The sequence below is a fragment of the Natator depressus genome, chromosome 7, assembly GCF_965152275.1.
Source record: "Natator depressus isolate rNatDep1 chromosome 7, rNatDep2.hap1, whole genome shotgun sequence".
NCBI classification, from domain to species: domain Eukaryota; kingdom Metazoa; phylum Chordata; order Testudines; family Cheloniidae; genus Natator; species Natator depressus.
Window position 1 is genome coordinate 46,583,747 of NC_134240.1, and position 1,148,507 is coordinate 47,732,253.

General features: G+C 49.5%; 9 protein-coding genes, 1 long non-coding RNA gene and 1 other non-coding gene across 23 annotated transcripts; 8 read left to right on the forward strand and 3 right to left on the reverse strand.

Moving 5' to 3' along the window:
- Positions 1–12,746: 12,746 nt before the first annotated feature.
- Positions 12,747–90,944, forward strand: LOC141991533 (uncharacterized). The gene is made up of 4 exons (XR_012640384.1): positions 12,747–12,976; positions 18,797–18,919; positions 70,201–70,300; positions 88,020–90,944. It is a non-coding gene; the product is annotated as an uncharacterized LOC141991533 (long non-coding RNA).
- A 1,235-nt stretch (positions 90,945–92,179) lies between these two features.
- On the reverse strand, positions 92,180–110,174 carry GLYCTK (glycerate kinase). Of its 2 annotated transcripts, none has more exons than XM_074958326.1 (5): positions 110,042–110,174; positions 101,621–102,043; positions 101,055–101,206; positions 97,772–97,947; positions 92,180–96,100 (listed from the first exon to the last, which is right to left on the reverse strand). In XM_074958326.1, exons 2-5 carry the CDS (start codon positions 101,992–101,994, stop codon positions 95,198–95,200), a joined length of 1,605 nt encoding a protein of 534 aa, XP_074814427.1. In that variant the 5' UTR covers positions 101,995–102,043; positions 110,042–110,174; the 3' UTR covers positions 92,180–95,197. The 2 variants fall into 2 exon arrangements, with proteins under 2 accessions (XP_074814427.1, XP_074814426.1); XM_074958325.1 differs by lacking the exon at positions 110,042–110,174 and adding an exon at positions 105,047–105,111.
- Positions 110,175–339,623: 229,449 nt separating this feature from the next.
- On the forward strand, positions 339,624–938,469 carry CACNA2D2 (calcium voltage-gated channel auxiliary subunit alpha2delta 2). Of its 2 annotated transcripts, XM_074958327.1 has the most exons (39): positions 339,624–339,879; positions 365,558–365,639; positions 465,812–465,928; positions 687,401–687,460; positions 747,830–747,874; positions 790,751–790,889; positions 813,884–814,015; positions 814,626–814,683; positions 838,956–839,006; positions 839,317–839,416; positions 851,224–851,382; positions 855,549–855,656; positions 860,998–861,076; positions 864,900–864,949; positions 881,440–881,529; positions 882,109–882,180; positions 889,560–889,634; positions 890,873–890,947; positions 896,403–896,474; positions 897,163–897,234; positions 897,476–897,537; positions 900,564–900,640; positions 903,324–903,344; positions 908,285–908,345; positions 917,896–917,993; positions 919,123–919,213; positions 920,206–920,268; positions 920,410–920,513; positions 922,249–922,347; positions 923,226–923,320; positions 923,814–923,861; positions 925,654–925,725; positions 926,399–926,551; positions 927,727–927,779; positions 929,973–930,028; positions 930,419–930,542; positions 932,484–932,593; positions 933,376–933,464; positions 933,794–938,469. In XM_074958327.1, the coding sequence occupies exons 1-39, from the start codon at positions 339,770–339,772 to the stop codon at positions 933,920–933,922; spliced, it is 3,351 nt and encodes a 1,116-aa protein (XP_074814428.1). In that variant the 5' UTR covers positions 339,624–339,769; the 3' UTR covers positions 933,923–938,469. The 2 variants fall into 2 exon arrangements, with proteins under 2 accessions (XP_074814428.1, XP_074814429.1); XM_074958328.1 differs by lacking the exon at positions 903,324–903,344 and having other exon boundaries at positions 339,626–339,879.
- Positions 661,699–661,802, reverse strand: LOC141991765 (U6 spliceosomal RNA). The gene has a single exon (XR_012640454.1). It is a non-coding gene; the product is annotated as a U6 spliceosomal RNA (small nuclear RNA).
- Positions 938,470–949,235: 10,766 nt separating the features above from the next.
- Positions 949,236–964,987, forward strand: TMEM115 (transmembrane protein 115). Its single transcript, XM_074958329.1, has 2 exons — positions 949,236–950,413; positions 963,284–964,987. Exons 1-2 carry the CDS (start codon positions 949,560–949,562, stop codon positions 963,501–963,503), a joined length of 1,074 nt encoding a protein of 357 aa, XP_074814430.1. The 5' UTR covers positions 949,236–949,559; the 3' UTR covers positions 963,504–964,987.
- Positions 964,988–976,341: 11,354 nt separating this feature from the next.
- Positions 976,342–987,815, reverse strand: CYB561D2 (cytochrome b561 family member D2). Of its 2 annotated transcripts, XM_074959858.1 has the most exons (4): positions 987,750–987,815; positions 984,191–984,517; positions 982,110–982,147; positions 976,342–980,038 (listed from the first exon to the last, which is right to left on the reverse strand). In XM_074959858.1, the coding sequence occupies exons 2-4, from the start codon at positions 984,315–984,317 to the stop codon at positions 979,535–979,537; spliced, it is 669 nt and encodes a 222-aa protein (XP_074815959.1). In that variant the 5' UTR covers positions 984,318–984,517; positions 987,750–987,815; the 3' UTR covers positions 976,342–979,534. The 2 variants fall into 2 exon arrangements, with proteins under 2 accessions (XP_074815959.1, XP_074815960.1); XM_074959859.1 differs by lacking the exons at positions 984,191–984,517; positions 987,750–987,815 and adding an exon at positions 983,785–984,128.
- A 173-nt stretch (positions 987,816–987,988) lies between these two features.
- NPRL2 (NPR2 like, GATOR1 complex subunit) lies at positions 987,989–1,003,879 on the forward strand. Of its 5 annotated transcripts, none has more exons than XM_074959861.1 (12): positions 987,989–988,131; positions 989,523–989,608; positions 989,935–990,026; positions 991,088–991,256; positions 993,607–993,715; positions 994,513–994,649; positions 997,051–997,148; positions 997,451–997,487; positions 998,244–998,337; positions 999,993–1,000,110; positions 1,001,630–1,001,772; positions 1,003,181–1,003,878. In XM_074959861.1, exons 1-12 carry the CDS (start codon positions 988,053–988,055, stop codon positions 1,003,246–1,003,248), a joined length of 1,230 nt encoding a protein of 409 aa, XP_074815962.1. In that variant the 5' UTR covers positions 987,989–988,052; the 3' UTR covers positions 1,003,249–1,003,878. The 5 variants fall into 5 exon arrangements, with proteins under 5 accessions (XP_074815962.1, XP_074815963.1, XP_074815966.1 ...); XM_074959862.1 differs by lacking the exon at positions 989,523–989,608 and adding an exon at positions 989,417–989,489 and having other exon boundaries at positions 988,000–988,131; positions 1,003,181–1,003,879; XM_074959865.1 differs by lacking the exon at positions 989,523–989,608 and adding an exon at positions 989,417–989,489 and having other exon boundaries at positions 988,054–988,074; positions 1,003,181–1,003,879.
- Positions 1,003,880–1,005,703: 1,824 nt separating this feature from the next.
- On the forward strand, positions 1,005,704–1,026,872 carry ZMYND10 (zinc finger MYND-type containing 10). Its single transcript, XM_074959866.1, has 12 exons — positions 1,005,704–1,005,832; positions 1,006,426–1,006,534; positions 1,007,781–1,007,897; positions 1,010,514–1,010,567; positions 1,012,529–1,012,681; positions 1,015,495–1,015,583; positions 1,016,167–1,016,267; positions 1,017,469–1,017,641; positions 1,018,667–1,018,792; positions 1,023,030–1,023,151; positions 1,023,529–1,023,654; positions 1,024,516–1,026,872. Exons 1-12 carry the CDS (start codon positions 1,005,738–1,005,740, stop codon positions 1,024,613–1,024,615), a joined length of 1,365 nt encoding a protein of 454 aa, XP_074815967.1. The 5' UTR covers positions 1,005,704–1,005,737; the 3' UTR covers positions 1,024,616–1,026,872.
- Positions 1,026,873–1,042,555: 15,683 nt separating this feature from the next.
- Positions 1,042,556–1,079,678, forward strand: RASSF1 (Ras association domain family member 1). Of its 2 annotated transcripts, XM_074958331.1 has the most exons (7): positions 1,042,556–1,042,892; positions 1,051,038–1,051,162; positions 1,067,041–1,067,145; positions 1,067,462–1,067,756; positions 1,068,257–1,068,372; positions 1,070,017–1,070,232; positions 1,079,595–1,079,678. In XM_074958331.1, the coding sequence occupies exons 1-6, from the start codon at positions 1,042,571–1,042,573 to the stop codon at positions 1,070,161–1,070,163; spliced, it is 1,110 nt and encodes a 369-aa protein (XP_074814432.1). In that variant the 5' UTR covers positions 1,042,556–1,042,570; the 3' UTR covers positions 1,070,164–1,070,232; positions 1,079,595–1,079,678. The 2 variants fall into 2 exon arrangements, with proteins under 2 accessions (XP_074814432.1, XP_074814433.1); XM_074958332.1 differs by lacking the exons at positions 1,042,556–1,042,892; positions 1,051,038–1,051,162 and adding an exon at positions 1,054,342–1,054,771 and having other exon boundaries at positions 1,079,595–1,079,610.
- On the forward strand, positions 1,075,639–1,088,026 carry TUSC2 (tumor suppressor 2, mitochondrial calcium regulator). Of its 2 annotated transcripts, XR_012640252.1 has the most exons (4): positions 1,075,639–1,075,799; positions 1,079,595–1,079,715; positions 1,083,556–1,084,055; positions 1,085,907–1,088,026. XR_012640252.1 is itself a non-coding variant. In XM_074958333.1 (3 exons), the coding sequence occupies exons 1-3, from the start codon at positions 1,075,654–1,075,656 to the stop codon at positions 1,083,619–1,083,621; spliced, it is 333 nt and encodes a 110-aa protein (XP_074814434.1). In that variant the 5' UTR covers positions 1,075,639–1,075,653; the 3' UTR covers positions 1,083,622–1,088,026. The 2 variants fall into 2 exon arrangements, 1 of the variants encoding a protein (XP_074814434.1); XM_074958333.1 differs by having other exon boundaries at positions 1,083,556–1,088,026.
- A 37,424-nt stretch (positions 1,088,027–1,125,450) lies between these two features.
- HYAL2 (hyaluronidase 2) lies at positions 1,125,451–1,143,679 on the forward strand. Of its 4 annotated transcripts, none has more exons than XM_074958337.1 (4): positions 1,125,451–1,125,857; positions 1,134,264–1,135,237; positions 1,141,528–1,141,617; positions 1,142,201–1,143,679. In XM_074958337.1, exons 2-4 carry the CDS (start codon positions 1,134,311–1,134,313, stop codon positions 1,142,600–1,142,602), a joined length of 1,419 nt encoding a protein of 472 aa, XP_074814438.1. In that variant the 5' UTR covers positions 1,125,451–1,125,857; positions 1,134,264–1,134,310; the 3' UTR covers positions 1,142,603–1,143,679. The 4 variants fall into 4 exon arrangements, with proteins under 4 accessions (XP_074814438.1, XP_074814435.1, XP_074814436.1 ...); XM_074958334.1 differs by having other exon boundaries at positions 1,125,451–1,125,853; XM_074958335.1 differs by lacking the exon at positions 1,125,451–1,125,857 and adding an exon at positions 1,132,479–1,132,591.
- The last annotated feature ends 4,828 nt before the right edge of the window (positions 1,143,680–1,148,507 follow it).

A 1,148,507-nucleotide genomic window follows, 5' to 3' on the forward strand; every position in this document is an offset into this window, starting at 1 on the left:
CACCTCCGTGGACAACTGCTCAAGCCCCACCGCTCAGCACCTCGTGTCACCACTGGCCTCCCCAAACATTCCTCCATGCCCCCCAAGGGGATGCAACCCGCTTTTTTTTTTGGCAAAACTGGGCATTTGTTTCATTTGCTCTTGCCAACTGATCAGAGCAACTTGCAACTGGCAAAGGCAAATGGGACAAATGCCCATTTTGGCCAAAAAAGTCAGGACATCAGGGACAGGGCTTAAAAAGGGGGACTGTCCTGGCCAAAATGGGACGTATGGTCACCCTACCACTTTGAAACAGGGAAACAAGAAGCACAAGGCTAAATATCTCCATGACCTGAGCTAGATCCAGTTATGTTCCCTTAGAGCTACATACATGCGCTCTCTCACTGTGCAAGGAATCTAATTTGCTGTAGCTCACAAGGCAAAAGGAGGTGGATGGTCACCGAACTTGGGGGCTTAAATTTACACCTTTCTTGCTCCACTCCTCTCTTTTGGCCCCTTGGTGTATAGGTTATCCCTGCTGGGACTCCCCTCTGAGCTTAGTCTCCGGAGGCCAAATTCAGAGGTGGTAGGTGAGTAAGGGGGGTGGTAAATTACATCCTGGGAGTAAGGGTGGGGTGGTAAATTATGCCAAAGGGAGCCTAAATGAGTACAGAGTGCATGTAAACAGTACCTCAATTGTTGCAGCACTTAGGGGTCAGAAGAAGGCCTACATTATACAGTCCAGATCCTCAGCTGGTGTCAATCGATGTAGGTCCATGAACTTTCAATGCATGTTTAAGCTTCATTCGTTTTGACTAGAGATATACTACCTGAGGATCTGGCTGGAGGACTCCATCTAGACTCAGGGCCTGATGTGCCACTCTCTTCCACCAGTTTTTTACCGGTGTAAATCGACTGATGGCAGAGAAAATTCCCTGCCTGCGCAGCATGAACCTGGCACAACAGAGAGGAGATGCAGGCCTTTAGCCTTTCTGAGCCGGAGTGGCACTGTAGCTACTCACACCCATGCAAAGTGGGCATGCAACTCTGCCACCCGTGCAAAGGGTTGGGAATTCTGCAGGGAAGGGGAGGAGGCTGTAGGAAATCAATTGTCTCTGCTCCAGCAGATGGCACCGTGGTTAATGGTGTGAGAAATGGGGAGGAAGCTTACAGGCCTAGAAAGCAAGAACTTGCAAGAACCCCAGGCTGGAATTCTGGAGCAGCAGTTGTGTGGAAACCACTGGCTCTCAACACCTCCCCAGAAAGTGTTAGAGGAAAGCTGGCTCTGGAGGGAGTGACTGAGAGGGCGGGCGCGGGTGGTGGTGGTGCCGCAGCTGAATAAACACATACAACACAATTAAGTGGAGTAAAGATGCTTTGATTAAAAGGCGAATCCGGGCTCATCTGTTTGTGTTTGAACTGCCTAATCTCCTTCCCCCATTGTGCACAAAATTAAGCGGCTGGGATTTGTGTGTCTAAACAGCGAGCTGAGAGTGGCAGGGTCGCAGAACAATCCCAAGCAGCTCTGGCCAACTGGGCGGAATAATGCCACATTCAAATGGAAATGCGGCACCTCTCCTGCACTGTTGCTGCCTTCCCCTGGGATGCAGCAACCATGCCTCGCTCTTGCAGGCAGGTGTTCCTGGACACCTGCCCAGGCCAATGAGTAGCACCCCAGCCACCTAATAGCCTTCTCTGAGGAGGAAGCAGGCTGCCTAGGGTGGCTGTTGCTTGGCGTGTGGGGCAGGGAAAGAAGCTGTGGAATAGTCTGGCAACCAGTCCCCATCACGCTCAGACTGAGATGGCTTGGGTGGAGGGCCTCACACCCATCCTGCCCTCCTGAGCTCTCACCACATGTCTCCTCAAAGGTTTCTTTTGGGGTGACTTTTGGAGTCCATTCCTCCGCTCTCCCATTTCAAATGGATGTTCAATGGGCCTTCAAACCCTGGAGCTGGGTGAAGAGTTCCAACAGATCACCCCGAGTACTCAAACCTTCACGAGAACTTGGGGAAATGGAGGCAGAGGGAGGGATCCTGCCCAAGGTCACATGACAGATCTTTGGCAGAGCCAGAACTGACTGTCACGCCAGCGTCCCAGCAGCTGGGGCATCTGCCTTTCCAAACAACAAAACCCAGCAGCCGAGGTTTACTCCTGCCAACGTTGGGGGAAAGTGATTTTTTGAAGGCAGTTCAAACGGCACATGCACCAACGACCTAATGATTACTGGGGCGATGCTCAGCCAATCAGGGAGCGGAAACAATACCACGTGACCAAATCGCAACCAGGCAAAGTTTGGCTATCCAGGCGCTCGTAACCAATATTTGTGAAATAATTAGTGGCGTAACAAGAAAACGCGAGGAAAGCACCATCTGCCTGTGCCTGCTCCATGGAGCAAAAAAAAAAAAAAAAAGGCAAAATGACTGAATACATGATACAGTTACAAGTTCTTTGCTCCGCTCTTCCTTGCTGCACAGGTGCAGACTTTCAGCTTTCCCTGGGGATGCTCCACCCCCACTCAGCCCCAAGGCCCCGCCCCTACCCCACCCCTTACCCCAAGGCTCTGCCACACCCCACCTCTTCCTGATCCTGGTCTGTCCCTTCCCCCAAGCACTCCCCCCCCACCTGCCACCAAACAGCTGAACAGTGGGAGGCGGGAGGGCTGGGGGGGATGAGGGAGGAGCTGATCGGCAGGGCCACCGAACAGCTGATCAGCAGCAAGTGGTGCTGAGCACCCACTATTTCTTTTCGGTGGGTGCTCCACACCTGGAGCACCCTCGGAGTCAGTGCCTATGAACACAGGTGTGGGGCAGGCTACAGACAGTTCCACCATACACCTTCAGAAGATGCAGAGATGTCTATCACCATGGAAAGGTGCTCTCTACTCCACAGAGGCTGGGGATGTGAGGCCAGAGGAGGAGAAAGAACAGCCATACAGCAGCCGTCCATGCCTCTTAAGAGTCTTCTCTCTGCTCTCATCCAACCAGCCTAAGGCCAAGGGACTAGCATGCTAACTCTTCCCCCTTCTTGTACCTTCTGCTCTTCACCCCAGGGAGCCAGTGAAGTAACTTGTTGGCCCTCAGGGCAAATGACTGATGTGGCGAAGAAGAAAGGACAGCATTCTTAACCCCTGGCTGGCAACCAAAACAGTCTGAGCCCGTCTACTCCGAGCCCTGAGGTAACTTGGTTATCACTGGAGCTGGGGCAGGGCTGAAACTGTCCCGCTTTGTTCAGAAGAGGCAGGAGGGGCTTAGATAAAGGGGTTTCTCGGAGGAAGGTGGGAGCTGATGGGGATGGTGGAGGTGGAGACAGAGGCTGACAGGAGCCTGTAATATTGGTCACCGGCAGTTCCCATTGCGCAGGAGCTGCTGGCAGCATGCACACAACAAATCTCCTGGCCTGTATTCAGCTGTGGCCTCCTAGGGCAGTAGGAACAATGAACCCTCACAGGTCTGCAGGGCTGTTCTGGGGGCCCACCCCACTAGCAGTGCTGCCTGATGCTGCTCGGTGCTGGTGACTCATGTGGCAGATGCATCCCATGTATCAGAGAGGTGGCCATGGCCCGTCGGCCAGAAGGAACTAGGGGGCCCTGCAGGGAACCCTAGGAGCAGAATTTGGTGCACTCACATAAATGGAGCAAGAGGTGAGTCTCTCTCTGTTACACACACGCGCTGTCCATCCCTCCATCCATCCCTATATCTGTCTGTCTGTCCAGGATCTGACTGCATTTCTAATACCCCCACTGCCACGGCACCTGCAGTGCCAGCTCTCCATGGTACTTGTACACCCACAGGCAGAGGGCACACCCTCAGTGGCTGGCGGGGGGCCAGCGGCAGCTGGGGCCTGGTGCATAGATTTCTTTCCTTCTCCCTGCAGCACTATCCCATGTCTCCCTGTAGCCCAGCAGGCCACGTGCTTGTCCCTGACACGCAGCACCCAGGGAGCACTCTGCCTCCCAGCACTACTCCCCAAGCTGTGGAAACTGCAGACATATGTTGCTTTTTCACACTGTGGAAACAACAAATGTTCCTGTCTGTGCTCAGTCCCGGCAGCCTCGGGAGGGACAGAAGGGGACGAGACTTCCTAGGCATCCGAGCAGGCCGAGTGCTCCCACAGGGGAGGGGGTAGGAAAGGCGCCATGTCCTTATCAGCTTCACGGAGGATGCAGGATTCCTGTCCCACAGGCAACTGTCACTCCCTCCTCAGCCTGGCCCTCTCGTCTCTGCTGTCTGTGCTCTGCCCAGTCACGTCAGTGCTGGTCCTGTCATCGGGCCCTGTCCTGCAACATGGACAAGGCCTCGTGCCGCTCTCCCAGCCCTCTTTCCTATTTGCAGGCCCAGGCCTTGTGCTGCTCCCTGATCCTGCACCATCACCCCGTCTGCCTCTCCCACTGTCAGGCCTCTGCCCCACCCAGCTCTCCCACCCCATCGCTGCCTCCTGTCCCATCCCACCAGCACTGCCCACTATCCTGCCCCCATCGTCCACACTATGCCCATCCCGCGGGTACCACCCAGCTCTCCTACCCCCATCATCCGACCCCCACCCCCTCCTGCCAGCACCGCCCAGCTCTCCTGTCCCCTGCGCTGCCTCCTGCCCCATCCCACAAGCACCGCCCAGCTCTCCCGCTCCATCGCTGCCCCCTGCCCCGTCCCGCCAGCATCACCCAGCTCCCCTGTCCCCATCGTCCGCTCACTGCCCCGTCCTGCGGGTACCGCCCAGCTCTCCTGTCCCCATCGTCCGCTCGCTGCCCCGTCCCGCGGGTACCGCCCAGCTCTCCTGTCCCCATCGTCCGCTCACTGCCCCGTCCCACGGGTACCGCCCAGCTCTCCCGCTCCATCGCTGCCCCCTGCCCCGTCCCGCCAGCACCACCCAGCTCTCCTGTCCCCATCGTCCGCTCACTGCCCCGTCCCGCGGGTACCGCCCAGCTCCCCTGTCCCCATCGTCCGCTCACTGCCCCGTCCCGCGGGTACCGCCCAGCTCCCCTGTCCCCATCGTCCGCTCACTGCCCCGTCCCGCGGGTACCGCCCAGCTCCCCTGTCCCCATCGTCCGCTCACTGCCCCGTCCCACGGGTACCGCCCAGCTCTCCTGTCCCCATCGTCCGCTCACTGCCCCGTCCCGCGGGTACCGCCCAGCTCTCCTGTCCCCATCGTCCACCCTCCCCCATCCCACCAGCACCACCCAGTTCTCCTGCCCCCAACATCCACCACATCCTGCTGTCTGTTTGCATTCCCTTTAGCAGCCATAAAGCCTGAGTGACATCAGCTTCCTTCTGCCAACCAAACACCCCAAACCTGTGAATCACATGCTCTCTCTGATACTGGTGCTGAGGCAAGGTGCTGGGGGAATGGCATCCAGGGTCAGACCTTCAGCTGGCATAACTGGGCGTAGCACCACTGTGGTCAATTTGGCTCTGCCAGTTTACACCTGAAGAAGATGAGCAGCAGAAGACGAGCAGCGGCAGGCCATACACCTCTCAGCCCCCTCCTCCCTGCAATGTGCTTCAGCACTATTCTGGACGCAAGGAGGGGACAACCTCCAGGATCACAAATGGAGCTGCTCAGTTAGGTCTCCGAGCTCATTCCTCGCTCCCCAACTGTCCTCCAGGTGTGGGGAAAGAGGCACGGCACAGCTGAGTAACTTGCCCACAGTCATACAACTCAGTGACAGAGCCATGAATAGAGCCCCAGCATCCTTGGTCCCATTTGTATGTTTCAGCCACTCTCCCTCTCTGTGGTAACCAGTGAAGCATCAGGCCCCCATGGTGATGTCACATTATAAAGGCAATGTATTCAAACGTGCATATGCACTTGGGGAAACTGAGGCAGGAAGGGGCGATCAGTAGCAGAGCAGGGGATTAGAACTTACATATCCTGAATCCAAGCCCAGTGCATTCTCTGCCTGCCCTGAAGCTCAGAGAAGCAAATGGGAATCAATAGGAATCTCTCCACCGACTTCCAAGGGCTCTGGATCAGGCCCGGTATCATTTTGGAGACTGACACTTACGGATGGAAAAATATGATTACCCCACCGGGAACAGCGAGGTTCCCTGCAGATTGGGCGCGGGAGGAAACAGACTCAGGCTGCTCCCAACGATAGTGAGGAGACAAGAAAAATGCGTTGTGAGCTGCAGTGTTTCTGGTCTGATGGTTTTTAATGGGCTAAGCAGCAGCGGGAGCGCTTGGCTAACAGCTTGCGCTGTGCGACACTGGAGAACAGAGACGGGCCTTGGGGGAGCCATTCATATCCCCCCCTAAATATCATGTAAATGCGGCGTCGGAGATCAGCTGCGTCGGAGGAGCCCGAATGATGTGCCCGATGCCTCACAAAAGAGGCAGGCTGGGAAGCAAAGCATGTGCAAATGAGAGGGGAAGCTGCTGAATATTCATGAGCAGAGAGTTCCCTGATCAAAAGGCGCAATCCTGTTTTCTTTTATAATATATCTGGTTAATACGGACTTAATGAACGAATGAATAATAAATTAGTCCAATTTTGTTTTCTTTCTTCTTGGAATCACGGGCTCAAAGGGGGACTTTGGGCAAGTTTGATTGATAGCAGAGGCTTGCTGAGAAATCAGCTACCTAAATGTTTATGAAATAGGAACCAAATAAATGGTGCAATTGTTTTAATCTTTGGGTGGCAGTAAACGCCACTGAAAAGGAGGAGGAAGAGGAACCCTTTCTGATCTCCCCGGGCCAACGTTTTTTCCGAAGTGGGAGGAATGAAAGTGCTAGGCCCCGACACCTTTGCTTTAGATGGCACAGCCAAGACATGCCCACAGAGCAATGTGGGCCAGATGGCTCCAGGGATGGGGGAAATGGTATATGGAGCCTCTCCCCTCTAAGACACGGACTGAGACTTGGCCAAGGTTAGGGTGACTGGAAGCTGGTGTCTGACAGCTGTTTTGGTGGCCCCTCTGTGAGCTGTGAGTTGGTGGGCTCCATCATCTTCCTAGAGAACAGATGTCCATCAAAAAGCAATGCCATCACAACTGCAGCCTTGGCGACCGCCTCAGCTGACTGAATGGGAGAGAAGACTGAACAGCGTTTTACTCTCTAGAGCACGGAATTTCATTCATGTGTCTCACAGCCCACGTGTGAGGCTCAAGCCAGTCATGTCTGTGAAGGACTTGGCCTTGGAAGCGAGAGAAGCACACAGTCCTTTTATTGATTGTTATTAACAACATTGATGTGCAGATAATTCAGAATGAATCCTTTTCCCCCCCATCATTTTTGCCTCTTTGGCCTGTTTCTGTGATATTTGTGAGCAGGTCACGATTATCTCAGATTGACTTCTTGTTGGGCATCACTCGACAGAATTCTTCATGAATCTTGTTCACTCACATTGTCAAACTGAAAGTCCAAGATTCAAGCCACGTCCTTTAGCTGTGAATGGTCACGTAGAGCATATGGTGCTGTTTCTCTTTTTTGATTGAACAGATGAGAGATTTAGAACTGTAAATGCTCCAGGTTCACTTTGAGTGGGTGAGCTTAAAATTCACTCACCATGAACCTCCGTGCTAGTTAAACGTGATTGCACTTATGGAAACACAAAAAGGCATGCAAACATGTGACACTGCATGATGATATTGCATGATCTGGTACATACATGGCATTGTGATGTGAAAAGCAGATGCAGCAGCATCGTGTTGTGTCACTGCAATGTTGCGACTCCTGAAAAGCCTCTGTGTCAATTTACAGCGGCTGGGCCTGGCAAAATCCATCAGGATGGAGAAGAGAGGAAGATGGGCCTGAACTAGAACCCACGAGCTAAACTATGGAGAGGAGGAAGTGATCTCTGGATAAGGAAGCAGCATCACTGCCCAAATTCTCTGCTTCACCCTGGGTACTTGGCACAGTTGAGAATTGGTCCGGAATCTCCACCCAATTCCATCAGATTTATTATGATGTAATGGAAGCCAACAGAGTTACACCAGTATAACCCCAGTGTAATGGAGTGGCAATTCAACCACCTCACTCTAGACACACAGTCCAAAAGAGGGCATTGGCGTAGAAGGTCTTTATGCTCAAGCGGGCTGCATCAGCAATCTCAGCAAGGCAAAGTGCTCCCTTCCTTCTCTTCTTACCCCGAGAGTTACCAGTGCTGATGCTCCCATCCCTCCACATCCACCAAGCCCACAGGCTGGTTCCAGTTCCACGGTTCCCAAAAGCTTTGGGTTCATTCGGCTCACCCGCTGACGCGAAGAGGCCTGCAGCATCAGATGCAGAGATGAAGAGTGGCCTTGCTTGGCCTGTGCTGTTGACATGTGCTCCACCTAGCTGAGCTGGAGGAATTCACACCCCATGTTAAGGACAACATGGACTGTTTGATACCTTCTTTGATGGGGCAAAAGGCCTGAGGTGGACCTGAACCAGGTCCCCAGCTCTAGGTCAGAGCAGCAAGGCCCCCATTGGCCAGATTCTTATTGATCCAATAGACTTTGGATCAGGACCTTAGTGTAAGCCTAGGGTTCTGTAAATGCTAGGTCCCCTAGTGCCAGCGCTAACCCCAGCCCTGCAGTAGGGCTGAATTGTTTGTTGTAAGACCCTCCACAATATCAGAAGTTCTGTGTGTTCCTTCCTGTCTGGTGGGGGTCCCATCAAAGAGTGAGATGAAGGTCCAGTTTGTATGAGGCAAGATCTTCCTATCCACTCCCTGCTGGCTCCTCAGACCTTGACATGGCTCCCAGACCTTGGCGAATAGAGAGTCGCCATCTCAATTGGGTAGCTTGTGTGGGTCCCTCCCAAGAGGGCTGGGGGACTTTTGTACATCAAAAAAGTTGCCAGAAATAACCCAGAACTGAAATTTTAATTGAGTCCAGGTTTGGTGGCCAAATGTCCACTTACCTAAAGTGGCTTGTTCTTGTCTTCCTGGGGTCTTCCCCCTTAGCCGTAGGGAGCGGCATGCTGGCCTCACACCAAGGACTCGACCTTTCTGACTCACTAGCTGATGATTTACCCCAGGATGAGGGGAAATGCCCTCATTTTCCCCAGCCACGTGCTCATTTCCTTCAGGAAAAAGCTCCCCCACATCTCTCAGCTGGGGCAAGATCTCTTCAGCCTCCTCTGGGAACAGCCATAGTATTCTGGAGTTTGGTGTGGAAGCTGCCAATCTCCAGGTTGTCTTTAAGAGCAACTCCCAGCTGAGCCCAGTTTAGCTCTGCTCCAGCTGGCTTGGCCCAGGCAGAGCCGCTGCCTGTGATACTCAAGGTTCCTTGTTTGAGTCCTAGCTGCAGTTATAACATGAATCTAGCCAGAGGAGGGGGAACTCTGGTCAATGGTTATGCCCGTCCAAGTGTAAGCAGGGGAATAGTCCCGCTATTGTGGGGAACTTTCCTGGCTTCTGCACTACCCCAGTGAAGTGGGCTAGCGAAAGGATCTGAGTCCTCGCTCCCACTTCCTTTACCCAGTGGCCTCCCTGCCCTTGAGGACTCCCCTTCCACTCTCCTGTCTGGCAGAGTCCTCGTAACCCCAACAAGGCTGGGCCCAGGATTCCTGGGGGAGCTCGGTCCCCAACCCTGCTGTGGTCACCTAGGACAGGGGCTAGGGTGTCCCCACTCTGGGGTACTCTCTCTGCACTGGGCACTTCTCTGACCCACTGACCATTACATACAAGTTAAAGCAAATACAAGTTATTTAATCAACAATTAATTTTAAAAAGAATAAGGGAAAATGGGAAAGGTTAAAGGAAACACGTCACCCCACTCTGTGGCAGGGAACATCACAAACAGTGTCTCTGGAATGTCAGGGCCGTTCACAGTCTGTTCCTTGTAAGTCCCAGGCCTTCGTCTCAGGCCCTAGCTGTGCTGCAGGGATGCTGTGGGTTGGACACTTGCTCTGGTGGTGGCCACACCCTCTCAGGCTCTAAGTGGTAGGACCCTTCTTTCCAGTGTCGCCCACGCCCTGTCGGGGTTACGATCCAAGCCTGGCCTGCAGAGCCTCTTGGCTGAGGCGTCTCCCGGTGCTGGGCCCGCTGCCCAGGGCCCCCCTCGCTCTACCCAGCTGCTCACCGCACCCAGCTCCGGACTGCTCCAGCCCCAGCTCCACCACTCTGTCTTTGCACTGCTGCTGCTGCTCTGCCTCCAGCTCCCTGGGCTGCTTCTTTGGCCCCTCTGCCTCTGGTTGCTGCAGCTCTGCTCCCAGGACAGGTCTGCTCTGCAGGCTGCTTCTGTGACTCTGCTCCCAGCACTGACCTGCTTCCTGGGCTGCTTTTCTGGCCCCTCTGGCTCTGGTTGCTGCAGCTCTCCTCCCAGGGAAAGTCTGCTCTCTCTGGGCTGGGCCTCTGGCTTTGAGGCTGCAGCTCTGCTCCCAGGACAGGGTCTGCTCTCTCTGGGCTGCTTTTCTGGTCCCTCTGGATCTGGAATGGCTCTGCTCCCCAGCTCAGCTTGGGCACCTGCTTTCTCCTTAGCTCGGCCCCACTCTGTCTGACTCAGGCAATTCCAGCTCACACAGAGGACAGGACTTCCCTGGCCTCCTGACTCCCTGATTAGCCTGCTCGCCCTGTCATTCAGGCTGACCTGGAGCATTGGCTTCTCCCCATTGTTTCTGGGGGCTGTCAGTCTCAGGGTCCTGATTCCCCATCAACCCTTCCCCCTTTTTTAGTACTGGGAGCTAGCAACTAAAACACCCCCCCTGAATGTTAGTAAGGGGGCAACAGTCCCCTTATACAAGTGCCCAGCTAACAGATACATTATGCCCTGTGAATTAACAGCTAACCTCCAAAGCTTCTTACCTACCTAGATTTAACTCGCTGCAGGCTTTGTTGTTGCACCACCACGAACGTTCTTTTTGCATAATGTCCAAATGACTGACAGACCCATGTTGCTCCCAAGCCTTTTATAGTGAAAGCCAGACCTGCCATGGCCAGTGCCCTTCTCAGCAGGCTACTCCCTGTGGGCCTTTCTTTTGGGAAACCCAACTAAGCTCCTGCTTTTTCATTCCTGGTGCTGGGCTTTGGGCTCAGTGTGTGGGGTGAGCTCATAGGCAATCAAGAGAGGGATTTGGGATCTTAAGTGTCTAAATGACAGGTTTCAGAGTAGCAGCTGTGTTAGTCTGTATCCACAAAAAGAAAAGGAGGACTTGTGGCACCTTAGAGACTAACAAATTTATTTGAGCATAAGCTTTTGTGAGCTACAGCAAGTGAGCTGTAGCTCACGAAAGCTTATGCTCAAATAAATTTGTTAGTCTCTAAGGTGCCACAAGTCCTCCTTTTCTTTTTAAGTGTCTAAAGTGTCTTCTGCCTCCTCAGATTAGCCAAATTAAAATGCTTCCAGCTCTCTCACAACGCTTAATTCTGAGCAACAGCATGTCAATGTCCATACTATTAATTAATTAACTAATTAATTATTATTCCTCGTGTTAGTAGTACCCAAAGGCCCCCATTCAGGATCCAGGCCCACAATCTTGAAATATGGCTGACAATTTATTTAAGCTGACCAAGAGAAAGCGGTTGAAAAATAGCTTGATATTTCTGTGTTTCCCTTTGACACTCTCCAGATTATCATTAAATGATCATTAAGTTAAAGGCAGTGGAAGATAGTTTCCTAACAGTATATGAGCATGTTGCCTTGAAAAATGAATAGTAACCAAACTGGAAATATGAGCCCGGATCCTCAGCTGGTATACATTGGTGTAGCTTAATTGACACTATACCAACTGTCAACAGCTACAGTAGGGAAATGTATATATTTTTTCAATTTGTTCCACCCTGGAGCCTTAATATTCTACCTGTGCTGTCAGAGCTGGGGGGAGGGAATCTTCATGCACCAGGAAAGGGCCCTGCTGACCAGGAGGCAGGTGTTTGGTGCGGATGATGCTGGCTGGACCTAGACAAGGAGGAGTTGCACACTGCACCATGCATGGTCTGGCCAGGTGTGTCCACAAACACCCCCCCAGCTGCTTTGGCACCTCCATGAACCGGGAACCAGTCCCTGAGGGGCAGGGACGGCTTGAATTTCACCTGCAGCCATTTTCCAGCATGCAGATCTAATTCGGGGCCCAGGATGGGTGGGTAGGCAAGCAGCTTCCCACCCCTACTAAACCAGGAAGCAAATTACCTCCTTCCCCATACCTCTCCCTCCACAAAAAGCTGGGTTGGGGGCTTTCCCTACAGAGCCTTTTGACATCTTCCCTCAGTTTCAGAGACTGCTGAGCTTTCAGTTAACGAGACCCTCTCCCCAACCCCTGCACTTTCTTCCCCCAGCCTGCGCAGGCCTGGGACTACCAAATCAATCTAAGGAGGGTGCTGGGAGTGGGGAGGGGGGGGTCGGATTCCAGGGCAAGCCCTCAGTTTTGTTCCCCTCCTGGCTGCCTTTGTCCTGGGCTCACTTTCCCCTTTTGTGCAGCCTTCCCTTCCCTTCCCGCCCGGCGGGTTGCCACAGCGATGAGCAAGCACGGCCTAGCTTGCTTGGTTCCCGGCTCACCCTCCCCTGCCGCAAAGGGACAGGAGTGCTGGGCTCCCAAGCGCTGAAAGGGAGGGTATCTTTCCAGTCGCTCCCCCGCCCCCGCCCCGTTGCACGGCTCAGATACTCAGTCTTTTCTGAGGTCTGCTCTACACCTACACATTAGCTGGACCTGGCAATGCCTCTCGGGGCGGCGGCAGGGAAAAGGGATGGAGGCCAGGTGCAGCTCCCGCTCGGGAGAGCCCCATTGGCTGGCCGTGCAGGGGCTTTGTTCTTGGCAGGGAACGTCGCGCAGGCCGCGGCTCTGCAGTCGCAGCCCTCCACGGGCGCGCGGCAGGTTTAGAGCGGGCGAGCATGTGCGGAGTTAGGGGGGAGGCACTGCAGCCTGCTGATGTAAAGCAAAGGGAGGATGGCTGTGCACTAGGAGCCCCCCTCCCACTTCCCCCTGCCCCTCCTCCCCTCAGCAGGGCAGGGGGGCGGTCGAGCGGAGGAAAGCAAAGCCAGAAGCAGCTCGCTATGGCAAGTGCAGCGGAGGCAGGTGCCCTCTGGTCGCCCTCAGCTCACCGGCGAGTGGGAGAAGAGGACGAGGCTGACAACCTCAGGTAGGACCTGGGGTTTGCTGGCTTCCTCCAGCTGCCCTGACTTGCAGCGGTCGCATCCTGGGGAAGATCCAGCGCAGAAGGCTGCGTGCATAGGGCGGGGGGGAGTAGGTAACAGCTTCCCTAAAGGGACTACGAGTTTTTCGGGTTTCTCAAAGTCCTACTGTCCGAGCTATAAATAGAGACATTTGCAGAAAAAACCCCTCCCCCTTCCAGCTGCATTGAAACAGATTGGGAGATTTTTGGGGGGTGGGGGTGGAATGGCTAAAATATGTGTTTGCTAAGCAGGGGCTCTGAACAGCATTGGGGCTGGAAGTGAAAATAAAGTCGGGGGGAGAGGAGCGGGGCTCAGAGCTGCCTTGGGAACCTTTAGCTAGGACAGTGGTTCTCAAACTTTTGTACTGGTGACCCCTTTCACATAGCAAACCTCTGAGTGCAACCCCCCCTTATACATTAAAAACACTTTTTTATAATTTAACACCATTATAAATGCTGGAGGCAAAGAGGGGTTTGGGGTGGAGGCTGACAGCTCGTGACCCCCTCCATGTAATAACCTCGTGCTCCCCTGAGAGGTCCCAACCCCTGGTTTGAGAACCCCTGAGCTAGGGCCATGTGTATGTAGAGCAATGAGACTCAAACGCTCCACTTGGAATGAAATATGGACATCATCTCGGAGCAGCCAGTGCTTGGCTGGAAGCTGTTGAGAGAACATGCGGCCGGATAGGATCAGAGGAAACATTAGTGTAAAACCTGACAGCAGCCTCGCAGATTTCTCTTCAGAGCTCCAGGAAAAGTTTATTTCCACTGTGTTCAGTTCACTGGTTTTGCTCTGACTAAGATGTCTTGGCAAAGGGGGACAACTTAAAACTTTACCTAGGTGTAGGGTGATCAGATAGCAAGTGTGAAAAATCGGGACACTTTTTTTCGGGGGGGGGGGGAGTGTATAATTGCCATAAGACAAAGCCCCTAATAGCAGGAAGGTGCCAATAATATGGGAACATGGTCACCCTACCCAGATGGGCAGGTGCTGCCTTAGTGCTTGGAGTATGGGAGAGCAGTGGGTTTCTTAAATTTTGGAGTGAGAGGTAGATAGAAGCAGCTGGGTGAGGGGAGGTTACTGCCTGGGTTTGCAGACTATGCTTCCCTTTGATTTTGTCTCCAGTTTCTCGTCTTCCTAGCGCAGTCATCTGGAACAGAATCCTAATTGCATTGGACTGAAAACTTAACTCCTCCTGCATTTCAGACCTGAAACACACATTCTCTCTCCCCCTCATCCCTTCCACACTCATGAACAGCTCTTCTGATTGCTTTGTGCCCAGAGACCAGATTCTGATCTTGTTTACACAAGTGTGAACATGGAGTAAACCTGTCGATTTCAACAGAATCAACAGAAACATTCCAATTTACATCAGTGCAACTGAGATCAGAATCTGATCCGGTGTCTTAAATATCCCATTTCCTCCTTCTCCTCGGTGTTCAGGCTTTTGATCTATTATCTGCACCTTTCTGAATATTCCCTGATACTCATATTCTTCTCTTTCTCCATCTTTGTGTTCACATCTCTCTGTTTGTACGTGTGGGATACATAAATACATGAAGAAAACACATTGTCAGTGAAGAGTATCTCCACACACACACACACACTTTCCTTTATTGTAACATCTCTCTTAGCTCCACAACTAAAGATCTGTCAGAGTTTTCTTTAGTAATATTTCTTTTCAATAGGTTTGTAACTCAGCTATTAAAATCTACAGTTGGCTGGGATTTGGTGCACGGAGTTCTAGCCTGAAATTTATCCATTTGTTTTACAGGTGGGGAAAAAATGTGGACGTGTTAAAGTTATATGAGTGTTTCTTAAACAAAGTATTTGGTTTCCTCCACATTTCTTAGAGCAGGGGGAAAAGCTGAATGGTTATAGCTCTGCAATCTGACAGGGACTGGATTTGTAATAATAAATACAATAAAAGGAGCAATAGTGTTGGGGTTTGTGCATGCGCGATCACATCTTCCATTGCATTATTCAGTCTGCATATCTAGATTAACACAGGGCTGGAGCGATACTATGCGCTGATACCACTGGTTAGTGATGTACGCAACATGCTCTAACAAGAATACACGATTTAAGATGCTCTTGACTGGGTATATTTTATGATTGGTGAGATCTGCATTTTCTATCACATTTCCCCCCAATAATGGATCCAAGGGGTATACAGGATCAATGATCCACCTTAAAAACAGTGCTAGGATTTTGCGCTCATTAAAACTAGGGAAGTAACACTGGTTTGTGTCAGTCATAGCGCAGAGAAGCACCAGGCATACACCCCTTCTGCTGGCACTGCCAATGCCCCTCAGTCCTGATCTGCAGCCCCTTGCTGTTCCAGTTCTGGCTCCCACACACAGCCCTGCCAATGACCCTCAGTCCTGATCTGCTGCCGCCCTGCTCTTCCAGACCTGAGCCCCACACAGCCCTGCCAATGCCCCTCAGTCCTGACCTGCACCTGCCACCCCTTATTCTACTGCTGGGACAACCAGCCACACCAAACTTTGGCAAATGAATAAATAACCACTAGTGACAAGGCTGAGACCGTTCACCTCATTGTCACTTGCCCCCTAAACCTGGACTGAAAGCTAGACCTTTGGCATGTCAGTTCAGAAAAATTCGGGGGGGGGGGGAGTTTGTGTCAGCATATAGGACGTTATATGTGATTGCATCATATCCTGCAGTCAGGGAGAGGGGTCTGGACGCCATGTCCCATAGCAAATGACACCTCTGTTACTTAGATAAAAGGCCTTAGTGCATGGGGACTGTGCCCAGCAGCTGTCCAGTCACTGACACAATGAGAACTTCTAGGGCAGTGGTTCTCAAACTTTTTTTTTCACGGACCACTTGAAAATTGCTGAGGGTCTCAGCGGACCACTTAACGGTCTTTCCAAATGTTGTTTGTACCGTTAGCTAACTATTGTAAAGTGCTTTGGATAAAAGCGCTATATAAAAAAACCCTTAATAATAATAAATGTTTTTTTGTTCGACAAATAAAAGCACACAACTCATATTTTAATATCACTAGTCTTACCTTTCTATTGCAATGGATATGCCCTCTCTCCCCCGCCATGGCGGCCCCCAAGCTGGGGCTGGGAAAGAGGGGGGTCTCTCCCTCTCTCCCCTGCCACAGCAGCCATAGAGCAGAGACTGGGAAGGAGGGGGCGGGGGTCTCTCCCCAGCAGCCACAGCCCTGGACCCACTGCCCCCTCCCACCTACCCCCTATTTTCCTCGAGGCCACCACCTCATCTTACATGTGCGTTTTCTCCAGGGTCCAGACCAATGTTCCCTCTAATTTTTGACAGGCCGTGTGCGCAAAAAATTTCTTCTGTGCAAATTTTTGTGCACTCAGTGTTTCGCTGTGTGCACAGGGTTTAGGATCTGTGTGCGCCGCACACATGCACAGCTTAGAGGGAACAGTGGTCCAGACACCTAATTAGTGGAGCCACATCTGTGGCGTGCAACTTACAGGAAACTATCTGCAGACCACCTGAATGGAGCTCACGGACCACTGGTGGTCTGTGGACCACAGTTTGAGAACCTATGTTCTAGGGATATTCAATTGCAGGTTGGGGGAAACGTAGGGAACAATGTTCCCTTCACAGAAACGACTAGTGAAGGGCTTCTAAAATCACAGATGACAGAGATGGAAAAGACCTGTCCATGCCAAGGAGCTAGTACAGGATCAATCCCACCCAGTACATTCTCAATCAGTACTTGATTCAGTATCGTTTTTTATGACCCAAGAGCTGGGGCTCCCTCCCCTGCCTTCCCTTGGGCTCCCTGGCTGTGCTCCCACGAAGGCATTAGGGAGTTTATTCAGAGATCCTTTGGAGGTCGGAGTGAGCTCCTAAGGCTGACACCCTGCCATGGATTCACCCGGTGGGTGGCACAAGGGTATCCCGTCAATGGGTTGTCTGACTGACCACTGTGTGTGTTGTAACATCAAGGCCCAAAGGAGTCAATGGGCAGAGAGTTGACCAGACTCCAGCATTCTCCTCTGTTGGATGGGGGACTAAGTCATTACTGTAGATCCGGACTAATCCTGAAGGGGTCCAGCTGTGGACTCCTACTGAAGTCAACAAAATTGCCATGTGCATAACCAGGATTAGCCCCACCACCACTATATACCATATAAGATATCTCATGGGCATGTGATTTTGTGACTCAGCGCCGGTTCCACAACTGGAGCTCCATGTCCTGGACCCACGGAAGTCATGGCTAAGATGCTCTTGGGCCTCAGGGGAGTGGGGCGTTGAGCTTATATTTGTTCAGTGCAGCTGGACGGTTGGATGTTCAACTACCCAAGCTGCTGGTGCAAGTTTGAGTTTGGGGGCAGGAAAAATGTGGGTGTTGCGTTTGGGGGCAAGGAAACCTACAGCCTAGGTGAGTATAGGATAGATTGTAGCTAGCGTAAACCAGAGTAGCTTATTGACTTCCATGGACCTACGCCGATTTATACCAGCTGAGTACATGGCCAATACTCATTAGCCAGTGAAGCAAGGAAAACTTCCGCTTTATCTCCAGAATGGGATTTCTAGAACAGAGGGGCAGCTCCTCAAAGCAGCTTGAGCCTACACTGTATGTGTGTTCTTAACCATTTCTTCATAAAATCAGTCTTGAGTGTGTTGCCTTAGTTTTGTCTCTGCTCTCGAGGGTCCTTTTTTCATGGTCCCTGGCTTTGCCATCTTTCTGTTTACTCCGTCTACTTAAGGGCTCCTACTGAGACACAGGGCTGGATGCTTGGGGACGGTACTGCTTCTCTTACAAGCCCAATAGGGAGGGGATCAAGCCGCTGATTTTAGAACTGGACCCAGATCCCCAATGCCCTAAAAAGTATTCGGACCTGGGGCCAGCTCTCCTGTGGGATACACCCTTCCATCAGTGTGCATGGCTAACTCCCAATGACACTAATGAGAGCTGTACAGGTACAGAGAGGGGAGAAGATACCAGTCCACCCCACCCTACCTCTAGCGCTGCTGTTGACTCCCGTTAAATGAATGTAAGTTACAGCCTGGCCGTGTCGGACTGGGATCCTCTCGATAGAATACAGCAGAACAGGGACTGCAGTGTACTGGAGAGATGCGGGAGGCATTCTGCTAAGACTCCAATCCTACTCCCGAACTGCTATTGTCCTCCAAGAACCCCAGCCCCTTCGCAGCTCTGAGGAGTCTGATTTTCTGCATATCCGTGAGACAGTGGCTCCTAACTGCTCCTAACGGAGAAGCATAGCTGGCCTTCTCACATCCCACCCCACAGAAAATGCAATTAGGGTCTGATCCAAAGCCACTGAAGTCAAAGGACAGGCTCCTATCGGCTTTGGATCAGGCCCATGGAGGGTAAGCCACGCAGTCCCCAAAGCATTTGCCTTTCAGTATAACAGGGGCTAGTTCTGCCTGTCCACTCCTGGTCTCTCTTTTTCTTTTTGTTCCTCTTTGTCTTTTGTCTCTGTGTCTCTTTCACTTTTCAGCCCCTGCCTTTTTCACTCCTTGTCTTAGTGCCAATTTTTTCAGACCCTCTCTCTCTCTGTTGCTCTCTGTTCTTCTCTCTCTCTCATGAACAGTCTGTCTTTCTTTCTAACCTACTTCTTTGTTTCAGCTGAAAAATTGCTTCCCTTCTAAAGTTCACCCTGATAGTTGCCCTGGCAAATCAATCCTCTAGAGAACAATCCTGCAAAGGTTAGCACAGGAACCAATGACAAACCTCCTCTTTCCCTCCAGTCTGAATTCCTTACCCAGGAGTAACAGTGGGCTTTTCCCAATAAATACCTGTCCCTTTCCAGGGATGGCAGAAGCCAGTGGAGAGAAGACGTCGTTTAGATTTACGGGTCACAGATGCAGCAGTTTAGAAGCACCCGTAAGAGCTATTTCGCTTAGCAAAGACGCAGCATGAACGAAGTGCACAGGTACATTTCTGTACATGTTTTTAGTGTGCATCTGTGGTGCAGTTGTGTGTGTTGCTGTGGTTGTATCAGTGTTTCAGTGTGCTGAAGTCAGAGTTATATGGGTGTTTCAGTGTGTGTTTAGCCATTTGTCTCTCTCTTTGTTAGTTTTGATTGCAGGATATGCTGGGTGTTCGTATTGCTCTGTCAGTGTGTGTGTGCACGCGTGCATCTCCGTATGCTTGTATCAATGTCTTGGTGTGTTCGCACTGAGGTCTCAGTGTGTATTTATTCTTTCCATGTGCTTGTTTTACTGGCTCAGTGTATTAGTACTGATTTTAAGGCGTGTTTGGGTGCAGTGTTTCTGTGCGGCTGCTGAAGTGTCTCAGTCTCTTGGTGGTTTGGGTTGCAGCATCCACCTGTTTGTAGCAGCGTCTGGGTGTCTTGGAATGTCTGGTTGCCGTGTCTCGGTGTCTCAGCATGGCTGCAGCCACCTCTCGGGGTGTTGGTTGCAGTGTCTCAATGTGTTTGATTGCAGTGGCTTGGTATGTCTGTTGCAGTGTTTGGTTGCAGCCCCTCTGAGTTTGTTGCAGTGGTTCTGTGTCTCAGTGTGTCTGCTGCGGTGTCTTAATGCATCTCTGGGTGTTTGATTGCAGTGGCTCGGTGGTTCAGCGTGGTTGGTTGCAGTGGCTTGGCATGGTTGGCTGCAGTGGCTTGGCATGTATTTATCAAGGTCTTGGCGCACTGGTGGCTGGGTGGGTTAATGTGTATTGCGGTCTATCTCCGTGTCCAGGTTTGTGTGTGTCTGTACGTCTTTGGTTTTGTATGTGTGCCTTTGACACTGATGGTGGGTCTTCAGGAGAAATCCCCAGTGAACTTTGGTGGCGAGATGTGTGGCCTCTGCCTTTGCTTTGGGTGTTTTCTCAGGAGCCTTTCAGACTAAAACACATCCCCAGCTAAAGGAAGAAAATGTATTGCATGAACTGATCAGTACTTTCTGTGTCTGTATCACAGGCTGATTTTAGGATGCATGTTCTTATGGTTTTTAAGGAACTGCTTTTGGAGCCAAAACCTGTTGACTCTGAATAAGCCTGGGGGATGCAACCCCACTGAATTTTGAGAGCAGAATCTGACCCTTTGGCTATAATTGGAGAAGGGAATGAGTAGGTTTGTCATTATCTTTCATGTGTTAAGGAGGTTGGATCTGGAATTTCAATAAGTCATTTTGAATTTCATGCCATCACAACAAGACAGAGCTTGCTAGCATTACAGCTTAGATGCTAGTTCAGTAGCCTGGGTGGAAAGGGTGATCCCCCAGCCTTGTCTGTCTCAGATGTCCTCTGTAGAGCTAGCCATACCCATCCCTGAACGGCAGGAGAAGCTGCTGTATGTCCCCGTTGAGGGTCTTCAGTAACTCTGCTAGCTTCTCCCCGACACAGTTTAGAACCTGGTAGGAAACCAGATCCAGTATATGAGAATACCAATAGATCAGGATCTGCTTGGGTCAAATTTTACTACAGATGGCTCTCAGGCTAGAAATAGGTATGTTCTAGCTAGGTAATGAAGCAAGTGTGGGTGTTGGACTGTACCTTCTGCAAGGAGCCTTCTATAAGACATCATTTCATTGTCTGAGGCAGTTAATACCTGGTATCTTCCTCCTTCAGTCTAGGTCTTTCTGTCTCTCTCTTTTACACTCATGAATGGCTCTGAAAGAAATAAAATAAGGAAAATTAGAGGAGAACTGTCCAAGCAGTGGACAGAGCTCAGAATTCCCTGTGGCCACATTCCTTCTTCAGAGCATTATAAAGACTGTGTGTAGATTAGATTACATTTGAGAGAGAGATGATGTGTGAGTGTGTAGGTTTATGTGAGTATGTTTTTATATCTATATCTATCTATCTATCTATATAAACATATGAGTGTGGGCATACATATATGTATCAGTGTGTGTGTGTATGGATAGATAACTACATACAGATATATGTGCAAACACATACAAGTTTTATTTGCTTCTGGTGGCTTCACAGGTTTTAAAATCAAACAACTAAATAAATATAGGCTGTAGTCGGGTGGAGGACAAGTTGGGTGATGAACAGAGCTCCAAGAGACTGAAGCTCCATTTCATCAAGCGAACAAAAAGGGAATGGACTGAGAAAGCTGTGAACTATCAATAGCAGAGAGAATGTGAATAGAAACAGGGTAGTATCAGTGCTTAGAACCAGAGTAATTGATACTGTACACATTCAGATAGACAGACAGAGAGAAAGAAATGATAATAGGGATTGCATAGCTGGATAGATGATTTAAACCCAAGAAACTGATTGCACTCCCAGCAATTCGTTACAACTGTGCCAGTCGGAATAAGAATATGGCATTCAAGCGGACATCCCCAGTGGTATCCAGTGACCGATGTCCCTTACCCAGCCTCCTCCTCCCTTTCCTCCTTCTCCATAAAGAGCTCCTGCCAAATCCTGTTATAGGAGATATAATGCTGTGTTCTTTATTGTGCAGCAACTTCAGTACCAGGGTGGACGCTGCAGTGAGTTAGAGCAGGGGCTGGGAACTGGAGTTTTGGCAAGAAGGTTTGTTTGGACAGGGTTTATGTTTTCTGTTTAGCGAAACTCTGGGTTACTGTTATTTTCACTTGTCATGTGAGCCCTGACTTAGCCCCATTATCATTGGCAACAGTTGCTCTGGCTTTAAAGTCTAATCAGTGCTAAGCCCATGTAGACAACAATGGATGAAGACGATAATTATGATTATTGTGCCCAAAGGTCCCAATTGAGATCCAACATAGCTAGGGACAATCCCTTGCCAGGTGGGTTGACATCTAAAGACACAAACAGATGGAGAGTGGTGGATGCAGATAGAATATGCAAGCCGATGAACCTGGTGAAGAATTGGCCCAGCTTTGTTAGTTACATGGATTGTGGGGGAGGGAGAAAGAGGTTGGTTTGGTTTTGTTTGGGTTGGGGGTGAGATTTTTAGAGTTTGTGAGGAAAGGAGCAGAGGAAGGAAAGAAGGAGGAGAGGAAAAAAGCACAGCTTGTCCCCCGCCTAGCAGGCTGGCTTCCTCAGGCATGATGGCAGAGGTGAACCATAAGGGGTGACCTGAAGGAGGACAAGGGAATGGTTATTTGCTCAGGGAGTTTTCTCCAGGTATAATGGGCAGTGTAGGAAAGGGCACAGAGGTGACAAAGGGAGAAGCTTACTGGTGGGCACTGGAGCCTGGGGATGCTCACAAAGGCATGTGGTACCTTAATTGTGTCTGGCATTCTGTCTTCATCTCTGCTACTTACCCATCCCCCCACACACACCAGGGACCGACCCAATCCACCCCACATCAGCGTCCCCGTGTATTCACGGCCACTGCTGAATGCTGCTCACCTGGCTACATCCCTCTCCTGGCTGGCGGTGCGGGAGGAGATCATCTCCAGTCACGCCACTTGCTGCCTGCATGGGCAGGATTTGCACCTCTCTCTCAAACCATTCCTGACCCACCAGTGGGCTGAGATGGATGTGTGAAGGGACGGGGGAGGCAGCAATCATCCATGGAACCAGTCACTACCCTGGTTGCCCAGAACGCACCATCACAAGCTGCAGACTACCTTGTCTGTGCAAATTTCATCCACTGGAGAGCTGTCTCCCTCCTAGTCTCCAAGACCTTCCGCAGACTAATCCTTGTCTCTTCCTGCTATTCAGCCTCTTACGTACACTTCTCTCTGTGCAAGTTCTCGGTCTTTCCAGCAGATCAATCTCCTGTGCTTCCCCCAACATCTGAAAGGCCTACGTGATCACCTTCACCTCCTCTCAATCTCCTGTGCTGCCCCCAACATCTGAAAGGCTCAGTCACTCCACTGGCCTATGACAGCCTAATCCATCACCTAATAAAACACTCAGATCCTTCTCCTTGAGCTCCCACTTTCCCTCTGCTCAGTCTCTCTCCCTGAAACAAGACCTTCAACCCTGCCCTGCCCTAGCTACAGTCACGCCTTGTAACAAACACATGCATAGTGGGCCCTACACACACACCGTGCTGTTTCCACCAATGGATTGCAATCCCCCACTTATGCTTTGGCACCAAGAGTGCTCCAGCACCACTTCCTGTACTGAGGCCCTTTCCTCACACCACCTGCCCAGGGTGGCTCTCACATTGAACCCATCTCCCAGCAGTAGCCCCCCATGCCCACGCCTAGCCCGGAGAGGGTGGAAAGCAGAACAGAGTTGACCCAGGTTACCTCACACAGGACTCCCACCTAGGACTCTGTGCCCCTCTGGTATCTATTCTCACTTCCATTCCTCTACCTGGAACAGGCTCCTACACTACGATTCTCAGTTATTTCTCCAGCACATGGGGTACAAGAGGCAGGTGAGAGCCTCATGACTCCCTAGAGTCACCACACCCTACGTGAGTCCCCTTAGCTATTGCTGCCCAAGTCCATTTCTTCTGCATCCCTGACCCTGGACTTATGGACCTTGCAGGTGCTACTGTGTCAGGAGGTTCGGTTAAAGGCCCTGTAAAGAACATGTGCCTTGGGGGCTCTCCATGGGAGGATTCAATACAAATAGATGATAGCAGCCCTGGGGTGAATGACACCCGTGGATTTCACCATCCCTTGTTTGTTCATTAAAAGCCTCTCCCTATGCGAACCCAAGCCCAGTGAGGGATGGGCCAAAACTGGAACCATTTGTCCAAGTGCTTCTTTCCTCACACTGGACTAGTGGGACCCAGCTCGGAACAACTCAGGGTTTTGTTTTCCAAAACATGACCAACCACATTCAGCAATACCCAACACCATCTCTGCTTTTGCCTGCCCCTAATACACAAACTCTCCCTAACCTCCATAATACAGTGCCATAACTTTCTTGGAGACACTTCCCTAGTGTCTCCACCTCACCCCCATGGCTCAAGACTAACTCTCAGATCTGCAAGTGCATTCCTAGATCCCTTCTTTTTTGTGGCCGTTTATTTCAGCGTCCCTCTTTCTCCATTCGACCCATTCACACTAAGAGAAGGCATCCATGAACTGGAATGCCTGCTGCGGCACTGGGTTTGGCCTCAGCAGATCTGGGTTGTAATCCTGGCTCTGCCATAGACCCTCTGCCTTGTGATCTCAGGCAAGTCATTTCATCTCTCCGTTCCCCTCCTGCAAAATGGAGATAATAATCTATCTGGTCTATTTGTACAGCAAGCTCTTTGGGGCAGAGACTTTCCCTCCCCATGGGGGCATGAAGCACCCAGTGGAGTCCTCATTTTGGTTGGGTCCTCTAATGCTAACATAAAACAAATTAATGATAATAATGAAAACTGAGGAAATTCAAGGGCCAGACACCTTTCCCATCCCCTCTGAAGGAAACAGCAGGAGATGACCTGTATGGGCAGAGGGAACCTTAACAAGGATATTTGATGCCTTGTCAGAAGGGGAGGGGCATTTTCCAATGAGGTTCTCTCTGTATCTGTAGCTTTATTCTTCCTGGCTTTGCAGTCCTCCTCCCTCATGCTGCTGTCCTTTGGCTGATTACAGCCTCATGTCCCTGCATATTCATTTTCCTTTCATTGCTCCTAGTCTGTTTATTGTGCAGTGACTCTGGGAACCTGAGGTGACCCTAGACATGGAGAATAGAAGATGGCCTGAGAGGCAATAAAAGTTTTATTGCCATGAGTTTAAGATGACTGTCCCCCTCACGAACAGGGGAGGGATTCAGATAAATGGCAGCTAAATCCAGAAAATAATTTAAAAAAAAAAACCAGTTGCAAAATCACAATTTCCCCCTGAGCCCTACCTATCCAGACTCCTTGACCAGCCTCATCATGAAATGGACACTTCTTCCTAATCCCTATCTCCATGAACAAACGTAGGGCTGGACAGAACCTCAAGAGATCATCTAGTCCATCCTTTCCATTCCCAGTTTCTTCCTCCCTTTCTTCTCCCCACCACCTTCACATGTACATCGACTCCATCTTCCTCTCCCAGCCTCTCTACACAGACATTTGGGCCAAAGTTTCCAAAATTGTCCATCAATTTTGGGGGGGCCCAACTGGAGCTGTATGGGATATTACACTGATGTAGAGCCGTAGGTGCTCAGCCCCCTATAATCAGACCCCAGATGTGTCAGATTAGGCACCCAAAAACAGGCCCCCTAAATTAATGGATGTGTGAATATGTTGGCCTTAGTTACTGACTGATTCTTTGCTGTTTCTCCAGCTCCAGAGCCATCAGAACCCCTGGGATCCTCCAAGGATCCTGATCCAATCCACCCCACTCACATGTGATAGGGTCAGGAGTACATTATGCTGTTCTTCCCCAACAAGAAACTATAGAAGTCTTAAACCACATACACACACATGTAATGGACCATGGGGGCACGCTGTATGTACAGACATCCTGGTCATCAATGGGGATCAAACTCAGACCTACCACATGAGCTGAGAGCGACTAGCAGGCTACTAAACTCAGCGGGGCCAGCACTTAGAGAGAGACGGGATTACATATACTATGCCAATGAATTACACACACGTGCACCCTCTACACACACAGCATCGTGCATATTGTTTACATGGCCTGTGTTCCGTCTAAGATTTTGTTACATTCTCTTCACTTTTCATCCTTTTTACCCCCACCTCTTACTGCTTTCCCCCTTGTAAGTGCATTAGTCACTATGGAAACAATGATGTCATTGATGGGGCGGGGTTTAGGAATGTCCACAACTGCAGAATAAAGTCAGCGTTTAATGGCTGGCAATACACAGCAGGGCTTGTGAAATGGATGGCTGCTGTTTATGTGATGGCTATTGCAGACATTTATGCCATAGAAAATTTTATCGTAGAGCAATTTCCCTTTCTGCTTTATGTCCTTTTCCTCCACTGCTCTTTATCCCATTCAGGTTCCCTCAGCATCTGCTCAGATAAAATTCAACGTTCTTGTTTCTCTCCCCTTTGGCCCTAACTACCTAGATAGGATGTGGCCGCTATGGTTTGGATGCCCACAAACTTCACATGTTCCTCTATGTCCTTGGGATCTGTGCCTAGCAGACTACGCACAACTATTGCAATAGCCAGGAACTCGGAAGTTCTACTCCTGCTTTTGGCATTAGACTTGCTGTGTAGTCACTTTGCTTCTCTGTGTTGCATCTTCCCCATTTGTTTAATTTATTTGGGTTATAGGGACACTTAAAGGCCCCAACCGAGATCAGGTCCCTGTTATAGAATCCTAGAAATATATAGCTGGAAGGGACCTTGAGAAGTTATCAAGTCCAGCCTCCTATGCTGAGGCAGGACCAAATATACCTAGACCACCCTGCTTTGTCCAACCTGTTCTTAAAACTTCCAGTGATGGGGATTCCACAACCTCCCTTGTACGCCTGTTCTATAGTTAGAAAGTTTTTCCTAATAACTAACCTAAATCTACCTTGCTGCAGATTAAGCCCATTGCTTCTCATCCTATCTTCAGTGAACATGGAGAACAATTGATCATCATCCTCTATATAACAGCGGCTAATATATTTGCACATTATGCTAGGTAAGAAGAGTTCCTGCCCCAAAGAGAATATAATCTAACCAGACAATGGAAATATTATCATCCTCATGTTACAGATGGGAAAGTGAGGCACAGAGAGATTAAGTGACTGCCGCAAGGTTACAGGAGGAGTCTGGGGCAGAGCAGGGAATCTCCTGCGTCCCAGTCTTAACCACAAGACCCTTGTTCCTCTCTAGACAGGGGATAATCAGTGACGTTCTTTGCCACCCCTCACAGAAGTGTTGTGAGAATGAATGTTTCTGAAGTGTTTTGGAAGACACTGTAACATTAGAGCACACCTTCTTTGTACCATCAACCGTATTGTGCCCCATTTTTAATGACTGGATTTATTTGTTCCATTTGACCTGTCCAAAACTAATAGAAAAAATATACAGTGGAAGGACTGCAGGGCATGGTCTGGGAATCCTGTGCTCCCCACCAGAGAGACACTGAATCATGCTTCTTTGGTGCCCTGGCTCCCCTACACTGTGCATGGCAGTAGCTGTAATACAAAATAAACTAGCGCTGGACCCTCTTCTCCCTCCTCCTCAATCTTCCTCCATTTGCTGCTGCAAACTCTTTGCTAAGCTAAGTGATGGTCTGATTGCTTCTGAGCTTTCCACCTGTTTGATCAGCATTTCTGCCAACATTTCATTCCTCCAAGCCCTGAACAAATCCCATTCTTTCCTCCCTGCTCTCTGGGCTGCTCATTTTACCAGACAATGCCAGTCGATTTTTCACTTCTGCACAACAGCACCTCAGAATGCCTCTTGACTGTGGGGCTCAATAGCACATAAAGTTCACCTCCTTGCCGTTTTCTGCATAGATTGATCCTCTGCACTTTAGTACCTGGGCCTGAATGGAAGATGTTTAACAAAGCAATCTCCCCTTCCCTTTCAGCCTTGTGTTAAGCTCATTCATTCACCTGAACAAGGAGAACTGTCTCACCCCACTTCCCTTTCCACTGGAGCTGTGCTGCTCTTCAGACAGCCTTACCTTCTCCCGTTTGCTAATTTAATCTCTCTCCCCCACTCAGCTTCTTCTGTCCACTCTGCCACTTTCCTTTCTCTTGTTATATTTCTTGTCCTAGCTTAAGGGCAAGGCAAATTCAAACAGGCTGTGGTTTGCCAGTTCTGATCCTGTCATACTGACACCGATTTAACAGCCATGTCATCACATCAGGATTATGATCCAGTTGAGACTGGGATGGCATAGCTGGAGACAATATAGGGACAGTCACATGAATATGTGGAAGGAATTTCTCTCGGATGCTCACCAGTCAGAGGCTCTTCTGGGATGGCATTGTGACCCACATATTGACATATTAGAACTATCAAATTCAGATCCCCGATGCTCAGATTCAGTTAGTAAATCTGAACAGAACTAGGGTGTATTTTTTTTACCATCTGAGCCATTCACCCCAACTAGATTAACACGAGTTATTTCTAACAAACAGTATCTGATGAATTTCACCTTTTTCTGCCCACAAAAAGAGCGTGAAATTCTCAAATGTATTTGTAGAGTTGGCTGGGAAATTTCTATCAAATTGAAATTTTGCTGAAAATGTTTTGACCCTCTTGCTATTTGAAATTACTCACTCATTTCTCCAGCTAGTAATTCTTGGTCTGTAGATTGTTTGCAAACAGTTCATTGTGAATATTCAAGAATCACAGTTCTTACTGTGTTGGTTAGCTATATAAGACACATGGTTTTCTTTCTATTCCCCAGTTGGATACATTGTATAACTATCAGAATCAACAATGGTGCAAAATTGGAAATCCGAGTACAAAAATTCACAACTTACAGTTCACTCCAGGCAAATGGACAAGCCTCTGAGCTTCAAATCCACTTCCCATGGGCATTCATGCTAATAATGCTCACTGTCCAAAATATTCATGGAAAAGCAAACAAAAGAGGAGCCATGAACTCAGCCTATGTGAAAACTAAAAATGAGATTGAAGAGTGGTGGGAATTTTGTGCAGTACTCACCCAGCTTTTCACCCAACCATCTCTGCCTTGGCCTCACCTGCCTATTACTAGTTTCTCTCTCCTTTGGCCCTAACTACCTACATAGGTAGTGCAATTTATGTTGCGTGAAGAAGGTAAAGTCAATAGAGTGACTTTGTAGTATATGTCTCTACCTTACCTCTCTGCTACCTTCACTGTTCTTTATCAGTATACAATAGAAACCTTCTCATAAAAGCTGTAAAACCCTAGCACGTTGTATATTGTGCTTGAGTTGCTATTATACCGGAGAGAAAGAGGAGGATGGACAGATTACCTTGGCCTTTATTTTTCTGTTGGGTGCAAAGAAAGCCCTGAGTGAGCTTGCTCATGGGAGAGGCGTTGCTGGAGAGAGGCGTATGAATGCTCTTTTCTTTCCCTCCCAGTAACCAAACTTGTCAGCTCACAAGCTGCTCCTGAAATCGTCTCCTGGCTCCCCAGGGTGTTTTAACGTCCTTCACACAGCCAGGCCATCCTGGTCGGCACATTCGTTCTTCATATTCGCAGGACATTTTAAAAAAAGAGGGTTTGAGGCCCTTTGAAGGCTGATTCTACAGGATGAACGCTCTTCATTTCAAAAGGGCAGCTTTGCTGGAAGCGGCGCCCTGGTCATTATGTGGGATGGCCTCCTGTGCCAGGCAGTCTCTTGAAAAGAATACAGGAAATATCATTTCCCAGTTCTTTTCAGTACCAATGTAGAGTCAAACTTCCTTAAGGCTGGATAATAGAATGTGTCCAGGTTCATGTGACATCTCCTGAACTCTTCCCTCCCCCAACTTTGCCTGTGGCCATGCCAAATAGGGGATATGCCCTCACCTCATCCTTGTGTCCAGAGCATCAGGTGGTGTTTCCTCACCCCCATCTTTGTCTAGCCCCTCTGCTCGGTCTCCTCCCACCGTGAAGATGTTTGCTCATCCCACCCCAATGATCAAAGCGGGCTCTGGATCCTGTTTGACTCTTCACTGCACCTAGACACCCAGAGAGCAGCAATGAGGGGCGGGGGATATCTTCTGCTACCTTTGGGCAAATGATTATGCCCATTCCAGGCCAGTACAGGCACAGTGACAACAATTCATTGCCTCCAGACTGGGCTACTGCATCTCAGCCGAAGGCTTACCCAGTACAGATAATAGATGGTACAGCAAGTGCTGCATGAGGTTCTAAGTACAGCTAAGCCACGTGACCACATCCCAGAAGCTCTCTGCACTCTGCTCTGTCCCCCAGTGGAATTTCTTGTCTGGTTCGGGTTCCTCATCCAGATGTAAAAGCCCCAGATGGTGACAGCTTCTCTCTCCACTCCCCGTTGTACCTGCCGTCTCAGCCAGGAGGTGCTAGCTGGTGAAGTGCAGCTCTCATCTCAGGACAGTCAAGTGCAGGGTGGTCTCAGGGAAGGGCCCAGGGCTCTGGATAAAACTGCAGGAGTTCCTGCTGAGCTCAGATGCTGCAAGATGCACCTGTGTACGCTAGCAGTTCCTCAAACAACTGTCATAAGGCATATTGGGCAGGCAGAATAAGACCCTGTCAATCTAAGAAGCTGGGCTAGAGAGTGAATGGAGGAGAGCTCAGACTTGTAGGGGTCATTTCAATGTAGGGCACCAATACTCCAGTGAGGAATGTTAGAGAAATGTCTATTCACTCATAAAATAAAGTTTCTCCCCCAATTTCTGGGTCAATTGCATCACCTGGTTTCTGTGTCCATTCACCTAAGTGACAATTGATCCTTGTCCATTCCCGATATTGACAAGTGCTCTATATGTCCAGTCCCTCTCGATGAACATCTCCTGAATTGGGTCCATTCCCTATGCAGCATAGGCACTCCTCATGCAGGCACATGCGGCGTTTATGCAATTTATGCACTCAGCAGAAGCTCCCACCCAGCCATGATCCTTAGCCACCGGTTTACCTCTGAGAGAGAGCATTGGCCGAGACACCCAGGTTGTATCAAACTCCTTTTGTGAAGTGCCTTGTGCACCCTCCATCAGCAGGGAGCTAGGCGGAAAACCCTCGAAAGCATGCACCAACCTTAACTGGGCATTGCAGTATCACTTCTGGGTTTGGCCTCAGGTCCTACAAATCTTCTGGCCCACAGTTGAGACAGCTCCTCACTGGCATGTGGCAATGAAGACAGCAATACAGCAATAACATGTGCAATGTAAAGGCAGTTCATTAATGTTCATCTACTCTCCATATGCTGTGACATGCAGAAAGCACACCATGCTGAGGCATGGCACATCCAGCTCTGGCTCCCAGTACACAGCCAGAGACAGGCGCGCCTTGTTGTGACCAATGGGACCTTAGACAGAAACCCTGTTGTCACTCTCTCTAGTCTCCTTCAGATCACAGTGCATTCTGAGTGCCTGCTTCCAGAATTTCTGGTGTGGGAACTGAATGCGACTTTGGATAGTTAAGCCCACTGAGGGATATGTCTCAATTTTCAGTACTAGGTCTAAGCCCAAAATTAATCTCTCCCAAACCTTCCATTTCTCCTCCTACCCCTCTGGCACTGTTTGTAGCCAGATAATAGATCAGACTTGAGGATTGTCCTTTACTCCAGAAATGTTTCAGAGTAACAGCCCTGTTAGTCTGTATTCGCAAAAAGAAAAGGAGTACTTGTGGCACCTTAGAGACTAACCAATTTATTTGAGCATGAGCTTTCGTGAGCTACAGCTCACTTCATCAGATGCATCCGATGGAGTGAGCTATAGCTCACGAAAGCTCATGCTCAAATAAATTGGTTAGTCTCTAAGGTGCCACAAGTACTCCTTTTCTTTTTACTCCAGAAATGACAGTCTTCAGACCACTGCAGTGATGAGTCGGTGAATGAATATTCCCCATCTCCCTGAGCTCCCTGAATTAAGAGCAGGCCTTTAGGATTCTCAATGGGAACATGCTGAAATTACCTGCGGGACATGACTACAGCAGTTCCTCTATTTGGGGGATTGGAGAGGGAATGCGACCCTACGGCTGCCATCTCGTTAGCCATTTGGTATTTAGCTAGTAGGCAATTAATTAATTAAACAATCACTACCTAGCACTTCACATTTTAAAAGCGCTGCTTGGGCACCTAATTAAATAAACTGTAATTAACTAACAAAACTTGATGGTGCTCCCATTTTATCCTCACCTTTGCCTGTACTGTGTGTATGAATTGCAGCATTTACGTACAGGGACTTGGGGACACAGAGTCATCTCACTTAAAGGCACCAAGGTAAACTTGGATTTGGATCTTTTCTCCCTTGTGTGTACTGACACATAGCAGTGGTGCTTTGTGTCTGTGGATCTGAGCACACTGCACTTAGTGTCTCCTTGGTGCTGGCTACTGCTAATTTGGAAGCTGTCTCTTCAGACCCTATTTTGTTTGATCATTTCACTGCGGATAGCTGGATCTTGGCCTTTTTCACGTCACCCGCAAACATCTGATCACTCCTGCCTGTGCTGGCTCAGGAGACATACCAGGCCCCTATGACTCCGGTGTCAAAGTCACACAGTCTGGCTGCTTGGTTGCTATGGCGACCGCACATTTTGGGTGGGCAGCCTCATTGAGGTCGGTGGTTGTCATTTCACTGAGCGAGCTGGATAGCTGGAGAGGCACGTCCATGCCTCTGCTCTACTTTGGTGGGGCGCGCTGGCTGCACGTGATGGGAGCATGTTCCCAGGAGGAACACGCCTACGGGATCACAGAGATACAGGGCCGCTGTTATGGACCGGGATGTAGGCAGTCTTGCCCAGTGGTCAGAGCAGGAGTCAGGTCTAGAGGGCAGAGCAGGCATCCAGGTTGGGGAACGAAGCTAAGGATCAGCACCAGAGTCAACTGCCAGTTACCAGAGCCAGGGGCAAGCCAGAGTCAGAACCAGGAAATTGGAGCTGAGGGTCAGAGCCGAGGTGAGATGCCAAATGCCAAACCAAGGGTCAAGCCAGAGTCAGAAGTCAGAGGCAAGGGTCAGAGCCAGGACTGGTCACTGGGGACTGGAGGCAAGGTGCAGGGGCAGGAACTGGAGGAGAGACAAGGATCAAGCACGGAGCACGGTGGGAACAGGAGTGAAGGCACGGGTAAGGCAGGAGCCAGGAATCAGGAACAGGGTTAGGTGCAGGAGGCAGACACAAGCAGGGTCCAGCGCAGCCACAACAGGAAACCACCTAGTTGCTCGGACAAACTTCCTGTGCCTCCTTCTGGCTTAAATAGCTTAGCTGGACCAATCAGTGGAGCCAGGTGATCCTACAATCAAGATTCCCGTGGGTGGTGCCTTGATTGGGGCTATAGTCCTAGAAGTTTCTCAGCCCACCAGGGGTACGTCTACACAGCAAAGGCTGGCCCGTGCCAGCTGACTTGGGCTGTGGGGCTGTTTCATTGCTGTGTAGACTTCCAGGACCATCCCACTCCACCAGATCCTTGAGCCCGGGCCCCAGCCCAAGCCCAGAAGTCTAAACAGCAATGAAAGAGCCCCACAGCCTGAGTCCGAGTCGGCTGGCATGGGCCAGTTGCAGGTTTGTCTTTTCTGTGTGGACACAACCCAGGTTTCAATAGACACTGGGTGGAGGTCAGGATGTGGCGGCTGTCTAGGGACTCCCAGGCCTGGATTCAAGACCCGGCACATCACAGCCATGTGCAAAATTCAGCTTTGACTACACTCACAGGCTGGTATGGTTCAGGCTCATCTATGGCGGCCAATTTGTACTTCCATGGGAACTGATCTGCTTCTTCCTTTATGCCAAAGCCCTTGTCAGTCCAAGCCCTATAGATTCCTGCTATGGTTCATTCCTGTGCTGGCCAAGCCCAGGTGAGAGTGACAGTAACCTGCCAACTGGTGACTGCAATGCCTGCCCTGACTGCAGGAGGGCTTCTGATGGAAACCTGCTCTTAGGAGGTTCACGCAGCTCCTGGCCATTCCCCAACGCCGGCTATGTGCACTCCATTATCCTTAGTGTGCAGGATGCCCCAGCTGGTGTGTTTTGCCTCTCTCCATCCAGGAGGCTTTCCGCTTGCATTTCTTTCACATTATTTTCCTCTTCACTACCTCTCCCTGCTTGTGAATGAAGCTGTTTGAGCTGAAGAATATCTGCCCCTAATCTAGGGCCAGCCTTTACCTAGCCGGGCTGTTCATGCAGAGACAGCGGGTAGGTGGACTTGCGCTGATGCGGCCCTAGCCATGTCAGGATTGACAGCATCTGTGTCTCCATTCCCAGGAGCAAGAGGATGATTGTAAAAGGCTACAGGTAGCTCAGGGTATGTGTGCTGCATTTCAAAGAGCATGAGCAATGGTGGGACGTGGATACAGATCAAACAGCAGAAGGACAATTCTGGAGCTAAACAAGCCCCCCCCCCCATGCTGTCAGGATGGTTAAAGCCTGAGCTTGCAGAATATTCTTCCTCTGCAGAAAGCTACCTGTCAAATGAGGGGGAAAGATGAGCGTCATAGTACCCTCCTGGGGCTGGCTCTAACACAACAGGTGCTCCTGCCTCAATTTCCCCTTGGTCTAGCTATGAAAGGAGCCCAGTCTGTCTCACTATCTGATACAAAGTCCTACCTCTGGGAATAGTTTGTTGATGGACACGTGCAATAGTCCATACAGCCTCACGGCAAAATGGTTCTCCCATCTCCCATAATAAAACACAGAAAAGTACAGCGAGGTTCCATGCCCCTCTCCCAGTACAACATTTTTGGGTCACTCAGTTCCCAGTTTCTTTCTGCCCTGGTGCCAGGGCCCCTTTTTCCAGGCCAGGCACTTGAGAGTAGCCAGTCTCACAACTCTTCTACCCAACACAGTCCATGGACTCAGCCCTTGTTAGCTTCCTGCCACTGGCTCTCTAGCTAAGGGAAGTCAGCAGGCTAGCCCCTCTGCTGGTTTGCTAATTCCTCCCTATCCCCAGGTTGGGCTTGCAGAGCTTTCCTCTCTCTGCAGCTTCCCTGTCTCTCCCAGGCAGCTCTCACCTGCTGATCTCTCCATCTAGGGCCCAGGTGCCCTCTTTTAAGCGCAATTGGGGTCAGCTGACCAGTCACAGATGCACTAGCCTCTTCCCTCTTAAAGGGCCAATGTCAATGAGACTTTGAATTCAAATTCATCTGGGAGGAAGGGGGGGGGAACTACTGCACTCAGCACTTCCACCTTATTATATGTATAGCAGTAGTGCTTAGAGGCCTCATTCAAGATAAGGCCCCATCATGCTAGGCGCTAAGATGACACAGTTCCTTCCCTGGAGAGCCTATGATCTCACCTAAACAGTAACATTCTGTGACTGTTTTCTACACATTCATTATGCAAGACAGCTTCCAAGTTCTCTCATTGGGGCAACCCCAGCAGAGGCTAGTGATGTGTGGAATGATTGGCAAAGGGTGCAAGCAATCTGCATCAATCTACAGTAGCACGTAAAGATCTCACACACAGTATCTGCTCCTCTGCCCTGAGCATCCACTGGACAACCAGCCTCAAGTAGACAGTATTGGTAACTAGATTACAGGGCTTGGCTTTTATGGAATGACTGCTTACTCTACCTCTTAGTGGGATGTCCTAGTGAAGTACCTTAGTATTATTTTTGTATTACCAGGACCCCATTGTGCCAGGTGCTGTACAAACACAGAACAAGAAGCTGGTCCCTGCCCCCAAAGAGCTTACAACTTCTACCCTATATTATCTACTGTAAGTTGGGTTTAGTCATTTTCCCCAGCATAACACAAGCAAAAGCACTTCAGTGGCCTACAGTTTTCTATTCCTGGTTGTAATAATAAAATAAATAATTATAAATAATAATAATAATCATCGTCATTATATGCTCCAAACAGCATTGTCCCCAGCGTGGATTGTATACATTGAAGTCTTGTGTCTTAACCAAAATCCCATTTTATCTGCATTAATTTCATTCCTCCCCCCAGCCCAGTTTCATCCAGATAAACAAGGTTTCAGAGTCCTTTGCATTTCCATCCCAGGCTCCATCTCAAAGCCCTTCACAGGCTGAGTGAATGGAGCCTGAGGCCCATACAGTATTGTCCCCACTATACAAATGAGCAAACAGAGGGACAAAGAGGCGAGGTGACTCAGCCAAGAGGCCAGTGACAGAGCTGGGAACAGACCCTAGACTTTCTGATAACCAGTCCAAAGCACGAACCTCTAGACCGTCCTCAAACCCACTGCTCTTAGGATATGTAGCCATCCAATAGGGGGGAAAAATGGGTGAGAAACCAGTTGAGGATCCATCTGGCAAGAATATTTCTCTGATGTTCCCTGTCTTTCACTAGTGCTTTTTGTTTGTTTGTTTCTCCTCTGCCACTTTCTAGTGACTTGAAGCTCTTAAAACATGGGGCTTAAGCCATCATGGGGGAGAGGGGTTAATAATCCAAGTAAGTAGACTGAGGAGCAGAATTGGTTTAAGCCCCATGTGGCCAACATGTGGAACTGTCATCTCCCAGCTGGGCGCTGTCACTGTCTGGACCTTGCCAAACGCAGCTCACTTCAAGGCACTCTTCTGTCTCTGGAGGTTAAAACAGTGGGCGTATCAAACCAGCTGAACTTGCTGGAGGGCTACTCAGACAAAGATGAAGGTAAAGCAAAGGGCCCAGAGGTTAAGGTCCTGCTGACGAGAGAAGTGCTAAGCCAAAGATGTTATTAAAAAGGCAGTTGTGCAGCAGGCTGACTCCTGGAATACCTGTGAAATCACATTAGAGCCAAGAATGGCTGAGTCCGTGGCATGTGTGATAAGGAAACAGCCTCATCTTTTCGGTCCTTGATGGAGGACTGGAGAGAGTGTTAATTCCGAAGCTAGCTGTTAAGATTCAAAGCTAACCATTTGCATTGAGAAGGCTTATAGCATTCCCTGGAGAACACCAACCATGGCAAATGCTCTCCTGCTCCCTTGAGTCTGAACATCTCACAAGCAGACTGGTCTTTTACTTTCTTTGTTTTGTCCATACATTCATGGCCAGTGAATGGTGTCGGACTGAGCACACAGACTCCTTTCCCCATGGAATAGCTACATCCCAGGCAGCAGCAATATCCACCAGTCCCAAGCAGCAGCTTCCCCCATAGCCCCTCACCAGCATGGCCCAACCTTGCCCAGGACATGGAGGTAGGAGGAAGCTCAAGGCCAGTTCCCAGTGAGAACACTGGAGAACCCCTGCCCCAGTGAGAACAATGCTGAGTGCTATACGTCTAGCCACTTCATTGCAGTGCGTTCCTGTGAGCCAAGCTCTCCTGGAAATCTGGCCATTGGCATCCATGGCCCCTCCAGCTCTTTGACTCTGCTGAAGCTGCCAAGAGGGTGCCGATTATGGCACTGGTTTTTGTCATAGATACAATGAAATGGTGATGGTTTCATTTACGGTGTTCAATTGCTGATTTCTGCCACCATTTTACGGTTAGCTAGTGCTGGCTGTGACCCTCCTGTGCCTGGGTCCTATTATGGTAGTTTATGTAGCTCATGGCAGCAGCACACCCCCAGATAGTGTAATTATCAGCTTTCCTCCCTAGCAAAGTGCATTGGCTGGCCTTAATACAATTAATTAGAGCTTAATCAAGTTCTGATAGCTGGGCACAGAACATAGCAATTTCAGCCTATGTAGCAAGATTTATTAAGAGGTTAAAGTAAATGAGGAATAGAAAGAAAAAGAAACGGTCCATCAGTAATAATACAGGAGCGCGTCTGAAATCGAAGATGAGCTTCAGCCGTGAAATGCAAATTTCTCCCAGGGGTTTGGATCCAGTGTTGTTCTTTTGATGCAGAAGGCTCTGAGCTGCTAGGAATGGATCTGAATCCAAACATCCTAACGTCCAAGGGCCTTTGTGTCTGGCATGCTGGTCAAGGTTCATCTCTGTTTAACATATAGCTGTTTCTCTGATTGATTAGCTCTTACTGCTGTTTAGATGGGTCATATCTGTATATAGATTCATAGATATTTAGGTCAGAAGGGACCATTATGATCATCTAGTCTGACCTCCTGCACAAAGCAGGCCACAGAATTTCACCCACCACTCCTGCAAAAAACCTCTCACCTATGTCTGAGCTATTGAAGTCCTCAAATCGTGGTTTAAAGACTTCAAGGAGCAGAGAATCCTCCAGAAAGTGACCCGTGCCCCATGCTACAGAGGAAGGCGAAAAGATGCTTTACGAGCCATGGGATATACAACACCAAACAAACCCCCTGCCCCAAGCAGCTTACCGTCTAAAACAGCAGGTAGGGAGGACATCAGGAGCAGACACTGCTGTTGGCAGGCTGCATGGAGGGCGTAGCCTTGTTTTAAGGGGGGATGGGGATGGCAGGCACTTGGTCTCCATCAGTGGGGTAGCATGGATGATGGCCTGGAATCAGGAGAGTGAGAAGGAGCCAAAGGGAACAAGTAGGGGAAAAGCTCCGGAGGGGGTGCAGGAGAGGAGGGTCAGGGTAAAGGGGCAAGCGCAGTTAAGAAGGAGTATGAGTGTGAGAAGTTTGCGGTCGGTGCAGAAGCCCTGTGGAGAGATCACAGAGGGGGGCATGGTTAACAACCTACAATAAGGACTAGTTCCACTCTGGCGGGGAGACAGAGCAGAGGACCTACAGGGTCTCCCAATCTCCCTGTCTTACGATCCAGGCAGCTGCGCTAGAAGCTGGCAATTCCCCAGTCTGAGGCTGACATCCTTTACTCTTTATCTGTGCAATAAACAATAGATAAGTCTCTCTCTTGCCAGATTCTCACTTAAATCTGTTGCTGGCAGAGAGGTTCCACGGCTATTACACATGTAGCTTTAGCAATAATCTAATCTCTTACAGCTACGACCATCAATAATATCCAAACTTTAGCCACTAACACACACGCGCCCAAGAGGGTTATGGCAATGGGGCTTGACTCCTAGACTAGTTAGATACATATATTTAGGACCAAATTTTACCCACCCATGGAGACACCTGGGCAGGGAAAGATGAGGGAAGAAGGCTAACAAGTAGGCCAGAGGACTTAATGAGAGCCAGTCAAATCCTGGGGGCAAGAGGGGGGTTGAGCAGGTGGTCTCCAAACCCTATGGTCTGTGGGGAAGGGACTGTTCTTCTGTGCTGCTGCCCTGCCCCACCACTCCCCTTCCCCCACCACCCCATCACAGGATACCTGTAGGAACCATGCTGCCAGTGCTGATGGGGATCCAAGCCTGGAGCATTAATGAACATGAGGCTCTTCACTTGGATCCTCACTCGGCAGGGGAGTGGGACTCCACTCCTGCCTTCCCCACCCCAGCCCTGCACCCCCAAGCTCTGCAAGGCTTCCCTGGGGTCTGAGAAAGGAGGGGTGATGCTGTGGAGCTGGCAGTCCACGTATGCCCCAGGTGACGTCCCACCCTAGCAGAGTCCTTGCAGACACGAAAGGGACACAGGCCCTGTCCACATGCAGGACATGCTTCCCAGTGTAACTTCATTGGGGCCAGCCCCTAACATCGACTGGCTACACTGGCACAAAGCAGGGCTTACCCCATTCTGGTTCCTGGGGTGCGTTGCTGGATTAAGGTGCACCACAGCAAGCCCCAATTTACAGCATGCTGCTGTCTGCATTAGCGGATTGCACCAGTGTGAATTTCTTCCACACGGACATGGCCTGAGTCTTTTCCTTGCCCCTAGTTGCCACCTCCCATCCCTGAGCAGGGCCCGCGGCCTCTCACCACGGTCTGCACTGCCGTCTCTCAGTTGCCCTCCCGTTCATTTGGCTCGCTGTCTTGGGATGGCTCTGACTGGATACTTCAGGTTTTGTGGCTGGAACCTTTCCAGCTTCCTTCACCTGAAGTTTTAAAGCACAAACAGTTCAGTAACCTTCTCTGCCCGAGGTAGGCATCTCATCTCAGCCTTCTGCGACTGCACAGCGAGGAGTGGAAGGTGAGTGGGCAGGGCCAGAGGAGAGTGGAATGGATTTAAGAGGGTAAGATCTGAAGGACAGAAGCATTAAAGGAAGGGAGCAAACAGACCCACTAGGTCACAACCCACACAGCACTACAAGAATGATTCTGGCTTCCCGCACTTCCCCAGGGAGATTATTCCACTGGATCTTATTATTGGGAAGTTTTCCTTGCTACTGAGTCTCTTAATTTCATCCCATTACTCCTAGTAATAACCTTCTGCAGCATACTAACATCACCTCCCTCCTTGGCCTTTCTATCCTTCAGATAGTCATATTCTCTCTCTCACTTGAGTCATCACTTAGTCACGCTTTGCCTATTTAGCCCTTTGACTCTTCCCCAGTAAATCAACCTCTCCAGCTGTCTGATCACCTGCATTGCTCTTCTCTGAACTCTCAAGATCTTTCTGGTAACGCGATGCCTAAAACTGAGTTTCACGTTGCAGCTGTGGATGAAGCAGAAAGGGCCTGGTACCTCCTTCCTCAGTCATGTCGTGGCTTGGCCCAAAACGGTATTGGCAGTTTGGGCAACCACATCACACTGCAAATTCCTGTCTCAGTCACTGTCCTCTCTCGCTCCTAGGTCATTATTGCATCTCAGGGCTGTCCCTGGAATGGGAGTAGATGCGTTTCAGATTATTCTTCCACAGCTGTAACAGGAACATACTGTTTGTCTGGGCCATGGCCCACATGATTCTAGCAGTGGCCAGTACCATTTGATTCAGATCAAGAACCCCCTGGTGGACAATTATAGAATAACCTTCCCATACAGGATGTTTCTTGCTAACCTCCATCAGTTAGAGTGGCTTTTGCCTCCTGAAGCGTGACCATTTATAGCCATTCTTTATTAAAATAAAATAAATAAATAAAGAGTTTTCCCACCTCCTGTACTGGTGGATCCTGTCCTCCATATAAATGGCTAAACCTTATTTGAATCTTGCTAAGCTCTTGGCCTCAGTGATTACCTGTAGCAACGTTAGAGTGTTTTCCCAAGCTGAAGCTCAGTTGGGTATTTTCTCACCATGTTTCTAATCTCTCCCAGCTCCTGTGTCTTATTTTTCTGTCCTCACTGGTGTTTGCAACTCCTCCCAAATTAGCATCATCTGGGAATTTCATTAGCATGCTGCTTAATCCCTCTTCCAGATCATTAATGAAGATGTTAAATAAGACCAGCCCCTCCCGCCAATTCCTGCGGTCCCCGCACTAGACACTTCTCTACTAACTAGAAGCTGCCATTTATCATTAGCCTGTGTTTACAGTCTTTTAACTGGTTTTCAGTCCACACGGCAGTGTTCAGATCCAAGCCAATTTGAATTAATTTTTCCAATTAAGGTTTTGTGAGACATCTTCCCTGAGATCTGTGGTTGATTAGAAGCAGGAGGATGAGGATTAGTAGGAGGTATGTGATGCTAGCACAAGAGTTTGAGTGTTGTTGCACGAGACCCATTAGCATCTCATAGTAACAGGGCTCGTAGTCACGAGCAGCAGCATTGCTCAGTGACCCTAAGTGTTTAGTGGGCTTCAGCTCTGCAGCAAACCAAAGCTAGATACAGTCAAGTTCAGATCACTGAATGCATGTTTCTCACAAGGCGGTGCCTTCCCGGAGGGGGCGGTGTGTGTGTCAATGGCTTTCTCTGAGTCAAGGCGATTTAACACACCTGGAGTGACCCCCCCATACCAAAAGGGTTTTGTCATATCAAGAGCTCTCCACTAGGAACTGGCCTGAAACCAACTCATTTCACACCAGTCATTAGCTGGTGTTAACTTCTGGTTCCTACTTCACCTGGTTTGGATTTGATCCAGTGAGCTTCGGAAGCCCATACTGTCAAAGGCATCACACATGAGCCTTGCAAGTTATGGCTCTCTCGATCTCATGTTAGCCAGGCAAGGGCCAGTGCTTAATTTGTAATGAAAGAGGTGTCAGGGCTCATGCAATTAGGTGCCAGGGCTCAAGTAATTTTTTTACATTGATAACTGATGCAGCAAGCCCAGAGGTGCTGGGACTATGAACTGCCAGGCCTAGAGGTGCTGGGACTCAGCCCTGGCACAGATTAAGCCCTGGGAACAGTGCAATGAAGGAGCAGAGGACTTTTATCCTTTCCAGCTCCATGCAGGGATGGCAGCAGCTGTATTTGAAGGAACTGAATTGGCAGGTTCTCTCTCGGGTTTGATATGAATGGCTAGTCAATGGAAGGCCTCTGGGTTTAAACACTGATTTCAGATTTCTTGAGGTGGGGACATGTGGCCATGGGAAGTTTTTGGGAAGGGGAAGTCTGGTCCCAAGAACTGAAGGATGAGCTGGGCCATATGGCTTATATGCTTGTGCTTCACACTAGGTTTGGCAGGGTTAGCTGCTGATGCCGGGCTCATCGAGTAGAAGATGCTGCAGACTTCGCGGCACAATAGGTGGTTCAGCAGGTGGCAGTAATATATATGCCTGCTTTCCAAGCCCATAGGTAAAAAGCAGGATTGTTATATTCTCTCTTTGGCTGCCCTTCCAATGAGTGCCAGCTGTGGCTAGGGAAACATATCTCTCCTCATCTGATGCAGCCTTCGCTACAGGACACACGTCTTATATTCTTCTGTGCAGTTAATTTACTGACTGAGGGATGTGTGAAGCAGAGAAGGCAGCAGGAAGGGCTGAATAGCAATGGTTATTCACCGGGGAAGCATGGTGGAGGGGTAGGAAGGAGCAGGGGACTAGACATCAGAACTGTTGGATCCATATGAGCCTGTGGAGTCAACCACTTGGCCAAAGAGCAACAGCAAGAAGTCTTCGAACAGGCCTATTTTCTCCCCACATCTCTGAGGTGCTGAGGTTATGAAACAAGCAGCACAGGGGTTTTATGCAAATAGAAGAAGCCCAGGATTACCAGCCACTGCTCCTTCACAGGTGGCTGAGGAGCTGCTAGAGTCATCTCTAACTCAAGGGGCGCTGCTTGTAGAGAGGGGCCTGGCTCACTGCTCTGTAGCTGACTGGGCCTCCAGTCTCCCATGCTGCTTCATTATTCCCACCCTGTGCACCTGCCAGAGCGCCAGGCAAGAAATTAACCCCCTGGTGGTCAGGTGGGGCCTAACCACTCTGCAAAAGAGTTTATTCCTGGCTCCCTCCGGATCCTGCCTCTATCCGATGAAGTGAGCTGTAGCTCACGAAAGCTTATGCTCAAATAAAGTGGTTAGTCTCTAAGGTGCCACAAGTACTCCTTTTCTTCTTGCAAATACAGACTAACACGGCTGCTACTCTGAAATAAAACACACATTGACTTCAAGGGTGTTGGATTGGGCCCTAGGTCATGGTGGCAATGTCACCGCTCTGTGCCTCAGTTTACCCATCTGTAATATGGAAAAACAATACCTACCCCATATGGGGTGTCCTGAGACTACACTAAAGCTCTCTCAGATCCTTGGGTAGAGGGGGCTGCAGGAGCTCAAGCGATGTTATACTTTAAAGAATTAAGAGTAAATGAAGAAAAAGAAAGGTGAGGTGAAGGAGCCAGGGGAAAAAGTTAATCGCAGGCCAGCTCCTCAGCCGGTGCAAATCAGTGGCGCTCCATGGAAATTAGTGATTATTATTATTATTTTTATTATAATTATTATTCGTGGAAATTAGCTGATCTACTCCACCGGCAGAGGACCTGGCCGGTACTGTAATTGTGTTCCATCAGGCTGGGGAAGCAGAGAGAGTCCTGTTGTTCGGGAATATTTTATCTACCCCGAACAAAGCACTGGAGAACACACTGCTGACTGGAGCGCTGGGCTAATAGGTCTTAGCCATCTAGGATTCTATTTGCATTGTGTCTGAAAGCATCAGCGCACCGTTCCGCTCTCTGAGGACTGGGGGTGGGAACTGGCGCTTGGCCTCTCAGTTCCAGGCATGCGGAGCTGGGTTGCCGCCAGTATTCTCTCCAGCCGTACAATGGGAAGGCTTTTGAGAACAGGCCCGTGCCCCACAAGGACCATTAGCCCCAAGCCCAGCTTTCTGGCTGGTAGGACTGAGAAGCAGCAACGGGGTTTTGAATACATTTGGCCTTGGAGTGTCTGTTTGTTGCATGGCTCAGCCCCAGAAGAGCGCAGTGTCTCTCTCAGCTGGTATATTGATCATCCTGGAGGGCTTTATGATTATGACTCACCCCGGCCTTTCAGCCCATTGTTATTTAAATTATTTCACATTAGGAGGCAAACAATGGAGGAGGAATGTCAAAGAAAGCATTGATTCATCTGTCACATGGGCTCCCTGCCTGTTCTCTGTCCACCTGTCAGCCTCACTGCAATATCGGTCTGTCTGGTTTATCCAGCCATCAGAAAGACTCCTGCTTTATCTGGACAGCAGTACATGGTCCAGTTCTGGGGCCCGTGTGCTGCTTGCTGGACCCATTAATCAGCCAGACAGCTCCACCATCATCACACAGACATCAGCTAGCTCCGTGCCCGGTGCCATCTAAGCACTGCGCCTGTGCCCCTCTCTACCATTCCAGCTCCCCAGCACATCTCCCCCCCATGCCCTTCATCTTTCGGTTGTAGCATGTGCATTCTATTCGGGGAGAGAGGGAGACTGTGCTGCTTAAAAACCGGTTTAGGCTCCAAGCTGTTTGCAGCAGGGAACTGTTGCTGGTTGGCACAACTCACCTGTTGAGAGAGAGAGAAAGAGTGTCCTACATGAATAACAGTAACAAATAAAAGGCCTGCATCTTCCACCTTCCCTAAAAGGCAGTGTCTGTAGCAAAAGCTTTGGGTGTATGATACAGTTCCAACACTTTAAGGGGGTCACTAAAACTCAGGTCTGGGGCTGAAGTGTCATCTGGTCACTGCTACAGCCTGGTTAAGCTCATGTCTGCTCTGAATACTTCCCCCAGGCTTTTTTGGGGGGGGGGTACGGGGGGGGGGGCTGCAATTTGAGGCCAGATCCAAACTCAGATCAGGGAGCAGCCTGAGAATTTTGCAACTTGCCTCTATTCTGGTTCTTCTGCTGCACCTACCACCATGGTGAATGCCCCTGAATGTAGAGACCAACCCCCCCAGCCTTGAGCTTCCCACTAGTTGAAAAAACAACCAAAGCATCCCTTCCTTTATTACAAACCTTGTGATCCTTCTCCTCCCCCCGCCGCAAATAAAAACGCCTGTCGATCTTTGGCTTTCGTTGGAGCCCTGTCACCCCCTGCTGGAGTCACTTTAAGCGGGATGATTTTTTTTCCCTAATGACGGTATTAAATATTAATAGTTCAGCACACCCACATTTCTAATCCATGCTGTACAGTGTGACTAGCACTGTGTGCAATCAGTGGCACAATGCGTGCCCTGCAGTAATGAGACCAGGGCAGACAAGGCCAGGGCTGGGGTCTGACTCGGAGAGATACAAGGGCCTGCACAGTGTACCTAAAAGGAGGCTTGACAGTTCCCTTACACTCGTAGCCCTTTCTCCTGTGCCGTCCCCACTGCTGCTTCCATCAGGGAGCCACCAACTCCATGCCAGTCCTGCCTCAAGTGCCAGCCTAATTGATGGCACTTGGCTTCCTCCCAGCCTCCTTGCTGGCTCTGCTGCTGGGGCTGGCAAGTAGAAGGGGACTGGGCAAAATGAGCTTTGGTGCTTCCACTTGTATGAAGTGGCTAGTGGGGGTCTGCAGCTATGCTCTGCTGGGTGGAATCTGAACGACTCCTTTCCAGGCACAGAGCCAAAAGCCTCCTTTTGCCACCTGAGCTCGAAGAGATTCGCTGGTAGCAGTATAGGCCCTGACACATACTTGAGCAGTTCTGTTTCTGACCAGTAGGGGGCAATAGGGCACAAGCCCACCAGCCAGTTGGGTGAGAAGAGATGACTGGAGAAGGCTGGCTTGGAACCAGCTGCTATGCTGTTACACACCATGGTAGCACCACTCTGGAGGTAGGAACTTGGACAGCTTTCATCTAACCGCTAGAGCTGGGTTTTTTTAGGAGCACAAAACATCAGAAGTGTGAACCAAGTTTACCAGGTGCACAGGATGTCTGACTGAGCCTGGACCAATAGCTCTGAGTGGTGTGACCTGCCCCATCTAGCTCAGTGAGGGGTTAGCTCAGGCACCCGGTGATGATCAGTGACATGTCAGTCTATTATTTATTACAAAGAGCTCCATGTAAGCTTGTCTCTCGCCAGCAGAGGCTGGTCCAATACAAGATATTACCTCCCCCACTTTGTTTCTCGAATATCTTGGGACTGACCCAGCTACACCACCCTGGCATATTTCATTCATGTCAGAAAGGAGAGGGAGAGTCCCAGATCTGCAGAGTTTCCTGTGAGTGGTCTCTTCATCTGGTACCAAAAGTGGGCGGCATTTGGGAAATGTGCCAGGACTTCCCCCCCCCAGGGAGTCCTGCAGAACCCATGGGCACATTCAGATCCTTCTGAGTGGGAGCCAAAAGCTCAAGGAGCCAGGCGAGCTCAGGGAGCTGCACGATTTACTATGGGCAGTGTCACTTTAGCAACTCCACATGGGTGGAGCTTATTTTATGGGTAGAGCACAGAAGAGTCCCTCCTCCCTTTTTCGCCCGGACCTAAGGACAGGTGTTATGGGCTACACAGGATCAAGTAACTGTGGATACGTCTATATTGCAATCCAAGACCCATGGCACCAAGTCTCAGAGCCTGGGTTGATTGACTTGGGCTCGGGCCACGAGGCTATAAATAGCAGCATAAATATTCCCACGCAGGCTGGGGCCCGGACTCAGAGATCATAGAATATCAGTGTTGGAAGGGACCTCAGGAGGTCATCTAGTCCAACCCCCTGCTCAAAGCAGGACCAATCCCCAATTTTTGCCCCAGATTCCTAAATGGCACCCTCAAGGATTGAACTCACAACCCTAAGTTTAGCAGGCCAATGCTCAAACCACTGAGCTATCCATTCCCCCGCAGATCCTCCTGGCTTGATACGTTTCAGAGCCTGAACCTCTACGTTGCTATTTTTAGCCCTGCAGCCCAAATCAGTTGATCCAGGTTCTGAGTCTAGGTGTGGCAGGTCTTTCATTGCAATGTAGACACATCCTGGCTTATAAATCTGTCCACACCACTGACAAGCTAGGAATCAGTAAGGGCAAATGAGGCGTGGAGATAGCTCTTGCTGACCTGTTAGGCACAGTGGCCACAGGCAGTGTCTATGGTAGCTGGCAATATGGACTCCTGCTTCTTTATTAGACAAGATCATGACTGGGGCATGTCTTGTGGATGCTGATGAGCAGCATGTCTGATAAAGAAAGGATCCTTGCAGCCAGCAGCAGCTGCCTCGCTTTATTCTAGGCCCCCAAACACCGCATCAATAAAAAGGACAGCAGATCTGCTGAACTGGTCCGTCCCACGCTGGCTGGGTGCGAAAGGACCTAGTTGCTGGCTAAAGGCTGCTCTGAGTCCCCTACAAAGCTGATGTGCACAGCCATTCAGAGCAAATCTCTTAAGCATCTCCCCATTCACTGGGGCCACCGCGCCGAAAGCAGCTAGCCCGTTATCCAGCCAGCGATCCGCACTGCCCTGCCCTATCTCCCCCTACCATGGAAGGGTCTGCATTTAACACACAGCAGCAAGTATATACAACTTGATACCCTCTTGGCTGCTGTCTTAGTGCCTAGAAAAAGTCCTCCTTGCCCGGGGAAGAAAAGGCTTAAAACTGGTACAGGTAGAGACCTTGGTGCCATAGATGGCAATGGAAAGATGGGCTTGTGGTTTAAGTAGCAGCACTGGCAGGGAGGTCTCTGGGCTTCTAGTCCTGTTTCTGCTACTGACTCATTGTACCAGCTTGGGCAAGTCATTTAACCTTTGTTGCCTTCTCTGTGAAGTGGTGATTGTGACATGGACCATCTCACAGGGGGCCTTGGGCTTAATTCCAGGGGTCATAGCATGCTTTGAAATCCTGGTGTTGAAGGGGACAGGAGAGGGCAACATGATGTTATTACATCTCTATAGATGATGGTGTCATATTGAAGCCAGTGCCCTAGGACATGATCACATTAAAAGACTGCACTATGGGACATTTTCCTTATTTTGGTCTTCTACCTACTGAAAAGACAGCCTGGATTCATCAACAGATCCAAGCAACTTACAAGGAAATCTGGAGCCAAGTTTTTGCTAACGTGGTCCCATTTGAGGTTTTACGTTGAAAAGAGAGGTGGGCCAGGGAGGGAGGGGTTGGATTGCGCTGTGCCAGGGCTGGGCAGAGTTTCTGTTTTGTAATAAGTGTTTTCCATTGGAAGATGGCCAGTTTTGAAAGTGATTTTTGTTCTGCAACATCCATTTTTGCAAGACTAGCAATGGTGTCAACATCTCTCATGAAGAATTTTGTACCTTCCCCCGCTCCCAACAATATTTTTAAATACTTTTAGTTTAATGATAACCAGGTTTTCAGGGTATGAAAAGTTTTGTAACCACTTTCCATCACATTTTGGATTTGAAAATGAATGAAAAAAATCTTTGAAAAACGGATCGCTTTTGAACATTTACAACTGAAAATATCTTTGAAATTGCAAGAGAAAATTGGGTTTTGATCAGCTCTATTGACAGGTCAAGTTCTGCAGAAGCCAAGCCAGGGCGGGTTCAGATCTGGGATCTGTTGTTATCTGAACCACAAATGTCCAGTACATGTGTGATGGGGAAGCTCCAGATTAAAAGCTCTACTCTGGCCCAATCTACCTCTCTAATGTACTTATATCATCCCAATTATAGTGTCAGCACTTAAAGACAGTGAGGTCCTATATTATCCCCATATTACAGATGGGGAAACTGAGGCAGAGAGACTTGCCCAAGGACATACATGGAGTCTGTGGCAGACCAGAGAGACCTGGGTTTAATTCCCAGGCTATCACCCTGACCAGTGGTGAGTGACCACCAGATCATTTTCCTCCTCTCTGGGGGTGCTGGTGGTAGCAAATGGTTTTGCAGTACCACTCCCAAATCTCTCTTCCCCCCCCCCCCCCCACCACATACACTTTACTATCCTCGCAGCATTTGTACAACTGCAGGCACAGAGAGCACAGCCTGCAAAGGGATGAGAAGAGAGCAGGGCAAGAAGGGCTCAAAAGAGGAAGCAGAGAGGAGTCTGGAGGAGGAGAAGAGAAAGAAGGGGGAGGGAAATGGTGCAAGCAGACAGGAGAGGATCTTTCTTTCCCCTTCTCCATGCCTCAGCAGCCCCCCTCTGCCCCAACCTGGTATTTAAACAGAGCAATAGCCAAGGGCCCGCTCCATCAGGGATCTTTCCCTTGACTTCAAAGGGCTTTGGATCAGACTTTGATCAAAAGGATTGCCCCCCTTTCCTCCCCCGCCCCCCCTCAAGAGCCCACGCTGAAGCTTTCTGCATGGTACTCTGAGCAGAACAGCCACAAGGGGGGGAGGGGTTTTCAGATCCCTGAGCCCCAGTGCTGACGGCAACCCACACTGTGTCAAAGAAACAACAAAAAGGCTCCCTGAATTGAGGACCGCAGCAACCCCTGCTTCCCTTTCAGGCTTGGATGGCACAGCAGGCCCGGGACACATGAAGATTAACTTTTCCTAATGAGTTTTCTCAATTAGCATTTTCGATTCCGAGAGCCAGTGAGAGAGGTTTGCCAGATTTCATATCCCAGGCAAAGGGGAGGCGGGAGAATGGTGTGGAGAACAAAGAGACTGCAACGCCATAGGAAGGAGAAATAGCTCTTCACCCCCTTGTTCTTTCTAAAGGTGCATCTAGACTGCAACAAAACACCCGCAGCTGGCCCAGGTCAGCTGCCTGGGCCCCGCAGCCCAAGCCTCACAAGCCCATAAAATGGCAGTGTAGACCTTTGGGCTAGGGCTGGAGCCCAGGCTGTGAGATCCTGCAAGTGGGGAGGGCCCAGAGCCCAGGCTCCAGCCCGAATGTCTACACTGTAATTTTACAGCCCTGCAGCCCAAGACCCGCCAGCCTGAGTCAACTGACCCTATGGCACCCATTACTGTGGGATCACAAATCTTAGCAATGACTCACGGAGGTTGCATATGGCTATGTTGCTGGTATTACAGTTGCACCTAGAGGTGCCGTGGTGCTCAGTGCTATAAGAGAGGGTAAGAGAGCTCCTGTCCCAAAGAGATGACAGTCTAAGCAGACAAGGCAGAATTATCACCCCTGTTTTACAGAGGGGGACCGGAGGGGCTGAGAGATTAAATCAGTCTGTGGTTGAGCTGGAATTGAAGCCAGACCTCCAGGTGCACAAGACCTGCCTTCCTCGCTCTCTATGGCATAGCACCTTTCATCCCACTGCTGGCTCAGTTCTGCCTCCCCACTCCCACAATCATCCCCATTGGCCTCAATGGGGTAAGAGAACCAGACCCTGTATGATCCTAGCACCACTGAAATACAGCTGCTTCTCAGCTTGGAGGTGGCAGCTAGAGACAGGGGGCCCTACCGTTGGGAGAGGGGGCCATTTTGGCTCAGGGTACAAAGACAGGCCCCTGCAGTGGCTATTTAGCATCCGTGCAGAGCAGACCGGCTGGGTTTTGAAGGACCTTGTCCTAAAAGCCTGCATGGAGCTCAGTAATGAGCAGCTGCATTTGTATGCAGCACGAGAGAGCAAGGAGCCAGCCAGAGAGGGCAGAGGAGTGCTGTGCACCGGTCATGGGGAGGCTGCTGGCATTTCTGAGATGCCTTCACAAAGAACTGAGCACAGGTGTCTCAGATTCTGAGCGCTGCTCAGCCAGCCCTGGTTTCATTAGGAGAGGTTCTTCTAGCCCTGGTGCTCTCAGGCAACACTGACGCATTTGAAAGACAAATAGTCTTTAATTAAAGGAAGGCATCAGCAGCTCGCTTCTACCGATAGAGTCTCTGTGCTCGGCTCTTCTGCCTTTGCCGGCAGGCTCAAGGCGGGGTGGGGGAGGTAGGGGGGATTGCTGCAGGAAACAAAGGCTCAGATCAGGAAAGGGGCTACAAAAGGGTTTGAGTTTGGGAGAGTGATATTCTGAGACTACCCCTGTTCTGTTCATTCCCTCTGGGGCACCTGGCACTGGCCCCTGTCAGGAGACAGGATACTGGGCTAGATGGACCTTTGGTCTGACTCAGTATGGCTGTTCACTTGTACCACTTGGATGACTTAAGCACAGAGCTCTCGTTAATTGTAATCTGATTGGCCAATTCACTTTTCTAGGAAAAGAATCAGCTATATTGCACTATTATATACAGATCCTCCCTCTTGCCCACAAGAAAAAAAAAATCTTTGTTTTGGATGAAGGCTGCACGGTTAAATTCACACAATATCAGGAAACTGCAAAAGTTAACGCTCTGACGGCAGTGCTAATTTGGCCACACTGCACATCGGAGATGTTCTGTGGTATCCCTTTAACAGCATAGTCAATAAGATACTAAGCTAGATACGTAACCAGGAAAACCAGAATAGACAACAGCGCCCAGGTGTAACACAATAGAGTTAACAGCACTGTTGGAACCTTAATGTTTGCATTTCTTGGGCCAGATTCCCAGCTGGTGTAGGTCAGCAAAGTGGGGACTGTCTGTGACTTCAGTAGAGCCACACAACTGTACACCAAGTAAGGATCTGGCCTCTTAACTTTTTGTGATCTTAACAGTCTCCAAGCAATCTGTTGGCATTTTATTACTTTGTTCCTCAAAAGGAAAAAATTGGGGCAAGAACTGTATTGTATGGGTGTACCGCACCTAGCGCAATGGGATGCTTTTGGTAAGCATTATTTGGCTTGTAGCACTTAAAACTCTTTGCTCCAGAGCCAGAGCTGTGATGCTTATAGGCTCTGGCCTAATACATACTTAGTGGATGTGCATGTTACGTAGACACACAGTGCATCTGTAACCTCTAATTAAGCATGCACCATACGTCTAGGCTTCTGGCCTGATTTGCAGAAGTCCTGAGAACTTGCAAACCCTATTTATGTCAGTGGCAGCTAATGAGCAAATTTCACGTAATTTGTCCGTCCATCGACCCCCATTTACCTGACCAAGAAGGATGGCCCAGTGGTTCGGGCGCTGGCTGCAACTCAGGAGACCCCTGGGTCCATTCCCTGCTTTGGCACTCACTTCCTGTGTAACCACAAGCACGGCTCATTAGTCCCACAGCTTCAAGAGGTATTTGGGCACCTGACTCCTGTCGATTTCAGTGAGAGTTAGGCACCTAAAATACCTTTGAGGATCTGGTCCTTATGGTTGGACTATTTGGAGTGAGCCTCCCAGCTCAGATGGACTGACTCCGGCTAGTGGGGCTTGCGCTTGGGCTAGATGGGCTCACACCTGTGCTCTAAAAGAACAGCTGTATAGACAGCGCTCTGAAGTCATGGCTTGGGCTGGAGCTTGGGCTCTGAAGTCCAGGAATGGGGTGGATTTCAGAGCCCGAGCCATGACTTCAGAGCGCTGTCTATACAGCTGTTCTTTTAGAGCACAGGTGTGAGCCCACCTAGCCCAAGTCTGTCAACAGGCCGAGAGGCTCTCTCCAAAACGCTGTTTAGATGGTGCTTAATTTGTGGCAGGGCTGAGCCCCGGCAGCTCTAGGAGTGGCAATTTATAACCCCGACACCTCGGGGGCTTGCTGCATAAGTTACGAAGGTAAAAAATTTGCCTGCGCCCCAGCACCTCTTTCATTGCAAATTAAGCTCTGTGTATGTAGACATACTCTAAATCTCTCTGCACATCACTTTCCCATCTGTGAAACAGCACTGCCCTACCTCCACAAGGACTATGAGGAGAAATGTGTTAAGGATTTTGATGTGCTCTAGTAAAGGAAGATAAATATGTACCTAAAAAGAGAAATATTTATCATGAAATTGGAAAAAAACACACCAAAAAACCCTCAGATCCTGAGCATTTTACCTTTACTTTCAATTTTGTAAAAAACCTCAAAACCAACCTGCTAACTGTCATGAGATTTTAATTCACAATTAGACCCATTGGATCCAACTGAAGATTGGTCTTTTTAAAGCAAAATCCCTGGAATTTTTGAAAATTTGAAACTTCCTTTCGGCGATCGACTTTCACATCCAAACATGAACACATTTTGAAATTTCGCAGGTTTTCCTGAGAAAAACCATTTTTCATGAAATTGTCAAAAAATGGTGGCATGTTAGGGCTAAGACATGGCAAGTGAGTTTGAGAGAGTGTGTGAAAAATATAAATCTGAGTTTCCTTGCAAACCCTAACAACTGTTGTATTTTCATTAGCTAAACATACGCTGGTGCCATGACTCAGGAGTTAAGTAACTGCTATAAATACAGCTAGCATCGCCACATGCTAAAGGGAGATCAGGAGTAGAGGAAGATGGGCAAAATGCCCCCAACCTGTCTCAAAAGCAATGCCAAGGCAGCTGTGCCAGTCTGATAGGCCCACAATTGTACCTGGGTTATCTGATTTCACGCAGAGAAAAGCACCAGGAATTTGAGGTCATTGTCAGACTTTGCTTCCCTGACTCCTCATTTACACACACGTACAAAGATGAGCAGCATGTAATTTATTTTAAATTTGATTAATTTAAGGGCTTCTGAGAAAGAGACCATCTAAAGGCAGACGTAGCGTAGGCAGGTGTTACAGAAACTTCCCACGCATAGCTATGCTAATGCACCTTGTTCCTGAGGCTCCAGCACCTCCTGCTGAGCAAAGCAACTGCCAGTCAGGCCAGACTCTGTTGTGGGTTTGTAATGCAGATAACCATCCACTGAGATTCAGCGTGAGACCACATAACTCATTCTGCTTCTGTCCTAGAACTTACAGGCAGCCCCCAACCTGAAGCAAATACTCACCAGTAACCACACACCACACAACAGAACCACTAACCCAGGAACCTATCCTTGCAACAAAGCCCATTGCCAACTGTGTCCACATATCTATTCAGGGGACACCATTATAGGGCCTAATCACATCAGCCACACCATCAGAGGCTCATTCACCTGCACATCTACCAATATGATATATGCCATCATGTGCCAGCAATGCCCCTTTGCCATGTGCATTGGCCAAACTGGACAGTCTCTACGTAAAAGAATAAATGGACACAAATCAGACGTCAAGAATTATAACATTCAAAAACCAGTTGGAGAACACTTCAATCTCTTTGGTCACTCGATTACAGACCTAAAAGTGGCAATTCTTCAACAAAAAAACTTCAAAACCAGACCCCAACGAGAGACTGCTGAATTGGAATTAATTTGCAAACTGGATACAATTAACTTAGGCTTGAATAAAGACTGGGAGCGGAGGTGTCATTACACAAAGTAAAACTATTTCCCCATGTTTATTCCTCCCCCCGCTGTTCCTCAGACATTCTTGTCAACTGCTGGAAATGGCCCACCTTGATTATCACTACAAAAGGTCCCCCCACCCCCAATCTCCTGCTGGTAATAGCTCACCTTACCTGATCACTCTCATTACAGTGTGTATGTTAACACCCATTGTTTCATGTTCTCTGTGTATATAAATCTTCCCACTGTAATTTCCACTGAATGCATCCAATGAAGTGAGCTGTAACTCACAAAAGCTTACGCTCAAATAAATTTGTTAGTCTCTAAGGTGCCACAAGTCCTCCTTTTCTTTTTGCAGATACAGACTAACACAGCTGCTACTTTGAAACCTGTCCTAGAACTAGTTTCACCTCAGGTCTATAGAGCTTAAGATTAATCCACAGTATCACCAAACACCTACATGGAATTACTTTTAAACCTGTCTCCATCACGCACGTGTGAGGGGCTCCAATGGGCAGAGATCCCAATGCTACTTCAAGACGAGTCATAGACTTCTGACCTGGGGAGTAACCACAACTAGACAATTTCCCTAGACATGCCTTTGCTTAACTCTGAGGGCCACACAAACAGTTATATATCCCAGCATCATTCCTAGGGGAGCTGTCTGCAGACAAAGTCTCTTGAAAGGGATGATAACCAACTCACCGTTGGCTGCACTATTGCTCCCAGAGGTGCCATCTCCAAAGATGGACATCTGGCTGGAACAGAAGCCACAGGTCATCACAAAAACAAGTCTCTTCTTGGCATGCTCCATGAGTATCCATAGCCTGTTATATGCCAGCCATTAAGTGCTGTCAACAGAGGACACGTAGTCACACTGATTTGCACCAGCTGTGGATCTGACCCTTCCATGCGTGCGAGTTAGAAACTTGGAGCTAACCCAGGGAAAGATTAGAACAGCAAGTCTGAAAGCATGCAATCTCCATTAGGAATACAGAAGAAATACAAGCTACCGGGTCCTCTACATTGGTTATAAAATAGGAGCAAGATCCATCCAGGGCTGAATCCTCCAAGGTAGAGCTCATCAGCTTGGGGTGGAAATCCTTGTTTAGGATTCATGGAGACCTGGGTGAAGATCTCTAGAAAACCTGATGGAAGTCCTATTGAAGGAAACAGAGTTGGCCAGTCTTAACTTCAGGGGCTTGATAGTACTTTTGAAAAATGGCAGAGTGTCCTATGAAGCTTTTAGGAACGTTGGAGCACCGCCAGTTTTTTCCAAGACTCATATTCCCCAAAGTACTGCCTGTTTGTAACCTTCCTTCTAGGAATAAGAAATGTCTCAGACCAACAGAACAGCTGCTGGTCAACCAGGGTAACTGAGACAAGCTCTGCAGTTCTTGTTATAAACTATTGGTATGCACCGCTACACAGAGCTCTGTTTGCTTGGAAGAACTGTGACATAGATAAGAGTGACTAGGATAATTAAAGAGGATATGAACAAAGGGGTTTGAGGTGGAGGATGGTCTAGTGGTTAGGGCACTAACTCTGGGTATACCTCAGTCTCCCTGTGTTGACTTGGGCAAGTTACTTAGGGTACGTCCGTAGTATTTCCAAGCTGTGTACTCTTGAGTTAGTCAACTTGCATTAGATAACATGAGTTAAAATAGCAGTGGAGACCCACCAACTCAAGTTCAACCACAGGCTCCAACGGGCGCTACAAAGCTAAGTTGCTGTGTCTTCACTGCCATTTTAACCCAAGTTAAGAGCCTGCCTTTTTTGCCATGTAGACATACTGTATTCTCTCTCACCCAGATCCTCACAGATATTGAGGTGCCCTATTGCCAATGAAGTCTAATACTTCTAACTACCTTTGAGGATCCTGGCCTGTAAGATGGAGAGGATCGCACTTCCCTGCCTCATGGAGATGTCCTGAGGCTACATACATTACAAGTCAGGAGGCACTCAGGTACCATGGTAACAGGGGCCATCTAAGTACCTAAGGACGATAATGGAATGACATGGAAAAGGTTGGCTCACTCTCAGAGGAAATTTCCCAGGGAGTAAATGTATTAGATATGGGACGTTGACCAGTGTAGCTATAGCAGAATAGCTTTTCTAGTATAATTCCTCCTTGTGGGCACTCGATTCTGGAGTCCTGTCACTTCAGACTAGAGAGTCCCCATGGGGAGTTGGAACATCTATAGCAGAATAGTTATGTTGCTATAGCTATGCTAGTCATTTTCCCTATCTAGATTGTGGGGTAATCATTCAGGGAAACTGGCAGATGCTCCCATTACTAGCTGGACAACGCACTATGCAATATACTGATGGGAACCATCCTGTATTGCTCATGGGAGTGGGCAACGTGACCTAATAGGTCATCTCTTTTGATTCTCAGATATGTGGTCCAGCAGAGATCACCTGTATTAGGCCTCAGTTCTGCAAAGAGATAGGAACAATCCCATTCAGAGGAGCTGGGCCATTTTGCTGGTCAGGGTGGAAAATGTTTTCGGTCCCCGTTCCGAGCACTCCCTCCTGCCCCAGCAGCCAGCCATCAGAGCAAAGACAGGCCAGCCAATCACAGTGGAGCTAACAAAGCTAGGCAGTGCAGCAGTACGGAGCCCTCTGGGAGTTAGCACCCAGGGCCACTACCTTGCTTGCCTGCCCCTAGAGCCAGCCTTGCCCATTAGTTTCGAAGTTTAGCTCATGCATAAAAGTCTTCACAGGACTGGGGCTAAGGCCAATCAAAAGTGATGGAAGCAGCATAAGAAATATGGGGTTATATTCCCAGCACTCACAATGGGACATGATGACATGCTTCTGGAGTTCATTTTCCCCCACTTTTTATAATCCTTTCTTCCAAACTGGACAATAAGTTAAACTGTTTCCTACCAATTTTGCTTTTTTGAAAAATTGCAATTCCTCCCCCTCTACCCTACACCCACGCCCCAGTTACACACTCAAATTAACCTGGCTACCATATTTGGTTTGGCTACTTATTTGTCTAACATCCCACCACCACCAATGGATTAGGTGTCAGGAGACTGGAGTTTTGGATTAGGAGTCAGGAGACTAGGGTTCTGTTCCCAACTTCGTCTATAGCCTTGGGCCAGTAATAGGATTTCCATGCCTCAGTTTCCCCCTTTTCTTAATTATTCTTTATGAAAAGTTAACGGTTTATGGCAGGAGAGAAAGCATGAAGAGTCTGCTGCCAGACAATCGCAGACCAGCTAAAGTGATGGGTAGTGTTGTCTGGTGGATAGAGCACTGGGCTGGCACTCAGGAGACCTGGATTCTGGTCTTAGCTCCACCAGGGGCCTGCTGGGTGAACTTGAACCAGTCACTTCACCTCCCTGTGACTGAGGGATAATGATTCTGACCTCCTTTGAAAAGCGTTTTGAGATCTACGGAGGACAAGTGCTAGATAAGACCTCGGTATGATTCCTGCCAGGATTTGGGAGCTCCTTTGCTTCCGCATTGCCCCGCAATGCAACAGGTAGCTTTCCAGCCATATTGTGGTGCTTATTTGCGCAGTCCTCAGCTGAGGAAGTATTTCTCCCCCCACCAATTGGCCTGTGTATCCGACCTCCTCCCCTTAACACTATGGCAGGTGGGGACTTGTGATAGGCCTTAATGTATTTTTAGAAATGGTCTCACTTAGGTCACACGGGGCCCTGAGTGACACACAGGGAACCCCAGAGGAAAGGCTTGGTAGGAGAGCAATGTATTAATAATTGTTTTATTATTATTTATTAAAGATCTGAGCCAGACCTTTGTGGGTAAAGGAGCAGAGGCATGAGGATTGCTGCAAGATTGTAAGGGGCTGCTTAGCAGGGACCCTTGGAGGAGTTGGGCTCCAGCAGGGAGCAGAGCAAATGCAGTGTTGCCAATTCTTGCAATGCTTTGAGTTTCTTAAAGCCCCACTTCCTGGAGTCATGGGACTACAGGAGATTTTCTGCTTTTATTTTTTAAAACTAAGGAAAGATTCAAGACCTCATGACTGCAGAGGAAAGTTGGGAAATGTGACCACCTAATGGCTCAAAAAGAGCCTAATGTTTATCATTAAAAAAAAAACACCTCACATGGTTTTTAAGCCATTCTTGATTTGGGGGCCTGACTGATGATTTTTGTACAGTTGGGGTTGGTGATGCTATGGATCTGTCTGGGAAGCTGAGGCAGCAGGCTCCCCCAGAGCAGATTGAGCCAGGATTATCTGGTTGAAGCTGCTGGGTCTGTGGGCAGGCTCACAGCTGTGATATATGCACAGCCATGGTCACTGGGAAGGTGTGTTATTGGGTTGGGCTCCCTTTTGCTGGCTGGCTCTATGGCAACAGAACAAAAGCAGTGTAGAGTGTTTGAATGAAGAGTGGCAACCATTGTCGTGGGCTCATTTGTTTTTATGCCAACTCATTAATTTTAAAGAGCTAATTAGGATTCAATAGACCTTCTTCACCAGATTATGTTCCTTGTAAGTTAGTGAATATTTGGGGCCTCCAGAAGAGTCCTGTTAAGAGCTGTAGCCCTTGTGTAACCCTTCTGCCTGTCAGAGTTGGCAGCAACAAGGGCCGGGTTCAGTATCTAGGGGTTCCGTTTCAATAACACAATGCAAAACCGGCTTGAGCCCCCACCCAGTGACCTGGGACAATTACATACCACCCCCTGGGCACCTCTAAGAGGCAATACTTCCCCTCTCGCAAGCACAGAGTCTGAGTGTAGCAAAAGCCTTTCAATAAAGGAGGGAAACAATGTGGCATTATGTTGGGGAAACACCACAAACAGGATTCATAACACAAACCATGAGCAAAAGACCCATCCCCAAGTAAGTTTGGCAGTGTCCTTTTCCCCTCAGGATCTTAAGTCCAGCAACCCCCCAGTCACCTCAGCCACGGTTTCCGTCCTTGGTCAGTGCAGCCGCCAGAGTTCAGAAGTTCATCGGCAGAGTTTACTTCCCAGCCCGGGGGGAAGTGAGGGGAGGTATGAGGGCATCTTACACACTCCACTGCTCAGGTCGACGGCCGATTACCACACCTCTCCATAGGGTTCTGTTGCAGTCTTCACCACCAGCTGCACTTCTCCACCAGACATCCTGCTGGTCATTCCTCTCCACTAGCCACCCTGCTAGCCATGCCCCTCTGCTATCCACTCCTTTCACCACCCTGCTAGCCACTCACCAATATCTTCAGCCCCCCCACAACACACACACTTAACACAGCTCTCAGTGATTTCAGCTGTTAGTTAGGAACGGGGGGGGGGGCGGGGCACACTCAGAACCACTAGTCCAAACTAAGTCTAATACTCAGACTTAGGTATCAGTGATTTCAGCTGTGCTATTACACAGTGGAGAGAAGCAGGATCAAAATAACTTTCACAGCCCTCAGAAGGCAACTCACACTACCAAATACACATACCTATCCCCAGCTTCTCTCAGCTCACTAGGCTTTGGGACCCATGTCCCTTGCCTAGCGAGTGCTACTCAGTGGAGGGCAAGTCCCTCCATCATAAAATGCCAAGTACAGTTCCACTGTCCTTGATTCACATAACCAGGATGACAACACTTTATTACTCCTGCCCCAATAACAAAGAGACTGGGCATCCCACAGCAGCCAAAGTGACCATTTGGGCAAGCAGTCCCATCATGCTAGGTGGGGTGGGAGTGCCCATGCAAATGTCCTTTTCCACAACTCACCACCAGATGTCAAGGTAGAGCTCATTCTGACTCTGCTTATGCTTGGAAATCCCAAACCAGGACCGTGTCTTCTTCCTTCAATTCCCAGTTAATCCTCTAGCTTCCCTCCTCCACCCATCAATAAAGCCTCTAGAAGCCCAACAACTAGGAAATGCCATTTGACAATTTCACTCCCCGGGGCCAGGCTTCTCATATTACAGGTTATTAACAAAATGGGAGCAGCGAGAACAGAGGGATGAAGAGGTCTGAGGCGCACAGCTCCAAGCCAAGGCAAGAACTGAGCCAGAATTGGCTGAGGGTATGTACTATCACCCAGATCGGGGTAGGTCTGGTGCCGATACTCCTCAACACTCACCCATGTAGCATCTCAGGTCACACAGATATGCTTGAAGGCTTAGTTCTGAAAGATGGAGCTAGCCCCCCCTTTTGATCCAATCGGCACTGCCTACACATTCATTTAGCTTTCGGGCTCCCATTTACACAGCACTATCTGAACTCCTAGCATTCCAGCACAGTCGGGACTTGATGTAAAAACGTGGCAAAGGTTCCTTGGGGGCCTCTTTTCATCACCTGTTCCCAATTCCTGGTCAGTAATCTGGAGGGGCTCTGGCCAGAATATTATAGCTGTGTTGGGTGAAAACAGATCATTGGGCCAGCCAAGAGAATGGTCTACCCAATCAGAGATTTTCGAGGCCTGGAGCCACCCTCTAAGACATTGCTAACTCAAGAAGGAGCAACTCAAGGTTCAGAAAAGGACAACTAAAATGATTAGGGGTTTGGAACGGGTCCCATATGAGGAGAGATTAAAGAGGCTAGGACTTTTCAGCTTGGAAAAGAGGAGACTAAGCGGGGATATGATAGAGGTATATAAAATCATGAGTGGTGTGGAGAAAGTGAATAAGGAAAAGTTATTTACTTTTTCCCATAATGTAAGAACTAGGGGCCACCAAATGAAATTAATGGACAGCAGGTTTAAAACAAATAAAAGGAAGTTCTTCTTCACTCAGCGCACAGTCAACCTGTGGAACTCCTTGCCTGAGGAGGTTGTGAAGGTTAGGACTATAACAGGGTTTAAAAGAGAACTGGATAAATTCATGGAGGTTAAGTCCATTAATGGCTATTAGCCAGGATGGGTAAGGAATGGTGTCCCTAGCCTCTGTTTGTCAGAGGGTGGAGATGGATGGCAGGAGAGAGATCACTTGATTATTATCTCTTAGGTTCACTCCCTCTGGGGCACCTGGCATTGGCCACTGTCGGTAGACAGGATACTGAGCTGGATGGACCTTTGGTCTGACCCAGTATGGCCATTCTTATGTTCTTATGATCAATGTGACATCATTCTAAGAGTAACACCATAGTATAGCGTATTGCTCTGTCACTTAATGCTGCACTGAATCCTGGTTGCCAAGTCTTGTTTTATGCAATTTTCCCAACTGAATGGCATTTCTAAATGCCATTAATTTAATCAGCTTTCAAAACTGACTAATCCTAGTGATTTCCCAAATCTGAGATCTACAGTAAAATGGAGAGATAATTAGAGCATACCACAGCCAGATGTCTGTGAAACACTAACCCATAAAAACAATGAGGAGATGCATCTGGAGAAGTGGGGATTTTTACCTACGAAAGCTTATGCCCAAATAAATCTGTTAGTCTTTAAGGTGCCACCGGACTCCTTGTTGTTTTTGTGGATACAGACTAACACAGCTACCCCTCTGATACTAACCCATAAGCATTCCCAAATCAGAAACAGCTCTAGATATATTCACTCACATGACATAGGCCAGGCCGCCCTCATTTCAGTCAAGCCTCAAACTCCAAAATGAACTATTGCCCTTGGAGAAATGCATACTCTAGTTCCAGAAACATTACTACTTCTCCTTAGAAATTCTGGCTCAGGTGAGCAAAGACTGATGGTGCATTCACCTCTACATCACCAGGTCAGCACAAGATGAAAGTATATTTCTAGAACTCAGTGGGATACCTTAAGACAAGAGCAGTTACCAAGGAATGATGCTGGCCTGATATGCAGTTGTTATTTTATATAACCACAAAGAAATTCCCTATAGCTACCTAAAGAAGGCTGTCCAGCTCCCAAGAGATGACATTTCCATCCTTTTGCTTCATAGAGAGGCTGTGGACTAATTTTCCAGAGGATGCAATACCAATCCTGCTTCTATCCTTGGAGACTATGAAACCATTCCCAGAGGCGAGGGAACAGACTAAATCCTATTACTCCCTAAAGAGACTATTGCAGAGATTCCTAACGGTTACAGAATAAATCCTATTATCTCTCAAAAGAGATTGTGGAGCAACTCCCTGGAGACTGTATATCCTATTGTTCCCTGTATTTAGTGTGAATGCATTCCCAGGGAATGCAGTGTATAGTTTATTGCTTTCTGGGAACAGCATGGACTTATTCCCAGGAGTATGCATCTTTGTCAGAGAGACTGCAGGTTAATTCCTGAGCTGTACAGCTGTACTGTTGCCCACACAGACTGTGAGCTAATTCACAGGCCTGGCTGACCACAATTTTAAGATGTGCAAGATGGTATAATTGTAGCTTCAGGTTCTCAGACACATGAATAGTTAGAGAGAAAGTATGGTTTTGTGGTTAAGACTCTGGTCCAAGACTTTGAAAAGTGGGGATAATACTGTGTCTATTTGACTAAGCTCTTTGAGGCAGGATCAATCCATTATGAATTTGTCCAGCACCTAGCACAATGAAACCCTGATCTTGAGTGCGGCCTCTGGGTACCACCATAACACAAACACAAAGGAAAATCCCAGTTCATAATTAGTCAAAAATGGTCATGACACCATAGAGGTGGAAGAGGCCTATTGCGTCATGTGATGCATCTGTTTGCAGCCTGATAGGTCAGTGATGCAAAGGTCTGAAAGAATGTTAGCCAAGGAGATCACAACATGCCAAAAATGCAACTTTGCAGGCTGCAACTGAGTTCAGGGAAAACACTGAGTCTTCAGCCAAGTTAGTTAGATGGCCAGCGCTGAATAAATAGCCTTTTCTGCCCCTCTAACTTCCCTTCCCTTCCCTTTTAGTATACAAGTTTACAAGGACAAATTGTGCTAGAAGCTTTGCTGAAAACACCAGCTTCAGCTATCAGCAGACACCAATTCAGTTGTGCCTCAAACTAGACATTTAGATCACGGTCTTGATTTTTCCCCTCCCTGTAATCTGTGGGCCCAGTTCAGAGGTGACCCGTAAGACACTGTGAATCAGACCCCCATACATGCTGGTATTCTCTCTTCCATTCAGTAGGGCCTGATCCAAAGCCCATTAGAATTGGATCTGTCAATTTCAGTGGGTTTGGATCAGAGCCTTAGACTCCCACAGGCCAACTTCCTGGTGTGTGGGAGGAGTGCGACAGAGCCTAGGTTGTTGGGATGTACCTGCAAAGGAGCCAGAAGAAAGTGTAAAATGATGTTAGCTAAAGCAGGTGGTGGCCTTCTCCTGCCCTGCAGCTTTTCTGGCTACAGATGCCTCCTTCTGGCCCCTTGGCATGTAAGCCTTGGCTCCACGACACTAGGCTAGATTGGCTAAGGTCAGGGCTAGATTCTGATCACACCCCAGCATCAGAACTTCAGTGATGGCCCAATTCTGCATCCCCTACTCACATAGAAGTGTACTTTATGGAAGTCTCACGAGAGTAAGTCTTGAGAACTGGACCCCAAGACACATTTTCAGTAATGGCCACTGATTGGGGGGGTGGTCTGGATTTTTTTGGGGTGCCCAGCTTAGGTTATCCACCCAGGGCCTGACTTTCAGAGATGCTGATTAGCTGAGGCTGCCACTGATTTCAACTGGCATTGCAGGTGCTCAGCACCTCTGAAAAAGAGCTCCAAGGTGCCTCAGGAACTGGGACACCCAAAACCAGGGTACACTTTTGAGAATTTTGACCTAAATAATAGAGACTTAGGGGAATCCAGAGAGAACTTAAGCCAGTGAAATCTACTTGTTGAGGGCATCAGGAGAGGTAATGACTGCAGCTTAGACTCCTTGCTGATTTAGGCTCAGTTAAAAACACTTCTGAATTTGGCCCTGCATCTGCCTAAGGCTAGACCATGAACTCCTCAGTCACATTGGTGAGCAACAAGTCTGGTTGAAGGGTTTTTGGAAGAATGTTTTTCCACTGGAAAAATCCCATTTTAATTGGAAAAGGACATTTATTTTATTGCGAAATGCCAGCATGAAAGATTTCAGAGGGAATTTTCAATTTTATTTCTAAGTTGTGGGGAAATATCCACATTCTCATTTCTCTTCCCTCCCACCCCCAAGAAGAGTGGAGGGGAGGAGATGAGTTTAAAAAAGATCACTCTTTTAAAGACCACTTTCTCACTTAGAGAATTAAAAATGGAAAGAGACTAATTATTTTCCAGTGAGAACAGCTTCAAAGTAAGAATCGCTCCCCCCACTCTCCAATAAGGAAATTAAAATTTTTCACCCCCCAAAAAAATGTAGAATGCAAACAAATCTCTGGGTTCCCCCACCCCATTAAAGACATTCGTCCAACTCTAGTGAGCAATTCGTCACACAACTTGTCCCAGGGCAGTTACAAAATTTGACCCTGAATATTTATGCAAGAGCAATAAGCTAAGTGTACATGCAGGTGTGCAGCAAATGGGGCATTCCAGTCACATACGCAGACTAAGGCAAGGAAATATATTGTGTCCACCAACCTCCATCCCCTTTGCTGCTTCACACATCTCCCTATTCGTGCTCTCACTTATACTTTGCAAATGGCTCATGAAAGTTCCTCATGCCAAGCGTTCAATGGTCTATTAAAACTAAATGAACATTAGTAAAGGGCAGAAGGCAATTTTCCATGATGCTCAGGCAGCACTATGAATTACTTTAAAATATTAACGTGTTTTTTCCTTCTGATTCCCTTTATATATGCCACGGAGATGAATCATTTGTTTGCCAAGCCAGTAACTCTGAAATAAATACACTTCTGAAAGACTAACCCTTACCCTTTATTCCCCATTTGCAGGCAAAAACAAAATAAAAATTCTTAAAAAGCCATCGCACCTTTGATTTATTTTCAGTGCAAATGAGAAAACATTGGAGATCCTTGGGATTTAGAGAGACAGATTTGGCAGCCTTTCATATTTACTTGGACTGGGAAATATAATTTGAATATCTCTCTCCAAACACACACCCACACAGGATTATTAGTGTAATATATAGAGAGAAGGGGCTCAAGCCTACCACTCTGTTTGAAGTCCAAGAGGGTCTTGCTGCTGAGGTCGCCGAGTGGAGAAACAGGTCTGTGGCATGTTTTTCTAACTATGTTTAGGGCCTACAGGGGCTCTACTAGGCAAGGAGGTCCAGTGGATAAGACCCTGGCCTGGAGCACAGAAAGAATGGAGTTCTATTCCTAGCTCTGACGCAGCGTGACCTTGGGAAAGTCACTCCATTGCTCAGTTAGATATTTGTACGTTCTTTGGGGGCAGAACCTGTCCCTTACTCTGTGTGTTTGTACACACAGTACAATCTCAACTGCAGTCTGTAGGTGCTACCATAATACAAACAATAAGGCCACCGTGTTTATTTGGTGGCACGCAGGGCTTAAAAACTCCTGCAGAATCTAGCAATCTTGCTGAAGAATGAGATTTTGTGGCAGCTAAATTTAGAAGTGTTGGTTTTCAGCTAATGATATAGAATAATAGAATCAGTATTGCTGCTCCTTGTATTATTTAGTTTGACATTAATTCAATTTATTTTTATTCTCACAACAAAGAACTGACTCTTTGGGGATTTGGGCATTTGAATAAGGGACAGTTGGGGACTTTTAGCACCTAGAGAGTTTAACACAAACATCCAGCTAGTGTGATTTGTTCCAGAGAGATCAGTAGTGAAATAGTCAACAGTATGGGCAGCTAAGCACAAACATACAGAGGGCAGTTAAATAGTTAACTCTCATTATAAGTCAGTGAAGGCTGCTGGGTGCCTAACTTCCCTCTGTGACCTTAAAAATCTCCTCCAAAGTTGACAATGAAGATGTCATCTTTAGGTTTCAGAATCAACACTCGTTGATATGGATAGGGCAGTTCACATCTCTCAGGCCATTATTTCAACTGGCTGCAAGCTAGAAGACATCATTTCATCCATTCGTGCCTTCAACTGTTTCTCCAAAGCTATAGTGGCTAAAAGCATAATTTTATTTTAAATGAAAGCTGAAATTCTGGAGCATAATTCTGCAGGCGGGGGGGATTCTACAGTAAATTGCACAGATTGGGCCCTGACTGTATTAGCTGGCTCTCATTAACATTGAGCTGTATAATCTTACACCATTTCTCCCCACCCCATCCCGCTCCTTCTACATTTACACTGTTGTATGCATTTTGTCATTGTTGGGTGCTCTCTTTGTAGCTGTCTTCTAAACTTTGATACAAAAGAATTTCAAGATTCAGTGATTTGATTTGTAGGAAACAAAGTGACCCAGCCAATGCACTGACCCAACTGGGCACACAACTAGAAACGTTAAGCTAGAGATAGTTTCATGCTTAGAGAAATGCCCAGTTATTTCCATACTTCTATTTAGGGCCTTGATCCTGCAGGCTCCATGGACAGACCCTTGCCTCCATGTAGAGTCCCACTGAAGTCAATGGGGCTTCATGCAGATGCAGGGATCCACCGATACAGATCAGATTGCAGGGATGTGGCACCTAAGTGTGCAGGAATGTCTTTTGCAACTACATGCTACTGCATTGTAACCAATGAATGAACATGTGCTATCAATTATTAAAGGGAACTTTTTGGAGTCCTGAGCTGACTACACCATGCCATTTATAACTACAGCTGCATGGGCATCCTGATACCCACAGAGGGAACATGGACTCATGGAAACTAGAAGCTTCAAGTTGTTCTACGTACCACATGTTGGAACAGCAGGAGATTATTCTGTGATGGGTTGGATCACAGAAACCCTCTTGGAGGCTGCCAACTGATGTGCCAAGACTACTTCTGCTTCTGCTTTCCTGCCCTGTCAGCTTAGGACTTCAGTGCCCTGCCTGGTTTGAGCCAGACCCGCTAGCCTGCTGCAAACCCAGACCCAGGTCTGAACCACGTCCCCTAACAGCTGTAGGCTTAACTGAAAGCAGCTTACAAAATGTTCCTGTCTTTAACACTCAGATGCCCAACTCCCAGTGGGGTCCTAACCCTAAATAAATCCATTTTACCCTGTATAAAGCTTATACAGGGTAAACTCACAAATTGTTCGCCCTCTATAACACTGATAGAGAGGTATGCACAGCTGTTTGCCCCCCCCCCCAGGTATTCATACAAATTCTGGGTTAATTAATAAGTAAAAAGTGATTTTATTAAATACAGAAAGTAGGATTTAAGTGGTTCCAAGTAGTAACAGACAGAACAAAGTGAATTACCAAGCAAAATAAAATAAAACACGCAAATCTAAGTCTAGTACAGTAATAAAACTGAATACAGATAAAATTTCACCCTCAGAGATGTTTCAATAAGTTTCTTTCACAGACTGGACGCCTTCCTAGTCTGGGCACAATCCTTTCCCCTGGTACAGCCCTTGTTCCAAATCCGGTGGGAGCTACAGGATTCCTCATGATGGCTCCACTTTGGTCTGTTCCACCCACTTATATCTTTTGCATAAGGTGGGAATCCTTTGTCCCTCTGGGTTCCCACCCCTCCTTCTCAATGGAGAAACACCAGGCTGAAGATGGATTCCAGTTCAAGTGACATGATCACATGTCCCTGTAAGACTTCATTACCCACTTGCCAGCCCACAGGTTTACAGGAAGCCTTACAAGTAAAACAGAGCCATCTACAGTCACTTGTCCTGGTTAATGGGAGCCATCAAGATTCCAAGACACCATTAATGGCCCACACTTTGCATAACTACAGTAGGACCTCAGAGTTATATTTCATATTTCTAGTTTCAGATACAGAAGTGATACATTTATACAAATAGGATGAGCACACTCAGGTGATTATAAGCTTTGTAATGATACCTTACAAGAGACCTTTTGCATGAAGCGTATTCCAGTTACATTATATTCGCACTCATTAGCATATTTTTATAAAATCATATGGAGTGCAACATATTCTATCCTTGTAAAACTCAACTGCCGGAGCAGATTTACCGTTAAACAAACTGTGCAGTGGCACAGGGCTCCCAACGACAGGGGGGCCCCCAAAATGCAACAGCGCAGCAGGACTCAGGCAGGCAGGCTGCCTGCATGCCGTAGCCGTTGGCCCCGCGCCGCGCCCAGAAGACGCAGGCTGCTGGTATGTTTCTGTGCGCCTCTGGTGGGGGGAGAGGGGGAGGCAGCTCAAGACACTGCCCCCACCCCAGGCAGCGCACGGAGACCCGTGGCCCCCCTCCCCCCAAGGGGCGAGCAGAGACATGCCAGCAGCAAGGCTAAGGTGGCTCCCTGCCCACTTTGCCTCCCTCCCTCTGTGCCGCGCCACTCCTGGAAGCAGCCAGCATGTCCCTGCAGCCCCCGGGTGTGTGTGTGTGTGTGTCTCCGCGTGTTGCCCCCATCCTGGGTGCCGAGTCCGCAGCTCCCATTGGCTGGGAACTGGGATTGCCACTTGGACTGTATGGCCATGCAAAGGAGTAAGAGGGAGTAGAAATGCATCCTACCCTTACACCAGGAGTTTGGGTATGCAAGGGTCTGCCATGCTCTCTGCCCTAGGGAGCAAGCAGGCAGAACCCCCAGGCAGCACAGGGAAAAGAGAGTAGTTTACAGCTGGTACAGGCCACTTCCAGCTTCTCCGAGATCAGCAGGAAGTGGGTCTGCAGGTGTCTTGGACATTCTGTCCCTTTTCGAATCTCTGAACACTCACTACTTAAATCAAACCTTGACGCTGCTTCATCTGTTTAGCACGAGGATGACTGGCACTGACCTGTCCCGAGCACGAGGGATAATCACCCTGGTGAAGGTATGCAGGAAGGGCTTGACATTGCAAAAACCTCTGTTCCTCTCCACTCAGCCATATGCAGACTCACCCTACTCAGATAGGCTGAGTGTTGGGAAGATTGTTTGAGCGGTTGAGAATCGGGGAGTGGCTTCAGACCAGCGTAGAGCTGAGTCCCCATTGAGCTCTGTAGACCAGGGGTGGCCAGCCTGAGCCTGAGAAGGAGCCAGAATTTAGCAATGTACATTGCCAAAGAGCCACAGTAATGTCAGCAGCCCCCCATCCTCTACCCCCTCCAGTCCCCAGCACCTCCCGCCCACCAGCAGCCCCACCAATCAGTGCCTCCACCTCCCACCCACTACAGTCAGCTGTTTTGCAGTGTGCAGGAGGCTCTGGTGGGGAGGGGGGAGGAGCGGGGGCATGGCAGGCTCAGGGGAAGGGACAGGGGCATCAGGGGAAGGGGTGGAGTGGTGGCAGGACCTGGGGCAGAGCAGGGGGTTGAGCAGTGAGCACCTGACAGCACATTGGAAAGTTGGCATCTTTAGCTCTAGCCTCGGAGTCAGTGCCTATGCAAGGAGCAGCATATTAACCTCTGAAGAGCCGCATGCGGCTCCGGAGCCATAGGTTGGCCACCTCTGCTGTAGAGTGGTGGCTGGAGGTGGCCTCTGTTTTCCACACTTGAGTTAGATTAAATCACTCTCTCAACTAAACCATTTTGATGACAGAAAACTCCACCGAAGTCTTAAACAAACCAGTAAAGTTTTAGAAAGGTTCTTGTGAACTGTTTTTTCCATCAGATTCTAGTGGGGACCCTTGCCGAGTTCCCTGCAGAATGTACTTTCCCTCAAGTTTGCTGATGGTACCCATTAGTGGCTTCCTCAAGAGAAGACATACAACCTACTACTGCTACAGGGAATCTCCCCGAGCTCAAGTGGGAGAGATCTGTGAGTTTTGAGCAGGACAGCCAGGCTTCTAGTCTTAACTAACCATATGTTAATGTGCCATTTATCTAGCAACTGTGTTTATGATCAGCAGCACATGGCTTCTTTATACTCCGGGCTCTCTCCTGGGCACTAATATTTCTAATGTATCTTCCAGAGATGAAGCAAGGGCCACAGAGTGTTCACCACAAGCCTTTTATGATCTCCAACCATACTGGGCAAGCACGTTAGCAAAAGTTACCCATGTAAAATAGACAACTATGCTGATAATGTAAGTGTCCTAAATAGGCTTCACAGTCAGCACTCCACTGAGATGAATGGAGGCAGTTATAAGAGCTATGGTTTTAGGCTATCTGTTGGCAGACAATACCACCCCACTCCACACCCCCACCCCCATCAGCGGTAAGGCCTAGAAATTAGAACTAGTCAGAAATTTTCACTTGAAGTTCTCTTTCTAGTGGAGATGAGTAACTTTAACAAAATGGAAAATTTCACACCCAGAAAAGGTTGGTTTGGATTGAATTTTGGGGGTTTTTTTGAAATCAACAAAACTCTGGTTTATAACAAAACACTGAAATCAGCTTTCTGTTGCCAAGTTTCAATTTTTGCTTGCTGAAAAACATTTAGTTTTTCATCGAAACACTGAAAAAAAATCTCAAAGAAAGTTTTGACAAAAAGGAAAAAGGTTAACAGGGGTGGGGGGGGGAGAATGACTTCATGTCTCAATCAACTCTACTAGAAATTCTTTTTAAAAATAAACAAAGGCTTAAATTCTGTACAAACTAAGAGGCCGGTGGGTGGGAACAGGCCGGGCACTGCCGCGTAAATCTTATTGCTTCTTGCTGGAATTATGCACTAATTCCAGGAGTGCAGCATAAATACCGTTGCTTTTTGTAGAAGCTGTATCAGACTGATCAGAGCAGTAGTGCACGGAGAGACTGGACTGCGTCTAGAGGACACGCTGGTTCCTAGACAGGTGGCTGGCTGGCATAATGGGAGCCAAACTCACTGATGGCATAAATGAGCGTCAGTCTATTGGCCTCAATGGCATTGCACCGGCTAATGCCAACGGCGATTTGTCCCCATGCCTCTAGCCCTGCAGGGCTGACACAGACGCCTTCTTGTGTTTAGTAGACTAGCATTTCACAGGCAGGGAGCGGGAGGGCTCCGTTTTATTGGAGGGATTCAGAAGCCAAGAGAGGTCTTGCACAGCGTGGCAGTTCCAAACCAAATTATTTTCTTCCGTGCAGACCCTGCATCTCAGCAGTTGTTCCACGCGACCCCCTCAGAATGCAGCTGCTCATCTCTGTTCACCTGGCTGCTCAGCCTGCAGAGAGACACAAACCCAAGGTAGGGATCCTACTGCTTATCATTTTCCAAGACTAGAAGACCAACCCACAGCTGGTGCTTATTGGCACAGCTCCAGAATATGGCCCATAGATTTTAAGTGGCACAAAACCTAGTGCTTTCTCCTCCCAACTGGCTTTGGGGTTGGAGAGCAGAGTCCTAGCGTTGTTGAAATGCTTTAAAAAACTATAGCCCTTCCCATTCAATTGCTTGGGTTAATTTCAGAGTCATCAAGCCAAGCATCGAATGACAAATACATTGAGGATAACTAGAACTGTGGGATCCCCAGAGCTTTCCGGGGGGGGGACCCTTGCTTCCTTCAGTCCCACTTTGCATCACTGACACCAAGAGCACCCTGCTGGGAAGTATCACTCAGGTGAGAGCACAAAAATGTTCACAGAGCATAGCGATGGGCATGGTATGGACAGACAGACATAACAACCCTAGTCACCACCACAAGATATTCAAGCAAGGATGGTGTGTCTCAACACTGAGCTTTGGAAAAGGCAGCTTTTAAGGTGCAAGTTCATGCTGCAAAAACATTTAGCTAAGGGAGCACGAGCCAGATTTTTAAAGGTGTGTAGGTGCCTAACATGGGAGCTAGGCACCTAAGTACCTTTGGGGAGCTGGGCCCTGTGTTGAATATTTTCAAACTTGGGTGTCACAGCTCACACCAGTGTCAACAGCCGCTGGGGATGCTCAGCAACCAGGCTACAGCTACCGTTCGAGCACTACAGCCACACAGCTACAGTGCCACTGCTGTAAGCCTGCAGCGCAGCTGTTTCCTACATCAGTGAAACGGGGTTTTCCATAGATATCGTTAATCCTTCTCCCCCCGCAAGAGGCAGTAGGTAAGTCGACAGAAGAGTTCTTCCATTAACCTAGCTTCACCTACCTGAGAGGCAGGGGCGGCGGGTATAATAGGCCAGGGGAGGCTAAGCCTCCCCTGACCCAGGCTGTGGCCCTGCCCACACTCTGCCCCGAGGTCCCGCCCTTGCACCCCTCTCTCCCAAAACTGGCAGGGGCTCAGCTCAGGCCAGCGGCCTGGAGTTTGGGGCTTGGCTGGCCGGCGGCTCAGGCCGGCCGGCAGCCTGGGGCTCGGGGCAGCAGGGACAGGTGGGTCGGCCTGGGCTCCTCCGGCCATGGTGGGGTGGGGGGAGGAGGGGGAAGAGCAGGGCCTCAGGCAGAAGGGCTGGGGGGCTAGCCTTCCTGAAGGGGGGTTCACGCACCATCCATGCTGAGGGGTTAGGTTAATCTAACCATGGTGCTCAGGGCACAACATTTTTCACTGCCCTGAGTGACATAAGCAGGTCAATCTAATTTTTAAGTGCAGCCCAGGTCTTATTCAGACACTTTAGACACCCCGATTTGAACATTTATTCCTATATAATTCCTTGAAAATCTGTATAACACCTGGATGCCACTGGTGCCTACATATCAAAGTAAGCACGGCCTTAAAGAAAAACTCCAGTCCATGAAATTTTCTAGTACCCTCCTGGGGAAGGGAAGAGTAGTTTGAACTCAAGTTTAACAGGTGCTGTAAAGATCCAGCGAATGTGGAGTGAGGTTTGTTCATAGCACAATTATTCTTTTTAAACTCATTTCTCTTGAGTGAGGTTTGTTCATAGCAGATTTAAAAAAAAAAAGCAACCCTCATTCCTCTTGAGTGACGTTCTCTCGTTAGTCATTTGGAACATCTGTGGAATAGCAATGCACCCAAGTTATCAGCTATTCTGTCGCACTGTCTGATTTTGAAACCTTGGTGACAGTGGAAGCTAAAGAAAGACATGGTTTTAATGAGGGCAGAGGTGACAGCACTTATAAGACTGCGGAAATCTCTATCTTCCTCCCAGCGAGAAAGGCTGTGTCATTAACATGCAACAGCAGCCCTGGCACTTTCACTCTGTTATGCGAAGGAACTAGATCCCAAGTATTTATACAGCCCTATGGGTAGGCTGGGCCTGATTCTGAGCTAGGTGACAAGGTGTAACAGTGGGAACAACTCCACTGAAGTAAGCGCAGAGACGCCTGCATAGAAGTGCTGTGAGAGCAGACTCAGGCCTGTGCTCATGCCACCTCGAGTACTTCTTACCCACATGTTCCTAGAAATAACATGGCAACAATTGATCTTGGATATTACTGGGGAACCTAGGCTAATACAGTGAGGCTCATTGTCCCCCTCTAGTGGCTGGGTCACATATAACATGTTCGTGTACTGCTGCTGCTCCTGTATTTGATGCTGCAGAGGCATGTGCTTTTAGATCCAGAGGTCCTGGGTTCAGTCCCTGCAAGTGACCTAACCTAGGATGTCATGGCAGGTGGTACCAAGAGCCGCACGGTGTTAGAATGCGTAACAGGGTGATTTTAAATGCTAGAGCCTTGAGAAAGGTTTAAAGCAGGGCATTCAAGAAAACAATACAATTGATCTAAGATGGGGATGGATAAACCACCAGTTTCCTTTTCCCTGGGGCTGGAGCAAATTGCAAGTTGCAATCCCGCCTACGTCTCCTCCAATTCCACATCTCCCCCCATGAGCAGTTTAGAACAAAAAACGTCTTTATCTGAAAATTTTCAATTGAAAAATATCAGTTTTGCCGCGGGAAGTTTAGAACCTACTTGAAACAAAATTTTCGTTTCCGATTGACATTTCAGACAGAAACAAAAATTTGTCATTTCATCTTCAAGTGTTTCATTTCACTGTTTTCTTAAAATCAACATTTCACCTTAAAATGCCATTTTCTATATGGAAGTTTTTTTACACCGCAAACCTGTGATGTAACAACATTTCAAAATGGAGATGAACGTTTCTGCTTCGTTTTGAAATGTCAATTTAAAACTGAAATTTTGTGTTTCAGAATTTCCCATGAGAAAATGTTTGTGTCAGAACTGACATTTTGCTTCAAAACAGTTTGGTTTCAACAAAGTTGTGTTGTACTTTCTGCATGAAGAATTCTGACCAGCTCTAAACTATAATTTCTCCCTGCCTTTTCAGGAGGCCTTTAACAAGCTGTTACCCCTTAGAGGCCACGTCTTGACCCAAACCAATCTCTACTAGGCAGTTTCCCTTCCCTTATCCTACTTAAGGAGTTTAACCCATTCACTGTGCACTCTGGCATTGGGTACAAAACCCCCATCACAACTCTTCCAATGCAGTTCCTGCCCTAGACATGGGCTTGGAATCTGCAAAACTCCAAGGACCGAGCAAATGACCTAGTGATGTACCTACAGTAACACCATTGTTATCAATACTCATGTAGCTACCAGCTGTGCACTATCTCCAGTGTAATAATAATGATCAAACAGTTATATAGCGCCACAATGGGCTTTTCAATATTCCACTGGTTGACTGTTCAAACTATACAGGAAAAACTTCACCCACCTCTGAAATGCATCCACTACCTGTAGATAAATATGACAGCAATATGAGTTAATAATACAGTCAGGTTTTGAAGTTCTCTTCTCCTCTCTCCATTCTATTTTCCCTTCTGGTTTAAAGCCCCCTCCCCATTTTTCTCCTAGTACAACAGCTTGAGCTGCTTTTAGACATTGGTTTAGCCTCTAGTTATCATCTTTGTATTTTTTGGAATAATTACAAATCATGATTCACACAATTATTGAGAATGATTGTTTCAAAATATAGCCCAAATGGTATTTTTAAGTGATTGATAAATGCACCTTTTCTCATAATGCCTCAAACAACAATTCCTTAATTGCCTATGCATATACTTTAAGTAATTTTAAAAATAGCCAAGGAATTAACATAATACATCATATACCACATTTGCAGCCTCCTAAGCTACTCTGTATGTTCCTTCCTCCCTATCTATTTGGTTCTTTTCCCCTCCCCTATTTTGTCTATATGTTGTCACTTAGGGCAAAATTGCTATTGACTTCAGTGGAATCAAGATTGCTCTTTTGGGATAGGGACCTGTCTTATATGTGAGAAGTGCCTAGCACATATCAGGAACTAGCTACCTAATAATTATTATATCAATAAGCAATTGAATCAAAACATAAAAATGTTTAAGAAACTGGCAACAAAATCAGACCTCGTGTTTCTTTTCATTTCATTAGACTAATCAATAGGTTACATGAAGAAGAGGTGTGGTGTATTGTACTATCTGAGCCACAGAAAGTCTGTAGATGCTGCTTGGTGTCCAGCCCTTGGCAAATTTTAATTTTTCATTGAAAAGTTGAATCCTGAACATTTTTGGTGAAAACCCAAAACATTGTGATTTTGGAAATGTTGCTATGGCATCTCCTGGGAGTTGTAGTTCAGGTGCCTAGCACACTCTTTTATCTCTATAGGCTGGGATCCCCTACTGGACCACATCTACCATGATGCACCATGGTCTCCCTCCTTGGAGAGGGTAGCAATGTATTATGGGAGTCCCTGGCTATGCTGCACCATGGAAAATGTAGTCAGGAGGGGGAAAATCAGGATATTTTTTGATCAGTCCCAATATCTGTTAACTTCCACCTACCGGCGGCACTTGAAATTCTTTCTGATTTGCACGCAGCAAATAGAGAGCAACGTGGTCATACATATGGAGAGTCTGAGCAGCTCCTGCTCTGCATCTTTGGTAGCCATTTACACCTGTGCAAAGTGAATGCAAAACCTCCAGTTGTAATCAGCGGGCAAGGACCCCAATCATCCAGAACAGAAATTGTTCATTACAACCTGTTCTCTTCTAATGTAGCCAGCAAGTGAGATTTCCAGGAAACTTAGCTACCTGGAAATGGCCAGCCGCCACACTTTTTTGGCAGAGGGGGCAAATGGAAGACAGTTTAGGTAGAAGTCCAAATTTCAAATCAGAGTAATTTTGAAGTGACCTGTAACTCTCAGCGTTTGATGGATTTTCCCCTCAAACGCTACAGAAACATTCTCTTCTGCCTGCAGAGTAAACCTGGCAATTTTCCAATCAAACCAGTTTTCCAAGCCAAAGTTATAGTAGGGCTTTCTGCTCAAAGCTGATTGCAACACGATGGAGTGGCAACTGCACAATAAATACTTCTCTCTTCCATGGTGTTTTTTGTGCATAGGTCTCTAATCGCTTTACAAATGAGGGCAAGTATTATTATTCTCATTTTACAGATGAGATATAGAAGGTAGGTCTCATGACCCCCATCAAGTGTCTTAGCCATTGGGCAACAAGCCAGATGGTTTCATCAACCCTTTAACTTCTCAGTTTCATCAGCAAATCTCCATGCACAGTATATAATATCAGTGTCAGGAGTGAATGTGTCAGGCACCAATTAGCCATAAGTTGTTACACTTCAGGAACCAAGCCATTCCTGAGAGCATGGGACAGAAGGCACTGAGAGGCAACTCCTATGACCAGCAACCAGCCTGAGAAGCTCAGCAAGGCACGGGGCAGATGCCTAGGAGCCTGGGGCAGGTAGCAATGCCCCAACACAATCCATGCATCCGATGAAGTGAGCTGTAGCTCACGAAAGCTTATGCTCAAATAAATTGGTTATTCTCTAAGGTGCCACAAGTCCTCCTTTTCTTTTTGCGAATACAGACTAACACGGCTGCTACTCTGAAACAATCCATGCAGTGGCTTCAGAGCCGTTCCGTGGAGGCTACTGCAGCCCAAGAGCGGAAATAGTCTACGCAAGCCCCTCACCTGGCATAGGACCAGAGACTCCACATAGTGCAGGATCCCCCAGATCCATCTGTCCTCCAGCCTCCACCCATCCTCTGACATGCAAGATCCACTGCAGCACCAGGCTCCATCCTGCACTGCTCCCCCAAATTCTGCCCCTCCTCCAGGCACACTGCTTCCACTGCAAAGGGGCCTTTGCAGCTGTGGAGGCAGAGGTAGGGTTTGCCCCTGAGTGCAGGGTGATTGGTCTTTAAAAGGATTTGGAATGACATTGCAGTCTATTTAAGAACAGGAAATGTAGCTAGGTCCATCTAGGCTGGTGTCCTGCCAATGCCAGATGCTACAGAGCAAGGCAGAATGCCCCAGTAAAGTAATTAATCTTGCAATGTTGTACCAGGGTGGGAGGGGTCACTCTCTGACCCACTTATGTCCTGGAGCCTGGGGATTGATACCTTTCTCTAACTAGAGTCACTGCAGATGCTAGTCTCTGCCCTGTAAGCATCAAATCCTGCCTTTTGAAACACATGTTAGATCCTCAGCTAGTGTAACTGGGTACTGGCTTCCATGGAGATACACCAAAGTACAGCAACTGAGGATCTGGCCATTAAAATGAGTTTCCATTTGGAAAAGTGACTGTTCAAACAGCATCATAGGGGTCCGTGTTTATTGCCTCTCGCTGTCACAGATTCATTTCATGATTACAAAGATGGTTCTCCTTCAAACTCAGCCTGGGAGCAGAGCGGCAGGGTAGGCTGCTTTTGGCTCACACATCGTCACCAGTAATGAGGAGTGAACAGGCCGAGCTCCACCTGTGCAAACCCATTCTGGTGCTTTGAAGGCAAAATCTGACTGGCAAAATATTTAGCCTAAGCTAAAAGCAAGCCAGAATAGCAGCAGTGTCCAAGCTTAGAAGCAAGCCAGCTCGATTTTCAGATTCCGGGTTACAGGCCAGATGCCTCAAGGGCTGAGTTTGAAAACTATAGGACTCCCTATTGCCCTTCCTTGGTGCAGAGAGGGTGCATAGCCCTCCCATTCCAAGTTAGCCAGTGTGTCATACCCACTTTGCTCTGGTGTAAATGACCACAAAAGATGCAGGGCAGCAGAGGATCAGACTCCCCGTTGCTTCCAGACGTGCCCTGCAGGAGCTCCTGAAGGCAAATGCAAAGTCTCCCAGGGCACAGCGGCTGTAAGGCCTCTGTGCTCCTCCCTGGCTGGGTGCACTCTGCTGCCCCACGAGAAGGGAGGGAGACGGTGACCTGGTCTTGGCTCACATAGCCCACACGCTCTCTCTCTGCCCAGGCTGTGATTGTACCTGGCCCCTGTGGAGACGGCTCACATAGGGAAACGTCCGATTACTGACCAGTGGAGCCAATTGGCTATGGAGTCACTGAGACCCAATAAGCAGAGTCTTGGGGTGGGGCCCATGGGTTAGCGCTCTGTGCTGCTGGGCGCCTCGCTAGCTGGAAAACACAGTATAGTGCTAATCGAATCATGCTTTCTGCCTTTCAGCGTCAAGCCACACAGGAATCCAAATCTGGGGGCGCCAATCCTGTTTCCCAGCCAGAGGGTCATTTATAGGGGTTTGGAAAATTTCACTGACAGACAATATCTGAGGAAGGGTCCCCTCTCCCCAGTGAAACCAAGCCCAGAGTATATAGGAATAGGGTCATAGCCCTTTAACTAGCATGTGAGCTCTCTAGTGGTGATCACCACATTCTACATCTCACAAAAGATGCAGGGCAGCAGAGGATCAGACTCCCCATTGCTTCCAGATGTGGGCAGCAGTGTAGATGCATCTAGGCCTGGCGTGCTGCGCATATTCAGTAACACAGTTTTCAGGACACCGTCCCCTCTCCCCCGATGCCTGTGTGGTTACTTCATATTATGTTTATTATGTAAAAAGCAAAGGACACAACAGGACCATAGCTGGCCACCATCAGTGTCATAACGCAGGTGATTGCTTCTGTCTGGGCACAGGACTGGCTGGCTGATGCAGGCTGGCATGGCTTGGGGCTGGAACCTGCAGCTAACTGCCATGTTCTCAGTGGTGCCTTGTTGGGCCCTTCTCCCATCCTGCCCATGGGCAGTAGATGATACCGTGATTACGGAGCTGTGTAAATCCTGGAATCCTGCCACTCCCCCGCTGGGCTCACGCAGGCTGGATCTGGGACCAGAACTGCCCTGGTGCCCTTGCCACACACAAGGGCCCTCACGTATGCCAGGATTCCTGGAACCCTGACTCCAGGAAAGGGCATGTCACAAAGAGAGAGACACGGGTGCATTGGGAAGGAGAGGAGCTGCCACACAGCTGACATCAAATCAAAGGGGATATTCCTGAGGTCCTGCCAGCATGAGTCTAGCTCCGCCATATCATGGCCCAGCTACAACTGTCCCTTCAGGGTCAACTCCCAGCCATAGAGCCTTAGAGGGATCTGTCGAATAACATGATCTGGCTGAGAGCTCGGGGCTCCCATGGGCTCTCCTCCCACAGCCCTGGGTTGATGATGCTTTGACATAGAAGTGGGGCTGTTTCCTGGCCTGGGATGTGCCCCAGGGTCCTCCTGCCCCTACACTCCACTTCTTCAGCACTGTGTGGCCTCCCTGTAAAAAGGAGAGCCTGAACATGGCATGACGCTGACTCACCCTTGCTGCAGGCGACTTGTGCAGCTGCCACCCCGGCCTTCGATTCCCACCGCTCACACCAGTTTCAGAAAGGGCGGGGGAGCTGCAGGTCCCACTGGGGCAGGGAAGGGCCCAAAGGTGCTGCTCCAGATCCCCCCTCCCAAGGCAGCAGTGAGGTAGGTGGGGAAGAGAGGAGGTTGGCTGCCCAAATCCTTACCAGGCTGAGTTTCCCACCAGCGAGACTGGCCGAGGAAGGGCAGCGGCAGAGGGAGAGTGGGGGCAGAATGGGCTCCTGCAGAGCCCCCATCCCTCGGTGCCATGTTGGGGACCATGCCAGGAAGGGCAAGGAGTGCAAGACAGCACTTAGGAAAGGTAGAGGCAGCAGGTGGGGGCTGGGTGAAGAGGGTCAGTCAGACAATTTAAAATCGTTTCCATCAGTACTTAGCATTCCCGAGCCAGGCAGGTCTCCCACATCTGGGCTGTCATTATTCATAACCCCTGAGAAGAGCTTGGGGATTTCAGATTCACACCAGAGAACAGATATTCTATCCCCAGATTAGCCCCACCCCCACCGCAGGGCATTGTGAGCCCTGAACTGCCATAGGCAGTGGGGTGGGAATCCAGGCCTCAGTCCCCTCTCCTTCCTGTCCTGCTGCTAGAACAGGTGCCCAGAGAGCAAGTCCCCACTTCCGCTTCCACTGCCAGATCAGCCAGTGACTTGGCTCCAGGTCCAGCCTTGCTGCCAGAGTGGGAGACAAAAGCACCCCCTGGGTTGCAGCTCAGCAGGGCCCCAAGGCCAACCAGTCACAGCCGCCAGCCCAAGCAGGTGATAACCTCTCTCCCATCTGCACATGGGAGGGCCACGTGCCGCGGCTCCAGCGCACAGACACTGGAGCTGGGTAGCCAACTGCTTTTCAGTCCCAGTGTGATTTGCTAAGTGCCTGCAGGTTCTGGAAAAACAGTGTCAAGCACTATTCTGTGCGTGTAAAACCCCCGGGCTTCAGGCCCCTTCGGATCTGAAGCCTGCACCTGAGCTGCTAACTCTTTGATGCCTCTTTGAAATGGACGCGGCTGTGATGGAGGCGCCTCTCGAAAGAGAAGCTAGCAAGGCTGGGCTTTTTCCCTCCCGCTCTTTTATTAAATATCTGTTTTTCCTGCTCCATTTCCATAGCGGGCTCCATAAGGAAGCAGAAAAACATTTTCTTTGCTAAATAGCAGCTTCTCTCTTTAAAGAGCAGCCTCAGCCTGAGCTGGGTCATCATCTCCACAGACATCAAAGGCGCAGCCGGTTGGCTTGAAATGAGACCAGTGGCCCGTGTCTTCAGGTTCCCACAGCAAGCAGTGGCTTAGAGACAGTCTGTGTTAATTACAGCGAAGTCCCCAAGCTGCTGACGGTAGAAAGGGCTGCTGTGTCAAAACCGGCGCCTTCCTCCTCAGCAGCTCTGCAGCCCGTAGGCATTAGGGTCAGAGCAGCACAGTGCTAGCCACAGAAGGTAGAGCTCCCGGCCCAGGGAGACAGACTTGCACCAGCAGGGTTCCAGCTAGTGTGCTAAAAATAGTGTGGACGAGTCAGCTGGAGTTCTCAAGCCCACCAAGGCATCCGAGCTGGAGTTGCAGCCCAAGCCGCAATGTCCACACCATGATTTTTAGCGCACTAGCTGGAGCCCAGCGGGCAGAGGCTGGAAAGCTTGCTTCCCGCTGCATTCGAGATACGCCTAGTCCTGTAAGCCTTGCAACATGGCGCAGCTGAGAAGGGGCCAGCCAGCTGAGTTCTCTTCTGCCTCATGAATCATCAGCTAAATCCTGGCCTTGCTGCACCTTATGCTTTGGGAGGGCTCCACATCCAGATTCACACCCAGCCTCATTTAAATGCTTCCTGAAAACCAGCCTGTGCTCTGATTATGTTGCTCAGGCTGGGGACCACCTATGGCTGTCAGGACCACTTCTACAATTGCAACAGGAATCACAGAGCACCTGTCCCTGCAGTCACCCTGTCCTCTTGCCCACCTGCATCTACCCACTGAATATTATCTAAGCCCTAAATTACTACACCCAAGGGCAGGGACTGGCTCTGCGTTATTTGTGCAATAGGGTCCTGATCCCTGGCTGGGCTGGTTAAAGTTCTGCTGTAATAATAATAAAACACATGCCATGCTGATTGTTCTAGGAGACATTCGAACACTACAGGGATAGATGCCAGTACAAGAGAGCGTAGACAGATGAGCCAGTCGTGAATTTGTGGTGAAAATGTTTTTCAATGGAAAATGAATTTTCTGCAAAGTCTTTCCTAAGAAAACTTTGATTTTCACCAACATTTTTTAATTTGCAATCAGGAAAATTGAAATGAGCGGTTTTGTGAAGCTGAAACATTTCCCTTTTTCAAACCAAATCAGAAGGTTTCATTTCAGGTCAATTTGACACTATGATGGGTCCCCCTGAGCTGCCACAACACCTCGGAGAGTTATAATTTGGGTGCCCATGATGTTTCATGGTTTCTCCTCTAGCTGAAGCACGGCATAATGAGAGTCCTGTGACACCAGTGCATCATGGGAAATGTAGTCCAACTGGGGAGCCCAGCACATAGAAGCTAACAGAGGCATTTGACATATAACTCCCATGAGGCTACCCCGTATGTCAGACACAGTTCAATGTTGAACAGATCCGGAATGAAACATTTTGATTCAGGAATGTCAAAATGGTTTTGATTGGGAAAAAAATTGATATTTTGACTTTTCATCCCTATATTCAGGATGGAAACTAATGTCAAACTCTCAGAACTGGCCTCTGGGATAGCAATTCTGATTTTCTCTCAGCTTTAATAGACTGATGAATTGTAGATTTTGGTGGCAACAGACAGCTTTTGAAGGGGACAGTGGCAAGGGACAGATGGGAAAAGGCATCTGATAGATCCCATGAGATCCTTGGGGCATAGGCCAAACTTCTGTTCATTCTGTTGGGTGAGGGCAAGAAAGGGGCAATCTAACCCAAGGAAATTACATACAAAAATCTGCATTGTCACAGCATGAGGCTTGCAGTTAAAAATCACAGTCAGGAGATGCATATGCTAATGTTTCAATGGCAGCATTAACTCAGGCACATTGCAGAGAGAACATCCTGTTTCCTAGTCCTGGTTCTTTGTTACCTGTGTAACTTAATTTAGTACTGTTCATGTCATAACGTGGAGGCAGTAAAAGCACCCAGGATCCAGCTTTGGGTAACCTTCCGCTTTCCTGTCTTTTTGTGATATGAGCCACACAACCCTCAAGTTGCACTAATGTAATTTTTGCATTGAACAGAAAACCATGAGGCTTGCTCCCCGATTTGCTGCCATGTTCTAAATGAAAATACTTCTTTGGGTTCCTTCCTTGACCATCCAACCCTCTTTGTTACTTCCAAGTGCAGTTCTGTTCTGAAAAGTGACTGAGTCAAAAATAGCCATTCCTTGCTCAGTAGATGCATATTTCATCATAGTTGAGCCCTTTAGCAATAGAAATAAGGAGTTGCTGCTTTTTTTACTCCCGTTACCCTACAAAGCCAGCCCAGGTAGAATGGAAGAGGGAGTTGGAATTTAGTGCTGCTCATGCATCATCCATAGAGTTGGTTACAAAGTTCTGGGCAGTGACCCCTGTGCAAACCCATCAATGGTAATAGGGGTACGTAGGTGTCACCAAGGGCTGAAATTTGGTTACAGTGGGGTGACTGAGTGCATCATGGGTGATTACTAGAGCTGGTCAGGAAATGATTTTTCTTCTTGGGGAAGGGAGGAAAAAAACAAAACAAAAAATGGTTTTCCCATTGTCATCCCATTTTTTCTTTGAAATTGTGTGTGCTTTACCCATAAACCTGAAAACCAAAAATGTTCAGTTTCCAGCCACTGAAAAATATTCTATTTCTGGCAACCCAAAACCAAAAACAATTTTAGTTTCTAGTAGCTGGGAAAAAATCCTTGGTTTTTGTTTTTCTGATCTGTTTTTTTATGAAGACCCGAACCTGTAATGCAAACAGGAGACAAAACACAACGTTTAGTCAAAAAGCCGTTTCCACCGAAAAAAACATTTTGACAGAAAATGTTCAGCCAGCTCTGGGGTTGGTGCACGGGAAGGAAAGGCCTGACTTAGATCCAGCGTGAGCTTGTGTGTGGCACTAGCAGTTAGGGGAAAAACCAACTCCCAGGTACGCGTGGCTAAAAGGACAGACTGTATGGCATGGAGTCTTTGGGTGTAGAAAGCCATGCAGCTACATCATAACTTAGCATTGGCTCTCTAATTGGCCTATAATTACATAGACAATACAAGCCCATTTATCCAGCCCCTTTAAATCAAACTCCTCTTTTCATCCAAATTTCAGTAAGATCACTCTGGATAATTATCCACTGGGTCCTGCTTTTGATATGCCTCCTTCCCACACAAAAATTGGATAAATGAGGGTTCAGTCTTATAAAATGGTCAGCAGATCCAGTACATAGTATTGACTTTCCATAATACCACTTATCGTTCCTTGCACCGAGGTGCTACCCCAAGTTTCATCTCGGGCCAGATCATTCTTTCATTGACTAGTAACAAACCTCAGAATTCCCCAGCTCTCCACTGATATGTATTTTAGCACATGTTTCTAACCCTGGAGGTCCACAAAATATTTGACCTTTCCTTGGTTGGTGACAGTGTCTGAAAATCACCCATCCTGTTCCTTAGCTCAGTACAATTTAAAGGGCAAAAATCTCATGTTTTGAAAGAAAGAAAAACATTTTTGTGAAAGCTGTTTGAAGCGGCTCAGAGGTTTGGAATCCTAGAAATAGCTCCAGCAAAGTGCAGGTGAGATGGCCAAAGCAGAATGATAAATGCAGGTGATCACACTGATGGCCGTGACTTCCATATGCGTGTGTGTATCGAGAGCTACCAGTAGCGAAAATCCCACAGTCAGTTGGAAAAGAGATTGTGTTGCAGATCTATGATGTGATCAAAGGACTGCTCTTTGCTGCTGAGCTATCATAACCAAATAATACAAACCTAGTTAAACTGTAGGGAAAAGCCCAAGGTAGATTTAAAGCATTTTATCAAGAGACTGGTATGAACCAAAATCCGGTATCCAAATCACCCTGAACTTTATGGGGTTTGAAATCCCACTCTGAATCTTGCAGCTCATCCCTATATGTGCCCTTAATTAAAGTCAAACAGTTTGGTAGCAAATTAGCAGCCACATACGCTGATCAACTAGGTTACCTCTGATGGCCTAATAAAAATCTTTGGATTGGCTGAATTATCTCTGATGGCCCAATCTCACCACCTGGTGAGGAGTGGTTTCATATGTTCTTGAAATTAAACCTAAAGTATTACGGTGCCAAGGAGTTTTTTCTTCTGGTTTTCTACTGCTTCTTTCACAAGGAAAATCTGACAAGAGGAGGACCAGGACCATGACACTGTAATATGGTTTAGTGTCCTGTTAATTTTTAAAGCTTTCTTTGTGCCCATCCCTCTGAGGACAAGCAAAGCTCACCTTTCCTTGCATACACCAGTGGGGGTGCCAACCGATTCGCTCTCTTTCCATGTCTGAGAGGGCTGTTCCTTAGCCTGCGATCTTGCCACTCAGGGAAAAGCCAAACTGGGATGTGCTGTCACTAAATAACTTACAACGCAATTGTGAACAAGAGCTGGAAGAACGTTTTTGGAACCACTCTGGTACTCACCAGCCACTTCTTTTCCTTAAAGGGGAAGCAAGTGCTTTTCCTTACCTGCCATTTCACCTCTTCTGCGTTACCAGCCCAGGTCATTCCTGGCTCCCCACAGCCAGCAGCAGCGCCTCTGCAACAGGCTCTCAGGCAGGGTTGGGGACCCCAATCTTTTGAGTTTGGGATCACGCTGCTGCATAATAAACGGTCACCCAGGCTTATTTTCACTGCCTCCTGTGTCATCCAAGCTGGGCCCAATCCAGCACGCTGGGACCAGCTCATCCTTGCCTGGGTAACTGGCTGATCCAAATGCTCCTGTGGGAAGCAACAAGGGGATGATTTGAAATGCAGCCTGGCCCCACCTCTTTAGTGCTGTGCACCTAATGGCTATCCCTGCCTGTCAGGTAGGTAGTGTTATCCCCGAGGCAAAGAGCAGTCAAGTGACTAGCCCAAGGTTACAGAAGGAGTCAGTTGCAGAGGAGTTCCTGGTTCCCAGCCATGTGCTTACCCCATTAAGTCCCTCTCAGCCCTACTTATTCTCTCTGTCTTGCCTTAGTGACAAAGTGCCGTCCGGGCCCCTTACTCATATGGCCGAGGCTTTCCCCCCACACTCTCTCCTCCAAAGCCCTCTCCACACTGGCAAAGCTGAGATCCCTCATTCACCCCCTGTGGGAGCTGTACTGTGGACAGAGCTCGGCCGCAGCACCAACCCCACCCACAGTCTGATCCCCGTCTGCACCACAACGTCTGCCATTGGTGGCACAGCAGGGGGTGAGTTACAGGTCCATTTGGCCAGCATAGAAACTGCCCTAGCACACAACCTGAGCAATTCTGCTAAGACCCCATCTCTCTGCACATCCAGGAAGGTGGGTTCTGGGATGGCTCTTGTTATTGTACAGGCAGGGCACGCCACTGAGGGCTGACTAGTCCCCTCTACAGGCCGGGAGTAACAGGAGAGAATTGTGTGACCCACTATTGACACTTACACTAATGAGAAGCCCAAGCTTGGTGCAGAGAGAAAGAGGCCGATACATGTGATTTTCATGTCATGGAGGCAGGAGAAATGCTTGAGAGGAAGCGTTTTTCCATGCTCTGCTCCTCCCGATAGGCAGCTCTGTAAGTATTCATCAAATGGCCTCTAACAGAGTAACAGATCCCAGATTTCATTCCGCCCACGTACACCTTCTTAACAGAATATCTGTGTTTGTTCACTCTGTTGTCTGGCCTCCTGTCAAGATATCCTGCAGCCAGCCTGGAGCTGCTTCTAATGGGCTGCCAGGGGATTTGTTCTCTGACAGGAGTGTGTACCAGGTGCTGACAGCTTGCTGGAAAGACTCGCTGTGCTCGCAGGATTGGAAATTGGTCCCTCATTCTCACCCTGTCAGAGCGGCTAGGTGGCGGACGATGAACCGCGATGCGCTCTTCTGTAGCTTTCCGTTGCCATGTGGGGCCAAGAGATTGTGTCGGGGCTGGCATGTCTGCTGATCGGCGTTTGCACAGTACCCCAGGCCTTGCAGTGTAGTGTGGGCTGCAGCATTCAAAGATGAGCTGCAGTTAACCTTCTGTTCCCCTCGACTTCAAATCAGGGAGTAGCCACAGCCAGTATTAGGACTATGCTACCAAGCACCATGGGGACCCACCAGCACAGCGTCAGGATCAAGCTGAGTGTCTTAAGATGCAAATCTGTTTCTGTGTTTTCCATGATCCTTCCTTTGGGGAGCCATTTATCATGGGGCCAAACTAACATGAGCTCTGGTCCCCTTGAGCTTCTTCCCCCAGGGCCCGAAGGAGCCTGAAAAAGCCAAATCAGTAGGTGTGAAGAAATGGTTGCACAGCTACGTGGGAGCATGCAGCAGGTGTGTGGCATGCTTGTGCTTAGGCATAGGAGAGCAGATGCAGGTGTGTAACACTGTACGGCGGGCTAAGTGTGAGCACAGAGGCAGAGAGAGAGAATCTTTATAAGTTAACACAGCAGTCATACTACAAATATTTCTTCTTCCTTTTCACCAGGGCAGGGAACGTGGCCCCTGCTCCATGAGTCACAGCCTGAGCTAGTGAGGAGGGAGGCAACTTTAGCTTAGTTGTGAGTGAGCAGCTGCCTTCTGCCCTCATGACATGAGCCTGATTATATGCGAGTGCTCTTCTCTAGAGTAAGGCAAAGTCCTGCCCCTCGGGGGTGGGTAGGGCGTGTGCTGGCCATTCACTGGTACCTGAGCCCTCACGCCAACACAGATTAGCCTGTGCAGAGCAGGAGGAAGCAGTGCAGAGTGGAGCAGACTTTGCAAAGGGAAAGGATACACCCGTTTAGCCATGGCTGCAACACCTACCCGAGCTGACTGGGTATCTGGCCACGCCCTGATCCTGGCAATAGAACAAGCCAGCGTAGAAGCTGAAGCCCACACCCCATTGCAACCCATTACTGAGCACTAGGCTGAGATCTTACCCTGCATGTGGGGTGGGGTGGAAGAGGCTCCCTATGCACTATTCTCTCCCATGCAGCCACATGCAGGTCAGGATTTGCCCCTTACTGGGGCAAAAAATAGCCTAATTTTTTTTTAATGTATGGGGCCTGGTGTGCGCCCAGATAGTGTGTAGTGTGTCTACAGTCACTAGCTCAGGAAAACACCCAATCTGTAGTAACTGAGCACACAATCAGGAGCACAACTGCAGAGGCTCAGCTGAAATCGGGCCCTGACGGTTTTGACAAAGCCCTGGCTGGGATGATTTAGTTGGGGATTGGTCCTGCTTTGAGCAGTGGGTTGGGCTAGATGACCTCCTGAGGTCCCTTCCAACCCTGATATTCTATGATTCTATTCTGTCACCCTGCATCAGACACAGTGGTCCAGAGCGTCACAGCTCTCAGGCACGAGGGGTGAATTTGTGGGCCAAGTGCCATCTATGGTAAAACTCCCATTGCATTGGGGAGGCCAGGATTTCACCTGGGATTCCAAGCAGAGGAGCTGATCCTCTGAAGATCTAGGGTTTTATGCTGCTGACAGTCCCCGGGATGGGAGGATGTCCAGCACATGGCAGGATTGGGGCCAGTGTACTCTAGGTAGGCTAAAATAGGAGAGAAGGAAAGTTGCAGGAGCGAGGGGCAGAGGAGAGCAGGATGGAGGAGGGGAGAGGGACGGGAAGGAGAGAGTGCAAGGTTTCTCTGGGCACGCTGCAAATCAGGCAGGGCTGGGTGAACTGGCTAGGATGGAATGAGACCTGAAAGTCTCACCTTTGCCCTGAACCAAACCCCGGGAACCAGACATTTCAGCTAACTCCCCCCCACGTTTCTGTGCACTTAGATTCAGTCAGGGTTGGAATGGAGGCTGCAATCCTACCAGGTAGGCTTAATGGGGCAGTGTCTGCAAATGACTCACCACCAACCAGTGCTAGAAACTGGACTGAGCAGGCAGCTCTGCCAGCATTTCCAGCCCCAGTCCTACACCAAAGAGAGCCAGGCACGTTCAGATCAGTGTCCAACAACCTCAGACCCTTCCAGCCTCACCATCCCCTGTGCCCCAGGCTAAGACCTGTCCAGTGTGCAGTGGAGTCAATGTAAAAGCTGGGATGGATACACGGGGGACAGTTCTCTAGTTGTTCCAAAATCCTGGGCAGGAGCCAGAAGCTGATGCCATAAGGGCATGACACTCATCACTACCTAACGATCTGGAGCGGAGATCTGAGCTCAGGGGCATATGGACAAGCACTCTGCCCCAGAGACTACCCCCCCCTGGAACCAGTCCACCCTAGGTCCCTTCTGCTTGAGTCTCTCTCTCTCTCTCTCTTTTTTTTCTCTTTGTTCCTTTCCTGAAATGTTTTTCTCTTTCCCCAGCATCCTCCACCTGCACAGACCCGATGAAGACCATCAAGACTCCTTCATGCATCATGTTCCAGGGAATGGCTCCCATCTGAGCCTGCCCCAGGGTCAGTTCTGCAGCCAGATGCGCTGTGAGAAGGCATCAGAGCAGCAGCCTCCCCAAGGAAGAGAGAGGGAAGGAGGAGGGGATAGGAGGACATACCTGATGGCATGCCACTCAGAGGCCTGTCTGCTGCCAGCAGAGGAGACGTGTCCTGTGTCCCACTGTCTTTTATGGCTTTTTATTCCTATGTGATTATACTGCTCATTTCATATAGGGATTGAAGCCATGCAATACGCTGGGGCTGGCTACCGGAGAACATCACCAGTTCCTGCGGACCTCGCTTTTAAACGGCCACTATCGCCAAAATGAGCTGCTGGTGCACTGGGTCACTGCCCCCAGCGCTCGAGGGCCTGGAGTAGCCCCTGTAGGAGAGTCCTGGAGTATCAGTAACTGCCTGTGCTCAGCCAGGAGATGCTGCCACCATGCCAGGGTGGGCATCCTAGGTATGTCCACATGGCAATCAGGGGGGTGAGGGGGTGACTGCAGCATGTGCAATCATAGCTGAGCTAGCTAGAGCAACGCTAGCTTGAGTAACACTAGCAGCGACGCCCCAGCAGCGGGGGTGTCAGCACAGGCTGGCCGCTCGAGTTCGTCCCCAGGGTCTCCGGTGGGCTTGTACCATCCATGCTGCAGCGGCTTCCCTGTTACTTGAACTGGCGTTGATCTAGGGAGCTCGGGTACATCTACGCATGCTGCAGTCACACCCCTCTGAGTGCAGTGCAGTCGTCCCCATCCGGAAAAAGTAGGGCCTGTTTAACCTCAGCCCTGCTTTGGATGGTATCCCCACACCTGGCTTCTGCCAGCCCCGCAGAGTCCCTGACCCGGGTAAATGCTGCGAGCCAAACCACCCACTGGGGAATGCACCTGAGAAATGAACAGAGTAGTGGCCACACCCAAAGGCTACCACCACCAGGGGGTTAGGGGAGGGTGGTGACTGGAGTACACTGACACAAACACTGGATCCTGCTCCCAGTGAAGTCAATGGCAAAACTCCCATTGATTTCAATGGAGGCAGATTAGAGTGTTGGCCAGCCTGGTAGGTGTCGGCGCACATGGGAGGGTTGTGAAAAACACGGCTGGAGTGGCTCTGACCAGCTCAGACAAGACTGTCCCAGCAGGGGCCAGTGGAACTGGGCACTCCCTGACTTGTACTCCAGGCTCTGCCACAGACCTACTCTGTGAGTTTGGGCAACTCACTTCACCCTGCATGCCATTTTTTCCCTTCCGCCTCGTCTATTTAGACTGGAAGCTCTCTGGGCCAGGGATGGTCTGTTAAGGGGCACTAGTCTGGATGATTGACACTTGGGTGCGAGCAACCACACTGCAAAGCCCTACCCATTACTCCAACTGTGCTCCTCCATGTGCACCACTAGGACTTCTGGGAGCACCTCCCATGGTCCTTTGTGCTGCAATAAACCGAGTCGGTGGAGAATTCTTTCCCAGTGAATGGTGGGAGAACTCCACTGCCCCTGTGGGCATATGGAGGGAATTGTGGGAGGCACTGGAGAACTGATCTAGTGTGCATTCTCACTGTACAGAGGCAGATTGCCAGCTGGAGTAAAAGCAGAACCTGGGCTCTAACCCACATCCCCAGCCAGGCCAATTAGCCTGGGTTGAAAGCACCACTACCCTCAGGGGAGAGGGTTTTATGTGTGGACAGAAGAGGGAGGTGATGGGTAACACCTGAGTTAACTCAGTAATGAAGAAGCACTCTACTGGTTACATAAAGACAGTTGTACCTGCATTGTAGACAAGGCCTTAAAAAACAGAGTTCCAGCTAATCAAATGTTTCTAGGGCTCCAGAACAAAGGGAAAGAGATCGAGACTATGATGCCTGGGCAGAATTACCTCTAAACAGTGTTTTCCAAAGTTTCTCAAGAGGCTTCTGTGGCTCTTTAAAGGTCTGCGTAATATCTGTCACAGTAGCGAAAATGGGTAAAATTACACAGCTTGTGAAAGAGATTAAAGGCGGACCCCTTCCGCTCACTTCATAAAGGAAGGCCCCCATTAACACCTTGTGAAATATTAGCCATTAAGCAGCCTCCATGCAGAATAAAACCATCAATATGTATCATTATTGGCTCCTTAATGAAGTGAGAATGGGAGTGCTGGGGAGCTGGGATATTAATGTCTCCTAAGAGGCATGAGCAATGCCAAGGCCAGGAGCCAAGATTTTTAATTTACTGCCAAAAGCTTCCCCCGTTAATAATGTGGTTACTTATCCTGAACATTATCACTGTTTGGCCACAAGTGTTCCATTTACAGAAGTGAGCTGGGCCCTCAGAAAGCACGTGACCAGCTGCTGCATCTGCCAATCCTCACCCTTGGCCTCCTTACAAGCAGGAGGGGGCTGTACAGCCACTGAAATCTTCCCAGCAGTCGTACCCACTCCTACCCCTGCTTTGCTTCCCTTCTCACTTGCACTTCAGGACTTTCTTTACGGTTAGGAGTGTTCCTGGCTGCACAGAGCCTGCTCCGCATACACATGCTGTATACGTTTCCCTGGAGTCCCATAAAGTCACTGTCCTCACTCCTCCACCTTCATCTCTCTCCTCAAGACCCACTTCTTCCAGGATCCCAGGGAGGACAGTCTGTTTAGTCTATTGCAAGTGGCTGGTATCCGTTACCTTTTCAGTGCATAGAATGTATATATAATAATGTGTGTCTGTGTATATAAATAGATTGATAGATATATTCGATTGTAAACTTCTCCCCCATTCTGTCACTTGTCTTACACTGTAAGCTCCTTGGGGCAGGGACCGTGTCTTTTTATGTTTGGGGGGGGAATCGAAACCCCTGGGTGTTACTGTAATAATAAATAAAATTAATAATAATAATAATAATAAACAGATTCCGGCCTTTGCAGTTGTCTGACTAGATTGAAGTGGCTCTAATATCACTCCAGGATCACATAGGCAAAGCCCAGCTATAAAAACCCCTCCCCTCAGAGTTCATGGAGACAAATTCATTATACTGCCAAGACAGCAATGATGCCTTCAAGGCTCTGAAGGTCAATCCATCACACCTTTGAGATACCTCCAACCTCTCTTGAATGTGGTGAAGGTAATAACAGTACTTAGCAGTTACATACCACTTTGTGGCTCAAGACATGATCCAAACAATCTTCAGACACAAATCTGTGAGGTACGGCAGTATTATTCCCTTGGTACAAATCAGAAGCTGAGGCAGCAAGAGGTTAAATAACTTACCTCTGATCTTGTTACTGGTAGAGCCAGGATTAGAACTCAGGAACCTGAGTCTCCTTTCCCATGCTGCTTTTCATCACAGGGGAATATTTATCTCCCAGGACAGCAGGGGTGGCCCGATAGCTACACAAATTGCAGTTAGGAAAAGATTCTGCTCTTAGTCATATTTGTGTAAATGCAGAGTAACTCCACCGAATTAAATAGAGCAAGCCAGATTCTCATATCCACTAAGACCCCTTTACACTGTTCTGGCCTTAAAGTGTGGGTGTAACCCCAGACTTAATGAAAATGAGAATCCGGCCCAATGACTCCACATGCATGCTGGTGTGAGTAAAAGCAGGATCTGGCCTGGAGAGCAAGCTACTGTTGGAGTCTTCTGCTGCTGGTGAATGGCTTTAGAGCCATAGGGAGCTTTTTCCATCTTCCGCTTCCAGCTTTTATAATCTGAGTTATAACACAGGTAGCTGCAGTTCTGTGCTAAACAGTTAGGAGGAAGAAATCACATCTCTTTCCAGCTCTATGGCAGCAATGTTTGGAACCCAGGAGTGTGCACTATATTGATATTGATAATTGATATATTGATAATAGCACATGGCATTACAGGGCAGCATGGTGATGAAGCTCTTTCCTAAACTGAGGACATGCAAGCCCCTCACTGAGGTCAGCTCAGAGATGAAGCTTAGACTACACTGCTTGAAGAGTAAAAATGTTAATATAACCTCACCGTCCTTGACCAATGCCCCCCGTCCTACTTTTTCCTCATTAAAGCAAAAGGGAACAGTCGAAAAATCTTGTAGGGGAAAGGAAGCCAAGTGAATGAAGATGTGAAATGTGCTTCAAACAGCTGCATGCTTTCATCAGATCTTTTATCAGCCTTCCACCTCCACAAGATGAGCTCATTTTAATCATTAGTGAAACACTCCTGTTTAAAAAAGCAGGGCCGATGTGAGTGTCTTATTAACAGCTCAGGGACTTCCCTTGAGGAGTGAATGCCAGCCAAAGTTTTCAGAACTCGACTGCGACTGATTTCAGATCAGCATCTCCAAGGGCTCAAGCAATGCTTGGAGTTAAAAAAAAGACATTCTTTTTCCCGGGCTCTGAGTGCAAGGGAGGGAATATGGGGCTAGAGTCTCAGCTGGTGTAAATGAGAATCATTCCATTGATGTCAGAGGAGCTGTGTCAATCTACACCAGATGAGGATCTGGCCTCTAATGTTATTCCTTCCTGCTCTGAGGTTTGCCTCCCCGCTTTTTATTTTGCACAAATCCTCAAACATTTTTCTGTGCCGCTGACCACTCGCGTGATGCCATATGTTTCCGAGATCTCCTCTATAATACATCTGTATGCTGCTAAACGTACTAGCTACATCCGCACTGAACACACAGGCTGCTGAGCATTCCAAGGACCTTCAGGTAGAAATCACCTGGTCAACTGCAGAATGTACCAGGTACCTCCAGGCAGAAAGGCAATTGCGGCCCATAACTCATATACACTGGCTGCAGTGCTGAACATTTCAGATAGATCCGGATGGAGCACACCTACCCTGCTGCTAGATCTACCAGGCACAGCCTCCCTTGCACTGATGTCTATTAAATGATAATGGACAAGAACAGCAGAGCAGGTGCAGTAGAGTGCCAGCAACAAAATGGTTAAGGGCTAAATTTTGCACTCATGGTAGTTAACCCAACAACTCCAGAGTGACTCCAGATTTACACTGGTTGAACAAAGCGCAGGATTAGGTGCTAAGTAACTAACATGGCTGTCCAACCAATCGTCCTGACCCATAAACAAGCTCTTTGAACATATTCATTTTCCCTTTACGTTTATTCATGCTATTTGCACCGCAGTCATGCACAGGGACCCCAATCAGATCAGGGTCCCACTATGGCAGACACCACACACACAGGGAAATTCAAATGGCATTCTCCACTCCACTGAGAAACCTTCAAAAACCACACACACAAGCCAGAACAAACTTCCCTCCACAGTCTGCACCCTGACATTGTATTCATGCCTCCAAATTACCATATGTCATAGGTCTCTAGCACCTTCCAGCAGAGGGTTTCACAGCACTTTGCAACCACTTGCAAATTTAGCCTCACAAAACCCCTGGGATGTAGGTAAAGATGGTCACCCCCACGTTATAGAAGAATTTGAGCCTCAGAATGTTAGTGACTTGCCTAAGCTTATATCTGGGAGTGTTAGCAGAGCTGGGATAGGATCTAGCTTGTCTAGTTCCAAAATCTATGCCTTAACCACAAGATCACACATCAGAACATAGGATCTGCCAGACTGGATCAGACTCAAGATCCATATAGTCCAGGAACTTATCTCCGATAGTTACCAGTGCCCAGATGCCTCAGAGGAAGACACAAGAAACCCCTCAGTAAACATGTAGGTCCAATTCTAATCTCTATTGCATAGGGATTGACTTAAACCCAAAAAGCATGAGGTTTTATATCCCCTCCAAAAGTGTTATTAGCATTAACTATTCTTGTATATTCTTGTTATCCTTATAAATGTCCAGTCCCTCTTTGAATCTTGCTGAGCATGACTGTGCAATGACTTCACTGTTTACGGTATTAATAGGATGGTATACTTACGTTGCAAAGTTAGATCAGCCACACAGCACAGCTACATCTGTCTGCAAACCGTTTGCATCAAATGTGGCCGTTTAAATCAGGGCTGGAATTTCAAGCGAGCTCAGCTCCCATTTAGGCACCGCAATAAGCGGCCAGATCTTCATAAGAGACGAAGACATTGATTACTGAGCTCCTTAGAAAACCTGGCCCCAGATGTCACGCTGGGAACTGAGCTGAATATGACAAGACAGGATCTGAGTTTAATTGATGACAAAGCTGAAGTAGCTGGTGCTCCGCATTGTCCCAGAGGCTGGAGGGACCTGCTGTTTGACAGAGCAATAGCCCCAGCTGCTTTGCCCTTTGATCAGTGCAGCAACAGGGGTCAGGAGAGTTGGATTTACGGATTTTGTGGCCTTTTGTTCTATGGAGTTAGAGGAGTTAATCAGCACAACAGGGACTACTGACTTTACCCAGTAAAAAGGTCAATGACTCAGGCTGGAGGCTGTATTGCTTTCTGACCGGTTTGGTGGTAGCACCCCAAATGCTTGTAGCATACACACACATAATACAGCACGCTACCCCATGAAACATCAACCATGGGGCAGAAATGTCACCACACCAGGGCAGAGGAGGTTACATAGTGGGGGAGAAGCTCTCGTGTTCCGATGGTTTTTGCACCAGTGAATCTGAATCATGGTTCACACCGTTCCTCACTTCACATGATGTTAATGCCACAGCTCGGTGTGTTTTCGCCATGTATCCAAGACCAAAGGTTCAACCTACGCCATGTGCTCATCTCCGCTGAACTTGGAGTGCACTGGATTTAGGGTCCTATGGACTAGTCTAATATACCTTGTTAGCTTTGTATGGAATAAGAGTTACAACGGCAACCTAGAGATTCAGGCTGGGTGTCAGATGTCCAAAACCCCACTTGAACTCAAACTCCCTAAGACACCTTCATAAATCCCAGCCTTATTTGCCTGCCAGTCATCAGCCTTGCATTCCTGAATTCTTTGTAACCATAGCCAAAATGCAGTATGTTAGTGGCTCTTCAGCTGGAAGCCCCAATGCCCATAATGCTGGTGCTATCTTATCTTCCTCTGATCCTAATTAACAGATTGAACATGCTCACGGTCACCCACCCATATGCCTCACTAATGTAGCTTTTACAGCCATGATATTAGTGCCCTTGCCAGCTGTCCCTAATTTAAGCAGTCTGGATTTGTCCAGAACATTGCTACCCTCATTTTTCACCAATGCCTCTAATTAAAAACAACTGAGGAGTTCGTAGAGGTGCTCTCCTTATCTGTCTCTAGCCCTAATTAAAATAGCCTGGATGTCCATGACATTGGTGCCTGTTAAACCAGTCAGCAAAAGGTGATGTCCATTTTGGAACTTACTGAAGAATGTGTGGGAGTCATTGTTGCTCAGAAAGGTCTCCACGTCGAGACCTTCCTGAGCAGCCTTATCCACCAGCTCCTGGCTAGAGAAGGCACCAGCTGCCTCTGTTGGCCCATCTTGCCCATCAGTCCCACCACTGAGGAACAGGACTTCACATCTCCCAAGGAAGTAGCCAGCCCCAGTGGCCTTAGCTCGGTGTAACTCCAATGCCACCTGTAAGGCCAACTCCTGGTTCCTCCCACCCTTCCCATTTCCTCGAAGCTGGACAGTGGTTTCTCCACCAGCCAGCAGGCAAACTGATCTTTCAGACTCCAATCCTTGCAAAGCCTTCAAAGGATCCACAAGGTTCAAACCTGGGATCTCTAGCTCTGCTGCCAGCTTTAGAAGATCTCCTCTCACCTGGTCTCTTAGAGGACCTTCTCTAAGTCCAGCTGTGGTCAAGCAAACAAACTGAATCAGCTGGCTGTAGAGTTTGGCCACTCTACTGACTTCCCCACACACCGCTGCACTCAGAATCAGGGTCCAGTAGCCCAAATCCTCTGCCTGGCATTTGGCCTCCTCTAAAGCTAAACTGTTTGAGCCAATGACAACATTGTAGACGTGGGAATAGTCTTTCGGACCGCTGGGATCTGAGACGGAGCTGGACAGCACTGTTTCCACAGATCTGGGCAAGATGCTCAGCAGGTTGTATTTTGTCAGTATCTGAAGGCAGCCTTGAGCACTGGGGCAACTGTAGACAGTGGGGCCACTCGCAATAATGTCCACTGGGTTGCCAATGACATCAGAGAGGATGAGGCTTAGCACCTAGAAGCAGAAAGGATGACAGATAAATGCAGTGCCTGCAGCAGAGACTCACTGACATGCAAGAGTGATCAGACCAAGTTCTGCATTCAGTTACACTTTTGCAATCCAGCGGATCTCAATGGAGATGCATGGGTGCAAATGACGGCAAATTTGGCCCACTCTGTTTTAAGATAATGTAATAAGAGCTCTCAGGGCTCTAACCCATGGAATCAAAATGATATTTCATGTTGGACTATAATATAGGAAAGAGTAGGATGTTTTTATGTGACTCTTCTCAGGCTCCTAACCTGGTATAGATTGAATTGGAGCTCCACTGATAAAATACAGTGAGAAAGCCCAGAAGTAAAATACGAGGCCAGATCCTCTGCTAGCGTAAATCCACACAGCTCTGTGGACATCAAGGATGCTTTGCTGATTTACTTCAGTTGAGGCTCCAGCCCACTTACTCCAGACAAGTGGCCCCATCAGATAATGGTAATGCAGTAGTGAGGGAAAGGCTGCTATTGAACGAATAAGGAGTCTGAATTTCCTTCACACCACAACGCTGGTCTGTCCAGATTGTGGTGGGGAGTCAGCATTCTGCATGTGCACAGTAACTGGGGGCTGCAGTCATTAACATGGCCAGTGCTCTCATTTGAACCTGTGCACACATTCATTGGACAGTTTAAAGGGGACAACTTTGGCCCCAAATGTAGGTTTTGAAAAGATGAATGAAACCTAAATTCAATAGAAACATTTCCACTATTGTTCTGCTACCAAGTGACAATGGGCTTTTTTTTTAAAACAAAGAAAACTGCCCGGTGCTGCTTTCAACCCAAATATCATTGCAGCATTGTGCTAGAGAGCCAGAAAGTGAAACTGACTAGAAATGAAAAGGAAGCTGACCAGCCAATTTTCATTCCCTAAGCCACAAGAAATGCTGAGAGTGACCAGATTGCACAGTGAAAAAACAAAACACAACACAAACTGTGTTAACAATCTCATGTGCTATTGAAAAAGGTAAGTAATGATTTTTTTTAATTTGTTTTTGTAAATATGGACCAAATTTTTGAACCCTATAGTTGATTCCTAACTGCATATTCAGGCAGCTAAATAGAAGCAGTGTGATTACCACAGATGCTGATTCCCACTGGCTTCACTGGGAGCTGAAATCATCTGAACCAGTGGTTCTCAACCTTTCCAGACCACTGTACCCCTTTCACAAGTCTGACTTTTGTTGCATACCCCCAAGTTTCTCCTCACTTAAAAGCTACTTGCTTACACAATCAGATATAAAAGTGTAACAGCACAGTATTACTGAAAAATTGCAGACTCTCTCATTTTTAATCACATAATTATAAAATAAATTAATTGGAATATAAATATTGTGCTTAGATTTCAGTGTATAGTATATGGAGCAGTACAAACAAGTCATTGTCTGTATGAAATTTTAGTTTGTACTGATTTCACTAGTGCTTTTTATGTAGCCTGTTGTACAGCTAGGCAAATATCTAGATGGGTTGATGTACCCCTTGGAAGACCTCTGCGCACCCCTGGTTGAGAACCACTGATCTAATCATCAGGTCATTTCTAGTGAGGTCTGTTTTGGCCATGACTTTTAATCTTATGGTGTCTCTTTAAAACTGCCTTAGAGCAGAAGCTATGGGCAAGTGAGAAGTCTCCCACACTCACCTGTGCAGGGTATGCAGCACGGGCCAACCCTCCACCCTTCAACAAGGAAAGGGCCTTCCGGATGGTGTTGAGCTCCTGTATGGTAGCTCCTCTGGAAGCCAGAAGCTTGGTGACCTTCTCTTTCTCTTCCAAGAGGATCGGAGGAGTAGGAGCAGGCAGTAGGGCCGATCCGCCTCCTATAATGCAGGAGAAACTGCAGTGAGTGAATGCACGTGTGTAGCAGGGTGGGAGGAACCCCCCCCAGCATTCAAAGGCTGGCCTCCCCCAGACAAGGGGCTAAGCGAAGGCATCCTACAGCTGGAGTTTTCCTTCTTCTCTTCCCTCAGCATTTTGTCGTAAGGGAATTTAGTGCTGGTGAAAGGTGCCAGACTAACAGCCCTGGAGACTGATGTCTTCTCTTTCTCCACAGAGCAGGCTGGATCTCTATGGCAGTCAGTTTCACCTGTGCTCAGTAAGCTCATTCACAATGGTGCCTGCATTTTATACCTACTTTACCTGGCATAAATGAGAATGCAGGGTGCAAGGCGGGACAGAATCAGGCCCAGGTGCTATTGTTCTCACTACACTTCCCTGCGAACGTGCCTCAAATCTGACTTCAGTGACCGCTTGTCTGAGAGAGAGGGGACTGCAGACTCCATGGCTCACTCAGTGTTTAGCTGCAGGGAAAGAGAGACACTTCTGGCTTCATCGTTTCACTGACCTCATTCATAATGAGCAGTGTTTAAAAAAATATAGCAATGTCTAAACCTAAATATAGAACTGCACTACAGCAAAAAGCTTATTGAGAGAGAGAGAAGGAGGGAGAGTCACAGAGGAAACAAAAATCAGGCTGGATACTATAGTGATGGGTGCATTAGTGATCTGATTAATGGGAGTGGCAGAGCACGGCTGACGGCATGACTGGGCCCTTGAAATGCAGTGAAAAAGGAGGGGGAAAGAGAGCTAAATGGGGAAAATAGAGGGTGAGTATGTATAGAAGTGTATCAGAAAACTACCATAGAAGGGCAAAGCCTGCTCTGAGGTTTGAGAAAAAGCACCATCAATAAAATATGACGAACAAGAAAAACAAATGAAACTGCCTGAGTTTCAGGCAATCAGTAGGGATCTGACTGAGAGGCAGAAGCAGCCAGAGGGGCCTGCGTGGAGGTATGCATGCTTTGGGAGCTGCTGCCGACAGCAAATCTTGGGATGGCTGACTTAGGGGCCTAGGAGTCTCTTGAAAATATCAGTAGCCAGAGGACAAGAGGAAACTCAAGGGAATTCCCACCAGACATGATTCAAATCCAATTATATCCGTGTCTGGATAATCCTGCAAAATTCTCTCTGAACCATGGCAGAATAAACTGCAGCCAGCTGAGCATCTCGATTGAGACCTTACTCAGCTGAGGAGCACAATCAAGAACCCCACAAAATCCCTAAAGAGCAGCTCCAAGTGCAAGACTGGAGACACCTACTCACAGGGGCATGTATATAGCTGGATATCCACCCAATTAAATAAACCCCACAAGTGCACTGCCGCATTGCTTATGCACTCAAAGCAGAGCACATTCCTTCATTGTGTGCCCCGCTATCTAGGAATGGGGGAATAAGGCACTAAAGGGGCAATCGCTCCTGGAGAAGCCTGTGAGTTTCAAATGTATGTGCTTAGGGGCTGATCCTACAAGGTGCGGAGCACCTCTTACTTGGCACTGAGTGACTCCTTTTGATTTGGGGGTGGTGTGCGTGAGAATGCAGAGCACCTCAGCCGTGCTATCTGGCCCCTTGCAGGATCAGCCCCTCAGTGACTCCGAGTCTCAGACAGGGCCTCATTTTTCCAACTTGGGTACCTAAGTTAATCCCCCATGACAACCCACACACTGATGCCCAAACACCTGCACCTCCTGTACCTGCTGTTCTGAGCTCTGCTGCCATAGCCCAGTGGCTCAACCTTTCCAGACTACTGTACCCCTTTCAGGAGTCTGATTTGTCTTGCGTACCCCCAAGTTTTACCTCACTTAAAACTACTTGCTTACAAAATCAGACATAAAAATGCAAGTGTCACAGCACAATATTACTGAAAAACTGCAACTCTCATTTTTACCATATAACTATAAAATAAAAATATAAATACTGTACTTACATTTCAGTGTATAGTATATAGAGCAGTATAAACATTGTCTGCATGAAATTTTAGTTTGTACTGACATTGCTAGTGCTTTTAACATAGCTTGTTGTAAAACTAGACAAGTATCTAGATGAGTTGATGTACCCCTGGGAAGACCTGTGTACTCCCCGGGATACACGTACCCCTGGTTGAGAACCCCTGCCCTAGCCTACGTGCCCAGATTTAAGCACGGGGTACCTCCCATTCTGAGGGAAGAAAGCATCTACATGGCTGTGTGGTCAGATGACCCAGGAGAGTCTGTCTTTACAAACACAAACATGGAAATACAAGACACTGGTTACACTGACTTCATGGTGTCAAACCAATGTAACTCAGAGCAGACTCGGGCCCCAGGACCCAGACCTCCATACAGCTCAGGATGCCTCTCCTCAGTGCTTTGCCTTGGGATGGGCTTATATTTGCAGAGCAGCGCTTTCTAATTGCCTGGCACCACCACATGGCAAAATGGTGCCTTGCTGCTTCAAACTGCAAGCACTGTGGATTGATATTGCTGGCAGGACAGCAGCGAACCACAGGGCAAGGCCTGTGGGACGAGGGAGAGAAACAGCAACACAACTGGCTGGCCCAAATACTTGGTGTGCCAACACTCTAATGAATAATATAGCATCTCCCATCCCAGAGCGCATCCGACTCTTCACACACAGTCCTGCTGGAATGCAGCCACCTCTTACGTGGGAGGGCACAAAGCAACAGCCGGTGGAGGAGGGAGATTCTAGACCAAGGAATCAATAGTGTATTCTTGTGACAAGTTCCTCTGAGAGGTCTGACTGGGAGAGAAGTGTGTCTGCCCGGGGCCCAAGCTGCTGCCAACTCACAGCTGCTGCCAGAAGACCAGGTACTGAAATGTGAACGCATGCAGTGAGCTGCCACCGGTGTGGGAGTCACATTAGGAACAGCTCTGACCCACTTTATGCCTCTCCTCATCTTCTTTTGCAACAGGCAACTTGACCTAGTTTGCCAGGCATGATTCTGGATCTGTCTCCTGCATGCACGAGGAAAGGCAGAAGCCAGGCTAGAGAAGAGATAAAGGGAGGAAAGATGGGGCAGGAGAAGGGAGGGCAACAACTGACGGCAGTTCCACAAGAACTCACTCCCCGCTCCTGGGATTCCAGACATTACCTGAGATCAGCACAAGGAGGAGGTCATCAGCTGTCAGCCCTTCAGCTAGCTCCCGAATCACGCTGGCTGCCCTCAAAGCCTCTCTGTCAGGGAGGTTGTGCTTAGCTCCTTCTATGATCTGGATCCTGCTGTGAGGCTTCAGCAGCATCTCCCTGCATGGGTCAGAAAGGTGATCAGGCCACTGAAACTTACACCTATCCACAGCCCACCTGGCAGCCCCACTCCCACAACAGGGATTCGGGGGACAAGGTTCCTTTGCTGATCCTGGTCTCTCCCCCATGGGGCCGGGTACACTATGGGGGCAGCATACACAGCCCCAAGGACAGATCCGATGGCCCACGAAGGGGGATGGAGACCAGTCAAGGCTGAGCTATGAGTCTTGATCCTATGGTCAAGGGTTAAAGTTGGGACAGGTGGAGAGGATCCAAGAGGGATTCAGCAGTGACCCCAAGGGGAAAATATATGGCAGGCAGACATTTCTGCAGGAGCCTAGGTCTTTGTGCTTGCCTGTCCCCAACCCTTCTCTACACCCTCCCACCGGACTATCCGGGCACTAGCAGTCTTACTCCATTCCCGCCTGCTGCAGACATGCCCGGATGCCGTGGGGGACGCTGACAACCCCCTGAATTAGGTGGTCCCCAAGGATCTCCTCTGCAGCAGCTGCCATTCCCAGCACAGCTTTCCCAAAGCCCACCAGATACAGGTTCCTCCTCACAGGGAAAGCCCTGTCCCTCACGACCAGCCTGGGGCATCCGTCTGTTTTGAGCGCCATGGCCCTTCTCAGCATGGGGGCCGGCAGGACGACACCCACGGCGCTGCGGAAGAGGTGCAGCCCGTGCTCCCAGAGGGACATACTGCGCGGGTGAGATGCTTGGCCCTGACAGGCTGGGATCATGCAGGCTCTACGGATGTTGGGCAGGGCCTTGAGAGCTGAGGTCATGTCTGGCCCACGCTGTCTCTTAGCAGTTGGTCAGCCAGCCATATCCAACCTGTAACAAGGGGAAGGAATGGTTAACTACTCAGCCAGCAAGATGTGGGCTTTTGATTGGAAAGTGGCGAGCTAGCAAGCTGTGAACCCAATACAGGACTCAGCCTTGCTCATGCAAAACTCCCACAGAAGCCAATGAGTGTTTGCCTGGAGTAGGAGCTAAGAAAGAAGCTCTGGATTTGGCCCATAGTATGGAAATCTGGCTTCCCAGCACAGTTAAATCCATTATGCTACCCACATCTGCAGTGCACATCCTTCCCCTGTAGTCTGAGACAGCACGATAGCGGTTATATTTCCTTTATTTTCAGACTTCTGCCACTTGGGAGGTTCACAGTCAGACAACCGGATGGCAGCTCCCCTCATCCCCTTGATGTTTCTTACAACCCCATCAAACCCCTGCAAGGGCTGAACATCTGCTGGCTAACTTCAGGTTCATTGTAGATTTCACAGACTGCCCATTACTTTGACTCACTCATTTCTTAATGACTTCCCAACAACAGAGGCTGTTCTCTACCCTTCAGGGGGAAGATTCAGATAGACCATAGCCTCCAGCCCAGCTTTTAGCTAGGGTGAAGCCCCTCATCACTGTGGTATCCCAAAGCTCATCTAAGATCATTCACTGTTAGTTACTCATTTCCCTCCCATAGTTTCTGCTGGAGCCTATGGTAAAATAACAGGCTCAGCATCTTTGTGGCTGTTTGAACTCCTAGATGATGGTTATGTCAGAAGATGCCAGTCATGGGGGTTTTCACAATAAAAAGCAAATCAACTGAAGACAGAAAAATGCTCCAATTTCTTGGCTTTATTAATGGCACATCATTCTTTAAAATCATGTTCAGACACCAGACAGGCTTCTATGCTTACAGAGCCAAATCCTGCGCTCCTCCTCCAGGCAAAACTCCCGGCCGGTTCAGTGTAAAGACGGTAGGCTTTGGTCTACTATAAACATTTGGGTCACATTCAGTAACAGTCAAGTTGGGAAGGAGACTCCATCTCATCAGCACAGGGGTATTAAGCCCAATAACTTGTATGCTTGACTAGAGAAGATCTTCCAGACAGCCAGTCTTGATTTGAAGACATCAGGAGATGGAGAATCCCACAACTTCCCTTGGTAGCTTGTTAACTCACTGTTACAAATGTGTGCCTAATTTTTAATATGAATTTTTCTGGCTTCAGCTTCCTACCATGGGTTCTTCTGTTCTTGTGCCTTTCTCTGCTAGATTAAAGAGCTTTTAGTACCTGGTATTTTCTCCCTGGAAAGGTACTTTGACACCTCTGATAAACTAAACAGACTGATCTACTTAAACTGGCTTTTGTAGGCCTTGCTGGAGCCCAAGGCATAACTAGCAGTGTGAACCAAAGGCTGTAAACCAAAGCAGGCTTGGCCTTGGCAGAATAGTAACACACCAGGTATTGGCTAACCAAGTAAACACATTCCTGACCAGAGAGGATGGTACAAGAACACCCAGAATTCTCAAGTACCTACGTAAACCAATTCCTAAGAGACTTTGCAGGCACACACCAAAACCCCCATAAGATAAGGTGGGGATGACCGGATAACAGAGGAGGAGGTTTTGTTCGAATTAGCAGGTACAAGGTGTAAGGGTGGTAACTAACATCATCTGGAGCGATGTTTGTTTGGATCGAGGTATAAAAGGAGAAGTTATAGGAGGGGCAGCTTTGTGTTGGCCGAGGGGACAGAATCCTGGTGTCCTGACTGAGTCTTTACTTTGTCACAGGCATACATGAGTCAGTGTCCCTGTGACCCGTTAGACAGGGCACAAGTACTGCGCTTTGCTGACAATAAACCTGGCCGAGTGCCTCCGCCACCAAACCAAGCCTGTGGTCTTTCTTTGCAAACATCAAGGTCTGCTGAATGAACACGCTGCACGGTCTGCTAGCGCAGCTGTCATCGGAGCTCGAAGAACAGCACCGAGCAGCCATATCAACTCTCTGCAGCTGCGTGTGTCTGACAAACACCAGAGGGCCCCTGTAACGTCAGTACACTGAGGAAGTTAGAGAGTACCCTGTTTCACGCATAACCTATTTATTTATATGCCACCCCCCTCCCCCATCTTCACAGCAGCTACGCACCTCACACTCATTAATTAATGTAACCTCATAACATCCCCGTGAGGCAAGGAAGTGCTATTATCTCCATTTTACACATGGGAAACTGAGGCAGGGAGTAGCTAAGTGACTTTCCCAGGGTCACAAACGGAGTCTGTGGCAAAGCTGGGAAATAAGCCCAGCTCTGCTGGGTGGGAGCACTCTGAGACTTTCACTGGACTGTGGCAGTGGTCACATGGCAAGTTGCTGCGCAGCACACTCGTGTGCTGTAGAGTCACACCGCAGCTTGCCACGGAAGTAACGTGGTGTGCGAACAAGAGCCCAGAAATAACAATGGCCCACTAAACAGGGAAAGTAACAGGCAGAGTTCTTCCAGACAGCATCAGCCTGACTACACTCAGGGGCAGATCCCACGCAGGAAATGGCCACCCTATTTTGTGAGATGGTCTCTATTTAGGGGGAACAAAAAAAAAAGGACAATTTATTCCCCAACACAATAAAGAGTGGGGCGTGAGCAGCTGGAGGGAAAATTCACGGGCGGCCCAGATAAACAAAACCAGAAAACCCAGCCACATCTCTGGCCAAATTCCCTTCATGCAGTTTAGCAATTAGTAAACCCCAAACAATGGACACATGGCAGTTCTTCTGTCTCAAGCAGGCCCTGTTCTGGGTTCCAGCTGGCAAAACTCTTGTCTCTGCCTCTCGCGAGAGTAGCTCAGCCTTTTGAGGATCTGAGCCCAGCCAGGCTTAGCGACACTTGGCTGCCTCGACATAGGGAGCCTCTCCCTGCAGGGAATTCACCCAGGAAAACCACATCACTGTCTGATTCAGAGCTGGGCCATCACTGGGACGAGAGGTGGCAAGGCTGAGGTACCCTGCTGGAGGCACCGAATGACTTGTACACCCTGTCACAGGGGATGAGGGTTAAAATTACCTTCCAGTTGCGTCTTCCTCCAGAGCATGCACATGTGAATGCTCTTCCAGGAGAGCTCAAGAGTCCAGAGGTCTCTTTATCAAAACACTCCCACAAGGTAGCAAGGGTTTAATAATTAAGAGAATGAGGCCCTCCTAAAGCACCTCTGAGCTCAGATCGGTGCAGGGCCTCTTTCTGCCACTGAGGAGCTCAAACCCAGAGGCCCCATTAAGAGCCTCCAAACCCACAGGCTCTTTGATAGTCGAAGCAGCCTGTCTGTGCATGCTGATCGAACCCCACAGTGGAACAAGGGCTTGAGAGAAATAACAAGGATTTGCTCGTGCTGAGGGCGACAGCATTTCAAAGTGAAATAACAAGGGTGGAGGGAAGAGGGCCTAAAGGAGCTCACTTGGTGGGAAAAGGGGGACTCGACCCAAGGTTGCCCTGACCACTGGGCTACAGGGTCATCCCCACACTCACTCTCCCCAGCCCAATGACTGTTCAAGTTAGTGGCAGAGTTGTGAACCCAAGCCTCTCCAGTCTCATTTAGCCTTAGACTCTCCTGTTCCTAGTGGCACCTGTGACAACCCATTTTCCCCACTACCGTCTGAGTCTGTCGTACGTAGTCTCCATGAAAGCAGCATCCTTTCCGATTGTCCTTCGACAGGTCATTCTTTATCCTCTGTGCCTCCTCATGGAATCCAACCTAAGATCTAGGCTAACACTCGAACCACTGGACCATCCTTCCTCCTTGTCAATGAGCCGTTTTCAGTTACAAGATTAAAACATGCACAGAGTCACATCTTAACACCCTTCATAGAAATGTTCGATTCTTTACTCAACGTCTGAACTCCACTCAACAGCACATCTATTTCAGAGTTAGGCCAGCAAAAAAAGGGAGCTTAAATGCTGCCATTCAGGGCACCATCAGGAACTTTGGGTCTGGAAATGACTTAGCTGCTTGAGCTAGCCAATGCCTAGCATAAGGGAAGTTACGCCATCGCACATCTGGTTTTTCTTCTCTCCACCTGCTGGTTGGGGAAATAAACTCATGCATCTGGGCTGATGGAGAGGATGTTGGAGAAGATGGTGATTTATACTAAAGATGTTATTCTCACATCATTTTAAGAGCGCTCCAATATTAATTTTTCTTGTCCCCTTTTTGGTTCTTTATTCTACATTAGAGCCATGATAGCCTCAGTGGAAATGATCGAGCCACATTCTGCCATGGCCCAGACCTTGCACTCTCCTCAGTCCCCACTGCCTAGCACGGGGGAGGGCAAACTTTTTGGCCCGAGGGCCACATCGGGGTGGGGAAATTGTATGCAGGGCAGGGGATTGGGGTGCGGGAGAACGTGTGGGGTGTGGGCGGGGACTCAGGGCAAGGAGTTGAGGTCCAGGAGGGGGTGCAGAGTATGAGAAGGGGCTCAAGGCAGGGGGCTGGAGTGCAGGATGGGAGCAGAAGGGGTTTTGGGGGTTCAGGGCAGGGGGTTGGGGTGCAGGGTGCACGAGTGGTTCAGGCTCCAGCCCGGCACCGCTTACCTCAAGCGGCTCCGGGGTAGCAGCGATGAGTAAAGGGGCTAAGGCAAGCTCCCTGCCCTCTGCCCCCCGACCCTCCAGAGGCCGCAGGGACATGGTACCAGCCACTTCCAGGAGCGGCGCAGGGCCAGGGCAGGCAAGGAACCTGCCTTAGCCCCGCTGCACCATGGGGCTGGCAATCCCATGGGCCAGACAGAAAACCCTGATGGGCTGGGTCCAGCCCGCAGGCCATAGTTTGCCCTCCCCTGGCCTAGCAGAACGTTTGGTTTGGGATGCATCCTTTCAGAAAGTTGTCCAAGAGTCTATATTAAACTTTGGAGGAAAACAATCCTGAGAACTGCCTGTTCTGAGTGAGGATTGAAGGAGGATTGCGAGGGGTTTAGATTAATCCCCTTTAAATGAAAACTTCCTGAGCTTCCATTAATGAATGATGTCTCCAATCTACATATTAATTTGCATAAGTTAACATTATAAAATCTAGCGCTCGCTCTTAATAAAGCTCCTCAATCTGCAGCTGCCCACCAGCTTCAAGTTCCACAATTAACTCTCTCAACACAAGACACCAAAAACCTCAGCTCCCAACTTTCATCGTCTAGGGAAGGGACTTGGCAATGATAAATGACAGGCAAAAGACGGTTTCTGATAACTTAGGTAACAACTAGGAATTGGAATCAAACCAAACTTTGGGGGGGAGGGAGAGCTTAGTGGTTTGAGCATTGGCCTGCTAAACCCAGGGTTGTGAGTTCAATCCCTGAGGGGGCCATTTAGGGATGTGGGGCAAAAATCGGGGATTGGTCCTGCTTTGAGCAGGGGGTTGGACTAGATGACCTCCTGAGGTCCCTTCCAATCCTGATATTCTGTGATTTGCAAGCAAAGAGCCAGATTCAGGTGAATGGGTCCAGCAGTCAGGTATCAGGGCGAGGAGCATAATCTAAGGGCAGGTCTACACTTAAAACACATTGATGCAGCCACATTGCAGTAGCATTTTAATGAAAATGCTCTAAACCAGGAGTTCTCAACCTGGGGTACACGTACCTCTGGGGGTTCTCAGGGGTCTTCCAGGGGGTATATTAACTCATCTAGATATTTGCCTAGCTTTACAACAGGCTACATGAAAAGCACTAGCAAAGTCAGTAGAAACTAAAATTTCATACAGACAATGACTTGTTTACATTGCTCAATATAGCTTTTGCTACAGTCTCCCACAGTATTCTTGCCAGCAAGTTAAAGAAGTATGGGCTGGATGAATGGACTATAAGGTGGACAGAAAGCTGGCTAGATTGTCGGGCTCAACGGGTAGTGATCAATGGCTCTATGTCTAGTTGGCAGCCAGTATCAAGCAGAGTGCCCCAAGGGTCGGTCCTGGGGCCGGTTTTGTTCAATATCTTTATTAATGATCCGGAGGATGGTGTGGACTGCACCCTCAGCAAGTTTGCAGATGACACTAAACTGGGAAGAGTGGTAGATGCACTAGAGGGTAGCGTTAGGATACAGAGGGACCTAGACAAATTAGAGGATTGGGCCAAAAGAAATCTGATGAGTTCAACAAGGACAAGTGCAGAGTCCTGCACTTAGGACGCAAGAATCCCATGCACTGCTACAGACTAGGGACCGAGTGACTAGGCAGCAGTTCTGCAGAAAAGGACCTAGGGGTTACAGTGGACGAGAAGCTAGATATGAGTCAACAGTGTGCCCTTGTTGCCAAGAAGGCTAACGGCATTTTGGGCTGTATAAGTAGGGGCATTGCCAGCAGATCGAGGGACGTGATCGTCCCCCTCTATTCGGCATTAGTGAGGCCTCATCTGGAGTACTGTGTCCAGTTTCGGGCCCCACACTATAAGAAGGATGTGGAAAAAATTGGAAAGAGTCCAGCGGAGGGCAACAAAAATGATTAGGGGGCTGGAGCACATGATTTATGAGGAGAGGCTGAGGGAACTGGGATTATTTAGTCTGCAGAAGAGAAGAATGAGGGTGGATTTGATAGCTGCTTTCAACTACCTGAAAGGGGGTTCCAAAGAGGATGGGTCTCGACTGTCCTCAGTAGTACCAGATGATAGAACAAGGAGTAACGGTCTCAAGTTGCTGTGGGGGAGGTTTAGGTTGGATATTAGGAAAAACTTTTTCACTAGGAGGCTGGTGAAGCACTGGAATGGGTTACCTAGGGAGGTGGTGGAATCTCCTTCCTTAGAGGTTTTTAAGGTCAGGCTTGACAAAGCCCTGGCTGGGATGATTTAGTTGGGGATTAGGTCCTGCTTTGAGCAGCGGGTTGGGCTAGATGACCTCCTGAGGTCCCTTCCAACCCTGATATTCTATGCTATACACTGAATTGTAAGTGCAATATTTAGATTCCAATTGATTTATTTTATGATTACATGGTAAAAAATGAGAGTCAGCAATTGTTCAGTAACAGTGTGCTGTGACACTTTTGTATTTTTATGTCTGATTTCACAAGCAAGTAGTTTTTAAGTGACGTAAAACTAGGGGGTATACAAAACAAATCGAACTCCTGAAAGAGGTACAGTAGTCTGGAACAGTTGAGAGCCATTGCTCTAAAACGATGAGAGAGAGCACGTCTCCCGTCAATTTAGTTAATCCACCTACACGAGAAACAGTAGCTACATCGGTAGGAGAAGCTCTCACACCAACATAACGCTGTCTACACAGGTGCTTAGATCAGTATAACTACGTCACTCAGAGGTGTGAATAATCCACACCCCTGACTGACGTAGTTATACCGAAGTAATTTGGTAGTGTAGACCAGGACTAAGTATTAGATAGCTAGGTTCACAGACAGTAATCTGAGTCTGAGGGAGTGTGAAGTGGTGTAATTTACATGCTGGGAGACTGGACAGCACTGTAAGAATGCATAAATTAAAGTAGAGGGTGGTCAAATTTAATTTAGAGCTCCCTACGCACTTTTGCTACTCCCCTTTCTTTTTGGGGCATAAAATACACTTCCCGCTGTGACAGGTTTCAGAGGGGTAGCTGTGTTAGTCTGTATCAGCAAAAAAACCCGAGGAGTCCTCGTGGCACCTTAGAGGCCAACAAAAGCGATGAAGTGGGTTCTAGCCCACGAAAGCTTAGGCCCAAATAAATGGGTTCGTCTCTAAAGTGCCACAAGGACTCCTCGGTTTTTTCCTCCTCCCACTGAAGCCATGGGCCAGCCGTGTACCCTTCCTCCCTGGCCAGCACTACCGAGCCGTTCTAAGTGACTTCCCAGGAAGCCGGCAGCACCGGGCCCAGTACCGACACCAGCACCACTGGGACCAGCACTGGAGTCTATACTGGAACCGGCGTCCCCCGCACGGCTCCCTTGTTACGGCGGCCTGGCGGGCCCGGCAGCCTGAGCCTCTGGCCCCCTGCTGGGCCTCAGTCTGTAAGGCCGGGGCGAGGGGGGGCCGGCGGAGACCCGCCCCCGCGGACCAGGGCGACCCGCTTGGCAGAGAGACTAACCCAGTGCCCCGGGCTACTTCCTACCAGCGTCTGGGCGGGGCCCCACAGCGGCCCGGGCTTGGCCAATCGGGCGCCTCCGCGCCCGGGCGGAGCAGGACCCCCAGCGCAGGGAGGCGAAAGCTGGCGGCGGCCGCGCGCGCACCGGAGCAGGCACCTCCCCCCCGCCTGCGGAAGTGAGCGAGGCTCCCCCCTGGTCCCCTCCCTCCAGGCCTGCCATTGGCTGCGGGCGAAAGGGGGCGGAGCTAGCTGGGCCTGGAGGCTGTGTTTAACCTTTCCGGTGCTGGGTGGCTGGCGGCGGTCCCAGGACCTGTCCCGGTAAGATCCCACCATTGGTGACAGTACAGACCCAGTACGGGTCCTAGTACTGGTCCCACTACACCCCAGTACTGGTCCAAAAAGAAACCCCAATAATGGTTCCAGTACTGGTCCCAGCAAGTCCCCACTACTGGTTCAGTATATACCCCAGCACTGGATCCAGTACTGGTCCTAGTAAGACCCCAGTACTTGCCCCATTACTGGAACCAGTATAGACCCCAATACTGCTCCCAGTAAGATCTGAACACTAGCCCAAGGACTGACCCCAATACAGACCCAGTACTGGTCCCAAATAGACACCCCAGAACTCATCCTAATACTCGTCCCAGTGAGGCCATAGTACTGGTCCCTTTATAGACCCCATTACTGTTCCCAGTTCTGGTAGTAAGAGATCAGTACTGGTCCCATAACACCATAGTACTGGTCCCAGAATATATCCCAGTACTGGTCCTAGTAAGACTCTATTACTAGTTCCCATATAGATCCCAGCAGTGGTCCCAAGTACAGATTCCAGTACTGATCTCAGTACTGGTCCCAGAAAGACCATTATACTGGTCCCATTATAGACCCAGTACTTTCCCCAGTACGAGTCTCATTATAGAGCCTAGTACTGGTCCCAGCACAGACACCAATACTGGTTGTAGTACTGGTCCCAGTATAGACTCAAATACTGGTCCAAATATAGACCTCAGTACTGGTCCCGGTGCTGTCCCTAGTACTACCCAACTACTTATTCCAGTATATATGCCACTACTGGTGCCAGTCCTGGTCCTAATAATACCCCAGTACTGGTTCCAGTCCTGGTCCCAGTAAGGACCCAGTACAGGTCCCAGTATAGACCCCAGTACTGGTACCAGGATACAGTCCAGTACTCATACTCATCCCAGTATAGAACCCAATACTTGTCATACTGCTGGTCCCAGAAAACCCCAGTAGTGGTCACAGAAAGACACAAGTGCTGGTCCCAGTATACACCGCAGTGCTTATAGAATCATAGAATATCAGGGTTGGAAGGGAGGTCATCTAGTCCAACCCCCTGCTCAGAGCAGGACCTAATCCCCAACTAAATCATCCCAGCCAGGGCTTTGTCAAGTCTGACCTTAAAAACCTCAAAGGAAGGAGATTCCACCACCTCCCTAGGTAACCCATTCCAGTGCTTCACCAGCCTCCTAGTGAAAAAGTTGTTCCTAATATCCAACCAAAACCTCCCCCACTGCAACTTGAGACCATTGCTCCCTGTTCTATCATCTGGTACCACTGAGAACAGTGGAATTCCCTTTCAGGTAGTTGAAAGCAGCTATCAAATCCCCCCTCATTCTTCTCTTCTGCAGACTAAATAATCCCAGTTTCCTCAGCCTCTCCTCATAAGTCATGTGCTCCAGCTCCCTAATCATTTTTGTTGTCCTCCGCTGGACTCTTTCCAATTTTTCCACATCCTTCTTATAGTGTGGGGCCTAAAACTGGACACAGTACTCTAGATGAGGCCTCACTAATGCCAAATAGAGGGGAATGATCACATCCCTCGAGGTGCTGGCAATGCCCCTACTTATAGAGCTTATCCCAATACTAGTCCCACTAAGACTCCAGTACTGGTCCCAGTAAGACCCCAGTACAGGTCTCAGTACTAGTCCCAGTAACAAATCCAGTACTAGTCCAAGACCCCAATACTGATCTCAGAACTGGTCACAGTATAGACCCCAGTACTGGTCCCAGTAATACTCCAGTACTAGTCCCAGTACAGGTCCCAGTATAGACCCTAAGAGTGGTCCCAGTACTGGTCCCAGTATACAGCACAGTACTCATCTCAGTACTGGTCTGAGTGTAGACCTCAGTACCTGTCATACTACTGGTCCCAGAAAGACCCCAGTGCTGGTACCAGTGTACACCCCAGGTCCCAGAAAGACCCTAGTACTGGTCCCAGTAAGACCCCAGGACTGGTCTCGGTACTGGTCCCAGTATAGACCAAAGTACTGGTCCCAATGTACACTCCAATATTGGTCCCAGTAAGACCAAAGTACTGGTTCCAGTACAGACTGCATTACAAGTCCCAGTACTGATCCGATTATAGACCCCAGTACTGGTCTCAGAAAGACTTCGGTACTGGTCCCAGTACTGGTCCCAATTCTGGTCCCAGTAAGATCCCATAACTGGTAACACTGTACATCCCAGCACTGGTGCCAATAGTGGACCCAGTGAGACCCAAAAACTGGAACCAGTAATGGTCCCAGTAAGACCCCAGTAGTGGTTCCAGTAATACTCCATTACTGATACCAGAACTGGTCACAGTAAGACTCCAGTACTGGTCCAAGTATACACCCCATTACTGGTCATAGTACTGGTCCCAGAAAGACCCCAGTTCTGGTTCCAGTGTAAACTCCAGTATGGGTCCAAGTACTGGTCCTAAACTCCAGTCCCAATAAAGAGACCCCAGTACTGGTCATAGTACTGGTCCCAGTAAGATCCTAGTACTGGTCCCAGTATACACCCTAGGACTGGTCTCAGGGTTCGTCCCAGTGTACACCCCAGTAATGAGCCATAATGGTCTCAGTACTGGTTCAAATAAAACTCAAGTACTGCGCCCAGTATAGACTCCAGTACTGGTCATAGTGCTGGTACCAGAAAGATCCCAGTACTGATCCCAGCAATACCCTCAATTACTTGTCCCAATACTGGTACTGGTCCCAGTATAAAGCCCTATACTGTTCCGAGTACTGGTCCCAGTAAGATCCCAGTACTGGTTCCAGCACTGGTCCCAGTATACACCCCAGTAGTGGTACCAGTACTGGTCCCTGTCAGACCCCAGTACTAATCCCAGTAAGATCCCAATACTGGTCCCAGTATACACTCCAGTTCTGGTCTCAGTACTGATCCCAGTATAGATCCAGTACTGATCCCGGTATAGTTGGTAGTACTAGTTGTAGTACTGTTTGCAGTAAGACCCCAGTACTGTTCCCAGTATAGACCTCACTACTTGTCCCAGCACTGGTCCCAGTATAGACCTCACTACTTGTCCCAGTACTGGTCCCAGTATAGAACTCAGTGCTGGTCACAGGACGAGTTCTGCGGATCTTACTGGGACCAGTAAAGTGACCAGTACTGGGGTTTTTGTGGGACAACTACTGACCTCTATACTGGGACCATAACTGGGACCAGTTGTAGGGTCTATACTGGGACCCATATTAGATCTTACTGGGATCAGTACGGGGACCATTACTGAGGTCTTACTAAGACCAGTACTGGGGTCAATACTGGGACAATTACTATGACTAGCTCTGGGGTCTATACTTGGACCAGTGCTATGACCAGTTCTAGAGTCTTACTGGGACCAGTACTGGGGTCTATATTGGGACCAGTACTAGGGTCTATACAGGCACCTTCCAGACACTTTAGTATCTGAGCGTGGCGGGGCCTGTAGTTTAATAGAACTAAAGCTGCATCTTTGAAAGAAATAACAAAAATAATTAAGAGCCCCAGGAGGGTCTGTATGGGGTCCCCCAGTTGCTGCGAATAAAGGAGGTGGGTACAGAGTGCCTGGTGTGGGGCCAGACATCCCCATCCATTGAGGTTGGGGGTCTCAGATGTAGGACCAGATTCTCTTTTTAGCTAACCCAGAAGAAGAGGCAGAGAGTGGGTGTATCTAAAGTGGCATATATGGAAGGAAGGCAGGCGCAGTGGCACCTCATAAGAGGACACTGACCCAGTCATCCAGAGATGCCCCAACAGGGTGAGGATTTCCCTGAGGAAGTCAGGGTACTTCTGATTTCTGGGGCTCACACTGGACGACAAACCTTCCCCCACCCCTTTCCTGAGGAGACTATTCAGAGGACTACACAGCAAATCTCCTGGGGGTTTCAGCAGGAGTTGTCTCCTTCCTTGGTCTTTGTGGAAAGGGACCATAGACCTCAAAGGCTGGTGCAAATGGAGCAGGTTTGCTTTAGATATAGGCTGGATGGATTCATGCTCCCAGCAAGCACTGTATTCCCATCATGTTGAAGTGCCATTGCTGCGTCCTTCTCTCACGCTGGAGTGGGCAAGCAGCACCACACTCGCTTTCTAAATATTTTAGTATAAGCATTAAAATAGTGACAAGGAAACAGGAGAGAGCCAGGTCAGTTTGAGCAATTGATAAACGGCACCTGGTTTCTTGAGGTCAGGCTGGAGAGCTCGTGAAACTAGGCTGTCTAGAAACAAAGAGTCTGAAGGGAACCCAGTGCAAAGTATGTAGTCCCGGGCAGCACCGTGCTCACTGCAGGCTATGCTGACGGGAAGGTGGCTAATGCAAACTTTGGTTCTCTCCTCAGAATCAGCTTATAACAAACCAATGAACGTTGGGGAAAAATGCTCCCCTCCCCAAGGCAAAGCCAAATCAAATATTCCTCAACCACACATCAAATGTTTAAGGACCTAGAGCTGATTTGGAGAGGCAAGCTCTGGGAGCCGAGAGCTACTTACTAGTACTACATGAGCTGGCTCCCTAGACAGCACGACTCTAGTTCCCCAAATGGACCAAGGACCAGTATAGTCCAAGTCTGAAGTATAACTTTGCAGGATGGTTTGGGGGACCAGACCAACAGTACACACTGCTAGCCTGTCTCCCTAGGCCAGGAAGAGCTATCACCACACTCACAGTTGGCTCAGGCCCTTCCTTCACGCACGGTTTATTCTTCAAACAACTCACAAAGCAACACCCAACCCAAGCAATTCCTCTGGCCAAAGCAGGATGTAAGGACCTACAGAGAACCAGCCACAGAACTCACCCTGCTTCCTACAGCTCCTCCTTCAGACCTTTATAGTAATCACCTGACCCTTTCCCAGCTGCAGCTGCTAATCCCCTCTACCTGGCCCAGATACCTGTTCCGAAAGAGGCTCTGTCTCTGGACAGGGCTGGCTGGCCCCCGACCTGCTGTTCCTTAGTGGGGTAGAGTACCCTCTGACAGAACCTAACAACTGTTTTGCTCTTCTCTCTCTGATCTTCCTTTTCCCTTGAAAAGAGACATCAGAATACCAAATTAATTCCTCCATGGACTCTGCAGAGCAAAGCCTGGGGTACGTTTTCCCCTACTTTTAGATTTGGCTAAAGGACATTGAGAGAGCAAAGGAAGGGGGAAGGACAGCAGAGGGGAAGAATTTGAAGCTTCCCTGTTCCTTTATCCTTGAACAGATCCCTTGATCTACCCTTTGAAGAGTCACCCAGGGCCTGATCCAAAGCCCATGGGAGTCAGGGGTAGTCTTTCCACTGACTTCAGTAGGCGCTGCATCAGGACCTCCATGTGGAAAACACTAAGTGAAGTTCTCCCTTTATCCACATGGTGGGGCCCTCCCACCACATTTTGCAAAGGTGAATTTCACATCTATATGCTGTCAAGATAACACCTGCAAGTGTAAACGTGACCACAGGTCTTCAGAAACATCCCCTGCTGCAAACAGTGACACTGTGAAAGGGGTGCAGCTAGGTGAATCCCAACACAGGCACTAATAGTACAAGTATTAGCTAATTCAGAGCTCTCAGAGGCTAAATGCCAGGAATATTTGAGGTGAAAACCCAGGCCCTCTCCTTAATTTCTCAGAGCTGTCCCCTCAGGCATCTGCCTCCATGTCCTCTTCCTTCATCGCTCTGCCATCTTGACCCCTCCGCTCACACATTTGGCTCCATCACCTCTTTCCCGCCCCAGGCTTCTGGCTCCATCCATCTCCTCAGTCCCCATGACTACCCTGCTCTGATATAGGAACCCACGAGAATAGGTTTAATCTCTGGCAGCAGGTCCTGCAACTCTGCACAGAACCCCAGCACAAGGTTTATCCTCTGGAGCTTCCCCAGAGAGGATTCCCCCCTGGGAACATCAGAAAACTATTGTGTAGACAAAGGCCAAGACAACTCCTCCCACCCCACCACTGGAATTAGCCAAGGTCAAAAGAAGAGGGTGGAGTTAAAGAGAGGGAAGGACAAGGGAAGCTGACGGTAAAGGAGGGATTGGCTAGACAGGACCCCAGCTCTGACACCCCTTTCCACCAGCCTGCCCTGATGGTTGAGTCCCACATGGAATGCTACTGCCATGCCAACCTGGGGAACAACAGCTCCTCATCTCACTCCTTTCATTTCCCATTGTAGCCTGCCCTCATTGCATTAAAGACCTTGTGCTGCAAAAGCCAAAACTGTGCAGGTGGGTCTCCTGGACAGGTCTCTATTAGAATGATGGTGGCTGCAAAGAGGGGGATGAGGGAGCTGGAAATAAAGCATGGGAGCACCGTGGGGCAAGGAGGACACATGGACCATCAGCAGACTTTTGCTGGTCGGAATCTCCCAGTTTTGTCTACCCGTTCTGGGGGGTCAGGCTGGCTGCTAACTGTGAGTGCAAAAGGACTCCAGAAGGCTATAGACCTCAAAGGGATGGTAACACACATGTACTCAGCTCCTCAAAGGCTGATTGATTTAAATGGGAATGAGGTGCCTAAATACCTCTGAGGAAAGATGTTGGCCATAGAGAATAGTGAGGCAGCCCATCTGATTGGCTACGTTCCCTCCACAGTCAAACCTGTGTGGAAATTCAGAGACTGGGACAGGTTTATCCTTAGTGTGACTCCATCAGCTACTAAGGAATCACTTTAAGGAAGGACTTGGGCCCACTCTTCAAGGAACACCCTTGGAAGGGGAATCCATCCCTCAGAGGAGCAACTCTCCAGGGCATGAGACAAATGACGCTAGAGAGACAGCCAGCAAAAGCAAGAGGCATTTCCCATGTACTGAACTGAACTGTGCAGGCACCATAGACACCGACAAAGCCCCTGAACAGCTGTTGGGATCCAGTTCTGCGCTAAAGGGATGAGCTATTCATTCCACTGTAACGGTGAATGCCCCACTGGTTTGGCATTGGAGTGGATGGATCTCACATTCACTCTTGACCTAGCCTGGCAAGGTTCTGCCAATATATTCTGCATGTGGGAGAGGTCTCTGCCTAGCCAGTGGAGTGAGTGGCTCAGATGGATGGGCAGGGAAGGCCCTGAAGAAGCCTTTTCTTTGCATTGGGCTGAGGAGGGCTGGGCAGGCGCGGGGTTTATGTTATAAGGCCTTCACTCTGGAAGGACAGCGATAGCACTGTTGTTCAGTGAGTGGCTGGATGATTGGTGAGGCCTTTCCCCGCAGGAGCTGAGAATGGCTGGTGTGGCTTTTGCAAGAGTGATCACGCCCCGGTTATTATCTCACCACTTAGGCGCCAAGCCAGTGCTGCAGCAAGCGCAGTTAAAAATAGAACCGCAGGAAAAAGTTACAATTAAATAAAATTACCTTTAAACAGCTATTTCGGGGCAACGCCGAAATAAAATGAGAGGCAGCAGCCAACAGAATTGCTGGCTCGCCCTGGGGTGCGCGTTCTCAGGATGAGACCTCAGCAGGCACCTGTGCAGTGGAACTGCAGGAACTCCTCCAGCCCTCATGTTCTTGATACCCCCTGCAAGCATACAGCTGAGCCACCAGGATGCCGGAGGACTGGTTCCACTGACAGGTGCTCTGAAGGAAATGCTTGGACTGGGGGGGATGGGGACAGAGGGCTGGGCACACAGTACCTACAGTTCAGTTAGCTATTTTGCATAAAATGAGAACAGGTCCAAAACGCAAACCAAAGCTTTCTGGAAACTCCAAAAAATGTTGCTGGGGGGGGCAGGGTGCATGCACAAACCCTGCACTCCTGGGGACTGTCTGGAAACAGAATGGGATGTACGAAGGCACTGAGAGAAAGGCTTAGAGGCTAGTGGCCAGCCTGATTGGAAACCTACCAACAAAATCCTGATTTTATGTGCTTTTCCAGACCGGCTGTGTCAGTGCTTCTCAAACTTTTTTACTGGTGACCCCTTTCACATAGCAATCCTCTGCGTGCGACCCCCCTTATAAATTAAAAACACTTTTAAATATATTTAACACCATTATAAGTGCTGGAGGCAAAGCGGGGTTTGGGGTGGAGGCTGACAGTTCACGACCCCCCCCCCATGTAATAACCTCGTGACCCCCTGAGGGGTTCCAACCCCCAGTTTGAGAACCCCTGAGCTATGTAGTCCAAAGAAGTTTAGAGAAGACCCTCTCTGTTTGGAAGGGAATAGGATCTAGTGGTTAAAGCATGAGACTGGCATGTCAGAGAACTGGGTAAGGTTCAAAACCCAGCTCCACCATCAACTTGCTGTCTAATTGTAAGCCACTCACCTAGCCCCTCCAAATGCCCATTTCCCTCTCTTTAAAAGAAGAGAAATTCAACCCATTGGCAGGGGGATGATTAGGTTGCATTAATTATTGTACAGAGATGCAGAGCTACAGAAGGGAAGAGAAATTATCTAGATGGTCTGAGGTTTGTTCATTCACCATGGACTGCAGGTTTTCTGTGGGACCATGCTCCTGAAATATAGGGAGAACCCAGGCACAGATGAACTTTAAACGCTGTGGAGTCACAAAATATGCCAAGTGTAGCAGTTAGGCTCAGGATGAGTGGGCCTGAGCTCACAATATTGGCATAGAAAAAAGGCATCTTGCTTTAGCTGTGAAAAGTCCCAGCTTCAAAGCATTACAGGAGCTGGGGAAATTATAGTACTGTTAACTTTTTTCCAAAAGACTAAGAAAAGCTTGATACCTAATTTACAAATTCCTTTCACTCAGAAGGCTTCAGCAGCACAGTGGCTGGCTCGCTGATGTTCTGTCTATGGCTAACTTTCAGTTCAAGAGGTTGTGGGTTCAATTCCTGACAAGGGCTGGTATGGGCCGGGACTCCAAACGGTTTCTTTCCAATTCTGCATTAATTTAACACATCTTCCCCAAAAGCAGGCACATGATTATGACTGCGGGGTCTGAGCCGGGCCTGGGATTGCACAGCTCTGACTCTGCAGGGGTTGCATTATCAGTAATGATTATTCAATCCCCGGGGGGGATCTTGTCAAATCAAAAATGTTCATAAATGAAATTTTAAAAAAAATTTCTTTAGAAAACAGAAAATGAAAATAAATGTGATAATTGTTTCTGCAGAAAAATCCAACGAATTAAAAGTGGTTCTATTTGGGAAAGTTGTGGACAAAATGCACTCAGTTTTTAAGCCAGCTCTACTGCTAACAGACTCCTTCTGCTCTGGTGGTGGTGGGGGAGCCAATAATTTCTGAGACAAGTTCCGTCTCTGCTGTCATCAGAAGCTGAGTCTCCAAAGTGTGCAGCACAGTGACAACCGTGAAGGCCCTAAGTGCTTACAGATCTGTTACAATAAAAGGAGATTGAAATTAATCGATCATATGATTGGAATGCCTAGTGCCGGCAACAAGGCTGAGTAAAGCAAGATATTTTCCTGCAGACTCCCTTGATTAAGGTTGGGGTGAACAGAGAAGTATGTCAGCCAATGTGATCCTCCACTGCAGTTACCCTGAGCACCAGGAGAACCTCCTCTAGATCTATTAGAAATCCAGTCGTCTCTGGTTCTTCGGCAGAAAGTCTGCTCTGCCTGGTACAGTATTTGCTTTTCTAATAGCAGTAGTTTGAAAGAGATAAGCCAGAAGTCTGAGATTCTGTGGGAAATCTCTCTCACAGTCACCAGGAAATATGGTCTTCTTGTGTAATACAGCCAGGAAGGTGACACAAAGAGGACAGTGCTACAGACAGGTAGCAGGGGGGCCAGATCCCATTTCAAATTCAGAGCCCCACTTCAGAGGGAATCGGGGTTAGAGTGCATCTGCAGGGAGCACGGTGGCTTTTGTCTCTGAGTTCCACACTCCCCTGCTGCTTTATATCAATCCTCTCATCTGTCCTTCATTCCAGATCCAAACTCTTCTCCACCCTGCACAAACCTGCGGCTATCCCATGTTCTGTTTTCCCCCTTACCCATATCCACCTGAGACCCGAATTCCCCTCCGCTGCACACAGCCCTCTTATCCCTCATTACAGCTCTGAAGTTTCAATTGCCCTCCGCAGCCCCCGCTGCTATTATACTCTCAGTGCCAGGGAATGTGAACTCAATCTTCACTTTGCTGATTTTCTATAGTCTGTTTATCAGACAGCCCCTTTGTGAACCCAGCAGTTCACATGGGCCTGTGGTGCCAAGTGTAAAATTAATATTGACTAAAAACTCTGGGCCCTTCTTTGTGGGCTTAGAGAAGCCGTCTTGAGTTAATAGGAATGCTACAGTGCTTCACGCCCACCCTCGCCTCTCTGAAACCACCAAATACACTTGGCTCATTTGTAACAGCCGGCATTAACTCTTTGTGGGCCTGGGCTTTTCAGGGCTGGCAGGTGTCTCCTGCAGATAGCTCCCTGCTCTGGGCTGTTCTTGTGGTTGCTCTCAGGCAAGTGTCCTTGGTGAAATCAGCCAGCAGGAGGTGCTAGTGTTTCAAGTAGCTGAGTTTCTCTCCCCCGGCTCTCCAGTTCCAGCCCATCACAGTGCTCCTCACTCTGTAAAGATGTTGTTGTTTTCCCAATGCAGGTGCCGTCTGACAGCTCTCCTCCCTTGGCACTGGCAATGGCTGTGTGGACTCCCTTCACTGTCTGCCAGACTTGGAGGAACTAGATCCAGGGGTGAGAGAGTAACTGAGTGTCTCTGGCTCAGTTCCAGCCTTGGTTTGTCTGCTGAGACTTCCAGCAATGGGTAGGGGAGCAATTAGCACCAATTGCAGTTGCAGTTGTGACAGGGGTAGCTGTCTGCAGGGTGATGGACTGAGACCACATACCTCTTTCCTAAGGATCAGCAAACAGCCACCAGCTGGTCACCTTAACCTCGGCTACATTCAAAACCAGGACCTACCAGGAGCGGTGAAATCCTTTGTATTCCATTTCCAGTGTCAAGCCAGTCAGTCCCTCCTACTTCTGCCATCCCAGCACAGACCCCAAGTACCAGCAGGAACATTCACATCAAAACGCCAGCTCTCCCCAGAAAGGCTCTGATTTCCAGGCCCATTTTAAGATGTTGTCTTTTCACTGGGATGGGTTGTGGTTTTGCTAGTGCAATTCTCACTGCAGAGCTCTGTCTACACAGTGAAGATGAGGGGCCTGATTCTCTGTTGCCCTGCATCTTGTGTAGTCATTCACACCAGGGCTGACTGGATGTAAAATGCTACCATTGTGGTCGAGCTAAGTGGCTACATGTGGTGCAGGGTAGTGGAGAAGCAGGTCCGTAAATGTTCAGCCCTGTAACACACACATGTTAAGGTCTGATTTCTCTTGGAATTGCTGAACCACACTTTAGGATTGACATCTTACCAGCTGCCTTAGGGCAGGAATTTCCAAACTGTCTGTGGCCTATGTGGTGATGCCTAGAGAGTGGGATGCACAGAGTGGGACACTCAAATAGCACAGCTCCTCCTCAGCACAATCCTCCAAGCAGCCAACTGCAGGCCAATCTGCCCCGAGGTTGGGGGATGTTCACATGTGGCTGGGGGAGGGTGTGCACCTGATTTGATCAAATAGAGAGCGAGGGACTTTTTCCAAGGGTCAGAGATGTGAGATGTTAAGATCCAGGGGGTTTGTCCATGTTCATAGGAAGTCATGACTCAGTAATGAGCGTTTCTCAGTTGGTGGGTCAGAGGGTTACAAAAGTGCTTGGGGGTTGTAAGGCACTGAAAATGTTATTACAATCTAAAGCAGAGGTTCTCAAACTTGGGGAGGGGGGGAGAATGCATTGGGGGAGGGGATTGAGAAGCTTTAGGAAAAAAAACTTACTGTGCATATTTCACCCACAGCTGCTTCCTCCAGATAGATCAGGTCCGCATGTGGCACTGTGCATTCGACTCTAGATGGCGCTGTGCATTTTCACAGATTTGTTAAGCTTGCCTAGCATTATACAAAGTCATGGCCACCTGGACGTGAATCTGTTTGCTATGATGCGGTGTGCTCATTTAATGGTAAGCACGGACGGCAATCGCAGTTTTGCTTTTGCTCTTATTACAATAGATCGCTGGCTCATTCGTGCAGCAGGAAAAGAAAAAACAACTCAAGTGAAAAACAAAGAAGCCGAAACTGATTCAAGTGAAGTGTATTATATTGGTATATGTACTTGGGGGGGAGGGGCATGTAAACTACTACAGACACAAAAGGGGGGCAATCAAAGAAGTTTGAAAGACACTGAAGTAAAGCAAATAAAATCTTGCTCCCCTTCTCCCCACACATCCTGACCCTTCAAGGTCATGTTCTCGGAACACCCGCCTGCCCCCCCCCCCATCAATTACATAGTGTTATCATTGTTATCGAGAGTTTTTTATGCTTACTTTTATAGGATAAGTAAGGGAGCCACAAAATTTTGTGACTTACAATAAAAGGTCACCAGCCTGACACCACACAGCTAGTTTCAGCAACATGCAGGGCACTGAAGCCTTGGAAGTAGCAGACCCTTCAGTTAAGGTTATCTGTGGAATTCCAGGATAACCTTGTACTCAGTTGCCCATAACGCCGTGAAAAATTCTCCTCTGGGGTTTGGTCTCCTGCTCAGCCCATTATGATAATATCAGGGGCTCCCATGAGTCTGTCACAAAGTTTGTTGGAAACCTCACTGGGCAATCTCACAACTGGATGTTTTCCTACCAGATCTGCTCTAGGAATTATTTTCTGGGGTCTTTCTCTGGCCTGTGCCATATAGGAGGTCAGACTAGATGAATATAATGGTCCATCCAGGCCTTGGAATCCCTGACTTTATGAATTTCCAGCAGTAGTGGAAATGGTGAATTTCCAGTGAACTTTTCAGCCCCTCTGGCCACTCTTCACCATTTCATGCCTCAGAGCCCACTACTCATGCTGCGGAAGGATATGGTGTGGTGATTTATCCTTTCCAGATAACCTTTTGCACTCAGGAGAGGCTATGGAAAATGATGGGAGTTACAGAGTTTATTCCAGTGACTGGTCTGGGGACAGGTGTGCCTGCCTTTCCCCTCACTGAGGGCACAGCCCAGATCTCAAAGCACTTCACAAAGGCAGGTGAGCACTAGTGCTATTTTACAGATGGGGAAACCGAGGCACAGAGCAATAATGTGGCTGACAAAGTAACAGAACAAGTCAGGGGCAAAGCCAGGAGCTGAACCCACAGCTCCTGAGAGATAAAACAATCACTTTTGGGTGGTGATTTTTTTTGGTTTGAAAATAAAAGGACATGATGCTTCACCTGGAGATACTTGAAATAATTTGATCTGGACAGACTGAAGGCCAATTGTAGTGGCATGAATGAACACCGAGGATTATATGTGACTATAGAAAATGGCCAAAAGGACTCAATTTCCAGATTATACCAGCTATAAAAAAAATATGGCTTCCAGAACACTGTCAAGAGGAAAAGTGAATGCTTTCCAAATGAGTGTCGCTGGATTAGAGCAGCACAGACACTAATGAAATAAAGCACCTGTAGCGTGATCAAAGACAGGTGTGCAGTACAGCTGTGCACTGCAGGTGTACGTATGTGCCTCATCTGCAAAGGACCAAGCCTTATGAGTGACCTGGGAAGAATGTTTGTAGGTGTACAGCAACCTACTGGAATTTCCTTCCTTCCTCCAAAGCACTCAGCACTGGTCTAACGTTCCTCCCATGGATGTCCATGGTAGAACTCTCACAGCAAGGTTAGGAGGCCCCTATAAAATAGGGTGGCCTAGTGGACAGGGCACTAGACTGAGAGCCAGGAGACCTGCCTGACTGTCCGACAGCCCTTGCCCCCTCGTCTGCCTGTCCTGCCTATGGATGCCTTCCCTGAAAACTTTGGAATTGGGCGGATGCAATGTTTCAAAGTTACTGCGCTGGAGACAGAGAAACACCTTTGAGTTGAGCATAGGACCTTGCTTTGCTCAGACAATTAATTAAAAACCATGTTGTTTAAGAAATATGGGGGTGGGACAGAACAGATGTGGGGGCAGAGTTGATGGCAGGATGAGATGCAGAACTGACTGGGGGTTGGGGTGAAATTAATTGCTAGGCAGGGGGGTGGGCAGATGTGGGGGTGATAACAGACCTCCTCACACACAAACACACACACTTTTCAGACCAAGTTCATGTCTGGCTGGGCATATTCTAAATTTTTTAAAAAGTATGCAGCCGACTCCCAAGTTCTTAATTTATCTTTGTCAGTTGTTTCCCCATAACAGTGTTTGCATCCTACAGATGAAGGAATCGGAAATTTTGAGGAGACCCTGGTCCTGCAAACACTTATACATGGTGCTTAACTTTAAGCAAGTGGGTTAGGACCAGATTCTTAAAAGCGATGTAGTTGCCTAATTCCCATTGGTCTTAGTCTCACTGAAGTCAAGTTAAGAGTTTGCAGGATATTGGGGCCTAAATTTGTGCCACTTGTACAGACACATGACACATGTAAGGGTTATGCTTAATCACCACACTCTCTTTACTGTTCGTGTAAAAGCTGTAATGTCATAATATATGATAAGATCTTGGAATTATTATCATCTAAGCCTAGGTGGTTTGTATATTTAGACACAGTATATCTGCATTTTTCTAATTGATACTTGTATAATTGTGGGTCACAGAATCTTAATGCAAAATGGTCACTGATTGTCATCATTATTAAGCTGTTTGTCTAATCAGAAATGTGAGAGGTGTGCATTATTCAGTGAGTTGTTTAGGACTGCAAAGCAGGTTGGAGTTTCTGAAATAACCACACAGTTAGGACTAAGACATTCCCAGACGAAAAGTAGGGAAATGTGGTCTAGATGAAATTTCTGTGAAGTGGGTACACAATTAGTTGAATGACCATACTCAAAGAGTAGTTATCAATGGTTCGCTGTCAAACTGGGAAGGTGTATCTAGTGGGGTCCTGCAGGGGTCAATCCTGGGTCCCGTACTCTTTAGTATTTTCATAAATGACTTGGATAATGGAGTAGAAAGTATGCTTTTAAAATTTGCAGATAACACGAAGCTGGGAAGTGTTGCAAGCCCTTTGGAGGGCAGAATTAGAATTCAAAACAACCTTGACAAATTGAAAATTGGTCTGAATTGAACAAGATGAACTTCAGTAAAGACAAGTGTAAAGTACTTCGCTTAGGAAGGAAAAATCAAATGCACAGCTACAAAATGGGGACTAACTGGCTAGGTACTTGTGCTGTTGAAAAGGATCTGGGGGTTAGAGTAGATCAAACTGAATATGGGTCAACAACGTGACGCAGTTGCAAAAAAGGCTACTGTCATTCTGGGGGATATGAACAGGAATGTCGCATGGTAAGACACGGGAGGTCATTGTCCTGCTCTACTTGGCATTGGTGAGGCCTCAGCTGGAGTGCTGGGTCCAGTTCTGGGCACCACACTTTAGAAAGATGTGGACAAACTGGAGAGGGTCCAGAGAAAAGGAACAAAAATGACCAAAGGTTTAGAAAACCTGATCTCTGAGCACATGTTAAAAAACCTGGGCATGTTTAGTCCTGAGAAGAAAAGACTGAGGGGGGACCTGATAACAGTCTTCAAATATATTAAGGGCTATTATAAAGAGGATGGTGATCCATTGTTCTCTGTTTCCACTGAATTTAGGACAAGAAGTAATGGGCTTAATCTGCAGCAAGTGAGAGTTAGGTTAGATATTAGGAAAAACTGTCTAACTATAAAGATAGTTCAGAACAGGTTTCCAAGGGAGGTTATGGAATCCCCATCACTGGAGGGTTTTAAGAACAGTTCAGACAAACACCTGTCAGGGCTGGTCTAGGTTTACTTGGTCCTGCCACAGCCCAGGGGGCTGGACTTGATGACTTCTCAAGGTCCCTTTGAGCCCTGCATTTCTGTAGATTCTATGATGCTAGTGTTTTAAGCACCAGATTAGATTATGATGATTTCTAAAGATAGATTAAGTTTTTTTAAAAAATTTTCATAATTGCATCACTGCAGGGCAGAGTGAGGGTTGGCTGGATGCTTTGGCACAACATTTCCATACACCAACGTGGTCAGATTTCTTTTAATCCTTCCTTTGAATCCTAAATCTTCTGGGATTCTAAGGCTTGGTTCTTTGGACAATTAAATGTTCCTGTGATACTTTTTAACCCTTAAATGCCTGGCATGTGCTCTGAACCTTCAATCCAGAATAACATCGTTGTTTTCCGGAATAAAGATGACATGGCATTTAGGCTCCAGTTCTGCAAACACTTCTGCATGCACTCACTCGACTGGACTACTCCCATCTGTAACATGAAGTGTAAACATCACCAAGTGAAGGTTGCTGTGCATGACCTGTGGTGTAGAGTTTCTCCCGCTGTACCTGCACCTTGGGGAGGAGGCCCAGAGGTGACAAGCTCTTAGGTTATGTCTACACTGCCACAGGGAGCGAGCCACCCCTCCTGGGTAAACAGACTTGTGCTAGGGGTGCTCAAGCTAGCACACTGAAAAGAGTGGGGTGGGTGTGTCTGCTCACACCCACGCTAGGCTGGGCTAGGTGCTCAGACCCGGGGCCAAACATGCAGGCTAGCTGCACAATGAAGAGACACCTAAAACTGCCTTAACTTTACATTTCCTTGTATTTGGGTTGGTGCCAGCTCTGTTGTGTGTGAAGCAATGCTAAATGCTTCAAAACAAAGATTTTTTTTGTACCAGTTACAAAGGGCAGAAGCCAAGCAGATTTGGTTTGCCTTGTGCGGGAGTAGGTAGCATTTCTTTTTGCTCCCAGAACTAAGGCAGCTGGTTGCAAGCACCGGACCCCTGTAATAATAAACTTGGTTCCAAAGCTGTAGCTTTAATAAAATTCACTGGAATGCAACATTCATTCTCAAATTGTAGCGAGTAGTTTGAAAAACATTCTTCACCTCCCGGACTCGCTCGTGATGTAGCTGGGAATGCTACAGGTTTTGTTAGCTGATGCAGCCTTTGCAATTTGCATCTATTCCCTGAAAGATTCAAGCCTAAGGAAAGAGGATGCTAATGCAGGAGCCCATGTTTGGATTGGTGAAGCAGATAATCCAAGATTAATTTCAGCTGACAAAAGAAATCTATTATTAAAGTGTCAAACTCTGGTGCAGCACTAGCAGCTCCAAGCGGGGCGGGAGATGCAACTCAGTGCCGTCTGTTCTTGTACGCATATGCTCTTCGGCACTGCCTCTGTTTGTAATGCTTCTGTGAAAGGGGTGGAAATCAGTGTGAACGCAGGACCCCGCTAACCACTTGGCTCTTGGGTAGGAGGGATCAATGAGCCTCTATGTGAACCAGAGTCAGCATCAAGCCTTAAACCCTGCGTTGGACTGATTAATAGGAAGGTTGTTATATAGGTACACAATGGTACACATCTGTTTGCAGCCTTGGGTTGGTGATCTTTATGTAGCAATGCAGGAGAGTCTGGAAGGAAACCCCTGGAGAGATTAAACATGCTGACCCCAATTCACTATTGCCCTGCCTTCCCTTGTGTAGCCATTTAGACCAGCGCATAGTGAATGTGAAACACTAGTGCAGGGGATTGGTGAATTGGATGCCCTGGGCCTAGTTCAGATCTGGTGTGCATGACCTTTGGCAATCTTTGGGCCAAATTCAGCAATGGCAAAGAGCGTCCACCTCCGATACTTTGATTGGGGCCAGGCCATATTGTCTGATCTCAATAGCATCCCAGCAACATTACCTCTTCTGTGCTGGAAAGGACCCAGGTAACCTTCAGCAGCTAGGTTCCTTTCTGTATTTTAAACCCTGATAGAAAACTCACCGGGAAACCACCATACTGATTGGGTGTGGAGGGGATCAGCTGTCCTTATCACACTCACAAAGGGCTGCTAACATAACCTCATTCTATTAAAGCTCCGCTCTTTTTCCACAGGGCTGCTTGGTTTCTAGGGAGCATAAAGAGGTGTCATTGATGCGGTTCACTAAGAGCCTACAGCAGCATTCCACAGTCCCACTCCTGCATGAGCCCACCCTGAGCTTAGTAACCACAGCCGCAAAATGCCTGTGATTTCCAGGGAATTTCTCAGCTTGATCTCTGTACCTTTTGCTCGGTGTGCCAGAGAACAGGACAGAGGGAGGTAAATACCAGCCCTGTTTCTAAACTTGGGGCACAACACAGAGCGCTTGTGTGATTATTATTACAAAATAGGGTTGTGGAGCAGGTGGTACAGGATAATAGCCAGACTAGAGCTACATAAAACCGACACACAGAAGAGAAGGGAAGCCACCTGGCCATGCTTTTGTCTTTTTCCACCAGCTCTGAGCCAAACTGACTGCTATCAGAGCCAGATATTTCCCATCTCTGTCCCTTCCTCACATCCGTACTGACATAAAATCATAGGACTGGAAGGGTGCTCAGCCTGGCCCCTGGCAAGTCAGAAGGGAGGGGAGGGAGAGAAAATAAAATCTTTGGCGTTCCCTGAGAAGTAGATATCAGGCCTCAGGCTTAGCACAAGATAGAGCTTGATCTTTTGCTGTAAATGGCTGTGACTTCACTCAGGTGAACGGAGCTGGGCCCATTTACCCGGCTGACGTGTTTTCTGCTGTCAAGCTGGATCCAAGTTGTAGTTGTATCAGCTCTTTCCGTTACTGAGGGACACTGAGAGCTCCTAACAGTTTACATTGAACTAATGGCTCGTTCCACGTGAGGTCTATTCATTTCTATGGCTCCTTTGTCATGGGAACTTGAGCCTGGAACGGTGAATCAAGGAGGTTTCCAACAACCTGGTTAAGTCATGAAAGGGCTAAAACTCACACCATTATTTTTATATCTTGGAAACCTACTTCCTCCTGCAGTTGCCTGCCAGGACCCAAACTTACAGTGTTTCTTCAGCAGCAACTCCTTGACATTGCTGCACAAGCAATACAGCTGGCTATAGACACATGCTGCAGTCCGTGGGAGTTTTGCTATTGATGTCCATGAAAGCAGAATGGCGGCTAGGTGTTAGGAAGGTCAGATGGCTTCCTAAATTCTTTTATTAATGATATTAGTACTTACCACATACAGCTTCGAAGTGCTTCACAAACACTGATGGCTTTTGTGGTCAGATGTTTGGCTGCATGTGTGCGTTCTTTCTATGTGCTGTACTGACTCTGGCCAGATAGCCCAAACTGCAGGCTCCCATCAACCTGCTCAATAAATCCACAGACTCGGTTCATAGCGAAGGCACCTGGTTAGGTTTATTGTCAATGAAGCACGCTCCTAATGCCCTGGCTCAACCGTTACAGGTACACTAACACATGTATGCCCATTGCAGTGGACTAGCTTAGTTAATGGCAGGACTTTCCATTATCCCCTAGGCCAAAGACACTTCCTCTGAGATATCTTTTTATATACTGATACAAACAAGTCATGTATTGCCCCTCTGACATATCTAGGGGCTGCCCATGACCTTGTACATGTTGGTTCGATCAAAACATCTCTACTCATCGTGCTGTCATCCTGACCTTATATTTAAAATAGGTCAGCATGTCTTTGGGGAATGTGTTTGGTATCGAGGCATAGGCACCGAGTCCATGGGTGCTCTGGGGCTGGAGCACCCACAGAGAAAAATTAGTGGGTGCTCTGCACCCACTGGCAGCCAAGCTCCCCCCCGGCCCACCTCCTCCTCCCCCGGCACCTGAGCGCGCCGCGTCCCTGCTCTTCCACCCACCTCCCAGCATTTCCTGCCCGGCCGCCACCAAACAGCTGTTTGGCAGCATTAGCTCACTCTGGGAGGGGTGGGGGAGGAGCGGGAATGTGGCGTGCTCATGGGAGGAGGTGGGGAGGAGGCGGGGCCGGGATGGGGATTTGGGAAGGAGTTGGAATAGGGGCAGGGAGGGGGCGGAGTTGGGGCTGGGACTTTGGGGAAGGGGTTGGAATGGGGGTGGGGAAGGGGTGGGAAGAGGCGGGGAAGGGGCAGGACCTCATGGAAGGGGTAGAGTGAGGGCGGGGCCAGGGCCGGGGCGGGGGTTGAGCACCGACGGAAAAGAGGGGAAGTCTTTGTATCAAGGTGTTCTGGTACCTTTCTGGAATGTGTTTGCATGTATATTCTTGTGCCTAGCACTACTTAGAAATATGTGTTTCTGCACTATCAGCCCTGTTCTTGCCAGATTTTGTGAGCAGGGTTTACGTCTTGCTCACAACTTAACTTTGCTTTGTATCAGCAAAGTTCTGACTACTACTTTAGCCCAGGCCTCAGGCCTCATACCAGGCCCCTGATACATGGGCTTATGTTTCAGGCCTGCTTCCTACTACAGCTTTTAGCAAATGTATTGCTGGGCCAGCAGCAGTGGTGAGCTGGAGCTGGTTCGCACCGGTTCGTGCGAACCGGTTGTTAAATTTTGAAGCAGTTTTAGAACCGGTTGTTAACCCTCTTCCCTGCAGGGGGCACTGAGGCTTTGATGGGCTCCGGCCGGGAAGTGATGTAATTCCTCCTCCGGCCGCCAGGGGCGCTGCACTGGTGGAGCCATGTGGGCTGCCGCCTGGCCCTGCACCCAAGCCCTGTTGCTGCTGCTGCTCCCCTGGCCCTGGGGCTCCCGCTGCTGCCTGGTGGGTCCCCGGCTGCTCTGCTGGGCCTGGGCTGCGTCCTGCTGCTCGGGCTGCTCCGAGCCGCTCTCCCTGTGAGCACCCACCACCCTGCCCGCAGCCAGCCCCTGCCTCCAGCCACCCCCGCACCCTCTGCCTGCAGCCACCCCCGCACCGCTGCCCTGCCCACATCAGCCCCTTCTGCACCCCCTGCCCTGCCCGCAGCCAGCCCCTGCCGCACCCCCTGCCCTGCCTGCAGCCAGCCCCCATCTCCAGCCACCCCCGCACTCCCTGCCTCCAGCCACCCCCGCACCCCCTGCCCGCAGCCAGCCCCACACCCCCTGCCTGCAGCCAGCCCCTGCCCTGCCCACAGCCAGCCCCTGCCTCCAGCCACCCCCGCACCCGCTGCCCTGCCTCCAGCCAGCCCCTGCCGCACCCCCTGCCCTGCCCGCAGCCAGCCCCTGCCTCCAGCCACCCCCACACCCGCTGCCGGCAGCCAGCCCCTGCTGCACCCGCTGCCCTGCCTCCAGCCAGCCCCTGTCTCCAGCCACCCCCTGCCCTGCCTCCAGCCACCCCCGCACCCCCTGCCCACAGCCAGCCCCTGCCGCACCCACTGCCCTGCCCGCAGCCAGCCCCTGTCTCCAGCCACCCCCTGCCCTGTCTCCAGCCAGCCCTGCACCTCCTGCCTGCAGCCAGCCCGTGCCGCACCCCCTGCCCTGTATCCAGCCAACCCGTGCCGCGCGCACCCCCTGCCCTGCCTGCAGCCAGCCCGTCTCCAGCTACCCCCTCAACCCTGCCCTGCCCGCAGCCAGCCCCTGTCTCCTGCCAGCCCTGAACCCCTCTGCCCTGCCTGCAGCCAGCCCCTACCTCCAGTCAGCCCCTGCCCTGACTCCAGCCAGCCCCACACCCCCTTGCCTCCAGCCAACCCCGCACCCTCCTGTCTCCAGCCAGCTCCGCACCCCCTGCCCTGCCTGCAGCCAGCCCTGCACCCCCTGCCCTGCCCGCAGCCAGCCCCGCACCCCTTTGCCTCCAGCCAACCCTGCACCCTCCTGTCTCCAGCCAGCTCCGCACCCCCTGCCCTGTCTGCAGCCAGCCCTGCACCCCCTGCCTCCAGCTAGCCCTGCCCCACGCCCCTTTCTGCAGCTGGCTCCATGTCCACTGGTGCCCTGCAGTTCCCAGGGCCGTGACCCTTCACACCTGCTTCAATGAGGGGGACAGGGAGCAGGGAGCAGCTGGGACCCACACATGTGCACACCATAGGGTGACCAGACAGCAAGTGTGAAAAATCTGGACAGGGGTAGGGGGTAATAGGAGCCTATATAAAAAAAAGACCCCAAAATCAGGACTGTCCCTATAAATCGGGACATCTGGTCACCCTAGCACACCCCCTGGGAGTGGGGGGGGGACCCACACATGTGAAACGGAGCTCATTTCTAGTTCAGGCCCATCTTTTTAAAAAAGAACTTTAGGCAGGGTTAACATACATCCATATTTTCCCGGACAGGTCAGGCTTTTTGGTTGTTAAATCGCTGTCCGGGAGGAATTTTTAAAATTTAAAAATTTCTCCCGGGAAAATAGGACGTATGGTAACCCTGTTGGTACAAAAAATACATACTGGGGCACATCCCTTAAATCAGAACTTTTTACAGGGAACCGGTTGTAAAGATTTTGGCAGCTCATCACTGGCCAGCAGCCTTAGTACAGGTGCAGCACATGGGGACGCTCCCTCATATTTTCCCAGCCCCCCGCCACTACAATATGTCTCAACTTCATTCAGAAAGGGCTGAGACCTCCATACTGCATATAGCCTTTCAGCCTTTTTGCTGAGATGGCTCAGTTACCCATGCAGTGATTGTTCATTATGTGGACCTCTGGCCATTGGGAACTGGACTTTCATCCCTCATCAAGCAGCAGCAGGGGTAGTGAGTGACTTTCAGTTACTACAGCCCTGAGGCTGAGCTAAACTGAATCTCATTTAGTGTCGGGAGAAACAGCTTTCTGAACTCAAGCCTTAGCAGGCAAACAGTTTTTCAACTCACCTTCAACCGCCCCAAGTGGTCCTTTTGTGACTGACAGAAGAACATTTAGGTGGCTTCTTATTGGTTAAATACTAGCAGTTTTACCCGCTATGGATTTTCTGCTGCATGCACTACAGCAGTTGTGATCCTCCACCGTCCGATACACAAATGAGGACAGAATTCAAATGCGGGGTGAAATCCTGGCCCCTTGATGTCGATGGCAAAATTCCTATTGACTTTAATGGGTTCATGATTCCATTCATGGGACCAGCCTCTGTATAGGGATTTAGGGTCTGTCATGGTCATCAGGGCCTTGGTCCATTAAGCATCCTGACTCTTGTAGCAGTCCATACCTAATGCTTCAGAGGAAGGAAACCCCATAATGCATGTGTTTATGAGGGTGGAGGGGGAATCCTTCCTGACCCCAGCAAGGTGGTCAGCTTATACTGTATGCTGAAGCTTGAGATTTAGTTAGCTCAGAAATAATCCAGCTCTTTTAATACTCTGGTGATGATAGTTGGCTTGATGACCTCCTGGGGTAGTGATTGCCACATGAGGACTCTAGCAAAATAAAGCCATAACTGATCCATGCTCCTGGGGAAGACTAATTCCTCCCTTGCAGAGAGAAGATGAAGGGTGATTATTGATTCAAGAGAATCACATAGGGCTCCTAATTCTTTGCATATGCTCTGAGGCACAAAAGAACCATGTCATGACACCGTCTTCAAGCCATCAAATTGCACCAATCTGTTATGAAGCAACATCTCCTGCTGACACCTCACCCCGACAGAAAGATGCAATGTCACCAACATTGTGATGCTCTGTCGTAAGGCGGAAAATAAATCCAGGCTTCTTTAAGTTGTCCTGGTAGCAAAACGGACCAACGGGAAAAAAAAACCAGGAGTGTCTTATAAACGTGGGAGCAGGTGACAACTCTCAAAGAACAGGCATTGGGCACCGAGGGGGGAAAAACCCAAACAAACATGCACCTTTTAAAGTGACCCTAACAATGAAAAATTAACCACCACAGCCCGATATAGATGCCCCATCCTTCCTGTGTTGTGCTTCAGTGTCACATTAGCTCAGCTCCCAATCAAACCACGTTCTATTTTGCTGCTGTCAGCACAGTGGGCTTAACGTAGCTTAAGAAAACCATCTCACACTATTCTTTATACTTCATATATCATCTCCAACAAGCCAGATAGCAGAAAACAAGCTGCTACTATGCAGATGATTATTGGTGATCATGTTCGCAGGCAGGCCAGACAACGGAAGAATAATGCTTGATTTTTTTAAGATCCATTTTTAGCTGCGTGGAGAGGAGATTAATAATGACACTGGGGCAAGGGGGTTCGGGGCGTGAAATTTACAGAACTCATGTGAATTATGTAAACATGATACAGAATTTCAATGTCAAGGAGAGAATAATCGTGCCGGGAAAAGCACCATTCCAAGAAGCAACTTTTAAATGTTACTCACGTGTTATTAAAGACCTACAGAATCTTTGCAAGTTATTTTCTTATGTAAGTATTGAAAGAGGGTCACAGACATAAAAGAGAAGACAACAGAGGCAAGGTGGAATAGATTATTAAAGTTAGATCAATGGTTTCTCGCTTTTATCAGTTCATCCCATCTGGGATCGTTCCTCAAAAGGCTCATCTGATAATCTAAAGGAGGGAATAAGTGACTCCCCATTTCTTTTCATTTTATTCTGGCCAACCATGTTTCTGTGGATTGTATTTTTTTCCTGCAACCATAGTAATTTAATACAGTCAGTGGCTGCCCTCACAGAATTCTAACCGGGTATCTTTGGTTAACTGCAGCAAACCAAGACATTCTCCAAACATTCATAGTAATAAGAACTTGGGGGTTACATATCTGAAATAACGTGTGTCTATTTTCTAACAGCAGCCTTCAAATTTGGGACAATCCCAAAGGACATGAAGATTGGTAGGAAGAAACAAGGCATCCCTGCCAGCATTTTGCTGTGAACTGTGTGTCTAAGTTGTTTTTTCAAGGCTGTTGTGTGAAAATATCTAATCATAACTTTCCACTGGTATTCGCTCTATGACAGGGAACTTGTATTGCTTATAGTGGCTAGCATTATATCCCTCCAGCCCTCTGGAGAGATTTGATGGTTCATTTCCTTTTCCCAAGCTAACCTCACATTGTCAATACTGCCCGGCAGTTCAATAGAAAAAAGTGCATGCAATCCACCTATTGGTATTTATCCCAGAGATCTGTTTGTCTTTTCATTTCCTTTCACAGCACTCTATTGCAGATAAAACTGGTTTAAACTAAATGTTGGTTTTAAGCACATTTCTCCCCCAGCTCCAAAGTTTCTCTGTTAAATCCCAGGGTCATATATAAAGGTGTCCCTTATGTGAGATGTTCCTCAGGTAACCATGATGCTGGCATCTGAAATTCTATCTAGGGTCACTGCTTGGCACCAGGATTGACACACAAACAAAGAGTGGGTGCAGCTTTCCGTCCTTCCGAAAAAGGAGACAGCAGCAGAGGGATAGCAGAGTGAGCCTTCTGGTGCCCTGCTGCTCCCCCACCCACTGAATTATCCAGGGTTACCTCTGGAGAGAAGAGGATCAGCTGCCTCCTGACCACAAAGATCCCAGGGCTCCTTAAAATTCAATCCCAGCAGACGTCTTCCTGCTTAGAGTCTACTCAGCCCTAAAGCAAACCTCCTCCCACCCCCGAGGACCTTGCCTGGCTTGAAGATCTGAACAGACAATGCAGGGCTGCCCAAGGAAATGCAAGGCCGGAGGAGGCTGGGCTAGTGAATGGTACTTAGGTTGGAGGTCAGTGGGCAGCCAAGGTCACCATCACAGAAGCAGCCCAGCTGAACTGGAGGAAACTACAAGTCATAGATCATAGAGAAGGCCAAATCTCAGCAATCAGTAGCATGGGGCTGTGGAGAGGAACCCACTGGGGTCTGGAAAGAGGGAGAAGGCTTGTAAGTGAGGCCTCAGGGAGTCACCCAGTTGTAAAGGGCAGCAGCTTAAATTGCTGCTGCAAGAGTATCCCAGACTGGAGACCCAGCAGTCTCAGAGGAGGGTCATCATGGCAGGCCCTGGAGGAGGGGCTGTCTCTGTGTGTAATGGGATAGCAGCCTGAAAAGGATTTTCTGTCCTTCAAGGGATTGTTAACTATACATCAGAGCATCTCTCCTGTGAATCTGTGGGACTGCCAGTGTGGCCAGCAGGGCAGGACAACTATGGAGAGGCCCCACTGAGAGGCGAGCATGGTATGCAGCAGGCTGCTTCGGAGAATGATTCCTGTCAGACTCCCTCACCACCCCTCCAGGTTTAGGAATTCTTGTTTTCCCAAACTCTACGCTTATGTTCCTTTGTCCTGTTCAACCTCTTGTTATTTCACATCCTTCCTCCTCTTTCCCCATCTGGGTAATCACTGCTGGACATTTGTCAGTGTCAGTACCATGCCATTGATCACAGGCCCTCGTCACCCGCGCCCCCGTCCACCTGTGACACCCCATGCATCACCTCCCTGTGAAAGGCTGGCATTGAAACTGTTAAACACCACTTTGCCCATTGTCAACCTGCAGAATCCCACTGGGAGGCTGCTGTGCACACTTATCTCTGTGCAACCAGGCTCTGCCCTTGCCCTGGCTCTAAAGAAATGCTAATTTCCCCAGCAGAATTGCCAAGGGGAGTTGGATTCAATTCCATCTCCCACGGAGTATGTACCCTCTCCTTCACCTTTCCTCTCTCTCACTCCATGCCTACATCTCCCCAAGCAAAGCATGCCAGCTCTGCCAATAAACCCAGCACTACGAGAACATTTCTCCCCACTTAGTCCTCTGAGCTACCTTTCCTCTTCCTTACCAGGCCTGGTTACCTTTCAGCTCAGCACAATGCTGACAATCCCTACAAGCCACTGACGTCAATAGCAGGACTCGCATTGACTTCAGCTGGAGCAGGACTACCTCCCACACCCCACCCCACGCTTAAGAGTCTCTAACTGCTAGTAAAGGATTTTCCTCCTCCCAATAGCATAGATAATCCGACCCTCCCAAGTCGCTCCAGATCGAGCAGTGTGTCTAATCTAACCTTGGCATTTACATGGTACTCAATCACTATAGAGTCTAGGCACAAGATGGAAAAGGCAACCAATTTGTAAAGAAGTATGATGTACTTCCTTATGTGTGTGTAGTTCACGGTGTACTTCATTATATGGACCAGCCCAGATATGAATTAGTAACCCAAACCCAAGGACCAGCCCTGAATGGTCTCCCAGACAAGGACGGATTGAATTTAGTTCCTGATAGCACCTTCCATACCCATGGCCTCCCACAGAGCTTTGATGTACATATATTCCCATGGCAGGGACTGCACGGCCAGCAGAGACAGAAGGAAGGAGAGTTCAGCATCTCAGCTCTCCATAATTCAGCCGTGTCAGCATTAGGGTTGACTGTCCATGTTGCAGAGCCTCTTTCTGAAAAGCTGTCCAGGTGAGCAATGTATACCATGAAGGGATGGAGGGAGAGCCAGATGCTGCAGGAAGAGAAAAAAATGGCACTTTCCTACACCTACTGATTCCTATTTTTCATGGTCATTCTTGTCTCCACAGATAGGGGAGGGGAGATTGAGTCAGCCTGCATACATCTGCAGAGACCGGTCACCACGGCTGCTGGTGCTACTTCCACAGAGCAGCCAGCAGAGGGTGTTCTAAGGTTATGTCTACACTGGTGACTCTCCATGTATCCAGGCCAGGGGTGGGCAAACTTTTTGGCCTGAGGGCCACATTGGGTTTCTGAAATTGTATGGAGGGCCTGTTAGGAGAGGCTGTGTCTCCCCAGACAGCCAGGCATGGCCCGGCCCCTGCCCCGTATCCAACCCCCCCTGCTTCTCGCCCCCTGACAGCCCCCCCGGGGACTCCTGCCCCAACCAACCCACCCTGCCCCATCCACCCCCGCTCCCTGTCCCCTGACTGCCCCCGGACTCCCCGCCCCTGACTGCCCCCCCACCGCTCCATCCAATCCCTCCTCTCATTCCTGACTTGTCCCGCTGGGACCCCTGCCCCCCTTCAACCCCCCTCTGATCGCCCCGCCTCCTATCCACACCCCCGCCCCCTGACCACCACCCCAAACTCCCCTGCCCTCTATCCAACCCCGCCCCTGCTCCCTGCCTCCTTACCGCGCTGCCTGGAGCACCGGTGGCTGGCGGCGCTACAGCCATACTGCCCAGAGCACCAGGACAGGCAGCCGTGCCGCCCGGCTGGAGCCAGCCACGCCACCGCGCAGCACAGAGCAGCGGGTCAGGCTGCGGCTCTGCAGCTGCGCTGCCCGGCAAGAGCTCACAGCCCCCAACCCAGAGCATTGTGCTGGTGGCACAGTGAGCTGAGGCTGTGCGGGAGGGGGCTAGCCTCCCGGGCCAGGAACTCAGAGGCCGGGCAGGAGGGTCCCGCGGGCTGGATGTAGCCCACGGGCCGTAGTTTGCCCACCCCTGGTCCAGGCCCTCAGTTGTGCTAAACAAAATCCTGTGGTCCATCCTGAAAGCCATATAGCACATGTCGCAGAGCAAGCAGATGCAGAGCCATCTAGCTTGCCTAAGGGGTGTCAGTAAGGGCTGAGGCTTGGCTCTGTACCCAGCCTGCTTTGCAGTGTGGATGTGGGTAAGCAGCAGGTACTACGTCTCAAGTTTCAATACCTTTCCATTCCCCCAGCATGCAGTTGTTGTCGTGTGCTGCACATCTCGCTAGATTTCTGCTGCAGGCTGCAAAGTTTGCTACTACAGGGGACAATGGCAACAGCTCAGTGAGTAGCTAGCCAGCCCTAAGCGCATACCCGGATTTTAATAAATATCTGGGTGGAGTACAGCAGCCAGCACAACTTCATGAGGAGCAGCAGGAACATGCACCTGTACAGGCAAATATCCAGCAGGCTGGAGGAGTTGGACATTCAGGGTACTGACATTCAGTGAAGGGAGCAAATGCAGCACCCGAAGTATGTGTACAGGAAGGCCTGAGATTCCAACACCCAGTCCGAGAATGCACCTGCCACGTGCCTGTTCTAGGAGGAATCTGACTGTACAAGGCCCCCAATACGGAGCCTACGATCGCTCATGATGTGCTGCCGAACACTGCTGGGCCCGAAGGGACAGCGACAAGGCTGCTGATGCAGCTGGGACCATCAAGGACACCCTTGAATACCAGGAGGAAGGGATTCTGCAATTGTACTCAGAGGACTAGGTTGCAGAAACCCTTGAGGAGGACCCTGAAGATGGACTGGAACCAGAACCCCAGGCTGGTAAGTTAAAATGCCCCCCTCCCCAATACCTCCCTTTGTGTAGAGAAAAACATCCACTTTCCAGATCAACGGCATTTGAATCATAGAATCATAGAATATCAAGGTTGGAAGGGACCTCAGGAGGTCATCTAGTCCAACCCCCTGATCATCCCAGCCAGGGCTTTGTCAAGCCGGGCCTTAAAAACCTCTAAGGATGGAGATTCCACCACCTCCCTAGGTAACCCATTCCAGTGCTTCACCACCCTCCTAGTGAAAAAGCCCATCTCTGCAGAAAGTGGGGCATTTCTGTTGCTCCCATCGCATTTTTTCCACAAGAACGAAAAGCCGTATGACGGAAGTTGGGTGGTCTTATGACAAAGACAGGCCAGGAGGCAGGAGTCCTGCGATCTGTTCCTGACTCTCTTACTCACCCTCTGTATGACCTCCGCCAACCACAGCACCTCTGTGACTCAGTTTCCCCATATATGCAAAAGACAGATACTACTTCCCTTCCTCTCAGGGCCATTGAGGCTTAATTCATTCATGTGTGTCAAGCACTTTGGGATCCTCCAGTGCTAGAGAAGGGCTTTTTTAAACACAGGAGGGAAAACCTTCCCCATAAAAAAGGCAAGCTTCCACCAGGGGGAAAATTGCTGAACATTCACGATATTGGAGGAGGTGAAAGAACAGAAGAATATAGCTATGTACAGAGAAGGGAGAGATATAGGTTTGTCCCACATGCATTTTCCTACATGGAGCAGAAAGACACAGCTTCAGCTCTGCACGGCTGTGGGCCCTGCTGGTATGTCAGCATCCAGAATTCTACATCCTCATTGTCTCCCTGCACCAGCAACTTCCCCTCTCGCTGCATTTTCCACCCAGCAGCATCCCCTTCAGAGAAATGTTTGGTTGCCAACATTTTATTCTCTGCCTTGATCTTAGCCAAGCTTAGCCTGGATCCCAACCTGGTCAGCAGCAAAAAGCAACAGCACAAGCAGTTTGCAAAAGACAGACCCCCAAAATACCTGTGCTGCCAAACAAACAGACCTACTTAGTTTTCTTGCTAGCTACCGATGGTCAGGGTACGCTGGTTCCTTTAATTACTTCTTTAATACAGCAAGGGGGAGAGGGAGGTGGGTGAACGTGCGTTCAGCAAACAAACCACATTGCACTGAGCGTTTCCATTCCCTTTGCTATAAAATCAATTTGAAATTTGGGGGTTTTGGGGGGTTGTTTGTTTGGGTGGGAATACTGGATGAGCTGCTGCCCTTTGCAAAGAGAATATTTTGTGTGCTTCTAGGTGGTGAGGTGAGCATGTTGCTGCAAGGCAGCGGGACGAGAAGAGAAATGGTATTTTTAAAAGCATTTATACACAGAAATTCATTACTGATAGCTCCATGCGCATCCAGCCCAGGGGAGCAGCCATGCTCCCGTTGCGTCTCAGGCACCTTGAAATATTCATGATGGTGGCAGAGCTTTTTCCTGTCCTTACTTCTTTTGTATATATAAATATGTTTTTTTTTTTTATTGCACAGGATTCCAAGCCAGTGCTCCTGCCCAATAGGCTGAAAACAGCTGTCTGCCTTCCCCCGCTGCTGACAGCGGGCTGAGGGGATGTCTTCTCCCGGCAAATGAAGAAGTCAGAGAGCTTTCAACGCGGAGAATTAAAGCAGCCCCCTGTGGCCCGAGGGAAAACAAAAAGCAAATGTAAGCCTGGCACGTTTCCTGGATATGTGTTTATTTGACAGTCCTGCATGGCCTCCTTCACTAGGAAAGGGCTTTTTAGGGTTTTTTATACAAAGGAAAAGGAGAGGGAGGGGGAGCAAAAAGAACCCAGACTCTTACTTTTTATTACAGTATTAGGGTACAGCTGTCCAAAGTGGGGTGGCCACTTGCGTTTAGCCTCAGCTGACAGCTCCTTCCTCAACTACTAGGGCAGTGGTTCTCAGACCCATTTTAATGGGGTCGCCAGGGCTGGCTTTAGACTTGCTGGGGCCCGGGACCGAAGCCTGAGCCCTACTGCGCAGGGCTGAAGCCAAAGCCCAAGCCCCGCCACCCAGGGCCGAAGCCAAAGCCTGAAGGCTTCAGCTCTGGGTGGCAGGGCTCAGGTTTCAGGCCCCCCCACCAGGGTGGCAGGACTCAGGCGGGCTTTAGCTCTAGTCCCCCATCATCGGGTCGTGTAGTAATTTTTGTTGTCAGAAGGGGGGTGCAGTGCAATTAAGTTTGATCCCTACACTAGTGGTTCCTCTTTTGGTCCTGTCTACAATTCCAGACAGGCTGGGACATAGCATGGCTCCCCAACAACAGGGCTCAGCAGGAGGTAGCAGGTTCTAGTGGGAACAGCACTAGACCCAGATCCAGGACAACTAGGTTCTCTTCCCAATTCTGCCAATAACCTCCCCTGTGAAATGGGCAAGTTGCTTCCCCTCTCTGTATTTTGTTTCAATGAGTTTAAGTTCTTTGGAGCAAGAGCTGTCTCCTCCCGTGTTGTGTTTGTACAGCCCCTAGCACAATGGAGTCTCCATTGTGGTTGGGGCCACAGTGCACTACCATGTCACTAACTGTAACTGGCTTTGCCTGTGTAGACTGTTGTAAAGTGATTTGATGCTACGTTAAAGAAACCCTGGTGCAACCGGGAAAAGTCACCGCTGTACAGCTTTGTCCAGTCTCACAGCATCTTCCCGTCCCATCGATGGAGCACCGTTTGGTGCTATCTTCACTGACAAACCCAAATCATGTTCTAATGTAGCTGGGTAGCACAATACACAATAGAACCTTTGCCTCCCCTCCCTTCCTGCAATGATATGGAACCTCCAAAAATCTGGATGGCCAATTGCCCTGCAGATAGGCATTTGGCAAGAACAGAATGTCTTGTGAGATTTCCAGTGCTCCCACTACCAGCCTCAGTTGGGATATTGTGAGAACAGGATCCCGCAATATTTTACTATTCTTGCTTCTGGTGTGGAATGGAAATCAGAAGTGATAACAAGCATCGATCCAACCTTGTTTACAGTTCGGGCTGAGTTAGATTCTAGACATGGACAGAATTTCTGAATGGTTCATTCCACTCAGGACCCTGGGCAGCTGCATGAATCCTCAGGGGCCTTCCCATCCCTGAGCATAAGGTGATCCATAGTATTTGTGCACCTTACCCTCCAGTGAGGTGAAAGCTGAAGTCATACCCTGGTTCTGAGGCCTGGTACAAGGCCTTTTGCACCACTTAATGTTGCACTGGCCGGTCAACCAGCTGAGCAACCGTGCAGCAGTGCCTATGCGTAGAGCTGGTCTCCACAGCAGACTGTCTGGGCCTGGTGTGGAAGGAAAATTTGGAGGCCAAAAAATCAAGCCTGAATGAAAAATCAAATTGCAGAAAAATCACACCTGTTCTATCACCTCCACAAAGTTCCTGTGTCCCCAGCCGGCAGAGTCCAGAACTAGAGTGAGAGACAGGGATCCTGAACTCTAATTCCAGCTCTGCTATGGAGGCCCACATTGTAAAGAGTGTATACATAAAAATGGCCATGCAGGGTGAGACCAAAGGTCCATCTAGCCCCAGTATCCTGTCTTCTGACAGTGGCCAATGCCAGGTGCGTCAGAGGGAATGACAGTACAGGCAATCACTGAGTGATCCATTTCCAGTTGTCCACTTCCAGCTTCTGGCAATTAGAGACTAAGAACACCCAGAACGTAGGGTTGCATCCCTGCCCATCTTGGCTAACAGCCATTGATGGACCTGTCCTCCATTAACTTATCTAATTCTTTCAAAACCCAGTTATAGTTTTGGCCTTAATGACATCCCTGGCAATGAGTGTGTTGTCTGAGGAAATACTTCCTTTTGTTTGTTTTAAACCTGCTGCCTGTTCATTTCATTGGGTGACCTCTGATTCTTGTGTTATGTGAAGGGGTAAATAACACTTTCTCCACACCAGTCACGACTTTATAGACCTCTATCATATCCCATCTGAGTCCTCTCTTTTCCAAGCCGAACTGTCCCTGTCCTTTTAATCTTTCCTCATACAGAAGCTGTTCCATACCCTTAATCATTTTTGTTGCCTGCTCTGTACTTATTACAATTCTAATATATCCTTTCTGAGATGGGGTGACCAGAATTGCACCCAGCACTCCAGGTGTGGGTGTACCATGGATTCATATAGTGGCAGTATGGTATTTTCTGTCTTATTATTGATATACAAGACACTTGATGCGTATATGTGCAAACTGGTGTGGTGGCTCTGCAAAGCAGGGCACTACAACTCCCATCAGCCCCTTCCCCATTCTACATCCAGTTCCTACTGGGTAAACAGGGATTACGTTTCCCTTCAGCCCCCTCCCAATTACACTTCCCAGTCCTTGTGGTCAGGTATGGGGAAAGATCCTGAACCAGGAAGTGCCCAGGGCTCTGTTTGGGAGTGGGGGCCGCATGGCAGCAGGGAGCTGGAGAGACGCCCCAGAACTGTGGCCAAAGCTGCAGGTGGAACAGACTGTGACTGCTGGACACCACAGCTGGGTGCAGCTCTGGGTGGGATTTATGGGGAGCAGCAGCGGTTGGGCTGGGAGCCAGTGCAAAGGGGCCCCAGTGAGAGACACTAACTGAGCCTGGCTTGGAAACTCATAAATGCTTATTTGCTTGAACAAAGACTGGACTAGAGAGAGCACCCCAGGCACTAGGCCTGCAGAACCATGACTCTCCATGGGTCTGTCCTAAGAACCCACACAGGGATGGCTATTGCTCACCTTGAATTGCAACGGTTTAAGCCGCTGTACCTAGCATGTTTGCGACCTTTCCCTTTCCTGCCAGCCTCAATAACACCTTGCCCTGAGCCATGTGTTTGAGTAGTTACTGGGACCCACCAGGGCTAGTGCCTACAAAGCCTAGCTGCTAAAGCACCTGTTACGCTTGCCTCCAAGATGTAGTACACTGGGCATGCTACTGGCACCCTTTGGTCTGGGGTACAGAGTAACCCCAATAATTACACTGGGATTTATGCACACAAATCCTTTTGTGGGTGTGAAGCCCAAACATGCATGTACACGTCAGCTGCTTTGTGTGTGTAATTCCGATGCACCGAAATGTTGCCGGCACCCAGTGCCAGAGGCAAGCAACAGCAGGGGTTCGTTGCCCGGTATACGTCACCCAATAATCAGAACGGGGTGGAGAAGCAGAAAGATTTATTTGGAGCTCCAAATAGGGTGCAGGGAGACTGAGCTGTCTCAAATTCTGCCCCAGTGTAGCAGAGTCCAGTATACATTTTATACCTGTTCCTACTTCACTACACAAGCTTATGCAACCAATTACCTGTTGCCCCGTACAATACCGTAGCCAATCAGCTAAAGCAGCCACTTGTGTTTTTCCTCAGTAGCATTGCCCGAGCCTTGCCTTATTTGGTCCTATTTGTTACTAGTTTTTGCTAAACATTTCTGCCTTATCTATCTGTTTCCCAGGCCGAAGCTGGCCTTGGCTGGCGAGCCGTGTGCAAACCTGTCTGTTTGTGTGCTAGCTTCCTCAGTGTTATGCAGGATCACAGAGGGTTCAAGAAGCAAAGGGACCTTGGTTTATCCGGGCCTAGAGCAGGAGGGCTTCATCGACACTCGTGGTCTTCCACCCTCCCGAGTTATCTAGTGTAGTGCCCAGTGTCCCCAACACAAATGTGCATGCATGCTTGTCTACACATTTTTTTAAAAAACATTTCTCCAATTTTTTGCATGACTGTGACCAAATCACTTAACCTCATTGCTTTAAATTTCCCCATCTGTAAAAGAGGGGAACCATACCTCCCTCCTTGGGAGAGACTTCGATAATGTTTCTAAACTAATGAACAGTGTTGCCTAAATGCTGGATATAACTATTCCTGAATGTAGGTTTCCTGTGACTCAGCCCTCAAACACCTGGACTTGAATTTGTTTCACCACTTAGAACTGCCAGGGCTCATCAAGTCATTAGCACAATGGCTCCGCGTCTGTATCGAATCAGGAGGACAGTGAAGAGATGTTGACCAGAGGCTTGCTTAGTGGCAGGCGCTGCTAGAGACACAGTCTGATGAAGTGGGCCGGTGTTTTCGAGTGCTAACACAAATGCCACTGCCACAGAGTCTGACTATACCCCTGAGCTAGAGCTAGAGTAAATCCAGGCTCTGGTTTGCTCCAGCCAGTTAAAACACTAAGGTCACCTATGGGAACAGCCATGCGCATTTGAAAGTGAAGCTATGTAAGGCATGTCTTCACTGGCAACGTTAAAGCGCTGCCGCGGCCCCGCTTTAACGTGGCTTGTGTAGTCGCGACACAGCACTGAGAGAGAGCTCTCCCAGCGCTCTAAAAAAACCACCTCCATGAGGGGCGTAGCTCCCAGCGCTGAGGCACTGTCTATACCGGCACATTACAGTTCTGAAACTTGCAGCGCTTGGGGGGGTGTTTTTTCACACCCCTGAGCAAGAAAGTTGCAGCTCTGTAAAGTGCCAGTGGAGACAAGCCCTAACTGTGTCTCTCCCTAACTATGCGAGTTACAGCGCATTAAAGGAGCCCCAGGCACACTAGCTCACGACACGTCCACACGGGCAAGGCACGTAGAGCACTCTGACTCCGCGGCTACAGCGCTGCTGGTACTCCACCTCGGCGAGTGGAATAACATTTGATGCGCCCCCGCTGGAGCGCTGTGGCGCCAGTGTGGACACCCTGGTCTGTTAGTGCACTCTGATCGGCCTCCAGAAGTGTCCCACAATGCCTGTTCTAGCCACTCTGGTCACCACTTTGAACTCTACTCCCCCTGCCGCTGTTGGCTCTCCCCAAGCCATAGAAACCCACAGGACAGGACAACCATGAAACAATCAGTCACACTTGACCCTGTGCTTACTCACCATTTCGGGGCTCCCGTGGGTTGTGTGTGCTCGCTTTGGGACGGGCAAATTATGCTATTGTGTAGACTGTGCTTGCCCTTAAATATGGGGGAATCATTGCTCTGTCTGGTGTGAACAATGCTGCCTCTGTTAAGTGTTGCATTTTACCTTTACAGATGCAACCTTGAGATCTCAGCCGTCCATGTTACCACCGGCCGAAAGACTCCTAAAAATCAGAAAGAGGCCAAATAGAAGCAAGGAAGACATGTTGCGTGAAGTAATGCAGCATTCAAGTAATGAAAATCAAAAAGTGCAGGAGTGGCAGGAGAGTGAAAGGAGGATCTGCCAGCAGAATGAGGAGCGCCGGCACAAAAACGTGGTGCTCCGGCAGTAAAGCACGGATCGGCTGATAAGCATAATGGAGCGCCAAGCGGACTCTATCCAGGCGCTCGTAGCCATGCATGCAGAGCACTACCATGCCCGCCTGCCCCCGCAGCCCTTGTCCCAAAACTCTTTCCCTTGTGTCCCCATGTTACCTCCAACCCACTTTCCCCAACATCTGGGCTCTTACCGCCACCAGCTGCCTCCAACACCTGTAGCTTCACCACCCAGCCCTGAAAACTACAACCCTTACCCACTGCACTCAACCCACATCACCATTCAGTATAGCCATGCTGAATTGCAGTGCTCATTGCAGAGCACTCCAGACAGGAAGGCTGAGTATGATAACAGGACATACGCAAACCTGTGATTGTACTGTTCTCCACCCCACCCCCTTGCCCTTTCTTTTTCCCAAGCAGTTGTGTTTCTTTTCAATAAATGAATTTTGTTTTCAATAAATGGATTTTTTGGCTTTGAAAACATTCTTTATTATTGCATAAAATAAAGGATACCTGAGCCCAGGAAAGAAACAGGCACGGCAAGTCAGTGTAGCAAACACAGATTCCTACTAACATTGGAACCACTGCATTTCACTCCCGTGCAGGGCACCAGACATTACTGGTGGCTTTCAGCCTCAAATTGCTCCCTCAAGGCATCCCTAATCCTTGCAGCCCCTCACTGGGCCCCTCTAATAGCCCTGCTCTCTGGCTGTTCAGATTTAGCCTCCAGGTGTTAAACCTCCGAGTTCCATGCTTGAGTGAATCGTTCACCCTTCCCTTCACAAATGTTATGGAGGGTACAGCACATGGATATAACCATGGGGATGCTGTCATTGGCCAGGTCCAGCTTCCCATACGGAGAGCACCAGCAGCCCTTTAAATGGCCAAAAGCACATTCCACAGTCATTCTGCACCAGCTCAGCCTGTTGTCGAACCGCTCCTTGCTGCTGTCAAGGCTCCCTGTGTATGGCTTCATGAGCCACGGCATTAAAGGGTAAGCAGGGTCTCCAAGGATCACAATGGGCATTTCGACTTCCCCTACGGTGATCTTCTGGTCTGGGAAAAGTACAGAGAAGGGCAACAAAAATGATCATGAGTATAGAACAGCTTTCATATGAGGAGAGATGAAAAAGACTGGGAATGTTCAGCTTGGACAAGAGACGACTTGTGGGGGGGGGTGAATATGATAGCGCACAATCATGACTGGTGTGGAGAAAGTGAATAAGGAAATGTTATTTACCCCTTCACATAACACAAGAGCTAGGGGTCACCCAATGAAATTAATAGGCAGCAGCTTTAAAATAGACATAAGGAAGTACTTCTTACACAGTGCACAGTCAACCTGTGGAACTCATTGCCAGGGGAGGTTGTGAAGGGCAAAAATATAACTGGGTTCAGAAAAGAATTAGATAAGTTCATGGAGGACAGGTCCATCAATGGCTATTAGCCAAGATGTCAGGGATGCAACCCCTTGCTCTGGGTGTCCCTAAAACTCCAACTGCCAGAAGCTGGGACTGGACAACAATGGATGGATCACTCAATAATTGTCCTGTTCTGTTCACTTTCTCTGAAGCATCTGGTACCAGCCACTATCAGAAGACAGGATACTGTTCTAGATGGACCATTGGCCCAGAATGGCCATTCTTATGTCCTTATGCCAGTTCACTGCACCCCACATCACACAGCCTACCATAGTCAGAGGCACAATTCACCATGGCAGGCAGGCATGCACCACTCAGGACAGGCCTTATGCAGGGGGTTATGTGAGTCAGGGTGGAGCAGCACTGGCGGGGCTGAATGGCGAGAGCATTGCAGTTCAGTAACTAGAGCAAGCATTGCCTTCTATTCTTGACACTGTGTAGATGCTTGGGCTGGACCCTGTGAGAGTGGAGGGTCCCAGAGCCCAACCCTGAACATCCACACAGTGATTTTTAGCTCTGGAGCCCAAGCCCCACAAGCCCAAGTTAGCTGACTCGGACCAGCCACAGCCTGCCACAGGTCTTTTATCCTGTGTGGACGTCCCCTCAGTTCTTCAGGAAAGAGACCTTCTCTGACTATGTGTGGGTACAGTGCCTAGCACGAGGGCCAAGATCTCACCTGGGGCCTTTAGGCAGCAAAGAAATGCCAATACTAACACCACATTATCCTTGACTCCAGCCTGTGGCCTTGATTTCCAAGATCAGCTCAAAATTAAATCCCTCTGATTTCTTTCCTCATCCCAATCCCACAGCAATCGGAGCGAAGCAGTGACACACGGGCCCAGCGCTGGGAGGAGGAACACTGAGCTGCTTGCTCAGGAACGTCTCTAGCTCAGCCAGACAATGGAGGCAGTTCGAAAGCAAGAGCCTGCCTGTGATATCAGTCTCACTCTATAACCTAGCGCCGTCCCCGTAGGAACCAATTGCTGTAGCAGTGAGACTGGAGGCAGCAGATAAGCCTCAGGTGGCTGATAGACATCAGCTGCCCGGTTATCAAGGGAGTACAGAAATCAAATAGATTTTGATTTGCTAGTTGCAGCTTTTCATATATCCCAGGAAAAGAAAAGGGGAGGGGAAAGGGCATGGAAGAGCCTTTTCCAGGGCTTTATGACATTCAATCTTTTTGGTGACGATTTCTAGGTTAAACAGTTATTCTGGACATGCGGCTGCAGAGAACGACAGCTAGTGGAGGCTTTTGTGGGTGAAACTGAAAGCAGTAGCGGTAGAAAGAGAAGGCAGATCACAGTCCTGCGCTGCAAACACTGCCTGGAGAAGGCAAGCGACAGCACAGCAGTGACTATAATTCCCGATACAGTGGGTAGGCACAGAAACAAATTCTCCGCCAAGCAAACGTCAGTAATGTCACACCACTGCTGGCGCAATCGGGCACAGACCCCAGAGTTCAGAGCGAGAGGAGCACTCCTCCACAGCGCTAAACCAGCTCTTCTCAGTCTCAGCACACACTTCGAACCAGACTGCTGAGTAGGACATTAGCTGGCCACCAGCTGCCTGGCTGTATAACACTCTGGCATTTTCGCAGAAGGCGATCACATATGTTCTGCGAAATGTTACTCTGTTCGTGAGCAGATTCCAGACCCAACCGTAGAAGGAATCTGCCCACCTGGAATGGATGGTGGAGTTATGCAGCTCTTCTGTCAGCTGCTGTGGACAGTACAAAGGACTCTTCAGGTGGTACAACACTCTCTCTTTGGGTAGATGGTAGCTGTGTCCAGCTGCTCCCCAGAGGCATGGGAAGAAATCAAGAGAGCTCCCCATACCCTTTGCTCCTCTGTATAGCCTCTGGCACACAGCAGCCCCCAAAAGGAAAGCCTGGCACACAGCAGTGCTGTCAAGAGACTGGCTTTTATTTCCTGGCTAGACTCATGTGGCAGGGTCAGGGTTAGGAAAGTTGGCACCCCCGTCACAAGGCAGGGGTCAGTATCCATTGAGTCCCCTGGCTATTGAAGAATTGCTCCCTTTTGGAGTGTCAGACACCCCAAAGTGGGCAGGGCAATGGCTCTATGCGCCTTCTGCACTGGCCGGTCACACAGGGATAGCGTGCTGCATCTTGGAGGAGCGTAACCATGGGGATACAAAAAGCCACAAGTGGGATTCTGTTTCCATGAGGCAGAACATTTCCAGAATTCTCCTTGGACAGTACAGCACCATCCTCAGATCAGGGCACAGAAGACACAGTGGAGCCCCATGGCAGGGTCAGCCTCTGCAGCACCCGCTTGTGGCCCACCATGGCATTATTCTGCCTGCCTCAGTTTCCCTCCAGGTCTTCCCACAATATCCCAGTTCCAAAACAAATAGTCAAAACTCTCTGCTCCTGGCAACCCTCACTGAGATCTTCAATCACCCTTGGATCAGGGCTTCCTGCCAAAGCTTCTCTACACATGGCAACTACTCACCACTGCTGCTTTGGTTTGAGACCAGGTCAATTCTGGTCCCATTGGAGGACCATCTGTGGTAACATATTTCCAGGTCTCCAGGGTACCCTTCCATCCCACTCACGTGTAGAGCGATGACCCTTTGGACTTTCTCCCTAGAGGTCCAGGTCCTACCTGGGCTGCTGACACTCAGGGCTTCTTGCCCAGAATCCTTCCCTCACTCTGGTTCTCCATAGGCTGGATCCTTATTCCCAGACCACCTGCCTCAGAACTGGCCTTTGCCCCGGCCTACCACCCTCTCACTTCAGGGCCCATCGCACGGAACAATCATCCCCCTGCCACTCTCCCAAGTGAGTTCAGACAGCCCTTTGCAGGCATCCCATGACCCTTCCCAGCTGGGTCTAACAAACAGGGCCATCTGATCCCCAGCCCATCAGGACCAGCTGGGAGGGTAGCTGTTCATCACAGGTGAGGCTGGGCCCACCTTCCCTTAGAGCGCCAGCAAGCTATGACAATCCCTATCTACACATTTGGCTCAAGCAAGCCCCCACCTAGACATCCTGGCTGAGAAGCATAGTGCTCCAGGGCAATAAAATCAGTCCCCGGCCTCTGTGCTCTATAGGAGGATGAAAGTCTCAGGGAAGGAGAACATCAAGATGGAGCAGAGAGAAACGATCCCATAGTTGCCATGTAGTTCCTTCCAGAGACCCCTCTTTCTTCATAAGAATGGCCATACTGGATCAGACCAATGGTCCATCTAACCCAGCATCCTGTCTTCTGACAGTGGCCACTACCAGATGTTTCAGAGAGAGTGAACAGAACAGGGCAATTTATCCAGTGATCCATACCCTGTTCTCCTGTCCCACCTTTTAGCAGTCAGAGATTTAGGGACACCCAGAGCGTGAGGTTGCATCCCTGACCATCTTGGCTAATAGCTATTGATGGACCTGTCCTCCAGGAACTTATCTCGTTCTTTTTTGAACCCACTTATACTTTTGGCCTTCACAACCTCCTCTGGCAATTAATTCCATGTGCTGACTGCGTGCTGTGTGAAGAAATACTTCCTTTTGTTTCTTTTTAACCTGCTGCCTATTAATTTCTTTGGGTGACTCCTAGTTCTTGTGTTATGAGAAGGGGTAAATGACGCGTCCTTATTCACTTTCTCCCCACCTGTCATGATTGTGTAGTCCTCTGTCACATCCCCCCTTAGTCATGTCTTTTCCAAGCGGAAAAATCCCAGCATTTTTAATCTCTCCTCACGTGGAGCATTGTGAGATCCTTTGTAACTCTTTGCAGTCTGCTTTGAGTACTATCTTGAGCTTTTAGTGAGGGACCTTGTCAAAGGCTTTCTGAAAGTCCAACTACAGTATATAAATTGGATTACCCTTCTCCACATGCTTGTTGACCCCCTCAAAGAATTCTATTAGATTGGTGAGGCATGATTTCCCTTTGCAAAAGCCATGTTGACTCTTCCCCAACAAATAGTGTTCATCTATGTGTCTGATAATTCTGTTCTTTACTATAGTTTCAACCAATTTGCCTCGTACTGAAATTAGGCTTACTGTAATTAACAGATTCACCTCTGGAGCCTTTTTTAAAAATTGGTGTCAGTTTAGCTACCCTCAAGTCATCTGGTATTGGGGCTGATTTAAGTGATAGGTTACATACCAGAGTTAGTAGTTCTGTAATTTCATATTTGAATTCCTTCAGAACTCTTGGATGAATCCCATCTGATCCTGGTGCCTTATTACTGTATAATTTATCAATCTGTTCCAAAACCTCTTCTATTGATACCTCAATCTGGGACAGTTTCTCAGATTTGTCACCTAAAAACAGTGGCTCAGGTGTGTGTATCTCCCTCATATCCTCTGCATTGAAGACCAATGCAAAGAATTCATTTAGCTTCTCTGTAACGGCCTTGTCTTCCTTGAGTGCTCCCTTAGTATCTTGATTATCAAGTGGCCCCACTGATTGTTTGGCAGGCTTCCTGCTTCTGGTGTATTTAAATTTTTTTTTGCTGTTATAGTTTCTGTCTTTTGCTATTTGCTGTTCAAATTGTTTTTTGGCCTGCCTAATTATATTTTTACACTTGACCTGCCAGAGTTTATGCTCCTTTTTATTTTCCTCAGTAGGATTTGACTTCCAATTTTGAAAGGATACCTTTTTGTTCTAACCACCTCTTTTATGCTGTTGTTTAGCCAGGGTTTTTTGGGGCATACATATAGTTTGAGCCTCTATTATGGTGTTTTTAAAAAAGTTTCCATGCAGCTTGCAAGCATTTCACTCTTGTGAATGTTCCTTTTAATTTCCATTTAAGTAGATTCTTCATTTTTTTTTTAGTTCCCCTTCTGGAAGTTAAATAATACTGTGGTGGGTGTCTTTGGTATTTTTCCCTTGTAACAATTTTAAATTTAATTACATTATGGTTGCTATTACTGAGTGGTTCAACTATATTCATCTCTTGGGACCAGATTCTGTGCGCTACTTAGTACTAAATCAAGAATTGCCTCTCGCCTTGGGGGTTCCAGAACTAGCTGCTTCAAGAGGCAGTCATTAACAGTGTCTAGAGGTTTTAGCTCAACATGCCATCCTGAGGTGACATGTTTCCAATCAATATGGGGATAGTTGAAATCTCCCATTATTACTGGGTTTTCTGTTTTTGTAGCCTCTCTAATCTCCCTGAGCATTTCACAGTCACCATCACCATCCTGGTCCTGTGGAGGGTAGTATATTCCTACTGCTATACTCTATTATTTAAGCATGAATTTCTATCCATAGCGAACCTACGTTACTGTTTGATTCATTTATGATTTTTACTATATTTGACCCTGTTTTCTTTCACATATAATGCCACTCCTCCATCCACACAAACTACTATCATTCTTATATATTTTGTACCCTGGTATTACTGTGTCCCATTGATTATAATTATTCCACCAAGTTTCTGTGATGCCTATTATATCAATATCCTCATTTAATACCAGGCACTCAAGTTCACCCATTTTTAGTTTTTAGACTTCTAGCATTTATAGACAAGCATTTATAAAATTTGTCAATATTTAGTTGTCTGCTTTCATATGATGTAATTGAATGGGACTCTTTTTTTGTTTGACAGTTTCTCTTCAGTTCCAACCTGTACTTTATCAATTTCTATCCTCTCCTCTTTAGTAGGATATAGAGTATCCCCTTCAATAAATCCTCCCCTCAGGGATGTGTCTGTCTGCACTGCGTGCTCCTCCACACCTGTCAGCTTTCCCTCACCCCTTAGTTAAAAAACTCCTCTATGACCCATTTAATTGTACATGCCAGCAATCTGGTTCCATTCGGATTTAGTGGAGCCCATCCTTCTGGTACAGGCTCCTCCTTTCCCAAAGGTTCCCCAGTTCCTAATAAACCTAACCTCCTACTCCCTACACCATCATCTTATCCATGCATTGAGACCCTGCCTGTCTAATTGGCCCTGCACCTGGAACTGGAAGCATTTCACAGAACGTTACCATGGATGTCATGGACTTAAATCTCTTACCAAGCGGTCTAAATTTGGCCTCCTGAACCTTTCTCCTATTTTTCCCTATGTCATTGGTACCTACATGTACCACAACAACCGGCTTCTCCCCAGCACTGCACACGTGACAGTGTGACAGAGGACTACACAATCATGACAGGTGGGGAGAAAGTGAATAAGGACGCGTCATTTACCCCTTCTCATAACACAAGAACTAGGAGTCACCCAAAGAAATTAATAGGCAGCAGGTTAAAAAGAAACAAAAGGAAGTATTTCTTCACACAGCACGCAGTCAGCACATGGAATTAATTGCCAGAGGAGGTTGTGAAGGCCAAAAGTATAAGTGGGTTCAAAAAAGAATGAGATAAGTTCCTGGAGGACAGGTCCATCAATAGCTATTAGCCAAGATGGTCAGGGATGCAACCTCACGCTCTGGGTGTCCCTAAATCTCTGACTGCTAAAAGGTGGGACAGGAGAACAGGGTATGGATCACTGGATAAATTGCCCTGTTCTGTTCACTCTCTCTGAAACATCTGGTAGTGGCCACTGTCAGAAGACAGGATGCTGGGTTAGATGGACCATTGGTCTGATCCAGTATGGCCATTCTTATGAAGAAAGAGGGGTCTCTGGAAGGAACTACATGGCATAGAAGGGCAGGGATCTGAAGATGGTGTCAGGGTGCGAAGTGCCAGGTAAAGTTCAGTGAGAGGCAGAAGAGGCAAAACAGGGATATTGGACAGGAGGAGAGGTTGTGCCTCTGGTTTTTGGGAGATTTAATTTAATAATAAGCTAAGGCTCAACATTAATATAAACCCCAGCAGGTTTATGGCATGCCTGTAGACAGAGGCTTGCAAAGCGCTAAGTAATGATCTTGAGGTTATGTCCCAGCATCCTCTGAGTGTCAGGTAAAACCTAGGATGGATTCTTTGGGAATGGTCTGTACTTTGGTTGTTCCAAAGACCCAGTCAAGAGCAGGGAGGGCACTATCCAGGGCATTACAGGAGGGAATCATGGATTGACCCTGAATCATGTTTCATCTTGAATAAACCTGTACTGTATTTGTATGTGATTCACTTCTTGGCTCCATATGCATCCCTGTTGATTATTGTCACTGCAGGAAAGTTTCTGGCATTTCAAAGAATAGAAACCTGCCCCTACTTATCAGGTAGGAAAATAAGAGGGAAGGGCCAGCACCAGTTACGTATACAATGACTGATGTAAAACTCTCCCTCTCCCAGTTTAGGGGCTATCCTTGGAATTACTTTGGCCAAGTCATCAGGGGAAAAAATGGAAACAGGAGATGCTGTAGAGAGTGACGCAGAAATACTAGATGTGGGAATCTCCCAGTGTGATGGGTTGGGTCACAGAAACCCCCTTGGGACTGCCACCTGATGTGTTGGGACTACCTCTTAGCCCGTTTTCCCTGTCAGCCTGGGACTTCAGTACCTTGCCTTGTTGAGCCAGCCACACTAGCCTGCTACAAACACAGGGCCAGGTCCGAACCAGATCCCCCAAAAGCTGCAGGCTTAACTGAAAACAGCTTAAGAAGTGTTCCAGCACCCAGATACCCAGTTCCCAATGGGATCCAAACCCCAAATAAATCTGTTTTACTCTGTATAAAGCTTTTACGGGATAAACTCATAAACTGTTCGCCCTCTATAACACTGATAGAGAGATATGCACATCTGTTTGCTCCCCCAGGAATTAATTACTTGATCTGGGTTAATTAATAAGTAAAAAGTGATTTATTAAATATAAAAAGTAGGATTTAAGTGGTTCCAAGTAATAACAGACAGAACAAAGTAAGTTACCAAGCAAAATAAAATAAAACACGCAAGTCTAAGCCTAATACAGTAAGAAACTAAATGCAGGGAAATCTCACCCTCAGAGATGTTCCAATAAGCTTCTTTTATAGACTAGACTTCCTCCTAGTCTGGGTCCAGCAATCACTCACACCCCTGTAGTTACTGAACTTTGTTCCAGTTTCTTTCAGGCATCTCTTTGGGGTGGAGAGGTTATCTTTTGAGCCAGCTGAAGACAAAACAGAGGGGTTTCCAGGGGCTTATATAGTCTCTCTCTTGTGGGTGGAAACCCCTCTCTTCTCCTGTGTAAAATCCCCTCAACAAGATGGAGTTTTGCAGTCACGTGGGCAAGACACATGTCTATGAATGATTTAGCTTTTTGCAGGCCGACACCATTGTTTACATGTTAGTTTGAATGTTCCCAGGAAAGCTTAGATGTGGATTGGCATCTCCCAAGGTCCATTGTTAGCTAAGTACTCCCAATTACTTGAATAACCCCTTCACACTGTGTTGACCAAATTTGCCTTATGTGTTTCCTACAGTAAACACTTTAAATAAAAGCATAGAGCCAACGCTCATAACTTAAGATATAAAAATGATACATGCATACAAATAGGATGAATACATTCAGTAGAACATAACCATTGCAAAGATATGTTACATGGCATATCTAGCAGAAAACATATTCCAGTTTTGTCATATTTACACTCATAAGCATATTTCTATAAAGCATTATGGGGTACAACTTCACACCTAGTTAATCCAGTCCCAACCTCTCCCAACAGGAGGCACTGTAAAGAATGGGGTAAGAGAACTAGCTGTGCAAGACATGTCCAGCTATTCCAGTCCCACCCTTTCTTAGCAGGGAACACTGTAGAGAGTGGGGCAGGAGTGCTGACTGTGGAGGAGCTCCCAGCTACTCTCAACATAAACTGACACAGGGTAGGTGAAACTGAAACTGCCAGGATATACATCACCACCAACATAAACCAGGTCTCGCATACACTCACTATGAAAATCAATATTGAGTTTGTTCTGATGTTGGGTATATCTTGTACATATCTGGCCTTTGAAATAACTGATCTTTGTTGAGTCAGCTGATCAAGGCCTTGGCTAGCTTGTACAAATAAATCAGCTCTTTTCAGTTAGACCCTGCTGCCTGGCATCCTCTCTGCTGTCACATTTTAAGCACTTTCTATTGAGAAAGTGCCATTTAAGAAGGAAAATAAATACTATTAAGGCAGAGCGCTCTCTGCTGCTGATTGCCTTTGGAAACAGAGGACTGGAGGCTGCTGTCCCAGAAGACTGAGCTCTCCTTATCTGAAACACTCTGTTAAAAGACTTAGGATCACTTATTAATTTAGTGAAAGCGCCTTCATTTGGATCCTTTGTCTGAGTTAATTGATTTGCTATCAATAACTTGCATTGATTAGTCCTCCGGACCTGGCAGCTGCTGAAGATGAAGAGGAAGAGAGACACACACACACTCTTTGGAGCAGGCGTTCAAAGTCTGAGATGATTAAAAAAAGAAGACAGCACTAAAAGGATTGATAAAGAGGAGGGGCTCGTTCTTTTCCCACAGGAGGGGATGAAACCATGCACAGTTAACTCTTTGGGTTCCTGAGAATGAGAATGGGCATGTCCTCCACTAAGGCACTTGGATGGCCTAGGGAACAGTGTTAGATGTATCCCACTGCACCACCTTAACAAAAAATAGTTCTCCGTTCCATAGTAAGATGTGGGTGTGGGACTGAGTGCCAGCGAAGATAAGAGTCAGGGGTCACCCCAGCTAATTCAGAAACCAAGAGAGTTCAGCAGGCAATGGTCAGCATTGAAAACATGTTAAAGTAAGGTACTCAGACTCCAGTCCCTCCCAGCAGATGATGTTCTCAGGCATGGTTTAGGGGGAATAGTGACACAGGGGGGCCCACTGTTCCACTCTTAGACTCTCCAGGAGGAGGCACTGTCCAGAATGATTTAAGAGCACAAGATGTAAGGGAAGATGCCAGTTGCACCTGCCCAGATTCTCCTTCCAGAAGGCATGGTGAGGAGAGCTGTAGGAGAGCTCCCAGCTGCTCTGTGCCCGGTGTCTACCCAGAAGGAGTCATCTCAGAGAATTAAGGTGTATTTACAGTGAGGAAGCTCACCCAACTGCATTCCTAGCTTCTTCCAGTAGGAGACGCTGCAGTGAATGGGACAGATGCTCTGGCTCACAGGGCACACTTAGCTAGTCTCAACTAGGGGCATTATAGGAAGTGGGGTAGGCATGACGGCTGTGGAGGAGCACCCAGCTATGCCTGTCTCAGCCCTCCCAGGAAGAATCACAACAGGGACGTGCCAATCTGACTTTAGGTGAGGCAGATTTTAAATCTGGAGTAATGCTTTTCAATAGCAGACAAGGCCTGGAATTCACTATAACCTACAGCTTGAATAAATTCAGCTAGCCACTGTAGAGCAAAGACATTTAACTGACCTTTGAGACAGCAGGTTTGTGGAACAAGAACAAGCGAAGTGTGCGAGCTCTCTACCTCTGTGCCCTGTAAACAATCCTACACACGCCAGCCTCCAGACCTCCCTCAACACCCATTGTTGCAGCCCTTTCTCCAAGCCCTGCGAGTACTGCACACCCTCTCAGGCCCTGCTTAGCCTGAGAAGCATATTTCATTGTTATTATGTGAACTATGGCAACACCTAGGAACCCCAGGCGAGATGGGGCCCCACTAGGCACTGTACAGACAGAGGCAGACAGCCGCTGAAGAGCAAAATGTAGGTACTGTGGCCCAGGAATAACAAGGGGCAACTCTGCAGATATCCGAGGCAGATGTGCCAAGAGATCCAGCTACCTCTGCTATACAGCAAAGACCTCCACCCACACTAATAGTACAAGCGATCTACCATCAATCAAACGTAGTTCCCACCCTCTGACCCCCCTCCTGCACCGCCCACTTTTCACCCTAGGACCCGCCCCCTGGGGGTACTACTTCCGAGGTCAAGATGGACACATGACTGGAAGCAAAGGGTGTCATGTGACCTCTCTAAAAACCCCTCCCACCAGCCTCTACCAATCAGGATGGATTTCACCCCCTGTAGGACAGCCTGGAGAGTGGATTTGACCAATCGGGGTGGTGGAAATAAACATGGGGAAATAGTTTTACTTTGTGTAATGATACATCCACTCCCAGATCTTGGGAGACAGGCCAGTCCTTGCTTACAGACAGCCCCCTAACCTGAAGCAAATACTCACCAGCAACCACACACCACACAACAAAAACACTAACCCTGGAATCTATCCTTGCAACAAAGCCCATTGCCAACTGTGTCCACATATCTATTCTAGAGACACCATCACAGGGCCTAATCACATCAGCCACACTATCAGAGGCTCTTTCACATGCACATCTACCAGTGTAATATATGCCATCATGTGACAGAAATGCCCCTCTGCCGTGTACATTGGCCAAACTGGACAGTCTCTACATAAAAGAATAAATGGACACAAATCAGACGTCAAGAATTATAACATTCAAAAATAAGTCGGAGAACACTTCAATCTCTTTGGTCACTCAATTACAGACCTAAAAGTGGGAATTCTTCAACAAAAAATCTTCAGAAACAGACTGCAATGAGAGACTGCTGAATCGGAATTAATTTGCAAACTGGACACCATTAACTTAGGCTTGAATAAAGACTGGGAGTGGATGTGTCATTACACAAAGTAAAACTATTTCCCCATGTTTATTCCCCCCCGGCCCACTGTTCCTCACACGTTCTTGTCAACTGCTGGAAATGGCCCACCTTGATTATCACTACAAAAGGTTTTTTTTCTCTCCTACTGGTAATAGCTCACCTTACCTGATCACGCTCATTACAGTGTGTGTGGTAACACCCACTGTTTCATGTTCTCTGTGTATATAAAATCTCCCCACTGTATTTTCCACTGCATGCATCCGATGAAGTGAGCTGTAGCTCACGAAAGCTTATGCTCAAATAAATGTGTTAGTTTCTAAGGTGCCACAAGTACTCCTTTTCTTTTTGCGGATACAGACTAACATGGCTGCTACTCTGAAACTTAACAGGGATAGACATTCTATCCAAATATGCCCGGGCTTTAGGCTTAAAAGACAAGACAGGTGGTGAGGTATCCAAGGCCTTTAAAGCTATTTTCAGCAAAGGTCACATGCCTCAAAAATTACAAACCAATCAGGGGAAAGAATTTTTAAACAAACCTTTAAGCAGATTGTTAAAGCAGCATGGCATTAGCCATTTTGTTACTAATAAGGAAGTCAAAGCAGGGGTTGTGGAGCAGTTTAACAGAACTTTAAAAACTAGGATGTGGAGATATTTTACAGCCTGTGATAAATGAAGGGGAGGGGCGGTAGCTCCCTTTTATGGACACCCAGCCAACCAATTAGCTATAAAATCCCTGTTAGTAGCTGTTCTCAATTTGCTTTACCTGTAACGGGTTAAAAAAGCCCATAGGTAAAAGGAAGGGAGTGGGCACCTGAACAAAAGAGCCAATGGGAGGGCTAGTACTTTTTAAAATTGGAAAAAACTCTTTCCCTTTGTCTGTCTGTTGTTGTTCTCTGGAGAGAGGAGACGCAGAGCAGGAACAGGGCTGAACTATGCTATAGGAAGCTTTAAGCCAGGTAGGAAAAACCATCAGATCATCCTAGAGACTACTTATTTGAAACTCCCAGATATGTAAGTACAGTGGTTCTTAACCTTTACTGCAGCCTGCATCCCTTTGGTTCTCAAAATATGTTCTCGCACCCCTTATCAAAAATAGTTGAAGTAGGTCAGTTCTTTAAACCTAGATATATTTTTTGTTTGTATATTACAGTAATCGTTAAAAAATGAATAATGTTAATAAATACATAGGTTTGATTAAACAAAGTAGTTGTACTTACGTACCTGTGCTTAATTTGTGTTTTCGATGATTTACCTTTTTAAAAAATCTGGCATGTCTCGCACTCCCAGAAAGGGCATCTCGCACCCCCAGGGGGTGCATGCACCCCCGGTTAAGAACCACTGTGTAAGTAGATCAGGGAATGTCTAGGAAGATGCGATTAGGTTTATCTCTTTTTTTTTTCCTTATTGGCTTGTGGTCTCCTCTGTGCTAGCCCGCAAATGCTTTTGTTTTGCTTGTAACTATTAAGCTGGACCTCAAGAAAACCATTCTTGATGCTTAATTATTATATTTGCTCTTTTTAAATCTAGCAATAACCTAAGTTCCAGATGTATTTTCTTTCTTTTTGTTTTTAATAAAATTTACCTTTTTTAAAAACAGGATTGGGTTTTTTTTGTGTCGTAAGAGGTTTGTGCACATGTTGCTTAATTAGCTGGTGGCAACAGCTGATTTCCTTTGTTTTTCTTTCTCAGCTCTTTCCCAGAGGGGGGAGGGGGTGAAAGGGCTTGAGGGTACCCCACAGGGAGGAATTCCCAAGTGCACCTTCCTGGGCTGTCAATGGGGTTCTGCACTTGGGTGGTGGCAGCATCTACCCATCCAAGGTCAGAGAAAAGCTGTAACCTTGGGAGTTTAATACCAGCCTGGAGTGGCCAGTATTAATTTTTAGAGTCCTTGCAAGCCCCCACCTTCCCTACTCAAAGTGACAGAGTGGGGAATCAGCCCGTAACACCTTTTGCTACATTGATGTTTTACCTGACTTTATAAAGAGTTACAACCAGAGCTTTCACAGAACTATACATACCAGACCCACTGATGTTAACCCTTCATATTCTCTGAAGGTATGGAAAACAGTTTATGGACATGGTTTTAAAATAAAACTGGTTGTTGCCCCTTTTAGAAAAGGCGACCACATGACACTATCTAAAACTAAAGGAGCTTTTGAAAAAGGTTAAGAACAAGCGTTTACTGATGATATATTCATAGTGGATGAAGCCTTAACCAGGGGCCAGAGACCTGTATACCATTTAAAAGATTACAAGGGTGAGACACTTACTGAAGAATTACAAAAAGTAAACCCCAAACGAGACAGGACTGAAAAAGTTCTAGTAGAGAAAGGAAAAGGGAGAAAAAAGCAGCTGCAGGTGAAATGGTTGAGGTAGCCCAATAAGTTTAACAGTTGGGTGGAAGCTTTGAAAGAAAACAATTCCTCCTGCAAAGAGAAAGAGAGAGAGAAATGAGCAATGGCAGGTTTTACATCACTTTGCCCAGCAATGCCAGCTCTGGGGTTTTTCCCCGAAACACCAGCTCAAACTTTACAATACGGCTAATTAAGCCCTTGGATCTCCCGGGTGCCTGGGAGGTGGGGTTAGTGGAAATACAAAAACCGCACAGCTGGAACACTATTAACAAAAACACCCCTTTCGAAATCACCTTTGGAGATATGGCGTGGAGTTTCATCCTACAGGACCTGTTTCATCCTACAGGTTATTACTCGTCCATATCCAAATTACTAGATCATATGGACAGTACCATGGCTCGTCAACCCGGACCACCTGAGGTGGTCATGAACTACGACCCCCTGGGTAGAAAAGTTAGACTTAAATCCGCTGATTTTTCTTATATGTTTTCTACTGGCGGGGAGCTAGCTAACATTCTGGATTTGGGCCCCAAGCACAGGGTCCAAAAAATCCCCTTCTCGGCAGACATCACAGGGGGTTTCAGCTCCTTGTAGCTATACGTGGATATCGTAGAACACCAGTTTGTGGGGTTCTTTTCCATTTCCCTGTTACGCTGCATCCCTGTCTGAGGAAGGAACAATGAATTTGTCACCATCATCTATGATAAACCTCATTACATCCCTGTTAGTAAACACCACATCAACACCATCACAACTGAAATAAAGACAGATCAGAATATCAGATCAGAAAACATCTCATTTTGCTTTGGCAAGGTGATCGTCAAGCTGCACCTGCGTTCTCAGAGAGAGTGAGGTTTCTAAAAAGCAAAGCACAATGGTGATCCTAAAAAATGACGGCGACCCCACCATCTACAGCAGCTATTACAAAGCCCATGCTGGATACGCCCTTCCTGGATATCTTGGGGCCCCCGTGATGTATGGGGCCGGCGTGGGCAGAATATTCCATAGCATCTTTCAACAAGGCGTACCGCTTTTGAGGAGGTGGCTAGAGATTCTTAAACCCCACGTAAAAACCGCCACTCAAAACATAGCTAGAGACGTGGTAGGCCACATCCCCCGTGCAGTTCTGGAGAAGGTGGGGAATCCAGCTGCACAGGAGGGATCAGGGCTGATGTACATCAAAAGGAGGAAGAGAAAGAGAAATGCATCATACCCGCAACGCACGGGTCCCCTGAAATCCTTTAAAAGAAGGGCTTTGACGCTCAGGGCTGGCCATAAGTGAAAGTCCAAGAGGAAGCCTGGGCAAAAGAGGAGACACTCTCCACCTGGTAAAAGAGAGCTATTTTAATCAACATGGCTTTTGTTCACGGCGGGTCTGAAGAGTGCACCAAATCCCAACTAGACTTGTTCCAAATAGCCCGTACGCAGACCAGCATTGAGAAAAGCATCTACATCAAGGTGCCGCCTCTCTCAGCCATTACGGAGGCTGCCCCCATCGACCTTTTTATAGCAGGGAATGGCATAGATTATATGGATTTAAACAACACACTGCTGGACCTATGTTGCAAGATTGTAAAAGGAGATGGAACTGAACTCGCCAGGGATGCTGAGGTGGGCCTGGTGAATTACCCTGTGGCCTCTATTTTCAGTCAGTTGGATGTCACACTGGGAGACTGCCTCATAAGCCAAAACAACAACTGTTACCCTTACAGGGCCTTTATAGAATCAGTGTTCAATTACAGTGATGACACCCTCGGCACACAATTTTCCACCAGCCTGTTTTACAAAGACACTCCCGGACAACACAAAGAAACGTAGCTGGATGGCGGGAATCTAGGGTTTGTGAGGCGGCCAAAGCTGACGGCCCAGAGCAGGACGATAAAGCTGTTGGGTCGTCTACACAGCTACCTGTTTTTTCAAGAAAAACTTTTGTTGAACGGAGTGGATGTGAAAATTAAACTGACATGCAGTAAAGATGCCTTCTGTTTAATGGGCAGTGCAACCGAAGGCTTTAAACTGCGCATTCTATCAGCGTCCCTTTTTGTGAAGAAAGTACGGGTAACCCTGGGCATCTGTCTGGGGCATGTGGAGGCCCTGCTTACCACTAATGCGAAATACCCTGTGGACCGTGTGGGAATGAAAGTGTTTAGCATTCCCACGGGCAGCACAGTCAGTAACCAGGAGAACCTGTTCTTTGGACAGTTACCCAAAATGCTTGTCCTAGGGTCTGTGGATAATGATGCCTTTAGTGGAAGATATGCTAATAACCCCTTTCATTTTGAACATTATGATATTAATTTTGTGGCTTTGTATGGGGATGGTGAACAGATACCAACCAAGCCTCTGCAACCAGACTTCGAGGCCGGACGCTGCATGAGAGAATACATGAATCTGGTACAGACGGCTGGCAAACACATGAAAGATCGTTCTCTGTTAATCGACCGTGGTACAGGGTTACACCTTACATAAGAACATAAGAATGGCCCTACTGGGACAGACCAAAAGTCCATCTTGCCCAGTATCCTGTCTTCTGACAGTGGCCAGTGCCAGGTGCCCCAGAGGGAATGAACAGAACAGGCAATCATCAAGTGACCCACCCCCTGTCGCTCATTCCCAGCTTCTGGCAAACAGAGGCTAGGGACACCATTCCTGCCCACCCTGGCTAATAGCCATTGATGGACCAATCCTCCATGAATTTATCTAGCTCTTTTTTTAACCCTGTTATGGTCTTGGCCTTCACAACATCCTCTGGCAAGAAATTCCATAGGTTGACTGTGCGTTGTATGAAGAAATACTTCCTTTTATTTGTTTTAAACCTGCTGCCTATTAATTTCATTTGGTGACCCCTAGTTCTTGTGTTATGAGAAGTAAACAACACTTCCTTATCTACTTTCTCTGTCATGATTTTATAGACCTCAATCATATCTCCCCTTTGCTGTCTCTTTTCCAACCTGAAAAGTCCTAGTCTTATTAATTTCTCCTCATACGGAAACCGTTCCATATCCCTAATAATTTTTGTTGCCCTTTTCGGAACCTTTTCCAATTCCAATATATCTTTTTTGAGATGGGGCAACCACAGCTGCACACAGTATTCAAGATGTGGGCATACCATAGATTTATATAGAGGCCTTGTTTGCCCTTGACCTGCCTTCCGACCAAGAATATGCCAATCACTATTCCCTGATTAAAACTGGGAACCTGAGAGCAGAAATATGTTTTGGGAAGGCTTTGATGGTCACTGTCAATATGATCATGTATGGCGTTTTTGACAACGTCATAGAGATAAATCAGAGGAGAAACGTTCTGTTTGCCTACATGTGAATATGGACACCATGCAGCTCTCACGTGTCTTATCAACGGATGCTTACACAGAAAAGAATTTCTTAGATGTGTTCCCCTGGGATTGGCTCCTTCGCAGCAAGTTGTCTCAGAGACCCCTAGGTTTGGTGGTCAGCATGCATCTGCACAACCAACCGGGTGAACACTGGCTCACCTTGTATCTGGTGGAGCGTAACTGTGGAGAGTTTTTTGACTCATACAGGCATTCCTCTGAACAGCGTGTTTTTTCCTAGAAGCATTATGAAATTTTTAAACAAAAATGCCACCAACATTGCGTGTCACACTAGACAATTACAGGACCCCCGTTCCATCACCTGCAGCTATCACTGCGTGTTTTTCTTATATCACTATAGCAAGGGTTTATCTTTTGACCAGATTTTAAAATTGTATTCTAACAGAGGATGTGGAAAAAGCTAATGTACTCAATGCTTTTTTTGCCTCTGTCTTCATGAACAAGGTCAGCTCCCAGACTACTGCACTGGGCAGCACAGCATGGGGAGGAGGTGACCAGCGCTCTGTGGAGAAAGAAGTGGTTCGGGACTATTTAGAAAGCTGGACGTACACAAGTCCGTGGGGCCGGATGCTTTGCATCCAAGAGTGCTAAAGGAGTTGGCGGATGTGATTGCAGAGCCATTGGCCATTATCTTTGAAAACTCATGGTGATCGGGGGAAGTCCCAGACGACTGGAAAAAGGCTAATGTAGTGTAATGCCCATCTTTAAAAAAGGGGAGAAGGAGGATCCTGGGAACGACAGGCCAGTCAGCCTTACCTCAGTCCCTGGAAAAATCATGGAGCAGGTCCTCAAGGAATCAATTCTGAAGCACTTAGAGGAGAGGAAAGTGATCAGGAACAGTCAGCATGGATTCACCAAGGGCAAGTCATGCCTGACTAATCTAATTGCCTTCTGTGATGAGATAACTGGTTCTGTGGATGAAGGGAAAGCAGTGGACGTGTTATTCCTTGACTTTAGCAAAGCTTTTGACACTGTCTCCCACAGTATTCTTGCCAGCAAGTTAAAGAAGTATGGGCTTCATGAATGGACTATAAGGTGGATAGAAAGCTGGCTAGATTGTCGGGCCCAATGGGTAGTGATCAATGGCTCCATGTCTAGATGGCAGCCGGTATCAAGTGGAGTGCCCCAAGGGTCGGTCCTGGGTCCGGTTTTGTTCAATATCTTCATAAATGATCTGGAGGATGGTGTGGATTGCACTCTCAGCAAGTTTGCAGATGACACTAAACTGGGAGGAGAGGTAGATACGCTGGAGGGTAGGGATAGGATATAGAGGGACCTAGACAAATTGGAGGATTGGGCCAAAAGAAATCTGATGAGGTTCAACAAGGACAAGTGCAGAGTCCTGCACTTAGGACAGAAGAATCCAATGCACCGCTACAGACTAGGGACCGAATGGCTCGGCAGCAGTTCTGCAGAAAAGGACCTAGGGGTTACAGTGGACGAGAAGCTGGATATGAGTCAACAGTGTGCCCTTGTTGCCAAGAAGGCCATTGGCATTTTGGGCTGTATAAGTAGGGGCATTGCCAGCAGATCGAGGGACGTGATCGTTCCCCTCTATTCGACACTGGTGAGGCCTCATCTGGAGTATTGTGTCTAGTTTTGGGCCCCACACTACAAGAAGGATGTGGAAAAATTGGAAAGAGTCCAGCGGAGGGCAACAAAAATGATTAGGGGACTGGAACACATGACTTATGAGGAGAGGCTGAGGGAACTGGGGATGTTTAGTCTACGGAAAAGAAGAATGAGGGGGGATTTGATAGCTACTTTCAACTACCTGAAAGGGGGTTCCAAAGAGGATGGCTCTAGACTGTTCTCAGTGGTAGCAGATGACAGAACAAGGAGTAATGGTCTCAAGTTGCAGTGGGGGAGATTTAGGTTGGATATTAGGAAAAACTTTTTCACTAGGAGGGTGGTGAAACACTGGAATGAGTTACCTAGGGAGGTGGTGGAATCTCCTTCCTTAAAAGTTTTTAAGGTCAGGCTTGACAAAGCCCTGGCTGGGATGATTTAATTGGGATCGGTCCTGCTTTGAGCAGGGGGTTGGACTAGATGACCTCCTGAGGTCCCTTCCAACCCTGATATTCTATGATTCTAACTTAGTGCAAAATGACCGGATGGTGATTAATTTTGTTAAAAAATATTAAATGTAAATTCTCGGGCATGCTTAGCCTAACTCAAAACACGTTTCAACATACCCAGATGTGTGCATCTTGCAACGATTTTCATAGCCATGTTATCCAATAAAGCACCCCAAGTGAGGGGTTTAAATTTCACATCCAATTGATGTTTGGTGGGGTTTTTTTCTTCTTCTTTTTTTTTTTAAACAAATGACCAATTCAGAAAAAGTACAGGTAGATACATTTTTTTAAAGCATAGAAATGTTTCATTTAAAGCAAAACATTACCAGTTTTAAATAATTTTTTTTTTAGAACACGAAAAACATTACACATTAAACATTGCACACTGAGCCATTCGGGTCTTTTAGCCAATTTTTGTTTTTTTAGATGGCAAAAAAGGGGTCAGTGTTTCTTGATCAACCCTGGTGTCAACGGTCAAGGCCTTCAGGCGTTCCAAAAGATCTCTGTTGGCCACATTGCCCATGACGGAAAATGGTATGTTCAGTTCTGCCATGGCATTCAAAAACACATCCCATCCTTTAGGTACATGTCTGCTAGGAACAGAGCGCATCTGGGTGACGGCTCTGACTAAGTTGAGCATATTAGAACTATTAACCACCAAGCCTTTGTACACAAAAGCCCCTTTATCGTTCCACAAAGAGATATTTTTATCCTGGCCCATCTTATTTAGCAATACTAATGCATTTTTCTTATTCTCTTTATCATTTTTCTTATTAACTTTATCCAACACCTCCTGAGCAACAGAGTCTGAGGTCTTTGGTGATTTTGGGAGTTTGGCAGTCACATTCTGTTCCTGTTCCGGTTGAAACAGACTTATTTTCCTTTTATTCACATCTCTCTGCTTCAAGTATTTTACGTACCTGTGACGTTATTGACATAAACGGTGACCGTATAAATCATTGTTGCAACCACTGCTATATATTTGCAGCAAATATTGTGCAGAGGTTGTTGTGTGAGGTGTTTATGAAGAGGTTATGACTTGCTGGTTATAATTATGCTATCTGTATGTGTGTAAAATTTTTGTAGTTGAAGTTATGAGTATTGGCTATGTGCCAATGTGTATCTCAATGTGTTTGATTCTAAATAGCATTAGTAAAGCATTTGGTCAGCTTCTTGAGAAAGAAATTTGCAAATTGAGTGCCCAATCAAGAAACACTTAACTGACAATGGACCTTGGGAGACTCCAATCCACATAAGAAGTCTTCCTGGGAACGTTCAAGATAGCATGTGAGCAATGGCTGCCGCCTGCAAACTGAGTCATGCATGGACATGTGACTTGCCCATGTGACTCCAAACTCCATGTTGCTGCTGGGATTTTCCACAGTAAGAACAAAGGGGTGTCCTTCCACAGGGCAAAGAATATAAAAGGCCCTGGAAACCCCTCCATCTTGTCTTCAATCCTGTTTCTAACCTCTGGAGGAACCTTGCTACAAATTGAAGCTCCGAACAAAGGACTGAATGACCCATCCAAGCTGTGGATGTGCTCCAGAGACTTGATTTGAACCTGCAGTTTATTCCACCACTGCTACAAGCCTGAACCAAGAACTTTGCCATTACTGTATGTAATTGATTCCATTCAACCAATTCTAGCTCTCATCTATATCTTTTTCCTTTTATGAATAAACCTTTAGATTTAAGATTCTAAAGGACTGGCAACAGTGTGATTTGTGGGTAAGATTTGATTTGTATATTGACCTAGGTCTGGGGCTTGGTCCTTTGGGATCAGGAGAACCTTTTTTCTTTTACTGGAGTATTGGTTTTCATAGCCATTCATCCCCATAACAAGTGGCACTGGTAGTGATACTGGGAAACTGGAGTGTCTAAGGGAATTGCTTATATGACTTATGGTTAGCCAGTGGGGTAAAACCAAAGTCCCCTCTGTCTGTCTGGTTTGTTGTGCCTTAGAAGTGGAGAAACCCCAGCCTTGGGCTGTAACTGCCCTGCTCTAAGCAATTTGTCCTGAATTGATACTCTCAGAAGTGTCCCACCAAAGGCAGCATCGTTACAGTACCTTTGAAGCACGGCACTGTAAAGTTTAGTCTTTTGGTATTCGTCTAAGTCAGTCCTTTGAAGAACAGACTTCATTTCAGCATCCAGTAAGCAAGTTGCAGTTGTTCTGATATTTTCGTCCACCGGCGAGGGAGCCCTTAATTGCACCAACTGATGGCTGGGCACCAGGTACTCCATACTTGGAATGTTTCAAGATAGAACATGAGAAATAAATTTAACTTCACTTGCCAGGGACTTTGCACCAGTTCTGAGGAGCGTTTGCTTCTGACTTTCCCACCCTCTCAGAATAAAAGTGGCACCTGGCTAGCAAAGTTCCTGCAGATTCTCTGAATGAGAAATCAGGCATTATGTTCTTAGCTGTACTAGCCCAACAACGCATCTGAAATTTTCTGACTCAGTTCCATGGTGAGAAAACTTGGTCACTCTAATGCTGAAGGCCACTTTCACCCCAAAGCCATGGCTCAATTCTAGCCGCCCTCATCTTTAATACAGAGGTATGGCCCAACATTCTATCTGATCGGAACACATGCACTGTAGAACTGCAAGGGATGCATTTGGGCCTGTTGGCTGCATTTATTGTACCACCCTAGCCTGATAAATGACTGAACACCCAAGAGCTTACATACCAAACTGCTCAATGTCAAAGGAGTTTGGAAGACAAATGGAATCCAGTGCCACTCTTCTTACATAAACACAAGCTTTATTTATATGCTTCTAGACTCTGAAATAGCTAGAACTCCATCCAACCCTGTAGCCCAAATAGTCTTCTGTGAGCTCTTGGAGCAGGGACTGTCTCTTCATTATGTGTGTGTACAGTGCCTTGAACAATGGGGGACCTGATCCTTGATCAGCAGACTCTAGGCACTACTGCCATCCAAATTCATATTAGTAGTAAAACAACACAAGGAGTGAGGTTTAGTGGTTAATGCAGTGTATTGGGAGACAGGAAATGTGTGTTCCATTCTTGGCTGTGGCACTGACCAGTACCTCAGTTTCCCCATCTGTAAAATGACACAGTCACACACAGGGATGTTGTGAGGATTAATTAATATTTGTATAGAGATTTGGGATTTGAGGAGGGGAGCTGTAACAGGGTGATCTGCCCCTTTAATGGCCCCGGGGCGCAGGAAGTGGGAGCAGGGATCAGCTGACCCTGCTGTAGAGCCTGGCCCAGTGGGCAGGTTCTGCGAATCAGCTGATGCAGCTGAATAGTACCTCATGATTGGCCCATGCTCTCAGATGGATTGTAGAACGGTGGGCCCAGCCCCGAGAAGGGGAGAAGAGTGAAATATGCTGTAAATGCTGCTGTAAGCAGAGCAAGAGTCTGCAGGCAAGTGGATCCCCCTCAAAGTTGGGGCAGGCTCTGCTTGGTAGCTGCCAGGGGGTCCCAGTCTGAACCCTTTGCCAGCTGGTTATCTGTGTTACTTTTGCACTTTTTCCTTTCTTTCTTTGTGGAGACAATAAACAGCCCTGAAGAGAAGGACAGAAAATCAGCTGGGTGTGGCTGATTGTCCCCAACTGGTGATTAGGATCACCAGCCTACAGGAGTGCTAGTTTATGCGTCATTATTATTGATAAAATAAAATAAGGTGTATAACTCTCCCACACACACATTCCAAGAAGCACTCACTGCCATATTGGGTTGATCGTGCTAAAATGATTCTGTGCTTGTCCTGCCTCATGTTTTAACTTTCATCTCTCCATCCTGTCTAACAGAGCCTGCAATGGAGAAAGTGCCGAGTGCTTTGCGCAGCCACTGATGCCCTTCACTGAATGCAACAGGGTGTTGTAAAGTAGGAACCTAGCATCTGTGATCTGGAGGGCTGGACAGGGCAAGCAGCAAAGACAGTACTTTGGTGGGATCAGAGATCAGACTCTGTAGAGAAAAAGCTGTATGTCGCATGGTACCTCGCATTTCAATTACTGCTTTATCTCCTGATCCCTGTGCAATTAGCTCATGTCACCAAGTGCTGCAGGTGTCAAACCTGCATGGAATGAGAACATGAAGCATTCTCCTTGCATGGGTACCATAAAGCTCATGGTTCTCTTGTGGCATGTTCTTTAGATTTAAATAAACCTATGATGCAGCCACACTTTCTCCCATTGCTTTTAAACAACATTAGGGTGACCAGACAGCAACTGTGAAAAATCAGGACTGGGTGGGGGGTAATAGGAGCCTATATAAGAAAAAGCCCCAAAAATCAGGACTGTCCCTATAAAATCGGGACATCTGGTCACCCTAAACAGCGTACCACTTTCTGTGTAGTTTTGTCCATTCCTTGGGGTGCGAGGGGAGGGCATTGCTTATGGTAACAGCCTCCAGACTTTGACCAAAAAGAAGCCCTTAAAGCTTCAAAGCAAGGTGGCCACAGGGGATTACCCAAGGCCAGTCACAGACAAGCTTTTGTGAGAGCTCATCCAGCGCCCCTGAAAGTACCTTTAACTAGGAGGGGAATGATTGGGCCGAGAGAGAGGGGACTAACTTGTGACCTGCGATCTGTCTCTTGTTTCTGCTTCTTAAGGTAGGAAAAGCAGGGGCAAGGTTCTCTTTCTTGGGGGGGAAGGGGGGGCTGGGTAGAACTTGGCAAATCTTTTCAAGTAGTTTATTCACCAAAAAACACAGTTTTGACCAACCCCAAGCTTCTCTGCCTGTGTCCGAGGAGGGCTTTGAATCCACATCTCCTATCTCCCAGTTGACTGCCTCAGTCACTTTGGCTCAATGAATCTATAAAATAATACTCCAGGATTGTCACTCTGTGTGTCACTTGGAAGCCTATGATGTCTCGGGGGTCAGTGTGAAGTGACGAAAGCAGCTACCAGTATGTCTGAGAGCTCTTTTAGTTAGAGCATCCCCAGGTTCAATCACTGCTGGAATTCACAATCTGTTACTTTCCAGTTTTTATGTTCTCAGCCATTTTGACTTTATGAATTACACCCATTCAACAGCACGAGCATTCAGCTACTAGTATGTATACAAAGTAGAACAGCTTCAACAGGAGAGACTGAGAGTAACCCACCCCAAAATAACTATAGGATACTTGGGGGAAAAGCTGAGTTCACGTCCCTGCCCTAGAGTGGGGATTCAAACTGGAGCTTCTAACATCCCAGACAAATGCCCTAACCATTAAGCTAAAGGGAGACAGGTGGACACATGTGCTTTGCTACAGATTCCAAACATTTTCCTCTGATTTTTCAGAGTGCTGGTTGAACCAAAAAACCCCAAAACCCCAATAAACAAAAGCAAGAACAAAAAAACTCCAATGACTCGCCCAGCTTTACCCCTGAGAGACTGACACCAATTTAATAATTGATAATGTCCAGTTCCCAGTGTCTTAATTACAAGCAGATTTATTAGGGAAAATGAGAGAAAACCATCCAAATAAAAGACTCCTTACACAGTATTGCCAACTCTCGCAATTTTAGTGCGAATCTCAGAATATCTGATGCTTTCATTAAAGCCCCAGCTCACAGAGTTTTGTAAAGGGGTGAGGATCTCAGCTTTCATTAAAAATCAAGAGTACATTTCTAGCCCTTGTGGTTGCTAAGAAAAGCCTGGAAATGTGACTCGAGTGTCACCCTTCAGCTCAGAAGCCAGAAGGAGAATAAAAAGATCCCAAATTTATTATTTTTGTAAAATGTCATGATTTTTAAGCAAATGTCATGATTTCAGGGGGCCTGACTCACTGGGTTTAGATGCTGGCAATACTGCCTACACGTCAACAAACCTCAGCCTAATATCGCTAAAAGAAACCCAACCTCACGAAGCAGGTGAGATGCAGCTTTCCGTTACCGGTGCAGAATTCTACCTGAAGCATCGCTCAACCTCTGTGGAGGAAATATTCCCGTAACTGAGCACAGTAAAAATTAACCTTTTAATGCTTCTGAGACACTCACACACAGACACAGCAACCAGCTATTTACTCCAGTGAGGTGAAAACTGAAGATGGCATTCAAAGGAACGGCTCAGCCATGCCTTTATAGAGTCTACTTTACACAAGCTTGTTATTTACATCCAAGCTCTTTGGCATTTCTAATATTTCAAGAGTCAGATTTTGCAGCTATAATGCAACTGGGGGACTACCATATAGATTGCTGTTATGAGGTACCAAAACAGCTGCAAAATGTAGCCTTCTCTCTACATCACATTCATAGCCGGGAAATACCTTTTTGTTGCTTGCTGGTACTGAGATTTTTCTTATAGCTAAAGAAACAACAATAATAATGATGCTTTGCACATCTTCAGAACCTTGTGTTTATGGAGCAAACAGCACTTTATATAAACATTAAATTAGTTTAGCCTTGTAACACTTCTGTGAGTCAGAGACACTGTTGTTTTCTCTAGGCTGCAGATGGGGAAAATGAGGCACAGGAAGATCAAGTGGCCTTCCCAAAGTCACACAGCAGTTCTGTGGAAGAACTGGGAATTGAACCTCAAGCTTCTGGCCCCCACTACAGTGACTGAGGCCCCAAGCCTCAAATGTATTTAAGTCCCTAACTCCCATTGATTCCTAAATACCTCTAAATGGCCTTGAAACTCTACACCAGGCTTCCTTTCTCAACATTTGCTGGGGATAGCAGTTGAATAGCTTTACTCTGCGAGTGGAAAAAGGGACTGACATGTATGGCTGGCTGAGGTTCATTCCCACCCTTGGGAGGTCATTTTTTCCCCACATACAAAGGACATTACTTTTCCCTGCAAATGGAAAAGACCAAGCTTTCACAATGCCAGTGTAAAAAAGGACTTCTGCCCTAAATTGGGACAGCTGCAGCTACCCTGAGGCTGTATCAGTTTTAACTCAACCCCTCATCCAGCCGCATGCTCCGGATCATACCACCTTGGATGAATAAACCTTTCCCTCAGTTGAGAGAATTCGTGTCCCTCATATTCACATTAACGCAGGAGCCTGAGGGCTGTGCCAGCCCTAGGAAAGTTGCTTTGTGACCTATGTTGTGTCTAATACAAGCCCAAAAAGCGCCAGAAGAGACGAGAAGTGCCATCTCCCGAGGAATAAGGAGGAGAAAGCATAACAGGGGGCAGTGATGAGCTGCCAAAATCTTAACAACGGGTTCCCTCCTCACCCCACCCCACTCCCACAGGACTCCTGCCCCATCCACACCCCTCCCCTGTCCCGACTGCCCCCAGAACCGGGTAGGAGGGTCTTGTGGGCCACCATAGTGGGCGCCCACCCCTAAGAGCCAGAGGCATCTGCCGGGGGGCGAGGTGGGGAGTCCCGGAGGTGCTTACTTGGGGCAGCTCCCAGGAAGCATCTGGCAGGTCCCTCTAGCTCCTAGGGGTGGGGGAGCATAGCTAGGCGGGATCAGGGGGAGCGGCCATTCCCCCACTGATCATATCAAAAGTGGCGCCTTAGGCACCGACTCCCTGGGTGCTCTGGGGCTGGAGCACCCATGGGGAAAATTTGGTGGGTGCAGAACACCCACCGGCAGCTCCCCACCCCGCGCCTGGCCCCAGATCACCTCACTTCCGCTCCGCCTCCTCCGCTGAACGCACTGCCCCGCTCTGCTTCTCTCCCCCCTCCCCCCCCGGCTTCCCATGAATCAGCTGTTTGGCGGGAAGCTGGGGAGGGCTGAGAAGCAGGCGGCGGGCGGCTTCCCGCTCAGGGTGGAGGTGAGCTGGGGCAGGGAACGGTTCCCCTGCACCTCCCCCACCCCCCGGGTTACCTGCTGTGGTGCAGGCGGCCCTCCTCACACCCCCCACCCCCTCCCTTCCCCCCCCGGCCAGAGCGGGAAGCCGCGGCCTGCTTCTCAGCCCTCCCCGGCTTCCCGCCAAACAGCTGATTCGTGGGAAGCCGGGGCGGGGGAGGAGGGGGCGCGGAGAAGCAGAGCGGGGCGGTGCGTTCAGCAGAGGAGGCGGAGCGGAAGTGAGGTGACCTGGGGCCGGGCGCGGGGTGGGGAGCTGCCGGTGGGTGTTCTGCACCCACCAAATTTTCCCCGTGGCCTAAGGCGCCACTTTTGGCCGGTTAAAGTTCTAAAAGGGCTTCTAAATTTAACAACCGGTTCTAGCGAACCAGCTCCAGCTCACCACTGACTGGCGGTAAGGGCACTTACCAGCTTCAGGAGGCAGATGAAGCAAGCAGCAGCCATTTTAGGGCTGAAGCAGCTTCGCTCTGCTAAATTTAAAGGGCCAGCCACAGAAGAGCATGCAGGGGAAAAAGGTCCTATAGAGAGCAAACTTGCAATATTGCTGGTGGCAGAGGGGAGCAGTAACAAAGGAGGTGCTGTTTTGATGTGTTGCATACTGGCATTACCCCACAATGAGTGCTTCATTTGTGCCAGGGCTTGCCAGGGCTGAGCCCCAGCACCTCTGGACCTGGCAGTTCAGATATTAAAGTAAAAAAATTGTTTGAGCCCTGGCACCTCTTGCGTTACAAACGAAGCACTGCTCATGAAGCTGCACTAAAGGCTCAGTCCAACAGCCATTTTCACACACAAATCTCACTAATATCAAGCATCCTATCTAGACAAACAGCTCGAATTCAGAGGGTTTTAGCCTGATGTGCTGCAGCACCAGCATGACCCCAACATGAGGATGTTCCATTTTATATCACTGGGTGATACTGTAAAGTCTTCTTGTCTGGAGGCCAGATACGGTGACTAGATAAGTCACACACACCTCTGGGGAAGCAAGACTCGGACACTGCTCTGTCACATCTAAAATGTAGGCCTTTGCCATTTGACTTAAAGGAGATCTCTTTCAGCTAAGGTTAGTAGAAGGTCCCTTTCCAGACACTAGAGGATGGTCTGCTGCCTGGCTCTCCTGTAGAAATCACAATCATTATGGTCATGGGATTTTGTCTGAAGCAAAGTCATCTGTCTGTTTAACAGCTTTCAGCACCAAAACCCACTAATGCACTAGGAGGGCAAGAGCATGAAACTACAGGATCTTAAAGTGACAAGGCCCAGGCCCAGGCCCAGCTTCCATTCAGCAACCCACAGATGTAATCATAGAATCATAGAGTATCAGGGTTGGAAGGGACCTCAGGAGGTCATCTAGTCCAACCCCCTGCTCAAAGCAGGACCAATCCCCAACTAAATCATCCCAGTCAGGGCTTTGTCAAGCCTGACCTTAGAAACCTCAAAGGAAGAAGATTCCACCACCTCCCTAGGTAATGCTCTCCAGTGCTTCACCATCCTCCTAGTGAAAAAGTTTTTCATAATATCCAACCTAAACCTCCCCCACTGCAACTTGAGACCATTACTTCTCGTTCTGTCATCTGGTACCACTGAGAACAGTCTAGATCCATCCTCTTTGGAACCCCCTTTCAGGTAGTTGAAAGCAGCTATCAAATCCCCCCTCATTCTTCTCTTACGCAGACTAAACAATCCCAGTTCCCTCAGCTTCTCTTCATAAGTCATGTGTTCCAGTCCCCTAATCATTTTTGTTGTCCTCTGCTGGACTCTTTCCAATTTTTCCACATCCTTCTTATAGTGTGGGGCCCAAAACTGGACACAGTACTCCAGAGGAGGCCTCACCAATGTTGAATAGAGGGGAACGATCACGTCCCTCGATCTCCTGGCAATGCCGCTACTTATACAGCCCAAAATGCCGTTAGCCTTCTTGGCAACAAGGGCACACTGTTGACTCATATCCAGCTTCTCGTCCACTGTAACCCCTAGGTCCTTTTCTGCAGAACTGCTGCCGAGCCATTCGGTCCCTCGTCTGTACCAGTGCATGGGATTCTTCCGTCCTAAGTGCAGGACTCTGCACTTGTCCTTGTTGAACCTCATCAGATTTCTTTTGGCCCAATCCTCTAATTTGTCTAGGTCCCTCTGTATCCTATCCCTACCCTCCAGCATATCTACCACTCCTCCCAGTTTAGCGTCATCTGCAAACTTGCTGAGGATGCAGTCCACGCCATCCTCCAGATCATTAATGAAGATATTGAACAAAACCACCCCAGGACCGACCCTTGGGGCACTCCACTTGATACCGGCTGCCAACTAGACATGGAGCCATTGATCACTACCCGTTAAGCCCGATGATCTAGCCAGCTTTCTATCCATCTTATAGTCCATTCATCCATCCCATACTTCTTTAACTTGCTGGCCAGAATACTCTGGGAGACCGTATCAAAAGCTTTGCTAAAGTCAAGGAGTAACATGTCCACTGCTTTCCCCTCATCCACAGAGCCAGTTATCTCGTCATAGAAGGCAATTAGATTAGTCAGGCATGACTTGCCCTTGGTGAATCCATGCCGACTGTTCCTGATCACTTTCCTCTCTCTAAGTGCTTCTGAACTGATTCCTTGAGGACCTGCTCCATGATTTTTCCAGGGACTGAGGTGAGGCTGACTGGCCTGTCGTTCCCAGGATCCTTCTTCTTCCCTTTTTTAAAGATGGGCACTACATTAGCCTTTTTCCAGCTGTCCAGGACTTCCCCCGACCGCCATGAGTTTTCAAAGATAATAGCCAATGGCTCTGCAATCACATCCGCTAACTCCTTTAGCACTCTTGGATGCAGCGCATCCAGCCCCATGGACTTGTGCTCGTCCAGCTTTTCTAAATAGTCCCGAACCACTTCTTTCTCCACAGAGGGCTGGTACCTCCTCCCCATGCTGTGCTGCCCAGTGCAGTAGTCTGAGAGCTGACCTTGTTCGTGAAGACAGAGGCAATAAAAGCATTGAGTACATTAGCTTTTTCCACATCCTCTGTCACTAGGTTGCCTCCCTCATTCAGTAAGGGGCCCATACCTTCCTTGACTTTCTTCTTGTTGCTAACATACCTGAAGAAACCCTTCTTGTTACTCTAGCTGCAACTCCAAGTGTGATTTGGCCTTCCTGATTTCACTCCTGCATGCCTGAGCAATATTTTTATACTCCTCCCTGGTCATTTGTCCAATCTTCCACTTCTTGTAAGATTCTTTTTTGTGTTTAAGATCAGCAAAGATTTCATTGTTAAGCCAAGCTGGTCGCCTGCCGTAATTGCTCTTCTTTCCACACACCAGGATGGTTTGTTTCTGTAGCCTCAATAAGGATTCTTTAAAATACAACCAGCTCTCCTGGACTCCTTTCCCCCTCATGTTATTCTCCCAGGTGATCCTGCCCATCAGTTCCCTGAGGGAGTCAAAGTCTGCTTTTCTGAAGTCCAGGGTCCGTATTCTGCTGCTCTCCTTTCTTCCTTGTGTCAGGATCCTGAACTCGGTCACTGCCTCTCAGGTTCCCATCCACTTTTGCTTCCCCTACTAATTCTTCCCGGTTTGTGAGCAGCAGGTCAAGAAGAGCTCTGCCCCTAGTTGGTTCCTCCAGCACTTGTACTAGGAAATTGTCCCCTACACTTTCCAAAAACTTCTTGGATTGTCTGTGCACCGCTGTATTGCTCTTCCAGCAGATATCAGGGTGATTGAAGTCTCCCATGAGAACCAGAGCCTGCGATCTAGTAACTTCCATTAGTTGCCGGAAGAAAGCCTCGTCCACCTCATCCCCCTGGTCTGGTGGTCTATAGCAGACTCCCACCACGATATCACCCTTGTTGCTCACACTTCTAAACTCTCAGGTTTTTCTGCAGTTTCATAACGGAGCTTTTAGAAAGTCATACTGCTCTCTTATGTACAATGCCACTCCCCCACCTTTTCTGCCCTGCCTGTCCTTCCTGAACAGTTTATATCCATCCATGACAGTACTCCAGTCATGTGAGTTATCCCACCAAGTCTCTGTTATTCCAATCACATCATAATTCCTTGACTGTGCCAGGACTTCCAGTTCTCCCTGCTTGTTTCCCAGGCTCCTTGCATTTGTGTGTAGGCACTTAAGATAATTCACTGATCATCCCGCTTTCTCAGTATGAGGCAGGAGCCTGCCCCTCTTGCGCTCTCCTGTTCTTGCTTCCTCCCGGTATCCCAATTCCCCACTTACCTCAGGGCTTTGATCTCCTTCCCCCGGTTAACCTAGTTTAAAGCCCTCCTCACTAGGTTAGCCAGCCTAGTGCACACAGCATGAGCGTGTTTTCACTTCTGGGTTATGCAACCCAAGCAAACCCAGCACTCTCCTTGAAAGGCCAATTGCCAGAGCAATGCAGTTCTCATTTTGCCATCATGTGGCAAACAACAGGGGATTACAACAACAACAGGATGCTGAGATTGTGTTATCAGTTGTCGAATACAGCATAGGACTCCAGCAGTGCTCTACCCCTCACCGAAAGATGCCTTCAACAAATGCACTGCTTTTGTTATTTCTCGTTCGGAGGCATGAAAACGGATGAGCAACCTGAATCCAGCAGGCAGTTGGTAGGCATCACAGAGAGGGAGAAAGCAAGATGAATACCCATCTCCCCTGGTACGGAGAGTCACAAGGAAATCTAGCTCTGGATTCTCCTTGCAGCCCACAGGCAGCAGACTATAGCTATGTCCCATAAGCAGCACCTGCAAACGTATATTTTCCAGATGCCGCGTAGTCAGTTACTAGTTTTGCACCAGCTGAGACTCAAAAATGAAATCGCATCCTCAATCTTGGTAAATCTCCCAGTGGTGTGTGTAGGGGGGACTCAGTGCCAGCATCCTGACTGATACGGCCGTCTGCAGCCAGTGACCTCTGCTCAGTTTCAGAAATCACAAGTCAGATACCATTAGCAGGGAAACTGATCAGCAGTCAGCCAAATGTTTAAAGAGAGAGCCTAGCATGGCAACTCTCTCCTGGCTGGGGAGAGGAAAGGCTTCAGAGGAAACACAGCTGAATCTATTGCATTAGAAAACCAGATCCAGTTGCTTGTCTCTTTTAATCCTTTCTACCTATGGTACATTATAAGGCCCCTATTATCATTGTGTCTGAGTACCTCACACCCTTTAATGCAGTTATCCTCACAACACTCCTGTGAGCATAGAAAGTGCTATAATTCCAATTTTACAGACCAGGAATTGAGGCACAGGAGACTAGGGGCAGGTCTATACTTACAATGCCTCACGGTGCAGCTACACTGCTGTAGCGCTTCAGTAAAGACACTACTCTGCTGACGGGAGAGCTTCTCTCTTCATGTAGTTAATCCACCTCCACGGGCAGTGGCAGCTTTGTCAATGGGAGAAGCCCTCTCATCAACACAGAGCTGTCTACACCGGGGACTAGATCATTATAGCTGTGTTGCTTGGGGGGATGGGGGCTTTTTCAAACCCCTGAGCGATGTTGTTATTCCAATGTAAATTGATAGTGTAGACCTGGCCTAAGAGACTAGCGGATTTTCAAAAGGGCCTAGGCACCTATCTGCTGCTATAGGCAGCTAAATACTGTTAAAAATCTGGCTTTAAGGAACCTCCTTCCCTCGAGATCAGTTGACATTTTCCAGGCAAGCATCAGGAGGAGAAAGGATAGAAACTTCTTCTAGTTGCCCAAAGTTAGGGGCCCAAACAGCCTTTGAAACAAACAGAGCACACTGTCTCTGTAGCTTCCCTCCTCCTGACTGCTTTTCTTAGCCTCCCTTTCATATGTTAACGTTCACCTTAACTACGGTAGGGACATGCGTGAACCTCAAAACTTCTAGTCTTTATGTACAGTTTCTCCCCCAATGGGTTCTGATTCTATATTTTATGTGTAACCGTGACTTTGGGTGAGGAGAGGGGCTAGGGCCTTTCTCCATAGCTTCCAGAGGTGGTTGCTTTCAGAAACAAAATGCTAGCCCAGATGGAACACTGGGGCATTGTGACACAGCTGTAGAGCTGGGCAAACAACAGATTTTTTAGGTGCTATCGCTGAACCAAAAATATTTGTTTCAGGACAAACAAAACATTTTGTTTGACTCTCAGTGAAATGGTTCATTTTGAGCTGTTTTAGTTTTTGTGAACTTTTAAAAATGAAATTGAACAAAATTTTAAAACAAAAAGTCATTTTGAGTAAAAATATCAAAACATTTTATTTAAAAAATGTCAAAACAATACATTTTTGTCTGATTTTCCCCACCAAAAAAAAAAAAATTGATGAATTTGACACAAGTTCATGATATGTTTTGGTTGACCCAAATTTTTCAGTGGAAGAATGTTTTGGCTGAAAAGTTTGGCCAAGCTCTACTTAGCAATGCTTCTATTCCAAATATTTCCAGCTGAAGGTACTATGGCATTGAGGAAGCAATTAATACTGGATTTAAATAATTCAGGGAGCTAAATTACCTTCCCCTTCCTGCACTGTGGAATCTGTACAGCTATTCCAGGAGCAGACAATTCTCCCTAAAAAAAACTGATGATTTCTGTGCCCATGAAAATAAAGGACTAATAGTGTGAGTCAGAGGCATGCACACTCCGGGATGTCACACTGAGAACTTCCCACTCACAGCTGCTGAAGTACAAACTCCTGTCCCTGTTCCAGTTCTGGACCCACCTTTGTTCTCCCAATTCTACCAGTGTACCGCCTGGGTGACTTACTAAACCTTCTGTTCCAACTTGGAGCCCACAGACCTTTGCTAACAATCTAGTGAATGATGAGATAGCTCCCAAAGGTTTGGAGGGATGGTTTGGAAAACCTCCCTATAATGCCCTGGAAAGATTTCCTCCAAATTCTGGACCAGGATTTTGAAATAACAGAGACAGCTCCCAAAGAAATCCACCCGTAATTTTATGCAAGACCCAGCTTATTCTGGACCAACATGTTTAATCAGTTCTACCAAGTGGAGAGCAATCAGCCAGTCATCCTGATTCCAGGTTTCTAGTAATCTACGACACAACCTACATTGAAACCTGTATCTCAAGGTTCCCTTTACCTGTGCTCTGCTGTGCTCATGGCCAGTGAAATTCAGCCACCTTGGTTCTTTGCTCTATATTAACTGATACTGCATTTTAAAAGAAGTCGCCCCATATTTCTGGTCTCACTGCGCTGAAGCTGCCATGCTGAAGTACTCAGAATCAGTTTTCTTCTTGAATGTGAAAGCTGAGGCCCAGAACTAAAGCGCTTATGTCCTTATGAGCCAGCTAGCTCTGCAGTAAGTGTGCTCCTGTTACAACAGCCACAGGATGTTAGGATATAGATATTCAGGCCTGTCTGTAAAGGCCTGTACTCTAAGAATTTAGGTGTATTCTTATCACTTGGCTAGTTATTGAGGTATTTTAAGAAAGAATCAAAATCACTGTCTGCCAGTGTAAGGTCCTTCTCTTACTGTGACAGTCTGAGGCCTTGTTCTTAGGCTAAGGCCTTTGGCTAAGCAGCAGAGGCAGCCATAAGCTGAGAAGCGAATGGTCACACTGAAATAAGGTGCTATTGGGCTGTTAGGAATACACTCCTGTCCTGAGAGTGCCTATCGCTTCCAGAGAAAGGGAAGTGCCTAGAAGATGTAAAAGGAAACTTAGTTTGATAGCATCCTGTCTGGCAAGAACTCACTTATCAATAGCTGGGATGTGAAATCCTCACTTCTGTATTGTTTTATCATTATAGTTCCCACTTTGCTATTGTTTGTCTGTATAATCTCTGTCTGGTTCTATAATTGTTCTTGTCTGCTGTATAATTAATTTTGCTGGGTGTAAACTAATTAAGGTGGTGGGATATAATTGGTTACATAATTATGTTACAATATGTTAGGATTGGTTAGTTAAATTTCAGGAAAATGATTGGTTAAGGTATAGCTAAGCAGAACTCAAGTTTTACTATATAGTCTGCAGTCAATCAGGAAGTGGGTGGGTGTGTGGGGGGGAATGGGAACAGGGAATGGGGGTGGGGAAATTGGAATCATGTTTTGCTAAAGGGGGAAATGGGAACAGGGAATGGGGGTGGGGAAATTGGAATCATGTTTGGCTAAGGGCAGGAATGGGAACAGGGACACAGGTGTAAGGCTCTGTGGTGTCAGAGCTGGGAAGGGGGACACTGAGGAAGGAAATTGGAATCATTGCTTGCTGGAAGTTCACCCCAATAAACATCGAATTGTTTGCACCTTTGGACTTCGGGTATTGTTGCTCTCTGTTCATGCGAGAAGGACCAGGGAAGTAAGTGGGTGAAGGAATAAGCCCCCTAACAAAGGACCTCAGGCTTTGATGGAATGTTGAAGTCACCTGCTTGGTGACCTCTGCATCAGCATTAATGAGCCCCAAATCATCCCTGATCTAACTCCACTGAGATCCATGAAGCCACACCAAAGCTGAATGAGGCCCCTGTTCCAGCATCATCATTTTCCTCTACCTCATCATAATGGGAATGTTTCCACTGCTTCAGCTAGAGGGAACCGGAACAGGAATTCCATCACCATGCAGTGCCACCAGCACTGAGTTTTACTCTCTATACGTTCCTCTCAAAGGCATCACTTAGCTTAGACCATGTCCTATGTTTATCCACAGAACCAGTGCAGGGCTCACAGCTCCACGGAGGAAATATGATGAAGCTCTCCAGGCAAAGGCTGGTGCTGCCTTCTCACCTGATGACTGCTAGAGGTGATAGCAACAAGCAACTGGTAGGAACAGACAGTGATAGTGGTGGTGAGATTAAACAGAGAGGTGGGGAAGGGTGAATTCATAGTGTTAAAGATGAAAGGTGGGCTACAACTGCCAGAGGAACTGTAAGCATGTGATGGGGCTTAAGTGGTTAATAGCATTGCCAAAAGCAATCACACCTTGTGTGGGTGAAAGGTGCCAGCTGGACAGGCCTGGAATGTGAAGTCCTCCGGTTATCCACACAACAGTACAACATCCTCCATCACTGCCTCTCTGCTTTCATAGAAGGAACTGACCCAACGGTGTATTATCATTTATACTCAATGTTTGTTTCCAGTTTTTACTGAAAAATGCCCAGGTTTTACAAAAAGCTATTATTTGGGTTTTTTGTTTTTTTTTTTTTTTACTGATTTTCACTTAAATTTTGGACCACTCAACTATGTGCAAATACTGATTAGGTTAAGAAAATCCAATCCATTACGTTAGGTGGATGTGCTTATGTTACTAATAAATTAGGCTAAGTGTAAATGGCAAAGCGATCTGTTAAAGCACAGCAATGCAGTGGAAGATACACACACGTATTAATATGGGCATGCATATGTGTACGAACTGTTAATGTACAATTAATGAAATAAACCGCAGCATTAAACTGCCTTTACTTTCCCTACTCTGACTTTTCTCTATGTATTGCTTTTTTTCTGTCCTCCCATCCCCCATTATTGACCCCAATATTTACCCAGAAAACTGTGAAGTAAATTTTTTGCACTGAGTTTCACCCATTTTTTAAATTTTTGTAATAAACACTGATACATTCCCAGGAAATTTTAAACAAAATTAAAACTGAAAACAAATGGCTTTATAGATACTGTAATAGAGGTCCCAGCCAGGGTTGTGACTCCATCACACTAGATATCATACACACATGGCAAGATGCGACCCCTGCCGCAAATACCTTGCATTCTAAACAGAGTGGCGGGATTATTCTTCCAATTTACAGATGGGGTACTGAGGCACAGAGAGATTAAGTGACATGCCCAGAGTCACTCAACAAGTCTGTGGCAGAGTTGGGCATTACATCTAGTTCTTCTTAGTCTCAGCCCAGTCCCTTAAGCCACAGCAACCCTTGCTCCATGGCACATTCACAAGCCTCGACCTTTGAATTGAGCATGCCAACAAGGGAGCTAATTGTGGCAGTGGTGTATTTTGTGACATGTAGTCGGGACTGAGAGCTCCAAACAGCCAGCAGTCGGTAACAGCTGTTGGTAACTTAAGGCTTTACCCACTGAACTCAGGGTGAAGGGCTTTCTACTTCATTACCAAGCCCTTTAGCTATCCAATCTCCCAACCACTATCTCCCTGCAAAGTCTCACAGAAACTCCAGTTCCAGCACTGACAGATATGCTATACGGCACCCTCAGGGACTCGGCAGGAAGGGTCAGGTAGAGGGTTCCCTTTGAACACCAAGATCTTCTTTAATGTCAGTTTCCTTACAAATTTCTGTAAGAGGGTCACTGACAGATGCCCAAGGACAGAGGGACCCCAGGGCAAAGCCATAAAGGAAAAAGAATGCAAGAAGCTGTCTGTAAAACAAGTACGTTCATTTTCCTTTAGAGCAGGAACTTCTCTAAACTAGCCACAGCTGAAAGCTCTTCTCTCCCATCCTGATAGCTCATGCAGTCCTCATTATTATGCCAGCCAGGATCACCTCCTGTCTGCCTGAGTAAAGAGGTTTAACCCCTTCCCTGCCCCACTATGGATAGTTTCCTTGCTGGGCGGATGGATGATGGTGACAGATTGGCCAATCACACATCCTCTTTTCACGCTAAGCACTGTCTATTAAGTGAAAGTATAAATCCATCAACATGTCATAGATAGCCCAGCAGGTTCTGCCATAATTTCTTCATCTCCCCCTCCAGCAGGATCTAGAGCAATCCAGCTGCCATGTGTACTGGGAGCTTGCTGCCGATCCTGCTCTTTGCCCTGCTTCCATCCCCCTTTAAAAATTATTAGACTTTCTTAACGTAATCAGTATTTGCACCACTGACTGGAGCTGGTTCCCTCCCCTGGTACTGGATTCCATCCCCATAGCCCCATACCGATGCATGTGTTCTTGCTTTTCTTTCCTCCCCCCCACTGTGCTTTTCATGTCCTTCCTCCAGAACTGTTTGCTGTTACTGTGGCTGCCAGGAGCCTTGCTGCATACACTCCCACTCCCCCAGTGGCAGCATAATATTGCTTTGAATGGGTATTTCTCCTTCCAGCACTAATCTTCTAACAGATGCTGCTGTCATGCTAGATGCTGTGTGGGGATCTCTTTTCTCTGTCTCTTTAAGCAGGCAGTTGGGCATGGGATGGATGCTCAGTCACTCAGCGTGCCTGGATTTGTCCGAGTCCCAGTCAGCTCCCTGTTCCCATCACCGAGATCTTGCCTTCTGAATCCGGCTTTCCATTACTTTAACTTTCTGTGGAGGGTTTATCTGAGTCCCTGTCAGATCAATGGGTTTGGTCACAGAGATCTATGGGACTTTGTACCCTGTGGAGAGCTGGTGAGTCAGTGTCTGGAAGATGATTTGGAAGTACTGAACCGTGGTCCCTGTTTGCCCATGGGGTGGGGGCAGGGATGACAATAATAGTGGAAGAGAGACCCAAAGACCATGAAGACTTAACTGCAAAAAGCAGAAACAGAGAGCCCCTTTAATAGTTGCTAGGTCTGTTTACAGGCTACAGCCACACCACCTTGGGCTGTGATGTTACCAGACAGCATTAAGGAAGCAGGCTTTGGCCTGGTCAGTACTGGGATGGGAGAGCTCGAGTTGAGTGGGGAGAAAGAACTGCAGGCATGGGAATTCTGTAGGTGGCGCTCTTCCCTCACAGTTGAGCGAATGCCCCAGCATAGTGTTAGGGGGCCTGGTTCTGGCAGAGGTGATGTCTTTCTGAATGGACATAAATCCAAGTCTCTTACTACTTGCGGCCAGTAAAGATTGCAGGGTTCTTTTGATAGGGGTGTTTGTTGTGGTGTCTTCCAGATCAACCCCCAGTTAAGGTAATTGCTTCCTATCCCCTGTTGATTTCTACTGGAGAAACAAAGCTTCACCTTATATCCTGAGGGTTGTGCTGGGTTTCTGGCATGCCAAGGCTGGCGTGCTCCCCCTATTTCTCACTCCGGGGCAAGTGAGCAACAGCACGAGAAAAGTCCCTCAGGCAGGTTCAGCAGTTCAATCCCTCACGGTGTCTGGAAGCATAATCCAGGAGAGGCCCACAAAAGGCTAAACACATCAGTGAGTTGAGTGCAGGGTGGAAGGTGCTGGAGTGACAGCTCCTCTGTTTGCCCCCAGGACGGGTACAGCATGGGCACTGACAGAGCAATGCCATTCTGCCATTCAGTCCCCAGCCCCTCTGTTCAGCCTCCTAGCAAGGGGACTAACAGGTGCTAACAGATCTGCAGTAACAGCCTCTCTGCGAAGAGCTGGACTGAGCCATCGAGCCAGTTAACGGTCATGTCTCAGACTCTGTTTTGATTTCTTTTTGCAAGGGAAATCCACCCGCCCTTTGCTTCATCAGCAAAGGCTCAGGAACATCTGAGCAGGAGAGAGAGCCATGTACTGTGGGGTTCTGGGGCAGAATCCCTGCAGCGGGGGATGCAGAGGGCAGAGCCTCCCAGCAGGGAGCACAGAGGCATGGCTGCCAGAATTGAACCAAACTGCCTTTCTTTTGCGTTTTTTTTTTGCAGCTCCCCCTGCCCTCCCCACCCTTCACTGGGCCTTTAGCTGAATAAATTAAGGAGGGGCTGTTGATAACAGTATGAAAATAGGATGTTTTGATGTCTCCTCCCCCAGAAAGTTTGGACACTACACATTTCTGCAGTTTTGTGCATTTAGGAGGCTCTAAAACCTGTTGAGAGGAAGGATGGCCTTGTGGTGTAAGTGACACAGGTGACAGTCAGGGGGGTGCAATTCTCAGGTCTTCCACACACTTCCTGTGTGATGGTGTGCAAGTCATTTAGAATACACCTACCCTGTCAGTGGAAGCGTGATTGTGTTAGCAAGACTAACTACGCTGACACTGTAGACGCACTGTCTCTTTCCCTATGTCTCATTTACCCAGCTGTAAAAGGAGTTGAAGATGCTTGTCGATTTGGACCATAAGATTTCTGAAGCAGGGATTCTTTCCCTCTCTGTATATATAGTGCCCCACACACCAGGTCCTGATCCTGAGTGAGGCCTCCAGGAGCTACTGTTACTACATACTAGAAACACAAACAGTTGATGCAAGGCAGGAGCCTGCATTGAATGCAGAAGACACAGCTGTGGTTGGAGCAGCTAGTAAACTTACAAGGCTCACACACCTAAACGACTGTAGCTCCCTTGAGTGAAACTGCCCCAGAACCCTGAGCACTTAAGTGTTGCATACCACATCAAAACATATAACATTACTATTTCGAACTGTATAGAGTTCCAGGTAGCCTGTAATCCCTGGTAAACAAAAGACACTAAGCTGGAACTAAAGCTGTGTGCAAGGTTGTTTGCTTATGGCTGTAGCTTGCTTTAATAAATGCCTTCTGTTTAAACCAGATTGTGATTCCACATATCCCGAGAAAGTGATGAGAACTCAACAAATACCTAAAATAGACAAACAGATGGACTGACAGATAAGAGAGCAAATAATCCTTCTGTACAGTTTGTAAAGCACTTTGGACTATTTCTAGATTGATAAAGTAAAATATGTAAATATAAAATTAAATTATTATATTATTCGCTAACACTTTATGCCAGAACTAATGTGCCCAACTGTTTGGTTTGTATCTATCTGGATGTTATTCCTGTCTTTGAATGTGTCTGTATATCAGCCATATGATAGGTCCTGGATCCTGACTGGGATACTGAGCCCAATCATAATATAAATATTAAAGTATTGGGTGCAGTTGTCAGAAAGCCTGTGGTACCATCACGTTGGATGAGCTATTTTGTACTGTACAACACTGCTTAAGTTGCCCCTTCAACATGGCTGCTACAAACCCTCATTTTCACAGTCCCTTTCTGCATTTTATCTGGTTACAGTCAGACATCAGAGAAGAGTGACAAGGCTGAGCCAGACAAGCGCAGCTAGGAAACAATAAATGATCCATAGCCAGGGTCTGTCTTTTCTGGCACATTTTAATATAATTGCATCCAAGTAATGGTCACCCCATCGTGAAACCTTCAAATATGTTTCCACTACTGGTTTTCACCTGGCTAACAAAGTGAATTACAGCCGAACTGAAGATGGCATTAGTAAGAATGTCCCTTTTGACTTCCCATTCTGCAGCCCTGGGTTCAAAACCTGTCTTTGGTCACAAGTGACAACAACTCTGATTTACTCAATCTACTGTAGTGCAGACTGAGTGTTGGTTCACATCACAGAACCATTACACAATTGTCAGTCTCCTAAGATAAATCCAAGACTAGAAGAGCAAGGGTTGCTCTAGGTCAAAATGAAGGTGCATTGGCAGAGCTTTATGGGGTCCATGCTGGGCCAGGGTGCTGGAGCCCAAGACTGGAGTGTGCTGGCAAAAGCACAAAAACTGGGATAGGAAGGGGTGTCCCAAGCCAGAACCAAGGCAGAGCTGGCTGAAGACTCAGGCCTGGAACAGCAGAGAATATAGCTGATTGGGCTTGAGGGGCATTAACACAATGGTGTGGAAGTCCAGGTTTGGCAAAGCAGAATGTGCTGCAGGTGAGACTGAATTGCATTGGCACAAAGGAGCGAGGGAAGCTTGCACAATGCCTACTTGACCTTAGCAACTGTTGCTCATTCCTCCTGTTTGTGAGCACTAATTCCACATGAAATATGAAAAGCAGAGGGAAAGAAAGAGAGCGCTGCGTCCCCTGAACAATCCTCCCTCAGAAAAAGGGCAAGAGGTCAGCTGTGACTTCTTCAGTATTTTGCAAGCCCAAAAGCACACAACAACAAATTACCATCTCAAAAGCCGAGCAGGACACACTGATCTATTGGCTAAAGCCCGCCTAATCCTGCTGATTACAGTATCCAGCCATGTTTTGCAAGAGTTGGCTAATTAATAGATGTAAGGATTTCCACGACAGCAAGAGACAACCAGAGAATGCTGTAAAAGCCTCAGCAGTGGCTGCATGGCTTAGAGGATTGGAATACCAAATCTTTCAGCCATAGGGGTCCTGGAGTTTAATTCAGCTCAGATCAGCATTATGATAAAGTTGCTGATAGATGCTCATTATGTGAAACTGGCTGATGGTCTCGGTCCTGGTCCTACTGGAAAGGTGCCCCAAGACAAGGTGGGCCCTCCTGGGGCACCCTCCAACACCAGGTGTGGCCTAACAAGTGTGCCTGCCTCAGTTTTGTCTCAGTCTAGCCATAAAAAGAGCATAGTCTCTCACTGCTCAATACAAAAGCCCACCTCTGGCCATGGTTTATTCATTTATAGATGCAATAGTCCATAGGGCCCCCACAGTAATATCATTCCCCCCACTTCCCACTGTAAAACATATACAAGTCCTGCAATTTTCCATCTCCCTCTCCAGGGACATCACTTCTGGGTCACCCCATGAGTTCAGAGCACTGAGTTCCCCGCTCCTTTCTGCCCATGTTCCAGGGCCCCATTCTCCAGGCCACCCGCCTGAGAACAACCAGTCTCATGACTCTTCTACCCAAACACAATCCAATGATTCAGTTCTTTTCAGTCTCCTGCCACTGGCTTTCTAGCGAAGGGAGGTCGGCAGCCTAGCCCTTCCACTGGTCTCCTAGCCAATTCCTCCCTATTCCCAGATCAAACCTGCAGAGTTTCCCTCTCTCTGCAGTTTCCCTGCCTCTTTCCTCGATTCTCCAGGCTGTGCTCTTAGGCAGGTTTCCAGCCCACCCAGACTCTTCCTCACTATGGGCCATGTGCCCTATTTTAAGCCCAGTTGGAGTCAGCTGACCAGTCATAGGTGCATTGGCCTCTTTCATTTTAAAGGGCCAGTGTCACCCCAGGATATCCCCACATCACAGAACAGACAGTAAGCACAAATTTCCACACTTGCTGGCAATGAGGCCAGTAACGTCAATGGACAGTGAATGAACTTTCCTCTCCCCTTTAAAAGTGGCCTGTCCAATTCAGGACTGAGGCACAGTGATATGTGTGTAGGTGAAAGAGGCGCTTATGCTGCTTTGGCTTGTGCTGTACCTGTTCAGTGAATACAGAGAGGGCTTAAATCTCTACAGCTGACAGTCTGGCATCTTTCCCCGGCACAACAATTCTGTAAAAATTAGAATTCTGGAACATTTTCTTTAAATAGCTAGTGACACTGTTGCAAAAGGTCAGGAAGGAGGCTATCCTAGGTGGCAGTCTAGATAACAGCTCATCCAACAACGGGAAGCCACATGGATTTGCTAGGCATGCTAGCACATAACTAGCTCTGTAACTTGGAACCAAATTGTGCAACTGTGACTGCTCCCTGAGCAGCTGGTGGGTCTGCACTTTGCTTTGGAAGTAGTGATAAAATAGACAAAGGTCACCCAATAGTTTCATCTGGATTTGCCTTAAGGAGAACTGAGATGGGAACACCTAAGAAAATTGGCAAGTCAGGAAACTTCAAGATATAGCAAGAAGGTCCAATCCATTCCAACTTGGCACAAAGCAACCAGTTCTAATTAGCCACGTGAGAGCCTCAGACAGCTTAGAAGTTTGGCTTGGATAAAGTGGCTTGGCTGCTTCTCTCAATCTGTTTGATCTGGAAGCTGGGCTAGAAATCTTGCGATATCAGACTCTCTCATGAGATCAGCATGTTTCCTGGTTTGGGCCATGCGAGAAATAAAGTGTTTTCAGGGGTTACGTACAAGCATTTTAAAAAGCATCACTATGAGCGAGCAGTCTGATTGAAGTCAGCCCTCCCCACCCCAAACCTCCAAAAATCCCAACCTCACAGCAAGCCTTGGTCTGCCCAAACTCTCCTCTCGGGCAAAAGCTTGCGCAGAGGCATGAGCCTTTGACTGCACCCTGAATATCAGTAACCTTGGAGTTTCATGGACCAATGATGGGAAGGATGCTCCACCCCAGAATTCCTTGCCAGCAGACCCACTAGGACAAGTGCCCTGGCTGATCTCAACTATCAGGGAGGCAAACTGGGTGAAAGACGGCCCTGTACGGCTTTACACACTAAATCCAATTCCTTGAATTGCCCTCAAAAGCTAATGCCATCTACAGAGCACTGCACTACCAGAGTCTCCTGAGCGGTCTTCAAAGATATCATGTATGCTTCACATGGGGCTGACAATCCCAACTTCAGGTCATAAAGGCCTGGGTAATTGTGGTGAGAGCTGCATTGGAGAAGAAAGGGGCAGTCTCCTTGCCAGGTACAGGTGGAAGAGGACATTCCTGCCCACCTAGTGAAAGTCAAGTATCAAAAAGAACTAATAAATTAATATCCTTGCTAATAAAGCCCCTTATAGGCTATATAGGGGGAACAATACCACCCCCTCCAATGCTTTCCACAAGGATTAGATGCCCTAGGCTCTGTCTTGTCTGGAACGAGCTTCAGTCGGCTTCGAAGAAGCTCCTATTATGGCCACACATTGGGAAAACAACAGACAGCACTGTCCAGGACCAAGTCAGTGGGATTTAGGTACCTGTACCTTTTAGGTGCTTTTGTAAATTTTACCCCTATCAATTAAGTAGCAACTCCACAGTTCATGCTGTGTAACCATCTCCTCCAACAGCCCTGCATACAGGTTAAACAGCAGAGGTGAGCCAGCCTTGGGCAACCTGCAAGAGAACTGTGGGGGCAGATGAGCCATTGCCAAATACTACTTGACGGGAAGGAAGAGGAGAGCCACTGCAATGTGATTCCTTTCATCCCCACTGGTTCTGCAGGCAGGTCAACACCTTGTGGTCAATAGTATCAAAGCTTGCAGAGACCTCTCAGAGCTCTCTTTTGAGATTTTTAGTTTCCCTATGAAATAGAACCCCTTGAGGACATGCAAGTGCATGCAACTGACCAAAGAGTTACCATCATTCCTTTTTAGTCTGAGTGTGTGCTTTTTGCAACACCAAAATCAATTCGTTTTCATGCCCGGCTAGAACAGCACACTTGCAGGGAAATCTCACACTAGCGCTTCTGTCCATGGTAACTACTTGGAGCTTGGCAAGTTGTCTTCTACTGACACTGCACACACAAGGGGTAAGCCATGACACCAGCACTGCGTGTGCTGGAATGAGATTTACACTGAATTGACCAGGACAAACTAGATATGTGTTCCCCTTCCCTTTGGAGTTTATCAGCATACATTTTGGGTAGTTTGGAAGCTGAGTAGCTCTAGTCTCTGGCAAAATGTCTGGTCCCAGTGATAAAGGCAAATCCAGCACAGAAGGATTCCTTCAAGGTTAAATATAATCAGCTAGGGCCAGGTGCTTTTAGAGGCTTAGCCACCCTTTTACTCTCCCCTAAAGTCCACGAGATCACCTGTAAGTCATCAGAAACATTTCGTGAAAGCAGCAATGCTGGAGGTGGCTCAGTTTGAAAGTCAGACTAAGTGCATGCCACTGCAGTCAGAGACTCAGGTGGCAAGTCTGATAAAAATGACAGGATAGAATGACAATTTAAGAGGAATATGTGGGCGGCCAGGAATTAAACTCATCCCAGACACAGACTCAGAGCTATGAGAAGAGGTTGGTGAAACAGCACGAAAATTATCTAATTGTATTAGGAAGGAGAACAACTTATCTAATTCCTGTGTTGTGCTGCCAAAGATCCAAATCAGAGCCCACAGTATCTGAATTCTGGATATGTCAGAGGCAGAACAAAGTGGGAGACAAACTCTTTCTTCTTATTAGTGTATCCAGTATTATGGGAGATTTTTGTGGCTATCACCACGAATAAATGCCGTGGAAGAAAAAGAAGAGAAGTTTGATGCTACCTGCTCCCCACAAATTCCTGTACAGTCAGAAATACAACAACACTCAGTGCTCTGTTATCCCCAGTATCCAACAAGCACAAGGGATTGTCTTCCTCACAAGCATCAGTAGGTCCACAGAAGCATGGAGAGCTTACCATCGTGCTGCCAGACTTCTCTGTCCAGGACCAACTATAGAAGTAATCAAAGAAGCACTGATGGCAGCCAAGGTCTCCACCTGTGATTCTGGCCCCTGCCCTTCCTGTGCTGAGAAAAAGAGAACACCTATGGACCAGAGATCATCAATTCCTCCTTTGACAAGGGAACACTAACCCCAGCCCTATAACATGCACCAGCCCAGCCAGTGCTAAAGAAACCATCACTTAGTGCTAGAGATCTCGCAAACATCCGCTCTATCGCAAATTAACCATTTGTGAGTGAATCAATCAATCAAAAAGCAGTCATCCACAGCACCTGTCAGGATCCTTGATCCCTCTCTCAGGCAGGGCGCAGTACAGAGACAGCACTTACTGCTCTGGTATAGGATCACCTTCTGTTCAGAGACAGAGGAAAGTATATCCAGACTCATCCTACTGGAGCTCTTTGCCCTCGATCACAGGATATGCCTGTCCCACACCCAAGAGGCTGCAGGTTTGAATGGAAATGCTCTGAAATGGCTCAGGTCCTTTTCTCACACCACACCCACAGGGGCATTATGGGCAACTGTTCCCTCCACTCCAAACCTCTCCCTTGAGCCACGGTGGCCAAAAATAGCTACTTCCACCTGTGAATAGCTAGAAGATTCTGCCACATCCTGTGAGGCACTGATCTGGCCAGTGGTCGGTGCATTTGTGCCTTCCAAGCTTGATTGCTGCAGCTCATCGCTAGGAAGGACGACACCTGCCCTGAACCAGTTCCAACTTGGTACGAAATGCGGCAAATGTGTTTCATTTGTGCTACAATCGTGTGGCCCCATTCAAATGCCCCTTGCTGAAATCATCATCACTAATCAACCACTTGTTACCATGACCTCTGATCTAAGTTTCTCAGTGTGTTCTGGGTGACTGAGTTCAAATCACTGTGTGCCAATGCCCTGCACCAAGCAACTGGGGTTTTCCAACCACACCTGGAACAGCTGTGACCGAAAATAAATTCTTTCCAATATCTAAGCAATGGTACCCCATTGTAACTTAAGCCAAGGACTCTTTGCCTTTGCTCTCCCATGTCCAATGTGAAGAATAATGCAGACATACATTTTAGTAATCAAACATCACTGCACATTCAGTTTCCACGTTGCTTTTTTCAGTGCACAATGGGTAAACTGACCAGAAAGGAGTAAAGCATTTCTGGAGATCAGGGATGCTCTGGTAATGGGAGATGAGCTACATACAGCAGCACAGAGGTATCACTGGTCTCCAGGGAGCCAGCATGGAAAGCAGCTGTCAGAGGAAACATTCTTCATTTGTTGGCAGTGGGGTGAAAGGGAGTGACACTATGATAGGCACTGTGACAAACATGTAGAGACAAGTCCCGCAGGCCCAGCAACATTCACTGATCTGTCAAAAGTTAAAAGGAAACCCATTACGCCCCACCAATGGGAAGAAGGGCAAGCGGTCATCCCCAAGCTATATTTATTGCTCTCACCATCACCATATCTGAACACTTCACAAAGACTAATGGGATCATTCGCACAACGCCTCTGTGATGTGGGCCAGTACGGTCAGTCCCAAATGCAAGCAAACAGTTTCATATGGCTAAATGTATACATCTAGGAACAATGAACAATGGGGGCCTCCAGCCTTGGAGGTGGAGACACTGGAAAAGATTGAGGTTGTGGTGGATAATCAGCTGAACATGAGCTCCCGGTGATGTGCTGTGGCCTAAAGGGCTAATGCAGTCCTGAGATGCATAAACAGGGGAATCTTGAGTAGGAGCAGAAAGATTATTTAGCACTAGTGTGACCACTGCTGGAGTTCTGTGTTCAGTTCTGGTGTATACAATTCAAGAAGGACATTGATAAATTGGAGAGGGCTCAGAGAAGAGCCATAAGAATGATCAAAGGATGAGAAAACCTGCCCAATATTGATAGACTCCAGGAGCTCAATCTATTTAGCTTAATAAAGAGAAGGTTAAGGGGTGACTTGATCACAGCATCTATGTACTTACGTGGAGAACCAATATTTAATAATGGGCTCTTCGGTCTAGCGGAGAAAGGTAAAGCATGATCCAGTGGCTGGAAGCTGAAGCTAGACACATTCAGACTGGAAATAAGGCATACATGTTTAACCGTGTAATTAACCATCAGAACAACCTACCACAGGTTGTGGAACAGTCTCCATCACTGACAATTTTTAAATCAAGAAAAAAAAAGGATCTGTCCTAGGAGTTATTTGGGGCAGGTCTCTGGTCTGGGTTACACAGGAGGGCAGATTAGGTGATCATAGTGGTCCCTTCTGGCCTTGGAATCGATTAATCTATTTTCAAGATGGAGAAATGAGGCACAGAGAAACTTCATGATTCACCCAGGGTAAGTTTGGGGTAGAGCTGAGACTAGAAGCTAGAAGTCTTGCATGTCAAACTAGTGTCTTAACTAAAAGACCACCCTTCATCTCCAACGACAGCAGTATTGCTCCTCCACAAATCAGTTGGAATGCGGCACTTTTGATGTGACAATACCCCTTGCATCCATACATTCCTATGAAGAGACTTCTAGCGTGTTTGCTCCAGCTACTCCCAGTGCACAGGCAAATGCAGCCAGGGCACACACCACATAGGTCTTTGTAAGGTAATGTCAACACCTAGAATTGTATCCAGAAACTAGTGAATAGTCCTGGCCCTGGTGAAGTTGTGCTGTAGGCTCCATCCCATTAAGACCAGCTGGCAGGCAGGCAACCACACCCTGCTCCTGATGCACCAGCAACACGTGAGGGATCTTCTAGGACAGTCCATCACAGAAGGCATTGCAGTAATACAATTGTGTGGGGTCACAATGGCATAGGTAACATCATCAGTGGAATTCTTTCAGGAAATGTAGCACCTGTCTGCACCCAGAGCAATGAACCCCACCCCCCGCCCTTGGACCTGTACGAGGAACATCTCCTCAGGGACACAAAGTCCAGCTGATGTTTTGTTTAGATTTATCAGGACTTAGGGTAGTTTTCCCCACATGGAGAACAAGGGAGTGGGTGAAACAAGGCTTTGTGATAGGGACTAGGTTCACCGGCAGCAGCACCTAGATGTTAAGTTAAGTTAAGGGGTCTCCACTTGCCCTGCCTCAAGTGTCTCACTGCTAGTTACTACCCTTGTGATGGTCCACATTTTGGTGGGTGACCCTCAAGGCTCTGCAGGCAGTCTCTTCCGCCCAGTGAGAGGCTTCTGCAGTGCTTTTCTTCAGGAGCTGAGAGCATAGGTCTCTCTTCCTCCCTAGTCTGTCCCCTTCTGAGCAGTCTGGCTCCCCCCTTTCAAGTTCCCCTTCCAGCCAAAGCAGGCTCTGCAGGTGTGGAGGGAGGGAGTCAGCTGGGCCTACAGCTGCTCCTTAACCCCTTCTGTTCTAGGGTGGGGTTTATGTAGCCCATGAGAGGCTCTAACCACTAGTGCCATCAAAGCTGGGGAATGGCTTGTGTAAAATGGAGCCAACACAAAAAACAGCTGGTGAATTGAGCTATAGCCGGTGATTGCACCATTGCACTGTGATTGGTCAGGTATGTAGAAAAGGCATGTAATGGGGGACCGATGTCAGGTACCCCTTTAAAAAGTTGTGTTTCAAATTCCATGTTGCTACAAAAAACGATTGAACTCCTCTCTGGGTCTTACTCATCACTGAGTGCCTAGAAGAAGCTCTTCTTGGTTGGGGATCTCTCTCTCATTCCCTAAAATGCCCATCACTGCAGTAAGCAGGGGCCAGCGCAGAGGTGCACACTACCTAGTGCTGTAAGTGCTCCATAGAGTAAACAAAATAGGAAGTTAAAGCTTCTCTGCACTGCTGTATTGTAATCAGGCGTTGGAAGCATTCAAATAAATAGATCATACAAGGTGGAGCTGTTAAAAAAAAACTCCTAAAAATGCAGAACAAGGCAAAATGGTTTAATCCGGAGTATTAATGGGAAACAGATTGTTCCGTCAATGGCATGTGAAGTGTAATGTACAAGATAGCAACGTTGATATGATGACTTCCCGGAGACTGGCACTAAGAACCTGTCCCCATTAAGTTTAAACATTTGTTTAAAACTCATTGACTTCAACTGGACTTGAGCACATGCTTTGATGCTTTCCTGAATTGGGATCCAAGGGCCTGGCGCAGGGGCAGAGCCTTAGAAGTACCAAGGAGGAGCGGGAGCAGGGAGAATCCAACCCTGCATTAATGAGAGCATTGCTGCACGGCTGCTGAATTACTGCTGTCTAGTTGCAAGAGTGAGGCCAGAGCGGGGAGTCACAGCTCAGTACTGCATTTCCATGATGAACACCACATCTCCTCCGATACGCCCACTCTTCGGCCATACGCCTCCTCTTCTTTGTCATGCACTCTTCAGCATAAGGACGTGTGAAAGCAAAGGGGCTCCAGACTTTCAATCGCCAGACCCCTAGCATTCCTCCTTTCTTCCATCTCCGAGTAGATTCAGCTCATGCTTGTGCTGGTGCTGAGCAACGTTGCACTCCCTGCTGTGCATCACATGCAGAACGGCAGAATTATTATTTGTATTGCAATAGCACTTAGAGACTCCAGTCGGGCATCACAGCCCTGCTGTGCTAGGTGCTGTACACATACACAGCAAAAAGATGATCCTCTCTCCAAAAGCTGGCACTCTAAGTGTATGATGAGGGAGAGAGCAGATGAATACAACAGGTAAGGATCAAGGCCTTTAAGGAGACAAATGGTCGAGAGGCAGACAGAGGAGAGAGACAGGCGGAGTCAGAGAGACAGTGAAAGACAGCATTCCTTCAGTCTGAAACATACCCTTAAAACACAGTGGAAACAATAAATCCAGAGATATGAGTTTGTGCGCACACACACACACACCAGACTCAGCAGGGCCCAAATCCATATTCATTTAATATGGCTGCAAATCCCATTAGCTGGACACTGTGGTGGAAATAATAAAATCATTGCACACAGGACACAACTGACCAGCTCCTCCTGTGTCCGATGCAAATTTGAAATGCTCTCCTGCGCTTTCCAGCATCTGGGTTTTTTACCACCTTGTGGTCCCCTCCTCGTTCTATGTCTGATTAGGTCAAAGCAGCGATAATACCTCTCCCCTCCACACACACTGTACACCTGCCCCCCGTTGTCTCTGCCCCTTCTCCCACAAGCACCAATTTGTGTTGTGTTCTTCCCAGCAAACCTTGGCATGGACCGTGGCACAGTAAAGTGACAGATATCAGCAAGATTGGTATTAGTGAATGGCCAGCTCATTCCATACATGCTTCACTGCCTAAAGCTTAAGAAGCCACACGGGGCAACTAAAGAGAGCAGTGGATTTCTGCTAATTGGCTGAGTCTCTGGAGCCTGGACCTTGTATCCAGCTGTTGCACGGAGGTGGAGGGAAGGCTTGGAGTATGTGTGGGAGGGGAGCGGGACAGGTACTCCATTTTGCCTTCTTAAAGTAAACTAATTCCTTTAAAGTATAGAAGAGGACGGGAGCATCCACCACTGCCATCCCATAGGTCATGGTCATTTCTCCTGGTTACCCCTCCTGGGATGACCTTGGACAATTTCTCTGCCTTCTTGGTGTTTACTCCTTTCAGATTCTTGTGTCTAGTCGATGATGCTAGATCAAAACCAGCTCAGAGGGGGAAAAAAATTCTTCAGCACAGTAGTTACTCTGGTCCATTGCCCCTCACAACACACTCCTCCTTTGTATCCCTTTCTTTCTTGGGGTGGGGGGTGGGGGAGGGGAAATGCAGATGTGGGCTCTATTCCTGATGCTTCTATATGCTACTGCTGTGACTATAGGCGAGTCACTTCCCCTCTGTATCTTGGTTTCTCCTCCAGCTGCCGGATGAGAAGAATGATACTCCCCCATCTCATAGCAGAAGTCATGAGGCTTAAAATCATTCATTCTGGCCAAGTGCTTTGAAACCCTTGGGTGAAAGGTTCTCGAGCAGGGTGAAGTCTGATTGCCTGGCCTCTTCCACATCTAAATGCCTAAATGCCCACCCACAGGGCTGGTGTCAGGACACCATCTATTCAGGCAGATTCAGTGGAGATGAGATGAACACTCATAATGTGCCCACATCCCTGTTTAAGGGGTGCATGCCTCTTGGCTTGTGTTTACCCACATGAGTACACGGTGGTAGACAACAGTGCTAGTTAGAGACATTCAAATATCGCAGGGTTGGTGTCATGGAATAGACACTTTCATTCTCCGGGCACTGGGGCCTGACCAAGGAAGGCGGCAAACATTTACAAGCACAGGTGTTACGTGCAGGTGTTTTTTTGTTTTAGAGGAAGCTGCATTTCTGGCTGCTGCTGCCAGCCCATCTATATGCCACCTCTCCCCTCACCCCCTTCCACATCCTCCCCCTCCAGAGAGGCAGGCCTGTTTACAAACAGCAAACACAGGCAATGAACACATCAGGTTCCGCAAGCCCTTGGGAGATGGCAGAATGAGGCAGTGGGAGACAAACCCCCGGCTCTTGGAGTTATGTGATTACCTGAGAATATGTCTGCATCTGCATCGTAAACCTGAATCTGTTGAACTTGGTGTTTCCAAGCCTGTGTTGAATGTCCGCACTGCACTGTAAATCTGGGTTTACAATTGCTGGACTGGGGTCTCACAGCCATGCTAACATGTCCATACCGCACTACCCTGACCTTTTGACTTGCGTCTGTGGCTTCAGCTGAATCCATACTGCAAATGACAGGGTATGGACCCAAGTCACACCTAAAACCTGGGTCCTGAATGTTTGCTGACCCAAGTCAGGCTGATTTGTGTGTGTGGAGGGAAGGGGGGTTTGGGTTCAAACCTGAGCCAGAGCCCTGGCTTTGTGTGCAGTGTAGACATATCCTGAGTCAATGCTCCAGCCTCCATTTATGCAGATGAGTCTGAGGTGGCCAGCCCGGAGCCAGGGGTGCCACCCCCAGCCCAACCTGCCCATAGGTGGCCAGTCTGGAACTTTTTTTTATGATGATGCCACTTTTATTGAAGTTTTATTATTTTGGAGGAAACTTCCTGGATTTACTCAGCCAGTGGTATCCTTTTACAATGTTCCAGCCCCCCAAAAAATCTGCCACAGACTGATAATTTGAGAGTTGCTTGGAATAGAGGTTTGGATGCACAACTCTCTTTGACCCAGTGGACCGTAATTGGATCTAATGTTAAAAAAAGCAACTATAGACCCACCTTATTCACCAAAGACTTTTTCAAATATACTGGTCCCCACATAAGCTAATGGGAATGGTCCTCAGTAGTTTCAGGGGTAATGGGTCTTTTTGTGGGTAGACAGAGTGTTGATGTTGTGAGCTCATGCTCTCCCCTCCCTCAGCACATATGCTTCCCCCTCTCCCCCACACATACTCCCCTCTCTCTCTCTGCACCTTTGCAGTCTCTTTTTCTTTTCCCAGTCACTTTTCCTCTTCTCTCCCCTTTCTGCCCAGGTCCCTCTTCTCCTTCCTCATGATCTTTCACCAGGCCTGTCTCTGCCCCACTTCTCCCTAAAACACTAGTGCCCCCTCTGCTCCCTGCATCCCCAGCTGCAAGACCCATCTCCTCTTTCCATGCAGGCAGGGACTCTCCTCTCCCCCCCGGGGGGGCTGGATGTTCTCATGGAGACAAAAGAGAGCTGTGCAGCTGGGGCGGGGGGAAAGGGAGGAGCAGTAGGGCAACGATGCTTGGCTGGCTCAATGTCTCTGAGGCAGACACAGGCAGCCCCCCTTGAACTCAACCCAGGAGCTATTCAGAAAAGAGGGCAAGTGGAGGGGTCTGATGTCACCTGCCTAAGAGCTAGAGCATGGGATAGGCCAGGGACATTGCACAGGGTATAACCTAGCTCCTGTCTTGGCAAATATACCTCACATGCAACTAGAGATTCCACCTGAGTTAGCACTAGCTGCTTCCCTGTGTTACACCTCACAGCCAAGGTCTGAGGAAGGAGAGGGTCAAGGACCTGACTAATGGAGTACATATAGTTTACCAAGCTTGTATTGGCTGGCTTGAGAAATCCCCCCTCTGCGAATGATTGCCCTTCATCCCCAAATGCCCCCTTGCAGCTAGGCACCCTAAAGTCTTGGTTACCATCCTATTTTCCCTCTTAAGCCCTGTAACAAATGAAAAGGGGGGCGGGGGTAAGTCTCTTTTATGAACACGCAGACAGCTGTAAAATCCCTCTTGGTAGCTGTTCTCTGCTTGCTTTACCTGTAAAGCGTTAACAAAGTTCCTCAGGTAAAGGAAAAGGAGTGGGCACCTGACCAAAGGAGCCAATGGGAGGGCTAGAACTGTTTAAAATGGGGAAAAAACTTCCCTTTGTGTGTGAGCTCTGTTCTCTGGGCTGCAGGGATACAGAGCAGCAATGCTATAAGCAGAAATGCTGTGTAAGGTTTGAACCAGGTATGAGAAAGTATCTTCCATACCTAGAAGAAATAATTTGGATAGGGAACATTTAGTTAGATGCTATCAGCTTTATTTCTTAAATTGGCTTGTGGATCTCCTCTGTGCTAATCCCTGATGCTTTTGTTTGCTTGTAACATTTAAGCTGAACCCCCAAGAAAGCTATTTTGGGTGCTTAATTTTTGTAATTGTTTCTTTTGAGATCTAGCAAAAAGCCTAAGTTCCAAATGGATTTTTCCCCCTTTTTGTTTTTAAATAAAGTGTACCCTTTTTAAGAACAGGACTGGATTTTTGTTGTCCTAAGAGGTTTGTGCATATTGTTTGATTAGCTGGTAGCCACAGCTAATTTCCTTTGTTTCCTTTCTCAGCTCTTCCGAGGAGGGCGGGGGTGAAAAGGCTTGAGGGTACCCAACAGGGAGGAATTCCCAAGTGCTCCTTCCTAGGTTCAAAGGGGTTTTTTTGCATTTAGGTGGTGGCAGCCGTAACCAAGTCAAGGTCAGAGAAGAGCTGTAACCTTGGGAGTTTAATACAAGCCTGGAGTGGCCAGTGTTAAATTTTAGACTCCTTGCAGGCCCCCACCTTCTGTACTCAAAGTGACAGAGTGGGGATTCAGCCTTGACAGGCCCTTACAGACGCCATGACAGGCTCTCTTGCATCAAGAATACCCTTCCTTGGTGCCCATTAGTTACAAAACATAGCACGGATAATACATAACTGAAGTCCAAAACATTGTCCATTTATCTCACCCAATGTACATAGTCCTGAAAATCCCACAACCGCTAGTGCACTGACATAGCACATACCACACATGGGTGTGCTCCACCACATGCGAGCTCTTCGTCAGACCTCTTCCGTCTTTCTGCCAGGATGGCCTCCCAGGTGGAGGGCAACCCCACTGTTCCCAGCAGGAACAAGCCCCAGCTCCTCTGCAGGGAGCTCACCCTCTGCATCAGACCATCCATCACTCCCTATTCTGTTAAGCTTTTCCTGCTCTCCAACATGGAGATGCCAGCAGGTAAAACCCTAAGCTGCTCCCCTGACGTCAGCCCTCTCCAGCTCAGGCTCTCTGTCTTGGGCGGGCGGGCCAGCTGGCCAGCTAGCCATCTTCTCTTGCTGTTTTTCAGCCTTTGCCAGGAACTTCCTACACCAATCCCCTTGTTCTCCTTGCTCCTTTATAGCCACAGGTCCTTCCCTGTTCTCTTAATTGGACAAACTAGGAGCACCTGTACTGGCACAGGGGTACTGGACTTGCTTCATTTAAAGGGGCCAGCCAACCTGACACATACCATCTCTCTTTTTAACTTAACAGCTGTTGGTGCCCTACACTATTGCAGCTAGGACTGGTCAAAATTTTTCCATATTTTTTTCCATAATATTGGGTTTTTAACTAAAAAAAATATATTTTTTGCAAAAAGTGGCTATTTTCCACAAAAAATTCCATTTTTTTCCCAAAAACCCCAAACACCCTAAAACTGAAATATTTTGAGTCACATATCCACTGCCATGTCTCATGGGTGATATAGGTTTGTTGCCTCATGTCCCATTCACCTCTATGGGCTGGGCTCCTGAACTGAACTACATCTCCCATGATGCATCACCACCCCTCACCAAGAGGGGAGGCCATGTTGCATCATGGGAGATGTAGTCTGTTCAGGGAGCCTGGCCTAGAAGAGAATGAGTGCATGAGGCAACTGAACTACAACTCCCACAAGGCACAGTGGCAATATTTCCAAATCCAAATACTTTGGCTGTTAGGTGATATATTTCAGTTTTTTATTATTTTGCTGAAAAGTCAAATTTTCCACAGAACCACCTTACCCCCACCACCATTTTGTGGCCAGCACCACATGCAACTCTCCCTCCCACAAAAGGGTCCTTCTGAAACCTGCCTTGGGCTGTGACTTTGTTAAGTTTCCTTAGTTAAGCCTGGTCAGCATATGGATGGGAGACCAACTAGAAGGAACACCCCCAAGTCCAGGCTGAGGGGATTGTAGCTGTGACTCATCCTTCCGAGCACTGACCCAATAGGTCAGTGAGGTGTTTGGGGCACTAGCCTGCTGTTCTGATGAGCTATGAAGCCAAGGTTCTGGCCACTTGGAGTCTTTAAAGATCTTTTCATAAGAAGGGGATATTTACCCTGGTCGCTTGGCTAAATTCCCTAATGGGTGATTGCCTTCTGCCTCCTCCTGCTGTTTAAGTGGATACAACATGCCTCTTCCCTTTGTGACTCTGCACTGCCACGTGGTATTGTGAGGACTAATTGACTCCTGGAAGGTATTGAGTACTCTCAACTCCTGGTCACATTGACTGGAATTGCAACTGTGCAGCACATCTCAAGACCAGACTGGTAAGGCCTGCTGCATTCGACTCCAGTGGCACCTGTGGTTCAGCAGGGTTGTGCTCCAAAAATGTGCTTTATAGCTGATGTATTGTATTGGCATAAGCCATTGTCATTCTCCACACTACCCCTTGCAGCTGGCATCCTGAACTCATGAAATATCTTCTTTAAGGAGATGCATGCACAGTGCAGCTAAAGATAAAAATAACAATAATTTTGCTAGATGAAACTTCATGTTAAACACTTAAAAAGCAATAAAAAGTCAATTTTCTTTCTTTCAATTATTTTGCTTATTCCATTTAAAAAAAAGTTTCCCTGTTATGAAGACATATATTTTTCCCATCAGTAGCAACTGGCTTCATCATTATTTACCTGCCCCAACCCCCCCGATTGCCTTGATCCCACTTCTTGCTAGCACACGAATGACCATTACTGCGTGGGGGCTGCGGTTCACGGCACGTACAAAAGAGGGAAACAGTGACAACTTGTGAACACTCGCTGTCTCGCTCAGCACAGAAGCACCTTTTCAGAGAGAGAGAAAGATAAAGGCAGAAATTACTGCTGTAGCACAAAATATGCCAAGTTCATAAGAGCTGCATTTAACACTTAATCAAAATGGTTTGACAATGTAAAAATTAGGTTTTCGAATGTCATTAGTGTTTTATAATAGGTTCAATTTATATCGCTCCCATCCCTGCTTCTTCATCTCGGCTAATTGTTTTTATTCATTCCTTTCATTTTTTACACTGTTGTCTTGTTGGTTTTTAATTTTTAATTATCATGGGATTTTTTTTAACCTTGCTAATTGGTCTTGGTTTCGAAAGGCTGGTTTTGTCATTCTTTTTTCTGCTAATGCCTATGCAGGCATTTGCAGGCAGGCTCTCTACAGTGCTAGCATGGGAACGGAGGTGCTCTCCAACGCTAGCATCGGCATGGAAGCTCTCTCCAGTGCTAACACGGGCATGGAGGTTTTCTTCAGTGACAGCGTGGAAACCCTCTTTATATTACTATTCACATGAAAGTCTTTTTATACGGGCATGCAAATTTCCTTCTGTATGGGCACTGCAGGTTCTCTTTAGTGTTGGCATGGAAATTGGAGCTCTTTTCTACTATTGGCACACAGACTGTCTTCTCTGTTTGGAAGAACATGAAAGCTGTGTTCTACACTGGCATGAAGACTCTCTTCTATTTGAGTGCTCTTTTCTGTTACCCAATATGTATGCACACATACCATTTTTTTCCGTTTCCCTATAAAAGAAATTCCCTTTGCACTTATCACAGAACTACAAGTTGTCATTTGCATGAAGACAGGCATTGGCTTGTTGGCTATATGCCCTCTGCACTTACCGATAGAGCTGGTTGAATTTTTTCCATTGAAATGTTGTTGGGTTTGGGGTTTTTTGGCAGAAAACTGTTGGGGGGGGTAGTTTTACAACGCGGGAATTTGAATAAAATTGCAACTTTTGTCAATTTCAGGGAAGTATAATTGAAAAACCTGAAATTCATTTAATTGTTTTTAGCCAAAAACATATTTTTAGTTTTCAGAATTTCTTGATGAAAACCTGGAAAATGTAGAAGAAAAATTTAGTCAAAAATATTTTCATCAAAACTTTTCTTGAATAAAAAAATAGTTTCCTAACTAGTTCTTGTTCTTAGCCCCTTTGATTGAGGAAACACCCTGGGCACTCACTCATATTGCATTTTGTTTGTAGCAAGAAGCCCAGACTTATGAACATGCACTTACCTGCACCCTATCTGGAACTCATTGCCAGGAGATGTTGTGAAGGCCAAATGTATATGTGGGCTCAAAAAAAAATTAGAGATGTTCCTGGAGGATAGGTCCATCAATGGCTATTCGCCAAGATGGTCATGGACGCAACCCCATGCTCTGGGCTCCCTAACTTCTGACTGCCAGATGCTGGGAATGGAGGACAGAGGATGGATCACTTGATGATTGCCCTGTTCTGTTCATTCCCCTTGAAGCATCTGGCATTGGCCCCTGTTGGAAGACAGGATACTGGGCTAGATGGCCCTTTCGTCTGACCCAGTCTGGCTGTTCTTATGTTTATGTTCTTATCCTATTGCCAGCCGGAGTTAGTATCATAGAGGCCGAGGGGAATAAAAGTATTTATTGCTGTGAGTGTGGGTTCATGGATTTGTACTATACGGTGTTGGGTTTTCGTGCTCTGAATACCTTGTGGACACTCTCTGGCCAGTTTCTGTAGGATGTTTTTTGATGGTGATGCTGCACGTGAAACTCCTCCCTCAGATGTTTTCAAGCTAATGTCTTGATGTCTACACCCATCAACCATGCCACCACCAACCTTTAAGCCATACAGCAGGCTTGGCAAACACAGAACAATCAGGACTGGTCTCCAAGATTCTGCTACCCCATGAGAGACTAGATGATCTCATCTTGTGTAGGTTTCCGAGAGGAGAGAGTTTGCACCCATGGGTGCCTCAGCCTCACTAGTGCCTTATTAGGCCACTTACTGTAAGTGTGAGTTTATGGTGGCTCCTTGAAGATGACCACCACTTTCTTCCACTCCTGTCAGCCTCTGGTGATGGAGCTTCCACTCCCATCTTCACGGGGACCAATCCTCCACCCCCACCCCCTTGTACTGTTGTACATTTTTGGATGCATATGCTGAAGAATATCCTGCAGAAGCAGGGAGGTTAAAGTGCTTCTGTATTTTGCACTGGTAAAACCACTACTGGAATACTGTGTCCAGTTCAGGTGCTCAGACTTCAAGAAGGGCTCGTTGATTTGGCAGATAAAGATATAAGAAGATCAAACAGCTGGGAGCTGAAGTTAGACAGATTCAAGGCTCAAATATTTAAATCAGTGTAATTGACCATTGGAAGAAATTACCAAGGGATGGCAAGGGGTGGATTCTTCATCATTTGAAATCTTTAACTCAAGAATGGATGCCTTTCTAGGAGATACACTACAAGGTACTGGGATTGATTGGGGAATCGCGAAGTGAAGTGCTCTGATCTGTGTTATCCAGGAGGTAAGACTGAAGTCCCTTCTGGCCTTAAAAATCTATGAATCTTCAGCTCCTCAGTGGCCGCAGTGGAACCAGACAGGGCTGCTAGAGAGGCGTGCGAACAGAATCCCTCCTTTCTTTCCTCCACTGGAGACAGAGAGCATCATTTTCATCATTATTCACAACTTCTGGCTGCCCAAGGAGTCCTTGAATCAACATGTCTCACATGACAACCCACAGGACTTCCAAGCAAGCTGTTGGGCCTGCTATGCATGCCAGCTTAAATGGCATGGCCTCTAGTGGCATTTTTAATTCTTCCTCCCACTTTTGTTTCCCACCCTGGAGCCTCCACAGTCTCTCCTCCTTCTTCCCCCTCCAACCCACCCATACTCGCCTGTGTTTTTTCATTCTCTCTCTCTCTCTGCTTGTGGGCACTGCGTCCAAGTGATTTTCTCATCCTGCTTAGCCCTGAGATCACCCTGTAAATAACACACAACAGCTCCCAAATTAAACCTTCAATGGCTTGCAGCATGTTCATCCACAGAGTTCTACCTTGACAAACTGCCAGCTTGCTGACTGGCCCTGGGAGACCTCTCATTCAGTTTAATCTATTGCTGGCTCCAGGCAGCTTTCTGCTCTATGAAGGACAGGCATGGCTTCATCAAAGGTTCTCCAGAGCCTTAAATCAGGAACAATACAACCTGTATCTATGGGATGCCAAGAATCTATACTGATGCCTGATAACAGGAAGGCCTTTTACTCACCCCTCTCTATATTTAGCAGTATTCCCAGGCAGTGTTTCTAAAATTACCAAACACAGTAATACAGGAAGTGTAGTAACATGCAGTACAGAATCATGCACACTACTGCCCAAGTCCAGGCAGTAAGGGTGCTTTTTAAGTGCTTTTGAGTGGAGCTAATGCCATGTATTCTGGGAGAAGCAGATGTCACATCCCAGCCTCGGCCTCTTCCTCCCTGACCCAGCAATGGGTCAGAATGACCCAGGATCGGTAAGCTGATCACCTGCATGGGAGCAGATGGAGAAGTCCTGCCTTGAGTGCAGGGGACTGGACTAGATGACTTCTCAAGGTCCCTTCCAGTTCTATGATTCTAAGTACATCTCTCTCACCTTGCTCTAGAAGCACACTTGTTGGCCAGTCCGGGGGATAGTCAATGGTGACGCAAGATGCTGGTACAGATTGCTCTAATAAGGATGCCTTGCTGCCTGGGTGCTGAATGTCATGATTAGATGAGCAGCCCTGCCCCTGAGGTGGCAACACAGTGAGATATGAGTTTGTTTTGGGTGGGGAAGGGCATTCATGAGAGTTGTCTGTAAGAAAAGAAGAAGAAGGAGGGTCAAGGTATAGAAAACGGAGAGACACTCGTCTGTACTGACGGCTTTGCCCTGTGGATTGATTCAATGGCTTGTGCCATTTTGGAAGGAGCCATGACTGAGGAATGGGTCAAGAGATTGGAGCTGTTACAGGCAATCGGCATCAGTGTCCATGTCTTTTAAGAGAGCCAATATGCATATCTGGAGCCATTATGGGACATCAGGCTAAATATCCATTTGAAAAAATATCCCATGAACAACTACAATATACCAGAGGAACTGCTGGGCTCAGATAAATACTAATTGAAAGCTAAAGTGGAAACCAGAAGCCATATCGCTCTGTGTTGTGAACTTGTCAGATCTCATAAACTAATTAGTATCAGGCCAGGCCAGTTCATGGAGGAGAGACCTGAGGAAAAGGCAACATGCTGCAGGAAGTGGTGTCTGGTATTCTGCCCTCAGAGTCAGCACTGCATCAGTGCCTCGACATAGGAACAGGGCAGTTGTGGTTCTGGCAGTGCTGTCTTTCAAAAGAGATGACATGCTGACATCCTTGATTACTGTCACCACTAAGACCCCCTCCCCCATATTTTCCTCATGACTTGGGGAGTTTATGTTCCTTACCCTGGCTAAATTCCAATTTGATAATCAGATTCCCCTTCCCTGAAATACAAACACCCTTCCCCTGCAGTTTCAATGGAACACAATATTGTCCTTTACCTGCCTCAAATGGTTATGCAGTCTTGGTGGGTGTTTTTAAACAGCATCCACCTCTACCCCAGAAATTGATGCATTTTTTGTGGTCATAAATGGTTTGCAAAGCACCCGTGGATGCTTTGGGATGAAAGGCTCTGTGCCTAATAAGAGAAATCATCACTATTGCTACCTATCCTTATTGGGCCAGGGGATTACATCCTGCATGGGAGGCAAGGTACTCAGCTGCTACTGTTACAAGAGCAGTAAAAAAGACCCAGCTAGACACAGCAGATAGACTGGACAGAGACGTAAAACAATGTAATGCACTTGAGACAACATGTCAGTTGAATCCCTGCTTTGGTAGATGGTTTTGGCTACCAAGGGATTTCCATATCTGTCCACTCCCCACAAGGGCAACATACAGTCTGGAAAATGAAGAAAAGATTCAACTTAAAGTCTATACATCCCGAGTTCAGTGATCCCTATTTCAGACCAAAATCTGCATGGGGCAAAAACTACACAAGTCCCAGTGTTTGGCTGTGGAGATGGGCAACAGTTTTCAAGTCTTCACAGATTTTTACATTTAGAAATTGGAAAAAGAATATTGGGGAAAAATGTCACCTGGTTTTGGAAAACGTCCCAATTTTTTTAAGCAACCATGGAACCGGTTGAAATTTTTTAGATAATCAACATTTCTAATTTACAAAAATGGGGGGATTTGTTAAAGAAAAATGAATGAAATTTCCTCCCTTTTTGACTAACTCTGTGTGGTAAGGTCAAGCTCATGCGCCAGCCCCCTGAACCAGTATTGGTTCTGTACAACCAGTACTGGTGGTGCTCTTTTCTTCTGTCTTGGCTTCTGTGTCTGGTGAAGTCTCTCTGCTGCAGAGGAGCAATATTTTCTCATTTGGGGAGAAGCAAGTGGGTCTTTCTAGCCAACAGCACAGCGCTGTGTTTCCTGTGTGGGCCCCACAGGACGACGTTAACACAAACTAGGCACCTTTTAGTTCATGCCAGCAGCATCCGAACGGAACAGATTGCAAAACATTGGTGCACTGTGCAATTCACAGCCTGTAGTCTACACTGGGGCGCAGTGTAGAAATAGCCAAAGAGACTTCATGGACACAAGTATTCATTATATAGATGGGCATGCTTGTGGGCAGGTTGTATGTTCCTCTAGGGAGGATCCCTGGTTTCCTCTCCAGTTCAACCCTCTCTCCTTCAGAACCATGAGCACAATATCCAGCAGGGGGGTTGAAGCATCATGATAGAATCCTTCTTCATTCTTTCCCAGGGCTAAACATTGGCTGCATTTCCAGCCCCTGCAAACCCCAGAACCAAGAAATCACCCATAAGGCTCAAAGCTCTAATCTCTGAGCCAGCCCATGTTTAGTCATTGTGCTTGAGTCCTGCTATCTGGACACCTGTATTGTCTTTCCCCACTGCAGTACCAGGGGCACTCTGTGGGGAGCAGATGTGGGGCAAGTGGAGAATTTCCACTGCAGGAAACTTGGGGGATCCAGAGAGAGTTATACTTCAATTATGTGGAAGCATATAGTAGACCTCCAGCTTTGTGCTTTACCCCTCAGACTATCTGCGGCTACCCATACAGGAGCTGCCACTCTGTTATAATCAGGTTACACATACATGGAGAACAGGATCTCAGTTCTTGTCAGTATGGGGGAGAGGAAATAGACTTACAAGGGGATCTGTTGCTTTTAAATGTGAGTTGACCCATGCCGCAGAATGGAAACCAATAATACGCACACGCACTCCAAGATTTAGGATGTGTGCACAGCTTCATATGTGACCCTTTCTGTTCAGTCCATATTCAGTGCCTCTGAATCAAGGCCACCCAGTGTTCTGAAAGATCCTTCCCAAAATTAATTCTTTCTCCCCTATCAACCAGGCAGGCAAGGGTCTATTCACACCAATGCTGGGGTAGTTTAGCATCAAAAGAGTTAACAAGTCATTCCCTGGGGTAGGGGGCATAATTTTAAAACCAAAGTGAAATCCAGCTACGAGGTAATTTTATTCTCTATTAACCCAATCAATGAAAGGTTCCCATAAGCCATTAGCCGGGAGTTCAGATGCAGGAGATGTCGTGAGGGGTTAGATGAAGATGGTTCTGTGTTCATTAGTACTGACAGCTTGGGGAAGAAGAGGGAGGGAGGAAAGGGAGTTGGGGAGTGGGACATGAGAAGAAAGGAAAATTACCTAGCAGTGTGAAAATTACCTGTGCTGAAGTGGAGAGATGTATCGAAGCAGTGGATTGTGTCCCACTGCCTGGCTAGGGTTCTGTGTGTGCATAAGGATAGATACTGCTGCCTGCACCAGCTCCGGGAAGTCCAGAACACCATGATCCAGCGGTTGGTGTGGACAAGAGCCATTCCAAACTGCCCTAATGATTATTATTATTTAAGTACTAATTCTGTTATAGTCGCTGCGGGAGGTCCAACTGAGATGGTGGCTACATTGTACACAGTGCTGTACAAACACACAGAGAGAAGCAGTGCGTCTTCTGAAGAGTTTATAGCCTAAATGAAGGGTGGGAGGCGGTAGTAGGAAGAGGACCTGAAACATAAACCCATGTATCAAAGGCCTGGTCTGAGGCCTGGGCTAAAGTAGTCAAAACTTTGCTGATATAAAGCAAAGTTAAGTTGGGAGCAAGAGGCAGAACTTGCTCACCGAATTGGCAAGCATAGGGCTGTGTGGTGAGACTGCTGCCCCACACAGATAGATGAAGGGCTAAAGCAGCCCTCAGAGAGGGTGGGCTGTGCAAAACCCAACCAATGGGAGAAGGGCTTGTAGAGAGTCAATCAGGAGAAGGTTTGTTAGAGCAACCAATCAGGGGCAGGGACGGCCATATAAAGAGGGCTGCTCAACAGAGCAGAGGCAGTCTCTCACTGGATTGTAAGGGAGAAAGACTGGCTGCCTTAGAGGAGTGCCTTAGATAGAGCAGGGTTGGGGAACAATAGGAAGCTCCAGACTGAGGCCCCTGATACAAACGGCCAGGAAGGTGTCAGGGCTATGGGGAAGTGGCCCAGGGAGATAGGCGGTGTGAGTTGGAAGAGCAGTAGCACGTTGCTGCTGGCTATAGGGTCCTTGGGTCAGGGAACGGAGTAGCAGCTGGGCCCACCTCCCTCCACTTACCACAGGGGGGGTGACCAGTATTCTGACTCCTTGAGGTGAGGGGCTAGATCAAAGTCTGCAGTAGGCCACAGTGGCAAGGGGATGGACTAGAGATGGAGGGGAGAAAGTGGAGTGGGGCACAGCCAGGGGGCCATGCCCAGAAGAGGACACTGGGGACTAATGCGGATCTTAGAGGTGGAGCAGAAGTGATAGTGGTGAGACACCACTAGAGGAAGGTGCACTGGCAACCAAGAGCTAATTCCCAGCACGGCCAGCAGGAGGCACCAAGGTGGTGAGTCCTGTCCCATCGCAGGCTGATATTGCAAAAATGTACATTCCTAAGAGGTGCTAGGTACAAGGCCCTAATACATCAGGGGTGATATGTAACTTGTTTGTATTGGTGTATAAAGATGTATCTCAGAGGGAGTGTCTTTGTCCAGCAGAGGGGGCCGTGGAAAGTCCCACCACTGACTGAGCTGTGCCCACTGTCTCGGGCATACATGTGCTAGTGTAACTGTAGACATTGATCCAGGGAGCTAGGAACTTACTTTGCTGACAATAAACCTGACCAAGTGCCTTTGCACCTTAATGGATTTTGTTATCAGTGGGTGGTTTGTTTGGGATCTGCTGTGCCAGCTATCTGTGCAGAACTGGGACAGCACACAGGGAGAAAACACATGCAGCCAAACATCTGATGACACGGGGGAGAAAGTGACTATCCAAAGGTCACACGGCAAGTCAGTGGCAGAGTGGGCAATGAAATCCTGGTCTCCTGAGCAACAGGCCAGTGTCCTGCCCAGTAACCCAGGCTGCCTCAGTGAAGATAGACACTTGAACTGTAAGAGACACTCTCAGGTGCAGCTGTTAATACAGTTATTTGAGGGCAGAGTTTGGTCCCAGATACGTGTATTGTAGAGTGCAGCAGCTCGGGGGGCCTCTGCAGCACAGTGAGCCGTAAAGGAGACGCTGTTAGATTGTGTAGTATGAATAACGTCCTCTGCGACCTCAGGATTTAGCCGCTGAGCCACAGAACTTGCAGGTGAAGAAGTGGGGTGGTTGCTAGCTGGGGGGAGGGAGGAGGAGGCAAATTAAGGTTTAAAAGGAGGGGCATCCTTCAGACTGAGATGCACTTACTACAATAGTTCAGCAATGAACCACATCATTGGGGGTGCATCTCTGCTGCTGATCAACGTGGGACTTAACTCTCGGGGGCTGTCAAGCTGCCAGCAGTCAGGGTACCAGTCAAGGCCATCCCTAGTTATTCTGGGGCTTTACGCAGCCCCACTTTGGGGAGGGCAGGCCTCTGTGGGGGGGCTGGCTTGGGGGACCAGCGCGCTGGGGGGAACCACCCCCCAGCACTCACCGGTGGCACAGCTGGGGCTATGTCGCTGCACTTCCCACTGCCGGTGAGTGCAGGCCCAGCCCTGCTGCACTCCTCAGGGGAGTGGAGGTGGGGCTGGGGCGGAGCAGGGGCGGGAAGGGGTGGGGTGGGGCAGGGGCCATGGGGAAGAGGCGGAGCAGGGACTGGAGCAGCACGCAGCTGCACAGGGACCAGGAAATGTGGTGCCCCAAATTTCCTGGTGCCCTACACAGCTGCGTACTTTGCGTATGGGTAAGGACGGCCCTGGTACCAGTGCGAGCTGACAGTGCTTTGTACTTTGCAGGACCAGCCCCTGAGTCCATTTTAAATAATAAAAATAACTATCACTGACACCCGATCTCAGGTTCCAATGGACAAGTGTCTAGGAATCTCTAGCGAGCAAATGTCTATCAACATGGCAAGTTGGCCAACAGCATAACCTTTCTTGACAGACCACGTCCGTCTCAGAATGGAGCATTGCCAGACAGTCAGTGTGAGGAAATCCTGCACAGCCCACACCTTCCTGTAGGTTGGCCTACCCAGACCTCCCATTTGCGAGTCTGAAAATTCACACCCAAGTGCCGAAACGGCGAACAAAACACAACTCACTTATAAAAAGAAATTCAGTTGCATCATCCGTCTTCAGTAAAAATGCAGTCTTTGCCAGTGCAGGCTGTTTTGGTGTGATGAACGGGAAACCATCCTTTCCACACTGCCTAGCGTCTCTTATTTGTTGGAGTGGATTCCGAGCCACTGGAAGGCAAGCAAGAAACATTAACATAACTGGTGGAAACCCCCAGCTAACATGCCCTGAAGACCAGTAGCACTTGGGCGGGGAGGGAGCAAGGGTTACTAGCTAGTGTATTCCTCTCTATTCTTCCTGCTACTGAGTGGGGGGCCGGAAATATCCTACATAGTTCCCCACTCATATTATGAGGCAAGAACCTGTCTTTTCAGCTAGTGGAGTCTTTGCTCTTCCTGCTTCTGTAGGGGGACCCCAATTCTCAAACAGAAAATGGGGGTACCTTCCACATTGTCACCAAAAAGGGAGGGGGTTGAGCAGCTGGCGAGGGGACTAGAATTGGGAGTCTTGTCACGGGGAGGGGTGTGAGTGTTTGCTAGCTGAGGGGATGGGCAGGAGGGGATGCTTGTTATGGGGAGGAATGGGAGGATTTTGGCAGCAGGGCACGAGTCTGGTTAGGAAGCCTTGTTTGGCAGCTCTGGGGTGGAGTAGGGGAGGTTGTCCTGGGAACGGATGAGGTGATGTTGGTAGCTGGGTGCTATGGAGGGTGAGGGGGCTTCAAAAGAGTTTGCGGGCTCCAATCACCTTACATTGGAGAAATCTAATTCCATGTACACTAGGTGGGGAACAGGGAATGTGGTTGGGTGTAAGTACAGCGGTTCACTGCCAGCTCTGCAGTGTTATCTGGGAGGACTGTGTATGGAGACTTCTGTCCTGTTGGCCCCTTGGGACACTGCAAAGAGGTACCTATACAGAGCCCTGAATTGGAAAGAGCCTTGCTAGGTGCTGTGGGGATGTTCGTCTCTCTCAGAAATGTTCCTGCTCCCTCTTGATTCCCTTATCCTCACTCTAATGCAGCCTGAAGCAGTGCAGAGGTGCCAGCAGCTTTTAAACCGGGGTGGGTAAACTTTCTGGCCCGAGGGCCACATTGGCATTGCGAAACTTTATGGAGGGCTGGGTAGGGAAGGCTGTGCCTCCCCAAACAGCCTGGACCCTACCCCCTATCCGCCCCCTTCCACTTCCCGCCCCCTGACTGCCCCCCTCAGAACCCCCAACCCATCCAACTCCCCCTCCGCTCCTTGCCCCCTGAATGCCCCATCCCAGGACCCCTGCCCCTAGCCACCCCCCGAGATCCCACCCCCTACCAACCCCCCTGCTCCCAGTCCCATGACTGCCCTGACCCAATCCACACCCCTGCCCCTGGGACCCCACCCCCTATCCAACCCCCCTTCCTGTCCCCTGACTGCCCCGACCCCTATCCACACTCCTGCCCCAACCACCCCCTATCCAACCCACTGCTCCCCGTCCCCTGACGGCCCCCACAACCTCCACCCCATCCAACCACCCCCTGCTCCCTGTCCCCTGACTACCCCCCAGAACCTCCTGCCCCTTGTCCAAACCCTCCCCGCCCCCTTACCACGCCGCTCAGAGCAGCAGGAGCTCGCAGCCACGCCACCACCCTGCCTGGCAGAAGCGGCGGGCCAGAGCACCGGTGACACAGCGCGCTGAGGCTGCGGGGAAGGGGGGACAGCAGGGGAGAAGCCAGGGGCTAACCTCCCCGGCCGGGAGCTCAGGGGCCGGGCAAGATGGTCCCACGGGCCGTAGTTTGCCCACCTCTGTTTTAAACCTATGCTGCTCCTTCTTGCTCACTAAGGACATTAATAAAATGCCTGCCACCTGCGCAACCAGGAGCAGAGGGGCTGCTAATGGCATCCTCCCTTTGAAGTGAAATCCCAAAGTTTTCATTTGGTTCATGTTTGTCCCTGATAAAACCTCTCCTGTCTCTGACTCAATATGGGGCGCTCGTATCTAGTTTCATTTGTGGGCAGCAGACGCGCTTAGGTTGATCTGGCAAGCACTCTTCCCACCCCTCAGTGAGGAAGAAAAGTCACAACAGAGGGGAAGCAGATTCCTCAAAGGGGGACACACAGCAGTCATTTTTCAGGAAGCAACAGAGAATGCATAGAAAATACCAGTAAGGTAGGGAAACCACCCACTTTGAAATGCAGGGGATGGTCCCAACATCCCCTGGGATCACGCAGCAAGCCCTGCATTTAGGACAGTGAACTCATCGGAGGCATCACAATGTCGTTCTGGGACGTGATGATATTATGCACAATGTTTTGTGGATCTAAATTACCTTGTTCATTGCTTAGAGGCTGTCATAAATATAAAGGGAAGGGTAACCACCTTTCTGTACACAGTGCTATAAAATCCCTCTTGGCCAGAGGCAAAGTCCTTTTACCTGTCCCAATAAGGGGACAAGATACTTTCAAATCTTGCAGGGTGAGGTGGGGGGGAAGGCTTTTGTTTGTGCTCTTTGTTTAGGTGGTTGATCTCTCTTGGGACTGAGAGAGGCCAGACAGAAATCCATCTTCTCCAACCCATCCTAATCCAAGTCTCCAATATTGCAACCAGTATAGGTAAGCCAGGCAAGGCGGATTAGTTTATCTTTTGTTTTATGTGAATTTTCTCTGTGTTAAGAGGGAGGTTTATTCCTGTTTTCTGTAACTTTAAGGTTTTGCCCAGAGGGGGATCCTCTGTGTTTTGAATCTGAATACCCTGTAAAGTATTTTCCATCCTGATTTTACAGAGATGATTTTTTACCTTTTTTTTTTTTTAAATAAAATCCTTCTTTTAAGAACCTGACTGATTTTTCCATTGTTCCAAGATCCAGGGGTTTGGGTCTTTGATGATTTTGTAACAAATTGGTTAGGATATTATTCTCAAGCCTCCCCAGGAAAGGGGGTGTGTAGGGCTTGGGGGGATATTTTGCGGGAAGACGTCTCCAAGTGGTCTCTTTCCCTGTTCTTTGTTTAAAACGCTTGGTGGTGGCAGCATACTGTTCAAGGACAAGGCAAAGTTTGTACCTTGGGGAAGTTTTTAACCTAAGCTGGTAAGAATAAGCTTAGGGGGTCTTCATGCGGGTCCCCACATCTAGAGTTCAGAGTGGGGGAAGGAACCCTGACAGAGGCTATGGCGAATGGTGGATGGATACTGAACTTTAAAGCAATGTCTGGAGATGGGCCCAACTCAAAAGTCAGACCTACATGCTGGTGTGGCACTATCCACTCTGTGACTGTTATGCCTTTGTTTTCCCTGTACTGCATCTTTAAATCCCTAAGCTCTCTACCGTCTGCAGGGACTGTTTTGTGAGGCCGGGCAGGGGCAGCCGGTTGCAGAGGTGACACGCATGCTGTGCTTCCTCTCCTGGAGCCCTTGATTCTTGCTCTCTCTTGTTTTGTGGTTTCCTTTAATCTGAGAATAAATGGTTCAGTCTAAAAGCCTCTGGATGTCCTTTGTGCAGAGGGAAACATCAGAATGGCACTTGGGATTGGAGCTGGCATTGCTCACCAATAGATGGTGTCATTTTGTCACCTGATGGTAGCACATCACTCTGTGTTAACGCAGTGGCACAATATATGGATACAAACTTGGAGCAGTTGCACTGTCCTGGCCTCACTAAGTGATCCATAGGCTTTGCAGGATCAATTCCAGCAGGTGGGAACCCAGAGTACACACCATATTCCTGTGGCGTTCCAGTCCTGGGACCTGACTAAGCACAAAGGGAGCTGAAGCCTTGCTGGGCAGGGTCTCTCCACTGCTGGGTAAGGCCAAGAAAGGGGCATTCCTGAAAATGTCCATGATGGAGGAAAATGGCTGAGAAACCTGCAGCCAACAGTAACAGAGTCTGACTGTTTGAGAAGAGTCTTACCCTTATCAGTTATTTACACAGCTGTGGAGATGTGCCTGGCCCTTTACAGACAGGGGACGGCTGGCCAAAGTCCGCAGGCTCCTGACCCTCCCCACTCTGTAGTGTGGAAGATGAAGCCCGTCTGGAGCATAGGGGCCTGTTGGGGTGCAGACCCTGCAAAGATTACCGTATCCCACCCATGCCCCTGAGCAGAGGCACCACTCCAGAGCTAGGGCATTTGACCCATAATGAATAGAATGGGATGCTGAGGATGAAGTCCCACTTTCCTATTGGTCACCCTACTGGGATCTGATCCCGCTCTCATTGACATCAAAGAACGTGCTTCCGTCAGTGGGAGCACAGGATCGGGCTCCTGTCTTAAAGAAACAAACTGCAAACCGAACACTGTAGCCATGGCAACAGGCAGTTCAACTTTAAACTCTCCAACACATAAAAAGGCAATTTCCTTTATTTTTTCCTTTATATTTCCAGAGTTTATAATGGCACAAATGGCCTCAGGCCCTTGCCTCCATCAGCCAGTCATTAACAGAGTGGAACTGCCTTCCCCATCAGCTTCTGTTGTCAACAGCAAGTGGCCTGGCAAGGAAACTATAGGGTGGTGCTGCATTAACACCCCCAGAAACCTCAGCAATGCCACAGCCCTTCACATTACTATGACAGAGCTAGCTCCTGCTCCCTGCAAACAACTCGGGTCCCACTGCAAGCATTGCTGTTACCCTCCACTGTGTGCAGAACCTCTCGACCCTAGAGATAACATTGGTCTCACCAACTGACTTTTCTTATCACCCCCCCCCCACCCCCTGGCTAAACAGTTATTTTTATCCCCCCGTGTTTTGAACGGAGCAAATGCATCTATGTCTCCATTTTGTTTGGTTCCTTTCTCATGTGCCGGCATCATTGCCAATGCCATGGGGAAGGGATACAGGTCTGGAAAGAGGCCAGACCAGTGTACAGCTGGCAGGTGGCACCTTCACCTCACTTAAGTGAGCCCCAAAGGGTGGCGCTTCTCTTGGGGAACAAACTGCTGAATTAAAATAACAAATGCACTGTTTAGAATTCTGCAGCCATTCAAGGGAAGAAGGCTGTTGCCGTGATTAAGGTACAGCACTGAGAGCCAGAAGACAGTCGTCCTACTCCCAATGCTGCGACTGACTCTGTGTGACCTTGGGCAAGTGGCTTAATCACGCTGTGCCTCAGTTTCCCTCTTCTATAAACAGGGAAAATAATACTTCTCTCTGTGTCAGGTGGCTGTAAGATTTAACTCATTATTAATGTTTGTAAAATGTGTTGGGAAGTTGGGATGCAAGGTGATAGGTGAAAGTATTATTATATAACCCCTTCGACCTATAACAGTTTCTATGGTAGGTCACATTCTCGGCCACAAATGCTTGACCCGATCCCTTTAAGATCACAAACTATTATGACACTGAATACTCAAATCCTTTCTAGAAGATCATGAATAAATGAACTGGTTATCGCTGCCCAGCCAGGTGGGAGATAGGAATGATACTGTATGTCTGCTACCAAGAGCCATCAGCTCTCCCCTTGCTCATCTCTCAGCTGTCGCAATATGAAAGGTGCTTCTCCCCAACTTTGAACCGAGTGGGGCTAAACAGCAAAAACACTTGGTGACTAAATTTGCCAGAGAAGGTCTGTCACGAATAACTAAAAACAAAATTATAGAGCAATCTCAGCTGACGGAGAATAGAATGAAATGTGATTCATTTTCATCCACCCAGCGGGGACTGCTGCAAAAAGTGACTGGATTAACCCCTTTCCTGCCAGCAATGGTTCTGCTCCCTGGGCCAGCGAAACTGTGTGCTTACCCTCCGATTGCTTGAGGTAACTCACGGCTCTTGTTACTGAGGACAGACAGACAGATCCAAACATACCTGTTTCAAAGACCTGTGCAATTTAACAGGACACACAGCGTATATGCCATGAAGATTCTCAAGGAACTAATGAGGACTCCTATAAAGAGGGTAGAGAGCTGGGCTTTGACCCCGTGGACCCTGGTTTCCCCAGCTCAGGCATATCTATTATGAAACAACAGCTGAATGAGACTGTTTTCCACAGTTTATAATGCACTGGATGAAATTTATTGCCCGTGCTATGCAGCTGATCAGACTGGATGATCTTAATTGTCCCTTCTGGCCTTAAAAATCTATGAACCTATGACTAATACTAAGTACAGTGCAGGGATGGACAAAGCAGCTTGGATAAAACTGTACCAGATTTTATGGAGGTTGGAAATTGTTCATTTGTTTTTATCAACATACTCCAGCAGATCTAGCACAAGACTGCATGCCAGGAACCCATGAATTCTAATCCTGGCACAGCCACTGATGCATTGTGTGGGCCATGGCCAAATCATGTAACCTCTATGAGGTTGTCCAATCCGCAAAGTGGAGATACTAACGCTTCCCTCCCTCACAGACAGACAATCAGGGGTGACGAAAGAACAATCTCAGTCATCAAACGACACATGCAGTCTCATCTGGCCCAGCCAATAAAACACAATGTTAGAAAAGAGAGTAAAATATTGAAAATCAATAATCTCACCGTTAAAATGATGCAAACTGTAGGGATGAAAACGGTATGATGACACTGTGTTAACAAAAAGAAGCAGAAGGATCCATTATTAAATGATGATATGTGGTATGGTGAACAATTGTTCTATACGTTGTTATGCTTGCTATATAAAACAGTTTGCATAGGCTGGGCTTCTTGTTCTTGTAATACAATATCAAATTTCAGAGAGAGTTAAGCTTGTTGGAGTATCACATAATTTTTAACCTCTCTAGTACATCGCAAAGTGAGTTCAAAGTTTCTCCCGAGCCCTGAAACACAATCACCACCCCCGTCCCACACAGGAGAAACATACCTAGAACTGAACAGCCCTATCCCTCCAGAAGCCCTCCTAGCCCTCAAATACAGCAGATTATCTACCCTCCTCCACCGCCTGCTTCCCCTGAGTGATTTCCCACTGAACCTCCCCAGAGGAGAGACTGGAGAATAAGATTATTCTTGGAGCCTGCCTGGAAGGTCACCAACTCTGTACTCTGGAGAGCCAGAGGGGAGTGGGTTCAAGGAACCCCGCAGTGAGAACCTGCTGCTGACAGCACCATCCCAATCTGCGGTGGAGGGAGCTCCAGTGCCCGAATGACTGCAGCCCCCATGGGGAAAGGGAGGATCTCAAGCTCTAGATCAAGAGATGGAGGGAGGGAGGAATGATCCTTTCTGCTGCCGCGGCCCATGTCGGTCCCTCTGACATTGTCCAGGGGCAGTCAAAGTCTCTTTACCAGCTGGGAGAAATTCTCCTGGGACAGACACTGCCTATGGATGCCCCAAGCTAACTTTTGCTGCCCCATGCCTAAAAGCTTCGGTGCAGGGGACGTGTCATGGGTGGGGCTGGGGGAAGCAGGGGAGTCCACGGGGCTCAGTTCTGGGTAGTGGTGAATGGCATCACCCCTGGCAGAGCAGAGGTTGAATTCCCTGTGGGCAGCAGGATTCTGCACTAGGTGCAGTGTCCAGTGGGTACAGGATGTCACCCCATGCAGAGCATAGTATCTGGTGCTGGCTCCTGGGGGGAAGAGTCCAGGGGGCCTGTGCTCCCCCCTGCAGGCCCCTCCCCAGCCAGTCTCATGGGCCTACTCAGGCCTTCCCCATCTCTCTCCCCTCACCCCAAAGTTCTCTCACTGGCCCTCTCAGCTTCCTCCTCTCTCCCCTGCCCCCTTCTCCTGCTCCCTTTAATCTCTCCCTCTCCAGTTTCAGTCTCTGTCTCTGCTTTTGTCCCCCTTTAGTGGGGCAACACAGCAACAATGAGCACTGCCACGTTACTCAACCAGATTGCCGATGGGTCAGTTCAGGAAATCAGTCTTCCTGTCATGCTAGCTTCAAAGGGGCACACACCCGGCCACCAGCAACCCCCACATCTCTGGTCACTCAGCAGATGTATTTCTCATGCAGTCCTTTATATTCCTCAGAGTGGTTATAGTCTGGCGAATGTTTCAGCACCAGCTGCCTTCCTCAACGCTTGGCCAAACCTTATATGAAGCAGGATTCAGCTTCAAGTCAGTGCATTTGGTACACCGCACATCCCATGGCAGTAATACAGCAATGCTTTTCAGTGACGTATCCTGGCTCCAGCATCACACAAAAACAGTCACACTGTTCAGGAGAGTCACAGAAAATGACCCATGTTGACTTCTCTGCCTGGAAAAGCAGCATATCCTCCGCCTAAAGTAGTTTGCTATTGTGATTGGCTCCAAGTTGCTTAGGGCAGAGATGATTACCTTCCTGCCTGGCTTGCTGAGCATCCAGGGTGCTGGTGAGGGGTGAAATAATGGAGTCCTTTGAGAGCCAAAACTCCTAGTGAGCTCAAAAGTTCTGTTACACCTGTACACACCCTCTATTTCAATGGAGACACACTGGTGTAACGGAGAAAAGGGAATGTGGCCTACAGGGCGTTTTGCATGAGAAGTGACTGAGTGCAGGGCTGTGTGGTTTTGCTGATTAGTAGTTATTTTAAGAACTGGGCGCATAAGATCCTGGTGACTCATCATGCTGTCAATGAGCGGCAGCTGCGATCTAGTGGATTGAGGACAAGTCTAGGGTTCTAGCTCTGACTCAACTCTCCCACTGACTCACTGGGTGACCTTAAGAAAGTCGCTTCATTTTGTGGTTCAGCCACTTTCTCCGTGTAAGGGGGTCACTCAGCGATCTTCATCTGAGGAGCTTAAAGCACTTTCTCATGGTGGGAGATGTGCAAAACCCTGCGTCTGGGATTCTCTACCTGGCCTGAGAAGGTAAGGACCAAACAAGCATCTAAAACAAAGGGCTATTGGAGGTGGTTGGTTGAGAGTGGCAGCTGCTTCACATCAGACACAGAATCCTGAACGTGGCATAAGTCAGGCAAATGAAGGGAGAACTGATTTCCCAGGGTTTGGTTTAACATGGAAAGGCATGTGTCATCTCTAAGTGTATTGCACACATTCACTTGGGTTGCAATTGGCTTCATCTGCTTAAAGTAAAGCCAAGGCATGTACATGGGTTTTATGCTGGTGAAGGACCTATGGGTGTTGAGAGGCAAAATCCACGCCCCCACCCTGGCGCTATGGTGCAGGCACTTCCTCGTCTGGATCCCCATAATTATATATCCAATAGTCCTACCACCACAGGTATTTTCCGGGACAGCCTGTAGGGAGAAGGTATGGAGCCCAAGCTCAGCTGCTCTGCACCCAGCCCTAGCACCATGCAGGGCAAATGTGGAACACAAGCCATTGCTTGAACCTTAATTTTAATTTGCAGCTCACCTTTAAACTGAACATTTCTGGTGGCACTCCTGCTTGGAGACCCAGAGAAACTCCATGCCTCTGGAAGTCCCTTCAAGTAGTTCACCATAGTCTCCTGGTGATCATGCCATCCTCAGTAGAGACTGACACAGAGAACACAAGCGCTCAGTGAGGGTTAGTGACATGGATTGAAACTTGCAATCCAAATCCAAGGAAGATGATCAACACATAATCCATCTTTGCGTTTAATTTGCAAACCCGGAGGGAGCCCTGCCAATTAGTCACAAGAAAATATTGCAGCAAAGGCCTAGCAGGAGTAGCCACAGAGGGGCTCTCTCAGGGCAACAGCCCGGTGCTCCGATTCCTGCAACAAATGTGAGCACATCTCTTAGGGTGGGGAGGACAGGGCATCAAAGGAAAGAGTCAGGACAAAACTGCATCCATTCCATTTGATGTTCTCTTAATGCTAGGCCAAGCTTGGTTTCTCTGCAATGCAGACTGATGCTCTTGTTAGAAGCAACCAATGCACGCGGGGGGAGATCAGGCTCCCAGTGTAGGCAGCGCTGCTTGAATGTCCCCCACACATGTGTATCTGGGATAATGCACTTCCAACCCAGATCGTCTCTTGGTGTTCCAGACCTGGGACCTCCTCCCAGCTCTGCCAATGTCCCTCAATTCTGAGGTGTGTTGGATCAAGGGCTGATCAAACAGGAGTGCTGAAGGTCAGGAATAAGGTGAAATGGCAGAGGCGGGGAGGAAGAAGGACTGGAATAGCAAGGGATGTTCTAGAGCAGGATTGAGGGGCACTGGCAGAGCTATGGGGGTGGATGACTGAAATAACATGGGTCAGAAATAAGGAGCACTAGCAGAGCTGCATTGATTGCATAATGCTCCTCCCACTGGATCTGGCTCTCCCCAGGGCTAACAGCCTTCCTCCTTCCTGTGCATGGCCTTCACTCACTGTTGTATATGTGATTAAGAGCCATGTGGAGTACTCGGCCCCCTGAGAAGGCTGGGGCTGACGCACCCATCCTGCGGCGGGGCGTCAGGTATACCCTGGGAAGGAGCGTGTCTGTCGACTTTTTTGCTACCTGCAGTACTTCAATTTCAGACCGTCCAATTTAAAGTGCTTCCAAACCCATGCTCACTGAAGCCCAGGCCCCATTCAGTTCATGGACAATGGAAAACAATTTAGCTCTTTCAACTATGAGAGAATGATGCAGTCGATAAGAGAACGTCAAGGTTAAATCAACCATTCTGTGAGCCGAGGATAGGGAAGGATCTCAAGTGAGCCTAGATGCGAGGTGGGGAAGAGGAGGCTGTATGGATGAGAGCCAAGATACACACATGGATGTATACCTCAGGGACCCCACAGAGATTCGCCTGGGCCAACACAAGCATCAGAGAGCTTATGCACAAAAACCTTATTATTGTAGCTGTTGCTTTTTGTGTATGAAAAAAAAAACCCATGAGATCATTGGCTGGGAAGTGCTATATGAGTGCAAAGTAAATAAAATAATAATAATACTTTGCACTTCTAAAGCACCTTTTAGCCATAGAACTTTTGTTGTCTTTTTCTAGTCTTTCAGCCTCAATGACTTATTTGTAAATTAAGAGAAATGACAAAACAAGAAAGAATAAAAGATCAAGTTTCCATGAGTGAGAGCACATAACTTGTTGGTAACATACTGTATCAGCTCTGCCACACAAAATGACAGTTACCCCTGCAGACAGGGGTAGACTCCTTAGAAATGAAAAGATGCAATAACAGTGACATTACATACTATAGTTACATGCACTACAGATCCCCTAAGGCTTTATAATCATTGATTAGCATTACACCCCACTAATGCTCTGTGAAAAAGGCAGCAATTTTTCCCCATTCCACCAATGGGGAAACTGAGGCACCGAGGGAGTAAGTGACTCGCTTAAGGTCATGCTGCAAAGCAATGGGAATTGCATCTAAGGGTCTGTCTACACTACAATAAAAAATCCCTCGAGATTTAAGATACTCTTAAACAGCTATAAGAGTGTCCACATACAAAGTTGCACTGATTTATCTGAACTGGTTTAAAAAAGAAATCACACCTTTAGTTAAATTGCTTTAACTTGGCATGTAGACCTGCTCCTGTGCTGTGCCTGTTCGGGGGATTATTTCAGGACTTCAGTTTCCAGGACCGTCTGGTACATTTCACTAGCATTAAATCAGCTAATAGAATTATTACTCCATTGCATTATTAATTAATAAATAATAATAGCAGCAGCAATAAATGTGTCCAGAGGGTATTTGTGGTAAGAACAGCAGTTATATTATCCTCAAAAGATTGTGGGAGAATCTAGAGATTGTGGCCTGTCCATAGAAGGGTCTTTCAGCTAATAAGTCTTTGTACTCAATAAATATACGTGTCTATCATTCAAGGACCATCTGACACTTAGAGCCTCCTTCTATATTTAACAAGAAGTGCAGAGGGATGAGGAAACGAGTAAGAGAGAGAGACACGGACAGACTGAGTTTGGGGACTTTCAGCGAGAAAATATATTCAGTTTCCTCTCTTATATTCTGGATGTAACAGCACAACAACAATGGAGCCTGAGACTCCCAGCTTCCTTGAACTACAGCATGCAGATCTCAAAGCATTCAATAAGATGCATCAGTATCATCTGGTGGGGAGAACGATGCACCGAGAGGTGAAGCAACTTGCCCGAGGTCACCCAGAAAGTCAGTGGCAGAGCCTGGAATAAAACTCAGGTTTCCTAATGGTCAGCTCCAAACTCTGTCTGCAAGACCAGACCACGGGCAGGCAACACCTCACCTGTGCAGCGTTAGTGAGCTTTATCATCCAGACTTTCTTGCCACTGTGAAGAAGACAATAAACTAGTCTAGTTGCCTGCCTGCCTTTCTTTTCTTTTCTTTCTTAGGCCAGCTTTGCCGTGTAGCAATCCAGGAGAGTCATAATGCTGTCACTCCTCGGTGGCCTCAGCATGAGTGATTGTGTTCCCTGGTTGTCTAGTATTCTTCCACTGAGGCAGGAACATGTAAACTCCAACAAGACAGAGAGAACTAAATCCATCTCTGTTCTCCCCCTCCCGGAGGAAAGAATGGCCACATAATTTTTCAGCATTGCAGCTCGTCCTCAGCTGCGAGAGGGGATGCAGGGGATGCTGGATGGCAGGCTTCCTTTCAGTTTCTCCGTTTACTCTGAAAAATCATGGCCAGTCTCCGCTTTCAACTTCAAATTGCTTCCTCTCTGGGGATAATTATGATTAATGTGCGTACTTCAGAAAACAAGGGTCTGATAACTCTGCGTAGAGCAGTGCAGGCAGGCAGCGTGCCAGTCCTCCTCACTCCTGACCTGCAGCCCCCCTGCTATTTCAGGCTTGGCTCCCCCACAGCTCCCCCGATGTCCCTCACTCCTCACTTGTAGCCTCTCCTGCTATTCCAGCCCTGGGGTTCCCTCACAGCTCTGACAGGGCTCTTCCCTCCTGACCTGCAACAGCATCTCCTGCTATGCTAGTCTACACAGCTCTGCCAATGTCCCTGACGTGCAGCATGGAATGTTTTGTAATGTTTCTTTGGAAAAACAGTGCTACAATCAACCTTTCCTAGCTCAAACCAGAACGAGGCAACATTCATAGAAAATCCTACTTTCCCATTTAGAATATGGAATATACATAGGTCTATGTTCATCCCTAGTATAAGGCCACTGAAGTCTAGGGTGTTATAGTCAGACAAATTCAGCTCTGGTGTGTTTGATTAGTTCAGCTGAAACTCAAGGACAGAATAAGGCCAAACTTGTACTGAACAGGCTGAAAACTCAGGGCCACCATCCTGGGAAGACTGAGGCCAGAACTAGGTGCCTATAGCATGTTCTTTGGATCAGCCCATCTGTCCAGTCTGCTCTTAATCCATCATTGCATCCATCACAGAGTAGAGAGCAGCGGATGGTGGGAGCATCCACAGTCTCCAGCAGTGAAGGCAGACACACACTTTGGTCACTGGTACCTTGAGAGAAGTGGAGATGCAGAATAGGCTAGACGTGGTTTGCACCTCTAGATCACCTGTCTGAATCCAGGCAAGGTCAGATCATGGTGGTGGTTACTTGGCCTGTACGAGGTGACCAAGACCAGGGGGCAGACTCAGCATTATTCTATGCTCCCTTTGTAGCACTGATGCAGGAGGCCTCCACACCACCCCTGCAGTGGGGGTTGAGGACAGGCTGGAGGATTGAAGGTGGGAGGAGGAGATGTGGCTGGGGTGGTGATTTTCTGCCTTCTGCCACAAGCCCCATGCTGGCTATGGTAGTTGGGATGATACAAGGCAGCCCTGAGGACTTCTCTAGCTGTGCTGGTGGGCCAACTGGCCCCCAGTAGCCCCTGAATGGGGAAGGTACAAGGCACTTCCCCTTACTCTTTACTCCTTACTCCAGCCACAGTGCTGGCACAAGGAGGAACTCAGCTGCAGTTCTGCCCAAGCAGAGAAACTGCATGAATCCACCTCCCTAGAATTCCCTAGAAGAGGGAAAAAATAGTATAATTTGGACACCTGCAGTGTCTCAAGGTGCAAGTGGGATTAGATACTTAACTGCAATGATTCTTGCTGACATGCACGGGCTTAGCCTGAACTCCCCGGAGAAATTCTGGCTCCATGTAAGTCAATGGAAATTTTGTCAGTGGGGCCAGGATTTCACCCCAAATCTGATTTCAGGAGGAATTTTCTCCTGGTTGTTGCTTTTTCTCACTGTCAAGGAGTGGAGGTGGGGATGGGCATGTATGCCCATACACGTACGGTGTGGGGCCCCTCACTGAATGAGGTCGGGAGATGGGTCAATCCTGTGAGAGCAATTCCCTATGACTGCAAGAGGTCCTGGGATACCAGCGGAATCCCAGCAATCTCATTCCTTCCAGTCTGCTGATTCTTCTTGTGCAAGGTGCCCCATGCCAGCCTTGCAACCTAGTGGTCAGGCAAGGGTGTGGTAGGTTGTGCCCTTCCTTGACATCTTCCCTTTCCTCTACAACTCCAGCCCATGGGATCTGTCCCTTCTTTGTGGGTCAGCCCTCCGGCTGGGTTATGCATTCCAGGCCACCCCTTCCAGGGTATATACAAAAAAGAAAAGGGTTCAGGGCTTTCTCTTTATCTCCGGGACTTGGGGTCTGGACCCTTGCATATTCAAAGCCTTTCCCAGCTGGATTCCCCACTGAGGGGTAGACTCCTTTTGTTGTCCCATCTTTAGGGGTTGGCAGGGGAGCCTGGGCCCACCCCCTCTATCAGGCTCCAAACGAGGGTCCAAGGCGGGGCTGTTATGTTCTGCACCTTAGGGTGCTAAATAGCTGCCTCCCTGGATCACTTCCTACCCATGATCCCTTTTTTCCCACACGGTAAATTAACGAACTGGCCCAAAAATAAAGTTTCTGACCCCCTCAAACAGTCCCCAGTCTCTCCTTTGTAGGCTTGGTCAGGTCTTGGGCAACAAGAGCTCCTGAGCTGTTCCTTCCTCAGAGCTCAAAGCAAAGGTCTGCTCCCTTCCACAGCTTACCCCCTTCTGAGCCACCCTGCTTCCCCTTTTAAGCTCCACCTCCTGCTTGTACAGCTTTGCAGGTGCAGCCAGGTGAGGCCACCTGCGCCCAGGTTGCCCCTTAACCCCTTGTTCTTCAGCATGGGGTTTGCATACCCCATCACACTTCTATAGTGCCTTGAATTCATCAGACCTGAAACCCAGATCACAGTTTGCCAGCAGCAGAGGATCAAATGGACTAAAACTTCCTGGAATTTGTTCTTCTATTTGCTTTCTTTCTAAAGCTGTTTCCGGATGTAAACCTTCCTACCAGGCAACAGCACCTGCAGTGAGTCAGTGAGACCCCTATGCCCACATCAGAAGGAAGGGAACAACCCAAAATGATCACTTGGAAGAGTGTCTCTGGCGCTTGTGGTGGTTTTGTTAATTTCTTTTATTCCACTAAGTGTTAATTCATTGACTCTGGAAAAACAGATTGTTCAATTGAATGTCATGAAATTTTACGGGTTGTCGCTTCTCAAAGCCACTGTCTAGGAGGATGAGATTGCTCAAGGGACTGGACATAGGCTAGGAGGCCATTCCCTTTTCGGTCCATGGCTCAAATCTGTCCCCCGCCCAGCAGTGAGCACACCTAATTACTCTCTGATGGCTATTCAGTAGAGCTGGGGAAAAATTTTCGAGCACATAGTTTATTCACAGAAAAAACGCAGTTCTGAGTCAATTGAAACTTCATGAAATTGACACAGAATTTGCCAAATAGTTGTGGCCTAGCTAGAGTCACAAGGACACACCGTTCACAAAGCCACTGGAAGAAGAGGTGCCATTCTCCTTATACTCAGTAGCCTGGTGGTTCAGGCACTCACCTGGTCTGTGGGAGACCCATGTTTAAACCTCTGTCTCTCTGCTCCCATCCTAACTACCAGGCCATTATGGGGTGGGTTGCTCCTGTTGAAACTATTCCATTTTATATCAATAATTAGTCAGCAGAGCAGGGATTGGAACCTCATATGAGCGTGTTATACATCAGGCTACAGAGTCACTCTCATTCTTGCCCAATGAATGCTCGAGTATTTTATTCATAGATTCTGAGGCCAGAAGACACCATTGTGGACTAGACACAGTATTCCAGCAGCAGGCACACCAGTGTCAAATATAAAGGCACAATAACCTCTCTACTCCTATTAGAGATTCCCCTGTTTACACATCCCAGGATTGCATTAGCTCTTATGGCCACAGCATCCCACTGGGAGCTCATGTTCAGTCCATCATCCACCATGACCCCCAAATCTTTTTCAGAGACCGCTTCCCAGGACAGAGTCCCCTCTCCTGTAAGTAGGGCCTACATTCTTTGTTCCTAGATGTATTCATTTACACTGAGCCATATTAAAATGCATGTTGTTTGCTTGCGCCCAGTTTACCAAGCAATCCAGATTGTTCTGAATCAGTGACCTCTCCTCTTCATTATTTACTGCTCCCCCAATTTTTGGGTCATCTGAAAACTTTATCAGTGATGATTTTATGTTTTTTTCCATGTCATTGATAAAAATGTTAAATAGCATAGTGCCAAGAACCGATCCCTGCAGGACCCCACTGGAAATATGCTCAAGGACTATTCCTGGTTTAAAATTAAATTTTGAGGCCTATCTGTTAGTCACTTTTTAACCCACTTAATGTGTGCTATGTTAATTTAAGAGCATTCTAGCTTTTTAATGAAATGTTGTGTGGTATCAAGTCAAACACCTTAAAGAAGCCTAAGTATATTACATCAGCACTATCACCTTTATCAACCAAACTTGCAATCTCATCAAAAAAAGATATCAAGTTAGTTTGACGGGATCTATTTTCCATAAACCCATGTTGATTTGTATTAATTACATTACCCTCCTTTAATTCTTTATTAATCAGGTCCTGTACCAGCCGTTCCATTATCTTGCCTGGGATTGATGTCAAAGTGGAGTAGTTTCAACAAGAGAGCCTGAGAATAGCTCCCTCCCCATCACAAATCCTCCCCTTCCACCACACACACACACTATAGCTTGGTGGTTAGGGCACTCACTTCTGAGGGAAGACCTAGGTTCAAGTCATTGCTCCAAAATGGTTCTCTAAAACCCCACGTGAAAGTCCTAGGCTATTATGTATAAGGGGTGGCACCACCTCCTCTTCCTGTGGTTTTATGAATCTAGCCCTTAAGTTCCTTTTTTTTTTAAATAAAAATAAAAGCAAAGGTTAAATATATCCCAAAATCAAAATGAAATATTTCATTTGGGGTCAAATGAAACATTTCATTTGGCCCAGAACAACGTTTTCCTGACTTTTTCAATTAATCATAAATTCTGTAAAATTTCAGTTGTACCCAAACCAAAATTTATTGTTTAATTTTTCAGACCTGCCAGTGAACCAAAAAAAGTCAGTTATTCTTTTGCTGCTGAGGGGCCTGTATGAAATGAGCAGGTGGTCCCAATCCAGCTCCAAATGGAGGAAAGCCAAGAGCGTGATTAGCCACCACCACAGCTGTCGCTAGTTGGCAGTCTCAGTAGAGAGGACAAGGACTGACTGGACCTGGAGATTGAACTCTCCACTCACACCTACAGGAGGTAACTCCAGACCAGGAGTGATTCACATTGGCAGGGCAGTGTGTGGTGGGGAAGCTTGTCCAAACTGCACCAGTTCTGTCACTAAATAAAGAGAATCATTCCCTGGGGCCCTCTGGGCAGCACTTTTCACCAGCACTAAATTCACTTTTAAAGAAGAGAACCCAACTGGAGATGGAATGTAGCTTTTAAAACACTGCCTTGTCCTTTCAAGTCCTGCTGAAGTGGTCAACACCTCAGGGGAAACATAAAGTCCCAGGCCCAGCAAAGATAAATCACATATGGAAACACCTAGGGCCAACGACTAATAACCTATTGCAAATAAATCTAGGAGCAACCTTCATGCACTTTGGAGGTTTTATTTTTAACAGAAGAGGAAGGGCGAGGGGGAAAAAGCCTGTTTGCCTCATCATGATCAGATTCAACAGCAAATATCATGGTCTTCACCACTGTTTCCTCTAAGCTGTGCGCATGTGTGCGCGCGCATAGATCTTAAACCCCGCGCACACGGCAAAACACCGCGCACACTCCGGCTTCGGCTTTTTTTTTTTCTTTTTGCTTCGGCAGTGGCACAGAAGAAATTTTTTGCGCACACAGCCTGTTAAAAATTAGAGGGAACATTGGTCTTTACTGTATTATTTATACAGCAGAGCCTCCCCCATGCCAATGCTCCAGAAGATGCACAATTATTATTACCTTATAAACCGCATATAAGAATCTCAGACTTCCTATGTCAAGTTGTACAGTTATTATGGCTATTTCAGCTGCAGCCTACGCTCACTCACTCACTCTTTTACCCACATTGCCTCAGGCTGTGATGATAGCAGATCTCACAAGTTGGAAAGGAACAAGTTGGTCAGTATTTGGAAGGTTGACCTCCCAGGAAAGATGGTGTGTCCTAGGAAGTGGTGTTGGAGATTCAGTAGGGGACAATGAACCAGTTTGGCCAACATGATGTGGGGACAAAAGGGGATTGTTGTGGCAGAGGGGATGTTGTCTCATGAACACAATGGAAAACTGAGGCTCTGTCCACTTGTAGTCATTAAAGATCCTGGGGCGTTTTTCATTTTCGGCATTAGTGAGGTTCAGATAAGAGTGGTCATGCTATAGCTGGGACATGGTAGAGCCTATGGGTTTCAAACCAAAACTGCTTAGGTTACACTGCAGCAGTAAGTGGATGATCCTTCGTAACACCGCCTAACATTGGTACTGGCTGATACTTCCCATTATAAGACTCTGTTTTTAGTTGCTTATAACTTTTCCAAACTTTAATGATTTGAGCTGTAATTTTCCATGCTAGGTGTATGCCTCAGGCTGATTATTAAGCCAGTCAAAATGATTCACCCATTTTTAGGAATGAAGCTAGGGGAAGTTTTTGCCCATGTTAAAAAATTCTGGCAACAGTTCTAGTTCCCCTCTGGTGCCCTTTTGCTGTCCTGGTGAAAACTGGCCCAAATTTGGCCAAGTGATAAGCCTTTGAAAAATGGCAGTTCATACATGCTCAGTAGAGACTTCTTTGATTTTAGCAGCAAAAGTCTCCGAAGATTCCATCCTCATGGAGCGTGCTCGGTCCCCTCACAGCTCCTAGCGCTGACAGATTATGCAAGTGCCATCCCCACAGAGTGACAGCACATGTTCCAGCCGACTGTTATGGGGGAGAAGCCAGACTTTCCCTGTACTGGCTGCTTCCAGCTGGTGCTTCAGGGCAGCTGGGGGTGAATTCTGGAACTGCGAGCAGGGAGCTGTTCCTTCTGTGCTATCCCTGACCCCTCTGCCTTGTTGCACCTAGGTAGTGTGGAGGAGGAAGCTACCTGATTTGAATGCAGAGGAGACGAAAGCCAGACCAGAGGGAGGGAAAGGAGTAGATATAGTGTTTATTTACATGGGTACATAAATAGTATGTGATCACATAAATAAAAGTGGCATCACAATGCATAGAACACAAGGGAGCCAAATTAAAGTTGCATTTGCTAACTTTGCATCTGGCATTTCCTGATTTTTGAGTGTTTGACTTTGCAACCTCAATGATGTTCTTTTAACATCATTGTGCGTGTGTAATATAATACACAGCATCTGTACGTTGCTTTCGAAGGAGAAATGCTGTATAATTCCTGTCTAGGATTTGCAGAGGAGGTAGGCTCCAAATCCTGTTGAAACTGAAAGGGAGTTGGGTGCCTACTTCCCTTAGAGAGACAAAGTGGGTGAAGTAATATCTGTCATTGGACCAAATTCTGTTGGGAAGAGAGACAGAAGTTGGTCTATACAAGATCTTACCTTCCCCACCTTGTCTCGCTAATATCTTAGGACTGACACAGCTACACCACCCAGCATATTTCCCTCTGATTCCTTTGACTGTCCCAGCCCATAAGCTATTATTACACTGGGAACGTGCATACAATGGGTGGCTTCACATTTAAACCACAAGAAGCTGCTACAGTCAGGGGAAAACCACTTGCTTCCCTCCTTGCACCCAGCAACACATGCTGCTAAGGCAGATACAAAGTACTGATGGGTCATTTGCTTCAGATGACCCTGAGTGGGTTAAAACAGCCCTGAAGAGGGCTGTAGCTGGGGGAAGCAGCAAATAGGCTGATTGGGGAAGCAGCCACAGCTAGGCCACGTCCCAATCAGGCCTCAGCTGGCCCTATAAAACGGCTGCTAGGCAGGAGCTGGTTCACTCTCTCTCTAGTTTTTGAGAGGGAAGGACTTGGCTGCCTAGGAGCTGAGCAGGGACCTGTGGTATAGCAGCACTGGAAGAGAGGCAAGAGGGGCTGGGGGGTTCCAGCCTGACACCCCCCCAGGCTGCAGGGCCTTGTGCAGGGCCTAAACCAGGTACTGGGGCTGCAAAGGGGCTAGGTAGCGGCAGCAGGTCCTACCCCTGGCTTGCCAATGATGAGTGGCCATTACAGGCTGCAGTTGGCCCCAGTGATCAGGGGCTAAATGATGACAGGCAGTAGGCACTGAGGCAAGGTGGGATTAGGGGTTTGGGAGTTCCCTACGGAGGGGAGACCCAGAGACTGAGGGGATACTGCTGGGGCAGAACCCCCAGACAAAGCGGCACCGGGGTCTGGAAGGGACACGGGCCAGCGGTGGCGATGACAGTGGCCTGCAGAGGGTGCTCCAGAGCTGGAAAACGAGATAATTCCCAGACAGCCAGTAGGAGGTGCCGCAGGGGTGAGTCACGCATTGTTATAGTGCCATAAAGGCACACGCAACAGCAACCATAAAGAAAAGAGGTGGGGTCTCAGGTGAATGCTAAACAAACCTGAGCATCCCTGGGGGAAGGAATAGCAGAAACTGCCTTCCATTTCAGGATGCCTGCCTTTAACAGGTTTTGCCAGCTTCTGTGCTTCCACTCTTCTGCCTCTTGGACATAGATGAAGGAGGGAGTTTAAAGAAATATACCTGCTGACTTCATCAGAGAAGCAAGCAAACAAAAACGTACAACCTAGCAGCTGGGAGGGGGACAGGTAATTGGATATCAGCTTCTGATTAATACATTCTCCTCTATTTATTTCTAGCTCACCTGATCCTGATCAATAACCCATTGGGGAACCTTCCAGTGGGACCAACTTTTTAATTTATCTCCCAATTTCCTCTCTGGAGACCAGGCATCAGATCTAATTACTGTGCCTGTTTGCTGCATTTTCACCTCCTGCATTTTCTCCCTCTCCTGAGCATTGGGAGGATATTATACTTCCTGATGGGGAAGCAAAGTTTTAACAATGCAAAGGAAAGGCTTAATACAGGCCCTGTGGATGCAAGGTGCAAAATAACACTCTGCCCTTCCAGAGCAAGGGGAGAGAGTGTGTGCGTGCATGAGAGAACTATTCATTGGAGAGGCAACAGCATGCTCAGACCAACAAATGTGACAGGGACACAAGGACGGACTAGACAGGTGGCTGGAAGGATGAGCTGACAAATTGGATGCAGAGTCTAATGCATGGGACAACTGGACAAAGAGGAAAGAAAGCAAGAATGAATCACATTAAGTGTGATTCCATAAACTCTGAGAGATCATGAGTCCTGCCTCTGTTTAATAGCCATAGGCTTGGATTTCCAAAAGAGCCTCAGCCACTGAAATTCAAGGGGAATTGGGAACCTAGGCTTCTTTGAATATCCTTTGCTCCCCAGTTTCTGAAATCCAGTGTTTGTGACATTCTCCCCTGTAAATACCAGCCCAAGGACTAACCCACTGAAATGAAATCATCAAACTGAACAGCTGACCAGGTTCTGCTGACTTTTAATGATATAATAGTGCCCAGATATGGCAGTGATTGGTACTTTAGAAATGCAGATATTGGTTACAGGACCTGTTAAATGGCTAAATCAGGGTGTGCCAATTGACAGCAGAGCTAAACAATTACACCTTTTTCTGTGTGGTTAAAGTGAATTCCTTATCAGACGGCTGAAGCTGCCCAGACATCAGATTTACCGGAATGCTGCACCTTGCCCTCATCTTTGTTGTCTGGGGAGGTCTCAGCCAGTAGACTTATAAAGGATGTTTTGTAAAGTATTGCTAACAGGAAAGGCAGCAAAGCAGAGGTGTCCACAGCTCTGACTGAGTCAGCTGCCACGCCAGCTGGGCCACCAACATACCAGGGAGCAGCTACCACTATCTGCAAAGTCAATACCCTGTCGGATGGATTAAAGGAAGGAAAATCAGAGACATCCACAGAATCTTCTTCAACTCAGTGCAAGGTGCTACTCAGCTGAAAACACAATAGCCAGATGCGCTCTTCAAACCACTGGAGGCTGAGAGAGCTGAGGGCTGAGACCAGTCTATACTAGAAACTTTTGCTGGTCTAGCAATGTCAGTTAGGGGGTGGGGTGACTTATAACTATATCAGTAAACCCTTTCTTGTGTAGACTAAGCCTGAGCTGGTGCAGTCTCGGTGAAGGTTCAAAGAAGGACATGCTGGTCATGTCTTGCAGCTGACGGAAGTGTAGTGGTACAGCTTTGGAAAGGGGCCTTTGCCCTCTTGGTTGGAGGTAGAGTGCAGGGGAAGGCAGCTGAAGAAGACCAGACAGGGCAATATGCAGAGCAGCTGACACAGCCAATGACCCACCCACCTCCAATCCCACTCCATACATCACACCCTTCATACAAATGCATCTCCAAAGGCTTATTAAGGGCCTTAATTGGCACACAGCAGCTGCAGAGGAGACAAAGAGCGGTGGGGATGGAGGAGGGGAAGGAAGAGAGATTGATCTTCAGCTTAGATTTGAAATGAGCCAGAGAGTTGATGAGATAGAGACACCATCTGGGAAGGCTAGATGGCAGCAGGGGAAAAGGAGGAGGCTCTCGCACCAAGAGTGACAAGACTGGTGTGACGAGACAGAGGGGGTCAGTGTTAGACAAGCAGAGGGAGCAGAAAGAGGAGAGGGAGAATAGAAAAGGCCATGAAAACAAAGCATCTTCTCTGAAGCCCACTGAGTCTTTCTACTGACTTCAGTGGGCTTTGCAGGGCAATTCTGAACTGTATCCTGAAATCAAGAGGGAGTCAAGTTGCTGGCTGCAGAGTGGGGTGACGTTCATGTTTTTATCTAAGGGAGAATGTGGGTCACAGGCATTCTGGACATGTTGGAGTCAGGAGGGCTGGCTTGGTCTCAGTGCTAGTTATTGGCATAAGGAATCTTGACTAGGTTATAGAAAGCTACAGGACAAAGCAATAAAGAATCCTGGCCCATCTCCTCTTCCTTCCACTTTGGCTGTTTCTGCCATTGTCCCTCACTGCTCATCTGTCCTATATGCTAAGTCCCCATTAATATATTCCCTCCCCATCCCCACTGTGGATGATGGATGAACCAAGACAGTGCTCCTGGTTAAATTCCCAAGATCTCTCTACCTCCTTCAACCTCTTACCCTCCTCATTGTGAAACTCTTTTTTTGATCCACTACTCTTTAAATGAACGGGAAGAGATGCCAGCAGTGCCACACAGAGAAAATACAGAGTGGGGCCAGAAGCATGGGGCAGTGGCTGTGAAAGAGGAGCTATATCAGTGTGGGAGCCCCGAGTGGAATACCACATCACCAAGAGCAGAAGCAGCCATCCTCCCATTAAATGTTGTTCCCATGAATGTTACCCAAAGGCCATGCGGCTGATTGCAAAATTCTGCCTGATATTTATGTGATAATGCAGAATGGAAAAAATCTGGTGCCCTTCCCCTGGAAGGGGAGGGTCTAGAGGTCCTGGTCAGCCCAAACAATTAATGGTTTCTATGAAAATGTATTAACAGAGGCAGTAGGGTTTGCTCAACATTTGCACTCAGGTTGTTTGCATCACTCATTTCTGTAAGTAACTCTCTTGATTTCTAGAGCACTTTGCAACTAAGAATTTTACAAGCACCGATTAATTAAGCCTCACAACCATCCCATGTGAGAGACTCAAGTACTATCATTCCTGTTTCATAGAGGTGGAGTTAGGATTTTCAAAGCACTACAGGGAATTAGGGCACACATCTTCCAGTGATCATAATTAAAATTTCACCTAGAGAAACCAAGGCATGGAGAAGTGAAGGAACTTGCCCAAGTATACCTAGAGTAGAGGGAGGTATAGAACCCAGATCACCTGACTCTCAGGCCTTGTACTTTATCCACAGGATCATCTAGCTTCACAATAAGATACTTAAAGCTGGTTAGGAAATGGGATTTTCCTCCCATAGAAGTTTTAAAATTGCTTTTCATTCCAAATTGGAATGGAGAGTCAAAATTCTGAAATGATTTCAAATTGAAAATGTCAGAATGAAAAGTTGACATTTTTGACCAAAATAATTTGGTTCAATATGTCAGAGACATTTTTTGTTTGAAACAAAAAAATGTCATTTTGTTTTGAAGTCTTCACTCAAACCAAAAAAATTTGTTTAGTTTCTCTGGATCAGAAAATTGAAATTGGCTAAGTTGTCATTTTCCCCATGGAAAATTTTGATTTTAATGAAACCACATTTTCTAATGGGAAAAAAATTGATGCAAAAAATTTTGACCAGCTCTGAAGACACTGATACAGGCTAACTCTTCAAAACTGCTCTATTTTCTGCCAATACAAGGAAGACCAGAAGATGCAAAATTTAAAACACACACAGAAATTTGTGTGTTCTGAATGAGATGGAATTAGAAGCTCCCTGAGCTCAGCTGGAATTTTGACTGGTGCAGAATCCAGAAGTTATCTGAACCATGACTTTCTGAATGGAGCAGAATACTGAAGCTCTGAAGTGGGCAGATCCAAAAATCTGAATGGAGCTGAATTTAGAAGAGCCCTGAACTTAGGACAACATTACTGATGCCCTGGACGCCCAGGAGGACTGTGTGTCCGCAGAACATAAAAGCAGGGACATAGGAATTGCCTAATGGATCAGACCAGTTGCCCATCTTGCCCAGTATCCTGTCTCTGATAGTACCGGCTGCTTCAGAGGACGTTGCAAGAACCCCACAGTGGACAATTATGGGATACCCTGCACAAAAGAGGAATATCTTCCTGGTCTCATACAGTTAAAGTCTGCCTCATGCCCTGAAGCATGGGGGTTTATATCCCTGGTTGGTTGGTTGGTTGTTTTTTAATCCTAGCTAATATAACAATAGATGTTCTCATTATCCATGATAATAGTTCATTTGGGACCCAAAAATATGTAAGAACAGTTCAAATCACTCTCTCCAACACGCTCTAACTTGGATTGGATCTGCCTTGGTGAATTTAATCTCCAGTTGGATTGCCCATTCACCTAGCTTGGCTAGGTCCCTCTAACATCCCTCTCATCTTCTCTGCTCTTGACTCCCCTAAATCAGTGTGTCATTTGGAGATTTTGCCACCTCTCTGCTCAGCCCCTTTCCCAGATCATTAATGAATGCACAAAATCCTGGTCCTCATAAAGAGCCTTATCACCCCCATGCTGCTTGACACTGCTGACATATTAAAAGTGGATCTTTTATTCCAGCTCTTTGTTTCCTGGCCCTAGTTGGTTTCTGATCCATAACAGACACTTTACCTCTCACTCCACAATGAGCTAGTTTCCTTAATGAGCTACTTGTGAGGAAGTTCATCAAATGCAATTTGAAGTAAATAATGTCAGCTTTTTTGCCTCTCTCTCCTATTCTGCTGATAGGGCAACAGAAGTCCAGTCGACTAGAGAGGCATGATTTTCCTTTGTGGATCCATGCTGGTTTGCCCCTGTCCAAACAAGCTCACCTAGCGATCTTATAACAGTTTTTCATTCTCATGTCAGCCAGTTTACTCAGTGCTGCAGTAAGGCATGCCACATTAGTATAAAAGGAATGAAAAAGGCAAAACAATCAACCTGCTCTTGTAGTACACTGCAGTGATTCTAACTGCATCCAGTCTGACCCTTCCCCTTTAGTTCTACATTGCTACTTTTAGCAGTATAGCACCTAGACCTCCTGTGACAGGTCTGCCACTTACTGAGTGGTCCTTTGTGGGCAGGGGTCCCTTTGCAGCAGCCTCCCTTCTTCAGGGCCCCTTAGACTCCCCTCTCTAGTAAATCCTATCACCCTCCAGCTGGGGCTGTTAAATGCACACAAACAGTCCCAGAAAGTCCAACTGTTATAGTCCATCCCTGCAATCCAATGGTTCACACGTATCTCTGGCTCTTTGGCTGTCCACACAGCGCTCTTCCCTGGCCACAGCCTGCTCTTCACTGGGTTGTTTCTCATAGCTGTCTCTTCCTGGCATTTAGCCTCCTGTCTTCCTTCTCTTGACCATGTGCATCTCCCATGTTCTGAGGAAGAAGGCAGTCTATATACTGAAATCCTCCAGAGAGCTCCTCCTGATTGGCTGGAAGAGAGGGGAGCCCACCCCCTACATTATATGGCTCCTGATCCTGTGCTGTTAAAGGAACAGTGTCCTGGGGTTTTCCCCCATCCAACTCCTAATTCTCTGGGACTTCTTCTGCTACAAGGCGATTTCCTGGGCCTTTGTTCATTCCAGCTCCCTAGAACAGGGTCTTCTGGCCCCCCTCTACTCTTAAAGGGCCAGTATAACCTGTTACAGCCCCCCGAGCTAGATCAGGACCCCATTGTGTTGGGTGCAGTGCCTGTCCTGAAGAGACAGACAAAGGGTGGGAGGGGAAACAGAGGCACAGAGAGATGAAGTGTCTTGTCCAAGATCACCCAGCAGATCAGTGGCAAGAGCCAGGAATAGTAGCCTGGTCTCCTAAGGCCAGTGCCCTATCTAGTGGAGCACACTGCTCCCAGTTGCAGCGAGATCACAGTTCTAGTCCATATTCTGCCCACCTATCCTGCACAAACACATACACTCACACATGCTGCCCTGCAGGTTTGAAGGACCACTTGTGTTTTTTTACAGAATCCAGGCAGGCTCCACACTGAATTGCCAAATAGATGGGTACTCAGTGTCACAAGTGAGACCGATGAGCTGATAAAGGCTGGGTGGCTACCCACGCAGCTCAGCCACCAAAAGGACATGTCCCCCATTCAGGGAGGAGCCTTCCCCAAGTCTCTAAGAGCACCACCAACATTCTGTGTCACGCTGCTGAAATGAATCACAGGCTTTAGCACCCTGGTTAGGAAAAAAAAAGTATTCAAGCCCAATAAAACAAGGGGGGAAAGTAAGCCAACCACTGGGGATAGATCATCTGTGGCATCTAAATGAAGACCAGGTGACTCTAGGTGGGCCAGAAATCTGGGCATTTCAGGGCCTGCGCTTTTCTCCAGCAGAGACATAGAAGTGTAAAAACCCTCAAGTGGAAATGCATTCAGTCAGCTAGACATGAGCAATTTCCGTTTGTTACACAACATTCAGACATGGATTGAGACTCTGAAATCCTAACATACAGAGTTCAGGCTGCCACTGGTTGTGTCTCTCCCACATTCAGAGGGATTGGGCCAGGAGTGAATTCTTCATGGCCTTCATCTGCCCCTCTCTCCCTTCCATGTCCCTGAAGTTCCCATACATCCTCTTTAGAAAGCATTTCAGTATGTCCAAGCCATTCCATCAGGAGAGGCAGAGCCCAGGTGACTGGGCCTCTGTTCATTTAAACAGCAAGTGCACACACACACACGTACAATGTAACTGTCTTACACCCAACCTCTTCCTGGGCCCTTTGCCTTTACTGTTAGCTTAAATAACAAGAAAACAAACCCCAGCCTCTTGAACATGGTTTGTTCCTAGGGTTTCCCCCCACAGGACATCTCAGTTCCAACCCCTACTTCTCTCACCTGTTCCCACAAGTTGGCAAAAAAAAAATCCTCTAGATTTTTTAGCAGGGTTCTAGCTACTGGCAAAAGAGTTACTCACCCAAAGAGCCCTGAACCTCACTGCAGGCACACAGATCCTACCTTGCTCATACAATAGTTTAGGCCACACAAGAGTTTCCCTTCTAAGCCCCTGTTTTCAGGTGCAAACCAATCCCCTCCACCCCCCAAGAAAACTTCCAACCTCTTATTTAACAGCTGCTGTGCTGAAATGAAAAGACAAACTTTTTGTCTGACAGAAATAGCCACCACCAAGCAGTCCTGAGTTCCCCTTTGAGTGTTCTGGTGACAATTGGTTTTGATTTGACCAAGTTAAAGTTCTTTAAAAATAAAATCACCTTTTGTTCTAATTTTTATCAATGGTCAGAGACAGGGTAGATGCCACTGATTCAGCCTCAAGCTCTCTGATTCACCAAAGCATGTTAGCACATGCTTAAATACTTTGTGGAAACAGGGCCTTCCCAGCGGTGAATGTGGCTGCTGAGTGAAAAATGTAGTAAGCCTGGGCACAGGCTGAGAAAGGTGCCTTTGCTACATTCACTGTGCATCTGTAAGATAAAATCTGCAAAGCTCCAGAGAAGTGCCAGAGGGCTCCCTCCCTCCTGAATGGCTGATGAAGTGTACAGGAGAAGGTATACCAGTCGCATCTCACCAAATAGTTCCCTATTGCTACATTTTTAAAAAATTTTCCTTGCAAAAACAAAACACAAACAAACAAACCCAAAAACAACTAGGAAATTCCATTTAAAAAATTCTGTTAAGATATAGTTAAGGATGCCTGGCAGAGCACTTAAAAGTCCTCATTTAAGATTTCATGCTCTGTGTTAACTCCAACCCTTGTGTGTATTGTGACAGGGTCAGGCCAGATGGCTACAGGAGAGTGATAGAAGACAGATATATTAGCCCCAGGTTAAGCAGGTCCCTTTTCCCTGGGTAAGGTAACAGGGGCAGATCCAGAACAATCAGGAACTTGCTGGAACCAATTAAGGCAGACAGGCTAATTAGGATACCTGGAGCCAATTAAGACAGGCAGGCTAATCAGGGCATCTGGTTTAAAAAGGACCTCACTTCAGTCAGTGAGGGGCGTGTAAGGAGCTGAGAGTGAGAGGGTGTGCTGCTGGAGGACTGAGAAGTACAAATGCTATCTGGCATCAGGAGGAAGGTCCTGTGGTGAGGATACAGAAGGTGTTGGGAGGAGGCCATGGGAAAGTAGCCCAGGGAGTTGTAGCTGTCACACAGGTGTTACACGAAACACTGTAGACAGCTGTGATCCACAGGGCCCTGGGCTGGAACCTTGAGTAGAGGGCAGGCCCGGGTTCCCCCCATCCCCCCAACTCCCTATTGGATACAGGAGGTGTTGAGCTGGACTGTGCGTCCCACCAGAGGGGAAGGTCCCTGGTCTGTCCCCCGACCCACTAGGTGGACCAGCAGAGACTGCGGGGATTGTTCTCCTTCCTTTTCCCCATGCTGGCCAGTGATGAGGTTAGCTGAGTGAACAGCAAGTTTGAGCCACTAGCAAAAGTGGCCAAACTGAGGGCCACTGTGAATCTCTGAGGTGAGCAAATCCGCCACAGCGCAGGACCCACCAAGGCAGAGGTGGAACTTTGTCACAGTATATCACAGTATAGTCTTTAATTATATGATCACATATTATTTCGAATAGAATAGAATGCCATGTAATTTTCCCTTACAAACACTATTTTGTACAGGCCAGTCAATTAAAGTCATTTATTTGACAAGTACATAGTAAGGCCAGATTTTGCCACCATTACTCACACTGAGTAGAACCTTATTCTGCATGCAGCCTCACTGAAATCAATGGGATTATTGCATGGGTAAGGTATTACTCAGAGCTACGTATTAGGGGCCTGATTTTCCTCTCACTTCTCCTGGTGTAAATCAGGAGTAACTCTGCTAAAGCAGTGGTGTAAAATTGGTGTGAGAGGAGAATCAGAACCTAAGTATGTAGGAAGAGCAATAATGAAAATTGACTAGCATATATAAAATCCCCTTGATGCTTTGCTGCTAGGTTAGTTTTGCCGTTAACCGCCTCATGCCCAGAACAGCACCCAAGAAAAGAAAATATCCAGTGAGTAAACGGCTGCTAAGAAAGGGCTCAATTCTGCAAGATGCCAGATGTTCCTATGAGGTGCTGAGCACCCTCCACTCCCATGGAAGTCATGGGGAGTTCAGGCCACTCAGCACCTCACAGAAAGTGAGTAGCAAATCTGGGAATAGAAGTCAGGCCTTCTGGCTAGCTGGGAGGTGCTTTAAGCACTAGGCAACACTGTGTCCTGGCTGGACAGCATACATCCCCTGTAGTATACTGTAGCATTTATAAGAGAGTGGCAATTTGAGCCTCATCCCCGTTCCCCCATCTACCCACCCACAGCCTTTTCATAGCCATTGCTGGTTGCATCTGGAGTGTTCCTAAATAGCAGAGACACCCAGCACACAGAACATGCTCCCAGAGCCCCTCCTGTCCCACTAGGACAGTGCTGCTACTTCATCTCCTTGCTTTGCCTCATCAAGGCTTTGGGGCAGCAGCTGTCATTTACTCTGGATTTGTACAGCACCTACCACAGTGGGGCCTGGACCTGCCTAAGGCCTCTAGGTGCTACTGCAGTATTATGATTAAATTCCCAGGGTCCACTTGTCCCTCTCAGGATGATGGATTTCTATAGTGCCCATCGTTGTAGTGCCTGGGCACTGTTTAATTCCTACCCATGTTCCTCCAGTCACACATGTGGAGGATGCTCCAAACTGCCCTTCTGCCTGCCCTCACCAACCAGAATCATCTCCTTTTCTCTCTTACATACCTGTCTTTCCTCCCCCTGTCCAACTTTCTTCCACTCCTCAGAAGGTGGGTGGAGGGGAGTGTGTCTTCACCTCTGGAATGTGCAGATTAAAAGGCAAAAAATTGACAGTAAATGGCCAATGGCTCATTTACTATTGACGGTGAGTCAATCAAAACCCTGCTTTCCCACTGCTTCCTGCCTTTCCCATCTGTGTGAATTCATGACCCGATTTCTGATGTGTTCCACACTGTTACTTTTTTCCCTCAGAGTTTAATTGCTTCTGTTTCACATTTGGGTGCTGAAAAATTGACAGAAGCTGCACAATTCCCTCTAGCTACAGCTCCTATTTATATTGCTGGAAACGACATTTGCAGTGATACGATTAATAATAAAGGGGAGAAAATTAAATGGGAATTAGCAGCTTTTTCTGTAAAACCTGGGCGTCTCCCAAGTTTCTCTTCCAGGGTCACAGGAGCCATTAATGTTGGGAAAGCCCCATTGTATTGTCAGCTCTGTCCCCTAGCAGGGGCAGGATCCAGCCATCTGATAGCAGGCTGCTTAGATATCAGACTGATAGCCTACTTGATCTTAGCCCCAAAAAGTGATTAACCATTATCCGTGCCAAATCCGTGTCCCACGGAGTATTCTCTGCTGTAGCAAATAGGAGACTGGAGGAGAGGAAGTCCACCCCAGATGTTCTCAAGGGACACATTTTGGCTCCTCTTTCACAGACGCGAAGGGCCCCAGAAACATAAGTGGTTAATTCTGCCATACATAATGGGTGAGGGCACGCGCAGGGGTTGTACACTCATGGTACCATGTGGAGTTCTGCTCTGTGACAGTTCCCTGAGTACAACTGCAAAGGCAGGACAGAGCTGGGTTTCCAGCTCTAGCAGGTACCCAGGAGTCATGCTACTGAATCAATAACTGTCAATCAGGGAGGGCGCTCCAAGCTACAGGTGGGAGAAAAAGCAGAAAAAGTGATTTCGTGTGAAAGTTCAATTATGTTTCCGTTTCCCAGGGATTTAAATGTAAGTTTTTTGCCTTTCATGCAAGTTTCCATGAGGTTGTAATCAATATTTTTTCATCGGTCTTTTACTGAAATTGTATTTGAACATTTTCATTTACCAAAAACCAATAAACGCAAATTGCATCTGAAACCATCGAACATTTTTTGCTGGCCAAAGGTAAAAGTGTACATTAAAATCGCACTTGGAATTGTTGATGGGAACTTGTTGTCAGCCAATGAAGATGTTTGATAACGAATTAAAATAAAATTTCGATAAATATTTTAATTACAAAATTGACTAAAATGTCACCAAAGCTTCTGCAAACATTTGTAACTTAAAGATGTCAACCATTTTTGGTAAAAAGCTCTTTTTTTTTTTTTTAAACAAAAGCCATTTTTCACAGGGAAAACTTTGCATATGGAAAATGTCAACCCATCTACTCACACCAAATGGCTTCCTCACTAGTTGCCAGACCTTGGAACCATATCTTGCTGTTGGCCCCTGGAGCTGTGGGCCCTTCCCAAAGCCATGCTCCGGACTGGATGTTTTTAATTTTTTATCAGGCTGCTGTAAAATGCTCCTGAGTGGCTATAAAAGCCACCCAAAATTTAGCTACTTGTAGCTCTACAAAGGAAAACCTGTGCTTGGCTGCCCTGCAGGGTTGGAGAGCGGAGCAGAGCCTACGGTGGACATCTTACCTCACCACAACCTGTCTGACCCTCAACCTTCAAGATGCCGCTAGAGTTTGCTGATACCTCCAGGGGCTAATATCTGCCTGCTGAGTAATGTAAATGGCTGAGTTTTTAACAGCCAGGGAATATATTTTTTGAGTTGTGGAGCAATTATTTTTATTTGCATTGCAGCAGTGCCTGAGGGCCCCACTGTGTGAGGTGCTGTGCACACCTACAGACTAATAGAAGGTCCCTGCCCTGAAGGGAGAGTTAGAGAACTCAGAAACCATACAATGTGTCACGAAGGCTGAAAGAGTTGGGGAACTACTAAGAGACGTAAATACCAAAGCAGGGGTAACCCAGAAAGCCCTTTTGCTAGCCCCTGGAACTGAGAGCCTTTCCCCGCCCAGCAGATCCTAATTGACATGATAGGATGTAGGAAGGGAGGTGCTTCCTCAGATAACCAGGTGTCACTTGTCAGGGCTCGGAAGATCATTACCAACACCTGGCCCTGCGACTGGACTGGAACAAGAAGCCAACACCATCCTGAACATCCCAGGGCTACCCAGAAGGCCAGGGCTTTATAAAGCAGTGTGCAAGCGACCAGGGAGCTTTGCGAACAGGGGCCGCTAACAGAGAGTTTCAAGAGGGAGTTTGGAAGGTGAGTGGGAAGGAGGCAAGGTACACTTGCCATTCTTTAAAACCTTTACACTAACCTATAATCAAAACTTCTTGATTTAAACAAAACCCTATCATTAACCTAGGTAACTGTAGGAGAAAATGCAGGCAGAAGCCCAGCAGCAGAGAGGGGGCTATCCTGTTTCTTGCACTCAGTGTAGCAGGTATGATTACCTGCCCTGTGCGCGGGTGGTGTATGTGTGCATTTGGTGCAAGGAGCTCCTGGCCTTCAGAGACCATGTACGGGCTTTGGAGGCCAGGGTGACAGAACTGGAAAAGCTAAGGGAGGCAGAGAGGCATGTTGATGAGGCTTTCCAGGACACTGTAGATTTGTCCCACCTCCAGTCAGACAGCCCCTGCACTGTTAAGGAGGATGAAAGGCTCAGGGAAGGAGAGCAGTCAACGGGAACAGACGGAAACCTTCCCATAGTTGGGACCCTCCTTCCAGATGATGTTGGGGCGTCCTCTCGCACTGAGGTTACCTCTTTGGGGGAGGGAACTCCAGTCATTAGGAAAAGGCAGGTGTTAGTAATGGGAGACTCAATCATTAGAAATATAGATAGCTGGGTTTGTGATGACCAGGAGAACCGTATGGTGACTTCCCTGCCTGGTGCAAAGTTTGCGGATCTCTCGAGGCATCTAGATAGATTTATGTATAGTGCTGGGGAGGAGCCTGTGGTCGTGGTACATGTAGGTACCAATTACGTAGGGAAGAGTAGGAGAAATGTCCTGGAGGCCAAATTTAGGCTGCTAGGAAAGAGACTGAAAACCAGGACCTCTATGGTGGCATTCTCAGAAATGCTTCCAGTTCCAAGTGCAGGGCCAGGTAGGCAGGCAGAGCTTCAGAGTCTCAATGCATGGATGAGACGATGGTGTAGAGAGGAGAGGTTTAGATTTATTAGGAACTGGGGAAACTTTTGGGATGGGGGAGCCTATACAGGAAGGATGGGCTCCACCTAAACCAAGGTGGATCCAGACGGCTGGCACTTAACATTAAAAAGGTTGCAGAGCAGTTTTTAAACTAAGAGATGGGGGAAAGCCGATTGCTGCAGAGGAGCATGTGGATCGGACAGAGACTTCTCTTAGAGGAGAGTCTATTGATAGAGATTCTCTAGGTTTTAGTCAGGAGGATAGGATGGAAGAGAACAAAGTATGGGCCAGATCAGACGAGAAACATTCACATAAAGAATCTGACACATCAGAAAAGGGCACACAAATAAACAGTGACAAGTTTTTAAAGTGCTTGTACACAAATGCTAGAAGTCTAAATAATAAGATGGGTGAACTAGAGTGCCTCATGTTAAAGGAGGATTTTGATATAATAGGCATCACAGAAACCTGGTGGAGTGAGGACAATCAGTGGGACACAGTCATTCCGGGGTACAAAATATATCGGAAGGAGAGAACAGGTCATGCGGTGGGGGGAGTGGCACTATATGTGAAAGAAAATGTAGAATCAAATGAAATAAAAATCTTAAATGAATCCACATGTCCCATAGAATCTCTATGGATAGTAATTCCATGCTCTGATAAGAATATAACAGTAGGGATCTATTATCGACCACCTGACCAGGACAGTGATAGTGATGATGAAATGCTAAGGGAGATTAGAGAGGCTATCAAAATAAAGAACTCAATAATAGTGGGGGATTTCAATTATCCCCATATTGACTGGGTACATGTCACGTCAGCATGAAATGCAGAGACAAAATTTCTCGATACTTTAAATGACTGCTTCTTGGAGCAGCTGGTACAAGAACCCACAAGGGGAGAGGCAACTCTCGATCTAGTCCTGAGTGAAGCGCAGGATCTAGTCCAAGAGATAACTATAACAGGACTGCTTGGAAATAGTGACCATAATATAATAACATTTAACATTCCTGTGGTGGGAAGAACACCTCAACAGCCCAACACTGTGGCATTTAATTTCAGAAAGGGGAACTATGCAAAAATGAGGAGGTTCGTTAAACAGAAATTAAAAGGTACAGTGACTAGAGTGAAATCCCTGCCAGCTGCATGGACACTTTTCAAAGACACCATAATAGAGGCTCAACTTAAATGTATACCCCAAATTAAAAAACTTAGTAAAAGAACTAAAAAAGAGCCACCGTGGCTTAACAACCATGTAAAAGAAGCAGTGAGAGATAAAAAGGCATCTTTTAAAACGTGGAAGTCAAATCCTAGTGAGGTAAATAGAAAGGAGCATAAACACTGCCAAATTAAGTGTAAAAATGTAATAAGAAAAGCGAAAAAGGAGTTTGAAGAACAGCTAGCGAAAAACTCAAAAGGTAATAACAAAACGTTTTTTAAGTACATCAGAAGCAGGAAGCCTGCTAAACAACCAGTGGGGCCCCTGGACAATCGAGATACAAAAGGAGCACTTAAAGACGATAAAGTCATCGCAGAGAAACTAAATGAATTCTTTGCTTCAGTCTTCAAGGCTGAGGATGTTAGGGAGATTTCCAAACCTGAGCTGTCTTTTGTAGGTGATAAATCTGAGGAATTGTCACAGATTACAGTGACACTAGAGAAGGTTTTGGAATTAACTGAGAAACTTAACAGTAACAAGTCACCGGAACCAGATGGCATTCACCCAAGAGTTCTGAAAGAACTCAAATGTGAAATTGTGGAACTATTAACTATGGTTTGTAACCTGTCCTTCAAATCAGCTACTGTACCCAATGACTGGAAGAAAGCTAATGTAACGCCAATATTTAAGAAGGGCTCTAGAGGTGATCCTGGCAATTACAGACCGGTAAGTCTAACATCAGTACCAGGAAAATTAGTTGAAACAATAGTAAAGAATAAAATTGTCAGACACATAGAAGAACATAAATTGTTGCACAAAAGTCAACATGGTTTCTGTAAAGGGAGATCGTGTCTTACTAATCTATTAGAGTTCTTTGAGGGGGTCAACAAACATGTGGACAAGGGGGATCCAGTGGATATCGTGTACTTAGATTTCCAGAAAGCCTTTGACAAGGTCCCTCACCAAAGGCTCTTATGTGAATTAAGTTGTCATGGGATAAGAGGGAAGATCCTTTCATGGACTGAGAACTGGTTAAAAGACAGAGAACAAAGGATAGGAATAAATGGTAAATTTTCAGAATGGAGAGGGGTAACTAGTGGTGTTCCCCAAAGGTCAGTCCTATGACCAATCCTATTCAACCTATTCATAAATGATCTGGAGAAAGGGATAAACAGCGAGGTGGCAAAGTTTGCAGATGATACTAAACTGCTCAAGATAGTTAATACCAAAGCAGACTGTGAAGAACTTAAAAAAGATCTCACAAAACTAAGTGATTGGGCAACAAAATGGCAAATGAAATTTAATGTGGATAAATGTAAAGTAATGCACATTGGAAAAAATAACCCCAATTATACATACAATATGATGGGGGCTAATTTAGCTACATCTAATCAAGAGAAAGATCTTGGAGTCATCATGGATAGTTCTCTGAAGATGTTCACACAGTGTGCAGCAGCAGTCAAAAAAGCAAACGGGATGTTAGGAATCATTAAAAAAGGGATTGAGAATAAGACAGAGAATATCTTACTGCCCTTATATAAATCCATGGTACGCCCACTTCTTGAATACTGCATACAGATGTGGTCCCCTCATCTCAAAAAAGATACACTGGCATTAGAAAAGGTTCAGAAAAGGGCAACTAAAATGATTAGGGGTTTGGAACGGGTCCCATATGAGGAGAGATTAAAGAGGCTAAGACTTTTCAGCTTGGAAAAGAGGAGACTAAGGGGGGATATGATAGAGGTATATAAAATCATGAGTGGTGTGGAGAAAGTGAATAAGGAAAAGTTATTTACTTGTTCCCATAATATAAGAACTAGGGGCCACCAAATGAAATGAATGAGTAGCAGGTTTAAAACAAATAAAAGGAAATTCTTCACTCAGTGCACAGTCAACCTGTGGAACTCCTTGCCTGAGAAGGTTGTGAAGGCTAGGACAATAACAGGGTTTAAAAGAGAACTGGATAAATTCATGGAGGTTAAGTCCATTAATGGCTATTAGCCAGGATGGGTAAGGAATGGTGTCCCTAACCTCTGTTTGTCAGAGGGTGGAGATGGATGGCAGGAGAGAGATCACTAAATCATTACTTGTTAGGTTCACTCCCTCTGGGGCACCTGGCATTGGCCACTGTCGGTAGACAGGATACTGGGCTGGATGGACCTTTGGTCTGACCCAGTATGGCCATTCTTATGTTCTTATGTTAACACAGGTGCCATGTACTGGGGGCAGCGTATACCTCTCAGAAGGTGGACAGCTGCTTTCTGAACTAGCTGGAGCTTCCAGGTGACTCCAAAGGGAACCCATATATATAGGGCCCTACCAATTTCACAGCAGTGAAAAACATGTCATGGACTGTAAAATAAGCCCTTCCCCATGAAATCTGACCTCCCCAAAATCAGCCAGGCTGAGGAAGGATAGGACTTGTCCTTCCCCTGCAGGACTGTTATTGGAGGGAGATCAGACTCACCTCCACAGACAGTGCAGAAGTAAGGGTGTACCAGCTCAAGGCTCCCCCACGTCACCTGTGGCTCCTGCCTGGGCTCTGGGTGCCCGAGCTCGGGGCTGCTGCCCCCCTCAGTGGCTCTCGCCAGGGCTGGGGGCGCCTGGGCTCCAGCCTGGACTCAGGGCTGCCACCTCTTGCATGTCCAGCCCCCTCAGCTCCTGCCAGGCTCAGGGCTGCCCGTCCCCCTTGGCTCCTGCCCAGGCTCGGGGCTTCCCCCCATAGCTCCTGCCTGAGCTCCAGGCTTCCAACCCCTCCCCCCACACCCACCATGGCTCCTGCCCAGGCTTGGGCCGCCCACGGCTGCCGGGGCTCAGGGCACCCAAGCTTGGGGCTTCAGCCCCTGTAGCACCCGCTGGGGCTTGGGGCTTCCACATTGTGGCTCCTGCAAGAGCTGGGGCACCCATTTTTCAAATTGTCCAGGGCCCCTGGGCATAGGCCCCATGGGCCCATGCGTTAATCTAACACTGGCCCTGACTAGTAGCTAGGAACCCCTAGTTGAGGCGCTCCCAGCAGCACTGGGGAGATTGGACCTACCTCCACCTCCACCTCTGGGAGCCTCCTCCAGCTGCAGGAAACTCCACAGCCCAGAAGTGAGTATGGCAATCCTGATGACAACAGCTTTGGGACCCCCTCTCTCCCCTGGCAACAATCCCACTTTGGATGAGGACCCCCAGGGTTACAACATCCTGACATTTCAGATGTAAACATCTGAAATCGTGAAACTGACCAATTTTAAGACCCTGTGGCCATGAAATTGATCAAAGTGAACCATGAATTTGGTAGGACCCTACCTATATAGTCCCTTGCAGTCAAGCCTGGAGGTAACAAAGGCATGAAGGTGAGGTCCATATTAGAGGAACGGCTGTGGTTCCTGAGTATAAATGCAAAGGATTAAAATCAGTATGACTCTGCTGTCTGACAGGCCAGGAGCACTGATGGCTCCAACAGGGCCCTGAAGCCTCAAACAAAAGGCTAGTTGGTTGGTGGTGCTGACATATCTTCTGTCCTTTCCTCTAAATTAGTGGTTCACAACCAGGGGTACGCATACCCCTGAGGGTATGCAGAGATCTTTCAGGGGGTACATCAACTTATCTAGAGATTTGCCTAGTTTTACACTAGGCTACATAAAAGCACTAGCAAAGTCAGTACAAACTAAAATTTCATACAGACAATGATTTGTGTATACTGCTCTATGTACTATACACTGACATGTAAGTACAATATTTATATTCCAATTGATTTATTTTATAATTATATGGTAAAAATGAGAAAGTCAGCAATTTTTCAGTAATATTGTGCTGTGACACTTTTGTATTTTTATGTCTGATTTTGTAAGCAAGTAGTTTTTAAGTGAGGTGAAACTAGGGGGCACACGAGACAAGTCAGACTCCTGAAAGGGGTACAGTAGTCTGGAAAGGTTGAGAGCCACTGCAAACTACTTCCCCTTGTCAGCCAGTATCTCTTACAGGGAGGTCACCTTTATCCAGATCTCTCTCACTCAAGACACTGGGAAAGTGTCACAGGTCACCCTGTTGACTCCCACAAGATTCTGCAGCTGACACGATCTCATGGTCAATGGTATCAAAAGCTTCTGACAGATCAGTGTGGTGAGACTGGGGGAAGGGGGAGGATCTCAGTGTGGCAGAGGCAATGCAATAATACAAGCGTTGAACTTTCATTTGCCGTGCACCAACCACTAGGCTTGGTACCCATCTGGGATACGGGGCTCTTCTGGGAAGTCAGGCTGGGCATGCAGTCTATGTGACTGGCAGTCTTTGTCCGAGTTTGCCATTGGGTTGCTACAAACTTGCAAGTCAGAAGCAGCACAGATTCTGAGCCATCTCAGCAAATGAACAGTGGGGAGGTCAAGCGCTCTCCCCCACTCCCCCACTGCAAAGTCATGATGTATCCAAGTAAAACCATAATGATCCTCCCGTCAAACAAATATCCCTTCTCCTCCAGCCAGCAATTAATGTTCATCCTCATTCAATTTGAATGCGACTCCCTCTCGTTCCTCATCCCCCAGCTGAAGAGTTTCTCTGAGTCGCTTCCTCCTCTGGAAAGGCCTCATGAATTGGAAGCTGTTCAGCAGCCCCTCTGCTTGCAGCATGGGACAGCAGATTATCACTCGAATCAGTTTATTAAGAAACATCATTGGCCAGAATCCCTCTGCTAATAAAGTGCACTGAAATGCTAATATGCTGCTTGATTCTCTCCAGCAGGCAATTGTTCCCAAAGGGGAAGAATAAAGAAATTTACTCCTCCCACCCGCGGCAAATCCCAGCAGGAAGTCAGGATATTGTTATCTCTCTATCATCAGCCTTTGTTAGCTGGTCTCCTTTGTGGGCAAAATTTTGCCATGTCCTGGTGTGTGCACTCGTGTTTGTGCATGTCTGCTGTGTGCATGTGTATGCATGTGCATGTGTATGCATGAACACTTGCACATGTGTCAGCCGTTTTAAATCTTGGCTCCAGATTTGTATGGCTTGTTCCCAAGACTTCTCTAGTGATGTCTATGAGCTTGAATAATCCTCCTCCAAGAGGAAGTGGTGACAGTTTTAAGGCACAGTCCTATCCTTGCTTACCTGCTCTAGTGAGCAGTGAAATCGTTAAGGCAATGATGACATTTTAAGTATAATTGGTGGCATCTGAGACAGCTCGCATGGAAATGAATGGGTCAGGTCACATCTCAAAGCTGCTGTTTCAGATTCTGCACAGACTCAGGCACTGGTTACATGTGCTTCATGCTTTTAAGGTTTTCTTTGCAACCAAAGTGCTGGAACCTTATCCTTTTAAACTGAAAGCTGAGACTCTGGAGAACAACTGAGTGTTGTGTTCTCAACCTCAGGCTCATTCTTTGCACACCTCCCTCTCCCAGCAGGTACGTCCAACATTTTGGGAAACAGAGATTTAATGCACAGAATCCTAGTCTGGGACACAGGGGAGCTAGGTGCAATTCCCAGATCAGTCACAGACTCCCTGCAAGGCCACCACTCAATCTATCCTGTGCTTCTAGTCCCTGATCTGTAAAATGGGGATAATACCTCCCTACCTCACAGGGGAGCGTTGAGAGTAGATAATCCATTAATGATGGTGAGGTGCTCAGTTACTACAGATTAGGGCTACATTAAACACAAAGATATCAATGATCATAGAATCATAGAATATCAGGGTTGGAAGGGACCTCAGGAGGTCATCTAGTCCAACCCCCTGCTCAAAGCAGGACTAATCCCCAACTAAATCATCCCAGCCAGGGCTTTGTCAAGCCTGACCTTAAAAATCTCTAAGGAACGAGATTCCACCACCTCTATATGTGACCCATTCTAGTGCTTCACCACCTTCCTAGTGAAAACGTTTTTCCTAACATCCAACCTAAACCTCCCCCACTGCAACTTGAGACCGTTACTCCTTGTTCTATCATCTGGTACAACTGAGAACAGTCGAGATCCATCCTCTTTGGAACCCCCTTTCAGGTAGTTGAAAGCAGCTATCAAATCCCCCCTCATTCTTCTCTTACGCAGACTAAACAATCCCAGTTCCCTCAGCCTCTCCTCATAAGTCATGTGCTCCAGCCCCCTAATCATTTTTGTTGCCCTCCGCTGGACTCTTTCCAATTTTTCCACATCCTTCTTGTAGTGTGGGGCCCAAAACTGGGCACTGTACTCCAGATGAGGCCTCACCAATGACGAATAGAGGGGAACGATCATGTCCCTCGATCTGCTGGCAATGCCCCTACTTATACAGCCCAAAATGCCGTTAGCCTTCTTGGCAACAAGGGCACACTGTTGACTCATATCCAGCTTCTCGTCCACCGTAACCTCTAGGTCCTTTTCTGCAGACCTGCTGCCTCGCTGCTTGGTCCCTAGTCTGTAGCAGTGCATGGGATTCTTCTGTCCTAAGTGCAGGACTCTGCACTTGTCCTTGTTGAACCTCATCAGATTTATTTTGGCCCAATCCTCTAATTTGTCTAGGTCCCTTTGTATCCTATCCCTACCCTCCAGCGTTGAACCCTCTCCTTTTTGAACCTCATCAGATTTCTTTTGGTCCAATCCTCTAATTTGTCTAGGGCCCTCTGTATCCTATCCCTACCCTCCAGTGCATCTACCACTCCTCTCAGTTTAGTGTCATTTCCAAACTTGCTGAGGGTGCAATCCAAGCCATCCTCCAGATCATTAATGAAGATACTGAACTAACTGGCCCCAGGACCAACCCTTGGGGCACACTGCTTGATACCAGCTGCCAACTAGACATGAAGCCATTGATCACTACCCGTTGAGCCCGATGATCTAGCCAGATTTCTATCCACCTTATAGTCCATTCATCCAGCCCATACTTCTTTAACTTGCTGGCAAGAATACTCTGGGAGACAGTTTCAAAAGCTTTGCTCAAGTCAAGGAATAACACGTCCACTGCTTTTCCCTCATCCACAGAGCCAGTTATCTCGTCATAGAAGGCAATTAGGTTAGTCAGGCATGACTTGCCCTTGGTGAATCCATGCTAACTGTTCCTGATCACTTTCCTCTCCTCAAAATGCTTCAAAATTGATTCCTTGAGGACCTGCTCTGTGATTTTTCCAGGGACTGAGGTGAGGCTGACTGGCCTGTAGTTTCCAGGATCGTCCTTCTTCCCTTTTTTAAAGATGGGCACTACATTAGCCTTTTTCCAGTCACCTGAGACCTCCCCCGATCGCCATGAGTTTTCAAAGATAATGGCCAATGGCTCTGCAATCACATCCGCCAACTCCTTTAGCACCCTCAGATGCAGCACATCCGGTCCCATGGACTTGTGCTCATCCAGTTTTTCTAAATAGTCCTGAACCACTTCTTTCTCCACAGAGGGCTGGTCACCTCCTCCCCATGCTGTGCTGCCCAGTGCAGTAGTCTGGGAGCTGACCTTGTTCGTGAAGACAGAGGCAATAAGAGCATTGAGTACATTAGCTTTTTCCACATCCTCTGTCACTAGGTTGCCTCCCCCCATTCAGTAAGGGGCCCACACTTTCCTTGGCCTTCTTCTTGTTGCTAACATACCTGTAGAAACCCTTCTTGTTACTCTTAACATCCCTTGCTAGCTGTAACTCCAAGTGTGATTCGGCCTTCCTGATTTCACTCCTGCATGCCTGAGCAATATTTTTATACTCCTCCCTGGTCATTTGTCCAATCTTCCACTTCTTGTAAGCTTCTTTTTTGTGTTTAAGATCCACAAGGATTTCACTGTTAAGCCAAGCTGGTCACTTGCCATATTTACTATTCTTTCAGGATGGTTTGTTCCTGCAACCTCAATAAGGATTCTTTAAAAATACAGCTAGTTCTCCTGGATCTCACTAACGCATCTTATTCAGCCCCCCTGCCAATGCACAATTGTTCCCCTACAGTATATGCTGAAGCACTCAATCAGTCCAGTGTAAAATGACCAACAATGACTTTTTAAACATTTAATTATCTAAGGTGGGAGGAAATGTTGATTGCTTGTTAGGGGAGAGAGTAAAAATCAGGTTTCTGGAATCTCTTTCTGGCTCTGCCACTTACTCACTGACCTTACCAAGTCACTTACCCTCCCCGTGCTTCATAGATTCCAAGGCCAGAAGGAACCATTGTGATCAGCTAGCTGGACCTCCTGCATGACACAGGCCACAGAACTTCCCCACAATAATTCCTAGAGCAAGGTCTTTTAGAAAGGCATCCAATCTTGATTTTAAAATTGTCAGTGATTGAGAATCCACCATGCCCCTTCGTAAATTGTTCCAGTGGTTAATTACTCTCACTATTAAAAATGTACACTTTATTTCCAGTCTGAATTTGTCTAGCTTCAATTTACAATTCTTGAACCATACGGTTAGAAGGGGCCACAAGGATCATGTAGTCTAACCCCCCGCCAAGATGCAGGACTTGTTGTGGCTAAACCATCTAAAACAGATGGCTAGCCAGCATCCTTTTGAAAACCTCCAGTGAAGGAGCTTCTACAACCTCCCGAGACAGTCTGTTCCATTGTCCTACTCTTCTTACAGTTAGGAAGTTTTTCCTAAGATTTAATCTAAATCTGCTATGCTGTAGTTTGAACCCATTGCCTCTTGTCCTGCCCTCTGTGACAAGAGAGAACAACTTTTCTGCTTTTTATGGCAGCCTTTCAAGTATTTGAAAACCTCTATCATGTCCTCCTTTAATCTCCTCTTTTCCAAACTAAACATACCCAGTTTGCTCATATGGCTTGCATTCCATCCTTTTGATCATCTTTGTTGTTCACCTTTGGATCCTTTCCAGTTTCTCCACATTCTTTCTGTACGTTGGTGACCAAAACTGGACACAGTACTCCAACTGAGGCCCTCACCAGCACCAAGTAGAACAGTACTATCACCTATTCAAACCCAAGTTAATGGTGTCTAGTTTGCATATTAATTCAAGCTCAGCAGTTTCTCGTTGGAGTCTCATTAGCCACGCCATCAGGGGCTCGTTCACCTGCACATCTACCAATGTGATATATGCCATCATGTGCCAGCAATGCCCCTCTACCATATACATTGGCCAAACCGGACAGCCTCTAAGCAAAAGAATAAATGGACACAAATCTGACATCAGGAATCATAACATTAAAAAACCAGTAGGAGAACACTTCAGCCTCTCTGGCCACTCAGTAATAAGACAGAAGGGTGGCAATTTTGCAACAGAAAAGCTTCAAAAACAGACTCCAACGAGAAACTGCTGAGCTTGAATTAACTAGACACCATTAACTTGGGTTTGAATAGAGACTGGGAGTGGCTGGGTCATTACACATATTGAATCTATTTCCTTAAGTTAAGTATCCTCACACCTTCTTGTCAACTGTCTAAATGGGCCATCTTGATTATCACTACAAAAGTTTTTTTCTCCTGCTGATAATAGCTCATCTTAACTAATTAGCCTCTCACAGTTTGTATGGTAACTTCCAACTTATCTGTATGTATATATATATATATCTTACTATATGTTCCATTCTATGCATCCGATGAAGTGGGCTGTAGCCCACGAAAGTTTATGCTCTAATAAATGTGTTAGTCTCTAAGGTGCCACAAGTACTCCTGTTCTTTTTGCGGATACAGACTAACACGGCTGCTACTCTGAAACCTGTCACCCCTTAAACGTCTATTTGTTAAGCTAAATAGATTGAGCTTCTTAAGTCTACCATACGGCATATTTTCTAATCCTTTAGTCATTCTCATGGCTCTTCTCTGAACCCTTTCCAAGTTATCAACAGTCCAGTTTACCACATAGGGATGTCGCAAGACAATTTTTTTATTACCTCATGTTCCTTGCATGGAAAGCCCTTCAGAACAGTAACAAATTATGATGTAAAAAATAGTAGTTCCTCAGTCTGCTGCCAAGAAAACAAAACTCTGAAGCCTAGACCAGGCACAGGCTGTGGCACTGAGCCGTATTTCTACTTTTATGTGACAAACACCTGAGCACATCAGCTGTGGAAGTAAACATAATCAAAGGTTATTAGCTAATAAGCACTAATCTCCCACAAAGACTCTCAGACTAAAGCAGACTCTCTCCAAACCCCTGCTGCATCCTAAGAAGAGTTTATTATAGCGAAGTTTGTGTTGCTATTTTCTCCTTATTCCCCAATAACTTTAGGTTGGTCTTTGCTAGGAAACCGATCCCAGGGCTTTCTGTTAAATAAATATTGCCTGTGTTTGCCAGTGCTTCATATATATTCAACAGCAATATTGGGTTTTGAACTGCCCAGGTTATGTCATTGGTCCATCTAGTCTGGTATCCAGTGAGGTATGCTGCTTCAGAAGGCATCAAAGCCCTCTCAAAACAGACAGGGTAGGCAGTGCCATGCATGGTGGGGAAGACGGGTTCTATTCCCTGGGCCAAGTCATTTAACTGTTCAGACCTCATTCTACCACCTGTATAATGGGGATAAAAAAATGCTGGCCCTCCTGTGTAACACACCTCGAGTCTATAGATGGAAGTACTGAGTGTTATTTATTATCAAGTTCAAACAGCTACTCCTCATCTTCAGGCCCCTCATAAACTCAGCCTCACTGGGAAGAGCAATTTCCTCTTTATTGTGGCCTTCAAAACATCCACATAAAAAACAGGCTTTGAAGAAGATATTTCCTAGGAAAGTGACGCCAGCCCTTTGTGTGCACATCAGATTGTTGAGTGAGCCCCTCCCTGGGGAAGGCTGGGGTTACTCAAGCAGACTAATTACTTTCTGCTCTGGGAAGTTGTCAAGGTTCCTTCCCCACTCTGAACTCTAGGGTACAGATGTGGTTACCTGTATGAAAGACCCCCTAAGCTTATTCTTACCAGCTTAGGTTAAAAACTTCCACAAGGTACAAACTTTGCCTTGTCCTTGAATAGTATGCTGCCATCACCAAGCATTTTAAACAAAGAACAGGGAAAGAGCCCACTTGGAGACGTCTTCCCCCAAAATATCCCCCCAAGCCCTACACCCCCTTTCCTGGGGAAGGCTTGATAATAATCCTCACCAATTTGTACAGGTGAACACAGACCCAAACCCTTGGATCGTAAGAACAATGAAAAGGCAATCAGGTTCTTAAAAGAAGAATTTTAATTAAAGAAAAGGTAAAAGAATCACCTCTGTAAAATCAGGATGGTAAATACCTTACAGGGTAATCAGATTCAAAACATAGAGAATCCCTCTAGGCAAAACTTTAAGTTACAGAAAGACACAAAAACAGGAATATACATTCCCTCCAGAACAGCTTATTTTACCAGCCATTAAACAAAAGAAAATTAATGCATTTTCTAGCTAGATTACTTACTAACTTAACAGGAGTTGGAAGGCTTGCATTTCTGATCTGTTCCCGGCAAAAGCATCACACAGACAGACAAACCCTTTGTAACCCCCCCCGCTCCAGATTTGAAAGTATCTTGTCTCCTCATTGGTCATTTTGGTTAGGTGCCAGGGAGGTTCTCTTAGCTTCTTAACCCTTTACAGATGAAAGGGTTTTGCCTCTGGCCAGGAGGGATTTTATAGCACTGAATACAGAAAGGTGGTTACCCTTCCCTTTATATTTATGACAGAAGTTAACTGGGGATGTGGATCTGGGGCTGCTCCCTTTATTCTGTGTGGCTTTGACCTGAGTTATTGAAATATTTGCACAGTAAATGCATGTTCATTTAAACACTATTTGACTGCCTGGTACATAAAGGCCTATGCCACGGGTAGCCAATAGGTGGACCGTGGGCCAAATCTGGACTGCCAGTTGCTTTTGAACAGAACCCAAAATATTTTTATTTAGTTATAATAATTATTGTAATCTTTTTATTATTTTCTCTGGAGTCTGGACCTTGACTATACCTTGACCAAGAAATTTGGACCTTGACCTATGCTCTTCAGATTTTCCGCTGGAGGCATGTTACCAAGTGGTGCTGTATATTAAGTGGAGGTCAGAATTTCTCCCAAGTGCAACAGATGGGGGAAGCATTTGCCCTACCTTATGGTCAGGGAATTCTATTCCTGAATTTGAGACAAGCCTGGACACTGCACATGAGGATCTAAGCTGATCCTCATGTGTATATGATCCTCAAGTGTATGTGATCCTCACAGTATAAGGCACCAGGCTGCAAATATGGTGGCTCAAGGAGCAAATCTGAGAAAAGCTGGACTGGAGGCACTAGCTGTGTCTGACATTGAAAAGCAGTGGGAAAGTGGAGTTGGAAACCCTCCACACAAGAGGTTTCTGCTCAGAAGATCATGTCCCTGGCACCTCCATCTGCTCTTTCTATGGTGCCTCAGCAATAGTGACTCAGCAAGCCACCCCTTCATAGTGTCACCACTCCATGCAATGTCTTGCTGATACACCAGATCTGCTTGGTTTGCCTTGGTGCTGGAGAGCCTCCAAGAGTAAGTGCATATTATATAAGACCAGTTGGCATTATTGCCATGCTGAGGTCGAAACTTTGTAGTTACTAAAGATCTCAGGTCATTTTCTGCAACAGGTGTACATTAGACCAAATGTCCAACCAAATTCCAGTTCCACTCTGCCTTCCTAAAATCCTCACACACACTACTGGACCCAGCTTTCTCCATCATTGTGGAGTCGTGTGGCTCTGTGCTGTTATACAGCTACTGGATTCCACCCATTAGCCATTCAGCTTGAAAAGCTGTGTGTGATCCTTTAGGATGTAAGGCACCATACAAAAAAAAACCCCACACCACAATGCACCATCATTACCCAGCCCACCACTAGATCAGCCCCTTCATTCCTTTCCACAAGATCAAAAACACCAAGACAGCTACAGTCATACCCACATGCAGGAGAGGCAGCTAACGGACTGAGCTTGGCTCTGGATGACCTTCAAGAAATCTGAGCTGAGATGTTCAAAGCCACCTAAGAGATTTTGACACACAATGGAATCTCACTCCACAGTTTCTAATACCAGCTCTTCCACTGAGTCCATGTGATCTTGGGGTTGGTCCTGCTTTGAGCAGGGGCTTAGACTAGACGACCTCCTGATATCTCTTCCAATCCTAATCTTCTATGATTCTATGATCTTTGGCAACTCTTTTAAAGTCTGGGGGTAATATTTACACATCTTGGTTACGCACTCTTAAGATCTACATTAAAAATAAGAATCTATGCTTTATGTGGTGGCAGTTCAGGAAGGTATTTAAGCGCATGCCTAAATTTAAGCATGTCTGTAATCCCACTGTAGTCAACTGGTCTCCTGCTTAAAATTAAGTACCTTGCTGAACTGGGGCCTATCATAGGAAATCCTACCATAGCTGAGGAATGTGATAGATAGTGAATCAGCCTTTTATCCCTGGACATCAGATCCAAATGGCGACTTAGGTCACTATTGAAAGTGTTTTGCAAACTGACTCATCATCTCTGTCCTTCCAGTATAGCAGGGTTTCCGTCTCTTTCCAAAAAACACGCTGATGTCACTGAGGAGTGACTCCAGTGCCATTTGCCAGCATTAGCTTGTACCCAAGTGAAAAAACCCCTTCCCACAGATTACAGTAAAGCAGAGATTTGTAATGACTGCAGAGAAGCCGGGCACCCCTGCTTTTGATTTCCGATCACAGGTCTCCATTTCTCCACCAAAACCAAAGAAAATGATTAGCCATGTAGTACATATTGATTTGGTAGGCTTCATTTTAAAAATTATGTTTCCCAGTATTGTTCTTTTTTTATTAATTATTATTATTATTACTGAAGCAAATTGTAACATACTGAATTGGAAATGGGTTAACTCCTTCCTAGCTCTGCTTTTATTGCTCATTTTCTCACTGACGGAGCAGAAGTCATAAACTGAGAACTGTTTTCTCTAAACACAAGAAAATAAAAGAAAGACTTCATAAAAAGGTGCCTAGTTATAATACTCTGGCCATTGGGCACTTTCCTCCTCCCCTCACCCTACCCCCACCATAACTCCTTCCATCCCCAAATGTACACCTATCAGAAGCTTTTTATTTGGAGCATTTATTGACAGGGAATTTACAGTCACTGGGGGGGAAGGGGAGAGGTGAGGTGAGCTAGGCCAGTTGGCATGTGAGACACGCTCTCCAGTCACATGACAGAGATAACATGGCCCAGGTACCCCATCAACTGGTAGTGGTAGCATCCCCAACCACACCATTTGTGGGCATGGTAGGACACCTGCTGTTGCTCTGAAGGGAGCCTCTGGCGGATCTAAAGGTAGTGGGGTAGGCTGCAAAAGGAGGTCCCAGGTGATCCAAAATTGGGGGAGAGGTAAATAATGAAGAGTCTGACTCTGAGCACTCTGGATCACTTGGTAGACTGGAAGCAAGCAAACAATATATATTTAATATGGCTAAATGTAAATGTATACATCAAGGGACAAAGAACGTAGGCCACACTTACAGGATAGGGGACTGTATCCGGGAAGCAGTGACTCTGAAAAAGATTTGGGGGTCATGGTGAATATTCAGCTGAACATGAGCTCCCAGTATGACCCTGTGGCCTAAAGAGCTAATGCAATCCTGGGATGCATCAACAGGAGAATCTTGAATACAAGCAGAGAGGTTATGTTACCTCTGTGTTTGGCACTGGTGTGACCACTGTTGGAATACTGTGTCCAGTTCTGGTGCCCACAATTCAAGAAGGATGTTGATAATTTGGAGAGGGTTCAGAGAAGAGCCTCGAGAATAATTAAGGGATTAGACATCATACCTTATAGTGATAGACTTAAAGAGCTCAATCTATTTAGCTTAACAAAGAGACAGTTATGGGGTGACTTGATCACAGGCTGTAAGTATCTACCTGGGAAACAAATATTTAATAATGGGCTCTTCAGACTAGCAGAGAAAGGTATAACACAATCCAAAGGCTGGAGGCTGAAGCTGGTCAAATTCAGACTGGAAATAAGGTGTTCATTTTTAACAGTGTGGGTCTGGAAGAAGGATGGGGTGCTAACCAGGGGATGATGCAGAGACTCCCCTCAGAGGCCCCCAATCCCCTCAAAAATTAAGAGGCGAGAGGAGTGTTTTATGGCGAAGATCGCTGTGGTGCCACTTTGCTCAAAAACCTTAAACAAGCACCTGGGCAAGAGAACGTGGAGCAGCTGCAGTTTGGATAATGGGCTAATGAATCTGGACAGTGTAATGGGGCGGTCGGGCTGGGAAGGGCTACATGGCGGTGGGACATATGGAGACATATTCAGGGTTCCTCAAGTCGAGATCTTCCAAACCCTCCATACCAAAATGGGAGGCGAAGTCTGAAACAGGCCTGGATTTCCGGGTGGCAGACTCAGAGACCCTAGGTAGAAATGAGGACTCTTCTGTTGAGTCACTCTAGTCTCAGGTGCTAAAACCCTGCATTAAGATGCTGAGTCATGCTGGCAAGTTGGCCTAGCTGGCAGTTTATCTCCAATCAGGCTCTAGAGGTTGGAGACAGTGACTCTCTAGGCCAGAAAGAACTAGGATTGGAGACATCCTGGAGGGAAGCCTGTAGGAACAGCCAAGCCTGGGAGACGACCTGTAAGAGGAACTTTTTGTTCCATTATTGTACTGAGTGACCAGTACAGCCAAACGCCATGAAGGGAGTGAGCAGCACACAAACTCAGGCTCTGTGCACTCTGAGGCAGAGGGGGCAGAGACTCAGCCCAGTCATAGGAGTAAACGGCTACAGCCATTTGTCCTAGAGCTTCGTTCAAAGCTTTGCTAAGCCCTTTCTCTTCTGTTCTTCCTTCAGCCTGTGCCCAGTGGCCTTTACTTAGCACCTTCACGGGAAAGGGTGGGATTTCTAGGCACATTTCTCACTGCTGATCAAGGTAAATACAATGATAGAACTGCTAGGCCTGAATGACATCCACAGTGGGTGTGCTCTAAAGCTATGTGCACTAGCTCAGCCAGAAGTTATGGGCTAGAGGCAGCAGTGACTGGCCTATGTTACGCAGGAGAGCTGACTTAACAATCTAATGGTCCCTTCGGTCCTTAAAAAAAATCTATGAAAAAGGTTATGTGCACTATCCTCTGCTTCTTCTGTATTTCCACTCTCTCTAGGCCATCTATGGTAGTCGTTCACCAAGCTGGGGCTCAAGCTCTACTGATTCTGATGCCTCTGCCATTTTTGGAAGTTTCCTTCCAAAGATTTTTGTGGAAGACCTAGATGGCTCCAAGGTTTGGAGTGAGACAGAGAGTCTAGTTTCAGTTCTAGATATGCAGGTCACCTCAAGAGGTCTCTTATCCCGCGACTCCAAGTCTTTCATCAGTGCAAGGCAGTGCACAAAAACAGCTCCTGAGGTCAACCTGACACCAGGAAACTTCATTAGTAAGAGGAGCTGGATTCTGGTCAATCAGAGCTCACAGCATTACTCTCAGGCTGCAGCTTCTTTCTTTCTTCTTTTAAATATATTTTGTGCTTTAGTTTGCTAATTTAACTATGCTTCCGATTCATCAGTACCTTGGCCACACTCCTGCTATCCACACCCTCCGTCTCCTCCTCTAAGCTCATTTCTATTCCTTGGGCCTGATTCTCCTCTCACTTATACCAGTGTCATTCCAGGGACTTCAGTGAGGTTTTACACCATCATAAAGGAGAGGAGAATCAGACCCCTTTTCTTTTAATCCCTGTTTCACCCTGACAAAGGTTTGTTTGGTTTGGTTTTAAGGTTCTAATTTAACCAAGCTATAGTTTCCGCTTCCTCAAGAATCAATATTTTTCTCTGTCTTTTGACATTTATTTTATTTTATTTTTACATGCGGCCTCCAAAAGGGTATAATTTACAGTTAATACCATGCAATCAAAGACGACGGCAGGATTGCTATGAGCAGAGCAATCCTGGCTCCTAATCGTGGCTCGCAGGCGCTGCAGAAAAATTACAATCCCGTATGTGGAATGGTGAAGACCTGCTCCCACAAATGCACGTGGTTTTTTATTTTAAAGGCGTATTGAACGAGCGAAAACTCTCAGCCTCTCGGGGCTCAGAAGGACACTAATGAAGTGAGCCTAGTACGTGAGAAAAATATGGTGATATTGACTCTGGAGGATGAAATCCTCAATTAGCTACAGAACAGGACACAGATGTTGTGACATCGATGTGCCTCACTTCTGTTCTGAGAGGATCCCCATAGTGGAGTGAGAGAAGAGGTAATTTTCAGAGCCATTCTGTGTTTAGTGATGTGGGAACCTGTCGCACTAGGAATTGATCTGAGACCACCAAACTCATCTCACATCCACCACTGAGCAGCCCAGACCCTCAAAATTATTTAAGTGCCTAACTCCCACTGAAACCAATGGGAAATCAGTGGGGGTTAGACATCTAAATGCCTTTGAGGACCTGGGCCTCAGGAGTTTCAGTTTCTATCTGCCAGTCTAGCGGTGGCACAAAACATTCCTTCCACACTTTCCTCCACTGCTCCCAGGCTCAGGGAATGAGAGCCAAGTGAGGCTTTGGATTTAAAGGATCCAAATGTGGGGTTGTGAGGAGCAGGGCTACTTTGCACTGTGATAACTCTGGAAGAATCACAGAAATGGCTAATTTCAGAGTAGCAGCCGTGTTAGCCTGTATTCGCAAAAAGAAAAGGAGTACTTGTGGCACCTTAGAGACTAACAAATTTATTTGAGCATAAGCTTTCATGAGCTACAGCAACCTTCAGGAAAAGGAATGAGAATCTAGAGAGCAGATCTGCTTTAAGTCCTAGATCAGAAAAGCACATAAGCTCATGCCTAACTTCAAGCTCATGTTTTAATCATCTCTACTCAGCAAAGTTAAAGAGGGTGCTTAAGTGTCTAGCTCAGTGGTTTTCAATCTGTGGTCCATGGACCCCGGGGGTCTGCAGACTATATCTAAGGGGTCCACAAAAGAATGTTGTTATGCTGAAGACTATATCTAAGATTTCCAAAGGGGTCTGGACCTCCACTGGGGTCCACAGATGAAAAAAGGTTGAAAGCCATTGGTCTAGCTGAATTGGTGCCTTAGTGGTGTTGCAGTGAGACTACAGTCCTCTGCTCGGCGGTGTTTAGGTGCATCATGGCCTCAATGCATTTTGTTGTGCAGAGCTCTCTCCCCATTCCCGCCAACTGGTGATGGTTTTGGCTAAGGAAACTCACCTGTGTCAAATAAAAAGCATCAGCAAAGGCTGGCAGAAATGGAGGGGACTAAGAAAGGGCTGAGAGCAAACAACTTCCCCACATTCCACATGGACAAAGCATGTGCTTGACTCCCAATAGTCTGTTAGAGCCCCATTATTTATTCAATTAGCTTTGGAGTCGGAAGAACCAACTACCTCATTCTCTCAAAGGATCAAATCAAATAGAACCATGTCGGGGCCCACTCATGTTGACCCTTGCTCCATGTACGAGTAACACACATAGATCAGGGACAGCTCCCACTGTGGTAGGTTTTTTCTGGATTAAATCAATACTTTTGAATCTGCTTTTCAAACTTTCCAGAGTCAGGAGGGAGACTCCGGATTTTCTTGCCAGGCTCCCATCTTTTGCCCATTCAGGAAGATGCCATACTTATCTGGTTTTCTACTCTCAGCCAAATGTAATAAATCTGAAAAGCAAGCTGTTCCCAGAGAGGTTTCTGTTTTCTTCTCTCTCACAGGTAGTTCCAAAGGCAGATGGTGCAGCCATGCAGAACGTCACATGGTCACATCAGAATACTGAGCTCTCTGGCAACATCACACCAGATGATCTGAGGAAACATGGCTCTGTCATGCCTTGAAAACAGTAGGTAAGTAATGCAGAGGTGCTATCTCTTCTCCATGTGCTTTTGTACCATATGCTGCCCTTATTACAAAATCAGACACATGGGGAAATAAGGCAGCTAAATGGATTGGGAATGGGATATGCAGCCCTTCCAGTCCAGCTCAGCCTGTGTGCCATGAACTGCTGGGTCTCAGTCCAGTTCCTAATGGACAGGTATCTGCATCACAAAACCACTATCGCTGGCCTCACGGCTGCCTCAGCAAGAACTCTGAGAGAGGCCACTCCATGGGCCACGAAGAACGTCACAGAGAGGGGGTCCTTCCAGGTCAGGCTGGAAACACACTGACAAAGCAGCCTGAGGGGAGCTTCACCCGATGTTGCCTGTACTGGGCTCATGCCAGGTTTGCTCTCCAGGGACATACAGTACAGCACCAGCACTGAATTCACCTATGAGGACAAGACACAATTAAATAAAATAAAGGAGAAACAAAGAGGCTGGGAAGATTCAGGGCCATTGACTCTGGGGTGAGTGTAATGGATCACAGTAGTATACCTTTGAGAAACCCAGCAGGAGAGGGTACCGGTTCATACACAGCATGTTTGAGAGGAACTGGAGGGGTACCAATGGCTTATGCCTGCACTGCAGACAGATGATTAGTGTATACACCACCGACACAGCGCCTTGCGGGGCCAGCTGAAGAAGATCTCCACTGGCTGGCGCTAGTCACAAGTCCTTTCTGTGGGCTGGTGACATGATCATACAAAAAGCCAGTGCATCAGGAGGGCACTAAAGGGTGCACAGTTCTGACACACATGAAGAGGGCACTGACACTAGACCCTGGGGCCACACTTAGCCCCCATGGGAGTGGCAGTAACTATACTGACTGGACCCAGCTTGAGGGGGACCATTCTAAAAAGGATGTAGATTAGACAATGGGGAGCCTCTGCCAAAGAAGAGCCTGGGATGGGCTGTTCACAAGAGGTGCCAGCTACATCGCTTAGCAGTACCATGGTTTCAATGCTGGGGATAGTCCTGCACTATTAGTGCAGAGAGACTTTCCAGCCCTAAATCTAGCATGGTCATCGTATACAATAAGTATCTGTTTAACCCTGATGGTCTATAGCCTATCCCTGGGATTCTGTTTAAGGGTTTGATTGCTCATCTTTATTTTGGAATTGCTGACAGACCCTTAGCTATTATGGCTCTTACCAGTGGTTGCCCATTTAGATAGAAAGAAAGAAGGGAACCTAAAGGGCTTGTGCTGTTTGTATTTAATTTACTCGGACAGTATGTACTGCCCTGCCATGCTGCCCAGACCCCTGAGTCTGTCTTTCCATTTCTTGTACATCAATAAACAACAAGGCTGGAAATGCATTATTCTGTCCTGTCTGTGGTGTATGGGGGCGGGGGGCATTGCTGGTTATTTTTGAACGGCAATATTTGGCATTGTTATTGTGTCAGTGATTTAAATGTGCTGACCGAGTCAGTGACAGCTTAAATGGCTCCAGCCCCCAGCCTTCCCCTCCCCCTTCTCCCAGCCTGCAGTTAGTCTCTGTTACGGATGGAAGGCTGACAACTTCTCCTCAGGAACAATAGGAAGTGGGAGAATAGGCGGAGAGCACTGTAATTGTTTAGGTTGGGGTTTCTTTTGGGGGTCACTGGTGGTTGTTGTTTTAAAAGATGAGGAAAATTGAGACACTCCTTCTTTGCTGGTGCCTAGAAGAAGGCCGGTGCCACCTCTGAATCCATGACTATGCATCCAACTGCACCTGACCTCAAGGTGAGAGATACAGAGGGGAAAAGAGAGATAGGCCTTAAAGGCTGCTTTGCATCTCCCCCTACCTGCTCTGCAGTGACAACCTTCTGATAGCAGACAGCCAACGCTCTAAATCACTCCCCATCTGCTCTCTCACTCCCTGCACACTCCCGCCTCCTGCAACCTGACAAAACAGATCTCCCCACACCGGCTTTATTTAAGGTTAGCCAGGTGTGCAGCTTAGCCTGGCTGTCCAGATGCCATTAAGGGGAAAAAGGTGAGGGGGTCATTCTCTGGACCAGATATAAGAGGCTGAAAGGCTACATGGGGCAACTCCAGACACAACTGATGCAAAAGTGATCGTCTCCTCTGCTAAGACATGCACAGTGAAGGCTGTCAAACACACACCAGAGGGGCAAGAATAAGACAAGACAAGGTGGACAAATACAGACACACGCGACACATACATTTGCACAGTATGTAGCATAGTACCCCACTGGGAAATGACCGTCAAAGCATCTTATTATTGCTGCTACCCTACTAATAACTAGGTTTGGCAGAATTCAATTTTTTATTTTTTTATAATTTCAACAGACAATACCAATGTTTATTTGTAAGCATTTTTTTTTATTTTTGTAACAATTTAAATTTTCATGGTTGTGGGAAATTATGGGAGGGTCTGAAAATGGCAGCGGGTCAGGCACTAAATATTTAATGACAGTAGATGTTGAGATTCAAGAAGTTAAATTTTATAACTGTTAAAACACAAACTGTCAACATCACGTGTCAAAATATACAAAGTAAATGTCCTTAACTCAAACATTCTTAAGTTTTCAAGCAGCATTTTTCTTACTTTGCCTTTCTGTATATTTCTATGATCACTCATCAATGGAAATATTTTTTTGCCAGTTTGGGTGTGTATGGTGAAATTGACGTTTACTGATAAAAATCTTACCCGTCCAAGCCTATTAATAACACAAGCAAATCTAGGTACAACCACAGCTGCTCTGGAATGGTCCAAATAAAATGAGTGATGGGTAGCACTGTAATACTCTCCTAATTTACATTTGGTAGAACTGAATGTACAAAACTCACAGAGTAAATATGTGATACTGTCATTCCTTACTGGTGGGAATAAAACTGTGCTCGATCAGCTGCCTTGGCTTTTTCACTCTCTCTCAAGCACTCTGATAGCTACTATGTAACTGAAAAGGGTATGGATTCTGAAAGTGATAGTCGGAGAAAAAGGGAATGTAGTGACACAGGTTAACCATATGTCTCCAGGAGGAGTCAGCTATGGGAGGTGTTTCCTTTGGAAATTAAGGCCTTCCCTCTGTGGTGACTTATGACGGTGCACCTCTAACAGCACATGGATTCAACTAACTCATGTCAGACCCAGATACTGCAGGAAGCTGGAAAGCAAAGGGCCCCCTGCTGGGCAGGTGCTAGGAATTCATGAGTTTGCCCCTGAAGTCACCAGCAAATGAGTTTCCTGGACATCACCCTGGTGAAATCACCCATGTATCAGCACATGGAGAAAGTGAGCTCTCTGTGAACTCAAATCCATGGTGTAGTGGGAGAGCCAGCCATGGAAATACGCTATCTGAAGTGAAAGCCCAGAGCAAGGATGGGGATGGGCACGTCTGCTGCATGGGTCACAACGGAATGCAGCGAGAAAGCCTGGGCAAGGGAGCTTTGATCTGGTGGCATCACTACAGAATGCAGACTGGAGGGAATGGGAGGAGAATAGAAGCCAAGGGAGGAGGCTAGCGATGAGGAGCCCTGTAGTGCCAAGAGAGCAGGGTGCTCACTGGAAGAAGAGGTGACATGAGAGTAGATTACGGTTATTGATACTGATTTCTATTACAGCAGCACCTGGAAGCCTCAGCAAATATCAGGGCCCCCCTTGTACTAGCGGCTGTACAAAAGTGCTCCACAGTGGCCTAACTCCATCAGTGGCAATCTTAGCATTACCTTCAGTGGAGCCCAGTTACGCCAGTGCTGAGCGTCTTTGAAAAGGCCACCCACCCTCCCGGCCCCAAAGGACTTGCAGTCTGAGCAGACAACAGCGACGGAGCACAGTAGGGGATGCGGAGAGGTGAACTGACCTGCCCAGGTCACACCCCAGTCTAGCAAAACAGCTGGGGTTAGAACCCAGGGCCTGCAGGGCCACAGAGGAGAGAGGAATAAATGAGCTCTACCCCTCTTGCAGACCAGGGGGACCCAGAAGGGAGGCTACCCTACAAAGATCAGGAGTGGAGCAACCTAAATGGTGAACAGCAACCTAAATGGTAAACACCATGGGTGCTGGATGAAGGTTGGGAGAGCTGTGGACAGCCCCATGTAGTCCGTGGCTCATCGCCGCACTAGCTACAGCTGGAATTCCTGAAAGGATGGTGGTGCCGAGCACAGATCCATGTGGCAGGAAGGTGCCCAGTCCAGGGGGGACACCTCTCCAAACCCAGCCACTTCAGCTACGCAGTCTGCTCACTTACAGCCCAAAATTTCAAGGTTGCAGGGGGAAGAGGGTAGCAGTTGCACTGGAGATAGTTATCACTGGAAAAGTGTTGAGGCTCCATGTCTCAGTAGTTTTGAGGGTTATGGGAGGGGTTGCGTTGGGTTTCTTATCCCTGGAGGGGGAAGAGGGTTATAAGAGAGGATGGATTGATGTTGCATGTCGCTGGAAGAGAAAGGGATGAGGGTTATGGGAAGGGACATGTCTGGGTAGCATATCCCTGGAAGGGAAGGGAAGGGAAGGGAAGGGAAGGGGGGAGAGAGGGTTAAAGGCAGGGATGGGTCACAGTTGTATTTCCTGAGAGGAGAGGTCAAGGTACAGGAGGGGATGAGTGAGGGATGCAGGTCTCTAGAGGAGGGGGAGAGGATTATGGGAGGGCACGGGCAGGTCAGGGATGCCCATCCTTGGAGGAGTGAGGAGGGTTATGGGAAGGGATGTGTGGGGGTTCCATGTCTGCAGAGGAAGGGTTTGGAAGCTGGGAAGAATTGCCAATCAAGTGGGGGAACATTTGCCACAAGAGGGGCATGTGGGTGATGGGCAGCTGACATTGTATGGGTCAGGGTGGCAAGTTACCGAAAGGATTGATGATATGGCAGCTGGGAGATAGGGCAGAGAAGGACCCTGGCTTTTCCTTGCCCTGGCCCAGTATTGGGATGCGAAGAACTCCACATAGGAGTGTGACGATGTGACGCAGCAGGGAGGGGGGAGTGTTGACCTGGGAATGTGCCCTGGGGACGGGAGACCTGAGAGCCTGTCACCTGAGCCAGGAGGGGGAGGGGGAGGTGACACCTCTGCCCAGGAATGTGGATGGAGGCTGCAGCAGGGAACCTGCTCGGTGGGTTTAGTTTCAGTTTGGGGCTGGGTGGAGGAACACAGGGAACCCCAGGGCTGGGGTCTAAGCTCCCTGCTCCCCCAGAAGGACTTCACTGAGGGGTCCTGGGTGTACCCACAAGCTCTGTTTTGGACTGTGTTCCTGTTGTCCAATAAACCTTCTGTTTTACTGGCTGGCTGAGAGTCTCAGTGAATCCCAGGAAGAGGGGTGCAGGGCCTGGACTCCCCCACACTCCGTGACAAGGAGTTCTGCCAAACCACCTTAATCAAAAGGCTGAAATTAGCGACACTCCCAGCTGCTTATGTGTGAAATGACAATGTGTTTATTAGTGCTGAAATAGAAAGGGAAGGAGAAGGAGTGTTGTGTAAACTGTGCCTGGCCTTTGTGCCTGCTGCTGGGGGTGTGATCAACACCACCAGCTGGCAACTCTCCGGTTAAGAAAAAAATAATACAGTCCTGGAGACTGAAAGTGAACAAGAGCAAGTGGAGCACTCAATGCAGGAAAAACAGCTGGCAAGGGACCCGCGCTCTCAAGGCACAAATTACAGTCAAAGCCAATAAGAAATTCTTCCTAATTCACAGGAAGTTTTCTCTATGACTCTGTATCCAAAATCCAACTCTTCCCCCCGCCACCCCATTCTTCATTCCTTGGTATAAAAGCTCCCATCCTTGGCACCCTGGGTCCAAGGTATTTTGTTGCCAGACACTCCTCACCTAGGGTGGGCAGTACAGATGTGCAATGTGGACACAGCTGCAGGGAACAGAAGGGGAGTCCTGGCAGGCACTGCAAGGTTGCAGGGGTTGGGAGCACATGCAAAATTTTGGGGCATCCTGACAAAGCATTCTTACTGACAGCAGAGTGGGTTAGGCACAGACTGGCTCAGCTAGTGGTCATTCCTTCTTGTGCATCTTCTCTGAATAAAATGCGGGGATGTTATTATTCCTGAATAGGAGAGAGCTATCCTCATGACTCTTGTGAATGCCCCATGTGGCATGGGCAGGGGCAAAGCAAGTTTCCACAACACAGCTCTGCCGATGCACCCCAATCCTGATCTGCAGCCCCCATATCCCAGCCCTGGGTACCCCCAGCACTTTGCCATTGCACCTCAGTCTTGGGCAGCCCCCTGCTATTCCAGTCCCACCCTTCTCCACTTTCTGAATTCTCACCCGCAGGACCTCAGCTATTCCAGACCAGGGTCTCTTAATTTGAGCAATGTCTGTCAATCGTGCCAGAACTGATGGTTTGGGAACATATATCAAAGCATTCATACAACATTTATCACTGTAGCATAGATCCTGAAAGGTCTTGAAATCAATGGGAGTCAGGTGCCTAAATACCTCTCAGGAGCTGGGTTGAGTGCTTTTTCCTGCCCCCCCCCCTTCAGACTGAGGTAGGATTCAAACTCATTTTTCTAGGGATGAAAGACATTAGGGGCCTGATGCAAAGACCATCTTCCAAGCCAGCTCAGTGAGCTAGCAGTGCAAACCAGCAAACATGGCGCTGGCGTGGGAGCAGCAAATGTAATCCCTACCCTGCCACTGACTGTGCATCCTTGGGCACCACACCTCACCACACCACACATGACCCATGCTAGTCAAGTTGCTTAATGCACTACTGGAAGGCCCTCATCTCTACTACAATGACAAGCCTCTATATGGAGTAGACAGGGAGGTTTGGATTTGGATTCAGAGTGCAACTAAACAGCCAGCAGGATCTCTTTACCTAAGGCAATAACTTAGCCTTTAAAAGAAAACAGTGGCTTCTTTGAAGAAAAAGAAAACCAAGTAATAATTGCACAGCCTTTAACTCCAGATAATGTCAGCGTGAGCACAGGGCTAATTAAATGATTGATATGATTTCAGAGAGAAAACACATATGCACGCTCTGGCCATGCACAAGGTTATCTGTGTCATTTAATTAACCTGAGCACCAGAGAGAGATTCTCTGCCGTTATCTGTGATCCCAGTTTTGTGATAGCTGTTGGGCTTTCGGTTTTGTGTGGAGAGTGGTTTTCCCCCAAGAGATCAGCCAGAGCTGAAGGGACTTTAACAAGTTTGATAACATTTTAAAAAAGTGATGCATCGTTTAAAAAAAAGTCTCCTCGCAGAGGGCACTAACTGGGGGGTTGTTCTGGACCCAGGTGTAGGGATATGTAGTGTCTTGGTGTGGTGACTGCCTCAGTTTCCCTCCCCGGCCTGCTGTAACTGGGCAACAAATGACTGCAAGTTCCAAGAGTTCTGGGGTCCACAAGACAGAGTGGCAAGGCCTGCACCATCCCCCTCCGCTCCCTGGCTTGGGTAAGTAGCATTCTCCCACATCTCTCCCCTCCTTGGCCGGTGCAGTGAGAACTCCCCCTCCTGTTTCACTCTGCTTTGACCATTACTGTCTGCTACACCCCTAGTGCATCTCTCACCCTTCCCAATGCGTCCCTTCACGCTTCTGCCCTCCATGACTTCAGCCTTCTTCCTCTCCTGATGGTTCCTCTTGCCCATTGGCCTCTTCTCCCACCAGGCTTTGGTTCAGATCCTCAAAGATATTAAGGCTAGTACTTCCAGTGATGTGCACAGAAAAGTTAGGCACCTAAAAACTCTGGAGGATCTGAGCCTTTGTCCCCCTCTCTCTGTCCACTCTCTGCCCTCCATGTGTAGCTGTTCTTCTCCCTTCCACCTGCTGCTCTTTGAGCTCCCAGCTCCAGTCGCCCCCCCTCCTACCCACCCATCCAGCTGTGCCAGCTCAGCAGGGAGGCTGCCTGCAGGGAGCAGGGGATTCACAGGTCTGGGACACTAACCAAAGCAACCGCAAAACGTGTAAAAATTCAGCATCGCCCTTGCCAAACTGGGACTGGGACTCAACTCCCCTTGGTCCCTCCAAGGCAGGACAGGGGCACATTGAAGTGTGGCTTGCCCTAGTGCTGCCCACACTGCCCTGACCTGTGGCTAGACAGAGACTTCAGCACTGTCACACCAGCCCCTTTCACTGGCGCTGCAGTCGCATTATACAAAAGACACATCACGGAGAGCAGCAGGTGCTAAGGACCACGTCCTGGCGTCCCTTTCTTTATCAGCAGCCGAGCAGTCTAAAAACTACTCCGAGCCATGCAGGTTATGCATCTGCATTTCTATGGACGGTGTCAAGCAACAATATAAATCATGAGAGTGATGAGTCTGTATAAAGCAGACAGGTATGTATGAGGATGGAGGAAAAGAAGGGGAGGAGATAGGCAGATAGATGCAGAGCTGGGGAAATGTTTTTCAGAAGCTTTTGACAGTGCTCCTCTGTCTTTGTCAGGGGAAACAGGAACATGTCTGAACACTCTGCCATAAAAGTCTCCCTCTCCAGCTAAATTTTATCTACATATCCTCCCTCGAGCGCTCTGAACATAAACTATATGATCCAGGCTATTTCTGTACCACATACACCCACCTGGCACATACACAGAAGTGATCCCCCTCTTCACAACACCTTGGGAATCAAAGCAAAGTGTAACTCAGAGAATAGGGATTGGGGGAGAGCCTGGTACAGTGAGGGGTTTGTTTAAAGGTGATCCTGATAATCCAATTTGAATAATGAGGGAATTGTGGGATTATAGGCTAAAAAGCAGTGAGGCAGAGGGCCATTCAACTCAAAGAACAGACCAGGAATGTTATTTTGAGATCCACCCAAAGTCTAGACTTGCTGATGCCTGATTCCATCCCAGCAGGCATCATACAGGGATGTCACAACAAGCCTGAAATCTGACCGAAGCCCATCACGAGGGACTCAGAGAAATGGCACTGACAAAAAAGCTTTTTGTTTTTTAAATACAGTGCAATACACAATCCTTTAGGGCAGGGGTGGGCAATCATTTTGGCCCGAGGGCCACATCTGGATATGGAAATTGTATGGCAGGCCATGAATGCTCATGAAATTGGGGGTTGGAGTGCAGAAGGGGGAGAGAGCTCCGGCTGCGGGTGTGGGCTCTGTGGTGGGTCCAGAAATGAGGAGTTCAGCGTGCGGGAAGGGGCTCCAGGCTGGGGCACAGGGTTGGGGTGTGAGGGGGGGTGAGGGCTCTGGCTGGGAGTGCAGGCTCTGGGGATGAGGGTTTGGGTGCAGGAGGGTTCTCCAGGCTGGGACCAAGGGGATCGGAGGTCAGGAGGGGGATCAGGGCTGGAGCAGGGGGTTGGGGCATGGGAGGGGATGAGGGGTGCAGGCTCCGGGCAGTGCTTACCTCAAGCAGCTCCCAGAAGCAGTGGCATGTCCCCCCTCCGGCTCCTACGCGGAGGTGCGGCCATGGTTCCCAGCCAATGGGAGCTGCGGGGGCTGCGCTTGGGGTGGGGGCAGCGTGCGGAGCCCCTTGGCTGTCCCTAAGTGCAGGAGCCAGACGGGGAACATGTCGCTGCTTCCAGGAGCCGCACAGAGCCATGGTACGCACAGAGCAGGGCAAGCTCCCGACCCCACTCCCCAACTGGAGCGCCAGAGTGGGGCAAGCCCTGGACCTTGCTCCCCGGCTGGTGCTCAAGGGCCAGATTAAAATGTCTGAAGGGCCAGATGTGGCCCCCGGGCCGTAGTTTACCCACCCCTGACTTAGGGAGTGGTCCATTCCTGCCTACAGCCAGCTTCTTCCTTCCTGAGCACCTGCCGGCCGGCTCCAGACTCCCACAGGCCAAGAGCAAGTTGCAATAGCACAATGGAGAAGGAGTCGAAGCGTCGACAGTGGGGTGAGTTAAAATGAAAGGAGAAAGTTTACAAGTGAGCGAGTAACCCTGGGCCCAGACCACAGGAGCAATCCCCACCCCTGCATTTTGGGACAGTTCAGATCAAGGTCCAGCGGCAGAGGCACACCTCTCTTTACAATCAGGCACACGGGTGATGAATGAATGCCCCAGTGCCATGGAGAGACTCAGCCCACGATCCTACAGCTGCTCCGTTACTCAGACAATAGTCACACTTGTTTGCAGTGTTGTTGGTCCTAGGATATGATAGAGATGAGGTGAGTGAGTTAATATCTTTTATTGGGCCAGCTTCTGTTAGTGGAAGGGACAAGTTTTTGAGCTACACAGAGGTCTTCTTCAGGTATGGGGAAGAAATCAGAGCAACTGAGCTAAATACAAGCTGGGACAGATCGTTAAGCAGAGGGGTAAGATGTTGTAGGAGGCCACTTGAAATAAGGGTTAGATTGTTATTCAAAAGGAGTTGGAAGTGGGCCCTTAAGGGTTAGCAGGTAGGTATGTGTTATAAATTGTAATGAGCCATGACACGAGTAGCCCTTTTGAATCCAGGTGTCATGGGATCCACTCACTGCTAGTGGCACCTCCTCCTGGTCACTCTGGGGATTATCTCTGGCCAGGCTTTGCACCCTCCTCTGGTGGTATCTCTCCCATCATTCTCTTGCACCCTCTGCAGCTCCAGCTGCTGCTTTTTTGTGACTTGGCCCTCTGGCCAGGTCACTAGGAGTGTATTGCCTTCCAGGGGGAGGATAATTTCCAGGACAAATTGTCCCAGGCAGTCCACTGTCCTCTGCCTGGTCTGTGCCACATCCCCATTGGCTGGTAGGGGAGCCCAGGCCTGCACTCTTCTCAGGGTCCCTCCAGTCAGTAGCCAAGGCCTGCACTGTTCTACTTTGCTGCTTTCCCTCTGAGCCTTTCCTACCTTCCCGGCTTCCCCCGTCTCTGGGTTCACCAGCCTCCCAATTCCCTCCTCCCAGGGAGTAACTGTGAATGACCCTCTATAGTAACACACATCCCTTCTACCAGGGAGTGACTGCAGGCTGCCTCCCCTGCAGCCCCTTGCTGCTCTCAGCTCTTGGCTTGGGCTTTCTACAGGCCCCACCTGTTGCTGTCCTGATGAGCCTTGTCTAATTAATCCGTGCTCTCTGGCCTCTCTTCCAGGTGAAGTCTGGGAAGCTAATTGGCCCACCTGGTCACCTTAATCCCTTCAGGCCTTGTGTGGGGTTTTAGTGTCTAGCAGCATTATGAATTAAAATTCCCAGGCTCACCTTTTGAATGAGTTGTACAGGTTTCCTTTGAGGATGAGTATTGAAAGATCAGATACAGAGTGATCGCTTTGTGAAATGTGTTGGCTGACAGGTGATTATGGTGTTTTTGGAAAGGGTCATCCAATTACCTTGGGAGAACCTGCTTTGATACAAGGGAAAAAAATCTCCCTAAGGGTATTATCAAACATCTACAACCCATATTTGATGGGGACCACATCCTGAAAGTAATCTTTCCAGAACATCCTCTTCTGGCCTTCAAACAACCAAGAAGTTCATCATCAGAGGCAAGTTTCCAAGTATCCATGGGCCAGAACATACCAATGCAAAGGCACCAGACTCTGTCATAACAACAGATGCAAAACCTGCAGACATATCTCCCCCAGTGATCAATGGCCCCCACAACACACCTTTCAAGATCCATGGGTCCTACACATGCCTATCACAACATGTGGTGTTCCTCATCTAGTGCACCAAATGCCCCAATAACAACTGTGTGGGTGAAACCAGACAATCACTATGCTCTCATGTATGCCACAGAAAAATGATAAAAGACAAAAACACCCTATCACCTGTGAGTGAACACTGTTCACCAAGTGATCACTCCATATCTGATCTTTCAATACTCATCCTCAAAGGAAACCTGTACAGCGCCTTCAAAAGGTGAACGTTGTTGTCAGAAGCTACCTGAGTACATAATACCCAGCTCAGTCAGTGGCGGGACTTTCCACTGCCCCCTAGGCCAGATAAAGACACCACCCCAGGGATGCATTCTTATATACAGGTACAAACAAGTTACATAACGCTCCTGACGTATTGAGGTACAACCCCTTTATGTAACTATGCACCACCCTTCTACGTAGTGAGGTGCTGCCTCTCACCTTGTACATGTTGGTTTGAACAAAACAACTCTATCCATCATACTAGCCTTTTGCCCCTGTCCTTGTTATCTATGTGGACGATATAAGAATGTTCTTGTACCATTTGTATACAGTTCTGGTATCCAATACACTTTAGATATATGTTTATGCAACATCAGCCTTTTCCTTGCCAGCTTCTGCGAGCAGGGCCAGCCTCTGGCTCACAGCTTAACTTTGCTTTATGTTAGCAAAGTCTTGACCATTACTTTAGCTCAGGCCTTAGGTCTCATACCGGGCCTCTGATACCAAGGGTTTATGTTTCAGGGCCTCATCTTACTACAAACATGGGAACTTAAATTCATAACGTTGCTAGACACTAAAACCATGGACTCAACAGGGCCACTGGTTTCATGGTGCATTACAATAATCTGTAACACACACCTGCCTGTTAACCCTTAAGTAGTTTCGTAGCTCACGAAAGTTTATGCTCAAATAAATTGGTTAGTCTCTAAGGTGCCACAAGTACTCCTTTTCTTCCTACAACTTGTGTTATCCCTTATGCTCTAACAATCTGTCCCAACTTGCATTTAGCTCAGACACTCTGATTACCTTCCCCAGACCAGGAGAAGAGCTCCGTGTAAGCTTGAAATCTTGTCCCTTCCACCAGCAGAAGTTGGTTCAATAAAATAGATTACTTCACCTGCTTTGTCTCTCTAATATGAACAGGTGAGATTTTTGAAGATTTTCATTTGTAATGCAGTACTAGCCAGGTGTCCCAAGTGAGATCAGTGCTCCACTGTGCTGGGTGCTGCATGCACACCCTTCCCTGAAAAAGCTTATGATCTAAATACACAAGTAGTACTTACTTTCCCAAGGTCACACAGTGGGTCGGGGCAGAGCTGCCATTAGAACCCAGGTCTTCTGTCTACCAGCCCAGGGGGCCTGTTGATTAGAACACACTGCCTCTCATTCACACAGCATGAAAGTGCCACTAACAGCCTTTTACCACAGGGACATGGAGAAGGAAAGCACAGTCTCATTGTTGCCAACTCTCATGATTTTGTTCTGCATCTCATGATAATTATTGTTTTCGGTAAAGCCCCAGCTCCTGGAGTCAGGTGGACATGATTTCAGCCTTCATTCTTAAAGAAAAAGTAAGTTTCTAGCCCTTATGCTGTGGAGAAAATTTCAAAATGTGATCTTCAGTCCTAAAGGCTCAAAAAGCAAAAGACAAATAAAAAGAACACCAAATCTATTTTTTTAATACTCTCTTGATTTTAAAGCCAATCTTATGATTTTTGGTGAGCTTGACTCATGATGTTTGAATATGTGGGGTTGGCAATACTGCAATCTACTGACATGCTGCTTTGCAGCCAGGAGAAGATTCTGTTGCAGTTTGAAACAAACAAATCAGAAACAGCAGGCTGCCTCACATGCAAAGAGAAAATGGAAAATGAGAGCCAATTGCCATTGTGCCAGCACCATCCATGCAGGAGACAGTTTGCCCTGACTGCCCTTCTGCTGGGTCTCAGAGCCACAGCGCTTGCATGGGAGGCCCAGCACAGTGTCATTTTAGGCACAGAACCGCTGCCAGCACTGCGTACGAATAGGCAAGGAAGAGGCCTCAGGGAGCCTTCCTCCCACCTAATGACCCTGCAGATGGCCAGCTACAGTCCCTGGCTTTCTGGTCCCCAGTTACAGCGAGGAGTTACCAAAGAGGGGTGGGGATCAGGATGTTAGATGGGGTGGGATCTGAGTTACCAACCAGAATTCTTTCCTGGGTGTCTGGCTGGTGAGACTTGCCCACATGATCAGGGTTTAGCTGATCACCATATTTGGGGTTGGGAAGGAATTTTCTTCCAGGGCAGATTGGCAGAGGCCCTGGGGGTTTTTTGCCTTCCTCTGCAGTGTGGGGCACGGGTCACTTGCTGGAGGATTCTCTTCACCTTGAAGTCTTTAAACCATGATCTGAGGACTTCAATAGCTCAGACATAGGTTAGACGTTTATTACAGGCGTGGGTAGATAAGATTCTGTGGCCTGCGTTGTGCAGGAGGTCAAACTAGACCATCATAATGGTCCCTTCTGACCTTCAAGTCTATGAGTCAAGGCCTTTGCATGAAAAGGTTTACACTTTGTCCCTGAAAAATATCCTCAGCAAATGGTACCTACAGTGCTGTGTTCAGCTGCTGCCATTGGAGTTTGGGGAGATTCACTGTGACTGTGACATTGCACTTCATATGCTTTATGAAAATATGCTTATGAATGTGAATAAGATGTAACTGGAATATGCTCTCTGTAAAAGGTCTCTTGTAAGGTATCATTACAAAGCTTATAATCTCCTGAGTGTGTTCATCCCATTTGTATGCATGTATCATTCTTGTATCTGAAGCTAGAAATATGAAGTATAACTCTGAGGTCCTATTGTAATTATCCAAAGTGTGGGCCATTAATGGTGGTTTAGAATCTTGATGGCTCCCATTGACTAGGACAATTGGTTGTAAATGGCTCTGTTTATTTTCAAACCTTCCTGTGTACCTGTGGGCCAGCCCCGGAAGAATGGAGGCTGTGGTCTCATAGGACATGTGATCATGTCACCTGATACTGGAATCCATCTTAAATCTGGTAGTTTTCCATTTAGAAGGAGAGGTGGGGACCCAGAGAGACAAAAGATTCTAGCCTTGTGCCAAAGCTATAAAAAGGGGTGGAGCAGGACAGAGGGGGCGGCCAGTCATGAGAAAGCCCCGGTTTTCCACCTAAGATGTCTGCTGGAACTAATAAGAACTGTACCAGGGGAAAGGATTGGGCCCAGACTAGGAAGGAGTCTAGCCTGTGAAAGAAGCTTATTGGAACCTCTCAGAGGGTGAGATATTACCTGTATTCAGTTTCTTAATGTATTAGGCTTAGACTTGCATGTTTTTGCTTTATTTTGCTTGGTGACTTACTTTGTTCTGTCTGTTATTACTTGAAACCACTTAAATCCTACTTTTTATACTTAATAAAATCACTTTTGTTTATTAATGAACCCTGAGTAAGTGATTAATACCTGGGGGAGCAAACAGCTGTGTATCTCTCTCTCTATCAGTGTTATAGAGGGCAGACAATTTATGAGTTTACCCTGTAGAAGCTTTATACAGAGTAAAAACAGATTTATTTGGGATTTGGATCCCATTGGGAGCTGGGTGTCTGGGTGCTGGAGTCAGGTAACCTGCAGAGCTGTTTTCACTTAAAGCCTGCAGCTTTGGGTTGCAGCAGGCTAGCAAGTTTGGCTCAACAATGGTCTACGTTGCAGCAGGCTAGCATGTCTGGCTCAACAAGGCAGGATTCTGGAAGTCCCAAGCTGCCAGGAAAAACAGGCTCAGAGGTAACTTCAGCACATCAGGCGAATCTCTGTGACTGAACCCGTCACAAATACCATGTGTGAAAGCTGGGGGTCCCCTCTCCTGCAGTCTCTTTGTAAATATTTGCCAGGCACTGGACTCCAGAGACAAACACATTTATTCTTCAGGGATGAGATCCCTAGGTACAAATTATCTCTGACAAGGAGAACAGAGAAAAGGGCTGGGATTTTCACTGGCACCTAAGGGAGCTGGGCACCACATCCTTACTTCAATGAGCTTTTGGTGCCTAACTCCCTTAGGAGTCCCAGCCTAGGGACCCAATTTCCTCTAATTTTGGATCAGAACAACTTTATTTACACAATTGGAGTTGCTCCTGATTTCCACCAGTGAAATACACTCCAGAGAGAAGTTATGCCCCACACAGTTCTGAAGCCAGTGCCTGCATAGTGCAGTGATGGGTGCCTTAGAAATGATGTGGTAGATAAAATTAGCACATCGGGAGCCAATCGGGTGCATGTCAGCAGAAGCGGGGAAGTCATCTTAACCTTTGGCAACAGAACTTTGACACAAGTCTCCCAAGAGCCTTCTCCAGCTCAGCACTGAATGAGGCTTCCATATGAAAAAGGGGCTGGGGTCCAGAAATTTCACAACATAATTCTGCAGAGCCAAGATCCCGCAGACAGAAATGGCAAAGCACTTTGCGCAAAATTGGGAGAAAATAACTGTTCCCCAGTGCCATGTGGCTGTAGCCAATTCTTTCTGTCCTGTGACACACGGATCAGTGCCACTGGCAGGCTGGTATCAAAGAGGCTGAAAAAAAATCACATAGAGGCAACAGTGATGGAAAGCGGCTGCATGAAGCACGTGCAATGGAACTCAATCTGCTGCAATATGATATTTTACAAGAGACAATGATGGAGCATGGCCCCAGCTCTCAGAATATTTCCCACAATCCCTTGCCCGTGACAGCGGTGACAAAGTGTCAGCTTCCATATGTTACATTTAAGCGTCACTTACTGTGCTAAACGCAGACTAGAATTAAAATGAAAATGACATAGATGTGCATTACACTGCCATTAATCTTGATGTCCTGAGTCTCATGCTGACAGAGGGCTTTGGGGGAGGAGAGTGGGGAAGAGGCAAGAGGCTTGTTTTTTTATTCTTGTTATAATAAAAATGAGCATGGCTGTGAGTGTTGACACAACACAAACACACTGCACTTCAGTACAGGCCATTACGGGTCTGATGAAGGAGGCCACCCCACCAAGGGCCTGGTGTTCAAAAATGCTCCCTTGATTGCGTATGCAAACATTCTTTCCCATTTGAAGGCCTAATCTGGATAGCCGTTACCTTGGCTGCATCCACATTGGGGGTATGGATGCTCTCAGAGGACCCGCTGGATGCAGAACTGGCTGTTGCTCATGCAATTATATGGACATCTTAGTAAAAATAGACCCATAAGACCAAATTCTACCTCAGTTACACTCAGCTGACTTTAGTGGGGTTGTACAGGATAGCTGAGGGTGGAGGATGGAAGGTCCAGCTAGAAATGGGGAAACCTCATGAGACTGGTAGGTCCTGCTCTGTACAGATGGAAGCTTGGATGCTTTCCTGAGCCGCTTGGGTCTGCAAAGTTAGAGCTAGAACTTGAGTTAGAACTGGCCCTTGTGAGATTATCAGAGAACCCCTGAGACCAGCCATTGCCAAGATACTTCAGCCAGGCCCAGCAACTGCAGAGACGCATGGAAATGAACAACAATAGAAAAGGACTCACAGTATAAAATTCAGCTCTGGATCTAGAGTCTGAATGCCCAAGAGTTCCAGGCCAAGATTGTCCAAAATGACTAGCAATTTTGGGTGCTGACCACCCACTCACAGAAAGTCAGCTTCACTTATGGTGTCTTCCTGGGGCAAAATTACTCCTTACTTTGGAAAATCTTGCTGTATTTGGATCTGGGATTTCAGTTCAGCCCATTATAAAGATTGGGATCTGTGGCTAGTGCTTAGCCTACTGCAAGTTCACACAGCAGGCCCAACACAGTTGTAGGTTTTAAACTGTTCTTTGTTCCAGATCCCTTCGAAAGATTAACTCACAGCAAACACCCCCTGATTCTCCAGGCAATGCTACAACAGCTTTGTGAATACCCAGAAGATGAAATGCATGGATTCCAAGGCCAGAAGGGTCCACTGCGATCATCTAGTCTGCCCTCCTGTATTGCATAGGTGAGAGAACTTCCCAAAAATAATTCCTAGAGCAGAAATATCCAATCTGGTTTTAAAAATTGTCAGTGATGGAGAATCCACCATGTCCCTTGGCAAATTGTTCCAATGGCTAACTACCCTCACTGTCAAAAATGTACACCATATTTCCAGTCTCAATTTTTTTAGCTTCATCTTCCAACCATTGGATCATGCTATACATTTCTTTGCTAGACCAGAGTGTCCATTATTAAATATTTGTTCCCCAGGTAGATACTTATAGACTGTAATCAAATCACCACTTAATCTTCTCTTTGTTAAAATAAATAGATTGAGCTCCTTGAGTCTATCACTATAACCATGTTTTCTACCCCTGTAATTATTCTTGTGGCTCTTCTCTGAACCCTCTTCAGTTTATCAACATCTTTCTTGAATTATGGGCACCAGAAAAGAACACATTCCAGTATGAGTCACACCAGTTCAAAACACAGAGGTACAATAACCTCTCTGCTCCTACTCGAGATTCCCTGTTTATGCATCCCAGGATCACATTAGCTCTTTTGGCTACACACAGTCATTGTGGGAGATCAGCCAATTATCCACCATGGCCCCCAAATATTTCTCAGGGCATTTGGAATCAGTTCCTGTATATTTAGACCTTGGACCCATGGGCAGGCGCCAGAGACATCATGCTGCTCCCTGGAACCAAGGACCCTTGTAGCCCAGCTGTTCTCTTTTAAAGGCCTGCATCTCTAATAAGACTTAGGCATTAGTCCAGGAAGGGAGCTGACAACCCAAATGCTCCTTTGGGGCAGAGCAGGTATTTAATGGCCTTGTCACAGAGGGGATTAGCTCTTTAAGGGGAGATGAGTCCAGACCAGTCCCTTGTGACACACTCTGCTTCCCTCCCCAGGTGGAGAATATGATCCAAGTCACATGAAAGGCTGGTTTTTGGTTAACTCAGGCCTTTGGGCTGGTCATAAAACAGAAGCCAGTTGAGAACCAAGAGAGACTCCAGCTAGGAAGCCCTGGGATTGGTGCTCAGTAGACAGCAGGGGGTGACCCAAAGGAGCCCAGGAGGGGCTGACAGGAGAGCCTGGGAAGGGGTTGAGAAATGAACCCAGGGGATGGGCTGAAGAGCATTTGAAACTTGCAGAGAAGACAGCCCGTTAGAAAGCAGGAGCTGTGCCCAGCTTGAGCTTGGGTGGAAGGTTTTGGGTTCGTTTTGGACTTGGGTGCTCCAGAAAGGATGGACTTTTTTTTGTAATAACTTTCCTGGAGGGCCACGTCATTGCAGTAACCAAAGCGGGCCAGAAGGCTCACGGGGTGATCCAACCTGAATAAGGGGAAACTGAGGTAGATGCTAGCCTGAAGCCAGGCTGAGTAGGCAGCTCTGCAGCAGTCCCTCAGAAAGAAACTTTGTAATCCCCTTGCTGGAAGTGGAGCAGATACATCGGTTCCAGGGACAAGACCTTCCCAAAATTGGAATGAGGATTTAACCCCCCTGATTCGGGATGGCTCAGTTCTTCAGGGGCAATGCTCCAGGCCTGCCAAGAGCTGACCGAGCATTCTCAGACCTCCCACACAATCATGGTTCATTCAGTCTGGGGATGGGAGAAAGTTCAAGTAGCTTCTGCTTTTCATCAAAACACCGATTCTCCCAATCAATGAATTTTTCACTCCCTGCAAAGCTGAGCCCCAGGGAGACTGCAAGGCACCTTGAGCTGAAATACAAGCAAAACTTAACCCTCCCAGCCCAAACACTGCTCCCCAGCCACAACAGGGAAGAATTTATTCCCCTGACAACACATCAAGCGCACTGCAACATGAGAGGGGAGAACTGAAGCACTGAGGGCTGCATTCTGCCCTCTTCTCCTCTTGCTCAGGTGCACTGCAGAGCAGGCCAGTCCAGGATACAGGTGGCAGGTAGGGTCGTGACCTAAGGAACAGCTGAGCATGAGAGGCAGGGAACTGGCTAATGCCCTGACAGCTCATCTTTGCCTCAGTGGGAAATTGCCCGGCGGTTTAGAGAAGTGAGTCACACCACCACCCACCCTTCCTGCCAACAGAGGCTTAGATTCAGCAAGGTGTTTAGGCACATGCTGTCTAACTTTGCACCTTCCAGCAGTCCCATGGACTTCAATAGAACAATTCATGTGCTTAAGTGAGTTACTGAACCAGGGCTCAACTCCAGAACCTAGTGCATACAGGAGTCAGGAAATTGTCAATTAGCAATTAAGACCAGCCTTAACTCTGCCCCTCATGCTGCTACCCCGCCCTCCTTCACAAAGAAGTATTCTCACCCAGGTGCCACACCTGCTAGATAATTTCCTTTTCTCTTATCCTGTCCCCACCACACCACAGAGCTTGGAAGGAGGAAGAGAAATACCCGTAGTGTCTGGAAAGTTGAAGATAACGTTTAAGCTTTGTTACACCAAGGAGGCTTCGCTAAGCTCCCACGACCTTGAGCGAGAGCTGCAGCTCAGTTTCCTCTCCAAAAGCCGTGAATAAAGTGAAAAATTGTTTCCATACAAAATGTGATATTGGGACATTGTTCGTGAATATATTGAGCTTAAGTCAAATGCTCTGCATCCTCAAATCCGACTGATTAATAATTAGAACCAGAAATTCTGTCTTTACGCTAATGTGTTTAGGAAAACTGATGGATTTAATTTTTTTTATCAGCCAAAAGTAAGAAAATGTAATCTTTCTTAAAGTATCTAATGCAACAATGTGGAATAATTAGTTTCTCTGAAAACAGGCATAATGGGGCAGAATAATAAATCACTTTCTGTTTTGTGTCTGTTCATCTGATGGAGGAGATTTACTATAGTGAACAGTGCATGGTGCTGTAGGAAGTATCAGAGAATAAAAGACATCTATAAGGGGATAACATCTTCCCAGCAGTATGTTCTAAAGGGGCATTTCATCTCGACTGACAGGGATGTGTCCCAGGTATTCTTTACGCCAGTGAGGATTACAACCTGCCAGACACATCATCCCCTAAAGCTCTGGCCCTGCGTCTTCAATAGCAACATTCCCATTGACTTCAGTGGGTGCAGCACAGAGCCCGACTTATATTAACAGTCATACTTTTGTCTTCTCCCAAGTCTTGCATCTGATACACTCAATGTGCCTTACAAATATTAATGAACGGAGCCTGCTCGTACCCCTCTGAGGCGGGCAGCAGTATCCTCTTTTTATAGGTAAGTAAACTAAGGCACAGCGAGACAAAGTGACTTGACTAAGGCCTTGCGCCTGGCAGATCTGGGACTAGAATCGAGAGCACTTGACTCCCAGCCTGGTGATTAGACCTTGCACCATGCTTCTTTGATAGCATTACAGGGACAGACTCAAATCTCAGCAGGAAGCGGGGATTTTTGAACTGCTGCAGTTTGGCTTTAAAAGCAAGTGTGTTTTTCTATGTGTAACCCTTCTGCCCATCAGAGTTGGCAGCAACAAGGGCCGGGTTCAATATCTAGGGGATCCATTCCAATAACACAATGCAAACCGGCTCGAGCCCCCACCCAGTGACCTGGGACAAATATATACCACCCCCACTGGGCGCCTCCAAGAGGCAATACTTCCCCTCTCGCAAGCACATAGTCTGAGTGTAGCAAAAAGCCTTTTAATAACAGAGAGAAACAATGTGGCATTATGTTGGGGAAACACCACCAACAGGATTCATAACACAACCCATGAGCAAAAAAAACCACCCCAAGCAAATTGGGGCATGCCCCTTTCCCTCGGGTTCTTGAGTCCCAGCACCCAAACGTCTCTTGAGTCCAGCAATCCACAAATCACCCAAAGTCCAAAAAGTCCAGCCCCAGAGTTCAAAAGTTCATCTGCATAGTGTTACTCCCCAGTCTGGCTAAAATGTGCCTGTGTGTGGGGGAAAGGGGTAAGGGGCACCTTACGTGTCCTGAAGCTGACTGCCCCACAGGGCTCTGCTCTGCTACGCTGTCTCACGACCCGCTCCGCTCTGCACCGCTCACCGTCTCATGAACAGCTCTGCTCAGCTCACCGTCTCACGAACACACTGCTGTCTCACCAACGGCTCCACTCCACCACGACCGGCTCTGCTCTGCACCGCTCGCTGTCTCAAGAACAGCTCTGCTCAGCTCGCTGTCTCATGAATGGCTCCGCTCTGCTCAGCTCGCCGTCTCACGAACACACCGCTGTCTCACAGACGGCTCCGCTCCACCACGACCGGCTCCACTCCGCACAGCTCGCCGTCTCACGAACACACCGCTGCACTCTAGATCTTCTGGCTCCCCACTACTTGACACAGTGCTCAGTGATTTCAGCTCTTAGTGATTTCAGCTCATAGTAGTGGGGGCCTTAGTGCTGGTGCACCTTAAGGCCAAAGTGAATGCAGCACAGTACCTGTAGCAAGACTCTTAATAGACCCAAAATTAGCTCTGACATTCCACAGTGGAGAGAGACAGAGGTGCAATTGGTGCTTCAGGCCCTCACAAAGGGGCCCACACCACCAGGTACTAATACCTGTCTCAAGTCTCTCTCCATTCACACAGTTTTGGAACCCATGACCCTTGCCTAGCGAGTGCTACTTAGTTGATGGTGAGTCCCTCCATCATAGCAAAAGGCCAAGTACAGTTCCAAGCACAGTTCCCATAATCAGGGTAATAACAATTTATTCTTCCTGCCCCAATAACAGAGACACTGGGGATCCCACAGCAGCCGAAGTGACCATTTGGGCAGCTATGGCCTCAGTCTAGGCGGGGTGGGTGTGCCTATGCAAATGAGATCAGCCCCTAAAGTTTTTTTTTTTTTTCCACAACTTGCCACACCTCACCACCAGATGTCAGGGTGGAGCTCACCCTGACACTGCTTACATCCTCCCCCCAGCCGAGAATTTGTCGTCCCGACAAATCACACGCCCTTTATACCAACTCATTGGTTTCCTCCAAAGGGCCTCAGGAAGCCCACTTTAGCTTCCACAAGCCTGTGTGCTAAATGTATTGGCTCCTCACTAGTCACCCCAGGTGCATCATAAGTTAACCGTTTCACTGGTCTTATCACCCTGTCTCGTCTATTGAGACTCTCTGTTGCCGAGGTAGGGGGAACATCCTCTTGAGTGACGGATGGAGAGGCTTCCCTGGAGGGTCCCTCGGCTACTGGCGTAGGCCCCTGCACTCCTAGTTCTAACGCTGGAGGGTCCAAGGTGCCCAGGGCATCCTCTACCTGTGTGTCTCCATTGTCCAATAACCTGTGTGTGTCATCACAGGGGGGTCTCATCAGCGGCACCGGGGTGTCAGAAAGGGGCCTAAATAATTCCGCCATGGGGTTTAGGGCGGAAGAGGGAAAACTCTCGTTTGGTTCAGCTGATTGAGTCTGAAATCTTGTCTCCATCCCAGGATACACCAGGATTGTGTCTTCCTCCTCAGACTCACTCTCAGATGTGCAGAATAGGGGTAAGTTAGCTGCAGGGGGCCCACTGTCTGTGTTGGATGGCGGCTTTGGTCTAGCACCTCTGTTCTGCCCAGCTGCCCTGTTGTGGCCCGTCTCATAAGGGATGCTTACCAATTCCCCCACAGGGAGCAAAAGGTTTCTATGCACCGTCTTTATTTGCCCTGGGCCGTCTTCAGGTTTGATCTTGTAGATCGGCAGATCTCCCAGCTTTTCCATCACCAGGTAAGGTATTGCCTTCCATCTGTCAGCTATCTTGTGTTTGCCAGCAATACCCAAATTTCGCAGCAGGACTCTGTCCCCCGGCTGGAGCTCCTGCGAACGCACTCTAGCATCATATCGATGTTTGTTGCGGTCTGCGTTCTTCCGAGCCGCAGCGGTAGCTAAGCGATAAGCATCCCGCAGCTTTTCCCTTAGTCGGGATACATATTGCTGGTGAGTTTCATAGCTATCTCCATCCTCTGATACACCAAAGCACAAGTCTATGGGTAATCTTGGTTCTCGCCCAAACATCAAGAGATATGGGGTGACTCCCGTAGCATCGTTCTTTGTGGCATTGTAGGCATGCACCAGAAATGCGACATGCTGGCTCCAGGTTGCCTTCTGCTCTGGTCGCAAAGTTCCCAACATATCTAATAGGGTTCGGTTGAACCTCTCTGGCTGAGGATCACCTTGGGGGTGATAAGGCGTTGTCCTAGACTTTTTGATTCCTGCTATCTTCAGCACCTCCTTCAGAAGGTGACTCTCAAAATCCCGCCCCTGATCAGAGTGTATCCGAGCCGGGAATCCATAGACTGAGAAATATTTGTCCCACAATACTCGAGCGACGGTGGTGGCCCTCTGATCACGTGTGGGATATGCCTGTGCATACCGTGTAAAATGGTCAGTCACTACTAGAATGTTCCCAACCTTCCTCTTGTCTACCTCTACAGACAAGAAATCAATGCATACCAATTCCAAAGGTTTGTTGCTGGTGATGTTCTTGAGATATGCAGCCCTCGTGGGCAGAGTTTTCCTTTGAACACATCGAGCACAAGTCTCACATTTCCTGCGAACATCTTCAGCCATTCGGGGCCAATAGAACCTACTACGAATAAGTTCCAGGGTCCTCTCCATCCCTAAATGCCCAAAGTCATCATGCAGAGCCCTCATGGCCAGGGCTCTGTACTTTTTTGGCAGCACTAGTTGTGCTCGTTGTTTTTGTAAAGAGTCGGTGGTCATTCGGTGTAGCACTCCCTGAATCAGTTTTAGTTTGGTCCATTCTCTCAATAGTAGTTTACCCTCCGGGTTAGGTGGGACAACCGCAGCTGGGCTTCGCCCCTCCCTTTTGGCAAGTAGTGTATCACGAATGTCAATATCTTGCCGCTGGGCTTCTTGCCAGTCAGCTGCATTGAGCATGGGCAAAGGAGATTGGTCCAATGCAATATAGTTCACTGAAGCAGAAGGCATGCATTCAGGGGGCAGGCCCAAAGCTTCTGCAACACATACCTGAAGGCTCTCACGGGCCTCTGGCTCTCGGCGACTCACACTGCAAATAGCTCTCACGCCTTCTGTGGGTATCACAGCAACTTCTGGAGCCTGTGGACGCCTGGACAATGCATCTGCATCTACATTGCTTCTCCCTGATCGGTACTGAATGCTGAACTCATAGCTAGCCAAGGCGGCCACCCATCTCTGCCCTGTAGCATCCAGCTTAGCACTTGTTAACACATAAGTCAGTGGATTGTTGTCTGTCCACACCTGGAACTGAGCACCATACAAGTAGTCTCGAAATTTCTCAGTGATGGCCCATTTCAGGGCCAAAAATTCCAGCTTGTGGGTGGGATAGCGAGTTTCACTATCAGACAAGCCTCGGCTGGCAAAGGCTACAGGTTTATGTTTGCCTTCCACTTCCTGGTACAGGACTGCTCCCAGACCCTCCAAACTGGCATCAGTATGCAGGATAAAGGGTTTGCTTGGGTCAGCAAAAACTAGGACTGGAGCATGAGTTAGGCAAGTAATGATTTCTCGAAAAGCCCTTTCACATCTCTCATCCCACCGTGGCCCAAATGGTTCAAATGGGCCATAGTGTCTCTGCACAGGGGGCTTTGGAGACCTCCCCTTATTCTTGGACTTAGATTTGTTCTTGCTGGACTGATGTCCCCTGGTGAGATCGTTCAGAGGCTTTACAATCGTAGCATAGTTTTTCACAAATCTGCGGTAGTAGCCACTAAATCCGAGAAAGGTCTTGAGTTCTCTGTAGTTACTTGGACGTGGCCATGTAGTGAGTGCTTCTATTTTATCAGGATCAGTACTCACACCCTCTTGGGACACGATGTGACCCACATACTTCACTGAGGTTCTGCAGAACTGGCATTTGTCAATTGAAAGCTTCAGACCATAATCCTCCAACCTATCAAGCACTTTAAGAAGTCTTTCTTCATGCTCCTCTAAGGTTCTTCCAAACACAATCAGGTCATCCAAATAAACTAACACTTGCAGTAAATTCATGTCTCCCACAACTTTCTCCATGAGACGTTGAAAGGTGGCAGGTGCTCCAGAAATCCCTTGGGGCATGCGTTCGAACTGATAAAACCCTAATGGGCAGATGAAGGCTGTCTTCTCCTTATCTTCTTCTCCCAGAGGGATCTGGTAGTATCCACTTCGAAGATCCAACACAGAGAACCACTGGCTTCCCAACAAACAGTCTAAGGCATCTTGCACTCGAGGCATAGTGTACTGGTCGACCACAGTACGGCTGTTTAGGGTGCGGTAGTCAATACACATCCGAATTTTCCCATTCTTTTTACGGACTACCACAATGGGTGAGGCGTATGGGCTGCGGGACTCTGTAATGATGCCATTCGCAGCCAGCTCCTGAAGATGATGTCGCACATCTTCCATCTCAGAGAGAGCAATCTTCCTAGATCTCTCCCTGAAAGGTCGAGAGTCATGGAGTCTGATATTGTGCTCTACTCCTTTTGCACATCCCACATCCCACTCATGCAGTGAGAACACCTTGGATCTTTCACAAAGTTTCTTCCTCAGGCGATCTTTCCAGTCCTCGGACACTGGTGAATCTCCAAAGTCAAACTTTGCTGGGTCTATTGTGGGAACTTGAGTTTCACACTGGGGTTTTACAATCGACTCAGGCTCAAAGAGGTCTGCTATCTTTTGTCCTTGCTTCACAACAACATCACGACTCGTTTCATTAGCAATCAGTATAGTCACCCTTTCCTGGGCTTCAATGGGTAGAGTTATGACTCCACTGGGGACCAGCACTCCTTCAGGGAGCTCTCCTCCCATCGGCTGCTCTATCATTGCTAACGTCCGTTTACTGCCTTTCAGACAGGTACTCATGACAAGCACTTCTTGCTCCGTCCTTGCAGGCACTACTAAGGGGGTCGTGCCCGCGTACTTCAGTGCCCCAAGCGGTAGCTCAGATGTCTCCCTTTTAGCGCTCTCAATTTTCCTATAGGCTTCAGCACAAAGCGTATGGATCATCAGGGTATTCAGGTACTGGTCCCCAGCCCGCCTTCTGCAGTAATCCGCGAGTACCTTGAAGAGACTGGAGTTGGTCCCTATCAGCACAGACATATCAGAGGTCCCTTTAGGGTCAGGGCATATTAAGGCAGCTGTGTCTACCTCTTCTCTTACCCCAGCAACCTCCTCTGGGAATTCCAGGTGCACTATGACATACCCTTGGTAGGGGTATTCATCCATGCTGAGGCCACACAGGCCAAGGCCAGTCAGTGGCTGTATAGGCAGGTGCCTAAGCATCTGCTGGTAGAATGACTGAAATATAATAGTCACTTGAGATCCAGTGTCAAGCACTGCTTTACACTCCACCCCTTCAATCCTCACCGTGACCTCTGCTCGAGGCCCTATCAGTCCCGCGGGGATCCCAGCTGGACAGTCTTTTCTGGGGGAATCTTCAAATCCTGCAGACCTGGGGGGTCCCCGTCCCCAGACCCTCTGGCAGCTACCGGATCTCTCCCAACTGATCCTCAGCTTTCCATACACTAAGGAGGGGTTTTCTTCATTATGGCACTTGGCAGCACTGTGTCCATCCTGACCACATCGGTAGCAGAAGAATTGACATTTCTCCCTTCGCCTGGGTGGGATGGTGGCTTTAAGTGCGGGCTTCTCAATTGCCACCGTTTGAGGCTTCTTATTCCTGGAAGTCTTAACTTGGTCAATGGTACTGTGCAGCTCAGCTATCCGTTCCGTCAGGACCTGCATTTGTTGGGCAAGTTCCTCTCTGGTGCTCACCATCAGTACACTGGCCGCTTGCAGTGGTGTCATGCTGGCTGGATCCGATGTTTGGGCTTCCCAAAACTCACTGGCAGCCTGCCTTTCTTCCTCCTCTCTGACCTCTTTTATCAGCTGGGAGTAACTTGGGGGATGTTCCCGTCGTTCTCTAAGCTGGAGATGAAGTAGAATCGGGTTCTGATACTGAGTTCCTCTTACAATTTGAGCCAGTCTGGTCTGATCCATCTGCTCAGCAGTCACTGCTCCCCTCATGACAGCTCTCTGAAGCAGTCTCTCCAGTCTCTGTATGTAGGCTGAAGCCTTCTCGCCCTTTTGTTGTCGGGAATTAAGGAACTTACAGTAGCTGTCTTCAGGGTCCTCTACGCTCCCAAAGTTGTGTTCAAGGGCCTCTAGGCAGTCCTTCACACTGACCCCAGGGTCAGTGAGCTTCAGGGTGCGAATCACATCTAATGCTGGGCCGCCAAGGCTCTCTATGAGGCATCTTCGCTTTTCTGCATCTGGTACGGCCCACTCTTGCAGCATTTCAGTGGTATGCTCTAACCAGGGTTCAAACTCCTCCTCCCCAGCAAATAATCTTAACTTACGACAAGAGTTTGACGCAGCATGGGACAGCACAACCTTTTCCAATGTTTGCCCCAGAGCTTTTGTCCAATCATCAGCCAAGGCTGCAGCCTCTGAGCTAGAAGCTGCTGAGCCAGGGCCCAACAAACCTGACAAATTAGCCATTATACAACAGTAATTTCCTCAAAATATAAGCACAAACAAAAAAAAAATATATAAATTGTTTTCCAATGTAGTGGATCACTCAACAGGTGCTTGCGAGGGGTACTGACCCAGTACATCCCGGACGAGCCCCCAAAAATGTAACCCTTCTGCCCATCAGAGTTGGCAGCAACAAGGGCCGGGTTCAATATCTAGGGGATCCATTCCAATAACACAATGCAAACCGGCTCGAGCCCCCACCCAGTGACCTGGGACAAATATATACCACCCCCACTGGGCGCCTCCAAGAGGCAATACTTCCCCTCTCGCAAGCACATAGTCTGAGTGTAGCAAAAAGCCTTTTAATAACAGAGAGAAACAATGTGGCATTATGTTGGGGAAACACCACCAACAGGATTCATAACACAACCCATGAGCAAAAAAAACCACCCCAAGCAAATTGGGGCATGCCCCTTTCCCTCGGGTTCTTGAGTCCCAGCACCCAAACGTCTCTTGAGTCCAGCAATCCACAAATCACCCAAAGTCCAAAAAGTCCAGCCCCAGAGTTCAAAAGTTCATCTGCATAGTGTTACTCCCCAGTCTGGCTAAAATGTGCCTGTGTGTGGGGGAAAGGGGTAAGGGGCACCTTACGTGTCCTGAAGCTGACTGCCCCACAGGGCTCTGCTCTGCTACGCTGTCTCACGACCCGCTCCGCTCTGCACCGCTCACCGTCTCATGAACAGCTCTGCTCAGCTCACCGTCTCACGAACACACTGCTGTCTCACCAACGGCTCCACTCCACCACGACCGGCTCTGCTCTGCACCGCTCGCTGTCTCAAGAACAGCTCTGCTCAGCTCGCTGTCTCATGAATGGCTCCGCTCTGCTCAGCTCGCCGTCTCACGAACACACCGCTGTCTCACAGACGGCTCCGCTCCACCACGACCGGCTCCACTCCGCACAGCTCGCCGTCTCACGAACACACCGCTGCACTCTAGATCTTCTGGCTCCCCACTACTTGACACAGTGCTCAGTGATTTCAGCTCATAGTAGTGGGGGCCTTAGTGCTGGTGCACCTTAAGGCCAAAGTGAATGCAGCACAGTACCTGTAGCAAGACTCTTAATAGACCCAAAATTAGCTCTGACATTCCACAGTGGAGAGAGACAGAGGTGCAATTGGTGCTTCAGGCCCTCACAAAGGGGCCCACACCACCAGGTACTAATACCTGTCTCAAGTCTCTCTCCATTCACACAGTTTTGGAACCCATGACCCTTGCCTAGCGAGTGCTACTTAGTTGATGGTGAGTCCCTCCATCATAGCAAAAGGCCAAGTACAGTTCCAAGCACAGTTCCCATAATCAGGGTAATAACAATTTATTCTTCCTGCCCCAATAACAGAGACACTGGGGATCCCACAGCAGCCGAAGTGACCATTTGGGCAGCTATGGCCTCAGTCTAGGCGGGGTGGGTGTGCCTATGCAAATGAGATCAGCCCCTAAAGTTTTTTTTTTTTTTTCCACAACTTGCCACACCTCACCACCAGATGTCAGGGTGGAGCTCACCCTGACATTGCTTACATATGTTATGCTTTTACTGACTTTGTGGGGGGGGGGTGTTACCTCTTTGACAGGATCTTCACTGCAAACAATGAGGTCAATTTCATTCAACTCCTCCAGGTGTCCAGGGCAGGATCCTGCCACCCTCTATTGATGGTGACCATTCTGCTTGTATATCAACCTCAGGGCTGAGCGTACCATTCAATTTTACACTTTTTACCACAGTAGAGTTATTGCTGCTTTGCTCCAGTGAAACTGAGGACAGGATCAGTCCCTTTGTGTTTAGATAGGGCCAATACTTGTACCAAGTTTCAGCATGTTCTTTAATGGGAGAACAGCTTCTGCTCACTTTTTTGGTCTTCGTGCCATGGAGATGATGGGGGAGCAGGCTGGGAGTGAGATCAGGAAAACTACAGTTGATTTGGGTACTCTTGGAGGCATTTCACACCAAACTAGTAACTTGATGTAAGGTTGCATGGAGGCAACTGAGCTGTTAGATTCAAACAGGTTTTTTCCCTTAATCGATTTGACTCTCTTCATATGGAAAGTCCAGGGTCCGTGTAATTCTTGATGATTTCTCAGGAGCACAAGTCGAGGTACATTTATTTTGTGCATGGCAATGGCAAATGCTCTGCAGTTCTCTGTGTGGTAGGGCAGCTTAAATCCATCCCTTCTCACCAGTTGTCAGGCTGCTGATCCAAGCCAGTAACAGTCTCCAGGAAACACGTTATGATGGCTCTGAAAAGGGCCCATTATAATAATACCACCTTGCTTTCAGTTAGTGCTTTCACCCTGTAATGGGATGTCTACCCCCACACAGAACTGGAGGGTTTAAGGTAGCCAGGTAGGCCTATTAACTCCACAAGCTGCACCTAGAGGAAGACCTAAGGAGCAGGGAATTAATTGCAAGCAGGTTCAGTTGTGCAGGAGAAGGCAGGGCCTCTAAAACCAAGAAGCTGGCAACAGGTAGGGACTGCTGCTGGGAAAGGGCAGTCACTCCCTGGGAAAAGGGAGGAGGGTTTGGAGCTGTTATGTCCAGAGAGAGAAGGGGAACCAGTGTGGTAGGAAGCAGTCTAGGGAACAAGCATGAGGGCTGGTTCAGGAAAGCCCAGAACTGCGGAGTTGAGGGTCCCTGCACTGAAACCTGGAGTAGAGGGCGGGTCTGGATTCCCCTACCAGTCTGAAGAAGTGGCACCTAAGGCAGCAAATGGGAAGACTGCCTAGGGCTGCTGCAGGAAAGACCTAGATATACTCCAGAAGGGGGAAAATGCTGAGTGGCCTGGCCGGAGGGCGGAGAAACAAAGGGGACACTGCGGTTCCTGGAATGAGAGAGGAGCTGCAGACCTGAGAGGGAGTTGGTGTGATGGTGTGTCACTCTGGGAACGGGGGAGACCTTGAGAGCTGATCCCCAGAGTGACCAAGAGGCACCAGACAAGTGGTAAGTCGTGCACCCCATGACACACCGCAAAGACTTTTACAGCTTTTTAAAGTCAATATATACACAAGAATTACTTTGCTCAACTCTGATATGCAGCCTACTCTGGGGTGGAACATGACAGCTGTTTAGCAGCACACAGAAATGCTACACCACAAGTTAGGGCACACAATAAAAAAGAACAATGCATCTGACTGAAACTGAAGCAGGAAGTAAAGCAGACAGGGTATCAATATCCACACTGGGATGTGGCTAGGACCCCCTTGCCAAATGAGCATAGGGATTAGAGCTGCTGTTTTACTTCTTATCTGAAAGTCAGCCATTACTCCAATGCAGCATACACAGTTAGCAGCTTTGGCATCCGCCCCATACAGACTCACTCGTTAGAGCACCTAATACTGTGTCATCAGCATCAATTGTCTGGTGCCCAGGGTTTTTCTTAGAGATCTCCAGCCCTGGGTTTGACCCAGTCCAACCCTGTTTCAGCTTGCAAGGTCTGAGGGGATTACATTGATAGGAGGCGCAATCACTGCAAGAACAAAATGTTTCCTTTGCAAGTAAACAGCATAATCTAATAATTAAACCACACCACACACAAATAGTCAAGGCTTTATCCCAGCATACAAAAGAAAGCCAAAAAGGGGAAATGGATGAGCAGTCACTAATGTTACAGAGAAAGAGATATCAGAATCTACTGGCTGGTGCACAACACTGTCCTCTACTGGACAAAATCAAAATTGCTCAACTGTGTGTCATAGGCTCTATACTGCGAACACCTAATTGGAATTCTACTTCAGTTCGCCGGGACCTGTGTTTCTGGAACAGCAGACCAGAGCTTGATCCTCACTGTCACTCCAAGGCCAATGGTGTGCAACATGTTAATAGCTGTGGCTGCAGATTTGGTTCTAGTACGTTAGGTGGTATTAGACATAACTCCTTGCATAATATATTGGTGGGAATAGTTTTCCGCAATGTCTGTTTTTTCAGTTTGCAAGCTACTTGGCCTGGCTGTCCCAATGGGGTGTGTGTCTGGCCCAGCACTGGACTTGTTTACTGTTTAAGTTGTTAACAGCTCTTTGGAACACTTTTCAAGCTGTCATAAATCAGTGTCATGGGGAAATTACCACTTAATGTATGCAACAAGTCACACCTACACTGCACAAAGGCAGAATTATGCCATAATGTGTCAGATGGGTCATATTCATCTATCACCTGACATGTACGGTTCATAAACACTGACGTCTCCACAGCATCCAAGTAACAGCAAATGCAACTTGCGGACAGTCGGGGCTGTCATGCCAGCTACCCGACCCCTAAGACACAAAAGTGTGCCACTTGCCACACTCCCTGAACAAAAAATGTTTGTGTCACAGTCTGGATATGGTGGTAATGGAGAAGGCAAAGCTGGGGAAATATGGGCAGCACTTCAATCCTTGGCCTCTGTTACAAACATCTCTGAGAACATGTCCAAGGCAGCCAGACCTGTAGCTCCTCATTCCTTTCCTCCCATAATGCAAAGGGAATTGTGATCACTTGCTGTGTTCCTCTGAGCCACTCCTCAGCACTGGGTGGAACTGTTAGAAGGGACAGAGATGCAGCTCTCAGGTAGGTTGGTCTGATGGTTAGGGGTCTACATAAGGGCTTAGGAGACCTCGGTTCAATTCCCTACTCTACCACAGATTACTGGTGTGACCTTGCCTAAGTCTCTTAGCCTTCCTGCTCCTCAGGTCCCCATCTGTACAAGGGGGACAACAACCCTGCCTTGTGGGAGTGTTCTGAGGATAAACACACTTAAGATTGTGAGGTACTCAGAAACTAGGGTGATGGGAGCCGTATACATACCCAAGATAGACAGACAGCTCATTCAGAGCCTTACCCAATGCCCACTGAAGTCAATGGAAATACTCCCAATGACTTCAGTGGGCAATGGTTCAGCCTTAGCTGGAGAACTGGTGTTGCATAAGAAACAGTCACTGTTGGACTTTCCCCTTATGGGTCACCCTTCCCTCTGGCAACAGAGAGATCCATCAATAGATGGATCACCCCAACTTTCACTCACAACCAACCAGGGCTGGATTCAAACCAGCAACCTACGAGTGAAGAGTTCTCCCCTATAGCCTGTTGCCAAGCCCCTAACCGTCCAACTTCATAAAATTGTATTTTTAAAGTATTACGTTGGTCAAAGGCCGTGAGAAAATTAACCTTAGGGCTTTATGTTTATAACAAGAAAGCAAAATTAGCAGCTGTAAGCAGCAAGCAGAGGAAGGGTAGCACTGGATTGGGACTTAGGAGGTCTGGGTTCAACTCCCAGCTCTCCTACACACCCTGTGTGTGACCTTGGGCAAATTTCTCTGTGCCTCAGTTTCCCATCTGTAATGACAGGATAATAATCCTGCATTTGTCTGAACTCTCTATTTAGAGTGAAAGCTCTGTGGGGAAGGGGTTGTCTCTTACTACACATGTGTACAATGCCTGGCACCTTTTTGTGCTACTGTAATAAGAATGACATTAACAGAAAGACTCCCCCACTTGGGGCTCAAGCTAGTCTGATGGCTGAGTGTAGAGCCAGACTTCCAGGGGGTGACTGGCACCAGTGGCTGATTTCCTGCTGCCCAACTGGGTAAGGGGAGATACTTGGCCCTTATAAGGAGGGCTGGAGGAAGCAGTTGGGGAGCTGTTTGGCCAGGGATCCCTGAAGGAAGCAGCTTGTGCAGCTGCTAGTGCAGTGACCTAAGGAGTCCAGCAAACCCAGGGTCAAGAAGGGGAGAAGCTGAGCTAATGTTAACCCTTGTTCACCAGAAGGCCGGGGTGGTTCTAAACAACGTGGGATTTGGGAACGTCCAGATGGTGAATTTTCATGTTCAGGAGAGTTAGAAGCTGGCCAGCCTGCAATGCAGCCAGCATGAGCACAAAGCTGATGGTGAGAAACTCAGCCATCAAGGCATTTCTGCTCCGCTGTCACGGCAGATCCGAGAACAAGCAAACGACGCACTTGTGTGAGTTTAGTTTGTGATATAAAAAGATACATCCACATTGATAAACCAGGGAGACAAGAGCCTGGGGCACCCAACTAGATGCCCATGTGGCTCTCACTGCAAATTTCAAAGGCAAGCACCCAAAATGTCCATCGCAGATATCATGCCACTTCCTTGCAACCTGGCACATGAATGGCAAAGGCACTAATAAAGTGACATCATCTTTGTTTCATAGCACCATTCCTCTCCCCACCCGCCCAAAACAGGTTATAAGGCTGTAAAAGGCTGCAGTTTACAGCACTATAAAGCTCCTCCAGCTGTTATAAATATATCATTTAAGCACTCACATTTAAAAAAATAAAACGGATAAATACCCGTGAAAAGTTCAGTGCTTTTTCTCCCCAGCCTTCGACTGCATTAACCTTTTCCCTGCTGGCCTCTCAGGCCCACCACTTTGCTGGCACATTTCCAGGGAACTCAGGGGAACAGTGAGGATGCATATAGGCTGTTTGTCGACTATTTTACCTTGGCACCCACCAGCGACGTTAGAGGTGTGAATGGGTTGACTCACCGCTAGCACCTCCTTGTGGTTGGACATGGCGTGGCAGGTCTCTCCCCACTGGTTGTCTCCCGTTGACAGCTGCTCTGCCTCTGCAGTAGCCTGCCTCTTCCTGTGACCTGGCCCTCCAGGTCAATTCCAAGTCTCCTCCCCCTCCAGCGTAGTCTATGAACAAAAAGCAAGGGGAATTAATGCAAATAAACTGAGTCAGTAAGAGAAAGGGGGGAATGACTCCCTCTCAGGCTGCGTCAGGATCTGGCCCTCCCTTCCCTCAAGGAGGAGCCTTCAGGCCGGGGTCATCAGGGAGGCTCCTACCTGCAGTCTGCCCTTTCCTCTGGTCTGCACACAGGTAAGCTCCTCGGCTCCCCTTTTTACACCTCCTCCAGCCTGGGCATGCCCCACAGGTGTGGCAAGGCGGAGCTACCTGAGCCCAGAGCAGCTCCTTAACTCTTTGTTGTCCCGTGTGGGGTTTGCATACCCACACACAGAGAGGGGTAAGCTTAGGCTAAAAGGATCGATGGGGAGGGATGCCTCCCCTATGCTGCAAGAAAGGTAATAGAGCCACCACAAAGCTGCTGCCTTGGCTCCAGCAGGTGTAGGAGCAGGGGTGTGTTGCCCTGCTCTCTGGCCACCAGCTGTAAAGCCGCCTCCTGCTCCATTAATGTTTCTGTGGAAGCCTCTGCCCCGCTGGGGAATCCCCCTTGAATGGACTTGGGGGGCCTCCACAGGCAGGTGAAGTGGGGTCCCTTGGAGCTGGGGCAGAGGAAGAGGCCCAGGCTATCCAACCGCCAGGCTTCCTATCTCCAGTGGATCCCCTGAGATCTGCACAGACCTCGAGGGATTGGCGGGGCTTGGGGGGGCTCCCTGCCCCCACAGGAGTGTCCTCCCTTGGCCGATTTTGTCAGCACTTCCCAAGTGCTGCGGAGTCAGAGGCGCCCATATGAAGGCAGCTCTTTCCATTCATATCCTTGTGCTGGGGCCAGCATCGCTGATGGGCCCGAGTCCGTTCCAGCAGGAGGAGGCAGGAGTTTTCCCATTGATTTAAATAAGGGGGAAGGAAGGATCAGGGGGCAGTGTGCCAACAGACACACAGGGATTCTTTCCTCTGAAGCTGATCCCAAGGAAATTCCGAGCTGGAGCTGTAAGTTCAGCGCAAACAGATGCTGAGTTTAGTCCTTGATTAACAACACTGGAGTCTCCTCCAATGGCCTATTCTTGCAGTTCCGGAGAGGAGAGGAGGGGAGGAGAGGGGCAAATTCAGCTCTGAAGGATTTCTCGCAACCCTCTCTGCCCCTTGGAAACATCCTACTACAGCCAAAAAAATCTACATTAAAAGAGCATTATGGTTGCAACGTCAAGCACTCAAAAGTTAAGAAATGCCAGAATTAAGATTGCCCGCGCAACATCAGTTTTAGCCTCCCTGGTGCATGTGCATTATGATACAGTCTTTAATTACATGATCATATGCTGTTTGTTCCACAAAAACCCTTGCCTCCTTCAGCTCACAGGATGCGTGTACAATGGAGAGTGTGAGGCAACCTTCATTATGTGTCACTACCTGTGCCACCTATAATACCATTACAGCAGGTAGGCACTGTGATCTAGTCACTAGGGTAGTGGGCCAGGAGTCAGGAGACCTGGATTCTATTCAAGGCGCTTCCTGGTGACGTTGAGCAAGTTATTTCCTCTCTCTGTGCCTCTGTTTTCCCTCCCAACCTTTGTCATTCTTGAGTATTTAGATTGCAAGCTGTTCAGGGAAGGGGACTGTCTCACCATTTGTACAGTGCCTTGCACATCGGGGGCTCTGATCTCAGTTGGGAACTGTAGATGCTACTGGAAGGTTAACTAATAAAAACATTGCAGAAACACCTCAACCCCAGAATCCCATTTCACTGCATTCTACAGCCACCTGACGAGGCTTCTACTTTCTTCCTTTTTCCCCCGAATGGTGTTATTATTTATATCTTTCTTGCTGGTGCTTGAAGCCATCGTGACAGTGTATTGGAAAATGACAGGATAATTGTTTGTTTTATTGATCATTATAAACCTTTACGCATCTCTGTGTGATTTATGACATTTAAAACCCTCTCTCTTCTTCTCTCCCTTCCCCTGCCGTGGGGGCAGCTGAGCAGATCAAAAGCCTGCTGGCTACCAGCAATCCAATTAACAACAGTGACTAGAGAAAAAAAAAGTTTTGGAAATGAATGAGTCCTTGCACTATTTCCTAACAATGCCTCATTGATTCTTTTGGGCCACAGAGCCAGGTGCCCTTCATCAGAAGGAAATGTGAAGCAGTGGAGAGCCCGGTGCTGTCTGCGGGTGGGGTGGGGTTAGGGAGAGCCCCCTTGCAGAAATAAAAACAGGCGGAAAGGAAGGTTGTGGGAGGAGACTTGCACTAGAAGGACAAATTTGCCATCATGGTAGTGCACTGGCACATTGGGATACAAATGTTCCATTGTCACGATAAAACGTGGTTGGAGCATGCTGATGTTTAGGCTGCAGTGCGACAGCCTACGGATGTGACTTCATGAGGGCCTGAGAATTTATCTCATGATCCATCCATGTCCTGCTAGATGGACTTGTTTAGATTTACACACCTGTCCAAAGCTCTAGATGCATGGATCAGTTCAAACAGTCCATGCAAGAATTCTAGTGCACCCAATGGGCACTTACCCAGCTACCCTATCAATACTGTCTTTGTCTTCTTGCTTTCCCCCTGTTCACCCATCCCATCAGTAAAAAAGGCAATGGTTCCTATTAAAAAGGCTACATTGGCACCAACCATTTCCACACAGTGGTACCTGGAATTAGTCAGTTTTCTCTGTACTTAGAATAGGACAGGGATCCTCAACCTCGCAGACATGACAAGGTATCAGCGAGTCACAATCACCCTGCCATTTCCGTCCCAAATAGATCCTGGCTAGATGGGAAGGGGGCATCCCTGTATGGAAAAGGTTGAGAACCTCTAGAATAGGAGATATCTGACTGGCACCTGAAGCAAAATACCTGATAAGAAAATTTATTGTTTCATTTAAATTCTTGAAAAATCCCATAGATTCTAGAGCTATTGTGGGAGCCAATTGGAAACACATTGGGAGCAACTACGGTACCCTATCTCATCTGATGACTTCAGAAAAATGACCATCAGGAGAAAGAACCCATTCTCCGTTCAACGATGCTATGTGAACACTGGGTTTGGGACTTCCCTGAGTTGGTCTCCCTCTCTCAGATATGTCCACTTGGCATCTCTTAGTGAAATCTTTATGCCTCTCCCATGTGCATGATCAGAATCAGTTCAGAACTTATTAACTTCCTCCTTTTTTATTATTACTCAGAAATCAATCCTATGCTTTCAGTGGGTGCCAGTCCTGCCAGAAGATATGGACATTACATAACCAAGAGATACAAACTAACAGGGCCCTACAGAATGCTTGCACTGAAATACAGAACAATTCTACACTAATCAATAGACACCAGAAGTAGGGTGAAGTCAAAATATGAGAGTGTCCACATGCCAAACTTGAGCTCACTAGCACCTCCTCCTGTAGGACACTTTGCAGGACTGCAACATGCACATTAGTGAATCGGCTAACCAAGAGTACCAACACCCATTCTTAATGTCTGTAAAAATTCCAGCCTGCTAAATGTTTCCTGTCTACAATCTGTTTCCCTCTCACTGTTCAGGAATTAAAGGAACACGAAAGATGATAAATGTTTTGGAAATTTTACAGAATTGACATATTTTGCAAAATCTGCCTGTTGAACCGACAACATTTCCCAGCAAATGAGCTGATGTCATAAAACTGGAAGAGGCAGCTGAGAAAAAGGGCCGGAGCGCAAGAAGGCCCCTCCAATTTATTCAGCTGGGTCACTTAGCACAGCACTAGGTGTGTCAGAAAGGAGTCTCCTGAAACAGTGTGAATCAAGCCCTGATGGTCTGCACTCAGCGGAAGGGAAATTTCAGTCCCTTGAACAGTTTCATAATGCATCAGGGCACATCAGAAGCGAAGGAAACAGTCTGGCAGAATTGCATTAATTTTCATGAACCCAGCAGCCCTGGAAAATCATGAAAACTGCAACATAATGAAAGCCTGGAAGGGAAAAACCTGCCCCCTTCCTCATTGCTGGAGAATCTGCATGCAGATTCCATCAAAGGAAAGTATCTGTGGGGCCTCAGTGGGGATAGAATTAACCCCTGGGCTCCTGAGTCTGAGTTCAGTAACTGCCGGGCTGAGGAGTTACCATCCTCCTACTCACCAGTCTGCTGGGAGAGACAGACTCCTGGATGAGGGCAGGGCATCTCCGTTCCCTTTGACCTTCGTGCTATGCGTGACGTGGCCAGCTGCTGCCAGCAGAAATGAAGGAAGAGGCTTACTTCTACCTTTCTCCATGGAGTATTCATTTAATTCGAGGCCATCTTGTGCCCTCAGTTTCCATGGCCTCTTCCCATTGACATCAGTGAGAATGGGGAGGTGGACGATACACTTTAATGACCCTGCAATAGCAAACTAGTTCCAGAGTGACCCTACAAAAACAAATCCATGTGCAAACCCCAGATGTCTTTAACAACCTAGAATAACAAGCCAATCTACCTGAGTAATGGAGGAATGTGAAGGAGCAGAGAGACTGCAGCCAGGCACAGCAGGGGTTAAAGAACAACTGTGGGTTCAGCTGGGGGTGGGAGGGGGGAGGAAAAGAAGGGAGCCTGACTCAGCCAGAGGCTGACTGGGGAAGAGGCAGGAGCTCTCTGTGTGCCTGCCTAAAGGCAGGGACCGGGCAACCTGCCTGCCAACGCAGCCACTGGAGGCAAGTAAGTCTTCCCCTGCCAAGGGGAGCCTGCAGACGAGCCCCAACTGTGGGGAAACTGGACTAGGAGGGCCACGCACCAAACTAAAGGACTTGTATAGGGAGCAGCTCAGACCAACAAGTCCTGAAACACACAACCTCCCCTCCCCCAGTGGCTGGGAGACAGATCCATCTCCCCTGATTAGAGGTTTGAGCGACCCCGGACTCTGGGCCAGGACCTGAAGGAGTAAGAGGGGTCAGGTCCCCCTACAGCCCCTAACCAATGATCTAGGCTACCCGGCCACTGAAGGCCCTATCACAAGGAACAATCTCTCTGATCAAAAACAGTTTAATCAGAAGTTGCTACTATAAACTTGAAGGGGGAAGTTTTCCAGATATTACTATTATTAATAATTGTTATTAAGAAGAAGAAAAAATGAAAATAGTGACAGTGTTCTTTTAACAGCCAAGGATTTAAAGCTCATATTTTAGCTATGTAATGTTGTTGACTTATGATGAGGAAAGTTCTATCTAGAAACGCAATAGAGGATATTTCCGTAGGACCTACAAAAGCACCTGGCCCCATTACCCACCTCTTTGCTGGCTGCAAAGTAGCCAGCAATTAACTAACAGCAGCCACTCTTCCGGGAGCTTTGCTGACATCACCACTGATGCTGGAGAACAAACAAAGCTGTTTTTGCAGGATAAAAGCACCACCATATACATTGAGATTGTTGTTAAACAAAAATAACTAAGCTAATTTCAGCATCATTTAAAAGCATGGGAAATAATGATTGCTCAGTGAAAGCAAAAAGAACAAAATCAGTAGGGAGAGACAGCATTTTCAAGCTTGTGAAAGACTTACAAACAATGAGGAGTTAAACTATTTTTAAAAGTACTTGACGGTGCCCTTTAAAGATCCAGGGTACCTAGTGGAAGACTTTGGAAAGCTTCCTGTTGGGAGACAGTTCTGCCTCTCCCTGTGTCACAGATTTTCTTGTTTTCTCCGTCTCGTCTCTGATTCCTAGGGGCATTTACACTGAAACAGGATCATCATGTTTAAAACCCCACTGGTCATGTTGCTTATCCTCCTCATAAGGGTCACCCTTGGAGACCACTAGGAAACATTAGTACAGCATCCTCCTTCAAGCATGGCAGGTCGACAGGAGAGCATCGTAGTCTGGCTGTCAAGGCACTTTGAGTGCAATTCAGGGTGTTGGGGACAGACTATTATTATTTGTAGTATTAGAAACACATAGACCCCCCCCCCAGGCAAGATCAGTATTCCACTGTGCTAGGTGCTGTAGATATATATATAGCAAAAAGTTGACGATGTAAATAGACAAGATAGACCCAGAAGGATTATTATCTTATTTTACACCTGGGGAGTGAGGGACAGGGAGATGAAGCAACTAGCCCAAATTTTCAAGGGATGTTAATGGCAGAGCTGGGAATTGAACCTAGATGTCCTGGGTCCCACTCCTACATTGTAACTACAAAACCAGCCTCTTTCTGAGATCAAGATCCAGCTTACACTGGTGGAAACCCAGCATTATTCCACTGCTTTCAGTACACCAACGCCAGATATACACAGGTGTAAATGAGATCAGAATCTGACTTTTGATCTTTAAAGTCCTGAACAGACCTGGGGCCAGGTGACAACAACCCCCCCCAAACCACACAGTCTGTCATGGCACCTTCCATCAGCTGGAATGCTCTGGCTCTTGGTTCTTCAAGACTGAACTCCTGGAGCCAGGGCTTCCTCAACGAAGGTACCCTCATCTTGCCCCAGTGTTAAATACCACACCACCACCCACACAGACGTTACTGTAGTCAGTGAGAGGTCTCCCAGCCGGATCGCCAGCTCCCCACCCCTTTCCCTCTCCCCACAGCCAGCCTGGGAATGTGAAGATACTGTCACTGCCCCTCCTTCCTCCACAGAGCTCTGCTCCCAGGCAGCGAGGCCCAGGTCAGGAAATATGAGGCGCCCGTTGGAGGCTGCTGCTCAGCCTCTATCCTGTGCACCTGCCCTTCCCCCACCCCCAGTGCTGCCTCACCCCAGGGGCCCGCTATCATACTGACCTCCACACGCTAGATCCCCTCTCTCCACAGAGTGCCACATGCTCCCTCCACAGGCTTCATGGCCAGCTGCCCCCACCCTACCCACAGAGCGAGTATGCTGGGACCTTCAGGGGAAACAAGGTGTACTTTTCCCCTGCCGGGCAGGGCCAAGCCTCACAACACACAGAGTTCTGCCGGCTCCCACCGTGCCAGCTAGACAAGGTTTCCATACCCTAGTGTCAAACGCACCACGCTGGTAGAGCTCCCAATGGCCTGACATTCACCCGCTTGTCGTGTTTGGGCCCCCCTGCACTCTAAGCCTCCTGCGTCTGCACAGACCCTGGGCCCTGCCCCTGGCTGAGGTGTCTAGGCACACTCTGGGGATCAGATCCACTTCTTTTTGAAGGCTGGGACCCCCCAGGTCCAACCTCCTTGCCCCTGGGACTAGTGCTGGCTCTCACACGCTTTCTCCAAGAACACCCACTATATGAGCACCCTGAGTTAACGGGTCACCTCTTCGGGGGCACATGGCAGGGAAAGCACACAGAGACAGGCTATGCGCGGGACTTGGCGAACAGTTACACTTCACCTAGCACAGTGTTTCTCAGATGTGGCCACCATGGCAAGGCCACCAGGAGCTTTTCTTGCGCCCTTAGCCACCTGGGCTGTTATTGGGGCGGAGGGCAAAGTAACGGCCCTCCCTGTTTCTCCTGGATGCACCGCCTTGGTGTTGGTTGCTGGGTCACCAACAGTGGTTGGGCCCTGCTACCCCTATGGAGACACCTGGGGCACAATGCTGGAGGACCAGGCAGCCCGTGAGTTCCCCACCTTCCCAGTGGCTTTTGGTTTCAGCCCTGGGGTGGCGGGGCAGCAGGCTCTGGCCACAGGACTTCGGGCTCCAGCCCCCCACTGCCTCCCCCCCACTCCTCCCTATTGCCCTTGGCCCCGACTGCCTCCCACAACCCCCCACCACCCATCCAGGGCTTAATTTGTCCCCAGGCTTGATAGGGCTGAGTAAGTCTGCTGTGAAAAGCGATACTTGTATGCTTGTTAATATCACTTTTCACAACAGACTTATTAGCTAGCAATAAATAAATTACAATGATTTGGACATGTATATGTGCATATTTATTTGTTTTTCCTAAAGCTAATAGAGTATTTTAGGAAAAAGTGTGAGAGCGGCCACCAGCAAGAGTTGGTGGCTATACTCTGAGGCCACCAAATAATTTGCCCTGAGAACCCCTGCACAACAGACACACAGATCTAGAGAAAATCGCAAATCACCTGCCACGGTTACCTCACCACCCTAGACATTCTTTGGCCTTAGGCACAGTCTTCTGTGCTGCTCAGGATCCTTTCCCTGCAGCTCATGGCTTTTCTTCAGAAACAGAGCGAGTGGGACAGACACACACAGCTTGTTTCCTTCTTCCTGCTGGTCTGTAGTTAACCAGGCCCACCTGTTGCGAAAGCATGCGCCTCTCTCCTGCCCCAGGGTCATATGAGTCTCTGCTGAGAGACCTTCCACTCGATACATCCCACCAACAATGCCTGGTTCCTTTGTTCTGCTGCTGGGGATTTTCCACTCTCCATCCCCCACCTTACTGTAGAGGCTCCTAGGCTGCAGCCAACCCATTGGGCCAAGGGTGTTTCCAACTGACCATTAAGATTTAAGGACTGACCACTGTCCCTGGTCTGGATGCTACGGCCCTGGCAGCTAGAGTTGTCAGCCCTCTAGGATTGTCCTGGAGTCTCCAGGAATTAAAGATTAAACTTTAATTACAGATTGTATCATGGGATGAAACCTCCAGGAATTTGTCTAACCAAAGTTGGCAACCCCACTGGCAGCAGATGACTGACTCCACCTCCTGTCTTCCATTGAGCTTTTCCAGGTGTAGCCTTCCTACCTCTCGGGGTCAGGAGGATGCCCCCTCTGGTGGGTTGGGGGAGTCGGTATGCCCAGTAGATGTGTTGTCAGGCTGCGCAATTGCCCAAATAGCAGTTCGAATCTCCGAAGGAAGATAAAGCAAACAACCAGTCAGCCTGGCTGGGGTGAACAGCAATAGTCTATGGCTCGGGCCTTCTGCATGTGGGCTGAGCAATTAAACAGTCTATATTTCTGGCCTGAAGGTTAGCTTGCAACCAGCCCCACATAAGGGGCAGAGGGACCAGCCCAGGGCCCTAGAAGTGGCTGGCAATCTCACCACAGGGTCAGCGGGGAAACGTGCAATTGCTGCCTTGCGTCCCAGCAGCACACCCAGGCCAAAGTCTTGTTTCCCTGGGCTACTTCTCACCGGCTCCTGCTGGCGCTGCTCCATCACCGCTGGGCCCTAGAACTCAGTCTCACAGTCTTCCATGTCATGGGCAAACCCCTATCAGCAGCAAAGCCCGCCCTCATGGGGTGGAGCGACTCCACGGGCCAGCTGAGTTCCGCTTCCTGTGGAGTTGGGCTATGCCCCGATGAGCCCTGTGTGCTCTCCCTGGGGGGACCTGAAGCCAGCTGGGGAGCAGGAAGCCACCTGTGGTAATGGGAAGGGGGGTCTGCGGTTGAACGTGACCGGGACAGTGGCACCCTGGGGGAATCAGGGGAGGGGGGCAGCAAATGGAGGAGCACATGGTGCAGAAGTACATTGGGCAGCAGCCATCAACCTCAGGGAGGCTGGGGATTATGGGAACCTCAGCCCCTGACTGGGACCTTAAGTGGTCCTAATAGGGAAGCATGCGTCAGCCCCAGACCCTTTCAGGCTCCTCTTACATGAGTCAGGGGAAAACAGAAGATGCTGGTGATTTGAGCTGGCATAATTGTTATCACTTGCTTCCCTGTAGTTTCACAAAGTGTTCAGTGTTTGTTTTGATCATGGAAATGTGTGTGAAATTGTTTTTGTCACTGAATATATGAAAGAGTACATGTACATATGGCTGTATTGACAGGGGAAAGCTGGGCACCATCACCTCATAAACACCATAAAAGGGAAGGCAATGTTGCCTAGTGGACAGTATACTGAACTAGGGGACTCAGAAAGCCTGAGTTCTATTCTTAGCTCTGCTGCTGGCCTTTTGGGTGACCTTGGGCAAGTCATTTCGTCTCTCCGTGCCTCAGTTTCTCCATCTGTAAAATAGGGGTAATGATACTGATGTCCTTTTGTAAAGTGCTTTGAGATCTACAGCCGAAAAGCACTATATAATTCATTATCATTATTATTATTAATGGTGATCAGGGTTTTAGATTAAAATAAAATGTTAACAATATTTGAAAATCTGGGAAATCATAGGTAAAGCCCCATAGATAACTTGGACCCACTATCTCTTAATATCTCTTACATTTCCAGAATGACTTCTAAAATAAAACATTCTTCTGACACTATTTCTGCAATATATGAATCAGCACCACATTTTCCAGTACAAAGGGTGAGATAGTTACTTTTAATGAATGTGCAGTTCGTTGCTGTTTTTTTGAGGATGGTGTTTGGGTTATTGTCCTGGGGATTCAATCTTAAATTCATTTTCTTCTTCATTGTTATGAATTTCTTCTGCATTTCTCTCTGCTGGGTGGATAGTCTACTTTACAATCAACATCTTGTTTAATACTCCAGACAACAACAACAAAGTCTTCGGTTTTTACAGCTGGTGAATGTTCACTCATTGAAAATACAGTCACAAGAAGCCAAATATCTAGATCAGAGGTTCTCAAGCCTTTTCCATACCAACACCCTTTTTCCATCAAGCTGAGACCCCTCTCTCCCTTTCAGTAGTGTGCGAAGGTGAGGGTCATACCCTCTAATACCTGTTCCCCATGCACCTGACAGCTTTGACCCCCCCGATTGAGAGTCCCTCATAATCATATTTAATCAGGGGAGAGGGACGGTGTCTCTGCCTGGTGTAACTACAGAGACTGGAAATTTCTGACTTACATCTGTGGTATTTCATTGGCAACTGAGGCAGGTGTTAGAATAATTTATTTACTGAACCACAAGCAGGGTTACCAACACTCATGATTTTTGGTGATTTTGGTGTTTTTTTTAAAACTGCACACCCTGGAGTCAGGTGAATACATGAGAATCTCAAGTTTTCATATTTTTAAAAGTAAATTTCTAGCCCTCACAGTTGCAGAGAAAAGCTTGAAAACGTGTTCCAAGTGCAGCCTAAAGGCTCAAAACACAGAAGGCACATAAAAAGATCCCCAGATCATGTCTCTAGACTTTTTTTAAATCTCATGATTTGAAAGCCAATCTCACAATTTTTGGGAGCCTGACTCACGGGTTTTGACCTGCTGGGGTTGTCAATACAGAGCAAGAAATAACTTGCATAGTAAACACAGTACTGATGCTACTGTAATATGGCCTAGCTGAATTCTCTGTCTCAGTCTCTGCTACTAGTGTTTGGCTCTGTGCATGAAAGTCATCAGGAAGCATGGCGTTACACAGCATCCTGCTGGATGTGTGGCCATTTAAATACCTGCTGGAGCTCACCTGTTTTGAAGGCTGTATGAAACTTGTGCTGGCCTTCTGCACTGGTATAATTTTCACCCTAACAGAAATCCCTTTGCAAACACTGTGTTAGTGTCTGAAACGTGCCTTGGATGGGTGAAGAGGCACTGTGTGTATTTAACAGATCTCTGACTTTAACAAGTTTGCGTCATATGACATTTTACTTCCTTTTCCCCCTACTGGTTTGCTCTTTAAACTTTCCCAGGTGTTTTCTGGTTGGAAGGGGCTTTGCTGTGATGTTGCATGTGAACGCTTTGGTTCATTTTGGCACAGAGAAATGCTTCATTTCACAGGTCTGTCCTGTTAGCTGCTTTCTGGTTTTTAAGTATATATATCAGATCCAAAGCTACCCATCTAGATTACAGCTCAGATTATCGTTATTATAATACACAGAGGCAGCTGCGCTCTGATAGATTGTGCTTGGGCTGAGAGCCAGAAACTCCTGAGTTCTAATCCTGGCTTTGCCCCTACTTGCTGTGTGACCTTAGTCAAATCATGCAGGGCTAAATCCTTAGCCCAATGCACTAGGAAGTTCCACAGGGGACAAGAGAGGAGGGACTCAGATCTTGGAGCTGCTTCTGCAGCCTCAGGGCAGATCCCTTAGTGGGGTGAATGTAGAAATGGTCACCATGTTTGCATAGATCCACTGGTGCCGTCCCTTCTCCTGATCTGCACGCAAAAGCCCCTGCACACTAGGATAATAACAGAACACAGACGCAGAGAATCTACGTCCCATAACACATGAGGGACGTAGTTTCTCTGCATCTATCCCCCCGGCTGCAGCAAAACCCTGCTGGCTTCTCTGGGTCATGTTCCTCATTTTCCCTGTTCGTAAATGTGCTTGTAGCTACTCCAGTGTCATGCATACTGGCAGGACCTAGGTGAGGAGGATAATAATGCTTATTCCCTTAGGGTTCATCTACACAGCAAGTGGGTTGACAGAGTCAGGCTCGTGGGACTCACACTACGGGGCTAAAAATAGCTGTGCAGAAGTTTGGGCTCAGGCTGAGACTCTGAAGCCCAGGGAGACGGGTGGGCTCCAGTCCATTGACCTGGGATCTGAGTCTCCGGCTTGGGCTGTGTAGACGTATCTTTACTCACCTCCCAAGGGCGTAAGGAGAATTAATGTTTGCACAGTGCTTTGATGAGTGTAAAAGTGCTTAGCTTTATTATATATTGATTTATGTGCAAAAAACCTGAAATACAACTATAAAACACAGTACAATTGAAAGTGATGGGAGGCAGGAGGAAAGAAGTGTCGTGAATTCTAAGCTTAACAATATGGAGCCATCATCTGAGCGAACTAGAAGCAGCCAGGCTTCCCATTGGACAGTGGGAGAAGGCCCTATATTTGGAAATAGCACAAGGCCCAAAGGGGGCCATGTCTAGATCACAATTCCCAGGCGGAGACAGCGGTACAAATTAAATTAGAATAGATATTAGAAAGCTGGGCCTGATTCTGGTCTCGCTCCCAGCAGGGTGAATTGGAGTAATTCCGTCAAATTTACTCACCTAAAACCAGTATGAGTGAGAAGAGGATCAGTCCCACTGCCAATATAGGACAGCACGAATGGGCACCAAAGTTTGGTCTTATCCTAATTATGAATCATTTAATGACATGTTAAAACTCAAAACAGAATCGCGTGGTATTCCCATCCCCCATGCAACATACTACAGCCGACTCAATAGCACTCTCACTCCTTGGCCGAAGGATCAACGTGAGCGTAAGTACCATGCTAGGGGCTGGCTCCTGCTCAGCGCGGATGCTGCCATTCTGCACTGACTGCGGCTGTTAAACTCAGGTCCTATCTGTGGCTCACCACAGCTTGTCCAGATGGACGTTTAGGATCCCAGGGCACTTCTTGAATAAAGCAGGCCATAACCCCAGTGTCCTGGCCAACAGTCCTTCTCTCAGTGAAAAAGGCTGTGATGCTCTAGGCTGTGTTGGAAGGCAGCAGAGTTGCTGCTGTTTTTACCGACAAGAGCAACATCGAGAGTAACTCAGGATTTTGGGGTGCTGACTCTGGAGTGGGGAAGGTGCTGTGGCTGGAAATAGAGATATAGGCTGTGCTGCACCTGGGAATTTTGGAAATGAGAAAACTAAGGGAAAATGCCATTGTGAAGCTGTTGTTTGTTAATAATTGAATAACGCATACTGTATGTAGTATAACTATAGCAGTGTGCTGCTTAAATATGCTGAGGGAGGGAGAGTGGGCTAGTGAGTAGAGCCAAGGGCATCAGGTCTCCTGTGTTCTAGTCTCAACGCTGCCACTGACTCAGCTCTGTGACTCGGGTAGCTGCTTGACCGCGCCGTGCCTCAGTTTCCTCATGCTCTAAGGTTGGGGTAGCAATACTTGCCTGTGTCTCACCATGGATGTGAAATTTAATTCATCCATGTAAGTAAAATGCCTCGGGATTCTCACAGGAAGGGCATGAGGGGACGGCAAAGTATTTGCACATACACAACTCGTGTGTATCTCCTCTATGGAACAACTCGGCAGGGCATGGGGAGTGAGCAGCTTGTGTTAGCCCTTTTGCAAAACTCATAGCCACTTACGGATCCCAGCCACACCCTATTGCCCGACTTTCTTCCTCACCCCCTGCGACCTTGATCGTTATCTAGTGCTTCAGAGGAAATTGAGGCGGCTTTGTATGGCCCCATTACTGAAGCAGAAATACTAGGTGAGGAAAAGCCAAGAAAGGATTTGGGAACTGAGCCCTCTGAGTGGAGATGGCACTGCTCTCTCAGAGAGGCGATGGCATGCAGCGTGTGTCATGCTGTGAGTCCTGGATGCTATCTTCTTCAAACAAAGAGCCATCAGAGGAAGCTGGATGGGAAAGAGCTATCAAAAGAGCTTTTTAGCACAATATCCCAGAGGGATGTTTGCAGAATGAGGGGTGGAGCTGCTGCCTGGGAAGGCCTTCATGTCTTTTCTGCAGTGGGGAGCTGGGCTCCACAGGTCAGAATATGCTGGCACATAAGGGAATTGTAACTGAGCTGGGTGCCTCTCCTGCATCCCCTCATGGCCGAGGGTCATGCTGCAGGCAGCCTGTCTCGGTTTCCCCTCCTGGACTGTTCAAATAAACTTCACTTCAGGTTTTTTCTTTGTCAAAAAATACCCTAGCTTGGGACTGGGTTTATTAATATAAAATAAACTGTATATAAAACTCAGAAACCCCAGACAAAATCCATTCATAAGTCCACACAACTCAAGGTTTCTTTTCCTCCTCACAGGTCTTTGCAATCTCCCCCAGGCCTTCCTGCCTGGAGAGCTTTCCTCAATCTCTGCAGACTCTGCCCCAGCCCCCTGGGCATTTTTTCTCCCTTTCACTGTAACATTCTGCTCCTTTTATACTCCTGATTCCTCAGGTGGGCCTTATCCTGTGATCAGGGCTAGCTTAGCCCCTGGCTCTCCAGCTAATGTGGCAAGCCACCCTATTCCAAGAATGTTGGGGGAGCATGAGGATACAGGGACCAAGAGAGTGCACATAGGGACACGGAAGGGCATTGGCCAGTACTCTAGCTTGGAGGTAGGTGCTGGTGGGGCCAACAGCGTTCTCCTCATTGCCAAAGCAGGAATTCTGTAAACAGAGCCAATCCCAGCTTGCGTGTCCCCCATATACTGCAGTACAATAGTCTAACTGATAAATAACAGGCAGCGTGATTGGATGTGGGGAGTCACTGGAGTAATTAATAAGATAAGGCCGAGTTGCTTTGTTCTGCATATTCGTTGATGACAAAAGCTTTCCTCCTGAAGGGCCTCGCTGAGAAATCTGGGGGGAAATAATAATAATAATAATTAATAAAACCTTTTTAAAATGCTATTTGTTCCGTATTCCTTTTGGGGAGGAGGGAGATGCAGAGGTGTGATAGCAAAGTATTGTGCTGGTGGCATCTAATGGAAGAGAAAGAAAATATGCCAAAGCTAAGTAGCCGGGAGGAGAGAGGTGGAAGCTGCTTCCTGCATTTCTACTGCCGTCCTGATATGCAGGGTTTTGGATTTAATCTCTTAACAGCCAGAAAGCTCATGATCCTAGATAGGCATTGCAACAGAGGTTACCATTTGGGTCTTCGTGCTGCGGCATGGGTTGTCAGGCATCAGCGGTGCACGGACGCCAATTTCCCAAGGCAAGGCAGTGAGGTGTATTGCATATCCAAAGTGGGCCTGTGGTCTGCCTTTTATGAAGTTGCTCTAGATTTATAGTGAGGGCAGAATTGGGACCAAGAATCCATGGGTCAAATTCAGCCCTGGTGTAACCGGGTGTCATGCCATCGGTTGCAATGGGATTATAAAGACAGGGCAGTCTTTATTCACCTTTTAAACAGGCAAAGTTTCCATTAGCTTCAGTAGGGAATTGTGACTGAATCATGACTGCAGGTTTTGGCTCATACAGAATAAGTGACCCAGTATAAAAAGTGATGTTTAAAAAAGAATAAAAGCATACAAAAGATGCCAATGTGACAGCTGTTCACTTACTGAAAATATTTTATAATATTGCTGGTGCTTTTAAAATAATCTCATTTATATGGAATATTCATCACTAATTGCAGCTGTCTCCTGTTTTATTAAACAGGTTAAAAAAAGTAAATTGACATTTTAGGAGTGATTCCTCGTAGGAGCACTCTGACTGTTATGAATAGGACTTTATATAAGGCAAGTCCCTAATGCCCTATAGGGATGTGGGGAAAACTGCAAATGCTTGTAATTGTAAATATATTAGGCATTACTCTGGGCTGTTGTTTCTCCTTTTTGTAGATCTCTGTATAAAGCTTGAAGGGTTGGTTAGCCCTAAGTGTTCTCATTTATTTCCCCAGCTTTCTGTAAAAGCAAAAGTTTGAAAAATGAAAGTCTTTCAAGAACAATCGCTCTCTAAACACTTAATGCTTCTGTGACAGCACTGTCTATCATTCAAGATTTAACTTTGGAAATCCACGCAACATAGAGGAAAAAAACATTTCCAATTAGCCGAGACTGGAGGAAGATTAGTTCTAGACTGCAAAAGTGAGCGAGGACATGGTGGGTATTAATGGGCCACTGGAGCACGCCTCTGGCAGCATTGGGAGATGCATAAAATGGAAACATCGTCATCTCTATCCCCAAGAGATGCAGAACCAGCTAGTTAATACTAGGCTGGGATACACCCCCCATAGATCACAGAGAGCTACAAAGCTGGGAAAATGTCATTCTCACCATTTTTTTATAGATGGGAAATTGAGTTGTAGAGAGGGGTTAATTGATTTGCCAAAAGGTCATGCACCAAGTCAGTGGCCAACCTGGGAATACAACCCAGGCCTTCTCACTCCAGTTCTCTGCTCTCTCCATTGGATCACGATGCCTAAGTTCAGGCAATAGATACAAAATTTTTTGAGTGTGAACTTCCTATGCTTTGAGATTTGGGTCCTGGATGGCAAGTCTCTTCTGGGCCAGCGTACTAATGGGATGTTATAAAACCTGCATTGGTTTCCATTAGGTTCCTGCTTGAAATCCTGCCTTTGTTAGCCGTTGGCAAAAGTCTTTGCCACCTGAATGCTATTTGGTGGCTTCTATGTGCAAAGAGGGAGGGCATCGGAATCTGGCTCTTAATTAGTTAATGTCTGAGCAGTGCTCTGTAAATGATAAGTTATTGCAGAGGCTGCAGATGGCTGCTCTCCCTAGGAATAAGGCCCAAGACTGGAAACCAAACCTGGGGTCTCCAGAGTGACAGCATAAGTCAGCAGGGCATTGGCAGGCTGATTTTTTAAACATTTTCCGTGTGAACATTATGCTGGTGCAAGGTGCCAGGTGATTGTACTGGAGACTGAAATCCTCAGTTAACCCCCAAGAAAGATATAACCAGGGCTGGCTCCAGGCACCAGCTTTCCAAGCAGGTGCTTGGGGTGGCAATCAGAATGGGGCGGCAGTCCGTGTCCCACGGCGGCAATTCGGCCACAGCTCCGCCGCTGTTGCAGCGGTGGCAATTCGGCGGTGACTGCTTGGGGCGGCAAAATTGGTAGAGCCGCCCCTGGGTATAACACAGTGCAAGCTTCACCCCACCCACAGGCCTTAACGCTGACCTGGAAAGACTGCCTCAAAGAGAGAAGGGATTTGTTCAGTCTCCACACCCTAGTCAATATCTGCTGAGATGCCCATCCAGGTTACCAGTTAAAATGGGATTTGGGGGATGAGGACTCCTGGCTGCTGCAAGCTAGCCTCATAGCACACAGACAACTGCATGGCCATCCCTTGGTAATAACTTCCAGGTGCCACTGAGATCTAGTCCTAGCTAGACTTGGTGACCGTGTGAATTCCTGAGCTACCCATCTCTCCTCCTGTTGCAAAGTAGCTATTTTAAGTACTCAGCAATGTTTATACTGACTTCTAGCTAATATGACCTCCAGCACTACCCCCTCCAAGCATTTTTTTTTCTTTGAGGACCTATTTGAGGATTAATTGGAACAATTAGTTTGCAGCCAAGAGCGCGGAGGCATTTTCAGTTCTAATTAGAGCAAGGAGCAGATTTAGCCCAATTTTCAGGAAAGCACACACAGGTAATAGAGGAGCCCTCCTCGATTAGCAAAGAGAATAAAAGGACAGTGTGTTAGCTGAAAAGAGGAGCCCTTATGAATAGGGAAGAAGTACAACCTGGTGCTTAGAACAGGAGACTGGGGAGGGGAGCCTGGATCTGGGTTCTACTCCCACCTATGTCATAGGCTTCCTCATGTGGCCGTAGCAAATCACTTCCCTCCCTGTGTCTGAGTTTCTGCATATGTAAAATAGGGATACTAATATTTACTTACCCTTGTAAAGTGCACTGAGATCCTTGCAGGAGAGGTCCCAGTTGTTGTAACTGACCCCACAGCTGGGTATTTCTGCAAGGATTGTGGTGCACCCACCCAACTGAGATGTCTAGCAGTGTGCTCTGTGTACCACGGGCTGAGAGACAAATGCTGTTGGCACTCCAAGCATGAGGCTCTGGCTGGGAGTGAGTTCCTATAAACCCACCCAGAGTTTGAGCAAAACCCCTTTACTAGTGCTGCCAAAAACTAAAATGGGCAAATACCCTTGGCACAAGGACATTAAGTTATTAACCCAAGAGTTCCTAGCCCAGTCCCTAGGGGCAGCCCAGCACAGGGGTATGAATGGAAACAGTCTCATTGGGGTCCCTTCTGCACCATCCTGCTGCTGTGCAGGTGCAGTTACCCCACCTATTATGAAGATTTGTGTTTGTTACAGGAGTGACTAAGAGCCAGCCAAAGGTGGGGCTCTACTGTGCTAGGTGTTGTACAAACAGAGGATAGGAAACAGTCCCTGCCCTGAAGCACTTACAGTCTTCCTGAGTGCAGACCACGGTACTATCTACTCCTGCAGGCACTGCCGGCTCCCTGCCCAGCTTTCGATCCAGCTTTTAAGCTGCTGACTGGCCAGCTCCCATGGTGCTGCTCCTGCCACGTGCAGCCTCTGATGCTCTCCTGAGCCTGGCCCCCTCTGATGTCAGGATATTACTGCCTTTTCCTGCACCCTAAGGATTATGGAGCACTTTGCTGGCTAGACATTGAACTGGGTAAAACAATGTCCTCCAGTGGGTAGATCCTTTCCCTCCAGCTCAGGAGAGAAGGTGCCCAGTAATGAGAAGGCCGGTTCATTACAGTATGGGTGAAATCTGGCAGAGCAGTGGGACAGAAGAAATGAGGCTCAGTTCAGTGAATTAACTTGCCCAGCAGTCAATTGTGGTTCACAACATTCTACAATATGGCCTGTGACTGCCCTCATGAATATGGGGATGCGCATCTTAATCTGAGCCGGGCAACTCACCTCAGGATAGAAAATTGCATGCTGGGGCTCGTAGTCTCGGCAGGTCACATTTGTTTCCCATGTGGGCCAAGCCACTCCATTTAGTACAAATCAGCCACAGACTTGATCTCTGGGCAAGATGGCAATATGGCTGTTGGGCAGGGCAAAATATAGATTCTCCTGCTCCCAGGCATGGAAGAAAAGAGTCACCTGAGCACATATGCGAGAGGAGAACACGGTAGCTAAAATTAGTAGGAAGAACAACACATCAATGTGTAAGTGTATCTAAGGGAATCCTTGGGGGAAGGTTACTGTAGGATATCTGCAAAATGAGGCAGGGAAGACCAATATGGAAGATGTGAGAGGGACAAGAATAAAGGCTTTTCAAAAAGGATGATGATGGTGCCAAAATAAAAAAATTGCAAGCGTCCATGGACGATGAAGGCATCAGTGGGCTTTATTATTACTATTTATTTATATTCCAGTAGCACCACTCATGACCAGGGTCCCACTGCGCTCAGCACTGTCCAGGTACATGCAAAGATGGTCCCTGCCCTGAAGAGCTTAAAGGCTGGGAAATCAGCTTGGTGCTAACAGCATTTTAAAAATGTAAATCCAGTAAATCTCCAGGCCTGGATGGTTTGCATTCCAGTGAGTTATGGGAGCACTGAGAGGTTCCGGCTGCTGGCAGCCATATTCACCCTTTTCCTGATGACAGCACTGGGGTCAGAACATGACTGCAGGCAGACATGTGCCCTTGACATCATCCACAGCAAAGCATTGGAATTTCTTGGGGAGCAAGAGATATTGTGTTCCTTGTCATCAGGCCTTTTAATAACACTTCTTCTAGATCTCCCTAACGGCCGCTACTTTGCTAGTGAACATATTGTGTGCAATGGGGCATATCTACCCTGGGATAGTGTAGAGATGCTGCAGGCAGGAGGCAACAGACCAGCCAGTATGAGCATAACAGCATGTTGCTAGCTATCCCTGCTGCACTAGGGAGTGGCTCATGTTAGTCTGTCTTTAAAAAGTGTAGGAAAGGAGGACTTGTGGCACCTTAGAGACTAACAAATTTATTTGAGATAAGCTTTCGTGAGCTACAGCTCACTTCATCGGATGTAGCTCACAAAAGCTTATGCTCAAATAAATTTGTTAGTCTCTAAGGTGCCACAAGTACTCCTTTTCTTTTTGCGGATACAGACTAACACGGCTGCTACTCTGAAACCTTTAAAAAGTGTGATGAAGTCTAGCTTCAGTCCCCAGTAAGATTATGGGGCCTGATTCTGATAACGTTGACACTGGATGGAGTCACTCCTGGTTTACCCCAAAGTGAGAGTGGAATTGAGCCCCATGGAATCTCTTATAAAAAGCAGTTTGATGGAATAGGCTGAAGGGACACGATTTATACATGAAAAAAACCCAAGAGGATGGTATTTAAAATAGATCACTCCAGACCAACATCACCTCTCTCTCCGAGTGTGTCAGGGAGGCTTTTGACAAGGGGAATACAAGTGAGGGTTCTGTCTACTTCGACTTCAGTAAAGCCATTGATAAAATAATTCACCAAAGGGCTGGAGTCTTAGGCTGATCACCCTGAACACAGAGCTCCAGTATATGAAAGCAAATGGGAGCAAGCAGAAGTAATTAAATTACATTGGGTTGCAGTGGACAAAGGTCAATAGTAAAGTCCCCAATGGGTTAGTACTAGGGTCACTGCTTTTCAGCTCACTTATAAGTGACTGCAAGGCAGCATCTGCAGAGCAGCAACCGTTGAATGATACTTGATACTGTTAATTCAAAAGTAACGGATAGATGTCCTTCAGAGAGCTTTAAGTACGCTAGGAGGACTGGGCTGGAAAATGGCTATGGAAGGAAAGGTGGGTAGATGTGAAGGGAAGCACTTGAAATCTAAAGATCAAGCCGCAAATTACACAGTGAGTGCAGGATGAGGAAATCGAGTGTCCTAGCAATGCAAGGGGCTTTCGATGTCATGTAGGTGGTAACTACAGCAGAGCAAAGAGTGTGTGTGTGGGGAGAAATTCTGCAAATGTCCATCCAAAAGGGAAAAAAGAGAGCCCGGGGAACTACAAACCGGTCAGCCTCACCTCAGTTTCTGGAAAAATCATGGAAACCATTTTGAAGCACTTGGAGGAGAGGAAGGTGATCAGGAACATTCAACATGGATTCACCAAGTGCAAGTCATGCCTGACCAACCTGATTGCCTTCCATGATGAGATAATGGGCTCTGTGGATATGGGGAAAGCGGTGGGATGTGATATATCTTGACTTTAGCAAAGCTTTTGATACGGTCTAAAGTATGGATTGGATGAATGGACTATAAGGTGGATAGAAAACTGGCTAGATTGTTGGGCTCAACAAGTAGTGATCAATGGCTCGATGTTTAATTGGCAGCCAGTATCAAGCGGAGTGCCCCAGGGGTCGGTCCTGGGATGATTTAGTGGCTGTTGGTCTTGCTTTGAGTAGGGGCTTGGACTAGATGGCCTGCTGACGTCTTTTCCAACCCTAATCAACTATGATTCTATGAAATGTAAATGCTAATCTTGACCGTATTCACTTCCTGGGAAGATTTGAGGCACTTTACCCCTGTGCAGAGGGGCTGCATTATAAGCCCTTACACCCCACTTAAGTCCAGAGGCTGGATTTTCTAATGCTGAGCACCAAGTTGAAGTCCAGTTTTCCAAAGAGCTCAGCACCCAACATGCACACAACTTGCTGAGCTCTTCTGAAAATCTGGCTCATGCTGCACTCCTGCCTGGGCATGAATATCACCCACAAAGTGAGTTTTATGCTTAAGTCTTCCAATGTGAAAGAGAGGCTCAAACTGTATATTCAGGTATAATCTGTGAATGGGACAGGATGGAGGAGGCAGCAGGGGCTGTAACGAATGAACAAAGGATTAACCTCAGTTCAGCTTTCTCCTCCCTTTGCACAGGTGCTCAGAGAAAGGGCTGTGAATTGGGGACAGAGGGAGAAAGATACTTTTGGGAAGGGAGCTCTCCATACTCAGCATTGTAGGACTGGCCCAAGCCCCACGCTGGGGGATTTCTCTGCTTGTTTGTGGTCATTTCTTTTCTTATTCCAGACACCAGCTCCTGAGGGAAAGATCTTGCTGACTGCACTTGTTTTCTGCAGAGCCATTTCCCCAGTTGACACTGAAATTTGCAATTCACTCTGTATTGGTTGGATGATTTATATAACCAATCAGGAAACAGAAATGACAACACAAGACTTGTTTAACTAACCAGAAGTCAGTTACCTCTGACTGGGGTTAGACTGGAGGACCCTTGCAGTCCCTTCTACCCTTATGAGTCTAGGATCCAAGTGATTCTGAACTCAAATTTCAAAGACCACAGATAAACTGGGCATAAACTTTGGTTTGTTTTTTTTTAGAAAAAAAAAATACCGGGGAATATAATGAAAAATTCTGAGAATTTAGCTAGCCCCTGCAAATATTTCAGGAACAGAAAGGGAGTCAACTTTTGACAAATGCATTATTTGCTCAGCTCTAACAGGAGTGTGAAGTAGGGTGGCCAGGTGCCCAGTTTTCAACTGGAAAGTCTGGTCGAAAGCGGGACTTGACAGCATCCGGTCCGATCTACTGACTGGAAACCCAAAGTCTGGTTACTGTGGGCAGGGGAGGCGCAGAGTCATCACCCGCACCAGCCTCTGCTCAGCCAGGGCCACCTCTTAAATGCATCGAGCGGCTGGAACTCCCAGCCCTGGCTCTGCAGGCGAGTAACTCCTGGTCCTGACCCATTCAGGGAGCACAGGAGAGGGGAAAAGCAGTGAACAATGGAGGGAGAGGGAAATAGGAGTGAATGGGTTGTGGGCCTCAGGAGGATGGGGAAGAGGCGGGGTAGGGGTGAGGCCTGGGGTGAAGGGGTGGGGAAGGCCTGGTCTTCAGGGGGAAGGGGCAAGGAAGGGGAGGTTCTGGCACTTCTGCTGGAGTGTCCAGTTTTTAAATATTACAAAGATGGCACACCTAGTGTGAAGATATGAGTGCATTGCAAGGAAGCAGTGGGTTCAGTGGGTAGAGCACTAGCTTGGGCTACAGGAGACCTGGGTTCTGTTCCTGGCTCTGCCACTCACCTGCTATATGACCTTGGGTAAGTCTTGTCCCTGCTCTGTACCTCAGTTTCCCCACCACCACCTCTTCAGGACAGCAGTTATCTCTCACCATGTCTCTGTATGATTCCTAGCACAGATCTTGATTTGGCCCTCCAGTTGTTACTGTAATCAGGGGTCGGCACCACCATGTTGCACGACGGACACTTGACAAAATTACCATACTTAGTGACGGACATTGGGGTTGGGGGTTATGTCATTCAGTCATTCCACTTTTTGAAAAATTACCACGGACCTCAAAATTTTTACCACGGACACTTGTGTCTGTGTACGGTCTCGTTGCTGACCCTTGACTGTAATATAAATAATAATTCTTCACTTATAGCTAAGAAAGCCAGTAGCATTCTAAGGGCTGGTCTATACTTGTTCCTGAATAACTCCATGTGTAGAGAAGCCAAAAGTCCCTCTAGGGCTTGGGAGCAGTTCAGTCTCCATGATCTATCTTAGCCCCTCTGCAAAGGCTGCCAATCGCAATTTGGATACAATACACCACCCACTCACTTCAAACTGACAATGAAATGGAAATGACTTTCCACTCACAATTAACCTGAGCTGGTTTCAAACCAGAGACCTAAAGATGAAAAGGTCCACTGTTTTTTTTCCCCCCTCCCAATCCATCCTCTGAGTCATCTAGTCCCCCAGTGGTGAGCTTTAGTTCTGTCGCAGCATCTCCCGCACAATGATTACAGTCAGGGCTCTCTGGATGGATTTGGTTACTGAGCGTGCTAGAAAATGGACAGTTACTGCCGTGCTTTTATTTCCAGCTATTTTGAATTTCTATGCAAGAAGCTTATTTGCCTTGTTGTAAGCGGCTGGTTTTCTTGTATGATGTCTCTTTTTTTCCTCGTTCTTCTAATGGGCTGTTTACTAAACTGACATTTCAGCAACATTCCCGTTATTAGTTATGATGCCAGCAAACAGAGGTCTCAGTAGTGGGTGAAATTTAAATTGGGTTTGAAGAGTGTTCAAATAATTCAGCATTTTACTTTCACTCCGTGGTTTCATTTCCATAGTGTATGATTTAGTTATTCACATCTTAGTTACTGCATTGCCATTGTTTAGCAAAGATCTTGTTTTCACAGAGACCTGACTCAGACACTCAGCCAGCTTTATGTTGTCTGCAGTAGCTAGCACCAAACTAGCATTCTGTATTCTGGGTTCCCGTTTGATGTTATAAATCGAGTCACACTAGCTAGTGCTAGAATCATTTTTGCTTTATCCCACTCACAAGGAAATGCTTGCACTAGAAAAGGACCTATTTTTATGTATAAAGCCACCAAATGTGTTCTGCTCTGCTGGAGTTTATAAAGGCAGGGTGTCTTGAATAGGGCTCTACTTTTTCTTCCAAGGACCTACAATGACTAATTAAAACAGGGTGCAAAGGATGAGTCAGTCCAGGCCTATGTTCTAAAGGGGTTCTGCACACTTTACAGCTCTCCCTGGGCCGTATACTGGGCTGAGCGCTGATCCCTTGACAACATCCTGGCAGCACAAAGGAGCCTTAAAACTGTCTTAAGCAGACAGCCGAGGGTGCCCCTGGTGCAGGAGGCATTGGGTGGGAGCTTTATGAGAATATGGAAGGATGAAATATTCTGTGCTCCATTGATCCCCAGCCAGCATAAAAGCACCTGGGGATCTGTTAAAATCTGACATTTTATAAACTGAAATAAATTATGTTGGGGTCAAATCCGCCTCTGGTTGCCCCATGCTCACCATTTAAAACCACCACACTAGGTGCACAAAGCAGAGCTTTGCCAAAGCTGAGGATGTGGGTTAATAGATGCAAGTGGGTTTGTGGCTCTACATTCTTGCTCTAACATTTAACTTGTACATCCTATTGACTGGTGGCATCTCAGCACAGCAAGTGCCAGTCCAGCTAGTCACCCCATTTCACATCTGATCCTGTAGGGTGACTCATCTGAGGTTTAAAAGAGTCACTGTCAAATATTTCCCCCAAAAGAATCAGATTAGCAGTAAATATCAGTGATGGGTTGAGGTTAGAGCAGCGACACCAGGAGTCAGGACAGCTGGAATCTGTCCGCAGCTCTGCCAGAGACTTGCCTTGTGATGTTAGGCAGATCACTTCCCTGTTCTGCAAGTGGGAGCAGAGACACAGGGTGAGGGCCTAGAATGGGAAGCTGAATTCATTAACTCATGCTGATGAGAGGGAAGGAAATTCCAAGCAGCAGCTGGTTTCATCAAATCAACTCTTTTCCAAGTCAGTTTCAAAAAGAACAAAGTGAGGCTACTGACCAGTGGTAGTAGAGCTGTCGCCATTGCACCTTTGTTCGCACTGGGGCAAGACACCACTCTCAGCGTGGTGAAGGTTTGCACCACTGTAAGTGTAACCAACTCTGCTTGGGCTAAGAGTGGGGTCTGAACCTGGGGCATGCATCATTAAAACAAAGAGCTGCTGCCACTGGAGTTAAAGGAGTAACTCTATTCGCTGGTAGCTGTAGTGGGCTCTTATCCTCCAGTCATTTGAGGGGGAACAAAGGCTGCGTTGGGGTGTGTTACACAAGGAAATGTCACTGCATCAGGATGTAATGTGGTTATAGCATATCACACTGTCACCACATGGCTAATTCATCACATCCTGGAGCAGAGGCAACTTAGCCAGTGCAGCATCATCACAGGAGAATGTTACGTTGGCCCCACAGGTCTCTTGGGTGCATCAATCGTCCTGCACCTCCACCGAGACTGAGACTGTCCTGAGGATGGGGGGCAACTCAAAGTCAGTGATGCTGATAAAGGGACCTGTGAAAGAAAGAAAACTGACCAGATCATTTGGATTCTCAGCTTGGCATTCTTCCCCCCAACCAACCCACATCTGTTCTATTATAAATGAATGCTGGAACTGGAAAACGTAAATGTTATGGGCTTCATTCTCCTTTCATTTTACACTGGTGTAAATTAGGAGGAATTCTACTGAAGTCAATGGAGGGGGTAACATCTTTAACAGTAAGACCAAAACCAGGCCCCAATATGCTGATAAAGACCCATGTTTTAACCTTTACATTAACACAAAGGCTATCGCGAGCTATTAATAACATGCATTTCATTTTAACTGGAAATTTCACCCAATAGCCTAATTAAGAGCTAATTCACACTTGAGGAGAAAAGGAAGTGATTTGATTTACAATATCATATGCGATTAAATCACCAGGAGAGAAAAAGGAGGAGCGGGGGAGGAGGGACTTTAAAACCTCACCATTTTGGGAAAAATGAAAGCTTTCTAATTACAAACCCCGCACCCCTGTGTTTTGCAGATTTAAAGGGGACCCTCTGACTTTTATTTATTTGCCTAAAATACTGTTGTTGTTTTTTTCCATCTTGCAATCTGGCTTTGAAATCCAATGTGAACTTTCTAAGGTACCTAATGATCCATTCTATTATCCCCCAGGACAAAGCTAGTTTCAGCGATTTCATGGAGAACTGGTTTAGAAAATACCCTTTTTCTCTCTTGCGGTCGCCTAGGCTGTTGAATCACTTTGATATCTGGAGACCTCTTGTCTTTGCAACACTATGGTGAAGTTAATAGTCAAAGCAAGCAAGAAAGACCTGGGGTGTGTGGAGGGGGGGAGATAGAGTCACACTGTATGTGGCCTATGCAGCTTGTGTATTTAAAGCATCTCTATAGAATAGTTCCATTTAGAGCCAGAGATGAGATTTGATTGTCAGATGCTTTTAAAAGCAGTTACAAATGCATAGGGTTCCTTCTACCCCATCCAAATATAGAGAGATAGATTAGATGCAGAGATATAGAGCGATATGGATGTGGTAGAAGGAACCCTATGCATTCATGTGTGTGTATATATATATATATATATATATATATATATATATATATATATATATATATATATATATATATATGTAGTACTCTTTTCTTTAAAAATCCTCTTTTTCGTATTGATTTTCATTTTTCAATAAATGTAGTTACAAACTTAGACTTGAGAAAGTATTAACCAATACAAACCACAAATATCAAGGGGTTTATAAAACAGATCGTTCACAGATCCTGTGCGTGAACTCAAAAGGATACAGTTCAGAATCTAATAAACCTTTGCAATTTATATTCCTTCGCACTGATAGTCAGGAATGCCTTTCACCTGTAGATCTCAATGCTCTTCAAATATGGGTAAGCATTTTAGAAGACTGGAAAACTGAGGCTCAGATCCTCAAAGGTATTCAGGTTTTGATTTCAGTGGGAGTTAGGTGAGTAACTCTTCGGGGATCTGAGACTAAGGGACTTGTCCCAGGTCACACAGCATCATAGTCAGTACTAGAACGCAGCATGACAGCAAACACAGAGCTGCACGTGTTGTGATTTACTATCGTTTGGCGGGGGTGGTGGGTGCTCCACGCACACTTGCCATGCAGCTTTGTAAACACCTTCTTTATCTGCATGCAGTGCTTAATTTGTAATGAAAGAGGTGCTGGGGCTGAAGCAGATTTTTTGTTACTTTCATAACTGATGCGGCAAGCCCAGAAGTGCCAGGCCTATGAATTGCCAAGCCCAGAGGTGTCGGGACTCAGCCCTGGCAAGCCTTGGCACTGGCTGCATGCTTTTTAATGCCAACTGGGATGACCAGATTACAGGTATTTTTCTGTCATTTGGGAAAAACCTGGGCTCTTGTACTGAGGAGATCAAAATGAGATAGGGACAGAGAAGGGTTTGCAGGAAAGGAGCACTGAGAGATTTGGGGGAGAGAAATGGAGACCTCAGATTTGGGAGAAGAAGGATTTTTGAAGTGGCAGAAAGGATTTGGGGGCAGGACAGGGAGGATTTGAGAGAGGCAGTAGGGCCAGGAGGTTTGTGGGCATAGAGAGGATTTGTGGGAGGAAAGCACAGATTAGATTTTCCCATCGTCTTTGGAGTAGAAGGCTCTCTGGGACAGGTGAGATGGGGTGAAACGAGGGGTGAGGGAATGATGGAGAGAGAATGAGGAGGAACAGAACATATTTTCAGCAAAAGCAACCTGGTCTTATTTGAAGTACCTCAAAATAGCAAAGGATTCACCACGTTCAACCTAGATCTTAAATTCCAGGGGATGATGTCCCCTTTTCCCTCTTGACTAGGTACCCTCAGCACTCCCCCAAACTGGACAAAAGATAAAGGTGCAGCAGCTGCCTGAATGTAATGAGGAAAAAGCCTGCTGGCAGGCTAGACTGGGTGCCAGATGTACTGAATTACTTAATGGTGGGGAGGGAAGGAAGTTGGCTTTTATATGGGAAGCAACAGTGTGCAAATTGGCTTTTTTAATATGATACAGAAACTGCACAAACCTCTGCTTGGGGAACATGAAGAGTCTGACTTTAAACCCACGACCAGAGGAGCACTCTGATTTAGGGCTGCTGCAGCTTGGCTTGACACCTACCACTTGCCCCTTGAGGGGAAAAAACAAGTGCTGGAATGAGTTAATGACAGACTGTCAGTCCATGTTGCTGCAGGCCGCCTTTCTGATTTGTCATGCTCTCATAGGTTTAGCTCTTGTTGCAAGATTGTATGCATGTGTTTGTTTGTGTGTGTGTGTGTGTGTGTGTGTCCGTCCTTCCAAGATAAAAGACACATGAATTCTGTGATTCAAACTGTTGAGAAATTGTCATTTTATTTTTCACACACCAAGTTATTTTGATTTCATTCTATTCAGATTGGGAAGGGTATGGTGGAAGGATGGTCTAGTGGTTAGGGCACAGGCCTGTCACTCACAAGACCTATGTTCAGTTTTCTGCTCTGCTACAAATTTCCTGGGTGACTAGAGTAGCCAACTTTCTAATGGCACAAAACCGAACTCACCTTCCCCTCCCTTGCCCCACCCCTTCTCTGAGGCCCTCCCCCCTGCTCACTTCATCTCCCCTCGCTTCAGCACTTGCTCTCCCCCACAATCACTCACTTTCATTGGGCTGGGGCAGGGGGTTGGGGTGCAGGAGGAGGGTGAGGGTTCCGGATGGGGGTGTGCGCTCTGGGGTGGGGCCAGGAATGAGGGGTTTGGGGTGCCTGAGAGGGCTCCAGCCTGGGGCAGGGGACTGGGTGCAGGGGGGTGAGGACTCCGGCTGGGGGTGCAGGCTCTGGGGTGGGCCAGGGATGATGGGTTTGGGGTACAGGAGGGGGCTCAGAGCTGGGGTAGGAAGTTGGAGTGTGAGGTGGGGTGCGGGCGTGCAGGCTCCAGGAGGATGTTTGGGTGCAGAAGGGGACTCCAGCCTGGGGCAGGGGGTTGGGGTGCGGAGGGGGTTTGCATTATAGGCAGGGGAATACAAAACACAATACCGCCATTTTGATTGGGAAAACATCCTAAAACATTTCTAAGACAGAATGGCTGTAAAATCTGTGGCATTTACAAACTACATGATGTTGTGATGTGGCAGAAAAGATTTTATAACTACTCATAAGTAATGCAGCCACCCCAGACTAATGTCTGTGAAGTGCTTTACACAACTTCATTAGGTGTTTCCGATGTATAATTAGGCTCGTCAGGATTATTATGGGTAAAAGTTGGCAAACGCTGTTTGTTCCCCACACACACACACCAACCAACGAAAAACTATTTCCATCTGTAATATTTGAAATTTACAGATAGGCACAGTAAGAAAAATGCTTCTTGAGAACTTATTACTGTTTGATTTAAGGAGAGTTACTCGGTATATTTTGACGTAATATTGACAGCTTGTGTCTGAATGGTGCTACACTTTAACTTTTTGAAGCTCAAGGTCTATTGTCATTAAATTATTATTGTCTGAACCCTTCCCCCCAGACTTTCCCACAGCTAGGAAAATTTAAATTGATCAAAATAAAAATAAATGCTTAAAACCCATAATTTTGCACAACCGTGAAAATTTAAATCAATATCATTGAAAAATACATAAAAATAAACATTGATATTAGTCAAAATTATGTTTTAAACATTGACTTCTGCCAAGTCTATATATAATTCTTCCAACCAGGTAGCTGTTTGTATTCCATTTGGCATTTGAACATAGCACTGTAATGCTGACAGTGTTGCTGTGGGTATGTAATATCTAGCTGACTCATGGGTGTTTTTGTCCTAGAATTTGGATCCTTGTGAAAAGAACACTTTTTGGGGAGGGGTTTACAACACACGGGGAGTGTTTAAACAATTGCTCTTTGGGTCCAGACTTGAGCCCTCAGTTTTTACAGCGTGCTTTGTTCCATCTTTCCTGCTGTATAATACTGCCCTTAGCCATTTCACAAACTGAAACATACAATAATCACTTATTTTTCATACATTTTAAGGCCAGAAGAGACCATTAGATGACCTAACCTGACCTCTATTTAATAGAGGCCAGAGATTTATCTCTGTATTGAGCTCAATAAAAACTGAACGGCAACACTGCCAGCCGCCACTGAGAGCAGGGGCTCAAGGGGCTCAAGGTGCTGCATGAAGCTAAAAATCACCTGGGGGCTGGACAGAATCATCCTGTGGGCCAGATCCAGCTCATGGCCATCAGTTGGACCACCCTGAGTTCTAAGCGATCATCTACCTAACTGGAAAGAACGTTATTAGGAATGGCAGAAGTTTTGCTGAAAGACCAGGAAACCAGTGGATAACCTGGCTCTTCCCAAGCGTCATACCAGAAATGATATGGCGCATAAGAAGAAATAGGGCAAGCACATATATTCTGAATAAAAGCAAGGAGAGTGGCAGCATTCTGCGTCAAGTGCAGGAGCACGTGTCTGTGAAAACAATTTAAAATGAGCAAGTTCTCTTCATGCCTGGGGCCAAATTCTTCCCTGGTGCCATTCCATTTGAAGTCAGTAAAGCTACACCATGAATGAAGCTGGCCCCTTGGTTTCTAAAGAAGTTATATGTACTGTTTCCTGTTAGTTAAGGAATTTAATGTCATCCAGTGAGTCTCCCAAATCCATGTCCCACCTCAGAATGCTAGATTTTGCATCTAAATGATTATGTAAGGGGACGGTTGTTGACAAATGTCAGCTTTCCCTTGCCTACTACCTTGCATCTCCCTAGGGCTAAAATAACTTTCCCTCAGTATTCAGAGTAGCAGCTGTGTTAGTCTGTATTCGCAAAAAGAAGAGGAGTACTTGTGGCACCTTAGAGACTAACAAATTTATTTGAGCATAAGCTTTCGTGAGCTACAGCTCACTTCATCAGATTCCGATGAAGTGAGCTGTAGCTCACGAAAGCTTATGCTCAAATAAATTTGTTAGTCTCTAAGGTGCCACAAGTACTCCTTTTCTTTTTCCCTCAGTAATTCCCCCCATGCAGAGGGCCAGCAAAGGCCTAGGTGCCACTCAGATCCCAGTTAAGCCCCCTAAATAGCATGCAAGGGATGCCTCGTCATGCGCTGGGCCTCTGCACCAGGGCGAATTTCACCCTGAGTTATCCTGCAGTCTGCCGCTTTGAAATGCAGCATGGATATTTTTTATATTGTATAGCAGATATGGATAGCATACCTCCCATATCCTGCATGTCTGGGGAGGGGGAGGGATGGGGCCACTTTGGGGTCAAAGCAAGCCTTTGATTTGGATTGCCATAAGTTTGGACAAAGAGGCCAGATGGCTCTCATGATATGAGCTCTCCAGCATTCCAGCAGAGGCCCTGAAGCATGTTGCTTCACTTCACAGGACTACATCTTGGGGCATCCTTTGTGTGAGCACCTGGGCTCTGTTTCTCTTGTGCTGTTCATGCTGGTGCCCCACAGGTACCTCTTTGCCTTCTTCACCACTGTTCTTACACTGTCCACTTCAGAAACTCTGCACATCGCTCTGCGGTGGATGTTATTTCCCTCCTGAACTCTGTTCAGACACACACTGGTTCTCCCTGACTTCTGGTAAACACAGCAGTTACTTCTAAGGTGCCACAAGTACTCCTTTTATTTTTGCGAATACAGACTAACACGGCTGCTACTCTGAAACCTGACATTATTATGTTTCTATTAGCACTGAGTGCACTCTTTTTTCCCCTGTTCTGAAACACTAATATCTGGCATGAAACAGTCTCATACATCATCGGCCAAGAAGCTCAGGTTGAAGAACACTGGATAAGAAGAGTAAGCCTCTAAAGTCAGAATGTGTATTAGCTATTATCATCTGTTTACTCTTAATTACCTCCTACCCTTATTTATCTCACTTTAATGGTATGTCAGCCAGCATTTTCCATCCTCTCACTCAGGGGCTGAATCTAAAAGGAAGGTAGGCACCTATGTCAGTTACAGGCATGTTTTAGCCACGCAAAGCCAGATTCTACTTGGATTTACACAGGTATAAATCCAGGCGAACTCCATGGGATGACTTCAGATTTACATTGGTTTAGCTGAGTGCAGAATTATTAGCCCTTTGTGAACCAGGTACCTCTTCCAACCTGCTCCAGAACAAAATCCTTACACTGGGCCATCCAAGGAGATTCTGGTCTCACTTCTGCTTGTGTAAAGCAAGAGTAACTCCATAACAGTGTCAAACCAGTATAACTGAGAAGGAAAAGGCCCATTGTGGCTAATCCGGCCCAGAGTTGTCCACTGTGCCCAGAAGATGCATAATCCACTGGGATGGTGTAGATCACTCTCCCCTACCCATTTGGAGCAGTGGTCCAACTCTGCATGCTGGTACAGACAGGGGACAGGGCCATGGGCCCTTTTGCATGATTTGCTAACCAGAGGCAGGGCCTATCTTGTAAATTTTAGCCTAGCCATTAGAGCACTCACCTGGGATGTGGGAGACCAGGGTTCAATTCCCCCTCTCTTCCAGAGGGTGGGAGGGGATTTGACCAGGGGTTCTCCTAGCTCTCCTGAAAGTGCTCTAACCACAGAGCTATGGGATTTAATATGATGTGGGTCTGCGTCAGTCTTTCCTGTTGAAGCTCTTCCATGGTGGATAACTAATGAAAGTGTGATTGGAGCTGGGAGACTGGACCCAGGATCTCCCACCCTCCAGGCAGGGGCCCTAACCAGAGTCTCACTCTTTCTCTGGCCCAACGACTCCTCCACCGTGAATAAATACTTAACTAGTCATTGGGGACAGAAAGAAGGAGACAGAATGAGAGTGACGGAGGCTACACCAGGCAGCGCTTGTTTGCTCAAGCAGACTATAAAAAGGCTTGAGCATCTCTCACAGAGGCAGATGGAATTAGGGGCTGAGCAGGAGAAAACCCTAGGAACAGGGAAGGGAGGCGATGGCTTTAGGCTGAGATTTACACCAATGAATTCAGTGGTACAAGAGACCTTGAGCGTGTCCGCTTTGTTAGGAGCAGGCTGGGAACACCCTGTTTTCACTTCCTCATCCTCTCACTCCCCTCTCCTGCTAGTCACCTTTCCCTTTCTTCCCCCATCCCTTCTCCTTAGCCTTCCTATACTCACTCCCTTTGGTGTCTTCCATTCCAGAAGCGGAAAGGTTGTAGAAGAGCCTTTTGTGCAGTAAAAAGCCCCTTTTCCTTCCACTACACCACTGTATTTTATAGCTCTGCTGCTGTCAAATACACCTCTTGATGTATTTGATCGCATCCCCACCGCCAGGGATGGGACACTTCCTGTGACAATGGCCTTCTTCTTTGGTCCATATTCTGGCAAAGTGGGGTGGTTTCTCACTAGTTGCTGCCTGCATGGCATGGCTGCTTCTCACGCTGGGTCAATACAGGTATATTGGGAAGCACGTGCATGCATCCTAACAGATCCTAGGTGAGCAAGATATTGCAGAAACCCCGAAGGAAATGGAATTCCATCCCATCCCAATCGGACGGTAGGGAGCTGTGTTGAAAAACTGGCTCCGAGGAAGATCTCTGCTTCACTGACATTGTGTCACAGGGCTGTGGCTATCATGTGGTGAACTGTGCGGGGTCCAGTAAATGTTACAGCGCTGTGCTGCTACCTCCAATTCACGTGGGGAGAAAGTGCTGAGATGTGCTTTGGGAACCAAAACTGACGTTTTGAAAACAGCTGCAGAGACTTTTTTGCTCACTGCAAATGAATTCAACATGGCAGCTGCATCCTAGTTTCGTGGAACTGCGTGGTGCCTGGTGCCGCTGTTCTTTTCAAGTGGCCACATTGTACTTAGGTCCCAGCTGCAGGAAGTGTAAGGAATGTTGTAGCCACAGTGTCTGTTTGGCGGTGCTTAGCGCTTTCCAGGAGGGAGGGGGGAGGAGCGGGGAGCCACGTGCTCAGGGGAGGAGGCGGAGAAGAGGCGGGGCAGTGGCGGGGATTTGGAGAAGGGGTTGGAATAGGGGCAGGGGGGTGGGAAGAGGTGGGGCAGGGGCGGGGCCTTATGGAAGGGGTGGAGTGGGAGCGGGGCTGGGGGCAGCGGGGGTGTCAGTGATGTGGCCCTCAGGTCAATGTACTCGTCCTCATGTGGCCCTCCTGGTGATTCAAGTTTGAGATCCCTGATCTAAGAGATGGACCCAAGTCTCTTAGAATCATAGAAGATTAGGGTTGGAAGAGACCTTAGGAGGTCATCTCGTCCAACCCCCTGCTCAAAGCAGGACCAACACCAACTAATCATCCCAGGCAGGGTTTGTCAAGCCGGGCCTTAAAAACCTCTAAGGATGGAGATTCCACCACCTCCCTAGGTAACCTGTTCCAGTGCTTCACCACCTTCCTAGTGACATAGTTTTTCCTAATATCCAACCTAGACCTCTTAAGGGAGCATTTGCTAGGGTCTAGCTTAAAAGCATTTCTGGATATCGATAATCCAATTTTAATCCAATCCAATATTGCCAACCCCAAGTCTTAAAAAAAAATCTTAACCAGGACCCCCCAAACCATGAGATTTAAAAAAATAATAATTTGAGGGTTCATTTTATTTATCTTCTGATGTTTGAGCCTTTAGCTTGCACTCAGATCATGCTTCCAAACTTTTATTCACAACCCGGAGAGCTAGACAGTCACTTTCTTAAAAATGAAAACAGAGATTCACTTGACTCCAGGAGTTGGGACTTTAAGAAAATCAAGACTCAAGACAGAACCTGCAGTGACAGAGGCTGGACTGCCTTTTGTTACAGAAATTCATAACCTTGGGTGCTGGTGAATCTAGTTAGGTGACATCAGAATTCCTTTGGTCATTCACACCCAGCCAAAATGGTGAAACCATTTCTTTTAGACACGGAGACTGACTGTGATGGGGTGAAACCCCATCATGGGCTAGAGAGGGTTAAAGGCCAGTTTGTCACATGTGCTTCACTTGTGCCATAATTAATTAGTTACTTCTCAGCCAAAGGGGGTGGGACTAAGAAGGGTCAGGTGATAACTTAATGGCCACCTGGGCCTCATAAAAGGCAGAGAGAGGCCAGTCTTTGGGAGGAAGCTGTAGAGAGATGCTTATAAGGAGCTTGGAGCCAGGATCAGCAGGGGAGTATCCTCCAGGAAAATGCAGTCTGAGGGAGCCTGGGCTCAGTACCAGAGATGAGGAGAAGACTCCAGAGTCCCCCCAGAAAGGGGACAGAGAACAGAGCCCTGAAGATGGACTGATTTGTTGGGCTTTTGGGCATTAGCCAAATCTTCTGTTGTGCTGAAAGGCAGCTGAACTAGATGCCTCTCAGCCAGGGGGCTGGACTCTGTGCACTCAGATGTGAGAACCCCTGCACAGGAAGCTCTGATAAGGGGTGCTATGTTGGTGAACCTTAACTGGTCATGCAGGAGCTCTGCCCTAGTGCACCAGACGCTTCCCGTTTCTGTAACATACTCTACATATTGCTCTACTGTAATGCCCATCAAACTGCAGCAAGTGCAGAATGCAGCATCCTGCTGGTTTGGGGGACTCTCTTTTGGGATGCATGTTACATCGCAGCTGCACTAACTTTGTATTTATTTCTGGATGACATTGAAGGTGCAGGGTTTTAAACCCCAAATAAGTCGGGTGCCAGCTACCTCCAAGACCTGTGTGATGTGATGTGACAGTTGAGATTGTCTTAGCATGTAAGATAGCTGCCCCACCTCCACTTTAACTGGGAGGGGGAATGGAGTGAGGGTGTTCTGTGGGGGACAGGTGTCCTCAGCTCTGCAATGTGCTTCCTGCTTTGCTTCTCCAAAGGTAGAATTTGTTGCCCTGTTGCAAGGACCATTTATTTGCCTTGGCTTTTATTGGGGGGAGGGGAGAGGGTGAGTTGGGGTTTTAGAGAGCCCTGTTAGGGCCTCCCCAATCCTCCCAATTTGTTGGACGCTACATTTTTTTTTTTTTTACATTGTAAGTGCAGACGTGCCCCAAGCATGGGACAGATCTATTTAAAAAAAAAAAAAAAAAGTGTACAAACTAAATTACACTTTCCTGTCTACCAGAGGGGGTGTGCTAATCTTAAATTTTGCAGCCCAAATGGAAGGGACTAGAATGAGAGATTATTAGTGAGGGCCCTGGGAAATTGTGCACACATGTCCTGAGACGGTAGGAATGTAGGCCCTTGAGAAGTCAGGAGACCTCACTAGCCTCTGAGGAAATATCTTTGAGCAGATGGGTTTCTGTAGTGGGGTAAAATTAAATCATCTCTATTTCCTCTCTCGGGCAAATAGGGACAGTTCTCCCCACCCCAGCAGGTGTAACTGGCCGCAGAGAGGTGGGTCTGATTTGCATTGGCATAGCAATGGCACAGGCAAGGTGGATGCACCAGCTGGGGAGGAAGTGTGGTTTGCAGAAGGCCCTGGGGCTGGCACAGGCAGGGTGGATGCACTGGTGGGGTTGGTTTCTAGGGGGCCCAGGGCTGGCACAGTCAGGGTGAATGCACCGGGGGTGGGGGATGGTTTGCAAGAGGCACAGGCTAGCCACAGGCAGGGTGGATGGAGCATGGAGATGGTTTACAGGGGCACAGCTGCAGGCTCAGGCAGGGTGGTGGCAGAAGGGGGATGGCAGAGCTGGTTTGTAGGGGGTACAAGGGCTGGCACAGGCAGGGTGAATGCACCAGAGGGGTGGGGGCTGGTTTCCAGAGGGCACAGGGCTGGCACAGGCAGGCTGCATTTGGGGGTGGGGATTGGTTTGCAGGAGGGGTACGGGGGCTGGCACAGGGAGGGTGGATGCACCAGGGGACGGTGAACAAGGGGGAGGCACAGAAGCTGGCACAGGCAGGGTGGATGCACTAGACTACGGGGGGCTGGTTTGCAGGGGGGATGCACCAAGGGATGGGGGCTAGTTTGCAGAGGGGTACAGGAGGGGTGCATGCACCGAGGGATTGGGGGCTTGTTTGCAGGGGGCACTGGCAGGGTGGATGCACTGGAGGATGTGGGGGGCTGGTATACAGGGACGATGGAGGGGCTGATACAGGGGTGCAGGGGGATGGTTTGCAGAGGGCACAGGAGGGGTGGATGCACCGAGGGATTGGGGGGAGGTTGCAGTGGGGGCACGGCTTGGTGCGGTGGGGGGACACAGGTAGAGAGCAGGGACTGGCAGCGCCCCTTCGGGGCCGGGTCGCTCCGGCCGGGCCGGGTCGCGCGGCGGCGGCGGGGCCGGGGGGAGCATGCGCGGCGGCGGGGCTGGGCTGGGCGCGTGCCGCCCGGCGATGGGGGGGCCAGGGGGAGAAGCGGCGAGGGGGGAGGAGGCTGGGCGCCTCGGCAGCCTATTTGAGGGAAAGGCTCCGTTTGGCTGGGCTCAGTGCTGCCGGCCGCCCCGCTGAGAACGGCCCGGCTCAGCGCACCCGCGGCGGGGGAGGAGGGGGCGCTCGGCCGCCCCGGGAGCGGGGGGAAGAGGAGGAGGAGGAGGAGGAGGAGGAGGAAGGGGGCAGAGGTTGCTCGCCGCCGCCGCTCGCCCTTCCCCGCTGCATCTTTCATGGCAACATGGCGATGCCGGCGCAGCCCCGCCGCGCGGCTCCCCTCGGCCCGCTCCTGCTGCTCCTGCTGCTGGCCGCCCCCGCCGCCCACGGCTACAGCTTCCCGCAGCACTACACGTGAGTACCGGCCGGCACCCTGCCCCCGGGCCTGCCCCTCGCACGCTCCGGGCAAGGCGCGGGAGCGGGGGCTGGCGAGCGCCCGGGTCCGGCACCTTCCCCGCGCTGCCCCGTGGAGGAGCGGAGCGGCGCGGGTCGGTGCAGGGTGGCGTGGGCACAGGAGCGCCCCGGGTTTCAAGGAAGATGCTTCCGAAAGTGAGGTGTGGGGAGAGAGGGACTCGTGCTCGGACGGACAGGTGAAACTGAATTAACGTAATGACCTGCAGCTCCTCCCTGGCAAACTCTCTCATACAGGCAGCGTGCGAAGGGATCGGGGGCAGCAGCAGCAGCAGCAGCGATGGGCTTTGAGTATTGCACTGCAAGCCCCTCGGTATTGCAAATGCGTGCCTACTTGGAGCGTGTATGCAGGAGCAAAGATTGCTCTGGATAGGTGATCAGGAGGTGACACTCCAGCAAGTTACTTCTTTTTAGGCAGTTCCTGTAGGCAGCCTTATTTTTATTTTCTTCTAATAATAAGTTTTTGAAATCTTTGGTGTGAAATCCTTCCGTCCCCCTCCCCCCAGTAAGGAAAAGCGAAATAGATGGCAAGTTGCTGGAAAACTCAAACTTCACCAATGCCTGAAGGTTTGGGTTTTTTCTTTAATACAGTTATCTAAATGTTAATTTAGAGAGAGAGAGGAAGAAACAGAGATTGCTTTTCTGGTTTACAGGTGCACAGTACGGCATCTGCAATCCAGGAGTGCCCGGCGGAGTTTAGTACAAACTAATAATAGATAGTTCCACAGGCTATCAATCTGAGGATGTTCTCCCCCCCCAGCCTCCCCTGAACTCAGACAAATTGATTTTAGTCTGGTGAGACAAAATCAGAAAGCATATGATTTTCTGGGTGGAGGGTAAGGTAATAAAGGAAGGATGTAGAATTATATTTACAGTTGGAGTTGGAAATTTTTGCTCTCACTTGTTCATTCCACAATGTGATAGCTGCAACCGTTTTCCCTTCCGCAAATCCACCCCAAACCTTTCTGGAATGTGTTTTGAGATGCCACCATCTACGTTATGAGACGTTAAGGGTTTGTGCCACAAAACGGCAAGAGCCAGGCTGTTCAGAGTAAAGGCTGACACAGTGCCCTTACGTTGTGCTTTTCTGAAGGTGGAGAAAGGTCTCAATGACATGGGTTAATAATCGCAGTCACCCTTAACTTTGTGCTTGCCTCCCCGCATATTTGTTGCTTTGAGTCACAATTTTTGTGGTTTTTAAGCATCAGATTTTTTTATATATATATTTTGATTTTTAGCTCATGCTTTTAAGGAAATATTTGATGAAAGACTTCTTGAAATTAATGTAACTTACTGAAGGGCCAAAATATTTTTGAATGCGTGTTTAGACTCGTGTTTAGGTCTTCTAAAAAGGAAGCTTATTAACAGAATTATTTGAATTATTTATTTGGAATCAATCTGGTCTGTTGTGTTACTATACTGGCACTCCGTTCTAAAAGGCGTAGTTTGCTGTGTTATTTATTTAGCATCATACCCCATCATAGAGATGACTCCAGGGCTGTTATGGAGCTCATTGTAATCATCCTTCTGAGCCCACATGTTATTGACCTCTGATACTGAGCTGTTGGGATCTTTTTTGTCAATCTGGCTGTCAAACATGCACACATGTTCCTCAGAATAAAACCTTGAGAGGTGTCTGTTGCCGGGGTGTGTGGAATATGCCTGCACTGCATAAATAGCACATTTTTAGGGCCAGATCTTGCAACTACAACTCACGTGAGTAATTCTTACTCATGCGAGAAGTCCCATTGAAGTCAATGGGCCTAATTGTGTTGTTAATCCTTCATCACACTAGTAAGGTTTGTAGGATTGGATCCTTACGCTTCAACATCTCAACAGTGTTTTTTGCATTCCCTCTCCCCAGATTCTGACTGTATCAGACCATATTACTTTCCAGATACCAGTTTTTAATTTAGAGTTAGGGGTTTTTTTATTATACAAGTTTAAACAAGGATCTTAAATCAGGAGACATGTTTCTAGAGTAATATAATTTATTAAAAAAACAACAACAACAAAACTTGCTTCCCTCTTCTACCCAAATTGATTAAGTAAGTATTATAAATTTGCTCCTGTCTGCTATGCTAGGTTTTAGCTCACAGCAATTTTTTTCCAGCCGTGTTAAACTGCTGGCAAAACAGTGCTTAGTATAAGGCATGTTTCATTAGCACCTTTGATAGAATGACAGTGTTCCAGAATGGGCCCAATCCTGCATTGAAATCAGTTGGAGTTTGGTGTATGCCAGGAATGCAAAACTGGGCCCAGCAATGACAACATATGGTTCATAAGCTTTTATAAAGTGGAAGGTTTGGCCCTAAAAGGGGGTTGTGTGAGTGTGTGTGCCTTTGCTCACAGAGGGCAGAAAGCAATTCTGGTTTACGCTGCATCTGAAGGAGAAAAGTATTGGAACTGAGACCTCAGCCTGGCCTCTTACTGCTGTTATTTTATTCTCATTATGACCTGTTTTCTGAACCTGGGGAAGAAAAAAGAAGTCATGTGTGGGTATTGGATGATGATGAGGCACGATTGCTGGGCAGTAGGTTAATGCCCTGTAACATGTGGACTGTAATGCCTTATGTACGGTACTCTGGAGCTCTCGGGATTGTAACGTCTGTCACTCAAGGAAAGAAATATTTAACAGAAGAAAACTGTTCCTGATCGTTACTGTTACACTCAGACTAAGCACCTTTTCCTGGCAGTTCCCCTTATTATAAGCCCCCCCCCCCCCCACCTTTACCAGTCCAGCAATTGAAAAGACTTAATTTAAACCTGTAACGCAGGTATAATTTTGGAGGATGCCTTTGGTTGAAACGAAACTGGATACCAAATTCTTCCAATTATAAAACCATTTTTCTCTTCCATATATCAACAAAGAACAATATTGAGTTTTTATTAGAAACCCTGCTTATCTTTAGAGGTTTTCTGTGTGAGTTGCTTAAGTTGTCTCCCTTTATAGGGTCCTCAAGAATGAGGCTGTTTTTGCAGACTCCCTAGAACTGTTTCATTATGACCTAGGGCAGCATGTGCAATGATTAGAATATTTTCCTTTTGTTTTTTGGGGGGGATGGGGGGCATTAATTTTTTTGAAAGTAGGAATCGCATTAATTGTCTCTAGTGGTTCTGGATATTGGTTTCTGGTTTTGTCTGTGGTAAATAGTCAGTGTTCCATATATTCTCTCTCCTCCTGGGTAACATGGTTTTAATCATCTTATGCTGAGCTAAGGAAGGCTCAGCTCAGCAGTTGTCCAAAGGGAAATTTCTCATTGAGATTTAGAAAGCAAAATCCCCAATTGAAACAGACCCATTCAAGCAGGCGTGTTGGGTGGTGTCCACTTGACCAACTGATTTCTTGTTATGGGTGGGCACGTATGTGTACGTCATGAACGAGATTAATAGCTCTGGTGGGGAAAAAAGGGCTGCTGGTTGATGCTGGTATTTTTTTTTCTTCTTTTAAATACTTAGAGGCATCAGCTAGTTGGTGCTGGATTGCAGTGAGATCCCTGCAAAGGTGCAACAACTGCTGTATGCTTCCCTGATGGATTTGTCCTGATCATTGTTGGAATATAAAATGCATAGTCTCTATAAATGTTGACCACTTAGGGGACTGTTCTCCTGTTGGTGCCCACGCCGAACTCCTGTTGTTGGGAATTACAAGTGCATAACTGCTAGAGAATAGCCCATGTATAAATTATCAGTCCCTCACCCTGAAAGCAGAGCAAGCCCCCGCCTCGCTCCGTGAATCTGCCATTTATCACTTGGACTTGAAGGAAAGTTGCCATTGGCTAGAGAGCAGTGACCCATTTTTTTTTTCTTGTAGGACAGCATGTGTGTTCGGAACCATTTTACACCCCCCCACCCCATGGTGAGACGTGGCTGCTAAAGTCTCTTACTGGGATATCTAAACAAATAACAATATGTACTATCAGAAGAGAGGAGGGATGGCCTTTCGGTTGAGGGGCTGGGATTCAGAGAGGTGGGCTCATTTGTTGGCCCTGCCACCGTCGTTTCTCTATGAACTTGGGCAGCAGTCAAAAGTGGGCAGTGATATATATCTATTTTGAGATGTTTAATTTGAGACACCACAGGCCTCGTTATCTGGAGCACTGAAGCTCCATCTGAGGTCAGTGGAAGCTGCAGGTGTTCGAGGTTTTTAGGTTGCCTCAAAACTGGCCATTTTGGTAAGTTTGGGCCTTAACCTCCTCATGTGCTTCAGTTCCCCATTTGGAAAACAGAGGTAATGATCCTCTTGGGGTGTTGTGAGGCACATAACCTCCATTAAGACCTGATTTTGTTGGCCCTTACATTGCGATGCAGGATGGGATGGAGAGGAAAGCCTCTTCTCACCCTTGAGCAGAGCTGTAAGAGCCTCCGGTGCCATTCACTAGAAAGGGAGCGGGGAGGAAATGGGACCATTGCTCTGCTCTTCCTCCGCAACAGCCTGCGGAGCAGGGTCGTCTGCCACCGGTGAATGACTAATGCCCAGCATGTCCACCTGCCCCTGTGAGAAACTGTGCCTGCCTGAGGTACGACCTACTGGGGTCTCCACAGAACTGGCCTTCCTGTTTGTGAGGCTTTCCCGCACTGTGCAGATTGCTGTTGGAGAAGGACCCAGACAGACTGAGTCCTAAACAAGCATTCATTTGCTATATTTCTCTCCAATGTTTGAAATCTCCTTTTCTTTCTCTCCCCCTCCTGGCCTTTCCCCAAACATCCCTTGCTCAGGGCTCATGTTTGAAACAGCTGCATGTGAGCCCTTGTTCCTGACAGTGAAGCCACTATGGGAACTATGTCAGTCGGCATGCGTGTTGTTTCTGACCTGACTCAGTGTTTAAGCTCATTCTGCAGGATCCCTCACTAATAAGGCCCAGTTTTTTCTCTTAATGATCCTCTATGTTCTTCATTTTCTTAGTTCTGTTCCCCCTCTCTACCACTTTAAAACGTTCTTTGCCACAGCCACATTCCCTCTGGCAGAGAGGAAGCCAGGAAGACAGTTCCCTCTGTGCTGCTAAGCATCCCCCAGTATGGGTCACTCATGGGCAATATGATAATGAGGGGCGTTTCTTGTTTATCGCCAATGGGTTAAATGCACCATGTGCCCTGCTTATGTGAACCCCCTTCATCATGGTGCCCCTGGCTTGCTTCTTTCAGCCCTGGAAAGGTTTTTGTTTCGTAGTTGTTTGTTTTAATTGTTAAGGACTTAGTTCTGGTCTTGAGTGTGTGAGGTTCCCACTTAAATCAGCAGGGACCCTCCTGAGCTCTGGAGGGTAGAATTCATCCCTCCGAGTACAAAACTGGGCCTAATCCAGAGGCTCCATTCTGAGGAAACTGTTGTTTCTGTGCAAAACTCCCTTAAAATTCCAATGAAGAAGGTCAGCTGCAGGCTAAATGGGAACCTGGGAGTTTATCCTCAAGCAAGGCTATTGGCTTTGGGGCTTCAAATGTCAGCAGAGTGCCCTTGAGGGTCTAGTGCTGGAGTTTATATTTACAGTATAACACTGTACATGTACGATAAACAACACAACTTGGACAACTGCATTGTGTTTAAGTTGAAGAAATAGCCAAGTAGGATAGAATTTTTTTAAAACTCATTCTCAAGCAAGAAGTACTTGAATTAAATACTCTGCTAGGAAGCACACTTGTCAGAACATTTAAATATGTGCTTTCCTGAGAACCCTGGGAAAGCAAAATGCATTCCCTTAGCAAATTTGTTTCCTCTATTGATGTCTGCAATGGTTTGTTGTTGTAGAGTTGCTCCTGAGTTCTGGGCTATGCACTTTGGTTTGTTGTTGTAGGGCTATATAGCACTGATAACCTGAATGGCATGGATTTCTTTGGGATGGGGTCATGGAGTTGGAAATGCACTAAACTGTTTTGAGGAAAGCACATGGGCAGAATTACTCAACAACTTTGATAACCTCCCTATTGTTCTTTTGGTGAGTCCTTATTTCAACAATCTTTTAATGCTGGTCGATATCATTCGAGACTGGAAGATATTAGTCAGATGATAAATATGCTGAGTGTTTTCCCAGAGTGAAGAATTGGTTCTTTTGTCTGTAATTCAGATGCCTGTTTATGTCCACTTCCAGATACGTGTATCAGTATGTTTAGCCAGAGCAGTTGGAGTGAAGGGCGGGGGCGGGGGGGTTGGGATGCAGGGCAGGAGACCCAGGCATATGAATCTAAATCAGGCCAGAGAAACATTGTGTGGTATGTGGTTTCCATATTCTGTCATGCACTCCATTGCAAACCCTGGATCCTTTCCTGCAATTAGGAGTGTAAGCAGCTTCCTCTAAAGCTGCTTCTCAATGAGCTAATGGGGGCACAAAAGACCAGTGCATGCTGGACTGTCTCCTGTGAGAGACTCTGAAGTTCCCAGCATCAACTGAGCTGGGGATTGAAGGGAGTGAGGGATGAGGCCTGATCCTGGCTCTTCTGCATGGTAATGCCCTATGTCAGCAATCAAATTGTTGGCCTGGGCACTTAATGGGGATATAAAACCTTCAATGAAATGTAGCTGACTATGATAAAGCCTTGGGCACTGCAGCCAAAACAGAGTGGAATTTGTGTATATGTAATGAGCCAAATGCATTTGTAACTCCAGCAAAGTGAATGGAATTAAACCGAGGATGGATGGGGCCCAATGCATTTCTAGTGTGGATGTTTCTCAAGGTCTGTCAGATTTCTCATGAACGAGTTCAGGGGGAGAATTTTGGGGAGCCCTCAGCTTCCGTTGACTTTTATTAACTGGCTGTAATGGAGTTCTACCGTATCTATATCTTTTCAGATAAGGAGTCAAACTCTACTTTCTGTGGGCTAGATTCCTCTCTCACTAGCAGCAGTGCAATCTGTGGTGACACCGCTGAAATCGGTGACTTCAGATTTACATTGGTGCTGTTGAAATCAGGGTCTGTCTTACTGTCCCCTGCCACATGGATGATTTTTTGGGATGGGGGGGGGCGGGGTTGTCCATTGTGAACTACCAGGTTTTGCCAATTAGTGAGTAAAGAACAAGCATGATAGAGAACCAAGGATAATGCATTTCAAAATGCATGTTAATTTACCTGCCGAGGATTGTCTATCTCTAATTTATTTATGAGCCTTCACAGCATGCTAGTGAATGTTCCGCAGTAAATTTTGTAAAAGTAATGAAGTCTTAGCTGTTAAGAGAAGGCTTATATTTCTAAGAAGTGGCGGGAGTGTGTGGGGGGATGAGAATGGGAGACCACTGTTTCCATGTGCAAATGATGAGGTATGCAGCGAAATGAAGTGCAAATTAGTGAGATTACACTGTGCATCAGAGCAAAAATCACTGTGGGGTTAGAAATATAATTGCAATTTATGCTGGGGGGGGGGAAACACAAATCAAATGCCCTAAAGACTTGGAGTTTCTTAGAATCATAGAATATCAGGGTTGGAAGGGACCCCAGAAGGTCATCTAGTCCAACCCCCTGCTCGAAGCAGGACCAATTCCCAGTTAAATCATCCCAGCCAGGGCTTTGTCAAGCCTGACCTTAAAAACCTCTAAGGAAGGAGATTCTACCACCTCCCGAGGTAACGCATTCCAGTGTTTCACCACCCTCTTAGTGAAAAAGTTTTTCCTAATATCCAATCTAAACCTCCCCCATTGCAACTTGAGACCATTACTCCTCGTTCTGTCATCTGCTACCATTGAGAACAGTCTAGAGCCATCCTCTTTGGAACCCCCTTTCAGGTAGTTGAAAGCAGCTATCAAATCCCCCCTCATTCTTCTCTTCCGCAGACTAAACAATCCCAGCTCCCTCAGCCTCTCTTCATAAGTCATGTGCTCTAGACCCCTAATCATTTTTGTTGCCCTTCGCTGGACTCTCTCCAATTTATCCACATCCTTCTTGTAGTGTGGGGCCCAAAACTGGACACAGTACTCCAGATGAGGCCTCACCAGTGTCGAATAGAGGGGAATGATCACATCCCTCGATCTGCTCGCTATGCCCCTACTTATACATCCCAAAATGCCATTGGCCTTCTTGGCAACAAGGGCACACTGTTGACTCATATCCAGCTTCTTGTCCACTGTCACCCCTAGGTCCTTTTCCGCAGAACTGCTGCCTAGCCATTCGGTCCCTAGTCTGTAGCGGTGCATTGGATTCTTCCATCCTAAGTGCAGGACCCTGCACTTATCCTTATTGAACCTCATCAGATTTCTTTTGGCCCAATCCTCCAATTTGTCTAGGTCCTTCTGTATCCTATCCCTCCCCTCCAGCGTATCTACCACTCCTCCCAGTTTAGTATCATCTGCAAATTTGCTGAGAGTGCAATCCACACCATCCTCCAGATCATTTATGAAGATATTGAACAAAACCGGCCCCAGGACCGACCCCTGGGGCACTCCACTTGACACCGGCTGCCAACTAGACATGGAGCCATTGATCACTACCCGTTGAGCCCGACAATCTAGCCAGCTTTCTACCCACCTTATAGTGCATTCATCTAGCCCATACTTCCTTAACTTGCTTATCCATGTGAATAATAGTTACTCATGTGAGTAGTCTTAAAGTCTATGGGATTACTCACTCTAATAAGGGTTATTTCCATGACTAAGGGCTGGAGAATCAAGCCTCGGGGTTGCCTATAAATTGGCTAGATAAAGTTCTCTGTCTGCTTTTCGTGTTTTGTATTGACGGTTGGAGGGCAGGCAGGTGGGACAATGTCAACATATTGCCGAAGAAGCAGGTAAGGTTAGTGGGAAAGGGGTTCTGTTGCATCAGGCAATGTATAATGTTTCAGCTGCGTTGGAGGCTCCTGTTCCAATGAGCTGCACGTGGTTTCAGGCACTAGCATGCTTGGTTGCGCTGGGCTGGTACGTAGAAGGAAGGGCTGTGTGTAGTGCTAAGTGAGGAGACCGTTTGGCTGTACAACGGTGCCTGCTCAAGATTACCCAGGGAATCCAAGCCCTAAGGGGAGAGTGCTGAGTCAGTATTGGCCAGCGATCATCTTGAAGGTCCCCCCAGATGTGAGCTCTGGCAGGAACTAACTGGCCCTCTCGCTCCCCAACATCCCCCAGTTCAGAGCTGACACTCCACAATGCGGCAGGCCTGGCGCAGGTTCGCACTGTGGCTGCCTCCGCCTACCTGACTTGTTGATAAATAGAAGTGTCGTCAGTACTGGCTTCCTTAGTTCCTTGGCCTTCCCGCACACAAACAGATTTACCCCCTAAACTGTTAAATTGGTGGAAAGAATTGGGAGGGAGTGTGAATCCATCTCCACTCAAGTGACAAACGAGGAAATTTATTCTCTTTATAAATATGGACTCATTTCAACACACTGCAGAACTGGCCCCCAGAATACTCCTTCCATAGCAAGACACCGATCTGCTTTGAAATCAGACTTTGTTTCTTACCCGGGGGCATTTTTTATACACCGAAGCCTGGTACAAGGGGTCTAGAGTCTCCATTCCTACTCCTCCGAGCAGCTGGTGTCAGCTGCTATGCTCCAGGTGATTTATAAAGCTGTCTCACTTATAACGCTCCCTCTGAATCGACTCTAGTAGCTAAGTCCTCAGATTCATAAGCTTTGCATAGATCTCTTCAGAATGGTCAGATGGTCACCTTGTTAGGGGCTTGGTGCAGTGACGGAAGAGATAAAGTCCCCTGTTCCTAGTTAGGTGGCTTTTTTTTTGTTTTTTGCAGCTGTAAAACAGAGACTAAGGAGGAATAAAAAAGTGAGGAAGAAGCTAAGCAGAGCACCTAATATACAATTTTATCGCGTGTTGAATGTTCAGCCAAATTCTGGGCTATGTGTGGCTGAGCCTCTTTTACTGCTCTATAATGAACTCAGTAGAGCCAGGAGGAGCCAAAGTACCATTTACTCATATCTGATGTAGCCTTATAAATTAGAGTCATATACTTGAGCATTCACTGCTGATAACATATTTCTTGTGCTTGGTAGGGGGAAAAAACAATTAAATAATGCACCTGCACTTCCACTGGGGAGCATAAGGCCTGTGTTCTGGCAGGGGCTCTGCAGGGGAACAAGAAGCCCTTTCCCAAGGTAATGGTAAACCATTTTGCAGCCCGTCATGCACAGCAGGGAAAAGAAGGTTGGAGGACACTGCATTTAATTATTCAAGGCCTGCAAGCCAAAGAGAGGTCTCTGAGCCTCCAGCCCATTAGAGATGTATCACAGCTTCAGAGAGGGTTCTGTGCTTTCCCTTCCCACTCAGCCCTTGCTGCAAAACTGGGTATAAAAATCAGTGCCTTCCCTCCACATATGTACCTCTCGGTTTTTATTTATTCTCTCTTGGTTTTGCCTGGGAATCTTAATAATTGTAGATCAGTGACCGAGCCGATGACATTGCTCTGCCTGCCATAGAATGACAGCCATTTTGAGAGCACAGGGGGGGAGTGAATCAACACTTAGCCCCAAACAAGCTGCCCCCGCCCCAAACACACCATGCATTAGTGGACGATTTTATTGTTGCAGTTGAACCATCCTGTCTGTGTTGCTGTGTAGCAGAATTCACCATCTTTGGTCTTCCAGGCTGTTTTTTGCTGTAGAAGCATGTTGTGTGCAGGCAGAGGGCCACCCAAGAGCTTTCAAGGTTTGGGGCCAAATTTATTCTTAGTGCAACTCTGCTAAAGGTAGTGGAGTTAGATCTGGGATGAACTTCGGCTTTTGCCTCCATTTTTAAAGAGGATGGAGGATGTAGTTTTTTCTGTCTTGATTTTTATCTTGGTGTGAAGGAAAGAAGCACATCTAATTTTACATACTTTCATGGAGCTTCCATACATCACCACTTATTCCTAGGCAGCCTTATCTATCCCCTCCCCACACATGTGACCTGATGTCAGAGATGCCTTGTAAATGTTTTTGACACAAACACCAACTTTCCTCCCCTTGCCCTAAGACTGAGTGGAGCCCCTCTATGTTGTTCGTTTTTTGCTGTCTCTGTTGGCCTTGGAAATGAGCTGTCTTGACCCAGTTTTTCTTTGGAGAGAAATATAATCCCCTCCGCTTCTTATTTACTGTCTTGATGAGGATTTGGGGCAGCATTCTCACCCCAGTGAAGTAGTGTTTAGGGTTAAGGTGGTCCAAGCTGAGGCAGCATTTCTTTTACCTGCCTTTCCTTGCTCTCTTAACCAGGCATCCTGCAGGGTGAAATGGAGCTGTAATGCCACTCTGTGGCCAGTTGTGAAAGGATGCCTGAGAGCCAAGGTCTGACACAGGGTCTGATTTCACCTCATGCCTGCTTAGATAAATGGTTTCTTTTCCCTCTCCCCTTGCACTGCGCTGTCTTGTACACCGTACCGTTCTGACATCCCTGTTTATGCCTCATTTGCCTCAGAAGGTACAATTTTATTTTGTCTGGGATCAGACTGAATACTCGGGTCAATATGCTGCATGGAGATTTGCCCATAGTGATGCGGGTGTGTGTGAGAATATTTTTTTTCTCTCTTCCTCCTTCCCCATTCCCCCCCCACCCCCTCCTGACATCTTTCCAAGTAGAGTCTTGCACTGGCGGTTCGAGCTGTTTGTGAATGTAATTACATGCACTGAAAGCGGCTTGTTTTTTTGCAAAGAGCCACTTAATAAATGTCACTTGTTTGGTGGCTTTCAGGCAACTGAGTGTGTGGCCTTCTCATCGGGGGTGAGCTTTTTATATTGCGTGGGATCCTAGTTAAATGATGGATGGATGTGCCCATGGCCAGAGTCAATATTTTTTGTATGATAGGTTGTAAAACCCATTGACTTTCTTCCCTCACTGCATTTACCCATTCATGTAGCTATACCACATAGCATTTGTGACTTCTTCTCCTAAGATAAGCAGAGTTAGACATAGGCAATACATGGATGGGAGACCCCCCCCCCCATCCCAAAGACAGCCAAGCCGGAAGTGGTGGTGATGGTTCAGCAAATTGCTTTATTGCTGACTCGGGAGGACAAGTGCGATACCCTAGTGTGGTGTTGGGGAAGGGGAGTTGGTGTGTGCCTGAAGGGGTGCCATCTCAGATGTTATGGAAAGTAAGGTCCTGACTGTACTGAGCCAAGTTCTAATTTGAATAATTTTCATCTGCCTCCTTAAATTCCTGCTCCTGTTTAAGTGGGTGCAGATTGTGTTTTTACTGCCTGGTCCTAAAATTCTTGTATACAGAATGGCAGCTGCATTTTGGGGGTGATATCTATAGGTGTAAAGTTTGAAATTGTCTAAAGCATTTGAAGGTTGCGAGAGGTGCAATATGAATCAATAAATAAATCCAAATTCAGCAGTCAAAACATGGAATATTCTGGCCAAAAATATTTAATACATAATTCAATCTTGTGAATGAAGCCAGCGCTGTCCTCATTTGGGTCACAGCAATGAAACATGTCATTGTCACAGCCTCATTCCTTTTATTCCCACTTTCTCTGCTGTTACTGTACTTGGACTTAGTATTTCAGGATTGATTACTTGTATATAGTGTGGTGATTGGATTAGTGGCCTGGGCTAACCGTTAATTTTGAACTCTGAGCGTGACCCTGAAGAGTGTGTGCAGATCTTAGTTGTTGGTGGGGAAAATGGCTCGACATGTTGTGTAGCCCTATTTGTTGAAAATGCTCAAGTTGCTTGTCCTGGTTATGCTTCTGGAAAATGAGAGCAGTGTGATACCACGGGTTCTGTCAATCCGTGGCTTAGTAGGATGGATGTGCCTGGGAAATGCTTTGCAACTTGACCTTGACTTTGAAAAACCCATGCAAAGACCATTGTGCCAAATTCATCCCTGGCCTTTCTCTACTTGCTTCAGTGGAATCCCCCTGGGGGGATAAACTTGGCCCATTTTGTTCTGTGCTGTCTTGTGGCCATTCCTATTTTCCCACCTACTGTTTTTTCAGTATAGATCTTCGGGGGCTCTTATGATTTGTATGACTTTGGTGAAAGGTGGCTGGTTGTCAGCCCTGCCTGCAGTAGGCTCTGTTAGTGGCATGGCCTGATCCCCAATGGAGCTGCAGCTATTTACACCAGCTAAAGAGTTGATTTCTATGACTGTCCTGCCCTTTTGGGTGTGTGTATAGTTATATTTTCAGGTCCCATTTCATTTTTTCCCTCTCTGCTGAAGTATGAGCACCTAGGTGTCTTTCTCCTCTCATGTGTGCATCCTTGGTTCCCTCCTCATGCCTTTTCCTCCCCTACATAACTCTTCCTTTTAGTATGTGTGTGTTAATAACTTTTGCACTTCAAAATGAACACCAACTAGCTCAGGTGAATCAGAGGCATGAGTTGACATGACAAGGTCAGGCAGTAAGTCAATAGCAGATCTAGGAATAGAACTCAGGTCATATAATTCCCAGATATCTGCTCCTCTCAATGGATGAAGCACCTTCTCTTGGAGTCAGTGCATCTCGTTCTATATACTGATGCTGTGAGAGTAGAGACATGGCCAGGAGAGTGACCTCTAAGGAAGAATCCTTCTTTCCCTGTCTTGGGGTAGATGGGAATTGTCCTTGTGGAATCCAGACTCTGGGGGCCAGACTCTGGCAAGCGCCTTGGCACCAAAGCGAGGAGCTTAATGTATATTTGAACAGGGCTGTTTCTCTGAGGAGTTGAGAGAAGAGTTGGAGGAATTGCTGCCAATTGATCAACGTGCCATAACATCGGGTGTTTGAAGATTAAAGGGGTGCATTCTCCAGCATAATCCATAGTAAGTTTGGCTGCTTGTACTGTGGAAATTACGGCCAGGCAATGGCCCCAAGAAAGCGCTCTTTTAAAATTACATTTTTGTGCTGACAGTGCACCAACTTCTTACTAGGTGCTCGCTTGTGCTCTCTCTGTATAAGGCTTGCGTATCTTGGCTCCTAAAGGCAGAGCTAGCTCTTGGGGGAGCCTCAGCACAACAAATCTCTCATCCCACAAATATTTACCCCTTAGCATGTCTCCCATGATCTCATCTGAACATTTCCAACTGGGGGTGGAAGTGTGTATGTTGGAGAGAGAGAATTCTAGAGTCCATTAGCCTGGGTAATTTACATGCTTCTTGAGCCTGTGCCTAGGGAAATATATTTCACAGGTAATTTCAAATCTCTTGGCGTGTGGAAGAAGTCATTATTCTAAATAGAAAGGGGTTGATGATGTCATAAGACCCATCAAGAGTGCCACATTAAAAACTGGTTTTGTCTTCTAGGGGAAAAAAAAATAAAAAAACCCAACAACTCTGGATATTCTCTGCACAAGCTTTTTGGTTGCCTGCAAACAAGAGTTTTTGATTTCATAAATGACTATTGGCATCGAAAACAAAAATGTGAATTATCTTTGGTTCTCCGGTTTCTAGTGTGTGTGTATGTGAGAGAGTGTTGGTAAGCATGGCAAGTGCCTTGGGGTGTCACTCTCTGTGGGAGCATCCTTCCTTCTGAATTGATTACTGCCTCCTTATGCTGCAAGTAAAGGTATGCCTATTCGTGCTAGATTTAAGCTAGCTAGCATGGATAACAACAGTAGTGTAGATGTAGCAGCATGGGCTTCAGAGCTGCCCAAGTACAAGCACACTGGGTACATTCTCCGGTTGCTAGCTCGTGCTGCAACATCTACGCTATTGTTATTACCTGTGCTTGCTAGATTAAAGTTAGCAGGGGTATGCCTATACAGGCTACAGTCACACCTTCACTTGCAGTGTAAACGTACCCTTTTGAGGCTTGAGCACAGAACTGGGAGTCTGGAATTCCTGGGTTCTAGTCCTGGTTCTGCCTTTGACTGGCTGTGTGGAAATAGAATCATAGAAGATTTGTGTTGGAAGAGACCCCAGGAGGTCATCTAGTCCAATCCCCTACTCAAAGCAGGACCAACACCACCTAAATCATCCCAGCCAGGGCTTTGTCAAGCTGGGCCTTAAAAACCTCTAAGGATGGAGATTCCACCACCTCCCTAGGTAACGCATTCCAGTGCCTCATCACCCTCCTAGTGAAATAGTGTTTCCTAATATCCAACCTAGACCTTCCCCACTGCAACTTCAGACCATTAGTCCTTGTTCTGTCATCTGCCACCACTGAGAACAGCCTAGCTCCATTCTCTCTGGAACCCCCCTTCAGGTAGTTGAAGGCTGCTATCAAATCCCCCCCCCTCACTCTTCTCTTCTGCAGACTAAACAAGCCCAGTTCCCTTAGCCTCTCCTCATAAGTCATGTGCCCCAGCCCCCAATCCTTTTCTTTGCCCTCCACTGGACTCTCCAATTTGTCCACATCTCTTCTGTAGTGGGGGGACCAAAACTAGAGACAGTACTCCAGGTGTGGCCTCACCAGTGCCGAATAGAGGAGAATAATCACTTCCCTCAATCTGCTGGCAATGCTCCTACTAATACGGCCCAATACGCCGTTGGCCTTCTTGGCAACAAGGGCGCACTGCTGATTCATATGCAGCTTCTCATCCACTGTAATCCCCGTGTCCTTTTCTGCAGAACTGCTGCTTAGCCAGTCGGTCCCCAGCCTGTAGTGGTGCATGGGATTCTTCCTTCCTCAGTGCAGGACTCTGCACTTGTCCTTGTTGAACCTCATCAGATTTTTTTGGCCCAATTCGCCAATTTGTCTAGGTCACTTTGGACCCTATCCCTACCCTCCAACGTATCTACCTCTCCCCTCCCTCCCCCCACCCCCCACAGTTTAGTGTCATCTGCAAACTTGCTGAGGATGCAATTCATCCCATCATCCAGATCACTAATAAAGATGTTGAACAAAACCAGCCCCAGGACTGAAGCCTATGGCCCCAGGGGTCAGTCCTGGGGCCGGTTTTGTTCGCTGACTCCTTGGGTGCTCTGGGGCAGGAGCACCAGCGGGGAAAAATTAGTGGGTGCTCTGCACGCACCGGCAGCCAAACTCCCCTCAGCACCTGCCCTGCTCCTTCTCCTCCTCCTCCTCTTCCTGATCTGAGCGCGCCGCGTCCCTGCTCCTCCGCCTACCTCCCAGTGCTTCCCACCCAGCCGCCGCCAAACAGCTGTTTGGCGGCACTTAGCAAGCTCCGGGAGTGGGGGAGGAGCAGGAAAGGGGCCAAATTTTAAGCATTAGCTGGTCACAGACCCCCAACTTCAAGCACATGGCTCACTCCACAGGGCGACAACACAAATGGATACAATCTAGTTTCCCTTCAGTGGCAACACAAAACCCAGCTTAACTTGTGAGGCCTGGGGAAGACCTATATCAGTGCTACAGCTGGCCTTTTATTTAAAGGAGCCACTCTCCTGTATGTTTTTAGAGCTTAGGCACAGTGAAGCCAACGCAGAGGAAGAAGGGAACAAGGCAGGGAGAAAAGGTGAAGTTGTGTCCGCTTCTCCCAAACACCTTAGCAGCATTAAACAGGTGATGCAACCACAGCCCAGCCTCGATTCTGATCTGCCAGACCCCCTCTGGGGCTGCTTAAGGATTCTGGCTGAGTGACATTTACAAAGGAAGAGCCGTTGGACAACCTTGTCACAGAGTTGTTCAGCATTAACTAGGCCATCCCCATAACACACAGGTGATTATTTTCCTTTTTCCAATCATCCAGGACCTCCCTCGACCTGGGCAAGTTACTTAACCCCTGTGCCTCAGTGTTCCCTCTCTGTAAAAACGGGGAGAATATAATGCCCATATTTTAAAAAAAGGGAAGAAAGAGAACCCGGAGAACTAGACTGGTCAGCCTCACTTTGGTCCCCGACAAAATCATGGAGCAGTTCGTCAAGGAAACCGTTTTGAAGCACTTTGGGGTGAGGAAGGTGGTCAGGAACAGTCAACATGGATTTACCAAGGGCAAGTCATGCCTGACCAACCTGATTGCCTTCTATGATGAGATAACTGGCTCTGTGGATATGTGGAAAGTTGTGGATGAGCTATATCTTGACTTTAGCAAAGCTTTTGATACCGTCTCTGACAGTATTCTTGCCAGCAGTTAAAGAAGTATGGGCTGGATGAATAGACTATAAGGTGGATAGAAAGCTGGCTAGATTGTTGGGCTCAACGGGTAGTGATCAACGGCTTGATGTCTAGTTGGCAGTTGAGTGCCCCAGGCATAGGTGCCAACTTCCCCTCTTTCCCCTGGGTGCTTGACCGCCCCCTGCCCCATCCTTCCCACTGCTGCCCTGCCCCCACTCCAACCCCTTCCCCAAAGTTCCCATCCCAACTCCGCCCCCTCCCTGCACCTATTCTAACTCCTTCCCCAAATGCCCGGCCCCACCTCTTCCCTGCCTCCTCCCCTGAGCGCGTCACGTTCCTGCTTCTCCCCCACTCCTGGAGCTTGCTAAGTGCCTCCAAACAGCTGTTTGGCAGTGGCCAGGCGGAAAGCACTGGGAGGTAGGCGGAGGAGCAGGGACGTGGCGCGCTCTGGGGGCGGGGGGAGAGGGAGAAGGAGCGGGGCAGGTGCTGAGGGGAGTTTGGCTGCCGGTGTGTACAGAGCACCCACTAATTTTTTCCTGTTGGTGCTCCTGCCCCAGAGCACCCACGGAGTCAGCAAACAAAACTGGCCCCAGGACTGACCACTGATCAGAACATCGTTAGGAGATAGCCTGGCATCCTTTGTCACCAGTGCCCAGACACAGAGTATCTGAGTTCTTGCCAACTGGCTATGTCGGTCTGATTGCTTTGCTAGTTCTCCAAGCTGTGGAGCATGTGCTTTGGTCCCCAGCTGGGTGCTGGAATCCCATGGGCTGCTTTGTGGAAGCTGGGACTGCTTTCCTTTGGGCAGCTTTGCTTTCCATCTGATGTTCCTTTCCTGGAACAAACGAGAACTGCAATGATCTCCTCCACCCCTCCCTGTCTGCCTCCCAAGAGAGCCATGAATTATACACAATAAACAAATAACCCAGTGTGTCTGTCGTTACATCATAAAGTCAGTTAATAATTCATGCTGCTTGCAAAAGCTTTGCTAGACCTGCTCTCGCCTTACACCGGGGGATGGGATCTCTTCAACCCCTCCATATTCATCATGGCTGAAAGACATTGTAGCAGCTGAGAGAGTGGTGCAACAGCCGAGATAGTGGCGGCACAGAGGGAGGTATTAATGTAAACCATTGTGCACCTAGCTGATTGCATGGTGATGTGTGGACGTTGTCAGTCACGAGGGCTTGATGGGGATTTGTTGGGTGAACTTCCTTCAGGCAATAAATAGGCTTTATAAAACTGACACCTATTCACTTATTTATTAAAGCAGTATCTTGCAGCTCTTCAGTTCTGTTACAGGCTTTAAGAGTTCAAGGGCGTGGTTCCAGTCTCACTGTAAAACATTAGAAACCTGGTGTAACTCCACCAACTTCTGTACAGTTACTCCTCATTTACACTAGTGTAGGTATGATCAAGGATTTTGGAAAGAGGGGGGAGAGAGAGAAGCTTTATCTAGCAGTTAGGCAGCTGGACTTGCTGTTTTGGCATTGGCTTAACTTCTCCGTACCTTGGCTGAGGATGACTGCCTTGCACCTCACCTGCATAGATTCATAGATACTAAGGTCAGAAGGGACCATTATGATCATCTAGTCTGACCTCCTGCACAACGCAGGCCACAGAATGATTCTGCTCTCACTTAAACAGCTGTAACCCAGTGTTGCTACAGCATCAGACTCAGGCTCTGAGAGTCTGTGAGGCTTAGTTCTTTTATGGTTGAAAAGGACTTTGGGATCCTCAGGTGGAAGAGTTCCAAAATAATGTTGCTAAAATTCCAGTGCCCTTCATGTGATGGCTGCATTTTTCCGAATGGTCACGTAATGAAGAAACCCACTCTGAGATGGACAGTGACTGGTTTGGGGAGCCCCATATTGCAATTTCCCTCCCCTCTGCCTCACTGTCTGCAAAAGAGATTTCTTGTGGTGTGCTTTGCTGTTTGGTTTTTATTACCAGGGCAGGGGGAGTGTGTGTGAGTTGATAAAGGGATACATCAATCTTGCGGGGACCCTTCGCAGTACCATTAAGTATGGTATTTACTACATTTGACCAATTAACTTATCCTCTTTCTATTGGCCAGACATCTACAAACAGCATGTGTCATAATCATACAGCTAAGGGTAGCCTAGAATTCCTCCTTACCTGTAAGGGGTTAAGAAGTTCAAATAACCTGGTAGACACCTGACCAAAAGGACCAATGGGGAAAGAAGATACTTTCAAATCTGGGGAGGGGGAGGCTTTGTTTGTGCTTTTTGTTGGGTGTTCTCTCTCCTGGGACTGAGAGGGGCCAGGCCGAAATCCATCTCCTCCAACCAATCCTGAACCAGTCGCTAATATTACAAAAATAGTAAGTAAAGCCAGGCAAGGCTTGTTAGATTATCTTTTGTTTTAGCTTGTGAATTTTCTGTTTGCTAGAGGGAGGTTTATTCCTGTTTTTTGTAACTTTGAACTAAGCCTAGAGGGAGTTCATCTGTGTTTGTGAATCTTTTGTTACCCTGTAAAGTTATCTTCCATCCTGGTTTTACAGAGGTGATTCTTTTACCTTTTCTTTAAATAAAATTCTTCTTTTAAGAACCTGATTGATTTTCAGTATCTAAGACCCGGGGGGGACGGCGGTTGATCTGTGCTCACTTTGTAACCAATTGGTTAGGATATTATTCTCAGGCCTCCCCAGGAAAGGGGGTGTAAGGGCTTGGGGGGATATTTTGGGGGAGATAGGGCTCCAAGTGGCCCTCCCTGAATGTTTGTTTAATTGGTGGTGGCAGCATACCGTCCAAGGACAAAAGGGATTTTAGCCTTGGGGAATTTTTAACCGAAGCTGGTAGAAATAAGCTTAGGGGGTTGTTCATGCGGGTCCCCACATCTGTACCCCAGAGTTCAGAGTGGGGAGGGAACCCTGACAGCATGATTTTTGCAAACCTCTTTAAATTTATTTACTGAATTATCCTTTGGCCTCCAACTTCTCTACAAAAAAGCTGGTTGTGAGTATTTTATATGCAAAGTTTGAAATTCAAGGTATTTTGACGGGACACATTGATCACATGGTATTGTGTCTGTTTGCTGATTGGTGGATTGTAACTCTTAGATGACAAACACTTGGGTTTTCAGGTTCAAAACTCATTTTCCAGGAATATTCTCTGATATTCCCCATAAAATTGGCTATTTCTGTGAACATTCCTGCCAGTTATACTTGTTTACTAGACTATTTGGGTAAACAAATAGAGCACAAATTCAAGTGCGTTTATTACAAAATGTAATCTAGTATTTGCGGCATTTTGTTCACATCGTTTGTCCCGGTCTAGGTTGTAGGCCAATAAAGTCGCCTCCCCAGATTATCCCTCTGATTTTTTATTTACTTATTTATTAATTATTACACCGAGGTCTGGAGGACCCAACTGAGGTCAAGGCCCCTCTGTGCTAGGTACTGTACAAACATGCTTTAAGAGACTGTCTGCTGCAGTGAGCTGACAAGACTGAGTGGGAGGGGAAAACAAAGGCACAGAGAGGGGACGTGACATGGCCGAGGTGACACAGCACGTCAGTGGAAGATCTGGGAATCCCAGTCCAGGGTTCTATCTATCCAACCATTCTATCTTCTTAATAGATCTTTCTTCCATTGGATTTCTGGAATTTCTGTCTCCTTCATCCCCTCCAAGTTGCTTTATTGTGGGGTGATAATGGGTGAGTAACATCTTGAGGGTGTGTGTGTGTGAATTGTCTAGGTATTTTCTCGCCCTTATTCCTGATAAACACCTGTGCACGTACATGAAATTAACAGGGAGTCATGAAAATGACCGTGTAGCAGGTTTGAAAATGACTGGCAGAGTGGCCAGCAATTTCTGTGGCTGTTCTGTTACAAACCAGTACTCTCCAGAAGTCCTGTTCGACAACAACAAAGGTTGGGTCGTATTTTTTTGGGGGGGGGGCCGGTAAATATTGGCTTATATAGGGCTTCCCCTTTCAGATATGTAAGAAATGAATGCACATGTATGTGATGGTAGTTAGAGAATTAAGCATTTTGAAGAATAAGCCAATTAAAAGGGAAAGTTCCTGCATAGCAAAAATTAGACGACACTATAATTAATAACCTTATTAAATAGTGATATTTGGGCATTGAACCAAAACACAGGAATCAGAGTGAAGCATTCTTGGCTGAACACACAGCATTAAGTGTGTACGCTTGTACAGAACGCTTTCTGTATAATCCATTGAGTCCTAGGGGAGCATATCCTCTCAACAAGTTGTTTTCCCCCTTGTCCTTTGACATTCTTGAGACCACTAACAAATGGAATTGACCTGGCTCAGTGGCTTGCTTGTGACTGAGGGCTGCTGTGCAGAAAAGACCAGTGCTAAGGAATGCTGTCTGTTGCATGCAGAAATTGAGGGGGGGGCCCTTGGGCCAAGGAAGGGGTGTTCCCTGACTCCATGGGAATTCTCATTCCCTTCCCAACGAACACCCCCAGGAATGGTGGTGGTGACAGCAGCTCAGACATATTAACCAAAGTCTTCCGTGGAGGTATGGGACCTTGAGAAGGGGGACTGGCTTTTGTAAAACGGGGAACTTGCCCTGGGCCCAAACCAGGTATGTCCAGAATAGGAGAGCAGTCAGAAAAGAGATCCACCCCCTTTCTGCAGGAATGTATGTGCAGGTGCAAACTTCTCTGGCTCCCATATGGCACAGGTTGGACTGCAGCACGGGATGCGTGTGCTAGTAAATATTTTTGAAGTGCAGGGTTTTTTCGGTTTTTTTTAAATGTTTTATCTCCTCTCTAAACAAAAAATCAAATATGCAGATTATGAAATCAATTAACATTTTTAAAGCTTCCTTTGAGGAGAACATGACAAAGGACTTAGTTGCTCTTTTTTAAAAGATTTCTTGATATTCTTTGTTACAAATTGTACAGCAGGTTATAAATTATGCAGATGGAAGGGGAGGGGAACCACCAAATACACAAAATGACCTTTTTCTTTTTTTGAGTGCCAAGGGAACTTGAATTTACACATTGCGGCCACACATGGTCAAGGGTTTGCTTTTAGCGGGGACTGAGGTAAGCTGCGCAAGATAGTCTTTAAAGGGGCAGAGGGTGGGACGATGAGGCAGCCTCACTATGGAATGCTGGAGCCTATCTAGCTGCTTGCTCAGTAGTGACCCAAAACTCCTGTCTTTGGGACATCCTCCTCTCCCATATTAATTCACAAGAGAAGGCTACTTCAGGCTTCTGCAGCTGGAATTAAATTTAGGAAAAGGCTTTAGCGCGTAGGTCGCAAATGGGGCCTTGTGACTGGTAATGCATCTGTGTCAATAGTATCCCAGTAAGTGCAACGGCCTTGCTGTTTGCTTTATATTTTATTTATAAATACCATTTCACAAGAGCGGTAAGACACTCCGGGCTGAGCATTTCGAGGAATTATTGCTCCTCGAGCCCCGTAACGCCACCTGAGGCATGCAATAATGGCCTGGAGACGCAATGACAGTTATGTCTTATTGCTTACAGCTTCCATACCAGAGTTGCTTCAAAGTAAAATCTCTATGTGCATAATGGCATATCGGTTTCTTTGCCCTTTTCATCCTTGCTCTAATCCCTTTTTGTAAAATTTCAAGTGGGACAATCACAGAAACAGGAGGTTAGCTGAGATAGAAGAATAGTAATATATTTTTAAATGGTACCTTCTTACCCAGAACATGGCAAGTGGTGGGTGAAGAGGTGATGCCAAATTCTAGGATGTGCCTGGCCTTGAACATTCCTGGTCACCAGAATCGCTGGTCCCAAATGTTATAGTGATGACTGCATTTAGAAATCCATAGATATAAACCAGGTCTACACTACAAACTTTTGCTGGTGTAGCAATGTCAGGTAGGACTGTGATTATTTTTCTCTGACCATTCAATACTGACAGAAGCCCTAGTATATTCAGTTATACTGGCAAAAAAGTCATTTTGCTGGTGTAGCCTGTTTTGTTCAGAGAACTGACGTAAACACTCTTCCCCCTCGCCCTCCCCAGTAAGCTGCATCCACACTAGGAGAGTTTGTTGCTATAACTATACTGGCAAACCTTCTGTAGTGTAAGCCCAGTGGTTCTCAACCTTCCCAGACTAATGTACCCCTTTCAGGAGTCTGATTTGTCTTGCGTACCCCCATGTTTCACTTCACTTAAACTACTTGCTTACAAAATCAGGCACAAAAATATAACTGTCGCAGTAGAGTATTACTGAAAAATTGCTGACTTTTTTTCATTTTTACCATATAATTATAAAAATAAATCATGACCTCCCAGGTTAAGAAACAGTATAAACAAGTCTTTGTCTGTATGAAATTTTAGTTTTTTACAGACTTCGCTAGTGCTTTTTATGTAGCCTGTTGAAAAACTAGGCAAACATCTAGATGAGTTGCTGTACCCCCCCCCCCCCCCCCCCCCCGGGGGATACACGTACCACTTGACAACCACTGGTGCAGGCTAGGCCAGAGATACTTTTGGTATGGAGATGCCGGTTGTGGCTCCAGAGGTAAGGCTCAGTTGAGTTTTCCACTTAAGAAAAAAAAGGTTGGAATTTTGTTTTATGTATGTCCTCCCCAAAATGACAGCACTTATTGTTTGGGCACAGAATGAATTTTCTATGGATTTAAGTACCTTGGTTAGTTAATTTGAGTTAAAATTAATTTAAAAATTAAAAAAATGAGCACCCCGTGTCAGTTTTGTGTGTGTATGTCTTGAATGATCTTAACAGAATAATGTAGACGCCTCAAACTTTCCATATAGTTAGAACTGTCTGAAATCTTGTGCCTTGATGGCACTTGAAGACTTTTTTTTATTAAGGATTAATGGATACTGGACTAGATGGGCTATAGGTTTCATCTGATATGGCAAATCCAATGTTCCTAGAGAGAGACGGGATGGACAGATGCTGTAGGCAGCTAGAATTCAGTGAAAGATGCCAGCTGTATAAGCTCCTTGGAGGGCTTCTAGAACTTGTGACCCTCCACCTTTAAAACAGCTGTCCAGGTGGCTTTGCTGTCTGCTCTCTGCTTCTCAGAGAAAATGTGTCTGCTGCTTTCTTGCCCATCTGCTCCCCTGCCTGCCTTCTTCTCCTCCTACCAAGCTCCTGAGGGCAAAAATCATAGCGGCACCTGCTTTAGAACATTAGACCAGTTTAATCATAGAGATGGGGTTTTCAGCATGATTAATTCTGTAAGCTTGGATTGCGCAGCTATACCAGCCTTCTGTTGGCAGCCTCCTGTGTAACGTTAACAATTGGCAAGTGCGCCACCTGCATGAATAATATGGGTATCTGCCGGACCAGATTCCTGTCCTCCTTAGGTGCCTCCACTCCAGGTGTTTACAAGTAGTGCTTCTGCTCTAAAAGAGAAGCTGTGTGTGTCGGGGGGGGGCGGGGTTCCCTCGGTGGAATTTGTGCCTAATGGAAATACATACTGGCCCAAGGCTGACAATCATTAGACTGTAAAATACAGTACTACAATCCTCTCATAAGTTGGGTTTCCCCATCTCTTGTCCTTGCGGAGAAGCTAGTTTGGTTCAGTGGCAGCAGGGCTGTAGCATGTGTGCATAAAGCTCTGATCTGGGGGAATTTTCTGGATTTAAAATTAGCCAAGGCCGATAGCTCTGTTGCTTTCTGCCCTCTCCACTTCATGATCCTACTTGCTGTGAGGCTGGCTTCCTGCTTTCCACAACTGGCCTCAGTTTCGTCTACTCGTCTTTGGCTCCTTTTTCCGATGCAGCACTTAGAGATAAAAGGTGCCATGGGAATAGCACTGAAAATAATAATAATTGGGATGTAGACAAGCCAGCAGCACTTTTCCAGGCCAGGTGGGAGACTTGACATTTGCATGGCCAGGAATTAAAGAAGTCAGGGAAGCTCGTTAAAAGCGGAAGAGGATTAAAAGATGTTGATTTGAGGAGGGTTTTTTGTTGTTACAACTAAAAATACATTTTTTTTTTTTGAAGTGGAGGAGGGAGTATGGAGTGTGCTGTGGGCAGATGCAGGCTTGCCAGCAGTGGGAACTCTTGCAGTAAAGTGATCTGTACATAGGAGTGACACTGTATAGTCCATGCTGCAGCTTCCCATCCCATTCTGGTCAAGTAACCCAAGAGGCAGCTTTGCCAATAACATCTCCTCGGACCTGGCAGCACCATTTCTTATGGGAGTGAGAAATATTGGGGCTGCTTATTAGCTGAGCCCTGGGATTCTCCTGATCCAATATTAGGCTCCCAAGTGTGTCAAATGCAGTCTTGTGGCCTTGCAGTCATATAAATTTAATGTTGGGAAAGCCCTGTTATAGCCTCTTGTCCATTCCCTAGCTGGGGCAGGGCATAGTCCTCTGCTGGAGGACATCGCTGATCCTGAACTGGGTGCTCTTGCCAAACAGCCCTGCAGGAGAGAGAAGCTATTCTCCATAGCAAAAAACCAAGCACTGAACAACCCAGGCCTTGAATAGTCCCTTTGGGATTGCACGATTATCTGTCTCTCGTGCTTAGTAAAAGGGCAAAAAGAGGCACTTCGCAATTTCTGTTTTGCCTACCTACCCCTTCCCCTTTCCTCTGTGTGTAAACTTAAAAGTCCTGAAGCTCCAGCCTTAACTCTAAGGGCAGATGTTCTTGGTATTCTGCCCACATCTGGCACTGCAGAAACAGAGTGCAGTAAACTTAGCTGTGGGCACCGATTTCCTCCCTCCCCCTTCAGTTATCCTGCTGATCTACTAAGTGTCAGGGCTCTGACTCTGTCTGTCTCTGTCTCCCTCCCTCCCTCCCTCCCCCCCCCTTGCAGGATGCAGTACTGGGCCAGGAGGCTGGAGCAGGAGATTGATGGAGTGATGAGACTATTCGGTGGTGTCCAGCAGCTCAGAGGGGTAAGCTGTCTCTCTTGCCCTCTGTTTCCTTCCTTGTGGCACTGAGCAGCTCTCCTATTCTAGAGAAGCTGCCTGCGTGAACACTTGTAATAAGTCACCGTCTTTCTGCGCGCAGGGTTACGGCTGCCTGTGCCTCTGGTTGATAGTCAATTTGATGCATTTATCAAGTGTGCATGTGTGTTTTGTATCCATCTACGTGGGTTTCTATATGGCTGCACACGACTGTTATCTCAGCACCTCGTTGTGTTCTTTCCCTGTACTGCACAGCATACACACTAAATCCAGCTGTTTGTGCTGCCAAGGAGAGACAGTGCTCTTATTTGCCTTGTAAGTTGAAATTGTCACTCTTAAAACAGGCTGCATTCAGAGAATAATCTGAGTGTTTGGTTTGCACCTAAATACCATAATGAAACATGGTGATTTTTAGTTGGCAACTAAAAATCTGCTTCCCCGCGCACAGATGTTTACAAATAAAATACCATTGCAGAGGCCCCTGTTTCCTCACCCCTCTGTTTCTCGTTGTCCAGCTAAGCTGAGAAGCCAGGGACTGAATGGTCTGTAGCAGCAGAACTCCCTCCTCGTTCCTGGAAGTGATTCCTCCAAGTCCGAGCTGGGGTAGTGAAAGGGAAGCCTGCCCTATTTCTGCCCATGCTGTACCGGCACCGTGGAGAGAGAGAGGGGGGACTTCAGCCTCCAGTGCCTTCTCTCCCTCCTTTTCCCAACACTTCCAACATCACTTTATTAGTTATTTTAAATGGAATAATCTGAAATAAATATTGAAACACTGGAAGTCTAAGGATCCTAAAGACATCAGGTTTTAAAATCATGCTGTTAGTTAAATTGGGACAGCTTTGCATATAGACAAGCTCTTGGATCAGAACTGGGCTCTTGGTGTTGAGCTCCCAGCACATCCTATATAGGGTTAGACATCTATATGGTTGGTTGCATGTGTGTGGAGACACAATGGACAACATGCTCTTCAGAAGAACACCTGGGAAGGACCACTACTTAGTTCCACATCTGTGACCGCACGTTCATATAATTTTAGTCTCCTTTTGCTTTTCGCTCCCATGCATGTTAAATAGGTGCATCGGAATCCAAAATGAAATAGTCTTCTGTCTAATACAAACATTAAGTTGCATTCTACTTTATCAGTCCTTGTTTCCCATTGACCAGTCAGTAAATTGCAGGTAAGGGTAATCACTTCCTTCGGTTTAATTATTCTTGTGGTATAGGGTTCCCCAAGCTGTAATTGAATAGCACAGGATCAGTTGAAATCAGACAGGTTTAAAGTCCACAGGACTAATAACTTCGGTATCTAGTGAAGTAGAAAAAGCAATTTGTACACTGTTCCTATATTTGGTGACTGTACAAGCAAGCGGTGGGCTACTGACAACTTTTAACACCACCCGACTGAATGTCTTGTTGTAATCGTAAAAGAATAGCCAAGGTTATCTATGGATCAACAAATGGGGGACCTGGTATGGTGCTTGAGGGTTGATTTCATAAGCAGAATTTAAAATGAATGACACCTACTTTAGAGGGCAGATCCCCAGCTGGTGCAAATCAGCAGAGCTTCATTGAATTCAAACCTAGCTGCCTTTCATCCCAAAGAGCTTTACAGACTGTACACACATACAGCACTGTTGTCCACCAGTCAGTCTGGGATGCAGCATGGTGGCTGTTTAACAGCACAGAGCAGTTTAGGACAGGAAGTGAAAAGGGAGTACTGCATCCATTTGGGGATATTTAGGGAGCAGGAGCACATCATTGTTTAAAGTTAGGGGCTGACTAATGCTCCCTCTCTTGCAAAAAGTGCCATCTGGACAGGGCCTTGGGTTTGCATCTCATCTGAAAGACACCACCTCCAGCAAAACACCACTCTAAACATGACAAAGGCACTTTGGTTTGGGACTGACTCAGGCCTGGTCTACACTACGGGGTTAGGTCGAATTTAGCCGTGTTAGGTCAGTTTTTAAAATGAATGCGTCCGCACAACCAACCCCATTCCGTCGACTTAAAGGGCTCTTAAATTCGACTTCTGTACTCCTCCCTGGTGAGGGGAGTAGCGCTAAAATCGACCTTGCTGGGTCGAATTTGGGGTAGTGTGGACGTAAATCGACGGTATTGGCCTCTGGGAGTTATCCCAGAGTGCTCCGTTGTGACTGCTCTGGACAGCACTTTGAACTCCGATGCACTAGCCAGGTACACAGGAAAAGCCCCGGGAACTTTTGAATTTCATTTCCTGTTTGGTCAGTGTGGCGAACTCAGCAGCACAGGTGACCATGCAGTCCCCCCAGAATCGCAAATGAGCTCCAGCATGGACCGAAAGGGAGACACTGGATCTGATTGCTGTATGGGGAGAAGCATCTGTGCAGGCAGAACTCCGATCAAAAAGAAGAAATGCAAATATATTTGCCAAAATCTCACAGGGCATGTTGGAGAGAGGCTACAACAGGGACACACAGCAGTGCCATGTGAAAGTTAAGGAGCTGAGGCAAGCCTACCAAAAGACAAAGGAGGCAAACGGTCACTCCGGGTCAGAGCCCCATACATGCCGCTTCTATGATCAGCTGCATGGCATTCTAGGGGGGGACCCTACCACTACCCCCCCACTGTCTGTGGACACCTGCAAGGGTGGGGAGTCTCATGTAACAGAGGAAGATTTTGTGGATGAGGAGGAGGAGAATGCGCAGCAGGCAAAAGGTGAATCCGTTCTCCCCGGCAGCCAGGACCTTTTCATCACCCTGGAGCCAATACCCTCTGAAGGCGGGATCCTCGACCTTGAAGCTGGACAAGGCACCTCTGGTGAGGCACATTTGTAACTACAGTACAGGGTTTAAAAGCAATGGTGTTTAATGTTTGATTTGCCCTGAAGAATTGGGTTGCATTCGCGGCCAGTACAGCTACTGGAAAAATCTGTTCACATGTCTGGGGATGGAGCAGGAATCCTCCAGGGACATCTCCATGAAGCTCTCCTGGAGGTACTCTAAAAGTATTATGGAATCATTGCAGCACAAAGCATGGCAGTGAATGGTACTGGGTTTTGGTCACATTCAAGCAACATTCGGTCTATATCTTTCTGTGTTATCCCCAGGAGAGAGATATCATTCATGGTCACCTGGTTGAAATAGGGAACAGTAAAAGGACCCCATTCATGCTGGGCTGTTTGTGCTTGGATAAAAGGGATCATCCTGGAGAATAGCCACGGGGTGGGGTGGGGGGAGTTGTGTGATGCATATCCACCCGAAAACTGCAGCTCCTCCTTTTCAAATGTGAAACCCAACCCATTGCTTGCTATGGGAAAGGATGGTGCTGCAATTTGAAACCATTCCCACATGTTATGTGTAAGAAGCCAACCCTGCTTACCCTTTGCCTTACCAAGGCTGCATGGAAACTGAATTCTGTTGCCTCGCCGTGTGTGATGTGTCACCATACCGGCAAGTGCTCAATATAAAAGGCAAAATGCGACCTTGTACCTAAAGCACATGTGCTGTCTACTGTGAATTGCTTGATTCACTGTGAAAGAGTCTCCCTTTGTTCTCAGAAATGTATCATCTTAAATTTTACGCTCCCTTTTTATCTCCCCCCAGGTGCAAATGTTTCTAGGCTCCCCCTATCATCTCTGTCCCTGAGGCTATCGCAGATTAGAAGGCAAAAAAAATGCACTCGCGATGACGACATGTTTTCCGAGCTCATGCAGTCCTCCTGCACTGATAGGGCACAGCTGACTGCATGGAGGCATTCAGTGTTAAAGGCTAGGAAAGCATTAAGTGAGCGTGAAGAGCAGAGGCAGGAGCACGAAGAGCAGAGGCAGGAGGTGATGCTAAGGCTAATGGGGGAGCAAATAGACATGATGAAGCATCTGGTGCAGCTGCAGGAAAGCCAACAAGAGCACAGACCCCCACTGCATCCATTGAAAACCACCTGACCTCCTCCCCAGGTTCCATATTCTCCTCACCCAGATGCCCAAGAACGCGGTGGGGGGAAGGCTCCGGGCACCGAGCCACTCCACTCCAGAGGATGGCCCAAGCAACAGAAGGCTGTCATTCAAACAGTTTGCTTATTCTAGCCACACTACAAATCAATTTGGCCTTGTCCTTCCCTCCTCCCCGCTCACCCTACCCCACCGGGGTTACCTTGTCAGTTATCTCCCTTTTAAAAAAAATAAATTAATAAAGAAAGAATGCATGGTTTCAAAACAATAGTTACTTTATTTAGAAGGGAGCAGGGTGGTTGGCTTACAGGGAATTAAAATCAACAAAGGGGAAGGGTTTGCATCAAGGAGAAATACACACAACTGTCACACCGAAGCCTGGCCAGTCATGAAACTGATTTTCAAAGCCTCTCTGAAGCGCAGCGTGCCTTGCTGTGTGCTTCTAATAGCCCTGGTGTCTGGCTGCTCAAAATCAGACACCAGGCAGTTTGCCTCAACCTCCCACCCAGCCATAAACATCTTCCCCCTTACTCTCACAGACATTATGGAGCACACAGCAAGAAGCAATAACAATGGGGAATGTTGGTTGCGCTGAGGTCTGACCTAGTCAGCAAACAGCGCCAGCGACCTTTTAAATGTCCAAAGTCACATTTTACCACCGTTCTGCACTTGCTCAGCCTATAGTTGAACTGCTCCTTACTACTGTCCAGGCTGCCTGTGTACGGCTTCATGAGCTATGGCATTAAGGGGTAGGCTGGGTCTCCAAAGATAACTATTGGCATTTCAACATCCCCAATGGTAATTTTGTGGTCTGGGAAGTAAGTCCCTTCTTGCAGCTGCTCGAACAGCCTGGAGTTCCTAAAGATGCGAGCGTCATGCACCTTTCCTGGCCATCCCATGTTGATGTCAGTGAAACATCCTTGTGATCCACCAGCGCTTGCAGCACCATTGAGAAGTACCCCTTACGGTTTATGTACTGGTGGGCAAGGTGGTCCAGTGCCAAGATAGGGATATGCGTTTCATCTATTGCCTCACCACAGTTAGGGAGACCCATTGCAGCAGAGCCATCCACTATGACCTGCACGTTTCCCAGAGTCACTCGCCTTGATAACAGAACATCAGTGATTGCATTGGCTACTTGGATCACAGCAGCCCCCACAGTAGATTTGCCCACTCCAAATTGATTCCCGACAAGCAAGCTTCCGCAGAGCTATCGCCACTCGCTTCTCAACTGTCAGGGCAGCTCTCATCTTAGTATTCCTGCGCTTCAGGGTGGGGGAAAGCAACTCACTGAGTTCCAGGAAAGTGGCCTTACGCGTGCAAAAGTTTTGCAGCCACTGTGAATCATCCCATACCCGCAACACTATGCGGTCCCACCAGTCTGTGCTTGTTTGCCGGAATCGGCGTTCCACTGTATCAACCAGCCCCACTGCCACCGGGATGTCCCAATTGCCACAGCCCGTGCTTTCAGGAACATCTGTGTCCATGTCCTCATCAAAATCTTTCTCATGCTGGTGTCTCTTAGCCCGGTCCTGCATATACTCCAGGATAATGCGCGAGGTGTTTACAATGTTCACAACAGCAGCGGTGAGCTGAGCGGGCTCCATGCTTGCTGTGGTATGGCATCTGCAGGAGAGCAGAGTTGCAGTGGAAGCAGTGAATGATGATGGATGCCACGAGAATAGATATTGATACAGAACGACGAGAGGACCTGGGAGGTGGATTCATGGCACCAGGAGAGCAGGGTTGCAGCAGAAGCGGTGGATGAAAACGCCATGGAGAAATTTGCTATTGAGACTGAGCTCATTTACAAGACCAGGAGAGCAGAGTTGCAGCAGAAGTAGTGGATGATGATGGTTAGCAGTCGTACTGCACCGTCTGCTGACGGCAGCACCCAGGACACAACAGCAGTGGTGACGGTGAGCTGAGCGGGCTCCATGCTTGCCGTGGTATGGCGTCTGCACGGAAAAAAGGCATGGAATGATTGCCGTTGCTTTCACGGAAGGAGGGGCGACTGACATGTACCCAAAACCGCCTGTGACAATGTTTTTGCCCCATCAGGCACTGGGAGCTTAACCCAGGGTGGCGGAGACTGCAGGAACTGTGGGATAGCTACCCACAGTGCACCGCTCTGTAAGTCGATGCTAGCCACGGTAGTGAGGACGCACTCCGCCGGCTTAATGCGCTTAGTGTGGACATACGCAATCGACTGTATAAAATTGATTTCTAAAAATTGACATCTGTAAAATCGACCTAATTTCATAGTGTAGACATACCCTCAGACAACAAGAGCACCAGCTGAATCACCGTGAGTGGAGGGGAGAATGGAATAAAATTTTGTGAGAAGCTAAGGGAACTGAAGCTTGCATCTAAATGGAAATGGGGCTTCTAAAAAAGGATTATGAGGCAGATGTCATTCCTTGTGAGACAGGTAGGGGGAAGAATGATGGAATGAGTACTGCTTTCAGTATTAGAGACGAGTTATGCTGTCTTCTGAGTGTGGGAAATCTGTAAACCAAAAGCAGAAAGAGATAAAACGTGGGGTTGGAGGTATTGGGGCTATTTCTGAGTCAGGACCCAGATTTGGATCCGATTGTCGTAGCTGTACAATGGGCTGAACCAAACAGGTGTTTGTCTAACCTGCTCTTAAAAACCTCCAATGGCAGAGGTTCCACAACTTCCCTGGGCAATTTATTCCAGTGCTTAACCACCCTGACAGGAAGTTTTCCCCTAATGTCCAACCTAAACCTCCCTTGCTGCAATTTAAGCCCATTGCTTCTTGTCCTGTCCTGAACAATTTTTCTCCCTCTTCCTTGTAACAAGCTTTTATGTATTGAAAACTGTTATGTCCCCTCTGTCTTCTCTTCTCCAGACTACACAAGCCCAATTTTTTCAATCTATCCTCATAAGTCATGTTTTCTAGACCTTTCATTATTTTTGTTCTCCTCTGGCCTTTCTCCAATTTGTCAACATATTTCCTAAAATATTGTGCCCAGAACTGGACACAATACTCCAGTTGAGGCTGTATCCGCGCGGAATAGAGCAGAAGAATTACTACTTGACTTGTTTACAACACTCCTGCTAATACATCCCAGAATGATCATTTTTTTTTGTTTGTTTTGTTTTTTTGCAACAGTGTTACACATCATATTTAGCATGCTATGACCCCCAGATCCCTTTACACAAAACTCCTTTCTAGGCAGTCATTTCCCATTTTGTATGTGTGCAGCTGATTTGTTCCTTTCTAAGTGGAGTACTTTGCATTTTGTCCTAATTGAATTTCATCCTATTTTCTTCAGATCATTTCTCCAGTTTGTCCAGTTCGTTCTGAATTTTAGTTCTATCTTCCAAAGCACTTGCATCCCCTCCCAGCTTGGTATCGTCCGCAGGCTTTATAAATGTATTCTCTCTATCTCATTATCTAAATCACTGATGAAGATATTGAACAGAATTGGGCCCAGAACTGATCCCTCCGGGACCCCACTTGATATGCCCTTCCAGTTTGACTGTGAACCACAGGTAACTACTCTCTGGGAATGGTTTTTCAACCAGTTATGCACGCACTTTATAGTAGCTCCATCTCAGTTGTATTTCCCTAGTTTGTTTATGAGATGGTCATGCGAGACAGTATCAAAAGCCTTACTAAAGTCAAGATATACCACATCTGCTGCTTCTCCTCCATCCACAAGGCTTGTTACCCTGTCACAGAAAGCTATTCGGTTTATTTGACACAATTTGTTCTTGACAAATCCATGCTGACTGTTGTTTATCACCTTATCTGCTAGGTGTTTGCAGATTATTTGCTCCATTATCTTTCTTCATCTCTTTCCTCAATACACACCTCTTACCATGGCACTTGCAGAACCTGGAATGGGTAGGTTAAGGGACTGTGGCGTATGCATTTTATGCAAATTTATATCTGAATACAACTAGCGCACACGCTGATTGTTCCCCTCTCCCCCAGACTTTGTGTCTTGCTTTTCACTGCAGGGGATTAGGATCTAACAGTGAATGTGCTTGCGGGTTTTAGCTCTGTGCGTATATGTTCTAGCTCTGTCTGCATTTCCCAAATTAGATTACAGACTCATGGAGCCAGGGACTCTTTCTTTGTAAATGTCTGTACAGCACCTAGCACAACAGGAGCCCTGATTAGGCCCTCAAATATTATGTGGATCTAAATTTAGTGATTGATGCCCCTGGCTCCTCATGGGGTATAGGAGAAAACTGCAGTTCAGGCAGAAGCTTCAGTTCAGATCAGTGAACCCCCTGCCAGGATACATTCTGGGTCCTGCTGACATCTCTCACAGGTTTATGGAGAGAGCAAGTGCTGGGGAAGGTGCTGCTCCAGAAATGGATCTTCAATCCAGGCCTGACTATACCCGGTAAATAACAATAATAGAAATTTCTTCCTCAGCTTTGTCAGGTTATTTATTTATATTTTCTTGGTTGCTGTGAAAGGATGTGGGACTGAAACTTCATAACTGTTGTGGCATATGAGGCATGAAATTTATTGTCAGAAAGCTGGTCTCTGGGAACATAATGGTGCTGAATATTTTATTCTGCCCACCCAGGAATGACTTTTTTTTTTTTTTATTTTAACTCTTAAGTCATTTCCTGGAGTTGGCATACTAAATGTCAGATGCCCTGCTTACTCCTCTCCTGAAGCCTGGAGGTATAGTCATCTTGCATGCCTCTCTGATGGACGTTTTTTGAGCTTGCACCACTTCAGATGCATCTTTGTTTTTGTAAATTGTTTTTTCTTTGCAGTCATAAAAGAGCGAGAGAGTCCTGGGGTGCAGTGGGGTGGCATGTCAAAGTGCTTGCTTTTCAGCTCAGAGATATAGGTTCCGCATTCCCCTAAGGCCCTGATCTTGCATGGGACTATATGTGCTTAAGTGTTTTCAGGGTTGGAGCTTCAGATGTGGACTCACCTGCTTAATCCAGGTGCCGGAGATACGAAGGATTAAACCCTCATTGACGTCAGTGGTGCAGGATCAGGCTCTGTATTGGTTTGTCCCAGATGAGACTTCAGCGACAGAACCTGTGATTCTCAGGGGTTTGGTGTGGTTTGTTCCCTCCCATCCATAGCCATGGTCTTGGTCAACCGAGCCAGCTCCTCCATGAATCCTTACAAATTTGACTCTGTCCAGTGTAGTGGAGTGTGGGGTTTTTCAAGTATTCATTCAATATAGTTAACCAGTTTAAAATACACTTTTTCCTGTTTAAAATAAGGTATATTTTGTTCAGAAACACAACTTTAGAATATTTCCCCATGGTCACAGCAGCCCTCTCAGCATTTTGCAGGACAGGTAATGTAATCCTGATATTGTGTGCTGCCGCTTTCCTAAAATTCTAACTCTCTTCTCGTGTTTTAGTGTGGTCATAAACTACCAGCTTTAGTCAGAAAGTGACAGTGAATTTGCGATTTCCTGTTGTAGTCTGTCTTCACATCACAAAAAGCACCATAGAGTTTGGTGCTATGCTCAAGAGACCCAGGACTGGAATAGCAGCGGGTGCTGCAGACAGGATTGCGGTGCATTGGCAGAAGTGTGCATGTGTGTTTGGGTCTGAGGGAGCGCAGGACTTCAGTAGCAGCGAGGCTGTGGGTTGAGATTGAGGGACATTGGGGGAACTGTGTAGGGGGTGGGGCTGAAGATTAGTTGCATTGGCAGAGCTGTGGGGGAGGACTAGAATCACAGAGGGGCTGTGGCTCGGGATCGAGGGGCATTGGCCTGTGTGTGAGTAGGACTTGAACCATGCTGTCTGCTGGTAGTCAGGGTTGATTGAGGTACCTCGGCAAATCTCTGTTTGTCACTATGGTACATTACATAGAGCTTACTTGCACCATGCTTGACTTGTAGTGCTGTTAGTACCCTGGGTTCACAATAAGTAATTCATAAATTTAAATGTAAAAGGCAGAGGAACTCGTATCACAGACTTGAGGCAGGCACAGTGCCCGCAGGTGCTGTGTAAGCTCCCTCTTGCCAATGCAGCTCTGTCCTCACCTGTGGTGCTCTCCTGCAATTCCCGTCATGGGACGTCCTCACAACTCTGGTAATACACCTCAATATTGGCCTGCATTAGTCTTGAATTTGCGCTGCCTGGTCTCGTGAGCAGCTGCAAATTGTGCAGTGTTTTTATTTCTTGTGATACAGATGAGACTGCCAAGCTCTTCTCAATTGTTAACTAAACTGCATGTGAACCCAGGTCTCTGAATATGAAAGGCTGGTGCCTCAAACCACAGTGTCACCTGCCGCTTTTACCTCCTCCCAGCACCTTCACCCTCAGACTGACAGCATTGATCCTCCGCTTCAGTCTTCACAGTTGGGTGAGGAAACACCCAGCTGTAGAGTTGCAACTGATGGGATCCCTGGGCTTGTCTGCCGCCATGGGGCATGCCACAGGGACGGGCACAAAGGCTGACTCCAGCTATGTTGTGCTCTGAAGATCTTCATGTCGGTGTTACTCTGGCAGGTAGAGGTTAGCAGTGAGGCACTGTGGAACAGGCAGAGTAGAGCAGGTGCAGAGTCCCTCCCGCCTCTGCAATCGGCTGAACCAAGCTGACAGTCCCCTCTCGAATCCAGCAGACTGCCTCCGCCACCCTCTCTGGGGAAGTAGGTCGTGGTGACTGGCTCGGCCCTGTGTCCTTTTCATCCAGCACCAGCTTGCTGCCTACAGATTGTGCTGCCCTTTTCATCTCCTAATGGTGATGAGGAAACACCCAGTCCATAAAGGTCCAGATGGCCTGAAAAGCTGAGCCGTCAGCTGGGCGTGAGGAGCAGCTTGTTGGCAGAGCTCGGCAGCCAGCTACCCTGCAGCCCATTGATGCTTGATCCTCCTCTACAGGTGTCACTGCAATGTTGGGGAAAGCACGGAGATTGAATGGGGTCCATGGGGGAGGGGGTGAGTTTAAAGCCAGGGCCACCCACGGTGGGCTTCCTCTATTTGCTGGCAATCCCATGGTAGCGGTGTGCCCTTCTGGATGTAGCATTCCTCCCTCGAAGGCTCTGTTGAACACCGTGGAGGAGAGATGGCTCCAGTGTCTCCTTCTAAACTGACATCTAATTTTTCTTCAGTGGCTTTTTTTGTTTGACTGTATCAGGACTTTCACTTGTTGTTATGGCTCTGCTTTCCCAGCTCTTTACCTTGACTTGACAGTCTGATACCCCCGTGTGCCTGGAAGTTCTTATTTGTTAATGAGCACTGGCTGGGGAGGGGGATAGTGTGGCCAGGTATTGTGCAAGCTTCTCCAGCACCACCTGCTGTTTGAATTCCAGGTGTCCATACACCTCTGCTGGTGCACATCGGCCCTGGCCATTTCATGAGCTGAGACCTACCTTCCCACCAAATTGTGTGGGTTGGATGTGTGCCAGTGAGGATTCAATTTGTTTTAAAGTCTTTTTGTTCTGAGCAAAGATTTGGATTCGGGTCTGCAAAGCTGAAGGGCGAGTGCATGAACCTACTGTAGCTCTTTCTCCTGTCCTTCTCATGTCTCTCTGCAACTTGCTGCTTCTCACCCTGCTCTGTCGTTGTAGCCCCTATACAAACGTTGATAAAGAGCACAAGATTTTTGGTTGGTTGGTTGGTTTTTTTAATGAGATCAGCAGGTGAGAAGCACCTTTGTGAGGGTAGCTGCCAGTGTGTTTCTGTTCAGTCTTCTAATGATAACGATACAGGTAACTGCGAGCATTGCATGTACTGGATGACGCTTTCTATAGCCAGGTATTGTTACCCGTTTGAGCCTGAATTCTGATCTGTCTGGAGAAGGTGGCTGTGGAACGGATCCCTCTTCTGCCTTGGGGATGATGGAGCGTTGCTTTGCTTGCCTTAATTTCCTTTGGGTGAGGAGGACTCTCACTGGGAATTCAGGGGGTAGTGGTGGGGATTTGGACAGTGTCCAGAGTGTTTGTAAAAATGAACTGGTATTACAGTAACAGAGATCAGGGCTCCATTGTGCTAGGATCAGTACAGACACTTAGTGAGACACAGTCCCAGCTCCAGAAAGCTTGCAGTCTAAATAGACAAGACTACAATAGGTGGAAGGGAAAACAGAATGCACATGGGGGACGTGACTTGGCCAGGGTCTTGTATCGGATGAGTGGCAGCGCTGGGAAGAGAACTCAAGTTTCCTGACTCCCAATCGAGTGCTCTATCCACTAGACCATGCTTTAAAACCATCCCCTGGTGATGGGGAGAGGTTGGTCTTGCCCGTCTTAAAAGCCAGAATCTATCCTGAGTGCGCTGCAGTGTGTTTAAGTATGGAGGATTCCCAGGGACTGGATTGCGGCTGGCGCCCATAGGAGGAATTTCTGTTGGAGTCAAAATCCTGAGCAGTAGCTCTGCTGCTATGTAGTGGGTGCATTGTGCCCTATGCTGAGAAAGGAGGCGGGGTTCTGACTAATCCCCACCCCCTTCCTTCCCACTTTCAGACAGCTAGCTTCCCAGGAGGGGCTAGCCGGGAAAAGGGACTATGCATCCTGGTGCGATACAGGCCAGCCAATCATAGAATCTCAGGGTTGGAAGGGACTTCAGGAGGTCATCTAGCCCAACCCCCTGCTCAAAGCAGGACCAATCCCCAACTGAATCATCCCAGTCAGAGCTTTGTCAAGCCTGATCTTAAAAACCTCTAAGGAAGGAGAATCCACCACCTCCCTAGGTAACCCATTCCAGTGCTTCGCCACCCTCCTAGTGAAAAAGTTTTATTTCCTAATATCCAATCTAAACCTCCCCCACTGCAACTTGAGACCATTACTCCTTGTTCTGTCATCTGCTACCACTGAGAACAGTCTAGAGCCGTTCTCTTTGGAACCCCCTTTCAGATAGTTGAAAGCAGCTATCAAATCCCCCCTCATTCTTCTCTTCTGCAGATTAAACAATCCCAGTTCCCTCAGCCTCTCCTTATAACTTATGTGCTCCAGTCCCTAATCATTTTTGTTGCCCTCTGATGGACACTTTCCAATTTTTTCACATCCTTCTTGTAGTGTGGGGCCCAAAACTGGAGACAGTACTCCAGATGAGGCCTCACCAGTGTTGAATAGAGGGGAACGATCACGTCCCTCGATCTGCTGGCAATGCCACTACTTATACAGCCCAAAATGCCGTTAGCCTTCTTGGCAACAAGGGCACACTGCTGACTCATATCCAGCTTCTCGTCCACTGTCACCCCTAGGTCCTTTTCTGCAGAACTGCTGCCGAGCCATTCGGTCCCTAGTCTGTAGCGGTGCATGGGATTCTTTCTTCCTAAGTGCAGGACTCTGCACTTGTCCTTGTTGAACCTTATCAGAGTTCTTTTGGCCCAATCCTCCAATTTGTCTAGGTCCCTCTGTATCCTATCCCTACCCTCCAGCTTATCTACCTTTCCTCCCAGTTCAGTGTCATCTGCAAACTTGCTGAGGGTGCAGTCCACACCATCCTCCAGATCATTAATGAAGATATTGAACAAAACCACCCCAGGACCGACCCTTGGGGCACTCCGCTTGATACCGGCTGCCAACTAGACATGGAGCCATTGATCACTACCTGTTGAGCCCGACAATCTAGCCAACTTTCTATCCACCTTATAGTCCATTCATCCAGCCCATACTTCTTTAACTTGCTGGCAAGAATACTGTGGGAGACCGTATCATAAAGCTTTGCTAAAATCAAGGAATAACATGTCCACTGCTTTCCCCTCATCCACAGATCCAGTTATCTCGTCATAGAAGGCAATTAGATTAGTCAGGCATGACTTGCCCTTGGTGAATCCATGCTGCCTGTTCCTGATCACTTTCCTCTCCTCTAAGTGCTTCAGGATTGATTCCTTGAGGACCTGCTCCATGATTTTTCCAGGGACTGAGGTGAGGCTGACTGGCCTGTAGTTCCCCAGATCCTCCTCCTTCCCTTTTTTTCAGCCCCCTACTTCTGTTCCCCACCTATAGGAAACAAGGTTCATGTGCTGTCTATCTGTTGAGCTTGTACTCACCGTCCTTTCCCCCCATGCACGCACACGCTGCCTCCAAATGCCATTGCTCTGCCCTCTCCTGCTCCTCTTGTTTGGGGAGGTGAAGTGTGCGATGCCAGATAAACACATTCCAGTTCCAAACTGCTCAGGTTTATTTTAATCTGCCCAGGCCGTTCAGCAGCCTCAGCACTCTGCTCAACACTGAGTGCAAAGCTGACTATGTATTACTGAGTGGCAGCATTTTAATGATCTCCTCGCAGTAGCTTGGCTGGGGCGGGGGGGCCTTCTTGTGCCACCCTCTAGAATGGTCTTTGCAAGTGGCTCCTTCTGGCATCTCCCTCCTCTTCACCCTTCCTCTCCACTTAGAGCTGTATTGCATCCATCCTAAGAGCTGTCAGGGAAACATATGCTCCAGCTTTTAAATCATTTGCATAATGAGGCTAATATGTATGAATAATTCATAGGGGTAGCTGCATGTGGATGTTCACTGCATGGCGTTCACACCCCTCGTTAAATCCCTTCCAGTGGGTGGTACAAATCCAGTGAGGAGGTGGGAACAGGAGAGTCTATACTGCAGATAGCAGCCCAGTTGTCTTGGTGGGTACAGGAGCTCTTCTCTGAGAGAGGGAGAAACACCCCTTTTAGCATGGGGGAGCCCAGCCCATTACAACAAAGGAGAGAAACAGCCTAGAAGTCTCAGATGTTAGGCTAGAAACTTGTTTCTTTTAGTGGGAAGCTGTGAATTTAGAATGCTCTGCAATATTTTGAAGTGGGGGGGGGGGGAAGTGAAGGCATGCCCTCTAGCTCTTCAGATTATTATTATTATTTATTATTATTATTTTTGGTAGTGGCCTTGGTAAAACTTGATTTTTGCTCCTGGGTTGATACATTTTCTCCAGTCACCTGCCATTTGCCAAGGGGATTGATCATGGAAACATGAAAATTTGTCCTCCCTGCATTTAAAACAGTAATAGTTTGGGAAAAGTTCCCCAGTTTGCAGGTTCTGAACAGGGCAAAGAACATTCTGGTCTGTTTATGCCATGAGCTGAATGAGTGGAAAGCTGAGAGTCCCTGGAAATGCTTAGTAATAGGAGAATCTGACTGGTTGAACTATAGTGATTTATCTGACACTTTACCTCACTTGCAACCAATGAGATCACAAGCTGATTTCCTCAATTTAAAAAAAACCAAAACACTCTTGGCTTTCTTCTGTGGTTTTTCCAGCCCAGGATCTCAATACACTTTGCAAATATGAATGAATTTTAGCCACACATCTTCCCTGTGGGTCTATTACACATGGGGAAACTGAGGCAGATTGAATTGACAAAGGCCGTGTGATGGGGCTGTGACAAAACCTGGCATCTTCTCTGCCGGTGATGTGCCCTAGCCACTTGGCTGTGGTCCTGCTCATAGTGTTAAAGTGTCTACAGACTGACCTGCCTCCCAGGGCTTGGGCCAGGTTGTGCCTGTTAGACAGCAGCCTCAGTGTGGTTAGGTGTGGAGCCAATTTGCTCCAGGAGGCATCCACGCCTGTGAGAAGGCAGTAGGGTTATGATGGAGGAAGAGGTGTGCCATCCCAGGTAGAGGCCTTGAGGCTCAACCCAGAACCCTTCCTGTGGGAGGCTGCATCCAGCTGTGTGCAAGCCCAGTGCCACTGTCCCTTCTCTAGCTCCTTGGCAATGCAGCACCATTAGAGCCTAGTCCCCAAGGCCTACCCCTGGTTGGGGCCTTCCCCAGGCTGTATCATCATCTTTGAGTAATTTCTGGAGGGCCAGAAAGAGGGCAGCTTACACCCACTTCTTTCCAAGTGCTGGCTGGACAACTCCTCCCTCCAGCAGTCCCCCTCCCCTCACTTGCCCAGAACAGATCCCAGAGGCACTGGTAGGATTCAGGAAAGGGGGAAAATGTGCCACAGAGACTGCTGAGCCCTCCTTCATGAAAGGTTAGGAGGTGCTGACTGTGCATGGCTCTTCAGGCCATGATCCGGGGTGGAAACCTCCCCTAGGGGCTGTGTTTGCATCTCTCAGACCTGGAGTGCAGTGGCAGGGTCTCTTCCTGTCCCTGACCTGGCATAGTTATAATCCCCCAAAGACCTTGTTTGTAACCCCTCTGATTGACAGAACTAGGCTTGAATACTGATGCATTTTCAGCTAATCGTCAAGCTGGCAATATCGTGGTCTGATGACACAGATTCCATTGACTTAACCGATTTACCCCCAGTATTGTTGATGAGGGGACAGGCCCAGTGTTCAGCTGATGTTCGCATGCACACATCTCTCGGATGCACAGCCCTGTTGTCTGGAGTTTCCAGCAAATGTTGAATTTGCAGTCAGAAAGTGGCATCGCATGTGAGATCCTCATGACTGTTAAGCAAAACCATTAGGATCTAGGGTGCTGGCATTGGACAGCCGTGGGAACAACAAGAGCATGGACAGCGTTCTGGTGCCTTTAATTACCCGGGTTCCGTGCCTGTACTATGGAGACACCAAGAAACCACATAACCCTCCATTTTAATACTAGGTTAAACCATTACGTTCAGGCAGTGGTTAAACCAAACCAAAACAAATCCCCTGAATGCAAAATGAATCAATAGGCTGAGATCGTTAAAGTTCGCCTCCTTAAAAACACACATATATTATTCTTTAATGGAAAGTTAATTGTCATCTTATTCTCTCCAGATGGTTCTTTTCCTTTACACTCAGCAGGGGAATTGATGTAGCTTGGGATACAATCTCCTGTGAGCGGAGCTGATAACTGAAGATGCAGCTTTATCGCTGATCAGGAATCAAAACAAGGAGAATTTTTTTTTAAATGTCCAGCGTGGCTTCAGACTTCCAGGATAAATTGAGGCTGGAGGAACTGCATTGCCTTTTCCACCCAGAAATGCTCGGGGGGGTGGGGTGGTGGAGTGGTTGCTTTTCCTGTCCCCACCTGGGTTGTCAAACCAAAACTTGGTCTCAGATGCCACCATGGGGAGAAATCTGCATCGCTGTCCTGTGATCGGAGACTGTTTGCACATTTCAAAACATGAGTATATGCTCCCAAGTATTCTGAAGAGGATGCCCCTCTTTAAATAGCCCATTTTGGTACATGGATGAAATAACAAGATGGCAGCGTTAAAATGCAAGGCGGGGTCTGGGATAGGTGGCCCCTCAAGGGCACGTTTGCTTTTTTAATTTGAGTGAGGCTTCAGCCCTGTAAATTGCAGCTGCAAACTTGCCTGTTAAGTGAGTATATTTATGGGTTCTCATTGAGGTGGAGCACCTCTGACTTCTGACCTGCATAATTCTCTTGTTTCGTAGCACCTTTTGGCTTGCAATAATTCTGCCAGTTTTATAGGGTCCTTATTTCTTTTTAATCATTCAACGTTTAAAAATTACTGAGCCAGCAGCATCTGACATTGATTCAGGTTTTTTCCCTTTTTGAACTTGACGATGATCTGGTTATACAAGAGCACCTTGTTCAAAGACTAAGGGTATGGCTGAAAAGGTTGTGAGTAGAGCTGGTGGGAAACTTTTCATCAAAACAGTTGATCAACAAAAATCCTGTTCTGTAAAAAATCTAAATGTCTAGAAAAACATGTCAATTTTGACTTAATTTTGTTTACATGAGGGTGGGAAGTAACAAAATGCTTTGCTTATATTGACACATCACCTTTTGGTATTCTTAGAGAGGAACATTTTGGTTTCTTGTTTCAAACTGATCTTTCAAAAAAAATTAATTTCTTGTTTTAAAAGGTCTAAATAGGAACAAAATATTGCAATTGACCCCATATGATATCTTTTTGTTGTGTGGGAAATTTTGAGGTGTGTGTGTGTGTGTGTGTGTTTTCATTCCATTTGGAATGGAAAAAACTTCAAAATAGTGGAATATCCATTTCCCGCCCAACTTCAGATGGGAATGTGACTTGGAACAGTGCACTTGCTGAAAATCATAGAATATCAGGGTTGGAAGGGACCTCAGGAGGTCATCTAGTCCAACCCCCCGCTCAAAGCAGGACCGATCCCCAATTAAATCATCCCAGCCAGGACTTTGTCAAGCCTGACCTTAAAAACTTCTAAGGAAGGAGATTCCACCACCTCCCTAGGTAACGCATTCCAGTGTTTCACCACCCTCCTACTGAAAAAGTTTTTCCTAATATCCAACCTAAACCTCTCCCATTGCAACTTGAGACCATTACTCCTTGTTCTGTCATCTGCTACCACTGAGAACAGTCTAGATCCATACTCTTTGGAACCCCCTTTCAGGTAGTTGAAAGCAGCTATCAAATCCCCCCCCTCATTCTTCTCTTCCGCAGACTAAACATCCCCAGTTCCCTCAGCCTCTCCTCATAAGTCATGTGTTCCAGTCCCCTAATCATTTTTGTTGCCCTCCGCTGGACTCTTTCCAATTTTTCCACGTCCTTCTTGTAGTGTGGGGCCCAAAACTGGACACAGTACTCCAGATGAGGCCTCACCAATGTCGAATAGAGGGGAACGATCACGTCCCTCTATCTGCTGGCAATGCCCCTACTTATACATCCCAAAATGCCATTGGCCTTCTTGGCAACAAGGGCACACTGTTGACTCATATCCAGCTTCTCGTCCACTGTCACCCCTAGGTCCTTTTCTGCAGAACTGCTGCCGAGCCATTCAGTCCCTAGTCTGTAGCGGTGCATGGGATTCTTCCGTCCTAAGTGCAGGACTCTGCACTTGTCCTTGTTGAACCTCATCAGATTTCTTTTGGCCCAATCCTCCAATTTGTCTAGGTCCCTCTGTATCCTATCTCTACCCTCCAGTGTATCTACCTCTCCGCCCAGTTTAGGGTCATCTGCAAACTTGCTGAGGGTGCAGTCCACACCATCCTCCAGATCATTTATGAAGATATTGAACAAAACCGGCCCCAGGACTGACCCTTGGGGCACTCCACTTGATACCGGCTGCCAACTAGACATGGAGCCATTGATCACTACCTGTTGAGCCTGACAATCTAGCCAACTTTCTATCCACCTTATAGTCCATTCATCCAGCCCATACTTCTTTAACTTGCTGGCAAGAATACTGTGGGAGACCGTGTCAAAAGCTTTGCTAAAGTCAAGAAACAATACATCCACTGCTTTCCCTTCATCCACAGAACCAGTAATCTCATCATAAAAGGCGATTAGATTAGTCAGGCATGACCTTCCCTTGGTGAATCCATGCTGACTGTTCCTGATCACTTTCCTCTCATGTAAGTGCTTCAGGATTGATTCTTTGAGGACCTGCTCCATGATTTTTCCAGGGACTGAGGTGAAGCTGGCTGGCCTGTAGTTCCCCGGATCCTCCTCCTTCCCTTTTTTAAAGATGGGCACTACATTAGCCTTTTTCCAGTCGTCCGGGACTTCCCCCGATCGCCATGAGTTTTCAAAGGTAATAGCCAATGGCTCTGCAATCACATCCGCCAACTCCTTTAGCACTCTTGGATGCAGCGCATCCAGCCCCATGGAAAAAAGCTCATCCAGCTTTTCTAAATAGTCCCGAACCACTTCTTTCTCCACAGAGGCCTGGTTACCTCCTCCCCATGCTGTGCTGCCCAGTGCAGTAGTCTGGGAGCTGACCTTGTTCGTGAAGACAGAGGCAATAAAAGCATTGAGTACATTAGCTTTTTCCACATCCTCTGTCACTAGGTTGCCTCCCTCATTCAGTAAGGGGCCCATAACTTCCTTGACTTTCTTCTTGTTGCTAACATACCTGAAGAAACCCTTCTTGTTACTCTTAACATCTGTTGCTAGCTGCAACTCCAGGTGTGATTTGGCCTTCCTGATTTCACTCCTGCATGCCCGAGCAATATTTTTATACTCTTCCCTGGTCATTTGTCCAATCTTCCACTTCTTGTAAGCTTCTTTTTTGTATTTAAGATCAGCAAGGATTTCACTGTTAAGCCAAGCTGGTTGCCTGCCATATTTATTATTCTTTCTACACATCGGGATGGTTTGTTCCTGTAACCTCAATAAGGATTCTTTAAGATATAGCCAGCTCTCCTGGACTCCTTTCCCCCTCATGTTATTCTCCCAGGGGATCTTGCCCATCAGTTCCCTGAGGGAATCAAAGTCTGCTTTTCTGAAGTCCAGGGTCCGTATTCTGCTGCTCTCCTTTCTTCCTTGTGTCAGGATCCTGAACTCAACCGTCTCATGGTCACTGCCTCCCAGGTTCCCATCCACTTTCGCTTCCCCTACTAATTCTTCCCGGTTTGTGAGCAGCAGGTGAAGAAGAGCTCTGCCCCTAGTTGGTTCCTCCAGCACTTGCACCAGGAAATTGTCCCCTACACTTTCCAAAAACTTCGTGGATTGTCTGTGCACCGCTGTATTGCTCTCCCAGCAGATATCAGGGTGATTGAAGTCTCCCATTAGAACCAGGGCCTGCAATCTAGTAACTTCTGTGAGTTGCCGGAAGAAAGCCTCGTCCACCTCATCCCCCTGGTCCGGTGGTCTATAGCAGATTCCCACCACGGCATCACCCTTGTTGCTCACACTTCTAAACTTAATCCAGAGACTCTCAGGTTTTTCTGCAGTTTCATACCGGAGCTCTGAGCAGTCATACTGCTCCCTTACATACAGTGCAACTCCCCCACCTTTTCTGCCCTGCCTGTCCTTCCTGAACAGTTTATATCCATCCATGACAGTACTCCAGTCATGTGAGTTATCCCACCAAGTCTCTGTTATTCCAATCACATCATAATTCCTTGACTGTGCCAGGACTTCCAGTTCTCCCTGCTTGTTTCCCAGGCTTCGTGCATTTGTGTATAGGCACTTGAGATAACCCGCTGATCGCTCCTCTTTCTCAGTATGAGGCAGGAGCCCTCCCCTCTCACGCGCTCCTGCTCGTGCTTCCTCCCGGTATCCCACTTCCCCACTTACCTCAGCGCTTTGGTCTCCTTCCCCTGGTGAACCTAGTTTAAAGCCCTCCTTCGCAAGCCGGCTAACCTAGTGAGATGCTCTTCCCTCTCTTGGTTAGATGGAGCCCGTCTCTGCCTAGCACTCCTCCTTCTTGGAACACCATCCCATGGTCAAAGAATCCAAAGCCTTCTCTCCCACACCTCCTGCGTAGCCATTCGTTGACTTCCATGATTCGACGGTCTCTACCCAGGCCTTTTCCTTCCACGGGGAGGATGGACGAGAACACCACTTGCGCCTCAAGCTCCTTTATCCTTCTTCCCAGAGCCACCTAGTCTGCAGCGATCCGCTCAAGGTCATTCTTGGCAGTATCATTGGTGCCCACGTGGAGAAGCAGGAAGGGGTAGTGATCTGAGGGCTTGATGAGTCTCGGCAGTCTCTCCGTCACATCTTGAATCTTAGTTCCTGGCAAGCAGCAGACTTCTCGGTTTTCCCGGTCGGGGCGGCAGATAGATGACTCAGTCCCCCTGAGGAGAGAGTCCCCGACCACCACCACCCGCCTCCTTCTCTTGGGAGAGGTTGTCATGGAACCCCCAACCCTAGGACAGTGCATCTCATGCCTTCCAATCGGCGGAGTCTCCTTCTGCTCCCTTCCCTTAGACGTATTATCTGGTCCACTCTCCGCATTCGTACCTGTGGAGAGAACATGAAAACGGTTAATTACCTGTATCTGCATTGCTGGTACATGGACGCTCCCCTTTTTTCTTCTGGAGGCCACATGCTGCCAAATTTCTTCACCGTCGTCCTGTCCCCGCTGCGCAGCCTGCTCTGAATCTGCAGAATGTCGTGCCTGTAGAGGCATATCCTGACGTCTGTCCAGGAAATCTTCAGTTTCTCTTATGCAACGCAGGGTCGATACCTGTTGCTCCAGACCTTGAACCTTCTCTTCCAATATGGAGACCAGCTTGCACTTTGTACAGACAAAATGCAGTGATTGGCCCTGCTTCTCCTGTGATTTGAAGGCAGGCAAACCAGCGAGCCATCGTTCCTTTTCCCTCAAATTCCTGATAATGGAAAAATCCTCCTCTTGCATGGAGACAAAGCTTCTTACAGAACAATAGCTATCAGCGTTTCATTGGGACGGACAGGGCCCCCTGAAGGAAGCAGTCTGGTTGAGTGGGCAAAGCACTGGACTGGGACTTGGGAGACCTGTGTTCTATTCCTGGGTCTACTGGTGACCATGGGTAAGTCATGTTCCTTCTCTGTGCCTCAGTTTCCCCATCTGTATATAGGGATACTAAACTCCTGTGTAAAGCACTTTGAGATCTATGGAATAGAAGAGCAGGGAATTAGTGGTGGTGGTATTAGAAGACTCCACTCCGAGGAGAAACTGCCTTCACTTGTGTCGTTTACAGCTAGCCTGAGCAAAGCCCTGTAGAATATACGTTAAGGAACACTGCTAGCTGTCCTGTGTGAGGGACTTGACCAAGAACTGGCCTTTTTCTACCTCCAATTTCAGGGATGGTCTTCAGGGAGGAGAGAGGAAATATAGGAGGGGACTAAAGGAGAGCAAAGGAGCAGGAAGGCAACACGACAGTTATCTGTTCTTCTGTCTCCTCTCTTCTGCGGCATTTCTTTCTGAGCTCTGGGTCTGACCCAAAGCCCACTGAAGTCAACAGAGTCCTTAGTCCTCCAAGGGATTTAGGATCTGGGCTGGAGGGCTCCTCTTTGTCCTGTCTCTCATCGCCTTTATTCATTTTAACCCCTGACCTCTGTCTCGTGATTTTTGTTGTTGGTTTAGGGTGGGGATATTTTTGCCTTTTTAAGATTCAGATTTTAAGCATTTTGGGGCAGGGACGGTCACTTATTATATGTTTGTACAACAGCCAGCACAAAGGGAACCAGCCTTCTCGTGGCCTGCGGGCACTTACAGTAATGTAAATACTACATGGTAAGAGTACCAAAAAAAGTCTCCTTATCCAAACACGGTATAAATGTTCACTGAGGACAAGGGAACAACTGGGGGAGGTGACTGCAGTTTCTATGGAGAAAGGCTTCATGTTAGCTGGGAGACTATTGTTCAAACAGGTGGTGGTAGTTGTGTGAAAGAGAGAGAGATTTAGAAGCTTGATCTCAGAGTTGCACTAGTTCTCATCTTGAGGGCCTCGGTGGAAAGACTTGCCTTCCAGCAAAAGAGGAGGAGGAGGGAGATTTGCAGTTCCCCATTGCAGCTATAAAACCAGGTACCTAGAGAGGGAGGAGACAGCATATCCAATGGGTTTATGTGGCTGGGGGAGCTATGTTTCTGTCATAAAGAGGCTTGTATTGGTAAATGCCAGATTACTCTCAAAGGTAAGTAAGCCCATAGAAGAAACTACGGTTGGTGAGCAGAGAGAAAGAAAAGGGGGATTTATTCCTGGGCTGTTTTTGAAAGATTTGTTACACAATACAACTCACTTTGCTGCTCAGTCTGCTGCTGCTCCTTAATTGGCAGAGCTTTGGGGTTGTGTTTCAGTGCAGCCCTCTGCAGGCAGAGTATGGGACTGGGAGTTGGGAGACCTGGACGGGGATCTTCAGAGAAGATTGGTCCCCAGATCCCATTGACCTTTAGGGAGTTGGCTGCTCAGCCCCCTTTGCAATCTCAGCCCTGGCTTCTTTTCCCAGCTCTGCCATTGGCTGACTTTGTGACCTTGGGCAAATTGCTTTAGATGAAATATGCAAACTTGAGTTCCCACAGTTAGGAACCTGAATAAAAGTGGCCTGACCGTCCAAGGGGCTGAGCCCCATAATTCCCACAGAAGCCAACGAGAGCAGCTTGTCCTAGGTATCTCTGGAAAAATCAGTCACTCTTATTTGGGCACCCAAGTTTGAACATTTTGGCTAACTTCTTTGCCTCAGTTTCTTCATCTGTACAATGGGGATAATGAAGTTGATAGAAACTACTGTAAAAGTACTAGGTATCAGAATTCAGTTGCAGGCTGCTTCAACCCAGGGAGGAGTCCTGTGGCAGGTGGCATTTCTCATTGCCCTGCTTTGCAGAAGATATGAGTTGCACGTGGGGATGGATACTTTCCTTCCCCCTCCAATTTACAAAGAGAAAGGGATGACCTATGACTTCACCCAGGTAATAATTACTCTTAGTATTCACTCCAGTATAAATGCTGGTTGTTTAATATTTAAGGTAAATATAAAGAGAATGTTCATCCCATCTAGTCTGTGCCGTAATATCCAGTATATGATGAATCTTTGCTGCTGTGTTATCTATTGGGGGGGAAAAAAAATCCTGACCTAATAATACTGTCCACCCCTCTAGTGCATTTACTCTCTTATCCCAAAGTGATTTACAAATGCTAACTTGCTCTTGCTTCCTGCCACTCTGAAGTAGGTAATGGTTTCTCCCCACATTTTAGAGATGGGTAAACTGAGGCGCAGAGAGAAGTGACTTGCTGTAGGTCATACCGTGGATCGGTGGCAGAGTTGGGAACAGAACCCAGGGATCCTGACCGCAAGTCCTATGTTCTAAATACCAGACAAAACTCCCATGTATCTTTAATATTAACAGGGGCTGCAGTTGTAACTCTTGGCTGACCGTTGCAAGGGCCAGCAACGAGGTCGGGTGCTTGGAAATGCACATGAGAGAAACAACTCCTCAGCTTTGAATTCTCTCCTTGGAAGCGAGCTCATAGGATGCAATGTATGCAGAGACTCCTTAATTCTGTTCACATTGCTTTATTCTGTGATGGTGCCTTTGCTTTGAGCCTATTCTTGTCTCCATCCCCTGCCTGGCTGCTGGGCTCCCATTGTAGTGTCACTCTGTCTGTCAGTGAGTTGGGGTGAGCTCTGCAACCAGAGCTGCGGTTTTTCACTGGCTTCCCTCCTTGGGTGTGTGCTAGCTTTCAAACGACATGTTGAGGAGCCTGCAGCGTTCTGAGGAAGAAAATTAATTGGTTTTGACAAACTACAGCAGTCCCTTGGGTGCCTGTGAGCGCAACATTTATTGAAACCAGGCAGGAAATCAAAAAGCTCTGGTGTTCATTCACCTTTAGTGCCACTGTAAAAATATTCTTAACCTCGCTCAAGACTCTCACCCAGGCATTTGGATTGTCTGCTCACTTTTTAATATAGTCTCCTTTTTCTTTTAAAAAGGGAATTCAGTGGTTGTGAAAGGTGCCAGAATGACAGAGCTGGGAACTGATGGCCTCTATTTATCCACACTGTAGGTACACCAGCAGGTCAAGCTTGTTTTGTGCCTCAACCCCGACCTGCAGCCGTATGCGATTCCCCTTTTGCCCCTGGAGCAGTCTCCAGGAACATTTAGTCCTTAGCCTGTCTGCTGAGACTGCCAAATAAGGGCGCAGACTGGGCCCTGGCTGTGTATCAGCACAGACGTGCTAGCCAGTAAACAGCTCTAGCCCAAGCATGCTCGAGAACTGTTTCTGATCACAGCTAGCGTGGTCTTAGCATCAGCCATTTAGAGAAATGAGACTGCTGGCAGAAACTATCACCTAACCCCGTCCGTCCGTGCAGGATTCTAGCACAACTGTATCACGATTTGTAACCATATTAAGCAGGGGTGCAAAGCATGTTACAGCCATAGGTGTGTTTTAGGAAAATGGTTTCAAACGTGGCCACCAGTCAACGTATGGCATTGGTTGGGATGGGGCACCTGTTTGCTAGGGACTGACCTGAGGCCAGCTGTCATTCTACACTACTTGGCTGGTGGTGGTGAGATTTGAATTGGTGTTTGCCTGCTTTATAATATGGAGTGATGCTCTTCATGTCTGTTTAAATCAGTGGGGTCACTCCTGGCTATATGCCGTCACAGAATGTGATTGTTAATAATGCCATATGGGATTGCCACCTATGGGCCGTTGTAAGAACATTACTTAATGGCATTATCACGTATGTGCAGTCATGGCATCACTATTTTAACGGGGTGCTGTCTGTGGGTGGTCCCAGGAATGTTTCACAGTGGGGTCGCCATCCCTAGGCAGCTCCTGGTTCTTGGAGTGCCCAGGACTTGTTACCCCCCTGCCTCCAGTGAGAGGGAAACTTGATTGCGCTTAGTTGCATGTCAGCTCACTGATGCTGCCAGCCTGCTAGACACCCAGACACTTTCCTCTGGGCCATGCCAGCCCTTGCTATGCCTTGCAAGTTAACAGTAGGTGCATCCCAGTCCAGCGCTCCTTGAAGTGTTCCCTTGGCATGTCCTGCCCCTTCTCCACCGAACACTCACAGTAATACCAGATCTGCGGTCCCCAAGGGAACAGTGTACGCACCAGCTTGACTGATTCAACTCGGGACCTGCTCCTTGTATAATACCGGAGTACTGAGACACATCTATGGTGAAAACAACAATAAGTTTATTATCAAAGATGAAGAGATAGTGAGAAAAAATAATGGAAACAAAAGGTTTCAGAGTAACAGCCGTGTTAGTCTGTATTCGCAAAAAGAAAAGGAGGACTTGTGGCACCTTAGAGACTAACCAATTTATTTGAGCATGAGCTTTCGTGAGCTACAGCTCACTTCATCGGATGCATACTGTGGAAATTGCAGAAGACATTATATACACAGACACCATGAAACAATACATCCTCCCACCCCACTCTCCTGCTGGTAATAGCTTATCTAAAGTGATCATCAAGTTGGGCCATTTCCAGCACAAATCCAGGGTTTTCTCACCCTCCGCCCCCCCACAGACAAACTCACTCTCTTGCTGGTAATAGCCCATCCAAAGTGACCACTCTCTTCACAATGTGTATGATAATCAAGGTGGGCCATTTCCTGCAGAAATCCAGGTTCTCTCACCCCCCTCCAAAAACCACACACACAAACTCACTCTCCTGCTGGTAATAGCCTATCCAAAGTGACCACTCTCCTTACAACCTGCATGAAAATCAAGGTGGGCCATTTCCAGCACAAATCCAGGTTTTCTCACACCCCCCCCAAACTCGCTCTCCTGCTGGCAATAGCTCATCCAAACTGACCACTCTCCCCACAATGTGCACGACAATCAAGGTGGGCCACTTCCAGCATAAATCCAAGTTTAACCAGAACGTCTGGGGGGGGGGGGGGTAGGAAAAAACAAGGGGAAATAGGCTACCTTGCATAATGACTTAGCCACTCCCAGTCTCTATTTAAGCCTAAATTAATAGTATCCAATTTGCAAATGAATTCCAATTCAGCAGTTTCTCGCTGGACTCTGGATTTGAAGTTTTTTTGTTGTAAGATAGCGACCTTCATGTCTTTGATTGCGTGACCAGAGAGATTGAAGTGTTCTCCGACTGGTTTATGAATGTTATAATTCTTGACATCTGATTTGTGTCCATTTATTCTTTTACTTAGAGACTGTCCAGTTTGACCAATGTACATGGCAGAGGGGCATTGCTGGCACATGATGGCATATATCACATTGGTGGATGTGCAAGTGAACGAGCCTCTGATAGTGTGGCTGATGTTATTAGGCCCTACAGACAACCCCCCAACCTGAAGCGAATACTCACCAACAACCACATACCACACAACAGAACCACTAACCCAGGAACCTATCCTTGCAACAAAGCCCGTTGCCAACTGTGCCCACATATCTATTCAGGGGACACCATCACAGGGCCTAATAACATCAGCCACACTATCAGAGGCTCGTTCACCTGCACATCCACCAATGTGATATATGCCATCATGTGCCAGCAATGCCCCTCTGCCATGTACATTGGTCAAACTGGACAGTCTCTACGTAAAAGAATAAATGGACACAAATCAGATGTCAAGAATTATAACATTCATAAGCCAGTCGGAGAACACTTCAATCTCTCTGGTCACGCAATCAAAGACATGAAGGTCGCTATCTTACAACAAAAAAACTTCAAATCCAGAGTCCAGCGAGAAACTGCTGAATTGGAATTCATTTGCAAATTGGATACTATTAATTTAGGCTTAAATAGAGACTGGGAGTGGCTAAGTCATTATGCAAGGTAGCCTATTTCCCCTTGTTTTTTCCTACCCCCCCCCCCCAGATGTTCTGGTTAAACTTGGATTCATGCTGGAAGTGGCCTACCTTGATTGTCATGCACATTGTGGGGAGAGTGGTCAGTTTGGATGAGCTATTGCCAGCAGGAGAGTGAGTTTGTGTGTGTGTGGGGGGGGGTGAGAAAACCTGGATTTGTGCTGGAAATGGCCCACCTTGATTATCATACACATTGTGAAGAGAGTGGTCACTTTGGATAGGCTATTACCAGCAAGAGAGTTCGTTTGTGTGTGTATGGGGGTGGGGGAGTGAGAAAACCCTGGATTTGTGCTGGAAATGGCCCAACTTGATGATCACTTTAGATAAGCTATTACCAGCAGGAGAGTGGGGTGGGAGGAGGTATTATTTCATGGTGTCTGTGTATATAATGTCTTCTGCAATTTCCACAGTATGCATCCGATGAAGTGAGCTGTAGCTCACGAAAGCTCATGCTCAAATAAATTGGTTAGTCTCTAAGGTGCCACAAGTCCTCCTTCTCTTTTTGGGAAACAAAAGGGTTATTATAAAACAAAATCATAACACCATCTTTAGAGACTATACTTAACAGGTTAACCAGTCTAAAGAAGTTTCTCACCCCAAATGTCTTTTGCAGTGTTTCAGCCAAGGCTATTTGTGATCCCGTTTTCATGAACGTAATCTCACAGCCCAGTTACTTCCTAGGTGCAGGATAAAGGGGTGTCTGCCTTGCCTTCTCCTTATATCCCCAAAGTTCATTGTCTGTCCCTAGAATTAGGATAACCCCTTATAGCTTATTCTCCCGTGTGCTGCCTCCTTGTTGATTTCACAACCACCCCTCCTCATTGACTTTGTATATAAATGGGGCTTCCATTCTGTTGGCTTACAACGTTTATTCGCCTGTCACATGCAAATTAAACACCTGTTATCTGACAGTAAACCTCTTTGTTGACTCTGCCTTGGCACAGACTTTAGGAACTTATTTTCCGTATATATATACACAATTCCTTAAATAGTATCTGTACATACATTTCACAACTATGTTAATGACCAGCATGCCTTTGGCTTTGATTTAAGACCTCACGTGATATTCTTTGGTGAACCAGGATCATGGTATTCTTGTAATGCCCCTTGCCAGTTGGCATTGAGGGGTTCTAGGGGTCACACCCTGGGATTGGGATTTGTAACTGGGATCTGGTTCTGGTGCCACCTGAAGCATCGGGATCATGATGGGGTAGCTGCTTAGGGCTTTGAATTGGAAAGGGGTCATTGCCCATTTGCTACTCTTGGACTCTCATTGTACTAGAATGACTGACTGCATGATGATTGATGCAAGACTCTGAGATTTCAGTTCCATTTCTTGTTCTCTTCTTGCGTTTCATTGTATACTTCACACTCCAAGGGGGTGGCAGCAGGACACCCTTTGAGTTTGATGAAAGGTGTATTATGGGGAGCTGGGTTCCAGTAAACAAGGTTCCTAGGTGTGTTCCCACATCTGTAAAGGAAGTGAAGTGGTGGAATGGGAATCCGGGGAACCAAATCCACCAGGCCCAAACTGGTGTTTGTATGGTTTGAAATCCTATGGATACTTTGATGCTGCTGTTCGTTGGTGAGGAGTGGTGGGGGTTGGGAAGAGGACAGAGGGAAGTGATGTGCACTATTGTCTCAAGTCTGAGTGCATTAGTGGTGCAAATTGTTAAGAACCAATGTCTGTCTGTAAATGTGGAGAGTGTGTGTGTGTATGTGCGAGAGAGACACTCGGCTGAGAGAGAGGGATGCCAGCTTCCTCGTAGGATCTTCAGGTAGAGCAAGTGATGCTACTGAGGCACTAAGTGGAGGGGAGAGAGATGCTGATAGCTCTGTGTCAGAGAGAGCTGGGTGAGAACTACTTAAGCAATTAATTAGTGGAGCTGAGACGTCTCTGGCTCGGTGGTGGAGATCATTTACAAATGCACACGCACAGGATAAATATTACTCTGTAGACTGTCTGGCTGCAGTTTGTGCTGTTGGAGGAGCTTTCAAATTAGAAACAAAGAGTTGCTGGGTTTATTTTCCTCCCTTCCCACTGAATCTTTCATCCTTTACTTTGGCACCCAGCCTGTGGGGCTGAGAGCCGACACGCGTGGCTTCCTCTGGCGTGGAGGCGAATGCTGACTTATGGAGCTCATGGTGGGTCATGCCAACTGGCCATCCTGCTGGTTTCCCCATTAGGGCCTTGATCCTGTACACCTTCCACTGCCCCTGAAGTTGAGGGCTCTTGTGCACCTTGAAACTCACTCTTGCCATGATGCCTACGAAGCCCTGCTTGTGGAGAATGGCTAGCTGGGTGCCGTGTGTATGCAACTACTGAGAACTGGTTTGAGCTATTGTTACCTCCTGTTTTCCTGCTCATTGGTTTGTCTCATTCTCCTGTTGCATTTTATTGCTAGCCTGCCCTGGGAGCACTTTGGGGCAGGGACTGTATTTTTTTTGCTACGTCTGTTTAGCAAGTTCCGCCCTCTCCTTCTGCTGCCTCCATCCCTGCTAGAGGCCTCGGGACGCTACTGTAATATGAATAAATAATCAGCACCTTCTGCATGTTCTTTCAGGTCATGCCTAGGCACAAGCTCAAGTTCTTTGTCTCCTTGAGACTTTATCCCCCCCCTCCTTTTTTCCCCCCTTTGGATCTGGAGCTCTCTCCCTTGTTTTTAACAGGAAGGACGGTTACTGTCTTTGTTTATCAGACTAAAGCCTTTTCTGGCTGGAAACTGGCTTTGCTTGTTTATGAATGGATTGGAAGAGCACTTTGGGACATGTTGCTTTAAAGGCCAATGACATGGAAGGCCAAAGTGTGGGCAGTAAGCGCTTTCAGTGCGGCTCTGGCATTGCACTAGACGCTGCAGAAGAAATTTCTCACATATGTGGCTCATGGCAGAGAGGAGCTGTTCTGCAGCACAGTAGCTGGTAGACTGGTTAGTGTGGTTCCATCTGTGTCTGTTGACTTCAGTTAATAGGGACAGAGACCGAAGAGGACACCAGCGCTGAAGAAGGGATATTAGAGTGTATAGTCCCCAAAAGAGAGTTTGGGAATTGGCAAAAAGCCTGCAATAAGAGCAACTAAGCAAAGAGACAGCAGCCCAGAGCACTGCGAGAGCAAAGACAAGAAATTGGCCAGTGATGGGCAGTCCCTGGGGTTGCTCTGTGACCACCTGATTGTTTCCTTGATTAATTTTTTTGCTAATGGTACTGTCTTCCTGTGCAGTCATACCTTACCTTGGATGTTAATATCTGTAGATAACTAGTGCCAGCAATTCTCCTATAGCTACAGTTGTAGAGCAGTTACTTTAGGCGCTTTAGTTCAGGTCTCAGCAGGAGAAGATACTATTCTGTGTCCCTGGCCTGTAGAATGTTAGTGGGTATGTCCCTTTTCAAGGAGAGACTCTCCTATGATCTTCTCCAACAAGCTCCCATGTACTGTTCAGTGCCTAGTGCTGGATTGAGGGACAGGGTGAATTGAAAGTGAGTGTCTCGCATTCATGCCCAAACACAGGCTTTTAGTAGGGCATCCATCATCCGAGAGGTGAAGGTGCTTAGTAGTTTTCCCAAGGGTCAAATCCAGGTCCTGTTGAAACCAGGAACCAAACTTCCCATCACCTGTGTGGGAGCAGGATTGAACCCTCACACTGGGTCAGCCTTCCCAGCTGCTGGTGACATGCTGCTACTGATGCATTATGGAGCAGGGGATGTGGAAGAAGCCTTGACAGAAGAACTTGTCAGAGACTGTCCTCTCCTAGGGACTGGGGGAGCCCCCTGATAGATAGACTGAAGTGCCTGATCCTGCAAGGTGCTAAGACCTCTCAATGCCTCCTCTGGGCTGGGCTTGGAGTTCACAAGCAGTGCTTTGTGAAGGACTGAGGTGTTCAAGTGTGCAGGTCTTAACGTGAGGGAACGAGACTTTCCCCTCTCCCCCGCCCTTCCCCTCCCAAATGCTCTAGTATATCCTCCTTCAGGGAGCACCTGGCTGGGTCGACACCCAGAACTTGCTGGGACACAAAACCTAGGATACCAGGAGAGAGAAGAGGAATCTGTCTGTGGCTTAGTCCAGCGATGACCATTAAAAACGCAATACACGTTGCGGCAGTCGCTGTGGTCTCTTCCTGCACTTGGCAAAGGTGACAGTGGTACAGCAGTCATCACAAAGAAGCTAGTCTTGGGTTTTTCATGCAGCCCACTGTAGCACATCCTGCCTGTTGAGAGCACAGCACATCCTCTTGCTAGTGCTCCCTGTTCTGGCTGTCTTGGGGGTCGAAGGTGAAGTCTTATGTTTGGACCCCATCCACTCAGTTGGCAGCCTGTGCTGTAGCCTGTGCCGCTGAGGAGCCAGGACCTTTGTTCGAGGTTTTATTCACTTGACTCCTCTGTGTGAACAGTTTTGAGGTTCCTGCTGTTTTGCATTAGAACAGCATATCAAGAAATCCCAGCTCCTGGGGTCAAGTGCTAATCACTTGCTCCTTTATCAGATATTTACTTAGGAGGATTTCATTATAGTGAATCTACAGGCTCTGAATAAATTGGAATACAGTAAATTTATTCTTTTTAAAAAGGGCTTCCACGCTGGGGAAAACTTTTTTAAAAAAGAACATTTATACAAAAAGCAATTACTTAGCCAGTAATTTTTTTATGTATTCTCCTAGCTGCTATTTGAATATGAGTTCTCTTCCACTGCCACTGTTGTGCTGGAAGTTAGAAGGCTGAATATGTGATGTCAACAGCCTCAGCTGGGTGACTGCTGGCGGAAAAAAAATTGTGTATATATACACATCTATGTATATTTGCATAGATTAATGTGAATAAAATAAAAATATTTAATTGTACCTCTTTTATTCACATGCTGTGAACATTCACAGACATCAACTTTTGGTTGCAACAATGTTCAGCTGAGGAAGTGGTGTTGCAAATTTGATCTGGAAAGCTCTTTGCAGGTTTGGGAGTTATCCAGTCAAGCGGCAGAAACAATCTCTTGTGATTTAGGAGACCAGTTGCACAGAGAGTTCCTGAGTTGTCCATAAGTCAAAATATGTTGGCATAAACCATTTGTCAATGATCTGGCGTAACAAAGAACTTCATAAAAATTAGTCTGGGTATAATTAGCCCTTCTTCCATATTTGCAGGATTCATTAAATTGCTTGCTGCAGATAGCTGGCCCAGCTGTATCTATGGTATTAAGCAGTGATTCCTGAAATGTAGATGTAAGCCTGCATTTTATGGTATCTTTGTTTGGCACCTCAATCTCAACCCCCTGCAGTTGGAGTTGTTGGCACTTTACATTGATCTGGCCATAAATGAGGAGAAGTGTGAGAGTAAGAACATGGGATTTAGACAGTTTGGCTTAACGGTCCATCAGATTCCATATCCTGCCTCCAAAATTTGCTTATGCCCATGATGCTTCAGAGGAAAGAAAATATCCCCATAGTGCATCTGGTCAGTCATACAATGCCGTACACTGGAAGATCAATTGATTCCTGACTCCTGTCCCAATCAGCTTATGCCCTGAGGCAGAAGGTTTTGATTACCCTAACTGTAGCATGTATAGCTACACATATTATTGGTGGTAAAACAATCCATCCTGTTTTGAAATTTGACCCTAGAATTTCTAGGGCTGGAGCAGGAGAAACATCTGCTTAAAAATCATTTTCAATGTGGGCCAAGTGCGCAAAGGAAATTTTTTATTTTATTTTATTTATTTATTTATTTTTGCATGGGGGAGAGGGGATGGAGAGAACACACGGAAGGTAAACGGTATACAGATGCCCCCGTGACTTACGCAATGGTTCCGTTCCGGAAAGCCTTGCATAACTCGAATTTTGCGTAAGTCGGAAATGTATACCGGTATGTTATGCAACAATTTCCGCAACTCGAAAATCCTATTTCTGGCTTATGGAACTTTTTCCGTAAGTGCGAATTTGCGTAAATCGGGTCTTGCGTAACCTGGGAAGCATCTGTAGATTAAAATTGGGTGTGTTAATGAGGTTATTCCATTTCAGAGAGTGCTGCTGGGAGGCTTTTAAAATCTCCTTTACAGGAATGAGGGCCCCCTCAGAGGGGTGCCTTGTATATTCTATGCAGGGGTTCTTTAATTGGTACTGAAGATGGCTATAAGTAGGGTGACCATATGTCCCGTCTTGGCTGGGACAGTTCCTTTTTTTAAGCCCTGTCCCAGCTGTCCTGACTTTTTTTGACGAACGTGGGTATTTGTCTTGTTTGCTCTTACCAGCTTGATCTGTTGGCAAGAGCAAATGGGCCAAATGCCCACTTTTGTCAAAAAAGTGGGGTGCGGTGTGGAGGAACGTGCAGGGGGGGATAAGGGGCAATGCCAGTCCCATGCAGGGGGGGAGGCAGGCTTGAGCGAGCAACAAGGAGTGACCCCAGCCTTGCGTGGGGGGCAGGCAGGGCTGGGGTAAGCGGCTCGGGCCAGCCCTGCATGGGGAGGGGAGGGAGCACCTCGGGCCAGCCTTGGGGAATGGGGAGAAGAAGGGCTTGGGCCAGTCCCACTTAGTGTCCCATTTTTCTTCTGGGAAATATGATCACCCTAGCTATAAGGCATAAGACCAGATTTCGCGGGAGACAGGGATCTCACTGTTCACTTTCAGGAAGAAAATATGTTCAATCCTTGAATTTAGGAGTCCACGTATTTTTTTCAGGAGCAAATATGTTGTTAATTAGAAACTATTGCATTTGTGTTGAGCATGCAGAATATTTGTTCAGGTCCAACTCTGACCTACACACGAAAGCTCCTGATGTGAACACGCCTGGAAGTTTGCACCTCTAACTGACTTTTGTGGCTAGCCTTTACTTTTATAATGGGCTGGATGGAAAATCCCTTTGTGACCGTCCCATATTGTTACAATGGGCTGGGCTAGAGCCATGAATCTGAACACTCTGTGCTGTAGGAATGAACAGACCTGACTTTGGAGCCAGGTCTTCATGGCTCAGGTCCATGCCTAGTGAAATGTGTCAAAGAATGATATGTCTCAGCTTCTAATTTGTAATGCTGTAAACTTTGGCAAGCAGAAATAGTCTTCTAATCTTGGAGAGGCCAGAAATCCGTAGTAGGGTGAAAGTTGGAAGACTTGGCTCCGTACGGAGATGCATCCCCATTGCCAATCTATCTCCTATTGAAGTCAATGGGAGTCATTCCATAGACTGTCATGGCAGTTGTATTGGACTCTTAGGGCTTATCTGCACTTTGCTGAATCTCTTTAGGCTGGAAGTTGAACTCATTATGCCACTTTCATTATGAAACTGAAAACCAGATATGCTTGGAAGTTACTTAAAATGGTGATGATGATGTTGTAGGGCTATCATTATCACTTTCTAGTTATCTTTTCATAAAGTACTTGCCCATGATGCATACATGTCTCTGCCCTCTCAATTGCACAACATAGACTTTAAGGCCAGAAGGGACCATCGTGATCATCTAGTCTGACCTCCTGCATGTTGCAGGCCACAGAACCTCACGCGCCAGCTCCTGTAATAGACCCCAAACCTCTGTCTGAGTTCCTGATGTCCTCAAATCTTGATTTAAAGACTTCAAGTTGCAGTGAATCTACCATTTACTCTAGTTTAAATCTGCAAGTGCCCCATTCCCCATGCTGCAGAGGAAAGCAAACCCACACCCCAGGGTCTCTGCCAGTCTGACCCAGGGAAAAATTCCTTCCTGACCCCAAATATGGCAGTCAGTCAGATGCTGACTATATGGGCAAGACCCAGCAGCCAGACACCTGGGAAAGAGTTCTCTGTAGTAACTCAGAGCCCTCCTCTCTAATATCCCATCAGCGGCCATTGGAAATATAAGCTGCTAGCAGTAGCAGATTGCCTACAATGGCATGTGACCTGTCTCCTCATTCCGTCCTCTCAAACTTATCGAGCTCAGTCTTGAAGCCAATCAGGTTTTTCGTCCCTTCCCTCCACTCCCCTTGGAAGGCTGTTCCAGAACTTTACTCCTCTGGTGGTTAGAAACCTTTATCTAATTTCAAGCCTAAACTTGTTGATGGCCAGTTTATATCCGTTTGTTCTTGCCATCATTGGCACTTAATTTAAATAACTCCTCTGCCTCCTTGATGTTTATCCCTCTAATCTATTTATAGAGAGCAGTCATATCTCCTCTCATCCTTCATTTGGTTAGGCTAAACGAGCCAAGTTCTTTGGGTCTCCTCTCATGAGGTAGGTTTTCCATTCCTCGGATCATCCTAGTAGCACTTCTCTGCACCTGTTCCAGTTTCAATTCATCTTTCTTAAACATGGGAGACAAGATCTCATCTGGAATACTATGTACAATTCTGATCAGTGCCTTGTATACTGGCAATAACATTTCCCTATCTCTACTGGAAATATCTTTCCTGATGCATCCTAGGATTGCATTAGCTTTTTTCATGGCTGCATCACACTGGCAGCTCATAGTCATCCTATGACCAACCGATACACCAGGTCTTTCTTCTCCTCTGACACTTCTAACTGGTAAGTCCCTGACCTTTTAACAAAAATTCTTGTTAGTCCCTAAGTAGATGACTTTGCACTATTAAATTTCATCCCATTTAAATTACTCCAGTTTTCAAGGTTGTCCAGATCTTGTATGATATTCCAGTCCTCCTCTATATTGGCAATACCTCTCAATTTCGTATCATCTGCAAATTTTATTAGCATATTCCCACTTTTTTGTGCCAAGATTATTAATGAAAACATTAAATAAGATTGGCCCCAAGACGAATCCCTGGGGAACTCCACTAGTAACCTCCCGCCAGCCTGACAGTTCACTTTTTTTAGTATGACCAATGTAACAAGGCCTCCTCGATCTACAAACCACACAGAGACCCTTGTGCTGGTCCAACATCTTGTGCAGTTTGTTTATAAAGGAGTCCCACCACCTTCACAGCATACATTGCTCGTTAAAGATGCTATCTCTCTCTCCCTCTTACTACCTGCTTCCCCACTTTTTACTTCCTTCCTGTGCCTATTTGAGGGCTCTGGCTAATGGCTTAATTAGCCTTTCTGCACTGCTCCACCCACAAATTAGGCACAGCTCTGTTTAGTCACCTCCAATGTGCTTTGCCTGATTGGAGCTTCTGTGAACAGAGTGCTGACTCAGGCTTTCATACCTAGCACTCTGTCGCACCCGTCACAGTCTCCCCTTTAACCAGTTCCTTATCCAACTTTCAGTTCTCATATTAATCCCCATCTTCTCCAGTTTAACTAACCATTTCCCGTGTGGAACTGTATCAAATATCTTGCTTAAATCCAGGTAGATTAGATCTACTGCATTTCCTTTGTCTACAAAATCGGTTATCGTTTCAAAGAAAGAGATCAGGTTGGACTGGCATGATCTACCTTTTGTAAAACCATGTTGTATTTTGTTCCAGTTACTGTTTACCTTTATATCCGTAACTGCTTTCTCTTTCAGAATTTATTTCAAGACCTTGCATATAACTTAGGTCAAACTAACAGGCCTATAGTTTCACGGATCACTTTTTTTCTCCCTTTCTTAAAGATAGGTGCTGTATTAGCAATTCTCCAGTCATAGGGCATGACCGCCAAGTTTACGGATTGATTAAAAATCCTCGCTATTGGGCTTGCAATTTCATGTGCCAGTCCCTTTAATATGCTTGGGTGGAGATTATTCCCCCTCTCCCACCCCCGCCAGATTCGGTTCCATTAAGATGTTTGAGTTCGACTTCCACCTCGGATGTGATAATTTCTTCTTCCATATTCTTGTTTCTATTAGCCACCCTTCCACTACCCCTAAGCTGTTCAGTAGCCATATTGAAAACTGAGGCAAAGTATTTGTTTAGGTGTTGGGGCCATCCCTAGATTATCTTTAAACTGCATCCCATCCTTAGTGCTTAGCAGTCCCACTTCTTTCCTCGTTTTCTTTTTATTTATGTGTCTAAAGAACCTTTTACTGTTGGTTTTTAATTCCTTTGCAAGGACCAACTCTGCTTGGCTCAGGCAGTTTTTGCTTTTTCCCTACACTGTCTGACTTCTAGGAGGTAGCTTTCCTTGCTCATCCATCCCATCTTTCATTCCTTGTAGGCTTTCTGCTTTCTCTTAATAACCTGTTGGAGATGCTTGTAGAACAAACTGGATGAGCAACCCTTCCCTGTGAAGTTTTTCCCCTGGCTTGGGATGCAGGCTTCAGATAACTTATGCAATTTTCAGTTAAAGTAATTCCAACCCTCCTCCACATTCAGCTCCTTGGATTCTTCAGTCCCCACACTTCACTAATTCCTTTAAATTTGCCCTTCTGTAATCAAGGACTCAAGTGTCAGACCTATTTTTATTTATCCTTCCATTTAGTTTAAAGTGAATAAACTTCTGATCACTCAAACCAAGGTTGTCCTTTACAACCAGCTCTTCTGTGAGGTCCTCACTGATACTAAATCTAAAATGGTATCCCCTCTTATTGGTTTGGTGACTATTTGATGAAGAAATCTGTCAGCTATCACATCTGTATTTGACTAACTACAGACTGAGCGCAGGTTCTGTTAAATGGTCTGCCAAATTTTGAATAAACCTGGGCCAGATTGGGAATAAATGTTTAGCCATAGTGCACCTTCTGTGTTTGTCCCTCCTCCTGCTTCTGTCATAGATGCCATGATATGCCTCTATTATAGATCTCTCTCTCCCTCTCTGTCCGTGTACTGTCCCTTCCTGTTTCTCTGTCCTCTTATAACTTATGTGCCCATTTGTCTGTCTGGTACTGAGAATTCCTCTCCGTATGTCCATACCACATGCCTTACACACCGGTGTGTGGAGCTGATTTCAAACCATGATCCTTCTCTGTGTGCAGCATCTCTTATTTTCTCATCTTCCATGTCTGGTGGTAAGCTATATGCAGTATCTCTCTATTGTGGGGCTTCTCAGGGTAACTGCAGCATGTGGAGGGTTAGTACAGCAGAAGGGAGAGCAGCCGCATGACCTTGTTTTCTGTGTAGCTTCTGACTCTCTCTGATGATCCTGGGTTAGCTATATTGTCACCCAACAGACGTCTGGATAATTAAACTCCTCCTCCAACTGCAGTGTCATATAGTTAAAAGCCCCTCGCGTTTGGTCCTGGAATGTTTCATTCTCCCTGGGGGTCCACTGCAGATGTCCAGGGAAGGTTCTTGTTTCCTAGTTTTGTCTTCTATCCTTGGCTGCAGGGTTGGCTTGCTACTCTGTGTTATCAAATGGTGTCTTGCTGGTATTGGAGGGTCTTTTGGCACTGACTTCCACCTCTTCTATGATTTGGATCTTTTGTAGAGAGGGTACTCTTCAAGGATTGACAACCTAGTTGAGGAGACCATTTCATAAGGTTTTACTATGTCTGTTTGGCTAGTCATACTGTTCATTGTTTTATCCTGCTTTATTTCTCCTGAGGATTTCTGAACAGATCCCGTGGGGCAAAATTCTGTTCTGATTTAAGCCACGTTGAGCCAGAATTTCTGTCTTTGAGTACATTAATACTGCTGTCTTTAAAACGCTTCTGATCCATTGTGGTCACAGGCCCTCTACAATTTTACATGCTAAAGTTACATGTTGGATTATTTCAAAGAATAAAGTGAAAGCTGCCTTGTTCTGTTCACATTCTTATATTCTGCCTGTCACCATGGTATCTGATACTACTTTCCTTTCTTGTTTTCTCAAAATTGGCAGAGTTTGTTAAGTCTAGGAGGTTGGTGCTGCACTTGCTATTTCACCCAAACAGCTGGCTTGCATCACAGTGCTCTGCTCATCCTATCCCCTCATCTCTACACCACTGGTGCCGCTGTAGTCTGGTTCTCTATCTAAGGTACCTAGATGGACCCCATTGCTGCAGTGTCTGAGCACCTCACAATCTTGAATGTATTTCTCCACACAACACCCCTGTGAGGTGGGTCAGTGCTATTTATCCCCATTGTACAAATGGGGAACTGAGGCACAGAAAGTCCGAGTGGCCTCCTGAGCCCCATCCCAACACCTTAATTACCAGACTGTCCTTTCTCGTCTGACCTCCAGCATCAGTCTTATTACTATTTATTTTGGGGCTCCCACCGGCTGCTCGGCACCTTACGAGGATAAATAAAGGTATGGTACCTGTCCAGAAGAGCTTGCAGGCTCCACTAAACACCTCTGCTTTCTCCCCTAAGACGTGGCACTGGAAGTCTCCAAGACCAACTGTCCATCAGATCTCTCCCTGGAGCCCAAAAGTCTTCCCTAGTTCTACTACTACTTCCTTTCCCTGTGTCAGAAGCAGGGTGAGAGCTGTTTCTGTGGCTGCAGGGCAGGCACCCTTCGCTGTACAGCTGTGGTCTACTGCACAGAATAGGGCGCTGTGGTTTTTTCCCCCATTTGCTTTTCATTTTCTGCTCCTCTCCAGCTCCACTGTCACTGATGCAATAGCACGAAGTGGATCTGTTTTAAGAAGTGCACAGTTGGAGCATTCTGGATAGGCCTGTGCCCATGCCTGTTAGATGGAGGGGTCAGTATCTGAAAATTAGATCCTGTCTTTGTTGTGGGGTTTTTTTTTTTTTCTGTATTTGCATCTCACAAAGTCAAGGGCCTCCAGCGTTTGCTGTCTGCATCCTGCCAGGCTAGATTGGGTGGCAGGTTTCAGGCTGGAAATGCTGACAGATTGAGATGATCGAGCAGTAGTGAGGTGTAGGCAGGGAATAGCATGAAGGGGACAGAGTGTTTGCTTAGCAGAGTCATGCATGCACAAAGGAGACATCTATTACAGGAGTCAGGGGCTCAGAGGAGTCTGGAAGGAAAATGTAGGAGATGTGAAGGACACTTGGGGCCCAGTTCTGATTGCTGTGGGGCTGGTGTAAATCTGGAGGAACTCACCAGAATTACACAGTATTTATCCCAGTGTAAGTGAGAACAAGATCAGGCTCCTGATATCTGAAATGGTTGCTCGTTCAGCCACAGGTGCAATTTGAGGTCACTCTGTATGGAGCCATGTGCATAATCAGTCTCTTCTTGGTATCTTTGTGAGCTCATATATCTATCGCCACATACAAAAAACTCTTATAACTTGGGGTTAAGATTGCTCAAGTGAATTTCTTCACAATGTATAATTCATGCTGACACAGCGTGGCCATTCCCTCTCTTGTGGTTAAATCCTATATCATGGGTTAGGCATCTGCTCCTGGACCTATAGCTCAAGCAATAGATGCGCATCCTAGAAGTCCTAGGTTCAGTCGGCACAGACACTGACCCATCCAGAAGCATTGTTGTAAATCAGATGCTGGAAAACAAAGAAATAATGAGTTAGGGTACAATCTGCTCCCAGCACAATACCAGAGCAGCTCAAAAGGGTGAGTGTGTCACGCACTTAGAGCATGGGAGTTGGAGTAAGGACTCCTGGGTTCTTACCTGTTTCTGGGAGAAAGTGTGTATGATGGTTGGGGGATATGTCTGTATCCATCTGGTGGATAGTCAATATCTGGGAAGTTGTGACAGAGCAGTTAAGGGCCATCAACCTTGAATGACTCTTTCCTACAGGAACAATGGTTTTTCTCCTGGTAGGGCTGCTGACTTTGAATGACTCTCTCTACACAGAAGCTGATTTTGGGGGGGTGGAAGGAAACTAGACCCTGGACCTCTCCCCAGCTTTTAGGGCATGGAGAAATGGGACATAACTGATTTAAAAAGGGGTGCTTCTCTAAGCAAGAGAGGTCAACCAATGCCAAAAACACGAAGACCAGGTTGAGCAGGCAGAAAGAGCTGTTTGGCCTAAGGACTTGGACCAAACCCAGGATTCGTAGGAGTGGGGAGATCAGACCACAGGAATGGCATTCAGGAGTTTATTTTCCAGAGATCTGTAACTCTTGTGCTCTTTAAGAAGAAAGTGCCTGAGGATAGGAAGTTCCTTTGCTAGACCTGTGCTTCCTTGCATTCCTGCCATGTTGTTCCTGAAGGGTAACAAAAGCCCAGAGCTCCTGCAGCCAGGTAGACTCTGAGTGGGGTTGTGTCTAAGCTGCTGGATACTGGGGAGGGCCAAAGCACTGGTTCTGAGGTCTAGGCAGCCAGACTGTGGGGTCCCACTGGCTCATAAAGGTCTCAGAAACAGGGCTCTGCACCTGGGATTTTGGGTGACAGACCTGGTGTGAGGAATAGTGACCAATTACTCCCCAGACCCAGAAGGCTTAGAAGCACATGGGATTCAGCAGTTGGATCTGTCCAGAAAGTGGGACTGGGCCAGATTGTAACAGTGTTACCTGTAGTGTGTTGAGCAGGGGGGCTGGTTTGGAGGCTCCTGGCTTCTATTCAGAGCTATGGGAGAGAGTGTATCTGGTTGTTAGAGCAGGGGACTGGGAACCAGGACTCTTGAGCTCCGTTCTGAGCTCTGTGATTGAGTCGGAGAGACCTTTTGAAAATAATTTTCCAAGTGGTAATCTTTCAAATGATGAAGATGCTGGTTGCAACTTTATAGTTCAGGCTGAGGTCAGTTTTGCACTTAAAACACTGTTTCAGCCTCTTTGTATGCAAAATGCATTGTATCCTCTTCAAACTTGTCACATAGATGTTTTGAGTAGATATGAATTGTCTGGGAGTGTACAAATAAATCTGTTAATTTGAGTTAAAGTTAATTAATAACTGAATCCTTTCAGAAAAGTAGCATCTTTCACTCTTTTCTAGGTCTTGAATGATCTTAACAATGGAGTAACACAGACACTTCAAACTTTTCAGCTAGTTAAAATGAAGTGAAATCTTGTGCAGAGGCTATATTTGAAGAAATTAGGTAATAATTTAGCTTAATTATTTAAAGATTTTTATATCTAATTAATTGCGAAGCTTCAGCCTGGGTCAGATAACTCTTAAGCAGGGCCATCGTATATCATAGATAACTAAACCAATCACCATTCTTCTACAGCTATTTTCATGAAACAGTTTATGCTGACTGTAATGAATCAATGGTATGGACTCATGTCAAGCATTCTCATTGGTTGATGGTATGGTCAACCTATTATTGCTCCATTAAAGGTTTTGTGGCAGCTTCTGGCTTGGAGATCAGTGCTTGAAAGGTTCCCCATGGCACTGCTGCCTTTGCTCCAGCATGTCCAGAGGCAGTGCTGCCAGGGGAGCTGAGGCCGGGGCGCAGAGGGGGGCTGTTAAAGCACAGACATGTTGGGACGCAGGAACTCCCTGTGCCAGTTCCACTAACACAGCCTGCTAAGCCAATAAATGAATTGCAACTCACCAGTTCACTCCAGCTGCTTTGCTCCATTTTTTAACATGCTTTTTTTATTCAGGAATATAAGACTGGCCAGATTCAGCCCAAGCCGGCCAGCTTCTGTATCATGTCCTTATTCAACTAATTTGTTCTACCCAGCGCTTGCTTGTTTGCATAGCTATAGCATATAGCTAGTTTTCTGCATTCTATAAATAGCATGATGACATCAACAGGATGCAAATACACATATTTATACGGCACCTTTCTGTGTTATACAGCCTTCTCCATAAGTGTGTCATGGTTCCAGGATTCTGTGAAAGCCTCTGCAGATATGCTGGAAGTACAGTGCATCACATGTTGTTCTGTTTTGACTTAGTAGCGTGATTTATACCTTGGCTGGTGTGTAATACCATACCCACCACTGGTAAATTAAAATCTTGATATTCTCCTCCAAAGAGGTGAGGTGTTTTCTCGGCACAATAATAGTGTGTGTATTCATCATACCGTATACACATACATTTGTATAATTAATCAGGATTTAGGGAACCACATTTGCATGTACAGAAATTGGCTTCCAAAACTGTAGAAGGATGGTTGATTCTAAGAAGTCATCCCAGTGCCCTCTGCTCAGCCCAGCAGTTGTGCAGAACAGAATTAGGGAAAGTGTCTGAAAATTAACTAGAGGATAAGTTGTGTGTCTGAGCGTGGTGGCTGCTGGAGTGTGCATGTGTGTGCGCACAGGGGGAGTGTATGTCTGCTTTTGATGATTGCTCCTTTGCTCTCAAGGAGATTAAGCTATTTTTATACCAGACTGTTGGTGTGAAGCCAGAAATCTTTTAGATTTATGAAAGTTGCCAGGCAGATATTAAGCACTTTCTCTGAACTGTATTTATTTGTATTTCCCTAGCCTTTTATTTATTCGAGCACCCCCGATTGCATAAGACCCGTCAGCATTGACAAACCTGGCATGACCCTGGAGTTTGTCAAATAATCTAATTCATTCAATGTTTGGAAATTCCGGGATTAAAAAAGAAAGTAATTTATTTTCTAATTATTCCTTGTCTAGCACAACCGTGCATCGCCAAAGTGTCGCTATTTAAAATATTTCTCTCTCTCTGCTGCGTGATCTGCTTGAAGGCCATGGAGGGGCGATGAAATAAAAGCACTCATTCACATCGCAGGCACATTACTTTGACTAGTCTTGGGCTGTTTTGACGTTTCCCTGTAAATACATTTATTTTTCATTAGGGTGTTTCTGGGCTCATGGCATCCAAGAAAGCCAGAGCCATTATGCTGTTCATCTGTTACCGACGAAATGAAGATAAACAAGCGTAATGAACTCCTGCTGAAGACATTGCTGCATCTCCTTGCTGCAGGAGCGTATGTGTCTCCTTCTCCTGTGCAAGCTCTATTAATCTGAACTGCCATCAGTACCTGGGGGTTGATTTGGGAAGGGGGTTTCAAAGTCAAAACCTGCTGTTGTCCTCCTCCGTTGCCCTGGCATTTGAGGATCTCTAACCACTTTATGTGCATGAAAGCCCCTCTTGGGACCAAGGAGGTGCCATTATCCTCACTCACACAGTGAAGAGAAGTGGCATGCTCAAGCCCATGCAGTGAGCCGGGACTGGATGCTATATTATCTGACCCACAGGCCTTGTGCCTTAACCATGGGACCCTCCTGGCTTCCCTATAGTCCAGGCTCTAGGTGGGAGGAGAATGGTTAGTGTTGGGGCTGGCCTGGGACTCACAGGACCTGGGTTCAAATCCCAGCTCTACACAGCCTTCCTGTTAGACCTTGGGCAAGTCACCTAGCCTTCCTGTCCCTCAGTTCCCCATCTGTGCAATGGAGCTAATAGTGTGTGGGGATACATATATTATGTGAGGCGCCCAGCCATGATGGCTGTTGGGGCCATATAAGTACCTATATAGACAGTGTGGAGAATTGAGAGCCTGAAGTGTTCTGGGGTAGGGGCTATTGGTGCAGGTCCAATGACTTGCTCGAGCAAACTGTATTGAGTTTTCCAGTCCTCAGTTGTATTAGGTTAGGGAATTATCCTTATGTTTGGAAGTGAGGTAGCAAATTCTGATGTGGTATGGAGAAGTAAAACAAAGGATTGGCAGAGGGGAGGGTTGAAGGCAGCTGGAGTTGGGAATTTATTTTATTTTATTTATTTATTGGAGACCAGGATGGGCTTTGGGAAGACAGTAAGTGAGCTCTAAAGGAGCATGAAGAGGCGATTGGAAATGAAAGCACGTATTGGTGTTTCTAGAGTGGCAGATCTACACTTTCTTCTCAGTCTTTCAATTATTTTTCTGTTTATTTGAGCCCTTCCCCCTCCCTCACAAACTGATACTTTCCAATCATTTTTTTTAGCTCATTGAATCTGAGAGTTTTATGCTGAATTTTAAAATAACTTCTCTTTCTCTATCTCTATACTGTTAATCTCCCAAGCTGAGGAATTCTGGGACAAAGAGGAATCCGTAGAGTGGAACTCTGTAAAATTAGCTTTTGCAGCATTAGTGTTTGCACAGTTATAGATTGAAGACTTGCATTCCCCCTGCCTGATGGGCAGCACGCTTCCCTTCGCAGGGAGGGAGGCTGTAATTCATCCCAAAGCGCACTGCCCCTCCTCCTCCGCTGCAGCCATCCGATTGTGTGAGTGAGAAGCAGGGGAAAGTGTTCATGTACATTTAGAAAGGGATTTAATTTGGGTTTGCTGTCAGAATCTGCCATTTCACTGGCTCAGCTGCTGCTGCTGGATCAAGGTCTCTCTTTTTTAAAAAATGGCATCAAAGCGAGAGACTGGGCCAAGTAGCTGGGATGGGGAAGGAGGGGAGGTACTATAGAGGAGGGGGAAGGATGGTCTTGTGGTTGACCCTGGTTCAGTTCCTTGCTCTGCCACATACTCCCTATCTGACCTTGTCAAATTACTTGATCTTTCTTGACTCCAGTGTCCCATCTGCAAAATGAGGATAAGCCTTCACCACCTCACAGGATGTTGTGAGAATAAATTGTGAGAATAAGTTAAGGACTGTGAGGTGCTGGAATACTACTGTGACGATAAATACCATAGATAGCTAGGCAGACTGCAGAGCTGCTTGGTGGAAGTGAGGTCGACCAAGTGGCTGAAGTAGCCTACGCAGGGTCTTTATGTAAACCCACATGGGGAGGAGAAGAGAAGACAGCAGAGTATGTGTGCCCCCACACTCTGTGCCATAAATGGGGCTCTCGCACCCAGGCAGCCCTCCAGATACTGCTGTTCTGCTGCCCTCCCCAGAAGAGAGGCCTAGATTACTCACAAGCGAGCTGCAGGATCTTCGGAAATCCAGTCGCAGCATGCCCTCTGCTCACTGAGCAGCAGCTTCCTCTTTGTATGACCTTGTCACTGTGGGTCCAAGAGTGCATCTCTTCAGCAGGTTCTACCAAGTCCCCTTTATCAGCTCTCCCTCCCTTGGCAAAGCTCTTGTTAAATCCCCTTTCTCCCTCAGCTGCTGTTTATTAACTTGCTCTGTATGGTACTTGGGAGCTCGAGTTTGTGTGAAAGACCAAATAAAGTTGCATTATGGTATAATACACACAGAATACTCTAGCCTTCTGGGCTTAATTTCAGAATTCAGTCCTCGCATCAGAAGATGAACTTCCCCCTCCTTTCCCAAGCCCACCCCATCTGATTGCCTCCTCGACTCTGCGTTATTATAGATATCAGTCTTCTCTGAAAATTACGAGTGTTTCCTGGGAGAGGGCCCCAGTTGCCACGCCCCTGAACTTCTAGACCACACGCCAGCCTAACCAATGCTTTGCATAACTATTTAGTCCTTGCGTTAGCTGCGGTGTCACCAGGGGCTGAGGACTGGGAATAGGATCTGGGGTGACAATGAGTGTCTGATAGCTGACGTGGATAGACAGAGCTGGCAACATGGTGTCTCCCTCATGGTGTTACTTTCTTTGTGGTCCTTTGTGATGAGCCAGCTAGACTGTCCCTGACCAATTCCGCCTCTGGCCAGAGCTTGTCCTAAGAGAGACCCACAGGAGGTGTTGTGCATAGGAGAGTGGTTTATGTTAATCATTGGACCCCATGTTGCTTGCTGGTATCACCAATAGAGGCTCACTTGGCGGTGGCAGCCCTATTGCCACCAGTAGGAGGCTTAAAAGTGCCCATTTCAATTAAATGCCTTAATTTGCAGTGCAATCGGTGGTTCTTGTGCACAGTGCTTTCCACCAGCTGAGCTGCCGGATTGCTGGGTGAGTACAGTGGCTGCAGCTTTCCTTTACAGGGGCAGCAAAATGGCAGTTGAGGGTTAAAGGAGGTAGTGATTGTGGGGCTGAGTGTGAGAAATAAGATATGGTTCTCTTCTCCTCTGGCTCATCTGTTTGAAACCAACTCAGGTCAGTCATGACTAATGGCTGTTTAGTCATCTCTGAACTGAGCAGGTGCCCTCAGTCCCATTCCGAGTGGACACGTCTATGTCTCTAGCACGATCACAACTGGCAGCAGTAGCCGGGGGCCAAGAATAGGCTAACCCCTGTAAACTGGACTCCCTGCTCACTAGAGGTGGTCTGTGCTCCCAGAGACATTCATCCTTCTCCTTGAGCCAGGGCCTGATGGGCCGCATCCTTGATAGCAGAAGGATAGGTTTCCAGTGAAGAAATGCTGGTGGAATCTTTATCTAAACAGTTTCCCATATTTCAGCTAGCTTTCCCTATTAGCAGCTTTGTTCCAGGGCTTCCAGGCTGTGCTTCCTGCCACGTTTTGCTTCATATCCAGTAGAACAATTTTCCCTGTTGCAATTCTTGACAGTGCCACTTCCTCTTAGAGAATCATCATGCTGAGGAATTTCTAGACTGGGAGCTGGGCTTAGATGGATGTGTTGGGCTGGTCTAGTGCATTTGGATGGAAACGATGCCTTTCCCCTCTTAAAGTAGCCCACCTCTCTGGGGAGGTGGGGTCTGGGCAGGAGGAGAGTATGAAGGGATTAGTTCGTTATTTGTACTGACATTTTGAAACTTGTTTCCTGCTTGAGTGGAGGGCTTCTTTTTTTTTTTTTTTTTAAATAACTATTTGAATTTTAAGAGGCACATACAGGTACAATAGGCAGATGCACAAGTAAGTTCAGATGTAAGTTCAGTACCTAAGTCAATAGACACCTACACACAGAGGGACTTCCACAGCTATTTGGCTACAGTTGAATTTTCCCATAATAAGCCTGGAATTTAACCCCCGCACCCTCATATGACTTCTGAAAAAAAGTCTCCCTGAAATTTCTGATGCCATATCTCAGTGCCAGGTTTGATTTTTTTTTTTTTTTCCCCCGGGTGGTTGGGAAAAAATCGAAGTCCAAAAATAAATAAACAAGTCCTGACTCTTGACTTTCTGGGAAATGTCCTGGATGTGTTTTGGCCTATCAGATCTGCATAATGGCTTGTCCTGCACACTCCAAAGCTGTTTACTTTTGCTCACCTTGGTGAGGAGAAGTATTTTGTCTTTTGGAGAGGGTGATTAGTGGCGCGTGTGAGGCAATATGAAAAGCTTGGGCTGGAGTGTACACACCACACACTAACCTCTGCAGGGAAGAGGTTCATTAAAGCAGGGTTATAAAGCAGAAGCAAAGATCTGTTCTCTCTCTTAGCCAGCAAACAGGGTTGGAAATTTCCAGGTTCAGGCCCAGTTAGCCAGAAGAAACTGGGAAATTGATCATCTCGCTGCACTGCTCACGAGAGGCTCTAAAGACTGTTTGGTGTGCCCTTGGCTGAAGCGAGCCTTCTTTTGTTGTTTTGCTGGGACATTATTGGATCAGGATGCAGTAAGCTCAGCTCCCAGCTCTGCGTACGTTGGTCTCATGGAAGAAAAAATACCCCCCGGTGCAATCTAGAGGGGTAGACAGTGGACAGTAGCCTTGCAAAAGGAACAGGGCTTTGGCTCTGAATCAGGAATAAGGGCCTAGAGCAGGCACTGCTCCATCTCCTGATGGCCTAATGAGCAAACCTGGGCTGCGTCAGCTAGGCTGCCTGATGGGATACCCCGCCTGATGGGCGGAGGAAGCTAGGAGGCTGGCTCTTGAGTCCAGCGCAACAGCAGTTCTCTGGCTCCTCAAAGCACTTGCTCACGACTGTGATAGCCCTTGCTTGTTTCCAGCCTTGCACCTACCTGTGTCCAGGCCTGCTCATGCCTTGTTCCTGTCTCGACCCAGCCCTGCTCCTGCCTCCCTGTGGTCTCGGAAACCTGTCTCTGACCTTCAGCTCTGACCCTAGGCTCTGGCCTCTGACTCCGGTTGTGTCCCTCGGCTCTGATTCCTGACTTATGACTCTGCCTCTGACCCTGGGCTTGTATTCTGGGCTATTGACTCCTGCTCCACCTACTAGGCAAGACTGCCCACGTCCTGGTCTCGGGCACTGACCCTTGGCCACATGGCTTCCTTATTCTCCACCCACTCTTGCCCATCATTCAAGCAGATTCTCAGAGGGTGATAAATGTTTGCCTTCTCTTTGTGGAACTTTCGAATAAATACGTGGAGATGACCCTGTTTTATGTTACAAGCCTCTCAAAAAAGGATTGGACAGAAATACAACACTTGACTGCCCTGGCTGTTAATTCTAATACACTGTGAATCTCAAGCTGTTTCTCTTCCCTCCATACTGCTCGTACCCCATGCGGGGGATGGACCCAGTGTGAGACAAAAAGGTTTAATGAGGAATACAGGGAAGAACTGTGTAGGCATCTTATAAAATGTGACTTTTATTTCCTTAAACACAAATCACGTAACCTGGATATAGGGAGGTTCATGGATTCAGCAGGTTGGGTGGACCGTTAACACCAGTAAAAATTAGAACAGTGGGTTAATGTGGCACACGGGTCCTAAAAAAAATTATTTGTATCACTGTCCCAACCCACTGATCTACGTGCTGTACAAACTCTTAGTAAGAAATGCCAGGCCCTGCCCTGAGAAGGTACAGTCTAAACCAGTGACTCAACCTTTTTGGGCTCAGGACCCATTTGCAAATGTTTATGGCTTCCTGTGAGCCAGAAAATAGTTTGGGGTTGGCTTCTACTCCCTAGCGGAGTTGGGTCCTGCCCATCACTCACCCCATAGCGGCAGCTCCTGTGTTGTGGGGCTGGCTGGGCTTGGCTCTCCGCTTTGGTTGTTGCAACCTCCGGGGCTGCAATACTGCTCAGGTTTGGTCCCGCCCCCCTGACAAGACCCAGTTTGTGTGAATGGAGTTGTGACCTGGCTCATGGGGTTGCAGTGCCATTCACTCAAATTTGGCCTACCTGGACTCCTGCTGTCATGACTGCTGGGCCAAACCGAGTGGCACTGGGACTCCAGAACCTGCAGTGTGTGGAGCAGGGAGGCGAGCCCAGCCCGTTCCATAGGACAGGAGTCACAGGAGCTGCCACGCCACCCTTTGAAACATTCTAGCAACCCAGTTTTGGCCCCGACCCACAGATTGAGAAACCCTGGTCTAAATGGACAAGACAAAAGGAACATGAGGGCACAGAGAGGACGTGACTTGCCCAGAGCTTCACATGCCAGGGAAGTGCCCTAACTACAGTTAGTCCCTCTCTCTGACCAGTGAATATTTCATTACTTATACGAAGTGGAACTGCTTCCACAGGTGTGATTGTGTGTGTGATAGAGAGAGAGATGGACTCTCAGGAGGAGCAAAGACTTGAATCTGGGTCTTCCGAATCCCAAGGGAGTGCCCTGGCGGCTAAGCTATTGGACGTTCTGGGCCAGGTCTCTCTCTGTTTTCACAGATCTTATTGGAAAAGTCTATTTTGTCCAATGCAGAACAAAAAGAAAAGACCTTCCAATGTTGTTTTTGCAAGCCACAATTCTTGTTTTCCGGTGAGCCCCACTTATGGTAAGGGAGGGGATATTCTAGCAGGTGAAGGGTGCGGTCAGACCCTCGTTTGCTTCACTTAATTGCCTTTGTGCTGGCTTTCTGGTCAGGAGCATTTGGGAGCTGTGCCCTGTGTTGCGGTGAAGCAGACCCCTTTGTGTTAAACTCAGATTGAGCATTTGTGGTACGACGCATTCTGTAAGGGTCTGCATGCGGAAAGCTTCAGCACTGGAGTGGTTGCAGAAAGGCAAACGCTGGCTGATTGGCTGAGGAAATCAGCCAGTTTAGGTTGATCGATACAGCCCTGCAAATCCACAGATATCTGCTTTATATCCACGGGTATCTGCATCCGTGGATCAATTTTGCAGATTGCAGATCGGATGCAGATACCGATTTTGTATCCGCGCAGGGCTCTACTATCAACCAAAGGCTGTGGCTAAAGTAAGCTCACCTCCTGCTCTGAAGAAACGCTCAGGAAAGGCCTTGCCATGTTCACCCAGCACTGCCTGTGGAGCCTTTCTGCTTCCTGTCTCCTCTATCTTTCTGGATTGAATCTTGCCTGGGGCTGGGAGTCCCAAACAGGTTTCTGACTGCAGGTCTGAGAGCAGCCATTTATTTGTAGGATGAACATTGCCTTTTGTGTTGTGTTTGCGAGTTGGTAGTGAACAACGGTCTGTTCCTGCAACTGGATTGCTGGTGTTTAATTTTAGTCATTGAATTCCCCCTCCACCGTGCATGTTTGCCTAAAGATCACTGTTTCCATGGACATTTGTGCTAGTGAGCTGGCTCGCTAGAATAGCTTGGGCAGACTAACTTTGGGGGTGGGGGAATGGGATGACACAGCCACAGCAAATTTGCAATTAAGTATTTGTCAGTGATGCTCTTGAGGTATTTGCTCAGGTCTAATGGACTATTCAAAGAGAAGAACATGCCAATGGAAGCTCCGCTCTTCATTCACACCCTATAAGCAGTGACTTGATGGTAATGACCAAGCAGAGAACTGCCCCAACCCGTGGCTAGACTCAGTGCAGATCCAGCCATGTTCAGAGGACCGCTCCAATGGAGTGCCAGGTTCCAGCAGCTCCCTGAATTGAGGATTACTGCGTGCTGGGCAAGTCCTCAGCGTAGTGACTAGCTCTAACGCTGGGGAGACATGTGCGGCCAGGGAGTCTGGTCTCTGCTGCAGTAACCTAACCTCTAGGGCTGAATGTATCCTTATCGGGGGGGGGGGGAAGTGGGGGAGAGAGGAGAATCCACCAGCCGCCCAAGCCCTCCCCTCCCAGCCATGCGCTGCCTCTTTCAGTCAATTCCACCGGGAGCTGCAACGCCTACTCTCACCCTTGCCTAGCAGAGCTCTGCTGGCCAGAGACTCTGCGCAGAGGTACGGGGGACGATTTGCCCTGCACTGCGTGTGGGAGCCTGTATGCTCCCATTCCAGACCATCCCAAGCCAAGTATTTCCTTTCCCATGTACTTTTCCCTTATCCTATCTCCGCCCCTCTGCTCGCTCTGTCTTCCAGGGAAGCTATAGGAAAGGCAGGTGCACTTTTACCTACCTCCTCTGTTCAGGTGTTATCCATTTACCGTGCTCAGCTCTCATTCGCTGGTTTCTGAGTGGCTAAATTTCCACGAGAGCCCCTGATTGTGACCACTTGCATAGGCCCTCACACCCAGGCCCTAGAAAATCACGCTCTGCAATCAGCAGCGAGGCAGTTGCTCCCAGGCTCCTTTTCTTCTTTTTGCCTTTTGCATTTGTCTAAAGACAGAGACTGCGAGACGCGTGCTCGGCACACAGTTATCAGACCTCTTGCAGCCCACTTAATTTCAAAAAGCACACCTAAAATAAAATGGAATGAGAATTTTCCATGCATGCTCTTTGTTGTGGAAGGGAGGAGCCAAGGTAATGTTAGGTTGCTAAAATTAAATTCCTTAAAGAAGAGCTACCAGATTTTTACAGTGTCAGAAGTCCTGAGCCAGGAACTAGAGGTCTGGGCTGGGGTGTAGGTACTTTATTCCCCCCCCCCCGGTGCCTTTCTGTATAAAATGGCACCCTCCATGGGGCATGATCTCACATGTACTCTGTGTGTGTGTGTGTGTGTGCAGGAACGTTGTTCCTGCCGCACTACCTCACTGGCCTTGGGTATATTCTAGCTACCGATACAGGAGGCTTGAACTATTTTCAGGGCAGAGGAGTCTTGTAATCAACAGTCAGCAAACCAATATAAGACTAAATCCGAGCACGGCTCTGGTGAGCACCCCATGAGCACATGGGGGTGTGACTGGTGCTACCAGTGATGCCGTACAACCCCAGGAGGGCCAAGGGCCTGCCAGGTTTGGGTTGTGGCCATGGTCTGGAGTCCTCTCTGCACATGCTGGTACCCTGAGGCACGCTTGAGAGGGGAGCTGGTGCTGCACCTTTTGCAGCAGTTGTGAGGGATGTGGCTGAGCATGCTCCCCCAGTGCTGCCCCTTCCCCCCAGGCTTTCTGCTTGCAGCTGCTCTGGGCTAGCAGGATGCCCCTGACCATCACTGCTCCCCTAGCACTCCAGATGGGGCAAGGGCACGCTTTAGATCCACGCATTAAAAATGTAAAGGGCACCCATCTCCTCCTCATGCCCTCCATTGTGATCGCAAGCTTGGCTGGCATTTGCTGGGCTGCTTTCGCTCTTGAGCTTTGTTTGGACTGCGTTGTGCGTGGGGCGGAGAGGGGAGGCAAAAGGTGACTGTTCTGTTGGGCTTCCCACTGCAGTGCTGCCAACTCCTATTTTGTCATCCTCTCTCCGCTCTGCCTCTAAGCTCAAGTTCAGCAAGGGGCACATTTGCTGTGGTTCCCAGCATGGGCTGGAGGGGCAGGGGCTTGCGAGAGGACGATGGCAAGGAGAGGCACGGGAAGGATAAACAGCTATTGGCTGAGGAGCATTTAGATCAAGGTTGGGGGTTTGTGGTTGCCTGTGTCCTGGCACTGCCAGTGCTTTTTATTGCTGCATCTGAAAGAGGGGAGAATTATACTGCAGAGTCTGTGGTATGAGCCCTGCTTGTTGGTATTGTCAACAGCTCCCTTCAGAACAGGCTTATGATTTCTAAACAAAAGCCCCAAAAAAGCAGCTGTTGCAAATTAGTCCTATTTAGGACTTTGCATTTGCATGGTTCTTTTCACAGCACTCCCAGTGATGAGTACCGTTATCCCCCATCTCCGAAATGGGGGATAACGGTACTCACCACTGGAACAGGGAAGCCAAGGACAAGGCTGTTTCTTTCTGGGTGCCCAATTTGACACATCTTGGATGGTGGCGCTACTCTTATGTATTCATAACTCCTGCACTTAAAATGCAGCCAAGTGCCTGTGGGGCTGCATTTTGTGTTGTTGCTACTATGCGCTTCATTCTCCTCTCACGCTGGCGCAAACCAGGAGTAGTTCCGGTTGTAATCAATGGAGTTACATGGCTGTAACCCTAGTGATAGTGAGAGGAGACTTGGATGCAATGTTCTTTCCCTATCTAGTTGTCACTAGTTCAGTTACTGCTTCATTATCCATGTGTAAGGCCATAGTCTATGACTTGCACCTTGTGACTCTGCTGAAACCAGTGGGGTTTTGCAGGATATAAGCCTGCACAGAAGTTGGCCCCTATTAAACCAGGTGGCAACTGGAGGTTTTGGAGCCAGTTTACAGGGACTTGAGATCAGGGCTGTATCTGCTTCTTGGACTGTGTATCATCCTTCCCTGAGTGGGCTTGCCGCCTGGATTAAAGACCATTTGAAAGCACATTAAGTGTTTTACTCTGACGACTCCAATTTTTGTATTCGCTGTAATGTTAAAACAAAATACATGCCTGGTTATGCTGGAGTGAGCTGCCGTGCTCTCGCACAGCCCCACTGGAACCCACCTTCAAATGCTCCGTTTGGGCGGTGCATCAGTGGGTCTCATAGACTGTGCATGTTACATAACAGAGCTGTCAGTCAACGTTCAAGAGAGACCCAGGATTGAAGAAGCAGGGGGGTGCAGGTCAGGACTGAGGGGCACTGGTAAAACTGGGTAAAGGGTCCAGGCTTGGAATTAGCAGGGGCTGTTGCCCAGAAGGATAGAGGTGATTTACACAGTCCTGGCTTTGTGAGAGAGTGGAGGACTGGAATAGCAGGGGGTGTTTCAGGTCATGCCTGGCTCATTGGCAGAGTTAGGTGAGAGCCCAGGACAGGTGGGAAGGGCATACGATGAGTCAGCACTGAGATATGTTGGCTGAGCTGGGGGGAGGGTGCAGGACTGGAGTAGCAGGTGATGATGCCATAGAAGATTGAAATGCAACGGTAAAGCCAGCTATCTGTGTGCAGAGCTTGCAAAGCACATGCATGTAATGGGACCCATTCATCATGGCTGTGCACCTTGCATAGGCATTTGCACCTTGTGGTCTCAATGGGCTACCTGACCAGAATGGTAACATTGCAATCACATTCTGCTGGGGTTAGTGACTACGCAAGGCGCAGGTCAACAATGAATTGGACCCAGGATGCTTGGCTCTAACCTGTACTCTTAGTCCTTCGGTCACATGAGCACCGAGTTCACCAGCAGTTTTAAAAATGAGTTCTCAGCCACCTGCAGCTATGACTTGCATCTGATTACATGTGATGGAATCTCCCTCACATTTTGAAGGTACTTGAAATTTCTTTCTTTAGTGTTTTCCAGATTCTCTCTCTCTCCTCCTCCTCCTCCCCCCCTCCCCAACTGAGAGAGTGAACAGCCACTGCCGGTTCTACTTGAGAGACTCTAATGCCAAGTGGTTATTTGCAGCAGGCAGAGGAATGAAAATGTTAATTGAAATCAATTGCCAGCAATGGGGGATGGAAAAAACACAAAATCAGGATTACACTGGCTCCAAGATGCAGCCACCTTAAAAGGATTGCAAACAACAAACAGAGAAATGACGACAGCAGAAAGCCATGACTGTATTAACCTAGCCTCACACAGATTTATAATTTTGTTTCTACTTAATCTGCACATTTTTTGTGCAGTTCTCTCTCCCTCTTGGGGGCAGGCGGGGAGAAGGAAGGGAGTATGTAAGGAAAGCTTAGGCATGTTAGTGCAGTTGTTTCAATTCATTTTAACATCAAGGTCTTTGCCTGGATTTAACTAGTAGCCAAATTAAAAAATTTAACACCAAATGAGCCCTGTCTTCCTGACAAATGTAGTGTTTTACCTCGATAAAGATTTTCTCATATTTATTTCCATTAACCTTTGAGGGGTGGAACCGGCTGGAAAGTTATCTGAAAAGGCCACTGGCTGGTTTAATTTTGGCTGGCACACAGATCCATGACAACAGCATCAAGCACAGGGCGAGTGCAAGAGGCCCTTTGTGCCAGTCACCTTGTTTACGCATGGAAGCCTCACCACCCTGTGTTAAATCTCTGCAGAGACAAGTGAATCGCAACCCCGCATTGGACAGCTTGGTAATTAATCCGCTCTTCAAAAAGGAGACCCGGTCACTTATAAACCAATTAGAAAGGAACTGGTTGCTTGTGTCACTAATTTACTGGGGTTATTAGAAAGTGAACAACCATTGCAGGAGGAGTAGAGGGCAGCTGCAGGAGTAAGTTTATATTACAGGGATTTAGAGAATTCATTGATAGAGCCCTGCAAATCTGCGGATATCTGCTTTGTATCCATGGCCCATGTTTGTGGATTGGATACAGATACAAATTTTGTATCTGCACAGGGCTCTATTCATTCAATCCGCTGGACTATCCTGTCTCCCTTTAAAAAGTGAATCTTAATTTACACACAGAAAAGTTTCAATCAAGTGCAGTCTCCAATATTTGTGTATGTGGAAGATTTTTCTTCTGCAGGATGCATTTTTAGCTCAATTTAAAAATGATCCATTATAAATCTGAATGAACTTTCTGCTTTTAATGCTTTTAATGAGTTTTTGGGAAGAAGGAGTGTGTTTCAGTTTAGTGCTGGGGACAGCCCTGGAGGGTTAAGTTCTGTGGCTGTCTATAGGAGAGGTCTAGCACAGGCAGCAGCAGAGCACTGACAGCGTTCCTCAGCTCTTTCTTGGAGAAACATCTAAGAGAAAGTGGAAAGTTTATTCTCTATGGCTTGTTGCAGGCCCAGTCCACACCCTTGAAAGGAATGGAAAGACTCCCTTTGGCTTCGAAGGGCAGGCCCTTAGTCCTTGGCCGCTCTTGCAAGACTTGCTAATGTAGATCCTGCCCACTCGGTGTAGTACTCTGTCCCCCTCTAGTGGTGACTGGGCTACGTAGTGGTTGACAATGCTGCTACAGGCAGGGGAAGCCCATGCTTTTAGAACCAGAGGTCACAGATTCACTTCCTGCTGCTGCTGACCCACCAAGGGGGTATGTGTCTTACATGGACTAGGGGGGCCAATCAGTGCCAATTGTGGGGTGGTGGTTTTTGTGATAGGATCACAGCTCCTCTGGGAACTGGACTGAAACCCCATTAGTTGTCCGTTCAGTGCCTTCTGCTCTTAGGAAGGATGAGGGCACCTTTTGTCCAAGGAATAAACGGGCTGGGTTTATGTTTTTAGTTTTACTCGTGTGGGTTACAGCTGTTTAGGAAGATTCTAGAATAAGTAAATGACAGCTTTGCCACAGTCTTACCTGTGACATTGCCACTGTTGGACTGTAATTTTGTTTTGTAGATTTTTATCAAATGCTGAGAGGAACTCAATGTCCACTTATCTTATGTATCTAGATTATAGTTCAGATTCTGTATTTATGGAGGAGCAAGGTTTTTAAAAAATAAAAATGCAGTAATATCAACTGGCTTAGTGGCTGTTTATCTTTCTTTGCAATTTTAATAAACTGGAATTCATTATTTTAGAAAAATATCTCATCTCTGTGGGGGAGAGCCCTTGTCTTTTTATTTTGTATTTTAAAGCAGTAGACATATGAAAGACAGTATGGGCCAGTGGATAGGGCCAGTGAACTAAGATTTAGAAGACCTGGGTTCTTGTCCCAGCTCTTCCAGTGACCTTCTGGGTGACCTTGGCTTGGTTACTTTTCATCAGTTTACTCATTTGTAAAATGGGTGGGAGGGTAGTTATCCAGCTCTGCTTCTGATTTCTAGATCTCACAGGAGGTATTACCATATTTGTCAGTATGTACATAATAAATAGTAACACTAACTAATCATTTGAATTTGGGGTCAGTGACACCTCCTGCTTGAGTTTCCCTGAATTTATTATGGCAACATAAACTGTCCCCTGAGAGCCCAGTGGGTTAAAACACCACAATGTTACAACAAACTCTTGTCCTTAATTAGTGCTAATGAAAATGAGAGGCTAATGGCAAGTTCTGTGGAAGCTTCCTCCGGGAGCTGTGCTGATACAGCTGCAACACTCTCTTCTGTTACAGTTCTGGGTCCCCGCATCGCCCTGTCAAAGCACCCGAGTTCTGAACCCGCCGCCTCCCTGCTATCCCAGCCCGGGGACCTCCATACTTCAGTCCTGACTTTTAACTCCCCAGGCCAATTTCTTTTGTTGCAATAACCCATTGAATTCAGTGGAATTAAATGAGGGATGAATTTAGCTCTCCCGTGTTGGCTCTCCCCCCTGGTTCCGTTCATGAACCGGAATGGCCTTCCATTTCAGCCCTCGGCCTCCTTAGGCCAGGCCCTGATTCAGCAAACCACATATCTTATCCCATCACTGTTCAAAAGTGCGCTTAGGCATGAGTTTGTCGTAAATCAGTGGGATTTAAGTGCTTTGCTGAGGTGGGGCCCTGGTTGTGCCAAACAAAATTGGAACTTTGCATTGTGGCCAAAGGCTGAGACCGCATATCTAACGCTTGTAACCTAACCTACGTGTAGGCCTGGTCCTTTAGAGCCGGAAGGCCAGTGCATTAGCCTGCTGAGCCAATCCTCAAAATGAGTCTGAAGTTAAGTGGAAAAGAAAATCTTCATGACAAGTGATTTCCCTGAGCAGGTGACAAGCTATAATGAAGCAGGGTGGTTTGGCTAAAAAGGTTTATGATGGCAGCTGTATAGGAGTATCTCTCTCTTTCTCCCCCAGTCCTTTCTGCGAGTGATCAGAGGAGTAGAAGATAAATGGTAAACTTTGTCCACTTAGCAGCCAGACAGCTATGCTGACTCTGGGTGAACTTTCCAAGCTTTTCCCAAAATGCTACTGGTGCCTATTGAAAAATACAGTTAACGCTAACGATAACGTCTGGAATTTATATTGCATCTTGCCTCCAAAGGAAGCTCTAAGCATGTCTGCTGTCCAGATACCATGTGGCCCCCTTGGACTCTGCTGAGCTGGTCCAAGGGGCTGTGGGGCTGGCTCCGCTCCCCACACCAGAAAGTAATGCCAGTGCAGGGGGTTCTATGCCAGCTGCAGTGCCCAGTCCACCAACTCTACACTGCCTCCACCTCCAACCCAGGACATGGGGTATTCCAGGCCATGGTTGGGAGGAGACACCTCTGAGTCATTCTTATGCCCTGTTGATGGATTGTGTGTCCATGCAATGGCCTGTAGGGAGCTTGAAAGCAGGAAAGTGGCTGAGGAAGGTGCAGTTCATCATCCCATGGCAGCCCCTGAAGAGAGGAGGTGCAGGATGCTTCAATCTTTGTTCCTGTGATGGCCACAGTATGGGTGCAGGGATGAATCTTGCCCTGGGATTTTATTCATATTATTTGTATTACTGTAGTGCCCAGGAGTCCCATTCATGGATCAGGACCCCATTGTGCTAGGCACTGTACAAACAGAACAGAAAGACCACCTCTGCTCCAAGGAATTTATAATCTCACTCACTCGCTACTGAGAAGCAGCCACCTCTGAGAGAAATGTAGCAGCTGTTTAACAGTGCACAGCACTGCTAAAAGAAATGAGGAAATAAAATGATTAGTGAGCAGATTGAGGGAGGCAGAATTGAATGATCTGCATTGGGTCTCATGCAGGCTGCACCACCTCCAACATGCTGGGCTATTGGTTCCCAGCAGCACTGAAGTTGCCGTGCTGGATTGGGAGCTCCCATACAAGTTTTGACCACACCTGACCTAACTTGCTTGTGAAATCTGACCATGTCAGAGGCCAAGATGAGGTAGCTTGTAACAATCATATAGATGCAAATTATACTGGGGGGAGAGGAGAGGAGGAATGATGCAAAATATCTTTAAGGAGTTTTGGTTTGGAACAGCTGGTTCAGAGCTGCATGTCCAGAATGGAGAAGAGAATACCACTGGTGTACCTGATAATTTTGGGGCCATTGGGCTACTGTTGTGGGTGCATTGTTACTTCCACACCATTGTCATTCTGGTTCTCCCTGGATGGGTGTCTTAGCCAACATATCTGAGAGACGGAGGAAAGCAGAGGCTTGAGGCACGTGAAGGTTGACATGACTTTAACAGGTGGCCTTGTGCCTGACCTCCAGCTGTCTCCCAGACTGGGCTCTCCTGTATGTCACTGTGACGTACAGTGAGCTCTACCAGATGACGGGCTCCCAGCCAGCTTTGAGCCTGAAACGTACTGTAGATCTGCTGTGTGGTGTGACATGGAATGTAGTGCGGAGAGGGGGAAGAGCGCTCGTTTACAGTGGGAGTGAGTCCTGTTGGGTGGGGACATCCCTCAGAGGGAAGCGGAGGGGGAGGTGGAGCAGGGCAGGAGTAGTCAGGAGAGTGTGGGCTTCACACCAGAACAGGTGGCACTACTTGGAGGCTATATCTGCGCTTGGAACTAAGGGGACAATTCCTAGCTCGCCACAGATGTACTCACACTAGCCACGTCATCGAGCTAGCATGCTCAAAATAATAGCATAGCCAGGGGAGCACGGGTAGGGGCGAGCAACAGTATGGGCTAGCCACCCTGAGTACAGATCCGCTGGGACCCTGTGGACACGTACTCAAGGGAGCCTGTGCTACTGCAGCTACACTGCTGATTCAAGCATGTCTCCTCGAGGTGGCAGTCACACCCCTCACACCAAGGGTAGCCATACCCTGAGTCGCTATGGAGGTTGGGGCCTGGATTTTGGGGAGTGGAGGAAACAGATGCCACTCAGACACCAGGGACTTTTAAAGAGAGTGCCTTGGCTTTTAAAGAGGACTTAAAAAAAAAATCACACTTGCATATTCTAAGCAGTGCACGTAAGCAAGACTCACTTTTACATTTTTCAGAGCAGATTAGCGATTTTCTAATTAGGGAAAGAGGCGAATATTGAGCACTGAAATGGATAAGCGACTTAAAAAGAGCACAGCAAATTGCAAAATGAAATCACTTAAATCAGCCCAGCCTCCTCCCCCCCCTTCCATACTCAGCATGCTGTTTATCTTGGCAAATGGGGTGAATAAATTTCCTGGATACGTGTGCTTGTGTGTTTTGTTACCTGCATGTGGTTGGCATGTCTGTTCAGGCAAGAGGGGGGCCCAAGCTGCAGAATTGGGATCCAGATGCAGGAACTTGAGGCTGTTTGGATCCAGGGTTTGGGTTTGGCCCATTAGAAGCCGGCGGGGGGGTGGGGGGAATGGAGGGGGCAGGGGAGAGGATGTTTGCCAAATCCTGATTGAGATCTGGCTCTGGATTTGAGACTTCCCCACTGTGTGGGACAGTTTGGGCCATTCCAAGTGGGCTGAGACTGGGCAGCTTTATGAATGATAAAAGTGTTGACATGGCTTTGAGTCTGAATGGATCCCAGGGGTGACTGATCCATTAGTAACATTTAATTCTCTGGGTGGTGCGAGTGCAGTGTTTTTTAAGGACCCTTTGAAGGTTCTGAGCCATGGTACAAACCTGTCTTGACTCTGCTCCCCTGCAATGGGCTACTCTTGAAGACTCCCAAAGGGACAAAGGTTTTGTTTCAAGCTTATCCTTGCTGCATATCAAAGGTACTCTGCTTTCCATCAGCCTGGCAGCAAAGGAGCAGGGCATCTGTGATGTGCAACAACCCTGTGGTGTGTGTGAATGCTTCAAGGGCTTATTTATTTAGTTATTACTTGTGTTGCTGGAGTACCGGCTGGGCACCTGGGAAGACTCGGGTATCTCCAGTTTGTTGTTGACCATAGTCAGGATGCTGTCTTTGTGTCACTGTCCATGTGCTAATAGGAGGAAGGATGGCTTTACAGGGTCAGGAGATGTGCATTTGATTTCTAGTAGCTATGCATGGCTTATCAGCTCTTCGGGGCTCAGTTTCTCCATCCGTATAATGGGGCTAATGTTAGGCACATAGGAATTACTATACTGGGTTAGACCCATATAGTCCAGGATCTGATCTTCGAGAGGGGCCAGCAACGGCTGCTATAGAGAAAGGCATAAGAGATTCTGCATTGGGCAGAATCTTAAGTCCTGAAGCAAAATGTAAAGGTGCGGAAGTAGTGAATATTCTCTCGAGATTTCCCGAGGACTCTCTCTCGCAAAGCAAGAAGCCTACCACTGCTGTACCAAGCCATTGAACCATGCAGATACTGAAGTATCGGAGTACCGAGACTGCAAGTAAACATTGTATTCCTGGAATGTTTTAAATAGGCAGGGAGTGAAGTAGCATCACCCTATTAATTTTGCCAACTAAACGTTAAAAACCATAAGATCTAATTCGATGCAGACAGAGGGCAACAGACTCTGGTGCACATTGCATTTTCCAGACTAGAGGAACATTAACTCTTAGTTTCATGCACTCGTGCATTACATCTCAGCTGCCAGTTGTTCTAATGAGTGATGGCTTGAGTTGGGCATAGGATTCTTCTTCATTATTTGACTCCTAGTAGTGCCCTCAGTGTGCACAGGAACATATGGTCCCTGCCCTGTAGTGCTTACAATCCAAGATCTTTGGGGGAAAATTTGCATTGGCATTTGCTTGCGAAGGAGTTGACAGGTGCCCTGTGAAACTGCAGCATTTTTGCAGGCGGTATCTCTTCATGTCTCGCAAAATATTGAGGATTTGAAAAAACGCAATGAATTAGAGCAGCGGTTCTTAACCTGGGGTGCACGCACCCCCTGGGGATGCGAGATGCCCTTTCTGAGGGTGCGAGACATGCCAGATTTTTTTTAGGAGGTAAATCATCGAAAACACAAATTAAGCACAGATACGTAAGTACAACTAATTTTTTAATCAAACCTATGTATTTATTAACATATTTTTATACATTTTACATAATAACATTATTATACATTTTTTAACGATTACCGTAATATACAAACAAAAATATATATCTAGGTTTAAAGAACTGACCTACTTCAATGATTTTTGATAAGGGGTGTGAGAACATATTTTGAGAACCTAAGGGGTGCAGGCTGTAGTAAAGGTTAAGAACCACTGAATTAAAGGCAGAGAGGGACCAGGGCGAGAAGAGTTTCACCCGTTGCTGACACTTCTCCCTGTCCCCTCGTGATGCCCACATGTGCATGGCGAGGGAGGCTCCGGTTCACAGTGCAGCTGCTGAACATTGCAGCAGTACTGCTTATCCTTGTTGTTTCTTGATCAGCTTATTTTGGCTGAACCCAAGAGACTGAATTTACCTTTAAACAGACCCCACTGGACAGGGTATTCCCGTCTAGTTAGGGATGCAATATTGCCCCTTTGAAAGCGTGGGGCCCATCCACCGTACGACCTGGGTAAACATTTATTGCTATTTTGGAGAGCTGCCACCCAGCATCCTTTCAAAGTGCCAGTAGTGACAGATTCCTGGGGAGCAAAGATGCTTGATCCAAAGCACTGCCATGTGGGACCACTGAGGCAGGGCACATGCCTGGCTCATGTGCAGCTTCGGCCATCTGTCTAAAACCAGTGTCTTTCAGTCTCTTCAGTAACACAGCACTGACTTGCCTCTCTTATTCCAGGAGTGTCTGGTTCTGCTGGGCCACAGTCAGATCTGTGGAGTCTCCCTTTGGCGCCAAAAGGGCAACCAAAGCTATTTAGCCACAGAGCAAGTAGCAAATCAAGGGGAAAGTATGTTTGTAATTGTCAGTTGGGGGTTTAGCTTGTACTAGCTTAAAGGGATGCAGCTGCCAGTGGTATCAGTGGGAGCTCAGGGAGATGGATGTAGCACACCTTAGTTGTATGTTACTGACTTAAATCCAGCGAAGGTCAGTCACGGTACTCTGTTCCGCTTGCATCCCAAAAACCCTTAGTTAGCATCGTTCAGCTTGTTGGCAGAATTATTGGAGACTCCAAGGACCCAGTGGGCTGTAGAGGCTGCACTATCTTCTCCGCACAAGAGGTAGGGTCCCTTCGGGTAAGGGGGACCCATACAGTTAGATGATGTGGGGACATGAATCCTGGTCACGGACCATGTGACGCACATTGTGCATATGCTAAGAAGAGTCAGATGATGGGACCTAAGAGAGATGGAGCAGTGTGGGGAAGCTTGCACTGCTGCTGCCTGTACCTGATCTGCAGAGAAAGACAGGGCTTGGGGTGCAGAAGCCTTTCCCTGGACTGGCAGAGAAAGAGTTAATGCTCTTGCCCTGTGAGCATTTGCACTGTTTGCGCTGACTGTAAAGACGTGCAGGAGGGGGTAGAGGAAGGGGAGGGCTCCTGTTCACTCCTGTTCAAGGTCAGTGGCTACAAGGCAGCAGGAGGAAGTAGTAGGAGGGTTCAGGGCTAGGGCATGAGCCTGTCATTTGGGAGACCTTGGGTTCAATTCTCAGCAGTGCTACAGACCTCCTGTGTGACCTTGGGCAAGTCCTTTAGTGTCTCTGTGCAGCAGCCGCCCACCGGCATGATGAGCTGCCCTGCATTCCAGAGGTGGTGTGAGGATAAACATGTTAAAGTTTGTGGGGCACTCACATGCTATGATGATGGGGAGTATGTGTGTGTCTGAGACAGATAGACCTCTCCAATAGACTGAGCTTACTGAAAGGGCTGAGGAACTGCTTGTTCGGAGGTTTTTTTGGACATTTGATTGCCCAAGACTCAAGTCGTGCCAGGGAAAACTGAGGTACAGCTATCCAGACAATTCAGGATCAGCTGATCCTCCGACAAGCAACCTATGGCAGCACTAAGTTCACTAAAGAGTCAGCAACTGTCTTGTTCTTGCAGAAAAGTTTGAAAAAGTGTGCCCCACTCCCGCTCCCCTTGCACACTTAGGGAATTAACACAAGGACTTGCTTCAGATGCAGCTTTCCATAGACAGAGCCTTGCACGTCTGAGAAGCTTCATCTCGCTATAAACTCAGCCACGGATTTTATTGTAGCTACCTTCCAAAAACCTACCTTGAAAATTACAGAGATTTCAGCTGCGCCATTTGCCTTCTAATATTGGGCTGTCATTTACACTGTCTTTACTGGGTAACATCTTCCATGGCAAATTTAGTCAACTAGATAGCATGTTTTAGTCTTAGTCAATTTTTACTTGGTCTCTAGAAAAGTAGATTTACAATCTCCTGCAAGCGACCAATCTGAGACGAGGCAGGTGGGGTGTTACTGAGTGACTTAATGAGCTGCTGTAATCCTGCCTCGTTTCCATACCTCAGACAGGCGGCATCAAGTGTGGCTCTCGCCCAATTCATCATCACCATGATTGCCTCTCACCGTCCATCACAGTTGCTACTTCAAGGGAAGCTGCAGCTACCTTTAATGCTTAGTCTTATGTTTTCCCTGGGGGAGTGGGGAAGGGGATGGCAGCAGGAGCCCATCCGTGTGTCTGGTTAGGTGACCAGCAGCTCTTAAGACACTGTAGCTGAGACACCCTAGCCTGCCACTGCCTGGATAGGAAATGAAGGGAGGGTCTCGCAGCCTTCCTCTGTCGATTGGCAGATAACGTGCCCCTTGCTCAAATTCATGAGTGGCTGGGAAATAAACCTGTTAAATGAATATATTTATTGCAAATGACCCTGTACTAAATCTTGTAAGTGCAGCAAAATCCTCTTAGATAAACATCGGATAAAGGATTAAAACTGTTAAATGGTTAAAAATGGCGAAATATGCAGATTATATATTTGTTCTTGTGCTAACTTGCATAAAGATTGTTTTCAAAAAGGTATTTAGGTTCTAGGCTTTCCACTGTGCCTGGGTTCTAGCAACATGGCAGAAGTGACAGGTTTCAGAGTAGCAGCAGTGTTAGTCTGTATTCGCAAAAAGAAAAGGAGTACTTGTGGCACCTTAGAGACTAACAAATTTATTTGAGCGTAAGCTTTCGTGAGCTACAGCTCACTTCTCTGGCATTCAAAGTCTGCTCCTTGTATGAAGCTTCAGTACCACTTAACGTGGGGCAGATCAAAACATCCAGTCTGAATATAAAAATTGTCAGTGATGGAGAATCCACCACGACCCTTGATAAGTTGTTCCAATGGCTAATTACCGTCATTGTCAAAAATGTAAACCTTCTTTCCAGTCTGAATTTGTCTAGTTTCATTTTCCAGCCACTGGATCAAGTTAGATTAAAGAGCCCATGATTAAATATTTGTCCCCCAAGTTCGTACTTATAGATTGTAACCAAGTCACCTCTTAACCTTTTCTGTAAACTAAAAAGATTGAACTCCTTGAGTCTATCACTGTAAGGCAGGTTTTCCTATCCTTTAATCATTCTCATGGCTCTTCTCTGAACCCTCTCCAATTTATCAACATCCTTCTTGAATTGTGGGCACCAGAACTGGACACAGTATTCCAGCAGCGGTGGCACCAGATTCAGAGGTTCAATAGCCTCTCTGCTCCTGCTCGAGATTCCCCTGTTTATGCATCCCAGGATTGCATTAGCCCTTTGGTCACAGCATCTCACTGGGAGTTCACGCTCAGCTGATTCTCCACCATGACCCCCAAATCTTTTTCAGAGGCACTGCTTCCCAGGATTCAGTATCCCATCCTGTTAGTATGGCCTATATGTTTTGTGCCTAGATGTATGCATTTACATTTAGCCATATTAAAACACATATTGTTTGATTGTGCCCCATTTTATCAAGAGATCCACGTTGCTCTGAATCAGTGACCTGTCCTCTTTGTTATTTACCACTCCCCCAATTTTTGTGTCATCTGCGAACTTTATCAGTCATGATTTTATGTTTTCTCACAGGTCATTGATAAAAATGTTAAATAGCATAGGAGCCACAATTGATTGCTGCAGAGCCCCACTGGAGACACAACTGCTTGATGATGATGCCCCGTTTACAATTACATTTAGACACATATCAGTTAGCCAGTTTTTAATGTATGCCATGTTAATTTGATATTATTCTAGTTTTTTAATCAAAATGTCATGTGGTACCAAGTCAAATGCCTTACAGAAATCTAAGTATATTATGTCAATTCTACTAGCTTTATCAACCAAACTTGCAATCTTATATATATAAAAAAAAAAAAGCTATCAATTTAGCTTGATAGTATCTATTTTCCATAAAACATGTTGATTTCCATTAATTATATTACCCTCTTTTAATTCTTTATTAACCGAGTCCCATGTTTGCTGCTCCATTATCTTGTCTGGGATCAAAGTCAGGTTGATAGGCCTATTACTTACCTGAGTCATCTCATTTAACCTTGTTAAAAATTGGCAGAACATTAGCTTTCTTCCAATCTTCTGGAACTTCTCCAGTGCTCCAAGACTTGCTTAAAATCAACATTAACGGTCCAGTGAGCTCCTCAGCCAGCTCTTTTAAAACTCTTGGGTGCAAATTATCAGGACCCGCTGATTTAAAAATATCTGGCTTTAGTAGCATCTGTTTAACATCCTCAAAAGATACTAGTGGAATGGAAAGAGTGTTTTCATTAGCATATAATGAGACTATATAATCTGTTTTTCCCTAAATACAGAACAGAAATATTTATTGAACACTTCTTCTTTTTCTTCATTGCTATTAATAATTCTACTATGTCTGTCTAATAACAGACCAATGCCATTGCCAGGATTCTTTTTGTTCCTAATGTATTTGGAAAAACTCCTTATTGTCCTTAACTTTGCTGGCCATAGGTTTCTTCTTGTGTCTGTTGGCTTCCCTGATCAGTTTTCAACAAGTACTAACTTCTGATTTGTATTTATTACTATCAGTTTCCCTTTTCTTCCGTGAGTGTATTTGCACGTGAGAGAGAACGTATATAGTAATATAACATTTATTTTTTTTTTATCCTGGCTTCATTTCCCCTCTAAACCAGGTCATTTTTTTAAACCAGCATGGCTTTCTTCCTCAATTGTGGGATTGTGGCTTTTTGCATATCTGGTAAGGTGTTCTTAAATGATTCCTAATTATCATTCACATTTTTCTGATTAAATTCTTCCTCCCAGCTGATTTGGCTGATCATTGTTTTCAGCTTTGTGAAATGGGCCCTGTTAAAGAACCGTGTGTTTGTGTGTGTGTGTGTATAAGTAAATATTTTACTGGTCTGAACTTCATTCTGCTTGCACATTATAAATGTGATCAAGTTATGATTGCTTATACCTAAGCTACCATTAATTTTTAGTTCTGTGATCAGAATGGACTTCATCATAATGGGCTTGTAATTCATAAGACTGATGCTTTTGCCTCTCCCCTGCCTTCCGTCTCTGATCTTGAAGAGCTTTATGGAATTTAGTTTCATCACACCTGTAACAGTGTGGCTTGCCCCTTTAAGAGCCTGGGCCCCTCCTCCCACTCTGGTCATTTTTATCAGACCCAGCTGGAAAGGGGTCAGGTGTTCCTTAAGAGGGCTTAGTTGAAGGGAGGGCAGGGTCCTGTGACTAGCTGAGGAGTGAGTTTTGTTTGAATTCTTCTAGGGCACTGTTTTACTAACCGCCTGAAAGACTCTCTAGATATGGCAATGAGTCCTTTGTGGGGTGGGGAGACAGGCCAGCACCTCACAACACCCTATGAGGTATATCACTGTTCTCCCTTTTGCTGGGGAAACTGAAACACAGAGTGGGGAGGTGACTTGCTAGAGGCCATACAAGAAATCAGTGGCAGAGCCAGGAATGCTACCCGGTTCTCCTGACACTCTTCTCAGAACATGGGAAATGATTCCTCCACCTCTAAAACATAATCCTACAGTCTTCGTGAGGCAGGAAAGCTTACAGTAACCCAGCTGTGTGCAGAGAATTCCACTCCTTCCTGATTGCCGTCTGTCAGCATCCCCAGCGGAAATGAATTCCTTCCAAACTTTGGGTCCGTTGCTTTCAGACAAAACCAGAGAAAAGAGAGAGTGATGCCAATAATAATTAATAATAAAAATTATCTAATTAATCAAACCTTTTGGCTTTGAACCTTTTCTGATTTCCCAGTGTCTGGAGTGAAAACCCTGACCCTGCAATTAAAGTTAAAGTTAACCTGGCATTTTCCTTATACACCTGCGCTTTCAGAGGTTTATCATTACTCTTCACCTGAGCCTTGACATGGCCATTTGTTAGCCCAGGGCTTGGGCAAAGCAAGTTAACTCCCTTCCATTTACCTAGCCATGAGAGTTACAAGGGGCAAAATGCATGTGCAGTGCTGTCTGCATGCCAGCTGTGCAGCTGATGTGCCAGCATGCTCCTGGGACATGGACACCTTTGAGAGTGCCCCCAGGCCCACTGCACCACATGAGCTGCCTTGGATGCAGCAGAGAATCAGTTACCCCTAGTTTTCTCTTCCCACGTGAACATGTATTGCGAAGCATCAGCTGCTCATAGAGCTAAGGGGCTATTTGTAGAAGGCGGGTTACGTGGCTCTTGACAGGGTCGGTAGGAAGCGTGTGCGAGTGAGTCCTCCGCCGATCATGCGTTTATTGTGCTTGCTGCTTCTGGAGGGCCCTACAAGCTGTAAGGATGGTGCCTATCGCTTTGCAGACAAGTGGCACTAGTTAAAAGTATCTTAACAAGGCAAAGCCCTATATACTTGAGGACTCTCTCTGAGGCTGTCTCTTACCCTACTCTCTATGGCAACAGCTGAGGTTTGTTCAGAATCTAGCCGCCGCGCCCCCCCCCCCCCCCCTTAATGTCTGACTGTTCAGGGCAGCTCCCTGGGCTCTGCAGTTCATTGCCTTAGTCTGTTTACTGTCTTGGGGTATGTTGCAAGATCTAATTTTTCAGCTTTAGCCTGAGTTGTAATATTAACCTTTTTACAGCCCACATCACCCAAAGATCTCAAAGCATTTATAAGGGTGGGTCAGTATTATCCCTATCTTACAGTCAGGGGAAGCTGACATCTAGAGAGGTAAAATAACTCACCTGAGATCAAGTAGCAAATCATTGGTACAATTGGGGAATGGAACCCAGGAGTCCTGATTCCTAGTTTTTCCTGGATGTTGTGGGAGAGAAAGAGGGCATACTTTTTAAAGCTTAAAAAGCCAAATATGATCACAATGGGGCAATGCTGAAATCTCCAAATAAATAAATTGCCTGGTTCCAGATAAAGGGCAAAAATAAAAAAAAAAAATCAAACGATCAGAAGGAAAAAGGGTATTGAATGACTATGGGCAAAGGGATGGGATGATCCAGGATCAATACTAGAGCTCCCTATGGCGGTGGGGGGAGGGGGTGATTTAGAGGCGCCTCGGACAGATGTTGGCCAAATTCTTCTGTCCGTTAGACCAGCATAAATTGACTTCAATGGCTCTACACCAGAATGGAAGGAGAAATTGACCCAACTCTAGGGACAGCTGCTGTCTCTTGAGTGACATTTTAAGTTGGAGGGGGGAGCGAAAGTTTGATCCAAAATCTTTAAAAAGTGGCCACTGAATTTGTGTGCCTGTAGGATGTGGGGTATGCCCAGCTGGAGGGATGCTGTGGGCATGGATTTCGGAGGGGCTGGGCAATGGGAACTGTGGATGCTCAGCCCCTTTGAAAATCAGCCCCCTTTTCCCCAGAATGCAGGGGTGGGGTGCGGACAGAGGGGGTGTGCTGAAGGGACATGGTCTCAATCGCCATCTTCAATATGCAAATGAGAAGGCCAGTCATAGCCTCTTTGGTGTCAATGGAAGTTTTGCCATTGACGACAGCAAGACCAGGATTTCACCCCAAGTGCCTACATGGACTGCCACTCAGTGGAGAGTCAAGCTCGGTGTGGGTGTTTGTACGCCCTACAGGCACGGGTGCACACATGTGGGTCTCTAGGTGCTACAGGCACCTGTCTGGGGGTGTGTGGATATGACTTCTACAAGCACCTGTTCAGGTAGGTGGGTGTGGCTGCTTGAGGCACCTGTTCTCCTGCAATGTAGACTCTTTGCTCCCCCCTCTGAGCATGCATCCAGGGTTAGACCGGACAGGAGAACGTCTCCATTAGCGCATCCCTGATTAGACAGACGAATCTGACTCCAACTCATTAGGGTCTATCAGCAGCGGAGTGTTCAAGTGGAAGGATAGGAGGGGAGGAGAGGAAGGAAGAGCCAAAGGGGCTGTTGCTGTGGCGGCAGCTGCTTAGTATTTATGAGGGGGAATAAGCCTCTGACTGTTTTATGGCCCATAAGATGCTGTTTTCCCTGGGCCTGTTTGATTAGATAGTATTATCTCAGGGGCTCCAATGGCACATCATCGATTACCGCTCGTTTTCTCAGAGACATTTAGCAGCCCTGGTCAATACCCTTCTTTCTGAAATGCTAGGAGGTAGGCAGGCAGCTGGTGCTGGGGAGCAGAGCTCCCTAGCCCTTTGGTGGCGGCACATGCCCTTGGCTTGCTCTCTGGGGATTTCTAATGGCTCCTGGGGAGAAGATCCGCTGTCTCTCAAAATCAAAAGTAGCTGAGTGGATTCTGGCTCTGTAGAAGGGCTGGGGGATGGATGGAGGGGACTGGCTCTGAGAGAGGAGGGCAAGGATTGGAGCAGTCCGAGTTGGAGGGTGGGGAAGCAAGGGGGAAATGTATGGGGGAGCTTTTTAATAGGAGACCCAAGAGAAAGCTTCAAGTGCACCCTTTCTGCTCTTGATACAGCAGCCTGATAGCAAGGGTGATGATGTGTGAGAAACAGCCTGTGTCTGGTCTGAGACATGATGTTCAGGAGAGCTCAGCAGGTTGGGTGCATGCTGGGTTTTCAGCTCTGCTGTGAACCTGGCCATGAGTTAGCAGCTGAAAATCCTGCCCCTCGAAAATCTGTCCCTGTGGGAGGGTTGGGGCAGGCTGGCTATTGGGGGTATGGAAGGCACAACAATGTCAACAAGGTGGGGGAGTAATGGGAAGGCCGGGGCACCTGCTACCCTCATCTTCCCATTTCACCCACAGCACCCCTCTGTGTTCAGGTGGCGCTTGTGAGCAGATGGAGAAGCAGGCTGACCACTGGCTGCTGATGCGTTGGCAGGTTGTCTGTGGCAGAGGCTGCAGTGATTGGGCTGTGCCAGCAGCACCTCTAGGCTCCACTGGTAAAGTTCAGTGACTCCGTGTTCCACTTTGCATAACGTAGCTAATGAACTTCACAAGCTCCCAGGGCACTGACAGAGCTGCCCTTTTTAGTGCGTCTTGGCTGGGAGCGGAGCACAGGGGAGCAGGCTGCAGGGCAGGCTGGAGCCAGGGAGCTGAGTGCTAGGAGTGCTGTGTGGGAGAAGGGGAGCTCCTGTGATGGGGCAGGTGAATAGCAGCAGATGAGCTGATGCTGCACTGCAGTTCTGAGTCCCAGAGGGGGGGAGATGGAAAAGCAGGACCGAGCCCTGCAGAACAGCTCCATTCAGACCCTGGAATTAACTCTTCTTCCCTTGGAAATTGCATTCCCGTTAACCTTCTGTTTAATATCTTTTAAACCTTGGCTCCTGTAAAACAGTGAGACGCCCCCTTTTTTAGTGCAGGGGAAGTGCTGGCACTCGGCTCCCGCTGGGAAGAAAGTGGTGGAGCCCAGCGCCTGGCAGTTTCTGCTCACTCTGTGCCCTGATTAGCGACTTGTGCTGGAGCACATCAGCACATGAGGGAAGGCCCCTCAGGGAGTGGGGGGGAGCACTGAGCCCTCATCTTCAAGAGACTTGCCAGCGTGGCGCTCAGGCTGCAGTGCCTCGGTGTGTTATCTCTCCTTTGCTCTCAGCGCTACTGGGCCCAGGTCCTGCTGGGCATTCAGTCACCAGATCTCCACCTGCTGGGGTGATGCACCAGTATTGCTACCTGGCTACCGTCATTAACCCTGCGCATCCTCTTCAGAGGGAGCCAACTGGACCTTGGAGAGCGCGCACAGGGGCAGCCTCTGCCAGTCCGAGTCTGCTCTCGCTTGCATGAGGCCATCTCCACGGTGAAGTGTCCCTGAAGAACTGGGATCAGGATGGGGAATCCAGTCAAAATCCCTCCCTGCCCAGCAAGCCATTCTAGAACGAGCAGGACTGAGCCAGACCATGCTCTATAGGCCCATTATTATTGCTGTATTTGCATCAAGGACTGGCCTGGGAAGGGGTAGCAGGGCCACTTGCCTTTCCTTCAGTCCTCTGCACGTACATATTGGACTAATTATTTTATCTAGAGCATGCTCAGTGCTCCCAGGGCCATAGGCTCTCCTCTACCTGACCTCCCTTGCAAAATCAGAACCAGCCTTGTATTGTAGTGCTGGCCTGACAGCCCTGGAGCTTGGTGTCCTTTAGCCCTGGAACAGGTGTAGCAGTGGCAGGTTATGCTTTGCTCCATGCTGTCCCACCCACAGACCTCACTCCTACTCTGAAGGGCAAGAAGGTGATTTACTGCCCCGGCCCGTTCAGCCATTGGCCGTTCTGATGACACTGCCCCCAAGGAGGCCAATCCGCACCAAGTGTGGTGATGATCCTACAGGGCCAGTCCCCAGAGCTACAGTACTGTGCTCACAGGTTTTGACCCATCCCACACTGAGGTGTGGGGTTTCTTCTGAGGTCACCGCAAGGCCTCGCAGCAACATAGTAGCCCGACCAGGCTTCTGAAGGGCTTGCAATCCTGTCACGCAAATAGACAGTTAAGAACTGGAATCAAATGCCTGTGAATAGTGTAATCCCTGCATAAGGAATGAAATACCTATAAATTGCCACCAGTCCAGTGTGCTAGGACCCTTTTTTCCAGCACCAGCTGCTTGGAGTGGGCTCAGATCAGGCTGTTTCCTCTTCCCTCCCCACTTGAAAAATTAAAACAACTCCCCCCTCCTGCCAAAAAACCCTCATTCCTCCATCCTGACAAGTTTTAGTCAAACGGAGCTGGCAGAGTTGCTGTGGAGAGACAGGCGAGAGAATGATCTGCATCAGCCAATATTATTTTTGTTGTTCCATTTTCTTTCCAATTTAATTTTCCAGAGATTAAGATCCAGTTCATCTCCACTCCTGGAACCTGGCTGCTCTGATTCTGTTTGTTCTTTTACTCTGTTGGATTTTCCTTTCTCTCTTTATTTATTTATTTTTATTTTTAAAGTTCTGAGCTCCTGCTGACTTCAGTGGAGCCCCCTGGCCATAAAATCAACAGGGAGTTGTGCATCAGAATTGGCAGCACAATGTCGCCCAATGTTTGGCCCCAATCCTGAAAAGAGCCTTGTTTTCCTTCCCCATCTGGTTCAGAGTTGCCACCTGAAGTGCCTCTTGTGTAACTGTGGCCTGGGAATTGCTAGCTGTTTCCCCCCATGAGTCAGTTTGGTTGGAGACTGCCAGCCCTGTGTTGCTAACAATCTCTTCTCTCTCAGCTGCCCTCTGTGTAGCTTTCTGCTTTGGGTCAGTGGACACATCTCCCACTGACTCCAGTGGGAGTTTCACTCACTCATGCCAAGGGTGAATTTGATCTTATGGGCTTGGCAAGGTGTTTGGAGGGAGAGTCATATCTTTAAGGCTGCAACTGGGAGATGCAATTGCACCACACATAGACGTACCTGAGCTAACTTTGGAGCTGTGATGGTATAGGCAGCCCCTGCGCGAGGAGGAACCTGCAATCTGAGGCAGGTGGGGAAGCCTGGAACAGCTGTCTGTGCTGCTGCAGCTTCACTGTTTACTTGAGCTAGTTGTGATCCAGTTAGCTTGGGACTGTGTCTACACATGCTGCAGTCTCACCTCCCAAATGCAGTGTAGACATACCCCAAGAGTCAGTACTTAACAGATGATCTAAGTTCATTCATTCCCTGTCCTCAGGGAAGTGTAACTGCTTTCTTTGATGCTTCTTTCCTTCTCATTGGTTTGCAGACAGGAGCTTCAGGCTCCTGGGCTCAGCCTGTGGGCTCAGCCTGTTACAAAGCAGTTCCACTGACTAGGCTCTCCCAGAATCCCAGCTGTGCATATTGTAGATGGGCATGTGGGGGCACCATGTGTTTCTTTTGGGCTCTGGGGCAAGGAGGCTCCCGTACTGGAACGTGGGTTGAGGGAACAGCCCCAGTCCTGACCTCCTCCATGGCCATTGAGGACTGTTGTTCACTGGGCCTCTGAAGTATCCAAACATTTCCATTACTCTGTACAGGCTGCCTAGGTGTCTGGGGTCGGCAGTAACAAATTATGCAGATTTCTCTCCCCACCCTCCTTTCCACTTCCCATTATCTGCCTTGGTAGAGGCTGTAATTTTATTGCAATTCGCAGCCTTGTAATTTTGGGCTTTTTTATTATTATTATTTCCAAGCTTTTCAGAGATAGCATCTCTGTGTATCCCAGTGCATTTCATTGTCGGGTTTCAGGTTTTCCACCCTCCCTCCCTGGTTCTGCTCTCTTTTTTGTAACTTGCTCATATGGTAGCTAAATTATTATTGTGCATTCAATAAAAATTGCATTTAAAAAGTGATAACCGAAATGACATTTAACATGGAAAGCACTTAAGCATAATTACACTATATGCATTACATCATTTGATGTCAGTTATTAAAAATATCTTCACAGTTTTGTTGTTGGAGTCTCGGGGGTGGGGGCTGGGAATAGCAAGCATGTACTGGCATTTTGTGGTTTCTAGAAATGTATTTTTATTTTCTGTGGAGGGTTTTTTGTATCGCTCTTCCACAGGCACAGATCCTGTTGGAGTAGCTAGGTGCTCTCCACCACTACTGCTCTTCACCCTTCCTGGCCTTCAGTAATTCCTGCTGAGGGAAGCTGCAGCTTGAAGTACCTCATATCTCAACAGAGTGGATTTGCCTCAGTGATTCCTGGAAGGATTGGTGTAGTTTGGAGCTCCCACGCCAAGTGGTGCCTCTGCACCATTCCCTAAAGTGCCCCCTGCTGGGAGAAGCTGGGGCTGGAATAGCTTGGAGATTCCCCACAGCCAATGCCCTGTACCATTCCCTATAGTGACTGGAATAGCTAGGAGCCACCACCCCTCCTCCCATGCAGCCAGCACTACTCCAAGCTTCTGTCTATACATCCCCGCTGGCATAATGTCCCCTTCTTAACAGGAGCTCCAGAGAGGACTGGGACTGGGCAGAGCTCTGAATTCCTATAAGGTCATTGTGAAAATGGAGAGCCCCACCCTTGCATTGTGAGGTGTGATGGCAGAATGAGACTGCTGGGATTGCAGAGGCATGGAGGGAACTGAAAATGAAGTCAAGGCAACTGATGTAGACTAAACTGTGGATAGGAGCCACAGATCTTGGCATTACCAGGCTAGGTGCATTTCAGAGCGAAGTCGAAACCCATGGATTCCCAGGCTAGAAGGGACCATTGTGATTACCTAGTCTGGCCTCCTGTATAACCCAGGCTTTAGCACCTCCCAATAATAATTCATAGAGCAGAGCATTTAGGAAAACATCCAATCTTGATTTAAAAGTGGTCAGTGACAGAGAATCCACCACAACCTTTGATAAAATGTTCCTATGGTTAATTACCCTCACTAATAAAAAAATTTGCACCTTATTTCCAGCCTGAATTTGTCTAGCTTCAACTTCAAACCATTGGATCATGTTGTACCTTTCTCTGCTAGACAGAAGAGCCCATTATCAAATATTTGCTTCTCACGTAGATAACTAGATTGTGTTCAAGTCACCCCTTAATCTTCTTTTTGTTAAGAGAAGGTACCTGGAGTGCATACTTATTGGAGTCATACCTGGGAGTATTTCATGGGTGTTTACGTAAGAAATGCCCACAGCATGGAAGGATGCTACTATATGAGCTGGAAGAGCGGATCGTAGGGGGCGGGGCGAGGAGTGTAGGGGAGAAAAATGGCACAAAATGGAAGTATTCATTTTAAAGAAAGAGGTGAGTCAGTTAGATCATTAGATTCCCCCAGAACTTCCCAGTGTTTCTAGAGAGACTTGATGCTTTGCTTTTCTATTTTTGTTTTTGTTGTGGTGTTATGTGATTTGCCCTTCAAGTTAATAAAATGTTAATCACTTTAAAAGTTTACGGGTCATTTCTTTCCAAACGTTCAAGATGAAGCAGAAATGAAGGCATTTCAAGAACTTGAGCATTTTTTCCCTTCTTCAAATGCACACATAACTAGAAACCATGCAGAGGCAGTAATAACTAACATGACTAGGAAAGGCATTTGCTGGAGAGACTGTTCTGTGTGTCTTGCAAGGGAAAAAGGCATGCTGCGCTCTCTTGTTTTTTGTGTATTTGTCTGCTCAGATTTTCTTAACTCAGATTGGGGAGGGGGAGCAAAAAAAGAACAGGAAAGAATCCAACTATAACATTCTCATCAGCTTGACGATCAGTCCCAGCTGGGAATTACCAGGCATTATGTTGGCTTAGTTTATTAGTAGCAGTATAAAGAGCATAAAAAGAGGATATCACTACTGAGAACATTTAATTCCTGGAAACAAGTTGATTTTTGTAATGTCATGTGAGCCCCTTTGAGTGTAAATTATTCTGGAACAACCCAGCAATGGCCCTGGAAAGAAAAAGCAAGAGAGAGGGGTAGTGGTATCCTTTGTCAACCGGAGCTACGTTGGAGGAGGCAGCACTGGGAGTTTTCTCATCACCTGAGTTGTGGGAGGGTTTGGAGCTATGATGTTGCCAGTGTCTGGTAGCCTGGCATCACGAAGGCTGGTGAGCTGCATTGAGGCAGGTCCCAAATGATGTCAAAGCGAAGTAGGAGTGAACCACTTTGCACCAGGGACTGGGCCAGGGGTAGAAGCAGATTTTCTGCTCTTCTAATGGTTCCACACTTAACAAGTTTTATATTTGTGATTCTCCTCCGTGCACTTATTCCCATTCACAAACTCTTCAGCTTCTAAGATAACCGAGCTGAAAGCTCCCAGAACGTGCTTCTTGCTGAAAACACAGCTAAGCTATGCACAATGTACTTTCTAAAAGGAGGCACTGGGACAGGGCTGCATTATCTCTGTTGTGTTACAGCATGGTATTGGGGGAACTTAGACTGTAAATGTGTTTCGGTGCTATCTTTCCATATCCTCAGAGTAAGCCCATCATCATACTATCTGAGCATCTAACTCTGCTATATAGTACTTTGATTTCCACTGTGTAGAGAATGTAGCCTTCTTTCTCTGTCTCCTTCTGAATCATCTGTGAACCAGTGCAGATTTCTGCACATGGATTTGTTATTTATAACTATTCCCCTGATAGTTTAGACCAACTGTGTTCAGCCTATGGGATGGTTATGAATTGTTCGCTTCAACTGAGTGCTATCTGAGGTGTGTAATTGGTCGCCTAAGAAGTATGGCATTGTTTCTGCTCCCTGTTTGGATGAGAAACTTTTTAAATAGGACAGTGATAAATAGCATATAATGAACAGTGACTAATGAAGAATACACTTTCCGGCACAATTTTTTTGACAAATAATTGGTGCTAGCATCTTGGATACTCGTTGATCAGCTGAATACTCAGATACATCTATATGTAGAGCATATTCGTTATCCCTGCATGCTAATATAGAGTTGCGGAGCAAAGTCAGCATTGTTATTTATGCATATAACTGCACATTTGTTTTCCTGTTGTTTGACCAACTAAACTCTGCTTTGATACCGCCCCAGTATCACACAGTCTGCAGGGCTCCGGCACGGCAGCAGTAGCTTTGCTGTGGTATGTTACAGAAGCTACAGTGCTGAGACCATGACTGTGTTACTGATGCCACATTAGGCTGTGTCTGCACTAACACTTTCAGCACTAAAACTTTAGTCATTCAGGGGTGTGAAACACATCACCCTTTTATGGACATCTCGGTTTTAGCTTAATCATCTCATGCAGGAAAGAACTCCTAACCAGGTTTCCTTGAAAGCAGTTGGAGCTTGCTCAGGCTTAGGCTGTTGCTACTGCTGTTTAGAGTAACGCTAGTTAATATTCTGGGCAAAGGAAAAAGAGTGGGAAAGGGAAATGCTTGAGTTTTAAAAGCCACTTTGCTCTTCGGGCACTGTTCTTCCAGGGAGGAGTTTTTACCTCTGTGTGTGTGTGTGTATCTTGATTTAAGACTGGCATTTGGGCATGTGTTTTGACATGAGTTTGCATGTTTGTTCACATGTCCATCTGCCTGTGCATGCCTTTGTGGTTGTGCATGGATCTGAGGGTGTGTGTGTGTAGGCAGGTTTTTTTGTTTTTACATAAGAATGAAGCACTTGGCAAGGCTGGTCAACGCTACAGGTTTCCCATCCCCTTGATGACAAGTGAGTGGGAATGAAATTAGAAACTGGTAACATGCTCTCAGGAAGGAATAATTTCTGTCCTTCATTAATGTTGTGCTAGAACAGCAGGAGACTATCCCATACTGTATATGGGGTCTAATGTGTTCCAAGGCATTTTCCGCAAACAGAGCTCATCTCACGTCCACTCTCCTGATCCTAAAGAGCCAAGAGATGAGGGCCTGGTCTTATAGGCTTACCAAGGGTCCGAGAACACATCCTGTGCTGATGGAAAGCATGTGCAGAGATCTGGTGGTATTTTGTGTGTCTGACTTGAAACATACAAGAGTTTTTGGTTCCTCTATATTACTTTTAATGCACCCAGTCTCTTACATCTGGAGACTTGGAACAGAATATGAATACTTTGCACTCGCATAGCCCCTTCCATCCAAGGATTCCAAAACACTCTGCAAACATTAAAGAGATGGTCTCCCAGGGAGGTAGGTCAGTTTCACTATAAATAGGAAAACTCTGCTACAAAGAAGTTGACTTGCCCAAGGGTCTCACAGCAAGTCAGTGGCAGAAGAGTCCACCTCTCCTGGCTCCCCTATATATAATATATATAAAATAAAATATGCCTTAACTACCAGACCATTGCTCCCTGCTTGTGTTTGGAGTTGGATTAATCTATAAATGCTGGTGGCTCAGGGGTCTCAGTATACTGTCATAGTAGTTCTTGGGAACATGCAGGGGTAGAACTAAAATAGCAATTGGTGTCACATGCAGGTGTCAAAATGCATCAGCAGAGCTGTGTGGGGAGCCCATTACTGGAATAGTATCTGGGATTGCAGCTCAGGTCTGAGGTGCATCGTGTGTATGTCTGTGGGGGAAGGGCAGGGCTGGAATAGAAGAGTGCTGGGTTGGGATGTATTGGCAAAAGGCTCAGGGAACAAGGGATGCATGGACAGAATTGTGTGAAGACCTGCTCCTGAAACAGAAGCAGGTGCTGCAGTCAGGAAAGAGAATCATTGTCTCCCTGTTGCACTGTCTCCAACCCCCAAACTGTTTTCAAACCTCATTGGATCACAGGGTATTAAATGCAGCAGAGACTCTTGATTAGGCTTCTTTTTCACATATTTGGAAAAGTCAGTTCATGGTCGTGGTAATCTGTGCAAATGGTGTCAGGTGACTGTAGCAATTATGCTAGTAACATGTCCTCATACTGTCATCTGGTTAGTCCATTCAGAGAAGAGTTGATTACAGATCACACATGAGGTATGCCTCTGCAAAGCCTGTGGGCTTACCCCAGCCCAGTATTAGTAAAGGGAGAAACTCCACCAATAGCTAACTCGCTGCTCAGCATGTGGCGTATGGCTGCTAAGCCACTAAACCTGCTTCATCACTCATATGGACTTGAGAGATTCCCGGCAAACCCAGAGACTCTCTCCCAGGCTTCAGGTCATCTCCCCATATTGGGGAGCTGCCCTCTCCAGGAGACAGATTGGCTCCAGACAGCACAGACCAGCGTGAGGGTAGGGAGGCTCACAAGTCACCCCTGTGTGTTAGCCTCTCGGAACAGACCCATGATGGGCTTAACCCTATTGCGTGTAAGGCCAGGAAAAGAACCTCATTCGTTATGCCCATCACCTGGCAGGTGAATAACTAATTGCCTCATTGTTAGGCTGTATAAGGAGCTGAGGGAGCTCAGCAGCGGGGAGAGACCCACGAGAGGCACTAGGGCATTTTGTCTCCTTAGGAAGGGGCAGGGAATGAGACAGAAGCCCAGGAGAGGTGGAAGGCTAGATCAAGTGGCACTTGGACTCCCAGCAAGGCAGAGCCTGGTGGGGGTCAGTACCCTGACAAGGTCAAGGAATTGAAGTTGAGCCTAAAAGGGGTGAAGGATGTTTTGCTTAGGGTTGAGTCCGGGTGGGGCAAGGGACCGTTGGTTTACAGCTGAACTTCGGAAGGGGACTGAGCTGTTGTGTGCCTTGGCTGGAGGTCTGAGCCATAGGAGACCCAGCGAGAGAGTCTGGAGAAGAGACCAGCTGGGACTGGTCATCGCGACTGAGAAAAATGGCCTCAAGAGAGGTGTGAGGCAAAATCCCTATGCTGTGTCCGGACAGGAGGGGGCACCTAGAGGCAAAGATGTGCGTTGACGTGACCATTAGGAGTTTGCTGTGTGGTGGCTCACAATGCACAAGAAAACTCTGAGTCGGTGTCTTTGTCTTCACTTTGTTATCTCACTGCTAAAAAAAAATAAATTGATAGTTATCTCACTGTGAAATCCTAAATGGAGACAAGAAGCTGGCTGTGTTCACCGTGAGGTAGCTAGGCCCGGTCAGCACTCCCCTTTGCCTACACCCCAGTTTACCTCACAGTAAAACTGAAGTGCCTTGTCCCCACTCAGCTCTCCCAGCATGACAGCTAAGGCATATTAGTTACCCCTCAGTAAAAACACACTCTTCTTGTCAGTGAAGACGGGCCCAGTGTTCTCTGGGCTTGGGGTTGTTCTGTATGGTTTGGGGGGCCTGAGGCAGCAGAGAGCAGACTCCCTCCTAAGCCATCCCTACACAATGGAGTCCCAGCCTGTGTGGAGACCCCAAGTGGAAGGTAGGGAAAGCATTGTGGAGCTCAGCCTCTTCCTTTCTACGTGCCCAAAGGAGTAGTGCTGGATGCATGACCCACTTCTGTGCCCACACCCACGCTTACTGCCCAGGAAGATCTCCCCTGCCCCATGCCAAGCCCCACAGGTGTCTGATGCAGGGGCTATTCTTGTTCAGCATAGACACAGCTAAGTGAGGGGCTGATTGAGGTCTGAAGCCTCTGCGGGGGGGGACGGTGATTTGCTGCTCAACTAAGCAACTGTATTTTTCTCTTAAATTTGAAGGGTTTCCTCAACATGCTGTCAGGGTTGCGATGCGACAGCTGCACCTGCATTTCCCTGAGAGGCTCCGTGCTAACAGTTTGTACACGTAAATAGCACTGAGTGGTATCGCAGCAGTGGAGAGATGTCTTCAGCAGGGTGTTCTGACTGAAGGCTGTGGTTTTTCTCTGATGCAACTATAGTTGTGTACAGTTGTGTAACTCTGTATAGTTGTGACAGCGTGGGGGTCGAGGAGCCAGATGAGGTCAGACATAGCACAGAGGGTGCTGTTTAACCCATCACTCACAGCTCTGCCAGTGCACATTAGTGGTGGTCTGCATCCACCAGCCCTGTTGTTCTGTCATGAGATCGAGTGCATCTTGGTTCTGACCTGCAGCATGCCAGGCTAATCCAGTCCTGGGATTCCACACAGCTTTTCCAACTTGCCTCAATCCTGCTCCTCAGCCCCCCTTGCTGTTCCAGTCCTACTGCTCTCCCAGTGCCCTTCAGACTTAGTCTGCTGCATCCCCTGCTATCCCAGTCATGGAATCTCGCCCAGCTTTCTCAGTGCACCTCACTGCTCACTTGGGGGCCTTCCCACCCCATACTGTTTCTGGGTATCTTGTGATCAAAGCCTTCAAGCCATGTCAAATGCCATGGTAACTGGGGTGATGCTTCCAAACAGAGTCTAGGATGGAACCCACCAAGTGTATTTTCCGTTTGTGACCTTCATCATAGCTTGAACCCAACCTTCCTGAAAGATGCAAAACTACTAGTCCGCACTGCCTCCACGTGTGTTTGAGCTCCCCACGGCAAGTAGTCGCTAAGAGAAAACCCTATGAAACGATGGACCATTAAAACTTATAGTTAAGATACTGTGTTTCAAGTGTTTGTTTGCTTTTGCAACAACTGTATATTTTCCCAAAATTTTACACGAAAAACTAGGAAAGAAAACCTAGACCTCTCAGGTCTTCTGTAGAAGTTAATCCTTTATTTACCGTTTTTGTAAACTAGAAAAACATGAGAAAACCCTACTCTGACTAGTAAAAATTCATTAGAGCTTTAATGAGGAGGAACTCATTTAATGGGAGGGATAACTCAGTGGTTTGAGCATTGGCCTGCTAAACCCAGGGTTGTGAGTTCAATCCTTGAGGGGGCCATTTAGGGATCTCTGGCAAAAATTGGGGATTGGTCCTGCTTTGAGCAGGGGGTTGGACTAGATGACCTCCTGAGGTCCCTTCCAACCTTGATATTCTATGACCTTGGTCTTAGTTGCTAATGGGAGCATTGTCTCTTGGTGGGTTCCCAAGGTATTTTGGTGACATTTTGTCTTTTTATGGCTTGCTTTCAGACAGCATGTTTGATGGGGCTGTCTCATTAGTACTGTTGCCTACCAAATTTCCCTCCAGCAGTGCTGCACTTGTCCTGGATCAAATGGCTACGGATGGTGTTCTGAAAACAATGGACAGGAAACGTCATGTTCTGGATTTGAACTGGGTCTGTTAGCCTATAAGGTAGGAGGTACTGGCTAGTCCTTGCTGGCAGTCGAAGATGGGACATAGATGGGAGAAATAGTCACAGGTTCAGTGGGGTTTCTTTGGAAGTGAAGATCTGGATAATGAATGTCTTTGGCTGATACAATGCGGCCAACTTTCCTGGTTTTATTGAGAGTCTCATGATATTTGCTGCTTTTCTGAAAGCCCACGCTCCTGGAGTCAGGAGATTATGGGACAATCTCAGCTTGCATTTAAAAAAAAATTTCTAGCTCTTGTGGTTGTGAGAGAGTTTGAAAATGTGACCTTTAGTGTCTCTAAAACCAAAAAAGCAAATAACAAGAACCACACACTTAACTTTTTTTTAAAAGCTCAAGATTTTTAAACCAATCTCATTGTGTTTTTGGGCCTAACTCTGTTAATATCACTGGTAGCATGGCCCCACTGGCCCAGATTTTGCTCTTCCTTGCTCCAGTGTAGATTTAGAGTAACTATGTTGGTGGCAATACCCTGGATTTACATCATTGTAATGGAGAGTAGAATTGGGCCCTTCGTGGCTGCAAAAAGAATGGAAAATAGCGGGGTGGGCATGGAATTCTGTGTGTGTGTGCGTGCGTACACACGCGCTGGTAAAAGGACAGCCTAAAAAATAAGCTTACATGCAAACGTTAATGAGGCCCATGTAGCAGAGCCCTTCCTACAAACCGGAGATGCTTTTCCGGCATCTATCTTGGGAAAGAGCCCCAGTTTGTTTATTTTAGAACCAGCGTAGCGTATAGTTTTGTGATAAGGGCCCACAGGTCCCTGGGCTGCTGATTTAAAGATAGGATCATCCAATACAAAACAAGCAAAGGATCCTCCTTCCGGGGGGGGGGGGGGGGGAAGCAGTTTTCTCCTAGCAGCAGCGGCTGCCCCCTTGCATGGAGACTGCCCCCTTTATAGGTGTTTTGGAAAGTTAGGTTTAGCTGTCCTGCCTCCTTTCCTTAAGTTTCTGAGGGAACTCCTCTGGGTCTTGGCTTCCCAATCCTCTTAGCCATGTTGCCTTTCCCTGTTTATTAGGGAAACTGAGGCAATGAGGAGCCATGCTTGTGAGGGAGGGACCCCCTTTGGGGCCCTGAAGGGTCTGTACCAGCTGTAGCACAAGCTCTGTCTCCTGAGTGTCTCACTTTGGGACGGAGCTCCCCTGGTGGGCTGTGCAGTGTCAGTTAAAGGTAGGGCCAGAGCAGAAAGAAGGCAACTTGGAGCAGGCTAGAGAAAGGAAAATAGAGTGTTAAGACTCAAGTTAGTGGGGTGAATGGCAGAGGGGGCAGCCACAATGGGGAGAGCCGGGGAAGCAGAGAAATTGCCCACTTCAATCTGTTGGGGCCCGGAAGGCTCTGTAGCAGCTGTAGCACTCCAGTCACTTGACCTAGGTCAGGGATACACACTTAATATCCCCTCATCCTGTCACGTGGTTAACTTTTCTATTAGGGTTAATTAGTTAAAACTGCTTTTCCAAGGAATGTTCTGATTTAAAAATACCTAAACATGGAAATAAACTGCTACAGGCAGGCAGATCAGTATTCAAACAGTCCCATGCAGTCTTGTAAATAAATGTGTAAGTATAAAGTATCTTAAGGCCTATTTGAAAAACCAACCCGATTACAAATATCAAAAACTAGACTAGTTTGGTACTTTTCTAAGTCCTGGTCTACACTACGAGTTTAGGTCGAATGTAGCAGCATTAGATCGATTTAACCCTGCACCTGTCCACACGACGAAGCCATTTTTATCGACTTAAAGGACTCTTAAAATTGATTTCTGTACTCCTCCCCGATGAAGGGATTAGCGCTGAAATAGACATCACCAGGTCAGATGTGGAGTAGTGTGGAAGCAATTCAACTGTATTGGTCTCCGGGAGCTATCCCAGAGTGCTCCATTGTGACCACTGTAGACAGCACTTTCAACTCAGATGCACAAGCCAGGTACACAGGAAAAGCACCGGGAACTTTTGAATTTCATTTCCTGTTTGGCCAGCATGGGGAGCTCATCAGCAGAGCTGACCATGCAGTCCCAGAATCGCAAAAGAGCTCCTGCATGGACCGAACGGGAGGTACTGGATCTGATCGCTGTATGGGGAGATGAATCCGTGCTATCAGAACTCCGTTCCAAGAGATGAAATACCAAAATATTTGAAAAAGTCTCCAAGGGCATGATGGACAGAGGCTATAACAGGGACCCGCAGCAGTTCCGCATGAAAATTAAGGAGCTCAGGCAAGCCTACCAAAGAGGCAAACGGCCGCTCCAGGTCAGAGCCCCATACGTGCCGCTTCTATGATGAGCTGCATGCAGTTCTAGGGGGTGCCCCTACCACTACCCCACCCCTGTCCGTGGACCCCTGTAAGGGGGGGGAGTCTCACGCAACAGAGATGAGGATTTTGGGGACGAGGAAGATGAGGAGGCGCTGCTATGTCCCTGTTAAGGTGGCGAGTGGACAGAGTTAAGGTTGTCTTTGGAATGTGCAATGTGTCATACATGGGTAAACTGAGGCTATGTCTACACTACAGCTTATGTCAGCATAACTTATGCCACTTGGGGGATGAATAAATCACCCCCCTGAGCAACATAAGTTACACTGACCTAAGCGCTGGTGTGGACAGTGCTATGTCAGCGGGAGAGCTTCTGCCAGCATAGCTACTGTTCCTCGTGGGAGAGCTCTCTCCCGTTGGCTTAGAACGGCTACATTTGAGAGCTTACAATGATGCAGCTGCGCTACTGTAAACTCTCTCTAGTGTAGCCGTACCCTTAGAGATCATGTGATCTGTCAGCGTGTTTGAATATTATCTCTGTTCCTTTAGCTCTTCTCTTGCATGTGCTTCACTAGAGCATGCTTCAATGAACTTGGGCCCTGATCCTACCATGAGCTCTGTGTGGGTGGGCCCCTGTTGACACTGATGGTGTACCATGGGGGAATCAAGCTCTGTCTGGACAGAGCTCATCTCAGAATCGGAGCCTTACCATCGTCACTTCTGTTGTTGTCTGTCTGTGGAGCATCCTAGCCCAAAGGAGTAGCATAATGGCAAGTTAGACAGTGTCTGTGTTACTGAATTACTGTGGGAATGTGACCCTCACGGGGTCAGTTCCCACTGACCACTTGACCAGGAGCGACATGACAAGTGCTGGCCTGTACGAGGATGCGGGCTGTTGCCGACCTTTGGAGCTTGGGATGAGGTTTGCTGCCAAGGGAGAGTGTGTAACTGGAGCTAATACCATATAGCCCTTTGTCCCCCTCCAGCGGCTAGGTCACGTGTAGAGATTTGAGTCCACTGCTGCCTCTGAGCTAGCAGATCCAGAGGTCACCAGATTGGCCTGGTTTCCTCTCCTTACTGATTGTGGAGCAGTGTTGCAGACAGTAACTCATGTGGTGGAACAGCATGCCACTTGATATCTGGCTGGTGCTTTACAGTGCCTGGCCCATTGTGATGCAGAGGCCATCCCCTGGTTACAGAACCTGGACATTGAGTTCTGTATACTAGGAGAAGGTCACAGGTTCAATCCCTGCAGATGACCTACTGCACAAGAAATTAGCTGGAAGAGAAGGGAGAATGTGCGTTCATAGGACAATGTGTGACAATGCAGAACAGCTGCTATAGGAGGCAGAGCCATCCAACCTTCCCCCATGGAGGAGGAGGAGCTGCCTTACCCTTTCCCGTCCCACTTGTCCCATGTAGTATGGCTGCCTTTTGGTGAGCCGTTTCATTAAGGAATCAGGCTTTTGTGTTCTACAGTTTGCTTGCTTTGTTATAGCTAGCTGTCCCTGAGGAGCAGCTTAACTACATGCTTCCCTTTACTGCTCCTGTAACAATATTGCAAAGAACTGCTAGGACAGCTGCTTTTTTATTATTAAATAGGTAGCGGGAACAAAGGTGGCAGGAAAACTGCTTGCCTGGAGGGAGAGGGAGATGGGGTTTAAAAATGTCAGGTTCTCTCTTCCCTTCCTGCGTTATCCCTCATGCACATCCCACTGCTATAGGAACAAGGGTTCTTATTGGGGGCATGCTGGAGGTTTGGAGGCATGGGGAGGGAAAGGGTGACTGCAGGTCCATCCTCCAGACTGGCTTCCTCCCAGCATTCAACTCCTGAGTCAGCAACATGTGCCTCCATCTAAAATCAGCTTATTGCTCCCCCCGAGATCAGGGAAGAGTCAAGATCCCAGAGCAGCAGCGTCAAGGGCTGGCAGGCTCACTGTGCTACTGCAGCTCCTGTGATGATGGTTCTGATCGAGCTGGCTCTGAGGAGCAGCGTGCATGGGGGGCCGATGTGCCCCGTCCCAACCAGGCTGCAGCACCGTAACCCCCTTGCTGCTTCTTCCCCTCTCCTGCCTTTCCTCCTCCTTGGCTCACTTCTCTCCTTGCTGCCTTTTTTGTCTTCCCTTTACAGCCTCTTCTCCAGTAACCGCTCTCCCTTTCCCTCCAGCTGCCTCTCCATTTTGGGTTGCATCACCTCCCACTCTGCAGTGATGTATGATGTCCTCCATGTAACATGCTGAAGACAGTGCAAATTGTCCCGACGCGCTGACAGCAAGGCTGCTGTCATTCTTATCACTGCCTGCTTGATTATCCTTGATGCTGCACAGAAGCTGACATCCTGTTAATGTAATATAGACACCACAGTGATTATAATCATAGCATGAAATATAAGCACCAGGCGATGAAATTTAAGAACAGTAGGTGTAGCAGGGGAGTGAGAGTGAGATGGGAATCTGGTTTTTTATGTCTCTGTTTGCAGCATTGAGCAGTCACTAAGCTTGGAGAGGATCTGAAGGTTGCAGGCCTTGTCCAGGTGCTGTGCTCTTTGCTCAGTGTGGAATAGTCCATTCGGGCTTTTTTTCACTATTGATGTTGCTGGATAACTTTTTTACTAAGCTTCCTGTGAGTATTGGAGTTTGGGCAGACCTGCTCCCTTACTCTGGAGTTCTCAGCTCTCTGCCCCTGTTGGAATGCTCACCCTTCTTCTGGGAGCCCTGGCCAGACCAGGAGGCAGGCCACAAAAATCATGAGATAGGCTTGAAAACATTGTGACGTTTTGTAAAAACGAGACATGTTGTGTTCTTTGTATTTGCCTTTTGGATTTAGAACATGTTCAAGTTTTTTCTCTGCAAGCAAGTGGGCTAGAATCTTACCATTTTAAAAACAAACAAATCCAAAGCTGAGATTTTCACACATTCGTATTACTCCAGGAGCTGAAGCTTTCAGAAAACAACCACATATCACAAGACTTGTGATAAAATGGCTGCAGTTGGCAACTCTGCAGTTATATATGCCCCATGAATGGCTTGAGCGCTGAGCACTGGCAAATCTTAGACACCAGTGGGAGCTGGGCTGCTCTCTGGATTAGGCGCTAACTGGGCACCATGGGGTGAGGTGGAGGAGAAGGGAGCTGAAGGGGTGCTGGTGCAGTAGTTGTCATCCTGCCTTCTGCAGAGGCCAGGGCTAGTGATGGTTCTACCCAGGACAAGCCCAGCAAAGGGCGTTTCAGGATCTGTCTGAACACCGCTCTCCCATAGAGCAGCACCAGCAGTGGGAGAAGCCATTGCTTTTGCACCATGTGGCCTTGCATAGCATGACAGGTTGCAAGCTAGCCCCTGGTGCTTGAGGGGCCAGGGCTTCGCTTTCCTCTCCCCTGAATCCCTGTGCTAGGGGCAGGGCCCTCAGCTCCACCCTGTGTTGCAGTGCAGCTGGCTTGAGCTCCCTGGCCCAGTCATTTTCACGGAGGAGGTGGATGGCTGGCTGGTGTGGGGATGAGATGATCCTGCTGCTTAGACCTCCTAGGAGCAGAGAGAGTCCAGGGGAGAAGGCACAGAGCTCCCCAGGAGCCAGCAGCATGAGGTTTCCGATAGGGGAGGAGTGAGAAGCTAGGCTCTTTCTGCTCCCTCTCACAGCTGGAATAATTTGTTGGCCCAGGAGAATTCCCTCCCTTCCCCTATCTAAAATCTGTTGACTCATTCTGGGATGGAGCAGAGCTGTCCCAAAGGCCTTGAGAAGATCAGGGTCCAGAGGAGTTGCAGTGATGGGGGGCGGGGCCTGAAGGAGCAGCTCTAAAGTAGGGGCCAGCCAGTATTGGCTGATTGCAGGAAGGACAGCATGAACCGTGTATGTTCATATCGAGGAGACTGCATTAATTAGGGCTGGGGGCTGCATGAGTTGAATTTGGGGACAGCCTGAGCAAGGTCTGCCCTTCCCACCTGCCTTACACTCTCCCTCTTCCTGGTGCCCCATGAGAACCTGGGGCAAGGACCTCCCGCAGCTGCATTCCAGGCTTCCAATGACCAGACTGTGGCCCATGTGTATTTTGGTGCACATTGGGCTATAAGCCATAAATTATAGCCTTTTTTTTTTTTCATGGCATAGCCTGGCTTTCAGGCTCTTCTCTCACTGTGAGACTCAAATAAACCAGGTTTGCAACCTGGAACAGGTTAAACTTGTGTTTGGGGTGAGGTGTGGTATTGTATTTAAAACTGCGTTAAAATTGGAAGATATCCCTTTAATTTGTAAGGGGTTTTCTGGTGCTGCTTGCAGGCTAGGGCCCTCTGTAGAGAAATGTGATTTGGGTCTTTCAGCACAGTCTGCAAAGAACCAGCTTAGAGGAATGAGTTCTGCATTTCTGTTTTAGGGAGCAGCCTGTTTTGTCTCTTTTTGTTTTGGGCTCTTGGATGTTAGGGTTCTGAATGCTAAGAAATAAAGTAGTATTGCAACTACATTGCAACTTTCCAGTGAGAGTATTTGTTTTTATCTAACTTCTTTGTGTGTATGCCATAAACATAACAGGTGGGGGGGGGGGGCTGTTGGAGTGCAAACCTGGTTTGATTCATGCAGTGAGAGGAGAGCCTGAAAAACTAATTTTATATATATGTGTATATAATGCTATCTGTCATTTTATAGTGCAACATGCAACAAAGTCCAAGTTATGCTCTTTGGCTGTCACACACTGGTAGGTGTGAGAGCTGAGATGGAGCAGCCTCACGGGGAGGTGGAGAGGGGATCCCTGAGCTTTAGCAGGTGGAGGTCTGTGACTGCTTTTACTGGAACTTCTGAGTTCCAGCTCCGAGCTTTACACCAAAAGAAACCCAGTGACCATTGTGCTTGCGCTGCTGGCACGACGTGTGTTTGGGCTCAGCAAGGGGTGAAGAAACAGTTGGGTTTGCTGACAGGTGTGCCTCATTACACTGGTGAACCCAGTCAGCTCTCACCTCCTGCTCTCCTGGTGCACAAGAGGTTTTCAGAACCAAGTCAGAGTCTGCAGGAAGGACTTCCCCAGAGAGGCAGGGAAGGGCTGCCTTGGGTTGGATTGGGGTGGGCAAACTTTTTGGCCTGAGGGCCACATCTGGGTGGGGAAATTGCTTGCAGGGCAGGGGGTTGGGGTGTGGGGGCAGAGTGCGGGGTGTGGGAGGGGGTGCGGTGTGCAGGAAGGGGCTCAGGGCAAGGGGTGGGATAGAGGAGGGGAGTGGGGTGTTTAGGGTGCAGGAGGGGGCTCAGGTCGGGGTTGAGGTGCAGGCAGGGGGCTCAGGGCAGGGAGTTGGGGTGCAGGAGGGGTGTGGGGTGCGGCAGGGGGTGGGAGGTGCAGGAGGGGGCTCAGGCTCCGGCCTGGTGCCGCTTACCTCGAGCGGCTCCGCGATGGCAGCGGTGCACACCAGGGCCAGGACAGGCTCCCTGCATGCCTGACCTGGCCCCATGCCACACTGCTCCGGGAAGCGGCCGGCACCACGTCCCTGCATGGCCCCTGGGGGTTGGGGTGGAGCTCAGAGAGCTCCGTGTGTTTCCCTTTCCTGTGGGTACCACCCCTGAAGCTCCCATTGGCTATGGTACCCCATTCCTGGCCAATGCGAGCTTTGGGGGAGGTACCCACAGGCAAGAGCAGTAAGCGGAGCTCTCTGCCACCCCACCCCCACCCCCAGGGGCCATGCAGGGACATGGTATGGCCACTTCCCAGAGCGGCGCAGCGCCACGAGGGTGGCAATCCTGTGGGCTGGATCCAAAGTCCCAAGGGACCAGATCCAGCCCGCGGGCCGTAGTTCGCCCACCCCTGGGTTGGATTCTCACCATTATTCATGGGGAGAGTGAGTATTCTGACTTGTACGCACCGTTGAACAGTGAACAAATGTAGCCCTGATGGGGTGTGTGTGTCTTCCTTTCCCCGTGTAATGGTTATCCCCTATGGTGGGGGACTCTGGTCCTTTTTCAAGGCTTTTTGCTGTATTGGTAATTTGCTGGGTGTTCCGGGGAAGAGAATTGTATTGTTAAGGCTGAGTGAGAGGAGCTTGCCCTGTAGATGTTTTAGAGCCCATTAGGACTTGGTAGAGGGGGGGAAATCTATTTCAAATCTCAGTTTGTCTCTGTTTCTAGCCTGTCTTTAGCTTTAGTGCAGACAGCAAAAGTCTGGGAGCTCCCCCACCACCTTGACCAAAACTGCACTAATTCCACACATGCCTGTGTGGGATAAAGGTGAAATGCCCTGTGCCAGCAGATCACTATAGTTCTTCAATAGATATTTAGGGCTGTCAGTTCAATGGATTTCTAAAGGGGCAGGAAACAAAGCATGGCCTCCAGCCTTACCTCCATAGGCCATGAGTCTGTCCATTTTCACCAGCTAAGCCAGGTTGAGTAGGCCATTTGGTGGCGGTGAAATCTCCAGGAAGTACCTAGTTCCAGAGGAAACAGTTCAGTGTTCTTCCTCCTGAGTTGTTGACTGAATCCCCCCGGCTGGCTTTATGGAACACCATGCTGAGATGTCAGAAGCTCAGTTCTGCCACATAGAATGAACACGCCAAAGTGAGGCATGCTGTCCAGGTTTAAAGTGCATGTTGGGTAACTTCATCTTGCAGACTCAGCTGGATACTTCATTCTTCACTCCCCATGCTAACGTGTTGTGTGGTAGTGCTGTGGGCTTCTGTGCACTGGAGTTAAGTGATCTCCACAACCCATGTCCCTCACTGGCTGCTGTGAGGGTTTATCCCTGTTTGCGAAGAGCTTTGGGTGAAAGGTGATAGAGAAGGCAGAGCGCTTCTCAAAAGTTTCCATTGCAGTGAAGTTTGTTTTTCCCCTTCTTGATTCCTCCTCCCAGGTGTCTGTGCCTCTGGAGCATGCTGTAGGGAACCTCCTTGCATTGGCTGGGAGATGGTCAAGTTGATCCAGTGGGTCTATTCCACCTGCAACGTCTGTGGTTCTCTAATGGACTCTTTCTTGAAGTCCACACCTTATTAAATATATAATTACATTATTCTGCACTATGGGTTCTCCGGGGAGGTTGCAAGCAGGTATTGAGGAGCATGGCCATCCTGTCTACCTCAGATTGATAACTGGAGCAGGGTTATTGGTTATATCTGAATGGGAGAAGATTCCAGGGGGGTCCTGTTATGGGAAAGGTGGAGAACCACTATTCTGCACTAATGGTGAAGGGGCCGTGTGACAGGTTAGATCAGAGTCCATTTTTCCTGAGTCTATTTTTCCTGTTAGCGTGGCACTTCAGAACCCTGCTTAGTTTTGCCAGGCACGCTAGCCTGCTACAAACACAGACCCCGGTCTGAAACACATCCCACACAAGCTGCAGGCTTAACTGAAAACCGCTTATGAAGTGTTCCTGTCTCCAACACTCAGATGCCCAGCTCCCAATGGGGACCAAACCACAAATAAATCCCTTTTACCCTGTATAAAGCTTATACAGGGTAAACTCATAAATTGTTCGCTCTCTATAACACTGATAGAGAGAGATGCACAGCTATTTGCCCCCCCATCCCCGGTATTAATACATACTCTGGGTTAATTAATAAGCAAAAAGTGATTTTATTAAATACAAAAAGTAGGGTTTAAGTGGTTCCAAGTAATAACAGACAGAACAAAGTAAATTACCAAACAAAATAAAATAAAACATGCAAGTCTATGCCTAATACGGTAGGAAAGCAATTGCAGATGAAATCTCACTCTCAGAGATGTTCCAGTAAGCTTCTTTTACAGACTAGCCTCCTTCTAGCCTGGGTCCAGCAATTATTCACACCCCTGTAGTTACTGTCCTTTGTTCCAGTTTCTTTCAGGTATCCTTTGGGGGTGGAGAGGCTACCTCTTGAGCCATCTGAAGACAAAATGGAGGGGTCTGCCAGGGGCTTAAATAGACTTTCTCTTGTGGGTGGAGATCTCCTCCTCTCCTATCCAGAATTCAGCTCCAAGATGGAGTTTTGGAGTCACATGGGCAAGTCACATGTCCGTGCATGACTGAGTTCTTTACCAGCCAGGCCACATTCCTGGGAAAGCTCAGGTGTGGATTGGTGTCTCCAAGTTCATTGTTAGTTTAAGTGTTTCTTGATTGGGCACTTACTGAGAATAGTCTTTTCTCAGGAAGCTGACCAACTATTTCACTGAGGCTACTTAAAATTAAACAAGTACATAGCCAATATTCATAACTTCGAATACAAAAATGATAGATGCATACAAATAGGATGAATATATTCAGTAGATCATAGCCTTTATAGAGATATGTTACATGGCATATGTAGCATAAAACGTATTCCAGTTATGTCATATATACATTGATACGTTAGGATCGGTCGGATCCAGGGAGAATACATAAGCATATTCCCATAGAGCATTATTGGGAGCAACGTCACAGGCCGAAGTACCACACCTTGCAGTAGTTAGTACAGTAGTCCAGTCCATTACTGTAGGATTCTTCAGTATTTCAAAGTAGCTTCCCTTTAGTGTCTGACAGCAAAGCTGCCACTCAGAGAAGAGGAGGCCAAGAATTGATGGCAGCAGCATGACTAGGGTTGCCAGGGGAATTTTGATCTGTCATGGATGCCCAAATTGCCATGGGAAGCTTTGTAACAGAGCTGAGGAGGGAGCAGCTGTCAGCTTCAGCTCTGCAGCCCTAACTTCCCTGATGCTTTGTATCTTCAGAGAGTTCTGTAAATGCTAAATAGTGCTCCCAGATCTCCTTTGAGCTAGGCCACTACAATGTATTTTTCACTAGCTTCAGTCTCCGAAATGGCTGGGCTGTTTTGGCTGAAATTTTCCCCAACTGTTCAGCCCAAGGCAGACATTCAGCATGTGCATGTAAAATTTCAGCTCAAATGATTAAAGTTTGGCAAAGTTATACACATCTGAAAACAAGGTCTTATCATGGGAAGTGTTGGCAACCTTAAGAGGCAATGCTACCACCCCACCTGAATTTTTTTTTTTTTTTGGTCATCCTCTCTTTGAACTGAAATATTCTCATTAACCTGGATAAACTGACGGACGAAGCCTACATAGGCCTACATCTGCAGAGGGTGTGTGATGGGGGCTGGGGAGCATTGCTTGATTTTATTATTCCCCCCCACTTCCCTGTCAACAATGGGTAGGCGCCGTTTCTGGCTGTAACCAATGGGAGCTGATTTTCTGTTTCATAATAGGAAAACACGAATGTCAGGGTGCCCTCTTTATCCAAAGCTTTCTCCTTGAAGACTGTTCCCCTTCTTTTGCTTCCCTAATTGCTGCTGCTCAGCTGGAGGTAGCGTGCCTTCAAAACACATTACTTTGTTATGCTGTTACTTACCAAAGGAAAAAAGAGAGTGAGGGAGTATATAATTTATGTTCAATTTTCTGTCTTTAACCTGTTCTGTGCTCCGGCGAGATTCTTTCCCAGAATAGCATTCATTGCTATCAGCAGCACACACCTTCCTGCCTGCTGGGACCTAGCTGTGTGACAAGGACCTGAAATGAGGGGCGTTCACAGATTATTCATGTAGGATACTTTAAAATGTCTGTGGGATGCCTCCTTTTATTGTAAATAATTCTCTGTTACCCCAGATCCATTAATCTTTATTTCCAGTGTCAGTAATTTCCAACAATAAAAGCTGTGGGGACACCAGATTGGTATGGAACATAGGATGACTTCGGGGCCAAAGTGAGTGGGTTCCTGAGAGGCACAGACTTATTGAAGTAGCTGGCTATGAGGGGTTAGTTTCTAGGGCGATCCCTCCTGTCTTTCCTGTGAACTACATGGCTCTTCAGCCTGAGAGAGGAGGAGACCCATTGAGGTGTCTCCTGATCTCCCCGGCTATTCCTTACGGGCATATGATTGCAATTGATGAGGCAAACAAACCACCTCCCTGGGCCTCTGCTCTGTGGGGTGCCAGAGCACACTTCCACTCCCTGTGCCTACCCGCCCCATTCTTGTGAGCCGGTAATATAAAGAAATTGACAAGAATTTTCTCAAGTTGCAGTGGGGGAGGTTTAGGTTGGATATTAGGAAAAACTTTTTCACTAGGAGGGTGGTGAAACACTGGAATGCGTTACCTAGGGAGGTGGTGGAATCTCCCTCCTTAGAAGTTTTTAAGGTCAGGCTTGACAAAGCCCTGGCTGGGATGATTTAGTTGGGGATTGGTCCTGCTTTGAGCAGCGGGTTGGACTAGATGACCTCCTGAGGTCTCTTCCAACCCTCATCTTCTATGATTCTATGATAGGCTCAGAATAGGGGAGTCTTGCAAATTTCAACATGCTGCTCCTGCTAGTTAGAATGCAGCTGACAGGCACATTGGTGGAGGAAGTTTGTTACTCCATTTGCAGGGAAAGCTGGTACCCAGGGTAACTTGCTTGAAACCCTGACTTTTTGGGAATGTCAGTATTCCTCCCGTAAGTTCTGGGAGCAGAGCCTTGTGCTGGCATGGTATTTCTGGATGAAAGGTCAGCACGAGGTGGCTGTTGTCAGGAATGCACCAGCAGCACAGAAGAAAGGAGAAATTGGGCTCATCAGAAATGGGGCATTGGGCAGAACGACCATTACAGCAAGGGTCTGAGAAAACAAGGCTGGAACCTGTGGGCTAACCCTGACGGAGCTCTGGAGAGACTGTCCGAGGGGAGAAGCAGCATCTTTTCTTTAGCCTCAGAAAGCACCACATGCAGCCTCTGCGTCTGTAACCATTTGTCTCAGCCACTGGGGGGAGGTTGGAGGTGGGATTCAGTATTCAGACACTTTAAATTCACCTCCAGCTGCCTTCAAGTTATCAGGAGCTTGTTGTCCACTGAGAAACTGCTTGATGCTCCAGCTCAGATTTTCAGGGGAGGGGTGGAGGGGATGGAAATATCAAAGTAATTTTTCCACGGGGTTGGTGTCTGCATCCTTCTGCTGGGCTGTTTTGTAGGGGTACTTTGAAGATCGCCTTAGGAGGGTAATACTTTGGTGGCCTTCCCTGTCCCTAAATCGTAGCATCGGGCATATTCCATTATAGGAGTTGTCTCGCATTAGGTCTGGTGCAGGAGCCGGTGTTTGTCCGATTAATTAATCGTGTTCTTTGTTTTCTGCTGGTGGAGCTGGAATACAGCACAGGGGTTCTCATTCCAGCCTCTTTAGAGAACAGAGTGCCCAGTGAAAGGTGTCAGCCTGGTCGCTCTGGTGACCGAAGCCCCCTGTTTATACGCACAATGCTGCCTGAACAGTGGCAGCGCGAACTCCCTCCAGTTCACCCCCTGCCAATTTGCAGAAGTACATAGTGTTTGTCATGCTGGATCAGGGCACTGGCCCATCTGCTGGGATCCTGACTCCATCACTAGCTTCTGGGAAGTGGAGCCCCACTTCACCCAACCCTGATGTAGTGCAGTGCGTAGAGAGCACTACCATCCTGTCTCCCGGGCATGCCCTGAAGCACCGGCTTTCATTGCTCTGATCTAGGCCTGCATTACCACAAATGCTCCTGCTAGTTATAGTGTTATCCCCTCAACGGAGAAGAGGCCCAGCCCATTTCTGGCTCAGCCCATCCTTAATCTTTCCACTGAGGCTGCCAACGCTGGGCCAGGTCTGGTAACTTTTGTGATGTGTGTTGTGATGCTTTTTTTTGCCTCTGTCTTCACGAACAAGGTCAGCTCCCAGACTACTGCACTGGGCAGCACAGCATGGGGAGGAGGTAACCAGCCCTCTGTGGAGAAAGAAGTGGTTCGGGACTATTTAGAAAAGCTGGACGAGCACAAGTCCATGGGGCCGGATGCGCTGCATCCGAGAGTGCTAAAGGAGTTGGCGGAAGTGATTGCAGAGCCATTGGCCATTATCTTTGAAAACTCATGGCGATCGGGGGAAGTCCCGGACGACTGGAAAAAGGCTAATGTAGTGCCCATCTTTAAAGAAGGGAAGAAGGAGGATCCTGGGAACTACAGGCCAGTCAGCCTCACCTCAGTCCCTGGAAAAATCATGGAACAGGTCCTCAAGGAATCAATCCTGAAGCACTTAGAGGAGAGGAAAGTGATCAGGAACAGGTAGCATGGATTCACCAAGGGCAAGTCATGCCTGACTAATCTAATTGCCTTCTATGACGAGATAACTGGCTCTGTGGATGAGGGGAGAGCGGTGGACGTGGTGTTCCTTGACTTTAGCAAAGCTTTTGACACGGTCTCCCACAGTATTCTTGCCGGCAAGTTAAAGAAGTATGGGCTGGATGAATGGACTATAAGGTGGATAGAAAGTTGGCTAGATTGTCGGGCTCAACGGGTAGCGATCAATGGCTCCATGTCTAGTTGGCAGCCGGTATCAAGCGGAGTGCCCCAAGGGTCGGTCCTGGGGCAGATTTTGTTCAATATCTTCATAAATGATCTGGAGGATGGTGTGGATTGCACCCTCAGCAAGTTTCCAGATGACACTAAACTGGGAGGAGAGGTAGATACACTGGAGGGTAGGGATAGGATACAGAGTGACCTAGACAAATTGGAGGATTGGGCCAAAAGAAATCTGATGAGGTTCACCAAGGACAAGTGCAGAGTCCTGCACTTTGGACAGAAGAATCCCATGCACCGCTACAGACTAGGGACCGAATGGCTCGGCAGCAGTTCTGCAGAAAAGGACCTAGGCGTTACAGTGGACGAGAAGCTGGATACGAGTCAACAGTGTGCCCTTGTTGCCAAAAAGACCAATGGCATTTTGGGATGTATATGTAGGGGCATTGCCAGCAGATCGAGGGACGTGATCGTTCCCCTCTATTCAACATTGGTGAGGCCTCATCTGGAGTACAGTGTCCAGTTTTGGGCCCCACACTACAAGAAGGATGTGGAAAAGTTGGAAAGAGTCCAGCGGAAGGCAACAAAAATGATTAGGGGTCTGGAACACATGACTTATGAGGAGAGGCTGAGGGAAGTGGGATTGTTTAGTCTGCGGAAGAGAAGAATGAGGGGAGATTTGATAGCTGCTTTCAACTACCTGAAAGGGGGTTCCAAAGAGGATGGCTCTAGACTGTTCTCAGTGGTAGCTGATGACAGAACAAGGAGTAATGGTCTCAAGTTGCAGTGGAGGAGGTTTAGGTTGGATATTAGGAAAAACTTTTTCGCTAGGAGGGTGGTGAAACACTGGAATGCGTTACCTAGGAAGGTGGTGGAATCTCCTTCCTTAGAAGTTTTTACGGTCAGGCTTGACAAAGCCCTGGCTGGGATGATTTAATTGGGGATTGGTCCTGCTTTGAGCAGGGGGTTGGACTAGATGACCTTCTGAGGTCCCTTCCAACCCTGATATTCTATGATTCTATGAAGACAGAATTGCCTACCCCAAAGAGCCTGCAGTCTTGTACATGGGGCAAGGGAAATGAGAGGCTCAGCAGTGCATCTGAGCAATGATGCTGACTTTGTGGCCTGTGAACTCCAAGGATTCGGATTTACTTGGGTGATTTTCTGCTGTCTGGTTTAACATGCCTCTGATGGGAGACCTAGGGCTTACAGGCTTGTGGGAGGATGCCTCTTAATTAGGAGAGGGAAGAGGTATGGTGTGCCATGTGGGGACAAAGGGCATTAGGCCATGTGGGGAGGTCACAAAGTGGGAGCATTTTTTTATCTGGCTTGGGCAGAGGCCAGGGGGTAGGTACTTTGGTAGAAATGAAAGTCAGTACCCTGTTATCAGTGGTACTGGAAATTGTCATTCATGGAACTTCCTCCTGCTGTAGTGGAGTTAGTCACCCTACGGATTGCTGGGATCTCCCATGTTTCCTGCATAATTTAAAGCCTCCTCCCCTCATTGTGGAGATGAATGGGAGTTGTTAACTCTGAAGCCTAATGCTGACCATGTCAGTGTGGTTATTAACAATTTCACTGATTGTTTTAGCATCAGCTTCTCGCTGGTGGGACAGATCAATCCCCAGAGTGGCTCCACTGGAAATGCAGTGGGGTTTCCTCAGGGCTGAATGTGCTTAGGTAGGGTGGTTTCCATCCATGTGAAAGAGCATGCTGCAGGACTAAGGCTGCAAACTTTAGAAACCCAAATGAGTAGCTAATTGTATCAGGACTTTTTTTGCCTTCACCACTGGGCAACTTCTCTCTCTCCCTTCTCCAGCGCAGGTAGGCCAAATGCTGAGTTTACTGGGGAAGTCCTACGTTTCAGTCTGATCCGGCTGGCTAACCTCCCTTCTGCCCCCTGCTGATTTGGCACTGGGCAGCGGTGCTATGTACCATCTGCTGTCAGCCCATGTGTCTATTGAACTATTGGCCCTGGGGGATGGCAGTGAGCTCTTCTTGCAGTTGCCGGGTCTGGCAAGTAAGATCTGGAGTGTGGATTGTGACTGGGGTCTGGGGACATCATTTAGACACTGAAAAAATTGGGGAGGCCTTGACTGCATTGCACATTTGGGTCACCAGAGGGATGGGTGGCCATTGCACTGGGATGTCTCAGGCCTTGGGGAAGGAGAGGCCCTTGATGTCTCTGCTGGAGAAGAGAGGAAGCTAGAAAGCCCAGAGGGATGAGCTTCAGACCATACCCTTGTGCACACTTTCCTTGCGTGCTAAGCCTCCCAACTTCCAAATCCCACAGCCCCTATCTTACCCATGCAGTACAATCCCTTGGCACTGTAGGGCTGGGGTATCTGTGTTTCTCATGTCTTTATGTAATGGTGACCGTCTCTCTTCTTTTTATTCCCCTTACTAGATCTACAATGACAACAGGAACCTGTTCGAGGTCAAGGAGAATGTCCCCAAGAAATTAGTGGAGAAAGTGTCAGGAGACATTGAGAGCCTGTTGGCTAAGAAAGTCCGGGCTTTAAAGGTAAGGGGCCTGCCTGGTTCATTGGTCTCTTGTGATGTGTTTGGGGTCTGCGGGAAGGGATGATCCTGGCGGAATGGTGTGACCTTGCCAGCAGAACACGGTGACGTGCTCTCTCCTAGGCACTGCATCTCTTAGGGTTTGCATATCTTAACGTGAATATTTCTGAAAGGGTGTGGAAGGCACATGGGTTGGTAAATTTCAGCAACTCTCCAGCATAGGGGACTTTTCAAGTAAAGTGTCATCCTTAGTCTCGGGATAACTGCTACATGTGCTGCTATAGTTAGACGTTGGCTTCTGAACCTTGCCAGTGTATTCTCCCCAGCTACTGAACGGGGGAAAGTACCTCAGTTCCTTAGCACAACTTACAAAAAGTGTTACCGAGAGATAGCTTTGGCTCTTTAAGAGGCTGCAACCTGAAATGCTTGCATGCCTGTGTCCGATGGCCCGGATGGACAGTGCGCATAGCCTGTGATATAAGCACGTGAGTTGTCCCCTTGGGCATCTGTGTAAGTTTCCAATCTCACTTCCCATTTTGTGTCATTTTCTCTTTGAGTGAGCTCATTTCATTAGTGCTGGAGCAAGATAACCTGATCACGCTGCCATAAAGCTGTTTCATTTACTGGAACTGTCGCTTCCTCTGGAGTGCTTGATTTTATGAAACTTTATGTGTGGTGAAGTTCTGCACCTGGGAGCACAGTTCAAGTGGCAACACTGGCCTAACCGGGCATGCAACTGAGTTAACCAGGGGCGATGGATGAGGTGTCGTGTAAGGATGTGCGGGTGCAGATGGAGAGATCAAAGGTCACCCTTCATCTTGGTAGGAGGGGGGCTGGACTGCAGGGAAAGACCACGCTGTAGCTGTTTGGAGCAGGCTTTCATTGCTGTGTTATGTAATGTTAAATACAAAGTCTCTGTGCCTTAATAAGAGAACAAGAGACAGAGCTTTCTTGGGGGCCGGTCCCAGACTGTGGAATGAACTCCTACAGCAACTAAGGACCACCCCAAATTGTTTTTTTTTTTTTAAATTTATTTGCTTTTGTGCCGTGACACATGAAGTATCCCAGTCTTTCCACCTCCATCTGTCTAATGACACATTTCTTGCTCCATCCCAATCCTCACTTCTGCTCAAAGTGCAAGGCCTATTTCTAAGCCTGTGACAGTGTTAGTCCTGATGCCTAATGCACTGGTGGAAGATGCTCAGATCCTACTGTGATGAGCATGGAATAAGAGTAGAATAGGATAGAACTCCCCGGGGAATTGCTTATAACGGGGAATGGTGCTGGGAGCTTTACAGCACAGTGTAAATATATCTGTGGGGTCAGTCACTGCCTCCTTCCTGTCCCCTGTTCTGGTTCACAGGCAGTTCTGAAAGGCGGCTGTGCATCTCCTGTTGCTCAGGTCAGGCTAGATGCGGCCCATGTGGTGCCAGATGGACTTAATCTCAGTTGTCTTTCAGCTTGATTCTATCTCTGGCGTTGGCCAGTCTGTGATAAGAGCCCCCAATTCAGTAGCCCAGCATGGTGAGGTGACTCGTATTTATCCAGGGCTGAGAGAGTCTTATGAAGCATGCATTTTCAGAATGAGACCCTGGGTGGTTCATCTCTCATCAAGCCGGTTTGAATGTCCATACACCTCAATTATAACATTTTAGTAGGTGCTCCTGGTCTCTCCTCCCAGATTGGTGATAGGCAATAGAATCTAGGGATGGGGGAAACCTTTTTGGCTCCTTCAGTCCTGCACTGGCAGGGAGAGGGACTGTACAGTGCCAAAGGGGCCAGGATCTAAGCCAAAGCTCTCCCTCCACTTCCTTTGGGAGCATCTGCCACAGCCTAAGGCTGTCTCTACACTACAGACCTTACAGTGACGCAGTTGTACCACTACAGCTGTGCCACTGTAAGGTCTCCCATGGACATAGCGTTGTCCGCACCCCCGATGGACAAAAATTTTGCTGACAAAAGTGCTAGTGTAGACAAAACCTTACACAGCTTCTCCCTACCAGGAAGTTTTTCCTCCTCTCCAACCTATGTTTTCTTCTGCCTCCGCTCTCCTTCCAGTTGAATCATCTCTCCGAGACATTTCTCTTCCCCCCCCGTGACTCATGGGAGCAATGATGATTTTCCTTACATGTTTTTTTTCAGCAGCTGAGTCAAGTGTGACTGACGTGTATCAGTGAGAGTGGGAGGGGGCATCAGGCCTTATGTAGCACAATTTTTGTGGCACCTGTATGCTTCCACCGCTGGAAAAGTAGTCCCCTCCCTACTTTGTATTGTTGCTGTAGGAGGTGTAGGACGTCTCTCAGTGAGCAGGGTTTCTGGAGGAAGATACTAGCTAGCCTTTCAGCACGCTGCACAGGCACTGCATAGGAGTCACATTCAAATTAGACGATGATTCAGCCTATTCATCAAAGAGCCTGCTGTTCCCAATTTCAAAGCAAAACATTAATGCATCCTGATTAAAGGAAGTTAAGCTGTGTCCAGAGTGTTTATTAATAATATTTACAGTCCCCCCTGCTTCCCCTATAGAAACAAAAATTAAACACAAGAAACCACACTCGGTGCTGACTTTTGGTGGCAGTGGCTTGACACAGCCTTATGGCTGCAGCAGGGGTGTGGCGATCACAGGCATTCTTATTTCCCATGTGCATTTCAGAGTAATGTGGGGGAAGGAGAGTGATTGCTTCTCTCAGTAAAGCAGAGCTGCAAGGCTGGGACTTAGCTACTGCTCTTCCTGTCTACACTGGACCATTCTGTCTGTTTCCTCATGAGACAGGAAAAATTCCTAACAGGATCTCTCTGCAACACTCCTTTCTTGTTTCCACGAGGCCTGTGGGGTTAGTGCACTCCGCCAGATACCAGGAGACTTCTTGCTGGCCTACCCTGCTCCCCAGCCATAAGCATGAAATCAGTATGGAGCTGCCTCTGTCCCCAGTGCCTGTTGTCCAGGGGAAGCCCCTTTCACACCAACCCAGCCCTGTGTTAACTCTCTTATTGTATCCTTTCTTAGGCCCTACAATCACCATTCCGCTTGCTTCCTGGTGTCATCAGCAGGGATGGAATCCTTGGCCTTCAATCCCAAAAGCACAGCCCTCTACCTTGAGCTAATGGAGTAACTCTGCTAGTAGCTGTAGTAGGCTTGTATCCTAGTTGACTGACACTAGAGGACACAACATACTTAGCCAGTGTGTCACATCAGATCAGTTGTAGGGAAAAAATATGGATGGCTCTGATTGCTTTCCTGCATCAAATTCAAACTTCTGTGGTGCTTTTTGGCCTGGACCAACAGTTGCCCTGGTTCTACCCAGGAAATATGACCCCCCCCCCCCAACCTTTGCAAAAGGGTCAAGGTGTCAGCAACTGCCAAATGATGGTGAGTTAATATCCCAGTTATGCCCCGACTGCACCTTTGACCCTTCTGTTGGGAATTACAGTTGCTTTGCTCATGGCTTGACAAGCTCTTGAGTCCAGAGTTTCTCTGCGTCTCTTGTCAGTCATTTACCAAACTTATTTTTTTCTTGGGATTCTCTTCTTCTGTGGCTGTTTTTTTTCCAGGTCTCCCCTCTTTTCCCCCCTTTTGTCACTCAAGTCCCTTCCCACGTCTGTGCGCTTGCAGGAAGGCTTGTGCCATGGGTGCCTTCGGGGAATTTGTCAAGGGAACTGACCTGTTTATTATGTATTGTGCTTTGGGCGCTTGTTCTGAGGCTTTACGTACAGCTCTAGTGAGGTTACCAGAGCTCAGTGTTAGGCCTCAGCCCGCCCCCAGTACAGCTTCTGCAGGGTTTACTTACCAGTCCCCCCAGCATTAGCCGCTACTGCTACGTCCTCCCCTTCGTGTCTGCTCTGGCCCAGGTAGGGAAAGGCAGACAGGGCCTCCAGTGATGAGAAGCCCTCCCATGGCTGCTGTCCCCCCACCCCATTGTTCAAAAGTCACAGCCCGCACCCCCTGTATATTCTCCTCTCTCCCGACCCAAACCTCAGCACTACTCCCTCCCCACACCGCCCTTTGCTGGAACCATAGAGGGAGAGAAATGCCCCCTTCATATGTTCTGAGTCACTGTAGAAGCCAGCACTGTGCTCCCGAGCTCCGTGGCCATCGCTCTGCTGCTCCCTGCTTCCCCAGGCTCCAGGAAGGGAGGGTGAGCTGGAAATAAGAAAAAAGCAACGTAGCCTCCATCTTCATGAGCCTGGCATTCTGAATGCCTGCGGAGGGCAGTGAGTGCCTGGCTGGAAGGAGAGGGCTGGCTGGCATTGCCTCCCTCCCTGCTCCATTCACTGGTGGTGTTTTTTTAACCTGAGTTAACATGTTTCTATTGCGCCCCGCCCATCTCTGGAGAACACCAACCCGCTGTGTTCAGGCGCTCGCTGGGTGGGGCAGAAAGCGCTAGTTCCACACAGATGAGGTGGCAGTGAAGAATCCAGTGTCAGCAAACAGGCTCGGGTGTTCCAGGCTGCAGCTGCAGTGGCCTCTGATGCACAGGGCCAAAGGCTGGATCTTGCTGTTGCCACTCAAACAGGAAGCCCTGCTAAAGTCAGTGGGGTGACTTGTGTGAGTCGGGGAGCTCCAAGGGAATCCTGATTGATGAGGACCCCGGAGACAGCAGATTTTATAGAAGGATGAAGGAGAGATGGGGGGAGGGGGAAGCTGGGTCCCCCTTCCCCACGTCTGCATTGTTGCTCTTTCTGAAATCCTCGTGCTGCTTTGTGTATTGCACAAGTACAGGAGATGCTGCCTAGATGTACTGTATTATAATGGTGCTGCTGCTGTGTAATCGCTGCCTGCAGAAGAGTTTGGGAGAAAAATAAACTTTGACTAAATGGATCTGATTTTTTTTTATTATTGGCTGTGGATAAATTTGGGTGGTTCTACTTCTTGGAAGTGTAATCTCCTTCAGTGGTATTGCTGCTGGATTCTTCTTCCTCCCTTCTGGGCCTGTTGTGTGTTACTTCCCATGCCCATGATTAGCCACTCTCCAGGGCGGCAAGTGCCCTGGGGTCAGGAGGAGCTGATGACCATGGCAGACTGGGAAGGAAGGGACCCAGCACAACAGTTAAGGCAGAGGTTTGCTATTTCCTGCATGTGCTTTCGCTTGCTACCTGGATGTGCAGATCGGAGTAGTAATTGCTTCGTGTTAAGCTGTGCATGCCACTTTCATGGCTTCTTCCACCTGCTCACTGCGGCTGTGTGCCACTGATGTGCTCCACTCAGCCCAGACTCTCTTCCTAACCAGCTCTGTAAATGCCAAGCTGCAGCACAGCAAAGGGAGGAGGGCAGCAGGGGTTGTGGTTTGAGCTGATGTCGGATTTCAGAAAGCATCAGTGCAAACAGCTGATACGCCACTGACATTTTCCAGAGGTGTTAAGTGGCACAGGGGAAATATTTCTTAATTGCAGCAATAGACATGATCCTTTTGCCAGAGTCACTCCCTGAAACATGGGAGGCTGCGCTTTCCATGGGCGGGAGCTTCTGGAACTCAATGAGCCCAATTCCCACCATGTCACTCTCCCCCTGAATACCATGGTGTTATCCCAGCTGATCCCAGTGTAGGGGAGATGAGAATCTGGTCCCAGGGCTGTGGCACCAGTGTCCTTTTCTCTGTTTGCTGAGCAGTTTCTCGGAGCATGTCTCTGTAACTAAAGTCAAACACAAGTGCAAAAATCACTGTTGCTGATTAGCTCCGCTGGACTCAGTGTGGTAAAACAGGGCATTGTCTCCCCTCAGGGCCATGAATGTCCCATGACTGCTTTTTTTTCTTGTAATCAGCAAGGGATAGGAGCTGTGTGTGGAGTTAGTATCTGGATCTGAATTTTCCCCACATTCTTAGGTGTTAGGGGCGGGATGGAAAGCTTCACTCCTGGGTTTCATTTTGGGCTTTTCCCATGCAGACCTCTGAAGGCTAATTCGACTGCTGATTGGTTCCCATTTCAGAGGTTTAGCCACAGATGATTTGCTTTGCCTCATGATAGCTGTACATCCCATTGCTTACTGTGGGCTATGCTGAGTTATTTATACACTGTGACTTACCTCAACAGTCCTGGCTGTGTTGGTGTTCTTTCTCCTTCTCTGAAAGGAGTCTATCTGATACAATAAAATAAGATACAGATAAACAACATCAGGGAGTATGGATAACCTGGAATGCTGGGAATGGGAGATGGAGACCAGAAGCAACAGACCCTAGGATGTCCAGGTCCCAGCTCCTTTAGCAATTGCCTGTTTCTTCACAATCCAGCCTGGCAGCTGGGTTCAGCTGGGTCACTCTGCCTGATAGTTCTTAGATCTGAACCCCTGGGGGCAAGACGCTGGGAGCGGAGTTCAGTGCTGAAGCCAGCCTCTTTCTCTCTCCACCCGTTGGACTGCCTGCCCAGGGTCTTTGCACAGGCCTGAAGGGTGGGCAGTTGAGGCTGTATTTCTCTGTCTGCACAAATTCTGGTGGCAAAGTAGAAAAGTTTAAGCTGCCTTATGGTGGAGATCTGTTTGTTGTTTCCTGTAGCCCCGTGAGTGAGGTGTTTGTAGTCGGCGCTGCCCAGGAGCAGCCAGTTAAATGGGTCCTGTGCTCTTTCCAATTCCTGTGAGCTTATTCTCTCTCCTTTCTCCCCCATCACAATTCTATGCTTGTTTTCACTTTCCATCTCACCAGCTCTGGTGATGAACGCTCTGGTGAAAGGACATCTTTGGTAAAGATTCAACATCCCTGTCCCTTCAGTTAAGATGCAAGAGCTCACTGTGTACATCCTAGAAGATCCCCGAATTGTCCTCCAGCAAAGGCAGGGAAGATCAGGCGTGGCCTTCCACATCACCCTAAGGCAAAACACAAGCAGCAGGAGCAAAGCTCTAGGGGTGTACTTTTATTTTAAACACTGTTGCAGGTCTCCTTGAAGAGATTTCCTGGGAGTGTTGCTGTAGGAGCTTCTATTACTGGGGAATATGTTTCCCTTCTCCCCTGGCTCCAGTTCCAAAGATGGTGCTTGAGAGCACCGGCTGTGCAGTGCATGAGAAAGGGGACAGCATCTTAATGGTGTCAGCATGTGACCAGGCATCTGGGGACCTGGCTTCACCCAAGAGACTTGGAGAAATTGGGCAACGTACTTAACTTTTTGTGCCTCAGTCTCCCCATCAGCATATCATTACTCATCTGCTTTGCATGGTAGTGCAATTAATGCTTATAAAGTGTTGAATCCTGGGAGGGAAGGCACTGTAGGAGTGTGGTGCATTGTTATAGAGCCTTACATTAGGGGGCTTTCCAGGGATGTAGCTGGTTGGTCAGGGTGCTTGTAGGGTTGGCAGCTCATCCTCTGATGCTCTTAGCCCTGGTGTATACTGTCTGGTTCTATTCCACTGGGAGTTGTCTCGGGCTCAATCTGCGTCTAGCATATATCATGCATGCAGAGGGGATTTAATTGGACAGGTTTATCCCTTTAACAGCTCTGATGCCATGTTTCAGAGTAGCAGCCGTGTTAGTCTGTATTCGCAAAAAGAAAAGGAGTACTTGTGGCATCTTAGAGACTAACAAATACATTTGTTAGTCTCTAAGGTGCCACAAGTACTCCTTTTCTTTCTGATAGCCATGAGATTTCCATTACAGGTATTGGGTAATGAGTCTTTATCAATCCTTCAGCTCCCTGATAGGGAGAGTGAAAGGTTTCCCTTGTCTGAAGACTTGCAAAGATTAGCATGCAACAAAGTGTTCCTCGGCTCCATTCAGAGTGGTCACACCCCCTCCCCCCCCCAAGTAAGTCTTATGGCACTGTCATTGCAAGCAGTTAAATCTCTCCAGTGGTGAACTATCTGACTTGTGACAGCAATGTTTGTGCTGAGGGTGGTATTAGGGCACAATGGGCTAGGCTAATGCAGTTTGGAACAGGACTGCCCTTCCTCCTCCAGCGAAAGCCACTGAGCTGTGTCAGGAGCTGCTTCTCTCTTTGTCCTGTTGCTCTCCATGCTAATTGCCTGTAGCGTTGTTCCTCTCTGGCTTCTGGAGGCATGTGATATGGAGGACTGGGTATCGCAGTGAATTAGTACTCACAAAAAGTATTCTCCCCCCTCTTCCCAATGGCATGTCTGAGTTCTTCTTTGAGTGATTGTTCATGTCCATTCCAAGCAGGTGTGCGCGCGCCGCGTGCAAGACAGCTGGAAGATTTTTCCCCTAGCAGCGTCCGTAGGGTCTGCCTGGGCACCCCCTGGAGTGGCGCCTTCATGGTGCCCAATATCGGGCCCCACTGACCCCCCATCCCCTCAGTTCCTTCTTACCGCCCGTGATGGCTAGCTGGAACTTTGCTTGCTCTGACAGCAAGCGCCTTAGCAGTGTCTTTGTTCTTAGTGTAAACAGTTATTCTCTATAGTTGTACTTTTCATATAGTTAGTAGTGGTTTGTTAGATAGTTCGTTTCCCCTTCGGGGGTATGCCCAGGTCTCTGGGGTTTAAACTCTGTGAGTCCTGTGGAAAGTTTATGCCCAAGAGTGATCCTCACTCGTCTTGCCTGTGGTGCCTTGGTGAGACTCACCAAAAGGACAAGTGTTTGCAAGGGTTTCCGCTCAAGAACCCTTAAGGACAGAGAGCAGAGACTAAAACTCTTGCTCATGGAGGTGGCTCTGAGACCGCAATCTGACCAGGGACCCAACGACCCTGCACCGAGCACGTCCTCTTCGGTGCGCAGCGCTCCGGTGCCAACAGTGCCAAAACGGGCCTGGCTAAGGACTCTAAAGCCCACCGGCACCACCACTACTTGGGCCATAGGGCGTTCAGTTCAGCACCATTCTCCATCTCCGGTGCCGGTAAAGAAGAAGAGGCCGGAGAGGGACCGATCACCTCCCTTGAAGCCTAAGGGGCCAGCGCCGTCCGCGAGTGGCTTGGGACAGACCGCCTCTGCCTCGTTTCCACCCAGGGTTTTGTCGACTCCTGCCCCGGCCGGGGTCCAGTCAAGTCCAAACCCTCCTCGGTCCCCGGACCATCTGGTGGACATACAACCACCATCAACGCTGGAGGTGTTCGAGGCGGCAATGGACCTGATGTGCCTCCCGGTGCCATCCTCCCCCCAAAGGAGGGACAAATCTTCAGTGACCACACGCCCCCTGTTCCACTCCAGGGGTAAGCCAACCATGATGGCCCGTCATTCTCCATCTCCGGCACCGCCTGCACAGACGCAGGAAGCGCACCACTCCTGGGAATCGAGTTGTTGTTCGTTGGCGACCCAGGGGACTGCTCTTCCGTGGTCATCTTATTCGGAGACCTTGGAGTCGGAGGTAGACTCAGCTCGATCTAGCAGATCGCGGAGCAGAAGGTCCAGGTCCCGGCGCAGTCACCAACCATACCCGGTACCGTGGCAGCAACAGTGGCAACCACCTGCTCAATGGCCCTTCTGGACACCCTGGGCGTACCTTCAGAGCCAGGGTCAAGTCCATGGTCCGCGCTCCAGAACGGTGTCTGTGTTCTTGGTGTCGTTTGTGCCACAGTCAGCGCTGGCACCGCTGATGACAGCGCCGCCCTCGGGCGGAGTGGCCTCACCGACTCATGTGGTTTCAGCACCGATACCTCAGCCAGCTCCGGCACCAGCTCTCCAGGTGATGGCACCAGTGCAAGCCTCAGCTTCGTCCCTACTGACCCTGACGGTCTTGGTCCCACCGGATTTATCTGCCCCGGCACCAGCTGCAGCGCAGAGTTCATCAGTATCAGCTCCACAGCCCGAGTACTGTGTGCCGAGGGACCCCGCGGGGGCCGAAGGCAATGAACTGGGCCCACCTCTTGTTCTCTCTTCCTCGTCCTCACCCGATGAAGCGGTCGTGGGGACTTTGATGGCCCCAGCTTTGGAGGACAACCAGGTTCTTCAACAGCTTTTGAGGTGGGCCGCCCAAAGCCTGGGGATTCAGGCAGAGGAGGTGGAAGAGGATTAAGACCCTGTCATAGACATCCTGGCTCCCTCCGGCCCTTCCAGAGTTGCAATGCCATTTATCAAGTCGATAACCGAAACATCTAAGAACTTGTGGCAAACTCCTGCTTCTCTGGCACCTACGGCCAAGAAATCCGAGCGCTGCTACTTTGTTCCCTCTAGAGGGTATGAACATCTTTACACCCACCCTCCTCCGGACTCTTTGGTGGTCGACGCGGCCAATCAGAGAGAATGTCAAGGGTTTCAAGGATCCACCCCTAAAAACAGGGATGCCAAGAAGCTGCACCTGTTTGGCCGGAAGGTCTACTTGACAGCAGGCCTGCAACTTCGTATAGCCAATCAGCAGGCCATAGTAAGCCGCTACGGGCATAACACCTGCTCATCTATGGCTAAGTTTACAGAACTTCTGCCCCAAGAAGCTTGAGGGGGGGAGTTGTCTGCGCTTGTGGAGGAGGAGAAACTGGTCTCCCGAGCATCTTTGCAAGCGGCCTTGGATGTGGCGGATGCGGCCTCCCCCAATTTGGCCACATGGGTAGTTATGAGGAGAGGCTCCTGGCTACAGGTCTCTGGTCTTCCCCACGAGATCCAGCAGACCATTCAAGACCTTCCCTTTGAGGGTGTAGCTCTCTTCTCCGAGAAGATGGATAAGAGACTTCACAGCTTGAAGGACTTGAGGGCTACCCTTCATTCGCTGGGGCTTCACACGCCTGCTACCCAGTGCAGACATTTTAGGCCTCAACCTGCCCCTTGTTCTTACCAACCCCAAAACCGCCAGGACGCTCCGCGTAGGCAGAACAGGAGCACTCAGAGGAGGTAATGCCCTCCCTCTGGACAAAGCTCGGGCCAGCCCAGGGTCCCACCGGGCTCTAGGCCACCCTTTTGAGGGTACGGTTGAGGACGGCCTGCCAGTATGACCTTTGGATCCTTCCCATCTTACTTTCTTGTCCCGTCTATCCCCTTTTTACTGTGCCTGATCTCGAATTACTTCAGACCAATGGGTGCTCTGCACGGTAGAGAAGGGATATTCCATCCAATTCTGTATCCCCCCCCAACCCCCTTCCCGGACCCTCTTCAGGGATCCCTCTCACGAGCAGCTTCTAATTCAAGAGGCGCAGTCCCTCCTCTCGGTAGGGGTAGTGGAGGAGGCTCCTCAGGAGCTAAGGGGCAAGGGTTTCTACTCCCGGTATTTCCTTATACTGAAGGCCAAGAGGGGCCTCAGACCCATAGTGGACCTGCGACAGCTCAACAAGTACATAAAGAAACTCAAGTTTCGCATGGTCTCACTAACCTCCATTATCCCCTCACTGGATCCAGGAGACTGGTACGCCACCCTGGACTTGAAGGACGCGTATTTTCATATCACAATAGTCCCACATCACAGACACTACCTCAGATTCGTCGTGAACAGAGGCCACTACCAGTTTGCCGTCCTCCCGTTCGGACAGTCGACTGCCCCCCGAATATTCACAAAATGCATGGCCGTCGTCGTGGCTTTCCTGCGCAGGCGCCAGTTACAGGTTTTTCCATACTTCGACGACTGGCTGATCAAAGGTCGCTCGAGAGACCAGGTGGAGGCTCAGGTCGAGTTTATAAGGAGGACCTTCCTCGACTTAGGTCTCCTCCTGAGCGAGGAGAAATCTACTCTGTCCCCAGTGCATAGGCGCGGTCCTGGACTCTACCCAAGCCAGGGCATACCTCCTGGAGGCCAGGTTTCGCTCACTTAAGGACATCATACAGAGCCTCAGACGGTTCCCCACGACGTCGGCAAGAAACTGTCTAAAGCTGCTGGGACACATGGCCTCCTGCACATACGTGGTGCAGCATGCTAGGCTAAGGCTGCACCCACTCCAGTCTTGGTTGGCGTCGGTGTACCGACCAGCCAGAGATGCGTTGGACAGGGTCGTAACCCTGCCCCACCTGGTACTGGCTTGACCCTTGAATGGTTTGCGCAGGGGTGCCTTTTGCCAGCCCTCGCTCACCTTGGTGTCAGACGCCTCGGATCTGGATTGGGAGGGCTCACCTAGGGGACCTCAAGACCCAAGGCCTCTTGTCTCCGGTGGACGTCACTCTTCATATCAATGTCAAAGAGCTGAGGGCAGTGTGTCTGGCCTGCTACGTTTTCAAAACACACATAACGGGCACATGTGTTTCAATCCTCACGGACAACACCTTGGCGATGTTTTATATCAACAAACAGGGGAGTGCACGCTCCTCTCCCCTGTGCCGAGAAGTCCTTGCACTGTGGGATTTCTGCATAAAGCACTCGATCCACCTGCAGGCTTCATACCTCCCAGGGGTGCGAAACACACTGGCCGACAGCCTCAGCCGGACCTTCAATGGCCACAAGTGGTCCCTTCGGCCAGACTTGGTGAGCTCAATCTTCCGGTTCTGGGGCTCTTGCCAGATAGACCTGTTCGCCACACTGGGCAACAGGAAATGTCAGACATTTTGTTCCCTCAGAAACCATGGCTCAGGGTCCATCGGGGACGCCTTCCTTCTTTCATGGGAGGTCTGCTTGCTATATGCTTTCCCACCCATCCCCCTAGTCCATAGGGTGCTCCTCAAGATCCGCAGGGACTGGGCCCGAGTCATGCTAATAGCGCCGGCGTGGCCGCGTCAGCACTGGTTCACCTCGCTCCTGGAAATGTCCATAGCGGCCCCACTCACCTTACCGCTGGTCCCTGACCTGATCACGCAGGATCAGGGCCGACTCCAGCACCCGAATCTGGAGTCGCTCCACCTTACGGCCTGGATGCTCCATGGCTAAGTGCCACAGAGCTGTCTTGTTTGGACCAGGTCAGACAAGTCCTCCTGGGTAGTAGAAAGCCCTCCACCAGGGCTACTTACCTGGCCAAGTGGAAAAGGTTTTCCATCTGGGCAGAGCAACATAGTCAGTCACTGCTCCTCACCTCCATACCGTTTATACTGGACTACCTCCTTCACCTAAAGCATCAAGACTTGTCCTGATCATCAATGTGATCAATGGCTCCATGTCTAGTTGGCAGCCGGTGTCAAGTGGAGTGCCCCAGGGGTCGGTCCTGGGGCCGGTTTTGTTCAATATCTTCATAAATGATCTGGAGGATGGTGTGGATTGCACTCTCAGCAAATTTGCGGATGATACTAAACTGGGAGGAGTGGTAGATACGCTGGAGGGGAGGGATAGGATACAGAAGGACCTAGACAAATTGGAGGATTGGGCCAAAAGAAATCTGATGAGGTTCAATAAGGATAAGTGCAGGGTCCTGCACTTAGGATGGAAGAATCCAATGCACCGCTACAGACTAGGGACCGAATGGCTAGGCAGCAGTTCTGCGGAAAAGGACCTAGGGGTGACAGTGGACGAGAAGCTGGATATGAGTCAACAGTGTGCCCTTGTTGCCAAGAAGGCCAATGGGATTTTGGGATGTATAAGTAGGGGCATAGCGAGCAGATCGAGGGACGTGATCGTTCTGCTCTATTCGACACTGGTGAGGCCTCATCTGGAGTACTGTGTCCAGTTTTGGGCCCCACACTACAAGAAGGATGTGGATAAATTGGAGAGAGTCCAGCGAAGGGCAACAAAAATGATTAGGGGTCTAGAGCACATGACTTATGAAGAGAGGCTGAGGGAGCTGGGATTGTTTAGTCTGCAGAAGAGAAGAATGAGGGGGGATTTGATAGCTGCTTTCAACTACCTGAAAGGGGGTTCCAAAGAGGATGGCTCTAGACTGTTCTCAATGGTAGCAGATGACAGAACGAGGAGTGATGGTCTCAAGTTGCAATGGGGGAGGTTTAGATTGGATATTAGGAAAAACTTTTTCACTAAGAGGGTGGTGAAACACTGGAATGCGTTACCTAGGGAGGTGGTAGAATCTCCTTCCTTAGAGGTTTTTAAGGTCAGGCTTGACAAAGCCCTGGCTGGGATGATTTAACTGGGAATTGGTCCTGCTTCGAGCAGGGGGTTGGACTAGATGACCTTCTGGGGTCCCTTCCAACCCTGATATTCTATGATTCTATGATTCTATTATTCAATAAGGGTCCACTTGGCCGCTATCTCCGCCTTCCATCCAGGCTCAGATGGTCTTTGCAAGCCCTCTGGTCAGTCGTTTTCTCAAGGGTTTGGACAGGCTCTTTCCACACACAAGTCAGCCTGTCCCTGCCTGGGACCTCAATTTAGTCCTCTCCAGGCTTACAGGCACGCCATTTGAACCTCTGGCCACCTGCTCCATGTTATATCTCTCATTCAAGGTTGCGTTCCTCGTGGCAATTACCTTGGCTCGACGGGTTTCGGAGCTCAGGGCCCTCATGCCTGAGCCCCCTTACACAGCTTTTCATAAGGATAAGGTCCAGCTCAGGCCTCATCTGGCTTTTCTCCCGAAGGTCATCTCCCATTTTCACATGACCCAGGACATCTTCCTCCCAGTGTTTTATCCCAAGCCACACTCCTCTGATAGGGAGCGCAGGCTGCACGCACTGGACGTGCGTAGGGCCTTAGCCTTCTACATAGAGAGAACGAAGTCGTTCCGGAAGTCCGTCCAACTCTTTGAAGCCAAGGCGGACAGAATGAAGGGCCTCCCGGTATCCTCTCAACGCATATCGTCATGGATAATGTCCTGCATTAGGGAGTGCTATACCCTGGCAAAGGAGCCCGCTCCGCAGGTAACCGCTGACTCTACCAGGGCCCAGGCCGCCTCCTGCAGCGTTCCTGGCACAAGTCCCTATTGAGGAAATTTGCAGGGCAGCTACGTGGTCCTCGATACATACATTTACATCACACTGTGCAATTACACAACAGTCAAGGGACGATGCGGCTTTTGGGCGAGCTGTGCTCTTTTCTGTGGATAACTCCGACCCCACCTCCTGAGCTCTAGCTTGTGAATCACCTGCTTGGAATGGACATGAACAATCACTCGAAGAAAAAACGGTTACTCACTTTCTCGTACCTGTTTTTCTTCGAGATGTGGTGTTCATGTCCATTCCAATACCCACCCTCCTACCCCTCTGTCGGAATAGTCGGCAAGAAGGAACTGAGGGGGTGGGGGATCGGCAGGGCCCGATATTGGGCGCCATGAAGGTGCCACTCCAGGGGGTGCCCAGGCCGGCCTTACAGATGCTACTAGGGGAAAAATCTTCCGGCTGGCATGCACGCAGCGCGCACACACCTGCCTGGAATGGACATGAACAACACATCTCGAAGAACAACAGTTACGAGAAAGTGAGTAACCTTTTTTTTCCCCATCTGGGCGGTGGCCCCACTGTTAGGCTACCCACACAGGTCAGTGGAGCAAACTTGCATTGGTAGCTACAGCTGGCCTCCTTGTGACGAGCCTAGGAGCTGGCACTAGCAGAGAGAAGGTACTGGAGCCATTGCTGCTTCAACTGCAGAGGAAGTGTCAGCAGGAAGGGGTCATTGAGCTGAAATAAAGACTATACTGAACCACAGCCCACCAGACTGTTGAGCTCCCAGGACTCCAGCAGTGTGTGCTACGCATGCACACCTGTAGGGTTCCTCCTCCTTACCCGGACATGGCCCATGGGTTCTACACAGCATGAGACCTTCAGGCAGGGCAGGAAGAGGACAGACTCCTGCACCCAGATCTCCTGGGTCCCAGCCCAGTGCCCTGTCCACTAGGTCCCACTATCTGCTTGTCTTTCCCTATTTCAGATGGCAGGTGACCTTTGTGGGGAAGTATTTCCTTCAGACACTGCCTGTGTTTAGCTGGGAGCTAGGGAGGGGCAACTGATACAGCACGCACACATCATACTGTGCCCAGTCACAACAGAGCAGAAACCCACCCAGCAATAAAGATGGAAATTAGCTTTCTCTGCTCAGCACTTGCATTTAAAGAGAAGAAGGTGGGGGGTGGGGGGAATACCACACTGCCTAAACTGGAAACATTTAAAGGTATAATCTCCTTGCTTTGTTAATTAATAGTGATAATTTGTCCCTTCTCCCACTTGTTTCCTAATTGCTGGTTAGTAGTTTTTGTTTTAATTATATTTTTAATTCACTCCTAATCAAATCTTGGCTGACTTGCTTCATTTATTTAATTAATTTATTTTTTTGGGCTGTATGTGTGCATGTCTCTGTCTCTTCCCCACCTCCCCTTCTCTTCGTCTTCCTTCCTCCCTCCACCCTTGCCTCACTGTTCCTGAGCTGGACCTGATCCAGTAATCCAATTTGAATCCAATCTCTCAAGTCTGGAATTCTAATTTACAGATTGCAGAGAGGGAGTTGAACAATGCGCACACACCAGGATGGGAGTTTATTGTCTAATCTAATCAGGGACAATCAGATGTTTGTAACAAGTCTATGAGAACTGTATTGGGCCCATTTGCAGAGCAGTGTAACCAGCCTTCTAATAACGCTAACACGATTTAGGGCTTTGTGCACTTTCATGCAGATTATGTCGTACGTTTTCCTTTCTTCTTGTATGTATGCTTGGCAGAAGCCCAGCCCTGTTTGCTTTAAAACTTTGTAAGCTGCTTGGTGTGCTCTGAGGCTGCAGAGAGATGTGAGGCCTCACATCCTTCCATTGTGGTTTCTGCAGGGCCTGAGTGATGGTGCTAGTGGCACCAAGTGCCCTGTGTGTGGAAGAGACCGGAGTACTTCCTGAGCAGAGGCCTCTGCAGCTCGCTCCATGTGGGTCTTACAAGCAGCCACAGCGGTGTGCCATGTCTGTCACTCAGGATGCATTTGAGCTGCACTGCTGGGAAATAGGAGGCAGTAGGTCATGTATGGAGATACCTTATAAGTCTCTGCGTTGAAGATACTTGCTAACCTTGTACATATGTGTATGAGCCCTCAGGCACTTTTGGCTGGGAGAGGATGTTGTCAAAGAATGAATAAATATACAATGGCCTTTTTTCTGTCTTGCTACAGGGCATGTAAAACCTGGTGCTTGGGTTTCGTAGATTTAATTGTTTTGGTTTATATGTAGAGTATGCTTGGGCTGTGGGCTTCTTCAGTGGTTTTCTAGTGATTAGAGCAAAGGTTCAGAGGCCAGGGAAATGCTGTGTTCCCCTTCCTCAAGCATAACTGGCTAGCCTTGGGCAAGTAGTTACTTTGTCTCCTTGTGCTTTCCTGGTCAAATTCTCTCTCCTCCTTTCTCTATTATCACCACTAGTGTCCAGCTTTCATCAAAGAGCTGAGCTGCCTTGGAGTCGGTCACTTACTGTGGGTCTCTGCTGCTCAGCTGTCTGTACTTATGGGCTTGGCTCAGGGATTTATTCTGGGCTTCTGTATTTCCTCATGCTCCTAAAGTATTTTCTCTCTGGTGCTTGCTCCACACTGAAGTCTCTCCTGAGACAGGTATGACGCAGGCAGTTTCAGTATGCTTCTGTTCATTGCACTGTCCTCAGTTGTAGGCTCTGAACTCCTAAAGTTGCTCGGGTGGGGGGGCCCAACTGCATTTGACTTAGAAGGTTGCATTTTCTAAATTGGCTGAGTAAAATTTGCCCTGGCACTTTTATGCCTGGCGTACGCATACCTGAAAGCACAAGCCCCGTGGGTGCTGGATTACACACATAAGCCTGGAGGTACAAGGTAGACTCTAAGCTCTTTGGGGCTCTTTGCCTTTTCATTCTGGGCCTGATTCTTGTTTGCACTAAGGCTCCTTGACACTACTCTGGCAGCATGCAGGAGCCTTAAAGGGGAGAGGGGGAATTCTAAGTACACCCTCTTTAAGGCTCTTCACACTGCCACAGTAGTGTACAGAGGCTTCCTTAGCGTAAGTGAGAATCAGGCCCATATGTCTGTACTCTGCCTAGCACAACAGGCCCTGATTCCTGACTGGGATCTCTTGCTGCTACAATGCAGATGTAATAATGGGGTGTCACAAATGATGTGGGTGCATCTTACAGGAGATTGCACCCTGTGAACATTTGGCCCAAATTTACAAATAATTTTTTTTAAATCTTGAGTTAAAAAATGTGGGGGGCTGCAGTCCCCTGTTGAGCTTTTTCATTCCTATTGTTGCAAGAGCCCTAGAGACCCTTGTAACTCAGAGAATAGAAAGAGGGGTAGTTTTTTAAAACTTTGCCAGTAACGTTTGGCTTTGTATTTGACAGCACTTTGCTGTCATTCAGCTATCGCTGTCACTCTTTTTCAGGTTCCCGTACATAATTAGTGTTTCATGTTGTTTCTGTGGCTCTTTCTCCAGGGTAGTACCAGACTTTCTTAAAAATAGGTTTTAATGGACTGAATTTCAAGTTGGTAATATCCCTTTAAGCAACATAACAGCTATAGAATACTGAAGTGAACAACCCACGTACATTTAAAACCTGGCAAACCCTAGCTTCAGTTTCACTGTTGCTGTTTTTTTAAAAACAGCCAAGAACATGAAGGCGCTTTTGTACAGAAAATACCCTAGAGTCCTGCGTAGTTATGAATATTCCCCTAGATGCAGATTGGCACTGAGCAGTGTTTATTAGAGAGGAAATTGGACATAGCCAGTTGATGCACTCTTTAGTCCCTGGAGACCTGGGTTTGTCTGGCTTAGGTTGTCGTGTAGTTTGTGGATGTTTGTCTTACCCAAATTTACACATTAGTGTTAATTAATGTGTTCATACTAGTTAATGTTTGTAAAGCACTTTGAAGACATAAAGTGCTCTGCAGAGTCAGTGCTAAACATAATACATTTTCTGACCCAAAGCTTGGCATCGCTGGCAATCGCAGCTGCATCCCAGCTGGGAGTATATGCATGTTTAAATTCAGGACTGCTGTGCATGGGCAGGACTGCAGCCAGGATCTAGGTGCTTTGGTAGAGACGTGTGGCGTCCCAGGGCTGGAAGGGGGCAGGAATGGAGGTCCTAGGCTCCAACACAGTTGTGCCTATGCACCTCAATCTTGACCGACAGCACCCCTGGCTCTTCCAGCCCTGGGACGCCACATGTCTCTACCAAATGCAGCTTTAAAAACCTCTGGCTCAGACACAGCTCTCCGTGCAGATCGAGGAACATACAAGGATAGAGGGGATAAATAAAATTTATGGCTGTAGGTACTCAAATGCTCAGTGTCACAGTAAGAAATGGAGAGACCGGATCTAGTCAGGAAGTGAGGTCAGAGAATGGAGTTTCAGCTTAATTCTACACTAGATAGGCAACTTTATGAGCTGCCAGCTCAGTTAGAGATTGTAATTACTGTGGACATTTGTGCAGTTTTGGGGCATTAGCCTTTAGAGTCTTGAGAGCTCAGTTCAAATCCTGTCTTGTGGTCCAAGTGAAAGTGAATTTGGTGATCTCTGCTTAGGAGAGGTGCAGGACTGGAAGAGTAGGGGCAGGCGAGGAGCATTGGTAGAGCTGTATGGGTGACCTCTGAATTGGCATAGCAGAGGCTGGTGCAGGTCAGGAATGAGAGAGAGCCTCAAACCTGCATGAAGGCAGCTTTCACAGTCCCTGTTATGTGGCTGGACTCTATGCCACTAAACTCTATATAACAGGCAGCCTGCCTCATCCACCCTCTCTCTCTCAGTGCAAATGATGGGTACCTGGGCTGCCCACACCTCTGTCTGCACCCTTGAAGCAGTGAGCGTGAAACATGGCAGCATCAGGCACAGCCCATAGCATAGAGCTATTACATATTCTCAGGGCAGCTGATGTCCATTAAACATTTGAGTGATATTGGAACAATGTACAAAATATCTACATTAGGTATCTAGCAAATCTTAATAAAAAAAAAGCCGACAAGAATGTAAATTGCACATACAATTGTGATAACGAGCTGCAGATAACATTAAAGAGATCGTATCAATTTAATGCAAGTTTAGTGCCAAGCTCTGTGATCTGCTCTTTAAAGAGCAATCCTTGTTAGGCAGTGGAATTTCAGCAGAAAGTATGTAAATTGCCTGAGCCTTCTGTACAAGCCATCTCTAAACCTACAACCTCGAGCTTCAAGAAAATGTCTGCTTCCTGGGGATGAATGAAAAGCTGCCCAGTTGCCATAATGATGATATCCTCTTTGTTTTAAAATAGCCTTCCCAAGCCTGCTGGCCTTTGGGTGCCTAACAAACTAGAATTAAAAATATACCTTACCACAGAGGCAGCCCAGCTCAGTAGATTCCAGAACCATAGGAGAAATCTTGAGCAATGCACCTACCAGCATGTAATCATGTGACTACCCACATGGCAAGTGAAACTGATGGAAGCAGAAGTCCTTTCCCCAGGACCATGCCTCACCTGGACACTGGTCTCTACTGCAGAGTGACTGGATACAGTGGTCCTAGGCTTCATGCTCTAATATTAAAGAGCTTGAATCACATTAGCCGAATAATGAGGTAATGGGGATACAGACACTACGTGGGCAAAGACATTGTCTGCAGCAGCATGAGAGTAGCATTTGAGGGTAGATTTGAGCAGTCCTATAACCCAGTCTAGAACTTGCAGATTGGTACTTCTATCTAGGCTAATGCTTACAACAGTCTCCCATGTCTTCTGGGCCAGCTGACCTTTTCCCCCCTTAAATCTCTTCTTTAGAGCCCATGATTTCCATCTTATAGTGTTTTGATTTCTCCATACCCATTGCACCTACTGAGATGAATTCAGCCAAATAAACCATCTTAAAATATTATTGTCTGAGCTGTGCAATCAGTCTCGAGCACAGTGTGACTCTGGTCCCCTTTTAGTGCAGGGCATGAGTTGCAAGTGAGATCGAGGGAAGTGATTATTCCCCTTTATTCGGCACTGGTGAGGCCACATCTGGAGTATTGCGTCCAGTTTTGGGTCCCCCACTACAGAAAGGATGTGGACAAATTGGAGAGATTCCAGCGGAGGGCAACTAAAATGATTAGGGGGCTGGGGCACATGACTTATGAGGAGAGGCTGAGGGAACTGGGGTTATTTAGTCTGCAGAAGAGAAGAGTGAGAGGGGGGATTTGATAGCAGCCTTCAACTACCTGACTGGGGTTCCAAGGAGGATGGAGCTAGGCTGTTCTCAGTGGTGGTGGATGACAGAACTAGGACTAATGGTCTCAAGTTGCAGTGGGGGAGGTCTAGGTTGGATATTAGGAAAATCTTTTTCTATAGGAGGGTGGTGAAGCACTGAAATGGGTTACCTAGGGAGGTGGTGGAGGAATCTCCATCCGTAGAGGTTTTTAAGGCCTGGCTTGACAAAGCCCTGGTTGTGATGATTCAGTTGGGGTTGGTCCTGTTTGAGCAGGGGGTTGGACTAGATGACCTCCTGAGGAGGGGAGGGATAGCTCAGTGGTTTGAGAATTGGCCTGCTAAACCCAGGGTTGTGAGTTCAATCCTTGAGGAGGCCATTTAGGGATCTGGCAAAAATTGGGGATTGGTCCTGCTTTGAGCAGGGGGTTGGACTAGATGACCTCCTGCGGTCCCTTCCAAACCTAATCTTCTATGATCTCTGCCTGCAATGTCTTCCTTTCCTGTCTCCTGTTGATGGTAATGCCAGTGCCAATCACTGGACAATCATGAGGCTTTAAAAATAATGTATATGGGTTTTTTTCTTTGCCTTCTAGATTTTGGTTCTTTAGGGATCATATTTTCAAGCTTTTTCCCCCTGCAATGAAGAGGGCAAGAAACATTTTTTTTTGCATGATACCTCAGCTTTAATTTTTAATCACCTGACTCCAGGAGCTGCAGCTTTAAGGAAAATATCAAACATTGTGAGACTTGCAATAAAATCATAAAAGAGTTGGCAACACTGTATGACTTCACTTGGCCCTGTTGGTGCTGAAGCAGTGAGGTTGGTTCACACCCATTGCAGCATGAATGAATATGCATGCACACAATTAGCCTTGTTAAGCTGGACTCTGGAAACCATTTGTATTGCATAGCAACAACAACTTTATTGAACCTAACTTATGAGCAGTTTCACATTCTGACTTGCCAGTAGATGGCACACTTTGTATGAATGAATTATCTACATATAAACAGATATATCTCTTGTGTATACTATTGCCAGAGCAATCTTCACTACTCACTTTCCACACACATAAATGGAGATTCCCATAACTTTTATAGTTGCCATTAAGGTAGCTGGGTGAGAATTTAGATCTAAAGATTCAGCTTTGCAGAGGTTGTGGGTGGGAACTGATGGTGGGGGGGGGGAGAACCAAGTAACAATGTTGGGAGCAATATAAGCAGTATAAGTGCTAAATATTACACAAGCAAAACAGGGCCAGCTTTGGAGAGTACGTGTCCTGAAAAAAACCAACCTCAAGATAATATTTTTGCCTTTTCAAGCAACTTTCATCAAAGAAACTCAAAGCACTTCACAAACAGTAATAAATTAAACTTCACAACACTCTGATGTGGTGGTTGTGGCTGACGATCCCTACTTTACACATGGAGACACTGAGGCACAGAGCAGTTTCACATAGCGAGTGTGACAGAGCTGAGAGTAGAACCCACATCTCCTGAATCTCAGTGCAATGTCTGTAACCACGAGACCATTCCTGAAAGGTTATGACTAGAGATAAAATAGCAAAACTGCTGGAGGGGAATGATGGTCCAAAGCCTCTTGTCTATGTACTTTTTTTGTATCAGAGTCTGCTACAGGGCCATGGGTTTTAAATGTTGGTGGTCAACCGTAAATTGTCTATTTGTATAATAGCGTCCAGCTGTTCTTTGCCTCCTCTGTACAAAACCACTGCTCTGCTCCTTTCTCTGCATGCTTTTGCAACCTGCTGGAGGATATGTGCTCAAGTGCAACTAAACGACAATTGAACAATGAAGATGGGGCTGGGGATATGGGCAGCCTCAGTCTAGGATGCCCGTAACATGATATTATGGTTGCAGGGATATATTGTATCTTGACTCCACTCGCAACTCTCCCATGGTCTCCCTTTTTTTAGCCACAGACTCACACATGTACGTTTCTTAGGGAAAACCCCGCAGTTCATCTCACTTTTAAACCGGTCACCATGTTACAGTACTCCCTGTTTCACTGATTGTATTACTCCAGCAGGGCCTGAACCCATTGGGCCTGCCATATACTGCTGTTCAGGTGTTGTCAGCAGCTGATAGATGAAGGGACTTAGGACAGCTTTTTCAAAACAAGTATGACTGATTGATCCATGGGTACATCACAAGTAGAGAGGCCAGGGTTAAAATAACAACCGCCTAACCACATGTAGTTTGCAGTGTTGTTGTCGTGTTGGTCCCAGAGTGTGAGAGAGACAGGGTGGGTGAGGTAATATTGTTTATTGGCCCGTCTTCAATTGGTGAAAGAGAGTCAAGCTTCAGGACCTGAAGAAGAGCTCTGTGGAGCTCGAAAGCTTGTCTCTTTCACCAACAGAAGTTGGGCCAGTAAAAGATATTACCTCACCCACCTTGTCTCTGAGAGTGTGTGTGGCATTAAATGGACACTTTTCTCATCCCTTGAAGACCTGGACTTCGCAGATGTCGCTCTCCTCTCACATACCCAACACCATATACAAGAAAAAACTCGACTCCACGCATTCAGTCAGCAAATTGGACTGAAAATCAACTGCAATAAGACAGATATCATGACCTTTAATATTGCCTCACCATCACCAGTACAGCTAGAAGATAATGTTCTCACCAGTGGAGAAACATTCACATACTTGGGCAGCACCATCAGCCAGGATGGTGGAACAAGCCAGGACATCTGGAACAAAATCAGTAAAGCCAGGAACACCTTCAGGAACTTAAATACAGTCTGGAAATCATCAAAATACAGCACCAAAACTAAAGATTTATCAGAGCTGCGTACTTTCAACACTACTTTATATTGCAGAATGCTGGGGAATGAGAAAGCATGACATGTCCAAACAGTCTTCATTCCATGCAACCTGCCTCAGAAAAATCCTCCATATCTTTTGGCACAGAACAATCTCAAACCAAGATCTATTGACACAGTGCAGCCAAGAGGATCTGAGCACCATCATTGCCAGGAGGCGTTGGAGATTGATCGGTCGTGTGCTTCAGATGGACACTGATTCCATCACCAGAGTAGCAATAAGATGGACACCTGAACGCAAGTGAAAACGAGGCCACCCGAAAACAACATGGCGAAGAGCTGTGGAAGCCGAGCTGAAAAACCTGGGTCACAGCTGGGGAACCATGGAAAGATTTGCCAGAAACAGACAGGAGTGGAGGAGCTTTATCACTGCCCTAAATGCCAGAAGTGTAATAGGAACATGATGATGATGACCTTGTCTCTGAACACATAATGTTTACTTTGGCCTTGGCCTTTCCTTGCTAGCTCTGGGTAGGCTGCCAGACTTGGGGTGCATGAGGCAGCCTGACCACGCAACCTCTACCTCTACCTCTGATCTCCCCCACCACACTTGCTATCTCCCCCTGAATTCACAGGCTCTCTTATTCATTCCAAGATGTGTTGGGGAAAAATTTTAAAGTTCCTTGGTCAGATTTGGGACTTTGTACCTCGTCCATGTATTTCTTCAGGAGGGGCTGATGGTAGCTTCCTTCGTATACTAGGCAATTGAATTAAAGCCACTGCTGAGTTCCTGGAAAGCTGGGAAAGCTCAAGCTGCACTTAACCCTTCAAGGTTCCATAGACCCAGCCCCACAATAACCTCTAACCATACAGAAATGTGTATAAAATTAGTCCAGATAATCCCCACATTGCTCATGCTTGAGTTTTCCCTGTGACATCACAGTGTCTCTGTCTGCCCCCTCCCCACCCAAACTAGATCCTCAATACCACCCCATCCAAGCAGTTTTTGTTCTTTGTACGTTGAGCAGCAGTAAAACCCAAGCTGTAATAGCAGCCCTGCTAATTATATCACTGCAGATTTATTTCATGGTAATATTATTGCTGGCCTCAGGCGTCACCGCTATCATCAGAAAACATCAAATGATCACAGCTCCTTAGCTGCCTCCATTAAACCTGAGCAGAGCGTCTGGTCCTGTTTTTAAGTTTGTCTTTTGATGAGAGCCAAGGATTGATGGGTTGGTGAATGTGAGGTTCACAGAATGTGCCCTAAAGGGATTCTTGCCTAGCTATAGCAGCCATAAGGCACAGATGGCTGAATCGCTAGTGGAATGCATATTTGTTTTGGGTGGCGGGGAGTTATTTTAGAGTGTGTGCACCTTTTATCTCCTCCGGACAGGCCTTGCCCTCTCTCCTTACCTGAATACAGCCTGGGCTATGCAGCGTACCACACATGCAGGGTTCGAATTGAGGGAGGATGGCTGTCCTACTGATTAGTGGAATGAACTGTGGAACTAGAGTGGGGGCTGAAACTTTTTTTTTTAATGAAAAATGTCTTTTTAAGTACACAGAAATCTTGGCAATTTCCCGCCCCCCCCCCCCCATGCTTAATTAAATGCAGCAAATAGAATAGACTCGGAGGGACGTTTGTGTCATTAATTTCTGCCCCAGTGAGGAATCTATAATCCTCCCCTCTGCAAGTTGCAAGCTCTACCTACTCCTCAGCAGATGAGACAGTGACCTTAAACGACAACCTGGTTTGCTGTGATAAATGCACAAGGTAGGTCTAGAAAACTCTCGCCCATTTTGCTGCCAAGTATCCTTGATACATCCTGACATGCTGTTGTCCTGTGGAACTCACTCCCACGAGAGGTCCGTGTGTCAAATATCATGGACGGTGTGTACAATGGGCTGGGTAATTTCATGACAGCAGACAGGTCTGGGTAACCAATGTTCACACTTCCAGGGGTCAGCTAATCACCCCATAATAAGAAAAGGAGTACTAGTGGCACCTTAGAGACTGACCAATTTATTTGAGCATAAGCTTAATAATAATACCCCATAATACTGCATATTGGGCTAAGTTCATTATGAGGGGGATTGTCATGTGACACTGATGCAATGTTTTGGTCATGCCAAAGGTGAGGTTCTTGTCTAGCCAGACCGCCGGTTTGATTCCCTGTGGGAAATCGGTAGAATGCCTGTTTTTGAATCAGCCTCTAAGGAAATGCCGAGCACAGTGCAGAAGCAGGACGATTATTTCTGATCTAAGGTTTAGCAAATGTCGAGAGCACTAGGTGGTGACTGATCAATCAAGGGTCCCTGTCAAAATCTATAAAAATAGCTCCGTTGGTGTTGACTTTACAATCTCTGGCTGTACAGGCTTCTTTGGTTACTGGGAGACAAGCTGAGGTAGCAGAATGAATGGGCCAAAAATCTTGACTGAGATGGGGGTCAATAAATTACATGCAGACAAAAGACGCTTTACGCTCAGACTGTATCAATCTCCTAGTAATTTCAGCAAAACAGTAAGAGCAGAAATAGGCTGGTAATTATTTAAATTGAACTCTGAGCCTTGAATATTTTTCCCCAAGTAACAGCTCTTCAGCACTTGTCCAGATGAGTGCTAATTTATCCAAATGGAAAGGTTTATTAAACATGTCAGCCAGTGCTTTAGTAATATTTAGGACAGCAATTTTACTTTATTATCTCTTTTAACAAAAGAAGGTCCGGGTTGCTAGAACCAGGCTGTTCACTGAAATAATCCTACAGGGAATGTTGGAGCCAGTTCCAAGCAGGGAGACCTGTCATCTATGCCCAGTCATGACTTACATTATCACTGTTCTCATTCAGTTTTGCCTCTGAATTGTGTGCAAATCCGGGACCTGACTCGAGTGGTGTTAAGCACAGAAAACTCACATGGACTTCAGTGGTGTTGCAGATGCTCAGAGTCTCTCCAGATTAGCTATTTGGGGGTGTTATTACAGGCTGCCACTATTGGAAACACTGAAACGGGCACAAACTCACACAGATTAAATGGCACCTTAGAGACTAACAAATTTATTTGAGCATAAGCTTTCGTGAGCTACAGCTTACTTCATCGGATGCATTCAGTGGATGAAGTGAGCTGTAGCTCACGAAAGCTTATGCTCAGATAAATTCGTTTGTCTCTAAGGTGCCACAAGTACTCCTTTTCTTTTTGCAAATACAGACTAACACGGCTGCTACTCTGAAACAAATTAAATGGACTCTGAATCAGGCTCTCAAGTCAGTGGGAGTCTTTCTGCTGACTTCAGTGGGCTTTGGATGAGCCCATAAAGAAATTAGTTTCACCTCCCTTCTCGTCCTTGCCATCTGTTGTTCTTTGTAGTGCCCCATTATTTACCATCTTTATTGTCACTTGTTTGAGAAACACAAACACCCAAGAAAGATCGAAGCCTACCAATGTCCATCTTCTGTTACCAAAGGAAGTCGATCCTGTGGCTTGTACAGACCTGACCCTAATTGATACGCCTTTCTATGTTCACATTTTGTGATGATGTAAGCGAGTACACAGATGAATGCACAAGTAGGTAGATACAGTGTGGAGGTTTTGTGTGCTATGGCTTAACACAGGTAAGAATATAGATGCTTAGTGCAATAGATTCTGGGCTGATGGATCTACAAGCTGCTGATGCAGAGGTTTTTATTCATAGCTTAGTACCAGTCCATGGGTATTTCGTGTAATGTTGCTAAATGTGGGTAACTGTGCAGATATTAATTATTCAGTATAGAAAGGAGGCGACCCCTTTCTACATATGGTACAATGTAGTGATAGCTCATGGTCATTATTCTTTGTTACAAGATCAGCATTCCTCAAGCTGGTCTGGGGACGGTCTCATCTTAGCTGAGATCTGTTCAGTACATCTCTGATTTTCTTTGGCCACATAATTGTACCAGGGTTCTCTCTGGTGAGCCACCCTATTGTGGTGCATTTCCTTTGATGCTCCTGTTAAATATTCCAAATATATTTCTTTCTTTTGTAGATTTGAGGGAGGGTTCCCCGAGCACAGTTGTCCAAGATTTTATTAAAGTGTATAATAAGTTTTTCTATGTATATACAGTAACTACTCACTTAAAGTTGTAGTTATGTTCCTGAAAAATGTGACTTTATGCAAAACGATGGTAAGTGAATCCAATTTCCCCATAAGAATTAATGTAAATGGGGGGCGGGGGTTAGGTTCCAGGGAATTTTTTTTTGCCAGACAAAAGACATTATATACATAGACAGCATAAGTTTTAAACAGTTTTAAACAAACAGTTTAATATTGTACACAGCAATGAATGATTGTAAAACTTGGTTGAGGTGGTGGAGTAAGAGGGTGGGATGTTTCCCAGGGAATGCCTTACTGCTAAATGATGAACTAGCCCTCGGCTGAGCCCCCAAGGGTTAATACGCTGTTGTTAATGTAGTCTCACACTCTACAAGGCAGCATGGACTGAGGCAGGAAGGAGGAAACACAATAGATGCAGGGCAGTAGCTGCAAATGCTTCCCTGCAAAAACTGAACATGATGATCAGCCCACGCTATCCAGCTGGAGTGCACCACTCCCTCCTCCTGACAGCACGTGCACAGCTGCACAGGTGCTAACTTTCCAAAGTGCTGGGGGGTGTGCATGAGAGAAAGAGATGTGCATTGCCCCTTTAAGTACACTGACCCCAGTTCAAGTATGGTGCCCTTTTAAGTGGATCAGACAGGAAGCAACAGCTTCCAGCAAGCTCCCTCTTTTCTGTCCCTGAGCCCTGTCCCCCTCCTCTGCTTTGTGGAGTGCAGTACCAAGCGGGGGCGGGGGAGCAGGAGCAGGGGGACATCCTGATATCGGCACCCCTCCCCCAGCAAGCAGGAAGCTCCCAGGAGCAGCTCCAAGGCAGAGGGCAGGGCAGGAGCAGCAGGCAGCAGGGGAGGGACAGCTGAACTGCTGCTGGGCAGCTGCCGAGCCACATACCTTACAGGGAATTTAGGGGAGCTGATGGAGGGCTGTCCCCCACCTCCCCCGGTTCCAATCCCCACAAGGGGGAGCAGCTGCTCTTCCAGAGAATCCTGCAAGCAGTGGACAAAGCAGCCAGCTGCCAAATGTTGTTATAGGGGAGCATTGCACAACTTTAAATGATCTTGTGCCCTAATAGATCAGCAATGTGTTAACCAGGACAACATTAAGTGAGGAGTTACTGTATCTCTGTGACCAAAATACTTGGATCTGTGGCTTCTTCCAAATATGTGGGTGGAACTGGAGCTGTGGGTGTATATTGTTGAGCTACTGGAATGAAGTGGAAACATGTATTTACTTCATATTGAAAATCTCTCCATGGTGGGGAGTGTCATGGTTGTAGTGTCTGAATCCTTTTCAGAGAATATCTACCCCAGAGCCATCTTCTGTGGTGCTCTGAAATTCTGCTGTCTTCTAGCCATTCCCCCCCCTCCAAAGAGACGGGCGGCCTTCCAGGGTCAGACTGTCGGACTTTTGGAGCTGTGCTGTCCATGGCTGATGTAAGACCCGAGCCTGCAAAATAATGAGGTGGAATTTTCTAAAGGGCTGGTACTGGCTGGACTCTGCCCCCATTGAAGTCAATAGTAAAACTCCCTTTGGCTTCAGTGGGAGCAGAAGGTGTTCAGCACCCTGCATGGTCTGGCTGTAGGGCAGCCTGCCACCTGCTGAATGGACTCCGCTGTTGGTATTCAGTACATTCACTAATAACCATGGTTCCCGGTCAGTGCTCTGAGGAGTGGTGGAAAACCCCCAAGGGTCTTGCCAGTGTGCTGTAAGTGTTCCTGACTCCACATTTTTAAAAATAATTTCCATCCTGTTTTAAAATTCAGTGTTGCAGTGTCTGGAGCTCTGCCTTCTAGGAAGGGACTTGGCAGGAGAGCCTGGTAGAGGTCTATGTTGTAAATTCTTCTTGTGGCTGCATGGCTGCAGTCTATTTCTAACACAAAGGTTTTTGCATGGGGCTCAGATTTGCAGGGGATTTCTCAGGCCTTTAGTACTGCATCAGAAATGGCAGGGTACTTGGCCATGCCGGAGGTATGGGGGCAAAGGCTATGGGTGCTGTGACATGACAGTGATGATGAATGGCCCAGAGGAGGAACTGATGGATGGGCCCTATCTAGACAGCCTGCAAAAAAAAACCCAGATCCTGAGTTCCCGATCCCTCACAGTCCTCGGAGACCCTTCAAGTAGGTGGAATATTCTTTATATGATTTAAAATTTAGCTTCATGTCATGTTTGGGAGGTTAGACTAGGTGATCGGGTGGTCCCTTGTGGCTGTGAACTCTGTGATGATTCTGGTTTCCCGCAGGTAGCCAGGAAATCCAGCTGAGGAGTGGCTGAGAGGAAACTTGTCTTTTCCATTTCCTCATGTAGACAGATATGAGGTCAAGGCATCCTGTGTCCTCCTACTAACTCCACCCACCTTTTGGGTCAGGATCCTACATATGCCAGGTACAAAGTGGCCCACAGAACAAGGAGTGCTGAGACTGTGTTTGCTTGGTTGGCTGTGCCTAGCAGCAAGCTGGCGATCTAAGAGGGGACCATGAGCTCTGTGTCACCTCAGACATGCCCATTCTCCTCTCAGCCCCTGCTTTTGAGAGTTAGGCAGCGGATGCCCAATGGGCTGGAGGAATGATTCCTGCTAAGGGTGGAGGATGATGTCTGGTGCCTACATATGCTTGTGTGTTGCCTCTACTCACACTTGGCCTTGCGCTCCTTGCTGCATGCCACACAAGAGCTTGTGCCTGGGGTTTATGAGCTACGTGCAGCCAAGTGCATTTTTCTGCCAGGCCTCTCGAGTCCCTGCAGTAGCAGAGCTGACTTCCCAAGTGCAGTGCCACTTTCACAAACTATTTTGTGGCTCAGGTGACCCCTTGCTAATGAGCCCTGCTCTGTGCCATTGCAGTGGTACCTGCCTGCTGGAACTTTCAGCCAGTCGGAACCCTCTCTTCATAAGGTCCGTTTTTATAAAGGTTTGTAATACATGGCTGCTGAAAACAGTTCCAGGGGAGCAGACAAACATAAAACCCACCTATTGCTATTGATTTTCCATCATGCAGTCCTGTCGCTATTTACTGTCTCTGGCAGCCCTTTGATAGGAATATGAAATTCTCCAAATAGGGAATAGAAATGAAAATCATTTAAAAGGGAAACACTCACCCTCTGCATTATGGGAAGAGCACGTTCTGAAGCACCTGCCATCCCAGGGGAATGTACATCCTGACACCTCATTTAAAATAGAGAGAGATGGAAATGGAAAGATACAGGAAGGGGCCAAAAGGTTTGATATTCTTCTTGTTGTCTTTTTAAAAGTTTTAGCAAATAGAAATGAAACAAACTCTAGGATTCCATATTGCTGTTCCATACCCCTTTATTGCCACCTTACTCATAGCATAGGATTCCCTGCCCGCCCTCCTGATGGTCATTTAGATTTTGTCTAAAATAAATCCCAGACAAAGGCTATCCAGATTAAATGATGGTTCTGCTGTTTCACTGTGCCTTGGAAAAGGATGGATGTTTGGTGTCTGTATGAAGCTCTGTAGCTGTATTCTGGTGGCACTATGCTATAACTCCTCTGGAGAGGGGGACTTAGCTACAGTCTGTGTGTACAGATTTGCCGCAGTCGTGGTAGAGCTTTTTCAAGACAGGGCACTGTGTGGCTGCAGTGTTGTGATGGTGCGTTCCAGGAGTCCACAGGGACCCGTGTGACTGGACACAGAATGGCACAGAAGTCACTGTTGTCCAGGGCCCTGTGAACTCCGATTCAGTGTCTGCAGCCCCAGGGTTTGCCATTTCAGGTATCTGCTGCAGAAACCCTGCTCCTCTTTGCTTTGGGGGCAGGTTTGCTGGCTCTGTCACCTCCCTTCAAGGTAAGGTGTAATCAAGCCAAAAGCTTTTGTATTCACAGATTTAAGATCCCCACTTGATTGCCTGGTCAGCCCCCCACTCCCTGTCCCCAGAGCCAGAAGGTAGTCAGTTCCAAGCCCGTCCCAGCAGCTAGAAAGAGTCAGGTGGGAAAGGAGCTGGAAGGAAGGAATGTGGCACCTTCACCCAAGTTTTTTTATCAAGGCTCCCTCCATCCCTTTAGTGGCAAAGTAATAAGAGGATCCTGTGTCGAACTGACAGCACCAGCATGGTCCATGGTGCTGCAGGGTGTGGAAGTGCCTTCTGTGGTCGCAGCACTTGGTACTGTGGCCACAGAGCTGCATTTCTAGGGAAACAATCCTACTCTTCTCCTGCCTGATTTGAGGGGCCCACGAGGGGTGGTTTGCAGGCTCTGTACCTCTATCTAGCCTCTGAGATTCATTAGATTTCTTAACCACCCTCCTTCAACAATAAAGAAATCGATATAGTGATAAAAACGTTCGCCTGACTACTCAGGCTTTCATTGGTGACAAAGGCCCCAATTCGTCAAAGCACCGAATCACGTGCCGAACTGTAATCGCACAAGTAGTCATGCTGATATTGATAGGGTTGTTCATGTCCTTCAAAGTGGGATTTTTAAAGGTACCTAAGGGATTGGGCTCCTCACAAGCCCTGGGGCAGTGGTTCTCAAACTTTTGTACTGGTGACCCCTTTTACGTAGCAAGCCTCTGAGTGCGACCCCCCCTTATAAATTAAAAACACTTTTAGATATATTTAACACCATTATAAATGCTGGAGGCAAAGCAGGGTTCAGGGTGAAGGTTGACAGCTCGTGACCCCCCACATAATAACCTCACGACCCCCTGAGGGGTCCCGATCCCCAGTTTGAGAACCCCTGCCCTAGGTTGTTGAGCTCTAGAGGTTTAAGAAGATCAGAGTGTACTGTAGAGGCAGAAGGGGCCTCAAGAGGTCACCAGGTCCAGCCCCCTGTGCTGAGGCAGGACTGCACAAACCTTGGAAGCACCAAAGGATTTGAATTCTGTTCTGAGTTGTTCATTTATTGGTTTATTTTCATAGGTAGGAAGAAGTATAAAATGAGAAAGATAGGGAGATGTGGAGCTGAGCTGAACTCGTACAGCTTTTGGTCATCCATTTTCCAGAGTGGACCCGTATATGCTGCAGGAGGAACATAAGTGAGGATTTTCCTGGCAGGAGGTCATTCTCTAGCACTCTGCTTAGGTGCATGGGGCCAGATCTGAATCTGGAATATGGGAAACAGCTGCATTGACTTCAGTGGAGTTTCCTGCATTTGTACCAGCTGAGGACCTGGGCTCTGGAGTCTAGTGTACCTCCGTCCACAGTACAGCCTCACAGCTCTCACTACAGGTCTCTGCAGAAAATTCCATCCTTAAAATAAATTAATTACTGAAGCACTCTGCTGGATCACAGCCTAGCTGTACTAGGGTTTGGAGTGAGTGGCAAGTCTGGGTCACGTGCTAATTGGGTAGAGAAGCTCTGTGATGTTCAGGGTTGGCTTTTAAAGTGGGGGAATAACCCTTTGTGGCAGGGCTAGTAATGTGCCCTTCCTTGGAGAGATGTAACTGCAACAAAGCACTTGCTTTCTAACCTTTCCCCAGGATATCTGCAAGCTTTCTACCAGACTAGACTCTTCCCAGTGGCTGTAGCTGATGAGGCAAAAAGGAAGGGGACTGATTGGATGTATTATTGCAGAAAGCTGCTGGCTAATTTACCTAATCCTTAGCACTGAGGAAAAATTCTAAAGTGCCTCTCTCATCACACAGCAGCTGCAATTTACATTGGAAGGGAGGGGTGGGTGTGTGTGTGTGTGTGAGGTTTTTTTTATGCACAGCTTGATTCCCTCCCTCCCCCCACCATCTCTTGTTTTGGGGGTTTAGAAAATATCCCACTTCCACTATTATTTGCTCCCGTCTCACTCTCTTCCCTGAGTGAGGGAGAATGATGTGTTTTGCAGTAAGAGACCAGACCTCCAGGGACACTAGTTATTTCCCAGATGGAGGAGGAGCCATTTTGCAGACTCCTGGGAAGGTTAAATTTCCTTCCAAGGACTTGAGTGGTTGGAGGAGGATTCTCCATTAGAGCCTATACGTTTTTAAAAAATAAATGTAATGATCCCTCCCTCCTCCATTGTTCATTTGCTGCTTTTGGGGCTCTGGACTGATTCTTGTAACAAGGTTAGGGCTCCCTCTTTAAAAGGCCTTGTATTTTCTGTAGGGATTTGGTGCTTGGGAAACGTACGCTCTTTAATGGGATTGTCCTTCTGAACAGAGATTGATTAAAACGGCCTCAGCTGCACCCTCTGAACAAGAGGGACATGGCTGAGAAACAGTTGATTACAAAGCAGGTTTGCCCTGGTGCTGAAACTTTAATGATTGGCGTTGGGGGGACTTGTTCACCCAGAGCAGAATCACACATGATTCCTTCCAGCAATTTGGGCTGGGGCTGCCTTTGTACTGTTGCTCCTTTTTGACCTGAACAACTTGCCAGTGTTCAGGGGCTTGTGGATGGTTTCTGTTAGGGGGAGAAATTGATGATAGGTATTTCTTTGGTGCAGTCCTGTCTTTTTAGCAAAGAATGTGCACAAGGTCCAGTTTCTTGGGCCACAATAGGAATTGAGCAGGAGGCACTTTCTCTGCTCATAGTTCCAAGCCTCTCTTCAGTCAGCACTCTGCCCCAAAATCTCTCTAGACTTTTTCTCAGTCCCTCTCTTCCTGTCTGCTTTACTTTTTGGATGATTCTCTCTCTCTCTGGCTGCTTCTGGGTGTTTCTGCTCACAGACACGCACCTCCATCAAACAATGCCCTGCGAAACCCCGCTACCTACATAGCTGGACTCCTGACTGGCCTGGCATGCGGCCTGTGTTCTGGATTGGGGCTCCTGTTTCAGTATCTTACTCCAAAAAGGAGATTAATTGCTCTTACATTTATCCTGAACGAAGAGCAGCTATCATGGCCACCAGCTTCGAGACTTCACCCAAACTCTGTCATACCAGCGCAGTGCAGTGCTTGACTGGATACTGCAACCATTATGTAGCAGTGGCCATCTTATTCTGGCCCGGCTCCTTCATGCTACCCCTGAGACCTCACCCAGGCTTCCCCATTGTTCAGTTCTTCTCTTCTATTGTGTTCCCAGAACCTGGTGCCATGTGTGCACCATCTGCTCCCTCCCACTGTGGGTTGTGGGACTGTGCCCCTTCCATTATCCAGCACTGAGCTGTGTATCTGATGGGTACAGCACCACAATGGCTGGGGACTGATGGTTCTCTGTAGCTGGGAATTAACCCATCTGGATGTGATAGAAACCACCCCTTCTATGTGACAGCAAGGAGCAAAGTGAGCTGCTGTGCTCTGAGCAGAGGGAGGAGGTTTGCTGAGAGAGCAGTAGCAGAGCCAGGGACACAGAAGGCTGTGTATAAGATGCCAGGTCCCAAGTCCCGATCGAGCTGACCTGAAGAAAAGAACGCAGCCAATGACTTGGTTGCACTCCCCGAGGAACACCACCTCTCTGACTTTATTTTTAGAGCACGACTCTACGTCCCATAGAGCAATTCATGCGAGAGCTAAAAAAAAAAAAAATCTGTTAAACTTCTTCCCATTAGGGTATAGCAGACAACCCAACCGGTCCCATTCAAACTGCTTTGGGAGAGAAGATGAAGCACAGATCAATGTTTTCTGCCTGCAAGATACTAGGCGACCTCTGTCAAGACACTATTACTGAGAAGCCCAATGGAAAGGAGAGAGTCAGAATGGTGAAATTATGCTGTACCAGACTGCACTTTCAGCAGAAGAATGAACAAAATAAAGAATTCAGTGAAACTAAATGGGGGCACGAGTAATGCCAGACAGTCATCAGCAATGCATTCAGAGCACAATTACAAACACAGGGAGACTGAAAGGGGCTACAGCTCCGTCAGAGAGAGAATCAGTGCTGCTGGAATTGGCCATAGCCTGGGAAGAATACTGAGTGGAGGAAAGTGGACTTCATTGTATAGATTGGACAAAAAGACCCTGGTGACGTGCTCTGCCAAAACCTAGGTGATTAATGGCTGGCTGGCTGCACGACAGAGCACACAAATGCAGGCAGTGGTCATGCTGGCCCGGGTCAAGCTGAGAAAATGGGTAAATGAGTGCAGTGCTTAAGAGAGGAGTGCTCTGGGGTCAGGTCCATTAGATAGCCAGGCTGCTAAAGGAATAGGTCTCTTCCAGGCATGCACTGTCCCTGTTTTCAGCAGTAATGTATGTAGTGGAGTGATGGGGATTGTCTTGTCCCAGGGAAGGTTTTATATGCTCTCTCTTCAGAACCGGAGAGCCATTCCCCAAGCCTCCACTTCCTCAGTTTAACTCAGAATTTGGAGAACCCTTTTATCCTGCTGTAGAGAATCCAAGACAGACCCAGCACATACCACTGTTATTAACTCTCTGAGGCTAGGCAGGTCCAGAGGGGAGATGGGGGCAGTTCTAGCTATCTGCAAAGAACAGCAAGGTGCTGCTTTATACAGACACAGGGCACAAACTTCATGGTAGTTTCATCCCAATCCGTGGCCAGATTCTTCAAGGAAATGCCTTAAGGTTTGGTCTCCGATGTCTCCTTCAAGGACCTTTAAAGTGGTGCTTGATTCATTTCAACCTACTTATCGAGGCAGTGGATGAGTGTGATTTATGTCTAGGGCCCTACAAAATACCATGCCATCCTTACTCCTGCGCTGCTGCTGGCAGTGGCGCTGCCTTCAGAGCTAGGCTCCCGGCCAGCAGCCACTGCTGTCCAGCTGCCCAGCTCTGAAGGCAGTGCCACCTCCAGCAGCGCAGCAGAAGTAAGGGTAGCAGTACCACAATGCCCCCCTACAATAACCTTGTGACACCCCCCCCACCACTCCTTTTGCAGTCAGGACCCCTACAATTACAACACTGTGAAATTTCAGATTTAAATAGCTGAAATAATCAAATTTATGATTTTTAAAATCCAATGACTGTGAAATTTATCAGAATGAACTGTGAATTTAGTAGGGCCCTAGCTATGTCCATTAAAATTCTCCACGTAGGAGCTATCTGTTGGACTGAGTTCCTGATGGTGTGGCTGGTCCCTTGACAAACCTGGTGGCTGAACTTTTTGTGGTTTTGTCCTCACCCACAACTGTTTCAGATTTGGGGACAATTTATGCCTTCAAGTCAGCAGGACTACTGTGGGTACCCGCATGGCCCCATTGAGCCTCTGATGGTGGACTTTCACCTGCACATATACCAATATGATATATGCCATCATGTGTCAGCCATGTCCCTCTGCCATGTACATTCACCAAACCTGACAGTCTCTACACAAAAGAATAAATCGACACAAATCTGAAATCATGAATTATAACATTCAAAAACCAGTAGGAGAACACGTCAATCTCCCTGGTCACTCAATAACAGACTTTAAAAGCGGCAATTCTTCAACAAAAAAACTTCAAAACCAGACTCCAACAAGAAACTGCAGAACTAGAATTAATTTGCAAACTGGACACCATCAAATTAGGTCTGAAGAAAGACTGGGAGTGGATGGGTCTTTACAAAAACTAGTTTCCTCATACTAATTTCCCCCTACTGTTACTCTCACCTTCTTGTCTACTGTTTGAAATGGGCCACCCTCATTACCACTACAAAAGTGATTTTTTCCTCCCTTGGTATTCTACTGTTAATTGAATTGTCTCATTAGCACTGACCCCCGCCCCCCCCCCCCCCCACACACACTTGGTAAGGCAACTCCCATCTTTTCACGTACTGTGTATATATACCTGCTACTGTATTTTCCACTCTTTGCATCTGATGAAATGGGTTTTAGCCCACGAAAGCTTATGCCCAAATAAATGTGTTAGTCTCTAAGGTGCCACAAGGACTCCTTGTTTTTTTATATAAAAATGTGTGTTACACAGAATGGAATGGAATCCAGGAGCAGTCACACCAGAGCTGTAAGATCAAGGGACTCTTCCCTCCCTTCCCCATGACTTGACATTTGCAGCTCAGAATAGCAATGGGATTTTTCTGCTACCCTCTCGCGTTGTAAACATGTCTAATGTTCACTCCTCGGTCTCCTTAAGCATTTGCATCCCAGGATTCCCGTTAAATATCTGTGTGTAATTATGTCTTCCCTCCCCTCCCAGAGGGGAGCGGTTTGACCAACTTAAATGTTGTTTTTACTTTTCTGCCTGTATTTCAACTCTCTGAGCTTCCTGGTGTTCACAGAGCCTCTCCAGTTACAACCCTCGGCCCCTTCAGGGAGTTGTTTCTTTCCCTTGACAGATCACAACAGACTTTGTGAATTGTGACCTGGCCGAGCACTACGCGCCACAAATCTCCACTAGACTCATCCCCAATTCGGTACCTTTCTCAGTCACATTTCTATAGTTTATAGAGGGTTAATAAATTGTCATAGAGTGTAGCGGGTCACTAAGTTACCTACAGCCATGACTTATAACCATCTGTAACACACCATCTACTGGTGTGCTTAGAACACATGCTACTCATATCTGTAACGTGCTTACAACATCTATTAGAATCATCAGACTGGAAGGGACATCGAGAGGTCATTAGGCCAGTCCCCTGCACTCATGCCAGGACTAAGTATTATCTAGACCATCCCTGACAGGTGTTTATCTAATCTGCTCTTAAACATCTCCAATGATGTAGATTCCACAACCTCCCTGGGCAATTTATTCCAGAGCTTAACCACCCTGACAGGAAGTTTTTCCTAATGTCCAACCTAAACCACCCTTGCTACAATTTAAGCCCATTGCTTCTTGTCCTAACCTCAGAGGTTAAGAAGAACAATTCCTCTCCCTCCTCCTTGTAACCACCTTTTATGTACTTGAAAACTGTTATCATGTCCCCTCCCAGTCTTCTCTTTTCCAGACTAAACAAACCCATTTTTTTCAGTCTTCCCTCATAGGTCATGTTTTCTAGATCTTTAATCATTTTTGTTGCTCTTCTCTGGACTTTCTCCAATTTGTCCCCATCTTTCACAGAATCATAGAATATCAGGGTTGGAAGGGACCTCAGGAGGTCATCTAGTCCAACCCCCTGCTCAAAGCAGGACCAATCCCCAACTAACTCATCCCAGCCAGGGCTTTGTCAAGCCTGACCTTAAAAACTTCTAAGGAAGGAGATTCCACCACCTCCCTAGGTAATGCATTCCAGTGTTTCACCACCCTCCTACTGAAAAAGTTTTTCCTAATATCCAACCTAAACCTCCCCCACTGCAACTTGAGACCATTACTCCTTGTTCTGTCATCTGCTACCACTGAGAACAGTCTAGATCCATCCCCTTTGGAACCCTCTTTCAGGTAGTTGAAAGCAGCTATCAAATCCCCCCTCATTCTTCTCTTCCGCAGATTAAACAATCCCAGTTCCCTCAGCCTCTCCTCATAACTCATGTGTTCCAGTCCCCTAATCATTTTTGTTGCCCTCCGCTGGACTCTTTCCAATTTCTCCACATCCTTCTTGTAGTGTGGGGCCCAAAACTGGACACAGTACTCCAGATGAGGCCTCACCAGTGTCGAATAGAGGGGAACGATCACGTCCCTCGATCTGCTGGCAGTGCCCCTACTTATACAGCCCAAAATGCCAATGGCCTTCTTGGCAACAAGGGCACACTGCTGACTCATATCCAGCTTCTCGTCCACTGTAACCCCTAGGTCTTTTTCTGCAGAACTGCTGCCGAGCCATTCGGTCCCTAGTCTGTAGCAGTGCATGGAATTCTTCCGTCCTAAGTGCAGGACTCTGCACTTGTCCTTGTTGAACCTCATCAGATTTCTTTTGGCCCAATCCTCCAATTTGTCTATGTCCCTCTGTATCCTGTCCCTACCCTCCAGCGTATCTGCCTCTCCTCCCAGTTTAGTGTCATCTGCAATCTTGCTGAGGGTGCAATCCACACCATCCTTCAGATCTTTCCTGAAATGTGGTGCCCAGAACTGGACACAATACTCCAGCTGATGCCTAATCAGCGTGGAGTGAAGTGGAAGAATTACTTCTTGTGTCTTGCTTACAACACTCCTGCTAATACCTGCTAGAATGATGTTCGCTTTTTTTGCAACAGTGTTACACTGTTCGCAAAAAGAAAAGGAGTACTTGTGGCACCTTAGAGACTAATAAATTTATTTGAGCGTAAGCTTTCATGAGCTACAGCTCACTTCATCGGATGCATTCAGTGGGAAATACCACTGAATGCATCCGATGAAGTGAGCTGTAGCTCACAAAAGCTTATGCTCAAATAAATTGGTTAGTCTCTAAGGTGCCACAAGTACTCCTTTTCTTTTTGCGAATACAGACTAACACGGCTGCTACTCTGAAACCTGTTACGCTGTTGACTCATATTTAGTTGTGGTCCACTATTACAAGCAGATCCCTTTCCACAGTACTCCTTCCTAAGCAGTCATTTCCCATTCCTAAGTGGAGTACTTTGCATTTATCCATATTGAATTTCATCCTATTCATCATTTACAGTAGAACCTCCGAGTTAGGAACACCTCGGGAATGGAGGTTGTTTGTAATTCTGAAATGTTCATAACTCTGAACAAAACATTGTTCTTTCAAAAGTTTACAACTGAACATTGACTAAATACAGCTTTGAAACTTTACTCTACAGAAGAAAAATGCTGCTTTTAACCATCTTAGTTGAAATGAAACAAGCACAGAATCAGTTTCCTTACCTTATCAAATCTTTTTTTTAAAACTTTCCTTCTATTTTTTAGTAGTTTACATTTAGCACAGCACTCTACTGTATTTGCTTTCTTTTGTCTTTGCTGCTGCTTAATTGTATACTTCTGGTTCCAAATGAGGCGTGTGGTTGACCAGTCACTTTGTAACTCTAAGGTTCTCCTGTATAAAGTTAATTAGTGGAACATTGTCATAGCGTGTGACCCATTGCTCTTTGTTTCCAGCCCATCAGTCCGTGTTACTTTGTTCTTATCCAAGTCAACAGTAGTTCATTCGTGAGGTAAGATTTTTGAGGGGCTGAATTAAAGGCTTTATTATAATCTGAATGTCACATCTACCACTTTTCTCTCCTTGCTGATTTTGTAATTTTATATATTTAAAAAAGCAATCAACTTTGCTGCACTATTATTGCTGCTGATTGTTCAATTCCATTATCCTCTAGCCTCTTAGATCTTTTTCTTAATGTTTGTTCCACTATTTTACTAGAGGTTGAAATGAGTCTAATTCCCAAGATACTCTTCTTTTTTCCTTTTTAAAATTTAGATTAAACAGATCAAGGTTATTAAGCATTGAAAATCAGAGAGTCAATAAAACAGAACTATGGCAACTAACATACATTTCTCCAGAAGACCACTGGTGTGTTTCTTTTCCCCCTTGCTCCTAATGAAGGAGCGTAAGGGTATCTGGGGTAATGAACAATTCAATGCAGGTCAAACAAACGTTTCTTAATAGGAAGTATCATTAACTTGTGGCACTTGCTGCTCCAGGATGCTGTTTGAGGCAAAAAAGTTAGTAAGTGTGATAAAGTTCCTCCTCTACCTTGGTGGGTCCTGCGCTTATTGGCGGATTTTGCTCGCCTCAGAGATTCACAGTAGCCCTCAGTTTGGCCACTTTCATGGCTCAGATCTGCCGTTCACTCAGATAACCTCATCACTGGCCAACATGGGGAAAAAAAGAGTAAGAATAATCCCCACAGTCTCTGCTGATCTACCATGTGGGTCAGGGAACAGCCTAGAGACCTTCCCCTCCGGTGGAACCTCCTGTGTTGGATCAGGAGTTGGGAGGTTTGGGGGGAATCCGGGCCCGCCCTCTACCCCAGGTTCCAGCCCCGGGCCCTGTGGACTGCAGCTGTTGAGAGTGCCTTCTGGAACAGCTGTGTCACAGCTACAATTCCCTGGGCTACTTCCCCATGGCCTCCTCCCAACACATTCTTTGTCCTCACCACACAGGATCTTCCTCCTGATGTCTGTTAACGCTTGTACTCTTCAGTCCTCCAGCAGCACATCCTCTCACTCCCAGCTTCTTACACACCGCTCACTAACTGGAGTGAGAGACTTTTTAAACCCAGGTGCCCTGATTAGCCTGCCTTAATTGATTCTAGCAGCTTCTTGATTGGCTGCAGGTGTTCTAATCAGCCTGTCTGCCTTAATTGTTTCCAGAAAGTTCCTGATTGTTCTGGAACCTTCTCTGTTACCTTACCCAGGGAAAAGGGACCTACTTAACCTGGGGCTAATATATCTGCCTTCTATCACTCTCCTGTAGCCATCTGGCCCAACCCTGTCACATAAGGCACAAAAAAAGATTAAATATTCTTATGAACAAGAATAATGAACCTGATTCTGTCACCTTTTATGTGCAATAATAGTCCTTATTCCCTGAAGTGGTGACTCTGAAAATCATTGGGTGTGTTCCATGTGACGAAGGCTTTCAGGATCAATCCTGGCATCTGTAAAATGTAGCATGTAAATGGATGTAAATGAGAGAGGCTATTCCAGTCACCGGCTAAGATCAGGAAAATGAATTCCCTTCTCTCCATTGGGTGGTACAGCATATGTAAGTGCAGCATTGAGGGCAGGGTGTGTTGTGTCTTGCTCCCAAAGCATTAGAAAGATGTAACAATTGGTGGGACACTGGGCCAGGTGTACTGTAGCAACTCCTCTGTTCTGAAAGATGTGTCGAAAGAAGGGCACGTCTTTGACCGTTCCGCTCTGTGCTCCCAGAACGCATGGAGGGGAGACCTTTGCAGTTAAAAACACAGGTAGTGTCAGGAATCAAGGCCTGCAGGCTCAGCCAGTCTCTGAGCTAATGAGTGCAGCTGGTCTGTGGTCGGCTGCCTGACTGGTTGGAAGAGTCAGCAGACTGGCTCTTAAGCCTAGCAGCAGCAGTTCAGGGTTGCTCGTAAGAACAGCCATACTGGGTCAGACCAAAGGTCCATCTAGCCCAGTATCCTGTCTTCTGACAGTGGCCAATGCCTGGTGCCCCAGAGGGAATGAACAGAAGAGGTAGTCATCAATTGATCCATCCCCTGTCGCACATTCCCTGCATCTGGGCAAATAGAGGCTCTAGACACCATCCCTGCCCATCCTGGCTAATAGCCATTGATGGACGTATCCTCCATGAATTTTTCTAGTTCTTTTTTGAACCTTGTTATAGTCTTGGCCTTCACAACATCCCCTGGCAAGGAGTTCCACAGGTTGACTGTGCGTTGTGTGAAGAAATACTTCCTTTTGTTTGTTTTTGCTGCCTATTAATTTCATTTGGTGATGCCTAGTTCTTGCTCAAAGTATTTGCCCATGGCTGTGATCTCTCCTGCTCCTGTTTGTTCCCTGCCTTGCATCCTGCCTTGCGTCACTCCAGATAACCTGGTTCCGACCCTCAGCTCCGATTCCTCACCTCTGACTCTGGCTCTGACCCTTGGCTTTAGGATTTGGCCTCTTGCTCGTGTTCTGACCCTTGGCTCCAATTCCTGGTTATGGATTCCTGATCTAACCATTGGGCCTGAGTTCAGCTCCCGCCACTAGGCACTACTGCCCATGGCCCAGTCAAGTGGCACAGTGCTAACTTTGGGAATGATACTTCCATTGGGAGAAAAACCCCTGAAGCCCAGCTGGCATTTCAGTGGTTCTGGGATGTTTATGTGGACAAACCCTGTAGATGTGGCATTTCAAAGAGTGAGTCCGGAAAAGGTGCCAGGTGTCCCAGGAACAACGTGATGGAGTGGGCTGTGGTGACAGTGCTGAGCCCGTCATATATTGGTTTCCCAGGCAGCTGCACTTCTGCATCTCTAACAGCCAGCACGGCTGCTTCTCCTAGTTATTTCAGGTGCATTTTAACAAGTGAACCTGGGAAATGTGGCAGAGGGCTGTAAGTAGTCATGCCAGGGTAACCAGGCACACACCTTGGAGGAGATCCTGCCCCTTGGGTTCTGCATGGGGAAGGCGAAGGGGATGTAAGGAGCCCAGGTATCAGAGGGTGAGAGGTAGCTGGTCTCACTCCTGCTGCCCTGCGCACCCTTGCAGGGGGCCCATCTGGCCTCCCAGATGGCTACTGCACGCACTGCGTGCCCTGTCTGGTCGGGGACATGCAGTGCTTCCTTTCCAGAGCCTCAGCAAACTGTATGTCGTGTGCCCACACCCCATCTGATGGGATGCTGCACTGGTTATCAGGATTTCTGGAGGGAGGGAGGCATCTGCCCCTCACTGGGTTGGCCAGGGTAGGTCTTCTCCATCCATTGCTGCTTAGCTTTGCTCATGCTGACCCTTGTGACTGCTTTGTATCTGAGATTCCTCCTAGCCCTGAAGTGGACTCTAGATCAAGGCAGATGTCTATCTAGTGAGAACCTCCTTATTTCTTGTTCCTTGGGCACATGTATCCATCTCTCCCAGCTTTCATGGCTTTCCTGTCAAACTGGGGTATTGTTTTTCCTTCTCAGAGAATTGTTTTTGATTAATGGCTGAGAAAATGGAAAGGAGAGAGATGAATTAACTCACAAAATGTGCATCACTCTAATGGGGTTTTAAGATGTTTGGGGTCCCCCACCCCAACTTGCTTTGCTATTGCTTTTAATTTTTTCTCCCTTAGAAATTAAAAGGCAGTGTCTTAAACAGTAAATGTATTTTTATGCATTATATCCATTATATGCATTAAAAGATCTTGACCATCCATTTCCAGCTCTTGGAAGAAAAGTAATATATTGTGCCGATTAGGATCCAGTGTGTGGAAATTAGGGTGTCTATGAAAGCATTTTCTCTGATTGCTTGCATTTAAGTCTGATTATGCTCAAATCACCCAAACATCAGAGAGTACTATGCAAAGTGTAATAATCTATCATCAGAAGCAGGCATGCAGAGAGGCAGCTTTTAACTTTGGCAACACCAAAGAGCCAGTGTTTGTGTATCCTCTTTTCAAAACACTGGTCTGCAAGGAAGCCACACAAGCCAGATGTCTTGGCACTGTTACAGCAGCACAGCTAGGACGTCTTTAGATCAGAGAGTTTTAAATGTAAGACGTTTTCTGGGCACCCAAATAGAACAACCTGGGCTGAATTCATCCATTCATCAAATGTGTGGTGTTACATCAGGGACGAATGTGGCCCATTCAGCTTAAGATACTCTGATGAAAGATTACATGAGCATGAAGTAGAAGTCTGTGCATTTAACATAATTACAGCTTTCCTGCTGTCCTCACCTCAGAGCTAAGGCTCTGTATGTGTTTTTCACTATAGAGACGAGTTTGGAGGTACTTCTCCATCTGATGATGTATGTCCAAATGCCAACTGGGGGATCTACTGCAAACTCCATCCCCTGCAAATGTTACATTAAATTAACTGTGCCATGCCCTGGCCTCTTAACTCCAAAATATAAATTCTCCAGGGTCCCATGCAGGTATCCAGGAAAATGAGGTCTGGGTTTTGAAAAAATCACTTTAACAGTGAACACATCTTGAGGTGTTCTCCTTGTCCTTCCCCACAAACATCCCTGATCAATTGCAGCTTGAAAAGCAGCTACTAGCTACTCCTTAGGATATTGCTTTACTTTGCATCCACTATTGCACTGAGAACCACATCCAGCAGTCTTTATTCAGCCCATTGAATCCCATGGGGGTAAGACAAGCTACAGGATTTGACGCATAACCAGTAAGCTCAAGGGTGAGATACAGCTCTATCTGAATCATAATGGGAGCTCTGTGTAGCACACTAGGGCGGAATATTCTAAGTGGTCTGTAAAGAACTGTATGCTGCACTTTTGTAAATGTAAGTAATATTCACCTTGGGAATTATATGCATGAAATACACAATAGGATGGGAAATACCATTTATATCCGTGAGGCTGTTGGTGCTGAATGTTAATTTACAGTGTAACTATTCCCCGGATGTAGTGCTGGGCCCTTCAGGGCAGATGCAGAGGTATGTTAGTAGGGTACATCATCCTCTCAGCTTGCAGAAGTTTTGGAGCACTTGAAATTATAATATTTTATTTTCTCATATCCTCAACAAAGGTTTTCCTATATCCTCAGTAGAAGATTTCCCTTCATCTCTGCCCTGTGCATTGGCATGACCTAGTTTGATGAAAAACCGTTTGATTTCTTCCTATCAACCTGACTCCTTTGATTGACCAGAGGGTGCAGATAACAAGAGACTGAGCTCAGAAATTGAAAGCCAGGTCTTCTGAGTGTAGCATATTAACCCCGGGACTCCTGGAGCAGCACATGATAATCTTTTGCTAAGGTTCTGTCAGCTAGCTAGACCAATGCATACAGTGACACACACTTATCTTGGGGAGTATTATCAATTGTGGTCTTAATCTACTGAATAATAACACTGGCTCATTTGCTGGCAGAGTCTCCAATGTTACCTGCCTCCAATGATTGTGGAATTTTAAGGACTCTCCTGTTGACTGCAGTGTACATGGAAGCAGGTATTTTCCTTCCTTCCTTCCTTCCTTCCCACTGTAACCCTTCCGCAAAGGAAATGAAATAACAGAACTGTGCTAGCTATTTGGTGAAGTGAGCTGCAGATCTTGTTCACTCTGAAAAGCCCTTATGGTCAGCGACTGTGCTTCTTAACCAGTTATCTTAGCCCACTCTCAGGCAAACATTCAAGTTTCAGAAACCACTACTACCAGTGGCTACCTTGTTGGCAGGCCCAGACAGGCCAAGGACTGAAAAGGAATTGCTCCATGTATCTCTAGAGGAACCATCATTATGATGTATCATTATGCACTAGGCACTTTCCAAGCACTTATGTGGTTGCTGCTCACATCAGAGCTAACAGCCTAAGGACCCATCTGGATACCAAATACAAGAGTGTAAACCATATCAATGTGGCCTGTTTTTTCTGCCCCTCCCTTAGTTTCAGGTCAGGTTAGTGCCAGGAGGAAAGTATCTATGGTAATTAACCATTGGAACAATTCATCCAGGGTCATAGTGGATTCTCCATCACTAGCAATTTGTTAGTCAAGATTAAATTTTTTTTTTTGGTGTTTCTTAAAGATCTGCGCTAATTCCAGGGGAATTATTTTGAGGAAGTTCTATGGCCTGTGCTGTACAGGAGGCCAGACTCAATCACAATGGTCCTTTCTGGCCTTGGAATCTATAAATCTGTGATCTCCATCAGCATGGAGATGCAGCTTCCCACCCAGCTGTGTTACCTCTCATTGTAGAGGAACTGCAGTGCGGGAGCTGCAACAGCCTGGGCTGCCCCAGTTCTGTGGCTAGCCAGAAGGTTTACCTTCCAGGACCACGGCCTATCCAGCACCTTTCCAGCAGAGCTCAATTCAAATAAATTCTTAAAAAAGCAACCCCAAACTTAAGCCACTAATTTAGATTCACAAGAACGAGGAATTGTTTAAGGCTGTTTGTCATCTCCCTCCTATGGTGCCGGGATTATTGCAGCTTGAACGTGTGAAATCACACACTGCTCTGAGATCTCTGTAGTACTAAGGTACCGGGGGATAAGCGGAGGATGGAGTGGCAGCCGTAACTCAGAATCCACTCCTCCCTCCCCTTTCCTTCCGCTTTTGAGCAGCTGCTGGTGATTTAAATTGTCACCTTAATGCATTCATTTATTTAACTCAAAAACATGGTCTTAAGAAGAAGGGGGGCACCGTCTCCCTGAAATATGATGTTGAGCTAGCAGAATATCCCTCTTGAGAAGGGCGTTAATAGTCCGTCGATGCCTCTAGTGAGTGTGAGTTATAGGTCTTTCAGCTGCATGAAAGAAATGGAACCATCATCCTTCAACTAAGCAAGATTACTTTGTATGTGTTCACATAGCAAAATGTCTCCTGAAGTCACAGCGGGTCGTCACTGGATAAACACCTTCATATAATTCCCGGAGCAGTCCTTTCCTGTTCCTTTAATGATGGCAAACGTACTTTGTGCTGGGAGGACAGGGCGCTGCACCTGCTGCCACTTAACATGCCATGCTTCAAAGGAGCCAGCTACAGCATCCGCAAAAGCCGAGATGGGGAGGGTGCTGGAGAAGTTTGGCCATTTAACTGGAGAATCAAATGATGGGCGTACCCAGGAGTGGGTCTTTAATGCTTCAGTGTTGTCTTGCGAGGAGGCAAATCCAAGTTTGCACAGATACAGACTCAAGGCTATTACTAGCAGGCTTCCTTAGCCAACAGCTTGTGCACTTTGGCAGCTTTAGCATGAGACTCGCGATGGGGTAAAACCCCCATCACAGGTGCGAAAGGCTTAAAGGCACAGTTAGTCGTATTTACCCCACCTCGGTGGTAATTGGGCAGTTCCTTGTCAGTCGGAGAGGACATGACTAAAAGGATCAGCAGACACCTGGGCTAAGAGAATTCAGTCAGGGGAGAGATGCCACAGGGAGGAGATGAGAAGGCTGGCTCCTGCAAAGGGCCGAAACACCAGAGGTGGAAGGAGACTAGAGGCCTCAGGAAGACTTTGGTTGGGCAGGACAGAGCCAGGGAAAGGCAGTGGCATCCCGGGAAAGGGTTGAGCACAGGGCCCAGAGGTTAGGGTGATTCTTTGGACCAGCCCCTTCTCAGCCAGAGGGCAGAGCATCCTGTGAAGGCAGGGGGCACTGGAGATGAGAACCACTGCACCACCGCACCCTGACACAAGGGGGTTCACTGGTGATGAATGTGCATCGTTACACTCCTCACCTGCATAGCCGGGGGCTCTCTGGTTAAAACCTTACGGTATGAGTTTAATGGGACCCACCACTGCAGCATCTACTGAGAGTCTTTTGCAAAGAGTGAGTCAAGGGACATCTGTCACGGAAGACAGTGGAAGGGGAGGTATCTGGCCGTGGATCAGGGAAGCTGGCATTTGAGATGCCCTTTGTAACAGCCTCCTAGGGGGAAGCACTATATACCTGCATCAGTGAGAGGCGGGAGAGCACGATCTTAGCCTTCTGCACGCACTGTAGGGTATAACTGCTTGGGGTATTATCATGGGCTTCTAAAACCTGACAAACCTGTTAGTGTTCTCTTTGATGTGGGATGTAATTCTGAGAGAGGCGGGTTTAGCCTCATGGACTAAGCTTGGGAGGCTGGAACTTCTACAGGCCAGGAACTGGCCTATCAGTGACTCACCCTATGACCTTGGGCCTGTCTGAGCTTGTTTCCCTGTCCGTTATCCACGTTTTTCAACAATTGATGGTGGTGTTTACTTACCCCAATGATGGTTGTGATCGTAAATTCATTGTCCATAAACTTGTTGAGATCCCTGGATGAAGTCTTCAGTGTCCTCACCCGGTCCTGTGCTTTAGCCATGACCACATCTTTCCTGCCTTGTTCTCTTTAGAAGTGACTCTCCAAGCATCTTCCTCACAAAGAGAGTGCCCGTCTGTGATGTTATTGACATAATCTGGGACCATATAGATCATTGTTGCAACCAAGGTCCTGTAGTGGCACCAAATCTTGTATAAAGGGGGTCAAATAAGGTGTCTAAGACAAGGTTATGGTTGGCTGATTATGATTATGCTATCTGTGTGCATGTATCATTTTTGTATTTAAAGTTATAAGTATTGGCGCTATACTGTCTGTATTTCAAACTTATGCTGTGCTTCTGGGTGACACCCCAGACAAGTAGGTTTCAGCTCTGCCTAGCTTGCTTGATGGCCCATTAAGGACTATCAGCTATACAATTGACCCATTGAGAGAAAGCAGCTACACCTTGTGATTCAGCAAGGTATGCAGGGACATGCCTATGGACAGAGCTCTGAGGTTTTTCCATGCCATGTGATGGACAGCTTGTCTTTGGGACAAAGAAAGCAGAGACCACATGGCAAGAGAATATAAAGAGCTGCTGCAGCTCCTCCATCTTGTCTTCGACCCTGCTTCTTACCTCTGGACCGACTTTGCTACAAACGGAAGCTCTACACAAAGGACTGAATGACCCATCCCAGCTGTGGATGTGCTCCAGAGACTTGATTTGAACCTGCAGCTTATTCCATCATTGCTACAAGTCTGAACCAAGAACTTTGCCATTACTGTATGTAATTGATTCCATTTAACCAGTTCTAGCTCTCATCTCTATCTTTTTCCTTTTATGAATAAACCTTTAGATTTTAGATTCAAAAGGATTGGCAACAGCGTGATTTGTGGGTAAGATCTGATTTGTATATAGACCTGGGTCTGGGGCTTGGTCCTTTGTGATCGAGAGAACCTTTTTTCTTTTACTGGGGTATTGGTTTTCATAACCATTTGTCCCCATAATGAGTGGCACTGGTGGTGATACTGGGAAACTGGAGTGTCTAAGGGAATTGCTTGTGTGACTTCTGGTTGGCCAGTGGGGTAAAACCGAACTCTTCTCTGTTTGGCTGGTTTGGTTTGCCTTGGTGTGCATAGAAACCCCAGCCTTGGGCGGTAACTGCCCTGCTTTAAGCAATTTGTCCTGAATTGGCACTCTCAGTTGGGTCCCACCAGAACCAGCATTGTTACACTGTCACAAACTGGTGGCAGCAGTGAAGGCTTGTCGTGGTGACTTTTTTTTTCTTCTCTTTTATTAAAATGGATCCCAAGCCTCTATCCTACTATTTTTCCCCATCCCTTGCCTGTGCTCTCACCAACAGGGGTATGTCTGCACTGCATTGTAATTGGGTCTGTGTGACCCGGGCTTGTAGACTCTGTGTTTCTAAGCCCGCGCTCAAGAATGCACACTGCATTATAAATCTGGGTTTACAGTTGCTGTACCCAGGTCTCTTAGCCATAGTAATGCATCCATACTGCACTACACAGACCTTCTGACTGGTCCACGCTGCAGAATGACAGGGCTTTGACCTGAGTCATGGCGGAACTTGGGCTCTGACCCATCCCCTTAGCAGGGTCCTACACTTGGATCCTGAATGCTTGCTGACCCGAGATGAAGAGAGCTTGGGCTCAAACATGAGTCAGAGCCTGGCTCAGTATGCAGTATGCAGTGTAGACATACCCTGAGTGAACTTCTACTGCTGCCCTTTGGTGTCTTTGGCTGCTCTATGAGCACCTCCCAGTCCAAGAGCCACTGCCACCGCCTTCACTAGGGCACTGCCTGACTCTCGTTCAGTGCTTGTTGTGCAACCTTAAGTGTGGTGTATTGAGGACTGTGTTTGAATTGCAAGTTCTTCTTCGAGTGCTTGTTCATGTCCATTCCAATCAGGTGTGTGCACACAGGCACATTGGCCGGAAGATTTTTCCCCTAGCAACGAGAGGCGAGTAACCATTTTTTACCACTTTAAGGGTTCATCTACACTGCAGCTGGGAGTGGGCTTCCCAGATTGTGTAGACAGGTACACGCTATCTCTGCTCAAGCAAATGCACTAGCAGAGTAACCAGGAATAGCATGGTGGTGGCTTGAGCTAACTGTGTACCCAGTCTGGGTAGGTTTGTACGCAGGCAGCTAGCCCAAGCCGCCACCACCCCTGGCTGCATTGCTATTTTTAGTGTGCTAGCTTGAGCAGAGCTGGTATGTGTCTGTCTACCCAAGGTGAGAAACCTGCTCCCAGATGCAGTGTAGATCTACCCTAAAAGTGTGTGTGCTGACATTGTTCCCAGTTCTGCTTGCACTCTAGATGGCTCTGTAGGAAAGTGTGCAATCACAATCAGTCTGGAAAGAGCCACTTTAAAACAAGGTAGGGTGAGTTGTGCCTCGTTGCTTTAGAGAGCAGCCTGTTTCCTCTCTCTGCTTTTGGGTTTTTGTGTGTTATCATTCTGAATTCTAAGAGATAAAATAGCGTTATGCTGCATCCTTCCAGAAGGAGTATTTTACATGATCTAACTTCTGTGTGTGTGTATGCCATAACATTAAGTTTCTCCTAAAGTAATTTGCTGGTAGATATGTAGTTTAGAAATTAATGGGTAAACCATAATGCTATCTTCCCCACTCCACGGTCTGAATGCATTGACATTTTCATAACTTTCTTATGTTTATTTTTACATTAAGGCTATTACCCATGTGCTGGCCGCATGCACTAACAATTGGAAGTCTTGGGTTCAGTTCCCAGCTCTGACTTGTTGTGTGCTCTTGGGCAAGTCACTTCTCTGTGCCTCTGTTTACCCTCTCACCTGTACCTGTTTAGAGTGTAATCTCTTTGAAACAAGGACTGTCTCTCCCTAGGGGTATGTCCCAGCTCCTGCCTGAGACAGAACGTTTACACAACTGCTTTTACCACCAGAACCTGAGCCCAATACTGTAGACTGAGACTGTGAAACTTACTGCTGCTGTTTTTTCCCCCCCCGTAGACATACACGAAAATGCCACAACTCCACCAGTCAGAGTCAGAACTGAGAATTAAGTAGCTTATTTCAAATTCAAGTCTAACCCCTCCCTTCCCACCCCCCACAAATAATGTTTCAGCTAGTGTGTGTGGAATTATTTTAGTTAAATTTCTTATGGAAAACCCACGTTCTGCCACTTCAGTGCTCCCGGACAATGAGAGCAGTGTTTCCACTATGAGAAATCGATCCTGAAAGGCGGGTGGCCTAGGGTTAAAAGCTTTGTTAAACATGCACGTACCTCCTCAGTTGTTGAGGATTTGATGGAGTTTAAGTGCAGTTCTAAGAGGCAGTGCTGACACAGGGCATTATCCTCTGCCTCACTTGATACCTTTGTAAAGTGGTCCAGCAGATTATCATTATGTACATTGCTGTAATAGACCAATTCTTTATTGCTGGGCTACTGCGTGGAGTCAGAGCGTTGAAACCATGTGAATGGTGGTTGCTATAGCCTGGAGATTCTGGCAACCATCTGTTCAGAGGCACCTTCAAGTATATATCCAGGATTTTATGCAGCGTTTTCTCTGAAGAAGGGTTTTGTCTCTTCAGATTTTTCCTAAGGGATAACTGTTTGGACATAGGAGCCAAGATCGCCATTTGTTCCTAGTTCTTCCGAAGCCTCCAACAACAAGAGGTTGTCTCCCTGAAACCCCATTGCAGTAGCAGCGAAGAACAGCATGACACTTTGGTCCTCTGTCCCTCATGTCAATGACTTATGCCCACCTGGTTGGGTTGGGAGATGTAGGCACCCATCGTTGTGGGAGGCTTTGAGTCTGCCTTTCTCTTTCACATGCCTCAAGTGGCTTTCCTTGTGCGGAGTCTGTGCCCACCCCCTAACGCAGCAGTGGCAGCGGAATCCACAGTCCAGGCGAGTGTGTGTGGCCAGCATGCGGAAAGCTGGATGGGGAGGTATATTTGTTGGTTTAGCAGTTACTCCAGGGGTCAGCTTTTATGCCTCCCTCACAGAACTTTCCTTTATCCTTTAATTTACCAAGATCAAATTAAGCAACTGGTTAAAGTAAAAATTTGGTGTTAGACAAGGGGGCAGGGAATCACCGTCACTGCTCATCATGGTTTTAAACTGGACACTGAGAATGTTAGACGAGTTGGAGGGCATGGCGTTAAATGATCTGGAGTTAATCTCCTTAGTTTATGTAGATGGCTTTGTACAGCTGGCAGACCTATTTGAATTAATGATGATACTCTTTGCTACATTGGAAGATTGGTGTAGTCAGCTTGACCTTAAAATAAATGCCAAGAAGATGAAATGGATGTACCTTGGAAAAGGGACTATAGATAAAATGTTGAAATGTAGCAGCGGTGAAGTGGTAAAACAAGTAAAATGTTATGTATACTTAGGAAGCTTGATCAGTGCCATGGTTCCATCAGGGATGAGGTTAAAAGAAGATGTGCTTTAGTTACAAGTGCTGCACAGAAACTGATGAAATTATGGACTGATAAAAACATTATTTGGTACGGAAGTGATAATGTATCAAGCTAGGGTACTAACAATATTACTCTGTGGGCTGGAAGCAGCTGCATTAAATGAGACAGACAGACATCAGAAGGCTGCAGGCAGTAGAGCTAAGAGTTCTTCAGAAGATGGCTGGTGTAAAATGGAATGATTTTTTGACAAATGGAGAATTTAGAAGGAGAGGAGAATGTGATATCAGGGACAAGATTGGCTACAATCAAAAGGATTATGATGGTGGGGACATTGCAGAAGACAAACAGATGATAGGATGCAAAGAAAATAATGTCAACACAACCCAGGTCAGTCTGGCCTAGAGGCTGGCCACCAACTAGATAGCAGGACATTGTACGCAGGGACACGACCAGGTTGGGCTTAATGGAGGAAGAAGCCATGGACAGGAATGAATGGTGATGATGTACTGCTCCCCATGTCTGTAAAGATGCTCTAGGATGAAAAGAAGAAACTGTTTACTCGGCTGGAGAGGAGAGAGAGAATCCAGGATTTCTTTCTTTCTTTCTGTCTTTCTGTCAAATGGAAGTGCCTGAGTGCTTGCAAGGGGCATTGCCTGCTAACTGGGGCTTTCAGAAGAGCACTTGCCTATGTCTGGAGGCAGGCGATTACTCTCAAGTATTATTCCTTTTTACAGCAAGCTTTGCATTAGGAGCAGAGAGGAGGAGGAGGGGAGAGAGCTGCTGGGAGCGGTGCAGTGATAGCACATTGCACTGCTGTGCGGGGATGGGAGGATTAGGCAGGAGAGGGACATGAGCCCCAGGCTGCTGCGAGGGAAAGGAGGGAGCTGCGTGCTGCTGCCCCCCACCCTTTCTAGGTATTCCTTAACAAGAGAGACTGAAAGTGGAAGAAACCCCTGGATGTCAAATGTAGTAATTTCCACAGAGAACAGCTGAAATCTGCCTGAGCTACAGTGGTTTGTGGAAGTGGATTCATCCTTCAGATGGGTCTTGTGTGATGATTAGATACAGATGTGACCTGCCGGCACCTGGCATCAATGGGATAGAAGGGGAAGAGGGTTGTTAGCAGACAGCAGCATGCAGAAGTCAAGCACTAGATGGCCACAGCCAATGGGTTCCTTTCTCTCCGTTGCAGCTCAAAGTTGGGGGTGTAGTGCTGAAGTTGTCCTTCCTTTCCCTCTCAGCTCCTCCCTGCATACGCTCTGGTGACCTCCAGCTCTTCCAGCAGTTGCAGCCTCTGCTGCTTGTGTGCCCGATTGTTCCACAATCGTGCTGCTGTCCGTTCTGCTTGCGCCTGTGCATGGCACGCTCTCCTGTAGTGGATCCGTAAAGCCGCTAGCCTCTCCCCCCTCTCTTCCCTCCTCGAGACTCACCTGTGATGAGACGTTGTGGCAGAGCTCTGGGCTTTGACAGAAATGAGGAAAGGAGAAGGGGGAATATATATTTGTATCCAGCGAGTATATATATTTCAGTGTGTCCCTCTCCTTCACACGTCGCTTGTCTTTCGATTGTCAGCTCTGCTGAACAGGAGCTGCACCTGCTTCTGTATCTATGCAGCGCCTGGCACAACAGGGCCTTTGGATGCTTCTGTTAGTAGAAGTAACATAATAATCAAGATGATGGGAGCCACTGATGGTTTTGGGAAGGTGCGAACATCACTGTCACTCACTGGCATTGCTGTGAGGAAGCCCTGGAAAACAATGCTACCTACCATAGGGATTTACACTGCTGCCCATCACTGTCATGTCAGAGCACTTTCCCTGGAAAGGGGATTAGCAATAGCAAAGTCCCTGTTGGATGACAGGGAGTCTCTGGCTGTTCTGTATGCTGCTGGTTTGGATATTTCAGTCAGGCCAGATCTGTGGTGCTCCCTTTTGTAGTGTGAACAGGACGTTAACAGTGTCTCTGGACTTGCCTTGTAACAAAGTTAGGGCACAACTGATCCATTCCTACCTTGCAACCTAGTGCTTCATGTTGTATGGACAGGACAGACCCTTATAAATCTTGATCCTGGTACTATCTGCACCCCTTCCGCTCTCTGGCTCTGAGCCTCGAAGCTAAGCTCATAGTGAGTCAGAAGCACTTGAGCAGGGGTATGCAGGAGGGTTTGCAGTAGCTGGTGTTGCTCAGAGTAGCTGCTGATATTGGAAGTGCAGAGTGATTGCTCTCAGCGAGCTGGTTTAACCCAAATAAAACACACATAGTGTGTTTTAATGAGACATGAACAAATGGCTCTTGCAATTGAGGGTGCAGCTGTAAGATATTAGCTGTATGGTAATAAAGTGGGTTGCCAAGTGTCTTTGCATTGTGTTCGTTGCAGAAGGGCTGTTTAACCAACCCTCACTCTGGCGACAGTGCCCAGCGAGTGTGGAACTGAGCACTGCATAAATTGTTTGTGCTCAAATACTCCAGGGCCACCTCCCTCCCTTGTTCCTGTGGCATCTGGACTAGGCTTCTTCCCTACCTGCATGCAGTGCTTGCAAGGGGCACAGCGATGGGCCTTCACCCCCATGCCTGCCACAACATCTGGCAATCTGGAGCAGTGACTTGCCTTGAACAGGATCCCAGGGAGCCTTTCATCCACCTCTTTGCTCTGGTCTTTTTCCTTCTTTATTGTCTTCCCAGGCGCCACTGCACCATCTTCTCCCCTTACCTGGCAGCTGCCTCAACTCCTAAGCCAGCGGGGAGGCGTTGTGCTTCCCTCACCTACCTGGCACTCCAGCCCAAACCCTGAACAACAGCGTTTCTGATGGCTGTGGCGCTTGTTCCAGTGCGGGGAGGTGATAGAGCTCTGTAGACTTCAGGGCTGCAACCAGAAGTCAAGTTGCTGCAGGTTGTGAACTTCGCCCTGTCCTTTGGCAATACCAGTGTCTTGCCCCTTCCCGGCACCCGAATGTCTTTATTCAGCTTCCCTGCTGCTGCATGATGCTTGCCATGGGAGACTGTCACATGTGTTAACAAGCATTTGGATGGAAGAATCCAGGGAGTGTATTGGGGAGGGTGAATTGAGGCAAAGACTCGTTTTTACACCATGGACTAGATTTTCGTAACTAGCTGCTTTGAGTGGGCCTGCAAAATCTGTGCACCTCCTCAGTTGACACAGGTGTAGCTGAGTGCAGACAGTAGGCCTGGAGGTGAGGCTATTAACTGAATGCAGCCGACACTAAGGCAGCGTTCAGGGGAGATCAAATTCAACCATGGTTAAAGTGGGTGAAGCCACTATTGAAGACACCAGGAGCTGTGATGCCATATGTCGGTGCTGACTTCGTCTCGGGAATGCTGGGAGCGGTGCAGCGATTGGCCTAAAGCAGGCCCCCTGCTACTATCTTACCCCTTCCTGCTGTTGCTTTTCCTGATTTACCCCCCACGCTTCCACCCCCTCAGTGACTGAGTTACATTCAGCAGCCAGCAGTTGTGCCAAACAAAACAGTGCCAGTTATACCCCTGTACCTTGCCATGGCCACCTGTTTGAGGAGCAAGCGCTCATCACCGTTTACATCCCTGCTGAATTACACTCAGGCACTTGCGGGGGAGTTGCTCTTCCTTTCTCTGGGCTGCGTCTGGCTGAACATCACTAAGTAACCCTTCTATCAACACTAAATCAGTCCCGCCCCCTCGGATAGACTAAATGTGTAACTCATTCTAATAAGTGATCTGCTAAACGTGCCCTGCTGTTTTATCAACTGTTCAGAAGTCAACTAAGCTACTCTTGAAAGGAAAACAATCCCGAACATAAGAGCACCCACACTTCAGCTATGCTGCAGCAATCAAGGTATTGGTCAGGCTCTGAGGATTTTTCAGCAAGCCTGTTCAATGTTAGTGATATGGGTGGTGGGTTTTTTGCAGTCATTCCTCTGTGATTTGCCATGTTCTAGTTGCATTGTTTCATAGGTGATGCTCTGGCTGTGACTGAGTTGGTTATTTATAGGAAGAAAAGGAGTACTTGTGGCACCTTAGAGACTAACAAATTTATTTGAGCATAAGCTTTCGTGAGCTACAGCTCACTTAATCGGATGCATTCAGTGGAAAATACAGTGGGGAGATTTTTATACACAGAGAACATGAAACAATGGGTGTTACCATACACACCGTAACGAGAGTGATCCGGTAAGGTGAGCTATTACCAGTAGGAGAGAAAAAAAACCTTTTGTAGTGATAATCAAGATGGGTCATTTCCAGCAGTTGACAAGAACGTGTGAGGAACACGGGGGGGGGGGGGGGGGAATAGTTTTACTTTGTGTAATGACACATCCACTCCCAGTCTTTATTCAAGCCTAAGTTAATTGTATCCAGTTTGCAAATTGCATCCGATAAAGTGAGCTGTAGCTCATGAAAGCTTATGCTCAAATAAATTTGTTAGTCTCTAAGGTGCCACAAGTACGCCTTTTCTTTTTGCGGATACAGACTAACATGGCTGCTACTCTGAAACCGGTTATTCATAGGGTTGATCATTTGCTTGCTGCTGTTTTGGAGCTCTTCTGAGAATGCTCCAAACAATCATCTGTTTGACCAATGTGAGAGGAAAATGAGATGATGTACTTAGAGCTGCCATTTCAAGCAGATGGGTATTGTTTGAGCATTGGCAGCCCCATTAGAAGATGTCATTTGGAGTTGGTGTGACGTGACATATTTCATTTCCTTGCCATGACCGTGACATCTGTTTCTTGTGCTTTGGGGACTACAGGAAGTATCCCCAGGATAGGTACTTGTACTCTGGAATAGTGCCTGGCTTTTCCAGGTTTTTTCTATGGTCCCTTCCCAACAGGACAGAGAATTTTTCGGTGTTCTTCATCTACAGGTGGAATGATCTCCGATGCATGTAGATGACCCTGGTAGTCCTTTGCTTTGCCTAAAGCATGAGATATGGGGTTGTACCCTTCTAGCCATTGCTGTCCTGGAGTTTTGATCTTCAGTGGCATTTGCCACAATTTTAATCGGGGGGAGGCGGGAGGCGGGTTTTGTGGTTTAAGTTACTGCATTGGCTCTGAAGACCTGAGTTCAGTTCCTGGTTTTGCCACAGATTTAATCTACCCTGTGTCTCATCTCACAGATGGTGAACTGTGGATACTAGCACTTCTCTCCCTTACAGGGTATTGGAAGATAAATACACTAATGACTGTGAGATGTTCCAATACTATAGGGATGAGGGCCATGTAAGTACTTGGGTAGCTCAATGGGTGCCTGAGCTGCAGCACTGGTTTACCCAGCAGGTTTCCACATGCTCACTTTGTGACACAATGCTGTGTGTGGCTTTGGAGTTGATCCACCACTTGTCCTTTTAGTTTTGAAGGAGCTTAGCAGGAGTAGCGGTCCATTCCATGATTCTAAAATCTATTTTGTTGGCACTAGTTTGTCCTTTTTCTGAGGCAATGTTTTCTGTTTCACCTGTCAAACTTCCAGCTGCCCTAGAATCAGTCAGGGACTCCGAGCTTGCGTCTGCTAATTGCATGGTCATTTGGGGACTGGGGACGCTTCCAGCTTGATGGATTGTACACAGGAAAGTTTTACTCACTCTGATGAATGTCCCATAAGCAATACAGCATTGTGGGCATAGGAGTGCATGGGGAAAGTGGTAGCTGCTCACATAAACAAGTGCACAGAAGGGGCTACTTACCTGCATAAATGTGAGTGTTTGTGCAAGTGGGTTTTGTGGGTACAGCAGACAGCTGGTTTTGGAAACCTAGCCCTATATTATTCACCTCATGATCCCCTTACCAACACAGCAAGTATGTAGCTTAGTTTGTGTGAGAGCAGCCATGCTGCGAAATGGCACGGGAGCTGCCATGTCCACATGGTACTGTGCTTATTTGTGTGACACTAAAGGCTTCAGGGGGCATATCCCATAGTTCTTTGCGCTGCAGTAAGCTGAGCCACTCTATGAATTCTTTTCCAAAGAATTGTGGGGGAATTTGCCTATCCTTTCTGAGCACTGGGGGGAAAGAGGGGAGTTGTGGTTAGGGACTGGAGCAGCGTTCGAGAGAAGCTAGTCTGCATCCACGCTACCCAGTGGTCATGTTAGCATTTGTCGAGGTGTGCTAACTTGAGCTATAGCCAATACTCCTCTTGGGCTAGCCAGTTAGAGTTAAAAGCACCCCTGTTCTTACATTAAGGGTTTTATGTGTGGACTCAAATTAGGGGCAACAATTGAGTTGTAGTTTGAGTTAACTCTGGAGTGAAGACAAGCTAGGGACGACTGCTGCCCTGAAGAGTTTCTATTCTACGCTACACAAGGCAGACAAAGGGTGGGAGAGAGGGAGTGTAATTATCCCCAGTTTTACAGATGGGGAATCAGGGCCCAGAGAGATTGTGGCTTGGCCAAAGGTTGTGGCAGAGCCAGGAATTGAACCCACGGTGTCCTAAATCCCAGCCCAGCATCTTAACCACAAGACTATCACATCAAATAACACAGTGTATATGGCACAAAGATATGTGACCTCATAACTTTCTCTTCCTTGTGTCCTATCACACCTAGTTCTCTGTCCGTTTAGTGGGCTCACATAGCCTCTTGCACCAAGGCAGAATGCTGCTGACTTGGATGGGGCTCCCTACTGACATGAGAGCCTCTTGCACAAATTTGTGTGTGGGACTTGGGCCTTTGATTGTAACTTTCTTGGGGCAAGGGCTCCATCTTTTACTGGTCTGTAAAGGGCCATGCACTTTCGTAGTCCTGCATGACAATCAGGTTCAGTGGCAGCAATTAAGGTGTGTAAAAGTTTCCTGTTGCCAAGCTCTAGTGACTGCCATACCCCGCTGAGAATGGAGGCTTGTAATAGATTTGTATGGCTGCTGGTGGTGGCTCTGCATCTGCATATACTGGAGAGAGCCCTGTTGCAACCATAAACAAATTCAGGTATAAAACCAGCACTTGCTAAAGTGACAGGTTTACCCTTTGGAGGCACTTTCATTTTGCATGTTGGAGTCAATGTGCCAGGCAGCTCCTTGGATCGCAACATGGACGAGGAATTAGAGTAGATGCTGTGCTCATGGTGACATTTTTAATCTTTCATCTCTTCAAGCTAATGCATTTTGCCGATCAGTTTGCCAGGCGGAGAGACCTGGGTCTGAGCTCCTCTCTTTTCTATAAAAAGAAAAGGAGTACTTGTGGCACCTTAGAGACTAACCAATTTATTTGCACGTAAGCTTTCGTGAGCTATAGCTCACTTCATCGAATGCATAAAGTGGAAAATGCAGGGAGGATGTTTTATACACACAGACCATGAAAAAATGGGTGTTTATCACTTCAAAAGGTTTTCTCTCCCCCCACTTTTGAAGTGATAAACACCCATTTTTTCATGGTCTGTGTGTATAAAACATCCTCACTGCATTTTCCACTTTATGCATCCGATGAAGTGAGCTGTAGCTCACGAAAGCTTATGCTCAAATAAATTGGTTAGTCTCTAAGGTGCCACAAGTACTCCTTTTCTTTTTGCGAATACAGACTAACACAGCTGCTACTCTGAAACCTCTCTTTTCTATGTGCACTGCTATGTGGCTTAACAATTGTGGGATTTTTTTCCTTGTGACAAATTTGTTGTCTCCATGTCAGGCAGGCTCTGTGTCACTCTGCAGCAGGCATCTCTGAAGAGGGAAACAATCAAGTGAATGGAATGGTTAGTGACACAGATTATATACTGTGTGTGTGTGTGTGTGTGTGTCTCTCTCTCTCTTACACATATATCCCCTTTAAGGAAAGGGTCATTGTTTTCTTCCTTAGAGCAGTGCCCTTTCGATGCCAGTGGTGTTGGCAGGAATGTGTGCACACCGCATGCCATTCCTTCTGTGTTGTCCTCCCTGCAGCAGTGCCCTTTAAGTGTTAGCTGAGATGTCTTACGTTGTGAGCTTCCTTGCAACAGTGCCCTGGCAATTCTGTGATTCTTTATGGGGTGTGTTATGTCTACTGTGGTGGTGCCTGCAGACTCTAGTCAAGGATCAAGGCCCTGCTGTACTAGACACCATACAAAACAGACAGCTCCTGCCCCTGAATGCTCAGAATCTGGGTTCGTGGCCTCTAGTTATGATCCCTCCATCCTCCCCACAGACAGCGCGAGCTCCCTTTCAACAGTATCTTGTCAGTGCCTGGTGCCTCTCTGGCATTGTGAACTCCTTGATGGCAGTGCAGGAGGGCTGCCAGCTGGAACCCTCTGAGCGTGAGCGTCTGACCAGGGCTGTTCTTGGAGTTTCAACTGGGGTTTTCTCAGGTGCAGGCTTCCTTGGAGAAGTTTCTTACCGGTACAGGTACTGCAAATTATTGTGGTCACATCAGCTTACCCCTCTGCTGTGTGTGTGGCTTCGGGGAAGGGTCAGATGCTTCATCAAATCACCAGAGAACTGATAAGTTCAGCCCTGTCCTTGTGGACTTTACCGTGGAGGATTAAATGGCACAGATACCTTGCCTTTCACTTCTGGAAGCCCCCATTCATATTCGGCTTCTCTCCGCGGCACACGGAGTTTGAAAGTCTGAACTTGTTCCTAGTGGGTGTCAGACAAAGCACCGCCCACTTTATAGCATAATTTGGCTTGAATTTGAATTACTGTCTCTGTTCAGGAAAGCCCCAGGCCTGGAATAGAACATCACGTTGCGGGTCAGGTTTGAGAGACATTGGCAGAGCTGTGTGAGGGAAGCCTGAATCGTTCTTGCACTATGTCTGGCTCTTGCCAGTGCTGTCTGCCTCTCAGAAGTTGGAGATGGCAGAGCCCCACTGGAGTAGATCATACAGCTGGTATTTGCCAAGCTTTACATCTCAGAGTACCAATGCAGTATGTTCTATCTCCTAGCACACACTCCCATCTGGTTCCAGGTTTCCTTTTTCATGAGTATTAAAATTAGCCTTTTTAAAAAGGATCTAATGAATATTAAACATTAGTCACATCCTTTAAGTACCAAAGCCCTGGAGTTAGTATCCAGCCATGTAACTGCTAATACTGCTTTGAACTTCAGCACCACCTGCCACCCTGAAGATCTGCAGGCACTTCATGAACACTATAAGGGCCTGATCTAACTCCCATGAAAGGAAATGGAAAGATTCCCTTTGACTTCTCTATGGGTTGAATTGGGCCCTAATTAATTTAGACTCTGTAGGCGAGGTGAGTGATGGTGTCCCTCTTTTACAAGGTTGAGGGGGGAGAGATTTGGCCAAGCCACATCTGCCATCAGTGGCAGAGTCAGAGATAGAGCCCAGCTCCCCGTGGTCCAGTTTTGTGGGGTAGGCAGAATGACAGCTGGCCAAACAGTACCAAGAAGGTGCCACAAGTACTCCTTTTCTTTTTGCGAATACAGACTAACACGGCTGCTACTCTGAAAGAAGAGGAATGTTTTTCATACATGAAGGTTGAGGTTCTCTTTTACTGTAATGCAGCCCTTTGGTATTTCTGAACTGATGAAGCTTTGAAATGGGTCTGAATGATTTGCTCCCATGGATTTGGTGTGTCTTATGTGCTTTGGCCCCTGCTAATGACTTGGATGGCCCGTTCTGAACCTCAAATCCTGGCTAGCCACACGGGATACTTTTCAGAGAGTAACGTGCAGGCTGTGGTTTGTTGGCTTGAGAGATTCATTGCATGTTTTCAAATACCGAATGGAGTTGTTTGCAGATGATTAGTAAAGCCTAAAATAGCCACAATTGGCTGGATTTTGTATCTGTTGAATAGAATTCAACCAGCTCCAGTCACAATAGCAAACTGCTTCCCTGCATTGCATTAATTTCACAGCTGTACAATGGGTAAAATGTACCAAGTGAGCATGGGCTCTCAAATGTTGTTATTCCACCTTGCTACACAGACAATGTCAGATATTTGTTTCGCTGAGTTCTATAGTCTCTTATTTGTATTGGCTCCGATGCTTTCATCTCACTCCTCGGTGCTCCTTTGTGGTCTTCCGTTATTTGGTACACATTGTCCTGAGGAATCGAATCCCTTTTGATTAGCACACCATCCGTCCTAGCCTGCCTGTAGAAACATCAAGGAGACGTATAATTGTCTTCGATTTGCCTTCCTCTGGGTGGGAAGTGGGTGTCATTTCTCTGAATATGTCCCTTCCCCCTTCCCAGTTTGCGTTGGCATGCACTGAATTCAGCAACGCTCATCGCAAACCCAACCATAGCATGAGGCTGCCTTCTCTACCCCTCCCGTCTCCATTTTGTGCACTGTTGTGTACACAGTGGAAAGTTTATCTGCTGTGGTTTCTTCCCCGAGTCCATGAATGCGACGATAATTAGCAGTGACAGGAAGGTCAGTATGCATGGGGAAGAGAGGGTATGAAACATGCCCTGAACTCCGCTGTTCTACCCCCACCCGCTTGGTATCTCTGTCTGATGCAATCTTGTCAGGACACTGGGAACGGCACTGAGCCACCCTTCTGGCTGCTGCCGCTTACCTTCCCTAAGGGGTCTGTTTCACACGAGGCAGTCTTTTTAAAGATTATTTATTCATTATTTCTTGATTTATTTATTTCTCTCACTGCTCCTCTCTGAGTAGATCGCTTCTGGCAGATGTGACAGACTTGTGTGAAATTCTTGGGACAGGTTGATGCCAATAACTTGGAAGCTCTCGCCTGGTTCTCCTCTTCCCCTCTCCCTGGATCACCACTCCAGCCCCACTATTCCACTGCTTCACAGGCGTAGCTTTTAATTCTGTTGATTTCTTTTCACATCTAGGTTGGCAGCTCCTGCTGCTGGGGGAGGGAGGCAGGTCTAGAGACTGGAAACATCCCCTTCATACCCACTGTTCAGGTGCACTGTGTTTCTTCTATGGCTTGTCTGCCCCAGAGGAAATGTCAGTCTCCTGGGTGGACATGGGCGGGGGGGAAAAGAGAGGGGCGGAGGAGCTGGGTGCAGCAGCGGTAAAAGAGCCATTCAGTTTACGTGTTAGTTCAGCAGTGGGACTCTAGAGCAGAGACTGCCAAGCTGCAGTCCTGCATGTGTGTCACCCTCACACAAACACAGTTTAATATTTCATCTTTTGGCAATCATTGGCACAGTGAGTTATATTTTTGTTTTTCCACACACAGCTGGGTAGTAGCAGACTAAAATGCACGCACGCGCACTCGCTCTCCCCCACTGGAAAATGCTGTACTTGGAAGAGCCACCCTGCCATCTCTCACACGGGGCCGACAGACCCCTTTTCCCTTCCAACGTGCTCTAGCTCTGCCATGTGGCTCCGTCAGGGAGGGAGGGCCTGCAGGCCACTGTGCTGCACCTCTTCAATATTGTGTTGAGCCTTGATGCATAGTGAATGAGGTTAGAGTTGGTAAAACTCCGCAGCAGCATTTCTTAGCAGTGAACAAACTGGTGTGTCTTCAGATTCGCCCTGTTGTCTGATGGGTTGCGGCTCATGCCCAGCATAAGGCCTTTTCTGCAGTATTTCCTGGGCATGGATCTCAGAAGCCATATCCAAACTTGGCATCGAGATCGGATCTGAAAATAAGTCGCTATATATTTTGTTAAACCAGTTGCTGCTTTCTTTAAAACAAAACAAAACAAAACCAAAAAAAAACGTGCTGCTCAGGAGCAAGCCAGTTATTTTAGGGAAAGGATTTCTTTCTGTTAACCTTCTGTGTCCGAAACGGCCCCACCTCACCTGCTAACATTGGCTGCCAGAATTGTCTGTAAAAAAAAACTCCCAAGCATAAAAGGTACCATCTCCAGATATGTGGAACTGTGGTGGAGTACAGCTGTTCATGAACTCTACAGGGGAAGCTAGAGAGAAAGGATGGCCTAATGGTTAGGGTACTGGACTGGGATCCAGGAGACATCACTTCATATGCCCTGTGCCTTAGCTGACCATCTGTAAAATGGGGCTGATGGCACTTCCCTTCCTCACAGGGCACTGTTCAGATGAAACCCATTAAAAAGTGTGAGCTGCTCATATAACCCCATAGCATTTATATACCTAGTTAGGGTAGAATAGAAAGAACAGGGCAGTATGGCTGGGATCTGGCCCCCTTCACCTTGTGCTGCTGAAGGGGAAGTGGGATCTGAAGATGTGCCCCCACCCTCATCTTCAGCAGCTGTGATGAACAGGGGATGGATTGGCTGCAGAATGTGAGGAAAGGCCTGAAGCTGTGGCGGTGTCCCACACGTTGCTCTGGATGGCAGTTGTCTGCGGCGCCGTTGTGGGATTATTTTTTTGTTGTTCAGCGCAGTCTTGCCAACCTCAAGCGTTCGAACTCCATGAGTCAGGCCCCCAAAATCATGAGGTTGGCATAAAAATCATGAGATTTTAAAATGTGTTTTGTTTTTCCTTTCTGGTTTGAGAGATCACAGCTTAGAGTTTCACACTGGAACTGTGAGGGTTCACAATGTACTGTTTTTTAAAAGTGAAAGCTGAGCTTCTCATATGAGGGCTCGGAGAGTGGAGTCTTCAAGAACAACAAATGTTACGATAAAATTGCTGAAGTAGACAGTACTGCACCCTCTGTGTGCCTGTCCCTTTGCAGAACAGTTGTGCCACAGTCCCTACCCCAGGGGATCACAGTGTAGACATAGACCCGATGTGGCTGACAGGTGGCAGGGATGGGTTTGAGGGAGAGAAGGATGACACCTCACCCACCTTGTCTCTTTGATACAAAAATACCTCAGATAATTGCTTTGGTTAGGGATGTGTACTTCTTCCTTGTAAACTTTCCAAGTGTTGATCTTCATGAACCACTTTGATCTCTGAGTTTTAACGTTTCTATGGGGGAGGGATAGCTTAGTGGTTTGAGCATTGGCCTGCTAAACCCAGGGTTGTGAGTTCAATCCTTGAGGGGCCATTTAGGGATCTGGGGAAAAAATTGGGGATTGGTCCTGCTTTGAGCAGGGGGTGGGATTAGATGACCTGATCTTCTATGTTGGGGGGAGGGATAGCTCAGTGGTTTGAGCATTGGCCTGCTAAACCCAGGGTTGTGAGTTCAATCCTTGAGGGGGCCATTTGGGATCTGGGGCAAAAATTGGGGATTGGTCCTGCTTTGAGCAGGGGGTTGGACTAGATGACCTCCTGAGGTCCCTTCCAACCCTGGTATTCTATGATTCTGGATTCTATTGCAAGGGAAAGAAGGTGCTGGCAAGAAGGCAGTAGGAATAAGAGAACAACAATAATAATATTGGTGAGCTTGTATATAGCACTTCTCATCTTCAATCACAATCCGCTTTACAAAGGAAGTCAATAGTGTTATCCCCATTTTTACAGATGTAGAAACTGAGGCACGGGGCAGTGACGTGTCTTGCCAAGGATCACCCAGCATGCCAGTGTCAGAGCTGGGAATAAAACCCAGGTCTCCTGAGTCCAAATTGATGCTCTGTCTGCTAGGCTATATTGCGTCCCCAGGTGCATGATTGGGCAGGGGTAAGTTCATAGGGCCTTGTCCAAAACACTTTGAAAAGGTGCCATCATTGCAGCAATGATGCATAGTGTGGAGGCCATTTCTATTGTAATCATAGTCAGGTGTAGTCAGCTTGCTCCGTATTGCCCTGGGCATGCCTGCTGGATTTCCATCCTGCCCTTTGGAAGGATTACCGGTGAGGGCTGGCCACTCCCCAGTGCGAGTCTGTTCCAGGTTTACACTGAATCAGCCCATGCTGGGAGCGGACTTTGGGAGCACAGTCAATGTCACGCAGATACCCCCGCAGTGGGGACATGATCAGTATGGTTGTGAGTCTCGGGGCTTTAATATAAGGAACTCCCTCCCAGAGACTGACTGACACTCTGGTAGCGTCCGTGTGTATAAACATACGGCTGTTAGTAAACTTGTTTTCTGCAGCTGTTGGCCATGACAGATTGCTGAACGCTGGCCAGTGCTTGCAGGAGCTATTGTGAAAATGGGGAGCAATATGATTCTGTTGCTTTTCAAGTACTCCCATTTCCCAGCTCCTGGCTAGTGCCACCGTGCCCTCCTCTGGCATTAATGGCATATGGTCCCCTCTTGCCCTGTGTTCCCAGCTGATAGGAGGAAAGCAAATTTCAGAGTTAACTCTGTAGCCTGGGGCTCCTGCAAGGCGCAAGCAGCAACAGCACAATGAACTGGCAGTCTGTGCTTTCAAATGATTGAAATACTCACTGTGCATCAGGGTCACCGCCTACCCCAAATCTCAGAGGACAGTCAGGCCTTTGCTGGCGTTGTCCTGTTCCTGGCAAGGGCAGCTCATGGGGTGAGGAAAAAGTCAGAGATTTACAACAGCGACTAGTGATTTTTTTGGATTGCACAATTATTCCCAATTTGAGCCCCGTGAAATGGGCTTTGTTTTCAGACAGTGGCTAAGAACCTGGAAATAAGGTCTCTCAGGTTGGGCACTCAAATAACTGAAGCTTCCTCTTGGCCTTAGTTGTCAGTTGAGGCGATGGTAATGAGGTTCACAATATTGCTCATTCTCTAAGGATACTGGAGGCCTTCCAAATATGTGTGTGTCACACAACTGGGAGGTAGGTCAGGGCGCCTCTCCTCCCACCCCAAACACAGAATCCATTTCCTCTCTTCCCCTGAGGTCAGACACACACACACACACACTCTCCTTTGCTATAGTCTCAGAGAGTCCCTCTTTGGAAGCCCATCTGCTGATTTCCTGGCCGAGGGACAGTCAGTGGAATGGGAAGGTGGAAAACTGGAAACTGACAAAAAATGCCTAATTAGACTGTGGAACTTACGGCCACAGGATATTGCTGAGTACAAGAACTTAGAAAAATTTAAAGAGAGTTTGGGTGATAGCATGGAGAACAAGAATATCCAGAGTTGTTCTGGTAAACACTAGAAGAAAGTCTTGGAAGGGATCAGACATTTGGAGAGAGACTTCTCTGGGGGCAGATTAATCCATATCTGCTCACTGCAGGATTTGGAAATGCAATCAGAAGTTACTGGGAGTTCCCTGCTTTGGGATCCAGAAAGTCCTTGAGCTGGATCTTTGTGCTCTAATTCTGGGTGTGACCTAAGCTCTCCATGCTGTTACTTAGCCCTTTCACTGATCGCATTTTCTCCTACCCTAACACCTTTCACTCTATCGCCATGGTGTTCAGCTCAGCCTGACTCCTGCACAGTCATGGTGACAAAACATCCTACCTTTCGCTAGAGTGGCAGAGCACGTCCAAGTTTTTATTTTTTTAAAATGCGTTCAGACACTGTGCACTGTGAGGCCCTGAACTCAATTGATCTAGCCTTCTTAGCAAAGTGGTTAGGGCAACCATCCCTTTGTTAAACACTGTGCTGTCCAAAGTACATATGCTAATAATTATTTCATAGCAATGGCTTACTCCTTCTCAGTCTGTCTGTCTGTCTCCCTCTCTCTTCCCCTCGAAATGAAACCTCTAGAGTTATACACCCTGTGGTCTGTCCTCAGTTAAATGGAATATGCCTGTGGGTATTTCAGTGTGTTATGCAGGCCGACAAAATACTTCCAGCCCCGCGAGCAGCGTTAGCTTTGTCGGCAGGAGAGACAAAAGTGAAAGAAAAAAGTTTTGTTGACAACTTCGCAATGTTGACATACCCACAGGCTCCTCCACAGCAAAAGAGAGCCGAGCCAAGCCACAATACACAGAGTAAATCCCGCTGCCCTGGCAATGCACAGAGGCTCTGGAATTTCTGGTGCATGTTTTTTGAGCCAGACAAGAGGTCATGATGGGTCTCTTAGAATGAAAACAGCCACCCCACAATGCAGAAGTGGGGTGGCTGTTTGTAGGGAGTCTGTGGGTCTCTCCCCATCTGTCAGGTCAGGAAATCACGCGCCTTGCTACGATCCCTCCTGGAGCAACTCAGTCAGGGAAGAATTAGCTAGGAGTCACTTGGCTCTAGCCTGTGGTTGGCCTAGCAGCAGGGAGGGGGTCACACAGAGCACTGGGCTGGCATCCTGTAACTTTCTCATGCTTTAACCTTCTCAGTGTCCCCTGCTTTGGTGTCCGTTTCTATCAGGTACTTATTAATTGGCTGCAGGAAGCCCATCTGCACAGGGAGTCTATAAGCCCAGGGCCCTCAAGCAAGGCCACTTACCTTGCCACAACAGTCAGTGGTCTGGGCTGATAGACTAATTGCTGCCCTGACTGACTATCTGCCCAGAGCCTTCCATCAGGGCAGGCAATCCACAGTTAACAGCTCTGGTTGGGTCCACACAGAGCAACACAGCAATTCGGGGTGAATCAGCTCTCTGTGGGAGCTACACCCAAACCTGTCTGGCACCCTAACTCCAGCCGGTGCCAGACCATTACAGGCCTCCTGGCCTAACGGGGGCAGACGGCCACCCTCTAGGGATGCGGTGGCCGGGGAAGGGAGATGCAGGCCCTCCCACTCCACTGCGTCCCAGCCCAGGGTCCTATCAGTGGCGGAGTGATCTGCCACTGGGTCAGTGGGGATCCGCCTGCAACACACTGGCTGGCTTACAATCAGTCCCACAGCTGAGCCCTATTCAGCTTCCCTGGGCTCCTTCCTACCCTCCATGTCCTGGGGTACCTGAGTTCCAGGGTTGTCCTCAGTCTCGCTCGCGTAAACAGCAAGTGGCAGCCACACCAGCTCATTAGTGTCTGGTGGCTCTGGCAGCCCTTCCAGGTCTGAGGCATGGTGGCAGCCTCTGTCAGCTCCAAGCTCTCCCCCAGCTGAACTAGAGGGCTGGTCTTCTATAGTTCCGGTTCCTGTCCTGCCCCTCTGCTTCCAGTGGGGCAACCCTGGGTGTCCCAGCTCTGCCCACCAGGGGTGGCTTATGGGTCTCTCCCCGTCTGTCAGGGCAGGAGACCATGCCCCCTCGCTACTGTTCCATTGAGCCATAGTCTCTTATCCCTGCTGAGTGTCTCTTAGAGCCATAGTCTCTTATCCCATCTATTCCCCTGCATAGGCACAGGACACACAGTATTGCTGGGATTCTGAAGAGCCTTTTAAAGAAATGCAAAACTTTAACACTTGGTAGTTGTTTCTCTATATGTCTTACAGCCCCACCAGGACAAATATGCTATAAACAAATCAACATATTTCCCCCTGAGGTTGTAATAATTTTGCTCCTAAACCTTTTTGTTTTGTTTGCCTACAAAGTCTTTTCTTTTCCCCTCCATCATTACATTTTTTTTAAAGGAAAAAGTATTAAATGTGGGCAGAGACAAAGAGTGTAAAACCTTTTTGAAAGTATTTCGTCTGGTATGTTGTTACTGCCCTGGGAATTCTGCAGAAGTTTGTTACCAATAATTAAAGAACATGATCAAATAATTTTGGGTTTATACTTTAACTCCACTGCTCATAATACCCCCTTTGAACCTTGAAAATGAAATTTTTTCCATTCCCTGATTTTATATTTGAAGAAAAGCACTGAACCACAACCTGCTCTATTATAATTGTGCTGCCATCCTGATCTAACTCAGTTATGGGTTTAGGAGCCAGTCACTTTATGGGGAGCTGAGGGCGTGTGATCAGGGGCCAACTTTCCCCTTCGTACCCCCAACCAGGCCGGCCTCCTCTAGGGTAATGCTAGATGGCCTTCCCATTTGTGCTCTTGAAATATAGGAGGGGTCTCAAACACGTGGCCCATGGAGCTATTTCCTGTGGACCGCCATAGGCACTGACTCTGCCCACTCTGCCCTTTACCGTGCACCCAACCACGCCACATCTCCGCTCCTCCACCTACCTCCCAGCTCTTCCCACCACCAACGGCGCTTAGGACTTTCCAGGAGGGAGGGGGGAGAAGCGGGGAGCCGCACGCTCAGGGGAGGAGGCGGAGAAGAGGCAGGGCCGGGGTGGGGATTTGGGGAAGGGGTTGGAATAGGGGCAAGGAGGGGGCGGAGTTGGGGGGGGATTTTGGGGAAGGGGTGGAGTGGGAGCGGGGGTAGAGGTGGGGCTTTTGTATCTTTGTATGAAAAGGTGTCAGTGATGCGGCCCTCGGGCGAATGTACTAGTTCTCATGTGGCTCTCGTGGTGATTTGAGTTTGAGATCCCTGGAATATAGCCATCCAAATTAAGGCTGCCTCTTGCATGAGTGTGCCCAGTCTCTCTCTTTCTTGGGTTTTTTATAGGTTCTCAATGGAGCAGCAGCTGAGCTTATATTCATCTGCTTAATAACTGCTGCCTGTGAGATGGGAACCCCTCTTCAAGGGAGATCAAATCCAGTCCCTTTTTAAATACGGTGTTCAGTGACTTCTACTTGTTGTCCAGTGGCTATACTGCAATTGATTTATTTGTATTGCGGTATTCCCTAGAGGCACCACCCTAGATGAGGGCTCCATTGTGCTCGGCACTGTACAAAGGTATATTAGCTGGCCATCGCTTCCCTGAAGAGATTATATATGTTCCTGGCTTCATTTAAAAGCACAGGGAGGGAGAAGGTACAGAAAAGCATAGGCAAGGGATGCCTCCTAAGGCAGTGCTGAAACCTGAGTGGCTGCAGCTGACAGTAGGTCCAGTTACCGCAATATACAGAAAAGGGGGGAAAGTAGAGGTGCTGTGCTTCCCTCTCAGTTCTTCCCTCTCTCTGGCCATCCACGTTTGCTAGCACGCAGCACTGCATGCTGATAAGCCACAGGGTTTCCTCTCAGGCTTTGCTATTGGCATCTGATGCCTGGGCCATTTTTTCTGATAATAGCTCTCCTTGGCAGAGTCCCACTTGTTCCTTGCATGTTCTCTAGGGACTACATAGCCCCATTTGATCAGTCCAATTGCAGGTTAAAAGAGAAGATTGGGATTCCCCCTTATCCAGGAACCTGTCCACAATCTACATTCAGCGTCCCTGCATAATCACCATGGGCCAGATTCATCCGATGTCATTACTCTTTCCATCTCTTCCCTGAAGTTACACCAGGGATTGGGCCCCACCCATTTGCTGAATGGTTACATTGTCCTTTCTTTGTTTAGAGTTGTGCTCAGGCCACAAATCAGCATGCACAGATGAAATACAACACAAGGCTGAGAGCTGCTATTCTACCTCAAGTTGTTTTAATCAGACAGAGAAGTAGGAATGTGCATTGTGAGGGGATCCTTTCAGTATTCAGCAAACATGTCTAATTTGTAACATGTTGTTGTCTCTGCTTTGGATGGCTTTGTGCTGCTGTTTGGGATTGCATGTTGTCCCACTTTCCGATAACTTCATCAGAAGAAACCCTTCCTGGTACCCTTCCTTGTGAAGCCTCTAATCGTGATCGGTGCTGAAGAAAGATCCTAAATTGAACAGCCTTAGAGATGGGAGACCTCTGCTTAGCTTCAGTACTAAGCTAAGTACTTAGTAGTTAGGTTTCAGAGTAACAGCCGTGTTAGTCTGTATTCGTAAAAAGAAAAAAGAAAAGGAGTACTTGTGGCACCTTAGAGACTAACCAGTTTATTTGAGCATGAGCTTTCGTGAGCTACAGCTCACTTCATCGGATGCATAGCATATTGTGGAAACTGCAGAAGACATTATATACACACAGAGACCATGAAACAAAACTTCCTCCCACCCCACTGTCCTGCTCGTAACAGCTTATCTAAAGTGATCATCAAGGAGGGCCATTTCCAGCACAAATCCAGGTTTTCTCACCCTTCCCCCCCCCCCCACAGACACACATACAAACTCACTCTCCTGCTGGTAATAGCCCATCCCTCTTGCAGAAGTGCAAATTTCCACCATAGTGTGCTCTGCTTCCCCCCTGCTGGACCTTCTCTAGGGTCATGCCTGTGCTGGGAAAATAGACCTAGTTAGGTATGATATTAGGCATGAGGTTAATTGCCCCTCAGCACCTAGCATAGACAGGAAGTTGTCATGTTCCAAACATCATAGTGGGTCATGATCCTTTCTGGGGGCAAACCACAGTCAAATGATGTTTTTGAAACACAACTGACCTCCTCCATACTGAAGGTAACAGGATAAAGCTAACGACCTGCTCTCAAGGGTAAATAACACATAGGAGCATAAAGGGGCATTCAGTCTTCAGTCTCCATAGCCTGTTTCCGTCTCCATGCTGAGACTGCCAACAAGGGCAGGGTAGGTAAGTAATGCCAGATGTGATGGTGGTTTTTGTGATGTACGATTGAAATTGAACTGAGACCCATCAACCCATTTTACCCAGGCCACCAAACAGCTGTCAGATTTCATTGACTTTCAGTCTCTGTTGACCTCATCTGTGTTGATCCTATTGATCTAGAGGTGAGAGGTTCCACATCCCATTGCCATTCTGCCAGGTCCTTTGGAGGAATGTATTGTGAATCTGGACTACAGTTTGTATCATACCATCTGATTTCTTGTTAAAAATAGCTATTGCAGCCCAGACCCTTTCTCACTTTGTGAGCAGCATTTAAAGTTGATGTTGATTGGAGTTTTTAGCCTCTTTTGTTGCAAGAGGTGCTTTGGTGTGTTTACCCACAGTGTTTGGCATGTGAGTTTCACAATTTGTTTAGCAATGTCAATACCATCTGGAACATCATCTATTTAAAGCACATTTGAGAGATGAGGAGTATCCCGCCATATTTTTCCATAGTGTGCCGCAAGATTGGAAATGAGTCATTTGGAAAGGCTTGATGCTAAAGCGATCTGTGCTGCACTGCACAGTTGTCTCTTATAATTGGTTATTATAATCCTGGTGCCATTTCTCCAGTTCTTTCCCTTGCTGCATTGTGCCACTCTGTAGTATCTCTCCTCAAAAGCAAATCAAAGCTTCTTTGAATGTACCAAGTAGGATTAACTGTAAGGGCTGGATTCTGACATCCTTGCATGTGTTGAATAGTATCTTACTCCATGAGTCATCCTGTTGATTTCAATAGGACCACTCATTGAGTAAGGTATTAATCAACATGAGTTAAGGATATTGGAATCGGAAATGTTCTACCCAGGGATGTTAATGGGCAGTGTGTGTGTGTGTGCGCGCGCGCGCGTGTGCGTGTAAAATTCAGACACAGTTCAGGCCACTCTGGGTGCTCTTTAACTTGCATGGGATGCAGCAGAGCATATTTATGGCTTTGACTATTGATGCTGGAAATACGAAGGTCAGCCACTGACATCTGGTCTTGCTTGGGGCCCCAGGGCTGGCTTGGGAAGGGAATGTGCTCTAATGTCTTTCTAGGACTGCAGACTTTGAGGCCAGCTCTTTGCAGGCACTGAGACCTAGGTTTCTGAAGAGCACAAGGAGCGTTAAGGGCCGAAGCCTGACATTGCACATGTCTGTGATGAAATGCCTCTTGACTTGAGTGGGGCCAGGTTTTGGTCCTAGTTCAGGCTGCTGTATGCTGTGATCTTGTGTTACTGTAAAAAGAAAAGGAGTACTTGTGGCACCTTAGATTTATTAGAGCATAAGCTTTCGTGAGCTACAGCTCACTTCTTCAGATGCATACAGTGGAAAATATAGTGGGGAGATTTTATATACACAGAGAACATGAAACAATGAGTGTTACCGTACAGACTGTAACAAGAGTGATCAGAAAATGTGAGCTATTACCAGCAGGAGAGCGGGGGGAACCTCACTTGCCCCATAACCTCAGCCGTGCAGAACACAATGCCATCCACAGCCTCAGAAACAACTCTGATATCATAATCAAAAAGGCTGACAAAGGGGGTGCTGTCGACATCACGAATAGGTCGGAATATGAACAAGAGGCTGCTAGGCAGCTCTCCAACACCACTTTCTACAAGCTGTTACCCTCTGATCCCACTGAGGGTTACCAAAAGAAACTACACCATCTGCTCAAGAAACTCCCTGAAAAAGCACAAGAACAAATCCGCACAGACACACCCCTAGAACCCCAACCAGGGGTATTCTGTCTGCTACCCAAGATCCATAAACCTGGAAATCCTGGAAGCCCCATCATCTCAGGCATTGGCACCCTGACAGCAGGATTGTCTGGCTATGTAGTCTCCCTCCTCAGGCCCTATGCTACCAGCACTCCCAGCTATCTTCGAGACACTACTGACTTCCTGAGGAAATTACAATCCATCGGTGGTCTTCCTGAAAACACCATCCTAGCCACTATGGATGTAGAAGCCCTGTACGCCAACATTCCACACAAAGATGGACTACAAGCCGTCAGGAACAGTATCACCGATAATGTCACGGCAAACCTGGTGGCTGAACTTTGTGACTTTGTCCTCACCCATAATTATTTCACATTTGGGGACAATGTATACCTTCAAATCAGTGGCACTGCTATGGGTACCTGCAAGGCCCCATAGTATGCCAACATTTTTATGGCTGACTTAGAACAACGCTTCCTCAGCTCTCTTCCCCCTAATGCCCCTAGTCTACTTGCACTACATTGATGACATCTTCATCATATGGACCCATGGAAAAGAAGCCCTTGAGGAATTCCACCATGATTTCAACAATTTCCATCCCACCATCAACCTCAGCCTGGACCAGTCCACACAAGAGATCCACTTCCTGGATGCTACGGTGCTAATAAGCGATGGTCACATAAACACCACCCTATACCGGAAACCTACTGACCGCTATTCCTACCTACATGCCTCCAGCTTTCATCCAGACCACACCACATGATCCATTGTCTACAGCCAAGCTCTACAATACAACCGCATTTGCTCCAACCCCTCAGATGGAGACAAACACCTACAAGATCTCTACCAAGCATCCTTACAACTACAATATCCACCTGCTGAAGTGAAAAAACAGATTAACAGAGCCAGAAGAGTACCCAGAAGTTACCTACTACAGGACAGGCCCAACAAAGAAAATAACAGAACGCCACTAGCCATCACCTTCAGTCCCCAACTAAAACCTCTCCAATGCATCATCAAGGATCTACAACCTATCCTGTAGGATGACCCATCACTCTCACAGATCTTGGGAGACAGGCCAGTCCTTGCTTACAGACAGCCCCTCAACCTGAAGCAAATACTCACCAGCAACCACACAACAAAACGACTAACCCATGAACCTATCCTTGCAACAAAGCCCATTGCCAACTGTGTCCACATATCTATTCAGGGGACACCATCACAGGGCCTAATCACATCAGCCACACTATCAGAGGCTCGTTCACCTGCTGTGACAAAGTTCCTCCTCTACCTTGGTGGGTCTTGCGCTTATTGGCAGGTTTGCTCGCCTTGGAGCTTCACGGCAGCCCTCAGTTTGGCCATTTTCGTGAACCCGCAGTCCAGGTCAACTCCTCCTATGTCTGACTAGGAGTTGGGAGGTTTGGGGGGGAACCCGGGCCTGCCCTGCACTCCAGGTTCCAGCCCAGGGCCCTGTGGAATGCAGCTGTCTAGAGTGCCTCCTGAAACAGCTGTGCGACAGCTACAACTCCCTGGGCTACTTCCCCATGGCCTCCTCCCAACACTTTCTTTATCCTCACCATAGGACCTTTCTCCTGGTGTCTGATAATGCTTGTACTCCTCAGTCCTCCAACAGTATGCGTTCTCACTCTCAGCTCCTAGCGCCTCTTGCTCCCAGCTCCTTACACACACACCACAAACTGAAGTGAGCTCCTTTTTAAACCCAGGTGCCCTGATTAGCCTGCCTTAATTGATTCTAGCAGCTTCTTGATTGGCTGCAGGTGTTCTAATCAGCCTGTCTGTCTTAATTGTCTCCAGAAGGTTCCTGATTGTTCTGGAACCTTCCCTGTTACCTTACCCAGGGAAAAGGGACCTATTTAACCTGGGGCTAATATATCTGCCTTCTATTACTCTCCTGTAGCCATTCGGCCCGACCCTGTCACACTGCGCATCTACCAATGTCATATATGCCATCATGTGCCAGCAATGCCCCTCTGCCATGTACATTGGCCAAACTGGACAGTCTCTACGTAAAAGAATAAATGGACACAAATCAGACGTCAAGAATTACAACATTCAAAAACCAGTCGGAGAACACTTCAGTCTCTTTGGTCTCTCGATTACAGACCTAAAAGTGGCAATTCTTCAACAAAAAAACTTCAGAAACAGACTCCAACGAGAGACTGCTGAATTGGAATAAATTTGCAAACTGGATACAATTAACTTAGGCTTGAATAAAGACTGGGAATGGATGTGTCATTACACAAAGTAAAACTATTTCCCCTTGTTTATTTCCCTTCCTACTGTTCTTGTAAAGTGCTGGAAATGGCCCACCTTGATTATCACTACAAAAGGTTTCTTCTCCCCCCCACCCCCCTTTGCCCCGCTCTCCTGCTGGTAATAGCTCACCTTTCCTGATCACTCTTGTTACAGTGTGTATGGTAACACCAATTGTTTCATGTTCTCTGTGTATGTAAAATCTCCCCACTATATTTTCCACTGTATGCATCCGATGAAGTGAGCTGTAGTTCACGAAAGCTTATGCTCTAATAAATTTGTCAGTCTCTAAGGTGCCACAAGTACTCCTTTTCTTTTCACGGATACAGACTAACACAGCTGCTACTCTGCAACTTGTGTTACTGGGCACTTTGGAAGCACCATGGGGGCTGGAGGATAGGTGACGTAGTCTCTCCTGGGATTCTGGAAGCTTAGATACCAGCTCTAGAAAAGTCATGGTAGTTACATGAACTCTGGCCTTTTATAGACCTCAGATAGGTCTGTAAAGAGTTGTCGTCATTTGCATAAGGTGCTTCTTCCACAGATTAAAAAACTCTTCCGCTCTGGAAGCTGGGGGTCTGGATTCTCCCCTTGTCCCAGAGGCCAGTGCTTGTGTGTTTCTTAGCCAGAAGGCGCAGGTTAACAAACCCAGGTGTTTAGTTAGGGTTAGGTTTTTGGATCTGTTCCATAGGCAGCGTGCAAGACACACCATCATGGCTGCAGTCTCACTCAGTGCAACTCCACAAACGGGAGACTACAGAGTGCACGGCCCTCTCTCTGCTCTGGTAGGTGTTTGGCATCACTGACAGCGATGGCTGTAATTTCACATCATGAACCTTTAAAGGGGGTGAAGGAGGAGAGTTAACACCCCCCACTATTACTGTGACGGGGAATCACTGCAGAGCGTGAACTTCCCTCATGGCACACACAGAACTCCTATTAACCTCAGAGGGATTTGCACGCTAATGACAGAGTTCTTAAGGTTACAGGCAGCTAAAATCCTAGCAGAAAACGGGGAAGAATTGAGTGCTATAGGGAAACTAACATGGATGGCTCCTGAGGCTGGCTCATTTAGTAAGACTATTATTTAGCGTTTATACTGTGCTAACACAGGCCACGGTCGTAAGTGGTAGGTGCTGTGTACACACACAGTAAATTACTATCCCAGCCCCAGATTGCTTACAGTGCATTTGTAAGTATGCAATATAGTTAATAAAGTTCAGCTTTAAAGGATTAGACTCTGAGAACAATGACTCTCTTTGTGCTGGACTGGGAACTAGGACTTCTGAGTTCTGTTCCCAGCTCTGTCATTGATGCACTGTGTGGCTTTGTGCAAGGCATTTTGCCTCTCCATGCCTCAGTTTCCCCATGTGTAAAATGGAGTGAGATGATATTGCCCATTCCCCTTTGTAGAAACGCTTTGAAATTGACAGAAGAAAAACTGCTGTGTAAGAGCTAGATGATATATCCTAATCTCCAACACCTGGTTACCTCTTCCTCTTCACTTCAGAGATTTGTGGACAAAGATAGGGCTTGGTCTCCTGCCTGGAGCCAATTGCATCTGCTCCTTTCACATCTGATGGAGCTCACGATGTGCTAAGCGCTTTCCAGACAGCACTGAATGGATGATCCCTACCTGGTAGGGCTTATAGAGATAGACTGTATGGGAAAAGGGTATGACATACAGGGAGAATGGTCAGTGTGGCGACTACTACGTCATGGTAATATAAAATTGTGGTAACATACATAGCCCGGAAGAAGGGATGACTCAGTTGTCAAAGTGTTAGCCTCTGACTCAATTCCCCTGCTCTGCCACAGACTCCCTGTGTGACCTTGGACAAGTCGCTCAAGCTCTCTGTGGCCCACTTCCCTATCTGTGCAATGGGGATAAAAGCACAGGGTTGTTGTGAGGGTAAATACACTTGTGCACTGCTCAGGTACTGCAGTGGTAGGGGCTGCATTAAGGTATTTACAGTATGATCACCTGCTCGTCAGCCTGGCCAAACACACAGTGATTTGTGGTCATGCAAGTTCAGGTCAGGGGCATAAGCGTGCCCTGTACTTGGGGAATGATACGTACGCACCCCCAACTCTCCCTGGTGCTGATTGGTCTGCTGCAGACTAGGGGAAGGGCTCGTCTCCCAGCCTCTCACTTGTTCTGACATATGCAGGAGCTGTTAGGTACCAGGGCTTCCAAGCCAAATCTAACAGTAGACTCAGTACTGGATTGTTAAGGCCTAGGCAGAACCTGCCTCCTTGGTGTTACTGCTTTGCACTCCTACAGAACACTTCACGCAACGCGCACCGAGTGTTTCATAGAGATCTCTAAGGATCCCCAGGGTGAATATGGGTGGGGCGGAGCATAGGCACCAGGAATGGTCCCCAGATGTTGACTCGCTGTCCCGTGCTCTAACTGCTCTAAGGCAGTAGGGCTCTTGAGTATGCAGAGAGTCACACGTGGCAGGAGATGGTCAGTTCTTGGTACAACTAAAACCTAGGGGCACTTTATGAAGGAATGTCATGTCTTGCACTAGCATATAGATCTTACTAAAGGTTCTGGATGCTCTCGCTCCTCCCCACGGCTGGATTCTGTTCCTACTCATTCTCAGTGCTGTCTCAGATTTTTCTGCATATTAAAGCTAGCCTGAGGCTCCTTCCAGCATACCTGTTCACTGTAGCCCAATGCTAATTCAGTGTGACATGGACCTCTGCAAGCCTGCTTACGTCTCCACTGCTTGCGGTTCACACACCCCTAAACTTATAAAGGGCAGTCATCTTCTCGGCATCAGCTATGAGTAATTGAATTTCCTTTTCCCCTGGGCATTTGACGTTATTTTCAGGTCCTGTTGGCATTAACAAGGAGCCTCCTAATCCTTGACCACAGTTTGCATGAGGCTATTTATAGGTCTCTGTGCAGATGTGACACATCCACTCCCCACCTCTGCCCAGCTAAGACTAATACATTTCACATTGTTACTGTGAACTGGGTCACCAGAAACTTCAGAAATCTTCCACAGATCTTTCTGATACAGGTTACTTAACAGGGGAGATAAACTAGCACTTCAACACAATTGTAGGAAGAAATGGATTTGCAGAGCCCAGGGCTGTTTCAGCACAGTAAAATCCATTCTGATACATGCTCTTCAAAGCTTTATACGTTTTGCCAGCCTTAGCACTTTTAATCGTTCGCTGGCTGGCATGCGTCTGGTAATAGTATCAAAGTGCTGCTGAAAATGGGCAGATATTTTGCTGTGACCATTAGTACTGTACTGTGCTTGTCAACTCTTAAAAAAAGACCTAATCTTTCAGGCTATAATTGTTTTGTTATAAACCTACTAAGAATTGATCAGAACGAATACTGTTTCCTGTCTTTGTTTGCTGTTCGGATTGGGGTATTTTTTTTTAGATTGATTTTAACCTGGGGACCAAGAACTGGGATTTCCTGACCCAGATACACTGTGTTTTCGCAAAGATATGTAAAACAGGAAAGGATAATGGTGTCCAAAGGGAACTGAGACTAGCTGGAGACCTTTATAGATCCAAAGAAAAGTCAGCTTTCCTGCTAATGTGAGGAGCATGTGCTGCTATTGCGTCTGTACCCAGGCTGAGAGAAATTTTTCCCGGTAGCACTGTGTGCTGATAAATACCTGCTCTGTCTGAATTTAGATCCCGTTGATTTAAAAAAAAAAAAAAAAAAAAAGTTGTGTTGAGACTCAACAGGATGCAGACGAAAGAGCTTATAATTCTGCCTGTGCGTTCCTCAATGCTGGATTCTTCTCATGACCTTCAGGGCTGGTGAAATGTGACAGATCCACACAGCTGGAGTTGACATCCTCTAACCACAGGAACAGGAGCCACAAGTGGAAGCTTTTCCTGCCCCTTCCCACCACTGTGCCTCCACCCAGCCCTGGGGATGAGAGGGGAAGTCCTGTTTCCATGGATCATCCAGCCCTGGCTCCTTTGCTGGCACTATTCACAAGGGGGCAATTTGAGATAGCAGCTTTTTTGTGCTATAGGAGGCTTGTCTGCTCAGAATGGGAGTGAGGGCACCAGATTGTTTTCCATAGGCAGCTACATAGCAGCAGATAGTAACTTCTAAGCCTGGGAATATGTAGCCTCGGGTGGCTTGGAAACAGCAGCCCTGAGGAGAAAGGCGAGGTATCCCCTGAGTTATTGAATCCCCCAGCTGTTGTCAGAACGGCATCACATACTCCTTATTCTGACACATTGTTCTTGGACTGAAAAAATTATCCAGGTCAAATCTGTGTAACCTCACCTTTAAATATGCTATGAAGATGTTGCCAAACTTCGGTGGGGAAAAATATCCGTTTGACCCCAGTTCTTCCATGGCACAGTATGCGAGGTATTCAGATGTCATAGTCGGCATTCCAAATCCAGTCATTTTTTTACTGAGCCTTTATTTAAAAAAAAAAACCATAAAATTTTAGTAAATGGAGTCATAAAGCTGTCACCGGGTGCACAGTACAAAGTGTGGTTAGAACTGAACTATACAGAGCCAAATCAGCAATAGACAAGACAGAAAAAAGGAGGAAGAAGGGAGAGAGGGTGGTTGTTCCCATGCTGTAGCCAGGGAATGAGGTGTAGAAAGACCATCATCTCATTTCAGAGTAACAGCCGTGTTAGTCTGTATTCGCAAAAAGAAAAGGAGTACTTGTGGCACCTTAGAGACTGACCAATTTATTTGAGCATGAGCTTTCATGAGCTACAGCTCACTTCATCGGATGCACAACAACATCTCATTGTTTCCTTGTACTCCCTTGCCTATTTGTCTGTAGCAATCTGTTGCTCATGTTATACTTAGAATGCAAGCTCTTTGGGGCAGCGGCTGTCTTTTTGTTCTGTTTGTACGGCACCTGGCATGGCAGGGTCCTGGCCCGTGACTGGGGCTCGTAGGCGCTACAGTAATAATTATTTAATAATAATAAAGTGACTTGCCTAAAGTCACCCAGGGAGTCTCTGGCAGAGCCCAGAACTGAACCCAGAGCTCCTGAGTCCCAGCCCAGTACCATACCCATAAGATCATCCGTCCTCTCTGATTCACTCCTAAATGTTAAACCACAGGGAAAGGATAGGTGATCATCATGTGTGGCTGGTTAAGATACGATTTTCAGCTACTGTCATATCCCTGATATTGTTTGGATGGACTGTGGGTCACAGCTTTGCAGACTGGGACTGGGCAACAAACTGTAGGTCATTGCCAGGGCCAGAAGTAGGGCTGGGGAAAATGGATGGCTCCCTAGGGTCCCTAATTTTCATGGACAGCTCCCGACCTGGCCACCCTCTCCCCAACAGCAGGGCATCATGGGGTGTGTCTGTGTCTTTGAGCAGGGAGTCGTCATCTGAGGCTGGCCATGCTGGGGCTGGGAGCAGCCACACTAACCCAGCGCTAGACATGGCTGTGGGAGTGTCTGCCCCTTTACAGACAGCTGCCATCTCCCGCATCCCACACTGGGTAGGAGCAGCCTAGATCCATAGTGTGTCCAGTGCCGGCCCTGTTGGGGCACTGAGAGAAGAGTGGTTCAGGGCTCCCCTTGTTCTAATAGAGTGTGTAAAGGTTGGTCTCCCGAGCATCTAGAAACAAGGGGTAGTTGAGGGGGAGCCATGGTCACCCTCATAACAGGATGGGGGAAGGGAAGCCTAGCTCTGTCTTTTCTGTGCAAAGCATGCTGGGAGTGGAGTCTGGGGCCCATGCACTGTAGCATCCCTCGACAGTCAGCACTTCCTTGCTCATCGCTGGCTGCTTTTCAGGTGGGGGCCTGCAGGGGCTCTGCTACTCAAACAAGGCTCCATTAGCTGCCAGCTGACAAAGCTTTAGGTCTGTCTACACTGCAGAGGGGAGCGAACCTCTCAGCCTGGGAGACAGACTCACGTTGGCGGGGCTCAAGCTAGTGTGCTAAAAATAGCCACTGCAGCTCGGGCCCCCAAGCCTGGAGGTCAGGTGGGTTTGCACATCCTGCACCTGTGCCCCATTCAGGAATTGTGCCAGTGTCTCTTGTCATTTGCTTTCTGGGGTTGCCAGGAAGCATGGGCCAGTGGTTGAAGCAGAGGGCTGGGCTGCAAGCTATGTGGCCTTCATTTCTGATCTTGTCACAGGCTTTTTTATGGCCCTGGGGTGAATCATGTACGCTCTCTCCCAATAAAACAGGCACAGTATTCCCTCTCCTTCCTACTGTGCAGAGGCTTCATTTATTAATGTTTGCAAAGCACCTGGAGATGCTCAGAGAGGAGTTGCTGGACGGTGGAGGAGGGCGGTGTCACAGACCCGCTGTGTGTATATGGAATCTGCACTGTGGACCAGAGAGGAGCATTTTGTTCCAAATCTGTCTGAACCAATTCCTTCCTCCATGAGTGAACTCGCTAGCAGGTTGGGAAACATGTGCTGCCCCCTGGGGGCCACTTATAGCAGGTGCTCAGTAGCACCAGCATAGTTAAGGACCTGTCAGTTCCATCAGACCCCTCATTTCCGTGTGCGAGGTTGTGGGGGTCATTGCACAGCGGCCCTGCGGTGAAGCATGATCTGCTGTGGATTCTGGTGAGCTGGCTGTTAATTGTGGAGGTTTTCCCTCATGAAGCTGTTCCCACTTAAGTGAGAGCAAATATTTTTTTTGAAACTATGACCTGTGTGCATTTGGGTGCGTTCCTGGGCTCGCATCATTCAAATGTGTATGTGTCAAATGTGTCATTTATTGTACAGTGAAACTTGACAAGTGGTCAAACCTGTCAGGTGCAACTTCAGACGAGAGATCCTTTTCAGCTGTTTCTAAGAACTGGTCTAGTGCATGCCCAGGATAGTGCTGCATGTGCCCCGAGGGCCAGATCCTTTCTCCAGCCACCCCCACAGTCACCCAGGAAACCTCCACACCCAAGTAAGTAGGTTTTGTGCATGCAGACTCAGCAACAATGAGAAAGGGATAAGGCTGAGGTGGTGTAACCCATGTTGCCAGCCCCAAATATTCAAAAGTCAACCCCCACCTCCCCCATCGATCACAAGATCAGTTTCAAAGTCATAAGATTTTAGAAGGAATACATTCTGGGATCCTTTCATTTGATTTCTGGTTTTTAAATCTCTAGAGTTTGCTATTTCCCAGCTTGTCTCAGCACCTGTGAGGGCTAGAAACTTACTTTTTGTTTCAAATAATAAAACCTGAGAGTTTCGCCCAGTAACATCACTTGGAGCTTTCCAAAAACAGTATCGCGAGACTTGCCATAAAATCACAGGAGTAGGCAACACTGTGTAACTCCTTGCTGCTGCTGCATCTTCATCTGTGATTCAACACCTCAGCCTAAGCTCACCTCCTGTGGCCAAAGCACCACTGCTCTGGGCTCCTGCAGGAGTTTCTACAGGGCTGGGCTCCGACTCCTAAGGAAGGGAGCACCTCTGGGCTCCCCAGATCACATCCATCTCTCTCCTTCTAGGGGTCCTGTTGCAAGCAGGGTGCTCTGTGGCTCTAGGGGAGGGGCTAGAGGTTTGCCCACAGAGGTGTATTTGGTTGGAGAGTTTAGAACGTCTGAGACCCAAAGAGAGCACTCCCTTTTAAAAACCAAATGTGTTAAACACACAGCTGGCCTAGTGGGTAAATAAAATGCATTTTTAAGCAAAGCAGATTTGCTGTTGTCCCAGTGGAGCGTAATGACAGCTCCTATGGAGTGTGGCTTCCACACTGGGAAATTATCATTTCATCTGAGTGCGGTATCTCTGTGTATGTACCAGATCACTGCAAGAGGATAGTGTATCCTGTCAGGGGTGACTCTTCTGCTCCCCTCCCCCCTCATGCTTAAGATAACATTAGGGGAAATTTTAAACCCTGCAGAAAATGCTAATCCGTCACTAGGACTCATGTTAAGCTAACAGAGGCCAGGGGATTGGCAACCCAGGGCTTGTCTACACTGGGGAGTCTTGCGCTGACATAGCTGTGCTAGTGCAAACTCCTAGTGTAAACACACTGCACCAGTGGATAAAGTGGCTTGCACTGTTGTAGGTTAGCCCAGGATTGGCTGCCCTGGTATAAGCCACTTATACTGCTGCAGCATGTCTACACTAGGGGTTTGCACTGGTGTAACTACTTTGGTAGCTACAAACAGACAAGCCCTTAGACATGGGCTCTGTATCCATAACCCAACCTGATGGCCAGGTGCAGGACACAAAGGCTGCAGACTGGGATGAGTCTAGCATGGAGTTTCCACCTTGCCTCTGAGTTACCTTGCCTTTGTCACTTCAGCATAGGTTTTTTGTCTCCATTTGGCTATACATCTCCTGTTCAGAATAATCCTATTATTTGCATTTGCAATGACAACAGAATTACTGCAGGGAGCCCATGTAGGTCATAAGCATTTTGTTTCATAATCTCAATATCATCATCGCAATGATGATGACCTTTTGCGTCTGTGTTTTCATGTACCTGTGTCTCATTCTTGTTAAATATCCTTGCATTGAAATCTTTTACTAATCTAATCTCCACATGTGGCTGCTGTATAATTATCTCATTGTGCAAAATATTGCATCTGTCATTCTCCCTCCCCCCTCTAAAAGGGAGGGAGGTGTGGGGGAGAGAAGGCAGCAGAGAGGCTATTGGAGGAGTCAGTGATAATCACACGTAAGTAACAGTTTATACACTACTTACAGTTTGTAACCGCTTCAGGGCCGCCAAATGGGCCAGGTAGGATGCCTCCAGAATGCCAGCTTCTGTTGCCATGCAAAGGTTGCAGCGGGGAACGGCACAAAGGGGGCATTAGGAAGGAAGGTGCATTAGGATTCCTCTTTATTATTTCTGAGCAAGATTCGTGATGGAAGCAGGCAGAAGGGGAAATTTCTCATTTGGAAAAACCAAAGCGGTGGCCCCTGAGGGAAGGCAGTGCATTCCTTGTTTAGAATCGAATATGTTATTTATATGGCATTACAGTTGTGCCTGGTGCTGGACAGATAAGACGAATGCCCCTGCCCTGAAAGGATCTTTGTCCATGTTTGTAAGTTGGGCAAGTGTCCCCTTTTTATACACATCCATTTCTCCTGGGGACTTCCAGATGTCTTCAGCCTCCACATGCTAAGGTCAGGCAATAAATATTGTACTTTTGGTCTGTTACCTGCTGATCATTAGTTATCTAATGGGAGATGATTTACAATCCGTGACAATTCTTACCCATCTTGGCTTGCAGAAGCCACCAGATGTCAGGCAGGTCGCATATAGCTTGGGAGTCCTAATTCTGAAGTTACTCCTGGCACAAAGAGCAGCCATATATTGGTTGGGGTAACTCTTCATTAAGAGTAAAGGAAACAGTGAAAACTTCAGTAGTAAAAAACAAAGAGGATTTGGTCTGTGCTGACCTATGTTCCATGCAACACCTTTAGCTTCACTGGCGTAGCTCAGGGATTAGGGTTTAGAGGGGTTGGCACCAGTCAGTGCAGAATTGGTCAGGTAGAATCTAGGAGCAGAACTGTTTCTTTACTGAATGTCTTTCAAACTTCTCCCTTTTGCAGCAGGGGGTCCTGAATGCAGGGACTTAAGACAGGACACTTTTTGTGGTTTGCAGTTAAATGAAGGATGGTGGCCTAATATTGGAGGTGGACAGAATGAGTCTGGGAACACCATCCCAGAGGGACACACATTTTTCCATTCTGTTATACAATTCGATGATTCTCCACACAGTGTGATGTAGAACCCTCAGGTATACAGTAAAGACACAGACTAATCAATAACTTCACATAAAAAAATTAACATCTGTCAGTGTATAAATCTATAACCGCATGGGCTGTTGGGAATAAAGATGTCCAGGGATCCTCTTCTGCAGATTTCCACAGAGGCATTTGTCAGTTCTCAGTGGATCCTTTAGGAAATTACAATTTTAATTAATTTTTCCTTTAAAAAAACCAAACAATTTAAATTGCTTTTTAAAAAAGAATAATGTGCTGCTGCCTTTTAAATAAGCTACTGCACTTTAAATTCTTGCTACACTTCTGTCTTGGAGCCACATCTGTCTCCTGTCTCGGAGCACATCTGTCTCCTGTCTGTGAACGCATCTTGCTTCTATGTTCTGGTACAATATGAAAATCTTTACTGCTGACACAAAAAAAAAATCAAACAAAACACTTTTAGGCTATGGAGGGTGTCAATTACCCATGTGGGATTTTCCCCCTTATCTTTTAATTCTGAAGCATCTTTGTGTGACAGTTTATAAATTAAAAATGTTTCTTACATGACACTTAGCTCCTGTTTCATATATATTTCATATAAAGAGTTTCCATGTGTTTGAATTTGAGAGGGAATTATGCAAAACTAGATGCTCCGGTTTTATGTTCTGATGTGATACACTTAGCATACTGCAAATCATGACGCTACAATTAGTGACTGTGCACTTTAAACACACTGAAGTACTTCACAGAGCGCTGTGGAATTCTACTGCAGCACAGGTGGAGTGATGAAAACACATTGGATGTGGCCATTTAGCACACTGAGCTATGAACTTTACTAAAGTTAGTACATTGACCCCAATCTACTGCTGTATATTGGTGGCTAGGAGCCAGTTTTGATGTAATGACTCTCCAAGTAATGATGTTGCAGTGCTGAGAGTGTACGTTGAAAGCACTTTAACATAGTTCTACAGGCTGTACAATGTATGTCCAATGTATTTCAGGGTCATCCTTCAGAATCTCCTTCCTTAGAAGTTTTTAAGGTCAGGCTTGACAGAGCCCTGGCTGGGATGATTTAATTGGGGATTGGTCCTGCTTTGAGCAGGGGGTTGGACTAGAAGACCTCCTGAGGTCCCTTCCAACCCTGATATTCTATGATTCATACGGGTGCCACTTGATGAGTATGCATTGGAAAGTCTGTTGAGCTCTAAGGGTTAATCATCTTCACAAGGGATTCTCATGTACCAGACTTCTGATCAGCCCTGCTTTACAGCTGATGGCTTAGTTTGTGCATATGCTTTGTTGTGCTCCAGGGAGAAGGAGCAAACATGGGGACTAGGAGCCACAGGGCCTGCTGAGTTTTTGGTTCTAGCTCTGCCACAGACTCATTGATGGCCTTTGGCAAGTCACTGCAGTTGTTTGTGTCTCAGTATCCACTTCTGTATGATGGGACAATAGCTATCTCCAAAGGGAATGGCAGCAAGGGGGAGTCAGTGAACGTGCACAATGTAAATGCTAAGTGGCATTATGACACCATGATATTTTCATCGTAACTTCCTTGCCACCGTCCCGCTCCGACTTTTGAGTGTGGAGCCGAGCCCTCACATTCCTTGCTTCGCACCCCTTTCATCTGTTTCACTTCCTTACTCTTAGTAGGTCATCAGTGATACCTTGCCAGCCCAGACTAATGGTCTCTTCTCCTCTAGAGGGTTCTGTATATCCACTGCCCTTGGCCTCGTCAGTCATGCCCTCCCTGGACATCTGTGGATTGCTTTTCCTGGTTCGCTTACTTCCCTGGACATGTTTTCTTCCTCAGTTCTGGAGGCTCTGGCTCCTCCTTCCCCCTTCCCTTTCAGCCTTTATTCCTAGATTCCAAGGCCAGAAGGGAGCATTGTGATCATCTAGTCCAGGGGTTCTCACAACAAACATTTGCTGGTGGCCACTCTAACAAACCTGTCTCTCTGTCCCTGTCTCCTGCGACCCTTCATCGAGAGCCCACCCTGGGGAAGGTGGGTCAGGAACTCACTGGCCGCCTGCGGAGTCCCAGGCTCTGCATGCCCTGGCTGGGCTGGAGCAGGGATGCTGCCCAGGGGAGCGTCCCGGCAACCGAACGCTGCAGCCACCTCCACTGACAAGATCCGGCACCGTGCACATCGGCCCCACGTGTCTCCAGAGGCTCTGCCCTGAACCACCAAGGATGCTTCATGGTGCAGGGTGTTGATGCCTGCTGGCAGTGCCAGTGAAAACACCAAGGCTGTGCATTTCGTTGCCCTTGGTAACAGCTATTCAGGAGCAACAGCTGGGTGCTGCAGGGAGAGGCTGCTGCTTTGCCCCCGCCATCTCTGCCCCTGCTTTTGAGGCTGTCATGGATGCAAAAGAAATCCACTGGTGGCTGCATTTGAGAAACACTGATCTAGTCTGACCTCCTGTACAACACAGGCCAGTGAACTGTCCCCAGATAATTCCTGGAGCAGAGCTTTTAGTAAAACATTTGATCTTGATTTAAACACTGCCAGTGATGGAGACTCCACCACAACCCTTGGTAAATGGTTCCAATGGTTAATTGCTCCCAGTGTCACAAAATTACGTCTTATTTCCAGACTGAATTTGTCTAGCCTCAACTTCCAGCCATTGGATCGTGTTATGCCTTTCTCTGCTAGATTTAAGAACTCATTATCAGATATTTGTTCCCTCTACCCATCTCACTCTATACTCTTTCCCTAGGAGATCTCATTTACTTCTGTGGTATCAGCTACCAATAACATAGAATCATAGAATATCAGGGTTGGAAGGGACCTCAGGAGGTCATCTAGTCCAACCCCCTGCTCAAAGCAGGATCAATCCCCAATTTTTGCCCCAGATCCCTAAATTGCCCCCTCAAGGATTGAACTCACAACCCTGGGTTTAGCAGGCCATGCTCAAACCATTGAGCTATCCCTCCCCCCCAACATCATCCTTTACACGACCTCGGCTCCTGCCCTTGGGGTCTTGCTTGTCTGTGTCCCTTCCTCCATGCTCAGCTGTCAGTGCCCTGTTCACCTCACTCCTGAAGCACTGCAGCCTTGTGCTGGCTTTCTCTCCCATTTCCAGAATAATTTTCCTTTCCCACCTCTGCTCTCATCTCCTGCGACATCACCTCTTGGTCCGTCTAATCGACCTCAGCCTCATGCTGACCTCCCCCATAGCTCACCCTTGGCACTGTGCATTTTGCTGCTTCATGTTGCATGCCTTGAACAGCCTCCTGAGTCATGCGTACAAAGCTCCCTCAATCCTCTTCTCCAGACCCGCACGTTCTGGGGTGCATTGCCCCTCCCGTGGCCACTCATCACCTCCCTTCTCTACTGTATTGTTTTTTTTGGCTTGTACCAGCTTATCATAGTTTTTCTTTACCATAAGGGACCAGCAAATCATCTGGTTTGACTTTCTGTATAAGGCAGGCCACTAAACCTCATCCAGTGCCCACACGCTAAACCCAACAACTGGAATTAGACCAAAGAATAACACAATAAACTATTGTGTGCTGCACTCGGAGAACAGGAGGGAGAGAGGGCACCAGTCTCAGAGGTCCCTGCAGTGGCAAAGAATTGATTAGGTGAGAGGTACCTAGATGATCACAGCAGGCAATCTACACCCCCATACTGCAGAGAAAGGCATAAAAACCCCACGGTTCCTGCCAGTCTGACCGGGGGGGGGAATTACTTCCTGACCCAAATCTGGGGATCAGTTAGACTCTGAGTATATGAGCAAGAACCAGCCAGCAAAGCACCTAGAAAAAGAGAATTCTCAGGACATGGGCTTATCCCATCCTGTCGGCCTTTGAGGCCGGGAACCGGTTGGTTTGGCACAGTTCTCTTGTTATACAGCTCCTTGTACACTTTTGACGCTATATGTGAGCTATATGTGTTGATAAAGCTGGAGGGGTGCAGAGATTAATTGAGGCTCTCCTCTCAGATTGTGGGGCTGGAATACGCATTGCTTTGATGCCACCACGACAGCCAGCTGGTATAAAGCGCTTGAGCAGCATGATCAGCATCCGTATTTTGTCCTCTCAGGTGGCCGGCGTGACTTCCACTGGATGCCTGGTCTCTGTCAACCTGCGATGTGGCTGTGGCTGTAACCTGCTTTTATCCAGAGCTATCCGCTCCTTGTGTCCATCAGCAGCAAACGCTGGCGCAAGAAAAAACTAGAAAACCTGAGCCATGGTAAATGACCTTACCAGCTCGGTTCTGTGGCCAGTGGCTCAGGCTGAATCTTTATGGTTAATTTTAACCAGGTCTGTGGGCAGTCAGGATTTCAGACCTCCTATAGAATTATCCCCATTTCAGAAGGGACGTAAATATCTTCATATCTTCAGTATCTTCATAAATGATCTGGAGGATGGTGTGGATTGCACTCTCAGCAAATTTGCGGACGATACTAAACTGGGAGGAGTGGTAGATACGCTGGAGAGCAGGGATAGGATACAGAGGGACCTAGACAAATAAGAGGATTGGGCCAAAAGAAATCTGATGAGGTTCAATAAGGATAAGTGCAGGGTCCTGCACTTAGGACGGAAGAACCCAATGCACAGCTACAGACTAGGGACCGAATGGCTAGGCAGCAGTTCTGCGGAAAAGGACCTAGGGGTGACAGTGGATGAGAAGCTGGATATGAGTCAGCAGTGTGCCCTTGTTGCCAAGAAGGCCAATGGCATTTTGGGATGTATAAGTAAGGGCATAGCGAGCAGATCGAGGGACGTGATCGTTCCCCTCTATTCGACATTGGTGAGGCCTCATCTGGAGTACTGTGTCCAGTTTTGGGCCCCACACTACAAGAAGGATATGGATAAATTGGAGAGAGTCCAGCGAAGGGCAACAAAAATGATTAGGGGTCTGGAACACATGACTTATGAGGAGAGGCTGAGGGAACTGGGATTGTTTAGTCTGCGGAAGAGAAGAATGAGGGGGGATTTGATAGCTGCTTTCAACTACCTGAGAGGTGGTTCCAGAGAGGATGGTTCTAGACTATTCTCAGTGGTAGAAGAGGACAGGACAAGGAGTAATGGTCTCAAGTTGCAGTGGGGGAGGTTTAGGTTGGATATTAGGAAAAACTTTTTCAGTAGGAGGGTGGTGAAACACTGGAATGCGTTACCTAGGGAGGTGGTAGAATCTCCTTCCTTAGAAGTTTTTAAGGTCAGGCTTGACAAAGCCCTGGCTGGGATGATTTAATTGGGGATTGGTCCTGCTTTGAGCAGGGGGTTGGACTAGATGACCTCCTGAGGTCCCTTCCAACCCTGATATTCTATGATTCTATGAAATCAGTGCAGCCAGAAAAGGGAATAAACAAAAGAACCGACCAAAAATCTCGCAGAGTGTGCAGCGTTTTGTGACTAATATGAACATAATTACTGTCATTCTTTTAACTAAATGCTTTCATCACCCAGATAGGCTTCTTCCTCTGGTCATTAATCTCCAGGTTTGAAGGTAGCAGGCATTCAAAAGATGCAGCCTTCATGCTGAAACGCCAATGAGCAGCATGCAGCATATCTTGGCCAGCCTGGGGAGGTACCAAGCAGAGCCATGACTTTTGACGTAGATCACTGACCTCCGTGGACTTTCGCGCACTTAGACTTTTACTGCAGGCTTGATCTTAAACCCATTGAAGACACTGTGCTGGATCAGGCGATGTGTTCTTATTTCATAGAATCATAGAATATCAGGGTTGGAAGGGACCTCAGGAGGTCATCTAGTCCAACCCCCTGCTCAAAGCAGGACCAATCCCCAATTAAATCATCCCAGCCAGGGCTTTGTCAAGCCTGACCTTAAAAACTTCTAAGGAAGGAGATTCTACCACCTCCCTAGGTAACACATTCCAGTGTTTCACCACCCTCTTGGTGAAAAAGTTTTTCCTAATATCCAACCTAAACCTCCCCCACTGCAACTTGAGACCATTACTCCTTGTCCTGTCCTCTTCTACCACTGAGAATAGTCTAGAACCATCCTCTCTGGAACCCCCTTTCAGGTAGTTGAAAGTAGCTATCAAATCCCCCCTCATTCTTCTCTTCTGCAGACTAAACAATCCCAGTTCCCTCAGCCTCTCCTCATAAGTCATGTGTTCCAGACCCCTAATCATTTTTGTTGCCCTTCGCTGGACTCTCTCCAATTTATCCACATCCTTCTTGTAGTGTGGGGCCCAAAACTGGACACAGTACTCCAGATGAGGCCTCACCACTATTGAATAGAGGGGAACGATCACGTCCCTCGATCTGCTCGCTATGCCCCTACTTATACATCCCAAAATGCCATTGGCCTTCTTGGCAACAAGGGCACACTGCTGACTCATATCCAGCTTCTCGTCCACCGTAACCCCTAGGTCCTTTTCCGCAGAACTGCTGCCTAGCCATTCGGTCCCTAGTCTGTAGCTGTGCATTGGGTTCTTCCGTCCTAAGTGCAGGACCCTGCATTTATCCTTATTGAACCTCATCAGGTTTCTTTTGGCCCAAATCTCCAGTTTGTCCAGGTCCCTCTGTATCCTATCTCTGCCCTCCAACGTATCTACCACTCCTCCCAGTTTAGTATCATCCGCAAATTTGCTGAGGGTGCAATCCACACCATCCTCCAGATCATTTATGAAGATATTGAATAAAACCGGCCCCAGGACCGACCCCTGGGGCACTCCACTTGACACCGGCTGCCAACTAGACATGGAGCCATTGATCACTACCCGTTGAGCCCGACAATCTAGCCAACTTTCTACCCACCTTATAGTGCATTCATCCAACCCATACTTCTTTAACTTGCTGACAAGAATACTGTGGGAGACCGTGTCAAAAGCTTTGCTAAAGTCAAGAAACAATACATCCACTGCTTTCCCTTCATCCACAGAACCAGTAATCTCATCATAGAAGGCGATTAGATTAGTCAGGCATGACCTTCCCTTGGTGAATCCATGCTGACTGTTCCTGATCACTTTCCTCTCATGTAAGTGCTTCAGGATTGATTCTTTGAGGACCTGCTCCATGATTTTTCCGGGGACTGAGGTGAGGCTGACTGGCCTGTAGTTTTGTACCTTTGTTCTACTTGGTCCAGTTGTGTCTCCTTTCAGCATCGTGCCTAAATGTCCCTTAGAAAAATGCAAACCAATAGGGAAGTCCTTGCCCAATCCTGCCTTTATTCCCAAGCCGCTTCCATCCTCTGGGTCAGCATTCTCTTGGATAAGCCTGTTTCCTGGTTGTAAACTTGCAGTGCATGCTGCTTCTCCATTCCTCTCCTACGCTTCATAGCCACGTCAATTTTTAAGGCCAGAAGGGATTATTCTGATTGTGTAGGTTGATCTGCACAGCACAGGCCACAGAATTTCACTCGGTGATTCCTGCATCCAGGCCAGAACATGTTTGAGCTCTCTACAGCATCTCTTTTATGAGATATTGATGGTGTTGGGGGTGCGGTCTTAGGCCCATTCTGGCCTACAAGGTGGGGGTTTTGGAGGGTTTTTTTAGAGGCTCTGAAATCTGGTGTGGAAGGAGAGTCTCAGAGCCCAGGCTCCAGCCCGAGCCTGAAAATCTGCACTGCTATTTTTAGCCCTGTAGCGCAAGCCCAGTGAGCCTCAGTCAGTCGAACCGGGCTTTGAGACTCTGCCAGGGGTTTCTTTTTACAGTGTAAATACATCCGTAGAGGCCTCTTTTCGGAGGGAGTGTCTAGCTACATCTCTGTCTGGGGCTCATTGTTGCTGCTTTGTAAACTTGGTACTTACAAAAAAGGAGAAACTTACAGGACCAGTGCCACAAGGTGGCTTGCCCTAGGTGGGAGTTGGGTACAGACCCACCTGTGACTCAGTAGCTACCTATTGGCTGGTGCCGTGAGACTAGGGCTCAGACCAGGGGCGCTGGAACAATTTGTACAGTGGGGGTGCTGAGAGCCATTGAACCAAACTGTGAACCTTGTGTATGATGGAAGCCACTTCAAGCCAGGGGGTGCGGCAGCACCCCTAGTTCTAGCACCTGAGCACGTAGCTCAGACAGTGGCTTGAAGATTACTTGGTCCTCAGAAAAATCATAGAATCATAGAAGATGAGGGTTGGAAGAGACCTCAGGAGGTCATCTAGTCCAACCCCCCGCTCAAAGCAGGATCAACCGCAACTAAATCATCCCAGCCAGGGCTTTGTCAAGCCGCGCCTTAAAAACCTCTAAGGAAGGAGATCTCTCAGAAGAGCCAGCAAAAGCTCAGTTGCTAGTGAGAGCTGGAGGAAGTAGATTGGCTCCTGCAGAAGACCTTGGGTCAAGGGAAAAGGGCATGGCTGAGATGCTGAAGTTGTGGCAAATAAGCATATTTTGAGGCGGGGAGAGCTGAAGCCCTAAAGAGAAAAAGCACTAGAGCCCTGTGGCTGGAGAACGTGCTGTGTTGCAGTGGCCAGCGAGAGAGAGCCCCCTGCTTCCCACCAGCCTGGTATTTGCTATGCAGGCATCCCCCCAGCTCTGCCAGGGCACCTTAGTCCTGCAGCGCAGCCCCCGCTGCCCTCAGAATTGTGACACTAAGCACCTCACTGCGCCTCAAGGCCTGGGCCTCTCCTGAGCAGACGCTGCCACATGCAACTGCAGTCGGGCTAAATCTCCGGGAGGGTATGGCTCAGACTGCTGTGGACTTCCATTTCACTTGTGATCTAAGGTAGGATTTGAACCTGAGGTCTCTAGAGGCTAAGTGCTAATGCACTTGTCTATTGTGCCTCTGTTCTAGCTGCCTGCCCTTGCTTTGGCTTTGCACTCAGCTTCCCAACTGCACTCTGCTTTTGCAGTATTTTCTCAGATATTTGCTGTAGGCAGAGTTTTCTCTGCTTTTCTGTTGCTGGAATCTTACAGCTACAGGGAGCAGCAGCTCTGTCTGTCTGTATGGAACCAAAGCTGACAGTGTGGGGTGGAGGCAAGGCGAGAAAGCAGCTCTGCTTTCCAGGAAATCAGCTAGTTGTCTCCTGGATTTATTGCTAGGAATTCAGAACGTCGCCCCGCTTTCCTGAAAAATCCTTAAACGTGCAGGATGCAGCTTCCCATTCTGTGCTCTGAACCCAGTTGGGAGGAGAAACCCTTGTAAATTTTAGGTTTTGCAACAGTGCTTATTGAACATGACACGAAAGTAGCACCATTTGCCAGCTGCACGGGGCTCTGCAGGAGGCAGTGGCTGTGCAGAGCTCTGCAAGTTTTAGCTAGCCTTCAGCCACCCGATATGCTGCAGCCTGCTGATCCAAAAATCATCTGCAACGGCCCTCCATTTGCATGGCTTGCCAGCACAATATCCGTCTGCCAGCTGGGCTGTAGCAATGGGTGCAGAGGGCGGGGAAAGGATCTGGAAGCAGGAGCAAGAATTTGTGGGGGAAGGCAATGCTGGCTGTGGCTTGGAAGTCAGCAGGGTGTGGGGGAGGCACTGAGGGTGGAGGACGGGGGCTCCAGGAGGAGGAGGAGAGTTTGGGGAGCAGGGTGGCTCAGCAGCCGGAAAGCATTAACAGTCCATCCCCATATGAAGCATGTGCTGTCTTGAACTAATTTTGATTTCAACCGGGAAACTGAGCCAGACCCAAGCACCCCTCCCTCCATCGCCTGTGTGAATGAGATAAAGTCTTGATGGTTTTTCACTGTCAAGCAAAGTCTTGCTTGCATCCCTCCAGTTCCTCCAGGAGCACCAGTGACTGCGTGCGGCGTGGCAGGGGCTGACTGGGAAGCTTGAAGGGTGTGCCAGCCCAGGCTGGGGTTTGTATGGGGGGGGGGGGGGCTGTCAAGCTGCAGGTATCTCATGCCTTCTTGGCCTTGCATGATGGCACAAGTTGACCCCACCTGCCTCTCCCCACGCTCCCTCCCACCAGCTTTTGGTAGTTTAAAGGGTTTCCCCTTCGTGTGTTCTTTCTCTTTTGGTTAAACTGACTTTCCCCTTGGATCAAAGGGAGGGAGCGGAGGGGGGAGGGTCAAGGGGAGTAATCCAACTAACCCCTCCTTCCTGTTCTGCTCATCTCCTTGCATGGTGATAGATGTACTGTCAGGCCAAGCTGTGCTATCCGCAGGAGTCCTGGGGCTTGCTAGACTGACAGGCACTGGAGGCAGGTTTCCTCTGTTGATGGAATGCTTCCAACCACGCAGTCATAACAATTTTGACATTTTGGGGAAGGAGAGAAATGTTGCCCAGCACTGTGCATGGTTGGCAAAACTGTAGCTGACAAAATAAATAAAGGTGAAAGGCTTGCAAACCGCTCCTCTTTATTATTTATTTCTAATTCTGACACATGTTTGCAAACCACAGCTTATTTGAGTTCTGATTTTTTTTGGGGGGGGGGGACGGACGATGACATTCAGGTCCCATTTCCATGGCATACAGCATGTTGCAGATGGTAAAGGGGCGGGGGGGCTGCCAAAGTCGATATGGGCTGAGAAGCCACGGGCTGTTGTATTGCCAGTGACACCACTTGTAAATTCTCTTTGGTTTTGTGCCATTCTGAGTTTCTAGCTGCCACAGAAACCGTGTGTCCCTTGAGGACTTGGCCTTGTATGGTGATGCAGTTGCACATGCGAATCAAAGGCACTGTGTGGCCTAGCGAGGCTGAGGATTCATGCGCACAGCAGAGAAGAGGGGCCCTGGATTTACATTGTGAAGGGGAAAGTGAATCTCCATATTTCAGCCTACAACATTAAACCTCTGCAGCATTATCCACAGTAGCCTAGGTCTGCACAGGAAAAGCCAGGACTGGGGCATGCTGCTGGGCAAGATCAAGCTGCATTAGAAGAACTGGGATTTTTGGGGGGGCCCAGGCTGGAATAGCAAGGGAGCTTCAGGTCAGAATTGAGGAGCATAAGCAGACCTATGTGTGTGGGAGTTTAGGGCTAGAATACTGGGGGTGCTGCAGCTCAGGACTGAGGTGGATTGGAAGACCTGTGGGGGAGGCCCAGGGCTGGCGTAGCAGGGGGCTGCAGATCAGAATTGAGGTTCACTGGCAAATCTGTGTTACAAAGTGTTTTTCTGCACTGTGTCTTGCTGTAGTCAGCAGAGGGCTAGATTCTGCTGCCTTGACTCAAGATGAGTAGCCTCTTTCTCTGTGAGTAGTTGCACTGAAGTCAGTGGTGCTGCTTGCAGAATGAAATCCTCCTAGTAATGGTGGCAGGACTGGATCCTTCATCGCCAGTTTCTTTACAGTGTCATGTTTTCAAATGTAAAAGAGAAATTAACAAGCCCAGGTTCCTTGACTGTAGTTGAATCTGGGTGCATTATCTTTAACTTTACCAGGCTCCCGTCTCAAAAGGCCAAACTGAGACTTACAACTGGGCCTAAGTCTATTGAATTCTGTGACTGTGCACCATTTTACACCAAGGCTAAATTTGCACAAATGCTCTGAGAACTTCCTGCCTAGGAAGGCATTTTGTTGTCAAAACTCTGACTTCGTCCTCTTACACATGCCAATGCCATTAGAAGTTAACCTCCCCAAACAACTGATATTTCACTGACCAGTGAGTTGGGTTGTGCGAGTCTTTGGGGGTGGGGAATTAAGGAGGAAAAGCCTTGTATTGGGCATATTCTGACTCTTCTTTTTGACCAGGGGTATGTGGAATCTAGTTTATTGTAGGAATTCCTAAAAAATTCAGCATTTAGTTTATATCTTGAATTTAACCACAGTGTTCACACATGCAGATGGTCAACATTTAGGTCACTCCCAACAGAGACTTCTGGTTTTAGAGTAACAGGTTGCTTCCCCACTGTGCTATTCCCTGGGGGCGCACAGGTTTGTGAGGTCCCTTACCACCACCTGCCCTTAGCATGAGGAGGCCATGTCTGTGCCTGCCAGGGGTCAGTGCTTCAATGCCATGGGCAATATAAGCCCTCCCCTGTAGGCCTCTCAGGCCCTGCAGTCACTCTATGGGTTAGCTATAGGTGCACTCCAACCCTTGAGCCCTCCATGTGTCTCCCTCGAGCATCCAGCCCGCCTGGTCCACTGGACACTCGCAGTAATCATCCATTCGCTGCTTCCAAAGAAACAATATACTCCAGCTTAGCAGTTCCACCTCAGATCACCCCTCTGTTTAACACACAGCACTTGGATGTGTTCATAGTGAAATCAAGTGTAAATTTATTTATCAAAGCAGAGGGCTTGAAGTAGGAGCAAGTAGAATTACTGAAAACAAATGGTTACATATAAAATAAAGTCATAACTTCCACTATAGAGCCTAGACTGAATTGATAAGATACTCTCCTGTCTACTAGTATTGCTCACCCAAAATACTTGCCACGCTTTACAGCAGGGGTGGGCAAACTTTTTGGCCCAAGGGCCACATTGGTATTGTGAAACTGTATGGAGGGCTGGGTAGGGAAGGCTGTACCTCCCCAAACAGCCTGGCCCCTGTCTCTATCTGGCCCCTCCCACTTCCCGCCCCCTGACTGCCCCCCTCAGAACCCTCCACCCATCCAACCCCCCCTGCTCCTTGTCCCCTGACTGCCCCCTCCCGGGACCCCTGCCCCTATCCAGCCCCCCTGCTCCCTGTCCCCTGACTGCCCTGACCCCTATCCACACCCCCGCTCCTAACTGCCTCCTGGGAACCACACCCCCTATCCAACCCTGCTCCCTGTCCCCTGACTGGCCCGACGCCTGTCCACACCCTCGCCCCCTTACAGTCTCCTCCAGGACTCCCACACCTATCTAACACCCCCTGCTCCCTGACTACTCCCCCACAGAACCTCCGCCCCATCCAACCACCCCCTGCTCCCTGTCCCCCTCCTGCCCCTTATCCAACCCCTCCACCCCCCCTTACTGTGCTGTTCGGAGCAGCAGGAGCTTGCAGCCCCGCAGCCCGGCTGGAGCCAGCCACACTGCCTGGGCTGCCTGGCTGGAGCAGGGCACTGGCGACGCTGTGCGCTGAGACTGCGGGGGAGAGGCTGGGGGCTAGCTTCCCCGGCCGGGAGCTCAGGGGCCAGGCGGGCCGGCTGTGGCCCGCGGGCTGTAGTTTGCCCACCTCTGCTTTACAGCAGGGGTGGCTGTGACCCCCTTTTCATGAGACAAGCGTGCTATCAGCTGGCCTCCTTGGTGAAGGATTCAGTGCAGGCCAAGATGGACTCGAACAGTCCTTCATCTTTGTTCATAAACAGGACACACACCTCAGCTGTTTGTTTCATCCCATCGATTTCCTCCCTTGTCAGTTTCACAATCTCTCACTCCACACTGCTAGGCGTGCAGTGCACAAACGGCCAGACAGGGAGATAGGTGTAATTTACCTCCTGGCTGAAAGGTATGTCACCTCCTAACTCCAAAGCCTTAAGAACATAATTATCAGTTCGGATACAGAGCTCCTTCAGTATGACCCGCATGTCCATTTCCCAGTGACTGTGTGACCAGTGGGCTACTGGCTCTCGGTAGAGACCTCACCTGTCACCCTTCAGTGAACTATTATGCAGATATCTGACCCGGGGATCCCTATAAAATCCTATGTACCCCTCTGGGCCCTCTGCCACTTGGTACCAAGGGACTGCTGCGTCATACCCACACTTGGTGTTTCTGCACCATTCCTCACAGCGACTTGGGACTGGACCAGCTGTGAGCTTCCTCACAGCCAGCAATTTTACAGTGTTGGCTACACTGTCCCCGCTTGGAGCTTCTGTGACCCCCATTATTCCTCGCTATCCCTGGTGTGCCTTCCGCTGGGAGGGGATGGGTCTGGAGTAAGTGGAAGCTCTCTAAGATAATCAGCAGAGAGGAAAAATTGCCTTATGGTTACTGCACGGGGCTGCACTCAGGAGGGAGTCCTGGGTTCACTTCCTGGCTCTGCCACAGACCTCCTATGTGACCTTGGGCCAAACCACTTAGAGCCAGGGTCGCAAAGGTATTTAGGTGCCTAATGCTGTAGGTAGGCACCTAGTGGGGTTTTCAAAAGCATCTAAGCAGGTTAGGTGCCTAATTCCCACTGAAAGCAATTGGAGTTTGCCACCTAGTGGCATTTTCAAAAGTACCCAAGGTTAGGTGCCTGTCTACATCTTCAGGCACCTAAATACCTTTGGAAACTTGTCCCTTAGTTCCCCATCTGTCAAATGAGGGATAATAGAACTTCCCTCCAGCATAGAGGTGTTGTGGCAAAAGGTTGTGAGCATCACTTTGATAATAGGGGGCCATCTATGGGGCCCTTAGCTAGATAGATAGTCCTGGGCCATTCTCTATAGCACCTTCTTTTGGGAGAGAATGGTCTAGAGCAGGGGTGGGCAAACTTTTTGGCCCGAGGGCCACATCGGGGAATAGAAATTGTATGGCAGGCCATGAATGCTCACAGAATTGGGGTTGAGGTGCGGGCTCTGGGGTGGGGCTGGGGATGAGGAGTTTGGGGTGTAGGAGGGTGCTCTGGGCTGGGACTGAGGGGTTCAGAGGGTGGGAGCAGGATCAGGGCTGGGGCAGGGGTGTGGGAAGGGGTGCAGGATACAGCTCGGGGTGTGGGCTCTGGGGTGGGGCTGGGGATGAGAGGTTTGGGGTGTAGGACGCTGCTTTGGGCTGGGATCGAGGGGTTTGGAGAGCAGGAGGGGAATCAGGGCTGGGGTGTGGGGAGAGGTTCAGGGGGGTGCAGGCTCTGAGCGGCACTTACCTCAAACGGCTCCCAGAAGCAGTGGCATGTCCCTTCTCCAGCTCCTACGCAGAGGCACAACCAGGAGGCTCTGCATGGGGGCCCAATCTGCAGGCACCGCTCCTGCAGCTCTCATTGGACTGCATAGGAGCCAGAATGGGGCCATGCCGCATGGTGTGGCCCCCGGCCCAGCTCCCCGGCCGGAGCAGGGCCGAGCCGTGTGGTGTGGCCCCGACCCAGCGCCCCGGCTATGTGGTGTGGCTCGCGGGCCGGCTTAAAATGGCTCTGGCCCGCGGGCTGCAGTTTGCCCACCCCTGGTCTAGAGGAGCAAGAAGCTGTCTATGACCAGCATTCCTGTGCCATTCTGTACTGTGCCTCCTGCTGGGAGCTTCCCCCACAGCCAGTGCTCCTATGCCAAACTCTGCAATGACTTCTGCACAGAAGAATTGACTGGGTCAGCTAGTTTCCTCCATCCACAGCTTTTCTGTTGTTTCTTACAGTGACGCCTGCTGTCACATTTCCCCGCTTCTGCTGTAGTGAGACTGGATGCTAAAGGGGGGCGGGGGGGGGGGGGAGAGGCGTGGCTGATTGGATTGATTTTTTTTTCTCTTTCCTCCAGTTTACAGTGCCATATGGGGGCATGCCATCAGTCAGTTACCAATCCTTTTCATATCTAAATAAAATGATTTGTTAATTTGGGTGAGTGATCGCTGTATGGCTGGCCTGCTTTGCTGGCAATGGCGAACAGCTTGCACGCTCTCAGAGATGTATAGTGATTTGGTGCCACTGGATACTTTCTGGGGTTGTTTTCAATTTAGATGTGAATTGAATGAGGAGAAAAAATGTTTCTCTTGGCAATTTGATAGGCGCTAGCTCTTCTGACAGATGTTGGACTTTATTATCCCACGGGGACAATGTTTTGTAGTTCAGAATGGCTAATTATTTCAAAGGCTCCGTGCTGAATGCGGAGTATCATGCATCTGTTGTCAGGTACGGCAGCTCATGCGCTCTGTTGATTGAGGGCTCCAGCACCCGTAGACCTGGGGTGTTTATTTACATCAGTGGTGTTTTGGCTGGTGGGTTCTGAAGGTCTGTGCTCTCTCCTCTCAGTTGGCTGGCGAGTCCTGCGAATTGTGCTTTGGGAGGCTCCCACAGTGTTTCTGTGTGAGTTAGAGGGGTTTTAACTGATTCCAGACATCTGTTGCTGTTTGTGAGTCAGGTGGCCGATGGAGCAGAGCAGAGGGAGGTGAGAGGGTTCTTCTCTGCATGCCAGGTGTCAAGGCTGATTCCCCACTCTGGCACTTCGAGTGTAGAAGGTGGGGGCCCGCAAGGATTCTAAAAATTAATACTTGCCACTCCAGGCTTGTATTAAACTCCCAAGGTTACAGCTTTTCTCTGACCTTGGCTTGGTAAACGCTGCCACCACCCAAGTGAAAACTGCCTCTTGCAAATCCTGGAAAAACTCACTTGGGAAGTTTTCCCTGAGGCCCCTTGGCTTTTCCACCCCTCCTTTGGGAAAGCCGAGAAAGAAAACAAAAGGGAAACCTGGCTGTTGCCACCAGCTAATTGAAAAACATATGCACAGACCTTTTAAGACACAAACCAATCAGGTTTTTTAAAAAGGTAAATTTTACTTAAAAAAGAAGAAAGGAAACACATCTGGAAAATCAGGCTACTGCTAGATGTTATAGAGCAACTGAAAAGGGGTTAAACACCAGGAATGGCTCCCTGGGGTCCAACTTAATGTTACAAAAGAAAACAAAAATACCTGATCTTAGCACAGAGGAAATCCACAATCCGAAATAAACCTGATCACATCTGTCTAAATATTCCCTGTCCCAATGAAACCACCTAGGTATGGAAGATAATTTTTCATACCTGCTTCAAACTTTACACAGTATTCCTGCTGCCCCTGTCTCTTCAGCCAAAAGAGAACAACTGAGAGACAAAGGGAAAGTTTTTTTCCCATTTTTAAAAAGTTCTAGCCTTCCCATTGACTCTTTTGGTCAGGTGCCCACTCCCTTTCCTTTACCTGGGGGACTCTGTTAACCCTTTACAGGTAAAGCAAGCAGAGAAGAGCCACCAACAGGGACTTTATAGCTAACTGGCTGGCTGGGTGTCCATAAAAGAGAGCTACTCCCCCCCCTTCATTTATCACACCAGGATATGGAATTAAATGATGAATGACCTGCAAGCGTCACCTGCGCATCCCCCTCCCCAAATCCAGCCTGCAGGCTGCCTTTAGTGCCTCGGTGTCAAGGCACCAGTGTGTTACTGCCCAGGCAGGCAGAGGAAAGGAGCATACAGAGGCACATGTGTCTATAGTGCAGCGCTGCCAAGGGTCACACCTTTGGCCATCCCATCCGCATACCTGCGGCCCCGCGTCTGGCTGAACTGCGGGAAAGCTGGAGGCGTTTGTGCCTTCTGGCCACTTGAGAGAGCTGTGGAGCCTGTGAGCAGGCAGACAGGCACGACTGCTCCAGCACAAGGTGAGGGGCCAGTACAGGCCTCAGGCTACTTCCTTTTGGCAACCTTCTGCACCAGTCTCCTCCATCCCACCCAAAGGGCCCCCTGACTCCCAGGAATATAGCACCTCCTACCCTCCCTGGGCTTCTCATGGCCCCCCAGGAGCCCCAGCACCTGCTATCTCCTGGAAGTCCCAACAGTCCCAGTAGCACTCACCTGGTCTTCCCTCCCCCTCCCCCCATCCTAATATACCTCCCCAGCCCAGAGCTCCTGGGTTTTGTTCAGCTCAGCACAGGGCATTGACCATTAGTTTAAATCCATGGTTACATGGAGATTATCTGCAAATGAGCCCATTGAGCAACTTGCATAAAGTGTCACCCATTGAGTAGACCACAAAGTGGCTGCTGTGACAGCCGATTTGAGATCGGCCAAGAGTGTCACGCTCTGGTCAGCTCTGGGAACTGGAGGACCCAGGAGCTCTGCCATCTAACACAGCTCCCCGCAGGCCAGTGGACAGGATTGTCCTGGTGCTTGGTGGGAAGGTGCCAGTCCAGCCAGTACGCTCCCCTCAGTGGTCCAGCTCCCGCCCAGTCGTCAGGCTCCCTCCGGAGGAGACAGGATTGGCATTCTCTCCTGTACGTATCATAGCACCATTAATGCTTTCAATTAAGCAGCAGTAATTATGATTCTTAAACCACTTCTGCACGGTGTGATGAAGCAGCAGAGATACTCAGTGAGTCGGGCGCTCATGGGTGAGGTGCCAGCATCATTGATGAACTGGACCTTTGAGCTGTCATGTTAGGTTACATAAGTAGGTTAGAGTGCCAGTCTGTAGTTAGTAAGTGTCAGTTCTTTTCCTTTCTAAATATGGAAATCCCTGTGCCAAGCTAGGAACGCTTCCTGCTTGTCACCATTTCAAGATCTGTGCCAGCTCTCAGCACCTTCAAGGCCATGCACAGTTCTCACCTCCTCCCTCTGACTGCCTTCCCCTGCTTCTAGCATTCTCCAGCTCATGTAACCCCTGATGTTTGGAATTGTCTCCTGATCGACCACCTCTCTTCCCTTCCAAACACACAGATCTCCCACTAAGCTTTTTAGCATGGCCCCACCAGCTCCTGCTCCCCATGCGTTTTATTCCTGGGTGCCAGGCTTTGAACTTGTATATATCCATGACCTAAAGCAGAAATCCTTGAACTGATTATTGTCCTTTGGGGAAAAAACACAAGTGCCTGAAAGCCAGGAACTGGGTAACGATGGTTACGGTTATAGACCACCACCGCTCCCCAAACCCAGTGGGGAATGAGGCAATACTAAGACCAGGGGCTGAAGGCAGCTTGCATCTTCCCACATACCTTCTGTGCAAGGTCAATCTGTGTCTGTGGCAAAAACAGGATTGCCGTCTTGCAGTTAGTTGACATGTTAAAGCTTGGATGCCTTGCTGGTTCGGCTGGTATCCTGGACGGCCGTGGATGTCTTAATCCTGGTCTGCTTTGGCGTTCCGCTTGCGGCTGAAGACCGGTCATGCCATGTCCTCTGTGGTCTGGCCATCATTATGTCTCTGGCCCAGCTGCAAGGATGCGGCATGCTGGGGGTAGAGTGCCCACAGCCACAGGGAGCCCACCCCAGCTGGCTAGAAAAGGGGGCTGTAAAGATGACGGGTGGAGGGAGGGATGTTAGCAGGATGAGATGGGAACTGGGTTTATGGGTGATCCTAGCTCTGCCACGTTATGCTGAGGGGCCAAATGATTGGCCTGGGGAGGGCCCCATCCCTGGCACATGCAAGATTCCTAAGCTGTTGCAGAGCTCTACGTGGTGCATTTCCTTGGACATGGTGCTGTGAATCCCCACGTCAGAGAAGTGGCAGGATGTGGGGTTTCCAAAGCACGTGTGCTGCGTATGCGCTGTTCAGGAACCTCACGCCTGGCGGGGTCAGAGTTCCTGCACCGGTGTATGAGCTCTGTGGTGGTTGCAATGGATTTGCTGAAATCACCTTTGATAAGTAAATAAAAATCCCCCCCGCCCCCCAAAAGACACTCCCAAGTGGCCAAAGGCCTCAGGCCTTGGAAAATCAACAGGGCAAAGCAGACTTGGAGTTCTGAGGCCACACTTTATGTCCATCCAGGGTGAACCCCTCCTCTCCGACGGGCGCGTCTGCAGTATTGTCAGCCCCTGGTCTTCACCAACCATGAATCAAGGGCCCCCCCCCCAAATGATGAGGTCTTTTTTTTTAAATAATCAGTGTTGGGTTTTCTTTGCCTCCCGGGTTTCCAGCCTTTAGGTTTCATGTTTTCAAGTTTTTTCCTCTGCAACTATGAGGGTTAGAAACTTATTTTTTAAACGTAAGCTGCAATTCTCACAAAATCCAGGACTCGAAGAGCTGGTGCTTTAGGAAAAGCCCCAAATATTGCAAGACTTGTGATAAAACTGCACAAACTGGCAGCACTAGGGTTCGTGAACTGTGGACCCTCGCCCTATAGCGTGTGGAGAGCTGGACTCTCAGCTCCCCTTGACTCAGCCACGGAGAGGCTGCCTTCAAGGAAAGAGACACTGCATTAAAGCAGCCATCACGTCATTCCTCCTCTGGGACTGGAACCAGGGCACCTGATAGGCAAAGCCATTACTGCCCCCTGCTATGTACCAGAAGGAAAGGAGCTGGGTCTTGTCCCCAGGCCACGGACATCACCTATGGGGAGCAGAGAGGGAGATGAGAACAGGAGTCTGGGGAGCAGTTGGATTAGACAGGGGAGAACATGGGACTGCGGGGGAGCAGTTGCCCTATGTGGCAGCGGTCAGGAGCACACAGCCAGGGAAGAAGGCTCATGGAGCTAGGAAAAGAGCCTTGGGGCTGGGTGGAGGAAGAGGGAAGCAGAACCTGGGGAGAGTGGAATGGGGCAGGAGGGATTTGAGAGTGGGGGAGGTTGGTTTTGTGTGTGTCTCCCTCTCCCTCCAGTGCAAGCAAATGCCGCAGCAGCCAGCGGGACAGTGCGAGACTGGGAGGGGAGATGCCTAGGGGATGGTCACTGTGCTGAGGCCGGCCTCACCCTGGGCAAGCATAGGGCTGCCTGCTCCAGGGCGCAGCAAGGCTCTCCAGCATCTTCCTTCCCCGGCCCACAGCTGCTGTAATGATGTCTTAGAATCATAGAATCTCAGGGTTGGAAAGGACCTCAGGAGGTCATCTAGTCCAACCCCCTGCTCAAAGAAGGACCAATCCCCAATTAAATCATCCCAGCCAGGGCTTTGTCAAGCCTGACCTTAAAAACCTCTAAGGAAGGAGATTCCACCACCTCCCTAGGTAACGCATTCCAGTGTTTCACCACCCTCCTAGTGAAATAGTGTTTCCTAATATCCAACCTAAGCCTCCCCCACTGCAACTTGAGACCATTACTCCTTGTCCTGTCATCTTCTACCACTGAGAACAGTCTAGATCCATCCTCTTTGGAACCCCCTTTCAGGTAGTTGAAAGCAGCTATCAAATCCCCCCTCATTCTTCTCTTCTACAGACTAAATAATCCCCGTTCCCTCAGCCTCTCCTCATCAGTCATGCCTTGATGCATTCCGCCCTGCTGCAGCTGAATTACCCCCCTCCCCACTTCCCGCCCCCCCGTGCTGTTCCTGCAGCCACCCTGCTGCTTCCTCCTGGCCCCCCAGGTGCTGTTCCTGCAGTTGGCCTGCATTCTGTGCACCTCCCGCTGCCCCACATGACTGACTCAGTGCTTCAAACCGTAGCAGTAAGTGTATGAAAGGCTTCATTCAGCAAGCTGCCTACCTCACTGTGCTCCTCTCTCCCATGCACTCCAGCATCAGGCTGGATCCCAGAAGTAGGTTTTAGATGCTTGGAAGAAGCTGCAGGGGTGAGCCGTGCACTCTAATACCTTTAATGTAAATTATTTGTAAGCAATCGCTTCCAAGGTAAACGCCAAGGCAGCCTGGGTCCGTGGGGATGGGTGAGGGCTTGCCTTTTTAAACAGGTGATTGGCAAACATCAAAGGAATGGGCTCTGAGAGTCTCTGTTCTAGGGGCCGAGGCCTTTAGTTGGGAAGTGTAGCATGCAGGATGTTTGCGTAGTTAGCTGGGCTGTGCCGCGACTTAGTGGAGCTGCTTCAGCTACTTTAGAATGGATTTTTTTGACTAGAGAACAGTAAGAGCAGCTGTGGTGGAGACACCTAGGTAGATTTATTGGCTCTCCTTCCCCCGGCCATGATGTCATAGCTCCTCCCTTTGCCCCATCGTCACTACCTCTGCCAGTGGCGAATGGGAGGGAATTGGAGCAGGAATGCTTTGCCTGCCCTTTGAGGATCTCAAAGCACTGTCAAGATCCGCAGCTGCACAGTACTCACGGGGAGGTGGTGTGCCCCATTTTGCAGACAGGAAACTGAGGCCCAAGGCCATACAGTCAGTGGCAGAGCAGCAATAGAACCCAGGAGTCCTGGCTGCCACAGTCGTTGCTTGCTGTGTAATAAATCCATGTGCGGGTGCCAGACACAGCTACCAGGTAAATTGTGTCCACGCTGGGGAGCAGAACCCTGCTTGCTCCACTCCAGACCCACCGGTCTCTGACAGGGGCTTAGTAGCTCCTTATTCTTCTTTTGTGGACTCCTCTGTGCCCCCACATCCACCTCACAGTCATTAATCAGTGTGCCTGCCCTCTACCAGCTTAGGAGGTAAAGAAGCATGGTGCAGATGGGAGCTGAGGGTCAGTGGCTTGCCCAGCGTCATGCAGGACTGGTTGTGTCAGAGCTCTGGGTTGACCCCAGATCTCCTGGATTCCAGCCCAGTGCCTTTTCCTTGAGCAAAATTTCCTCTCTTTGAGGCAGCCCCAGGAGGGGGTGTGAAGATGTACAGATGGTATGTTAGATATAGACTGCACCAGGGTTTAAAGGAGACTGCAGTGGAGTGGGGGAGGGAACTCTCACTACACCAGGCAAGGAGGAGCTTCCCACCCCCTTAGTGTAGCCCCTGGACCATGTTCCTTCTGGAGGAGCAGTTCTGTGAGCTGTTTTTCCTCTTCAGTCTCAGCTGCAAGGCATCTTGCTCCCTGTGTTAAACACATGGGGGCTGGGGAGGGGTGTGTCCCAGCCAGGCCTCACTAACAGGGGAGACTCCCATGCTTCACAGGGGGCTCCAGCGTCCCTTTGCCTGTGTCCCTGTACAGGAATGGCATGACCGTACCCCACCCCACCCCATCCCATCCCGTCCCCCGTGGGTCGTTAGACCTGCCAGCTGCGCTAGAACCCCTGCTCCGGCCTGGGCCACCTAGGATAATGAGCTCATGTTTACAGGCAGTCTCTCCTCCAGCCAGGCCCCAGAGCGCCCTCTTACCGTAGCTTGGGGATCACTTCACCCGTCAGTGAGATGCCGTCCTCTCAGGCGTGGCACACAGCACGTCTGACACCACCCTCTGGTTAGGACAGGAAGTGAACTAGCATCCTTTTGGCAGGGCTGTATTGGAACACTGCCTCGGGATCCTGCTTTGGCCTCCCCAAAATGACTGTCCTTAGCCCAGTGTCAGTGCCTGATTCAGCAGACAGGACATGGGATGGAGAGTGAAGAGGGAGCGGGGGTCTGTTTCTGGGTCTGCCTTTGACTTACAGTGGGAGCCTGGGCAAGTCACTTAACAGCTCCGTGCCTCAGTTTCCCCATCTGTGAGCCAGTGTTGCCCACTTGCCTTGGGATCGGCTGGCTGAAAGACACCACGTGCGTTGAGTGTTGCCATCTTGGGCTCAATGTTGTTTTAAAGCTGGTGCTCCCTGGCTGCACAAGAAGAAAAAGATGTGGCAACATCAGCAAAGAGACTTTGCATCTCCCTTCCCTCCCCCTCTAGCTCCAGCCTCTAAAGCTCCCCCCTCGCCTCCAAATTAAAGAACTTAACCTGAGACGTTTAGTCAAAAACCTTGTTTTGTGATCAAAACCATGGGTTGAACTCACCCCCCACCCCCTCATAGCTAATGGAGTTACGTCAAGGATCCGAATGGGCCATGAGGAAGGAATTCCTTATTATGCTGCTACCAACACCTCCGATGTGGAACACAGCTAGAGCTGGGTCAGAAACCAGACCCTAACGCTCCCAAATCTCAGGGAAGTTTGAATCTGAATCCTGGCTCTAGGCCTCCAGCATACCTCTAATCAGCACTGCACCGGTCAGAACAAAATCGTTCCCTTTCCCTTACTCATGCTGTTTGTCCCTGCTTGGGACACTGGCTGGGTCCATTTCACTTCCTGTCTTAGCCCAGCACTGTTCTGTTTGGGTCTCTGCCTCTGAGGGGAGTGTTTTTAGTTTTAAATACTTTTAGGTTTTTAATTGAAAGTTTAAAAAATCCCCACCAACCCTGCTATTTCAGTCTATCTTAAGCTTTGTGAAAGCCCCTCTGCAAAAAATAACCTAAAGCTGGGACCTAAACAAGCTGACAGAGGCTTTAAATAAATTTGTCTCCTTGCCAGTTCCCTCTCCTTCATGTCCCATGAGTCTGGAAATAAACTCTCCTTCTTGTCTATTTTTTATTCTGTATAATATTAACTTTGTTTCCCATTGACAGGAAAGAGGCTGACTCCCTCTCACTGGCTACTCGCATTGCTCCTTGTTCTGAGACAGGCTCTCCCGTCCTCATCCCCCCCTTGCTCTCCATGCTTCTTTTGTCACCCCTTCCTCCTCTCTCTCTCCTTCCTATCCTCTTCTCCTGCACATACACAGCCTGGTTCACCAACAGCCTGATAGGGAAACCTTCAACAGCTAGTTCCAGCAGCTACTGAAAGCCAGTTGGTGTGCAAGGTATTGTAGAAACCTACTCACCATCTAGCTTCCCGCCCACACCTCCCTGCCCGTAGGCAAGTGCTTCAAGATTAATTGTTAGAAGGATGGAGGAGTTTGACAAACCAGATTCTCTCTTGCATGGGGCTTTCCCCCTTAGACTCTTCCTATATTTTAATTAGAGCAGGTTTTTTGTATCCCCCTCATAACACAGTGCAGCCTTCATTTTGGAGAGCATGGGGGAAGTGCTGGCAGGAGCTGCTGCACGGGGCTGTCACGTAGGAGTGACAGTGACAGCATCTTCCGGGCAGGGAGGAAGAGGGAGGTCCCATGCCTTCCAGAGACAGTGAGAGATTCACTGCCTGTCCCAGAGCTCCCTCTGCTGGCAGTGGGCTGAGCCCCAGAGCTGCTGGCTTGGCCTACTTAGGCCTTTTCGGACACAACTTTCCCGCTCTGCAGTCATCAATTCAACTCCAACCGGCTCTGGTCAGGGAGAGGTCTAGCATAGACAGGCTCTTGCAGCTCTGGTGTGTTTAACTCCCATGCCAGCCAGCGGTGGCAGCCTGGTGCCTGGAATCTGCTGGCCATCTGTTCCTGCTGGCCATCTGTCACTCTGCAGGGAGCAGCCAGAGCTCTGACAGGCCAGTTCCCCTGCCTGGCTGAGATGTGCCCTGTGGGCTGGCCAGGGTGACCCACTGCATTTGGAGGCTGCAAAGGATAACTGGGGTGGGGGGAGTGAGAATACAGGGCAAGGTTTAATGCACTGTTTCCCAAATAGTAGGTCCACACAAGGGTCTAGGCAGATTGGATGTTGCTGCTTCCCCACATTAACTCCTCGCCCCACGCATGCCCCACTGCCAGTGGGCCAGGGCAGCAGGGGGTCAGGCTGGAGAGGGCAGAGCAAGGGGCTGTAGAACTGGAGAGAGGGGACAGGGGGGCTGTAGGGCTAAGAATGGAGGGGAGTGGAAGACTGGGAAGGGGTAGAGGGGTAATGGTAGGTCCCCCTCAAAGACCAAATGCAGTGGGTGGGTCGCCTTAGTAAAAAGTTTTGGACCCCTGGTTCAAGGGACAGCTCCCTGCACTCTGCTTTGTTTTGTGGCACCATATCCTGCGCATGGGGCAAGCTGCATCCGGCACTGACCTGATACTGGGCACTGGAAAGCAGGGACAAAACAAGGGGTGTCCCTTAGGCCTGCAGTGGGGAATAGGTGCATTACTCCACTGTGTCTGTCCCAGGGAAGGGGGCATCTCTTACTGACCACCTCCCTCTTCACACACTGCCATCGGGGCAGAAGGAGAGCCTGGGAACTGCTGCTCTCCTATGGGGGGAAGCTTGTGGAGGGGTTCCCTCCACCTCTATCCTGCTGCAGGGCCATGGATGGGAAACCAGCAGATAAACTAGAGAGCTGCTGGGGGGAGAGACAGTGGGGGTGCAGGGCAGGGCAAAGAATAGAAGAGCAGCCAGAAGGGTGATTGATTGGGGGGGCTGAGAGTGGGGCAGGGGAGAAGATGGGCTGGGGACCTAGGGGAAAACTAACTGATGGAGTGGGAGAGAGATGGCTAGGAAGCCGAAGGAGAGCTGCAGGGGCCCTGGGGTGGGCTGAGGACCAGAAGATGAAGAGCTGAGGCTGAGGGAGAACAGGGAAGAAATGGAGGCAGAGAGCAAGTGGGTGAAAGGAACATGGGTAGGAGGAAAGCTTTGGGGGAGAGTGGGTGGACACAGGCCATGAGGACTAGAAAGGTGAGCAAGTCTGGGGCAGCCAGGGGGACTAGACAGTGTAATGTGGATGGGTGAGGTGAGTGAGCAGGGGGATGGGGAGCAGCAATGAGATGGAAGGAAACAGGAACCAAGAGGGAGACCTGGTGAGTGAGGATGCAAGAGGAGTCTCATGTCCCTACTATGTGTATGAAGAAAACAATTGCACATTAAAAAATCCAGCATTGCTGTTTTATGTCTGTGCACTGGGGCCTAGGGTTTCAGATGCACATTTGTTGGTGTTTTTAATTAAACATAATTTCTCAGTGGCATGTTATCCTAGGAATCTAAGTAAATACCAGGGAAGCTTCCTCTTCCCCCACTGTGGGTGAGGAATTTTGAGCCACAATCGGGGAAATGGTGCCTGGTGTTTCAGCATTTGCCATGGGAGTGCTGTTGGATCTCCCCATCTACTTTTTTTATTTTACTTTCCCTCGGGTCTGGGAGGGGAGAGGAAGAAGACACGCAGGGAATATGAGGAGAGGGCAATGCAAATCTCGAGTGGCTGAGACAGAGAGAGAGTAACAAGATTGTAGTGTAGAAGTCTTTGATTGACCACAGTATCATTTTGTGGCTTTTTCTCCATCTCGCTTGGATAAAACTCCACTGTGACATCCATTCCATTAAATAGGGCATGTTCAAAAGAGAAAATTGCTACTATTTTCCCCTTTTACTTTACTGCCATAAAAAAATTGATTCCACATAGCATCCTTATTTCAAAGATTGTGCTAAAAAAAAATTCTCATTTTGCACACTGACAGCTGCATAAAGCATTTAAAAAAATAAAAGAAACATAAAACATGTTAAAGGATTTTTTAAAACTCCACAGTTTTGTTCTAGTAAGATGCTCTTTCTTTGAAAAGGTGAAGAGAGAGAGCAGCTACACTATGATAAAAGTTTGATTTCTTTATGGGTTTGGGTTGGGGGTTTTTTTGGTTTGGTGGTCAGCATTCAGGAATGAAGTAAAAACTTTGCTGGTAGTTGAAGCTGGCCGCTACTACATAGAAAACTGCCTATTAACTTGGGCTGGGAGGTGATGGACTTTCTCCAATGGCAAAGTGTATCTAGAGAGTCATGCAAAAGAATTTTTTGCTCTGTTGTGAAGGAAGTGATAGAAAGTAAGGACAGGTCTGTGCAGGGAAGGGGAATTAGGGTCTGTAATGGGGCATGGGGAGATAATGGGGGGTTATAGCAAGGCTTGTGGAGGAGAGGAGTTGGGGTCTGTAATGGGGGTGATGGGCAGGGGTCTGTGCGGGGGAAATGGGATTAGGGCCTTTATTGGGTACGGGTGATGGGCCAAGAATGACGGTGCATTTATGCGGGGGGAGTTGGGGTCTGTCATGGGGGCGGGTGGGGTGATGGGCAGGGTGGCTAATGGCAGGTCTCTGGTGGGGGTGGGTGAGATGAATGACTGTGTAGTATTGCGACAGTTCTGTGTGGCACTCAGCGGAACATAGAATATGTAATGAGGGCTGGATGAAAGGGATGATGGATCATGCGACAACAACCAGTGCAGGCCATGTGGAATAAAGAGGAATTTGGATCTGGCTGAAAGGTGTTGTAGAAGGTAGGGTAAAGGGAGGTTAATTTAGATCTAAATGGAAGAGTTAATTATCTTAATAAGAATCATCCTATTTAAATAAGATGCACTTTTAAAAGAAAGATTAAATAAAAAGTGCGCTGACTAATAGTGCACTAGACCAATAGAACTAATGGTTCTGCAAGGACGCTAGTGAGCAGCAAATTGCTTCTTTACCTCTCTTTACCTCTGCTGCATGCCCTCCAGCTCCTCCTTTTTTCTGGATAATGACCATCAGCACTGACTGGCCCTGAAGCAAGATCCAGCCTCCTATACCAGCAGAGAGCTGGTGCAATGGGGTGCTTGTAGACTGGGTCTCAGTAATGGGAAACCAGTCCGCTTGCCAAGAATTAACACTCTGTTAGGGGAAGAGCATAGGGCGCTCTAGTGGGTGAAGGTTGCAGGGTTTTATGAATGTAGCCACTTGCTGCTCAAAGGTATTATTTTAGTATAGCAGTAGGGCCTACTCTCCCCAGCGAGGTCACGTTATGCTAGGGCCCTGCCCTGAGGACTTTGTAATCTTAAAGCAAGACATAATGTGTGGGAGAGGGGCAGCGAAGGGACAAGAGGGTAACTGTAGAACAGATTGTGTTTTCACAAACTAGATGTGTGCACAGTTTGTCGGTGGGTAATCTCAGCTCCTTGTCTGCCTGCCTGGCCAGATCATTCCGTCTGCTCGTCTGCATGTGCTGTAAGTTACCAAGGTGCAAACCACTTAGAAGAGGCTGTTACAATTGAGTGGGGTATCCAGAGATGATATATAAATAATGCTTAGTGCCTAACTCCTGAACCGGGGAAAAGGGAATAATAATGACACGAGGGCTAGGATGTTCAAAGCGTCTTCCCGCTCCTTACGGTGAGATCTATTTGCCTTTCATTCCTAGAAGATGAAAAGTTCTCCCTAAATAGGGATCCCCCTTAAAATGCTCAGCTCTGTTTGATGTTAGCAGGATTAGGTTTGTGCAGATATAAGGCTTAAAGTTGCAGTGGTTAGGTTTGTCATTGTGACTCTTCCCCACTCCCACTGTCCAGATTTTCCAGGAAGCCTGGTCCTACATTACAGTTGAACATTGCTCTTTCCTGCCACGCTCAATCTGTGACTCATTCCTTAGAGCTCTAGAAGTCCTTGGTTATCCATAATCCTTTGAAAGTCACATTTCGTGTATGTCTAATACAGTGTGTGGCACACATGAGCAGAGTTTTGATGCTCTTAAGAACATAAGAATGGCCACACTGGGTCAGACCAATGGTCCTTCTAGCCCAGTGTCCTGTCTTCCGACAGTGGGCGATGCCACGTGCTTAAGAGGGAATGAACAGAACAGGGTAATTATCAAATGATCCATCCCCTGTCATCCAGTCAGGGTTTTAGGGACACCCAGACCACGGGGTTGCATCCCTCACCATCTTAGCTAATAGCCATTGATAGACCTGTCCTCCATGAATTTATCTAATTCTTTTTTTAATCCAGTTACACTTTTTGGCCTTCACAACATCCGCTGGCAACAAGTTCCACAGGTTGACTGTGCGTTGTGTGAAGAAGTATTTCCTTTTGTTTGTTTTAAACCTGCTGTCTGTTAATTTCATCAGGTGACCCCTGGTTCTTGTGTAATATGAAGAGGTAAATAACTCTTCCTTTTTCAGTTTCTCCCCACCATTCATGATTTTATAGACTTAGTCATCTCTTTTCCAAGCTGAAATGTCCCAGTCTTTTTAATCTTTGGGGGTGTGTAACAGCTTCCATATAACAAATAATTTTTGTTGCCCTTCTCTGTACCTTTTCCAATTCTAATATATCTTTTTTGAGATGGGGCAACCAGAACTGCACCCAGTATTCAAAGTGTGGGTGCACCATGGATTTATATAGTGTCATTATGACATTTGCTGTCATCTTATCTGTACCTTTCCTAACAGTTCCCAACATTGTTAACTTTTTTGGCTGCCACTGCACATTGAGCAGATGTTTTTAGAGAACTATCTGCAGTGACTCCAAGATCATTCTTGAATGGTTGTAGCTAATTTAGACCCCATCATTTTGTATGTATAGTTGGGATTATGTTTTCCAATGTGCATTACTTTGCATTTATCAACACTGATTTTCTTCTGCCATTTTCTTGCCCAGTCACCCAGTTTTGTGAGATCCCTTTGTAACTCTTTGCAGTCAGCTTTAGACTTAACCATCTTGAGTAATTCTGCATCATCTGCAAACTTTGCCATCTCACTATTTGCCTCTTTTTCCAGATCAGTTACGAGTATGTAGAACAGCACAGGTCCCAGTACAGATCCTGGGGGACCCCACTGTTACCTCTCTCCACTGAGAAAACTGACCATTCCTACCCTTTGATTCCTATCTTTTAACCAGTTACTGATCCATGAGAGGATCTTCCTTCTTATCCCATGGCTGCTTACTTTGCTTAAAAGCCTTTGGTGAGGGACCTATTCAAATGCTTTCCTGAAAGTCCAAGTACACTATATACACTGCATCACCCTTGTCCACATTTTTTGACCCTCTTCAAAGAATTCTAATAGATTGGTGTGGCGTGATTTCCCTTTACAAAAGCCGTGTTGACTCTTCCCCAACAAATCATGTTCATCTATGTGTCTGATAATTCTGTTCATTACTATAGTTTCAACCAGTTTGCCTGACACTGAAGTTAGGCGTACCATCCTGTAATTGCCAGGATCACTTCTGGAGCCTTTTTTAAAAATTGGTGTTACATTAGCTGTCCTCCAGTCATCTGGTACAGGGGCTTATTTAAGTCATAGGTTACATACCAGAGTTAGTAGTTCTGCAATTTCTTATTTGAGTTTCTTCAAAACTCTTGTGTGAATCCCATATGGTCCTGGTGATTTATAACTGTTTAATTTATCAGCTTGTTCTAAACCCTGTTCTATCAACACCTTGTCCCAGATTTGTTACCTAAAAAGAATGGCTCGGGTGTGGGAATCTCCCTCACATCCTCTGCAATGAAGACCGATGCAAAGAATTCCTTTACCTTCTCTGCAATGGCCATGTCTTCCTGGAGTGCTCCTTTAGCACCTCGATTGTCTAGTGGCCCCACTGATTGTTTGGCAGGCTTCCTGCTTCAGATGTACTTTTTTTTTTTTTTTTCTGTTAGTTGCTCTTCAAATTCTTTTTTGGCCTGCCTAATTATACTTTGACACTTGACTTGCCAGAGTGTATGCTCCTTTCTGTTTTCCTCTTTACTAACTGGATCAGAAAGTAAAGTCCAAATGTCACATTATTAGCCTGGAAAGCTTCTCAATTAAAAGTTGATTTCCTTTAGGTAATGGCAGGACAGTTTTCCTGTTTCCGTATGAAAAACTCTTCTGTGCATTATTATGAGATGGGGGCTTCTACACAGACTGGGAGAAAAGCCAGGCTCAAAGACTTGAAACACACTAGGGCACGAGTGCTAGGAAACCCTCACTCGGGTCTCTGAGTCCAATCAAATCCATTCATCAGTGTGTTCAGATTCATCAAGTGTAGGAGGAGCCGCAAAAAAGCAGAACTGTGAGATCGTGCTGCACTGGAAGCATGTATCAGTGCAGCTTGCCAGATGCCACCTGCGATTCTCCAGAGCAGTGTGTGTTTGTTTTGGTTTGTTTTCCTGTAACTGTGAGATAGAGCCAATGTGTCTTTAAGGCCATACGTGTGTAGGGGGATTTGCTGATGGCTCATCTTTCTCACAGGCTTTTTCAGCTGAATGTCAGTTTATTGCTTTTGCAAATTGTCTTGTGCCTACACAGAACCGGCTGCCTCAGCAAAGAGCTTTGCCAACAATATGCTCTATAAAAGGGTTATTAGGATAACAAGAAAGAAAACACAAACCTTTGCAGAATCAGAACAGTTTACTTGTACAGTCCCCCTTCCCCCTCCTTGTTTATTACCCTCAGGTACCTCTGCGCTGGTCTCTAAACCGTTTCAGTGCTGAATTTAAGCAGAAAGGCTATAGTACCCTAGGCAGGCGCTACCTCTTCTGCAATTATCTGGTTAAAAGAGGGCACCATTCTGTAGCTTGTCGTAAATACACCAGACCTTCGCTAGAACACGGGATTTGGGATCCATGTGTGGTAGCGTGTTAACACAGGGACTGCGTTATTGCGGGGACCGTGTTAAAATGAATTGCAATTAAAGTAATTAAGTTTGGGATCCATGGCCGCGACCGCGTTATATGCAAATTTGCGCTATATAGACGCGCGTTCTCGCGAGGGTCCGGTGCACTGTAAAAGATGAGGAGTCCACAGAGTAAACAGCAAGTGTATTTCCCAGGTAGGGGCCCACAAAGCAGTTTGCAGGCTGCCCACTATTTGCTTCTTTGTGATAGACCCCCATTACCCTTGACCTGTTTTTTATCATAGGTCTTTGTATGGCTCCCAGTATCTTAGCACCTCAGCATCTTTATTGTATTTATACTCCCATCGCATGTATGCGCCAAGGCATGGCTATTATCCCCATTAGACAGATGGGGAACGGGTGCGCACAGAGTCTAACCGACTTGTTCAGGGTCACACAGGAAGTCTGTACAGGGTAAATAAGTGATCTCAGGTCTCCAAAATCCCTGGCGGACACTTTAACCATTGGGCCATCCTTCCTCTCTCTGTTGCCTAACTTTCTCCAGGGGATAAGAGAATCTGTTGCCAGTCCTGGACTACACATACAAACTGAACTAAAGCGTGCACCCAGGAGTCTTGCAGTGTATTATCAGGTACTAGGGATTTTGCAGATAAATCAAAGCTTATTGCATTGGTGAGTTCAGCCTTGAAAGTAGGGGTTGGGGGAATAGCACAGGTTTGGTGAAGCTCATACACTGTACTTCAGTCTCACCAGGTTTGTAAAACAAGACTGTGACCCTCTCTGCATGTAATTTAATCCCATGAATTTTTTTTCAAGGGTGGTTCGATTCAAACATTCAATTCACATTTTTTTCCCTAGCTGAAAGGCAGCCTGTGCTCTGTGGTGGAGACAGGAGACCTCCACTCCCTGCATGGGTAGGGTGCTATGTTATACAGTCTATGCCTATCTTTTCTCTCGCACTCCCTGCTCCATCTTCCCCAGCTCCTCTGTCTGGTTTTCACTCTGCTCCATTTCTCACCCCATACTTTCACTAGCCTCTCTTCCTCTTCTCTTTTCCCACATTCCATTTAACACAACACAATCCAAGATATGTCCAGTTTAAGTCTCATTTTCAAAATCAGGATATACCAATGGGGTTGAAATTAGGATGGACAAACCTGTTTTCCATATTTGAAACCCACTGCAGAGAGAGACAGCTGAAGTTCTGCGACGTATCTAGCTGGCTTTGAATTTTAGTACATAAGAATGGTCGTACTAGATCAGATCAAAGGTCCGTCTAGCCCAGTATCCTGTCTTCTGACAGTGGCCAGTGCTAGGTGCCCCAGAGGGAATGAACAGAACAGGCAATCATCAAGTGATCCATCTCCTGTCGCTCATTCCAAGCTTCTGGCAAACAGAGGCTAGGGACACCATTCCTGCTAATAGCCATTGATGGACGTATCCTCCATGCATTTTTCTAGTTCTTTTTTGAACCCTGTTATGGTCTTGGCCTTCACAACATCCTCTGGCAAGGAGTTCCACAGGTTGACTGTGTGTTGTGTGAAGAAATACTTCCTTTTATTTGTTGTAAACCTGCTGCCTATTAATTTCATTTGGTGACCCCTAGTTCTTGTGTTATGAGAAGTAGTAAACAACACTTCCTTATCTACTTTCTCTACACCAGTCATGATTTTATAGACCTCAATCGTATCTCCCCTTAGCCATCTCTTTTCCAACCTGAAAAGTCTAAGTCTTATTAATCTCTCCTCATATGGAAGCCATTCCATATCCCTAATAATTTTTGTTGCCCTTTTCTGAACCTTTTCCAATTCCAGTATATTTTTTTTGCGATGGGTCAAACCACATCTGCACCCACTATTCAAGATGTGGGCATGCCATGGATTTATATAGAGGCAACATGATATTTTCTGTCCTATTATCTATCCCTTTCTTAATTATTCTCAGCATTCTGTTCGCTTTTTTGACTGCCACTGCACATTGACAGGTTTCAGAGTAACAGCCGTGTTAGTCTGTATTCGCAAAAAGAAAAGGAGGACTTGTGGCACCTAGTCTCTAAGGTGCCACAAGTCCTCCTTTTCTTACTGCACATTGAGTGGATGTTTGCAGAGAACTATCCACAATGACTCCAAGATCTCTTTCTTGAGTGGTAACAGCTAATTTAGAGCCCATCATTTTATATGCATAGTTAGGATTATGCTTTCCAATGTACATTACTTTACATTTATCAACATTAAATTTCATCTGCCATTTTGTTGCCCAGTTTTGAGAGATCCTTTTCTATCTTTTCGCAGGCTGCCTGGGTCTTAACTATCTTTAGTAATTTTGTATCATCTGCAAATTTTGCCACCTCACTGTTTACCCCTTTTTCCAGATCATTTATGAATATGTTGAATAGGACTGGTCCCAGAACAGACCTCTGTTTTCTACCTCTCTCCATTCTGAAAACTGACCATTTATACCTATCCTTTGTTTCCTATCTTTTAACCAGTTACTGATCCATGAGAGCACCTTCCCTCTTATCCCATGGCAGCTTACTTTGCGTAAGAGCCTTTGGTGACGGACGTTGTCAAAGGCTTTCTGAAAATCTAAATACGCTCTATCCACTGGATCCCCTTGGTCCACATGCTTGTTGACCCCCTCAAAGAATTCTAGTAGATTGATGAGGCATGATTTCCCTTTTCTAAAACCAGACTCTTCCTCAACAAATTATGTTCATCTATATGTCTGACAACATTGTTCTTAATTATAGTTTCAGCCAGTTTGCCCGGTACTGAAATCAGGCTTACAGGCCTGTAATTGCCGGGATCACCTCTGGAGCCCTTTTTAAAAATTGGCGTCACGTTAGCTATCCTCCAGTCATCTGGTACAGAAGCTGATTTAAATTATAGGTTTCAGACTACAGTTAGTAGTTCTGCAGTTTCACGTTTGAGTTCCTTCAGAACTCTTGGGTGAATACCATCTGGTCCTGGTGACTTATTACTGTTTAATTTGTCAATTTGTTCCAAAACCTCCTCTAATGATACCTTAATCTGGGACAGTTCCTCAGATCTGTCACCTAAAAAGAATGGGTCAGGTTTGGGAATCTCCCTCACATCCTCGGCCTTGAAGACTGATGCAAAGAATTCATTTAATTTCTCCACAATGACCTTATCGTCCTTGAGTGCTCCTTTAGCACCTCGATCGTCCAGGGGCCCCACTGGTTGCTTAGCAGGCTTCCTCCTTCTGATGTACTTTAAAAAATAATTGCTGTTACTTTTTGAGTCTTTGGCTAACTGTTCCTCAAATTCTTTTTTGGCCTTCCTAATTGTATTTTTATACTTCATTTGCCCGTATTTATGCTCCTTTCTATTTTCCTCAGTAGGATTTGACTTCCACTTTTAAGGGATACCTTTTTGCCTCTCACTGCTTCTTTTACTTTGTTGTTTAGCCACGGCAACTCTTTTTTGGTTCTCTTACTATGTTTTTTTTAATTTGGGGTATACATTTAAGTTGAGCCTCTATTATGGTGTCTTTAAAAAGTTTCCACGCAGCTTGCAGAGATTTCACTTTGGGTCCTGTACCCTTTAATTTCTGTTTAACTAACCTCATTTTTGTGTAGTTCCCCTTTCTGAAATTAAATGCTACAGTGTTGGGCCGCTGTGGTGTTTTTCCTGCAACGGGGATATTAAATTTAATTATATTATGGTCACTGTTACCAAGCAGTCCAGCTAGAGTCACCTCTTGGACCAGATCCTGTGCTCCACTTAGGACTAAATCAAGAATTGCCTCTCTTCTGGTGCGTTCCAGGACCAGCTGCTCCAAGAAGCAGTCAAGAAACTTTTTCTCTGCCTCCCGTCCTGAGTCAATATGGGGATAATTGAAATCCCCCATTTATTATTATAAAGTTTTTTATTTTAATAGCCTCTCTAACCTCCCTGAGCATTTCACAGTCACGATCACCATCCTGGTCAGGTGGTCGGTAATATATCCCTACTGCTATATTCTTATTATTAGAGCATGGAATTTCTATCCATAGAGATTCTATGGTACAGTTTGATTCATTTATGATTTTTACTTCATTTGATTCTACACTTTCTTTCACATATAATGCCACTCGCCCACCAGCACGACCTGTTCTGTCCTTCTGATATATTTTGTACCCTGGTATTACTGTATCCCATTGATTATCCTCATTGCACCAAGTTTCTGTGATGTCTATTATATCCACATCCTCATTTAATATGAGGTACTCCAGTTCACTTATTTTATTATTTAGACTTCTAGCATTGGTATATAAGCACTTTAAAAACTTGTCTCCTTTTAGCTGTCTGCCATTACATGATATAACTGAATGGGACTCTTTTTTATTTGACTATTTTTGATCAGACCCTGCCTGTATTTTATCATTTTCCATCCTCTCATGCTCACTAGGACATAGAGATTCTCTATTAATAGATCCTCCCCTAAGAGATGTCCGAACCATGTGCTCCTCCACACCTGTCGGCTTTCCCCCAGCCCTTAGTTTAAAAACTGCTCTACGACCTTTTTAATGTTAAGGACTGAGAACACTGGTTAGTGGTAGAAGAAGATGGAAGTGGATTTGCCTAACTTTCATCACAAAGCTTCTGCCAGTGCCCTTCAGTCCTGACCTGCAATAAATACTTGCGCTGTTCCGTTCCTGGCCCTTCTTCCAGTGTCCCCCTGCTATCCAAGTCCCCATCCCCATAGCTCTGCTCGATGCCCCTCAATCCTGACTTGCAACCTCCTTCCCTCCCCCGACCAGTATTCCATCACTGGACCAGCTGGGGCTGCTAGTTTGGTGACCTTTGAAATACATTTTCCTCCATTCTGTGCAAAGGTCTGATTTGAACACAGGTCTCCTGAAATGAAAGGCTGTCTTAATTCACTGTCCTTTTAAGACCCTGGGCAAAGTCCTGTCAGCTCAGTTAGTTACACAGTTCCCATAGCAATGCTTTCTCTTCGCTCCTTCTGGACAGCTGATGCAGGGGAAACACATGACAAGACTCAAATATGGGCCTTGACGCTGCCTGGATGTGACAGGCGGAGAGAGAGAGAGAGTGCATGTCAGGTGACTTTCCTACACTCTGTGAGGGATAATCCTCCATGGCAGTTTTGGTGACGGAAGTTTTCCAAACTGCTGTGGATACGCCCCCCTAACGCTGCTTTTGGTTTTTAAAATGAAATATTAACAGTGAGGGGAATGTGCAGCGGTAGGCTCCCAGCTGTGCCCTGGATTGGGGAGAATGAGTGGGCTGCAAAGGACATGCTCGTGGCTTCTTGATCCAGGAGGTAGTTCTGTGGCAGTCCTGGGGCTGCTCTAAACTACGCCTGATGGTTACATATATTGGGGGCGGAGGTGTCGGGGGGTATGCTAGCTTGAGAGTAACTGGAGTACAGTAGTGGTCTGGCCATGCCCCTATAGAGTCTCACCACACCCTCTCTTTTGGGTACAGCACAAGGGTGCGGTTTAGGAGCTGGATATTCCTGCTGGGAAATTGTCTGTGTTGGGAACGTTTTCAGTGGGGGAGATTCACCGGCTCTTTGGCCCTCACTGCAGAAGAGAATCTGGCCCTGCAGTGCATGCTGGCTGGCTGGGGGTGGGGGTGTTCCAAACAGCCATGACACTTGTTGTCTGTCCCGCAGGAGAGCCACCTTCCCCACGATCTGGTCTGTGGTTATTTATTAGGAACTGCTCCTCCTCCCTGGCCACGGCTTGGCATCTGCATCTGTTTTCCCTTCATGGCCTCAGGAGGCAAGCAAACTGTGATGGGTACACAACCCAATGCCACTCAGTTCTGTTTAAGGCAGGGATCTTCACTGGTGTTAAGGGGGATTGAATGCTGCAAGGGGGTGAGGGAGGTTCTGTCCTTCTTCAGAGGAGGTGGGGCGGGCTGATGGTGAAGGGATGGGGCCAGGCTAGGAGAGGCAAGGCTTGTGGGGTGAGGGAGAGTTACAGGTCAGGGTAGTTTGTGTTCATCTTGTACTGGCCATCAACCAGAAGTGGCCATTGCAGCCCAGTGCTCTCCAAGCCATCATGTTTGGTAGAGCTAGCTTGTCATCTCGGCATCCCTTCGGGACCAGCACAGAGTCCAAAGTGTGTCTGCCGGGTTCCTCCATTGGCAGTACAGGCTGTCTCTGCTGGCCTGGGCTGGAGCACAGCCACACTCTGCCTAGCCTGCTCCGGTTCCTGTTGCACCAGACTGAACCAGGGAGCTGGCCTGTCATCTGTGGGAAAGGGCTTCTGGGATGTGTCTGCCTCTGGGCTGTGGTCCTTTTATGGGCTATGATTGGGGAGAAGGCAGCTGTCCCCTGGGTTTCTTTTTTTTACAACTGTGGGGACCAAATTCATCCCTGGCATAAGCCCATTGAAGTCAATGCAGGAAACCCCAGATATTATTTTGGCCCCATGTGTTCAAGTTCTTGGTAAAGGGAGGTAGCCCAGCCCCAAGAGACGGTAGTGCGATAAATGCTCTTGGAGCCAAACGCACTCAGAGGGAAGGTGAGTGTGCGAAGGAGAATTGTACTTGGGTTTCTGCCCTTTCCAGTCTCAGTGCCATCGGCGCTTCCCAGGTCCCCTGGGATGGAGTTTGCTTTTGTTAAAATTGAATTGAAGTGCCTATAGAATGGAGAGAGGCAGTCATCGTTCAACCCTATCCTGAGCTACAGTGCCCTCTGTTATTCCAGTCCTGCGTGCCTTCGTCTTGGTCTGTAGCAGCCTGTGCTATTCCAGACCTGGGCTCTCCACACAGCTGTCAGACTCACAAAACTTTCCAGTGTACTTAAAACCTGCTCTCTTAGCTTCACTGTGTCTTTCTTTCAGAGCAACGTCCACAAATCATTTTCAACTCTTCCATTAACTTTGCATGTTTTTTTTGTGCTGAGAAAATACTCTGCATGGGGTTAAAGCTCCCAAGTTGAGGTCAGTAGTGATTTCAGTTAGGGTTTGAATCCAGCTCTCCAGAGGTCAAAGGCTGGTTCAGTAACCCACCATCTTAACTGCTTCCTTCCTGCATTCCAGGGAGCATAGCTCCCACTGTGCAAACTTCCCTGGCATTCTAACCTCGCAGTGCTGAGGCTAGCTTGGATTCAGCGCTGCTGTTCCTGTTGACCAGTCAGCTCCCCTGTGGATGCTGTCAGACAGCAATGTGGGGCCATACGTTTTAATACATGATTTAATTTAAACTTCAAAAACACTCCCAATGAGGCACCAGTGGAGCCTGTCTGGAAGTCAGTGCTCAGTGCAAAGGTACCCAGCAGCAGTGGTGTCTGTAGAAAGAGACAGCTGCTCCCCTGTCCCTGGGGCCAGAGAGAAGGTGTTCGAAATTGGTCCCTTGATTGTGTTGGAAGGAGAAAGCGCTAATCTGGCTGTGTGTCCAGTACACACACATCAGACCTCAGCTAATCAGATACCTCTCTGCAACCTCTATCCCTCCAACACAACAAAGAGAATAAGGCTTGATCCTGTCCATCTTTCCCATGCAGAAGTCTGGGATATTCAGTCCATAAAGATCCCAATAAGAACAATTAGAATCATCCCATCAGTGTCCTTGTCGCTACAGAGAGTTCCTGTTTAGAATACAGAGGGTTAAAATAATAGGCAAAATGAGTCCCAAGTATTGAACTGGGTCGGATCAGAGCTGAGCAGCACAATTCAGTGTTGTGTTTTAAGGACCCAGAATCAACTATGTAAAAGCTGCTGAAGATGTTGGGTTCTGGGATGTTACATTATCCTACCCTTACAGCTGTGATTTTCCCTTGGTGATGGCTGGGAGCAGGGTCTGGCTGGATACATCCTGTGATGGGACACGTTGCTGGGTGACATGATACCTCAGTGTTGTGTAGTTTGCTACATGTCAGACTTCGGGTTAGAAGCTCTGGCCTGTGGGTCTTCATCTCCTTATGTGGCATAGAGGGGAGCATAAGGGCCCCACTTGCGATGGAGCTCACTTCCTAGAGCAGTGGGCCTGGTTGGCATCTTCTACATCTCTCCCAGCCATTCCTCCCACTCTTATGGGAATGGAAGGAGGCTGCCCTTTAGGTCCAGGCCTCCTATAGACCTGCTGCAAATCTGTATCAGCTTCTGGGGACACCTGGTTGCATCCAAATGACAGTGCTGTGACATGGCGTTTCCAACCGTCTTTGCCCAACAACCTCCCCAGAAAGAACCAGCCAAGCAATTAGCATTACCTTAGGCTTTGCAGCATAGCGCAGTACCACTGTGTTTCTCCCAGTGGTATCTCTGAGCATCTGTAATGTAATGAACCTGCAGTAACACAGATCCTGGTGGATGGGGAATGGATGTCACGGGGAAAATGGCATGGGGCTACCTGGATTGGCAATTACTGCTCTGGAGAATGGTCTGCAACAGGCCCCAGAGGGCTGTGATGAAATGACAAAACAAACTATGATGCAGCACCAGATAATCCCAATCACCTCTCTGAAGTGGAAACCCGAATGGCTGTGTGATCCCCATGCAGAAAGTTTAATTTTTCTTGTGAAAGTACATTAGCCCTGCCTACTGTGGCTCCTCCAAACTTGTTGTAGGAGAGTTGGTTATTTACAGAGAGATTTAATTGCAAGAGCGTAGAGTCACTTAGCTAGAGAGAGCCTTTTAGGAAGGCTTTGAAATCATCTTCCCCTGCGGTGTTGGGGAGGGAAGAAATTATGGTAATGGAAAACATGTGTGTGAGACTCAAAAGGAACCGGGAAGCAGAGCAGGACCTGCCTTTCTGCACCACGGTTTCCTCTCTGAAAGTTAGCTGTGAAAGGCAGAGCACCACACACACACACACACAATCAGGAGTTTAGCCCCAGCAAGGGCTGAGTTAGGGACCCCTGCTGGTCCATTAAATGCTTGTTTACATAGCGTGACTATAGGCATCCAGGTGGATGCGGGTCTTGTGTGATTTGAGATTGTCCCAGTTAAGAGGCAAACTCGAAGAGGCATGCAGGTAGCATCAGAGCCAGGGACAAGGATGGCAGAGAGATACTTCTTAACCATGCTGTGTAGCTGATAAGAAAGCTCCGATAAGAACTGATTTTAAAAAAGGGTAATAGGTTTTAAACTAAAGGCTCTTGTGGATTTGGGAAGAAACAACATTGTGATTAGTTTGGTACCACAGCAAGATAACGTGCAGATTGGGACTTGGGAGATCTGGATTCTGTACCCAGTTCAGCCACTGATTTGTTCGGTGACCCTGGGCCGGCCACCTCATCTCCCCATACCTCAGTTTCCCCCTCTGTAAAGCCGGGTTATTGACTAGTGCTGGTTGAAATTATTCTGCTGCAGCATTTTTTTTTGGATGAAAACTAGTCTTGGGACCAAAATGAAAAAAAACAACAGAACTTTTGGATCAAAATTTTCTGGTGTGTGTGGTGGGTTTTTTTTTTATTTTTGTTTTTAAAGCTAAGACAACCACCTCCCCAGCTGAAAATTCATGGGGGGAGGGGGAAAGGGGCTTCATCAAGAAACTGAAAAGAAATTATGGGACTTTGGGGGGGGGAGTTCTGAAATGTCCACAGAAAGATAATTAGTGTCTTTCAACCATCTCTAATATTGGTCCTTGCCTTTTTTGTTAAAGCTCTCTCGATGGAAGATGCTATATAAATGCTTTGGTAGTATTCCTTTCTCCCTCCATTTATCCTCTTCTCTCTTTTTTCCATCTTCCCCTTCCAACTCCTTCCCCTCGTTCCATTTCAAGCAGTTCTGGCTGAGGCGATCCATGCACTGGCACACCCCTGGCAGAACACTCATCCTAGCAGAAGATAATGTTGCATGTTAGAGAAGCAAGTGGGAGAAGTTGGGAGCTGTGTTCCTGGATCCTCGTGTTCAATCTTAAATGGCAAACAAGTCAACATCGATTAAACGTTCAGCGAAGCAGGAAGTTGTTGGAAACATCTGCCTACTAGAATTTATGCAAAAAATAAAAAAGAAACATTCTGCCTAGACTGCACTCCACCCCCACCTTGGCCTCCCTCGATAATGAATTTCCACTAGAATTGCGCAGACTGCAATGCATTAAGCTTGGGGAACATTTAGGAAGAGTATTGGCCAAAAATAAATAAATAAATAAATGGCAGGCTTATCCAAGGCATGTGTTAATTCTGCTTGCCTGGTTTGATACTACATCAAGAGACAGCTCCGATGTGTGCTATAAAACCGCAGATCCACCAAGGGAAATGAACATTTGTTGCGAAGTTCCCCTCATAGCTTCTTGTATGCCCAGCTGCATATCTCTTCATGGCGGGGAAATGCCTGATTGTTAAAAGCCACTGAAAATATAATGAATAAAATAAAAGCCCAATGGCACATATTGCCTGCAAGCATCCTCCTTGCCAAAGGTCTGTCTTTGCTTAGATTGTGACCTCCTTTGGTGAAGGATTGTCTTTCTGTTTGTGTGTGTGCAGCACCTGGTACAGTGGGTCGTGGTCCATGATGGAGCTCCTAGGTACTGCTATAATACATACAATGAAAAATAATGTTCAGTAATCCATTTTACAACATAGCAGTCAGACTATGGGGATCAGATTTACAGTCCATCCAGCCCATGGTTGTGTCTCCAATAGTAGTTAATACCAGATACTGCAGAGGAAGATTTAAAACCCTCGTAGGCAACACTTATGCACGAGCAGACTGACTGCAGAGGCTTTTTTCTGAGCAGTTGCCTGGTAGCTTATAAAGTGTTCGGGCTTTATCAGATTTAAATGTATTGTTTTTTAATTTCATTGGATGTTCCCTTTTCTTGGCTCGTGTGAGAAGCTAAATGGAAACCTCTGACCGACCCTTTCTATACTATCTATTAGTTTATATACTTCTAGCCTCTTATTCATCTCTTCCTCTCTAAACTAAATACTCTGAATCCTTTCAGTCTGTTCTTCTGTGGGTATCTTTCCATGCCTATTATAGCTTTTGTTGGCCTTCGCTGAACCCCCACATGTTTGTACTTTATCGTTTTTGAGTTATGGTGACCAGAAGTAAATGCAGTATTCCGAGTGAGGGCATACCATTGATTTATATACCGACTTGATACTATGTCAGGATTATTCATGATCTGTTTCTTAATACAACCTAATACCTTGTGGGCTTCTTTGACCACCGCTGTGTACTGAGCAGATACTTACATTCACTGATGCCTAGATCTTTATCCTGAGGGGTTCCCGTTAATTGAAAACTCATCAGCATGTAGAGCTCCAAGCACTCCTTCCAGTGAGCATTACCTTGTACTTGCTTGCACTGAATTTCATCTGACTGTGTGTTTCCCAGTCCTGTAGTTGAGGTAGATCCTTTTGAAACTCCTTGCAGATTTATCCAGACTTGACTAACCTAATTTTTCCCCATCCACAAAATGTTGCCACCTCACTGTTCCTCTTCTCTTCCAAGTAACATGTAGAACACTGGTCCTGGCATGGGTCCTTCAAACATGCCACTGTTGCCCTCCTTCTGTGTGGAACCTAGGAGCTCCTCCAGAGCAGAAGTTCTCGGCAGCCAGTGTGGGGAAGGCACGCTTGTAGTTCTGGGAAGCTAAGCGACCTATAGTCGGTAGACTCTTCCTCCAGGGGGATGTCCATGTATGAATCAGCATTGCTCACCTCTTTATGCAGGACTTTCCCCAGCTGGCCTTGTTCGCTTCCCATGGGAGCTATCACCTCTCCTGTCTGCTAATCCACACACTGGGACACAATGCGTGGAAAGTAGATTCCTTCTTCTTTCCTTGTTGGCTTTTCATGTTATTCCATTGGTTTGGAATATCAGCAGGGACCATGCAAAGGTCCTTCTCCTAGCCTGCTTCAATCTGTGATCCCTCCCATACTCCAGGGTCTCCTGCATTAGGTCCCAGTGCTCTGCCTGTCTGAAGTTTGCAGCATGGAGGCTGGGGGAGGGTGTATTTGCAAGATTCCTGTTCCTCGTCTCAAAATGCTAAGGAAAATGTTCACCGTCAGTGGTCACTGGTGTGTTTGGAGTGGACTATTTCCACACCTGCATGTTTCAGCGAGTGCCCTCCTGCATTATCTGTTGCAGGATTTAAACAAAGGTCTCAGCTACAGCATGCAAATTTCTAGCCTGTGAGCTCTGAGTCTGGCAGTTTGTAATGACTCCTTGTCACTGGTCCAGTCGAGAGCTCCCTGTTGGCCACTCACCAGACTGGGGATCCAGCCACTGAACCCCCAGCTGTTCTAAGCACCCAGAGTCTTAAGGCCTCTAGGCACGCTCTTGGGGTGCAGACCTTCTACCTGGCACCCTCTCCTGAGAGCTGCAACCACAGGGCCCACTGCCCAGCCCCTGGAATCAGTACTGAACCCTCAGACTGCCCCCATAGCTTAGTCTTTCCCAGAGCTCCAGCCATGGGGCATTCTGGGACTGCAGCTTACTTCTTCACGGGGCATATGATCAGTGTAACACGTGAATTGCACAGACACTGCACTGGAGTTTAACACACTATTGCTCTTTCTTTGATAGCACAAGAAATATGCAAATCTATACAAAAATGATACACGTTTTTCTGCCTCAGTTTCCTCACCACTCCAGAGTAGTCTGTGGGCTGGAGTCAGAGTCATCTTGGGCCCTCCAGGGTCCTTTAGCTGCAGTGCATGGCTTGGGTTCTGAAACGTGGAGCCTTCTCTGTCCAGTTTACCTTCTTTGACCTTAGCCAATCGGTCCCCTTCTCTCTCCTGCCCCATGCATCCTCTGTGTGTGTCCCTCAGTCACCCCCTGTGAGGCTTTTTAGAGACTGGCATTGCCTCCTTGGCATCTTTGCTCTGCTGCTGGTAATTATCCACTCTCCAAACCCCTAGTCCCCTGCTGAGGGGAGTTGGAGAGAAGGGGTTTCCCTGTTCAGCAACCTCTTTAACATACCTATTGTCCAGTAATTAAATTCTAACCACCCACTATTGCCCCTGGTCTGGCAGAGTCATTCCACATTTACATAGAGGCATTCAGTGGTACAGCAATTTCATAGTAACCACTTCAAGATATCACCAGAATTCATAAGCTGTGCAGACAAATTCCCCAAATGGTCACATTCCTTGTGGTCTATAGCGCCTTCACTTCCTGTTCCCAAGCACCATAAAAAGGCTCAGACCCCCTCTTCAGGTATCACATAGCTAAAGCAGGACATTAGTCTCACTCTACCTTCTTGTGATGAAGGCAGCATTACTCATATCCGTCATCCTCACTACACAAGTCAGCAAGTTTGGAGCCTTCCTTTTCTTCTCCCCAGGTAAGGAGATGCACAGGGCTCTTCTGGACTTTGCTCCCAAATATCTGCTCTTTTTTCCATTCAATTGCCCACCACTCTTTTTACCCTAAACCTTCCCTCCTGGAAGAGATTCTGCTATGTTCCTGAGATGTCACAAGAACTGTCAGGAGATGTTCTGGACAGGTAACGTCTTTCTGAGAGTCAGCCCCTCTCCAATCTTTTTGGTAGGGGCAGACAAATCTGTTTCAGTTTTCAGATGCCTTTCCTTCCAGCAATCCATCCTCATTCCACTGGGTCCCTTGCTGCTTCCTGGGCAGAGAGGAACAGAGCATCAGACACTGAGATCTGCAAGGCTGCAACCTCAGTGTCCGTATAAGCCTTCACTAAACACTATATAAGGTGGATGTGTTGGTGTCCCCTCCTTATTTGGGTTGCAGCCCAGGCTTCCTATCTGAGCTCTCATTCACAAAACCCCTTGGGTGGAACCCTGCCCCCATTGAAGTCAATGGCAAAACTCCCGCAGTGGGCCAGGTTTTCACCCCTAGTCTATGGCACTGGTTCTCCTTCTAACTTCCTGGACCCTTTCCTTTTACTCCTTCCTTTCCTCTCTGGGCCAGCCCCAGTACTGGTGGCTTGGTAGATGGACCTTGTATGACAAAACCAGTTTAATGGCCCTTTCTCCTACCGGTTTGCAGCCTGCTCTTGTGGTTAGCTCTGTTGTACTCAGTTTCTCTAGCTGAATCGGTACAAAACGTGTGCTTGCAGCATCGGTTGCTGCTCCGGGACTGGAGGGGTGCCTAGCCGCTGAACTGCAGCACTTCAGCAGGGGTTTTTAGGGCTGAACTGCAGCACAGAGTATGGCCCCCAAGAACTGAGCTATCACACTTTAAGCAGGGTTTTAGGAACTGAGAGCCAACGGATTTTCTTGTGTTAATCCCCCTTCTCCGCCCCACGCTTTATTTCACTTGAACAAGAAAAAATTAGGAAGTGGTTGAAAAGCTTGAAGAAGGAAAGAAAGAGAACAGACTGAAGGTTGCAATTGGTCCTGCCTTGTTGGGCTTGCTGTATTGTATCTCCCATGTCATGTTTCCTGGTTTGTGTCCCTGTGGCCCCTTTGCATGAACTCCTGGCGCTTTCCATCCTACTGTAACCCCCTTAGCACAGTATCTGCTTCTCCGAATCCAGTGTTGCCAACTCTTACGGTTTTAATTGCAGCTCTTGCAATATTTGGTGTCTTTCATAAAGCCCCAGCTCCTGGCATCACGTGATTCTTTGAGAATCTCAGCTTTTGCTTGGGGAAAAAAAGTAAGTTTCTGGCAAGTTTTTCATGATTGTAAAGAAAAGCAGAAAGCAAATTAAACACCAAATTTTATTTTTTTAATTTAATGATTTTTAAATAAATCTGCTGATTTTTTGGGGCAGGGCACCACTCAATATATGGAGCTGGCGATTTGCTTGATGGATTTGGGTGTACCTCCTGCTCTCCTGTATCTGAGGTGCCTGTTGCAGTCTTATACCACCATGATGAGATGACACTTGCTATACTCTTGGTTTCAACTGTCAGTGCCCCCTCAATCGCTGATCGCATGTCAACTTGCTGTACTCTTAAAATTAGAAGGTCTTACCCTGTCTAAGGCTTTTCACTAGCGCCCTGCAGAATAGTAACTTAGGCCCCAGTTTAGCAAGGCACTTAAGTCCCTCTGCAGTCAATGGAAGCTTGCTTACAGTTAAGGACAGGCCGAAAGTACTTTGCTGAATCAGGGCCATTGTGCTGTGCATCTTGTACTGAAACCTTAAGGCAGGAAGGGTCCTGACCTGGAAATCTCCCTCAGAACCAGCTCTTTAAATGTTTTGTCCGTAAATGGTATGGAATGGATCACCTGCCACTGATTCAGCAGAAACAGCTAGTTCTGGTAAAACACAATGTGTGACATTGTCAGTCAAGATGCTTAGGTTCTCCTTTTGCTTCACACCTCTCACAGCACGGGCTTCAGCAGAACTCTGGCAGTGGTGTATTGGCGGTGCTTTCATTTATTCCTCTTCCCCACACGCAGACATTCCTCGGAGAAATCAATTCTATCCCTCCAAACAATAGTGAAAGGCCTTGAGGAGATATTGATCTGCAGCAGAGCTGGAGAGGGGAATATTTGTGACACAGAGATGCTCTTTTGTAAGCAAAAGATAATGACCAGATCATGGGGACACTTGCTGAATAGGACATCGCTAAATGGGCATCAAGGTGAAGGGTGTCGATGCCTGTGAATGAAGCATTAAAATAGCACTTTTCTCCTGGGTCATTACAGTTAGCAGCAGCTCCTCCTTCCTTCTCTGGCCTTTTCATTTTTTCTGATCTGCACCTGATTCCTCTGTGTGTGTGTGTGTGATTCTTCGGACTTTCATTTTCTCAATCCTTCAGTTTCTTCTCTTTCTTCATGCCGTGCCCCCCCCCCCGAATTCTGTCTTTCAACAATGTAAAAGATTAGCCTGAAACACACCCACCCTGTTATAGCTGTTGCTCCTGCTGGGAAAGGGTAAAGAGGGTACTGCTCAGTCACTGTCACAGGTGGCTTGTTGCCAAGCCACAATAAAAGGGAGATGGAAGTGGCTTTCTAGAGAGAGAGGAACCAGAATGCGGGCTGAGCAGTCCAGAGGGAGGAGCCCTATAAGCAGCCAAGTCTGGAGTGTGAAGGCTTGTGTGGAACTTTATTTCGTTGTTGTTAATTTCTTTGTTAATAAAGCCAAACCCCAAAGTCGAGTTCTTGATTCTGTACATTGGACTTTGTTATAGAGCTGGTCCGAAAAGGCACCTGCTACATCCTTCTCCTCTTTCCTCATGCCTCTTTGCATCAGTGACATGGATGACATCGCCAGCATGGCCAAGCTAATCTACCGCCCAGTACCTGCTTTTCCTTACATTGTTTCTTGCAACTTATCTATGGGGATTGAAGAAGCCTTTTCTGTTGCATTTTACTTAGTCTCTAATTTTTTTATTTAATGAATTGATGATAATAAAAGGAGGCCCAATACAAGAGCATGAGACACCCTGCCAATTAATCTTACATCCCAGTAGAATGCTTGAACTGCTTTGACAGGCAAAGTTTCTTTAAGTGGTGATGTGTATTGGTGGCGAGAAATGTCAGCTCAAGGCAAGCTTGTAGCCAAGTTTGCACCATGGTTGAATGCATCAGCTTTCATCCCTGCCAGCTGTGGTTCAAACAAGCCACTGATTGCACTGGCTCCTGTAACACCTGTTAAGAACCTCTCAGAGGAGGGGTGTGTGTCTGCACGCGAGTGTACATGCGTGCAGTTGTAGGGATATAGCTGTCATCAGAGCAAGGCAGTCAGTGGTGGATTGTTACCTGTGGGCTCTAATTTGGGCACTGCTTTGCTCCAGGAAGCCCCCGTCCCCTCTCTGGCTCAGACAGTGACATCTGCAGTGACTGATTTCGGGAGCTCATGGGACAATTTCACCCTGCTTGCTGCAATCCCATTCACCTTCCAGAGGGAGCAGAGGCAGAGATTCACTGGCTGATATTTTAGAAAGTGGGGACAGAGCGGAGCTCCACAGGCCGCCTCAGTGAAAAGGTTCCTTGCCTGCATCAGCCCCTGAAATGGATACTTTCCCAGCATTCCAAGGCATTTCCCATGTGTGAGGACACTTGGTGTCGTCACCTTTTGTGTGACTGTCACCCATGGCCAGAGACTTGAGGCCGCTACTTTGCTTTTAATCAACTCTCTGGCCAAAATTGCATTGATTTTAACGAGAGTTTTGACTGGGAAGGAAGTGATGATAATCCCTAGCTTTTATATAGTGCTTTTCATCCATCAGTCTCAAAGTGCTTGACATGGGAGGTCACTATCAGTGTTCCCATTTTTACAGGTGGGGAAACTGAGGCACAAGGGGACATGACTTGCCCAAGGTCACCCAGTGGGCCAGTTGCAGAGCAAAGAATAGAACCCACCTTTCCTGAGTCCCAGTCCAGTGCTTTGTCCACTGGGCTACACTGCCATAAATGTTTAAAGGTTTAAGAAGTCGGTACAATTTAAATGAATAAGAAATGGGTGAAATCCTGGCCCCATTTTGGTCAACGGAGCACCCTTCTCAGTGCACTTCCTCCACCCTCAGCCACTGGAATCCACCCTTTCTGGGGTGGAACAAGCCGAGTATGTAGCTGTGCGCAGCAACATCCAGGAAATGAAGTAAAGGAAGAATAGTGTATCCCCCTGAAGCTGTGTGGCGGCATTTTAGCCAGCAGAAGTGAATTACGGTACTGTCTCGTTAATGACTGGAAAACCCGATGCCAACAGAATTTTGCGAATTAGGAAACTAATGCAATTAAAAAAAATAAAAAATACTACATCATAAAATGCCCTATTGTTCATTTATATCAACATTTGTAGCCTCCTTTTAATTACTTGGCAATGCACTGTAAATGGACTGTGGTTCGTTTTGTAGGACTAATGAATTCTTTGTACCACTCTCATTGTGGACTTGTCTACAGGATGCTGCTGTCCAGGCTCTGGGGTTGTGCATTGTTGAGCGCTCTAAGGCCAAGTCTACACAAGCACTTACGTCGGCAAAACACATGTCACTAAGGGGGGTGAATAAACCACTGCCCTGAGCGACATAAATTATGCCAGCAGAAGTGGTATTGTGCACAGCGCTATGTCAGCGAGAGAGCTTTTTCCACCAACAAAGCTACTGCCGCTCATTGGGGGTGGTTTAATTATGTCAACAGGAGAGCTCTCTGCCATCGGCATAGGGCAGCTGCATGAGTGGTCTTACAGCAACGCCATTTTAGTGTGCCTTGCTTGTCAAACCACGGGGATTAGTGAAGTTCTGCTTTATCCAGGTTTGTCCTAATGTTTTGTATTTTTTTTCCATTTTATTTCTAATATGGGAGCTAAAAATACCAGTAACAAGAGCAGCAAGGCAAGGCTAGCACTGCAATACTACAAATAATAGTAATACACCCTTTAAAAGGCCAGTGGTCCAGCTATGTTAATATTGGTGCACTTTTTGGCTTTAAGACCTGCTTTCAGTCCCCTTGGAACCTGGTAAATCTCCAAGTTAGTATCTTTAGCCCTGTGGCTGCCATGAAAACGCAAATGCTTCCCACCAGTTATCACATGGTGTCTGAAAAAATAAAGTGTTTTTCTTTACTTAGAAGAGGAGATAACTTAGAAGAGTATCTCAGGGCCTGATCCAAAGTTTATGAGAGTCTATTGGCCTGGCTCCATAGCTGAGAGATTAGCACGTAGGTCTTATAGATGTAGGGGTCATGAGTTCAGCACTCATTTGGGCTTTGGAAGTGCAGCTGCTTCCCAGAACTACATTGTCCTCCTGTATGGATGGCTCTTTACATCTGTTGTATGACTTCAGGAGAAGGTGTAGTGGACCGTGGGGTGCAGGAGGAGGCTGAGGGGGACAGCTCTGAAGGTCTAGAAATCTGGATATTACGGGAGGTCAGACTAAATGATCACAGATCCCTTCTGGCCTATTAAGTTATGAATGGGAGTCTTTCCATTTACTTCAGTGGGCTGTGAATCTGGGTCGCTGGCAGTGACTGCTAGAGTTATTGCGAGTTCCTGGCCATGGTATCTAGCACTTCTTTGCAGCGATTTGTAATTTTTGCAGCTTCTGAACCCACACCTAGTTTGAGAAGAGAGAATCTGAAACTGAGCAGGAAGCCTGAACAGCCAGTTGTAATTTCCACATGCCGCGGCCAATTTCTTACGCACATGCTGTCTCCAGCAGGCCTGCCATCCCCATGCAGCCATGTGTTTCTCAGCCCAACCAGCATGGTGCGGAAACAACAGAAAAAGGAAACCTTGTGTCTTAAACAGGGGGGAAAAAAAAGCCCATTACTATTATTGAATAAAATCCTGACAATTTAAAAAGCTCTTTTAAATATTGTTGCTGTGTTTCCAGCTGTTAAAATCTGCCATATTTAGTTATCATAATAACAAAATGCTGCAGCTGATTTCAGCAGCAGGGAGGCAGACCCATTATTCAGAAGGGTTTTTAAACGATTGGGTTTTCTTCATCACAGTGGTGCTCTCTTGACTATTAAAAAATCTCTTTGTTGTCTTGGCACCTCTGGCCTGGATACTGAGGTGGTGGCTTCTCATTGGTTGAGGACCGTGGAAGTGCTTAGCAACGCGAAGGTCCCACGCTGTTTGAGCAGGAGGTTGGAGAAAGATGCTTTACAGGCATCTCTGAGAAGCAAAACACAAAATGCCTCCCAGCCCCAGTGGGAAGTTTCGATATGGAAAAGTTTGTTTTAAAAGAGAGAGAGCATGAGAATTGTGTGGCTGCCACTGCACTCTGGGGTGTGGTGAGGCAGAGAGGACCTTTCAGCACTGATCCCTATGGGAGGGTTGCTGCTAAATTGTCTTCTAATGGCCTCAAAGTACAAAGGGGCAGCATAGGCCAGCGATATGGTAGAGGAGAATAGACTGGCTGGCAGAGGATGAGTGAGTAAAGGTTGGAGGGGTACGCTTATAGGGTTCACCAATAACCAATTCTAGGCACAGCAGTGCAGATATGCTGGAGCTGGCAGAAGAGCAGAGAGCCAGTGCTGGTGCTTCAATATCCATAGAAAAGGGGTGTAGGGTGAGCATAGCTAGAGACCTTTCACATCCCAGTGGTGGAGTGGCCCCAGCTCCCATCACTCACCTGGTGAGGGCTGTAGGCCAGCTGTGCTTGCTCCTTTCAGCATGTATATATGCTACAGTTATGATTGCCTCAATGCCTTGCAGCTGGATGCTACTGGTGGGCTTTGCTCCAGCTGCAAAGACCCCAGTGGACTCTCAGCTCTCCATCGGCTAATAGGCACAATCAGAACAAACCCCTGGGCTGAGAGAGGTGGCTGGTCAGTGCAGCGGGGACAGGAAGATGGCTTGGAGCTGCCAGAAGCGGAGGAGAGATGGAAGCGGCCTGCTGTGGCTAGAAGAGCAGAGACTGGAGAGTCTCAAGGTTGCTGGAAGAGACTGAAGGCTGGAGAAGGCCAGAGGATTTCAAAGAGGGAGGCCATAGAAGTCTGGGATGGGAGGAAGGTCTGAGAATTGTTGAGTGAAGTGATCCAAGATCCTGTGCTTACCCCAGTTGGGAGATAGCCCAAAGGGCCCTTGGCTGTACAAAACTGGTTCGCTCCTGAATTGCCCTGACTAGTCTAGCCAGGGGTTACTCATATGGGAGCATGATCCAGGCCTCCACATTGCACACTGAAGCCATCAGCTCTGTTGAGGCTGATAGTTGGCTGCTCTGATAGCAGCTGCTGGGAACCACAGGTCTCATGCAGCAGGCTGTAACTGATATTCCTGGTGCTGAAGCTTAAAACAGACCGCTTGGATCCAGTGCTTGCAGGTGGTGGCGGGCAGCTGTGATGCAGCACTGCAGTTCCTAGCTCTGATGCGGTGCTGCCGCTGATGGCTCCGATATGCTGACTGATTGTTGTGTGACGGGAGCTGCTATAGCTTGATTGTTAAGGTTGGAGCAAGGTTCCACTTACAAGCCTGACTTTTCATTTCCTTCCTTTCCCTCCCCTAAAAGCAGCCTCTCTCTCTGAAACGTTTCATCCCTCGCCGCATCCCAGATCCCAGTATTTCTGCAAAGTGTAGTCAAAATCAGAAAAGGAGTTACTATGTTTTGAAAATGTACCTGAGGGTCCCTTTTGAAAATGTTTCTAACAGTTTTGGCTTATTACTTATTAAATAAGAATAATGTTTATATTACAGTAGGGCCACAGTCGGGTTGGGCTGCATTGTGCTAGACGCTGTACAAACGTGTAACAAATTATAGTCCCTGCCCCAAAGCACTTGCACTCTGAAAGCTTATCCTATTGCTAGTGTGGCTTGCTCTAGAGACTCCAGATTAATTTCCTCACTGGCTTTGTTGCAGAGAAGTGTATTTCTAGTACCGACTTCTAGAGAGGGTGGGTGGTTAGCAGGGAAATTACAAAGCCATGTAATAGAACATAGAAATAGCTCGGGACACACTGTGCTCAGGTAAGCAGGCAAGGGGTTAACTAGTGGCTTTTTAAAGCAGGGATAGAAAAAGGAGCTGGAGAAGGGCTGAGGGAGGCACCCTGAGAGCTGAGGGAAGAGGAAGAGATGCATATGCCCAGCCCAGCCATGTCATAAGGTTCAGAATAAAAGGGAAGAGCTGGGAGACTGGAGGCAGAGATACTGCTTATCTGGGCTGGAGATACAGTAGAACCTCAGAGTTACGAACACCTGAGGAATGGAGGCTATTCGGAACTCTGAAATGTTGGTAACTCTGAACAAACCATTATGGTCGTTCTTTCAAAAGTTTACAACTGAATATTGACTTCATACAGCTTTGAAACTTTACTACACAGAAGAAAAATGCTGCTTTTAACCATAAAAAGAAAAGGAGGACTTGTGGCACCTTAGAGACTAACCAATTTATTTGAGCATAAGCTTTCGTGAGCTACAGCTCACTTCATCGCACTGTGTATATAAATCTCCCCACTGTATTTTCCACTGAATCCGTCCGATGAAGTGAGCTGTAGCTCACGAAAGCTTATGCTCAAATAAATTTGTTAGTCTCTAAGGTGCCACAAGTCCTCCTCTTCTTTTTGCGAATACAGACTAACACGGCTGCTACTCCGAAACCTGCTTTTAACCATATTAATTTAAATGAAACGGGCACAGAAACAGTTTCCTTACCTTGTCAAATATTGTTTTAAACTTTCCCTTTATGTTTTTAGTAGTTTACGTTTAACACGGTACTGTACTGTATTTGCCTTTTTTTTTTGGTCTGCTGTTGCTGCCTGATTGTGTACTTCAGTTCCAAATGAGGTGCGTGGTTGACTGGTCAGTTCGTAACTCTGTTCGTAACTCTGAGGTTCTGCTTACTGTATGCTCTTTGAGTGTGTGCGCGCGTGATTTAAAGCGGCAGGGTGCAGGATTTTGTTTCCTTGCATGGATGGAGTATTTTGTGTTTTCCTTGGTTCCCTCCTGTCACGTTGTCTCCTTCCCCCCCTCCCCCCCCCATTACATGTTGTTATGTTACCAGGTGCTGGGATGAGGCAGGAAGAGGCTGGATCTGTGGAGGGGGGTGGTTAAAGGAGGAGCAGAGGGCTGGGCGAGTGTGGAAGAAGAATGAAATGCTTGGGGAGGGCATGTAGAAATGGACAGAGACCTTGATGCAAGTAGAAAAGGAGTACTTGTGGCACCTTAGAGACTAACCAATTTATTTGAGAATGAGCTTTTGTAAGCTACAGCTCACTTCATCGGATGCATACTGTGGAAATTGCAGAATACATTATTATATACACAGACACCATGAAACAATACCTCCTCCCACCCCACTCTCCTGCTGGTAATAGCTTATCTAAAGTGATCATCAAGATGGGCCATTTCCAGCACAAATCCAGGTTTTCTCACCCTCCGCCCCCCCCACAGACAAACTCACTCTCTTGCTGGTAATAGCCCATCCAAAGTGAGCACTCCAAAGGCTATTTGGATAGGCTATTACCAGCAGGAGAGTGAGTTTGTGTGTGTGGGTTTTGGGGGGGGGGGGTGAGAAAACCTGGATTTGTGCTGGAAATGGCCCACCTTGATTTTCATGCACGTTGTAAGGAGAGTGGTCACTTTGGATAGGCTATTACCAGCAGGAGAGTGAGTTTGTGTGTGTATGGGGGTGGGGGGGTGAGAAAACCTGTATTTGTGCTGGAAATGGCCCACCTTGATTTTCATGCACGTTGTAAGGAGAGTTTGTGTGTGTGGTTTTTGGAGGGGGGTGAGGGGGTGAGAGAACCTGGATTCCTGCAGGAAATGGCCCACCTTGATTATCATACACATTGTGAAGAGAGTGGTCACTTTGGATGGGCTATTACCAGCAAGAGAGTGAGTTTGTCTGTAGGGGGGCGGAGGGTGAGAAAACCTGGATTTGTGCTGGAAATGGCCCATCTTGATGATCACTTTAGATAAGCTATTACCAGCAGGAGAGTGGGGTGGGAGGAGGTATTGTTTCATGGTGTCTGTGTATATAATAATGTATTCTGCAATTTCCACAGTATGCATCCGATGAAGTGAGCTGTAGCTTACAAAAGCTCATGCTCAAATAAATTGGTTAGTCTCTAAGGTGCCACAAGTACTCCTTTTCTTTTTGCGAATACAGACTAACACGGCTGTTACTCTGAATCATAGAATCATAGAATATCAGGGTTGGAAGGGACCTCAGGAGGTCATCTAGTCCAACCCCCTGCTCAAAGCAGGACCAATCCCCAATTAAATCATCCCAGCCAGGGCTTTGTCAAGCCTGACCTTAAAAACTTCTAAGGAAGGAGATTCTACCACCTCCCTAGGTAACGCATTCCAGTGTTTCACCACCCTCCTAGTGAAAAAGTTTTTCCTAATATCCAACCTAAACCTCCCCCACTGCAACTTGAGACCATTACTCCTTGTCCTGTCCTCTTCTACCACTGAGAATAGTCTAGAACCATCCTCTCTGGAACCACCTCTCAGGTAGCTGAAAGCAGCTATCAAATCCCCCCTCATTCTTCTCTTCCGCAGACTAAACAATCCCAGTTCCCTCAGCCTCTCCTCATAAGTCATGTGTTCCAGACCTCTAATCATTTTTGTTGCCCTTCGCTGGACTCTCTCCAATTTATCCACATCCTTCTTGTAGTGTGGGGCCCAAAACTGGACACAGTACTCCAGATGAGGCCTCACCAATGTCTTGATGCTTGATGCAAGTGAAACTTGATGCAAGTGAAACTTTTAATGTTTTATATCTAGGAGATTTTAAGCGTTAAGTTTCCCATGTGGAGAAATGCCTCCCCACCCCCATTGCTACTCCTCCCGCTGAAACACACTTTCAACCTTTGCGCTTTTTACTTAAGTTTGTCATTAGTAAATAGCTGTGATGCACAGCTGAGGGGCTGGGATCTCTGTGAGGATGACAACTGCGCTGCAGGGCTTGGGAGCTGCAATGCAGGGCTGCTGGGAGCTTGATGCAGGGATTGTGATGCAAGGCTGTGGTGCAGGGGCTCGGCGCTCTGATGGAAGGCTTGGAGCTGCTGTGCAGGGCTGGGACTGCTGATACAAGAGTTGCGCTGCGGGGCCTGGGAGCTCTGATGTAGGGGCTGGGTGGGAGCTCTGATGCAAGTATTGCAACGCAGGGCTTCACTGCACGGACTGAGTGCTCTGATGCCAAAGGCAGCCCTGATGTGGCTTTTGAGGGAGCAGAAGTGGCTGCTGAGCTCACACCTGCCCTCCAGGACATCTGCAGGGGCTTAGCAGAGGGCTGAAAACTGCTGCAGGAGTGGGGCCACCTCTCGGGGAAGGAAGGGGCAAGGGGAGGACAGCAGCTGAGTCTCGGAACAATTGCATTTGAGGTGCCCAGCCACATTACATCCTTGTAAACATGAGTAACTGTATTATCCCTAGCCTCTACTCTTATGCAGCATGGCCCCCAAAAAAGGTTACCTCCAAGGAGCAGAGCATTGTGGGTAATGAGATGCAAATTGATAGAGAGACAATAAGCCCGTCTTCTGAGTGGTTCCGACGGGGGCCAGCTTTTTAAAAGTCAGCTTGATTGCCTCTCTGGCAATTTGCATAGCATTAACCAGAGAGATTTTCTTTTTAAACCTGAACTTTTTTTTTCCTCAGAGGTCACCTCAAACTAATTACATCCCCAGCGCTGCTTTACAAAGGAGGGCTCCGCGGATGTGATTACAGGGTCTGAAGTGTGAGGAGAAGACTTTCCTGGCATTGGGGAGGAGGGGAAAGGGCCTGGCCATGTGAACTCAAGCAGCTTTTAATGCATAAATTCAGGTAGTTTAATAATAGAACCCTTTTATTGGAGGTTTTATTTGTATTGGCTGCAGAAACCAGCATTTGTGTTGAGTGCGAGAACAATGCACAAAGTTCAAGCTCTCGGTAGAATTATACAAAAGAGAGCTGTTCTCCAACATGCCTCTCGCCCCTCACCACAGTTGCCTGTTTGATTACAGCTGTGATTGATTGTACCCTGGAATCTGCCTGATAGAGGGAGATTCCTCTCTCCCCCTCAGACTGTGAAATGACGAGGGGAAGGAGGATCTTAACAAATCAGGTATTTGTTTGTTTTTCTCGTCCACATGCAGCTTTGCACCAGTTTACTTTCAGTGGGATTCAAAAATGATTTGATCAAACCAGTGCAAAAGTCTGTGTGTACTCTCTTATTTCAGTTTAAGCCAAACTTACTTTGGGTTAGCTTATATTGAATAGGAATGGTTTAAGCTAACCTGAAATAAGCGACTCTTAACCTACATAAGTGTTCACGCAGGGATTTGCTCCAATTTAACTAAACCAGTGCAGATGTATGTGTGTAGACCTGTCCTTAGAGAGACTGACATTTCCTAGATCTGGTCTACTCTGAAAAGTTAGGTCGACATAACTACTTTGGTCAAGGGTGTGAAAAACCAACTCCTCTGAGCACTGTAGCTATGCCGACCTAACCCCCAATGTAGATGCAGTGAGGTAGATGCAGTGAGGATGAAGGCTTCTCTCGATGTAGTTACCGTCTCTCAGGGAGGTGGTGTTCCTATACCAATGGCAAAACCTTCTCTATCTACACTACAGTGTTATGCCTCCAAAGTGTCGTTTCCATAGCATATACATATTCCGAGTTTCCCTCTGCCTCAAAGGAATAAGACTGTTCCTTTCTGCTCACTGCTTCCTGACTAATGCTCAGGGCAAAAGCTTAATGGCCCTCCCAGATGGTTTGTAGCCTTGACAGGTCGTGAGATCTGGGAACTGCCAACTGAGTTATTCTACTTGCTACTTTGCTCCCCAGCCCCCCAGTTCTATGCTGCCATGATTCCAGCAGCCAATCGAAGGCAGATTTCTAGAGGTTAATGCCTGATACTGTTTGAAAACTGAGGTTGCGTTGTGTTTTCAGATAGAATAGAGAGTTGGTTTCTAGTCCTGGTCATGTAGGATAGTGGCTGCAAGAACCATTTTGAATGACAGGAGCAAGGTGCATGGGGAAACAGGCGTGTATCAGAGTGATGTAATTGTAAGGTCTGAGGACTCGAGGGCTAATGAGGCATTTGTCTCCAGACCTACACCACTGGAAATTGCAGCATCCTGGCTGGTATACACCAGGTGTTTCTAGCCATGGTGTTCCGTATGGTATCAGACACTATGTCTGGCCACTCAGGCTAGCAGTGAGTTTGTCACTGGTACAGAACTGCATATATTAACTCTGGGAACACTTTCACTCATTCTCCGATTCTTGGGTGAGGGTTACAAATCAGGGCTTCTTGTTGTGACCTGGCCTTGAAAAGAAAGAGAAGTGTGGGGAGAGGAAAGAGAGGAGATGCGGTGTTTGACGTGTTTAAGATTCTGTGGGGCATAGTGGGAACTAGTCACTCCCTCTTTTATTGTCCCATCCCATAACATGAGAACCAAAGAACACGTGAAACTAAACTGGGAACCAGTAAGAGGCAGCGCTTCTGTAGGTAACCTGTGGAATTCACCGCTATAGGAGGGCATGGAGTGAAACACTGTGGCAGGTTTGAAAAGCCAGCTGGATAATTGTGTGACCATTAATAACATTTATAGTAATGCGGGCTCTGACTATGATATGAATAATCAAATCTCATGCTTCACAGGATCAGTGGATTGTTTTCTGCAGTTGGAAATGAATCCCCTGTGTGTAGCTGTGCATGATTGATTAGGTATATTTGGGGGGGGGGTAATCTCCTTCCTCTGAAGAATCAGCTCTTTTCATGGCCCATGTCAGAAGCAGGATATAAGAGGAGATGGGCCAGTGGGCTTATCGAATATGACAGGAGATGGGATACTTGACTAGGTGGACTATGGCCTAATCTCGTAGGGTTGCAGATGTTCATGGGAGTGCACGGCCAGGCACTCAGTCGTGTCCTGTGTTAATTCTCAGATGGCTCAACCTCTTTGTCACACCTCCAAGACTCAGGACAGGGAGCCTCTGCTCTGGCTGCCATGGATCCAGGATTCCCCTTTTCTCCACCAACCTCAGTGACGCTTTTCAGCAATGTACCGATTTAGAAAGGCCAAATGTCCCTGGGATTTCCTTGGGATAAGTAGCCGTTCCCTCCCGTTCAGACCAGTGCAAGCCAATGGCCATGTCACTAGCTCCTTCCTGAGTAAGAACATAGTGCCACCTCTTTGTGTCTCCTCCAGAGCGTGAGAGGAGCAGGGTCCGAGACCATGCTGCCGATACTCCAATATCGGAGCGCTAAGCCATCAGCCAGAGCTCTCTGCAGCCCCCATAGGGTTATGCATCAGCGACCAGGGGTGGGAACTTTGGAAGTTTCTCCTCCTCAGGTACAGTCCCAGAGTTGGAGTGCTTGATTCGCGGGTGAATCATGGAGAAGGAGGTGCAAGTGCCTTCTGGGCTGGTCCAGGATTGAGTCCCATGAGCCCAGTTTGCTCCTGCTATGTGCATTCTCCTCTGTAAATGATGCTCTCTCCTGGTTGTTACCATGGAATTGGTCAGGAGCAGGAGTTCGGGGGGACTTTCAAAGCTTTTAGGCACCCAACTCCCATTCCTGGCTTTGACCGTCTTCCCCTGCCTCCCCTTGGAAATATTGCTCCAGGAGGGCAAGCTAGCCATGGGCAGATGGCTCCTAGACACACCAAGGAATCAAGTGGCTCTTCAGGGAAAGTCTGCGTATGTTGCACATGGATTGATTAGGCCCCAGTCTTTCTGGCCACCTTTGCTTTCCGTCCAATGTGCTGGTGAAATAGCTTAGCTTCCGTTGTACTGGTCCAGGCATGTTGGGTAAGGCTCTGTGTGGAAATTTCATGGGTAAGTTCCCTTCCATCACTCATATCCATACCTTGAGTTATTTGCTGGGACAAGCCTCTGGACAGCAGCTGCTCACCCTATGCACAAGCCACTGAAGAGAAGGAAGCAAGACAGCACTGTGGTTTGTTCAGCAGCTTTCATTTACTAGGTCACTGTGGCATCACCCTGCTTAACCAGAGATGGCTGAGATGCCAGTGTGGTTACTCGTGCCCTCGTCGAGGGAATTAGAACAAGGAAATGAGCAAAGAATATTTTTCCTCCTTTTTTTCCTTTTCTCTCTGTCGCTCATTCTCTTTTTTCTTTCCCAAAGATTGAGTATAATCAGAGCTAATCAGAAAATTATGAGCTGTCTGATTGCTGATTAGATTCCTAATGTTAATATAGTCAAGAAGCCTCTCTTAGTGTTGTATTTTAAGAGAAGTGTAAAAATAACGTCTTCGAAAGAAAGAATCAAAGCTACTGTAGCAGCAGGAGATCTGGCTCTGGTGAAGGAAAATAGGCTTTCCAGCCCTGGGAAGGAGACAGGCCAGTGGAGAGGGCGAAAGATCTCACATCTGAGGAGGGGAAGGGGTAGGAGCTGTCCAAACAATTAGATTCATTAGCCTGGAGAAGATTGCTCTGTGGTGGAGCACAGAGAAAGCGTAGGCACAGCCCTTCCTCTTAGAGCTCATTCTTTATGGAGAATCGGACCTGAGAATGTCTCAGCTGGGTCTCTTCTGGCAGCTGGAAGAGGTTTCCTTTCTCCCCTCCCTCTTTGCCCAGGAAGCGTGGTCCTTTCATCTTTCAAAGCCATGAGCCCTGGCCATGCAGGAAGAGACCTTGGCTAGCTAGTGTGAGATGGGAGCCTGGAATGTGCCCCAAGAAAGTGAGTGAGAATGAGATGCCTCTGATATGGCTGGCAGATTCTAAGCAAGAGAGCACCCCACCAGGTCCATGGATGGACAGGCTGCACTGGCTTCTTTTAAATACTGGAGGGCTTGGATGAATGCTGCATAACCACAGCAATTGATACGCTGCATAAGAACCTGCCTAGAATAGACTGCATGGAGGAGAGCCTGGTGCTACGGGCTCTACTTAGATCACTTTGCTCCTCAGGATTTCCCATGAATTTCAGCTGCCAGCTGAGTCCAGTGAAAATTAAAATCTGTGGACAATTCTCCAGGTGGGAAAGCGCCTCTCCGAAACCCGCGTTCTCGTTGGGTCACAGAGGGGGCAGGACACAACAATTTGGCTAACTCTTTCCTGTGCACCTCCTCCTGCGACCCACTAAGAATCAAGCATGTCAGTTTCCAGTGAGGTCTGCTGGCTGTTGTTCACTGGGTCGCTGCTTTAGGGCTTATTAGTGTCTTTCAGGCGCTGGGCAGGCCTGGGCATCCCTGCTCGAAGGTGCATCATCTGCAACTTTCCCAGCTGTTACCTGTCCCTCAGCACTGATGGAAGGGAGGGGCTCCTCAGTCTTCCTAGGACATGCATCATTAGTTGCGGCGTCAGTTGCTCTCCATTGCCCATGTTATTTCTACCTCTCTGCTTTGTGAGGTTTTGTGCCTCCTGTCTTGGGTTGCTCCCCAGGAAAGAAGCAAATACTCAGCACTGCTCCAGAACAAACTTTAAAAAACCCACCCACTTCAGCCCTTTCTTTGCACTTCCCATCAAGAAACCTCCTTGAAACTATTCCGGCTGCCCCTTCCCGAGCCCTCTACTGGCATCAGCTGTCCTCCTGACGAGTGCTGAGCTGTGACCCCGGCAGGGAGGGAGCTGCCCTCTCTGCACCTCAGAGTAGAATCCAGGCTAGTGGAAAGCGGTGAGGGACCTCTGGAAACTCCCCAGCCTGCTTTAATGCTGCTCCAGCTAAAACCAGGAGACTTGCATGGCTTTAAATCTTTAAACCTCATGTTTAAATATTCAGCAGAGAAGGTTTTTGTCACACTGTTCAATGGGTACGAGAGCAGGATGGGAACCAGTCTGCAGCCTGGGATTCCCTGGCTGCTGGTGACTGGAACGAGGTCACTTTTCAGCAAGAGGTGCCGAAGTGCCGACTGGAGTTTAAAAGTGCGTCCTACCATGTAGTGCATATGGCAGCAGGCTCTTCAGAAGCAGAAAAACACTCATTTACACCAGTGGAGGATCGGGCCTTTAATTGTTATTGATGTGCTAGGCACGGTGCAAACATAACTAAGACACTCTGCCTGGAGAGCTTACAATTGACATAACAGTATTTACCTGCTAATGATTTCCTTCTGCATTTGGTGTTTTGTTTTGCTTCTTGTGTTTTTTGTACAGGAGCAGCCATTAAACGTCGTTTACTTCCCGTTTCACACACTGGCATCACTGAATTGACAACAGGATTGACAGTAGCTCTTGAGATATATTTGCTAATGAACTTCTGTGGCTGGGCCAGCAGGCGGAGCTCTACGTCCCTTACACACTACTTTTAAGAGCATGAGATGTGTTGCAGGAAGTGAAAGATGTTATCATTTCACATTGTTTATAATCCATTTAATTAGCTGCTCGGTACAAAGAGAAAACTCTTGTGATTATTTTGAAAATAACTCAAAATATTCCCAGCACAGTTTAAACAGGTGTAAGATGTCAATGGTCTAGTTGTAGCTACAGACGGTTTGTTGTCTGCTTATATTGCACCCATCAGGAAAAATATTTGCACTCATTCCCCACATAAGTTGGCAGGGTCGGTCCACCGAATCCAGAAATTGGACTGAAAACCGGTTTATGGTATGGAGCAGCATCTCGAGATGAGCACGGCTGTGTAGCAAAGCATCACACAGCACCTGACTGGATATCCTTAATGTTCGTTAAAGCAAAGAAAGTCCCATGCTGATGACCCCTAGCTCTACCTCTCTTGCTCAGCCAATGTTCACAGTACCTCCGTGCAGTTGTCTCAGTGCCCATGTACAGGATGCACTTAGATGATGTTCCTGGGAAAAGGGGAATGCTTTGTAGAGCTGGCCAAAGCCGTTGCCTTTTCCTCTGTCTAAGTCATTCGTGCTCCAGTCACAATGGTGCTGTGCCATCTGGGAGTGCTCAGAACCCAGGATAGCTATCATCACTGTATTCTTGGCTGTTCTGGGGTGCCCAAGATTTGGTAATAGAGAGAAATGCCTCTTCATGTCTTTGGCTGGCCAAGAAGTTGCCCTTCTTGTTGGATGATGATCTACACCACAGAGATCTACCAGTTCACCATGTCTGGGCTCAACTGTAATAACATCCTGAGGTAGGATGCATAGGCCACATGGAAACCCCCACCTAGGACAATGTGCAGGAGCTGTTTTGCATAGGCTAGACTGACGAGATCACATTGCTGCAGTGCCCACGTGCTCTCTGTGCGTTGTCTATGCAGCACTGGATTCACCCAACAGTGCTGGTGCTACTCGGCTTAGCTCTCGGTGATCTGGGCCCTTAGTGCCTTAGAGAATCACCTCTTTCTCCATGACTCGCCTGGCAGCTGTGGGCATTAGGAATGCTACATGAACTTGGGACAGGGACTCTATGGTAGCAGGCCCCAAGCTGGGGAACACCATCCCACCAGAAACGAGGATGAGCCCAGATCTCCCCCCTTCAGAGCAATAGTGAGATCTCGTCTCTGTACACTTGCCTTCCTGCAATAACACCCTCAGAACTAGCCTGGGGAATGGAAATGGACAAGAGAAGTCCTGCAACTTTTGCTCCATTCTCTTAGGCCTGGTCTACACCAAAAATTTAGGTTGACCTACCTACATCGCTCAGGGTTCTAAAAATGTCTTGCCCTGAGTTCAGTAGTTGAGGTTGACCTAACCCCTGCTGTAGTTGCTACTGCCTCTTGGAGAGGTGGCTTTCCTACAGTGATGGAAAAACTCCTTCAGTCGATTGTAGGAAGCATCTACGCTACAGTGGCTAGACTGAGCCCTCTGCTTAGCTTAGCTTAGCTTTGCCTTCCAAAAGGGTGGCAGGGTAGCCCCATGCATGGAAATGTTCAGGAATGATGATGATTGTGACTGTAGTGTAGTCGAGGGTAAATGGAGTTTACCCTCTTTTACCTCTACACCACTGGATTATGAGATTCAGCTCCATCCTAGATACACACATCATAAATACTAGTGGATCATGCTGTATTGTTTTAGGTCATTTATTACCCAGATTAGTTCATCTTTTGCATGGGGAAAAGGTTTTTTGGATTCCAGATCTGCATTGTCTCAGTGGTTACTCTTGTTGAGAGGATACAGGTGTTAACTCTGGTCCTGGTGTGTTGCGTACCTTCACAGATGTGTCTCTCATACTAGTCAATTTCCCAGTCCATCCTCGTTTAGTCTGCTCAGAAATAATAATGCACTCATTTAGAGCACTCCAGATGGATCAAACTGAGCTCCCCTCCTCCTGGGAGCAAAAGGATACTGCTTTCTGCCCTCCACTAAACCGCATCAGATCCTGCTGCTGATTGCTCCTTTATCTCTGGTCACTAATCCCACCTGTGGGATTGAGAAGGGTGGGAAGTCCTCAACAGTGCAAAAAAGAACTACGCTGCTCAGTGCCTTCCTGGAACACAGTGCTTCAGACCAGTTTCCTTATGGCCCAGCTTGCGGGGGATTCCCATCAGGATGAATCTAAAGCTCTTTCAGCTTGGTCCACGCTGTTGCTTAGTGCAGCCTGTCTGGGAGGCCTGTCCCAAGAGAGACCTCCCAGCTTTACAATGTTTCCAACTCACGGGAGCCAGAGAGGCTTAGGGTGGGATTATGGAAAGGACCAGGGTTAGCCTGATGCAGCTACCATTGAAATCAGTTGGAGTTTTTCTGGTGACTCCGGTGGGAGCAGAGCAAGTCGGAGACCGGGCAATGGTTGAGCACCTCTAGAGGTCAGGTGTCTTCTCCAGTGCTGGAGCTGCCCTCCCTTCTCCACATTGGAAATCACACGTTAGGGGTGTCCAGAAAGAGGTGGGAAAGGCAGCACCGTGACTCTACTGGAGTCTTTAAAAACTGCTTCCAGACACAAACATTGCCCCCCCCCCCATGTCACCATAGAAAGGGCAGAACTAACTGGAAATGTGAAGATTGGGTAGGGTGCAAGAGCCCCTGCTGAAGCCAGCAGAAGACACTCAGCAGCTCTTAGGAGGAGCCCTGCACTGTGGTGCAGTGTTGGGCCCCTAGCTGGGCAGGTCAGTAAAAGAGCGATGGATTGTAAGCTGCATGCCAGAGAGGGGCCTGGCCAGAGAGGCTGGGGCCAGAGTCCTTTCCTTTATTTGTATTACAGTAGTGTCTAGTGGCCCCAGTTAGGAATCAGAGCCCCACTGTGCTAAGCACTAAACAAACACAGGACAGAAAGCTGACAGCTTCACCAACAGTCCAGTACAACAGGGAGACGGGGGAGTGCAAGGTACCAGTGAGACCATTCTAACCCACCTGGTAAGCAGCGGTCGCAGCATGCCTGCTGCCTAACCGCTACCGAGTGTCTAGTGGGCCTAGAGGAGAGAAGTAAAGGAGGGTTGTACAATGGCCTTACGGATATTTTATGATCAGCTTCTTCCGTGTGTGGGAAAGAATGAGAAGGTGCTTATGGGTGAGCTCGACAAATGGGCAGTGAAGGCTGGTGTCTCTGGCAGAGCAGGACCTGGGGCTGACAGCTCAACAGTGCAGACGAGATGATAGGTAGCCCAGGACGGGCTTTCCAAGCCACGACCTGTCATTTGTATTTGATGCCTTAGCTTTGATTGAGGCCCATCTCTTTGCACAAATATGCCAGCAGAGAGGGACATTGGAAAATTTTCCCCATAATCCCTAAGTCACTTACGTGTGGTCAGAAATGTTACCATCTCACACTAGAACTTGGTATTTTATTGCGTCCTGCCGGCTGCTACGACCTGAGAAACCCCCTCATTAAAACCTGGCCTTATAACCCTTCCAGGGAAAATTCACCCCAGAGATGGCAAGCGTGAGGCCCGTGGGCCACTTGAGCCTGGTTTGAGTGGCACACCCCATCCATGCCTGTGCATTGTTATGGACCATACAGAGAGTCCGAATAATAATCATAATTCGCCTTCTGCAGCTTCAAGCTGCTGTGTCATTCCCCTCCCTCCCCGTGAGATGCATCACATACAGCTTTACATTGCGCCTGACAGTGTAGCAAGACCAAGTGCCACATGTGCAACTGATTGGAGCACACGCACTAGATTCCAACCTAGTAACCGGACACAGCTTATGTGAAGGTAACAAGTAAAACTGTGTCTGATTGGAGTTTTTGCTGACTACTCTCAAAGTGTCTTATCAGTGGGTTCTTAGTGTTACATATGCTGGGGACGCTGATGAATCAGGTTGATGCAGGTCTGTGATCACATGCGTGTGTGTGTGTACGCATCTAGCTGAAGCCACTTTGTCATCCTACCATTTTTACCTAATTAGAATACAAATGTAATTCTGTCCCTGACAACTCAGTCAAAAACTTGGCATGACATTCTTCTCTGGGTTCCCAAATTGTAATCGCGCCTGGGTGGGCTTCAATCAGTGGGATCGTCTGAAATATACCACTGTTCCGGAGATCCTGTATAGAGGGAGCAGGTTCTTTCCTTGCAGTCTGCACCTGGTCTTTTCTCTCCATCCCACCCTCTTTCTGACTCTCCTTTCCAATCTCTCCAGCCGACTGTATGAACCACAGAGATAAATATACAATCTGAATGGCAGGCATTATATTCACTTATACTAATGTTCTGATTAATAAGCTCATCTCCATTCATTGTGAGTATTTGCTTTGAATCATCCTGGCTGCAGTACTGTATAAAGGACTAGATACTGTAATTGGCCCCCATTGTCGCCTTGTAATAACTTGGTATGATGTTATCAGGGTAATTTTTTTTGCTAACTTTGATTAATTATATTTTGTTGTTCAATAAAAAATATCAGAAAATGGTAAAGGGGGGAAAAGTTAGGAAAAGTCTACTCGCTGAGCAGCCAATTTACAAACATGAATATCTGTGGCTTATATTGTGAAAGGGTTTTGTTTGGGCTTTTTTCCCCCAAAGTTTTTTTGAAATATCAGAAACTAGTAGCCCCATGAAAAAGAGCCAGTGGGAAATATTTTAATTTTTACAAACAGTTTTGGTCAGCAGGTTAGCTCCGAAGTGCTTCCCTGGAAAGTCTGTTTCGCTCCGTTTGCTGTTGGCAATCTCTAAATCAAACATGGCAGAACTGATTTAAGTACTTCTGTAGGATGCGGGGGAAATCTCCTTTGGGCAGACAAGTGTGTGTGCCAGGTATCAATCCAGCATGTTTCAAAGCAGCCAAGGTACTAAACCAACATGGAGTGGATAATGGAGATGCTGATGTTGTGTTAGTCAAATACAAATTATTGGGCTCAATACAGAGATAACTGGGTGAGGTTCTCTGGCCTGGTTATACAAGAGGTCAGATTAGATGGTCTAATAGTCCCTTCTGGTCTTAAAATCTGTGAATAGAAAGAGGCACTTTTGCCTGGTTGCAGTAATCAGCAGCTATAAACTTTACAGGGGTGCTTTGCTGTTATCCTTGCTGGTCTTATCCTAAAGGAAATTCCAAGATTCATCTGATTCTGGTTGGCCTACTAGATTCTGGAATGTAGCAGCAGCTCTATTGGTTGGTTGCTTACAGAGCTTACATCGTCTTCCAGTAGATGTCAACTGAAACAAAGTAGAAACCAATAGAGATCAGCTGGAAGGATTTTAATGGTGCCTCCTGGGATTTCCATTAGGGTATGTAATGAGCCATCAATGTTATTGCATTTCACCCTCGTGTTAACATACTATTCTTCAGTTACTGTTGGGTGCATCTCAGTGTTTGTGCTGCACCTCAGTTATTGTTTGCAAACCCCCTCTTTGCTGTGTGCCTCTTGTTACCAGTTTGCCCAGTTGCTGGTGGCAAACCCATGTTCAGTGGCTATACCTCTGGGGTAACAGATTGCTTCCAAGTTTGTTTTTTTCCTGAATCTCATTTGTGATTGGCTGCATTCCTGTGCTATATCTGCTACATCCCACTAGTTACTGGCTTCTCCCAAGCGTTTATCTCCTCCTCTGAGTGATTCCTGGTGACTGAATCAGAGCTTGTCTGGGAAAGGAAAAACAAAATAGACCAAGCTCTGAATGCAGTGGTGCAAACAAATGAAAATCAATGACTTCAATCCACAGCTTGCCAAAAGGTCCTCTGGTTGGGGAGCGGGGGTAGAAGGGGAGCGAGGTTCCAGCTTTCGAGAGATGGAAGATACAAACCTAAATGAGTTTTTCCCAGTAACACATGTCCTGACCTTTTTTAAAAAATGAAATCTATTTTATTAATTCTTTCTTTTTATCAAATTCGTCAGTGGAACACTAAATATATGACTGTGGAAAAGGTCAGGAAATATGTAGTTGGTGAAATCTTGTTTCAGTTGATGGATTTTCCCTTAGGGGATTTTTTTTCCTCTTTGTTTTGTTCCCCTTCATTTTTTTCCCATAACAAAAATGTGTTAATTTGTTTTGATTTTTCCAGGTTTAATGATATACACTCTTTAATCAGAGAGACAACCACTAAAAGCTCTTTATTTTCTGTATCAGTGGGTTTGACCCTGCAGTCCGTATATGAATGCAGGATTGGGCCCGACATTTGCAAAGCTGGAATTTGTTTTCTTTTGTGAAGTTGGAGTCCAAATCTGCAGTCACATGAGCAAGGGATACAGGATCGGGCCCATTTTTACAGAAATTCAAGGTTCTTCTGAGTCTCTCCTCTGCTGAGACACACACTGAAACCACCTGATGGATTCTGATTCCTCTCCCACTTGTGGCACTCTTGGCAAGTCATCACGGTGGAACCAAAAGCCCTGTCCATCAGAGCTGGCAGCCAGGCGGGTGGGAGAGCTAGAACGAGTCAGGGCATTTTCAACAAATGGGATTTGTTGTTGAAAAATGCCAATTTCTCATAACCAAAACATCTCTTGGGAGTTTATCAGTTACACTGAATTTCTGGTGGCCAGAGCACTGACTGGGATGTGGGAGACCCAGGTTCAATCCCTGCTCCGTATCAGGTTCAGCTTGCGTCTCCCCATCCCAGGTGAGTGCCCTCACCACCTGGCCATTCTGTGGCCATTCTCTCTCTCTCCCCCCTGGATTTTAGCAAAATCCTTTAAAAGGTCTCAGGTTCCTCCCGATACGAAACGGGGAAAATATTTGAAATCTCAGAAGTTTTCATGGGATGGGAAAACAGCTTCCCACCCAGCTCTAGTGGATCTTGGAGACCCCCCGTGGTGGTGCTGGCAGGCTGGGTCTGTGGCATGGCATGGATCTAGAGCACCCCGACGCTGACAGAGGTGCTAGGGAGTGGCTCCACAATGGAATCCCCATACAGTAGTGGCATGTTAGAGGGGAAATGAATGAAGACAAGTAATGAGAAATAGCTATTCACTGGCGAGTTGCTGCTCTTCGAATCCGTTTCCCTGGGCTTAAGTTGCTCTTTATTAACAGTAAGAATGGGAGTAAATCAAACTGGCCAAAGGAGAGGGAGGAGGATCTGAATTCTCATTATAGGTGGTTTTATTAGCGCCAAAGCTTTTTTAGCACCCTGTCTGCAGGGCAGGAATTATACGTTAAATGGGGCAGAGCTGAACTTTCAACAGAAAGCAGGAGAATTATCTTAAAAAAAAAATCAAGTCAGAAATTGATCATATATTAAACCTCATGGGGTAAATTACGTTAAAGGACCGTCAAATGGCTGTAAAAGCTGGAAAATGCCAAGTATGGGGGGAAAATCCAAGTGAGCACATCTCCCTCTCTCCTAAGCTTTGCAAGCTCCAGAAGGAAGGTTGCGTGTGTAGTCAGAGCTCAGGACTGCCTGTCAGGAAAGGTGGTTGTTGTTTGTATTGTGGTACAGTCTGAGAGCTCCCATCATGGACCAGGACCCCATTGTGCTAGGTGCAGCACACTTTTATTACTAGTAGAGGTATTATGGTAGTGCATAGGAGCCCCAGTCCTGGACCAGGACCCCATGGTGTTTGGCGCTGAATATTTTACTTGCAATTAGATGTATTACTGTAGCACATAGGTGCCCCAGTCATGGACCAGAACTCCATGGTGCTAGGTGCTGTACGTTTGTATTGCTATTAGGTGTATTACAGTAGCGCATGGGAGCCCTAGTCCTAGACCAGGACCTCTGGTGCTTGGTGCTGTACAAACAGAACAAAAAGACAGTCCCTGCCTCAAACAGCTCATAGTCTGACAAGACAATGTTGATCAGCATGGTAGTTGACGGTCTCTGCACCCCAGCAGCCCTAGCCAGTGTCCAGTATTTCGTAGGCATCACGGCATAGGATAAGAGGCGTTGAAGGAGGATAATAAGGGAGCTCTGTGGACATTTATGGGGAGCTCCTCCCAAGTGTGAGGGATAGCATGGGAGAAAGCACAAAGGGGCTTGTTGGAAAATGTAACAACTAGGCGACGGAGGCTGGTGTCATGGGTGGATTGGAGGCAGGAGTCAATGTCTCCGTAGCCAAGGACAGATGACAGGTAGGGCTTTGACCCAAATGCGCTGTGCAACCATTATTAAGTCACTCAGTTTCCAGAGCTGGACAGGAGGGCAGAGATTAAGGAAACTCACCGCCTGTGCAAATGGCCATGCAAGTAGCTTTCTTACCCTCAACCTGTGAGCAGCGCAAGGAACCACAACTGCTCTGCAATGAGCGTGTTGTAGAGAAACATCCTAGGCTGGAAAAAAACGGGTATGTTAAACCGTTCTTTTTAAAATGTATTATGAACTTACTGCATTATTGTACAACGGTGCTGCCAAATGCTACAGCCCACTGCCGTGCTGCTGCAGGCGTGTGTTGTTCAGTAACACACCCTGATGCCACTGCCCACAGTAGTGCTTCTTGGGTAACTGGGCAGCCAAAGATCACAGCTCTCAGTCGCGTTGTTGCAGTGTTTGGGGTGTTTGACATAGAATACTGCCGTCCGTTTTTGTTAAGGCAAGAGTTTTTCTTTGAGTCATGTCCCTATGGGTGCTCCACCGCAGGAACTAGTGACCCACATCTTGAAGAACCTTCATTACTGCACAAGTTGAGTAACTTCCTCTTCTCACACAAACTCTTCATAAGCTGTTATCACCCACCAAGGCCAGATGTTCATAATAGAAGCAGTATTTCATTGACCCACGCCAGGTTTTCAAAACATGCCTGCATCAGCCCGACGTTGCTGCCTTCCGCTCAGTCAAGTAGGGGCACTCAATTAGTGTTTAGACAACTGTAAGGTTTGAACAGATCCGTGTTACAAATTTCACTTCACTTCATTAGTCTCTTTCCATCTCCTTGTTTTAAAACTTTGGGCCAGGGATTGAATTTTCCAAGGATAACATCCATCGCTGCCAGTGATTTCAGAGCCCGGGGAAAAGACAAACACCAGAAGCCTTCGTACATTGTAACTGTGTATATTCATAATAATTAGGGTGACCAGACAGCAAGTGTGAAAAATCGGGACGGGGGTGGAGGGTAATAGAAGCCTATATAAGAAAAAGACCCAAAAATCACAACTGTCCCTATAAAATCAGGACATCTGGTCACCCTAATAATAATGGACTTTCAGAAATGAAACCTATAATTTACCTAATAGATTATCAGGGTCTCTAGGTACAATTATCAAAGTATTGTAGTGATGGGAGAGCTGTAGAGATCAGCCAGCCAGCCCACCCCCCGGCCAGTGCAAGACTCTACCCTTTGTTATGATGCTCTGTGCTTTGTCCAGTCTAGTTTTCAATGTCTCCAGTGTTAGAGCATCTACCGCTTCCTGGGGACGCTGTTTCACTGATCTCACTATTACCAGTTTTCTCCCTACTCTTCTAAATTTTCTTTGCCCAGTTTCATCCCTTTATTCCTCATTAATGGCTCCTCACAATCCCGCTGCACAGTGCCTCCTGCTTCCTGGAACCAGAGTGTACTTGGTCCTGACCAGGGGCATCAGCAAACATCTGCCCCTGGTATCCTTACACAGGGGCTGCCACTTGCACTGTCTGCATGCAAAGGCTGAGGGTTGGACTCATAGACTCCAAGGCGAGCAGGGACCATTGTGATCACCTAGTCTGACCTCCTGCACATTGCAGACCACAGAACCTCACCTGCCCGCTCCTGTAACAGACCCTTAACCTCTGGCCGAGTTATTGAAGTCCTCAAATCATGGTATGTTGGCAACAAGAAGAAAGCCAAGGAAAGTGTGGGCCCCTTACTGAATGAGGGAGGCAACCTAGTGACAGAGGATGTGGAAAAAGCTAATGTGCTCAATGCTTTTTTTGCCTCTGTCTTCACTAACAAGGACAGCTCCCAGACTGCTGCGCTGGGCATCGCAACATGGGGAGTAGATGGCCAGCCCTCTGTGGAGAAAGAGGTGGTTAGGGACTATTTAGAAAAGCTGGACGTGCACAAGTCCATGGGGCCGGACGAGTTGCATCCGAGAGTGCTAAAGGAATTGGCGGATGTGATTGCAGAGCCATTGGCCATTATCTTTGAAAACTCGTGGCGAACGGGGGAAGTCCCAGATGACTGGAAAAAGACTAATGTAGTGCCAATCTTTAAAAAAGGGAAGAAGGAGGATCCTGAGAACTACAAGCCAGTCAGCCTCACCTCAGTCCCCGGAAAAATCATGGAGCAGGTCCTCAAGGAATCAATCCTGAAGCACTTACATGAGAGGAAAGTGATCAGGAACAGTCAGCATGGATTCACCAAGGGAAGGTCATGCCTGACTAATCTAATCGCCTTCTATGATGAGATTACTAATTCTGTGGATGAAGGGAAAGCAGTGGATGTATTGTTTCTTGACTTTAGCAAAGCTTTTGACACGGTCTCCCACAGTATTCTTGTCAGCAAGTTAAAGAAGTATGGGCTGGATGAATGTACTATAAGGTGGGTAGAAAGTTGGCTAGATTGTCGGGCTCAACGGGTAGTGATCAATGGTTCCATGTCTAGTTGGCAGCCGGTGTCAAGTGGAGTGCCCCAGGGGTCGGTCCTGGGGCCGGTTTTGTTCAATATCTTCATAAATGATCTGGAGGATGGTGTGGATTGCACTCTCAGCAAATTTGCGGATGATACTAAACTGGGAGGAGTGGTAGATATGCTGGAGGGCAGAGATAGGATACAGAGGGACCTAGACAAATTGGAGGATTGGGCCAAAAGAAACCTGATGAGGTTCAATAAGGATAAGTGCAGGGTCCTGCACTTAGGACGGAAGAATCCAATGCACAGCTACAGACTAGGGACCGAATGGCTAGGCAGCAGTTCTGCGGAAAAGGACCTAGGGGTGACAGTGGACGAGAAGCTGGATATGAGTCAGCAGTGTGCCCTTGTTGCCAAGAAGGCCAATGGCATTTTGGGATGTATAAGTAGGGGCATAGCGAGCAGATCAAGGGACGTGATCGTTCCCCTCTATTCGACATTGGTGAGGCCTCATCTGGAGTACTGTGTCCAGTTTTGGGCCCCACACTACAAGAAGGATGTGGATAAATTGGAGAGAGTCCAGCGAAGGGCAACAAAAATGATTAGGGGTCTGGAACACATGACTTATGAGGAGAGGCTGAGGGAACTGGGATTGTTTAGTCTGCAGAAGAGAAGAATGAGGGGGGATTTGATAGCTGCTTTCAGCTACCTGAGAGGTGGTTCCAGAGAGGATGGTTCTAGACTATTCTCAGTGGTAGAAGAGGACAGGACAAGGAGTAATGGTCTCAAGTTGCAGTGGGGGAGGTTTAGGTTGGATATTAGGAAAAACTTTTTCAGTAGGAGGGTGGTGAAACACTGGAATGCGTTACCTAGGGAAGTGGTAGAATCTCCTTCCTTAGAAGTTTTTAAGGTCAGGCTTGACAAAGCCCTGGCTGGGATGATTTAATTGGGGATTGGTCCTGCTTTGAGCAGGGGGTTGGACTAGATGACCTCCTGAGGTCCCTTCCAACCCTGATATTCTATGATTCTATGATTCTGTGGTTTAAAGACTTCAAGTTACAGAGAATCCATCATTTACACTAGTTTAAACCTGTAAGTGACCTGTGCCCCGTGCTGCAGAGGAAGATGAAAACCCCCCAGAGTCTTTGCCAATCTGACCCAGGGGAAAAGTTCCTTCCCGACCCCAGATATGGCGATCAGTTAGACCCTGAGCATGTGAGCAAGACCCAGCAGCCAGACACCTGGGAAACAATTCTCTGTAATAACTCAGAGCCCTCCCCCTCTAGTGTCCCACCACTCGCCATTGGAGATATTTGCTGCTAGCAGTCACAGATCAGCTACATGCCATTGTAGGCAGTCTCATCTTACCATCCCCTCCATTAACTTATCAAGCTCAGTCTTGAAGCCAGTTAGGGTTTTTGCCCCCACTGCTCCCCTTGGAAGGCTGCTCCAAAACTTCACTCCTCTGAATGTCAGAAACCTATCTAACTGCAAGGTTAAATTTATTGATGGCTGTTTGTTCTTGTGTCAACATTGGCACTAAACGTAAATAACTCCTCTCTCTCCCTGGTATTTATCTCTCTGATGTATTTATAGAGAGCAATCCTATCTCTCCTCAGCCTTCATTTGGTTAGGCTAAACAAGCCAAGCTCTTTGAGCTGCCTCTCATAAGGTAGGTTTTCCATTCCTCGGATCATCCTAGTAGCCCTTCTCTGCACCTGTTCCAGTTTCAATTCATCTTTCTTAGACATGGAAGGCCAGAATTGCACAGAGTATCCCAGATGAGATCTCCCCAGTGCCTTGTGTAACGGTACTAACACCTCCCTGTCTCTACCGGAAATACCTCGCCTGATGCATTCTACGACTGAATTAGCCTTTTTCATGGCCGCATCACATCAGCGGCTCATAGGCATCCCGTGACCAACGAATACACATAGGTCTTTCTCCTCTTCTGTCACTTCTAACTGATACGTCCCCAGCTTATAGCAAAAATTCTTGTTAGTCCCTAACCGCCTGACCGTGCACTTTGCACTATGAAATTTCATCCCATGCTAATGCTCTTTAGTGCTGGATACCCCAAAGGGAGCAGGAAGGGTCTATGGCCTCACCACCCCGCATCAGCCAGAAGAGCTGGCAGAGTGTATGTGGGGGAGAACTCAGGCTGCCCCCTGTAAAGGGGTGGTGCTGCACCTATGCTGCTGGAGAAACTGTACCTGCCTCTGAGAAATGCCCCCTTTGGCTCCTGGTGTGGCTGCCGGGCAGTTGCTTGTCACTGGTTGTCGACTCGTATCCCTCCTTAGTTATCCTCTAGCCACATGACCCTTCCTGCAGGCCCAGCCCTGCCCTCCCAGGATCCTTCACTCTGCCTCCCTTTGCAGAACAAACATTTAAAACATGCTAATGTTGCCCTGACCAGCTTGGGCGGTTTTGGGCTTCTCTAGCTCAACAGCCACGATCCCTGTAAATTTCTCTCTCACATATGGGTCCAGCCGCACCTAGATCTGGATGCCAGCTTGGACACAGACCATTTTTAAAATATCACACATAAAGCTCTCACTTCTTGTGACCTATGTGATCTCTGCAAGGAGCAGCCAAAGGAACTGGCATGTTCCATCAGCTGTCTGCCTTTGGTGCCCCGGACAGCCTGCCTCCCTGAGCCTCAGCTCCACTCCTCAGTGGCTATGGGTGATGGTCACAGAGGCTGGCTGGACATCAGGGGCTAGGAGTAGGGAGTGAGGTGACTCTGGAGGAGGGACGAGGGCATCAGGGCTTTGGGAGCATGAAGGATCAAGTGGAGTTTTGAAGGGGAGAGAAAGACAAGTGGGGATGTGCAGGCCAGCATAGGGGGCAAGCCTGGAGTGGTGGGGACAGCAGCCATGCTATGTGCCAGGCAGACCCCAGTGCCTCTGTGTTGAGGGATCGGTGCCTGAAATGTGCTCCCCACTCCACCTACCGTTTACTACAGGGAGTGCTGGAGGTGCATGTGTGTTGTGAGAAGAGATGGGGTGGTGGTGAGCCAGATGAGGAGAAATGAGGAAGGGGAGAGTGTGAGTGTGTGTGTGTCAGGGGGAACTTAGTCAATTACTTGGTAGTTTCTTTGATTTTTAGAAACTTAGGTGAGTGGGATTTGAACTTCAGCAGCCTTAGCTCTGCGATGGAGGGAATGTGTGTACATCCAGGGACCTTTACACCTGGGGCCCTTGGCGGTGCCGGCAGGGGGGCTATGGATATAGGGTAAAATTTGCCCCCATTCTGAAGGCCAGCATTCAACCTATGCACAATTTCCATCCCACTCATGCTCTAGGATGATGGCTTATGCGGTGCCAAGGCCTTGTTCTCAGGAGCGAATTCCACTCTGTGTGAGCCATGATGACTAAATCCGCCTCTGGCTCCTGGAGGCGAGGTGGTGTGGGGAGGGGAAGCTTGGCCATGCGGTACCTGCTGTAGGTATGGTGGAGGAGTTCAGTCTATATGGCTGCCCATCAAGTACTGAGTACCAGCACTCTGATTCGCAGAACAAATGGCTCAGGCCAATTCCAGATCCCTGGAAATAAAAGTTCATAAGGGGAGCCACGGCTAGATCTGCAGGGTCAAACTCTGCTGGCCTGCCTCGAGTGGTCCCACTGAAGTCAGTGTAGTTGGTCCCATGAGCAAGGCGCGTGAGATCTGGCTCTGAACTGTAATGCTGGCTGGTAATGCAATGAGGAGCCCCAGCTGTTGGGAACGTGAAAGCGTAGACGCTCCAAACAGCTGATGTCTTATTACAATGCCAGTGGTATTAAAATAACACTCAGAAAGGCACAAAGCAGATTTATTTGTTCTCCTCAATTAAAGCAATTACTGTGCTCTTGTGAAAATCAAAACACAATTCTCAGCGAGCCCTCCCCCCCCCCACACACGCACAGACATCAGGCAGCTCTTGCTTATGACAGGTCAGTCATTGTCACTCCCCTCCTGTTGGAAGCTTTAAGCTGATACCATTCACTTCTCCAACAGCACTTAACACAAAGGGGGTGGAGCAGCGACTGCAGCACAAGGGCCTGTTGGAGAGCTTAGGAGATAATGCAACGCCCTTATGTGTCACCCTTGCTGACATTTATTGGGGGATGACTGGGTGTCCCCCTCCCGCCATGTGCACAATAGCATGATCATTCCTTCTACGCAACTGCTGGTGGGTGCGAGCATGCCAAGGCTTAGCTATCCCAGACAGTAATTGAAGCTGACTCTGCAATGAGAACAGAAATGATTTCATGGCTAAAGAGAAATGAGCGTGGAGTAGTAATAATCCTGATGGTAGCTGGAGAGGCAGCCACTGCTGGCATTACTTATATAACGACTTTTGTTTTAGCCCCCTGTAACCAGCCACTTACAACTCTATGAAACTTTCCCCTCTTATTTCCTAGGCTTGGTTGCTGCCTAGAGGGGAATGATTTTATTTTTATGTTTCTGAAAGTCTGAGCCAAATTGGTTCTGCCATTTTTGAGTGTGGTTATGAAAAATGACTTATTGGTAGCAGCTATTGAGCTGAAATTTAGCAGGAACTAGTTGTTGTGGAGAAGTACCTTGTTTAAAACATCCCCTGAAAACTGGATTTGATTTGACTGCATACCCCTCACTGCTACCCTGACTCTGCAGATGCAGTGAAATTCACCCCCGGGCAGAGGAGGCCAACACAAGTCCAATGGACAACGTCAGTGCTATTCTGAAGACATGAATGGTGCCTATGCCTTGGGCTGGCCATCTGTGCATGGGTGAATTCCACCTTCAGTGCAGGAATTCCTTGCTAAGCTCATAACATGCCCAGCTCAGGAATGCCACACTGTGCAGGACTAGTTTAGAGGCACCACTCCACTGGAGTGTCAGCTGCATCTGAAAAGGTAATAGCTTTCTTTTTGCAAGGATGCACAGGAGAGGGGGCTCCAAGAAGGAGCATGAGAATAGGGTGGTTCACGGGGTCCCGTATGATGACAATCTCAGAAATGTAGGGCTGGAAGGGACCTCAAGAGGCCACCTAGCCCATCTCCTCGTACTGAGGCAGGATTACATATACCTGGAAATTCTGTTCTCTCAATGGGGCCTTGAGAATTCTATTGGAAGCAAAAAATGTGTTAAGTGAACAGCTGCCATCCAAACAAAGGGGCTGGGGCCTGATGCAAAGAATCTTATCCCAGTAGGAAAAGCACAGCCTGATGCTAAAGCAGCTGTTGGCAACATGCAAGTGGCACTGAACTGCCTGTGAGTTCCTGTCTGAGTTACAGACCTGGGCAGCCCAGGAATGGGTCAGTCGGCCAGAATTATCACCTCTTGTGGCGTTGGTGTTTTTCTTAAAGCTCAGCTGCTAGAATGAGGTCATTCCTAAGAATCTCAGTTTGCATTAGGAAAAAGAAGTAAGTTTCTAGACCTCCTGATTGTAGAGAAAAGCTTGAAAACATGACCCATCCTCAAGCGTTTCATGCCGAGAAATTTATAATTGTTTATATCTCATGATTTGTAGGTCAAGCTCACGGTCTTTGGGGGCCTGTTTGGGGTTGGCCGGTCTGCAGCCCTTCACGGAGTACTTCTGTGTGATTTGTCATTGACCTTCCAGGTGCCAGGCAGGCATTAGGCATCTAGCATCCGTGCACCATCCTGATGTTTCTTGTAAAGCAGAAACCTTTCTGGGTGGCCTCTTGTTTACTTCATTGTCCACCCGGTGGATGTCGACAGGAATGCATAACTTCTGTCAGAGCACGTTTGCTATTGTTGACCAGCAGGAGGGTGAACTCTTATGCATATTAGTGTTTATTTTCAATAACGCAATAAACAGGAAAAAGAGAAGGATCCACTACTGTAAAGCAGGAAGGGTAGGGATGTTACTGATACACGCACAGAGTATGTTAGGTGTTCGCAAATCCACAGAGCTATATAAATGGGGTCTACAGTGTTTTATTAATACAGGGCAAAATTGAAATATCCTGTGCAGGTCAGATTTGCTATGGTGATTATGGAAGGAATACCCAAGTAACTTATCAGTGTATTTTTTCATATGGTGATTTTATATTAGTTGAATTCCACAATCGGTAAACTGGGTACCATACTTGCATGAACTGGGTTTCATCTCCTTTAGCAGAGCAATAGGATTTTTCCAGAGGATCTGTCCTTTCTCCAGGCTTGGCAGGTGATATGCTGTATTTCCCCTTGGGAGTAATTTTGCATTTGGCCGGGAAGAGGTGACCACCAGCTTGGTTTTAATGGCATGAGAAGTGTAGCAGAAAAATGAAAGATTTTTGCTATTTCACTTTGTTTAGGATCGGCTTAATTAGCTGCTAAGTACAAACAGAAAACTCTTGCAGTTATTTTGAAAACATCTCAAAATATTCTCCAGCACAGTTTAAACAGATGTAAGATATCAACAGTCTCGTGGTAGCTATGAATGGTTTGTTGACTGTGATTTTTCCATCAAGAGAAATAGTTGAACTCGTTCCCCACATAAGTTGGTGGGGTCTGTCCACCGAAACCATAAATCGGACTGAGAACTGGCCTCTGGTTTGGAGCAGCTTCTTCTGAAGAGGTGCAGATATCCATGAATGAGGTAGAATCACCTGCTCCTCTTTGAGTTTCCTTAAATGAAGCTTAATTTTGTTCAGAGAAAGAGGTCACAAGGAGTGAGAGAAATACAGTGAGAGTCCAGCTTTGATGGATTCAGTTAGCCCCAGTGAAGCACCGGACTCCTCAATGCTTGAGCATAAATATCACAAGAGAGATGATTAGCAGCCCAGCCACGTCAACATGAAGCTCTTCACTGCTTACATGGTGCCAAGATAAACCACATGCTTATGCTTTGGCAAGGAACTAACCCTTTGCTGCTAACCTCAGACACATCACTGTCACATCCCTCAGGCTACCCCAATCAGGCCTGGTCACTTGGATGCCGAGGTATTTTGCATAGCTTGCTGCTGACCTTGCTTGGCTGCAGCTGGCCTGCTCTTCCCACCATCCCTTTCTGTCTGGGCACAGCCATGACTGGTTTCTGCATCACCCTCCCTGCCCTAGCACTGCAGGAATCTACAGTGACCTTGGTAAATTTTAAGACCACTCTCATAGCCTGACAGATGCGTGCTAGTTTGCTCTTCTGGATCTCCTTGTCCATAGGACTTTGCCAGCTCAGAGGCATATTTGAAGCTGTCACAAGGTAATGGCAGTTGCCAGTGAAATCAGAGGTGGCTTATGTGTGTCTCCCATGAGACTTGCATGTTGGTGCGTCCCAGTGGATGCGCTTGATTTTCAGAGACCGTTCTCAGCCGTTCTTCATTCAGCGGCACTTGAGATGGAAATGTGCTGCATCAAAATGAGGGCGTGTCTTCCTTTGACCCCTGATGTCAGCAAGGATTCCAGAGAGAATGAGAAGAAATAACGCAGCAGCATTGAAATGTGCTCTCAACCCCTATGTGGGTTCCCGAAGAACACACAGGCTGGAGCCAACAGAACAGGATGCTGGCGCCTCCTTGGGGCAGGCTCCTGCTGGTCACAAGTACTAGGGCAGCATTTTTCGGACAGGTCGCTGAAGCTGTTACAAACCTGGCAGCTTCCTTGTATGGCAATCTTCCCGTGGTTTGCTGTTAGGCAGTCCCAGTCTGATGAACCAGGAGGTATGTTAGATGGGGAAGGCCAATGGAGAGCCTAAACCCTGTAGGGGCCCAGGGCCTGGAAATGGGGGTCGATGGAGAGACAGGGATTCACAGAACTCAAATGTGACAGAAAATGTTCTAGCTCAACTCCACACTTAACTGAGAGCTTGTCTACACACCAAAAGTAACCTGGAATAAGGTAGGGGTGAGAATTTAAACAGTAATTTTTCCTGATTAACTCTGTGGTTAGACCACCGGCTGGAGTCTGTGACTTTGACCATCTCCTCTCCAGGTGTTATCCAAGGAAATTCCAGCTTGGGAAAGTGGCAGCTTGTCACCCAGCTCCGCTTTCCTTGTGTGCGATGAACCCAGAACTCCCTGGGCTCTGTTGGAGCTTATCTGTTCGTCAGGTTGTATTAACTTCTAGTGTTATATAAAGAATAAGAGCATCTGCACATGGAGTTAATCAGCAAGAGCTATTCCAGAATAACTCTCCATGTAGAAAAACAATGAGGAGTCCAGTGGCACCTTAAAGACTAACAGATTTATTTGTCTCCATGTAGACAAACTCCTATTAATTTTCAGGTCAGTATGACTTTTTTGTAGATTTTAGAGGTAGGGGTGTGTGTGTGGGTGTGTGTGTAAAATCGGCCTTATAATTGAAACTCAGCAGCAACTTTAATCTTGGAGTAACTATTATTGCTCCATAGTCTACTGTATAGAAATCCCCATGCAGCACTAAATAGTGTAAAAGGTCGTGTTGAAGCTCACACATCACAACACAGCAAGAGGTGATGCCTTTTGAAAATATATTGATTGTCAGCAGTTTCCAATGCAAAGGTTATAATGGTCTCCTATTGAACAAAATACTGGGAATCAAAGAGGAGGTTTCAAAAGCACAAATGGCCATAAAGTGTAGAGCTAGATGAACAATGGATTTTTTGGTTCTTTGGCAATTCTCAAAAATTGGGGGCTGAGGGGAAATTGTTACAGCGTGAACCGAAAACTAAATTTTTCAAATTGAAAAGTAAAACTAAATGTTTCACATCAAAACATTTCCTTTTGATTTTTGCCATTTAAAAATGTTTTTAATTAAAAAAAAAAACTAAAGGAAATTTTGAAACAGTTGTTTCAAAATAAACATCAAAATGTTTTTAAAATGACAAAACAAAAAAATTTGATTTTTTTTTTTACCAGAACAATTCAGTGAAACCAACAGAAATTTGAGAAATGTTTTGGTGTCTTAAATCTGCATTCTCCAACTGCCCCCCACTCACCTAAAAAATGTTGGCTGAAAATTTTCACCCAGCTCTAGTTAGTCACCCAATTCCCATTGACTTTCCATGGGGGTTAGACCTCCAAATGGAGTCTGCCTTTGACAATCTCCCCTCCAAGTAAAAACAACGAGGAGTCCTTGTGGCACCTTAGAGACTAACACATTTATTTGGGCCTAAGCTTTCGTGGGCTAGAACCCACTTCATCAGATGCATGGAGTGGAAAATACAGGAGCAGGTATAAATACATGAAAAGATGGGAGTTGCCTTACCAAGTGTGAGGTCAGTCTCACGAGACAGTTCAATTAACAGTAGGATACTTTTGTAGTGGTAATGACAGTGGCCCATTTCAAACAGTTGACAAGAAGGTGTGAGTAACAGTAGGGGAAAATTCATATGGGGAAAATTAGGTTTAGGTTTTGTAATGACCCAGCCACTCCCAGTCTTTATTCAGGCCTAATGTGATGGTGTCAGTTTGCAAATTAATTCCAGTTCTGCAGTTTCACACTGGAGTCTGTTTCTGAAGTTTTGTTGTTGAAGAATTTTTAGGTCTGTTATTGAGTGACCAGGGAGATTGAAGTGTTCTCCTACTGGTTTTTGAATATTATAATTCCTGATGTCAGATTTGTGTCCATTTATTCTTTTGCATAGAGACTGTCAGGTTTGGCCAATGTACATAACAGAGAGGCATTGCTGGCACATAATGGCGTATATCACATTGGTAGATGTGCAGGTGAACAAGCCCCTGATGGTGTGGCTGATGTGGTTAGGTCGTATGATGGTGTCCCTTGAATAGATATGTGGACAGAGTTGGCACCGGGGTTTGTTGCAGGGTTTGGTTCCTGGGTTGGTGTTTTTGTTCTGCGGTGTGTAGTTGCTGGTGAGTATTTGCTTTAGGTTGGGGGGCTGTCTGTAAACGAGGACTGGCCTGTCTCTCAAGGTCAGTGAGAGTGAGGGATCGTCCTTCAGGATAGGTTGTAGATCCTTGATGATGCGCAGGAGAGGTTTTAGTTGGGGGCTGTAGGTGACGGCTAGTGGCGTTCTGTTACTTTCTTTGTTGGGCCTGTCTTGGAGTAGGTGACTTCTGGGTATTCTTCTGGCTCTGTCAATCTGTTTCTTCACTTCACTAGGTGTGTACTGTAGTTTTAAGAATGCTTGATAGAGATCCTGAATGTGTTTGTCTCTGTCTGAGGGATCCTAGGGAAAGTAGCAGCTTGTCACCCCAGCTCCACTTTCTTTGTGTGCGATGTACCCAGAACTCCCAGAGATCTTTTGGAGCTTATCTGTTAGTCTGGTTGTATTAACATCTAGTGTTAAAAGAAAAAAAATCACTTTCTGAACTTTGTATCATTTAAAAAAAAAAAAGGATCTTTTTTTGCAAAACGAGAGGAATAATTTTTTCTATTTGATACCCTATCTGCTAAGACAATGCATTGTGTTCTAATAAGAGCCCCCTGGGCAAATTCCTTGTTCTCCTGCCCGAATGGCAGGCTCTATCACTTTTTTGGTTTATTTAGTTTTTTATTTTTTTAAAGAACTGTTCCCTCGAGCTCTAAGTAAAATTGATTTTTAAGTGAAACTATCTCTTATAATTGCCACTGAAATGCCTTGTGGTTATTGTAATGGATTTTGAACTGTGACGAGGCCTACTTGATGATCATAACTGGAGCACCGCAGATTATTTGAATGTGATTTAGGGAACCTTGCTGAATTGAATGATTTGAGCTTAGCTGAGCGTTCTGTCTGAAAAAGGAGGAGATGAAGGCAGGAGCAGTGGCTAAAAATGCTGACTAACACATTTCCTGCACATTCTCTCAACCGCAAGGCTGCAGAAGCTGAGAATGCTTCGAAGATCTGGTGCCCCAAGCCCTGCCCTTTCCCTAAAAGTGCTCCATTAACCTGTCCAACAGGTGTGCTGTACAGCACAGTCCTCCACCCCATTTCCCTGGTAAGGCATTTTGTACATAGATATGATGCCTGGCAGCTGAGGAAAGATGAGGAAGGTCTAGGCTTGGCAAAGAAACTCTGGTATGCGTATGAGTAAACCCTGAGCCTAGTTCAGGTCTTTCTTCACCTACGGGCCAGGATTCTCTTCTAAATGTCTCCCCAAGTCCAGCTCCGTCCTTCTCCTTGCAGTAGGTTGAGTTCACTCCAGATGGGAAAACGATTCCAGTCATCGTGCATGGTACAGCAGTGCCACTCTGATCATCTTCCTTCAGCCTGCGGCACCCATCTGGGGTCAGCTTGTTTCCTGTTGTCCAGCTTTAGACAAACTCATAAATCCTGGATCACTGGACTGGGATCCAGGACACCTGGGTTGTATGCCTAACTCCGTCCCTAACTCTCTGTGTGGTCTGGGGCAGGACCCTACCTCGCTTTCTCCATCCATCCAACAGGGACGGTGATACCCAGCCACCTTTGTAAAAGTTCTTTGAGATCTATGGAAGAAAAGTGCCACTGTCTTGCTGGCCATCAGACTCCTCCTCTAGTCTCACCTCTGCATTGTCTGCTGAACATTGCCATCTGACAGTGTTTAGCTAGGTGGCAAGCTGATACAACCCATTTGCATGCAAATTGTGCTCCTTTTACTGTTCCCTCATCCTCCCATTCCCACCTCCACTTTTCTCTGTGTCTTCCATCCATTGCACCTCCGTTGTCCTCCTAGACTGTGAGTTCTCTGGCACAGGGAATCTCTGTGATATACATGTAGAGCGCCGAGCGCAATGGAGCCCTGGTTCAGATGCTACTGAGTGCAAAAAATAGATATGTTCAAAATGGTATTAACTGACGCCATGGATTATGTCTCTACCATTGGGTTCATTAGTGATGTCCTTAATTAGACCTCTGTCTGGTGGTTCTGGTCCAGTTTGCAGCTGTCCCTGCTGAGAGGTGAATCAGGTTTGTAGCTCTCTTCACTACCTGTGTTTCATTATCAATCATTTCCTGTGTACCCTGCCTACGGCCTTTGGGACCTGACTCCAGTGAAGGGCAGCCTAGATGCAGTATTGCCACGTCCAAAAGGCCAAACATCATGAATCAGGCCCCACGAAAATCAGGGGCTAGGCCCAAAAATCAGGAGGCTTTTTAGTTAAAGATTGTCTGGTGGGTTTTTTGGTCTGTCTTTTGACTGCCCACCCCCCAGTATATTGGCGTGACAATTAGTGTTGTCAGATTTATTGAGTTAAGGAGATTTTGGTCTCTGCTGCTGGGATATACGTTTGGATGCTGCAGGACAAAGTTTTAATGCTGAGGTCTAGTGGGTAGGGCACTGGACTGGGAGTCAGGAGACATGGATTCTCTCCCCAATCCTGCCTCTAACCTGTGTGAATTTAAGCACATCCTTCCTCTCTCGGTACCTAAGGATCCCCTCTCCATCTTTGTCTGTCTTGTCTCTTTAGAATGTGAGCTATTACAGGCAGGGCCTGCTCCTCACAGCAAAAAGAAAACTCTCCATTCATCAGTAAAGAATGAGCCATGATGTTTCCATTCATGTTACAGGAAGGCCTGTCTGTTCCCTTGCCTGTTTCACCGGAGTGTTGAGACTTAGTCAACATAATGTGCTATGAGATCCTTCAATGAAGGGACCTCCTAAGTAGTATCTGTTTATTTGCCCAGCAGCTGTTCTAGGTGACGGAGCAAATACAGAGTTAAGGAAGTTTGGAGATGTGCAGGATCATAAAAATTAGGGATGGGAAGGACAAGGCAGCTTCTGCAATCTATCCCCTGCTGATGCAAACTGTGGCCTGGCTTTCCCCCACCAGCTGTTGTGAGCAGAAAGCTATTAAGACATGGATTCCAGGGGTGTTGACAGAGAGCCCTGGATCAGCGGGCACAAAGCACATTTCAGAGCAAGGCCACCTTTGAGAAACCTTGGTTTGTGGCTCATTAACCCCTGACAAATGGTAACAGCTTTGACATGGGGGTCATTAGGGGCCAGTGTAGGTGTCATCCATGCTTGGGGAAATTCAATGGCTGAAAAGCTTAGCGGCAGCAGTGAAAATGCACCCAGCAGAAGCAGCTTTAAACAAATTCTGTTTCCCCTGTTCTCTTACACTGTTGTAGTGCATGCCGGTAAAATAGCAAGATGCTGATGCTCATTAGGGATGAACCACCTGTTTAATTTCTAAATAGATTAATTTTCTCCTGTAGGGCCAAATGAAGCCTTGAATTAAAGCAGATACAACTGCACTGCAATCACTGTTTTCAACTATTCAGATACCATGGTGAGGGGCACAGCATAAAAAGCTGAATAGGGTTCACACCAGGGCGTAATTTGGCCTAGCGAGTGCGAGACACTTTTTGTAAATGGTTTGTTCCGGTTTGGTTTGGGGTTTTTTAACTCTGCCTTTGATATTTGCATCTTCACACCTGCAGGACTCCAAATGCTTTGTAAGTCATAATTAAGCCTGCCTCCTCCAAGACTGGGAACAGTTCATGCTGGTTTACAGATGGGAAATCTGAGGTGAAGGGATGTGTCCAAAAGAACACAGTGAGTCAAAGGCACAGCTAGGAATAGAACTCAGGAGTTCTGACCCCCCAGGTCACTGTTTTAACCACTCGACATGCTGCCCTCCAAGGTAAGACTAGAAGCCAGGAGTCCTGCTCCATAGCTCAACCAATCTTCTCCCTAGATATATTGTGCAGGGTGAGAGTGGTGAAACTTGCCCCGTCTCTAAGCCAGATTTCAGCCAAGGTCCAGTCTTCGTGGCAGGGTCATCATGTCTTTGCAATTAAGGTTGATAACGGAAACTCCAGCGCTGCCTGAGCTTATGCCGAGGGAAGCATTGTGCCACTTCAGAGCTCTCACCTGCTTGCCTTGGAAGGAGCAAACCACACCTGCCCAGCTCCGTCAGTGACTGAAACCCAGACCATCCTGAATCGCGGGAGAGGTGAGCTTTGCAGAGAGGCCACTGCATGTTCGTGTCGGCATGGAACTGGCTGCAGTCATTAGCCCTGAAAAGAGGGGCTACTGTTTTGTGAAAATTCCCTGGGGCTGGATGGCAGCGGGGGTAACTGAAATGGCTGACTGCACTAACCAGCCTGCAGTCGCAAATTGCAATGTCGCAGGAGTGGGGCTGAGGAGCAATAGCCCAGGGCTGGCCAGGGAGTTTGGTAGGGTGTGGTTGGCAAGTCAATGGCAGCACATAGGCACTAACTCCCCAGGAGTACGAGTAATAACAGTAATAAACAAAGGAGTCAGTGCAGCCTGCCAGGGAAGAGACAAGGAAATTAAGATTGTCAAGAAATGCAGCTGTCACTCAGCCGGGGTAGCGTCTCCTAATAAGCAACTCCTGGGAACAGCCCCGTCCTGCTCCCCGCCTCCCTCCCTGCCAAGAGAAGTGGCACTCTGTGGGGCAGAGGTGACCCTCGCCCCCTAAAGTATTTTGTAATGAGCACTTCAGCGCAGGAGCACGCCCCAAGCTTTTAGTGCACAGTTGCTGCCTGGGCACGGGCCCCGCAGGTCTCTTTTCAGCAGAGGGGCGGCAGTTACAGGGAAAGCGGAATGGGGAGCCTGAAGTTCATACAATCCCATAGAAACCTTTTATAGCCCGCGTCCTCCTCCTGTGTCAAATGGGTGCTGGCCTTTGACTACCCTAGTCTGTGCCTTGGCCTGAAGAGCCCTGCCTCCCTGGAGCTCACAGTGCAGGTGTGTGTCAGGGCACTTCCTGGCAAAGAAGGAGTTAATGGTAGCTGAGTTTCTTCCTCGCTTGCAAAGTGGTGAGGCCTTTTGGGAGACTAGGAACAGTGGGAACCCGGATCCCCTCTTGCTCTCCTGGGAGGGCGGGGAGGAGGGGAGTTAGTGTTTCGAACAAGAGCCCCCTATCTGGCCCCATCCCCAGGAAATCACCACCCCTTTGTCACCCCCACCACCAGGCTCCAGGAGAAGACTTGGCAGAGGCTTCTCCATAGAAGGTCTCAGCTCCAGCCCACCTGCCTCTCCTCAGCTTTTTTAAAACCTACACAGGCATGACTTGAGGCTGCTGGAGGAATGTGAGTTTTTACAGAGAATCTTTAAAGTTTTTACATTTTGTGAGAAAATAAAAACATACACAGTGGAACCCCAATTATCTGATCTTCCTGGGACTGGGGCCAGGAGTATGGGCAGGGCTCCAGGCTGTCAGCCCCGGGTGGACTGTTAACCCCTGGCAGTGGGACTCGGGCTTTCAGCTTAAAAATTGTAAATATATCAATAAATACTGTGTTCAGCTGATACCTATATATAGTGTGGCTAGGGAAATTGTGGCTAGGGAAATTAAAGTTCAGAATTTAATTTTAATCACAAAAAAACTCGGATTTCTATTTTGTTTTTTAATCAGAGCGTTTTGGTTTTTTTTATCATGGAAAACTAGGATCCCACTTCCCATAATTTCTTTCCACCTTCTCCAAAGCAGCAGTAGCATCAGCACTACTTGGCTGGCTCTTTCGGTGTTTCCTTATGAGGAACCGGCTGGGAGTTCTCAAACTCACTTTGCCCATGGAATAACATGGCAGGCAGAGCCTCGCTTTGCCTATGCTGGGGTGATCAGCTGTTGGAGATGAGCACATTTTCCAATAGTGACCCTAAAGTGCTGAGCGCTGGAGCAGGGAGCATTTTTGTTGTTATGATGGAGAGTGTGGATACCTCACGATACATCTTTGGTGCAGCTGCTGGGGGCAAGGCAGTGCAGTTGGGGTTTCATTTGTGTTCCTTTGTCAATGTGCGTGTAGAATAAGTTCCCGCTCAGGCTGAATATCACTGACTGCCCAGGGCATGCAGCTTGTGTGCTCACTTCTGGTAATTCCTGGCCTGCAGCCCTGCCTGCTACCTCAGTCCTGGGACCCCACACAGCTCTGCAAGTGGCACTCAGTCCTACCTCTCAGCATGTCTTGCTAGTTAGAACAGATGTTGCACCCCCATTCTATGCTCTGTGGGTTCTTGAACTACTCTTATCATATGGTATCATATGGTAATGCAATAGTGCATTAAATGGTGTGAGACTCATCCTTTCCCCAAGGGGAGAATTGGGTGTGGAGTGTGCTGGGTTTCTTTAATATGTCCCTGCTGCTCTTCACTTATGTTAGAGAAGGCAGGTGGAAGATGTGCACTTTGCTCTTGGAGTGAAAGGTGGGGAGGTTGGGGGATGGTCCTTAGTTCCTGGGGGAGTTCATTCCAGATTGGGTACCGAGAAAGCACCGTCTCCTGCTTTACATGTATATAGGGAGTTTCAGAGTGCCTGGGAAGCAGATTTGTTGGCCATCATCCTTATCCTGGAGCTTTAAGTTCTTTTAGATACCCTGGGCCCAGGCCATGGAGTGCCTTAAAGATAAGGTCTGAGGCCTTGAGCTTCTGGGGAAGCCAGTGTATGGTGTGGGGGAATGGTCCTGACTGGCAGTATCCCTGCATCTCCCAGTCTGGGACCTCCCTCAACTCTGTTGAGTTCTGTACCACAGTAACTCCTATGGGGTTCATTCCTCTCATGCTGGGCACTGTACAGACACGTAGTAAGAGATGGTCCCTGCCACCAAAGAACTTGCAAAATAGACAGAGGGCGAAAGGGGAGGCACTGAGTGGCAAAGCGACTTGCCAATGGCCACCCAGCAGGCCAATGGCAGAGCCAAACGGAGAACCCAGGTCTCCTGACTCCCAGTCCAGTGAGCTATCCACTGAGCAAATCTGCCTGGGATGAAATAGACATGAGAGTACATGCAGACTTTACCCAACAGTTGCTCTGCCAATGCAGCTGCCCCGGCTTTGGCCGTTTTAGCCCTATGAACCAAATTCATAACAAAATCAGTACATCAATTCATTTACTTCCACTGTGTTTTATAACAATTAGTGTTCAGCTCCCCTTCCCACACCCGTGCGCGCACGCGTTCTGGCTCCTTTCATCGCTCACCTGAAACACTGATCTGTCTTCAGGTGCTCTCTCTTTCTAGGCCGTGTCCAGATCCCTTAATAACACACAACAGCAATTTGGTTAGAGGGAGAAGGGGATTCAGGTGAAATGGATCAGTGTGTAAAGCAAACAGGAGGGTGACAGGGAGTGGAATTAGCAGCTTTCTATGTTTCCAGGGCAGCTCCCAGCGGAAACAGGTTCAGACCTGAAGCTCCCCTGGAAGTGGGTCTGATCAGAGTTTCCTGGGAGCGAGCTCACATTGGTCCTTGCACACCTTAGACATAGCTGCTGGACTTCAGTGGTGGTTTTCCATTTTAGATGCTGCTTTGTTGATTGCTACACAAATCGCGAACGAAAAGGTGGAGCAGGAGAAGCGCTGACACGATCCCATCAGTAGAACAGAGTGCTCTTCTCTCACCCTTTCCATCCACAGGTCTCAGACAGGAGTGAGCCAAGCCTCCCAATCCACATGGGAAGTAGACTGCGTGTGTAGACAGTCGGTCCTTCATCAGTTGAGACTGAGCCGATCACAACACGTCTTGCAATCTTCTCTCACTCTGGCCATCCTTCACCATGCTTGTCCATATCTCCTTGTTAGGAAGTCATCCCACCTCTTTGGAAGCTGACCACATGGCCACTTCTGTTCTCGCAGATACCACTCAGATATAGCTGCGGTCCATCTGTTGTTGCTGAGTCGGGGCACATGTCCCGCCCATCGCATTTTGCTGAGCCTGCTTTCGATGACAATATCTCGCATTCCAGACTGCTGCCTAATTATTTCATTGGGGATGTGATCGCGGAGCGAAATGCCCAATAATGTTTGTTCCATTGCTCTCTGTGTGACAGACAGTTGATGTTCTTTAATCTTTGTCAGTGACCATGTTTCGCTGCCATATAACATCGCTGGAAGCACGGTCAAGTTAAAAAGATTTTCACGAGTTGTTTTGGTGATCTTTCCTTGGAGGATGTCCTTGATGTCATTGAATGTGCACCATCCAGCTTTTTTTCTGCACGACAGTTCGCCTTTCTGATCGTGGTGCATGTTGACTTCCTGGCCTAAATAAACATATGTATCAACCTCTTGGATCTGCTTTCCTCCAAGAGTTATTTGGGTTCTTGGCAGAATACCTGATCTCATGTATTTCGTTTTTGACCAGTTCATTTTTAACCCGACTTGACTACTTTTCGCGTTCAGTTCTTTAAGCATTCTCTCAAGCTGGGCTGTATTTTCGGCTATCCGCACTGTATCATCTGCAAACCTGAGATGGTTTAGCCGCTCACCATTGATATTAATCCCGCCTTTCAAGTCTGCTCGTCGAAAAACCAATTCAAGACAGGCTGTGAATAGTTTTGGTGAAACTGTATCTCCTTGTTTCACATCTTTCTCGATGGAGATTTGGAGAGGAGTATCGAACAGTGATATGTCCGTGCTGCAGCCAGAGTTCGCTTCCTTTAGTAATGTGATTTTAATATTTTAATATTTCGCGCTGGTGCCCTATTCTGAAAGAGCTTCAAGAATGGCTTTAGTCTCTACGCTGTCAAACTCCTTCTCGTAGGCCACGAAGGCAATACACAAAGGGAACTTGTATTCCCTTGAACGCTCTAGTAGTTGGTTTAGAGTGAAGATGTGGTCTATCGTGCTGTAATTCCTTCGAAAGCCGGCCTGCTCTCTAGGTTGCTGTTTATCCAGGCTTTGTGACAGTCGATTTGTTATTATTTTAGTGAACAACTTATAGATATGTGAAAGCAGGCAGATCAGGCAATAGTTCTTTAGATTTTCTCCATCGCCTTTCTTATGCAGCAAGATGGTATTGGACTCTTTCCAACTGGACGGTATCTTCTGGATTTCCAGGTAGTGGCTGAACCTTTGATTGAGAGCTTTCCAAAGTTCTTGACCTCCCGCCTTAAGCACTTCTGCTGTCAGACCATCCTTGCCTGGAGCCTTCCCCTCTTTCATTTGATGGACTTCGCTGATGAGAACCGGGAGTATGTGTTCATCGGTTTGTTGAAGTAATGGCTGTACGGGATGCAAACAGCTGGTTATAGAAATCCCTGCAAGTTCCCTCCATCTCTGTTCGATTGGTTACTGATTTTCAGTCCCTGTTCTTCAAAGCTGATAATGATGACCTGTAGAGCGCCGGTTCCCGTTTGCATTTTTTGAGACTTTTATGATCTTAAGCAGCCTTTAGGGGCTTTTCGGTTCGAAATTTCTCGAAGTCTTCCTTCAACTTCATTCGTGTGAGCTTGCAGAGAAGGGAGTACTCAAGCCTGTCGCTGCTATTTCTTTTCATTTTCCTCCTCTTCTCCAGTAAAGTCTTTGTATCCACTGAATGCATCCGATGAAGTGAGCTGTAGCTCACGAAAGCTTATGCTCAAATAAATTTGTTAGTCTCTAAGGTGCCACAAGTACTCCTTTTCTTTTGTATTCTCTGAGATTCTTCCGCTAGCTCTTCTTGGTCTTTCACGCTCAGCTGATTTCACACACCGTTTCAGTCTCTTACTGAAGTTCTCATAATCGTCATTGCAGTCATCCAGGAGGATGTATTGTTTCTTGACTTTAGCAAAGCTTTTGACACTGTCTCCCACAGTATTCTTGTCAGCAAGTTAAGGAAGTATGGGCTAGATGAATGCACTATAAGGTGGGTAGAAAGCTGGCTAGATTGTCGGGCTCAACGGGTAGTGATAAATGGCTCCATGTCTAGTTGGCAGCCGGTGTCAAGTGGAGTGCCCCAGGGGTCGGTCCTGGGGCCGGTTTTGTTCAATATCTTCATAAATGATCTGGAGGATGGTGTGGATTGCACTCTCAGCAAATTTGCAGATGATACTAAACTGGGAGGAGTGGTAGATACGCTGGAGGGGAGGGATAGGATACAGAAGGACCTAGACAAATTGGAGGATTGGGCCAAAAGAAATCTGATGAGGTTCAATAAGGATAAGTGCAGGGTCCTGCACTTAGGATGGAAGAATCCAATGCACCGCTACAGACTAGGGACCGAATGGCTAGGCAGCAGTTCTGCGGAAAAGGACCTAGGGGTGACAGTGGACGAGAAGCTGGATATGAGTCAACAGTGTGCCCTTGTTGCCAAGAAGGCCAATGGCATTTTGGGATGTATAAGTAGGGGCATAGCGAGCAGATCGAGGGACGTGATCGTTCCCCTCTATTCGACACTGGTGAGGCCTCATCTGGAGTACTGTGTCCAGTTTTGGGCCCCACACTACAAGAAGGATATGGATAAATTGGAGAGAGTCCAGCGAAGGGCAACAAAAATGATTAGGGGTCTAGAGCACATGACTTATGAGGAGAGGCTGAGGGAGCTGGGATTGTTTAGTCTGCAGAAGAGAAGAATGAGGGGGGATTTGATAGCTGCTTTCAACTACCTGAAAGGGGGTTCCAAAGAGGATGGCTCTAGACTGTTCTCAATGGTAGCAGATGACAGAACGAGGAGTAATGGTCTCAAGTTGCAATGGGGGAGGTTTAGATTGGATATTAGGAAAAACTTTTTCACTAAGAGGGTGGTGAAACACTGGAATGCGTTACCTAGGGAGGTGGTAGAATCTCCTTCCTTAGAGGTTTTTAAGGTCAGGCTTGACAAAGCCCTGGCTGGGATGATTTAACTGGGAATTGGTCCTGCTTCGAGCAGGGGGTTGGACTAGATGACCTTCTGGGGTCCCTTCCAACCCTGATATTCTATTCTATGATTCTATGAGGCTCTAATCTTCCCTAGAAATGTTTTCTTTCAGGATTGCCTCGTTGAAAGCTACCGGTTGGTGCCTTCTGTTCACCATACACAGCACCTTTTTCTCCACCTTCACAGTGAATATGAGTCTGGCTCTCAGTCGGCGATGATCGTTACCGATATTGAATGATGGCACTACTGAAATATCCTACATGATGCGTTGTCTATCGATCAGAAAGCTATCGATTTCATTTTTTGTCTTTGTGTTTGATGTGATCCAGGTCTATCTTCTGTTGGCCTTCTTTCACAACCAGGTGTTACCAATGAACATTCTCCTCGTCTCTGCCAATATAGCTAGTTGTTCTCCTCGCGCATTTCGTTCTCCAATACCGTCCCTTCCTATGAACTTTTCACCCTCTCTCCCTCTTCCAACTTTGGCGTTAAAATCTCCCATCACAATCGTATATGTGGAACTCTGGGCGAGGGTTTTCTCCAGTTCCTGATAGAATCCTTCCACATCATCATCTTTGCATGCCCTTGTGGGAGCGTAGATCTGGATGATTTTGAGGGTACTATTTTGGTTCAGTTGGAGGTAAAGCACCATGGTACGCGATGACTTCAAATGGCATGAGACAATTTTCGAAGACCATTCCTTGTTTATGATGAATCCGACTCCTCCAACTGTCCTCATGCCTTCTCCTTTTCCTAGAATGACCTTGCTTCCATCCCTCCAGCTCACCTCCGTCTCCGTCTTTCGTCGTGTTTTGCAAACACCTAGCACATTGCAGGCTGTTTTTGCCTTTTCCTCCCTGAGATGGTTTATCGATTCCTCCCGCATTAGTGTTCTGCAGTTATAAGTGCACATTGAGAGACTTGTCCGGTTTCCTTTTGGCGACCTGGCACCTGAGATTCTTTGCAGCCTCTTGTCATTCGAATGCCTCGCTGCCTCCAGAGTGGGGATCGAGGAACGTGCAGAGAACTGAGACTTGGTTTTCCATGTTGTTTTAGCCATTGTTTGCAGCCACCCGCTGGCTGGGCTGTCAGTGGCACGTTTACATCCTCAATTTAGCTAGCTTACAGCTTCAGAAAGAGGGATTATATGCCCCTTCACAGAGGAAGCAGCCCCCTCACTGGGCTGACAGTCCGACACCTTGATAGCATGGTTAGACCTGCCAGAGAGTACACTCCACTACCATCGCTGTCGAACAGCCAGGGTCAGCACTGCGCCACGTTGAGGCGTCAAGATGGGATTTGCAGCAGTAGACATGGGAAGTAGACATGCTTTATTCTCTCAAAACCCAGGCCCAGAGGGGGAAGGGATTGGTCCAGGGTCACGCAGATGGGCAGCGGCAGAGCTGGGAAATGAAGTTGAACCTAGTCCTGCCTCCTAGCCCTGTGCTTGGTCACAGACCCTCCTCCAAGAATTCCTAGCACAGGGCAGCAAGGATGTCTGGAGAATCTGTGAGCTTCAGGGAGGGCAGGTATGGTCACAAGTGCACCAGAAAAGCAGGGGTATCAGAGGTGAAAGTAAGCCAGTCCAGTCCGCTATGGCGTACTGGCAAGAGCTGGTACACAGCCGACTGTACCGGTAGGGGGCAGCTTCCCCAGGCTGGCAATTTAAAGGGCTTGGGGCTCCGGCCGCTGCTGGGAGCCCCGGGCCCTTTAAATGGCTGCCAGAGCCCCTCTGCTGGAGCCCCAGGGGAGCCTCGATTTAAAGGGCCTGGAGGTTTAAAGGTCCCGCCTCTTCTGATTGAGGCCCCTCCCCCTTCTAGTTGCAGCCCCACCCCACTGCTTAGGACTCTGGTGTACTGGTAAGTCCTTTAAGTTACTTTCACCCTTGTGCTTGTGACACAGAGTGAAATCCTGGCCCTATTGATATCCATGGCCAAGCTCCCATTGATTTTAATGGGGTCAGGATCTCATCCTTAGCATTTTACCAAGGTGTGTTACGAATTACACCTGAGAGGACACGCACACAACTGCTGCGAATTATACCTGGTAGGACACGCACACAAATGCTACGAATTACACCTGGTAGGACACGCACATAAATGCTACAAATTACACCCGGTAGGACACGCACACAAATGCTGCGAATTATACCTGATAGGTCACGCACAGTTCGAATCTAGGCTGAGGCACATAAACAAAGTCCACAACTGCAGAGTTCCCAAAAAACACTAAGTTTATTACTCTCGAGCGTGGTGCCCCCCTGCTAGCCAGGAGGGGACCCCGAATACAGATTATACAAAGGTTATATAATTCTTAGCAAAGCATGTTGCCCTCGTGCATCGGAAACCTTAGCCAATAAACAAACCCTTTTCTTATCTACCACCTATCTCTGCTTGGTGCATTCCTTGTGCTAAACCAGTATGTTAATTACACAGCATGGTCCTAAAGCCATGCATCAGTAACTTTTATTATCAGGATGGGAGGCCTCACATCAAAGGCCAGGAGATAGGGAGTTAGGGACTGACAAAAAACAGATACCGGGAGTCAAGGCAGGCTGGAGACGAGGAGGAGGATTTTCACAGGAATGCAGTATCTAAGGAACACTCCTCCTGGTGCGTGATGTGCTTGCTTTTAGACAATGGTGGGCCCCAAACCAAAATGGAGTCACATGTGCTAACTTTTCCTTAACAGGTAGGTGCATTTCAAAGAGGTCAAGCAGTCAGGTCTGGAGCATCCTAAAATACCTCCAGAGAACATACTGATGACTCAAGCTGGTACCCTGAATAGATTCATAGATTCTAAGGCCAGAAGGGACCACTGTGATGATCATCCTGTCTGACCTCCTTAGAGCACAGGCCAGAGAACTTCTCCAGAGTAATTTCTAGAGCGGAGCTTTTAGAAAAACATCCCATCTTGATTTAAAAATTATCAGTGATGGAGAATTCAGCCCAGTGATGAAAAATGGCTCATGGGGCTGGGATATGCATCCTCTCTTTCACCAACTTGGTGGTAGGAATTCAGCCCAGATTAGTAGCGGGCATAGGTCATTACCAGCTGCCAACAGCTTCAGCAGCTGTGTGAGCACTGTGAAAAGAGTTCTTCATCTCAGCCCAGTCCCTGTCCTGCACCCCAGAACCCACCCTCACAATTGGCACTCACTAGCCACCTTGTTGGGGGTCCCTGCAGACAGCATAGGGGTTGAGTGAGACAGGAGAAACTTTATAATATGTCTGTGGTGCCTTGAGCCTGCAGGGCTGAGCACATTCAACCTGCATGAGAGTGAGAGAAGTGCCATGTATCCTCTGAGGTAGTCTGGCCAGAGTAGGTGTGAGCTATGTTGAGGGAGTATTAGGAAAGCTTGCAAGGCCATGCCTCTTCTGTAGGAGGCAGTGTGGCTTGGTGGGTAGAGTACTAGACGGCAACTCAGGAGACCTGGGTTCTATTCCTGCCTCTGCTACTGGCCTGCTGGATGACCTTGGGCAAGTCACTTCTCTTGTCTGTGCCTCAGTTTCCCTGTCTGTAAAATGGGGATAATGATATTGGTGATTTTTGTAAAATGCTTTCAGTATCATGGTTGAGAAGCGCTAGGTAAAAACTAAGTGGTGCTGGTGTTATTATTACTACTTGCTCTGTGGATAGAGCGAAGACTGAAGCACAAGCATGGCACAGTGTAAGACATCAGAATAGAATTCAGCCTCCAGGGCTTCCAAGCTGGCAGCTTTCACCAGCTCTGAGTTCACTAAGAACAGAACCAACATAGTGCTGAGAACGGGAGAGCAGGTACCATTCAAGGGGGTTAGCAAACCTTATTGCTGAGAACAGGACAGCCTGATTGGGTCACTGCAGTCACAGGGACAAACAGGCATGATCAGTGGTACAAGACTTGCATTGTTTCCTATGCAGAGCACATATGCTGCATAGACTCCTCTTAGAGAATGGCATCTGTACCATTCATTCCATGGATAAATAGTTCTACCTCTTGTGTGGCGTTAATGCCCATGCAGTAAACTGCAGAGGCTAAGTGACAATGTGAATTTATCATGGCTGCACTCTGCTCCTCTGGGACTGCTGCCGATATTCCCAGACCTCTGAGCATCTGCCAGGAGCTGCCAGCTATTTTAAATAAGTAATTACCAGCCACAAAATATTCCCTCCCCTGTCCCCAAGTTACCCTGGCCTAAATCCCAAAATATTCTGGTTTAAGTCCCAGTGAGGAATCTTCCCTTTCCAATGGGAGCTGTCTGCCAGAGCATAAATTATCAGACCTGTGCATGATGACATAATGCACAATGAATCTGTTTGAAATCATCTTTTGGAAACTTCTATATAGAATGAATTACAGTCTCTGTGCAGTTGGGGCTGAAGCAGTTTACCGGGTGGAAGGATGCAAGCTCCAGTACCCAGAACATTTAGAAATCATTTCTGAGACAGGATTGCCTGGAAGGTGGTGTAGATGTTTTATTGCCCATGAGTTTGGGATGGCATCGAAGCTCGCATAAGTGACTTGTAGCCTCATTGCTGTTAAACCATTCTACCACACCAAGAGGTGGTCGCCTGCTGTATATCAGACATCTAACTAGACCCTTTGCATGGACATTACAGGCCAGGAGGCGCAAGGGATCAAATCGTTCTTGGGCTTTTGGCCAGCTGGATTTTGTAGCTACTTTCTGGACTTTATGCTCTTAGGCTGCCTTTGGTTTCTCCCACATCCAGAATTTGAAAAACTGTGAAGAGCTAGGGTTAGGGTTAGCTGCAACTTCTCTCCTCCACCCTGAGCCATTATTTATGTTTTAGCAGTAGGTGTTTTCTGTGAATATGTATATAGGCTTTAGTTCCTAAATATCCACAAGCAAGATATGTCCATCTAGATATATAAAATCTGAATGTTTACCTTGTGGCCAGTTCCCACACACAACTACCCACCCCTGAAGACAGGTGGACAGCATTCCATGTGCTATAAATACCCTAAAATCTACAGATAAAAATGTTTCTCAGATCTGTGGAGGTAAGACAGCTGTAGAGAATGCATTGCTGCAATCGACGTGCCAACACATTGCAAGTGGGATGAAATGAGAACAATTTGAAACCGCTGGAATTCATCACCCAGGGCAGCTTTTGAAAATCCATTGACATCCTACCACTGACATTAATGGGCCTGCCACACCCAGAAATTACATTTTTCCATGCGTCAGAATTAGGGAGGAAGGGAGGGAGAGTGAAAGCAAGAACAAAGGAAGAGTAGCCACAGCTTTATCTTCCATTGGTATCTACGATGCACAGGGGAAGTTTTCCTACTGGGCAACTTATCTTTTCCCCGTCACGTATTCTCTAAATAATAAGTTGAAGTGGTAATAGGTCTCTGCCTCACCTCGGGAAATACAAATAGTCATAAGCGGTGGGAATGGGGCTGAGTAAGGGGGAAAGACCTGGGCCGAGGGCAAGAGGTGATAGCTGGCTCCCTTGGCTCTTCCTTCCCCACAAGCCCTGCTGGGATTCCCGGCATGAGTTAATGCTCACTCCATCATCTGCAGTAAATGCCTCCCCCTCCCCAGCTTCCTGAGGCAGTGCTCCAGGGACACTATGGGGGTCAGAGGAGCAGCTGGTGTGGAGAAGCAAGGCTTACAGGTGAATGTCGCTGGCCTTTGGCACGCTGCTCAAGAACTGCTTATTCTGGGAGCTGGGTCCTCTTCTTATGAGACATCTCGGAATGAAGTTTCCAGCCATCTACATGGGAGAAACCTGCTTAGGGGATCCCGGGTTGTCAGGGCGACGTCAGCTCTGTCCTTTATCTGCAATACCTTGACTTTCATGCCTGGAATTCCTGCCGGGATGCCCCTTTTTGTGGCTGATATCGGGACATTGGTGTAAACCTGGCAAAATGTAACCAGTTCATACAAAGAGTCTAAATGTCCCTTAGAAAAAACAGCCGTGAGCTGCTTCTTGGCAAAAAGAAGATATATTGGTCCTGGAAAGCAAGAGCAAATTGCATTTCTGGAACAGAAACAGTTTCTTAAATGAAACGAACAATCTTGTGATGATGTGGTAGGTGGAGAGTGAGGGACAACAGCAGATCTGGGGCAGGACTGGGGTAGCAAGGTGGGCTGCAGGTCAGGAGTGAGAGGGGTTGGGAGTGCAAGGCTGGAATAGCGGGGGCTGCAGGTCAGGATTAGGCAGTAATGTCCACTGTGCCTGCCTGCTTTATGCCTAAGTGAAACCAGCGCTTGTTAGGTCCTTTCTTTATAAGTATTAAACTAATTCCAAATTTTAAAACACTAAGCGGCCAGTTAGGTGTCCAGGGGTGTTTTCCCGAGCGTTATTCCTTCTCAGAGGCGCAGTGGCTTTTGGCTGGTTTCGTCCAGCACTAAACCCACAGGCTGTTTGTAAGGAGTTGGTCAGATGCCCGCATCATCCTGTTCCACTCAGATGGAGAATGTCCTCTAGTGTCTCAACCCTCCGTTTTCCAACGCCGTACGGCAGATATTACTCGTGGGACTCCCATGACAGCAGTGTAACTCCGCTAGGCTAAACCTCTCTGAAAAATCTGCTCCAATATGTCTGTGGGGAAAATCTACCACACAGCTGACGAATAAACCAAACTGGCTTTCCCTTCTGCCCTGGATTTGCCCTTTATGTACCAGCCCCCCAGCCTACCTCCAGGCACAGGGTGCTAGACAGTGATAGAGGAAGTGTTTGCAAACCTGTAGGGATAGTGGGCAGACCTCAGTGGTGGGGCAGGGTGGGGGAATGATGATTATTCATTATTTGTATTGCTGTAGCATCTGGGAGCCCAGTCATCCACCAGAACCTCGTCCCCCTCTCTTCTCTGTTGCCTGCCATGCGCAAATCTCAAAGCCATCCCTCTTCAGTTGGTACGGTGGCTTGTTTTTGTTCTCTTTGAGCCCAGCAAAGTGGGGTGGGAGGACAGCATTTTGTCTTCACTCCAGTAATGGGAAAGGTGCTCAGATACTAATGCAATGGGCATGGCTGGGGGAGCATTTTATTTTGTAATGAAATGAACAAGGTTGTGTATTTCCCTCCGAAGGGCTTGTCTACACACAGAAGTTGTGATCTAATGTGGTGCTATCCCCTGAGTGTGGCTGTAATTACAGTGGGATAAGGATGGTTTAGACCAGTACAGCTTTTCACCATATAGGAAAGGGAATAAGCTGTTCTGGGAAGGCACCTATACACTGGTGTAAGGGATTGTTTGGGGATGTTCTCTGTTTTATGTTATACAGGAGGTCAGACTAGTTAATCCCTTCTGGCCTTGGAATCTCTGAACTGCATCCACACCAGAAGATTTGTATTGATATGACTATTCTGGAGGGAAATCTATCTGACTACTCATCTCATGAGGCCATCTGCACTACATAAGCCCTGTGTTAAAGACTAAAGGGGTGCGGAGGTGCTCGTGTTTCACCCACACATCTGAGCTCGCCCATGGTGTGCCAAAACGCCCTTATCCTAGCCTGCAGAACTCCGGGAGATCGGGGATGTAGACAGAGCTACTTCCTCCAACTTCTGCAAAATGAGTCTTACTAGTCGATAGTCAAGTGGTCAAATGAAAGAATGCAGACATCGCTGCTTCTGGAGATACTTCCTGCCAACAGTTCCTATTCTTCTGTCTTGCAAACTAGTGGTTTTTAACCTTTTCCATGCTCGGACCCATTAGGGATCTTTCTCCTTCCCCATTTAGCACTGTGGGAAGGGGGCAGGATGGTTGCAAGCCATGGGGTGGGAATCTGTGTTTCAGCCTTCAGTCTCTGTCTTCCGTACTTTCTCCTTCACTAGATGAAAACCAGGATTGTGCCATGTCTTCTGCAGGGTTCCCCAAGAGAATCCATGCAGGAACAATTCAAAGCAGGGAGTCAGTGCTCCCAGTGCCAGGTGGGAGGGTTAGCCACTGTACTCAGCAGTTCTCTACATCTCAAGGAACCATGGTGTGCTGGGTTGAGGACAGGCCTTCCTACCCCCATGTGTCTCCAGTTTTGGGGTAGCATTAAAGATTGGTCCCAGCACTGTGCTGCTCAGAGCAGAAAGGAAGCATTTTGACCTTTACTAGGAGAGGGGGAAGCAGGGTAGCCCAGTGGAAACTGTAAATGCTGGGGAGATTTGCCAGGTTCATTCTCCTCTTGTGCTGGTTTTGAGCCAGTTCAATTGAAAGCCCCTTATATTGGTCTTGTCCCTTTTTCCGTATCACATCTGTGTTCTATAGGGCAGCATGTTGCTGGCCCTTTCTGGACAAATGAGTGTCAAATTTTGCGCCCAGGTGCACTGGTGGATGGGCAGCAGAAGTGATAGGGAAAGCAGCGTGGAACAGCAAAATGCAATGTTGTGAGCTCCCCCTGCTGACTCAGCAGTGAAGTAACAAAAGTGAAGTAGGATGAAATCCACCCCAAGCTTTTGCAGGCCTCAGTTTCTACAAGTCTGTAACGGGGTGCCCGTCACGCCCCTGCATATCCAGCTCCTTGGCCCTGTTCCTCACAGACTCAGGGACACTCCAAGCTGGTGCAACTCCCGTGCTCTTTATTGGTGTCCATTTCCCACCACCAGTTTCCTACTATATACAGTTTATTTACAATGGCTTGGCCTAACACAGGCCTGGTCAACAACAGAGTAGCAGGCTCCTACCTCTCCCTTCCCTTCTGGTCTTCCCCTCCCCACTCACTTCTTCGCAGCCTTATAGCTCCTGTCTAATGAGGCTGGCAGGTGCAGTCAGTGATTAGGCAAACCTAGGCTATTTACCCAGCCCCAATCCATTTCCCCTGATTGGGGCTGGAGTGGCAGGAGCTGATTGGGGCTTCCCCAGCTGTGCCCTGCCACAAAGTCTGTCCTGCTTAGGGACAACTAAACTTCTCCCTAGATGCCCAGTTGGGAGGAGGGTGGAATCCTGTGCACATCAATGCTGCATGGGAACATTTGTATCCCCCCAGGCAGCTTTGAAAGGTGGCAATTCACTGAAATCATTGCCCTCGTGGGTGCTGTCAGCAGCCCGGACAGCAGAGTGTCATAGAGCACAGATTCCAAGGGGATGGGATGATATGGGGCAGGTGGTGATCTCAGAGCGACACTGTCCATGCTCCTCCCCACAAGTGCAGAACTTCCCTTATCAAGGGAGGCTGGATGATTGGAATTGAGCCCTGCGGTGTCACTCGGGAGCAGAATTCTGCCTTGGTGAAGGGCAAAATCGAGAGAAGAGAAAATACAGATTTCCAAACTTTCTGGGGGGAGACGGAGTTAAAGAGAAACCCAGACAAGCCTCAGATTCCCTGGAAATGCAGGCAGCCAGCGCTGTCCTTTTGACCTTGGGTATTTTTCCATTTTGCATGATGTAAGGTCCATTCTGGAGGCATGAAAGGGATTTTAGAGCAGAAGAAAAGTCTGTCCCTTTCATCTGTGTTCAAACATGCCGATATCCAGGCCAGCCACAGAGTCCCACGCGTCCCCATATGTGCCAAACACGACTGGCTCACACAGGCACTCTGATTTCAGTAGAGCAGTCAGTATTACTTGCTCTGTGCTGCTACACAGCTCTCATAGTGCTGTGGATCTGGAAGCTGGGACCCTGTTTTTCCTCCTGAGTGCCCCTGTTTATAGCTTTCCAATGGTAGCAAGGATCTGTAGAGGCCAAGGATTCGGGTGGATGGGGCGAAGATCGGACATGGGAACAAAATCCTAAATCCTTGAGGTGACAAAATCCTCCAGGAGGTGTGGTGGGACGGGCCAAGTGAGATCCCTTCAGACCTCTGCCAGTCCCTTTTGTTCGCTCTTAGCTGGAGCGATTTCGTTACACTCTTCCTGGGGCATTCCCTTGCCCGTTGCTGTTCTCTCACCTGCTAAAAGCATCATTCCATTCAAAGGAGCGCAGGTGGACAGCCAGGGGCTGGGGTCAGGGGACCTCGGGCGGTGCTCCACCCACAAAATAAACGCCATCTGCATTTGCCACCAGACTGAGATGCTGCACACAGTAGATTCCAAATACGATTGTGCTGCTCCACTGGGCCCCTCACTGGAATGGGAACATGCCCTCCAGGCTCTGCTCCTTGACTGGGGGGAGAAAAATAAGGGGGGCGTCTCCCAAACACCACCCACTCATGGCTCCCAAAGAAGACGTGGCTTGTGCAGATCTGTGGTCCTCCCTCTCCATTGACATTCCGGTGGTCATCACTGGGCAGCTGCGTTAATGCCGCGCCAAGATAGATAAGGCAGCGCACATCTCTGTGAACCATTGCTGCAAGGTCTGTGCAGACTCTGATCTCTTTGCATCTGTTACACTTGGGTCCTTTTTGTGGCGGTTTCTTTGCAGCTGTTACAGCTGGAAACTTGGTGTCGTTTTTCAGTGAAAGTCAATGTTCTGGAGAATTAGATAGCAGCTTCAGAGAGGTGCTAATGTGGTGTACTGGCCATGCAGCAGCCTGGTACAAGCCCTCTGGGATGTCCCTCTGGGATCAAAGAGGACTGTCCAACTTCAGTGATGTATTGGGCTGTAATAGGTACATAGGACAGAAGGGACCTCCTGGGTCCTGGAGTCCAGGCTCTGGCTATCCCAGGCAACTCCATCATCTAATCCCATTCATACTAGCTCTGTTTCAAACTAGCTAGGTTGCAGAATTACCCTTTGTCCCCTTTTGCGCTGACCCCTGCTTCCTCTGCACAGTGAGCTGGCAACTCACAGGTCGAATCCTGACCAGGCTACCCCCTGGGAGGGTGGAGGGATTTGATCTGTGGTCAATTCTAGGCAATGAATGCCTTGTAAGCCTTAAGTGTACTGAACTTTCCCTTAATGTTGAGACACGAGGGGCCCTCAGTTCACCCCAGTTCCATACCCTGCTCTGCACTGCACCAGGTATGTATGGGGGCGTTTACATTCTGACTAATCACTGCCCCTCCTGCTGCCGGCGTATCAGGGGTGTGGTCCACATCTGGTTGGCACAGTACACTGCCACTATTGATGCAGGTGCACATTAACAACTGTTACTGTCCATCCAGGTGGTTTGATGAGTCTTTGGAAATCTGCAATTTCCACCCGTTGCTCTTTACCGGTGGGAACATGGTTTCCTTTGTTCTCTGATCGGCAGGAGAACATAAGCAAAACACTGCTTCCCCCTCCCCATTGGGGAAAACAGAGAAAAAGACAAGACATTGACTACATGTGAAGAGAAGAAAAGATCCCCCTTCCCCACATCCCTTCCTGCTCAACCCTCGCTGTGCCAAAGAGAGCGTTATTGACAAACAAGTTAGTGCTTTGAAAGAAAAATGCCACAGCATTTTGTGAAGCTGCCTTCTTAATCAATACTCAGTGGTGGCTAAGCCTGCTTCTAGTGGATTTCAGATGCAGGCTGCTGGGGTAATAAGAGCCCTGGGATCAACTGTCTCAGAGATTATTACAGGCTGAGATGCTTGGCTGCTTTACAGTGTTTACTAAAGATTTATATTCCCTGTGTGTATATAAGGGGTTGTCTTCTCTTGTCGCTGGTTGATAATTTTTTTATGGTCTTGTACTTACAGTATCATTACTGTTTGTTTGGGGTTGGGCGCTTTTTTCCCCCCTGTTCTCCTGCAGCCAGTATGACAAACGCCAGGATGAAATGATTGGGATGAAAAAGGAGAACAGGCAAACAAACCCACAGGCTGGAAGCAGCGAGGCCTGGTCTACACGAGAAAATTAGGTCAGTTTAACTACGTAGGTCAGGGGGTGTGAAAAATCCACACTCCTGAGCGGTGTTGTAAAGCTGACTTAAGTGCCAATGCAGACGGTACTAGGTTGACAGAAGAATTCTTCCGTCAACTAGCTACCATCTCTAGGGGAGGTGGATTACCTACACTGATGGGAGAACCCCTCTTGTCAGCATAGGTAGCGTCTATACTGAAGCACTGCAGCTGTAGCATGTTAAGTGTAGACAGGCCCTAAGAGATGGGAGGCAGATGGGTGTGTCACTTCAAAGCCCCTTTCTGAAAGTATTTCAGCGCCGCCACTTTATAAAAGGGGTTAGCGTATGATCATAGGGTACGTCTACACTGGAGCTAGAGATGTAAATTCCAGCCCGAGGGGACAATGCCCATGCTAGCTCTGATCAAGCTAACGTGGTAAAAATAGCAGTGTAGTCACAGCAGCCAAAGCAGCAGTACCGGCTGATCCCATCTGAAACCCTAGATACGTACTTGGGCAGCTAGCCACTCTTGCCGCTGTGGCTACACTCTATTTTTAGTGCACCGGTTTGATCAGAGCCGTGCGGGGGTATGTCTCTTTGTGCTGGGAATAACAGCCCCGCTCCAGTGTAGGCATACCCTTACAAGGGTAACTATTCGACTCCGTACTTAGTACAGGACTGTACCCTGTAGTCTATTCTCCAGTTTCAAATGAACAAGTGATGGGGCATGGGCCGCTACCCCCCAAGAGATGATTCCACAGGCGGCTGCATCTCACTCAGTTAGGAAATGTATCAGTCTAAATTTCGTTTCAGTTAGACACTACCCTTGCACCACCCAGAAGAATTCCTCTCCCTCCAGGGGATACAGCTAAAGGTGACCTGTGAGGCAAAGAAAGAAAGAAAAGTGGTTGCACTTTACAACAGCTTCCTCAAAAGGAATTTTAATAGTTTTTTTCTGCTGACTTTTTCCATTTGAAATCTCAGGCCCTCATAGATCCCAAGGCCAAAGGGACCGTTGTGATCAGATAGTCTGACCTCCTGTATAGCATAGGCTAGAGAACTGCCCTCAAATCATTCCTGGAGCAGAGCTTTTAGAAAAACATCCAACCTGCATTTTAAAATTGTCAGGGATAAAGAATCTACCACAGTCCTTGGAAAGTTGTTCCAGTGGTTAATTACTCTCCGTGTCAAAAATGTACACCTTATTTCCAGTTTGAATTTGTCTAGCTTCATCTTCCAGCTAATGGATCATGTTATACCTTTCTCTGCTAAATTGAAGACCCCATTATTAAATATTTGTTCCCCAGGCAGATATGTACAGACTGAAATCAAGTCACCCCTTAACCTACCTTTGGTTAAGCTAATTAGATTGAGCTCCTTGAGTCTATCATTATAAGGCAGATTTCCTAATTCTTTAATCATTTTCATGGCTCTTCTCTGAACCTGCTCCAGTTTATCAACATCCTTCTTGAATTGTGCTCACTAGAACTGGACACAATCCTCACTTCTCTCCTTCTGCTGGAGGACCATGGGGAGATCCCCAGAGGACCTGGATAGAGACGCAAGGCTGCATCTGAAGTCTCTTAGTGCTGTCTGCTCAGCAGCCTTCCCAGTGAAACTTACGAACATCTGAGAGCACATCTGGTCTGCCTCATTCTCATCAGCCACCTGTGGGCAGTAAAGGGGAACTTGGGAAAGCTTTGAGCCAGTTTTGAAGGTCACCGCACAATGGTCTTGGAGAAGAGAGAGTGGATGGGATGGGGATGGGGCCCTGGGGAGAAAGCAGCATATGAAGAAGGGAGGAGAAAAGGAAAAGAGGGGAAGTAAATTGAGTTGGGGGAGATGACTGGGAAGGAAATAAGGTAACATTAAAGGGTAGGGGAAAGAACCTAGGAGAGATCTCAGGCAGTAGGTGCATGGGGGAAGAGGGTGTGAAGGAGGCATAGGGGCCTCCGATCTGTAGTGAAATGAACGGAGAAGAATGTTTTTTTCAAAGATAATGAGAGGCTCTAAAGTGAGAGCAGCAGCAATTGGTATGTAAAGGCAGCTCTTGGGTATGCATCAGCAGGTTGGCAAGAAATAATGCCATCCCAGCCCGGATCTCCCTTCACTCCTGCCTCCCTCGCGCCAGCCCAGTGAAGTTAGTTACGGTGCTGCTGCAGCAGAGCTAAACCCAAGCCTCATCAATTCGCGGGCAGATTGCTGCCATTAGCTAAGTCACCCAGGCTGAACTTGTCAAGGCACAGCCATCCCTAATGGCTTCCGCTGACGATGATGCAAATGTCTCTGTCTTCTGGGTCAGCCTTAATTCCAACTTCTTAGCAGTTCCTGGTGCCGTAAGTTTCCAGTGCGGTAATGGGAGGGAATTGGGATTGTAACAATCAACTGTCTCGATTTTAATAGGAGAGCCAGTGTTTAAATGAGTTGGCATTGGTTGCTCAGAGGTCCTGGAGGCAGTGGTGTGTAGCTTCGGCCAGGGGGATTCCACCGGGGGTGAATTTGTCCCATCCCAGAGCTGGTTGTCTTCACGTTGGTCTCTTTTGTGGTAAAGTTATCTGGCAGGGTTGGGCCTGGCGGCGCACAGCCTGACACACATAGGCACAGTATGCTTCCCCATGCTCCTGTGACAGCAGGAAACTGAGAGCAGCTTAGGATCTGTCAACGCTGTGGTTGGGAGGTGTAATTGCAATGCATGTACGTAGAACTAGACCAAAGCTCGCTCGGATAACAAGAGCAGTGACTCCGCAGGCTTGCTGCCCGGGGCCCTTGGTTACATATTCAAGCGGCCATGGTCCGTGTTGCAGTCACTTCTCCCGAATGCAGTGTAGACCTATCTTTAGTCTCTCTCCATCACAGTAACTTTGGTAGGCTCTGCGGGAAGCCAGAGCCTTCTGGAGCTGGAAGGAAGGTTCTTGTCCATGCAGAGTCATTGGGAGAGGAGGCAGGGAAAGGGCCACCACCTCTTCTGCTTTGCACAGCATCCTGAAAGCTGCCCAAGGACCCAATCCTGCCAAATGCTCAGCACTGGGACTAAAGGGCCACAGCTCCTGTTGGCTTCAAGGCTTTGCTCAGGATCAGGCCCTACCAAGCAGTGCTTTGGAAATGACGCCCTCAATGGAAGCAGGAGGCTGTTGGGGAGAACTGGAGCTGCCCCTGATGCCCAGTGCATGGGTGAACCATTGGAAGGAGGTCGCTGTTTAAATATTCAGCAGTAACCTTCATTGTCAGAGTCCTGAAGCCAGCTTATCCCTGCCCCATGGCTCCTGGACTACAAAGGCTCTCCTGTGGCATCCCTTTTCAGTGAGGCTGCATATACTCCTAGCAGGCCGAGAATCATGGGTTATAAACCCCAATCCTCTGTCCTCAGGTTGGGAACTCAGCAAGGCAAAGCAGGGCTGGGTCTTGTCACTGCGTGACTAGGAGACCTCCCGGTCGACTGTGAGGGAGGTGAATTGATAGGGGGGCCGTGCCCCAGTTAGAGTGGGACATGCCTGCGGAAGAAGGTGTGTGTGGAGCCCATTCCTAAAGCACGGAACACTGGGGTGGGGGAGCGGTGAGAGTCAAAGCGCTGTATATGTGCTTTGGTTGCTTGTCTCACAGGACAAGTTGCAGAGGAGCCAGCCCTGCTCTCTGAGCATATGAAAGTCACCGGGGTTAATCCAGGCAGAGCAGGAGAGTTTTTGCACATCTCTGTGCACTGCCCTTTCCCCGTTTTAAAGCCCTCTTGCTTGTAACTCTCACCAGGGCTCCAGTTCAGCTAGTACTTACGATCAGCAAAGCACTTAAAGACACACTTAAATTCCATTGAGTCTTAAGCATGTGCTGAAGTCCTTTGCTGGCGAGGGCTGGACTGGGGCCCGAGATAGCACCTGGCTGCCCTGTGAATTGACAACTGTGTTTCTGATTGAGACCATACGATGTCTGGGCCCACAAGGAAATGCTGTCTTGCCCAGCCTCTTAATTTTCACTGCCAGCGCGTGGCAGGGAGAGAGAAGGCAGCAGAGACATAGAGAAGTGACACTGCTGTCCTGTGGACATGAGGCGAGAAAGAAAGCAACTCATTAAAACATTTCCACCTAGAACTTGTGAGTTCCCCCTACAGAGAGAGCAAGTGGGAATGAACCTCCCCTCTTTCCTTCAGATAGGAATGAACCACTGGCTGATTGAGGGGCTGACACAGCTTACACAGAGAAGTTTTAGCCTTGACTGCAACAGGAGCTGGGTTGGGGCAAGAGACCCATCAGCTCAGTGTGACAATAAGCCTCAGCACAGAAGCGGTGGTGTCTTGCTTGCAGCTCTTGTGCAACAAAATTTGTGCATTACATGTGGACGTTGTGATTCCTTTGGTGCTCTCGCCGCCTGGCCTGGGGTAAGGGCTGCATTCCTTACTCCTGGGGGGATTCTGCGCCAAAAATTCAAAATTTTGCATATTTTGTGTGTCAAAATAATGTAATATAATATATACACCTGTTTCAATTGTTTTGGTAATTTATTTAAACTACAATGACTATACAGTTTTGCTAATCATTGTCCTGGGCCTGGCTGGGTACTTTGGGAAGTGCTTGCTTCTGATTGTCCTGACATTTTATTGACTGCTTGGTAAATGTTTTATTTGCGCTCAAAGTCTTTTTTTTAAAATGGGTAAGTAAAATAAATCCTGAGCTGTACTCTAACCCCATTGTGCCACTTTGGCACAGGAAAAAAGTGAGAGAGCACATAGCTCTTCCTAGCTGATTCCCTTACTGTCATTTATAAGGCTTTACATCACTCTGGCAATGTAGGAGCCTAAAAACTTTTACAGGTTTTATGTTGCTGGAGGAATTGACTGAGAATGGGAACAGTTAACTAACAATAGGAATATTAACAATATTACAATGCAGGCAGGCTGCTACATTTCTGCCTCAAGGACAGAGCCTGCCTCCTGCATAATAAAAAGACCTACTACTCTACCCCCGGAGAGCCACAGTAGCAAGTGAGAGGGACAGAGTCTCTCTCAGTTGTTTTTTTTTTTTTTTGGTTTGTTTGGGTTTTTTTGTTTGGTTTTTTATGGAACGCTTCACGAATATGTGTGTCATCCTTGCGCAGGGGCCATGCTAATCTTCTCTATATAGTTCCAATTTTAGTAGTTGTTGGCAGGCAGGCACGCACGCTCAACCCTACCCCCTGATGGTGATCAACCTCTCTCCCGCAGGCCCAGACCCCTCCCCAACAGTGATTTGCCTCTCTGAAACTGTTCCAGGCACGTTGGAACAGATGCACTGTGCCTGGGCTGCCAGGGAAGAGGCGTCCCGTACCCCCCACAGATTTCTTTTGCATTTTTCTGCGTGGGGGGCATAGAAATATGCGGACCTTATGAATTCTGCGCCCCCACAAGGGCGCAGAATTCTGTCAGGAGTAATTCCTAAGCAAGACAGATGCATCATCACAGGGTGAGAAGAGGAAGAGGGCAACTGGGGCTCTGCAGCTGGCTTGGATTCTCATCTTGGGTCAGCTGCATTAGAATCCGAGCATGCGTTTGCTCCAAGCAAACACTAGTATAGCACTGGCCTCGTGGGGCGAGGGGCTGCCATCTTGCCTCACCTCAGTGATCCAACTGTCAACCCTAAAATGCTTTTCCCTGTTTGGTCTCGGACTAGTTTTATTTACCCTCCTTTCCTTTCTGGGCCTTCCAACGAGAGAGTCTGCTCAGCTCCAGTAGAGTTTCTCTGCAATTCTAGAAACTTAGCGGCTTCCATTTGTTACTGTCTGCAAGTTCTGAGTCACTGCTTTTCCTGATATGCCCTAATCCTGGCCTGACTTGGAGCTCTGTCTCTGAATAGAGAGCTCAGGCTGGATTCACCCAGGTGATGAGAGGAGAAGTGTGCAGAATAAAAAAGAAGGCAGGATGCAGTAAATAACTATGCAGCCCCTCCACCCTCCCAAATCTAACCCATCAATTCTTTAGCATCCAGCTACCTGCAGCCATGGGGAATTGGAAAGACCAGTAAATCCCAAGTCTATTATTGACCTTTTATGACCTGCAGGACTCATTTAAATTCAAGATTTTTAGTTTCTAAATCTCCGATACTTAGTCCTTTAGCGACTCTCTTGGAAAAAAATTAATTCTGCTCCTTCCAGCACAGAGGTCAGGGAAGGCAACGCACATTAGCATGCTGAAAATTGAGCCCTTTCATTTGGGTGAATTGGGAGATATTTCATGCCAGCACGTTCCCATTTTTAAAGCCTCTAATATTCTTTTCATTGATATTTGATCATTGCAAATGACAGTTTTGCTCTCTAGGTGTGCCGGACCTACCAGGGCATCATGGTGGTGCTAATGGAAGCACCTACCACGACTTGGGGCAGTGCTTGGGGCTGGCCACTGGGAGGACAGTGGGCAACTCAGTCTTGGCTGTCTCTTCAAAGGCTCTTACTGATGTGAGGAAGGAAGTGAGCATCCCGTGCAATTCTACACCCTCAGCTCTACTAGGAACCAGGCGTTTCCTGTGCACCAAGTGCTATTTCTAAGGGAATTTTGATTCATTTTTGGAGGGCAGTTCCATTTGTCTGTCCCATTAGCTGTGATCTCCTCTGGTCTGTATGTGGAGGGCATGAACCTCTCTGTAGACAATGGTGAGATTTTCAAAGGGGCCTAAGGGAATTAAGTGGCTGTGTATATGTAAGTAGGTAAGTGCCAGGAGACAGTGCACAGGAATATGTAGCAGAGTCCCTGGGTTTTGCAGGAGCAATGAAGCTTGTGTATGCTGCAGATGGCTTCCCCAGGGCAGCTCTTCCCGTGGGTCTTCTGACAGTGCCTAACTCCTATGATGTGTGAATGGGATTTGGGCACCTCTGAAAATCCAAGTGTATGGGCTTTGGCTGCATGTGTTCATTGTAGTGAGGAAACACTTTGCGAAGGGAATAGCCACATCTGGCTTGGGTTAGTGTTTGCCTCCATACTATACATACAAGCAAATCAAGCCATTTACTTGGGTGAACAACAGTGGCCAAGATATTCATACCCCCAAAGTTGAACATTTCCCAGGGCATCCTTGCTCCCGGGGCAAGGAAGGAAATTCTCTTCCTTCCTGGGCTTATATTTTGTCAAGCCTCTGGGGATACAGCTGAATGACAGGTGCTTTATACATGTGTCATTTGACTGTGCTGTTTGTTAGGTATGTCCCAGAGCAATCCAGAGATGTTCGTATTAGCCTCAACCTTTTGTCTGTGTGTTTGCCTCTTTCTGGCACAGGCTGGCTCTGTTTACACCGGAAAGCAAGAGGTGTTAGGGTGTATTTTCATGATGTATCTGGAGTGCAACCTGTGTGCAGCCCCCCAGGAGTAGAGGAATCTGGCCTGAATTACTGTGCCTCCTGGAATGGACTCTGGGTGCTGTCCCAGGCAAGGGAAAAACCTAACCTGGATTTCTGTCTTTCTTATATGGGCTCTGGGTAGAGTGCCACCGTGGGGGAGACTGGAACTGGATTCCTAGAGTACCCTTGATGGGCTCCAACTATAGCCATTGTGTGGAGGAAACCTGAACTGGATTTCTGTGCCACCTGGATTGGGCTCTGGCGGGTGCAGTCTCTGGGGTCCTGTGTCCCTGAGTTCTGCGGTTTCTTTTTTAATTCTCCCTGCTCTTGTTCCTTTCTACCCTGTGCTGAGGGCCGTCCTTAGGATTTATGGGGCCGTATGCAGTATTATTAAACTGGTGCCCCTATGCCTGACTTGCTCTTAGCAACACAAACATAAGCTTACGTGATTTGATAACTCGCCACATGCACTTTATTAAAAACTGTTTAATTGTGCCACCTTCACCCCTAACCCCTGCACTTCCCTCCCACCTGTGCCCCCAAACCCAGCCCTGCACTGCCAGCGTGCCCTGCTATACCGCCCCACTGCCCAGTATCACCCACCCCCTGATGCCCAGCAATCCCCATACCCACTGGCCCCTCACTGAGAGATCTCCACCACAGATCCCTATAGCCAGGGATCTCCCACCCACAGACCACTCCCCACTGCCCAGCACCCATCTCAAGCCTCCCCCAACTGCCTGGCACCCCATATTCCTGAGGGAATTCAGCACCAAAAAATTAAATTCTGTGCACAGTATTTTAAAATTCTGCAAATTTTGTCAATAAATAAATGTGGAGGCTCCAGCATGGCTGTGGCAAGCATAGGCCACTGGCTTCATGGAGGTGGGAAATCACCCTGCAGCCTCCTCTCTCCCCGCCCCTTCCTAGGGTAGGAACTTGGCAGTGAGATACCTCTGTGTGCATGTCAAAAGGCCACAGGGAAGTGTATTACATGATGGCTGGGATGTCAGCCATGACCCAAAATCTGTTTGAATGACAAAAAAAAAAAAAAAAAAAATAGCTGATACCAGTGGCTGAGTCCAGCCCTCATCCAGGGCCTTGCCTGCCACTGCTGTGGGCCATCAACTCCCAAATGGTGTTTCATTCTCCCTAAAAATAGAGCATTTCCCTCTAATCCTGAAAAGTAAAGAGATGCTTGGCGTGTGCAGTTTAATAAGAAAAGGAATTATATTCAGGCACCAGCCTTTTTTTCTGCCCTGATTTATACACCTCGTTGCCACACACGGCTCAGTGGGATTGTACTGGGTATAACTCAGAGCGCAGTTTCAACAATGCTTCAACAGTGGGGCTGGAGCCATAACCAGCCAAGTGTCATTTGAACAGTGGCTCTTGTTTTCGATTATTTAAGGCCATTTTTAAAAGGTCTTTCCCATGGGTGAGGAAGAAGATGCTGCATTCTTAAAGGGACCTTTAAAATCCCACCAACTCCGCACAGTTTAGAACTCTCCCTCCTTCAAAATGCTACCAGCTTGAAAGACAGCCCTGGAGATACTTGGATCCACAAGAAAAAAATCATGTCCCTTTTCCCTAAATAAAAGTTTTCAGCTACTCCAGCCGTGTCCAGTGCGAGTCCATCTTCCTCGCCAGCTAAGAGGTTGCCCCCTCCCTTGCATTCTGCAGCCCTGATTGCTGCTTTTCTGCTCTAGGTACATCCCCCTCCTCCCATTGTTTTAGTGTCAGTTTCCTCCTGTTGACACTGGAATATTGTGAATGGGCAGGAAAAGCAAACACCACCTTCTTTTATTTTCCCTTAACTTTCCTTCCTCCCCAGCCTGGGTGTGTGTGTGTGCCTCTCCCTCCTCCCAGCCTGGGGATCATCTGCATCTGGGCTTAAACTTCAGAGAAGAGGGAGGCGGAGTGAAAAGGACAGTTGGAGAGAGATTGCAGGGAGTTGCTGGTGGGCAGGGCATGTGGGCAAAGAGGGGGAAAGGTGCAGGTACAGTGGGGGGCTGCTCGGAACAGCTGCTCTCCCCTGGGGCCACCAGCCTGCTCCCCAGGAGGCCCTAGCGCATCCGTTGCTTTCTCACTGAGCCAGACAAAGAACCCCTCCCCCCAGCTCTTTTCCCTTCCCAGCCCGACTGCCCCCAGCAATACCCAGCCCGGTTCCTCCTCCTCCCCCGCCCCCCCGCGAAGTTCCATGAACAGCTCTACACACCCCCAAGTTCAGCTCCCAGCCTCCAGGTATCCCCCCCACACACACACACTCTGTTCCCAGCCTTGCCTGCCCCCCTGTCTGGCCCAGCCCCCAGAGCCATCCCCAGCCTGGTTCCTCCTCCGCCCCCCTGACCCTGAAGTCCTGTGCCCAGCTCTACCCCCCGAGCTCGGTTCCCCGCTCTCTTCCCTACGTCCAGGTATCTACCCCTGCTCTGTTTCCAGCCTTGTCTGGTCCCCCTGCCTGGCCCCGGCTCCTCCTGCTCACTCACATGCAAACTTTCATTCCTGGCTCCTTGAGGCCCCACCCCCAGCTGGAGCCCTCAGCTGCCCAGCTGAGGAGTGAGTGGGTGGAGGGGTGGGGCCAGTGTGTTGGGTCGGGGAGAAGCCTGCTGGCCCAGCGCGGGGGAGGGGCCGGAGAGGAGAGGTTTCCACGCCGCAGCCAACGAGGGTGGTGCCTGAAATTTTGGGGTGCTCTACGCAGCCGCATATGTGTGTATGCCTACTGATGACCCTTCTCCACCTCCAGTCTTGGAGGGTGCTACGTGTCGCTCTCCATAAACTGTGTCTGCTCTCTCTGCAGATCAGCTCTGTGGCACTGGCAACCCCTCTCCCCTTCCTGCCCCGTCCCCCTCACCCGTGTCATCCGCCCAGCGCTAGATCTCTCTCTGCATGGCTGTCAGCAGCACCAGCCTCGTTCCCTGTTCTCTCTAGCTCACCGCTTGCCTCCCAGGTGTCTTGCAGTCTGTGCATGGGGCGCCCCTTGAGATGGACTGATTGATCGGTAACACTTTAAAAATAATGGTCTAATCGTTAAGGATTACCAATAATCTTGTAGCTGTATTGATCATGATAATATTATTCATGATGAACTCATTTGGTATTGGTGTGGATGTCCTGAATAGCTGCATATAGCGCCATGGGAATCCTGTTCTCCTCACCATTCATCTGCTCTTCAGAGAAGAGAGTTAAGAGGGAGCGAGGTGGCACCGCGGATGAGCTGGCCACTCTCCCAGACTCTGGCAACTTGAATTCAAATCCTGGATTTCAGTTGCAAGTAAAAATGAGTGTGATTGGTTTATCCTTGTCCCCATTGGGACAGATGAAAAGAATAACCCACCACCAGTACACCATTTTTGGCAGACTCTGCTCACAATAGTATCAGGGCAGTGTAACGGGTTGTGCTCACCACCGTGGCGCCTCCTGCTGGTTGCTCCGGAAATTAGCTCATTCAGCTGTAGGGCACCCTCTGCAGGTGGTGTCTTGCCCGTTGTCTGCTCGGCTGTATTGTCTCCACCACTGGGACATGCATCGCTCTTTGGACCGCGATGTCTCTTCAAGACACTGCCCTCTGGCAGTGCCCACTACTTGAATCCTTCCCCCTTCCAGGGGTAGTGTGACCTGGCGACCAGAGTCCATGAAACACACCCCTACTACCAGGGCAGTACAGCCCAATGGCCAAAGTCTATGCAAACGCCCTGCTCATTGAGGGCAGCACGGCTTAACAGCCACAGTCCATAAAACACACCCGTACTGTCAGGGTGGTGTGGCCCAATGGCCAGTGTTCATGGGGGCCATCAGCAGGATGGCCAGTGGCCTGGGCCGTGCTGACAAGAGCTTTGGGTAAGACCGCAATAGTCTTTGGAGTAGTTCCTTCTGGTTCAGATTAAGGTCTGCTTCTATGGTTACTGTCCCATATTCAAAGACTCATCTGCCAGGGGTCCCAGCTCTGGTTCAGGAGGGTAGGGAGTAATCAGTAACGTCTCCCTACTGCACCAGGCCTTCAATAAATTTACATGGTATGTGCATGTTTCGTGCTGCCGGCCAGGCAGCTTAACCTCATAATCAACCAGGCCGATCCGCCAGGTTACTTCAAAAGGGCCTTGCCACTGAGCCAAAAATTTGGACTCAGATGAGGGCAACAGGATCAAGACCCGGTGTCCAGGTTCAAAGCTCCGCAACCTGGCTCCCTTGTTGTAATGTTGGGCCTGACTCTGCTGTGCCTGCTCCAGGTTCTCTTTAGCAAAGGTTCCCAATTTCTGCAATCTCTCCTGAAACTGTAGGACATGATGGACGACCCCCTTTCCCTGGGTCTCTTCTTCTTCCCAGCCCTCCTTCAGGAGGTCGAGGATACCTTGGGGTTGTCTTCCATATAAGAGTTCAAATGGAGAAAACCCTGTGGAGGCTTGGCATACCTCCCGTAGCAAACAACAAGGCTGGGAGTAACGTATCCCACTGTCACGGATCCTGTTCCAGGATGACCGTCTCTGCCACCTGTGCCCCAGACTGCTTGGTGGGCTCTAGCCATCGCCAAGCGTAGTCCCGGAGATGTTGAGCCACCGCCCATGGCCTGGCCCCCGTCAGATACCGTCCCTGACAAAAGTGCTGCCGATACGTCTCTGGACTGATGCCGGTCTGGTCTAGTATGGCCGCCTTGACTGTTTTGTAGTCCAGGGCGTATTGGGAGTCCAGGTTATGGTAGGCTGCCTAGGCTGGCCCTGTTAAATAAGGGGCTCGCAGCGTAGCCCAGTGTCCTGCCAGCCATCGTGCAACGGTGGCCACCACTCAAATGTGACGAGGAAGGCCTCAGGACCATCCCCAGGCCCCATCTTCGTGAGCCTTACAGGGAGCCCAGGCAGTAAGGCGTCTGGGTCAGGGTCTGTTGGGGGGTTGGCCAGGGGCTTGCCTGGCTGCAGCAGGGCTGCCATTTGTTGAACAAGCCTTTCCTGTTGGGCCTGCTGCTGCCGAACAAGACTCTCCTGTTGTGCTTGCTGTTTTGCAGCCCACTCCCGCATCATCTCCTGTGGGTGACTCGTCACCTGTTGCAGCAGCTGCGCGTAATGTTGTTGTTGCTGTGCTGCCTTCTGCTGGTGGCTTTCTAGGAGCCATTTCAAAACTTTGTCCGACTCCGTACTAGCATCGACGATCCGTGATTCGCTAACGTGGGAGGTTAATCGCGCAGGGGTATTTACACCGCCTTTCGCTTCCTTAGTTCAGGCCTCTCCTCAGGTCTGGGGTCGTGCCCGTATTCTCCACCACGTGTAACGGTTTGTGCTTACCACCGTGGCGCCTCCTGCTGGCTGCTCCGGGAATTAGCTCATTCAGCTGTGGGGCGCCCTCTGCAGGTGGTGTCTTGCCCGTTGTCTGCTCGGCTGCATTGTCTCCACTACCGGGACCCACATCGCTCTCTGGACCGCGCTGTCCTCTTCAGCCGGAGGGCAGTGTCAACTACTCCAGTCTTCCCCCTTCTGGAGGTAATATGGCCTCACGGCCAGAGTCCATGAAACACATCCCTACTACCAGGGCAGTGCAGCTCAATGGCCAGAGTCTATGCAAACACCCCGCTCGTTCAGGGCAGTAAGGCCTAGCGGCCACAGTCCAAGAAACACATCCCTACTGTCAGGACGGCGTGGCCCAATGGCAAGAGTTCACAGGGGTCGCTGACCCAGGGCCCTACTAACGGTGGAACGACCAGCTACCAGCTCAGTGGGGAGTCCCACCGAAACATGCTGAGCTTACCTCGGCGGGAGATACCACTCCGACACCACCCCCGGTCACTTCCTACCACAGTCTCAGGCATTGTAGTCCAGGAGCCATTGGGATCTCTTAGTTCCCCAGCACCAGCTGCTCCCTGAGGCTCCATGGGCTACTGGGGTCCGACACTGTGATCCACGTCTCTGCTCCCCTCTGGCACAGGCTGGAACCTGTCCTCAGCAGGAGCTCCTGGCACACGTCCTTCCCTGCCAGCATCCCTCCCTGACTGAGCTGGGCTGCTCTCTTTTATACTGGTACACCTGGAGCATGCCCAGTAGGGTGAAAGGGGCGTGGCTTCCTCAGCCCCCAATGAGGCATTAACCCCTTCCCTTCCAGTGCAAGGCGAGTGCGCCCCATCACAGGCAGGCATAGCTGGGGGAGGGAAAGGGGGGGCTGCAGGTCAAGACTGAGAGACACTAGCAGAGCCGTATAGGGAATCTGGGCCTGGGATAGCAGGGGGAGCTGAAGGTCAGGACTGAGGTGGATGGATTAGCAGTGCTGTGGTAGCAAAGGTGTCGCTGGGTGTTGCAGGTGGGGTTGAGCTGCTGAGAATGCGCAGGGCCGGAGTAGTGGAAGTTTGCAGATTGGGAATGAGGTGCATTGGCCGAGCTGCAGGGGAAAGCTTGCACCAAGGTTTCCTTCAGCTGATTCTGGCTCAAGCCAGTTCTACCAGCCTTGCACTTCATGAGCACTGTGTCCATTCCTCAACATCAGGGTTTAAACACGCTCTGTGTAGGAACATAGGAGTTGCCATTATGGAGCACATCAGCACTCCCTCTAGTCCGGCAGCTTGTCTCAGCCTGGAGCCAATACCAGATGTCTCTGAGGAAGGTATAGACTGCCCCATACTACACAGTTATGCACTAGCATGCCCAAGGTGGGGAATTTCATACTCACCCTGGTCTTATGTCCTGAAGCTAGTTCCCCTTATGATATTATCCTAGCTAGTGAGACTACAGCTATTCATAGAGATCTCGAATGCTGACCTGAATTGTACAAGGCTCACCACCTGCACCTCCCATCATTAAATTAGAAATGTATATAATATACTGGCCACCATTAAAAACTAAACGCCCACTGTTTCTGGTACCTGCAGAGTCCATGGTATCTTCCCCTATTCAGAGAAAAGATTGCACCGTAGGAGCTTCAGACTAGCAACCATGATTTTCAGTGGCAACTGCTGTACATAGTACCTACACAAAACTCCACTGAAAGAACATTATAAAAGTTGCAAAGTCAAGAGCTCAAAATTTCGGTAATACCAGAATTAAGGTGGCCCTGTGCCACCTGAATTCAGTCCCTTTGTGCATATGCCTTATGACACAGTCTTTAATTACATGAAATCACACACACACACACGAAAGAACCCTATTACACTGATTTAAATGGCTGGGGCACAGAAAGTCTTTAATATGGGGAGAAAACACAAATAGTTTAGGCCCCTGTTCAGCAAATCATTTCAGAATGTGCTCAGTCTAAAGCACTGTGACATCACTGGGACGTAAGAATGTGCTTAAGTGGTTTGCTGAGTCGGAGCCTTCGAGAGGAAATGGTAAAAAGGGAAGGAGGGGGTGGGACAGAGGCATATAAAATAATGAGTGGTCCAGAGACGGTCACTAGGGCTCTCTGATTTAGTCTCTTAGCACGAGAACAAGACAGTGGCTGACACAGTTAAAAGGAAACATATCTGAAATGGGTTGAGGGAAATACTGGGGGTTTTTTACCTGTGCTTGCTGAGCCTGTGGAACTTCCCACCACAGAAAGCTGCAGCAGCCGCCAAGTCAGTGTTGCCAACTTTTGTGATTTTGTATGTCTCACAATATTTGTTGTTGTTCTTAAAGTCCCAGCATCTGGAGTCCTGTGATTAAATCTGATTTTAAGATGGCGGTGGTGGTGGTTTTTAATAAACTTCTAGCCCTTAGTTTTGGAGATAAGCTTGAAAAGAAAAGATCAAAAACAAGAGGGCAAAGAAAAATAACCTACATTTATCATTCTTTAAAAATCTTGTGATTTTTAAGCCAGTCTGATTTATTTTTGAAGACTGGAATTGTGAGTTTTGATTCCGCTTAAGACTGACGATATTGCAAGCGGATATCGATGCATCCTAGGATGGCTACGTCATCCTCCCACCCCCTCTGCCCATATGTCTGTCTCTTGCCCTTGCTGCATCCTGCCGTGTAGATTGTGAACTCCCTGGAGGAAGGATAACCTTCTTATTCTATGTGCAGCACCAAGCACCCTGGCTCTCTGATGGAGCCCCTATTGTGATACAGATAATAAGAATTTAGAAGTGCTTAGGTAGCAAGTCCCAGTACAGACTGCATAAACATCCTGCTTTGTAGTGATCACAGAAGAGACTTTTTTCCTCTTCATTTTTTGAATTCCTTTCAGATCAGATGAACCAACTGGTCCACTTTATCCACCTTCATTACAATTTATATCTGACTACTAAAGAGAGGGCTACTTATCACTGAGGAGCCCAGGCCTGTGTCACTCCTGCTAGCTGTCCTGTCTATTTGTTTCTGGCCGTAACAGACATGTGGATAGAGAGGAGGTAAAGTAATGGATCACAGTCTGTCTCTCAAAGTGAGAGTGCCAATCAATTCACTGCACACTTCAGGGACTATAAACAAGAGTCTATTGGGCTATTTCTCAAGTGTGCCAATAAGTAACTGTTTTGTTTTCTTTAGAATTGTCTCTAATGCTACAACATTAATCAGGATCTAATTTGCTTTTTAACTTCTAAATAATTTCCCATCACCTTTACCCAACCAGGATTGATTGCCTATATATTGGAGACAATATTGTGTGGCCAAGATGGATCTGATTAGCAGACAACATGTCAGAGCCAAGGGCTGGGTTTCAGTGGTCCTGCGGGTGCTCCCCAGCCACCAGGAGGAGTTGTGGGTGCAGCATCTCTTAAAATCAGGTCTCACGTTTTCCAAGAATCAGACTTTATTTGTATATGTATGTATTTCACACAAAAGCTATGTTAAAAGAACATTATTAAAGTTGCAAAGTCAAGTACCCAAATGTCAGGAAATTCCAGAATTAAGGTGCCTGTGCAACCTGAATTCCAGCCCTCTTGTGCATATACATTATGATACAGTCTGTAATTACATGATCCCATACTGTTTTTTTCACAGGACCCCTGGTTCATTTTGTGCACAAGATAGATGGTGCTCAGTTAATGACCAGCTATGTAATATTTTGTTTTCTCCTCATTCAGTGTGTGGTCCTAGGCCCTATTTTACTGAATGCTATTCAAACCTTGCCCTGGAGATAGAATTGTTAATTTCCTTGAGGGTTTTTCTGTGGCACTCATCAATATTGTATCTGAGGCTCTCACAAACATTAATTAATCAATCTTCACAACACTCTTGTGATATTATCCCCATTTTACAGATGGGGAACTGAGACTCAACGAAATTAAGGTCAGATTTGTCAACTATTTTTTATTTATTATTTGAAAATTGTTATTAAACCCTCATGGTAATATAATACAAAATACATTTTGAAACAAAAAGTAATTTTGAAACAAAAGAATTGAATGGGTTCTTGTACCGAAATGCTTTATATAGTTTTTTTTTTTTTTTTTTACAAAATGTTGTCAAATCGATAATTTCTGTTGGAAGCTATTCAACCAGCTGAGGTAGTTGTCTGTTGTATTGTTTGCAGAATCTAGGTACTTTAAAAACACATTAAATAGTTTGGGATATCCATAATCTTACGCTGGTCACCATTATAAACAAACCCAGTATTCTTATCAAGTCTAAAGAGTGGCATATTTCAGCACTGCAGCTTTAACTGTAATTCAGAATAAATACTTTTCTTTCATCAGCAGTTCTTCTTCCATCAGCAATCTCAGCATATAAACATGGCACAAAACCATCTGGAAAATGAAACACAGAAACTATGGCCACAGTCCTGCGATTGGATACACACACACATTAATGATGCACATTTATCAGCCCCACATGCAAGTCCTCAAACAGAATTAGATATTACACACTTTTCCTGTTAAAATTTCCTGTATCGAATTCTGTTCCCCCATTATCCCCCAAAATTCAACTGTCAGTTGATAACTCTATTAACTGATCTTTCCCCTTTAATGGTATCCCTTGAAAGAAAATGTTTGGATCCCGAAAACAAGATAAAAATGAAACAATACAAGAGAAACAGGGTACAAGTCTATAGCTGAGAGGGTTGTATTGTGATGAAATATGCATTCCTTTATGTTTGACAATAATAAAGTAAGTTTCTTATGTGAATAATGTAAGATTTATGATGATGATAGCTGTTCGTTGCCTTGCTTTTAAATGCCTGGGCATTGTAAATGCTGTTAACAATTCCTTGCTCTTCTCTAGCGCTTCTCATCCCTAGATCTCAAAGCACTTTACAAACTAGGGCAGCATCATTGTTCCCGTTTTACATCTGGGGAAACTGAGGCACAGAGAAGCGGACGAGGTTTGCCCAAGGTCACCCAGCAGGCCAGTGGCAGAGCCAGAAATAGAATCCAGGTGTCCAGAGCCCCAGACCAGTGCCCTGTGGTCTGTCCGCTCCTGTCACCTTAACTGGCGTTTGAAACAATGGGTGAAATCCTCGTCCCACTGAAGTCAAGGGCAAAACTCCCAGCTTCAGGAATTAATTCCAGGAACTCTGTGCCAGCAGTGCAAGGAGGTGTCTTGAACTAGATACTGCTGTGTTTTACTGCATATTGGCTTGAGAAGGATAACAAGAACAGCCAGAGTTAGGGTAGTTAATGCTAAAAGAGAAGTGTTTTGGAAAGCTATAAAAGGGGCCGTCACTGGTAGGGGGTTAGGACGGGAGCTCCGCGGAGGCAGATTATCCCACAACTGCCTACTGCAGGGGTCTTGTTTCTTCCTCTGAAGCCGAAATCAGCCACTGTGTAAGACTGGATACTGGGCTGGATGGGTCTCAGTCTCATCCAGGGAATTCCTGTGTTTCCTGTGACTTCCTGTGTACATTATTAGTGCTGAGTTTCACTAGCCAGCCCAGCATTCCCCCGAGTGTGGGACATGTCCCCTGGGGACACAAAGGCCCAGCTGGAGTGAGCATGGAATGGACAAGTCCTGACATGGGGCCGGGTGTAGGGGAGTCATGATTGCGTTCATCTTAATGCTGGGAAGGGGGTGGGGAGGACAGCTTTTTAAAGCCTGGAGAAGACTGCCCTAGCCTGTGTGATGCTGCCAGGCCATGACGTTCTGCTCCACCTGCTGCCCTTGGGTCCCTGTTGTCTGGTACCTCACTGTCACATCAGTCATCCTGTTAGCTAACAGATTAGCTGTGTCCCTGTTGTCCTGCAGGCTTACACAGACACATAGTCAAATCATGGCTATAGTTATGCAAAGTGGGGGAGGGCACAAGGAGACCCTTACCTACCTTGCTGGCTCATGTGGAGGCAGCCGGCGCCTGTCTTCGGACAGGGCATCCGTGCGTGTAGTCCATGCACACAGGTGGGCAAGCTGATGCTAACATGCATTGTGGCTCTGTCTCCATACATCCAAGGGCATGGTTAGGCCCGTGCCTGTTCCATATCCACTAGTGCTTGGAGGCCAGTTATGGGAAAGGGCACCTGCACCCTTTCCAAGCCTGCTGCTCACAAGGCTTCAGTACGCCGCCGGCAGAATGCCTCCCGCGACTACCACCAGGGCCGTTTACCTCCCATGGCCTATCTGAGGCTGGAAAGATGTAGCGTTACCCAGCAAGAGAAATGGACAGAGAGGAGGAAGCATGGGATGAGCAAGAGAATTCTCCTTCCCTTCCTCACCTCTTTGTTTGCTTGTAGAGATAAGATTGGCACATTTTTCCTATCTTCCAGTGGCTGAATTACCAGTGGCTGAATTGTTCTGCGTTACACATTAGCTTACAGGAGAGTCAGAGGAATTCCTAATGGGAAGGTATCAAAATTATCACATCAGCATATTATCATGATCAGCGTGGGTTTGCATTGACAACGTGACATTTGCAGCTTGTTACATTGGTGAATCAGGATCTGGTGCGTGGCAGAAACTCACTGGCTGAGTTTCTTTTCTTTTCTTTTTTTTTTTTTAAAGCAGGTGGGTTACATCTCCTTAATCTGCTTGAAAAAAGAAAAAAGAAAAGGAGTACTTGTGGCACCTTAGAGACTAACCAGTTTATTTGAGCATGAGCTTTCGTGAGCTACAGCTCACTTCATCGGATGCATAGCATATCGTGGAAACTGCAGAAGACATTATATACACACACAGACCATGAAACAAAACTTCCTCCCACCCCACTCTCCTGCTGGTAACAGCTTATCTAAAGTGATCATCAAGTAGGGCCATTTCCAGCACAAATCCAGGTTTTCTCACCCTTCCCCCCCCCCCCCACACACACACATACAAACTCACTCTCCTGCTGGTAATAGCCAGGAGAGTGAGTTTGTATGTGTGGGGGGGGGGGGGGGGGGAAGGGTGAGAAAACCTGGATTTGTGCTGGAAATGGCCCTACTTGATGATCACTTTAGATAAGCTGTTACCAGCAGGAGAGTGGGGTGGGAGGAAGTTTTGTTTCATGGTCTCTGTGTGTATATAATGTCTTCTGCAGTTTCCACGATATGCTATGCATCCGATGAAGTGAGCTGTAGCTCACGAAAGCTCATGCTCAAATAAACTGGTTAGTCTCTAAGGTGCCACAAGTACTCCTTTTCTTTTTTCTTTTTACGAATACAGACTAACACGGCTGTTACTCTTAATCTGCTTGGTTTCTCCCATTGCCTCTCAGGTTTGTTCTCTTTCTCCTGAGGGTGCCTGGATATATCTGTAGTGCTGCTAAGCCAGGACAGGTAGAGATGGTGCAGAGAAACCAGTGCAGTGGGTGGGAGAACAGAGGTTGTTAGCAGTGATGAGGCTGGTAGGGCCCAATTAACACCCACCTACTTGCATGCTAAAGCACTCTCCCCTGGCTTGACATTTTCATGGCACCTGTTCCTTTTCACAGCATTGCAAGGTGCTTATCTCTGATTCTTGCAGCACCACCAGTTCTCCCATCACATGCCCCCTAGCCAGGTGCAATATTGTGTCTCTGCCTGTATTCATTGGAGCATTTCTAAGGCACCCGTCACTCTTCTATCGCCCCAGGTTCCTATATTGGCACCCACCACTGAGCACCTAGGCCCCAAACCCAACGCGAACAGTGGCACTAAGTATGGGTGAAACCGTGGTCCTATTCCAGGCAATTGGAAAACTCCCATTGATTTAAATGGGACTGGGATTTGGCTCTCTGTTTTTAGTTCAAACATTTCTCAGATCTAACTGTGGGAAATTCTCTCCTCTCTTGAAAATAGTGAACTTTCTTGCTGCCTTCTGGAGGAGGCTAAAATAGGAGCTCCTTGGGAGTGATTCCCAGCCAGTTGGCCCACTCTTGGTACTCTACGAGGAAAGCTTAGAGCTCTTCAGCAGTCCCCTGGCCATCTTATTTGGTTTTACACGGAACAATTTGGATCCCAATTAAGCTGTGGAAGGCAACATTAAAAGAAAACAATTGGCTGTATAATAGCAAACAGAGTCACGTGCACCTATTGTGTTAATGCCCCCTAGGAAATGATTTTAGGTCACAGTTTTCTGGATCTTCTGTACAAGAAGTAAAAAAATTACCAAATGAGTCACTTAGCATCTTGACTCTTGCTCCCTTAGTAACAGCTTGGGAACATCGTACAAAGGCTTTGTAGACAAGTGCCTTTCCCTTGTCTTTGAACTGAATGTGCAGAATAGAAAGAGCCTTTAGCAAAGCCCAAATTTCCCATCTGGATTAATGTGCAGAACTCCTGTGTGAGTCAGTGTGGGTGCCAGGGTGCTGTGAGTATAGTGATCAAATGTGAAATATTTGCTGATGGGCCATGTAAAGAGGCACTGACAGATGTATGGGAAACTGGTGCTATTGCGCTAGCCATTTTGAGCATGAATGCAGCATCCTTTGCTGCTTCTTCAAGTAGTGTCCCTATGGGTGCTCCACTTTAGGTGTCTGTGTGCCCTGAACCTCTAATCTGAGATTTTTGGTAGCAGTGTCTCCTTGAGCCCGGGCATGTGCTCTCCCTCCCTCGTGGTCTGCCTCGAGACCGCTGGAACCAGAGCAGTTGTCCCTTCCTTAGCTGTGTCATTAGCATAAGTAGTGTTTGTTTTGTTACCTTTGTTCTCCCTAAAAGTACTCAGGCTAGTGTTTTGTTTTATTTTACTTCATTCCTTTGGTTTAAAAAGAAGAGAAAAAGGAAAAGAACGTCACTTTCCTTCCCTGTCTGGGGGCATTCCCCGCACCCAGGCATCTAGTAGACTCATAATTATTTTCTTTTTCAGTTTAAAATATATATATATCCTCTGCATATTCCTCCCTGCTAGAGGATGACATCCCCTCCCCAGGGGCTTGCCTGGTGCTCTCTGCTTCAAGCTGTGCCTCTCCTGCCAGGAGTCAGTTCCCGTAATGGGCAGACACTCCCTATCGAGAAAACACTTCAGTCTGCAGGGGACTCCGGTGGGTGTTGACCCTGGATCATCCCCGGAGCCTTCACTTCAAAAGGGGTCGAGTGGTGAAGGGTGGGGGGAAGCCATCAGCAGACTCCCCCTGGAAAGGCTCCTCCGAGCAACTGGCCAGGCAGAGGGGTGTTCCCCAGTGCAGCCATCTCCGCAGCCATCCCCAGTAGCTGGCCAGCCAGGGGGACTCCCCAGAGCGGCCACCGGTAGGCCAATACCAGGAGAGGAACCGCCTGCTGTGAGCTCAGCTGCCGCTCTGGTTCGGCAGGGAAGCTCTGGAAGCTGAAAGCTGAGAAGGGGCTTCCTGCTGTGAGCTCTGCCCTGCTCTGAGGTCTGCTCTCTGCATGGACAAGGGGCTTCTGTGAGCTCTGTGCTGCTCTGAGCTCTACTCTGGGCAGCTACTGCACCGAGAGGGCACAGTTACCGTACCACCTCTAAAAGAGCGACACAGAGAAGTCCTGCTGTCAGCTCTGCTTCGCACCCAGACACCAGAGGCTTCCACCCTCATGCTCTGAGGCAATGGTACCGTCCCTTAAGAAGAGGGGACAGTTACCGTACCATCTCTAAAAGAGCAGCATAGAGAAACCCTTTGGTACCAGAGGCAACAAAACTCCCATCTAGGAAGTGTTCTGCACCTTCCCAACCATTGATACCGACTACAGACGCTCCTCTGGGGTTCTGGATGAGCCCATGGTAACACAGGTGCTCTGATACTCTGGAGACCTCTGGCCTCAGTACCCAGGGAGAGACAATTACCATACCGTGTCTAAAAAAGTGGCACCACAACTTTTTGTACTGGACAAAACTCTCATTTAGGGAGTGCTCTGCCCAACTATCGGTAGTGACAATGTACCACGGACCCTCCTCTGTGGTACCAAATGAACCCATGGTACTGCATGAGCTCTGGTATCCTGGAGACCTGATGATTGGGGAAGAACCAGAATCCCCATTACTTGGTATCAGGACCCCAGTATTGAGCACATCCCGGCACTCAGAATCGCTCTTAGCACTGGGCTGTATACTGCCAATACCCCAGTCAGCGGCACCCTTATGCACTGACAAATCTGACACTGGCCGGGAGGAGATCATTCCCCGGCCCCTCAAGGTGGCCCACCACCACACGACAAGGGTCATTCCCAATTCCATCACGCCAACCGTCCGTGCCTAGCTTCCTGCCTCTCCCTCCCAAGGCCATATTGTAACTCTTCGGGTATATACACACACATGGTGCGACCATCTCCGGTGTCTCTCAGGGAGAGTCCACCAGATGGTTTGCTACAGCCTGGCACCTGAGCCAGGGCAGGAGAGCACCTGAGCCAGGACAGGAGAAAGCTTTTTCAGGACAGGAAAGGGTGGGGGGGAAACACCTGAAGAGGAAACTACCTCTTCAGCACATTTCTCCTCATCTCTCCCAGATGAGACTGTGCTACCCACCCCTCATCACTAGGTGAAGATTTAAGAACTTTCTGGATCTCACCAAGAGGGTGGCAGACGAGCTGCAGATTCCCTTACAGGAGGTGGCAGATACACATCACAAGTTGGTGGAAATTCTTCACACTACCTTCTCATCTAGAACTGTCCTCCCAATTAATGAGCTGATTCTAGATCCTACCAAAATCATCTGGCAGAGCCAGCCTCCATCGCACCAACCAGCAACAGAGTGTAAACAAAAACAACTCTACATCTCTACCCAAAGAGGCAGACTTTGTTTTCAAACATCCGCAACCCAACTCCATCATAGTGGATGTGGTTAATGCATGAAGCAAGCAACATAATGCCAAGTCAACTCCATATGATCAGGCTTCGCAAGATGGCGTATTCATCGACAACATTACTGTTGAGAGTCATAAATTACCAAACTGTCATGGCCAAAACAATTTTGTTAATCTTGGGAAACCCAGGATGTTTCTGAAACATTACTGGAAACACAAAAAGAACAGATTCAGACCGTCCTTAGAGAAAGTCAGTTAATAGCCAGACCAGTCCTAGAGACACCACTGGATATAGCTGTTACAGCTGCCCGCCCAGTCTCCATGACAGTGGAACTGAGGTGGGTTGTGGTTTTTTTCTGTTTTTTGTTCGCTGCACCTCTCTAGATTGCCCACAGAGCTACAGACTTCCAATTTGAAGGGCCAAACTCTTTGCGGAGAAGACAGATTTTCTCTCGACATCCTGAAGGATTCTTGGACCGCACTACACTCCTTAGGAATCTACACTGTGGAACAGAAGAGAAGATATACCTCTCAACCACACCACAGATCACAATCTTCTCAGTACTCACCATCTCTGTGCTGTTATGAGCCACAGTGTAAGAGACCCAGGGCTCAAATGTGAGAACAGTCTGCACCGCAGTCCATGACCTCTCAAACTGCCTCTTATAAGCACTTTGATGAGCTGGTCGGGGGCCTGAACAATGATACCTTACAGCACCAGCTGCCATCTGTACACCTGTTGCACCACTCAGAAGTCACCTTACCTTACTTCACAGCAGTTAGGACTAGCTCTAGAGCAAAGAGATTGATTTCTAGCCCTGAACCTACAGGGTGCCTACTTCCATATCTCAATACAACCACTGTACAGGAGATTTCCTACTGCTTACCTTTGGGGCACGATCATTATAGGTACAGACTGCTCCACACAGGGTATTCTCCAAGGTTCACTTCATTGTAGTGGCATACTAACCCCGGTACAGTGACTGGACTTTATCAGCTCCAACCTGATGCAGTACAAGCCAGAGCATTCCTCTCGCTACCCACATTCACCACCCTGGGACACATCTCCCTAATAGCCTGGGGAGCTCACCAACACAACCACAAGATTCAAGACAAATGGCCTTCCACAGAAATGACCTTCCACATCACTCTTTTGGGGCTAAGGGCTGTCAGGAGTGCCTGTGCACAAACTCTGCCTTTCATCAAAAACAACACACAAAGGTTATGATGGACTTAATGTGACCTGTATGTTTTGTATAAACTGCCAAGGAGCTGCCAGATCTCCCTCCCTCTGCAAGACAGCATTCAGACTTTGGAATTGATGCATCCATCACAATGTGCTCATCTCAGCTGTCTGTCTACAAGGGATACAGAACAGGACAACCAACAATCTCAGTTGGAATTTTATCATGACAATGAGTGTATCCTGAATTCAGAGGTGCTTCAAGATATAGCCACCCTTTGGGGAAACCCGGCCTATGGATCTCTTCGCTACTTATCGGAACAAGAAAGGTCCTTGTTACTGCTCCAGGGCTGGCTTGGGGAAACATTCACTGGCAGTTGCCCTCATCTTCCCAGAAGACAGGGCCCACTTGTATGTCTCTTCCCAGTTTCCTACCCTAGCCAAGATTCTGTTGAAAATTCAACAAAACAAAGCGAGAGTTATTGTGATTGCCCCTCTTGACTATGACAAGTCTGGCTCCCTTACCTGACACAGATGGCAATATGCCCTCCTGTTCCTCGGACGTCAGCCCATTCCTCACCCGCTCTCTCAAAACAATGGGCTGACCCTTCACCCCAACCCATGGATCCTCCGCCTCCAGGCTTGGATCTTTCTTTGTTCCAAGACTTAGAAGCAGAATGCTCTGACAAGCTGAAACACGTGTTGCAACACAACCACACGTTGGCCGCTCCACATACCTATCTACAAAATGGAAACGACTCCAAGTCCGTACCATTCCAAAGGGACAGACCCGACCTCATCTTTCTTCCCTTTGATTTTGCACTACATTTTAAACTCTCGCTCAGCTCCCTTAAGGTACATCTCATGGCGAAAATGGCTTCCCACTTGGAGGTTGCTCAACCACTAATGCGTAGATTCTTTAAGGGCATTGGGACTCTCTTCCCTCATGTGATACCACTCGCTCCAGCCTGGGACTTTAGTTCTCAGGGCTTGGACTAGACCTCCATCCGAGTCCAGGGCAACTTGTTCTCTGTTATACCTGTCCATGACAACAGCATTTCTAATTGCCATCACCTCAGCTAGGCACATAGGAGAAATAGCAGCCCTGATGGCACACCCATCATTCACGGCCTTTGTCTTTTTTTTTTTTTAAAGTAACTCTAAGGCCATATCCCAAGTTTCTCCCTACTTTTTCTGCATTTTCCATATGAATCAACAGATCCATCTCCCTGTTTTTTCCCAAAACCACATTGTGACAACTGGGAGACAATTGTGCATATGCTAGATATTAGAAGGACATTAGCATTCTACTTGGACAGGACTAAGGACTTCAGGAAATCCCCTAAATTCTTCCTTTTGTCCACAGAAAGATCCAAAAGCTCTGTGATATCTCCTCAAAGACTATCCAAATGGGTCTCTAGTTGCATTAATCACTTAGCAAGGGCGCAACTTGCTTCCATCCATACGCACTCCAAGAGATCAGTTCCTACCTCAACCACATTCCATAGGGATATCCCTATCTCCCCAATCTATAGAGCAATGATTGGGGCCTCTGTCCATACTTTTGCAGAACATTATGCGATCACTGAAGATTTGGCCGCTGACACCATCTTCGACTCCACAGTACTCTCTGTCGTAAAAGACTCCGCTCCGAAGTCCCAGCCTTCAGTGATGGGTACTGCTCCAGAGTCACCTAAAGTGGAGCACCCGTAGGACACTAATCGAAGAAGAAGAGGAAGTTACTCACCTTGTGCAGTAACGATGGTTCTTCAAGATGTGTATCCCTATGGTTGCTCCACAACCCGCCCTCCTCCCCTCTACTTCGGAGTTCTCTACAGGGCTCTGTGGTAGAGAAGGAAGCGAGGGGGTGCAGTGCTAAATAGCCTCGAGGCAAACCACGAGGGAGGGAGAGCACATGCGCCGGCTCAACGGGACACTGCTACCAAAAATCTCCGATTAGAGGTGCAGGGGCACAGAGACACCTAAAGTGGAGCACCCATAGGGACACACATCTCGAAGAACCATCGTTACTGCACAAGGTGAGTAACTTCCTCTTATTACTACAATGAATTATTAATGCAATGATTTTATCACTCTCCTTGGACTAGTTATTTCAATAGCTTCCTGGTTTTCACTGAGAGGTTCTGTTTGCTTCAAGTCACTTTGTTTGCTTTTTCTTCATTATAGGATTCCTTGAGCATTGTTAGTCTGTTTATAATTTTTCAATAAAACACGTGAATAACAGCAGCAAAACAGCCTGGGGCCTTTACCACTTGTCATCATTAAAGATCACCCAGCACTTTTCACCTTGTGAGTGAGTACGGTATTGTTCTTCACTCTCTGCCCTAAACCCCGCATAGGGTGGCTGCGCACTGTTAAGCATCTGCTGCATGCCATGCCAATGACAGCTGTACTGTTCTTGTACACACACCATAGTTTGAGATCCTCGGCATTATGGACATTGTCTGTTATTGGGGCAAATCAATCAGACAGTTGCCTGAGTAAACACATAAGAAGGACTGTATGTAGGTAAAAAGAAAAGGAGGACTTGTGGCACCTTAGAGACTAACACATTTATTTGAGCATAAGCTTTCCTGAGCCACAGCTCACTTCATCCGATGAAGTGAGCTGTAGCTCACGAAAGCTTATGCTCAAATAAATGTGTTAGTCTCTAAGGTGCCACTAGTACTCCTTTTCTTTTTGCGAATACAGACTAACACGGCTGCTACTCTGAAACCTGTATGTAGGTAGTAGGACCTGCAATGAGCAATGTCTTTGCCTTGATGTATCTCACAAACTCTTGTATTGTTTGTTGTGGTAGCCTCATGGCTAATTAACCTCCTTACGGATTAGCCACTTAGTCCATGGATCTGAGCTCAGACATGTATGGCACGTATTCCCTGAGAATCCCATAAAGCCAACAGCTGCGTGTGAGCAACTGGGGTGTGTCTGATTTTACAAGGCTGCAGCGATAGGCATGATGCACCTGCGATCAGACTTAGGGTGCTCATCACCTGGGAAACATCACCACTGCAAGATGGGGAAGTGTCTATCTGGGGAAGCCAGTCTTTTGTGTGACTCTAACACTGATAGATGAGGGTCGTAAGAAGTCAGATCCATTTCCTTGGTGCTGTTAAGGGCAGGTAGGGGCAGATCCTGAAGTCCACACCCCAATCTGCCAGAGTAAGATATGGCCCGTGCTGGAAACCACATGGGACACACACACACACACACACACAGTTGTGTGTGCCCTTTTCATCTGACCTGTGGCCCTGCAAGGTCTGGGCTGGACTCACCACGCACATCTGGAAAGGGGCCACTCCTCATACCTGCCCTGCTTGCACACAGCTCTTGGATCTGGGCTAGCGGGCTGTGGGGGGAGGTTGTGTAATTTATTTTGCTTTCTGTTTTTAATTTACTTAGTGATGCAGAATTGATCTCCCTTGGAAATCTCCGGGCTCTTGACATTTGCACCTTTCAGCTCAATTAAAAGAGCCGACCACAGCTACTTCTCGGTGCTTTATTATACAGATTGATTCGCCTCACTTTCTTTCCTTTATTTCTTTTTCTCCTCCTGCCCTGCCATGCTGTAGATCACACAATGGGCCTGTGACATCTGAGGCACTGGTAGCTGAAGGGACCTTCTCCCGTCCTCTGCCGGCTGCCTCAGAAACCCTGCTCTCCACACACCCGTATGCAGCTGAGCAAGAGACAGAATGGGAAAGCTGCGGAGGAATGAGAGGAGATACACAAATGAATGGAGGGAAAGCCCTAGGAAACAGCGGCCCAGGGTGGGATGGGGGCTCTCTGGGTCAGCATTGCTGAGGAGCAGGCCAGAATGGCCACATAGCTAAAGGGGAGGGATGGTAAAGGCCGCCCATTGTGTTACCACTCCCTGCCTTGGCAATTCACAGCTCAGTATCAGAGCCCAGTGGTTACCGTTGCTCCTCTGATCCAGGGGAGGGTATCGGAGAAAAGTGGCTTCCAGGCTCTCGGGAAAGGAGCCGTAATGGTCACCATGCGCTGTAGAGAGGAGTCAAGGCAGTGGGGAAGACAGACGAACCCACCAGGATGAGGTTAGGTGAGAGGCTGAGGACATTGCCCAGTGGACACTTGTGTTGGGACGGGGGTGGCAGAGCTCTGTTCTGGCTCTCGAGGGAGACTTTTGATCCTACCACAAGGAAAAACTAATGATTTCCAGCCCAGTATAGTACACGCTGGGAGCACTGGGAGCATGGTCTGTATTACACTGTGCGCTCATCCGGCCCTGAGTGTATCTGAAACTCCAAGTGCACATGCAACCAGCTTCCCCAACCCCACCCTGCCTCAGCTTCACAATAGATAGAAATCAGAGCACTATCAGACCAGAAAAGACTAGCAGTCTGGCCCCGTATACCCCCTCCCCACTATAGACTAACCATCTAGCCCCTGTACCCTACCTCTTCACCATAGTGGAGCAGACCAATGGTCCATCTAACATGCTTTGCCATCTCTGATAGTGGCCAATGCTGGCTGCTCAGCAGAAGGGCGAAGAGCCGCCTGATGCCCCTGTTCTCTCTCAGGTGCTGGGGTTTGCTGCCTAGTCCCCATCAGTTTTTACTCACATGCCCCAGATGGCCAGTGAATTCATGTGCCTCGGTTGGGAGCCCCATTTGAGGCACAAGGGCTGGCTGTCAGAGGTGTTGAACACCAAGAGCTCCCTGGGGCGGCCACTGGAGCAATAGCTGCTCAGCGCTTCTGAAAATCAGGCCCATGGTGTCTCAGGATGGAAACCTATTGCTGCCAGACCCCTTTGAAAATTTCTTTAGACAGCCCCAAGTGATATCCCTCAGCCGTGTTCCACCCAAGTGTGAATGGAGTAACTGCATGCTGTCTTCTTGCGGTAAACAAAGAAATTGCTCACCCCCTTTTTGCACAACTCTTGTTCCTCTCACTTTTCACATGCCGGGCCAGCCGCGTTGCATAGGGTGACGTAGCTCAGTGGGAAGACAGCACATCTTGTCCCCCCCCTCACCTCCCATCGTGCCAGGCCATGCCTCTTGCTTCCCTTCCCAGGGATGATGTTGGTGCTGCACTCAATTGTGTTGAAAACTCTCCTCTCGCTCTGAATACGGAGATATTATTTTAAAATCTCGTACATTCTGAAGGAAGGAGCTGGCTCCAGTGTCTGTGCTTAACCTGTCCTTTCAGTAAACCTCATTAGGCTGCCGTTAAATGCCATCTCGGTGTGGGAGCCTCCCTACTGCAGTCAGTGATTAAAGCCAGAGCTGCCGAGATATCTTCCCTGATTTCTCTCCCCGTTCCGCAGCCCATGGGAACAACTGGTGCGATCCAGACCAGCTCAGTGCTGCCCAGCTTACTCTCCTGGGCTTTTGCACTCAAGGTGTAAAAATAATCTGGTGTGACATGAGAGGATTAATCAGCTCTGGACAGAGACACTAACTCCCTCGCCATCCCAGGGGCTATGGACTGTCCTACAGAGTGGCAGCAGCTAGGGTTGGCTGTGGCTAACTTCCCCCTCTCCATCTGCTCTGGAGACCTGAGTTCAATTCCTGTCCTAAGTCATGACTGAAAAGCTAGGCTTATCAACATACAAAGTGAGCAGTGTCTTAGTCTGTATGGATTTAGTTAAACTGGTTCAGGTCCCTGTATAGACGCTTATCTCACTGTGAGTAGCTTATTTCAGCTCCGCTTAAGTCAGTAAGGAATTGACAAGGGCAAAACAGCAAGAAACATGCTTTAAACTGAAATGACAGCCCTTTGCACCCTTTTAATGGAGTCATTTTCATATCAAAGCTTTAGTTAGACAGCATACGTATGTGTGTGTGTGTGTGTGTGTAGACAAGGGCTGTGGTTAGTGGGTGGGTTCCTTCTTCCCTCTTGCCTTCCAAGAATTCTCTGGAAACGAGGGGAGGGATCCCATTGCAAGGTTTTTCACAGCACCTTGGACGCTGCTTCTCCCCCTCTCGTTGTGAGTTAGTGATGGGCACCAGGGGGGCAATGGAAGCCACTTTCAGCCTGGAACTCTGAGGAGGGAGCTTGTGCTGTAAGATCTCGCGAGAGAGAGAGAGAGAGTGTGTGACGCATCCTTCACTGTGCCTGATCCACAGAGCAGGTGAGCCTGTTTTAGCTCCCATCTAGAGCCTGGATCTTTGACTCAGGCTCAACTCCTCGTGTCAGTGGCCCCATAGGAGCCAATGCCCTCCTGGGGTGGGATGAGCTCAAATCAGTTGTGTCCTGGCTATTGCAAAACATGTTCTCTTCTCTCGGGTCACTTCTCTCTTGTTTTATTTGCAGAGACTCGCTGGTGCGGCTGAGAAGTTCCAGAAAGCCCACCGCTGGCAGGACAACATCAGGGTAAGGCCTGAACTCTCCCCACAGGCATTGCAACCTTTTTAATGGGCTCGTCTCGGGTGTCTCTGTCTTGCACTTTGTTTCCCAGGGTAGAATTTAGCCCACTCATAGCATGTAACCCCACTGAAACCACTGGAGTTCTGTAGGAATCATTTGAGACAGAATTTGCCCTTCCAGTTCTTTCTTTCTTGGCTTTATCTCAGTCTTTGTGGTTTTTCTCCCTCCCCTTCTCCACATCTGCTAGCTTTTCATTCCCCACTGTCTCTCTCTCTCTCTCTCTGCCCACTCCCTCACTCGCACTGTGATTTTTAAAGCAAGCTGTGTCCCCGTCACTCTGTTCATCTCTGCAAGTCCATACACAGTTGCCCTGTTCCTCATCTTCTGTCCCTGCTGCCTGCCAGCCCTAATGAAAGTGAATGAAGTAATTTTGAGCTCATTTCCAGCGTTGCTTCTGTCTGTGCATGCAGGTAATAAGAGCAGTCAGAAGGCAGAAGGTGAAGGTCAAGCTAATGGTTAAACACTTTGGTATTGAGTTCCTGTGGAGAGCTCCCTAGAGAATTTACATCTTCACCATCTCAGTAGACAAGTCATCTGCATGGTCATCAGGGACCCTATTTGGAGGGGCGTGCTCGGTGCAGTAGGGGGGTCTTGTGCTAAATGACGACAGACGCGCACACACATACTTGTGTGCCTATTTTTCTATTGCCTGATTTGGGTTTGGTTCTGGGGGAAGGAATAATTGAGGCTGGTGCAAGGAAAATGTTGTTTTAATGATTGCATTTGACTTTGTAATTATGTCAGTGATAAAGCGCAGCAGGAATCTGAAGGATTCTGCCTGGAAATGTATCAAATTATAACAATAATACAGAAGGAAGAAATGGTTGTTTTCCTTTCAGCGCAAATGGATTCTGGAAAAAAAAACCCTCTGAGAGACCAACCCCCAGATTGTGCCACCATTCCTCACTTTGAGGAGTACCTTACTCCATGAGTAACCCCAGGCTAGCATGAGAAACCAGCCCAGAGAAACCACCTCTTGCACTGTCAAAAAGATATTGGCCCAGGCTGTGTCTCCAGCAGGTTCCTGTCACCTCTGTGTTTTTGGCTGTGCTGGTGGCCCGGCAGCCAGATATGGCCAAACTCTCCCCATCTGTAAAATGGGGATAAGGATCTCCTCCTTTGGGAGCATTTTGAGATTTGTGCATGAAAAGCACTAGAGAAGAGCTAGGAGGTGTTAGTATTATCTCGATGGAACGAACTGGCCATCTCCATTTCTAAGGAGCAGGGGTTGAACTCTCTGAGCATTGCTAAAGTCTCTCATAGCACAGCACATATGTGTTGTGGAGATCTAGTGCGTGCTGTTTGCAAGAGGAAGTGGCCAGAGTATAGTTTGCAAAGAGGGATGTGGAATGGGGGTGTGCGTGCAGAGGAGGTGTCCTGTGGCATGACAAAAGCTCCATTGTGGAGACTGGACTTGGAGACAGAAATAAGGAAGGAATTGAAAAGATGTGGGGTAGATGAGAGTAAGACCTGAGGCCAAATCTAGCTCTTAGATACCCCCCTCCTGGTCCATACGCTGACCTCTGAGGAGCAGAATTTGGCCCATGCAATAGAAGAATGAAGCAGGAGGGAGGAGCCAGCTGCGTTCAGTTTGCCACTTGACCAACTCATGATGGAAATTGGTATCTGTGCGGCTATAGCTACTGCCTCTCTTGGTCTGTCCTCATTTGCTTGCTTCCCATGATCCTCCTACACTGCACAGCTCAGGTTCTCATAGCACCAGGAGTTGTCTCTCATCAGACATTCAGGAAATGCTGAGCTAGAGGATCGGGGACATTGTCAGCTGCCTGGATGAGGAAAAGCTGGGGATGCACATGGTGGCTCTTGGAAGAGAGACCCGCTGTCAGGTTGACTGTATTAGAACGCCAGGCAGTGAGCTGGGGGACAGGACAGTGAAATGACCAGTACTCAGTGCTCAGCTGTTGAGCAGGGTAGCGCAAAATCAGTGCAAGGCACTTGGCCATAGGGCAGGACAGAGCGGGCATATTTTTCAATGGGTTTATAACTTAAAGTTGTATTAGAATGTTTTCATTTAAACTGTGATCTGTTTACATTCCATATTCCCCAGGAGTCCTGCTCTGGTCCTGCCTATGCTATAGCGTTGATCTCTTTCACTTGTCTGGCCCCACCCATCCCAGATGAGTAGGGTCCTACCAAATTCAGTCCATTTTGGTCAATTTCATGGTCATAGGATTTTTAAAAATGTAAATTTCATGATTTCAGATACTTAAATCTGAAATTTCACGGCGTTGTAATTGTAGGGGTCCTGACTCAAACAGGAATTGTGTGGGGGAGGCGATGCAAGGTTATTGTAGGGGGGGTTGTGGTACTGCTACCTTCACTTCTGCACTGCTGCTGGCAGTGGCACTGCCTTCAGAGCTGGGCAGCTGGAGAGCGGCGGTTGCTGGCCGGGAACCCAGCTGTAAAGACCAGGAGCCCAGCTCTGAAGGCAGAGCTACCACCAGCCGCAGCGTAGAAGTGAGGATGGCATAATATGGTATTGCCCACCCTTACTTCTGCACCTCTGCTCACGGGGCACTGCCTTCAGAGCTGGGTGCCCGGCCAACAGCCACTGCTCTCTGGCCACCCAGCTTTGAAGGCAGCAGAGAAGTGAGGGTGGCAATACCGCGACCCCCTAAAATAACCTTGTGACCCCCCCTGCAACTCCCTTTTGGGTCAGGACCCCCAATGTGAGAAATGCTGACCTCCACCATGAAATCTGTATAGTAAAGGGTAAAAGCACACAAAAGACCAGATTTCACAGGGTTAGACGTGATTTCATGGTCCATGACGTGTTTTTCATGGCCGTGAATTGGGTAGGGCCCTACAGATGAGCCCTCGTGTCATAAGGACTTTAAATAAATATTAAAAATAAAGCCACTCTATAGCTGTGTATAAAATATGCAGGAGTGGCAGCCTTGGAATTTGTTACTTAGTCATGTGTTGCAGATGTCATCAATCTGGAGGCCCCACTGAATTCTGGGATACCAAACCCAAGAGCCTGGGAAATCTGAACTGTGTTTTTGATCTAATGATCGTTCACCTCAACATCTTTGGGGCCAGAGAAGGTGAGCGGGCTGGTCACAGTTGCATCCTGGTTAAGAAGCATGCACTGGTTTAGTAAAGTCTGCACGGATGCTTGCTTGCTCACAGAATCTCGGCTCCAGTGGGTCCCAGGCAGAGTGGTCCAATGGTTATGGAATTGGACTGGGAGTCAGGAGATCTGAGTGCTGTTCTGCATTGTTCCACTGACCTGCAGTGTGACTTTGGGCAAGCTGTTTCCTTTATCTGTCCCTCTCTTTCCCCTTCCGCAGTTTGCCTGTCTGCAGGGTCAACTCTTCCAGGCAGAAGCGGTCTCTGGTCTGGTGCAGCACATGGCAGAAGGGGGCCCTGATCTCAGTCGGCCTTTGGAGGCACAGCTGTAATGTAGTTAACCATGAAACCCTCCTCTCCCACATTAATAAGGGATTGAAAATTCCTTGCAAAGGTGGTGGAGGAGGAGCTGCCAGTGAAACTCAACATCTGAAAACAAAAAAATTCTGGGGAACTAGCCCTAGAAACAGTGAGGCTGGTCGTCTCCTGGTGGAGCCAATGGTGGCTCTGCCACTGACTTTGGTAGGAGCAGGAGTGGCCCTTATATCTGTGGTGGCTGCTGTCATGTCTCTCAGGTTGTAAATATTTTAAATCTTGGGAGGGGATCTCTAGCTGTGCGTCAACAATTGAGCAAACACAAACAGACCACAGTATTGTATTAGACTTCGCAGTCATGAGACAATCAATCCCAGCTCAGATCTGAACATCCAGTGAAAAGGGATTTTTTACCAAGTCGTGCTGGGGGTGAGGTAGTTCTTCCTTTGGCAGGAGATTTGGTTTCCAAAGTCTGTTGTGATTTCAAAGAACAAATGCTGAATTCCTTAAAGTAAACTTAAATGAACAGGTATGTCAAGCACCACCTGTCTGATCAGTCATCTTTTGAAAGAACGAATCTTTGGCAGCAATTCTATATCTACCCACATCTGCCTCTTACGCTGTTTTCTTTTTTCGTTTTCCTTAGTGCCCATTCTTCGTCCTTGTCCAAATGAAAAATTACTCTTCATGTACAAGGTGTTTATTCTTCACAGTGTCAGATCCCAGTAGGGGAAGGGTCTGGGATCTGGAGAATGATCTGAACCAAAATCCCAGCTCTGAACACCCTTTGGGTGGAAGATCTGGATCTGAAATCTGCAGGCTGGGCCCATCGCTCCAGGAATCTGATACCTCTTCTATCCCAAGAAGCCAATCTTAACAGTAGTCCTGTCACCTCATCTCCAGATAGTTCCCTGGTCAGTGCCTAATGCGCAACTGTTTCTGGGTTTATTTGGTTGTTTGGAGGCTTCTGTCTCCTAGAGAGCAGGCCATTCTAGATTAAATAAACTAGGGAGAGTGGGGGAGCTCAGTCTTTAATTCCTCGGATGCACTGCTTGTGGTTTGAAGGTTCTCCTGTGCTCAGTTTCCACTCTCAAACTTCATGGGCTGTACAGCTCTAATTTTTCCTTCAACCCTGTCTCCTTAGCCAAGATGGACAATACATTGGCGTGAAGCTCTGGAGCAAGCAGAGACATGCATCTGGCTCCTCTGAAGCCATTCCAGAGAACACACAACTGCCCCATGGGTGAGATCTTGCTGCCTACAGTAGCCAACACTCGGGGCTGAGGTTATTCAAGGAGAAGGCTGCTTCTAGAGCAGGCACCTGGGAGGATGCTCTCGTGTTTGGCTGCATCTCATCCAACAAAACTCAGGACACCAGCATCATAAAACACAACCTCAGGCCAACGATCAGCAGAACAGCTCAGAGGAGCAGCGCACAAAAGGGAGGTGTGAGTCCTCCCTAGCTTCCATGAGCAGAACTTTTCAGCCACGGGTGCTCCCACAAACACACACTGACCTGCTAATGGGGAACTCCAACTTCTGGGTTTCAGGGCTGTTACGACAGGAAGTTGTAGGCAGCTGTGTGGCAGGTACTGCAGGGACAGGTAGAGTTTATTCCTGCCCCATTTCCATTTAGGAAGCAGCATGTGTATTTCTCTTGTTTCTGAATCGCTGCATTAGATGATGTCTTACAGAGATACCCAAGTTGGCACTCTTCATAAAGCAAGGTTTGCCCCAAATGGGTAATACCCCCCCTTCCTTTTGCTAGTGGCTTTGTTCTTTCTAGTTTCATACTTGTCCTGTTCTGTGGGACGCTCAGCAAGCCTGCTTGAAATACTATTCCCTTCTGTTTTCCTTAAAGCCCAGGGGGAAATGCTGTAAGGTATTGTGCACATCTGTCTCCATTTGGACACCCTGGACTTTTCTTCCCAGGATTGTAGCACTTTGTCTGTGGCATGCCTGCAATCTCCCAGGGGTTAACACGCTCCCAGGATCCAGCAGGAAACCAGGTGATATTTGCACTCCTGCTGGAACTCTTATTTGCAGGTTTGCAGCTGGACTAGTAGCCTCTGCTGTGCAGAGGCCACAGCATTTTCCTTCTGTAGTGGCTTTGGCATCTCATCGAGCTGCAACGAACATACTGTGGCAGCTGCCGTTGACTAATTAGGATGTACTGGGAACAAAGAGGGCCCAGAGCTTCATGTGCTCTGAGCAAGCTTAGACAGTGCCCTCCACTTGAGTTGGAAATGCGAGTGAGGCTGCTTTTAGCTACACTCCAGTCTCTGCCATAAACAACCAAAAGCGTCAGGATGTCACCTTTTCAATCCACAGGGTATATACCAATAGACACATGTTCTTGCCTTGTCTCTTTCGAAGGCAGGCACCATCACAGAGATCCAAGGTCGCTCCAGCAAGGACTCCGAATTGCCTTGCTCTGAGCTCCAGCTCGTGCAGGAGAAGCTCTGCTGCCTTCATTAACGTCACTGGAGCGTGAGGGCTGGAGGCCCTGAGGCCAGCCGCAGTGCTGTTCTGTACTGCGAACCAGAGCCACTTCTTAGGCAGCGCCAGCAGGCAGCGGCTGACTCAAATCAGCAGGCATGGCAGTGAACAGCAAACTTGTGTCATGGGAGGCAAATGAGCCCTGACACTCTGGGGGTTGCCCCTTCCACCTTGATCTGCCCCCAGATTGGGATACCTCTGAGGCTGGCTCTGCTTGGCAACAAGGATGTAACAAAGCTTCAGATGCCGTGGCACTGAGTCAGCACACACCGTCATGGGAAGGGCACACAGCTGTCAGCTTCACAGGGAGGTGCTTGGCATAGTCACTGACCCAGTAAAACCAGCTTGCTGGGGCTTTTAAAGAGCCCTAACACCCCTACTTCACACTGGCATACGTAATTATCCAGTTCCCCATTAAATTGCCCTGTGTCTTTCCATCAGTCCCACTCCTATTCTCACTGCAGATGGCTGAGATACCTGCATCCAAGCACAGCCCTTCACCTCCTGCTGCCCGCTTCATTCTCTGATGCCATCACGTAATGTGCATTGCATCACAGTCATTTCAGTTGTGCTGGCGGGTGATGCCATAGACACAGGATTGTGAGGTCACCCCCTGAATCCAGCAGAGGAGCCATGCGTTGACCGGTCAGGACTACGTCTCTGTGGAGATTGGAGATGAGACAGAACCGGAAACCTGCACCTGAACACCCCTCAGAGACAGAGGAGTTTTGCTCTGGAGTCAGGACAGATCTCTGAGACTCAGGCCTATCTCTCAGGCAGAGGCAGACATAATCAGCAGCAATTGGTGGGGCGGGGAAGGGGGAATACAAAAACTGTCACTTGGGCTTAGTTGAAGAGGTGTCCTGCTGAGCAATGGAATGAAATCCGCACTACAGTGCATTGTTTCTGCCATGTCTGCCCTGCACCGCAGGAGATGCCTTTCAACAGGTGATCCTATGTGCATTATGTTTTCTTTGAGTATCTCATATGGAGGGGGTCTTCATTGCCCACTCCTCCCCAACCCTATGGGGTCTCCAGTGCCTCTTTCTGCCATGCTCCAGATGGCCCATTGATACCTGTCTGACTGCAGGCTGGAGGGGGTATTTCCCCGCCCCTGTGGCTGAGTGTGCTTCTGGCCCAGCACACCCTGGTCCCCAATAGCCCTCTAGGCCAGCTCAGGTACCTGAAAGGCTCATGGCTCTGAGGCCAGCCTGTCTTCTCTGGCTCCCAGCGCATGACGGAGCTGCTTTAAGATGTCCGGGCAACCAGGCTACTGCTTTTCCTGAGGAGCTGAAAGGGAGGTGAGCCAAGTAACCTCCAGGCTCTCAGCCCCATGTGGTCAGCTCATACTTCTCTGTACGCAGCCCTTCTCAGCTGCTGGGGAGGGAAGCCCCCCACCCCCCCCGGAAAGGATCTATAAGAAAGGCCCGTGGTGCGTGGGGTGGGAGCTCCCGGCTGAGAGACACAGTGGGATGGTGTTGGGGCTCTGGGAGTAGCTATGGAGGGTAGGGCACCGTGTCTAACTTGGCACAGAAAGAGGAGCTTGGGGAAGGCTAAGACATGTGAGTTTGCCCCGGCAGAGTTTGTGAGCCATCTGCTGGAGGGCGAGGGGTGGGGTTTGCCGGCCCTGGGAGTGAGCAGGAGGTGTGACAGACAGCCCAGGATCCATGGGGGAAGTCCAAGGACATCTCCAGTGGGCTGGGAATTCTCATGGAGCACAGGCCCTTCTGCACTGCTTCCTGTGCCCTCCATCCCCTACCTGCCAGCCCACACATGGCCTCTGTCTCCCCAGTTTCTCAGGAATGGGGAGATTAACAAGCACAGGGTCAGCCCATGTTTCTAGAGCACAAGGCAGCTGCCCCCAGCCAGGACTCCCATAAATCTATGGAACCCCAAAACCGAGAGGCTTCCTTGGGGCTGGAGGGAAGGGGGATTGGGCTGCTGAGGCTCAGCTCCCATCTGTCAGGTTCTGTAGTGGGGTTTGGGCTCCTTCCACCTCTGCGTGCACAAACCAGGGCTGGTTGTGTGTGATCTTGCCCCATGGACTTATGCTGCTCCCTACATCATTGTGTCTGCTGGGCCCAGACTGAATTGCATTTGGAAAGAGGGACAGAAGCAAGGAGGGAATCTCTCTAATGCTCTCCCCTCTTCCCTATGCTCCTCTCCTTTCTTCAGTGTCCTATCTCCCTCTTGCTTCCTCCATTACCCTTCCTTCCCACCACTTTCTGCCTCCATCTTTAACTAGCTTCAGTGATTGTGAAATTCTCTTACTGCTAGTGCTGCCCCTGCTGTCTGCCAGCCATGTCCTGGGGGCCAGCGCTGCCTCTCCCTGAAGGAGGTGGGGCTGCCTCCACAGGGACTGCTGTCACAGTCTGAGAGAGGACCCTTCCCTGGGAACTCGAAGAGAAATCTGAGTTCCAGGGCTGAGAGCTGCCCCCCCGACCCCCCAAGTCATTCTGGAGAACCTCGGACTGGCACTGGAAAGGGATTGAATGGTGGATTCTCCATCATGGGAGATTGGATGTGTTTCTAAACGGTCTGCTCTACTTCAGACAGGAATGAGTTCAGGGCAGGTCTCTGGCCTGTCTCATCCAGGAGGTCAGACTAGGCGATCGCGATGGACCCTTCTGGCCTTGGCATCTATGAATCTATGGGACTAATAAGCAGATGTGCTGTCAGCACCCAGGGGGGCCAATGCTTTTGCAGGAGATTTAGGATGGCTCCAGTGCCCTTCCCTCCCTCTGCAGGGCCCCTCCAATGCATGGGGAGAAAAGACAGCACCTCTCAGTGCTCCGGACCCTGCCGAATGTGGGTGATTGTATACATGACTATAGCCAGCTACAGTGCTGTGTGTGTGTATAGCTATTGATAGATAGGTATAACTAGCTGTAGTGGAGGCGGGGTGTGGCTGGCTATGGGTAGCTCTAATGCAAATCAGGCCCCATTTCACCCACTACCAAGACACTTGCTCAACGGCAGCTGCCATGGAGGTTGTATGCTGAGGTTGGATGAACATTCGCTCCCTTTGGCCGATAGCAGCCGTGCTCTCCTTGGTGCAGGAAGGGGTTTAATTTTAGGCCACCATTCTTAAAGCTCCTTCCCCAGGAGGAAGAACAGAGATGGCCTCAACTCAAAATCAATATTGTTCGTAGTGTCGGATGGGAAAAGACAAGTTTCCTGTTGTTTCTCCCGTCAGGTCATTATTCTTCTGAACTGCGAATGCTTTTATCAGTGCTTTGCTCCTGTCCTCAGGAACTCTGGTGGCAGCCTGGTCTCTGACCTCTTGTCTTGCAGTGCAGCCACACGAGCCAGTTTGTACTGAGTGATGGCAGCATGTAGATTGTAGAGTGGCAGACTCCTAGCTCCTGTGGGACGCAGACTGAGCTTGCTGGTTCCTATAGAGCCCAGTGGTTGGGGCAGGAGCAGTCCATAAATGTGCTGCAGACTGGTGCCTGCAGATGGGAGTGACTTCTGTCCATACCATCTTGAGCCAGATTCAAACCAGTGACCCAGAGGCGAAAAACAACCTCAATATACACAAAACAAAACTGGGTGGGGTGTGAGTGGCCATTGGTTTATTTTGCCATGTGTGCCACAAGCGCTTCTGAAATCCACTTCCTTAAGAAAATGTTTTTAACAGGACCATTTGCAACCACTTAATCAAGATGCAGGTAATTAGGAATGAGCCACCCGGAACTGATGTGCACTGGCGAACTGCTCCAGAACACACAGCTGTTTTATCAGGCCAGCCCAGTGCTGTTCTCTTGGATAGGTGGGACGGTCGAGTGGCTGTCCCTGCTCTTCACAGCACACCCCATGCACTGCGGTCAAAATCACTCCTCGTGCAACCCACCAAAGTGAGAGCGTGCAATGTATCTACTGCATCAGTGGCAACTGTGTGCTTATTAAAAGCCTAGGAAAGAAAGGAACGATTACATAAATGGCTTGTCCTAGCATTTCTGGCCAGGTTTTAATCTCATTTTCTGCATCTGTATAATGTGAAGCAGTAAACATCTGTTAGTGGGGATGATCATTTAATCTGTGCCATTTGTGTTCCACAGAGATGGCTCTAGGAGCCAAGATCTGCTCTGTCCCAGTTCATTGCTTGTTGTGCTCTAGCTCCAGCATAAAAGCTCCTTCCCTCTGTGTGTGTGTGTGAGAGAGAGAGAGAGAGACTGAAGCAGGGCATGTATCTTCTATCTAAATGAGTGTCATGGACTCTGTCTGGCGTACACAGTACTGCATGATGCTATATGTGGCATGTCTAAGGCTGTAGCAAAATATTAAGATATTTTGTATTATATGACAGAAAGCATGGTCATGCGATCAGACTGTTACAAAATACATGCACGGGGGGCAGAGTTAAGGGGAAATGTGCCCTACTTTAACTCTGGTACTTCCTGAGTTTGTGTTGCTTAACTGTATAACCTTAATGCTCTCCATATACCAGACCCCTTGATGGAAATGGAGACTTGGCATAGAGGTTCGGTTAGACTGCACCAGCGGAGCCCCATTGTCACCTTGCTGCCTGGGAATTAGTGGGAAGTCTTTTGTGTTGCTGCACAGAGGAGCACAAGTGGGAGATACACAAGGTATTGACTTCTCCAAGGCTGCTGTGGTTCTTTAAGACTGGGGCAAGTTCAGCTGTGTGTAAGGGTACAACTGTGCTGATGTCTGCGGTGTTACAGCAGGACCAACTGCCATATTCAACAGTCTTTGCTCACAATGGAGCAGAAGCTGCCGCTCAGGATGGAGGGAAATTGGCAGAGGTGTGCATGGACAGAGTCTCGGTCAGGACTAGCAGTGGGTTGCAGGTCAGGACAATGGTGTGTAGGCAGATCCTGGCTGATGGGGAGGTGATTGGGGTAGAGGGAAGGCAGTTGGTCAGGATTGTGGTGCATGGGCAGAGCTGTGTATGTGGGATTCAGAAATGGAATAGTCGGGCTAGTTGATGAAGAGGGCTCCGGAGAGAAAGTTTGCACAGCAACAGCTTGTGCTAGTTTGGGTTCAAAATGAACTTTCCTCTACTTTTCTTCTTTTCCTTTGAAAACATTAAAAATAATTAAATCAGAGGTTTTCCAGGTAGAAGTATCCTCCTGCCCAGGTTACGCATATGCGTTCTCTGCACCTTTGGGTAGCCTTTTGTTCTCCTGCAATTACTGAGGAGATGCCTCCGTTCGTTGGACTTCACAATGTTTCATTAGGGTGGTGGACTGGTGCCACCGAGGGGTCAAGGGCTGGCTAACTTTCTCTGAACACCGGCACTGCCCACTCAGAAGATTGTGGAGACACACATTCTAAGCTCCTAACTGCTTCTGCATGTTTGTGTTCTGTGTTGTATACAGGCCATCTATCAAGGCTGATTCCCCACTCTGGCACTTCGAGTGCAGAAGGTGGGGACCCTCAAGGATTCCAAAAGTTAATACTGGCCACTTCAGGCTTGTATTAAACTTCCAAGGTTACAGCTTTTCTCTGACCTTGGATGGGTAAATGCTACCACCACCAAAGTGCAAGATCCCTTTGAGAACCCAGGAAGACACACTTGGGAATTCCTTCCTGTGGGGTAACCTCAAGCCCTTTCACCCCCCTCCGGGGAAGAGCTGAGAAAGAAAACCAAACGAAATCAGCTGTTGCCACCAGCTAATTAAACAACATGTGCACAAACCTCTTAGGACACAAAAATCCAATCCTATTCTTAAAAAAGGTAAATTTTATTAAAAACAAAAAGAAAGAAAATACATCTGGAAACTCAGGCTATTGCTAGATTTAAAAAAAAAAACACAAGGATTAAGCATCAAGAATAACTTTCTTGAGGGCCAGCTTTAAGGTTACAAGCAAAACAAAAGCATTTGGAGTTAGCACAGAGGAGTCCACGAGCCATAAAGAAATAAAAGGAGATAAACCTGATCGCGTCTTCCTAGACATTCCCTCATCTACTTACATATCAGAGGTTTCAAATGAGTATTTTCTAGGTATGATACCAATGATTTTTCATACCTGGCCTCAACCTTCTTACAGCATAGTTCCAGCCCTGTCTGCCTCTGCCCTAGAACAACAGACAGACAGACAAAAGGGGAGTCTTGTTTCAATTTCAAAAAGTTCTAGCCTTCAAAAGTAGCTCTTTTGACCAGGTGCCCACTCACTTCCTTTTACCGATGCATAGCAGTGATTTTTAAACCTTTACAGGTAAAGCAAGTAGAGAACAGCTACTAAGAGGGATATTATAGCTAACTGGCTGGCTGGGTCCATAAAAGGTAGCTACCCCCGCCCCTCATTTATTACACCATCATGCCTGCTTTAAAAAAATATATAGTACAGCGACCGAATCCTCCTCCGGGGGGAAAATCCCACTGATTTAACTGCAGCATGGAATCAGTCTGCAGAGTTGGAGGTGGCAATTTAGAGCATCTGGAGAGGCACTGAACGGTAATTCACAATGAATGCCTCCCTGTCTCAGGCTATAAAATTTCTCGTCTTCTTCATTAGTACCTGCATGTGCCACAAGTGCTTATCTTCAAATAACGCCACTGGAGAGAAGGAAGGGTTTTATTGCCCCAATTTGTATCCCAGGTTTGTTTACATTTAGCTGGCATGCACGGCGGACAATTAAATCAGCCCCTTGGAGAGTGACCCCTTGCTGCCGGGTCTCTGGGCAGCTCTGCCTGAGGCTTACCCACCCTTCCCCTTTCCCTTGCTCGATAGTTACACTGCGGCTTTTCCTCCTTTACTTGTTTTACCAAGTGACTTGTTAATTTTGGCCACACCACTCTCCCCTCTCCCAGTGTGTCATTTTGTAACCTCAAGCTGGAGTTTATGACAGATTGCGCCAAGTGTGGTTATTTTTGTGTTTCCATCTGAATGCGCGACGGCAGATGCTGAGTGTTTGGAATGCATTAGTGCTAATGGCAGGACCATTAAACATTAGAGTCACTCACTGCAGATGGGTTGCTATGGAGGTTCAGGGGAAAATGAAACAAGAGCAGGAGTGAAAGCGGTTGGTAGGCTGTTTCCAGCAATCATCAGCTGGGCAATCAGTCAGAACCATGATCCCTGCATGGAAAGTTTCTCTTTTCTAGGGTTTTTTATATGAAACCACATGCCAGCACTTTTTTTCCAAAGGGCTTGATTGCAGCAGTGTCATTTGGAGTGACCTTCAGGCATCGTCACGCCCTCCATCCTGGCTTTGGATCCACCCTACGGGACGACAACCCCAGGGGATCCTCTCCCTGCCCCTCTCCTCACACTGCTGGTTTCTGCTGCTTTCATAATGTGCTCCTGTGCTGTTCCTCAACCACGGGTCTCCGCAGCCAGAAGGGCCAGGAGGGGGAACTGCTCTGGGGATTTCAGAGGGGATCACATGAGGGGATGGGCTGAGCACTAGGAGCCACTGAAACATTTCTATTCTGTCGTAAAGGGATGTCAATAGAGCTACGATGACTTACACAAACGGAGGCTCTGGCCCAACTATGTATGGGGTTCCTTGAGTCTCTTTGCTGATGAAGCTTGATCTTACCCACAACAAAATAGTCATGCTAGCTGCCTATTCCCACCTCCCATTCCCCAAACCCCCTGCCTAGGAGATTAACCCCTCGCTCAAGGAGAAGTGGTCCAAAGTCCATGTGTGTGGCTGGATTGTCATGCCATGGGGAGCCACGTTAGAAACAGAGGCTGGGTCCTGCAGCTGAGTCACTCTAGCTGCTGCCTTGGTTTGCCCTTGTGTCTAATCATAGAATCACAGATTTTAAGGTCAGAAGGGACCATTATGATCATCTAGTCCGACCTCCTGCACAATGCAGGCCACAGAATCTCACCCACCTACTCCTGTAACAAACCCCTAACTTATGTCTGAGCTATGAAGTCCTCAAATCGTGGTTTAAAGACTTCAAGGTGCAGAGAATCCTCCAGCAAGTGACCCATGCCCCCTGCTGCAGCGGAAGGCGAAAACCCCCCAGGGTCTCTGCCAATCTGCCCTGGAGGAAAATTCCTTCCCGACCCCAAATATGGCGATCAGCTAAACCCTGAGCATGTTGGCAAGACTCACCAGCCAGACACCCAGGAAAGAATTCTCTGTAGTAACTCAGATCCCACCCCATCTAACATCCCATCACAAACCATTGGGCATATCTACGGCTAATAGTCAAAGATCAATTAATTGCCAAAATTAGGCTATCCCATCATATCATCTCCTTCATAAACTTATCAAGCTTAGTCTTGAAGCCAGATATGTCTTTTTCCCCCACTGCTTCCCTTGGAAGGCTGTTCCAGAACTTCATTCCTCTGATGGTTAGAAACCTTCATCTAATTTCAAGTCTAAACTTCCTGATGGCCAATTTATATCTATTTGTTCCTGTGTCCACATTGGTACTGAGCTTAAATAATTTTTCTCCCGCCATGGTATTTATCCCTCTGATATATTTATAGAGAGCAGTCATTTCTCCTCTCAGCCTTCTGTTGGTTAGGCTAAACAAGCCAAGGTCTTTGAGTCTCATAAGACAGGTTTTCCATTCCTCGGATCATCCTAGTAGCCCTTCTCGGTACCTGTTCCAGTTTGAATTCATCCTTCTTAAACATGGGAGAACAGAACTGCACACAATATTCCAGATGAGGTCTCACCAATGCCTTGTATAACGGTACTAACACCTGCTTATCTCTACTGGAAATACCTCGCCTGATGCATCCCAAGACCGCATTAGCTTTTTTCATGGCCATATCACATTGGCAGCTCATAGTCATCCTGTGATCAACCAATACTCCGAGGTCCTTCTCCTCCTCTGTTACTTCCAAGTGATGCGTCCCCAGTTTATAACAGAAATTTTTGTTATTAATCCCTAAATGTGTGACCTTTCACTTTTCACTATTCAATTTCATCCTATTACTATTACTCCAGTTTACAAGGTCATCCAGATCTTCCTGTATGCTATCCCGGTCCTTCTCTGTATTGGCAATACCTCCCAGCTTTGTGTCATCGGCAAACTTTATTAGCACATTCCCGCTTTTTGTGCCAAGGTCAGTAATAAAAAGATTACATAAGATCGATCCCAAAACCAATCCTTGAGAACCTCACTAGTAACCTCCTTCCAGCCTGACAGTTCACCTTTCAGTGTGACCCACTGTAGTCTCCCCTTTAACCAGTTCCTTATCCACCTTTCAATTTTCATACTGATCCCCATCTTTTCCAATTTAGCTAATAATTCTCCATGTGGAACTGAATCAAATTCCTTACTGAAATTGCAGTAAATTAGATCCACTGTGTTCCCTTTGTCTAAAAAATCTGTTACCATCTCAAAGAAGGAGACTAGGTTGGTTTGACACGATCTACCATGTTGTATTTTGTCCCAATTACAGTTGACCTCAATGTCCTTAACTACTTTCTCCTTCAAAAATTTTTCCATACTACCGATGTCAAACTAAGAGGCCTGTAGTTACCCGGATTGCTTTTTTTACCTTTCTTAAAAATAGGAACTATGTTAGCAATTCTCCAGTCATACGGTACAACCCCTGAGTTTACAGATTGATTAAAAATTCCTGCTAATGGGCTTGCAATTTCACGTGCCAGTTCCTTTAATATTCTTGGATGAAGATTATCCGGGCCCCCCAGTTTAGTCCCACTAAGATGTTTGAGTTTGGCTTCTACCTCGGATGTGGTAATATCTACCTCCATATCCTCATTCCCATTTGTCGTCCTACCATTATCCCTAAGCTCCTCATTAGCCTCATTAAAGACTGAGGCAAAGTATTTCTTTAGATGTTGGGCCGTGCCTCGATTATCCTTAACCTCCACTCCATCCTCAGTGTTTAGCGGTCCCACTTCGTCTTTCTTTGTTTTCTTCTTATTTATATGGCTATAGAACCTTTTACTATTGGTTTTAATTCCCTTTGCAAGGTCCAACTCTACATGGCTTTTGGCCTTTTTCACTTTATCCCTACACGTTCTGACCTCAGTAAGGTAGCTTTCCTTGCTAATCCCTCTCATCTTCCACTCCTTGTAGGCTTTCTGCTTTTTCTTAATCACTTCTCTGAGATGCTTGCTCATCCAGCTTGGTCTACAACTCCTGCCTATGAATTTTTTCCCCTTTCTTGGGATGCAGGTTTCAGATAGCTTCTGCAGCTTTGACTTGAAGTAATTCCAGGCCTCCTCTGCCTTTAGATCCACAAGTTTTTCAGTCCAATCCACTTCCCTAACTAATTTCCTTAATTTTTTAAAGTTAGCTCTTTTGAAATCAAAAACCCTAGTCACAGATCTATTTTTGTTTGTCCTTCCATTTAGTTTGAACTGAATTAGCTCATGATCGCTCGAACCAAGGTTGTCCCCTACAACCATTTCTTCTATGAGGTCTTCACTGCTCACCAAAACCAAATCAAAAATGGTATCCCTCTTGTTGGTTCAGCAACTACTTGGTGAAGGAATCCATCAGCTATCGCATCCAGGAAAATCTGAGCCCTATTATTATTACTAGCACTTGTCCTCCAGTCTATATCTGGGAAGTTAAAGTCTCCCATGATCACACAATTCCCGTTAGTATTTACTTCTTTAAAAGCATTAAAGAGGTCTCTATCCATATCCAGATCGGATCCCGGCAGTGTATAGCACACCCCAAGCACTATCCCAGGGGAGGCTCTAGTCGCTTTCTTCCCGAATGTGATTTTTGCCCAGACAGACTCTGTCTTATCCATTCCATCACTTCTTATTTCTTTACAGTCTACCTCATCATTGACATACAATGCTGCTCCACCACCTTTGCCTTTATTTCTGTCTTTCCTAAACAGCACATACCATTCAATACCTGTAGTCCAGTCATGACTACTATTCCACCATGTTTCTGTTATCCCTATAATATCTGGTTTCACTTCCTGCACCAGTAGTTCCTCCATTTTGTTACCAAGGCTCCTCGCATTAGTGTACAAACATCTTAATTTTTGCTTTTTGTCTTCGCTCACATTCTTTACCCGACTGGGCACAGACATTCTACCACCAGTATCAGATACTAGATTGGTATGTTCACTGCCCTTCCGTCTTATGTCCATTCTCCTACCCACGGCTGTATCCTTTCTTACTTCATTTTCTTCCCTCTCAAAGAGAAAATCTGGCATGGAGATTACCTGGACATCTCCCAACCATCTCCCCCAAATTCCTAGTGTAAAGCTCTCTTGATCAGTTGTGCTATCCTCCGTCCTAGAAGTCTATTTCCCTCCTTACTCAGGTGAAGTCCATCCCAAGAGAACTGTCCTCTGTCCATGAATGCTTCCCAGTGGCCATACATCCCAAAGCCCTCCTTATAGCACCACTGCCTGAGACATCTGTTGAGCATCATAATCTTGTCACACCTTTGTTGCCCTTCTCTAGGAATAGGCAGAATCCCACTGAAGATCACCTGAGCCTCAATTTCATTCAGCGTCTTCCCCAGCCTGGCGTAGTCTCCCTTGATATGCGTCAGTGAGAATCTACCTGAATCATTTGTTCCCACCTGAAGGATAATCAATGGATTCTTTCCCGCTCCCGTTAGGATCCTCTTCAGCCTCAGGTCCACATCTCCTATCTTAGCACCCGGCAGACAGCACACCCTTCTGTTCTCTGGATCAGCTCTTGTTACAGGCCTGTCTATTCTTCTCAGTAATGAGTCCCCAATCACGTAGACTCCTGGGCTGCACGCTTCCCATATGAGCTCTAAAGCTTTTTTTTGGTAGCAAACTTCCCTCTTGCTTTCTGTGCTCCAAAAGTTTGTGTGGCGTTGGGTGTGAGGTCTGCAGAAGCTCAGCCCTTGCAGATGTTACGAAGCTCGGCAAAGTTTCTAGGCCAAGCTAGTTTAGAAAGAAGAGCAAAAAGGAAAAATTAGAATAATTTTTTAAAAGCGCATTTCAGGGACATTTTCCAAACAACATCACTTTAAACCTTCAGGTCTGACTTTCTTTACCAAACTTCCCAGAAAAAAAAATTTCTCTGGGGATGAGATGTAGCGTGGAAAATCTCTGGAAGATCTCTCATGCATGTGTGCATGCGCATGCATGCGCATCTTCCTACCTGGTATGTATATAAAGATACACCCAGAATGTTGGAGGTAAAGAGAGAGAGGAGGAAAACTCCCAGTTTGGAAGTGGGCCAGCAAGCCAATATCAAGTTTATTAGTCCACTTTGCAATTGCTCACTTTTACCCTGAGTTTTTCTCCATTGATTTGTTCTCATCTCCCATTACAGGTGTGTCTGTCTTTTGGGTGCATCCTAGGAGCTCCCTGGGGGAGCATATTTCCTGGATAGTGCCCTGAGGCTGGGCACACCCCCCTTCCTGCCTATGCTCTTAGCGGGATTATTTCATTTCAACATGCAAATCCGAAATGCAGTATTATCTATGCATGCAACACATAAACGCCTTCACAGCACCGAGCCCCTGCCTTAACCACACACAGCAGACCTCTGTGAAGGGTGGGTCAGCCCACTCACTCCCCCTCCTCTGCGCAGATATTCCCGGACAGCTGGAGCGTCGGCTGCTGTCATTCCGGAGTGCGTGCTGCATTGCTGTTTACCAGGTTTCAGTCCTCTGTTTGCCACTTTGCTCAGACTAGTGACAGGTGCAAAATGTACCTATAACAATTACAGAAGGTAGCTTTATTTTTTTGCCGTCTTCCTTTATGTCCTTCTTGCAAATGAGTCAGCACAGCGGAGCGGATGGGCCATCCAACCTCTCTGTGTTTTGCAGCCAGCAATAGCAGGCAGTGCCTTTGTTGCTTCCTCTTTGCTGCTGGTCACAGTTAAACACAGTGGGGCCATTTGCAGGACAGGAGATACTAGCACTGCAGTTTTCCTTCCTTTTTTCCCGGGGCTTCCCACATGCTCAGTGTCTCAGTGCTGCTCCTTATCTGGAGTTGCTGGCAAACTGTGCGGCGGTGAATAAACCCATGGCAGATCTGGATGCCTTTTAAACCCCCTTACCCCTCTTTTGCTTGGACTGTCAAATTACCACCTGTGCAGAGCATCTTTGATATTTCATAGCTCTTTGCAAAGTTAACTGATTCATCCTCCTGCGTTCATCTGTATTTCCCCATCCCCTACTGCCAGTTTTGCCAGCACTGCTCATAAAGTTGTACATTCTAAGGCCAGAAGGAGCCATTTGTGATCATCTGGTCTGACCTCCTCCATAATAAAGTCATAGACTTTCAACAGCTAGTTCCTTGAACAGCTGTGGAGCTGCAGTAGGATCTCATATGAGAGAGGGGCCCGAGTTGCAGAATTCAGATCTGTGGTTGAGTAAAGAATGCTGTGGAAGGCTGAGCACCGAGGGCAGAAGACCAACCAGAACATTCAAATGCAAGCCAGCCCTAGCTGCCCTGCTGTGGACTTGGGACCATCCTGCAGTTTGGCGATCCACATTTGGAACACAGGCTTCTCAGCTGGCTGTGATCCTTGCAGAAGCATAGCGCAAAAGGGGAGGAGCCAGCAGTCAGCTGCATCTAGCTCACCTTGGAAGGGCCCACAGGCACATCCCTGGTGGCTGGTGTAGGAGCTCCTTAGCTGCTCCCGGAGAGAGCCCATGCAATCCTCCCAGAGAGAAGAAATCACATTCCAATAAGAAAAGGAGTACTTGTGGCACCTTAGAGACTAACAAATTTATTTGAGCATAAGCTTCATCGGATGCTCACGAAAGCTTATGCTCAAATAAATTTGTTAGTCTCTAAGGTGCCACAAGTACTCCTTTTCTTTTTGCGAATACAGACTAACACGGCTGCTACTCTGAAACCTGTCACATTCCAATGAGTCCTTCCTTCAGGGTGGCAACATAGTGTCTAAATCACTAAGGCCTCCCTCCAAGTTGGAATGGAGAAAGCACCCACCAAAGCAGAGGTGGAGATCAGAAGCATTGAGGAAGCCCTTGCTTCCTGTTCATCTCACAGCTGCTGGTCCCTTTTTTCAGCAGCTTCCTGGAGCTTTTCCAGAGCAACCCCACGCACTGGCTCAGCAGCAGGGCAAGGAGCCTCAGTCCGCCTTAGCAGCGTACAAAACTGTGGAGCTCGTGTAGCTTTAGCAACCTTTCCCTTGTGGAGTTGGGATTTCAGCCAAGCCATGGTCCCTACAGAAGAAGCTGCGGGCACGTCAGTGGAGGCAGCTGGAGTCCAGTGTGCACGCATCATCAGGAAGTCGTTTCTAATTAGGGCCGAGAGATCCAGGCAGGAGAGAGAAGTGAGTGCATTACTGGAAGAAAAAACGAAGAAGCTGAGTCCGCGGTGTCCTGGTAGCACAGTGGGGAGGAAGGACACATCTCACCAGTGACGGAAGGAAGTGCTCCCATCAGGCTGAGGTGCAGTGACAGCACCCAGGGAAGGAGTCCCCCGGGCTGAGAGAGGGAGGATGGAAATGAATGCCCCCTGCATTAGGCTGGGGTTACGGTGCCTTCTAGCACCAGGGAAGATGAGTCCCTCGGCCTGAGTGTGTGAGGAGTGGAAATGTCACTGTGAAACCTTCTCTGCAGTGACGGTTGCCCTAAGACAGTAATTGCTTTGCACAGGTGCGCATGAATGGATCAGACCTTGCACTCAGCATCGGCTGCTAAGGACATGATCCTGACTGGAGCTGAACATGTTCTGGCTTAAGTGGGTCAGGGTCCAGCCCTCCAATCCCCACCTACGTAGGGTATGTGGACAAAGTAGAGAGAGTTCAGAGGAGAGTAAGAAAAATGATAAAAGGTTTAGAAAGCCTGACCTATGAGGAAAGGTTTAAAAAATGGTCATGTTTGATTTTGAGAAAAGAAGACTGAGAGTGAGAGGCGGGGCTGATAAGTCTTCAAATATGTGGGGGCTGTTATAAAGAGGACAGTGATCAGTTGTTCTCCCTGTCTGCTGAAGGTAGCACAAGAGGTAATGGTCTTAATCTGCAAGCAAGGGAGATTTAGGTTAGATATTAGGAAAAACTTTATAATAGTAGTTTAAGCTCTGGAACAGGCTTCCCAAGAAGGTTGTGGAATCCCCATCATAGGAAGTTTTTAAGAACTGTTTGGACAAACACCTGTTAAGGATGGTCTAGGTCAGTGGCTCTCAACCCACGGGCCATTTGTGGCCCAGTCGGCACACAGCTGTGGCCCAAGAGACATCCTCAGGGCCATACAGGCAGTATATATATTGTGTGGATGCAGCCCACATAACACACATCTGCGGCCCACAATGGTCAATAGGTTGAGAACCATTGGTTTAGGTTCTGCCTCAGTATAGGGGCTGGACTTGATGACCTCTCAAGGTCCCTACATTTCTGTGCTTGTATGTAATTCACCTAAGAGTCATTGAAGTTTCATGGTGCGCACAGCAGTAAAAAGACCTTGACATAGCATGTCTGTTTTGTACTGTAGCCTTTTCCTTTGCACTAATGTTCTGCTCTGATTATGACCAATGGCATTACACATCATGTACAGACAGGGTCTGTGTATTAAAGAAGGGAAGACATGCCTGCTCGTAACAGCTGAAGCCTTTGGATCATCCCAGGGAGTAGGCCAAAGCAGGCTTTAAAGCCTCCTTGGGAGAGGGAGGATGGGGGAACATAGACGCCATCGTTGGGCACCATGGATGAGAGGCCAAGCACACATGTATTATTTTATTTACCATTTATAGTGCAGTCATACCCAGCAGCTTAGTTCTGGTTGTTCCGCTAAGCCTCAGTCCCTGCCCCAAACAGCTGCTGCTGCTTTATTTATTTATTTGTGTGCATGCATGCATATGTGTGGTAATACCTAAGAGCTCCAGTCATGAACCAGGGCCCCATTGTGCTAGGCGTTGTACATTTTTGTTGATAATAGGTTTATTACAGTAGCTCATAGGAGCCCCAGTCATGGACCAGGACCCCATTGTGCTAGGTGCTGTACATTTTGTTTCTATTAGGTGTACTGCAGTAGCACATAGGCACACCAGTCATGGACTAGGGCCCTGTTGTGCTAGGTGCTGTACAAAGACAGTCCCCACCCCAAAGAGCTCCTGGTTTAAGTAGTATGTCAAGTAATACTTACACTTTTGCCCAGCATTCGTCTCCTATTGCAGTTCAACTGCAAAAGGACAAGGGGTCCTTCTTTTCCCCAACCCTCCTAGCCCAGCTCTAAGAATCTGTTTGCTGCTAACAGTCCGTCGGTCCAAGGAATATTGAATAAACCCCTGAAATCCCCAGCAGTGCTACCTTGGAAGCTGCTTCTCTCTCTGCTGCCCTGGAGTGCCCAGTACCTCTACCCGGAGGCAGCCCTGGAGTCTCCGTTGGTGGGTTCCTGCTGCGATAGCCTAGAACCTGAGCTGCCTTCTGTATTAGCCTGCAGCGCCTCCTGCCAGCTCGGCATTTCTTTTCCCTGGAAGTCCCCTGTTCCATTGCTCAGCCCCTATGCTACATTTTCTCTTGTGGGCAGTGGTGTTTTAGGGGGCTTGGACACATTTTCAGGCCCCAGTACAGTAAGTAATAGAACAGTGGACCTTAAAGTGATTGCCGTTGAAGGCTCTTCAGGTCCCCTCAACCTGGGCTGCATTTGACTTGAGTGGGAAGATCCATATCCCGGTCCTAGTCCATGCAGCCACTCCAGTTTCCTGTGACATAACGGGAGATGTAATAGGAAATGCCATCTCATAATGATCAAGCAGCTCACCAGGAACTTTAGTTTCCCTTCTTCTCAGACTTTCTCTAACTCTTCTTTTACCTTCTCCTCCAACACTCTAGCTAGATTTAACAGAGGACAGTATAATTTGGTGGCCAGTAATATAAACAGTTGGGCAAGCGAAGGTCCTGCAGCCAACCAGTTTTCTTGCTACAAGCAGTGGACCAATCATTGCAGGACCAGAAGGGGATTTGCTTTGCGATGTGTGCAACTAGCTCCAATTATCCAGGTTCATTGTGGGTCATTTCCAGAGCTGGATGGGAAACCTTTTTCCCATCTCACAAAAATCTGAGTTTTCAGAACTGTTCCCATTCCTCAATGGGACAAAACCAAGATCTTTCCAAATTTTCCATGAAAAACGAGAGAGAGAGCGAGTGCGCGCATGTCCACCCAGCCCCGGATAGCCAGGTGACTAGGCCACTCCCTTGCAGGTCTCTTATCCCAGGTGAGTGCCCTAGACCGACGCCAGGCTATGGGCTATTCTGGGGTTGGGGCTCTTCAGTCTCTTCTGTTGGAACTGTTCTGCTTTGTATAAATAATTAAATATTCATTGGGTCAGTGAGAGAGTGCAGGAGACTGTAGAGCCTCAGGGCACTCACCTGAGAAGCAGGAGACCCCAGTTCAAGTCCCTCCTGCAGTGCTCCCATGCTTTCACCAGACACTCCATCCTGGCTCCGAGAAACTCCTTTGTCAAAAACTTCCCAACCAGCTCTAATCATTTTACCCTTCTCTGAAACATCAGAGACTGGAGACTGGGCTTTATTAGTTAGTGGTTTGATCCCATAGGGCAAATCCTAAGCTATTGAGTTTGCAGCACCCATGTATTTATCAGTAGTATTAGTGAAGAGCTGGTTGGCTGCAGATGCTCATGGGTATGTCACTTACAGTGTAGAAAGTGGGGTTGTAGCATGGGTAGGCATCCTTATGCTAGCTTTAATCTAGCAGCTAGCGCTGGGAACTTGGCAGCAGGAGCTAGCAACCCAAGTGTGTGCCCAGGGTCCCCAGCAGGCTTGTACGCAGGTTGCCAGTCCATGCTGCCACATCATCTGTGCTGTTGTTGCCCATGCTAGTGTCGCTAGCCATGGTTATGCCTGCCTCTGCAATCGCACCTTCACTTGCAGTGTAGACCTGCCTGAAGAGGCAAACTGCGCTCTTCTAATTCCCTGCAACTCCCTAGCATTTTGCCAGTGCTTTGTGGGCCATGAGTCCCAGCTTCACCTAGTTAGTTATACTAGGTTGCCAGTATCAAACAGGCCAGGTTACCCTAAGTTATTAAGGAAATGAGTGGGAGCGTAGGGGCCAGATCCAGGGCCTGTTGCAGTCCAAGGCAGCCTTTCCACTAATTTCAGTGCAGCAGCAGCACCACCACCACCTTGCTGAAAACCAGCTGTTCTCGTCTGCGCTCAGCAATCATGTTCTCCCTCTCCTCTCGGCTCAGGAACGGCGCTCAGGTCATTAGCATTTTTATGATGTTGTGTAGGTTTGCTCGGGTGTCCTGAGCTGGCTGTCCTGGCTATGTGTCCCTGAAAGGGACATTTAGTGGCTGCCGAGAGGGCCATTCCCACATTTATGTGCATTTGGCAGGATTATATAAATTGCCTTTAAAAGTTGACTTCTTTATAAGCCATTTTCTGCTTCATAAAATGTTTATTACTGTTGTTTTTCTCCCAGTGCTTCTTTCCCACTACAGTTTTCATTGGTACAATGAAAAAAGCTCCTTTCTTTCTCTGCATCCTACTCAATCTCTCCTCTCCTAACACATTTCTGCAGAGAAATAAGTCTCTCTCCTGTGTGCCCTATGCCCAAAACAGTTCCAGAGTGGATAGAATCGTCCTTTCTGACATAAGTCACACACCCCTTTGCTCTGACAGCAGAATTCAACCGTGTGTTTGTGTTGCTGTTTTGTACCTGCCACTCTAGCAAGGCAATTATACTTGCCTTGTACTTCAAAAATGTACTTCAGTGTAACAGGCACACAGGCCAGTATTTTATGACCAGTGTATTTCCCTGGCGTATCTGACATGGTATATTGGCTGAATTGTATTGGGCTGATTTTATATGGTAATGTACACCTGGTGATTTACATATACTGTAGGTAAAATTCACATGCTCTGTATCGCTTAAAGCCCCCCCCTTGGGGAGGACCTTCTCCCCATACCTCCTTGTGCACTAACCCATGTTGGTCCTGATGTTGGCCATCCTCCAGGCAAGTTTGAGGGATCAGTCCAGGGAGAGGACAAAACATCTCCAGCTACATAGATGCACATGTGGAGCTGTGGAGCATCAGAAGGGATGTTCCCTCAACTGTGCGTTGTGTGAAGAAGGACTCCCTCTTGTTTGTTTTAAACCTGCTTTTTGTTTGGTTTCTCGGTAATGACTTTTTCATGTCAGTTTTCAATGATGTTTTTCTACAGGAAATTTTGAAATGAAACAAAAAATGTTCATTTCTGGTTTTGGAAAAACAAAACCTTTTCAAACTGTTGACTTTGGGGGAAAGGGGGTGTTTCCCTTACACTTTTTTCCATTTTTGCCAATTAACGCATTAGACTGAATAATGACTAGGGTTCTTTTTCCCAGCTTTTTTCTTCTTCTCCTCCTTCTCCTTCTTATCTTTTCCTTCCTTTCCCTTTTCCCTTTCCTTTTCGTACACTATAACTTTTCAAAACTTCCTCAACCTTGGAAAAATTCCAAAGTGGCAAAAAGACACATGGAAGCTGGAGAAATGGAGAAAAAGCCCCAGGCATTATTCATTTTATTGCCATTTTATTTGCCCTGCTCAAAAGCAGAAAGACCGGGGGACCAAATATTTGAAATTCTTTGAAAAACCAATTTGCTGAAAAAATTCTAAAAAATGAAAAATTGTTTTATTTCAGTACACTGCAAAATGGAAACAATTTTTAAAAATGTCATGTTCCCACCCCATTTTTCAACCAGGTTTACATTAATGCAGTTAAACCACCACCCATGCCAAAGAAAGCTAGCCAACTTCTCTTTTCAGTTACAGCCATCAAAAATCCAGAATAGCTCTGTCCAAACCAAGGGAGTTATTCCAGATTTCCAGCAAATATAACTGAGAACAGAATTGGACCATGTGTGGATTCTTAGGCAACTCTGCTTATAATATTTTACATTTCCATATAAGCTTCATGCCCTGATGGGAGACTCACACGCGTTTCAACATTTACAAACTATAGACTCCATGTAAGCTGCAATCGTTCCTCCAACAACTGAATTACAGCCACATCTGGGGTGGAATACGGCAGCTATTTAAGAGCAGAGGTGCCGGAACAAATTGAATAGTGGGGCTGCAGAGAGCCATTGAACCAAATTGTAAACCCTATATATGATGGAAACCACTTCAAGCAGCACCCCTAGTTCCAGCACCTATGTTTAAGAGCATGCAGCAGCACTGCGCAAGAGTCACCACAGAAAGTAAAGCAAATATCCTATCAGGTTGTAACTGCAGGGAGAGTTTAGGCTAGCAGAATGTAATGAACCAAACTGGTCAGGACAACGAGGTGCCTGGGATCTCATAATACTTCTGGCCAGGACCTCTGTTTAGTGCCTAATACAATAGCTGGATCAGTGGGGACCATGCTGTCCTGCGAGAGCATGGTAGAACTGTTAGAGTTGTGACAGGCCAAGAGAAATGCTGCTTTCCTGCTCCCCTGGTATCTCCACTCTGCGCTCACCCACTGGTGAGTAAGGGTCCACGGACATACTAGCACTAATGTGCTAAAATTGCTGTTTAGACATTGCTTTCACGTTGCGGTTTGGGCTGGGGCTTGAGCCGTCAAGGCCCACCAACCTCCAGCTACACCGCTATTTTTAGGGTGCTAGCGAACCTCGCTGGCACAGGTCTATCAACCCAGGCTGGGAAGCTCGTCCCCTGCTGCAGTGTACATGTACCCTCAGATGCTCAGGGGATCTTGGAGTGGCTAGAAACAGGAACCGAATCCTGTCTCCTTGGTTCAGGGGCTGGCTCGGATGCCTACCTCTCCCAGTGCTGCCATTCACCACACAGAGAGCTGTTTGCTACTCCTGCACCCAGTGGAATTGGATAGCAATAGCGGGAGGGTGTGGAGGGCCACCAGAGCAGATCACATTTCCTTCAGCAAGCATGGCGTGGGGTGGGCCATAATGCGGACATCCTCGGGGAAGCCATTAGGACAAGGGACTCCTTGGCCTTGCCACGTCAGTGTCTGACAATGTGATCAGTTCTAAAATGCTTCCTCTCTGAGGACTGATTCCGAGAGACCCTAGCTCCCGTGCTTTTTGGTGCTCAGTCATTCAAGAGCCCAGCCCTCTGCTTCCTCTTTGCCTACCTCAGCTGAGCTACTCCCCTTTTCAGCACCACGCACCCTCTCTTTATCTCGCTCCCTCTGTGTGTGTGTGTGTCTCTCTCTCTCTCTCTCTCTCTCTTTCCCTTCCCTTTCTTTACAACACAAAGGGTAATGCAGATTCTAATTGGGTTAGTTCCTCATTATTCCCCTTCCCGTTCCTCTCCCCACCAACCCCCACCTCTACCCTCTGCATTCTCCCCACACAAGGCTCTGCCTGAGCACAATTCTTCTGTCCAGTGATTTCACAGCACTCCCAGCTTACTGGACGCATTGGGGGCTGGCTGGGTTGGGGAGATAGGGGAGAAGAAAGAAAAGAGGCGAGGCGGGGTGGGGTCTGCTCAGAAATATCATAAAGGAGCACAGCTCTGTGTTATCCAGCAGCTGCCTGTAGCTTGCCCCAGCCTCCTGCCTCATCTGGCATGCTGATTAGCAAACAGCCCTGATGCCTCCTGACAGCCAAGCTAGAGTCCAAGCTGGCTAAGGAGGGGCTTTATTTTTGCAGAAGGTAATTACTGCCAAACTCCCAGCTTTGTCTTCCTTGTGTGCGTTGGGGTGGGCTTTGTCCCAGATATGCAACCAAGCATCAGAGGGCAGCGCCCCCTGAGCTCCATGTTGCACGGCGCCCACCTAGCTGAGAAGAATCCCTGGGCCAAGGCTTAAATTCGCATAGAGTATTTCCAGGAGCCCCTCCGCGGCCCCCCCCCCCCAGCTTACTGTGAAAACTCCAGGGGGTTGAAAATATTTACCAGGGCTCTGCTCCAGATGGCTCCAGCTGAGTTTACGCCCTGCATGGGGCCACGTCCCTGTCTTACCCGCTCCCGCAGACCCAAGTTAGGGTAAGGGGTGGAGGGCACAGAGTGAGCCAGCTAGGGCTGAGTGAACGTGGAGGATGGATTTTCAAAGAGGGTGGAACTGGTTCGTCTCCCCATTTCAGTTCCCGTCTCTTCCACAGATTTCCTGTGTGACCTTGGCCAAGTCACTGGGCCTGTGTGTGCCTCAGTTTCCCATCTGTACAATGGAGATAACAGCCCTACCCTGCCACATAGCCAAGTTGGGAAGTTAAATACCTTACAGATCACAAGGTGCCCAGATAGTATGGTGATGGGGTTGATCTGAGTGCATAGATAATGCTGAGGCCTGGCATGGAGAGGCACCTTGTGACATCAGCCTTGTCTGACTCTCTCTCCGCTCTGTTTCGGGCCCAGTCTGAGGGATCGCTCTGGTCCAGAACAAGGCCTTCCCTTTAAGTTTTTCTGTTCTTCGACATGTATCTTCATTGCCCTTCCCGCCCACCGCCCTCCCCCTCTCCAGCTCTGAACATACCGAATGGTGTTGCAACCTGGTGCCTGGGGAGGTAGCACTACTCAGGTTTGGCCCGGCCACCCCTCAGGGCAGCTGGATCAAACCTGAGCAGTGCTACGTCCCCAGGCGCCCACCAGGCCCTTCCCCTTGGGAGAGGAGCCACCGCTGCAGGGTGAGTGCGGGGTGGGCTCACTCTCTAAATCCTCCCTCCCCATCTCCCCTCAGTGGCAACTTGTTTTGGAAGGTTGGGGGGCCTCAGTTTCAGATTACGTCGTGGGTCCCCCAAAAAAGTTTAGCAATTAACTCCAGTCATCATCCAATCAGGGAACAAAAGTTAATTGACACAGTTAAATCCTGTGTCAATTAACTCCAGTCATCATCCAATCAGGGAACAAAAGCAATACCACATGATTTAACCAGAAGCTGCAGGGGGGATTCTCGCAGGACAATTTTTCAGATCAGTTGGCGTTGCATGAATTTAGCAGGCTGGAGAACCCCGCCTGATGTTGGGTGCTGTGCTGTTGCAGGGCCAGCAGGAGGATCACCAGCAAGCCACCAAACCCCATGGCGCTAACTCCCATCAATAACACTGGCGCGTAAAACAAGGAAGCAAACAAAAAAGCCCAGATAATTTCAAGCTCTATTAGAAAAGACTCTCAGGGGGAATAGGATCAGCATTTGCCAAATGGGGAAGGACAGAATAAATAAGAGAGATTTTGTTTTTCAGCTTCTAACTGGGTCTTGCAAACAAAAGAGAGGTGAATGGAGGGAAAAGAAAAGAACCCAACATAAGTGGCTTCAAAGTCAGTGAAACCTGTTCTCTGCACCAGGCCTTTGGAGCTGTACTGTGTAGCCATGCTGTGTGATGGCTGGGCTGTACAACAAGGAGGCAACATTGCATTATTTGTATTAATTGCTTGAGGACTTCCGGCTGGACAGCGTCCCAACACTTATTGAGAGACAGTCCGTGGCCCAAAGAGCCGACAGGCTTAACAGACCAGACAGACGGAGGCGGGAAAAATGGAGGGAAGATGATCTCCATTTTGTAGATGAGAATGCAAGACCCCAATCTTGCAAACCTTGGCACACGTGCTTTACTTTATGCACTGTGAGTAATTCTGTTTACTCCCATGGGGCTGCTCACGGTGCATAAAGTTAAGCATGTGCTTTAGTCTTTGCAAGATCAAGGCCTGAGACACAAAGTGATGAAATGACATACCTGAGGTTGTCCAGGGAATCTGTGGCATAGCTGGGAATTGAAACCTGATCTCCTGAGTCGCAGTACAGTGCTTATCCATTTATACTCTGTTAATGTTCATTGAAAATCAAAAAGAAATGTCTCCCATGTCCGTGACCCTTTCGATGGTCAGTTTCTACAGAGGTTGGCGTCTCAAGATTTACTGGCATGAATGCTCGCGACAATCAGTTTCTAAGCAGCAATGCTGAAATGTTTGCTGAAAGCAAATTTCAGGTTGTACATTGAGTTGATAATTGAATAATTATAAGTGAGCGCTGATCATTCAGAATAATGAATGATCCAGTGAAGGGGGATCAGTTACTCCCAGTGACCCTGTCTCATGGCATGAGAAGGGGATACTCGAAGAAATGGAAAGGTATCCGATTTAAAACTGATATAATAGGGAATGGAGCCCGGCTGCCACTGGACATCTTCCCTCCCCATGCCAGCCCTACCCCCAAGGGAGAGAAGGCATGGAGTGGAGCATTGCCGGTGCTTGAAGCAGTAACTATCCAGTAAATTTCCAGTGGGCAATGCAGCTATTATCCAGGGAAGCAGGGCACAGCTAGAGAGAGATCCGGTCTAGTCTACAGCTTGGGCAGAGCTTGCTTGTACCTTGAGCCATCACTTGTGTGTCCCCGTCGGTCAGAGGCCACTGGCTGGCACCCTGTGATTCCCTTGCCCATCTTCCTTTCATTGGTCTGTTTGAACACGCTCAGACCCACCCTCTCTGCGTTTTTAATGCTCGCATGTGCAGGTTTGCCTTTGATGCCACAATCTCTCTTCCACCACAACTGGGAGCTTGAAAACCTTTTACAGGAGTGTAGCAGGGTGGTCACCCGCTCCGGCCCTAATGGGGTTAAAACAACCCCGGGGGCGGGGCGGGGGAGGGCTGCCCCGGGGAAGCCAAAAGCTAGGCTGATGAGGAAGGCAGCCACAGCTAGGACCACGCCCCAATCAGGCCACAGCTGGCCCTATAAAAGGCTATGAGCCAGTCTCTCTCTAGCTGTGGAGAGAGATGGGCCTGGCTGCCTGGGAGCTGAGCAGGGTACCTAGAGCGGAGCAGGGTTGGGGAAAGGCCAAAGGAGCTGGGGAACTTCAGGCTGGAAAACCCCCAGGCTGCAGGCCTTACTAAAGGCCGGGAAAGGTACTGGGTTTGCAGAGGGGCAGCCCAGGGGTAGGCAAAGACAGCAGGTCCAAACCCCCCTTGCTGATGATGAGTGGCCATTACACTGCAGTCTGCCCCAGAGAGTGGGGGCTAGATGATAACTGGCAGTAGCCACTGAGGCAAGGAGTGGATAGAGGGTTGGGGGTTCCCCAGGGAGGGGAGACCCAGAGACTGTGGGGGTACTGCAGAGGGCAGAACCCTGAGGGAGGGGGTACTGGGATTTGGGAGGGATATGGGGGCCTGAGGTAAGTGGGACACTGGCCTGCAGAGGGCGCTCCAGAGGCTGGAGAGCTAATTCCAAGGATGAGCAGCGGGAGGTGCCGCACCGGTGAATCGTGCCTTGCACAAGGGGTTAATTAATGTATGTGCATAAGGAGCTAATGCATTTGAACATGTGAGGAGCATTATTCCGATCTCACAGGCACCTCTTTCCAGGGCTCTAACACAGTGCAGACAGCTTGGCCGTCCGTAGTGATGGAGGATCTGAGAGCGCCCGAGCTAGTACAGACCCCTCCTGTTTTCCCATGGGATGGAATGCAGCGAATGTACCTTGTGTTTGAATGTATGATGAATTGTGCATCCAGCGCTACCACTCCTCTCGCCTGTCGATTTGAGGCAGCACAGACCCTGCACGGAGCTTGGGGGTTTGAGGCAAAGCTTGGTAGAAGCCCAGGGAAATGAAGGTAACAATGTACATAGGACAGTGATCGATTGGCCTCCATGTCCACTGAGGGTAGGACAAGAAAAAATCAGATTAGTTTGCAACAAGGGAGATTGCAACGAGATATGAGAGAGAACTTTCTAACTATGGCCAGGTCTACATTACCAACCTCACCCGCATGGAGGGTGTGCCACGTCAGCAGGAGAGCTTCTCCCATCGCCGTAGCTACCGCCTCTCGGGGAGATGGATTAACCATGCTGATGGAAGAAGCTCTCCTGTTGGCATGGTAGCATCTTCGCTAAAGCTGCAGTGGTGCAGCTGCACCAGTGCCATAGCTCTGTATACGTAGACAAGCCCTACAATCAAGCACTGGAACAGGTTACCTGGGAGGGCTGAGGAATCCCCATCACTGGTGGATTTTAAGAACAGGTTGGACAAACACCTGTCAGGAACGGTCCAGATTGACTTGGTCTCGTGGTCCCTTCTGGCTCTACATTTCTGTGACTTTACTAATCACAAAAGCTTCCATACTCCCCTGTTATGAGCTCCCGACCGTGAGGGGCGAACTGTGCACCAGCAAGAAAAGAGCCCCATATGCTGCGTGCGGAATGATGCTCGCTCCTAGCAAAAAATGCTGCAGTCTTGGCATGTGATTGGCAGAGGTCTGTGCTGCGGGCTCTCATGGATGGTGCAGCACTCTGCCGTGTATTTGGACATGCTGTGTAGTTCTGCTGGCCCCACAAGTTCCCTGGTCGGTGTGCACTAATACAGCATGGGGTGGCTATTCACCCAACAGTGCCCCTCCAGAGGGATCCAAGTGTGTGTTTGAGGGCGTGGTGGGTACAGCAGTAGCCACAGAGCTTTGTATTTTGCACAGAGCACTGAAGTCTCTGCTCGTTTCTGAGTTGTATCTGCAGTTCACGCTGCAAAACTGTATGCAGGTACATGTGTGCATATCTATCAGTTGGTTATTTTGCAGAGCTGCATCAGCAGGACTTTGTGTTCAAAGCCTCTTCAGAAGAGCAAAAGCAAGCTCGTCACCCCCCATTTCATTTTTCTTCCCCTTTAATTATGGAGCCCACTTATCGACTGAGAACAGAAAGATTGTCTCTTTAACCTTGCACTTGCCCTTGTGAAAGGTTTACCTAAAAAGTTAGAAAATAAAATCAAATGTTCTAATTTGCAGTCATCTTGCCATTTCAAACCTAGTTTTCATTACCGTGCCGAAAGTGCATTGAAGCTGTGTTTATAACCCCTTTTTAGATAACAAATCACATTTACTTTTGGCTGGTGACTGTGTAGAATTGATATTTTTTTTTCTTTTCGGTTTAATAGGTTTGTGTGTTCAGGAATGATCTTCATCAACGGAGAGTCTTTATTGTGTTTGATATAATGTCAGCTTTCATTACGCTCTGAGGGCGCACTGAGAACTTCTGTGTTACAGCACCAACCTTGCTGTCGAACCATTCTGGCTGAAAGTAGAACAAGAAAATCATTCACAAAAAAAGTCTTCATCCTTTGCTCTTCAAAGCAAATGGAGGTCCCCTCCTTTCTAAAAAAGAAAAGACTTGGCAATGTCATGGGCATGGCATAGCGAGATCTGAGTGACCAGGAGCTTTCCCTGTGGGTGGTTGGCATGGCAGGATCCCTTTGGCTTCCCCTCAGGTGGTTGGTGTGGCAGAAGCCCACTGTCTCCCCATGGGCAGCTGGCAAGGCAGGAGGGGTTGCTGAAATCAGAATTAAGGTGGAATCACGCAGGTCTCATGTGAGCCAGGCTTGACTTGATAGAAGTAGAGCAAGATGCCATGATAAGAAAAATAATAGGCAAGGCAAGATCAGATAAAACCTCTTCTTTCAGAGATGAAAAACCCTGTTGATGGGTCACTCAAATGTTTCCCCAGCGCAGTTAGGGAGGCAAAGGGAGGAAATTGCGTTTTGTTTTTTTTTTTTAAATGCCAAGGCAGATCATGACAACAGTTCCCGCTTGTCACTGGTAATGTATCTAGCACCATGCTGCTGGAGGCAGTACAAAGGAACTCATAGGCAGAAAGCTACAGGAAAGGCAGGCATGTTTGCAGCCACACCAGTTATGCATTAATCCAATATCTTCTACCCACAGCACTGGGGTGGGTCAGGTGGCAGTTCAGACTAACTGTCAATGCGATCAGCTTCATGGAGGCCTTGGGATGGATTCATCACCGCACTATGTGGGAAATAGATATCTGTAGATAGCCCAGTGACGGATAAAGAGATCAGCCTTTGCCAGTGCTTCCCACAGGTTTTCGTGGTGCCTGAAACCAGAACTCCCTGTCCTTGCGCAGATACTACTGAATGAAAGCAGTTGGCTTTTAATGGGGAAAAAACGTAGAGTTCCAAGAAAAATATTCATCTCTTCCATAAATGGAGCCCAGCACGCCACCGTGGATTGCAGAGAGCCTCAGAGAGCAGTATGATGTTAATATCAGGGTCAGACAGCATTTGCTTCTTGGGCCTTTGCTGGCTTGCAATCCAAATTGTTTGGGAAGCTGGGGGAAACACCACTTTAGCCAGGATGCAGGATTCACAGGATTAGATGGAGCTGGAACAGTACAACAAGAGAACATGAATGGCTACAAATTAGCACATTGAAAATCCAGTGTGCCACAGGTTTGGCAATGAGCAATGGGAAAATGGCCACTGGTGCTCCAAGATCCCCTTAAAATCCAAAACTAGCCAATGGGGGCAGAGCCTGGAGCCCATCCTTGGACGAAGCCCTCACTGATGTCAGTGGGAGCTTCGGTGGGTAAGGACCTCAGGAGTTGGTCGATGGAAGAAGATGGGCCAGGCGAGTAGGTAACTTTGGGTTGGCTGCTCTGTGGACTTGCAGAAGGAAATTCTGCCCTAAATAGGAAAGGGGTTTGGGAGGAGCATTCAACAAGCTGAAGAAATGGCAGAGGTGCTAAAGCTGGCAGCCTTGGAGCAGATTGAAAAAGTCAGCTCAGTCATTATCAGCATGTGGATCTGGGGGTCAGTCCTGGAAAGCAGTTGTAAGCACCCCAACGTCTTTCAGAATGAATCTCTGCCACTTCCTCTAAACCCAGAGTCATCACTTAAATATTTAGAAGAGCTGCATTGCGGCCAAAGCTCCAGTGGCCATCACAAGGAGAAGGCCAGATTACTTCTGGTGTTCACTGAATGAAAGGTTTAGAACCAGTGCATGCAGCTATCTCTGGCATACTGACTGCTCAGCGAGCATGAAGAAGGTCCAAAGGCAATAAGTAAAACAACAGTGGCTTACAAACCAGAACCCATCCAAGAGTCATCCATCCTTCAGACAAGATGTTAAACTAAAGCCCCTTCTGGTGTGTATCCTGGTGAAAAGTAAAGATCACATGAAGGGAATAAACTAGCCTTCCTTCCCTCAATTTAAGAGGCTTTTTTTAAAAAAAGGAGAGGGCATTTTTGGTGTTGGTGCAATAAATCCTGCAACATCCCTAGGAACATATGTTCCAGTGTTAATTATTCGCTGTACTAGCACAGCATAGCAGACTCCAACCTGGAGGGATTACCTGTAGAGCTGAGAGGGTAGTTTCATTCTCTGCATCCATCCAGACTTTGGCTTATTAGCTGAGACAGCCAACCATAGAGACCACTTAAGATGGGATTTTTTTGAATAGGGACACCTGTCCAGAAGGAACCAGACTGAAACCAACAGCTAATTTGCCATAGGCCATGAGATAAGATCTTCCAGCCACTCCTGACACCAGTTAGATTTTAGATCGTTGGCTGTATAATTGAAATACTTTATGTCCCATCATCAGTGCTCCCCTGTCAGCTACCCCCTAATTCTGATAAAAGCTGCCAATACTTTAAGCGATGTAGGAATTATAGCTGAGTAGGTAACAGCTGCTGTGTTTGCCCACTCCAGTATCGGTGTCCAACTCAGAGCTGTTAAAGGAAACCTTGCGCACCAAAGCAAAATCCTCTCTTATTTATTACTATTACTGTGTACCCAATGGTTCTGGGGCATGAAGAACCACCTGAATATGTACTATCAATTATAAATGCTTATACCAACGGAAAGATTTGATCATGAACAGACCAGATGATACTTTGCAGGCATGCCTGCTCCCTTCAGCCTTCTTCCACCTGTTAACTGATATGATGGGTTCATTATTTAGTGGGTTGCTTGTTTGTCTCATATCTTAAAGCTGGCATCTAGAGAAGCAATTCCATTTCGTATTCCAGTTCAAAGATCATAGAGGCCAAATTTACTGTTGGCAGAAGTGGTTGTAAAGTCACCTCAGTGGAGTTACATGAGCCTGTGCAAGTGGCGAATTGGGCCCTACAGGTGCAGCACAGCTTCAAAGCAATGCACATCTGTGTTTGCTGCTCCTCTGCGCATCAGAATCCAGCATACCTTAGGGGATGGAGAGTGGACAGAGCTACCAGCTTTGGACCAAACTCTGGACTCATTTGTACCAGCAGTAGTCCCTCGGAGTCATTAGAGTGGCTCCCAGTTGTCTTCAAGGTAAATGACAAGAGAACTTGGTCCTTTGTGAGCCAATTAAATCTTCAAAGAGATTTCATGTGCCCACGGGCCCTCCATGCTGACTGACTGAATAAAACTGACAGCTGGGGAATATGAGATATCCCCAGATCAATGCAACTCAGCAGGAATTACCGGGAACATCTAGATGAGTTGCTAAAATGTCTCTAGGGCGTATGATTAGCAGAAGGGCCCTCACAGGCAGAGGGGCCAAGATCCCAGGGAGGCCTGTCGACCCATAGGAAAGGATTAGCTAATTGGAGTGAACTTGCAGAGGAACAGAAACAGCGATTGGTACCTCCAAACCCCACTTTGGATGTCAGTAACTAGTGTGAGGGCTCCAAGCTACGTGAGCCATATTTCACCTCCGCACCCCAAAACAAAGGAACATTGCTAAAATTACTGGCTACAGGCTTCCTAGACTAAATATACAGGGACTGATTCTGATCTCGCATACGGTGATGTAGATCAGCAGTAATTCCCCTGGAGTCAATGGAGCAGTGCCAGTGTGAGATCAGAACTAGTCCCACCTACAGCATCCCAATAACTTCTAGTCCCTGTGCTGTGTTTCTGCGATACAACTGCTGTTGTTACCCTGTGCGGTCTGTAGGATGTGATCATGCTCTCCAAGCGCTAAATCCTAAAGTCCTTACTCATTTCTTTACTTAGAGGGAGTCTTCCTGAAGCAGGACAGAATAGAATATAGCCCCAACAGCCTGCTCCTGCTTCTGATGAAGTCAGTGGGAGTTTTGCCATTGACTAACATGGGAGCAGGATTGGGCCCAAAGTTGTGCTAGGTTCTACGAAGTGAGCCCATAGAGATGACTGGCTCAGCCTCACAGTGATACTGGCCATCTCAGTCCTGCCATGAGTGCAGGACACGGGACTAGATGACCCCTCAAGGTCCCTTCCAGTCCTACGATTCTATGGGCATTGTGCTGTCCCTTAGTAGGAAGGAGAGGAAGATGTGATTCAAAAGCCACTCAGGGTGTGTAAGCCATATTCCAATATCAGTCATCCACAATGCCCTGCTGTATGCCATGGATTCATATGGTCCTGTCTGTGTGAGCTATTCGAAGGACAGATAAAATATCAGGGTTGGAAGGGACCTCAGGAGGTTATCTAGTCCAACCCCCTGCTCAAAGCAGGACCAATCTCCAATTTTTGCCTCAGATCCCTAAATGGCCCCCTCAAGGATTGAACGCACAACCCTGGGTTTAGCAGGCCAATGCTCAAACCACTGAGCTATCCCTCCCCCAATAAATGGAGGCTAAGCCTTAACCCTTTGTCTTACATGAGCCACGTGTGCGGTACATGCTATGTGATCTTTCATGTGTGCCTCTCTAAACCGTGGCCAAAGGGGATTTTAGTAAATGTGTGTTAATGCTTTCCACTGGTGAATCATGAGGCTAAGGGCTGGTGTGAATGATGGTACCCACCAGAAATCCCTGCAGATTGCCTTGTGAGCTGTGCCCATAGATGGTCAGCTGGGCTTCTGGTGCTCACACACCAGCTGTTCCATCCTTCCAAGGAGGCATTTTCCTGGGGTTGGAAAGTTGTGCATATGAACTGCACTGCAGCTGCGCATGTGACTCACTTGCCTGCCATCTCTTTGGGCTGTTTAGCTCAGAGTCGTCATCCAGGCTCCCTCCACCCGCTATGCTGCAGGACCACAGCAATGATATCACTGCACTGACCTTTTCAGTGTTATTTTTAGTTGCTGTAACTGATGTAGAGGGGAAATGAACTATTTCTGAGGTACCGAAAGAGTAAGAATAAAAGTGAACTTTAAACTTAATTGTAAGCAAGGGAGTTACCATGAGGGTGGTAACAAGAACAGAACCTGTCCCAGATGTTTTCCCATAACAACTAGGGAGCTGATCTCCTCTTGGTGATGAAATCTTAATATGATGGTGGCCGATACTAACCATTCCAATTACTTTCTTTGACCTTGGCTTCTTAGGCTTCAAAATTCCCCTCCAGTTCATCAGACAGGGACTCTCCTCCACCTGGCGCATACTGGAGGGTGGTCTTCACCTGAGTAGCAGGAAGTGGGTCAAGATGCAGCTCCTGGGAAGGTCACAGATTTGTTTGTAATTAGTTGGCTATTAACTCAGTGTTTTAATGTCTCTGCTGTGCGGATCAGCATAGGTTTGAAATTGAAATGTAGAAACAGGATCACCTTGGCCTTAGTGCCTGGGAGACTACATGTAAAAAGACACAGAGATAGCAAGGGGTGGAGCTTGCTCTAGATACATGTGTGCTTGACCTACTATTACTTACAGATGGTAGAATCTAGTTTTCTGATGGTTTGGGTTTCTAGAAGGTGGAACGGGTAGAAAATGCATATTTCTCAGGCAGGAACCCATCTACCAGGAGACAGTCTGGAAACGCCAGAGTTCCATCTGCCAGGCAGCTGCCATATGAGTATCCCAGGCTGATGTCCATCTGCGCAGGCTCATATTTACTCTTTCTAAATCCTGAGCATGAGACCATTCACCGGGGAACAAACTGAGATCCACCAGAACTCCTTCTATGTAACAGTGGATGTCTCCGGCAAGATTCCATCTACCTGTAGATGGATGTGACCAACCAGAATTTGTCTATAGGCATGTTCTAGGCAAGAACAAAGCTTATGGGCTTTCAGTGCATTAGTCCACTGATTCTAAGAATTAGACAATGTGTCATGATCGATCTTGGAGATCAAGAAACGCAGTCAGATTAATTCTCCTCCTTTTTCAATTGCATCACGCTGTCTTTTGTTGAAGTAATGTAATTCCAAACTCCTGCTTTGAGATTCTCTTGAGCTGGTGCTTCAAAGGTGTCACGCACTTTGAGATCCTCAGATGAAGAACAAAATATTACTAATTTTAATGCACTCAATGACACAAAAGATTCACAGACAGAAGGTTATAGCCAAGTGTCAACTGATGTCTGAACTCAGATAGCAAATTGACCCAAGTACATTAGTTTCAGCCCATGTTTCATTTGTGATCATGGATGTTTTTCTGGGCATTTAAAGGCTTTTTCCACTCTAAGTTTCTTAACTTTTGGGGAGGGATTCATGGAGATGAGCTGTTAAGGGTGAGATGGCACCTGTAGAAATGCAGTGGAACAGGTCATAGCAAGGATTTTTCATACAGTTCTCCAGATGTTGTATAAACTGCCATGTTGAGTTAAAGAAATACTCGAAGCCTAGATTCTGACATCCTTCCTCATGCTGAGTATTGCCTGACTCTATGAGAAGCCCCAGTGGCTGTGTCTTGGCATCTCGCCCAGATTTCTGTTCACACTCAGGCCTCTCCAGAGCCTGTGACACGTTGTCTAGAAAGGGTGTGTGGCAGGTGGGCTTGTTGGGGCGGTAATGTGCTGTAAGCTGGTGCCCCCCTGGCATTTCCAGACAAGCTGAGCTCCGCTTACTGAATCGGCCAAAATCCCCTTCTGCAACACCCCGGATCCCTTATCTTTGAAATGCTTAGGGCACAGGGTCTTGTCTACCGAATGCATTGACTCCTGCTGCAGGGGATGCATTGGGAGATTTCCTAACCAAGCAACAGATATTTAACTGATTAAAAACTGGCCCAAAAGAGTTGGCACTTGGCTATGACTTTCTGTCAGTGATCTATGAACCCTTTGCGTTCTCGGATGCACTAAAAAATTATTTGCTTTTCATCTCAGGATCTCTAAGCACCTGACACACATTGAAGCAGCCTCTCCAGCAGCATTTAGGTGTTTAGGTACCTGATTCAGTCCCCAGTGATTTGGCCAACACATAAGTGGGGTTTTTCTGGGATTTGAACTGCCGTGGACTTCTGATGCTCTGGACAAGGTTCCTTTGAGCAGAGGAAGTATGTAACCCACAGAGGAAGGGTGGTGTTGTTATAGAGCTTTAGCTCAAGCTGTAACAACTCCCTGTTTTAGTTCTAGAGGTCCCTGGTTCAATCCCCAGTGTGTTGGCCAAGATGGCAGCCATCACACCAGCCCTCAGGAGAAGCCTAAAGAAGAAATTGAGAAGGAAAAAGAGAAGAATGGCAAGATTGGGTGGGGAGTTTTGCCATATGTATGACCAAAAAACCCCAATTTCACCCATGCTTTGTTGCCGGTGTCACTCTCCATGTACGGCTGTCAGGCTGAAACATCAAAGGTGCCTGAACTAGAAGATGGTTTCTTTATGGTTCACATAGATTAAAATGAGGCCATGGTTGTCAGGAGCACCTGGTTGGATGAGTTCCGAGGACCACAGCAAATCAGAATGCATGTTTTTTGGAGGTACCAGAAAGTTGTGAGTTGGCAATGCTTCTGAATCCCTGGCCTGTGATAGAAGGGCATCTGGCAGTCCGTTCCCCTAGCTAGCATCGCATGGGACCAGTTCTCCAGTCCTTCCTGGGGTAAAACTCCCACTGAATTTGGTCAGTGTTTTGCCTGAGTAAGTATAACCCATGCCTGCTTGGTGTCATGCTCTGTGTCCCTCTAGTGGCACCTAGACCATCTAGTGATTGCTGAGTCTGCTACAGCCTTAGGTAAGAGCCATGTGTGGCTTTTAATTCATGCAGTAAAGGCTCATGCCCTAAGCTTCAGAGGTCCCAGGTTCCATCCTGCCTGTCAGTGACCAGGGTCTGTAGGCCTTACATAAGGAATTTGGGACTGAGACCATGGTCACTCCGTTGGGTTTTACAAGCAAATACAAGGGGATGACATGGTATTTACCAGCTTCTGCAGATTACCATGTAATTGCACTTAGATCCCAAAGCAATTTCCATGTAACCTGCACAGAGGGTTTAGATGACTGAGGTCTACAAGCCATCAGGAACAGTATCCTCGATAATGTCACGGCAAACCTGGTGGCTGAACTTTGTGACTTTGTCCTCACCCATAACTATTTCACATTTGGGGACAATGTATACCTTCAAATCAGCGGCACTGCTATGGGTACCTGCATGGCCCCACAGTATGCCAACATTTTTATGGCTGACTTAGAACAACGCTTTCTCAGCTCTCATCCCATAATGCCCCTACTCTACTTGCACTATATTGATGACATCTGCATCATCTGGACCCATGGAAAAGAAGCCCTTGAGGAATTCCACCATGATTTCAACAATTTCCATCCCACCATCAACCTCAGCCTGGACCAGTCCACACAAGAGATCCACTTCCTGGACACTACAGCGCTAATGAGCGATGGTCACATAAACACCACCCTATACCGGAAACCTACTGACCGTGATACTTACCTTCATGCCTCCAGCTTTCATCCAGACCACACCATACTATCCATTGTCCACAGCCAAGCTCTACGATACAACCGCATTTGCTCCAACCCCTCAGACAGAGACAAACACCTACAAGATCTCTATCAAGCATTCTTACAACTACAATACCCACCTGCTGAAGTAAAGAAACAGATTAACAGAGCCAGAAGAGTACCCAGAAGTTACCTACTACAGGACAGGCCCAACAAAGAAAATAACAGAATGCCACTAGCCATCACCTTCGGCCCTCAACTAAAACCTCTCCAGCGCATCATCAAGGATCTACAACCTACTCTGAAGGATGACCCATCACTCTCACAGATCTTGGGAGACAGGCCAGTCCCTGCTTACAGACAGCCCCCCAACCTGAAGCAAATACTCACCAGCAACCACACAACAAAACCGCTAACCCAGGAACCTATCGTTGCAACAAAGCCCGTTGCCAACTGTGTCCACATATCTATTCAGGGGACACCATCACAGGGCCTAATCACATCAGCCACACTATCAGAGGCTCGTTCACCTGCACATCTACCAATCTGATATATGCCATCATGTGCCAGCAATGCCCCTCTGCCATGTATGTTGGCCAAACCGGACAGTCTCTACATAAAAGAATAAATGGACGCAAATCAGACATCAAGAATTATAACATTCAAAAACCAGTCGGAGAACACTTCAATCTCTCTGGTCACTCGATTACAGACCTAAAAGTGGCAATTCTTCAACAAAAAAGCTTCAAAAACAGACTCCAACGAGAGACTGCTGAATTGGAATTAATCTGCAAACTGGACACCATTACATTAGGCTTGAATAAAGACTGGGAGTGGATGTGTCATTACACAAAGTAAAACTATTTCCCCATATTTATTTTCCCCCACTACTGTTCCTCACACCTTCTTGTCAACTGCTGGAAACGGCCCACCTTGATTATCACTACAGAAGGTATTTTTTCTCTCCTGCTGGTAATAGCTCCCCTTACCTGATCACTCTTGTTACAGTGTGTATGGTAACACCCATTGTTTCATGTTCTCTGTGTATATAAAATCTCCCCACTGAATTTTGCACTGAATGCATCCGATGAAGTGAGCTGTAGCTCTCAAAAGCTTATGCTCAAATAAATTTGTTAGTCTCTAAGGTACCACAATTACTCCTTTTCTTTTTGAGGTAACCCTGTGTGTATCCTGTAATGATATGGTGCTTACAAGGCATTACCCAGATGCCGTTTGGTAATTAGAGTACAATTAAATGGTTAGCAGTTAACGTAGTATTGAGGAATAGTTACCTGGTGTCAGTCCCCCACAGTTTAAAACAATGATCTACTTAATCAATTCCCTGCCAATCAACAATGTCTCATTTAATCGATTCCCTGCCATTGCTGGGGCCTCAGGCATCGGTGCACTTCAAGACCTTGTATTCTCTGCTTGTAGCAGACAGTAGTTGAGTCTGTGGGCTGTATATGTTGGTCTCATTTCAGTTGTTGGATTTAGTGTGCGGGTGCTGGGGGTGTTAGTGGCCGGTGCTGGACAGGAGATCTGACTAGGTGACCTGGTGGTTTCTTCTGGCCTTCATCTCTGTGACTCACTTTTCTTGTCACTACATTTTCATTCTCGGTGAAGGGAATAACGTGTGCTGGAAACTAGGCTTCAAAGTCCTCCATATCTTCCACCCACCCCTTAGCTTTCCTGGAGTCCTATTCAGAAAGAGCCTGCAGACTGTGTGTGTCAGATTTGAGGGTGGCCACTCCTAGAAAACATGTTTCTGATCCAGGATGTCCACGTTCAGATGTGGGGGGAGTCCAGGGACGCTCGCGGATATGCGCTCTGGGACATCAGGATATCCACTCCCAATGAGGCCTCAAGTATCCATTCCCAGTGTGTGAATGTCTGATTCAGGATTGCTGGTGACATGTCCTTATCCAAGGAGGCACCACTTCAGGAGCATGCATATCTGCTGCAGGGGTCATGTCTAGAGAATGAGAAAGTGAAGGAAGCCATCACTGGAATCAATAAAAAGAAGGGCCCAAGCCAGCTCCGTGTGCATGCACATTGCAAGATGAGAGGCATCAAATTAGCCATACCTGCGTGTTAGGTGAAGAGCCATTGGAGATGAGGATGCATAGGGTTGGGGATTGTAATGTGGAAGAGGAGCTCGGATGGTTTGTCAGTCAGTCAGTCTGTGTGAACCCTGAAATCCCAAGAATTCCAAAGCGCTGTGCAGGATAATAAAACTAAAACCAGCAGTGAGGGGTTGGAAAGGAAACCAGGCTGGAGAGATTAGGTTTCAGCTTAGATGGAAAGAGTGAGATCTCTCCAGAGACATGCCCCAGTGGGAGGAGAGAGCTATACATCCAAAGTACACTGCATCTTTAAGAAGCATCTCCAATAAAGTGGCTTTGCTATGCTTTACTGTCCAATCCACGCAAGTGAAAAGGGGCTGATATAAAAACAGGAACAATTGTTACCTGAGCCCTTTGTAAGATGTGGGCCGCACTTCTGGAATGAGATCTGGGACTGGGAAGCAGATCAGGGTTGGAAGAACATAGCCTACTGGTCAGAAGACCCAGAGGGTAGCAAAGACCCTGATGCAAGCACATTGGATGAGTGGTAGCCCATAGACAGTCCGAGTGTGAAGGCCACAATAAAATCTATCCTGGTAGAGACTAAGGACCAAGTTCTGAGTCTGTTGATGTCAATGGGATCTTTACCGTTGATTGCAGTTGGACCGGGATTTAGCCTGAATGGAATGTTGCTGCTGACATCCCGTTAAGGGGGGAATCTAGGGATGTTTCTCATCTTTAGAACTGTTCTACTCCCATGTTGCTAGATGTCTTGTTCCTGCCAGGGTCACAGCATGAAGAATTAATGATGATATAGTGGCTTGATATCATTTTAGAAGTGATATTATCCCATTGCAAGATCTATGGCATCTTTTAATCGGAGTATTAGCTGCATTGTGCTGGCTAGACATCTTAGGCATTCTGCCAGTGAAAATCCCCCTATCTGTCATTTCCGTCAGATCTGGTATTCTTCACTTCCTGCCCACTGCAAAGATCTGCTGTTGGCCCCTCCAGGCTGAATTAATTAATCCCACTGGGCACCCGGATGCCATGGTGGTGGGCTCCCAGATGCATGCATGAAGCATTGCTGTGTGCTGTTGAACAGCTGCTGAGCTTCACCTGCATTTCAGGGGTGGGTCCTGTGGCCTGTGTAGGGCTCTCTTGGACATGCTCTGCAAATCTAAGTTCTAATGAGGATGATTCCATAAATAGTTGAGCCCACAAGCCTATCTCCCCATGTAAATGCTTTGTGTTATGGAAGCCAGTCAATCCCGTCAGGCTGAGCTAGGCAGACCATGCCTCCCGCTCTCCTCCAGACCTGTATTTCTCAGCAAACTGGTCACCTCCTGAGTTCCTGAAGAGAGGGACACACACAGTCTCGTCCCACCCACCCCCTCGGGGCGGGGTGGACCACAAGGCCTGAACCCTCCATCAGTCCTGTGGGTGGCAGCTGCTGCTTCTGAGACATGCTGGCACAGCATCTGGTTGGCTGACAGGCGCTGCTGGGCCCCGCAGCCTGGCTTCAGCTTTCACAGCTTAAACATCTCAGGCAGCGCATGAGTGACTCCAGCAATCAGATGGTTTGTGTAATGTGTATTTAACCCAAAGCCTCCCCAGCGGGGAGCGGTACACCCACCTGAGCAGATGGATGCTAATTGGAAAGCAGGCCAGGTTTGCTTAGGAGCAGGTGAGAGAGGTGTGTGAGCAGGATTGAAAACCTGCGTGGGGAAGAGAATCTGAAAGCGGAGCAAATACAGGATTGTGGGGAGGGGCAAAGGAAGGAGCAGCTACAGGCTCTGGCAAGACAGCGGAGAGCAAGGCAGTGTTGTCCTCAGCCATCTAATTAGGATTGCTAAACCTGAGCCATTATGGCCTAAGTAGTGACATCAGTTCAGAGGCTACTGACCGAATGCCTTCTGGCAAGGGTGTTTGACTGCAGAGCCTCAGCCAGCCTGGGCGGAGACAGTGGCCGTGGCAGGAATCTCTCTGCATCGATGCCTTTGCTGCCTGTCTCCCAGGGCAGTGCATGTAAATGAGGCAATGCACTGGGAAAGGGTCGTAATGCAGTTGGGAAAGAGGAGAGAGTGCATGTGACAGGGAGAAGGGGGCTCAGAATTACACGTGGGAACCAGGTGGAGCTGAGACAGTCAACCAGAGCAGAAGGCCGTAAATGGTGCTTAGATACCGCGTGCTTCAGAGCAGGTCTCTTGGTAGCTCAAGCTGAGCTGGCCCAGGGCTGGTCAGTGCAGGAATGGGGAACCTCGCAGCTGATGCAGGTTATTGAGCACGCAACATTTTCCCCTCTGAGCCAGTGACAGCACAGTGTCCTGCTGCTGGCCCTCCTGAGGGGCGGGAGACAATCCAGTCCAGTAGGTAGATCACCAGGCTGGGAATCCGGGGAGTTGGCTGCTGTTCCCAGCTCTCCCGTTGTCCTGCTGGATGCCCTTAGCAAATCCCTTCCTCTCTCCAGTGGGGTCTACCCTAACGCTGTTGGGCAAATTCTCCCCCTCTTGCTCTAGTTCTGGGGCATTATTACCAGTAGCATCAACTACCACTGCTTTACCTAGCATGTCATCTAGCCCTGCCGCTATGCAATATGGTGCTAAAAAACCCCATGGCTTGTCTACATTATCGCTCCTACTGTTTCTAGCACCCCTGGAGCAGGGCAGATCCTGGGAGAGAATCTGAGAAAGACCTTGCTGTGACCAGCCCTCGTTCTCTCCCTCTGAGTAACGGATGTCATAATGCTCAGTCACCTTTGAGATCGATGGAAGGGAAGAGCTGCAGAGGAACCGTGGTTCGTTACCATTCCCTAGGTGAATGATTCTTGAAGCAGTCTGGGGAAAACTTCCGTAGGGTTAGTGCTTCATTAGGGATGGGGCAGACACCTGCAATCAGTGGGTCGCCAGCTAGCTCGCAGCAGTAGTCATCCAATCTGAGATACAGACAACGTGGTTTGGAAGGGAAGCATGCAGGCCATGTTACAGCGCTGGCGCTGTGTACCGGCAGCAGGGTCTGGAGTCAGGCCATACTATGGTGGATGAAGGGGCAGAGCGGGTTCTGCAGCCAGGGCTGCCCAGTGGCATGATTCTCGCAGGACAATCATGCTCCCGGCAGGCCAGTTGCACCTGCCGCAGCTAAGCTTGGGGCAGGAGCATCAGTTGCAACTTTTGGACACTAGTGGTCCCTGTGGAGCTTAGCTTCCGGCAGTCTGGCTGTATGGCTGCCTTTCTGCTTGCTGCCCCTGCTGGACCCACCTGTGGATGGCACAGCAGCTGCGACAGGGTAGGAGCATGGGCAGGGGCAGCGGCTGCCTCAGTGGCCCAGCTGGCAGGGATGGGGGGGGGGGCGGGTCTCGGTATTATGTTTAGCTTAACAAAGAGAAGGTGAATGGGTGACTTTGTCACAGTCTAAGAGTACCTACGTGGAGAACAGATATTTGCTAATAGGCTCTTCCGGCTGGCTGAGAAAAGTCTAACATGATCCAATGGCTGGAAGTTGAAACGAGACCAATTCTGACTGAAAATAAGGTGTGAATTTTTGACAGTGAGGGTAATTAGCTGTTGGAACAATTTACCATTGTTTTCCTAAAAACTGTGCTCTAGGAATTATTGTGGGGCAGGTCTCTGGCCTGTGCTAACCAGGAGGGCAGGCTAGGTGATCACAGTGGTCCCTTATGGCCTCAGAATCTGGGAATTTGTAATAACCCTCTGCCCCCTACAGAGATCCCCATGGCCCTGCCTCCCAACCAGTCTGCAGACCCCCTTCCTCCCACTCCCGGACCAATTCCCTGCTGCCCTCTAGAGAAACCCCCTGCAAACCCTAAAGACCCCGTAACCTCCAGCTAGATCCCAGACCCCCTACCTCCCAGAGAGATCCCACCAGAATTCTTCTCCCCAGCCAGTCACTAGTCCCCCTCAGAGACTGCCCTTCCCTCAAAGACCCCACCACAGATCCTGCCCCCAAGAGAGATCCCAGTCAAACCCCTTCTCCCCAGACAGGAACTAGTCCTTGAGAGACCCACTGAGTCCTCCCATAATACCCCCAGTGATACTCCAGCTCCCAAAAGAGATCACCAACTAGACCGCAGCCCTCCAGAGACACCTATACCAGCTATCAATCCCCATCCTACCACTCCCAGACATCTTGGCACCCCCAATCTTCCACAGTACCAGTTACTCCCACCTACCTAACCCAATCTCAGAAACACACTGGTACCCTTAGCCGCCCACCCACCTCCCCATCCTGCCAGTCTCAGTGCTGCTGTGCTCTGTGCACCATCTCCCGTCCCCACCACTGCTCGGGAAGGGGTGTTTTGACCATAAACTGAAGTGTATGGGTAGGTGTGAATTATTTTCAGATATGCAGACGAGTTCATTTAATACTTTGCATAAAATGTCACCCATGGAGCTGTACTAAAGTTGGCAACTTGTGTGACTTGGTCTGATCCTTCTCCCCTTCATATCCTTCAGGGCTCTGAGCTGGGCTGGTGATCTCTCTGCGTGCTGATGATTTAGCCAGGGACAAGGGTGCTAATTGTTGTATCTTCAATAAACAGAGTGTATTGCCTTTTCCCCTAAAAAAAATCCCGTGTACTTATAAGCATAACAAGGGGACAGGTTTCAGAGTAACAGCCGTGTTAGTCTGTATTCACAAAAAGAAAAGGAGGACTTGTGGCACCTTAGAGACTAACCAATTTATTTGAGCATAAGCTTTCATGAGCTACAGCTCACTTCTCACGAAAGCTTGTGCTCAAATAAACAAGGGGACAGTGATTTTTCCTGGTTAGCCTGCGTGCCCTGAATGGGCTGCAGGAGAAGTGAAGGAAGAGACACTCCCTCCGCTGCCACGGCCTCCCCCGACCCCACTTGGGCAGAAGGGGCACTCTCCCTTGTGAATGAGTGTCAAAGGCAGCTGATGGAGAGATTACATGGAGGGAGTGTCAGGACCTCTGGTCGCCATCTGTGAATGGCTGGTGATATTTAACAGAGGGGAGCTCACCTTGCATTTCTCCCGCCTCATTACCCTGCTGGAGGCAGCAGAGCATGCTCACCTGCTGTCCCTGGCAGAGGAGACCACACACGGCTGGGCCGCAGACTCACACCCACCCCCGACAGTGGCAGCCCGAGTGCCATTGCCATGGGACGGCAGAAGCTCACACGCTTTCACCTTGCTGTTCAGCACCACTCAACCAGACTAGCATTAGCTTGACAAGCTGGACGGGTGCTGCCAGCATGGAGAGAAAAGAGACAGAGTCCTCAGGTCGCTGCCAGAGACAAGGATGAGCCGCACAGCGCATGCTGTGTGTGTGGCATGATTCCCAGTGACCGCCTGGCATCATCGTCTGTCCCTTCCCAATCCAGGGCCAGGTTGTGCCATAGCCCCATGCCACGCCTCTTCTTTCTTCCAGGGGTAGGGGCTTTGTTTCCTCATCACGGTTGGGTTAAATGTCTTCAGGAATTCCTGATCGTTTGAGGAAGTCTCTGACTCGTATTCTGGGTGTTGGAGTAGAAAGCCATGCTGTGTCCTCTCTCCCGTCGATCTCACAGTCTCTCTCTGGCTTTGTCTCCCCGCATTTCCCCCCTGAGCATTTGGGAAGAATCTGCCTTACTTTTGTAAGTGGCATGTCTGCAATTATTTTTGTCATTGTTTATTTGTATTACTGTAGTGCTTAGGTGCCCTAGGCATGCTCCAGAACCCCAGTGGGCCAGGTGCTGTACAAACACAGAACACAAAGTCCCGGCCGCAAACTGCACCATCTAAGTATAAGGCGAAAGACAACAGATTGATATAGAGAGGGACAGGAGAGCACAAGGAAGCAATAAAAAACTATTCATCAGTTTGAGAAGCAATGGTCTCAGCACACCAGCAGCCTCACTGGTGTCAAGTTTTTTTTTGTAGGCTTCATGCCAGAAGAGAGTTTTAATGTGTTGCTAATATGTCAGTACTGGACGGGGATCTCTACCAGCTTGGCTTGGTTCTGGGTCTGAGCTGTTCTTGTTTTAGATGCTGATTTGGTGTCCAGGGCATGTTTTGGTTTTGAGTGGGATTATGTTTGCTCCGCTGGTCGTGGGGTTAGAATTGTTGAGCGTGGAGAGTAATGACATACAGAAGTGGATCATGTTTCCACATTCAATTCTAGCTCCTCCTGGGGCTCACTCCCACGCTGGCTGGCTACCATCCTAGAGATGACTATAGAGTGCCTAAGAAACGTGCCCTCAAGTCTCATGGTGATGAGCATATGATAGATAACTGGAGGATAAAGATTCCCTGTCACTTTTTATCACATACTCTGTGTGTGACCTTAACTCTGGTCTGTCACGTGGGCCTCATTACAGTACTTCCTTTAATTACATGATCACACACTAGTTCTCAAATAACCCAACAGAATACTGTGCCGTTTCTACTGCAGCATCAGAGAAGCCCGCCTTCCCCTTCCATCTTGTGGTGCATTGTGGGATTGAGGCCTCAGGTTCTTGTCTGGAGGTGACACTGGCTCCAATCAGAGCTACTAATGGTCTTGAAAAACAGAATCCTGCCGGAAAGCTATCCCGCAGCATAGAGGGAGGGACAAGTCACCCCTCTACTAGCTTTCCCGGTGCTGCATGTCTGTGTACTGGCCTGAGAGACAGAAAGCACTTTCACAAAAAGAAAAGGAGGACCTGTGGCACCTTAGAGACTAACAAATTTATTTGAGCATAAGCTTTCATGAGCTACAACTCACTTCTCATCTCTCTGAGCTCTGCTACCTTGCTCTGCCCACTTATGTCACCTCCTCCTCCTCCGGAGCTGGGCCATCACATGTCAAAGGCGAATTTAGCTTTTCAGAGGAGCCGCTAGAAGATAAAATGAATAACAAAGCACCTTCTGGATGACTGTTGTTAGTCACACTCACTTCTGATTAAAGATCATTAAACATGAAATTAGCTCATTTGTGTTGCGGGTCTCCCAGGGGTTCCGTTAATTATGAAGTGCAGATGGCCGCAAACTGGGGCAGCTCTGGAAAGGGGGCAGAGCTGTGTGGGAGCTGGGAGAGACGCGGGGAAGGAGCTGGGAAGGCAACGGAATAGAAATTAATTTTTTTCCCTGTCCTTGTTGTTGTAAACCCCTCAGCATTTCACAACAAATCACAGATAATTAATAAGTACATTCCCTTAATGACTAGGGTTTTTAATAGCAGAAATTGGAAGATGCTGTGTCAATTCTTTCTTTCTTTTCCCCCCTTTCAGTTTTTTTTCTTTCTCGCTCTAATGAGAGTTGCTGAGACTGCTGTGCAATGGGTGATGCAGAAACCCGCTTCCTAATCCCAGCCCCTGCCAGGCTGACTCCTTGGCTGCCCTTCTATCCTAGCCTGAATTGTTGGCTGTGCCAGTCTGCCATAGAGGGACCTCAACCAGTGCCAGCTCACTCCCATTCAGTTGTGCATTGCCCCATAGCTGAGACCTACTGCTGCAAACCACCCATGCACCAGGGCACATGCTGTTTAATGGGAGGCTGGAAGCATGGTGCTCTGGGTTGAAAGCAGTGGGAGCCTGCGTTCCAGAAGCACAAGGTACCATTGCTGTCTCCTGGGGGTTAAAACTATTGTCAAAACAGTTCACACTGTGAGCTGTTAAGAAAGAGAGATCCCTCAAGTCCCCAGACAGTCAGGGGAGAGAGAGAAGCTGCAAGCTCCATGGGGAGAGAGCAGAGCCCCATGGTGCGTGATGCGGGAGGTGAGGGGACAGAAACGCAGCTAGAGAAAAGTTTCGACAGGTGCCCCTTACAGCTGAAGGTAGGTCTTTACTGCAGTCACGGGGTGTGATTACAGCTTGAGTAGCGATACCCAAGCTAGCTTTTATCTAGCTAGCTTGGGTCCCAGGGCAGTGAGCTAGCCCAGCGAATACTTCTGCAGGGCTCTGGGCAAGCTAACCTATAGTGAAACACACGCTGCTGAGCTTGGCTGCTCTGGGACCTGAGCTAGCTACATTAAAGCTAGCTCGGGTACATCCCACCCCATGGTCACAGTGCAGACATACCCTGAACGGCAGTGTCCGTGCACGCTGGGAGCAAATTGCAGCTGCAGCACCTTCTCCTGCTAGATAGTTATCACCTTCCCCAAGCACGCAGGCTCCACCATAGCATGCTGCACTAGTGCTGGACAGTACTGCTGGCTGCCCTTGCCTGTGATGGGGACAGCAGCAGTGCCCCTCCAGCAGCGCTCAGTGCCTCTGTTGCACCAGAACACATCAGAGCAGTGTCCCAGCACCTGCAGGGCACAGGGACCTTCTCTGCAGCCCAGCTCAGCCTGAGAGAGCCTGGAAGATGCCCTTTGCTGCTGCCGGCACACTGTGGACAGAAGAGGGCAGGTCTGGGCTAGGAAATGGGGACCGCATGGAGTGGGAGGGGGCAGGAGATGGAGGGAATGAAACAGAAGTGGGAACAATTAGGAGCACTCCAGGCTGGGGGCCTGGCACTGGGCCAGGCAGGAGCGTGTAGTGCCCAGGAAGGTTTGGGGAGCAGGTACGTGTAGGTGGTGCTAAAGGAGCATCTCTCTCAGGTTGGGTGCACAGCACTCTGTCATCATGAGTGCAGATAGCTACATGCTACACCATGGGGATGGCGGGGGAGTTCATACCGTTGTTCGACTGTCAAGCCACCTTGTTACAAACACGGGCAGTGGCAGATCTGCAGACAGCCAGGGCCTGTGACTGACAGCTTGGTTGTTGTGCAGCATCTTCGAACACAGAGAGCATTTCTCCTGCTACAGCAGGCATGACCCTTTCGTGGCACGACAGCCTTCCGCGCTCAGTTCAGTGCCCATCTACACTACAGATTCCACCATTGCTGTGCAGCCAGGCCATCCTCCATCCCGGTCACAACACAGCTCCGCTATGCAGCACAGACTGGGACCTGCCCACGCTGGAACCTCGTCCCGACTCCTGCTGGCTCTGTGCACATGCCCAAGGCTTTGCCTCAATTCAGAAATGCGGTTGCATTAACGAGGATATTTCACTCTCAGTAGCCTGTTTGGTGCTTGGCCTCTGTGCTCAGACTGACAACACAGGGTGGTTTGGGGAAGGTGGACTCCTGCCCGCCAGGAACATGTGCATGGGTGTGCACATCTGCGGTGCCAGCTAAGGTCGGGTGCGGGGAGGGTTATTTTGAAGAGGTTCTCTTGCCAGCTTCCCCCTCCGCCCCCCTTGTGCTGGCTCCATGCAGTGCAGCTCTGATGCACACCTGTGTAATTAGCAGCAGATGCCCCAGATGCCAGCGAGGCTGCTGTTTGTCATTCTCTTCCATTGCAGCGACAGGCGAGTCCCATGTGGGGCTAAATTGATCACGTGCTGCAGAGAAGCTAAAAGTAGCACTGAGGCTCCTGAGGAGTCTGCTGCCTTCAGCTTCAACCCGGGGGGGGGCGCGCGCCTTTCATCTCCACTTCCTGACTGGACTGCTGGGAAGCCTGAGGGGGACGACGTGGGGCTAGCAGTCTGGGCAGGAGGAGGCAGCACAGCAAGGGGCAGAGGGAAGAGAGCGGGTTAAATGGAAGAGCTCAGAATCACTGTAGGCAGGGGCTCTGAGAGGGAGACTGCTGCAGGCTGACAAGGCCAGTTGTGATGGCCCTCGCGACTCTCCTGCGCAGCAGCGTCTTCTCAATGCAGCATCAGTGCGGTGCATTGTCCTCTCTGTCAAAAACCCCCAGGAGTGACTCCCAGGGCACGGCTCAGTCCTTTACCCCCTGTCGTCACTCGACGGCCTCAATCGTGTCACAGCCCCTGGGGCGCGGGAGGGAGGTAATGGGCTCTTTCTCCTAGCTGGCTAAGCCCTTCAACACCAGGAAACGGCTAACTCTTCCACCCTAGTTCTGCCCCTTTGTATGTATGCCTCGATAGGTTGCAGCCCGTAATGGCACACTCACGGCGTAACATACTGTGTTCTCCCTGGCTTTAAATATACATGCGCCATGCCTTGTCTTCCCTTGGTGCACAAACCTCTGCAATGGGCCCAGAGACTGGCAATGATTTAGGGGCCCCCTCCGTCCCAAGAGGAAAGCTAGGAGCAGTACAATTAGGAACATTGTGACCAAAACTGTTTACAGCTTTCATCACAGCTTTTGCAACACCGCTGGTGTTCAGATATGGATCCTGGAGAGTTAATTTGGCTGGTGAAATGCCAAGGTTCCCAGGGGTGTTAGTGAAAGCTTATAGTCCTGTTGCTATAAATAATTCACCTTTTTTTCTAATAGCTATGTATTTTCTGGAAGGGGGTTTGTGCACATGCCCACCAATCAATTTCACTTATGTGAATGGGTGTGTCCTGTTGTATCATGCCAGGAGAGGTGCGGGCACCTGGTCTTTTGCACATTTCCCAGGGTTGTTTGCTACCTGATGCAAGGATTCTTACAGCCTCTTTAGATCAGGTCTTGTGGCAAGGCTGCGTTGCGCGGCTTCCAATTGCTTAGGGATTAACACATCACAAAAGGCACGGGGGCGGTCAATAGGAGATTATAACACCCCAGACAATCAAGGAAATATTAAAGTGTAGCTCAGGATTATGAGAGGGGAAATGTTTGCATCACACAAAGCAGGGACTTTGGCAGGTCGCCTCCATAAGACACATGAGCGGTTCCCGGGAGAGGTTCTGAGACATCTGGAAAGGGAATAAATTAGAAAATAGTGTGTCATAAATAAGAAGAAACGAACCCTCACACTCAGGAGCCCGTCCTCAAAATTCAGACTGAATTAAATGTACTATAATCCTTCATTTTAGAAACACCAGGAAAATAATCCATGAAGCAGGGCACTGCTCTGACTCCGGAGCATTCAGTACCACCTGGTGGTGCTTAGAGGATGGAAAGGGAATGCTGTTACCATTGCAGGTTTGAAGCAAGGAGTAGGAGAGGTGTTTAATAACAAGGGAAGGGAGAGAAAGCTGGAGCTTATTTTTGGAGGGGGCATGAATTGGGAGAGGGCGTTCCAACCCTTCATAGTCCCCCAGAGGAGTCCTACCCATGGCTGTGTTACTAAGCCAGTGACCCATGAGAAAGCATTCATTCTAAATGAGTCTGTTAAGTTGGGATCCAAGGACAGTCTCTACGCAAAAGAATAAATGGACACAAATCTGACATCAGGAATCATAACATTCAAAAACCGGTAGGAGAACACTTCAACCTCTTTGGCCACTCAGTAACAGACTTAAAGGTGGCAATTTTGCAACAGAAAAGCTTCAAAAACAGACTCCAATGAGACACTGCTGAGCTTGAATTAATATGCAAACTAGACACCATTAACTTGGGTTTGAATAGAGACTGGGAGTGGCTGGGTCATTACACATATTGAATCTATTTCCTTAAGTTAAGTATCCTCACACCTTCTTGTCAACTGTCTAAATGGGCCATCTTGATTATCACTACAAAAGTTTTTTTCTCCTGCTGATAATAGCTCATCTCAATTAATTAGCCTCTTACTCCACCTTTTCATGTTCTCTGTGTGTGTATATATATATATATAAAATCTTCTTACTATATGTTCCATTCTATGCATCTGATGAAGTGGGCTGCAGCCCACAAAAGCTCATGCTCAAATAAATTTGTTAGTCTCTAGGGTGCCACAAGTACTCCTGTTCTTTTTGCGGATACAGACTAACACGGCTGCCTCAGAGATTCACGGCAGCCATCAGTTTGGCCACTTTTGTGGCTCAAATCTGCTGTTTTACTCAGATAACCTCATCACTGGCCAGTACAGGGGAAAGGAAGGAGAACAATCCCCGCAGTCTCTGCTGACCCACCATGTGGGTCGGGGAACAGCCCAGAGACCTTCCCCTCTGGTGGAACCCACAGTCCAGGTCAACTCCTCCTGTGTCTGATCAGGTGTTGGGAGGTTTGGAAGGAACCTGGGCCTGCCCTCTACTCCAGGTTCCAGCCCAGTGCCCTGTAGCTGTCTCGAGTGCCTCCTGGAACAGCTGCACGACAGCTACAACTCCCTGGGCAACTTCCCCATGGCCTCATCCCAACACCTGCTTTATCCTCACCACAGGACCTTTCTCCTGGTGTCTGATAATGCTTGTACTCCTCAGTACGCCTTCCCACTCTCAGCTCCTAGTGCCTCTTGCTCCCAGCTCCTCGCACACACACCACAAACTGAAGTGAGGTCCTTTTTCAACTCAGGTGCCCTGATTAGCCAGCCTGTCCTAATTGATTCTAGCACTTTCTTCTTAATTGGCTCCAGGTGTCCTACTTAGTTAGCCTGCCTGCCTTAATTGGTTCCAGCAAGTTCCTGCTTGTTCTGGAACTGCCCGTTACCTTACTCAGGGAAAAGGGATCTACTTTATCTGGAACTAATATATCTGCCTTCAAAAAAAACAACAACAAACCTCTCCTGTAGCCATCTGGCCTGACCCTGTCACAGAAGGTACATGTGATGGTGAACGTCAAAGATTAGCTTATGCCTTACATGTTGTGTTCCTTTCTAACCAGCTGCCAGACATCTCCCCATTGATTGTTCTTCCACTCTATGCCTACGTAATTTGCCCGGATCTCTTTAAGCTTGAGCATGCTGTCAGCTTGGGTCTTAACGATCCGGAGAAGAAACAGGAAAGCGCTTTAGCTGAGCAGATTTTGTCTAAGGATAACTCCAAAGAAGGGTTAGTAGCTCTCTGCTCCTTGCGTACATTCCTAGTGAGATCAGCGTGACAGAGGTGGTAATATTGACAGCGACATGGGGAGTTGAATTAACTCACCAGATGCAAACTCTTGGCCAATAATGAAATCCATCTGTGCGAAGAAAACAGCTCCAGGGGATGTAACAGGAGCTAAGCAACTGATCTGGCTGGGATAGTTTGTGTCCTAAGGGACCCGTGTTTCAGGTGCGCAGCCAAGTGGCTATGGCTGTAGCATAGGGACAGCTGTGAAGTCTTAGGAAGACATGAGGTGGTGGTGGTGGTGATGTAGCCAAGGAGAGTTGTTGTCAGCTGAGAAACATTAGCTATCAGACTGGAAGGGAAGGGTGGAGGGAGAGGAATGGGAGAAGAGATTTTGTAGTCATGTAGGTGCAGTTAATTCCTAAGGATATGTCTATACTGCAGTCACAGGGTGTGAATGCAGCTCGAGCTGACATACCCAAATTAGCTTTAATCGAGCTAGGCTGGGTACCGGAGCAGCGAAGCTGTGGCAACACGGGCTAGCTCTGCAAGTAATTACCTAGGGTTCCAGGTGGGTTTATACAGCCCCTCTGAAGCCCATGCTGCCACAGCTTCGCTGTTGTGGGACCTGAGCAAGCTAGATTAAAGCTACGAGCTGCAGTGACACCCTGTGATTGCAGTACAGACATAGCCTAAGAGGCAGACAGACCATTTTTCAGTGTTTTTTATGCATGGATGAGTTAAAAACATAACAGCAATGCACCCTGAAAAGAGAGAGGTGTGTGAACTAAGAGCGTGGGCCAAGGGGAACCTGGCTTGTAGACTGCTGTGGATTTGTCTCTCAATGACCACAAGTTTGCACAGCTGGCGTTTCACTCTTCCCTCTGCATGAGCACTGAATCAGTGCCCTAGCATGATCCTACAGGGCAGGGTGTTACACAGATTGCTTCCTCCTTCCTATAGCCTTGGCCCCTTTAATCGCTGAAGATGTCAAACCACATCATTACATTCTGCCTTCCTAAATTTCCCCCTTCACTTTCTGTTGAATGTTTGACCTTCTTTTTCACTTCCTGTCCTAAACTGCTGTGCATTGTTGGCCTTCTCTGAAAGCTGCCAGGTTCCACCTTAGAGGTGGCTGCAATGGAGGAAGTAGTTCCTGTTTAGTATATGCAAAGCTTGTAAATGCCCGACATTGGCCAACATTTTCCAAAGCGACCCGTGATTTGGGGCGACCCACTGGAGACACCTTACAGAGAGCTGGTTTTCAGAAATCACCAAGCATCCACCCTCTGCAAACCAGGCCTCTTTAAGATGTCTCAAGTTGGGCCCCCCAAAATTACTGGTCACTTTAAACATCTTGGCCACTGTGTATACCAAAATTGCTATGATGAAAACAACGTCTTTACGGAAAACCATGTTTTTTGTTTACAGTCACCGGGTGACTCTTAGCTTTGTCCATACCCAGACAGCCCCTAGGACTGACCGTGCCATACACTAAACTTGGGGTGCTGGTCTTGTCACCCAATTCATTACACCCCTTCCCATGCAATGAAGTAAGGTCTGTAGCTTTGGTCTTGTTTGTTATGTTCTATCTACGGTATTATACTGCCAGAGCCGGAGCCCAGCCCTTGCTGCTGGGAGACACAAGGGGAAGTGGAGCACTGCTGGCTGTGTGCATGTTTCCGGGGCCATCTTGCTAGCACAGATCCAGCTGGTGTGCCCTGGGCTAATGTAGACTGCGCACCATGGCATAGGTCACTGGGAACTGAATACACATGCCAGCCGGCCTGCTAGGGGCAACATGCATTCCTCCATGGGATTTAGTGCATGCTCTATAGGAATCCTGCCCTGCTGCTGCATGGCTACCCTGGGTGGTTCAGAGACTCCATACGCCCTCTGGGCTCCCATCACTCCTGAGGGGGCAGGATTTGGCCCACAGCTTTATGGAACCATGCCAGTCCATGAGCCCCTTAGCAATGGCCACGAGGTGTCTTTCACACGTCCATCACTGCTGCTATTCTTCATCAGAGGCTCCCCTTGCTCAGCCTCCTTCTCCTTGCCCTGTGGTGGAGAGCCCTCCTACGGCCTTTGGGGAGGCAGGAATCACACCAATGCCATTATCAGTAACAAACACTCCCCATCAGCAGCAGCAGTCACCTCTGTCAGCTATGTCCCAGTGTCCCTCCATCACTGATCAGGGGCGGCCCCCTTCCCTTTGAGCTCTGGCTGGTCCTTAATGGCAATGCAGGCTTATGGGACCAGGCTGCTCCCAGGGCTTGTTCCCCCAGCCCAGAGCTCCAATTTTCAGACTCCTGGGTCCCTGCAGCAGCTGCTGGCGCTCACGCTGCTCCATTGGGACAGAGTTTCTTGCCATCCCTCTCTCTAACCAGTTTCTCCTGCTTGGTCAACCCCTGCTGCCAATCAGAGACTCAGGGGGTGGAGGGTGAGGGCACAAGCTCACAGCATTGTGGCTGGTTTGTGGGGTTTCACACCTCTCTATCCTGAAATACCTAACTGACTGCAGACAGGTCGTTCCCCACACTGGCTCTTGCCTACAACTTCCCTGTGGAACAGAACAACAGGCCAGTGAACACACATTTGGGAGATGGCCCCTTCAGCCATGTCCACACACCTGTAGAGCCATGTCCCTGAGCTTGGCCTGAGCCCGTTTGCTGAGCCGGGCCTGTGGCGATGCAGTCAAGGGGCGTGGGAAGCGAACTGAGATCCCTGCAGGTTCCTTGCCTGAGCTGCTGTTCTCAGCATGGATCGTTTTTCCCTTTAAATAATAATAGGAATAATAATAAAATCCCATCAGCACTGACACGGCTCCAGGAGAGAGAGCTGTCTTTGTGTGGCGGCTGATTGAATGGCAGCCATGTTAGCGCTGAGCGCACCGCCACTGCTGCTGTATTCCTGCATCCAGAATCGCCTCCCTCTGCCCTGTAATTACCCCTTTGGATGGAATATAAAATTCTGTTTTGACAGTATTACTGCTCTCTGAATTGCCTTTCTCTTTGTGAATTTTATCAGCTGCTGCATGTCCTAGCACACGGGACGAGGAATCAGAGCAGACCTTTCTGCATAAATGGTTTCTAAATACCCCAAATGAATTACGTGGGTTTCTCCAAGGGAATGGTGAAGCTGCTTTTTATTTTTCAGGCTGTTGGTTTGCTGCTGCTGCTGCTGGGGGTGAAGGGGAGGGCGGGGCTTGTGGCATTTCCAGCCTTCCCCCAACACCACAACGGCCACCTCTGATTGAGAGAAGCATTGTGATCGTTTAGTCCTGAGGTTCTCAAACTGTGGTCCGTGGACCACCAGTGGTCCGTGAGCTCCATTCAGGTGGTCCGCGGATAGTTCCCTCTAAGGTGCGCACCTGGGCGGTCGCACACAAGAGAATGAAGGTCCACCCACTTAATTAGTGGAGCTGCTCAGGCGTGGCTCTACTAATTAGGTGCCTGGACCCTGGAGAAGATGCACATGTAAGGTGAGGTGGTGGCCTTGAGGAGAATTTGGGGTAGGTGGGAGGAGGCAGTGGAGTGAGAAGGCGGGGTGGGGGGAATTTGGGACATGCAGGGCTGCTGCAGCCAGAGAAAGAGGCGACTTTCCCCAGCTCCAGGGCTGCGGCTGCCAGGGAGAGACGGCTCTCCTTCCCAGCCTCTGGTCTGTGGGTGCTGTGGTGGGGGAGAGACTCCCCTCCTTCCCAGCCCCAACTTGGGGGCTGCTGCTGTGGGTGAGAGAGGGAGAGACCCCCCACTCTTTCCCAGCCCCTGCTCGGGGACTGCTGCAGCAGGGGAGAGAGGGCACATCCATTGCATTAGAAAGGTAAGACTACTGATATTAAAATATGAGTTGTGTGCTTTTATTTGTAGAACAATGTTAATTATTATTAAGGTTTTTTTATATAGTGCTTTTATCCAAAGTGCTTTACAATAGTTAGCTAACGGTACAAACAACATTTGGAAAGATGATTAAGTGATCCGCTGAGACCCTCAGCAAAAAAAGTTTGAGAACCACTGATCTAGTCTGATCTCCTACAAGACACACTCTGTAGATTCCTCCCAATGATTCCTGCAGGTGGCCCACTGACTAGTGGTTGAAGTAAAGCAACGTTCTTTGGGGCTGTGACATCACAGCCCCTTCTTGGACAAGGCACTGTGATGTCACCAAGTGATGATGCATCATGATGTCACCAAGCAGGAGAGATGAGGAGCAGTGACATCACAGTCCCACTGTGATGATGTACTGAGATGCCACTGAGGTTGTGATGGTCAGGCAGGAGGAGAGGTTGTGGGCCATGATGTATATCCCCCACTCCGACATCATCGAGGCAGAGATGGTGAAGCAAGTGCTACAATTAACACCGACTCTTAGAAACAGAAAGAAATAAAGTGCAAGGGGAGGGAGGAAGGAGAAGCTGGAGCCGTCCAATAGTCACTGCGACGGCTCAGGCATGGGGTTCGTTTTAAAGCTCCCGTCTTTCTCTTGGGAACCTCCTTCTGAGCCTTGTTTCCAATAGCCTGGCAAGTGGGGAGGCAGGGGGAATGCACAGCCTCTGCGAGCATTTAGGGTGGTGTGGGCCTGCCAGCCAGGGCTGGGCATACCACTAACCGGAGCTTTTACCTTTTCTTTGCAGGAGGAGGATATTGAATACTACGACTCCAAGGCAGACACGGAATATGTGAGTACAATCCCTGCATTCTCCAATAGTCAAAGGTAGGGGGTGGGTCTGGGCTGACGCTCTCCTCTGCCTGACCCACTCTGATACAATGCATGGAACCTGCGCTTGTGGCAGCTGTTGGCAGGAGCATGGTCTTTTGCATGGCAAACCTATCCCAGACAGGGGAACAGAACCTAGTTCATTCGGGTTCATATCGATACAGGGTGTTTGGCTGCTAGGTCTGGGAACTCGCGGCAAGTTCCTAGTTTTAACAGCTGGACTCATTGCATGGCAGAGGCAGGAGCGCTGGCAGTGGGGGAGATCCCAGCTACTCCAGTCCCCACCTCTGCCAGCAGGGGGCGCTATAGGGAATGGGACAGGTGTCAATGTGGATAGGGGTCAATGTTATGACTTTGCTGAGGTGCTTTTTAGATTTTAATGCTGAAATCTTACAAGCTGGATTTGCTGTGTGTGATAGCCAATATTAGAATGAAATCTAATAGGAGAACCTCTTTTTATCAAGTCCAGGGGGCGTTAGCTTACCAACTTAGTACTAAGTTCTTCTTAGGTCAACTTGTAACTTGAACAGTATTTCTCAAATCAGGACACTGGGTTATTCTTAACCAAACAGCAATTTATTAATTCACCGAGAACCGCATCAGTATACAACCAACAGTTCACCAATTAAGTGTAGACACAACCAATGTTCCAGTTATGTTCTGCACACTCCAATACAGCCTTGCAAGCAGTTGTCACAGAATGCAAATTACTAAGATTTTTTTTATCACATTTGCTTAGGATCATCAGTTTTTTAGTACCTAGCACAAGTATCACCCTTCTAACATTTCTCCAAGGAGTAGGAATGTACATGTCTGTAAGGCACTTTTAAGAGTGTGGTTCCTGCTATATGAATGGATTGGGGATGAGGGACAAGTTTAGAATATCAAAAGCAATTACCTGAAGTTATGGTTCAAATCTCTTTTAGGCCAATTTGCTTGGGTTTATAAAGGAGTGCACACATAGAGCATGAGTTAAAATCTAAACTATGGTTACTTGATGTCTCACTGGAGAGCCCAGACTGAACAAGGTACGCTTCAGTTGTTTATGTATAAATAAAGGAGGAATACAATCTTTGTCATGAAATCTCACCACTTCTTCTTATCTGGTTAACCCTGGGATGTCGGGAGAGTCCGTTCCACATGGCTGGTCCAGGAGTCTGTTGCAATGCGGGGATTCAGTCAACTCTGGGGTCCCCCAGGGTGACCTCAGATTTATATACCCGAATTCCTGGGCTCATTGGAGGGGACCATCCTTGGATTTCCATTGGCCAGTTGCCATATGATCGCTCATATTTCACCCCTTTCAGTTTCTCTGCCGCTTCTGTTGGTATCAAGTAGATGGCGCAGGTGTATAATAAATTTCTTCAATCCTTTTCTTATCGGAGGCTTTTTAGTTCGATTCAGTTCAAGGATTTAAGTTCAGTATTAGCCCATGTTATTAATTGAAATTTCCCCCTTTTTAAGCAATTTATTTTAATAATTCCAAGTTATACTGTGGTTAGGTGATTATATCTTTTCACCTTCCTTTTTGTGCCTATCACTGCTAGAATGCAGCAATCACTTACCAAGGAAACAAACAAAATCCATTCTAAGCCTTTTCGTTTGGTGGATACAGTCTTCGATTTTATATGAGGATTTCACATTATTTAGGGCAGGGATCGGCAACCTTTGGCATGCGGCCCATCAGGGAAATCCGCTGACAGGCCAGGACGGTTTGTTCACCTGCAGCGTCTGCAGGTTCGGCTGATCGCAGCTCCCACTGGCTGTTCCAGGCCAATGGGGGCTGCAGGAAACAGTGCGGGCCAAGGGACATGCTGGCCGCCGCTTCCCGCAGCCCCCATTGGCCTGGAACGGCGAACCGCAGACAGTGGGAGCTGCGATGGGCTGAACCTGAGGACGCTGCACGTAAACAAACCGTTCCGGCCCGCCAGCGGATTTCCCTGACGGGCCGCGTGCCAAAGGTTGCCGATCCCTGATTTAGGGCTTGCAATAGAACAAGAGATATTACCCATACGTAAAGAGCGAGTTTACCTGATTCACAGAGCAGATAAACATGCAGCTTCTAATTCAGAGTGAAAAACATATTGACAGGACAAAACAGATTATCTGTGGTATATTTGATTTATTAGGAAAACAAACGTATAGTTGATAATTTGGGGTGAAAACATGTGGTTTGAGTGTCTTGGTGTAACAGGCAGTTTGCCCTATTTGACCTTGAGTCTCACTGCCAGGTAAGTATAGTTTGTTTAATTTGCAGCTTCCCCACCCGTCTTTGGATCAACTCTTAGGGCACGTCTACGCTGGCAATGTTACAAGCACTGGCAGTTAGAGTGCTGCTCAGAGCGCACTGAAGGGAAACCGCTGTTGTGCGTTCACACTCAGCTGCCTGTGCAATAGTGTGTTCACACTTGCGGCACTTGAAGCAGTATTCGGAGCGGTGCACTCTGGGCAGCTATCCCATAGAGCACCTCTTTCTCTTCTGCCGCTAAGAGTTGTGGGAAGGCGTAGGGGGTCGCGGGGCATTCTGGGTCCTGTCCCTATGCCCTGTGATGTATTGCTTCGCGTCCCAGAAATCCCTGTGCTTCCATCCGCATTTGGTGACATATTCCAACAGTTTGTGTACTGAACGCCCTGCATCTTTGGGCTGCAGGAATGGATCCCGAACTGTTGACCAATATGCTGCTCGCTCTGACTAACACGTCACAAGTGGCAGTGGAGTTATTCCTTAAACTACAGAGGCAAGAGGGGTGCAACATTGATCTCGCCAGGTGTAGTAGCTACAACAGAAGATTGCTTGTGGCATTCACGGGGGTGCTGACCACAGTGGAATGCCATTTTTGGTCTCGGGAAACAAGTACTGAGTGGTGGCATCACATCGTCGTGCACATCTGGGATGACAAGCAGTGGCTGCAGAACTTTTGGATGAGGAAAGCCACATTCATGGGACTGTGTGATGAGCTCGCCCCAGCCCTGCGGCGCAAGGACACGAGAATGAGAGCTGCCCTGTCTTTGGAGAAGCACGTGGCGATTGCACTGTTGAAGCTGGCTACTCCAGACTGCTACCAATCGGTTGCTAACCAGTTAGGAGTGGGAAAGTCGACAGTTGGACTCGTGTTGATGGAAGTGTGCAGGGCCATTAATATCGTCCTGCTCCGAAAGACTGTGACTCTGGGCAATGTGTGTGACATTGTGGATAGCTTTGCAGAAATGGGCTTCCCAGCTGCGGATGGGTGATAGATGGCACACATATTCCAACTCTGGCACCAGACCACCTAGCCACTGAATACATTAATCGCAAAGGGTATTTCTCAATGGTTCTCTAGGCACTTGTGGATCACCGTGGGCGTTTCATGGACATTAATGCAGGCTGGTCCGGAAAAGTGCATGAAGCATGCATCTTTCGGAACACTGGCCTATTCAGGAAGCTGCAAGCAGGAACTTTCTTCCCAGACCAGAACATCACCATAGAGGAAGTGGAAATGCCCATTGTGATTCTGGGAGACCCCACCTATCCCTTAATGCCGTGGCTTTTGAAGCCATACATGGGGCAACTTGACAGCAGCAAGGAGCGGTTCAACAACAGGGTGAGCAAGTGCAGGATAACGGTTGAGCGTGCTTTTGGCCTTTTAAAAGCCCACTGGCGCTGCCTCTATGGGAAGCTGGACCTGTCCGATGACAATATTCCTATGCTTATAGCCGCATGCTGTACGCTTCATAATATTTGTGAAGGGAAGGGTGAAAGCTTCACTCAGGGCTGGACTGCAGAGTCTCAGTGCCTGGAGGCTGAGTTTGAACAGACAGAGACCAGGGCTATTAGAGGGGCCCAGCACGGGACCATAAGGATTAGGGATGCCTTAAGGCAGCAATTTGAAGCGGAAAGCCACTAATATTTGTTGCTGTGCTTGGGAGTGCAGTGCTTGTAGTGCTAGGAGGTAATTGGTGCAGACGATGCAATATGTGGGTTTAACATAATTGTATGTTGTTTTGCAGGGCTCTTTTTGCTTTCTATGAATAGAATAAAGATTGCTTTCAAACCAACACAGTTCTTTTACAACAAAATAACAACTGGAGGAGAGAGTCAAACCAAAAAAAACATCAGCAGAGAGGGGGATGGAGGAAGGTAAGGTGCCAGGAGGAGGTTGGGTCCCGGGATTGCTAAAGATTTGTGTATGTCCAGGGATCCTATCCAACTTTCTCCTTTGGAGTACAGTGCAGCGGGTACTGTACTTCAGCAGGGCCAAACTGCAGAGGGATGGGTGTTGAGTGCAGTGGGTAGTGGGAGTCCACAGTGCCAGACTGTGAGGGGGGGAGGAGTAGAATGCCACAGGTATAGACTGGAGCCAGGAGGTTGATAAAAGTGTGTTGGCAGTGTCTTAGGGGAGCATGGGAAAGAGTTTTGCAACATAGAATCATAGAATATCAGGGTTGGAAGGGACCTCAGGAGGTCATCTAGTCCAACCCCCTGCTCAAAGCAGGACCAATCCCCAACTAAATCATCCCAGCCAGGGCTTTGTCAAGCCTGACCTTAAAAACTTCTAAGGAAGGAGATTCTACCACCTCCCTAGGTAACGCATTCCAGTGTTTCACCACCCTCCTAGTGAAAAAGTTTTTCCTAATATCCAACCTAAACCTCCCCCACTGCAACTTGAGACCATTACTCCTTGTCCTGTCATCTTCTACCACTGAGAATAGTCTAGAACCATCCTCTTTGGAACCACCTCTCAGGTAGTTGAAAGCAGCTATCAAATCCCCCCTCATTCTTCTCTTCTGCAGACTAAACAATCCCAGTTCCCTCAGCCTCTCCTCATAAGTCATGTGTTCCAGACCCCTAATCATTTTTGTTGCCCTTCACTGGACTCTCTCCAATTTATCCACATCCTTCTTGTAGTGTGGGGCCCAAAACTGGACACAGTACTCCAGATGAGGCCTCACCAATGTCGAATAGAGGGGAACGATCACGTCCCTCGATCTGCTCGCTATGCCCCTACTTATACATCCCAAAATGCCATTGGCCTTCTTGGCAACAAGGGCACACTGCTGACTCATATCCAGCTTCTCGTCCACTGTAACCCCTAGGTCCTTTTCCGCAGAACTGCTGCCTAGCCATTCGGTCCCTAGTCTGTAGCTGTGCATTGGGTTCTTCCGTCCTAAGTGCAGTCGCTGTAGGGGAGAGTGGGCGCGGAGCTGCTTGGTTTGAAGAGCTAGTATCGCCTGGAACATGTCTGCTTGGCGCGCAATAACTTTAAGAGCCGCTCCATGGCTTCATTCTGGCGTGCCGCGTTCTCCTTTCAGTCCCTCGTCTCGCTGTCCCGCCACTCCTTCAATTCCTGTTTCTCGGCGGTAGAGTGCATCAGAACATCACGCACAAAGTCCTGCTTAGTTCTTCTTGGCCACTTTCTAATTCTGCGTAGCCGGTCAGCCGTCGATAACAAAGAGGGAGGCTAGGCTCCCAAGGTCATCTCTGTGAAGTTTAAACGCAACATTTTACAGAAGCAGTATTGTTTGCAACACAGAGAACCCTGATTCAGTGATTTAAAACACAGCCAGTAATCACACACCTGCCACTAACTGGCTGACCCCAGGCAAGCACACTTGAGCCACAAGACCCCCAAAATGGTGAGTAGCCGCAGGGGCAGGGTTAATCACTCTTCCCGGACCCTGCTGTACACTGGGCACATGGCTCTTCGGGAGAGCCAGCACTGTAGGAGGGGCCTGATAATCATTCCTGTTCCCACACTTTCCACAGGATGTGATCATGATGGAAGATATCTCACTGCTGAGGGTGAGCTGGGAATCAAGGGAGGGTCTTCTCCAAGCCTGCGGCTTCCACCCTGGCCCCTATGCGGCTCGCCTTTGTGCAGCAATGGTGTCTCCCCCCAACCCTCTCCAAATGCTGATGAGGTCCAGCAGCTCGGCATTACTCCAAGCGGGGGATTGCCTGGTGCGTGGAGCAGGCATGGCTACCTGGAAAGATGTGCTGAGACCACTGCATGCATCACCAAGCAAACAGGAAGGGGACTTTCAAATTTCCAAAGGAATTTATGGGGTGGGGATGACGGTTGGTCACCTGAGGGCAGGGCAGTAGAGCTCAAACCAATGAGCAGAGAGGTGAGAACAGGCATTGTGGGACATCTCCCGGAGGCCAACCGCAGCGCTGTAATTGCCACGGTGTCTACACTGGCACCACAGCACGGTAGCCCTGGTGCACAAAGCTGCACGGCTCTCGCTGGGGTGTTTTTCTTAAACGGCTACAACTGTGCAGTTTCTGCGCCTTAAGTGGCTTGGCAGTGTGTAAACCTCGGGAGTTACAGCACAGAAAGGTGCTTTACTGCGCAGAAACTTGCCAGTGCAGACAGGGCCTCCGTGTGCAATGGGCTGCTTTGCTAGGAAAGCAGGGTGTGAGCCTTCTTGGTAACTTGTTTGGAGTTCTTTTTAGTTAGGTTGGAGAGCAGGGCCGGCTCCAGACACCAGCGTTCCAAGCAGGTGCTTGGGGCGGCAGTCAGAAAGGGGCAGCAGAGTTTCCACGGCGGCGGCAATTCGGCGGCAGCTTCTGTGTTCCGCCAGCCGTGGCAGCAATTCGGCGGCGACAGGTTTTTTCACTGCTTGGGGCGGCAAAAACAGTAGAGCGAGCCCTGGTTAGGAGGGAGAAAGAGGTTTTATCCATATGCAGATTATGAGAAATTCTTGCGTAGGTGAGTAACAGTAGTCTCATTGAGCCGTTTTAGTCTCTGTTCTTGGGGAGTGTAACTCCTAACCTTGGCCGATTTGTGGGTCCTTAGACAAAATGTCTCATATGATGTGAACCATTTTTTTATTGTCTTTACTTCCTAGGTTTCAGAGTAGCAGCCGTGTTAGTCTGTATCCGCAAAAAGAAAAGGAGGACTTGTGGCATCTTAGAGACTAACACATTTATTTGAGCATAAGCTTATGCTCAAATAAATTTGTTAGTCTCTAAGGTGCCACAAGTCCTCCTTTTCTTTTTACTTTCTAGGTGGATCCTATTGTAAGATAAACAGAGGTGGATAGCTTCTCTAATTGCCAGGAGGAATTAATACTTAGTAATTATTCAAGTCATATCTATGCTCTATACCTCTTACACAGGAGAACGGACTGTGGGTGAGCTCCCAGCTACTCCAGCCCCTGCCTCTCCCAGCAGGGGGCACTGTGGGGAGTGGGGCAGGAGCACTGGCTGTGGGGGGGAAGCTCCCAGTTTCTCCAGTCCCAGCTTCTCCCATCAGGGGGTGCTGTGGGGAGTGGGTCAGGAGCGCTGGCTGTTGGAGCGTGATTACAAGGTGCCCTGGGATCATTAGAATCAGCATAACCCCAGACGTATGACTGTAGCAAGTGCTGTCTCTCTGGCTGAGACAGCTGGGCTCCCTAGCAGTAACTGGTTACGATCCCTAAGAGCCAGTGCTATGCTGTGCTGTTACACCAGGCAATTTCTGAGAGGGGCCACTTAGTGCCCAGTGCAGCCCCATGTCCGCTGTCACCCAGGAAGCAGAACCAGTGTGCAGCGGATGGCTCTGCATTGCAGAGAGGGTGTGCACTGGACACTGCAGAGCCCCACTTGGGGAGGCGGGCACTTCCTCTACAGCATGATGGGGAGGGCATGGCCTTCCTACGCTTCCACCTGCAGATGAAAACTTCTAGTCTACTCCAGCCATTAGGGCGCCTCCATCCCACAGCCTGAGGCAGATTCCTCCTCCTCGCCCTACAACCCCCAGGTTTTATCCCCCAAGCCTAGCCCAGCTGCTTGGGCTGGACACTAGGGGCTGGCTCCTGGCTGTAGGCCCACGCAGAGAGACTCAGTGGCTGCCCTCTGACTCTGTGTTCTGACAGTGACGGGCCGTCAGCTGGAGCCAGTCTCAGGGGGATCCAGGTGCATGTTCGCTAAGGCAAGCCACTCCGCTGCCTGGGAAAGTTTCTAAAATTAAAGCTGGCATCTGAAATTCAAATGAAGAGCAAACCTTTAATTAGACACTGAATCTAATTCTCGACCCCCCTCCCGGCAAAGCCGTCCTGTAATGCTGGCAATCAAAGCTTTAAATATAAACCAGACAGCTTGAATTTCCCAGGGCTCCCAAGGGGGTCGACATGTGCCGGTTACACTTCATGATGATAGCGCTCAGCTAGTGCTTTGTCTGATCAAAGCACTTCACAGGCATTTGCTGCTGCCCTGGCTCACGCCAGAGGTGGCTGCATTTTAGTGGCAGGTGATAGGTTGCCTGGGTATGGAGGTGGTAAAGTACTTGGGGGTCCTTCAGGGTGAAAGGTGCCCTATAAGTACAAACCGCTGCTGTTGATTGTTCTCTGAGCCCTGGGCTGGCAGGGCGTAGCTGTTTCTTCATCTGACTGAGCTCCCCTCCCGTTTCTAAGACCCGCATCAGGCACAGCAAGGGAAGGAGTTTTTCCTGCTGCTGCCCCTTCCCTCCCCAGGGCTATTAAGCAGCTGGAGGGGAAAAACAATGAAATGTAATCAAGTCAGAACCTCATGAACAAAGAGCCCCCTGTCCCCAGGTAACCACACTCTGCATCCCTAGGCCTCTGCCAGCCGCTTACACTCCCTAGCCGGAGTGGAAGGCGATGGCAGCGGGCAGCAATTGTAAATGACACACGAGCAGCCCTGGTTTGGGAGCCCAGGCCTGGCCCCCGATGTCCCACGTGTTCCTTTACACAGCGACAAGCAGCGAAGGACTGGGAGAGCATCCAGGCCTTTGACCCAGAGACCAATTCACAGGCTCAGTTTCCCCCATCCTGCAGCTAGGTGCTGAACTGGGAAGGACTAGGGGGTGGACATGGGCATTTAGCACAGAGCAGCCTTACTCAGGCACCAAGGAGAAACAGAGTTGAATCCAGGAGGTCACCAGCCCCAAAATCAGTTCACCTTGGAAGGGCCATGTATCTTTGTGCCCACCTGCTTGCAAGAGCAGCGCTGCTGGAGCCAGGCTGCCAGCATGTGGCATTTGTCATAAATCCAGGGTGGGGGGCTGCGGGATTTCCCCCCTGCATGTGACCTGCATGGGCCACGCTGTCTGAGCAGAGCAGTGGCTGCTGCTGCTTGCCATGTGCACCCTGGGGCTGTATTAGCCCCGTTCTTCCCGCCCTCTTCCCTAACGCGGGGTGGTGCAGTGCTGGGTCCATGGAATGCAGCAGGACACACCCTTTTGCACAGCTCTTTCCCACTCCCCTTGCCCCCCCCTTACACTAGTACCACTGACCCTGTGGCCCTCCATCGCCATGGCGAATGGGGCAAGACGTGCACCTGGGCACAGATAAACAGCACTAAGGCAGAACTGCAATTGCACAGTCAACAGCAAGCCAAGCCGTGTTACAATGGGGTGGGGGTCGCTGCTCGGCTGGGGTCCCGGTGTAGTGCCACTGCAGACAGCGGGGCTGGGTCATTTCACACTAGCTGGGCATCTGGTTCCCGCTCTGCATTACAACATACGAAGCTAAAAATATAGGACTTTCATAAGGTCACTTCCTATCTAAGTAATTGCTGTGGCGCCCGCTGGGTTGGGATGTGAGGGCAGTGGGTGGGGAAGGTGTTCCCAGGTGGGTGACTGGGAGGGGAAGCGTCCCGTGGCAATCTCTCTGTTAAGATGACACCCATGCTGTGAAGAAATGTGGGAACCTCTGGGATGTACTAGGCTATATAACAAATAACAGTCGGGCCATGTTGGCTGACGGCACCTTAGTGGGTGTTGCCTATTCACTCAGTGTGGTCCTAAGATCTGCACCGCAGGGCCAAATCCTGCAGTTCTTCCTTGGCTATTCCTTCAGGCCAACTTCGGCAGATTCCATTTGAAATCATTGGTACTTTGGCTTGTGTAAAGAGAGAGGAATGAATTTAGGATGTGTCCTGGAGAAATTATTAAAGCTGATTATCTAAAAGAAACACCAGATTTGTGAATAAACCATTCTCTGTGTGAGGTCAGCTTCCTTGTTGGGCACCAATATTCTCGGGCATCCATGAAAATATTTGCAACTCCTGCAAGCTGAATTAATTCACACTGCAGTGTGTGATTCGTTCTCCTGTATATTGCTTGTTCAAATCATCCACACAAGGAGCAGAAACAAATCCACGTGGCCAATGGCACATCGGGAATCGTGACCAGCAAATAGTTGGAACAAATAGCTTGGAAAGCACCCATCATCTGAAAAGGATTAGTCCAAACTACTCGCTAAACACTTACAAATACATGCACGGAAAGCAGGGATGGATTATGAGCTGATAAGAAGCCTTAGCTCAGTCTGACGAATAGGATTCAACCACCTCTAGAATTTATACATAGTAGTTGAGTGCCAAACAATGCATCAGATATTCAGATCTAGTTTTCCTATCACAGAGGCTCTGAAATAACAAGAAAGAACAGTGCTTGAGGGAAAATTCAAAACAGATCAGATCGATTTCTTCAAAGTGCAATCGCTGACAAACGCTCCCCAACACCGTCGTCCCCCGCTGACCCAGCAACAGGTCACACGGCCTGCTCCTGCTGTCCCAGGAACATAAAGTTTAACGAGAGCTACAGAAATGATAAACAGCAATGACAGATGCAAACAGGTGTGACTGCCTTGGAGGGGAATTCTGAGACTTTATCAGCCCATGGGGCTAATCTGAGCAAGTAAAGCAGGGGGCAGGAAGATGCTTTGACAAAACAGAAAATGGGGCATGGGTTGATTTTATGTACAGATCTCTTAAGTAATGTAAGACAACTAATTAAACACAGAGTGCGAGGAAGCTCCATAAACATGGTGCATCTATGCATCTGCCCTGTGCTTATCAACCTACATACTTCTTGAGGGGGAGAATTGGAAGCTCTGTCATCCCTTGAAGCATTTAAAGTTAAATTGGGCAAAGAACTAAAAATGATAGGTTGCACAAGTAGCGATGCCCAAAGTTAAGGTTGCCTGATAGTTCCCAGTTTAAGACCCAAGTGGCAGACTCTGCAGTGGAGTTATTGGTGCCAGCTCCACTGATGACCCACAAGGGAGTCAAAATGGTTCCATGTGGTAGAATTTCTGGGGGATTGTCAGTTTGCTTTTTTTAAAAAGCCTATGAAATTTTGTTTAAAAACAAACAAACAAAAAACCCCAAGTTAAAAGAATGTTGTTAAGGTGGCAAAGTCAAGCACTCCAAAGTTAGGAAATGCCAGAATTAAGGATGCCTCTGCAACCTTAACTCAGCCCCCATGTGATACAGTCTTTAACTACATGATAACATCCTATGTTTTGCACTGGGCCCTGCCTCATTCAGTGCACAGGGAAGATGATGCTCACTGAGTGGACAGCTGTTTAATATTTTGTTGTTTCCTCATTCTCCATTGTGTGGCCCTGGGCTTAATTTCCAGCATATTATTCAAATCCTGCTCTGGAGACAGAATTACTGATTTTTCAGAGTCCTTAGCATTACGTAGCACTGTATTTGTGCAGAGCCCAGCTCCCTTTGGCTTCGGTCACAGCTGTGAGTGCTCAGCACTTCTGCAAGTCAGATCTCAGGGGCTCAAGTCGGGCACTCTGAAAATGAGGAACTCACAATTAGTGATCGCTTGCAAAAAATTTGTCTAGCATCACACAGGAACTCTGTGGCAGAGGCAGGGATACAATCCAGTTCTCTGGGGCAGCATTCAGCTGCTTTAACCAGAAGACCATCCTTTCTCTTCCTGCAGTCTATCTCTCTTCCGGGAAATGAAGTGCTTAGCTACCCACTTGCCTCTAAGGGTATGTCTACACTGCAGCTAGGCACCTGTGGCTGGCCCATGCCAGCTGTTTCGGGCTTTCAGGGCTTGGGCTTGCAGGGCTGTTTGTGGTATAAATGTGTGGGCATGGGCTGGAGCCCTGGCTCTAGGACCTTGCACAGCCTCTTAGCCCAGTCCCAGCGAGCCCAAGTTAGATGGCATGGGCCAGCCACAGGCTTTTAATTGCAGTGTAGATGTTCTCTTAGACCTCCCTCCTATTACCAGGCAGGAGTCACTTGGTAGTTATGGAGCAGCAATCTTAGTGCAAGGTAGGCTGCTCCTATGCAAAACACCAGCAACTCCTGGCTGTTAGCTTTAGGATTAGACATATATATGTGTAATGAGAACATCCACGGTGACATTAGATGGGATTAGAACATATGAGGGATATAAACCCTTGTGCTTCAGGGCATAAACCAGCCTCTAGCTGTTGAGGGCTAGGAAAATCTTCCTATGTTTCTGGAATGGGCTTGACGCACTATTGGCTTTTGAAAAAGCCACAGTCTTGACTATAAAAATATTTTCAGTGATCGGCAGTGCTCATGAAGACGCGGGTCTCCTGATACTGGCTGGAACCAGGGGTGGCCAAAGCAAGCACTGTACAAATTTCCCTCCATGAGATTTCCCTGAAATGAGCTGTGGCCCCCTCTGGCAATCAAGAGTATGTCTACACTGCATTCAGGAGGTGTGATTGCAGCCCTTGTCGACATACCTGAGCGAGGTCACAACTAGCTCACTTAACAATAGCAGTGAAGCCACAGCAGAACGGGCAGTGAAAACTCCTGACGAGAAACTGGTAATTGCTTTACAAAGCATGGTGGTTTAGGAAATTGGTCTTGGGTCTAAAATTGCATGTAATTAATGGCTTGATTCATCTGTCCCTTGGGTTGCGCAGATGGAAGGCTGGCCTCAGTAGTGGAAAGTCCAGCTGGGACATGAATCAAAGCAGTGCAGACTGCCTAGGCTGCACCAGCTAATGCATAGAGCTCAGCAATACTTTTTCAGCGAATAGTAAATTCCCCCCAAAAAATGCCTTTTTTTAAAAGCATCGAAAAGTTGGGTCAAGTTCAGCAAATAGTTTTGTCTGGAAAAGAACTAGGAGAAACAGTAGGATATTTTGGACATTTTCTAAACTAACCATTTCAAATCGACATTTTGTTTAGAAAACCTCCATTCAAATTGCTGTTTGAAACTTTTCCTTCAACCCAAATGAATTTGTTTGTTTGTTTGTTTTTGTTTTGTTGAGAACAACCAAAAAAATCAGTTTAGCTTTTAAATGAACTTCTGATTCTGGGGTTGGGGATGGATTTTGCAGTTCAGCCCCGAAAAATCAATGATTCACGCACGTCCACTGATGCAGCCTGGAAAGTGGGCAGGGCCATCTGCAAGGTGGGGTGTCCAGAATGCTTGGGAGATGCAGCAGGTTTTTCAAGCAGTCTCCACTGGCTGGGCACTTACGCAGTCTTGCGTTCTATGGAATGCCTGGGAGACAGCTGCTTCCCTCTTCCAGGGTGAATTGCCCCTACTAGGGTGTCTACTACTGTACACCAGAGGATGCATATTGTGCTATTGAGAATGAATCAGGCCCTCCATCTCCAGATGGTTGCAAAGCCATTGAGGTCTGCTGAGCCATCAGCAATCGCTGCCTTTTAAAACCTGCAGCTCTCAAAACAAAGCAGAAAAGAAAAGGAACTTAGTTTCCAGGGCTGGAACCAAATGAAGTTAGCAGTTTGTATCCATGTCAATGGCAGCGCTCAAATCATTTCCCATTTGGGCTTCTCTCTCTCTCCCCTTTTTTATTATAGCAAAATTGTATGGGCCCTATTGAAAACACTTGTAATTTCCCATGGATGGGACTCTACCCTATTAGAACTATTACTTCTTCCCAATGAAATCCCGGCTAATTTAATTCCAACCAAAATAAAAGACAGAAGAGATGATGAAATAAAAAAAGATACCAGGACGCTTGCCATTGCAGTAAATAGCAAACCCGCATATTTTTCTCTTTTTAGTTCCATTTTTTAGATTTAAATTGAGCACGAGAACTCCCTGAAATGAAGTTAGTTGTTATAGACAATGCCTATTCAGCGAAACTGTGACTTCATTCATGAGCCTCACGCCAGATTGAAAAGTGGAGGGAAAATAAAGCTGTGTTTCCTATTCATTTTACCAACAGTCCACTATCTTCCTGAACATGTTTTTAATTTATTTTTTTCCCCAAATGAATGGGGACTGTCCAAAGGTTCACTCAGGGACCCCAAGACACTCAAAATGTTTACAGAAGTCAAGAACTTTTTGCCTCCTCCCTGAAGCGAGGGATTCAATGTTTAGTCCTAGCAAAGTGTTCAAATCAACAAACATTCTCAGCTGGATACCACTGGCGGAATGGTAGAAAATTACAATAATTTTCTGGGCATTATGATTGTGTTTATGGCAGGGGGCAGTGTTTAAATCAGAACTGAGGCCCAAATCCTCCAGGGTGGATCCCCAGTTTCTGTTTATCAGCAAAGCTCCATTGAAATCAATAGAGCTGTGTCCCGTGTCAGCCCTGGAGGATCTGGTCCTTTATCCATAACAACAATGGTGTTAATTTTTTGCAACTGATCAGTGGCAAGTCATTAATTTCCCAGAGTTATAAAATGGAAGGCAGGCTTTTTTCGCAACTTCCCCTTCTTTTGTGGCTGGGATAGCCTACCCATTGTGCGCTCGGCTGGGGACATCTTTGTATCATCCTTTCCAGCACTCGAGCCCTGTACCTCGCTCCACTTTCCAATTCTGCTGCTTCGTGAGACATTTGTAAGCGTGTATATTTGATTTGAAAAGAAGCTTCCCTATCTTTTGAGCCTGCCTCCTGCATTTGTACAAAGGACTAACTCACATTAGATATCATACAGACGCTGTCCCGCTCTGACCTTTTCGATACAAGATGTCGATTGAGAAAGCTGTAGCCGCAGACATAGCCGACAGTCTAGAAATGGCACGTTATGCAACTAGGTTTCCTTTGCTACGTGCCTAATTGTTTATGGGAATGGAGTTGTGCCCTTAAAAGAGTGAGTACAGTAATGGCAGAGCCTCTGAACATGAACTCGGCCATCTACTTCACAGGCAAATTGTATAATCCTGCTGCATAACCCACCCCACTCCCTCATGTTGGGATGTACACTGCACAATCTCCACTGGCTTCAGTGGGAGCGGGGCTGGGCCCAGGCTGCAGTGGGATTGGGACTCCAATGCACACCTGGTTAAAGGGGACATCTGTCTGGGGCAGGGCAGCATCCTCCTAACAGAGGGATGAAAATATCTTGGGCTCCGAGGACTCCGGGCCTCAGAGCTTCTGCTCAGCAGTCCTAGGAGAGCTCTGCTCCCTCATTTAACTGCCTCATGCCCTTCCCAGTCCCCAAAGGCAGCTGCAAGGGTTAGCCCTGCCCGCCCAGGATCCTGGGGACGTACTTCACTGCTCTTGTTACTCGAGCTAGCTTTGATCTACATCTGGGTACATCTACACATGCCGCAATCACATCTCCCAATTACAGTACAGACATTCCTTAGGATGAGTCCAGGCTGCTGTAATTTGCATCTTCGTCTGGCCCCTTCAGCATGTAAATTCCCGCCACGTAGTCTTACTTCCACTCCCTTAAACCCTCTCAGCGTCTGTCATGCCTAACAGATTCCTTTCACCTGTGCTCACACAGCGAGGTATAAGATACACCTCCTCACACCTTAGGCCTGGACTAGAGCCTGCAGTTGCATCTCAGAGTGCAGTGTAGCCATGACTTTAGACTGAGTGAAGCTCATTGGGTCACTCAGTGTGGGTGGCAAGACAGGGGCTCCTGTTGTTCTGCCTAAGACGACAGACTTGAGGGCAATTCCCTTTAGACCAAATTGTGCGTTTCCAGAGGTTGGTGTTTGTTTGTATTCACATCTTACTCTGGCTCAGGTTTAGGCCCAGATGTCTGAGTTTGAGCCTGAATGGGGCCGCGGTTCATGTTCAGATTGTTTGATGTCATTATTTCACAAGCAGTTCTGGTGAGATTCTGGCCCCACATGGTGGAAATCAGAATCATAGACTATCAGGGTTGGAAGGGACCTCAGGAGGTCATCTAGTCCAACCCCCTGCTCAAAGCAGGACCAATCCCCAATTTTTGCCCCAGATCCCTAAATGGCCCCCTCAAGGATTGAACTCACAACCCTGGGTTTAGCAGGCCAATGCTCAAACCACTGAGCTGTCCCTCCCCCCCACTGAGCTATCCCTCCCCCCGAGAGATGAGCTGAAAACGGGCTCAGCTGGGGGTTAGATCTATCAAAAACTATAGGGGTGGAGATGGATCTGGGAACTCAGATCCCATCCTTCCGGAAATTCATAGATTTTAAGGCCAGAAGGAACCATTGTTACCATCTTTTCTCTCTTATTCTTGCAATGCCTAGTCACAGACCAAGACCCCCTTGTGCTAGGTGCTATCCAAACACAGCACAAAAAAGACAGACCCTGCCCCAAAGAGCTGCTTATCTGATCTCCTGCCCAGCACAGGCCAGAGAATTCCACCCACTGATTCCTACCATGAACCCATCATGTCTGGTTCAACCATGGGATGATTTAGTTGGGGATTGGTCCTGCTTTGAGCAGGGGGTTGGACTAGATGACCTCCTGAGGTCCCTTCCAACCCTGATATTCTATAATTCTATGGTTCTATGGTTTCTTTCAGAAAGAGACGAAATGTGAAAGTCACAGGGTCCTGGTCCACCTCTAGTTCTGAGAGCAACTAAGGGAACTGTGCAGATGGACTGCAGTCCAGGACAGAGTCACGGACCCATGACTGTGCAGCGGGAAGGGCTGGGCTGAATCAGCCTGCTGGACAGCACTGATATGATTTTTTATTAAATACTGACAGTCTGCTAGCACCCAAAGGCCCCAGTCAGCTCCATCGTGCTAGGCACTGTGCAGATGTAGGAAAGAGACCATCTCTGTTCTGCTGGGATTACAGTCTGAGGAGACAGAGGGGTTGGGGTTACAATAGATGAGCTAAGGAATCTGGTGAAGGATTGGCACAGCGTGGTTACTTGTGCTAAACTCCCACTGAGTTGAACGGGAGGCTTGTGTGAGGAGGCCGCCCATTGCTGGCTCATCCTCACTCCCACACAGCAGCAGGTGCTCAGCTCCTTAGCAATGCAGATAGACGGCTTTCCATGCGTTCAGCAGCAGCTTATGAAGTGCCTTGCAGAGGACTGTGGGAAGTTAGAGGTGCTGAAGCTGTCCAGGCTTGCATGTGCGCAACTAGCGTTCATGAACATGATCAATGCTGTGGCAGCTTGACGGTGTCTTTAGAATCATGAGTTGGTGCTGTCTGTGTAATTATTATAAATATCAGATATTTATACCATACCGAGGGAAATAAAAAAAACCCAATCCTTCACCAACGGATCATATTATTTCCACAGCAATGCTAACGGCATGAGTGAGAGCAGGTATAGCAGGAGGCTTGGGAGGGTATAAATTCAGTGTGGGATGGTGAGCCCTGGAAAACATAAGTCAGGACAAATTCTCTCGTGTAAGGGGAATCTAAACTACATGGCACAGGCACTGCACTGCATCACTTCTTGAGAGGCTATAGCGTCACTGAAAGAATCATATTTTGAGTCACTCAAAATCACAAGAGTTATCAGTCCTCATGCTTCAGGGCACAAACTGGTCACCAGTTGGAGGTCAGGAAGAATCCCTCTGTAGTGTCACATAATTGGTACATTATTGTAGGGGGCAGCAGCGGACTGAAGCTTCTGGCCTTGTCAGAGGCAAAAGGAGACTGATTCTGATCTCATTTACACCAGTGTCAATTGGGAATAACTCCCTGGAAGTCAATGAAGTTGTAAAACCATTGTGAGTGAGGTCAGACTCAGGCTGTTGGTCTCTGTAGCTGTGGTAGGTGCTGTGTTCCTAAGCATACAGAAGCAATTCTGTACATCACACACATCGCAAGTCGGTCAGTTGTTTCTAATTGTGGCTCTGTAACTGGAGTGAGACACAGTCAATTTACTTGCCACAGATTTGTGTCCACACTGCAACTTTTCTGCCATCCCAGTTGCATTAGTGCATAGGCGCCTGCCACACTGCCTGGCTTTGTCTGAGTCCAGCCTGGGAAAATCTGGGCAGGTCTCCCACAGTGCCTTGGCAGGAAACAGAATGCCCAGGGCATGTGCCCGCAGAGCAGCCACCAGCAGCACATGGGTGATGCCCTCAGGGATACCCTGGGAAGGAGGAAGACTGGCCAAGCCAGTTACAAAAGGTGTCCCATCTACACTGCAGTAAACCAGTGTGCTGAAACAGTTACAGCAGGATGCCATGTGCCAGCTTTGGCTTGTGGCAGGGGCAAAGTGCTGTTAGAAGGCACAAGTACTAACTGAGCTTTTGCTATGTGGGGTCCATGTTTAGCGCCAATCAGGCCACTAAAGGTATGTCTACATGCATTGCAGACCCAGGTCTGTGGGACCTGGGCCTGTGGACTCAGTGTTTGCAAACCTGCACTTGAGTGTCCGCACTGCATAATACACCTGGATTTACAGTTGCTGGACCTGGGTCTCCCAGTCCTGTTAACAGGTCCATACTGCACTATGCAGACCTTCTGACTCGGGTCTGCGGCTTCAGCTGCATTCACAATGCAAAATGACAGGGCTTGGATCCGCGTCACAGCAGGACCCAGGCTCTGACCCATGCCCTAGCAGGGCCAGGATCCTGAGTGCTTGCTGGCCTGAGTCAGACTGATTTGCATGTGGATGGCTTGGTTTTAAACCGGAGTCAGAGCCTGACTTAATGTGCAGTGTAGACGTACCCTACTTGTTACAGACTCAGTTAGCAGCTGTAGTTTGCACAGAACCCTCCAAGCCAGTTCTTCCATCCAGCAGTTCTTCCACAATGGGTGTCCTGTACTCATCCCTAATCTGTGCAAATAAGGGTGCGCTCCAAGAGATCACCGCTCTATACCCACATTGTGGGCTCCTGCTCAGAAGGAACAACCGTTCTCCACCGCAGCGTGACTGCTTCCTCCTCCCCCCACATTCTGCTTCCTCCACATGCACAGCGTTCTAACCAGCCGGCCTGGCCATGGACAGTGGAGTGAAATGATTGGCAGGCAGCTATATTTGGGGTCTCATTATAGCTTTTCGGGAATCGTTAATAGCTGTCAGTTCAGGGTCAGAAGGCTGCTGCATGCATCGACCTTGCCATCCTGCAAGAGGAGGGAGACAAAGCAAGTGCTGTCGTTGGAGGGTGGTTTGACAATGCAGCCAGGGACCCCAACCAAGCATCCTCCATGTACTCTGGAGTAATTGGCTAATAATGTAGGAGACACCTAGGAAGGGACATGAGGGTTTAGTTCCTTGAAGTAGCTGCAGCCTGGTTCCACCAGGTGAAATGTACAGAGAAGGTTGTTTGTGTGCATGCACAGCGCAGATACGGTAGAGTAATGCTGCTCACACCAGGTGTCAATGCAGAGTAATTGATGCAGTCAGTGAAGTTATTCTGGATTTACCTCAGTGTAACTGAGAGCAGATGCTACCCCTGCTTTAATGCCAGGTACTCTCTTTGGCACTTCAGCCGTAGGTTTCTTACAAAAAGATTCAGGCCATTTACAGCATAGAAGAGGCTGCAGAAATGTGGGCCGGACCATGAGATGGTGTAGATCAACATAGCTCCATTGTCCCTATACCAACTGAGAATCTTGCCCACTGGGTGAAAAGTACAAACCTGTTCAGAGCAGAGAGGGGCCAAAGCTGCAAGATTCCACTCCTGAGCCAGATTCCTCAAGAGTTTGGCGGACTTGGTGCCTGTGTTTAGGTTTGTGTCACTATGACTGGCTGGCTGCAAAGTTTGGAACTGAATCCGGATCCCAGAGTGCAGAGGCATGCAGATCTCAGGTGATAGTTAGAAAAATGCAAAATTCAGCTCTGCCCAAATTATGGGGGCTCTTTAGCTTCGGGAATTCATTTCAGGCCTGTCTCCACCTCATAGGATAGACAGAAAATGCACCGAATGTCAGAAGTTGCAATGCAGGCCATCATATGAAGAATCCCTTTCTGCACCAGGTTGCCACCTCCAAGGATTTCCTCAGAAGGCTCCTAACATTTGGTGTTTTTCTTAAAGCCCCAGCTGCGGGAGTCAGCTCCTATTTAAAAAACTAAGTTTCTAGTCCTGATGCGTGGAGAAGAGCTTGAAAACATGACCCCTGCAGGCTCAAAACCCAGCAGTGGAATGAAGATCCCAGCAGGGATTATTTTGTAAAAAAATCCTCCTCGTTTTTAAACCAGTCTCGGGATTTTCGAATGTGTGAGCTTGGCAAGGCTGCCAATACACAAGACAAGGAATAAAATCTGTTCACAGAATAGATCTGCATGGCACAAGCAAGTAAAACCCAGTAAATAACAATAATGACTTCTCATGGCTTTGTAAAAAGAAAGCATTTCAGTTCAAATGATGTTGTGTAATGCCTACAAGCACTACACTCTCTCACACATTCTGTGTGTACAGCGCAAACTACAGTCCTTGGGTCAAACGAAAGCCTAAAAAATTAACCTTAAGAAGATATCTGCAGTCCCAGTGCACAGAGCAGGCTCTGCAAGCTTTTTGCTCAAGAAGTTAAACGTGGAAAGGAGGAGAAGGGGGGGAGGGAGAAAAGCCCCCTGAAATGTCAGCTGCAGATAAAGGGCGTTAGAAAATTTAATCTCCCAACTTTCTCAACTAATGTGACATTTGGATTTCATTCTGATAAGCTATCAGCCCGAGAACTAACTTTCTTTCTTCCTTTTTTTTCCCTCGTCCCTTCGTCTCTCCTCTGGCTGGTAATTTAAAAATAAATGGTCTAGAAAGATCTCTAAACAGTACCTTTGGCAAAGATTAAAAAAAAAAGAGGAGCGAATGAGCTCAAGAGACTGATTGTTCTGTATAACCTGTGCAGCTTAGAAAAGTCGGGTCGTGGTGCGGAGAGCTCAGGATCTCACTCCCTGGGCGTCAGCACCCGCGTGGATTTCTGTGTTATGTGAAGAGCTGAGAAATCTAATAAGATTCCTTTGCATTTTCATAAAGCCTCTTGTTCATGCATTTTAAAGCCCATTGCAAAGCAAGTGCCGTCATGCTGGGCTTAGCGTCAGGGGTAGCAGAGTGAACTGACTTCTCCAAAGTCATACCATGGGTCAGTGGCAGAGTCCAGAATAGACCCCAGGTGTCCTGATCCCCCAGAGCTGTGTTCAGTATACTGGCTCACAGCTGCCCCCCTCTTATTCCTCTCTTTCCTCCCCACCTTTGTATCTTGTAACTCACTTTAAAGCACCTTTACACAGTCAGAGGGCGTGTCCACACTTTGCACTGAAGAGGTAAATTCCAGCTCAGGGAGACATACCTGTTCTAGCTCTGATCGAGCTAGTGAACTAAAAATAGAATGTAGCCGCGATGGCACAAGGGGCAGGTGGGGCTAGCCACACCAAAGATATGCCTAGCATCCCTCCAGTCACATCACCATGGCTACACGCTATTTTTGGCATGTTAGCTCAATCAGAGCTAGCACAGATTGATATGCCTCTTTGAGCTGCAGTGTAGATGTGCCCTCAGTGGCATAAAAGGGCCTTTAGTATAAATGAGAATTAGGCCCACTGTATTTTTTAGCTTGGGTCTTAAAGGGGCATCAGACTTATTCAGCTGGGCATAGATCAGCTCTCTGTCCCAGCTCTCTGTCCTCCATAATGCTAACCAGCTATGCAGGAGTGTGGGCACTCTCAGAGGGGGTCCCATGCCTGTCCTACTTACAGCTGGGTGGGAAAGAGTTCTCCCATCCCATGAGACTTTTTGAGCGCTAAAAATATCTTCCAATCTCAAATCGGGATGAAAAGTCAAAATCTCGAAAATGTTCACGACCTGATTATCCCCCCCAAAAAACCTGATTGTGTCAATTAGAACATTTCATTTCATTTCTGACTTTTTAAAAAAAAATACCTTTTTTCAGTATAAATTCACTAAAATCTCAAACCACAAAGTTATTTCCAACCCCCAAAAAAGAAACTTTTCCTGTTGAAAATTCCAGAATGTCCCATTTCTGTAATTGGCAGGGTGGGGGATTCAACCTTTTTTTGAATTGGGATATTCATCAAAACCGACCTTTTCCCATGAATATTTTTGATTTTGGCAAATCAGCATTTTCCACATACCCCTCACACCAAAAAAAAAAAAAGTTTAATTGGAAAATTCCCAGCTCTAGTCCTAGGTCCAGCTCCTCCAGGTGTTTAGGCCCCTAAATCAATGGAAATGATGTAACTGGATACCTTTGGGAGCTAGGCCCTGGTGCTAATGCTTCTTTCAGGCCTACTCCTGAATTCGTGGTGCACTCAGAGCTTTTCATCTCTTGCTGTATAGACAGCTGCAGCGGTGCCCTACTGGTGGATTGATGTGCCTGAAACGCCTTCCGGACATCTGGGGCGTATTTCTCTAGCAAAGCAGCCATCATTTCGTTCCCATGCTATCAGTAGGGACACAGCAGCATCCCGAGGTCAGACACTACCACCTTGTCGTTGTGGTTCTGTTCCTGGCTCTTCCACTGACTGACCGCGAGATCTTGGGGAACCGACTTCTCGCTTTGTGCCTTGGTTTTCCCATCTGCAACGGAGAAGTAATGATACTTGCCTACCTTGGTAAAGTGCTTTGGGGTCTCCAGAGGGAACAGATATACGTGCTAAGTATTATTATTCATTAGTAGTGGTGATTGGTTTTTATTATTAGTGGAATTGAACAGGCTTTTCCAGCCGTTCACATGGATTAGTGCCTGTGGGCATATGAAGGTTATGGCCAGGGTTTTCGGTGATGGTTACTGAGCATGTATGGTAACTCTAGTTCCTGGGCCAAGTTGTTACATGGGGGTTACAGTGGCATTTACGCATCAGGCTGGAGGAAAGACTGGTGGTACCAGGCTCTACCCACCGCCCTTAACCTCCCCTCACGGGCTTAAAGGGGCTGTCCTTCTCAGCTAGCATGATCAGCAGTGCGTTTGTTCTCGGTGCTGACATTTAAACAATCCTCATTAACTCTGCTGACTAGCACCCCGTGGAGCTGAACGGAGGGAGTTCGCTGTTCCCAGAGCAGTCATTTCAAACCCAGGAGCTCAGTATCACGTCTGGATACACTGACACAGTCACCTTTGGAACCTTGGGCCCCATGCTGCCCTCAGTAAAGTCAGCGGAAAGACTCCAGCTGATCTCAGTAGAGCTGGATCAAGCCCCCTATATGCCTAGAAACAGCCCAGCAGAGAGTGACTGCAGATTTTTACCTATGTCTTTTCTTACTAAATACAGATCCTCAGTGCTGACTCCAATTAATTCTTGCCATGATATCAGTGCTGGTCCATGGAGACCATCATCACAATGCAATTAAGATGGGCAGGAGATAGGTGATTTCAGTAAACGGCTCAGGAAAACCCTGCTATGCTGTCAAAATCAAAGCAGCGTCAAGGCAAATTATGCTGCTTTTAGGATCAGTGTTAATTTATTCACTCCTCCGCCAACTGAAATCTACACACGATAAAGACAGGTAGTTTCCAAGAGCATCAGAGCCTCCGCTAAAGCTTTCAGGTGACACTTCTGACACTCGCCTCGTGCCAGCAGCATAACACGGCAGCATTTCTGTAAAGAGACAGCAGATATTGTGGTTAGACTTGATCACCCTGGCAGCCCCTTCTAACACTCTGGTTCTGTGACATGTCCGTGCTGCAATCAGAGGTGGGACTGCAACGCAGAGAGGCATACCCATGCTAGCTCTGCTCTAGCTAGCACTGCAAAAATACACATGACAGCACAGACCCTGGCATGGGCTAGCAACATGAGATGTACTCACCTGGCTGATTCCAGTGTAGACGTAGAAGTGTCAGGACAAAAATCAAGGGTCTGATTCTCCTCTCACCCTGGTGTAAATCTGGAGTAACTCCATGGAAGTCAGTGGAGTTACACCAGGGTAAAACTTTTAACAAATGTCCTTACATATATAAGTCCTGCTCTACACACTGGTTTTGTACCAGTGTAATTACACTGCTGAGGGTTGTGGTTTCTTATCAAAATAGCTGTATCAGCAGAACCTCCAATGTGGATTTTGGTTGAAAGGTGCCTTATACTGGTATAGCTGGTGCCCCTTCCCATACCGAAGTCGGCTAAGCGCCTTTGTAACGATACAACCGCATCCATCCTCGGGGGTCTGTAGTGCTTTAACTCCACAGAGGAAGTTAAAGTGGCACCACCTTTGTGTGTAGACAAGCTCCGATAAACACCTCTGATTATTCAAAGTGAAATCATCTTAAACATCTCATTGACTTTTTGCTGTATCTAGCATTTTCCTTCCCACAAATTTCCCAGCTTTAGGGTGACCAGATGTCCCGATTTTATAGGGATAGTCCTGATATTCGGGGCTTTTTCTTATATAGGCTCCTATTACCCCCCACCCCCTGTCCCGATTTTTCACACTTGCTATCTGGTCACCCTACCCAGCTTTCAGATGGCTGTCTCCTCTATCCATCTAAATCCCATGTCCCTAATAACTGTCAGATCTGAATTGGTGTGATTGAAAATAAATTAGTTTCACTTTTGTTTCTAGTCAGTTTTACTTTCTGGTTCTCACGCACTGGCCAAATGTTGCAATGTATGAGTTGCAAACATCGGAGGGGGATATTGACCTGGGTTTTGGGAGGGGAAGATCCTGGTTGGACTTTAAGCGAAAACCCCACGGGATCATTTCCACTGGCTTCAGGTTTTGGATTAGCTTGTTTTATAACACCTACATTTGGGGACTGATTTGACCTGACAGCATTCCTGTAAGCACCAAGTTTCACTAAAATATTGACACTTCCACGGGGAAATAGAAGATGCTTGGGGCAGCACTGCAGGGGCATTGCCCACACATGCTCAGTACGCAAACTAGCTCTTTGGAGTAGAGACCATGTGTTCATTACACATGTACTTAGTACCTTGCACAACGGGACACTTATTGGCACCTTGAGGCACTAGCATAATACAAGTAAATAATAATAACTGAAGCAGTCAGTATAACCCAGCCTCCAGCATTCAAAAATGAAGAGTCAGGCCTCAAAGATCATGAGATTTTAAAAATAATAAGTGCTGAGTTCTTTGTATTTGCCTTTGGATTTTGAGCCTGTAGGAGCCAGCAGATCAGAACTACTTCTATTATTTATTTATTTATTTATGTATTTTATTATTGCTTCATAAAATGCTCTGAGTGTGGATAGAGACCAGATCTTATTTGGCTCTCAGTTAGACTGATGTAAGTCTAGAGTAACTCTCTTCATTCGAATCACATTCTTCTGGGGCTACACTGGCATATCATAAACTGGAATTTGGTCCACTGGCGCTTTTTAAAGAAGATACTTGTACAACTATTCTGACTTAAATGATGGAAATCTATGGAGCTTGGCTATTCATGCACATTTTCCGCCATTTCGGGTTACATCTCAACTCAGTCTGGAAACCTAGGCCTCTTTTTGGTTCCAAACCTCCCCAAAATATCAAGGCAGAGGGAGTTTGTACTTGGAATTGCAGTTTGGGTCCGTCTCAAGTCCCGAATGAACGAACTATGGGAAAGTTTCACGCACATTTGAAGGAGATGATCATACGTTGATTGTGAGCTCTTTGGTGCAGGGACTGTGCTACTGCAATGCAGCTAATAAATGGTGCAGATCTGCCAAAGCAAAGCAGAGGAAGCTGCTCTTGGGTTGCCATGGCACCCCCTATTTTTGCTCTATTGGGCTAGATTCGTTCCTGGTGTGTGCAGGGGTAGCTCCAGCAGAGTAGCACCTGACTACTCCAGATCTGAAGTGGCCCTGGATCTGGCACAGTGGTTTTCAACCTTTTTTCATTTGTAGACCCCTGACAAATTTCAAATGGAGGCATGGACCCCTTTGGAAATCTTAAAAAGACTGCGTCCGCAGCCCACAGGTTGAAAACCACTGATCTAGCAGAAGAGGTAGATAATAATACCTACCTCTTATATCGCACTTTTCATCAGTAGCTCTCAAATCGCTTCCCAATCCTTAATGTATTTATCTTTATAACACCCCTGGGTGGCAGGGCCGGGCCATTATCCCCATTGCACAGATGCGGAAACTGAGGCCTAGTGACTTATGCATAGTCACCCAGGAAGGCCGTGGTAGTACAAGGAATTGAAGCCAGGTCTGCTAAGTGCTACGCTAGTTGTCCAACCACCGGGCCATGCTTCCTCTCATAGGCATTGTGGTCTGAGAATGCTGAGCTGTTCATCTACACTGTGGGCATACTTGAGCCCTGAGGTAACTCGGCTGCAGCCAATGCAGTTGCATCAGGGTTGAACTGTAAGCTTTCTGGGGCAGGGACTGTGTCTTCACTATGTATTTGCACAGCACCTAGCATCTTGGAACTTTGATCCTTGACAGAGCCCTTACGCGCTGCTATAATCCAAATAATAATAATTTGGTTTTATCTGAGCTGCAGTGACTCGGTACAATGGGCCAGCTTCATGCCTGGTTAATCAGACACAGCTCAACTGAAGTCAGTGGATTGATCACCCAGATAAATTTGGCCCAATGTATCCACTCTTTGGTGACCATCAGATCTTGATGTGTGTACGTTGCCTTGTAGGTCTCGGTGACACATGAAATATCCTACATGTAGACAGCTGCATGCAGGATTGGTCTGCAGGAGCTGTGTGTATGTGGCTATATGGATACATGAATGAAATTAGCCAGACAGCTCTGAAACTTGGAGAATACTAATTAGCCGCTGAAAAGTGGATGATATAACAGCATAATGACAGACAGAGCATCTGTAACTATCTGCCATAGTTTAAAGCTTCTTGGAAGTAGTGGATAAACATGACAATGTTGGCGGGTGAGAATGAGCCTTGATATTTTACGACTGAAAGCAGGGCTCCAGCCATAGTGGACGGCAAAAAGGCAGTGTGTTTTGCCACGGGATGGGTGTGAGTGAGAGAGAGAGAAAGCTCACGCTGGGAACAGCACCCCCATCGCACACACACATGTACAAACGGAGGAGTCCTGGGACTGAAGCTGGAAAGCTCAGTTGAGGCATCAGTGTGCTCTAGAGGAGGATTAGCAAGCCGGACTCCTGGGTTCTACAGGCTCTGCTACTGACTCACTGTGTAACCTTGGGCAAACCACTGTCCTCATTATAAAGAAATACTGCAATATTTTATAGTGATGTAGTAGAAACACTAAGGGTTAACCTCGCTGTACCTTAACTTACCCATCTGCAAACTAGGTATAATATGGCACCTACTTAACAGGGAAATTGTGGAGCTTCATAAAGGAATGTTTGTAGAGCACATTAAGACCCTCCCGTGAGTATAAGTGGGTGAAAATAATACTTTTCTGTAGCTGAAAATAATACTTTCCTAGAAGGGTCGGGTTTTGAATGATGTTGTCCTTCCACCAAGTGGGGGCCCTGCAGAGCAGCTTCCTATTGGAAGAGAAACCAGTGACGTGGACTCTGAGTACATCATTAGTGTAACTTGGTTTTTTACACTACATACACCAGTCCTTGAACAGAGATGGCTGCAAATGGCAAAAAGGTGCAAGCCAATGCCATATTGTGACACTCTCCATAACAGTGATTTCAAAGGATAGAACTGGAGTTTAACATTTCCAGTTTGGGCACCGATCCTTCTTCTCTCTGTGTGTATTCTAGGCAGGGGACAGTCTATAAAGGGGAAGGCCCAAGCTCAAAGAGGCATATTGGATTAATATCTGGTGTACTGAGATGTTTCCTGCAGTGGGACCTGGCCCCTGAGTTCTGCTGAAAAACAGGCTGCTTGTCGTTTGCACATGCCTAGGCCATTGCTCGATTTTGCATCTAGTACACGCTATGGGAAGTTGGCCAGATTCTGAACTCCGTTAAATCAGTGCAAAATCCAGCATAAACTCCATTGATTTACATTGGGTCAGGCTGTTGATGTCAGTGGATTTACATGGGTGTAACTGAGGGCCGAATCTGGATTCAGAACATAGAGGTACACTCCATAGGAGCTCCAGTCATTCCTTATGGTCTATACATGCCCTGTGCTTGGAGACTGCACACATAATTGAGTTCAGCATCTTTCCGGGCTACTAGGTCTACTGTATTAGGGTCCCATAGACAGTGTATTTACATACACACAGTAGACTGGCTGGAATTAAAAAGCAAGCCTTGCATAGCAATCCTATTACTCTTCCGAACCGTGGAGAATGTTATTGCCACAGCTGCAGGGTCAGGCGAGTATTATTCTACCAAAGCAAGATTTCATCTTTGTTCCCCTCCTCCAGTGTCTGTGGAATGGGCAGAGAGGGATGACTGGTATTTGCTTGTGACAACAAAGTGACTTGCAAAGGAAAAATGGACTTGTCGGAATTTCTGGAGCATTTGGGGATTTTTATTGCCTCTTTATTAGATATTTTTAAAGGCCTAATTGTTTTCCTTTCAGTTTGTTTATCTGAATATTATCATTAGAAATTCAGCTCTTCTCTCTCCCGTTTTTCCTGGAAGATTCTATGGGTGACGGGAGAACTGGGGAGATAGTGATGTCAGAGATACGAAGGAAGTATGTTTGGGCAGTGCCTAGCACAATGGAATCCTGGTCCAGGAAATAATAAACAATAATAATAAGTGAAACCTGATCACTCGGAAGGATGAAGATATTTTTAGCCAGGACTGTTTAAAACTCATTATTTTCTTCCCGGGTATTTTTGGTTAATGCCTCTCTAATGCTCAGAGAGTGCATTCTAATGCGTTCAGCACCCTGACCAGTTAATTCAAGGCTGAGAAAGCTCAGAGCCTGCATTCCCGAGACATGCATTGAGTCCTCCAACAAAACCAAAGGAGACCACGTTTTGACAGACTTGGTATTTCTAAGGTGACAAGCAAGCAGGAATAAAAGGAGAAACAAATAACAAATGCCTCCAGGACTTCTCAAGGGCACCAGCCCTATGTTCCCCTTTCATCAAATCACCTTGCAGGTGCATGGCAAGTCTGACTTACAAGCTGGCTGGGAATTCTGAGTGAAGGCAGCTCAGCAGATGTCAGCTGATCCTGGCCATGGTGAGTGGAGTCAGCCATGGCAGCCTTCACCTTTCAGCGTTGACTCCCCATCTCTTGCCTTTTCCGCTCCGTTCCTGAGGTCACGTTCATTGGGGCTTTAGTTTTTGTCTTTGATTTCCCATTAAATAGCTTATTTCCAATGCACACACACACACCAGTGCCAGAACAGAGTATGGTGCGATGAGGACGCTTCTAAACAGCTCCATGTTTCTTGAGCCAGTGGAGGGGAAAGGGCTCCTTGAAATCCCTTGCAGTCTGTTGTGCCAAGCCCTCCTTAGTCCAGTTGGCAGGGACAGCTTCCTCTGAGCTCTCTTGGGCGCCGCAAGTGACTCCGTGCACCAGCACTTGTAGCCGCGGCGTTGCAGAAGGGTCAGCGCACTTAGGGAACTGAGTCCCTAGCGGTGTGGGTTTGCTGAGCTTATGAATCTATGCTCCGGAGGGGGTTAGGGGGCTCATCTGCTGCCCCAGCATCTGCTCCGCAGCTCTTTACTCTGTAGAGTGCTGATTCTGAAGGGCCCAGCGTTTTTCAAAGGAGCCAGAATGATTAGTCCCCATTAGAGACTGAACCCGAGCAGGAGAGAGTCCCTGCTGGTGAGGGAAGCTGTGCCTGCCGTTCCCAGCAGAAGGGAGGGGAGGGAGCTGTCTTCAGCCGTGTTTGGAAAGCACTTGGCAGACTGTGGGTGCTTCTGCAGTCTCAGAACTACATAACAAGAAGGAAGGAGGCAACTCAGAGGAAGCCTGGTCCCGTGATTAGTGCACTTGTCCAGGACATAGGTTCATGTCCCTGCTCTGCCACAGATTTCTAGTGTCACCTTGTGCCAGTCTCTCTGGGCCTCAGTTCCCCATCTGTACAATGCGGATAACAGCCTTGCCCTGCCTCCCAGGTGGGTGTGAGGATTAATGCATTAAAGCCTGTGAGGTGCTCCACAATGAGTGCCATGGAAGTACCTTTAATTTTCCTTGACTGCCTTGTACATATGTAGCTGCAGTCGTGTGTCTCCAACCTGCTGTTTCATAGCATCCTCCTAGGCGTCCTTGGGCATGAGAGCCCATAGAAGGAAGCTGAGCCATGCTGGATCACGCCTTTCTGGGGATAGCCAGGTTTCTGGCGCTGCTCTGAGCAGCGTGATACAGCAGTCAGGAAGGGGGACGGTTCGCAGGCCAATGTGTGTAAATCCTCCGTGGGCCCCAGGCTTCCCTGACATAATGGCTGGAGCAACTCCAGGCTTAGGGCCCAGCTCGGCAAAGCACGTAAGCACATGCTTAACGTTAAGCACCTGCTGAAGTCCCAAAGGGAAGCTGTCGGCAGCACACAGCTGCAGCAAAGCTTAAGCGAGATGGATCAGTGTGGCTCAGCCTGACTCCTGATGGACAAGTGGCCATATTACCTCCCCCCTCCCAGCACAACCTTCCCCCTCAGCAGAAGAGTCACAGGCTGTCCGGATGCTGGAGGCGTTCACCCCTCATGGGGGTGTCCCCAGGCCCGGTCTGAGGTGAGCCGGCTGCATGGAGGGAGTTTCCAGGGCTTTGACTATGGCTTCTGTAGGGTGAGACAGAAGACACAGTTCTCTGCAGCTGACAAAAAACCAGCTGCTGTATCAGAGACTGGGCCAGGAACCTCCAGAGCTAAGCACCGGAGCAACTGCAGCTGTGGTGGCCCTGGAGGTGGCCCTGGAGGAACACACCCTGGGCAGTGGGTTACACATATGCTGGGATGTCAGGATGCTTTTTCATTGGCATCATTTGTCCTGGTGCCGTGTAGGGCTGCCATCCCCAACCAGCAGCCTTTTTCCCTGGGGCAGCACTGCAGCCTGACGAGGAGGAGGACCTGTGAGTGGATGGCTGAAGGGACACAAGGGGGCCCATTGTTTAGTCTGACTGCAGAGGAATGAACTATGCTATGTGTGCGTGCGTGCTTGCATGCAACCCTGGCTAGCATGGTGCTGCTTTTTGTCTCCCTCTAATGGCTAACAGAGGCTGGTGAGTCTGCTGCTGCCTCTGTGCTAATGCAGCTGCTTCTTCAGCTCAAGCTGCCGGGCGCATGCATTTAGATCTGGAGGTCTTACGTTCAGTCCCAGCAGCTGATCCGATTAGGGGGCGCCATTACATGTGCAAACAGCTTTATTCATTCTGGGCCACATCCTGCCCTCCCAATCTCACAATGAATGATATCGCCCCAGAATCTGGCCCCAAATGAAACCGATGGAACTCTTCCAGGTGTGCGAGTGAGGGTGGCACGATCTGGCTTAAGAATGGCTTAAGCTAAGCTATAAAAGTCGCTTATTTCAGAAGGAAACTGAGAGTAAATCTGATTGCTCCTGGGAGAGCCCCTGGATGACACCGCAGACGAGTACTTGTGGGGTAGATTACGCTGATGAGCCAACCTCCAGCACAGGCAATCTGCCTTGGGCAGCGGGCAGATCATGAAAGAAGGCACCATTCTCGTAGGCACAGAGGAACACCCAGGAACAACCTGCAGCTCAGCGCTACCAAAGGACCATAGCTTAGGAACACAGCTGCTCCTCTCTGTCGATAGGCCAGGCCCCCAGGCTTTCCCCAGCGTCTTTCATTCATTTGTGCCTCATCTTTCCAGCAGGCACCTGCTATTTGTAGAGCCAGCATGAGCAGGAGATCTGCTGGTTCATTGCGAGTGCTGGAAATGGCAGGAAGTGGGTTTAACCTCTCGGAGAGGGCAGATTAGCCTCTCCCCCACGCCAGCCCTGTGGACTCTTGGATGTATCCACAGGCCTTCTTCTGAAAGAGCAAGGAGAGGACCCCAGGAAGTGGGATCAGAGTCACAGGAAGGCGACCTTCCATGGGGCAAGCTCACTTCGGGCCTATTCCCTTTCTGCAACGCCAGTAACATTTCGGGGGGACAGGCCTGCAGATTCCCAGAACACTGCCTTTTGCTCCCCTCCCATGTGAAGGGACCAGACCCTCCCTCCAAGCTAACTGACCTCCAGCCAACTGACCTCCAGCCGAGTCTGGGAGGCGTGTTCTCTTTGTGGCGGCTGATCACACTGCCCTAGTGCTGACCCCTCAGCCAGCTGTGAGCCAGAGGAGCCCAACAGGGCTCCAAGGAGTCAGCACCTGAGAGGAGGAGACACCCATAGCCAGCAGGCAGCGTCTCCTTGCTGTCCTGGAGGTGTCTTGGCAGCCTCCAGAGCCCTGCTCCTTCTCGGGAGGAGAGTCAGCATCAGGGCTCGTCCAGGGTCACTGCCACTGCGAGGACGGCCATTGGTGCTTACAAGCCGGTGCTGTGCAGAGAGTGACGGGACCATTCTGCCGCTGTCAACCTGCCTGCCTTAGCAAGGAGATGATATTTTCCAGCAGGCGGGGCAGGGTGATTGCCCTCTGCTTGTCCTTGCTGTGTCACAACTTGTCCCCGAGATGCCTGGGGATGGGGAGGGAAGGCGCTGGGCGTTTGTGCCTCAGTGAGTAGTGTAAGAAGGGGAACCAATGCACAGGAGAGCTGTCATCCCCCTTGGCTCCCCCACATCCCTTTCACACCTGCAGGGGTCAATCGCTGCCTTTCCTCTTTCCACCCCACCCCAGTTACATCAGCTGAGGCCAGCTGGAGGGTGAGTGGTTTGTTCTCTTGCCTGTGCTAGTGAGACGCCATAATTGGCACGATGCCATGGGGAGAGCAGGGGCTGTCCTTAGAGCTGGACTGTGCTCGCTGCCTCCAGTGCAGGCTGGAGCATCTGCAGCGATAAATAAGCTGCACGCTTAACGAGCCTTCATCACCAGGGGATGCTCCAGCCTGGGAGCAAGGCAAGTGCCATCTTAGAGCTGCTCGTGGGTGCCAGCCTATTCCTAGGGCTGGATTTAAGTTTCCTTCGAGGGGTCAGGGGTGATGTTCAGCATTCGTGAAAGTCAGAGACTCCCGTTACTAGCTAGAGCCAAGATGGCAGAGGCCAGCACTGGGCGAGCTTCATCTTTGCCAGCGCCCCTGTCCTGACCTGCAGCTCCTGCTAGTCCAGCCTTGGGCTCCCCCTTGCCACCCAGCTCTGCCAGTGCCCCTCAATCCTGACTTCCAGTCCTGCCGGCCCCTGCCCCCCACTGCTTTCCCAGTGTACCTCAGGCTTGGCCTGCAGCCCACCCAGCTAATCCTGCGTGCACTGTGCCCTCAGCGCACCCTAAGCCGTGTCCAGATATTGCCATGGGCTGGGGGTGATTTCTGCATTTCTGCTGCCGTGCTCCTATCCCAACCTCTGCCTCGCGATCGCTGTTTGTTAGTTGCAGCCCTGGCCCCCTCCATCAGCTTCATTAGCTTATTAATTTTCTCTTCACTGGACGTGTGGCATGTTTTAGAGGCAGCCAGGAAAGAGCCATGATTGGCTGGTTGTAACAGAGAGCTGGGGAATTAACATGTCCTTCTTGAGTTGGGCTGGGAGTGGCTTCCACTTGTATTTTCCTAGTGGTCTCTGGCTTCTGTTGCCACGTCTATTCCTTTACAAAGGCAGAGTGCCCCCATCATATCCTGGACCTGGTTCTTAGCCCCACCTCTGGGCTGTCTTCCTTTGTTTCAGCTGCTCAGAAAAGGAGCTTTTAAATCCCCTTCCTTGCCGAATTCTTTGTAAACCTACACCAAACCCAGTGCTTCATTGGCCATGGGATTAAGGGATCAAGATGGCCATGCAGTGCTGCATCTGTTGGCCCAGGACACTGGCTTTGTAATGCAGCATGCTGCCACCAGTGAGGCAAATGGTGCTGCTTCCTTTCCGGAGACAGCGCTGCACTAGCTTTCTGGTCCCCCTTTCTGCTCTTGGCTGGGATAAGCAGCCGAGGACCTGATATCAGGCCTGCTTCAAGTGTCTCAAGTGCATGAGTGATTGCAGCTGCAATCAAAGGGAGCCTTCAGGTGAAGATCTGTGCATTGAGGGGAACAACAGCCGAGCCTGCGTTATCTGGAGTTCTGTTTATATCTCCCCTCCTGGCAGCCTTCCTCGATGCCAGAGTGTCATGGTTAGGAGCAAGGACAAAACCTTTGGAAATCAGATGAGCATCTTATCCCCTGGGCTTGTGATAATCATCAGGCCCGAGCCCCAGCCAGAGCGTGTCCTTGTGCTTTGCCGCGCTGTCAGATGGGTCTGCGGCACCAGCCAGGCCTGGCAGAAAGCTAACTCTCAACCAGTTGGCATTTGCAAATGTAAGCGGGGGAATAGTCCCGCTATTGTGGGGAACTTTCCTGGCTTCTTCACTACCCCAGTGAAGTGGGCTAGTGAAAGGATCTGAGTCCTCGCTCCCACTTCCTTTACCCAGTGGCCTCCCTGCCCTTGAGGACTCCCCTTCCACTCTCCTGTCTGGCAGAGTCCTCATAACCCCAACAAGGCTGGGCCCAGGATTCATGGGGGGGTCGACCCCCAACCCTGCTGTGGTCACCTAGGACAGGGGCTAGGGTGTCCCCACTCTGGGGTACTCTCTCTGCACTGGCCACTTCTCTGACCCATTGACCATTACATACAATTTAAAGCAAATACACGTTGTTTAATCAACAATTAATTTTAAAAAGAATAAGGGAAAATGGGAAAGGTTAAAGGAAACACATCACCCCACTCTGTGGCAGGGAACATCACAAACAGTGTCTCTGGAATGTCAGGGCCGTTCACAGTCTGTTCCTTGTAAGTCCCAGGCCTTTGTCTCAGGCCCTGGCTGTGCTGCAGGGATGCTGTGGGTTGGACACTTGCTCTGGTGGTGGCCACACGCTCTCAGGCTCTAAGTGGTGGGACCCTTCTTCCCAGTGTCGCCCCCGCCCTGTCGGGGTTATGATCCAAGCCTGGCCTGCAGAGCCTCTTGGCTGAGGCGTCTCCCTTTGCTGAGCCTGCTGCCCAGGGTCCCCCTCGCTCTACCCAGCTGCTCACCGCACCCAGCTCCAGACTGCTCCAGCCCCAGCTCCACCACTCTGTCTCTGCACTGCTGCTGCTCTGCCTCCAGCTCCCTGGGCTGCTTCTTTGGCCCCTCTGCCTCTGGTTGCTGCAGCTCTGCTTCCAGGACAGGTCTGCTCTGCAGGCTGCTTCTGTGACTCTGCTCCCAGCACTGACCTGCTTCCGGGGCTGCTTTTCTGGCCCCTCTGGCTCTGGTTGCTGCAGCTCTCCTCCCAGGGCAAGTCTGCTCTCTCTGGGCTGTGCCTCTGGCTTTGGGGCTGCAGCTCTGCTCCCAGGACAGGGTCTGCTCTCTCTGGGCTGCTTTTCTGCTCTCTCTGGATCTGGCACAGCTCTGCTCCCCAGCTCAGCTTGGGCCCCTGCTTTCTCCTTAGCTCGGCCCCATTCTATCTGACCCAGGCAATTCCAGCTCACACGGAGGACGGGACCCCCCCTGGCCTCCTGACTCCCTGATTAGCCTGCTCGCCCTGTCATTCAGGCTGACCTGGAGCATTGGCCTCTCCCCATTGTTCCTGGGGGCTGTCCGTCTCAGGGTCCTGATTTCCCATAGACCCGTCCCCTTTTAGTACTGGGAGCTAGCAACTAAAACACCCCCACTGAATGTTAGTAAGGGGGCAACAGTCCCCTTACACAAAGCAGGCACTCCAGTTTCTCGAGGCATGTTGGAGCAGGGGAGGAATGATGAGGAGACAGGCTTCAAACGTCAGCCAAATTGCCCTGGAAGCTGTTCTCCGTGTCGCACTGCAGATTGCCAAGCAGCAAATGGTGTGCGCCGCAAGAGTGGTGGGGAAAGCAGTGCTGCCTGCTCCGGTCTGTGAAGGGGCAGCTGGAAAGCTTCACAAGGGTCTGCTACCGAACAGCTCAGTGCTGTGCCACCATGGCTGCAGCCTGCCTCACTCCCCTGCCACGCCCTTCTCTCTGCTTCCCTCTGCCACTGAGCAAGATGCACATGAGGAACGTGGCTCGGGTATGCTATCTGTAAGGTTAGGGGTCCACTGGGAGCTTCTCTTTAATACGTCTGTGGGCCGGATTCATTCCTGGTGTAACTTCATCTCAGTCAGTAATCTATTTGGCTGATGCATCCAGTGGTGTCAATGGGCCATGCCCGGAACTCAGCGTCAAAGGTCAGCGCGGATGGCTCTCTCTCTGGATGGAATGAGAACTTTGGCCTCGCAAATCCCAGGACATCATGGCCATGCCGGCAAGGAGGAGGAGATTGAGTTCTTCTGGCACTTGCAGGGCTCTTTTGGTTGTTTTTTTCAGACAGAGAAGCTCTAAGCTGGATAACTCAGGCCAGGGCTACACTGCAGACGTGTCAGTCAGGAGCATGACGAGGTGTCACCCTGACTGACAGAGCCTTGTCAGCAGGAACCTTGAGTGCAGAAACAGCTATATTGGCAATGCTGCGCTTTTACCAGGATAGCTTATTTCGCTGGGGGGAGCACTTGCCTGAACTATGCTGGCAAAAGAGCTCCTTGTGTAGACATGACCTCAGCGCACTGGCTGGGGTAATTAGAGCCATGGGTGCTGAAGGGAGGAGCAGTTCACCAGGGAGCAGCAGGTGCTGCTGTGGGTGCAAGGTTCAGGCGTACAGGGACACACTCAAGTACTCTAGGCCCAAAACTGAGGTCTTGCAAAAACCAAGATTCAGTTAAAATGGCTTTTTATCTTTTTTGAGATGTAGGCTTCCCCCACCATTGCACCGCCAGATGGGAGCAAGGCTTGGGAACTGACTAGTGACACTCATGAAACTGACCACCCTATTCCTTGTCCCAAGCTGCATGAAATGCCCAGAGCAACCAATCAGCAGGCGTGGTAAAAAGAAAATGGGAAATCAAAGCGGTTTTCAGCTGGAATAGCCTTCTGCGCTGGTTATGACGTGGGAGGGAATCAGGAGCAGGGGGTTGTAGTAGGAAGAAAGCCTGAGACATAAGCCCTTGTATCAGAGGCCTGGTACGAGGTAGGACCTGCTCACAGAATTCAGCAAGAACAGAATTCTGATATTGTAGAAATACACATTCCTAAGACGTGCTAGTCACAGAGTACCCACTCAAACACTTCCCGATATCAAGTGGTACAAGAACATCCCGATACCAAGGATGGTACAAAAACATTCCCCAAGGATAACAGGAACACACTAGCCACTTCTAAAAGATACGGTCAGGATGACAGTATGTAATAGAGATGTTTTGACTGAACCAACATGTACAAGGTGATGGGTGATAACTAGCGCCTTCGGGGGGTAGTAACTAACTATGTCAAAGGAGCAGTACGAACTTGTTTGTATTGGGGTATAAAGATGTTTCTCAGAGGGAGTATCTTTGTCTGGCCTTAGGGAGGAAAGTCCTGCCATTCACTGAGCTGGTCCATTGTATACATTGCATACATGTATTAGTGATCCGGTAGAGCCTGTGAGATACTAGTATCATGCTTTGTCGACAATAAACCTGGCTGGGTGCCTTAGTCCCTTAATGGATCTTGTGGTCATTGGGTGGTTCACTTGAGGTCTGCCATGCCAGCTGTCTGGGAGGGAGGAGGGCACAGTTTGGACCTGAGCTGATCCCCAGTGGGAGCTGATTGCTTGTTCGGCGGAGAAGGCACCAACAGCCCTAGGAGCAAGAGCAGTGTGCTGACCTTGTACCTGACAGAGCAGATGGCCAGCCCCTGTCTGATGAGGAGGAAGACCCCAGGCGCACTGGCCAGCTTTTGGACCTCAATGAGCACAGGGAGCCTACGGCCCCACTGCCAGAAGACTGCCAGACAGCAGTCTCTCTCCAGTCCGTAGAGAAGGAGCCTCATGTCCTGGAGGCACTGGTCAAAGAGGGCTGCCAGGAATCCCAGCCAGAGAGGTTAGGGAGGGCAGGGGACTGCTTCTACTTGGTGCGGCTGCCAGCTGTGTCTGATGACTGTCACAGTGCCAGATGGTGGCACTTGGAGCCGGCTGCCTGCTGGCAGGACTGAGCCCGGTGGAATCAGAGTCAGACTGTTCTCTGGAAGGGCAGTAGTTCTGGAAGGCAAGGAAGGGGCTCCCTGTGTGCCAGGCTGGATTGGAAACTGGAGGAAGTACTTGTCTCTAGCCGGGTATCGAGGGGGCCAGATTTAAGTGTCGAGGGGGCCAGAAGATCCTGTTCCAGGGCATTGGAGTGAACAGAGGTCCAGGAAATGGCATCGTAGCAGAAGAGGGGAAGTGGTCCTGGGGAATTGGGAGTTCCTTTAAGGGCCCAGGATCAGTGTAGAATGTAGAGTGGGCGTGGCTCCCCTCTCTCCCAGCCAATCAGCAGGAGCTCTCTGGAGGAAGTTGCTATATAGCCTGTCTCCACGGGGCTGAGCTCCAGAAAGGGTTTGGACTGGCAGCTATGTGTGGGGCAGACTGGGACAGAGGAGGAGCTCGGTGTGGGGCAGAAGAACCAGGGCTGTGGATGAACTTTTTTCTTATGGACTTTATTCCAGGGACTCACTGGGGATTGTTTGAACCTTTTCTGTTGTTAAACCTGCCCCGGGTGGGGGTGCCACTAGTCCCAAGTGTGGGAGTGCTTACGGGGCTGACAGGAGGGCGCTTACGGGGATAGGATGGCTGCAGGGTGACCCCTGGCCACAAGTTGATGCTCAGTAAGCAGCCACCCCAGTACGCTGCCCATGGACATTTCCTATGCAGTCTGGACTATTCCCAGGCATGCATGTTCCCGCTGGAATGCCAATGTCTGGGGCTGCCTGGGCAGAGAGGGAAGCCCTGGAATAGAGCTGGAGCAGCCTTCTGTGTGGAGCTGTTACTCCTGGATTCCTCCTCTCCACCCTCTGCCTGCAGGATCCATCCAGGGACCTTTCAGGCATGTATGCCTGAGTTCCAAGAGTGCACCGCTTATGCATATGGGGAAAGGGATCCTGTGTGGAGCCTCGGAAGCCTGTCTCTTGGCATCCAGACCGGATCAGACCTGTGCTCCATCAGTAACCCGCACCAGATGCTTCAGAGGAAGATGTGAGACAATCTCCCCTCCACCCCCAGTGAGTCTCCATGCCCCCCACTAGGCAGAGACTGGCTTACGCCCTACCCCTGGTTCTGCCCTCGTCTCTGATGATGTTGTATGACGTAGCCCTGCAGGCCACGGGTCATCCAGTCTGCAAGTAAAGCCATGGTCAAGGGGAGAATTTCAGAGGCACAAAGGGGAGTTAGGCGCCCAATTGTCAATGAGATCCAGATGCCAAACTGCTCTTTGGGCCTTTGAAAACCTGCCCCAAGGTTGCAGCATCTTCCTGGTAGGGGCTGCTGCATTTGGGCAAGGAGGGAATTCCGCTAGCATGTGGAGAATCGACACGTAGAGCCCAAAGCAATGACTGCTGCTGTCTGGCGGTGGGGTGAGGACATACATGCTGCTTTCCTGCTACCTGGTATCGACAGGGCACTGCTGGCTGGGCTGGGATTGTCATTGACACTAGCTGGGAGGAAGCTCACACTTCTGAGAATGGCAGGAGACAATATGGGGAATGTCAGGTTGCCAGTGTCCCCAGTTGAGCAATGGTTTGGGTACTGCCATGAAGGATTCGATCAATGCTCTGAAAAACAGTGTAAAGAGGGAAGCTCTGACAATGGTAAACTAGGCTGCGTTCACTTGAGAGGTCGAACTGTAGTGATGCAGGAAGGCCGGCACATAGGGCTGCCAGGACTGTTCCATTTGTTAAAGCCGTTGTGTTTGAAAGAAGGAGAAAAATTGATACTGATGTGAAATATCTCTTTTTGAAAGCAAAAGCCCCAGCTAGCAAAGGGACCGGAGCCAAGACTATTCATCTCCGCAAGGAAGGGAAGAAATCAAGGCCGACAGGAATTCCTCGAGCATCACTGTTCACGAGGAACGTATCAAAGGATAGGATACCCAGTGATGGGCACAGTAGAGAACCCCCAGGGGAGCTACAGGACGCTTCTGAATATCTAGCCAAAAAGGCCTTGTTAGTGGGAAAAAAACCTTTATTTTTTTGAGCAAAATCTAAATGTTTTTAGCTTTTAGTTTCCATTGAAATTTTCGGGTGTTTTCAACACAATAATGTTCCCTTTTGGGGGGATTTTCCCCTCTTCCTTCCTCTCCCCACCCCCTTTTCCAATTGGAAAACAGAGAGAAAAAGGAGAAAAAACAAAAACTGGGAAATATTCAGTTTTCATTTTGCTGAAAAAGCCACATATATCGAACAAAGTGAAGAATGTTCCTTTAGTTGCAGATTTGTTGTGGGAAATGGACAGTTTTTTTCTACTAGTTCTGTATGTCAGCCAGGAGCTTGCATCTCTTTCCCCCGTGTCCCCTGGGGCAGATCTTCCTTCCACATGCTAACATGCTCTTCCCAAGCCATGCAGGGGATCAAACTGGCAGCTCTGCTGAAGCAGCTAGTAGCTTCCAGGGTGGATCTCTCTTCCAGTCACTTCTCTTATCGTTTTCCCCAGGATGATCTCTGCTACCGCAATCAGCCTGTCTCATATGGGCTCAAAGATCTGTACTTCAGTCTGGCAACAGGCACAATGGGACAGGCATCAAGCTGCTTTTCAAGGAGAATTCACTCCTCTCCAGACAGCTCAGGAGCACATCTGGGTTCTCTTTCCTTTAGCTGGTATTTAAGCGTGGCTGTGGTGGTTTCGCTTAAGGGGTGCAGAATCTGATGAAGAGGTGGGCCCAGCCCCTTCTACACACCAGCTCCTCACCTCAGTCCTTGGAAAAATCATGGAGCAGGTCCTCAAGGAAACCATTTTGAAGCACTTGGAGGAGAGGAAGGTGATCAAGAACAGTGAACATGGATTCATCAAGGGCAAGTCATGCCTGACCAACCTGATTGCCTTCTATGATGAGATAACTGGCTCTATGGATATGGGAAAAGTGGTGGATGTGATATACCTTGACTAGCAAAGCTTTTGATACGGTCTCCCACAGTATTCTTGCCAGCAAGTTAAACAAGTATGGATTGGATGAATGGACTGTAACAGGTATCAGCAACCTTTGGTACGCAGCCCGTCAGGGAAATCCACTGGCGGGCAGGGACGGTTTGTTTACCTGCAGCGTCTGCAGGTTCGGCCAATCGCAGCTCCCAGTGGCTGCAGTTCGCCATTCCAAGCCAATGGGGGCTGCGGGAAGCGGTGGCCAGCATGTCCCTCGGCCCGCTCTGCTTCCTTGCCCCTTGCTGGCCATTGTGCTGAGATCTGCATCCCTACAAGCCACAGGGTGTTGCTCAGCTCTCAGGCCTGCATCTCGGCTCTGATCTTCCCCTGCCCCTGCATGCATGGAGTTCTCCAGAGACCCCTGCATCGGGCCAGCAAGACATCGGAGCCTAGCCCCGCGCTGCTGCTCCGAAAGGAGAATTTTTGCCTCTTCACCAGGTTAAATCTCCTTCTAAACAACAACAGGTCCCTTCGTTCAGTTTCCTTGCCAAGGATACAGCAGAATGCCTCGGCGAGGGAGAGGGAAGTGGAGTGTGAAAGAGAGCCAGTGTGTTCCAGCTCCAGCAGTGGGGAATTTGCTGTCTCTCCACCATAATTAAATATTGTTTGCATTGCTTATTGACAGAGCGCTAAGCCACACTCCGTTTTAATTTGTTCTTTGATAGTTGCCTTTTGCTGCTAATTGATTTTCAGGGTGGTTTTTATTTTTTGTCTGATTTAATACCTGCGGTGCCACTGAAAACAGAGAGGCAAGGTGACACGGAGCTGAGGAGCGAGCCAGGAACTGGCTTGTCCTCGCACACAGCCAGCTTCCCTCTTCATCTCCACCTGCACGAGTTGATATACAAAGCTCCAAGCTCGTCTCTGGGTAACAGGAGAGGCTGGAGGGATCTGATAGCTGCTCCATCGCCACTGCGGGGATGGAGGAGAAATTGGCATTAGGTAGCTCACAGTTACTCCAGTCTCAGCTTTTTCCAGCAGGGGTGCACTGTAGGAAATAGCACAGGAGCGTTGGCTGTGCGGGGAGCGCCCAGCTATGCCTGCCCTGACTTCTCCCAGTAGGAGGTGCTGTAGGAATGGGAGAGGAACTTAGACTGTAGGGAGCTGCTAGCCACTCCATTCCCAATAGGAGGCACTTTGGGGAATAATGTTCTCCCAGCTTCTCCCAGCAGAGGGCACTGTAAGGAATGGGATGTGGGCTGAGTCACTGCAGAAAATTATGCCGGTTGACTGTGTCTGGGGAACTTGTTCCTGGCGTTCCTCAGACGCCAGCGACCACGGTAATATGAAGTGTTGTGATGTTGATAGCACCTTCCATCTCAGAGGAGCCCAAGGCTCTTTACAAACGCGGTGCATGCAGCCTGACTGAAATGCTGCCACTTCTGGGGTGACAGGGAAACAAAGGTCACAGAGCGCAATGGCTGGGGGGAGGGGAAGGGAAATATCCTCCAAGACAGGAGGGCAAACCCCCTCCTCTTCCAAAAAGTGCCATGGGAGCCGTAACATCCACGCAGAGCAGAAAGAAGCCGTGGGTCTGATTGTGTCAGCAGAGCTGAGTGGCTACAACACTACCCATTGTGTGGGCTCTGCACCTGGAAAACCAGCCCCTGTGGTCTCTAAGGACCCACCCAAAAGAGAGACGCGCTCTTGGCACGAACCGCCTGGAGCCAACCCTATAGGATAACACCCTGCTCAGAGCTGAAGCTGGGCCCCCGGGGCTTCGACCTACCTTTTCTGGGGAAAGCACTGGGTTTCTTTCTAAGCCCCCTGCCTTGAATGCTCTGGCCAGGGCTCTTTGGGTCTGTGCCTCCAGATGTGATTAGGAGGTGAGCAGTGAGGGGTTAAATTTAATCACCGCACTAGAGCTGGAATTGCTTAGCACCCCTGAGCATGTGATCGCTTTGCCTGGCTGGCTCCACACCATGCGCTGGGGCTGGCGGGTGATAGGGCTGGTGAGCCAGCCAGCTCCTGGGTTACAGCTGCACAGTCCCATGCCAACTCGAGCATTCTGACACGCCCGGGTGCCTGCATCTGCCCCACACAGTGCTGATGTGTGGCGTGGGTCTGGCTGCCAGACCGCCATGGGATCTCGCTGCACTTGGGCAGACCTGGGCTAAGCGCTACCCCCACTCAGCCCTCCCGCCGCTCGCTCTGCCTGTCCCAGGTTGGGCGGTGTGTTGACAAGCTGTGTTCTGTTCCCTTCCCAGGACGATCCAGAGGGAGAAGAGATTGAAAGGGAGAAGTCCAACTCCTTGAAGCTGGAGTTTACCGAAGATGTGAACTTCAAAACCAAGGTTAACTATTCGTATGCCGCTGTGCAGATCCCTACGGACATCTACAAAGGCTGTGAGTGCCGCTTTCTCCTCGATTTCTAGGGACAATTCTGATCGCCTAGGTTGACCCCTGTATAACGTAGGTCAGAGAGCTCCACCCTGTAATTCCCTATCCAGTCAATAACTCCTGACTAAGCCAGAGCGTGTCTTTTAGTGAGAGCCCCCCGACCTGGGTGTAAAGATCTCGAAGGAAGGACAGAGGGCTGCACTCATGTGTTAGCTCTCCTCTCTCTATTACTGTCTTTGTGCAACTCATGGTTTATGAAAAATAACGCAGAGCCTGTAACTACCGGAGTCTGGGGGCTCGACAGGCTGACGTAAATGTAGAGCTGTTGAGCCCCTGCATGAACATCCCATCAATGCAGTTCCATGGCGTGGCCTGTGGAAGACGGAGTATGTACCTTTCCCTGGCAGAGCGTGCTACAGTGAGTGAACCCCTCCCCCCTGTTCAAGGGAGGCAGGATTGTAGCAGAGACGGGTCTGACCCCAAAGACTCCCCAACCTAGGGGAGGTCCCATCCACCTCCGGCCATTGCAGCGCCCAGGCATAGCCTTGGACAATTAGCGGCACTGCACCAAAACCACTCTGTCGCTTTGCCCTGGGGTTCTGTCACCTCCACTGCTCTGTGATGGGAGGCCCCTTGGTATCTCTCAGTCTCCCTCTGTAAGCCGCACTTCTGCTGGAGAGTTTCCCCAAACTGACGCTGGGTGGGCAGTTCCCTTCCCAGCAGAATGGTAGGTAAATAGATCCCCAATCGCCACCCACAATGGTGCAGCTGGTTTCTCCGAGATCACGCTGAGAATGTCAGCCACCCAGCCTGATGGCTCAGATGAAGCCGTGGGATTGTGTGTGCTGGCCGTAGTGTCACTGCCACTGGTCTGAGGCTGCTCTCCCCTGGTCTCCGTCTCGCTGTCAACAGCAGCCCTGGCCCATGTCCGGTTTGTGAGCTCAGCACCAAACAACCACCTGATCTAGTAAGAGGGGGGCCAAGCGCCAGGAGCTCCTGTTGCCGGACATGCCTGTAGCTCGCGGAACTTGCTGCAGCTGAGACACACTGGCTCGGTTCCTAAGGGGGCAAGGGAATTGGAAGGCCAAGGGTGGGATGGGACCCCCAGCAGACCCCATCTCTCCTGTCTCAGCTTTGCTGGATTGTAAAGAGAGGGAGGCAGCGGTTCATTCTCTGCCATGGGACTGATGGATAGAATCATAGAATATCAGGGTTAGAAGGGGTCATCTAGTCCAACCCCCTGCTCAAAGCAGGGCCAATCCCCAATTTTTGCCACAGATCCGTAAATGGCCCCCTCAAGGATTGAACTCACAACCCCTGGGTTTAGCAGGCCAATGCTCAAACCACTGAGCTGTCCCTCCCCCCAGCTGGCTTCACATACTGGGAAAGGGAATGTGTCACCCTGCTGCCCTGGAATCTGGCCCACTTTCGCTGCCACTTGGTCCTCTGGAGCTCTCCGTCCTCCTCATCCAGTGCTAATGCGCAGACAGGTGCTTGGTGGGTGAGAGGGGACCACCTCCCTCCGCAGCATTAGGGACTGGCTTCAGTGAAAAGCAAGGCAGTGGAGTGGCTGGACCAGCAGTGTGTCCGGTGTTGCAGACTGGCCTTGGGCCTTGTCATGAGTGGTTAGAGGTGGAGAGTTCCCACACATGGTCTGCCTGGGCATCACTGTCTTCTGATGAACACTGGTGTCAGATGGGAAAGAAGCGTGGGGGACGCATGCATAGAAGCCCCAGGTGTATTGCCGCTCAGTACAGCTGCCTGTCTGGAGCCCAGTTAGTGCTCAGTCCCTGCGTGGCTGCCGAGCAACCCTCCTTCTTTCTCATGAGCCCTGCTTTTAAGGCCAGCTCCCTGTCCTGTAACTAGTCCCACTAGGTGGAGGTAGGTGCTACAGATAGCACCTCCCCAGTCCTTAGCCTAAGCCAGAGCCCCTCGTAACATTTACCAGAAGAGTCCCTTGCCCCTCTGGTAAGTCCCAGAGGATGGTTCAGTCACACCAGCTCCTCCTGACAACAGCTAAGACGAACCCTCCCCACTGGGCAGAGCATTCTGACACTGTTCATTGTGGGGTCTCTTGCGCTTTACTCCAGAGCATCAGGTCTAGGTACCAGCCTTAGATGGCTCGTTGGTCTGAGCTGATACCGTGATCCCCTGTGACAGAGAGAGAGACAAGTCCGTATGAGCTAATGGAGAGAAATGCATTAATTCCAAGGCTCCCAGGTGATGGGATGTGTTGCAGAGGAGGTTGTGGTGTCCCCATCACCTGAGATGTTTGAGGCTGGATTTGACCCCGCTGCCCGGGATGTGCAGTGAGGTTGGCATCTTCATTCAGGAGCCAGGTAGGCATTCCGCACAAAGGCTAAGCTGCGTTGGAGGAACAACGTGGTTTGGTGCTGGCTCCTAACGTTGTTGACATGGTCCAGAGAGGCATTGTTCTGAACCAGCTAGAGTGATGCTCCTTGCAGCACAGCTGACCGCAGTCAGCAGATTAAGCAGCACCCGAGGCAATTAGATTCACTAGTGGCCCAGGAGGAGTTGGCACCAAGTTAACTAGCCCTGGGGGAGAGTCAGGGAGTTGTCAAATAGCAAAGGGATGAGTATGAATTCCCATAGACTGACCCACTGCAGGTCTTGGGGCTTGAGGGCCTTGTAGGAGAGTCTTCTGCATTGTGAGTGAGAAGGAGATTGGGGTCGGCTACCTGCTACCTGCACTGGCTTGCAGAAAATGAAAGCCGTGCTGCATTGGTGCAAGGAGGACTGTCTCGCCAAGATCCCTTCCCATCCAGAGGATGAGGTCTTCCATCTCTGTGTTGTCTCCCCACTTTGGCTGATCGTTGGGAGCAGCCCTCGGCTTTCCCCAGAAATGAGCAAAACTTGCCAACCATCATGTTGTCTTTGGGCCTTGAAAATAACGAGGACAAAGCCAGAGCCTGCTGAGTTCTAAAGCTGTCCGATACACCAGAGTGCGCCCATGCCCCATGCTCCTGCCCCATCACCAGGGAACCTGCAAAGCAGAGCAGGGCCCGCAAGCCGTGACTCTTGCTCACTACGTCCTACGCACTGGCAGTGCAAATCACCTGCGCCCAGCTGGAGTCCTGCATCAAAGGCTCAGGGGTTCTCTGGCTCCCCATTGCTAATCACAGCGCATATACTTGTGCTTCATTGTTATGGGGAACTTTGTGCTTGTGAACATGAAGGGACCTGATGGTGCTGGATGGAGCCAAGCACGGATATACATGTGTGCAGTATGCACCCACCAGGGAGCTGCCAAGAGTTCCCTTCCAATGTGCCCCAGGGAGCTCGCACATCCACCGAGCCTGTTTGAGGGAGCTGGCCAGACTCCCTACTTTGGAAACACCAGGAACCTTTGTCTAGTGGCTGGTCCACCATAGACATTGATAAGTCAGCGACAGCCAGCCACAGAGGGCCTTAGTCCTTTAGCACAAGGGGCTGTGGCTGATGCTTTTTAGAGGTGGGAGGGATAGCTCAGTGGTTTGAGCAGTGGCCTGCTAAACCCAAGGTTTGTGAGTTCAAGCCTTGAGGGGGCCATTTAGGGATCTGGAGCAAAAATTGGAGATTGGTCCTGCTTTGAGCAGGGGGCTGGACTAGATGACCTCCTGAGGTCCCTTCCAACCCTGTGATATTCTATGATGTGAAGGTCCTGGGTTCAAACCTCACTGTTGACCCAAGCAAGGTCACTGTTTACACGTTCGCTAGGAAAACTCACACTCCTGCTCCCAGCCTAGGAGTACAGAAGCAGGGAGCCCAGACGCAGCTTCCTAGATCACACAGACACACACGCAAACTCCCCCATGAGGCTCCCCTCCACTTCCAAATCACCGTCTTGCCTGTGATTGGAGCCTAGCTCACATCACCTTATTTAGCCTCACTTTCCATCATGTGCTGATATACAGACTCGTTAGCTGCATGTACATACGCAGGAGCACATCCGTGGAACCATTTCATCGCATCGGCATCAGTGGATTAGAAATAGCAATTAGTTTTATTACCCCGCTAGCACGGGCCGAGCAGCTAATGAAGCAAATCATGAGATCGGGGAAGGGGGGGGAAGCATGGGACGGGTGAGCAGGATGAAATATTCATGATTTCCAACCCCCCGCTCTTCAGCTGGCACAATTGCTAATGTCCTGCCAAAGCCACATAAATCACCACACTCGGCTATGGAAGGAAATCAGGCTGGAGATTAACTCACTCCGGGGAGTTGGAGCCTATTTGGAGAAATAATGGCCAGGCGGGGATGGCGGGGGCAGAGGAGTGGGGGCAGAACTGAGTAGCTCTGTGGGGAAGAATGTTGCTTCTTTGGAAATAGCCATTGCAAAAATGAGCCAAAGCAGCGTTCTGGTGCATGGAAATAGCTGCCAAGTGTGGTGGAGTCAGGGTGGAGTCCTGGCATGCACCATGGCAGGAGGGAAGGGGGCTTGCAGCAAAAGCACTGGGCACCATGTGACATGGTGGCCACCCTCTTGGGACACACGCTGGGGATTAAACTGGTGTCCTCCAGAGCTAAAAGCATGAGTGGCTACAGCTTGAGCTAAAGAGCTTCAGTAAACGGGCGCTCTGATAGACTTCTAACCTCCATGAATTGGGCACAGAGCAGGATGCTTGGGGTTACACAGACCGAGACACGATCTCTGCTCACGGAGCCGTGCAGTTTGACTTGAGCCAAGACTCGACACATGGGTGAGAGGAACAATGGGAGAGAAGGGGAGGAGGCAGGGATCCTCAACCTGGGGGTTGTGGCCCCGACCCTGCCCTGCATCCTCACCCTGTATCGCTTTCTGTTACTTCCCTGTCCTTGCTGGCATAGGCAGCTCCTCTCCAGCTAGCATCACTAATGGGGGGCTCCCCCCACCTTCCTGACCCCAAAGGTGTTACCGGGCACAGAACTGACCCTGGCCCCGCAGAGCCCTCTCCTCCCCAGATGGCCCGTGCCTTGCCATGGAGGGATTCCTGTGCTCCGCAGGGCTCTCTGCCTCTGTGCAGTCCTCGGGAGGGAGCTCAGATCCGAGTCAGGCTGGATTCATGGTGAGAATATGATCTCCTGAGAGCAGGTATCCAGCGCTTTATGCCAGTCTGCACACTCTGTGTTCACCTCATCCGCCCGGGGAGCCTGGGCCTACATGTTTCTGAACATGGAATGAGCCCAGATTGTGATACAAAGGCTCCCTCATGTATGAGAGACTGGGCTGAGATCTGGGGCAACTTGCTTTTTTAGCCAAGAAATCTCAGCCTGGTGCCCTGGCCAGACTCCCCTTTCTGCTCCCTAATCCTCCCTGCCCCAGTTTCAACCACACAATGGTCCTAATCTGTTCTGAAATGGGGCACTAAACAGCTGTCCTCTTGCATGCCAGAGGTGGGTGCTTTTCAGTGGTGGGTGGGTGGCTCCTGTAGCTGTGGTAGTTCCAAGGCAGCAGACATCTTAGTATGTAAGCACCAGTGCCAAGGGCCACAGATAGAGCCATGTTCTGGTTTGCCCTGTGCGGATGGGATGCCAGGAGCCTTCCTTCTGCCACATGCTCCCTGGTGGCAAGGCTAGGGATTGTTTGGGGCAGCAGCAGTGCTTGGCTCATCAAAGGAGCAGGACAAGTGATCGGTGCACCTCTTCCAGCACGAGGAAATGGGGTGGAGGGAACAGATGTCAGGTCCTGCTGCAGACTCTAGCCGCTGTGTACTCCTGGCCCAGGCACGGAGGTTTGGAAAGCACTGGGGATCCTTGGGAATGGGAAGAGCCATGGATAGACGTGGCTGTTTGGAGAGCCTGACAGAATATATTACAGTTTCAGTCCTGGAGCCTGCGTCCCCAGCTTTGGAAGGAGTCCCTGTGTGCTGGATGCTCTGTTTCCTGTGGTGTGGCCGTGGAGGATTAACAGAGTTCTGCTGAGGGAGCAAAGCTGAGAATGCGCAGTAAGCACGGCCCTGTGGGGGCAGATTAAGGCCACTTGGGCTGGGCAGAGCAGAAGCAAAGGTAATGCCGGTTAACGGCAGGGGACTCGGAGGAGAGGGCAGAACCCAGCTGAAGGATGATGTGTGAGCAGAGTAGTCTGGATGTGTGGAATGGGTGTAAGTGCCAGCGAGGATGAGGCCTGGGTACCAAAGCAGGAGAGGAGAGTTTAGTTGGACTCTCAGGAGATCTTTCTGCTGGCAAGAGCTACAAGGCTGTGGCATCAATTCCCCAAGAGACCAGGCCGTGGAAACAGCCTTTTAAATATGAACTGAATAACGCACACTACACTCGGGGGACGACTTCTGGGCTTGCTGCTGCAGGGGAGGAGCGAGACGGTACCTGACAGGGTACCTCTGATTTGTATGAGCTTGGCAGCCTGGCTTCTGGAGCAATCCACGCACCTGCCCTGCACCATGAGAGCGACTTTCAGGTGCATTGGAGAAGCAACCTTTGTGTTCTGGGGAAGAGAGGAAAAGTGAGGATCTTAGAGCTCCCTCTGCTGGCTGTCCAGTGCAGCATCCTCACTAGTGACTGCCGAGAGGGCCATGCAGACCCCTTCAGAAGAGGGGTGTTGTGGAAGGAAGAGACTGGGATTGGGGGTTGATCCGGCCAGCAGCTTGTGAGGGGTGAGTCCTGGAGGAGGAGCTCACTGAGGCCAGGCCTGATAACTGTGCTGTGCTCAGGAGCTGGGTGGGCAGTGGGGCTGGAGAGGACGGATGGGGCTTGAGGAAAAAAGAAGAGCTGTCTGGTTAAGGCAAGAGCGAGTTTTAAGTGTGCTGGCATGTTCTTTGTGCAATGGGACACCCTAGTCAGACCTCTCTTGAGAAAGCTGCCCTAGGACTCTTCATGAGCGACTGGTGCTTCCATTTGCTTACAAACAAGGTTATGGGTAAGTACCAGTATGTATTGAATGAGAAATAACTGCCTGGGTCCAGAGGTGGTTCCCAGCCTGCTGCGAATGGTCCCAGCCTGGGGAAAATTCAGCTCCGGACTTCACTCTGGGTTTTCAGCCAGGGCCCAGCCCTCATGACAGCAGAGCTCCAAAACTCCCCATGGTGGGAGGTGCGCACTGTCGCTGCTGCTCCTAGGAGGACTGTAGAGGGGAGCAGTGGGCAGACCCTTCTCCTGCAGAGATCCACAGCCCGGGGGGGATCACTGTGACTTCTCTGATGTGACGCTCTAGCCATCAGATTAAAGGACAGTTTTGCAATGGGCACCTGTAGCGGTGCCAGACCCATCGCCATGGCACCGCCTGCTGGCCATTCTGGAATTAGCTCAAGTCCTTCCACAGGGCATCCTCCTCCAGTGGTGTCTCGCTCGCTGTTACTTCCGCTTTGCTGTCTCCACCGGTCTGTGACCCATATTGTTCCCCGGACTGCAGTGTCCTCTTCTGGGCACAGCCCTCCGGCTGTGTCCCATGCTGTTGTCTCTCCCACTTTCAGGGGAACTGGCAATCTATAGTCCAGCCACTCACCTCGGTGGCCCTCTGCAGTCACCAGTCTAGTCCCTTGCTCTGGGGCAAACTGCAGCCTGTGTTAGCCACTTGCCTCAGGGCAAGTGGGGGCAGCCCTAGCACCTTATCTGCCCTTCCTCCAGGGCCTCAGTCTGGCAGCAGTCAGACTGAAGCTCCTTCTGTTCTGCTACCCTGCCCAGCATTGCTCTAGCCATGGTGCTTCTAGGCAGCAAAGCCTTCTCCCTGGCAGGCCAGGGAGAGACCCCCTCTGCTCGCTTGAGCAGCCCTTTATATATGGCCCCTGATGGCCCTGATTGGCTGCTGCAACAAGCCACCTCCCGATTGGCTCGCTTAGTGAGCCCTCCTCTAATTGGAAGGTTCTGCATAGGCTCCCTCTGGCCTGTTTCAACCCTTCCCCCCTGTGTGGACCGGCCACCTCACCACAGCACCATAGACCTGGGGGGAATATTGGAAGGCACGAGTGAGATCTGAAATCGTGATGCACAGATACATTACCCTGTGTCAAAATGCACAGATTCCCACCAGAATAGTAAATTGGAGCTTTGGATGGAATAGGCCGAAGAACCACAAGAAACAAGTTTGCTTTCAATTTGGAGAAAGATTTCCTGAGCACTCCTTTCCTGCCCAGTCCTGCTGCTCACAAACTCAGAACAGTTGCTCCGGCAACCAAAGAGTTAAAAGGGTGGAGCAGGGTCAAAATAAGGCTTTGAGGCTGACCCTGCAGACCCCTGATCAGTGCCTCCATAAGGATATTAAAACGGGAGGAGCAGCTGCTCCAGGGAATTGCGGTAATTAGAAACAATCAGCACTGCCTCATTCGTTGTAAATTTCATTTTTCTTCTTTTTCCAAAGCCCATTTACGAGCCCCGGTGCCTGGCGTTTCTCTGTGATGGAAAGTGAGTTCACAGGAAAAGGATCAGAGCCTGGAGAACTTTCTTCCTGCTGTTTATTTAGTGTTAATTTTAAAAAAAAGAGAGCCAGGGTTGCATGTCCAGGGCATGCACTTGACAACCGGATCGCCTTTAACTCACCAGGGAAGCATGGCTCTCCCGGTCGGGCTGCCCAGCCAGCAGTGAAGGTGGGCAGCCAGATGCAGTCACAGCCCTGCGCAGTCGTGCTTTGGGTACCCACATGAAACGGTTGGCCAATGGGGTTTGCCATGTGGGGAACCGAACCCCAGTGCTACACTGGCCCCTCCCCACCGGGGAAGGAGGGTGCCAAGCCCTGGATAGAGACTGGACATGGGGCATCCAGCGGGTGGGACGTCCCCCCTAGTCCAGCCTGCTTAGGGAACCCTCTGCCTGGCCCCATCGCTGGCGTCATTTCCCCTGAGTAGCTTCTAGCCCAATACAGTGGAGTCCCTCACGCCCATGCACGCAACACGATTTAGGGGGAGCAGCCAGTGGCAGCGTCTCCCAAGGACCAGCACCCTCCAGGGGTGAGGTCCAGCCCTGGCCAGGGAGCCCTGTAGAGAGAAGGCTGGAAACAGAGGGGAAAGGGGCCGTTGGCTGGGGCACGAACAGGTCAATGCTACATGGAGAATTCCAGCCTCTCACTTCCCCTCTGTAAAACGGGAGTATTATTAGGGTCTGATCCTGTGGAAGGGACATCTCGGGCATTGATCATGGGTGTTAGGGGGACCTCGTCTGTCTCTAGCCAGCCCCGTGAAGTCCACATGGCAGCTGCCAGGTTCAAAAAAGGACAAGGAGGCGGCAGTGGGCGGGGAAGCATTGATTCCCAGCATTTAGGGGGTCTGGACGCAGCAGCTCTCCCCGGGGATGTTGGAGGTGTGGCTGGCTGTCAGGGAGTGAATGGGATTGAGAGGCACAAGCGGTGCCCCTTGGCTTGCCAGCTCCCCAGCCCTGTCCCATGCCAGTCTGGCACAGAAGCACCAGAGGGGCACTATCGCCGGCGGGCACGTTAATTAATACACGGAATGAAACACCCTCCACAGTCACCCGTCACTACACACACAAATTACATTTTACGTGTTTTTTATTTACTGTGTCACTTGTAATTAAATCCCTAATCGCTTGCTAGAGGGCGTGGCGTGGTCCTGCCTGTCTGGGGGTGGGGAGGGCGCCTGGAGGGGTCCAATCCAGCCTCATGTATCAGGGGATGGGAGAATCACCAGGGGCAGTGCTGGGGAAGGAGAGAGAGAAATGGGGATTTGGAGCGTGTTTGAGCAGGGAAGGAGTCCTGGATGGACCCGGTCCCCTGGTTCAGTCCCACTAATAAGAAACAAGAGGCTCCAGCAGAGAATCCAGCAGGAGTGGGACAGCAGAGAGAAAGAGGCATCTCTGAGCCCCTCACACGGGGAATTTCCCTCGGCTGGCAGGATCAGGCCCTCTGCTCGCCCACTCCCCTAATTCTGGCAGGGGATAATAATGGAGGAGCTTGGCTGTGGTGAAGGAGACCCACATACTGTCCGTTTACACACAACCCAAAGCGACCTGCCCCAGTCTCTCTCTGAAGTGCGAAGGGGCCATTCAGGCAAAACAGGGTGGGGGAATGAGCAGGGTCCAGCTAGGATCCAAACCGCGTCACCGTCAAGAGACTAGCAGCCTTCACATGCAAAGCCCAGTGCCTGGATGACACTCTCCCTGGTGATCAGGTTCAGCATAGCAAGGGAAGCTTTCTGCACGCATCAACCTGGCTTGGGGAGTTGCCTGAGTCTTTGGCAAAAGTATTTGGCACTCGGCACAAGAAAAGATTTTTCCAAGGGACACATCTGTGTCTCTCCCCAACACCCCACCTGTATGGAGCTTTGGCCATGAAGTCGCTCTGGGGAATATTTGTATGTGCTGGAAAGCCTTGGAATGACTCATGGGTGTTAAGGCTACAGGACAGTTTTTATTCTAAGCCTCTGGTTTTGGTGACTTACAATTTTCTGAAATTTTCTCCCTTCAGGCTGGAATTTTCCAACCATGGTCCCTGCCCCCAAAGTGATCTTTGTTTAAAGTTTGAGCACAACTCATTCATCCATTTTTGAAAGGGTTTAAAGAGGAAAAATACACACATTTGCCATTTCAGAACCAAAAAAACCCCTGTTGCATTCTCTTTTTGAACTGCTCTGCAGCAGAATCATCAGGGGGGTGGAAAGTTGAAATTTGGGAGAGAAGTAGCCCTCTCTTGGAAGTGCTTTAAAATGTTCTGAAGAAACTTAGTTTTGTGTTCACCCACGGAAAATCAAACCTCATGCATGCATGGGACATTTTGTTTGGTGTTTTCTTGCTGAGCACATAACTGTATCGCTAAGGTTCCATTGTACATCCTGAGTGGCCCTCTCAGCTACATACGCTACTGCTTAATCTCCTAAATTACTGCAGACACACCAAACCCACTTTCCAAATGCATCAGTGAAAAACACGGGCAGCTGCTGCTTTCCCCACCAAAAAATGCCTCCAAGCAGCCAAGGGAGCCATGCACTGCGCTGGGACTCAGGAGGGTCGGTGTTTCTGAGGCAAATTCAACCTGATAAAAGGAAATACTCTTTCACACAACATGCAGTTAGACTACGGAACTCATTGCCACAAGAAGTCACCATGGCCAAGAACTTAGCAAGATTCCAAAGGGGGTTGGACACTTATATGGAGATCAAGGCTATCCAGATCTATCATAGTTAATGAGAACAAAAATGATGGAAGGGAGATTAAACCTCAGGCTTCAAGGTTTACTCCAATCTCTAACTATTAGAGACCAGAATGAGGCCTATGTGTGGGGTGGGGGTGCAGTTTATCCCACATCTGCTACCGGGGGGCTCTGTCACTTCCTTCTGAAGCATCAGGCCCTGGCCGCTGTCAGAGATGGAACGTGGGCTGGATGGACCATGGGTCTGGGCCAGTCTGGCAATGCAAGTGTCCTTTTCCCTCTGCTGAGTGGCCTAAATAACTCTGCACTTCACAGCTCTTATTTAGCAAAGCCTCATGCCACTCCTCCAAGAGGTTAGGCCAGTACCATTGCCACCGTCTGTGAGATGGGGTCAGAAAGGCACGGAGAGGTTGAAAGCACTGCACAGAAAGCAAACTTCCTTCCCTCTCGGGCCATGTCTACACTACAAAATTACATCAGTACGCAGCCATCACAGTAATCACATCGCTTCTGTGCGCACTTGGCTCCTTGTGTCGGCGCTGTGTGTCCTCACCAGGAGCGCGTGTATCGACTGCATTGTCAACGTGAGGCATTGTGGGACTGCTCCTGGAGGCCAGTATCAGCTGACATAAGCAATGCAGCATCTACACTCATACTCTGCGCCGTGTGGGAAAGTGGTGTTACTAAACTGGTGTCATGGGAGCCAGATTTAAGTGAAGACACTTTCACAGCTAGGTTGATGCAAGGCAGCTTACGTCGACCTAACCCTATAGTGGAGACTGGGCCTGGGTGTGTCTACATAGCAAAGAAAAATCCACGGCACCGAGCCTCAGAGCCCGGGTCAATTGACGCAGGCTTGTGGGGCTCAGACTGACGGGCTGAAAACAGTAGCATAGACCTTCCCTGCTCACCGGGTTACAAAGCCCGGGCTCCAGCCCAAGCAGGAATGTCTATGCTGCTATTTGTCACCTCACAGCCTGAGCCCTGCAAGACCTGGGCTCTGAGACTCGGTCCCGTGAGTTTTTCTTTGTGGACAGAACCTCTTCCTGGCTCTGATGCCTTCCCCCATCCATGGGTGGGCAGGACAGACATCGAGGAGAGATCGGTAAGGGGTCAGAGTGGGGGAGAGCTTGAGAACAGCCATTTCTGTCAAGAGACAAGTTGCTTTAAGAAGAAAGCAAGAGAGAAAGCACGCAGAGGAGCTGGCATTGTTGGTTCAGGCTTGAAATATCTCCTCTCCCTGGAGCAGTTGGTTCCCTTCTCAGCAGGACTGTCTCAGACGTTTATCTTCAAGGCCCCGTGCAGTGCATTGTATGTATGTTGTTCAGAGCAGGCTTTATACAGTGAATCCCTGATGGTTGTGTGGGTGGGTGATGATGAGCCCATAGTGCAGTGCACGAGAGCAAAGATTTGCGCAGGAGACGTATAAAATTCCCCCCTGCCCTTTTGTGCAGCAATCCTGTGTGTTGGTTGGCTTCTGCTCTCCTCCCCAGAGTCTGCTGCATTTCCACAGTGCCCTGCGTGTATAATGCAGACATCACTTTGCAGGAATAAAAATCATTATACAAATGTAAAATATCATGGTACCTGCTGCTTGTACCAACAAATTCTGTTGGGATATCTGCGTTACCAGGACATGCCCAGGGAAACTGGTTTAGCCAAATGCTAGCAAATGGTAATGACTGCCACAGTATTGGCACAAATGCAGTTAGTGCAAAGTAGTTTAACAGTGAGTAACTAGGTGTTAAATTGGGTGTGAAATGTTAAACGCTGACCAAGATCTCAATCCAGGTCACCTGGATTCTTGCGGCCTGGGAAAAGGCTGGCAGCGCTCTACTGGCGTCTAGCCAAATAGTTTAAGTGACAGAATTTACATGTTGTATTTGCTGATTTTTGTGCAAGCCAGGAGAGCTTCCAAGACCTGCAGATGGGAGCTTCTGCTGCTATTTTTTTTTTATTTTATTTTTTACTCTTTCCCTTTCATATTGAACAGAGGAGACAACTAGGAAATTCCAAACAAAAGTCTTCTGTTAAGGACATGTTTGGGTTGCATGTTTAGACCCTCAGAAGTCAAGCAATGCTGAAGTTAGTTACTGTGGACCCTTAACTCTGCCCCTTTGCCTGTATCCATTAGGATGCAGCCTTTAATTACACAGTCACAGCCTGTTTCCCAAATAATACCATTGCCCTTTAACCCCAGCAGTTACCCAAAGTTCCAAACCTTGCAGGGCTGGTTCCATTCGGACAAACAATCAGTGATACAAGTCAGGGACATTCCTGGAGCAATCTCGTATGTTTACCAAGAATGGTCACAGTCCTGTTCCCTGACCTCAGCAGCAAGCCGCTTCCTTGCTCAGAACTCCCCAGATCTGCCTCTCCAACGAGCGCTGTGTCTGCTTCCTCTCAGGGTCTCCCTCACAACTTCCCTTGGCTGCCTGCCTCCAACACCCACAGCTTGCAACTAGCATCACCCTGTTAATCTACCTATAATAATCATGGTCTCTAGCTCTTATCTAGCACTTTTCATCAGCAGATCTCAAAGCGCTTTACAAAGGGAGGTCAGGATCATAACAGATGGGAAAAGTGAGGTGAGTTGATTTGCCCAAAGTCACCCAGCAGATCAGTGGCACAGCCAGGACTAGAACCTGGGTCTTCTGAGTACCTGCCTGGCTTAGCTCTGACCCGCCATCCATCATAGTGCTTTGTCTCATCACCTCCATTGTCTTCAGCTGTTTTGACTACAGAAAGAGGCTTGCTTTCTCCTTCTGTTGATTATCTTTAGACCCAAGACCCATCGAATGGCAGCTATTAGCAAATACCTTTCAGCACAACAATACATCATGCAATTTTTTCTACAAGCGTAGATACCCACATGTTGTATCTTTTCGTCCGGCTCAGTGCACTATTGTTACATGTTTGTGCAGTGTTTAGCACAATGCAGCCCCAACCACATTCCAGATGTTTATTAACAATACTATAACAAGAAGAAGAAGCTAATAGTGAATGGAGATTCCTTGTTTTTCTCGTGAGGTCTTGTGTGTACTGATCTATCTTGGGTACCATATCAAGCTGTGGTGGTTGATGCCCACAACTAAATGAGGTGGGTATGAAATATAACAGTTTCCCATGAAATCTGTCATTTCCTCACCACCACTTTTTTTTTTCCTTATGGGAAAAATACAGCTGCTGGCCCAGTGAAACAAGAAATTGTGCAAAATACACTGATAACACAACTCAGTAGGTGCAGCTTTCTAAGAAACGGCATCTGAGATACTGACATCATAAATTATTGGCTGGAGACATATCTGTCTGCAGAAGGGAAAAAAAGTCCTCTTCACCATATTGGGCATGATACAGAGAAATATATTCAGATCCAGCCTTTAGAGAGAAGACAACAGGTTATATATAGCAGGCTAAGGGCCAATGTGGGATTCAGCCCTAAATCAGTATAAATATTCTTAGTCCATTAGGTCAATAACATTAATAAAAAATATCTTACCCTATGCTGCATGTGTGTATCTAAGATGTAGAAAAAACTGTCTGCTATAGGATATGGATTGACAAATAGTGTGCGTTCCTGTCATTAAAGACTGTTTGGCATCCACACGAGGGGGCAGAGGAAGGGCTAGGCATGCAACTGTGACCTGCGCACTTTCTGACTATCGAAGGCATAACCGTATAACTCTAACATTCTACTACAGAGATTTCTTTCTATGGAATAAGAGTATATTAGCAGGTTTCAGAGTAGCAGCCGTGTTAGTCTGTATTCGCAAAAAGAAAAGGAGTACTTGTGGCACCTTAGAGACTAACCAATTTATTTGAGCATGAGCTTTCGTGAGCTACATCCGATGAAGTGAGCTGTAGCTCACAAAAGCTCATGCTCAAATAAATTGGTTAGTCTCTAAGGTGCCACAAGTATATTAGCAAAGGATGCTCCCAGCTGCTTCAGTCCCGGCCTCTCCCAATAGGTGACACTGTAGGGAGCAGGACAGGCTGGCTGTGGGGGAGCTCCCAGCTACTCCAGTCCCAGCTTTTCCCAGAAGGGGGCGCTGTAAGGAGCGGGGCAGGAGCATTGGCTGGGGCAGAGCTCTCAGCTATGCCAGCCTCTCCCAGCAGAGGGTGTTGTAGAGAGCGGGGAAGGCTAGCTGTGGAGGAGCTCCCAGTTGCCTCAGTCCTGGCCTCTCCCAGCAGGGGGCGCTGTAGGGAGCAGGGCAGGCACACTGGCAGTGGGGGAGCTCCCAGCTAAACCAGCCCCAGCCTCTCCAGTGCAGAACTGGGTGAGACATTTATTTTCATTAATGAAAGAAGACGTTGGTTTTGAAGTTGCTGCTGTGCCGTTCAGAAAAGATTTGCAGGGCATGGTGCCCGTCCCAGCGGGGCATCAGGACAGAGGCTGCAGGAGACTCCAGAGAGATTAATTTTTGTTTTCTCCTCTCCATTCTCTATTGTGTATGCTGAAGGAGATCGATACGTAAAGCACATTCCTCACGCCTGCTAATGCAGAGTCACGGAGCATATGCTGTGCCATTGATTGGCTACCAGGAGGAAAGGAGGCCTTTAGAGACAAAGGGGGACATAGAGGACTGTATGTCACCATGGTGCTGTAGGCACCTGCTTATTCTTCTGTCTAATGGACGAGGTAGGGAGTCTCTGATTTTCCTCTCATGAGTCAGTTCTTGGGCTTGGATGAATCACTCCTTATTTCTGGTTCCATGTTCCCATCGTATCTGGCTGTCAGTTCCTTGGGGAGGGGACCCGGTCCACATAGTGGGTCTGTGCCATCTGCCAGCACCTGTGCTTTTGTAGCACAACACTGGCATGGTTTGAGAGGCGCATAGTTTTTGTATGTACAGGTTTGATTTTGAAAAGGCGTGTGTGAGAGGGAGTGAATGAGACCATGTGTCTGTGGGTTTTGCCATGTGCCTGAATTAACTAGAATTAAATACCTATTATGGAAAGGTTTATTTTCTCAGATGGAGGAAATTAAAAATGAAAGTGGAATTACTTAAAAATGAAAAGCTTTACTATATTTTATTTAATTGATTGGTTGATTGATTAATTAATAGGCTTATTTATGGTGTCCATCACCTTAGTGTCTGAGCACCTCACAGGCATTGGTGGTGTTAGCTCACTGCACTCTATTATTATTCCCATTTTACAAATGGGGAAAACTGAGGCACAACCACTAATGTTTAGCTGCCAATTTGGCAGAAGCTAAGCTTTGATTTGCAGTGGTGCTGAGCTTCTGTTGACTCCAGCTGGAGTTAAAGGCCCTTAAGATCATGTTTTCATGACAGGTCTGAGCCAAATTTTTAAGAGCTTCGCACCAAGTGTCTCCCGTTATGACGCAGGGTTTCCTCCCTAAAAAGCATTGTAGAGATCAGAGAGAAAGGGGTCTTATATTACAGTCTATTAACCCATTCTGTGCTCAGCTGCACCCTGACTCTAGACCAATAAGATCCCCCCATAGCACCCGGGCAATTTGCATGATAGTAACAAATAATGAAATTGATGGGGAGGTGTTTTTCTTCATGGCCCCAGCAGATGCTCCTTCTCAAGGGCCAATAGATGGCCCCTTTACTGGATAGATGTAGGCCCAAAGTTGGGAGTGGATAATGTGGGCAGTGGATAGTTCTTGTGTTGTGTGTTCCCGCTTATTGCACCCCCAGCTCTTTGCAGCATGATTCATCTGTTGCCTGGCCTAGCGAGCTGGCTCCAGTGTGCCTTGAGGTTTTGAGGGAAGGGTAATAAGGATGACTAAGGAGTTTAGAGGAGGGACTGATGTAGGAGGAACCTCTAAGGGAACTAAATATATTCATCGGGTCACATGCTAGTTCTCATATAATACAACTGATGTGTCATTGTTTCCCTGCAACCTTAAGATACCCGGAACGATGCATGGCACAAGAAGCTGCTACGCTGGGCTATCTAAAAACTGGCATGGTGTTGTTTTGCAGTAATAGAGAAATTATATGGGATCATGTAGGAAGAGACTGTATCATAATTTATGCACACGAGGGGCAGAGTTAAGGTAACGTGTGACCTAACCTTTGGCCTTCCCTGGTTTGTCAGTGCTTAGCTGTGTCACCTTAATGTTCTGTTCACAGCTTTTTCCACTGGAGTTTCCTAGGGTGGTTGTGGGGTTTTGGGGGTGGGGATTACAAAAAAATACAACGGATAAGGAGAAGCCATTTTACAAAATAAAGGAAGAGACGCTCCAGTCTTCAGTTCTGTGAAACTCCACAGCTGGCAGGACAAATGTTGGTACATTCCATCACCCAGCACGAGCACCCGGACACCTTCCGACGTGTGCTGCTGCAGCCTGGAGACCCAAAGGTGTTTCAGGATCAGGCTCTCCCCTGCACACCCGGGCTTCCCTGCATCTTCGCCAGGGCTTGAGGCAAGACTGGGATGTGGGAGAGCTTGGTGCAGGCGTCCCTTAATGCGTGCGCACCCCTTCAGTCAGCCGTCCCCAGCATAACCCTGGTGGAGCTGTTCCAGGACACACAAGAAAGACCCTCTTGTGAGCACCTTAGCAGCCCTGCAGCTGACTGCTGGGGCCCTCATACAACTCCTTAGCGCCTTCGGAACCTCTCAGAGCCCTTCCCCCTGCTCCCCATTTTTGTGTACAGTGCACATGGCATCCCCAGCTGAGATCAGTGCCCCCTTTGTGCTGGGCACTGCACATGCACTTATTGAGAGACAGTCCGTGCCTGCCCCCCACAAGAGCTTGGGCCCAGATCTTCAAAGGTAGCTTCTTACAGCCTAACTAGACAGGACAGGCAAAGGGCAAGCAGGGAAACAGACTTGTTCAAGGACACGCAGCAGGTCAGGGCAGAGCTAAGTGGTCTCCTGCATCCCAGTCCAGTGCTCTACCCACTGGACCACACTGCTTCAGTGGTCAGGGATGCTGCAGTACAGCGTGGTGACGACTGACTGAGTAGAGCTCCGATAGCTGTCTCTCTGTAGGGGGTTCTAAGGGCATCGGCCGCATTAAGGATGGGGAGGAATTGCCCGGGGGGGCTTTGGGGAGGAATAGGTGGAACTCCCAGGATAAAACTGAGCCCGGAACCCAAGTCCAGCCTCCCAGCAACAGCTGCCGGGGGGCCATCCTGACCTTGGCCTCTGGCAGAGACAGGTTGCCAGGCTGTTCTGCCTGCAGAGAATGGAGGCAAATTCTGCATCTTCTCGCAGTGTTTCTCAAACTGGGGTCTGCGGACCCTTGGGGGTCTGCGAGGGTACTCCAGGGGGTCCACCGGCTCTGCTGATCAACTCCTCCTCCTCCCTCCCTCGATTCCTCCCCTCCCTCCCAGTGCCTCCTGCATGCCAGGGAACAACTGTTCAGGGGTGTGCAGGAGGTGCTGGGGGAGGGGGCAGAAAGAGGCAGGGAAGAGGAGGGGCAGGGAAGAGGAGGAGCGGGGGTGGGAAGAGGTGAGTCGGGGTGGGGCCTTGAGGGAATGGATGGAATGGGAGCAGGGGCTGGGTCTGATCCAGGGGTTGGGGGTCTGTGAAAAATGTTTCATCAAAATGGCGGTCCTCAGGTTGCTAAAGTTTGAGAAACGCTGTGCTATGGAATCTGCAGGAGGAGTGTAGCTAGCAGATGGTGACTGCTCAGTAATAGGCAAGGTAGAGTAACTTGGATACAGCTAGGTAGGTAGGAAAGAAGGATAATGAGGCAATCTGTGGCCATCACCAGCGCTAGGGAGTCGGCAATGGGAAAAAGTTCGCTGTTACAGAATATTGGACTCGTGAGAGAACCTGGATCTGGATTTCTAGGCCTGCATGGCACGGACCCTGGGAGAAGAACTGGACCTGGATTCCTGAGCCCTGGGGCCCTGGGTGCAGCACCCTAGTGGAGGGGGGTGTAGCCGGCATGGTTTTCTCTGGGTAGCTGTCTCCTGAGAGCAGCCTGTTGTGTTTACATTCAGGTACAAAAACTGCTGCTTAAGGAAGATGAATCTCCCTCTCACAAGGTCACTGAGAATGCAAGAAACCAAAACCGGTGCAATGGCCAGAAAGCTGGAGACCAAGAGCAGTTCTAAGGCAGCGGCCTTGCTGGCTTGCTCAGTGCACAGGTTGTGTCCTAGCCTCACTAGATAGTGGCCCAGTAGCCCCACTGGGACGGGCAAAAAGTGCGGCAGGTGGTGTCAGCAAAGCTGAACAACAGAGAGATCGGATGCAAAACTGGCCCTGTTTGCAACTGCCCTGAGCCCTGATGGGACTGGATTGCCCAGTCCCCTCGCCCCACCCGGCCCGAGATGGGCTCTCGCTGCAGCCCTTTGAGGGCATGAAGCTGCTCTGGAGGTGTGTGCCAGCCTAGTCGAGGTTTGAGACCACGACACTGCAGTCAGCATCTTGCCGTTCCACAGTGCAGGCTGGCAGTGGGAAGCAGCAGGGCTAGAAGGGGCTGCCCAGTTTGTGGTGGTTGGTTTTTTCCTCTGTTTAATTTTAGGCAAGATACGGCTGTGCTTTCAGGAGTGGCGTTCAGAGCCACAGATACTTTCCTTGTATGTTGGCTTTTAAAATGTCCCTGCAAAGCCCTCAGCTCATGGGGCTGAGCTCCCAGCAAGTCTGGGGCATCTTCAGAGCCTTCCGGGCCCCTCAGAAGCCCCTGCCCTGGGGACTAGCTCCCCCAGTGCCAAATTCTGCCTTGCACAGCAGTGGTGTTCCACAGGTGTCATGGGAGCAGTTAGTGCTGTCGCCCGGAACCTGAGATCCCTCTTTTTGTGCAGACATTGTTCTGGCCATCGATCTGCTTTGCCTAAGCGTTTGTTTGTGCTGCACCTGCCATATCGCTGTGGTGCCGGGGAACTGTTAGAGGGGGAATGCTCACGTACTCTTTGGATGGAAGAGAAGGGATTCCTTTCCTATCTAGTCCCTGCCTCTTCCCTCCCTTGTCCTGCCCGTGGATCGATACTACCATTCAGTGCTCCCCGCTCCTTCACCAGAATGCATGTCGAACCCCAGATGGGCTGGGTGGCTTGCAGGGCATTAGGCTTGTCTACCCCATCTCAGATGTCACCAGCCTGCCCTGCTCCAAATACCCCACCCCCCACCCCCGAGAGACGCTTTGCGCCATTGCCGGGTCTGGCAGGGTTGTGAACCATGCAAAATCTCTTCTGAGCTGGAGAGGGTCGGACCCCTTTCCATCTCTGTGCTATTGTCTACATTTGCATATGGAGCAGCATCTCCCCAGGGTCTGACGTGTGGTGCAGTTGCTGAGAGCGGAGCCACAGGGAGGCAGAGCCAGGAGAGCGGGCTGGAGCTTGCGCTGGGCTCAGGTGGGCACTCCCCAAGCAGGTGTAGAGTTCCAGGGTTTCAAAAAGGGGCTGGGGAGGGGATGGGGTGGGCGAGGTTCTTATTCCCACTGAATGAGGAGGCTGCAGAAGAGGAAGGGAGGAGAAAGAGATGGACTGGGCCGATAAAATGAAAGGAGTCAGAACTCCTGAGTTCTAGTCCAGGCGCAGCTGCTGCGTTGTAAAGTGGGGAGAGTTCAGCCCACTTGTGCACTTGTGCGGGGGGCTCCATGCTTTCCTCCTCGCAGAGAGCCGAGATCCTCAGCTGGAGGAGTTTGAGAGACTCGCCGGCCTGAGAGTGCTCTACGGGGTTCAGACCTCCTCATCCATCTTCTCCCGTGCTCAGCTCCGCAGCTCAGCCCTGCACCATTGGAGAAACCCCTCTATGCCCCCAGCTACTCCTTGCCCCCGGCTCAGCAGTGTAGGAGCTGCCCCACTCAAATACCATCCTTAGAGGCTTCTGAAAGAAACAACCCCTTGTAAAGAGCGACTAACCACGTGCCTGTCCCATTCACTTCAGCAGTCCTGGCCCCCCCTGATTAATCACAGAGTCAGGCTGCTCTGAGCTCATCGCTCACCTCAATAGCGGAATCATTTCAAATCTCTTTTTGCCGGTGTCTTAATTGCTTTTGCGTCGGGCACAAGGGCCGGTGTGAATGCAGAGTAGGGCAAGCTCCTCTCACCCATTGTCTCTTGGGGACTGGCTGATGGAGGAGGGACTCAAACGCAGCCCCCATGGGGGACAGACCCAATTTATTTCCCATCTGCCGCAGGTACCTGGTGGCAAGCATGTGCCACAGGCTTGAATGTGCCTCCTGCAATTCCGTCGTTTCGGGGTGGGGGGTCCTATGCTCACCAGCCACTCAGATTGGGAGGCTGACACCTGCCTGGGGTGACTGTCTGGATCTGTGCAATAGTGTGTGGAGGAGAGGCCAGGAGTCCCTGCCAGCTGCTGATGGAGAAAGAAACCTCAGTCTGGGAAGCTCGGATTTGTCCATCTCCCCCTCCCCAGGCTGAAAGACGCTGGTTCCCAGTGCCCCAAGCCATGGAGCCTAGACCTGTGAGGACCTCCATCTTGGCCCACCCTGGCCATTGAACTAGGGACCGCGGCAGCTGCAGTCACAGACTCCCCTCCCCGAGGATCGGGCAGAGAACACACCTACCCTGGGTTACGCAGATGCAGGAGAAGGCCCCTAGCTTACAGACAGAGGGTAGGTCTATATGGCAGTGACAGGGGGCATGGCAGCTCAAGCTGACAGACCTAACCTAGCTTGGCTGTAGCTCACTCGGGTCCTAGTTCAGGCGAGCTGTCCAATAATCACGCAGGGGTCAGAAGGGCTCATACAGACCCTGCGGAAGTGTTTGCAGCTGCAGCTTCACTCCTCTGGGACACGGGATAACTAGGTTGAAGCTAGCCCTGGCATGGCCAGCTGAAGCCATGCCCCAGGACCGCTGCCAGGACGTGCCCTGAGGATCTGTTTTTGCAAACATTGACAGCTGCATGTGGTACCTCCTGCAGAGACCAGCCCCCTGCACAGCAATGGGGTCGCTCCTGGGCTGATGGTTGCACTTGGGAGGCAGCATGGCCAGATTGGACCTTCCACTGCAGGATCGGGCGTCAACGCAAAGAAGGTCCGGGGCTGCACCATCTTAGTCCCAGCCTTGTTGTGTGGCATGAGTTAGGTTTGAGGGGCCAGATCCTGCCCTGACCCAGGCCTGCTTCCCTCAGAGTAGCTGCCTGCTTACACTGCCCACGCTGGGTGTGGGAGCACCAGGGCAGGAGAGGGCATGTGCTGGTGGATGGTGAGTGGGTAGCGGAGACATGGAGGAGGAAGGAGATGGACGCAGGCCCAGGGGATGGCAGTGGGTGAGACACTGGCACAGTGCACTGGTGGGTAGGGTAAGTGGTGGGCACACGGGGCCAAGGGACAGCACTATGCTGAGTGTGATTCTGATGTGGGGAGAGACGAAGCTGGTGCGGAGGGAAGAGCATGCTGCAGGCCAGGGCTGTAAAGCCCGTGGCACTGAAGAATCACAGAGGGCTTGTGGGTCTCCTTGGGCTCCTCCCATGGCTGATCTGCTGGGACAAGGCCCAGTCAGAGCTGGGTACTTCCATGCTGATCTGTGACAAACGAGGGCTCACCTCTGCCTGGCGCTGGCTTCCACGTTCCCACGTCTGGGCCTGGCGGGCGGCTTCCGACGCCTCATGGAGCCACATGCTCCCCCCCAGACTGTCCCTTCCATGGTGCTCTGCTCTTGGAGCCCCAGCATCACTGCTGTCATTCCTGAGCCCCCTGCCCTCCCACCCCCAGCACCCCCTTGGCCCTAGCCTTGCCTCCTGTGCCCTGCTGCAAGAGTGGGGGGTCTCCCACCCCTTCTTCCCCGTATCAGGGGAGGCACAGGGGCTGCTGAGTGAGAGCTAGGATGTGCTGAGGGGTTAGCACCAGCCATGTGGCAGCACATAGCTGAGATTCGCAACAGAGCAGTAACTGCTGGGTATTGTTGCTCTCCTGGGCCAGCCACACCGCGGTCTAGATCTATGCCAATCAGCACCAGTGGAGTATGTGGCCCACTGTGTCCAGCCCCTTGCAGGCCGAGTATCGGGAATGAATGAGGTCCTCTCCCTAGGTCCTGTACGCCCCCAGTCAGCCCGTCCGTGCTCTCTCCCTTCCAGCCACCGTGATCCTCAATGAGCTGAACTGGACTGAAGCCCTGGAGGACGTGTTTATCGAGAACCGGAAGGAAGACCCGTCTCTGCTGTGGCAGGTCTTTGGCAGCGCCACTGGCGTGACTCGCTACTACCCAGGTCTGTTGTGCCGGCATTGCGGCTTTCTGCGGGGAAGGGAAACATGGCAGCATGGCCCCCGAGTAACCACAGCAGCCTCAGACACCCCTGCTGGGAGGTGGGGCATGCCCAGGTTAGGAGGGGCAGCAGCACAGCGCCCCCTAGTGCCATGGTGGGAGCTTAGGTGCTGAACTCAGGCGTTGAGATTCACAGTCCTTTTACAGGTGCCTATAAGGCATTGTGATCTGATACCTAACTCTTTGCGAGCATTCAGCCCCTCCTCTGGCAGTCTGCTGGGCTGATCACATGCCCCCAGTACCGGCCAAGCTCCTGCTGACATCCACAGCAGCTTTGCCTATAGGGCGCATGTAGCTCAGTGGTTCTCAGCCCACAGACGGCCCAATCAGCACACAGCTGTGGCCCATGTGACATCCTCAGGGCCACACAGCTAGAATATATACGGTGTGAATGTGGCCCACATAACACAGAGAGCTGCATCTGTAGCCCACGATGGTCAATAGATTGAGAACCAATGAGCTAGCTCATCCCCTCCCCTCCCACAGCCTCTATCCCCGTGTGCTGACATCTGCCTCCCTGGTGGTGTTTCACATCTCCTCTGCTTTCATTGCAGCCACCCCCTGGAGAACGCCCAATAAGATCGACTTGTACGACGTCCGCAGGAGGCCTTGGTGAGAAGGGAGGGGGACAGTCCCCCAGGGGGCGGGCGAGAGGGCTGCATGTGGATGACATACTGGGATGGGAGGTGGGTGCACCCTGAACCACTTCTACAACCTGAGCACCCGCCTTCCATACAGCCCAGCAAATTCCCGGGCACTGAGGGCCATGGGAGGAGCCCAGCGAGACACCACGCCCTGCAGGCTGCACCCGTACTTGGAAGGTCCCACTGAGGTAGCCAGCTGTTTCTTTTCATGGAGCTATGGGCTGCTTCAAGATCCTCAACAGCTCATAGACATGGGGCTGTGTTATCAAAACTGACCTGTTCACAAAGGGTATTGAAAAGAGCCAGGAACACCAATGGTCAACATCCCCAGCCTTTCAGCTACTGTAAATTGCCAGCACTGACATGCATTGGCAGAGCATTCTGGTCAATTACTTGTAAATGAGCACAACAGGCCCCTCCCACTCCCAGCCCTGCCCCAACAAGCAGCTATTAAAATGGAGATGGGTTTACCGAAGCCAGGTGTGTGGCTGTTCAGGAGTCTCCTTCCTTCCCCTTTCTCTCTCCCCTCTTGCCTGCATCTTCTCTTCCCCCTCTCCTTCCATCCCTCGCTCACTCTTGTAGGGAGGCAGCTAGGCTGTATGAAACTCCAGGTCTGGGAGCAGCCAGCTCTGTCCAATTTTCATTTCACACATCATTGGTGTTGGAAAATGGATACAATAACACAGGCAGGGGCATCGGAGCTGCAGCTTTTGGCTCTTTTCCTCCCCTCCCCTTCCTTTCGTGCCTGCCTCTGGGGAAGACAGAGGGTTAGGCAGCTAGATCCTTAGATACAGACCAACCGGGTTGATCATCTTCCTTCCTTTCTCCCCCAGTGGAGATGGTAAGTGTGGGGCTTGTTCATAGGCAGCACTTACATGGGATCCCGTTTAAGAAGAAAAACGAATGACTCTTGAAAGCTGGAGCCAGAAGGACAGCGAGAGAAATACGAGGCACAATGATAGACTGTGTTTAAGTGATAGCTGCAAGCATCAATTTAGCCACACATCAAGTTAAGCGTGATTGAATCATTTATGATTAGCCCTGGTAGAGGAGCTAGCTCTATAGGGCTAATTATTCCACCACAAATGCAGGGTGCTTGGGATTTCCTGTTTATTCGGAGCTCCTTTTAACTATCCAAATGGCACCGGCTGCCTGTGATGCAGGGGGTAATAGAAAATATAAAGAAAAGGAGTACTTGTGGCACCTTAGAGACTAACCAATTTATTTGAGCATAAGCTTTCGTGAGCTACAGCTCACTTCATCGGATGCATACTGTCATTCATAAACCAGTCGGAGAACACTTCAATCTCTCTGGTCACTCGATTTCTGATCTCAAAGTGACTATCCTTCAACAAAAAAACTTCAAAAACAGACTCCAACGAGAGACTGCTGAATTGGAATTAATTTGCAAATTGGATACAATTAACTTAGGCTTGAATAGAGACTGGGAATGGTTGATTCATTATAAAAAGTAACCTATTTCCCCTTGCTTATTCCTTTCCTCCCTCCTCCCGCCCCTTCCTCAGACCTTGTTAAACCCCGGATTTGTGCTGGAAATGGCCCACCTTGATTATCATACACATTGTAAGGAGAGTGATCATTTTAGATAAGCTATTACCAGCAGGAGAGTGGGATGGGAGGAGAGAAAACCTTTTGTAGTGATAAACACCCATTTTTTCATGGTCTGTGTGTATAAAAACATCTTGTGTACTTTCCACAGTATGCATCCGATGAAGTGAGCTGTAGCTCACGAAAGCTTATGCTCAAATAAATTGGTTAGTCTCTAAGGTGCCACAAGTACTCCTTTTCTTTTTGCGAATACAGACTAACATGGCTGCTACTCTGAAACCTGTCAGAAAATATAAAGGTGTTTCTGCATCCCTACATTCTGCTTTGATCCCTAGCTAAACAGCCTAAGCCTGCCTCTGCTCTGGTGACCGCTCTTTTCTTTTGTTTGCCTGACAACTGCTGTTATCGGGTTTTACCCATGTCGTCTTTAGCCCCTTGCTTGTCCAAACAGGTATTTACCTCCTGGAAGGACACAGCAGGAGGGCATCCTAAGCAGAAGCCCTGGAAGGGCAACAAAGAGAAAAAATATCAGAGGTGGGAAAGGTTTAATAGCCAGCATTTGCATAAACAGTAGCAGCTTGTTTAAAGTCTGTCCTTTAAACTCCAGGTCCCTGCTTATCTGGAGCCAGAGAAAGCCCCATCCCATCAGGGCTGGCTGCAGAATAGATAAGTTTCTCTCAGCTGCCAGCAGGAGAGATACAGGCGTGAGGGTGTTCACGGGCACGGTGATGCAATGTGAAGGTGGTGGAGTTAAAAGCACCTAAGTCAGGAAATGAAAGCTCTAAGGTGCAGATCCTCGAGGGAATTTAGGAACCTAAAGTTAGGAGTTAGGTGCCTAAATCCCTTTGTATAAAGCAGTGCCGCACCAGAGCTGAGGATCTGCCACACTAGGTGCAATGTGGGCATGTTAATGGTCTGAGAGCTGTAACTCTTTCATTGTCTGACGTGTCTGGGTCTAAGGCCCTGTTCCTGCTGTCAGATCCATGCAGGCAGGCCCTTTCGCCCACCTGGCATGTGCTGGAGTCAGTGGCAACACACTGCACAGGCAAAGCAATGGGATTGCAGGGTCAGACCCAGGTTTTTACATGAAACATTGCTTAACTGTTCTTTTTCTGTTGAATTTCTATGGGGATTTTAAAGGAGGAAAAAATTCCCTGTGCTTAATTATATTAGGCCCTGATTCAAGAAAGCCCTTACACATGTGCTTAAAGTTAAATATGTGTTTACATGCTTTCCTGAATAGCAGCCTTAGTATTTAAATGGTTCAGTTGGCTCTGCAAGTTCATACCTCTTTGGGATGAATGAGGGGATCAAAGTGTTCCCATCATCTGTCTGTCGATCCATCGGAAGTGATGGAGAGTCTCTGCACCTCACAGTGAACAAACTATTATGCCACGCTATCATGACCATGGTGACAGGTCCTCAGTGGGTATAAATTGTCGTATCTTAATTGAATCCAATGGAACTCTGATGATTTATACCCCCTGAGAATCTGCCGACAGAGAGCGAGAGAGATTTCATGATGGTGTGAGATAAATATTTTATGACCATGATACTTGCTTATCCTAGTACTTACCTCCCATATCACAGGGTAGGTGTGGTAAGATTTTTTATTGGACCAACATGACTTTGTGAAAGAGGCAAGTGTTCAAGCTTACACAGAGCTCTTTAGGTCTGGGAAGGGTTCTCAGAGTGTGTCACAGGTAAATAAATAAAGGCGGAATAGATTGTTAAGCATAAGGAGTTGACACGTGTTGCAAGTGACCATTCAAGGTGAAGTGGGCAGTTAAGCTTCTGCACTTGTAGGACAAGTGAAGGTTAGTGACTTACAGTTTGTTGTAATAAGCCATAAATCCAATGTCTTTGGGTCCATGATTTTTAGCATCTACCAAAGTTATGAATTTAAGCTCCCAGCTTGTCTTTTGAAGGTGTTGTACAGTCTTTGAAGACGAACACTGAGACGTCAGATAAGTTAAGGCCCATGTCAAGTTTGGGCACCTGAACTGAGAGCTCAGAATGACACCCCTCTCAGTGACACCCCTGCTGGGCCCAAGCAGCCTGACAGGAGGAAGCTGCCTGACACTAATGCAGAGGAGACAAAAGCCAGACCTGCGGCAAGTGTGCGGGGAGTAGACTGGGACAAGGAGTCTGGGGGTGGGAAATTACATACAACTAGGTGTTTGTGTGTGTAATATATATAGACATTCTTTTTCCTGGGGATATTTTTAGCAGGTGGGTTCTCTTTGTTTAGTTCATGTCACATTAAAAACAACCCTCTCCTGGAAACCTGTGGGTGGCAACATGAATGCAGCATTTGCTCGAAATCCATGTTTAGACATGAACAAGGAGTGCTGGAAGCTGTCACATTTCAGGATCCATTTCTTCTCTCATGTAAATACACATTATGCATCCAGCGCGTAGCAGACACTGGAAATCCCTTGGAGAAGTTACTGCCCCAAAGCCACGAATAGACACTGTTTAGACTTTTCTTTCTTTCCTTCTGATTGTATTTGTTGCACAGAAGGAAAGAGCCAGTTGGTTTCTCTGGGGAATACCTTCTTCCTGTTGCTTTAGTCATCTTTGCTTCTTTAGTCTGAGCAAATTTCATTCTTCAGAAAGGTGCCACATTACTCTGAGTTCATCTCCTCCCTCTGCCACTGATTGATGTATGTCAATTACTCTCTCTGGGCCTCCATTCCCCATCTTTAAAACTGGGCTTAATAATCCTTCTTTTCACTGGCTGGTCTATGGATGCTAAACTCTTAGGAGCTGGGACTATCACTATGGATATGTCTACACTGTAGCCTTGGCTCATATGCCTACATGTGTTGTTGCCCAAATCCTCCTGCCATCCACAGCAAACCCCTCAAGCACATGCTTATTTGCACTCTGAACCCATGCTTGCCTGCACTGCTGGAACCTGCCCACTTTGCAGTGAGGACACAGGCAAGATCACATGAGTGCTGGCAATCCTCCAGGGCCTTCCCACAATTCCCCCTGAAAGACAGACAAGTTCTCTCTCAATTGACAGTTCTCTCTCTCTCTCTACAGCTGACTGGGGAAGAATCCTAGGGCATCTGAGCACTAAGAACTATGGGATGTGTTCAGAGAAGTGCAGGAACAGCGAGGACACACAGTCACAGGGGCAGGGCTTTGCTGTGGGGACGCTGCCACCTAGGCTAGGCTGATGCGGGTGCCAATCACCAGACAGCTGAAATGACACTCAGATCTTAAATGCCTTGGGGTTTTTTTCTGTTGAAATCGCAGAGGAGGGGAGGTTGTTTTCCATGGGCTTTGTATATCATTTCTGTGATTTCCACACATCCCGCTTTGTTTTTACAAAACCAACATGTTTGTATCATAATTTGCCCCTTAAGACTGTGTGCAAAATGCGCTGCCTGCAGAGACTGGCTGTAAACCCAGCTGAAAACGGGCTTGTAGCAGAAACAGCATCTTACCACGGCCTCATCTGGCAAATGCTTCATGAGAGTCAAAGAGAGGTTGGGAGTCAGCAGGAGCTCCACACACTGAGGGCATGCAGGGTTGGGCCCAAAGCAGGTGCTAGCTCCCATTCAAGTCAGTGGGAGTTCTGCATGCTGCAAGCATGCAGGATCAGGCCCCCAGCAGCTCCTGACTGCAGGGACATTGGTTTTGCATGCTTTCCTCTAAGGGAGGGCACTACACTGCACGGGTGTGCGTAGGATTTCAAGAGGCATTCTACCCTGCCCAGCCTTGCCCTGTCACCAGACTGACAAATAGGACAGAGCGGTGGGAGCGCGCACCCCAGCGCCAATCAGGCTCTCTCTTTGACAGGAAATGAATGGCCCCACCATTATGGTTAATTGTCTTTGATTCCTGCACATTAATTATTAACTTTCCTCAGTTGCAGCGGCTGTGCAGGGTTATTAGGGAAGGAGCCGAGTCTGGCTGGCTTGAGTTCAGTTACTGTGCTAAGGCCCTCACTGATGCGCTCTCTCCTGGAGCTTGTTGGAGAACAATCCTCGTTAGCACCAGCATGAATCCTCTCTCTCCTCAGCAGCAGCAAAGCACTTAAGCGTGGGCTTAAGTCAATGGGATTTTAAGTGCACGCTCAGAGCTAAATACGGACTGAAGTGCTTTGCAGAGCTGGGACTGACCTCCCAGGCCTGTGCGCTTGAGAATGGAAAGTGCCTGCTCCTCAGAATGTCTCTGTTTCTAATGCTAACCAGAGTCAAACTCTTGTGGGGAGAGCCGGCTGTGAGCCCTCCAGGGAGGGGCCTGGGAGAACTGTACGCCCTACATGGGCAGTTCTGGAGGAACAAACAGGGCGGCTGTTACACACGGAGAGAGAATCCCCCCTCCACCCACAGCCAGGGCAGGTTCTGCAGTCTGGGGGGACATTCTCACTGCAGAGGTAGCCCTGGTGATCGGCCCTTGGCTTAGCCTTGCCCAGGTGTGAGCAGCCGCCCAGAAAACCACACCCCAGTTGTTGTGTCCCACACTGGAGTTGTTCTGCCCCGTGTTTGTCACTGGGACTTCTGGGGGCACATCTCATGAGTCTCTGTGACTCTCTCCCAGTGAACTGTGGGAGCACGGGTCTGTCCTCCTGGGCACACAGGGGGGAACTGTGGGAAGGCACCAGTGGACTCTCAGTGCATGGTTTAGCCTGCTTCCTCACTGCAGAGTGGAAGCAGCAGCTGGGCTCTAACCTCAAGCCCCACCCCTTTCCTCACCCTCCATCCCCACCCCGAGGCAGGCCAGCTAGCCTGGGTTCAAAACACCACTAGACTCGGCTGAGAGGGTTTGTGTGCAGATGGGGTTGGGGGAGAGAGTATTAGAGCAACACCCAGCTAAGAGCCAGGGCTTGATCTGCACTGAAGACAGACCCCGAGAGTATGTCTGCACTGCAATAAAAGACCTGCAGCACCAAGCATCAGGGCCTGGGTCAACTGACTTGGGTTCGGGCTGACAGCAGTGTAGACCCTGGGGCTCGGGCCGGAGCCTGGGCTCCAAGACCCACCACCCACCCCCAGCCAGATTTAGGTGCCCCAGCGTCTATGCTGCTGTTTTTAGCCCCCACCCTGAGGGTCACAAGCCCAAGTCAGCTGACCTGGGCTCTGCAACTCGGTACCACAGGTTTTCTTTGCTGTGTAGACATACCCTTGGTGACCTTCGGCTATGTCTACACTAGCCCTTTTCCCCTTGCCTTGCCCAGAGGTTTGGGTTCCCGTAATCACAGCCCTGCCTGGCCCTGCTCAGAGCAGGTGCGCACAGCCTGGTGGACAAAAGACCAGTTGCTGCCAGCAGCTTCCATATGAGAGCACGCCCACCATTGCTAGCCCCCCTTGCTGGGACTGTGCGAGCAGCAGTGGGAAATTGTAGGGGGAAGTGTTGGGTGAAGGAGGCAGAGAAACAGAGGTTGCAGCTGGGCTGAAGACTGATTTCGCCTCTGCAGAGAGATAGCTCTGCACAGGATGGGCAGACATACACAGGGAGAGTCCTCCTGGGATGGGAGGAGGGGGGTGTTGGGACAGGCCCTGGAGTTAATTCCAAGAGCTAATCCCTCAGCAGCATGGCCCAGTAGGTGGGGCACTGGTGAGGAGTCAGGAGAGCTGAGTTCTGCCAGTCTATTTATAGTGTAAGCCCTTCGGTCTGTTTAGAGTGTACATCACCTGGCACAAGGGGGCCTGATCCATAGGTCCTGTAATACACATAACAACAATGTGCTTCCAGCAGGGTCATGTGATACTAGCTCAGGGTCTGAAATTCTGGCTTGCCAAGCTCCTTAGCTCCCCCTTTCTTTCTCAGGGTGAGGGGCCCAGCAGACAGCTCCTGCCAAGAGCTATTTGGATTGCCCAGGAGCGCGGTCAGTGGGCAGCTCTTCCTTGCTCCCTGCCTTGATAAATGGCCTTATTAAATAAACCCTTTTCCTGCAGGGCCCTGATATTAAGCCGAGCGCAGCGCCCAGAGATAAATGTGCTGCCACCATCCATTAGGAGAAGCATCTTAGTTCAGCCTCCTTATGCCATCCCGCATGGGAGCCTGGAGCATGGCTTAACGGACCAGAGCATAGGGCTATAGATGGAGAAATGGGTCCAGCTTTAAAGGCCGAGGCAGGTAGACCCATTCATATGGGTGCCCAGAATATGCCCTGTGCTCCCCTGAAGAGTCATGAAACTCACCAAAGTCTAATGTGGTTTATTTCACCTGCATCCTTGCATACGTTCCTGTTTGCACCACACCTGTAATGTTTCCAGGGGCACGGGGCTCTCCAGTCCCCTCACTCCTTGTTTTACAGTCTCTCCACTGGGTGCCCATAAAACTCTATATTGATCCCACAGTTTTAGAGCTCATTTCAGAGGCATGCCAGGGCCTGGTACAGCGGACAGATCCTTTGTCATCCTCTGCTCCTGGTCGTTGGTGGAGGTCAGTGTCAGCAGGCTGGGTCGTTTGTCCCAGTCATAAACCATGGTCCTTGGAGTTAGGGTTTTGAGCAACCCTGCCCCCCAGTTTAAAATGGGTTTGAGTTGCAGAGCTGGGATCCAACTCCCAGCTTCCCCAAGGCTCAGAGGGTTGGTTCAGTTCTAGAAGGCGCAGAGTGGCAAAGGTGAATCCAAGCCACCTTACATCATACATATTCAGGGATGCTTCAGGGGCTGAAACAGCCCCTTGGTATAAATTAGAGCAACTCTGGGTGGGGCTCTGATTTACGGCAGTCTTCAGGTTGCTATGCAGCATCTCAGAATCACTGGAGCAGGAGAGACCCCCAACAAGCCCCCTTTTGTCCCAGGCTCCGTCCACGGCACACGCTCTACACTGAAGTTTGAGTGGGGATGGCGTAGGGTATTTCCCCCTGGCCCTCTGTATGTGGCTCTGGATTTCAGGTGAATCCAAAGAACAGAGTATTTGCTGCAGCGTTGATCTGTTCAGAGCTAGCATGGGGGGCATTTCAACCCAGCCTCAGTCAAGTCCTCTGCCAGCCCAACTGAAGGCCCTGGTGTGTGTGCATCTTGCAGCGATTGTTCCCCAGCAGCATGAGTAAGTGCGAGGATGGGTCCTTTGTGAGTGTCGGTGGCACAGGGCAAGATGGGACTTGCTGCCGGCTCGGATCTCTGCAATGAATGGGAATGTCACTGCAGCTCTGGGCTTCCTTTTCTTTTCTCCTAAGCCTGATCTGCACTGTTTGCAAGTGACAGGGAATATCGACATTCAGGGATCCCGAGAGCTTCCATCTTCCCTTGGGTTGGATGTCAGTGGCTGGAATCATGAACAATCCACACCGACTCGCTGTCCCACAGGGGGCAACAGCGTTTGTTCTTGCCATGCCAGTTAGGGCTAGTGCCGCCCTGGTGGCACCAAGATACATAGCAGAGGATGGAGGGGACAGCCCTAAAAGTCAGTGTCCTGTCCCTTTTCCCCCCTCTGGGACTCAGTACAACATTCTTTGTTGCTCCTCGGGGTTATGGGGACAGGGGGAGGGGTTACCTGCTGTCCCCCAGCTGTGGTTGACCCGTCACAGCTCCCCCCTGGCTTGGTTCAGGAAAAGAAACCCCTAACTCCCCCTCCCATGCCTTGCCCCCAAATGCAGGACTCAGGACCCAGAACAAAGTGCTGGCCCTTGCACTCCCCTGGCTAGCACACATGCAGTCTGGGATGTGGAGTCAGGGGCTCCGAGGCAAAGCAGGAGAGAGGAGGGGGCTCTTTTACCAGCTGGAAAACATCTCCTGTTCCCTGGACAGTGCCAAAAGCAAAGGGGCTGATTGGTTCCATAGCTGCTTGTGAGGCAGAAAGCTCAGCCTCATCCCCAAAGAAAATGTAATCATTTCCAATTAGCGAACATCCCTCACTCGCTTTAGTAATCAAGGCCTGTCCATTTACAGTAATTCCCAGTAATGGTGAGTAATTGACAGTAATTAAGCCTAATTCACACCAGGCCAAATCCTGTTTGAGTCAATGATGAAGCTGCCTTTGACTTCAACCAGGGCAGGATCAGGTCCTTGCCAAGCAGCGTGGAGACATGGCAGGAAGGAGCAAGCCATCTATAGATGGGCTGGTGACATAGGAACGGCCACACTGGGTCAGACCAATGGTCCATCCAGCCCAGTATCCTGTCTCCTGACAGTGGCCAATGCCAGGTGCCCCAGAGGGAATGAACAGAACAGGTAATCATCAAGTGATCCATCCCCTGTCACACATTCCCAGCTTCTGGGGGCATGACTACACTAGCAGAGTTACATCGCCGAGAGTTAGAGTGCCACTCAGAAAGCGTTGAAGGGAAACCGCTGTTGTGCGTTCACATTGTCAGCCGCCTGTGTGATAGCGTGTCAACACTTGTGGCACTTGCAGCAGTATTCAAAGTGGTGCACTCTGGGCAGTTATCCCACAGAGCACCTCTTTCTCTTCTGCCACTAAGAGTTGTGGGAAGGTGGAGGGGGTCATGGAGCATCCTGGGTCCTGTCCCAATGCCCCATGATGCATTGCTTCGCATCCCAGCAATCCCTTTGCTTCCATCCTCATTTGGCGCCATCTTTCAAAGGTTTGTGTACTACATGCCCTACCTCTTCGGGCTGCAGGAATGGATCTCGAACTGTTGAGTAGTATGCTGCTCATTCTGACCAACACATCACGGGTGGCAGTGGAGTTATTCCTTCAACTACAAAGGCAAGAGGGGTGCGACACTGATCTGGCCACGTGTAGTAGCTACGACACAAGATTGCTTGTGGCATTCACGGAGGTGGTGACCACAGTGGAACGCCGCTTTTGGGCTAAGGAAACAAGCACTGAGTGGTGGGATCACATCGTCATGCACATCTGGGATGACGAGCAGTGGCTGCAGAACTTTTGGATGAGGACAGTCACATTCATGGGACTGTGTGAGGAGCTCGCCCCAGCCCTGCGGCGCAAGGACACGAGAATGAGAGCTGCCCCGTCGTTGGAGAAGCGCGTGGCAATTGCACTGTGGAAGCTGGCTACTCCAGACTGCTACCAATCGGTTGCTAACCAGTTCGGAGTGGGAAAGTCGACTGTTGGACTCGTGTTGATGGAAGTGTGCAGGGCCATTAATATCCTCCTGCTCCGAAAGACCGTGACTCTAGGCAACGTGTGTGACGTGGATGGCTTCCCTAACTACGGAGGGGCGATAGATGGCACACATATTCCATTCTGGCACCAGACCACCTAGCCACTAAGTACATTGATTGCAAGGAGTATTTCTCAATGGTTATCCAGGCGCTTGTTGAGGAGCATGGGCATTTCACAGACCTTAACACAGTCTGGTTCAGAAAGGTGCATGATGCATGCATCTTTCGGAACACTGGCCTGTTCACGAAGCTGCAAGCAGGGACTTTCTTCCCAGACCAGAAGATCACCGTAGGGGAAGTAGAAATGCCCACTGTGATCCTGGGAGACCCCACCTACCTCTTAATGCCGTGGCTTATGAAGCCATACACGGAGCAACTTGACAGCAGCAAGGAGCGGTTCAACAACAGGGTGAGCAAGTGCAGAATGACTGTTGAGTGTGCTTTTTGCCGTTTAAAAGCCCACTGACGCTGCCTCTATGGGAAGCTGGACCTGTCCGCTGACAATATTCCTATGCTTATAGCCGCGTGCTGTACACTTCATAATATCTGTGAAGGGAAGGGTGAAAGCTTCCCACTGGCCAAAAGCTGTGACCTTCGGACAGCTGTTTGGTGGCCTCCATAAAATGAGTTGGGCAGGTGTTCACACCACATGTAGGCCCCCTTGCTGGCATCTCAGCAGAGGGGTTGCTCAGGCCCCCCTCTACCCCAGAGAGATGGGCCTTCTTCCCCTGAGTGTGATCTGTGGTGAGATGGCTTCATTCAGCTGGCACTTGGCACCAGCATTGTAAAACCGGGGATGATTTAAGCCCTAGACCCCCCCCCAACACACACACACACTCCACCACGGACAGGGAGCGCTCTGTGCCCATCTTCAGTGGATCGAGGGCACCATCGCCTGAGCTGCCAGGTCCGTGGGGTGTTCCCAGGGATATGGGACACCCAGTGAGCAATGCTGATGGGAGCTGGCTTGAGGGCCTGCTGTATGAGAGAGGGACGCCATGACGCTGACTGATTAGTTGGCGGATGGATCCTCTGTCATTGAGGGGCCGTGAGAAAGGAGGCTTAGGCCTGAAGGCAGGCCCCAAGGAGAAGCCAAATTCTAGCCGAGCAACAGCTGAAGTGAACTGTGAGTGAACATTTAGGGGTGTGCAAGTGATGGGCTGAGCTCTCAGCTCCGACTGGTGTACTGGTAATTGGGTATTGCAGGGGGCTCAGCATCCATGCAATCTGGGCCCTGAGGGCTTGTCTACACTACTGTGTGGGGTAAATCTAAGATACGCAACTTCAGCTACATAAATAGCGTAGCTCAAGTCGATGTACTTAGATCTACTTACCGCGGTGTCTTCACTGTGGTAAGTCGACAGCTGATGCTCTCCCATCGACTCCGCTTATGCTTCTCGTTCTGGTGGAGTACCGGAGTCGATGGGAGAGCACTCAGCAGTCGATTTATCGTGTCTATACTAGATAGATGCAATAAATCGACCCCCGCTGGATCGATCGCTGCCTGCCGATCCGGCGGGTAGTGTAGACAAGCCCTGAGTGTATCAGTCTGCCTGAAACTGTGTGTGTCTGTGTCCGCAGCTGGGCTGGTGTGCCTGCCTCTGCAATGGACAGACAGTGTGTGTTTGCACATCACTGCCTGGATGTGTGTGATGTGTGGGGTGGAATGTGTGTCTGGGAATGTTGGGCAATAACAAAAAACTTCTTCGGTGGAGTTTAGCTCTCCAAGATTTTGATTTTGAAATACAACACATTTCAGGAGCTTCTAACAAAGTGGCTGATGCACTCGCCCATGAAAGTTTCCCAGAATCAACTGGTTAAAATCGTCCTTGCAATGTGGAAAATATTGTTAGTTTTTATATAAGTCAGTAGTATATCTAGAGGTGCATGTGTCTTATTAATTCTGTTTTCTCCTAGAGCTCCAGGAAGAAATCACAGCCAGTGTGGAGCAGGCTGTCCAGCACTGTCTATGATTTGGGGGGCCTGTCATAAACATACAGCTAAGGGTAGCATAAAATCCCTCCTTTACCTGTAAAGGGTTAAGAAGTTCAAATAACCTGGTTGGCACCTGACCAAAAGGACCAATAAGGGGAGGAGATACTTTCAAATCTATGGGGGAAGGTTTTTGTTTTGTGCTTCTTTATGTTCTCTCTGGGACAGCGAGGAACCAGGGCAGGGAAAATACTAAATACTAATGCCCTACCTCAATTAAGCATCTAAGATTGCAAATTGTAAGTAATAGGAAGGACAGGCGTTAGATTATCTTTCGTTTTAGCTTGTGAATTTTCCCTAGGCTAAGAGGGAGGTTTATTCCTGGGTTTTTTTGGTAACTTTTTGCCTAGAGGGGAATCCTCTGTGTTTTGAATCTGATTACCCTGTAAAGTTACCTTCCATCCTGATTTTACAGAGGTGCTTTTTTATTTTTTCTTTATAATAAAGTTCTGCTTTTAAGAACCTGATTGGTTTTTAGTGTCCTAAAAATCCAGGGGGCTGGTCTGGGCTCACCTTGTTAACCTATTTGGTTGGTATATTATTCTCAAGCCTCCCCCGGGAAAAGGGGTGAAGAGGTTTGGGGGGATATTTTGGGGAACAGGAACTCCAAGTGGTTCTTTTCCTTGAATCCTTGTCTAACTCAGTTGGTGGTGGCAGCGATACCATTCCAAGGACCAGGAAGAATTTGTACCTTGGGGAAGTTTTTAACCTAAGCTGGTAGAAATAAGCTTAGGGGGTCTTTCATGCAGGTCCCCACATCTGTACCCTAGAGTTCAGAGTGGGGAGGGAACCCTGTCAGGGGTATATTGTGTTTCTCCATTGTTGGGGGGTGTCGAGTCTCACTGTATGTGTTGTGTGCCTGCAGCAGTGGGGTGTGTGTGTATGGCAGTGTGATGTGTGTCTACGGCCGCAGCAATATGATGTGGCTTTAGCAGTGTGATGTGTGTGTGTCTGCAGCAGCGTCTTGTGTTCGTGCATGGTGTGTGGTTTGTGTATGGCAGTGTGATGTGTGGTGTGTGGCTGCTGCAAAGGGGTGTGTGTGTCTGGCAGTGTTGGGGGTGTGTCTACGGCAGTGTGGTGTTTGTGTCTACAGAAGTGCAGTGCATCTGTGGCGGTGGCAGTGTGGGGTGGGTGTGGCAGTGTGTATGGGGGGGGGGGTGTAGCATTGTGGGTTGTGTGTTTGCGGTAGTGACTGAGTAGTGCTCCGTGAATCTCTCTCGCTGCCTTGTGGTGCCGTTTGTACTGAAAGGCCTGAATGGTGGGTCCCTTAGCTGAGCAGCCGGGGTGGTGGTCTGAGAGACAACCCGGCCATTGCCTAGGCGAACGCGGGAGGCCGTAGAGGAGGAAGTCCAAGCAATGTTGGATCTGGGTGTTATTGAGCGCTCCCAGAGTGAGTGGCAGAGCCCCGTTGTCCTCGTACCAAAGCTGGATGGGAGCCGGCGGTTTTGCATTGACTTCTGGAGGGTAAACGCCATTTCAAAATTTGACGCCTATCTGATGCCCCGCGTCGATGAGCTCCTCAACCGGCTCAGGGAGGCCTGTTATATCACCACATTAGATCTCACCAAGGGGTACTGGCAGATCCCCTTGGATCCCAGGTCCAAGGAGAAGACTGCGTTTGCCACCCCTTCAGGGTTGTACCATTTCACCCAGATGCCTTTCGGCCTACATGGGGTCCCGGAAACCTTCCAGCGTTTGATGGACCGGGTATTGCAACCACACACAAAGTACGCTGTGGCCTACCTAGACGATGTGGTCATCTATGGCAATAACTGGGAGGAACATCTTAACCAAGTAGCGGCGGTCCTCCAGGATCTCCGCGCAGCCGGGCTTACGGCCAATCCAAAAAAATGCTGAATCGGGCGGGAGGAAACCACTTACCTGGGGTATACCTTGGGCCGGGGACAGGTCCGCCCCCTCATCGGGAAAGTCCAAGCACTCCAGGAATATCCGGAGCCGACCACAAAGAGGCAGGTGTGTCAATTCTTGGGCTTAGCTGGTTATTACCGGCAGTTTGTACCCCACTTCGCAAGCGTTACAGCCCCGCTAACGGAGCTCCTGACCAAGGACAGCCCCCGCCGGGTGCATTGGTCCGATTTCGAACTATCAAAGAACGGCTGTGTAGCGATCCAGTACTCTTCAGCTCTGACTTTCATCGTGACTTCATCGTTCAGACTGATGCCTCAGGTGTAGCGCTTGGGGCAGTCCTCTCACAGGAGATGGACGGGGAGGAACACCCTATTGTTTACTTCAGCCGGAAGCTGTTCCCCAGAGAATGGAACTACTCCGTCGTGGAGAAAGAGGCCCTAGCAGTTAAGTGGGCCGTCGATGCTCTCAGCTACTACATCCTCGGTGCCCCCTTTATACTGGTTACGGACCATGCACCCCTGAAGTGGCTTAATAAGATGAAGGACAATAATGCCAGGCTGATGCGGTGGTATCTAGCTCTGCAGCCCTATGCCTTCACGATTCACCATTGGGCGGGACGAGACAACGCCAATGCAGATTTCCTATCCCGCCTTGGAGAGGGGGAGGACACCAGCTCCGAAAGTCAGGAGCTGGATTTGAGGGGTGGGGTATGTAGGGAGCCAAGGTGGCTTCCCTCCGAACCAGAGGGTAAAGAGCCACCCTCTCAGCCTGAGTGGGCGGGGACAGACCAAGCTTACGCCAATCCCCGGAAGGGGAGGAGTGGGACAGGAAGTACAAAGGGTGGGGCCCTTTGCCCAGTGAAGAGAGCACCAGGGAGGGAGACAGACACAGGCTGCTGGCTGCTCCCTCAGGATCCTGCTGCCGACCCAGGGGAGGCCCTGGGCCTGGAGGAACCTGACCAGGAGGAAGACCTGTGGCGACCAGGACTGCCAGCCGCTGAGTACCCGGAGGACCTGGAGGGGCCAGGCTTTAACCCCGGGCCAGCGTGAGCCCGACACAGAGGGGGAGCTGGAGCTGCCAGCAGCTGTATACCGGGACGAGCTGGAGGGACCGGAGAGACCCACTTGAGAGACTGGGTAGGAAGTAGCCCAGAGGCAGAACTGCACCATGGGGTGGGTGTGTTTGGTCAGCGGGCGCGGATGGCCCCCCGCTGACCCAGCGGCGGGACCCTCACCTCCCGCCACTGTCAGGGCCCTGGGCTGGAACGCAGTGGAGTCGGATGGGCCTGCGTTCCCCTACCCCAGCCAACCCGCCTTGGGTAGCAGAACCACGCGCTACAAACCTGTACTGGCGCTCCCCGGGGCTTGAGGGGCGCGCTGCAGACTCGTGCCGGCGCTCCCCTGCCTGAGGGGAGTGCTGCAGACTTGTGCCGGCGCTCCCCTGCCTGAGGGACGCGCTGCAGACTGGTGCCGGTGCTCCCCGGGGCCTAAGGGGCGCGCTGCGGACTCGTGCTGGCACACCCCGGGGCCTGAGGGGGGCGCTGCGGACTTGTGCTGGCACGCCCCAGGGCCTGAGGGGCGCGCTGCAGACTTGTGCCGGCACGCCCCGGGGCCTAGAGGGGCGCTGCAGACTCGTGCCGGCATGCCCCGGGGCTTGAGGGGCGCACTGCAGAATCGTGCCGGCACGCCCCGGGGCCTGAGGGGCGCTGCGGACTCGTGCCGGCACGCCCTGGGGCCTGAGGGGCGCGCTGCGGACTCGTGCCGGCACACCCGGGGCTTGAGGGGCGCGCTGCGGATTCGTGCCGGCGCTCCCCGGGGCTTGAGGGGCGCGCTGCAGGCTCGTGCCGGCGCTCCCCGGGGCCTGAGGGGCGTGCTGCAGACTCGTGCCGGCGCTCCCCGGGGCCTGAGGGGCGCGCTGCGGACTCGTGCCGGCACGCCCCGGGGCCTGAGGGGCGCTGCGAACTCGTGCCGGCGCTCCCCGGGGCCTGAGGGGCGCGCTGCGGACTCATGCCGGCACGCCCCGGGGCCTGAGGGGCGCGCTGCGGACTCGTGCCGGCACGCCCCGGGGCCTGAGGGGCGCGCTGCGGACTCATGCCGGCGCTCCCCGGGGCCTGAGGGGCGCGTTGCGGACTCGTGCCAGCACGCCCCGGGGCCTGAGGGGCGCTGCAAACTCGTGCCGGCGCTCCCCGGGGCCTGAGGGGCGCGCTGCGGACTCATGCCGGCACGCCCCGGGGCCTGAGGGACGCGCTGCGGCCTCGTGCCGGCGCTCCCCGGGGCCTGAGGGGGGTGCTGCGGACTCGTGCCGGCGCTCCCCGGGGCCTGAGGGGGGCGCTGCGGACTCATGCCGGCACGCCCCGGGGCCTGAGGGGCGCGCTGCAGACTCGTGCCGGCGCTCCCCGGGGCCTGAGGGGCGCGCTGCGGACTCGTGCCGGTACGGCCCGGGGCCTGAGGGGCGCGCTGCGGACTCGTGCCGGCACGCCCCGGGGCCTGAGGGGCGCGCTGCGGACTCGTGCCGGCGCTCCCCGGGGCCTGAGGGGCGCGCTGCGGACTCATGCCGGCGCTCCCTGGGGCCTGAGGGGGGCGCTGCGGACTCGTGCCGGCACGCCCCGGGGGCTGAGGGGCGCGCTGCGGACTCGTGCCGGCACGCCCCGGGGGCTGAGGGGCGCGCTGCGGACTCGTGCCGGCGCTCCCCGGGGCCTGAGGGGCGCGCTGCGGACTCGTGCCGGCGCTCCCCGGGGCCTGAGGGGCGCGCTGCAGACTCGTGCCGGCGCTCCCCGGGGCCTGAGGGGCGCGCTGCGGACTCATGCCGGCGCTCCCCGGGGCCTGAGGGGCGCGCTGCGGACTCATGCCGGCACGCCCCGGGGCCTGAGGGGCGCGCTGCGGCCTCGTGCCGGCGCTCCCCGGGGCCTGAGGGGCGCGCTGCGGCCTCGTGCCGGCGCTCCCCGGGGCCTGAGGGGCGCGCTGCGGACTCGTGCCGGCGCTCCCCGGGGCCTGAGGGGGGCGCTGCGGACTCGTGCCGGCGCTCCCCGGGGCCTGAGGGGGGCGCTGCGGACTCATGCCGGCGCTCCCCGGGGCCTGAGGGGCACGCTGCGGACTCGTGCCGGCGCTCCCCGGGGCCTGAGGGGCGCGCTGCGGACTCGTGCCGGCACGCCCCGGGGCCTGAGGGGCGCGCTGCGGACTCGTGCCGGCGCTCCCCGGGGCCTGAGGGGGACGCTGTGGACTCGTGCCGGCACGCCCCGGGGCTTGAGGGGTGCACTGCGGACTCGTGCTGGCGCTCCCCAGGGCCTGAGGGGCGCGCTGCGGACTCCGGCCAGCACACCTTTTCCGCTAATTCCCCAGTGCCCAAAAGGTGTGACTAAGGCCCGCCCGTGGGACCATAGCTCTCCATCGCCCCCTAGGGGCTCGGTGGACTGATTGAAACCTGTCACAAGCACCCACTTGGTAACAGCTGCCACAGCAGACTGTGCCTCTCCCCCTCTCCTGCCTGGCTTCCGTCAGTCCTCCCAACCCCTTGGTAGGCCCTTCAGTGACCATCAAGGCCTGGCACGAGCTCCAAGCACCACCTTCATTAGCTCCATTCCCCTCACCTCCAGGGCATTCCCACTCCACATTCCCCAGCCCCGGGGGCGGGGGGGGCAGTGGAGCTCATCAGATTACAGCTGGCCAGCTAGGAGCTTTACCCCCTCCTGGGCTGCCAGGGTCGCAGAGGGAAGCCGCCACCAGAGGCCCTGGAAGTGCAGGTCAGGAAGTGTCAGGTCAGGAGGCAGGCCAGCGCAGGTACAGGGCAGCAAGTGCAAGGAGAGTGAGACAGGCAGGAAGGGTGCACACTCGGTGCAGGTGAGATATGTGGAGATGTAACCAGGCTCCCCCTTCAGCCTCAGGGACATAGGAAGCCATGGGGGAGGGGTTGTGTTTGGGAGGTAGAGGGGGCTAGTGGACAGGTCCCTGAACTGGGACTCTGGAGAGCTGAATTCTAGTCCCGACTCTGCCTGTGAGCTTGGGTAAGTCACTTCCCCTCCCACCCTTCATTTGTCTTGTCTGTTTCCATCAAAGGTCCGTGGGGGGGTTGTTTCTCACATGTATGTCCAGCACCCAGCGCGATGGGGTCATGATCTCAGCAGAGGCCTCCAGAAAACAAATAATAACCTTAAGTTTGGGCCAAAGATCCTTATAAACAGAGCAGTGTGCAAGGAACGAAACATGGTGCCCAGTGTCACACAAGCATTTCTGTGGCTTTGTTCCAAACTGCTTTGTGCCCTGGACGTGCTTTTCACAAAACTGCTGCCAGCCGACTTGTTCCTGCCCCGCACCCCATGGGCTGCAAGCCAGCTGTTTGTCAGGAACGAGGAGGGTTTTCAAATCTCCCAGTGTAGCCTTTAATTCTCCTCTTCCCCCCCCCCCCTTTGAGGATAGAACTCTGGAGGGTGAAAACGGATCCAGTTTGCAGTGGAAAACTGCAGATTCTCACTGTTTTTTATGCATACACAGAAATGGGTCATTTAATATTCCAATCGAAGTGCAAAGATCTGGCAGTAAATATTAATAATTTGCAGTGTGAGAGTACCAGTCAGGGCCCCACTGTGCTGGGCGCTGTACGGACACGTAGAACATGCCTATGTTACAGTCTCCCCTGCATGCAGATCCATGCTTGCCAACCCCTCCTCTGAGCATCCACGCTGCAGAGCCATACACGGGCCACGTCCACCCGGGGCTGCAGTGACCTGGGTTTGGCACTGGGGTTTCTGGGAGCATAGCCCAGGGTTCCCAGTGCCTCACTAACTGGAGCCATTGTAGGAATTGGTTCACAGCATATTGCGGGAGAACGTGGCTGCCCTTCCCTTTGTGGAAGCGATGCTGGCCAGTGACAACACAGTTTAGCTAAGGCTCCACGTGCTCCATGCTTGAGTTTATTCCAGTCATGGATCCAGCCCTGTTGGATGAGCTGCTCCTGCGTGCTGCAGCAGGGCACAGAAAGAGGGTCTGGCAGAGGGTGGGTGGCATTTCCACAGCAGTTGCTGACCCTCAGAAGCTGGCAGCAGGTCTCATTCATGGTGAGAGACAGCCCCTGCCCTCAAGAGTTTACAGGCTCAGCGTTTGAAGGATGTAGTGTAGACGACAGGTGGCTATAACAGACAGACGGGGGAGCGCAAGGGAACAGAGAGGCCATACTGATCAGTAGTCTGAGTGTCCACTGTTTTGCAGGTTTCAGAGTGGCAGCTGTGTTAGTCTGTATTCGCAAAAAGAAAAGGAGTACTTGTGGCACCTTAGAGACTAACCAGTTTATTTGAGCATAAGCTTTCATGAGCTACAGCTCACAGCAGGGGGCAGCATTCTGGAGGAGGACAGGGAGGTACTTTTGCAGCTGTTTTGGAGTTAGGATTTTGCATGAGGTCTTTGCCGTGGGTATTGTGGCCTGTTTTGTGCCCCCCTGCCTCCAGGTATGAACCTCACCCCATGGTGCAGAGCTTTCACCCTGTTGACGTGAGGGGCACTTGGTGGGAAGCAGACAGCCGGTTTTGTCTGTGCTTTTTAAGCAGCAGATAAAGGCTTTCCTAATTGCTCTTAGCGGGTGGGTTTGGGGTGAGGTTTTTTCCTCCAAGCAGCTAAAAATAACCTAATCAGGTCTGGCCTTTGAAACCACCAGGGGGGCAAACAGCATCTTAATATGTATGTGTGTGTCAGCAACATAATCACTGCTCAGAATAAAAAAGGGGACGGTGCAGATGGAAGACTTTAGCATTTTGAGTTCATTAAGCTGATATGATACTGAACGGGGGGTCTTCCTCCCCTTGGCTTTCCAGGAGAGCTTGCACCATCTTCTCTCCCCTTCTTCTCGGTACGCTTTCCTGGGCAAGTGGGGCTGCTACGGCTGAGGGTCGTTTTCTTAGTGTATGCACAACATGCAGTGGCAGCCTCTGGGCAGGATTCGTCACCTAATTTGGTCCACTGGTTGGATCATTAGCTTCCCTGGCCTGGGCCGGGTACTGACAGGGAGTTCTATGTGAACGCTGATCCATGCCCCTCACAGCTGAGGATTTTTGCTGCCAATCTGTGCTGCAGAGCTCTGCTGTGACATCTGTCGCACTCCAGTCTCCAGGGCATACAAGTAACGCCATTTGCCTTGATATCCCAACTTCCATCACGGAGCTTGGTATTTGGTAGCGGAAGAGACTATTCCCAAGCTTCTGGAATGCCTGCAGGCCCAACTGAGCACCCTGGCCATGTATCATTCACCCTCCATATACTTTGGATAGTGCAGGTTTTTCCCCACGCTCCGTTTTTGACTGATTTGCATTGCAGTGTCCCCAGTGTCTGTACAAAGCCAGGAGGAGAGGTTCTGCCATCATAAATTTATGGGGGATAACCAGATCAGTAGTCGCCATGCTCATTAGCTAAGCAGTTGTCATATCATGTGTTATTTCCATTTAAACCTGACGTAACACAGCAATGGGACCTGCCATCTGCTGGAGCCAGTGCTGTCTGCCCCTCCCACCCAGCACCCCGTCTTCCAAAAAGGAAGATGACCTTAACATAGGCAGAGTTTGGGGGCATGGGAGGGCGTTGTAACAAGTTCTGCAGAGGATACTGCTCCCAGCTTGCAACCCTAAGGCAGGGAGTCAGAATGTTGTTTATAAACAGATTTATAAACTGAATGCATCCAATGAAGTGAGCTGTAGCTCACGAAAGCTTATGCTCAAATAAATTTGTTAGTCTCTAAAGTGCCACAAATACTCCTTTTCTTTTTGTTTATAAACAGAGTGATTAGCAGGTGATTAAGATAAGAAAGGGCTGTTAGGGTGTTTCCTAAAGTTAAATGATCAGTTCTGAGCTTTGTGAACAGCTAATAGCCCACCTTAATTGATTAGTCTCCTTACAGTTGGTATGGCAATACCCATTTTTTCATTTTCTCTGTGTATATATATCTCTTCCTACTGTATTTTCCACTGCATGCATCTGATGAAGTGGGTTGTAGCCCATGAAAGCTTATGCCCAAATAAATCTGTTAGTCTCTAAGGTGCCACAAGGACTCCTCGGGTTTTTTTGCAAAAAGTAGGTAGCCAAAATGATTTTTCTACAGTTGTTTCAATTGTTGTATTCAAGAGGTGGTAACAAAGTTGCTAATATTTTTCTTTGGGAAGATAACTGATTGTTAGACAAAGGAAATGCAGTAGAACTAATCTACCTGGAGGTCAGCAGGGCATTTGATACAGTTCCACATGGGAAATTATTAGTTAAATTGGAGAAAATGGGGATTAATATGAGAACTGAAAGGTGGATAAGGAACTGGTTAAAGGGGTGACTACAACAGGCCGTACTGAAAGATGAACTGTCAGGCTGGAGGGAGGTTACTAGTGGAGTTCCTCAGGCATCAGTCTTGGGACCGATTTTATACAGTATAACATTTTTATTACTGACCTTGGCACAAAAAGTGGGAGTGTGCTAATACAATTTCCAGAAGACACAAAGTTGGGAGGTTTTGCCAATATTGAGGAGGACCCGAATATCATACAAGAAGATCTTAGATGACATGGAGTAATTATTTAATAGTGTAAAGTGCAAGGTCATGCATTTAGGGACTAACAATAAGAATTTTTGCTATAAACTGGGGACTTATCAGTTGGATGTGACAGTGGAGGAGAAAGAGTTGGGTGTATTAGTTGGTCGCAGGATGACTATGAGCCACTGCTGTGGTGCGGCTGTGAAAAGGCGAATGCAATCCTAGGCTGTAGCAGGCGAGGTATTTCCAGTACAGACAGGGAAGTGTTAGTACCATTACACTGGTGAGACCTCATCTGGAGTATTGTGTGCAATTCTGGTTTGCCATGTTTAAGAAGGATGAATTCAAACTGGAACAGGTGCACAGAAGGGCTGCTAGGATGATCTGAGGAATGGAAAACTTCTCTTATGAGAGGAGACTCAAAGAGCTTGGCTTGTTTAGTCTAACCAAAAGAAGGCTGAGGAGAGAGATGATTGCTCTCTGTAAATACATCAGAGGGATAAATACCAGGGAGGAAGAGGAATTATTCAAGTTAAGCACCAATGTGAACCCCAGAACGAATGGATGTAATCTGGCCATTAACAAGTTTAGGCTTGAAAATAGACAAAGGTTTCTAACCATCAGAGGAGTGAAGTTCTGGAGCAGCCTCCCAAGGGGAGAAGTGGGGGAGAAAAACCTAACTGGCTTCAAGACTGAGCTTGATAAGTGTATGGAGGGGATGGTATGACAGGACTGCCAACAATGGCGTGTGGCCCATCATCGACTGCCCGTAGCAAAAGTCCCCAACGGCTGGAGATGGGGAACTAGATGGGGAGGTGGTGGAATCTCCATCCTTAGAGGTTTTTAAGGCCTGGCTTGACAAAGCCCTGGCTGGGATGATTAGTTGGTGTTGGTCCTGCTTTGAGCAGGGGGTTGGACTAGATGACCTCCTGAGGTCTCTTCCAACTCTAATATTCTATGATTCTATGAGGGTTCTGAGTTACTACAGAAAATTCTTTCTAAGGTATCTGCCTGGTGGGTCTTGCCCACATGGTCAGGGTCTAACTCATCATCATGTTTGGGGTCAGGAAGGAATTTTCCCTCGGGTCAGATTGGCAGAGACAGTGGTGGGGTTTCACCTTTACGTGGAGTCACTTGCAGGTTTAAACTAGTGTAAATGTCACTTAAAGTCTTTAAACCATGATTTGAGGACTTCAGTAACTCAGCCAGAGGTTAGGGGTCTATTACAGGAGTGAATGGGTGAGGTTCTGTGGCCTAGGTCAGACTAGTTGATCACGATGGTCCCTTCTGACTTCAGTAAGCATATCTGAGTAAGAATGTATATTACAATTTTAAATTTAACGAGTGTCCCATAAGTGACTGGTCACAAGATGTCAGAACACGTTAGTATTAGAGCTGAGTGGGTCTAATATTTATTTAATTTTCTTTCTTGATATAGGAATTAGATACAGTGCTCCTGTCAGATATTTCTAAGTTATTATCTGCAAAAACACTGGAGTTTTCAGTTGCCTAAGCAGCCCCTGGAATCACGGTGAAATTTGTGCTCCCCCGATCTGAAATAGTGCCCCTGTGGGAAGGCACAGAATTTTTGTCCGCCACCCCCCTTCCTCCTACACGCAGCTCCATTGGCCTGACTGCCGCTGCCCCCCCACCCCCACCCCAAAATGTAGAAGTCAAACTACACCTGTGGACCTTAGATCTCCACAGCCGACCCACCTACGCTTCAGTGACAATGACAGCCGCTCTGCACACCCCAGGGAACAGCCCTCACAGCATGTGGTGCTCAAAACACAGGCTCCAGCTGATGAGCTGTGCATTGTGCACAGAGAATTTGAAGTTTGATGCTGCCAGTCCATCATGCTTCATTTTGCACTCTCTGAATCCAGACCCACCAAACTTCCTGCTGAGGGTTCTGGGTAGTGTAGTCCAGCAGGCTGCTTCCTCGACTAAGGACAGTTATTAGAACGGCCACTAGAAGGCATTTAAAAAATCATTTGTATATTATAATTGCTACATAGAGCCCTGAGCTTTCTCCAGTTATCAGAGTAATTTAATCATGGGCTCTTGAGTGGTTTTATCCAGCCCAGGACAATAGACATACACATACATGCCCTCTTGCCAGCCACTGCTGTAGTTCTCCCATACCAACCTTGCCCTCCCCAGTTGGCCCCGGGCTGCGATGCGATGCCAGTCCCTTCCCCGGGTGGGTTGGGAGGCAGGGGCGTGCTTCACACTCTGTCTTTGCTCATTGCAGGTATATCCAAGGTGCCTCCTCTCCAAAGGACATGGTGATCATCGTGGACGTGTGAGTGTTGCCCGGGAGGAATCTGTAGGAACCCCCCTCCCCTGGATTCCTTTTATGGCCAGGGCCTTCTTGTGAAATTCTCACCTAGCCAATCAACAGTCTGCAAATGGGTGGAGCCAGAGTGAGCATGTAACTCTGCCCCCCTAAGGGAAGGCTCTGGGGGGCTGCTGAGGATCAGTGGGGTCACTGGTCATGCCATTCTCCCCTCCCCTGCCCTTTCCCTCCAAGCAGCAGGGTATTGTATTGCCAACCCCAGAGCTATGTATTGCCTTGAGCCACATCATAAGCCATGCCCCCTCTGCCTCCTCAGGAGCGGCAGTGTCAGTGGTCTCACCCTGAAGCTGATGAAGACATCAGTCTGCGAGATGCTGGACACCCTTTCCGATGACGACTATGTCAACGTGGCTTCAGTAAGTACCACTCTGAGGAGGTGTGAGGGGTGGGGGACCCTAGCAATGAGAGATGGAGAACACCCTTCATGTCCATGGCCTACCAGCCTGTGCACCACCATTTGGTCTCAATTGGGCGTAGTGCACCCAAATACCAGGACTCGTGGCCCTCCCACACTGTGACATGGCTCACTGGGAAGAAAGTTTCTGGACTACATTTCCTTTGGGTAAATAGCAAACCCATGTGACTCCTGATCAATCCAGACTCCGTTGGTCTTTCTAAAAGAGAGACGTTCTGAGTTGGAATTGCTCGGTGGAGTTCTCTGGCCTGTGCCGGCATGAGACAATCCAAATGGTCCCTTCTGCCTTAACATCTAGGGAGCAGGGGGCTGCGTAGCTAGTGATCGGGGAGGCAGTGGATAGTTCTTACAGAGAGAGTGTTTCCTGGACCGTGGAGGGTGCTGGGATTGTTCCCAGATGAGCTGGGCATGGAGATGCTCTTTCTTTTGAGGCCTTGTGCAAGAAATTCAGGAAAATACCCTTGGCCCCTTCAAGCTGCTCTCACCACGTACAACCCCGGCGTGAGGAGAAGTGTGCTGAGGACACCTCTCCACCCTGGCTGAGCATCTTCAGGGAAAGGCAAAGGGGGACCCTCCGCAGCCAGGGTCTGATGCAGCTCTCTGCAAAAGTGCCCCGGCCCCACTGCCTGCACAGGGGATGGATGAACCGGGAGGGGCACAGCGAAAGCCTGAGCTGATCCTGAGCCATGCTGGAGTTCAGCTTACTTTCTCCTGCTCATTTCCTTTCCCAGGAGCAGGGGCTCTGACACACCATCAGAGGGTCTGTCCTGGCATGGCAGGGCCCTGGTGCCAGTGCAGATCAATTTCACATGTCCAAAGCACTAAGCAAGCACCCAGAGTTAGATGCCGGTTGTCACCCCCTTTGTACCAATGAGAAAACTGAGGCACAGAGAGCTAAAGCCCCACTGGGAGCCAGTGGCCAGACTGGAATTAGAACTCAGGACCTCCCTAGCCCCAGGCCCTTGTTCAGGTCACTTCAGCATGACATTTGGACAGTTCAGCTGACCCTGAAAGGTCCTTCTTACCTTCTGGGTGCCCCTCTGAATGCCCTAGCCCTCTGGGCTTCTCCTGCCACTAGCAAACTACTGGCAAGGCAAAACCCTGGCCGCACTAGTGCAGGGAGAGGGTGTAGAAGTCTCTTCCCTGCCTGTAACAGCAGGCCAGGATTGCAAGCTGTTCACCGCTAGGGAAGGAGATTGGCCACATGGCACAGCCTGGCCCCAGTGGGGTGTTGTCAGGCTCACAGGGGGTGTGGTTAAACTCTCACGGGGTGTGGTCAAGCCCTCACTCAGCTAGCGCATGTTATCTTCCGCACCTCACCTGGGATGCATATCGCACCCCCTGCATTGTGTGTCCACCCTATGCCTGTAGGCTGACTCCCATCACCAAGGCAAAGCCAGCACCACTCCCTGCCACCTTCCCAGTTTGGCTTAGTCCATTAAGGGCAGAAGGTTGCCCCTAGGGCACCAATCCTACACATTAATAAAACTGTGTCACACATGGCAGCCCCCGCACTCCTCGTACTATACAGTATCCATGATTGTTTGGCAACAGGGTAAATTGAATGGCACTAATTATACTGTAATCTTTGTTATTGCTAACTAACACACTGTAATTGTTATGTAGATACTCCCTATAGACAAGTAACCTCAGTGCTACTCTGTGCTATGACAGTGGAACACTTAGCCACTAAATAGCGATGTTGTTGTGACTGGAGCTGTGTACAGCGAGGAGCTAAGGAATTGTTATCCAGTAATTTCTCTGTAGAGTAGTTATATGCCAGCTAATTGCACCCTGCTTCTTGGCTGCAAAAAGGTGTAGCACCTATGGTGCTCAGCCTTGCAGAGGGAGAGAGAGAGAGAGACTGTGTCACTGAATGTGGTCACTTGTATATGTACCCTGTCTCTGATCCCGCACCATCACGGCGTACACTCCAATTATTGTGTCACCATGCACGGTTGCATCAAAGAGTCGGGACATTTCTGACTAGCGTGGGCATCGTCTCATCTCTGTCCTCCTCCTCCCCTCTTGCTTGGAGGGTCTTATCACCAGTCCGTGTGTCTGAGGCCTCCAGCGTCAGCTGCGTGAGTGCTCCTCGACCTTCTGGGTGCCATCAGACCTGCAGTGCCAAGGAAATGACCGTGGTTCTTGGGATAGGGTTGGTTTTAATGAGGGTTGCCACAGGCTCTTTTCCTTCGTCCCTCTCCATCCCATCTCTGAGCCAATTCACCCAGCACCTGACAGGCCTTTTCAGCCACCCCAAAACCACGGCTCCCCCAACACCTATCAAAGAGGGTGTCAAACCCAAGTCCAGCGTCAACTCCCTGGGAGTCTGGATGACTCCTAGGAGCCTGGCAGCTTTGCTGACACCTTGGCAGGGCTGGTGGAAGAACAAGGACCCTGGAAAACCTTCAGAAAACTGAGCCCCCACCATTCCTATGGAGATCAGTGGGATTTCTCACCACCTTGGCAAAGCAGGCCCCGAGGAGTATGGGGCCGGTACAGCCGGAGGGGCGTGAGGTCCAGCATGGCAAGGGCTCCCTGGTGTTGCCACACAATCAGTAAAGCCAGCTGATGGCTTCCAGTGGGGCTATAACAGTGGCTCATGGTGTCACCAGCCTCCAGCAACCAGGAGTTAAAGCAACAATTGGTTTGTAGTGACTGAGATCTGGGAAGCAGCTTAGCCACTCACAAAATGCCACAGCATCTGGGAGGAGATGAGCGTTTTCTTTCTTTCTATAATGGGAAAAGGGGGGAGGAATCTCTAGTCCCTCAGAGGCTCTGCCCTCTGCCTTGCATGGCTCCCGCAGCCCCATTTACCGTTTCTGTCACCTTTCCCTTCCCTCCCCTCTCCCGATGTCTCCCTGCCTTTGATCAATTGCAACCGACAAAACACACTGTGAGAAATAAATTACATCCTTCCCTTGCCATTTCCCCCGCGCCGGCTTTGACGGCCGGTTTTCTTTGTGGGAGAAGTTCATTGTGGTGATGGTGGAGTGTTGGCATGAGAGGCAAAGGGGGGGCCAGGACTTGGGGCTGGCCGAGGGAGACGTACAGCTGCATCAGCCTAGCTAGCTCGGGAGGTTTTGTGGCTCTGCAGGGCGTGCTCTGGCATCAGACTAGCTTTCAGCCAGGAACAGCTCTGGCTTCCTCAGGGCAGAGCAGGATCTAGTTAACAGCATACATGTGGCTTCCAATAGTCATGCTGCCGAATGGAGTAAGGTACTAGCCAACGGTCATAAAGGGCTCACAGTCTGGCTTATCCCTCCCACCAGATTGGACACAGAACAGTTTGGAGCAACGCGGACATTTTATCTGCCATGAGTCAGAGGAAATTGTCTCCTAGTCTCCACGCCCTCCCAGGGAGCGTTAGGGGTCGGTCCAGAGTCCCCTCGTTTTTCAGGCATGTAGATGCCTCAAAAAAAATCTTGTTCAGGTTCTTTCCATTGCAGGGAAAGAGCAGACCTGCCATTATGGCAGGCACCGCAGGCTAGTGCTTCGGACCTGGGATGGCTGCAAGCTGGGAGAGCGCCCCATGGGAACCCAAGCCTCCCCTTGGGAAGGGACGAAGGCCTGTGAAGGACGACTGGAGGAGAGAGGCGGGTGCCTTCACCTCTCACTTATTGGCCTGTGCCACGCTCCTGATGTAGAGTTGGTATGAGATACAGAGAGTGAGGGATCCCTTCCGGCTGGGCCTGAGAACCCAGGCCACAATGTCTGTGTGCCTGTCATAGTGAAGAGGGCTGGCCTAGGCCCCTTACACTGGGGCAGAGATGGGGTTCCAGAGCCCACTGAAGGCAATGGAAAGGCTCCCACCAGTGTGGGTCAGGCCCCTCGCTTGGTAACACAGCCCCACTCACTGAGGCCTCGCATACAGCCAGCTGACGCAGGCTCGGGGAATCTGCTACTGCTGCCCACGTCTGCATGCCCCAGCACAGACTCATGCAGACTGCGCATCGGCTGTTGGATGGAACACGCTCACGCAGCAATGTCCCGGCATGGATCAGCTGCAGCGACTGAGCCAGGATCTCTGAGCATGAGGCCGTACTGCTGGAGTTAAAGGGGCACGTGTGTCAGAGAGAGTAGTAGACTTGTCAAGTTCTTCCATGGCCCAGCCAGTAGAGGGGCAGGAACCTCCACGCTGGGCTGGGCTGGGTTATGCTCAGCAAGCAGAGTGCTGGGCCCTGCAGGGGTGGCAGGTTTGTATAATGTTTGGTGGTGCCCAGAACGGGTCCAAGTCCCGCCCCTGCACACTCACCTGCCTAAGGCTCTGGGAGGAAGTTTGGGTGTGGCTCTGGGATGGAGTTTGGGTGCTGGGTATGGGCTCTGGACTGGGACAGAAGGTTGGGGTGCAGGAGGAGGTGCGGGAGGGGGTTTGGGGTGCTGGGTGCAGGAGGGGGTTTGGGTGCTGGGTGCAGGCTCTGGGTTGGGACAGGAGGTTGAGGTGCAGGAGGGGTTTGGGGTGCTGGGTGCAGGAGGGGGTTTGGGTGCTGGGTGCGGGTTCTGGGAGGGGGTTTGGGTGCTGGGTGCGGGCTCTGGGAGGGGGTTTGGGTGCTGGGTGCAGGAGGGGGTTTGGGTGCTGGGTGCGGGCTCTGGGAGAAGGTTTGGGTGCTGGGTGCAGGCTCTGGGAGGGGGTTTGGATGTTGGGTGCGGGCTATGGGCTGGGACAGAGGGTTGGGGTGCAGGAGGGGATGAGGTGCATGGGGCTGGACCTGGGATGAGGAGTTTGGGGTGCAGCAGGCAGGCTGGACTCCCCCCAGCCCTCTCCCCACCAGCAACAGCAAACTCGGGGGGATGGCCCTGGCACGGCCCCCCTGGCACAACACTCACGGAAGCTCCCCCAGGCTGCTGCTCAGGAGGTCCAGCCAGGATAAGCCCTGACCCGGAGTTGCCTGCCGGGGGTGGGGGCTGTCATGCGCCTCCTCCCTCCACAGGCACAGCAGCCTCCTCAGCCTACCCACAGTGCCACTCCCTTATAGCCGGCAGCGGCCGGTGAGGGAGCGCAGTGCAGACCTGCAGAGGGCAGCCACCCGCTACCCAGGGCAGGCAGGGAATCTCAGGGGAGGAGCACGTGGGGGCAGCAAGTGGGGCCAGAGAAGAGACCCGGCCCCGAATATTCGTGAGCTGGGCCCCCAGGCCCTGAATTTGCGGAAGCCCATACAACCACGGGCCCATACAACTCGCCACCCCTGGGGCCCTGTCCCATCCCAGGCTGTTGCACTGGGATGTGTTCGGTGGCATCACATCTGTTAGAGGCTATGGGGGATAACACAAGAGGCCTAGATGTTCAGATTCATCTGGGAAGCTCAACTCAGGCTGGAGAGCAGAGCAGAGGCCTTGACAAAGGTCACAGGAAACTGCGACTTCTTGCATGTTGGCAATTGCAGCAAACTCTGAGGCTGTGAAGCTACTAGGGGTCAGTTTGCCCCAGCAGCCAAGAGGTATGATGTTCCTGTCAGCCAGAAGGTGACCAGGATGTAATAGTGACCTTCCTGAGGACACCTCTCCAGCTGTCACCACTTAGGGTGACCACACAGCAAGTGTGAAAAATCAGGACGGGGTGGGGGGTAATAGGAGCCTATATAAGAAAAAGCCCCAAATATCAGGACTGTCCCTATAAAATCGGGACATCTGGTCAGCCTGTCACCATTGGAGCTCTGAGCTAATCAGGCAGCCAGATGTCTGATGGGCTGCATGGCAGGGTGGTTCTCTAGACCAGCTGTGCTCCCAGGTGATCAAGGCCTCTCTCCCATTCTGGGGAAGCCCATTCTCTGGGATGACTGAAGAAGCAACATGTCTGGAGCCGAGACTGGATTGCCCCCAGAGCCGAAGGTCTATCATCAGGTTGTCAGTATTATCAACCAACATGGCTGCAAGCCTGGGGCTCATTAAAACTAGTCCAGCTTGACAGATCGACGGCTTCCGCCCCCCAGGCCCAGGAGGGGCAGTACATGAATAAGGCATGATCCACTGTCGCCCAGGGAAAGGTTCCCCACAGTGAGCCCTCGGCGGGCGTCAGATGCCGTCCATAGAGCGTGATGCTGCAAGGTGCTGAGCACTCTGGCGCTGCTCCAGCAAAGCAGGCATCTTAGGTGCCCACCGTCACATTCATATCTGAGCGCCTCACACTCTTTAACATATTAATCCCCATAACCGCTCTGTGAGGAAGGCAGGGCTGTTAGCCCCATTGCACTGAAAAGTACCGGGATGCCCTCTAAAGACTCACCCACCAGAAGGCAAAGAACGAATTCAATGTTCAGTGTTGTTATTCCTTACAATCTCATGATTTTTAAGCCAATTTTGTGATTTTTTTTTTTTTTGGAGGCTTTTTTTGGACTCCTGATTTTAACCTCTTGGGGTTGGCAGTACTGGATTTGTTCCCAGTCCTTTCAGTTCTTTCCTCTCCAGGGTTTTATAATAATAAATAACCCTAATTAGCACTTCTCAAACAGTTTTGCAGACATTGTCTCTGATTCTAGACCCTGCTGTGTGCTGCAAAGCAGTCGTGAAGACTGAGCTCCCAGAGCCTCCCCAGGGGGCTGTTTGGAAGACAAGACGAATGGCGCCAGCATGCCCTGGCAGGTTTTGCAAACTGATTGGTCGTCGGTGCTCCCCACAGGCCCCCAGCACAGCTCAGATCCTCAGGTGTCTGGACTGAGAAATGTGCCTCCTGTCCCGGCCTTAATATCTTTATGGAGGATTGGCGGCAGCTGCTGACCCCAGCTACTTCCCTCCTCAGCATGATCTGCTCCCAGGACAAGTGATGATCTCTCCCTGGACAGCATCCATTATTGTTACTGATTGATTCATATAGCACCAGGAGCCTGCCAGGCACTTAACAGACAAGCATGAAGCCAGCTATGCAGCATGTAGATTAGGGAGAGGGTACAGCAGCGGAAGCAAAATGACTGAGTGGTGAGGCCGGGCAGGCTTCCCATAGGAGCCACCATGTTTTCCCTTCTAAATGAGTCAGTATGTGTCTGGGGGGAGGACAAGGGTGTATGTACAGGCCTTGGGAAAGAGGCTGGTTAGGAGGGACCTGAACAAGGGGAGGGATGGCCCATCAAACTCTCAGGGAGAGGTCAGAAACAGTCTCTGATATTGGGAAGTCAGCCTGCGTCACCTTAGGGGCCTGCTTTTCATTGACTTCCATTGGAGTTGAGGGGTACTCAGCACCTCTGAGAATTAAGTCCAGAGAGATGCCAGCAGGTCGCCCCAAAATGCGTGGCTCCCAGAATTAAAAGCCACCTTTGCAAATGCATCCCTTACCATCTCGTGCCATCCCGCGTCGGCAGAAGGCAGGGCTGGAGCAGCTTGCGAAGCATGGGACCAAAGGGCTGGGGCAGAGCAGAGACAAGCCAGGCCAGCTTGAGGAGGATGTGCTCTGCACAAGCTTTTCTCTTAGGTAGGGGAAGCAAACTGGCAGTTGTTGGACTTGTTTTTCCAAAGGAGAGCAACAAAATCTGCTCAGTCTACAGCAAGGGAGAGTTAGGTTCAATATTAGGAAAAACATGCATCCGATGAAGTGAGCTGTAGCTCACGAAAGCTTATGCTCAAATAAATTTGTTAGTCTCTAAGGTGCCACAAGTACTCCTTTTCTTTTTGAGGAAAAACTGTCTAAGTATAGCTAAGCTCTAGAATAGGCTTCCTAGGGAGGCTGTGGAATCCCTGTCTTAGGAGGCTTTTAAAAACAGATGAGACAGGCACGTGTCAGAGATGGTCTATCCACAGGCCCCAAGCACAGCTCAGATCCTCAGGTGTCTAGACTGAGAAATGTGCCTCCTGTCCCTGCCTTAATATCTTTATGGAGGATTAGCTGCAGCTGCTGACCCCAGCTACTTCCGTTCTCAGCACGATCTGCTCCCAGGACAAGCGATGATCTCTCCCTGGACAGCATCCATTATTACTGATTGACCTATATAGCACCGAGAGCATGCCAAGTTTACTTGGTCCTGTCTCAGCGCAGGGACCAGACCAGGTGACTTCTCAAGGTCCCTTCCGGCCCAATGTTTCCAGGATTATACAAGCTGACCTATGCAGCCACCACCCAGTGAGATGGCCTGCTGTTTTCTCAGCCCATTGGCCTGGCCTAGCGGGAGTCAGGAGCTGTAGTTGCTCTTTGTCCCATATGCCCTCTCTCTGGCAGGGAAGTAATGAGTGTAACCTGGCTATTTTTGCCAGATGCCTGCCTCCCTATTGAACGTTCTGTATTTCCAGCAATCTGAGCACCTTTGCTCTGTCCGTCCTCTCACTCCTGCTCCCTGATGGGAGGTCAGGCCTCTCCATGCTGGAGCACAGTGCAGGACATTTGCTTAAGTGGGTTTGCCACCTTGTGATAAAGCACTCGAATTTCCTGCAGAAATCCTACCCGGAGATGCTCAGGGAAATCACATGGACAGATACATTCTGCTCTTGGTTACACTGGTGTAAATGTCATCTAACTCCATCCTAATCCATTCAGTTCTTCCAGAATTTACACAATGGTAACTGAGAGCCAGATATGGCTGAGTGATTAATTGGGCCCTGACTTTCAGCAAATGGGGAATGAATCCCACCTCTTTCTAGACATCCATTTCTCATTTGGGGGGATAGTTCCTACCAGTTCTCACTCCTTTTCCTCCTCCTCCCCCGTCCCGTGCAGGAGCTGTGATGATTTTCCGGTCCCAGAAGAAGTTGGGGGTGTGGAGGAAATGGGCAGGAAATGCTTTCTCAAGGCCTTGAGCACGAGCTCACAGCTCTGTTTGGCATGTGTGAACAGCTGATAGGGTAACTAGACAGCGTCAGGTTAGGAATCACCAGGCTGATCCTGGTCCACTTGCTGTCCCTTTTGTGCCTCTTCTGGCAGCAGAGAGGGGATGGGGAGCTGCCCTGATAGCGCAGCTGGGGATTCCCCAGGGGTGGGTGCACACCTGGCCACCCTACAGCATAAAGGGCACTCCAGGGGCAGGAGCACACTGCACTCTGAAAACCCCGTGCTGCCAGGGGACAGTACACCAACTCTTCCCTCCCCTTCTCAGGTTTGCAGCATGCTGCTCCAGCACATCTGAGGATCTGGCCCAATAGATTGTTAAGAGACCCATTTTCTGTCGGTCTCAGGTAGTTATACAACCCCTGTCACCAATGTATCTGAGCACCTCACGATCTCCAGTGTATTTATATGCTCACATCCCTGGGAGGCAGGACAGGGCAAGTGTCCCCATGGTACAGATGGGAAACTGACGCACAGAGAGACTTTCCCAACATCATACAGTGTGTCTGTGGCTGAGCAGGGAACTGAAGCAGGCCTAGTCACTGGACCATCCTGCCTATGTAACCCCGGTTGCTAAAAACCCATCAGACTAAATCTGAAAGCGTTTTCAGACTCTCAGAGTCACATCTGGGCTGTGTTCAGCTCCTCACACAAGTGCTGCTGCGTTTGAATCATGTTTTCTGCGTGTTTTTCACTCAGCTTGGAGCAATGAAGATAGGCTAGTCAGGTTTGCTGTGGCTTCTAAAAAAAGAACAGGAGTACCTGTGGTACCTTAGAGACTAACAAATGTATTAGAGCATCAGCTTTCGTAGGCTACAGCCCACTTCATCGGATGCATAGAATGGAACATATAGTAAGAAGATATATATATACATACAGATAAGTTGGAAGTTGCCATATAAACTGCAAGAGGTTAATTAATTAAGATGAGCTATTATCAGCAAGAGAAAAAAACTTTTGTAGTGATAATCAAGATGGCCCATTTAGACAGTTGACAAGAAGGTGTGAGGATACTTAACATGTGGAAATAGATTCAATATGTGTAATGACCCAGCCACTCCCAGTCTCTATTCAAACCCAAGTTAATGGTGTCTAGTTTGCATATTAAGTCAAGCTCAGCAGTTTCTCTTTGGAGTCTGTTTTTGAAGCTTTTCTGTTGCAAAATTGCCACCCTTAAATCTTCTGGTCAGTTTCACTTCCAGGTTCTCCTGCATTAGGCCGGGTACTGCCCTGTCTGGGACACAAGGGCCATGTTCAGTTTTAAGGAAGCTGTTTTTTACTGGTTTCAGAGTAACAGCCGTGTTAGTCTGTATTCGCAAAAAGAGAAGGAGTACTTGTGGCACCTTAGAGACTAACCAATTTATTTGAGCATAAGCTTTCGTGAGCTACAGCTCACTTTTGTTTAAAATGGGAACATTTCTAGTTGTCTTAGCTGATACGTCTTGTTTTTACTAAGCCTAAATTTTAGGGTCTAAAATGTTCCTGCCAGTGTCCCGTTAAATGAGAGTGTTATGGGCTGAAAGCAGTATGATAAGCAAGATGATATTCCAGGCTCTTTGGAAATTACTGGTTTCTAGGAAGGTGATTATAGTATTTGATTTATTGCCCCTTTATTCTCCTACTCATTTTCTATCACATTTATCAAAACAGAAGCAGAATGAGAAAATGTCTGTCAGAATGACAATGGGAATTTTGCAGTGGAGATACTGCAGGGTGAATTGCTGGATTGGTTTGTTATGGTACTGGCTAGAATTTTCAAACTTGGGTTCCTAAATCCATATCTAGGCTCCTACATAAAAGTGACCTTTTTTTCAGAAGTACCAAGTAACTGCAGCTGTTGTTGAAATCATTCAGAACTGCTGTGTCCAGCACCTCGGAAATCTATTTAGGAGCCTAATTATTGATTTAGAGTCAAACTTCGGGCACCTGGGTTTGAATCTGTTGCCCAGTGTTTTCATCTCTAGGTCACAGGTTTTACTTTGTCCTAAATCCAAGTGCCTCAAGTCACTGCCAGCTGACGGCCGCTTGGTGGCCTGTGTGAAGTGAGTTTGTGATCTCAGTGCAGCTCTCAGGGCTGGATCCAAGGTCCAGGGAAGTCAGTGGAAGGACTCCCACTGGGCTTTGGATTAAACACTCACCCACCCCCCAGTGACTAGGTATCCACAAAACACACAAAGCCCCTATCGTAACTAGCACTAATTGCCCCACACACCTTGTTGACAATCTCAGCAAAGGGGATAAGGTGCAAATTTGCCCAAAGACTGGGCTGTCTAGAGGGGATTGCTGCCCGGCAGGCATTCTCCAGCAGAAGTTCACAGACCAGCTTCCTTGGGAAGGTCCCAGTGTTCCTTTATTACATGACTGTATTCTATAGCAGTGGGCCAGATCTGCAGGGCACCACAGCACTGCTTGACCCAGCTTCTCTGCCGCCTGCTGCTTGACTAGGCAAGGCTCCTCTCATCTCCCCATCTCTGCCAGCCACAAGCTGTCACTCCGCTAGCTCCCTGCTCTGCCCATGCCTGCAGGGGAGGATGCCCAGCTCTTTGAGATGTTGTGGAAACACTCTCCTGGGTCCTGCAGTACGAGATGCCCCCTGTTTCTATCCGGGATGGATTTTTGACTCTCTGGTGTGTGTGCCCTTTATTTAGCTAGATTTATGTCATTACAGGCAGCGTATTGGCACTTACGCTGATACAGATCCATCCCAGCCACACCAGGAACAATGGCAGGCGAAATTATTTTTAGCACAACAGGGACCGTGAGCTGGTAGATGTCCCATGGAGAAGCCCTATATGTTACGAGTGCTGAGCGGTGCCAGGAGCTGTGATTTATAACCCACTAAGCATTTGCCATGGGGAAAGCGAGTCTTTGGTTCTCTTCCTGCCTCCTCTACCAAGTCGATTGCCTTTCAGTTGGGGATTACAGCGTCGCTGCTGCAGTTCCCCCTCCGCCCCTCCAACACGCTGTGATGCTCGGTCCCTTTCTCTCTTTCTTCCTAGTTTAACGAGAAGGCAAAACCTGTATCCTGCTTCAAGCACCTGGTACAGGCCAACATCCGCAACAAGAAGGTCTTCAAGGAAGACGTGCAGGAGATGGTAGCCAAGGGGACAACCGACTACAAAGCTGGCTTTGAGTACGCCTTTGACCAGCTGCAAAATGTAAGTCTGGGACTGGAAGGGGGGCTTTAGGACTCAAACACAGGGGCTTCCAAAGGACAAAATCCCGGGCAGTTCCAGGACTCAGACTCTCAGGTTTTTGGGGTGGGCTCCAGGATCCTGACTGGAGGCTTCCAGGTGAAATGCTTGGCCTCCGAGCAGGAGGCTTGGACCATTCACTGCCAGATGACTCTGCAACTCATAAGCCTGGGGACTGTGTTCAATCAGCTGTTTGCAAGAGGGTACCCCCATCTTGTGACTCTTGTGAACTTCTCTCCTCTTCACCTGGGGATCTCAGCCTAGTGGGGAAGGTCCTTGCTGTTATCGTTTATTATTTGTATTATCATAACCCATGGGAGCCCCCGTCATCACCAGGACTCTGTTGTGCTGGGCGCTATACAAACACAGAAAAGAAAGACAGTCCCTGCCCCAAAGAGCTTCCATTCTAACACTATGGCTACACTGCACACCGGCATGTAGGATACACATAGCTACTCACCGCAGTGAAAAGCAGGCTGCCTCCACACTGCACGGTGTAGCTACACGCGTCAGTGAAAGGCTCTGGCAGGGGGAGGCAGTGGGGAAAGGCTGAGCTTTTGGTCGCTGCCTCCCCTCTGCCAGAGCCTTTCCCCTCTGCCGGAGCCTTTCCCCACTGCTGGAGTCTTTCCCCGGCAGTGGGGTAAGGGTCAAGCAGTGGGGAGACAGCAGGACACAATGCTGCTAAAAACAGCAGTGTAGATGGGAGGCACTGCTTGAGTGAGTATCCTCATATCCTTCAGGCATGTCTTTACTCACCTACGTTGTGCCTCACCATCTATACTGCTGTTCATACTCGTGCTAGGTATATACGCGACACACCACCGAAAGAAGCGTGTCGTGTTGGCATACTCTAATTATAAGACAAGAGACACCAGCTGGATATGACACATGAGAAAGCACAAGGAAACCAGGAGACAATGCTGTTGAAACAGACCTTTTGGAAAACAGGAGATTCTCCCATGGCCTCTGCCTGGCAGCTGGACACACTCTAGCCTCACAGGGAAGCCTCCATGTCTGGAAATTTCCGTCTCAGAGTCTCAGGTCAGCCCTTCCTTTCCGAGCTTCCGTGTCTTTGATGGGATCCTCTTCCAAAATCCATTAGCGATGGGCTGGAGCCCATAGGTCCAAGCAGCCGCCAAGCCATGGGGATGTCCGTGTGGGTCCCAGCATGGACCTTTGCTCTGTAACATGGCTGATCCTTCCTCAGTCCAGAGCTCTTCAGTCCCTCAGGCCCCTCACACCCCGGCCGCCAGCGATCAGCTTTTCAGTCACTCACCTGAGAACGAGATCTTGGGCCATAGGATATTAACTGGAACAGAGCCCCACATTTCTGCCCCCGCAGTGCCAGGATGCAGCACTGACTGAGAGCCAACGTTAAGTGGACACTGCAGCTTGAATTGGAGAGTATTTCATACATCTTCAGCTCTGTTCAGAGCACTGTAAGCAAAACTCCGGGGGGGGAACAGGCTGGTAGCTGCTTCGCTGCAGCGCCCCCTGTGGGCAGAGGCTGGGGCTGGAGTAGCTGGGAGCTCCCCCCACAGCCAGTGTCCCGTGCCCCTCCCCACAGCACCCCCTCTGGGCAGAGGCTGAGGCTGGAGTAGCCGGGAGTTCCCCCCACAGCCAGTGCTCCTGCCCCCTCCCGACAGCACCCCCTGCTGGGAGAGGCTGGGGCTGGCGTAACCAGGAGCTCCTCCCATAGCCAGCGATTCGTCCCCCTCCCCACAGCGCCCCCTTCTGGGAGAAGCTGGGAATGGAGCAGGGAGCACCTAACAGGCAGTGCTTTTCACCATTCCCTACAGTGTCCCCCACAGGGTGCGCCTTGAATTGCACGGTGTTCCCTTCACAGATGCCCGCCTCAGGGCTCTCACCCAGCATCACATGCAGCTGCTAAGCGCTGCATGAGGCCATCAGCAGCGCCCAGGCTGGAAAAGCTCAGCTCGGCCTGTCCCGGGGCAGGGCTCTGCTGGCAGGACCTGCTTGTGTTATTGCTGCAGCCCTGGCCAGATCAAAGGAGAGCCTCAGGGCCTGGAATTTCAGTTTTCACAGGAACTGCTGCCTCTTACATTTCATTAAAAAGTTCACAGGGCCAACGTGAGAGGGCTCAGCTCAGACAGGCCACCAAGGCGGTGGGCCAGATAAAGATGAATGGCCCTATTAATCACTGAGCAGTAATAGTCACAACATAATTTCTGTCCAGACAGCCCCCACCTCCAGTTCACCTCCACCACCTTCACCCCTGGAGAATCAGGCAGGGAAAACAGATTTGTCATGGCCAGCATGGTGAGCCTGGGCTGAGTCCTGCATAGAGGCAGAGAAATCTGTACACACACACCCTGCTGTACTCACACATGCACGTACACACTCACTGCTGTACACACACTGCTGTACACGCACGCACACCGTGCTGTAGTCACATGCCCACGCACACGTTGCTGTGCACGCGCATGCACACACTGCGGTACACATGCACACACACACACTGCTGTACTCACACGTGCACACACTGCCGTACACAGGCACACACACACTGCTGTACTCACACATGCACACACTGCGGTACACATGCACGCACACACTCTGCTATATTCACACATCCACGTGCACACACGCACACTGTTGTGGACGCATATGCAAATACATCTCTGTTTGCGAGTGGAAGCGCACAGGCTGGCTTGCAGCCCTGGGCACTCACATGGATTCCAAACCCTCCCTGGAGAGACCATGAGATGCAGCCAAACCTGACAAGGGAGTTAGGTAGATTTGGGGTTTGTCACCATTTGAGCAGCAAGAGAGACAGGTGTATAGGAGAGGAATTACCAATGGCTGCCCTGGTGCTCCTGGCTGCCCCGGCCTCTCCCAGCAGGAGGCGCTCTGGGGAGGGGGCAGGGCCAGGTACTCCATACCCAGCCTCTCCCACTGTCCATTGTGTGCCCAGTTGAGAGGTCTTCCAGTTCCATATTGCTCTTTTCTCCCTGTCTGGGCAGGTCCTGTGGTGCAGGCATGGCTCTCTGGCCCCTGCTGGCCCCACTGACAGCTTCCTTTCACTCATCCCAGGCAGAGGCAGAATTACCCTGGGATGTCCAGCAGCAAGCACTGGGGGGGCCTCAATGGTTCTCGTTGCTGGATCATGGCATCCTCAGAGCACAGCTGGCCTTGGCCCCTTCTGCTTCCCATTCCCTTCCCTTCCAGAGCCCAAAGTGCCTGGGCTAGGTCTGGGAAGGGAAATTGGGTCTGAATCTCAGACGAGACTTCTGGGGACCTCCTCTCCCCAGGAGAGCAGCGGGCGCTCCATGGCCTGGCTCATTTCAGACTAGGCTGAACAGGGAGCCCAACTTTGCTGGCCAAGGGGAATCAGCCAGATAACCTCCTAGGTCCTTCCTGGCTTCAGTGATAGGAAGGAAGTTGCAGCAGGTGTAGTGGTCATCACCAGGGCTGCTTCTTGACAGGCACTTCTGAGCTCTTCATCCCTCCTGCCCTGAGAATGGGGACATGTTATATGGATGTGTTGTTCTCACTCTTAGACATGTATAGGCACCCACACGTACAATACAAAAACAATTCTGTAGGCACCTTGGAGGACATGGTGGTTACTATTCCGGACATAGGGGCCTCCCAGAACGTCAGAGTGACCGTTGAGATAAAACTCACACCCTCTGTGCTCCAAACACATTATCTGAGCCAAAGAAGAATCCCCCATAGATGCCAGCAGGATAGGGCATATGACACATGATGGAGTAGTTCTGATCCCAGATAATGTGTTTGGAGCACAGAGGGTGTGAGTTTTATCTCAACGGTCACTCTGGTCAGAGTGACCGTTGAGATAAAACTCACACCCTCTGTGCTCCAAACACATTATCTGAGCCAAAGAAGAATCCCCCATAGATGCCAGCAGGATAGGGCATATGACACATGATGGAGTAGTTCTGATCCCATCCAGCCGCAGACAGTACCCCCACAATACCCCAGCCAGTTTGTTGCTGTGTATAGTAGACACACACACACACACTGTATACAGCCTTTCTTAGCAGAAGCCCGTGCATTGGTTTAACCCAGGAGCATGACAGAGGTAGTCGATGTGCTCTGTCCCTTCCAGGGCCTGCCCTCACTCTGTTTTTTGCTCTTGGTTGCAGTCCAACATCACGCGAGCCAACTGCAATAAGATGATCATGATGTTCACTGATGGTGGGGAAGACCGGGTCCAGGATGTGTTTGAGAAGTACAACTGGCCCAATAAAACGGTGAGCGCTCTGGTATTAGACACACCAATCCCCTGCTGACGTGGTCCTGGTTCTAGTGCAGCCCATGAGCACTGCCCGCGCTCCAACAGGCGGTATGTGTGTTCGCTTCTTACCCCAGAATACCAGACTGCTGTGTGCTGTGCGTTTGTTTCTTGGGCTCTACTCCTAGCCTCTCCCAGCCAGAGGCACTGCGAGGAATTGGGCAGGAGCATTGGCTCTTGGAAGACGCCCAGCTATTTCACTTCTCAGCCTTTCCCAGCAGGAGGCGCTGTGGGGAGCAGGGCAGGAGCGCTGGCTGTGGGGGGAGCTCACCGCTACTCCAGCCCCAGCCTCTCTCAGCAGGGGGCGCTGTGGGGAGGGGGCAGGAGTGCTGGCTGTGGGGGAGCCCCCAGCTATGCCAGCCCCAGCCTCTCCCGGCAGGGGGTGCTGTGGGGAGGGGGCAGGAGTGCTGGCTGTGGGGGAGCCCCCAGCTATGCCAGCCCCAGCCTCTCCCAGCAGGGGGTGCTGTGGGGAATGCTACAAGAGCAGCAGCCACTGTAGCAAGGCAGGGACACAGGTCCGAGGTTTACATCACAGCCCTTTATGGTGCTGCATTTAAAAGCTGATATGAAATGTCCATTTTCAGTGTATTCTGCAGTTTCCAGGCAAGAGCGAGTCATTTTTGTCTCCCTCTGGGCCCCGAGAGGCTTGGTCGGAGCGGATGACGGAGGGCCTATATCCTGCCCCAGTTAACATTTACATACCTGCAGACTTGCACTCTCTCCAGGTTTGCAATGAAGGGTCTGGTGAGATGACAGGCAGGCTGATAAGGCAAAGGCATCCCCTTGGGTGGAGGCAAGCTATGTATGCATTGCATTAGCAGGGCTGGGGGCAGGGAAACCTCCTGGCTTTTAAGAGCAGATCCCGCAACGCAGACTTACACACACACTCTCTGACTCTCTCTCTCTCTCCATCGCTCACTGAGGAACACAGTGGCTAACAAGTTGCTGTTCCACTGCCTAGAGAAAAGGGTCCCGTCATGGGGTGCTGGACACATGTGGCTTTGGAGCCATTTCTCTAAGGAATAACCTAAGGTTTGCAGCTAAGGCTCCACCAAGCTGTGCTGATCCACTCTACTACCACAGGCACACGCTGCTTCCTGTTAAGGATTCTGGGTAATGTAGTCCGTCAGAAACAACGAGGAATCCGGTGGCACCTTAAAGACTAACAGATTTATTTGGGCATAAGCTTTCATGGGTGAAAAACCAGCTCTGAAAGCTTATGCCCAAATAAATCTGTTAGTCTTTAAGGTGCCACCAGACTCTTCGTTGTTTTTGTGGATACAGACTAACACGGCTACCCCTCTGATACTTGGTAGTCTATCAGGCCTTTCTTGTACTAAGTAGTGTTGTATTTAGACCTACCACTAGCGGGCACTCCAAACAGAATAGCCCAGAGCCCTGCCCAGGCAGCACGGCTAATTGCAGTGGGGTTGCACAGGGGATAGGTGAAGGCAGGATTTGATGCTGTGTGCACCTATTGCTACGTTACGCATGTGTAAGGAAAGCCCAGGTTAAAGGGTGCTGGTCTGCAGGTGGGGACTGTCATGGCCAGAGCAGGTCCCTGCTGAGCAGTGATCCCACTGAGGTGGGAGAGGGAAGAGCAGCCTTTGGATTCAAGCTCGCTGGAGACCAAAAGTCAGCTCCATGCAATGGAATTTTGGTGGCCTGTGTGAAATGAGTGCTCTGTTCTCAGCCCGCTGCGAGTATCCACAACACAAAAGCCACTGCCACCCTGGCATTAGTCAGGTTACAGTCTCAAGTGAGAGGCTAAGGGCCATGGCGATGGAGGGCTGTCTGGACTTGGAATTTGCCCGGATTCCAGCCACCAGAGCAGACCCCTAGTATGTGCAGGGGAAGCCATGATTTACACTGGGTTCTGAAAACGGGGTGTGATCCACTGATGCAAATTGCAGTGAACCCCATCTCGGTGCAGCTGCACAGGTTGTGGGACCAGGGCAAGCCTGCAGGGTAGCCAAGGCCTGAGCTCTCCTTCGAGTCCAGCCCTCCAGAGGCACAAGGGAGGGGAAATTTGCACGGCCACTGCCTTGTGCTGTCCCTTGTGCATAGACACAAGGGCTGAGTCCCAAAGAGCACTGAGCCAAAGATGGAGCTGCTGCAGCCCAGCTCTGAGCTCAGGGGAGTCTTGCAAGCTACGGAGAGATCTGGCTGTTCCATCCTCTTCAGAGCAAAGGGGACAGACAAAAGGTTGGGGATGCAAGGGGTGGGCCTGGCAGTGAATGGGTCGTGCCTGCATAGCACAAGACAGGGATCTAGTGCACAGAGCCTCATGCCAGGGGCAGAAGAGCAGGCAAAGACATACCCGGGAAATGCAATGGGGTTTCTCCCTGGGAGCGACGTGCTGTGAATGAGCCAGCGAGGTGGGCAGAGGTGGTATCATTGACCTGCTTCCTCCGTCCCTTCCTGGGGCTGCCCATCACGAGTAGGGGAATGAGCATGAGTCGGGAAAGGCAGGTGAGAAGCCCTGTGAGGGGGCAGGGAGTGAATCTCTGGAGCTGCTTTGACATGCGCCAGCTCATCACAAGGAAAGGGGAAACAGGCATTGGCTTTATCACCTGATTCCACCTCATTTGATGGGAGCTATTACGACGTCTGTCCTTCCTGCCTGCCTGGTCCTGCACTGAGCCACTGCCCCTGTAATGGGGTGGCTCACATGCCAGGGCTGTCTTATTACCTGTGCTGAAGTGCAAGGGAAGGAAATGGGCAGAGCTCCCTCGCCCGGGCTGTTGGTACACAGGGGATGTGTCACAGGGGAGCCGGGCTGGGAGAGAGCGGAATGGGAGCACCTCAGTGCTCTCAAGGGGCTGCGGGACCATGGGAGAGGAGTCCCCAGGAGGCAGGAGGGTTGTGCCCAGATGGCTCCTTTCCCTGCCAGCCTACCGGCAGCGGGTCACCACTCTGTGACCCCCATCCATCCCCCCAGTAACTCAGCAAGGGGGAGCGGGGAATCCTCTCCAGCCCAGACCATGCAGCAGAAGTGGAACTGCTCCACATTCATTAGTCCAGCCTCCACAGGCCAAGCATCCCTTCGATTGCTGGGGAGGACTGCAGGGTCAGCCTAGACTACCTCTGAAGGTGTTTGTCCAACCTAGTCTTAAAACCCTCCAGTAACAGGGATTCCACAACCTCCCTTGGAGGCCTGTTCCAGAGCTGAACTATCGGGAGAGTTAGACAGTTTTTCCTAATATCGAACCTAAATTGCCCTGACTGCAGATTAAACCCATTGCTTCTTGTCCTACTGTCAGTGGGTGTGGGCAACAATTAATCACCATCTTCTTTGTAACAGCCCTTAACATATTTGAAGACTGTTATCAGGTGTGTCCCCCCCGTCCCCCGGTCTTCTTATTTCAAGACTAAACACCCCATTTTTTAGTTTTTCTTCACAGGTCAGGTCTTCTAAACCTTTGATCATTGTTGTTGCTCTCCTCTATATTCTCTCCAGTTTGTCCACATCTTTCCCAAAGTGTGGCACCCAGAATTGGACCCAGCAGTTCAGCTGGGGCCTCAACAGTGCCGAGCAGAGCAGGACAATGACCTCCTGTGTCTTACATGCGACACTCCTGTTAATACACCCCAGAATGATATTAACTTTTTTTGCAACTGTGTCACATTGTTGACTCATATTCAGTTTGATCCACTCTAACCCCCAGATCCTTTTCAGCAGCACAGTCACCTAGCCAGTTAGTCCCCATTTTGTAGCTGTGCATTTGATTTTTTTTCTTCCACGTGCCGTATGTTGCACTTGTCTCTACTGAATTTCATCTTGTTGATTTCAGACCAATTCTTCAATTTGTCAAGGTCATTTTGAATTCTAATCCTGTTCTCCAAAGTGCTGCCAACCCATGCCAGCTTGGTGTCCCTTGTATATTTTGTAAGCACACTCTCCACTCCATCATCCAAGTCATTAATGAAAATATTGAATTGTAATGGACCCAAGACCGACCCCTACAGGACCCCACTAAATACATCCTCCCAGTCTGACAGCAAATCGTTGATAACTACACTTTGAGTACGGTCTTTCAGCCAGTTTTGCACCCACCTTATAATAATTTAATCTAGACCCAGATAGAGTGTTGCTTGCTGGGAGCTGTAGTCTACAGCTGCTGGTTGGCTCAAAGAACTGTCTAGATCAGGTGGAAGTCAAACATTTTCCTACCCCCACCCGTGCGTTTACTGTAAAGGCAAGAGTAATAAGTGTCTTGATAGTCACAGTGCTAAGCTGATTCGATCGGGGTGCTTCGAGGAGTTCACAGAAAATACTGGACCTTAAAGACTGAGGGTCTATGGGGAGCGAGATTTTCTTCACTTTAGATTGTAATAACATTTTCAAAGCCTCACAACCCAGCTGAGCAAAACAACGCCTAACTGACTGATTGAAAGTCAATGGGACTCAGGCTCCTAAATTAGTTAGGCATAGCAACACAGAGCAGAACAGTGCCTAAATGCCTTTCCCAGGCTGGCCCTAAGTCCAAGGTGCACACAGGGAGTGAACCAGGCCACAGACAGTATCGGTGGAAGACCCATCAGTGGAATGGTGGGCGGGCGTCAGAGGCAGCATGGTCTAGTGGGGAGGGGCACAAGAATGAGACTCGGGAGAGCTGGGCACTCTTCCCAGCTCAATCACTGCCTGTCTATGCTGTGTGCTATTGGGCAAGTCACTTCACCTCTCTGGCTCCTTGTCCCTGTCTTGCCTTTTCAGTTGTATGAGACTGTCTCTCGCTGTGTTTGTACAGGGAGGCTCTGGTTTCAAGTGGGGGCCTTAGGAGAAGAAGAAGAACTTGGGAGCTTCTGTCTCCCAGTCCCATGCTCCATCCGCTAGACCACACTGCTGTGCTCATCGATTCCTAGAGTTTGAGGGCAGAAGGGGCCATCGGATCATCCAGGCTGGCCTCCTGCAGGCCAGAGAACCACACCCAGTTGCCCCTGTGCCAAGCCCGCTAACCTGGGTTTGGCTAACGCCAAGGCAGCCAAGCTGGATTTGAAGACACCAATGGATGAAGGCTCCACCGCTTCCCTTGGAGCTCGTTCCAGTGCTTGGTCACCTTCGCTGTGAAACATTTTTGCCTTGTTTCTAGTTTCAGATTGTCTGGCTTCAGCTTGCAGCCCTGGGCTCCTGCACTGCAGTGTCCCAAGCCCAGCCAGGCCAGCTAGCTCAGTGAGGGCCTTCAGCCTGAGCGGGTACACGGCCCAGCTCTTGTGGCATTGTGCTCTAGTGCTGAGACATCCTGGGGCGTAGTGCAGTTAGTCTGTCCCCCGTTACTAACCTGCCCCCCTTCCCCCAGGTGCGAGTGTTCACCTTCTCGGTTGGGCAGCACAACTACGACGTGACCCCCCTGCAGTGGATGGCTTGTGCCAACAAGGGTAAGTAGGACGGCGCTCGGGGGGAATAGCCAGCACGCCATGAACAGTGGGGTAAGGCGGGGAGGGAGGCAGCTCCCACCGGCCGGGCTCTCAGCGGGGTGGGCCGGACTCTGCTGTGGGGAAGGTCACCCCGCTCGATGGTTGGATGGCATTGCCCACCACAGACAGATCTAACCTCCGAGGTACAGGGCTGCAGCTTTGCTGCTACATTGTTTAACTCGAGGGTCCAGCTGATGTCTTGCCCCTCGTGCTCTGGCATTTTGGGGTCCGGGGCCCAGCGCGGAGCCAGGGTGCCAGGCTCGGCACTCTGTGACTCACAGTGCAATTCACAAGACGCTCCAAATAGTCTCTGCCTGTATCCAGAGCTTCTCAGAGCCCCGGCAACACAACAAACCTAACCCAAGAGTGCCATCTGCTGGCTGATTGGGAGCCTGCAGGGAAAGCGCAGGGGAGTCACCCTTCGCAGACAGAAGGCGTCTGTGCTTTCCATCCACACAAGCAAAGCGCCCCCTCCTGGTCTGACCTTCCCCAGCGGCCGAGGTGAAGAGAGGATACAAAGTCACCCTGGGAGCCAGTGCTGTGTGCTGCTTACTGCCCCAGCTGGGAGACGCGTCTCCTTCAAAGCTGGACTGCACAGAAAACAGTGCACCCCAGCACCTAGCCAGGCTCACCCCAGCAGAGGGGCCAAGGACCGGGCTGAGGTGCCCTCGCCCTCTGGAAGTTCTGTCGCACTGAGTGGCAGAGGTGTATGGGAAGTTTGCTCTGCCTTTGCTGTCTGGATAGAGGGCTCCAGGGCGGCCAGGCAGGCGCCATTTGCCGGCATGTAGTTGCCTGTAAAGGGAGAGGCAGTCATCCCTGTGTCAGTTCTGTGCCCACTGGGGATGCCGTCTGCCAGGGGAGCCGGATGGCATGTGCAGGACCCCCACACATAGAGGAGGGGGAGCCGCTTGTGGGGGAAACTGCCACGAGTGCAGAATAGGGGGCATGGAGCAGATTATGGGGAGGGCCTCACCCTGTAGCAGAACTGCCCAGGAGTGGGGTTGGGGGGCGGGGTTCCATGAGCAAAGGAGCCAACTGGGCTCCAAGGAGCAGTGAGCCTCCCCCCGGGAGCTGATTCAGGACCAGGGATAGGCTGAGGCAGCTAGTCCCCCCCCCCACTGCCTGGAGAGGCCTGGCATGGGGCTCTGCCCACTTGGCCTGGCCCAGCGCTCTCCCGTCCTGCCTTCAGCCCGATACCTCCTTTCCCGCCTGACGAACGTGTCTGCTATGCCAAGCCCTCTCCCTACGGCCTGCTCTGTGGGGGAGCCGTGAGGAGCCTTCACTCTGCACTCACACCACCGCTCACTGAGCCCACTGCATATCCCTTCCCCGGGCTTCTTCAGCAGCCTCGTGGCTCCATTCTCTGCCAGGGACTCTCCCTCCCCACCTCTCCATTCCTGCGAGTCTCTCTCCCTCCTCTCTACCTGCTGCCACCCGTCTCTGCCTCTTCCCTAGCCAGCACTGCTCCTGGCTCTCCTTTGTCCCTGGCCAGGGATCTCCCCCTCACCTGGCTGTATCAGTCGCAGGCACCCACCAAGCCCCGGGCTAGCGTTAATTTAGCTATCATCTCGGTGCCCTCCGCAGTCCCAGCATGTCTGGGAATTCATGCACCATGCGCCTACAACGTCTGTTCCTCACCCCTCTTAGCCCCACTTGAGTCTCAGTTACCACGCTGCAGCCCCACAGTGGGTAATGCTCGTTATGGCTTATCAACTCCCTTCCACGCCTCACTCATGGGAACCCGGGGCTGCCCAGCGGTTACAGCAATGGACTCTTGGGGTGCGGTCCCGGTTCTGCGTCTCACTCAGCATGCGAATGCCAAGGTTTTGGAAGGTGACCCGTGATTTGGGAGCCTGATTTTCAATGGATGCAGAGAACCCGCTCTTTGCAAATCGGCCTCTTTCAGGGGATTCATGCTGGGCCCCGGCGCCAGGGGAGCACATACTCTCTCAGCTGCTGGAGTGTTACTAGGGAAAGCTGCCGGCCTGCTTAGCTGGGCTAATGGTTGGCCTCACAGCTGGGCTGTGGAGATAAGAGAGCTGTGGAGTGGATGGGAGGGGTGGCTACCAGGGAGGCTTAGGAGCAGGAGCCTTCAGCCAGAGACTGGTGAGATGCTGCCCAAGAAACCAGATCCTCTCAAAGAGCAGCCCCCCGGGTGACTCTGACGGGTTCAGACAGGGTCTCTGGGTTCCTGTGCCAAACCTAGCAAGAGGTTTTACTAAGGCCTTGAACTGGCAAGCCATGCTTTGAAGAGACAGCAGTGTACACCCCTCACCTAGGGCGACTGGCCTCCTGATCCATGGGACTCAAACACTCTGCAAGGGAATAGGACCACTAGTGACCTGGCAAGAGGGCCGAGGCTGTAGCAAAAAATCAACAGGCAGGCTAGATCAGGGGTCTCAAACACGTGGCCCACGGGCTGCATGCGGCCCGCGGAGCTATTTCCTGCAGCCCGCCATAGGCGCCAATTCCCCCCACTCTGGCCCTCACCCCACACCCGACCACACCGCGTCCCTGCTCCTCCGTCTACCTCCCAGCGCTCAGGACTTTCCAGGAAGGAGGGGGAGGAGTGGGGAGCTGTGCACTCAGGGGAGGAGGCGGAGAAGAGGCAGGGCTGGGATTTTGGGAAGGGGTTGGAATAGGGGCAAGGAGGGGGCGGAGTTGGGGCGAGGACTTTGGGGAAGGGGTGGAGTGGGAGCAGGGGCAAAGGGGGGGGCTTTTGTATGTTTGTATGAAAAGGTGTCAGTGGTGCGGCCCTCAGGCCAATGTATTAGTCCTCATGTGACCCTTGTGGTGATTTGAGTTTGAAATCCTTGGGCTAGATAATGATCACTCCAGCAATGGAGGGGAAACTGAGGCAGAATTGCTATGTCACTTGGTTTTGTCACAAGGGGGCGCCGAAGATCAAAAGTGACCACTGACAGGCTTCCCAAATCACTGGTCTGTTTTAAAGCTGAGTGATGCCTCGTTATCATTTTATGTGGGGGAGCGGCACTTTACAAACTGCCTCCTGAATTCCCAGGGCTTTGTGTGGCATGGTGTGAATGCTCTGTAGACTGACAACTGCAGCAGAGCCTGGGCTCAGGTTCTTCCACATGGGCCTGATCCTACAGCTCATTCGGACCTGCATCCCCCATGCTATTCCAGCCCTGCCGTCCCCTTCTTCCTCCCCTCCAGCTCTGCCCATGCCCTTCAATCCCAACCCACAGCCCCCTGCTATCCCTGCCCTGGGCTCCCCACCATGCCCACAGCCCTGTCGGTACCTCTGAATCCCATCCCACAGCTCCTCCACCCCCACTGTCCCAGCCCTGGGCTCCCACCCATGAGTTCTGCCCATCCCCATCACTCCTGACCCACAGCCCCCTGCTCTGCCAGCCCTGGGCTCCACCTACCCCCAGCTTTGTGCTTACCCTTTGCTCTTGCCCTGTAGGATTCATTTCTTGTTCTGGTCCTTACAGCTCCTGTCCTTCTGGTTTTTACACAGCCCCATCTGTTTGTTTGCCTGTAGAATCCCATCCTGGTTTCAATCCAAAGAGAGCGACTGGGTATCCTGCTCCCCCATCCATTGCTGGCTCCTTCTTCCCACCCAGGGCCCGTTGTCTCCAGGGCCTGGGGCTCTAGCTCAGGGATCCCTGCAGGTGGTACCCGTGGGACTTTGGGATCATATCCTCGTGGCTCTGAGGCTGTGAGGAGGAAGGGCATTGGGGAAAGGGCGAATGGGGAGGTACCAGGCTGTGTGCAATGGGCATGTTTCTACAGGTCCCTGCTTTGTTTCTCTGCCTAGGTTACTACTTCGAAATTCCCTCCATTGGGGCCATCCGAATCAACACACAGGTAAGGAGCCACACCTGGCCCCCAGCACACATATACCTAGAGGTCCACTGGCAGGAAGGTCAGATGATCCCTCTAGTCTGACCTCCTGCATGATGCAAGCTAGAGAACTGGCTCCTGGGGTTCCTGCATCGGACCCAGTGGCTTGGGCTCTGAGAGAGACACCCAGTGCTGGGGTAGGACTCCAGCTGATGGAGGAGAAGCCAATCCAAAGGGGAGTTAACTGCCCTTACGCTTACACACAGGCACCTCTTTCCAGGTTGTCCTTAGCTGGCTTCATCTCCCAGCCACTGGATTGTCTGCCAGCGAGCCCGGTAATGTTGCCCCTGGACGGGGCTGGCTGGGCCTGTGCTAGATTTTCTCCCCTGGAATCCCCCACTGCTGCCCCAGCCCCAGTGCTGCCCCAGAGTAAGGGCCCTGGTGCACGCTGGCTGCTAGCATTGTTGCCACCCTGCTGGCTAGCATGGCACCGAGCACAGGGGTAGAATGCTGCTGGCGACTCCTCTACCCCAGAGCATGCCACAGGACCTGCAGTGATGGTAGATCAAGCGGGGAATGCTAGTGCAGACACGGCCTTCGCAGCTGAAGGTTTTACCCCTGTTCCTGCAGTGGGGCTTGAACACCTCTCTGGCGCACGGGCAGCACCGCCTCAGAAGTATGGGGACAGAAGTGCAGGTGCTGGCAGGGACTTCCCTCTGCCCAGGACTGGGGCCAAAGGGAGTCAGATCAAAGGGCCAAAGCTGGCTCTGATCCGAGTGGACTTCACTGGGAGAAATGTCTCCTCTCTCACCCCCTGCCTCAAGAACAGCTCATCCATCACTGGTGATTTTTAAATCCAGATTGGCTGTGTTTTGTAGAACCTCACCGCTACCCCTTGGACTCTGTACTGGTACAGTAGGAATTATTCTGGGGAAGTTCGCTGGCCGGGGTTATCTAGTCTGATCTCCTATGTGATCACAGTGCCCCCTTCTGGCCTTGGGATCTATTAAATCTGCAAGCTGCAAACCCTGCCTGGCCATTTCACCCTGCTCTGCAGATTCCTCTCAGTCCCCACCAGCAGCCCACTCGCCCTGCTGTCCCAGCCTTGAATCTTTCCTGAGGCCAAACCTCCAAGCGCCCTGAATTACTGAGTACACATTGCAGACAGACATCTATGGGGTGCCCAGCTGGGGCCCCCAGACCCATTTCAGTGTAACCTGAGTCCACGTTGGGAAAGGAGAGCAGAAACTAGGTACCCATCACAGGGCCTGATGAGCTGCATTATTGAAACGAATGGCCCTCTTCTTGGACCTTTTTTTCCCTTCCCTCCTTAAGTGGCTAATTATTAAACTTCATGCTTTAATCCACACGGAGCGGAGCGAGCGGCGCCATCTGATCTGTCAGGCTGTTCAAGGTGACAGGCGGCAAGTGAGAGCTGGGGACGAGTTACTAGCACCTGGCAAATGGCACTGCTGGGCTGGGCTAGTGGCCTGCCATTCGCAGCCCGGCCAGGCCTTCCAGCCAGACAATTGCAAAACAACACAGCAAAAGAGGGAGGGGGAAAATGAATGGGAGAGTGAGTGAGCTTAAGCTGGTTGCACAAGGTTGTCCATGGGACGCTGGGGGCTGGCCTGTCCCCTTGCCTTGCTGAACGGCTGGGGAAGTTCTGCTCTTCCCCTGGTTCTCCTTCTCCTCATCTGTGGGGGCAGTTCTCTGCTCCCTTTGCCTTTCCTTGGTTTCTCTGCAGCTGTCGTGTTGGATACTCAAAGGGAAACCAGCAAGAATGGGGAGAAAATAAAGTCCTGGTGTCCCCACCCCTTGCCCCCATCCTGGGGTAGGGTCCGAGTGTCGTGTGATTCCCCCCCTGCCATCCCATCCTGGGGTAGGGTCCGAGTGTTGTGACATTCCTCCCCGCCATCCCATCCTGGGGTAGGGTCTGGGTGTCATGTGCCCCCCAGTCCCATCCTGGGGGAGGGTCCAGGTGCCGTGTGCTCCCCACACCCTGGTCCCATGACTCTGGTGTAGGGTGTAGGTATTGCCCATCCTGTAGAGATGGAGCATGGGACAGATGGGGAGCCCTGTATGGGTACGGAGCAGTCCAGTGGGGGATGCGTGCTCTGTGCAGAGCACAGGCTCCTCTGGGGAACAGATAAGTGAGATGCAATTTGCCAGCCCCCGGTGGGACATCGGGGAGAGTGAATAGTCCCGTAAGGCCAGGCCTGTGAGAGAGAGCAGTTCCATGGCAGGCAGGAGAGGAGGGGCTCCAGGCCCTTCCCCTCTCTGGGCCAGTGGAATTACCCCTCTCTGGAGACTGCTACATACAGACTGGTTTAACCCTGCACTGGACAAAGAGCTGCCAGTCACATCCCAGACCCCGACCTTTGTCCAGCCCTATCTAATGCAGGAGACACATGGTAGCAGCAGCAATGAAATCTGCAGCCCCTGGGCTGGAGGTACCCTGGCAGACTGTATGGCTGTGTAGCTTCTGTGGATCCAGACAGCTGGGTGGCAGCATGTGTAGTGCCTCCCCCCATCAGCAGTGCCTTATCCCTGGGGAAGAGAGCCAGGCGTTTTGACAGGAGGCTCCCCGCTGGCGGCTCACTCAATGTTGGGAGGGTGGCATGCATCAGGGCGAGGGCCCCACCTGCTGCAGTTCTCCCGCCGGATGGCTGAGAACAACCTGCAAGATGTTTTCTTCATTAGCTCATCTGCTGCATTCCTGCCCCTTCCCGTCGGTAGATGGGCCAGCTTTGATCTGGCTCTTGGATGGGCCAAGACAGTTAAAAAGCCAGCGAGATGGGATAACCCCAGAGGCTTTTCCCCTTCCTGATAATAAATGTGTTGTGAGCACTCTGAAGGGGCAGTCGGCATCTCCTTTCCAAGGCTCCCATCTGAGAGAGACTGTCTGAAAACTGCTGTGAACTTCCCAGGGGTCCGGTTAGAAAGCGAATCCCAAACAGTCACCAGCCTTAAGGCTAGAGAAAACAACCAGCTGGCTCCTTCTACGCTCCAATCCTCAGCATGTCAGCAGTGGGATCCAGATGAAAGGAAGAGGAGAACAACCTGTTGCCTCATCACTAGAAGCCGGATGTTGTCACATCCCACAAGATACTTCTGGAGAGAGGGGAGCGCTCTGAGCCTATACTGAACCCTCCGTGGCTATACTGAACCTTTCCAGCTTCACCCAGTGACGAGCAGCTTTTTGTCTTTGCTGCTTTGTCACCTTTCGTGGGGTTCGGCTTTGTGTCCCCATCTCATTGCCAGGAAGTGTCAAGTTTCTTGGTGGAGGCATTGGGATCTTTCTGCAAAGTTTCCTGCATGTGCTCACTAGTTTCCAGTGCATGGCCTTCTCAAACCACCTGTATGGATATGACCCTCTTCACAGGGTTCAGAGGGTCCCCTTGGGAACCAGAAGCCAGAGGAGCCTTCAGGTTTGAGAAGTTCTAAACTAGCACTGCTTATTGTTAAAGGTTGCCCAATACTTCCCATTATAAGACCCTGTTTTCAGTTACTTTAGAAATTTGGCAGACTTTAACTGTTCGGGCTGAAATTTTCCATGTCATGTGGCTGCCTCAGCCTGATTTCAGCTGTCAGCCAAAATGGTTTAGCCATTTCCAAGAACAAGATTAGGGGAAAAAATACATTGTTTTGCCCATGTGAAAAAAAGAATCTTGCAGCAGTTTCATTGAGAAGTTCGCACACCTTTGGGCTTTGGAGCGAGGGCTTGGAATTTGACTGATGGATCATCCTTGTGTCCGGGATGTTCCCATGAAAAAACATTTGGCCTTTGAAAAATCTCATTTTGCACATGCTCAGTAGAGACCTGATAAAGTTTGCAGCTAAATTCTCCAAAGTTTCTGTCGGCACTGACCATGCTCCAGGACTTTCCCTGCAATTGCTCCGCCCAGCTGCCATGGGCCTTTGTGGTGCCAGGCACCAGATCTGGGTTGGTGTATTTTCCTGGGAGCGTACGGGAGTAGAGGGAGACAGCTGTACGCACAGGGACTGAGCCTGATCTTTCTTAGCTCCAGTGTAAATCAGGAGGAACTGCGCTGAAGGCCATGAGATAAAACCAGTGTGAAGAGAGACGAGATTCACATTGTGTATAGATGCAAGTGGGGAAAGGGGGGGCTGCTGAGTGTGTGTATGTGAGTTTAAACATTGAGACCCATCTGTACTCTCAAGAGCGCCCGTCTGCTTCTGTGTGTCGTATGAGAGGCTTTGGGTACATCTACACAGCAATCAGAGGTGTGATTGCAGCTTGAATGGGCAGACATGCACTAGCTTTGATCTAGCTGGCACGGTCTAGCTGGCAAGAACGTGAATACATGCCCAGGGCTCCAGGGGGCTCGTAGAGCCCACGCCACTGCTCGTGTTAGCTGTGCTGTCTTTAATCTAGCTAGCACAGGTTTGCCCACCTGAGCTGCAATCACGCCTGCGACTGCAATGTAGACATACCCCCTGTCTGTCTGTGTGCTGGGTAAATCTGGACTCGGTGCCTGTGCAAGGGCACATGAGCCACCCAGCACGGGGAGCTGTGGGGCAATACAGCTAGTTCCATCTACAACAGGAGCCAGCACTGGTGAAGTGTCCACCGAGCGAGGAGCAACTGCTGCAGCTCACCGGGAGCTCTGCGCAGGGACTGACAGACGCGCTCCCCCTCGCCGTGGTAGGAGGGGGCTGAGTCTAGGGACAAGAAAAAGAGAAATTGCCGGGGGACCAACCTGCTGGGTTCCCGCTGTGCCAGTTGCTGTGCTGCCCTCTCCTAGATGGTGGTGTCCATGCCCCAGTGCACGGAGCCGTGGACAGAAACTGGGCCTTTCTGTGCCCCGTGTGTTGCACACACATGCTCTGCAGAAGCCCCTGGCAGGCAGAGGGGAGCTCCTGCTCCAACACCCTTTAAAAGCTGGCATGAAGCTCTCCCAGAAGTACTGGCTACTGTGGAAGGGGGGAGGCGTGGCCCCACCTCCTCCGCACCCCTTTTGGGAGCTATACTTGCTCTCAGGCACTGCAGTTGCAGCAGATTCCTGCAGGGGACGCTCAGGAGATGGAGGCCCCTTGCTCCTTCCCAACCCCACCTTGCTGCCTAGTGCAGGGGCTGGCTGCAGCCCAAGAAAGGGAGGGAAGCATGGCCACAGGAGCCCCCCTGGCACCAGACCCATCCTGCCAGCGCGGTACTGGAGGCACAGAGCCAGGGAAGGGGGGGAGCATGTCCCCTCCACTTGGCATCATACCTGGTGTGAGGACTGGGAGTCTGACCCCACACCCCCTTTGTGCACCTCTACTTTGCCAGCACTTCCTCGCGCACCAGGTCACAGCCTTGCCCTCGCAGAGCCCAAAGCAGGGGGTTACACTCAGGGAATGTTGCATGGTGCTGTCGTGGTCCTAAGTGACACGTGGTCAGTTTGAAAATCCTGGGACATGTCCTGAGCTGGTGCTGCTGAGGACCTGGCCCGAGACGTAAAGGTGCAAGCGACAAAATCTTTCTCTCGGGTGTTGCCAACTCTCTGTTTCTGTGTTTGACACTGGTGCGGCCACTGCTGGAGTCCGGTGTCCAGTTCTGGGGCCCACCATCCAAGGAGGATGTTGATACAGTGGAGTGGGGTCAGAGAAGAGCCACAGGAATGAGTAAAGGGCTAGAGAATCTGCCTTTTAGCGATAGACTCATGGGGCCCTGCCACTGGCATGAGCTTCTCAGCCCAGGTAGACAGACTCCAGCCCCGCTAGCGTGCATTACTAAAAATAGCAGTAATGTCACAGCTTGGGGTCTCCAGCCCACCTGGCCCTTCCTGGGGAACAAATATTTGCTAATGGGCTCTTCAGGCTAGCAGACAAAGGTCTAATGCAATACAATGGCTGGAAGATGAAGCTAGCCAAATTCAGACTGGCAATAAGGTGTAAATTTTTAACAGTGAGAGCAATTGACCTTTGGAACGATTTTCCAAGCATCTTGGTGGATTCTCCGTCACCAGCAACTTTTAAATCAAGTTTTTGATTTTTTTTTTTTTTTTAAGGTCTGCACTAGTTTGAAAGGAGTTATTGTGGGGCAGGTCTCTGGCCTTTGCTATACAGGAGGCCAGACTAGATTATCACAGTGATTCCTTCGGCCTTGGAATCTGTGGATTACAAGCCTTGCAGATTTGATGATTTCCTTCACCTCCTAGCTCCTGGAGTCAGGTGATTTTATTGGAATCTCTGCTTGAAAACACGGCCCCTAATAGCTCAGAAACCAGAAAACAACTAAAAAGACCCCAACCAGCAATGCAGAGCTACAGTGCACTAATTTCTCAGAGACATCCATTCTCGCAATTGTATCCCTTTGAAATTAAGTGTAAAACAAGATCAGAACCACCCTAACACAAAGCTCACCGCTGTCTTGAATCTGAGCTCAGACGGCCCCGGAGTCTGTTCCCTTTCTCCTGAAAAGTCAAACTCCATCCGAGTAATGGCTCTGAGAGGGGTGGCTGGTAGCCGTTTGTGTCCCACGTTCTTAGTGCCTGGGGTGAGGCAGAGTAGGCTGGTTGGAACGGAGGGTAGTAAAGTGAAGCTGCTGTGCTAGTGACAGATGTCACGTTACTGAGCTCATTGGCGCCTGCTGCTCCCCCCATTCAAAAAGCTAAATCGCCAGTGTGTTCGTCTGGACGTGCTCCGAACTACTGTTTGTCTGATCCAGCCACGGGCCTGATCCTGCAGTCCTCCCTCGGGCAAACCTTCCCATTGGAATTGAGAGTTTTGCTGAGGATGTGATGAGCCAGGCACCATTTTGCTGGGCAACCAGTCCTGTCCTCCAGTGTCATCTGCGGTTATCACCTCCCTCACTACACCTCCGCAGCCCATCGTGCAGTGGGACTGCACCCACTCCAGTAGTGGCTGGGCCAGAGAGAGACTGTTGAGCCCACCAGGGCTCTGGGTCAGCTCTTTGCGCTCAACCCATTGAGGCTCCTGCTTTTAAGATCCAGAGGTTGTTGGTTCAGTTCCTGCTCCCACCTAGGGGTGCAGAGTAACATGAACATTATATGCAACTGGCGTTCATGCAGCCAAGACATTTCTCAGGGCTCTGCCGGCACAGTCTGGAGAATTGCTGAGCTGGTGCCTGAGCCATTCTCAGCCCCATCCCAGCTGACCCATGGTACTCCTGGCCATCCAGAACCATTCAGCCTACCACACGGCAGAGACTCCTCCACAATCACTCGGAAGGGCTTGGCCAGCATCTCGCCATGCTGGGTCCCTGCATATGGTGAATGGCTGGACTTCCCCATCACGTCTGTCTCCCCTGCTGACGTTCCCACTGGGCTCTGATTGGGTCACTACCAGGTTCTTGACCAGTGGTCACTCGGGATCTTGGATGGGGCTGCATCTTGCAGCCCTGCAGTTTGCCAGAGGGCCCCCCATGTTTGATGCAGCTATAGGTTTTCTTAGGGGGCCCATAGGGCAGTGTGAGCAGGGTGGGAGGCAGGGGGTGGATGTTCTGGAAGAAGTGGCTCCTTGTCCCTACCTCTTTCCTGTTGTGCCATTCACAGAAGGGTTTGGTGGTTTGTCCCATATCCCCCAGCCTGGCCTAGAGGAAAATGAGGGAGTCCCAGATGTGGCTGGGCTCCTAGTAGGGAGAAGGTGTGATGGGCCCAAGGCCTGCAGTATAGCTGGCTATTGAACCGTATGCTTCCATGGTGCCGCATTGCATCAGGGCCTGTGGTGATGTCATGCCACTTCCTAACGCTGCCTCCCAGGGCAAGGACGCACCCCGTGATGCAGTCGCTGTGCGAAGGTGTGCCAACAAACACAAAAGGGAGGCAGCCTGAGGGGACAGAGACCCCTGAGCCCTCGGTGCTGCCTGGAACCCTCCCTTTCTCTGGCACAGCTCCCCAGCACTCCTCAGAGCGTTTGGCCTGCAGTGAACGTTTCTGACTTAGACTGGAACATGGGACTATCCCTCCCAGCCAGGGCTCAGTACGGCCCGGGCACTGCAGCAGAGGGGGCATCTCTTGCATGGCCGCACTTCGTGCTGGAATTTGCCGTTTGCTTTGAATTCTTTCCATGTGGCTGACAGCGCTTGCTTCCCTCTTCTCCATTCTTTGCCTCCACTGCCTCCTTCGCCAGCCAGCGATCATCTACAGGGTACCCATGGCCACCTGTCTGGCCAGATCCCTCCTCCCAGTCCCCCGAGGCTGTGTCACTGCCCCCACTGTGCCAGCGGGGAAAGGCACAGGGCGAAGCATCTCACAGGGTATCTGCGGCAGAGCTGAGAACCTTTCTCGCTGTGTGTCTACACTGCGAGCGCAGGCTGGGATTGCCGCTCATGTCGACGGACCTGAGCTAGCCCGAATCTTGCTTTGCTTGGGTACTGGAGCACTGAAACCATGGCAACACAGGCACCATCGCAGGCTGCACAAGCCCGCCTGGAACCCTGGGGAATCACTCTGGCTTCTGCACCCCAGCTCGCTCGGTACATCTACGCGATCTGCAGCCAGGCCCCGCGGGTGCCCTTAGCACTCTTGTTTCCAGCTGGTTGGCACGGGTGCAGAGCCGTGTGCTCATGGCGAATGGGGTGTACCCACAGCAGTAAGGGCCTGGAGGTCGGTTTCTTTCAGAATTCACCTCCAATGCTCTAATTTTGAACAACTCCGCAGGGTTGCCGCCAGACAGCTGTGCCTTTGCTGTCCTGTGGGGGCTCAGGCCTGCTTGGAGCAGGGCTCAATTACCTGGTGCTTCAGCTGAGTGGAAAGAAAGGATGGCCCAGTGGTCAGAGCGCTGGCAGGAGACCAGGGTTCGGATCCCTGCTCTGTCCCGTGCAATGCTGAGCCTCAGGTTGGGGATACCAGCCCTACCCTGCTGAACAGGGGTGGGATAAATACATTAAAGAGTGTCAGGTGCCCAGATATGATGGGGGCCATGTAAGCAGCTTAGATCATAGAATCATAGAATATCAGGGTTGGAAGGGACCGCAGGAGGTCATCTAGTCCAACCCCCTGCTCAAAGCAGGACCAATCCCCAATTAAATCATCCCAGCCAGGGCTTTGTTAAGCCTGACCTTAAAAACTTCTAAGGAAGGAGATTCTACCACCTCCCTAGGTAACGCATTCCAGTGCTTCACCACCCTCCTAGTGAAAAAGTTTTTCCTAATATCCAACCTAAACCTCCCCCACTGCAACTTGAGACCATTACTCCTTGTCCTGTCATCTTCTACCACTGAGAATAGTCTAGAGCCATCCTCTTTGGAACCACCTCTCAGGTAGTTGAAAGCAGCTATCAAATCCCCCCTCATTCTCCTCTTCTGCAGACTAAACAATCCCAGTTCCCTCAGCCTCTCCTCATAAGTCATGTGTTCCAGACCCCTAATCATTTTTGTTGCCCTTCGCTGGACTCTCTCCAATTTATCCACATCCTTCTTGTAGTGTGGGGCCCAAAACTGGACACAGTACTCCAGATGAGGCCTCACCAGTGTCGAATAGAGGGGAACGATCACGTCCCTCGATCTGCTCGCTATGCCCCTACTTATACATCCCAAAATGCCATTGGCCTTCTTGGCAACAAGGGCACACTGCTGACTCATATCCAGCTTCTCGTCCACTGTAACCCCTAGGTCCTTTTCCGCAGAACTGCTGCCTAGCCATTCGGTCCCTAGTCTGTAGCTGTGCATTGGGTTCTTCCGTCCTAAGTGCAGGACCCTGCACTTATCCTTATTGAACCTCATCAGGTTTCTTTTGGCCCAATCCTCCAATTTGTCTAGGTCCCTCTGTATCCTATCTCTGCCCTCCAACGTATCTACCACTCCTCCCAGTTTAGTATCATCCGCAAATTTGCTAAGAGTGCAATCCACACCATCCTCCAGATCATTTATGAAGATATTGAACAAAACCGGCCCCAGGACCAACCCCTGGGGCACTCCACTTGACACCGGCTGCCAACTAGACATGGAGCCATTGATCACTACCCGTTGAGCCCGACAATCTAGCCAACTTTCTACCCACCTTATAGTACATTCATCCAGCCCATACTTCTTTAACTTGCTGACAAGAATACTGTGGGAGACAGTGTCAAAAGCTTTGCTAAAGTCAAGAAACAATACATCCACTGCTTTCCCTTCATCCACAGAATCAGTAATCTCATCATAAAAGGCGATTAGATTAGTCAGGCATGACCTTCCCTTGGTGAATCCATGCTGACTGTTCCTGATCACTTTCCTCTCGTGTAAGTGCTTCAGGATTGATTCCTTGAGGACCTGCTCCATGATTTTTCCGGGGACTGAGGTGAGGCTGACCGGCCTGTAGTTCCCAGGATCCTCCTTCTTCCGTTTTTTAAAGATTGGCACTACATTAGCCTTTTTCCAGTCATCTGGGACTTCCCCCGTTCGCCATGAGTTTTCAAAGATAATGGCCAATGGCTCTGCAATCACATCCGCCAATTCCTTTAGCACTCTCGGATGCAACTCGTCCGGCCCCATGGACTTGTGCACGTCCAGCTTTTCTAAATAGTCCCTAACCACCTCTTTCTCCACAGAGGGCTGGCCATCTACTCCCCATGTTGTGATGCCCAGCGCAGCAGTCTGGGAGCTGTCCTTGTTCGTGAAGACAGAGGCAAAAAAAGCATTGAGCACATTAGCTTTTTCCACATCCTCTGTCACTAGGTTGCCTCCCTCATTCAGTAAGGGGCCCACACTTTCCTTGGCTTTCTTCTTGTTGCCAACATACCTGAAGAAACCCTTCTTGTTACTCTTGACATCTCTTGCTAGCTGCAGCTCCAGGTGCGATTTGGCCCTCCTGATTTCATTCCTACATGCCCGAGCAGTATTTTTATACTCTTCCCTGGTCATATGTCCAACCTTCCACTTCTTGTAAGCTTCTTTTTTATGTTTAAGATCCGCTAGGATTTCACCATTAAGCCAAGCTGGTCGCCTGCCATATTTACTATTCTTTCGACTCATTGGGATGGTTTGTCCCTGTAACCTCAACAGGGATTCCTTGAAATACAGCCAGCTCTCCTGGACTCCTTTCCCCTTCATGTTAGTCCCCCAGGGGATCTTACCCATCCGCTCCCTGAGGGAGTCAAAGTCTGCTTTCCTGAAGTCCAGGGTCCGTATCCTGCTGCTTACCTTTCTTCCCTGTGTCAGGATCCTGAACTCGACCATCTCATGGTCACTGCCTCCCAGATTCCCATCCACTTTTGCTTCCCCCACTAATTCTTCCCTGTTTGTGAGCAGGAGGTCAAGAAAAGCTCCCCCCCTAGTTGGCTCGTCTAGCACTTGCACCAGGAAATTGTCCCCTACGCTTTCCAAAAACTTCCTGGATTGTCTATGCACCGCTGTATTGCTCTCCCAGCAAATATCAGGAAAATTAAAGTCACCCATGAGAACCAGGGCATGCGATCTAGTAGCTTCTGCGAGTTGCCAGAAGAAAGCCTCATCCACCTCATCCCCCTGATCCGGTGGTCTATAGCAGACTCCCACCACTACATCACTCTTGTTGCTCACACTTCTAAACTTAATCCAGAGACACTCAGGTTTTTCTGCAGTTTCGTACCGGAGCTCTGAGCAGTCATACTGCTCCCTTACATACAGTGCTACTCCCCCACCTTTTCTGCCCTGCCTGTCCTTCCTGAACAGTTTATAACCATCCATGACAGTACTCCAGTCATGTGAGTTATCCCACCAAGTCTCTGTTATTCCAGTCATGTCATAATTCCCTGACATCACCAGGACCTCCAGTTCTCCCTGCTTGTTTCCAAGGCTTTGTGCATTCGTATATAAGCACTTGAGAGAACCTGCTGATCGCCCCTCATTCTCAGTATGAGGCAGGAGCCCTCCCCTCACAGACGTTCCTGCCTGTCCTTCCTCCCGGTATCCCGTTTTCCCACTTACCTCAGGGCTTTGGTCTCCTTCCCCCGGTGAACCTAGTTTAAAGCCCTCCTTACTAGGTTAGCCAGCCTGCTCGCAAAGATGCTCTTCCCTCTCTTCGTAAGATGGAGCCCGTCTCTGCCTAGCACTCCTCCTTCATGGAACACCATCCCATGGTCAAAGAATCCAAAGCCTTCTCTCTGACACCACCTGCGTAGCCATTCGTTGACTTCCACGATTCGACGGTCCCTGCCCCGGCCTTTTCCTTCCACGGGGAGGGTGGACGAGAACACCACTTGCGCCTCAAACTCCTTTATCCTTCTTCCCAGAGCCACGTAGTCCGCAGTGATCCGCTCAAGGTCATTCTTGGCAGTATCATTGGTGCCCACGTGGAGAAGCAGGAAGGGGTAGCGATCCGAGGGCTTGATGAGTCTCGGCGTCACATCGCGAATCTTAGCCCCTGGCAAGCAGCAGACTTCTCGGTTTTCCCAGTCAGGGCGGCAGATAGATGACTCAGTCCCCCGGAGGAGAGAGTCCCCGACCACCACCACCCGCCTCCTTCTCTTGGGAGTGGTGGTCGTGGAACCCCCAACCTCAGGACATCGCATCTCATGCCTTCCAACCAGCGGAGTCTCCTTCTGCTTTCTCCCCCCAGACGTATCGTCTGGTCCACTCTCCGCAATGGTACCTGTGGAGAGAACATGAAAGCGGTTAGTTACCTGTGTCTGCGTTGCTGGAACGCGGACATTCCCCCTTCTTCTTCTGGAGGTCACATGTTGCCAAGCTTCTTCACTGGCCTCTTGGCTCCGCTGTGCAACCTGCTCTAAATCTTTAGAGCTTTGCGCCTGTAGAAGCATATCCTGACGTTTGTCCAGAAAATCCTCAGATTCTCGTATGCAACGCAGGGTCGTTATCTGTTGCTCCAGACCTTCAATCTTCTCTTCCAATATGGAGACTAGCTTGCACTTTGTACAGACAAAGTCGCTTCTGTCCTGTGGAAGAAAGACAAACATAGCACATCCAGTGCAGGTCACAACAGCTGAACCCCCCCCTTCCATATCACTTTCCTACTATGAGCTTCCTCAGAGAAGTTGACAAGATGTAAGCCTCACTGGGCTCACTCCAGGTGAACTCCCAGGCAAACTCCTGCTGTGTGCTGCTCTGCTGGTTCGCGCCGCTCAGCTGGTTCGCGAAGCTCTGGCTATTTTTAAACAGCCAGGCTTCCCTGAAACAAACAAACAGACAGCCCCAAGGCCCGCCCCCTGCAGGCTACCAGCCAATCAGGCACTCGCTCAGGCTCTCACACTGCCCTCCCAGCAGGTGGATAGGGCCCCTCTACAGTAGTTCTCCCATGGGGCTAAACGGTGAGCGTGGATACAGCTTTAATGGCATCCCTGGTGTTCTCCTAGGATCTATGCTTTCTCTTTCTGGCTGCATGGCTCCCTCCTGCTCCATGCCTTCTCCTTGCTTCTCTCTCTTGTCATCCAGAAAGAATACAGCCCCCTCAGGGCCCAGGCTCCAGCCTGCTGCTCTCTCCATGGCAACCTGCAGGGACAGGTAATCTGTTTGGGGAGAAGGGAGGGCTGATGGGCAGCACTGCCCCCAGTGCACTTGGGCAGGTGGCCAAGAGCACAGAGCCTCCAGTCTGTCCCCATTCCTTCCCCCTACTCTGGTACTCGGGGAGACGCTGGTAGCACATTTGCAGGTTTAGAAAGGATTAGGTGTGGTTCACATCACTCCTGGTGCTTCCCTCATCACCCTCCTTCTGCTGTGGTCTGCAGAGCCGGTGGGGCTCAGCTGCTTAAATCCTTCCTGAGTCAGTAGGACGAAAAGCTACTCCCCCGTGGGAGCCACCTCGGGCCTGGTTTTGCTCTCTGTCCCAGCAGTATAGAGCAGGAGTGTTGCCATGGGGGTAGTACAGGGTGAATGAGTGAGAGGGGAGGTGGGCACTGCTACCTCGCTCTTTCCATTAGCACATTTCAAAGTGCTTTACAAAGGGAGGGCAGTGCCATGATCCTCATTTTATAGATGGGGAAACTGTGGCACAGAGTGAGGCTATGAGTTGCCCAAGGTCAACCAGCATGGCAGAGCAAGCAATAGCACCCAGGTCTCCTAAATGCCAACCCAGTGCTCTATCCACTAGGCCACGCTGTCTCCCGGAAGCAGGGGCAGGAGACTTCCTCCACAGACATACCCCATGCTGCATGCTCAGGCCTGAGTGTTCAAAAGGGGCTAGTGATTTGGGGGGCTCAACTTGAGACCCCTCAAAGGGGCCTGGGTGTCAGAGAGTGGGGAGCACCCGTTGACTGGAAATCCTGCCCCTTTAAGGAGTCTCAAGTTGGGACCCAAAACTGGCCTTAACCTGTGTGCCTGAGTCAATGCTGAATGCCTGTCAATGCTGCCATCAATGTCAGGTGTTGCAGTGGGGGAAGGGGGGGAATGAGTTGGTGAGGGAAGTTCTCTGTTGGCGGGGGCAGAAGGAAGGACCCTGCAGTAACGCAGAGCCTGTACATGCCCAGAGAAAGGTGGGTGTCATGGTGGCAGTAGAAGAGACAGAGAAAGAATTGTCCAGTGCCAGTCCCTCCCCCATCTGTCCCCATGTGCGCAGTCCAGCTCCGAGGGGATTTCTTGGCCTTCAGCTCAACAGCATCACTTGAAGGCAGTGTCATCTAGTGGTTAGAGCAGGGTTGCAGGACTCCAGGGTCCTATTCCCGGCTCTGCCCTTGACTCTCTGTGTGCCTCGGGGATGTCATCGCCTCTCTCTGAGCCTCAGTTTCCCCATCTGTACAGTTGGGGCAGTCACAAGGCTTCACTGATGGGTGTAACCTCGGGTGGGAAAGCCCTTACGGAGCACCCAGTGAATGACAGTCATGTGGTGTGATAAATGAAGGGGGCAAGGGGGAGCTCCCTTTTATGCACACCCAGCCAGCCAGTTAGCGAAAAGGCCCTCTTGGTGGCTGTTCTCCGCTTGCTTTAACAGAGTCCCCCAGGTTAATAGAGTCCCCCAGGTAAAGGAAAGGGAGTGGGCACCTGACCAAAAGCATCAATGGGATGGCTAGAATTTTTTAAAAATGGGAAAAAAGCTTTCCCTTTGTCTCTCGGTTGTTCTCTTTTGGCTGAAGAGACAGGGGCAGCAGGAATGCTGTGTAAAGTTTAAACCAGGTATGAAAAATTATCTTCCGTACCTAGAAGGATTCACTGGGACAGGGAATGTTTAGATAGATGTGATCAGGTTTATTTCTTTATTTTGGCTTGTGGATTTCCTCTGTACTAAGCTCAGGTATTTTTGTTTTCTTTTGTAACGTTAAGCTGGACCCCGGGAACCATTCCTAGTGTTTAACCCCTTTTCAGTTGCTTTGTAAGATCTAGCAATTGCCTGATTTTCCAGATGTGTTTCCTTTCTTCTTTTTTTAATAAAATTTACCTTTTTTAAAAACCTGATTGGTTTGTGTCTTAAAAGGTCTGTGCATATGTTTTTCAATTAGCTGGTGGCAACAGCCGGGTTTCCCTTTTGTTTGTTTTCTTTCTCGGCTTCCCCAAGGAAGGGGTGGAAAAGCCGAGGGGCCTCAGGGAAAACTTCCCAAGTGAGTTTTTCCAGGATTTGCAAGAGGCAGTTTTTCACTTGGGTGATGGCAGCGTTTACCAAGCCAAGGTCAGAGAAAAGCTGTAACCTTGGGAGTTTAATACAAGCCTGGAGTGGCAAGTACTAATTTTTAGAATCCTTTCGGGCCCGCACCTTCTGCATTCAAAGTGCCAGATTGGGGGATCAGCCTTGACATGTGGCCAGTGGGTCTGGTGACGTGATCAGGCCTTGGGGAGGCCTGGAGCGAGAAGGCACTGCAGGAGGTTGGCAGATGCCTGCTGATGCAGCAGGGAGGAAGGAGGCTCCCACCCTCAGGGCAGAGGGTGCCCAGCTTGAGACTCTAAAAAGACAAACAGGTCTCGGGAGGAGAGGGGCTGGGCCCTGTGGGAAAGTGGGGCAGAGGATACTTTATGTTTGAGTTTATTTTATGGCAATAAACCAGCCCTCAAGGAGGGGCATTGTTACTGGGCACAAATCTCTATGGAGCTACTGAGTGAAGGGGAAACTGAGGCAGGGTACTGCAGAAGCCACCCCTGGCAGCAAGGGGGAGCTTGAGAGGCAGCCGACTATGTTGCAGGGTTGCTATATCAGCCTTTAAAGGGGAAGTACTGGTGTGGCAGCTTTCATCCCACCCAGCCCTAGATGGGACAAAGACCCAGCCGCACCCAGATCAGCCGGGCAGGCACTGTTGCATGCTATGGGATTGCGTGGAGCCCCCAGCTACGAGTCCCTCTGGCTGATGTTGGCCATTTCCAACAGGAGAGCCAGAATGGGAGCGGGTACCGTGGGATTGAGGGGCAGCTGAGGGGCCGGGTTGGTGGGAATGGAGCAGAGCCCACAGCCCACTGAGGATGGGACCAGGGCTAAGAAACTGAAAGCAGGAAGGCCCACATCTCTCCTAGGGCCAGGAGTAGCCAGGGATGTGGGGGAGCAAAGGTGGAGGGATCTCCCTGGCCTGGGCTCTGTCACATACCCCGCATATGAGCCGGTGTTTCTCCTCTCACTGCTCCCAGTGGGGCTGGGGCTGCATGTGCCCATCTCTGATGGGCCGGGGGGTGCCCATCTCTGTCTCATGGCTGGCCTCTCTCCTTGTGTCTGCAGGAGTACCTGGATGTGCTGGGAAGACCCATGGTCCTGGCAGGGAACAAAGCAAAACAGGTTCAGTGGACCAATGTCTATCAAGATGCTCTGGTAAGCAAGACAGAAGCGAGCCCTTTCCCCACCGTGCCCATCTGTGCTTTTACTCCCCCAGCTGCTGGAGCAGCTGCTTGCTCGGTGCTGCTCCATGGACATTTAGCTTCGGTTTCCAATTAGCAGGGAGTTATGATAATGCTTTAGGCTCTTCAGTCAGAGAGCTGGGAACTGCTAGCTCCCATCAGGGACCGGGTAGCCCGGCTACATGTGGACAGTCCTGGGAGTTACCCCCCACGGGACGCAGAACCGTCAGGGTAGATTTACAGCCGCTCTGCTGGTGCCAAAAGGAAACCACATGGCGACCCCCCTGCAGAACTTCACGGTGGGAGGGAAGCATGTCAAGCCAGACACAGGTAGCGGATCCTTGTCGGCACAGTGGACCCCCAGGGCTCGGTACTGCAGCTCACCAGCTCCGTTCTGTGGCCTCTGTCCCAGCCTGGGATAAATGCCCAGATTTCCCCAGCCATGCAATGGACCCAGGCCAGCAGTGGCGCAGAGCCTGCGAAGGAGCTGTCAGACCAGAGCAGACGTGTCCGAGAGCTTGCTTGACTGGTTGCCTTTCCTTTCTCTGTCCAGGGCCTGGGCTTGATGGTGACTGGCACCCTGCCAGTGTTTAACCTCACGGAGGATGGTGGCAGCAACAGAAAGGTATGAAACGTTACCGTCCTCTCTCCAGCTCTAGGGTCCCGTACATCTCTGTAAACTAAGAGAAAGTGCAGGGGTGTCCGTGGGGTCACACTGGGGCCAAGCCAGTGGGAGTGGAGAATCAAGTCGTGCCTGTGTGTGTGTGTGTGTGGTGGGGAGAAAGACAAAACACAACCCAGCATTACTGTGCATAGTATGTGTCAATTCAAACTGCATCCCAAACAGGGACAGGGGGACCAGGAGCCAGCGGGAGAGGAGGAAGGGTTTGTCTTCCAATGAGACTATGAAGTGGAGAGCTACAGGGAGGCTGGCTCAGCCGGCAGCAGCTGCAGAGGCCGTGGCCCTTGTAGCCGCAGGTGAGGGATGGCATGGAGAGAGGCAGAGAGCACAGGGACAAGAGGAGCGGATGGGAGATTGGGGCATTTGGAACTGGCTGGGGCGAGTCCCTGCTGGGTTTTAAAGAGGAAGATGATAGCTCAGAGCTCAATCACAAATGAATCTGGCCAGAAAACTAGCAGGAGAGATGGGTACGTGTTGGACTCGGTACCTTGTTTGCTGTCCATTTTCTGTTCCCTGCCCATCTTCTTGTGCTGGAGACAATCGCTGGAGTCACTGGCTGGGCTGGGAGGGACAATCTATGCAGGGATTCTCTCAGGCGTGCCACCTTTTGCTGCAAGCTCAGGCTTTCTCCCAAGCTAAGCAGACTTGCGTGGGTCAGTATTGGGATGGGAGACGTCTCAGAACAACACTTGGTGCTGCAGGAGGTGGTGATGAGTGAGGCTACGATTTTGTCATGGATATTTCTAGTGAAAGTCATGGACAGGTCATGGGCGATGAACAAAAAATCACGGAAGCCATGACCTATCACTGACTTTTACTAAAAACATCTCTGACAAAATGGGGAGAGAGAAGGGTCCAGCGTCCTGCCCCTGCGGTGGCTGAGAGCTGCGGGAGGACCCCTGCCAGCGGCCACTAAGCAGCTCCAGGGTCCCACTGCCACCGGTGGCTGGGAGCTGCGGGGGAACCCCTGCCAGTGGCAGCGGCTGGGCTGCTCAGGAGTCGCCACCAATGGCAGCAGCCAGGTAGTTGCGGGGGGTCCCGCCAGAGGGTCCCCTGTTGCCTGTGGAGGCTGGTCAGCTGCGGGGCCCCCAGTGTCATGAAGGTCGCTGGAAGTCTTGGATTCCGTGACTTCTGTGACCTCCATGACATAATCTTAGCCTTAGCGATGCGTGCTCAGCAGGTGGTGTTCTCCCTGTCCCAGCCTTGAACCGGCTGGCAAAGATCCCCCTCCCCCTTGCATAAGATGGAAAATCAAGTTCTTGACGATTTAAAAATGCCTTGCTGCTTTGTGAAATGGAAGGGCTGTTTGCCCCGGTCTTTGGCCAAATTCCTAGCCTGCCTCCCTGTTTTACCAGCTCCCACGGGATGTGATATTCTTCCCTTCCCTCCACGAACTGTTCTATAGCACTGCTGTGCCCTGCTGAACAGCTGCTGCTTTCCACCCCAGCAGGGGCTGTGTGTCTAGAACTGGATCCCTTTTTATCCCTTCCGTAAGAGGGGCAAGTGCAAAAGGCTCCACCAATTACCGTTGGTAAAACACTTCGTGATACTGGGACCAAAGCATCTGTGTCAGTGGATAGTGTCATCAGGGGAGAAGGGATGCCGCCAATTCCACGATCTCCCCACTGCTCTGGCTGTGTTGGCACGAGGACGTGCGTATGTGAGAGGCAGGGAGGGGTGAGGAGGAATCGCTCAGATGTTTCTGGTGATGGCGAAGCTCTAGAAGAATCACAGTTGAGCCGTGGGGTCACCCCCCCCCCCGAAAGCTGGAGGGTATCAGTGCAGCCTGGATGTCAGGAAATCAGTGGAAGTTAGAAGCCTAAATACCTTTGTGGATCTGGGTCTAAATTCTGGTTATTTGGCCTTTCCCTGCCTGCTGGGTTAAATAAAGGATGATTTTTGCTTGTGGCTGTAGAGTGGCACTGAGCGGTACCATAGCCGGCTGGGTTAGCCGGTCCTCTGCAGTCGCTAGCCCCTGCTGGTTGCTAACGCTAGAGTTTGCCAGGGAGCTTTCCATCTGGCTGCCTACATCCATATCCAGCATGCCACTACATGCCCAGACTGTACCGTAGGGCTGCACAGGCTGCTACCTAGCAGGGAAGCTACCTCGGGACCCCTGCCCTCCCCTTGCAATCACATCCCTGGGGAAGCGGCATGGAGCAGAAAAGAATTTCATGTGTTTGTAGCTTCTTTGCATGCAAGGTGGCAGCTGGTGCCAAGGAGGCAGAGCCAGCACCATGTGACCAGGGACACACCCACCCACCCCTGCGCGCCAGTACTCACTGGTGCGCCATAGGTAAGCTTAAGATTTTATCACAGATATTTTTAGTAAAAGGGTCAGGTCACGGGCAATAACCAAAAATTTGCAGAAGCCCGTGACCTGTCCCTGACTTTTACTAAAAATATCCCTGACAAAATGGGGAGAGAGGAGGCTCCAGCACCTGCAGCAGCTGGGAGCTCTGGTGCTTCCCACCTCCTGCTGGGGTCTACTCCCGACCTGCCGCAGTTGGGAGCTCCAGGGTCCTCCCCCACCCACCACGGCTGGGAAGCTGCGAGGGTCCCCTTGCTGCCCATGGTTGTTGGGAGCTTCAGGGCCCCTCTATGGACAGGTGAGGGTGTGGGGGCCCTCCACCGCCCGCGGTGCCTCAGAGCTCCGGGAGGGGCCCCCGCCGCCCATGGTGGCAGAGTGGTCCGGGTTCTCCCTGCCACCCACAACGGCTGGGAGCTCTTGGGGGGGGGTGGCATTTAGATAGCTGCAGGCTTCCCCCTCCCATCCGCAGCAGCTGAGAACTGTGGGATCCCCTCTCAGAAGCTGGGAGCTGCAGGGTCCCCCCGTGGCCTGGCACCTGGGAGCTCCAGGGGGGGTGCATGTGGCAGCTGGGAGTTACAAGGGGGTCCTGCTGCCAGCAGCACTTGAGAGCTGCTCCGGAAAATGTCACAGAGGTCTCTGGAAGTCATGTAGCCTTAGCCATAGGTCATAGCTTGAGAACGGCAGCTATGTGACCTTTAAGGGCCTGATCCTGCCAAATTTGCATTGATTTCCATGGAAGCAGGGTCAGGCGTCTCTGAGGCTGCGTCGGAGGAAGTGCAGGATAGGAGAGACTCGTCTCAGTGTCTGATGTGTTGGATTTGGTCTCTCGTTTGCTCTCTGTCAGTTTTCTCTTTCCTGCCCATCTTCCTGCCCTCCGGACAAGAACCAGCATCACTGAGGCTAATGTTCTGCGTTCTGTCCTTGACCTCCGACCTTTCCTAGCCCTCTCCTCCCAGAACCCCCTGACTCTTCTGCCATCCACCCCATGCACCTCCTCTTCCCTGGGTCTCTCCAACGGTTTTGTTTCATGTTATTATTATTATTATTACAGTTTATTTATTCTCCTGGTCAGTTTTTTTGCTTCCAGGCAAAAACAAAAAACCCTTTAGATACTGAAACAAAAGAGCACCTCTGCTCCGGGGGGCATCGGCCACAAAGACGGGCCAATGGGGGCGAGGTTGGGAGCTTGGGCCTGGTTTAACTTCCATTGTAATTCCCTGGGAACAGAACCAGAGCCATGAGGATGCGGATAACATGAGCTGGATCAACCCACCCGAAAGGGCAGGGCTGGGACAGCTGAGATGCTGCATTCACCCCAGCAGCCACGGATGTCCTGAGTGGGGTTGCTGGGGTTAGGGGGAGGGAGGGATGTAGAGAGATGGAGCAGTGGCTCCTGTTTCTCTGTGGAGCTTGTTTGCAGATCAGGGAGACAGGGCAGGTGAGGAAAGCAGTGGTGGGGGTTAGTGAACCAATGTATGGCTCTGTATGCCGAATGGAGCTCTTCCCCCAGCCTCCTTCCCACTGGGCTTTCTTGCCAGTTCTTGTAGTTTCCCGGGTTGATACAATATTAAAGGACAAAAGTTGTGCAGCTAGACCCAGCTTGTGGCAACCCACAGGGGGTTGAGGGAGCCATGTGTGCCATGGTGGCTGTTTGTGCCGGAAACCAAAGCACAGGCTGGAGTCCCAGCTGTGGCATGTGACGAGGCCCTGGGGTGCTGCGTAGGGATCCGTTGCTGGACCAGCAGCCCATGGTCCTTCAGGAGATGCTCATGACCCTTTCCAGGAATGCTGCATCGCCGGATGTAGCCAACGGTAGGCGCTGGCGAGGGGGGAGCATCGCCAGGAGGGGCTCAGCCACAGCAGTGGTGAAGGAAGGGTGGGAAGGGAGAGCGGAGCTGGAGCACACCCCTTGCCTCTCCCCTAACAGGGATCCACCACTCCCACTGGGGCTGGCAGCACAATTCCTGCGCTCAGGTGACTGGCATCTCTAGGCTGGCTGCTCTAGCATCATCCCCTCCCACCTGCATCCACCCCGTGTACTAACAGAGCTCGAGTCTGGGCCTGTCCCTGCTGCTGTGCGCTCTCGAGTGGTCGTGGCCCAGACCACAGGGATGCAAGGAAAGCCCCAGGTGCCCAGAGATTTGCTCCAGCGTAACAAAGAGCAGGCCACCAGCTGCAGGGGAGTCAGATGCTGCCTGACAAGGGAGCTGGTGGGGGTGAATTCTGGGCAGCTCCCAGAGGCAGCCGGGGCAGGTGGATAAAACACAAAGCAACGAGCAAATGCGATACGTAGCCCTTGCTAACCAGATCCCCAGCAATAATGCCCTAATTTGACCACCCGCCTCAACTCACTGCTCCGCACTGGCTCAGCCTCCTCTCCCCCAGTGTCACGCTCCCCTCTTTGTACTGCTCTGGATTGATCACTGCAGCAGTGGCACTGCCGCTGTATTTTGTGTTTCTAAGCAGCCAGCAATCTGTTTCACAACTGAGTAAGCAACAAGGCCAGAGACCCAGCCTCTGTCCCCTGAGGAGCTGGGCTATTGCCTGCTGAAGCAGCCTGTCCTGTCCCACATCAAGCGGGATAGCAGCTGTGGGCATTGGTGTCTCTTCAAGGGGAGCAGCAGCAGGGCAGGATGTGTCAGGGTGGAGAAGGGAATGGGCATGTCCTGCGTAGAGGTGGGCCCAAAATCTGGAACCAAACTATCAGAAACTTCAGATCTGGATCCAGACCGTGGCAGCTGGCTCCTTTCCCAAGAATGGGGCAGTTTAAAACCCTGGTTCTGCTCACACCCCCAGAGCTGGGGGAAGTTTGGATCTGAAGCCAGACTTTTTGGCTCAGACCCATGTCCATACTGAGCTGAAACAGAGGCCTGGGGCTGGATTGTGGGACCCAGAGTCACCTCTAATCCTGATACACAATAGAGGAAGCATGGTCTGGCCGTCAGGGCACTAGCCTAGGACTTGGAAAACCTGGGTTAAGTCCCTGCTCTGCCACAGACTGCCTGTGCGACCTTGGGCATGTCCCTTAGCCTCTCTGTGCCTCAATTTCCCAGCTGTACAGTGGGGATAACAGCCCTGCCGCATAGGATGTTGTGAGGAGAACTGCACTGAAGATGGCGAGATGCTGAGACACTGCCTCAGTAAATGCCTTTGATAGATCGAATCGAGTCTTTGCCTTTGTCAAGCAGGTCCTCATGTAGCAAAATGACTGAGACCCTCGCCCACCAACCCCCCACACCCATGGTCATTTGGGGAACAATTAGGACCCAGGGGAGCAAATCCACCCTCAGGTCGAGTTGCTTTTTATGGCTGTGATCGTTGCCTGAGGAGGTTATAATTTGCCGTTCAGGTCTCACAGGTAATGAGAAGAGAAGAGTGCAGAGAGCAGCCGTCAGGGCTTGCAAAACTCCGTTACTGTTCTGGGGAGACCTCAGGCAGGGGGAATGCGCAGAACCAATGCTAAAGAGCTAGACGTTAAATGCTAAGACAACCCTTGAAAACCTGAGCACTTTGCTCTTAATTAAGTGACCTGTCTTAACTTTACCCTGGGCAGCTCGGAGTCTAGCAGGCAGCCTTACAAACCCATTCTGGCTTCTTCTAATGGTCTCCTTACTAAGCCCCTCCCTCTCGTCAGCTGTTCCCTGGCACTGAACTCACGTTCATAGGATAGTCCCATTGCTGTGATTTTTCCCTGTGCATCCTGTCCTGGCTTTGTGGTTAGTTTGGTGGCCCCAAGTCCCAGAGAGCGTCACTGTTTGCTGGTCTCTCGGTTAAGACTCTGTGGCATTTTCCATAAGGCTGGGGTTATTGTCCTGGATCCTCCAAGGTACATTTAGATACCTAACTCCCGATGGGAGTTTGACGCCTAAGTGTCTTTGAGGAGTTGAGCCATTCTGTCTTCATTTCAGTGAGTACATTCAGCCTGTTTCACATGCCTCCTGCTGTTGAACTATGGTCATCTTCTTTTCCTGCTTGTAGTGTTGCTGTGTTGCCTTTGTACTTATTGGGGTTACTCTGTACCCCAAGCCCCAAGGGTGCCAGTAGCGTGCCCAGTGTATTGTGTCTTGGAGGCAAGTACAGCAGCTAGGTCTTGTAGGTGCTAGCCATGATGAGCCATTTCCTGTTTGGGTCCCTGGGGCAGTCCCGATGTCTGGGGTGCTCTCTCCAATCCAGTCTCTGTTCAAGCAAATAAGCATTTGTGGGTTTCCAAGCCAGGCTCAGTGTCTCTCACTGGGGCACCTTTGCACTGACTTCCTGCCCAACCGCTGCTGCTCCCCCGTAAATCCCACCCAGAGCTGCACCCAGCTGTGGTGTCCAGCAGTCACAGTCTGTTCTACCTGCAGCTTTGGCCACAGTTCTGGGGTGTCTTTCCAGCTCCCTGCTGCCATGCGGCCCCCACTCCCAAACAGAGCCCTGGGCACTTCCTGGTTCAGGATCTTTCCCTTACCGGGCCAGGGGAAGAGGGCTGGTGAGAATTGTAGTCCACTGCTTTGCAGATCCATTACACTATATAATAGGTGCTAAATTCCACCCCCGAGCTGGCTGCATTTCAGTATTGGGGGTGGGGGGAGTTGGTAACATGTCGAGTCTGTAAAGTACTTTGGGATGAAGATGCCTAGAGATGGACAGCTGTGAGAGAGAAACAAGCCACATCTCCAGGATGAGCGGATAATAACATTTGTATTAGTCATTCACTGCTCCCCTGACAGAGCCCTGGTATCAGAGAGGCCTCAGATGTACTTGGAGGAGTTAAGCAAAAAGCTGTCGGGGGAACAGGCCCATGAGAATCAGCCTCTCCCATGGCTACCCCCTTGACACGGAGATTTGAGTGCGAAGTTTCTGCTTTGACCTGCAGAAGGCCCTTCAAATCCAAGCGTGTGTGTGTGTGTATATGCACTTAGTGTTTGCACCCACTAAGGGAGTAGAATGGCACCCGTGCTCCCACCCACGTGGGATGCCCACACTCTGTCCTCAATCCTGGCACTGATGCCACTTTGTCTGCTTCTTGCAGAACCAGCTCATCCTGGGCGTGATGGGAATCGACGTGGCTCTCAATGACATCAAGAAGCTGACGCCGCGCTACAACGTGCGTGGGGAAGCCGGCCCCGCTCAGAGGGGTCCCTCGCATGCCACCTCGCAGGCCATCCCCGGGGCCGTGGCGGGAGAGAGGGGAAACAGGGGCTTCTTTGCTCTGCCCTTGGCCATGAGGGGAGGGGAACGTGAGGCATAGAATGAGCGGGGCACTGAGCAGCACTAGTCTCCCTCAGTCTTTTCTGCATCGCTTTCCTGCACCAGTCCCTGTAGCAACCCCTGCAGGAGGGACACTACGTGAAACAGTCTCGGACAGCCTGTGTTGCTAGGAAGCAGGTACCCCACTAAAGGGTGCCAGCCGTGTCTCCAGCTGGAGTACGCTAGAGGACCTACAGGGATGTGACTTGATCCAGCAGAGGATCTGGCCCCACATGTCACACCCTGCTGAGAAAGAGCACAGCTGGGTTATACAGACCCTGCTGCCTGGCCGGGAAGCAGCAGCCTGGCTTCTGAGGGTCAGAACTAGAGGCATGTCCCTGCTCTGTCAGATCTCCTGCCTGGCTGGATTGAGAACACTTCGCCCTGTCGCTCCTGTGCATGTGTGGGTGGGACGGTCCGATCCAACCTCTGAATAGCCATTGTCCCCTGGGATCCAGGGATCCTGTCACCACTGCCGGGGCAGGGTTTCTCTACCGAGCCAGACAGCAAGGAGTCCCTGGGCAAGGGGCATATCAAACGTTCAGGGGGGAGGGCTCAGAAAAACAGGATCGTCAGCTCGGTGAGGTGCTGGAGATGGCAGAGGAAGGGAGTATCGGACCGCTCCGTGCCCGGTTGCTGAGGCACCTTGATTCAGCCTGGCGTTTCACTGCGACTCCCCAGGCAGAGACGTCTCAGCAGACGAAGCCTAGTGTCAGGGAAAAAGAAGGTTCCCTCAGCCCAGGGGGGGAGGACCTCAGTTGGGGTTCTGGGCCTCCCAGAATAGACTCCAGCCCCCTACAGAATGAGAATCTGGGCTGCATTTCCTTGTCCATCAAGGAGAGGTGATGGGTTCCATCCCTGGAAGGATGCGAAGCAGAGCCAGGCTTCTCTGGACCTTGGAGGAGGCAGGGGAGTCTGGGGTGGGCCCTGCAGGAGGCAGGGGCCTCTGAATTGGGATCAGCTGAGGTGGGCCCAGCACACTGAGGCTGTGGTTGTGCTGGGCAGAGACCGAGCTCCAGGCCTCCCTTTGGCAAGCTCCGAGCTGCTTCTCTGTCAGAGCCCTAACCCACAGTCTCTTCTCTTCGCCTCCCACAGCTAGGGGCTAACGGCTACATCTTCGCCATTGATCTGAATGGATACGTCCTGCTGCATCCAAACCTGCAACCCCAGGTATGGGGAGGGGCCTTGCTCCCTAGCTTTGACCCCTGCCAACAATATCTTGGCCTGGAACACATCTACTCTCCGGGGTCCCAATGCAAGGGAGCCTGGAGCCCTCACAGTCCCAGGCCCTTCACCCTGCCACACCCACTGCAGTCTGCGCTGACCCTATGCAGTCTGCAACTCGCAGAGGGTCTGACTCACAGCTCCGGAGCCAAGTGTCAGCAGACAGTGGGGGTAGGACAGCAGTAGCCATGGCCATTCCATACATATCAAAGGACACCGCTCCCTCGAGAAAGAAGATCATAGAATCATAGAATATCAGGGTTGGAAGGGACTTCAGGAGGTCATCTAGTCCAACCCCCTGCTCAAAGCAGGACCAATCCCCAACTAAATCATCCCAGCCAGGGCTTTGTCAAGCCTGACCTTAAAAACCTCAAAGGAAGGAGATTCCACCACCTCCCTAGGTTATGCACTCCAGTGCTTCACCACCCTCCTAGTGAAAAAGTTTTTCCTAATATCCAACCTAAACCTCCCCCACTGCAACTTGAGATCATTACTCCTCGTTCTGTCATCTGCTACCACTGAGAACAGTCTAGATCCATCCCCTTTGGAACCCCCTTTCAGGTAGTTGAAAGCAGCTATCAAATCCCCCCTCATTCTTCTCTTTTGCAGACTAAAGAATCCCAGTTCCCTCAGCCTCTCCTCATAAGTCATGTGTTCCAGTCCCCTAATCATTTTTGTTGCCCTCCGCTGGACGCTTTCCAATTTTTTCACACCCTTCTTGTAGTGTGGGGCCCAAAACTGGACACAGTACTCCAGATGAGGCCTCACCAATGACAAATAGAGGGTAACGATCACATCCCTCAATCTGCTGGCAATGCCCCTACATATACATCCCAAAATGCCATTGGCTTTCTTGGCAACAAGGGCACACTGTTGACTCATATCCAGCTTCTCATCCACTGTAACCGCTAGGTCCTTTTCTACAGAACTGCTGCCTAGCCATTCGGTCCCTAGTCTGTAGCGGTGCATGGGATTCTTCCGTCCTAAGTGCAGGACTCTGCACTTGTCCTTGTTGAACCTCATCAGATTTCTTTTGGCCCAATCCTCTAATTTGTCTAGGGCCTTCTGTATCCTATCCCTACCCTCCAGTGTATCTACCTCTCCTCCCAGTTTAGTGTCATCTGCAAACTTACTGAGGGTGCAATCCACGCCATCCTCCAGATCATTAATGAAAATATTGAACAAAATCGGCCCTAGGACTGACCCTTGGGGCACTCAGCTTGATACCGGCTGCCGACTAGACATGGAGCCATTGATCACTACCCGTTGAGCCCAACAATCTAGCCAGCTTTCTATCCACCTTATAGTCCATAGATCAAAGCACCGGGCTTTTCCTGGTGCTGCACAGCCTTGGGCAGCTTGCGTCAGGACTCTGTGCCTCAGTTTTCCGATTTGTTAAAATGGAGGGTCATGAGCCTGACCTGTCTCTGAAAAGCTGGACGTCACCTGCTCCATCCCTGGCGATACAGCTGTTGGAGAAGGGTGCAGGTGAGCTGGGACTCCCAGAGAGCTGGGCTCTCCCCCCAGTTAGGGCTTTGAAGGAGCAGGCCAGTGCTGATGTAGTTTGGTCTAGTCCAGCCCCAAGAGAGAGAAAGCGCCTCCGTGCCATGGCACGGGGAATGACAGAGACTTGAACATTCTGGATCTGGCATAGCTGTAGTGAAGTCACTGGATCGACATAGATTTATGCCAGCTGAGGTTCTGGTCACTGCTTTCAGTTATAGGGATGGGCACAGTCCCGGGCACGTGGGCAAGGAGGCTGAGAGAGAATGCACGGAACATCTTCCCCCCCCCACACACACACACAGCTGGAACATAGCTGGGGGTACCCGCATGGAAAGCCCCTGGAGCCTGTCACAGCTGAGACAAACATCCCGCTCCTGCTAGTGGCACTCTGCCAGCCTCAGTGCCCACCCAGCTGACCAGGAGAAGCAGGGATTCTGAATAACGGTGTGATCAGAGGGATTCACACATGAGATTGACTCCCCTAGCAAAGCACATCTGCGGGACCATGTGAAATTCAGGTGCAGCCAGACAGCAAACACTGGCTTCCCACGGAAGGAGCCTCTCCGGGATCTCATGGATTTTACTAGGCCACAGCCCCCTCTGCCAGGAAGAGACAGATTCAAACAGCCCTCCCTGCCCCTCTTCACTGCTGAGATGCCAGCTTTGTCTGCACCGTGTGCCACAGAACAACTTTGAGCCCCCCTACCCATTGGCAGGCAGGTCAGGATCCTTATCCCCCAGCACAGAGAGGGGAAGTGACCTGCTCATGGTGATGGCAGGTCAGTGTCCGAGGGAGCCAGGAGTAGGACTGAGTAGTTTGACCCTGCCCACTGTGGCTGTTATATTGCACTGACTGGCAGGAGAGGTGGAATCGGCTTCCTGTGACCTGCAGAGGGCGCCCTTCTGATCCCCCACCTCAAGGCGAAGGCTGATGCATTGCAATCTTGTGCTGTGCATGGACATGCTTGTATGTGTTTGAGCGTCTGCAATGGGGTGTACCCATGAGCTTGTGCCACGCCGAGTGGGGCACCCAATCCCAGGCACATGGGCTTCTGCTGGACCTGGGTGGATTCAATCCCCAGCTAATTACCCCTCACTCCTATGCCCCCAAAACCCTCTCTAGTCCTCACAGCTGAGTAGGAAGCCTTGTTGCTCCATGGGCATTAATCGCTCCCTCTCTGGACCATGATGTATGGGCCCCTGCTCCCCTCCAGACAGGGCGCAGAGGGATTAGCCCAGCCCTTTATGAAATATGCCTTCCTGGGGACACGAAGCAGCGAGTGGGATCATTTGTCTCGTGGGGCCGCCACATCTGTCAGTGCGGGGCAGGGGAAATCGGCTCCCCGCTTCAGAGCTAATCGGAGAGATTCATCATTCAGAGGCGAGCTGGGAATTAGGCACTGAGAAATGGCAGCGGTCAGGGTGAAATATGTTTCATTGGCACAGACGTCCCACGGGGCTCATCAGCATTATTAATGGGCACCAGAGACGGACAGGGACACAGTGGGATTTATTCATTCTCCTCCGTCCCCTTCCATTCGATGGGGCTGAAAGCATACTTGGCCCATTCCTCTCCCCGTGGCTGCCCAGGCATGTGTTGTGTTTACCTGCCATGGCCCAGCACAGTGAGAGAGGCCAGGGAGGGCGCATCGGTCTGAGCAGGACCCTTATCTTGGACCTGGAAAGCTGTGACATTCCCCCATTCTCAGAGACAGGCCCGAACACCAGATCGAAATGGCACCAAACTCTGGAGAGGATCAGATCTGGACTCTGCAGCCTCTGTTTCTAGACAGGACGGCCCAATCGCCCCAGGTGTGAACACCCCTTTGTTCTGAATGGGATCTGGGTGTCAGGGCTGCTGAGAAAGCAGGAGTGAGGGGCTCTGCCCCAGATGTTTCCTTTCTGCTGTGTAGCTCCCTTTGCCTGCACACACGTTCAGAGAACTATGGTGCCTGCGCTCGCTCCTGGCCCCGCCAGCCCAGCACACCTGCTGGGTGGATGGCTGCACCAGGGGCAGAGAATGGCCCAGCGTTCCCTGTACTGTGACTGGGGGCTGGGGGTAGGTAGGTGTGTTTGCGTGTTGCCCATGCTGCCTGTAGGCAGGGATGACTATAGCACTACAGCAGTACCTTGGCCTGCCGTTATGGAAGGTTGGTGAGTGGGGCCACAGGCCTTTTGACAAGAGGCTTCACTGGGAGGCAGTATGGGAAAAGCCCCCACCCAGGCTCCAGCCCAGCCCTCCAGTAACTGGGCAGGGAGCACCCCACATTCACGGATTCCTCACCCTTCCGAGTGTCCGCATGCGGCTCTTCTAGAGCTCCCAGACTGCCCCCTGAGTGCCCAGTCGGACCCGCAGGCTCCAGCCCAGCTTTATCATTCCACCCCACAGAGTTCTGAGCCAGGAGCCAGCCCCCTTGCTGTGGGGAGGGAGTCCTGTGCCCCATCGCACTGCAGCAGCCACATCGATCCCTGGCTAAGCTCCTGATGAGTGGGAAAATCTGTCCCACCCAGCATTCAGTCCCTGGGCTCTCCCCCGCTAATGGTATGTGATTGCGGCCCACACAGACACCCCAGTCCCCCCTCAGCCCCTAACAACGAAGCTATTTTCATGGCAGCAGAAATAGTCCAGCATCCCTGTGGGGGAGGGGCTCCAACAGTAACCTCCTTTCTGTGCCCAGCGCGTGCTGTGAGAACTGACTGGGGGATCACCAGGGTAGGAAGCCTTGCAGACCTGCTGATCTGATTGAAAACAGTCTCCTGTTTGAGGATCAGCCATGTCATGCCTCCTTGGACATTCCCCCAGCTCCAGAGCGCTCACTGGGCTGGATGCTGGGGCAGGCAAGGTCTCGGTGCCCTGACCCCTCCAGGGCACGGTTCGTCAGTTTCATTCAATCACCTACAGGTGGCTCTGTGCCTGGGGTGCAGGCTCTGTCCAGAGAGCCCAGGGCTGATCAGCAAAACCAGGGAAGCCTGAGAAGAGCTCAGTGCTGGGTGGAAAGTGGCTGGGCAGCCACCAGAACCAGGGCTAAACACAACGTGCCAGGATGCAGGGCTGAGCAGTGGGGACCTGCCTTGACTGCCTCAGGATTGGCACACTGAGGGTTAAAGGGCGAGTGGTTCGCTTCGGAAAAGTGACTGGACAAACAGCACTGGCAGCCTCCATGCTTCTGGTCTCCCAGGGATCCCTGTATCTAATGTGCCCAGATGGCAGACAAATGGATGTTTATTTAATCTGCTGGCCCAGCACGCGCCCCCAGGGAGCTGAGAGTCAGTCTGGGCTTATTCATTGCCAGAAATAAGGGTTCTGCAGGCAAGTCTGTCCTCTGCAACCACTGTGCGACCCCCACTACCTCCAGACTCACCCCTCACTGCCTCCAGCCTCTACCTGTGCAGCTGGAGCTCGTCTGCACGCTGTAGCATAGGGCGCCATCTCCTGGAGCTGCGCAGGCTCTGTGGGGCTGACAGGAGTACAAGGCTATAGAAAAAAGCTCAACAACTCTGTTCCTCAGTTTCCCCATGTGTTAAAGTTGGCTCATAACCCTCCCCCACTCCAGGACACCAGAGAGTGTTAATTCATTAGTGTCTGTAGAGCACTTTGGGATCCCCAGTGAGCAGATGGGGGGGGTACGAGCGAAGGCAAACAGCTAGACAGCTTTGCTAGTACAGCCTGTTGGGTCTCGCTCTTCCAAGCTGTTGCCATGTCTTCCAGCACCCACAATGCCTCAGGGCATTGGCTGACCAATCGAGTGCTTTACTTGTGCACTGAGTGGCTGAGACCAGGCTGTCAGGCGGTTTGCATGAGGGGAAGTTGACTTGGCTCCGAGCTGCTTGAGCCTGGCTCTGCTGACTGGTGCCCATGAGCCCTCAATTCTCACCAGCCTCTTCCTCCTTTCAGATCATCAATTTCCGAGAGCCCGTGACTCTGGACTTTCTGGATGCTGAGCTGGAGGATGAGAACAAGGAGGAGGTGAGCGGGGCTCTCCCTCCACCCCTCAACCAAGACTAGGGACTCAGGCAAAGGCTGAGTTAAAAACAGCAGCTAGGGGGCCCTTCTGGCAAAGGGGCCCTGGAATCTGCTGCGTTCTGTGCACAGGACAAGCACAGCCTGGGCAGCAGGCTTCCTCCACGCTTCCCCTGCCCTGCACTGCAGGGAACAGCCTAAGGATGAGAAGGGAGGGCAGACACCTTGCGCCATTTGGTCCTTAGTGGCGGTAGGGATGGTGGGGTTTGGGCATGTGAGCACTGGCCCACTGGCATCGATCCTGACTCCCGCAGGGAAAGCAGTCCTGCACAGGATTTCTGGGGGCTGGCGCGTGTGAACATGATTGTACCCAGCCCTCACTCCATAAACATCCTCCACTCCCATCCCACCCGCTCACAGGGCCATCAGAGAGGTTGTCATCTCTCCGCTTTGATCTCAATGTCCCTGGGGCCGGCACGGTGCCCTGTTCTCCCTTCTGATGATCTGTTGGGCTCTTGACTGGCCACATTCAACCCCTCCCTGTTCCCCCCTTTCCCCCATGTGTCTGGAGCGCTGGGCATGGACAGGATCACAGAGAGCCCACACGGCCAGCTGACTGCCCAGGGCTCAGCCTCTTGGGGTGCAGAGCCACGGTGTGTGTCAGGGCTCAGTTCCCTTCCTGCCTTTTCCCTAGATCCGGAGAAGTATGATCGATGGCAGCGAAGGGCAGAGAGTCATCAAGACCCTGATCAAATCCCTGGATGAGGTAAGGACTTGGCAGGGCCCACGCAGAGATGGGGAGAGAAATTCTTGTATTCTTGGGGATAAAGATGGAACGCAATGGGAACCTGAGACAGTGATAGTCCTGGCGTGCAAGGGGCCTGTTGCACTCAGAGCCTGGAGTGTGACTCCTGGCACTGTCCTGTCTGTGGGCTGTAGCACCCGGACTGCCATTTCAGTGTCTCTTCCTGAGCCCTGACCATGGCTTGTCCTCTTTGCAATTCCAGCGATACATCGATGAAGTCGTCAGGACCTACACCTGGGCCCCTATCAAAAGCACCAATTACAGGTGAGCAGGGTGTGGCCGGTAGGAGGGGGCGGGAGGTGGAAGCGCTCTGCTCCATCTCCTGTGTTGGCCCCTCTGAAGGCACAGAACTGCAGCGGGAAAAATCAGCTGGATGCCAGCCACCGGCTGGAGAGGGAGAAATGGGTGACAGGAGACTCCTGGTGGGGTCCGAGGTAAATGGAACGGTGGTTGGGAATCAGGAGACCTGGGTGTGGTCCCCAGCTCTGTCCTTCCTCAGCCTTCTTTTCTCAAGATTAAACATGCCCAGGTTTTTTAACTTGTCCTAACAGGTCAGGTTTTCTAAATCTTTGATTATTTTTGTTGCTCTCCTCTGGACCCTCTCCAATTTGTCCACATTCTTCCTAAAGTGCGGCGCCCAGAACTGAACCCAGCACTCCAGCTGGGGCCTCACCAGTGCCAAGCAGAGCAGGACAATGACCTTCTGTGTCATACGTACAACAATCCTGTTAAAACACCCCAAAATGATAGTAGCCTTTTTTGCAACTGCATCACATTGTTGACTCATATTCAATTTGATCCACTGTAATCCACCAGATCCTATTCAGCAGCACAGCCACCTAGCCAGTTAGTCCCCATTTTGTAGTTGTGCATTTGATTGTTCCTTTCTAAGTGTAGTATGTTGCACTTGTCTTCTATTGAATTTCATCTGGCATCTTACACTGCACTGAAAGACACCGAATTTCATGACAAACATCCCACGTCAGCAACTGCTCAGAGGTGTTACATAATCCTGAATGCAAGATGTGTCCAGTAGACGCTCTTTATTAACATGTAACTCACTCTGCCTAAAGGTTTGAACACATGGAGCCTGGGCAGACTGAGCCAGACAATGGATTTTTCTCTTGTTTAAAAAAAAATTATAAACCCTAGGAAATTCCATCTAAAAAAACCTATTTTAATAAACCATCAGGGTTGCACAGTTCAGAATTCGAAATTCATAAAATGCCCAAGTTAAGATTGCACGTACAACCTTAATTCTACCTTCTTATACATAGACATACAATACATGGTAATGACATGATCACAGTCTATTTTTCAGATACAAGATGGTATCATGGAATTTTTGCTAAAGCCTTGTAAAATGTGCAAGGAATAACAGAGACTCTGCAGGGCTACAACAAGGGTATTTAAACCGCAGGGAAAAGTGGTTGGATGTATTACTGGAGAACTAGTATGTGATGAAGTAACTAATAGAGTTAGTCGGGAATTCTCCAACAAAACGTTTTTCCATTAGAAAATGGCAATTCATCAAGACCAGAACTGTTGGCGGGAAAGGGTCAGTTTCAACAAATCTCCCAACTCCAAAAAACATTGGGGGGAAAAGGTGTTCGGAATTTGTCAAAATGTCCTGTTTCAACATTTTCAAACCAAAAAAGTTTAGTTTTTTTTTTACTCAGAACAACTTTTTGTTTAAAAATTTTAGTTAATGGATGGTTAAAAAGTCGGGGGGGGACATTAAAAGTAAAAAATGAAACATTTTGAAATTTAAAAAATGAAACATTTTGATTAACCCAGTAATGAATTTATTTATCAGATTATCAGATTGTGAAAATTTTTGAGATTTTGACATTTCATCCCAATTCAGGACAAGAAAAAAGTTTGAAATCCCCAAAATTCTCTTGGGATGGAAAACCATTTCCCGCCCACCTCTAGTAAGTAGGGATTTTAGGGGAATTAATACTTACTAACATCGGGGCAGAGTGAAAGTTGTGTGGGCCTCCTTTAACTGGCATTTTCTTGACTTTGGCCAGGGAGTGCCTTTTCCATCCACTGCGTTATATTGTAGTGTAGCTTATTATTGCAAAACCGGCATCTTTGGTGCTTGAGTTTTACTGGAGAAATAAGTGAATTTATCTGACGTCTGTTTCAGAATTTGGTGGCAAGTTGCTATGACGTTCCCATCTGGCATCTGCCATGGCCCGAAATATTCACCAGCCAACCGGAGTCTCCCATTCACCTGATGATAAATGTTAAAGTAGAATGAGAAGCAAACCGGGAGTTGGGACTCGTGTGAAATCATGCCCGTGCATTGCTCATGAAGGCTACGCACGCTCGCTGCCATGAGCAGGGAGAGCGGGCAGCAGCCATGAGGGAAATAAAACCATGGCCCAGTTTTCAAAGAGTCTAAGTTTCCCCATCACCTCTCAAATCAGTGGGAGCTGCAGGTGCTAGCCTTAGAAAAACAGATCTTGCTTGCTTGCTATGGCTTCTAGACTAGAGCATAATCTGCCTTGGGGAAGGCTGTCATCTAGTGGATAGACAGGTTCATTGTAAGTATATCTATTCCCTAGGGATTGCTGCAAAGCAGACTAGAGAAACTGCACAGGGTCCTGCTAGGACAGCCCTAGCTCTCTTGGATCCTAGAGAGCACAGCCCCAGGCAGGTGGGGTTCTGGGTCCCCGATTGCAGAAACACCCTCCTGGATCTCCCTGTGGCTACCAGGATTGGAAGAGTCTGTGCTGTGGGGCTCTAAGACATCCACCTACCTGAATTCCTGAACCCCTGGGACGGACTTTGAGTGCAACCCCTGGGAGGGAAGAACTGGATTTGGATCTCTCTATCCAGTCAGCTAAAGGGAATGTACTAGTTAAAGACACTTTGAAGCCATCCATCCCTATATCTAATGGGGGAGTGGGGTGGGAGAGAGTGTGTTCCAAACATTCCTTGGTGAGGTTAGCATGTTCTGGCTTCGATCCTGAGAACTGCCCCTGTTCTCAGTGGGGTTCTGTGTGGGTGCCGGGGTAGCTCGTAAAGGCAAGGACAGAGCCTATGTCCGTGTCGCTTCCTGCTCTGAAAACAGACTGCCCAGTGACTCCTAAGGGATCAGGCCCCAGATGTCCCTGATTACATTGTCAAACGCCAGTCTAGAACAACATGTTGGGTGAAATTCTGGCCCCACTGGAGTCCGAGGGCCAGGATCCTACCCCTGGATCCCCAGGATCCTACCCCTGGGAAAAAGTTTGACAGCCAGGCTAGAAACACGCTGATTTCTTCCTTCCCTTCCACAGCCTGGGGCTAGCCTTACCACCTTATAGCAAGTACTACATCCGGGCAAACCTCAGCGACCAGATTCTCCAAGTGAAGTGTAAGTAGACACTTTCCTTTTCCTTTTGCCCTTTCACATGCCCTTTGACCCTGAACCTACCAGCTGGTACAGAGAATGATCAATGTGGGAGAAAATAAGCAAAACGTGTGCTACTAAAATGAATAATAATCATTTCAAAATAGAGACGAACGATGACATTTAAAATGGAAGGTTAATTGTCTGCCTTGGAATGCGAGGGTTTCAGACTTAGATTTTGCATTAAAAAAAACCCCTAAAACAAAATGTTTCCTAAAAAAGAAAAAAAAAAGACCCCTCTAGAGGAGATGAAGTTGACGTGCTGCTGTATATGCTTTCGATGTACTAGGTGATAATTCTGTAGCAGCCAGTTACTTTGAAAGCCTGTGAAAATTTGCATGTTTTATTTTTGTTAAGATTCTTTTGGGTTTTGTTTTAAACCACTTTTGTTTTTATGATTTAAGTTTTGGTTCGTTGATTTTCTTTTTAATTAATTTATAATTAGTCTATGTACTTATGTGTTAACCTGCGCACCTCTCTCTCTCTCTTGTTCTACGCCAGAACCTATTCTCCCACCTCAGGATATGAGTCGCTCCTGAAGGGGGTGAATCAGGCTTCCTCCTCCATCTTTCTCTCCCTCATTTCTCTCTCCTTCTGTCTTTGTCTGTCTCTCTCTGCTGCCCACTGTCCCTTTCTCTTTCTGAGCACCTTGCTGCATTCATAGTCCCTAGTATAGCAGGTCAGAACACAGGTCTTTCCTGGGCTTTGATTTTATTCACAATAGGAATTTGGAATGAACCAACACAAAATCCATCTGGAGTCATCTCCCCAGGTTTGGTTGCTCCCAGGGTTCCTCTTCAAGGAGTTGCTCAGCCCACACCTTAGGTCCTCGCTCATTAGATATATCTAGGTAGGGCAATGAGCCATCTGCATCAGTCAGCAGAATCCATGTAACCCTTTCCTAGCAGGAACAGCATTTGCTAGCCTGCAAACACTGCCATCCTGTTACCTACTTCCCTGCTACAACCGTGCCAACATGTCCAGTTTGGTAGCCTCTCCACTGCAAGCCCCATTGGGGTCAACTCCTGCAAAGCCCTGTGGTAGCCTGCATCTTGGCCCTGTGGCTGGGAGTCAATCCAATGACTCCATGGACATCTCATGGAATCCAGGAGAGATCAGTGGTGTGTCCAGTCTCGCGCCATGGCAGTGGGTGATGGGAGCCAGGGCAATGCCCCTCAAGGAGATGCCCCTGGGCTCTGTCACTTAAAGGAGTTGGGGCTGTTCCAAGCGCTCTGCACCAATGTCTGGGTGCACCCTGAGTCTGCTAGGTGGTCCTCTGGCTGCTCAGCCTCCATGTAGAAGTCGTCGTGTGTTGCCCAGGCTGTGCCAGCATAGATGGCTGGGGCCATCAAGCCAAGCTTGCGTCCTAAAAACTGCTCTGGAGCAACTATGGCCGTCAGTTCTATGGTTCATGATGCGGGTCGAGCTGCCCAGTGGATCAGTTGTGGTTCACAGGCTCACTGCTGGGCTCAGCCCTGGAGCCCAGCTCCTCCAAATGCAGCCAGCCCAGGGTGGCAGCTAGGAGGGCCTTGTAGCTGTCCTCACCCAGGGCCTGATTTGCAGCTTAAGCCTGACTCATTAAAAAATGAGATAAATGGAGGGCCCAGAATTCCTCAGCAGCCACCACTCGAAGATGAGCAGATAGGCTTCAGGGGCCTCGTTCAGCCCTGTGTTGGGCAGGGAAGGGCTGGCACTCACTGGCCCCAGTGCCCCCTGGGGAAGGAGCAGCTGTAGCATCTGTTCCAGGAAGAGCAGCTGCTGTTCTAGAGATGGGAGCGAGACATGCTTCTGCTGTCTCTGGGCTGCAGCTTGAGCCTTCTCCCCCATCAGGGTCACCTGCAGAAGGGGGCTCAAAAGAATTTTGTGACCTCCCCCCACAGCATATGTGACTTCCCCACCTTGCTCCATAAACACCTCACACAAGGCGCTGTGGGTCAAAACATACCCCCTTCCTAGGGGTTGGGTTTACACACAAAGGGAGTTTGCAGTGACCCACACCACCTCCAGGCCAAGACTTCTCCCCAGACATGGCGGCTCCTGGGATTCCTCCTGGAGGACTGCTCAGCCCACACCCTAGGTCCTTGCTCTCTCAGCAGCCACTTACATCAGAGTGGGATAACAGCCTTCAACATCGTTCCTTTCCCTGTCTTGAGCTCTCTATCCCCCTGCCTATCTCTGTATACCTTTTTCCTTCTCTTGCCTTCCTTCCTTCTCTGTCTCTGTGCCTCTGGGCACTCTCATGTCTCCCCTCTGATCTCTTTTAACCTTGTCTTTCTGCATGGTCTGCTAACTCAGTAAGAACATTTCTATATCAAGACTGTTGCAACTGTTTGCTACTGACTTTCATTTTAATTTTGATTATATAAATATAGATCGATTATAGTTCTCTAGTTATATCTATACTTTTTATTATTATTTTACTGTGGCCTTTTTTCTTTTCTTTATGTCGTTTTTTTGCAAGAGGTTTCCTTTTGGTCTGATTATGATACACAATATTTTTATTCAAACAAAAATTGAATAAAATATTGTTTGTGCCCTCCCTCCTTCCTCCTTTCCACCCAACCCTCCCCCCCCCCTTTTTTTTGTTTGTTTGTTGTTTTTTTCGTTTGTTTTTTTCTTGCTTTCTCTCTCTGGTGGATTCACACAGTACCAAACATCAAAATGAAGGGCAAGTATTTTCAGTCTTAGACCACTAACCCTTCACCACCACCACCCCCCGTGTCCAGTACCCCCCACCCCTCACTCCCACCCTTCACCAACTCCCCCCCACCTCCTCCACCCAGCCTGCTTGCCCATTTCCTGTGCCCGTTTGCCACGCCTAACCTTGCAAACCTCCGCCAAACTGTTCCTTCCTCCACTCCCTCCCTCCAGTTCTTTCCCCTTTATCTGAAAGCAACATGTCTTGTTATGTTCATGAGAGCTTTGTCCCCATTTATCTCTGCACTCCTTCCCTGTGCATTGCTCAGAAATTCGATTTGATACCGTTAAAGAGTCCATCTCCTATGGAATTGTTATGTTTTGATTCAGCAAGGTTTTTGTAGCTAGTTTAATATCCTGCTCTTCTGCCTCCCCCAGCCCCCTTTCTTGTTCTTCTTTCCCTCTCTCACTCCTTCCCTACAAATCTCTCCTCCTCCCATCCTTGCTCCTGTGCGTCCCTCCTCTTCAAGACAACTCAAACTGAATGGGATAGGGCTGTGCAGAGATCTCCAGACTCAGCGGTACTTGGAACTAGATCCAGTGATCACTTAAAACTAATAATAATAAGCGTTTAGACCTCCTGAGTGGGGAGATGTTGGCTAAGCAGGAGAAAGGGGCTGGAATCTCAGGCAGGTCCATGGCACGCGTGAATCAAAGCTTTTCTTCCAGGGTCAAGTCTCAGCTGTCATATTAGGAAGGCCCCAGATTGTGCATCGCTGCATCGTTTCAGTCCCAGCCGTGGCTGTGTCACGCTGGTCCACATGCTGAGTTGCACTGGTTTAACTCCAGGTGTGATGTTAGGCCGATTCAGTTTAATGGAGGAGTGAGGACTCTCTTATTGTTTAAATCTAAGTTATTATGGTTTAGTTTAAGTCAATTGGGGAAGGGTTTATCCCCAAATGAACAGCTCTTAAACCTAAATATGTGTGTCCATGTGCTGCAAATGTGTGTATGTAGAGAAGAGTTCGGGGTTCTGAGCTAGCTGCAGCTGTCTGAGATATCCTGGGTCTGGTGGCACCAAGGGTGGAGTTGGCTAGCACAGTGTATTCAAGTAAATGGGTCTAGGTGTATACAGTACAATCTGGTGTGATGCTGGACCATCTGCTTGGATATGAATTTCCCACAATGCACTGGAGCCCTGAGTCGATGCCCCTTGAAGTCAATGGAAGTCTTTCCATTGATTTCAGTGGCCACTGGATCAGGATCTAGGAGCGTCCTCAGTGGAAAAATAAAGGGGGATGAGTTTGGATGGAGCTGTCCTTCCATGGTTTCTTTTTTCTCCATCCTTTGTGTAGCTCAGGATAAAGGGCCAGACACAGAGAAATGCAGAGCAACTAGCAACTCCCATCCCGTGGGAATGGGTGGTTTTGGTCACCTCTCAGGATGTGGCCTAGCATAAGCATAGCTTTCCAGAGATTGGACCAACTCCTACGGTCTTTACTCAGGCAGAACTCCCATGGATTTCAGCAGGAGTAGGGGCTGAGTAAGAACTTCTGAATTTGACCCAGCAATCTGCCCTGCTTGTGTCCCAGTGGCATTCGTAGTGCTCCATTCCTGAACCCTGTGCAGTGGGACAATGTTTACTCTTCAGCATCTGCCTTCACCACTTCTCTATCTGTGACACAAACAGAGAGAGGAAATGACTGGTCCTGCGCAGGCACTAGCAAGACATGGTCCTGCCTTTTTTGGAGAACTGAGTCTGAAAACCCTGTCACCTAAATCCAGAGGTGTCAGGCAGCCAAGGACCAACTCTGCCTCTCCTGCTCTTAAAACCAAAAGGAGACATGTCAGGATCTGGTTCACGGGCACATTTACTCTCAGGAACGTCGGTGTAATACAGTGGGAGGGCACAGATGGGACTGAGGGCAGAATTTGGTTCAGTGACTCCATGAATAAGGCCGTCCAATGCCTCCCTGGGAAAGAGGCATTGAAATACTTTGAGAGATCATAAAACCATAGAAACATTGTTCTGGAAGGGATCTCAAGAAGCCGTCAAGTCCAGTCCCCTGTGCTGAGGCAGGACCAAGTAACCCTAGACCAGCCCTGACGGGGGTTTGTCCAACTTGTTCCTAAACCCTCCAGCAACAGGGATTCCACAAACTCCCTTGGACGCCTGTTCCAGAGCTGAACTACTGTGAGAGTTAGATAATTTTTCCTAATATTGAACCTAACTCTCCCTTGCTGCAGATTCGCCCATTACTTCTTGTCCTACCTTCACCAGACATGGAGAACAATTGATCCCCGTCTTTGTTACAACAGCCCATTTAAAATATTCCTTTTGAAAAATACCAGGTCCCTCCTCAGTCTGCTTTTCCAGATCCTGTGGGATTCGTTAAAGTCCAGCTGGTGAAAACGTTGGCCTGACACTGTGCCTCATAGAGGGCCTGACCCAAAATCTGTCAGAGTCAATGGATAGGCTTTGAATCAGGGCCATGATCTAGTGAAAAGCACAGCCAATGGGTTTAAAGTAATGAGTGAACGTGTGGGAAATTGACTTAGCTTCCCAGTCGCATTCTCTGCACCTTCTGAGGTGTGCAGATGGCTGGGGGAATGTGGAGAACGTGCCTCTCGTTGCCCTCCTTCCCCCACTCCCACCCCACATCCACCAACGAGAACCACAACCCCACTCCACAGTGCATTGAGCAGAACCACTGGAAGCTACCCACTCTTCTATCAGTTCCCCCAGCCAGGTGGAGAGGAGAGGCTCAGAGACTTGGGAGGGATGGACAGACACAGAGAGGGGCACAGATGCCATAGACAGACAGACACAGAGGAAGGGGAAGGAAGGAGAAAGGTAAGGGGAGCGTTGCCCTCAGCCCTGTTCTATCAGCCTTGAGTTGCCTCTTCCCAGTGACCCTGTAATGGCAATGCTGATGGAATAATTACTAGTGTTTTTGTATTCCTTTCCTCTTCCTCCTCTCATTGGCTTGTATCCAGACCCCGCCTTACAGAAAACAACAGTCCAACCTATGGCTGTGCTGCCTGGCAAAGGGCCTCGTGTGTCGTGCAATGCACTGTGGGAAGACATGGCGGGGAGGGCAAGGGGCTTGGCTGCTCATAGGGCTAACCTCTGAATATTTATGTGTATGTAGCTCCATGTGAAAAATGCAGACAGGCTGTACTAGTCGAGCCTGTGTTGTCAGAAAATGGCCTGCAATGGAGAGCTGTCAACAGCCATCCCCTTGGGGGAGCAAGGCAAAGGACCCTGCCCTGCTGGACTAGCCACCTGGGCCATCAAATCCCAACTGGATTGGGCATGTGCCATATGCACGGCATGGGTTTCCCCAACCTGTTTTCCCTCCTTGCCTTCTAAACCACTTGGGTTATCCTGGAGAGGTTCCTCCAACTCCCGTCCCCACATATGCTGCGCTAGCCTTTGTCTAAGCCAGAATCCATCCTCCAAGGCTACAGTAGTCCAGACCAAGGTTTCCCTGCAATTTTTACGGGTGAAAACCCTTAGGGCCCAATCCCTGCACTCACACAAGTAATCCATACTCTAGTCGCCCATCCCATTGGCTCCCATGGGGTGACTCATCTGAGTAAGGTCTCTTATCAGGAGTAAAAGAGGCAGGACCAGGCTGCAAGTAACATCTGTGATTGGGCCAGAAAGCCAGGGTGTCTCTAAACGCCTGGTGCCATACCCCCCACCACTAAGGAAAGAGAAACCATGTTTAATATGACTGATAACCCTTCACCTTCACTCCTCACCCACTCCCTGCCCAATGGCCTGGGGACACCTTAGCCTTTGTTGGAACTGAAAATCAACATTTCTGCTTTGGAGAATCGCTTTCAGCAACCCAAGGGTTTTCTAGTCATGGGTGTGGCCTCTGCCTTTCCAAACAGCTGCATGGATCCTGGCTGACTCCTCCTTCGTTTTCCACCCCATCAGGTCCTCTCCTGGGCCCACTGTGCCAGGCTTCAACAACACATTGCCCCCTGGGGCAAATATCTCCCATTCTTCTAGGCAGACAGCCCCAGGTTTCGTACCAAGAAGATGCAATGGCCACATAACCAGGAGATAATGGCAATGGCAGTGAAAACCACTAGCACCAAGGAGAGCTACTAGGATGCAGAACAGGGAACAAGGGAAATGCAGAGAGATAACATTGTGGCCCTCAGCTTGGGTCCTTGAATCTGAAAGAGCCAGAGTGGAAAACCTCCGTTGGAAGAGCAGGAAGATTAGCCTAGGCTTCTCCAACAGCCCCTTCAGATCCTCCCAACCCCCATCTTAATCCAGATTTGGAAGGATCCATTGCAGCCTGACCAAGGGGGATGGTTATTGCTGAGCTATAGACCATTGGCAGCCAGAAGGCAGCAACACCCCCACAGTGCATTGCATTTGACTTTTATTTGGTGGGTAAGTCTTTGGTTGGACTGTCTTCATAAAGGACCCTGGTTTGGCCATGTTGATGCCTGAACAATGATTTTTATTACAAAAAAAAATTGTTGTAGTAATTCTCTTCATATACAAGCATAGCATGTGGTTTCTTTTCATTGTTAACAATCCTCATAAGAGAGAGATGCCCATATGACCTACTGAACATGCATATATATATATATATATAAATGTGTGCACGTATATATATATGTATGTGTGTATATGTAACTATATGGCCCGTATTCATACATATACAACAGAGAAAATATATTGCATTTCAGAGCACAAACCAAAAAAAAAAAAATCCAATCAAATCACCAAATCTTTCTAATGTTGGCAACATATTGGCTATAACTCTCCTTCTTGTGCAATGCTACAGTTACCAACAGAATTCCCCTTCCTTTCTCTCTTGTTAAAAATCAGTCAATTGTTTGATCTCTTTTGTTTATTCCTCTCTCTCTCTCATATTCTGAGACCAAAGCCCCTTCCTTCATTTGAAACCCCCACCGGATAACGTTGCCTTTCTGTTGCAGATTTTGAATTCCTGCTGCCAAACAGCTTTGAGTCCGAGGGACATGTATTCATTGCTCCCAGGTAGCTTTGCGTGTGCGCTTGCTGAGGTGTCCATTTAAACACGCTCCCCACGCTGACCCCGGGGCTAGTTCAACTCCCCTCTTCCCATTTCCACTTCCACCCCTACAAATATCCCTTCTCATCACCCTTCTCCAGAACTGATGCCACTTCATTGTGCCTGTCTTACTCTTTGTCTCTTGTGTGTGTTGTGTGCCTCTCTGAGATGGTAGCTGCTACCTGCACTCTGCTGAGACTCCACCACAGTTGGCAGCCCATGTCTATTGTCTGTTCAGTTATATACACGAGCACAGTATATATGTATAGCTGTATATGAGGCATATATACGTGTACATATATAGGTATAGTTTCTGAAAAGTCTCGCAGAGCAGCAGACAACCCCAGAAGTCATAGTGGGATTGCTGTGGCATCATACAGTCATGTTGGCTGTGCGGGTCAGACTGTTCAATTATGGATAATATTTGGTTCAAGTTAAGGGCCTTTTTCGGGAAGAGAGAGTGGCAGATTTGTTCAGGAGCCAGGCCTGAGTTTCTGCAAACAGGTCCCTTATTCCTAGGTGTCCATCAGATAGTTTCAACCAATCATTTTCAGAGATGGGGTCGCTCGTGTCAACGATTTATTATTCAGTTCACGTGATTGGCTGCCTCAGTCACATGGTGTTTCTGGTCACTAATCGGTTGACCAAACACATTTGATTTTAAATGGCAGAATAACAAGTAGCACTTAACACACTTTTGCCGTGAATTTTTGAAGAAATAATAGTTTGACTAAAATTTGTGGATGTCTGAAGAGCTGCGAACGCTTTCACAAATGTTGAGTGGTAGTTTGAACACTCTTGAATCAGAGCCAATTGACTGATGCACTTTGTTTAGTGAAAATTTTACCAGTCAATTTGTTCACCCAGCTCCACTCATATTGAAAAGTCTAATAGGAGGTAATAGGGATTGGACTCAAAGAAATAACTCTAAAAACTGATAGGGCTTAATAGATACAGAACTCCTTTATACAAGATATTTTTATTTTGTAGAATTCTCTAGCAGGGACAGAAATTTCTGTTAAAATGTATAGGAAAAAAATCTATAGAAAAATTGGTCACACTTTTTACTAAGGGTACATTTATAAAGGGTTAATAAATGGTTCATAGATGTTTTAATAAATGGTTGATACAGTTGTTATAGAGTCCAACAGGTCAATAGGTTGCTTATAACTACATCTTAGAATCATCCATAACACCTACTGATGTGCTTATAACTATCTATAACACGTACTACTCATGTCTGTAACATGCTTATAACATCCTGTAACGGGGCACAGACTCACCCAGCAGCGCCTCCTGCTGGCTGTCTGGGAATTAGCTCTTTTTACCAGCTCCAGAGTGCCCTCTGCCGGTGTCTCACCATCGCTGGCCCCCGTGTCCCTCCCGGACCCCAGCCCTTTTACCTGGGGTGCTGCCCCTCCAGGCAATACCCCACAGATCTGGTTCTCCCCTCCCCAGGGAACCCCCCACCCTCTATCCCTACCTTGCCTCAGCCTATGGGCTACTGCCAGTCACCATCTAGACCCCTTTCACTGGGGCTGACTGCAGTTTGTATAAGCCAGTCATCATAGGCAAGGGGGGTTTGGACCTGCTGCCTCCGCCTACCCTTGGGCTGCCCTGTTGCAACCCCACTACCCTGTCTTAGGCCATCTGCCAAGCCTGCAGCCTGGGGCTTTTCCAGTCTGGAGCCTCCCAGCTCCTCTGGCCTTCCCCAGCCCTGCTTCACCTAGGTACCCTACTACACTCCCCAGCAGCCAGGCCCATCTCCCTCCAGAGCTAGAGGAGACTCTGTGTGCTCCTGGCCCACTGCCATCTTATAAGGGCCAGCTGGGCCCTGATTAAGTCAGCCGTGGCCTGATTGGGGTGTGGCCCCCATCTGAGGCTGCTTCTCCCACTCAGCCCCACTTTTCCTTCCCTACCACAGCCCTCTCCCCGGGCTGTTTTAAGCCTTTTAAGGCAGGAGCGGGTGACCACCCCGCTACACATCCATTAATCATTCATTGACCCTTAATAAGCCATTTATAAATGTATCCTTAATATAACATGGGACTCAAATGGGATTATTTTCTTTTAAATGCTATAGGACTTTTCCAGAAGGGTGATGTTCGTTATGAGGCATAGAGTCGATATTAATGAGACACTTAAGGAGTGTGGAATTTAAACAGAGACGGTGTCAACTAGAGACATAAAATTTCAAAGCATGTTATTAAAAAAACCCACCAACCCACAACTTATGAGAATCTACTGTACATTAAAGCGGTCAGGTGACTCCAACTTCAGCTCCCAGCATAGAACATTACCAGAAGCTCTTGATGAATTTCTGGCTTTTTATTAGAAATCCATTGCGTTACCAATGTATTGTTCATGTATGTTAGAGATGGGCCCAATCCAACAGTCCTGAAGTTCGGACTGTTTGAAATTCAGATCCAAATGATGTAGTTCATAAAGGAGAAGAGAAATTTGGAATTGCCATGTAGTGATTTATTGTATATTAACCATTTTTCTAATAATAGGTAAGAATCTTCCAGTTTGAAATCTGTTCTGTGACTGTTCCTTGCTCCAAATTGGTATCAATACTGTGACACATCAGAAAAAAAATAGGATCTTGTGTTATTGCTTCCCTATCCTACAAGGCCTGTGATATCCCTGGGGACCAAAAGGACTGTAAGATGTCCCAGGAGGACCATATGAGATTACATGAGTGTCAATAAGACTGTATGATATACCATCAATTCTAATATGTACCCTGGCAATTTTCAGAAACCATATATCACATATTAATATCTCTGTGCGTGTGTGAGCACATATATCTGTACGCATTTGTGTAGATATATAGGTGGCTATAGTTAAAGATGACCTTGGGACGCCTATAGATCTTTGAGCAATAGAGGTGTGTGGAAATCTACAATGCGTTCTAGCCATCATGTGAAAAGTTTAGAAGATGGGAGGGGAATGACAACTTCCATCATGTTGGTGGAGTGGAAAGAGGTGGACCTTGCACAGTGCAGCAGGAAATTAAAACCATATGGCTTCCCCACTCAGCTGCCCACACAGAGAGGGGACTTTAGGCCCCTCCAGATGAAACCCACCTTTACATACACACACCCTTGTTGTTAGTGCTGTTATACTATAAGCATGCCTGCCACATACAGACGCATCTCCACTGCTGCTCTTTTCAGTTCCAATCCAGCCAAGCAGCACTGCATCATCTCGATAGTTTTGCACAAAAGCATCCTCTCCCAAGAGTCCATGTCAGATCGCTGTGCGCGCAGCGACCTAGCTATGCCAAAATGGCGGGTACACGTGGAATTGACTCCCTGCCTCAAATATGTAAAAACCAGCAGGAAAGAGGGAGACATCGAGTTTGTGGCTTCTCAAGCCATGGCTTTGCAGGAAATACAGAGACTTTACCTGGACAGTCACAGAATGGCCTCAGCCAGAACATTGGGATCCAGTAACTTTTCTCTCCTTCCTCTTATTTCAGACCCCAGGCATTCACAAATCATGCATCAGACCCTTCAGAAATCAGGAGACTTTCCAAAATAATCCACCTGGGGTTCTTTTTATTTGCCACCTGGTTGGTTTTCAAGCTTTTCTCCACAACCACAAAGGCCAGAAACTTACTTTTCTTAGTTTGAGAGCCAAGATTCTCCCAAATCCCAGGCCTCCGGGAGCTGGAGATTTAAGAAAAAATGCCTAATGTTGAGCCTGGCAATGAAATCACGAGAACTGGCAACCCTTTCAGTAATATGTTTTTAAAATGCTACCATATTTTACAGTGAAGGTCTCACAGCACTAGAGTTACTTCAGGGCCAGTCACAAGTCCACTGCTCAGCTCTTTAGAGAGACAATGCACGCCAATCACCTCTCCTGGGGTGTTTTGATCTGATGAGACGAGGCATCACACCTGCTGCATGTGATCACAAGTTGCAGAGCTGCTTAAGGATGGAATGCCCAGGGGTTCCCTTCCCACCACTTTGTTTCTCCCCAGGAGTCACTTCAGCCTACACCAGAGCCAAGCCCATGAAGGGCAGGCCAGCTGATCTGAGCCCCAGAGCTGGGCCTGCTGTGTGTCAGGCAATGCTCTAGGCTGATATCAGGGTCAGGCAGTGGTGAGCATCAGTTGCCCTCATTAGCCAGGTGTTGTGAGATGTTCCCACTCCACAGGAGTCTCAGACCCCCAAGCGTTCCTCATGGGCACCCACATACCCTGCCATCTGCTATCCTGCAGGCATGGATCTGCCTTCCTTCCTGGTACATTTGATCCTTCAGCATAATTACACAGATGGCTTAAAATAAAGCAGTAATAATTGAACTGCTGAAACAAGGCTAGAAAGCCCTGCAGGCTGCAGGACCCACTCTGCCTCATGCCAGGGGAACTCAGCCGCAGTCCCAGCCAGGGAGGCCAATGCCACAGAGCAAAGAGTTTGTAAAGACAGTCCTTAAATTGACCCCTTTCCGTGCACTTTGCACCTGCAGGCAACAGCAGCTGAGACTTGCTCCCCACGGCACCCTATCCCTGGAGGTGATGGCAGCCTGGCAGCGAGGAGCAATATCATGCCAGTGTAACCCTCATGCTGAGTGTGATACAGGCCTCCCCACAGTGCCTGATCTGCAGAGATGAGGCTGCTACAGACGCCAGTGTGGGAGCTTGGACAGCCTGTGCTGTTAGCTCTGGAGGTCCCCGGTTCAGTCCCTGGCGCGGTGGCCGATATGGCAGCCCTCACATCAGAACTCACGGGCGTGAGGAACCTGGTGTGATTGAGGCAGCCTGGGGACTTGACGGGTGGAAGCAATGGGAGCTAAGCAGCTGTCGGGGAAGTAGCATCAGCACGGCTGGAAGCAGGTTTAAAATTAGTTGGTTTCTCTTTCCTGAGTGACACATTGCAGCCGTGGGTATTTGGGAGACAGGGACTCCCAGCTTCCGCTGACGTGGAACCCAAAAGGCGCTTGCTCAGGGCAAACCTAGACTGAGCCAAACTCATCCCCTTGACTTCAGCGAAGTTACAGCAGGCATGAATATTGTAAGCTCCAAGCTACATTCTCAGTGGGTGTCAATCAGCATATGGCACAACACTCATTTACCCACGTTGAGAATCTGGCCCTATATAATTCCATACTCCTCACACCCAGACACACACATGCAATCACACCTCTCTCTCACACACACACACATACCATCCAGTTTATTCTTTTAAACTATCAATTACCTTCATTTTCTAATGCACTGCAGGACGGGACTCCAGGCCAAGTGCGTGCCTGCAGTCCGATATCAACACATTGTGGGGGCTTGGACAACAATTGACCCCCAGCGGCTACTGTGGGGGTTCTTTGCAGAACACAAACACATCTGTGCCAGAGGTACATGTTCTTCTACACAGCTAATCCAGCACCTATCTATCTATATAAAAGGTACAGATATGTATAACGAGTGTGTGTGTGTGTGTGTGTACTGGTATTTCCAATACAGTAACCTGGGTAAAGCATGGCTGGCCATCTTATTTTCATGTTCCGAAGACGAGAGCAGCTGTGTGCAATGGAAACTGTGCCACCAATGAGACAGACCCCAGAACTGTCTCTCTCCTCCTCCCTCCCTGCCCCGTCCCTCTGCTCCTTCCAAGAGCAGAGTCTACAAAAGCACCAACTGAATGCAAAATACAAACAACTGCCTCGCTAGAGATTTTGCTTCCAGAGGTTGCTTTCTTGCTGGTGAGGCTAACTTGATGGGCATGTGGCTTGCTGTAACTGGAGCATACAAGCAGCAACCCTAGCAATGGGAGCGTATTTGTCAGAGGACATGGTAAGATGAGCACTTGGTGAATGGAGCACGAACCAGAATCGATTTGATACGCGTCCACTGCTCCCTGTATCTGGCAGTCCCCAAGCTTTTTATAAACTAATCCTCACAACCCTCTGCGTGAGGTAGGTAGGTATAGTTATCCCCATTGTACAGTTGGGGAAACTGAGGCATGGAGCAGTGAGGTGGCTTGCCCAAGGTCACGCACAGTGAGTCAGTGGCAGAGCCAGGGAAGGAATGCTGGAGTCTTGTCCACCACACTCCCTCAGTCTCCAGTCATCAAGTGCTTAACCTACTGTGTGCTCCACCACTCTACCTGCTCACATCACCAGCGCTCCTAGCCACATGGTCAAATCACAGGATACCATCTGCAACATTCGCGATTCTAATGCTGTTCATATTCAGGAGTCTCTCAATCTGAATTGTTCATCCTGGGCCCATAGACAGCCATGGCTTATCCTTCGTGTGCAGTAAGAATTCATGTATTTGGGGGTATGGTAGCTCTTTTGCAAACACCTAAATAGCTGCTGGCAATTTGGTAAGTGGGGATACTTCTGAGGCCATCACAATCGGTCCTCAATGGCCACATTGCCATCGCATAAAAAATACCTACGTCAGGGCACATTAATGCACCCATTTGTAACAGAGTCTGTAACGTAAGACATTGCAGCCTGAATGCCATCAAACATCATTAACCAGTATTGCAAGCTCAGTATAGGCATCCTTCCGTGCTTTAGAATGGGATTCTCAATGGAGTGGGCCTACCAAAGAGAGACCAGTTGCTTCGTAACGTGACAGGAGAATTCATGCAGATGGTCATTGAATCCTAGGCTTCTCCAGGTCCACTGAAGAATTCTTGTCTTGAACAGTGAGGCCCACACTTACTAAAATGACAACATGAGAAAGAAACTAGAGTCACATTCGGTCCTGGTCTAATCAGGTGCAGTCCAGACCTGGAAATAGGTACCTGTGGTATGGAAATCAAGGGAAATTCCTCCCAGACTTAATGTGGTCAGTAGAGTCTTTGCTTATTAAACCCTGGGCCTCTTTTAGGCCATGCCATGGCATCTGGAAGCATCTTGTCTTCTATTGCAGCAGCATCTGAAGTTGTGTAGATCAGGTGTTTTTTGGAGAAGGCGCTCCAGCACGAGAGGCCTTCAAACACCAAACCATGTCCACCTCCTCCAGCCTTGTTCCCATCTCACCTGAGCGCCTGCCACGTTCCACAATTTTCCTCACTGGTGTTAGGGTTCACTTGTGACAGGAAGGCAGCACCCAAGTCTTGACTAATTCACCTACGGTGACACTTTCAGCAATGGGGGAGGTTTAGATTGGATATTAGGAAAAACTTTTTCACTAAGAGGGTGGTGAAACACTGGAATGCGTTACCTAGGGAGGTGGTAGAATCTCCTTCCTTAGAGGTTTTTAAGGTCAGGCTTGACAAAGCCCTGGCTGGGATGATTTAACTGGGAATTGGTCCTGCTTCGAGCAGGGGGTTGGACTAGATGACCTTCTGGGGTCCCTTCCAACCCTGATATTCTATGATTCTATGATTCTATGATTCTATTCTATGATTCTATTCTATGATTCTAATTACACGTTAGCTGGATTTTGCAGCTGCATGCACAGGGTGAGTGCAATGGGGCCTTCACCTCCATGGAAGGCTGAGAGAAAAACTACCACTGGATGTTGTGTCAGCCAATGATGAGAGTTTGGTGACTTTTCCAAGGCTTCCATCCCATTAAGTCACCTCAAAGCTAGAGCTGGGATCAGCAGCCAGATTATAAATTCTGTAACTGCCTCGCCTTCACCCTCTATAAGATCCCATTTTACGCAGCCCAGCAAATAGTGCTTCTGATAGATGCTGTGTAAGGTGCCTTCAGGTGTTCTGATACCAGCGTGATAGGTGCCAGTCATCACCCATAGAAAGAGAAGTAGGTTTGAAGATCTCACCTCACGTGGTGTTCCCTTCAAAGGTCTTTTATGGCCCTTCCAGCTGTCATCCCTGAAAAGCCTCATCCTTCTGTGCCGGGCGCACTGTCTTTTGAGGGGCTCTTGCCACCATTCTGGGCAGTAATGTCAGAAGGCATCATACTGTTTTGCCAGGTGACGCCATCTTCCTGGGGAGCCATAGCAGCTGGCACCAGCTTTGCCACTCCAGGTGATGCTACCCTTCCACAGGTTCTTGTTGGTGTTCCAATGACAGGACGCTGATTCTAGCTACTTCCCACTGCCCGTGCGGCAGTGAAAGCAAGTAGTCGCATGTCATCTGATTGCTTCCCCCACGTCTCAGACCCCAGAGGCGGGTGGTTCCTTTTGTGAAGTTTCACCCAGAGGACACGTGTGGGCCCTTTTCAGGCTGCAGAGGGCTGTGGATATTCCTGGTGTGTCTGGTCTGCACGCTAAGAGAAGGTGCAATGGCATAGTACCATCACACTATCTAGTACTCACATGCGTGGCCAGCTGAGCCCTGGTACATTGACAACAAAGCCCCGGGATTTGTCATGACAAGAGTCAGTGTAAGGGAATTGCCCTGGGCAATTGACCAAAGATCCGCTGGGGCTGAAGAATGTGCTACCATCTTATTTCTGCCCATTGAATCCAAGAACTGAAAGGGACGTCTAAAAGCAACCAGCAATCCCTAGCTTATCTGAGCAGACGTGGAGCGATCTGAGGGTGCAGTGACTGCTCATAGGGTACTTCCGCTCAGTGACATTAGCAAGCCCAGTTGGCGGTGGTGCTGTGCTGTCGCAACTTTAGCAGCCTTCCCCCATGGTGTTTGATGGCATGGCTGACTAGGTATCAAGATAGCCGGCAGCAGTGCCTGACCCTGGGTTGATATGGCTGATAAATTCCAGTGTGGCGGCTGTCTCCACTGAAATTGGCCACTTACTCTTTCATAAACTTCCAGTGGTTCTTGGGTGATGATGCAGTACCACTCTGGAAAGCCTGAATGTGCAGTTTTCTGGTGAACATACACGCTTCCATGCAGCCCATGCAAATAGTGCAGGCCCACTCAGAGGGATGGTTACACATCTAAATGTCACCCAGCATCTATCCCTTGCACATAGTCACCAACACCTCCTCACAAACTTATCATAGAATCATAGAATATCAGGGTTGGAAGGGACCTCAGGAGGTCATCTAGTCCAACCCCCTGCTCAAAGCAGGACCAATCCCCAACTAAATCATCCCAGCCAGGGCCTTGCCAAGCCTGACCTTAAAAACTTCTAAGGAAGGAGATTCTACCACCTCCCTAGGTAACGCCCTCCAGTGCTTCACCACCCTCCTAGTGAAAAAGTTTTTCCTAATATCCAACCTAAACCTCCCACACTGCAACTTGAGACCATTACTCCTCGTTCTGTCATTTGCTACCACTGAGAACAGTCTAGATCCATCTGCTTGTTTAGGATCTTCCTCATAGACACATCCAAGCACAGAAGCCTACACACATGCACAATATAGGGTGCTGCATACATATACCCCTCCCAGACACCTCCTCAAATACACGCACACTCACTCTGCACATGCAGCCCCAGGAACATAGAAGCACAAAGGCATCATCCCATATGTAGCCCGTGCACGCCCACCCATATACAAGCAGCCCTATGCACCCACACTCACGCACACAGACAGGATTGCGCCAGTCCTGAGCGGGAGAAAAGTGACAGTAACTTTTTCCTCCTTCCAAACGCCAAATCTTTTCACCCTAATCCCAGAGAATATTGCAAAGACCTTGACCTGTCGGATAACAACACAGAATTCCTGGAAAACTTTATCGCTCTCATGGAAAAGGTGACCCCAGACTCCAAACAGTGTAAGTACCACAGGGGCCAGCGTGGCCAGAGCGGTCCTGGGCTTCTCTCGGGGAAGAAAGGGAGGGGTTTGGGTTGGGAAGGGTCACAGCAGGCTGAGGGGATGAATGGGGGATAAACCGTTAACGACACCTGTCCAGATCAGCAGCTGACTCAGCAGGCTGGGGCACACACCTGGCAAGGCTGAGCTCTAGGTTGGGATCAGCTCATGAGCCAAAGGAGGCTGGTGGGCTCTGATGCCAAGCGGGCATTGGTCCTAGCCACAAAAGCAGCACACTGTGTGATAGTCTGTTCCTAAGAGAGGGCCAGCCAGGCTGGGGAAGCAGGAAGTGGTATGGAAGGGCAGGAATGAGGGTTGTCAGCCGAGCTGGGGTGGGGGTCCAGGGTTGGAATAGCAGAGGGGGCTGCAGGTTGGGATTGAGGTGCATCAGCAGAGCTGGGGGGATGAAGGACTGGAATAGCAGGGGGGCTTCAGGGCAGGATGGAGGAGCATTGACAGAGCAGTGCTGGGATAGCAAGGGGGTTGCAGGTTGGCACTGAGCTGTGTATGGAGTGCCTAGGGCTGGGCTAGCAGGGGATGGTGTAGATTAGGACTAGAGTACCTTGGCAGAGATGCCTGCCTGCTCTCTGCCATGATTCTCTCATGCAAGCCCTGTGTTCTCCCCAATGGTTATGTCTGTATTGCTTAAGGGTAAGTATGTCCCAGAGAAGGTCAAAGGAGGCACTCAGTAGCTCAGGGATCTGCACAGCTGGCTGCCATGCGGGAGCCCTGAATCCACGTCCCACCTGCCCTATCCTGGGATTGTCTCCGCAGTTCTCCAGCCCTAGCTTCCTCATGGCTGGTGCAGAACAGCACAGTAGCCACGGAAGAGCCCGCTTCCTTAGCCCAGGACTTGTGCCGTGGCACAGTGGCTCAGACAGCTTGGAGAAGGGGCTTTAGTGGATGGAGAGGAAAGGCAGCCAAGGCCAAAGGGCGATGGGAACCCGCCCTCTTTCACACAGCACTCAGAGGGGCAAGAGTCCCTGGGGCAGGAATCCTGGGTGGGGGGAGATTGCTGGTTGGGAGGTCAGGGGGAGGCTCCGGGTGGGGAACAGACCTCATCGTTCTCTTCTCTCCCTCTTACTTTCAAGGTGACAACTTCCTCCTTCACAACCTGATCCTGGACACGGGAATCACCCAACAGCTGGTGGAGAGGGTGTGGAAGGACCAGGACCTCAACACGTAGGCACATCCGCATTCCAGAACCAGTCTCGCCAGCAGCAGCCCAGCCAGGGGCAATTCCAGCTGGGAGCAGGGAGATTGAGTCCCTTAGTCAATGGTTGGAAGGCAGGGCCCTCCTGGAATGGGCTCCAGAGGGGCCCGTGTAGGCTAGACAATACCAGCATTAGCAGCCGTGAAACCCCCTACCTGAGGCCAGACTTTCTGCCTTGACCTTGATGTTCATTCGCTGAGCAAGGCTCTTGCAGTAGCCAGCTTCTGCGCTGAGCGGAGACTACAGCCACCCCTGGCAGGCGCTGTGAACCCAGATGGGTTTCAAAGTAAAAGCTGTGGTGTTAATGTGTGACTCCCCGAGTGCAGCTAGGGTGCTGTGCTGGGGAAGCTCACAGCCCCAGAGACTCAGCCCTCGGAAGGAGCCCACGTTGCTGGCACTGGCCGCATTGCGATACGAAAGCTTGCACTCCTACAACGGTAGGCGGCAGGGGCAGGGCATGGCTGTGGGAAGCTCTCCCTGCTGGCACAGATGGTGCTCAAGATGACAGTTTCAGTGCATGCAATAGCTGATCCAGATCAGGCAAATCCAGAGGCAGACCATCTTTTGGAACCGTTGCACAATGCCTTCCTCTTAGGGAGAGCCTTTCTGCCATCAGTGACGCACTGTTGTAGGAAGCATTGAACCCCCTGGGGTCCCAGCTGCAACTGATTGCGCTCATTCAAACACCCATTTAATACCCAGCTCTGCCCCCAAAACATCCCCAGCCCAAGCAGGGTTTCAACCCTGATAAGGCAGAAGTGCCAGGGACTCCACAAGGTCCATGGGGGATTTCACTGTTGCTATTGATTTGGCATGGAAGGGGCCCAAATACTACGGTGATGGATGGTAGGAAAAATACCCATAGCTAGATATAAGTGAGGGCAGTGCTGAGGAGGGGTAGGAGCCTGAGCACCCTCTGACCAGCTGTAACGCTCTGTGCTCCTGTCCCGTCTCACTGCAGGTACAGTCTCCTGGCTGTGTTTGCTGCCACAGATGGTGGCATCACCCGAGTTTTCCCTAACAAGTAAGTAGCCTTGATTATCCTTCATGTCTCAGCCCTGTCTGTGTGAGGGTGCAGCCTCAACATGCGGGCAGGCTGGCATACATGAGCTGTCACCACTGATGGCCTCACTGATTTGGGGCCTCTTCTCCTCTCCGACTCCAGAGCTGCCGACGACTGGGAAGAGGACCCGGAGCCCTTCAACGCCAGCTTCTATCGTCGCAGCCTGGACAACAAGGGGTATATCTTCAAACCGCCCTACCAGGACCGTAAGTACCACCCTGCACCAGCACCCCAACCAGACAGCGGCTGGGTATGCATGGCAGGGACAAGCCCAGTGCTTCACGGCCCTCTGGAATGAGATAGGATTCCTTGGGCTCAGCCGCTTTGCAGCAGTACCAAGAGAGAGGAGACAGCAATGGTTCTCGGGGCCTGGAGCTGTGTCTGGGGGCTGGAAGCATCTCTACTACCTCCTGAAGTACAGAGCAGGCCCTGCCAGGGGCTCCTGGGGAAACACGCCTGAGATCTGTCCCTGGGCAGCTTCATCTCTTGGGCTCTGCTGATTCAGATATCCTTGTCCATTGCACATGTATTTTACACGAGTGTCGCCCTCTGGTGGATAGGAGAATCCTTTCCTGGAGGTCGGAATTGCGTTGTAATGGTGAGCAAGGTGCCCAGCACTAGCTGGGCCTGCAGCGTTACTCTGCCAGGCCGTATGTGCTGGTGCTGGCGAACCAGACGGCATTCCTGCTGTCCAGGCTGCCAGGAAGACAGTTGTGTAAAGAGCAAGGTGCGCATGGTTTGTCCGTGCTTTGGCAGTGCCCCAGCTGATCCGTGGCCTGGAGCAGTCAGAGGCTCCGTCAGAGAGCCCTGCCGCTGGGCGTGAGCGTCGGTGGGCCAGCAGCCATAAGTGGAATCAGGCTTGAAGGGAGAAGAAGCCCAAGAGCCTTTCCACTGAGTGGGAGTGGGGGTGTTCAGCTGGAGGTGTGAACACAGTTATTGCTGTGTGGTTTGCCCAGCTCTCGACCCAGCAGATGCAATATCCCAAGCCCTGCCTGGCAGGGAGGTTCTTTGAACAAATTCAGGCTGGAAATAAGGCGTGTTGGAACCATTTACCAAGGGGCGTGGTGGATTCTCCATTACTGACAACTTTTAACTCCAGATTGGAGGTTTCCCTAAAGGACCTGCTCTAGGGGTATCGTGGAGCAGGTCTCTGGCCTATGTTATCCAGGAGGTCAGACTAGATGGTCACAATGGTCCCTCCTGTCAGGGCTGTCTTTACCCATACGCAACGTACGCAGCTGTGTGCTGCTCCAGCCCCTGCTCCACCTCTTCCCCATGGCCCCCGCCCCTGCTCTGCCCCAGCCCTGCCCCCACTCCACCCCTTCCCCAAAGTCCCCGCCCCTGCTCCGCCCCAGCCCTGCCCCCATTCCACCCCTTCCCTTGAGGACTGCAGCAGGGGTTGGGAATGCCCTGCACTCACTGAGCAGTGGGAATTGGAGCGACCCGGCCCCAGCCTGCTCCACGCTGCCAGCTCCCTGACGCGCCGCCGGTGAGTGCTGGGGGGCGGTTCCTCCCTGCCCCCCAAGTCCCGAGGCTGGGAGCCAGGAAAGCAGAGCGGAGTGGGCTGGGGCCAGGTCACTCCACTTCCCGCCGCCCTGTGAGTGCAGGGTCGGGCACTCACTGGGTGGCAGGAAGTGCAGCGACCTGGCCCCAACGCACTCCGCTCCGCCAGCTCGTGCTGGAGGACGGTTTCCCCTCTGCCCCCAAAGCCTGTTCCTGCCCCCCCACAGAGGCCTGAGGCCAGCCCTTCCCCTCCACGGGGGGGCTGCATAAGGCACCAAAATGGCTAGGGATGGCTGTGCCTCCTGTCCTTGGATTCTATAAATCTAAGAAAGTGCCATAGCAGCAGGGATGGATCCAGGGCCTCCCCTTACAGAGGGACCTGCCTGGTGGCCCTCCCCTCATCTCATGTGGTCTCAGGTCTCTCTCTTCTTCCCACAGCCAGCTACAGAGGGCTGGAGCTCGAAAACAACACCATTGGGATCCTGGTCAGCACGGCCGTGGAGCTCAGCATTGGCGGGAGGACCCTGAAGCCAGCAGGTCAGGGTGCCCAGGGAGATGTCTGCATGGCAGACCTAGGGGAAAGCCCCTCCATGTGATTCTCCTGGATTGTCTGGGCACAGCCTGCAGGGTGATAGGCTCTATCCAGCTGTGGGCTCTGCCACTCAGGACGCTAACCCTGGCTCAGGGGTTCCACTTTTGTTCCACTTGGGCCTGGACTCCCCTGCTCTGCTCCACCAGTGAGAGCCCCCTGGTCATAGGCCCAACTCCGTGGGTGCTCTGGGGCTGGAGCACCCATGGAAAAAAAATAGTGGTGCTCAGCACCCACTGGCCACAGCTCTTCCCTGCTACCGCCAAACAGCTGATAGGGGGTGGTGCTGCCAAACAGCAGTTTGGTGGCTCAGGGAGGGGTTTGGGGGAGGGCGGAGAGCGGCGGGTGGGCAGGAGCCTGGGAGAGGGGGCAGAGTGGGGGCAGGAAGAGGCGGAGCAAGGGCAGGGCCTTGCGGGAGGGGGCAGAGCAGGAGCAGGAAGAGGCAGAGCGAAGGCGGGACCTTGGGGGAAGGGGCGGAGTGTGAGCAGGGCTTCAGGGTGAAGCCAGGGTTGAGCATCCCCGGGGAAAAGGAAAAGTTGGAACCTGTGCCCCTGGCTCTAGGCTGAGCTCTCTGTGTCCAGTTAATCTTGGGCTTCCCCTGTGTGGTTCCACTGATGGGGAGCAGCCACCTCCCTCTGGCCCATGTGGAAACTAGGAGGATGATCCTGAGCCCTCGACTCTACTGAGTCTGGCTCCTTCTGATTTAACATATGGGGCAACACTTGCTGGCCACAGTCAACGCACCTCTCCAGGGTGCAGGGCATGGCCATGGGCATGAAGGGGAGCCACTCTGTGACCTTCCCACGCCCTCCTTTCCTCTCCCCAGTGGTTGGAGTGAAGCTCGACCTGGAGGCTTGGGCTGAAAAGTTTAAAGTCCTGGCAAGTAATCGGACAGACCGGGATCAGCTGGGAACTCGCAGGGTGAGTGGGGAGAGGGAAGGGGAAAGATCTGAGCTGTCGCCCTCCTGGGCAGGGCTGCTGGGCTTTGCTTCTACGGGCAGGATCTTAGTTAGCACAGAGAGGGGCACTCCAGTGGAATTGCTCAGACCTGTCCCACTCTGCTCCAGGAGAGATCCCAGCTTGGCCCTGATCTGGACAGTCCTGCCAGTATCTCCTACCAGCCAGGCCCCTAGCTATCCCAATCCCCTCTACCCCACACAGACCTGGTTCCCCCTTTGCCCATCCCTTCCACCCATCATCCCGTTACACCCCCCTCCCCTTTCCTCTCACGTCCATGCTCCTTTTCTCCCAGTTGGTTTCTGATCTCCCCTGGGAAGTACAGCCAGGAGGAGCTGGGACGTGGTCAGTGGAGAAATGAGTGCGGATTCCGAATGAGGCAGATCAGTTGCAGACACCCCGCTTGCTGCCGTGCTTACAGCTGTCCCCCCTTCTTTGTGTTTGCTCGAATTCACAGTGCGACCCCTCCACGAGCTGCGAGATGGACTGTGAGGCGAACAACAAGGTGAGCAGCCTATCAGCCCCTTGACTCTGCCCTGGGCCGGAGTCCAGAGCATGGCAGCCAAATTCAGAGCCCCCCAGCATGCGCTTACCATTATTATTAAGCATGTGTATAGCAACCCAGGCATTCATGATGCCGGCATGATGACATTTACAATCTACATCAGTGGTTCTCAAACGTTTTTTTCACGGACCACTTGAAAATTGCTGAGGGTCTCGGTGGATCACTTAATGATCTTTCCAAATGTTGTTTGTACCGTTAGTTAACTATTGTAAAGCGCTTTGGATAAAAGTGCTATATAAAAAAAGGTTTATAATAATTACCATCTTTTTGTTCTACAAATAAAAGCACACAACTCATATTTTAATATCACTAGTCTTACCTTTCTAATGCAATGGATGTGCCCTCTCTCCCCGGCCGCAGCAGGAGGGGGGTCTCTCTTCCGCCACAGCAGCCCCAGAGCTGAGGCTGGAAAGGGAGGCTGTCTCTCCCCTACCACAACAGCCCCAGACCAGAGGCTGGGAAGGAGGGCCGTCTCTCCCCAGCAGCCACAGCCCTGGAGCTGGGGAAAGTCGCCTCTTTCTCTGGTCGCTGCAGCCCTGCACGTCCCAAATTCCCCCCACCCCCTCTTCTCACCCCACTGCCACCTACCCCCTATTCCCCTCAAGGCCACCACCTCACCTTACATGTGCATCTTCTCCAGGGTCCAGGTACCTAATTAGTGGAGCCACGCCTGCGCGGCTCCACTAATTAGGTGGGTGGCCCTTCATTCTCTTGTGTGCGGCCGCCCAGGTGCGCACCTTAGAGGGAACTATCCTCCGACCACCTGAATGGAGCTTGCAGACCACCAGTTTGAGAACCTCTGATCTACATCATCACCTTGCAGGACTCCTGCAGTCACACAGGTAGCCCCCTCTGTCTGCCCAGCATGGACAGAGTTCCAGTCTGGGACTCTCAGGGGACATGAGTTTTATTGGCGGCTCCACCTGCTGGGTGATCTGGGGCAAGTCACTTCCTCTCTTTCACCTGTAAAATGGAGATCATGATTCTTTGTAAAGCACTTTGAGCTCTACTGCTGCGAAATGCTAAGAGCTAGGGATGATTATTACACACCACAGGGATGAGAGAGCCTGCAAAGCCTCCCGACTCAGAGTACTTTGTGACAAAAGTTTTCAAAACCCAGAGGAAATTCCAAGACAAAAAACTTCGGTGAAGGTTGAAAATACCCGTCTGTATCTCCAGAAGAAATCGCACTAGAAAAACTCTGATGTGATTTAAAAAATCATCAGAAAGACAGGAAATTCTAAGTTAAGGTTGCCCCTGAGCACATCAAATTGGAAAGGACGAAAACACATGTAGAGTCATGCAGACGCATTTAACTCTGTCCCTGTCTCTTGTCAATCAGACGTCGCCCTGGCAGGAGGATTTTGATACAGACTTCCTTTACAAAGGTTTGTTCCATCCTCTGGGTGGCCCGTACCTCCCAATGTGGCAGCTGTATCTCAGTGCTGCCCTTTCACACAGTACAGCAGCCCTTTAACACATGAAGACCCATGTGCTTTCAGGACGACTCTTGAAGGAGTGCCCCAGGGAACCGGTGCTCAGGGCAGGGCTGACCTGTCCAGGGATTTCATGTGCTGCTTGCATTTCTCTTGAAACTCACTTGAATTTGGCCAGTGGGCAGTGCCCGGGCTCTGCCCCCATGGGCACAGCTGCCTGGACACAGCTGAGCCCAGCAGTGCTGCCCAAAGCTCTGAGCTGCCTACATCAGACCAATGCTCTCCTCCTTTTGCAGGACCTCATTTGCGTTCTCATCGATGATGGAGGCTTTCTGGTGCTCTCCAACCAGGAAGACTATTGGTACCAGGTGAGCAGCAGTTCCTCTGCCAAAGGCTGGGGTGGAGGGTCTTGGCTCTGAGATGCTGGGAGCGGAAGGAAGGGAAATCCCAGTCAGAGCACAGAGAAGCTTGGTGATTTGCCCCCTCATGGCCAATTTGGGTAAATTTCAGTTGTGTCTGAAAGTGAAGGACTGATAGCGCTGCCCCTAAGAACAGTGCGTGGCTGATGGCCTGCAGCCCCCCTGCTCTTCCTGCCCTAGGCTCCCCACATACACAGCTCTGCCAGTGCACCTCAATCCTGACCTGCAGCCTCCTTGCTCCTCCAGGCCTGAGCCCCTCTACGGATCTGCCAATGCCCCTGTGTCCTGCCCCACAGCACCCTCTGCTGTTCCAGTCCTTGCCCCCTCACCCCCCAGGTCTGCCAGTGACATTCAGTCCTGAGCTGCGGCCCCACCACCACTATTCCATTCCTGGGTCATTTCTGCTGGTACTGAACTGTGTATTGGGTTAAGAAGCACCCACAGGGGACTCAGCAGAGACCTTCAAACTCATTTCATTTGTAACCATAAGCCTGGCTCCTGTACTGCACCCGTGAGCTCTGGCTGGATGACTCAGTGCAGAGCCCTACTGTGCAGAGAGCATGTCTCATTTCCCATGCTCAGCACAGACTCACCCCCTCTGCTCTGGTGTCGTCCATTCCAGGTGGGAAAGTTTTTCAGCGAGGTGGATGCTAATTTGATGTCTGCCCTCTACAACAACTCCTTCTTCACGCGGAAGGAGTCCTACGACTTCCAGTCAGTGTGCACCCCAGAAGCTCCGAGCAACACGGGAGCTGCCCCCAGAGGGGTGTTTGTGGTGAGTGCAGGGCTATGGGCAGTGCTCGTACAGCTGAGGCGAGAGCTGAGTTCACCTGCTGGTCTAGGGGCTGTATCCCTGACAGCCAGGCAATTAAAGAGCCATTGATTGGCACAAGGAAACCAGAGGGAGAAATTCCTTTGGCTTTCTCATAGGGCATAGCAGCTGGGTAATGCAGCCAATCAGAGCAACAGATGTCCTCCCAGAATGCAACAGGGGAAAGCTGGCCAGTCCTCTTAATCTGCCTGTTGGTGCCAAGACTTGGGTGATACTTCCAGACAGTGTGCTCTCACAGACCCCAAGTGCTGTGTCCCCAGGGGATTCAACATTGCACTGGACGAGGAGAGAGCTGCTTTATCCCTCCTCTTCCTTATGCTTTGTGGAGCCGGGAACTGTGGAAAGTAGCTCATCAAGGTTCAGCTTCCCTGTCGGGTGCAGAGTCCGAAATAGCCTCTTGTCTCACATGCGCTTAGCCTCTTGCGGCCAGGCTGCGGTCTCCTCCGATATGGTAGCCAGCAGCATGAGTGAGTTGTGTCCATGCAGCTCCTCGTAGCACAATCGTGTGCCAGCTGTGGCTGTGCGTCCACCTTTACCTAGCTGCCTACTGCATCGGTCTGAGCACGTTCTGGGAAAACACGGGCAGCTCTCCCAGAGTGCCGCAGCGGGGGCTTGAGTGCCCAGTGGATGCAACACAGAGCAGCCCCAGCATCAAGTACTGCAATGCACTCTGGGGTGTCCTAGCGCACAGAGAGGAAGGGGGACCAGCCGCACCAGTTATGCAGGCCTGGTTAAGGAGTTAGCACTACTCTGCAAAAGAGCAGTGAGCCAGACAGGTTAGCCAGTAACAGCAGTGTGCCGGCCCAGGCCTCTGGCTGGGAGAAAGACCACTAGTGGCCACAGTCACTAACCAAGTGTTAACCCGGGGAAGTGTGGACACCAGCCATGTTTAGAGTCACTAATATGTTATAAAGCAGGGGAGACAAGAGCAAATGGAGCCCTCTATCTGTGTGGCTCTAGCATAGGCATCTCCGGGAAGCGCTTCACACCTGTTCTTTTGCAGCATCAATCCCTGGATGCTGCCCACTGGTTTGTAATTGTAGAGTTTCTCGGCGGCCCTGTTGACAGGTGGGCCCGGCTCCGTTGACACATTGTTTCCTTCTCCTCTTTCTTTTCAGCCCACCATGGCAGATTTCCTGAACCTGGCTTGGTGGACATCAGCCGCCGCATGGTAAGTCTCCATCTCCGCTGCTGCTGAGCCCCGAGCAGCCAGGGGAGCTATCTGCGGCCCAGATTTTAGAGTGAGACTGCAGAGTAAGGATGTGCCACAGCGAGGCAGAGTGAGAAAGTGCGAGTAATAGAAGTCAGGTGGAAATGCTTTAATAGCTCCCATCTGGTCCATCCCATCCCCCGGGCCAGAGAATTCCCTACACTCCGTGCTCCTGGGGCTTGTCCACTCTTCTTCTGAATCTGTGGGGCTTCCACCTCACTTCCTTTGGGAGCCTCCATTTCCGCCTAACACGTCTCAGCATCAGAAAATGTTCCCTGCGATTCAGCCTACGTCTGCACTAGTCCATTTCAGCCCCGATCTCCTGATTATTTCCCTGCTCTGCTCCCTTGGTGTTTACACCTTTCAGATACAATGTGAGATACTCCCTTTAGTCAGCATCTCTCTCTCTGTCTCACACCCACAGACACCCACACACCCCTAGGCATCAGTTAGACATTTCTCTGTACAGTTAAGCGGAAAGTTTCAAACATGGATGTCTAAAATTAGGTACCTAAATAAGTGGCTTCCCTGGCTTTATCGGGAGCTGCTGGTGCTCAGCAACGCATGTTTGAAAATCAGGCCATTTTTATTTAGGGGTCTAAATGTGGATATAGATATCTAACTTTCACCACCCAAATGTGAACATTTTTGGCTTTCGTGCTTTTTATGGGAGTGTTACATAGATCATTAGGTTGGTGCCCAGATGCAGTGGTGGTTGGCACGCTATTAGTAGATAGATCTATCTGGATGGATGGATGGACGGATGGATCTATCTATCTCAGAGGTGGGCAAACTATGGCCCACGGGCCACATCCAGCCCACGGGACCCTCCCCCGCTGTTCCCCCTCCCGTGCAGCCTCAGATCACTGCGCCGCTGGCACAATGCTCTGGGCAGCGCAGCTGCAGAGCCGCAGCCTGACCCGCTGCTCTGTGCTGCGCGGTGGCGTGGCTGGCTCCAGCCGGGCGGCACGGCTGCCTGTCCTGGTGCTCTGGGCGACGCGGCTGTAGCGCCGCCAGCCACCGGTGCTCCAGGCAGTGCGGTAAGTGGGCAGGGAGCAGGGGAGGTTGGATAGAGGGCAGGGGAGTTCGGGGTGGTGGTCAGGGGTGTGGATAGGGGTCGGGGCAGTCAGAGGGCGGGGAACAGGGGGGTTGAATGGGGTCAGGGGTCCCACGGGGGCAGTCAGGAAGGAGAGGAGGGGTTGGATGGGGTGGTGGGGGGCAGTCAGAGGCAGGGGTTCTGGGGGCGGTCGGGACAGGGAGAAGCGGTGGTTGGATGAGGCAGGAGTCCCAGGGGGGCAGTCAGGAATGAGAGGAGGGGTTGGATGGGGTGGCGGGGGGTCCGAGGGCGGTCAGGGGAGAGGGAGCAGGGGGGGTGGATGGGGCAGGAGTCCCGGGGGGGCCGTCAGGGAGTGAGAAGCGGGTGGGTCAGATAGGGGGTGGGGGCTAGGCCACGTCTGGCTGTTTGGGGAGGCACAGCCTCCCCTAACCCGCCCTTCATACAATTTCGGAAACCTGATGTGGTCCTCAGGCCAAAAAGTTTGTCCGCCCCGATCTCTCTGGATGGAGAGAGATGGAAAGGGATAGCCTTGGGGCCAGTAGAATTGCTCCTGGATGCTGTGTGGGTTTGGTTTGAAAATCGTACTTTATTAGCAAATGGAACGTCGTCTCTCACCAGTTTTTGCCGCGTTTATGTTAATTGCTCGTATCTGCTTCAGTGATGTCACCTGCCAAGTGACAGAATTTGAGTTCCGCTTGCGGAGGAGAATAGCCTGAGGAAAGCGAGTGCTCTTCGATGGAAGAGAAGGCTTAGAGTGGCTGGGTCTCTTTGGCTTTGATCAGATTCACGGTGGAATGGGGTGGGTTCCTTTCCATGCGATGGCTGTACCTGCCTTCATAATGTCAGAGTAGCTCAAAGCCAGGCAAAGCAACCTCCTGCACAGAGAGCGAAAGGGAGACGAAACATCTGCTTCCGGCTTCTGACCTTCTGAGCTGCATGTCAGGCTGGAGTGAAGGGGGCTCAGCTGGCACAGTGTAAAACTGTCTATACTAGTGCTCCAGCCCACAGCCTTATAGTCAGTGCGTAGCCTGGCCCTAGCAGTGTGTTCTGATTGGCCTCTCATGTCAACTAACAGCTCTGTGTTTTCCTTCCCAAAGGTCTTTGTTCCAGCAGCTCTTGTACGGCCTCACCTACAGCAGCTGGTTTCAAACAGGTACGTTCTGCCCGGGTTAACACCGTGCAGCAGCGGGAGGGATGAGTCAGGAGGAGGGAGCACTTGAGAGAGGGGGAGTAAACGTCTGTCCGGGGGATGGAGACTACTAAGTGACTGAGATAGATAGATGATGTCACCAGCTGATCCTCCATTGACCAGCACCTGGAGTCACTGCAGTAACCACCCAGCCCCAGTGTGCACATTTCAGGGGTACATTGTATTGCTTTCCAGAATATCATGGAGTGTATTTTTGGACAGCAAAGTCCGCCTTAGTTCTGGCCACTGCTTCAGAGGGGCTTAGAGAAGCAGGGCACATTCCAGTGGGGTGGGAATGAGCAGCCAAGGGTTTTCCTCCTGCCATGTCCCACTGTGTCTTGTCCCCGGTGACAGAGGATGTCACAGCAGACAGCATGGAGTCCAGAGAGACCAGCTGCATCATGAAGCAGACGCAGTACTACTTCAGCACCGTCAACGCCACTTATAACGCTATGATCGACTGTGGAAACTGCTCAAGGTCAGTGCGACAGGGTGCCCATAGCGACGGGCTTCAGAGCGCTGGTAACCAGAACATGGTGTCCTGACTGCATTTCACAGCTAGAGAACATGGGCTCTGTTGCAAGGAGGGCTGGGGGCGTGAGAGTGTCTTTCTCCTTCCAAGGGGTCCTGAGGCTGAGGACACTGGAGTGCCCTAGTGTCAGTCCTGTGCAGCAGGCTGCATGTCGTCAATCCAAGGGCTTGGAGAGGAAGGAGCCGGGCTGCTGAAGAAGAGCAGAACAATGAAGATGGCTCCTTGGGCCCCATCCAACTCCTGTTAAAATCAAAACAAAGAGTTCATTCAGTGAAGCTGAATCAAGTCCCATGCAAAGGAAGCTCCATCTCTTCTTTCCACTTCAGCTGCTTCTTCTTGAGAGTGGCACAGTTGCTTTGCAGTAGCGCCAAGGATTGGAACAAACACAGCAGCGCTGGCAGTGTCATAAGCAGTAGCAATCAACAAGCATGCAGTGGTACTGCATCTCGAGTGCATTTGCAGGTTTGAAGCCAAACTCTTTGTGCCATCAGCTCTGTGCAGAATCACAGGCAGCTGCTAGAATGTCACTGCTTGCGCTTGTGTGATTTGTTTTGTTGCATTTGGCTGCGGAGTCCCTGATCCACAGGGTTGTATGAGAGATCTGCACTCTCTGAGCCATTGTTAGCTGATCAGACTCCTCCGCCCAGAAAGCCTTCCTGATGAAAAGCTAGGGAACACTGACACCTGGGAGAGGAACTTTCTCTTCCCCTTCAGGTTCTTTTTTAACTCAGGAGGTCTTGCGGTTTAAAATGGTGGTGTATTTTATACTGGACCAAATACAAATCTGTGTATGGGACCAGTGTAAATGAGAGCAGAATTTGTTACATGATCATTTTAGCTGATCCTAATTAAGCCACGTTAGCCAAAGGTCTGTCAGCATGCACAGAGGCCAGGCTACTCAATTCTGAGCAGTGCCTTGCGTGCTGGGATCTGTAGTCTCTCAATGGGCAGCTGCATCCTGCTCCATGGTACATAGTTTGGATGGTGCCCTTCATCACCTGCCCAACTGACACGTCACCCTCGGTTGGGCAAAGCTTGGGTACCTTGCTGACTCAATAAGAACTGCAAGACCAGAAAAGTCTTGTGGGTGCATGAATTAATAATGACTTTAATTCAGCCGATAGTGAGTTATTGATTGCTGAGATGCCCAGGTGGCAGCAGCAATCCCCCCCGAAAAGGTCCCCGGTTTGTTCCCACGCCTGCTGAGAAGGGGAAGGAGGATGCAGCGGTGCTGGGGTTGGGGGTGCCAGAGCTACTGTTCCCTCTGTGATGTGATGGCCGTTGTGGCCCTGATCTAATTTTACACTGGAGGTGTGAATTGTGTCTCTCTCTGTTTGTAAAGCACCACTCTCGGCTGTGGCCCCTTTATATAAATAAACACTTGCAATAGCATTGTCCCATGACACCAGCAATTGCTGGTACAGACCGCCCCTTGGGCTGAGTGAGCTGGATGCGAGGTGAGCTCCAAATTGTGCAGGCTACTGGGGTTTCATTAAGTGGAACCTTTCCCCTCTAACGGCAACACAGCGGCTCTGACGCCCGAATCCTCACAGCCTGGGCAGGAAGGAATTTCACCCGGCTGAATAGGGCCACCAGATGGGGTGAAAGCTTTGGACTCCTCTTTGGTACCTTAATCTTCCTTCACGTCCCTCCCTGATGACACTAGGGAGGTCACCAATGGCAGGGGATGTGGCAGCCTGTACTGGCGTGTGGGGCTCAGGGTCACAGGTCAGCCAAGCCAAGGAAGAAGCGCACTCATGGTAGCTAGGGGTTCCCAGGTAGCACTAGCAGGGTTTGCTCACCGCTCCTCAGGAGCGGCACAGCAGAGATGGAGGATTCAGGGCAGGAGATGTGGCCCAGGATAACCACATTGCTCCCCTCCCACAGGCTGTTCCACGCACAGAAGCTCGCCAACACCAACCTGCTGTTCGTCGTAGCGGAAAAGCCGATGTGCAGCCAGTGTGAGTCCACCAAGCTCCCTCAGGCGGAGATACGAGGTATCCTTTGATTGTTGCTGCATTGGGCTTCACAGCTCCCGCCTCAGCCCCAGGACACGGCCAACAGCCACTGGAGAGAAGAGGAGCTTTTCTACTGGATGATCATAGAGGGTGGAATTTACGCCGCACTGAGTGCCAGTACAATGCCCTATAAGTGCCTCTTTAAGCCCATAGGTTTCAGGAGAGCCCTAAGTGCAGCCCATGCTCGTGCAGGACCCACCCCCCGCCCCCGGCAGCCCAACACCTTAGAAATAACAAACACAGTCCACAGATCAACTCCCCTTGGAGCTGGTTGTGTCTCTGCCTTGTCTGAGTTCAGCTCTGAGCTGTTTCTCTTCTGGGCCTGCACCCCCCAAGAGTGTTCAGATGCCCAGGTGATCACTTAAGTTCTCCAGGCCAGGTGACTAGTGAGGGAAGGTTAAGGGAGCTGGAATTGTTCTCAGTGGGAAGAGAGGAGACCAAGGCAACCTGCCAGAGGGCTTCAAAGACAGCAAGGGGATCGATGATGATGGGTTGAGATACATGGTTCCCGCTAGAGAAGTGTTAAAAGCCAAGGGGCAATGCTGTGCACTAGCCTCCGAGTGAGGAGAGAAGAGAACCGGGGAGAACATCTTGGGAGGTCTCGGTCCTTCCCTAATCGCATACCTCATGAAGTCTCCTGCATTCTGGGTGGCCTCCTGTCCCATTGCTTAACTTCTCTAAGCCGCCCCAGCCCTGCTTCGTCCCTCTGCCCTCTCCCCCAGAATCATGCCTGCACCGCGTTGTATCCTTGACACATGAAGCTCCGCCGAGAGATCCAAATCAGTGTGAGCTGGTAGACAAGCCCCGGTACCGGAAAGGTCCCCACATCTGCTTCGACTACAATGCAACGGTAAGCGGGGGAACCAGTTCCAGGGGCAGGGGAAGCGGGGGTCCCAGGAGAAGGGAGGCAGGGCAAGCTGTGCACGGGATCTGCTAGGGATGGAAAGCAAGGTTGCCAGCAGCTCATGCTTTTTTAAGGATGCACCGGGTCATAGGCAATAACCTCCCCCTGGTTTGGAAGCTTTCCTAGAGTGAGTGCGTCTGTTCTGGGCATCAGTCAGCGGAAGCCGGTCACTGCATGGGGACTGCCTTTGTCCCAGGTCCCACTGGCACATGTGTGATGATCTCGCCCACCCACCCGATCCCTGCAGAAACCCATCTCGCCTTTTGTCTCCGCAGGAAGATACCTCAGACTGCGGCAGAGGGGCCTCCTTCAAACCCTCCCTCGGCATCTTGTTAGCCCTGCAGCTGCTGCTCCTCTACCTGACTGCCAGCCACCAGCCTCTGTCCTCGGCATCTTGCCTTTAAAACATCCATCTGGTCCAACCCATCCATTTTTCTTTTGTTTAAAACTCCATCTCCATCCTCTCCAGGCGTGTTGGAAAAGGGCAACTTCTTCTCGTCCCATCCGCTCTGGTTACACCTTGGCTGTGGCTCATGAGGACCTCCTCTCACTCCACTCAGGAGCCTGGAATATCTTTTTCTTTTTCCTTTTGTTTTGTTTCCCATTCTCTCCAACCTGGCCTTGCCTTTCTAGTGTCTCTGTGCAGCAGGTTGGCAAGAACTGAGCTTGAGCAAGACTTGGGGAATCACAACCCATTTGAGGCTTCTGTTCTTCAGACAGTGAGCGTCCTTGAGCTCTTGACTCCTTGACCCTGTCCTCTCCCTGCCATTGAGCTTTTGGCCAAATACGAAGAACAGTGACCTGGTTTTTTGGTTTGGTTTTCTTTTTTTTTTCTCTCTCTCTCTTTTCCCTCATGGAACCTGTGGAATTCTGGGAGGTTTTGTAGTTTCCATTGAGAGATGTCTTGCCATTTTGCTGTCTTAAAGTATTTAACCAACACTGATGCCGGATTGCTCTTGTGTTTGAGATAATCTGCCCTCCCGCCCTGCCCATCCAAATGAAAACGCAAAACAAAATAGAAGAGAAAAAAAGTTTTCTTGCCAAATTGAGACGAGTCTTGTTAACTTCTCAGCCAATCACCGTGGCTTCTTGAACTCAAAAAACAACCAATGTCATAGTTTTATAATGTCCTCATTTGCTTCTCCATGCCACCCAATCCCTAGGTGCTTTCCAGTGCCATCCCGTCCAAGTCTCACCTTATTTACATCCATCTTATTCCAATCTTCAATTATTATTTTGTAGCCTGAGGATTTTAAACCAGATCTTTCTACATCTACTTTCCAACGTTTTAGCCTGAAGAAGTACAAGTATTTATTGTCAGCAACAAGGACACACACACAAAAAAAGAAACTTGAATGGAATGTCATGGTCAGTATTATTTATTTAAATCGATAACTCTGTAGTGGGGAAGTGGGAGAGAGGGTCCAAGACCTTCAGCAGCCATTCATGTACATCATTCTAGCCCTGGCATACAGTGGGTGGGACTAATCATGGGTAAGAAGAACTTCCTGGTCCAAGTTGTGTCCTCGTTCCCCAGAGATATCCTCCCACTGCATCCCAGGCTGGATAACAGCTGCCCCTGGACAGTTGACCCAAGGGTACATTAGCAGGAGCTTGGCTAAGGGTTCATGGATCTCTCTCTGGACCGGACTACCACGGTTGGGGCAGGCACTAGCCACTCCTTTGAGTAGCGTGCCCTGATCCTTTGTGCTGGGTCATTCTCCACCAGGCACGCAGAGCTGGAGAGGATCCATCAGGGCCTTTTAAAACACCCAGGGCGTGGTATAAGAAGGGTGCTGAGCCCCCACAGCTCCCATAGACCTCAGTGGGGTTCAACACCTCCAAAAAGCCCAGCCCAAGCTCGTCCCTGGGTGTAACTGTTAAGTCAGCAGAGATACACCAGAGTTTGACCTTACGCACCTTTGGCCATCGGTTGCCTGGTGGACGCTTTGGAAAGGGCATGCGCTAGCAAGGGGGTTTGGCCACAGAGCAGGGGGTTGAGCCCCAGAGGCGTAAGTTCAGCCTCCCGAAACGGCATGCCGGGCAAGAGAAGGAGGAAGATGCTACACAGGCAGAGGTAACGTGCCAGGTGAGCCACCAGCAGGGGGATGCCGTGATGCATTTGACACATTATTATCTGGGTGCCCACGGCCCTTGTTTTCACACTTGGAATGCCTCGGTGCATGACGCATGTTACCCTGGGCCTGTGAAGCACCCAGATGTCTGGGAGAGGGCAGAACATCTGGATCCTAGGGTCTCACTAACTGGGAGACTTCAGACTGACCCATCTTTCAAGTAGCAGCCAGCACTTTCTGTCCCTGATGTCACATATGTATCCGGATGGCATCAGATGCCCTCCACAGGGGCCTTTCAGATCTGGTTTTAGGGGAGAGGGTTCTATGGGCACCTGCCACTCAACTCAAGCCCCCGCCAAGAGCCCCTCCAGTTGTCTTCATAACGGCATGTTTTATGTCTGGGGCCAGCTTTTGAAATCAAAGTCAGAATCCCTTCCCCCATAGCGAGTGGTGTCTGGATGGGATAGCAAAGTGGCAGGGCTAGCTCTGTGCTTGTCCCCAGCTGTTGGGGCTGTTCCTGGTGCACAGGCAGGGACGCCATTCAACACAGGTTCAGCTGCACTGGAGTACTCTCCCGACCCCAAAGCCCCCTTCTCTCCAGCCAAATATCCCCTCTGCCTCTTTGCATTGGGTGGCCAGGAAAGGGGAAAGGACCCTCGCTCATTGCTGCTTCATGGGTGGGCGCATAGAGCAACATCACGAGGGGCAGCTCAGTGGAGTGCAGGGAGCAGGGCAATGCAATTGTGGCTCCACGCAGTGTGAAAGCAGCTCCGTGCAGTGCGACACTCCTCTGAGCATTGGAACACAGTGGTGGGAAATGTGACGCAGCTTCATATCGCGTGAGGCAGCTCTGGGCAGTGGGAGACAGCTCAGTGCCTCGCCACGCACTGGAGCAGAGTGGCGCAGCTCAGTGCCATGTGACGCTCCGGAGCGGAGTGCTGCAGCTCAGTGCCATGTCAGGCCACGTTAATGCAGCTCAGCAGAATAGAGTGCAGTCCCATGCGAGCGATGCCATGCTGTGCACCATGATCCAATAGGCCTCTGGCACATCTGCTGGGTCTTCTTAGCTTCCCTTTTAATCACTCTCTGTACGGGGAGCAGGGTGGGGTATTTAGTCTTTCTTGCTATCTCCACAACCAATCCTGCCTCAACCGCTATGTCGTTAGCAAGGGGTTCATGTGCTGTCACAGCTGCCATCCCTGTCTTCAGAACCAGCAGCCGAATGTCCGAGAAGGTCTCTCCTTCCAGAGCTCATTGCTTCCCGTTCTGTCCACGGCTCGCTCGGTTTAGTGTTCCTGTTAGCAAAGATGAGCCCAGCCATTGCTGACCCACAGCTGCTGACCTGTGCCCCCCACCTCATCTTGTACCCTCGGTCTCTCCTGAGCCAAGACTGCCAAGCCGTGCCAGACCGTGTGACTGCTTTGTGACGTGGGCAAACGTCTGTGAGGTACTGACAGATCCCGCCCCACCTCCATTTCCTTTCACTTCTCACCAAAGCCGGACTGAACCCCTAGGGTAAAAACGAGCCTGCCGCCACCGTGCCCCCATCTCTGTGTTTGCCTGAAGCCACGGAGCCAGGGAATGGGTGTCCCCGCTCAGGAGCAAACAGAAACCAAAGGCCAAGGGAGAGAAAACCAGATGTACGCTCCTATAGAATCTCCTTGATTTTTGGTGTGTTGACACCTGGGCAGGAAGAGCTAGGAACAGTGTGGAGGGGAGGCAGGCGGGCGGGGGGCATTGCTCTGCTGTGTGACACCACAGTGTGGAGCCAATATACAGGAGCCACTTTGTGAGCTGCTTGTATAACCTACTGGCTTAAGGCCCAGCAGAGTGTCCACTGAGCCTGGATGAGCCCTTTGTTTGATCGTGTCTCCCACCAACAGATGGCCCCCGTGACTGTAGCAGGCTGCTCCTTTCAGCTAAGAGAGCTCTCTGTTAGCTCACAGAGCTGGGGCTCATGCAGAGGTTGTATTTCCCTCCCCCTGGCTGCTAGCGTGTGGCAGAGCCAGTTGCATCTGGAATATGCACAGCGCAGCCCCATCAGCATTAGCCAGCCAGGCTGCATCGTCTCTGCTCTGTGAGAACGGCGTCTCCCCAGGGCTCCAGATCAGGGCACCTTGCAGCCCCAGCCTGGGCTCCCAGAGTGAAGCCAGGCTCCTTCCCACGCACCTGCCATGCCCTGAAACAAGACATTAGCCCCTTGGGGCGTTATTAGGCTAGCGCCCCCGCTGTGCCCTGCCTCCACCCTGGCACTACAGCTCTGTTCCTGCTGGGCAGAGTGCTTCCTGGGATCCAGCAACAGCACACAGCCCTCGTCAGATACGCCCCCCACCACACACACACGCTCACCCCATGTGTTCACACAGCCACCTGCAGACACATCCCCTCGTTCGCACAAGGGAATACACACTCTTGTGCGTTCACAGACTGTGCCCACACCAGCACATCCTGGCCACGTGGCTACCCCTCCTGTGAACACACACCCGCGTACGTACACACGCTCCTGCACACACCCTAACACAACCTTTGGTTCAGGGAACCATTTTGTGCCAGGCTACTGTCATCACCCCTCACCCAGGAGCCTGGTAGCGCCATTCCCCCTGTAACCCTACTCTGATCCTGACACAAACTTCACCCCAGCAGCCGCAGGGCCAAACAGGAGACCAGTCAGAACACCCAACGCTAGCGGTGGCTTTTCCCCTTGAATTCCCCTAGCACTGTGTTTGTTTTCCCTGAAGGAACTCTGACCAGATCCCACCATTGCCATAAGCACCCAAGTCCCTTTGCCCCCCAGCTGCGTGCCCTGCAGGAGGCTGGCACTCCCAGCCTGCAGGAATTTCAGAGGTCTCCCAGTGAAGCGCCAGCAGTGCAGAGTGCAGGGGACGAGGTAGGGGGGAGGAGATGGCTGGGGCAGAGTGTGCTGATGAAGTGGGGGTGGGGCAGGGGAGAGCCAGGCAGAGTGCAGGGGATGGGAGGGAGCAGGGGAAGGGAAGACTGGGGCAGAGTGCAGGGCAGGAGGTGTTGCGGGGGGCAGGAGATGGCCAGGGCAGAGTGCAGGGGATGGGGGATGGTGGGGACAGAGTGCAGAGCCCAAGGTGGGGGTGGGGGAAGGGATGGCTGGGGCAGAATGCAGGGAATGAGCTGGGGCTGGGGCAGAGTGCAGGGGATGAGGTAGGGTGGGTAATGGCCGGGGCAGAGTGCAGGGGATGAAGTGGGGGTGGAGGTAGAGGGGATGGCCGGGGCAGAGTGCAGGGGGTGAGATGGGGGTGGAGGTAGAGGGGATGGCCGGGGCAGAGTGCAGGGCGTGAGGTGGGGGTGGAGGTAGAGGGGATGGCCGGGGCAGAGCTGTGCAGAGTACACTGAGGCTAGCAAGGGAGCCAGTGAAGGAATTTGATGCATGTGCAGGGTGCTGGGGATCGGGCGGAGGAGGGGAGCCGGGGTTTGGGGGTGGGTTCAGGGCAGGAGATGGGGAACCAGTGACCTACCCATCCCCACTTAGGAAAGCAACAGGGGCTGGAGCACACCTCATCTCACCCTGAGCTGCTCTGTTTCCAGTGCAGCACTGGGGGCTGCATTGGCCTATTGGCCATCATCATTTTAGCTGTGTCCACGTACCCCTGTACCTGACACACAGCTGCCAGCAGGGGGCGCCCAGGGCTGGCTGGAACTGAAATCACCGGACCTTTGTAATGCTTATATAAAATTAATTCAACTAAACCAACTTGGGGGATGGGAGGGGGGTGGAAAGGGGGAAGCCACAGACCTTGCCGGTTTGACCCTTGAGCCGGGGGGGGGGAGGGGGCGGGTAAGGGAAGTGATTCATTAATTAATGACTGGGTTAATTAATGGTCATTTTGCTTGTAGCTTTTTCAGTGTGTGTTTGGTTAAATGTCTCTGGGAAACGTGTTTGGAACAGATGGCTGGATCTGTGTTACTGGGAGTCTGTGTAATTCTATAGTCTAGTTAGGTGCTCATTTGAGAATAACAAAAAAGCCTATACATAAATATAAATATATATATTCTATTTTACGTTTAAAAAACTAAAAACTAAAAGAACAAAGTGAACCACTAGATAGTTGTTCTGCTGGGATCAAATCCTGATCATTCCTCATCTGAACGCTTTCTTCTGCTCATTCGAAAGGGTTGTTTTTTTTAATTTGATTTGATTTTATCTTTTTTTGTACAGAACAGTCAGAAAACTTTAAAAAAAGACAAAAAACTTTGTAAAATATTGTGTGTGTGATTCCTTGTAAAATATTTTCAAATTGTTTATTACAGAGGATCAGTTATTAAATAATGTTCATATTTTCACTTCACACGTGGTGGCTTTTTTTAACTGGTTTTGAATGGGATTGGGGAGGGTGGCTGGGATGCCATGTATGCTGGGGAATTAGTAGCTGCTTTAATGGATTGATTGCTCCTGCTTGACTCTGGGAGGTTGACATGTCAGTGCAGAATATTAGGTTCTTATAGATATACAAGGCAGGCTATGCCCCTATACTCAGCTGGCAGGGGGTTGCAATGCCCAAAGCCAGCTGCCCCTTGCTAACCACGTGGGCCCAACAAGGAGAATGCAAGTGGACAAGCCCTTCATTCAGGTATGGGGGGGGTTCCTACAGGAGGACTGGTTATCCCAGCTTATGCTGGCCATGAGACTTGTCGTGGCAGCTGAGTGGGGCTGGTGCCATATCAGGATTCAGGACCTAGCGCCCCAAGGCTGGAGGAAGCTGCTTGTTCCCCCGGGAAGGCGCTGGCGAAGGGAGCACCCATCAGTGTTCTCCAGCACGCCTGGTTGGTTGATGCTCATTGTGTCATCAGCAGGCTCCTTAGGAGAGCCAGAGGGCTCGCTGAGAGGAAACATGTTAGAGGTCTCTGAGTCTCCACCCTCCGATCCCTCACAAATGCACCCAAGCATCTCAGTCCCTGGATCTGTCTCTCGTCTGCTGTTTAGTCACAAACACATACGCCTTCCTATGCCACAAAATGCAGCCCCACAAGGACACAACGGCTGGCTGCCTGCTGGCTGGCCCATTGGCAATGGTGGAAGACAGGCTGGTGGACAGCTGCACCGAGCGGTGGAGATGGGGGGACGGAACAGGTCAACATCAGGCTGGTAAGGGCATGAGTTCTAATCCTGGCCACGTTGTAAAGTCATCTCCCCTCTATGTGTGTGTGAGTTTCCCCAGCTGGGCAATGGGGCCGCCCTGCATTACCCCTCAGGGGTTACAGGAAGATGAGTTCAGTAAATGTCAGCTAGACACTGACCAAATTGGGGCCTTTCCAGGACCAGACTGGGCCTCAAAGATCTACCCTGCCACCACCTGACAGAGGCCGGAATGGGGAGTGTGGCGTAGATCAGCCAACAACTACTGGCCGCATTACAGCACTTCATAACCCCACATGGGCAAGTTACCTATGAGACTAGGGAGAAGGTGAGCAGAGGACACAGGCGGGCAGATTTAAGGTTGTGTTGGACCATTGACTTGCCTGAGTTGCTAGCAATTAGGGTTTGTTGACAATTACAATGTCTTTAGAGGAAACTATGCTGCATTCTCAGCCCTCCCTCTCATTGTTATTTGTTAGGTATGTGCATTGTGATTGTGCCTAGAAGCCTGCATTGCGCTAGGCACTGTACAAACACAAACCAAAACCACGTATCCCTGCCCCAAAGAGCTGCCTAGCCAAGTAACACTTCTCTGGCTGCAACTAGCAAAGAGATGGCGCTGGCAATGAAACCTCAGCCGTAACACCACAGACGCTGATCTATACCCGGGGAAGGTGCCAACTTAAGGCCACCAAACTCAACGGTAGGGGCCTTTATAGCAGTGATACTCAGACTGTGGGTCACGCGCCACAATGTGACTGTTGCGGCACATGACATGAACACATGCAGCTGAAGAAGTGAGGTTTTTACCCACGAAATCTTATGCTCAAATAAATCTGTTAGGCTTTAAGGTGCCACCGGACTCCTTGTTGTTTTTGTTAAAACACTGTGTTACTTCATTATTAACCAACAGACGTTATTAACCAATCAGGATGCTTTCATTGTATTATTAACCAACTGTAATTGATAATGATAATACTTGGTCAGTGAATATAAGAACGGCCATACCGGGTCAGACCAAAGGTCCATCCAGCCCAGTATCCTGTCTTCCGGCAGCAGCCAATGCCAGGTGCCCCAGAGGGAATGAACAGAACAGGTAATCACCAAGTGATCCACCCCGTCTCTCGTTCCCAGCCTCTGGCAAACCGCGGCTAGGAACACCGTCCCTGCCCATCCTGGCTCATAGCCATTGATGGACCTATCATTCCCCTGTCATACTATTTAAATAAGACTATGTAGTACTATAGTAAATGAAACAATGAAGGTCTTTTGGGTAATGCTGAGTGCTAATTTGGCTCCTGAACCACGGAGGTTTGCGTATCACTGCTTTATAGCAGGAGAATTGGGCCCTAAATGAGAAGCAAATCAAGCCCCTACGGTTTCTGCTGTGACCTGTAAAAGGCGTCAGGGAAATGTACAAGAATCTGTCAAAATTTGTGTAAGGCATCAGGCTCTCCCTTCCTTCCAGTGCCCAGCAGATACAACGCTCGAGTCACTAGAGGACTTTCATCTTCTGCTCAGGGCCTGAAACCCCAACAGGAAAGGAAATCTCATCAGCTCAGGGCTCTGCTAAGCCGCTTGCTTACCCCACCGTTCTAGCTGGGCAATGAGGACACCTTTCATAGCGCCCGCCCAGAATGGTACTTGGGCCTGTAGGAGGGTTGGGGGCTGCAGCTGAGGAGGGGATGGGGATTTCCAGTAAGAAGCAGAGCTATCATTAACAAGGAGAAGCAGGAGCAGCAGGGATCCCCTTGGGAGAGGAAGAAGTGAGAACCTGCTGGAGGAAAAGGGGCCTCAGGCAAGAAAACCCTGGCTGGTGGCACTCAGCCAAAGAGCGGGGAGGCTCCTGCAGAGCCCAAGTGGAGGGGGTGAGAGTTTGCAGAAGAAGAGCTCAAGGGATGGGCCAGATTTACATCTCCTTATGTTTAGTAAGGCCTTGGTGGGACCATGGTTGAAGATCAGCAGGGAAGAGGCACCTCTGTTTATGATTTCTAGTCTCTTGTCAAGTTTGGACCCTGAGGACTTTATCTTTGGCCTTGAACAGCTGCTGTTTGTCTTAACAACTGAGGCTGAACAAGGGCATGATTGAAATAAGTTTGTGAAATCCCTGGTCATCAAGCTCCTGAGGAGGGGGAAAGTGAGGCAGAGTGCTGCAACACTGGGTCTTGCCACCATGGGGTGCTACGAGATGGAGGCCATTGTAGCACCCCAGGCACCAAGACTCTTGTGTGCAGAGCCACTCTCCTCAAAAAGGGAGAAAGAGCAAGCCACCAGGGGAAGCACCAGAAGATAAGGTGCTTGGTTTGGAATGGCTATGCCATCAGAGAGCTTAAGAACAGCAGAAAACCCTGCGCATGCACAAACAGATGCATGCCCACATGTGTCCATCTCAAGCATGCACATACATACACACGCACACACCCATCCATGTTTGTGTCACCTGCTGTTAGAAAAAGGGCTGTGCTTTCCTTTCGACGTGCACGGGACCTGTTGGGAAGCAGCCTCCACAGAGAACAGAAAAGGGAAAACAATCAAGCACTAATATCCAGACAGCCTGGCTGAGACACCAGCAGCCGTAACTATCAGTCCTTCCATGCTGGCCGACATGCAGCGGGAGAGGTGAGTGAATCGAATGGTACTACTGTGTATTGTGGGAGGGAGTGTCTTATGGCAAGGAGTCTTCCTGAAGCAAGGAAAAATCCCACAGTTACTGAAATTTGGCAGGAAGAGCCTCTCAAATATGGACATAAACGGCTTCTTTGTCCTTGAGCATATAAGAAGTCTTGGCAGAATTAGATTTTTATTTTTTATCATTTCAGTGGATAACATCAATGTTTATTTTTAAACATTTTTTCCATTTTTATCAATTTAATTTTTCACAGCTGTGCAAGCTTATGGATTTTAAGCATTTTTAATTTTTTGTCAGCTATTTCAACTTTCACAGTTGTGAGAAATTATCCGGGGGCTGTCAGGCAATAATTACTAACAATAGATGCTGAGATTCAAAAAGTTAAAGTTTTATAACTGTTAAATCACAAATTGTCAACATCACCTGTCAAAATATACAATGTAAATCTTAAACTCTATATTAATCAGTTCTCAAGCAGCATTTTTCTAACTTTGCTGCTATGTACATTTCAATTATAATAAGTGAAAATATTTTTTCGTCATTTTGTGTGTGTCTGGTGAAAACAATGTTTACCAATGTTTATGGATAAAAATCTAATCCAGTTGGCTGTCTGGTTTCACTAGCAATAAGTGATGCATTAAGCAGGCAGAGTCGTAGTGTTTAATATACTGTGAGGCCAGCAGTATCCGCTGAGGTTCTGCTATATTAACGCTAGTAGCATCCAGGTACTTGGCTTTTATAGCTGTACCTCAGGTCCTTCACCAATCTGAGTCCTGCCTGAAACCTTATTCTCTCTCTTCAGTTCCACTCATCATACTACCGGTATAACTAGTTTTGGTGCAGTCTTGCCCCCAGAGAGATCAGGCATGGGGAATGATGCTGGGCCCTTGAGAATTTGGCATTCCTTTAGGGATGCTTCAGCCTGTTGGCTTTGAAATGTAGAGCTGTAGCTGTGGCCTCTGGACAGTCAACAATAGGGAACTTACTGGTGCAGCCTTGCCCTAGGATCCTGTGTGCTTTGTGCTGGGGGTCCTCTACCGAAACATATTGTCCTCTCTTGTTGATACTGTGCTTTCAAAATTCTCATCTCCTGCAGAATCTTCTCCCAGCCCAACATGCACCTGGACCTTTCCAAGCTGTGTATCTGTTTTGCAATTAAAAATTACCATGTCCACAGTCCCATGAACAAAAGACAAGGGCCCATTTCTGCCCATCCTACAGCTGAGAGGAAAGCTGCCAGGGTCCGGCAGTACTGCTGCTCTGAGCAGCAAGGTGAGTGTGACGTATGCTGTCCCACAACCCCCTGAAATGCACTCATGAGACCTCCAGGAATCTCCTCCATGTTGACTCTGGCAGCATGGAGGGCTCACAAAGCCTCCATGTTCTCCCTGGCTGACTTTCCCGCAGGCGGAAGTCCAGATTTACCCTGTGGCTTGACAGAGTCACAGATGGGGAGCTATTACTGCTCAGGGTAGAAGATGCAGCTGTTCCTCCAATACGTTAACCTTTATGCGCTGACTATTCATGTCCCCTGCAGCTGTGGGGAGCAGAGCACCTACAGAGCAGCTAGAAAAGGAAGAAGGGAAAGTTGGGCTTCCTCAGGAGATCTCAGTTCTCTTTCTGGGTCTGCCACTGCCACTTTGGGCAACTGATTTGTCTTCTCACTTCTTCTGTTTCCCCATCTATTAATGTCTTGTCTGTAAACTCTTCCTAGTCAAGGCCACCTATTGCTGTGTGTATGTACAGCACCTAGCACCCTGGCATCCTGATCTCAACCAGGGCCTCTAGGCACTCCTGAAATAGACTAGTAGGAGCAGCTGTGCTTTCAGCTTGATGATGATGATCCAGTGATGAGCTATTTAAAAGCCTCTCTAGAGGGGTCTGAGATGTAGCTGTTACAGTTTCTCTCCCCTCTTAGGGCCTTGTCTTCACTAGGAAGAAATGTGTGTTCTTCCCACCAGGTAAAATCCTGAAAGACAAGGCGATTTGTTGCTTTCCCCTGAGTTAGCAGCCTGAGGCTCCCTTTAATGGTATCTAGGATTTTATCATGTGTTCGCTAACACCTTTTTCCGCAGTTTTGGCACACGTAAGCCATTTATAGTGGGACGTCTGAGGCTGGATTCTCTTCTCACCTGGGTTTTATGCCAGTGTAGCTCCATTGGAGTTAGTCCTGAGTGATGTGCTGAGAGAGGAGAATTGGGCCAGTGGCAACCAAGGAAGAGGTTGTTACAGGCAGAGGGCTACAAAAATTGGTCCCAATGAAAAGTTGAAAACATTTGTAAAATCTGGGGCACATCCAGCAGCGGTAACGGGTTGTGGGATGTGAGGATTTTATTGGAGCAGGTCTGGGCAGTAAGGAAGGGGCCATTTTAACAGCCCCATTTCTCGCTGTGACCCCATGATGTCAGCTGGTAGAATGACTCAGCTGGATGAGCACAGTCTTCTCCTGAATGTCTGGAACAAGAAATCAAGCTAAGGGAACATGAGCAAAGCGAGAGCATTTCTCTTGGAGCTGTGGGCGCATTGGAGGCTTCACACGCAGCTCAATCGCTTTCCTACCCAACATTTCCAAGGGCACCCCAGCATGGAAACCCATTAGAAGCCCATAAAGGACAGTCATCATGATGTCCTGGTGAATGAGACACTGGGCGAGCAACAGCCCTTGGAAGTAAAACGCCCGTGAGGCTGTCGGGAAATTGCTTCTGTATTCCCTTTGCTTTGGTGCATTGTTTGTAACCCTTTGAGTCCTAGATTCCTAGACCACCAGGGATCATTGTGATCATCTAGTCTGATGTCCTGTGTAACACAGGCCAGAGAACTGCCCCATAATAATTCCTACAGGAACCTCCAATCTTGATATAAAAAGTGTGAGTGACAGAAAATCCACCCCAACACTTGGCAAGTTGTTCTGATGGTTAATTTTAAAATTACACCTTATTTGCAGTCTGAATATATCTACCCTCAACTTCCCACCATTGGATTGTGTTAGACCTCTCTCTGCTAGACGGAAGAGTCCATTATTAAATATCTGTTCCCCATATCGGCATTTCGACTGTGATCAAGTCACCCCTTAACCTTCTCTTTGTTAAGCCAAGTAGATTGAGCTCCTTGAATCTATCACAAGAAGGCATGTTTTCTAATCCTTGATTCCAACACCATCATTTTCTAGTGCGCTCTCACTCCTCCCTGTCCTTATCTGACTTGCTGTTGCCAGCTCTTGTGATTTGACATGGGTCTCACAGTAGCGGGGTTTTTTTTTTTCTTTTAGCACCAGCGCCAGGAGTCAAGTGGTTACTTGAGACTCCAGCTTTCATTTTAAAAAATAGTAAATTGCTAGCCCTTGTGATGGCAGAGAAAAGCTGGAAAATATGGCACATAAAAACCCCAAAATCCAGGAGGCAAATAAAAAGAACCCAGCACTGATTAGTGTGAAAATCTCATGACTGCTAAGCCAATTTCATGACTTTTGGGGGCCTGACTCATGGTTTTGGAATGTTTGGGGCTGACAATACTGCAGACTTGTTTGTGTTGGTTTGACAGACATTTCTGCCTCTCACATTTAGACAACGGGGATAGCAAAGGGGTCAGAGGCTGTGTCAGTCTAGTTACTGTCCTAGCCCCTGTCTTCTCCATCACATATCCCTCAACCTATCTTTGTTTGCACTAAGAAAAGGAGTACTTGTGGCACCTTAGAGACTAACCAATTTATTTGAGCATAAGCTTTCGTGAGCTACAACTCACTTCATCGGATGCATGCTGTAGCTCACGAAAGCTTATGCTCAAATAAATTGGTTAGTCGCTAAGGTGCCACAAGTACTCCTTTTCCCCAATTTAAAAAATTAAATTTTAATTTTTCTTAAAAAAAATTAAGAGATACGCGCTATATCAGAGTAGACTGTAAGCCCACAGAGGCAGGGACCTTTTGTACTTAGCTATATGGGGCCATGCAGCCCATGATGCTATGGAAATAAAGCATAAGAACAGTATCAATGCTGGGAAATGTTGGTGTCTTCGTTCGAAGTGCTTGAGAACATGCATACAGGAGAAAATCACGTGCATCTGAGGAAACCACAGTCTCAAGATGGAAGAAGAGCTTAGAGCATTGAGCTGTCCTTGACTGTAATTGGTAGGATGTTTGGGTACCCTATGCTGTGATTGGTGGGACACTAGGGTGACCTTGGCTGTGACCGGTGAGAAGTTTGGGACCCCTTTATTGTGCTTGGTGAAATGCTGGGGTGCCCTTTGTTATGGGTGGTGTCGAGATGGACTCCAAATGCTTTATAACAAGGCTGAGAGCCTCAGTTACATTGCTCCCATGCTGAGAGGGCCCTGTCCATAAACAAATACAGGGCACCCACTGGGTCACCCTGCCATGAGGGGTTCCTAGGAGACTTTCTTGCTGAGATCCTCAGAGCCTGGTGTACGCTGACCAGCAAGTGGTTGCTCCCACCCCTGGAAAGCTGGGAATTCTCCCTTGTGTCCTCTGTTGGTCTTACAAAAAACATCAGGGTTTAGCCCTGAATTGTGTAACCCCTGCAGCCTAGCTGCATGAAGGAGCCCCCGGCCGAGGGAGGATGGACAAGCTGAGGATCAGGATCCCTCATGATGAACCCCTACCAGGGCCTTCCACCTGTTCCCAGTCTGTCCCCTCTCCCAGGAGGTGGGTGTCCCGCTGCCCGGGGCGCATGGGGTGCCCAGGTTTGCAGTTCCATCACACCTCACTGCCTGGGTTTACCACAGGGTGACCAGACATCCCGATATTATGGGCTTTGTCTTACATATGCAACTACTACTCCCCATCCCCAAAAAGGTGTCCTGATTTTTCACACTTGCTATCTGGTGTCCCTAGTTTACCTACATCACTAGACCCGTTCCCTGCTGCAGAGACTGCCTAGGGGTGCGGCTGCAGGAGCGGGCGAGGCAGGTCCCATTTCCCCACCCTTGGGCCCCTCCCGGCCCCCAGCTCCCTAGGTCAGGGCTGGGATTCTGCTTTGAGTCCCTGTCCCGAGCCTGGGCGCACAGGGAGCCGCTGGCCGGTGTGGATCGTGGTGCCCTGGGGCAGCCACATCCCGCGCTGTGCTCCTCCGCAAGCCCCTGCGGGCTGCTCGTGGAGACACGGTCTGAGCGAGCGCACGGGCCAGCTTCCCCCTGCCCTGGAGAACTCCATCTCCACCCAAAACTACACCCCCCAGCACCCTTTTCGCCAACGGCGCCCCTGGTTCCGGCCAGCCCGGTGCATGCTGGGACGTGTCGTTCTTCTCCCCCTTGCGTCCCGTGGCAGTGCCCAGCCTCGAGACTCGAATTCCCGGCGTGCAGCGGGCGGGCCCCGAGGGCGGCGTGCAGGCGCAGTGCCGTGTTTGTTCGTGTCGCCTCTCGGCGGGGGAGTGAGTGACTGAGGCGCCGAGCGGCCGCGGCCTGGCCCGGGGGAGCGCTCAGCGGCGTGGGGTGTCGAGCGGGGCCGCAGCCGGGCGCGGGAGGCGGGGTCGGGGGGCGGCAAGGCTGAGTGAGGCCTGCGGGGTCGGGCCCGGGGCAGGCCCAGGGGAGAGGCCGGCCAGCCCCCTGAGGTGAAGGGGGGCGTGAGGGGCAGGCCCAGGGACCCGCCCCTAGGTTCGGGACCTGGCCCCCCCACCCGTGCGCACACGGCCACGGTGGGTGGCGTAACCGGGGGCAGGGGGCACGGGGTGGGGCGGACGAGCGGGGGGTGGTGTAACCGGGGGCAGGGGGCACGGGGTGGGGCGGACGAGCGGGGGGTGGTGTAACCGGGGGCAGGGGGCACGGGGTGGGGCGGACGAGCGGGGGGTGGTGTAACCGGGGGCAGGGGGCACGGACGAGCGGGGGAGGAGGGGCAGGGGGCACGGGGTGGGGCGGACGAGCGGCGGTGGGGTAACGGCGTGCAGGGGGGTGGGGTGGAGGGACTCCAGTGGGCTCTGGGGTATCTGAGCATTTTGGGTGGCAGGGCCAAGAGAATCTGGGCTCGTCCCTCTCAGCTTCTCTGGTAGGCAGGGTAACGGTCCCCTGCTCTGCCATCCGGGGGAGGCTGATCAGCAGGGCGGAGAGGCTCTGTCGTCCCCCCTCTCCTGGGGCCTGTGGTGGCCGGTGTCAGGACTGAGGTCCACTCTATCCATATTGAGGAAGAGTTGGAGAGGGGGCTGCTGGATGCATGACTCCCCCAAAAGTATCAGATCAAGGCCCCTGACTGGTTCAGCGAAGGTGTGTGTGGGAAGAGATTCAACATGAACCGGTACCTCCCAGTAGCCCGGCAGCATTTTCTAGCTGTGCTGGCCAGCACCAGCGTGGTAGTGAAGTCCATCTGTGCCACTGTCATCCTGCTCTACCTTCTATCCTTTGCTGTGGACACAGTGTTCGGGCTCGGCGTGACTCCTGGTTACCTCTTTCCACCCAACTTTTGGATCTGGACGTTGGCCACGCACAGTGTGGTGGAGAAGCATGTCTGGGACGTTGGTGTGAGCCTGGCCACAGTAGTGCTGGCTGGTAGGCTGCTGGAGCCCCTGTGGGGAGCACTGGAGCTCCTGATCTTCTTTGCAGTTGTGAATATCTCAGTGGGGCTTCTGGGAGCCTTTGCCTACTTTCTCACCTACGTGGGGTCCTTCAATCTCTTGTACCTGTTTACTGTTCGCATCCACGGCATGCTGGGCTTCCTTGGTGGAGTCTTAGTGGCCCTCAAGCAGACCATGGGCGACAGCACTGTCCTGAAGGTGCCCCAGGTGCGGATGAAAGTGGTCCCTATGCTCTTACTCCTTATCCTGGCTGTTCTGAGGCTGACCACCCTAATTGAAAGCAACCTGTTGGCTTCTTATGGCTTTGGGGTCCTCTCCAGCTGGATCTATCTTCGTTTCTACCAGCGGCACAGTAGGGGACGTGGAGACATGTCAGACCACTTTGCCTTTGCCACGTTCTTCCCCGAGATCCTGCAGCCCGTGATTGGTTTGGTGGCCAACTTGGTGCATGGCATCTTGGTGAAGGTAAAAGTTTGTCGGAAAACAGTGAAGCGTTATGATGTGGGTGCTCCTTCATCCATCACTATCAGCCTGCCTGGGACAGACCCGCAGGATGCTGAGAGGAGAAGGTATTGTATGTTCCCTTGAAATATATTGTGTGGTTAGAGATCATGAGTTCATGTAGCATACCCAGTGCTAGATACCTACTAAAGGAGAACTGAGATGAGTTTTAATAAGACAACAAAACTGCTTGGTTTCAAATGACTATGTCTAGGTTTAAATGTTATAAGGCAGGGGTCCCCAACGCGGTGTCCGTGGGTGCAATGGCGCCCGCCGGGGCAGTTGTGTGCGCCCACAAGACACCACGCCGCCACAATTCCGCCTCCGAGTGAGGCCACCGGAGAACCGCCTGCTGAAATGCCGCCAAGAAGCGTTGCTGCTTTTCAGCAGCATTTTGGCGACGGGGTGTCTGGCGCCCGCCACGGTCTTCTGGGAATAGGAATGTGCTATTCCCACAGAAAGGTTGGGGACCACTATTACAAGGACTATTTTTTAAAAAGGGAATGTTTGAAAATCTGCCCCTCCTTTACTTGCCTTTCTCAATCTGAATTCAGGGCTCTGTGTTTACCCCCTGAATCTGACATCGGGGAGCCATCAACTATTGTCTGCGCTAGGATTTTTTCCCTGTTGCAGCCCTACTAGTGACAGCAGCAGTGGAGGCCCTGGTGAGGGACAGCTGCATTTTAGGGCCTAATGTCATCTGGTTCTACTGAGAGCAGATCTGCCCACACACTGTTAAAAACACTCATGCCTTGTGCACAGTAGCACTCCAACCATTGCTATTGCTAGTGAAACTTCAGCGATGGTAACCACAAGAAGTTCTGAGAGGGATCCTTCTACAGACAAGGTCTCTTAAGGGGAATGAAATCCTGAGGTCAGCAGGTGGCAATCCTTTTAGTTCACCTCTTACTATTCTTCTCTCCCCACCACCTGCAAAAAAGAAAAAAAAAGAAAAATAGAACCACCCAAGGAAAGGGACTTTCCGAGTATCGAACCAGAACATTCTATCAGCAGTGGAGCTCACTTCAGAAGTGGGAGCCTTCTCATCATTCCCATTTAAGAATTCAAGGGAAGCTGTTGAACCTTCCTTTTTAAAAAATATTAACTTTGTTCCTAATACATGGCTTAGATATTTGCCATTTTAATAATCTAGTCCTTGTGCACATGCTTAACTTTAAGTGCAAGAATATTCCTGTTGAAATCAGTGGGCTGAAGGTTCATGAGTCTCCACGTGACTGGGGCCTTAATTTGCTTTTTGCCAGTCATGCTAGTTTACTCTTTCTCCCTTTTCCCGAATGGGGAAGAGAATGAGCTGAGTCAGTTTCACCATTTCTAGTCGCTTTCATTTCCTGGATCTGTTGAACCCAGGCAGCTGGTTGGGTTCAAACTCAATGGCAAACTATTTAAAAACAAAAATTGCAAACACTATTGTAAATTTGTTTTCATGAACTGTTTTATTCATAGTCAGATTTTGCACACATTCCCTTTAACTTCTCAGTTGACTGTACATCCTGTGCAATCTGATTGTGTGTTTCATGAGTTTCGAAAGCGAGTGAGGCAAGAAACCTTCACATTTTATTGTCTTCAGTGTAAACATTTCCCTGTATTCAGGTTAGTCCTGTTTGGGGGAGATAGGGCTTGGAATAATGGTAACTGATTCAAGCTTCTGCTAGAGCTAGCGAGGTGGCAGTAACCTGAGCAGCTGCCACATCTCCACAGCTGCTCAGTTGGTAATTTCCCACAAGCTGTTCAGGGAAGATTTGCTTAAATAAGTCTCAACCCCAGCTTGGAGCATACAACGTGAAATGGAGCTAAGAACCTGCTGAAAAGAGCTGCCAACTAATCATGTTCTTGTTAATGAAGGCTCAATGTAATGGGCGAGGTAACTCTAAAAGGGGTACTAGTGGCACTTCAGAGACTAACCAATTTATTTGAGCATAAGCTTTCGTGAGCTACAGCTCACTTCATCGGATGCATTCAGTGGAAAATACAGTGAGGAGATTTATATACACACAGAACATGAAAAAATGGATGTTATCATACACACTGTAAGGAGAGTGATCACTTAAGATGAGCTATTACCAGCGGGGGGAGGGGCGGGGGAGAAAACCTTTTGTAGTGATAATCAAGGTGGGCCATTTCCAGCAGTTAACAGGAATGTCCGAGGAGCAGTGAGGGCGGGAAATAAACATAGGGAAATAATTTTACTTTGTGTAATGACACATCCACTCCCAGTCTCTATTCAAGCCTTTTCTGGGCCTTCTAGATAGCTGCCCAGCCTCAGGTGCTTTCCACCTGGCATTCAACTGTGTGGCCATTCCCTAAAGCAGAAGTCATAATGTATTGCTTTGTGCTGTGGAACAGACTTTTGTTATATCAGTTGAGGATAAAAGAGAGTTGGCGAAGGGTTAAATCCCCACCCAACTGTATGGTTTCTTGGTTGCAGATGGTCTGTTGGGATTGAGGATAAAAGTGCAGTGGAGAGAGGACCCCTCTGTCCCTCCACTGGCAGGTTAAGTAGGAATGTTCATAGGTAGCCGCTGTCAGAAGGTGGCATCACCGGCCAGGATGGATTAAAGTGGAGGAGTCCTGCTAGGAGTACTGGAGATGTGGAGGATCCTGCTAGAGGGGAGGGAAGGAGCTGAAATGAGATTGCATGTCCGGGTGGAGAACATTTTTAGTGCGGGAAAACAAATAACTAGAATACAACATGCACTGACAGTTCAGCTGGTTGCTGTGTGCCCTCTGCTATGAATCCCCCCATTGCACTCCCCATTTCCGCAACAGCTGCCAATGCCAGGTATCCAGAGCATTATAGGATGCACTGTAGTCAAGGTGTATTCTTGGGGTAGGCTGATGCTTTGTTTTGCTTAGGTTTGGAGGACTGAGGGAGGAAGCCTGGAGGGGAAAGGGAAGGTTTGGCTCCAGTGCAGTTGCAGAACTTATAATAAAAACCATCTGTACATATTTGCTGATGCCCTAGATCTGAGCTTTCTTCAGGGTTGGAAATCCAGCCCTTCTGTGTGGAGGAAAGCTCTTCTCAGCTTCATATCACCTTCCTAGCTGCCTGCAATGTTGGGCTGGATGGGGTTCTGAAATGTCCTGCTAGCCAGATCTTCTTTTCCTCCTCCTCAGAGCTGGCTGTCAAGCTGGCTTCTCGTAGTTCATCCAGAAGTGCTGACGCTATTGCCTCACAATGACTGCTGGCTGAATTTTAAATGAAAGCTTCGCGTTTCAGGATAGAGGGTTGATCCTGCTCATGTGATGGGGTACAGATAAGAGTACACCTGCTCCCTGGCCTTTTAGAATGGCTAACTCTGGAGCAGGTGCAGACCATGTGGGCACTGCAGCCCCTTGCCCCTGTGGCTTGTTCTGAGCTCCACACTGAGTGTTTTACCCAGAGAGTCAGTTTCCTTGATGTGGGTGTTTTTTCTTTAGAGTCTCCCTCCCTGGTGACACATCATTTGCTTAAACAGGCAGACGTGCATACGCCTTGTGGGAGCGGAGAGGGCATGTGACCAGCCCTTCTGTTAGGGTGAGCCACTGGGAGCCCTAAGTGCCTGCGCAGTAGTTGTATCTGAAATCCTTCAGTCCCTTCCTGGACCCACGCAGCTTGACTCCCACAGAGCCCAGTTGCTTTGGCCTTTCTGACTAACGTGGGGTGTATAGACAATGGCAATGAGGACTGCAGATTGCTGGGGACATGGGCACTAGGCAAAGCAGTGAAGAGGCTGATGTGAACATTCCCTCTGCAGAAGCAGCTCTCTGTCCTAAGTCTGTGATGGGTTTAAGCAGACAGGAGAAAAGGGTATGGGGAGTGGTTTTAAAAACTAGGCAGAATTCTCTTCCAGGGTAGGCCACAGATTTGCAGCTGTGCCACATACAAAGCTGCCGTTGACATCAGTGGGAGCTGAGTGCCTGCAGTGAGGGTGGAAATAGGTATTCCTGCCTTGCTGATGTCTTGACACCAATATTCTAGTCACATCAGAGAGCATCTGGGTCTCAGCATGATTCACTAAAGCTTCCTAGGGTGAACTGATTTGTTCAGAGAGGTGCTAACTGCAGCCCCTGTGCTCTACCTCCACTCAAGAGGTCTCCCCTGAGGCTTCTCTGAGCTGCCAATCTTTTCCCAGGACCTCCTCAGGACCTGCAAGTCAGTCTTGGGGACCAGGTCTGTAGCTGCCACTGAGGGGGAGGACCTCCTCACAGAACCGCTGCTAAGCAACCCGCCATATCTGTGTGCAGGTGGTGGAGAGGATGGTCCTGGCTGGCACCACCAGAATCAGAGACCTCCTGGATTACGATCAGAGGGACTGGGTGGACCCCTTGGCCGGCGCATGGGGCTGCCAACCCTGCATGTCCTCTGTCATGCTCCATGAATCATAGAATCATAGAATATCAGGGTTGGAAGGGACCTCAGGAGGTCATCTAGTCCAACCCCCTGCTCAAAGCAGGACCAATCCCCACCTGAATCATCCCAGCCAGGGCTTTGTCAAGCCTGACCTTAAAAACCTCAAAGGAAGGAGATTTCACCACCTCCCTAGGTGATGCATTCCAGTGCTTTACCACGCTCCTAGTGAAAAAGTTTTTCCTAATATCCAACCTAAGCCTCCCACACTGCAACTTGAGACCACTACTCCTTGTTCTGTCATCTGCTACCACTGAGAACAGTCTAGATCCATCCTCTTTGGAACCCCCTTTCAGGTAGTTGAAAGCAGCTATCAAATCCCCCCTCATTCTTCTCTTCCGCAGACTAAACAATCCCAGTTCCCTCAGCCTCTCCTCATAAGTCATGTGTTCCAGTCCCCTAATCATTTTTGTTGCCCTCCACTGGACGCTTTCCAATTTTTCCACGTCCTTCTTGTAGTGTGGGGCCCAAAACTGGACACAGTACTCCAGATGAGGCCTCCCTGATGTCGAATAGAGGGGAATGATCACATCCCTCAATCTGCTGGCAATGCCCCTACTTATACACCCCAAAATGCCATTAGCCTTCTTGGCAGAAAGGGCACACTGTTGACTCATATCCAGCTTCTCGTCCACTGTAACCCCTAGGTCCTTTTCTGCAGAACTGCTGCCTAGCCATTCGGTCCCTAGTCTGTAGCGGTGCATGGGATTCTTCCATCCTAAGTGCAGGACTCTGCACTTGTCCTTGTTGAACCTCATCAGATTTCTTTTGGCCCAATCCTCTAATTTGTCTAGGTCCCTCCATATCCTTCCCCTACCCTCCAGCGTATCTACCACTCCTCCCAATTTAGAGTCATCTGCAAACTTGCTGAGGGTGCAGTCCACACTATCCTCCAGATCATTAATGAAGATACTGAACAAAACCAGCCCCAGGACCGACCCTTGGGGCACTCTGCTTGATACCGGCTGCCAACTAGACATGGAGCCATTGATCACTATCCGTTGAGCCTGACGATCTAGCCAGCTTTCTGTCCACCTTATAGTCCATTCATCCAGCCCATACTACTTTAACTTGCTGGCAAGAATACTCTGGGAGACCATATCAAAAGCTTTGCTAAAGTCAAGGAATAACATGTCCACTGCTTTCCCCTCATCCACAGAGCCAGTTATCTCGTCACAGAAGGCAATTAGATTAGTCAGGCATGACTTGCCCTTGGTGAATCCATGCTGTCTGTTCCTGATCACTTTCCTCTCCTCTAAGTGCTTCAGGTTTGATTCCTTGAGGACTTGCTCCATGATTTTTCCAGGGACTGAGGTGAGGCTGACTGGCCTGTAGTTCCCAGGATCCTCCTCCTTCCCTTTTTTAAAGATGGGCACTACATTAGCCTTTTTCCAGTCGTCCGGGACCTCCCCCAATCACCATGAATTTTCAAAGATAATGGCCAATGGCTCTGCAATCACATCCACCAACTCCTTTAGCACTCTCGGATGCAGAGCATCCAGCCCCATGGACTTGTGCCCATCCAGCTTTTCTAAATAGTCCCGAACCACTTCTTTCTTCACAGAGGGATGGTCACCTCTTCCCCTTGCTGTGCTGCCCAGTGCAGTAGTCTGGGAGCTGACCTTGTTCATGAAGACAGAGGCAATAAAAGCATTGAGTACATTAGCTTTTTCCACATCTTCTGTCACTAGGTTGCCTCCCTCATTCGGTAAGGGGCCCACACTTTCCTTGACTTTCTTCTTGTTGCTAACATACCTGTAGAAACCCTTCTTGTTACTCTTAACATCTCTTGCTAGCTACAACTCCAGGTGTGATTTGGCCTTCCTGATTTCCCTCCTGCATGCCTGAGCAATATTTTTATACTCCTACCTGGTCGTTTGTCCAATCTTCCACTTCCTGTAAGATTCTTTTTTGTGTTTAAGATCAGCAAGGATTTCACTGTTAAGCCAAGCTGGTTGCCGGCCATATTTACTGTTCTTTCTACACATCGGGATGGTTTGTCCCTGTAACCTCAATAAGGATTCTTTAAAATACAACCAGCTCTCCTGGACTCCTTTCCCCCTCATGTTATTCTGCCGGGGATCCTGCCCCTCAGTTCCCTGAGGGAGTCAAAGTCTGCTTTTCTGAAGTCCAGGGTCTATGTTCTGCTGCTCTCCTTTCTTCCTTGTGTCAGGATGCTGAACTCGACCACCTCATGGTCACTGCCTCCCAGGTTCCCATCCACTTTTGCTTCCCCTACTAATTCTTCCCGGTTTGTGAGCAGCAGGTGAAGAAGAGCTCTGCCCCTAGTTGGTTCCTCCAGCACTTGCACCAGGAAATTGTCCCCTACACTTTCCAAAAACTTCTTGGATTGTCTGTGCACCGCTGTATTGCTCTCCCAGCAGATATCAGGGTGATTGAAGTCTCCCGTGAGAACCAGAGCCTGCGATCTAGTAATTTCTGTGAGTTGCCGGAAGAAAGCCTCGTCCACCTCATCCCCCTGGTCTGGTGGTCTATAGCAGACTCCCACCATGACATCACCCTTGTTGCTCACACTTCTAAACTTAATCCAGAGACTCTCAGGTTTTTCTGCAGTTTCATACCGGAGCTCTGAGCAGCCATACTGCTCTCTTATGTACAATGCCATTCCCCCACCTTTTCTGCCCTGCCTGCCATGAGGTGAGGGCAGCCTAGCCTCCTGCTTCTCTTACTTTCTTCGAGTGGGACCTGTGGATGGGTGCTCTCCACTCACCCCAGCCCTCCAGAACTCCTCATCAGGCCCCTGCCCCATGAGCCTCCTCGGCTGCCCCCGACATGCTATCTAAGTTGGCTGAACGACATCCAGCCAGTCGGTCCACCTCTGAACCAGGACCAGGAAACATCTGTACATGCTCATGCTTCATACTATCCACTTATTCACCCTTTGGTTCCACTCTGACACCAAGTGGCGGGGCCTGCTGCCACCTGCTGAGGGTGAGGAACCCTGGTGGGCCAGTCTGTGCTCCACTTTGATCTCACAGCCCACTGGGGATGTGACTCCTCCACAGTGTCGTGAGCACTGTTGTGTACCTGGCATGATTCACAAACTTCCCCCTACACCTGTTCCTCTTGTGGGGAGAGGGAGACCCTGGTGCACGTGTATACAGAATGTGTCAGGTTGCAGCCCCTCTTCTGGCTCCTCCAAAACCTCTTACTAAGGTTCTGATTGCACTTTTCCCTGAATCTGATTCTTGCACACCCCATCCACGGCCCCACAATGTCACGGGACCTGCTTGTCAGCTTCCTCTTGGTGCTAGCCAAGATGACCATCCATCGTACCAGGAGAAGAAAGCTGGCTATGGGCGGGGGAGCTGGGAGTGGGGGAGAGGAAGGGTGCTCTGTGCCTGTGGGGCCTATTTCTTGTCCGCTTATATCTCTGGGCAGTGTCTACTGATTCCTGGGATGCCTTTGAGGAGTGGTGGGTGCTGTCTGGGGTGCTCTGCTCTGTGTCCCCTTCTGGTTCCTTGATTTCCAGCCTTTAATCTCAAGCCCATTCCTGTTTTCTCTTTGGTTGTCCCCAGCAATTAATTGTAGCCTGGACCTAGAGCTTCCTCTCCTGTAATTGAGGGGACAGGCCTTTAGCTATGGGTGGGCCTAGACCTGCCTGGCCCCTGCCCTGCCTCAGAGAAGGTGGGACAGTTTGCTTTCCACTAAAGCAGCTCTGGGAGAGCAATAACAATGGCGCATGTTGCTGGTTCAAGTGCTTCCTCTTCCTCCAGCCGACCCAGGTTCCAAGTACTCTCTCTCATTCGGTGGCGTCTTTGCGTATGAGCTGAAGAGGAAATCTCAGGTGGGTCCTATTAAGATGGTGAGGTACGGTGGGATCTGGAACAGGCTTAGGCCTGTGGCTCATGTTGGTGTTGCACTGAGTCTCATGCAGTTACCGCAGACCTGCTAAATTCTGTCCAGTCCAGGGATGGGCAAACTATGGCCCGGGGGCCACATCCAGCCCTCCAGACATTTTAATCCGGCCCTCGAGCTCCTGCTGGGCAGCAGGGTCTGGGGCTTGCCCCCCTCCGGCACTCCAGCTGGGGAGTGGGGTCGGGGGCTTGCGCCACTCCGCGCGGCTCCCAGAAGCAGTGGCATGTCCTCTCTCCGGCTCCTACACGTAGGGGTAGCCAGGGGGCTCCGCACGCTGCCCCCACCCCAAGCGCTGCTCCCATTGGCCGGGAACTGTGGCCAATTGGGAGCTGCAGGGATGGCGCCTGCGGACAGGGCAGAGTGCAGAGTTGCCTGGCTGCACCTCCATGTAGGAGCTGCAGAGGGGACATGCCGCTGCTTCTGGGAGCTGCTTGAGGTAAGTGCCACCCAGAGCCTACACCCCGATCCCCCTCCTGCGCCCCAACCCCCTTCCCCACCCCTGATCCCCCTCCCGCCCTCCAAACCCCTCCATCCCAGCCTGGAACAACCTCCTGCACCCCCAACCCCACATCCCCAGCCCCACTCCATAGCCTGCACCTGCAGCCAGATCCCTCTCCCCCCACACCCCAACCCTCTGCACCAGCTCAGAGCCCTCTCCCACACCCTGAACTCCTCATTTCTGGCCCCACTTCAGAGCCTGCACCCCAGCCAGAGCTCTCATCCCCTCCCAACCCCCAATTTCAAGAGCATTCATGGCCCACCATACAATTTCCATACCCAGATGTGGCCCTTGGGCCAAAAAGTTTGCCAATCCCTGGTCTAGTCCGTCCTTGTCCCAGGCACTCATGTGGAGTTGTTCCCTTTGGATACATACACCAGGTTACGTTTTAAAGCAACTTTAGCGCTGGAGAAAGCAGCCAGCTTGAGAGCCCAGGAGACTCGGCCCACAGAAATGGGGATCTGATGAGCAGCAGCAGTGCAAACTCCCCAGCCCCAGTTACCTTGTCAGTATACCTCAGCCATGTCCTGGAGGGAACTTGCCTCTAGGGATGAGACAATTGTTTCCTCCCCTCCTTCTATCCAATGAGTAAATGTGGCAGGCTCTTGGACTGTGGCTGGGCAGTGAACAGAAATGACTCAGAGCTGGAATGTGTCTCATGCTGCATCTTGCACCATGCAGCATAATTTCCCAGTAGACAGTGAGCGCTCCTAGATAATGTGGCACAGCAAGTGTGAGTCCATGGCCAGTGCAGATTCAGAGCAGACTCTCTGCAAGGGGCTTGCAGTGAAGGTTGCATTGTAATCCATTACTGACTTGGAAAACAAATGTCCTTGTTTTGATGTAGAATAGATAAAGCACCCGTTTGGCTTCATATATTTTAACTTCTCTGGTCTGGCTTCCTGCTGCAATGAGGGTTAAATTACCTTGGATACATGGGGTGGGAAAGGACAGCTCTAGAGATGGGTTTCTCTGTTTAACAGGCCTTTGTCTTGGGTCCTTGTTTCTGCCTTTCCCTCTCTTCTTGCTTCTCTGCTACTATCTCACCACTCCCTTCTTGTTTTTGTGGGTGGTGTTGGAATTATTAATTTTTGCGCAAGGTATTATTACAATGCTAGTTTGACCATAAATTCCTTTATTAAATCCAAAGGCCAAATGGTGTTTATACAATTGCTTTGAACATGCCTTACAAGCCTAAATAATAAGCAATTTACTACACCCAGTACAGTAACAACACATAAGCATTTGATCAAGATATTTACACTCAATGGGCTAAACCCGAGAGTGCTTAGACCCATATTGGTCTGCTCCAACATAGTCAGGCAGATGTTAGCAATGAACCTTTTAAGAGTTTACTTTTTCTGCCCTTCAACAAACAAGTGATGTCATTGCCAGTTACTGACCTTAGCTAAAAACCAGTTGGAGATAGCTCACCCTTATTTACAATCTTAATCCAGATAATATTTACAATCCTCAAGGCTTTGCCTCCGCTCCTTCTTGCGGACTAACAGTTTTTCAATGCACCGGGGCTCACATAAGCTTTCACACTGGTGTGGGGAGTGGGAAGGGCCATGTTGGCTCATTTTAAGACCGATTCTGTTCGTTTTATTTAAAATCATCCGCTATGACCTGCATGGGTCAGAGGCCGCCTTTTTAGAAACGTCCCCTTATCTCATCAGTTAGTCTTTGAACCAGACGTCCTCCACACTTCATTCCCTCTGGCCTTATGACTCATTATTTCAAGGTATTCCTTCTGCTTGCTAGTCAGGGTCTCTTTACAACATGGATATATTTCATTAATCAGATTTAAACTATCTCTAATCTGTAATTTTATATTTATCCAGCAGTGGTATCTCCTAGGCTACCTTTACTCCTTCCCCTTCAAAGACCCTTTCTCCCAGCTGGGGGCAGCTAGATGGGAGAGCGTTGCCTGAAATGGCACTTCCCACCCTTAGGCAATGATTGCACTGTGTCAAGAGCTCTCCCAGCCTGTTCTGGCCCAAAGAACAAGAAACCACTGGCCAATGTGTGCTGCACCCTCTGACCTGTCAGTCTCCTCCACCTCCTTTCTTTCTCTCTTCCACTTCAGTCTCTTACCTCCCTATGCCTCAGGATGAAGCCTGTGTCCCTCCTACCCCAGTGGCAGCAGGAGTAAAACTGACAAGGATGATGCCAGTTTCACTCCACAAAAAGAAAAGGAGTACTTGTGGCACCTTAGAGACTAACCAATTTATTTGAGCATAAGCTTTCGTGAGCTACAGCTCACTTCATTGGATGCATACTTGCATAATGACAGTTGCATTTCCTGCCAGCATGCTTGGGGGAAGCAGTTTGTGTAGGAGCAGCCTAGGGAAGATTCTCCCAGGAGGGGGTGGACATTGGTTAACACAGGGCAGATGGGGGCACAGGATGCCCCCAGGCCTGCACCAAATGTAATATCCTGGCATACATATATTCTACACACACTCCCACACTCTTCAGAATTTCCCTTCAGAAGGGTGGGGGCTTAACCTCAGCTGATGAGCTGACATTAATCCCAGAAAAGGGGGGGGGGGGAGAGATAATGTTATCAGCAGAAGAGTAACGGCGGCACTGAACAGTGCTCCTGGGTGATCTAACTCTACAGCCAAGCTGAGGTATTCGATAAGCTGCTTCTCTTACCTTGTCTGCTTCTTTGCCAGCAGCATATTTCAAATGACATCATACTAATAAGGAAGGGAAGCTGCAGTTTGGTCGTGCTGCCTTCTAGGACTCCAGCAGTGTCCGTTCGGGGGCAGGAGTTAGGTGGAAGGACCAGGGAGGAAGGGGTTGACTCTCCAATCAGTCAGATTGTCCAAATACACATCTTAGGAGCCACTATGAGCTCCCAGTGAGGACCTAGGGGCCCTAATTCAGAGGCCAGTGTTTGAAATCTTTGTCCTTTGTCTCTGAAGATTTCAGTGTAGTGTGTGGGAGGAGAATGTTCTCTCTTCTGTGTTCAGACTGGCTGAAATCCTTCTATTGCCTAAACTGGATCACAGAATCGCTGCCCAGTCCCTATTAGTATTTATTACTATGCAATAGTGCCTACAAGTCTCAGTTAGGATCAGGGCCCTGTAGGAGCTATTCAGACATATAGTAAAAGGTGGTCTCTGCCAATCTCATGGGTCTCATATCAATGCTGCATTCGCAAGGGATATACCCATAAGTGCAACTGACCATACTTGGGGAGGGCAGCAGGAAGAGGGTCTTGGTTCAGATGCTGTCCTGACTGAAGCCAAGATCCTGAAAGATTCTCTTCCTTGGGAGAACCTCCCAAATCCCATTCAGCGGTGTTTTCACCAAATGTGGCTCTTGGTGTTGATGGCCTAACCTGGTGGGTTGCTACCTTTCAGGAGATCCTGATCTGTTCAGATCTTAGCAAGGCTATCCAAGACATAGCCACAGGAGGGTCTGTGCTTATTGGTGGCTAGATCTGGGGAGTAACTGCAGGAGCTCTGCATTTCCCTGGCACATAGGCCTCTGCACTGTGAAATTCCCCTGCAAGGCATACCCACTAAGGAGGACTGTGTTGGTGCATTCGCTACTGCCCATAGCATCTCCCACACAAGAGCACCCGAGTGAAACTGACACACAAACCCTACTGCCTCTCCTGGAGATAGGTAGTGTGGAGGGGGTGCAGAGACACATCCTTAACTCTTTGCTGCTGCTGAGGGTGCTCTGCCATGGGGTGATGAGCAGATGGGGCTGGACTAAACCGTAAACCCATCACAGACTGGGAGAAGTAGCAGCCAGAATAAACGGGAGATACGCCTGAAGCAAGAGGGATGGAGAGCTTGCATGCAGCTTTGGTGGAGAGAGTTATGAGCCAGCAGGAGGTGTGTGGGGAACAGTAGCCACTCAGAGACTGAACCAGAGGAAGTGGGGCAGAAATGCAGCAAAAGGGGGGGGGGGAGGGGGATCTGAGCAGGGCTATTGTATTGGAGTTCTTTTGCTCCCACCCTAGTGGTGATTTGGGCTGGACAGATGGTCAATAGAAGCATTGGGAGATCTCCCCCCCACCCCTCAAATACCCATGAAGTGCCCAGCATGCTGTAACACGTACTTTGTCCTGTCTCCCTGGGAGTGCCTGAAGCTGATCCTGCACTAACCCTGTCCATCCTTGTCCTGCAGACAACTCGCCCTGAAGGCACTGAATGAGCGGTTGAAACGCGTGGAGGACCAGTCAGCGTGGCCCAGCATGGAGGACAATGAGGATGAGGGAAGTGCCAAGGCGGACAGCCCGCTGCTCCCTGAGAAGAGCCAAAGTAGCCGGGATGCCAGTGCTGCAGGGAAAGGAGCCAGCCAGGAGTCTAGTCTCATCACCTTTGAGGACGCCCCCCCTCAGCTGTGACCTGTGAACACACCACCTCCCCTTCCCCATCTCTGTGTGTCAGAGTGATCCCTCATATCTTCTCTCACTCCTCTCTGCTCCCCAGTGATGCTGTCTGCAGGGAGCAGGGGGACCCCTCCAGCAACCTCGAGGGGAGAGGGCTACCTCATTCCAGCATTTAATAGCCACAGTTGGCTGATGCCGTGTCTCTGGGTGGTAACTGTTAGCCAATGCTGGCTCCTTGGAAGGGCTCTCTCTCCTGCTGGGGCTCTGGTTCTCATTCGCTTTTTTCTATGGTGATGTGAGGTTCCTCAAAGACACTAATCAGGGCTGGGCATCAACCACCGAGGGGGGTGGATTCACATGTCTCTTCAGCACAGAACGTGGACTGTTCTGTCCAGAGAGGCCTTACGCTGGCCGCCTCTGCCAGTAGCCACCACTGGAGCTAGCTGACTGTGTACGCCTCAGTAGTGGCTGTGGCACTGTCTGGGCAGAGGCATTGGTGTCATCCGGCCTCAGGATTTGCCATGTACATGGTTGGTCAGGTCCCGATTTTGAAGCCTGTGTGCTAGACCACTAGATGACCCTCACAGCATCCCAGAGAGCAAACTCAGCAAGTGATACAGTACTTTCTCTCTTTTACTTTTGTGGTGGTGGTTGTTAAAAGTACCCTGCAACTTCCTTTTTCCCTTTCAAAGTTAGTTTTCGTACTGATCTGAGGAGCGGGAAGTTTTTCTTAATCCCTTTGCTATATTAACCCTTTCCCCTCTGGCCCCAATTATCTGGCAAGAACTGACTAAGATGAATTCCTGAGTTTGGGAATTTGCTATGATCATTAGATAAGCCTGTTTAGCTACAAAGTAAGTGCTTAATACCACCCTCTTGCTGCAGTTGCCTACCTTGAATTATTGACTGAAAAGCCTGGGGCCACAGAGCTTTGAGACTAGTCCATGGACATACATCAACCCTAGTCTTTCTGTGGGAGTCCTAGGGGGGTTTAATTTCATTTGTGTTATTGCTACTTTTTCTCCAATTTCTTTTGCAGTGATTTAAATTGTAACGCAGCCTCTGAACTGGGTGGGACCTGCGCGTTCACTGCTGCTTGGATGAATCATCTGTACATTGATTCTTTGTCAGATTGCAAATCTGTTTTATGGTGGGGCTCTTGACAATTCTTCCTTCTGCTTTTTCCCCTCCCTTTGATTAAAATGTTGGTTTCCCCTCTCCTTTTCCCCTCCTCTGTGCTGATGGGCTTTTTTGGAGGGTAGGGGTGGGGGGTGCTTAATCTGGAAAAGCTTTCCTTGAGAACCAGCCCCACAAGACCGTGCCACTCCAGCTTGTATACTTCCCTGGGAGGCAGCTACCAAATTGAGGAGTGTGCATATGTGATGACTTTTTTTAAAGAGCCACACAAGAAGGTTTTGTCAACTGAGAAATAAACATACGGGAATTTCAGTATCAATAAACAATTATTTCAAAGAGTGCCTCTCACTTTAGTTTGTAGATCACCCAAAGCCCAGGTCTCGTTTGGAGGGTCACCCTTCCATTTCATTTTGTTTCGCTTATCTGTTCTGATCCCTACATCACCAGTAAGTCCGAGTCCCATCCTAATGTGTGGCAGAAGCTTTCAAGCTGTATGTTTCTCTGAGCCACTGATGAGCCTTCTGTTTAAGTGTGGCTGCCTCTTTAGTCTAGATGTCTGCTAGAGCATGGGACAAGAGGCTGGCTCTGCCAAGACCAGAGCTGGGGGCGAGGGCTCCTGGGGTTTGGTTGGCATTGGTAGCAGAGGAATTTGGGGGCTGGGTGCTCATCTCTAGCAAGCCATGCTTAGGTCCTCACTCAGGCCCTTGAGAAACTAATTCAGTGGGTCTCATCTTAGTCCCCCATTTAGTCACATGGTGGTTTTCAGTCTCTGAGAGCCCCAGGGCTAGAGTGATGGGGGAGCACCATATGATGGTGCTATGAGAGGTGGGGGTTCAGGTTGGAATAACAGGAAATCCTGTGGGTTAGGTGTAACAAAGTGGGGGATTTTCTTGATTTTTTTTTCAATGGTTTCAAAGGGGGTGGGACTCAGTTTCCCTGGGTGTTACTGGTTTAACAAGGTGATGGGAGAGGGAGTTTGTTAGAGAACCAGCGACAACTTGGCACCCTGGCCAAAGCCCGGGAGAATGGATACCCCAGCGACTGGTGACCAGGAGGCCCAGCTCGGGAGTCACAGTCAGTTCTGGCCAGTGGGAGGACAATGGGCTGTGGAAAGAGTGGACCCTGGTGACCTGACCAGCTGGTTCCAGCCAGTGGGGAACAAAGGACGGCTAAGAGGAGTCCCAGGCAACCCTGTTTACCTGGATAGAAGACAAAGGACAGAGGTGGGGATTGGGGGCAGGTGATATCAGATGCCGCAGTCTCTGGACTGGAGAGAGAGAGCAGGCAGAGCCCACCTGGATGCAGGGAAGACTCAGATGTACTGTGCTGAGGGCAGCCAGGCCTGAGGGCCCAGAGAGTTTCCTATGCTGTGTTCAGACGCTCAATAAACCCTCCTGTTTTACGCTGACTGAGAGTCGTTCTGGTCTAGAGATCAGGGTTGCATTATTCCCTCTGGGGGTCCAGAGTGAGTAGACTCCCTGAGGGGGCCCATGGCGAGAGACAGGTGTGCTAAAGGCTCAGAGAGGTGCAGTTCTTCGAGTGCTTGCTCATATCGATTCCAATTAGGTGTGCGTGCGCCGCGTGCACGGCTGTCGGAAAGTTTTACCCTAGCAAGACCCGGTGGGTTGGCTGTGGAGCCCTCTGGAGTGGCGCCTTCATGGCGCTCAGTATATACCCCAGCTGACCTGGCGCCTCTCAGTTCCTTCTTACCGCCCATGACGGTCGTTGGAACTGTGGATTCTTGCTTCGCTTGCTCTCCACTCTCCCTAGCGTAATAGTTAATAGTTGTTAGTTAGTTATAGTTTGGTTTTTACTTCGTGTTAGTTGGGTTCGGGGGCTTTCCCCTCCTCCCCGATTCTTTTTCTCAGGCTTATGCCCAAAGCTCCGGAATTCAAGCCCTGCAGTTCCTGCTCTAAGCCCATGCCAATGGGTGACCCCCATGACCCTTGCCTGAAGTGTCTGGGGGAGGCTCATCAAGCTGAGAAGTGCAGGATCTGTAAAGGGTTTCGTCCTCGGACTAAAAGCAGTGAGACTTTCATTTAAAGCAGCTCCTCATGGAGGAGGCTCTTAGCCCTCGGCCTCCTGCAGTTTGCGGCGTTCAAGAGACTGGGGGGGGAGTGAGGACACAGCGCGCAGCCTCCCCTGTCCCTGCCTCCAGCCTCCTGAATGCCGCAAGACAGCTGATTGCTGCGGGCAGGAAGCGGGGAGAGCAGGGGGAAGGCGCTGATCCGCGGGGTCTGCCGGCGGGCGGGAGGCGCTGGGTGTGGGGCGAGTAGGGGGGGCTGCCAGCTGTGGACAAAGCAGGTGGTCAAACGACGTTATAGGGGAACATTGCTCAACTTTAAATGAGCATGTTCTGTAATGGAGCAGGGACATAAGATGGAAACAATGTTAAGTGAGAGGACGTTAAGTGGGGAGTTACTGGAGCAAAATCGACCCTAGAACCAACCCAGATAATAGAATTCGTTGGGGCGGTTCTGGACTCCGTTCAGGCGCGAGCCCTCCTGCTGGACGCTCGTTTCCAAGCTATCATGGGCCTCATCTGGAGCCTTCAGAGCTTCCCAACCTCATCAGCAAGAAGTTGCCTGAGTCTTCTCGGCCACATGGCTTCCTGTACATACGTGACCAGGCATGCCAGGCTCCGACTCTGCCTGTTGCAAGCTTGGCTCGCTTCAGTCTATCGCCCCGGTCATGACAGTCTGAACTTGGTGGTCACCGTCCCGGAGCGGGTCCTGGCCTCCCTCCGGTGATGGCTAGATCCCCGGGTGGTGTGCGAAGGAGTCCCTTTTCACAGTCCGCAGCCCTCCTTGTCTCTGGTCATGGATGCATCAGCCCTGGCATGGGGCGCCCACCTTGGAGACCTTCAGATGCGGTGCCTGCGGCCTCCATCCACGCTCTCCTTTCATATCAACGTCCGGGAGCTGATGGCGGTGCGCCTTGCCTTTCAGGCCTTCCAGGAACAGCTACAGGGTCGTTGTGTGGCAATCCTCACAGACAACACCATGGCCATGTTCAACAAGTGGAGGGGGCCCGCTCCTCTCCCCTCTGTCAGGAGGTTGTTCGACATGGAATTCTGTATAGCCCACTTCATTCACCCGGTGGGGTCCTTTCTCCCCAGGGACCAGAACGCGCTGGTGGACCACCTCAGCAGGTCCTTCCACTCCCATGAGTGGTCACTCCGACTGGATGTCATCCACCCCATCTTCCGAAGGTGGGGGTTTCCGCAGATCGACCTGTTTTGCCTCCCGCAGCAACCGGAAATGCCCATCGTTCTGCTCCTTCCAAGGTCGCTGCCCGGGCTCCCTCACAGACGTGTTCCTGCTTCTGTGGATGGGTCACCTGTCTTATGCTTTTCCTCCATTTCCCCTTGTGCACAAGGTCCTGCTCAAGATATGCAGGGACAGGGCACGGGTGATTCTGGTGGCTCCAGCATGGCCCAGGCAGCATTGGTATACCACTCTGCTGGAATTGTCCATGGACGCTCCAGTCGCGTCGCCTCTTCTTCCCGACCTGCTCACTCAGGATCACGGTCGCCTCTGCCATTCCGACCTGTAGTCTCTCCACCTCATGGCATGGATGCTGTGTGGCTGAACCCTTTAGAGCTTCTGTGTTCGGAATCTGTACAATAAGTACTGATGGGGAGCAGGAAGCCCTCCACTCGAGCCATGAATCTGATGAAGTGGAAGCGGTTTTCGTGTTGGTGCTACCAGCGCCACACACCCCCTCTCCAGGCACCAGTGCCTCTCATTTTGGAGTACCTCCTGGACCTGAAGCAGCAAGGCCTGGTGGCGTCCTCTGTGAGGGTTCACCTTGTAACCATCTCGGCCTTTCAACCGGGTGTGTCTGGCCGCTCTGTCTTTGCCATCTAATGGTTGGTCATTTTCTCAAGGGCTTAGACCGCCTCTACTTTCAGGTCTGGCAGCCGGTCCCCACGTGGGACCTTAACCTGGTGCTTTCAAGACTCATGGGGGACCTTGTTTGAGCCGCTGGCCTCATGCTCCCTCCTTTATCTCACTTGGAAGACAGCTTTCCTTGTCGCTATCACGTCAGCGAGGCGTGTCTCTGAGCCCTTAACTCAGAACTGCCTTACACGGTCTTCCATAAGGATAAGGTGCAACTTTGTCCTCACCAGGCCTTTCTTCCCAAGGTGGTGTCGGCCTTCCATACCAGCTAGGACATTTTCCTGCCAATTTTTGATCCGAAATCGCACGCCGGTCCCCAGGAACAGAGGCTGCACTCCCTCAGTGTCCCTAGGGCCCTTGCCTTCTATATCAAGCGCACAAAGCTGTTCAGGAAATCAACACAGCTTTTTGTTGCAGTGGCGGACCGGATGAAAGGCCTCCTGGTCTCCTCTCAGCGGATCTCTTTATGGATCACATCCTGCATCCAGGCTTGCCATGAGCTGGCCGGTGTACCGACCGCGGCCCTCACCGCTCACTCCACGAGGGCCCAGGCCTCATCTGCGGCATTCCTGGCCCAGGTGCTGATCCAGGAGATCTGCAGAACAGTGACTTGGTCCTCGGTGCATACTTTCGCTTCGTGCTACGTCATCTTCCGGTACGCCAGAGACGACGCGGTGTTTGGTAGAGTGGTACTGCAGTCCACGTTACTTAACTCCGACCCCACCACCTAGGTAAGGCTTGGGAGTCACCTAATTGGAATCGATATGAGCAAACACTCGAAGAAAAAACAGTTACCAACCTTTATAACTGTTGTTCTTCGAGATGTGTTGCTTATGTCCATTCCAAACCTGCCCCCTTCCCCTCTGTCAGAGTAGCTGGCAAGAAGGAACTGAGGAGGCACCAGGTCGGCTGGGGTATATATCGAGCGCCATGAAGGCGCCACTCCAGGGAGCTCCACAGCTGACCCGCCGGGTGTTGCTAGGGTAAAACTTTCTGACGGCCGTGCACGTGGCACGCACACACCTAATTGGAATGTTGAGAAGGGCTGTCACACTGAAGAGGGTTCCCCCCAGGGACCATATGGGCCAAGAGTGGGCATGTCCTGTAAGTCCATGACAATGTGGTAGCAGAGGATGGTTTGTGGATGCACCCTGTAGACAGTCGGTTGCAAGCGCAGGCACTTTGCAGTGAGTGCCTGCCAGCGATAAAACGAGGGAATTGAAGGAACCAGCGCGGAAATGGCGTCTAACCAGCTCCAAAAGAGAGACTTGGCGCATCTGTGCAGAGAGGGCTGAGTGTGGAGAGGCTCACTAAGGAGCTGCTGATGGCTCAGCTTGTAGAGAATGACCAGTCTGAGGAACAGGCTCCAGATCCCAGGGGGATCCCGGGATGCCCGTAGAGGTGGGGAGTAGCCATGGGGGCAGCATAGCAGCCAGGAGTCTATCAGACCCAACTCCCCAGTCAGGTTTCTCCCTGGAAGAGCTGCAAAGGTTGGAGCTGAAAGCGAAGGAGGTGGAGCTGGAGGAGCGGAGGCTGGCGGGCCATGCAGAACAGCAAAAGCACGAGTTGGAGTTGGAGGAGAGGTAGGCCAAGAGGGCCTGCCAGGGGGTAAGTGGGGAAGGGCCCCAAGACACCAGTTCTGTAGGGAATCTATTCACCAAACTGCTGCCCAGTTTAAGGGGGGAGGGGATATTGATGCCTACCTCACAGCCTTTGAGAAGGCCTGTGATCTGCACCAGATCCCCACAGACAGGCTCCACTCTCAAATCCCCCTGCTGGGCCCCAAGGCCATAGAGGCATTCAGCCAAATGGATGGTATTGAGACAGGGGACTATGACCTGTTTAAACAGGCTTTGCCGCTGAAGTTTGAACTGACCCCCGAGGCATACAGGAAACGATTCTGGGATGTACGTAAGGCCTCAGGCATCACCTACAAGGAGGTCGCCAGCCTGCTGGGGGAATATCTCCGCAAATGGGGGAAGGGCACAGCGGCCATTACCGCAGAGGCCGTGTGTAACCTGATGGGGTTGGAGCAGCTGTATGACATCTGCCCTCCAGACCTTAAGATGTGGTTATTGGACCAGAAGCCTAAAGATCTGTGCAGTGCGGGGGCACTGGCGGATGTGTTTGTGGACAGCAGATCGGGGGAGAAGGAAGACCCACATTGGGGACTCAGAAAGGGAGTCACCCAGAGACCTCTCAAAGGCAGGGCTCCAGTTCCAGAGCACCCTTACTCAATCCACTGGGTGAGTGTGGGACAGGCCCTGGGGGGCAATTAGCACAAGGAGCATCCAGGGATTCCGGGACACAGGTGCAGAGCTGACACTGGCGCGGCCTGAGGTGTGTGCCCAATGCATACCTGACCCTGAGGAGAGTGTTTGGGCCCCCCATCAAGGTGCCTGTAGTGAGGATACACCTGAAATGGGGGGCTAAGGAGGGACCCAAAGAGGTTGGGGTGCACGACCACCTGCCTACCCAGGTGCTAATTGGTAATGATTTGGCCAGATGGCACTCAGAGCACCCTGGTCCTTACCCGGAGCCAGAGCCAGTGAGGGATGCGGGACCTCCCGAAGGGGAGGACCGAAGCACCAAGGGTAGGGCTTGACAGGGTTGGGCCAGAGTCTCCATCCTAAGGTGGGGAAACTGAGGCACTGCCATCCAGGGCTGTACCCTCAAACCCAACAGCTGAATTCCAGATGGAGCTGCAGGAGGATCCTTCCTTAGAGAAGCTGAGGGCCCTTGCTGGCCACAGTGGTGCAGGATCCCAGTGGGAGCACCACTGTGAGAGATTTCTGTGGGAGAAGGGATTCCTGTACCGGGAATGGGCTGGTTCGGGGCAAACTGAACCTTGGAAAGCCAGGAGGCAGTTGGTGGTCCCCCAGAGGTACCGCCACAGACTGTTGTACTTGGCCCACAATATTCTCCTTTCAGGACATCCAGGCCTGGGGTCTTTGACACTGTCCAACAATATTGCAGGTCCTGTGACTCCTGCCAGAGGGTGGAGAAGGCCCGGAATAAGTGTAAAGTAGCTCTGAGACCTTTGCCCATCATAGAGGAGCCTTTCCAAAAGGTCGCTATGGACATGGTGGGGCCCCTCAGCAGGGTGACCTGGTCAGGGAAGAAATGTGTTCTGCTGGTGGTGGATTTCACTACGCACTACCCCGAGGCAGTGGCCTTGTTCTCGATTGAGGCAGACACCATGGAAGATGCGCTGCTTACCGTTGTAGAGTGGGTTTCCCCAAGGAGGTCCTTACAGACCACGGCTCCAACTTCATGTCAACCCTGCTCCAGTGCTTGTGGGAGAAGTGTGGGGTCCAACACACCTGGCCCTCGGCGTATCACCCTCGTCCAACGGGCTGGTAGAGAGATTCATCTTTAGAGATTCAACTCTAAAGATGCTGAAAACCTTTATGGACCAGCACCTGCAGGACTGGGACAAGTATTTACCCCACCTGCTGTTTGCCTACAGGGAAGCGCCCCAGGAATCCACAGGGTTTTCCCTGTTTGAGTTGCTGTATAGGAGGAGAGTGAGGGGACCTCTGGACTTGATGAGGGACGAGTGGGAAGGGAAGGCCTCTCTTGATGGAGAATCAGTGGTGGAGTATGTACTGACCTTCTGGAAAAAGCTCACTGAGCTTGGGCTTGGCCAGGGGAAACCTAGTCAGGGCCCAAGGGAAGCAGAAGGTCTGATATGACTGCTCAGCACGTGCCTGCTTCTATGCTACCGGGGACCACGTGATGCTTCTCATCCCCGTGAGGAAGAACAAGCTGCCTGGGACAGCCCCTTCAAGGTCATCAAACAGGTAAATGAGGTGAACTATGCAGTGGAACTGTCTAACTGGGCTCACAGCCACCAGGTGTACCATGTCAACATGATGAAGATACACTGGGACAGGGAGAAGTTGGTGCTGGCTGTGTGTGGACAATAGGAGGAGAAGGGAGAGGATCCCCTGGTGAGTTGCCTCCCTGAGGCTGGGGCTCACCCCTCACTGGAATCAGTTCCCCTCTCAGACCAGCTAACCCCTGCCAAGCAGGCTGAGATCAGAGGGGTGCTGCATTCATACCAGCAGCTGTTTTCCAACCGTCCGGGGCTCATGAACCTGGCTCTTCATTGGGTGGAGATGGGAGCCAGCCTTCCCATTAGGTGTTCCCCATTCAGGGTCACTGGGAAAGCAGACCAGGATCTGGAGAGAGAGGTCGGAGACATGCTGGCTTTAGGGGTGATCCAGCCATCTTCCAGCCCCTTGGCCTCTCCCCGTCGTGTTGGTCCCCAAGAAGGACAGGTCGATCCGGTTCTGTGTGGACTATCAGAAGCTCAGTGCCATCACCGTGTCTGAGGCCTACCCCATGTCTAGGACCAATGAGATCCTAGATATGTTGGGGGCTGCCCGGTATTTCACTACCATGGATCTCACCACAGGCTACTGGCAAATGCCTTTGGACCCAGAGGCCAGGGCGAAGTTCACCACTCCAATAAGGCTCTTCGAGTTCTTGGTCAAGCCTTTTGGCCTCAAGGGGGTACCTGCAACCGTTCAGCACCTGGTGAATCAGTTACTAAGGGGGATTGAGGACTTTGCTCTAGCGTATATGGACAATATCTGTGTATTTAGCCAAACCTGGGAGGACCATGTGTCCCAAGTGAAGAGGGTGCTCGGTCGCCTCCAGGATGCAGGACTGACTATAAATGCTGGAAGGTGCAAGGTGAGGATGGCAGCCAACTGAAGCCAGAGCCGGCCAAAGTGGAGGCAATCAAGGATTGGCCCGCTCCCCAGACTAAGAAGCAGGTCCAGGCTTTCATTGGGATGGCGGGGTACTACTGGAGGTTTGTGCCACACTTTAGCTCCCTGGCAGCTCCCCTGACGGAGCGTTGTAGGAAGGGCAAGCCAGAGAGGGTGGTCTGGACCAGCCGGTTCCAGCCAGTGGAGAACAAAGGACGGATGAGAGGAGAGGCGGCCCAGGTGACCCTGTTTACTTGGACAGAAAACAAAGGGGCAGGGCTTGGAGGCAGGTGATATCGGATGCCCAGCTGGAAAGCATGGGATCTCTGGACTGGAGAGAGAGAGAGCAGGCAGAGCCCACCTGGATGCAGGGGAGACTGAGATGTGCTGTGCTGAGGGAGGCCAGGCTTGAGGGCCCAGAGAGTTTCCTATGCTGTGTTCAGATGCTCAATAAACCCTCCTGTTTTATGCTGGCTGAGAGTCACTCCAGTCTAGAGAACAGGGTTACATTATTCCCTCTGGGAGTGGAGGCCCCCAGGGGTCCAGAGCGAGTGGACTCCCTGAGGGGGCCCACAGCGAGAGACAGGTGTGCTAAGGCTTAGAGAGGTGCAGTTCCAGGAGGCGGAGGGGCTTAACCCCTGAGAAGGGCTGTCACACTGAAGGGGGTTTCCCCCCAGGGCCCGTATGGGGCCAAGAGTGGACACGTCCTGTGAGACCGTGACAAAGTAGGAATGAGGTTTAGTGGAGTGGAAGGCCTGGAACAGCAAGGTCAGCATTACGCTCTGCAGAATATTTGTATGCTGCTTCCAGCACTGTTTAATACTTGTTGTCCGCTTATGAGCAAGGCCCTGTGTGACCCACGGCTGGTGGGGCCTAAACCCAACCGCAGGAGCCTCCTGCATGTGCAGCACTGAGGTGCAGCAAACTGGGGATTGTGTGTCAGCTTTGGGTGAGTTAAAACATGGGGTTTTTACCCAGATGTGAATCCAGAAGCCCTGCCTCACTTTGTTAAATTCCAATTATTTTATTCTGCCCCAAGCTTTCTCCGCACCAGAGTTGGGATGAATTATTTCATTGTGGACATAGAAAGGGGGAAGGCGGGAGGGTTTGGCAGCTGCTTGGGATGGGCAGGAGGGGGCATGGCAGACAGTTGGGGTCTTTGGCATCTGAGAACCAGTTTGGGACTGGATGTTCCTGCTGAAATGAACAGTGAAATAGTTAACGTTGGCCCTTAAAATTGTCCTCTCCAGGTGTGGGTAACTGCTTTGAATGGGGGAGCTGGTCACTGAGAGCTGCGGTTTCAGGCTGTCTCCCTACAGCTAGAGGCAGCGTGGAAGGTGGTTGTTTTTTTGCAGCTCTGGGGGTTAGATCAGGGGTGGCCAACCTGTGGCTCTTGAGCCACATGCGCCGCTTCAGAAGTTAACATGCGGCTCCTTGTATAGGCACCGAGTCCAGGGCTGGAGCTACAGGCGCCAACTTTCCAATGTGCTGGGGGGTGCTCACTGCTCACGCCCTGCCCCCTCCCCTGAGCCTGCCGTGCCCTCACTTCTCTCCCTCACGCCCAGAGCCTCCTGCATGCCACAAAACAGCTGATCAGGAGGTGCGGGAAGGGAGGGGGAGGCGCTGATCGGCAGGGCTGCCGGTGCATGGGAGGCATAGGCACCGACTTCTGCTGGCGCCGGTGGGTGCTTAACCCGGCTCTCCCCTGGCCCCGCCCCCATTCCAACCCTTTCCCCAAAGTCCCAACCCCTTCCCCAAATCCCTGCCCTGGCCCCACCTCTTCCCTGCCTCCTCCCCCCCAGAGCTTGCTATGCTGCGAAACAGCTGTTCTGCGGCGGCAAGCGCTGGGAGAAGCGGGGACACAGTGCACTCAGGGGAGGAGGTGAGGTGAAGTGGGGCGGTGGGGGAGCTTTGCTGCCGGTGGGTGCAGAGCACCCACCACTTTTCCCCCATGGGTGCTCCAGCCCCGGAGCACCCATGGAGTCGGTGCTGGGTGCAGGGTGGGGGAGCTGATGGGGGGGGAGGCTGCTGATGTATTACTGTGGCTCTTTGGTAAATTCTGGCTCCTCCTTAGGCTCAGGTTGGTCACTCCTGGGTTAAATGCTCTCCAGAATTAATTTTGTCTGTAGCATGAGTCTGCCACAAGGGACGCATGCTGTGCCAGAGACCCTTATCCACCGAAGTCAAAGGGAGCTGCGGGCTGAGCAGGCATTCTAGAAAATCAGGCCACTTATTTAGGTGCTGATTTAGGAGCCTAACTTCACAGATTTCGAGGCCACAAGGGACCACAGTGATCTTCTTGTCTGACCTTTCTGTATAACACAGGCTAGAGAACAGCCCCACAATAAGTCCTATTTGAAGTAGAGCAGATCTTTAATGTACCCAATCTTGATGTAAAAATCGTGTCAAGAGAATCTACCACAACCCTTGGTCAGTTGTGAAATGCTGGGCAGATGATGCCCAGAGCCTTGATTCAGTGCACTGAAGCTAATGGCTTGTGTGAATTAATGCACCAGAAATGAGCAAGGTGTGTTGGAAAATCCTGGTGCCCAGAGGGCTAAAATGTTGCACTTGATCCCAGCTGCACAGAATTAGCTGCCATAGCTCCTATCCCCCTCCCATAAACCTGCTAGTCTCTTGATCTACATAACGGGGAGGAATAGCTCAGTGGTTTGAGCATCAGCCTGCTAAACCCAGCGTTGTGGGTTGAATCTGGGAGGGGCATTTAGGGATCTGGGGCCAAAATTGGGGATTGGTCCTGCTTTGAGCAGGGGGTTGGACTAGATGACCTCCTGAGGTCTATGATTAAATGAAGCTGATTGAGATGCAAAATCTGCTTCTCCTTTTTTAATCTGAAAGCAGCAGCTGCCCTGTTTCCGAGCTGGATTCATTTAATCCGAGAGAGCAGCATCTGAGAAGGGGGGCACCTAGCCCAGCAGTTTTACAGTTACTGCGGGAAGGGTGAATTCCACTGCGTTCCTGTGGAAGGTGCCCCAGGACAGCAGATGCAGGCTCAGCCAATGTGGGACCAAGCACGCCGCAATGACTTCTCCCAGCAGCACCCAGACGTACTGTTGGCAGGTGCCCCAGGCAGCCCTGAGCTTTTTTTATCTTTTCCGCAGCTGCCAAGAAAAGCTAGTGCAATTGACCTGTAGCCTGAGAATGGCAGGAAGAAACTATGCTAAGATGCTGAGTGAGATAGAGCCTGCTGCATCATAGTCCCTCCTGCGCTAGCATCTTCACCAGAAGGGTATCAAGGAGGTTAGTCCACGTCTCTCCTCTGCCTGCTTCCTTCCCATCAGCTGCTTAGGGGTAGGATCCCTAGGCACAGGGAGCTGTTCTTACCCTGTGGTGATAAATGCTCCCTGCTGCATGTTAAAAGCATCCATCAAAGAGGATTCCTCTGTTCTCTCAGCAGGAACTTAGTGGATAACGAGGCAATTAAAACAAAAAGTGGCACAAAGCTGACAAGGCTGCAGCTGCTTGAAATCTTTAATTAAAAAAACCTCTGGCTCCAGCTTAATGTTCCTTGAGTAGGCTCTGCTCCCACTTCCCCTGCCCCCCAGAGGGAAAATGATGCACCTCAGTAAGAGGATTGAAATAGCTGCTGAGGCTGGCTGCAGCTTCCTTGGGCTCCAGCAGGAGTCAAACCCTTTCTGGTTTCAGAGTAGCAGCCGTGTTAGTCTGTATCCGCAAAAAGAAAAGGAGTACTTGTGGCACCTTAGAGACTAACCAATTTATTTGAGCATGAGCTTTCGTAAGCTACAGCTCACTTCACTGGATGCATGCAGTGGAAAAAAAATGCATGCATCCGATGAAGTGAGCTGTAGCTCACAAAAGCTCATGCTCAAATAAATTTGTTAGTCTCTAGGGTGCCACAAGTATTCCAAACCCTTTCTGCACCTTTTACAGTTGGTAGGACCTCCCTGCTAGCGGGGTGGGGGTGTCATTTAACCAGGGAGGAGAGCTGCACACACCGCAAAGTCCACAGGGCTGCATCCTGAACCAAGGCTGCTCATACCTCGCTAACAGAGAGGAGGGGCACTTCCTCCCTCTCCCTTTAGCAGAAGGAATGTGTCAGTGCAACATAAAGGTGAATGGGCTCCCAGGATCATTCCATGCTCACGCAATGGCCAAGAGGACTGCGCAGCAGCTAACACGGCAGAGCACCATTGTGCACCTTTAGGAATCCTCACCAGGGCTATTCCAGGCACGAGGAAGGGCCCCCCATCTGCTGTGATGGAATTGAGCCCTAGTCAAGACCATGTGCCCCAGACTTCTCCCAGAGAAGGGCTGGACCTTGGAGGGCCTAACCCAACATTTGCTCTTTTACCCAAGAGGCATAAAACCAGGAGTTGCTTCCAAAGTCTCTAGTACCCTCATTCTTGGAGCCAAGTCCTTTCCTCCCTGCCAGGCACAGAGGGTTCAGTCCAACTCGTTTCTCCCCTTCCTCAGAAGACAGGCATTGCCTGCGGGCCATAGCACCGGGTGTGCAATATGTCCCCCCTCCCAATCTCTCAGTGACCTGGAGGCTGTGGCCCTTTCCCACATGATATGGCTAAATACACTACAGTACATACAACAGGACTGTCTCCCAGTAACACACACAATGGGGGCAGGCCTGCTGCTCTCACACCCCCATACCACAAGGAAGGGAACAGTAGGCCTGAGCTTTGCCCAGGAGGCTGTCAGAGGAACAGTGGGGAGAGGATGGTGCATAAGCCTCAGGAGCTGGGCTTGATTCCCAGATCTGCCCACCAGCTCCTTGTGAGACCTTGGACAAGTCACTTCCTTCTCAGTTTCCCCAGCTGTACAATGGGGTGGACAATACTGACTGCTCCATGAGGTGTGTGGGAAGGACTGATTGGAGGCTGCAAAGTGCTGTGAGATCCCTGGATGGAAGGTACTCCAGGAAGCAAGAGAGCATGCCCTCAACTCTCCGACCTTCCATGGAGAAGGTCCCAGCTTCCCATCCCCTCCAAACCATCTGGGCAACAGTTCCAGCCCCGCAGAGCTGAGCTGCCCAAATGGCACAGTGGGGAGATCCCTCTTGGCAGCTGGTCCCAGCTGCTACAAGGCTGGAGCCCTGCTCTACAGAGAGCACAGAGACTAAGGCCCTTGGCCGGCTCCACTCAGAGTGGCTTTAAGGAGCAGCCAAAGTTGAAGTGCACAGGAAGGTGGTGAATGGCTCTGCCACTCCCAGAGCTTGGATTTCCAGCCCGTGCTCTACCAGGAGATCCACGCTAAGGTTGCCCAGTGTGAGCCTCGCCCACCCAGCGCAGCCCTAGCTCAGGCAAGGTGTTCTCCTTGGCTTCACTCGGCTCTAGTCTTGCTCATAGAGATCCCAGGCCCCTCTGCTCCAGGGCTGCTCCTTAGTTACTACTCAGCCTTCATTCCCTCAGCCTCAAAACTTCACCAAGGTGTGCTGAAACAACCATCAATTAGCTTTAATTTGGAGAATCTCCTGGGGGTGCCTGAAAGGCTCCTCTGCCCATGGGAGAAGGCAGCTGTGGCCCTTCCAGGCCTGTGCCCCTACACTTTCTCCAAGGCAGACTCCCTTGCCCGTGGCAGAGGGGTCAGTGTTACTCAAGGGCAGCTGGTGCCTGACCCATCTCTACTCCTATGATCCCCTCTTCTCTGAACTGCAGCGCCTCCTTCTGGATTAGGGGTGTGGATCCGGGGTAGCCCTCCCTGCAGATTTGCTCATTGCTAGGAACTACTGATCTTTACTCCTAAAAGAGGAGAGGGAAGGGAACATTCCAGACCTGCCTAATCACAAAGGGATATAACAAATTCCCGCCCCCCAGCCATACAGCCCTGATACTGTATCAATGAGAACAGTCTGCACTAGCGTTGAGCCCACCCAGGGGAAGCAGCTCTGAATTCCAGCTTTAATCCTTTCGCCTCTGTTTGTACGGAGTCTGCGCGTGGAGTAGTTCATACGGGGCTCCGCTGATGAGCATCCAGCTGTTCCAGCTACTAGACCTGCATGTGGCTGGGAAACCGTTCAGCACCAAAGCACGTATGAGCTAAATTGCTGCTGTCCGTCACACACACAGTCGCTGATGGCAACTATACCATCCTGCCCAGGGCTGCTCGGCCTTCAGGGAAGAGCAACTTCATGGAGTGGGCACAATGCTACAGACATTTCCAGTATTAAAAATATAGAGTTAGTTAGAAAGCTAGCTCCAGAGAGACCCTATGCAGGTGACTTCCCGGGTCCAATGCCCCAGGGACAGTGCTTGGCACCTTCAGCATTCCCAGGGAAGATTGGTTTCAGCGTGGTACCTCAGGGCTGGATCCTTTTGCGGTAGAGATAAGCATTGCTCACCTGGTTCATGATAACTAGGCTGGTGAGAATGGGGCACAGCATTGACAGGTACCAGGAAAGACCAGTCACTGTGGTGGTAAACCACAAGGAGCACATGGCCAGCATCAAACTGGCACAGCCCAAGAGGTAACCCACCAGCCCCGATGTGGCATGGTAGACCTTGAGCTTGGCCAGCGTCCAGTTCTTCATCAGCTTGGGGTAGAGGAGAACAACGCCGCCTGTGCACTGCATGCTGGCGTACAGCACGGTCAGCAACCCCGTCAGGCCGTGCCAGGTGACAAAGTGGGCCTTGCCATTAAGGTACTTGTTGTAGCTGATGATGGCCAGGCCCAGCAGGGCACAGAGGAGGACCAGCAGCTGCAGGGCCCAGTGGAAGCGGACCTTGGCTTTGCGAGAGAAGGAGCGGAGCAGCGAGCTCTCCGGGGAGAAGACCAGCAGGGCTTCCGTCATCAAAAAGGAGAACTGAGGGGGACAAAGGGAAAAAGCTCGTCATGGACATGACACGGCAGCAGTCAGGCTAATGCTGGCAGTGGCGCTTTCTCTCCCCGGCCCCATGGAAGCCAGAGAACTGTCCTCACCCTTAGCATCACATCCTGGAGACGGCCCCTCCCAATAGCCAACCAAGACTTTGGAACAACCAAAGGAACGGTTGCCTCCCTCCTGAGAGGCCGGTTCAGGTTCTACACTGAGCCCTGCAGCACAATGAAACAGGGCTTTGGGAGAGTAGCCAGTACTGTGTGGGCACCCAGGGAAGGATGGTCCAGTGAGTAGGGGGCTAGTCCAGGGCTTGGAGACCCCAGTTCAATTTCCTGCTCCACCAGGCACTTCCTGCGTGACCTTGGGCAAGTCATTTAGGGCCATATTTTTAAAGTCATCTAACTCCTATTGATTTAAATGGGAGTTAGGTGTCTAAATACCTTTAAGAACATGGTCCTTAGTCCCTCTGGGACTCAGTTCCCCATCTGTCCCCTATCTCACAGGGGAGCTGGGAGGGGAAATACATTCATGGCCATATGGGGCCCAGACACTAAGGTGATAAGTGCTTAAGATACACAAATTCAGTACAGCTGGTCTCCGCAGGCTCTGTTACGTTCCTCAATATCATGGCTCTGAATTAGGCATCTCCCACTAACACGGGATGTAACCCACTGCTCCCGCCACCCCTACAACTCTCATATGCTACAGCATTACCACCAGCCTTTCCAACTCCCCCCTGCAGCAGGTGGCTGTTGAGTGATGCAAAGCGTGCCCAGGAAAAGGCCGCATAAGAAAGAAGAGCTGGCTGAGACATGCAGGTTAGTTCTGTTGGTTTTTCAAGGCCTCCCCGTCAGAGGCTGCATGCAGTCCTGACGGCAGAAATGGTAACTAGAGGTTGTAATGCTAGAATATTTAGGGCGGAAGTTTCACAGGTGTGCAGAGTCCTGAGCCTCCAATGTAAGTTCCCTCTAAGCTGTGCAGCCGTGCAGCAGCCTATTAAGCACCGTACAGGCACTCAGGACTACAGCAGGGAGAGGCGTCTCTTCCCACTGGCCCCAGCCCAGCCCAGAACCTGCTGCGGCCAGAGGAAAGGTGCCCCTTCCCTTGCCCCAACCCAGCCCTGGACCTGCTGCGGCGGGGAGAAGCGCCTCTCCCCCGCAGCCCAGAAACTGGTGCGGTGAGTCCTCTCTCCTCACTGTAGCCCCGGGACAGCCTGTACCCCACACCCTTCATCCCCAGCCCCAGCCCAGAGCCCTCAGCCCCCCGCACCCCAACCCTCTGCCCCAGCCCTGAGCCCCTCAGCCCTGGCCACACCCCAGAGCCTGCACCCCCAGCCGGAGCCCTCACCAACCCCCACTCCCTGCACCCAAACCCTCTGCCCCAGCCTTGAGCCCCCTCCCACACTCCGAACCCCTTGGCCCCACCCCCACCACATGAACTTTGTTATGTGCACCAATATGGAGGTGATGTGTCACACAACACCTCCATATTGGTGCACATAATTCATTTCACATATGGGTGGAAAAAATTAGAGGGAACAGTGTCCTCATTGGTTACAATTCTTCTCTCCATGCTGGCAAAGAACGTGTGGTTTAGAACTTGCTTGCAGCCATCAGCCTACCACACCTGGCCAGATGCCTGGACCAGACTTAGCCCACTAGCCCTGAACTCCTCAGGAGCCTGGCGGTGGTGCTGAGAGAGGAAGAGAGATGCTTGAAGAGCTAAGCAGATTTGGTTCCAGCCTGGGAAAGATGATACCCAGATGGGAGAGCGAGGACAAGGGGTGGGGAATCAGCTAAGTGGGATTCCAAGCACCACCGGTGCCTTGTGTTATCATTCAAGCCAGTGCAAAGTGGGTAGACAATGCTGCCATTCTGACTCACCAACATTTTACACCCGCTACGCACTACAATGACGTGACGAGATGCAGGGCAACACTGCACTGCGTCCATTGTGAGCAACCCCAGGCCCCGAGAGGATGCAGTTACCATTGGCTACTGGAGCATAGATTACAGGGAAGGAGGCAGGTAACATGGAGCTCTTTTGTCCGACTTACCGCAAGCGACATTAAGAAAGGATGCCAAGAGAACAAGCCTGGAATGAAAGAAAGAGGAATGAGCCCTTTCAGACTAGCCATCCGGTGTGCCAAAAACTAACGTATTGCTGAAAAGCATATCCTGCTAGAGGTATCACCTCAAAAATCACTCTGTGTTTTAACCCACAATTAGCACATGCAGCCACCTAAGATCGGATAGTCCAGGGGTCAGTGCGCTAGCCTGGCATTTGGGAAACCTGGCTTTAATCCCCTGCTCTGCCATGGATTTCCTGCATGACCAACAGCAAGTCACTCTTGCTCTGTGCCTCATCTGGCTGGTGGGGTGTTGTGGGAATAACATGAAGGATTGTGAGGCACTCAGGTACTACAGCAGTGGAGGCCATAAGTGCCTTAACTAGACAGATTATAACTGAAATTGATTAGAAAGAAACACAGTGTGTTTCCAGGTTTCAGAGTGTTAGTCTGTATCAGCAAAAACGAGGAGTCCTTGTGGCACTTTAGAGACTAAAATTTATTTGGGCAGAAGCTCTCATGAGCTAAAACCCACTTCATCAGATGCATGGAGTGGAAAATACAGTAGGGAGGTATAAATACACAGCACATGAAAAGATGGGAGTCGCCTTACCAAGGGGGGGGTGGGGTCAGTGCTAACGAGCCAATTCACTTAAGGTGGAAGTAGGCTATTCTCAACAGTTGACAAAAAGGGGTGAAAAATCATTTTTGTACTGCTAATGAGGTCAATATAAACAAGGTGGCCCTTGTGATATATGCCATCATGTGCCAGCAATGCCCCTCTGCCATGTACATTGGCCAAACCGGACAGTCTCTATGCAAAAGAATAAATGGACACAAATCAGACATCAAGAATTAGAACATTCAAAAACCAGTAGGAGAGCACTTCAGTCTCCCTGGACACTCAATAACAGACTTAAAAGTGGCAATTCTTCAACAAAAAAACTTCAAAAACAGACTCCAATGAGAAACTGCAGAAGTGGAATTAATTTTCAAACTGAACACCATCAAATTAGGTCTGAATAAAGACTGGAAGTGGATGGGTCACTACAAAAACTAATTTTCCCCCTGCTGATACTCACACCTTCTTGTCAACTGTTTGAAATGGGCCATCTTGATTACATTGGCCTCATTAGCACTACAAAATGATTTTTCCTCCCTTGGTATTCACCCCTTTTTGTCAACTGTTGAAAATAGCCTACTTCCACCTTAAGTGAATTGGCTCGTTAGCACTGACCCCACCCCCCCTTGGTAAGGCAACTCCCATCTTTTCATGTGCTGTGTATTTATACCTGCCTACTGTATTTTCCACTCCATGCATCTGATGAAGTGAGTTTTAGCCCACGAAAGCTTATGCCCAAATAAATGTGTTAGTCTCGAAGGTGCCACAAGGACTCCTCGTTGTTTTTATTGTGTTTTCAGTTTGTTTAATTCCTTTGACAGCACATGTGTCTCATCACTTTCACGCATTCGGGTGGTTTTTTCCACCCAGGGAACCACACTGTGAAATTTGACCAGATCTGCAAAAACAGGCACTGGGGGACCAAGGGGCAGATGGGGACTATTTTAAACTCTTTATTTCAAATTGACAGCGCAATGGTTGTCAGCAAAACCATTGTGGTTGAAGGAAGGCAGCGGGGTGATCCACTTGTTTGTAACATACCTCTTCAGTCATCACTGAAAGTGGGGCTGGGGAATCTCATCCTCCACATTATAAAAACAGCCAAGAGAAGGAGTAGGAGTCTGATTGCAAAAGGCCTAGTGATAGGTAGCTGGGAATGCAGCAGACCACGAGTGAGGTGCATTGTCTGAGCGGGAGCCCCACGACTAGAATAGCAGAAGCTTTAGGTAGGAAGCTGCAGGTCAGGATTAATGTGCGCTGGCAGAGAGGGGCAGGATTCAAATAGCCACAGGGGTGGCAGAGGTGCCTGGGGAGTTTACATAAGGTCTGCATGCATCCTCTGGCACTAGCCAGCCCATCACTTTCAGAAGCACTAAAATTGATTCCACACATGTATTTATTCATGGATGCTGTCCAGTAGCTCTGCCTCCCACTGGCTTCTACTTACTTGACCCAGGTCTGGCCAGAATGGCCACAAAGATGGTGAATCCAAGTGAGACAAGGTGGGCAGTGATGCCGGAGACGGCTCGCAGGGAGTGGTAGATCCGTGACTCTGTCTCGATGGTCAGAGCCATTGTGAGATGAGCCTGTCTTCTGCCCCACAGCAGCAGTACTTACACCATTCAACTCCCACTGGCTACACAGGCTGTCTGGTAGGTATTAGCTTTCCCAAGACATCCAGGCAAGGGAGAGATCCAACAAGGAAGCACCATAGACCATTCCTGACTTAAAGCAAGAAATTCACTGCTGTCCTTCCTGGGCATCCACGGATTATCTAGAAAGCAGAAAAATGAGAAAAATAAAGTTAAGTCCCAAAGAACAACAAGGGGTGGAAATTATCATTATACCACAGAGGGCTCATACGAGATCCCACCAGTGAATCTGGAGGATGAGACTCCTGAAGTTTGCAAAGGCAGTTTATAAACTGAAGATACTGGCTGCTTGTTCACTCACTCATAAGCAATGGGAAGTGTTCAGGAGCCTAGCAGGGTGGGGCAGGTCTTTCCACACGATTGGAAAAATGTCAGGTGTGCCCCTGAAAGAAATATGCATCAACAACAAGACAATATGAATGCCATACAGGAGGGCACATGCTGAACAACTCAGCCTGGAAGGAGCTAGCGGGACTGACTTTAAAAGCATTGAACTTTGTCCCTGGGCTGTTGATAGACAAGAGAGAACAGCTTGGTTTAGGGGGATGTTATAACAATTCTGTGGGAATCAGCTGATTGAACATGGAGCATCAACACACGGCCCTTTGTTCCAAAAATTCAGACGAGATCAAGAGGAGCTCGACAAGTAGAAGAAATTGATACACCTAGCTGGAGCAGATCAGCTCTATTTCATCCAACAGAGGAAGGATAATGGAGACAAAGATGCAAGCCGATATATTATACCACTGCAAGGCAATTATGGTGCTATCACATTTCTGTCTATTGAACACAGATCGGTGCCCCATGCGCTGCACAACAGTGGCAGTGTGTATTTAGAACAGCGGTGGGCAAACTTTTTTGGCCTGAAGGCCACATTGGGTTTCCAAAATTGTATGGAGGGCCAGTTGGGGAGGCTGTGCCTCCCCAAACAGCCAGGCATGGCCTGGCCCCCAACCCCTATCCGACACCCCCACTTCTCATCCCCTGATGGCCCCCCCAGGACTCCTACCCATCCAACCCCCCCTGTTCCCTGACGGCCCTCAGAGGACCCCTGCCCCATCCACCGCCCCCTGCTCCCTGTCGCCCCCGGACTCCCCAGTCCCCCACCGCCCCATCCAACCCCTCCTCTCCTTTCTGACTGTCCTCCCGGGACCCCTGCCCCCATTCAACTCCCCTGTTTCCCACCCTCTGACTGCCCCAAACCCTATCCCCAGCCCCTGACCACCCCCTTGAACTCTCCTGGCCTCTATCCAACCCCCCTGTCCCCTTACTGCGCTGCCTGGAGCACCGGTGCCTGGCGGCACTACAGCCGCACAGCACAGAGCACCGGGTCAGGCCGGGCTCTGCAGCTGCGCTGCCCCAGGAGCTCGCAGCCTCCCCCCACCCAGAGCATTGCGCCGGTGGCACAGTGAGCTGAGGCTGCGCGGGAGGGGGAACAGCAGGGAAGGGGCCGGGGGCGAGCCTCCCCGGCCAGGAGCTCAGGGGCCAGGCAGGAGGGTCCTGCGGGCTGTAGTTTGTCCACCTCTGATTTAGAATATGCAAACTGTAAATCATTCCAGAGAGGAGTTAATACACAGGTCATCTCACCCACTGCCATGCAGGCTTGGTGCTCCAGCCAAGCAAGAAAGCTTGTGTCACTGCATCTGATGAAGTGGGCTTTAGCCCACGAAAGCTTATGCCCAAATAAATGTGTTAGTCGCTAAGGTGCCACAAGTACTCCTGTTCTTTTTGCGGATACAGACTAACATGGTTACCTCTCTGAAACTTGGCTTCAAAGCGCATTTAGACACTGAAAAATGAGTATCATTATGATGACGGTCCATATTTAGTTCTCACTCAAGGACACCAGATAGAGGGAGCTGTGTTTACAAGCTAAAAGATGACTTTTCTAACTGTCAGTGCTACAATTTCCATCTGGAATCTGAAAACCTGCTGGGTTTCTCCTTCCTGCCTCTTACATCCTCCCAGTGAAACAGATTCTGCAGCCAGTCGCGGCTGATGCTGCAGAAGCCTCCTTTTCCTGTAGTCCTGAAACGGCTTGACAGGGCTGTAAAGTCAGCAGTGTGACTCCAAAATGCACATGGAGCAGATGATGAAATCAGAGTAGGATCAGACCCAGCTGGGACAAGAAGGGGCCATTATTTTTGTGACGCTAGATCACAGTTGGGCAAACTACAGCCCGTGGGGACCGTCCTGCCCGGCCCCTGAGCTCCTGGCCCAGGAGGCTAGCCCCCAGCCCCTCCTATCCTGTCCCCCCTTCCCCGCAGCCACGCTGCCGCACCAGCAGCGCTCTGGGCGGCAGGGCTGCGTGCTCATGCAGGGCAGCGCAACAGCGTCTCTGGCTCCGGCTGGGCAGTGCAGCTCCCAGACATGCTGCTCTGAGTGGCATGGTAAGGGGGCCGGGGCATTGGATAAGGTGCAGGGGGTCCCAGAGGGCAGTCAGGGGACAGGGAGCAGGGAGCAGTTGGATAGAGGGGTGAGGTTGGAGGGGGCAGGTTAGATAGGGTGTGGAGTCCCAGGGGGTGGTTAGGGGTGGGGGGGGCCCCAGGAGGGGGCAGTCAGGGGACAAGGTGCGGGGGGGGGTGTTGGATGGGTGGGGAGTTCTGATGGGGGCAGTCAGGGGGTGGGAAGTGAGGGGGGAGGATCGGGGGTGGGGACCAGGCTGTTTGGGGAGGCACAGCCTTCCCTACCCGGCCCTCCATATAGTTTCACACCCCGATGTGGCCCTCGGGCCAAAAAGTTTGCCCACCCCTGTGCTAGATGAACAGATCTCCAATAACTGCAAAGCCAGAGGCCTGCTCGGGCCCACGCGATGTGTGCCATGCAGCGCTCGGGTTAAGATGACACAGGCACACAGCCTCGCCTCCTGTGCAAACCCGTCCCTATGCAGGGGCGACCCACACGTTGCGTGGGCCAGGGAGAGCGCTGCAGCCCTGCGTGGAAGGAGAGCAGAGGCCTCCCATTAACCAACCCTTTCCGCAAGCCACCTGCCCCGAGGGGACCCGGCAACGGCACCACAGAGCCGGTTCGGGGACCTGCTCTGTGGCGGGAGAGCGACCCGGCCAGCGTCACCGCACGGGGCATGATCACAGGACACCCAGCACCTGGGGGGCGGGAAGCAGCCACGAGTCCGGGCGTTTCAACACGCCCCAGGCCACCCGGCTCCTCAGCAGCCCCGCACGGGCCCGAGGGCATTGCTGGCTGGCCCTGCGACGGGGAGGGCTGCGTGCCCCGAGCCCCGCGCACTGCCGGGCCCCTGGTGCCAGCCCCTCAGCGCAGCGGAGGAGGGTCCCGCACGCGGCGAGAGGCTCCCCCGCCTCCGGGCGCGGGCTGCCGCGGGGCAGGGAGCCTCACCTGATCCTTGGGCACCAGCATCTGCGAGAACTCGGCGAGACAAGCAGGAAAAACTACCCCCACCTCCTGATTGGGTGGGTTCTGCTGTCCCTCATTATATTGACCCGCCTTCTAGCGCCTCTGAGTGGCTAAACTTTTCTGTCTATCATCCGTAAGACCCACCCGTCCTCCTGTCACGGCGACTTCGCCTTCATGCTCCAGGAACATGTGACAAAAGGAGGGGCGTTCTAGTCCTATGCGGGCGAGCCTTCAGTGCGCATGCGTAGATCGGCCGGCGGGGAGTGACCCCTTGCTAGCGTGCGCATGCACCTGTCGAAAAGCTCGGGTAAGAGGGCTCCTGCGCTGGCTCAGGCGGAGGCTGTGTGCGCATGTGCGAAGTGGGGTAGGTGCTTGGTTTCGTGTCTGCGGCTGAGTTGCAAAGGCTGGAGCCCTGCGCCGGGGTATTGTAGGGTCGCCTGGGCGCGGCTGTTTGCCACCCCCCTTCTAGCGCACGTCACGTGGACAGTTCCCTTCCCCCTACGCCTAGAGCACGGGCACCCCTGCGCCACCCAGAGCTGAGAGCCCAGGGTGTGCGCTCAGCCTGGGCGGGAGCCAGGACTCCTGGGATCTGTCCTGGCTCTGGGAGGGGAGAGGGTCTGGAGGGGGTGGGAACCAGAACTCCTGGGTTCTATCCCCATCGTGGGGAAGGGAGTTCAGTCGCTAGCTCACAGGGCCGGGACTCCAGAGTCCCCTCCCCCAGCTTGCTGTATGCTCTTAAGCAGGCTTTATGTCTCTGTACAGTGGGGTGACGATATTCACCTAGCTGTACTAATGCGCTGACACCCTGGGATGATCAATGGTATAGAAGTTTTAGGTATTAGCAGTTGTAGCACTGAGCAAAGGAAGTGTGGCTAAGGGGGAGGGAAATATTCTGTGGATATTAATTTGCATTTGAACATTAACTTCAGTTTTACCTTTATGTTCATGGTCCATAAAACTTGCGAGTTTGCGCTTTGCAACATGAATCTTTGCAAAAAGCTCATATTAAACTTTAATACTCAACAAAAGCAAACTTTGTTTTTTTTTTAATATTTATGCCTAAAATTCACCCCATGCCCCTGCTCCTGCGCCTGAGGAAAAAAAGATTTAAATATTCTGACTAAGACTCCTTTCTCTTGCAGTTGCTAAACTTTCACTCTTGCTTTTTAGGATATCATAATTCTATTCCATTTTTGTGTACCTTTGCAGGTCACCTTTCAAGTTAATGTTTTAATCATGTAGAAGTCAGGGAATAATTTATATTTTGCATGTACAGTCAACTTCCAGTGGGCAGTAGGTGTGTTAAAGTGTTGCTTCACATAAGTAACTGCTGGACTGGAAGGAGAGGCAAAGGTCTGTTTTGATGTAAAGTGACTTTGTTAATGAGATAGGGCTCAGCCACTAGTATGGTGATTGCACTGGAATTCAGTGCATAAAGCCATGCTAGTGCTGTGTCAAAGGCTGGGATATTTTATACGCTACCTGTCCCTCTAATGCATGTGTATTATCACACATGGCATTAACTTCAGAGTTTGTATATATCACGTAGGCCAGATTTACAGCTGCTGTAACTCAGCTTTGGAACACATGAGTCTTGTGATTTGAAAATTTGCATTAATGTAAGGTTTGTATTATTTTTATTGCACTAGCGTTCTCCGTGGGAGTAGAAGGAAAAGACCAAGGGAAGAGAATCCAAAGAGAATCTACTCGATTGGTCTTTTGGTAAGCATCAGTTCTGTGTTGTATCTCTTGCAGCAATAACCATGGACAGCAGCAGCAGAATTGAGTGCATCTTCTTCAGTGAATTCCACCCAACGCTGGGGCCTAAAATAACCTACCAGGTCAGTGATGCCAGAGTATTTGGGGCAGGGGTCTATTGGGTATTCAATCAGGCAGTGAACTGAGGGAATTCAGTCTATCCTGTCTCCAGCACCCAGCCAATGGTGGCCCCATGAGTCAAGGGCCTGCAGCTGGGCCCTGTGTGTGTCTTCAGCTGAACTGTGACATTTTATACTGTGACATCTTGTGTCTCTCTACAAAAGTGACTTTTCACAGGTGCTCGCTCTCCTTGTCCTGCCTGTATCCTGTTGCTAGGGTTTCTTATGAGACTGTAGGGTTATGTCTCTTGGTTCTTCAGTGATACTTTATTGTTTCCTTGGCCATGCAGGTCCCAGAGGATTTCATATCCCGAGAACTCTTTGACACAGTCCAGGTGTACATCATCACCAAACCCGAGCTGCAGAACAAGCTCATCACAGTGTGAGTACCACCTAGAACTGCACCCACAGTCTTGAAGTAGAGCTCTGGCTCCCCAGACAGAACTGGACAAGGCTTTTCACCCTGCTCAGCCTAGAGGTGACTGACCGCTGTACCCATCTGATAGCTGACTGGTGGCCTGCGTGATATGACTTGTGGATCTTGGTCCAGTTTCCAGCAGACAAGTTTCCATGTCACAAAACCCACCACTACAGTTGGTGCTCCTTGGGACCCCTTTCTTCTGTCTCGGAGAGAGGCCAAGGATGGACTGGAGCATGGAGATTTTAATCTGTGCTTTCACCTCTAGTGATGGCACCTTCAGGTCAAGGGGGAGGCATGTGGGTTGAGAGAAGCTTTCTTTGCCACTGCTCGAGCAGTAGCTCCTCTGTGTATAAATAGACCTGGATAGGAGAGACTCCTTTCACCAGTCCTAGCTAAGAGATGAGGCCCACAGCTTGTTGCTTGGCAGGTCCCGCAGGAATCAAGCTGTTCAAGACAAGTGCTGTTGAAACCATGCCATCAGTGCTTATAGGGGAACAGGGACCTTCTGAAGAGGCAGAAGGCTAGATTGTTAAAGGAGAAAAATAAAGAACAGAGGCCCATTCTTGTGAGTTGCGGTTGTTAACTTTGGCCCCACTTCATTAAGTCACCTGAGCTGGTGGCCTGAACCTGTTTGTAGCCTGTATAATCATAGCAATGAACAATCACCATTTTTAATAATTTAATTACAGTCTGTGCACAAGATTTCAATGAATTTTAACTACATGGAAACTTTGAAGAATCTGCGTTTTTCTGTTAAGAGAATTCAGGACAAAGCCTGGCACAGATGCTAAATTTCTTAAATGACTCTCACTCGTAAACTGATGAACGCGTTTACTTGTAAATTCTCAGAAAGTTCATTCTGGGCTCGGAGTAAGGGCTGTAAGTTTGGGGAGGATCCGTTGTATTTTTCATACAAAGCAAAGGAGTGTCTATTTTAAAAGCAAAATCCTTCACTATGGAGTTTTGACCAGTGCTTCCAGAACAATCGCAGTTGACGGCTTGTGCCTGTTTTTCTTTGATAGGACTGCTATGGAGAAGAAGCTGATTGGCTGCCCAGTTTGTATCGAGCACAAAAAATACAGCCGGAATGCTCTGCTCTTCAATCTGGGCTTTGTTTGTGATGCTAGAGCCAAGACTTGTGCATTGGAACCCATTGTGAAGAAACTGGCTGGCTATCTCACCACCTTAGAGGTCAGATGTGGCAATGATGCACCCGTTCAATACCTAATGCGGATCCACAGGTTTGGTGCTATGTTCCCCCCACCCCTCCAGCTTTAGAACAATCTCTAGGAGAAACCCCTTTGATGTGCCAGACCTCCAAGAGGTCTTGTCCTACCTACACAGGGTAGGCCACGCGGTCTGATCGTCTATTTAGATTGAACCTTCCCAGTCCTTTGTTATTGAGCTGGGAGTCTCTGCTCAGCTTCCCTGCTGTGAGGTGGGGAAATCCATCTCCCTCAGGATCGTTGGTTGCTAGGTGTCAGTGTCCTGGTGACTAGGTTTTCCACTCGCATCTCAGATTTCCCATTGATATGGGGCTGGTGTCAGCCAGTCCTTTTCCAGTGACCCATTCGTGCTCAGACAGCTAGGCCACATTCATACCTGTGTCTCCCAGCCTGCCCTGAGAGCAAATAGTCCTTTTTCCCCACATTGGGTAACCATGCAAAACGTAGAGGAAACTAGAATCGGGGTAGCCGTGTTAGTCTGTATCCACAAAAACAACAAGGAGTCCGGTGGCACCTTAAAGACTAACAGATTTTTTTGGGCATAAGCTTTCGTGGGTAAAAAGCTACTTCTTCAGATGCATGGAGTGAAAATTACAGATGCAGGCGTTATATACTGACACATTATATACTGACTTATGAGGTAACTCCCTGCTCTTCATGTGTCAGTATATAATGCCTGCATCTGTAATTTTCACTCCATGCATCTGAAGAAGTAGTTTTTTACCCACGAAAGCTTATGCCCAAAAAAATCTGTTAGTCTTTAAGGTGCCACCGGACTCCTTGTTGTTTTTATAGGGGAAACTGAGGCACACATGGGCTCATAAAAGTATTACAGCAGATTCCCACTTTTTTTACGTGATTACATATAAAAACACGTTAAGAGAATGCTGTGGTTGTGCTGTTAAGTGTTTTTATCGTCAGGGTTGTGTGTCTGTAACCCCAACTCTTCCCCATTGTGTGTGCACGGGTGCACTTTAGGGTGTGTTTTCACTAGCAGCGTTAAAGTGCTGCCATGGCAGCACTTTAACGTGACTGTGTAGTTGCGGCACCAGCACTGGGAGAGAGCTCTCCCAGCACTGTAAAAATACCATCCCCACGAGGGGAGTAGCTGCCAGCGCTGGTGCGCTGTCTACACTAGCTTTACAGCGCTGTAACTTGCAGCGCTCGGGGGGGGGGTGTGTTTTTTTCACACCCCTGAGCGAGAAAGTTGTAGCGCTGTAAAGTGGCAGTGTAGGCAAGGCCTTACTGTTGTTCATAGATTCCAAGCCAGAATGGATTGCTCTAATCATCTAGTCTGATCTCCTGTATAACACAGGCCAGAGAACTTCCCACAATCATTCCTAGGGCAGAGCTTTTAGAAAAACAGACAACATTGATTTAAAAACAGGGAGAATCCACCGCCAGCCTTGGTAAACTGTTCCAATGGTTAATTAAAAAGCACGTAATGCCACGCCCATTCACTTGTTTGTTTGTTTGTTTGTTTGTTTGTTTAAACAAATTGAAATGTCAGGTAGTGTCTTTCTCACTATTTTCTCTGGTCCATTTCCTGGGAAACTGAGTTCTCATAATGGAGAAACTCCAGACGCTTTTTGTTAAAAATAAAACTATTTTAAGTCAGCCAGTTTTAGTGATTGGTAATAAATAATATGGGGATGGTTTGTTTCTATGAACTGTGAGTTCATTAATTTAAAATTTCCTTTTTAACAGTAAATGGTATAAACTATGCACTTTGAGAATCATGCACGTGACCATAATGACTGTATAGGGAAGCTTGTAGTTCAGGTGAGGATGTGTGTTGTTTAGGATCAAGGGACCCAATTGTGTTGTTTCTTCCTTAGCAACACTTTGAATAGAAGCTTACACTTTCAAGTAAGGTATTAACAGCCCATGGTAAACATCCCTGATCATTCCCTCAGATCTGCCAACAAAGCCATGGAAAACCAGAGTTGATACTCTTAATATTTCTCAAGTTAAAAACATCCTTTCAGGCCTCTGTGCTTGCTCACGGCCCTAAAAAATAATTCCTTAGATGAAATCCATTGAAGTCGATGGGAGTTTGAGACTTCACTGGAGCCAGGATTTCACCACTTGATCCTGTATAACACATCATGGTTTAAAGGGGAGATTTGTCATTAATTAGGTGACTGACAGGTTTCCAGGATCAGACTATAAGTAAGAAAAGAACAAAGGAAAAAATACCAGTGGGGTTTCCTTATCGTATTGCCTGCATAACAGCTCCATGGCAGGTTTATAGAGAGATGCGAGGTGGCTTGCTGCTATTGAGAGGCAATGACACTGACCCTGTTCTCTCCTAGCTGGAAAGTGGCTTCATCTCCAATGAAGAGAGTAAACAAAAGTTGGTGCCAATAATGACCATCCTCCTGGAGGAACTCAACGCCACTGGGAAATGTACCTTGCCAATAGGTAGGCTCGCTGGACATCCAACTGCAATGTAGTCTTTTTCTCTGTCCCTTCCCAGCCTCACAATGAGTCCCTTAGCATCACCCCACTAGGGGATCCTGTCTGAGGCAGAGGAGCTGGCTGATATAGTGTTTGTAGCTTGGGGGTGGAGGGTCTGACTTGCAGCTCCACCTGTACCCCACCCTTGTGCTGTTTTGTTTTGTGGTATTTGAAGTGTAGCTTGTGTGACCTTCATGGGGGAGGAGCACAGGGGAGAGAAGGGAGTTAGATGCGCTGGGGGAGTGCACTGCTCCCTTATTTCCTCTGCCATCCCTGGAGTGCTAATGGGCTGTGATTACAGCGGAATTGGCTACTGCTGGGAAGAAAAGGGCAGCATCTCTGTACTGACCAGATCAGGGGTTCTCAAACTGGGGGTCTGGACCCCTCAGGGGGTCACAAGGTTATTACATGGGAGGTCGCAAGCTGTCCACCTCCACCCCAAATCCCGCTTTGCATCCAGCATTTATAATGGTGTTAAATATATTAAAAAAGTGTTTTTAATTTATAAGGGGGGGTCACACTCAGAGGCTTGCTATGTGAAAGGGGTCACCAGTACAAGTTTGAGAACCGCTGGACCAGATTGCTGTAACAGAGTCTTGCACAGAGGATGGATGGGGAGGTTGGCATCTGAGGGTCAAATCTTGACCTGATGTCAGCAGCGGGTGCAGTTCCCATTGTTCATTGGGTGGTACTTGCACTGTTACACCAGGGCTGATTTTGGTTGGGAAAGTTGAGAGACACAGCAGGTGTTTGCTCCCTAGATGAATCAAACACCATTCACCTGAAAGTGATCGAGCAGCGGCCAGACCCTCCGATTGTGCAAGAGTACGATGTGCCTGTCTTCACCCTGGACAAGGATGATTTCTTCAATGCCCAATGGGATCTCACCACTCAGCAGGTCTGTCTGCTTCATCCGGGCAGGGCTAAGCATGGGGGGACATTCTAATGGGGTCATCTCCCATCCCAGCGACTCACTTAGCTGAATGGAGATGTGACAGGGCTGTTGCACTACCTGGTGCCCAGTGAACAAGGGGTTAACCACAGCTCAGCAACCCGTAGTCCTTTCCTGGGGCTATAAATCCCTTGCTTGGGAGACAAGAGGAAGGAGAGTGCTATTGGGTAGCAGCCCAGCCTTCCCAGGGTCCTAGGACTGGGGAGCTTGATCCCTTTTGTGGAGAAGACTTTGCTGATTGCAGTGGTATGCCTCTGCTGAACCATTCCCAGTGAACATGTGATAAATGGCAACGACTGTTGCTAACACTGTCCAAATCAAGCAAAGATGTCCTTTATGGGGAAGTGTCCATCCAGTGATTAGGGCTGGTTAACAAAGTGTTAAATAGCATGGAACTCTGCTCTCCAGTTGCAGACACTTCCAAACAGGGATGGAATACAGAGGTGCATGTGTTTATAGTGAGGTTGTCCTGTATTCTCATTCAGCACTTATCAGGGTTCCCTCCCCACTCTGAACTCTAGGGTACAGATGTGGGGATCTGCATGAAAGTCCCCCTAAGCTTATTTCTACCAGCTTAGGTTAAAAGTTTCCCCAAGGCACAAATTCTTCCTTGTCTTTGGAATGGTATCGCTGCCACCACCAAGTGAGTTTGACAAAGATTTAGGGAAAGGACCACTTGGAGTTCCTGTTTCCCCAAAATATCCCCCCAAGTCCCTTCCCCCGACTGTTCCTGGGGAGGTTTGAGAGTAAACAAGGGGAGCACAGACCAGCCCCTTGGGTTTTTAGGACACTAAAAACCCATCAGGTTCTTAAAAGCAGAACTTTATAATAAAGAAAAAGTAAAAACGCACCTCTGTAAAATCAGGATGGAGGTAATTTTACAGGGTAATCAGATTCAAAACACAGAGGATTCCCCTCTAGGCAAAACTTTAAAGTTACAAAAAAAAACAAAACAGGAATAAACCTTCCTCTTAGCCTAGGGGAAATTCACAAGCTAAAACAAAAGATAATCTAACACATTTCCTTGCTATTACTTACTATTTTTGTAATTTTAGATGTATCATTCAGTAGGAGTTGGATTACTTGCTTGGTCTCTCTTTGTCTCGGTAGAGAACAACAAAAGCCCAAACAAAAACCTCCCCCTCCCTGCCCCCCCATTTGAAAGTATCTTCTTTCCCCATTGGTCCTTCTGGTCAGGTGCCAACTAGGTTAATAGAAAGAAGAAAAGGAGTACTTGTGGCACCTTAGAGACTTTTTCTTTTTGCGAATACAGACTAACACGGCTGCTACTCTGAAACTAGGTTAATGGGGAGGGATAGCTCAGTGGTTTGAGCATTGGCCTGCTAAACCCAGGGTTGTGAGTTCAATCCTTGAGGGGGCCATTTAGGGATCTGGGGCAAAAATTGGGGATTGGTCCTGCTTTGAGCAGAGGTTGGACTAGATGACCTACTGAGGTCCCTTCCAACCCTGATATTATATGATTGATTAACCCTTTACAAGTAAAGGAGGGATGTTATGCTACCCTTAGCTGTATGTTTATGACAGCACGGTATCTAGTGTCTGTGTTAAATCTCTTCTGATGGTCTCATTGACCCTTTGTGCATGGACCACGTTTACTGGAAAATCTGGCCCAAGGTGGCCTGTGCCTTTTTTGTTCAGTTCTATAAAGATATAATTTGCTCTTCCCAGTAAATGTGATTTTAAAGTTGGATACAAGAGTTCTTGGATATTAGAAGTGCACGTGTCTGGTGCACAGAACCATATCACTGTCTCATGTTAAAAAAGCTACCTTAAGACAGAGATACCATTGAGAGTATGTATCAGTCACTTATGAGTAAAAAACATTGCAGGGATGTTGTGACTTTCCTCAAACCAAACATTATAAACACAGGAAACACAGAGCTAAGGTTAACTCAAGAGAAATCCAAACATATCAGTGTAACTAATGCACAGTTAAGGTACCTAAACAACCATAACTCTGCCCCATAGTGACCACATGCAATAACCATGCAATGATGATTGAGTCATTTAATTGTTTGTGGTCATAGATTTCTTTTTGCAGATTGATAATGTAAAGGAGTACTTGTGGCACTTTAGAGCCTAACAAATTTATTTGAGCATAAGCTTATGCTCAAATAAATTTGTTAGTCTCTGAGGTGCCACAAGTACTCCTTTTCTTTTTGCGGATACAGACTAACACGGCTGCTACTCTGAAACCTGTCATTATCAATCTGAAAACACAGTAGATTTCCCTCACACACACGCTCCCCTTGATGTCTCTATAGGGGGTTTCTCGTGCAGATCTTCCACTCTTTGGTCTGATCGCTCTCACGTGCTGCCTCCTTAGATCCTGCCATACATTGATGGATTTCGACACATCCAGAAAATCTCTGCTGAAGCTGACGTGGAGCTCAATTTGGTGCGAATTGCTATCCAGAACCTGCTGTAAGTGCAAAGACCTAGGGCATCGGGAAGGAGAAGGGTCCCTGACCAGAACACTCACACAGATCCATATACCCACCCTTCTCGCCCCCAGTTCTGACTTTAGCCTTGCATCCCGATCCCCTTGACACATGGGATTCTGAATTTAGAAGAAATTCCCTGCAGAGTTCCCTGTAGAGGGAGCACTACAGAAAACCCAGCCTGCAGCTAGTGGAGAGTAATAAAACCTGTGCATTCACTAGGGAAGAGGCTGGTGTTTGAATCTATAATCGGTGATTTCTAATGTTTCATTGTGTGTCTTGCAGATACTATGGGGTGGTGACTCTGGTCTCCATACTTCAGGTGGGTATGGCTAGGAGCAAAAGATTCCAGCCCATTATTAGCCTGGCACGTGTGACCTTTCACCTCTGGAGATCTGGTCTCTCTTGGAAGGAGTCTGCTGGCCCCATGTTAGGCACAGCACAAAACTACCTCGCTAGTGGACAGACAGCCCCTTCTTGGGAGAAGACCTAGGACAAGACCAGTATGGGAGTGCTAGGCTGGTACTAAGAACTGCAATAGGGTTGTAAAGCTTTAGTACTGACCTGCAGCTCTGCTGTTGTCCTTGGCAGTATGACTGGAGCTGGGCCATCTGGATACATGGGACCTGCTATGTTTTTCCCTATATTCTTTTAATAGCACCTGGTTTCTGGTACTGTTGTGGAGAGAGCTGCATACAGGACGCATCTGCTCTAACACGCACATGGGTATAAGCAGAACTGTAGGCCTGGCGCAGCAGTGGCTGTAGAATTCGGTCGAGCAGAATTACTGGCTGACGATGCCAGATTTAGAAAGGGGAAGAATCTTGTGCTTCTGACATGCAGTTGCACCCTATGCTCTGTAGAGGGTAATTCTTCCAGGACAGCACAGTGCTTTGGTTCACATGCCAGTTACGCTGCTCTGTGGTGGTGTGCTGCAGGTGCTTCTCCTTGGCTGGCTCCACCAAATTGTTTGTCTTGGAGTCTCTAGTGTTGTTTGGCTTAAATCCTAGGCCCAGAGCTAAAACTCTGCAGCCTCTGGTTAATAGGAATTTCATCTCTCTCTCTCTTTCCTTACCAGTACTCAAATGTATACTGTACCACACCTAAAGTCCAGGATCTGGTGGATGATAAATGCCTCCAAGAAGAATGTCTCTCTTATGTCACCAAGCAAGGTATAGCAGGCCTGAACTGAGCTAGATATGATAAGATTGTGCTGGCCCAGGATATGCCGTCATGGCCTTCTGATTCCTCCAGAGATTTGCTAGGGACTGGGAAACCAACAGTTCAGCACTGGCTCTTTCTCCCTTGAGTTTGCTCATGGCAAAAGGCTGGTAGCGGGGCCTTCAAGTTTGTGTACTAGGTCCTGTGTTAATGTGTTAATGATCTGACAAAGGGGTTGAGTATTGACGCAGCAAAAGTTGTAGATGCCACAAAGTTATTTGGGTTAGTCAAGATCGGGGTGGCTGGGAAGAACTTCAGAGAGACCTAACCAAGCGAGGTGAGTGGGCATCACAATGGTAAATGAAACTGAGCGTTGATAAATGCAGAGTAATGCACAGTGGAAGGGAAAACGTTAACTACTTCCATGCCTGCCAGGGTTCTAAGTCAACTGTATCAGTTCAAGGAAGGGACCTGGACATCATTGTAGACAGATCAATGGAGACTTCTGCTCAGTGGGCAGCTGCAGTTAAAAAAGCAAACCAGATGGTTGGAGGCATAAGGAATAGGGTGGAGAATAATAGACTATTCTAAAGTCTTTATATAAATCAGTGGTAAAGCCTCATTTGAAGTGGTGTATATAGTTCTGGCCACCCCAGCTCCAAAAGGATATTGCAGAATCAGAGGGGTTCAGAGAAGAGTGAGAATAGAAAATCTGGGGTCATCACCTTAGAAAGGAGATGACGAAGAGCGACGCGATAGAAGTCTATAGAATAACAAATGGCCTAGAGAAGGGAGGTGAGGAGTTTCTATTCTCCCCTGTGTCCTAACACAAGAACAAGAGGACATCAAATAAAATTAAAAGGTAGCAAATTCAGAAAAGAAATACATTTTCCCACTGTGTGTAATTATATGGTGGAATTCACTGCCACGGGATGTTGTGGAGGCCAAGAATTTAACAGAATTTAAAAAGGGATTGAATAATTATATGGACGGCAAGAATAGTCAGTTACCATAATTAACTATGATAACACGGTTAGAAGGGATATTAAACCCTGTGCTTCAGGTGTTAAGACAACTTTAACTATTAGAGACCAGGATGATATTTAATCTGCCCCTCACATGATCCCAGATCAACTACTGCAGAGTTTTTACATCTCTCTCTGACTCAGCTGGTGCTGTCAGAGACAGGTGGTTGGGCTGAATGGACCTTGGCTCTGATCCAGTCTGCCCATTCCTATGAGTTTGGTAAGAGCGAAGCCGCGTTGGGAGCACTTCTCCAGGCGAGGATGATGTGTCCCATTGCAGGACTTGGTCCGGATACTCACACTTTAGGTGACATCATCCTTCAGCTGAGATACTAAACTGGGGTCTTGTAAAGTCCCACGTGTCCGGGTAGAATGTCACAATCTCAGAGTCTAGGATAAGCTGCGTGTCCTGACCAACGTTCCCCCCTTCAGATGGGTGCAATATTCCAGCTGCATGACCTACGGAGCACACAAAGGTGGCTCCATATTTCTGTGTTGACACTGTTCCACCACCATTTAACTTGGGGATGGTAGTGAGACCCTCCCGCAGGGATTGGGCAGGCCCTGTTAATCTCCAGGACATTCTCCTCCTTAGCTCTATCCCCCGTTTTGTCACTTCAGGGTGTGTCTCTTCCCCACAGGTCATAAGCGAGCCAGTCTGAGAGACGTCTTCCAGCTCTACTGCGGGCTGAGCCCCGGCACGACGGTGCGAGACCTCATCTGCCGCTACACTCTGCAGCTCCAGAGAGTGGATGAAAGGTCTGAGGCTGTATCCCCTTTCCGAAGGAAGCTCTGAGGATGAGGCCATGACACCGCTGTGTGCCAGTGAAAGCGCAGATGAATGCCAATGGCTCAGTGATGTGGGAAGCCCATGGCTAGTTAGCAGAGCTGGCTTAGAGTGTACTCCTCAGTATCATTTACCCAACTTTACAGGTGGGGAAACTGAGGCACATCAGCAAAGTGACTTACCCAGGCTCTCACAGTGAAGCTGCAGCAGAGGCAGGAGCGGAGCCCAGGTCTCCTGACTGTTTCATGCTCTAGCGCCTTCCTTTTTCAGAATTGTACTGAGATTATAGTTCACCCCATGACCCAGCAGTTAGAGCTGCTGGGCCAGCAGAAAGTGAAGTCCTCCCCATTGGTGTGGGCTGGTTTTGTTCAATATCTTCATAAATGATCTGGAGGATGGTGTGGATTGCACCCTCAGCAAGTTTGCAGATGACACTAAACTGGGAGGAGAGGTAGATACGCTGGAGGGTAGGGATAGGATACAGAGGGACCTAGACAAATTAGAGGATTGGGCCAAAAGAAATCTGATGAGGTTCAATAAGGACAAGTGCAGAGTCCTGCACTTAGGACGGAAGAATCCCATGCACCGCTACAGACTAGGGACCGAATGGCTAGGCAGCAGTTCTGCAGAAAAGGACCTAGGGGTTACAGTGGACGAGAAGCTGGATATGAGTCAACAGAGTACCCTTGCTGCCAAGAAGGCTAACAGCATTTTGGGGTGTATATGTAGGGGCATTGCCAGCAGATTGAGGGATGTGATCATTCCCCTCTATTTGACATCAGGGAGGCCTCATCTGGAGTACTGTGTCCAGTTTTGGGCCCCACACTACAAGAAGGACGTGGAAAAATTGGAAAGCGTCCAGCGGAGGGCAACAAAAATGATTAGGGGACTGGAACACATGACTTATGAGGAGAGGCTGAGGGAACTGGGATTGTTTAGTCTGTGGAAGAGAAGAATGAGGGGGGATTTGATAGCTGCTTTCAACTACCTGAAAGGGGGTTCCAAAGGGGATGGATCTAGACTGTTCTCAGTGGTAGCTGATGACAGAACAAGGAGTAATGGTCTCAAGTTGCAGTGGGGGAGGTTTAGGTTGGATATTAGGAAAAACTTTTTCACTAGGAGGGTGGTGAAACACTGGAATGTGTTACCTAGGGAGGTGGTGGAATCTCCTTCCTTTTGAGGTTTTTAAGGTCAGGCTTGACAAAGCCCTGGCTGGGATGATTTAGTTGGGGATTGGTCCTGCTTTGAGCAGGGGGTTGGACTAGATGGTCTCCTGAGGTCCCTTCCAACCCTGATATTCTCTGTAACCTCCAAACATGCTGGTAGGTCACCTGCTCAGCATTCTGACTTGGCTCGAGGAGGTGGGAGGAGAGGCTGGGTTGGAGCTGAGCCCCACTGGCATTTGAGACCATGTGGCAGGTGAACACACCCTTCCAACTCTAGGTTTCCTGGGATGGCAGCCCTTCTGAGAGCAATTCCTTCTTCTCTCAGGAAGCTTGTCCAGTTTGGTTTGATGAAGGGCCTCATCAGACGACTCCAGAAGTATCCTGTGAAGATAGTGCGGGATGAGAAAAGTCACCCAGCCCGGCTGTACACAGGCTGCCACAGCTATGATGAGATTTGCTGTAAAACAGGTACAGGAACCCAGCTTTGTGTGTGAGTGAGGGAGAAGAGACCAAGCATGGCTCAGCAGTGGATGGGGGGTGTTAATTCAAGGTCCATAACATTTGGTACTCTGTGATTTGCACTGCAGTAGCACCTATGAGCTGTAGTCGTATTCGGCTCTGTACTGCTGTGGGAGGGATTTTGTTCTTGCAATTTGGATGAGTTGCAGCAATATGCAGGAGTTGCAAGGCACCAGACAAACCCACTTGATCAAATGAAATAACTTGCAGACGTTGCCCAACTTCACCTTGTAACAAACCTAGCTGAGAGCCATTTTCCGTCCGTGCAGGGCCCTAACAGTGGGAACTCGGGGCCCCAGAAGAGGTTCCGTCTCAGGAGACCCTTTCAGCAGAACCCATTTGATTTTTTTTTTTCCTGGCCCTTTCTTGAAGCCTGTTTAGACAGCAAAATATTGGAGTGTTCACAGTAGGGTCCCTGCAGGTCATGGAAGCTTAAAGTCTAGAACAGATGCGGAACAAACAGTTCAGCCGTGTGCTAGAGAGAGGTGCAGAAGGAATCTCGTGGCGATTGCTGAAAGGCTTAATGGAAAGGTGTGTTTTGGAGAGGGAGCTGGCTGTAGGAGGGGATTTGAGAGCTGAGCGCCTCAGAAGGGTATCGGATTAACTTTTTGTCCTCTGGAGATTTGGATTTAAAATTGGTACGCCCCACACCTGGCACGAACTTAGTGGTCTCAATTAGATCCCCACTGAAGGAATAGCTGTCCATATCTCAACCGCTGGACTGTTTGGGGCACTGGAGTGTCTGCTCAGGAACAGCCTAAGAGAAGGGTTGGCATAGGGAAGTTAAAGGTGAGGGGGAGCGATGCATGAGCCATTGAGATCACTGGCTGTACCAGCGAGGGAGGATGTTCTCTGGAAAGGGCTAAAACTGAAATGGGCGTCAGAGTTGAGGAGTTTTGTGGGCAAGATTGCAATAGGTGGGGGTGTCAGAGATGAGGATTGAGAGAGGTTGGCAAAGCAGAAAGGGGAAAGCTGGCACAGGGCCAGTCTACACTGAGTCTTCCTTTTGTCAGACATGGCCATCAGCACTGAAATGGTAATTGCCGAGATACCACGGTTTGATCCTGGGTATCTGGCTGGTCTAGGTCTCTGTTTTAGAGCTACTTTTCCAGTGAGCAAGCTGGGAGACACAAAATCCAGAATCTGTGCATTCACTGTTGGCCATTCTTCAGCTCAAACCAAGACCCAATGGCTGGAGCATGAGAGTTGAGGACTCAACGCAACATAATCAGGCATTCTAGTCTTGACTTGTCACCCCTCTACCTGCCTTTCCCCCCCATCAGCAATAACAGGGACTTTGGTTGGCAGGGTGGACTCACGTTAGTGCCAGAGATGTTGTTCTCTACTTCTTCCTCAGGCATGAGCTACCGAGAGCTGGATGAGAGACTGGAGAATGATCCCAACATCATTGTTTGCTGGAAGTGAATTTCTCTTGGGGAAGTACCAGCAGCACCGCAGAGAAAAGAACACTGGAAAAGGATGGCTGAGCTGTCCACATCTCGGAGATGGATCTGAGACCCCCGACTGTGGCTCTTTCAAGTGACTTGGCTCCTCTAGTGGAGAGTGTGTTGCGTATGTCAGACTAACGCTGCTTGGAGAAAGAGATTGAACTCGGGTCAGATGTCTTTGCATTCCTCCACGATGGCAAAGCATAGGTCCCACGTCTCAGTGCAAAGCAAACAGTGCGTGCTGGCCAGTTGCTTTTTGCCATGTGCTGTTGAAATGATTGGTTCCACGGTGTCTGTGCTGGCCTTCTTGCTGCCAGTCTAGGTCACGTAGAAACACTGTCATCGCTCTATTGGGGATTGTTGGAGGGTGTCCACTTGCTGCACATAGAATCTACATGTGGAACACCTGAGTCATGTTATTAAAAGGGAAGGGGGCTGGTTTCCTTTCTACTCTCAGAAGCACTGATAATTTTGCCCCATCTATTTCTTCTCCAGCCTCCCAGGATTTGCAGCTGGGAATGAAACACCTATTCTTTCTGTTCTGTGGATCTAGCAGCAGAGGGTGCTGTAGGAGTGGAGTAGCCAGGTTAGGTAAAGGGAGGCTGGGGGCTGAGTGAGTGAATCATAATAAAACTGTTCAAATTGCCTTTTGAAGTTTTGGTGAATTTCCAGCTTCGTGGAGGATGGAAACTGGGGGTGGGAGCTGGTGTTCTAATGGGACTAAAAGGTCATCGCTTAGAACTAGTCTGGCTTTGGTTATGGGGCGGTGTGTAGGAGGGGAGATGGTTAACCCTCCATTGTAGAATGCAAAGCTTCCCAACCTGTGGGTTGGGCCCCAAAACTGGGTCACGAGAATGCTTCAAAGGGTGGCATGGCAACTCCTGTCCCATGTTGCGGGCTGGGCTTGTCTCCTTGCTCCAGGCACTGCAACCTCTGGAGCCACTCAGGTTTGGCCCAGCCGTCATGATAACAGGAGCCCGGGGAGGCCAAATTTGAGTGAATGGCACCACAACCCCACTCCACAACTCCACTCTCACAAATCTGGTCCAGTCAGGGGGCAGGGCCAAACCTGAGCAGCGCTGCAACCCCAGAGGTTGCAGCACCTGGAGCAGAGTCAGGCCCAGGCAGCCCCACAGCACAGGAGCTGCAGGAGCCGCCACTGTGAGGTGAGTGCTGAGCAGGACGCAACCCCCCAAGGGGGCAGAAGCTGACCGAAACTACCCGAGGACAGGGCTGTAACTGGGGTGGGGTGAGTGGGGGCAGCTGCCCAGGCCAAAAAGCCGCAGGGGTGGCTCAGGCTGGCGACGCCAAGGGACTCGGGGAGGGAACGCCACCTCCACCCCCCCAACTCACCTCAATGAGCCACCCAGCCTATCTGTGTCGGGGAGAGAGCCAAAAAATCGGGAGGGGCTCACGATTCAGTTGTTAATTATGGTCAAATTCTTTAATCAACACACAAGTACTTTAATGGTTCCTAACATTCCTGTGCAGTGTTGGGGCCTCGAATGCAGGAGCCCTGGGCTGGGACAGGGGAACCAGAGGGGGAAATGGACCAGGCTAGTCCCTCACTGGGCAGGCACAACAGAGTGTAACAACCCAGCACGAAGTGTGTGCACGTGTGTATGTACAGTAAATTGCAAATTAACAGGAACAGAACTTTAAAAATACTGCTTGCGTCTGTACCAAGAGGCAATGCCTGCTGTTCATCTCTCCCCCAAGAGCACCCTACACCCCTGGTATTGTCTGGTGCCCATTTGTGTGGGAGCAGTATGGGGGCAGGGCCTTTCCAGTGCAGCAAGGGGGCTGGTGCCCATTGGCAAGGGAGCAGTGCCAGGATACAGGGACAGGGCCTCTCTGGTGCAGCGGTGGCCCTGATGCCTGTTGGTGGAGGAGCAGTGCAGGGATACAGGGTCTCTCCAGTGCAGCAGGGGGAGTGGTGCCCATTGGTGGGGGCGCAGCGCCAGGGCACGGTCTCTCCGGTGCAGCGAGGGGACTGGTGCCTGTTGGCATGGGTGCAGTGCTGGGGCATGGGGGCACAGTCTTTCTGGTGCAGCGGGGGGACTGGGGCCTGTTGGCATGGGTGCAGTGCTGGGGCATGGGGGCACGGTCTCTCTGGTGCAGGGGGAGACTGGTGCCTGGTGGTGGAGGAGCAGTGCCGGGATACATGACAGGGCCTTGCTGGAGCAATGGGACACTGGTACTCGGTTCGGGGGGAGCAGTGCAGGAATACAGGGCCTATCCAGTGGAGCGGAGGGACTGGTGCACATTGGCGGGGGAGCAGAGCCAGGGTATGGAGCAGGGGCTCTTTGGTGCGGCGGGGGGCCAGGCCGCCCAGGGGACAGGCCGGGGGCTCCTAACGGGACGGAAGAGGATGGAGGGGAGGGGGCGGTGCCGGGCGGGCCCCTGCTCTCGCGGCCGCTTTACCCCCGCCCGCCCTGTCGGTCTCCATGGTGACGGCGTGGGGCCATGGCGGAGGCGGCCGCGCTGCTGCTGCCGGGGGAGGCCGAGGCCCTGGTGCAGGCGCTGCGGGGTGGCCCGCTGCGGAACACCGGGGACCAGGGGTCCGAGACGGGGCGTCCCCCGCGAAGCCGGGCTGGGGGGAGAGGGAGAGGGGCCGGGGGGCGCGGTCCCGGCAGAGGTGGGGGCGGGGTGTGGGGGAGTCCCCTGGAAGTTAAGGGGGCGGGATGTGGAGCGGGGCCCCCAGGAGAGATGGGCGGGGTGGCGTGCCCGGGGGGGGAGGGATGTAAGGAGGGGGGTCCCGAGTTGAGTTGGGGGGCGGGGGGATTCAGGGGGACTTGAGGGGAGGGGGCAGTGTGTGTGGAGGCCTTGGGGGCTAAGAGGGGCATGGAGTGTGAGGGGGAGTGAGTCAAGGGGGGTTGTGTGGACTGGGGACGGATGTGAGTCCCCAGTGGGTTTGAGGGGTTGATCCTCAGGCAAAGGTGAGCCCCCACCGGATCTAGGGGGGTGGGCCTTTGATTGCAGGAAGAAGCCCTCCAGTTCCAGGGAACTCTTTGGGGATGTGATGAGTCCTTCAGAGGGGGGCAAGCATCCCACTGGGTTGGGGGTTAGTCTCTGAATGGGGAAGGTGGCATGGAGAGGGGCTGGGGTACCAGGTGTGCCATGGGATGTGGACACTGACTCCCCTGCTCCCTAGATGGCTCCGGCAGCACGAGGCCATTGAGAAGCTGAACATACAGGCGATTCTGAGTGCCTCTGCCGGTCAGGAACAGCTCCTCATTGAGCTGCTGGTGAACTATGCTAAGGTGAGCACTCTGCAGGCCGCAGGGAGCTGGCGGGTAAGAGCACCCTCCTCCATGGGGAGAGCATCCAGCGGATGAGACAAAAAGGGAAAGCTCTGCAGGGCCCCATTCACCCTTCTCCCCCAACCAAGCTTAGGCAACCTTGCCCCCTACAGTGCCTAGTCCAAGTGGGCTCCTGCCTCTTTCTTCGGGGAGATGCATCCACAGCCTAATTCACCTTACTGTCAGGGAATGTGTCCTGATATGGAGCCCAAATTTTCCTTTGTTCAGATACACTCTGTTGTACCAACCTAATCAAATTCTCTCCCTACTTGGTATCTGCACCCTTCCAATACTATGTTGTCAGCCCTGTCTGTGACACTGGACCTCAGTCGTTTAGCCACATTATAGATTCATAGATTTTAAGGCCAGAAGGGACCATTCTCATCATCTCGTCTGACCTTATGAATAACGTAGGCGATAGAGTTGCACCCAGTGATTCCTGCATCAAACCCATATCTCATGGTTGAGCTAGCGCATATTTTTTGAGAATGAGACAGCCAAGCTTGAGTTAAAGACTTCAAGTGACAGAGAATCAACCACATCCCTAGACAAATTGGTCTGCCCATTGTTAAAAATGTGTGCCTTATTTTCTAGCCTAAATTTGTTACATCTTTGGCTCTTGTTCTCTCCTCCCAGTAACCCTCCTCAGCCCCCAAATCATAGCTGTTGTTGTCCTCTGTACTCCCTCCAGTTTGTCTATATTTTGGGTACAAAGGACCCCAGAACTGAACATCGAATGCAAGTTTGATTACACCAGAGAGGGACTGTTGCTAAACAAAGTGAGTCTTTCTGTCCATGAGATCATGGGCTATGCTTATCTCTGATGTAACTCTGAAGTCAGTGGAGCTTATCTCGGAGGTGAGTTTGGTCACTTGGAAATGTTGCTGGTGTATTAGGAAATAGACTAGCAGATCTCTGCCTCCCTCCTTTACCTGCACCAGATATACTGTCCCATCTCATTCAATGGAAAGATGGGGACAGATATGATTTCAGAAATGACTGTCAATGGGATGAAGGAAATAATACGATGATGAGGCACATGAAAGTACCTAGATGAACAGTGCAACAAAACTGCCAACAAGGAGAGCTGCCGTTTGTCCCAGCATCTTCTCCTCTAGGACTAAAATACTCATATGGCACTAGGCTTCTCTGTCCATTTTCTCTTGCCTGAAAGGTTTCACTTTCCACGGTCTATTCTTCTGTCCAGATCCCTACTCTCATCGAGGAATTGATCTCTGTGGAGATCTGGAAGCACAAGGTGTTCCCTGTGCTGTGCCAGCTGGAGGACTTCAAGCCAAAAAGCACCTTTCCCATCTACTTGGTGGTGAGTTCAGAGAGGTCTTGGAGAACAAACTTGCACAGTATTCAAGTGCATTGCCATGATCTGGAATGTCCTGCAGGGTAGTAGCACTGCATGGTACGTCTGCTTCAACAGGCATGCTTCACAAGACACCTTGTCCATATTCCATTAAGGTTTTTAATATGGTAGCTGCATGTGAGTCATTTTCACAGGCAAAACTCTTATGAAACACAAATTCTGTGGGACAGTCACTGCTCACTAGGGCTAGAGAGGCAAGACAGGTGGGCAGGGATAGCTCAGTGGTTTGAGCATTGGCCTGCTAAACCCAGGGTTGTGAGCTCAATCCTTGAGGGGGCCATTTAGGGATCTGGGTCAAAAATTGGGGATTGGTCCTGCTTTGAGAAGGGGGTTGGACTAGATGAGCTCCTGAGGTCATGATATTCTATGATTCTAAGAGGTTTTAGGCAATGGTGTAATGATAAAATAACTTATCCTTATTTACATAGGGCCTTCTCAAGGATCCCAAAGAACTTCTTTTCACAAGGATCACTCCCTCCACCTTTGAAATGCTGCCCCCTCCCCCACCCCCCCATGGTGAAGCATTGCAGCTGTTTAACAGCACACACAGCAACACTACCTAAGTTTAGGACAGGAAATGAGGAACGATCTCCTATCCAGTTGAAACTACAATAGAAGTTCTGACAGCCAGCAGAATGTAGTCACCTATCCTAGATTTTGGCCAGGACACTGGGGTAACTGTTGTCCCTTTAGAAACAGCCATAGAATCTTGGATGACCAAAAGTTCTCAGGGCTGATATTTTACATTTCTTTCAAGCACTGAACGTGTATGGTATTCTGGCCATTTAACATGGCACTACAAATTTCTTGCTTCTAAAAGACAGCCTCTTTTCTGCTTTGAGTTTCATTGCCTTTTAGTTAGCACCGCTCACAGGTGTTCATGCTGTTGATTGACAGGACTCCACACTGTTTGCAACCAGCATGTATGTGAAGGAAGGACAGTCCAGTAAGTTCTTTGGATTCTAAGAAATCCTTCCACAGTCCTGTCTGCCCTGGACACTTCAACTAGGGCCACTAGCTAATGCTGGATCAGGGAGCACTCTCCTAGGAATTGTGATAGCAGTAGACACTAATAGTATATCTAGTCCAGTACTCTGGCTCTGATAGCAGCAAAAGATGGATATTTTAAAGCAGTGGTGGACAACCTGTGGCCTGCGGGCCACTCACGGCCTGTCAGGGTAATTCGCTGGTGGGCCCCCAGACAGTTTGTTTACATTTGCACAGCTGCCTGCAGCTCCCAGTGGCTGTAGTTTGCCATTCCCAGCCAATGGGAGCTGTGGGAAGCTGCACGGGCCTCAGGGACGTGCTGGCCACCGCTTCCCACAGCTTCCATTGGCCGGGAATGACTAACCGCAGCTGCTGGGAGCTGCGGGCGACTGTGCAAATGTAAACAAATTGTCTGGGGACCCGCCAGTGGATTACCCTGATGGGCCGCAGGTTGCCCACCACTGTTTTAGAGGAAGGTGTAGAACTTCCTCCCGCACTACCTGTAATGCAGCTAATGTGCTCTTAGGATTCCAGGCATCTTCACAGCAACAGCTCCTGCCATCTGATGGGATCTCTTGGGTTAGTGTTTCTCAAATGCGGCCATCGTGGTCGCATGCGGCCACCAGGGGCTTTTTGTGCAGCCACAGCCTCCTGGGCAGTGATTATTAACACTTCTTTTCGCCCTCCCGCTCCCCCTGCCAACATACAGATATCACTTTTCACAGACACAGACTTACTAGCTAGCAAGTCTTAAAAAAAAAAAAAAAAACAACCAAAAATGCAAAAGAAACAACAACAAAAACAGGAACGTGCAAAGCACATTATTTGATTCTGTTCTGTTTAGGTCTAGTAAAGAATAGAAACAACTACATTATTTTTATTATTGAGTCTGCAATAAAAACCTACATAAATAAATTACAATGATTTGGACATGTATATATGCATATTTATTTGTTTTTCCTAAAGTTAATTAATATTTTAGGAAAAATTGTCAGAGCGGCCACCAAAAAATTGTCCACACTCTGAGGCCACCAAAAAATGTCTTGTGAGACCCCCAGGGTGACTGGAAAGCGGTGGCCCTTTGCTGCTTTAAGAATTTCAGTGAAACCTCTTCACTGGCCCTTTTGGTGGTGGGACTGATCTCAGTAGCAAAAGACACACCTGTATCTCAGTGCACTAGTATTCTTCTAGTGAAGCCAGGAAAACTACTCCAGTAGAGGGGCCATACTGGCCATCTGCCAGGAACCAGAGGGTATCATTTGCATGATAAACTTGCAGACTGCAGTGATACAAAGGTTCAGACTCTGGCTCCCAGTTCGAAGTGCTCCAGCCTGCTCTCAGATGATGATGGAGCATTGCTTGCTGGGAGTCAGGACCTGTAGTTTCTACAGGCCACGTATCTGTATTCAAGATGAGCCTGGCTAAGGACTCCATGGGTTGCATTTGCCTCATTGGCTGGACTTTTGGCTGCACCTGTGTTGGGGGCTACCTCAGTTACAGGCTGGATACATATTACCATGGGCACTGTAGATGATGTTCCTCTGACCTTTGCTTTGTCTCCCCACATTCCCTCAGCTCCACCATGAAGCTTCTATTATTAACCTCCTGGAGACAGTGTTTTTTCATAAGGTAAGAGATGAGTTCTGCTGTGTTAAGTCAAGGGCCCCAGAATGGGGAAATCCCAGATGTGATTTCAGGTCATGCATATGAAACATGGCAAACCTTTCCCAAAAGTTGCAATTAGAGAGGCAGTTGGAGTTCGAGTTGGCCCAAGGGAGAATGACAGCCTTAGCTATTGCAGTATTGAAAACCACTTATCCTGTGAGGATTCTAAGACCAGAATGGACCATTGTGATCATCTAGTCTGATCTCCTGTTTGCAATGGAGAAAGGGGAGCCAGTGGAGGAACTCAAAGAGAGGAGATGTGGTCAAAGTGAAGTCTAGAGAAATGATCTTTTCAGTCAGAATGCTTCTGCATAGCAAGGCAAGGTTGCATTTGTCAAGGCCAGAAGAGGATGTTGCTGTAGTCGAGATGCAAGGTGATGAGAGTCTGGGCAAAAGTTTTGGCTGTGTGGGTGGATAGGGAAAGTTGTATCTTAGAGGTGTTAGGAAGGAAGAATCAGCAAGATTTAGACATAGCCTGGATGTGAGGACCTAGAGAGAGAGCTGAGTCAAAGATGACAACCAGCATTTGGGCCTGAGGGAGGATGGTGGCAGTGTCCACAGTAACTGAGAAAGGCGGGAAGGAGGGAGGGAGGCTTATGGGGTGAGAGAGATTAGGAGCTCTGTTTTGGTCATGTTGAGCTTAAGCTGATGGCTGGACACCAACATGGAGATGTCAGAGAGACCAGTGGAGAGTTTAGTTTGCACATAAGGAGACAAATGGTGTAGTGGACAGATCATGGGAGTAGATTCCAGACCTGTGATGAAGTGGGAGTTTTCTGTAGCATTTTTATGAGTCTTATGTGTGCCTCAGTTTCCCCTATATTTTATCTGGCTACCTGGGGTGTGGGGAAGGACTAAGTCTGCTGTCAGGGCCGGTTAAGAGAGCTAGGTGGATGTGTGTAACCTAGCTGTCTGAGCCAGGTTTAATGGGTCATTAAAAAATGGGTCATTAAAAAAAGGACTGACTGAGGCCGACCCCATATCAACAGAAAATCTGAGATGACAGTGAAAAGCCCAGGCACCAGGACATTGACACCTAGCAAACAGCAACCTAGAGGGAGATGGATTTCCCCACCTCACAGCAGGGAATCTGGGCACAGACCCCAGCTCCGTAACAAAGGACTGGAAGGTGTGAGGTGGGGGGATAAAGTGCTGGCTTCTGGAAGGAGTCAGGACTCTCACCTGGAAACTGACCAAGGAGGTCAGACTGTGGAGGAGAGACTGAACATGAGCATGGGATTCACTACAATTTAACTGGGGCTCTGGACTGACCAGAATGGACTATACTTTAACCTTCATTTCTCTGTGCTAACCTGAGGACTTCCAGATTCTATGTTCCTGGTGACCAATAAATGGTTACCGTGTTTTTAAAAGGCTGCCTGTGTCACTGTAAATACTGAGAGCATTGCACCCTGAAGGGCTAAAGTACAGCCTCCCGCAGGACTCTGGCTTGGCTGGATTCACTGCAGGGAGTCACCGAGAGAGACAAGGGACGCTGGTGCCAAAGGCCCAGGCTTGGAGGTCACAGACCTTCCCCTGTGGGATTGTGTGGATCCTTGGAGCCTGGCATGCTAAAGCTGTCACTCCCAGGAGACTAGTGACAAGCTGGAGCATAGACCAGATCCTGTGACAAGGCCCCCCTGAGTTCTAGTCCCAGTTCTGCCACTTTAAAGACAAAGCATAAAACCTCAGATAACTGAGAGTGTGGAAATACAGAATTAAGGCAACTCAAACAACCCATGTCTATAATGTTCAGCCTGAAGCCATAAGGTGGATCTCAATCAGTCCCCTGTGACACTGAGGTCTGCAGGTATTGGTGCAGTTGGAGAGGTGTTTTCTAATCAGAAGGCCATCTGAAAAATGATCTTTCTGAAGGGAATACCTTCTCCTCTCAAACAGCTCTCTGCTGCCCTCTTGTTGTGTAGGAGATCTGCGAATCCGCTGAGGACACCATTCTGGACTTGATTGATTATAGCTACCGGAAACTGACCCTGCTAGCAGCTCAGAGCACCAACGGGGAGTTTCCAATCCACGAAAAGTTTCTGCCTGAGGATGTGACCAATGCAGCATCAATGCAGGTGGGTTAAAAGTGCAAGTTCCCAACTTCCAGCAGGTCTGTCTGACCTTGTACTTGGAGGGAAGTTAAATTTCCATGACTGGGAAAGACACATAGTAATAGTCATGAAGGCCCTCGTATCCAGAACCTGATGAATAAATCCACTCTACTTGGGCATTCCTCTACATGAATTTGGTGTTGGTGGAGGTCTCTTGATTGGTGATTTGTTCTCACAGGTGGCTCATCATGAGCAGAGACGGTGTTAGTTTTCCCACTCTGTCCTACAAGTGTGCTTCAACCATGACTTTATGAGATTCTCTCTAGGGGCAAGAGAGCAGTTCAGTTTCTATGAACCATTGTGTTTTTGACCTCTCTGCTAAGACTAGGAGTGTGGGAACCAGTCAGGATTAATTGCAATGGTATTTTTTTGAGATCTCTATAGGTTTCCACTTGGAACTGGCCTAAGACTCATTTCACACAGGCCACCCAGCCCGCACGAGATGGTAACAACTCAGTCTCTGTAGTCTTGGGCCAGTTTTGAACCAATGACCTAAGGAGAAAAAGGTCATGCCCAACCTCCTGAAGCATTCCCAGTTCTGGGTGTGTCATTATTGTTGCTCCATCGCTTGTTGCTTTTTCAGTTCATTTTGGTGTGAGACGGTATTGTGCATCTGGGATTTTTTTTTCCTCAGTTCTTAAAATTCTTCTCTGTAAACAGGACATCAGAATCTTCTAGTAAAATGGATTTAAAGTGAGACACAGCAACCTCAGCAGTAGTCTCCAGAATTGCATTCACCCTTTGGCCTCCTGCCCGAACTTATGATCATCTTTCAAAGCTGGAGAGGAAGTCATGGGACTCCTGAGAACAGTAGGGAAGTGTTTCCCCACTGCGCATTTTTCTTAACCCTTGGAGCTGGCCCAAGGGAGAATGACAGTCTTAGCTATTGCAGTATTGAAAACCACTTATCCTGCAAGGATTCTAAGACCAGAATGGACCATTGTGATCATCTAGTCTGATCTCCTGTTTGCAATGGAGAAAGGGGAGCCAGTGGAGGAACTCAAAGAGAGGAGATGTGGTCAAAGTGAGGTCTAGAGAAATGATCTTTTCAGTCAGAATGCTTCTGCATAGCAAGGCAAGGTTGCATTTGTCAAGGCCAGAAGAGGATGTTGCCATAGTTGAGATGCAAGGTGATGAGAGTCTGGGCAAAAGTTTTGGCTGTGTGGGTGGATAGGGAAAGTTGTATCTTAGAGGTGTTAGGAAGGAAGAATCAGCAAGATTTAGACATAGCCTGGATGTGAGGACCTAGAGAGAGAGCTGAGTCAAAGATGACAACCAGCATTTGGGCCTGAGGGAGGATGGTGGCAGTGTCCACAGTAACTGAGAAAGGCGGGAGGGATGGAGGGAGGCTTATGGGGTGAGAAAGATTAGGAGCTCTGTTTTGGTCATGTTGAGCTTAAGCTGATGGCTGGACACCAACATGGAGATGTCAGAGAGACCAGTGGAGAGTTTAGTTTGCACATAAGGAGACAAGTCCTGAATGGAGAGGTAGATCTGTGAGTCATGGGCATAGAGATGGTAGATGAAGTCATATCCATTGCCTAGGATTGCAGTTGCTTTAGAGCACAGCATTCTCTGTCATCCTACCTAGCTCTCTGCCCTGATAACTCAGCTCCCTATTCCCCTAACGCAATGGACTCAGACTCTCATAGATTCATAGACTTGAATGCCCGAAGGAACCATCATGATCATCTAGTCTGACCTCTTGCACGTTGCAGGCCACAGAACCTTGCCCCCTCCCCACTCCTCTATTAGACCTCTAACCTCTGCCTGAATTATTGAAGTCCCCAAGTCATGATTTAAAAACTTCAAGTTGCAGAGAATCCACCATTTACACTAGTTTAAACCTACAAGTGACCCATGCTACAGAGGAAGGCAAAACCTCCCTCGGGTCGCTGCCAATTTGACCTGGGGGGAAATTCCTTCCTGATCCCAGATATGACGATCAGTTATGTGGGCAAGATCCAGCAGCCAGACATCAGGAAATTATTCTCTGTAGTAACTCAGAGCCTCCCCATCTAGTGTCCCACCACTCACCATTGGCGATATTTGCTGCTCGCAGTCGCAGATCGGCTACATGCCATTGTAGGCAGTCTCATTGTACCATCCCCTCCATTAACTTATCAAGCTCAGTCTTGAAGCCAGTTAAGGTTTTTGCCCCCACTGCTCCCCTTGGGATGCTGTTCCAGAACTTTACTCCTCTGGTGGTTAGAAGCCTTTGCCTAATTTCAAGCCTAAACTTCTTGATGGCCAGTTTATATCCATCCACTCAACCTGGGGAGGCTCCAGACGCGGGATCATGACGCTGGAGTTTACAGAAGGGATTCGGGGGTGGGTATCTGGAGGTGGGGCCATGCTAACGTTAGGATCTCTCAAATGGTGGATCAGGGCAGTTATTCCTTCCTTGGGCCGGCCTTGAGCGCTCAGCATCAGGACTGGGTAAATGATCTGCCCTACTGCAACCTGGCTATATGTGACACAGCCAACAGCAGCCTATGGTGTACTTCATATGGGGAGCCTGGTGCATTCATGTCATGGACTAGCTGCTATCTTCAGGAGTGCTTACACCATTCAGCTCTCCGTCACTGAAAGGTGTTTGTGTGACTGCAGTTTACATTGATCTTGGGGAAGGAATCAGCTTTATGTGGCTTGGGCTTCCTAATGAGTCCTTGGCTACTGAGAGCCAGCTCATATGCTGCCTCCTTTGTTACTCTGCAGAAAAAAATCTAGCCCTATATTTGGTGTGCTTGTATGAGTCTGTGTTTTCACCCCCGTAGGAATTACAGAAGCAGGCAGAGATGATGGAGTTTGAGATCTCCCTGAGGGCTCTTTCTGTGCTCCGTTTCATCACTGATCAGGTAGACAGGTAAGCAGCTGGCTCACAGGAGAATCTAGAGATGAGCCTCGGAGCTGGGGTGGGGTTGTTTAAGTCATTGCACTGGTCTGCGGATGTCAGTCCTCCTGTGCTCAGGGACTGGGAGCATCAGTTCTGGCGTTAGTGCCCTGGTGTCTGGATCCCGCTGTGTGTAGTAGCTGGATGTGCAGATCGTGGCACTACAGCTCTGGCTGGCACTGAGAACTCAGTGTGCAGATTGGCCCTCAGAGTGAATCTTGCTGGGCATTTGGTTTGCAGATCAATCCTAGCAGCTGAAAGTATCAAACCTAGCACAAGGGGCTGGATCTGGCTTCAGCCAGTGACTGGCTGTGTGGACCCTGGTACTAGTGCCCTGGTGTATAGATCCTGCTATGCTTGGTGACTGGTTGTGTGGATCCTGGTGTGGGATCAGGCTGTTCTCAATGGCTGCTTGTGTGGATTTTGCCCCTGGTCTGACTGTAATTTATTTTATTTTGTCACTTTTGCTTTTCCCAGAGCCTTGGGACCATTTGTAATTGATCTTGTACTGCTCACAATAGGTGTTTTCACTAGTTCCTCTCTTGTTTCTCCACAGTTTGCCATTGAGTGCCCTGACACGGATGCTGAACACTCATAACTTGCCCTGCCTCCTGGTAGAGCTCCTGGAGCATTGTCCATGGAGCCTCTGCGAAGCAGGTATGAATCATGCGCTCATACCTTAGTGCATCCATGGGGCGGTAGCACTTTCCATCTCTCACATGGGTTTCCATCTGGTCTTCCCATCTCCCTCCCCTCCCATCCATGTACATGGGATCACTTTCTGCATGGGACTGTATGTGCCCATTGGCTCAGCTCTTGAGCAGACGCCGCTCGGCTGGGATTGAGGAGCTGCACTTCCAAAAATGGTCCCTGCTTGTGGCTGTCTCTCATCCAAATCTGAGAGTTCCCAAGCTGATGTCCCCAATGCAGTAAAAGAGCACAATACAACCCTCATGTATCTGCCAGCCCCCTTCACCCACCCCATCCTGCCCTGCAGAGAATCCCATGCTCCTGTAAGCAGCAACAGGATCTGCTTAGAAAGACCTGGTTATCAGCCCACTTCTCCCTGGCAACTGTCCTCTTCCCACCCTTGCTGTGTGCGCTGAGGCCCCATCCAAAATGGAGTTCCAAACTGTTTAACAAGCATGCTTCCAGGCCACCTTAAAGTGGGTTCTGATACAGTGGATCAGCTCAGTGTTGGCAGAGCTAACCTGGTTCAGAACCAGGCTGGCTAGTCCACACTCGCATTACAGGGATTCAGCCACAGCCAAGTATAAGCATGGTGGTTAATTTAGTTGCAAGGCCTATGTAGGCAGGACCACTAGCTACACAACACATCCCTGGAATGGCAAGTAAAGCCAGGTAAGTGTGGGAAGCACAGCCACAATCTCCTCCAGGAGTCCAAGCTGCTCCCAGAAGCTACACATCATCTTTCTTTTCTCTTGCCACAGACCCACGATCAGTTCTTCTGTTTCTTCTCTTCCCACAACGACCCTGGCCCTGAGCATTGTCTGCACTGCTATTCCTGAGTGAATACACAGATGATAAAACCATGGGCTCTGTTCATTTCTCTTAGATCCTTATCTAGACCCCATCATCTGTCTCTGAGCATCTTACAATCTTTTAATATGTTTATTCTCACACACCTCTGTGAGGTAGGGAAGTGCTATTGGCCCCACTTTACAGAGGGAAACTGAGGTGCAGAGAGACTAATTGACTCGCCCAGGGTCACACAGGCAGTCTGTGCTGGAGCAGAGAATTGATCCAAGGTCTGAGGTCTGCTGGCACCCTAACCACAGGGCCCTCTTTTCTCTGGTGTCTCGGTCTCACCCTCTGTCTTACTGGCTGTGTGTCTCAGGCAAGCTAAAGAAGTTTGAGAATGGAGCGTGGCATGTTGTGCCGCCTGAAGACCACGTGAGGATGACCAAGCTGGATGGGCAGGTGTGGCTCTCCCTCTATAACCTCCTCCTGAGCCCAGAATGCCAGCGGAAATACAACTTGGATGGTTTCAACAAGAGCCAGCTCCTAAAGGTACAAGACTTCAGTGTGCATAGTCATACATATACCCAGCATGGTGCCTAGGCACAGGGACCTTCCCGCAGGTATAGATGCCCTCTTGTCTTCACTTCAAAAATGTGCCAGGTGAGCATTTCCTGGTTGAAACCTGTATCACAAGCTGGGAAATACCATGTCATCAGTTCCAAGATGGCTTCTTTGTTCATGCCAGTCAAGTTTAGAGGCAAATACCCCACCAACTGGCATGAATTAGCATCTTGTTGATCAGCAAAGTCCAAGGACAGAGAGGGCCATGGGGACTAGACTCACCCTAGAATGGTCTCTGCAGGCCAGGTTTGAGACCCATTGACAGGGTGTGTTGAGAAACTCAGACTGCTGCGTCAGTTTCTGTGGAGATATAGGGCCGCCAATCCACCACCTTAGTGAGAATTTCACAAGTGGCTTGCTGAGGTGGAGAGGTTTGTTTTATTGCTTTAATTAGAGTTATGCCATTTATGGATTTAGTGCCTGTAGAAGGATGAGTCTGAGAGCACTAGAGCCATGTACCATGCTGGCAGGTGCTATACAAACTTCCCATAAATAGCTCTGCCAATGCAGCTCAGTCCTAGCCCACCGGCCCCCCTCCCTCTTTTCCTGTCCTGGGCTCCCATACAACTCTGACAATGCACCTCAATCCCAACACACAGCCCCCCCTGCTATTCCAGCCCTGAGCTCTCCACACAATCTGGAAAATGCCCCTCAGTCCTCACCCACAGCACTTCCTGCAGTTCCAGGTACTGCAGGCTTTTGATACTGCTTAATACCTAGCTTTGCTCTTGATGTTGAGCAATGGAGTCCGGATGATTTTAGCCCTTGATGATGTTAACCCTTCTGTACACTCTTTCTGTTGCAGTTAGTGCTCTGCTCAATGGGGCGTTGTTGAGCTGGCATGTGGCCACCTGGCCACTTTTCCAGCAGCTTGTTTTTTAACCAGTGGATTATTTCTTTGCCTTGTTCTGATCTCTCTCCTTTCACCCTCCTCTCTCCCTCTCTGGATTTAGCTCCGTGCATTCCTGACTGATGTCCTCATTGACCAGTTGCCAAATCTGGTGGAGATGCAGAGATTTCTGAGTCACCTCGTAGTAACAGAGCCTGTTCCACCCAAAAAGGACCTCATCCTGGAGCAGGTACCTCCAGCACCATCCCTCTCCCAAGGCCAGTCTGTCTCCTCCATTCCAGCTGCACAAGGCTGCTGCATTTCGTATTCGGTAGCGTTCTGTAATCCCATCTCCCGTTTCCAAAGGCAGAGTATATTCCTACTGCTTGGAGACCATGGTGCTGTGATGAGAGAGGGCACGTGCCCTGGCACTGAACCTGTACTTTGCACTCTTCTTTTACTGGCCCTACAACGGCATCCAGTGCTTCCTCATGTTAGTAATGGGCCTCTGCTCTATCAACTTAGGGGCTTGCTTCCACACAGGCTAGACAGGCAGCTGAGAAGCAGGGAGTTCGTCCTTGCATCAGGCGATGGTGATATGAGAGCAAAGCCAAAATCACCGGAGCCCTGAGATGGAATTCTATATTATGGAGAGGAAGGATGGCTCAGTGGTTACGGCATTACCCTAGGACTTGGGAGAACTGAGTTCAATCCTTGCTTTGCCACAGTCTCCTTGGGTGAGTCACTCAGACTCTCTGTGCCTCAGTTCGCCATCTGGACAATGGAGATAATAGCCCTGCCCCCCAAAAGGGGTGTATGAGGTCTGGATACACACACTGTAGATTGTGAGGTGCACAGCTACCATGGTAATGGAAGCCATATCGGTACCATGGGTCAAACTGTGCCTGCCTGTTCTTCTCACAGTACCTGGATGGGAGTCTTACACAGACTCCTGCTCACTCCGCTCCAGTAGCGTCTTTGTGGGACAGCCTTTGATTCATGCTGCAGCCAGGGCTGAGTGGGGAGCAAGGCAGCAGCCAACAATTAATGACATGACACTGGATTATAAACCTCATGATTACACTGACTCTTTAGCAAGGTGTCTGAGTGGAGGGGGAGACACCAGCTGCCTCGCAGTGACAATTAACTCTTTGTTTACCAGAACCCTTAATTTCCTTTCCATGTATGGTAGGAGCCATGGAAGAGTTCCTTATTATGCACCCTGCCCTGGGACAGTTGGCCCTCTACTCCAAGAGAGAGGGCCAGAAAAGTTGTGCCACTCAAGCAACTTGATTGCAAGTGCCTTGGTGTTAATATTAAAATCTCCTTGAATTCTGGGAAGTTTGGGAGTTGAGTAAGGGGTGAGGGATGGGGTCCTTGGTTTTGTAGCATGCGCCTGTGTAATTTGCATTGCATCCTTCACAGAAGCATATCCTCAAATGTATTTAAGTGCTCCATAAAAGCTAGCAGGGAGAGAAGGAAACTGAGAGGCATGTAATGGGGAGAAGACAGGTGCATTCAGATGGGATTTGCAAAGAGATGGGAAAGTGGAGACTCTTCCAGATGGCAGGCGCTCCAGACGAGAAGGCTCTTATACCCAGAGTGGCAACTTTGTGGAGGGTCAGAGGAGTGCTGAGTGGAGGAGTGGGACGGGGAAGAGGGAGAGAGACATTGCACTTAAAGTTGGCTTGAGGGGTTTAATAACAGAGGGCAGTTTTGACCTGGACCTTGATTAGATTGAGGACGGATACTGTAGCCACACCTCTTTATGTGTGCCAGCATCATTCTGCACCGGCTGGAGTCCAGAGAGCTGGGAGGCTGTAGAGGAGGAAGGTGTGCAGTAAACCAAGGGCCAAGGGATGATGATGATTTTGGTAAGGATGGAGTGGAGGTAGGTAGGATGTCACTCTCCGCTCCCACATCTGGCCAGCCCAGAGTGAGTTAGCAATGCAGAGGCTGGTAGCTATCGCTCTGGAGGGTTTTGTGTGGCCTTTCAATGTGCTGCCGTTCTAATCTCGTCAATCTCCTTTTCAGCTTGCATCACTAGCCTCATGCATGTAATTGGAATTCAGCATCTTGAGTGGGTTGGGTGAAGCCAGCTGCAGTCACACATGCTGATCACGCATCCTGCCCAATGAACTCACCCACTGTCACTGTGCCAAGCGATGATGAAAAAGGCTTTTTCCACTGGTTGCTTCTCAGAGAGCAGTCCTTCTCTCACCATCTCTGCTTGGCTGTTTTATTCTGCAGGGATGACAGCTCCTTTGAAACAGGTTTCAGAGTAGCAGCCGTGTTAGTCTGTATTCGCAAAAAGAAAAGGAAATAGTTTTACTTTGTGTAATGACTCAACCACTCCCAGTCTCTATTCAAGCCTAAGTTAATTGTATCCAATTTGCAAATTGAGTCATTACACAAAGTACAACTATTTCCCGTTGTTTATTCTCCCCCCCCCACCCCCACTGTTCCTCAGACATTCTTGTTAACTGCTGGAAATGGCCCACCTTGATTATCACTACAAAAGGTTTTCTTCCCCGTCCCCCCTCCACTCTCCTGCTGGTAATAGCTCATCTTAAGTGATTACTCTCCTTACAGTGTGTATGATAACACCCATTTTTTCATGTTCTGTATGTATATAAATCTCCTCATTGTATTTTCCACTGAATGCATCTGATGAAGTGAGCTGTAACTCACGAAAGCTTATGCTCAAATAAATTGGTTAGTTTTTAAGGTGCCACAAGTACTCCTTTTCCTTTGAAACAGCAGCTTTTCTTCTGGAGTCTGAGCTCCGTGCTCTGTTCTTGGCTGGCATTTGCTCTTTTGCACTGAAAGGCTCTTGAGGGTGTTTCTGTTCAGAGAAATGATGAGTGGAAAAAGTTCTCAGTTCAGGGAGTAAGATCAAATCAGGCAAGAGATTCTGGAGTGCTGGGTTCAGGTCCAATCTGGGCCTGTCCCTGTCCCCCATCCCCACCCCCCCAAGCTTGGTGAGAGTGCTTCATGTTACTGGGTTTCAAGCCCTGCTGCTGATCTCTCACTCCCAAGGATTAGAGGGAGGCATAGCCTTGTTTCACTTAGCCCTTATCGCCTCTGTCAGTGCAGGAATCTGAAAGAAGTCTTATCACCTCCATCCTCCTGGAGAGAAGGGAGGCTGGGGCTGACATGGGAATTCAAGGAGTGTGTGGGTGGAAGGGAGGAAATTAGGAGAATTTAAGGAGGCAAATGCACTGGGAAGATGCAGCAGGTCCGGGGGATCAAAGCACTCCCCAGAATAAATGCTGTTCACAACTGAGCTTTCCCTTCAGTGTCATGCAGCTAGGAGGCACGTGCTATGGCCTCTTCTCAATAAACTCTGAGAAGGGGTTCATCTCATAGCAGACTGCTGTTGCTTCTGCAGATCTGCCACATCTTCCTCCACCCCCTACATGCACAACTGGCAGATCTATATGTGTACAGCTCCCTTCAACCTGTACACACACAGATATGTCACATCTTCCTTCAGCTCCTACACACACTTGTGTGTATACACAGAGATCTGTCATCTTCCTTCCCCCCTGCGCATGGGCGGTGGGTGAACAAGCTGTTGGGGGAGGCTAGCCCCAAGCCCTTCCCCCTCTGCCCGAGGCCCTGCACCTCCCCCTCCCCTTCTGCCCCCTCTTCCCTGCTGGAGCCCAGAGCATCCCCTGCCCCCATGGCTGCCAGGCGCCCTGCGCGGCCCCAGCAGCCCCAGCCCTGGAGTGCTGGTCAGGCAGCGAGGCTGGAGCACCCCCAGCCTGGGGCAAGTGGCTTGGCCCCAGCACCCTCAGCCCCAGAACACCGGGCGGGCAGCGTGGCGGGAGCACCCCCGCCCCGGAATGCCAGGTGGGTGGCACAACCAGAATGCCCCCCCCGCCCCCAGCCCCAGGCGAGTGGCTTGGCCCCAGTGCCCCCCAGCCCCAGAGCGCTGGGCAGGCAGGCGGCGTGGTCCCAGCACCCCCAACCCCAGCGCTGGGTGGTCGGCACCGCGTGGCCCCAGCCCCAGCACCCCCAGCCGTGGGCCTTGCGAGCACCAGCTCCAGTTTGCCTATCCCAGACTCGGCCGCAGAAGAGCGGGAAGGGGAACTGGAAGCAGGCAGGAGGAGGTCTGGGGGTGGAGCGCGGGCAGGGCCACGCCAGGCTGTTTGGGGAGGCACAGCTTCCACCAGCCTATGATACCCGCTGCCCATGGTCCTGTGTGCAAATGTGTGTGTACAAACAGCTCTGTCACATCTTCTTTTAGCTCCCTACACACACATGTACACACACACCTTGGTCACCTCTTCCTTCATCCCACATACAGCCTTCATCCCTGCTTCCTGCTCTCATACAAGTCTGTGCTTATCACCTGCCTGAGCTACACTGACCCCAGGCATTGTTTCTGCCCCTGCATGTCCTGCCCCAGAATCACTCCCATATTGGCAGGCTTATAATGCTGGGACAGGACTCTCCTCTCACCCTTTTTGCTGTCCCGACAGGTTCCCGTCATCAGGGACCGCATTGTTAGAGAGAACTCTGGAAAGTGGCAGGCGATCGCCAAGCACCAGGTGAAGCACATGTTCAGCCCCTCAGAGGACGAGTTGAAACACCTGGCGTGCCGGTAAGATCCCAGCTGCTGTATGGTGAGCAACCCTGAGCTCCCTCTTGCAGGAGAGCCCGTTTGCAAGGCCAGTCCCTATTTTCCTCTTGTGCCATGAGGCTGCTAGCTACAGGAGGCCCAGCACAGCCATCGTCCCAATGAGCAGGGGCTTCTTGACAAGAGAAAATAGCCAGCATAAGTTTCACTGCCCTGGGGAGGACTGAGATACTGAGCGATGCAGTAATCCTAGCCTGTGGCAGGAGGTCCCTTTGGAGAGTGGGATGGGAGGGATAGCGGGGTCAGACCTAAAGGCTCCATCCTGTGCAGGACAGGCACCACCTTTCACATCATGAGTCTCCTGCTCTAGGTGCTGATGCCTGCTTTCTATCCCCAACCAGATGGGCGCGGACATACAACCTGGATGTGATTGAGGCTCTCGTCCCAGAGAAACCCAAGTGCGGGCTGTGCGGCTCGGAGGCAACAAAGCGCTGCTCTCGCTGCCAGAACGAGTGGTACTGCAAACGGTAATGATGCTTAGCATTGTCTGGTCTGTCAGAGCTCCCTGCTGCCCTCAGGGCTTAGCTGGGATCTCACCTCTCCCTTGGGCACGCAGCTGGTACTAGAGTCCTGCTGTGAGACCTGGCCATGCCAATGCTGGTGCTTACTGTTACCTGAATGATGCTGGGTTTAGCAGCCCTGGCTGGTCTCTGCACCTGTCATGATGGGGGTGGGGGGTGTTATACCCCATGCACCTGGGCTTCATGACTGCCATGGAGTTTCCAATCAGTGCATGAATTCACAGCCCCTAACCCTCTGATCAACATCACTGGAACTGTGAAGTCAGCTGTCTTTGCACCACAGTGAATCTCCACTGGGGTCAGTTTTGTCACAAGCCGGAGCAGAAGCAGCCTTTCCATGTTCCCTTTTATGAAGATCCAAGTGAATTTTGTGCTGATGCTGGAAGGTGCTGGGCTGAGACCCCAGAGTCCCCTGTTTATCCACAACAAAAGCAGCCGCGTGAGATTCCCCACCTTAACCTCTCCTCAGTGAATGTGCTTCACCTTATACCTAGAGGGAACCACCCTGGGTGGGAATTCAGTGTCCTTGGCCTCTTTGGGACTCCTTAGCCTCATTGCTGAGACTAGCAGAGGGGACTAGTCAGTGACAATGGCTATGGGCAATTGACCACTACAACAGGTACCCCTACTCTGTTTCACACAGACCACTGAACCACGGGTAGATGGTAACAGGTTTTGTCCCTGGCTGGCCTTTATTTAAAGCAGACATGTAGAGCTGAAGGCCTTCATAGCGCATACCAACCTCCTGACCCAGTTCCCAATGTGTTCCTTTCTACCATTGCCCCTCTGTCCCCTTTCCCTTTGCAGGGAGTGCCAGGTGCAGCACTGGCAGAAGCACAAGAAAGCATGCAACCTGATGGCTGATGCCCTGAAGAAAACAAAAGAGGACCTGCAAGTGCAGCCATAATGCAGAGCCGGAGCCTTCCAAAGAGGGACTACTTCTCCCCGGCATTCCAGCAATCCAAGAGCAAAGGGTCGCCAGTTAGAACTGGAGACAGACAACCCCTTGTTCATCTAAACTGGGCTCAGTGCACCAGTGCTGCCTGCCTCCTGTGTAACTGTGCATGCTGCAGTAGTGCATGGGCTGCTCCAGATCCCAGCCTTGCAGCCAAGGACAGTAGGGCCAGATCCACTACCATGAGATCATGCTCAGCTCAGCGGGATGCAGCAGCCACTGGCCGACACAACTGATGCCTCCCTCTAGGCAGCTAGGAAAATTGCCTGCTGAGATTGGGAGCCTTGGTTCTCTCATACCCCATTCTGTCTCCTAGTTTCTGAACCCTTCCTTGCTTGAGAACAGGCTGCTCCTGACCTCGGTGACCCGTTTATGCTAAGCAGCTTTTTCCGTGCTGTCACCCGTGACTCAGAAGGAGCTTGTGTCACCGGGCATCCTGCTCGGAGCAGGTGCCACCTGCAGTCATGCAGCATGGCAGTGAGCACTGATCTTGCCACTCTGCAGCAGCAGCACCACCATGGCAGCTGGCAAGTTTGGAACCAACCACTGACTGCTGCTCTCACTACCTGCTGCTGGGAATGCACCATGGGCCTTAAGGAAAATACGTTTTCTGCTCCCAAGGCTCAGAGGCCAGCAATAGCCTCACTGGGCTCAGAACCTCTTCTGCTGGGACTCCCACCTCCCCCCCTACAATTTGTTCTCCAGTAAATGGGTTGAGCCACTAATCATCTTGTTCTCATTCATCTCCCTTCTGCAACACTCTGCAGCAGCCACCCTAGAGATGACAAAACCACTTCCTCACTTATTTCCTGCATCATCCTACTGGGGAGGATTTTATAAACCCCATCTCTGCCAGTAATGAGTTTACAAGGTCTCTGTTGATGCTCAGATGCCAGTCAGGGCCATACATGCAGGGAGGGAATTGCCCAGGAAATGACATCGTCTGTGCCTTCCTTATCTAGGTGCTCAGTTCTATAACATCCTTGCACAGACCTTGCAGTGTAGATTGGGGGAGGGGCAGGGAAACGGATGTGGTTAGGACAAATACTTCAATTTTCAAAGGCTCATTGTTTCATGGTTGAGAGCATAATGCGGTGTCTTGGTGGCTACCGAGGGACTTGCCTCCCGCTCTGGGATTTTCTCTGCATTGTAGTGAGAAATGAAATGAACAATCAGTTCCATCCAGAAAGCAGCCCAAGTCATGCTCTTTGTGTCAGCCCTGGTCATTCAAAGTCGTGTTCTGGTCAGAATGCCAAGGATCAGTCCCCATGCAGCTTGTCTTAAGTCACGTTTGATATTGATCTTCCTGCCCCCTCATCCCCATCTGTGTCCCCCCCCCCATGCTGAAAACCCTGCAGCTAAGCTCATGAGTAACTTCCCCAGTTGTTTGGGTCATGCTATGAGGTGTGCTGGCTCCCCCAGTGTTAGCCTCCAATGAGCCTGAATCCTGCCAGCTCAATCCTGTTAATGACCATGTATGTGAATGCAGTGTAGTTGTAGCTGTGTTCATCCCAGGGTATGAGAGAGACAAGGTGGATGCGGTAATGTCTTTTGTTGAACCCACTTCTGTTGATGAGAGAGACAAGCTTTCGAGTTACACGGAACTCTTCTTCACGTCTGGGAAAGGTACTCCCAGCCTCACAGCAAAATGTAAAGTGGAACAGATTTTTAATGTCTAGCAGAACTTAAATGCATTACTCTGTTAGACACTAAAAATCGTGGACTGAACAGAGACTGGATATATGGTTTGTTACAACAATCTGTAACCTATCATCTCCCCTCTTTTAGTCCTATGGCTGCCGAGGTGTTAACAGACCACTTCACCTTGAATGGTCCCTGTAGTGGGGCAGTTGCCTCACTCCTGGAGAACGGGGGTTAAAAGCAGCCAAGCTAGGCTGATTGGGGAAGCAGCCACAGCTGTGGCCAGCTCAATCAGGGCCCAGCTGGCCCTTATAAGAGGGCTGAGGGTGAGAAGCTGGAGGAGTCTCACTCTAGTCCTGGAGTGGGAAGGGCTAGCTGCCTGGCAGCAAGGTACCTGAACTGGAGCAGTGCTGGGGAATAGGGCAAGGGAGCTGGGGAGCTCCAGCCTGGTAAAACCCCAGGCCTACAGAGGTACTGGGGCTGCAGAGATACAGCCTGGGGATAGGCAAAGGCAGCAGGTCCTAACCCCTTGCCAATGATGAGTGGCCATTACAGACTTCAGTCTGCCCCAGTGAGCGGGGGCTAGATGATGACTGGCAGTAGCCACTGAGGCAAGGTGGGTTAAGAGGTGGGAGGGGAAACCCAGAGTGGGGGGGTACAGCTGGGGGCAGAACCCCGAGGTAAAGGGATGCGGGGCCTGAGGCAGGCGAGACACCAGCCAACAGAGGGTGCTCTGGGCTGGAGTTGAGCTAATTCCCAAGACGACCAGCAGGAGGCGCCATGCTGGTGAGTCTTCACTTCGCTTCAGTCCCTTAGAGTATGTGCTAACTACTTACGCTAAACAATCTTATGCTCATACACCTTGTCTCGCTAATGACCATGTGGACAGTTACAACAAATAGTCCTGCAAGAGTTGTCCCAGGGCATCGTGTAGCTGCAAAAGTGGCCTCTCTGGCTGTTTATCTTTCGCTGAACCCCAGGTCATCCTGCCCAGAAGCCATGGGCTTATATAAATATGCCTCCAGAAAAGGAGAGAAGGCTGCTTCTGCTAGATTGGTTTGATGTTAGAGATAGGTCTAAGCTAGTCAAATCAGGAGCCAGACTTACCTGAACGCTCGAGATGTTAGATGCTGTGGTTTGCTTCCACCCATGATAAGTAAAGCAGTGAAGTTTGGATCCGGCTCTGAACTCTTCTGAAGGCTATGCTGTTCTCACCTGAACTTTCAGCTTAGTCTCCACTCTATCTGATGCTTTAGAAAAAGTGAGGCTGACCAATCCCCAGTGTTCAAAAAGCATGAATTAAGCCCCCAAAATAATGAGATTTTTAAAAATAACCAGTGCTGGTCTTTCACCCTTTAGTGGCCATGTTATCAAGGTTTTCTCCACAACCACAAGGGCTAGAAACGTACTTCTCTTTTAAGTGTGAGCCGAGATGCTCTGTTAATCGTTTGACTCCGGGAGCTGGGGCTTTAAGAAAATCACCAAGTATCTTGAGACTCACGATAAAATCCCAAGTGTCAGCAATCATGGAACAAGCACAGTGAATGGGAAATACCACAAGTATGTGCAAAAACTAGGTAATGGAAGTGGAGCTGGGAAGTCAAACTCCTGGAAATGTCCTGTGAGGGCGTTTGAGGCCCACGTCACCTGTGTCTGGATGCGGCTCTTGGACAGATGCTAGTTTAGACAGAGATGTTTGTTGTTCTAAAGAGCTGGGCAGAAGGATCCAGCCTGTGACTTCAGAGAGCAGTTTTTCTTTTGTGGACGTTAGATTCAGCATTTTCTTTAATCTTTCCTTGTAGATAAGCATGAATGTAAACAAGAGCAGGCTGGGCCAGGCCAACCTAGAGGGACAGGGGCTCTCTTATCACAGGCTCTCCCAGCTTCCCACGCTTTAGATCTTCCTCTTCCTTCAACCCTCTGAACCCCTTCCTGGCATCTCAACTGGCCCTGGGTTTGCCCCAGTCCTATCCTGGAGGAAGGGTCAGGAGCAACGTTTCCTCTAATTTTTGACAGGCATTTTATTCTGTGCAAATTTTTGTGCTTCTGTGCACATTTTTGTGAGCATGGTGTTTTGCCATGTGCGCGGGGTTTCGGATCTGTGTGTGCGCACCCACAGCTTAGAGGGAACAGTGATCAGGAGAACTACACTGAAAATTGTGAGGTGCTCAGAGACCACACTAACGGGGGCTACAGACAGACGTTCTCCCCCCCCCCCCCCCCCGGCCGCTTTCTGTGTGGAGGGCAGTGACTGGGAATTAGAAACTACCAGTTGAGATTGATCTGGTTTAGAAATTCCTGCTTTTAGCCATACATGTGATAGAGGCTGAACTGGAAGAGCACCGAAATATGGTGACGTTCGGGCACCAAACAAAGAGGGCACTGGCTGCCACCAAATTTTCTCTGTCAGAAGTTGTTGACTCATCATCCATGATGTGATTTTACAATCTGGGTGCTTAATGTTTAGTGGAGCAGGAAATAATCAAGTAACAGGCTGCTTTGAAATGCTTCTAACTTTTCAAAAGTGCACACAAGGGAACCTTTTCCATGCTGAGATACAGCCACCTCTGGGGTGGACCTCTGCACTGTAAGGGAAACCTTTAGGCAAACCACAGCTGTAACATTACCTGTTTCACTCAGATCTTTTTGCCCTGTGTGATCTTTGAGGCCCTCTAAGAGCTTGAGTTTTGAAAGGTTTGGCCAGAAGATCACATGGTGAACGAACAAAACATGAAATTCAGTGTATGAGGCTCTGGAAGATGAAGGGCTGAGCTGATCAAGCTGGGCTTTGAACTTGTGGGTCTATTTTCAGTCAGGATGCTTAAGTCCCCTCCCTGCCTTTGTAGAGCAGGTCCTTAAAAGGGGAAGGGACCATGTGGTCAGGAGTGCACTCACAAGCTTGTACCTTCTGTGAAGGCCCTTCACCCGGACCGCCTGGCCAGTGGTCCGCTGCGTTGCATTCCATCGTGCCTTGGGAAGACTTACCTTTCCATTGCTGTGCTGTGGGACACTTACCTTGAAGGATCCTGACATCTCCCGTGCTGTGCCTGTCCTGGGAGCGTGAGTATGCAAATGCGTGTGTGACTCCCCCGCTCCCCACTTTTGAGCTTAGCTATCAGAATAATAAACATGCTGCTTTCTGCCAAACTCTGGTGGGTCATTAGTCCTCCCTAAGCTTACTAGCTGGCCCAGTTTCAGGTAACACCCCGATTTCTTCAGAGAGAGGTTCAAGTGATAAGGCATTAGACTAGAAGTTGAGAGCTCTGGGTTCTAATCCCAGCTCTGCCACTGATTTAATGGGTGGCCTTGGGCAAGTCACTTTTCCTTTTTTGAGTGATTGCTCATGTACATTCCACAATAGGTGTATGTGCGCCCACCACGTGCACCAGTGCTTGAAGTGCTGCCTCTCCCTGTGGTTGACCAACTTGACCACTAAGGAGTTGGGAGCATGGTGGGTGTACAGGTATTCATGCCCCTTAGCGGACATGAAGTAATTCCGTTCTGCCCTCTTAGAGATGGGTGGCAAGGAAGCCGGAGTTTGCCACAAGGCATTTGAAATCTTCGGCATCCCTTCATGGAGCGGGAGAGCCACCCTGCCCAGTGCCGAAGCCGAGAGGACATTGAAAAGGGAGTCCAAGGGTTCCTCCACCTCCTCAGCTTGAAGGTTGAGGCTTGATGCCACCCTTTTCAACAGTTCCTGGTGGGCATTAGAGTCCTCCTGTGGGACAGGTGGAAGAGGAGCCTTGATCGGCTCATCCGGGGAGGATGAGGATGGGAGCGCAGTACTCTGCATACCCACCGGTGCCGCAGGTCCCACCGCTTGGTCCCCCTCTGGGTGCAGAACCGGGGATGAACGCTCCACCGACTCCTTCCTGGGAGGTTGAGAAAGGGAGGCCAATGGTCTCTCTGAGACACCGGCCACCAAGCAAGCCACCACCAGGGGCTGCATCGGGGGCCACGTCGGGGCCCATTGGTACCATGGTGCCGACCAAGGAGCCCAGTACCACTGCACCTATTGTGGAAAAACCAGCCCCATCTCCTAAGAATAAAGACTCGAGGAGACTGGATCTATTCGGGCAGAAGGTTTATTCGTCCTCGAGTTTCCAACTGAGGGTGGTGAACCACTAAGCCCTACTGGGGAGATAGGAATTCAATTTGTGGGGCTCTCTGCCCAAATTTGAGGACTCCCTCTAAGAGTGTGACAAAAAAGGGGTTCAAGGCTCTGCTGGAGGAGGGTATGGCTGCTGCTATGGTGGCCCTTCAGGCTGCTTCAGATGCCGCAGATATGGCTGCAAGGTCTATGCCTCCGCGGTGTCCATGAGGAGGACGTCGTGGCTCCTGCTGTCTGGGCTGTCCAGCGAGGCACAGAACTCCTTACAGGACCTTCCGTTTGATGGCAAGGCCCTATTTGTGGAATAGACGGACGTGAAATTGCACGGCCTGAAAGATTCACGCACAACCCTTAAGACCCTTGGCCTCTATGTCCCGGCCCCGGCCAGGACCAAGTTTAAGTCAGAGCAGGCTCCCACCCCAGGCCACCCACTCTAAATATGAGCTCCCTTATAAAAAGTCAAGGGACTACAAGAAACGCCCGCAGAGGCAATCCCAGTCTCCCGCCTGTTTACCCTTGAAGGGCCCAGGTTAGGGCGCAAAGTGGGATGCCTGGGGGCTACTTACCAGTTCATACCAGGGATTCACCCGCAATAAAGCTTCCCTTCTCCAACCGGTTGTGTGCTTTTCTCCCAGAGTGGTCGCAGCTGACCTCAGACCGATGGTTTCTCAACACCATCTCCTGGGGCAACCCCCTCCAGTTTACCTCTACCCCACCCACCCACCCTCCATCCCTGTCCCTTCTTAGGGACCCCCCTCATGAGACCCTGCTCAAGCAGGAGGTGGGGTGGCTTCTTGGCCTAGGAGCAGTGGAGGTGGTACTGGAGGAGTTCAGATGCAAGGGCTTCTACTCCCACTACTTCCTTATCCTGAAGGCCAGAGGGGGGCTCAGGCCCATCCTGGACCTGCGAGGCCTGAATTAGTACATGGTAAAACTCAAGTTTCACATAGTCTCTCTGGCCTTCATCATCCCTTCCCTGGATCCTGGGGACTAGTACGCCACCCTCGATTTGCAGGATGTGTACTTCCACGTTCATATATTTGAGGGACACAGACGTTTCCTCCATTTCACAGTTGGGCAGGAACACTACCAATTTACGGTCCTCCCGTTTGGCCTGTCCACTGCTCCCAGGGTATTCACAAAGTGCATGTCTGTGGTTGCGGCCTACCTCAGACGCCGCGGGGTCCAAATCTTCCCCTATCTCGACAACTGGCTGGTCAAGGGCAGCTCCAGGTTGCAGGTGCGGGGTCCTGTGGCACTTCTTCTGTCCATGTGCAACACTCTGGGCCTGTTGGCAAACGACACCAAGTCCATGTTAAACTCTGTGTGCTGCACCGGGTCTATTGGGGCAGTCCTGGACATGACAGTGGCCAGGGCCTCCCTCCCACTGGACAGATTCGAGATCCTAAGGGAGCTCATCAGCACAGTCACAAGGTTCCCTGTGACCCCAGCCAAAGCGTGCCTCCAGCTTCTGGGTCACATGTCAGCGTGTACATATGTGATTCACCACACCAGACTCAGGATGAGGCCACTCCAGCTCTGGTTGGCCTCGGTGTTCTCCCAGTCTAGAGACAGGATGGACAAAGTCCTCACTGTGCCCAAACCGATGATCACCTCTCTTCGATGGTGGTCCTCCCTGGGGAACATGCTCCGCGGGGTCCCGTTCATGCTCCATGGATGGCTCCACAGATGGCCAGCCCCCATCCGTGGACCTGGTGTCTGATGCGTCGGACATAGGGTGGGGAGCCCTTGTGGGGAACATTCAGACCCAAGGTCTGTGGTCCGCACGGGACCTTGCCTTATATATAAATGTCAAGGAGCTCAGGGCAGTCCGTCTGGCATGCATGGCCTTCCACGTGCACCTGGAGGGCGGAGTGGTCAAGGTTCTCACAGACAACACTGCCTCAATGTTTTCCATCAACAGGCAAGGTGAGAGGCCTGCTCCTCTGCCCTGTGTCAAGAAGCCCTCAGGCTGTGGGGCCTCTTTATAGCCCATGATATTTGCCTGGAAGCCCACCACTTACCAGGCGCCCGCAACTCTCGAGCGGATCGCCTGAGCCAAGACTTCTCCTCTCAGCACGAGTGGTCGCTATACCCAGAGGTGGTGCATGGCATTTTCCAAATGTGGGGCACTCCCCAGGTGGACCTGTTTGTGAAACGGCAGACCCACCGGTGTCCCCGCTTCTGCTCTTGGGGGGGTTGGGCAAGGGCACCATCTCCGATGCCTTCCTCCTATCCTGGGTGGGTCAGCTTCTCTATGCCTCCCCCCCGATCCCGCTGATCGGCAATGTCTTGGAGAAGATAAAAACAGACAGGGCCTGGGTCCTTCTGATTGCCCCAGCGTGGCCCAGGCAGCATTGGTACGGGACTCTCACGAGCCTGGCAGTTGCCCCACCATGGCTGTTGCCATCCCTCCCTGACCTGCTATCCCAGGACCAGGGCCACTGCCTCCACCCCAACCTATCAGCACTCCGCCTCACAGCGTGGCTGCTCAATGGTTAGGCCAGGAGGAGAGGACTTGCCTGGAAGGGGTTCAGCACGTTCTCCCGGAAAGCAGACAGCCTTCCACACGTCGGGCCTACCTGGCAAAGTGGTCTCGGTTTTCCCGGTGAGCAGCTGATCAAGGCGTTTTGCCTGTGGCCACTCCGATTCAGCTCATTTTAGACTATCTCCTTCACCTTAGAGCCCAAGGTCTAGCGCCCTGGTCTGTCAAGGTGCACTTGGCAGCCATATAGGCCTTCCACCCACTGATGCAGGGCCACACGGTGTTCTCCCATGCTTTGACTGGCCAATTCCTTAGGGGTTTGGAGCATCTCTTCCCGTATGTTAGGCTCCCAGTCCCCTAAGTGGGACCTGAACTTGGTGCTGACCAGGTTGACAGGTCCCCCATTTAAACTGCTAGCTACATGCTCCTGGTCTCACCTCTTGTGGAAGCTACCTTCCTGGTGGTGATCACATCCGCTAGATGGGTTTCGGAGCTCTGGGCCCTGACCTCTGAACACCCATACACTGTGTTCCGTAAGGAAAAGGTCCAGCGCCAACCACATTCCTCGTTCCTCCCCAAGGTGGTCTCCACCTACCATATGGGTCAGGACATTTTCCTGCCAGTGCTCTGTCCCAAGCCCCATGTGTCCAGTGAGGAGCGCCGCCTCCACATGCTGGATGTGAGGTGGGCTCTAGCCTTTTACCTAGAACATATAAAGCCATTCAGGAAGTCCTTGCAGCTTTTCATTGCCTCAGCCAAATGCATGAGAGGTTGGCCGATCTCCACTCAGTGGCTCTCCAACTGGATCACCTCTTGTATTCGTACCTGTTACGACCTGGCGGGAGTCCCCCTGCCACCGACTGTGAGGGCGCACTTGACTAGGGCACAAGCCTTTCTGGCCCATGTCCCCATTCAGGACATTTGTAGGGCTGACCCATGGTCTTCGGTTCATGCTTTCACCTCGCATTTTGTAATCGTCTCCCAAACCAGGGAGGACGCTGGGTTCGGCAGAGCTGTACTCTGTCCCAAGTGTCTGTGAACTCCTACCCACCTCCAACAGATATAGCTTGGAATCACCTATTGTGGAATGCACATGAGCAATCACTCGAAGAAGAAAAGACCGTTCCCTTTTCCTGAACTGGTGTTCTTCGAGATGTGTTGCTCACGTCCATTCCACATCCTGCCCTCCTTCCCCTCTGTCGGAGTTGTCTAACAAGAATGAACTGAAGGTGGGGGGAGCACACAGCGCCCCTTATACCATGCCGTGGAGCCGCCACTCCAGGGGTCGCGAGGGACACTCCCCTACGGATACTGCTGGGGGAAAACTTCTGGCACCGGTGCATGTGCCAAGCACGCACACCTATTGCGGAATGCACTTGAGCGACACATCTCGAAGAACGCCAGGTACGGAAAAGGTAACTGTCGTCCCTCTGTGCTTCGGTTGCCCCATCGGTAAAAATGAGCATAGTGATATCCCGCTGCATTTTGTCATCCACCAAAGCGCTGAGTATTGTTCTCTGGCAGGGAACTGAGGACCTGATTTGTACATGCTGCTGTATAATAAATTCCTTCCCCTTATCAGCCTCTTCTTTGCATTCACACCCCCTTTCCCTGCTAAGGAAGCCCTGTATCAGCAAACCAGAGTTTATCTTGTAAACAAGCCACCAAGGAAGAAAAGAAGGGGAAGCTGAGCTACAGGCCACAGAAGAAGGATGTTCGTGCAGTATCATCTCGATCCTTTTGAGCGGGGTGGACTGGACTGCCTTGGCCAGCACTGGAATGGAGAGCTGTGCGCTGCCATGTGCAAGTCCAGTGCTTTGGATCAATGCACACAACTGGTTCTGCTGGACATTGCATGGTAGCTTCTGTCAGGCCTCTGCTCAAAAGCTGCCTCTTCACTGATGACTCAGCGATCCACAGGTGGGACCTATCCCTGCCTCTTCGACAGTAGCTGGATGCTACTGAGGCCCACTTCTCCCCTGAGCCCAGCTGTGGAAGAACAGGACCCACTGTGCCCAGTTAGAGCACTGGCCTTTTCTGCCATAGGTCTGGTGTTTTGAAGTCAGCTTGGCTGGGAATGGTGGATGTTCAGCAACTCTCAGGATTAGGCCCCAGCTGCCATTCATGCTTTGCATCACCCTCCTAGCTGTGAGCAGAACTCAGTGGGGCTGGTTTGCGCCATAGAAAACAGATAGGGCCTTGGCTGGCCTTGCTGCATCCTCTGTAGAAGGATGAGAAAGCAGCTAGTGAATTGCACTCTCAGGTGAGGGAGCTGGTTTTGTGTGATGTATTTAAATGGCTGGCTTGGGCTAGAAGGATAAATGATTGGGGCTATCAGTCCTCATGCTTCAGGACATAAGCTGATCTCAGCAGAGAGGTAAGGCAGGAACTGCTTCCCCCTTTTCCAGTGCTATGGAATTACAGGATTAGGCCCTATTTACACAGAGCACAAAACTCTATTGAGAGAACCAGGGATCAACATGGCTAAAACACGGGCTTTGCTGGTGTGATTTGCCTGTGGGATGCAAGCTGCCCAGAACAGCCTGAAACGCACATTATAGGTAGGGAGCAAGTCTAGAGGACACTCAAGCCAATTCTGATCCCATTTACAAAATGTAAATCTAGAGTCAGGCTACAGTAATCAGCAGAGTGACTCCAGATTTACACTGGACAAAGATCACCACTGATTCCCAGGCACTGACTGTATTTACACTAGTGCTAGAATCAGGAGTAATGTGTTTAAATGTTTAGTGTTGCAGCTAACACTCTTTTATCCCCTGCATGTACTTGGACTGTGTCAGCCCAGCATGGGAGTTTTTAATACTTCAGGTTAGTGCTGTAGAGCTTGAAGTCTGGTCACAGGGAAATCATCTTTCCAAGGCCTGGATGGATCAGGCCAAGAACACATGGAGGGAGAGGGAAATTGCCTTTTATTCTTGTTCTCCCTGAACTGGTGCTGACTTTTAAACTCCTCCTAAACATTAACCATTCCCTGGTACTCTCGCCCCAGAAATGGTTCTTCCTGGGAGCGATTTTAGACTCTTGCTGGGATATTTTTGGATCTCTTCATTTCTATTTTAGTGCCAGCAAGAACCCACAACCAGTGCCCCTGGGACACTCTCCTCTGGTTTGCCTGGGTCCACCCATCTCTCTGGCTTGATTTTTTTTCCATTGAAACCAGACAGTCTTTACAGCTGACTGTTGTTTTTGTACTGCGATGCCATGGTGACCACCGGCAACAAGCAGTTCTGGACTTGAGATGCAGCTAGCCTGACCTCTCAGCAGCTGGAGCAGCACCAGGGTTTGTGCAGCTAGCAAGAGGATGGGGATAAGATTCCAGCACCCAGATCAGCTGGAGCTACTTACGTTCAGTGAGCAACTTTATGGGCCAAGTTCTCCCTTCTCCACTTCTCTCTGTCCTCTTTTTCCCCCTTTCATCAGCCAAAGTGAGGAAGGTGGGGAAGCATTGTTCTAGTGAATCAGTCCCCAGAAACTGCTCTACAGCAGGGCCCTGGACTGAATGAATCACACACACACACCCTTAATCAGTTCTGGGAGCGCCTGCAGGGCAAGGAGATGTGGCTGCCTGGGTTGGACTCCAAGCTTAGATTCAGAGATGCCAAGGCCAGCTGGCACTATTGTGATTGTCTAGTCTGACCTCCCACATACCACAGGCCATGCAACTTCCCCTAAGGCTCCAAGTCACCAGCACAAGGATTCAAGCAAAAGTTTTCCAAAGGGGCCATAAAAAGAAGACACCAAAGTTGGCGTGCCAATGGGCTTCATGGAAAAGTGACCTAAAGCCTGAACCAGATGACCCATGTCCAGCTGGGGGTGACCGCACTTCACCATGGGCCCAACCTCTGTCTTAGGTTGGGGGGCAGATTAGGGAGGGCAAGACAGGCAGGGGATGTGGGGGGCACTGGAGGAGCTAATCAACAGAGCTCGCTGACACTGGAAGATGTTTGTCTTAACTGGTCCGGTGGCAAGAGGAAGGGGCAGCTGGAAACGTCCTCCACATCCCACCCATCATGCCAGGGGCTCTGTGTAAGGCAATGGGCTCTCGCACCGGCCTGTGCACCACAGAACCCAGTCCTGTTTTATTTCCTCAAAAGGACCCAAGTCCAGTACATCAAACACTCTCCTTCCCCCCTGATCCGGGGTCTTCTGCAAGGGCCAGTCTACTCCCTGCACGACTCACTCCAGAGGCTGTCTACCTGGGAGTCGAGGTGGGCATCTCTGTTCCCTTCTCCTGTGGGATGACCCGCCACAGGCTCCCTGCGCGGGGGTCACACAGGGACTGGGACCTCCTGCAGCTCTAACTTGCAGCTGAGCTACTTGCTGGCTCTCAGGAGACTCTGCTGATCCTAATGCTAAAAGTGGAGCTAAGCAGGGTGGGCCCCCTCCCAAGGCAGCTCCCTCTATCTACATGCAGCTTAGCTGTTTCCTCTCTTTGCTGGGCCTCAGTGATGATAGGTCACCTCTCTGGTCCTATCCCTCTTTATGGCCTGCTTCATTCCAGCTTTTCTCAGGCATGAAGCACCCTGTCCAAACTGGGACGTCACCCACCCCTTGAGGCATGCTCCCTGCTTGGGCTGGGGCCAGCTCTCTTCCTCAGGTGGCCTGGGAGGGACGGCACAGCGAGCCCAGCTACTGAATTCCCAAGGAGCATCTTGGCTTGGAACAGAGGGTTCAAACTTCCAGCACGAGTGTACTGAGGAGGCAGGCTGCAGCAGTGCATCCTATTGGGGAGGGCAGGGGATGGTAGCTAGTGAAAGGCCAGGGCCACTCCCTTGCTCTGCAGTACAGGTGAGGAGAAGGTGGGTCATGATGCTGCAAACTGGGATTGAATTTGGTAAAGCTGAGGGCTCCCCAGCTCAGGCGATGGGCCTCCTGTGCCAGCCAGGGGCATTTCCCTCTGGAAGATGGCAGTGGGTCAGAGCAGGGTGGGAGCATCCTGCTTTCTCCCATCACCCTGCCCTCTCTCCCCAAGCCAGGAGGGATGCTGCCCTCTGCCCTGCTTGTGAACTTTACTGGGAATAGGAGAAATCGTCTGTACAGAACTTTTGTCTGGCTCTAACTACGCTCCCTGACCAGGGGGCTGCTCTGCCCCTCAGCACCATGCTAGGGCACTGCAGGATCCTCACTGGCCTGGGAGGTGCTGGCACCATTAGCCAGGGCTGCCTCTCCTCTGCCTTCACCCTGCAGTGCTGGAAACTGGAAGCAGCAGTGCCTTCATCTACCAGGGGAAGTCTCCATTGACAAGCGTCTCTGTCCCTCTCTGGGCACAAGCACGGGGGTAGGGGTGGGGGGGCGGAATCTGTACTGACTGGCATCTCTGTCCCTCTCTGGGCACAGAGACCAGGTGAATCTCCAGTGAGATGCCCTGCTTTCACTGCCTGCTCTCTCTGGATTTCTGCACCTCCCCTTGCCGTAAGAAGAGAGCACTGGAGTAGATTTCTTTTTTTGTGGTCCTCCTTCCTTACCACCTGCCACAGCCTTGCCCAGCTCTTGTAACAAAAAGAGACTCCTTCTCAAATAAAGTTGCTCTTTATTGGAGAGGTTGTGTAACGCGTCAAAGCGAGAAGATGTACCAACCGCCCAGCAGCTAAGACCAAGCAGCAGCAGGGATAGAGAAGAGCCACTAGAGGAAGGGAAGAACAATACACAGAACTTGTCAGTCGTTGCTCTCCCCACCCTGTCTGAGGGAGGGCAATATTGTTATCCCCATTTTACAGATGGGAAACTGAGGCACAGAGTGGCAGAGTTTGACTAATTTGAACTTCAGTCCCAGTGTGTCTTTTATATTTTCCAAGATATTCAGTCTTTTTGGACTCTTGCTGAAAAAAGAACATAATGAAGACATTAAATCTGTAGCTTTTTAAAATGTCTTTTGAAGAGTCTGCAGCTCGTCCTAGCGCTAGTTGGAGTAGATGGCCTCTGCAGTGTGTATAGGAGAGATTAGGGTTACACTTTTCTCTGAGCAAAGCTTGTGCTCCACCATGTCTTCCTGGGAAGTTTGCAGCTTCATCAAATGCACAAGCAGCCATCTGTTTGGGGTCCAATTGACAAGCATTTAACTCTTCTAAGATGTGGGTTGTCACAGATACAGCCGATGTGTCTTCCATAACTTGAACATCTAGAAATGCATCTACTGGCCTACCACTGACATCAAGATAATGGACACAATGACTTAATACTTGATGCCCATATGCATTGGTGCATTCATCAGCCATGTATGCAATTTTTTCAAATGTGGGGAGAGAGTTCTTCACTTTTTCAACTGTTGAGTCTTTCACTGTTGCACCACATGTTTCTAGCCCAGAGATGGGCAAACTACGGCCCGCAGGCCAAATCCGGCCCGCGGGACCATCCTGCCCGGCCCCTGAGCTCCTGGCCTGGGAGGCTCGCCCCTGGCCCCTCCCCTGCTGTCTCCCTCCCCACATGCATGCAGGGCAGCGTGGCAGTGTGTCTGGCTCCGGCACGGCTCCCAGACATGCTGCTCTGAGTGGCATGGTAAGGGGGCCGGGGGGTTGGATAAGGGACAGGAGGTCCTGGGGGGCAGTCAGGGAGCAGTTGGATAGGAGGTGGGATCCCGGGGGGGGGAAGCTCCCAGGAGGGGGCGGTCAAGGAACAGGGAACAGGGGGCAGTTAGATAGGGCAGAGGTTCGGTGGGGCAGTCAGGGGATGGGGAGCGGGGGGGGGTTAGATAGGGGATGGAGTCCCAGGGGGCGGTTAGGGGCAGGGGTCCTGGGAGGGGGTGGTCAGGGGACAAAGAGCGGGGGGGGGGGTTGGGAGGGTGGGAAGCAGGAGAGGGCAGATAGGGGGGCAGGGGCCAGGCTGTTTGGGGAGGCACAGCCTTCCCTACCCAGCCCTCCATACAGTTTTGCACCCTGCTGTGGCCCTTGGGCCAAAAAGTTTGCCCTCCCCTGTTCTAGCCAGTCAGTTGAGTTCCTTGCAGAAAGACAGTGAGCATTTGCTGGTCTTGTTCAGAACCAGTGTTTAGGATGAACAAGTGACAATGCACCTAACATTGGCCTCCGGTTTGTAGTGTGTGGTGTCTCTTGCTGAAATAGAAAGTAGGATGCCACAGCCGTGTTTGTCGGCATGAACTGGGTTGTGTCTCCAGCATTCTTAACAGCCTCATTAACACTCACCGGTGTTGTCCTTGGGCAGTGGAGACTCAGAGTTCCGAGGTGCTTTCACACGAGTTCACCTCCCAGGTGGGGGACAAGAAGGCACCTCGCTCATTCCTCCAGCTGCTCACTGTTCGTTCTGGCCGCTGTTGTTCGTTGTGCCACCGTTCACTCCATGGCTCTGTTGCCAGTAGCCCTGCGCCGTCACCTTCTGCTGCCACCTGCCGCTGTGAGCTCTGTGAGTTGGTCTCTTGAGGTTCCACCAGCTCTCAGTGATTTCAGCTGAGCTCTCCGTGGGGGAACCTCACAGCTAGTGCAGTCTGGGCTGTCTCTTCCGCAGAAACACTGTCCCCCAGCAGGTCTAAGCACTTAGACCTGATTATCAGTGATTTCAGCTGCAGTGGTCACTTAACAGAACAAAAAGAAGAGGAGGACTTGTGGCACCTTAGAGACTAACCAATTTATTTGAGCATAAGCTTTCCTGAGCTACAGCTCACTTCATCGGATGCATACTGTGGAAAGTACACAAGATCTTTTTATACACACAAAGCATGAAAATATGGGTGTTTACCACTACAAAAGGTTTTCTCTCCCCCCACCCCACTCTCCTGCTGGTAATAGCTTATCTAAAGTGATCACTCTCCTTACAATGTGTATGATAATCAAGTTGGGCCATTTCCAGCACAAATCCAGGTTTTCTCCCCCCTCCCCCCCCCACAAACCCACTCTCTTGTTGGTAATAGCTTATCTAAAGTGATCACTCTCCTTACACCCATTTTTTCGTGCTTTGTATGTATAAAAAGATCTTGTGTACTTTCCACAGTATGCATCCGATGAAGTGAGCTGTCGCTCACGAAAGCTCATGCTCAAATAAATTGGTTAGTCTCTAAGGTGCCACAAGTCCTCCTTTTCTTTTTGCGGATACAGACTAACACGGCTGCTACTCTGAAACCTGACAGAACAAAGACTATCTATGGAGCCTAATCAGCTCTGTCCTTAAACAGTGGAGAGGGGCAGGTCAAATCGTCCTTGGGACTCCGGCAGACCATCAAGCAAAACACCTGTCCCCACCCTCTCTCTTGATGCCCTCAATCAGCACAGGCTAAGTACGGTTCTACTGCCCTTTACTCTTACAATAAGAACAACATTCCCCCCCACATTCAAGTGATTTGTAACCCAACCCCAGCCAGAATCTATCACTTGGGCAACACAGCTCTGTTTGCTGGATACCGAGGTAGATTAGGTGTGAATGTAAATACAATCTGGCCCTGAAGCCTTCCCCCCCAGCTCATCACTAGCTGCCAGGGAGAGCTCATTTAGACTTTGCTTACAAATCATCATTTGAAATTATTAGGTTGGCCAACATCACCAAAATGAATGCACTGACATTGGCATAAAAAACAAGAGCTGGATACGGAAGCTAGTCTATGTTCATACTTCTCAAATCTATTATACTTTTTCAGATACACGTATTTTATCATACACTGTATATGCTTTTAAAGTGCGTATTAACGTTTCAATTTCAATTCAAGTTTCCAAACAACCACTCAATTGGCAACACTGCATGTAACTAGTTCACAAAACTGGGGGGGGGGGAAGGGTGCTGGGTAAATTCAGGGGGTGTAGGGAAATCCCTGCACCAGACCTACCAGTCCTGCTCCCTAACCCTGCTGCTGGACACCAGGGGCTGACCCAGGCCAGCTGCAGGGACCCTGCCCCACAAAGGGTTAAGAGCCGACGCCCAGCCCACTCCCCTCAGCCAGCTTTCCGAAGGGCCCCAAGCAGCCCCGAGTTTCTCTCTCGGAGGGCCCCGCCTGCTCTCTCCCCTTCCCCAGTGCAGACGCCGGGCGCAGGCCTCGCTCTAGGAACGGCAGGAAACGAACCTCCAGCCGGGCTGGGGGCTGATCCTGCCACGGCAGCCTCGGGGGCGCGCTGGGATACCAGGGCAGCCGGGCACCGCTTTTCCTGCCGCCCGCGGGGTTATTTCTGCGCTCTCCGCTCAGTTCATTCCCCCTTTGCCGGGGGAGGACGGCCCCGCCCACGGCCCCGCCACGGTCTCCGTGTGAATCTGCCCCGCGCTCCCGCCCGGTCCTTCCCTCCTCGGGGGCTCCGAGGCGCGGGCAGCAACTCCAGCGGGAGCCCGGGGCGCACAGCCGGACCGCTGCGCTCGCAGACCCAGCCGCTGCGGGGTGTTTCCGCCCGTGTGACGGAGCGAGATGAGCCAGGAGAATCCGGGGCACCCCCCAGCACAAAGCGGCCCCGCTGAGCGGTGCTGGGGCGACGCGTCCCGGCCGAGGAGAGCCAGGAGCCGGCGGGAACTTCGCGGCGATCCCCGCCAGTGTCTGCGCGGAGGTTGCGCCTCGTTCAAACCCAGGGGGCGGGGAGGAAAGAGCCGGGCGGGCTGAAAAGGGGAGCGAGGCAGACAGAGGAAGGGAGGGCCGGGGGCCGGGCTTCGCGCTGAGGCTTTCCCCCACCCCAGTGCCATCGCCGGAGGGGCTCTGCCCTGAGCCCCCCTCACTGCGCTCCCCGGGGCCATGGCCGCGGCCCCGGCCCAGGAGATGATCGAGCTGAAGAACCTAGAGCTGGAGAAGCGGATCGACCTGACCCGGGGCACCCCGGAGCGCCCCGTGCGCCTGGAGCGCACCAACGCCCTGCGCATCACGCCCGGCAAGGTGCCCGAGCTCCTGAGCCGCGTGCGGCAGATCCGCCTGCTGGGCGGGCAGAACGACCCCCGGCTGACGGGCCAGCTGGGCGAGGGCCACGCCTTCCGGCCCTGCACCCGCGGCCAGCAGACCTGGTGCGACCTGTGCGGAGATTTCGTCTGGGGGGGCCCCCGGAAGAGCCTGCAGTGCGCCCGTGAGTACCGCAGCGGGCCTCCCCTGCAGGGGGGCGCAGGCAGCGGGACTGGCCGAGGCTGGGTTGTTGGCCCCTTCTTGTTAACCCAGCAGAGGGACCCCCCCCCCCCGTACTGCTCTGAGGCCCATTGATGGGGGGTGGGCTTTCGGCGGGGGCATTTGTCTCAGCCTGGCACCTTTCCCAGCAGTCAGGCCAGAGTCATCCATCTGGGGCTGGGGGTGGAGAGCCCTGTCCCTTCTGGTGGAGAAGGGAGCAGCCATAGTCTGTCAGCTGCTCAGGCTGCCCTCCAGTTCCCCTGCCAAAGCCTGGAGAGCAGGAGCCAGGAGAGGAAGTGAGGGGCAGGAACCAGGGGTCTATATCTTCCTCCTTCCCAGAGTTCAGGCAGCGGCTCAGGGCACAGGCCTCCTGCCCCAACCCACCCAGGAGTCCCCTTGTAGCCTGAGAGAGGGCAGGAGACTTCCTTTCCTCCTCTGTTCTCTCCCTGGCTCTCCTCTCTGGTTGAGGGGATGGTGGGACCCTTCCCTTGCCGTGCTCCAGCCAGGGACAGCATAGTGCCCAGCACCTGGCTCCGCTAGACAAAGAATCAGTGCCAGGCCATGCATCATCCTGTATCCGCGTGGCTGCCAGGCCACATGGGGTGGGCCATGTGGGGGGCCTGTAAGCTGGTGTGAGCAGCCCAGTTCTGGGACACTCACCTCTCTCCAGACCTCGCTCTGCCTGGGATGAACTCAGGGCTCAGTTCTTCAAACCTATAAGAATGGCCATACTGGGTCAGACCAATGGTTCACCAAGCCCAGTATCCTGCCTCTGACAGTGGCCAGTGCCAGGTGCTTCAGAGGGAATGAACAGAACAGTCCCCACAGCGGCCAGCACTTTGCTGCCTCCCCCAATCCAGCTCAGCAGCTCCTGGCCTGCTCTGGGCTAAGCACAATGCGCAGACTCCACAGTGGGGCCAGTGCTAGCTCATGCATGGAGCTGGGGCCAGGTCCTGCATGTCCTGGCCCCATAGTAGGGTCAGTTCCAGGCTGATGACGTTTGGGATCATCATGCACAGCAAACTCTCTGTTCCGCTGAGCAGAGCTTACTGCTGTGGGTCATTTTGCAGTGTTATCACACCCAGGCCTAGAGACTTGGCCAAGTCACCCTATCATCCCAACGGGCTCCCCCTGCTGGTGATTACACAATGGTGCACAGAGGAAATTAGCTAGCCATGTGAAGACTTCAGAGCCCTCAGGACTCACAGCCAGCCCAGGGCCTGTGAGAATGGCGATCCCATGGGTATGTGGGACACACCCCCCCCCCCCCCACGGCATTGGGGTCTGCCCGCATGGTGCGAAAGCTGCCCTGGGACACCATCTCACAATGGTGCTTTACCCAATGCCCAGGAGCTCCCAGTCGTCCCCTGGGCTCCTAGGGAGCCCTGCGAATGCAGCCCTGGGGGCACTGTGGGGAAGGGGAGATGGTTCCCTATGCTCATCTCCAGTCGTCATCTTCTGACCAGCGCTCAGCACAGTGGGGAGAGAACCACAGCTAGCTGCTGTAGCTAGAGGGCCCCCGGATGCAGCACTGGTGTGGGTGAGGAGAGCATGAAAGCTCCACTCGGAAGTGTTTAAACCCCAGCCCTGGCACTGTGGGGTCTGGAGTTCCCAGCAGATGCACAGCAGGTGGGGAACCCCCGGCCAGCCAGGTGCAGCTGTCAGTAAGAATTGAAGGGCTTGGTCGCCTGCCAATCACAGGAAGCGTGGGTGCGGGAGGAAGCCCTTGGGTTAATGGGTTCTTTACCTCTATCTGTTTGCCATGCTGTGCTGGCACTAGGCAGGTGTGGGTGCAAGGCCCCAGTGGCACAGACAGACCAAGGCTCTCCTCCAGCCATAGCGTGTCAAGCTGGGATCTCTTCTGATCCTGCAAGCCAGGCAGAGCTGGGCTGGATGAGAGGCACTCTTAGGGAAATCCAAGGTGCTGCAGGAAGGGGGCACCCTTCCCTCTAAGCCAGGGAGTAGAGCTCTGCTGCGAGAACCTGAGGCCCTGCCTGCTTGCGGGCATTAAAGATGGTGGGGCACTGTCTGCAAGACTGAGGGTATTAACCTTAAGGGCTTGGCCAGGTCCCTCCTTGGGCGATGTTATGATCTGCCTCCCCTGAATCCCTCTTCAGTCTTCTCCACAGAAGAACAGGTTCCATTTCCATCCCAAAGGCTTGGGTGGCATCGCTGTGTGGTGTCGAACAGCTGCTGCATTCTACCTCAGAGGCAGCTGCATTTCAGTGATGTGGAGCTGTGGAGCTGGAAGATCTCCCTGGGGGGACAGTAACACTGAGGCAGGGCTGACTCGCCCAGCCTGGGACAGGGAGGGAACGGAACCATTTGCTAGCTCCCAAATTCCTCCTCCTGCTAGAAGAGGCAGAGGCTGGTGGGGCTCATTCCTGGGGAGCAGGGGAGGCAGCAGGCCTGGCTCAGGCTGACTGGGGGGGTGCAGGATGGCACGGGGGTGTTTGTATGGGTTGGGAGAGTTGGCAGAGGCAAGGAGTGTCTCTGGAGTGGCTGGGCACTGAGGCTGGGCATGGCAACAGGCACTGAGAGTGACAGGTGGGGAGCCATGCTGACGGGCACTGTGATGTGATTGCTGGAGATGGTGGGCACGGAGCCCAGCGGGGACCCCGGGGGGTCAGGGCATGGGGCATGGACCTGACAGCCCACTGGTCAGGGCACAGAGCCCGGCAAGGGCCATGATGTGGGGCAATGGGATGGTGGTAATTGGTTCCCTTAGAGACGGTATCAGTCAACTGATTTGGGCCCATGCTCAGGGAATGCCCATCCTGCCTCTGTTGAGCAGGGAGAAATGTATAGAGCAGAACAGAATATTTTAGAGATGGAAATAATTGGAGGCAGGAGAGTCCCATGCTGAAGGACAGGGAGGCCCCACCCACCCCAACTGATTGACATGCCCCAGCTGCCAACCTGCTTTAGTGTGATTTCCTTTCCACCTCTGCCTCCACTTCTCCAGTGGCATCTGGGTCTCCATTCGCCGCAAGCAAATCCCAGACAGGTGGCCAGTGGGCTGCCGGGAGAGGGGCTGAAGACCCCAAGGTTTCTGAGGGCCGGGGCTCTGGGGCAGCCCTGCCGTGACAAGTTTCCAGGCTTCCTACCCTAGATCTGGGAGCTTGAAAGCACTGGGAGCCTCAGCTCTAGCCAGGACTCGACACCCTGCTCTGCTGCAGAAAGCATAAAAGTCCTGAGACAGGCCTCCAGGCTCTGTGGTCCTACAACAGCCCTGCCATGTGGGCTGCCGCAGGGCTGGGATTCCTGGGCCCTCAGAATCCCAGGCCAGCTGGCTCCCTGTGGTGCCTGACTCCAAAGTGGAAGAGGCTATTCTGCAGTAGCTATCGTGGTCGATTTTCCCTCTATAGATCAGCCCTTATATTTACCGTGATCCCTTCTGGGCCAAAGGAGACTTCGGTTTGTTTTTAACCCTGGAAAAAGGGCAGGGGATGGAGTTGGAATTTTCCTGGGAAGGAGGAGGAAGCTGAAACCTTTGCTTGTGTGACCCTGCCATGAAGGGATGGGGTGATCTGCCTGGCCCCGATGCTGTGCTGGAGACAGCTGAGCTGATTCTTGCTTTCCCTTCTTGCATTGCTGGGTCCCTTTGGCCCAGTGACCCCGCCCCCACAATCTGTGTTGCTCGCAGCTGTCACCCCACGCTGAGCTCTGTGCCTCTGACCCCCACAGAGGATGGTACGTGGGAACGCTCTCAGCATCTCCCCTGAGGTGGTCTGCTGCTTCCTGCCCCATCCGTGTTTGCTTTAATGTCAGGAGAGCTGTTGCCCCAGAGGGACAAGCAGACAAGGCGGTAACTGAACAGCATGAAGGCCAGTGTGGCAAAGCTCTTCTGATTGTAACTAATCGATCGCTGAGAGCATCTGTCATCCCAAAGTGCTGCATCAGTTACAGACAAACTCTTTGACTCCCACTCCGCTGAATGCAGCTGCCTCTGGGGTGGAACGCAGCAGCTGTTTAACAGCACACAGCAACCCTGGGACAGGAAGCAAAACTGTGTCCAACTGAAACTTCAGGGGGAGGCTAGGTCAGCAGAATTTAATGACCAATGTTGCACTTTGGCCCGAAAGTGGCTTTAACCCGCAACAATTCTTGTGAAAAGAATAATAATAGTAATAATAATAATACTTCTATAAATGCCAAGGGACTGTGACTGGCCACAAGGTGTCAGTACTGCACCGAGGTCAGTACTACATCAGAGAGGAGGACACCCCCTACTGGCCCGCCAACACTGCTTCCTGAAGCACGCTGTGCCCTACCACCACACTGGGACATTGGGGTTGGCATTGTCTCAGCAGGGAGAGGGTCCCCTACTGAGCACCCACCCTACTTCCTGCAGCACAGCACGCCCTAGCGCCCTGGGGCAGTGACTGCCAGGGGAGAGTGCCCCCTACTGAGTTACCAACCCCACTTTCTGCATCCTCTGGGCCAGTTCCAAGCAAGCACTCACCAGGCTTATATGAGAGATTTAACGAGACCACAGTTCAGTGGGAGGCAGTTGCAGAACCTGTTAGACATGGTGCCCGGTTGTGAGCAGGCCTGGCAGGATCTGATTTTTATTGTCAATGTTGATAAATGTCAATTTCACCTAAAAACCCAAAGATTTCCGTCAGTAATAATCCAATGTACCGATGGGCGATGTCAGGAAAACGCTGCTTGAGAAGTCCTTAGAGTTTGATTGAAGGACAGTTACTTTGTGCATTTTGACAGGTGACATTGTCAATGTTGTGTTTAGCGGTTATAAAGCGTTACCTCTTGGAATCTCAGTGTCTGTTCTCCGTACACAATTGTCTGACCCCTCCCCCTAATTTCCAGCAACTGTGAAAATTGAAATGGATAAAAATCTAAAAAATGGTTAAAAATAAACCTCGAGATTCTCCATCAAAATGATGCTAAAGTAACAATTTAATTCTGCCAGGCCTAGTTATAAGCGACAACCGTCCCAGCCACCCCTTCCTCTGTACATGGCCTTTATTAGCAGTGGGTGTCTAAGATAAGTGGCGTGTGGCACTGTAAAATCCATGGATCTGATCCTCTGTTTCCTTACTGGTGTGACTCGGAGTAACTCCAGTGGAGCCGATGAAGTGAGCTGTAGCTCACGAAAGCTTATGCTCAAATAAATTGGTTAGTCTCTAAGGTGCCACAAGTACTCCTGTTCTTTTTGGAGTCACACTGGTGTCAAAGAATCAGATTCGTTGTCCTGCTGTGCTTCAGCGATAACCACTAGAGGGCGCCAGAGCCCTATTTAAAGTCATAGCTCCCCTCTAAAAAGAACAGCTGACAATCCATGGAAAACTTGGGAGGAACTTTCCATGGAGAATTAAGTGTGATGGTTCTGCTTCTGCAGCTAAATCCTGCTCTCCAAAGCTGGGGCATGGGGCCTCTTTCTCCTGCTGCTCGCAGGGCCAGTGGTTGGAAAGGCTGGGTTGGAAATCACCATGGGTTTGCTTCCTAAAGAGCTGCCTGGCTGCAGCAGGGAACAGGGCAGCCTGGGACTCAGTGGGCTAGTTAGAAGCTGATGAGGCATTCAAGTGTCTCAGCAAAATGGAAGTTTGGCTTCTCTCTCAGTGGAAGGAAGCTCATGTGTTGGATAGACACTGGGATTGTTCTGATGTCCCTATGGAGAGGGAGGGAGAGGCCCTTGAGTTGCCTGAACCCACTGTCAACACCTGTCACTATTATATCCTGACTCTTGTAATATGTGGTGGCTTTTGTCTCTATGGGTTACATGAGAATCTCCAAGCTCATTTTCTTCTGAAGTCTGTCTAGCCCACGTGCTCACAAAGAGAACAGCTTGAAAGCATGGCAAAGGCTCAGAAGACAAATAAGCACCCAAAATGTGTTAGTTTGTTACGGTCTCGTGGTTTTTTAAGCCAATCTTGGGACTTTTTCAGAGGCCTGGTGCCATTTTTTTTTTTTGGGGGGGGGGGGGGGACTCCCAGCATTGGAGATACTGCAAAGAGAACAGAAGTGCCATGCTTTTTTCTCCCTCTCTCTCTGTTGGGGGCCCTGTGAAATAGTCACAACTGAATGCTAACATCTCCAAAATCAGAGGTGCTCTCGTTTTCTTTCTATAGTGCCCAACTGTTCCGATTTTCCCCACTCCCCACCTGGGTGCATGGGGGCTTGGGGTGCTGGCAAGAACACAGGACTACTTAGGAGTGAATTCAGCTCTGTTTTTCAAGCCACATATTTGGCATATGAAACCGTATTCTCATCCAACCAGTTATTCTTTTGCTTCAAAATGGGGAACATTTTGAAATTCATCTTCTGATGAAAGGCTGGAAAAGTGATGTGTTTGGGGGCCACAAAATGGCCTGGAATGAAATGAGGACCATGTTGTTTCTCCAATTTTTAAAAAATATACCAAGATTCCCTAATCTTTGCCTCAATCTTAGTTGCTCGGGAAATCTGGGGGAAGGGAGGGAAACCCCAAACCATTTCTCTTTCCCGAGCATTCGACCGGTTCCTGCTACCAAGCTGCATCCTCTGTTTTGTGACATCACAGGTTGCAATGAAGAGGATTGTGATGCCACAAGCAGACCTCAAAGGTGGTAGGACTGAGGCCAGTAACACAGAACAAGGGGAAAGAAATAGAGAATTTGTTCTAGCAGGGAAAGGTCTTTGCTATGGGGGAGAGGAGACCCCTGTGAGATAGGGGGTGGGGAAAAGGGCATCCCTGCAGAGATCGGGGGTACATGGGGCGAGTGAGGGGGATCTCTTAGGCTGCATTGTGTCATCGTGTGACTGCTGTTGGAGCATTCCTCCTGCACGAGCCCATCTGCGCTGCAGGAGCTGTGGTCGGCTGCAGCCCATCCAGGCGAATGGTTCCAGGGGCAGCCGGGTGCCTGTTAATAGGCTCTTTGTGCTGGCGGGTGGCAGTGTGGCTCCGGGGAAAGGCGATGCTGCTGGGACAGAGGCTCTTTGTCATGGTCCCTTTGAAGTGTGTGCGCGTTGGGGGGGGGATCACTCTCTCCCTCGCCCCATGGAGGGCGTGTGAGTGGAGGCCTCATGGCCATCAGAGATCCTGGCTGGCAGGGCAGCGTCCGAGTGCCACAGAGCTGCACGGTGCATTAATCACAGGGACAGAGAAATTTGAGGGGCAGCAGCCCTGTTAGCTCCTGTCCAGCCCAGCCTCCCTGCAAGCCGGGGCAGGAGCATCCCCTGGGGTCTGTTTCCCTGGCTGCTGGCAGATGCTGGGTGTGCACTGTGGTGGTGGTGGAGCACCTTCAGTGGAAGAGGGCAGAACAGGAACCCACCAAGGGTTTCATTGCCCCCTCTGTCCCTCTCCCTGGCTGCTTAGGCTGTGCCTGGCTCCACCTGGGATTGGTGTCCAGCTGTAATGCCTGGTCCTTTCCCCTCCACCCGCACAGCCGCTTCCCTGGCTGAGCACCCAGCTCGTGTCTCCTCATCCCCCTACGCCGCTTCCTTGGCAGACCCCAGCTCTGCAGAGGTGTGCGTGGCGTGGTACGGGTCGGTGTCCCCAGCGCTTGCTCTCACCATCCCTCCCCGGCTGATCTTGGGGGCAGGCAGCAGAGCTGGCATGACTGTAAAGGTGGGATCCCCTCCAAGTGGCTGAAGGAGGCCTGTGCGCTTGCTGGTTGATTTCTGGCGGGGATCTCATAGGACCCCGGCTCCTTTATTCCATTCCGTCCTGAAATCCCAAAGTGCAGGCCCAGGTAGTCAGGATTCAGCCCAGAGCGGGGGCCCCTCTGCTTCTGAGGACCCCACACTGGCCACCAGCTCTGGCTGAGATGGGGGCCAACGACTCCCTCCTGGCCTGATCTTGGTCTGGCTGGGGGTGGGGGTGATCCAAGGTTAGATTTGTCACACAGCCCCCCTCCGAGTTCCCGTGCAGCAGGGCTCTCCCTGGGACCTGGGGTTGTAAGTGGAGAGGCAGGGAGCTGGGATAGGAAATACTGAGCCATCATGCAGCTGATTGGGATGTTCAATGGTGTCAGACTGGCCCTGTCCCAGCCCTGGGGTTCTGGCAAGCGCTGGAGCCTGGGGGCTGCTGCTCCTTCCAGCAGGCTGCTGAATTCCCCCGCAGGCTGGCTCCCGCCCGCCTAACGCTGTCTCCTCTTTCCTCCCCCAGACTGCAAGTTCACCTGCCACTATCGGTGCCGTGCCCTGATCCAGCTGGACTGCAGTGGCCCCCGGTACCAGGACAGCGACCCGGCTGAGGCCAACGAACAGACGGTGGAGAAAGACACCAATGTGGTAGGAGAGCAGTTGGGGGGGAACAGGGCAGGAGCAGCCAGGAGCTCCCCCCACAGCCAGAGCTCCTGCCCTGGCCCCTACAGCGCCCCCTGCTGGGAGAGGCTGGGGCTGGAGTTCATCAAGCTCCTCCCCTTGCTGTCTGTCCCCAGCCCAAGGCGTGGGTGCTGCCCCTTCCATGCACAGCAGTGTGCACGTGGGGCTTAGCTGGCGTCCAGGGAAAGCGTCATAAATCTTGTTGTGGCCCTGGTGGAGGAGCCAGCTCCAATTTCATCCTGAGATTGTGGCTCCACTCCCGGCAGCTGGGGCCTCCCCAGGGGCAGGGACAGTGGGGGAAGGGAGGTGAGGCCCATTCACCCAGTTGGGCGGGCGCATTGCTAATTAGCTCCATGCCATGTGCCGGGGTGGCTGTCCTGACACCTACCAACACGGCAGATGAGCACCTGGCCCCCCTGTCTGGGACGCCCAGGGGGTCTGGATCCCCTATTGCCCACCCCTCCCCTGTGCTGGCTGCTGAGTCTGTCAGAATCTTCCCTGTCACCCCACACTCATTACTGACCCCAATTCCCCTCCCCCACAGACCCACCATTACCCCTATTGCCTCCTTGCCCATCACCTCCCACCCACCCTCATTAGACCCCAAATGCCCTCCCACACAGATTCTCCATTGCCCTTTGCCATCACCTTCCACCCAGCTCCATTACAGACCTCAAATCCCCTCCCCCACAGACCCACCATTGCCCTTTGCCCATCACCCCCCCCCCCGCACCCCATTACAGACCCCAATTCCCATCTCCCACAGACCCACCATTGTCCCTCTCTGAGCATGTGGAAAGGTTCTCAGGATGAAATCCAATGCAAAGGAAATCCTGTCTGAGCCCCACCCTGAAGGGATGACCTTTTAAACAGCAGTGAGTGTTGTGCCGGTGAATGGAGTCTGAGGGGCTGTTGATCCATTTGCAGAGCAGCAGGGAGGGTGATCTAGTGCTTAGGGCACTGGACTGGGAGTTGGGAGGCCTGGGCTCAGTTCCTGGCTCAGCCACAGACGCCCAGTGCCTCAGTTTCCCCATTTGTAAAATGGGGATCTTTCCCTACCTCCTTGGTGTGTGAGTGTACAATCCCTTGAGAGGTGCTCCGACAACCCTGGTGAGCATTATATAAGTAGCTCTGGGGCACATGCCCGGGGCTGCCATGCAGCCATTAGGTGGTGACAATGGGAACCCTGTGGGGGCAGGGCTAGGGTGACCAGATAGCAAGTGTGGTGCTCCAATATGTCTGTTAGTCTATAAGCTTTCGTGGGTGAATACCCACTTCGTCAAATAGCAAGTGTAAAAAATCGGGATGGGGGTGGGGGGCAATAGGTGCAAATATAAGAAAAAGCCCCCAAAATCAGGACTGTCCCTATAAAATCGGGACATGTGGTCACCCTAGGCAGGGCCCATATTCCTCTGTCTGAACAGCGCCTAGTACAATGTGGCCTAATAGAGTGATGCTGACTGGGCCCTCCGGGGGCTGTGGCAACAGTGAATCATCACAGCCAGTTGGCTGAACTGGAGCTGGTGAAGGTCTCCATCCCCTGTGTAGCCTGCTCAGGAAAACCTGAAAGCAGAGTGGCTCCTGGCTGGGTTGTAGGTCATTGTGTGTCTCTCGTTGCCTTGGCTGAGGGGTTCACTGATGGTGGGTAGAGCAGGCTCCTTGTGGCCCTGTTGGGCTGTTGAAATAATACTTTGCCTCCGACAGTGGGTCTGACCCACTCCCAGACAGCTGGGTGCTTTTCGGAGCCGTCTGAATGCCTCGGCCTGCGAATCCGGAGCAGAATTCATAAAGGGCCGGGGTTTGTCATGGTATTACTGGTTCCTCCTGGTGCAATCAGAAATCCATTGATAGCTGCATCTCTTCTGGTGACTCTACTACTGGCCATGACCAGGGAACACAGGAGGGAGTGGAGCGAACCAAACCTTGCCGTCTCTGCAGAGGATTGGGGGCTCTGTGCTTTAGGCAAGGGGAGTTCAGTTTGTGTTTGGGGGAAGCTTTGGAGTGGGGGCAGGGCTAGATTGTGCTTTGGTTTGGCTAAACGCTTGTGGGGCTAGCTTGAGTTTGGGAGGGAGGTTTGCATTTTGGGGCTAAGATGGGGGGGGTCAGTCTGCATTGTGGGGTGGAGGTTCCCATGGCTCTCATTCTTTCCAAATTGGGCTGCCCCTCCCTGATCAAAAATGCAAGGAAGTGAGACTGCCTGGGATTCCCAGTGCAAGTGAGAACCTGAAAGCAGGGTCAGCCCCAGCACCCTGCCTGTGTCTTCAAGGAGCCGCTGGGGAATAATCACTGAGGCAGATCTGGGAGGGGACAAAGGTCAGCCAGGTTTCATCCCCTGTCTGCACTGCCCCGCACTGAACTCCATGTTGCTGCTGGGGCTGTTGCCACCTCCCTCATGCAGAAGAAAGGCAGTTTCGTCTTAATGGAAATGGTCCCCATGTCCTGCTGAGTTAGTGTGTCTGTCTCTCTCCTTTGGTCCTTCTGGCCTAAGATGCACCCACCTCTGACTCCTGGGTGAAAGGGCTGATTAACTCTGCACACACCTACCTACCTGGGAGCATTGCTGTGCAGTTAGAGCACAGGCCTGTGAAAGGCCTGAGAATCGGGGCTATTCACAGACTGGCTTAGGGCACTAATGTGTGACAGGGGAGGCCTGATCTCAATTCCCTGCCCCACCACGTGTCCTGTGTGACCTTGGGCAAGTCACTTCAGGGGCTGCTCCTGCAAGGTCGTTGAGCTGTAAAGACCTCGGAGGAGCTGGCCCCAGACAGTGTCCGTGCTTTGGTTCCCCATGTGTGATATGAGGGTCCTGGCCCTTCCCTGCCTGGCACGGGGGGGTGGGAGGAGGACTGGGAGGATAAATGCATAGGCCTGTGAAGCGCCCAGATACCGCCATGATGGGCGCCCTGCCCGGCTCATGTAGACACGCTGAGCGAGGCGGAGGTGGTAGTGGCGTCCCTGCATCATGGGCGATGCTGGCCCCAGGCTGGCTAATGTTTGGGAAGCGCCGCCGAAGAGCGGCCGCGGCGGGGCGAGCTGCTTTGGGGATGAAATCACGGCCGGAAAGGGGCGGGGCCGGAGCGCCTTCGCCCCGCCCCAGCTGGCCGCGCAGCCTCCCCCAATCCGGGCCGGCCCCTGGTGCGGTGTGTACGTTTCAATCCCAACGGCTCGGCTGCAGCCCGGCGACGGCGAGCAGGAGCCGGGGACCAGGGCGTGCAGGCGGGCGGGCCGTGCTTCGCTTCGGGGTGAGGGCTCCCACCCTCTCCATCGTCCGAGCCCGGGTCGGACCTAGCCTCGGGGGCGGCCGGCAGATCCGGGCTTGTTCCGAGCGGCCCGGTCGAGGGGCCGGGGATCCGAGCGCTCCCGGGCCGGAGAAGGGCGAGGCAGCTTGCCAGGGTCGGAGGGCGAGCAGCGGCCGGGGAGGGGATGAGCGAGTGCGAGCCGGGGACCCCGTCCTTCGAAATGACCTGGAGCAGCACCACCAGCAGCGGCTACTGCAGCCAGGAGGACTCGGACTCGGAGCTGGAGCAGTACTTCACGGCGCGCACTTCCTTCATCCGCAAACCCCTCAAGGACAAGGTGAGGCAGAGACGGAGCCCCGATCCGGATCCCCCCAGTGCCCGGTAGGGGAGCCCCGATTCGGAGTGTGGGGGGGGATCCGGATCCCCCCAGTGCCCGGTAGGGGAGCCCCGATTCGGAGTGGGGGCGGGATCCGGATCACCCCAGTGCCCGGTAGGGGAGCCCCGATTCGGAGTGGGGGCGGGATCCGGATCCCCCCAATGCCCGGTAGGGGAGCCCCGACGGGGAGTGTGCGTGGGGGATCCGGATTTCGCCGTGCGTGGATGGGGAGATCCAGATCCTCGAGCTGGAGGTTGCTCAAGGAGGACTTTGCTCCCCTTCCTTTGAACCAGACGACTATTATTTCGTGTGCCCAGGGCCCCGCTCTGCTTGGCGCTGCGCAGACACACTGCGGGGTGCGTGAACAAGGCCCCTGCCCAAAAGGTCTCACTGCCGGCTGATCCGATTTCTTCGGACCCCCTCCTGTTACTCCTGGGTCCTGCTTCTCCACTGGCTGGTCCTCTAAGTGCCTTGGGGAGCCACACGGGCTGAGCGGCCGCGGATGGGGGGCTGCCCTGTGGGTCTCCGAGGTGAGCGAAGCTCGGTGGAGGGTGTCTAACTAGCCAGCGAGCCGTACCCCGCCAGCCCAGGCTCTGGGCACTTCGCAAGCAAACTGATGGGGCTCATCCCAGGGTACGGGGGGAAAGGGGGAAAAGGCTAGTCCTCCATACGCCTCCACGCAGCCTTCCCATGGGTGTATCAAATGCGCTTGCCTGGGTAGGCGTTTTTTCCGGGAACCGGTTTTTTTTGGGGGGCGGGGGGGGAAGGGTGTGAAACTAACCCTTACGCCGCTGTCACGGGGGCTGAAGGATCTTGGCCAAATGCCATGGGGGGCCAGTCGGGAGGGGGGGGGTTTCCTGTCTCCCTGGCCTGGCTGGCGCATGGCTTGCTGAGGTCTGTGGGGTAAAGAGAGGTGGGGTATTGCCCTTCAGCTGTGATGACATCACACGTGGCATGAGTTTGGTGGGTCTTCTGCCAGCCCCTTGATGGGCATTTAGCGTAAAACCCTCAGTTTGGCACCACTGGAAGACTTGGCTTTTGGGAGGGTGCGGGTCAGGATTGAGGGGCATCAGCCGAACTGGGGGGGGATCCAGGAGTGGAACAGAGCTGTGGGTTGAGACTGAGTGCAGCTGCATCGTTATCCAGCTCTCCAAATTCTTCACCTTTTCCCTCTGTCTTCGGGCTTCCAGTTCCTGTGGTGTCTGTCCCCAGAGTGCTGGGCACTGAGGTGGTGGTAAGGGCAGGAGGAGCTCTCTGGTTTTACACATCTATCCAACACTCCCAGGTCATCCTGGCAGATTGGGGAGGTGGCAGATGGAGGCTGAGTTAGGGAGATCTGCCCCAGAGGACCCTTGGCAGAGCACCAGTTTGAGCTGTGTCCAGCACCCAGAATGGTGAATGGTCATTGAGGGACAGGCTCAAATTGCCACCTGGCACCATTGCCCTGTGATGGGGCATCTGCCAGGCTCTTTCTCTGCCTGAGGAGGCCTAGCCCACCCGGCTCTGTGCTACCCAAGGGCAGGCTGGTGGGGAGAAGGACATAAGTGTGTGAACTTGGCAAGCTGGTGTGGAGATGGAGACCTCCCCACCTTGAGGGCCCAGGGCTGTTCCAGCTCTGTGATCCTCTTAGCCCAGGGGTGGGCAAACTTTTTGGCCTGAGGGCCACATCTGGGAATAGAAATTGTATGGCGGGCTATGGAAGGACTCCAGCTCCAAAGAGCTCCATGGACCAGTGCCCAGCGTTGCAATGACAAACCTCCAGCTGCCACCAGCCAAAGGAGGTTGCATTGTTAGTGGGTAACGGTGGCTAGGGAGGTCCTTGCACATGGTGTCTCCTTGGAGCCCTACAGAGCACTCTGGGGCCACTCAGCCTGTGGCCCTACAGGAGCTGAGCTGGGCTGGCATTGTGGGCTGTTCACCAAAGGACCGCGAATCTGGCTGACCTTTGGCTCAGCCTGTGGCTTTGGCAGATGATCTGAGGTCAGGAGACACAAGGGTGTGAGACATGGGATGATCTCAGCCTCTGGGGTGGGGTGGGTGTGGATGAGTTGGGTCCACTCAACTGGTGACTGGAACAAGTTGTATGTGTGTGTGTGTGTGTATGTACATATGGGGAGGCGTGGATGAATTGGGGGAGTTTTTAATACTCCCCAAAGGGAATTGCTGATTTAGCTGACAAAAAACTAAGCAAAGTGGGAATTGGTGTTGGTCAAACTTCAACCCCCTACCCTCTGCCAGTGCACTATGTTCCTGGCCACAGCTCCCTTGCTGGTCCTGTCCTGACCCCCAGATTGACTGATGCCCCTCAAGCCTACCCTGCAGCACCCTCTGCTGTGCCAGTCTTGGGCTGCTGCTGAGTAGAGTCTGGCCTTTGTGTGGTGCCTTTGTTTGTCAGCAGCAAAAGGCGTGAAACCACCCCTGCCCCCCGCTGCCCCCTGCAGCTGTGTCAGTGCCTGCCACTCTGCAGGGGCTTGGTGGAAAAGAATTGTTCCCTGAGTGCCAAATCTGCTGCTGGCAAAGGCTGTAGCCTCCCAGCTGTGATACACTGAGACCCCAACAGAAGGGTAAATTCCCCAGCTGGCTCAGGAAACCCCCTGGGGACACCCCTGCGAGGTGTCCTTATGTGAGTGACAGAGCCCTATTAGTCTCCTGTTTGTGTGATTAAGTGTTTCCTAGTGGTTAGAGCAGAGGTGCTGGGAGCCAGGACACCTGGGTTCTGTTGCCAGATCTGTGGGGAGTGGAATCTACTGGTTATAGGAGAGGGTCTGGGAGTCAGGACTCCTGGGTTCTGTTGCCAGCCCTGCCACTGACTCACCAGGTGACCTTGGGCGAGTCACTTCAAAGCTCAGTGCCTCAGTTTCCCCATTCTGTACAATGATTCTGGGTGTGCTGGATTGTGAAGCTTGGTTCACTCCCAGGTGTAATGTGCATTCAGATCCTTGGTTCTGTCTGGGTTTGGCCACCATCAGAGCACTCCCAAGCACTTAATGATGGAAACCGCGCCCTAGCGGGCCTGCAGGAAAAGAAGTGTTTGTGCGTGAGTCAGTGGCTGTGCTGAGACTACCATGGGAAAGCACAGCTAGTCTTATCAGCCTACTTCATTTAGGTGCCTAGGGGGGAGCTGAGCTCTTCAGAAAATCTGTGGCTCATCCCACGTTACCTGGCAGGCCAGTGCTAGAGCCAGGCGTTGAGCCCAGGTCTGCTGAGCCCCAGTCCCGTGTTGTAGCTACTGGCCCCTCTTCCTTTTCTTCCCCGTTGGTCCGCTGGAGATTGTGGCGTAGCAGGACAGGTGTCTCTTGGATAATCAGGGCCGTGGCGGGCTTTGGGACCTTGCCCTGGGGAAGCCGGTGCAGAGGGCAGGGCACTGTTGGGCTGGCAGAGGGCTGGCAGTGATCTGTGTTGCCGGGCTTTTCAGGGTGGGGAGCTTCATGTCTGGAGGCAACAACTGTGTGAGACACTGGCTCTGGTGGGGAGGGGGGGCAACCTTCTGGCCAGTGGCAAATAAGAAAGGGGCATCTCTGGCCTCATGGCTCTGGGGGCCTCTCCTGACACCCAGGAGTCCGAACGGACCCCAAGGCTGTGGCCGACTGGACATCCTGGATACCAGGAGACGTTCCAAGTGCTGCCCTTGTTGGGTTAGCATCGCCATGCCCTTGCCCAGCATCACCAGCTGCTGCTTCCCTAAAGGCTGGCAAAGCAGGATGGTTCTTAAATGGGGGCATTGGATGGGGAGGGGCTGATGTTGACCCCCCAGGCACAGGCCAGGAGAGCGCAGGGCCTTCTCCTGAGGACGGTTCTAGGCTGTGCTTTGCTCTCCAGGGTAAACCTTGTCTGCTCCTTTCCAGGTGACTCTGGCTCTTCGTCCCTTGCCCTGGAGGCTTAAGGGGAGTCAGGGCTGCTGCTCTCCTGCTCCGTGCAAAGGGCCTCCTGCACCCCAGCTGTGTGGTGTCTGCGCACTGGGGGAGCAGTACCCCTTCAAGGTGCTGTGCCCAGTGGGAGTGCTACTCACCCGTGACTAAGGGTGATGGAGCAAGGTTGTAATACAATCCATCTGACTCAGAATCTGAGAGCGGAGGCAGCCAGACCAGCTGTTAACCATTTCACCATGTCCCTGAGCAGCCAGCCCTCTCAGCAGGGGCAGTCAGAGAGATGGGGAGGTTGCAGGCAGTTGGGTACAATGCCCCTGGACTGGCTGTAGCTTTGGTGCCCTGCCCAACAAAGGGGCAGTTGAGAGCCCAGCTGCAGTGACTGGAGGGGCAGGACGCCCCCAGACTGGAGAAAGGAGAGGGAGAAATGCAGCCAGAAAGCGACAACGGAACGGGCTGGGAGGAAATTCCCTCCCCCACCCCCATCTTCCCCTACTGAGCAGAGGCAGGGGGTTGTGGGATCCCAGCCGAGGCAGTGGGTGGCACCAGGGGTTAAATATTTGTTAGGATCCAACAATCCCAGGCCTCTCAAACATGTAAACAGCTCTTCTCAGGCCCTGCTGGAGCCAAGGTGAAAATCTGTGGTCCCCACGCCCAGCGGGGCCGCCCAGGGTCGGGAGAGGGACCAAACACAGATGTCGTCCATTTCTGCAGCCCAGGGTCTGCTCCTGCCTGATGGGCTCTTGGAACTTGGGGTGATCCTGTGGGGAGCTGGGGAGGGGACATGGACCCAGGACTGACTGACTGACTGCAAGCTGGAGGCTGCAGCGTGTGTGTATAATGCCAGCGCCACAGAACGCAGGGCCTGGCCCATCCCCAAGAACACAGTCCCAGTGGTGAGAGAGGGCATTATGACTGTATATGGTTGTTTGCCACGTGATAGCCCAAGGTGCTGCTGGCTCTGGGATAGGGAGTGAGCAGGGCCCTATCACAGGCCGGGGGAGTGATAAGGGCAGCCCGGGGCCAGGAGAGGAGATGATCTATCTGGCTGTGTTGCACCGGGTGTGTAGGCAGCATAGATCGGCTGACAGGCTTTGCAGTGGTACCTCACTGACCTGCACGCCCGGCCTCCTGCGCCCTGATTGCTGAACTTCCCTCCTGGGTAACAGCCCTGTCTCATGCCTACTGGTGCTGGTGGCAGGCAGCTGGGCATGTGGCACTGGGGGTTGCTCACTCCCAGCCAGCAGGGCACCCCATACCTGCTAGGCATCTTGCTGTCTACACCCTGGCATAGCAGCTGTCTCCTGTGCTGTGTGCCATGTTGTGGGTGGGGTGTGGCTGCAATGACTTAATGCCATTGGGAGGAGGCGCTGCTGCCAGGACCTCCCTCTCCCATTCCAAGGGGGCACATCCCCCTTTCCCTGGGTCCAACATACAGTGAGTACCCATGAGTGCCCAGTATCCGCTGCGCCCTGGCGCAATGTCCTGTGACCGTGCTCCAGGCTGCCCATCTTTGACATGTGCTGATCGTGACATGCAGCTCATGCAGGTGGGCTGGGCATCTCACCACCCCTTCAGGCGCCGCTTAGGGGCCTCTTCCTGCATATGTGGGGCTGACTCCGCGGGGATCTCCAGGGCTAAATGCACAAGCAGCTGAGTGACAGAGCTGCGGCTGCCTAGCTTGGGCTGTGGCGGGCTCCTCCTGTGTGGCTTGGCACGGGTGAGGGGGCCTGTAACACACCCTCGCCCTGTGCGTCTGTGTTGCCGTTACCTGGTAACTAACCAGCCCTGTGTTATTTCCGTTGCGGAGCAGCAGAGCCGACCTCAAAGCTGTTCTAAGCAAAACAAAACTGATCTGAGCAAAGTGGCAGCTACTCCCCTAGCTGGGCTTGGAACAGCTGAGGGTCCTGGTGTAGGGGAGGCATGAGAGATACCCTGGCAGGGCATGCCCCTTTGTGTGTGGGGAAATGCTATCGCTGCCCTAGCATTAGTTGGCAGGAAATGTCTGGAGCCAGGAGTGCCTGTAGGAGGCGCTGTGGCATTGGAGCAGGGGGTGATGCGTTATGTAATGTCCCAGCAAATGGGCCTTGGAGAAAATTCTCTTTGTTCTGTAAACAGGATGCCTGTGTCCCTCCCTGTGACTGTTCATCCTTCAGCTGCGAGCTCCCAGCGAGCCTTTTCCGTCCCGGGCTGGGCTGGGCTCCCTGCGCTGTGCACCCTACCCTCTCAGGCTTCCTTCTGCCCTGGTCCTCAGGATACAGAGACTTCCCCCTTTAGTTCCTTGGATCTGATCTCTGCACATGGGAAACGCGCTCCACCCCGACGCACACCCATGTTCCCTCATCCTGTCAGGGCGTAGCCAGGCTGGGTTTTGTAAACCTCTGCCTAAGCTGCGGCAGGCCTGGTCGCAGAGCAGAGCTTCCCGCCCATGGAATTACAGTTGTGGACTGAGAACAGTGCTAGTAACTTGCACTTAATGCATTGATTCCCAAAGTCTGCATGGACGAGGCAAATTCCACGTGACCCAACCTCTCTCCCAGACTCAGGGGCAGCCAGATGCTGGGCCTTGGGAAGCAGTTCTTGTTTAACAGAGCACATTACAACCATAGCATGCAGGAGTTTAAAGCAGCTCTGCACTTCCTGTCCTAAATGTGACTTGGAAAGGCCACCAGAAAACAAGGCATTGGCTCAATTTATTTATTTATTTATTTATTTATTTATGGGACTGCTTCTGTAAGAAGAGCAGGAATGTGTGGTCGTCTGTCTCGTGCTTTTGCTGGAGATGTCCCTGGAGGACCAGAGAGCTGGGGTGTGACAAAGTGGGAATTTTCCCTTGTTACGTTATATGCGAGTCTTACTGTTTTGTATTAATGCTGTGTGTGCCTCAGTTTCCCTGTGTATTGCACCAATGTCTAGGTGGTGGGAATAAGGGTGTGTGACTTTTGCGGGGGTTGCTCCAGCTGCCTACATGGACGCTATGGCTGCCCCTTCGGAACCTGAGACCCAGGAGGGGGATATGACCAGGTGACGACCAGGCGACTCTTGGCCGGGGAAGCGAGACAAAGGCTGGAGGAGGAACAACTGGCAGGGCAGGGGCCAGGCAGCTGGAAGTGAGTCAGTCTCGGCTGGCTTGGGGCGCAGGGGGAGGGCTAGAGCCTTGGCTCTGGGCTACCCTCCCCCCAGGTTGGACTTGGCTGAAAGTCCCTGATTTCTGTGCTAACAAGTTGTGTCCTATGCTGTGTTCCTGTCGACTAATAAACGTTCTGCTTTACTGGCTGTCTGAGAGTCACATCTGACTCTGGAGTTTGGGTGCAGGGCTCTCTGGCTTCCCCAGGAGCCCCGCATGGGCAGACTCGCTGCGGGAAGCGCACAGTGTGGAAGGGCAGGCTGAATGCTCTGAGGTCAGACCCAGGAAGGTCAAAGCTGGGTAAGCTTCTTGCCCTGGAGACAGTCTGCTCAGGGAGGAGGCTCCCCCAGAGTCCTGACTGGCTTTGTATGGAGTAGTTCCAGAGCATCGCCCCGGTGACTCCGTGACATGGGGCAAGAGCTTTCTCAGTCTTTAATTGAAAGGTATTGAAACTTTAACAGGGAGAGTTTTCCTTCTGCCTATTTGTTGAGCATTTGAATTAGATGGGTCTTAACAAAGACAGACCGGTATGAGCATTTGCTCTCTCATTCCCTTTCATTAATCATCGTTCATCCCTCAGGTGTCTGCTGACATAACCCCGCAGTTTTCCAGTTGTCTGTCAAGTCTTCTGGGAAAATCAGGGTAATTGTAATGCCCAGCCTCACTGTGTTGGTGGGACAAGCTGTTGATCTGATCACATTTGTCAGGAGATGCGTCTGCAGTGTCCAGACATTTGTCCCCGGCTTTAGATGGAGGCTGTGTGGGATTCCACACCCCCGAATGTGTCGGGTAATTCCTCGTGATTCGTGGGGTGTCCTGCTATTAACGTGCTTCAGACTCCGGAGTCTCTGGCTCAGCCTGAAGGGCCTCCTGGCTGCTGCTCTGAGTTACTTCCTGGTCTCTTGTTTGTGGAGCAGAACCTGGGTACTTGCTCCTTCCCCCACAACCAGGGGACAAGCACCTGCCCAGAGCTAGGGCAGTGCGGGCTGAATGATCACGCTGGAGAACCATTCCCTAGAGCAGTGGTTTTCAAACTTTTTTTTCTGGCGACCCAGTTGAAAAAAAATTGTTGATGCCCGCGGCCCAACAGAGCTGGGGATGACAGGTTTGGGGTGTGGGAGGGGCTCAGAGGTGGGGCAGAGGGTTGGGGTGGGGCCAGGAATGAGGGGTTCAGGGTGTGGGAGGGGGCTGGGGCAGGGGGTTGGAGTGCTGGAGGGGGTCAGGGCTCTGGGGTGGGGCCGGGGATGAGGGGTTTGGGGTGCAGGAAGGGGCTCCAGGTTTGGGGGGCTCAGGGCTCGACCAGGGGATTGGGGCGCGGGCTTATCTCAGGCCGCTCCCAGTCAGTGGCACAGCAGGGATGCTAAGGCAGGCTTCCTGCCTGTCCTGGCACCACAGACTGCGCTGTGCCCTGGAAGCGGCCAGCGGCAGGTCTGGCTCCTAGGTGGAGGCACGCAAGAGGCTCTGCGTGGCTCTCGCCCGCAGGCACTGCCCCCCACACCCACCCATGCCAGCTCCTATTGGCCAGCCAGTGCTCGGGGTGGGGGCAGCGCGCAGAGCCCCATGGGGCTCCCCCACGCCTAGAAGCTGGACCTGCTGATGGCCACTTTTGGGGCGCAGTGTGGTGTCAGAACAGGTAGGGACTACCCTGCCTTAGCCGGGCAGCACTGCCGACAGGACTTTTAACAGCCCGGTTGGTGGTGCTGACCAGAGCCGCCAGGACCCAGTGCCTTACACTCCGCAACCCAGTACTGGGTTGCAACCCAGAGTTTGAAAACCACTGCCCTAGAGGATCATCAACTGACTGATCTGCAGGGTCAGAGATATGGGAGCTGGGGGAAGGACCAGAGTAGCAACCATAGCTTGGTGGGTGATAAAGCAGCTCAGCTAAGCCACAGAGCACTCCAGTTTCAAACACCTGATAGATATTAATTAGCAGGCAGCCTGGGGACAGGGAAGCAGTCGTGCCACCTTCCATGAATGCTTGCTGGACCTGATGTGATACATGTGGTGTGCATGGTAGTAAGGGGCTGATGGCACTGTTTAGGGTTGGATACAGGCAGGTAGGTGGACATGGATTAAGAGGAGAAAACAGGTCTAGCAATTGCAAATTAGAAGCTGCTTTAGCTTCTGCTTGAGATGAGTTGGTCTCTGATGTGCAGCACCAGCAGGGTGTGTGTGTGCATGGTCTGTCTCTGAACTGTGTGTGTGTTGACCTGGCTAGACTGTGCAAGCTGTGAGGAGAGCCAGAGGCAAACCAAGGCAAAAGGGATAACTTTACATTTTATAGGGAAAACCCCCAAATTGTACCAGGAGCACAAATAATATTGAACTTTACCAAAGACTTACTACTTATAATAATAAGCTATATAGGTGACCAACTCATTAACCTTCGTGTGCTTGTTCACACTGTGCGATTGGTACCAAATGCATTGCTGTTAACAAGAACACAAGAGCTCACTCAACAATATCCTGCGTCACTTCGGAGAAGAATCAACGTTTCCTCTCCTTGGCTGTAAGTCCAGTTCCACTCTTGCTGTCCTCTTTTTTGCTCCTCTTCGGCTCAAAGTGCTCCTTAGATTCTCTGTTTCTGTGCCGAGTTTATCCGCACTTAGTGGGCCCTCACCTGGCCATAGGGCACCTTTTGATCTGTGTTCTGTCCAAAGATGTTCAAAGAATTTCTCTCTGTTTACAAGAACTGTAGGTGTTTTGTGAGGGGGCTTCTTGTTTACCATTTTCAGGATCTGTCTGCATCTCATGCAGCTTTGATCAATTCCCTTCTCCCCCAATTATATTTGATTTGTTTTCCCCTTGATTCTCTCTCTCCGGTAAATCTGTAGATTTGATTTCCCTCCCTTCTCTAACAGTGTCCGTGCATATATCCAGGTCTGTTTTTTCCCCTGCTTCTCCTCACCTGAAACCTTTCCTATTTTTCCTTCTTTCCTCCTTTTCTCTTCCCAGTCCCCTGCTTGTATTCTCCTGTTCTTCTTTTATTTGCTCAGCCCACCTCCGGTTCGCCCGCTAGCTCAGCATCTCCATTCTCCTTCTCTAACACTTCTGGCAGCTGCCCCTTTGGGTGGTTTCGGGGCCCCCTCCCCAGCACAACTGCCCTCTCATTGGCCATCTCTCTCCCCTGGACAGCATACTGGGCAGCTGCTGCAGGTGCTAATGCCGGGTGCGGGTTATTACCCACACGCTATGTAGTATCTGTTTGTGTGTACATGTGTGTGAGCATCCATTGGTGTGTCCACGCATGTCTGATGTGTGCCAGGCAGTGGAGGGGTGTGTGTGCCACGTGCCATTCGCGTCTCTCTTCTCCCCCACTGCCATCCTGCGCAGGCAGCTGGCGGCTTTGCGGTGGGAAAGGAAAGGAAGTGGTTCCCAGAAATCCCAGGAGAGCTCTGATTGGTCTGTGGTGAGCTCATCTGTAATTCCCCTTGTGGGGAGAGGAGGGGGGGTCAACAGGAAGCCAGGCTGATGCAAGAGGGTGCAATGAAGTTCTGTGGCAGCGGAAAGAGAGGGGGTTGGCCTTGCTGCTCTGGCGGCATGTGTGTCCTGGGCGTGTTTGTATCTGATCTGTGGGAAGTAAGAGCTGGTAATACATGAGCTGGCTGCATTGTCCTGCTGAGGTGTTGTAAGATGGCCCATCATTGTGGTGTTCCTGGCTGGGGACATGCCCCAGTGGAGAGTTGTGTCTAGATCTTCTGTGCCAACCCTGAATGGCATGGGCAATGCCAAGTTAGCCCCTGAAGAGCGACATTGGCATTGAAGCAAATACCCCAGACCAAGCAGCTGTTCTTTGCCTGGCATTGGTCGGGGGGGACAGGTGTTTAGCCTGGGGCCTGGGCCACTTAGCCCCTTGAAAGCAATCCTGGGAATTCTCTGGCCTGTGTTTGCAGGGGCTCAGAGCAGGTGATCTGAGTAGTCTGATCGCCCCCTGGCTGAGGGTGGTACAGAGGCACTGTGGGCAGGCCCCGTATCTGGCCTGCTGGCAGGGCCAGGGGCGCAATCGTCTGTGGTGCCCTGGAGGTGGGATCTCCTGCTGGAGCCTCCTATATTTTTTTCTTCTGGAGGCTGGTCCCTGACTCGCACCCCAGCCCCGCCTGTGTGAGGGCCCTGTGTCAGCACGGGGGTGTGAGCAATACACCTGCCCGTGGGCGCTGCTCGGCAGCGAGTGCCTCCTCGCCCCTGGATTAGGCCAACAGCTGCTGTAGCTCTTGGCTTTGTGAAGTGGTTTCTCCAGTGGTAATGACAGTCTGCAGTGCTGGCTGGCATAGCCCCCCCGTTCTCAACATGGGCACAGCCTTCCTCTGCCCTCGGCCTCCCCTAGTGTCCACCTGCTGTGCCTTCTGTGGGGCAGGCTGCTGCATGATATAAACCTCTGTCTGGCTCGCTGCCTCTTGGAAGCCTCTGGGATAACAAGTAGGGGGGATGATTCCTGACTCCCCCCTTTGATCCTGCCTGTGGGTCCAGGGAGCTCTCCCCAGCCAGGCCTGGGGGGACCCTACGGGAGGGCTCAGCAGGGTTTTATCCCTCTCCAGATGCACCCCTCGCACGAGGTATCTGCCCCCGGGGGTTTCTGGTCTGCTGTGCGGAGCAGGTGTGATTAAAGCAGACTTGGTATCTACCTGTCCCGTGGGGGCAGGGAACTCCTCTGTCCCCATCCCCTCCGCCCCAGCCTGTCTGGCTCACCCAGGCCAAACCAGCAGGATGTCCCCCTGGACTGAAATCCAGCCATCCGTGTCACACACAGCACCTGGCCCCCTCTCTTGCTTCACTGTGACCCCCTGGCTACATCAGAGTCACTCCTGATGTGCACCACATCAGGGGCAGACCCCCAGGAAATGGGGCACGGACCCTGTCATGGTGCTTCTTGGTGCTGGTGCTGCTGGCTTCCTGAGCTGGGCCAGGTCAGGGAGCCTCTTCTTCCTAGAGGTGAACTTGCCAGGGCAGAGTGGAGGGTGCCGGGAGGGGGCAGCGCGCACAGGATCCAGAGCACCCATGCCCAGGGCTATCGGAGACCAGGCAGCAGGAAGTTCTCAGGGTGGGGGAAGCATAGCAGTCCTAACTCCTGCAGCCGGGCATTGTGGGTGCTGTGCCAATCGCCACGTCACCGAGTGGGCCTGGGTTGTGGCTGGGCTGAGATGCAGAAGGCAGAGGGTAGCTGTGGGGACAGGAGCTGAATGGGAGCCCCTGCTGACCAGGGAGGTGGACTGACCCCACCCTTCTCTCTCCTGCAGGACGAGCAGATTGACTGGGAGAAGCCAGTTCTGACCCAAGCCGAGATCGAGCAGAAGATAAAGGAATACAACAGCCAGATCAACAGCAACCTCTTCATGAGCTTGGTGAGGCCAGGAGCGTGGAGGGTCTGCGCCCGGGCGATGGGGCAGGGCAAGGAGCTCACAGCTTCAGATTTGAACTCTCAAAAAGGGGTAGTGCTCAGAATCCATTCCAGGGGGGTCATGGCTCCACGTCCAGGTCTTCCCTGCTCCCAGGGGCTGCATCCAGAGCCCATTACAGGGGGCACAGGGATCCCATTCTGGGTGTTCCCTGCTCTCAGGGGCTGCACCCAGGGCCCATTTCATGTTCGCTGCTCCATTTTCCTGCCCCGTTCCCCGGCTCTGCCCAGCTTATTCTCTCTCTGGTTCTCCCTCCTCCCAGAACAAAGACGGCTCCTACACTGGCTTCATCAAGGTGCAGCTGAAGCTGATTCGGCCGGTCTCGGTGCCAGCCAGCAAGAAGGCGCCCTCCATTCAGAACGCCAATAAGGCGCCACGCTCCCAGGTGGTGACGCGCCGCACGTCCTTCTACCTGCCCAAGGACACAGTCAAGCACCTGCACATCATCTCCCGCACCCGCGCCAGCGAGGTCATCGAGGCCCTGCTCAAGAAGTTTATGGTGGTCGACAACCCCCGCAAGTTCGCCCTCTTCGAGCGAGCTGAGAAGGACGACCAAGGTACCTGGCCTCCTCTCCTCCCCTGGGCTCAGTCCCTCCACACGTCCGCCCCGCAGTCCCCATCTCAACCGGCTTTAAAACCAGCCAGAGCTATTCCCGGTGTGCAGATTACACTGACTAGCCAGGGCTTAAATTTTACCCTGCCTCAGTGGCTGCCCCACTTCCTCACAGTGCCCCCCGCTGGGAGAGGCTGGGAGTGAAGTAGCTGGGAGCTCCCCACATAGCCAGCAGTCCTGCCCTGCTCCCCGCAGCACCCCCTGCTGGGAGAGGCTGGGATTGGCATAGTTAGGAGCTCCCACCATGGCCAGAGCTCCTGCCCTGCTCCCCACAGTGCCCCCTGCTGGGAGAGACCAAGGCTGGAGTGGCTGGGAGCCCCTGCCCCCCACAGCCAGTACTCCTGCTCCACTCCCCCAGCACCCCTGCTGGGAGAGGCTGGGGCTGGAGTAGCTGGAGCTGTCTGCTCCACTGTACTGAGCTGCGTGGCCCGTCTGTCATTGCAGTGTACCTGCGGAAGCTCTCAGATGAGGAGCAGCCCCTGCATCTCCGGCTGCTGGCTGGCCCCAATGAGAAGGTCCTCAGCTTCGTTCTGAAGGAGAACGAGACCGGAGAGGTCAATGTGAGTCTGGGAATGGCCTGATGTGTCTTGAGGGGGAGCCTGAGTCCCTCTGGGAAGCCTATGGGTTGTGGGAAGGGTGTTATAGCACTGCCCTCTGCTGGCTGCCTCACTGACTTGTCCTGATGGCAGGGCTGGCCGGCTGGAAAGGGGGAATTGAGTGCAGAGGGGTGTCAGGGATTCTTGTAAGCACCCCTTCCTGGCCACCCACCAGGGTTGCTGCGAGGGGAATCCGAGCCTCTGTCATCCGCATCCCCAGGGTGCTTCAAGCTCCTGGAGCCTGAATGGAGCCACTGCCCTGGTCTCAGGATCCCTAGGCACACTCAGGGCACAGACCTCGCATCTGGCCACCCTGCTTCAAGTGCTGGAACCCGCTGTCCAGCCGCCTGCTCTTCGGGGCGCAGCACTGACCCTTCACACTCCCCAGTGCGTGAACACACCCCGCCCCCAGAACTCCTCCCGAAAGGGGTGACGCCGGTTCCAATTTAACTGTCTCGGGGGCACAGAATAGTTGGGCAGCTGTGCACACAGGCACACACGCTTTGTACAGTCTTTCAACTTGATGCTCTTCATATTGTTGATGTGACGCGCAGGAGATTAGACCGTACCAAACAATCAAACACCCTAAACGCGATGTCCCTCGCTAGCTCACCCTTCCCTTGGGGAACATTTGTGTTCTGGCAGGCGGGCACGTCCCTGCCACAGCCTCCCTCTTCTTCATCTGCTGCAAAAATAGTTCACTCCTGGACCTTTCCTCCTGATGAGCTCCTTTATTCTCCTCCTGGTAACTTTCCAAACCCCCCTCCCTTCAGACAGGGGCAGGAAGTGTCTTTTCCCAGCTGGAGCAATCCCCTTGTCCCAAAGCATTTTACTTTGAATGGACGATTGATTGTTGTATGCTGATTAGTCCCCATTGTCTCTGGCCTGGCAGAGACAGACACAACCCTGCTAAATCTTGGGGGATCCACATACAGACAGGTGTTCCCTGACAGTCAGTTCATGCTACAATGTCCTAAAATCATCCGTTCCAGAGGATAAGGGGAACAATGGGAGTAAATAGGGAAGCTCAACAAGGCCCCATTTGTGTCGTGGGCATGGGAGAGGTAGAAACAGAAGGCTATGCCTGAGAGCATGAGATGGCACAGTGAGGTGCAGGGCACTGCCCCAGCATGAGAACCTCACCCCCACCCCCACCCCCACCCCCCCCAATGGGAGGGAATCTGAGATCACTACTGATTCGTGTAAGGTTTGGTCGGCACGGGGCAGTGTAGTTGAAGGATACTGGACCGGAGCCCCCTGCTATTCCAGTCGTGGCCCCCACACAGTACTGCCGTAGCCACTCTGTTATTGCAGCCCTGGGCTCCCTCTTTTTTTCTCCCCCTGCCAATGCCCATCAGTCCTAACCGCAGCCACCCTGCTATTTCTGTTATGGACCCCACACAGCTCTGTTGATGCCCCTCCATCCTCACCCACAGCTTTCCCCTGCCCCCCCCCCCCCCCGCACGGTAGTCCAGCCTTGGGTTCCAACCCCATAATCCCCTGAGAGCTCTGCTAATGCCCCGCAGCCCTGACCCACTACCTAGGTGATGCTGCACACCGTGGCGCAGGCTCCCAGAATGATAGGCCCTCTGCCCTCTCGCCCTGCAGTGGGACGCCTTCAGCATGCCTGAGCTGCACAACTTCCTGCGCATCCTGCAGCGTGAGGAGGAGGAGCACGTCCGCCAGATCTTGCAGAAGTATGCCCGCTGCCGCCAGAAGATGCAGGAGGCACTGACTACCCGCACCCCGGGCTGAGCCGCCCCCGTCCCGGACCTGACACTCCAACCGACACCAGGTGGCTAGGAGAAGAGGCGGCGAGGCCAGGTGGACATGGATGGATCCACTCCGGGACTATGCTTGTGGGTCGGGAGCTCCCCTGCGTGGGTGCAGGGAGGTGGGGGGGAGTGTGGGAGGGGGCGGCAGAGGAATGGGAGGTGGGTGGCTCCCCCGCGGGGGCCCCCAGTGCCGTGTGAGGCGCGAATGTGAGCGATGGAGGGACTGTGTGCATGGGGACATTTCCCCCGGGTCGGGGGCACTGAACTGCCCCCCCCCCCCATCATGTGTGCGTATATGTGGGGCTGCTGGGTCACTGCCAGGATGGCCGCTTCCGGCTGTGCCTTGGGGAGAGGTGGGGCGGTACAGCTGGTCCAGGTTCATCCTCCTGCCAGGGCCCGCTGGGCCTAGGCTCCGCTGGGCCTAGCCGTGTCTGGGGATAGATGGAAGCTCAATGTGGATCTTATTAGCAGCCCCTGAACCCTGTTCCCCACTCCTTGGGGGGGTGGGGAGGTAGCAGTGGACTCAGAGGGTGGGAGGGCCCTGGATCTGTTCAGCCCTGCCCTGTCGTTAAGCAGGACAGCCAAGACCTCCTGATGTGGCCAGACCCTAGGTCCCTGGACAGGTGCAGCCACGGCGCGCTGTGCTGGCAGGGCTGAAGACTCTCAATTCAGCCACGCTCAGGGCCGTCTGTGGGGCAAGCCTAGGGGAATTGCTCCAGGGGCCAATGCAGCCCTCAAGACCCTGTGTTGGTCTTTCCAGGATCCTGTTACCAAAGGTGGCCTCGGTAGAGGGCAGCATCCAAAGGAAGGCCAGGAGAAGGAGCTCAGGGGACCATATGGGGCAACCCCATCCCCAGGTTTAGCCTCAACGGAGCTGGTGCCAGGGATGGGTCTGCCCCCGTAGGTATCCTGGAGAAGAGGCCTGGGCGCTGTTGCGTGCTAGGTCCATCACGTGAATGGAGGGATGACACCCCACAACTTGCCCCCAGCAAGCTTGGTGCATCCTGGCGGGAGCTTGGGCCAATAGCAATGGCAAGTAGATAGCGCTGGAGGGCGAGGGATGGCAGCCCTAGCCTTGGACAGGCCCTGCTAGGCACTGCCAACCCTTCCCCGAGGAGCGGCAGACCCCCTGTGCCCAGGGAGCTGGGGCACTAGTGCAGGGCTGTAAGGCTGGAGTGAAGCAGCCAAGCCACTCCCCATGAGTGCCTGGGACCTGAGGCTGTGCGAATGCACCAAGAGGCCCCCCTCTTTGCAGCGGGGCCTCGCTTTGGGATTTGAGTTTCTCAGTGAATGTTTTTGAACTCGACTCTGTTGAATGTCCCGAGCTTCCGTGGGGGCTGCGCTTCCCCGGAGGCTCGGCCTGTGCGTGGTGCTGGCTCTGTGTGGATTAATAAACGATTCAGGGCAAGGCTGTTTTGTTTCTTTGGAGCCAGTTTTGGGTGCAGAATGACAGCCTATCTGCCCAGCATCAGTGATAGACCCCAAAGCTCCTGAACCTATTCCCCACCCGCACCCCGGTGGCCTCCCACCATGCTTTGCCACAGCCAGAGGAACAGGCAAATCCTCCTAGAGGTGCAACAGTGGGGATGCCTGAGCCACCCTGGATAGGGAGGCAAAGGGGGAGGGGCCATTGAACCACAGGGGGCAAACTGACCCCGCCCCTCGCCATGTCCATCTTGACCTCCTGCTTCCCATGCAACTTCCACTTGCTGCCATTCATAGCTCTGCCTACATCTTCCACATGGACCTGTGATCAGCGCTGATGTAACCTGGGGACCTGTTGGTCTGTTATTCGTGTCCCAGTCCAGGCAATGCTCCCCTCCTCTCTCGGGAGGGGAATGGTGATGGTGACGGGGAGGGTAGACTCCCTTGTATAGTGCTCCCTTGCAAGCTAATGGCCATTGCAGAAGGCTGCCGTTCTCTGAGGGGTGTGTGTTTGGTAACACTGGATTCACAGTCACTGAGGTTTGCGGAGTCATGAGTTGGCTGGCCCACTACGGTAGCCCAAATTGTGTTGGTAAGCAATGGGGCAACCTATAAGGATTCAGGCTGTTGTCTCACACCATGAGTTACGCACCATGCAACCTGTGCAGTGCCCCCCCCCCCCCCCCATGCATGCAAATAGAGAGCAGCGCCCCCCACCGCCCCCATCTCCCGGGGACCCAGCCTCAGGAAGAATGGGCGACCATATAACAAATTACAGTGGTATAGTGCCACTCACCCTGCATAAGCCCAGACCCCTTTAGAAATTCAAGGATCATTTCTCCTGTCCCTCTGGGGTGAAGCATGGCAGCTGTTTCCAACTACCCATGGCAGTGATATGCACCAGTGTAGACCAGGAAATGAAGCTGATGCCAGTATCCTCAGGGAGGAATTAGGGAGGCGGAATTGAATTCTTGAGGCTGGGAATTTGCCAGAACATTGCCCCATGCAGCCTTTTCCCTCTGTGACCTCCACCTTCAGTACCTCCCCCTCTGTACTGTACATCCCACACGGGCATAGCAATGTTTGCGGTACTGATCTACAGGATGTCTGAGGAGGACTCATTGCAATCGGCCGAGCAAGGCTGGGGCAGGAGGGTCAATGGGATGAAGTTTCCCCGGCGGTTTGATGACAGTAATAGACAGTGTGCTGTGGATTGACATTAGCCATAGTCAGGAGAGAGCAGGGGCTGTGTAATCTGCCTCCTGGGAAGGAGTTCCCTACTTCAACCCTTACCCTAAACCCATTCTACTCCCTGCACTGGCTGCTCAGCCTGGGGACAAGCCCCCTGTCCCTGTCAGGCCTGCAGAGCCCATGTAGCTGTGGAGGGCTGGGTGGGTTCCACCCTGCTGCCAGCCCAGGCTGGATTCCTGAGCACTGCATGGAAGGCCTCGGCGCTGTTGGCCACAAGACGGGCAGTGCCAGGGGGTGGAGGAATCTTTCGGACACATGCTACCAGTCAGCTAGATTTGCTGCTGGAGCAGAATGGAGGAGAAACCCAGGCACCAACGTGCCAGTGCCACAGAGTTGCTTCCCTGCCCTGACTCCTGCTCTGCCTGCCCATCCTAGCTTCTGCCCCTGGGAGAACAAGAGACTAAACATAAGGCCTGGAGGTGAGGGCTTCCAGCAGGCCCTGGCTGTGTGTCTGAAAGGCACCATAAGGGGTACAGGTACCAGAGCAGGGGAGATGCCCTCCTGCTCCCCACAGCACTCAACCACAGCTGGGAAAGCTCACCCACCAGGGACAATGCCCCACTGGGCTGGGAAGCCCAGGTGCCAGCCTGGTGGCAGGTGCTGATGAGTCATGCTAGGAGGCAGATGTGCCCTGCCACTGAACCCTCTACACTCTCCCCCCTCCCAGCCCAACCCTCCCCTAGCACCCCTAGCACCCCTGCACCCAGTCAGGCCTTGCCCTGGGGAGCGTGTGCCTGGGAAGGGGGAGGGGAAGAGGCTGTGTGTGCTTGGGAGTGGGGGAAACAGGGGCAGTGGAGGAGGAGCAGGAACTGTGTGCACCAAGGAGGTGTGGGAGGACAGAGACTGTGTGTCTGTGTGTGTGGGGGGTGTGTGTGTGTGGGGGCAGCGGGAGGGGGTGAGGGCTGTGTGTGAAGGGGCGGGGTGGGGGCAGGGGGAGGGGGACAGGGGTTGTGAGTGAAGGGGGCGGGGTGAGGGCAGCGGGAGGGGGATGGGCTGTGTGTGAAGGGGGCGTGGTGGGGGCAGCGGGAGGGGGACGGGGGCTGTGAGTGAAGGGGGTGGGGTGGGGGCAGCGGGAGGGGGGGCTGTGTGTGAAGGGGCGGGGTGGGGGCAGCGGGAGGGGGTGGGGGCTGTGAGTGAAGGGGCGGGGTGGGGGCAGCGGGAGGGGGACGGAGGCTGTGTGTGAAGGGGCGGGGTGGGGGCAGAGGGAGGGGGACGGGGGCTGTGTGTGAAGGGGCGGGGTGGGGGCAGCGGGAGGGGGTGGGGGCAGCGGGAGGGGGACGGAGGCTGTGTGTGAAGGGGGCGGGGTGGAGGCAGCGGGAGGGGGACGGGGGCTGGGAGTGAAGGGGCGGGGTGGGGGCAGAGAGAGGGGGACGGGGGCTGTGTGTGAAGGGGGTGGGTGGGGGCAGCGGGAGGGGGACGGGGGCTGTGAGTGAAGGGGGCGGGGTGGAGGCAGCGGGAGGGGGACGGGGGCTGGGAGTGAAGGGGCGGGGTGGGGGCAGCGGGAGGGGGGGCTGTGTGTGAAGGGGCGGGGTGGGGGCAGCGAGAGGGGGACGGGGGCTGTGTGTGAAGTGGGCAGGGTGGAGGCTGCGGGAGGGGGACGGGGGCTGTGTGTGAAGGGGCGGGGTGGGGGCAGCGGGAGGGGGTGGGGGCTGTGAGTGAAGGGGCGGGGTGGGGGCAGCGGGAGGAGTGGGGGCTGTGTTTGAAGGGGGAGGGGTGGGGGCAGCGGGAGGGGTGGGGGCTGTGAGTGAAGGGGGCGGGGTGGAGGCTGCGGGAGGGGGACGGGGGCTGTGTGTGAAGGGGGCGGGGTGAGGGCAGAGGGAGGGGGACTGGGGCTGTGTGTGAAGGGGGCGTGGTGGGGGCAGCGGGAGGGGGACGGGGGCTGTGTGTGAAGGGGGCGGGGTGGGGGCAGCGGGAGGGGGACGGGGGCTGTGTTTGAAGGGGCGGGGCGGGGGCAGCGGGAGGGGGGCGGGGGCTGTGTGTGGCGGGGCGGGGGCAGCGGGAGGGGGGCGGGGGCTGTGTGTGACGGGGCGGGGTGGGGGCAGCGGGAGGGGGACGGGGGCTGTGTGTGAAGGGGCGGGGTGGGGACAGCGGGAGGGGGTGGGGGCTGTGAGTGAAGGGGCGGGGTGGGGGCAGCGGGAGGAGTGGGGGCTGTGTTTGAAGGGGGAGGGGTGGGGGCAGCGGGAGGGGGGCGGGGGCTGTGTGTGACGGGGGCGGGGTGGGGGCAGCGGGAGGGGGGCGGGGGCTGTGAGTGAAGGGGCGGGGTGGGGGCAGCGGGAGGAGTGGGGGCTGTGTTTGAAGGGGGAGGGGTGGGGGCAGCGGGAGGGGGGCGGGGGCTGTGTGTGACGGGGCGGGGTGGGGGCAGCGGGAGGGGGGCGGGGGCTGTGTGTGACGGGGGCGGGGTGGGGGCAGCGGGAGGGGGACGGGGGCTGTGTGTGAAGGGGCGGGGCGGGGGCAGCGGGAGGGGGGCGGGGGCTGTGTGTGAAGGGGGCGGGGTGGAGGCTGCGGGAGGGGGGTGGGAGCTGTGTATGCCGGGAGGAGGCGGGGCCGGAAACCGGGACTCGAGCCCGTTAACTCTGACCCCAACCCACCACATCACGTGAGGGGGAGGAGTCTCACATTGTAGCACTGCTCCTCGCACTCTCCCCGCCCACCCCCGCTCCCTGATCATGTGAGGCGGGCGCCCCGCGCGGCCGGACGTGTCGTAGGGCGGAACGGGGAGGGGTCTCTCCGTTGCTGGGCTCCGCGAAGGCGCCGGGTGGCTCCTGCCTGCCCGGGCCATGCTTCCGCCCTGAGTATGGGCGCCAGCGGCTCCAAGGCCCGCGGCCTCTGGCCCTTCGCCTCCCCCGGGCCGGGTGGCGCCGCTGGCCCCGGCGGGGAGCAGGCCCTTGCCCGGGCGCGCGGCTGCCGTAGCGCCACCCCCTTCGTCTTCACCCGCCGCGGGTAAGGGCGGGGCGGGCGCCTGGTTTCCATAGGGCAGGGGGTGGGTTGCTATGGGGCGGGCTCCCATTGGCTGGGGGGTTGGCTGTTGGAATGGGCTCCCATGGGCAGGGGGACCTCTTTCCATGGGGCAGGGAGTGGGTTGCTATGGGGTGGGCTCCCATGGGATGAGGGGTCTCGTTTCCCTGGGGTGTGTTGCTGTGGGAGTTGGGGATGTAATGGTTTGGGCTCCCGTGCAGCAGGTGGCAGCCAGCAGGTTCCCATGGGGCAGGAAGGTGTCAGAGTTGGAGGGAGGGAGTTGCTCTGGGGTAGGCAGTGGCTGGGGGCTGCACATCACGTTCGCTATACGATAGCGCAGTCTGGCAGAGAGGCAGGATCTTCTGACCCTCTGCATGATGTCTTTCTCACTTCCAGGCCACATTCAGATGAGTTTCTTCTGCTGTAAAGTGGCCCTTGCGCTGTCCTGGTGGGCATGTTGGATCCTGGGGTCTGCACCAAAGAGCTGTGACATCTGAGTAAACTGTCACATCCTGGAAAATCTGAGGCCTAGATGGGCACCATTGTGCCCCTGAGCAGCCTTAGCTGGAGCCTTATAGTGCCCAGCGACACCTGGCACTTGCAAGTACCGCTGGTCCATATGTTCCTATCCATGGAATATTCTCTGTGGTACCCCTCTAGGGTCGACTGCAGAGTCGCCGTTAAAGTTACACACTTTTTTAGTGATTAGAGGGTACAGTTTGGATACAGAATCACTTTTTTAGTGATTAGAGGGTACAGTTTGCACCCTGAAGCCCTATGTAGCAGGCTGGGAGGAGGATGGATTTGCCTATAAGGGGCATTCACTATAAAGGGTGAGGGTGCTGAGCTCTGGGAAGACAGAAATGTTACTCTTCCCAGGACTCTTGGCAAGAATTGGGAGGGGCAAAACAAAAGGCTCTGAATGTAGTTTCTCACACTAAGCTTTGGAACTTATGTTTCACAATCCATGGTAACGTAGCTCCCCACTGTGGCATCTGTGCACAGATAAGAGTATATAATTTCTTTTGATTTGTCTCCTTTTTATTTAAAAATAGATAGTGCATCTAATTGCAGCTCTTATTCAGATGTGATTTTTAAGGAGATAGAACTGTTGGGCCAAGGCGATGGGGACTTTACCTTGGGGGAGGAAGAGTGAATGACTGAGTCCAGTGACCCAGCTGTGTCAAGGTCACAATGAGGGGCCCAAGAAGAGCTGTGCTTCCTGCCTTATGAGGTGTCACAGTTGGGGTGAGGAATAGCCCCCCAATTGTAGAGGTACCAGGGTACAGTCACTTAGATGTGCAAAGTCAGTGGTGTTCAGTAGCAGCTACTCCTTCCGTGAGAAGCACAGACTGTACCTTGTGAGGCAAAGACATGGGATCTTGCTGATTGCCTGCCAACTAAGCTTTGTGCATTGGGGCAGGGCAAGCCCTATCACCTGTTTAGATTGAGGCTCCTGTTAGTGCTTTTTACTGATCACTGTGTCTGGAGTTATTTCCCATCAGTAGCTGTTTGAGGCTTTTCACCTCTGGAAAAGCCTCAAGTCTTTTGTCAAGAACTCGGAAGCAGACTGTACCTGCCTGATCTTTGTATTCTTCTGTGGACAAAATCTGGCAGGGGCAGAGTCCTATCTGGGAGCTAGCAGACTGTTAGCTGAGCGGGAAGTAAATGTAGAGCTGCAGCTAAAGCCTTTATCTTAGTGACTGGGTTGAAATGGATTGCCTCCATCAGACCTATGTGCACCACAAAGTTGTTTCTTTGCCAGTTCTTAAATTATGTGATTAATATTGTGCCAAAATCCTTGACTTTTGCTTTGGGTTCATTTCCTCCTAATTAGCTGTTGGCGTACTGGTGTACCTCCTTTCTTGACAGGAGAGTCATCAGGTGCATCTGAATCAAATGGCATACCTGGCAAACTGTTGCCCGTGGTTAGCTGAAATTCTACCCCTCTTCCTTGGATATAAAGGAAGGTGTAATAACTGATGTTTATCTGCGAATTGGCATAGTCTCAATACCCCTCTTTAGTCTAGCCTAAATCGGTAGCTTGTGTGTCTCTTTCTTTATGCCCACAAGCCAGTCGGGAGGTGCAGGATTTGCAATGTGTGGAAACAGGGAAATTCAACAGCAATCCAAAAGGCTGCAGTTGGGCCTTTATTTTTTGTTTATATGTGGCTTCTGTCCAGAAAGGAAGCTGTGCTACTTTCTCATCCCACCACTGTTTTGAAGAATTGTGTGGCTTCTTTAGAGGTACCAGTATATTGCTTTTGTATTTTATGTTCATTTCAAGGATAGGGTAGCATTGGATGGTGTAGCAAGGGGAATGTCAGTGCTGTAGCTGTCGTTTGTGTCATTGGAGGACTTCAGGCGCATGTGAGTCAGTTGTACAAATCTTGGTACACTCAGTATCTGTGTGTGCATGGAGCTGTGGTGTTTACATTAGTGCAGTCTTAGTGCTATATGGTAAAATTGGTTCAGTCCCATAGAGAAAGGGAACCGGGTGTTCAAACATACCATAAACTGGGACAAGAGGGGAGTTAATAGCCGAGTTGATTCTGGGGCCTTTTACCACCAGGTCACGGGTTCTGATATAGATCCGTTAGTAGTGACCCAAGTTGGTTATCACCTGATAACTTTGATTCCTGTGAAATAAACTGGTCATCTCACTTTGGATCCTAGTGAAGAGGTGTTTACATCACAAAACCCACCATCTGTGTGCCTTGATTAGCTCCATTGCTAGCAGATAAGCCAGGCACTGAATAGATCAGACTGAATTCCCCTCTTGCCACAAGAAATCCTGAAGTCATCTAATGACTTATTTTCCTCTTTAACTGCAGCAGTCTCTCTTGGGGTAGGAGAAAGTGCTCTTGAACTGCAGGGTCCCCATTTAGTGAGCTTAGTTCATGGTTCCTATTTCATGCCTGATCCAAGTGTGCTCTCTTTTAACTTAAAACTAGATGTGTTTGAGCAGTGAACGTAAGACTTGATCTTGTAGTTAAAAATGGCGTTGTACCCTTTGTGCTGAATAGCTGTCTAATTTGGCAACAACTTGAGCTTGTTTGTCCAAGAGTGAAACTGTTCTGGTGGCTGTTGTACCCTTGAGTGCTACAGATCCGCCAGTGTGTGCATGGAATCAGAGCTGGGAAGCGTGCTTGGTACTGATTTACCATGGCTCCATTGGTCTGTGTTTAACTGCTTATAATTGCTTCTGTACAAAACCAACTTTCCGGCTGTGTGAGTTGATAGCAAACCTTATCTCTGTATACAGAATGGGAGCAGTAGCTCCAGCTTCTTCTCTCTCCCATCTCACCCCTGGTTTGGCCAGGCCCCTGTGATGGAGGGACTGCAATCTTCATGGTCCATTTAGTCCCTTACCACTCCACTGAGCCTGACTGTGCAACCTCGGGGTGGGCTGATCTGCCTACACAGCAGCTGCTGGCACTTCCATTGAAATCTGAGTACTGTATGTATTTAATGCCAGTTGCTGAGTGGCTTTATGATGCGGATTTCTGTCCTGCTAGATACTGCACTGAGGCCAGCTCCTTGTTTCACAGCTGCTGAACAGCTGTCAGATGGAAATGACTCTTGGCTGCTGACCCAAGCTGACAGGCTCCATATCGCATTTTCCAGTCCCATGGTGCTCAGCCCTCTCCAGTGTGTAATGTCCAAAACAGCTGATGTCTGCCAGCCCACTCCTGCCCTCTTCCCAAAATATTTGGGTAGGGATCATTGATGGCCAGTCCTCCCAGTCTCTTACGTGCTCCTCTCCTCATTCCTCTGCAGCTCCATGTATTATGATGAGGATGGGGATCTCGCCCATGAATTCTATGAGGAGACAATTGTCACCAAGAATGGGAGGAAGCGCGCCAAACTGAAAAGGATCCACAAGAACCTGATACCTCAGGTAACATGCTCAGAAACAAAAGTGACCCTACTGTGACAGGTTTGGGCCCTTTGAAGTGTCAACTGATGTGCTGGGATGCCACTGAATCAGCCTATTCTGCCAGCCTGGGTTCCCGTTACCTGGCTTTGCTCACAAGCCTCTTCCAATCAAGCACACAGGCAGGGCCACACCCAGCTGCACAGAGAGACAGAGATCCGCTCTGGAAAGATTTAGCCTTAGAGGCTTACCCCAACACTCTGGGTTTGTACCCTTTAAAGGGAGTGGGCACTAAAGGTTTTATGAAATGCTCCCCCTCCCTCAATGTGGAGGGAGATATGCACAACTTCTTGCCTCCCCCCAGTTAGAAATTACATAAAGTGGGTTATATTATAAACAAGAAATAAGTTTAACTACAAAATGTGAATTTTAAGTGAATGTAAGAGATAACAGACAGAACAAAGCAGATTACTGACCAAATAAAACAAAATATGCAATCTGGGCTCAATATACTTAAGAAACAGGTTACAAAATGTAATTTCTTACCCTAAATGTTGTTTTAGGCAGGTTGCAAAGTTTCTGTGGTTCAGAGTTCCAGTTATATTTCTCTTCAGACTGGACCCCTTTCTAAGTCTGGACTCCTTCCCTTCAGGTGGCTTTAGCAGTCTTCTTGGGCAGACAGGCCATGGAGAGGAGTCCCATTTCCCTTTCTCTCCACCCTTCAATAGGGTTTACATAAGGCGTGAATTCTTTGTTTCCCAAACTTGACCCCCCCCCCCCCCCTTTCCTTCCAGTGGAATACTAAAAGAAGTCCCAGGTAATGTTTAGTATCAGGTGACAAGACCACCTGACTGTGTAGTATCACAGAGTCCATGAGTCAGTGGCAATATGGAGCATCCTCAGGAAGGCCAAGCCTTTTCACAGTCCATTTTCCTCGCTGATGGGTCATCAGCCCAGTCTGGCTTTTCCATTGTTGTACCTGAAGTGTTAGCAGAGGGTGTCACCCAAAGTAGCATAGTTGAAATACAGATACAGAGTCAATATTCCTAACTTCAGATACAGAAATGATGTAGGCTTTCAAATTGGGTAATCACATTAAGTAAATTTTAACGTTTCCAAAGAGATCTTACAAGACCCATCTTACATAAAGTGAATCTGTTATGTCAATCATATCATAAGCATATTTTCATAAAGAATATGGAGTGAAACATCACAGTGCGCCAAACTAAAAGGGGTCCACAAGAACCTGATACCTCAGGTAACACGCTCAGAAACAAAAGCGACCCTTGTGGGGACTCGACCGATAATGTATTAACATGCTATGCAGGACTCCCGGGTTCCTTTGTGAACTCTTACCAATGGAGCACCTGGGATTTGTGCCAGGGCTCATCCCCTGGAAGTCTAGTGGTAGCTCACTGCAATCCTGACTAGATATGCCTATGGGACAATGGCTTTCAAATTACATGGAAACCTTTTGCCCAGATTTCTCTTTCTGCTCAACGCTCCCGAAGGGAAGGGTAGGTATTCCACCCCCACCCTTGTGCCCAGGCGTCCTTGTTCTGAAGCAGAAATGATAAGATTGAGTAAAGGGCACCTATGTATGGGGGTGTTCTGAAAATCCTGCATGATTAAGTGCCTGGCTCAACCCCCTATCTCTCTCTGACGGGGTGAGAGAAACAAATACTAAGTAACTTGACCGTTTTAAACAGCAAACACCAGGGAAGCTCTGACATTGGTATGCCCCATGGAGCCACTTGATGGTGCCAGTTTGGAACAAAATCCAAACTGTGATTTAGTGAACCAGCAGAGTGAGGTCAGGGAAGCCAATTAGCATGATACACTTGTGTCAGGAAGTTCCTGCTTTCTGAAGCCAACAGTCTGACCTTAAAAATGAACATTGACTCCCTGTTCTGTGATTTACAGTATTAACACTCAGCATTGATATAAAACCCCTTCATTTTCAAACCCTCCGCTCAGGTCCTTGAAGTTATCTTTTATTATAAACTGTAAAAGGAACAATATAACAAACCGTCCTAAAATCAAACAAAAGAATAAATAAGGGGGTGGAGGGGAAGAGTCAGATATTGGAAGGGACCGGGGGACCAGAGGTTCTAAATGTGGGGTATTGGTTATGATTTGACTAGTTTTCCGGGGTTTAAAATTGAGAAGTGCTGAAGCAGATATTAGGGTAGAGCAGACTTCATGCAAACACAGCAGTATTGTCTCTAGGTCAGTGAAAATGGGTGTGTTGTCGCCATCTGACAGCAGTTCAGTGGCTACTATGAGATGAGTTTGGGGGGGCTGGGGTCTCAGTCCAGCTTCTAGTGGGCAGCTGTCCATATTGCACAGTTGCCACTAATTGACGCCATTATTGGCATTCTCAGGAGAGAGGCTGAATGGGCTGTGGGAAGCAAGCTCCCCTTTTGCCCCTTGAGGGGATCCATTTGGACGGTGGAGTGAGGCACATAGACAGTATGCAGTTTCTACCACCACTACCTGTGCTGTATTTGTTTTATGGACAGGGGACCTCATTCTCCAGGACTGTTGAGCTGGCACCTTTCATGAGCACTAAAAATCAACTCCGCCTAGCTATGGCTTTCTAGTAGTAGCCACAGAAATTCTCATCTGTTCCAAGGCTTTTGTATGTAGTTATGAAGGTCTTGTTTATTTTGCAAAATACATTTGTTGCATTCACGCTATACCCAGGCACCCATATGAGCTGGTGCTGCTTTCTAGCAGCAGCTGCCATGTGACAAACTTGTCCACGTTGTCATGAACCAAGCAAGGCCCATTAATTGGGAGGCCACAGGTCAAGACATTCCCTTATTCCTTTTTTTGGTGTTAGTCTCCTGCAAAAACTGTGGCTGTTCTCCAGAAAATACAGATCTTTTATTAAATGTAATAAAACTTTCTCAGTTTTTATCATCCCTGCAATAGGCCTTTGTCCTTCGCTAGCACCTTATAGTTCTGGCCGTCCAGAAGCCTTGCAAACACAAACTAACCAGTTCATTTCAAAGAAGCATTGTCACCGTACTGCAGGTGGAGAAATGTAAGCATAAAGGGTGAAATGACTTCTCTTCCCATAGTCTAAACACTAGACCACATTCCCAGCCTCTCGTATGTCTAGTGGGGATTGCCCTGGTTCAAACTAGTTCTGATCCCTCTGTGAAACCAGAGCATAAAACCCATTAGCGCACACATCCTTTGCCTATCGACCCTGAAGCTACTTTGCTTTCTGATGTGTTTGTAATGGAAGAATATTCACACCAAAGTACATTAAATGCATAAGGCTTAGAGTTCTGCTTTAGTTGACACACGTGCTTGTTACGTTCACAGTATCTATCACTCCTTGGCCAGAAACCTTGCTTGTGCACAAGGGTCTTTGATCTTTTCTTCTGTTCAGTCACTTAGTCCTTTCTTTTCCAGTCTTTTAAATGACTTTTAAATTAAAGGTGCCAGACTAATAGCCCTGGAAGCTGATGACCTCCTAGTCATGGATCAGGTGGAATGCGGACAGCGACAGGCTGAGCTGCTTCCCCCCCACGCTCATGCTATTGTCGTTCAGACCCATCGTGCTCAGCGTCGTAGGAACTGAGCACCTTAGTCTGACTTTTAGGGGCTACTTCTAGCAGCACATCCAGTCTGTTTTGCCTGCCTGGTGCTCAGAGTGTCAACCAACAGCTCAGTTGTGATGGTTTCATGGACTCTTGTCCATTAAGAACTGGACTGGGACATAAGCTCTATTGTCTGTCTCCATCTGCTGTGACTTGCAGAGCATGGGACCTTTGTTTGCAGGCCTTTTCTTAAGACTCTGCTCTGACCAGTGTCTCCCCTGCCTTTTTACCCTCCTTGCTCTTTTTTCAGGGTATAGTGAAACTGGAGCACCCTCGCATTCATGTGGACTTCCCCGTTATCATCTGCGAGGTCTGAGCTGCGGGGGGAGTGTGAGCTGCTGTTGTGTGCCGTCAGTGCACCCAACCTGCCCAGCCTTACCATACCTAATGTAACCACACAAGGCTGCCTTGTGTTCCTGAACGACAATGGACTGCCAGCACAGATGCACACACTCTTGACTTTGGAGCTCCTCTTTCCTGGAGGAGGAGGAAGAGATGGGGTGGTGCAGAATTGGCTAGTTACCTGGAATAGAATTGGCTAGGAATCTCTTCACAAGTTAGACGAGACATGTGACCTTGTTTAGCAACATGCTTAACAATACCCTCGACTGAGTCAGAAGATTGAAATCCTTCTCGCGGCTGCCATCAGATGTTTGGATGGATCACTGAACTGCCCATGACACTTGTGTTTGAGGTTTTAAAGGGAGAGCCATCCTGCATCTCTTGCCGAACAAAATCGCTGCTTCTCAGGTACCTGCCCCAGATAGAGTTGAGGTCAGTTAATTCACCTCTGTGGGGCTAGGGGCAGCCCCCTAATGCCCCTTCCCTACAAAGTGGTGATGAATAAAAGAGTAGTGGTGTAGTTTATCCTTGGGGGGGGGGGTGTGGGTTATGCAGTGCTGCCCCCAGGTTGGTCTGGGAATGGAGGGTAAATGGGGCGGTCTGAGGTGGAGCTAATCTCGAGAACCCCAATGAAACAGAGTAGCGCTTCTCGGGAAGGTAGGAGACCAGATTTCATTGCATCAGACCTCAGTCTCATCTTTTATACAGCCCCCTCCCGTGCTCAGCGTTATTTTGTACTTCCTAGCGATATGGTTCGTCTAGTCCCCAGAAGCCTTTCCAGTGGCTTTAGATACCCCAGCTCAGCTGTTGGTGTTAAGACCTCTCCGAAAATCCCATTGGCCAGTGGTGGCGCTGTGCAGAGCCAGCAGAGCAAACAGTCCGATCTTTGCAGCAAGATCAATGGATGCTGCTGGAAGCAGCAGCAGTCCTCAGAGCTGAGTGACTGGGCTGGCAGCCCATGTTAACCCACACAGCTTTGCAGTTCGGATTCGCACAGCAGGGCTTAGTTTGCCACCCATTAGCATGCATCTGCCTTGGCGGGAGCAGGCTGCGCTCCTGTTGAGTGGCGTTCTTCCCTCTCCTGAATCTGGTGTGTTGGAGTGTGGGGTACAAGGTGTGAACCCTTGTATTAGCCATAGCGTTTATTTTGGGGCTCAGTCCCTCTCAGAATGTGGTTCTGGGTAACTTTCATGTGTTGATCAGTTGTGCCCTAGAGCCACCAGCGTGCCGCAGCTGTGTGTAGCTGTGATAGAGCCAAGGCAGAAATGAAGAGTCAGCTTTTACTCTCTAAAGCAATTGGTGTTAGCCCCCTCCTGTCTTGGAAATCTCCCTGAGATATGAAGCCTGGGTTCTTCCGCTGCACCCATTCCTCTCTTTCTTTCTCCCTATGGGGACAAGAGGGAATGCAATGCACTTTAATGGAAGGTTCTCTCTTCCCCACCCAACTTGATAAAGAAACACGTGGCTATTGGGGCAGCTCCCTCTTCCAGCTAGACTCATGGTGGCAGTACTGAAACTGTGCATTGGTGCGTCTGCCACTTCATGCCTGCTTCCTCATTTGAAGGATTGAGTGCTGGCTGGCTGCTGCTGAGCTGGGGTGAGACTACCCCCATCCCAAACACTAGAAGTCGTGGTCTCTCGGTTCCGGGTTACATGAGAATGGGCAGAGTCGTTGTGCACAAGCAGGATGTCAGGGATCCTTACCACTATCTACCCCTCCAAGAACTCCTGTGAAGCTTTAAAACTGGATCGAGATGTGGCTCCCACAGCAGTCAGCTTATTAGAGACATCTTGTTTCCCCTTCCAGAGCATGTAATTTACTTTCTGAGCACTTCAGACATTTGCTACCTCGATGTTTAATTTAAGCTGCTGCTGCAAAGTTGTAGCAGTATCTGTGTGTCTGTATTGGTTGTATCCCTCTCCACACCCCTGAGAATAGTTCTAGGGGCTGTATGCCATTCTGATAGGGGTCTGGTAGTTAGCAATAGCAATGCTGGCGCTCAGACTCGGCCTTGTTCCCCAATCGCTCTCTGTAGTGGTTGGAGTGAAACTACAGCACCGAGGGACCAAAGGTTCTTCTCCCCTGCCCCCACCCCCGCATGGAAGTTAGTTTTCACAGGTAGAGTGCTTTGATAGCTCTAGCAGAGAGCACTTTTACACTGTGATGCTGAGCATTTCCTTCTAGATCAGTGTTCTTCCACCTACTTGGAAAAGTCGCTCTTAAAAATATCCTATTAAAGTGTCTCTTGTTTGCACCAGCCATTCTCTAGCAGGTGACTTGGGTTCATCTCAGACCAAGGCTTGCAGATCTTCTTGAAAGAGGCACATCTCTGGTGGCTGAGCTGGGCTGGAGGACACCATCTCCAACAAAGAAATGGATCAAGCTATGTGAGGCTGACTCAGCCCTGGACCCCTGCTCTGATACGGGGAGACAGCTCTGAAAACTACCCTCTTGCTTCTGCTTGTGGGGTGTGTGTAGAAGACAACTTGGGCTGGGAGCCCTCCTTTGGCTTCTCTTGATGGAGGCAAGAGACTGCAGGAGACCACTGGCCTCCTCCTGAGTGGAGAGCAGTATTGGTTAGGTCCTGAGTGGTGGGTGGAATCTAGCACAGGGGAAATGAGGAGGTGTTTGGTATGGAGGAGAGTGCATGGGGAGGGAGGTGGCTTCTGTAGAAATAAGATACTGGCGAGCGGTTCTCATTTCCCCCCACATGTCCCCTGGAGCAGAGGTTGGTAGGGCATCACCTCCCATGTGCTTTGGTGTGGGGTGTGGTACCTGTGTTTGCAAATTCAGGAACAGGCTCCTCATCCTTGCGCTGGGCAGGTTTGGGGCAGCAGGGTTAGATCTGTGTTCTGAATGCCAAGCTGGTCTAGGGTAGTGTCATGGGCTGTGCCAGGTGGAGCCGGCCGTTAGTTAAACAAGCTCCATGCCAAGAGTTGGTCAGAAATCAGTGAGCTGAATGGTGAGCTAGGTCTTTTGGGGAAGACTCTGTATGGAGGGAAAGGCAAGATGCTTCCCACTCGTATAAAAGAGAGGGAGCAGGAAGGGGAGTTAGTCCTTCTGAGTAGGCTGAGCTCCCCCTTCTGTGATTCCCAGAAACCATCTGCACACCACAAGCAGCAGGGATGAAAGGCTTGACTCTGGAAAGAGACGGTGTTTCATAGCAGCAAGCAGGGCTGGCCGGGAGACGGTGCATCTGGCAGAGCTTGTCGAATGGCTTTCACAGAGGAAGCCATGCTTTCCCCTTTGTACGGAGGTTTGTGTAGCACATTTTCACCTTGGCAAGCCCTTGCTGCACTTGGGAACGGGAATGGGTTGCCCACTGCACAGTGAGTAACACTCTTGAGGTACCCAGCCAAGGCTGAAAGGCACTGGGTATGTCTACACTGCAATTAAAACCCTGTGGCTGGCCTGTGTCCGCTGACTTGGGCTCACAGGGTTCAGGTTAAGGGGCTATTTAAGTGCAGTGTTAACTTTCAGGTCCAGGCTCAAGGACCCTGTGAGGTCTGGGGGTCCGAGTCTGAAAGTCTACACCACAATTAAATAGCCCCTGAGCCTGAGTCAGCTGGCACAGGCCAGCTGTGGTATCAAATTACAGTGCAGACATACCACTGTGTGCAGAGTACAGTGTCTGTGTCTCACATCTGGCCATAACATAGTAGCTTAGCCCTGTCATGTTCTTTTACTGGCTGCCTTGCTTCTGAATAGGGAGAGGTTACCAGGGCACCCTTCGCTCAGCAAAGCACCATGGGTAACCTATACCCATTTTCACTGTCCTTTAAATGCTCTGAGACAGCCTGTTGGGAAACTCCCTCTCTTCACACATCCCGAGCAATCCAATCAGAGTCTTCCCCCAAGGAAGGGCTCATTCCACCCTACTTCTAAAGCAGCAGGCTACCTACCCCTCTTCCTGACCCACTTCTTTTCTAGGCTGGCTAGCCTACTGGGGTTGAAGCTGTGCAGTCAATCTTCATGGATTCTAGAATCCCAGCCTTTCTCTCCCCCAACCCTATTTCCTAGCAGTGCCGGTCCCCTTGAGCCTACGCAGACGGGATGAGGAGGACCCTTGGGAACTGCTGAAGGGATATTTAAAATGTGAAGGTAATTGTAAATAGTATCTATGTCCACTATATTGTTGGAGCAAGCAAAAAAACACACTTGGTTTCTTTTCAATTTTTTTACTACTTCTTTCTGTGCAACTTTGTGCTTTCAAGTGTGGATGTGTAGAATTGTACTCACCAACACTACACTTACAGCTCCTCTAGCGAATGGATAGGAGTTTCCAATTCAAACATGTACAATATTTTTGGTCCTCCTTCCTCTGCCTTTGAGTGCATCTGTCTAATTTTGTTAAATTTCAATAAAACTATTTGTAGATCCCAAAAGTTCAATGGCTGTCTTATTTTTGGAGGGTGATTTAGTAACTGGTCTTACTGCCTCTGTATGTAATGGACAGACAGGACATGTTAGAGCTAACGTAGTGTGAACTTGCCATGCAAGCTTTACCCATACAGATGTCGCTGCCCCTGTAGCAACCCCCCTAGTTCTACTCAGGGGCCTTACCTGATTCTCTCTCCCCTTCAGTTGTACTGACACAAGGAAAAACTCTTCTGAATTGTGCCCAGAAATAGGGCTTGCCTGAGGGGGACACATCTGTCTGCTTACATCCACCTAAGGATCTGAATCGATGTCTCTAAAACATGGTGTTTTGTGCCATCTGTTTTGTGGTAGTAAGTGAAAGCCACCAAGCTAAGGTGTTTATAAACAGATTCGTAAATAGAACGGCCATAGTGGCTTTGGAATCTATCTGTGGAGTCTTTACAAAATTAACAGAGTTTGTCTCCAGCTGATCAGGCTTATCCCCTTTAATTACACAATTGTTTTCAACTGATGGGGGGGGGGAAGAGGCAAAGCTAAGCACAGCTGCTCTTTAGACTCCTGCAGCACAGTGAATGCTTCTAATCACCCCACCCCACTTGAAATAACAGGTATGTGGTACCTCAACATGCTTACACCTCACATTATTGCTACATAGGCTGGTCAAGTGCCATGTATGGATGCAGTTTGTGGTATTGAACACATGAACAGTTAGCGTGGGGGGGCTATCTAAGTGCTGAAGCTTGGATTATGGGATGTTGAAGTTTATTTACATCATGATGGTCTTGGTTGTGATCTTGAGGTCCTAAGATATGAGTGATCCCCTTGCAGGTACCCGAGAAGCAAATGAGCAAATCCTTTATTGATTTGGTAGAGTTAGCTTGCAAGGATTAATGTAGCAATAATTAAAAATTTGTTGGCCCTGACACCACAGTTGTAGTTGCAACTTGATGATCATCAGAATTCCATCACGTTTATTTACATAGTGCCTAAGGACCAATCAAGAATTGTGCCAGAGCTGTAAAAACACATAACAGGAGGCAGTTCCTTCCCCGAAGAGCTTGTAATCTAGACGAGACAGACACACACGGTGGAGGGGAAGGGGTAGAACACACCAATCGAGTCAACAATGTGGTGTTGGCAAAGATGGTAGTGTTCCATGACTTTTTTGGGTGGGTTCAGACAGGAGCCTTGGTTTGATTCCCACTTTTGACTTGTGATTGGAACAACCTCCAAGTATAATTTTCTTTTAAATTATAGATTTGGGATTGGAAAAAAAATTTCCCTAGAGTTTCAAAAGCTCTGGTTAAAGAGATTTTTAGATGCCAACCACTCAAATTGTCAAACTCAAGGATGGCGTCTCATGACTTTTCTGTGACCTCTCATGCACAGGCACTGCAAAACCACAAAGTCATGGGCAGGTCTGTCCACATGCACTCATGCTGAGGACAGAATTGGTGTTGAAGCAAAGTAGTAATCTGAAGTAGTTGCTGACAGTGATCCAATCTACAGCAGCTAAACTGCTGTGTGTAAATTTCCATACGGTTTCATGTGCTTCAAACTTAAGCTCTAAGTTATACTTCGAACTTTTGCTTTTCAGTAAAGGCTGTTATAATGTAAGGGACATAATTTTACGATCTGATGTAAAACTTAATGTCAAGTTATGTTCCTACACTCCCTGATATTTGTCTAATTAGGAGTAGGTGAAATTTGTTTTTTGGGGGGAAAGATTTCTGAGTCCGATTTGTGCATTCAGAAGTTAGTGTCTTTTGTTTTATGCATTCTTTCTCTATGAAAGACCAGACTTGTATGAATTGGAGGAAGGTATTAAAGCTTTTCTGCACTGCTCTGAGAAAATTGTGATGGGTGGAAAGGGATGGCTTAGACTGTCAATTCACCTGTTACCAAGGGCAGAGTTAAGGTTGTCCGAGTGCAGAATTTTTATTTGGTGAGGGAATGAATGGGGGTTTAAGAGTAGCATCTGAATTATTTTTGATTCTGTGATTTCAGGTTTGTAACGTTTGGGTTTTGGTGTGCAATGGAATGTCTTGTTTCAAAATACACTCGGCAACCTTAACTAAAGTTAACTTTCCCTTAAGGGTTGGTCCCCACTGAGTTTTACTGGTAAAACTTATGTCTTATCAGTGTATGTTTTTTTTGTTTGTGGGGTTTTTTTTTTTTTTGGCCAATATGATCGTGCTAGTAAAAGCCCTAGTGTAGAGGCAGTTGCACTGGTATAAATAGAGTCCTGCAAATCCACAGAGATCCACTTTATATCCATGGTTAGAATCATAGAAGATTAGGGTCGGAAGAGACCTCAGGAGGTCATCTAGTCCAACCCCCTGCTCAAAACAGGACCAACACCAACTAAATCATCCCAGCCAGGGTTGTGTCAAGCTGGGCCTTAAAAACCTCTAAGGATGGAGAATCCACCACCTCCCTAGGTAACCCATTCCAGTGCTTCACCAGCCTCCTAGTGAAAGTGTTTCTTAATATCCAACCTAGACCTCCCCCACTGCAACTTGAGACCATTACTCCTTGTCCTGTCCTCTTCTACCACTGAGAATAGTCTAGAACCATCCTCTTTGGAACCACCTCTCAGGTAGTTGAAAGCAGCTATCAAATCCCCCCTCATTCTCCTCTTCTGCAGACTAAACAAGCCCAGTTCCTTCAGCTTTTCCTCATAAGTCATGTGCCCCAGCCCCCGATCATTTTTGTTGCCCTCCGCTGGACTCTCTCCAATTTGTCCACATACTTTCTGTAGTGGGGGACCCAAAACTGGACACAATACTCCAGATGTGGCTTCACCAGTGCCAAATAGAGGAGAATAATCACTTCCCTCGATCTGCTGGCAATACTCCTACTAATGCAGCCCAGTATGTGGTTAGCCTTCTTGGCAACAAGGGCACACTGCTGACTCATATCCAGCTTCTCATTCACTGTAATCCCCAGGTCCTTTTCTGCAGAACTTCTGCTTAGCTAGTCGGTCCCTGGCCTGTAGCAATGCATGGGATTCTTCAGTCCTAAGTGCAGGACTGTGCACTTGTCCTTGTTGAACCTCATCAGAGTTCTTTTGGCCCAATCCTCCAATTTGTCTAGGTCACTCTGGACCCTATCCCTACCCTCCAGCATATAGCTCTCCCCCCAGCTTAGTGTCATCTGAGAACTTGCTGAGGGTGCAATCCATCCCATCATCCAGATCATTAATAAAGATGAACAAAACCGGCCCTAAGACCAACACTTGGGGCACTCCACTTGATACCGGCTGTCAACTACACATCGAGCGGTTGATCACTACCCATTGAGCCCAACAATCTAGCCAGCGTTCTGTCTACCTTATAGTCCATTCATCCAATTCATACTTTTTTAACTTGCTGGCAAGAATACTGTGGGAGACCGTATCAAAAGCTTTGCTAAAATCAAGATATATCACGTCCATTGCTTTCCCCATATCTACAGAGCCAGTTGCCTCATCATAGAAGGCAATCAGGTTGGTCAGGCATGACTTTCCCTTGGTGAATCCATGCTGACTGTTCCTGATCACCTTCCTCTCCTCCAAGTCCTTCAAAATGGTTTCCTTGAGGACCTGCTCTATGATTTTTTTTTTCCCCAGGGACTGAGGTGAGTCTGTTGTTCCCCGGGTTCTCCTTCTTCCCTTTTTTAAAGGTGGGCACTATATTTGCCTTTTTCCAATTGTCCGGGACCTCTCCCAGTCGCCATGAGTTTTCAGAGATAATGGCCAATCACTCTGCAATCACATCAGCCAATTCACTCAGCACCCTCAGATACATTAGATCTGGACCCATGGACTTGTGCATGTCCAGCTTTTCTAAATAATCCTTAACTTGTTCTTTCACCAGTGAGGGCTGCTCACCTCCTCCCCATACTGTGTTGCCCAGGACAGCAGTGTGGGAGCTGACCTTGTCTGTGAAGATTGAGGCCAAAAAAGCATTGAGTTCTTCAGCTTTTTCCACGTCATCTGTTGCTAGGTTGCCTCCCCCATTCGTTAAGGGTCCCACACTTTCCCTGACCTTTTTCTTATTGCTAAAATACCTGTAGAAACCCTTCTTGTAACCTTCATATCCCTTGTGAGCTGCAACTCCAGTTGTGTTTTGACCTTCCTGATTACACCCCTGCATGTTCGAGCAATATTTTTATACTTCTCCCTAGTCATCTGTCCAAATTTCCACTTCTTGTAAGCTTCCTTTTTGTGTTTAAGCTCACCGAAGATTTCACTGTTAAGCCAAGCTGATCGCATGCCATATTTGCTATTCTTTCTGCACATCGGGATGGTTTGTTCCTGCAGCCTCAATGAGGCTTCTTTAAAGTACAGCCAGCTCTCCTGGACTCCTTTCCTCTTCATATTAGCCTCCCAGGTTACCCTGCCCATCAGTTCCTTGAGGGAGTCAAAGTCTGCTTTTTTGAAGTCCAGGGTCCGTATTTTGCTACTCTCCTTTCTTCCTTTTGTCAGGATCCTGAACTCGACCATCTCATGGTCACTGCTGCCTAGTTTGCCACCCACTTCTACTTCCCCTACCAATTCTTCCTCGTTTGTGAGCAGCAGGTCAAGAGGAGCATGGCCCCTAGTCGGTTCCTCCAGCACTTGCACCAGAAAATTGTCCCCGACACTCTCCAAAAATTTCCTGGATTGTCTGTGCACTGCTGTATTGCTCTCCCAGCAGATGTCAGGGTGATTGAAGTCCACGGATCATTTTTGCAGATCGGATGTATCTGCGCATGGCTCTAGGTATAAAGGTGCCGTATACTGGTGTAGTTAGTTCTGCTTCTTGGCCTGAAATAAGTTCTGCCAGTATAAGTACTCTTATGCCATTATGAATGCATCCACACTAAGACCAGGTCTGTGCTACAGATTTTTGTTGGCCCAGCTGTGTCAAGGCTGTGAAGAGGTGTTCCCTGACCAACATCGCTATGCCAGCAAAAGCCCCTAGCATAGATCATAGAATCATAGAATATCAGGGTTGGAAGGGACCCCAGAAGGTCATCTAGTCCAACCCCCTGCTCGAAGCAGGACCAATTCCCAGTTAAATCATCCCAGCCAGGGCTTTGTCAAGCCTGACCTTAAAAACCTCTAAGGAAGGAGATTCTACCACCTCCCTAGGTAACGCATTCCAGTGTTTCACCACCCTCTTAGTGAAAAAGTTTTTCCTAATATCCAATCTAAACCTCCCCCATTGCAACTTGAGACCATTACTCCTCGTTCTGTCATCTGCTACCATTGAGAACAGTCTAGAGCCATCCTCTTTGGAACCACCTCTCAGGTAGTTGAAAGCAGCTATCAAATCCCCCCTCATTCTTCTCTTCTGCAGACTAAACAATCCCAGCTCCTTCAGCCTCTCCTCATAAGTCATGTGCTCTAGACCCCTAATCATTTTTGTTGCCCTTCGCTGGACTCTCTCCAATTTATCCACATCCTTCTTGTAGTGTGGGGCCTAAAACTGGACACAGTACTCCAGATGAGGCCTCACCAATGTCGAATAGAGGGGAACGATCACGTCCCTCTATCTGCTGGCAGTGCCCCTACTTATACATCCCAAAATGCCATTGGCCTTCTTGGCAACAAGGGCACACTGTTGACTCATATCCAGCTTCTCGTCCACTGTCACCCCTAGGTCCTTATATAACAGTATAGATACTGTTATACCAACACAGCAGCCCTCTAACTGATGTATTTCATTCTTGGGGTTGATTTTACTTTACTGGTACAACATTCAGCTTTGCTGGTATAAGCTGCAGCCACACTAGGAGGGCTTAGCTGGTGTAGTATATTGTGGCATGTTTCTATACTAGGAAAGCACTCCTAGTGTAGCTATAGCCTGAGCTTGCGGCTTTAGCTATATTGATTAGAGTTAAAATGGAGGAATTTTCTAGTGTTAGACAAGCCCTAAAAAATAACTTACGCTGACTCCACTCATTGGTCTGACAGAGCACCACTGCGGGTTAGAAAATAAATCTAGAACCACATCTTCAGCAGTCACTCAAGAGACTGACAGGTCAGTTGATAAATGGAGGTGTAGTGGTCCAGGAAGTGTCTCAAAACTGAGTGTGGAGCTATTCTAAGAGCTTGCCTCGCATGGGTGGCCTTTGATCCCAATAACACTGTGTGTTGAAATAAACATTGTCTCGCTTTCTGCACTGCATCCTGCTTTCTCTCTTCCCCCTCCCCGAACAGCCAAACGGCTTATAAATGGTTTCCTGCTGTACTACGGCACTCATAATTTCCTTAGCACAGGCCTGGTCCCTAAAAGAAAATGAGCCATTGACAAATTCTAATGAGTGACTGACACAGTGAAAATCTTGTCAGCGCTCTTGGCTGGATGATGTGCAAGCATCTGGGAAGCAGCAGTTGCTGGAAGCAGCTTGTCTTTCCAGCATTGCTTGTTGGGATGTGGCTTGGGAGGGGGAAATTGAAATGGCTTAAAGCTGCTAATTGGAATGGGAACTCCTGTGACTTTTTTCTTACATTAGCAATTCAGGTTCTTCCTATCCTGTTTTTCCCAGATGACTGGAGAACTGGGTAAGATTAGGGCGCCATGATCGTAAAACGTAATTAAAAGGGGATGTGGCTCTTGTTTAGACTACCCAAGTTTTCCTTTTTTTAACACCTATTTAACTCAGATGCCTTGTACAGTTGGGAGAGAAGTTCTCTTTGTTAAAGATGTGACCCTGCAATTCAAAACTGAGAACTCTGTCTCTGAAACCAACAAAAACAGGGAAAACTAGATGGGTGTGATCCTTGTGAATTCAGAGTCCCAAGCTCTGTGTAACTTTCAGAGAGTTGGCTTCCCATCACAGCAGTGCCCATGTATGCCTTGGGCATACCAAGTTACATTCCAGGAAGTAGTTCCATAGTGTAGCCCAAGGTTGCTCTATTGTCTAGCATAGAACCATGTAGCCTTAACTGCACTGTTTAATGCTGTGACTTCCAGCCCACAGGGCTCTTTCTTGACCTGAGTGACCTCTGTTGCAGTCTGTCATCCCCATCATTGCATTAAAGAGAAGGCAGCTACAGGCTCCAATTTGAATGTATGTGGCTCTTGATCATGGAAAATTTTAGGCACTTCTTCTGTAGGCAAAGCAAGCAGCCATTTAAAGTCCTGGCTCTTGGGCATTCTGAGGTGGGGGAGGAAAATGTTGGCCAGGATGCTGAAATTCTTTGGCTCTTCAGATTCATGAGATTTTTGGCTCCCAGCAGAGCTTGGCTGTAGAGACAACCCCATTTAACAGCCTAACTGAAGCACAGCACCCATTAGCAGTATCTGCACCAGGGCTGAACCCACAACCGCAGATTGAGACTAAAGGGCTATGCTGACATGTCTTCAGGCTGAGATGTCTGTCAGGAATGGCAGACCACTGGTCCTTGGCCAGCAGCCTTAGGAGAATTGACGAGCTGTGATCCAACATACATGTGTAGCTTGGGGGAAGGATGTGAAAGAGTAGTCTACAAAATGGGAGGAATAACTTACAGGCGAGGTGCTGCCCCAAGGGCATAGTAGGATAATGGGGTGCAGCTCTCTAAAGGAAAGCTCATACAGGAGCAGTTAATGTTGGGGAGAGAGACACATCGGATCAGTGTTGGACTTCCTAGCAACTGTCCAGGTAAATAATGCTTAGTGGGGTTCTGGTCCTGCTGCTGCTGAAGCAACTGGAAAGACTCCATGGGCTTTCAGTGGGAATTGGGTTAGGCTACATGCCTGGCTGTGAATTGCAAACAGATGTGAGTGGATGATCTGCTCAACCTCGGCCATCTCTCCTGGGTTAGAGCAAATGGAGTGCTGATCATGGAGGCGGCTGGATTCATTGCCCAGAAGACTAGTCCTCTTGTTTCTCTACAGAGCAGATCCCTCCAGCTGGCAGCAGGGCGGTTAACCCCCCTCGCCCCCATCAGTCTTGACCTGGCTGAGAAATGGTGTGTGTTATGGTAGCCTCAACCGAGAGATGGGGGCTCCGCGGTGCTAGGTACTGGTGCTGAAAGAGACAATCCCTGCCCCAAAGAGCCTGGAATGTAAATAGACAAGGTGAAAAGCAGGGAGTTCAGCTTTGTTTGGGCTTTGGCTTTTCAGATGAAGTTGGTCAGGGCCAGGTGTGTTCTTTGTGATTCTGACTCCAACATTCAGCCAGGGGACACCCCCCCGCCCCACCCCGCTCCGCTAAATTCAGAAAGGCCTTCGGACGCTAACACTCACCTTCCCTGCATTTGGACCAGTGACCTAGAAAGGGCCCTACCTGCTTGGAAACTAATCTTCCAGAGCTCAGCGACCTTCTCCCTTCTAAACCTACATCACCCAGCGAAATGACTGATTCCCCACCCTTCAACATGTTGTGTTCCAAGAGCTCTGGATATTAGGGTCACCCAGGCACTATGAATAACTGTCATTCCAGCTGCTGCCCAGACGAGGGCAGCATCCAGTTGCTTTTGAAGCATGCAGCTGTGCATCCTTATACTGCTGTGTCCTGATCTAGCTCAGAGATCTAAGCTATCCAGGCTGCAATTCACATTTTCGAGTGTGTGCTGCCGTTTGCGGCCATCCCAGACAATGAGCGATTTGTTCCGCTTTTGCTGTCTTCAGTGGTATTTCACCCACTGGTGAGAGCTTTGCCTTGATGGGTGAAATTTGACAAGATCCGTCCGTGTTTGCCTGCTGGGGCCGCCAGAGCTGTTCTCTCCAAGCAGTTGAGCAGAGTGCGGTAATGGCCTGAAAAGTGTATCTGGGCAAATGACACTTCTTTGGTGACTCCATGAGCGCTAGCTTCTCTTCAGGCTGCAGAGCGAGCTGGATTCCCTTCTGCCCTGTCCAAAGGTCAGCTGACCCCCGATTGCAAAATCTTTAACAAGAGGTGAGCTAGGAGGCCGAAGTCTAAGAGCAGAGGGACAAGTCAAACTAGGATCTGAGAGTGAGCAGTGGTGCTGGTGAGAAAAATGATCTCTTTGGGTGTGAATGGAGCAAACCTTATTGGCCACTGTGAACCCATGCAATGCTCCTCATAAAGAGTAACTGCCCCTTACGTCTGCCCTATGGTTTGCAGGGAAGTGGGCATGAATCTTGGATGTTTCCATTTTTGGGCGTAGACTGATTCCTCACCTGTCCAGAGGTACTGACCACCTCTGGGGCGGGGGAGGAATCCAACTGCAGGCTTCTCATGCTGAGCACCCAAAACCGGAAGAACCTCTGCAGCTAGGCTCCTCTTTCCCTGAATCTTGCTGTATTAATTTCAGGCTTCCAGAAACCTGTGTGTGATCAAAGATGTGTGCCCCCCTCTAGTGTCCCAGCAGCCCCTGCTGGGGAGATGGGAGGAGTCCTGCAAGGGAGGAGGCTAGGCAGGACCTTAGCTACCAGAGGGTAGGTCTACACTGCAATAAAAACCTCATGGCACCAAGACCTACAGCTTAGATCCACTAATCCAGGCTCTCAGGGCTCAAGCTTTGGGCCTGAAAATTGCAGTGTAGATATTTGAGCCTCGTGGTGTCTCTGCGACCCAGCCCCCCCCCTCGTGGTGTCTTGAAGCCCAGGCTCCAGTGTGAGTCTGACTGTCTACATTGCAATTTTATAGCCCCTAAGCCAGTCAGCTGACCCAGGCCAGATATGGTGGGCACGGGTCTTTCAATGCAATGTAGATGTAGACATACCCTTAGAGTCCCTTGGCTTTGTTTGGCCAGATGCCTTTCCACAGCTTTGACTGAGCCTCCCTTACTGGCTTCCCAAATTCCTAAGAAAATAGCTGTCCTCTACCTGTAATGGGATAAACTGGTTTCCTGAGCTTTGATTACCAGTGACTGGACTGTTGCATCCCATTCCTCTGAGCCAGTGTCAAGGCCCAGCCACAGAGATGGGTGGGGATATTTAGATCAGCAATTAGCATGTTCAGCAGTGATGGATGGACAGCTGGATCAGAACTTCGGGTGTGGGCCCATCACCTCGTCAGCTCTCTGGGACAGGGCGCACCTTCTTGTTCTGTTTGTGCAGCCCTTAGCACAGTGAGGTCCTGACCCATGACTGTGGCTCTCAGACACTCCTGCAACCTCTATAATGCCAATTCCTGTATCAGGGTGCCGTGGGCTTCTGCAGCTTCTGTTGGTGTTAGCACCATATAAAACTGCAACTCGTATTCTCCATGAGACCACTGTACACAGGGGAGGTCCAAGGGGGCTGTATGTGCTTGCTAGGGCTGAAAAGGAAGTATGATCAGTCAGCTATTCTAACACCCCATCACCACCAGTCGGGGCAGTCCCAGCTGCCTCTGGAAGTCTGGAGCTTTGGCAGTGTACTCTATGGGAGATCTGCTGACTTTCCCAACCTAGCAATGAGGAGAGGTTACTCATCCCAAGCTCTGGGCTCACAAGAAGTTGCTCACCCTGCTAACTGAGCTGAGGGGGAGGAGGTGGTGATTGCAGTAGGAAGTGGTCAAGTCTAGACGCAGCAGTGAAGAGCATAATTAACCCCATTGCTGAGCCTTGGGCTCCACATCAGACGCCCCCTGCTTTTGTGACCTGTTTGGGAACTTGCCCCAAACATCCTGCATGTTGAGAAAAGAAAAATCTCAGTGACACCCCCCTGGTTTTAAGCCAGTCCTGTTCAGTGTCTTACATTTCCCAGAGTGCATGAATGCTCATGTGATGAGATCAGACACCTTACTGGGCTACAAGGCCATCTGCGGTCAGGCCACCTCCAGTACAAAGCCGATCAGACTATATAGGGCCATGCCGGCTCAAGACCAGAAGAGTTGGCTTTTGCCGACAGCAGTGTCAATGATTCAGTAGGTGGTGTGCCACTCTGAATTGGTGCTATACCAGTGGAGTGCTAGGGGGTGCTGTGCTGTTGGGGCTGCTGTCTTCAGCTGCCATGCACAAGCAAGGGCCACTGACCATGTGTGGTCAGCCTAGTGATCGCAAATGCTCCCCAGCATCTTTCCTGGTTCCGTTCCCTGCTGCAGGGTGACTGCCATGTTCCTCCCAAGAGGTGGCTGCATGTCCCAGGTCAGTGAGCGATCCCTGCAGCTAGCCAGTGATATACTCTGGGATCTCTCAGGAGCGTGCCCAGTATAAATGTTGGGTGCTTGTGCTGTAATAGCGTGTAAACATGGTGCTCTTTCTCCATCACAGACCAAGTGCCATGCACACAGTCAGGAGTTAGGTGAGGCCTGTGGAGCAGAGGGGCAGGAGCCCTGTCTCACTGTCATACTTTGCCCTTCTATGACTCCTCCTATGAGAGGATCTCAGCACACATGAATGGAAACACCCCTCCACAGGGGTGTGCGGAATCATCACCTTCATTGTGCTGATGGGAAACTGAGGCACAGAAGCAGGAAGGGAGTTGCCTAAGGTCACCCAGCCAAGCAGGGACAGAGCCAGGGCTGCACCAGAAGTCTCCTGACTGAGAAGTGCTTACCGGATGGCCCCTGCTCCCTTTCCACTCCTGAGTTCCCTTATCAGTGAAGCACCTGGCTGCCGTTTACCCCAGGCCTTTTCAAGCTAGCGACAGCTAGAGACCTGGGTGGTGTTCAGAGAGAAACTGGCTGAATTTGGCACAAGGCCCTTCCCTGACAATGCAACTGCTGCGTTTGCCACCAGCCTCCATGCAGAAGGAGGGAGCTTGGAGGCAACTCCTGCACTTTATCAGTGCTGCCCAGTTCAGGACAGAATGCGATGTGTAGAGAATCACAGCTCAAGGACAGCCGATAAACTGTGGAACAGGAAGGCTTTGATTTGGGCCACTGGCTTGAAGGGAGACTGAGCCAGGAAACATCCAGGCTGAATAGCTGTTAGATTTCTCTTAGATAATCAGCTTCATCTCCCCAGGGGAAAGGGTGTGAGGCCCAGGGCTGGTGGCAGTTAAACGCAGTCTGGGTGAAGAACTGGACAATAGATCACATGGGGATGGGAAAATGGACAAGATAGCAGAATTGGTCTTTACAGAATAACCCTGGTTGCTAATGATGAGAAAGCTGTTAAATCCCATCTGGTCCATCCATAGCTCTGCAAGGACCAGGACAGGATTGGCCCTTGCTGGGTATTGTCTAGAGCTTTGTGGCTCCTCCCCAATTTTCTTTAATTCAAAAGAAGCCTCCTGCCCCACAAAAGAAGGTGCAGAGGGTTCCAACATGACCCTCAAGCAGGGTGGTTCATCGCTGCTCCATCGCAGAGATTCTGAAAATCAAGCCAGTCGGCACCGAGAATGACACAGCTGTGCCGAACTGTCAATGAAGCAGGCGATAGCAGTTAAAAGGGGGAGGGAAGACGACACTAGGAAGGCAGCATGTGAGGTAAATATGTCCAGTCCTCTCTCAAGTGATACAGGGTGGGGGTCCAGCAGGCAGAGGCTGTCCTGGGATGATTTGGGTTCTGTTGCTGGCTCCACCCCTGACCACCTGGGTGATCTTGGGCAATTCCTTCCCCTCCCTGCACCTCTGTCTTGTCCATCTAGAACAGGGGTGGGCAAACTTTTTGGCCCGAGGGCCACATCAGGGTTACAAAACTGTATGGAAGGTGGGGTAGGGAAGGCTGTGCCTCCCCAAACAGGATGGCCCCCGCCCCTATCTGCCCCCTCCCACTTCCTGCCCTCTGACTGCCCCCCTCAGAAACCCTGACACATCCAACTCCCCTGCTCCTTGTTCCCTGACCGCCCCCTCCTGGGACCCCTGCCCCTAACTGCCCCCCTGGGACCTCACGCCCTATCCAAGCCCCCGTGCTCCCTGTTGCCTGACTGCCCTGACCTCTGTCCACACCCCCACCCTCTGACAGGCCCCCGGGACTCCAACACCTATCCAACTGCCCCCTGTCCCCTGATTGCCCCCCCCCCGCCCAGAACCTCTGTCCCATCCAACCGCCCCCTGTTCCCTGACTGCCCGCCTGGGACCTCCTGCCCCTTATCTAACCCCCTGCTCCCCGCCCCCTTACCGTGCCGCTCAGAGTGGCAGGACTGGCTTATTGGAAAGCCTGGGAGGTGGGTGGGTGCAAGCCATGCTCCCCATGCGGCAGCATGGCTGCGGGGGAGGGGGGACAGCAGGAGAGCAGCCGGGGGCTAGCCTCCCCGGCTAGGAACTCAAGGGCTAGGCTGGTCCCGGGGGCTGGCTGTGGCCTGTGGGCCGTAGTTTGCCCACCTCTGATCTATCATAGAATATCAGGGTTGGAAGGGCCCTCAGGAGGTCATCTAGTCCAACCCCCTGCTCAAAGCAGGACCAATCCCCAACTAAATCATCCCAGCCAGGACTTTGTCAAGCCTGACCGTAAAAACTTCTAAGGAAGGAGATTCCACCACCTCCCTAGGTAATGCTCTCCAGTGTTTCACTACCCTAGTGAAGGACGTAAGCTCTTTGGGGCAGGCTCTGTTGGTCACTCTGCATACGTACGGCACAAGCGCCGCGTTGGCCCTGGTCTCTGCCTCTGACTGCTACCATGGTATAAACAGTAAGTGTCCCAGTCTCCAGGGCTCCCCCCGTTCTCTGGGGAGAGGATTCTGCAGCCTCAGCAATCTCGCTGCCAGCAAGCTTTTCCTGAGATTCAGCCTAAGGTTTCCTTTCCTTAACTCACTGCTAGTTAACGCCCTGTTGCTCCTGCTAGAGCACTTCCTCTCCTCCCAGCTGCGTCCACCCTTTGGATACGCGCAGATAGCATTGCCTTCTTTTTCCGCCATTGTTCAGACAAGCCCCTGCCAACTCCCTTCCTTTCCTCCTACCTTTTAAATCAGCCCTTCCAACCCCTGATCATCTCTAACCTTCCCCTCTGCATTCTGGCCAGCCCACCTGTCTACATTTGCCTGGGCCTGAGGCCCCCTGACCCAAAGGTGTGATTCTGGAGGAGTTCTCCCCATCATGAGGTGCTGTTCTCCTTGGACAAGGCAGGCTTGGTTCTGCAAAGCCTTTGTCCAGGCCAATTTTAAATGCCCCAAGCAATGTAGCTCTTACCCCTTCCCTTCCACCGGCATCCTGGTCCTATATCATCTGCTGGCCTGTCTTCAGGCAAAATTCTCCAAGCTGCTAACAGGTCAATGACCCAGCAAGATCTCCCCAACTGTAACCATGGGAGACCATCGTGTTCCTGGGGAAATATGAGCAGCTGCTGCCCCGCTCACTTAGATGGGAGAGCCTACACCAGTGCATAGATGAGCCCCATAGAGAAGGGCAGCCATATGCTTGTCTTGTGCTGTATCCATCCAGGTCCGCATCAGTGTGCTGCCTCAGTGCCTCCCAAAATTACAATGGGGTTAGAGAATGGCTGAGAGAAATTCAGCCTCCCTGGCAAAGCATAAAATGTCTGCAGGTTTAAAAAAAAAAAAAAAAACCACCCAAATTCCAGCCCCAAGCAAAAATGAAGCTGAACTTTTGGAAGAGGCAGCTGCTGGCTTCAGGGTGGAATCACAACCTTTGAGAAGTCACAGTTGTGCTTGAGGAGACAGCAACTCCTAAAAGTTGCATCGCTCCTCCATCACTGCTTCCCCTTCTGCCTGTGCGGTCAGCCAGTATTTGGGTCAAGCAGGGTTCTTTCCCTTAGGAGGAGGAACCAGTGATAGGAGTCAGGTATTTCTTTGGTGCAATCCTGTTTGTTTACAAAGAATGTTCAGCCAGTCCTGTTTCCCTGAACACAGTAAGAACAAACAGCATCAGGCAGTTTCCTTACACAGATATCCCCACGCCTGTATCTCCAGTGTTTCCTGTGCCCAAAGAGCTCTGTCTCTTTGCTATCTCTCAGGGCCAAACTCATGACTGCTTCTCTCCCTGCCTGCTAGCTTTCTCAGCTAGCACATACCCACAGCTTGCCAAACCATCCCCTAGCCCTTGTATTTGCACTTAGGGAACCCTTCAGCCCACATGGCTTAGCTTCTAATCTGTTCTTACCATGCAGACCATTGCCTTGGATGGTGGCTTATGTTATTTTAAGATATCTCACTATACAAGAGGGCTTAATTGCTCCTTCCACTTCCACCTGAAAGAAGACTGCTTAGCCCCGCTATTGGCTTTAACCAGATCTGTCATTGTCTGTAGATTAAAGACCCAACTGATGGCAGCCATTATCGGCTTCCACTATAGCAGATTATTTTGCAAAACAGCCAAAGGTAGAGGCAGACCTGCAGCATTGTCAGGACTCCAAGGTTAAATGGCACACCCCTATAGTGACAGCAATGAAAAGGAAGGGGGCTGTTCACATTGATGGTGATGTTAAGATTACCATTAACCCAGTATTGCATGTGGCTTAGTATCCTTTGCCTATAGCAGACACACTGCGGGAAGCGCACAGTGTGTGAGTTCCACCCCAATCAAATTATGACATACTTGGTAATGGTGTTTAATATGGTTTATTGTCCGCCATTTTGGTTTGTAAAGGACAAGTAGACTTGTATTTGCCTCATCAGCTGATGGGAAGCATTTCTCCAAGACCAGCCTTTCCCAAGCCTATCTGGAAACAGGGACTGACAAGACGTAGCTCATGATTAACACACACCAGGGCTTAGTTCCATATAAGAGGCTTGTGTTTGGAATAGCACCTGCTATTTGGCTGCAAGTCATGGACCAGGTATTACAGGGCCTTCCTGGTACTCCGTGTTCCTAGGTGCAACACATTGGTCACGGGAGCCAGTATCAAGTACATAAAAGGTTGTTACAAGAAGGCAGGAGGAGAATTGTTCTCATTAACTTCTGAGGTTAGGACAAGAAGCAATGGGCTTAAATTGCAGCAAGGGAGGTTTAGGTTGGACATTAGGGAAAACTTCCTAACTGTCAAAGTGGTTAAGCACTGGAATAAATTGCCCAGGAAGGTTGTGGAATCTCCATCATTGGAGATTTTTAAGATCAGGTTAGACAAACACCTGTCAAGGATGGTCTAAATAATACTTAGTTCTGTCATGAGTGCAGGGGAGTTGTCATAAACATACAGCTAAGTGTATCATAAAATCCCTCCTTTACCTGTAAAGGGTTAAGAAGCTCAGATAACCTGGTTGGCACCTGACCAAAAGGACCAATAAGGGAAGAAGATACTTTCAGATCTGTGGGGGAAGGTTTATGTTTTGTTTTTCTTTCTGTTCTCTCCAGGACAACGACGAACCAGGGCAGGGCAAATACATCTCCTAAAGCCCTACCTGAACTAAGCATCTAAGATTACAAATTTTTACTGGAAAAAGGCTAATGTAGTGCCCATCTTTAAAAAAGGGAGAGAGGAGGATCCAGGGAACTACAGGCCAGTCAGTCTCTCCTCAGTCCCTGGAAAGATCATGGAGCAGGTCCTCAAGGAATCAATTCTGAAGCACTTAGAGGAGAGGAAAGTGATCAGGAACAGTCAGCATGGATTCACCAAGGACAAGTCATGTCTGACTAATCTAATTGCCTTCTATGATGAGATAACTGGCTCTGTGGATGAGGGGAAAGCTGTGGACGTGTTGTTCCTTGACTTTAGCAAAGCTTTTGACACGGTCTCCCACAGTATTCTTGCCAGCAAGTTAAAGAAGTATGGGCTGGATGAATGGACTATAAGGTGGATAGAAAGTTGGCTAGATTGTCAGGCTCAATGGGTAGTGATCAATGGCTCCATGTCTAGTTGGCAGCCGGTATCAAGTGGAGTGCCCCAAGGGTCGGTCCTCGGGCCGGTTTTGTTCAATATCTTCATAAATGATCTGGAGGATGGTGTGGATTGCACCCTCAGCAAGTTTGCAGATGACACTAAACTGGGAGGAGAGGTAGATACACTGGAGGGTAGGGATAGGATACAGAGGGCCCTAGACAAATCAGAGGATTGGGCCAAAAGAAATCTGATGAGGTTCAACAAGGACAAGTGCAGAGTCCTGCACTTAGGACGGAAGAATCCCATGCACCGCTACAGACTAGGGACCGAATGGCTCAGCAGCAGTTCTGCAGAAAAGGACCTAGGGGTTACAGTGGACGAGAAGCTGGATATGAGTCAACAGTGTGCCCTTGTTGCCAAGAAGGTCAATGGCATTTTGGGATGTATATGTAGGGGCATTGCCAGCAGATCGAGGGACGTGATCGTTCCCCTCTATTCGACACTGGTGAGGTCTCATCTGGAGTACTGTCTCCAGTTTTGGGCCCCACACTACAAGAAGGATGTGGAAAAATTGGAAAGAGGAGGAGGGCAACAAAAATGATTAGGGGACTGGAACACATGAGTTATGAGGAGAGGCTGAGGGAACTGGGATTGTTTAGTCTGCAGAAGAGAAGAATGAGGGGGGATTTGATAGCTGCTTTCAACTACCTGAAAGGGGGTTCCAAAGAGGATGGATCTAGACTGTTCTCAGTGGTAGCTGATGACAGAACAAGGAGTAATGGTCTCAAGTTGCAGTGGGGGAGGTTTAGGTTGGATATTAAGAAAAACTTTTTCAGTAGGAGGGTGGTGAAACACTGGAATGGGTTACCTAGGGAGGTGGTGGAATCTCCTTCCTTAGATATTTTTAAGGTCAGGCTTGACAAAGCCTTGGCTGGGATGATTTAGTTGGGGATTGGTCCTGCTTTGAGCAGGGGTTTGGACTAGATGACCTCCTGAGGTCCCTTCCAACCCTGATATTCTATGATTCTATGAAATTGTAAGTAATAGGAAGGAAATGCATTAGATTATCTTTCTTTTAGCTTGTGAATTTTCCCTAGGCTAAGAGGGAGGTTTATTCCTGGTTGTTTTTTTTTTTGGTAACTTTAAAGTTTTGTCTAGAGGGGAATCCTCTGTGTTTTGAATCTGATTACCCTGTAAAATTACCTTCCATCCTGATTTTACAGAGGTGCTCTTTTACTTTTTCTTTATAATAAAGTTCTGCTTTTAAGAACCTGATTGGTTTTTAGTGTCCTAAAAACCCAAGGGGCTGGTCTGTGCTCACCTTGTTTACTCTCAAGCCTCCCCAGGAAAGGGGGTGAAGGGGTTTGGGGGGGATATTTTGGGGAAACAGGAACTCCAAGAGGTCCTTTTCCTAAATCTTTGTCTAACTCACTTGGTGGTGGCAGCGATATCGTTCCAAAGACAAGGAAGAATTTGTGCCTTGGGGAAGTTTTAACCTAAGCTGATAGAGATAAGCTTAGGGGGTCTTTCACGTGGGTCCCGACATCTGTACCCTAGAGTTCAGAGTGGGGCAGGAACCCTGACAGGAGTGAACTAGATGACCTCTTGCGGTCCCTTCCAGTCTTATGATTCTATGATCAAGAGCACCCGGAGAATACTCCAGAGGTACTTGTGAGGCTGCCTGAATGCGCTCAGGGAGCAAAGAGGGAAAATGGGGCTTGTTCCAGGACCCCACTGAATTCTGTGCCCAAACCATTGACAAAGCTTGTTTGATTCAATCACAAGACAAGCCTTATGGCTGCCCAACCACAAAAGTGTCCTTTCTGGGGACAGTCAGTTATGACCACAGGTTCTTGCCAAGCAGAGAGACTGTGTGACATCCCCTAAACGAATTGTTACCCAATGGGCAGAATCGGTGTCGGCCCATACGCTGCACCAAGGCCTTTTGATGAGGCCAAGAAGCTCATGTTGTCTGAGAGAGCTCTTCCTCACTAAGGCGCATTTGTGCCTGTAAAGTCAGCGTGTGTCGTTTCCCCATATGCAATAGGAGCAGTGAGATTGCGTGTGGCGGAAGATCATGCCTGTTGCATCTAGATCTCTTCCCTTGGCAGAACAGAACTATGCTCATAGACTTAAAGGTTAGAAGGGATCATCATGAGCATCTAGTCTGACCTCTTGCACATTGCAGGCCACAGAATCTCACCCACCCACTCCGGTAATAGACCCCTAACCTCTGGCCGAGTTACTGAAGTCCTCAAATCATGGTTTAAAGACTTCAAGTTACAGAGAATCCACCATTTACACTAGTTTAAACCTGCAAGTGACCTGTGCCCCATGCTGCAGAGGAAGGCGAAACCGCCCCAGGGTCTCTGCCAATCTGACCCAAGGGAAAATTCCTTCCTGATCAGTTAGACCCTGAACATGTGGGTGTGTGGTTAGAAAGGGGTGGTCATAGCACCAGAGCAGGCACCTGGAGCAACCCCCGCAGGAGGAGGATGCATAGAGTGACCAGATAGAAAGTGTGAAAAATCGGGATGGGGGTGGGGGGTAATAGAGCCTATATAAGAAAAAGCCCCAAACTGTCCCTATAAAATCAGGACATCTGGTCACCCTAGGGATGTGACTAGGTGACTCTTGGCCCTGGAAGCGAGACAAAGGCCGGAGGAGGAGCAACGGGCAGAGCAGGGGCCAGGCAGTTGGAAGCGAGTCAGTCTAGGCTGGCTTGGGGTGCAGGAGGAGGGTCAGAGCCCTGGCTCTGGGCTCCCCTCCCCACAAGATGGACTTGGCTGAAAGTCACTGATTTCTCTGCCAGCAAGTTCTGTCCTATGCTGCGTTCCTGTCAACTAATAAACCTTCTGTTTTAGCAGCTAGCTGAGAGTCACATCTGACTGTGGAGTTGGGGTGCGAGGCTCTCTGTCTTCCCCCGGAGCCCCGCACGGGCAGACTCACTGCAGGAAGCGCACGGTGTGTGAGTTCCACCCCAGTCAAATTATGACAAGCTACTTGGTAATGGTGTTTAATATGATTTATTGTCTGCCATTTTGGTTTGTAAAGGACAAGGAGACTGCCATGTTAGACAGCCTTCTTTTTCCCTTAGAAGAGAAAAGGCAGGAAATCTAGTGGCTAGTTGTTAGGCAACGGGAAGGATTATATAAGGTGGGAAGAGGTTCTTCTTCCTCTGCTCTAACCTCGGAGAGAAGGGAAAAGATCAGACACTAATTATCCGCCTCGATAACAGCTCAACTCTAAGTGAATGGGAAAAGATCTGGTTTATTATTTTGTTTTAAAGGAAGCATACCTCCATCCATGGGGTTTCTACCTCGAGTGGCTAGGGCTCTTACTCACAGACAGGATGTCACAAAGGGGTTAGGGTGGGAAGTTAGTTAGGCCCCTTACCTGATTCCTCCTCCTCATTCTCATCCATCAAATCTTGGTCTCCACAGCAGCAGCATCTGAACACGGTATAGAGAGCAGCCATCATTTACCCTTTTGTAATTCCTGTGTGAAAGTGTGCCTGGTTATAAAATCTGTTCAGTATTATTAATCCTCCCTCGCTAGTCCCTTCTTGCCTGTCCTATTCCTAATTCCCTAGTTAATAAAGAATCGGTTGTTTAAATTGTGGTCTCTGTGATTATTTTAGATAAGCTCTGATAGATGGGCTATACTGAGGGAATCTTGGGAGCCTTCTGTTGGCTCCCTGCAGTCTTCTGGAAGTAGGGTCCTGAAATAAATAATAAAAACTAACAGGTGTGGAAGGGGATGCTGAATGCTCCAAGGTCAGACCCAGGAACATGGTAAGCTTCTTGCCCTGGAGACAGTGTGCTCACAGAGAGGAGGCATGCTCCCCCAGAGTCCTGACTGGCTTCATATGGAGTAGTTCCAGAGCATCGCCCTGGTGACTCCGTGACAGTGGGCAAGACCTAGCAGCCAGACACCTGGGAAAGAATTCTCTGCCAAGAGCCCTCCCCATCTAGTGTCCCATCTCCAGCCACTGGAGATATTTACTGGCAGCAATCGCAGATGGGCTACATGCCATTGACAGAGCAGCTCTGATCTTAGGCTGGGGAGTTACAAAGTTTTACCGCTCTCTGTAGGGGAACTGGCTTATTCTGGGTCTAGATCGTCAACCTCCAACTTCAATCTGAAACCCAAAGACAAGGAGCCCCTGCAATGGTTGCAGAGAGGGGCGGTATTTTTGGCTGCTTGCTGTTACAAGATTAGTGTGACAAGCAGAAGCTTTGAAATTAGCCACAGCACGCAGCAGGGACAGATCCTCAAGTGAAGTCAGAGACAGTCTGTATGTTCCCCATGGCCTAGATTAAACCCTTGCCAGTGACAAATGCCACAGTAAGATGTGCCACCGAAAACGGTCCATGCTGGCTGATGAAGGGATGGCCTAATATGAATGGATTAATGGATGGCCGGAATGCTATATGGCCAGCTTTCTTTGCTTGAAATGACCAGTTACGTGGATATCCAGGCTGCCGAATGTCACAGGTGGCTGGTGAAAATATTTGGGGGAGGGGGAGAGAACTGAGTCCCACCCCTGTGAGTGTTTGGAAGGTACCTACTCTGAGGGAGAGGGGAAATCAGGCCCTGCTCTGGTGGGTAGGGGTGGGGGTTGCTATCTCTATCCCAGCCCAGTGTGGAAGGGTTTGGAGAGCAAGCCTGCCCCATACTCACCCTGCAGCAGCAGCTCCAGTTCTGTGGGGCTGGGCCCGGCTCCCCGCTCGGGACAGTTGGCATTCACAGATTTGGAGGAGCCTGCCCTGGCATCGTGTGATATGTGCATCCATATGCAGGCAGAGTGCCACTGGCTAGAGGGCTTCATGTACCAAGCTGGGTGTGCATGTGGGCAGCGGAGTGGCAAAGCAGAGAGGTTTGGGAAGGGGGCTGAGCCCCCTCTAGCCCTGCCTAGCCACCACCTATACCTAACATGTGGCCCTAGGGTAGTTGTTCCAATGTAGCTCAGGTCAGGCTTCTGCCAAGAATTACACGAGGCCAATTGGGAATGAAAATCCTGGCTGGGAGTTGTGTGTGGTGGATAGGGATTGATAAACAAGCAGAGGAAATGGCATGGTTGTTAACAAACACAACACGGACCTAGATATGCTCCTTTGCATTCTTGGGGGTGGCCATCTGCCCCATGGCAGCAAATCCACGTAGCCCCCAGGGGGCTGTTAATGGCACGTATGTCTTTGATTGCAGAAGATGCCCATTCTAAATTGCCTGACGTATTCTGTGTGAACTCAGCTAATTCCACGCAGATGGTGGGAGTGTTAAGACTTGTTTGCACAGACAGGAGTTCCTGACCAGATTGTAAGTGACAATGGAACTCAATTCCTATCCAAAGAGTTTAATTTGTGTGTCAAAAGAAATAGGATCAACCACGTCACATCAGCGCATTCCCTTTTTGCCTCAAACGAAGTAGCGGAAAAGTTTATTCAAACATTCAAACAAGCAATTTGCACCGCAGCCCCAGATAAAGGCAGTTTACAGTACAAGATTGTGAATTTTCTCTTGGCCTATAGGAACGTAGCCCATGCTGCTACAAATCAGGAGCCAGCAATGTTGTTTATGGGATGTAATTTAAGGTCTCTCCTGGACTTCTTAAGGCCCGATCTACAGAGAGACATTCATAAGAAACAGTGTGATCAACTGGCTGCAAAATAATCCCACCCAACTGCATAGCTTTCACATGGGAGAAAGTCTTCATAAGAGACACCCACGATAAGTCATGGAAACCTGGAGATTGTGTCACAGACTGGTCTTCTGCCTTATCAGACAGAAGAGGCACCAGACATGCCATGGAGAAGACAGAGAGATCTGCTTTGGAGCACAAGTCCTGTGGAATGTTCTGTCCCACAGCAACGCCTGTTGAAAACACTGAACTTGCAATACAGCCACAGCGACTTGTGATAGCATCAGTGAGCCTCAGGGCCCTGTTTCTGCTACAAGACACCGGAATGCTATAGGGCAGAAAGCTGTTGCTGATCCAGCGGCCTGAGAAAGTGCAGACGCTGTTCTGAAATGGGTGGGGGGATGTCAGTGAGATGTGATCCACGGAGAAATTACAAACCAGTTCTTAGACTGAATTTGTATCATGTTGTGTGTTTAGTGAGTGATGCATTGTATTTTTTTGGCACTTTACAATTACATTAAAGGTGGAGGAGCCTGTAGTGTATAGGAATAGGGTAATATCCCTTTAAATAAAAAGGAGTACTTGTGGCACCTTAGAGACTAACCAATTTATTTGAGCATAAGCTTTCGTGAGCTACAGCATCCGATGAAGTGAGCTGTAGCTCACAAAAGCTTATGCTCAAATAAATTGGTTAGTCTCTAAGGTGCCACAAGTCCTCCTTTTCTTTTTGCAGAAACAGACTGACACGGCTGCTACTCTGATCCCTTTAAATAGTTTGTAAACCCTCTAGTGGCGCTCACTGTGTTTTGTTTAAGAAGCTGCCAGACGCAGAACCCAGCCACAGCAGCAAACTCTATGTAGCCAGGCCTGGATGCTGGGGATGTTCAATAAGCAGAAAGAAAAGGAGGACTTGTGGCACCTTAGAGACTAACCAATTTATTTGAGCATGAGCTTTCGTGAGCTACAGCTCACTTCACTGGCTGCATTCAGAGGAAAAGCAGAGTTATTTGGACCCCACTGGGCCTGGCTGGTTCCTTCATATTATGTTTGTTTCTCCCCTGGTTTCTTCTGGCCACGAGTTCTAGATTGGTGGCCAGACCCCGAGGATGCTCTGTCTCCTGCATGTTTCTCTCTCTTGCGACTGCCAGTTCCATTACCGTGCTGGAGCAGAGGGTGATCACGCATGGCAATGGTGTCATGCTGGTGCCATGGGCCCATCCCCTGGAGTCCAGTGAAGGCGAGGACTGAAGTGGAGCCAGTGTGCAGCCAGGAGCCAATGCTGAGAGCTGTGTGCTGTCGTGATGTGATCTGGGCAGCCTTTGCTGCTGAGCTTGGAGCCTGCTCTTGCTCTTTCAAGACTACACAGGTACCGAGAATGGCAATAATCAACGTCCAGGAATGCATGGGCCAGTCCAGCTGGAGGCGTCGCAAATTGTGTTGTTATAATAAATGTGACATCTTGTCTCGTCCCCGAAACGATCCTGTGTAGTTTTGTCGGTATAACACTGCATGTTGGGAGTTGAGAGCCTTTGGAGGGATGCAGTGCTGAGTTCCCTAAGCTGCTACAGCAGAAACAGTTCTGCTGCCGTGATCATGAGGGAGGAGCCTGTCTCCAAACAATGCACATCCCTAAACGCTCCCTAATCTCTAGCACCTACTGCACCGGTGCCTACCCTCCATACCCAAGGAGTGGCTGATAAAGGTGCCTAAGATCAGAGAAATCTGTTCCTTCTGTGTAGGAAGCCACACTGGAAAGGGCCTACTACCCCTATGGCTCTCACAGAGCTAAGCACTTCACGTTGATAGAGCTCAGAGCCCTTTCCAGTGCTGGGTCAGTATCACCGTCCTTCTTGGAGACTGAGGCCCAGAATGGTGAAGTGACTCAGCCCTGTCCCACAAGGAGTCGCTGGCAGGGTTGGGCTAGGGGCCAGTCGCTTGCTAATTACTGCCTTCACAAGCTAACTGCTTAACCGTCGCTCCCCAGGGACCTCCTCCTCATTGCTCCTTTCGCCCCTGTCCTAATGTGAGGGCCGGACAGAGGCAGCAGAAGGCAGTTGGCAGCTTCCTTCGGGACAGGAGGTTCTGTTTAAGAACAATGGCCTTGTCTGCCCAGAATTGTTTCCCAATGGGAGGGACAAAATTTTCTTCTCTTCATTTGCAACATTTAAACTGGCACAGGCTAGAGAACAGCTTGTTCCTGAGCGTCACAGAGACTCAGTACCAAACGACAGGGGCTGCGGCCAAGCCACACCACACCACACCACGCTGTGCCACTCTCAGCTGGCACAGGCAGGCCAGGGCAGGGCTGGCAGGGCAAGGGATGAGCAGGGAGCAGTTCCAGTGCTTCACTAGGGGGCGCTCTGCTTTCTAAACCAGGACTGCAGTGCTGTGGTGTTGTAGGTGCCATCTTTTGGCAAAGGCTTAAAACTAAGCTGCTGCTCACTTAAGGTTATTAAAATTCCCATGGTAGGTCCTGCAAGAGTATGTTATTTAGCCCTGCTATCCAGGCCCGATTCCAATTATACTCTGCCTCCCGGAATTCCCCCTGCTGTTTCAGTGGGATTCCAGATGTCTGGTTCCCAGGGAGCACCTCTGCACCAACTCTAGCTTGAGAGCCCAAGGTAGAGAGCAAATGCTTGCTGTTTGCACCAGCTCCCGAGCAAAGAACGTACATCACGCCACTAACAATATGGCATGTTGTTAAAGACTGGACCGTGCTCACATGCTAAGAAAAGGGCTTGTAAGGCTCTGCCTAACAGTGCCATCTGGTGCCTCCTGCATAGAAATACCGCTTGGAAACTAACCCATCTAGCCGAACAACTGCAGAGACTAAGCCCCAAAATCTGTGCCTGCTGGTGAATGTAAAATTGAACAGCAGCCCTATCTGGGAAATCCTGCACTGCATACGCTGAAGGGTTAAATACCCAGTAGTCAGCTGCCACATGCTCTCACACCGGCCAAGCAGGCTCTGCAGTAGGAGAAGGAAACTCCACCCCAGCTAATGCTCCAGTTTGCTAATGGTAAGATCCTTCCCTTGCACGTTAGCACACAGCCGGGGAGTGGGAGTAATCCACCCTCCAAGTTCGGGGTGTGAGGAGCTTCAGAAAGGTTCCCTCCACCAGCCCAGGTTCTCCAGCCCACTGCAGGGGGTCTCCAGCCCACATTGGGGGTGCTCAGGAGGGTGTGGGGGCCAGGAGCCGTACTGGCAGGGAGGGGGCTGTGGGCTGTTTCCACAGCAGCTGGAGAAATGGCCCAAGCTGTTTTTTCTTCCCTTGCTTCGGGATTATTCCATTTGCGCTGAACTCTGAACAATAAAAGTCAGTGCTGGGCTCCCCTGCTGCTGGTGACCACGTCCCCTGGCAGCGCTCCTGCTCCCTTTGATTCCTTGGCCCCCTCCATATCTCATCTGCCTTGAGGTCACTTCCTTCCTTAGCTAGCTCACCCCTGCTGCCTACTCCCTGGGGCTTGTGCTGCCAAAGGGCTTCAGAGCTCTGCTCATGGGGGGGGGGGGGAGGGGCTTTCCCATTGGCTGCCCGTGATGTCACACCTGGGGAAATGGGCTCACGGTGTTGACCTGCTCTTTCCTGAGTTGTTTACTAGTCTCTGCGTCACCAGAGGCAGTGAGACTCAGTGTAAGCTGTGCACTGCCTGGAGAACCCCGTTCCTCAGCCTTTGAGTACCTGCTGCATGCACTCCCCACACCAGGGCTGTCCCAGCACCCCCCAGGCATGACTCATCACTCATTTATTTCAAGGCACCCAACCTTCCCCTGACCAACAGCTGCGTTCACCTAACATGGGGCACATTGCGGCCATGTGGTTGTGAGGGACTGTGGGTCCTAGCATGCAGCGCTCCAAGTAGCACCCATAAAGATGGCAGGTACCGATCCCCATCTCTGGCAATGAGGAGCGTTGCATGCTGGGACCTGTGGTTGTACGGGATCCTCAGAGTGTAACCTCAGACCATGGGGCTGCTGTGCCTCCTTAAATCACTAATCTGGGTCATCTCTCACAATGCCTGGTGACAAGCAGGAAACCTCTCCAGATGCTGTTACCACTCAGTACAATCTCATGTGGAGCCCCACACTCAGCCAGATTGCATGAATGCTCCCAGAGCCTCCCATGAATCACACAGAGAAAGGCACCAGCCAAATCCCCCCGAGCTCCCAGCACTGTACCTCAGGAATATACCATCTTGCACTGCTCAAGACCCTTTCTTGAACAATGCAAGTTTATTAATGGATTCACCACTTCATTAATGGAAAGTGGACATACACCAGCCTTTGTAATGTGAGTAGATTTACCAAACACTTCAGTCAAACCCACCGGTAAAGATTAACATTAGAATAAGTTTATTGATTACAAGGGATGGATTTTAAGTGATTATAAGTGATAGGCAAAAAGTCAGAGTAGTTACCAAAAGAAAATAAACACATGCAGTCTAACTTCTCAACCATATTAGATAGGCAATATCTGGACTAAGGAGATTTTCTCAGCCCACTGGATACTTCAGGTTGATTGCAGTCTTTCATACGCAGGCTCTCCTTGTTAGCCTGGGGACCAGTCGCCTCAGCTGCAGCATTCTTGTTGCCTTCAGCATGGGTGGGGTAGGAGAAAGGATCAACCCTATGGCCTCTATCCCCTATTTTATATCCTCACTCCATGTGCTTGGAGAATACAAGTCCTGGCATGTCTGGTGGGCATTTCTGAGTCCCCAGGCAATGCTGAGCAATTCCCCTGGTGTGGCCTTGTGCAAGTGAGCTATTGAATTGTAACTCCCTTGCTGGACAATGATGGTTGATGATTGTTCGACACCCGCCCGGGTGTTGCTTAGCTCCCTTGTTGTTATCTATGGGGAGCTAATATCTGGGCGATTCCCCAACTCACAGCATATTTGAGTGACAACCATAATACACAATCTCATAACTTCATATGCACCAATGATATACATACTTAGATAGAACAATGGCTTTCAGCAGATCATAACTTTTCCTGTGATACCTTACATGGCATGCTTTTTATCAGGGGTGGACAAACTACAGCCCGCAGGCTGGATCTGGCCCATCAGTGCTTTGGATCAGGCCCATGGGATTGCCACCCTCATGGTGCCGTGGACCCCGCGCTGCTCCCGGAAGTGGCCGGCATCACATCCCTGCGGCCCCTGGGAGAGGGGGGACAGAGGGCTCCGCATGCTGCCCTCGCCTGCAGGCACCACCCCCCGCAGCTCCCATTGGCTGGGAATGGGGAACCGTGGCCAATGGGAGCTTCAAGGAAGGTACCCACAGGCGAGGGCAGCGCACGGAGCCCTCTGCCTCCATTCCCCCAGGGGCCGCAGGGACGTGGTGCCGGCCGCTTCCGGGAGCGGCGCAGGGCCAGGGCAGGCAGGCAGGGACCCTTCCCTGGCCCCGGTGTGCACCATTGCCATCCCAGAGCTGCTCCAGGTAAGCAGCGCAGGGCCAGAGCCCGCACCCCAAACCCATCCCGCACCCCACACCCCAACTCCCTGACCTGAGCCCCCTGCCACACCCCGCACCCCTCCTGCACCCCAACCCCCTGCCCTGAGCCCCCTGCCTGCACCTCGGACCCCTCCTGCACCCCAACCCCCTGCTCTGAGCCCCCTCGTACACCCCGCACCCCTCCTCTGCCCCAACCTCTTGCCCTGAGCCCCTTCCTGCACACCGCAACCCCTCCCACACTCCATCCTGCACCCCAACCTCCTGCCCCAGCCCAACATTCACGACCCTGCATGCAATTTCCCCACCCAGATGTGGTCCTCAGGCCAAAAAGTTTGCCCACCCCTGATTTATATTAAATATCTCAATTATATATAAATGATTAATATGGGGGTTACAGGATGCTCCCCTGACGTATAGAGTGTCACAGCCTCTGTAGTGAATATGGCCTTTGGCGCTGGTGTTGATCTCCAGTCTGGCACCACGCTAGGTTCCTTGGTAGGCCAGCCGACCTGGCTAGAGCTTTGCATGCTGGGACATCTAGTCTTTGTGGGCCGCATCTCTGCAGGAAGGTGAGGATGGCCGGAGGCTGCACAGCAGAACTCCTTGCTCCTCCATCTAACAATGATGGTGAATTGTGCGGAGGAAAAGACTGAGATGGATGTCAGTGGGGAGGCTGCTTCTACCGGTTGGGCCTCCCCAGGATCGGCTCGCTGGCTGCCCTGAGAAGCCCCAGGGCAATCCCTGAAACACAGAAGGGATTAGGGAGCCGGCAGTCTTTAATGCAGCCAAGGTTCTGCAGAGCCAAAACCCAGAAGGGTGGGCTTCTACGCAGGCAGGGTTGGGGGGTGCAGTGCAGCCAGGATTGTTCAAGGCCCTGAGCCCCAGATGCTGGAAGGTGAGTGAGCTGCTGGCAGGGGAGAAGTACTGCCCAGAGGGAGCAGTGACCCAGCCGCCTGCCCGCCTGGCCTGGGGGCTGCTGTTGCAAAGTCACTGTTGCACAAACAAGGCTCAGTGCGCACCAAGCCAAAAAGCTTTCAGTAAGTGACTCTGTGACAGTTTCCTGTTGACGGCTTTGGGGGCCGGGGTTTTCCTTGTCCCCTTTACGTTCTATGCCATCCGATGGGGAACAGGAGGCCGTCTCTTCCTGAGCATGGGTCACGTTCCAGCACTCAGTGCCTGGGAACGGGCAGGGGGCAGGAGGTCTGGGCTGCTGCCTCTTCTTGTTTCTCTCCCAGACCCTGGGCAGCCTTCCTGCCTTGGAATCTTGGGGATCCCCATTGCAGCTTATGGGCACCCCCAGGCTCAGCCTGACACCCCACTTGTCTTCACCCTTTCCTGCTTTCTAGGCCATGTGTCATCATGGCCACCAGACAAGGTGAACCGGAGCCCATCAAATCCTGCTCCTTCCATAGCCAGAACTAGACAGACACAGGAGCCATTCACTGCTCCCAGCCCTGCACGTCAGTACCTGCAGCTGGGAATTGTCCCCAGGTCCCCTGGCATAGGGGGCAGGGCCGCTGCATTCATTCTATCCCCAAATAAGAGGGCAAGGGGACACTGAAAGGCAGTATGCTCTGGACTAGAAAAGAGAGATAGTAATACCGGCAGCTTGTAGTTAACCCAGGGGACTCGCTGCTGCAGGAGGCAAATTCAGCTGTGGGATTTGCAAAAAAGGCTGCGTAATAAGTGATCGCTATCACATTGCGGAGCTGCATGAGCTGAGGCACCAAAGAGCATAAATCCATCTCACTCCATGGCGTAAGGGCTTGGTGACCCTGACACGTGCCACAGTCCACAACCAGGCCTGGCTCTCAATCGGTTCCTCAGTGGCCTCTTCACTTGGTCGAAGGATATTTGACGATCCAAACAAATTCAGTGTGACCAGTTCCATTATCCACTGTTTGTTTGTTTGTTTGTTAGTTTGTTTCTGATGTGTTTGACAAGAAGCATGATTTTTCTTGTCAGCCGCTTGGCTGCTGTGCTCCCGAGGTACGATCATCAAGGTGCTTTATAATTCTAGTTGTAATTATCATTTCACTGATAGAGAATGAGGAAGGGGAGGGTGCCTGTTTGGCTCGGTAACAGAAGTAGAGAAGGTTCTGAACAAAAATAACGCATCCAGAATCTATCTATATTTAGCTGTCTGACAGTGTCTCTCTTTGTCCTCCCATCATCCTCCCAACCCCCCCGATCATGTGTAGAGGTTTATGAGTCTGCCAGTGGCTCTGGCCCTGTTGTCCAACCAGGCCAGTCTCTTACTTTTAGATCTGGAGTCCTGGATTCACCCTGAAGTACCTGGAGCAAGTCCCTTCCCCTCTCTGCCTCCATTTCCCTTCTGCAAAATGGGGATCAGAATGGTGACCCTCCCCCGTAAAGCACTTCGAGATCTCCGACGGCAGGGCTCGGGTTCAGTCAGAGTGTGGTGGGACACCAGGCTGGAGTCGCTTGGTTGGTCTGCAGAGGCTCAGCTTCCACTTAAAACAAGAATAAAGGCTCTAGCTGTTCTGGTTGCGAAGCTAACCTCAAAAATGGGACCCAAGCCTAAGCAGTGCAGAGCTGGGGCTGTAGAGAGCCAGCAGGGACTGGAGAGGTGGGACCGGCCCCAGTGACCTCAGGGAGGAGTAAACTGTTTCCTTGCTCACGTCTGACGGGAGAGAGAGGCTCAGAGATCTGCACAATTTATCCTGAGGTCTGGGCTACACTTGAACGTTAGGTCAATAGAGCTACGGCCCTCGGGGGGCCGGGGGGTTGTGGGTGTGAAAACCCTGAGCACTCTAGCCATGCTGCCCTAACGCCGGGGTAGAAGAATCTGTCCATTGACCTATCTAGCTACCATCACATGGAAAGCTGTTTTACCTACAGTGATGGACAAACTCTCCAGTGATGTAGGAAGCACCTACAGTCTGGTGCTATAGCTGTGCCACCATAGTGGAGATGTAACACCAACAGACCCTGGTTGTCAGTGGGCGGGATCGAACCTGGGACTTCTGGAGCTAAATGTCATATGGCTGTTAGAAAACTCATTAATCCCTCTCTAAGTCAGGGGTGGGCAAACTTTTTGGCCTGAGGGCCACATTGGGGTTCCAAAACTGTATGGAGGACTGGGTAAGGAAGGCTGTGCCCAAACAGCCTGGCCCCTGCCCCCTATCTGCCTCCTCCCATTTCCCGCTCCCTGACTCTCCCCCACCCATCCAAGCCCCCTGCTCCTTGTCTCCTGAACCTCCCCTGCTCCCTATCCATACCCCAGCCCCCCCATGCCTATCCAACCCCCCCATTCCCCCTCTCCTGACCGCCCCTCCCCCCGAACCTCTGCCCCATCCAACCACCCCCTGCTCCCTGTCCCCTGACTGCCCCCCGGGACTCCCTGCCCCTTACCATGCTGCTCAGAGCAGCATGTCTGGCAGCTACGCCACCTGGCAGGAGCTCACAGCCCTGCTGCCCAGAGCACTGGCAGCATGGTAAGCTGAGGCTGTGGGGGGACAGCAGAGGAGGGGCCAGGAGCTAGCCTCCCCGGCCGGGAGCTCAAGGGCCAGGCAGGACGGTCCCATGGGCCGTAGTTTGCCCACCTCTGCTCTAAGTGGTCTCGGTGCCTCTTGACGGGACAGAGCACCACACCTAGGAGGTGTGTGGCTTCCTCTAGCTGAGGAAGCACATCCAGAGTTTCAGAAACTTCCCAGTTGAAATCGCAGACAAGCCCCCACTTGTAACACCATCAGACCCCGGTCAGCAGGTGGAATCGAACCTGGATCTCTGGAGCTAAATGCATGAGTCTCTACTGTATGAGCTAAAGCCATATAGCTGTTACCTATGGCTGTAGAGCAAACTTATTAATCTCTCTCTAAGTGGTCTCGGTGCCACTTGATGGGACAGAGCGCCACACCCAGGAGGTGTGTGGGTTACACAGACATGGCCTGAATGATTTACTCTTATTCTGGGTTCAGTTCCTGTGTCTGCTACACTCTTCCTGTGTGACCTGGGGCAAGTCACTTCATTTCTCTGGGCCTTTCACCTGCAGGAAAGTCAAGCTCCATTTCCTGTGGAATGCACACTCACGATGAGGTCAGATCTCATCTACGTCCATGCAAGTGATGCTCTGCATGGGTCATCGAATCCACCCTGCACTTCCCCTGCAGCAGGAGGGTGTGGCCAAAACTTCTGGCGGTGCGTTAATTCCAAAGGGGCAGGCTCTGGGCTAAACCCCAGCTTGGTGGGCTTGTTCTGGAGAACTTCCACCCATGGCCCAGGGAGCTGGCAATGACAGCCTCAGCTAGGCTGCAAGACAGAGAAGGGTGGCCCCTCCTGCCTCCTGCGGGGCAGTGGACTAATGAGGAGAAGCTGCGTCCCAGTGGAACAGTGCTCCCAAGGGCTGAGCCCTCACAATGATACCCTCCTCCCAGGATTGCACCTGACACTTTGTCCTTCTCCAGCCCCTCCCATCAGCCTGGTGTCATCGCCCCCATGTCTGTAAATGGGGAAACTGAGGCACAGGAGGGGCAGGGACTTGCACAAGGCCAGATAGCGAGTTGGCTTTGTCCAGGCACCAATTAGTCCAGGGGTTCTCACAACACATTTTTTGGTGGCCTCAGACTGTGGCCACCAACTCTCGCTGGTGGCTGCACTGACACTTTTTCCTAAAATTGTTTCTTTTTTCTAAACTTATAAAGTAATATGCACCTATATCCATCCAAATCACTGTAATTTATTTATGTAAGGTTTGGGGGTTTGTTTGTTTGTTTTTTGCACACTCAATAATAAAAATAATGGACAGTTGTCTCTATTCTTTACTGGACCTAACAGAATAGAAACACAACTAAGGTGCTTTGCATAGTCTTGTCTTTTTTTATTATTGTTTCTTTTGCTTTTTTGGTAAAAGTGGTTGCACAACAATTCTGAAGTAAATTTAAAAATGCTTTGACATAATAGAAGTCCAAATAATAACGAAAAACCATATCTGGGCAGCTTGGGTCTGGGGAAGGGGGAGGCACAGCTGTGGCGACAGCTGACCCAGGGGCTTCTCTAGGCAGGTGGCGGGGCTCGGGGCTTCGGCTGGCCCTGAGCTCCTCTTGCTGATGGGGGGTGCTACGGGCTACAGCCAGCCTGGGGCTCCTCCGGGCAGGTGTGTGTGTGTGCGGGGGACACTTGGGCCTTCGGCCAGCTGGGGCTCCTCCAGCTGAGGGAGGGGGTGCTCGGGGCTTCTCCGGGTGGGGGGCTTGTGGCTCCAGCCGAGGGGGGGCAGAGGAGTCTCGGGGCTCCAGTTGCCGGGGTGGGGGAGGAAGGGATGGAGTCGGGGGCTAGCCTCCCCAAAGGGGGGCTCCACCCGCTATCCATGCACCTGCCGCTCGCCTCCTGACCCACCTCCCGCCTGCCTCCTGCATCCCTCCTCACTCCCCCATCACAGCCAGATGCCCCCCTCACTCTGCTGCTGGCTCACTGCCCACCTCCTTACTCCCCCGCCAAGCTCCCCCTCCCCTCCCATCCTCACTTTGCTCCTTAAGCGTTGTGTGTCCCACCTGTGTCTCCAGAGAGGTGGAGGAAGGAAGGAAGGACAGTGTTCCCTCTAATTTTTCCCATTTATGTGCAGAATGAATTTTGTTATGTGCACCAATACGGAGGTGTTGTGTGACACATCACCTTCATATTGGTGCCCATAACAAAATTCATGTGGTGGGGCTGGGGCCGAGGGGGTTCGGAGTGTGTGAGGGGACTCAGGGCTGGGCCACAGGGTTGGGCTGCAGGGGTGTGAGGGCTCCAGCTGAGGGTGCAGGCTCTGGGGTGGGGCTGGGGATGAGGGGCTAGGGGCTGGGGCAGAGGGTTGGGGTGCAAGGCTGTGAGGGCTCCAGCTGGGGGTGTGGGTGGGGCCGGGGATGTGGGGCTTGGGGTGCAGAAGGGTACTCTGGGGCTACGGCAGGGAAAGAGGACTCCCCCCAGCTGTCTCTCTCCACAGCAGCACCTGGGCTGGCGGGGGGCATGGGGGGAAGGTGCCTCTCCCTGCCGTGGCAACTCTGGGGCTGGGGCTGCAGGATAGTGCCCCTTTGCTCCAGCAGGTCCGGGCTGTGGCTGGATTTGGGCTGGCCCGCTCTGGCCACGCCTGGAGCCACGCTGCTGTGGCTGGGGCTGGACCACACCGCCCGGCCTGGGCTGGGGCTGGGTTGCTCCAGCCACATCTGCGGCCGCGCTGCCCCGGCTGTGGCAGGGCCAGGCTGCAGCAGAGTTGGGACTGGTGGAAGGGTGCCCTGACCGTGGCAGGTTGGGGGCCGGGGGAGGGGCACCCCTTCCCCTTCCCACCCCTTTCCTTTAGCGCCTGCGCAGCGCTAAAGAAGCTGCTGCACAGCTTACAGGGAAATTGGAGGGGCTGATAGTTCCCCTTCGCGCCCTGTCCCCGCAGGAAACTGCTGTGGCAGCAGGGAACCCCCCTGGCGGCCACATTTGAGAAATGGTGATTTAGTCCCTGCAGCAACATTCGCAGGGTGCAGAACTCTGAAGTCGGCCAGCACCTTCACTCTGAGCAGAGGCTGGCACATGGGGACAGCTCTCCCTGCTCAGCTCTTGTGCTCATTGGCAGGGTGGGGGAAGCATGCCCTGTCCTGGGCACATCCACTCCATGGCACTGTGGGGGAGTCAGAGCAGCGGCCCTGGCAGAGACAGGGTAGATCAGGGACAATCTGTCCAACTGGGGGCTGTGAAATTCCTCAGCCTAGCAGCCCCTGGCAGCCTCCTGGCCAGCTCCGTGTGTGGGCGTGTGCCAGAAATCACACATGCAACCCTGAACATACTAACGCACACACACACACTCCCTTTGGACAGGCACCCGGAGGGACCTGCACAAACACACACATAAAGGAGCCTTCAGCAGGACCTTCGCTTCCATTCTCAGTGGAAAAAAACTGACTCTGCCTCCTGGAAACAGCATGGCAAAAAACCCACCAAATCAGCCCCATAGACAGACGGGCCTTTCTTCTGCACAAGGACAGTCAGGGCAGCTCCAGAGCACCAGGCTGTGCTGCCAGTCTGCAGTTCTGCTCAGGCTGACTCCATCACCGCCAGCTGGAGCCTGGTCTGTCATTGCCGCACTTGCCAGCCAGCCAGAGGGCTGATGCCCTACCCACCCACCTAGCCCCTGCCAGCCAGGCTAGCCTCCCTGCCTGATCTCTGCCTGGAGACAAGCGTCACCTTCAGCCACTCCATGGAGCTGCTCCGTGGCCAATGGTGGACCCTGGGGAAAGTGCTTTGATTTAAATGGCTCCTGTGCTGGGAAATGTTCTTGAACCTGGACTCCTCTATCCACAGAGCAGGTACAGCATGGGCTGTGTGGCACGGCTGACTTTCCCGTATCATGCACTGGTGTGCCTCTGTCCAGCTTGGAAGGACCTCACTAGGCAGAGAGGGGAGATTGGTCTCTGTGGCCCATTCAGTCCTTGAGCCATCAGCAGAGACTGCTGGCAAGGGGTCCAGTTAGTGCTGGCGTGGGCGCCTATGCACTAGGAACTGGAGTGGGACTCGCTCAACCCGTTTCCCAGAGGCCTCTGGGCAGACATCAGTCACTGCTGAGCTAGGAAGGCCCTGTACCCTGAATCCCTGAGCCAGCCAGGCCCTTGCACACAGAGCAACAGTGAACAAGACTTGGGTAGTGGTGACACATGGGGCTGCCTTGGGATCACAGCTGGAGCTACCGGCATCAGAGAACTTGCTCCTGGGTCCCATCCCATGTGGCTTGCTGGCTGCCATCCCAGCACCCGTCCCAAGGAAGCAGGTGGGCTCAGTGGTGAGATACTGGAGAAGCAACATGCGTCAGAGGAGGGGCCAGGGGGTGGCGAGGGGGCAGGAGAGCTGCAGGGAGCAGGACGCTTACGGATACATAGAAGATGCGTGGGTATCATGCTGCTGGAGGCCTTGCATAAATGGATGAATGGGGATAGAGACAGAGACTTGGTTGGGGGTCATTCAGAAAGGGGGCAGGTTCTTTTTGGGTGCCTTGGCAGCCATCACTCATGTGGCTCAGGCGGAGGGGAGCTTGGATCAAATGGGGCTTTAGGCATCAGCCATTAGATTCTGGGGGCCCATGCTGGGTGGTGGGGGGAAGGACCCTCCGTCTGAAGGAACATGATGACAGGCACCCCACCCCAGGCTGCTGAGGAAGGTGAGTTCTTTCTCCATGGAGCAGCATGGCTAACCTTTGAGTGTCATGGGAGCTTGACCTCCACTAGGTCCCGCCAGGTCCATTCCACCCTGAGGCCAGAACAGATCTCTACAGTTTCTTTTCCTGGCCCCAGCCCAGCAGAGCTCGGGGCAGGAAACCTGTATTGTTCCTGATTCTAGAAAGCTGCTGAGTCACCACGGTGAGGACGGAAACGGGAGGCACCGAAGGGCAGACCCAGCAGCTCCATGAGCAATCCAAGCACTCAGCGGCGGCGCAGTGACAGGCAGAGGAAATCCCCCCCCCCGGCCCCTAAATGCCAGCGTTCCCTGGGACCACACAGCCATGATGCTCCCCGGGAGCACTGTGCTGGTTCTGTCCTGCTGCTCCTTCGCCTGCCCCTCGCATCCCCCTGCTAGCCGAGGGATTCCGGCAGCACCCGTGTACCCTGGTCTAGGAATAGCAAACAGCCCCTCGGGCAACTGCTCCTTAGCGCTGAACTGTAACTGTGCCATGCTTGGGAACAAACTGGAACTAAAGCTACAGTTGCAGAGTTCCAGCAATTTTCCCTTCTAAGGCAACGAGGCCTGAGAAGACAGCCGCCCCACCCCCGTCTGCCACATACCGAGTCCCACCAATTCTAGGCCAGCCCAGACAAGGATCAAATCCCCTGACACCAACTCAGGACACATCCCAGGGTCCTGCAAATTCCCTATACAGCCTCAGTCTGGGCCCAGGAGAATGTCTTGGGGACATCTCCCCACCCCCACTTCGCTGGTGACTGCAGAACGTCTCTGGGGCAGCTCCGGCATGTGCTCCTGTGGGAAAGTCTTTGTGCATTTCTAACGTCGTTTATGGGGTTTAGCACCTGTAAAGAAGACGGGGCACCTGCGCCATTGTGCCCCGCCAGATCTCCATGGCACACCCGCCGGTGTTCCACAAACAGCCGGCCAGGGGCCTCTGCGCCAGCCCCAGAATGTGGCTTCTGTATTGGCCCTGCATCTACGTGCAGTTCAGCTTAGGGGGCAATGGGGGCTAGTCTTTCTGGCATCCTCTAACAGTGCAGGCTCCGGTCCCCTCGCCCGCAGACGGTGCTCTCCAGTTCTGCTGGAGTCAGGCAGACCCGGAAGCAGAGGAAGAATCGTTCAAGGGGAGCAGAACCTTCCGACACATCCTGGTGGTACCAGACACACTCACAGAGCACAGCTTGGGGGCACTGTGCCAGGCCCAGCTGCTCTGCAGTGCCACCTACAGGTTGGGAGAGGTGCACATTGGAGCCAGGAGTCCGGAGAGCTTTTGGGTGACTCTTGTTGCAGTATTTCCTTTTTGGGTGGGGCAGGTGGCAACATCAGAACAGGATGGGAAGCAGCGCTCGATCCAGCCCATGCTAAGCCCCGATCTTGCCCCGTCGGCAGGGTTGGGGGAAACTGGGCTGGTGCATGATGGAAGAGCAGCAGTCGCCTTGGGTTGCAAGTGGAAGCGAACGCGGGGGAGATCCCCTGAGACCTTGCTGACCTCTGAGCCACTCTTCCTCCCATCTCTGAGCTTTCTGAGGCCTTGTGGTTGCTGAGCAGGGACTGCACAGCTTCCCTTTCCATTTGCCAGCAGGAAATGAGGCTCAGTTCCGGGAGAAAGGCCTTCCAAGCTAGGGGGGAGTCTAGGGGGACAAAGGGGTGGGCACTGGCTAAGGCACATAGGGCAGCTCCATTGGGGCGGGTGAGAACTGGGAAGCGCACACCTCCCTGGACTGCAGAGACTGAGAGTGTGCACCTCTGGAGAGGGGGACCAAGCCTAGGAGAGCTGAGAAGGAGAGAGAGACATTGGGAGACAGAGCCCCTGGAATCCCAGCCCTGGGACGGCGCAGCCCAGGAAGCATCTTTGTCCAATCCGGACCCTTTGGACTGTTCGAAGATCCCCTGCCTGGGTCAAAACTGTCCTCCTCGCCAGCTCCGTCATTCATTTATTTCTCCCTTCCTTCGCTGGGTGCAGCCATCTGTGAGGGGTTTCCCCCAGTGTGGACCGATCTCTCTACCACACCCTACCTGTGCCAACATTGCTGCTGCCACCCGGAGCCACAGAACGCTAAGCCAGGTGGGTGAGTAGTTTTTTATACTGTGGGAGGGTGAAGGGACCTGCTTTACCTGGAGAGAATAACGGGCTGGGACGAACCTAGCAATAGAAATGAGATCAGGAAAGGAGTGGTAAGAGCAGGGAGTTGGGATACCTCGGTTCTCTTTCCAGTGCTGGAAGGGAAGTGGGGAGTTTAATGGTGAGAATGTGGGGTGGGGGTGGAAATTAGGACTCCTGGGTCCTATTCCCAGTTCTGGAAGGGAAGTGGGGGGGGAATCGAACAGTGAGAACGGGGGGGCAATGTGTGTCAGGACTCCTGAGGTCTATTCCCAGCTCCATCAGATGCTCATTCTGATAGTGTTACCTAGTGGCTGGTGCATTGGGCTAGGCCGTGGAAGAGCTGGGTTCTAGACCTGGCTCTGCTGCTGGCCTGCTGCATGATCATGTCAAGTCACTCCCTCTCTCCGTGCCTCAGTTTCCCCATCTATAAAATGGGGCTAATGATACTGACTGGTCTCCCAGAGGGGTTCTGTGAGTAAATGAATGTCCACAAAGTGCTATGACTCCCTCCAATGTGTGGTGCAAGGACACAGCCAGTGTTAACCTATAGAGGGGCCACAGGAGGCTAGCAAAAGAGCTGATCCTGCCCCAATGCCAGGGGTAGGAGACAAGACTTAGTGCACTAACCCAGAGTGTGAGGGGGGATCTGTCAGTGCCATGTGCTAGAAACACCCCGGCCAGCTGTCCCAGAAGGGAGTAGAACATCCAGTGACCTGCAATGTTCATTGTGCTCATCTAGATGGGTGTGGGCACCTGCTCAATGTCCTGCCTCCTTCATGCCAGGTGTGTGGCAGAAACCTCCCCTATTTAGAGTAGTCCTGGCTAGGACCTTACACTGCTGAGGGTGAATCTGATCGAAGGGTGTTGCTCAGGGAGTTTCATGGTAACTGTGTTTGCCAGCGTACGCCCAGCGTGGGCAGAAGCAGTGCCAGGCATCTCACACACCACTCCCTGCCAAGGTGCCTCAGCCTCTGGGGTGAGCAGGGAGGTTGGCTCCGTGGCCCAGTCAGTCCTCAGCCTTTCTGCAGCGACTAAAAGCCGGTGGGCTGTTGGCATTGTGACGGGCCCATGGGACTGACACCCCACAAACTCATGTCACACAAGCCAGTGACTAGCCATCAGGTGGGGACACCCTTTGCTGCCCACGTGCCAGTGCTTGGAACAACCAGCCCCAAGTGTCAATGAGAAGGTGGTTTGATCAATGGTGTGGCAGGTTCGGACACCGTGAGGGCAGGCAAGCGAGAGGTTCTGGAGAGAGCATCTTGCTCGGGTAGGGCTGAGGACTGCATGACATGCAGCAGAGACCAGCTGGTGCTGAGATGCTACAGCAGCAATGCACTAGAGCCGTGTGTGGCAGCAAGAACCTGTGAGTAGGATATGGCCCTGGGGAGCTGGGTTCAGGACCTGGCTCTGTCACCCACTTGCTATGTGTCTTTGGGTAACGCTTACTGCCTCAGTTTCCCCATCTGTGCAATGGTGATAGTGACCCCCACCTTTGCAAAGGGCTTTGCAATCTATATTGTTAGTGTGATAACATGAGACTTGGTAACTGGAAGGATACAGGAGCTGTGGGTCCCAGGCTGTGGTTTGAGTGTTGTGGAAAGTAAGGGGGGCACGTGTGTGTGTGCTCTGGTTCTGTATCCAGACCAGCGTACTTAGCAGGGACTTTCTAGCTCAGTTCTCTGTACTGGGGACAACTGTCTCATTTACAGTGTTTCCAGGACTAAAACAGAGGAGGCACTGTCCAGAAAAGTGAGAGTGCTAGACACAGAGCAGTTCCCAGCCACTCCTGTCCCAGCCTCTCCCAGCAGGGGGTGCTGTAGGGTGTGGGGCAGGAGTGCTGGCTGGGGGGAGTGGAAGTGTTGAGGAGGCCTTGTTTCACTCTCCCCTCTGGACTGCTGGTGAGTGTCTCATGCTTCCAACCTGGAACACACCCGGCTTCCTGCATTTCTTCCTGGCTGTTGCCTCATCCCAGGCACATGGATTTCCGGGCCCGTCAAGAAGCCGGATGGGCTGCGTGTATTATCTCCTCCATCAGCCCCAGCTTGGGTTGCTTTGCTTTGTTCCCAGCAAGGAGGCATGGAATGATAATCCTACGCTGCAGCCATTGTGCAGTGTTACACCCGCGGGGCAGCCCCCCAGGCAGAACGGCATCCCCTAGTGACAGTCAGCCTTGGCCCCTGTAGAGACCTGGCCTAACATGGGGTGGAGGGAATTGGGGTCTGTAATGGGGGTGGTGGGCAGGGGGAATTGGGGTCTGCAATGGGGGGTGGGCAGAGGGAATTGGAGTCTGTAATGGGGGTGGGTGGGGGTGGTGGACAGGGGAATTGGGGTCTGTAATGGGGGTGGTGGGCAGGGGGAATTGGGGTCTATAATGGGGGGTGGGCAGGGGGAATTGGGGTCTGTAGTGGGGGTGGTGGACAGGGGGATTTGGGGTCTGTAATGGGGGGAGGGGGGAATTAGGGCCTGTAATGGGGGGTGTAGCTCGGGGGGGGGAGGGGAAGTGCGGACGTGGTTGGCATGGCTGGTGGTGCGTATCCACCCTGAATTGGCTGCCTATGCTCATGTGCGGGGCTTGGGGTTGGGCTGCCTGGCCTCGTTGCTGGGAGCTGCCCCACTGCTGCCTCCTGAGCCCTTTGTGTGGAACAATGCCCCAAGCTCCACAGCCAGCTCCTCTGGGAGTCCCCATTGTTTGGCTGGCCTGGCCCCTGCCTCAGCCTAGCCCCAGTGCCTTCCCCTTCCCCCTCCTCCCACTGGGAGCTCACCCCCCACCCCGAACTGCAGAGCCCAGCTTGGGCCAGTGCCTTCCCCTTCCATCCTCCTCCCACTTGGGCCTTACCCCCTTGCCCCTCCCCAGCGCAGGGGTGGGGGGGCTGTGATCGGATTACAGATCAGCCGCCCTTCATTTCCTCTGCCGCTGGAGATCCGTCTCAGCTGGGATGAAGGCACCGGATGATCCAGTAGCTCTCCTCCCTGTTGTTATTCCCTGGCCTTGGGCCTCACATGATGGGCATGCACTGCCAGAACCCACCCACTGCTGCTCAGAGGGCATTGCTGGTACCACTCTGCCCTGATGATTCTGGCACCTGCTGTAGGGAGTGGGGCAGGAGCACTGGCTGTGGGGAGAGCACCGAGCTACTCCAGCCTCTCCCAGCAGGGGGTGCTGTGCGGAACAGGGCAGGAACACTGGCTGTGGGGGGACCTCCTAGCTATTCCAGTCCAGCCTCTCCCAGCAGGGGGTGCTGTGGGGAGTGGGGGAGGAGCACTGGCTGTTGGGGGAGCTCCCGGCTACACCAGCCCCAGCCTCTTCCAGCAGGGGCGTAGAGAGGGGGAGAGGAGCGCTCGGTGTTGGGGGAGCTCCCTGCTACTTCAGCCCCAGCCTCTCCCAGCAGGGGGTGCTGTGAGGAGGGGGCAGGAGCGCTGCCTGTGGGGGGAGCTCCCAGCTACTCCAGCCCCAGCCTCTCCCAGCAGGGGGCACTGTGGGGAGGGGCAGGATTGCTGGGTATGTGGGGAGCTCCCAGTTACCAGACCTGGTCTCTCCCTGCAGGAGCAGTAAAGAGTGGGGAGGTAGCAGTGCTTGTCTGTGGGGTGGCTGCTTGTTAAGAACAGCCCTAAGGTGTCCCTCCATTTGTGTAACCAGCGAGTAACGCCTGGGGTGGGAGTGGATCTTCTGTACCTTACCCTGTGGGGAGGGGCGGTGGTGGTGGTGGGGTTTCTTATCCCAGCTGTCACTAGTTGGCCTCATCCTGTTTGCTTGTTTGGACTCGTGCACTCGGGAAGTTCTAGCAGTAGAAGCTAAAGGAGTGAATTTAAACCACTGTAAGCCCACATGTGGACAGCCAAAGGGAGCTAAGCTAAACCAGAAGCAGACACTTCTGGACTAAGCATATGTGGTCAAACTCCCCATGTAGACAAGCCCTTAATTACTTTACACACAGTGTCTTGTAAGTGGCTCACATGTGACTGGAAAAGCAGGGCCCTGCTAAAAGCAAGCCCCAAGGTTATTCCCCTGGTGCCCTGCAAACCCAGTGGAGGGAGGAAGGGGAGGTGCCCAGGCCAGCTGGCAGTGCAAACATAAAACTGCATTCAATTGTGGGGGTGTGAGATTGGGGCTGTGGCGACAGCCCTGGAGCTCAAAGGCCTCTGGTTGCTTGCAGCCAAGATACAGCATGGGCAGCGGCAGGGCAAACAGCCCCCATATAACCCACGTGCCTCAGCCTCACCCCGCAGAGACCAACCTCTATGTGTGAGACAGGGGCATCCGCTGGAGGCCAGCAAAAGCATTCAATACGTTCCCCTTGGACCCACTCTAACCTTGAGGGAAGCTGCTACTGTAGATGGGCCCAAACCATTTGAGAACTGGGGCCCGGTTGTGCACCCTGTAACGGTGTCCCCAATGATCTCGTCCTACTATCCCCATTTGCAGCAGCAATCCTGGATGGATCAGGAGGGATCTGCAGTGGGCAACCTTGGTCAGCCTGTGGGCCATTTCACTAGTGCAGAGGGACCCTGTGGCTGACTCAGCCCTCGGTCTCGCTGCTGGGAGTGCCAGCAGGTTTGGTGGCAGTGGGTGTCACGTAGATACCGGCCCATTTGGAAATGGACTGGGACATCCCTCCCCATTAATTCATGGCCAAAAGGCCACTCATCAGCCACCCCAAGCCAAGGCTCTTTGGTCTCCTTTGACCTGGGCTGGGTTATGGAACTAGGGACCTAGAGGTGAGAGACTCCATCTCCATCCCCAGAGCCATCCCAGTCCCCAGTGCCGTAGGTGACTGAAGGCACTTTTTGGAGGCTTTAATCAATAAGGAATCCAGTGTGCGGCACTGTTTCTTTAACCCCCATGTTCCTGCTCATAGCCCAGGGCTCCCAGAGAGGAGTGGTCAAGCAAAGCGTAAAGCTTTAGAGACATCCTGAGCTGACAAGCACCATTGCTGCCCCTGGTGGTGGCACTCTCAGCAGAGAGACCTGGGACACCATGGGGTCTCAAGGCCCTTCTGGGACAGGGTTGAGGCCCACTGACCCAGTGGTATAGGGAAAGCAGGAGCTCTGTTATGTAGTTAGATAGAAGCCTGATTTCCAGAGACAAGGAAAACCCACGACTGCAGCTGAACTCAACCAGGGCTGATCGCTCAGCATCCTGTGTCTGCAGGTTCCCCAGATGGCACCATGCACCAGCCAGCCGCCAAACTCAGACAAGCCCCATTGAACCCCTGAGTGCTGTCGGCTTCTATGATCATGAGAACATGCAAATAACCTCGTGGTGGGAGAAGATCCAGCTGCTTGGCCTTCTGGCTCTGAAGAGCTAGTTTTGATTGAGCTCTAGTGGCACTTTGGAAGGGCTCCAGAACGCCGGCTGGCTGGAACGCGCCAGCCATTTGGCATGCCAAGCCCTGCCCTGGCAGCCAGTTGCCAGAGCTCTGGGGGAGCCATTGAACCCAGCAGACTGGCGGTCGCATTCCTGGGAAGGAAAATGGCCCTGCCGAGACAATGGCCATTCACTGGGGCTGACATTGTTCCCCCAGCAGATGTTTATGTAGAGTCCATAACGAAACAAAGGTTCCGAGGGATTCCCAGCCGTTGACATAACAACCGCTTTGTGACTTGATCAGAGAGCCAGTGCTCCCAAGTCAATCCTTATACCAGTGGTTCTCAAACTTTTGTACTGGTGACCCCTTTCACATAGCAAGCCTCTGAGTGCGACCCCCCCTTTATAAATGAAAAACACATTTTTATATATTTAACACCATTATAAATGCTGGAGGAAAAGCGGGATTTGGGGTGGAGGCGGACAGTTTGTGACCCCCCCATGTAATAACCTCACGACCCCCTGAGCGGTCCCGACCCCCCATTTGAGAACCCCTGCCTTATACCAACTCCCGCCGGGCGAGGCAAGGCAGCAGGCATGCCCGCCCCATAGTCTGCAGCTCCCGGAGAAAACAGGCTCCGAACACTGGAATCGCGGAGGGCTCCGGGGCTGGGGCACCCGGGACCCACACACACAGACAGCCAGCGCCCTCTGACCCGCGACCCACAGCGCCCCCTGCTGGGAGAAGCTGGAACTGGAGTAACCAGGACCGCCCCCAGCCAGTGCTCCTGCCCCACTCCCCACAGCGCCCCCTGCTGGGAGAGGCTGGGGCTGAAGTAGCTGGGAGCCCCCCACAGCCAGTGACCCTCTCCACCTCCCCACAGCGCCCTCCTGCGGGCAGAGGCCGGCGCTGCAGCAGTTCGCCGCTCCCCTAACTGCCGCCCTGTGCGGGCTCCGTTAGCCCGGCCGCTCCCCTGGCCCCGCCCTGCCCCGGCGCGCGCCGCCCCCTGCAGTTCAGTAGCAAGCGGCGCTTGGCATGCCAAGCCCGCCGGGCTGTACCAAGTGGTTCCTGCCGACTGGGGAAGGGGGTAAGGACTAGTGCACATAAAAAGAACGGTCCCCGTTGCCACGGAGCGTTAGAAACGGCGCACACCGAGCCAGGGACCGCAGGACTTCCCTCCCGCTTCCGGCCGGCTGCGCGCGCTGAGCCGGTGCCTCCCTGGGGGGGCGGGTCCGCAGGGATTCCCCCTCCCCTCCGGCTCGCATTGGGCCACTCCAGCCGCTGGGCTTTTAAAGGGGCTGCCGAGGCCGGCAGCGGCGAGCGGGGTGGTGTTGGGCTCGTGGCCCTTTAAAAGGGGCTCGCTGGGGGGTGATGGGGAGCTGAGCCCCAGGTGAGTGCGCGCCCGGAGTGCAGGGGAGCTGCTGGGGCCCGCCCGGCCGCGACCCGCTCGGGGCTGGGCGAGCAGGGAACTTTCCCAGCTACCGGGGCGTGGAGCGCTCCCACCGGCCCCGGTTCCGGCGCGGGGGCTGCCGAGCCCCTCCGCGGCCCGGCGAGCGTCCCGCTCTGGAGCGGAGCCCGGCTGGCTGGGAAAGGTCCCCTGTTCCCCCGCTTGTCCTGCCCCGCTCCGGCAGCTCGCGGTCTGGATCCCGGCGTGCGGCTTGGCTGGGGGTCCGGCGAGGCGGGCCGACGGGCAGCTGGTAACTCTGGGGAGCCCCGGCTCTGTCCCGGACGCGCCGCTCCGCGGAGTCCCTCTCCCGGCTCTGCGCCGTGCGGTGATTTGTGCCGCTCGCCGGCCGGCCGGGCTGGGAGCGGATCTGTCCTCGCTGCAGCTCCGCTCCGTGGGGCTGCTCTGCGCGGCTTTGTGCGAGCGCTTGCTTTGCTGACACCCACATTTTTCTCTCCCTCCTCCCCCCCAGCTTTGCTATTTGATCTCCGGCGCTTGCTTCCCACCGAGCGGCTGGCCTCGCAGGCTATTGCAATGGAAAAAAGTTCGCGCTGCCCCGCAGCTCGTGCGAAGCCTGTTGCTCAGTGCGCGGAGCTGCCGAACAAAAGGTGGCCTGGCTGGGACATCTCGGCGGAGCTGCGGCGGGGGTCGCACAGGGGGAGAGGGAGGGATCGGTCGGGAACAAAGCGTGTCCGACCCACCGGCTGCGCTGATAAGCGAAGGCCCGCACATTCTTGGGATGTTTCAGGGCTTCAAACCTCCGGCGTGGGGCCTGATCCTTCCGGTTTACCGCCAGCGTCAATCCGGAGTGACTCGACCCGAGTGGTCGCGGTCGGCGCCACGTGTGGGGGAGATCGGAGCCAGGCCCTAAGTTGCAAGCTCCCTTCCAGGGAGTTTACGTGCCTGCTGTGTGGTGGGGCCCGGCTCTTGCTGGTGGGACTGTCAAGAAAGCTATGCTGGAATTGCACCACTGGAGCTGAGCTCTGAAGCCGGCCCTTGGCTGGGGCTGGGGAGGCTGCTCAGCCTGCTGTGCTGACCGACCTGGGTCTGGGACTGCTCTCAGCCCTGTACCGCTGCTGGTGCTGGAGGGTTTTGTGGCTGGCAGCTTCCCCTCCTAAGGACGAGTCTCTGCTGCCCATCGAGTTGTACTGCGCTCAGGTGGGTTGCGGCAGGTCAGGACCAAAGTGCGGTGGCAGAGCCCTGGGAGTTAGCTCCATGCCTGGAACAACAGAGGCTGCCGCAGGTTGGGCTCTCGGGGCAGGAAGGCTGGTCTGGGGTCTGAGATGCTAGGCTGAAAGGCAGGAGATCTCGGTTCCGTTCCCAGCTCCACTGCAGTCGTCCTGTGTGGCCTCAGGCCAGTCACTTGAGCTTTGAGCATCAGTTTCCCTTCTGTGTTCTCCCCAGCTCAGAGCAGAAATGCAGGAATGTTTGTGAGGCGCTCACAAGGGGGCCAGTGGTAGACCACTGGAGTACCTCGATGGATTGGAGGGGCGTTGGCAAAGCTGGGTTTGTGGGGTTGGGCTAGTGGGGGGCTTCAGGGGCATTGGCAGAGCTCTACTGCTAGCAGGGTGGGGGAGTGCCTTTTGCCCTACCCTCTTACAGCCTTTTCCCCCGGCAGGCTGTGACCTGAAGCCATCCTGTGACCGAGCAGCCCAGTGAGAGAGAATGCGGGGAGGCTCTGCGCTGGCAGTGCCATGGCTCCTGCTCCTTGCTGTCACCGGCAGCCGTGGGCAGGACGAGAAGCCGACCTTTGCCCCCCTCTTCACCCGGAAGCCCTTCATTGTGGCCTGGAATGCGCCGACCCAGGACTGCAGGCCCCGCTTCAAGGTCCAGCTGGACTTCAGCCTCTTTGACCTGCAGGCCTCTCCCAACGAGGGCTTCGTAGACCAGAACCTCACCATCTTCTACAAGGAGCGCCTGGGCCGCTACCCCTACTACGACGAGCAGCAGGTGGCTGTGAACGGGGGTGTCCCCCAGAACAGCAGCCTCACGGATCACCTGGACCGGCTCCAGGAGGGCATCCGCAAGTACATCCGCTCAGAGGCCAAGGAAGGGCTGGCTGTCATTGACTGGGAGGAGTGGCGGCCCATCTGGATCCGCAACTGGCAGAACAAGGACGTCTACCGCAAGAACTCCCGCCAGCTGGTGCTGTTGCGGCACCCCAGCTGGCAGGAGGACCTGGTGAACAAGGAGGCCCAGTATGAGTTTGAGAGCTCGGCCCAGGAATTCATGCTCCTCACCCTGCAGCACGCCAAGAGCTACCGGCCCAAGCAGCTGTGGGGTTACTACCTCTTCCCGGACTGCTACAACCATGACTACAGCAAGAACCCGGACAGCTACACGGGGCGCTGCCCTGACGTGGAGGAGACACGCAATGACCGTCTGGCCTGGCTCTGGAAGGAGAGCACAGCCCTCTATCCCTCCATCTACCTAGACCAGGTCCTGGCCTCCTCTGAGAATGGCCGCAAGTTTGTGCGCTCGCGGGTTATGGAGGCCCTGCGGATCTCCCACCAGCACCACGACGGCTACTCGCTGCCCGTCTTCGTCTATACCAGGCCCACCTACAGCCGCAAGCTGGATGTGCTGAGCAGGGTAAGGCGGCGCCCGTGCCCCAGGGACCGACCCATTTCTGCCAGAGATGCTGGGGCTGAACCCTGCTTCTTCCAGCCCAAACCCAGGGCTCTAGCTCTCTGGCTCTGGGAGAGGGTAGTGAGTGGGCTCACCACTAGGGGGCAGTGTGATCACACACCCTCCCAGTATATTACAGCAAAGGCACCAGAGCATACCAAGGAGACAGACTTTGCAGTCTTTTCCAGGCCTCATGTGATCTCTGCCACGGAGGGTGGGAGGAACTGGTTCTTCCCATCATCCAAGGCTTTAAACACCAGCTCCCCAAATTCAACCCCAGCTGTGCCTGGTGGCGCTTCATGGGGTAGAGCAGGGTCCTGGTCCTTCTTGCCCCTCTGCATCTGAGTGGACTTGCCAGCAGCCCTGTTGCTTGTGCCAGCTGGGCATAGGGCTGGTGCATGGTGGTAGCCAAGTGAGCTGGGACAGAGTGGCTCTGTGGCCCGCCTGGCAGGCTGCGGTGGGAGGAGAGAAGGATGGGCAGTGGAGGTGGAGTGGGGGGGAATCTTCCTGTGTTAGCCAGGTGCATCTATGAGATCACACTCCAGCTCCCTGGTCCTGCCCAGCGTTGCCATGGCTGAGGAGGGCTTGGGGATGAGTTCCTGACCTTACAATGCCCCGGCTGGTGGGGGGAGTGCAGCTGTTGAAATGGGAGCCGTGGCCCTGCCACTGTGCAGGCTAACTGCCTGTTGACAGCCGTGACTTCCCCTTTCTGGATCCCGCCCCACAGGGCCCAGCTTCAGGAGGCAGCCAGAAGACGAGCATGGCTTTGAGAGCCAGGACTCCTGGGTTCCATTCCCAGCCCTCCTGCCTGAGCACAGGCAAATCAGCTAGAGACAGATTTTTCTCAGAGCTCAGGTGAAAATCCAGTGCCTGAGCTCTCTGGGCCCCAAGTGTGGTGTGGGGGAAAGGTCCCATTTTAGTGGGGGGGGGCGGCATACAGAGCTGTGGTGGGGTGCAGTCTGAAATGATCCCATCCTGTACTATGCCCCCATTAGCCAACCCCAGCCCCGCCCAGCGTGGAAGGTCCATGCTGTCACAGGATGCCCTCTGCGGTGCTGAGGATCTCCATTGGGAAGTCTTTCCTGGTGCCCTGTGGTGTAACTGTCCCTACAAGAGCCTGCAGGGGGCAGCATGATGGGCGGGGAGGTGGCTGTGGTGGGGGACGAAAGGCAGGAGTGGGAGGGTGGTGCTGGTGCCATTGTTCTGGCCCATCCATGCCTGACACTTAGTGGCAGGGCCTGCAGATACCCAAGAATGACTTAATGTATGAAACCATTGCAGTCTCTCCCTGTGGGGCAGGGGCATGTCCGAGTTGTGAGCAGGCAGGCAGAGGCCAGTATCTGCCATGGGGGGTGCCCCATTGTCCTGTGTGGGGCTCCAAGCCGTGCTGTTGGGCTGACAGGGGTGGGAGTGTTAGATCTGGCCCACTCCTGTTGCCAGCCCGATATGGGGATCGAGTGCTGGCTCCATGGTTCCAGGAGAGCAGTTCCATCAACCTCCCTCCTGATGGGATGGGGCTGTGCCCTGGGTGGGCTCCTCCAGCAGAGCATGGAGGAGCCTCGGGTGCTAGCAGGTGGTGGATGGGCAGGGAAAGGCAGGCAGGCACCAAGCCCCTTGCAGCAATGAGGGAGGGGTAGGAGGCAACAATCTCCTTTTCTAACTGTTGAGGATGTAGCATGGGGCACCCCACTGAAATGGGGGATGTGGGGTCTCCCAGCAGTTTTGTATAAAGGGCCCCCTTGTAACAGAACCTGTATGAGTGGACTCTGGTCTGAGCCCTGCTCCACTCTGCACTCCTACCCTGCAGGCACTGGGAGAGGGAAGCTGAGCCAAGCCCCATGGGACACCTCTCTGCACAGAGACTCTGTGGGATGTTGCAGAGTAGCAGCCGTGTTAGTCTGTATTCGCAAAAAGAAAAGGAGTACTTGTGGCACCTTAGAGACTAACCAATTTATTTGAGCATGAGCTTTCGTGAGCTACATCCGATGAAGTGAGCTACAGCTCACGAAACCTTATGCTCAAATAAATTGGTTAGTCTCTAAGGTGCCACAAGTCCTCCTTTTCTTTTTGTGGGATGTTGGTTGCTGAGAGGGGGGTGAAAGTGCCACTAAGGCCCACTGCACCCATCAGCCCATCTATAGCGCTCAGTGTGCCAGCTTTGCTGGGCACAGCACCCCATCAGTGACTGAGTAGAAGTCCAGGGGGCCCTGCACAAAGCCAGCTGCTAGCATGGCTGGGGCTGCAAAGCCATTTCTCTGGGGTGGGCTGGGAGTCAGAGGTTCTCGGGTCCTCATGCTGTCCTGCACAGCTGGGCAGCTCCTAGCAGTATGGGAGGGGGGGCCTCTCCACCCCTGGCCTTCTGGGCATGTTGAGGGGATGGAGGCAAGTGGGAGGACACCAGTGACCCCAGCTGGGCAGATCCCCCCCCTGCTCTTGGTGATTGTGGCCTCCTTTGCTGCTGTCTGCCAGGGCAGCACATGCCTAAATGCTTCCTCCTGTGTCCTGCTGAGTGCGGCTCCTGGCTGGGGCTGCTTCCCATGGGAAGTGCTCTGGGGGCGGAGGGGTCCTTGGGGTGATGGGAGTGGGGTCTCTGTAGGTGGCAGGCTGCTTCTTTCTGTGGTACATACATTAGTGCTAGAGTGCAGCTCACCTCTTAGGGGAGAGGCCTGATCTTGTGTGCAGGGGAGGAAGGGCCAGGTGTTCTAATGGCTAGAGTGGGAACCGCATGCCAGGACTCCTGGGTTCTGTTCCTGGCTCTGGCTGTGGAGTGGGGTCTAGTGGCTAGAAGAAGAGACTGTGAGCCAGCACTCCTGGGTTCTATTCTCACTACTGGCACTTAAATTTTCTGACCTTGAATAAATCATCTTCTGTCCCTGTGCCTCAGTTTCCATTTCTGTAACATGGACACACTAGTCCTCAGGGAGGCAATGAGAGGGCTAATTATGAGGCATTGGATGCTGGTGTTTGGCAAGTGCCCTAGCCATAGCTTAGGCACAGCACTGGCATGGAGCAGGGCAGCCAGCTGCTGGCTTTTCTCCTAAGGAAACTAGGGAAATGGGGTCTAGATAGTATTATGATAAAGTGGATGCACAACTGGCTGAAAGATGGTACTCCAGGGTTTGCTGTCAGACTGGGAGGGTGCATCTAGTGGGGCCCTGCAGGGATCAGTCCTGGGTCCAGAGCTAGTCAATATTTTCATTAATGTCTTGGATGAGGGAGTGGGGAGTTTGCCTATAAAACTATGCAGGGGCCACCAAGCTGGGAGGTGTTGCAAGCCCTTTGGAGGGCAGGGTTAGAATTCAAAACAACCTTGATCAATTGAGAATTGGTCTGAAATCAACAAGATGAACTTCAACAAAGACAAGGGCAATGTACTACGCTTAGGAAGGAAAAATCAAATGCACAGCTACAAAATGGGGACTAACTGGCTAGGTGGCTGTGCTGCTGAAAAGGGATCTGGGGGTTAGAGTGGATCAAATGGCTGCAGTAGAGTTGCTGCACCCCCCTGCCCCCCCCCTGCAAAAAAAAAAAAAAAAAGCTAATTTCATTCGGGGGTGTTTTAACATGAGTGTCGTGTGAGAGGACATTGTCCTGCTCAGCACTGATGAGGCCTCATCTGGGCACCACACTTTAGAAAGATGGGGACAAATTGAAGAGTCCAGAGAAGAGTAGCAAAAATGATCAAAGGTTTAGAAAACCTGACCTGTGAGGACAGGTTAAAAGTTTGGGGCATGTTTCGTCTTCAGAAAAGAAGACTGAGGGGGGAGCTGATACCAGTCTTCAAACATGTTAAGGGCTGTTACAAAGAGGCTGGTGATCGATTGTTCTCCATAGCCCCTGACAGTAGGACAAAGTAATAACTTCCAAGGGAGGTTGTGGAATCTCTGTCACTGGAGGGTTTTAAGAACCAGTCAGACAAACCCCTGTCCGGTCTGCTCTAGGGTGACTTGGTGCTGCCTTAGCGCAGGGGGCTGGACTTGACGGCTTCTCGAGGTCCCTTCCAGCCCAACATTGCTCTCATATCCAGTAGTCCACATGCAGCCACCAGGGGCTTTTCGTGTGGCTACAACAGCCTCCTGGGCAGCGAAGGGGTGGGGAAATCGACCTCTTCCCCCTCCCTCCCTGTTGCTCCTGGATGCAGTGCTCTGGACCGTCTCTGGAGACGGGTGGGGTACAATGCTGCAGGAGCAAGGTGAGTTCTCGACCCACCTTGATAGGGGTTGGTGGGGCTCAGACTTCAGCCCTGGGGTGGTTGGACAGCAGGCTCCAGGGGTGGGACTTCAGGAACCTGGCCATGGGTCTGCAGGTGCCAACCCTCAGCTCTGGCCATGTGACCCCAGCTTCGGGCTCCGGTCACTGGCTCTGGTCCCAGGTTCCAGCTGCAGAGCTGGCCCTTGGTGCTGACCTCTAGCCCCAGCTGTGTGGCAGCAGGCTCCGACCCCCAGCTTCAGCTGCATGGCCCCTGGCTCTGACCACGCAGCCGTGGGCACAGACCCCCCGGCTCCAGGCATGCAGGCTTACCACCCCCTTTCCCCCTTTGCCTTGGGCCCCTGCTGTCTCCCCTGCATCCATCACCCCAGGTCCTCACTGCCTCCCCCTCTAACCCCTCCCGCCCCCCACCATCCAGGGCTTAATTTGTCCTGGGGCTTGCTGAGAAAAGTGATATTAACAAACATGCAAATATCTCAGCCTCCCAGCTAGCTAATAAGTCTCCTGGGAAAAGTGATATGATATGAACCAACAGACAAATACCACTTTTCACAGCATTATTTTTATTGAGTCTGCAAAAAACCCCACCAACCCTACATAAATAAGTGACTGATTTGGATGTGTAGATGTGCATATTTAAGTATTTTAGGGAAAAGTGTCTGTGGCCACTAGCAAGAGTTGGTGGTCACACTCCGAGGCCACCAAAAATTGTGTTGAGAACCCCTGTGCTAACCTCTCAGTGCTGGCTCCAAGTTTGGATGAATGTGATGTGAAGGGACTTTTAATAGGCTACAACCCCTTTGTGAGACTAGGATAGCAGGGGGCTGCTGTGGGTCAGGATTGAGGGGCATTGGCAGGGCTGTGTGAGGAGAGCCCAGGGCGGGGATAGCAAGGGGCTGTGGGTTGGGACTGAGGGGCACTGGCAGAGCTGTGTGCAGGGAGCCCAGGCCTGGGATCTCAGAGGGCTGCAGCAGCTGGGTAAGTGAGCAAGGCCATGGGTGGGGAGGCTGCTCGGAGCCCGGTTCTCAGTCGCTCCACCAGTCCCACTTGCTAGGCAACTTACTCCTGCAGCTGCCCACCCCCATCCCAGGCAGGAGCTGAGCTGCACACATGCCCTGCCTCCCACCTCTGGTGCTCTCAGCCCATTTCCCTGGCTGCTGGTGGCTCCCACATGCTTCCCTCCTGCCTGGCTTTCAGTGCTTGTTCCATCAGGCCACCTGCTGTCTCAGCAGCCCTGTGATGGCCAGGCCCAGCCCAGGAACATGCATGCTGGCCTGGGGCAAGGAAGGGAGGGGCAGGAATGTGAGGAGCACAGGGTGGGGATGCTCCACCCCCACCCCGTCACAAAGTGCCTGCAACCAGGCTGGGTGTGGCCCTGGGGTATCTCTGGTAACTGGCAACCTTTAACCCCCAGCTGCTTCATGGACTCTGAGTGTGGGGGTGTGTGTGTGGGGGGAAGACACTGCTTTCCCTGGTGCCAGAAAGGCAGCCACCTCTGGGGTGGAGCACAGCAGCTGTTCTAACAGCACCCAGCAACAGTGTGGAGCACGTAACTGAGAATCCCTGAGGCAGCTGGACTGGGGAAGAGTGTGGGGGTGGAGAGGAGCATTTATGGAGGTGCAGTGTAGGGAGCTGGGATTTGGGCAGCAGAATTGGGGGGAGGGGCCTAGCAGGAAAAGTACCCTCGGATCTTTAATGGCCTCAGGTGGCAAGTTAGTGTGCCCAAAAGCACCTGCCTCTAGAACCACAGCGGTGCTCTAGCGCCACCCAGGAGGCCTCCTGTCCCGGTCCTGGCCAGGCCTAGCCCTGCTCAGAGACTAGCAGAGAGGGCACGTCTCCAGTGCAGCCCAGCTGGAGTCTGAGCACCCCACCCCCCCAGAGGATTGACTGCTGTGGCACTGCCCTTCCACATGAGCCAATCCTCCTGCCCCTGGAGTATCCAGGTGGGAGCAGTATGCAGGTTGTTTCGGGGCGCTGCACCTGCCTACCTCCTGCTGCAAGTTTCCACCCTAACCATTGGCCCTGTCTGGATTCCTCCCTCGCAGACGGACCTGGTCTCCACCATTGGCGAGAGCGCCGCCCTGGGGGCGGCTGGTGCCATCTTCTGGGGCGATGCAGACTACACCAAGAGCCAGGTAGGTACAGAGGGAGGACAGCTCCCCCTTCGCCCGCAGCAGGGAAGCATCCTCCTGCCATCTGAGCTCTGGTATCGAACATGGGGAGCACCTCTCAACAGTCCTGCTCCTGCCCCCGGAGGAGTCAAAAACTGAAATGGGATTGGGCCCGGTTCCCCGCTGGCATCTGCCTACCGCAGCCTGTGCTGAGTGAGTCGGGCTGCGCACAGCATGTGTTGTGGCCTTCCTGGGTGCTCCAGTCTGTGCCCATGAGGTCTGAGCATCCCATGGTGCCTGACCCCGGGCAATCAGTGGGGCAGAGGAAGCTGCCTGCCTCCTTGGGGCCCTGCCAATCCTGGCCTGCTTGGCATTTCTGCCTCCTGGCTCAGCCTGGGCATAGGGTAGTGCCACCCCCTGCATACAGCAATAGTGCTGCCGGTCCCTGGGGATCTGAAGGCAGGTGAAGGAACAATGCTAGCGCTTGGCAATGCTGTTGGTGTGCCCTGGTGGGCTTGAGCTGCCCCTGGGTTCCTAGCAGGGCCTGCCATGGCGGTCAGTTCACTGCCGCCCTCTGGCTCTCACTCACCCCTCGTTCCCTTCCCAGAGCACCTGCCAGACCATCAAGGCCTACCTGGAGGAGGAGCTGGGTCACTACATCATCAACGTCACCACGGCAGCCCAGCGCTGCAGCCAGGCGCTGTGCCAGGGCAGGGGGCGCTGCCGGCGCCGGGACAGCACCGCCAATGTCTTCCTCCACCTCAACCCGCTCAGCTTCCAGATCCGGCGCCGGGGCGAGGCCGACAGGCAGCAGCCGCTGCTGCGGGCAGAGGGGGAGCTGTCTGCCACTGACACCGTCTACCTACGGACCCACTTCCGGTGCCAGTGTTACCAGGGCTGGCACGGGGACGAGTGCGAGCGGCAGCTGAGCACCCACAACAGTGCAGCCTGCCCAGCCTGTGCCACTCTGGGACTCCTAGTGCTGGGGTTCCTGGCCCGTTTGGACTAGTCTGGCCCCTTACTCAGGTCCTCGTGGCAGTAGGCCGTCTCCTGGTGCTTAGCATGGCAGGGACATGGGCGCAATAGGTGGCACTTGTAGCCAGAGCCCCGCGTGCCCCTCTGTGGGGCAGACAGACTTACAACCCAGGAGCCTTTTGTATTTCATTTAGTGCCAATGTAGCAGATCTATTGGAGGTGGCCCCCTACCGCTGCCACTGCTGAGGGGGCAAGAGGCCCCTCCAGCCTTCCCTGCTGGCCTGCAGAGTGCTTGCGGCTGTGGGGGTGGGAGATGTTCCTGGGCAGTGATGCGGCGATAGGGGGCAGCCCGCAGCTAGGAGGGGCTGGGGGGGGAGATCTGCCCTGGTGTGGAAATACAAGGGCTGTGCCCTGGACTGGCTTCATCCCCCAGGGCCAGGTAGCTCCTCCTTCCCTAATGCTGGGTGTGCCCCAGTGCGGAGCCTGGCCCCATGGTGTGTGGGTAGGGGGGTGATCATCCTTTCCCCAGCTCAGCAGAGGGACAGGGGACTGTCAACATGAGCTAAGCTGCACAGAGGGTGTGGGGTGCCCCCCAGCTCTACCCTAGGCTTTGTGGGGTGTGGAGGAGGGAGGGGATGGCAGGGCCCTTCTCCTGTTGTAAGGAGTGGGGCGGATATGCAGTGAGCGAAGGAGTGTCGGGGAGGCAAGGCCTGGTGTGACGAATACTGTTGTATGTGTCTGGAAATCCCCCTGGGGGCAGAGTTTATGGACTTGGGGAGGATATGCCCTTCCATGCCCGGGTGAGGCGGGGGCTGGGCCGGACGCCTGCCAGGAGCCAGCACCCTGCCTCTGTCACTGAGAAACCAAAGTGCTTTATCTCACCATTAAAGGCGGAATGAGAGCGGGCGGCTGCTGTTTGCTTAGGGCGCAGCTCCCCCTTGCCCTGGGAGCAGGGGGCAGCCCCATTTCCCAAGCCCTGCTGCGGGGGAGGCTGGGGCAGGTGCTCCGGGGGCTTTTGGTTTCCATGGGGTGGATTTGGGGCTGGCACAAAGGGACCAGCTCAGTGTAGGGTGCCCTCCTGGTACAGCAGGGCCCCTCTTGGCTGGCACAATGCCCGAGATAGGGAGGCAACTCTAGCTGAGTCAAGTCTGGACCATGAATCTCCCACCCCCCCGCCCATGCTGACAATTCCCTGTTTCTCCTGGCCCCTGGTGTGTGACTCAACAGCCAGTGTGCATGGTACCAAGCACCCTTCCCTCCCCCGCTTACTGAGCTGCCCTCTGTTAGCTCCTGGCACAGGGCAAGGAGACATCTGCCCGTGAGGTCTCCTGCTCCTGTATGGCGTGCACTCTTGCCCTGGCTGGGCTGGGGCTTCCCGCTGTGCTGGGTTCCTTTGCCCCTGGGATGGCAGCACAAGACAGCTGCAGGGAAGGCTAGCTTGTGGAGGGAGCACTAGGGCTGGGAGCTGGCGTGAGTCATGCCTGCAGCTCCAGGGCCAGGGTGGGGGAGGCGGGCAGCCCCATGTCTTCATAGCGCAGCCCCCAGCTAGGTCATTTATCATTCAGCCTGTGACTTGTTCCATGTACAGAGGCTGGTACCTCATGGGATGCCTGCCCCTTTGCCTGACCTCCAGGACTAGCCAGAGCACCCTCATGCCAACATGTGTCCATAGAACTGCTGGTGGCCCTGCGTACTGGCAGGGCAGGTTCTGTATGGATTCTCTGCTCCTGGCGGCTGAAATGCAGCCAGCGCTGGGGAGGAACGCAGGGGTGTTTTTGTTGCGTGCTGCAATGCCGCATGCTCGTTCAAGGCCAACAGTGAGGAGGAAAGCGGGGGCTGCTGAAACCACAGTGGGGGGTTTCCCTGGAAGCCATGCGGCTGGGGGCTCAGGGTTTATTACAGGAGGCGAGACCCATCTCTGACAGCTGGCCCTGCTCATGCACTGCAGGGTGTTGCACTGAGCTACATGGCGCACCCCATGGCGAAGGGCCCCTGCCGTGGATTCTCTTGCTGACAGACCGCAGATCTGAGCGCTGGAAGCTTGGCTCAGTGGGGTGCCTGCTGCTCTGGGATGTTTCCCTTCCCCTTGGTCTCATGCCCCTTGGTATGGTGTGATGCCACTAGGGAGGGGGGCTGTCTTTGCCCAGTAGTCTTTGTGTTCTCCTTAAACAGTGCACATGCATTGGGTGCTACCCCTCCCCTCACATACCACCACTGCCCCAGGCCCTGGGCGTGATCACCCTGTGTTGGGACCAGCACTAGGGGAGGGGCCTTGCTTTTACAGCTGGTCTGAAATACAGCAGCACCCAGGGAGCGGCACTGATTGATGGGAGAGTGCTCCCTACTGAGTAACCCCCTCTGCTGCCTGCAACACAGCACCCCGAGCGCCCCATTGTGGTCCGCAGTGACTGAGGGAGCGTGCCCCCTACTGAGCCCCTTTGCAGGCCTGGTGCTACTGGAAGGGCATGGCAGGGCATTTGCCCCCCAGCAACTTTCTAGGGCCCCCAAATTATTGTCAGAAAAGCCAAAACATGCCAGTCTTGATCCTTTCTATAATAGAAATCACAGCGCAATAGCCAGGTGCTAAATTTTACTTTGGTAAACACTTAAAATCCAAGATTTCCTTGTGGTCTATTAACGCTTGGCCAGGGGGCTGTTTCATGTTTCAGTGACATCCAGGGCCCCCAAAGTAGATCCAGTAATGAGACTCTAGAACAAGGGTTGGCAACCTTTGAGAAGTGGTGTGCCAAGTCTTCATTCACTGACTGTAATTTAAGGTTTCGCATGCCAGTAAGACATTTTACATTTACAGGGGCCAGCGGACGGAACCCCAGACCGGCAGCTGGGGCAGCAGATGGAGCCCCAGACCGGCAGCGGGCTGAGCTGCTCTGCCCGCTGCCGGTCAAGGGTTCTGGCTGCCGGCCCCTTGCCAGCCGGGGTCCCGGCCACAGGCCCCGCTCAGCCCGCTGCCGGTCTGGGGTTCTGGCTGCCGGCCCCTTGCCAGCCGGGGTCCCGGCCACAGGCCCCGCTCAGCCCGCTGCCGGTCTGGGGTTCTGGCTGCCGGCCCCTTGCCAGCCGGGGTCCCAGCCACAGGCCCCGCTCAGCCCGCTGCCGGTCTGGGGTTCTGGCTGCCGGCCCCTTGCCAGCTGGGGTCCCAGCCGCAGGCCCCGCTCAGCCCGCTGCCGGTCCAGGGTTCTGGCTGCCGGCCCCTGCCAGCCGGGGTCCTGGCTGCTGGCCCCGCTCCGCCTGCTGCCGGCCTGAGCTTCCATTCATCCACACAGGCGGCGGGCTGAGCAGGGCCGGCGGCCGGGACCCCAGCTGGCAGCAGAGTGCCACTAAAAATCAGCTTGGTGCCGCCGGTTGCTGACCCCTGCTCTAGAACCAGCCCTGCACCCACTTATACTCCCTGCAACACAGCACCAGCTCGAGTACCCCACCCCACTTCTATAGCAGCTGGGGGTTGTGGGGTGGTCACCCACCCAAGTCTTGGCTAGCCCAGCCCTGCTTAGTGTGTGCCAGCCAGCAGGTGCACAGGCAGGGTAGCTGTAGTATCACATAGTTGGCTCCTCTCTGCCAGGGTCACTCCCGGTGTCTGAGGTTTGTGTGTGTTTTTGCAGGGCATGTGTCCCCCATGATGCTTTGGGGTACATTTTCAGGGGGCAACAGAGCCCGACAGGGCTTTCCGGTAGCCCTGTTAGAAAAAGTCCAGGTGCTGCAGGCACGGTGGCCCCATGGGGAAGGGCCCCAGCAGCTTGCCAAGCTTGGGCCAGTGCCTGGATGGGATGGAGATGGGGTCAGGAGGGGGAGGGCAGCTGAGGGGCTGGCACTTGCTCTCGTTACCTACCAATAATTTCAAAGGGGAGACTGGGCCTGACTTGCGTGCGGCTGCTGGCCTTCCAGTGCAGTTTGCAAGAATGGCCCCCCTTGTTCCAGGACAGAGAGGGGGAGGAAGGGGAAGGAAGAAGAGGGGGATGGGAGAGATGAGGGGACAGAGGGCTCCATGCTGACTCCCACCCCTGCCAGGTACCATGCCCCAAAGCACCATGGGACAGAGTGAGGGGAAGGGGTTATGTGGGGGTTGAGGCAAGGGTTCAGTGGGGAAGGGGGGGCTTGTGCAGCCAGCGGGGTGGGGGCTGAAGGGGGGGAAGGGGAAGGGAAAGGGGAAGGCCATGGGCTCCTTTTGCTGGGTGTCATGGGGCAGGCCCAGCAGCCCGTTTGCTCTCCCTCCCTGGAGGTTTCCCAGCCCAGCTCCCCTTGGCAATGCTGGCCTCCCTGCTGCCCGGGCATGTGCCTGTGCCCCAACCTTGCCCCTCACGCTGTGCTCCCTGCTGGCACTACCAGCCCACTGCCCACCCCTATGGCTCCTGCTTCCAGCTTTGGCAGGAGCTGAGCTTGGGCAGCCAAAGCAAACACAGCCCAGGCCAGCGTGGGGAAACCTCCCTAGGGCCTAGAGCAGAGCTAGTGCCCTGCCCTGGCCTCAAGGAGGGGACAGCTGCTGTCTGGCAAGGCCTGACTTCCACTGGCTTCTCCAGTGCCTGCACGGGGGGACCTTCACAAGACCCCAGTTCTGGGTGTGATGGGAGCCTGTGCTGGCCCGAGGGGGAGCCCCCTTGTCCTTCAACACATGGTGCGAGGGGTTAACGCCAGAGAGGGGCACAAGGACCTTGGCACATCCCGAGAGTGGGTACAGCATAGATGGGAGCAGGGCAAGCATGACACACCCTGCCCTGGAGGGCCCATAGGTGCCATTTCAATGACCCACCCAGTCTGTGGCCACCCAACTTAGGTGACCAATGAGATGCTTTGTGTGATGTTGAGACCTGCTTGCTACGGGCAGGCCGGAGCCCCCTCCCCACTCATCACACAACTGGTACTGCCAGCCGGAGCCTCTGAGCAGCCTCTTCACTGGCGACCCTAGGGAAATCAGATCCACTGGTTGCAGCCAAGCGGAGATGCATCCGCTCCCCAAAATTACTGTCCAGAGTGCAACCATTTAGCTGTCTGTTCAGAAGAGGCCTGTGGCTGGGATAGACAGGGCACCGTGAAGCCAGGCTGAGGGGCACTGGCAGAGCTGTGGGGTGTGGGGAGCCCCAGGCTGGGCTAGTGGGGGGCTGTGGGTTAGGACTTCAGTGCATTGGCAGACCTGCATGGGGAAAACCTACAAGGGGCTGTACCGGGAAAACCTTGCCGGGTGCCTGCCACCCTTGTGTCTCATTCCAGCCAGCCCCCTCTGTCCCCTTTGACCAACTGTAAAACCCGATTCATTTGCAACGGTCTGTAGAATGCAGGCGCTGGAGGAGATGCTGGGTTATGACCTGCTCTGGGAGGCTTCACAGCTCTCTAGTGCTTTTCTTGGCCCTGGATTTGCTCTCCTGGGCGCGGGGCGATGCAGGGGTTAGACCTGAGCCTTTGCTTTCCACTTCCCCATGTGAGCCAAGAGTCTGAATTACTCTCCTCCTCCCCCCGCCACCCCGATCCGGGCTGATGGGGGGGTGGGGGTGTGTGTTTTCTCTGACCCAGATCACTTCAGACCCTTTGTCCTATGACAGTGAGAGGTGGGTGGGTGGGGGAGCCCTGTCATTTCCATGTTCCAGGGGTGTTTTAACCCTTTGTGGCTTTTCAGAAACCTGCTGAAATCTCAGCTCCTCTTCCCTGGCAGGCGAAATGGCATCCAGGAGGGTCATTAGCACGGCCTGCCCTTTTTGCCAGTACTGTGGGAGCAGCGTGGCATTCCCCAGGCATAAAGGCATCTCCTCTCCCCACTGCAAAAGCGGGTATGGTGCTGTGCCCAGGCCAGGCTGGTATTCCTGGGCCATGACAACCACAGACGGCTCCAGAAATCATCCCTAGGACAGGCAGTAGTGTTGTTGGCCTCTCCCTCTCTGTGGGGTAACCAGAGAGCGGCATTCGGTCTCCACTGACCCAGTCCGTCCTTGGCC

Bases quoted from the DNA above. Each gene is read 5' to 3' on its own strand.
- CYB561D2 (XM_074959858.1), bottom strand. From the start codon at position 984,317: ATGGCTCTGACCATCGAGACAGAGTCACGGATCTACCACTCCCTGCGA. The intron at 982,148-984,190 runs GTAAGTAGAAGC...CTTTCATTCCAG, and splicing joins TCTGGCCAGACCTGGGTCAA to GCTTGTTCTCTTGGCATCCT. The intron at 980,039-982,109 runs GTAAGTCGGACA...TGTCCCCCTCAG, and splicing joins CTTTCTTAATGTCGCTTGCG to TTCTCCTTTTTGATGACGGA.
- CACNA2D2 (XM_074958327.1), top strand. From the start codon at position 339,770: ATGGCGATGCCGGCGCAGCCCCGCCGCGCGGCTCCCCTCGGCCCGCTC. The intron at 903,345-908,284 runs GCAAGTATTTTC...TTTCTGTTGCAG, and splicing joins ACCAAACATCAAAATGAAGG to ATTTTGAATTCCTGCTGCCA. The intron at 930,029-930,418 runs GTACGTTCTGCC...CCCCGGTGACAG, and splicing joins CAGCAGCTGGTTTCAAACAG to AGGATGTCACAGCAGACAGC.
- HYAL2 (XM_074958337.1), top strand. From the start codon at position 1,134,311: ATGCGGGGAGGCTCTGCGCTGGCAGTGCCATGGCTCCTGCTCCTTGCT. The intron at 1,135,238-1,141,527 runs GTAAGGCGGCGC...CCTCCCTCGCAG, and splicing joins AGCTGGATGTGCTGAGCAGG to ACGGACCTGGTCTCCACCAT. The intron at 1,141,618-1,142,200 runs GTAGGTACAGAG...TTCCCTTCCCAG, and splicing joins CAGACTACACCAAGAGCCAG to AGCACCTGCCAGACCATCAA.
- TUSC2 (XM_074958333.1), top strand. From the start codon at position 1,075,654: ATGGGCGCCAGCGGCTCCAAGGCCCGCGGCCTCTGGCCCTTCGCCTCC. The intron at 1,075,800-1,079,594 runs GTAAGGGCGGGG...ATTCCTCTGCAG, and splicing joins TTCGTCTTCACCCGCCGCGG to CTCCATGTATTATGATGAGG. The intron at 1,079,716-1,083,555 runs GTAACATGCTCA...CTCTTTTTTCAG, and splicing joins ACAAGAACCTGATACCTCAG to GGTATAGTGAAACTGGAGCA.
- TMEM115 (XM_074958329.1), top strand. From the start codon at position 949,560: ATGAACCGGTACCTCCCAGTAGCCCGGCAGCATTTTCTAGCTGTGCTG. The intron at 950,414-963,283 runs GTATTGTATGTT...CTTGTCCTGCAG, and splicing joins CAGGATGCTGAGAGGAGAAG to ACAACTCGCCCTGAAGGCAC.
- ZMYND10 (XM_074959866.1), top strand. From the start codon at position 1,005,738: ATGGCGGAGGCGGCCGCGCTGCTGCTGCCGGGGGAGGCCGAGGCCCTG. The intron at 1,006,535-1,007,780 runs GTGAGCACTCTG...TCTTCTGTCCAG, and splicing joins TGCTGGTGAACTATGCTAAG to ATCCCTACTCTCATCGAGGA. The intron at 1,017,642-1,018,666 runs GTACAAGACTTC...CTCTGGATTTAG, and splicing joins ACAAGAGCCAGCTCCTAAAG to CTCCGTGCATTCCTGACTGA.
- GLYCTK (XM_074958326.1), bottom strand. From the start codon at position 101,994: ATGACCTCAGCTCTCAAGGCCCTGCCCAACATCCGTAGAGCCTGCATG. The intron at 97,948-101,054 runs GTAATGTCTGGA...CCTGCATTATAG, and splicing joins CCTCCTTGTGCTGATCTCAG to GAGGCGGATCGGCCCTACTG. The intron at 96,101-97,771 runs GTGAGTGTGGGA...TTCTGCTTCTAG, and splicing joins GTGCTGCATACCCTGCACAG to GTGCTAAGCCTCATCCTCTC.
- RASSF1 (XM_074958331.1), top strand. From the start codon at position 1,042,571: ATGGCCGCGGCCCCGGCCCAGGAGATGATCGAGCTGAAGAACCTAGAG. The intron at 1,042,893-1,051,037 runs GTGAGTACCGCA...TTCCTCCCCCAG, and splicing joins GAAGAGCCTGCAGTGCGCCC to ACTGCAAGTTCACCTGCCAC. The intron at 1,051,163-1,067,040 runs GTAGGAGAGCAG...TCTCTCCTGCAG, and splicing joins TGGAGAAAGACACCAATGTG to GACGAGCAGATTGACTGGGA.
- NPRL2 (XM_074959861.1), top strand. From the start codon at position 988,053: ATGCACCTGTCGAAAAGCTCGGGTAAGAGGGCTCCTGCGCTGGCTCAG. The intron at 988,132-989,522 runs GTAGGTGCTTGG...TATCTCTTGCAG, and splicing joins GTGCGCATGTGCGAAGTGGG to CAATAACCATGGACAGCAGC. The intron at 998,338-999,992 runs GTATAGCAGGCC...TCTTCCCCACAG, and splicing joins CTCTTATGTCACCAAGCAAG to GTCATAAGCGAGCCAGTCTG.